We start from the raw sequence: 1,150,693 nt of genomic DNA on the forward strand, positions 1-1,150,693 counted from the left end.
ATCCAGGACGTGAGTGCCGCCTTCAAGATTAGAATAAGGAGAGAAGAAAAGGAAAGGCAACAGTGAATTTATACCTCTACCTTTTTATTCAATGATGGTATACAGAGTACAGCTTTTAAAGGATTGTTATAGGGGCCGGAAAGACAGCTCAGTGGTTAAGATCACTGGCTGCTCTTCAAGAAGACCCAGGTTTGGTTCCCAGGAACCACACAACGGCTGACAACCATCTGTAACTCTAGCTCCACGTGGCTTGCTGCCCTCCTCTGGCCTCTTAAAACACAAGGTGGTGTTCCACACTTCACATCTGGCAGTAGCCTGGGGTGTGTCAGGGTGTGGCTGTAGTATTGAGCTGATCCGGGGTGCTGTTTGCTTCTGGACACAAACAGAGGAACCTCAAGATCAAAGGTTTTGTTTCCCTCTCAAGAGCAGTGTATCATGTTCAAGGCGAGCATTACAATTCACTCTTTTTTTTAAATTAATTTATTCATATTACATTTCAATGGTTATCCCATCCTTTGTATCCTACCATTCTTCCCTCCCTCCCATTTTCCCCTTACTTCCCTCCCCTATGACTGTGCCTGAGGGGGACCTCCTCCCCCTTTATAACTTCAAACCCCTACCCAGATCTAGCCAATGGACAAGACATTCTTCCAGTTGAGTGGAGAGTGGGGTATGACTTTCACATGTACTCTGGTGCCTCATAATTGACCATGTCCCCTGGATGGGGAGACCTGGTGGAACTCAGAGGAAGGATAGCAGGCTACCAAGAAGAGACTTGATACCCTATAACATATACAATTCACTCTTTTTAAATGAGATTGCTGGCACTAGATGGCAGTGAAAACGTGGGCATTCCAAAAGCCTGTACTGATACCTCAGTCTTACAGCTCTTTGGTTAAGCCACTATATTAAAGGCAAGGGTGCACACTAAAGCCCAAAACTGACCAGAAGGCAGGTCTGGTGATATGCAGTTCTGGGAGGTTACAGATCCAACAAGTACCAAGTTCATGGTGATGGGGCATGTTTCAGGGGCTGCCTGACCATGACATAAAAGCAGAAGCTTCCCCTGGCAGCTACCTTCAGGGAGGAGGGAAGCTCTTCCTTCCTCAGAATAAATGACTTCTTACCACTCATGGTGGAGGAATGGAGGGAGAAAGCAAGCAAAAAAAAAAACAAAAACAAAAACCTTTTATTTCACGAATCAGGGACATTATAAACGTTGGCCAGTAGAAAGGGTTTCAAGGGTGAATGTGTTTGAATCGCTGGGCAAGGAGTGCCAGGGATATTTGATCTACATGTAACAAAACAGCCTGATCATAAGAGTGGAAAGTAGTACTCAACATATGATTTGGGAGAATCTCCACGTACAGGTAAATGGCATTGGTTGAAAGCCAAGACATTTTATTAGCATAGGGTGGGTACCTCCAAGAACCACTCCCTAGGTGCTTGCTGCACAGGTTTCTTATCAGGAAAGAGTGGAGCCTGCAATCTCCCCTGAAGGCTATGTGATGCTCCTTAGGAGATCTGGGGGGTCCCTAGATCAGGCAAAGAGGGAACCGCACTGAGAAAGAGAATCCTTCATTGTATACCTATCTCAGAGGCTATAGGAAAACTCCAGACCTTAACAGCAGAGTTCCACAAGTAGGTACATGAGTGATGCACAAATATTCACCAGAATAGCAAAAACTCATCTTGCATGGGAAAGTATGAAAACTACACAAAGTATGAAAACTGCACAATATATTTTGTACTCATTAAAGAAATGTCAAAGTACAAGGAAGATGGAAATTGAGAAGACCATAACTACCAAAGGTGTAACATTTACGTGCTCAGTAGTATGCTATAGATTCCACTTGTATTGCCTGATTATAGGCTTTGAATAGTATAACAGCAATGGTGTGATAACTCATCTACAAACAGTGGTAGAGTTATGCAAAAATATTTAGAAACTAGGAGACTTTAAGAAGGCACTAACTAGGGGGTTGGGGTTGGAGTTTATCTGGAGCTACTATGTATTCAAAAATTAATTGCTTGCCCCTTCAAGCTCCTTATTGTCCTACAAGTAAATTCTCACATATCCTGTGTCCAAAAGGAGTTGGTGTGTGAACCCAAATTATTGCTAATTATATAATAAAGCTGCCTACAGACTGGTATGGGCAGAAGAGAGATAGGCAGAGTGAGGTTTCACAGGCTTGTGGGGTCACAGCAGAAGGAACTCACAAAGGAGAGAGGAGGAGGAAAGAAGCAGGTCACCTTGGGTTAGTGTAACCAGGGAGTATGTGCCTAGAGCAGCTTGCACTAAGAGCTGGCGTGATGGTGCAGAAGCTGCCCAAATGGAATACGTGCAAGTTCCTATGGGGATTTTTGTCTGGGAAGCAGACAAAATAGCTTAAAGGGTTAACATCTGCCCAGCTCCAGAGTTTTAAGGATTATAACAAATCTAACAGCTCTTTGTGCCCTTTATTTATAAAATAGTGAGTTAAGGAATAAGTAATAACTAATTCATGTCCCACCTTTAATTAATATATACAGAATAATTAATACATTTTACAAGCCTGAGAACCTGAGATAGATCCTAGATATGAGATATAATTCCAGTATGACTCATAGGATGCCTTTAAGAGCCAAACTTTATGATCAATATTTAAAATATGAGTTATGTAAATAGAATATATATATATGTATATATATATATATACATATATATATATATATATATACCTAGAAAAGACTTATCAACATCATTACCAACAGAAAGCAGTCACAGCGAGATTGACATTGTTAAGAGGTCAGAAGGAATCTGTCCAACCTTCCTGTGTAGGTTGAGCTGTGGAAGAAACAGATTCACAAGCCGGGCATAGTGGCACACGCCTTTAATCCCAGCACTCGGGAGGCAGAGGCAGGCGGATCTCTGTGAGTTCGAGGCCAGCCTGGTCTACAAAGTGAGTCCAGGATGGCCAAGGCTACACAGAGAAACCCTGTCTCGAAAAACAAAACAAAACAAACAAACAAACAAACAAAAAACAGATTCATTTAGGAACTCAAGAAATCACAAATGAGTTACTCTGAAACTGGGCTATCTTATATGTTTGCATATAATTTGCTACTCTTCTTTCTCTTTCTGTTCTCCTGTTAATTGTTTGCTTCCTCTGTTCTGCTTCCTTCTTAGGGTAGCCTGGTCTGTTGTGCACCTCTGTCAGCATGAGGGCATAGGCAAAGAAAACGCCTGGGGAGGAACAGCTTTGGAGAAGTGCTTTGATTTATTGTGGGAAGGAGTATTTATGGCCCTGGGGAGGTGGCCAGGGTATCTGGGGCAAAGTCTCTGTGGCCATGTACTATTGGCCAAGGCAGGGGTGTAAAAAGATGCTTTTCCTGCATACTTAGAACTAGGAGGAAGAAATCTTATAAGATCCAACAAAAAGTGAAACCTGATAATAAATTACTGGGAGGATTGATTGTGGGGGGGCAGCTTTGTGGTGTCAGGTTGGGACAGGAGAGGTGTTCACACCCTGTAGTCCTTATGTTTTGGGGTATCCTCTACTTTTCCTCCATAACACTGAGCCATTACAGTCCCACACCTGTTAATTCTCTATGGTTTACCTGTCAAACAGCCCAAGGCAAAAGGAAGGTACCTAAGTTTTAAAAAGAGTTCCGAGTTCCCATCAATGACTATAATCATCAGTTTCTCATTTTTCAAGTAGTGGAAAAACATATAGCTTTTATCAAACATCAGATATTTCTCAAAAATCACTACACATAGTCCTTAAAGATTTTAGTTGTCACTCTGTTTAGTTACTTTTGGCTCATTTGGATTCTCAAACTATATCTTGGATTTGTCTCCTCAAAAACAGACATGGCTTACTATTCATTGCAAGAACCTCATATACAGAATATACCATGAAAATGTGTACATGGTAGGTTTTATTCAGTTGGATATTTGTACACAGACATCTGTAGTTTTCCCAAGTAGATTGATATTTTGACTTTCAATGACTATTTCAATGCTTTGGTGTGATGTGTCAGCTTCTTAAAGAAATACTTACGTGATACTGTGCGTTAACCCTCAGCAGTTTTCAAGAGAATTGAATATAACATTTAATAATAGTAATAGTTATTATCTCAAATATATAGTCTTAAACTTTAAATTGATCAGTTACCCATTGAATATTGTCTTGCTTGAAAACTATCTTGTTCATGAGTTTTCCCTTGAGTAAATAAGATACTAAGAGGACATTAGTTACACTTATCTGTGACATCACCCATCAGACTCACTGACAGTCTGTGACAATGAAGCTAAAGATAAGCTTTAAGAAAAAGCATTAAAAGCCTGTCAAAGATCCATTAAGTACTGAGTCCTCTGGGAGAGATGCATTCATAGCATCCAGTTCCTGACGTTGATTAGAAGCATAGGATCTGAAGGCAGCTCACTGTTTGTTAGCCCCCAAAATTACACTCTGGAAAGATAAACAGCATCTGGCAGAATTCTGCTATCATGAGTTCTTTTAAATCCAGGCCAGAAAGAGAGATTCTGTATCTTATTTCTGTGTCCAACATGCTGCTAATTTTTAATCCGCTACAAAGATATGATTAGTCAATGAACATATTTTGTTAATAAAATCTCCCCCAAACAATCAAAATGCAAACTACTTTATTTTGGAAACTATTGAAAGTGTCTAAAAGACTTGCATCTGGCACCCCAAACATTTCAACTCTCATCAAACTATGCAATGGCCTAGTTTTTGGCCATCCTTGCTCATGATTATTCCCAATCTTTTAGGAAATAACCAAAAGACTAATTAGGTCACTTGTAGTTTGGCTTTTGTGCCAGTCCAGGATCCCAGCTGGAAGTGATGGCCCTTAGGAGAGCAATCACCATGTCTAACACTGCTTGGCTTTGGGGATGATTGACATTGTTCAAGAGCTGAACAAGCTTAACATTGAATGAAATGCATTGAGGCAGAGCTGACACTAGGAAATGAACACATTTGCTCTACAGATATTTGCCAAGCATTTGCTATATTCCAGCCATTGTGCTAGGTGCTGGAAATAGAAAGAATAAAATGAAATAGCCTCTGTACAAAAACAATAATAACAACAAAAAACCCCACATCCTCTGGATTGATACAACAATGTGATTTACAATATTATGTGGTGCATGCTATCCCTGATCCAACACTACAGAGGTCACTAAAATACAAAGTAAGAGTATTAAAAATGAATTTTAAATGGAAAAAGAGAAAGGATTGGAAGAATAATAAAAACCTTGACTCGGGATATTTCCAGGAAAGTGTGAAATAGGAAAAATAAGTCAATAGGAAACATGATGCCTTACAAGGCAAAATATTTAATATGTAGTTAAGCTCATCATCTTTAATCTCAGTGCCACAGTGTATTTGATTCTGATTTTCCAAAAGATCATTTAGATGTTCCCGACTTGGGGGGAAGGGAAGGTGGATATTCTAATTACATAATACCAAATAAAATCTCAGTATCAGCAAAGAGTTACATCTTTTTGTGTTATTCATCAAGCAGGGTCCAATAGATGCTCAAATAGGGAAAGCTATTGTCAATGCAATTGGTTACTCTCTACAGCTTGATGATGAGACCCTATTACTGTAGACACCACATACTTATGTCACAGAACAAGGACAAATATAACGGGTACTCAACTGGAATTGTCACTACCACCGGCTAACTTTAATTGAGTTAGAAGACGTTTCATATGCTATGGGATGATAAAAGTAACCATTAATCTCACTCACACACAAATCCTGTGAGATGTAATAACGGACTTGCAATCTATCCCGCTGGTGCAATAGTTGTATGAATGCTATTGGACTAAACTACTTTTTAATTAGTTTATGGGATGTTCTATGAGATGGAATACATATGTGACACTGTTAATGAAATTAGAACCTGAGACTAGATATGTTATGGGCTCTAGAGGAAAACCTTCTAGCATTACTCTGCTAATTGAGTACAGAAATAAGATGACTTCTGAAGACATATTGCTATACCCATAGATCTGTACACCACTCAGTCCTCATTTTAAAAAACATTTCTTCTTGCAGTAAATAGTAACACAGAAACTCATAGACTTCCCCTATTGTTCATATCTTTAGGTCTTTGTTTAACTATTTTATTACTCCATGATCTTTGTTACCCACAATTGGCTTGCCGCCTACTCGGCTGTGTATGAAGTAGGCAATTCTTATCATTTATTAAAATTTAAGCCTTTGTGTTTATAAGACTTGTGTCCCTAAATGATATCACCTCCCTTTTATAAATTAGCATCATGGCAACGTACAACATTTTCAATACATGAAACAATTAACACTAACTTATTTGGGGTATACTGTTATAGTTACCTTATTTGTACTGCCTAAGAAGCCAATATCTGATTCAAAGAGACTGAAACATAATTCAAAGATGCAAGCACTAAGCTGGGCAGAATCTAAACTGCTACTAATGTAACAATAAATGGAAATATACTACTCTAATCTTCATAACCTATATACATCCCAAGTCCTTGCCAATCTGATCCGTCTCAGCCTGCTTCTCTCCATCAACTACACTGTCAGCTGTCAAACCCTCCAGGCTCCTTCCACCTCACATTAAAGTCCTACTGTCCACTTCCTTTCCTTCTGCCCAGCTGATTGGCTAAACAACGCTTTATTGATAACTGCTACATCCACTCAAGGCATTCCTCCACAATTCTCCCTTTTAGTCTGATAAAAAGGCCTAGCTTTATGTATGCATTTATATTGTTACACATATATAAAATATACACATTGCATATATACAATAAACTATATATAGCAAGAACCCCTAAATAACCAGAAATTATATTAATGTTATACTTGTAGTGTTTTTCTGTCTTCAATCCCATCAGAGACTTGATGAGGAATAAAATTACCTTAGTAAATAGAAAGTGCAGGTTAGCAGCTTCCAAAATGGAAAAGGAAAAAAAAAAAAAAAAGACAGAGATACTTTGCTGCCCAAACAGTCATTCAAAACTTTCTAACATGTTGGAGCATCATCTTCAGTCTTCTGATCTGGTATACCTTGACAGACATATTTGTGAAGTAAGGACTATTGAGGACTTGTCTACCCTGTCTAGGCAGAGTTAGGCGGTCAACTCCAGTTGCATCCAAGCTTGCCCATTTCAGGCAGAATTCTGTCTGTGGCAGAAAACAAGAACATTTTTGCCCAGTGGCTGGTTTGTCACATCTGAAGCCATCTCCATAATGAGGTTGCTTGATGCTCATTATTTTCTTTGAAGCAGGCTATGTGTTACCAGGAGTCAACCTGTCTTGTTTTCAAGGAATCCTCAAAACAATAAAAAAAAATCTTTAAATGACATATTCTGTAGGTCTGTGAGGTTTTTAAAGACCTTATCTGACTATTTTACCTTATCTATCTATTGAACCTAGGATATATATCCTTGTGATAAAATTGAATAGTACAATGAATTAAAAATAAACTTATTTTATACCAATATACAAAATTCTATACAAATGAATTAAAAATAGCCTTGTGAGTAACAATTGAGGCATTAAATTGAAGAGTAGATTAAATAAACTACCTTTTGTCCTATCATCTGTATATATTTCCATATTCTCTGAGAAAAATCCCTGAGTTCAATCTCATTCTTTCTCTGAATAAGACAAATAGTAACATAACCAATTTCCAATGAAAAGAAACATACATAGCCCAAAACCTTACCCAACCCCCTTTAAGGGAATGGGACATCATTCTCTTTTTAAGGCTTCTTCTGGCTCATTTAGGGCAAGTAATACCTATGTAGGAGCCCATAATAAAATGGGAAAATGGTTAAGCAAGCTAGAGATAGCATCTGTGGTCCAGTCTCTAAATACTGAGAAATTCAGGCTTAATAAAAGTCTTATATGGGACAATGTGAAATACTTGACCAATTGGAATCAGGAGCTTTCTTGAAAGCTCTCCTGGGAGCTTTTCTGTTCTGACAATAAACAGCAACAGAAGCCCTTGTGGCTGGAACATGAAGAATGCAGGATGTTAGCATCTCAGGATGCTGGAGGACGAATCCTGTCAAGTCTGATCCAGCATCAGTGTCCGGTTCTTTTGTTCTGAAAAAATATATTTTCTCACAAGCATTATATAGTTCTAAAACTATAAATGCATGAGATGTGCAGGATGCAGAGAACAATCAAGGCTGATTCTCTGTCCTTTGTATGAGCAGAAGAAAGACATCCTGCTCCTGTCCTGGGCATTCTGTGACCAAAAGGAAGCATAGGCTATGCATAGATATTCATGTCTCAGCCAGTGTCAGAGTTATTCTCATGAGGTGGGGTTAAGCAATACAGGTTATCTGCTTATTCTGTAGTTTGAATTCATGTCTGTATAGACTGAATTAAGTTAGCAGTCTCCCTTTCATCTAGGCCTGTTTCATTTTGACCTCTTTCAAAGAGGATGTATAATGTTACCATAACAAAAGAACATATAATCATTATTTAATTGAAATCAAAACAAGATTGTATAGTTATAAATGTCCTTCTTTAGGCTCTGTGGTGCCTGATGTATAGGCCAGGCTGCTACCTGTTTCCCAAGAAAATGTATCTCATTTTAGAGACAAGTCTTGAGCAAAAGAAAAGGCATTAAGCTTTAAATAAACGTATGCATACCCTAGGCATCTTGTACCTGAGTTTTTACATTAGTTGTGGGTGATTTTGTCCCATCCCTTCTCTCATAAGGGATGGACACTTTCACCTGTTAGTTCTAAATGTCCTTCTCTAGGCTCTATGGTGCCTGATGTATAGGCCAGGCAATTACTTCTCTCTCGAGAAAATGTATTCCATTTTAGAGACAAGCCAGTTGCCCTGAGCAAAAGAAAAGGCATTAAGCCTACCCTTTTAAGCATATGAATTGTAGCCTTTGAACTTTGGGGACCTAACTAGGTGTGTTTGTCACCTGCAAGTCCTCTGAGTCTTTTTGCATCTGGTGTGACTGCCACCTGTCCCCCATGAAAGCAGCTCACATTTAGAGAGATAAGCTGAATGCCAGAACAGTGACACCTCAGCTCAGCATACAAAGGCTTTTTGATGTGGAAGGCATGCAGCTTGCATGTCTGTCTCCTCATCTGACTGGGGCCCTTACATAGACCAACAGAACATATCTCTTAGGCCAATTACACTTTGGCACAAGTTCTCCCAATAGAAGCTCCACTTTTAAGGAGATTTGCTGGTCTTTTTAGAGCAGTGACATTTTTCCTTACATAAACCTAAGATTGATGTTTATCCATCCTTTAGATCAGTAAAGACATATAATCTATTATTAAGAAAAAGGAATATGCATAGTAAATTTAAGGAAAAATTTGTCAGTTTAATTCCTAGGCTGTCTCTGCAAGTAAATTATCAGCAGGGGTTTATACCTAGAACTCACAGAGATATGTAGGTTCAATTACCATAACAATTTAACTTTATTATGAACTTATTAAGCAAGCATATCTCCCTTATAACCTGACTAGCCTAAATAAGAGGAAAAGGAGATTAAGGAAAACAAGAATGAAACCTGGGTGTCAGTTCCTAGGAATGATTCTTCTGGTGTAGTCAACAGGATTTCAGCAGACCAGAAAGACCACCAAACCTGCTTCTGGAACCTGGAGCCATAGGAACCTGGAATTTCAGCCTGAACCCAAAGCCATGAAGCCTTCCCTGGAGCAGTTCTCAACCATCTCAAAGTGCAGGGATGAACAGCCAAAAACCAAGTTCCAACAAAAAGCTCAGCATCCTGTTTTGGATACACACACACACACACACACACACACACACACACACACACACATCCTCTCAGTCTGTTCAAGGATGTTTTTAAGCTGGCAACAACCAAGCTCTCCCAGGAAATGGTTCTACTTCTAAGTGGTAAACATCCTGGTCTCTTCTCCATCCCACACTTGGGATCAAAACAAAAACAGATTTATCTCCCCTACAGAGATCAGCCTTTCTTTTTCTCCACTGTGTTAAGATTGAGGGTGTATGCTACCACAGCCCTGCACAAATATTTCATCTCAATTCCATCCCAAATCTACAGAAATCACAAGTAAAATTCAAAACTTAACAACAACAACAAAAAAGAATACTAAGTTTTGGGTCAGTTGTGCCAATTTAGGCTTCGGTAAGTGAACTCCTGTCCAGGTTTTTTTTTTTAACTTAGTTATTGCTAATTATTGCTGATCGCATAGGAGGATCCTTTCCCAGAGAGAGCTGAAAACCACCTTGAAGCTAATGAATTCCGAATTCAAGCTGCTACCAACTCTATGGAAAAGAGTTTGGTTCCTTCTTCCTTTTTCGTTGTTGGTAACTTGGCCTCACATCTCTCAGCTTTCTGCCTTTCTCCCTGAAAAACAAAAGCCAACAAAAAAGCCAAAAAGGATCCAGAAGCCTTCTGCCACAGTGACTTGGAGAGGGACCATAGCAGTCTCTATTTTATTATTTGGGTTATCTTTTGGGAGCTATTCCCCCCACCAAACTATAACAAAGTATGTTTTTTCAAGGATGTGGCTACACTCAATTCAATGGGCACCAATTTGATATAGTTAACTTATTTGTGGGGCCTACGAAGCCAACAACTGATCCAAAGAGACTGAAACATAATTCAAAGCTGCAAACACTATACTGGGCAGAATCTAAACTAGTACTAATCTAACAATAAACTAAAATATACTACTCTAATCCTCATAACCTACATGTATCCTAAGCACTTGCCAATCTGATCCTGCTCAGGCTACTTCTCTTCAAGTCCAACTGTCAACTGTCAACCTCTCCAGGCTCCTCCCACCTCACTTGGAAGTCCTGCCTTCCACTTCCGATCCTTCTGTCCAGCTGATTGGCTAAACAGCGCTTTATTGACAGCTGCTGCATATACTTAAGGCATTCCTCCACAATATACTTGTTAATTGTCTGCTTCAAATCTTGATCTCTACGAAATTATTTAATTTTCAACTTTTTATAATATAAATATTATCAGTATTTGTGTGTTTAGCAAATACCGCTTCTTCATGCTTATTTTTCCAAATAGCATAGATAAATCAGCATATTTGTCTTTATGTTCTCATATTTAAGTCAGTTCTTGACCCAAAGTAAATAGTCAGAAAAGAGGTGCTGGTTGATTAAATAGATGCATGCAGTATTGAGAGAAGTGATAGGCTGGACTGAGAAGATGAGTCAAAATGCATATCCTGAAAGCACGTTAAGCCTTACTGAGAAATTTAAATCTCACATGAGAACAATATAGGAAAACAAAAAGCTTTAAAATTTGACAAACAAAAAAATTTACTTTAGGTTGCCCAGCTGATATGTCACATGAAATTATATGTACATATATTATATGAAATATATATGTATATAAAACAATGGAAAAGTTGTAGAGAAAACTCTCATCAATCATGAGCTGGTGACATTAGCCAACCTTTGAGCTAAATATAAAACATGCTAGCATAAGAATGATAACATTATTGAAGAATGTTCCCCACACGGACACTTTACCTTCATCTAGCCCTGCAGTGCATGCAATATTGTTTATTATTTATGTCAAAATCTTTTTTGTAGGGAGCATCAAAGGACTGTTTTGAAACTAAAGCAAATTCATCTTAATACATGAGAGATGTATTAGGAAGAGACAGCTTTGATCTCAAAAGTATACGCCTTTATCAATATTTACCTTTATGCTGCAGGCTTTGACATTTTAGTTCAAAAATTTCCAAGGCACACTATGAACACATCTTACAAAATTCATTGAAAAGGCATGATTTCCCCTCCTGACTCCATTTTATCATTCCCAACAATAAGGTGTATTTATCTAATACTGAGGACACATGGATTTGACAACAGCAATGCCCCTCAATAAATTTATTTTCTCTCTTGCCTCTAACTTAGTATCATTTAGCTATATTTGAAAACTGGTTTAATTATGCAAAATAATATAAATCTAACTGTTTTATTAAATCTGATGTAGATCACATTGAAATTGTAAAATGTATACAGTATTACGGGTGTTTTACATTTAAAATTGAAAAAAAAATCTAACAATTATCGTGAAAGGGTATTTGTTTTGGGTATTACTGTGAGTATGAAAAGAAGCACATAGGTTAGGCTTGCAGCCCATGTACGTAGCTCAGCACCGTGATGGCTGATACGAAAGTGTTTCCAGCTCAAGACATCCTTAGATAGCAAGACTGTGTCCTTTGTCGCAAAACAAAAAGTTTGACAGAAATTAGTAAAGACACTTTTTTTTGGTCTGTTTTTTGTTCAGGAGACAATGTATATTGCCATTTCAGTATTGTTACCTGATCAGAACATCATACCAAGTCTACATAAGAGCTGAGTTTGGGAAAACACACTACTTTCATGCAGAGATTGTTTTAGTCTGAAACAGTCTTAGTTTCTCTTTATTTATTTGCTTAGTGTCTCCCATATTCATCAGATGAAGGACAAGTCGAATGCATCTAGAAGATACCCAAAAAAAATTCATATTCCACTAGAGAGATCTCAGAGTCATTTGAATGAAGCAGTATCCAACTGCTATTTGTTTATGTCCACGTCTCATAAAAAATTCCTAAGTATGCATATGTTATACAAAAGAATAATAAACTAAAGAATAGAATGGCTAAATAAATGATAAGTTAAAATAATATAGGAAATAACCAACAAAATAAAAACATTGAAAATTAACACTGACAAAATAGAACATTGGAAACATTCTAAAAATAACTATTAATTATGGAGGAACCTTGTAACAAACAATATTTTTATCTATTAGTACCTATATTTAAATCAAATTTCCCTAAGCTTAAAAGGACATGAAATTACCAATCTATTATGACCACGAATTTTTATATCCTATAACTTTATTCAAGTGTTATGAAACAAAATTTATTTTCATTTATATATTTTATTAGTGCCTTATGGATTTCACTTAACAAAAGTAAGTCTATTGATTAAAAATATTTGCATTATGACTGAGAACTCCTTAAAGAATACAACATGAAATTTGGCCTATAGTCCAACACCATGTATATTTAGGAAAAAACATCTACATGTCATCCTGGAGTCAAAGTAACCAAGTGCCTTTTATTTAGAGATGACAAATAATGTACCGATTTAGAATATCCAGGATTAAATCTTCCTCTACAGAAAAATCATGTTAAAGGCAAGTCAAAATATCATAGATGTAGAAACCAAAACATTGCTTAGAATATTTGATCTATTTCCTTTACATTCTTTCTCATTGTTAGCAAATACAAGCATTTAATCCACTTTAAGAATCATTTTAAAATGTTTGCTAGAAGTCTTATTATAACTAGTTTAATCAGAAAATTGTTTTCCTATGTGTCAATAAATCCTGTTTTTGTTCTATCTCTCATTATTGAAGTTTTTTAAAAAATGCTAGGAAAATCCATTGATAGTGCAGTTTAATATGACAAGCACATATGTATATGATACTCTGAAATGTTATCAGTGAATAGATGAGATCTGATAGGCTTACGGCAGATGATAGAGGAGGCGGGCACTCATTTCTGAACTAGGGATGGAAAGGCGGGGAATGAGGGGAGTGTTCGTTCTGGAGGTGACAAGGGAGGGGATACAACTGGGATGTAAAGGAAACAAATTAAAAATAAAAAGAAAAGAAAAGAAAAACGTTTTTTTTTTTTTTTTTTAAATAGAGCTGGCCTCATTCACAGCTGTAGATGGCCAACAGAAAATGAATGCAATGACATTCTTGGAGGTTCTTTGACGCACAGTGTTTGTTTAGGGCATTCATTTGTTTACTTTTTACAAACCCTTTGTGTGCATGCACGTCTGTGTGTCTCTGTGTGTGTGGTATGTGTATGTGTAAAAACCCCCAGGTTTGTGTTTTTATATGATTTCTGTATATATGAGTATATGTGTCTCTGCATCTATATGTGTGTCTTTTTCTTTGGGTATTTTTCTTGTGTTTACCTGTTTTTAGTATTCTGATTTGTTTTGTTTTATATTATTATTAATATTATTTTTAGATGGCTATTTGTTTTCTAAGGAGAGATAGAGAGAGTGTGAATTGGGATGGGAGGAGACTAGGGAGGATATCAGAGGAGCTGTGGCATGAGAACAGTCTGTTTTCAATAAGAGAAAAATAGCAAAAAGAAAAATAATCATTCTGTTATTTAATAGCCAGTGATTTTATCATGCCAAGGGAATTAGCCTTTATAGTCAATGATGCCAGATATTCAATAATTTTTAGAAAGATATTTTTGTTTTGTTTTTCATGTCTTTTTTTCATGATGTGGGGTAGGAATGAGGGCTTAAACTGGATAATCATGCTGCTGTAGTGGGAAGGCTCTACTCCGGCTTTTTTCTTTCTTTCTTCTTTGTTTGTTTGTGTGTTTCTTTCTTTCTTTCTTTTTCAAGACAGGGTTTCTCTGTGTAGCTCTGACTGTCCTGGACTCCCTCTGTAGACCAGGCTGGCCTCAAACTCACAGCAATGTGCCTGCTTATGCCTCCCGAGTGTTGAGACTAAAGGCATGTGCCACAACACTGGGCTTTTAAAACAAAAATTACAGACGTAGAAGAAAGAGGAAAGACATGATGCTCCCAAAGACTTCATACAGACAATGCTTGTGTGGCTTCTTTTACATTGATGAGTGGGACTAAAGATTGAAACTCTGTGCTCGTGCATATTGTCTGGGAAGATTGTGTAATAGGCAAAAGTGTGTACATCTATATAAGGAAATATATGCTATGGTGGTTCTTATTAATTTGGGAATGAATAAAACATTAATTTAAAAATTTGTTTTCATTTCTCTTTTCAGTTAATTCAAATGTCATTGAAGCATGGATTATTGAACATATAGAAAAATTCAACGAGAACTACCATTCTACAACCTGAGTGAGTTTATCAGAGTGTTAGTGTCTCAGCAAATTCTCTACCTACAAGTAGGTGTGGGGTTTTTTGGTTTGATTTTGTTTGGCTTGGTTTTGGTGATGATATGAATAACTGCTGGTGAAGTTTAAAGTTTTTATAAAATGTAAAACAAATGGGAAAGAAGTAGATTTTAGATGTATTTGATTTGGAGAAACAGGCTTGTTCAAAATATATTTAATAATCTTTTATTTTTACATGGATTGGCAGGAGAGGTCAGAAACAATGACCTGTTTATCTTCTGCACTAAAATAAAGTGATACTCAATTATAACACATCTATAAATGAATAATATGCATTGCAGTCAGAAGGCACTCGTAAGCCTGCATGACAGGAGCTATTTCCTTAAAGACAGCACATAACACTGTTAAATGTTCATCCTGTTCATCATGTCAATTTAAAATACATGGCAGACTAAGGAATGAGAAAGGGGCCTGCAAAGGACTAGTTGAAGGGCTAGATTTTGTTCTGCACAACCATGTATAAGCCAACAGGGCTTGGCAGCCTGCCTGGAATTTGAGCGTTGGAAGGGAAAGTAAAAGCAGGTACTCCTCCCATCTGTGTGTACACATACATGCAAACATGAATGCACACACATAGCATACACACATACAACACACACATGAGAAAACGTATTAAAATTCTATAAAATATGTTTCATTTATAAAAATATTTACCTGAAACCCAAATATCTAACTAAAAAGGGTGACAGGTAATAGCTCTTACAAAATGTGGCAAATAAATATGATCTTGTGGTTTGTATAACAGAAGATCATTAGAGACAAACAACATTTAAATTGATCTGTACAGTAATTGCAGACTTACTAAGGTGATCATTCCTTTTTAGTTGTTTTTGTTTTTATCTGTACAACCTAGGAAACTGATTGAGCAAATAAATCACTCAGGAGATCAGTTAAAGAACTAATTATGAAATAGGCTTTGCTTTTTATATTTGTTGGGAATTTAACAATGATAGAACAATTGCCTGATATTGTGACAGTCCAAGTTCTTTCCTTAGAACTATATATTCTCTCTCTCTCTCTCTCTCTCTCTCTCTCTCTCTCTCTCTCTCTCTCTCTCTTAAACACACACACACATACACACATTCACTCATAAACATAAAGATAGGTGATGGATGATAGATAAGAATGAAAAAGAGAAAGGATACTTGTGAAAGTTTTAAATTATCACTCAAACATAATCAAAATTCAAACATATCCATTTCATTCTGAATTATAAAATTTGGTGTATTATAAAGAATAATTGTGTTATATAAATTTCTGTAAAATTATCTGCTGAAGCAATGTCTAAGAAATGTTAAGTCAGAGTCTAACATATAAGACATCGAGGATATTTATAATGAAGACACTTGGTAGTCACTTTTAACATTTCACTGGAGATTCTTGGGTGTTTATTAGTGCCATCAGCAGCAGTTTCACACCTTACCTGCCTGTGTAAAAACAAAAGTAAGGTTGACCATTAGCCCTGAATTTTGCTCCTTCATGGCTCAAATGTTCACTCCTTCTAATAGGCTCTCTCCTTTGAACATCAGTATAACTGGATTGTATCATGTGCCCAAACCTCAGAATCAGGGCTTAGGCCAGCTCCAGTAGGCCTTTCAGGACATTGCTTATCCCATCCAAGCAATCTTTTACTTCCCTTATGGAAACTACTCAGAATACCATTCAGACATGCTTTATACTTCATTCTTTATCTTCATGGCACTGACATTTCATATACACTTCTTTTTTTTAAAAATTAATTATTTTTTTGGTTTTTCGAGACAGACTCTCTCTGTGTTAGCCTTGGCTGTCCTAGATTAGCTTTGTAGACCAGGCTGGCCTTGAACTCACCGCGATCTGCCTGCCTCTGCCTCCCGAGTGCTGGGATTAAAGGCATGCGCCACCACGCCCGGCTCATGTACATTTCTAAATTCCTGAGTGTGTTAGTTAAAACTGCCAGCCAACTTGACAGTGCCAAGAATCAGGCAGGGCACAAGCTTTTGGATGTGACTTTGGGGAACTCTCTAGCTTTTTTAATGCCCTGGTAATGTCTACAGGGGATTACGCTGATGAGCTACCTGAGGTGAGAAGAACAGCTGCTAGTCCATTCCCTGGGCTGGGACTATCATGAAGTACATGAAAGAAACAATAAATGGATTGAACTAGAAATGATCATAATGAGTGAGTTAACCCAGAAGCAGAAAGACTCAAATGGTATATACTCACTTTTATCTGCATATTAGCCCAAGGGGCAGGTCCCACGAAAGCCTTCACTTACCAGGAAACTGAGACAGAGGGGAGGACATTCTAGTGGAACTCTAGATGAGAGAAGCATGGGAGAATGGCAAAGTAGAAGGATCCAGAGGGTCCTAGAAGCCTACAAGTAGAACATTATGAAAGGCAGATTTGGGCACAGGGGTCCCGGTCAAACTAAGGCACCAGCCAAGGACAATACAGGTGGTAAACCTTAAACCCCTACCCAGATCTAGCCAATGGACAGAACACTCTCCACAGTAGAGTGGAGAGTGGGATATTACTTTCTCACATACTCTGGTGCCTCACCTTTGACCATGTCCCCTGGAGGGGGAGACCTGGTGGCACTCAGAGGAAGGACAGCAGGTTACCAAGAAGAGACTTGATACCCTATGAGCATATACAGGGGGAGGTAATCCCCCTCAGGAACAGTCATAGGGGAGGGGAATAAGGGGAAAATGGGAGGGAGGGAGGAATGGGAGGATACAAGGGATGGGATAACCATTGAGATGTAACAAGAATAAATTAATAAAGGAGAAGGAAAAAAAAAAAAGAAACAAAGCTGACTGAACAGCAGCTTCCTTCAGGTGGTGCCATGATGATTCCCCACCGTGATAGGCTGTATCCCGAAAATGAGCCATTCTAACCACTTCTCCCTTTCCTTGCTTTTGTCAGAGTGTTCTAGTCACAACGCCAGAAAAGGCAGCTAACTCATCAGCGCGCTGTTTGCTTCTCCATTCACCCCAAGTGACTAGAAACATCTTTGCACTGCAGAAGCCATTTAAGGAAAAGTTTGTTGGATAAAACAAGTATATCTCCCTTCAAAGGCTGCCATAACAAATATATTGAATGGCTTAAACAATACAAATTTATTTTCCCTTGGATTTCATGGCTGATGGTGCCACATCACATCTCAGCAGGTGTGGTACCTTTGAGGCCTCCTTCCTTGATTCTCTCATGGCTTACCTAATCTCTTTCTTCGTTCCCATGTGGCGAACACTAGCAAGCCCATTGTCTTTAAGTATATTATAACTATTCTTCTTTAATAAATATTTCTCAGATTAAATTAAATCCATCCTGAGAACCTCATTTAAAATGAACAATCTCTTTCCAGGTCTTGTTTTGCTATAGAGCCACGTTCTGAAATTCAGTGTATGGATCATCAGCTGTGAACTATGAGTGTTTATTTCATTTGCTGAAGCTTAAATACTAAAACAAGATAGAAAACAATGGCTTAACTATGAATACATTCATTATCATCAGGTTAGTCCATAAAAAATAACCTAAAATGACTTAATGACAGAAGGAATTCAAAAGTAATAGACTACAATAGAAAAATTAGTTTCCTTTCAAACAATTGTTCAAGAACTCTTATAATTTCCTTTGTAGTCATAAAAATTTTTTCATAAGTGTGATAGATAAATAATCTTCACAACTGAGCATAAGAGAAAACGGAGAAAAATGAAAGATGGATTCTCAAGTGCCTGAAATCAAGGACATCATAGTTCTGAATTTAATTACATAAGAGAGATATGTGCCTGACTACCAGTCCAGTTACTCAATGATGCTAGTATTTCAAACTTACTATTCCTTTAAAAAGAAAAGTGGTTTCTAATTTGGGGGCTGAAATTACAGGCAGTTGAGCACATTTGCTACCTGACATGGGTTCTAGCACCTGAACTCAGGTCCTCTGGGAGAGCTTCCGAGCCACCTTTCCAGCCCCTGACATTTCTTTCTCTTGTGGAGAGTTGAAAGCTTGCCTTACTGGTCCAAATGTACTCCACTAGATAAAAGTCTTAATTTTAGTATTTGAATTAACTGTAGAACTCCTTGAACTGATTCACTTTCCTCTAGGTCACTTGTAAGCTTATTATAATTTTTCCTAAGGAAAAATAGGTTATAATTTTAGAACAGAAAATAGGAAAAATATTCTTACACAAAAACTGTTTATATCTATGACTAAATTAACAAAAAGGCCCTTGGCAAAGAAGAAAAGTCCTAGCATAGGAAATTTCACTGATAATAATGTAAATTTTTCTATGCAGTTATTTTAATGAGTACATTGCCCATAAAGCGATTGTTCTTTTCCATACTCAGACTGAGGACAAACTTAAAGGAAAATAAAGAATGCCTGCTGTCATCATCTGAAATGATTGCTTTGCTGTAAAAATGCATTTACTTTCTGTGTGTACTCTTTCATCATCATTGATATAAGAACTCACTCTATCTTTCTGCAAAAACTGTCACACAATATATTTGCGCTCAAGACTATTTATTCAAAATCTGGAGCCTTGACTAGCTGTGAACCATGTGTAATGCTGCTGCTCTCCATGGTACTTATTATCCCTGGAACACTTTCTCAAGTTTTTGAACTATCATCAGAGAATCACACAGTGCTCTGGCCTCAAGTCATCTGTACCATCATTGGAATTTCTTTTAAGGGCAATAAAAAGAACAAGAGAAAACATTCCAAGGCCAAAAAAGATGTTTCATTTCCTCTAAGAAGATTATATCACAAGACTATCAAGCAGAACTGGGCATTTATTCAGGAACGTGAACTGGGAAAATCATTAGTGGCTAGAAGTACCTGATCTACAAGTTATATGAAATTGGTTTTTAAAATGTACATAAATAGTGATATAATATGACAGATTAAATATCCATAAGTATGTATCACTTTACTGCTGGTTGAAAATGGCGGGTTTTTCTCTTTTAAAAAATATGGCAGATCATAAAATATCTGAAGATACATGATGCACTATACTACAAAAAAAAGAAACAATATGTGCTCATCTGTCTGTAGCAGACATTTAAACTTCTAGTACATATCTTCTGATATATGTTTTATTCCACAGACGTTTATCTGTGTATGTATGTCCCTTTAATTCAAATCCATATGTTTTACCACATATTTCAAAAATAATTTATCATTTCAAATGACGTCAGACTTAAGAAATGGAAGTCTGCCAATACCACATGAGTTTGGAAGCCATTTTAGTTGAAAACAACACTGGCTTGAGGGTTGACAGAAGTATCTACACAGTAGCATTTGCAGTTTATGGCCTCTCAGTAGAATAGGGATTAAAAGGAATGATTTAATAGTAACTTTGACCATTATCTTTATTTTCATTGCTTTATTGCAACACAGTCTCAGCAAATAGCAACTCTTTCTCTGCATCTAAAGTGTTTCCTGTTTACCCACTGCTCTATCTTTTCATTTCTCTGTCTATCTAGAGGTTTGAACTAATTGAATTCAATCTGCATAATAGTAGTTAATATTATTGGGTAAAAATGGTAAAATATTCTCATTTAGCTTATGTGTAAAACTATTTCTTTTTTAATGTGGTAATCATTATAAAAACTATTTTATTAATTGATAATCTATAGCATATAATATGAAGAAAACAGTTGAAGGACAAAATAAAGACATTTATATAAAACACATAGTAAATATGATCTAATCAAACTTAACTGACACAAGAATATGTAGAATCTTTTGCTAATATAGAATATTTTATTCAGCCAAGTTATGATCTATTAAAACTTTACATGCTTATATTAATTTCACATATAATAATGTATAAAATACAGCTAACTAAATATAAAATTTAGTATGCTTATCTATAAGTTGTTGCTTTCCATTTTGAAATTTATTCCAATGTTTAACAAAGTTATAAATTATAAATAAATAACTGAATATATGAAGTGTCTATAAACTAGGATAATATTCTTACTTAATCAAATTTTTCTATTAGGACATAGACTTTCATATTTCCTTGTTATTTATCTAAGAAAGGTATATACATATGTGAACAAACCAAAAAGAGAAATAACCTGCAAATTCAGTGTATTCATAGTGATCAGTCTGTTTCCTTCTTGAGGGAAAAATCTACCTGTGATGTGCCACATTTTACAAAATTGACTTAGATGATCAATTTAATAGTTTCCAGGTGGTACTTTTTATTTAGGCTACAGGTGTTGAAAGTAAACTTGGGACATTGTTTTTATTCCTGTATTTTTTCCTGTGGTACAAGTTTGATTACCTTTCAAGTCTTCACTACAGCTGGTCAATTGTTTTGCTGGTGTAATAAGAGTCCTGTTTCAGGGCATATTAACAGTATCTGAAAAACAATGTGAAATCATATCAGAACCAGCTTAAGAGCCCCTCAGTTATGCACTTTAGATTTTTGCTAAGGCATATTGGTGCATCATTTATCATCATGAATATATACTTATAATATGCCCCAACTAAAAGGTTCCTGATCAAGAAGATCAATCAGTTCCTTTGTAGACAAGAGATTCTCTTTCTGTGTAAGACTGAGTCATCGTAAGGCACTTTTTTCTACTTCATCTGTTTTTCAATCTGAAAATAGAGTTGAATGAAAAGAATTGCTTAAATAAAACTCCAAACTTAAATGATGCTGGACATTAAAACCTTAATAATTAAAACAAAAGTATCAGGGGAAAGCATCCCCAATAGACTGGACCACATGGAAAATTTGGAGTTTGTGCTGGAAGATTTAGTAGAGGTCACTGAGAGAAATGACCAACTGAATGTGAGCCATGAACCGTGACGAGCAGAAGATAAACCAGGAATCTACTCACTGAGAAGCAGGGAAAGAGATTTAACAGAGAGATTTTTTTCCCTCTGAACACCAGCTCCACTTCTGTTAGACTCAGCACCCCCAAAAAAATGGAAGTCTTGGAATAGAGGTCAAAACTCAGAGTCTCTGGACTTGCTTTACCATTGACAGAGATTTATGTACCAATGGTACAGACAACTGATGGCCGTATCAATACCCTATTGAGTTAGTCTGAGAAACACCTACCTCTTCTCCACAGACTGGTCAGTCCCTGCTAATATGAGACACACGTTGTCCCCAGGCTAACTTCAGCCTCAGTGGTCAAGATACTGTCTTCACAAACATTTTTCCAACACTAAGTAATATAGTGTAGCAGCCCACTTCCTGGGCATAGGACAAGGTTTTAAGCACAAGAATACACCGTCAGTATTAGTCGAGCCCTAGATAAGATGTATGCCGAAAACCTCCATGCCCAGATCTACTTGCAGATGTAGCTACTAGAGCAACTTCAGTGACAGGAAAAGATACACAGGCCTTGTTTATGAGAATTATATTCCATACAATATTGTACATAGATGGTTTCAGCCAACAATAGCATTGATTGTGATCTGAATGCAGTATTATGCTGGTCTTGGGATATGTACTTAGATCTGACACAGATTAATATCTACAGTGGCCAGAGAGGTGGCACAGGAGTGTGAGACCAGGACATCCTTCCTCTGAGGAAACGCAGATACAGTTACTTTATACATCTACTCACCTGAGATGTTAAAATTTAAAATACAGATTATTCTTGTTGTTTGTGTTTACTTTTAACAGGAGTGGTAGGGCTATAGACTATACACTTCAGTTTACACTCCACCACTTCAAGGAAGTCAAAGCAAGAACTCAAAGGTACTAGTTGTATCACATTCAAAAACCAGAGATAATAAATGCATGCCAGCCTGCTGTAGTCACCTCAATCCCCCACTCCTATCTGCATGCACACAGTCTGGGACTTCAAATAAAAAAGTGGTGCCACATAATATGGAGGCTTTCCATATTAATTAACCTGTAATAAATGCAATCCTTCCATAGACCAACCTGATCCCAGCAATTTTTCATTGAGACTGTCTTCCCAGGTATAAAATAGAAATTCTTTACTGAATCAATACACTATGAAACTAAACATGACAGATGTTTTTCAGATGGTGATTTTGCCAACGGAAATAGTTACTATGATACCAAATCAGTAAAGTACTATGTTTATAACAGGGAAGTAGAGTACAAATCATCACTTAATACTGCCAACAGAATGATTATCTTGATTCACATCGATACCCTTGTAAATATAATGTACTATAATGTATTACCATGCTACTCAGAAATATATTCATAAATTATTTTTTAATTAATATTCCTTCTCCAAAATTGGAACAGGTGTATGAGAACCACATTACATAGCTATTAAGGTGCACTCATATTAAGAATGATCATGTCAAAGGGTTTGTTCACACTTTGATATTTACCTAATAATTACTCAACTTAGAGATGAACAAAATGTACTCAATATGTCTGTAAAACTTGTTGGAAATAAGTGTTTTATATGCATGTCTTTTGGGAGTTATCTTTATATCTGCATTCACTTTGTCTGCTAGAGACATTCCTAGTTTACTGAGTCTTGACTGGAAGCAAAATTTATTTCAATTACAGAAGTTACAATTAAAAAGCTTTTTTCCCACATTTTTTATTTATTCATTCATATTATATCTCAATAGTTATACCATCGCTTGTATTCTCCCAATCCTCCCTCCCTCCTGCTTTCCCCTTATTCCCCTCCCCTATGACTGTGAATGAGGGGGACCTCCTCCCCCTGTATATGCTCATAGAGTATCAAGTCTCTTCTTGGTAGCCTGCTATCCTTCCTCTGAGTGCCACCAGCCGAGCCCCCCCCCATCAAGGGGACATGGTCAAATATGGGGCACCAGTGTTCATGTGAAAATGAGTCCCCACTCTCCACTCAACTGTGGAGAATGTCCTGTCCATTGGTTAGATCTGAGTCAGGGTTCAATGTTTACTGCATGTATAGTCCTTGTCTGGTGCCAATATCCAAAGTAAAAAGCTCTTGTGTGCCCATTTCTTCTGATAGATTGGATTTAAGGTTATAATTTAGATTTAGCCAATTAAGGAAGTTCCTCAAGACATGTTTTGAACTAATAGCACAAAGAATTGGGCCTTATGCAGACTTCCTTATAGGCTTCCTAGTAGATGGAGGATATATAAGATTTTTTGGACAATATCATTCCATTTCTGGTATTTTTATTGTTGATCGATGATTTCTTTCATCAATATATATAGTTCCTTAGGAAAGAATTCATCCTATGAAAGTGTCCTCTCTGTTTTCTTGTGAATTTTAGAAGACTAGTATACCCTTTCTTATACTTCTATGCGATCATATATATAGAAATATATATATATATATAATTTTCTATATATGTAAATTTAAAAGAAGCAGATCATGATTGCTGCCCACCAATAATCTAACTGATAAATAGCTGCCTTGAGATGGAACATGAGGAATGAGAAAACTAAGACTGTCATAGTTATATTTTTTCTAATACATGTAACTATCCCACAAACACCATTGTTGTAGGCAGAGCCTTTACTTACCTTAGCTCATCTCAGCTTTCTTTCATGACAATTCCTCTGGGAATCAGCCTTTATGCTGATAAGTCACATGTTAGCTACTTGGATGAACTCCAGCACTGACTCCAACCTCCAAGCCATGTAAGAGAGCTGTCACAGCTATTCTGTACAGTAATGCCATGTAGTTATCCAAGTAAAAACCATCTCCTGATTCCTGTCAAGTCACAAAATCATGACTAAGAGTAATGGACCATGATGCTATGCTAGTATGTCTTGGTGTGTTTTGATATATTGTGATGACACTGAAAAGCAGTGAGTCTCAGGAAACAGAAGAAATGAGAAACCACAACTGTACTTTGTGCAGAAGAATGTATTAGAAAGATCCATTAACTAGTAAAATATAGTTAACTCTTGAAGTGTAAATACTGACTCAAGAGTTATAAAATCAGAATGGAAAATTGTTCTTATACTAATACTGATGGAAAGGAAACAAACTACTGTGTTTCCGCACAACAGGATGTAGATGTTTCTCATAAAAGTAAATACATTCCTCCTTTCCCTCAAAATGAGGGCAATATTGGTATTCAAATGAATCCTCAGTTCATTCACAGTCCTCTGAGATTTATTCTAAAATGTATAAGGAGTTACATGTTTTAAAAGGAACAAACACTTGTGTGTGTGTGTGTGTGTGTGTGTGTGTGTGTGTGTGTGTGTGTGTGTGAAAGAGAGAGAGAGAGAGAGAGAGAGAGAGAGAGAGAGAGAGAGAGAGAGAGAGAGTCAGAGAAACAGAGAAGGAGGTATTAGGCAAAGAGAAAAGTTGTAGTCTTGGAATAGCTTTCCTCATCCTAAAATTGTTGCAGTCTGTTGCTAGGGTGACTTTTTTCCCACATAGCAAATACATCCCTTAGAAAAAAAATAATGCTTCCAGTCTCTTTGAAGTAATTAGTTATAAGTATCTCACTTCTATTTACAAGGACTACTTTATATTTTAAATTTTCATTGCTACATTAAACAGTTGTGGTGTTCAATCTAATAAGAAAAACATTGTTAACAGTTCTTAATATATTTTGGAGATGAGGTCTCACTAAACTGTCTAGGCTAGCTTTGAACTGATTCAATGTACAGCTCATGTGGTTTGTGAACTTGTGGTCCTCCTGTACTGTTGGCCATGAGACTGTAAGATTATGCTACCAGGATTACCTCTAATATTTTATCATGTTATTTCATATTATAATATACTAACATTTATAGAAGTATCAAAAGACTGCAGAATCTTAAGTTCCAGGAATCATCTTCTTTGCCCTATCATGTAGCACTAATCCATAGTTTTCCATAATAATTAGGATAAATTATTTCACTTAGTGGAGTATCTCTTTTGTCTTGTCACTGAGATGTACAAGACTCAAATCTTAACAATCTGTTCTTAAAAGTGAATGTAAACAGCACTCCATTTCCAGAGAGAAAGGGTCCTCTGAGAACAAAAGGTCATAAGGTTCTAGGACACAAAGTAAACATCTATATTTGTTATACTATGTAAACAGTGGATGAACCTATTTTTATTTTACAGATCAATCATTCTGACATATGTAGAAGAAGCATAATGTTATTTGTGATTTTCAAATTACATACGAGATTGTATGATTCCACACAATTTTATAATAGCACCTTGCAATACACAATAAAAGACTGTCAACAGGAAAACCACCTACCCCATGCAGCTTTTTTAGGCCAACCACTTCTAGGTACACACTTTGTAATAAGCCCAGTTAAATCAGTAAGATTACTGGAACTGCAAAAGTCATTACTTGATCAGATTTGATGCTGGGTGAAATCTCATCACAATGATAAAAGGACTGATTGTCATCAGGGGTGCAAAGTGAGTTACATACCATGGTCAACGAAAGTCCATTTGCAGCAAATATTTTTATCACAGTGAGGCTAATTCTCTTTTGAGGCTCTAATGAAATAAAGTACAATGATCCAAACTGCTTCCTAGAGGTGTGCTAACCAACATAACAAGAGATGACATAAAGGCCTTTCAAAGTACAAATATTTTACCAGTCAATTATGCCTTGGGCTGTGGCATTATAGACATCAACCTTGGAAAAAGAAAGTTCTTATTGTTGAAGTACATATTTCAACTTTACCTCTCTGGATCCTTTTGAGAACAGAAGCTACTGATATGTACAAGGTTATTTGTCTACCTTATTATGTAGTCTGTCCTCTAAACTAAATGGCCTTCAACATGCATTCCACAAGGAACAAAAATGCTGTCATTTTTATGTTCATCCCCTTATCAGAGATACCTCTTTCTGAATTTCTTCTAACAAAGCTTAAATTCCTATTTTTCGAATCCCCAACCATCCAAAATATGCTAACAACTATTCATATCTCACTACCTGCCAATGTCTAAGTTGTCTCTTAGGCCATCCAAAGAAGACAACAAAACACACTGCTTGCTGACATAAATAGCAGAAGATGCCACTTCACTGCTACCATCCTAAGTGATCTTAGTGTAGGGTTACAAATCTCTAACTATCAGCTGTTAGGCTGTCAGAGCATATCGACAATAACTGTGTAGGAAAGGTTCCTTTTTCTGTTAAGTCAATTCACAAATCATGAGAAATTCTCCATGAAGCCAGATGAACAGGCTAAAAGAAATGAGGCAATGCAGAAGAACTAGCTTCAAGTAAGTGAGGTCCATTTGTTTATCCAATTTCTATGTGCCTTTGGAAACTGCCTGAGCCAAGTATCTGATATAATCTGTCCACTTGATGTATCTAGTCTTTGCTCAGATTCAGACTTCAGCTTTGGAGAACAGAAATGACTAGCTGATGATCGAAAGCTCATCTTCATAGTCACCTAGTATGTTTAAAGGGCTTCAAATCCTTACAGTTCCAGGCAGCAAGTCATAAACTGTTTCTCAAACAGAAAATGGCCATCTTCCAAAGAAGATATCAGATCCTGAAAAACTTGCTGAGGGCTGTGCTGTGGTTCTTCTACAGATTAATAGATTTTTCCTGTGAATATTCTTATTTGCTTCAGAAAAACTCAAATGTTGTTAGATCAACTGGACTATAAGTCCCAAGGGGAACAACAGACAGTTTTGAAGTTTGGACTCATTTCAGGTACTTTCTCTCTGGGAGATCAAGCAGAGAGGCAATTAGTGTACAGATTAAAGTAAGATGCAAATTCCCCAAGTGTCAACCAGATGTGCCTTTCTGAGGGTTTGGGGGGAAGCAGGTTGTCAGTGTGGTAGTGATCACACATTTCACTCTGGACTGTGGAGCTTCTGCTGCCGACCACTGGGCCCTCAGAAATTTTATAGCAATATTAATTAAGCCTGAAGCTTTACGAGGTTTATCACTGACTCTCTGACCCACATTACTAAGGCATCTAGAGTGTCTACTATTTCTAGCTCATCTAATCCACTGTGAATAATATCATCAATTTATACATCACTGTTGATTACATGAGCAGTGTATTATTTTTTACAGGTTAAAGGTGAATAAAGATTTCTGGAGACTATAATTACAACAGGACAATGAATGTAACCTGGATATACAACTGTGAAAATACTTTCTTGGGCTTGGCAGAAATGCAAAATAAAATTCTTGGTGGTCCATGCACTATTCTGGTGAATACCTACAAACCAAATTCCAATCTGATTTGTTAGCTGAAAGAGTCAAATTAGTTATTGTTTAAGGTGTGCTAAACCTTTGTAGGGGAGGAGGGAGGCTGGAGAGATGGCTCAGCAATTAAGAGTGCTCAGTGCTCTTCCAGAGCTCCTAAGTCAGTTCCCAACACCTCCGACAGGTGGCTCACAACCACTTGTAATGGAGCTCCTTGGAATCCAGTCCCTTTTGTAGTATCCAGAAAAGAATATGACTTTTTTTCTTAGTACCTCATGAAACTTTCTCAAAAACTGACTTCTGTAGAAGAATTTTATCCACAAACATGGCTACTCTGGCAAGGAATCAGATCCAAAATTCTAGGTCTGTGTGATCTGACTGGAATATATTTGCACACCTCTAATACCAAATAATGACATCTAACAAACAAAGTGATGAATTCAAGAAGATTTGCCAGAATGAGTCAGAGATAGGGTATGTCTGACTTTCTTGAGAGAGAGGGAGAGAGAGAGAGAGAGAGAGAGAGAGAGAGAGAGAGAGAGAGAGAGAGAGAAGAAGAAGGAGGAGGAGGAGGAGGAGGAGGAGGAGGAGGAGGAGGAGAAGAAGAAGAAGAAGAAGAAGAAGAAGAAGAAGAAGAAGAAGAAGAAGAAGAAGAAGGAGAAGAGGAGGAGGAGGAGAGGAGGAAGAAGAAAAGCATAGGGAGGGATGGAAGGAGGGAGGGAGGGAGGGAGGGAGGGGGTATTTAAGAGCAACACAGGGAGAGTGAGACATAGTACAATACAGCGGAGAAGAATACAGTACAGGAATACAGAGACTTCATGATGATAGTATAATAGAGTTAGGGAATACAGTACCATTCAGTTCAGTTCAAATGAGTGCACTTGAGGTCATGCAGTTCAGTGGCAGTTCTCCAAAGAGGATCAATTTGTCGAGAACCAGAGAGAATCCAATTTGAATCGATCAATTGGAGAGGAGTTTTGAGCCAGATCACCTGAGTTGACTCAGCCAGCCAGAGTTCAGAAAGAAGCAAAAAAGGTGAGTTTTTTGAAAAGAAACTCTTGGAGGCTGAAACCTGAAGCCTTTGAGGTCTAGGATTGAAGAAGATTATATTGTATGGAGGCTAGATGTTTCCAGATCTAGGCCTAGATAAAAATGCTCTCAGATCACTCCAAGTTATGTATTCGTAAAGCTTGGGTACAGCTCACATCTCATCCCCTCCTTAGAGGAAATTTAAAACAACATTAACAGACCTCATAATAACTCATAAAGCAAGTCTTAGCTCCCGTAATCCTATCATACCAATGTGGATTAAAGGTGGGTTTCAAAAAGAAAACAACAGAAAGCCTACAAACTCATGGAAACAAAACAACTCTCTACTGAATGATTGCCAGGTCAAAGTTGAAATAAAGAGAGAAATGAAAGACTTCCTAGAATTCAGTAAAAATGAATGCACAGCATACTCAGATTTATGGGACACAGTAAAAACAGTGCTAGGAAGAAAGTTCATAGTTACAAAGAAGAAAGCTATTTCTTAAACGAGTCTGCTAGCCATGGCAACAAGGGCATGGAGAGGGAGCACAATAGCTTTTAGTTTTACATTGATACGTAATTCAAGTACTTGAACTTATTTAAATAGGCTTTCTTTTTACTTTAAAATGACTATGTATATATTCAAAATGACAATTTCTTATTGTAGAATATCAAATACAAAATTATTAAATTAATCTTCATGATAACATAATGGGTTAATTCACTGAGATCTTCCTTCTGCCCTTCCATCTTTTTGGGGGGAGTTGGGATTTATAATTCCTTAAAATTTATGCTCTTAAATCTTTTTTATTGGTTTTAAATAGATAAGACGTGTTTGAGTGAATCAATTTGGTTAAAATGCATATATTTTAGATGCTTTGATAAGTCAGGAAAATAAATGACCAGTATATGTCATCTTCAGAGTAAACAGGATGTTTAAAAGCCTGAAGTCTTTAAACAACTGTAAATTTGAGGCCAATGTAACAATATGAGTAATTTTCAATAATTTGATATAATATTAATTTCTTAGATATATTTTTATCTTATATTTTTCAACAATGTGCATTGACTTAATGTTTTTATTCATTGACTGTCTCTTTTATTACATAATTAGATGACATTACTTGAATAGAAAGATATTGTATGTATTTTCTCCACACTATTGATTCAGAAAAACCACCAAGATTTTTCTACAAATGTGTTTTTCAGAATGATAACTGACCAGAACATTTTTAAGACCCTTCTGGTTTATAGTATTTTCCTGTGCAAGCATTGTTGATTTAAGGGCTTGGGAGGGTACTCAGTCAGTGAAGAATGTACCCTACAATCACAAGCATGAGGACCTGAGCTTGATTCCCATAACTTCCAGGTTTGATTCCAGGAACTCATATAAAAAGGCTAAGTGTGTACCAAAGGTTTGTCATCCCAGTGCTCTGAAGCTGGAGACAGAAATATCCTTCAGAATAGTGTTTCTGAACATGTGGGTTGCAACCCAAAGGTGTTACATACCAGATGTACTGCATATTAGATATTTCCATTATAATTCACAACAGTTATGAAGTAGCAGTGAAATAATTGTATGTGGGGGTCACCACAACATGAGGATCTGTATTGAAAGGCACAACATAGGAAAACTGAGAACCACTTCCCTAAAGGTTCACTGTGCAGACAGATCAGACTAGTTCCAGGCCAGTGAGAGACCAAGTCTCAAATAATCGGTGGATGATGCCTTTGGAATAATGTCAGTCATCATTCTTTATCTTCATGTTTATACATGTGTATCCACATCTGCCCACTCATGTTCAACTGTGTACACATGAACATTCATATAGAAAATTAGTGAATCAATATAACAAATCAACATGAAATAAGTTATTTTGATGTATAAAAAAAGTGATTTGATGAAGTTTACTATTGGTTATTTTTGTGGTGACAACAGGAGGTCAATATTTTAACAAGAAAGAAGTATGCTTAGTCAGACAATGCGATAATTGTCTCCTTTGAATATTGTCCATCAAATAAAGAAGTTTCACTAATATGGCAGTATTCTCGGGTGTTGAAGATGAAATCCTATAATACATTAAGTATGTTATCATTTTTAATATTTTTGAACATTTTCACTTTTATAGAAGGAAACTTACAACTTTGATATATCATTTTAAAGTAAAATATTTAATATGATTATGAGAACAATAAATAAAACAATTTCTTGAAAACCAGATTAAAGATAGAATGTGATGCTGTGAAGACAGTTGTATTGAACTCACAAGCATTTGTAGCAAAACCATAAACTAGTTAAAAATAGGACAGTGTCATGGTTAATCTCTCTGCTTAACCTGATGAGATCTAGAATTACCTAGGAGAGGAGCATTCAAATGCACCAACGGGAGATTATGTAGATGTGGGTAGCCTGTGACCATGCACTGGGGAATTATTTTGGTAAGGGTAATTGATGTGGGAAGATCCAACCTAAAACTGGAAATCCACACTGTTAGAGTTTAGGTCTGGAACTGCATAAAAGGGAAAAGTAGCTGACAATGAACATTAATTCCTTTTAGCTTCCAGACTTTGGTTACAATGAAATCCCTTCCAACTTCCTGACTTTGCATAGAATGTAATCCTGCCTTGTTGACTGTACCCTGGAATTGTGAGCAAACATGACTATCCTCTTGCTCAAGCTTCTTGGATCAGGGCATTGCATCACAAGAGAAAATTTCCCAAATAGACAGGGTATGAATGGTAGAAAAGCCTATCTGCACACTTTACACTCTTAATTTTCTGTGAAGCGCAAGTTCCTATAGCCAAAGTGTGATTTTTATACCTTTATTATAAATTGTTGTTAAGTTCGGTAATTCCCGCTCAGTTCTAGTTGAAAGTGGTTTTCAGCAAAGTACATTGGAAAACATGATGGGCCTGAGGTGGTATTTTTGTCTATAGACAATCCCATATAATGAAATATAATACATACACGTGGTATTTACTTAAAATGAATGTAAGGAAGAAGCTAAAATAATGCTTACTTCTGTTAATGTAAGAAAAATCTGGGGGACATTTTATGGAATTTATAATATATCCCATTTTTTATCTGTATCCTGGTAACTATCTTAAGTTTTAAAAAATTTTGCATTTATTTGTGTGTATTAAATTCCATGAAGATTTTAAAATGTGGAATGTAAAACTTAAAATCATTATAACAAAACTTCACATTTATTGAAATTGGATAACAGAAGATGTGGGGTTTTGTACTCTTAGATATTTGATATACATACTTTGTGATATAAGCTTTCCATTACATTGCCTTCATTTTATCCCATAAACTTTAATATATTGTGTTTTCATTTTCATTCAGCTCTAGTATTTTTTTTTCTTATATTTTCTTCCTGATTGTTTCCTTGGCCCTATCATTATTCAATAGTGTTGTTTAGTTCCCCTGAGTTTGTTTACTTTACGCACTTGATATTTTGTTGACACTTAGCTCTATTCCATTAGTTAGAGAATGTAGTATGCTATTTCAATTTTCTATGTTTCTTGAGACTTGCTTTGTGCCCTACTATGTGGTTGACTTTGGAGAAAGCTCCATGACATACTGAAAACAATTGTTACTCTTTAGAGTTTAGATGGAAATTTCTGTAGATATTTTTTAGGTCCATTTGGTTTATTCTCTCATTTAACTCTATGGCTCTTCTATGGATTACTTTTCTAGATGTCTTGTCTATCAGTATGAGTGGGGCACTGAAGCCACCGACTACCACAATGTTAGCATGAATCTATGGTTTTAGAGTGAGTAGTTTTTCAATTTAATAATATAAATTCCTTTGTGTGGATTTTTCTTTTAAAGAATATGAAGTGTCCTTTCTACTTCTTCTGACTCGTTTTAGGTTGAAGTTCTTTTGTCAGATATTAAAGCTATGACAGTAGGGATCCAAGCAAACCTGAGTGAATGAGTATTATTAATATGGGTCTTGCCATATCAATAACTCCCGGACCTCAACCCCAGGGAAGTAGTGAAGACTGACCAGGGTGAGGCTCAGTAGGATGACAAAGTTTACTTAGGAGGCTGAGGCTGAGTCTTCATGTAGAATTAATCAGTGTGTGCAGAGCCTAGCAACTGCTGAGTCCTCCTCCTACAAGTTTACAGCCCACCATTACTACCTGCAGAGATCTCTTACAGTAACTAGCTAAAGCTTGCCTTTGGGATGTACCCGATGAATATACTGAGGTTCTAGGTAGCCGAACCTTATCTAATTATACCTGTTCTACCTTCTTCCTGTCTCTGCCTCTAGCCCAGGTTCCAGGACACAAGTCATGTAGATAGTTTCTGTTTTTTGTTTTGTTTTGTTTTGTTTTTTCATGGTGGTGGGGAGAGGACTCCACGATTTATTAGGGATGCTGCAGAAGCAGAGCAGCCGCTTTTCAACAACAGATAAATTAACCACAGTGCAGGTCGGGCGTGGGGACTGGGACAGATGAAGACAGACAAACAGACCCCAAGATGTGGGGAAGAGGGAGCAGCACCATTCAGACAGCAGGGAGGACCGGGGCAGAGAAGGCAATTTGTCCCCCTCACCCCGTAGATAGTTTCTTAGTTCCATTTACTTGAAATCTCCCTTACCATCCTTTCACTGTAAAAGAGTGGTGTCTATTGTTGGTGATCAGATGCATTTCTTTAAGGCAGAAAAACAATCCTGTGGTTTTTTGGGGGGAAGGGCACAGGAAATTGAGACCAGTAACATTAGTAATAATTGGAATTAAAAAAAAGTTTTGTATTATTTCTGTTATTTTTGTTAAAGTGGTATTCTTTTTCTTCATCTCATCTCTTTTCATTACCTGTTCCAATATTACTTGTTTGTTTCCTGTGGCTGTTTGGGTATGTTTATCCTTCGTTCTTTAATAAAACAATGCCTTCTAGTATCATGACTGTGTGTGTGTGTGGGGGGGGTGTGGGTGTATGCTACCGTGGAACAAATCCAGGCCTTTTGTGCCAGTTAGGTGACTATTCTACACAAAAATAGTCTGTGTTTTGTTTATTTTATTTTCTTATTAAACTATCAATAACACAAATAGAAGAGTGGTCAATATATCCGAAGTACTGATTCAATATGCTTTAAGAATTCTAAATTTTCTAGACATTGAAACAAAAAGTTCCTGTGTTAAAAGCTGGTAACATCTGAAATTAATTTGAGTTTCTTCCTTGTTGTTATAGTGGGAGCCATTTTGTTTCCTTCTCTTTTTAGGTATATCATAAGAGACCTACAGAAGACAAATGGAGGGAAATTTTTTAAGGCCAACTGGTTACATCAGGAGAAATGCAGCCTCTAGCTCTGTGCTCCCTGATACCCAGGAAGCAGGAAGAATAACTTACTCTGAAAGATAATAGAAACTTAAGTGTGTTAAGTCCCATTCAAGTAGCCTTACCTGGAGATGCCACTAAGGAAGCCTTCTGCATGCAGAGCATACTTCAGAGAAGAGAACACCAAAAACCAAGTATAGAAAAGATACTGAAATTTAGTTCAGAAGCTCTAAGAGACTGGCATATTTAAAACTTATGTAGAAATTGTTTGGAAGTTGGTGTGGAGAGAAGAAAGGAAGAAAAGGATAAATGAGAAGGGAAGGATAGAAGGGAGGGAGGGAAAGAGGGAAGAAGGGAGGAAGGAAGGAAGAAAATGGGAAGACAGAAAAATTATCAAAATAGTATTTCCTAGTTTTAGCTCTGGACTAAAACCAAAACTAATTTTTAGAACAGTAAGGGCAATGCATAACACAATGCAGAAACCAAACATTAAGTGGCCACGTCACTTCACTTTTCAAGAAAAGTTTGAGGAGGAAATAAGAGGAGGATATGTACTTTCTAGAAAATGAGTTATTTGGGTGGAAAAGATGTAAAAATGCTGCATGCTATAAATTATATTTTCCTTTATATTATTTTAGAAGCAGGAAAATTCTTTTTATCCAAGTACTAGAGATGGATCCACATAACCCTGCACAACTTGCTTACATGCTGCTGCGGCAGCCATTCACCTGAGTTATGATACCTATAAGGAAATTCCCACAGTTTGCAAATAGAAGAGGACAGGACCTAAGAAATTACTTAAGTCTGTTACTGAAAATCAAGCCCTCACAGACACAAACTATCTTTTAACAGGAAAATAATTAGCACTTTTCTATTATACTTTTTTTCAGCAAAGGAGTCAGAAAGCACACTGTAGTAACTTATTGCAATTGAAAATGAAAATTACAGTTATGTACTAATCAAGGTTTAAGACCTCTTGAGTGTCAGTTGGAGACTATAAAAAGGAAACAAGATAAAGTACAGTTATGAACATGATCAATAAATTACCAAAGATTTCAAGAAAACTACAAATCAGTATCAGTAGTACATTTAAAATATTCACTTGAGTCTGGAGTGGATCAAATAAAAACACTAAGGGAAAAAAAAGAAGATGCCTATCGTAGATGAAAACTCAGGCTGGCCTCACTCCTCCTGCTTCTCAGCATTAATGGATGAATGACAAAATTGATTGCTAAGGCAGACATCACTGGTATGTACATAAAACTTAGATAACTCTTCCACTCTTATGAACTACATTATGCTGCCTCAAGCCTGAGAGGAAGTATAGATGGGCCTTTGGAAAAATGACTAGATTTCAGTGGGATCATGTGAAAGACAGGAGCTCTCATGATAGAATTAGTTCAGTATTTTTGAGACACTTGTTTCTATGGGTTTCCTCAACGAATAGGTGGCTGCCCATAAGCACCGAGGAAAGCCTAAACCGGAAACCAATATTCTCTATCTTGCTCTTCAATTTTAGGTCCCAGAACTATGAAAAAATAAATGTCTATAGTTTAAAGCTCTCAGTGAATGCTGTTCTGGCAGTGTAAGCAGATTACTACAGATACTTATTATCTTTTGCTCCAATTTTTGTGATTAAAATAACAGGCAGACAAGCAACTTTGACTCACAGTTGAAGAGCACAGCCCATCATAGTAATGAAGTTATTGCATCACGAACCTGCTACAATTGGTCACATTATCGGCACAATTAAAACTGGCAAGGAAGGGATGCAGGCATTCTAGTGCACTTTCCTAGATTTTCTCCCCTATAGGATCACTGGCCCATGGAATGGACCTACGGACAATTAAGATGAAGCATGCCACATCATTTAGTATAATCAAGATAATTACCTTAAAACCGTGTCCAGAGAATTATCTTGCAGACAACTGGAGATTTTTCAAGCTGAAACGACTCTCACAACTCTATCCCAAGTCAACTTGATTCCCAGGCTTATCACCTTTAAGTCATAAACTACCAAACTCTGTCTCCATGAGTGCATGGCCATGTTTTAATGTAAAACACAGTCAGTCTGATTGCTGTGGTCCTCAAAATCTTTGAACAATTCTCTCACTTTAAAAGTAAGAGAGAGAGAAAAAAAACCAAACAAAAAACAAAAAAACCTCTTACCTGCTATTTCTTAGAGAAAATAAAGAAAACAAAGCAGTGTATAATGACACAGAGTAAACTTTCTATTCCTAAGTGAAGTATAAGAGCCTAACTAGAATACTGTTGGTTGTCTCACCCAATCAAGATTAAAATTCAGTAATGCAAACATCATATCCTGACATGTGTGGCTCATGATAAAAACTGGCTCAAAAGGTTTAGGTATCCCCACTCCTTCAGCTCAATTAACTTACCTCACTTAGACTGGCTGCACTCCATGCCTTCCACTTTCCTTGGTGGATGTCCAATGGGCCTGGCACCTCCACAATTGTGGAGTTTCTACTACATTCAGGAAGCAGAGGGTAAATAGGAAGTGAAGCCAAGCTGTTATGTCTCAATGCACACTCCCAGCCATCCACTTCTTCCAGCAATGTTCCACCTCCTAATGGTCCCACAACTTTCCCAAACAATGCCATCAGCTGAGGAACAAGCATCCAAACACATAGGCCTAAAGGGACATTTAACAGCATGGGAAGGGGGTAGACAAAGGAGTATCACCTCTGTCTGAGGAGCTATTGCCAATAACTGTTGGAGAAGGGCGGGTGAGCTTTGTTAAGAGTGCTGTTCCTTGTGTGCCAACAATTCTCCAGTGAAAAAGCCACATATCCAAGAATATATGAGCAGCACATATTGGTCTAGTTTGGTTAGCAACAACAACAAAAGGACACAAAGTTGTGGGAGTAGGGAGTCATGGTGGATCTGGGAGGAGTTTATAGAGGTGATGAATAAGTTCAAAGTACATAGTACAAAAATTATCAATGAATTGATAATAATGTAAGTATAGTATATTTTAAATATTGTATGTGAAAATAAAATAATAACTTTCTTTTTAAAAGAAGAGTTTAAGTTATCCTTATTTGTACGCAGGATTATGATATTCATGGCACTGGTGGTGTGAATGGGAAATTTCCCCTCTAATCTGGGGCACTGAAGCCTTGGGTAATGCTATTTTGAGAGGTTTAGGTGATGCAGCCTTGCTGGAGTTAGTATACAATTAAGGTCAGGCTTTGAGATTAAAAACCTCATGGTATTTCTAGCTTCATGCTCAGAGTTGAGATAGGAGCTCGCAGCTTCCTCCAGGCCTGCTGTGTGCTGTTCTGACCCCCTGTCATGATTGAGTCTTATGCTTCTGATATCATAGGCCAAATTAAACACTTCTCTAAGTTGCGTTGGTCATGGTGTTTAATCACAGCAAGAGAAAAGCCACTATTATGCATGAAAAACCTGAAGTCTTTATTAAAACTAATAGAATGCATGAGATTTCAGTACACTTGCAGAAAATTAGACTACTTCTCAAAAAAAATGGTTTTGTATATTAATACGGAATCAGCTGATAAAACCTAGATGTAACTATATTTATAATAATTATAAATTATTTATTAACAAACTTTTAATGAGTTAAAGAACTTTAGGGTTAAAATGACAAAATATCTATGATTGAAATTGTCATACACACACAGTGAATTGGGAGAGAGAGCCACAGAAGCAGAGAGGGAGACAGAGAGGAGAGGAGTGAAATAAGAAAGATTAGGAAGGAAAGAAAGAAAGAGGTAACAGGAGGAGGAGGAGGAGGGAAGGAAGGGGAAGTCAGAAGTGGGGGCAGAGAGAAGGACAAGGAAGAAAAAGGAGGGGTAGAGAGGAAAAGAGAGGATTAATCAAAGATAAAAGAAGAGCCAGCTGCATTCATATGTGTACCACACCATACCACAGACTCATTAATGTAGGTTCCACTGATGGATGAATGACTAAATACAGTCAAGAGAGACAATGAACAATTATCCAGTTATATAAAGATAAAAAAAATCTTATGTGTGGCTCTATAAAGAGACATGGTAGAGCATTATGTGAAGTATCTAGACTGAAAAATAAATACAGGTTATTCTTACTTTTAAGTGGAAGCTAACAAAATTGATGTCATAGGTGTAAACAGTAAAATTGTGATTCGCAGAGACTGAAAGATTTTAAGGAAGAGAGATGGTGAGAAGATGGTTAATGAGTACAGGGTTATAAATGGATAAGAGGGATGATTTCTAATGTTTATAGCATAGATGGATAACTACAGTTGTAAACTGATGCTATTTCAACAAAGAGAGATGGTAAACTTTTGAGGTGTTGACTAAGCCAAATACACATAAGTTATCATATATTGTATTAATGTGTTAAAATATTATATGATACTCTACTCATGCGCTTATAAAATTATTTTGTATCAATTAAAGTAATATGATATTTGAGAAAAATTGTATCTGGAGAGAGTGTTTGCTTTATGATGAAAAAAATGTAGTATGGGTAAATCTGCTACTTTACATACAATACTTTTATTATTGTGATTGATAATAAAAATGCATCAAGAAAAATGTTTGGAAATCTCTTCCATAAGTGGTAGACAAGAGAACAGTTTCTCTTCTTGTCAGAAAGGAACAAGAAAAGAGGAGAGAGGAAATCGAAGAAGATCCACCCACCTCTGTTCTTGCAGGCCACTGGTAAGCAGTGGGCTCCTCATAGTATTCCAAACCAGACGGGTCACTACTTTCTCTGTGCTCATCCAAACATCCTGAGATTTCTTACTCTTATGTAGAGAGAGTGACCTCACTAAAGTTTTACTTTTTTGAGATTTGTTTATTTGCGTGTGTGTGTGTGTGTGTGTGTGTGTGTGTGTGTGTGTGTGTCTGTATGTTTTGTCATGTTCATGCATGACTGTTTGTACATCTCTGCATATGCATGAGTGCGCATGGAGTTCAGAAGTTCGGACTCCCTGGAGTTGGAGTTACAGACAATTATGTGCAACCTCATGGGTGCTGAAAATTGATCCAAGGTCCTCTATGAGAACAATCAGGGTTCTTAAACCCTGAACAACTTCTCTCCCACTTTACTGAAGTCTTAGCTTGGAAGGAGTCCTTGGATTTTAGTGGTTCTGATTCTTTGTGGATTAAGCAAACATTATTTTTGTGGCTTACTAAACATTATTCCTTTGGAATCTCATATTCTTCTACAGCATGTAGCATATCTTACAGATATGGACACTCCTGTTCTACAGGGACTTTTGATTTGCTCAGACTATGAAAGGGAAACTCCTTAATGATCTTGATGAAAACATCCCTGGAGAAAGAATGTTGGATGTAGGCTCCATGAGCCTCTGCCAGTGTACAAATGCCTTTTTCAACTATGAGTATGCGTAGTTTCTACCTGGGCTCACTGTGACTGTTGAAACCTTTGGCCTCACTCTTGCTGTGTCAAAGCAATGCTAGTCTGTTTTTCTTACACTCTTGGGAGCCCAACAAGGGAAATCATGATATCTGTTGAACCATTCTCTCAAAGCAGCTATAATGGAAGATGTGAACTTTGTCTTCTCTTTCTCTCTTGAGTTCCTACTATTCCTTGACTTGAAGGCTCATCACTTCCATCTTTACTTTTGCTGTGGGATGATTTTCTTCTTTATGCTTATACCTATTTTGTCTTTTAGTTCTTTGGTGTTTTCTTTGCTGATCATTAAACCTAGGCCTAGTGCATGCTAGGCAAATATGCTTTCACCAACCTATATACCTGCTCCCCTATGTTCTATTCATATAAGACATCTGTTATTCTAGAATAAATCCACGCTATCCCAGTATGACCTCATCATAGCTAATCATTATCTGTTACAGCTTTATTTCCAAATATGATAAAACACTGAGATTCTATGAAGGACCTGAGTTTTGGGGAACACAGGCCAGCCCAGTTTACCCACTGCATATCTCTCTCTCTCTCTCTCTCTCTCTCTCTCTCTCTCTCTCTCTCTCTCTCTCTCTCTCTCTCTCCTTGCTAGTTAAACCAGACTGGGTAACATCCTTTTTGTTGTTATTATCTTTGTCTAATTTCTTTCTTGGATATTCTCCCTTCAAGGCCACCCTACATAGTTGGTTTCTGGTATTAATACATTTATAGAGGATTGGGATACTAGTCATAGATAATATTTAGAGAAATATTTCTCTATTGTATCTATGCTTGAGTTACTTCTGATTCCCTTTAATTCCTTCTACTTTATTGAAGTTGAACATCCCTTCAAAGAAATGGCCTAGATGAAGGGAAAAGCTATGTGTCACATAAAAGAGATGGGAGGTGGGGCGGGGGGTAATGTCCAGACTCAAGCTTTATACCAGAAGATTTAAACTATAGCAGAGTTTTAGAGAACAGAGGAAACAGAAGATTGAATTAGGATCCATTTTAATATCTTTACAAGGAAGTAAAAAAATCCTTTTAAACTGGTGGGAGGATTATAGAGAGAGGGGCCAAGTAGAGGAGACAAGCATGTGGGAGGGAGAAGATAGAGGGAAAGCAGAGTGTTCTTTTTACTTCAAGAATTGCCTCAAAGGCTGCAAAGCAGATGTGCTCTAGTGGCTGGAGGGCTGAGGAATCCTGAGGCTGACAGAGGGGTATGTTGCATTAGTCTAATTACATGGCTGTAGGTGAGGACGTGAGCTTCAGATGTAGTAGGGTACCCTAGTACCATCCAACAAACAACACTTTGTTAAGAACAAAAAGAGAAATCTAGAAAACCTCCCTAGTGCTTCCTACTTGCTCTTTTCAACCATTGACTAAGACAATATTTTGGTAGCAGGATGAGTAAACTGATGGAGAATATGAAAAACCACATTTCTCTAATTACTATGCCATAATAGCAAAGCAAACGCATCACCTGTTTGGGATCTAGGTTTCCTTCTCTTTATTTTTTATCTCCTAGACATCTGTACCTGCTTTCAAATCTCATGGAAAATTTTTGTTAATCTCTAAGTCCTTCATGCCCAATCTGGGGGTTAAGCAAAACACTTATTCATCAGAAATAATGGACTTACTTAGGTTTTCAACAAAATATCTGATGTAACTTGGATGCTGGTCTTTAATCTGCCTTTAATCTGGTTTATTGTAGGACCCAAAGTCTTAGCTTCTTGTCATTCTAATGTGTGTGTTTTTTTTAAACTAGTAAGCCATGTACGTTGATACACAGGAACTTCTCTCTATTAATATTTAAGCTGTGGAGCTCTCCAAGGATACAGCAGGAAATGGAACACTTGAAAAAATAATCTTGGAGCAGAATTGTACTCTCAATTTTTCAAGTTTTTGGGAGATATTAAGCTATTCCTAAGTACTGAACTACCAAAACCTTTCAGATAAAGTGCAAGAAAATCTGCTGGATTTGATGTGAACGGACAGAAATAGGGCAGGTGAACTTTGAGAGAAACAAGTAATGTACTATTTCACCATATTTATAAAACTGGATGTAAGATGACAGTTACTGCAATATGGACATCACTTGTCATTAACCGAAAACATGAAAGCTCTGATAAAATGAAAACTATCAGAGAAATAGTTAAATTAATTCCTTGAATGCCCCTTGCCAGATTCTGAGTATGGACTCTCATTTTCCTCCTTCTCTTTTACGTAATATGGATGTTAAGGTTACACTGTAGGGGTCAGGCTCAGGGCACACTGACGTCAGTGCTCAGATTTTCCCTTAACATACTTCATTCTCTTGCCCCACACTGAACACTGGCTTTGCAGTCCATGAAATAGTATCAAAATAATAAGAGTTCAAAGGAGCCAGAATTAATCTAGGGCATTCTAACAAAATCACCAAAGCTATAACATGTAAAGGTAGGCTTTTAATCATGGATTCAGATTAAAGTTGGTCCAGAAATCTGGACTCGGTCACACAGTCCTGGAAGTCTGGACCTGAGGAATAGAATGCTTGGCTTTCAAAATGTACAGATTATAAGACAATAATACTCTCTGCCAAATGAATGAAAGCTCTCCAAATTATGCTACTGCTTTTAAGCTAAAAATAGACTGTGAAGAGTTTCAACATTCCTGATTTTGTTCAGCTGTCCAGATGCCTCTCAGTGATAGCCACAGTGAATGTGAAGCCTTAGTCCCACCACCTGCATCCCCACAGACCAGCATCTGCATTTATAGTCTGTGCCAGGTACCTTTCTTACTGGACTCTGGATTTTGTCTGGAGCTTTTGTTTGGGTGTTTTGTTCCTTACTTGGGCTGAGTGCCTCCCTTTAGGCTCTTCAGTCCATGTAAGGAACATCCAGCTTAATTTCCTTCTTTCTAGTACTAGCAGTTACCATTTTCGTTCTTTTTCTTCACACTAAGGCCATGTTGAGAGTCCACCATATTTCCACAAACCAACCATCTCACATCTAACACTGCTGGGTAGATTACTCTGCTCAAGACTCATTACTTGACAGCTGACTTTTGGAGCAGCTAGGCCATCCCTAATTCAGTGTGTGCTTCCTATCTCTTTCCTTACCATTAGAAATCCTCAGTTGCAGGTGAAGCTGCTTAAACTTTTAATAATGGGCTTCATTGCTAAGTAAAAAAGAAAACCTGGTGAACAATGAGTTTTGCTAACTTTTTATTGGTGTAGAAGATTCTGTGTGTTGGAAGGGTGGTTCCAGTTTGGGAATTGTATCCAACTTTAATGTAATCTGAGGTATCTTTTGGCTCTTTTCGGACAGCCCAAGGCTACACAGAGTAACCCTGTCTAAGAAAACAAACAAACAAAAAGATTGGCTTTTTGTTCAAGGGATGTTTGGGTCTCAGGTGTATAACTGAGCTACAGAGCAGTAGAGCTTACCGACTTTTTAGAAATCCCAGAAGTGACTAAGCTTATGGTTCAGATATGCAGCTAATCAGGCTGGCTAATAGCCACACCAAGCTATGGTATGAGTCAGGAGTCTGTGGCCAACAACAATAAAGCAAACACAGGTAGGTATGGATTTTGTCTGTGAGTAGATTTTCCGAAAGATTTCATGTTGCTAAATAATGATTTTCCCCTCATCCCTGTTTCCTTTTATAATCTGTAGTGTCCATGGGAGTTTGTGGGATAAAACCTAGCTGCCAGAGGGATAGAAAGTAGAATAAAAATATGAAGTCTAGTATTCATGTCAAGATAAGGTGCTAGATCAGAAAATGAAGACAGATTTGCCACTGAATTTCTGAATTTTTTATTCTCAGTTCTATCTCTGGATTAGCATTTTAGTTTTTGCTTGTGTGTGTGTGTGTGCACACGCGCGCATGTGTGTGTGTGTGCATGTGTGTGCATGTGTGTGTGTGTGCATGTGTGTGTGTGCATGTGTGTGTGTGTGTGTGCGTGTGTGCATGTGTGTGTGTGTGCGCACGTGTGTGTGTGTGCATGTGTGTGTGTGTGCATGTGTGTGTGTGTGTGCGTGTGTGTGTGTATGTGTGTGTGTGTGCATGTGTGTGTGTGCATGTGTGTGTGTGTGCATGTGTGTGTGTGTGCATGTGTGTGTGTGTGCATGTGTGTGTGTGTGTGTGTGTGTGTGTGTGTGTGTGTGTGTGTGAGACAGGCCATACTGTGTAGCCCATGTTGAACTTGAACTCATCATTGCCCTTCTTCAGCTCCCTGAGTACTGGGATTATAGGCGTGTACCATCAGGGCCTCCGTATCTGTATCTTATTTCTGTCCTACTAACTTCACTGGATCCAACGAAGACTTCACTGACATTCAGTCCCTCATGCAATTCAGGTTGAAACATATTGGAGAACAGAGACGGAATTATTAAATATCAAATGATTATTTAATATTAAGTGAAACCATAGTTAATAAAAAGGGCAACAAGTGACTAGACTAATTCAGGTTGTCAGGGGATACCGTCTAAGTTTTTGTGACCTGTCATCACAAATGACAGTGTTCACAACTGTACATGTTTAAGATAGAATACCATTGAATGGATCATGTTAGCCATGTCATGGATGATTGCCTAAGGTGTTAAATCCCTGTAACACACTTATTCAGTGTATAAGTTTTATTAAAAGGTGATTTAAGATGTGAATCATACAACTTCTTCAGGAAGTTTCTCTAATTGGGCTACATACCGTGTCCTGTGGACAATTCCATAGTTCTAAAGCTATGGCTCTGTCTCAGTACCTTCTGTCTGCTTAGACAGCTCCAGCCTGTCTTTCCGGCTCGGCTCAGGCTCACCACCTGGAGGCCTGAAGTAGCCACTGCTGAGGTGTGACTACAAAACCATGCCTGCTTGATCAGTGCAGCCTGAAAAAAATAAAAAAATTGAAGTTCAAGAAGAAGTTAATATCTTGTCTAAATAAAGTAGCTAATTCATTCTGTAAGCTATCTATATAACGTTTTTATAGGATAAGAAATGCCTATATTAAGTCTAGTGTAGTTTCCCTTTTGACTGTCGTACAATGCAATATATAGCTGTATGTTAAATTACCCCTATCCTCTATTATAAGACTTTGTGGATAGCACTTTCAGTGGCAATACGTGTGTTGGCCAGCACATTCTGCCCTTTAAGAACTATGTCTGTTTGTCTTTTATTCCTTATTTAGGATGGTGTCTGTCACAATGTAGGTGTCCCCGACTGTTTCCTAAATACTTAATTCAACTATTCAAACAGACTTGGAAATGATCAGGTTCTCCACATATTCTCCAAATTCCAGCATTTCACAAACCAATTGCTGAGGGCTTTATGGTGACATTTTAAAATCTATACAAGGATATGCATTCAGTGGAAATTAAGTCCCTGTGTCCCTGGTGTTGAGTATTAAAGACCAACCACATTAGTACTATTTTTTTTCCTGTGTTCCTTTATCACAGTGATGCACAGATTGATCAAGTTGATAAAATTTCCAATCAATTTTTGCAAAGTCTCACTGGGCGTATGATTTCACAACTAATGATTAAAATGTGTAGTACAAAAATGGAGGTGAAATACAGGACAAAAACAGCTCACAGAGCCCCACACAAGATCCATTTTGAGTTTGCACAGGAGAGAAATGCACTCTCTGGGAGCCACTGTGCTTCAGTGTATGGGAACAAGACACTCCTAAAAGGACAAAATCATATGCCCCCCACCCCCCAGCCCCATGACTAGAAAGTGAACCTCAGTTCTTTTCTTTCAGAAGTACCACACACTGAATATGGCTTCTCAAGTGATACTTCATGCCATCTACTGAAAGTGGCATCTCTCACATGCAGGGGCTTCAACCTTCTGAGCCAGCCTTTGTGATCCTCTGAAATTCTTGGTTCTTCATACCATGTGCACCTGGAGAGCAAGCACTAGCTAACACCCTACAAAAATCCTATTTACAATTCACTAAAGTGAGGAAATGCCAAGGGCTATTCATTTCTAGAGCTTGGGAGCCCTTTCTCTCCCAGTCCTCAGTAGAAGCACACGCATGTGAGCCCCGTGCCCCCAGCAGTGGCACTATGTTACACCAGTTTATTATGAAGACAGATAAATGACTACCATACTCCAGATTTTGCTGAAAATAACTTTTCACGTGTATAAAGGCACGCACTTAACCATTTCTCTCTCTTCCTTACCATATTTTAACTTAGTGGGTTGTAGGCAGTAAACACTAATTTGAATAAAAAGCATCAACACAACTCCGATGGTCTCAGATATTCCCCATTATATTTTGGTTTATTAATTCTACACTTATTCTATTGTAAATAAAAAATGCTTTCTCTTTCTGATCATTTCGTAATAGGGAAAATTTTAAGCTCCTCAGAGCTGACCCTATCTCAAAGACAGAACCCTGTTTCATGTAAGAGGGGCTTTTCCAAGTATTTAACTTTATGAGGCGGCATTGCATACAAAACCGACCCTCTTTGAACTCCTGGTGTTCTTCCATCCCCCACAGCCCTCCTCTGTTATGATGACCATATTTCCACTAAATTATGACAGAGATGGAGAAGTATGATGCGCCTTCCAATGCCTTGGCCTGTTCTGCCCTCTAGCCAAGCAGAACGGATCCTGGAAGACCTTGGACGGCAGGAAGGGGATAAGGTGTCCTATAATTACCGCGTGTCTAAGGACGTAGCCGGCCCTTCCCTTCCGCGTGCAAACGCCAGCGGCGGGCGGCATCGGAAATGAATTTCGGGCCCTCGCCCCCAAGGAGCTAGGGAGAACCAGGGAGGGCCTTGGCAGAGTGAAAAGGATGTTGGGGCCACTACCGCACTGAGCCCCTAGTCTCTGTCAAAGCTGATGAGCACCAATGCTGACCCTGGTGAGCAGAGCCTAGGGCGAACCATGGAGGCAGAGAAGGCTCAGAGGAAGGCAGCCTAGCCGCGCACTCGGCTTTGACGTCGCCGGGCTGCGGCTAGCAGCCTCGCGCTCTCAGCACGTAGCGCACAACGTGACCACACACAGCCTTCCTCCCCGGCACCCTAGCAGCCTGCGCTCCGCGTCCACCGCTTCTCCATCCTCCTCCTCCTCCCTCCTATCGCCTCCGCGGCGCGCAACCCCCAGCATCAATCCAGGGATCCCGGGCAACTGTAGGGCCCCGGGCACTCCTCCGCCCAGCTTGGGCATTTCTGCCGCAACTGCGGCCCGCAGGGCGGCCACGCAGCTCGGGTTCCCTCAGCAGGCGGCCGCTCCTCCGTTCCGCTCCGGATGCCAGCACTCCGTTAGCCCGGGTAGGGAAAGCCCTTCTGCGGCTCCCGGGTCTAAACTCCCGCCAGTCCTGACCGCCCCCACCCCCTCCACCTGGCGGGGGCGGCGCGGAAGCGAAGAGGACTCTCGATACGGGTGGGCACGCGTGGACAGTGTGCGGATCTGCTCTGCGCTCGGCATCCTTCCTCTCCTGCAAGTGGCGGTGCTCAGACTCTGCTTTCAGCACCCAGGATCAGTACTGCCGCCAGGAGCACCCTCTTCGCTGGCGGGCCGCTCAAGGCTGTTTGGGAGAGCCGTGGAGGTGGCGACAGCGGCTGAGGCTAGTGCCTGGCGAGCTCCAGACGGGCACTCCGCTCCCGCCTGGACCCTTTCGTCCTCCTCTCTCCTCCTCCGCTCTCTCCTCCCCACCCCCCGTTTCCCACTCCTCCTCTTCCTCCTCCTCCTCCTCTTCCTCTCCCCGCTCGGCGATGCGAGTCTGTGCCGTGTAACTGGATTGGCGTTGCAATGGCAACTGATGGAATGGGGGAAGGCAAGACAGCAGGGCTGGGGGCTCCGGACTGCGGGCGGACGAGCCGCTGCCGCCGCTTGACGCTCCTCTGGGGACCTTCGGGAGTTACTTTGTAAAGGCGAACCCAGTCGAGGGAGCCTCGCTTCGTGCCCCGGTCAGAGGCCACTTCCTGCTCCCTGGCTGTCCAGCGAGGTTCGCATCGCCTGGCGCCCCCGGGGCTCCTGCCCTCTCCCGCAGCTTGCTCGGAGCCCAGAGCTGCTTCCCCGAAGAACACTTGTCCTCGCAGCTCTGCTTCCCATCACCGCCCCCTGCTCCTCCCCGGCGTCTGCGATTTTCCCAGGCACCCGGTGTGAGTGCGGCTTGCGTGTGAGTGCGTGTATCAGGGTATTGTGTAGTGGGAGTGTGTTCGCGCGTGTGCTTGTGCGTGTGTGTGTGCGCGTGTGTGCGCGTGTGTGTGTCTGTGTGTGTGCCTGTGTGTGTATGTGCATGAGTGTGGGGTGTGTGGGGCTCCAGCGCTCCACTCGCGGCTGCAGCCAGGGAAGGACAGACGGACGGCGCTTCCTTCCATTGCTAACAGTTCCCGGGCCCCTCGACTCGGCCCGGGCACAAGTGGAGCGCGCCTGGCTGGCCGCTGGCCTCCGGAAGGTCCCACTGCGTCCCCCTTGGGCTGGATATGTTCATGTTCACGTGAAGATGGATTTAGTGTACGGTCTCGTGTGGCTGCTGACAGTCCTCCTGGAGGGGATCTCTGGTCAAGGAGTGTACGGTGAGTGGAAACGCGACGCTATCGTGACCTTGTGATTCCTAGGCAAGATAGGCTGCTGAGCTAAGATGCACGACTCGCGCCTTTCCGGGGCCCCTCCTGGCGTGGCATTTGATTTACACTTCATCACATTATTGGGAGCTGGAAGGAGGCAGCGAGCGCGCTGCGGATTGGGCTGCGAGCGGTTCCCCTGGCTCCTCGACTGGGGCTCTGAGTTGGGTCGGGCTAACAGTATTGAACTCAGAGGAATGAGTGGCTTTGCACTTGATTTATCCCCGCGGGGGCTTTTGCAGTCTTAGCTTTATTAAGGGTTTGGCGCGGTGTCACTGCCGTGGTTTCTCCTAAAGGAAAGCCTGGAATGTGACTCCCACAGCCCAGACCCTTTCACCTCCCCCTGCAGGTGCTCTCTTCAGTTCACCTTTTTATCATTAAAAAAAAAAAATCTTTTTCCCGTTTCTGTGAATGTCTACAGGACTTGATTTTCTGGCTCAGGAAGTGTGGTGACAGTTGAGTTGTATTCTGCACCAGCCGTTGCCATGAGCACTGACTTGGGGAGGGGAAATAGCAGGCAAGATTCTCAGTGCCAGACACAATTAAGGGACATGTTTGTGTGAATGGATGAGCAAATGCATGAATGAACTAAGGATGAAGTCCGCGTGTCTCTGCTCCGGGGCAGGACACCAGTTTTTGCAACCAGAACAAAATCTCAGTTCTTCAGAAAAGCCCAGATCCAAGAGGCTTGGGACCTAGGAAGGGTGAGCTTATTAATTGGAAGGCTTTTGAAGTACTCCCAAACAAATCCAGGTTCCTTTGCCTGTCAGCAGTTGGCACTCTTGTGTTTAGTCACTGAACTCTCTCTCCCTCTCTCTCTCTCTCTCTCTCTCTCTCTCTCTCTCTCTCTCTCTCTCTCTCTCTCTCTCTCTCTCTCTCTCTCCTTAGCTGAATATAGTGACTCGAAATATCCTTATCTTTTGGCACAAGTTGACAATGCCCTAAAAGAAAACGAACTTTTGTGTTCATAGGATATATTGCAAGGATAATGCGAAAAGGGAAGGTTTGCAAGATAGAGCATGCCAAGACTCTCCCATAACACACATCCTCATGCGCTTGTAAAATGTGTGGAAAACTCAGGCTGTTGCATTGCCTTAGACTCGGAGTGGGCTAGCCAGTTCAATAGCTGCCTGGATATCTGTGGAGGCGATTTCCCTTCAGTCTCTAGAACTGCCTGCAGAGTGGTTACTGGTAACAGGGGAACTGGAGTCCTGAAACTCTCTGGGAACCATGTAGTGTGCAGCTAGTGAATGAGTCCAGCAGATCTCACTGTGCCTTTTCTTTCTACTCGTGTCTTACATCCTGGGCAAAGAACGACATAGGTTCTTTGGGGGTGGGAGTAGGGTGGGGGGCGGGGCTGGCAGAAAGAGGCAATCCCCAGCTGAGAGCTTTGACTGCTTCTGCTGCCACTCCCTTTCCTGTCTTCTTCATTTCTGTTCTAGGCTTGAGGTAAAGCCCCTTTACTTTCTCTTACCTCTGAACATCTTCATATCCTTTTTTCTCCTCCGCTCCGTCTTTCCCAAATCAAAGCACCTGGCCTGGCTGCAGTAGAGCCCTCATAAAACATGGTAGGGAGTCTTGGTCTTGGTGAGCTTAAATACAGGAAAGAGATTCTCAATCTGATTACCTCAGAGCTCTTGGGGAGAGAGAGAGAGAGAGAGAGAGAGAGAGAGAGAGAGAGAGAGAGAGAGAGAGAGAGAGAGAGAGAGAGAGAGAGAGAGGAGCTGGGATTCTTCTTAGGGTCCAGCACTGTTGGAGAGAAGAACTGCACCTGAGTCCTCGTCATCTCCTGATCAAGTTTGTCTTTGTTTTTTAATTGGCCCTGATTTTCCAGCTGAAAGAGTTTTTGTTTTGTTTTAAAAAATACATGACGTGGAGAGACTGGGAGGAGGGTGGAATGTTGGAATTGTAAGGATTAGAGAGGAAAGATCCCATTTTTCTGACACTCTCAGTCCTTTGTCATGTCCCCTGTTGGTGAAAAGGTAAGTAGGAATCCATAATTTAAACAAGCCCTGTCAGTAAGAGAATGTCTCTCCATTATTCAGTGGGTCACTGTGATGAAGACAGTGACCTTTGTTTTATTTTAATATAGATGTGTCTGTTAGTCACTTACCTAGGAATGCAGTTGGCTTTGTATGAAAAATATTAATCAGCTTCCCTTGTGATGATAAATGTCACAGCTATTAGGTGGGTAAAAGAAAAACATTTAAATATTACCTTTTAGATCTATTTTATAGATCACAGGAAGTGGTCTTTCAACATGGAAACTCTAGCCATCAACCTAAACATCATCTTGGAACTTGTTAGAATTGCAGAATCAGGAGTAAGGCCTCTCTCAAAAATTCCTTTAGAGGGTAGGCAATTCCGGCACACCTTCTGGTGACTGCCATGAAGTTCACTAAAGCCGGAGAATACTAGTACAGACTAACACCTCATTGTCCTGACACTGTAAATCAAGACCTTTCTTCACGTTAAGTAATCTCATTTTTATGTTTAAATATTAATGAAAAAGGGAACAGTTTATGTTTAGTTAGTTGGGAAATAATTTTAAAGGAGAAAAGATTCTGTGTAATGCTACGAAATGTTTCGAACCTTTTAAACCAAGCTCTTCGAAAAAAGGTTGATTTTAGAATCATGACAACTTTAAACTTTTTAAAAAGTTTTAAAAGTAGGAACTTGACTAGTATGTAAGTGTGCAATCCTCTAACCTTTCTTTCCATTCATTAACCTGTACTCACCAGAAGTAAAGTCATCTCCAGTACACACAAAATATTATTTATTGGCATTGTGCTTTTAATAAACTGCTTTTAATAACAAGACGTTTCTGGCTAAAGTGGGGAATGCCTTTCCTCCCCCACTACCTGGTCTAAGAAACCCTGATCATAAAATTCAGATTTTAAGTTCTAGTAAATTGAGATATTTGTTTTAATGTATGGACTATCATGGTGATGAATACTGTCTTCTTGCTATATTCAATCATCTTGGCAGTATAACAGTCCAATTTAAAAGTTTTTCTTCCAAAAGTAGGACCTTCCTGATATCAGTCTTGACTATGTTGTTTTGTAAATTAATAGTCCAGTGTCTAACATTTGAATGTGGTGTAACATTTGGTTAAAAGAGACTTGTAAGGACCTGTGTGACCTCCACTGATGGTTCTGATGGAGTGCTAAGTGGGAATTATCTTCCATATTTATTTCATATTTTGAGTCTTACAGTAACATAAATTATTTGTGTACACTTACGAAAATGCATAAAGTTTATAAGAGAGTAACATAAGACAAGAATGTGAACTGTTTAGGAGTTTTAATGAGATAGTATTTTAATGAGATAATACCAATTTTGTCTTATTTGTATATCTTTTAATGATTAATGTTCTTTTTTTAAAAGATGTATTTATTTATTATGTATACAATGCTCTATCTGCATGTACAGAGGGCACCAGATCTCATTACAGATGGTTGTGAGCCACCATGTGGTTGCTGGGAATTGAACTCAGGACCTTTGGAAGAACAGTCAGTGCTCTTAACCTCTGAGCCATCTCTCCAGCCCCCATGATTAATGTTCTTAAGTAGCAAATTGTACCACCTTAAATTTTACAAACTCACTTACATAAAGCATTACCCCAAATACTGTTAGGAGTTCAGTTTTGTTTAAATTTTCCTTTTGTTCATATGGAATCAAATCCAAAAGGTTGTTAAGTGACCAGTGATCTGATTCCTCTTTTTCTGGTATTATTAATTTGGTGCAGTCACTGTATATTGTGCTTGGGTTGCTTATTAGATTCGGCAAGAAGGGTCAGAACGTGAACTCCAACAGTGTTAGGTGATTTCTGAAATACACTAAGCTGGGTGTTGTGAAGCATTTCCCCGCCAAATCATGTTTTGTGGATCATTATTAATAATGATCCAATACAAAGAATTGTATTTATATTTACTTGCCAAAAAAAAAAAAAAAAAGGAAAAGAATAGGCCCATTGGCACACACTGCATTTTTACTTGGAAATACCATTTCCTTAAATTCCATGAGAGTTAGTAAGCCTTATTATATTGCATTAACATAGGGAAATTCCCACTACAGATAAAAATTCATGCTAGGCCTAGACAGTTGTAGTAGAACTAATTCAATTACTCAGTGCCCTGCAACAGTTAAAGCACTGTCTGCTCAAACTTGCCAAGATTAAAAGCAGAACGCAGAATATGTTCATCAAACATGTGGACTTGACACATTAGCTATCTATATTAACTCATTTCAAGTTATATCAGCAAATCTCGCACAGTTTAAACCTGAGGCTGTAGGCCGTAGCTGAACAGAAATGACTTGGCAGAATTGAGGAAAGGGAGATAAGTGAGACAGGTAGGTTCTGGGAGAAAGTTCCAGCTGTCAGTGGGTTGAAGCTGATAAACACATTGATCCCAAAGGATAAAGCTGGAGTTGAAGGTTGGCCATTCGTTACACCCGGTCCCATGATGGTACCTGCTCACGGCAAAGTTAGTAAGGTATGCTGATTAGGATTCTGTCCAGAGTGGATACAGATACTGCCTGCCTTTGATTGAAACATTTTAGGATGGCCGCCAGTAGAAGAGGAGATTTCACCTAATGCTGTTAGAGGACTTAACATAAGACCACACTCCGTCCAATCAGTTCTGACCTTTCTTCCTAATCTTCATCCGTTGTCTGTAGACACTCAGATAAAATTCTCCAACAAGGCCAAAGAAAAGTATCTGGGGCACTCTGCTTACCGTGTAAACGCTTGGGGAATGTTGGAGATTATTTGGTGGTTATTGTTAGGCTATCTTGCATGTTTGGCAAACAGGCAGATTGCTTTACACAGTGTCATGTAGGTATGCTATATATATATATATATATATATATATATATATATACACACACATATATGTATATGTATATATGCCCTCCCTGGATGAGTCTCACAGTTGACTAAGATGTATTTTAGACTGAGCAGGTTCTACACCAAGGCCAAGGTGCCATCTTATAGTAGATAAGTTGATAATGGTGGCAGGGTTCAGACCACCGAGTGTCAGAAGGGAAGACATGGAAGTTAGGCAATTCTGGGAATCCATGACCAAAAAAAAAAAAAAAAAAAAAAAAAAAAAGAAAGAAAGAAAGAAAGAAAGAAAAATACTACGAACTCAGTTTTCATCATCATAATTTCTTTGCTTAATTTTTTTATTATGGTAAGGATTCTTTGTATTGCACAAGTTTTGTGTTGTCCTATAAACTACCTAAAAACTTTTGTGAGAAGCAAGATGAGTAAGTTTTTGGTAAGAGTGGGATTAGTCTTCTTCCTAAATGTATTTTTTTAATGTAATTTGGGCAAAGTTTATGGAGATGTAATTATGCCTGTTCCCTGTGGGTTCAGCTAGTGTCTGATTTAGAAAGTGGTGGGAAGTCTTGGGCTGCCCTCTGCATAGCAAGGTGATTCATCACCCACAAGCACTGGCCTGGCCCTCATCCCTCTGAAAAAGTACCATTAGAATGATGCTCAAGTATTGTAATCTCCAAAGGAAGCTGCAAGCAAGGACACATACAAGCTCTGTTCTGCAATTGACCTGCAGAACTGTGCTCTTCAGCAACTTAGGGTGTACTATTGGCATGGAGTAAAGCTGAGGGTTTTTCCTTATTGTTCCCATTGATTGGTATTTTGGAAGCATATTCAACATATTCTATTGGACACATTCCAAGCAAAGTTATGTGAACATCTTCACTCATTACAATTGCCATTAACTGAATGGTCTCACAAAATGAAATGTCATGCCTTTGCTTCAGTGACTGTCAACGTAAATATATCACTTAGAGTAAACTGAATAAATTATTACATTCATAGAAATCTGTACATTTTCATTTTCAAATCTAATTTAAAAACTTTTGTCTGTGTAAATTTATAAAATTGCTAGAAGAGACTATATAGGACACATTATGTCAGGTAGCTAGATATGCTAGGCCATTGGTGAAATTAATTTTTTCCACTTTATGCCTATTCATTGGGTAGAGATTTTTGATAAAATTTACTAAAACTTTTCATGCTTCATTAGCATTTCTTTGGGATTTTTATTCTAGTTTAATTCCATTTTCTCTTGTACTGTTGTACTGACCCTTGTACTGATCGTGTGTAAACTTTTGAATATTGCTTTTTTTCTACTTTTCCAACACAGGGAGCCATGTCTTAACTTAGTTTTAAAACATTTAATTTTCTTTCTCATTGATGTCACTTATTCACGGTTACTTATATTTTACTGTACAGACCATATATTCTCCAGGAGTTATCAATCACAGAATATAATTTCAACTGCTAGAAACATACTTTTTGCTATCATATGTTTACTTTTGACATTTAAATAGATGCTATGGTAGAATGAAATGTTTTAAAATTTTTCATATAATGTATTCTTCCTATCTGTGGTTGTCCCACCTCTACAGTTTTGATCAAAGAATTAAATATTTCTTGCTGCTAATGATCAAATCTATAATAAGGAATGATGTTTGCCAAGGGGGTCACACTAATGGCATGTTAACTTTTCATCAAAGAGAAAGCTTATTAACTTTATCTTTGTAAACAGAACTAGGGATGCACAAGTATTTGAGGGATTTGGGGGAAGATGAAGTGTGTGTATGTGAAGAAAGATGTGATTGTTTCTCCCTAGGTTCTGCAGAGATTTGACAGCTTATAGGCAGCTGATATCTGAAATAAATAAGTAGGAAACAAAGGGTGTAAGAAAAATGTATCCGGACTTTAAAACCATTTTTTTTTTAAATTCTGAAGTAACTAGAGTTTTGCTCAGGTGTATCAGAGAAGGTGAAAGAGAAAAATGCCTATTGTTTGGCTGAAAGACAGGTTCAGGGAATTAATTAATTAATTGGTTGCCTGAAAAGAAGGGTGGGCAAAGAAGTGAATTGGTGGTTTCTCAGGAGTTTCTTGTTATTCTAATGATTAATTGTGTGATTTGGGGCATCAGGGAAGGAAGGCTGATCACATGCACCAGCACCTTCCCTCTGTTACATCTGACTGTACTTGTGAATGGTGTCCATGCTGTATCCTGGGTAGATGTCAGAAGGACGGAGCTACGATGTGCATTCTAAGAAGCACAGACGTTGCTTCAAGAAGGTGCTACATAACTAAACCGGTGGACTAGAAACCCTATAGATATTTAGGATAAGTAAAAAGTAAGTGCAGTTGATAAATCAACACAAATGCTATTTATCCTTGATGTAGTAATGGGATAAAGACCATAAACCCATAGAGGTTGCAAGTTTATGGAGGGGATAAAACCATGGAAACACAAAATAAGTCTGTGAGAAATGCATTAATGTTTTGCTTAGGACATTATAGATTAATTATAGGTAGTTGCTGGTGTGGTTAGAGGAAACAGAAGGGTCGTATGTCAAGGGTTGCACCTTGACAATAAGTTGGCATGGTAGAGGTAAAGAGGGAGGGAAGAACACTGCTGCATGAAATTCAACTGGGCGGAAAGTGACACAGAAAGAAAAGTAAACCTGAAATGGATATGTGACGAATCTCAAGTAATTTCTTCAAAGTTGGCTCAGTTATAACGAGGTGTCTGTCCTCTACAGCAATGTCATCATCATCCAAATATCGGATCGTAATCTGTGAAGTAAATTTTATTGGGTGCTACTCTGAAAGTTGTTCAGATACATTGTGACAACCAGCATTTACAGTTGGACTTTGTAAAAGCAACTCAGCTGTTCTTCACACATTAGGGGAGTTATAAGCTCATTTCCTTTGGGACAGTGAGCTCTTGCCCAATCTTGTACACATTTGGGAAACTTAAAACCTACGCCAAATTCCTTCTGGATTAGAGTGAAAACAACCTTTCAAAGACCCTTTAAAATGTTGAAGAAAAGTGATGTTCAAAAGCAGCAGAGCATGAGCCCAGAAAGATCTAGAACATCATGTTCCTTCACATGGAGGCACTAAGGTGAATGCATTGGTGAGGTGCGGTGTGCTTCCACTACAGCGCGTTTCTATTCAGGTCAATCTGCTGTGGGAAACAGCCAGGCCAAGGCTTCACTGTTTACTCTAAGTATCACATCATTTTTCATAGGAAACTCGAGTAGGGGTCAGTGTGCAGATGACATGTAATTACAGCCAAAGATTGGAATTGTGGATTCATTTTCTTATTCGTGGAATAAAAAGGAGCAAATGTGAAGAGTTTTTCTCCTTGGAAATAGACTTGCCAATTCTCTAGCACTAGAAACACATCTGCCAAGTGGTTTTTTAGGAAATAAGAGACAGGAAGTAACGAAGACCAAATAACAGTTGCTTTTTTTTTTTCATAAAATAATATAATGTGTCAATCCATCTTAAAATGTCTCTTTTTGTGATTATGGGTAAATTTATTCTTATATAAATAAATATGTGTTGAAATACATACAGAAATCATTTTTTGTATCATTGGAAAATAAATTTTTTCTTATCTTTTTTGCTGATTAATTAAAAAATGCAGTATAAACACGATCAAGTTGAATGAGATGAATAATTTCAATGTGATGTAAAAATATTTAATTCTTATTTTAAAGATTAAAAGTGGTAATAAGAAAAAAAATTCAAGAAACATCTGATTTTGATTTTAAAATGACCAATATTTTATAGCCAGGCGTGGTGGCACCTTTAGTTTCAGCACTCTGGAGACAGAGGCAGGCAGATCACTGTGAGTTTGCGGACAGCCTCGTCTATAAAGTGAGTCCAGGATGGCCAAGATAACATAGAGAAACCCTGTCTTGACAAAGAAAAAGGAGACCAATATTGATTGCTTCTCTAGATGCTCACCCAGTCTTTTATAATTCTATATTCTGTATTTAAACAAAATTCTGATATTGTTTATATTTTATCATTATAATATCCATATATCTAGGAAGTGCTTTTAGTCACCATGCATGAAATAAATATACATATACATATATGGATATAACAGCAATTAATGATAAAAGAGAAGAGGAAATTGACAGAGAGCAAAGAGGGCTTTATGTGGGGTATTGAGGGAGGAAAAGGAGGGGGAATTTATGTAATTATATTAAAATATCAAAAGGGAAAATAATTTAAAATTACCTTTTGCAAATATGCAGCTTCTAAATTTTGCAGATGATTTTTAGAACACTTATTTATATTCTTAAAGTTAATTAGATGCATACATCTGAGGTTACCCATCTGAGCACTAGAGTACAACACATTTACTGGTTGGGACAAATTTACTTAGGACTTACTGAAAACACCACAATGTCATTACTTGTGAGGAATGCCCTCACTGTATGAAATGAACTATGTTGAATTTGCATTAGCAATTGAACATATCTATAGAGTGAGCTTGAGATATGAAAAGACACAACTGTCAGGTCATTTTGGAGTTCATTGTCTATCGTCTCTTGGATCTCAGTGTGTGAATTTATCAAGAAGTGGTGTGGTTAATTTCTTTTAATCTTACTTTGTGTTTGTGCCTTTCTGTAAATACTTATTTGCATAATCATTCTTTTTTCTTTCCCTTTGAGACTTCAATTTTTATTTAAAAATTGTTTACTTTGCATGCATGTATATATGTGTGTATGTATGTGTGTGCGTATGTATGTATGTATGTATTGTCTGTGTATGGATGTCAGATGAAAACGTGCAGAAGTTTCTTCTCTCCTTTCACCACAGAGGCTCCAGTGGCCAAACTCAGGTTATTGGGCTTGCTGGCATGGACTCTTACCCACCTAGCTACTGTACTCCCATTTGTCTATTTTGACAGAAATGATACATTCATTGTAGAGGCTTTTTTTTTCTGTTTAGCACAGTTAATTAGAGCACAGTCTTTAGTTAATATAGTTTTTCCTTTGTGTAGACTCACCTAAACACATATGTCTCAATAGAGCTGGAGTTATGGGAATAGCATCCTAGGTTGGGAACATCCAATACTCAACTGTTAAGTCAATAGTGACACAAGGACAGTAGAGACAGGAGTGTAGAAGCTGCCTGGTCCCTTCCTAAGACAAGAATCGTTCTGCTGGGCAGTAGCCTGAGTAGCCTTGTAACTCAGGATAGATAGTCTCTGATGGATTTGTGTGTCTCCCGCTCTCATTCTTCCAGCCACTGGAGATGGCGTCTAAAGACACTTTCCCCCGTTCACCGTGGCGTTGGGCTTGAACTCTTTTATCATTACATTATTTTTGATAATGTTTCAAAAAACATTATCCTGCCATCTTTGAACCTCGCTTGCTAATGTCTTAATGCTCTGAGAATACTTATCAGAAAAAGGCTTTGAAATCCTTATGTTTAACCTCTCCAGGCTCAGAGAACTGAAAAAGATGTACACAAAACCCATGTGTATTTCTGTATGTAGTACACATGGATATTTCCCAAGGTAGATTCATAAACATAATTCATAAATACATAATATAATTCGTAGACATTTGCGTTATTATCTTTCCTGTCTTTAGTTGTCACACTAGAAATAGTTCTTAGTTGCAGAGTATCATGCCCTTACAGCCTGTTTTATCTTTAGAAATAAATGTGCACTTGAGGCCCAGCTTCACTTAGATGCTCAGAAGACACTCTTTGTTCTTCTATTAGTCAGGGCTTTATAATTCTTTTTTTGTGTTTTTGTGAGTTTACAGTTTACCAAAGTTTTCTGCAATCAAATGTAGACCCACAAAAAATACATTTACAAAACAAACTTTAGCAATTTAAGTTATTTCCCATGTGTTATTGAAGCTAATTTAACATAGAATATGCAGTTTAAAAAAATAAAGGCATTGCTATATAAAAAACGTTGTTAATTGCCACATTCTAAATTAGAATCTTTACAAAAATTTTATACCATACCCTGATTTTTGAATGAGAAATGTTTGGAAGCTTAAGTTCAAACTGTTTTAATTACTACTGAATAGTTTTAGTGACAAAATTTAGAGTGCAATATGACCTGTGTATAAACTATGAATTATGAAAATTGTTGTCTGGTACATTAATGCTTATGCTTCTTGTGATAAAATATGAAAATCTCAAATAATATATAAAATACAACTCGAGTGCTAATTTTCAGACTGATCAACACACATACATAAACACACACACATGCCACTAATTCTTCTTAGCATAAAAGTTTTATTCTTGGATTTGAAAGATGTGATGTTTTTGAAAAAATATTTTTGAGTATTGGCATACATATACTGAGGAATATTTCTTGTATGGTTTATTTTTTGACATATAGGGTATTTAAACATATTCATAATTAGTAAATACGGTATAGTAATGTATAAAAATGAAGATATGCCTCTACTATGCATTTTGCAGAAGTTTTCTTCCTCTATGTAAAGCAGTAGTATGTGGTTATAAAACATCTCCACTGTCAGGTGTACAGCTTTGTTTTCCTTGAGGCTGATGAACAATCACTGGCCTTGGAAAGATTGATAGTTAAATGTCATATTTGGTCTGATTTTGTCTTGCGTTCCCTCTGGGTATGGCTGCAATGTTTTTCTACACAGACTTAATTGAAGAGACTATATCAGCAGATTTCTTTTCTTGAAAATCTTGTTGTGCCGAGGAAAAAGACTGAGCACAAGCTCTGTCCTCCCCTTAGCTAAATGAATTCCTCAACTCTCAAAGCTTACAAATTAGGGCAGCTTAGTGATTTGTTTTAGGTGTTAAGCCACAGCATTGCCACTATAAATGTCATTTTTCCTACACTTATGAATGCAGTTATTGTGTCATGTAGTATAACCCTGTGCCATTTTGACTATTGTGTGATTGATACAGAAACTGCCTCGATGGGAAACCGTTCCTAGTGAGAACAGGAAAGGTATTATGTTCAGCTGTCCTGCCATGCATTTCTAAGCAGCTGATGTTTTCTTTAACTCATAATTACCCGTAACTTTTCACAGGCAATTAAGTCACTCAGAACTTTAACTCTTATTTCTCTCTACAAGAGAAGTGCCCTGAAATTAATTGCACAGCCATAGTTTACACTTGAAGATTAATCTGCTGTCTAGTATAACATGCTGTCCAGTCTGGCAAGTTCATAGTGTACTTCAAAGCCAGATCTCTTTATTAAAAAAAAAAAACAGACATGGAGTTGCCTTTGAGAATTCCTTTTCAACAGTGACTGTTTAGCACTTTATCCAACGCTTGAAAGGAGTAGCATAGGATGTTTTATGTACACTGATTACTGTGATTATATTGTCAAGTCCTGTGGACCACCATTATTTTGTAAACACATACTTCACATTAAAATGTATGCCTATGTGAAAGAATAGAGTTGAGAAAGATAAGCACAGTGTAAATTCTGAAGAGATTTCCTATATTTGAGAATTCTTATAGGATACTACTTAGTCTTTGTATGTCTTGATTTCCTTTAAGTTTATGAACCTCACAAGATCTTAGATTCATGCTCTATTTTGGGTGAAGTTGAACAAATGACTTTATCATTGAAGTTTAACATTGGTCAAGTGCATCTAAGACATGATTTTCCTGTATCTTAATATTAAGCTATTATTAATTACCAAATAAACAAAGTGAATGTCTATAAAAGACAAAATAGACAGTTGTAGGCAAATAAAAGACGAACTATCTTATGTATCTGGATAATGGGACTTCTGTGTACAAAACTAAAGCCTAGGTTTTCTTAAAGATTGTTCTTAAATTTATCCAAAATGATTCAGTGGCTTAAATATTGAGTTCTTGTTATTCATGTTGCATATGGTCATCTTCCCAGAAAATATTATAGCATTATAGAGCTTTCACAGTGTACAGTAAGGCAGAGGGCAGAGTTTATGTATCATGTGGTTGCTTCCTCAGGGAATATTTATATATAGGTAGTTATCAGAAAATTATGTAGGAAAGAATCTTTTAAAAGAAAGAGAGCCTGGACTGAGAAAATGGAGAAAGATGATCCAGGGCCAGATTCAAAGTGTTTTATGTGTGGCATGGCTAGGATTCCCTGAAGTTAACAGTGACTTTCAGATATGTATCCAATAAATGAAGGACCCCTGTACCGTTTCATGCCAATCACAGCTACAGGCTACTTTGAGAAAAGGGCAGTGTTACAATGTTGAAAGCAATTCCAGGGAAAATGCCAGCTGTGACTACTCAGCAGGTAAGGCTCTTCCCATCACACAACAGGGGTTCCGCATGATGTACCACCATGCATGCACTGGGCATACTGCATGTTACTTATATGCCCAGTCTCCTTTTACTTGTTCCCAGACTCAAACATACCATTTTCATGCAATAATGACAGATCCGTGTAGAACCTGCTTGATCTCTCTTACGGATCATCGGCTGACCACTCTTAGCTTATAATAACTACTTTTGACGTCACATTCTCTTAGCAGCTTCTTTTCAAGCACTTTGTGTAAACAAAGCCTCAGTTGCAAGCCGTCAACTGCTTTGAAATAATTTGTAGTTCTAGAAAATGGCTTGGACTTACTTAGAACCGTTCAGTGGTTTTAGTTTGGGACTTTTTGTACAAGGGCTTGCCATGAACTCTATGAGGTGTATTTGCCTTCAGATCATTTACCGAAGATATTTTTCATGTCACAGGCTTTGTGTATGTGATGAAAGTAGTAAATTCCTTCAAGGAATCCTGTCCTTTATATAAAGTATTTGATGGACATGAGCCTCAGTGTACAATAGCATCTTTCTGTGGTGTTCAGTAAATAGGATGGGCATGTTATTTTATGAACCCACTTAAACTTGTTGGAGATTGTGCTGCCTTCTTATTGATTGACAGCGTAAGATGTAACAACTTGTTCCTTCTTTTGGAAAGTTTTTTTATATGACCTAGTCTTGCACTGTTATATCTTGTGTTTTTTCCCCCTTATCATAGCTTCCAAAATGTCTTTATCTAATCCACATTATAAATTCTCTCCATATAAGAGAGTATAATATTCTTGATAATATCTAGTGGCTATAGTACATAGTCTATCATAATACATTATTATATAAGAGATAAAAAGAATGTATTAAAGGCTGGGGTCTGGATAGGGGGTGTGTGCTGTTGGTTTTTCACCATGGGATTGAGTGACTAAGATTTTTCTCTATAGGTGTGGAAGAAAATGATTTGTTAGATAGATTTCCATTTATCATGGATTAAAGTTGTGTTAATCTACCATTTAAATGGTAACAAAGCAACCTAAATACCTATGCTTAAAACTCCTACTGTTTGACATTTTCAGAATTTATTTGGTTATTCTACTAATAAAATGGGCCACAAAGTGCTTCTTGAGGTCATTAAAGGTGAGTCTATTGGCCCCTTGAATAAAATACTGGCTTTCATTTGCTTGTTAAATATGGAAGATTATTCTGTAGGTCTGAGGTTTTTGAAGACCTTATCTAACTATTTTACCTTATCTATCTATAGAATCATATGTATCTGTTAAACTTAGGATGTACATTCTGGTGATTAAAAATAGGCTAGTAATTGACATGACCATTATTTGACCAACTAATAATTAACTTGTCTTACTTAATTATCCTAAATAACCTGCAATAGCAGTTTCAAAGTATTGGAAGTAAACCTTGTAATGTAATTGGGTTATATGGGTACAATACTTCTTATTACAGTAGAGTATATATAGTTTGTGTGTGAAGAATTATCTTAAATTTGAATTCTAAACAAATGTAGCAAAATTAAACTTATTTTTCACCAATACAAAAAATTCTATACCAATGGATTTCATAGAGTTTTGGGTGACTTTTCAGGCAGCAAACCGTTTCTATCATTTTTTCATTTTGGAAGGTGCTTCTCTACTCAGGTAATTAAATTTATTCCTTCTCAAATCTCTAATGGGGTTGAAGACCAGATAGGTTAGTTTTACAGTTAAGCTTAGTTGTTTAGGTGTTAAGATGTTTCTATATCTAGATAGATGTCTTAAGTTTATAGAGATGAGATATGATAGATATTGATTAAGAGTTTTAGACTCACCAAAATAGGAAATGTTTTTTTCAAGGTTGCCAAATACAAATAGCCAAAGTAGTACGAATGTAACATTTATATAATTCCTGATTGTTTTGTGGTTCTTATTTCTGTACGTAGTTTATTGAATAAATGTGTAATAATATAAATGTATATGTAAAAATGAAAAAAAAATAAGAAAAATAGTAAAAAAAAAAAAAGAGCTGGGTAGGGGAAAATGGAAGAATAATTAAATAATTAAGTAAATAAGATAAGTGATTCCACCAGGCTAGCACTTTTATTCTGTAGCTTCTTACAATCATTCTTCAGCATTATTTGATAGCTTAGCACCTCAGAATGGTTTTTGTCATTTAGGAAACCCAAATTTCCCATTGCTCTTACAGACTCCAGGTCTGTGCACATATCTCTTGCTGTCACAGCCAGAAGAATATAAAGGCCCTTGTCATGAATTCAGACATAGTCAATTGGCAAAGAGGAAAACCATGGGAGAACAAACAGGAATATAAATGATTGAAAACAAAATAGATGACTTTTGAAGAAAGCAGTTCAACTGATCATAAACTTTGAATCACTGAAGAAGTGAGAAAATGATTTTTAAAAAGATACATTAATGATCATGGTATTTTTGGTTTGGCAACTTTATCAAAGTAACATAACATAGGAGACAATAATTTCAATTGATTTTAATAGCACAAATATATCTTCTTTTTAAGGACAACATACAATCTGATTTCCAACACTCACATTTACTATATGTCCAGCCATCTACATCTCCCCAGGTGAGATCTTACTGTGATGCAGGAGACTTTCAGTTGAATCAACATTTATCCAAAGCTCTTGTTTTATGATTATGCTCTGCGTCTGATCCTTGGGAACTTTGCCTAATTTTTGCAGAGTTGAGACTCTTTCCATTTTATTGATGAGAAAAGTTTGTGCCCAAAGTACATCACTTTAAACTCATGGTTGTGTAGTTTTCTATTGCTACTGCATCAGATTGCCACAAACTTAGACATTTAAAGATAGACTACGTCTTCTTGATATATAAAGTAAAAGACTGAGGTGGGTCTCCCAGGCCTAAAATCAAGGACTTAGTAGAGGTTTTTATATTCCAGAGGCTGTAAGCGAGAGTTAGATTCTTACCTTCTTCATTTCTGAAGGCTTCCTATCTGCCTTGTATCATGGCTTCTCCTCTTTCCGTCTCCAATGTTAGCACATTGCTTCTCTGTGATTTTCGTTCATAGTCATATTTGGACTCTCTTCTTCTTTCTCCTTTCACTTTCAAGGACCCTAAAGAATATTTTGAAGTTGCCCTGATAACCCATGATGATATAATTTAAATAATGCTGATTAGCAACCCTAATGACATGAGCAGTCTTAATTTCTCTTTACCAAGTATTCACCCTTTCCATGGATTAAGATGTATTCAGAGGAAATACATTGAGTATGTACATGCAGTTTTTCAAATATAGGAGAGCATTCAGGAAATAGCCATCTAAGATTGTTCTCCTCCTACTTATTAGCTTGTCAAACAGCTGCTATATTGCATGCATTTGCTTCTGGTGTGTTATTCCAGTTCCCAAAGGAAAGGCAGGATAGCGTGATGTTCAAGGAGGCTCAGTCATAGACTATAGCAAAAATTTACCAGAAACCATTATGTTGTTGATGAATAAAGTCTACTTTTCGGGGTAACTCATTGGTAATTGTCTTGTTATTGTGTCTTGAGTTTATTTTTATATAAAAGAGTATTTTTGTACTTTAAAGAATTAACTATATATTTCAAATTTAACATTGTGAAGGTTTAATTCCATCGTTTTCAGATTCTCAATGTACATTGAGGCCTATTTGGACAGCACTGAGATCCACATGGCCTCCAAATAGCACTCATACCCATGTGGCTCCAGGATAACACTCATGCCCACATGGCTCCAGGATTGCACTCATATCCATGTGGCTCCAGGACTGCACTCATGCCAGTGTGGCTCCAGGATAGCACTCATACCCATGTGGTTCCAGAAGACCACTCATGCCCATGTGGCTCCAGGAGAGCACTCGTGCCCATGTGGCTCCAGGATAACACTCATGCCCATGTTGTTGCTCCAGGAGAGCACTCACGCCCATGTGGCTCCAGGAGAGCACTCACGCCCATGTGGCTCCAGGAGAGCACTCACGCCCATGTGGCTCCAGGAGAGCACTCGTGCCCATGTGGCTCCAGGAGAGCACTCACGCCCATGTGGCTCCAGGAGAGCACTCGTGCCCATGTGGCTCCAGGATAACACTCATGCCCATGTTGTTGCTCCAGGAGAGCACTCATGCCCATGTGGCTCCAGGAGAGAACTCACGCCCATATGGCTCCAGGATAGCACTCATGCTCAGGTGGCTCCAGAACAGCACGCATGCCCATATGGCTCCAGGAGAACACTCACGCCCATGTGGCTCCAGGAGAGCACTCACGCCCATATGGCTCCAGGAGAGCACTCACGCCCATGTGGCTCCAGGAGAGCACTCACCCCATATGGCTCCAGGAGAGCACTCGTGCCCATGTGGCTCCAGGAGAGCACTCACGCCCATGTGGCTCCAGGAGAGCACTCATGCTCAGGTGGCTCCAGAACAGCACGCATGCTCATTTGGCTCCATGATTGCACTCATACTCATACTCATTTGGGTGTAGGATAACGTTCAAGCCCACATGGATCCAGGATTGCATTCGTGTCAATGTGGCTCAAGGATAGAATTCATTATCACACAATTCCAGTGCTTGTTGAAAATTAAGGGAATTAAAATGGAGAGATAAGGACAATCCATAGTCTATCTGCACTTTAGCCTTAACCTAGAATCTGTCTCAGATTTCTTGTTACTTCTGTGTGATATGTGGTAATAGTCATATCCACATATGCCAGCTCTATTATATTTTGAAGTCCTTATTTTTGAGTATGAACTATGTACCATAGTAAATTTTAATTCTTATGAAAAAAAAAGAAAAGTCACATCTTATCTTCAATTACCAATTATTAGGGAATATATGCATACATATTCATGAGAGAGAGAGAGTGTGTGTGTGTGTGTGTGTCAGAGACACACAGAGAGATAGAGAGCAAAACTGGAAAAATACCTATGGATTTAGAGTGTGAAGGAATTAGAAGATTATATTTTCTTATCCAACATTTATTTATCTGGTTTATGAATATTTTACAGCTCTCATTTTCTCTCAGGATATATATATATATATATATATATATATATATATATATATATATGTGTGTGTGTGTGTGTGTGTGTGTGTGTGTGTGTGTGTGTGTGTGTGTGAGTGTATTTGCTTGGTCCTTTTAATGTTAATATTTATGGGTTTGTGGTATGTGAACAGAGGTTTAATTATATTAAATAGCATAAACATTATCTGTGTTGAATTAGGTAATTTTGAAGAAAAAAGGAGACATATACTCTGTGATTTTTTTTTTCACCATTGATGCTAGTCTCATTAAAAGAAAATTTAAGAACATTCTTGTGTTATCAGATACTTTTATTGCTTCTGTTGTATGTATATTGAAAGTTCAGGTTTCTTTGTGAATAATTTACGAGAGCTATATAAAATTTTGTTCTCAGGAATAATTGATGAGAAGGATATTGGCTACATTTAGCTTTTCTGTAAATAAGCTTTCTTATCCAATAGCATTTGAGATTTTCTCACAGTTCTTGATGGTAAAGGAAAACCATAATACTTTCTAGCAGAGAAACCTATTTATTAGATGATTCTTTATTATCTTTGCTTTTCTCCTTAATAACAAGAAAATAAAGATCCCCAGAGTTCTATCTTTCCCTTTCTTTTTTCTCTTAGATCAGTAGTAACCAGCCTTTCCTATGCTCTTACCCTTTAGTACAGTTTCTAATGTGGAGACCTCCAACTATAAAATTATTTTTTTTACACGGTAACTACAATGTTACTACTGTTTTAAGTTGTAATGTAAATATTTTTTTGAAGATAGAGGCTTGCCAAGGGGTTCAGAACCCATGGGTTGAGAACGATTGTCACAAATCCTCTAAACACCATATCTGTCTGATGCATTCTAACTTATGCAACATATAAAGTTCCTTTGCTGCTCCACCTCCCCACTGCCCTTTTCTACCACTACCCTCTCGTTAACAACCCCTCTTCTAAGACTGGTTTAATTATTTCACATGATTTTTTTCTACTTGCATCAATTATCTTCTAAAGGGCTTGATTCATTTTCTTTTATGACTGAAAAAAATCCTTACCTTCTATGGATACTACATTTTTCTTATCCATTCGTCCGCTGTTGGGCATTTAGGTTGTTTCCAGAACTTGGATGTCATGATTAATGTGATAATAAATGTTGATTAGCAAGCATCTATGTATTCTTGGTATGTATAACTCTCACATTCCTAACTATGTGCTCAACATAATCCAAATTAATATTTAAAAAAACAAACTCTTGATTTTTATACAGTATCTTTTCTTACCATCCACCTTACATATTCACTCACCTGGAACACTTGCTTGATTGACATTATACTTTCTTTTTATGCTGATAAAGCCAAACAATCATTTTTTTATTGTAGATTAGGCTTCAAAATTGTCATCAGGTGTACCGTTATCACCACCTTGATTCATTCCATATATCTCTCTATGGCTATATTAGTTTTTTAGTAGGTCTTCACACTTCCTGTTTGAATGACCTTTCAACTACTGCATATGTCAAATCAAATAATTTCAAAATAGTTTCTGTCATTTCATTGTTACTTGTAAAAAAAAAACAAAAAACGAATGAACAAAATCTATTTATCGTTCCCCTTTACTCTTGAGATAAAGGCAAAATTTTACTATCATTTCTATACATCAAAGTTAGGCCTTTTTTTTTTGCTGCTGTTTCATATTGGATTCTGTTCCTTGTGTTTAAGCATTACCGTTAGAGATGCAAAGGCTTCTGCTCCATTCCATAAAAGCTGTAGGCTCTTTCCTCTGTCAGGTGCAGCACATGGTTATCCGTTGCTCTGAACTATTTTACCACACCAGGTTTTTCTACATTCTCCAGAAGAAAAGAACCAATGAATGAAGTGTGCCACTGTGTGTGTGTGTGCATGTGTGTGTTTGCTTGTGTGTGTGCGTGTATATGTACACTCATGTTTATGTGTATACAAAAAGGAACTGTTTCACGTAAGTATGGTAGCTGACTAATTCCAAGATCTCCAGTTGTAAGTGGGAGGTGAACATGTGGCTTACGGTAGACAGATCTCCAGCGTGAGACACCCAGAAATATATGATGATTAAAGATATTTAAATTTGAATTTGTATATAAGAATAACAGCAAAGCTCTACCTCAAAGACATATAAACAAATGGTGTTCTGGCCTATTTTGGGTGGAAACCAGTCTTCTGTTCTGTTCAGCTGATTGCATGAGGCTTATTCATATCCAAAAAGTCATGGGCTAAATTTGCTGAATTTTTAAAAATAAATGTAACTCAAATGAAAACTCAAAAACATCTTAAAATGAAGCTTAACCAAACATCTAGATATCTTGTTACTTTATCAGTTTACACATTACAATTAAATATCAAATTTCCTTTTCTTTTTCTGGAATTTTCATCTTAATTTTTCTGATTTTTTTAGTAACTCATTAAAGATAAAAAGGTTTTTATAGTTACCTGATTTAAGTTTACATCCACTGTGAAGTCTCTCATATTATAACATAACTTATCCATAAGTGTTCTTCATAGTATGTGTGTGTGTGTGTGTGTGTGTGTGTGTGTGTGTGTGTGTGTGTGTGTTTTCTGCTAAATTGTATGTTATACCCTCTCTCTTGCCTTAGTCATTCTGGATGTTAACAGCACAGAGAACCTAGCCCGACACAACACACTCATTTTGCATTTACTGGAACAGAAAATGACTGGGTAGATACCGAAGTAATTTTTTTAGTTTGTCTATCAATAACCCATTTTATTATTTTTGTACTAGGAATTAAACCCAAGACCATGAGGGCTAATATAACACTGAGATTTATTTCTTCACCTTTTGTTTGAAGATAGGGTCCGACTCTTCAAATTGTGATCTTTTGGCCTCAGTCTTCCAAATAGCTGGAATTACTGGCTTTTTAAATTATCTCTGAATCTTCAGTAATGTTTGAAGTCATTATTAAAGCCTCAAAATACACCAACAATAGAAATTGTAATTTAAAATTTCTTCCCTTATCCTTTTAGAAGATGAAGTTACATAATGCATCTTTTGACATAAGTCCAGTTGAGCTCATAATTTTGAAAAGTAGTGATTGGATATTCAATGTGCACAAACATTTTATATGATTGATTTTAAGCATTTGTGATATGTTAATACTCCTAAATAAGCAAATGCTCTAGTTATATGTAAATTCAGAGTCCATAAACTTGTCATTTACATATTAATATGATATGATATTAATAAACTTTGAGGTAAAACTATTAGCTTTAAGATATATTTTCTACATTCTTATGAGAACATATATTTAGAATATAGTTCAATGAAGAAGTATTGGCTGTAGAAAGAGATCATAATATTAGGTCATAGTCTAAGATTTATTTTAGCTCTCATTTCACTGTGGCCAAAATAAAGTTATGATGTTTTTCTGTTGAGTATACAATCATTATATTTGTCTCATTTGTTTAGAGAACACTTCTACCTTCCAGTTTTGGCCCCCATGGGTCTTACCCTGTCTTTTCAGACCACTCATGTGCCAGTCTTTGAAGCTGAGCTTTTCTTGTACTTTAGTGCCTCATGGTTTAAGCAGCTAATGGCTCTTCGTTTAAGAAAACATTTGAAGAATTAGAACAATGGTCTTTGTTTTCATATAACATATATTGTCATTATTTAGTGTGAATGTTCTTCTGTGTGTCAGGTATTTTGTTTAATAAATTCTCAAACTATTACTTCAATAGCATGCCAAAATTCACAGAGGAAAAGGCTGGGCCTGACCCATATTGTATAATATGTAAGTAGATAAAACTATGAAACAAGTAAAATCCAGATTAGGATCCAGAAATATCTTGTCTCTACAGTGTGTCTTCAAGGCTGTTTTGCAGTGGAATACTGCACATCTTGGAGGGAGAAACACATGCAATACAGGAGTCAGTATTTGAAAATACAATGTAAGTGATTATTCAGAGTTGATTGTTTTTATTCTTCTGCATTTATAGGCACGTTTCTGTGACAATCATTTATTATAGTATTGAAGAACAAATAAGAGGAAGACAATGATATCATGGTGTTTGTAGCTGTGTTTGATAACATTTCATACTTAGTGTTCCAAGGGATCAAAGCAACTAAGAAGCATTATGTTTGGGACACAAAAAGACCACCCTTTCCACCCCAACATAACTAGTCTACTGCATGTAGCAGGTAAATTAAATTAAGTGCAAAATTGGATGGTATGGTTGCTTTGTCCAGAAAAGAAGACCAACATTGTTTGCAGCTTTTCTTTTCTAAAGTTGTTTCTCCATAGAAACAAGTTTTAATCATTTAAGATGAAAAATTTTATTGTCTCCACTCTCTGAGCCTAATGGTAAAGTTGAGTTACATTTTAAAAGAACTATGATTTTCTTATATTATTAGCTTGTATTTAATGGTAATATGTATTACTATGGATACAGTCATTCCCAAAATTGTATTACAAAGATGCATACTATGCAAAAATGTAATAATTCTTTTGAAGTAGGCCATATATATAGCTCCTGATATGCAATGCAGTTAATAGAAGATCTTTGAATAAAATTGTATAAGGTGTGACTCCAGAATGTACGTGCACACTTAAAATATCTTGGTTAATAAAAAGTTTGGAGTAAAAATAAATAAATATGTGATGCTCTCATTTTATAGCCAAACTAATGAACAAAATATTAAAAAGAAGAAAATGGAGAAAATAAAGAAAAAGCAAAAAGAAAATATTTGTGACTTTTATATAGTTTGACAGTGAATAAAAGTTGTATGTTCATTTGATACATTAGAACAGTGGAGCTGGTAATTGGTATAAACATTATTTTCCATAGTCAATGTTCTTCTGAGAGGACAAAGTGCTTTATCAGTCAAGTAGTGCTTCAATGCTCCTGTATATCACAATGCAGTAGAATGTTCTAGAGCACTGGCCAAATGAGTACAGGAAATTTAAGTGTTATGTGTAGCTCTCTGGACACACAACATGTGGAATTAGAGAGAAAGTCAATGTTATATTTAAATTCAGGTCTCCAAACACAGTTTACTAAGATTTTCTATGATCAGAGTTTATTCCTAAATTCAAAATGTCACTATATATATATATTTTTGGGCATGTGTCAGAATCTGTGCATTTAACAATAAGAATCAGACTTGTGACTACATGAGTCCTTTGTGCATGTTGTCATTTACACTCCCCAGAAAAGAATAAATTAATTCTTATCCTCCTTGATTGGTTAAGATACTGAAAAAATAACATGTCGTACACAGTATGTGCCAGGCTAAGGATCCAGATTCCCCTAACACTAGCTTGAAGAATGTTTTATCACTTTTCTTCTACTCTTCAGGTTACAGTCTTGGAAGTATAATATGGATAGGACACAGAGATATTAGAGAATTAATGTACACAGCCTTCTCAGATGACATTGGAAAATATAGTTAGATCATTTAGATTTGTGTTTGTCCAGTGAAACAAAAAAGTACCGATGTATGTAATCAAGTCTTGCTATTTGCCATTAAACACATTTCAGTAATGGAAGTTTTCTTATTCAGTGTGATAAGCCTGAGAGAGAGAGTTGCTCCATTTTTATATTGGTTGTTATTGTTGATTTGCTTTGAGACAGTTGACAATTACATGTAATGACATGGTTACACTATGGTTAAATCTTGTTTGATAAGTTACTTCTTTAAATTAGAGCTACAATGTGTTAGATTTAGGAAAACGGAAATTATGAGGAAATAAAGACAGGCATGCCTACCTTGAGTTATAGGTAAGATGGGCCACACAATTACTGTAAACATGGTGTGTTGGCTTCTCAGTGCTGCTATAACAAGTCATAGTAAGGACCTTAAGGCAGCCAGATACAGTATCTCATGGTTCTAAAGTTGAAAGTCAATCACTTTTATTTCCCTTTTCTTTATTCATCTGTCGTACAATACGTTTCTAATGCAAATACATACAATACAAACTTGCACCCTCTACTCCCTGCCCTGCCTCCATCCTTCCCTCCCCCAGATGCACTGCTTCTCCATTTGCCTTCTGAAAAGAGCAGGACTCCAAGTGATATCAACTGAACAGGACATAACAAGATACAATAAGATTACGTAAAAACCTTCATATCACACTGAGTGATGCAATGTATTAGGAGAAAAAGGTCCCACAAGCAGTCAAAAGGGTTAGTGGTACCCACCCCACCACTCTCATGTGAGTAGGCCAACAAAGTTCCCAAGGCAAAAAACCACAGCATGTATGCAGAGGACCTCACGGAGACACATGCAACCTGTAATTGCAGTTTCAGTCTCTGTGAGTCCCTATGAGCCCTGTTTAGTTGATTCTGTGGTCCTTGTTATGGTGTCCTCCACCAGGAAGGGATCTCTTCCTTCCTCCAGCTTTAGGCACATGCTGCTTTACTGACTTTTCCAACTTTGAGAGTTTGCCTGTATGCTTTTGTTTTAGGGTCCACTCCTTTCCCCTCATATCCAGACAAAGAGTGAAGAGTAGCATTTTCAAGTCTTTTGTCCTAGTCTGAAATCCCTCCACAATTGATACAAGCCACCGTGGTTACCTTCAAGCCCTCCCAGTATCCAAAATAATCTTCACGTCTTAACATCTTTAATTACATGGGAAAAGACTTTACCTGCAGAAGGCACATATTTACAGGCTTCAGGAAGTAAATGTGGAAATCTTCAAGGGACCTGGCTGCTGCCCATCACAGGCAGATCTTGGCTGTAGAAGAACCTTTTTCCGACAGACAGATACCTACTTATTTATCTTGCTGTCCATACGCAGATGCTTTAGTGAAGTAATTTAAGATTAGGTGTGAGAAATCTCACCTGCTCAACACTCTGATCCAGCGAATGACCTTTTAATAGCTCATTTCCTTCTTTTCACTATGCAAATTATACCCAACAAGGAGAGCCCTTTCTAATGAGCTTTTAGCTATTCCTGTAGTTTTAAAAAATGATTTAATCAGTTACCCTCTTATTTTTTACATTTAAATAAAAATGAATGAGAGAATCTAAACTGCTACATTTTTATTTCAGCACTGGTTGCCCCCAAGTTTATCTTTCTGAATAAAATGAAAAGTAAAACATTTTTATTATTCAATCAAAAGAAGATTATTCTTGTATAAAGAAAATGCCAAATTATGAATTCTTGATATTTTATGTGCACAGCAGAACTCTTAAGGAGGGAGTAAATGTTCCCCTCTGATAGGCTAACAGTTGGTGCTTGCTTTCTTTCTTATATTTGAATGGGTGGTGATAAAAAGATGCAAGGTTTCATTCCAGTAACTAGGATGCTGTTTCCTGCCATATTAAACTATTTCTAAGAGGTGAAAATTAGGAACTACTGAGCAGTCATTGCCATTTTCTGTTTACTTCAGGAGTCTCGCTGCAGTAAATCTGATGGGCTTGGATAAATCATTGATTTACATGTTAAAAATGGTGAATTAATAATTTCTGCATAATTTTACAATATGATTGACAGGAAGCACCAGAGATAATAAAACATTCTGCTCATTAAATATCTTTAATATTTTTTTCCCAAGATATATATTATTTTATTAATTTGTTCTTGTTACATCTCAATGGTTATCCCATCCCTTGTCTCCTCCCATTCTTCCCTCCCTCCCATTTTCCTCTTATTCCCCTCCCCTATGACAGTTCCTGAGGGGGATTTCCTCCCCCTGTATATGCTCATAGGGTATCAAGTCTCTTCTTGGTAACCTGCTGTCCTTCCTCTGAGTGCCACCAGGTCTCCCGCTCCAGGGAAAATGGTCAAATATGAGGCACCAGATAGACATAGTGTTTAAATGGTATAACATAGTACTTTAAAACATTTCCCTGATTTTTAAATTTACATTTTATGTAGGAAGTCTAAGATAAACTTCCTTGCACTGGCTCTATATTTGGCTATTTGTTTAATAGTAGAATATAACTCCTCAATATTATAAGTGGACATCAATCAGTAAAATAATACTAGTAATAGTGATTGATAATGCTTGTTATTTATTAGGTGATATACTAAGTGCCTTATATCTATGCATATATTTGTAAATATGTACACTTATAGGCATGTATACACATGCATATATACAAACATATAGATATACGTTCATATTCACACACACACAAACACAAACACACGTGAATTTCTGTCCTTTTCACTTGGCATATGAGGAGAATAAGGCAAAGAAAAATTAAATATATGTTTCACAACTAATAAATAGTATTTCGATCAAAAGCTAAATATTTCCACAATCTGAGCTTCCAACAGAATTTGAACTGGATGGATCATTTACAGTACTATTAAAGAGCAGCCCTTATGTGTCTCTAAATCATTGATTTCACTTAGAAATCTTTCTAAGGTTAAACTTACAAAATTGTCAGAGTTTAGATGGCGCACTTGGGATGTACAACTTACAGTATACATGATATTAGGCAGCTATTTAGGTGTGATGGTATGGATGACTTCATGATGTCTCTTCAAATGATATGATTCTGCTATGCTTAGCAGTATGTGTGGGGCTGAGAACAATGTCATTTTTTTGATGCCGGTGTATCTGTAGAATAATGCGTGGAAACTAAAACTCTAGCCATCCCCTCCTTTGCAGTGGCCACTGGTTGGGTTTAAGCTGTTCCTCTTTGAGCTTCCTTGTTATCTTCAGAATCATTCATACTTAATTAACCCAAACAGTTATGTAGTGTTTACTTTCTATGAGGCTGTGTTCTATGTGTATGGCAATGCTAAATTGAAATTGTTAAGATAAGTAATAAATTCATCTCCATTTTAGTGTTGAGAGAAATGAGCAATGAGAAATTGAGCAAACTGCTCAAGGCCATGATGATAATGTACTGAAGACTTAGGATTCAAATTTAGAAAAATACGTTTCCAGAGTCTCTTCTGACCAAATAGTTCAAAAATGAAATACGTTTCCTTTGGGAAAGAAGGCTTTTCATTCTTGACTAGTACATTTCACAGAATTTTTCTATATTCTTATTTCAATTGGAAAAAGGTAACGAGCAACTATGGTTTCTGGTACAGTGTTATCCTGGTCACATAACTGTACTGACTCTCTGCTCTTGTCCTCTCTGATCCCTCCCTCTTCTGCCCCTTCAGGACTTCTAATACTCTTTTCTCTTTTTCACTTTTATCCTTTCTCCCTCCTTTCTTCTTTATACTTTCAAATATGATCAAGAGATGGGTGGGTTGGTAAATGAATTTATATACTTCACCATTGGCTGTTTGTGTGGGCTACCCAACAACACAGGAGTGAAATATGAGAGAAATGCTTTCTAATTATTTCATGTCAATGACTTTGTCATCATGTCTTCAACCTAAAATATATTCTAAAAGTTCTATGTCCTCGTGATGACAAATAAGAACTTATTAGAATACAGCCGCCACTTACCAACCTTTCTTTTGACCTGATATTGACACTAGACCTGATATTGAAATCTAGACATTTCAAACTCTTAGTCATCATTCATTGCCCTATTGTAATGTTATTTCCTTTCAGTATCCTTTCCTATACTGGAGTTTCTTTCTCTTCCTCACCATCTCTGTATTAATTTAATCTCTGATATGTTTTTCTCTACTCTTTATTACTGTATTCACACTTAAATCAAAATAGGTAAGATGCCTTAAGAAGTATTCTGTGATTCAGTAAATACTGTCCCCAGAGTTGATAAATAAGAGAGAAAACAGTTGATTCATGTTTAGTCATCATTTCTGTATATACTTTATAGAACACTCTTCAGATGGGATGTACTAATTTAAGAATCAAGGTAATGGTATTTATATATACATATGTGTTCTTACATTCATATAACCATAATGATTAATGGAGAAGTCATGAAGTTGACGGGAAGTGGGTAAGAAATGGAGGAGTTGGATGAGAGAGACTGCAGAGTGGAAAAGACATATAAAAAGAATACTCATGTAAGAAATTCTAAAAATGAAATAAAAAATCAAAATATCAAATTATAGATTTGTATTCTTAGCTTAATTATCAACATACCAGACACAAATATTTTTATAAATAAATAAATAAATATTTAAATGTATGTATATACTATGTATTCATATGTACATATGTTTCTATTAAAAGTAAAACAAAAAAGATATAGTACTCTATGTTTTATTCACTGGAAATGAGATGAATCCTTTCTTACCTTGAGAACCAAATTATAAATTTGCTTATTTTAAATAAATCTTTGGCATGTACTTTACAGGCTTAAGACATCTATCCAATCTGTGTTGTCACCTAGAGAATATATGATCTTGCTGCATCAGGCTTATGCTGGACTCTCATAAGAAATGTGTAGAGACAAGGAAAGCTTGGGGGGAAAAGGGTATTTGAGTGAATCTTCATAAGACCACCAGAAGTATGTCGGAAAGAGGATACTGTTAGCAGAGGGACAGGCGTAAAAACTAAGTCATATGCTTTGATACTGGGTTGACTGTAAGTGGGAAAACATCTAGAGTAAAGAATCAGGGATGATGTCTGAAAAAGAGGTAAGGCCCTTATGGGGCACTGTATGGGAAGCTAAGGAATTAATTTTTGAACACTCTGGAAATGTATAGGTGGGCCTCAACAGATTTTCAGAAAGTAATATGCTTAGCTCTTAAAAACAAGCAACCCAAACCCAAACCAAAACAACAACAGGAACAACAGGAACAACAACAACAACAACAACAGCAACAGTGAAGTACCCAGCAATAAGAAAGTTCCTAGGACAAACTGTAAATAAGGAGGACAGTAAAGAAGACACTGAAGTAAGTCTAATAAGAAATAAGAAGGACATGGATCAACATAATTGTAGCAGCTTCAAACGGGGTACTATTTGCTGAAGACACAACTAGAAGATGCTTACAGCATAGTTATTCAGAGGCAAAGTCCAAATGCTTGTCTTGAGTTCATTTCTCAGTATGTAGAATACAGAACAACGCGATAATGTGTTGTTAAACTAAAGGAAAGGAGATGAGAAAATAGATGTAGAAATTTTGAACACGGAATCCAAATGCTCAGAGGCACTTCAGTCAAGTGAGAATGCCTTGGGCTTGGGTAGACTCCAGCTCTGGAGGCAAGGGAGGGAAACTGCTTACAATAACTCAAAGTCATCCTCATTCACGCAGCGTATTTTCATTCGTCTTCTTTCTTGTGCCAAGCACTGTGCCTAAAGGTAGTAATCCAATAATCAGCAGTCCTTTGCCCCAGTCCTCCAGGAGCTAAGATTGATGAGTCAACGAGGACATTGAAGAGGGTCCGGAAAATGCTTTTGTTGTTGTTGTGTGACAAATGTCACACAAGTACATGGACTTAAAGGGAGCAGTGACATTCAACATTTTGCCTTAGAGCACACATCCGCGGATGAGACCTCAATTGTGGCTCTTGGCAGGAATTTAATGGAAGAGACATAGAAATGAAAGCATAGCATACACTATGAAATGCCTTAAATGTCCTTGAAAGAGAGACAACAAAGTCACATGTTTATTCAATGTTGAAGAGGATATTGATGACCCTTGAGGAATCAAAACGTAGTTGTAAATAGAAATTATCTCATAGGGACTTGACAGGAAGTGCAGACCAGCCCAGAGGTCACAAGTGATTTACACAAAATCAAAACAAATACTATCTGAGTTGTATGTTAAGCAGAAGTAGGGAGAGAAGAAAGGTTGAGCTGCTTTGCTGGGTCAAATGGGCCAGGGAGTGAAGTACCTACAGGCATGATGCAGAATTTGGAAAGAGATTTCCTGGGCAACATAGGACTTCCTTTTTTTTTTTTTTTTCATTTTTCTAACTAAACAGCATTAAAAAGATACAAATAGCTTTGCTCTTAAAGGAAAAAAAGTGGAGGTGATGAAGACAACAAAAGTATGTCTATGTATGTACACACTGACATACGTATACATTATCCAGTAATAAGTGCCTTAAAGACAACAATTCAGACAAGAAGATCAGGGCTTGGGAGAGGATTCCACAGTTGAGAGCAAATGTCCCTTGCAGACAACCCTAATTTTGGTTCCAGCACCTACATCTGGCAACTCAAAGCTGACTGCAGCTCCAGCCCTGGAGTTCCCATGCTTCTGGTGTCTGAGAGCAACTGCACTCACATGAATATACACACATATGCATGTGCACACTTAGGCTTACACACATACACATGCACACACAGATTTAAAAATCAACATTTGTAAAGTGAATAAATAAGGTGTCCAGTTTTTAAAGTAAGAAACTGTTTAAATAATTATATTTATCCAAATTTGCTTTATATATATAAAGGGAAATGACAACTGGTTTCTATTTAAGTGAAGTAGGCATTTCATGAAAAAACACCAAGATGTAAGAATGGCATCTTCCATCTTGAAGAATCTCTGATTATCAGAACTCCAAGTAGAAATGCGTCTGGTATTCTGAAAGAACAAGGAGAAACTCCACGGAGTTTAATAAAACAATAGAGGTTAAGACCAGAGATGTAAGTAAAATCTAAGCATTTAATCTTTGATGGACATTCTAATTGTCCTCAGGAGCTGTTTCTGGAGCTGCAGTGTCTCGATAGAGTTCTAGGATTATCAGAAGTGTCATTCTGGATGGTGGGTCTACAAGGTCCTGAGTTTTGGTTGTGGAATCCTTTTCGCTGTTTATGAGGAAGATGATGTGATTTTACCCAAGTGTGAAAAGATGCAAAGAGTGAAGAAACCTAGACCCATAGGGCTTAAAGAGATGGAAGCACCAACCAAAACTGGGTTCCTAATGTGTCATTTTCAATAAGTTATCTGTTCTTCTCCCCTGCTGTATACATTTATTTTGAATTGGTTTGATTGAAAAATGGCCCTTATATTTATATTTAAGAAATGTGTATGTCTGAGGATATTACATACACAGGCATGTTCTGGGGTTGTGAAAAGACTTACAGGCACCAATCCCATCAATACTAGAATCATAATGTGCCATCTCATCCTGGGTGACCACACGAACACTGAATCTGTGTGTGTTGACATTCACTTTGCCAAGGCCAATGTGGGAATAGAGGTACAATATGCATGATAATTGATTCAGGAGAAACAATGAAATAAGAGCAGATATCATGTAGAAATATATATTGAAATATGAGACTTTGCTCCATCTAAAACTCTATTGCAGCCAAAATTTTTCTTTGTGGTAACTTACACTGGTTTGTATTTCAAATAGCAGGCTATTTGAAGTTATTTAGTGCAGAGTTACAGACTTTTCAGTGTGAGAAATTATCAGTTATTAGGAGTGGAGCTAACTTTCTTGGGAATTTGTCATCTTCAACAATTATTTCCTCAAATATCATCAATGCTTTTGTTCTAGAAAATAGCTTAAAATATATTTATGTTAGTTATTTCAAATGACTACATGGCTATGTTATTTCTGAAACAATACAAACATGAAAAATGTATTTACTTTATTGGTACTTATATCAGTTTATTACTTTAAATAGCTTCTTGCTCAAATTGAATGGTGTACCAGAGAAAATAGTTTCTCTCTCAGTGTGTCTGTCTCTGCCACTGCCTGCCCCCCTCTGTCTCTCTCTGTGTCTCTCTGTGTTTCTCTCTGTCTCTGTCTCTCTGTCTCTGTCTCTGTCTCTCTGTCTCTGTCTCTGTCTCTGTCTCTCTCTGTCTCTGTCTCTCTCTGCCTCTGTCTCTCTCTGTATCTCTCTGTCTGTCTCTGTCTCTCTCTGCCTCTGTCTCTCTCTGTATCTCTCTGTCTGTCTGTCTGTCTGTCTGTCTGTCTGTCTCTCTCTCTCTCTCTCTCTCTCTCTCTCTCTCTCTCTCTCTCTCTCTCTCTGTGTGTGTGTGTGTGTGTGTGTGTGTGTGTGTGTGTGTGTGTGTGTGTATAGAGTCAGAATATTTTGGGCTTATTCTTTTGAACTGATTCTTATTTGCAATTCTAGTGAGTTTGAGGTCATTGGTGAGACATTCAACCTATATGTAATCAGTGCATCTTTATCTCATAAAGTATGAAGACAATAACAGATTGAATAGAGTATGGATGGATATAAGAAAATTCCCAGGCTGTTCTAAGTACATAGACATTTTTAGTCACTTACAGTTGTTGACTTTTCATACAACCATGAATCTACTAAAGCTGATTTCTGTGAGACTAGGTTGCTTCAACTTGTGTAATGGTCTCTGACCTTACGACATTGTGGACCTAACTCTGGTGATGTGATCACGTCAAACCTAGAAGTCAACAAAAGCTCTCTGCTTTTGTCTTCAGTAAAAGCATGACTGAGTTGAACTGTGGTTTGTGTACATTCTAGCCATACTTAGTCATTGCTTCCAGTAACAATCTTTATTATCCTTTTTCTTAAATTTTGCTATACCCTTAGGACTATATGTATACTTAAGGAGGCTTTGAGTCCAGAGAATCAAAGCCCTTGAGAGGATAACATCACTTTGAAAAGGTCAGATGCATGATAAGAACCTATGTTGCAGGAAATTGCTACCCATTACTGGCAAGTCTTATTCCCTAAGATGTGTCGTTCTCAAAAAAGAATTCAGTTTATATTGCTTCCTCTTCATTGAGGATTTTCAAGCTGGAAGATTTTGAATGAATATATTGAATGAAATTTTGTGTGTGGCCATCCTCCTCTCAGATTCTGTTTTGCATAAGGTGTGTCTATTTTTATCTCTTCTAATTTAACACCTTCCCACTGTATTCTTGAATATTTCACACGCTGCCTTAGCTGAAACTCGTGCTCCCTGGAAGACAACAATAGGTGTGGATATTTTTCTTGACAGAAAATCACCTTGGTGAGGGCATGATTATATGTGAAGGCTGAGTTGCTCCTGACTTCAGAACATTGAATTTTGGAGGTTAATTGTTTTCTGTTGATGACCACTGTCCTTGCTTTCTACACTGTGGCATTTTTTACAGTGTCTTGCAAAGGCATCAGCACTCTGGTGTCAGAGATTATCAAATGTGTAACAGATGATGACAATTTGTAACATTTGGCTTGTGGAGTTTACATGTTATAAGTTAAATTCATTTTCCCTTGTGACGATTTTTTTTTTGCGCCACTTCCTTTTGAAAAGGTTTATTTGTTAACCACCTACCCTCTTCGATCCCATTCCACACTGATTTAAATTTGGGACATAATTACTTCATTTTTGTTCTGAATTTCGTTGTATTTCTCTTCCTATCCTAAGTATAAATTGTACTGTAGATACTCATTACATTTTATTTTTAAAGAGATTGATGAGGAAATAAATAGCCCCCTCAATAGTAAAAGTTCTAATTGCAGAATTATGAACGCTTCCTCCTTTAATAAATAATATTAACCTTATTCTTTTCTCATCCTTTAAAGCATGTTGTATCTAAAAATCCAGGATGTGAGAAAAATTAGAAAGGTGTGGGGTGACTATACAAGTACTAAGCCTCACATACGTGCCTGTCAAGTGTCATTTTAAATGTTTTCCATTAGGAAACACATGCAGTGCTTACCACCAACCTCCTGCATATGTGTTATACGTAAAAGTGTGTGAGCCATGTCTGTGAAGCACATGGATTGTTATTCAGATTGGTTTAGGAGGAGCTGAGAGACATATCTCCTTGAGTTCAGCTTTCTTAGACATCAATACCCTCATTTAAAGTTGGTTCAGCTAATATGGAAATAATAAAGGTTATGAGAAAAGATCTCAGTATAGGTTGTTTTTATCTAACACCTTACATTTCTTCAATTGTTATAATACCAATAAGTAAAAATATTTTTCAACCTATATAGACTATGACTTAAGTGCTCAATGGCTGAAGTCAAACATCCTGACACAGAAATCAGTGAATAATCATAACTAAAGCCTATGAGGAAGACAGATTATTATTTTATGCAATTTGTGGGATCATAGAAAACATGAAAATGGTGGCTGGTCCAGAGCCTGTTGGTAGAGTCCGTCCCTGGCATCAATCTAGTGCTGAGTTTGACCCAGTACTCTATGAACTGGGTAAAGTAGGACATGACTGTAATCCCTCTGCTCAGAAGGTGGATCCACAAAGCCTAGAAAGCCAAAGGTATTCTTAGCTACATAAGAAATCTGAGGCCTTCCTAGGACACATGACACTTTTTCATAAAATCAAAAACATAAATATGTAATTTCATGGACACCTTTTATACTAGATACAGCATGAGAATACAATATATAAAGCATTGTCTACTGAAGGCCAGATTTAGAATTAACATTTAAGAGCATCATTTAAATCTAGGATTAAGAAAAAGTTTAATATCTACATCACAGATGTCCATATTATACAGACTTCATTAGGAGTCCTTATTATTATGCAAGTCTAATAACTTATTATTTGTATTCTTGTTTACTCGTTATTTATATGCACAATTAACCGATAATATAAATAAATACAAAACAGGTGCTCATAGTTGTTGTTATAATCTGAGAGAATAAATGTCTGCATTGAAGTTAGGATTTTGTTTACATGGGTTGCACATACTCAACATAATGTATCAAGTCCTTGAAATTTCAGTAGATTTTTTTCTATGTATTTTCAGAAATATTGTAGTAGGAATCTGGCATTTTCTTCTTTCAAAATACTTCTTAAGGTGAATTTCTAGAAGAAGGATTACTGGGTCAAACTATACAAAAATTTTTCCAAATTGCCTTCTAAAAGCCATGTACCTTATTTTCTTCCTTAAAGCATCCATTTGCTAGTTAGGTACATATTTCTCTGTACTTCCTCGGAGAAAAGGACAAACAATCTGGCTTTCAGACCTTTCACCTTCACAGTATATCAACATGGAGAGTTTCTCACCTAAACCTTTCCCCACTTAATTAAGTTTTCACCAGTTCTCAGAGCCAGGATCTTGTGGTCTAACTCCAAACTCCTCACTGGAAGTTGCTTTCCAGGAGAGGCCTAACGAAAAGGATGTACCTTATGGTGAGAGTTGACTTTAAAATAAAATTCCTCTTGTTTTATCATACAAATGTAGTAACAGCTGTAGAATTTTGTAGCTTCCATATAGCTTTCATAAAATAAAGTGTTCAGTGTGGTTCATTGAGGAAATCATTCCTATATCCTCAACATTTCGAAACATAACAGTTCTTTCAGGTTGAAATCTGTGGGGTTTGTTTATATATCTCCTTCCTGTCTAATAATATGTTTGGGGGATCTGTTTAAAAACATTTTTTTTGTTTTTTTGAGACAGGGATTCTCTGTGTAACCTTGATTGCCCTGGACTCGCTTTTGTAGACCAGACTGGCCCCTAACTCACAGCTATCCGCCTACCTCTGACTCTCAATTGCTGGGATTAAAGGCGTGCACCACCATTATCCACCTAAAACATTTTAAATTTATTTTTAATGTGTTTGTGTGTTTATCCTGTATGCATATCTATGCATCTTGTGTGGGGTGATGTGTTCATGGAGACCACAAAGACAGTATCACAACCTTTGAAGCTATAGATAATTGTGAGTCACTATGTGTGTGATGGTACCTGAACTCTGGTCCTTCAGAAAAGCAGCCAGTGTTTTTAACCACCGAGTCATAACTGCAGCCCCTAATAATATTTATCTATGGATTTATTTAACTTTACATTTAATAAAAATGTGTGTGACATAAATTATCATTTGAAATTTAAGACTCATCTCAAATAGAAAAATATTACACTCAATGTCATATTTTTCTGAAATATTTATCTTACTTGCAGTTACACATGCACATGTAACCGTGTGGTGTGGTACTTTGAAACATGCTTCCCTGGCGCAGTGGGAAAGGATTCCTTTAAATCCTAAAGCCCTTTCCTTTTATTGTAGTGTTAACTGGTGCTGTTAAAGAGTCATTCCTGTGCTAGATGTCAGGCATGCAGCAGTAAATAAAATAGATATCATCTTGACCCTGAAGCACTTCATTATGTAGAAGGATCAGAACAATAAAAAATAAAATATAAAGGTGGAATACATTGAGGCCAATTATGAGGGCAGTGCTGAGGGCATGATAAGAATGGTGAGGGCAGTGACGCCATTCCAACTGCAACAATCATTAATAAATATTATATATATATTATATATAATGTGAATATTATATATCCAAACTGGGCCAACCTTTTTTTACAAGCATTTCATTTAATGTTCACAAAGTCCTATGCCACCCTACATTTCTGTAGTCTTTAAAGAGAAATGCCTGCACTCAGGAAGGTCAACAAATGCCTTGTTTTCGTCCACACAAAAAGGACAGAGCCCCTTTCAAAGCTAGACTGCATCCAGAATCTGAGCAGTCACTTTTAGCCAAAATCCTAAACAGGGCTCAGGCAGTACTGAGAAAGGGCGGGTGGATGGGAAGGAAAAAGGGAAAGCAAAGAAACAACCATACAACACTAGTGCTATACTCAAGTAGCCTTTAAAAAAAAAATCACAAATTCAAGGAAGCCTAAAAACTTCAGCTTCACATTTGAAGGCGAAACCCAGATGAAGCTAAAATGTAAAGGCACGGCTAGTCCAGGAAGGGGCGTTTTTAACGAGGAACCACTGCATCTGAATTTTCTTCTTGGGGGCCTTTGAAGGGTGCTGCCAGGGAAAATGACATTTTGCAGTTGGCCTCTTGCAGTGGTATCTCTATGCCTCTTGAGCGTAGATTGGGGTACAGAGAACAAACAAGAAGACAAAGGACCGGAACTGTGGGAATAATAATCCAGCTATTAGATAGCAGCAGCCAGACTCTGGGTCTCAGGATGATATCATAGGATGTAAAGGGGAAGAAGAGCCGGGGCTGATGTTGGACGGGAAGAGGTTGCAGGAATACATTTCCATTTCTGGGACTGAGTTGACTCATGGCAGTAGTCATTGCTTTTAGGAGCACAAGGTGGTAATAAAGTTCTACTGGGAAGATTCTGACTTCATTTTTGGACATATTAAATTCCGAAGCCTGTGGTTCATAGACTAGGCAGCGTGAGTCCGTACGTCAAGACAGATTCAGCATAGAATTAAGAGTTATTTTAAAACGCTGTTTATGTGGGCTGCCGAGCCCTGCATTACATGCTGTGAGAAAAACTTAAGTCCCTCAACTGAACTTAAGGAATACAAATATCTAAAGGTTAAGACACCTATAACATGACTAAGAAGGATTATTTTCATCTGAGAAGACATCCAAGAGTACTGTGATGTTGTAGACAGAGTTGGAAAGACGCTTGAATAGTGAGGCTTCAGATACAGTGTGGCATTTGTGACTTTGGAATATTATTGCGTACTATGGGTAGAAGTCACACTGAGACATGGGTGGTAGAAAATGTTGTCATTCGTTTTAACTGGAGGAGAACTCTGTCCGCAACGGTCATAGAATCATCTACAAAACTGTATGGGTAACATAGAGGTTTGATTTCTGCTTTAAAAAATGAGAGGAAGACTGCAGTGTAGCTCATCTGACAGAAGGCTTGCTAAGCATGCGTTAGACTGTAGGTTTCATTGACTGTGTCACATAAACTGGTCACAATGGTGTGTGCTTGTAATCCCCACGGTCAGGAGGTGAAGACATAACTGTTGGTTACATACATAACTACCAGGAGTCCGAGGTCACCCTTAGATACATCTCAAATTCAAGGCCAGATTGAGAGACTTGAGAGTGTATCAAAAACCCTAATAAAAGCAAAAACCAAAAATATAGAAAAGCATTTTATGATTTTAAAATGTGTTTACACACCCGAAGAATTGCAACTAAATGAAGACATGACAGTGTTTTCAAGAGGTGTCCAGTAGAGCAGTGGGGCTGGAGGTGACATCAGTGCTAAGTGGGAAGAAGTAGCATTGCTTGTAGTGGAGGGTGAAGACAGAGTATGACAAAACATGTGAAAAACCCCATGTGATATGAAGCAGGTGCTTGGTAGTAAGCACATGGGACAGGGCAGTGGCGATAAGCTGAGTACATGACATTTTTAGTTCCTGCTCTTCTGTGAAACCGAAAAGGAGATCACTTGCTTAAAATGGGTGAGGTGGATGTTGAGCCGTGATGTTCAGGAGTCCAGACAGTATTTTCCAACCTTGGGACATACTAAGATGATCTAAGGGACTGGATATTGGCTATAAAAATTGAGCTTTAGACATTTAAGACTTCTAAACGCTGGAATCCAGGACTCCAGATGATAATTATTATTATTTTTTTTTTTTTTTGCATTTCCACGGTTGAAAGCAATTAAGAAAGCTTCTGTTTTTTCAGAGAAAAACAGGAGCTATCTTGCTCTAGTAAATAAGGCAGAATGCTTACTAATTCAGCTTTATTTTTAAAGTGGGATAGTAGTGTTACTCACCTTAGGATCACAACCTGTGCCCTGTCTAGCCAGGTTCTACCAGCCATTCTGATAACTCCATTGAAAGAGAAAAATTAAGAGTGAGAAGCAGACAAAGGAGGGTTTATTCAATGTGAACATATTGGAGAGGGAGGGACAAAGAGATTAGTGACCCTCACCTACCACCTCCATCCTCGGGGTCCTGAAGGGAGGTTAAGTAGTGGTCCACAGGAATGAACAGCTAAGCAGTCCTGGGGAAGATTGTGCTGTCTGCCAGTTACTGACCACTGTCTTTTCTGGAAAGTGGTTTAAGAAGTTATAACCTCTTTCCACGAGAAAAATAAGTGCCCACTGGCTGCGTCAGCTTTTATATTTTTCCTTTTTTGGGGATAAGATTCCAGGAAGAGTTCAAGTTTCATGGAGTCCCTTCAGTTTAAGTAGATTTACAGCAAGAGTAAAGGGTGGACACATCTTCTTAGCAAAGCTTCGTTTCTGTCAGGCTATTACAAAAGTCCTACCCCAACCATGGCTGTGAGATACAGGTAAGGAGGCATACAAGACCATTTCCCAACAATTACTGATTACATTTTGCTTAGTATACACATGAAAATAGCTTTAAATACATTTAATTTCTAGACTAGCGCTGTTGTATATACTTAGGACTCAAGAATAGCAGCAATGGTTTGATTAGAAAGGCAAAGTAAAGGAAGATGTAATGAGAGAAATGGGCCTAGAAAATTGTCATTTTGTCACTTTAAGGATGGAGAAAACTGTCTTGAGCTAAGGAATAAAAGTCTGCTGGAATATAGAAAAAAATCAAAGAAACAAATGCTTCTCAAGTATCACAATAAATAATAATAATAATAATAATAATAATAATAATAATAATAATAATAATAATAATAATAATAAAAAACCATGCCGAGATATAGAATTTACTCATGAAACCCACAATAGCCTTTTACTTCCATGGAACACAATAAAATATTATGTTAAAAAAAAAAAGAGAGCAAACTGATACTCTGGATGTCTTGAGTGTTCACTCACACAGAGATCCATCTTCAGATTGCTGTACTGTGTTTGTGTATACAGCTTGTTCTGTGTTTGGCTCCCTTTCTCTTCTCTTTTAATGTCAATGTTTCTCTGTCTCTGCTCCCCCCACCCCCGATGTGTGTGTGTATGAGTGTGTCCAGACACCTGAAGGGATAGATTCCTTCCAGAAACAAAATTATATTCACAAGTATAGAAAAGTGTGATTTTTACTACTGAGCCAGTGATGAAATAATAATACATTTTCAATCATTTGTTTACATTATCTGTCACTAAATTGTACCATGTAATCTTTGAGACACAATATTTGAAATGGTGTGTTGTGTACACACACTCACACTGACACATAATCACAAATTAAGTGTGTGTGACATCAATATGAAGCACATTCATATTGACTCTAAATTACAATGTAAAATTTAGTTCTTATGGTAAGGCCACAATCCACCAAAAACATTTATTGCCATACCTGGTCTATATTTATAAAAATACATAATAATTTTATGGTATACATTACAGAAGCAGTTTTCATTTTCTACCACAAGTACTCTTTATGGCTGGCTAGGCTTTCTATGATGTGCTCATTTTATAAGTTCAGTAGTTAAGCAGCTAAGTGACTTCTTCAAATCTTGTGCTGCATTTTGCTAGTTATGTGATTTTTATCCTTCATAAAGATGAAATCTATGCCCCCAACACATACACACACACACACACACACACACACACACACACACACACACAAACACACACACACACACAAAGCAGCAATTCAGAGGTAATGCCTTCTTAACGAACTCATTTGCTCTAAATTGGGTCTATATGTTCTGGTTTTTCCCTAAGCCTTGCCACTCGTACCGTGAGCTGTGGACCACCACATCAGCAACACCTTAATGCTTGTTAGAAATGCGGAACCTTCACTGTCAGCTTGGAACTCTTGAATTAGAAACTGCATTTTAATGAAATCCTTCCAATGATTTATGCTCACAGTTAACTTTGAGAAGCTGAGGAGCCACAAGGGAAACTTCTGGTTCCCTGCAAGACAGTTTCTAATGAACTACAAAGCAGTGTGTCTGCTCCCTCAGAAGAAGGTCTCTGCTTCATTTTAATTGCTGAACTACAAAATATGCAAAATTAAGTTATAAAGAAAAATAATAAGGGTTAAGTTTGAGCTGGCTTGCTAAAAACAACTGCAAATGTCAGCTGGGAAAGTATTTTATTTCTAATGAGAAACATGTCTTCGTTTTTATAGGATATCACTTCTGAGCCCAAGCTAATTGCATCTCTAGTCTGCAGTTCTTTCTTTTTGACCAGGTTGTGTATAAGGATGCCCTTTTAAAAATCCAGTTTCTGGCTTTAAGAAATGGCTATAAAGTGTCAGTATACAAGCACACACACCCTCTACTATTACCTTCCTCAACATAAGATTCTGTATGAACATAACACAGTACATTCTGGACATAATGCAGTACTTAATTGTATTGTCTGGTTTTGTGTGTCAACTTGACACCATTAGGAGACATCAGAGATGAAGGAACCTCAGTTTAGAAAATGCCTCTGTGGTACTTGGCTATAAGGCATTTTCTCAATTAGTGATCAAAGGAAGTGGGCCCAGTTCATGATGGGTTGTGCTACCCCTGGGATGGTGATCGAGATTCCACAAGAAAGCAGGCTAAGCCAGCCATGGAAAGCAAGCTAGTAAGGAGCTCCCCTCTGTGGCCTTTGCATCAGATCCTGCCTCCAGTTTCCAGTCCTGATTAAGGTCTGTCTTGACTTCTTCCAATGATTGATTATGATCTAGAAGTCTAAGCTAAACAAGCCCTTTCCTCCCCAACTTCCTTTTTGGTCTTTGTGTTTTATTGCAGTAATAGAAACCCTATTAAGATGTTAGTGTTATTATTAAAACACAAAATTCATAATATCAGTACATGAACAAGTATAAATCTTTCAAAGCAGCTATTAATAAACTCCTGCAGAAACAATGAGTGGCCATCTTCTAATGACTCAAACAATTATTTAATAATAATATGGACAAAAATCACAATACTGATGTTCCACAAGGTCTTTGAGGCTGGTTCTAGTCTGTAGGCCACTTGTTAGGGAAGGATCTTGTAGTACTTCCTGTAGAAGTGACTGAGGGAATGGCAGGTGTGAACAGAAAGAGCTACTGAGTGATGACACAGGAACTGTGACAACACCAGTGATTTCCATTAAAAAACAAAAACAAACAAACAAACAAAAAACTCTGGCAAGAGGTTGGTTTCTCAGATTTTTCCCCAAGTACCAGGTCTCACACTCCAGCTTGTAGCAGCCTCTCTGCCTCATTCTCCCAAGTGCTGGATTTATGTTGCCCATCTGGGTCTTCAGATGAATATCTTGGGAAGGAAGCAAGATGTAAAAGTACTGCTGTTATTAAACTGAGGCGATCTACAAAGTGTTCACTAAGACTTCTTATCAGCTGGGGGAGAAAGTCTGGATTTCTGCAGGGAATCAGAGGGAAGTGATGCATTGCAACATGCTTATTTCTTTACAAGGTTTAAACCCAAAGCAATTTACAGCTCTTCAGTATGTCCAGATTAACTATGGATGTGAATACTGTTTACAATTAGTTAAAACTTTGTATCCATATATTTTTTGGGTGTAAATTTAGTGAAGATACCGCAAGAAGAAGTTTTAACTGAGTGCTTTTGTTTGTTTGTTTGTTTATTTGTTTGTTATTTTTATGTTAGAAGGCTGAAAACTTACTGTATAAGCTCAGGGAGGGACTAAGAGGTTGTTGAAATCAGGAGAGAAGTCTAGATTGTTTTGAATGAACATTGGGTTTGCATTAAAAAAGAAACTCAATTGCCATGCAGAAAATGAATTTCAGCCTAGATTACTGACTGATAGAATGAATATTCATAGGGTGCAGTGAGAATGCATAGGAGAACATCTCATCAGACAGGGTGAAACAGTGCTTGAGCAAGGGATTAACTGTGAGTGAGCTGAGTTGTACCCAAGAGAGGAAGGAAACGATGATAAGATGGTAAAAGAAAAAAAAAAAAAGACAGTGGAATTTATAGACAGGAGCTCTAGCTCTAGTCCTGTGCCCTGTTCACCTGTAATAAACTTTATCAGAATTGCAGTGATCCTTAAACTAAAGAAGGAAAGACTTTTCCTGAGGGGGATTACCTCCCCCTGTATATGTTCATAGGGTATCAAGTCTCTTCTTGATAACCTGCTGTCCTTCCTCTGAGTGCCACCAGGTCTCCCCCTCCAGGGGACATGGTCAAATGTGAGGCACCAGAGTACGTGAGAAAGTCATATCCCACTCTCCGCTCAACTGTGGAGAATGTTCTGACCATAGGGGAGGGGAATAAGGGGAAAATGGTAGGGAGGGAAGAATGGGAGGATACAAGGGATGGGATAACCATTGATATGTAACAAGAATTAATTAATTAAAAAATTCAATTAAAAAAAGAAAGAAGGAAGGACTTAAAATTTAGAGACCCTTTGATTGAGGCAACAGGCTTTTCATTCAAAAAAAAAAAAAAGTAAAGCATTGTGACTGCTAGAAAGCATAAAAATGGCATTAAAATATTATAGTGAAATAATTGAATCTCGGAGAATAAGTGTGCTGAGAGAGCAGCAAGCCAGGCCGTGTGAGGCACACCTATATTCCCAGAACCTGGGAAGCAAAAGCAACAATATCAGGGATTTGAGGTTCATCCTCAACTCGCCAGTTCCATGCTAGCCTGTGCTTAATGAGGCCTTTTCTCAAAACAACAACAGAAAAAAAAAAAAACAGCAAAAACCAATCAAGAATGAAGCAGGGAGGTGTCTCAATGCCTAAAGGCCTGCTTTATAAGCTGCATGAAATCCCAAATTGGGATTCTTACAATCATATAAATGCTGGGCACTGTGACTTGTACTTGTGACCTTTTCACCGGGACCAGAGACAGGTGGATTCTGGGTACTCTCCTGCCAGCCATTCAAGCTGAAATAACCAGCTCTGGGATGACTGTCCCAATAAATAAGGTAAAGAACTATAGAGGAAGACACCTGACTTGGACATTTGAAAATACACACACACAAACACACATGTGTGCATGCATGTGCACACACAGTCACATACCAGGAAAAGAAAGAAAATTAGAAATGGTAAACATTTGAAGAAACATAACAGTATTCCAGATATTTAATGTTCTACGAAGGCTCATTTTATAGGAAAGAAAATAAAGATGAGTAAACATAGTCTAAGATTAAGTAATCCATGTTTATTTCAATTGCTAGCTTTATTAAATACCCAAAATTGTTGAGCATTTTTGGTAGCTGGACACCATAGCCACTCTGTTTAAGAATTAAAAATGAAATATGAACTTTTCATAGTGGTGGCTTTGTACATAGGGGACTATTATTGTCATCATCACTGGAGTGTAATTAGGAAGCCCATTTATGTATGGAAGTTTTAAAAAGGAATGGTGAAACACTTCTCAGTGATTCAAAGGATATTGTGTTTTGAAGTTAACTAAAATTATTTTTTTTATTTACACTTCATTTCCTCATTTTGGAAAATCTGTGTGTGTGTGTGTGTGTGTGTGTGCGTGTGTGTGTGTGTGTGTGTGTGTGTGTGTGTGTGTGTGTGTTTTACCTCTAGTCCCACTGCAAATATGAGGAATTTGGCCAACTTTTAATAAATATCATTATAGTTCTCAATGAAATCATTAAAAGATGAATTAAAAGCCAATTTGAAAAACAAACTGTATTATAACCTTTTGTTGAAGGAAGAGATAAACGAATTCAGGAGTAATGAGTTATAAAGTCTTGTGGTTCTCACTTAATAATTATACCTTCTTAGAAAAATAACAACATTTATGATGAATGGAACATGAGGTTGTCTGTTGGTTTATTACTACTGCTACTACTACTACTACTACTACTACTACTACTACTACTACTACTACTACTACTATTTCACATATAAATTTGATAAAATTAGTGTTGTTATGATTTTCATAGAAACACTTTTATGAGCAAATTTAAAAGTTCTGCACAATTAAGCTATTCTGCATTTAGAAACTTATAGTGTGGCTTTACCCATGGAGTTCCTTAGTCCCATTAATTATATGGAGTACACATATTATTTAAAAAAAATTAACGAGTACAATGAAAGTATACAGAAGTATATGTTTCTCAGGTTTAGATCAAAGGAGTTAATTGGTTTTGACTTCCACCAGTTCACTGTTATCTCAATTTTAATTTAAGATCAGAAGCTCGTAAGGAAATTGTTTACCATTTATCTTATAGCCTGGGGCCTTTTTTGTTTTTGCTTCTTTCCTGCTTGCGTGTAACACTATTAATTTATTTGGGGGCACTGGAACCAACCCCTTTGCTCTGCTTATAGGATTATAATTGATAAAATGTCCAGAGCTTTTTTTTCCTCTGAGATTAAATTGAATTATTCAAGTAAAAACAAGAACCTTCCAACCTACTAGGCTGTGGAATTATCCTTTGCAATCTCCAATGACTATATTTTAAAAGCACTTATGCTATTAAGGTACACTTTAAAGAAAAGTCAATGTCTCAGAAATGGGCAGGATAACACTTGACATCACCTCTACATATAGGGCCCCTGAACATATTTTTCAGAACTAACCACAGTGAGGCAGTCTTGAGCCTGTAGTTTCTAGGTCAAATAAGAGGGCTTCTTTGAACTTACGGATAATTTAGCATGCACTGGAGTTCGCTTTGTGGGTTTGCTTTGTTTCTGAGTTTTGCTCAAGAAGCAGACATCAAAAGAATAAAAGATAGGGCTCTATTGTTAGAAACCAGCACAAACATACTTTAGGAATTAGGCAAGTTTCAAAACACACAAAAAAGTAAAAGCTTACTTTTTCTACATCCTACAAAATGAGTACATTAGTGCTGGTTTATGTAACTCAAAAACAATATAAGGCCTGCCAAATTAGGCATTTTCAATGGTTGGGGAAATATTTGAAAGGAAACCGAATTCTGTGTATGCAAACATTGCAATAATGGCCAATCAAACATTGGTAATATAGTATCATAGTGGTGTTCAATGCCATGCTTGTGTTAAGCTTCATTAAGACCACCAGTTCCCTCAAAACTTGTTTCTGTAGCATTGATCTAGAAGAAGAACACTTATCAGCAGCATTTCTTTTTCTTTCTTTCTTTCTTTCTTTCTTTCTTTCTTTCTTTCTTTTTTTCTTTCTTTTGTTCTTTCTTTCTTTCTTTCCTTCCTTCCTTCCTTCTTTCTTTCTTTCGATCTTTCTTTTTTCTGACCTAGACAGCACATTCCAGAGCAGTGGGCAGTATTCAAAGCCTAATTTCTTGTCCATAGTGCAACCATCTGGCCTTAGAAGTTCCCCTGGCACAAGCCATTTCCCCACTGTGGGCAATTGGAGTGTTCCTCTAGGAAGATCTGCTGGCTCTGGAGATCAGCAGGCTCTGTCCTCCACTAGGATGCATCTGTGCCTTGGACACGGTTCGCTCTCCACTTAGCTTCTTGGCTTGCTTTCTGCAATGCCTCTGAAAAACCTCATTTAACTCCTGGAGATTAGCTGTAGCCTCCTACCCAACCCCTTTTTCTGACAGTGGGTGATCTTACTTGCTTCTATTGGGACATATTCAGCAATGTGTGCCCATGCTGAATATCTTTCTAGACCCGCAAACTCTGGTTCATCTACCTAGGGTTCATTTATGCATGAGGTTATAGCATAAAGAGAACTTCCTGGACTCTTCTTTTGGCTGGTAATTCACTGTGTGTTTTTGCATTGTCTGCCCCTGTGTGGGGCCTAGAACTGAATTTACAGATATTCCTCATTCCATATTTCTCATTGTCTTTGATTTGCTGTTTAATACTTAGTAAATACTTATTCAATAAAATGGTGATATCATTTGTTTTACTGTCTTCTCTTATTCCCCCTACTGTGGGTCTCCTCAGGTAACCTTGCCTATTTGTATTTTCTTTATATTTATGTAATATATATTGAAAAATATGGTCATATTTTAAGGCATAGTGAAATGACACTTAAGGAAATACATAGTTCTGCTTTTTAAAGAACATGAAGAAAGGTGTTAGATACCATTAGGATGATGCATACTCAACTACTAATGTATTCAATCATTTCTACATGTGGATGATGAACGCACACAACATCTCCTTTATTTGTCAGTATAAACCTATGGGATATACTAGTTTTCTCTGTAATACAGGATGTTAGATAACCTGTACTTGACGGTCTTAAAAGAGAAAGAGCTTATTTCTCACCATGTGTATAGGCCATAGCTTTCTTGTAACTCTGACCTTTTCCTCTCCTGTTGTGGAAACTAAACAGAAGGAACATGCCCTATTTGAGACATGTCTTACTGCATTTGCAGAAACATCAGCACTCAGACAATAGCAACATATGATGCTTTGTAGAATGACAAGAAACAAGTGACAGAGTTGTTTGCTGGCGATTTCTTACCACATTTCATTGGCCAAAGCAAATTACTTGGTCAAGCCTGATTTCCATGTTTTGTTTTATGTAGATATAAAAAATGTTCTTTGTCATAGATAGGCCTGTAATAAGCATAGTTACATGGAAAGAAACAAGAGTGTTTTATAAACAATGGGCAAAGATCACCTGTGCACATCTGAGTATTGTCAAAAGTGAGGAGATAAGAAATGGCAAAAATAATTCTTGAAGATGTCAAATCCATTGTATAAATGAACAGTTTATATATTTGACAAGGAATTGGAGATTGTAAACAAAAGAAAAATAAAGTTTCAATTTGTGCCAATGTGTGTCATGGGAAGGACTGTTGGGAATATATATATTTTTTTTTCAGACAGACAGAAATATTACATTTGACAACCAGTATGAGGGTGATGAATATTTCAAAATTTGGACATTGTTTAAGTTATATCACTGTATGATTCAATATATGGCTGAACATAACTTTTATTCTTGAGTTTGTTAAGAGGTCATAGTTATGACTGTGCTTCCTGTGACACATTAGTAGCCAATTTTGGAAACTTGGGGTCTACGCTGTCCTGACTGGAGTGATGATGTGCCTCAGCCACCATGGCAGTACACACAGATCACCAGTGCTGAAGTGTTGGTGGAAAGCCCCCTGTTCACCCTTTACTTGTTTGCCTCTTACTTCAAAGTTTTGTTCTGAATTGCAGATATCAGTTAGCAGCTTGCTTTGTTTCCTTCCATATTTGTGATGCTTTTAATAGCCTTGTATAGAATGATCTGATCATGTAGAAATGAGACTATACCTAAGATTTGAGCAATGGCATGACAGAGTTTGTCAGGAATTACTTAAGTCATGGTTTCACACACTTTGAAGAAGGAAATATATAAATAAGATCTTACAATGCATAAGATTAAATGAAATGTACTAACATGCAGCACCTCCTTGAGGTTTAAGAATGCAGAATTCAAATTAAAAACAATTTAAAACTGATCTATTTGTATATGCTATGTAGGTATTATTTTCTATATTGATAAAATAAGAATTTAATACATGCTTTCCTAAATTTTGAAATCTTAGCCTCATAGAGTAACTTAATTTCAATTTTCTGAAGACTTATCTAGTTTTTATTCCTTTGCACATCTTCATTCCATTCTGTCCAATGTGTGTCCTTGAACAGGCCATAATACATTGGCTGCTGCTTATTCTTCTAAGTTAGAATCTCAATTACTAATATGCTCTTGAATCATACACAATGATTAATGGGATGGCAACCATTATGTTGTTATTGGCCAGCAGATGTTTCATTTATTACTAAAACTTGGCATCTACTTGTTGCCTTGGAATTCGCAGTGAATGACTCCTAGGGCTCATGAAATCAGTGTTTAGGCAAGGGTTGCATTTATATTTGTGAGCCAACAGCATCCTGTGAAACTCTCTAATATATTTTCCTGTTCTTTTCCCTTACGCCTTGAGAAACGATGTCACAAAGTAGCTCTTTAAACATCCCTGGACTTGAACTCCAGGAAACCCCTCACCCTCTGCTTCCCAAGTATTAGGATTATATCTGTGAACCTTATTTTGCAGCCTTTTCTTTAGCAAAGCCATAAGAGATGGTTTTGGCCTTTGGAATCGAGTTAGCAGCTATGGATATCTGTATTGTACTATGGGAAAACCTACAGATCAATACATTAGTCACACATTCTCAGTGTTGAGATTGGGGCAGTGGGAGATAGCCAGGTAATCAGCTAAACTTCGAACATCAAAAGGACCAGTAATGAAAACCTGTTCAAACACTGTGCATGTGTATGTTAGACAAAACTGTCCCATCAGATGACTGAATTTGTGACTGGAAACAAAACATAAAATGCACAGTCTTTGTAAATGTCAAGGCCTAGGCTGAAAAAGGCAATATAGCCTCTTGTGGTTTTTTTATTCACTTTACACCTCAATTGCACTTTACACCTCTCTTTCTTTTCCTCCTGGTCTCACCTTTTTTTCCCTCTTCCCCATCTTCCCTTCACTGTTCCTCAGAAAAGGAGAGACTCCGTACTCACCCACCCCAGTTCATCAAGTCACATCAGGACTGAGCACATCCCTTTTCCCTGTGGCCTGGCAGTACCAGCTTAGCAGGCTCAGCCAACTCTGATGTAGAAATCTTGTGCCTGGGAAGCTAAGAAGAGAAACATCATATAGGAAGAGAATGAAAGAGGGCCAATTTCCTGCATAGGAAACCACACTGAAGACACTCAGCTTGTCCAATAGAATTGTCAATTCTAGGCCACGGGGTGCAGGATTCACAATGAATAGAAATGCATCTGCACACACCATTGACATTTTGGAAGTCCAATATCATGAGCAACTGTGTGATAAGAGCACTATATTCTCAAGGGTTCTAATCTGACTGGGGTAAAGCCCTGTGGAGCTTACACTGCAATGTAGTGGGATTGCTGCTGTTGATTGTTAAAGACCATCTCTGTGAAGGACATTTGGACCAACCTGGACTTATCACCTCAATGAGAGTTAGGTCTTAAATAAGCTATTTGTGCCTTTGCTCATGTCAAGATTGTTTAGAACATTTATTGTGATTGTTGAGCTTTTTCCTTTATGTTGAATATATATGTCCTTTTTCTAGCCACTTATTTCCTTATATTATGTGTCTAGAGTAGAACTTACTGGAAGGTATGAGTGTTCTGACTCTTGATTGCCATGCATTTTGACCTAATTTTCTGTGTCCATGTGCTTAATACTAAGGTTTACTTTTTGTAAAAAAAAAATGTTTATGTAATGATATTTCTTCCTTCAGCTTGTTGGTTTAGTATCTAATTTTAATTTTTCCTTCTTCCATTTTAATATATAAATCCTTCTCTTGTCCTCTCCCTACTCCTTTTTTATTCAGTTTTAGATGCACAAAAAAATTGAGCAGAACCTCTGGAGTTTCCATATCTTTCATCTTACTCATCATTTGTTGAAAAAAGAATCTGTAATCTTTCCATTGAATTTTTTTCTCCTTTGTGAAAGATTACTCTGCCTTATTTCTGTGGCCTTGTTTCTGGGCTAATTGTCCTCCTATTGTTCTTATGACTAGTCTACTGTTCTGATGACTAGTCTGCTGTTTTGATGACTAGACTAGGCAAATCTTGCAATTACTCTGATGACCTGTCCAGTATTGCAATGACTAATCAATTGTTGTGATTGCAGTGCACACTATGTTTTGATTATGGCACTGCTGTGATGCCTATATCTACTGTGCTTGCTGTTATGAGGACTATGCCCACTGCCATGATGCTTGTGCCCTGTTGTGATTACTATGTCCACAGTCTTGATTATGATGTCTTTATATAAGTTTGGAAGTTGCACAATGAGTGATCTCAAACATCCTTTTCATTCAATATTAACTTAGCCATCCTTGGTATTTAGATTCCAGATGAAACTCTAGATCAGTTTGTCAGTCAAAACAAACGAAAGCTTGCTTGCTCTTTAACTGACATTTCATTGAATCTACAGATCAGGTTGGAAAGAATTGATACTTGACAATATTAAATCTTCCTTCATGTGTACATGAATTAAAACTTCACATATTAGCCGGGCGTGGTGGCGCACGCCTTTAATCCCAGCACTCGGGAGGCAGAGTTGGGCGGATCGCTGTGAGTTCGAGGCCAGCCTGGTCTACAAAGTGAGTCCAGAACAGCCAAGGCTACAAAGAGACCCTGACTCGAAAAACCAAAAAAAAAAAAAAAAAAAAAAAAAAAAAAAAAAACTTCACATATTAATATAATGCTTGATTTCCTTTATAAAGTTTATTGTTTTGTTCTATAGAGATATATAGTCTGTTTGAGTTATATTAAAATATTTCTTTATGCCAATGTCAATAGCATTACTTTTACATTTTTAAATTCCAATTTTTCATTAGTAACATATAAGAAAATAATTACATTTTTAAATTAATCATTTATCCTAAAAATGCGCTTTAGTTGTTTATTAAAATTTAAGGACCACTTCTCCTTGGTGGGGAGGCCTGGTGGCACTAAGAGAAAGAATAAACAGGCTAAAAAGATGAGACTTGATAGCCTATGACCATATAGTCTGGAAGGAGGCGCCCCTTTGTCATAGACCTAGGGGAGGAGAATAGGGGGAAAGTGGAAGGGAGGGAGGAATGGGAAGGTACAAGTGATGGGCAATTGAGATGTAATCAGAATAAATTAATAAAATAAAATTTATAAAAGAAAAAAATTCAAGGAGGATATTTCTCTTGTTGAATTTTTGAGGGTTCCATGTAAGGACAATCATGCTCTCTGTGTTAAAAGACAATTTTGTTTCTTCCATTCCAATCTGCATACCTTTTATTTTCTTCTCTGATCTTACCACCTTAGTTAGTACTCCTACTATGATGTCAAATGAGACAGATAAAAGCAAATCAGTCCACCTCATTTCTGAAACAAGACACTGTCTAGGTTTTCAACATTAAAATGAGGTTATCAGTAGGTTCCTTGAGCATATTCTTGGCCAATTTGGGGTCGTTACCCTATATTTATAGCTTGCTGAACGTTTTTATTATTATAAGTAGCTGTTAGATTTGGCCAAATGCTTTTCTCTATCTTTTGATATGATAACATAATTTTCTTCTTCAGCTCGTGGTTATGATTGGTGTCATTAATTGATTTTCAAATATTTAAAACCCCATTTAATTCCTGGAATAGACTTTATAATTCGTGGTACATAATCTTACAAAGTGTTGAAATAAAAATTTAATATTTTTATATCTGAAAAAAAAAGCTGTGTCAGCTCTTCACTACTTATATTCATTCTGACTGAGGATGTAGTCCTGCCTTATGGTGATATCCACCCTTTGCTTAATGTGCAATGTAGAGATTCCTTTGAGTTGCCTTTAAATGTACCAATTATCCATTAAAAATAATTATTTTTCTGCTTCTCACCAGGTACTTCATAATGAAGATACAACTGCTTAGCCTGTCATGTGAAGGGCAGATTTTATTCATGTGACATATTTAGCATATTTTTGTCAGTTAATAAAATCATTGGTAGTACTTATTATAAGCTACTTAGTATGTAAAGTAACGATAGAATTCTTTTAAATTCATTTTCTAATAATACCTGCTGGACAGGATCCAACCTTGAATGGAGACATTTCCAGTGAAGGGCAGTTCTTGTCTATATAGATGCCCTCAATGGCCTCCTTGGGCATCTTGAAGCCTAGATAGATATTTTTGTGATACCGAGGGTGCTCTGTCTGAATGTCCACTGTATTCCCAGTGGTCTGAGAAAAGAGACTGAAAATAGGTCCTAGTCTTCCTTATTTACTTGGAGATCTGGAGCAGAAGTGACATAAGGAACATCTCTGAGGGACTTAGGAGGTGCGTCAGGTGCAGAGCACTGGAGTCTGGGACTGTACGTATGCCACCACGAGACTGGAGGAATAAAGAGTGTAATTTCTTATCGTTAGCACCAAGTGAGTGCTTTGGATTTTTAGTTAAAGAAGACTAATGAAGGTTTGATCAATATGAGACATGTTTTAGGTTCTTTTAGTTTACTTACTGGATTATATTCATCCTTGATTGTGTGAAAATACTTGGTCCTAGGAAAAGAAATCTCATTTGTCCAGAGATATCAACTACACGTTAAAACTTCAGGTTTATCAGTATGAAGGTCCAAGTGAGGCACGATGTCACACAGCTTAAACCCCAGCACTTGGGAGACAGAAAAAGGTGTATCTCACTGAGTTTAAGGGTATCCTGTTTATGTAGTAAGTTTCACTCCATCCAGGGAAGCATAGAGAGTTATGTCTCAAAAAAGAAATAAATAGTAGAGGTCACGTTCTGGTTCACTTCCACAGTTAGTTCAGAGCTCTGCTAAGGAAGATGGTGTTTAGAATCAGCTGAAATTGTGTAGTTTTAACCTGAAGTGTTAAGGAGGGATGTTTAGTTTTAGGGGATCCTTTATCTTATCTTCAGGGCACCCTGTACTTCTCTCCTCTTTTCATTGACCTCACTGTACTTCTCTATAAAATCACCACTGATCTGGACTAAATACCAGGGAGACCTAGTTATGATTTTGCTTAGTTTATGTATACATGCACACCCCATATTTTAGTTTTTTACTACATCAAGCTACCATCTCCATACTTGTCCTTGAATCATGCACTTTAGATCTTTTTCCTTCCGTGTTTAATGTCGGTATTAAGCTTAGCAATTGCAATTACCCATAGATGTTTATGAGTTTCAGATGCTGCATTAATTTGTGATAAACACGTATCGTTATAAATTGTTAACATTATCAATTTCATAACAACTGGAAGCACCATGATAACAAGCTATCTCCATATGCTAGATGATATCTATGCTGGTGAATCTGCTCTGCATTAGACCAAATACCTGACACAAAAAAGAGATGGATCATTTTGCTCATTCAAACCACATCACACCCAAGTGCTGTTGTCAGTACTGTTTGGTGTTAGACAGCAGGGACCTTGAGAGTCATTACCAGATAACTAAGCTTTGGAGTTGAACATCCTAAAGCCATTTGCTGTGGAATTGGTTCATATCTTGGGTATATTAAAACTTGCTACACATTTAATTTTTTCTTCTTATTTTATTCAACAAAACCAATGAGTCAGAAGTTTTGGCTAGACAGGGTAGAGTTTTAGAACACTGTCTATGATTTTCCACTTATTTATGCTTTAAATGGGCCTTGCTAAGGCACACTCTATGGTGAATCTTTCTAATTAGTGTGGATGTAAGAAGAACATTTTGTTAGAATTTATGGTCATTTACCTGTGAGTTTAAAAATGATTACAGAATAGTGTGTGCATGTGTACCTGTGCCTGAATAAAAGTCCATGTTCCAGAGTGGATATACATGTGTATGTGTGCACACATGTGCATGTATGCATGTGTCCCTGTGTGCATGTGTATGTTTGTTTGCACATGCACATTAGTACTGGCTCTAAGATATGTAGGCTTCATGCTACATGAATCTATGTAGAATATATATGAGGAAAAACATTGATTTATAGAGAGAATTAATGATCTTTGAGCAATTATATCCAAATACTTTTGTGAAAAAAATGACATTTAATAGGGGGAAAGTTTACTTTCAGCTCTAAATGGAATGCATTGGTTTCCTTTGGGGTGGTTAAAAAAAAAAGAGACTATTAACTCTCTAGAAGAACTACAGAAGCCATAGTTAATATAACACAAACATTGTGATGGTACTTCAAAGGTCAATATTATCTGATGAAAAAACCTGAAATTACAACCTGAAGAAAGAAGTATTTAAATAAGAATATTTATACTTTACAGGTGTGACATGGGAACTTCATGACATGAAGTCTTTGCTAGCGAGAATAATATGGTTTTAGTTTATAATGTTTTTAGTAGACAGCCTCACTCTTCATGCCCTTACAGTCTTCCTGCCTTCTCTTCTGCAATGATCCCAGAGCCCTAGGTGCAGGAATTGTATAGTAGATGCATCAAGTGGGACTGGGATCCACAGCTCTGCAACTTGATTGGTTGTGAATTTCTGCTAAGAAGTAGAGTTTAAAGAAAAAACTTTCCCAGAGAAAAGGATACCAACTGGTTAACTATGTCAAATAATAAGCCCTGAATACATACATACAAATAACATTATACAGACTGTCCAAGTTGTATTTATATATTTAAGTATATATGTATTATGTGTTTGTATTTTATTTATATATAGTATATATTGTATATCTTGGTATATAATTTATTTTATTTGTATATAATTGTCCATATTATATATTTATACACACAATTAAAGAAAAGAAAGGCATGAATTTAAAAGAGAACAAAGAGCCTATATGAAAATGTTTGGAGGAAGAAAAGGGAAGGGGAAAATCATATAATTATATAATAATCTCAAAAGTAAAATGTTTTCACACTATATAGTGAATGCTGAAAGACAGTTTTTATGAGGAAACCAAGACACACACACACACACACACACACACACACACACACACACTTCTAGCGGATAACATAGGGAAGGTACTTAAACAAAAATGTGAGTGGCTGTTCATATCCCTGTCTGATTAGAGCTTCATCCTGGTATAGGAAAGAAAAGCAAGCACAACCTCTGTAGGTCTCCAGAGCATGGAGCATATCAAAGACCCATGATAAAGGAAATCCAGTGTCCCCCTAGTCAGAGAGGCTACATGGGGAAGGAGCATGCTTTGATATTTCAGGGTTAACTAGTATATTCCTGGCGGAAACCATATTTTAACTAGATATGGATTTCATTTTGTATGTTTTTAACCTGTCAAAATAGAATATGTTCTAAGCACACTTAAATTATGTGTATATCATATTTCCTGTAGAAATGCCATTTTGACCCTTTGTAGAAAAAAATAGAGATAGTGCTTAAAAAGTAACAACAGTAGCACTTTGCGTGGAGGGGTAACACTTTTCAAATTGTGAAGTATTTGCCACACTTTTTAGCATAAAGCCTGGTCTCCAGACTTCCCATCATGCTGTTTGGCCACCTGTCTCATTCTGCTAAGCAAAGTGATGAAAAGTGCTATGAAGCAGAGAAAGGGGATTTATTTAGTGTGGTCTCACTGGGAAGAGGAGCAGTTGGTCTTCAGAGTAGTGACATGAAGTTTTGTTTAAACAGAGAGCACACACACACACACACACACACACACACACACACACACACACATATATATATATATATATATCAGATAAATTATGAGTCTCTGAGGAGTACTATTAACTTCATAGATAGATCTCCTCATGTTTGGTTCTGTCTTGTGAGGTTTAACTCTTCTAGGAATTCAAGATGCTACAAGATGAAAGAGTTGAAAACAATAACTTGTTCCTCTCTATTTAGCAGTTTCATTTATTTATTTAATTTTAATTTTATTTTATTAATTTATTCTTATTACATCTCAATGGTTATCCCATCCCTTGTATCCTCCCATCCTCCCTCCCTTCCATTTTCCCCTTACTCTGCTCCCCTATGACTGTGACTGAGGGAGACCTTCTCCCCGTGTATATGCTCATAGGGTATCAAGTCTCTTCTTGATAGCCTGCAATTCTTCCTGAGTGCCACCAGGTCTCCCCATCCAGGGGACATGGTCAAATATGAGACATCAGAGTCCGTGTGAAAGTCATACCCCAGTCTCCACTCAACTGTGGAGAATGTCCTGTCCATTGGGTGGATCTGGGCAGGGGTTTAAAGTTTACTACACATATTGTTCTTGGCCGGAGCCATAGTTTGAGTGGGACCCCTGGGCCCAAATCTGCCCATCATAATGTTCTTCTTGTAGGTCCCATGAAAATCTTCCCAGGAAACTGGGACAGAGGGGAGGACATCCTATTGGGACTCTAGGTGAGAGAAGCATGGGAGAATAGCAAAGTAGAAGGATCCAGAGGGTCCTAGAAACCTACAAGAAGAATATTTAGCAGTTTTAAAGTATTTATTTGTTTAATTTTATGTTCATGTATGTGTACTTGTATGTATCTGTATCATGTGCATGCCTTAGCCTACAGTCAGAAAAGGACACATGCTTTAAGACTGGGGTTGTGGATGGTTGTGAGCCACTCACTATTTTAAAATATCAGCAATATAAGTCAATAAGTAGTAATTTTATATGATTGTTCCTATGGGGATATATAAACTCTTAAATTGCTTACATTATTTTGCATACATTCATTCCTTATGTCGCATATATTTGATATGATGCTTCATGACAGACAACATTTGCTAATAAGGCACAGAAGACAGAAACATAATCATGTATTTAAAATATCCAATAATATGTGACAAGTACAATGGTGGAGTAGCATTGAGTCACAAATTAGGAGAACAAAAGTCTTTAGTTTCTTCTTTAGTTTCAAAGAAGAGCATTAGAGGATTACTCCCTCTACATGTTATTTCCATGATCCCACGTAAATGTTGTGCTCATTGGTCTATACTCCGTACACTTTGATGAGAACATTTTTCCACCCTTTAAACTATGTGCCTTCCTCCTCCTTGGCTTTATGATGAGCTATCCATGACTTTTTTTTATGTGCTTTGTTGTGCTGTTGGACAAAATTATGCTTGACCAGAATGCATTGCCTCTCAGGTACTCTTGTTTCACTTGGCTCTACTTTCTTTGTCTGGGCATGCATATCCAACCATCTCATATTTGCGACAACTCAGACTTACCACATAAACAGACACTTGACTAAACTCCACTGAACTTGCTTGTATAGAGGCCTTTCCCTTCTCAGTAAATGCTCAGGAAAAAAAACCTGTGACTTCTTTTGTTTCTACCTAAATTAAATAAGTTAATGTATCCTCTTTCCTGTATAGAGCTTTACCAGCTCCTAACTTATTCCTCCATAATCTCCACTTTTTAAAATTTAGATCCAATAATTGTGCATATGTATGGGGTAGAGTGTGACAGATTGATATAGACACACATTATGTAATGAACAAATCAATGTAATTAGCATATTCATCTTGTCATGAGTTCCTCATTTCTTTGTTGTAGAAACATTAAAAACCATCTAATAGCTATTGTGTAATATGAATTATTGTAATTTACTTCTTACCTCCTGGCAACATAACACTAGCACTCATCACTTTTTTTTAAAAATTCCTACCTCTTTTTAGCTTATAGAGTCAGTGATTTTTTAAAATTTGTTTTTTTTCTCTTTATAATGTCCCAATGCATCTTGTTTCATCAAGATGGGTTTGCATAGCAAATATCCACAGGCTCAGGCCCTTGGTGCTTCTCTGACATATTCTTTCCCTCCCTCCCTCCTAATGCCCCCAGTGTGTGTGTGTGTGTGTGTGTGTGTGTGTGTGTGTGTGTGCACATGTACACACAACCCTTTGTGTGTGTGAGCATGGGTATGTGAATGCTGAGGGTGTGTGTAGGTCAGAGGGCAACCTTGGGTGTTAGTCTGTGCATTCTACCTTGGTTGAGGCAGTATGTTTTCTTGTTTGCTTGATGTTTGTTCTAGGGTAGTGGTCCTTGAGTTTGGCGTTCACCTGTCTCTGGCTCCTGTCTCTCCTGTAGAAGTGCTGGAATTGTAGAATCTGACAGTACATATGCAACTTTTATGTGTATACAGGGGATTCAAACTCATGCCCTTATGTTTTTGTCAAGTTATGTGCGACTTGACAATAAACCAACTCTGCAGTCCAGGCTTCCCACTGCTAATAGCTGTTACAACTCTCAACACACAGTCTGCACCTTCTTCTTCAGTCTGTATGATGCATACTGTATGCATGCTTTTCCCTTTCTCTGAGATGTTCTTTCCTGATGACATCATTGCTCAGGTGTGCAAGTTGCCATGCTGCCATGGTGTTCCTGACCACTCCGATCTCAGTGTTTCCTCCATTTCTACAGCTATGCATTCCCTCTCATCTCATTTCATTCATTGTCATCAATATAGTATATATCAGTTGTGTCTTTGTTCCTTTTTCCTTCTGCATCTCATCTTATCTAAGCTTTATATAAAGAAACACCTTGTAGATTATATTCACTGTTTTGTGTGCTTACATTTTCTGGGTTATTATCCATACTATTAATAAGAACATATAAATTTGGTGGGTTCTATATGAAAGTTGGCCTGCAACATACCTGGTTGCTGTTTGAAGCTCATCTTATCTTGTATAATTATTACTAAATCTCATATGAATGTGATCCACTATTGTCTATTAGCTGTGATGAACCAAGATGTGTGAGCTGTTAGTGTCGAAGAGTCAGGGGCCAGTGATGATCAGGAGTGTGTGCTATTCTCCACTATGGTACCTTCCCCACAGTGGTGTCCAATAATGCTAAGTGGGCATTGAAAATGATAATTTTATTGCATCTACATTGAATCTTTTTAACCATTACTACCATCATTGTGATGATAGGATTCCAAAAGAAAATTATGGTAATTTAGATAATGGTAAGTATTTTAGATTTTGTATTTTCCCCACTGAATAAAACTCAATCGATACAGTAAGTATATTTAAAAAAATATCCATGGTACAATCTAGAGCCTGGCTTAAGACTTGATCTTGTCACATTATAATCATAGTAGTCCCTCAGGGACAGATTAAGCCATTCTTATATATGTAAGACCATTAAACTGCTTTAGTTAATGGAATGACTATTGACTACTTCTTTGAACACAATGAGTTCAGTTTGAGTATTAGCCAGTTTTCTAAAACACACATGCCATATTTCCTATGATATTCATGATTACATTATAACCATTTATTGTGGATTCAGGGCCCCTTCTGTCTTTACTGATTCCAGTGACATCAATGATACTGATGCTTGACTAAAATAGCCTACACTGATATCTGCTGTTGAACTATCTAATATCTTCAGGTACTTTTTGTTTAAACATGTAAATCTTTAACTTAAAGGTATGCAATACTATCTTTAATTTTTAAAGAAAACAAAATGTCTTTAAATATATAAGATGTATACATTTGCAAGCCCAAAGGTAAGATTACTTGAAAAAAATTCTGTATCGCAATAAAATATTAGCAAACAGTCTACAAAATTGGAGAACTCTTTTACCACTTGCACCTCAGAAAAAAAGGTTAATATCCAAAATCTGCAAAGATTTGCAGAAATTGAATACCAGTAAAATAAAATTACCAATCACAAATAGGAAAGATGAATTGGATAGAAACTTTTCCAAGAATTTAAAAAGAAAGGGGGGGGCATTAACTGTAGTGGATGTAAACATGTTTTTGTTTGTTTTGGTTTTGGTTATGGTTTTCCTGTTTTGTATTTTGCTTTCATTTTGTTTTTTATCCTAAGTGTGGTATGTGAAACAGACTTGTGTGAGGGTGTGTGGTGTTTGTTTTTTGGAAGCAGATTTAGAACTTGTAGTATTTGTCCACAATAAGAGTAACTGCCTCTTGCAAGAGGAGGTTTTTGCCAACAGATAAACATCTTAGTATGGACTTTGAGAGGAGATGTATATATATGCCCAAAACTAGAATCTTGGCTTCTTGGCCTTGGCATCGCTCCCAATCATTTGACTGTTCATCGGTCTGTTTCAAGATGCTCCTAGAAAGGAAAGCTCCAGAGAATGCTTAGAGGTTTCGGGTTCTGGCTGCTGCTCCAGATTCCTGCTGCTGTGGTTGCAGTCACCTTTGCTGCATTGTTGCTTTGCCTTTTAAGGGGTCTGCTGAAAGCCTGACTGCTAAGTGTGGTTGGAGACTATCCCGATGAGACCTGAGGGACTGTGAGCAGATGGTGAGGGAAGAGGATCCCTCCTGTCTGAGGTCTGGGTGAGGGAAATGGGGAGGAAAAGGGAAGGTGGTAGGAATACAAAGATAAGAGCGAGGGGATAGCAATGAGGATGTAATGTGAATAAATTATAATAAATTTTCAAAAAGTAGAATCATTCCAAGGAACTGAGTCCAAAAAGGTCTACTTCTCCTGTTCCCATTAACCTCTTTCTCTCTTATCTAGGTTAAGTGGGTTGGAAGGGAGGTATAACCATGAAAGAACCCCAAATACAGTTGATTTTTAAAAGTTCAAAGCCTACAATTAATTATTTTTTAAAGTGTTAAGTATCTTTGGCCGTCAAGGAAATGGAAATTAAAACAGCCTCACTCTAGGCGGAATGGCTGTGCTCAAGAAATCTGATAAAAAGGTGAGAGCTCGTGGAGGAATAGGGATCTATACGCTGTCAGTGGGATCCCAAACGTATTCAACTGTTGTGTAATACATTTCGATATTTCTAAAAAAAAAAAAAAAGTCCATTTACCATATGACCCTGTTATTTCACACCAAGAACTCAATATCCCTTTGTTTTTTCACTAAAGCAAAGAATTGGCATGAAACTTGTTGCCCATCAACAGTTAAATTGATAAGGAAAATTTAGTTTGTAGAGGAAAGTTAATGTACTTAGAATGTGTAACATTAACCTAGGTCACACAATTTCACAAAGGAAAAAGCACATGTTTTCTTATTCAGAATTTGGGTCATAAGTATATATGTTACCAAATGTACAAGATGGCGCAGCATAACATGTAGAAAATAGGAAGAGAGAGGCTAAATATTAGGTATAAATAAATATAATATATATTATATATAATAAATATAAAGTAAGGACTGAATGCGGGTATTGGAAACAAATTATGAAAGATATAAAGATAACTGTTTTTCTAGTAATAACTCATATTTTAATTTTTGGTGGTGCATAAGTGTGTAAAATAAATTCAATAGTGAAAGCATTACAACTTCCATGTTAAAGTTAGCTACTCAACTATGTAGAAGCCAAATTAAGTGTAGAAACCTTGGGACTGATTCATTTTGGTGTATGATGCTTTTCATTTGCTATTTTTAAAATAATATTCTTAAAATAAAAAATATTTTGGAGATCATAAATTAATTGCAACATTTCTCCCTTCTCTTTCGTACCTCTAAATGCTCCTGTACACTCAATCTCACTCTCCTTTTAAACTTATGCATATATGATCTAAGCATAATCTATAGATTCTGGTTGCTTGTGTGTTTTCAAGGCTGACAATTTGGCCCAGTTGGTATGCTCCTTCCCCTACACACACACACACACACACACACACACACACACACACACACAAGTAAACTCAAAAAGTCAACTTTAAGATACTTTATAAGCACAATAATTTAAAATGGAGTTACCATGTAAGGTATTAATGTTACTCTTAGGTTCACATCCAAGGCATGCAAATCAGTAGATAAAAGACATAGCTGTGTCCCCCATATTTATCACAAGCATCATTTATAATAGCCAACATATGGAATCAACAAAGTACATGCCAATGTGTAAATAAAGATACAATGGAATGTGGTAGACTACAAAAATAATATATTACAACTCAAATAGTTTATTATATTGGCTGTTAGTTATTTTTATTCGTACGGTTTCCTATTCTTTACGCTCTGTTGTCATTCACACCATAAATGCATATCTTCTTTTGCCGTTCTGCTGTCATAGGAGATAAGGAAGTTACACAAGGTTAGAAGCAACACATATGTATTGCAAATATCATGCAAATTGTTATCTACTGAAGTATGCATTGAAATAGATAAGTATAAGGTGCTTTCTTGAACGTTAATTTTTTATAACAAATTATCATTAAATACAATTTTGACATTTGAGAGCATTTTCTGAAATAAATATCAATGTAGAATAACAAATATATCTTAAAATAAAATAACTCCCACTATTTACGTTTTATTACAGTTTGATTAGTGCACTGCATTCATATTTCTTTATTCAAACAACGATTATTTTTATTCATTGAATTTCTGTTTTTAAATTCGTTGAACTTCTAATAAAATGAATGCCAAAGTTTACAAGAAGAAAAAAAAAAAGCACCAAATTAAAGAAAAAAAAAAACTCCTCTGTGGTTCATGAGCATGGCATTTCAGTTTTGTGCAAGATGCATGCTTTCTGACTCACTCCCAGCAGCACTTTCTGTCCTACAAACCATTTCTTCACAGTGGGAAGCAAATCATATCATACATCTTTATAAGTGCACTGTGCACTGTAGGGGAGAGCCATGTATTTTCAAACTGGTGTGGGTGGATCTGCTGACATAAGGAAAACAGAGCTTTTGCTGGAGGCTGAATCTTTATGATTGCTACACATAAACAGTACACAATTACTTCTACTGATGGAAAAATAGGAAATGGTTTTCTCCTGCTCCAGCATGATGTTTAATGAACAAATATATGTATAAAATTATTTGTGTGTCTATTTATATCTATCTATCTACCTACCTATCTATATAATCTATCTACCATTTGTCTTCCTTTATCTGAATATTTATTTATCTATCAACTATAAAACCTTTCATATCAACTTATGTTCTTTTAAATATATGTCATTTTAAAAGTTCATTGATTACATATAAAAATGTATATTGTGTGAAACTTTGTTTCACTAAAGAGAGAAGCTCAGGTTTTATTATGTGGTTAAAATAAAAACAACTATGTGAGATAGAGGGTTTTAGTATTATCAACTGTGCATTTCTGATTAGTTGATTTGTCCTTTGTGTAAGTAGGATATGTATTCCTGCACTCATAACACACACAATAAAGGGCCCATTAAAAATTGTCCTTGATTTCAGAGACTACAATTTAGTTGGGAGGATATAAGTAATGAACAAGCAAGGCAATCTCTGTTAGCTATCTATGCTACTTAATTTTCTCACATTATTTTGTAGAAAGCCTCACTTTGGAGAGAGACATCACTAGCTATATAACAGCATTTAGACATGACATCTGTGAAGTAGCGGACTCCCAACGGTAACAGAAGGCAGTAGTGTATGTGTGTGTGGAAGGCTTGATGAGCCTACAGAGGCCACAGTACTGCACAGGAATAGTAAGAGGATGGCAGGGTGTGTAAGGCATTAACACACAATACTGCACGGGAATAGTAAGAGGACGGCAGGGTGTGTAAGGCATTAACACACAATACTGCACGAGAATAGTAAGAGGACGGCAGGGTGTGTAAGGCATTAACTTCAGGAAGATCTTGGGGGAACTGCTGTAAGTCTTTAGTTTAGTTTAGTTTTTTGAAGTTTTTTTTCTCACTTTGTCAAACAGAATTTCACAAGCATTCCATTAAGCCTGTATAAAAGAGACTTGAAGAAATGCTGACAATTCATTTCTTCAATCATTGCATTATAAAGCTTACTCAAAGATTGGAGGGAACATTTAGTAATAATTTGGTCTTGTTAAAAAAACCGAACCAAACCAAACCAACCAACCAACCAAACAAACAAACAAAAGAAAGCAAACCCTCCACTGTATTTATTGGTTATTTTTCATGTATGTATGTATGTATGTATGTAAGTGTGTGCATGTCTTGTGGCCACTTTGGAGGATAGAAAACAATTTTGAGAAAGTTAGTTCTTTCCTTCTAGCATGTGGGTTGTGAAGATCCATGCAAACTCTCAGATTTAGTCATTATTGTTGACTACTGACCTATCCTGCTGACTCTAACTTAAATATCTAAAGGTTTAATTTGATGTGATTTTCCAATTCTAGTAAATAATATAAAAATCTCTGATATGTACCAATGACTAAAAAAATAGAACTGTGAATGATTAGGCAGTTTTAAATTTTTTCTTAGTCTGACTGATGGCTCCTTATGAGGCTATGTGCCTCTCTTCCACTTAGAATGTCATAAATTTTATTACTTAAAATCCTTGTAGCTATAGTAAAGAGTTCATTGTTTTTGTGAACATGTAAATACACATGTCTTTCCATGAAACTGTTTGTGTAAGTGAAAATTAGTAATGTGTTTCAGTGTGTTTGATTGCAATGTTAAACTCTTTGGGGAATTTATTGTTATCTTTTAGTCATTATGACAAGGTAATTTTACTAAATACAAGGAAACATGCCTAGAGTAATGTGTATATCACTAGTAACACAAGAGATTTTAATTTGTATAAAAATGAAGAAAATAGAAACTGGAAGATATATATTATTCCTTTATCATAATACACCTACAAATTTACTGGCTGACAGGTTTAACTTAGGTAGGAGTTGTGTTTTTATAGATTGCCAACACATTCTCTCATGAGGATGCTGGAACAAGTATATTAGTCAACATGGCTACACCCTTTTCTGTACTCAGGAAAATCAGAGAATTCTGAGGGTACCAAGAAGATGAAAATGCAACTTTGTTGGAAATGGGAGGATATAATTTCCACTTTTATTTTGGAAGGAGCTATGAAAATGTGTGGTTAATTTCAGTATCAAAGCTATTCTGAAGTTGAAAGTAGAGCTGAGGAAATAAACAGAAGGAAAGAGGAAGAGGTGATGAAAGGAAAAAAAAAATCCTTTGGAAAGCCTAAGTGAAGGCTGCTAATCTGACTTCTGTGTTTTATATGGGTGTTGGTCAGAGAACATCAGTCATTCACCTGGTTTCAGCAAAGTCTTTGATTCTATAGAGACCCTGAACACTGGATGAGAGAAGGAGAAAACAGAGCACAGGAAAGAGGGCAGGACGACAGGAGGAGTTCGAGGGAGTGACTGGACTGAGTTGGAGAACTGAGAATAAACCTACAGTCTGATTGGAGCCCAGTCATAGACAAGTAGACATTTGCTAATCAGCAGAGGGGCAACCTGACCTAAGAGCACATTGTATGTGATAGGAAACATTGCCACTTCTGAAGCAGCTTCAGGAAGAAGAGTGATTTTTATGTCTACTGTACATAGAGTTTGGTGGACTGTAATCGTTTTGGCTAATGCATCACTGTGGAAGTGTTGCTGACGATGCCTTGTTTAAGAAAGCATTCAAATGAACTCTGAGAGTTTCTTTACTTACTGGGAAAGGTTGCAAAAGCAGAATCAGTAGTGAGACAGAAGAAATTAGAACCTCTTTATGTAAATCATTGAAGACGGAAAGAGTAAAAAAATATCTCACGTCTGTGCAATTTGGCAGACAGAATATTTGACTACACAGAGATATTTGGTTGTGATCTCTGTTGGGGAGATGGATAATGTGACTCATCAAACTACACCCTTAAATTGGTCACATGATCTAACAAGGACAAGCATCTCCTTGTGGCTTTGTGTACACAACATGTGGGTGAAAGTTTTATGTAGGGCAAGTTTAACGTACAACTTACGATCCGTGTTATTTTATTTCTTACAGATAACCTTAAGCTCTCAGTGTTACTGAGTGCCTCACTCGAACTCCTATGATACATTCAATCAGAACAAAGGTCAGACGAGTTATGTGGTGCACACTGTAACCTTCTGCACTGTGTAGACCTTTTATACAGAGCAGCATATTTTATGGTCTCTGAGTACAAAACTAGAGAAGAGTCCGCTTTTGGCTTCCTAGTTTTTAGCCAAGCTTTAGCCAGGCTTGCATGCTTCAGAGTAGAAAGCAGTTCCTGCCATCGGAGACCTTATGCAAGGTACTCAACAGTTTTCAACTTCATTTTTTTAATCCTTTAAAGGAGCAACATTAAATTCCTGCACTAACTATTATTTTCTGGACATAGTTTTACATAAAGTAGAAAATTAGCATATTCAAATTTCAACCTAGTATAAGAGTACACATAGATGTCCTCTTTTCCTCCTGACTTTAGAGGAGCTGTAATTATTTGTGTTTTTGTAGAACTTCAGAGTGCTGTAAACACATTCTATAAATAAATGAAATTATTCTCCTGTTTTGATAAGTAATTCAGCAGATCAAGGCTATTACTGCTCATGTTTACCTGATGTAAAAGCCAGCAGTCGTTAATGCTGTTAATGCGTTGGCCTTATGCTGAGCTTCTTGGTCTCATATGTCACTTTTTTTTTCTTTTGTCACCAAATGATTGTCATTGTCAAGCAGCTTGGTGACCAAGTCTGTTGGTTATTTGACTAGTTGATTAACATGGTAAACTCATTAATTTTGTCTTTTCATAGACATATTTAGCCAGTGGTACATGACTGAGGGTTAGGGTTAGGGTTAGGGTTAGGGTTAGGGTTAGGGTTAGGGTTAGGGTATGTGGTACTTAGTTAAAATATTTCTTCCCCCCAGGTCACAGGAGTTAGAGGTTCCTAAGTTTCTTTCTGAAAGACCTTTCCTTGGTTGATTACACAGCTTGGATTGTAGTATTCCTTGCTTGTCTGAGTGAATGAGTTTCCTAAACTACTTATATCTAACTGTGTGCAGAAACTTCAGGATCATAGTCCCCAAGCAGAACTGCAAGGCTGTAGGAGAGATTATAATCTCTCTAAGTTGTACAGATTTCAGCGTACTCCCTTGTAGCCAATACGTCTCAGTTTGATTTAATATCTGCTAGTGCAGGCTAATCCATGCACTGAGTTGGCTTCCTTCCAAGAGCTAAAAGTCTACTGGGATAACACATTTAAGCTCTGTGTACTGATGGAGCTGACATTACCTCACATGACACTAAAATGGAAGAAAATATCTTTTACTCACATTTGGGTTTTCTATGTCAATAATGCTTGTATCTCTGATAGAAAACTGCCATTTTAGTTAAAAAATAAAATCATAACATTGTGGTTATTTGGGTATTGGAAAAGGAAATGAACAGAATTTTTTATGCTAGAATAGCGATTTGGAATAATCTTGTTGGATTTGAAGCCTATTCCTAGTATACATTTGAAATCCTCTGCGTCACCCTCTTGAATGCTGAAATTACAGGCCCATACCACAATGTCTGGGTTCAAAGTAATTTTTCCTCCATGTAAATGTACTTTATAAATTAAGGTTTATCTGTTAAACTTTTGCTCTCTATTCCTGTATAATCTTCCAGAAGAAAACTAGTAGCTCTGAATACATGATTTTAAAATTTTCTTCTAGACTAAGGGTGTAAGGCTGCTGGAGGAAGTCATAAAAGTGGTGAGGATCCAGGGAGGACAAGTGAGCAAAACAAAGTGTGTGTAAAGATGCCACAAGGAATCCTGTTACATTGCATGCTAACGAAAAACAGCAAGGGTCCTGGGACATGTGGGGAAAGGTGTTCTCCACAAACAACTAGGCCTAGGTACCTGACTTACATCCTGTAAACTCGCAGAGAGGTGGAAGTAGAGAACCCAGTACATGAATTATCTCCTGGCCTCCTCTGATCCATGCCCAAACATATATATCATGTGTTTGCACATGTGTATATACACACACACACACACACACACACACATGCATGCACGCATGCACTCATGCACATTCGCACTCTCGCATATTAAATAAAATTGTTTTGAGTTCTGAAAGCATAAAATCATTGATTTTTCTTTTTACAATAGTCTTTTCACCTTATCACTGTGATGATCCTTCTTTATCTTCCTCTGTAACATGTTTCAAACAGCCCCTCCTAGCTGATCTCTGTCAGCATCAAATAGCCTCTCCTAGCTGATCTCTGTCAGCATCTAAGATCGTTAGTATTTCTTTCACAGTTCCTTGTTGACTCCCCAACAACTGGTATTTACCCCGCAGGGTAAAAGGAATATACATATAACATAGCTGTCAATGTACAGCATGGTGGATGCTTAATAACCTATACTAAATTAAGATGCTTTGTGTTCCGGTTTGACTGGGTACCAAATATTCTGTCAGCCTGTATGCTTTGAAAAACCAGTGAAGAATAACTGGTGATGTGGCTTGACATACATAGCTTTATAGTCTCTCAGACTTTTAAAAGATATTTTGTACTGCATATCCGCGCATGCTGAAAGAAAGTGCTAGCAATAACACCATGTAATTTTGGTATCACTAAATTTAAAATTTGTGTTAAAGTTGCCCATTAAGTCAGGGAGAACTTTCTGGATGACAACTTCTTTTTCAATGTTTGAAAATGGCTTTTATAAAAAGCTTTCAGACAGACGCTTAATTGAAAGCTGCCTTTTAGCTGCAATGACAGATTTATTCAAATTTAGATATGTGCACCTATTCTTTTCTGTGATCTTAAAGGTAGACACATGTCTATGATATAGATTTTTAGATATGGTTTGACTGATGTTGTGGTTGTGGACCCAAAGCTTTCCTGCTTTTTTTTTTTTTTTTTTTTTTTTTTTTTTTTTTTGTCCTCACCAGCCTGAGACTATCATGAAGGAAAGATGCTAGAATGACAGGAAGGGGAAGGTGCAGAGACCATTTCTGGTACATCCCAAAGGAACCCTGTGATCATTATCTCACCAATAATTAAGTAAAGTATTACTTTACCATCCTGTGATACCCAGGCACAGTTGGAAGTGGGGGAAAGACAAGTGCAAGAGTGAGTTTGGTGCGACTGCATCACATTTCCTTGCGTGTTTGAATTTCCAGTCTATTTTCTTTGCATTTTTATCTGAGCACATGCTCATTTGCCCTTGTACACGGAGGAACAAGCCAGCCAGATGACTTGAAAATGTAATAAACTATGCCCTGGCATGCATTTCCAGACAAAGGAAGCGGTGCAGACAAACTTAGTTATAAAATCCAGTCCAGTTATAAATATCATTTTATAGTACACATTTGCAAAGAGTGTAGAGGGGATATTGTCCTTCTCACACAGGGAAACTTTTGAAGGCAAACAAAATGGGTAACCTTTAAAGTTCATCCCTGGGCAAGAGGTTAACAGGCTTAAATGAGCAACCCTTGCCTCCTCATTCCAAGCATGTGCTCTTTCCACTACTGGGAAGGACGAGAACACTAAATTCAGTAAACTATTCAGGTGTATATAAGTGCTTTCAGCTCCAGATATTCATGTTTTTGTGCCTAAGTATGAATCAGTAAATATCCCAATATGATTCACTGCCATTAAAGTGTAATGAATAAATAAAAGAAAAACCCACCAGAACTTGTCTCATGTTCTAACTGAATTTATTTCTCTTTGGATTTTTCTGGCTAGTTTTGATTTTGATGGAACACCTTGACAGATTCCTTTCAGTTAAAAGAGTGACTTAGTTATGGAACATTCTCTGATATTATGAGGCACACAGAAAAAGATAAGATGATGTTTTTTCAGATGGTATAATCATCGGGTATAGCAGGTGATATAAGCTTACAGGGCAGATGACTGTAGCTTTTCAATTTTTCGAGTACACTGTTCATTATTTTAACTGTTTGTAGAAATACAACCTTAATGACATTCAATGTGATCACTATTAGCTCATAAAATTAAAGTATTTCTGTGAAGCAAAAGGAACTATCAATAGACTGAAGAAGCAGACCATCAATTATATACTGAACAGAGGATTAGTATCTAGCATATACAAAGAGTGTATAAAACTAAATAGAAAGAAACAACCAATTAATAAAAAATATGGAACTGAATGAAAATTTCTCAAAATAAAAACACATTATTTTTTTTTTCAAGACAGAGTTTCTCTGCACAGCCTTGGCTGATCTGGACTCATATTGTAGACCTGGCTGGTTTTCTTTTTATTATTATTATTATTATTATTATTATTATTATTATTATTATTATTAATTCATTCTTGTTACATCTCAATGGTTATCCCATCCCTTGTATCCTCCCATACCTCCCTCCCTCCCATTTTCCCCTTACTCCCCTCCCCTATGACTGTGCCTGAGGGGGACTTCCTCCTCATAGGGTATCAAGTCTCTTCTCGGTATCCTGCTATCCTTCCTGTGAGTGCCACCAGGTCTCCCCCTCCAGGGGACATGGTCAAATATGAGGCACCAGAGTATGTGTGCATCCTATTGGGACTCTAGAGTAGAGAAGCATGGAAGAATAGCAAAATAGAAGGATCCAGAGGGTCCTAGAAACCTACAAGAAGAATATCATGATAGGCAGATTTGGGCCCAGGGGTCCCGCTCAAACTATGGCACCAACCAAGGACAATATAGGCTGTAAACTTCAAACCCCTACCCAGATCTAGCCAATGGACTGGCTGGTTTTCAAACTCACAGTGATCTGCCTGCCTCTCCCTCCCTGAGTGCTGAGATTAAAAATGTGAGTCACCATGCCTGGCTATTAGAACACATTTTTAAAATGTAAGAACAGACTATAAGATGTCATATGTTTTTAATTAATTGCTTACTTAGAAAGTTTAACCTTCTTCCATGCGGAATTATTGTGATCTGAAGTTTTGTAGTGAACATGCTATAGGAAAAGGTTGAGCAGATTTTCTCATGTCATCTTCTGAAGTCAGTAGCTTTGATGGGATTTTCAGTGCAATGAAGCAGTGAGTCAATAATGCCTTGGCATGAGCCCTTTATTTTATTGGGTACCACTTAATGCAAAGCAGGGATCTCATCGAATTGTCTGGTGTATGGGTACATATTGGCCATGGACACCAGTCATACCTGTGAATTACTAGTTTTAGAAGCTAAGAAGCTGCCTAAACTCTAATACTAATAATGTCTTTACCTATAGAAAAAGAGAGGATAAGCTACTCAGCTTACAGAAATATTTTAAAGACTCAAAAATATCAAAGAGATTTATAAATAAGGACGTAAGTCATTAAAATAGACTTTCCAAGATGACTCAGAAATACTTTCTGATGAGCTGATTAAATTTATTTAACTTTCATAGAAATCTTAAGTCTAGTCTTTTTACTTAATTTTAGATGAATTTTACTAAGAAACAATTAACATACAAATAAATGTTTGGACTGTAAGTCTGTTAGTTTGTGATTCTTGAGAAATGCAAATTCCTGCATAACCACATTCTTTATCAAAGTAGTGATCACTGTAGGCCCACACAACATTACTTGGTGTGGGCACTGCCTCTGTGACTCATTTCAGGTGTTAAGTATTTAAGATGCATGGCTGAGGGTGGCTCCTTCATCATAATAATGCTTAATTATGCTGTCACATCTTTGAGTCAGTCCTTCCTGTGAACATTCCCATGGATTGTGGTGTTTTATGAGTCTCTCTCCATTGCATTCCTTAGAATATATCAGTTTTATTTTTAATTAAAAAAATTTTTTTTGGTTTTGGTCTAATGATGGGGTTTAGCCAAAACTAAATGTTGAAATGCTAATGGCCTTTTGAACTTGCCAATTCCTGTGTTAGGCATTTACTGTGTCTGGAATCATCGTGTTTCCATGGTATGTAGATCTGTGTTAGTCATATTCAGGAATGGCAGAGAAACTAAAGTTATGGTCTTTGTTCTAGAGAACAAAGAACATGCCAGAATAGAATCTGCAAAGGAAGCAGGGACTCAGCCACACCTTTAAGGAGATTTCAGTTGTAGGGAGTGTGAAGAAAATGGGTTAGAATAAAGATAAAGAGGTTAGAGGTACACAGAGGAATTTGGAAGGCAAGAATAGCAATTGTACCATGATTATCTAATACAGTAGTAGTGAATTAAAAAAACAAAAATCTGTTTTACCTCACTCTGTTCCCAGCATCTGCTGTAGTGTTGGCTTCTCAGTAGGTACATGCTCTGTACTGATGGGAGAATTGAAATGATGGATGGAATTTCATGAACAAAACTGGTCCTAGAAAGCAATACCCTTTGATCAACTGTACCCACACAGTTAAGAACCACAAGCACGCCACTGTTGAAATGAGCATGTAAGACTCCTGAGAAATCAAAGGCCACCCAAGACTTTCTCCCATTGCTCATTCAAGCCCTGAGCATAAAAATGTATTTGTTAAGAATGAGTAAGACTCATCCTTTCCCAGCCTTAAAACTCACTTATCTATTACAGCCTTCAAATGTGAACATTACTGTGGACCTTTGGAAGACTTTGTAGAAGACTGTGTCCTTGTATGGGAGATTGAATTTGTTAACAGGGTCACAGTAGATACACTATATGCTGTAGTACTTCACAGTGGAGTCTGAGAGTAGAATCCATCATCAGCACCAGAAAATTGTTACTTAAGTGGGAGCAAGCTTTATTTTGAGAGTGAATTGTACTTTATGCAAGAGTATTGTTTATAGTACACAGTGGATCTCAATTCCTTTTGCAGAGAAGAAATATACTACTTTTTGTTACTCTGAATAACTTATAAGTTGTGTTAATTTTGTCTACTTGTTTTAATTTCACTAGTTTGAGATTAAGTTATAATTGGTTGTGTTTTTAAGTGGCAAACTCCTCTAAGGGAACTGCTTTTTAGTAGCTCAATTCTGATACAATCTAGCAGAGTCTTAACTAAACTTCTGCCTTAACTTGGCACAGGTTTTCAGATAGTTCCATTCCAGCCAAACTTTAGCAAATAAGTGCAAGAGTGTGAATGGCAGATACCCAATTCCAGCAGTAAGACTCTCATTTCTCTCCACCCCAGGGATTAGCAGCATTCCTTTGCAATAAAGATGAGTCCACAGATCCTGTTTTCTAAAACTGGCAGTAAAATTTAATACAATTTCACAAAAGAAAGCAATTTTTAGAACTTATCTGATTTCTGTTCATTGCCAGTAAAATGATGAAATAGCCTGCCTTGGCCCAAAATTAGGATATAACTGGGTTAAAGAGACATTTCTCTCCAACAGTTCATCATTATTTGTTGATTACTCATCAGACATAAAAATATTGCTTGATGAAGTCAATGAAAAATTCCCTTCTCTTGCCTTTTGGTAGCCAATAAATATATTACAAAATATCACGTAATACAGTTTTATCCTAGTTTTCATAATATAATGCTTATGAAAATATCTTGGTCTTGCTGATGTGTACCATCTTATTAGTATTTTAATAAATCATTCAAATGAAAACATACTTTCATCTTCTGTGCTTTAAAAAATAGTTATAGCAAATATCATTTTCACTTGTGCTTCATTGTGTCTCTTTGATAACACTGTTTACTCTGTGTAGAATGTACTCAATCTTGTTAAACTCCAACTAATTCGTTTAAGATCTGGTTAATGATTCTAAAATGTGTATTGACTAGAACAGAAATAAAAGTATCTTAGTTTGTCAATAATTTTGTTTCTTAGAAAATGGTAAGGAATATATCCATACATGTACAAAATATGAGAATTAATAAGATTTTAGAGTATAAAAATCAATGCATAAATGTCATCTGTGTTTCCATCCTGGACAATAAACATCTCAAAATAAAATAAAGAAAGTAATTCAATTTATAATAATTTGAAAAACACCTAACAATAATTTAATAATGTAAGAGTAGGTATATACACTGAAACCTATAAAATATTATTACATAAACTATAAAAGACATAAACACATAGAAAAAGTTATATATATATATATATATAATTTGAGAGATTTAAAGTTGATTAAAAATTTAAAATGACTTATTTTGCAGAACGTCAAACCTCATGTCATTATTTTTCTTCTATTATTATTATTATTATTATTATTATTATTATTATTATTATCATTATTGCATAGTAGCTCATCAAATCTAATTAGATATATCCTAGATGAATGACTTGGGAACATCCACAAGGGATTGAAAACCTACCCAATGTCATACTCCCAAAGGAATGTTTGTGTCTCTCTTATCAGCATTCACCTATCAATATCTTCTCAGGTAGGATGTTGGGTTTGTGAGGCTCCCATGGTTTTTTAGAGAGGCACCTCAAACACCATGCTGGTTCAATAAGAACAAAGAACAGTGTGAATATGCATGAAAATTCAAAGAATAAATTTAAAATATTAAAGAAATCATCGAACTGATTCAAAATGAAATCATGTGGGTGCAACACTTAAGAAAAAAATTGAAAAACTAATAGTATCTGATGTTAAATTTTACTACCATATTATAGTAAACAATATGATATGTTAGGCAGAACTCAGTGGATTTACTATGGCAATATGTTTTTATACTAAGAGTAAATTTATTTTTGATGATATAATTGACAAAGGTTCTGGGACAGTTAAATGGAGAAACACTAGTGTTTTGAACTAGTCGTGCCAGGAATACTTGCTACACATATGCACTAGAATGATTTTGGAACTCTTGCTTTATGGATCACTCACCTGACTCTGTCTAAAACAACAGCAGTGCACTAAAGGCAGTAAGAGGCAGTCATGAATTTGAAAGGAGAGGGAAGAATGCAGGAGGAATTCAGAGGGGGGCAAAGTAGCGAGGAAAAGACATTTATATGTAAAATCCTCAAACATATAGTAATTTGCTTTTTATTAAAAATGTAATGTTTAATACAAAATACTCTGAATGTTGTTATTTTTATAAAAGGGGAATGGGCATTCATGTTCTAAGGTAAAAGCTACTTTAAAAAAAAATCATCCTCATTACTGACTCGGGACAGAAGCTTCATCCAAACTTGAAGAAAGCCCGGGCTGCACTGTCGACCTGTAAGGCTGTAGACAGAAGAATTTCCAGCTTCTGCTGGCCTCCCTCATGTGTTTCTCTGTGCAGTAATTGCTGATGTCAGACTGTTCACAGTGGAGGGCTTGCTTTTCCTCTTTGGAGGATACGTATCCTGTTCTCTCGTTTTTCTTTTACCTGTTGTTTTACTTTTTTTGTTTTTGTTTTTTTCACTTTGAGAGAGGGGAACTCATTGTTCAAATAAGTGGGTATGGGCTCCACTAAAAAGTGGCTGTTCTGAATGTTCACTCTAGTAGTCTGATCTCTGTCAGCACCAGACATGCATGTGGTCCACATATATTCAGACAAAAACTCATGCAAATTAAATAAAGATAAGATACAGCTTTAAGTATATTTTCCTTTTCTTTTTCAAATTTTGTTTATTTTTACATATATATTTTAATTATTACACATATATACAATAAACTACTTACAGCAAAAAGAGCCACAAGACAATTAGGAATTGTATAAATATTACATTCATAGCAGATGTCTTTTTTTCTGCTTATACAAAAAGCAGAGAACCAGCCTTAAATGTTCTGTGCATCACGTGTACCTTATACATTTATAATTTTAGGACTTGTATAATGCTTGTGTGAAATTATATGTTTTCAGAACAAAAGTATATTTTCAGAAGTGATGATTCCATGAATTATAGTTAATTATGTTTGGTAGTAAGACAACAAACCTGAGAAGAAATACAATATAATGTGGACAGTGACAACTAAGCGTTCCAATATGGTGGGTCAGGAACAGATTTTTCATATGGAAAGGGTTATCGGAGAAAGCAAAGGAAACTTGTTATTCATAGAATACATAGGCAAACACTTGTAAAGGACTGCATCTGGCTTGTCTCACATCCCCTTGCCGTTCTCTAACTCCATATGCATGTCCTTATGCAAGTCTTCGCCTTCTGGCTCAAAAGGCTTCCTAAATCCTTCACAGAAAGTGTATTGGAAGGACTTAAGGATGTACATGCCCCAACTCCTGAAAAAGAGTATACTGGAAAAACTCTGACTTATTATTCCATGGACGAGACGTATGAGACATAACCCAGTCCACCTCTCGTGTGTTCTCCAGGAGTTCTTAAAGCCTACAAAAATAACTCACTCTTTAGTCAGACTACACTGGGGAGTGTCCTCTCTTTACTTGGCAGTCCAGCTACAGAATGGTGCTTCCTAAGGTCATTTTACCAAATACCCAGTTTCACAAATACACAAGCAGTTTTAGTCAATATATGGAAATAAAGGCAGCTTTAGAAACAGCATTAAGAGGCAGACAAAATAATAAATTAAACCTAATCGGTAGCAACAGTGGCCAGAAAGGAGCGTATCCAAGGTTGTGAAGTGAGTTGTGTTAGGTGAAGTTTGATGCCCATACTTAATCACAGATGACACTTCATTGAATAACCAATTAAAAGGGGAAAGGGGGCTTAATTTAACCAACATCAGTGTTATTAAGAATAATGTAGTAGCTATGGATTGCATTTGTCTAATCTTCTTACTATTTTGCTAATTAAATTCATCTTGTATATTTGAAAACTAACTGTGTGGTTCAGTTTGGATACATTTTAACCTCCTTCTCAAACTGGAATGTTCATTACAATATGGCTCATGGTTGGTCTTCTCAGCAATTGTATATAGTAACAATGAAAGGAGACATTGTCACTTGTTCTCTCACATGGGCTATTAAGATGGATATAACTGAAATATTGATTGATGAAAGACCTACACTTAAATGTTATGTTGCACATAAACATGACTATTGGTTATGATAATATACTTTATATATTTTTTCAAAAGTTAAAAATATATTGAATATCCTGACAAGTTAATGAACTGATTAATTAATTTAAGTAATGAATGATTTTTGGTTTTTATAGCTTTTAAACTTATAATTTAATCAGATTCCATCCCAATTGTTATTCCCTCACTTGTATCTTCCTGTTCTCATGCCCCATTTACCCTATTCCCTTCCCCTAAAACTCTGACATAAGGAGACCTCCTCCCCCATCTTATGACCACAGCCTATCAGGTCTCATCCAGATAGTCTGCCTCCCCTTCTTCTGTGCAGCTAGGTCTCCCCACCAAAGGGGATCTAATTGGAGGACCAGAGTTCATTTTAGAAGCAATCTGTGCTCTCTTCACAAGTATGGTGAATGAGCTGCCTATAGGCTAGATCTGGACAGAGGGTCTAGGTTTACTGCAAGCACTGTCTTTGGTTGGTAGAGACCTGCCAGCCTTGATGGTCTCCTTGTGGGGCTCCTGAACCTTCTGGGTCCTTTAATCCCCCCAATTCCCAATATATTGGAGCATCCTATGGAACCTTATATACAAATTACATTTATTAAAAGGCATAAACAACAAAGAGAACACTATACATATGAATGTCCTGTAGAGGATAAGAGGAAATATGAAAAGGCAGAGATTGAATCTCAAAGTGAAGGAAAAAAATATCTAATACCGTATTAGATATTCAATATGTGCTGGTCATATCAGCCAATCAAATTTCTCTCTTTTTAAAACTTACCACAGCTGCAATGAATTTATCCTATGTACACAAATATCTGTTTTAGTCATGTTAAAACTATTTTCAACAGCTCAGATTTTGCTAAACACTGTGCATGCATTCTTGTTCAATTCTGATATCATATATGGAGTTATGGAATGTTATCTCCAATTTATAAGTGAAAAAATGAAATAGAAATCATGTATCTGTGGTCAGTGGGCAAGCAGAACATTAGAGACAGGTTAAAAAGTCCTTGATATTATGTTGTTGTCCTAGATCCCCATTGGTAGACACCACTGAGAGTATGTTGGTGACATATATCTAGATATTTCAAACATTGTGTTTTATATTAAGAATGGCCAAGTCAGATATTTTTATTGATTACACAAATACCTGAAATAAATATTGCAGATCCTATATCTGTAATTCATTATATTCGATCACCGTTAGATATCCTTGTGTACATATGCATTTCTAAAAGTACTTCAGAGTCTGGGATGACTTTTATGCATATATTAGATGTGATAAGTTACATTAAAGAATAAATAAAATTTTACTTAAAAGGAGAAGATTCAGAAAATGCTTTTTAAAGCCTTTTATTGAAAATTGTGTACTTGATTACTAGTTCAATTCCTTTCTCTATTGCAATTTCTCCTGTATCCCCACCTCTCATATTAATGATCACTTCTTTAATTATTGTTTTATACACATGGGTGCAGTGCATGCACATATGCTTGAAGGCACATACATTCACACACAACCTGCTCAGTCCATTGAAAGTTACTCCTGTGTATATGTTTAGATTGAGCACTTACCTTTGGTTAACTAGGGGGCTCATCTTTAGGGAAGGCTGGTTTTCTTTCTCGGCAGCCTGTTACTGCCTGGAGTTCTTCATCTAGGAGTGACACCCATGAGAGTTCCTCTATCTGAGTTGTCATTGTCACCTGGTGTTATCCTCACACAGATGTTGCTTAGGCTACTGTATTTTTGAGAATCGAAAGGAACATCTTCTCTGTCATATATTGAACTTACTATCTTGCAGCAGACATTACAGTCCTCTGGCTTTCATAATCTTTCTGCTCTCTTTCCCAAGATATTTTCTCAGCATTAAGTATAGGAGCATTATATATATGCATATGTGCATTTTGACCTGCTGTGGATTTCTGTAATAGCCTCTATATAATGAAAAAACAAAAGCAAACAAAATGGTTTTATGATAACGGGTAAGAGCTACACTTATCTGTGGATATAAGGACAAGTCTTTTAAATAGTATTAGAAATTATATCAGTGTAAGAAAGTGGTATTAGTAGGTTCTTCCTTAGGTTATATACTGTAGGACCCATGGTTTGTAACTATGTTTTCAACAACAGGCATGGATATTCTCCTGTTGAGTGTGTCTTGAGTCTAACTGGAAAGCTGTTGATTAACCACCAAATCTTTTGCACAAAGTGAGGTACCATCAGTAATTTTTTCTTTCTTTTCAAAATTTTTCAAGACAACCAAGGGCAATGGAATAGCTCATTACAATGAATGCCCTGGATCCCCTGACCAACAGCTTTAAGGGAGGTTTCCTATATTTAGGTCTGGAGTTTTGTTAATACTTTATTTATTTTGGGTGGAGCATTAGGACCCCAAATGGCATTACTACACACACACGCACGCACGCACGCAGGCACGCACTCACACATGCACGCACACACGCATGCACACATGCACGCACACACGCATGCAAACACACACAGAGCATACATGTGCCTATTCACTCATATATATGTATTTAAATTAAATATAAAATGAAATTTCAGTATGTCTTTTCAAATACCCTTAGTGATATTTATTCCTTCCCTTCCTCACTCTCTGTATTTATTCTGCTCCATCTCCTCTTCCCAGCAAAGTAATTCCGTGTTTCCCTTCACAGCCCCTGTGTCTCACTACATTCCTCTCTAGAGATCCTTCCTCACAGTTCTCCCTTAAATAGAACACCATCAAAAGCTTCTTTACAGAAAAAGCAACAACGAACTGAGTAAAGAGAAAGCCTTTAGAGTAGAAAGGGAGTCTTTGCCATCTATACGTCTGTTAGAAGATTAATACCCAGAACATTTAAATAACTCAAAAAACACAATCTTGAGAAAACAACAGCCCAGCTTAAAAATGGGCTATGCATTTGAAGGGAGAGAGAGAGAGAGAGAGAGAGAGAGAGAGAGAGAGAGAGAGAGAGAGAGAGAGAGAGAGAGAGAGAGAGTCTGGTGATAATGACCAGTAGAAAACTACTGACAACAAATAATGGTAAAGATGTGTGGGAGGGGGTCTCTCAGTCACTGTTGGTGAGATTACAATTTGGCACAGGCACCATAAAAATCATTGTAGAGAACTTTCAACAAAAGCTAACATTAGGTTTATTATATGAGTGTTATTTAACATGTACATAAAAGTATTATCATTCTAATCTACAGACATGTTGTCAGCTATGTTCATTGCTCCTCTATTCCCAATCCCAGACATAACCTAGATACCCTTCAAGGGTGAATGGATAATACAAATTTGTTCATACACACAATACAATTCTATTCAAACCTAAAGAAAAGTTAAACGTAATTATTGCAAGATGGACCTATGAGATACTATGCTAAATGATATAAACCAGACCCCAAAAGACAAGTGTTACAGGCTATCTCTTAGTTGAGTGGAGTTCTGCTATGACTATATGTCTGTAATTCAGGCTGAAGAGGAAGGCATTCTGAAGAGAGGGAATAGATGGCAGAAGAATGAACCAATGAGGAAGAATAAATGTTTTAGATCTCTAAGTTCAGCCAGCCTGTTTTGTGAGACATTGATAAGATGTTCTAAGCATGAGATTCATCAGTAGGGAAGGAGGAACCACTAAATGTATTCACAAAGATAACCTATGAAAGACTTGTAAACACTAGGTCAATTTTGGGCCATGCAAGAAGGCATAGTGAGGAAATGTCTTGATGAATTAGGCAAAAGGCTCTAAACCAGTAAACAAAGATAACTATTAGGAAGGGTGGCAGTTGTTATGGAAGTTATTCAAGGATTTCAAAAACGAAAAAGTCCGATGGTTTGTGCTCAAAATAGATGAACACTTTCTCATGTGAACAACTTATAGGCCTGCACTTATTTGTGGTCTTCATATTGAGATTATATCTGTAGAGATAAATATCAGTAAGAGTTAAATAAGCATTCACCATTGGTGCACATTAAAAGTTAATTTATAAAACCATGAGTATTTAGAATGTCACCATTCTTTACACTGGACAACATAGAACATTAATTGGTGAAAAGAGACCACATTTAATTTGTATTTGCATCATCAATGCTCACCATGTTTAAAAACAGAAGATATGCAATATATGCTTGTTTGGTGAGTTTAATACATTTTTGAATTAGTGGATTAAAATATTAAATAGTTTATAAAAATGAAATGCTTAATTAATAAAGCTGGCATATATTTCTCAAGTAACCACCATCTTGGGCTCGAGGAAAAAACAGACAAGGCAGAAATGCTTTATTCAGACTTCTGTGCAACACTGAGAATGCGTGTACAGAGTAATCAAGAACAAGACACTAAATTTTTCAGAAGCCTCAATTTACTCATTAGCACAGTAGAGATAAGTTTGTCTTCCCTTTACAATGCAAGGGATTTTGAGTTTTATGTGTGTTAAAGAAATTAAAAATGAAACCTAGAGATGATTCAGGTCCTCAGAGAGGATGTTGCCTATACATCAGATAGCCATCTCCCTTTCTAACAGCAGCTAACAAAGAATTGTCTTAGAAAAAGTCATACATTATCTGGGATCTTATTTTGTCTTGAATTAAGAAATGCCTATAATTCCAGCAGTAAAGCCAGATGCAGGTGGGTCTATGTGAATTTGAGGCCAGCCTAGTCTACAATGTAAGTGCAGAACAGCCAAGACTACACAGAGAAACTCTGACTTGACAAACCAAAAAAAGAAAAAGAAAGGAAAGAAAGAAACAAGGAAAGAAGTTCAGTTTTATATTATTTATTCTAAAACCCAAAAGAACACATTTAAATGAGAACGTGTAGTTATTAATCACAGATTAATTAAAAACACACATTTTCTTCAATCATTTTGAAAGTTAAAAGAAGATGATTTTGTTGATAGGGATTAAAATATTCATCAACATTTTGAGGTAGAGAAGAATCAACAAATGTATTAATACAAGATTCTATGCAATGTCTAAAAAATGTGGTACCCTAAGTTTTTGCAGATAAATTATAAATTGGTTAAAAGCACTAAGAAAGAACTGTGAAAGTCAATGTTCCCTCTTAAGCCAAGAGTCGTATTTCCTCATTCTCACTTTCTGGAGGCTGACAGCCATTCAGAGCTCAGCTTTTCCTGAGAGATAGGCTTCCTTAGATCGTACATTCTGATGGAACTGCTCCCCTTTGCTTAACTCTTTCTGAAGTCTCCATACCAAACTCCGTTATCCGTTTTCACATCTTTTCCCACTAAAAGAAGAAGAACAGAGACCGTGTCTATCTTGATTCTGTCTTTGGTGAAAGACAAAGGACAAACAAAGCAACAAATCCAACAGTCTCAGCAGAGCGTATTGAATTGATGTGCTATGCAAATAATTGTCTTCATAACAAGATGTTAACATTCTTTCTCATGGAGAAGCATGATGCAGTTAGCAGAACAAGGTGTGGAGTTGCTCACAGGCCACAGGGAGAAATTCATGCAAATGAGAGATTGAGTTAAACCTGACATAGAGATTGGAATGATACTTTTAAAAATAAAAGATGTGGTTTTGAATAATGTTAGAGTAGCAACAGGTAATAAAAGAGTTACTTCTTGAGAACACACAACAAGTTTAGAGAAGACAGCTGCACCTCTGTCTTTTGCTCAGAACAGCTGATGTGTCACAGCCCCTTGGATGTAAGTGCTGTGTTTTAAACTATTACTGTACTCAGTAATGTAAGCTGTGATTTTAACCTAAGATCACCACTGATGCCTGTAACATACAAAAATGGACAACATTATCATTGCCAAGAATAAACAAAAAACTAAAACATAGATTAAAAAAAAGGTAAGTTTTCCTTAAAATCTACATATTGGCAAGCCACATTTGGCACACAATTTGGGAACCTATTCAGTTGGACTTAATAATTTTCTTTAAGAATTTGATGTCAGTCATGTATGAAAGCCATTCTCAACTCCACATTTCTAAAGCATGAATTTATTGTGACTTTTCGTTTGTTGTTACATTTTGAAGTGAAAACTTGTAACTGTTGAGGTCAATCTTTGATACCAACTGGTGACACTAACGTGTGAATTTATCTGTCAGTGACAGGTGGCATCTTTCCCTTCTTTCTTTTTTCATATTCCCTTTTTTTCCCAAACTATATTAAGCAGCCTGTGGCATCATAATATGCCAATAACAAAAATGTAAGTAACAAAGGACAATATTATAACAACCGATATTTAGTAAGTGCTTACTGAATACCATATACCCCTTTAAGGACGTTAGGTCCTTTTTTTCCCTCTTATGATAGCAGTGTGAGCTAAATGCTGATCTGCTAATTTTGCAATGAAAGAAATCACAGAAGTTAATGTATTGAAGGCTCATCTTATAGAGATTTTATGCTTAACCACAGTACCTGGAGTAGTGGACAGATTGAGCATAAATTAATGAAGAGTAATGGGTAGATTGCAGGCAACAATAATAGAAATGACTTCTTTTTTAATTTTAATTTTATTAATTTACTCAGATTACAACTCCACTTGTATCCTCCCATTCCTCCCTCCCTCCTGTTTCACCCTATTCCCCTCCCCTAGGTCTATGACCGAGGGGGACTTCCTCCCCCACTATATCATCATAGGAATTCTTGAAATACAGTGAAGTAAGCTTGTATATTAAAGACCCTCTCCTCTCTTTTTGTTTTGTTTTGTTTTTGTTTTTTGAGACAGGATTTCTCTGTGCTGTAGCCTTGGCTGCCCTGGACTCCCTTTTTAGACCAGGCTGGCCTCAAATTCACAAAAATCCACCTCCTCTGTCCTCCTGCGTGCTGGAATTAAAGGCGTGCACCACCACGCCCGGCTAGAGCCTCTCCCTTTTAAGTTGAGGTTGATCCATTGTTCCCTGAGCATCTTATTCTTTATGAGAGAACAGCTATGTCTAATACTAATTAAAGCATTGGCTATGTCATTATAGTCATCAGACCACTTCCTGATGCCACACGGGGAAAGAAATCATGTAACTCCTCCCTAAGTGATAAGTGAGGGTGGCACCAGGCACAGTCTGAATCACTGATGGTACAGCCTTTGGTTCCTTTCCCACTGTGCCTAGCTAAGCTTATCTTGAAGCATATTCCATTGATTTGCCTCTCTTTGAGCATACTACCATTACAAAACAACTTGGTCATTAACAGATCTCTTTTCCTCATATATTCGATGTAGCCATGTCAACATCTTCACCCAGCGATTGGGTTACCGAAAACGAGGACTTCACCAAACAAGCTACAGAGGGGGGAAAGGGAGGGGGAAGAGCTCAACATACAGTAACTACCCATCACCCATAGGAAGATAAAAAACTAGGAAACAACAACAGCATGCTGCTTTTCCCCAATCGAGAAGTGGCCAAATAAAGAGAAAAAGAAAGCATAAGACTGGTTGGAGACCAAATGCTCACTCCTATGCATCCTTGAAAACACATGCTTATGGCTTTCATGCACTTTAAGCACAAGAAAGGGATAAATGCTTTTAAAACAAACGGTCAAAGAAATGAGAGGCTTTGCAGCAACTTGGATTGCTTCCTGCCTCACAAGATTGGGCTTTGGCTGATTTAGAATTATTAGCATGCACTTTTCTGTTCTGAACAACACAAGTTACAGAAGTCCGCTCAGACAGGCAGCCACTGTCGACGTGTGCCCTCTGATGTGTGGCCCAGGGTGAAAGCTCTTGTCACTAGCTTGGCTGAAAGGTCCCAGACAGCATGGAGCAACAGAAGTATTATTCCTCATAATGGCATACCACTGGCCAAGAACACTGCAGCCTGTGGTTCTGACTTAAGATCTCAGCAAAATGCAAACACTCACTATGGCACACACACAAAACATGCCTTGCAAGGAGTATGCTGTATGCTGCCATTTCTCTTATTGTACTGTAAATACATGGAGATCTCTGGTTTTCTCATGTGCGCAGAGATTAGTGCAGGCAGAAATTGCCTTCCTGTGCTTCTGTTTTTATAACCACAGGCAGATGTGCTGTTCATACAGTTCCTAGTAGCCACGGTGAAGACTCTTCTTTTCAAATAATCATATCTTGTCATTGTGAACTTCTGTGGCCTGAGTGCTTCTGCCTTTTCAAAACTCAGATACTGAACCTCAGTGCCCAGTGTAGGAAACTAAGCGGTGGGACCTTACAGATTGATAAGAATGGGGTTTAAAAAAAAAAGACTCTGGGCAGCTTTTTAGCCCCTTTCACCTGGGAAGACACATTCAAGGCACCATCTCGGAGGTCCTGCTTTTCAGTAGTTCCTAAACTTGCGGAAGCCTTGATTTGGGACTTCTCAGCATCCAGAGCTGTGAGGGGCACATTTGTATTATTGATAAATGACTTTCTAAGGAGTTGTCCTACAGAAGCCCAAATGGATTCAGCTCCTTAAGACACATCAAAAAACTTTTTTTTTTTTTTAGCTTTGGAGAGTAGCAAATGGATTGTGTTTAAACCTTTGCTTAGTTGATCATGATGGAAATTGGCAAAGAGAAAGAACTGCTTTATGTCGACTTCTCCATCTGCCCCTGAAAATGATGATTTCTCCATTTGGGGCCTGCTGTTTAAATTAAACGTGGCCGTAGTTTTCACAAACATGTGCACACATTCACCTAATACAGTGACTTATATAGTATAGGTGCTCATATTTTCCCTTAACTTTTAACTGATTCATTGTGAATTTCACATCATGTACCGCAGTTGCACTCATCTCCTCTTTCCTTCATGTCTTTCCTCCACCCTTGCAACCTCACCAACAAAAGAAAACAAAAAAAAAAGAAAGAAAGAAAAGAAAAATAACAACAAAAATAAAATAAAACCTCTCTGTGGAAGATGCAGTGTGTTATACAGTCTACCCTTTTGCCCAAACAGCTTTCCTTGCAAATGTTCATTGTCGTGAACCTTTAGTGTGGATTGAGTCCTCTGGCTTATGCTGCAGTATCAATACTGGATCAACACTGGGGCTCCTCTCCGGTTTCATGTTGTGGCCTTGTAGGTTTGGTTCTGCAGGACCAGCCCCTGCATGTGATCCAGCAAGTTCAGAGACCGAGTAAGTGTAGGGGTGGGCCAACTCAAAGTCATGGGTCTGGGCCTGGGCGGTAGCTGAGTTATTTAGCCCACTAGTTCTTGTGCTTTGACTAGGTGAGGGATGGCGACAGCTCTTCTGCTTATGGTAGCCAACAAGAGGCGGTGCTGGCTCTTTTGAGCTCCTGCCACTAGGCTGGCTCCCTAGAACTGCTTCAGTTCCATCACTCTCAAGCTCTTAATCCTGGCTGTCCAAGGAACAGTGCTACCATGCTACTCAGGCTCAATAGTTTTTATTTATGTTTGCTCTTACTGAAAAACCTTAATAGAAAATGGTTATGTATCTGGAAATATCCATTATCTATAATCAATGTCAGTCTGATTGAGTCCAGTTTTAGTTTTTGTGTGTTTGATAGAAACATTAATATTTTTTATTCAATTAGAACTTTTCTAACTGGCAAAGTATTTCCTAAATGTTTCATTATTCATCATTTAGCTACAAGTAATATAAAAATACTAAAAAGTAAAATTAGAAGATGTTTGTAGATATCAAATGAAAGAGGAGAATAGAAGATAGGAAAAATTGATACCTTAATTATATTACTGCCATTATACAAGAGAAACTTACATATAAAGACTCAGATCAATAAGGATATATGTCTGAAAACATAGCACAGAATGATGTAATAATTTATGGTGCACCATTAGAATGGCTTTTTGTATTGCCTTCGACAGTGATAATTATGGAGACTATTATTTGGAAATATACTTATGACATTGATGGGAAGCAGCAACATATTGAAAACAGTTTACAGAGTTATCTTTTAAGAATTATGATGGACATATTAAAAAATATAAACATTAGCCATGCTATTTTTTCAAATGTCAGGAAGAAAGCAAATATCAGAATCAGTTAAGTTGCCCTAAATTAGTCATGTCTTATCATCCAGTGCATACAGACTTGGCTTATTTCTAGACTGTGAGAAACATTCACCATGTGGTTTGAACAGTGCAAGTTAGTTCCACTCACAAAGTCCAACTACACTCTCTTTAACTGAAGTAAGCATGGTGAAGGTCATCACCGTTGACATCTTCCCCAGAATGTGCTCCCTAGGCTTGCATGTGGACTTGGAAAGGTCAAAACACTTCCACTTCACAGTCAATTATATTTTTGAAACATCAGATTGCAAACACTCTGCGAGTAGAGATTATTTCCAGTATTTTTGATCTACAGTAAACTTATAAATGTATTTGAATAATTCAGTGGCTTCTATGAGAACAAGGATAAGGTGCCTTCAGACAGGAGGGCATATATGTAAACTAAATGCTTACATGGTCATTGATGAAATGCACTAATCATGGAGAGAGAGCTTTTACTTCAATGATAGTAATTTCACCAAAATGTGTAAAATGCTTGATGCTATTTGCATAAAGCATATATGATATGTCTTATTACATTATAAAGTTTATGTTCCAAAATGTTGTATGGGCAAGGTCACAATGCCTGGAATTTTCTAGACTGACATTTGAACAGTAGTGTGTAATGTCTCCCATTATATATAGGCTTTTACAAACTATAAAAATGTAGGGAGAGTGTCTGCTGCCTTACAGAAGCTTCTCAGCCTCATAAGGTCCCGTTTATTAATTGTTGACATTAAGGCCTGGGCTGTGGGTGTACTGTTCAGGAAGTTGTTTCCTGCGCCTATGTGTCCCAGGCTCTTCCCCACTTTTTCCTCTAACTGAGTTAATGTCTCTGGTTTTAAGTTGAGGTCTTTAATCCACTTGGACTTGAGTTTTGTGCATGGTGACAAATAAGGGTCTAATTGCATTTTTCTACATGTAGACATCCAGTTAGACCAGCACCATTTGTTGAAGATGCTATCATTTTTCCATTGAATAGATTTGGCTTCTTTGTCAAAAATCAAGTGAGCAAATGTGTGTGGGTTCATCTCCGGGTCTTCAATTCGATTCCATTGATCCACCAGCCTATTACTTTGCCAGTACCATGCTGTTTTAATTACTATTGCTCTGTAGTACAGCTTGAGATCAGGTATGGAGATTCCTCCGGAGGATCTTTTATTGTATAGGATTGTTTTTGCTATTCTGGGTTTTTTATTTCTCCATATGAATTTGAGAGCGACAGCCTACTGACTGGGAAAAGATCTTCACCAACCCTTCATCTGACAAAGGTTTAATATCCAAAATATATAAAGAACTCAAGAAATTAAACACCACAAAACCAAACAACCCAATTGCAAAATGGGGCTTAGAACTAAACAGAGAATTCTCAACAGAGGAATATCAAATGGCTGAGAAACACTTAAAGAAATGCTCATCCTCGTTAGGCATCAGAGAAATGCAAATCAAAACGACACTGAGATTCCATCTTACACCCATCAGAATGGCTAAGATCAAAAACTCAAATGACACCACATGTTGGCGAGGATGTGGAGAGAGAGGAACACTCCTTCACTGCTGGTGGGAATGCAAACTAGTACAACCACTTTGGAAAGCTATCTGGCGTTTTCTCAGAAAAATGGGAATAGGGCTTCCTCAAGACCCAGCTATCCCACTCCTTGGAATATACCCAGAAAATGCTCGAACACACAACAGGGACATATGCTCAACCATGTTCATAGCTGCTTTATACACAATAGCCAGAACATGGAAACAGCCTAAGTGTCCCTCAGTAGAAGAATGGACTAAGAAACTATGGTACATTTACACTATGGAGTATTACTCAGCTATTAAAAACAAGGAATTCCCGAAATTTGTGGACAAATGGATTGACCTAGAAATTATCATAATGAGTGAGTTCACCCAGAAGCAAAAAGAGACAAACGGTATATACTCACTTATATCAAAACACTAGTCCAAGGGATATGTCCCATGAAAAACCTTACTTACCAAGAAAGTGGGTCAGAGGAGAGGACATCCTATTGAGACTTTAGGCGAGAGTAGCATGGAAGAATGGGGAAATAACAGGACCCACAGGGTCCTGGAAACCTACAAGAAGAACTTTATGACAGGCAGATCTGGGTCCTGGGGTCCTCCTCAAACTAAGGCACCAGCCAAGGAGAAATAGGCAGTAAACTTCGAACCCCTACCAAGACCTAGCCGACGAACACGATATTCTCCACTGTTGAGTGGAGAGTGAGATCTGATTCTCACGTGAACTCTGGTGCCCCTTTTCTGACCATGTCCCCTGGATGGGGAGGCCTGGTGGCACTCAGAAGAAGGATAGCAAGTTACCAAGAAGAGACTCAATAATCTTAGAGCATACATAGGGGGAAGAAGTCTCCCTCAATCACAGACATAGGGGAGGGGAGAAGGGGGGAAGTGGGAGGGAGGGAGGAATGGGAGGAAACAGGGGAAGGGCTAACAATCAAGATGTAATATGAATAAATTAATTTAAAAAAAATAAATAAATAAAAAGAGAAAAAAAAATGTAGGGAGAGAAACCTATTACCTACAGCATAGGCTTTCCTCTGTGACAGATGAGATAGTTATTTGGCTGTCACATTGTATTTTTAAAAAGCATGGAAATAAATAATTATTTTGTTTAATCAAACTTTATTCAACAGGGTTTTGGATAAATGGAAAGTAGGTTTAATAATTTTGTTCTAAATGTCACCAAAAAACCCAGTGTCAGGAACTGGTTACATCTTTTTGCATCGTTAACCAGTAGGGTACTATGGACAACCAAACATTATGTGTGGTTGTGTATACTGTTGGCCACCCTCCAGAAATTGATGGTAGTGCCTTGCTGCTAAAGAGATCACATATTCGGGTAATAAATGTGGAGAAATCAAGCTGGAATTGACCTAGAAGCTTCATCTATACTGACTAGATATTACAGTGCTGGAAGATGTTATAGGAAGAAATGTGATCATCATTTTCACCCAGCCAATAACCCTGAGAGTGAGAATAACCACTTGCCTGGCAAGACGTGGCCATGGTACAATAATGGCACAAATACTGTGGTAGTAACCAACTACTTTATGATTGGATTTAAGTTTTGATCCTTTAGATGAAACCCATACCTATCATTGCTACCATGGCCAGGATCATGTGCCTCAATATGTCATGGCCCCTAGGGGACAACCTGCTATTATTAGTCTATTAAATTTATATAACATTAAAACAACTCTTAATGAGTTAGTGTAATGCTCATAGATCATTTTATCTACCAACACTCATCAGAGAAAGAATTTGTTGTTGTTGTTGTTTCTCATAGTGGATGTTGATTAGTACAGAGAATTACAACTAGCCAATGCAAGAAAATAACACAGTCTTCAGCCAAAATTGGAATGTCTGTATTACATGCCTCCCTTCTAGGCTCAGTGATCTTCATGCAAGAGTAATCAGTAAGATAATCAGAGACAGAGATGGTAAACGACTTCTAAGAAGCAGTGTGTGTGTGTGTGTGTGTGTGTGTGTGTGTGTGTGTGTGTGTGTGTGTGTGTTGTGTACACAAAATAGAAGATACACATAAGAACTCACAGGAATTGTGTCAGCATGCATATGACCTGTTCAAGTTCACACCAAGCAAAATCCCAGCTTGGTTGAGGAGGATATGCACTCCCAACCTTAGCCGAGGAGCTTCTGGCAATTGATAGGGTCTGAGAGAACCAGAGTAAGATTTCCTAGATGATGGAACCTCTGGATTATACACAATGCTTCAGGATAATTGTTCCGGAACTTGTACTGCAGCCCAGGACAGGCTCCAACTCAGAGTTCTGTCTCCCTCTAACTCCTAAATGTTACAACTAAATGTGTAAGCCACCAAAGTTAAAAATAAAAATGATTTGAAAAATGGTAGAAATGCCTGTACAATTAATGGATCTCTAGAAATCATCTCAAGTTGGTGTGCTGTCTTTGTTTGTTTGTTTGTTTTGTTTGTTTTGACTTTATGAAAATTCTTTTTCCCCTCTGTACTTTATACTGCTTCTGAGTGTTCATTAGCAAAAGGTGGATCCAGTGATGTGCACAGTCTTTGTGATGAGCATGTAGCAGAAGGAAATGAACAGAGAGTATAGAAAAAAGGAATAATAGAGCTAGTAATTATCTGGTGTTATTTCTTGTGGGTCTAACAGGCTCTTGGTCAGTTTAGTGAGTGGTTAGACCCTAGTAAGACGTAGGTAGTATTATTGTTGTCAAAATATCCAACCCACATTCCATAACACCCATATGTAAAAGATGCTCCCTCCTTTTTTTTGCTCCTATTTAATGCCTTTGATTTTCTCTTAAAATTATATTAACATGCTATTTAGAAGTATGTTCAAAAAATAGTAAAATTAGCTACTTTCTTCTAATTTTATAATTAGTTGCCATCTCAGAGAGTTGGTGACAAGGCTAAATAACTAGTATGTCTAGAAAACTGAGTTGTTTTCTCTATAATAAGCAATGATTCAATTCTATTCATTTTTTAAACTTTTATGACACAACTATTGAAGATAAGGAACCTTCCATATTTTAAAGGAAGAACTTAGTGCAGTTATTCTTTTATGAATAAATTAATTATAATCAGGGCAGATACATAAGAAAACCAAAGCAAATTATTTGATTAAGAAAATCTTCTGGATATATTATTCATGTCTTCAAACCCAAGTGAGAAATACAAATTTGGGGTGTGAGTCAAATGTGTCAAATTGAGTCAAATCGAGGGGGCACTTGTAAAGATAGTGCTGTAAGAAGGTCAGGAACCAGGCAAAAGAGAGGGTATGCAGGGTTGGTTTATCCATAGGAATCATGAACTAAAACCTCACCTGGATATATAGGAAATGAGATTATAAAAGAATAATAACACAGCAGAGTTAGGCTGGTGTGGTTGGGACCATAGTTGCCCATCTTTTGCAGGGATGGTTGTTTTTGCATGTTCTGACTATCTATTTCACTTAATGTAAAATTTCTTGGTCTTACATATGCATGCAGAACAACCCATAGGTACAGACACCCTTGCTTTCCTTATTAGATGTGGTTAGTGGCAATCTTAAGTGTCTTTTGCCTATACTTGCCACCTCAATGTGGACCCATATAGAGGAAAGATGGAGGAAACTTCAACCATGGATACATCAAGCATGAGGCCAGCAGGAGTTGGCTACCTCCCCACTCCCAACCTGGCACAGTCTCTCAGAAGCTCTCACTGGGTGTTTTCCTTGCCTGCACACTCACTGAAGACTGAGACGCTGCACTGCACTCACCTATGCCTGGCTAAGCTTTACTCCCTTCAGCCCAGCCCTTCCTAGGAACACTCCAGCTCTTCCTAGGGTTACCTTTCTGGAGATATATAAAGACAGCAGCATTCTGTAATGAAGTCACTTGTTAATTTTTAGACAAGGCTAACGAAACTCATGAGCTGTGAAACACTTCTTTCATTTGGTTCCCTCCAATGGGCTCATCACATGCTCTAAGTGGATTTTTCCCTCTTGCTTATTAAGAGCAGCTGTGTTTAAGGAGCTGGAGCAAGTTGGCCACTAAGTGCAGGCTCTGTAGATATTTAATACTACTTGATGCTTTTTCAGCTTTTGCAGCCTCTAATTAGTTAAACCACAGAACACCCGATCACATTAGGTAATTATTACTAACCCCCGCCCCCATTTCTCAGACACAAAAATGGAGTATAGCAAAGATTTTCTTTTCTACTGGTGTTGTTCTTGTTCAAATCTTATTAGCAGTCTTGTCAGACTTTGTGGGTGTGGCTCCCCGTGACATTTCTAGGACATGGACTCTGAAGAGCAGTTTTCCTGTTCCTCTACCTCTTATAATCTCTCTTGACTTCTGTGATAGTCCAAGAACTGAAGGCACAGGAATTGTGTTGTAGATATATTAGTTGGGGCTGTGTCCTGTTGGTTAAATAAATAAAAATAGAAGCTGAACCACTGTATGTGTAAAACAAAACAAAACAAATCCATTCTTCCTTGGAGTACTGCCTGTGAAATGGTACTTACATTTGAATTAACATATTACCTCAGCAAATATATCGTTATTAACATACATATATTATGCTAGGCTAGATAGTTTTAAGTAAAATGTGCTGTTAGTTTTATCCAATAACTTATGCATAACTGCTGAAAATCTCTGGAGTAGGAAATACGAAATTGGGATGTGCTGGGGGTTGGTATCTCCATTCAAGAATGACACTTATTTTCTTGGTGCTATAGTAGAAATCGAGTAGCTTATGCTTTCAGTGATAATTTGATAGAATTGATGTCATTAGTGCTTCCTGAGATACATAACGAAGCAGAGAAGCAGGCAATTTAATTTTGTTACAAAAATATGTGTTAAATTAGAGAAATAATCAGTTACAGGGAGTTGGTCATTGGAATAATTTCATAGGAACCTTCTCAAAACAAACACCCAAAGAGAAACCATGGTAAATGAATTAAATTAAATCACCATAATTTCTGCTTGTAATTATTGCTTTGTGCTGAACTATAAGGAAATGTAAAAATAACCAACCAGAAGATAAAAGAGCAGTTACTTTTCAAAAAACAAGTGGGAAAATTCGATAGTTCTGTGAGTATGGTTGTAAAATTGCTCATTTTTATTAGATGTGGCTGCTAGGTAGGCATTTCTAGCCTTGTTCACAAATATATGGACCACTATATTTTCCAATGAGCAATAAACATCTTCTCTTTATGTAGTCTATCTCAGCTTCAGATAGTTATCTCTATTATAGGCTTTGATTTAATATCTACCTAGACGATCTGCTTCTTTGTAAATCAATTCAATAAAAAGCGAAGTATTGACTTAAGAATATTAACAGTTCACCATGGACCCATTCTTATTAATGACTAAGTCTTATGTTGCAATCAAAGTGCTTAAAAACTATCCACTCAGTGTAATTCCATTTAAGCATACTATGGAGCAGTGTTACCCCAAACACTTTTATTTCAAGCAGGATGTGTTCTTAGTAGTTACGAGACTCCAAAGACATCACATGTCATGTGGCTTACATTAAGCTTTAATAGACATCTTAAAAACATATTCTATTGAAGTATTAACAGTAGCACATGTAAGCAGGATTGCTGATCATGGTTATAGTACATCAGCTTATCTTTAGTTGTACAGTGTACAAAATCACCATTGTAGGAAATCATGAATACTACAGACAGTGATATAGTCTGAAGGAAAAAGTTATGGGATTGGATACTTTAGATTTCTCTCCTTCCAAAAGAACATAGAAATATAAGATATTCTATGCAAAGAGAAAAAAGAGAATCGACAGAGTAAAAAATTATCAGATATTGTATTCCTTTTCTGTTTACTACAATAATGTGCCACATTGTGTGTGTACGTGTGTGTGTGTATCATAAGATTGTACAGTGCAGGTGTGTTATGACTGTATATGCATGTACATGTTCATGTATTCATATATTTTTAGAATAATATGGATATTTAGCTGGAAATTTGCAATGGAAAGGCATTGGAAAGGCAAATATTTTGTCATTTCTCATGTTCAATGCCATTTAATCTTCTGCCATTTATGTAGATACCATTATTGTTGCTTGTCACAGGCATAAACAGATGCGAAGAGGTGAAGAAACTTGTCTCACTAGTTAAAGATGTATCCCTAACTTCAAATTGTTTGTGATTTCTTGAATATTATGCTGGTAGTGTGGGTATGATGTTCACATTGAGATAGTTTTAAAGAGTAGAAAGTACAGTGTTAAAAGCCATTGTTTTAAGTGGCAAAGAACTCTTTTACTTTTTAGCTTTCAGGTAATGCTGTGCTATATTTGAGAAAAATAGGATTAAAAATATACAATATTGAAATTCTACATATTTACTAATATATGTGAATGAAAGATGTTTCTCTTCATTCATTAACTCAGATCAATATGTGGAAGGATGATTAATTCCATTCAAAATATTTTCTGTTTTCATCAATCATTTATTCATATTACATCTCAATTGTTATCCCATCCCTTGTATCCTTCCTCCTTTTTTCCCCTTACTCCCCTCCCCTAATACTGTGACTGAGGGGAACCTCCCCCCCACCCCCTGTATATGCTCATAGGGTATCAAGTCTCTTCTTGGTAGCCTGCTATCCTTCCTCTGAGTGCCACCAGGCCTCCCCATTCAGGGGACGTGGTCAAATATGGGGCACCAGAGTTCATGTGAAAATCAGTCCCCACTCTCCACTCAACTGTGGAGAATGTCTTGCCCATTGGCTAGATCTGGGTCGGGGTTCAATGTTTACTGCATGTATTGTCCTTGGATGGTGCCATAGTTTGTGCAGAACTTCTGGGCCCAGATCTACCCGTCATAATGTTCTACTTGTGGGTTTCTAGGACCCTCTGGATCCTTCTATTTCCCCATTCTCCCATGCTTCTCTCCCCTAGAGACCCAATAGTATGTTCCCCCCTCTGTCCCACTTTCCTGGTAAGTGAAGACTTTCATGGGACATGCTTCTTGGGCTAGTCTCCAGATATAAGTATCAAAAGCCAGAGCAGGCTGGTTTTCATGATGACTGTCCGGTAGTTGAGGAAAGACCTCAGCATGTGAGGGGCTGTGCTCATGTCGGCTGAAGGATAAAACCATATTTAAAGTTGTCTTCATGTTTTCTTATACTCATTGTTGATCCACTTCTGAAGCTGACTTTTTTGAGGTTACAATCTTAGGAATTATTTCTTCAGCAAAGCATAAAGCCAAAAAAGAGAGATCCGTATCTAAAACATTCATGTTGTCAGCCTCAACTGGATAATTACTTTGTTGCTTTGAAACAGGATGTAAGTGAAGGAAATTCTGACAAACTCATATTAACAATGAGGGTATTTGCTATTTCCAGAAGATCCCCCATTTTTTAAAATAGTTTTTTTCTGCACACAATATACACTGATTATGACTCCCCTCTACTCTGCCTAATACCTTCCCATACAGCCTCCCATTTAGATCCACTGTTATTTTGTCACTCATTAGAATGCAAACAGCTTCTAAGGGATAGTTATAAAATATAATAAAACAAAAACTATCACAGTGAAACTGGATGAGACGAACAGTATGAAAACAGATCAAGAGAAGACACAAGAATCAGATATCCACTTGTTACCACACTCAAGAATCCCATAAAAAGACTCAACTAGAAGCCATAATAAGAGGACCTGATACAAATTCATGTAGAACCTGCTCATCCTGTCACAGCCTCTGTGAGTTCATATTTTGTTGTTATCATGCTGAGTTGTAGAGCCTTGTTTGTTCAGTGTCCTCTGTTCTAGCTTTTGACTTCCTCTCCTTTGGGATTTCTTGAATCCAAGGCGAAGAATTAGATAGGGACATCTATTTAGGACTGAATAATCCAAGGACACTTATCTCTGCAAAATATTTGGTTTGTTTGGTTTTGAGCAGTAGTGTTTGGTTTTGCCCTATGTCTCTGGGCTGTAAGTTCTGGTTCTATAGTCTCAGCTTCTTGGTCATCCTAGAATTGCTGGGTGTGGGTACCATTTCCTGGATGTAAAATCAGACATTGGTTGATTACTTCCATTAGCTTTGTACTAGGACTTCCCTAGCATACCTTACAGGAAGGACATTATTGATATCAAAGGTTTGTGACTGACTTGGTGTTTATGTTTCTTTCTCCGTAGCTTAAAGAGTATGTTCTTGTCAAATATGGGGCACTCAAAGAAAGAATAGGCAGGCCACCAGGATGAGACTTGATAGCCTGTGACTAAAAACTGGGGGAAGAGATCCCCTTTGGGCACGGACTTAGGGGAGGGGAATAGGGTGAGGGTGAGAGGGAGGGAGGAAAGGTAGGATACAAGTGAGGGGATAACAATTGAGTTGTAATCTGAATAAATTAATTTTAAAAAATAAAAAAATATTTTAAAAAAGAGTATGCTCTTGTAACATAGATGCTACCATGTAGTGGTGAAGGCTCTATGTAGGTACCAGCTTGACGTCTCCATGTTCAATGAGTCATGTAGGTTTTTGCTTCAGCAACAGGACCTTGTAAGTTTCCCAAGAACAACCTACAGTCTTGACAATGGTCTGGTTGTTTGGTTATCCCAGACTGCTTTCACTCTAACTATACTTTGAGTAAGAATATTTTAGAGTTTGTAAAATGTCATTTTGAATATCAGAAACAAGGAAAAGGAAATTCAGGTGTTTTATCTCATCCCTAGTCATCTTAACATGGACTAAAACATGGAAAGGGTAATTATGAGGGAAGAGGCTTGATTCTATAAGTATAATAAACTCTCCAGACAGAGACTTAATGAACATAATTTCTAAACAAAACATATAAAAATATGAAAGTATATCTTATAATAGCAAAGTTGCATGCCATATAAAATGTGACACACAAAGACCCAACATTTAAAGTTATTTAGACTCTAGGAACAATTTTAAATGTCAAATATACTGATCCCATTAGTAGAAAGATAGTTTTGCCAGTATGGAAAGACTTTGTTTAGAACAATTATCTGAACCTTGCCATTACAGTTCTCTCTGGATACATAAGCTTATCATCCTGGTTAGGCAGTTTCCATCTTATGGACGCTAGAACAAATGAGCACATACAGCAACCATTCAGTCATCTGAGCCATCGTGTTTCCTTCTCCTCAGATATAGTCTGAATATATCTGCATGGCAGGGAGATTTTTTCTCTTTGTGGCATATTTTCAGTGAAATTACTTAGTAGTTTATATCCAGTAGTGTCACAGTCAATATTTAGATGCAGTTGTTACCAAAGCAAAATCCAAAATGATTGCATTTTGTTGGGATGACTCATTCTTGGCTGCGTTTTATTTCAGTATTTAAAAAGACCTCCACTGAATACTTTAACTTACAGGAGTAAGGGAAGCTGAAAAGCCTTAACACTTGTACTTGTGGTACAGGAATAAAATTCCCTAGAACAGCAGTGGGTTGATGACTTTCGTCTATATAGACAGCATGAGGTCCATAAAATCCACATGTGATTTGAAAACTTTTAACTTTAATAACCTGGCTTGTGTCATAACTCAGGCGGGCTGGAAACATAATCCACACTATTAGGTCCCCAGCAGTGCTGAGTAGCACAGAAAGGAAGGGAAATGGGATTTGGGAGTGGAGACTGTAGCCTGAAACTTTATTGGGTTTCAGGATAGCCAAGAGACCCAGAAAACAGTGTCTAGATACGTGTGCCATGTGTTTAGACCAAGTAAGAGAATGTGTTAGAAAATATGACAATTTTTAAAGAAATGTCAGCCTCTAGATCACAACCAAGTCTTTTTTCTTTGCTTCTCATTACTCTGATTTTCAAATTTTAATCCTTTCGTTGTTTAGGAATATATTCCAAACAAGCAACTGCCCCACCCCAAAGTTGAAATCCGCCAACCAGTTTATTACTGAGGCCTTAACTAGATGAATCTTCTCAAATCAGACTTCTGCTTCCATAAGAACAGACATCTTAAGGAGATAAAACAGATGTAGAGGCCATCTCTGGGTTAAGCAAGTGAAAAAATAGTAGTGGCTTTCTTCCAGCAAAGTGTAACCCTGAGTTCTCTCACAAATTGTATGGTCCTAGGATCTTTTAGGGCAAACCACTGGATTATTCCTCATGCACAAAGATCTCATTGAGGCAGTCCGTAGTGTGCTTGTCATAGACCCTGAAGTTGCATGTGATTTGGCTTCAATACAAGGAGAAATGCTTTCCCCCATCTAAGTGCCAAATGATTACAACATTTATACTTCAACAATTGTCATTTTTATAAAGTGCTAAGATTTTCTCCCATTTACATTGGACCCTCTCATTGTAGATATTTATATTTTTTTGAAGATTTCAAATATAAGTACTGTATTTATAACATTTCACTCCACCCTCTGCCTCATAAAGCCCCTCCCAGGTCCCCTGAATTTCATTCAAACACATGACCATTTTTTCCTCCATTATGGTTTTAAGCTACACCTATACATACAAACATACATGCACATATTTATAAGTGAATACAGACTGCTGAGTCCACTTCTTGTGGCTCAGATCTGTGTGTGTTTAGTGCTGGCCACTGCAAATTAGAGGCTCTATCAGGGAGCTCATCCTTAAAGAAGAATGTTGATATTTCAGCAGCTATTATTATTTAGAGTTTTCATTTATGTAAGATTTCCTGTCTCATTTTACCACAGATAAATATTTGGCAAAGTTTTACATCTCTTTATAGAATATTATATAATATATATTACACAATATAACATATGATATTTATTATATATTTAAATATAATAAATATACTAATATTAACATGATGGATATCTGGGTACATGTCTTTTAAATTGTTTTACACAAAATTAAAGTTTTTCAAAACTCTTATCCATCAATCCCCTCAATACTAAATGATTAGCACTTCCTGTAAATAATCTCAATCAATTTCATTTAAAATTCTTCTTCAAAAATATGTATGTGTTTAAAGTAGATTTATTCATTTTAAAGAAAATGAAGTAGCATTTAAGAAATGTATATATCTTTTACTCTCTCTAAAAGGAAAATATAAGCAGGAATGAGAGTTTTATAGTTAGGGTTTTATGGAAAAAACTTTGTTAATATTATTATTTTGTTATAAATTCACATACATTTTACTATTGCTGCTATTGTTTTCCCATGAGAAAGAAGTTAAATTTAAACATATCTTAAATAGTACAAATATCACTTAGTTGCAGGTAACAGTTTCTATAACAAAGGCAAGAGACCTTTAAAAAGGAACAAAAGACACACACACACACACACACACACACACACACACACACAGACACACACACACCTTATTGGAAACAAAGGATAATTACAAAATTACCCTCTAAAGGGCCTGCTTCTTTTGTTTATTCAGATTATTTATCATTCCTTAAGTGCAGACAAGTTTAACCAATATTTTTGGAATTTTGACAGTTTTTCTGCATATTGTTTGGGTACAATTAATGTATTCCCCTTGAAAACTGCATGGCGAATTATTAAAATTCAAAATACTGCTTCTTCCACAAGCTGAGTTACAGTCAAACCTGGTATTGTGCCCGGTATTGTACAGTCTGGCCTTTAATGGCATTTGTCTAGGATATCAAAGTACACTTTCTATATTTCTGTTTTTTAAGTGTGGCTTCACTGTCACCACAGATCTCTTTTAATTGAACGTAACCATAAAAGTGTTTAATCACATTTCTTTTTAAATATTTTTATTATGTTTATTTTTAACATATACATTAATATTGTTATGCATGAGTAAAATAAACTACATAGAGTAGGAAGAACCATGAAGCAATCAGGAATTATATAAATTTACATCCACACTTATTTGGCTATTTGTATTTGACAAACTTGAAGTAAACATCTTTTCTATCTTGTAGGGTCTAAATTTCATAATGGAGATTAATATCTATCATATCTCATCTCTATTAACTTAAAGCATCTATGTTGGTCTAAAAACATCTTAATCCCTAACCTACTAAGCTTAATTGTAGGACTAAACTATCTGGTCTTCAACCCCATCAGAGACTTGAAAAAAAAAATAAAACTTAATTACCTGAGTGAATCGGAAGTACAGGTTAGCAGCTTCCAAAATGAAAAAATGACAGAGACAGTTTACTGCCTGAATAGTCACCCAAAACTCTATATTCTGGCCCAATATATTTCACAGACATATTTGTGAGGAAGGAACTACTGAGGACTTGGTTACTCTGTCTTGGCATAGTTAGGCTGTCGATGCTGCCTACATCCAAGCTTGCCCTTTTTTAAGCAGAATTCTGTCTGTGGTAGAAATGAGGACGTTTTGCCCAGTGGCTTGTTTGCCACATTTTAAGCCAACTCCATAAGGAGGTTCTTTGATGGTCATCTTCTTTGAGTCAGGCTAGGTTTTGCCAAGAGCTAACTTGTCTTGTTGTCAAAGAATCTTTAGAATAATAAAAACATCTTTAAATGCCATATTCTGTAAGTCTCTGAGGTTTTTGAAGACCTTATTTAACGATTTTACCTAATATATCTATAGAATCATATCTATTAGACCTAGAGTATATATTCTTGTGATAAAATTATACTGGTTTTTGACATGCTCATGATTTGCATCAATATACAAAATTCAATAACCTTGAATTAAAAAATAACCTTATTAATGAGTAAAAATTAGGGCTTTGAGATGAGGTGTAGATTCAATAATCTATCTTTTGTTCTATTCTCCCTCTAATTTCTATATCCCCCTTTCCTTCTTTTCGGCTCCTATCTCCTTACTTACAAAAGAAAGATAAAGAAAAAGAGATACATCCCTGAGTCAAACCTAGTTTCCAATAATACGTATAATCCACTCCCAATTAAAATAAGCACCTGTAGACCAAGATAATCAACAGAAACCTATCCAATCCCCTTAGAGAAAGTTCTTGGAAAGGTATTGCTGCATTAGAAGACACTGGTGTCGCCCATAAATGTTCTTTCCTAGAAATAGAAGGATGGTCTCAGATAGAATTGGTTAGGTTACCTTCTTGGGATGCTCTCTAGTAGATATACGTCACTACCCATGGTTTATAGGATTCTTTTTAAATTTGTGGCAATCCCTGACTTTTTAAAAATAGATGTTTCAATGTGTCTTTAGAAAGCAGATGATTCAGATTGGTGCTTCACTTGTGTATGTAAACTAATTTTAATGAAGGTGCACAATCTGAAAACCAAGTTAGTTTATTGATTTTGCATATACTAACTAAAAAGTGGGAATCAAATCAAACATTTATTAAAGATCACTTGTATGGTAAACATAAGCACACATACATTCATGCCTCTAGTAGATTGATGGTAAGGGTCAAGTATACTACATCCTAACAAATAGATGTTTTATTCCATGTATTACCCATGTCTAATATAAACTGTGACATTGGTGGGTATTTATGCAAGTGTACTGATGAACAAATAAATAAATTGCTTTCATTCTACATAATTTACCATTGGATGCAAGCCTGTCTCTGGAGCACAGGGGGATGGATTGGTAGGAAAAAGTACTTGGTATGCAAGTGTGAGAGCATGAGTTCAAAATTCCCAGTGCCCAATCAAAAGCTAGATATAGTTGCAGTATGCAAAACAGTAGTATTGGTGGATAGAGACAGGTAGCTATTGAGGATGAACTGATTATCATGACCTAGGTAAAGTGGCAATATGGTAAGGAGCAGTAGAGAAGGAAATTCTGTGTGCTCCTCTACCCTTGGGACTTAGAAACAGGGCCACACACATGTACCATACACACAAACTACAAAGGGGGATGGTACAGAAAGTGACATGGAGAAAGACAGTGAATATCACATACAAAAAAAGTTTGATTGAATTTTTTAATGATGTCTCAAGATCTGTAACACAATGTTGATTCCACTTTCTCCCTTCACAACCTTCCCATATGCTGTTTCTTCTTCTCCTCCTCCTCCTTCCTTCCTTCTTTCCTTTCTTTATTCCTCTATTTCTTTCTCTCTTTTTTGTTTTTGTTTTTGTGGGTTTTTTTTTTTGAGACAGAGTTTTCTGTGTAGCCTTGGCTGTCCTGGACTCATTTTGTAGACCAGGCTGGCCTCACACCCTCAGCAATCCACCTGCTTTTGCCTCCCTGAGTACTGGGATTATAGTCGTGTACCACTGTGCCCAGCCATCTTATGCTTTTTAAAGTGTGGATATAGAATGAACTTTCCTAACAGTTGGTTGATAAGCTTAGATGCCAGGAGCTTTTATAAACTCAAGAATTTATGTAAGAGATTGAAAAACCAAACACATTTAATTTTTTTTTTACAAGGTAGACTTTTGTACCATTTTTCCCCAGGCCATGAAAGCAGCTCCTTACCTGAGAGATCCTGGTCTTACTATACTACTTAGAAGCAGTTATATATTAAGAATGTTCAATGTCCTTAGTCATCAGAGAAATGGAAATCAAAACAACTCTGAGATTCCATCTTACACCCATCAGAATGGCTAAGATCAAAAACTCAAATGACATTACATGCTGGTGAGGATGTGGAGAAAGGGGGACACTCCTTCATTGCTGGTGGGAGTGCAAACTTGTACAAACACTTTGGAAATCAATCTGGCACTTTCTCAGAAAACTGGGAATAGGGCTCCCTCAAGACTTAGCTGTTCCATTCCTTGGAATATACTCAAAAGATGCTCCATGACACAACAAGGTCATATGCTCAACCATATTTATAGCAGCCTTATTTGTAATAGCCAGAACCTGGAAACAACCTAGATGTCCCTCAGTCAAAAAATGGAAAAGGAAATTGTGGTACATTTACACTATGGAATACTACTCAGCTATTAAAAACAAGGAAATCCTGAAATTTGAAGGCAAATGGATGGAACTAGAAATGATCATCCTGAGTGAGGTAACCCAGACCTCAAAAGATACACATGGTATATACTCACTTATAATTGGACATTAGCCCAACAGAGATGTCCCCTGAATGCCTTCACTTAGCCAGAGGTTGGGATAGATACTAGGACTTCCTATTGGGACTCTAGGTGAGAAAGGTAAGAAAGAATGAGGAAGTAGAAGGATTCAGAGGGTCCTAGAAACCTACAAGAAGACCATTAAGGCTGGTGGACCTTGACCCAGGGTGCTATGCACGGGCAATGCATGCAGTAAATCTAGAACCCCTATCCAGATCTAGCCAATGGACAGCACATTCTCCACAATTATGTGGAGAGCAGGAACTGACTCAGACATGAACTCTGGTGCCCCGTATTTGTCTACTTCCCTTTGGTGGGGAGACCTGGTGACACTCAGAGGAAAAGTAAGCAGCCTATCAGGAAGAGGCATGATAGGCTGTGATCTTATAGTGGTGGACAAGGTTCCCTTGTCATAGACCTAGGATGAAAGAGGGACAGAGGGGGAAAATGGGAAGATCAAGTGAGGGGATAACAATTGAGATGTAATATGAATAAATTACTTAAATAAAAATATTAAAAGGATGTGTCATCATCACAGTTTTGTAAAGTTTGCTTTCATGTGAGTATAAATCATGTATCTATGATGATGCAGATTTTTTTTCCTTCCTACAAACCATACACTGGAATTTTTTTCTGAAAAAAAAATCTGTTTTTACAATGAGTTACCAATCTTCAAGTGTAAATTAGGGTTTTTCTTTGAACTGTAGAGAATAGAAGGACTCCAAAAATGCAGTGCTTTGGTAGAAAACTCTATTGTACTAGAGAATTTGTGTATGCTGATGTCAGTTCACTTGTCACTATATAGGCTTTCTTTATTGCCAAATGAGTATAACTTCAAAATCAGAATAATTCTTTGAATTAATTTTTAAATGAAAAAGTTTTGTAAAATGTCAAATATATCAAAAATAATGAATAGCTCAGAAGATCTTTTAAAACAAGAAAAGTAATATACACCTACTATATGTTTTATTGATTTTCATGGTAAAAGTACTTTAGCACCATACTGTAAGTTGGAACATTTACTGGGCATCGATTATGTATCAAGCCTTTTCAGTTTACACTCAGATTGTTGTCCCAATAATCCTATGAAATTGGGATTTATGATTTTGACCCCACAGATGACAACAGCTAAAGAAATAAAACCTAAGAGAGATTTTCAACACGAAGAGAGGGGACTCAGAACGACTCAACCTCCCTCTAGTCACATTAAGCTTAGATGACGCTTTTTAAGGATACACATTTATCACTGTGGTAATTGGGAAAAGCGTCATTTTAATGTTCAGCTTTTAAACTGTTAGAATTTTTACTAGTTGTCAAAATTGGGAATTCTCCTGCCTCATCATCCTGGTTTCAAAAAAACTGCACGTAGATCTCGCCGTGCCTGGTTGAAAATGCATGGCATTCTCACACATAGAGATGAAACTCTGACGAGAGACTGAAGCGAATCATTCAGTGAGGTACACATGAGGAGATGTGAAGCCGCGAGGTTTGCAATACCCTGTGCTGTTGTGCAGTGAGAAGCAGAGAGGTAATGAGTTATACACTCTAATATTTGGATGGGATCATATTATCGAGTCTTAAATGTCAGTGGCTGGAGTTTATGTTTGATTTAGTGAGCATCAGAGCTTCATGGCCTGAGCCGTATGGCACTTCCTTTCACAGAACTGACTGTGAAGCTGGAGTTGGGGCATAAGCTAAGCTCTGAAGCCTAGGCTACTGAGACCCATAAGTGAGCCTACACACCTAGTTTCAGCCAGAGAGACAGCAGAGCTGCAGCTCAGGTTTGTGCGGAAATCACCCCATAGGAGGAACCGTGAGAACTTGAGGCCTTAAGTTCAAAAACACTGAGACATAGGTAAACCAATCATCCTTTCATGGGAGGTATTTTCTTAGACTGCTATGGCTTTGAAGAACTGATGCTCACTCTCGGTGGGTTATGGAGAGATTCCCTTTTGGCTTTCACGTAGGTATGGAAAGGAAGGTAAATGACAGAGAAGTGTTTGTACAAAAATCAGTAGGACCTACGTATATGTGATAGGAGAACTTGGAGGTAAGGAGAAGTTTAACGAGGAATCTGGCCTTCTTGAGCCAGCTAAATTATTGCACAGTAGTAATGATTATTGCACTGAAGGGATGGGCTCTCATTTTCACAGGCTCACTGATAACTCTTGCCATGTAGGAGCCAGTTAAAAATTCATAAAGTATTGTTCTAATGAATTGTTACCGGCCTTTCGAGGTTATTGGGTGACTATAATTTTGTACATGACAACTGTGTATCAATACTAAGTATGGTTCAGCCTGTCCTCAGCAGACTTGTTGACCAAATCTAATGCTCTGCCTTTCACATCAATCTTTCACACTTATCTATAGACTCTGCACCCTCACTCAGAGCTTCATAAACATGAGCCTCTAATGATTGAGTTTCTGCATTGATGAAGATAAAGAAAAAGGGTCAAATCTTCTGGGTTCTAATTCTAGTGCTATTGTTAGGTTGCTGACTGTACTTTAAATTAGTAGAACATCATTGAATTCAATCTGTTTGTTGAATTAAACCCCAAACGCTTGGCCATCAATTTTTATTTCAGTCAGTGAGAATGCACTCTTAGTATTAAACCAGTCTCTTGGCTTGTAGTTTGAAATTAGGGATCTGTCCAACCACACCTTTCCTGTAACATTTACATAGCAGAGCTTAATGTTCATAACTTTTTGTCTTTTGTTGCTTTGAGATGTGTTTTTCATATAACGCAGGCTGTTCATCAAATTTTCTGTGTATCAGTGCATGGATCACATGTCTGTAACTGCCAAGTGCTGGAATTATTGCCTGCATCACTGTGCTTGGCCTCAGTTTTTGTTTATAACTGAGTTGAAGACGTTTAATTGTGTAGGTTGGACTTGAATCTGTTGTCTCCCTGAGGAAAATTGGAAAAGAGAAATATGAATGTAAATAATAGAAAGGTATAAGAGATAGCGAAATGGGTGGTACCGTAGCAGTGTTTTTCAGATAACGTTTGATCTCCATCATTACAGGAATAAGAGAAAGGAACTGAAGGAACAACCTCTGTATCAATTTGAAATATAAACTTCTAAGCCTGTATTTGAAGGTAGATGTTTGTAGGGTTGGTGGGTTAAGATGGGAAGTATAAGATCTCAAGGGCTCATTTCTACATGAAAATTGAGAGGGTTCATTATTATACCACCCAGTGTTGACAGTATTCTTTTCTTATGAGTGTGCTTAAAAAACATTCTGTGACAATGTCAATAGTCAAAGTATTCTTTTTCTTGGTAACTGTCCCAGAGAATGGATAACACCCCAGTTATCTGACAGACTGTCAAGTGTGTATTTTCATCCATTTGGAAATGTTTAGATCTAATATTTACAGACTTGTTTTGGTAGGCAATCTAATTTTTAACTGTACTTCTATTTATATGAGGATAATTTTATTCTCCTCCAAAAAACAAAGTCTAAATCATACATGCATTTCAAAAAATAATCTCCAAGATTTTCCTTGCAATTCTTGTTTTTAGTTTTTATTTCCTGTACCAGCAGATTTCCATCACATTTGTTTTTCTAAAGAATGAAACACAAGTGACTAGGTGTGTGATATGCCCATCACCAGACAGTCAGATGGCAGGATGCAGACAGCAGTTCAGAGAAAGGAACACAGCCAAATCAATAGGCTCTGTAATGGAACTCACCCGACACAAACCAGCATAGAAGCATCTAAAAGTCGGGTGCTCTTCCATAATGGAGAGCAATTTTAGTGACTGAACAGTCAGCAAAGGTAAATGGATTTCTTAAATGATAACAGAAAAAAATAGGTCAAAGGGTTAAAACAACAAAGATGAAAGTAAGGTGTATAAAATAACTATTTCTATCTTTCCATCCATTTTTTTCTATGTAAACAGCAAGCAGGCTGCTGGGCTTTGGTTTTATGTATGTCTTGTTATTAATGGAGGGTATTAAAATATCCCTATTATTAATACATATTTGTTTAATGTAATACAGAACATCTAGTCTGTAGAAAACACTGACAGATTCTAGACAAGCAATAACAGTATATGGCAGCATTTAATCTTGTGCCATAGCCAAGTAAATTACAATATAAATAGGTTGTTTAAATGTAAAAAAGATTACTGTAGAGTGAGAGTAATTAGGTAGAAGAATTAGATGTGAAATGGTCCCCAGATAAGTTAAATTATAGTAAAATAGAATTCTTATATATAATATATAGTAAACTATATTCGTGCTACAAAATCTTTTGACAGATACCTATTAACTTAAAATGTAATTACAAGTCAATTTTCTCTTACATTCCAAACTGTATCTTTTATAGTTGTTTTGCACACAATGTGCGCATGCGCACCCACGCACGCTCACACAAACACACACACACACACAGACTAATACTACAGGTAAATATATTCACACATGCAGAAAAAGCAAGTGTTTCAAACATGAAATTATGGATATCAAGGTGGTATTTTATTTTTACTTTCCTGTGTTTCACAGGAAGTTTCAAATAGACCCAATATGATTTTAATTTGATCCATGGGACCTTTAAAAGAGAAGCTGGAGAGTTGGCCTAGTGGTTAACAGCAAATACTAGTTTTGCCAAGGGCCTAAGTTCCGTTCCCATCATCCATGTCAGGTAGCTCACAATCATCTGTTACTACAACTCCAGAGAATCTGACATCTGGCTTGAGCAAGCACCTGCATTCACATAAACATACCTGTAAATAGACATACACACGTAATAAAATACACATAATTAAAAACAAAATAAAACAATTTAATTGCAATAAAGATTATTGCAATAAATGCAATAAGTCATTTAAATCTTAGAGTTAATTATAGTTACTAAATAATAATATAAATTATGTATTATTGAGAAGGAGTTCCATATAACAAAAACATAATTAGACACCTTTAGATTTCCTCATCAGAATTTTAAGATGATTATCAGTTATGTACCTTTTATCCTAAACCCTCTTTACAGATACATGGGAGCAATGCACAAACCCTGAATGCTCTTCTTTACCATGGTTCAGTTCATGTTAGGTGATGATAATTAAACACTGCTGAGGAGGTGCCTATTGTCATCAGATGCAAGAGTGTTGAGGTGGCTTAGAGCATGCTGAGAGAGAGGTCAGGCTTCACACTTTATAAAATATGGCTCCTAGGGAAGAATAACTTAAGAGGGTGGCACTTGAACAAAAATCTGAGTGAAATAAGAGGGTCAGCCAGAAGCCACCTGAGAAAGTCAATTTAAAAGTGCAAAGACCTGAGGCGATAGCTTGCACAGTGTGGGTCGAAGTATAAAAAGGGGACAAATAACCTTGTTCAAAAGTCAAGCTAAGAAGTGTTAAGATTTTGTACGATGGATGTAAGCCCTATATGACTGTCACCTTAGATTACAAAGAAGGTGTGGGCATATGAGTCAGTGGGTAAAGCCCATGTAAAGTTGGGCATGGTGATATGTCTGTAATCCCAGGGTTCATATGATAACATGGGAAATACAGAGAAAATACCCAGAATTCCACATGCCAGCTAAATTAGTGTAGAGATTGGCAAACGAGAAAGAGACAGGGTTTCAAACACAGTGTAAGGAGATGCCTGACACTTGAAGGTTTTCTTTGACTTTGACTTTTATGTACTTTGTAGGCTATGAGAGGCACATAAACGCACAGTCGTCGTTGTCGTCATCATCGTCGTCATCGTCATCATCATCCTCTCTCTCTGTCTCTCTCTCTCCCCCCCCTCTCTGTCATAAACATGCACACACTCAAGGCTGACCACACACACACACACACACACACACACACACACACACACAGAGAGAGAGAGAGAGAGAGAGAGAGAGAGAGAGAGAGAGAGAGAGAGAAGATGCTGACAAACACATACATACACACTCACACACACCAGCAAGGAGAGAGAGAAGATGCTGACAAACACATACATACACACACACACACACATACTCACAAGTGGGGACAAAAGGCTGACCCTGAACACAAGTAGGGGTAAGAAGCTGAGAAGCATAAACACACACAAGCAGGGAGAACACACACAGGGGAAGATACACATATATAAACATACACACACACACACACACACACACACACACACACACACACACATATACACACACACATTCATGGGGAAGAGGCTAAGGAAAGGAATAGTAGTCACTAACTACCACTGGTAGTTTTGACTGGATGAGTTGGATGCGATCTGAAATTTATTCTCTTTCTTTTTATTTCTTTCCAATTTTTAAAATATATTTTATTAATTTATTCATATTACTTCTCAATTGTTATCCCATCCCTTGTATCCTCCAACTCCTCCTTCCCCCCATTCTCCCCTTACTCCCTTCACCTACAACTGTGACTGAGGGGGATTTCCTCCCCCTGTATATGCTCATAGGGTATCAAGTCTCTTCTTGGTAGCCTGCTATCCTTCCTCTGAGTGCCACCAGGCATCCCCATCCAGGGGACGTGGTCAAATATGGTACACTAGAGTTCGTGTGTTCTTTTCAATTTTTAAAACCAAACAGATAAAGCACATTTAGAGGGCTAATGACATAAGGGCAAGCAAGAGTGAATGAGTAGTGATGGATTGAACTAATAATAGAAAAGAAGTGTAAGTGTGATAGAATCAGAAATTGCCTGAATATATTTGGCCTGGGTATGAAAAGGATGAAATTTTAACTTTAAGAAAACACGTACTACAAGATATTTTTTTGTTGATGTTATTGAAAATTTCAGGTAGAGTCCTTGAATTGATCACTCCCTAGTCTAGCCTGAAATCCAGTCGATAATGAAGATGAAGAGATTGGTACCTGTAGGGACATAGGTAGATTTTCAGGAAGGCAATCTTTCATACAATAGATAAGATGATAAGTTGCTGATCCTGGAAATTTGAGACTGCTAGAGCCACTGCATTGGTACCAGAGGCAAAGCCGCAAAGGAAAGTTATGTGGAAGGACATCAAAAGAGGTAAGACATTTCAAGTGTTATTCTTGAATTACTATTTTAGTCTACTTTAAAAATAGACCCAAATATCTATAACTCTTTAGAAATGAAATATATTTTCTTTCTGTTGTTGTTTTGGTGGTAGTTTCTCAAGACAGGGTTTCCGTGTGTAGCTCTAGATGTCCTGGATTTCACTCTATAGACCAGGCTGGCCTCAAACTCACAAAAATCCACCTGCCTCTGCCTCCCCAGTGTTGGGATTAAAGCTGTGTGCCACCACCGCCCAGCTGAAATATATTTTCTTATTGAGAGATCAAAGTAATCTTGTTCCTTTGGTAAATACTACTTTTATGCTAGGAGCATATCTCCCTTTTTCCATGTTACATATATAAGTCTCTCTTATTTTCCAAAACAGTCAAGATAGGAGATAATGTGGAGGGACAAAGCAGAGTTGGTGTGTAACCATTCTATGGTTGTGCAGACCATCCTTTTAGAACTACTCAAACAGAAGCTGGTGAGATGTCTCAGTGGTTAAGGGCAATTGTTGCTCTTGGAGATGACAGGGATTCAATTGCCTTTTTACCTCTGTAGGTACCAGTCCCACATGTGCTCTACATTCATGTGTACAGGCAAAACAGCCACATATTAAATAAAATGAATCATTATGCTAGGATTCTTTGATTTGTTTTCTAACACTTCAAAGGATAGTTATGAATATATTAAAGATCTTTGGAGATTTGGCCCTATGTCTTTATCCATTACTTTGCTTGTGAGGGTTTTAATTCTTGGGAAGTAATAGACAGTAAACTTATGGAAATGTCTGATCTTGAAGAGATCCCTTCTTAAAGGACTAATATGATTGAAGAAAACATTAAAGCTGTACACCAGAGACACTTTTTGTTAAATTAAGAAAACTTTAGACACAGCGTGGAGACTCGGTGCAGAACATACATTGCATGAATGTGTGAAAAGAAGCAGGAACATCAAGATATTCATATCATGAATTCAGCTGCATCTAGGAGAGATGCTTCAATACAAAAGAAAAACATAGAAAGCAAATGTGTTCATCTCAAGGCAAAAAGCAGGCACAGTATTTTCTGATGTGGTAATCAGATATCACTGTAATAAGTTAAAGGCTGGCATGTGATACAGGTGAAAAGAAAACCAGCTACCTAAGCCATATAAAGGGAGCTCTTTTCCCCATTACCTTAATACCTGGGATTAAATCCTTGGACATACTGGGTGAATACTCTACCACTGTATCCTCCAATCTTAATATTATGTTTTATTTTTAGACCAAGCCTTCCCAACTTATCCAGTTTGCCCTTAACTCATTTACTAGGCAGAAAAACCTTGAACTTCTTTCTGATCCACCTGCCTCATCCTCTCTAGAGGTTAGGAATACGAGCCTGTGGTATTCCTTGCTATTCAATGTATAACTTCAGTTATATAAATCTGAAATGTGTTTAGATGAACTTTTTTTGTTGTTTTACCTGCATATGTTTATGCATGTGGGTTCCTACTGCCTACAGGAGTGAGACTAGGGTGTCAGATCACTCACAGAGGGAGTTATAGGTGGTTTTCTGCTACCTGGTGGGTGCTGGGAATTGAACTTGGGTCTTCTGTAAGAGCATCAAGCACTTTTAACATCTCTCCAGAACCTGAAGTGTTTTCTCTTTTTAAATCAGAAACAAATACTCACTTCTAGATTCTAGAAGATTTTTGAGCTGTGGTTTTGGTATAGTTTGGAAGCTATTACATTGTTCCTCATATATAAGACGTTGTGTCTTAGGGCATTAGAAACATACCTTTAAATCAATTAATGTATTCAACAGATACTTAGCTTTATGAGAATACAAATCAAATATAAAAGAGTGAGAATCAGTGTCTATGGAGAAAGCGCTCAGGTTGGTTTTCTTGGCTGGTGTTTCAGTGGCATCTGTCAGGTGCGGGGGCTGTAGCTCAGCTAAGTTCTCAAAGCATCGGAAGGAGGTCCTGTGACTCTCTTCATATGTAGTGTGAATTCAACAAGGGAGTATTTTCTCTATATGCTTTCTGATTATGAAAAAATGAGATTACCCCAGACAGAATTGGGTATAACTTGTAACAGAGACAAGCCTGTATTCCCTTTGGCAATGTTCATGTTATTCCAGGAATTCTCATTCACTGCTCATGCAGGGCAGTGTCCGCTGACTTCCCACCTAGCTACGTGCTCACTTAACTTACACGACTACAGTCTCCTGAGCAATATTGTTTCAGAATAGTGAGTCTAAGAGTGTAAAATGAAACCAAGGGAATGAATCCTATATTGACTTAGGAGCCATCTGAGAATGGCGGTGACTGTGTTTCTCCTCCAGCAACGTCTGTTCAGATGGCTTGTTTACAGCTACAGTGCATACTGGTTTGAATCATGTGCACACTCCTTGCAGTATAAGTGGCTTGGTAGTGGATTTCTATTCAGAGTATGATTTTGTACTATAGTTGCTACTGATTTGAAATCTATTAGTACATAGAGGTAGCTTCATAAACACATTGTACTCATATTTATAGTCACAGACATAGGGTGGGGAGACAAAATAATTCTAATCACAAGGAATTTCTTAGTAAAAAAGAAAAATACTGTATATCCTTGAATCCTTGGCATACAGTAGTCTCAAGAAGATTTGATAAAATTAGCATTACTACAGCAGGAATGCCTGAGAATGTGAGTCATTATCAAAGGAAGAAAGGTGTGGGGCTGGGAAAGACGCTGCTGGGCAGTTCCACTTGCAACATGTTGAGATTGTAGGGAAGACTTAGAAGACGCGGAACAGGGCAAGAAACTCAATATGTATTAGGGAATTCACCTGTTCTCTTTTAAGGTCAGAAATTGATAGAAAAGAGCAGCTGTAAGGCAATCTGAGCTTCTTCAACAAAATGCCACAGACGGAATTATTTAAACAAGAGACACATTTATTTTCCCTCAGTTCTGCAGTCAAAAGTCAGTCGTGCCCAGCCTCTGGCAGGAGCTATCTTGAAAGGTTGTAGACACCTGCTATTTGGCTGTGTGCTCACCTAGGTGTTCCTATACTTGTATGGTGTGTGGTGTGTGCCAAGGAGGTGATGTAAAGTGAGGGAAACAGATATGAAAGGAAAAAGAGAAAAGAAGAACACTAATTCTTTATAGTGTCTGCTAAAAACAAGGTATGGCCTTCCCTGTCTTAGCTTCAAATTCGACTTTTCCTTGTTCAGTCTCAGTTGGACCCTTGCCCAAGCCATACCTGTATGTATGTTACACTGGATCCCAAAAATGTGAATTTGATGGGAAGGACACAGCTTATTCCACAAAAGTAGCTAAAACCCAGGAATGGGAGAATCGTGCTTTACATGTAAGGAACGGGATTCAAGGAACTGTAATTTATAGTCCATAATGATGGAGGATGAGGAAGGCTGTCGTGTCTGTTTGAAAGAATGATCCCAAGAGAAGTCCTTCTAGATTAGCAAAAACCAAGGACCCCCCCCCCACGTAAATATATGCTTTCATTTAACAAAGCGAACAAATGCTTGTAAAAAGCCTCCACCACAAACATATGGGAATATGGTGTCTGCCACCTGAAACCATGTTGATGTCCTGGCCAACTGTAGTTGGAAACCCCGTGGAACACCATGTTCGGTGCTGCTGCTGACTGTAAAGGGCTGGGGAGCTTCTCTTGAAGAGGTATCAATGACTTCAGGCCGACTCACGGTTGAGAATGAGAGATAAAGAAGACTTCTGTGATAGCTTTTCTCCCCTTAACCCTTACCGCCCAAAAGAAAAGGCCTAGACAGGAAGCCACAGAAGAGAAATCCAAAAATTGGGGGTACATTTGCTGAATTGTACCTCTTCACAGTTGATGGCTTCCCGTGGGAGTGGGGGTGGAGAAGGACCCAGTTTTATTTAAAAGACTGACCACTATGAGTTTGGTCATGCTCCAGTGAGAATATGGGCAAAACACATTAGACTTGGTAGGTTTTCTTCTTCTTCTTTTGTTCTGGGAGAGATCACAAGGGTCACATGAACCTACGAGGACCAGAAGGTGATTGTGCATTAATTGAAATTTCCAAACAATAAATAAAATATGGGAAAATAACATAAAGCTACATCAGTCCAGTTGCTATTTAAGAAAAAATTAAATTTCAAAAGGAATAGTGAACTTTCCGACACTACTCTTTCTCTATTAACTATTATCTCTTTTGTTCCATAGTAGTACGAAAGACGTTGGATTTCTGAGCACAGTGCTTATAGTTCAGTGTCTATTTGCCACTATTGAGGAAGAAACGTATTTGAAGTCCTCTATGACGACTCACCCCACAGAACAGTCAGTGTTTAATACACTGGGGCAACTCCAGTCATATGCTTCTTGTTATTTAGTGTGACTCAGCTCATACAGTGAGGAGAGCCCTTCTCATGACTTAGTTTAGGGAAATCAAAACAGCACACACACACACACACACACACACACACACACACACACACACACACACTCGAATCAACAACCACAATATTTAAAACCCTCAAGCCCTAAGCTACAATTGTGAGCAAAGAACTGTCTGAAGTGCTGGTATTATTCCAAATAGGGTGACCAGATATCCATGAAAGAAACCCCTAGGAATGAGTAGTCCACAGGAAATATGAACAGAGCTGCTCTATTGCCATGGACCTCGAGGCCCCAGCCACAAAGAGGGCTGGGAAGCAATCTGAATAATTCTTCAAGCCTTAATTTTTTTATCTTATGCTGATCCTGAAACTTTGCAGAAACAAATATTTACTGATAGATTTTTGAAATTCTAAAAATTTGAAGGCAGACTTCTAACATAAAAAGGATCCTCTTCAAAGGCTGAGGAATTTTTTTTTTTTGGTTTAAAGTTAATAAGAAATTTCTTTCTAGTCATCTGTTGCTAATTCTGACCATGAAACTCCACAAGTTATACATAATAAAGAATATTGATGATTGGGTATTCTAAGGAACTATTACGAAAGGAAAAGTGACAACAAAGCAGAATATGTGGGTTCTTAAATTGTCCAGTTGTCTAAATTTTTAAAAAGCAATTCACAAAAGTGCAGGAAAGCATATCTTATAAGTTTGAAAAGCTGGTAAATAAATTTCCATTGAGAAAGTACAAATGGTGAGCTTACAAATCAGACTTCATGTTAGCTTTATAAAATGCATTGATCCAACTAAAGGAAATTTTGCTTTATGTATTAAATGACAGTATAAAGATACCATGTTTAAGAGTTACTTAGTTTGTTGCTGCAACTTAATCCCCAACAGGAGCAAGTTAAGGAGAGAGGTTTATTTTGCTCACAGTTCAAGGGTATAGGCCACCGTGATGGTGAGTTCCTGGCAGCAGGAACTTGAGGTATCTAGTCATATTGCATCTAAATCAGTGACACTGCTACTGATACCCCCCCCTTTTTTTTTTTTATTTAGTCTGGTACCCACGACAAAGACGGTGCTGACTACATGTAGAATGTGTGTCCTCACTTTGTTAATATACTTTAGAAAGTCCCTCACAGACAAGCCCACAGCTTTGTTTCCTTGATGACTCTAAATCCTGTCCTTAAAAATCAAAATTGACCATCACACTATATCACATGGAATGAAATATATATGTATATGTATATATATACTTTACTTTTATTTTGTGTGTATAAGTGTTTTGCCTGTATTTATGTGTGCACCCCACATATGTGCCTGCTGCCTATAAGGGTCTGAAGAGGGCATCATATACCTAAAACTGGAATTACATATGGCTGTTAGCTGCCACCTGGGTTCTGGGAATTAAATCAGGTTCCTCTGCATGAGCAACAAAGAGTTATAACTTCAGTGCTGCCTCTCCAGCCCCTTTCCAACTTTTACAAATACAATATGTAGTAATTCTGGAATTGAAAGTGTAATAGCTAAGATGAAAACATTAATAAAGTATCTCAATAGATTTGACCTGGTCCAGGAAATAACACACATATTAAAATACAGGTAAGTTGAGATTTCTGGGGAAATCAGAAAGGAAGATATGAACTAACAGAGCCTCAGAAGCTGTCAGACAGTACATCTTTAGCTATATGAAAATACATGTATTGGAAGTCTCAAAGGAAAGCAGACACACAGAGAATAGTTGAAGAAGAGATCTCCACGTCAGATTTGATTTAAAAAAAATCTTAATCTATATATCCAAAACACTAGTGGTCTCTGTCTAAGCACAGCACAACCAAGCTGTCAAAAGACAAAAAGAATGATTTTTTTCCTTCTTATTTTCATTTTATGTGTATGAGTGTCTTGCCTGCATGCATGCATGCACATGTTTGCAGTGGCCACGGAGACCAGAAGAAGGCACGGCACCCTCTTTCTGGGACTGTTATTACAGATTATTGTAAATTGTCATGTGGGTGGGGCAATCAATTCATGGTCCTCCGGGAGAATAGACAGTGCTCTTAACTACTGATCCATTTCTCCAGCCCCAGAAAAAGAACCTCCAGTGCAGCTTGGTAAAGCACTTCCTTGTCAGCATTTCCTCAGATCCAGGAACTTCTTTTTAAGATTAACAGCCTATATAGCTAGGAAGAGCATAGATAAAGTGTTGGCTTCAAAGGCATAAGAAAAAATTATTACTAACCAAGGATTTTATATATAGCCAAATTAATGCATTAAAATCTAAGGAGACTTACGAAATTCCAAGATAAACAAATTGAAGAAATTGTTGAAAACAGCTGTGTTAATAAAAATGGCATCCAATAGAGACTAACATAAAAGGGAATTGGATAGAGACTAAGTGCCCTTAAGTAAACAAAGGACATATAATAAAGCAATTCTTTGTGTAAAAGTACCATAGGGATGTTTTAATTTGTGACTCTTTCATCATTTAAAATGCAGCTATCTTGTTTTAAAATTTAAATAACTACAATACAAAGAAACATTTTCAAATCTGATCAACGTGTTTAAAAAAAGAAGGACAGAAAAACACCAAAAGGAGAAAGGCAAATAATTAATCTGAGAATAGAAATGAAATGAATGAAGAATAGGAAAAAATGTTAGAGTTTTTGGTGACTATTCAGGTAGAAAACTGTCTCTGTCATCTTCTCATTTGGAAAGCTACTAACCTGCACTTCAGGCATACTCAGGTAATAAAGTTTATTCCTTCTCAAGTCTCTGATGGAGTTGAAGACCAGGCAGCTTAGTTTTACAATGAAGCTCAGTTGTTTAGGGATTAAGATGTTTTTAAGTCTATATAGATGTTTTAAGTTGATAATGACAAGATGTGATGGAGATTGATTTACACTCAGAAGTTTAGATGTACCAAGATAGAAAAGATGTTTTCTTCAAAGCTGTCAAGTACAAATAGCAAAAACACTAAGAATGTAACATTTATATAATTCCTGATTGTGTCATGGTTCTTCTTGCTATAGGTAGCTTATTATGTGTGTGTGTGTGTGTGTAATAATATAAATGTATATGTAAAAAAAATAAAAAACAATGAAAATAACAAGAAATATAAATATTGTCTCTTTGAAAATATTAAAAAATTAAAAAGACCATTAATGAGGAAGATGAAGAAGACAGTAACATCCTAAATTATTATAAACAAAATGTGAAGACAGGGAAGCCTACAAACTTTATAGAAATAAAGCATATTATATGTATACAGTTATTCCACATATGTTTGGTTACTGTAGCAAACTATTACAAAGTTAATGGCCAAAATGAAGAAAAATTTATTTTTTCACAGTTATTTTGTTCAAAAGACTGAAATGGGATACATTGCACTCATACTTGGGTATGTCTATATTGTAAGGGTGTGGAAGCTCCCTTGCTCTCCATCTTCTAGATTGCTCCATCATTTTTGCTTTCATCTTTCACCCATCTTTATGGCCAGAAATAGCTGGTGGAGTCATCTCTGCCACCAGGCTAGCTCTGATGGCTCTTCTTCAGTTATGATCTCTTTTCTTTGTGCTGTACTCACCCAAACACTCCGTTTAACACCTATTTTAAGCTTGGATAATCAGCTTTCTCAATTAAGTTGTCCTGTCACTGACTCTGCCCTGTCTCCATTTTTGTCCTCCACTATTTAGAACCTAGTGCTTGCATTCACTCTGGCTTCATCACCCAGATGACTGTCCTTGTTTTAAGGTCAAGCAATTAGCAACTTTAAACTTGTCTGCCATCTTTATTGCTCTTTGCCAAGATACTCACAGGTTCCATAGATTGCGATTTGATATTTTAGAGGCTCATGATTCTGCCTGCCAAAAAATGCTATGAATAATGTATGGTAACAAATTAGATAACTTAAATGAAGCCGACAGATCCCTAGAAAGATGAACACTGGAAATTATATCAAAAGGAAGCAGAAAAATCTGAACAGATGTATAAGTTAAAGGGAGTTCATTTACATTAAAGAAAATATTTTAAACTTTCTACAAAAAGCTCAAGCTTTATGTATATTGAATCAATGATGGATTATACCAAAATATCAAGTACAATTACTAAGAACCCTGTGCCACTCTGACCCTACACTCCACTAAAAGAATAACAATAAAATAGGAAACACTCTGCAGTTCATTCTATTGGGGTAATATTATCTTGTTGCCTCGAAATCTAATTTTATTACCAAAACAAAAGGTCTATGTCCTTTGTAGATAAAAACGGAAAAAATAGACAAAACAACAACAAAACAAAGTGCTGGTAAACCCAACATAGTACAGCAAATGAATAGGGTACATGCAGCATGACCAGGTAGGATTTATTATTAGAACTGAAGTTTGATTCACCATCTAAAATCAATGAATATCAAATGGAAAAATAATACCACATGATCATCTCAACAGAATCAGAAAAGCAATTGAAGAAATACAAACTATACGAAATCCAGACCTAGAAATTAACTTTCTTGGGCCTGGTGAGATGGCATACTTGCAAAGGACACTTATCGGGCCACTCACAACCACTTGTAAGTCCTACACCAGATCATCCGATGTCCTCTCGAAGTCTCTGTGGGCACCTGTACTCACATGCGTACTAAGACTCATGTGAGGAACAGAAATGAATGATAAAAATAGAGACAGAAAATAGAAGTGAGCAAGAAAATTTGATAACTTTGTTTCAGATGAAATTTTTTTTCACGTTTCTTTCAACACAGCGACATTTCTTCTGATTATGACTTAAGTACTAATATTATTAATTAAGCCTATCTAGCTGTCCAGGTAAATATTTGAGTGCTCTGCTACTGCCTAAATCTGCATGATGTTAATACCTGAGTGTGCCTTAGGTATTATTAGAAAATATCAGAAATAAAAATTTCACCCTAAAACATTTCACTCATGTGAAATAACAGTGCCTGGCCAGCATTATGTATTTTCACTTCTTTATTCTTACTAATATGTAAGACTTCATTGCTATTTAGAATATATGCAGTTGGTACATTAACTCAAATAACTTAATGTTGGTTCTAATTTACATTCTAGAGATGTTACTTTAGGACAGTTGCATGCAGAAGATACATTAATAGATAAATCAGAGAATTTGATGTTTTAGATATATTTTTCACTGATTTCAAAAATCTTTAAACTCTTCAAATGCATGGCGATATTTTCTAAATGTTGTTAGCCACATTTTTCAGTATTGATGGAGCCTACATTAACTCATGGCAAAGGTACAAAGAATGACACACAAACACACACACACACACTTCTGATATTTTTCTGAAATTAACATATATCCATTATGTTTGAAACTACTGTGGTTATATTTTGTGGCATAGAGGGATACTATTTTTATGATGTTTACCCACCTTTTACAGGACTATTTTCAGAGTGAGGTTGGAGACATATCTTAAATCAGATAATTTCATAATGTTGTGCCTAACACTTCAAATTTTGGAATAATTTCTTAAAACAGTGACTAGCATTCATTCTTGTAAATATTAATCTGAGGATGTCAAATAACTATGAATAAACATTTCTCTTAGCCACAGACAGTGCCCCTTCTGTTTCCAAACTCACATGTTATCTGTTTCCTAACTTCTCACTCATCCTTATATTTTACTAGAGAAAAATTTATGGATGCCTGGGAAATGAGTGCCTCAGCTTTGTCCCCCATTCAGGTTTTCATTCCATAGGATTCTAACAGAGTGATTCTAAGTGGAAGCACAGGATAGAAAGATGAGGGACTTGTGCTCCGAGTCTTAACATCTATAGTTAATACTTCCAAAACTCGATGACTCAATTCCTCCTCATTATGGAGTGACTTCTGCTCTGTTGTATCACAAAACACCTAGGTTATATTGAAAACCATATTTATTGAGAACATAGTTGAGACCTACTAATTCTCTACTGTAAAAGAGTCCTCTACAGATTGTGCTCTACTTTAGCAAGTATATCAAAAAAGGAGAAACTCAGCAACCTCGTATTGTAGACTTCCTATTAGTGATTTGTATGAGACATTGTCATGGAAAAATTCACCACCTATATATAGGATTTTTGGAAATAAACTTTGGTAAGTGTTTGTTGGACAGTTTGCTTAGTTCCTTTTTGAGTATAGGAAAATAAATATGATTAAAATAAAAATTAGTGAAAAAATTTAACATTGGCGATTAAGATTTACCATGTGACTAAGACAACTCAGGTGCTTTGAAAAGCAATAGGTTAAGAAGTTAACAAGATTAAAATCCATTCTTTATTAAATGAATACACACACACATACATACATACATCCTAGTCATAGCCACATCCCTCCTCACCCAGTCCCACCGTACCTCCCTTTCCCCCTCCCCCTCCCCTACTTCTCAGAAAAGGGGAGTGCTTTCTTTCCCATCCACCACAGTTCATCAAGTCCTATCAGGACTGAGCATGTCCTCTTCCCCTGTAGTCTGGCAAGGCAGTCCTGCTAGAGGGAAGTAATCGTAAAGTTAGAAAGGGAGTCCCTGGAGATAGATCCCCTGCTCCAATTACTAAAGGATCCACCTGAAGCCTGAGCTTCCCATCCGCTATATCTGCGTATGGGGCCTAGGTCCAGTTCGTGCCAGGTTGTTAGTTGGTGCCTCATCTCAGCAAGCCCCTCTGGGCCCTGGCTGGTCTTCTTGTGGAGCTCCTGTCAACTTCACAAGACTCCCTACTCTTCACCCTACTCTTCACTGTGAGTCTTAGCAGCTGCTGGGTGGAGCCTTTCAGAAGACACCTCGGCTAGCTCCAGTCTGCAAGCATAACAGAATATCATTAATAGTGTCGTGTGTGTGTTCTCTCTCATGAAGAGGGACTTGCTTTGGCTCAGGTATTGGCTGGATATTCTGTCAATCTCTGCTCTGTCCTTATCCATGTATAACTTGTAGGCAGAGTGAATTTTGAATAGAAATTTCTGTGGGTGTGTTGGTATTTCCCTGTCTCTGCTAGGAGACTTGCCTAGTTACAGGGTGTCCCAAGATCTGATTTCCACCCACATATCTCTCTGTGGTTCCTCTCTGACCTTGTTCCCTCTTTTCAACCACTACCTCTGTCTATACTACTCTTGTGTATATGCTCAAAAGAAGCTTCACCATACAACAAGGAAGGTCATTTGCTCCACTATGTTCATAGCAGCTTTATTTCTAATAGCCAGACTCTGGACACAATTTGTGTCCCTCAGCTGAAGAATAGATAAAGAAACTGTGGTACATTTATACAATGGAATACTACTCAACTATTAAAATATAAATAAATCATGAAATCTGCAAGCACCTGAATAGAACTAGAAAAGATCATCCTGAGTGAAGTAACCCAGGCCCACCAGAAAGACACACATGGTGTGTATTCACTTATAAGTGGATTTTAACCATGTGGTACAGTATAAACATACTACAATGCAGGGACCCAAAGAAAATAAGTAATAATGAGGATCCAAGGAAGGACACTTAAAACTCACTCAGAAGTCTATTACTCTTTAGATTTTCACTGAAGGAAAGTAAAACCACAACTCCAGAACTGAGGAACAGGAGCTCTCCTTAAGGTAGTAAATAGATTGGAAGATATAGACACTCACCTCACAGGGAGTTCTCCCAACACTCTTCTCTGAAAGGAGCAAACTTCTATTGAGGAATTATTTTCAGCTTCTGGCCTGTCAGGATGTCTGAGGGCATTTTGATGGTTTCTTAATTGCTAATTGGTGTGAACATGCCAAGCCCAATGTTGAATATACATATCATCCCTAAGCAGGCAATCCTGGTTGAACTTGGGAGCAAGCACATAAGCAGCATTCCTCTGTATCCTCTCTTTCAGTTCCTGTCTTCAGTTCCTGTCTTGGATTTCCTTTATGATGGATTCTAATCTGTAAGCCAAACAAACTTGTTCCTCTCCAAGTTGCTTTTGGCTGTTGCTTTTATCACATCAATAGGAAGGTGAACAAAACACTGTCAGTTTGGTAAAGTTGAAGGCAAGGAAAATTTTTATATTTGTATAGCATAATTTCTTTGAACTAAGTAAGAAATTTACATTTGTTTTCCCACAGGAAAAGATGGATACATTCACAATTAACATCTAGTGAATATTATATCTTGTTTCAATAATGCTATTATTTAACTACATTGTGTAGTAGTTTTGTGAATATGAACCTGTAACATACAAATTTAATTAAAGAAAAGATATATGTTTATGTATGTGCATCTCTAAATGTCTACACACATTAATTATATTTATTGAGGCCATATATTCAGATACAAGTACTACTCAAAACCACCCCGCATTTTTGGTTTATGAATGACAGTGTCTTCTTATGAGTCACCATTATGGCTTACATTTCTTGTCCTTGCTAAGTATTTTTGTTTAATAAATACTATTTGTTTTACAAATTCATATGAAAAGTAATCTCCACAAAGTATTTTCCTTTATTGTGTGTGAGTGCTTATTTTCTGAATAGTCACATAAATATGTGTCTATTGATTGAGCATACCAATATACCATTTGAAATACTAATTTTGTTATGCTGACTACAATGTTCCACTCCACTCCACTATTGTATTAGCCCTTTATAATATTGAGATTGTGTTTTCAGTGTCTAAAAATTTTTCGGATATATGTGCACTGCATTATGTGTTTGAAACACTGCCTGTTTACAAAGTGGGTTGTTATGATCCCAGACACGCATCTCAATGAACTCCTATTCTTTTAAAACGTTTCAGTGTACTTTTCAGACATCGACATCAAGCCTACACATGGTCCCTTGCTTTACTGTTGTTTTCTACAATTCTTTGCCTAATACTTGTCCATCTTGTTGTTATCATTGTAGGCTTTGAACTTTTAAAAAACCTACTTTATTTGGGGTTCTTTAATACTTACACCTCCCTTCCAACTCGCCTACCCTAGATAGGAGAAAAAAGAGGTTAATGGGAACAGGAGTAGACCCTTTTAGACTCAGTTCCTTGGAGAGATTCCACTGGTGTAGTCAGCAGGATTCCAGCAGACCTGTTAAAAAGCAAACCGGCAATTCATCTTGTAGCTGATGGAACCCAGAGCAGCAGCTGTAACTGGGAGCAGCAGCCAGAACCCAGGACCTCACTGCAGCGGTTCTCTCTAGGAGCATCTTGAAATGGAGTGATCAATGGCCAAGACCATGCTTTTGTTATGTGTGTGTGTGTGTGTGTGTGTGTGTGTGTGTGTGTGTGTGTGTGTGTATACACACATACTCTCAGAGTCCGTACTAGAATGTTTATATTTTGGGAAAGACCATGCCCCTGCAAGAGGTGGTTCCTCTCCTAATGTACAAACATCACCTGTTCTCTCCCAAGTTTGTGTTCAGCGAAAAAACACCACACGCCCTCACACAAATCTGTTTCACATCCCACAATTGGTATCACAATGAACTATTCTTTTTAAAGTTTTCAGTGTACTTTTCAGATTTCGGTATCAAGCCTACACTTGGCCTCTTGCTTCACTGTGGTTTTCTACAATTCTTTGCCTAATACTTGTCCTTGTCGTTGTCGTCATTGTCACCATCCTCCTCCTTATCATCATCATCAACAACAGCAATATCTTCAGCAAATGCTTAATGTGAGGAATTAAGCAGATTTCTTTTTTGTTTGTTTGTTTGTTTGATCATACCACAGTTCTTAAATGTCATGACTCCATCAGAGTTGATATAAATTTCAGGGAAGAAAGCTGTGTTTACAGAGAGCCACTCTGGTTAATAACACATTATAAATATCACATTGCACTGTTTTTGTTTTTGATTTTGATATGTGAAGCCATTTAATCTGTGGCTTTCATTTTTGTTGACGATATATACCAAATCCTGAGCATATTCCTTTTTGCAAAGTTCAGTGTTTCCTATTCCTTTCCCACGATTCTTGATCATGCTCTGATCTTTACTAATCTCTGGAAACATCTTATGTGTTCAGCCTAATATTGAATGACTCTGGCTACAAATTGGAGATTTCATATTCAAGTAAAAGTTTGTGTTGATGTGTATTCAATATGCAGTTCAAACTACTTTATAGACTTTACAATTGGAGACAAATAATTTTGAGGTTATATATTTACCATCATCTTTTGGTGGCATCACCCTTTTTATTTTGTTCTTTTATTTGCACAATTACCAAGAATTATAAAACTTGGGTTTAATTCATGAATGTGAAAATCATTTGCCACAGAATTAAGGTAAATTTTTATAAAATAATACAAAGTAAATATATTTTATTTAAATATTGAATGTGATATTACACAGCTGAATAATTTAAATACTTATTTATCTAAGAAAGCTGCAATCACAAGTCATCACAGACAAAATATAGACATTTATGTCACACTCTTTCATTTATATCCATGCTTTTCTGTTTTCTTTTTTTCTTTTTTTACTTTATTAATTTATTCTTGTTACATCTCAATGGTTATCCCATCCCTTGTATCCTCCCATTCTTCCCTCCCTCCCATTTTCCCCTTATTCCCCTCTCCTATGACTGTTCCTGAGGGGGATTACCTCCCCCTGTATATGTTTATAGGGTATCAAGTATCTTCTTGGTAACCTGCTGTCCTTCCTCTGAGTGCCACCAGGTCTCCCCCTCCAGGGGACATGGTCATAGGTGAGGCACTAGAGTATGTGAGAAAGTAATATCCCATTCTCCACTCTATTGTGGAGAGTGTTCTGTCCATTGGCTAGATCTGGGTAGGGGTTTAAGGTTTACTGCCTGTATTGTCCTTGGCTGGTGCCTTAGTTTGAGCGGGACCCCTGTGCCCAAATCTGCCTATCATAATGTTCTATTTGTAGGCTTCTAGGACCCTCTGGATCCTTCTACTTTGCCATTCTCCCATGATTCTCTCATCTAGAGTCCCACTAGAATGTCCTCCCCTCTGTCTCAGTTTCCTGGTAAGTGAAGGCTTTAGTAGGACATGCCCCTTGGGCTAATATGCAGATATAAGTGAGTATATACCATTTGAGTCTTTCTGCTTCTGGGTTAACTCACTCATTATGATCATTTCTAGCTCAATCCATTTATCCACAAATTTCGGGAATTCCTTGTTTACGGAATACTATTCAGCTATTAAAAACAAGGAATTCTCGTCCATGGTATTTTTACTTCTTCTATATAGGCTACATCTATTTAAAGTATATAATTGGTATTCTTCCTTGTGGATCTTCTAGAGACACATGTGTAATGGCTTTCCACCTAAGAGTTAATCAGTAGTGGGAGAACAGTACTCACAGCACTGAACTTGAGAGTCCATTAATGTATTGATTTGAAATTCAGGGCCTGCTCCTGGATCCATCGGTGACCAATCCTTCATATAATAAGTAAGCCCAGCAAGATCAGTAACAGCAAAACAAACACAAAGAATAAACAGCAAAGCTCTGTTTGTTGTAGGGAAAATCACCTTATTTTGCAGAGGCTTTAGTCTTCAAAGAGCTATGATTGATGTGTGTAGTGCACCCATTCATTCAAGGATAAATTTAAAGTGACACTGATTACCTCACATGGCTCTCTCTAATGATTAAAAACCATCTGTAATTTAAGAAGCATATATTTTATTATAACTTACCATTGACTATACATTTGAAGTAGCCAATACATTGAAGTATTTTACATCAGGAAAGGAAGTTAATGAAGAGCAATTCAACTTGCTAATTGGTTTATAAAACTAAAAAGACCTTAAACATAATTAGATGTCTGATAACTTATTTTCTCATTGATGATAGTAACCCCAATGTATTTTTCTTAACATACTTTCTAGTCTTTGTATTTTAAATGTGTGAATTTTTACACTTGTTTCTCCTTTGGGTATATTTAGTACCATAATTTTGTGGAAGCCAATATCAGTACTTCAAGACATTTTTCAGGCATAACATGTAGTTGGCTAAATATTTCAAGGTAAATGTAACAGGCATTGTAGTCATTTAGAATGATGAAGTTAAACATGTGTGCTTACAAACATGTTTTTCTTTAAAATCATTATGTATTAATATACTTTGGGGACTGTTCACAGAGGGATAGTCAGCTGAAGCCCTGGCCCTTTCTTAGAAATCCAAGTGGGCGAAGGCTTTGCATGATTCACTTTGTTGAATGGTATTTTAGTGCTTACCTATATAGCATCTTGGATCTCTGCCTCTCTCTTGATAATTTACACATCTCTGTGGAGGCTAGTGAATAGATTAGATGATTTATGTCCTCAATTGTAGCAGAGTATGAGAAAAACGCAAGACATTTTTGAGCCATCAGAGAAAATTCATTTAAAGTGGCAAAATCAAGGGTCATTAACTTATTAACCATGAGTAAAACTGGGAAATTGATGGTGTCCCCTGCTCAGAATTTGTCTTAAATTCTCTGCTTGGGATCATGCCTCTGACATTCTCTGTCTGGAAGCAGACTCCTAACAATATAACCAGCTGCCTCCTTGTTCTAGAGTTAGTGTTGACATTCCGTTTTTACCCCTTAAGTCAATAGTGGTAAATCATAATCATCCAACATGTAATAAACCTTTCTTCTTTATTAGTTACTTATATTATTATTATTATTATTATTATTATTATTATTATTATTATTATCTGCAATAATTTTATTTATTTATTTTATGGAACTCTGTGTTTTAAAAACATGACTATATAATACTCTTTATTACCTAGAAGATTAATAAGTTTATAGGTCTACTTTTTGATATAAAACATACCACTCCCATGTCTCATCTTTGAATTACTCTCTTCTAACGCCTACAAATAAGATGAAAACATAAAAAAACAAGAACAAGGTATTTTTTAATTGCAAAAGCTTAGGTCCATCATCTCAGAAATTAATTTAAATCACAATGTATTTTATCAGAAGTAACATGGGTGTAGATAACATTTTCTAATTTTTTTATCAATATGAATTTATTGCATGTTTAACTCACATATTTGGACACCTGGTTCTCAAACTCGTGGTGATAGTTTTAGTGTTTGCTGAATCTTGAGGCAAGAAACATGGCTGGTAAGAAGCATTGCACGCTAGAGACATGGAGGTTGGAGGTCTATCATTGCGATTTGGCTTCAATGGTTGTGGCCCATCCCATCGCAGCTACAGCTTTCTGTTTCTCTGAGGCTGATCCAGTGTCCCTAACAAGAACTTCCTATAGCCACGGACTGAATTTACCCCATCTGTACTGAGACAAACCAAATCCTTCTTCCTTGTAGTTGTTTCTGTTAGCTCTTTGACACAACAATAAACACAAAACAAAGTAAAACATTCCCCCCAAAAGAAACCCCCAAAGCAATACTACACACAAAAGTATTATTTTTTCATTAAGGAATAATGTTAAATGCTACCAAGTTTACAATAGAGTGGAATCAGAATGCAGTGGTTATTTTGACTGAATTTACCACAATTGATAAGTATCACCACATAATAAAAGAAAAAAGAATATCAAATAAGCACGGTCTAAGCAACTGTGCCTCCCACTGTTTAGTAACTCACTATGTTTTCCAGGGATTTTTAAAGAACATAAAGTAATTTGAAAGTCTATCCACTTGAAATACTTTTCAGAAATGAACATGAGTTTTCAAGCATCTGTTGGCATAATAATAGAAGACACTGTGAATAGAATATCCCTTTTATGAACTTTTAAACAGAAACAACTACTCTTATACATAGTAGAACACTCTTTCCTCATCCTGTTCATTTTGATTGTACAGATGCAAAACAATAAAACCCAACTGGTGCTTTGAAACTACACAATACATTTTGTTGACCCAACATGGGATAGTTTGGGGCAAAATGCTTCTTCTTCTTCTTCTTCTTCTTCTTCTTCTTCTTCTTCCTCCTCCTCCTCCTCCTCCTCCTCTTCTTCTTTCTTTTCTTCTTCCTCTTTCTCCTTGTCCTCTTCCTCTTCTTCCTTCTTCTCCTCTTCTTCTTCCTCCTTCTCCTCCTTCTTCTTCCTCTCTCTCTTCCTCTTTCCTGCTCCTTAATTTTTTGGTCACTTTTCTTTCCCTTTCTCAGTTAAAGAAATGAAGTGATGATAATGAATGGGGCTGGTGGCTTCTAGCAAAGCTTATCTGGTAAAACAAATTTATATACACAGCTTTATCTTTTAAGAAAACAAATGAGGCTTTTGTGGTTCTCCCTATTAGGGAGAGACAGAAAGACATGAATAACAACAGCCAGTAGAGGACACCTGAAAGAAGACTTCAAGAAAGTAGCACCTCACTTTACATAGAATGCAAGGGAGTAGTCTCCAGGGAACTCAAATATCATAGAAAACTCAGAGTAGAACCTTTTCTATGTTTTCATGACAACTAAAGAGGCTTTGGAACTTTCCCTCAACTGTTAAAGCAGGTTTCCAAAAGAGATAGATGGTGCTTCTGAAACCTTACTCCATGTGGGCTGCTTTTGGAAAAGATAGAAAGAATGTAGGATATAAAGAGGGCAGGAGGCAAAGATGTGGGTATATTTGATAAGAGAGAGCTGAAAATAGTAGCAATTTAAGGATAAGTTCTAAAAGAGTGCATTGGAAATATAAAGAAGGAATATCTGCAGTGTGTCTGTTGGGAAATCACCTTAATTGCTGACACTAGCATGTTCTACAATCTGCCTCAAGATGGATTTTATCTCACACAGTGTTTTGGTTTTGTGAGTTAGTTTTTTTCTGGCTCTTAACTTGAATTACTGCCTCCATTTAGAGAGTAAGATAATGTACTCCAAAGTCCTCTTTGTTGCCTCTTTTGAAAAGTCTAAGAATGACTAAGGTTGATTCTTCTTTGTTGTGTAGCTCTAGATTTCAATAGAGCTGTTGAGTGGCTTTTCTCTCTACCCAAGAAAAACATCCACTTCACCGGCTCAGTTCACTCTGCCTGGCTTCTGCACATCTATCTATCTATCTATCTATCTATCTATCTATCTATTCATCCATCCATCATCTGTATATCAGATATAAATATAGATAATATAGATTTAGGTATAGATATCTACAGATAGATAATAGATATAAACAGATGATATATAGTTATATAAATTGCTTGACATAGCTTTGGAATTTTTCATCTAAATTAAACAACAACTAGGCATGGTGGCACACATTTTATACCAACTGTGGAAAGGGAGAGGCAGGGGTGGATGTCTGTGAATTAAACGTCAGCCTAGTCAGCATAGTAAATTCCAGGCCATGTGGTGATAAACAGGGAAACCCTATGTCTTAAGGAAAGAACCATAGTCTGCTCTTAGACACAAGATAAAAGGCATCCTATTCATATTCATTATTCACTCAGTGCCACTCAGGTACTGATACCAGATGTTGAAAATCAACAAAATATGAGATTATATATTTAGATAGACAACACCAAAAATAATCAAATACAGTATAAAGAATGCTATTGATAAATGTCATGAAAAATATATCAGTGAGTCGCTATTTTAGGTAATTTTATTTTTAAAATGTCACATCAAGAAGGTGACATTTAAAGAAATGAGTGGACCAAACCTGTGCCACTTGGATGAGAAATTGTTCTTGGGTGAATGAAAAATGTGGTTTAGATGTCTTAGAGTCACTACTATCCTATAGGAGCCTTAAGTCAACTACAGTGAGAGGGCATGAGTCTGTCTGCAGATTGGGGAAAAGGGTATAGATTTGTAATGTCTTACAAATGCTTATTAACACCCCAACTTTTACATTGAGAAGACTACATGATCATGGATGAGAAGCTATTGAGAAAATAAATTCATACGAAAGGTACACCGACCTACTGAGTAAAATTTACCTATGTAAATATCCTCCAAATCTCTCAGTTAATAATTAAAAATCTTTGTTCTTAAAGTTATGTATACACTTTAGATACATTGGTTGTAAGAAAGCATTCAGGTAGAATCGACATTAGGAATCGTCATGTCCTAATATGAGACATTTGTTGAGGATATATTCCTCTTTTTATTACTGAATGATACTCTAAGTATTACCTCTTCTGCTGAACTGCAGTAGGGAAAAAGGTTTTTAAGTATTTTTTTAGTTATCTTGAAATTGATCTTGTCAGTAGAAGACACCTCAGTGTGGAAGAAGGAATGTTTGTCCTTTCAGTTCTGGAATTGGTTTGGTTTTACTTGTTGTGTCTATTGCCAGAACGTCTACATGAAGCTTCTGGTGACAATCAGCTTCAGTCACACACCGAAGATAAAAACTCTGGTTCCTGGTGTTTCCTTTGGCTTTCCCATTGGCAAAGCTGTACTCAGCTGATATTCTGCTGTTCTGCTGAGGAGTGGGCTCTAAAGCGTTGTGCTCATGGCTAGCCAATTGTAAGCTGTGTGTAACTGGGCTTTGTCCAGCCTCCCAGGTAGCAGTTATAGATTAGCTCAAATGTAGGCAACACAGTGGCATTCTGCACTTTGTGTTGAGCTGTGGCCATATCTGATTCACGGAGGTCTAGGGGCTGTACTTGAGGAGGTAGCCCCACCCCAACAAGTTGTTCCTTTCCTTGAAAAGTCTCCCAGTATTAGACATTTCTATGCAGTGTCACATATGTGTAAAACATATTTTGGTATATGTAGTTATAATATATTAAACAAAATGGACTATATTATTTAAACATATTAGAAATGGCTGCTATTTAGAATATATTGTAAACAGTATACCTGTTCCTTATTAAATAATATAATTATACACATTGTATGTCACTGTGTGCGTGTGTTTGTGTGTGTTTTCAAATTACAGCATGATTTCTGAGTTCTCATTGGACTCTGAATGATATGGTGGTGAGTGTGGAAGAAAATATCCTTAAACTTTAAGAAATGATTGTCTTTTCAGTTGAATATCCCAGTCAAACTTGAGGAAATTTCTAGGTATCTCGAGTGCTACTACTATGAAAAGTAGACGAAAAGAGGCAACCAACATCAACGAAGTATGTTGTGGAATTTTGTGGAGTCAATGAATATTGCAAAGACAAAGCTTTATTCAAAGCCACAAACATTTCTTACACAACTGTTATACAGTGTGACTGTGACCTTTTCCTTAAATACACATATTTCTTTTAATGTAGTAAATATAAAACCAGAGATAACATCAATTTTTTCTATGTATTTATGTATACATATGTACACACACACACACACACACACACAAACACACACACACACATGAATATATATATATATTCACTAAAAGCTGGTAATTCTAAAAAGGGTATTTTTTCAATTAGAGTAGGTGAGGATTTAAAAAAGAGTGAAAAAAAAAAAGGAAAGGAAACACACACACATGATACCATGATGAGGTAAGACCTATGATGGGAGAAATAAGAGTAACATGTTATTGTGTGACTTTGTGTGAAAACTACAGAGAAACATATATTCAACACAGAGAACTGCTGAGAAACCAAAACTTACTCCTACCCAGGTCTACCCCAAGGGACAAATGAGATTATCGGGCTACTAACAAGAGTATAGGTGAGGGGGTGCTTACTGGAGTATGGATGATTCAGACAGCTAATGACTCAAAACGTGCAATCCTTGGAGAACTATCATGTGACACTGTTTCTGCAGGGTGTGAACAAACGTCTACTCATTTCTGTTAGGGAACTGATGACAGATCAAAGTAAAGATATCACCAATGTCTTTGGCTTATTTTCAGTAATATGTGTGAGGGGGTTACAGGAGCAGGCATGACTTGCAGACAGCTGCATGACCAAAGACCAACCAGCATGGCGATACATCATCAAAGGTGAAAACTTGAAGTGCACCTAATTGCCAGCGGGCAGGTCATTGGATGCAGTATATCCTTTCCACATGGCTCTTTTGGTCTGATATTTTTCCTTGTAGCTCTCTGCTTCTGGGCATTTCTGTAGGCTTCTTCTTCTATGCTGTTCAGCTGGTATCTTTTAGACAGTTCATCTTGCCTAAGAATGCCTCTCAGTATTCTTTATGCTTATTTTGCTTAAAGAAGGTTTTATGTGTGGTGGTGGTGGTGGTGGTGGTGGTGGTGGTGGTGGTGGTGGTGGTGGGAGGGGGTTGTCTAATGAATTTTGTCAATTTCAGGTACTTCCTGAAGCATATGAGTTCTTTACTTCCTGCCCTTCAACAGCTTTCCTGCAGGCCTAAATGTTTTACCTCTCCTTAACCAGATTTCTTGGGGGATGGATTGTTTCTCTTCTTATTATACACTGATGTTGCCACTCCATTATAAAAGCCTATGTCCTAAGAAGGCATTTTCCTTCAACATGGTAAATTTTAATCTCAGAGGAAACTACTATGAAACAATCATCCTACAAGACTGAAAGGCAAGTCTAACACATCTGAGAGTTTCTTAACCTTGGTAATAATTACTGCTTATGTAAACATGAAGAGGTGCCGTGACTTGTCTTTGGTTTCAGTAACTTCCTTGTTCTTGTGAGTTGCTTATTTCCTGAAACTTACTTATGAGTGTTTTGCATTTCCTAAGTCATAAGGAGCCTCTCTTAATGATCCAAATTTTCAATAGGAATATCATTAGTGTCTGTGAGTAAGAGTTAGAGACACGTTAACTGTGGGAAACACTGCTGTTAAGGATTTTCATGTGAAAATTTACCTTCCTGGCTCTTTGTATTAAAATCATGACTCCATAAAACAGATAATTAATGAGCATGCTTACTCAGGTTGTAAGACCAAAGCTTTTAATCCACGGTTACGTGTTAAAGAATAATGTGCTGAGTGACGTTTTTCTAGTTGAAGAATGAAGTTAATGTAGGTGTTCACATGATACTCAGGGAATAACCCATTAATTAAAGAAAAAATTATAAATGTGATGGTATATGCCTATCCAATTTTAATAAAACATTGTGATTCAAGAAAACTTCTTGGTAACTTCATTTCATCAATACCCAGTAAATGTATTTGTGTTTGACTAAGTTGTCTTATCTGAGATTCTGAAGAGTATACTATTTAACTATTGTTTCTCCTAAATGATTAGTATTTAGGAGCTATTTAATTCTAAATTATAATATAAGCTCTGATATAAATAATATAAATTCTAATATAGATTAGAATATAAATATATTATATATAATAAACTTATTACAAAAGATATAATATAAATTAAGAAATAGGATCTGAATCTCTATTGCCTTAAACATCAGTGTTGGTGACATTGTTTTTCATTTAGCAATATTTTTCTTAGAGTAAAAAAAAAAAGCTTGAGGATAAAATACTATCTACCTGTGCTGATCATGCTTTATGTTGTTCTTGGGACATTTGGGTACTAAAAAATTACTGGTATGAACTCATCCAATAGTTTTACTCCTTGAAAAAATTGTAGAAATAGTACTCTTGTTCTTTGGAAACTTAACAACCCTAAAAAAATGAATGTGGAATCTGAAATAGTGAGGGGAGTTTAGACGATCTTTTTTTTGGCAAAAGATCAATGGATCAGTTCCAGTGTAAACAAAGGTTACTTTAGTCAAATTAGCCATCTGTTTCTGAGGACATTAAACAGTAACATGACACATTTTACTACTACAACCAGTGTTTGCCCACTTTTAAATATCTCTGAAGGAGAGGAATTACAACAGATAATATCAGCCCCCAGTTCCCCTCTAAAGATTAATTCTTCAATTGCACAGAAGCATGCACTCCTGTATCAACAGCTGGTGTATTGGGTAATAGCTGCTCATTTAAACAAACATTCTTTTCTAGATTCCATAGTTATTAAATACTTCTGCAGTAGCATGATTTCTATTCCACTTCAGCTTTTTTTATTTTTATTTTTTATTTTTTGTCTTTCATGCATAGTCCAATTAAATTTTTTATTCTTTGTGGAGCGGTCTATAAGCTGGAATTACTTGCTTAGATTTAATGGCACCAAGGTGTCTACTTCTGCTATATGACTATCTTTTGGACAAGATTATATATTCCTGGGAATTTAGATCAATTTTTGATATGGCTATATAAACTCTTCAGTGTAATCTGTCACTATTGTTGATAATTAAAGAAAATCTGTTCACTCCTGATAAATAGGTTCTTAGAAGCTCTGCATTGTCTTGTTAGAATTCTTTCAAGTTATTAAAGTATCAATTATTTCTTAACAAAATATTAATATATTATGGTTCTTTTTAAAAAATATGTTTTATTAATTTATTCATATTACACCTCAATTGTTAGCCCATCCCTTGTATTCTCCCATTCCTCCCTCCCTCCCATTCTCCCTTACTCCCTTCCCCTATGACTGTGACAGAGGGGGTACTCCTCCCCTTGTATATGCTCATAGGAGAGCAGGCTACCAAGAAGAGACTTGATACTATATTATGGTTCTTATTTTTTAATATTACAAATTGTTAGAATTTTGACTAATGTAAATAAGTAGTAAATACAGTTCTTGTGGACTCTCACTCAGTGACAAAATGCTTAGAACTCCCATTTGTTCCAGCAATGTAAAGCTCACAAGGAAGTCCTCCTTTAGAACAGGGAGAAAGCAGAGTATGTTATTAGCTTTCATTGTGTTGCATAGATAGTTATATTACGTTTGTGTATGTAATGCACAGAGATGCCGATATGCTTCATAAAAACAAAACTAACTTGCAGGAGAGGCAACATACATTAATTGTGTATTTAAAAATGCATTTTCACATTTCATTTGATAATTTCCATTTGCCAAGGTCCTTGCGGCAAATTAAATTATTAGAATCAGTTTGTTTTGTCCTTTATCATCAGCCTTTGTATTTTCCTTGACATAAGAGAGAAAACTCTCTTTTAGCCTCCTGAGAGCCACATTATTATTATTATTGGTCCTTGGAATATTAAAAGATGTGCATATACACATAGCTTTCAGTGTGTGGCTGGCCATGAACGCTGTCCGGGACACTGCTGCTGCCACGTAAGCTTGCTAGTCCAAGAAGAATGTGACCTTTGAGGAACCCATACAGAAAGGAAGACTAGCCAAAAGCCCTCAGTCCAGCCAATTCCCAGATAAACTGAAGGAATACCTGGAAGCAGGTGATACAGGAAAGACATTACAATGACTACACACTCTCCTTTTTCTTGTATGAAAGCAGCTCTTCCCACTGGCTGCCAATGTAGGACATGACATTACTTCCATTCCATTTAAACTTTGTGTTTTACTTAATGTTCCAAAAATAGGAATTAACCTCAATAAACTAAGTAGATGACTTACATCTGAATGCTCAGGGGAGGAATATGAAGCAGCACCTTGAAGAACAAAGAATACTCAAACAAGAAAATCCTTTTGTGAAAAATCACAGCAAAACCAAATGACACCTAGGCATTAGTACAGCAAGAAAATTTCTGCTTCAACTTGAACGTTTTCAGGAACGTGTATGTGACAGTTCTGAGTGTTGTTTACCTGAAATAAATAATGTAAGTGGCATGAGTCAAACTTACATGACTACTTTTGTTTTATCTTTCTAGCCATGAATTCAAAACTGAATGAGTGCTGAACACTTGGTAATTCTTATGATGCTAGGTAAACTCTGCAGAAGTAAACCTAATCTAGGCCAAGTTCATAGTTTTTGGCTTTCTCTGTGTTTTCTAGCATTTGGATGTATCCTTCTAGGATTGAAAGAGCAAAAGAGGTGTGATTTTCCTTCAGCTTCCCAAACTGATCAATAAGGCATCAATTGAGCCTATTGTTTTGTCTCTAGAGAAAGCACTTCTGGGGAGTGCTTTCATGCATATTATAGTATAGCCCTCATAGGTTCCCTCTCTTACTAGCCTTTCTGCTGTGCCGGTAATTTATCAGAAGTCCTAAGGCCCGGTTTAGAGACCGAGTATTGTTACCAAGACAGACATGCTCGTGGTTGATGACACTGGAGCAGCTGAGACTAAAGCCAGAACATACCATGATTGCTTCTTCATTTTGAACGTTCCAGCTGTCCACTCACACCTCTACTGTGGAATATATGAATTCATGATGACTACACCTTAGGTCAATCAGATCGACACCTGTGGTCATCATATTAGAACACCTTTTATACAACAGAAGCTCACTCTTTCCTCACCTCTCACCTGTCCAAGAGGCCCAGTTTATTATGCTCAGAACAATTGACAGTGCTCAAACTAAGCCCTCCTGTATGCACAAAGGGCCTTAGGTAGGATGGATGAGCTGGATCCAGCTGTGTTGCCATGATGAAGGGAACAGAACTTTTACTTTTTGCCCCTCCTTTCTAAAGCACCACCCAATAATAACTAATGCTGTTTAATACTACACAGCCTGTTTTCTCCTGAATCCTAGAGCTAACATATGCTAAATCGCCAGGTCTAGCTTTGCAGGCTTATTATCTTAGCCTCCTGGGAGGCTGAGGTATAAGTACCATAAGTCCAGGAAGATTTTTCTGGGCCACAGGTCAGGCTCAATGTCAGAATAGCATCTGAGACTCTCTCAAAATAAAGGTCAAACAGTGATGAAGAGGTAGTTAAGTGGTAGAGCATTTACAATGTGTGAGGCACAGCTTCAGTACTTAAATCTACCAATTGCAGTTACAACATAGTGATGACAACAGAGCTATAGTTCTGGCTATATCCTACATGTGCTGGTTTGAGCATCTTGCCAATGTATATACAGGTGAAAGTTGTGATTAATATCATATACTTCTTAATATATTGCCATTTTTCTTAGCTTCTTTCCTGTTGCTGTGAGAATGTACCCATGGAAAAATACAACTTAAGGGGAGATAGTTTTATTTAGCTCACAGTTTAAGGTATGGTCTTATCATGGGTTGTAACCCTAAGGCTAGGGCATAAAGTAGCATCACATTTGTACTTAGGAACAGAGTCCAGTGAATTAATTTGTACCAGTGCTTAATTTGCCTTCTCCATTTTATGTTGACCAGGAAGTGGGTGCACACACAATTTAAGTGGTTCTTACCATATTGATTAATACGATGAAGAAAAATAAAACTATGATTAAGAAATGACCCAGTGGTTAAAAGTGCTTTCTTCTCTTCTAGAGGACCTAAGTTTGGGTGCCAGCACACACATCAGGAGGCTCACAACCATTTGCAAAAATAAAATAGCTCCAGGTGATCTAAGACCCTACTCAAGCCTCTAAGAGCACTTGTACACACTTATAAATTGCATAACACCTCTCTTTCTCTCTTGTCTCACTCATGCATGCACACACAATCTAGAACATTAAAAAAGATAATCCTTGATAAGAATGCCCAGAGGTGATTCTAGGTTTTTAAATTAACAATTCACGTGAACCGTAACACCCTTCAAACATCTGACCTGGTGCTAGATGAATTTGGATGACCCATGCAATCTCAAATGTGTCTTGACAAATAATTCTAATGAAAGAGTCCATGCTAGTCCATGTACTAAATGTCAGCTAATGGTTTATCTGCAGTGCTGCACACTGGAGAGAAACGACAACTATAGTAATGAAGACTTGGATATATCCACATGTTCAGGCTCAGAGTCCATTACATCATGGGATGTCCCATTCTCATTTTTTATTTTCCTATGGATACATAGGTCCTATTTTGTCTTTCTCCAACACCATGATTTTTCTTATATGGCTTCTTTCTGTGCCATTTCACAAGTCTTGTGGGAAGATTGACAATAACTTAGACTTTTGAATGAGTAGCTACATATAAGATAAGTCAGGATAAAGGTAACAGAATTCAACATTTGTATTAAATCATGTCAAAAATGATACCTACACCTCTGATGGGAAGGGTTATATAAGGGTTATAGAACTTCAGTCAGTGTTCATACCATAGTGATGAGCGAGACAAAACAGAAGAAAAAGAGAAGAGAGTCAAAGAATCAGATATTTCAGTGAAAATATATCAGAGAAGCACACAGCAGCATCATTGACAGCATAGGACTCTATTATACCTCAAATCAAAGAAGCCAGGATGAACTATCAACTGAATGAGACAATTCATAAAATAAAACCATATGGTTCCACTGTAACATATATTAACAGTTTTTTCAAGGTGCACAAAGAAAAATATTATCTTGTACATATGGGGTAAAAGTCCACTGTCGAAAGAGGCATTGGTTGTGGACGTAGATTAACTTTAAGATTGATGTAGGGAGGTGGCTGTCAAGTAATGGGAATAAATTTATAAGCTTTGCTCCATGAATACCTGAAAGTAAAGTTGTAGAGGAATGTGAAGATTGCTTGACGTGAAGGATCTTCAGATACTAACTGGGATGGGGGTTAAACTTGTTAGAGACTAACTAAGAGATTAGAAGCTTAACAAATCTAGTTGACTTCTACAGAAAGGCCAACTGCTTTTGAGTTCAATGGTGGGGAGATAAAAATGGAGGTAAGAGAGAACAAAGGTCCAAGTCGCAAACTGTCCAGGTTATAAGATCTAAGAAAAAAAATACATTTACTATGCCAATTAACATGAGTGGTTATGACACATCTTTAATATGAACAAATTAATGGTAATTAACATGTAGAATAAAAACTGGAAAACTTGCTTTTACAAAGCTGTGCAAATAGAGTTGTGTACAGAGGGAAGATGCACAGTTAGATGTGTCTGAATTTCTTCTCTGGATCTTCAGCCTTCAGATGTATGAGAGGGTCAATATCCCTTTCAGGACATTCTTAATGTATTAGAGACTCAAAATACTTTGACATTTTCAGCAATCCGTGGAGGTCAATGTTCTGAACTGTTTGTTTGGTTAATACTGACTTTTTTTTTTTTTGGTCTTTCTTCGTTAAATGTTTTTGTTGTTGTTGTTGTTGTTGTTTGCTGGCTTATTTCTATTGCCCTGGATTGGGCATATTTCTAAATATGGATAATTACTATGCTCTCTCTGAGCCACATAATGTATTTAATTTCACGAAAATTGTTCAGATGTTAGAAAGGATGCATGGCATAATTAAGATGTGGCGACTTCCTTGATTGCAAAAGGTAAGTGCATTCTGCATTGCGGACCACATTTGACAAGTCCTTAGAAGTCTCAAGTCAAAGGACGACTCTCCTCACTTAATGTGAACGAACACTGGTTGGTCTGAAGCCTTCGAGTAGCCAACACTGAGTGTGCTACACTCTTGACATGCTTGTAAAGGTTGCTATGAGTCAGCTCCTTAATCATTATAACAATTCCATGTGATAGTGGTTTTGTTTGTATTTTATTTTTTTACAAGAAAGGAACCGAAGCTTTAATGGGTTAAGAACCTTCATAACAAGTGATGTTGTATTTTTCCAGTGGTTACCTAAAGTGGTCCATTTTATTATTTGTGGTTAGCGCTGGCTTCTGAAGGACAATGCATCACTGACATTTATGAGCATACACAATCCATTCTTATTTAGAGAGTGATCCTGTTTGAAGTCTTGATGAAAGGGAGGTGCTGTATCCAGTCTTAGATCTTCCATCTGAAGTGTAATGTTAATTTCTAAGCATCTTTATCTCCTTTTGAAAAATAATTTTAGCCTGTCAAGTAAATGGAATGTACATTGTGTCAGCTTAATAATTTTTATTTCAGATAAGGTGACCCTAAAGGCAAATTAGTCCTTACCTTATTTTGCCTATCTTCTCTCTGTTGTTATTCCTTTGCATTTTTAAATAGAGAAAAATTCTATTCATGAAACTGCACAGTATATAACTTCTATGACTATCAGAAGGATGCCAAATGGTAAAATGCGCTTGGGACTGTATTAATATGGCAAAGTCATACATGCCCTACTTGATAAGATTTTGAAATTAAAAAGTAACTCATAGTAGCATGTGTAATAAGACTTAGTCACTATCAACAAGTTCTCCAAACACAGGTCTAGCAGTAAAGAAAATATTTTAAAACTTCAGAGTTATCCTATCAGAGGCTCTACCCAGCAGAGCCTTAAAACAGATCCTGAGACTCACAGCCAAACATTGGGGGATATGTAGGGAGCCTTCTGGACCAGCGGGAGGAAGCAGAAGACCTGGAGGTGCCAGGAACTTCACCAGAGCAACAGAGCCAGCTAGCCAGGGCCCAGAAGGGCCTGCTGAGACTGAAGCACTGGAGGATCTTGTGTGGACTGGACCTAGGTCCCTACACAGATGTAGCCAATTAGCTGCTCAGGCTTCCTGTGGGTCCTCTAGTAAGTGAAGGAGGGAGGTTGCAGGGAGAAGGACTCTCCCTGACATGGACTCTTTTGCCAGCTTTTCTATAGCTCCCCCTTGCCAGGGGAAGAGGACATGCTCAGTCCTAATAAGAACTGGAGTGAGTGGGAATATGGGTGGCTCCCCTTTTCTGAGGAATAGGGGAAAGTGGATGAGAGGGAAAGGGAAGGGAGAGGGGACTAGGAAGTGAAGAGGGATGGGGCTATGACCAGGATGTAAAATGAATTTTAAAAAAATATCAAAAAGAAAATATTTTAAAATGTTAAAAACAACAACAACAACACTAACCAAGCTTTCTAGAAGCAAGGATAAAGCTCTGTTAGAGGCTATCAAAGAATATGGACCAATGGGGACCTATGAGATGGCTCAGCTGTTAGAGACCCTTCCCATCAAACCTGAGGACCCAAAACCATTATGGAAGAAGTAATGGACATGTATGAGTTATCTTGTGACCTCCAGATACACAGTTAAATTAAATCAAAGTAAGTAAATCATACTTAAAAGAAATATTGATAATGAAATAAGAACATTTTACTATTCACTTTGAATATATATATTTGTGGGGGGGGAACCTAGGGAATGCTAAAGGCTTGAGAAATTGTATTTGTCACAGAAATGAACACCAAATAGTTAGCCAATAACAAATTACCAGCCATGAAACCATGTATATAAGCAACATCATTCAGACTGTCTAGTTTGTATTCAGAAATATGTGTGTATAGATGTATAATGAAGAATAATTGATGAAAATGGGGCACGAATTTGAAAGTGAGCAAGAGAAGAGTATATGGAGTGTTTAGAGGGAGAAAAGGGAAGGAAGAAGTGATGTAATATAATCTTCACAAAAGGAAATAGCTTTGAAAAGACAATCTAACCAATAATTTTTATTACACAGATTTTTTTAAAAAAGCAAACTACTTGCTCTTTTTTGTGGTAACTCCTAGACCATCTGCTGTGTGGAGATGAAGCTGAATATTTTCCTCCCAGCATATGTCTGTCAGAAACTCAGTGAAATGGACAATAAGGGACTCACTCTATGCTTTCTAAGGGAAATGCATTGCCATCGTAGTTGCTGCTGATGCTCCGGATGAAGATTTGAAGAGTTATGTAATCTGAACCAATGACTGGAACAATGAACAAGGTGTTCTCATGAAGTAGGTATCTCAACTCAAGGCAAAGTGAGCATGCTTTAGAGAAAGAGGTATTCTTGTTAGACACCATGGAGACCTGGAGAAGGGAAGTGAAATTCTGGGGGAACCAGAATTTCTTCAAATTGATTAATGTAAAAAGAGAAAGATACTTTTGGATTTTCAGATACTACTTGCATCAGTAGATAGGGCTCAACAGAGCTAATGTAATCCAATTAGTTACAATCTCTCTAAAGATGATGCTGTCTACCAATATGTTGCCAGATTCCCTTAAGGACTCCCTTAAAAGAAGTAAAAAAGAGACCAAACCAAAGTACTCGAATTTAGTGCCTTCCTACTCAGAGCATCCTGCACGCAAACTCAATATATGGTTCCGATGAAAGAACACACTAACAAAAATAATGAGATAGGCTGGAGAGATGGCTCAATAATTAAGAGCACTTGCTGCTCTTCCCGGACCTGCTTTTGACTCCCAGTACCCACACCATGGCACAGAACCACCACAAACTCCAATACCCAGGGTATCTGACACCATCTCCTTGCCTATGAGGTACCAGTTATGATGTGGTACACATTAAAACATGTAGATAAACCACTTGTATACCTAAAAGAAATAAGTTAAGTCTATATTTAAGAGAAAAATAAGGAGAAAGTTGAAGAACATGCTAAACATGCTTTTGGCCTACAGGATTAAGGAAGCCTAAGGAAAATACCATGGATAAATTCCAGAGAGACTCAGGCAGTCTTCATTGAAAGCTTCTACTTCTGCAGCAGGTCGCAAAGGAGATATAGCTCATAATTCCTTACTGAATCCTACACCTTATCCTTGTACCTACAGATAGCCACAGGCAGCGCCCTTCCACAAACATGGTTCTCTGTGCAGTAAGTGGAAGCATCACAGAAAACCACATCTGAACACAATGCTGAGATCCACAGACCATGGAAAGCCCGGCCTCAAAAATCACATGTACATCCCAGTTCTAGTATCTGTGACTCAGGGAACATGGGGGAAGAAAGATGGAAAGACTGTGAGCAGCCAAAAGACCAGGACGCCTGCTGGGAAATAGTGTCTTTTAGATACGGCTGCATAAGCAATACTGGAGCGATGCCACTGTGAATGAACACGTTAATATGGAAGGGGAAATTTCTGTGGTGTTCTATTCTTAAACTGAGAAGTGTAGGTGTATAATGGCCACGGCGTGAAGGAAAGAAGGAGGGAGCAGCTTCCCCAGAATGAGTTTCTTCATCAGTAGCCCAGTGTGGAGTGGTCATCTCTGAAACCATGTACACACAGCAACCAAAATCGACTCATTAGATTGTTCATATATAAATGCATACATATGTGTGTGTGTGTATATATATATATATATATATATATATATATATATATATATATACATATATATATGCATGTACATACATATATACATACAAATGTGTTACATTGATACTCAGTGAAAAGAAGCTATCAACTTGCCATCAGGAGTGCTGGGATAGGTTTGAGGGAGGGTACCTTGGAGGGACTGGAGAGAGAAAGACAGGGAGAACGTGATTTAAATGTATTTCATTCAAGACATATTTTCGAGAATGAAAACAAGGAGACCTTCGACAACCAGAGGTCAGATACTGAAAAATAAAATAAACAAGTAACAACTGCTCACTTATAACCTCAAAAATATGAATTTTGTTAAATTTTTTTTTTTTTGCCATTTGTGTTTGTAATTTTGGTGGAGTTTATTTTCTAGTTATATTTCCCAAAGAAGTATTGTAATTTATTCTTAAGCAGTGATAGGAAATTAAATGACCGTTTTCTTTAACTGGAAGATGGAAAGTTGCCATAGTTACTAACCCAAATGGCCGTGCTTTGATCCTGCTGTCAATATTCGGGTTGACTGATGAGCCTTCTCACTAAGTCAGCACAAGGAAGATGAAACCTAACCTGATTCCAAAGCTTGTGAAGAAATACTTGGTAGCTTTCTTAGTTTAATGTGTTCTGGCTCTGAAACAAGGGTACAGAAATGGTCAGGGATAACTATACCCTCATGGCAACAGCCAAACTAGAGGCCATGTTTCATTAGCACTCTACTTTCTTGCCAGCATTTGCATCTCAACCCTTAGTGTCTGAATATGCTCAAACTCCTTCACAGCTAATATGTAAGAAAATGATTCTACCTACCTGCTTTGTCTTCTTTTCCTTCTAATATCCTAGTTTTTAAGAAGCATAGTTAATAATCAATTTCATTAGAGTCTCTATTCTTTTTTCCCTTGTATCACCTTAGCAGTCTGGCTTTGTTGTCCCCAACATGCTCAACATTGTTTTGTTTAACACAGTACAGCGGATATAATGAGGATTCTGAGCATGACATATATGTAATAAATCTATGCTATACTTTAGATGACTTATGTCTCTGAGGCTTCAATAGGCTTTTACTACTCCAGCCTCAAAACAAAAACAACAAACAAACAAACAAACAAACAAAACAAAAAACAAAACCCAATTTTATACTTTCCTTTTTGCATACATTCTGCTTTCAGGACCACTGCCTTTCTTTGTGCTCACACTTTGTCAATACGTCTTTCACTTTCCTTTTTGCATACATTCTGCTTTCAGGACCACTGCCTTTCTTTGTGCTCATGCTTCGTCAATAAGTCTTTCTATAATATACACAGATTGTAGTTCTCACATTCCCTCTTCTGTGGTTTACATCTTCATTTCTTTTTTTCCTTCTATATATCCATGCTCAAAAGTGAGTGGGCAATAAGACAGTATATTCTGATGGAAAAAAGGATGATTTATAATTTTTCTGTAGTATTAGTTTTGGAAAATTTACAGTGAATGTCAACTGCTTTTATACGCTGCAGGTAAAAATTAAAATTGTTTTCAACTAGAAACAACAAAAAGCAATGTTTCTCAATAAATTATTTGATTTTCCCAGAAGCTTGTCACATAATTAGCCTACTCTTTATGTAAAGTAAAAGATATGGTCTGTAGTTTAGTCATCTTAATGGACTGATAAAATGCTTAGAATTTAGAAAATAGTTTGTGAAAACTTTAATAAAGTCACTGCATTTGGCACAATTGAAATCACTGATTACAATCTTGAGAGAAGCTGATAATAAGCAAGAGATGACAAGGTTTTGGCTAATATTCAGAAGACAAAAAATCTATATAGATCTTCATGATTGCCTCCCCTACCTATTATAGAACTGGATCATTTTGCAATGGTGAGAAAATGAGGAGAACGTATCAGGCAGAGTTGTGCAACACACATGCTGGTTTGGAAAGAAAGAACAGCAATCAGTCTGCAGAGTATATCAGGGCATGAAGGTGAAGAAAGAATCTTGAGACCTGAACCAGAAATGATACATGTGCATCATAAGACTCCTAGAAATCAATACAAAGCCTGTCCCCAAGAGATCAAAATGCTGAGCACAGTCATCAGCAGTGTCCGGACTCTCCAGAGAAAATTTGTAGCTTACTGCCAAGTGATAGAGCCCTGGTGTGTTCCACAAGGATGAAGTTTCCATCACAGCAAGACAATGATCATGGAATGAAGGCCAACTGTTGGGAAAAAAATACACTTATTTACACCAAAGATTGGAATCTGCATATAATGGAAGAAGTCATAACTGCTTATGTTCTGAAGTAAGGTATAATTCAGCTATGACAGTAGAAGACCAACAGACAGCTTTTCTTTATTTTTTTACCATAATTAATGTTTATTTAAAATTCTGTGCATATGAACAAGTTATTATAACCAGCAAGAATAAAGCAGAAAATAACTTAAATATTGAATTCTATCTGGAGATTCTTAGTTTTTGTGTGTGTGTGAATAATGGATTATTTTCAAGAAATAGAAAAAGATGAAGTGTTTTCCCAGAGAAATGGAATCTGAAAAATAAGACATAGTATTAAAATGTGATAGATGAATTGGTAACAGATATGCCAAATAAACAGTTGGTGAGCTGAAAGATAAAGGACCCCAATGACCACGTTAGAGCCCAGAAAGAGAAAAACCTAAAACACTGAAAAAGAGAAAAACCAGTGTTGTGTATTTTATATTCTATCTAGAATTCTAGAAAGAACATGAGAATAGGATAGAATCAGTGATAAAATTTAAAAACTGGTAATTAAGCCACAGGTCCATAATCATCAAGCCTCTCAGAGGCAAGGGCAATAAAAATATAAAATAAAGTAAATAAACTCAGTGCAACATTGTAAAATTGCAATGAGACAAATAAAACCAATGCACTTTAAACAGAAAGAGGAATGACTTAAAAGTGGCCCACAGCATTTTACTTTTCCTGTTTTGAGTTTTAGGTCTGTAGAATATAATTGAAAACTAGGAAGAAGACAGGTAAGTGTCCAGAGATCATCAAAGACCTAGACACAGAAATTGAAAAATAATCAAAGTGTGAGAAGAGTGTGATCATTAAGCCAGGAAAGTAAGCGAGACAATTATGGTGGGCTTAAAGTTTTGAAGTGTTTTTAGGGTGAAAGTCAATTTTTAAAGACGACAGCCTGAACGCAAGTTTCAAGAAAGCAATTTTTGAATGACCAAAGAAATACAACAAGTTGGTCTCAATAAAAATGAAAGGATGAATACCCGGTGACATCATTAAGCTGAAATCTTGATGACTATGCGTGTGCTTAAACTGAATGTGAGTTTAATGAGCTCCCCTGGAAGATGCCTTGTAACCCCAAGTTTAAATAATTCCATAATGTACATTCTAGAGATGGATTGCTGTTCTTTCATGACTACAACTGACTTTCAGTGCCTTTCGTTTAACCATGAACTCTGCAAATATTATTAAATAACTACTTATGGAAAGATCTAGTGCAGGCAGTGAAGGTACCAAGAGATGTAAGACATCTCCTGACATCTTCTTGATTATGAACAGGAGAAAGCTGCTTTGGAGTGGCTATTACTTACTTAATGTTACTGTACTGTCACTTGGTATAAGGGAAGACAGGTCAGCTATTATTAAAATTGTGCTGAATTGTGTAAAAGAACAACCCGCTAAAGAGTGTTTTATAAAGAGATTACATGCTGTTTGTTACATATTAAACAAAACATCATATATGCCCCCTTTTAAGGAAATTTTGTTAGTCTAGAAGTTATAGAAATTTTATTAGCGGTCTACAAGTCATGATCAGGACACCTGTGTTCTTAAACACTCGCACACTTTTCAGAGATTCCCAGTTTCTATTTTAGTTGTCATTGTAATGATTTCAATTTTCTGGCATGGAATGATCAAATAAAGTTTTTATGTAACAGCAGAAGAAAAATGGTCACGGTAATTTTAAGTGAGATTTCTACACTGTTAAGTTAAAAATCCTCTGCACTTATTTTCTACCCCGAACATTTTCCATTACTAACTATAGTGGGTTTGAAAATCCTTAATCCTGTTGTTTTAATAACTCAAGCTGCATGGTCGGTTCACAGTATCGTCTGGAGAGATAAGAATAGATATCTTTAAAAACATGCTTTTCACACCAAAGCCTATTCTTAAAACTACCATCCAGTGGAAAAGACGGTTTACATTTGAAAGCACTTTTTAACTGGAGAGGAAAAAGAAATGCCACATATTTCAGGTCTTTTTTATCTGTCCTTGATTTGCCCTCAAGCATTACTGAAAAATATTGTCAGTTCCAGCGTTTGAAGATTGTTTTGTGGGAAAAATAAATGTTTCATCTGTGATGCTGTGTTCCCATTTGATATGCCTTTCTACTTCTAAACTCCTGAGGGAAGACAGTGACATTTTGTTTCAGTGGCAAACTAAGGCTCAGCAGTTTCAAATATGATGGATCGAGGACTAAGAATGTAGATGTCTCTGCTGTAGTTGCATGTTGTAGGCTTACTGAAAATATGCACTGCCTATGCCAAGCCTGTATATAGGTAGGCACCCTGAGACTCACCCTCCAAGGGAGTACAACAGAGCTCAGTCACCTATGCCCTACCTGTCTGCCTGTCTTCCTGAATGTCCCTTCTCTGTTTCTTATGCTTTGAAAATTATGAACCCTTAAGATTCTAATAACATGTGAAAAGAGCATCGGTCCGTGCCGTGCATGCTCTCTGGTTAGTGGTTCAGTCTCTGTGGGCTCCTATGGGCTCAGGTTTGTTGATTCTGTGTATTTTCTTGTGGTGACTTGACCTGTCTGGCTTCTTCAATCTTTCCTCCCTTCTCTCACAGGAATACCCAAGTTCTGCCTAATATTTGGTGGTGGGTCTCTGCATTTGTTTCCATCAGCTGCTGGGTGAAGCTTCTGTGATGACCGTGTAGCAGAATATCATTAGTATTTCCAGGCATAGACTATCTTTCATTGCATGGGTCTCAGGCTAGGCCAGCCATTTGTTGGGCATTCCCTCAATTTCTGCTCCAACTTTGCCCCTGCACATCTTGTAAGCAAGACAAATTGTAGGTTGAAGATTTTGTGGCTGGGTTGCTGTCCCAGTTGTTCAGCTTGGTCCTCATTGGGACTCCTAACAGCAGGAACATGGGCATACTCTGACTTGATGCCTTCCTGTGGATCCCTTTCCCCTAACTGGGCTGCCTTGTCTAGCCTCAGTAAGAGAAAATGCACCTGGTTCTACTGTGACTTGATGTCTCCTCTTTTCTGAGATGAAAGGGAAGAGGAGGGGATTGAGGAGCTAAGATGAGAAGGAGGGTCTGGCAGGACAGGAGGATGGGGAACCTGTTATCTGGATGTAAATAAAAAAAAATTTTAATTGGTAAAAAGGATTCATATAACAGATAAGAACTAAAAGTAGTTCAAATTTCAGTATGTGCCAGTTCTACTTTTTTTCTACTTCAAATGAATTATTTTAAAAAGAAAGGATTCAAACATTCATCTCTGAATTGATTGAAAATTTAAAAAGTAAAATACTTAATAATTTATAGCCATATCAGTAAGATTATTATCAAACTATTATTTGAATTAACCCTAGTTGTATACTCCAAACTATTTTTGAAATTCTTATAACTATATATTAGGATCACTTACCAGATAATTTCTCACTGAAAAACAAATTAGGATGAAAGGCCTATTGATTTTGTCCCCCTCCTGCTCCTCGCCCTCCCCCTCTTCCTTCTCCTCCTCTTCCTCCTCTTCCTCTTCCTCCTTCTTCTTAATGATTATTGTTTTCCTTGGCCTCTACCTAACTGACATACCCACATAGGGATGATGAGCCTCCTTCTATGTCAGGAGCCCATTGTCTGTCTTTGACAACTATATAAATATACGTAAAAATACTGATAAGTGAAAGGAATTAAGCTTTGCAAAGGGCAGTGTTAATTTGGTAATTTGGAATTCAGAAACATGGGTTACTCTGTGATTAATTAATGCTCTTGATGTTTAATGTGTGGATCCAAAGGTGATAACCAATTTTATATCAAAGCAGACAGAATTATCACTGTAATTGTGAAGACTAGCCAACAAAGAACCAATCATTTTGATAAAACCAAATCTTGGCATCTTAATAAATACAGCCAAGTTCTGGAAGTATTATTAAAGAATAATGGGCTATAGAAATAGAAGACAGGAACAAACTTCTGAAGGTAACACTGTCTTAATGTCCCAGTCCCTTTGCGCTCCACAGGAAGTGCCTGTCCATTGTAGCAGGTCCTAGTCTTCTGACCCGTGACATTTGGAGCTTAGACAAACACACCATCCAGATGGGTACTGCCATGCCTCTTCAAGACTGCTCAGACTTCACAAGTTTAGAGATTTTCTTTAGGCAAATAGCAACAAAGAAATCCATAAATTATTATTTAAATTGAATAATTCAGCCAGGTAGTACATGGCTAGATGGGTGCAGAAGGAGACTGTCAATCAATGTCAGCCGGAAAAAAAAAAAGATACAAAGAGAATAAATTTCTTTGGTGAGCATATCTAAGAGAATATGGCATTTTGACTTATGTCTGAATACACATATACACATGTATTCTTGATACGCAAATATAGGATGACATCACTGTTTTTAATTCAACTATTTTACACATCGAAATGAACATTTCTACAGAGAATAGAAATATAATTTCATTAATTTGCTTCTGGAAACTTGAATACAAGGGCATTTTCCCTAAACTAGCACATGTACTTATCTTTCAGTTTGTTATAGTATTTAAAGGAAGAATGGATACAAAAAGAAAGCACGTCCTTTTGAAAACTCATTCAGGAGATTGTGATGTTAAACAGTTGAAACACACAAGGGTTTAAACGAGCATTTTAATTTTTGTGCATAAAAAGTAAAGCAAACCATTGGCAATCATGCTACAACTAAAATATAAAGATCCTGAGAAGAGACATTGTAAGAGTTGAAGTCTATATTATTCCATTTCTTGTGTGTGTGTGTGTGTGTGTGTGTGTGTGTGTGTGTGTGTGTGTGTGTGTGTGTTCCAGTTAGGTATGTCAGATATGCCTTACTACTTGTAATCTCCTAAGGGAAGGGAGTGACATTTTCTTTATGTGTACAAGTCCTAGAAATCAATACAATGCCTGCTCCTAGGAGATCAAACAAAGAGCACAGTCATCAGCAGTCTCCAGACTCTCCAGAGAGACTTTGTAGCTTACTTGCAAGTGGTAGAGCCCTGGTATGGTCCACAAGATAGAATTTCCATCACAGTAATGCAATGATCATGGAATAAGGGCCAACTAGGGCCCTCACATTTATATGTATATCCAATAGTGTGATATTGAGGTTGTCTGGTAGATCTATTTCTAGTTTATTGAGAAAACTCTAAATTTTCTTCATAGTAGCTATCCTATTTCCACAAATCCAATTTCCACAAATTATTTTAAATAATGTAATTTTTTCATTGTTAATGGTCTTAAAGTTACACTGATTAATTTATTATCTTACCATTCTACATAATTCAAAATCCCATTCTCTCTCTCTACATCTTTACCAGAAGTAGCTGTTTTATTGTTATGTATTTTAAGTGATATCCTGTCTGATTGGAGAGAAGTAGTATTTCATTGTAGATTTATGTGATTCAGTTTGACTAAGAGCTGATTATACTAAGTTTTTGAAAATTATTATTGGCACTAGTTTTCTTCTTAGAAGTTTTTATTCGGGTCTTTCTTATGTTTTTACGTTGAATCGCAAGCTTTACGGTGATTAAATTTTCTGAGTTCTTTATATATTCTGGATTGTAACTCTCTATTAACAAACAGCTAACAAAAACTTTCTTCTCTCTTGTGTTTGTTATCCTTTTCTAGCATCAAACTGTTTTTATTTTTTATTTAATTTATTCAGATTACAACTCAATTGTTATCCCATCACTTGTATCCTCTTGTGCCCCCTTCCCTCCCACTTTCACCCTATTCCCCTCCCCTAGGTCTATGACCAAGGGGGACCTCCTCTACCAGTATATGGTCATAGGCTACATAGTCTCATCTTGGTAGCCTGCCTACTCTTTCTCTTAGTGCCACCCGGCCTCCGCATCAAGGGGAAGTAGTCAATTATGGGGCACCAGAGTTCATGTCTGAGTCAGTCCCTGCCCTCCACACAACTATGGAGAATGTCCTGTCCCTTGGCTAGATCTGAGTAGAGGTTCGATGTTTACTGCTTGTACTTTCCTTTGTTGGTGCAGTAGTTTGAGCAAACCACCCTGGGCCCAGACCCACCTATCATAATGTTCTTCTTATAGGTTTTTAGGACCCTTTGGATCCTTCTACTTCCCCATTCTCCTATATTTTTCTCACCTAAAGTCCCAATAGGATGCCTTCACATCTATCCCAATCTCCTGGTAAATGAAAATTTCCATGAGACATGCCTTTTGGCTCAAACTGTTTTTAGTGAATGTTGAGTCATGTAGTTTTGGAAGACCCTTAGGTACCCTTGAAGATTGGTACGTGAGTGCCTCTAGAGCAAAACTCCAATTTCCATAAACAAAATGCTGTTGACAGTTGACACATGCCTTTTCATGAAATAGTTAGGCTACTTGAGATAGAAGGTATGTGTGCCCGCCTAGGGAAAGTGACCAATGACAACTTTTATATTCGTGGCATATTACAATCATTAAGTTTAAATCAATGATAAAACACCAATTCTTTCCAATCCAAATTAAAGTCAACAATCCCAGCAACTTGAAACTCATTTTGATTTAATACTGTTTTACTAATATCAATAATACTTCATTCCAGAAGATACTTTTTTAGACTTTGAGGACTGCTGGGGAAGCATTAGCTGGGACAATTTCAGTTGAGTCTTTCATGCAATGAATCTGATATTTTTGATTTGTATGTCCTGGAGTGATCCTGTATTTCTTGAGTGTTTTGATGTGCACATTAATTCCTAACATGTCAAGTGTTTAATTTAAAGCACTTATTGATTTTTTATTTTTGCTTGGCTGTGAGCTCATTTATTTTAATGGAATTGTTAATAAAATGTCAAATCACTCTTGTTCTGTGTCCTGTATCTATTTTCTGACTACACTTACTTGTGATCTGTCATAAAAAAAAAATGACTGATATAATTTTTCAGACTTTGCAAGCTACTTACATTTTAATGTTCGTATTATAGATTTTTGCATTAGAAAGTTCATGTGGGTTCATAGCATGCAGCTTTACTTACCACCGACATCAGTCTATTCCAGGAAATAAAGCCCAGGCATTACTTCTAGTTGGATGACAGCCAGAACTGTGCTTTTAGATGCTCATTGTATGGGTTTTGAGATTTTTTTCACTACTCATTTTCTTCCTCATTTATTCTGAGTACACTGGGTTTCACTATCTATAAGAAGAGGCACATTTCCTTAAGTCTGGAGCATAGTTTGACTTGGATGAATCATGAAAAAATGCTTTTAAAGATAGAATAAGTAAGAATTAATTAAAATCCTCATGGAACTCATAGCATGGAGACCAAGGGGACTGTGTCTCATGATGTGAGGTTTAACAAAGAACATGACCAAGAGATCTGCTCTCTATCATATTTCATATCTAGAACGAATATACATATTCTGAGCTGAATGAATTGACATGGTCTTTGTTAAATCAAAATTCAATGCAACAACAGGAACCACTTCAAATATTTCCAATGTGGCTCTCCTTGGTTTTGAAGAAATATGCTCCTCTGATCTAGTAAATTTCTTGTCCAGGAGCATAGGGATCTTTTGAGTTCAGTGCGTTTATTTGCACCAAATATCACTGATAGAGGAAGTAGGAAATCTTCAGGATTTTCATTGACTCTTTTATGTCAATAAGAGGAAGACAAATAATGCTTAGGGACTCAGAAATTTTTGTCTGTAAAAGCACAAAAAGCTGACACATGAAGATTGGAATGTCTTCAGTATGTGCCATATGTGATGTGCTTCCAGCTGATAGGCACTAAAGAAAACAGAGACAAAAGAAACTGGAAAGTAATCAGGAAGTACAATGAATGGTAGGAGTCCACTATTATTATTCTTTAAAAATATATATGTTTTAAAACTTGAGAGAATTTAACTTTTGCTGGACTTGCTTTTAGTCTACTATTTCCAGACGAAAAACAACCAACCGTTTCAATTGAGTGTTTTATGCAAATTTAGAGACATTTCCTAGTAGGGAGTTGAAATGTAATCCCTAGATGTGGACTATTTATGTCTTTCACCGTATGCAAGGAAACATCTTCAAATAATTACACACCACACATACACACACACACACACACACACACATACACACACCACACAAAACTGGCCTAAGAAATCTTTTCTCCCATGCTAAATATAGAGAAAAATGCTAATTGTGATTTTGATACTAAAATATATTTATAAATAAAATATACACTAAGTTATGAACCAAAGTTTTAAAGAAATATTTGTTGTATGTGTATGTCTCTATGATTAGAAACACACAGGTGCCCACAGAGACCAAAAGAAGATACTAGATATCCTGGAACTGAAGTTATAGGTGAGGACCATCTGATATGGATTGTGGCTACTAAACCTAGGTCCTCTGCAAGATCAGTAAGTTCTCTTAACTGCTGAGTCATTTTCAAGTCCTATAGGCTACAAATTTTTATTTAAGCATTTTAATTGGTATGGATCTTAGAATTATTAATTATCCTGTTTTTTTAAATATATATAAAGTAAAAATTAATATTTCATGATGCTACGTGGTAAAATATAAAAGAATACTAAGAATAACATTTGGATTTAGTAATATAATGTTCAATAACAATATCATAGGAATATAAGAATAGAGAATGGAAAGTAAAGGTTGTAGTCTGGCACCCTTTTGATTGTATATCTGCCAATGTGTATTTGACAGCATTTATTGTCATAGCAACTCAAATAAATGTGAGTGGTTGTACAGATGGCTTACGGATCTTAAGTAGATCTATTTCAAGTCCCCCTAAATGGTTTTTCCAACTTCTTTTTAGAAAACTGCTTTTTAGAGATGTACAATGTTTCATAGTAGTAGACAGGATAAAAAGAATGACAGTAAAGACAGGTGTAAAATAAAAAAAAATACAAGCATAATGTTTTAATTATGTTTATTGTTCTCTTCTGCTTAAATTATATTTTCTTATCTGTTTTATTGTAGTAGACGTATATTGACATGATTAATCCTAAAGAAAAAAAAAGGAGCTTTGTCTTGACCTGCTCTATTAGTTTCACAAAACAATATGTAACAAATTTTTTATCATAATGAAATTTTGTGTATATTGAAAGAAAATATTTAGATACATAAAGCTATATTAAAATAGTATTTAGATTTCAGTTCTCACAAAAAAATTAAACAAATCACCTCGTCCTCTTTGTATATGAAACCTATTGAACTTATCCATCTGCCAATCTACCTCCACACATATAACTGGGTTAAGAGTGCAGAATGTTCTGTTTGAGGAGGCCCCTTGTCAGTTCCTAAGGAAGAGTTCTTTGTTCAGAGTGATGACATCATTGTGTCATGCTCATTTCATACACTGATGTACCCTTGTACACTTTACTGCAGTATTCCATAATAGTATTATTTTTATGTTGGTTTTCTACCCAAGTCAAGTCCACAACAAAACATAATTACATGTGTTTACTATATTTATGATAGCACCCATCATCTTAATTTCATATAATATTTAAACAATTAAAATTGCAAAAGAAATGAAATATAAAATGATGCAAAGTATAAATTTGCTTAGTAAATAAGGTTCAGTGAAATCTTATAATCAGGTGGTTGACCATGATTTTTATTTACAAGCATTCAGGCATGTTACCGTTTATGTCTGAGTGAGGCAACCTTACTTAACAACGTTATCCTCAAAAATGCAGAGAACTAAAATTAGGAATGTTTTTGTGTGACCCACGTTCACTGTGAGGCAGAATCCAAATGAGAGTTCTTTGTGTCTGTACGCTCAGCATCAATGTGAAACACAATCTGCAATGTGTTTTATATATACTAGATATTTAATGTTTTAAATTCTATACATTTTACATATTGTTTCATTAAATAAAGTATAGAAAGTTAATAGTTTGGAAAGTTGACTTACCTTCTCTTCTTGGTACCATCATGTCTGTGTTTGTCTGCACATATTGCTCTGCTAGATGATGTGTTTTGACTTCATAATCTCCATCTGAGCTCTAGGGAGTCTTAAGATTGGCTTCCCTTAAATACTAGTTGAAGGACACCCTAGCTCAGTCACACTTGCAATTCTACACTCACCTGAAGCTAGTTTTACTGGCTCTTTTATTTGATTTAATATGTGGCTTTCATTCTAATAGGAAAGTAAATGGTCATTGTAAAAATATTTGCTGATATATTGTATATGCTGTTTTAATTGCATCAGATGAGGAAATGGGATGAGAGCCGTTCTTGTCTTTCTATTCTTTACTGAACTCTTTTTTTTTTTTTGGCTTTTTTTTTTTTATTAATTCAGGTTATATCTTAATTGTTATCCCCTTGCTTGTCTCCTCCCATTACTCCCTCCCACCCTTTTTCATCCTATTCCCCTCCTGTAAATCTGTGACAGAAGGAAACCTCCTCCCCCACCATATGGTCACAGCCTATTAAGTCTCATCTTGGTAGCCTTCCTGTTCCTTCTGAGTACCACCAGGCCTCCCCACCAAGGGGAAGTGGTCAAATATGGTTCACCAGAGTTCATGTCAGAGTCAGTGCCTGCTCTCCACACAGCTGTGGAGAATACACTGTCCATTGGGTAGATCTGAGTAGGGGTTCAGTATTTACTGCGTGTATTGTCCTTGGTGGGTGCACTGAACTCTTGATGGCTGGCTCCTCTCCAAGCTGACTGATTCAACCTGGCTTCTATTGCCTTCCAAACAAATAGCTCCCACTGGTCTCAAATGAATTCTGCCACTATGTTTTATTCTTTTGGCTCCTTATCATTCTTTGGCTCATTCTCTCTTCCCCTGTGCCTACCTTGTTTTCTCTGAACTCTGTCTCTGTCATACTGTCCCCATAAGAAACCCTCCAAAAAAAAAAAAAAAAAAAGAAATCTTGGTTAAAAATTTTTTTCTGTCTTCCTCTATGCTGCTCTTAAGTAGCCTCTCTTTCCTCTCCTGCTCTTGTGAGAGTTGAGCATATCCTATCTTTGACTCATTACTTTGTCTGCCCCTCAATTAGATGTAAAGTTCAAGCATGGCTGCTTCTTTCTATATTAAATGTGTATACTAAGAGTATGTCTGTATTCAACCTAGAGCGTAGTGTAATCCAAAGTGTGTCTGTGTTCCAGCTGGATTGAAATTCCATATATATATATGTATGTATATATATATATATCACATGCACACATAATATATGTATGTATGTAATGACTGAGAATGGTGATTCTCTATCAGAGATTCCTTCCAGTGATTTGTGAGTGAAATAAGTGACTCTACGATATAATGTCTAGGGCAGAGGAAAGGCTTGATCTTGATAGGTCTCATTTTGATCTGATGAATTCACAAATTGAGGATTACTAGAGATAAAATTTTACTGTGAGACAAGTAGATCTTTATTTCAGAAAACAGCAACTTTGACAAATTACACTAGAAAATTCAATGAGTCCTGAAACTGAGGTTACTATTCAAGCTATAGCTATTTTTCATTGAATTCATTACAATGAAATTTACAATAGACAGATAGATAGCTTTCACCTTAACAAATGATTGAGATTCCAATATTTGTGGTATTTCCGAACTTGAGTAAACATGTAGAGTTTGGTGCTGTCTTGATTTCTCTATAAACATTATCTTTTATAAAAGAGTCTTGTGTGTGTGTGTGTGTGTGTGTGTGTGTGTGTGTGTGTGTGTGTGTGATTTTACCCTTGACCCCTCTGTTTTATTTATTTCCTCTGATATAAATATCTTATCTCTTCAAATCTCTTCTGAGATTTGAAAAATAAATTCACATAGCAACTCTGTTTCTAATTGAACATTCTCTCAAGTTCCTTGTTACAATTTTAATTATTATTTTATTTGTAAGGTTATAATATAATTACATTATTTTCCTCTTTTCTTTTCTTATTCCAATCCCTCCCATACATACTCTTTTGCTTTCTTTCAAATTCATGGTCCTTGTTTGGTTCCTGTTTAGGAAGTCAAGTTCCTGAGACTTTATGGGTACAACTTCTACTATTCTTAGAAGACAACAACCTCACAGCAAATGTTCCGATCCTGTGTCCTTTAGAATTTTTCTGACCATCCTCCACAATGATCCCTAAGACTTAATTATGGGAGTTGTCCTCCTGTCTCAGCCTCCCAGGTTCTTGCATTATAGACCAATATATCTTCTATTATGCCTCTGACCCAAGAACAAAATTAACTAACCCCAAACACAGAAGATTCTTCTTCAATCTCTGTCTTGAGGATTTGTTATTTGGCACCAGCTACTAAATATTCATTGTTTCCAGTTTGTGTTAGGAAAAGGATAGAAGCACCGGGATGCAATGGGGCAATGTCCTAGTGTCAGCACAGAGAGCAGGAGCACTGCTGTGTGTGGGCTTGGCCCAGGAAGGGAGATGCTTATAGCATGAGGGCTGCAACCTAGTCACTGCTACTTAGAGTGACAAAATTACGAGTCCAGGGCCACCTTTAAAAAAATTGTTGTCACCAAGCTGGGTAGAAAGAATATTAAGTATTTGTTCCCTTCTAGTTCTACCCATGCCTAGATTTCTAGTCTGCTATGAAGTCCAAGAGACCTTCTAAATCCTAAAATAAACTCTGTTTCTGTAAAAGATCATCATGATTGCTTTCTAATTCTGACTGGCAGAGCCTCCTTTTCTGCTTCCCCTCCCCCTTTTTTTTCAGCTAATCTTGTTCATTCAGTGAACTTTACAAGAAAATACAAAGTGATTATAGACACAAAGGTGGAACTTTCAGGTGTATAAAGAGATAGACTATAGTTAATAACTCATATTCCAAAGGTAATCATGGGTTGACTTAAGCTTTTCATCACAGGAGACAAACCAGATGCAACAGTCTCCTGGGGACAGAAGAGGAAATGGGGCAGTGAGAGTGTAGAAGGGACATTCCTGTGAGGATGCAATCAAGTATAGACTGATAAGGTAGGTTTCTCTGGGAGTGTAAAACACAACACTTATCAGTGAAGACTGTCAGGGCTTAGTTCTTCATTCTGTTAAGTATGTAAAAAAAAAAACTTTACTTTTTTGTGGTATTATAGCAAAAGTCTTGTGATTTTGTATGAAACATTGAAGAAAATTACAGAGATTTAATTTGTAAAACATGGTTTCCTCTTCTCCATTCCTGAAAAATGTCAGTAGTAGGATGGAATTCCAGAAGATAAATTTAGTCTGCTATGGCTTTTTTTAAAATAGAATTTTACTTGAATCTGAACTTCAGCTAGGATCTCCTTATGAAAAAATCACTTAAAGTAAGTACCATATTCTCCAGTCACTGTGGTATATGTGTCATCTCTCTTAGACTGAAAGCTAAGGTACTCAAAGCCCTCAACAAAGGCAGGACATGTATCAGTGGGTTTTTTTTTTTTCCCATACTTCAGCTAATAACCATAGCCAGTATTCCCTACATCCTTCCTAAAAATTAAAAATAAAACAAACCAGTCAACCTAGCCTCTGAGACATTCAGCAGTCACCTCAGAGAAATGATTCCTTGTTATGAAGTTGACTGCGAGTTACTTTCCTCACAGAATCTGACAAACAATCCTCACAAGTGTCTTCACAGTATATTTGGTTTTTCACTCCATGGAAAACAACAGATTTTTGTTTTGTTTTTTGCATTTACTCTATTTCAAACACTGCTTTTTCATCTTCACCATATAATAGCAAAAAATGAATAATTTTTGTAAAGCTGAAAGGTACATGAAAAATGCTCACTGACCTGATTTACAGAATGTTAATTTGGAATAGCCCTTTAATATTCATTTTATAACATTAAAAACAGGTCAATTAATCTTAAGCTTAGGATGAGTACTAGTGAACACTAATACATTCTGAATTCCTTTATTGCAAGAACTAGACAATTAGCTGGTATTTATTATTATTATTATTATTATTATTATTATTATTATTATTATTATTATTATTATTATTACTTTTCAAGTTGTTATCTATAAAATAATTCACTTGATACAAACATTCCACAAAATCATTCATAAAAATCCATAAATGCCTAGGTAGTCATCTTTCAAAGGATGAGATGAAATTAGGACCAACATGACCATACTCCTTAATATGTGATTGCTAAATCTCAATACAGTTCAGAGTTATCAGTATATCTGTGGTTGTATAATACTTTGTGCCACAGTTCTTTTTTTAAAATTTTATTAATTTATTCATATTACAACTCAATGGTTATCCCCTCCCTTGTATCCTCCCATTCCTCCCTCCCTCCATTTTCCCCTTACTCCCCTCCCCTATGACTGTGAACCGCTACCCAGATCTATCCAATGGACAGGACATTCTCCACAGTTGAGTGGAGAGTGGGGTCTGACTTTCACACGTACTCTGGTGCCTCATATTTGAACATGTCCCCTGAATGGGGAGACCTGGTGGCACTCAGAAGGATAGTCAAAGTTCTTAAATTGAAAAAAAAAACTAATTATTTAAAGTTTTGTCAATTACTTCTTATTAGTGATCTTATTAGTGATCTTATTAGTGATCTTCTTATTAGTGATAGAGAAACAGACTGCCGGTTAACTGGCAAATGAGCATTTTAATAGTAATAGAGAGCCAAATAAATTATAGTGTAAATATTTCCTGTGAGATAAATTCTAATACATGTTGTCTCTAAATGAGAAGGTCAGAGGTTCTCTCTAGGAGCATCTTGAAGTGGAATTATGAATAGCCAAGACCAAGAAAGCACACCCTCACACAAATCTGTTTCACAGCCCACACTCGGATAAAAAAAATGTTTACATCCATTGCATTTTATGGTTCTATAATTTAAGGAATCTGTATCTTTATGAATAATTTTTACTATAGTAGATGTGAGACCGTATTGAATGCTATATCCCAGTGAATTATTTTATAAGTAACAATATTTTGTTGACTTTTCTAACTAAAGAGGTACAAAGGGTAGTCCTTTTGTTTCTGAAACTTACTGAATTCCTCCTCATTGTTGAAGATTTGTATCAACTGTAAACAGCCAACAGTTTACACTTTAATATTTTTATTACTTGAGTATAATTTAAAGACTTTTGAAGAACATGGCATTATCTAAGACATTATTCTGTTTTCTGTGTCATGATAGCATGTGACAGCCCTGTGACATTTGGTGAGGGCCATACTTCACCAAGGACATTCTATATCTATGCCTATCTCTATCTCTATCTATCTTTTCATATTGCTGTATTTATATATTAAAATGGCTTGAACTTTTTATTTGGTTTTTGATAGCTGTAGATAGTCATCATTCAAACAGAAAACAGCAGCTGGTTCTTGCGGACTAGACCTGATTACGTGTGGTGATAGTTTGCCCAGCCGCTGAGCAGCACTTTCTTCTTGTCTGTTCTCTTCCATACTCTGCTTCCGTATTCAGTACACTGAAGTTTAACCTCACGCTTGAGATGCCTGCTCCATTACCCGCACTGGTATTTCCACTTTCAACAAACATGTTTTATTGTGGATCTGTGGTGTATGTTGATTTTTCTTTTCTTCCTCTCTCATGAATAGTGCACCATAGTTTTAATTAATAAGTTTATGAAAAAACTCATTTTTTACTTTTAGAAAGATATAATCCATGTTTAGGTCCACTATATCTGGAATTGTAAAAAGGGGAAAAAAAAAACATTAAAAAATTTAAAAGCATACATGCTCAATTAATTCACATAAGAAATTGAAAAAATATTGATTTAGTGTTTCATAGCTGTATTATAAATTATGAATTTGTTTTATGTTAATTATTTCCACACAAATAAGAATATGTTTAATTATTAAATAAATGTTTTGTTATTGCAAATGACTACATTTTGTAAGTGTTTCTAAGTACTGATTTCACAACACAGATTTTCTTTTTTTAAATATGTTTTATTAATTTATTCATATTACATCTCAATTGATATCCCATCCCTTGTATCCTCCCATTCCTCCCTCCCTCCCATCTTCCCATTACTCCTCTCCCCTATGTCTGTGACTGAGGGGGACTTCCTCCCCCTGTATATGCTCATAGGGTATCAAGTCTCTTCTTGGTAGCCTGCTATCCTTCCTCTGGGTGCCACCAGCCCTCCCCATCTTCCTGAGTTCATTATTTTAAATCAGTAGTAGAGTTCCCTTCAAATAAAAGTATGACCTGTTGTCATTAAATCATTAATTCCTTTTACTGAAAATTTATTTTTTGTTGAGAGCCTTAAACCCACTAGGCATTCTTCCAAAATCTGAAAAGGCACATGTAAATGATATATTTCTTGCTTTCTTTAAAGGTAGATTGGCAGTCATAAAACACCTGACTAAGAACAGTGCAGACAGCAAAGCATAGCACAATGAAGTTGAAACTGGACAATGGAATAGCGAGTAACAATTTGTAAGAATGCAGCTGGTGTGACCACGGTAGTGAGTCTGTGCCAGGGATGTAACATCAATCCCAGATCTACAATGTGGAAATGAATTGTTTACATTTTATGGTGAGTGGATATTAGTATAAAAATCACTCTGGCATGAACAAGCTCAAGCAGGGTCAGAAAGGAGGTACATTTGATGCGAGGTATGATGTGGTGAGATCAGAGAGGCAGGAGCCAGCCCCAGAGGACTTATTGACAAGTGCAAAGAGTTTGGATCTTAGCTTAATCACAATGGAAAGTCACTGGCAGGGGGCCCATTTATCCTCACATCACCTTGGAGATACCAGGCCTTCACTGCAGATGGAAAGGGAAGGGACAGTGACATCATAGATATTTGATCCTCTGCTTGTTAATTCAGGTTTTCAAATGGAGGGCTGGGCACCAAGGTAAAGTAGAGATTATAATTAAAATCATATAAAACTCTTAAGGTACTATCGAAAATGGTAAAGGCCAGTTAAGGGGAGGGTTGACCCATTTCTAATAACAGTTTTCTGGCTGTTCTTTTTAATCAGTAAATTAAGTAAAAAAGTATTTTTCACACTCCTTCCCTTGAATAATCTGATTCAGTTTTCTGGATAAATTACTTTGTCTATAGTGTCTAAACTGACAACTTTATAGCATTTTCCTTAGTTACATGGAAATATTCCAAAAAATTGACTAAGTATATCCAAAGCCAACCTTTCTTATTGGCAATCTTTTCCCCCCCATGTTAGAATTAAGCCGGTTGTGGGGTATAGACTAAATTCTTTCTCACCTGGGCAGTTTGATTTTTTCTTGGCTGGCCCCTGTAAATAACGAATATTGACTCTGTGCCAGTGTGCTGCCCTCAATAATTCAATTTTCTTCCTCAAACTGGCTTCAATCTGAAACCATCTTAACACAGCTCGTATCCCAAGTTTTATGCTTTCTTGCCAAATTGTATTATTTATATGCACATTCGTCTTATTTTTCACATATTGAACATGTGATTTATGGGTTACCTACCATATCATCAATCCACATTGAAAAAAACTCTAAAAGTTAAAAATATCAATAAAACACCATTCTTTACCACACTTACCTGAAGATAGTCTTCAAACCAATAATTAGTAGAAATAAAAATATCTCTTCTTCTGCTCTTCTTACTTCTGCTATTCCTCTTCCTCCTTCCTCTTCTTCAATTCTAGTGAAAGAATGAGAAAAAGTATGGACATATATAGGAATAAATGTAGTCAACAATTTAGAAAATGTGTGCCACTAATTAATTCTCCATTACTCAGATAATTGTAGAGAAAAATTTAAAGCACTGACAAATAACATAGGCCTTTTTTCCCCCCCAGAACAAAAGGAATAGCCCAGTGATGTGATTTCCTTCGTAGTACTGTTAATCATTGATTATTTTCCTTTTTAATTGGATGAGTAATGATACTTAAGAAGAGGCTCACCTCCTGAAACAACCCATCTTACTAGGAATGAGTCATTGGAAAGGATATAAATATCTCACTATTTTTTGTCTAGTTCTATCTATTTTTGAGTTAATTAGATGAGTAAAAATTGACAAAAATTCAGTAGTAACATATTTAGAATATTTCAGCCTAATTATAGTTTATAATATAATGGGGTGATAAAATTTTGATTTATTTGAGTGTCTGGATGAGAAAATATATTATGATAGTTGCACAAATAACAATTTGCTCTGTTTTTGTTTTTGTTGTTGTTGACATGACCTAATACAATGGATTAAGTAATTCACAGAGAATAGAATTATTTCATAATTCTGAAGGCTAGGAAATTGAAGATTATGCCACCAGCATCTACTTGGACACAGTGAGAACTTTCTTGCAAGGTCATAAGTGGCCTCCATTGTGGTAATGAAGTGACACAAGTAAGCCCACTCTAAAGAGGTCTCTGCTCTGGTTTCTTTTGAGGTTTCAGTTCTCCCATTTTGAAAATACTTGTTTGTATTGAAGGCACATAAATAAGGCAGTGATGAACCAGTTACCCAATATAGAACAAAGATGTACCTCTCTTCACAATACACTGGAATGATAGAACCAATCACTTTTTAAAGAAATTTTAATTGAAAGTTAATAGAAAGCTTTCACACTTTGTCTCCCATATATACACCACAGTGCTTTTGAAGTGTTTTCAATTTTTTTAAAAAAACATGTTATTTTTTATGGGCCTCCTACTTTTAAGTAATTTCTGAACATTTTTATTTGCTGTTGTTCAGAAGTACTTTGAGACTCACAGCTTCCCCCCGCCCCCCGCCTCCCGCCAGTTTTATTAAAATGGTTTGGTGGTGAGAGTTCCTGATACTTCTCTACATACATTGTTTAACACAGCAATACATTCTAGAGAGCAACAGAATTCGGAATATGACATTTGCTCCATAAAAAATGCCTGAGAGTAGTGAAAGAAGTTACATGGTTTCAGTAGCTGAAAAGTTCAAACTGTGAAGACTTATGGGAGAAAACAGTCTTTGCAAATATTTAGGAATGAAATCAATGAAATCACGTTAAGAAGGAAGTTTTCTTATAGAGTGGGTCTGCCACACGTTATTTTCGGATACAGGAGCAAAGCATCAGGAAGGCTTCTTTGTAGGCTCTGTTTCATAACAATTAAACTGTACTATACAACCCAATTAGCTTACACAAGAGAGAAAAAAGGTTAAAGGGAAAAAAGAGTGAACCTTCTGGTATCCATTCCACGGGACAGGTCCCTAGGTGTCTCTGGCCTGCGTGTTGGTCCGGCGTGTTCGCTGATCCATGTGCACTCAAGCCCGGTCTGAACCTGCTGCTGCTCTCTGCTCTCCACCTGCGTGTGTCATGTGCGAAGGGCGTCTCTGTCTCCTTCTCCCATTGAGGGTCGATTAGAAAAACAATAGTCCAGGTGGAGTCCCCAGGTCCACTTCCTGAATTCCAGGCCCAGGATGGCTCCACCCAGTCTATCTCAAGGTCAATCTAAGGGAGTATCCGTGGTGTGTCCAAGGGCAAAGCCTGCCAAGACTGCTTTCACCTTTGACAAAGTTTACAGTCTTTCCGCATTTCTTAATGCACAAGGCCATTCTCAACAGCATTCACTTTCAGATGGCAGTAATTCCTGGTGATCTGAAGATGCAGGAAATGCTTGCAACTCAGGTGTGGATGGATTCCTGCCTGAGAATATGTTGAACTCCATTAGAACAACAGTCACTGTTAGAGTAAAAGCTTCTGTTTTCAGAATCTGTTTGAACAGAGTAAAGAGCAACCTGGATATCAGCGTGGATATCTTAAGCCACAATTTAATTTTCTTCAACTCCTGACGTAATTTTGGCAGAAACATAATTTTTTTTCTCCTTTATTAATTTATTCTTGTTACATCTCAATGGTTATCCCATCCCTTGTATCTTCCCATTCTTTCCTCCCTCCCATTTTCCCCTTATTCCCCTCCCCTATGACTGTTCCTGAGGGGGATTACCTCCCCCTGTATATGCTCATAGGGTATCAAGTCTCTTCTTGGTAACCTGCTGTCCTTCCTCTGAGTGCCACCAGGTCTCCCCCTCCAGGGGACATGGTCATAGGTGAGGCACCAGAGTATGTGAAAAAGTAATATCCCACTCTCCACTCTATTGTGGAGAGTGTTCTGTCCATTGGCTAGATCTGGTTAGGGGTTTAAGGTTTACCACCTGTATTGTCCTTGGCTGGTGCCTTAGTTTGAGCGGGCATGTCCCACGAAAGCCTTCACTTACCAGGAAACTGAGACAGAGGGGAGGACATTCTAGTGGGACTCTAGATGAGAGAAGCATGGGAGAATGGCAAAGTAGAAGGATCTAGAGGGTCCTAGAAGCCTACAAGTAGAACATTATGATAGGCAGATTTGGGCACAGGGGTCCCGCAGAAACATAATTTTTGTATGAATTATTTAGGCAACTCTGACAGTGAAGATAAGATCCATTGAAACGTTTTCTGGGAGGGAATAAAGAAATATGTTAAGAGAATAAAGCATTGCCTTTATCACAAGAGAAGCCTTGAAATCACTACCCAAGTCCTTTCTTCTACAGTCTGATTGTGTCCCGATAACTTGTCCTGACTACTTAAGAACTCTTTCTTAGTTAGGATCAAATGTGGGTATGGATAATCCTGTCCTTGCTCCACTGTTAACTGCTTAAACATTCCTCAAGTAGTGCTTTTTTAGTTTTCAGTCTATTTTTTGTAGTTATATTTTCTACTTCTTGGTATTTATCTCATTGCACAATTGGAATTTAGTACATTTCCCTTAATTTTATACAAATACATCAGATAGCTAGTCTTCTGTTATAACCACAATTTGACATGCTTCAGAGTTGACCTGTTTCTTTTACACTCTCATTTATAATATTAACTGTTTTGATAATGATATCTATTCTTAATGCAATTCATTGAACCCACAACTGAAATAAAACAGTTCTCCTTGAGTTACAATGAAATGACTTGAGAAAAACTCTGTGGTATCTCACCATAATCATGCAAAAATTCAAAAAAAAAAAAACCAGCTCTTCTCTTCTCTCTTCTTTTATCTAGTAAAGACTGTCAAGGCAGAGAAAAGTCTAAAGTGCATTCAGAGACATAAGAGACATGTTGGATGCCAGAGACCAGATTCACAGCAGGTCATGCAAAGAGCTGGCTTTCATCTTTCGTGTGGCTGTACACCATAAAGTATTGTTCGCACATGCATATTTAATGTCCTGAATAAATTGTGTCAGAAATTTTTATTCCATAATCAAGAAAGGGAGAAAAGCAAAGGCAACACAGAAACAGTGGTCTCATTCAAAGCAGCAAGGAGGGCTTGCACACAGTGCCTGTCCCATTGTGCTTGGATAAGAGGTTGCTCACATAGTTATATCTGTCCATGTTGGAGTGTGGTAAGAAAGTTTCCATATGAAAATGGAGTTTTCAAGGCACCATGAACTGCATCATACCCTTTCTATTTCATGTGAGCCTTATTCAGTGTTTTATACTTCTGTCTCTGCTCTGTGTGCTTACTTACCCCACCCAGCTTATTTTCATATCATCCTGACATCTGAATTCAAGTGGCCTAAGTATTTGTTGTTCAACATCTCCCAGGGAATATCTAGAGAGTATTGTGGTCTTTCCAGCCTGTCCATAGCATCTACTGAACTCTCACGGTTTTATTCCTCAATCAGTTATATTCCCAACATGGGAGACTAGAATACAAGTTAAAATGTGGGCTTATTGATAATAAGCGATAAATTAGTCTATATGTTTCAAATAATGCCATAATGTGCACTTTATTTTTGCCTATTGAGGATTATAATGGCCTTGAAAATTCTCTTGCCCATTAGCACTGTAATAAGCATCATACTTATAACTGAAAATACTGCTGGAGTACTTCAAATACCACCCTCTTATTTATGCCTCACAGTGTTCCCATGCAAGATTTGGTGCAGACGTAATTGCAGTTCCTCACCAATGCATGGGATCAGTGTCAGAGGTGGTGAATTGTAGCTTCTTATTCTCAATTCCGTATGTGCTCAAAAATTATTTTCACAAGCACCTAATGCTTGTGAGTCTTCCTGTTAAAATAAATTTTAGAATGAAAATACAACGAATATATCACTGATGAAATAACACAGAGAAGTCTTAAACTAATTCATTTAGATTGCATTAGTGTACATTGGTCTGTGGGTTAGTTTTTTTTAGCTTTAAACCACTTTTCTGTTAGTTTCATTATGGAAGAAGCATTTAATGATGTGGTTCTCAGATATCTGAAACGGATAGTTGATAGGCTGTGAGGAAGACCCTTTGGGCTGTAAGTTTGATGTATTCCCTCATGTTCTATAAAGTGATAGAATCTATATTTGTAGAGGTAAGAACTAAATATTTTAAGCTGGATGCAGGTTAACCACTTTTCAAGAGAATTATAGGTACGCAGTAAAAGAAGAAATGCAATTCAGTGTTGAACACCTGTGCAATTCAACCATCCTCCAGACGCTGTATGGGATACTGGCAGCCAGTTAAGGGCAAAACAAAGATCCGAGGATGGGATTCAGATAATAGAGAATAATGGGGTGAGAGAGCAGTGACTCAGTTGGATTCACAATAATGCTTATACAATTTTGACTGAACTGTGGGGTGTTTGTTTGTTTGTTTGTTTGTTTTTGAGACAGGGTTTCTCTGTGTAGCCTTGGCTGTCCTGGACTTGCTTTGTAGACCAGGCTAGTGTCGAACTCATGGCAATCCACCAGCCTCTGCCTCCCTGAGGCCTGGGATTAAATACATGCACCACTATGCCTGGTTAAACTGTGAATTTTTTAAAAGGACACAAAACATATATTGTACTATTTGACTTTTTGACTATTCAGAATACTAGTTTGACCTGAAACTCACCTTTCCTGATAATTATTAAATTTTAAAACAGCCTTACACTTCAAATGCTATTTTTAAAAAGGCAATCTGCCCCTCCCAGTATTCTGTTATCCAGTGAGAAACGTGTAGCTAAGTATTTCTCTCATGATGAAGGCCTTGATTCTTGAGTTACTAAGTTTCCTTTGTTTTGTTTTTCATCTTTCTTTGAAGTATACAGAATAATCCCAGCAAATGCACATACACACACACAAAGACACATGCACACACATATTATATATATATATATATATATATATATATATATATATATATATATATATATATCTGGGTTCTTTGGTATTAAACTTTGGTGCTTTCCACAAATGTAGAAAGCAGGACTAAAAAAGCATCTTTCAACTTAGTAGTTTTTATGTTTATATCCCAAAAGTGATCTTATGGCTTTATTAACTTATTTAAAAACCCTTTTCTGTATCTTCTAAGCCATGGCAATTCAAGTATATAGAAATTAACTATCTGCAAACTTAATCCAGCTTTGGTAATTATGAGAACTTCCCACTTTCTTTTACCCATCCTTTTTTTTTTTAACCAGATAATTCTACTGGAAATATTGTGCATATTACTCCATGCGTAAGTACTTCAGAATGTGTTTCCAACTCTTGAGCATAGTTGAATAGTGTGTAAGTTTTGTCATGCTGCTGTGTAAGAAACTTCAGTGGTTTAAAAAAGGAGAAATAAATATGTAGCATTTTAGCAGTGAGAAATCCAAAAATTAAGGCATTGGTAGCTATGCTACCCTTGAGAGTGCTGTGCAGAAACTTCTTGTGTCTCTCCTCTTAGCCTATGCATGGCTGTCTGTTCTTAGCATTTCAACGTATGTCTTCTGTTTCTGTCCATCTCTGTCCAACTCTTGGGGGATATGAGTCATAATGGATTACCTTAATTACTTCAAATTGAGTTAAATTGACCTCATTTAACTTAACTTTGTTACGCTTCTATACTAATAAGGCCACTGTATGGGGTTTAGGGGGTTAAGACTTCATGTCATTTTATGAACTTTAATAAACTCTATACTTAATACCATGCTACACTAACTAATCCCTTAATAACATCGAATACCCAGTTCACATTCAATTTTTTTAAGATTCTTTTTTCCTAAAATGTATTTGCAGACTTGATTTGTTCACATCAGGAACCAAACAATATGATTTGTTTATATTCACTGGTGATTTTTTAAAATGCATATTATGCACAGTTTCTTCATTATTTGTAATTAATTGTTTTGAGATGAGGGGTCACTATATAGCCTCACCCAGGTTATAACTCATGATCCTTCTGCCTCAGTCTTCAAAGTCTTTGGACTACAAGCATGTGCAGCCACATCAGGCTGTATTTATCTAATATGTATGATCTGAAGTTATACATAGAAATCTCAACATGTTCTAATATTTCCTTACAAGGTATAGGAGTTAACCACATCACTTTAATAATTTATCTCTTACTTATGTTGAAAACCTTCACAATAACTTGTTTGATCCTTCTGAAATGCAAATCTCTAGTCAGCATGCTGCATTTCTAGAATACCTTGCTCCTATCAAAAACCGTATCTTTAAGGATTATTCAGTAATGGAACCTACCCTGCCTTCTTTTGGTAAATGTCATCGCATTAGCAAAGAAAAAGGTTTATCCATTCTATGTGGTTTTCTAAATTTTGTATCTGACTAGCTTATTTCTCGTGATGTCTGTTACACATTCTGTTACCACTGAGTACCACTTCACTGGCAGGTAAGCCAGAGGTGGGGTCATTTTCATACTCTTCATCCTATACGGAAGCACACACCTTGTAGTGTTTGACTTTCGCTGACAACAAAATTGTTTTTAGTTGTTTTAAATTGAATTACCCTTGTTTCTATATTATGTATCTCCCTTTAATATTTAACATAATGAAATTAATTGATAGTCATTATCTCAATTTATTATTTGATTAGTATTTTTGAACAATTGATTTCTAATTTTATCCAAGAACACTTTTTCATTATTTTGAGAGAAATCATGATCATATCTCTTGATTCTTTCTCCTATATATCTATATAAAATACTGATCTTGAGATAATTAATTGATGATATTAATCCTGTTAATATCATTAGGGATATGTGTATTTAAAAAAAAACTGGCATGTTTTACGCATACTTCTTTCTAGTATCCAAATTGTTGCCAGATGAACTGGCAGGTTCCCTTCTCCTGGACTTTGAATGATGCTTGCTGGCACATGTCCTAAGCAAATGACTGCAGTATTCTCTCATAGAGCACACATGAGCACTTCTCTAGGGCCTTTGCTTTCTTTTGAAGATTGTTACTGTTTGGTTAACCTAAGTGCTAGCTGTCATATTGCTAATTTCTAATATTGTCTTAATTCAGAATTTCTTGCACATATAGTGAAATGTAGTCTCTGATAGCACTCCTCACTATCTCTTCATTTTCTCATGCTCAACAGAAATAAAATACTCTTAGTTATAATTGCAAAATAAAAAATAATCTAAATTGCAAAACATTTTTAACCACTGGCTGAGACTGATAATTGAGCCTACAACCACAGAATTAATTTAATTTTCAGGTAGAATTTTAAATCAACTGGAGGGTTCAGGTATTAAGCTTGTTCCAAGTCACTTTCATACCATTTTGCAAAGTGAAAAAAATTTAATAAAAATAGACATGTCAGGGCTGTGGTCATCCATAATCATTTTATACATGTTACATGTTGGCATATTTCCCAATCACGTCCCTACTCAATTTCACGTTATCTTTCATCTTCAAGTTAAATATAGACATAATCCCCTGTGATTACATGAGCAACAATAAATGTCAACCACAAAGTGAGAATGCACACAATTCTAATAAAGCTGATCTGGTTGACAATGAAAATCTATGTCAAAATTCTCGAGCACAGAACTGTAGTGTGCATGTTGAGGTTTTTATCTTCTCTGGAGGCAGAGCTTGGTCACCCTGGTTTGCTGAATACAAACTCATGCAATGATAAGCAAACCCAAATTTTCCTTCTGTTACACCAGTGATCCTGGTCATTACCTTTGGAAGGGTCACTCTGTGCTCAGATCGGTTGCTGGAAGCTCCAGGTGTGTAAGTTCTATATAAGCTCGCTGGAGGAGGAAACCATGGCTTATGAATTGTCTAAAGTTTCACAACACACATTAAAATAGATTAGTGGCATGCTTACACTTTGAAAGAGAAGAAGAACAAGTCTTGCTTATGTCTGATTTGATTGTTGATGTAAGGGTATTACTTTGAATTGTAACTGAACAAATTGTACTTACGTGCTTGATTATAAATATTGGGAGATGTCATAATTTCTCATAAGTAGTAAATGGTACTAAAAAAATCCAAAAATGCGAAGCTTATTTTGATATTGCCAAGACACTCAGATTTTCTATTGATCCAAGATATCACAGTCCAGCAGAGTGTAGCCACTAGGAAGGCAGCCAGATACACTGTATGCAAATCTGTTCCATTATACTATGGACTGGATCCAGCTAGGACAATTAGGAAGAAATATGCCTAAATAATGAACACACACATACGGTTTCAACTATGAAATATCTACCCCCAGAGAAGTGTGATCAGAACAGCTCATGATACAAACCCACAAGTAAGAAAAGCACCTATATTGTTACATCTAAAATTTTTGGAGTGCTGCACCCAGCCATATTATTCATAAACTATGACTTCACAAATTCAAGATGGTGATGTAATAGCAATAATGAAGGAAAGTATTTTCCTCTCTCTCAAAATTTGCAGGGCATGGTACACACTGATCTACAGTGTATTTATATGCTAAAATGCTATATTGAAGTATTCATCTTAAGTATCTTTTAATCTTTCAATTCAGCCAATATTTTAAAAATATTTTTTTATATATTTTATTATATTTTATATATTTTATATATAATATATATATATTTTATTTGTTATATATTGAGCTTCTGTTGTATGTGATACTGTAGAGGAAATACTTGTACATTTAATACATCATTAAATACTACACTCATATTTTTATGACTGTAGAAAATGTATACTGCAGTATATAAATGTGGTTTTCCTTGGGAAAATCTTGGGGGATTGTTTTCTTATGATTATTAGAAACACTCTCCCTTTTGTGCCTATCAAAATGAAGTTTGCTGCAAGTACACATATTTAATCACAAAAAAGAAAACTGCTTCATAAGAGCACAGAATTATTCAGGAATTAATTTTTCCCTGTCCAGTTTTCTAGTAATAATTTTATGATTAACATGTATTTGTCTACCTTTTGCTCATAATTTTACTATAGGAACATTAATTCAAAGACCAAGCTATAATACTGTAATACACATAATTAGACTTGACAAGAGGACAACTGGCTCAGAACACCATTGGATTAAAAAGTGTTATATATATATATATATATATCAGAATAGCTCCATTTTGAAGATGCTGATCTCTGGAATTGGTGGCCAAGTTGTCAATCTATAATCAATATAACAGATTTTCAGTCAGGGCCCCTATTCGATCTGTGATGCTTTTGCTCTTTGAGTGTAGAAAGACCTGAATAATCACCTAACTTTCCAAAGAAGTATACACAAAAGATTATGCCTGATACTTATAAGATGAGTCTTTGCCAGAAAATAATACAAAGAAGGATTACTGTGAAGGATGCCGTAATTTCCTATATATTTACCCTAAAAATTCAGACATATTGTAAGGGATGGTTAACTATAAGTGGCCTTCTGACCATGTAAATTGCCTGTCCTCCCACATTTGCTTGCACCAGAAACTACTGAATTAGTAACAGACACTTTTTAAATAAAACATGGTCACAGATTAAAGGGATGATACAATACCTGTGAAGGGAATGGCACTCTAAGAACAGGAGGCATTATATACTAGCATATTTATTTATGATTTTGTGTCTAGTGTTTTATTTTAAATATAACTTATCCTATTCATACAATTTAATATCAGTTTTTAAGTCTTCTCTTAATCTTGGAATAGGCTTAGCTTGTGAATTGTCTAAGATTCTACACCAAATCAAGAAGTAATGACTGACTTGGCCTTTACAAATGAATCTGTGTATTAAAAGATTCAAGAATGAAATCCCAATTTTACTCACATGCTGTTTTCATTGAATTTTTGTCGTTGATAAGTTTAGAATACGCAAATGACTAATGAGAAAAATAACTGATGCCAACCTCAGTATTTTGTGTTACTAAGGATATATTTATTAGTATTAAAATAGGTACGATACAATGCCAGTGTTTTAAATATCTTATTCATAAAGGTAAAATTTCGTTTAAATCCTGTGGATAAGTTTTTTATGTTAGTTTTCCCATGATAAAAATTTTGTGCCTAAATAACCACAAGCAACTAAAGAATGCCAAAAGTGAGAAAAATTGTCTTCCCCAGGGAAGAGAACACCAGTAGACTATCCTCTATCAAGTTGCTATCCCTGAAAATACATACACAAAAGCATTATATGTTCTGAGCAGGTTATAAGTATATGCAATGAAGAAGAGGAACAGACCATAGACTTGAAATAGTGCAAGGAAGTACATAAGCGAGGATTTGCAGAAAGAAGAAGAAGAAAGAACTAAATGATGTAAATATAGTGTTATCTCAAAAAGATTAGTAAGGAAAATTTTATACTATTAAAATCAGTAATACGTAACTATTCTAGTTATTAAACTTATCAGATATTAAAGAAGCCAATTATAAAAATGTGAGTGCCCAGTAAAAATGTGAAGTTCCACTAAACTTTAAAGAAATTGCGACACACCCACACATGGTGGCACCTGCCTGTAATCCCAGCACTCGGGAGGCAGAGGCAGTTGGGGATCACTCTGAGTTGGAGGCCAGCCTGGTCTACAAAGTGAGTCCAGGACAGTCAAGTCTACACAGTGAAACCCTGTTTTGAAAAAAAGAATTAAGAAAGAAAGAAAGAAAGAAAGAAAGAAAGAAAGAAAGAAAGAAAGAAAGAAATGGGGACAGAAAGATGGCTAAGGCTGCTTTTCCAGAGGACCGGGATTTGATTCCCAACACTGATGAGGCAGTTCACAGCTGTCTGGCATTCTGTTTCTCAAAGTATTAGTAACATTTTCTGGTTTTCTTCAGGCCCCAGAAACACAAGTACTGCAACTTGCCTCCAGGCAAAATGCCTATATACAATAGAATAAAGTAAACATATAAAATAAATCCAAAGCACATATTAAAACTAGGACAAAATAGAATTCATGCCTGGTACTGTTAATGTGCATACCAAGCTCTATATTTTAGGGGGGATCCTGCTTCTCTGACTTCGCCAAGTGGCCAGAAACCAACCTGCCCTCTAAATGCTCACTTTCCTACCCACAGATAATGCAGCTCTGGACTCTCAAAGAGAGGGCCTTCTTCTGTAGTGGTTAGTATGCCTGTGTTTCTACAACAGCTTTTTCAAACATTTGTCTAAAAGCTTGGTTCTAAGTTCTCTGGAGAACTGTAGCTTTGGTTATCAGATAGAATTTTAAAATATTAGTGCAGTGGTCAAACATCATTCATTACAGAAAAAAATTAATGAATGTATAGTTAAGCACTTCCTGCTCTGAGGTATCTATGATGCCTCATTAACTGTGTTGAGTAGCAATTTGCATATTTCTCTATAGTGGAAGCCCAATGACTTCTGGCACAGTATACTTTAAATCTTAACTGAATATTCTACAAGACTTAACAAATTCATTTGTAACTACAAAAGAAACTAATTACATGAATATTATCCTAAGTTATATTTGGAATAAAAATGTATTTAATTATATTTTCATTGTGTTTCTAGAGTTATCATTAAAACCCCTAGATTTCAGATGATCCTGACATAAAGATTCAGAAACATTATAATGTAAAAGTATTGTTTCTGTCTACTAAAATATTATAGAGAATGGGGAAATTGAGTAAGTCTTAAGTACTCTATATTTGGCTTCTCATCAAAGGCCTTACCTGAATATGTAGAAATTATTACATTAAGTGCCACATAGTTTTAAATGCAGAGTTACCAACTCTTAGAAGCCACCTGTACGTCATCTCTGCACATTATTTTCTTCATTGTGTTCATCAAGCTTTATTAGAAGAAGCAGAAGGATATTTATATAACTCTTGGGTGCATCTGAAAACCATTAAAAAGTAAGTGTAGTTTTGGAGACAATGATAAAGTAAAACAGTTTTTTTTTAAATATAGCTTAACAATTTGAGATATAAAGGGCTTACCTGAGTAATGCAATAGAAGACTTCGTAGTGTCATAAAATTAACATTTTACTATTGCTAAGTTTTCAGGTCTTAGGTGGAGGTTAGGACTAAGTTTGAGCACTTTACACATGGCCTTGATAGTATTATTTGTTAAAAGTATTAGGCATAATGCAATCTTTATAACCTGGTGTTGTGTGAAAGCAAGCGTCACTTCCCAAAGCTGATGTCAATTCACTTAGATGATAATCTCTGTTGAAATACATGCTATATGCATTAGCTCAAGTAGCTATGAGTACTCTTTTGGTGAAAGTATCAAACATTTTCTCTGGGTTTCTTTCACCACTTTCCCATTTCTATCCCAATTCATAAATTTGTAGGTATATCACGACTGCTCATATTGCGAGCTGACTGGGAGCATGGTTTTGTCTCCATGACACTTACACTGTCTGCAGAAAGAAGAGTGAGCTCTGTATTTATGCACACAATCCAAATCGAGGTCATTTTTTTCAGTGCCACAGTGCTTCCCTATTTATGCAAGGCTTTGGACTTGGTCCCTAGCACTACAGACATTTTTTTTAAGGGGAAAAAAAAAAAACAAAAAAAAACAACCAACCAATAACAACCCAGCAACATCACAGAAATAAGAGAGTGAATGTTTACTCTGTAGATGATTTGATGCATCACTGCTCTCCAGATCAAGATGTGAGCATTACGAATTTGACTAAACTGTGAGTTTGCTTTACAAAAGATTTGCATTGTTAATATGATAATCCAGGGGAAAAAAATCAAGATGAAGGCTAGGAAATGGTGCTGGATTACACAGATTTATTAGCAAGCTTCTGTGAGAGCTCCTGCAAAGAAAGGGGAAGCAACATTCAAAGAGATAAACATTCAAAAATCCTTGTAGATTGCTAGAAACCCCTAACGAACAACTTCGCCAGTTTGACTCAGAACCCCTAAGATGAAATTACCACAATAAGAGATGCAGTTATAGTTTGCTCCAATACAAACGAACATTAATATAAGAAATGGAAATACTGTGACAGATCTGCAGCCAAATGTGGTAACGTTCATGTTAGATTCTATTTCTTACCAGATTATCACATTTTTTTTGGAAAAAATAATTTATTTTTCTTTAAATTTCACTTGTCGTAAAGCAACTATGTAGACATAGAATCATAGGAATTAAAACATTGGTATTACTGGTGATAGATATTTATAATCCTAGTGATGTACCTGTGGAGAAAAAACATCATCATTTAGGCACAACTATATGTATAAATCATCGATATTGTTTGCAAACAAAACAAAAGTCACCAGAGGCCATCTTTATCTCTGAATTCATCTGATTAAATCCAAACCTTTTTCTTCAGCAAAGATTCTGCCTTAGATTCTCTCATTTCCTTATCCTTCATGAGTGATATATTGTTGGCTTTTTTCAATTTGAGCTCCAAAAGGACGTAGTTTCCACTACCTATCTTCTTTTTCCACAAAATATGTAAACAGTTCTCACTGTGAAGATTCACTATGAAGTGCCTTGACCTTACAGGGAACTCTAGGAAGGTTTGATGCATGTGGTTTGGTATTGAAGGGTCCAGCTATGTCCTATTCACCAAGCCCTGCATATAAACTTGGCTCCATCTGACATCTTACATATTGCTGTAGGCTGTAGGGTAATTAATGAACTCCTTATTTCCTGTTCAATTTGTTAATCCCATGGTCTGAGATCTAATTCTAGGAAAACAGAAAAAAAAGTGAGTCAACTTTCTCTTTTGTTTATTTTTCCTAAGAATCACTTGTCTTTAGAAAGTAATTTATTTTTACATAATTTGATATTGCTATATTTGATACTGAGGAGATTAAATCAATAGATCAATTAATTTTCAGTATACCAAGGCCTAGTTCTGCTAGCTTTTTATAGAGTGGGTACTGGATAGTTTTGATAGGTCTGAAAGAAACAGAATTTTAATAGAAATCTTATGCCATGTCTTGTGAGGCATTCTTATCCCATATTAAATACATTCAGATTGTTTCTGGAGTAGGGCTCTGCTCAAGATTAACCATTTTATTGCCTAATAAGAGGAGATGCTTCTACCCTAGGGCGAGCCCTTCTACCCTACCATCTGACCTCAGCCTATCAAGCCTCATCGGGACTGCTCGCACCCTCTTCCTCTGTGGCTAGCAAGGCTGGCCGCCTGGGGGAAGTAAGCAAGGAGTGGATAAAAGTGTCCATGTGAGAGGTAGCCCCCACTCCACATAGTATGAGACTCACAAGGACCTGTGCTGCCTATTGACTACATTTGAACAGGGGAGTCTATGTCCTCACCTTGGTCGGTGCCTCAGTTTCTTCAGGCACCCCTGGAACCAGATTTGTTGGCTCCATTGGTCTCCTTGAGGACCTCTTACACTCTCCTGGTCCTTCTATCTCTCAGCTCTTCCATTAAGACTCCCGGTGCTCTACCCAAAAGTTTGGCGGTGAGTCTCACCATCTGCTTTGATCTCTAGCTTGGTGGAGTCTTTCAGGGGAACTCTGTTCCTCCTCTTCAACTGTTTCCGGTGTCTATTCTGTTTGTACTTCTGACTGAGAATTAAGCATCGTCCCTAGGTTCTTCCTCTTTATTTAGCTCCCTTAGGTCTGTGGATTGTAGTGTGGTTATCCTGTATTATGTGGATAATATCTACTTATACATGAATATATGTACACATACATATATAAACACACTTACACATGGTAATGCATGTCTTTCTAGATCTGGATCACTTCACTCAGGATGATCTTTTCTAGTTCCATAAGATCAACGATTGATAAATGGGACCTCATGAAACTGAAAAGCTTCAGTAAGGTGAAGGACACTGTCAACAGACCAAAACTACAACCTACAGAGTAGGAAAAGATCTTCACCAAGCCTACATCTGACAGAGGGCATATATCTAAATACATAAAGAACTCAGGAAATGAAACATCAACAAATCAAATAACCCAATTAAAATGGGGTACAGTGCTAAACAGAATTATTAACAAAGGAATGTCGATTGGTTAAGAAACACTTAAAGAAATGTTTAATGTCCCTGGTCATCAGGGAAATGCAAATTAAAATCACTCTGAGATTCCATCTTACACCTATCAGAATGGTTAAGATCAAAAACTCAAGTGACAGCACATGCTGGTGAGGATGCAAAGGGGAACACTCCTCCATTGCTTGTGGGAGTGCAAAATTGTACAACCACTTTGGAAACCAATCTGGTGCTTTCTTGGAAAATTGGAACTAGTTTTACCTCCAGACCCAGCTATACCACTTCTAGGCATATACCCAAAAATATTTGCACCACAGAACAAGGACATTTGCTCATCTATGTCCATAGCAACTTTATTCTTAATAGCCAGAATCTGGAAACCACCTAGATGTCCCTCAACTGAAGAATGGATAAGAAAACTGTGGTTCATTTCCACAATGGAATACTACTCAGCTATTAAAAACAAGGCAATCTTGAAATTTGCAGGCAAATGGATGGAACTAGAATTTGAGATTTTTATTGTCATTTTAATTATAGTTTTAGAGGTTCAAATTATTTGGAAAGTTTATCACTTACATAAGAATTCTGCAAACTAGTTTTAACACTTCTAATATTGCTTCTGTGATGGCTTTAAAAATACTAAAGTTATTTAGCCTTTCTTTGTCTCTCTGTGTCTGTGTCTGTCTCTGTCTAGCTAACTGTCTATCTCTGTGTGTGTATGTGTCAGTGTGTGTGTGTGTGTGTGTGTGTGCACGTGTGTGTGTGTGTGCATGTGCATCCCATTCACTGATGGAATGGTTCTCTTCTTGGTCTGGAGAATCATAATCAGTTCTATGGGTTTGAGGCAGGTGTATTTAAAGCTGAGACATCTTGTGAGCTTTGCAATAACTTTTAAGCATATTTTTTAATGCTACAAATGCAAACACCATTGTCACATGGGATTTGGCAATTCTTGACTGAGCATGGTATGTGTAGGAGACATAGGTACATCTTATCATGTATCTTCAAGAAAAGTTACCACTTAGTCTTCAGGGAGTATTATGTGATACATCAGTCAGTAGTTATTTAACAGCAATTTATTTCCTTGATGTGCATTAAAAAGTTTATCTTTCTAGTCGTTTTATTTTTTTAGCTTTTCTGTTATTATTTTTCTTAAATAATTAGTTTCACATTACCATATATTATTTCTGTATACATGTAGATATTTTTGTTAAAATAGACAATGATGTTGAACTTTTCCTCAAGTGGAAAAGATAACTAAATTTGATAGATATTAAAAACAGGATTCTGTAACATTTTCTATCATTTAAATCCATGCCCTATTTCATTTTCTTTGCTGTGAGGAAACACTGTGACCAAGACTATTATGGAGGTATGGAGGAAAGCGTGTAGAGTGCCTCACATTTTCTGTGGGATAGAGTCCATGATCGTTATGGCAGGGAGCTCAGCAGGCTCATAGGCAGCATTGACACCAGAGAAGTAGTTGAGAACTCACATTTCACCCACATCAAGAGAGCAAGTGGAAATGGCTGGGCTCTTTGGAACCTCAAAGCTTGCCCTCAGTTACATACCTCCTCCAACAGTGTCATGTGTACCAATCCTTTCCAAACAATTCCAGCAACTGAAGACCACGAGTTCAAACATGTGAGCCTATGGTGGCCATTCTCCTTAAAACCACCACACCCTATTCTTTGGAGCTTGTTCAAGGTGAGCAACAGGCACAATGGTCACTTTGCTGTAGCAATTCACTAAGAATGATAAAGCACATAAAACTGTGTATTTGGCTCCTGCTCTGCATGTCAAACTTGAACAATTATTTTATACTGTAGGTATCTTCAATAGTCTCATACTAGGAAGAATAAAAAAAAAAAGCAAGTAGTAGTATATTTATTGACAATTTTCAGAAACTTAGTTGTTGAACTTATTCTCAAATTAACTTACATCTTTGCACCTCACAAATCTATTTCATGCTCTTTAGGTGTTAATTTGGGATTCACCCATTTGATTAATTTATTGCCTTCAAAAATCTCTTCTGTTATCAAGTTGAGGCTTGAACTTATTTGGTGGACTTTATAAAACATGCTTCTTCATTTTCATGAAGAGGAAAACTAATGTGCATCATTTTTTCCTATCTAATTTATCCAACAAAAGTAATGTCTATGGGAATAAATAGGTATTTATTTTTTATCTCTGGCCCACATTTTTGGTATAATAATCATAATATAGAAAATAAGACTTAATGAGCAAGCAAAAATTTCATGAAATTGATAAACTTAAAATATGTAGCATCTATGAAATAAACATGAATATATGTGGATCATTATATATATATCCATGTATATATGTGTCCATGTTTTACCACCTATTCCTATACCTTTAAATTAAATTTTAAAACAACTTGGGAAATTTTGCTTTCCACAAAAAAAAAAAAAAACCACTGATAGGATTACAGGTTATAGAGCATTTCTTTAGCTGTAGTTTGCTATTATAATATGAAGAAAGCAGTTCTGCTCTTCGCCTGTAGAGCTGTTTAGCCAAAACCTACTGAACAACAGAAACTCAAATGCTTCTCAGGAGCTTGACTATGTCCTGGACATTTGTCTAAATAATATCTTGCTGTTTAGAAAATGGATACTCAAGCACTACTATGAGATGGAAATAGATGCCAGCCACTAGCTGCCTGCTGGGATTTGTCAGTGTGCGTGGAGAGTAAAGAGGAGTGTTTGTGGGAAAATGAGGCAACTATGACTATGTTAACAGATGGGAAGGCACTGTGAGTTTGACTTGCAATGTATTCACAAGCTTTCAGCATTGTCTGTCGCCATCTGTAATTCCCTGTGCACACTGTGTGGACCTTGACGCTGAGAGTGAGGAGATTCAGAAGCAGATGTGTGTTGTGACTGTCTGAAACACTGAATCTTACGTAGGTAATGAGAGTGATGCAGGAGACTGACGCTTCTTACAGTTGAAGGTCAGCTGTGGACAGAGGAGTGATGGGATGACACTACAAAGGAATAAAAAGACAGACATGTGATCCTGATAATAGGGATTATGTATCTGTGTGGTGCAGGCACTTGTTCCTGAGTCTGTGTTAGAGCACTAGCAGGGCAGGACAATTGCTGGCATGAGAAGAGAGAATTATATAGAGCATAGGAAATGCATAGGTATTGAATGTAAGCATAATGTTGAAGAGAAGTAAGGAAAAGCTGTTAAAAATTATCCCTGAGGTTGTATATGATTGTGGAAAATACAAAGCCAATAAAGGCACATGAGATTATATTTTTTGTGTATATATGGTTTCTGCCTGTGTCTCTCTCTCTCTGTCTCTGTCTCTGTCCCTGTCTCTGTCTGTCTCTCTGTCTCTGTCTCTGTCTCTGTCTCTGTCTCTGTCTCTGTCTCTCTGTCTCTGTCTCTGTCTCTCTCTCTCTCTCTCTCTCTCTCTCTCTCTCTCTCTCTCTCTCTCTCTGTCTGTGTGTGTGAGTGTGAGTGTGTGTGTCTGTTCTCTGTTTGTCTGTGTGTGGAGGACAAAGGACAACCTCAGATATTCCTCCTAGAAATGAAAAGTATTAGCTCAGGACCCCTAAGAATAAGTTCTCATCACAAAGATTAAAATTCCAGAGGGAAAGAAAGCATGGACTGAAACACCAAGACAGGGGATAGAGAGCATAGGAGAAGGGGAAGGGAACATGGGAGAAGGGCAGGCATATTTTCCAGAGAACAAAGGACTGCCTCTGGATAGAGAGGAGGGAGAGTGGTATATAGGAAAATGGCAGTTTATAAAGGTACAAGGGGAAATTCCATGTTAGGATGATATGTTTTATTTTAATTGTGCATACTAACTAGGTGAGCCAAAGGGAGCTTTTGGTTGCTGGATTTTAATACTTTGATAGCCAAATCTTTGTAGTCAGCTTCAGGTAGGGGAAGTGGCCAAAAAATGGAATAGACCTTGGTGGCTAGCTTCAGGAGTGTAGTCTAAGAGGTTTTCTCAAGGCAGAGGGAATGGGGAGAAGGGCAAGGCCTGCCAGAGCCATGCTCACCATGCTCCAGCTGGCCAGAGTCCTGTCACTCCTCAGACGCTCACCACTGTTGAGACAGGGTCCTTCATTGACTTATAACTCACCAAGTAAGTGAGACATACTTGCCAGAATGCCCCAGAGTCCACCTGCCTCAGCTCACTGTTAATTAGATTACAAATATCCACCATCATGCCTGACCTTTTTAATGTCAGGACTTATTTCCTTGCGCTTGCAGGACAAGTACTTCACAGGCTGAGCTATTTCTTTGGTCCTCAAAATGCCCTCAAAACTCTTAAAGTTTAAATTGCTATTATCTAGAATAATAGAATTTTTTTTTTTAAAAACTCCTTTTCAAAATAGTTCTCTTACCTTTTTAAAATTTAAGAGTATGTCACAAAATGTCAGGTCTATATTTAAAAATGCTTTTGAGAAAAGGAAAAATAAATGCCTTTAGACAAGAAAAAGTAAAATCACGACAATGAGATTTTACAAAGCAGTCCTCTCTTCATTTTTGTCCCTCTCTTCTTTTTCTCTTTAGCTCTCCCTTCCTCTTTTACTTCTCTAACCCTCCTCCTATCTATTTTCTCTTTGCCTTTCCAGCGCATTTAATCCTTCAGAAAATCTCAGTGCTTCCATAAAATATCTAGCCCTTGCTTCCCCTTCTGCTAATAGTGCCCAGAGTATTCCCATGATCTCCAGACAATCCTCTTTGGTCCCACCATCTTCTCTGAGTTCTATTAACACAGGATGAGGATGAGCATTTGCGGATGGCAAGTAATGTGTGATCAGTGAGTGATGAGCAAATGGCTAAGTGGCTTGAAAGAGAAACAGATCATTCCTTTTTTGCTGTTCTTGTTTTCTAAGGCAGAATTTCATGTAGCCCAGACTTGCCTGAAGTTCTCCATGTAGCTGAGTCTGTTTTTGAATTCCTGATACTTTTTCTTTCTCTACCCCATAAGTATTAGAGTTATAAGCACATGAGAAATTTCTTTCATACAGGTTTCCTTGTATTATAGTATTGAAACTTAACATTTTGGTTATGTTTCTTAAACTAAATTAACTTTATATTTCAAATTAGAGGTATGTAGATTCTTAGGTCGGAAGGAATACTACTCAATTAATCCCTCTGTCAAATGAGGAATCTGAGGCTCCATGAATAATATCATGGGTAATATGTACTATAATACTGTTTATTTAAACCTATAGCTGATTTCCAGTCTAGTGTTTATTCAGGTCATTGGCACAAAATGCCCTCAACAGAAAGCTGAGAACTGTCAGCAGAGATTGGCCTTCTGTATTATGAGCACTGCTGATTTGCAAACTGTACCTCAGCAGGAATTTGCAGTTCTTTTTCACCGTGTTCAGATCTTGGAAACTTTCTTTTTTATGTTTTGCTTTATACATTCATATTCTTACTAGAACCATAGTATTTTCTTTTATACCTTGGAGTGAAAATTCCCAGAGCTGATGCCACTGCGTTTGCTTTTCTAATAACTTTCCCACATGTAAGAGACGCTCCACTTTGTTTACAGCTATGAACTTATGATATTTTCCCACCACCTGGGTTTCCCACCCAGAGCATCCTCTAGATGCAGGTGATATAACTGATACATCATGAATAATATCTCAGATAACACTTCCATATCACATCTTCTATATATCACTAAGATGATGAAAATTTAGAGTAGCATTATCATCAACAAAATTTGTTTATTTTTGAAAGTATGCGTGCCTCAGAAGCAGTGCAGTTTAGACAATTTTTTATAAAGTAAAGATGTGATTCATTTACTCAAATTTTTGAAAATCATATTGCTTTTTTAATCTGTGGAAAGTCAATCTTGATATGATGTTTTATTATAATACTTCAAAGCCAAATCTAAATTATTTCAAGACCATAAACATATCTGTCTTTGAGGGGCTTGCTTGCTGACTGGGAAGTCATTATATGACACTGAGATGTTGATATAATTTGATTGCTTTTCTGTAGGCAAAGGTTGGGTATTCTACACCATATCAAGACACACAAAAAAATATTATACTGTGGTTAAGGATATTAGTGTCTGTCAGAACTCACTGATCTTGCCTATTAATATGTTGGACAGAAACACCTTGCATCTATAAACATTTGCATTTCAGACAGATCATGTCATTTATAACTTTCATTTCCAGTTTATGGGTGTGTTGTGTTGAAATTGTCAAAGAAAACTATCAGTGTCAACCCAGATGCTGGCTTAAACGTTTCCAAGTTAAATTACTTTCTTTCCCACATTGGAAATAGTACAATTTCTTTACCAAGTCAGATTTCTTCGAACACTTATCGCTGGATTTGTGAGAAATGAACAAAGAAGAAAAAAGTAAAGGCCAGTGTCTCTCCTCAACATCACACTATCTTAAGCATGAAACTGAGTCCAGTGGATTTGTACATGCGGTGGTGAGGATCGGGGCATCTTTTTGGGATATTAGTTCTCAATAGGAAGTTCTTCTGTAGGAATGTCTCATTTGTCCTGCCTCTCCTTCCTTCTTCATTCCCACTGTCATACAAAGTGAAGATTACCTGATAGTAGTGAGGCAGTGACTGATGTCAGAATCATTATCTATGGTGCTTTTTATCTCATAGTGTAAAAATAAATCACTTAATCATTCTATACTTTGGTACCTTTTAAAATAATGTTTTAAAAATATTATGATATTGCATTTTTAAGATTACTTTTTGAATCAAAATATTGTTTTTCCTAGTTTTTATTATTGTTGTTATTGTTATTATTATTACTCATATCTATTGTTAATTATGGGTATGGGTGTTGTATATGCATATTTGTCTGTGTACCATGTGTGTGCCTGGTGCCCATAGAGGCTACAAGATGGCGTCAGATCCCCTGTAACTCACATAATGCTGGAAGATGCCATGTTGATTTTCCAAACCTCACCCAGGTCCTCTGAAAAAACAGCTAGTATTATAGACTATTGAGATAGTTGAGCGGCCCCTTAGTTTATTTTCACCAGTAGGTTTTTAGAAGTCAAAGTATGTGTTCAAAATTCAGTTCTATCAGATGGGATTTGTCACTTCCTGCCCTGTCAACAATAGTTCAGAAATTAACTGCATCTTTATATCTTTAAAAAGTAATAAATAAATAAAAATATATAAATCTAAGTTTTCTGTTCTTCATAAAAATAAATGTTAGGTGTAATACTATAAGGCAAAAATCTGAGTTGTATTTTTGGTATGAAATATTGCATTATTTGAACTTGCTTTTTTAAATATCAATTCTATAATTTTTAGCCAAATGAAGACAAAGAAAATACATATGAATATACAGGATACATTATATATATATAATATATATATTAAATATTACTTTCCTAGTACAATTGCTGCTTAGACTTAGCACATTCTATAAATAAGTTCTTTTGTGGGGGTCAATTTCTTCAAAATATTTAAAAATTCACTCAGTACTAAAGTATCATTAAATAATTTGATTGAATTTCTACATATCTTAGCCCAATTTCTAGACGCATAACTTTAAACACTTATGTATTCTATTTCTTTCCTCAAAACATGGGTTTGCATTGTTACTGCTATAATTGTTGTGATGTTTCTGTTATTCACTTTCCCAGTACTTCTGATAATGAAGTCTTAAGAAGGCTGACTTGCTTCAAGGTTTGGAAAGTTGTAGCCCATGACTGTTGGCCACATTGATGCTGCATCTGCAGTGAAGTTATGTCTTGTAGTGGAAGGAAGAAGGGACAGAGCAAGCTTACCTTATGGTGAGGAAACAAAGGGAAATTCTCAAGGCCGAGGTATGACCATCCATTTCAAGGCATCACAGTCTTAAATATCCACCCTCCCAGCCCAGAGCAGTAGTGATGGCCTGGAAGGCTGTGTTAGGAGCTGGGTGATGTTAACTTACTGAGCAAGGATGGCTAGATTTTGTGTGTGTTTGGCTGTAGGGGTTAGGATATCATCAAGGGCGTGATGATGGACATGTTATAGATTATCATCTAACGAGTATTGGTAGAGTGTGCATCATTCTTTCTTACTTGAGAGATAGGGCATCTTTTTCTGTAGTTATTTAGAAGAGTAGATTGCAAAGATAATGTTTACCTCTTAAAAACACACTGTCCTGTTTGTGTAGCAGTTCTGACTTATGGATGTTTGTGTTGTTGGTGTGAGATGACAAATGGAGGCAGGAGACCCAATCTTGTCTTCCCTCGTTTCCGCTTTGGGTTTTTAGGTTATGGAAATGATCTGTGACTTATATGAAAATTAAATAATTATGCCTAGCAGTGTAGACAATCATATATCTTCCATCATTTCACCCCATATCACAGAAGGAAATATGTTATCAGCATCAAGCTGTTTCTGAGTTTATCTAAGGATTTGAAATTATATGCAAAGATTGTCTTGAAAATTTAGTTTTATACCTAAAGTGTATTACCATCTCCAACAAGTGTGACTGTTACTGTTGGTTTTCAAGAAAGGCATGTTTTAAAGGAAGAATTGTGTTTATTTTTCTTTGATAAAGAAGAGCATAGGAAATCTGACTTGCCTATAGAACACCACAGGGAAGACTCTAGAAATTAGCAGCAAGTTCAAAGGCTCCAGTGCATGGAAAGAATTCCAATGCTTAAAATCCATTTCTTTTTCTTAACTAGTGACTTGCCAAGTCCTGGTTAAATATTCTCTGCTGAATTTCTCATTTGCAGTAGATTATCCCCGGTGTCCTTGCCCATCAGAGGACAGTTTAAAGTCTCTCAACTCTTGATAATATATTACTCTTATATTGGAAAAAACATGTACAGTTTATACTGGCAGCTGCGTGTGAGGCTTCTGCATGTAGTTCCAACATGCAGGGTAGTGAGACAGAAGGATTGTATTGAGACAAGCCTGGCTTCATGGTGGCTTCCAGGCCTCTCTCAGGACTCATGAAAAACTCATAACAAAATGAAATGACAGTCAAGTTAAACAGATTGCTGATGAGAGTGCAAAAGACTGCACTGCCGGGTTCTACATAGCTGTCACTGTGTTGATCGGCATGGTGTTTGCTGGGGAAATGTGTAGCACTTCTGCAGTTTAAAGGGTTGCCTTCTACCAGAAAGCTTTGTACTAACCTACCACAAGGAAGACAAAACAGGCTTTTAAGGTAAACACCTTACTTCCTTCCTCCCTTCCTTCCATCTTTACTGTAGGAAAAAAGAATAAATGTAGAGTTAAGGTTTGCATTAGGCAATGAGGATGATATTCCAGAGAGTCTGTTCACTTTAGAAGAAAAATCAATATATTTTGGCTACAGTGGGTAGAGGTTTTAGCACTTTACAAACAGTAAGACCTGATGGGAAGGGCAGTGGCCTTGGGATAGGATGGAATGGGCTCCTGATCTAACTATGTTAGCAGTGGGTGTGAGCATTAGCCTGAAGGGGCAACGTTTTCTTCTCTACAAAAGAGGGAAATGGTCACCCAGTTACTGCTGCATATTCACATACCACTGGTTATACAGCCTTAGACCTTCCACTAAAGTCATAGACTGGTCTCTTGATGAGATTGCATGCTGCCATTACTGACAGAGATAGAAGATGTGTAAACACATTAGATAGATATTAAGGCTAAATGCAAAATTGTGTACGCAAATGCAAAAATGTATAAGAAATATGGATTTTCCTTTATAGCTAAAATATGCATATAATAAAAGCACAGAATGGATTAAATAATGTTAAAATAATTGTGTTTCTAAGTGGGCTTATATACTTCTTTGACCATTAGCTTCGATGTGTAATTACTAAAATTGAATGGAAAAAATAACTTAATCATGTAGTCTTCTATCAGTTCCTCATTCCCATTATGTATTATACTATATGTTGCTACCTTTTTTTTTTACCCAAAACCATTTGTTTTAGATTATGCTATAAATATAATAATAAACATTGTGTTTGTAGAGACCTGGTCTTATCCTAAATAATTAAAATTACTTTTCAGTGATCATCTTGCAATTTAATACATTTTATCCTAATACAAATTTGGTACTTCTTTAATGTACAAAAATTACTATAGTTACAGAATTTCAGGTTTTTTTTTATATAGGCATAGAGTTTACTATTAAATTATGTTATACATGGTAAAAATTACAATAAAACATTATGCCTTTTTCAAAATTTGAAATTAATTAAAAAATTTCAGTACCTAACATTTAGTAGTTTTATTTTAATTGAATAAACCAGTTGAACCAATAATAGGTTATTCTCAACTATAAAAAGTTAGTTGCCATAAAAAATTAATTATATATCAAGAAATAAAGTTACTATGTCTTAATATTTGGAATTATACATATTTAGATAAAACTGTTTTTTAAACCTGTTCTCATAATAATTTCTCTCCTGACTCCCACTTAGTTGATTTATAAACATGCTCTACTCATTTAAACTAGAGAAGGAACAGGGTGATAATTTTTAAATGTCAAGACAATTTTACAACTTTCTCACTACTAAAGGATGTAGCTTTGAGTCTGTATAAAAATGATACTGTGACAACACTCTAGCTGGCTAGCAATGGAGTGATAAAAATCCTCCTTGAATACCATTAATCACAGAAACCCAAAGAAAACTTGGGGATTTCCTTCTTCCCTTTCAAGTGTCTGTTATCTGAGGAGGCACCAGGAAATATACACATACGTTAATGACCAATGTCTTTGTTTCCTACACTGTTGACCCATGGTCCTTTTGAATAGTAGAGCAGTAGTGGCGACCTAAAGTTTCCTCCCCTAGCACAAGCCTGGAACCCTAAGAAGGGAAGCACAATAACATCCACTGATTTACTCCTTTCTTACCAACCTTGATGTGACATTTTAATACATACCTGCCCATGCTGGGAACTGATAGTATGTAGCATTATTCTATGATGTCCACTGTAGCATTTGGAGAGAAAAGCTGTTTTCTTAGCTGAGTTTATGCTTCTGTGCATGCTTTCGTTAGTTGATATGCACTTGGGTACAGAAAGCAGCTACTCTTGGGAAGGTTCATCATTCTTAGTCTTGACATAAATGGTAATCCATATGTAAAAGCTGCGTGAACCATAGATTTCAATGCTCTACAACACAGGAGAATGATCATTGCTAATGGCAATAAGTCCCTCAAGAAAAGCTATGACAAAGAAAAGGAGGGACCAGGTCCGCCTTCATTTTAAGGACATGATCAACGTTTCAGAAAACACGTCCTCTCTGATTTGAGTATTAGATGTTGAATATCTATATAGAAAATAAATCTCATACTGTTCCATAAATGCATGAAATTGTATATCAACTGAGATACAACATAACAAAAAGTTGGAACACCTCATGAAACCTGTTGTCTGTTACAGTGCTGCATCTGAGCCTCACATAGACGTTGCATATGGTGCCACTTGATTTGTCTCAAATACACTGTTTTTCTTTTTTCTTTTTTTCTTTTCTGTATAAATGAGAGCAGGGGAGTAGGATAGAGACCTGCCTCTTGTGTGCCTTCATAGATATTAGACATTTGGTTGGCTTTCTAATATATCATCAGGATGTTAATTTCTTATGAATCTAATTTACAATCATGTTAAGTAAGCCCATTAAAAGTAGCAGCATTTGAATATTTAGATCATTTCACTGGGTCATTGTATAAGATTTTTCACTTTCTCTGGAGTATATAACAATCAAATAGAATAGAACCATTTATTTCTACAGCTTTCGAAATTATTCAAAATATGAGCAAATTATTTTTCTTAAGTTCCAAGCCTAAGATATGAAGCAGATTTGACATTTCAAAGATACTTTAAGTGATTATTATCTATTTGCATAGCAAATTCTCAAGATTCCCTATATGCTAAGACACTTTGTAAGAAGCCGAAGTTATTTGAAAAGCAATGCACCTGGCATTTGTATACAAAAGGGGGGCCACGTGTACCTAGAATATACATATTTAAATAATTACCTTCATTGAAACCTGGATTAAACTCTGCTTTACTCCTAAAATAAAACTAACTATGAAAAAATCATTTTTTCTGAGGTCAAGGGAAGTTTGCTGGGGATAGATAAGCCTCCAGCTGACATTTAGTTTTTCTTGATTTATGGTCTGTCTGTTGGAATTGGTTTAACTTGACCTCAGCTGCCTGTCCTCTCACAGGGAAAACTGCTATTCCCATGTCCTTTCTTGATACTCCAGAAAGAAAAATGTGCTCCACTCTTCTCTGATCAAGAGTTTCTGCATAAAGGAAAAGAGAACTGGTGCCAGGATGTCTACCCTAGATGTAGATGAGGGTCCAACTATTTTGAAGTTGTCCTAAGTATTTTCAGCTTGTAACTCAAAGAATGAATCTGTTCATCTCTTTATCTTTGAAACTTCTCTTTTAGATCACAATTTAAGGCTTAGGACACTGATTTTCACAAACCCAGTTTGACAGGAGTCCTGGTCACATTTCCCACCTAGAAATGTTTAGATTATTGAACTTTTGTGGCCCTTTCTAGACTCACTCTTGGCTGTTCCTCTTTCCTGTGTGTACTATTATAATATGAACATCACTTCTAATATGTTGTCCCTAAAACTTCCCACCTTCCTCCTCTGCCCATGCCCATAGGACAAGCAAATTCCCTAGCTTCCTACTCAGAGTATCCCACTTTATCCTATGTTCAAATACATTTTTGAAGGGGAAGATACTATACGAACGGTTTTACTTTACTCTCAGAATTGATTATATTTTGTTATATATGATTTTATTTATATAAATCATGACACAATTTTAATACCAAATAATAATAATCTGTACTTGGCATTGAATGTGTGGCAAAGTTTATATCCACATACATACATACATACATACATACATACATACATACATACACAGAGAGAGAGAGAGAGACAGACAGACAGACAGAGATAAGGCAGAGACACAGACAGAGACAGACAGAGACAGATGGAGACACACACACACACACACACACACACACACACACACACACACGACAAATATACTTATTATGTAATTGGAATACTTTCTTCATTCTTCAGTTCACAAATAAGGAAACAGTCTCTGAGGACTAGGTACTTCAGGCCAGATCAAATGCTAGGGTGGTGTGTGAGTAAGGCCCCACACCAAGCAATGCTGTTCTAACACACTCTCATTACACCCTCAATCTCTTGTGCCCTTTTATCAACTTATGATATTGAAAGTTATGTGTTGCTATAAAAACTATTAAATAATGTCATTGTTCATGTGATTGAGAAATAATATGTAAGGTGATAGTCTCCCTCAAGAGAGCCCAATGACATGATGCTAGAGGCATGTGTCTCCACTCATTGATATCCTTTTTATTAAAACTGTCAATGTGTTACCTTTCGTTTGGGCAATGCATACTTTTCCTATACCATTGTTTTGGTCGGTGCTACCTACACCTATGGTTGATGAGTAGCAGGTATAAGCCTTTGGCGAGGGGAGAAGAAATCCTTTTCACTTAGTAAGAAGCTCTCTCCTTTCTTTAACTGCCAGACCACATTGGCTTCTGTTGGCTGTTTTGGCATTTATCATAAATCTCCCAGGATTCCTTTGAGAAAGTACTAATTTATGATCTTGATTTAACTTTAGAGAATAGAGTTACTGCCTTCACAGCACCTTCACTCTCTCCCTTAGTTACAGCCTCTTAGCTAAGGGTGTGCCCCAAAACTTGGCCTTGCTCCTTCAAGTAGAAGTGACTCATTCCCCCTTCCACATTCTCACAGCACTGTCTACAGTACTTTTCTGCACATGGCAAATTGAAAGCTGCAGATAGTGGGTGAGAACATGCTTGAAAATTGTAAGAATGTGTATGCATAATATTACATTGCAATACATTTACATCCTAGTAATATATTAAGAAATTATATAAAAAAATATCAGGGTTACTTGCATGTGTATTTCAGAGGAGAAGCTTGAAAACTTAATTTTGAAGTAATATTTCATCTGGCAGATGTTCCCATAAATAAAGAATGAGAACCCATCCATTCTCATATATACATTTTAATGTTTATCAAACTCTCCTATTCACATTCAAGTCACAGAGAGAGGAGATGCAGCTTTGTAACAGGGAGACTGGAACTGATATTGGGAGAAAACAAAAACAGATTCCTCTCCTCCTCTCCGTGCCTCCAGAGGATGACACCAGTGTCCTTTCTTTTTGTAATCTCTGCCGTATTGTCCCCAGTTGCCTCCCTTCCAACTCCCTCTCCTCCTATCTCCTGCTCATCTGAATTCTAGCCCTCCTTATATCATGATCTCCTTGCACTTGGTTCCAAATGAGTACTTGTATCTCAATGAGAATTTTCTAGTAAAGATAACTGTGTCATTATTGCTATTATTATTATTATTATTATTATTATTATTATTAGTAGTAGTAGTAGTAGTAGTAGTAGTAGTACTAGTAATAATAATAGTAATAGTAGTGGTAGTAAAACAGGCTGTAGCCTTGGTTATCCTGGAACTCACTCTAGACCAGACTAGCTTTGAACTCTTGAACTCAGAGAGATCTACCGGCTTCTGTTTCACAAGTGGTGGGATAAAAGGCAAGTGCCAGCACTGCCCAGTATAAAAAGATGTTTGAATTGATGTAAAGAAAATTATACTTTTAAGGGAAAGTGGCAGTTCAGTGTAGGTGCCTATCATGTAATAATCAGACCAGGCCTATCTATCCCAGCTCAAACAGTGTCAATTCTTAGTGTTGATAACACTCTAAGTCCTTCCTAACTTGCTTCTTTGCTATAAACTATTGAATGAATTATACATTTAATTCTCATAATTGCAAATAAGAAAACAGTTATTTTTTCAGAAATTAATGCTATTTTCTTCTGAATTTAATGCTCGCCTTTTATCCATCTCTGATCCATTGAGCTCTAAAAATCCCAATGACCAGCAAGCATCAGAGTCATGGTCCTTACACACTTGCATGCCCTGCACTTTGGTAGCCACTATAACATCCTTAGTTTAAGTCCACTGATGGCCTGGAGCCATCCTCGAAATGGGCATTTGGCCTTTAAACTAAAGTGTTACGGGAACAGCCGAGAATGAAAACACTGTTACTAAATGCAGAATAGTACATGTTTCAGGCTTTACACACTATTGTAGGGACTAGTTATGGTCAGTGCTATGAGAGTTAGATAAGAAGTGCAGAGCATGAAAGAGCCTGCTTAATGCCACACACATTTGCATCCCAGTTGTTACTTAGTATGCCAAAACTTGACTGATTCTGCAAGACTCATACAGCTCAAACCTCTTCATTTTATTTCCTCATTAGATGTTGCAGTTGGAAGACATTTGATATTTCTATATTGGATGGGTTAAGCCATTTTAGAAAAATGTCTGTTGCTGCCTTTCATTTGTGCTTTACCTATACATGCTAAATACCTCCCTTTCTCTACTCAAAATTTGCATTGTGGCAATTCTGAGAAAAAATTGCAGTGAAACAGAGTTCCCAGAATGTCTATTATAGTAAGATAAACAATTTTAAATGGCTTTCCTAGTAGAAAGAGATAAAGAGATATGAAAATAACTTCAACAGAGTTTCAGTTTAAAATTTAAATTTGCTTAAGGCTAATTTCTGACATTTCATTGCACATCAGAGGGATGAGTTAGGGATTTCTGCAGCCAAGAAGGCCCTGGAATTTGATGGATATACTTTGTGATCTTGAACATCTGACCCTCTGACTTCCATCCCAAGTGCTAGGATTAAGATATGTGCCACCATGACCAACCCAGTCATGTTTATTTCTTAAGGCCTAATATCCAAAATATATAAAGAACTCAAGAAATTAAACACCACCAAACCCAATAGCCCAGTCAAGAAATTGGGCTCAAACTAAACAGAGAATTCTCAACAGAGAAATATTGAGTAGCTGAGAAAGACTTAAAGAAATGCTCAATGTCTTTACTCATCAGAGAAATGCAAATCAAAACGAATCTGAGATTCTGTCTTATACCCATCGAAATGGCTAAGATCAAAAACTTGTGACACCACATGTTGGTGAGGATGTGGAGAAAGAAGAACACTCCTTCGTTGTTGGTGGGGATTCAAACTTGTACAACCACTTTGGAAATCTTTCTGGCACTTTCTCAGAAAACTGGGAATAGAGCTTCCTCAAGACCTAGCTATTCCATTCCTTGGAATATTCCCAGAAGATGCTCCACTACACAACAAAGATATATGCTCAACCATGTTCATAGCAGCCTTATTCACAATAGCCAGAATCTGTAAACAGCCTAAATGTCCATCAGTTGAAGAAAGGATAAAGAAACTGTGGTACATTTACACCATGGAATGCTACTCAGCTATTAAAAACAAGGAAATCCTGAACGTTATGGACAAATGGATAGAACTAAAAGTAGTCATACTGAATGAGTTAACCCAGAAGCACAAAGACTCACATGTTATATACTCATTTACAGTTGGACACTAGTCCAAAAGGCATGTCCCATGGAAGTCTTCACTTACCAGGAGATTGAGATAGATGTAAGGGCATCCTATTGGGACTCTAGGTGAGAGAAATCTAATAGGATGGGGAAATAGAAGGATCCCGAGGGTTCTAGAAACCTACAAGAAGAACATCATGATCAGTGGATTCCGGTCCAGGGGGTTTTGTTCAAACTACTGCACCAACCAAGCAGTAAACATCGAACCCCTACTCAGATCTAGCTAATGGACAGGACATTCTTCACAGTTATGTGGAGAGTGGGGACTGACTCTGACATGAACTCTGGTGCCCCATATTTGACTACTTACCCTTGATAGGGAGGCTGGGTGGCACTCAGAGAAAAAGTAGGTAGGCTACCATAGGCTACTTGATAGCCTATGACCATATAGTGAATGAGGAGGCCCCCCTCGGTCATAAGCCTAGGGGAGGGGAATAGGGTGAAAGCGGGAGGGAAGGAGGGACCGGAGGATACAAGTGATGGGATAGCAATTTAGTTGTATCCTGAATAAATTAATTAAATTATTAAAAAAGGAATTGGATACCTGCAGAATACTCTTGTTCTTTTTTGTATTGAGATTTAATTCATTAACATACATACTTATAACATTCCTATCTTAACTGATCATTTAATCACCTAGAATCTTTTTATGTGCATGTGGCAAAAAACAAGTATCAATGAATGTGTTGGATGTCCTAGTGAGATACAATGTCAAACTTAGTCCCTTTGCCTTGTACAGTAATAACTAATATGTTGCATATGCACTCAATGATTTCACATAAGAAGCTGATGACGGGGAAGTCTAGATAAGTCTTGACTATCTACTATTTTTCTAGACAAAAATGTATTTGTATTTAATAAATTACTTCAATTTGGACATGATCAAGTTTTAGTATATGTGCTTCCAAAATATCCTCATCTCTAATAAATATTTTGTTCAGTGAACACAGCCTTTTGTACCTTCTAGAGAGAGTCCAAGTGATCTGCTCAAGGGTAAACACTAATTTGGATGCAATTTGTACTTTTTAAACATGACTTCTATTCTGGCATAATTTCACATTGTTACAGAGTACCCTAGGCAACACTGCTCATCCAGGAACTCTAGAGAAACATCCGCGTAGAGCAGCCATCCTTCCCGAGGGCTTCCATCACTCAGGGCTACAGACATTTGTGTGCATCCTCAAACAGCCACTATTTTTTTTTTAAATCAAGATCATCTTTTGAAAGCTAGGTATAAAGGCAGAAAAGCAATTAGAGTTTATTAAGCTTACCTTATTGGAAAAGATCGTATTGTTAGCTGTTGAATTATCTTCATGTATTATATTTTTAATTGAATAGTTTTATGTATTTAATAAATTGTGCGAGGATCTTAGAGATTCAAATTCGGGGACTTTGTTGACAGCACGAGTCTTGTCTATCAGTTCCCTTTGTTATTGATATTTCGGTCTTTTCAAAGTATACTATAAAATAAGTTGAAATTTGGTTTCTACGGAAAAAGAACAACTTTGAGCTGCAGTAGTATGTTCATATGAAAATAAGGAAACTGGTATTATATGATGCTCAAATCTTTTTCATTATACTTCCATCTTTGAGCCTTTCTTCTAAATCTGATGCATTATTGTGCTGTTTAGTCTGAAATCCCCGGTAATTTTTAGTATTTTGGGAGCTATATACATTTGAGCTGCAGAATACAAAGTCTGTGAATGAGAGAATGCTCACAGCAGGAAGCCACTTTCCTGAGAAGTAAATGTACCACTGAAAATTTAAATTGCTTCCATTCTTTTTCAAAGGCCCATTCTGTTTATAAACATAAGACATGCTTTTGTTATATTAGGTGGGAAATCTATCAGGACTTGGGTCTTTATAATTCTCTGTCTTCTATTTTGAACAATATTTTTGCCAAATTATGTGACTGTCTGATTTCTGCAGTGTTTCTTCCCTCCTCTTATTCATATATATGAATACCCAGATACACACAGGCACACACATACATATGTGTGTGTATCATATAATACATATATATATTATATATACACAAATTTATATTTCATTTCATTGAATTTTGGAGATACTCCATTTTGATACCATTTCAGTGAAATAACTGGGGCCTCTTACAAATATTCTGATGAATTTATATATGGTTTCTACCCTCATCCTCCTAGTTGGCAGTGATGTAACATTGTCATATTGTAGGGAGAGTTTTTACAGTAGAACTGTAGTTGATAAGCAGTTTTATACCTTTACAAATTAAGGTTCTCCTCCCAAGTTAGAAAATCAAGGTTGATATTTCCTTCACTCTCTTTTAAGAAAGCTCAAATTATGTGCAGCTTCTTTGTGACAACCTATTCACTGTGTAAATTTGGAGAGTAAAAGAGCAGATTCAAATTAACAGATAGAACTGTCCATCATAGACATAGTGATCAATATTCAGGTTGTAAAGAATCAAGCCACCCATCCCCTTACCTTCTCTCTTCCTACTCATTTTAAAATAAGTCTGCTTCTGATGTCTTTGAACAGAACTTATTAGAGATAAACACCATAACATGTAAAGAATCTATTTATGCACTCATCAAATTTCATAATTTTAATATATTATTTGCTCCTTGAGACTCTCATATCTACATGCAATGTATTTTTAGTATCTTTTATTAACTTATTCATATTACATTTCAATTGTTATCCCATTCCTTGTATCCTCCCATTCCTCCCTCCCTCCCTCCCTCCCTCCCTCCCTCCCTCCCTCCCTCCCTCCCTCCCTCCCGCCTTCCAGCCCTCCCATTTTCCCGCTACTCCTCTCCCCTATGACTGTGGCTGAGGGGACCTCCTCCCCCTGTATATGCTCACAGGGTATCAAGTCATATTTTAATTATATTTACCTCCCACTATTCTCCCTGGCTAATCTGATGCCATCCACACCCCCCACACCCTTCCAACTTCATATCTCTCCTCTTTCTTTTGCTCTTTTTTGTTTTTTTATTTATTTTGTTTGTTTGTGTTTGAGAGATGTTGGTGAGGAATCTGATGAATTCCATTCAGTTTGAGAGGCCCAGGGACCAAAGACCTAAACACAAACAAACTCTGACTCTGTCGCACTGTCCACCCCCGCCCCAGCAGCCATCAGCTGTACAGAGCCCCTGTGCTTGAGCATGGCTTGTCATCCTTCCATCTTCGACTCAGGAAGCTGGAAAGCCTTGATCTGTGCAGGTCTTGTGCTGGTGACCACAGCTGCGGTGAGCTTACAAAGAAAAGAAAAACATTGAGTACGTTGTTCCTATTAGTGCTTTTTTGTGGTCCTGGCCTACTTCTGGCCTTTACAGTTTTCCCACTCTTTCTTCTGCAATATTTCCTGAGCCTTGGGAGGGAGTGTGATGCAGATATCCCAGAATGGGCTGTACACTCCACAGAAACTTTGTATTGAAAAGTAGATTTAAAAAAAAAAGTTTCTTCTTAATGTATTATTCCACCGGAAGGAATTGCAATACTACTTGTTTATTAACATATGCATACACAGGCCAATGAAAGTAAAACAAGAAAAGAAAGATAATTAAAAGAGAGAAAAAGGAAAGGATATGTTTGATAGGTTTATCAAATAGTTATTTGAGATCAATTATTTGGTTTATTTGAATTATCAAATAATTATTTGGAAAATGAAACATGGTTAAAAATGACCATAATATAAGAGAAATTGTGCATTCTTTAAAGCACCAGATCACATTCTTCTGCATGCAAAAACTTACTGAGGAGAAAGCTAGGTTTCTGTTTGTTAGCCAATCCTAGAACCGGTGCCAGCTTTCTACGCAGGATTCTTGAGGAGGTGAGAGCTGTTCTCCTTTCACCCATCACCACTCAGTCAACTACTCACGGACCTCACAGAAAGTATTGGCACTATTTTGCTTACTTCCAGTACACATGGTTCTGTAGAATAGTACAAACAGGCTGAGTCACAGGAGTTTAGAGATATTATCCTGTTCAAAGAATTATAGACCATAAATTCACTAGGACAGACATACTTCTCCTTCCTATCTAAAGAAATAATGGAGAGCAGAAAAATATACTTTCACCTCCTAGAACACAACAGACAAATTTCTATCCAGTAGTGGTGAATTGAGTTAGAAGCTCCTCTGTCAGTTTTGCAGTGTTCTCAGGTCTAATAAACAATAGCATTTCAAAAATGATTTCACCTCTCCTGTCTAATAGACTGGTTAGTGTATCTACCACAAAATAATTGACTAAACAAACATAAGACCTCAAGCTTTAAGACTTCTAGGATGAAATAGCAAAGAATTTTAACACTGGTCCTAGAAAATATTATTTTTTCCACATGACTCCCGACACACAATGAGTTTATGACACTATATCAAACCAGAAACCCTCTACTCAATGAAGGATGGAATGAAGCAAAAGAAAAGCCTCCTCAAATGGGAAAGATATTTGCGTACTATGTATCGGATGAGGCAGTCATACTCAACATGCACAAGAAAGGCAGGCAACACAGAAGCCACAAAGCAAAATTGCCACAAAATTAGTTGCATTATAAAATAGACAAGAAAGGTAAATAGACATCGTTCTGATGACAATATACAGGGAGTCAACAAGTAAACATCTCTTAGTATGCTATTAATCTAGATTATTAGATTAAGACAATAGGGTAGAGGGGAATTTTGCTGAAGGTATTTTTTAAATTATTAAAAATTAATGACATAAAAAGATCTTTACCACATGAAAAAGAAGATGTTTGTGCAAACATTTGTGGTGGTAATATGAATTATTTCAGAGACTATTTACATGTACCATTAAGAAAGGGAAATTGCACAACACGGTTAGAAGTGTACAAAGAAAAAATAATTACTTTTATGTCATTTTTCACAAGTTGTGTCTTTTATGCCCAGGAGTAAAATGCTTGAGAATTATGGTAACTTTATTTTTAAGTTCTGATATACATCTAAACTGACTTTTGCATTGTCTATATTAATCTGAATCCCCAGACAAGAGTGAATAATGGTTCCTCTTAGTCCTAATTACTTTCTAGCATTGGTTATCATTTCTTTTAATATCTAGTTTGACTGAAGAGATGCAGAGTCTCAAGTTATTTTTAATTTGCTTTTCTTTGGTGACTAGGGATAGTGAATATTTTGAAAATGATTACTAAGAATTTGTATTTCAATTTTCTTTTAATTTATTTTTAAACTGTCCATTTAATTCTTCTGCCTATTTGTAGATTGGAAGTTTTATATTTATGATACATAATTTTAACGTTTTTAGATAAAGTCTGGAGAGTATCCCCTTGTGTGAAATATAGCTGATAAAGTCTTTTTTCTTTTTCTATTATGTATGCTGGTAAATTTCCTTTGCTGTTTTGAAACATAACTCTCTTGTAGACCCATCTCATGGAAATCAGAACCAGTTTCTGTGACATCAGTGTCTGTTCACAGAGTTCTTCCCCACCCCTGTATTCTGAAGGCTATTCCCTAGGTTTTTGTTGTTTTTTAGAAGTTTCATGTGTAAATCAAGATATTTGACTTTTGTAGACCAGGCTAGCCTCAAACTCAGAGTGATCTGCCTACTCCTGCCTCCTGAGTGCTGGGATTAAAGACATGCACCACCATGCCTGGCAACCCAGCTGTATTTTTATCATAAATAAATGTTGGGGCCATTTAGAGGTGGGTGAAGCAAAAGTCTTACATGAATGTCATTTGGTGTCAGACATCAGGAGTTATAGACCACCCTGCCTCTGAGACAATCCCATCACCCTAATGATAGAGAACAGGCCAATCAATCACATGGGTCAGCAATATGAGGAATGAAATGGCTGCATTATTAGACCAGACCACCCTTCAGGTCTCCTTTTCTCAATTGTCCTAGCAGAGAGAATGCATAGCTTATAATCTGACAAATCAAAGATTTCAGAGTACTCTATGCTCTAATTTCAGCATGACATTTAGCATCTGTTACCTCGTCTTTTTTAACTGTTCATCTATGTAGCTTGATTTTCCATGAAATTAATGCCAGAAGGAGTAGCAATTGGCCTTATGTCTTTAACAGTGAACATCAGTTCATGAAAGTCTACACTGGATGTGTGCAAGTCACTCTCAAGGTCAAACCCTGTAAGGTACAGCCTGGTCTTCTCTCCTCTTTAGATCATCTATAAACTCTCAGCCAGCCAAACAGCTATGCAGACATTCCTAATAATTTAAGCTTTTACTATAATTCTGTTAGTAAATCAACTGCACTGGGAGTGATTTCCATATTGACCTCATATTCTGAAGATCTTTGTTTACTTTGGAAATGTATGTGATTTTAAACCTTGTACTTTTTTTCAACTTGATGTGTAGATAAGAGTTAGATATTTAGGGAGGCCCACTCAGCAGAGAAGATTGATCTAAACAGAAGAAGAAATCAGTAAAACAACCTTGGAGACTATTTAATATTTACTACAAATTTTATGAAACTTGCAGATCTCTGTTATCTTTGCTGACCACAAACTACCTGTATCCAGTGCTTTATAAGGATTCAAACACTGCTTTAAAATGCAAAATAAAAGTAATGAATTTATCAAAACTATTATTTTGCTTTGGAATTCTTTAGCATAATTTTCTTTAAAAATACTTTTTATTTATTTTTATCTTTTATTAATTTATTCTTATTACATCTCAATTGTTATCCCATCTCTTGTATCCTCTCACTCCTCTCTCCCTCCCACTTTCACCCTATTCCCCTCCCCTATGACTGTTCCTGAGGGGGATTTCCTCCCCGTGTATATGCTCATAGGGTATCAAGTCTCTTCTTGGTAGCCTGCTGTCCTTCCTCTGAGTGCCACCAGGCCTCCCCATCAAGAGGACATGGTCAAATATGGGGCACCAGAGTTCGTGGGAAAGTCAATCCCCACTCTCCACTCAACTGTGGAGAATGTCCTGTCCATTGACTAGATCTGGGTAGAGGTTCGTTGTTTACTGCATATATTGTCCTTGGTTGATGCCATAATTTGAGCAGAACCCTTGGGACCAGATCTGCCCATGATAATGTTCTTCTTGTAAGTTTCTAGGACCCTCTTGATCCTTCTATTTCCCCATTCTCCCATGCTTCTTATTTTTAAAACTAGAGATGGCAAAAAAAAAATAGAGAAGGCAAACAAATGAATTATAAAAAATATGAGAGCTGAAATAACTAAATTCTAAAATCATGTGAACCTTAATTTAATTTTTTAAAAAAGTAACCTTTACTTAAAGCTTTGTCTTATCTTCTATTATAGTGTGTACAGTAATAGAGTAGGTAGTAAATTGTTGCATTATTATAAGCCAAACTATGTAAAGTACTTTAAACATCATTAGAAGAGCAATTATTATAATTTTATTACCCAAATTTGGAGTGCCTGCTAAAACAAATTAACCTTAAATTGTTAGTGACATATAAGAGGATTTAATTTTCATTAATGTAACGACTGGAATGTGTATGTAAAGTTGGTAGTATTCTACGAATTGATTGATGCTTTTCGATGCCTTAAATTTTAATCTCTTTTCCACTCCCTGGCCTTAATTTTTCTTCCTTAGAGGCTGGTTTTTAAAAAGGTACCAGCTTCATAGCTATTATATGTTATAACTAATGCATACTGCCTCTGTTAGCATCCTTAAGAGAGGCAGCCACAGGGTTCTTTCTGCGTGCAGGAAGGCTGGAAGCCCAGTTCCTCACTGGACTGGAGTTTTTATTACAACAATTCCATTTTGAGAAGAACACAGAACTTTCTTATGTCTCTGGCCATCACTGTTACACTGCAGTACCACATTTGTTTGGGACAAACTCTAAAACTCATAATATGTAACTATGCTTTCACAACCAGAGTTCCGAACATAGGTGTATAAACTGAACCATCAGGAGATAAGCCTAAGGAGATACTGCAGGTGAATATTCAGTCATGAAATGAATTATTTTATTCACTACTGTCATCACTCAGATCCATCTGCATTCTTTTTATGAAGTAATACAGCAGAAATTCTACAAAATTTACATGAGAGCTAATGTTTGCATTGGTTCATTTCATCAAAATATGGGGAATTGTGTGAGCATATTGTAAATATCTACATTTAAAGTCTTATGTGGAAATAAACTGAGAAACTTATACCTACCTGGGCATAAAATCCCTTGTTAGAATGTCTCCACTCAGGACTTTTCTACTTGTCTTTAATCAGTTCTATCAGAAATATATGTGCTGTTGTTTGTTTTGTTTGATTATTTTGCTTTGATTTGGAGCACCTGAGAATATATCTTCTTGAACAATTACTTTGGACATTAAATGTCTGCTATATGGAGCCTATTAATAATTTTAAGTATTAACTTGTTTCAGATATGTATGCAAAGAAAATCTATATAACTCAAGAACTTGGAAACAATTAAATGATATAGCCCAATGATTTTTATTTTTTCTCTTGAGTAATGGTATTTCTCCCATTATCTTAGAGTACCCTCCCTGCTTTGTTTTATGTCAGTGATAAAATGACAAAAATTTAATTATATGCAATGAATTTTTATTTATATAAAGTATGTAAATAAAATACTTTGGTCAGATCCAAATCTAATTGCACCAACCAGATAGCTGTTGAATGTACCCACCAACATCTGTATATAGTTATAAAAGCACATAGAGAAATTATAGGACACACATTACTTACTCTTTTGGCAATGTTATCTATGTGTTCCTTATAGGCAGCTTAATATAACTGTTTACCTCAAAGGTCCATTTTATATATTAAGATTAGAATGTGATTTCTATGTTAATTTTCTAAAAGCAAAGTTGCCTTATCTAAATGATTTTCAACGGCACAAAACTTTCAGGAGGCAACACATTCTAACACCCAGATGAAGATGATGGCAATACTTAGCGACCAGAGGAAGGCACCAAAACTAAGAAGAAACAAAGAAAACAAAAAAACACATGACCAGATCACAGCTGTTCATCATCCTTCTATTCTTCCAACAAATCCCCTAAAATTTGTCTCCCATAATAACAGGCCATTTGGGGCATTCTTGAAGAACTCTACCAGAATCAGTCCTTCACCCTGTTCAGAAGAAGAGGGGCTTAGAGGTTGCTAAGGCTCATATCTGTGAAAAGGCACAGATTAGTGAATCTACTCCTCAACTTAATACCTTAATTGTCACCGACAAGGTTATTTTTAATTCACCAGTATAGAATTTTGTATATAGATGCAAAATAAGTTTAGTTTTAGATACATTGGTATAGAATCCAAATTTAAGATTATTCTTCACATAATATATATATATAATCCTCCATTATGAGGTATTATACCCATACAATTCAATTATAGTACAAGGTTTACATCCCATACTTTGAAATTGGCATTTCAGGCTGTTTAGGAAAATTAAGTAATATAAGTTAATTGTTAGTTGATCAAATCATAGTCATATCTATTACTGGTCTATTTTTATCACAAGAATATACATCTTAGGTGTTATAGATATATATGATTCTATAGAAAGATACGGTAAAATAGATAAGGTCGTCAAAAACCTCAGAAACGTGCAGAATATGGCATGTAAAGATGTTTTAATTATTTTAGAGATTCACTAGCAATGAGACAGATTAACTCTTGGCAACACCCAATCTGCCTCATGTGAGATGATGAGCATCAAAGAACCTCATTAAGGAAATGGCTGCGAATCTGGCAAAAAATTAAAAAAAAAACACTGAACAAAATATTCTCTTTTCCACCACAAACAGAATTCTGCCTAAAAATGGTTAAGCTTGGGTTCAGGCATAGTGGATAGCCAAACTCTGCCAAGGCAGGATAAGCAAGTCCTCAAAAGTTTCTGCCTCATAAATATGTATGCCAGACATATTGGGCCAGAAGTTGAAGATGATGCTCCAATATTATAGAGAGTTTTGGGTGACCGTTCAGGCAGCAAACTGTCTCTGTCATTTTTTTTTTTCAGTTTGGAAGTTGCTAACCTGCACTCCCTGTATACTCAAGTAATTAAGTTTTACTCCTTCTCAAATATCTGGTGGAGTTGAAGATCAGATAGTTTAGTTTCACAATTAAGCTTAGTTGTTTAGGAGTTAAGATGTTTTAGGTATAAATAGATGCTTTTAGTTGATACTTATGAAATATGATAGATATTGATTTACATTGAGAATTTTAGACTCACCAAGATAGGAAAGACGTTTTCTTCAAGGCTGCCAAATAAATACAAATAGCCTGAACACTATGAATGTAACATTTATGTAATTCCTGATTGTTTCATGGTCCTTCTTGCTGTACATATTTTACATATATGTAATTTTTTCTGTACATATTGTACATATATATAATGATAAAATATGTGTTAAAAAAAGAAGAAATGGAGACCCACTCATTCTCATATTCATAAATTCCAGGAAAATGAACTAAAAGCCATTATTTATACAAAAAAGTACATACAGTGTAAAAAAGCATGAAGAAAAAAATAAAAAATATATAAAATAATAAGATAAAGTTAAAAACAAACAAACAAAAGCCTGAGAGTAGTCTTTGATTGAGAAATCCTGTGTTTAGGGCAGAGTATTTCAGGTTTTTTTTTAACCATGTATAATATCTGACTGTGTGTCTCTGTATTTGTTCCCATCTGTAGCCTGAGGAAATTTCTTTGATGATGACTGAGTAAGGCACTATTCTATGAATACAACACAGTGGATTTAGGACTCATTTTATTGTTCATATTTTTTTCTCTGTGTGCTGCTCTGGCTGTCTTCGAACTATCTCTGTAGACCAGGCTGGCCTGGAAGTCACAGAAGTCTGACTGGCTCTATCTCACAATTGCTAGGATTAAAGGTATGCACCACTACTTCCAGGCGCGCTCTCCACTTCTCTTTCTGTCCTTCGCTCTCTCTCTCCTCTCTCTCTTACTTTTTCTTTTTCCTTTCTTCCTTCCTTTCTTCTTTTTTTAAGTTTTGTGGGTTTTTTTTTTTTGAGACAGGGTTTTCTGTGTACCCTTACCAGTCCTGGACTCACTTTGTAGACCATGCTGGCCTCAAACTCAGAGCAAACAACCTGCCTATGTCTCCCTGAATGCTTGGGTTAAAGGTGTGTGCCCTTATGTAAGGGTTCCATCTCCTGGACTGGGCTTAAGTCAAATCAGATGTAGTTTGCTTACTCCCACAAGATTAGTGCCATCATTGCACTAGCATGTTTTGAGGGAAGATACCACTGTAGATCAAAGTGTTTGAGGCTGGGTTAGTGTTTACAATTTTCCCTTGGCAGATCCTTTGTGGAGAGCAGCTTATAGTCTTAGCAAAACCTTGAATTGTTTGTGGGTTACCATGAGACCCCTTTGTCCAATAACTCTTATAAATATAACCCAACCCCTATACTGGAATATTCATTTGGTGGCAAGAGATGTCCAGTGGTGCTGTATCTCAAATTTGAATTTTTGAAATTATTTGAAAATAAAATTCTTTGGTTTTTCATCCTATTGACCTTTATTATGAATTCCAATCACAAACAGTTGAAAAAATACAGTATTCACAATTATGTGCAAAATCTGCTTGGTTTTAGTGATAAAATATACAACCCTTACTCATATACATAAGTACATTTATTCTGTTGCCATAAAGAACATATGAATCTTTCGTTTCTTGTGCATTACATTGCAGGGTGTTCTTGAAAATATCCTAAAGCATGATTACATGTGAAATAAGAACCATCCTTAGTAAGGGCTGATGAGAAAGAGATATTATTTTACATTCGTCTTTAAAATGTTATATGTACAACTTCTCTGAAAAAAAATTCTTCTGTACTACTGATGATGCTACGTGAATGATGTCGGTGTCCAGAGTTCACTGCTGAAAGATAGATGATCCTTAACTCTGCAGAGTTGGTGACATTTTTTCTGAGATCTGTCAGCATTCAACTCCTGGCCTCTCTGCAACAACATGCCAATTAGAAATCAGTGATTCACCTAAGAATGATTTGGCTTTCTTAACTTTGGGTAGGTTGATGAGTGTTCCTCAAAGGATTTTACTCAGGGAAAGGAGAGTGCAAAGGAGGAGCTCCATAAAGCTTTGCTTAACCCTACCCATAATATAATACTTGGTACTGCACTTTAAGAAGCTCCATGTAAACAGGATAGGAGGCATTTTCAAAATGTATAAAAGAAAACTCCTTACTTGCAGTAGATTTTTAAAAGAAAGGTACAAATTCAGACCATAGTTTGTGCGTGCATGTATATTTGCACACTGTACATATGGTATGTGTGTGCACATGGGAGTGCATGTATAGGTGCGCTGTGCATTTGTGGGTTGTGTGGGAATGCTGGGGATATGTGATACATACACTTGAGTATAAGGGTGCATTCATCCCTGGTGTCCTGTGGGGCAGAAGGTACACACCAGTGTCTGTCTGTCTTCTTTTACTCCTCTTGTCTCAAGGCCTTTCTCCCTTTGAATGGGAAGCTCTCTATTTGTGATTTGATGGCTGGGCCATGATAGTTAGAAACCTCCTGTCCCCAAAGCTGGCTTTATTTCCATGTGAAGCAATGTCTGCTATTATGTGACTGCTGAGAGTTCAGACTTGGGTGTTCTTACCCAATGAGTCATCTGTCGATCCCGAGAACTAGCTTTCACAGGTATCTATCAAAAGAGGCCTGCATAGAGACATAGACTCTTTCTAATACAGATAAAATATCTATCAGTTATCTCCAAATATTCTACCGATGATTCTAAGGAACTCTGGATTGTCCTTTGACCATAACAGATTATGGGAGGGAACTTCCTACAGAAAATTTAAAGTAACATAGACAGAATTGCTGTCTGCAGATGGCAAGAACATGGTGTAGACAACTCTGTGCCCATGTACTCAGTAAGACCCTTCCTAGACTATACGCGCCCAGTGGGAGCTAGATCATGGGAGGGACAAAGCTGTCTATTTTATTAAGTAAATGTTTTCCAAACTAGATATTTCCACTATTAAAATGATGAGCCACATCAAAATATTGTCTTTTCTATCAGGATACAAAGAGAAATTATTACATCTATGGTTAAGGGTAGGAGTATAGGAGCCAGGCTTAGAGAAAAATAAATAATTTTCTGATTATAAGCTATTGTATTCAGCTCATTCAAAGTAAGGAGTAGAGTTGTTGTGCAGACTCATCCACAGTGTGTGAACAGAATGCTGCTGGCAACGTTGAAGTCTGTACAAGGGGCAGGCTAAAATTAATGTTGCCAACTTAAATTTAACTTTAGAATGGGGTTGTCTTGCAATCTGTGTCTCCCTACATTTTTGTTTCCTTTTTTCTTTTCTTTTCTTTTCTTTTCCTTTTCCTTTTCTTTTCTTTTCTTTTTTGTTTTGTTTTGTTTTGTTGTACACTCAAGCTTCAGTTCTTTTATTCACTTTAATCCTGGGAATAAGCTATGGAGATACAAATGGGGGGGATAATCTCAGTGACAACTAATGGAAACTCTCCTGAACGTAAGTCTTCATGAAAAGAATAAATCACTTGTTTTCTTCACAATTCCCATAACATTACCCAAGATTTTTGTTTACAAATAATAGTCGTTTAAAAGAAATCACCAACCTGTTTGATTTTAATTTTTTATTTCTGCTTCTTCCACAGTTAGTTGCACCCCAAAGGTAGGGCAAAGTACTATTCACCTGCTTAACCAGCATCTTGCATCTTCTAAGCCTCATGTCTTCCTTGGGGCTGGTGTAAATCCTGGGTCATAAGCCTGTAGTCATCCTTCTAATACTCACTGACTGTAAAGCCTTCTACTGACTTCCTGTGTCAGATGCTTATACAGAATTGCCAAGGTGTGTTTCTCTTGTGGACGTTTTATTGTATTGGTAGAGACCCTCAAACACAAGGTCACATCAAACGTCTCTGTGGCAAACGTTTCTCTTAACACCATTTCTAGATGGGATGTACTCAGTGGTAGTTAAAAATGCTAAAAATTATGGGTGATGATTTTTATATGTTACTACTAACAATAATTAAAAAGTCATGATAATTTTTCCATCTGTAACCTTAGACATGGGCTCCTAGAGGAGATACATTTTTGAAGTTCTCTTGAAAAAAAGTGATTGCTAAGTGATTTTGCAGCATAAACATAGAAAGCTATACACTGGTAACATGAAGAAAGTATTAGGTCACTATGTCTTCTGTGCCTCTACAAGAATTATGGAAATAAATTATATTTTGTGTCATTGTATGGTTTTTTTCCTTCCCTGTCAGCTGTCACACTTCAGGTCTTGTGTAGCAAGAAATTCAATTCCATTTCCAGATCATTGCCTTACTTTTCTCAACTGTGCTTGCCATTGTCCTGCCCCATTTACAAAGGAAGAACCTGGCAGCTCGTGAAGGCCACAGTGCTATCTCTATCTTCCCGTACCTTCCTGTTAGCCCCTAAGATGGTCTTCATTTCATTATTTTCTTTATTTTGTAAGGCCATCTCTCACTGGATGTTTTTTCTATTCTAATTGCAGTTTGAGATCTGAAAAGATAAGAAAATGGATAAATATGTAGTCTAGCAAATTAGTTGTACTTGAGTTTTTGTTTTTTTTGTTTTGTTTTTTTTTTTCAGGATCTTGTTCCTTATCTAATTTTAAAAATGTTAGTGTAACTGTTGTCACAGATAAAAGCAAACAATGCTCTCTTGTGTTTTAAATCATAAGGAAAATTGCAGGTATGGTGTCTAATTTTAGCAGTTTCATTTGTTATTTTTACTAGATTTTAAAAAATGCAAATTATCATATATATATATATATATATATATATATATATATATATATATATATACACACACACACACACACAACACAAAGAGAAAATATTTCATCTAGGGTTAAGGGAAGGAGTATATGGGAAGTATATATATATATATACATACATATATACGTATATGTATATTGTATATTGTGTGTGTGTGTGCATGTGTAGCCAACTTTGTTCAGATGGAAGTCAAATAATCTTTTTAGCTTAGGCTGTAAGTATCATGGTTTCCAAGTAAGCACTTTCTCTGATAAGCTGTCTGAGCATTCTCCTGATACTCTTTTGAATGTCAAAAGATATATGCATATATGCAGGAGACATTGGTTTTCAGATCCCCTGGGATATTTCTTGACCTATATAAAGGCCCTTCCAATAGATGGAAGATGAGTAAAGGTTTGCCTCCCCTGACATTGTATCCTCTTCAGTGCTTGTTCTTTCCTCTTTTTTCTTCATCGTTCTATTGTATCATTGTACATCTTGCAATTAATTGGATACTCAGGCATTTTATGTCGAAAATAGTGGTCATCATAACTTAATTAACTTTTGATGTGTAATTATTTCAATATATATTTTCTATCTCCGAATAAAAGAAATGAGATGCAACCCGTGGCTTCATGATTCAGTGCATGATCCTTCTACTGATGATGCCAAGATCAAGAGGCTAAAACCCTGTTGGTACTGAGGAGTGGCCATTATAAAATAGCCTTTCCTTTTTTCTAAGTGATGACCAACCAGGGCTCTCACAGGTGTTTTATGTGCAGTATAAACTACAGAGTTTTCATCTTCAGCAGGTTTTCAGGAATCAGGACTACTTTTAGGAGACAATATATGCCATTATTCAATCACTTATGTTTACTTTCTTGTGTAAGAAAGACTATGCTACATGAAAAAAAGATAGAGAAAATGCTTCTTTTCATGAAAGTATGTGCTCAGAATTGTATACTACAACTGAGCAATATGGCAACTCCAGGTTCCATGTAGGAGACACAATAAAGACATTATTGAAGGATGTCCAGAAATCTTTCTAGTCAGGACTTGGACTGTTTGCTATGTGTCAGTCTGATTCCAAGACTTACCTGAAACTAACTACTCTGTCAACATGTAAGATAAGCAATATCCTTTGTTTCTGGAGGCAGATTAGTAGCATCTGAGTTTAAGTTCTAGGTATTGAAATAAATTGAAATGATATTGTTTTTAATTGGTAGTTTTTATAGAATTCCTTGACATTGAAGACAAATTAGGTACAATAATGTTGGGCATGTACTTGGGAAATTATTAACTATATCTAGGATTTTGTTATAAAAGTAAAATATGATGAATAAAATTAGTTCATGAAGTTAAATTTGCAATTATGGATTTTAGAACCAAACATTATATAATACATTCACATAAAACATATATATCTATACTAATAGAGATTCAGTATATAAATATTACTAATTATTCAGCTCAGAATTTATGTGTCTCACCTCCTTACACTATGAGTCCTAGTTATCATTATCTTAGAAGTAGATGTTTTTGTCCTTGTCCTGTCACTGCTGTGTACAGCTACATCACTGATTGCACTTTAATATAGCTGATGATAGAGAATTTCTTTTTTAAAAAGATTTTTGGCATATACATTTATATTATTACACATGAATTAAAAAACTACATACAGAAAGAAGAACTATGAAAAAGGTTTCTTGTATGTAGTTTGTGAAGTCCGTAAATCTAACCTGACTTGTATTATTTAACAATCAGTAGTGTCTCTGACCTTATTTCCACCTTTGGAAGGGGTAAAGGACAATAATGGGGTAAGTGAACATTTTCATATAACTGACACCCTGGCACAGAGGAAAAATTGTGTCTTTCAACCATATGAGTTCACCTTTGGGGTCAAAGGGCAATATGATGACCTTTTTGTTCCTGTTGCTTGAGCTCTCATCTTTTTGGGACTCTCTGCAAGCCTGTACACAGTGTGCAGTGCTGACTGAGATCGTAATTTTGCACTAGTTTTTTTTTTTTTGTCTGTTGATGGTTTCTTCTGCAGACACAGAAGAGAGGACTAGCATTTCATTCTTATTTGGAGAGGGAAATGAAATTTCCCTATGATTTTCAAGCTTGTTGGCATTAAGGGTCACCTCTCTCACCTAAGAAAAAAACCTCAGAATGAGATTTCATGATATAATGATTAAGAAGATATTTCTTAGAGTGAGGATGTCATGTGGAGAGAAAGGACAAGTTAGTTTGTAATCCAGAGACCTGTAGACCTAAGCCCACAGGAGGTGCTGATGCCAGTAAGAACCAGATTTCAGGGATACCACCAGCTATGGCATTTACCTGTCTTCGCAGATCTCTGACCTAATGGTGCCTCTGTGCTCAGCTGAAGCAGTGTCGCTTTGCTGAGGAGCCAGCAGAGCTTCAGAGAGACATCAGTTTGCACCCTTGGGAGAGAAAACAACTTTGCAGCCCGGGGTTGTGAGTGTAAAGGAATCCCAGGACATAGGAAGTACAAGGAATGTGCTTGTAACAGGTTTCCCATACTCCAGTGGGAAGGTTTCTACTTAAAATTCTGGCTCAAGCAAAGCACGTGACAGGAATTATGTGCATTAAATACTGGCAGAAGACTGATGTGAGGTCTATAGAACTCATAAAGCAAAGTAAAATAGTCTAAAAACAATGTTTCTTGTTATCATGCATGATAACATATTCTACAACTTGCCCTTGGCATATGTGCGCACGCGCGCGCGCACACACACACACACACACACACACACACACTTTTCTGACAGCACCCAGCACCACTATCCTGGTCACTCAAAGTGCTTAGTTTTTGTTTTAACTCCACCATGTTTAAACAGTGCTATATAAGCAGCATGTGTTCTTTATGAAAAGAAAGAAGAAAGCTATTCTTATGTCTGTAGGTATAAATTTTTGAGTGTTCTTTTTAAAATATTAAAAGAATATCCCATCTATGCTACCCAAGGACAGGTCCATTGGTCATTATTCTTGATTTCTGTCGTAACCTAAAGGGAAGCTTACACAATGTCTGGAGCCCTTGATGTCCTGCAGATGATGGAGGTGGATGCCCTTAAATTCCTTGCTGCAGGAACCCACTTCGGTGACACCAACCATGACTTTCAGATGGGTCAATACATCTACAAAAGGAAGAGTGCGGTATCTGCACTATAAATCTGAGGAGGACTTGGGAGAAGCTGCTGCCTACAGCTCTGGCTATTGTTGCCATTGAGAACCCTGCTGACGTCAGCGTCATCTCCTCCAGGAACACTGGCTAGCAAGCTGTGTTGAAAATTGCTGCTGCCACTGGAGCCACTCCCATTGCTGGTCACTTCACACCTGAGAACTTCATCAACCAGATCCACGCAACCTTCATGGGGCCATGGCTTCTAGTGGTGACTGATCCTAGGGCTGATCACCAGCCCCTCACAGAGGCCTCTTATGTCAACCTGCCTACCATTGCTCTGTGCAACATGGATTCTCCTTTGTGCTGTGTGGACATTGCCATCCCAGGGGAGATTGGGAAGGAGCAGCAAGTTTCTTCTGAGAAGGCTATGACCAAGATAGAATTCCAGGGCAAATGGAAATCAAGGGCAAATGGACTGCACCAGCTCCTGAGTTCACTGCTGTTCAGCCAGAGATGGCTGACTGGTCTGAGGGTGTGCAGGTAACCATCCCGACTTCCCTATTGAGGACTGGAGCTCCCAGCCAGCTACTGAGGACTGGTCAGCAGCTCCCACAGCACAGGCCACTGAGTGGGTTGGAGCCACCACTGAGTGGTCCTGAGCTTCTCTGCAGACACTTGAGCAAAGGGAGTAAAGGTGGAAGGAAAATAAAGTCCCTAAGAGCTGAAAAAAATGATATTAAAAGAATAATGTTATTACTATAAAAATAATATTTATTATATAAGTAATAATTATTTACCACATTAAGATGAAGCCAAAACAAAAAATTAATTTTTTAATCTATGAGGTAGTGATATGCATGTGTGTTGTTGAGACACCACAGGAATGGAGATTGTGAGGAAAGGCAATATAGAGGGAAGGCCAAGTGACAAGTCAGAATAGTAACTCAGAATTTCAATTTATTCTAAACATGTTTCAGGAACAACAACCAGGTAGATTCTAGATGTTTGTCACAATATAAACTTTCTGATAAAAGATTAGATAAATATAAATTATTCCACTAATACTTATAGGATAGCAACATAAAATATGTTTATTTATATTCAATTAATATATTTTTACATATTTTATCCACATATGAACTATGTTATTATTTGTCTATCTAGTGTTCATTTCCTTACTTTACTTAATTCATTCATTGCCCTGTCTCTCAATGTAGCCTGATGTATAAAGCCAAATTTTTGTATAGAAAGGTTCTTCCTGCATCTGGAATAACTTCTTTTATTATTATTAGTAGTAGTGAGAGCATAAATGCAGTTTCTTTCAGTATCCTGAGGACAGAAAAACCTCATTCACTAGACAACCCTAATGGATAGCTAAATTCTGCAGTTATTTGCAAGTGAGTCAGCCTATTTACCAAGATAATTCAACTTGCAAATTAGTCATGTAGAAAGATTGAGTTGGCGAAGACAGAGTAGGCACTTTTGCCCTAAAAATAGGCACACTACGCTTGTTCCTAAAGCAGTACAGTAGCAGCACACATAAAGAGACACAGTGAGGCAGCAAGAAACAATTTTTTCTTATACGCAAATGATCAATTCCTTTCCCTGATAGAGCTGAGCACACATTGCCAGGCCTTTGTGCCAGCTTCTTTCTGCTCTGGAGAATCAGCCCTGGCCCATGCTAATGAGCCAGGCACTAGCAGCACCAATTGCCCTGGTTCTCCATTTGCTTTTAGCATTACTGACATTTCCTCTTTCCAGCTTGGGAGTCACAGCTGCAGGAATAGAGCTGCAGCGTATTTCTGGCCACTGTCTTCTTAAAATGGCATCCTGGGACTAGAGGGCAAAAGTGGACATACTAGTTCACAAGCATAAAAAATATGAGCCAGTTAGAGCCTGATAAAGGATGTTTAAAATCCTTTAAAAAAAAAGTACTATGTTGGGCTGAGAAGATTGTAATTCTCCTCTTATATCCAGTGATGTTCCTTTCCAGGGTTGAGCCTGAAGCTTGTCACTCCTTTCCAGAGTGTAATAGATGTCACTTCCTTGCAGAGTGACATCTAGTGAGATAGTGTCTTCCATGACATCACTGCAGAATCGTACCTTCCTCTGGTATTGACAACGAATAAAAATTACTTGTTTACCTGCCCCCCCCCTGCCATTTTCAACTTTCCAATGTGTTAATAGTTAGCTAACTGCTAACTACTCTGAAGTCATTTAGAATCATAGCTTAAAGTAAAATGGGTTGCAACTTGTGTGTCTAAGGAAAACAGCACGAGATGCAGAACACGTCAGGACTCCATGGTTGACCAGTCCCTATGAGAATAGACAAGGAAGGTGTATACGTTATGAGGAAAGGCAGTTTTCTGTGGCATGACCTTACGTTGGACTCAGAACACTGTGGCTCTATTAGAGTGCAGCGTGATTGCTTGAAACACAGTCAGGCTGGGGCTCATTAATGAGGCAGCTTCAGGAAATGACCCTTTCTATGGATACGCTTGCATATTGCCGGACCAAAATATCACAATTTGCATGTGTTTTTCCAGCTGTGCTTGTTTTTTTTAATTTAAAAGATCAGCTGCAGAGAAAAAAGTATGATCATATTCTCCCATTAAAAGATGGCCCCAGATCCCCGATCACACTTGAAAGCCAAGTCATTTCATAGGGTAACTTCCTGTGATTTTTGGCCTCACTCCACCCATTGGGTCAGATTGAAGTTGGTGACTCATTTTCTTTACAAATCTGAGTATAAACCATGGAGAAACATACGTATTAAATAAATAGGGGTATATATATATATATATATATATATATATATATATATATATATATAGGCAATACATGTATATATGTACTACTGTTTATGCAATTTCTGTAATATGATTGAAACAATAGAATATCTATTCAATATATAAAATAGGAATCAAATGAGGGTTAATATTTCCTCTCATTTAGCATGTGCCATGAACTGGGTAAATGTTAGGTACATTATCACATTTGAACTTCTCAATCCAGTGCAGACAGAATTCTTTTTCTCCAGCAGACATGTCTCAAGGACAAGAAAGTTCAATACTAGATAGTTAGCCTGGATTCCATATCACACCCTTGTCAAACTGCTTCAATGTGGAGAATTACTCTGAGTTTATGCCTAACAACAATAAACCAATTTTTTTCCTATTCTAGGAGAAACCTAGAAGCAAACATCTGTGACTAAAGAAATCCTTCCACTCTTTGAAATCTGAATCTCTTATCAGTTTCAATTTGCCTCTCTTAGGAGATGAGTCTCTCAGGGAGATAAATGAAAATACTGGAAAACCTAAAATGTTGTTGATGTGTTAATTTTTCCTGAGATGTCCCATTTGAGAAACATTGTGACATATGCATGTAACCACTGAAGTGTTGTGTGCAAGAATGCATGTGTTGAACTTGAAGAGCCTGTAGTGATGAAGGCATGTTCTATAACTAGACATGACCAGTGAGAGAGGGGATGTGATGGGGAAAAGAAGGAAACATGGCCTTGAAAACATCTGGCGGTCTCTAGATGGGTCACTTGGGAACACTAAAATTTTTAGGAAGAAGCTGAATGTTGTAAACACCATTTGATAGGTTTCATTCTGCCAAATTCATAGAGGAATTGAATCAGGAGAGCTGAGTCTAAAAACGTACAAGAGGAGCTTTTACAGCAACCCAGTCACATGAGAATCAAACTGTCCATCATTGTGTCGCTGGCACGAACATAAAGGCATATGCTCTAGTATACAAGACTGGATTGGCAGGGCTCATGCTTTTCAATGAGCTTTGCATATTTGTGAATCCTAAAAATGTCACTTTATGGTAACTTGAGAAAGTTCCAGAAAATATCATAAGGGCTGTTATGAATGCAATGGAAACCACACTGTGTAGGTCATAAGCAATGTTTGGTCATGTGATAGAGTCTGGGCGAGGGATTTCATGAGTAAACTTACTGTTGTACAAAAGCACTGATTTTTGGGTTGCCTTCAGACATGCAGCTTCAAACGCTACTTCAAATCCCAGGCTCTGGATAGCATGTGAGTTCAAGTGAAAATGTGCACAACTTAGGATATGATGGAAATCTGGGGAAAATATATGGCAGCTAAAAATACATGCAATGCAAATTCAAGAAATATCTGGCAGAACACAAAGAAAATCTTGGTTTTGCTAAAATTAAGACACTATGATAAATTCTAGGAGCTGCAGACATTCTCCCTTGTGAATGATTTCCCCCTTAGAGTCAAGTAGAGCAGTGGTTTTACTACCTGCGTAAAGTACAGTATATTTTGCAGTGCTGCTTTTATGAAGTTCGTTATGACACTATTTACCGCTTGTTGATTTACCAGTGTGCAGAGTAACCACTTTAAACATGCAACCTACCCATTCTAATCATTTGAATTAGAAGATAGGAATGGAATCGCCATTTAAATAAAAGTGACATTTGTATTCCACACATATCTCTATCATGCATTGCATGCCTTAGATATGATGAGGATATGCTGACATTTTAATTTAATACGACTTTAAATCATAAACAAAATAATATGAAGTCTGTTGAATAAAGCTTCATTTTTCTATACCTGTTCTAGCTCCCAAATAATGACACAGAGACCTATTATATTTATTTATAATGTTTAAAGCACTACGACTGTCAGATTTCAATATATTCTAACCTGATGATATAGTATGCTGGTTACTTCACACCCACGTGTGCTACTTGCCATTTTAGTCTTGACTTGGCTGCTTCCTCTCCATCTGTCTGCCCTCATGGAGAACTCCTCCTGGCAACCACCTCAGGGTTCCTGACCTTCTCCTTCCTCTTTTTCTACTCTGGTCCCTACATGAGACTCCTCTGACTGGAGTTGGAGGTCCTGCCTCCACACTCTCCTTTGCCTGGCTGATCAGCTCTTTACTAATCATTCTGAGATGGTGGAGAACAGTTTTTACACAATCCTGAGACAGGAGATTCTTCAATGAAATGACAATACCCACTTCCGAACTGCAACCAGATCTTGGGGCACAGAAATCAGCATCTGAGTACACAGTGCACAAGAACATCCCGCAACAATATTCTCCACTCATGATGGGAACGAAATCACATCCTGCTATTTCTCTCACAAAAATATTCTAGAATTGAAAATTTAATTCAGGATTACTTGATAAGACATGAGCTCCAACGACAAATTCATTGAGGTAATGGTTGTGTTCTGGTGGTGAATGAATTAAAGGCCATCACTGTCTGCTCTAACAGCAGAAAATGTTCATCATTCATAATTAATAACTTATTGAAGTGCATATAAATAGTATTTTCAATATAACCTGTATGTTGTGTCACTTGACCTTCAGGCAAAAGTAAAAGTCTTATGGCTAAAACCTCTTGCATTTTGATACCAAGGTGACTACTATATTTTTTTCCCATTTCAGATATATCAAAAGTTTCCTTCATTTTTTTCTTTTGGAAGAGATGATTAAATCATGTTCCCTTTGTATAGCCATGGTTCAAAATTAATTTAAGATGGTTTCTCAAGGATAACTGGCCTGATTTCAAATTTGTCCTCCATGATTAAATTTTCAGACATCCAGATACTGAGCCATGACTGATACTTGATTCTTGACCATATCGTAATAAGCTCTTGGAAGCTTCCACACAGTCCTGCATGGAAACATGCATTAGTTTCCTGGACAACTAGATGATATATGTAAATGGAAGAGAAAATGCTGTTTCTGCTATTAACAACATAGAGATAATTCCATTTTTCTCACTGTGCTTACAATGCATGACTACAGCTTTATTCCATTTTCATAAAATAACAACATAAAATATAGCACCAGCCTCACAACATTTCAATCCCTAACTTCTCAAAAAGAGAGTTTCTAATTCCCATTATTAAGCAGCTTTCCACAACCCACCCCAATCTCCAAGACTTCCATTAAGACCTCACTACATCTTTCTTCATAATTGACATTAGTCATCTTTATTATTTTATAGTATATAAACATCTTTCAAGGTGACTTAAATTATTCTAGTTTTCTTATACTCTGTATTGCTCTGCATTTTGATTTGGAGAATACAAACATAGTTTCTCCAAAGAAACACAATCAGATGGAAGGTCACTTGCTCTCTGAATTCAGTGCTTTATGTTTCTACAAGACAGTCCTAATTAAAAGCCAAGGACAGCAAAGAGCTGCCTGTAGCTCCCAGTATGCCAAGTGTTGTCTGTGAGGAATCTGAGGCTAATGGTATCAAAACGCTTTTGATGAAAAGCTATTTATTGTGGCTATGATTATTTTATAATTGCACAAATTAATGTTTCCCCTGAAACACTATTTTCTAAGACTTCACATGCTCTGTTTGCATCCTGCCCTCTTTCCTTTGAAAGGAAATTGTTCCTATAATCGTTGCTTGTTGCATGCCTTTCTCATGTGCCCTTGAGGGCAACTCTGTCAGAACATGGAGACTCAAGCTCTTCCTTCTCATCTCTGTTTCTCATTGATTAGCACATTTTTTAGTATACAGTAAGTATTCTATGAGTAGGGAAAGATAATGAAATTAAATTAATACTGTGGTCCTGATCTGCAACCAACTTCTAAAATAATCATTAATCTTAAAACAACTTTTATACATTTACCTCATGCATGCAGCACATTGAAATAAAAATTCTCATTTCAAATTACACTTTCTAAATGTTTTCTTCAAAAATCTATTACTGGTGTGTTTTATATATTTAATTGTGATGTATATATATATGTGATTTCATGATGGGAAGGACAATTTTCCAAGCATTTCCACTTACACTTTTATTTTTCTGATTCTTTATATTCAATATAAGAAGTCTTATTTTTAATTTCAGTAGTGTACAGAAAATTTTAGGTAGTTCTTACTTATTCATCTAAGTAAGTACAAAATGTATGAACCAGAGATAATCACTTTCACGCATCTGTTTTTAACTTTGCCCTACATATGAATTAAGATAAGTAGGAACAGAACCTATATATGAAATAACACAAATTTATAAATTCTTGCCCCAGGGCATTGGTCTAATTTTACATATATATGTAGGACAACATCATATCAACATTTTCCAATGGACAACCAAACTTAGGCAAAGCTCAAACCTCATATGTTAATTTAAGGTTTCTGTAACTGCCAGGAAAACATGACAATTCTGAAATATATGTCTTCTCTGAATATTTAAAGACACAGTTACATCACAAGTTTAAATGTCCCGTGTGTAGCCAAAGCACTCTACAAAATCTTCAAAACCGAAGGAAGACAGGAGTCTAATCATACGAATGCCCTATCACAGAATATTTGGACATAATGAATATTATGTTGCAAGAGTAACTCACTTATGTTAATTTTCCTTGGTCAACAAAATTGATAGGTAAAAAAATGCCCTCCTCCTGTCCAGTCCTCACACATCACTCTGTAAAGCAGGAAGGCCTCAGGATGGTACTAAGTGCCTCTGAAGGAGCATGGTTACTGACTAGTGTGCTGTGGAAAGTCACTGACAGATTTAAAGAGCTGACTTTACTGCCACAGCATTCAGAGGTTAAGTCACTGAAGTGTGTCAGGTCTATCTATGATGTGTTGTTTACCATAGAAAGAAAGGACTCAAGAGCACTTATGTGTTTCCAAGTACCAGCCAATGCCTAAAGGAACATCATCACACGTAACGTGGACGATGCTCAAATGTAAGTACAATAACCATGCGCTGCCCACGGCTTCTGATTCTTAGGGTAGATCTATAACTCCGTTTCTTTTTAAATAGACTTTAAACTGAATTTAGAATGTTTTGTGTGAAGCTCCCCTACACATTGCTTGATTAAAACTTGCATATAAGTACCCATAGCTGATAGATGACTGATTAACAATGATAGTCACAGGCTCTCATTGTTTCATGTTATCACAACAGATGTTTAGCAGATATTAGAGTATATAATGCAAATTGTATAGTTGTATAGACACATCTGCACATGTAGAAGAAATAGTATTACATATTATGTATTGACATAAACCGTATACATTTTATTCATATATTGTATATTTTATGTGTAAATATATGAATTTCAAGAAACTATACATATAACAACATCATTTTATACATATCTCATGCATATATTCTAAGAATCCATATATATGTATGTGTGTGTGTGAAAAATAACAAAGTGCCTATGTAATCATATTTTAAAATGAGATAAGGAGTGATTCTGCTTACATGTGAAAAACTCTACCAGAACAAAAGAGATTATATAGAAATGCTTGAAAAAACTTGCTAAACTCTTCATGCACAGTTCTGTACTTCATACAAATGATACATACTCACTCAATCTTGATATAATAAAAAAGAGGCCAAGAATTTAAAGGAGAGCAAGGAGGGACATATGGAAGGATTTAAAGGGAAGAAAGTGAAAGGAACCATATTGTAATTATATTATAATCTCAAAAATGAAAAAAATAAGCCATAAAAAATCAAATAATTCTTTGTGATAGATACCATTACTCATTGACTCAGAGAACTAAGCAGAGAACTAAGCTTAGGTAAACTAGAATAAATAGAGGGACCAGGGTTTGAATTTCAGTAATCTTACTTGGCCAGTTTTCATTCAACATTGGATAAAAAATAGATCATTATCTGAAAGATTTTAAACCTCAATTATGAATAGCATTCAAAGCTTGCTTGGTGTCGAATTACATGGACTTCATTAAACAACTTAGATATCTATTGTTTGAAAGACAGAATTTCCTGTAGCCCAGTGTAGCCTCGGCTGTTTTGAGCATTTAATTGTATTCTGACCTCTTCATTGGACTGCATTTATCTCCCTACAACCAAAGTTACAGGAGTATGCTTCCCCACCCTGCCTAAACTGTTCATTTGTGCTATAAAGACTAAGCTGTAGTAAGGTTTTTATCATGTGCTAAACAAATAGTAAAATGGTGCTTTTGTTCTTCTCTCCCACAAGGAGAATATTTTCTTTTGAATGGCTGTAATTTCCAACCTCCAATAAAAGATTTCTCCCAATCAAGTCCATAAAGGGTGTGCTATCTTTAACTTACTGTAAAGCACAGATGGAGGCTAAAAGGTTCTCTGGAAGGTGGCAGCAGATAACACATGTGCTGGCAACAGATGGAGAATTGATAATATTAGCATTACTATCCACTCAGTTCTTCAGGGGTAAAATTTAATTTTTATTTTTCCTTAATTCAGCAACAGATCCTGATGGTTTAACTTCTACATGTTCAAATAATGTTCAATTTCCTTTCCTGAGTTAGATTACCTACTCATTGGCTCCCAGCTACTTATCACTGTACACTGGGCTTCTGTAACCATATCTCAATCATGTCACTGTCTTACTTAAAATATTCCTGATATTTTATGATAAAATTCATCTTTTTTGCTGAGGCAACAAAACACTGGAGGATCTCAGCCCTGTCCTCAACTTCAGTTTTTCCATAAACTCATTGCATTTGTGACACGTGGGTGGTTCATCTATAACCCTCTTTAAGGCCAATATGTGAAAATCTCCTTTTACACAATTATTCCAAACTTTGGGACATGTCACATTGCAGGTTTCTTACCAGTGGCAATCGCATATTATTTAATTGTGTGTGTGTGTGTGTGTGTGTGTGTGTGTGTCTTTACATCCTGATCATTGCCTCCTTCCTCCTATCTTGCTGGTCCCACCATCCCTCTTCCTGCCCCTATGCCCCTCCTCTGTTTCTCAGAAAAGGGGAGTCCCCCCCACCGCAGCTCATCAAGTGGCACCAGGAATGAGCACATCCACTTCCCGCTGTGGCCTGTCAAGGCAGCACTGCCAGGGTGATTCATCAAAAAACAGACATCCAAGTCCATGTATTTTGAGAATTCGTACTTATATGGAATTCCTTTTATTTACCCATCATTAACACTAAAAGTAAATATTGAAAATCTTGTCTAATTTTTAAACAGCATTTCAAGAATTTTGTCTGGGACAAAGAGGGGCTTAATAAAAAGGAGACTAATGAGTGAATAAATGCATCACATTAATGGTTAATAAGCAGCAATGACAAGGGTGCTGGGATGGAAAATAAAGTCTACAAAATCTTCCTTGGTATCTGGGGAGTAGAACTGTGGGTTAAGTGTTTGTTGTACAAGGCTGAGGGTCTTGACCACCAAGGTGAAAACTGGGCACAGCCAAATGTACCTGTATTGGGCAGCATTGGGCATGGAGACAGAGGAAATATGGGTGCTTTCAGGTCACCTGGCGAAGTTGAATGAGAAAAGTTGTCTCAAAAAATAAGGTATCCAGTGATTGAGGAGGACACCTGCAGTTGAACTCTGGCCCAATTATGCACCTTCACACACATACAAATGTGTGCGCATGCACGCACACACACACACACACACACACAGAGAGAGAGAGAGAGAAGAGAGAGAGAGAGAGAGAGAGAGAGAGAGAGAGAGAGAGAGAGAGAGAGAGAGAGAGAGAGAGGCCGGCTTTATGAAGATTGCACCTAAAGGAAAGTTTGAGGATTTGACATTTCTACAGAGATGCAGAAAACCGTGACTGCTTGGGGAAGAGCAAGACTATTCCTGAAGATAATGCCATGAGAGTGCGAAAGACGAGCACCATGGAAAAGACAGAAGTTTGGTAGAACATTCATGAAAGGAAGGGAAGTATGAGAGATGTTTAACACAATATCTGGGAAAATTTCATGAAGCTGACGACAACTTCCTTAGTGAGAAAAAGTTGCTCTAAATCATCTCTCTCTATTTGTTGCATATATATACACACACATATATACATACATACATTTGTGAGTTCCTTAGTTTTATTGCACAAAATATAAAGCTTTTTTCTCAGTTGGACCATTAAATTGGATTCAATATATTTTATGATTAGTCTACATGATTGTCCTATGTAACATTAAAAATTTTACAAAGTCAAGTGTTTGATGGGCTTATGGATATTATATACACATTTAATAAATTGATAATATGTTGAATTTATTTAACCTATCTTTTAAATTTTGAGCACATTTAGTTAATTTTTATAAGGTGAAATTTCTAACCTAGAAATAACAAATTTTAAATACTTGGATTCAAATATAAATTTGATTCTGAAAATTAATCATTAATCCACCATCCACAATTCCCTTATTGTGTGTTAGAGAAGAGTAATAACTCACAAAAAATATACTATTTTAGTTTACTTCGGTGGGAGAATAATAGCTAGTTAAAACTTGTAAAACAATCTAAAACAAGCAGTGAAATGGGAGCTTAGGAATGCACATAATCTTTTTTAACATATATATTTATTTTATCACACATGAATAAAACAAACTGCATACAGCAGGGAGAACCATGAGACAATCATAAGTTATATAAATGTTACATTCATAGTGATTTGGCTATTTGTATTTGTCAAAATTGAAATAAACATCTTTCTTATCTTGTTGCATCTAAATTTCTGAATGAAATTCAATATCTATCATATCTCATCTCTATTAACTTAAATCCTTTCTCTTCATCTAAAAAGATCTTATGCCCTAACCAATTAAATTTGATTATAAAACTAAACTATCTGGTTTTCAACCTCCCTCAGAGACTTGAGAAGGAATATGACTGGGTGAGCCAGTAGTATAAGTTGGCAGCTTCCAAAATGAAAAAAGAAATGACTGAGGCAGTTTACTGACTGAACAGTCACCCAACACTCTCTGTAATGTTGGAGCCTCATCTATGGCCTCCTAGGCCAATATCTCTGCCAGACTTATTCGTGAGGCAGGAACTATTGAGAACTTACTTACCCTGTCTTAGCAAAGTTTGGACATCAGCTCTGCCTGCATCCAAACTTGCCAATTTTTAGGTAGAATTCTGTCTGTGGCAGAAGCGAGGACATTTTGCCCAGTGGCTTGTTTGCCACATTTGAAGGCAACTCCATAAGGAGGTTCTTTGATGCTCATCATCTTCTTTGAGGTCAGCTTGGTGTTATCAGGAGTTAACTTGTTTTGTTGTCAAAGAATCTTTAGAATAATAAAAACATCTTTAAATGCCTTATTCGTTGGGTTCTGAGGCTTTTGAAGACCTTATTTAACTATTTTATATTATGTATCTATAGAATCATATCTATTTTATATACTCAGGATATATATTCTTGTGCTAAATCAGACTAGTATTTGTCATTTGATGCATGTAATCTTTTTTAAGTATTAAGAGAACTTAATGTTATCGGCATGGTGTTTTCCAGAAAAAAAAATACCTTTACTTAGCAAAATGTACACAAAATGTGATAAATTCTGTGTTTATTTTTCTTGTTTCCACTCAGTGATCTATGTCAAAGCCATAAATTCCTTAGAAAAGTTTCACTGTGAACTGACCAACAAATTAAAATACCTATTCTTAAAATGGAAAGAAAAAAATCTGGTAAGATCAATAAATGTACTTTAGCCAAATCAAGGAATAATTTATCTTTCTTAGAATTTTAGCACCAGCTTATTTCTTTCCTAGGTTGCAGCTAATCCATAGATCCTGACTAACTGCCTCATAAATTTTAATCTTGACACGTGCAAGGGATAGATCTCTTAATAATGAGAAACACATCTCTCATATAATTTGCACTGAATCGAATGTTTAGTAGAACCCACAGAAGCTTCCTGCTAACTCAATCTTCTTTGGCACCTTCTCAAACATAAAGAATTACTGGACAATTGAAACAAATTCACCATTAGAGAATGTGTCCAGCATCACTCTAAGTCCAAGGAAAAAGAATGATGGTTTTGATTTTCTGACCCTGTCTCTTGTCTGGGAAAGAGGAGTTACTCGGCTGCATAGGATTCTTCCTTCTTCTGAGAGTGTTGTAAAGGGAGGAGATGACTGCAGAATGAGGAGGTGTGTGCACTGGGCTGTGAACTAGTAGTAAAATATCAGGTAGACTTGTCCTTGAAACTATTTTTACATTATTACCATTATCAAGTCCGAGAGTGGAAGTATCTATAAGACAGGGGCTAGAGTGCCTAAGACTGCATGTATACTAAAATATTAAATGTACATGGGCCAGTGTTGGCTCATGGCTTTAATTCCAGCACTTGAGAGCCAGAGGCAGGCTGATCTCTGTGATTTCAAGGCCAGCCAGCCAGGTCTACTGAGCAAGTTCCAGGACAGCTAAGGCTACACAGTAAAAACCTCTCTCTCACAAACAAACAGACACACACACACACAAAATATAAGACATCAATGATAATAAAATAGAACAATTATAACTAATTACTCTAGTTAATTTTATAGAGTTCCTTCTCATTATTCTTGGCTTACCCTTCTTCCTTTTGTCATGATGTGAGGGATAAAATGAAGTCAAGTGAAAACAAGACATTGGCATTGTAGCAGACAGCATTAAGGCTACTACTTACTTCAGGGGAACCTGAAGAAAACGTATGGGTACCATAACAACATGATATATGAAATGGCTGTAAAGTGAGAAGCAGGGAGGTATCATCTGATTTGGAATCCACCTTACAGACAGGATGGTGGAAATCAGTGTAACATTTCATCGCTTCATTTAGAATGGCACACAAATTACATGTGTGCTTTGTTGGGCCCTCGAATTTTCCCATTACTATTTTCAAGGCAGAGTTCACGAAGGCAGAGTAATTGGAACTGCAGAAAGCAAACTCAAGTATCAGAGGAGATACTCCATTCTTCAATACTGAAATATAACACCTGAATGCCCTAACCTGCGTGATAACCTTCTGCTGTTGCCTTTCCATTCATCAATCGCACCTCACTCAGCCCATTGTGCTCCACAGCCCCAAATCACACTGTTCTTTAACATTTGTTCTACACACTCCTGTCAACTTGGGGCCTTTATTTGGAGGAGAATTTTATTTACAGCCTCAGACACCTGCGAAAATAATGATCTTTAAAAATATTTTATTATATTGAAAGCAATGGTACTGTGGCTATTGATATGCAACTTACCAGCTTGGTGGAACTGGATATTGAATACTGTCAATGTGGGAACAGTTTCTATCAGCAATATTCTAAAAGTGTCATGCAATTCAAACACTGCATACTATGTACCAACCAGAGCTAACTATTACTACTTGGGTGCTTCCCAATCTGATCAATTTTCCCAGTGTTTAAAAAGAGTAACACAGAATGTAAAAACTCCAAAGCTTGTCTTTCCTTCACCAACCACTGTACTGTGTATACCTCCTTTTGTAAATATGAATTTTCTGTAGCATAATTTAAAGTATATGAGTATGAAATACCATACTACAGTAAACAAAAATTGTTGAATGACTAGGCAGTTCATTGTGTTTGCATGTCTGTGTATATTTGGATTTTTAAAAAATTGTTTTCTTCAACATATTAACTACTTTTCTGGAAATGATTTTCATTTTCTTTAACAAATGTAGTAAAGCAAGATATTTTGTGTATATTATATTTCATTGCTCAAAGAGCCACTGTAATTCTGCAAAAATATAATTCATAAAAAATAATTTAAGGGAGTACTCAAAATACAAAATAGCCCTTGAGACATGCAGAAGTATGTGGACAGGGCATAAGTGCAACTGAGATTGAGATAAATTTATCAAATTATAAATAATCTATAAATAAGTAATAAGACTATTGATAATAATCCAATGACAAAAATTAATAGCATGGCTTTATGCGCACATAATTAAGTGGAACTATTAATAAATGGGATAAAATAAAAATTAGTTCCTTAGTATTTCATATATGAAATGTAGAAAAAGAGAAAAAATATCATCAGTAGAACACTGCTCTAAAAATTGTCACAGAGTAGAACCTCTGGAGAGACCTAAATTAGTGAGCGACATTTAGTGGGTAGAAACAAGATACCTCATTAAAATATATAGTGCAGGGGGATGGGGAGATGGTCAAGTGGACAAAACACTTTTTCTGTAGTCAAGAGGAACACTGTTCAGAACTTCAGAACACACTTTTTTTCCCCACACATTTTATCAGGGCGTTTCTTCTCAGTTATATACACTGACCTTCTTTCCCTGGTAATCTCAATGGTGAGAAAATCTAGTGTGACACACAGAGAAAGCTGTTCAGCTATTGCCTAGCTTGAGAGTCTCCTGTAGAGCCAGCCCCCAGTAGGAGGTAAATGCTCCTACACTCTGCTTTTCTCCCACTGGGACCAGTGTCTAATAGCACAGTGTCAGGGATTACAATGTGTATACATTTAAGTTATATCAGTGGATACAATCTGTTTATGACCATTAGAAGTTAAATAATTGATAACTACATGGAGCAACAAAAATTTAATTTAGAGAAACCTACTGCCGTAGTTAGTTGCCATTGTCAATTTGACATAGTCCTGAGTCATCTGACAATGAAGCCTCAATTGAGTGATTCTCTGGATTAGATTGTCCTGTAGGCTTCTTGTTGGATGGGTCCAGTCAATTGTGAGTGGCGCTGTTCCAAGGCAGATGCTCCCAAGTTGTAGAAGAAAACTAAGCAAGAACCATTGTTCAGCTATCAAACACCATCTACATGGCTTGTGTTTCAAGTTCCTGCTTGAATTCCTTCCTTGATTTCATTCATAGTAGAACACTGTATGTAAGCCAAAATAAACTTTTCTCTCCCCTAAATTGCTTTTGGTGGTGGTGCTTACTATAGAAACATAGTAAAATTAGAGCACCTGGCAGTACATGTTAGCAAAGTAATCTTCAGTACAGATCACCAACAAGCCCCATAGTCAAGACATAAAGAGAAAACATTTAATCTATGCAGTATTCTCAATGATGCCTGACTTCAGATCAAACCATGAGAAATATTAAACAAAAGTAGAGTGGGAGACAATCACAAACCAAGTAATTAGTGCCCCTTGAAGGTATCAGGGCTGTGAGAGCCAATGTTTCCTCACAGATGGGAGAGGCAGTGTGTGAACTAAAAACCAGCATTCACGTTGGGAGCCAGGAATATATTCTATAGCATGAGATGGCATTGGAGGGAAAAAACTATTGATTCCTGTAAAGAAATTCAGTCCAAAAAGGTAGTTGATTTGTTTAATAAGTGATCTGTGGCCGTGTTATATGCCTTCTAATACAATGCAAGGTGGAAGGCACATGAGAATTCTTGTTTTTTTATAACTCTCATTTCAAAAATATGTTAACATTTTGTCCCCACCCCCTGTCCTCTCTCTCTCTCTCTCTCTCTCTCTCTCTCTCTCTCTCTCTCTCTCTCTCTCTCTCTCTCTCTCTCTCTGTGTGTGTAGCCTGGAAGATTATACCAAAAGTAGACTAAACCAAATATTATTATTTTTTGAGTTCATGGGGAATAAAATCTTCAACCTTATACTTCAGATAAAAATGTCTTCATATTTCTCAAAATTCCTGAAAAAGAAAAATAAATTTTGTTCCTGTGTCTGGAAGATTCTAGTTTCTGTGGCCTTTCTGAATGTCTGTCTTTAGTAAGTCTTTTACTTCAAGCCATTTGGTTGACGCTCAGAGTTATTCATTTAGAAACAGTTCTTAGTGTTTCATGATGTTTAATATTTTCTTTCGCCTTTGGGTGATGTTTTCTACATCTATGTCTCACTGAAGTTGAGCAAGGCTTTGGTTATCTGAATTCTAATTTTTTGACACATTTCGTTGTATAGTGCTGATATCCTTGCATCCGAAATTAATAATGTGAATGTCATTCTTTGTGCAGCCACTCCTAAGAAGACATTAACATTGAACCATAATCTTCAAGGACAATGATTTTCACATTTACAGGAATACACAAGGGATAGTAGGGGCTTATCAGATAATCTAAATTTAAACTGCCTGGTAATTTAAATGAGAACTTCTGTTTGAAGGACCATCGTGGGAACTGCTCCAATTCCCACACTATTTGACTGCTACTCTGTGATCTTCCCGATTTTTTTCTCTTTCTGACATTCTACTTTTCTGTGCACAATCCATGATTCCCTCCACTGCCCAGAAACACAAGAAGGTCTTTTCATCATTTCCATCAACATCAGAGAATAATAAGGAGATTATTGGTTATTGCTTGGTTTGAACAATTGATAGCTCAGCAGTAAGAATACAGTTGGAGGAAAGAAGTCATTCTCTTAGTGATTAGAATCATGAGATTTTTCTCATGGACATCATAATTGTGACAAGAACATCTTTTTAGCTGACCAGTATAGGCGATGTTCTGTATAAGCACTCCCATGTCCACTCTACAGCAACCATGCCAAATCCAGAATTTTACCATTTACTTAAGTAATATAGAAATAGCTTTCATCATAATTGTACTTAAAAGAAATATTCTTCCCATGAATTTTAATGTTGATAAATTTCTGACAGACTTGTGAGGAGATGAGGTAATAGAACATGTCAAAAAAGACATATTCAGATATCTTCCTAGACAATCATTTGCTGGACACATTTTGACAAAGTAGTCACGCCGGATCTCTGTTGAATTCTTTCTTATGAACTAAATGACAGGAAATGAAACCAATTGTGTAGGAATTCTCAGACCATCACCTGCTCATATATGTCTTTTTGTCTTAATAATCTTAATAACTATAACATTTGGTAGTAAAAGTAAACTGAGTTCCACCATATATTTTTAGAAGACACAGAAGTAATAATTGTAGAAAGCATTTTAATATGGGGGAAAATCCTAGCTTTCATGCTGTGCCTAATAACAATATAGAATTTGAAGGGTATAGTGAGAAGGAGCACAAACTGGATTCACACCAAGTGTGACAATCACTATGTGATCGTGAAAATTTTAACTTAATTCTGCGCTCCTCACCGTTTCCTATGTTTAAAACCTTGCTGTGGAGAACAAATGTGATAAGAAATGACTATAGCGTATACAGCTTACTCTCTGACACAAAACTACAATTTTGACGACTATTAGTTTCCTAGACTTTTTAAAAATGTATATTGGGCAGAGTTACTTCAAAATGGAAGAGTGAGAAATTTACCTTATAGTGATTGAAGTAATTTTCCTATTGCATTTTAACATTTCCCCATAGTTTTTAATCAACACTAAGAGAAATGTTTAATTTATGAGACCACAAATGTATTATGTAGACATAATTAAATATGTTATATATTTGAAATTCATTATAATGAGAAAGCACAGGAATATATATATATATATATATATATATATATATATATATATATATATATATATATGAAATCACAGAATCACAGAAATATTCTTAGAATTAAGCATGGGTTGAATCTGTCCTTCTCCCAGTGTTTCATGTAGGATTTCTTCCTAGGGGTTATTTCTACATGTCAACTGAAGCAAAGCCAGTTCTCTTGGCTAGACTGTGACAGAGGGGAGAGATATTGTGCCTTTTAAGTAGTGAAATTTGGAATACTGAGAAAGAACAAATTTGTCATGTAAAACTTTTGACCAAATGACTGTTTTGTTCATTTTTTTCTTTCTCTTCTAGCTTCAGTTTTATGTTTTCTCTAACCCAGTGGATACTTAGGCCTAGGAGGATAGTGAAGACTGAGTAAAGACAAATTGTTGTGTGCATGTGTATATGTGTGTACAGGTACACATATTAGTATAAGAAATTAGAACTATTATGGGAGATAGAACTATGATGATGGAATACACAAGACACAAAGAAGAAAGCCGGGAGGAATTAATGGGGGAAGGAAGGAAATCAACTTGAGGGACAGGAGCTGTGAAAGACATGGGACAGGGACAAATCTCTCTACCAATATGCAAGAAGATGTGATGAAACCTAATATTTTGTATGCAAACCTAAAATCTTGAAAAATAAATGAATAAAAGAAAAAAAATCAGACCTAATTTTTGAGACCAGAAATGGACCTAGTCAATGTAAATGTTTTGTTTTGTTTTGTTTTGTTTTGTTTTGTTTTCATCAAAGACATTTTTTTCACTTTATCCTTGGGCTTATGTGGTCCTCCAAGTGAATATCCTGCTGGTTATTTTACTTTAAGGAGATGTGTCATTTTTACTTTTATTAATGCAGAAACTAGAGGAAAAAGAATGTGTAGTTGGGAAACAAGTATTGCCTTGTTAAGTCAAAAACTGAAGAAAATGCAGGATTCCTTGGCTCAAAATAGTAATTGGAAAGCCAACATCAACTCTCTTGCTTCTTTCTTAATGCATGAAGACTTTTCTCACAAACTCATGTTTCATTTATTGCTGCTATATACTATTGAGAATGCCTTTCTCCAGAAAAGAGCACAGGGTTTATGAGTTTGAAGGTAAAAATCAGAAAGTTCTGGATTGGCAGTGTAGTAAGAGGAGAGATAGGTGAATTTCCATCAAAGGGCATTTGGGGTAGATCTGTGTTTTGTGATGATATTAGCACTCTGAGCCATGGACCTGAGACTTCAGAGGCCATTTTAAAACATGTCAAGTGCTTTGTTACAAACAACCGCACCTGTATGGTTGTCAAATGCAAGCATTTTGAAAACATAGGAGCATGAATTGACATATCAATATAACAAGGACATGTTTTAACATGAATGCAAGTTAAATTTCTTTCTGAAAATTACACATCAGATATTTGGAAAATGGGATGATAATTTAGTCTAACTTTAAGACAACAATATTTGTTTATACTTATATTAATCTTATTCTCTTATATAAAGTGCTTTGTTCTTTGTATTCTCCCTATCTTCACAGACATAATTTGCCACATATTGAGTGGCTGCTGGAGGTTGAATGTTATATCTACTCATGCACTTTACCCTGACCAACTACCTGTCTGATAGTAATGATGTGGTTTTGTTTGTCATCTCGAAAAGGAATTAAAAACAACATACAACAATACTGTGCTTCTGTTTTCTTTTCAGAGTGGCCCCTTATTCAGGGTTAGTTACATTCATGAAATACATGCTACTCTCTCTTCCTGAGAATGCCTGGATAATGCTGCTTGTTGCTTGTTTTGATGGTCTGTCCATCCAGAGGAGAGGCTTCTTCCCCCATGTTTGCAGACTGGTTCATTTCAGTTTTGTTTGTCTTGGTCTTATTGGCACAAGTGATTTTACATGTCTCATAATATAAACCTATACATTTCCTAGTTCCTATAAAGATTAGATTTGAAAATATGAATATTACAATGGAGCTTAGTAGAGATGCTAGCATTAAGTTCTTCATTTTTATTATGCTAAAGTCACATAGCAAGTAGGTGCTCATTTTGCACTATTGATGATTGAAAAACCAGACAGCATAGGATCTTTGATATAACGTGTCTTTGGATGGTTGGAAAAAATACTTATTTGGTTCGGGTTTGATATCTGCTGTACACTGAATTTGCTTTACACTATTTTTAGTTAGTTTTCTTTTTGAAATTGAAAAGCTCCCCTTGCATCTAAACTAATTTAAAATAATAGTTGAAAATATCTGTTCAAATTATATGTTTATTCTCATTACTTGATATAAGAAACAGAATTCAGTGCTGCTATCCCCCTTATAAAATTGAATTTTGCATTGAACATATGAATTATATTAGAAAGACATTCTCACCTAGTAAAGTCTATATAATATATGATCTACAACATTCGGAGTCTTACACAAAATTAAGCCACCTGGACAAGTTTCTTGTTTCAACTAAGAATTACAATGTCAGTGTTTTATAGCACCGCTCAAGAACAAAATGCCAATGTATTTTTGGTGAATCTTCCTTGCTTCCCTGTTGCCATTTCTCACCTCCCTCTACCCTCCTCTTTCTTCCTACACTACATCTTTTTCTTTATTTGTATTTTACTTTTATTGTCTTCATAGTTAATTTATAGATCTTTTATACTGAGTGCCTAAATATTACTGAAGTGTTTAAATTTTGGATTCACAGTCGATTCTGACAATGCTTAAAATAGAGTACCAGGAGCTATTTTAGAGTCAGTGTGTTTCTCTCATTTTCCATTGGTAGCTTTTTATCATTCATCTTTGTCTTCTTACAGGAGCACATTACTATGGCAGACTTATTTCTGAAAAGATTCCCATGAATTGAAATGTCAATTACCATACCTACATTGCTTAAGTGGATTTCAAAGTAGTGTCGTTATTATGAACATTATATTTAAAAGTCTTTATTATGCGTGTGAAAAACCCTATCATGAAATTCATTCATTAATATGATTTTTAAAATTAATAAAGTATAATAACATACCTTAGAACATGTTTTATATTTATACATGTACAGGTATATGGGTGTATTTGAATATTTTTATTACGTCTTACTTTTTAAATAGTTTCCTTGCTATATAAACTGCCGCTTGAACATTTGACTAAGAGCATGTGTTATTACTAGAAGCTTTCATCATTTTTAAAAGAACCATTTTATAGATGGAATTACTTTTAGCACACGTCAACATATATTTATGACTTTCTGTGTTAACTTATATTAAAAATGTAGTATATATTATTATCTTTCTGTCATTAATTGGTATGGTCAGTCTTCCACGGAGATATCAACCTCTTGTAAGTACATCTGGCCCTATAGAAGGCAAATCCCTCTCACGGAGAAGAAATGATTCTTCTGACATACTCCTCCTTGTTCTGTTTTGATTACCAGGTAAATTTCATAGTTGACTTATATGACAAATAACCAGTATTCTTTCTGAGCAGCACAATAAATTTATAGTATATGAAGGCACATGGTAGACTTTATTTACATCTTTGCAACACAAATGGAGCTCATGCCAAAATTAGACTATGAATATGAAATGAGTGGGGAACCTGCGTGAAGAATGTTTAATTCAAAGCTGTAAAATGCGGCTAGAAGAATATGACTAATCATAACCCCAAGAATGAAACACTGTTCTCTTTTTCTATATTTACCTTTTTTAGAAGCTTTGAAGTTATTTGTTGGTTTTACTAAGTGTAAAAATAAGTGTTTTATTATTATGGCATTGCCCTACTACTTCCTTGTGCTTGATTGTTCCTCCTCCCCCTGACTGGGCCCTGCATCTATTTTCCTGTAGAAAGCATTTCCCTCCCCCATTCAGTTTACTCTGTGGTATCACTTATTGTCTCCATTCTTTGAAGCCTTTTCCCTCTCTCTATGGCATCCCCTATTTCAGGGATGATATCCACATTCATAACTACATGTATACACAAATATAAAAACTAAAATCTAGGATCTACATGCATAAAGGAAAACATTCAATAGCTGACTTTCAGAGAGCTGGCGACTTCATCTAACACCGCTTTTTCCAGAGCCATGCTTTTTCTTGAAAATTGTATTATTCTGCTTTTCTTTACAAGATGAAATTATAGTGTATATAATTGCCACATTTACTATTATCTATTCAATTTTTAGTGGGCATGTAGTGTGATTCATTTTTGTGCTATTATGAATAGAGAATCAATGAATATTGATGTGGAAATGTCTCTGTGGTTATGATTTAGATTCCTTTGCATAGAGCCCAAAAATGGTATGGCTGGGTCATATGGTTGATCTATTTTTAGTTTTTTTTTTAGCAACCCCTATGCTAATTTTCATAACAGCTGCATCAAATCACATGCACACAAGCAGGGAATAAAGGTTCTTATTTCTCTACACTCAGCACAGATTAGTTATATATGGTTTCTTTTTAATGATATACATGAAGATTAGGTAAGATGGAATCTTCAAACTACTTTTAGTTTCCATTGCCCTGAAGACTGAAGATTTTGAATACCTTTTAAAAAAATAACTGTTGATTATCTGTGTTTCATCTTATGAAAAACCATGGTTCCAGTGCTTACTCTCATTCACTGACTGGCAGTTTTGTCTTTTTGATGTTTACTTTTTTCATTTCTTTATATATCCTAAGTGGTGACATACTCATCTAAAATATATATGACAGATTTATTTTATTTTTATTACATTTCTTTTTTAACATATACCTTTATATTATTAGACACAAATAAAATAAAATACATACAGCAGGAAGAACTATCAAACAATCAATAATTATACAAATGCTACATTCATAGTGATTTAGCTATTTTTATTTGGCAAACCGGAAGTAAGTTTGATTTAAGTTTCTGATGAGTCCAAGATTCTGAATAAAATTAAATTAGCTATCACATCTCACCAATATTGACTTAAGACATGTATCTAGATCTAAAAACACCTTAACCTTTAACCAACTAAGCTTTAACATAAGAATAAACTATCTGGTCTTCAACCCCATCAGACACTTGAGAAGGAATAAAACTTAATTACTTGAATGAACCAGAAGTGTAGACTAGCAGCTTCCAAAAGGAAAAAAATGACAGAGATAGTTTACTGCCTGGAAAGTTACCCAAAACTCTCTGTCATGTTGTATCATCTTCAGTCTTCTGGCTCAATATATATGACAGACATTTTTGTAAGGCAGGAACTATTGAGCACTTGCTTACCCTGTCTTGGCAGAGTTTGGCCATCCACTCTCCCTGCATCCAAGCTTGGCCTCTTTTAGGCAGAATTCTGTCTGTGGTAGAAACAAGGACATTTTCCCCAGTGGCTTGTTTGCCACATTTGAAGCCATCTCCATAAGGAGGTTCTTTGATGCTCATCATCTTCTTTGAGGTAGGCTGGGTTTTGCCATCAGTTAACCTGTCTTGTTGTTAAAGAATCTTTAGCATAATGAAAACATCTATAAATGCTGTATTCTGTAGATCTCTGTGACTTTTGAAGACCTTATCTTACTTTTTACCATATATATATATATATAGAATCATATCTATCAGTTAGACATATTATATATATTCTTGTGATAAAAATAGACTAGTAATTGACATGACCATGATTTGTTCAACTAACAATTAGCTTGTATTACTTAATTATCCTAAACAGCATGCAATATCACTTGCAAGGTATTGGAAGTAAACTTTGTATTATAATTGAGTTAGATGGGTACGAAACCTCTATGATAATAGAAATATATATATAATGTGCATGAAGGATAATCTTAAATTTGAATTCTATACCAGTGTTTCAAAATTAAACTTAGTTTGCATCAATATACAAATTTCTACACCAATGAATTAAAAATAACCTTATTTGTGATTAACAATTAAGGCCTTAAATTGAGGAGTAAATTCGATAATCTATTTGTTGTTCTATCTTCACTCTATATTTCTATATAGCCATTTCTTTTTAGCTCCTATCTCCTTACCTATGAAGGAAAGATAAAGGAAAAGAGAAAAACATTCCTGAGTCCAACCTATTTTTCTCTCTGTATAAGACCAATAACAACTAACTCCTGATGAAAATAAGCATCTGTAGCCTAAGAGAGCAAGCAGAAACCTACCCAACACCTATTAGGGGAAATGGGGCATCGTTCTCTAGTTTCTTCAGGCTGATTTGGGGGGAATAATGAGCCCCTTTGAAGAGGCCCATATCAAATTGGGGAGATGACAGACATTTTAAACAATTCTCTAAACTGCATTCTCACTCTTCTGACAGCATATTTTGCCATACATACATTTTAAATTTTAGATAATCACATTCATCAGTATTTGTGCTCGTAGAATCTTATTTGAAAAAAGTTCATGCCTGTGCCTGGATCTTGAAGCATTTTCTCAGTGTTTTCCTTTAAATTGTTCACCATTTCATACACTAGTATCAGGTCCTAGATTCATTTTTAATTGATTATTCTGCCCACTGCAACATACAAATCTCATTTGATTGTTCTTGCAGTTATGTTGGCACAGTTTGTCAAATAAACATTGTCCAGTAAATTTTGAATACTTTTGTAAAAAATATATGCATCCTTAACTGGTTAGGGTCATTCTTTATGCCCCTAAGCAGGCAATTTTGTCCCTATGACATTGTAGTGTAAATATGAGGGTAGGAAATGTGATGCTGTGTGTTGCTTTCTCACTGCTTAGTACTGTTTTGGTTGTCTGTGGGTTTTGTGTCTTTGTATGGATTTAAAAAAAAAAGTGCTTGCCATAAAGAGAAAGCATTGGAATTTAATTTGAATATGTAGATTAATTTTAAAAGTGTAGCCTCTTCCATTATATGAATTCTGCCAATCTAGGAACAATGAGGTACTTTGCAATGTCTGATGTCTTCCTCAATTTGTTATTTTTAGTGTCTAAAGTTTCTATTGTAAGACTTTATCTCTGTAGGTAGGTTTATTTCTAGGAATTTTATTAGTTTGAAGCTATTGTACATGGGATATTTTTCTCTAATATCTTTCTCAGGAAGGTTGTTAGTGGTGCATTCAAAAACAATATTTTTATGCATGTAGTTTTTGTATCTTGTAACACTACTGGAAATAACATATCTAAAATGCTCCTTATTGGAGTCTTTTAAATATGGATTCATTCCATCTGTAAGTGAGGATACACTGATTTCTTCTTTTCCAATTTGTATCTTCTGCTGTTGTTGTATTGACATGTACATTTTTATGTGCTCAGTATACCATTCTGATGAAAGCTACAGTAAAGATATATTTAAAACTTTGTTCTCATAAGCATTTTAAACATGTAATATGCTTTGAAATTTCTCTTTTGTTTGGGTCATGGTCTTTTAATTATTTGCATCAATAAGACTTAAATAAACACAATCTTGCACATTTAATAAGAAGAACTAGAAAGAAACCAGTGGAACAAAATAATTTTTACTAATTTTCTATCTCACTTTAACAACATTGATAATATATGGACAGTGTAACTATGCTTTTGTATCCAATATGATGTCAGCATAAAATCATCTTTCTTTGATGATGACCTTTGCTAATCTCTTCATTAATATGATCTAAAAACATATTCATATCAACATATAATCCTTTGTTTCATGCAGATGAATAGTAACTGACATCTCTCTCAAAGGAATGACTTGCTCAAAGTTGTACTTTTTCATAAATGAAGTATAATTCTTTCAGTTATGTACCTTTGTTACTTTAATTATTTTCACCCATAAATCTTTCTTTATCCTTATCTGATCTATAACCTCCATAGAGGACATGGACTAAATGTTTTTCTACCTTTTATATCCAGAATTACTCTGCATAAAGTCTAGTAGTATTAAAATTTGGGGGAAATAATTCCTTCACAGTAAGCTGACTACTGTGATAGCATTTCTGTACTTAGGTTTTTCAGTCCTTTCATACTAGCTAGAAGTTTTTAAAAATTGGAAATAAGAAAGTATGTGGTAGTAACTTGTTAGTAAGCAATATTAAATGTGTTTTCTAAGGTGTTTCCATTTTGCATGGGCATATCATTACAAAATACATGTTGTGCTGAAATCTTCACCATTCACTGTGAAGGTGCTAAGACACTAGATTTGTGGGAAGTAATTATGTCATGAGAGATGAGACATCACAAATAAAATTAACATTGTTATAAATGATGCTTGTTTGCCTTTAACGTTCTATGAAGACACAAAACAGGCATACTCTATGACATAGAAAGTGGATCTCACATGACAATTAATTTTGGCATCTTCATCCTATATTTCCAAGTCTATGGGATTTTTAAGAATTTAGAATTTAAATATTTTTATTTATAAGATAGTAATCAATACTATTTTATATAGTAGTCCAAACAGTCTATGGCAGAAAAAAATGATATATACATTGGGGGTTGCTGTTAAAAAAAAAAACTCCCCTAAACCTAGAAGTAATTCAGAATTGGGTGACAAAAGAAATGTGAGAAATTGTTGGTTAAGCTAAAAGAAAAATTTGCATTTATGTGAAGAGATCATTAAAGGAGATTCTGAAGTGAGTCATAAACAACACAAGTGTGGTGGAGAGAATCTCAGCTGTCTCAGAGAACGTGTGTCATTGAGACTGGAATTTAGGAGAAATGTAGGCAATGTTAGCCTTTCTGATGAAAATCTAGACAGAAATGAAGAACTTGATATTAAGGAGATGAGGAAGGGCATGGGTGTTAGAAAGCCTATATTTGCTTAGCAAGAGATTTACAGGGCTTTGTAGGATGCAGAACACCTAAGAGACGAACTGGCTGTATAGACAAAGAAATAGCTAGGGAAAAAAAAAAAAGATTATAGATGTGATTTGCCTGTTCTAAAATGTTTGCTCGTAAACATGTGAAAAATAAAATTAAAGATGGAATTGTTAGCAAAAACAGTAGGATTTTACTGTTTGCAAATTTCTCAGCTTATAAATGATCTTAGGAATCAGAAATTAAGCTTGAAAATAAATAACAGTGTGAGGGAGTACTGGAAATGTATAAAGCCTAAGGTGGGTTTTGCAGAATGATTTCAAGTCTCTACCCACTGCTTTCCTCTGAAGTGTGTTTTGTCGGCCTCACTCCTTTAGGCCTCTATTCTGATGCGTGTAGTTTTTGCACTGTGAGAATATGGCAAGTGGACACTACACTTGGAGTCTGAAAAAAACACCTAGCACAATTTTTAGGAAAAAATGTGAGTAGATCTAAGTTGGAATTTTGAATCACCTTAGTCTAGTAGCAAAGAAGCTATGTACCTCCCTAGTGCCCGGATGTAACGTCCCACACAGCACTTCATTGATTGTGCTCATTTATATGATGCTGAGAAACTCCTTGGCTTAGGCTTCATCACCGTAGGACTGAGGATGCCTACATTCACATCAAACTGAAACCTTGTACTATATATAGCCTCCAGAAAAATGAGAAATGATTTTCATTTGATTGAATATCACCTGATGTATCATATACTGCTATGTGCCTTGAGTGCACTATGCTACAATGTGTGCAAGAATTCTTACCAAGTTAACAGATTAAAGACTTCTGGGATAAAAAGGAAGTTTTCCAGGATTAAAATTTACAAGAAACTTTAAAACAATTTATTTGTTCTTATTTAGTAGGTTGAGTATGTGCTTTTACTGTACCGATATATAATTGTATATGCTATGTATATAAAATACATTTTAGAGAAGATGTGATGAGGTTTGAGGAGGTGGCTCCCTGGATATAGTGCTTGTCATGTAAACATGAAGGTGACCTCAGTTTGAATATCTGCATGCCTGTGAAAATGCATTATGCAGCAGTGTGGACCGGAAAGTTTAGCACTCTGAACAAATGTTCTCACCTCTGTGTCATGACCCTCATGTGGACCCTGTATCAGATAGTCTGCATATCAGATATTTAAATTGTGGTTTATAACAGCAGCAAAATTACAATTGTGAAGCAGCAGCAAAATAACGTTATGGTTGGTGGTCACCACAGCATGATGAATTGTATTAAAGAGTCACAGCATTAGGAAGGTTGAGAACCACTGACTCGAAATGTGGTATATGAGAATAACTTGGCCTTATTTGCTAGCCAATGCAGTTGAATTTTCAGATCCAAATTCAGTGAGAGACCCTCTCTCTACAGATTGTATAGAGCACTGTGGAGAAAGACTAACATTAGTACTCTCCTCCACATGGATACTTAAACAGACAAAATGTGCAGTGGCTAGTTTGTATATATTATGGAACACATGATAGTGCTTACTGTTTATTACTGGGAAAAAAAAGGTAGGTCACTAGGTTTGTCATTTTAAAAAAGCTAAAGTGTTTAATATATGTTTCTTTTTGATAGCTTTATAACCATAAACATATATATTAAAATATTTATCCAGTTTATCTGTATTTGTCTCTAGTTTGAGTCTTAAATAGAGTTTGGCATGTCAGAATAGCAGCATTTGTTTATTAGTTTTAACTGAACTGGATAAAGAAAGCAAGTCATCTTGATGGAAAATGCCTCAACTTATAGGTAAATATATAAAACTATTAATATTCTTAACTAAAGATTCTTCCACAAATTATATCTTCCTTTATGTGTTTTATTTACAAGGGAACTAAACGTAAATCTTTCTGACATTATTAAAGAGGAAAATTACTTCATTTTTATGGTTATTCCTTTGACTTGCTTTTATATCTTTTAAATATCTATTTTGTTGTATCTAAATTTTCTTTGTGTCTTTTTCCCATGATTTTCATTCCCATCACTACAGAAATTCATAAATCTTAATGACATCCCAATGTTCAATGGGCTGTAAAATAAAACCTGAATCAACCTCGGTAAATTTTACATTCAGAATAATCATGTTTGTGAGGATATGTGTAGAGCTCTAGCAAAAAGATGGTTTTGTAATTTTTACTTGAATTAATTAATTAATTAATCAAACTCAATTTTCATATTCTTTTGTGTGTTATGTGAGTTTAGATAACGGCCTCCCACATACAAACTTATACATTAAGAAGATTGTTTTTAGACACTGTTCTATAAAATCAGCTCAACTAACAGCTAACATTGGTACATAGCCGCATTTGACACTAGTTTATTCTAGTGTATTTATAAAGTCCATGTTGAAATTCTCAGGACTAGATAACTAAGTGATAGTTCTGACATGCAATATTGGAAAGGTTCAGTTATAAGGCCAAGATCATACAATATATAAAGTGATAGGTATTTGATTGGAGCAAGGTGCTGTTTGTAACCTGTGTTAGAAGTGACATATACTGAAGACTCAGAAAGATACACTTCCACCTGTATAAGCAGTTGGCTCTACTCTGGAACTGTCATGCCACATCACGGCAGACTTGCTACTCACTACTGTTGTTCACTGCCCACCGCCTTTGGTCCAGTGATACCTTTCATTTATCTACTCTCTAACACACGTTAAGAATCATTTCTTATCATTTTATGTGCAGTCGCAGAATCTAAGAAGTCAAGTTCTAGAGAACATTGCATCTTATTTCCTTTTTTTTTTGTATTGCTTCCCTAAATCATTATTATTATTATTTATTCACATTACATCCTGATTGTAATACCCTCTCTGATTTTTTAAAATTGAGAATAAATCCTTCTTTCTTGGATTTAAGTTTATTTTTAACTTAAATATTTAATTTATATCCCAACCATAGGTTCCCTCTTCTCCTCCCAGTTCCTCCTTTCCATACTTTTCCCCCTTTGTCCTCTCCCCTTCTCCTTAGATGAGGGAAACACACACACACCACTGCAGCACATCAAGTCTTATCAAGACTAAGATCATCCTCACCCACTGAGGAGTCATTTATTTCTTTTGTTTTCTTGGCTGTAGTTAACCTCCTTCAGTTGAAGTTTTTCTTCCATTATCATATTTAGGGCTCGGTTTGTGTATAGATATTGCTTAAATTTGTTTTTCATGTAATACCTTGTTTATTCCATCTATGTTAGCTGAAGGTTTTGCTGGCTATAGTACTATGGCCTACATCAGTGGTCTCTTACGGTCTGAAAGATGTCTTTTGAGGTCCTTCTGGCTTTTAGGGTTTATTGTGAGTCAGGTGTGACTCTGATAGTTTTGCCTTTATATATTACTTGGAATCTTTCCTTATAACTTTTAATGCTTTTTATTTGCTCTGTACATTTGTGTTTTGATTATTTTGTGGCAGGAGGATTTTTTTCTTGTCTAACCTATTTGGTATTCTATAGATCTCTTTTATGTTTATAGGCATCTCTTTCTTTGGGTTGAGGAAATTTTCTTCTGTGATGTTCTGGAACTATTTTCTGGGCCTTGGAGCCAGGCATCTTCTTTTTCTGTTATTCTTATGTTTCATCTTTGCATAGTGTCCTTGATATCGTGTATGTTTTGTGTCAGGAATTTTTCAGATTGGACATTTTCTTTGACAGATGTATTGATTTCTTTGAATGTATCTTTTACACATGGAATTTTTTCCTCCATCTCTTATATTCGGTTGGTGATGTTTACCTCTGTAGTTATCATTCAACCCTCACCCCATAAGTTTTCCAACTCCAGGATGTCCAAAGTTTCTGTATCTTTTTTTAAGGCTTTCACATAAGTTTTATTTCTTTAAAAATAAAACTTGCAATGTATCAAATATAACAAAGTCTAGACAGCCATAAAATTAAACTACGAATGCTTCATTATATTTTCCTTTATCAAAGACCATTTTTAACTGAATAGTCATACATATATATTTCTGATAACTCATCCTGTTTAGAGTTCTCTACATATGCATATTCATCTTGAACCTATTTTCAGTGATTTCTATATGATGATAATAATGTACAGAGTTTCTGGTTTTTTTTTATTATTTCTATTTCCATTTTCAGTTCTTGAACCACCTTATTAATTCCCTTCACCTGTTTGTATTTTCCTGTATTTCTTTAAGTGATTTATTCATTTCATCTTTAAAGGCCTCCCTTTACTTGGTTGTATTTTCCTGTATTTCTTCAAGGAATTTATTTGTTTCTACTCTAAAGGTCCCTATCATCTTCATAAACATAAGTTTAACTTCATTTACTTTTGTTTCAGTTGTGTTAGGTATCCAGGGCTGCTGGCAGTTGGATAACTGGGTCCTGGTGGTGACATATTTCCCTGGCTATTGTTGATTGTGTTTTTAGTCTGACCTTAGCTATCTGGTTGCCTCTGGCATTGGCTGGTTGTTCCTGGTTCCCCTTGTATTTCTTTGGGTTCATGAAGAGCCTTGGGGAAGAGGATGGAAGTTCTTGGAGCAGCCCTCCTTGGGAGAGTGTGTATAGTTGTGGACAGGTTGCTGACTGTAAGGGAACAGCTTGATGTCCTCCTCAGGTGCCTATGTCTCAGTTAGACCCACAGGCAGGGCTAATATCAAAAATATATAAAGAACTTAAGAAATTAAATAATACCAAACCAAATAACGCAATTAAAAATGGGGTAAAGAGCTAAACATAGAATTCTCAACAGAAGAATATCGAATGGCTAAAAAACACTTAAAGAAATGCTCAACATCCTTAGTCATCAGGGAAATGCCAATCAAAATGACTCAGATTCCATCCTGCATCTATCAGAAAGGCTAAAATAAAAAACTGAAGTGCAGCACTTGGATAAAGGAGAATACTCCTCCATTTCTGATGGGAATGCAAATTTGTGCAATCACTTTGGAAATCAACCTGGCTCTTTCTTAGAAAATTGGGAATAGTGCTACCTCAAGACCCTGCTATACCACTCCTAGGCATGTACTTGAAAGATGCTTCACCATACAAAAAGGACATTTGCTCAACTATGTTCATAGGAGCCTTATTCGTAATAACCAGAATCAGGAAAGAATCTAGATGCCACTGAACTGAAGAATGGATAAAGAACCTGTGGTACATTTACACAATGGAATATTACTCAGCTATTAAAAACAACGAAATTTGCAGCCAAATGGATGAAACTAGAAAAGATCATCCTGAGTGAGGTAACCCAGACCCAGAAAAACACACCTGGTATATACTCACTTATAAGTGAATATTATCCCAGCATACATATCCTTTGAGAGACTCTACACTGTGGGGGATGGGGAGAGACTGGGAATTGCAACTGGACTCTTGATGGAATCCTGACAATGGTGTGGAAGAATGATGTGGCGGGGAGGGGGAATAGAAGGACCCGGAGGGTTCAGGAGCCACACAAGGAGACCGTCAAAGCTGGTAGATCTGGACCTACAGGAGTCTGTACAAACTGTTGTACCAGCCAAGGACAATGCATGCAGCAAAACTAGAATCCTATTCAGATCTAACCAATATACAGTGCATTCTCCATGGTTGCGGGGAAAACAGGGACTGCCTCTGACATAAACTCTGGGGTGTCTGACTTGATCACTTCCCCTTGGTGGGGAGACCACGCTGCACACAGAGGAACGGGAAGCAGGCTATCTGGATGGGACCTGATAGGCCATATGGTGGGGGAAGAGGTCCTCTTCTGTCAGAGGTCTAAGTTAAGGGGAATAGGACAGAAGAGGGAGGGACTTTCGGGATGGGAAGATACAAGTAAGGGGATATTATTCAGCATGTAATCTGAATAAATTATAATAAAGTTTAAAAATACATAGACAAATTTAAAATAGAAAATAATGCCCTTGATGTCTAATGTTTATCATCATTCAACTATTTTGTAGCTGACAGAAAACTTTTGTTATTTGATAAAGTTAATCTGGCTTTCATAATAGTCATGTGAAGCACTGAATTATCATGTCTCAGATCCTTAAGCAGACCTATGGAAAAATCGTTCTCATGACATTAAAATAGTTTTACCCTATACTTTCTGAACTAAAATGTTTCTGAACAAGTCAGATGAAAGTTTTATGAGATGTTGGTTATTTTTAAAGCCAAATGCCTCCATTTCCTTATTGTAATGTATTCAATGAAACATTGATGTAAGGTCATTGACTTTTGATTTGGATGAATGTAAAGGTATTTAACCAAGGAGCTTTCCCACATTAAGATTACATGAGCAACCTGTGGTTTAGGCATTACATATAAATAGCATTTGGAATGATCAGGGATGCTTTTCCTCAGAGAAATTGGAGTTGGTTTGGTGACAATGTGGCATTTTATCACTGTGGACAATTCTTTCATTCCATTTTGACTCTTCTTCTAATCTAGTACCAAGATAGCTATGAAGGGGCTGGAGAAATTGGTCAATTTTTAAGAGCAGTTTCTGCTCTTACAGAGGACATGAGTTTGGTTCCTAGCACCCATGTGAGGGAGCTTACAACCTATTGTACCTCCAGTTCCAGGTGATACACAACCGACTTCTGGACTCTGTGGGCAGTGCATTCACTTGATGCAAGTTCAGATGAGTAGGCACACATTCAAAACTGAGTGTTGGTATTTTTTCAGAAGTACCTGCATATAGCACTCAAGAAGTAATGCTGTGTGGTTTTGGCACCTTATCAAACATACCACTATGGCCAAATACCTGGCTGATGGTTAAGAACCATAATCCATCCTTGAATAGGCATTTAACAATTAAATTTGTGGGTTAGACAGATTTATAAAGCTGTTGGCTGTGTCTTTTCCCTTTCTGTACTGGTTGCTTTCTGGCATTTTCTTATCTGTATTTTCTTGAGAATATTGCTAGTTAAGAGTTTTAATTTCTGGCTGGATGCTGTGGCACATGCCTGTAATCCCAGAACTCAGGTAGGCAGAGGCAGGTAGATTGCTGTGAGCTGGAGGCCAGCCTTATCTATAAAGTGAGTGCAGGACAGTCGAGGCTGTACAGAACAATCCTGTCAGGAAAAACAACAAGAAGAACAAAGTGATTTTATTTCTGCTGATTTATATTTCTAGCTTTTGATCAAAGCAGTATTTTACTTTGTGGTTTTCTTCTTTTTTAAGAAAGTATGTTTCAAGTGTAGTGATGACAATTAAGGATTGCTGGCAAGAATTTAGATGTTTCAATTCTACCATCTTAGCTTTGCACACTTTGGCTATCATCTCTCTACTGGACATGGATATAAATGAATTTGCTTCTGTCCATGATTGTTCTCAGTTCTGTAGGTTATTCTACAGCCTCCAACTTACACACACAAGAAACTTTTGTCTGTGCCTGTGTTTTCATTCCCAGTGATACCATATTCTTGAGGATATGTGGAAATCTTAGCAAGATTTTTGATAGTAGCTTATTGAGAAATTCACTCCCATATAGAAAAATAGCTTTAATGTTAATTCTATTACAATTGTACTGGCATAAATACATACTGCCTTCCTTTCTCTTTTCACTGTACAAATAGCCTTTTCTTAGCACTCCTTCTTCTTGTATTCATCTGCCTTTCTTTCCTCATACACTGATATAACTCTGTCTATAGCAACACTTTGTTTCATAGTGAAGGATTCCTGTACTGAGTTACTGTGTTGTACAGTCCTCTACCAAGTAAGTCTAGAGAGCTTTTGAGCCTCAGATGGTATGATTCTCACATAGGTTTCACATAGTTTAAAACCTCTTTAACAGTGTTGAATTGCAAAGTATATTATGTTATCAAAAGTATAATTAGTCCTAAACATCTTGTATTTCTAATGTCTTCATGGTGTTTGTTGGCATTATATATGTCATTGCGGACTCCAAGTATAAGTAAATTAATTTAATATTAAACCAAGTTTGCCTGGCATAAACTGTCAAGTTTACCTTATAGAAAAGTTATGGTAAAGGCAATAGAATTATTTACATATATAGGAAAATAGGGAAGAAAGACATTTTACATTTATTCTTAGAATGGTGAGCTTTGAAAAATTCTTGTCCCCTTAAAAGGAAGTCTCACTTCTCACTCTCATTCTTTTGCTCAATCTTAATCAACGCTCAAATGTGCAAAGTATATGTAACAAATTCATAGATAGTAGAAGTGAATATAGTTCGGATGCCATTCTTGTTTGAAATCACATTTCTTGTCACAATATGCTTTAATAAAAAAGAGAACATGAAGAAAAGTATATTTAAAAAATGATAAGCACCCATATCATTAGAACAATGAAAATGCTAGGAATATCTATGTAGAGTTTGATTGGGGGAAAGTATAGCATTAAATGGGACACTGGGCAATAGAGAAAGATAAAGGGAAGGAGAGATAATCTGAGATAAGAGAGAAAATATAATCAGTGTGTTACGTCAATGTGTTATGTGCATGCATAAAAACATCATAGAAGAACTGTTTACTTAGTACAATTGAGCCATATTAGTAAAAACGAGAAAGAAGGATACACACGGCCCATATATTCTCTGAATGGCCTTTAAGTTTTTACTTGTAAGGGTTTAAAAGATTAGATAAATGACCACTGTTCTTCCCCATTTCATTACCTTCTTCTATGAACCTAGAAAATGAAAGTGTAGTTCATGTTCACTGTGTCTCCTTTGGTAGTTAGTGGTTTAGAGCTATTGCTATTATGGATTAATTTATAGGTATGTCTTCTTACTGGTGATTAGAATCTAAAATGGCCCTTACTTAGATCCAGACACTATCTCTGACCTAGGAGCAAATATCCCTTGGCTTTGGTTATTTTGGAATGTAGGGAAAGACAGCAAAGACTCATGAAACAAAATGACACTGAGAGCCTGTGATGTCCGCCATGCTATTTATTGAGTGAAAACCAGTTCCTGCACATAGTTCCCAGACTTACGAAATGTATCTTATTTTTCAGTAATAAGTAAACATCATATGGCTCACTGCTCAAACCATTTGAAATATTCTAGACTATTTCTTTATACTGTTGTAACCCCAGGAAGTGGGAGAGGGGCACATTAAAATATAAAAGCAACATCTAGGTGGCCTCAATCTACTGATCATATTTCCATATTCCTAAATCTTCTTCCACTGGGAACGGAACTCAGGAAATTGTGAGTCTGACTTTCTCATGTAGGTGTCATCTAGTTGTTTGATGTGGCATAGAGGAGGTCCAAAGTGCACCTACCACCTAGAAAAAAAAAAGCAGGTAAGACAGTGTGTAGCTTTTCATTTCTCATCTGAAAATATGCTGTCCATTTTCCTAGAATTCAACTTACAGTTCAGAAAAAGGAAACACTAAGTAGCTAATATCCAGACCTGTGTAATAAAGGGTTTTATGGTCATGTGGAACAGTATTATCACTAAGTAAAATAATCTTGTAGTAATACTACATTTGTGTTTCCGTGTCCTAAAAGACTAGTGTTTGAATGTCAAACAACAAAGGATTGTTCCTAAAGCAAGAGGTTATATGGGATTCTTAATCTTTTTTTTTACATTTATGCAGCTATAACTATCCTCAGTTAGGATGTACTACTATAATATTTGGGATGCAATTACTCAAAACATGATGTTAGAGTAAATCTTGTCTCCAGTGCATCCCCAAAGTTTCTGTCATTCAACACTTGCTTCTGTCTGTCTGGTAAATAGAGCTATTAGAGATACCGAGAGGAAGTGGAATAGCTATCTTGTGATGTTTCAAAAGTATCTCTATGTATTCATTTTGCTTGACATGGGACAGAAATTGAGATAAAACATATAAAGCCTGAGAAATTTCGTGATTTCTCCTCTTTCCAAATTTTGTTGGTAAATTGTGCTCCTTAGACATTTAAATGCTTTTCTTCCCATAATTACTGCTAAATGTGCCTGCCTAACAAAATACTCTAAATTTGTACCAGATAGTTATCATATTATGAAATATTTATTTTTGATATATATTTTTGGTGATATACTTAGTAGCCACTTGTCATATTACCAGAAATGGTTATTATTTTCATGATTTTGTTATTTTTAAGGCTGCTCCATTTTTCAGAGCCTGATACCTAACTTGCATAGATAAAATACATTAACTCATTCAAAATTATTCCAAGTTTCTTTCCAAAATTTGATAGAGATCTGCTGTCCTGCCAGTCTTTTGAGACTCTATTTTTGTGTCAATTCTTGGAACAAAGCATCTACTTCAGCATTGCCCCCCACTATTATCTTGTACTAAGCTACATGCATAGAATTTCTACCTAAAAAAATAAAGAGAAATCAATGTTTGTGTATCACTGTACTTGGAAATTTTTAGTTTGCAGGATAATTTTCCTCACACTGAAAGCTACTAGAAAATTTAACCCAAAGCAATCTTTGATGGTCTCACCTATTTGACTTTTTTCAATGGGAAGATTCTTTGTAGAGGTGAATGTATTGATTCAATTTAGGATAGAATTCATGTGTCATTTATACCCAATAGTTCAAGCTCTTTAAATCTTCCCTGCATTGTCTTCATTCTCCATGCACACAGAAGATTATGCATAATTATGTGACAAAAGGCACGGATTCTAAAAATAGAGCATGCAACTGTCAAAGTGATTTCACTTTTCATAAATCAAGAAAGGTATTAGGAAGACTCTGAAATTGGGCAGACTTTTGCACCTGCCAAGTGGAGCACATAACTGTTATGGGTGGTCTTGATAGTGTCATTTCTTTTACCACCTACCATCGAGAATAGTAACAGTGCTTAACATCCCTATTCCCCTTATCTTCAAGAAACACGCAGCTCATCAAAGACATGGAATAAAGGGGAAATAAATGATTAATTCACAGACATTTTAAAAAACAACATGTAACCATCTTTTTCATAGCTAAAGACTTTGTGGAATTGACAGATATGACAGACTGACACTCTGGCAGTCATACATCAGAGTTATGTTAATCACAAAAGAGCCAAGTGACAAAACATGAAGTAGGAACATACGTTACGTTTTACTTAGAGATGCAGTTAATAAATGAATGGTGGAGGGCATATCATACTTCTATGATATAAAGACATTTTAATTACTTTCTTGCCTTGATAAATCTGCATTGAAGTATACTTATTACTAATCATTTGATATAAACAAATTATATGTATGAATCAGAGAAGATGTGCAAAAGAAAATGCTTTATAAGATACTGCTTTGAGGACCATGATTAGTTAATCGGTGCTATGAACATCATCTTTATTTTTCTACACTAGTATTTAGAGATGTTGAGAAATATTTGATTTGTGTTTGTTGTTTAAGCAGGGTCTTACACCACAGGCTGGGGTCTGACTTTCTATGAATCTGAGGTTGGACTTGAACCCATGTTCTTCATGTTTATACTTCCCTGGTAGAAAGATTACAGGTATACGATACTACACAGAACAAGTGGTTATTTTTAATGTATATATAAAACGGGCTGCAGTTTTTCATAGATAAAGAGCCCATGATACAAAGGGATAATATAATATGCATTTATGGATAAGTAAAGGCATTTGCTTAAATTATTTAAAATATAAATGTCACAATAACTTAATCAACATGGTGGTAGAGGCAAACAAACTGTAAACTCTGAAACAGTTTTACAAAACAAAACATATTTTGAAAATGTCTTTTCTCATTCATCATTTTTCTTGATAAGGCCTCTAAAACAGATTAAGGAGAGAAAAACAAGATTGGTAGAAAGTTCTCATGATGTGGTAGCATTCAAAACTGAGGACTGAATGAACCAGGAACTCTTGAATTTTTCTTTTGCATGCACATATACATGCACATATGCTGTGTGTATTGTGTGTCTATGTATGGATGTCTCTGTTTATGTGGTATATGTGTGTATGTGTGTGTGTGTGTATTCACATTTGCCAGTGCGTGGAGGCTAGAAATCCATATCATTCTCTGTCTATTTTTCTCTGCCATGTTTTTTGAGACAGAATCTCCCTCTGCAGAGCTTTTGGATTTGACCAGACTAGCTAGATTGGAAGTAGCAGCGATTTGCTCTTTGCATCCACCAGTTCTATGGTTACAAACGAGGGCTACAGTGCCAGCCTTTTTGCATAGATTCTGAGAGCAAACATCAGGTTCTCAAGCTGAGGGAACAAAAACTGTAACCACAGATTCATCTCCTTAGTCCCAAACCTGTGTACTTTTTGTGCTAATTTCATAGAAGAATGAACAGTTACGCAAATGTGTGATTTGGGTGACCTAGTAATAAACGGGGGAAAATAGAAAGTCCTACATGTTCAGATTCACCTTCTCTGTGTGCTGGTGTCAACAATAAAGACATTTCCTTCTCTAGGCACTGAGTGTGCTCCTGATGAAAGTCCAGCAGTGCTTTTCTGGTCTGTTGCAATGGGATGACAGGTGTTCTGTGCTTTTGCTGTTTGCATAGATGTCAAGCTGTCATATTTTGGGTTAGCATGTCCTGAACCTAATTATTTATGAAATGCAAAGTGACTCAAATTCAAATTCAATTTAGGATGCCCAGAAAAGTTTCGATGAGGAGATGAGCACAGGCCTTTGAAGACAAATGATGTGCAGGACATTTCTTATAGAGGACAGTGCCTGCCTAAGAAAGGAGACATGAGGAAGCAGCGAAGCCTAACCCTGAGGCAGGCCTTGGTGTGGCCTGAGTACAGAATCTGGGATTGATATTACCAGTGAGTGACTCTCAAAGGAGTCAAACACAAGCCCTAAAAGTGTGCACTTTCCCCACACCTCAAAGAGCTGTCTCTTAATTGTTCAGTGTACTTGAAAACTCACTCATTATGATCATTTCTAGTTCAATCCATTTGTCCACAAATTTCAGAAATTCCTTGTTTTTAATAGCTGAGCAGTATTCCATAGCTTAAATGTACCACAGTTTCTTTATCCATTCTTCTACTGAGGGACACTTAGGCTGTTTCTAGGTTCTGGCTATTATGAATAAGGCTGCTATGAACATGGTTGAGCAAATGTTCTGGTTGTGTGGTGGAGCATCTTGTGAGTATATTCCAAGGAGTGGAATAGCTGGGTCTTGAGGAAGCCTTATTCCAAGTTTTCTGATCTAGCGCCAGATATATTTCCAAACTGGTTGTATTAGTTTGCACTCCCATCAACAATGAAGGGGTCTTCCTTTCTCTCCACATCCTCGCCAACATGTGGTGTCACTTGAGTTTTTGATCTTAGCCATTCCGATGGGTGTAAGATGGAATCTCAGAGTTGTTTTGATTTACATTTCTGTGATGATTAAAGATGTTGAGCATTTATTTAAGTGTTCCTCAGCCATTTGATATTCCTCTTGAGAATTCCCTGTTTAGTTCTGAGCCCCATTTCTCAATTGGATTATTTGATTTGGTGATGTATACTTTCTTGAGTTCTTTGTATATTTTAGGAAATTACATTTGTCAGATGTAGGGTTGGTGAAGATCTTTTCCCAGTTTGTAGGTGGTTGTTTTATTCTGTTGACAGCGTCTCCTGCTTTACAGAAGCTTCTCAGCCTCATGAGGTCCCATTTATTAATTGTTGACCTTAAGGCCAGTGCTGTTGGTGTTCTTTCAGGAAGTTGAATCTTTGGATTGTTTGCTTTGTTTCTAATTTATTAGTTTCAGCCCTGAGTTTGATTATTCCAGACATCTACTCCTCTTGGCTGTTTCTGATTCTTTGTTTTCCTAAGACTCTAGCTGTGTCGTTGAGTTGCTTATGTGGGTTGTTTCCAATTTCTTTTTAAAGTCACTTAGTGCTATGAACTTTCCTCTTAGCACTGCTTTCAATGTGTCCCACAATTTGGGTATGTTGTTCCTTCATTTTCATTGAATTTCAGGAAGTCTTCAATTTCTTTATTTCTTCCATGACCCAAGTGTCATAAGGCAGAGAGTTGTTTAATTTCCATGTATATGTAGGGTTTTTTTGTTATTTCTGTTGTTAAGTGCAACCTAAGACCATGGTGATCTAATATGTTTCAAGGTATTACGAATTTTATTTTTTCCCTCCATTATCATCCTTATTACTAAGGATTTGAGGTAATTTTCCTGTATTTCTGTTGTGTTTGAGTTATCTAGGTTCTTTTCTTTGGGATAGCTGGGATCTGGAGATGCCACATTGTTTGGGGAGGGTTACATTTTATACTGTCCTTTAGTCATCTTGCCATCTCTGCTTTTGGGAGGTAGCTTCTGGAGTAAGGTGGAGGGAGTCTGAGGATAGAAACTCATGTTTTCTCATGATTTCCCTAGGCCAGAAGCTTTGATGCTTCACTGGTATGGATGGCAGGAGGCCAGCCCTGTAGTTTAGGTCTCTCACAGCCAGTGATCCACAGTTCCTCTGTACTCTGGGTCCTGTAATTGTCCTGGTTCTCAGAATATGCACTGGGTCAGGCCAAAGTGTCCACAGGTTTTTCGGTCCCCTTATGGCACCGGAGCTCTCCAGGGACTGAAGCAGGTCAGGCAGGTAGGGTCTGATGGCCACTCTGCTCCCTATCTCCCTGTGATTTCCCTAGTCCCAGAGCTCTGATGCTCTGCTGGTCTGTGGTTCCCAGTAGCATTTTGGGACCCAGACTGCTCACAGAGTCCAGGTTAGTGTCATGGGGCCCAAACTGCACACACAAGAGTCCTGTTAGTGTCTATGGACCCAACCTGAGCATTGAATCCAGTTTGCCTCTCTGGACCCAAATGGGTCTTGAAGCCTAGTCCGTGCACTTAGTCCAGTTAGCACTGAGTCCAACCAGGGTCTTGGGCCTAAACCGCCCACTGAGCTTGCGAGTTCAGCTAAAGTCTCAGGAACTGGACTTCGCACCAAGCCTAGCTAGAGTCTCTGAGCCCAAACTACCCGCCTAGTTCAGTCAGGTACTCTGGACCCAAAGCATGTGCATAGCTCTCAGCTAGGTTCTCTGGGCCCAAACCACGCACCAAGCCCAACTAGGTTCTCTGGACCCAAACCACTCTCCGAGTCCAGGCAGAGTCTCAAAGCCGTGACCGCACTCCAAGTCCAGTTTGGGTCTCAGCGTAGGAGCTGTATGCCGAGCTGAGCTTGGGTCACAGGCCCAAATATTGCACTGAGTCCCCTCTCCTGGAGCAATTCCCACCAGTCACCACACCATTCGCCTCTGCTGGAGGATTCCCAGTTCCCAACCTCAGCTGCTGCCACTGCTGCTGTGATCTGAGAACATCCGTGCTCCTCCTGTGTTCAGGTGTACGCAGGTTTTCTGTATTTTAATTCTTTTGAATTGTGGAGTAATTCTGCTGTAGTGGGGTGGGGAGCTAAGTGTTCCTGGTTAAGATATCCATGCAATTCCCTGAATAGTTTACTGGAGCTTCTAAACATGGTTCACTCTGCTCGCTGACATCTTGGAGTGTCCCCCACATTCCCTTTTGTCTTCTCTTTTCTCCCCTTCCTCTCCTCTTCCCCACTCTTTGTTCCTTTTCTGATGTGTCATAAACCATTAATTACTTTGAGTCTCCTCAATAAAATCATGAGAACATTAACACACCAATATGACTTAATTTGAGGACTTAATGTTTTCTCATTCTCCTCATGTATTGAGAAAGCATTTTTCAGGCTTGACACTCCTTTTTTGATGTCAGGCAGAGATGTGGCAATGTTACCATGGCTGAGTTACAAATTAGAAGAGTAAGCAAAATTAATTTGCTAACTATACAAGAAAAATGGAATCGCTTTAAGTATTTCTTCTAGCTCTTATAAGATAGATATGCAAAAACCTCCGAATGGAATGTAGTATCTATTGATTTTCATATGTTTAGACTTCATATTCTTTGTGCAGATATTGTGCAGACTTTACTATTGGTCATTTACTTCTTGCAGAATCACTGTATCAACACTTCATACTGGAGATAACTTACCACTCAGTAGACTTAGTGTTTCTCACCTGATTATCACTGGAACTAGTGGCAACCCAGGAAAATCTGAGCTGGCCTCTCATCGGTTTCTAGAAAATGAGCTATCATATGACTGCAGACGCCATAAATCCAGATACCAGATCCCATATTTCTGAGGAAACTGATCTGTATGAATTTGTAGTCTGAGCCTTAGAACAGCTGTAGGTACCCCATGCCTAACCTTTGATTTCAGGTATCATGGTCTGAAATATGATCATGTTCTAAACTCATGGTTTAGTGTTATTTAATCCTTTAATGTTGATTTGTTGACATGACCAATCTATGTAAAAATTTGTTGATAGAACTCTGAGCAATTCTGTATATACTTATGTGTATGGATGATGATGATGGTTGTAATTAGGCCTTCCCAGAAGGTCTCTCCCTCCACTGAAATTCCATAGCACAGTCATGCATTGTAAGGTACCATATGCTATCAATTCCTGCCTTAATTATAATATAGTTTAATGCTAATTTTGCATTGTATCTCTTTATTTCCCCAATTGCTTGTTTAAATCAGAACTTATGGTCATGAAAAGCAAGGAATTCAATGCTGAGTGTAAAGCTCAGTGAGTTTGGAAGACAATTCTGGTAAATAATATCTCTAACAGTTTTAGACCACTATCAGAGTATATAGTAAGTTCAAGACCAGCTTAGGACACTTTTTGAAGCTTTGTTCCTAAATAAAAAGTAAAAAGAGATAGGCATGTTTGTCTTGGGTAGAATGTTTGATTAGCATGTGTAAAGCCCTAGGATCAACCCAGAGTACCTATCACAAGCAAATAAATAAATAAATTGATATGAAGTCATGAATGGATTAGAAAACATGCCATTGGGATATGTATTTCTGTATGTGTTCTTAATAATGACTGGGACTTTTTAAGTGTTCTGTATTTTGAATTATTTTTCTCTATATATGCTTCTTCTGTCAACAAGTCTATTTTTACCATGGCATTATGAATTAAAATTGGAAGAAAATTGTCAAAAAGGGAAGCAAGTCAGAGGTGCATGCTATTATTGTACCAGGGGCCAGCCTTTTAGGTGTCACAGCTTAATTATATACTCTGGGTATCACACAAAAGGGCTTTGATGATAACCAGACCCACCTCCTTGTGGAAACCTTGTCTGACCACATCAGCTGACCCATAGTGATTTTCTTTTCCTCTGAAATCTTAAAGGCTATTTTTTGAAATCACATTTTTTATCATTACTATGTATAGTCATACAGCTTCACATTTTTAAATAATCCCTGAACATTTTATAAAATCCTTATGGAGGCAATGCACCACTTAGTGAGCATACAGTATGTGCTGGGCACTTCTCTACATACTTTCACACTTTATTGAATGTAGTACCTATTAGTGGGTTATATGAGTTTTGTGAAACAGAAAGGCATTTTCCCAGAGCTAGACAAGCTAATTTGGTCTGTAATGGTATGCAAAGTGAATTTAGACTCTGGTTCAATCATAATAGGGTTTCCTGAGGTCTCATAACAGATAGAATTAAATATACCTCTAAGATAATAGACACATAGCTACTAGAGAACACTGGACCAATACAGATCTACTATTATCTTTTATCTTCCATCTGTGCAAAAAGATGTCATGTATCTCTGGTTTTTTACATAATTTTGCGATCAAGCCATTTGTGAGTCCTTTACTGTTCCACCTCCACACTATGGAGTTTAGGAAAACTTTTGGTCAAACTTATTCCTCCACCATGCCTCTTTCTGGCATCCTTTATTATAGTTTGTCTTTATATATGACTTAAGTAAGATCTGTTCTTCCTTCTTCTGACTTGTGTTGGGCATTTCACTCCTCTATAGGCCCTTATCTCTTGACTACGTAATTAAATTATTACCAATTGTTTTTCAGAAGCAAAAACTCTGCTAACATTTAACTTCTTTCTTAGAGAAAAGGAAACATCCTACAGCTATATATGGTCTGTCATATTAACACAAGAGGTCTCACACTAGTTTCTGAAGTTGTAAACTTTGATCCAGTTAGGTACACGTGCAGTATTCTGCCCCAGGTGGGTATGGCTGTGGACAGCTACCATTAATCCTTCCTGCATGTATTTTTCAGTGTTTTTCTTAAGGAATAGCATGGAAAACATATGTAAATGTTCAATATTAAATAACATCTCAGAATCTGCAGAATTCACAGAAGTTCGAATAAAGAATATTAAAATTCACTAAATATTTTTTAAAAATTGGATGAAATAACCAAGAGAATAACATACAAAGACAGATTGTGCTGCTGACTGAAGAAACATTTGAATTAAAGAAAAGGAATGGAATATGAAAGAACCACAATCATATGGCAGTAAGGACATCCTTTTGCACCATGTAATTCTCCACATTCTCATCAGCAAGTAGAAAGGCTTATTAAATAGTACTTATAAACTACTTGTCATGCTCCTGGAAATGTATATACCATGCCTACTATCCCCATAAGACCTTGTCTTAAAAATGTGCTTTTAACATTGTATGAAGTAGTGATTTAGACTGAAGAAAGAAAGCTTAAAACTTCACTTTGCAAAAGCAGACTGTAATAGCTTAGCTGTAGGACCTGCCTGGTTCTTTGTTGATTATGGGAAGATTCCTCAGAGAATTAATATAGATGAACAACATTACCCTTTTTTGAAGATTTATTTCATTCGTAATCATACATATTTGTGCATGTGTATGTGTGCAGATGCTTGTGCAAAGTACTCAGATGCCCCTGGAGCTGGAGCTACACACAGCTATCAGCCATATGACCTGGGTGCTGAGATCCTACCTAACTCAGGAACTGTGCAAGAGCAGTACATTCCTGTAATTCCTGAACCACCTCTTCAGCCCAAATATTTTATTTTTATTTTTTATTATTTTAAGTGTGTGGGTGTCTTGCTTGCATGTATGTCAGTGTGCTCTCAAAGGGTGTCAGACCTCGTGGAACTTGAGCTGTTGATGGTTTTGAGCCTCCAAAAGGATGGTGGGGATTCAAACTCTGATCCTCTGGAAAACTAGTGCTCTGAACAATTGAACCTCCTTACCAGCCCCACTCAGCAACTTGTAATCTCTGTTTGTATATTTCAGTAGTTCAACTTCTACACACACTGTACGTACTGTATTTAAATATTGAATCTCTGTCATACAAAATTAGGATTTAAGGGGTGGAAAAGCATCATAGTTTGAATATGGTGCCAAGCAATGAGAAGGTTGCATTGTCATTTACCTTTATGGCTCATCAGTCCTCCCTCTGTAAAACAAATGTGACAATAACAGCTTCTCAAAGGTTTATTGTATGTATAAACTACAATAAGACATACAAGTTTTCTGTCTTGTTAGCTCTAACTGCCAACTTGACACACCTACTGTCTCCAGAGAAAGAAATCTCAATTAAGGGACTGGCTAGAGCAGCTTGGCTTGTGCAGGCATATGTATTGTTGCTTGTCTTGATTGTTAACTAATATAAGGTGGCTCAGCACACTGTAGGCTGTACCATCCCTAGGCACATGGTCATGAGAAGTACTCCAAATCTTGCTGAGAATAAGATGGCCTACAAGGCAGATAGCAACAGCATTCTCCACGGGTCCTGCCCCATTTCTTTGGGTGTGCAGTGAGTTGCTTGGCCAAAGGTAATTTATGAGAAGTAGCAAGGAAGCATGCATTGACATCCTGAGTTGTGCTTCTGCCTTGGCTTCCCTGAGTGATGGATAGTGATTTGAAGTCATAAACTAAACTACGACTTTCTTCCCTGGTCAGCACTCTATCATAGCGATGGAAATGGCAGTAGAACAGATTCTTAGAACAATGACTCCTTCATTGAAAACGTATAGCTATTATTAGCTAGACATTGCTAATTATCAAATCATCTGAAAAACTGATATGGGTGCAGCTAATGATGCATGAAAACTACATTATGCGTCCCATATGTCTCCTAATTTGAGTCTCATCATGCGGCCCCACTGATTCTAAGACACAGTTCTGCCATTTGTTCTTAATAGTCATATATCTACATTCAGATATGCTGATATCAGTCTATATTGTACATAATTTCACAGGAAAACATAGGACATATGTATTTGTTGAACTCTGGGGAAAGAGTCCTATGATTGAGATGCTAACTTAGGGCAGTTTCTATTGCAATTCAGAACTGTGTATTAGCCTAGTTATGGAATACTAATACAAAGTAGAGATGTGCACAGATGAGTAGAGATGTGCATACTGTTCATGGAAATAGTTTCAAAATCTCTAAGCTAAAAAATATGCTTTCCATAACATTTTATCTCCTTATAGATTTAGTTTATATTTGTTATTGAAATTTGGTTGCTGTACACTGCGTTAAATATGCAGTAACTTTCTCTTATCAGTTAGACTCCCAAAAATACAATACTGATAGAGTATGTATTTCTCCATGTATGTTGTTCTCCATGCTTTTTGCATGTGACTCTAAGCACAGATAATTGTAGCATAAATTTCTAGCTACCTACCAATTAAAAGAGAAAATTTTATGTTGTTAGCCTATTGTAAGCATTAAGGGGATTATTTATACACAAACATAATTTATGAGTTATAATTTTTAAGGACTCATTCTCATACTATAATATATGTGAATTATTGAGGTATTTATGGTAGCTGATTTGGATGCACTCATTATCCTTTGATCATATATATATATATATATATATATATGTGTGTGTGTGTGTGTGTGTGTGTGTGTGTGTGTGTGTGTATAATGAGTTATTGTTTAAATGTTTTGATATAGACAACAACAATTACATTTCATATCAAAAGACCCATTGTCCAAAGTATTATTTACTTTAGGCCAATACTTTAAACATTATAGTATATCTAGTATTATGTTGATATTTTTCATAAAGTGATCAATGTAAGCATAATATATACAAACAAAATGCCATATGTACATATAAATTATGTTATGACTCATTTATATTGTTCAGTATAGACAAGTGGAGAGAAACAGATAAACATATTTGGGATTATATTTATAATTAGAAAGCATATCTTCAAACTCAATATGAGAAATTGAAACAGGCATTTGACATTGGAAACCACCTTCTTTTTCAGATTTGTTTTGCTATATGAATGTGTAAACATATTTGAAATGGTGTCTATCATTAACATACTCCTATATGTTTATCATTAAGAATGAATCATTTAAACTGAATAAACAATATGAAACTTGACCATAATTCTTTTTCTGATATTTTTTTAAAACTAGCCACTTGAAATTTGATTATGAAAATAAATCTATACATTTCACTAGTGAAATTCTCAAGTTAACCTGTCATAACCTTTCAAAGACCATTTATAGGAAGAAGGTATATGCACTAACATATGTTAAGGGAAATGGTGAATGTTCTTTGCATTTAATGGAATATGATCCCTCCCCCTTTGGAAATTGAGTAGCACCTATCAAGGGATCAAAAAAGGTATAAGTGGATATTTGCTCAGGTAAACTACACTTTCAGATGTATCATATTGATGTAATGCTGCAAGAGTCACATGAAGGTGGCTTTGACCAATACATATTTGGGGTCTATACATTTGGGGAAGGCTTCATGACATGTGATTTGCTGGTCTGCTGTGTTCTAATTCAACAAGCTTTGGTCCTGGCTAAGGCCCTAAAAACAATGAGAAATACAGCTGTTAGTTCAAACCATGGTGGCCCCTCTGCCTTTGTACTTTAAAAAACAAGGATATAGTTTCTATATTTATGGATTGTTCATTAGTTCATGTTGCTGAACAGATGAAAGCAATCTGGACAGTGTCAGACGTCAACAGATATATACCATTTTATTATAGTTTCCTTATGATATTACATGTGTTTATGAAGGAAAAACTTATGACTTTAAATTTTAATATTCAGAAAGATCAAAGAAAAAGGAGTATTCAGTAATATTGTTTTTGAAAAGATTAAATAAACACTTATTTTTCATCTTTTCACTAATCCACTGTCCAACATATCATTTTCATGATTAACTCTACCACATTTGACATCTACTGTCTCTTTTTTTGTCACGTAATTTCCTCCAATTATCTGATCCTTTGCTCTTAGGACAGTTTCTTTCCCTGAATCTGGACATCACTGATGAGGTTAATCAAGCTGACCAGAATGCTGCCAATTTGTTTATCTCCCTCTGTTCTGAATAGAAAAAAAAAGCCTAATGTACCTACGTTTTTGTGGGTTCTGGACATATAATCAGTTTCCTATTCTTGTGTGCAAACAAGTTGAATGTCTGAGCCACTCTGCCAGGCAAGAAATAAGAATTCTTTAGAAATGAGTTTTAATGCTACAACATGTATGTTGATTCTTAAACACGTATGTGAAGTGGATGACTTGTACTGCACAATTAAAGGTACTCTTACATCCATCTGACTATCAAATTTTAAGAAACAGATTTTTGTCACAGGTATCAATTTGGATTCATGAATACAATTCTTTTTAAAAATTTACTCCATTTGCTGGCAGAATGTTAAAGCTCCTGAACCAAACATTTTAACACTGAAAATTTGGAAGAGTAACTGTTAGTCATATTTGTTCTCATACATGCTTTTTGAACTAACATTTCCTTCAGAATTCCTTTGTCTGATGAAGAAACAGAAGTACAGACTCCCCCAGACTCAGATTATTCCTACACCTCAGGCCTCTCATCTTCCAATGAGGTCTTTATTTATTTCCACTCAGACTTTATGCCTTCTTCTTTAGTTTCAGAAATCACACTCATGCTGACAGTTCTTACATTTTTGTGATTCTTTAGCAATATATGTATCTCTGTGGGACTGGAGAGATGACTCAGGAGTTAGGCATGCATACTGCTTTTTCAGATGGCCCAAGTTCAGTTCCCACTCCCACGTCAAGCAAGTCTCACCGCCCGATCACCTGAAACTCTAGTTTCAAGGGTCAGATAATCTCTCCAGGCCTCTGCAGGCAGATATTCTCACAAGACCTACACACACACACATACACACACACACACTTCAAAATAAATCATGTAGACTGACAATAAGCTCAAGTGGAAATGTCAGAAAAGCCACAGGACTGTGGGTGCAGATAGCACAAGGTTAACATCATGTGAAGCCTAGATCGTCATTCTCTTGTATCATTTCAACTGGGAGCAAACTCATCACTGGTATTGATGGGCAGTGAAGCCATGGTGAAATAAGTGTAAGCCCTAATTTTTTGCTGCAGATTAATGTCAGCAAAGCTTCCCTCCTAGCCTTTTTCTCCCAAAGGTTCCAGAAATATGAGAGGGTATGTGCATCTGAGCAACGGCTGTCTGGCTTTTTATTTGATTGTTGCCCTGATAACTGAAGATAATATCTCTACTTATTTTTGGTAATTATATATATCACTTAAAGATATTTAATGAAAAACACATTTGAAGAAATTTGTCCAGGGGTCAAAGGCCCAGCTGCACTCATCTTTATTACAGTAAGCACTTAGTCTGTCTATAACTTCAAGAAAAGTTAAGGCTTACACCATGGATATAATCTCCCCTCAAGGCCACTGCTAAACTATCTGCCTTGTGAAAGTATAAAAGCTAACTATGATCTAAGCATCACATGTTGATAGGCTGGGATGTCATCAACTGGATCTTTTTCATAATCAGCCTCATCCTATACAAGGTATTTATTTAATTGTTCATTCATACATTTCTTCACAGTGTGTGTGTGTGTGTGTGTGTGTGTGTGTGTGTGTGTGTGTGTCTTCTGTAGCTTGTGCTTCCCTTGATTTCACTATGTAGCTGCAATTGTTCTTAATTCCTGCTCATCTTGATACCCCCACTGCACACAAACACCATACTGGGATTGCTGGCAAATGCTACCATGCCGAGCGTTCATTTATTCACTTATTGGTACCTACCCTCCATTTGACACCCCTTTTAGGAATTCTTAGTTTTAAAATCTTTGGTATTTTGGTATCTTTGGTATTTTGATCAGACAGCAGGAACTTGGTTTAAAAACAGGGTTTGCCTCAACCCCTGTCTCACAACATTTTCAGATGTGGCCTCCTGCAGCCCCCTAACCTTCAGAGTGATGCATATGAAGATAATGAAAAGAAGTAAACAGAAAATAAGGAAATTGCTCCTTACTACTAAAAGGAGGAATAGATCTAGAAATATGACTTGGGAAAAATAAAGGAAATGCTCTGTAATACCATTTTCTGAGTTGTAAGATGTCGTGTCGGGGTTTTCTCATCATAATGACCTCACTAAGGCCAACATTGGATCTCTGACACTAATCATTATCTACCTGGCTGTTTCCAGTAATTCGTTAACATTTCAAATTAGGAAAGTGTTTTCAGGATCATGTATCTTTCTCCCAAACTGTCTTTTGGAGATAATTAAGATCAAATCTGACATTTTATAACTGACAAACCCAAGATGAGAAAAATGAGTTGTCTGGAATAGTCACTTATATTTATTTGCCTACTTTGGAGTATAAACAACCACCACTAATATAGGTGTGACAGTGGGGAGAAGTCAGGATCAGGGAAGCTGCTGATCCACAGCTGGCATTCCCCTGAGTCTCTTTGGCTGACTTCGTAGACATGGAGCCTAGAAAGTGTTCTGCCTGCATCTTCCTTTTCTTAGGGGCAGGTTCTCACTCACCTGCTTAGAGAAACTGATTCATAAACACTTTGGAAAATTCTGCCAGATGGTTTTATAATGCATCAAGACTGTCAAATGAACAGAAACCCTGCATTAGATCCATAGCATATGAATTACAAGCAGGAGATTGAACAGCCTAAGTCACAGTAGCTTTTGTACTGTATGTAATATAGTGATTAACTGTTAAAAGTATAGCCTAGAGAAACTTCTGAGAAGGCAGAAGGCAGCTGTTTAATTTTCCAGAGGAAAGAAACAGATGAATCTAGCCAAAAGAAGATGCCTGAACAGCATAGAATTTTAAAAGCCCATGTTTCTAAAACATCATGTTACATTGAGAGGACTAGTGTCGCAGGACTAAAAAGGTTAGAGGTGAAAGGTGAGAGGACATTAGACTATTCATGCCATTCTATGGCAGGAAAGGAAATTCAGCCAAAGAATGAGAGAAGGGCTGAAATTTGGAAAACAGTTTTGGAGAAACTGTTAGTATAGAAGTCAAGGCAGGTGTGTCCTATCAGAATCTTGACCTCAGTAGCCTGAGAAGAGAGTCTAGTCACAAAGGTGATAGGCTTGATGTGATGGCCCTGGGAAGCTCTTGTAGAACAGGTGTAGGCTATGTAAGAAGTCAAATACTCAGGGAGAGGGAAGGTGTTTACAGAAGTGTACAAAGGCACCGTTGGTTATATGAGAAGGAAAAAAAAAAACAGTGACTTTTGGGTGTGCTATGCCATGAACAAGGGTTTATTTTATACAAGAATATATTATAAAAAGTCTTTGATCTGATGATATTCCAACTTGAAAACACAAATAACAAACTAAAGAGACAGTGGTAGTAAAAAACAGACCAGAAAATTTTCCTGCGTTTCCAATCTCTCCCAAAACATTTCTCCGTTGGTAGAGGAAAGACCAGTGCATGAGCTTTATGGACAATGGTCAGGGCATAGGGCTTTCCTGTACATATTAGTCTTCTGAAACCAAGTCCAGAAAACAGACAGATCAACAAGACTATAAGGATGTATGTGCCCTCTGTGAATCAGACTAATCACTGTCTGAAGTCAAGGGCATCAGCATCCTACAATCAGAACCATATATGAGGTGTTGTGCTGTAATGGAGAGAATTTACCTCAGTATTAAGCACACCCTTTAGAGAAGGAGCTGGTCTTTATTACAAGAATGGATCATAGTCACAGTTTATTTGGTTGGAGAAGCTAGCAACACAGGAATGCAAAGCAGTCTATTTCGTGAAGAGTGGGTGTTCACAGTGTATTGTCAAGGCTGAAAGGAACTTTGTATGTATGTTGCCATTTCTCTGGCATTGAAGCTGGTACTGATCCAGACCAGCTTTTCCACACCAACAGGTCTAGAAATCATCAAAGGGATCCTTCAGATATACATATTCATATTCAGAGAGGTAGTGAATATGTGTCTTTCCATTTCCATGCCTTGTACAAACAGCCTAGATCAGTCCTTTACAACCTGTGGGTAGCAACCCCTTTTGGAGTTGAATGTCAGGTATCACGCATATCAGGTATTTATATTATGATTCATAACAGTAGTAAAATTACAGTTAGGAGATGGCAATGAAAATAATTTTATGGTTTGGGTCACTACAACAAGAGGAACTGGTGTTATGACATTAGGAAGGTTAAGATCCACTGGCCTAGAACATCAGAGCTCATCAGTAATGGAGGCATTTAAGTGGTACTTTTAATTGATACTGGCTATTGTACATAGGGTAGTGTTCATGCTAGAAAATTGCTTTACCACTGAACTATATCTTCTTGATTCTCTCTCTCCCCCCTCTCTGTCTCACTCTCTGTCTCTCTCTGTCTCTGTCTCTCTCTCTCTCTCTGTGTCTCACTCTCTGTCTCTGTCTCTCTCTTGCCTCTTTTGCCTCTCCATGTTCATTATTCTGACTATGTAGCTAAGAATTGCCCAGAAGCACTCACTGATCCTCATTATTTTGCCTTCTGAGTGTTGGAGTTGCAGACTTGTTCTAGCATATTTGCTTTTGGTGTCTTGGTGTAGGTCCTCCCTAAATTTCACAGGTTATCATTGAACTCACTCTTTCATCCAAAAAGGACTTGAATTTGCCATCTAGCTGCCTCCATATCCTTCCTCACTAGGGTAACATGAACTACAAACACTAGTGTTTAGTCAAAATGATAACATTTGAACCAAGAGGTTTTAGAACAAGTAAGTGTTTCAGTTAATGTACTGAAACGGATAATTGAGACTGACTACTGGAACTGTAGGTTCACGCCTTTTAATTTGATTTAGCTGAAACTTCTTAAAACAATGGAGTATAAGGAAAAGGAGTAGAAAGAGCTGTTCAGTAGGCAAAAGAAATAGGTGGAAGACCATGAGGAGACAGAAATGCTGAGCCGGTTCCGAGTGTTGCTCAGAAAGATGAGAAGACAGCAGGACAAAACAACTTCATTCTCTGCTGTCGGTCTTCAAACTCCCTTCTAAGTAGTAGGGAGGGTTCTCAGGGTGGAGAAGCAGCAGTGGGACTAAATCAACCCACTTCTCTCTGTCTCACTCCCAAAGTAAATTAGACTTTATGCTATTTTGAGTGTCTGTTCATGGATTGAAGAAGAAAGCTGATTCCTGGATCAACTTGACCTATTTAAAAATACCTCTTAGAGAAATCTTTATTCCTTCCTTGGGTTGCTGTAACCATTTCCTTTTTTAAAATAGGCATTCTAAAAATAGCATCACAGATGACAGAACCAGGCCCCCTCTGAAGGTAAAAATTAAGGAATTAACTTTCCTTGGTCTGTTGTCTACAGATGGACTGGTCATATTCACTGTAGTTATTATTGATATTGTTGTTATTGTATATTAAGAGCTGACATTTTTAATGATTACTCCCCTTCCTGTGGATATGAATAAACAAAATACTTTCTAAGATCTGTAGTTAGTACATGGAACAGAATACGAAGCAAGACAGCCTGCCCTGTAAATTTATTATAAAAAAAACCCATCCTCTCTCCTGGTGAGACTGTGGCTTCTCTAGAATTCCCAAATGACATGCACACCACAGTTGTGGATTCTCTTTTTAACTGAAAGAGCTCTGGCAGTTAGCCTCAATAGTGTTGGTACTTATCTGTCCTTTGTTTGTTTGTTTGTTTGCTTTTGTTGTTTGTTCCTTTGCTTTTCATGTCTTGACAATAAGTCTGCAGCTAATCAGTCCCTTTGAGCCAGGCCCTCAGTTCCTGTTGTCAACTTCAGAGATCTCTTTTACCTTGTAAGTGTCACTCTTGTTGCTGTTTTCTGCTGTGATTACCACACTCACATATGGGAGGACTGGTGACTGCTTTATTGTGAAACTGATGGTGATGAGTGTGTCCCTTGTTCACTGTGTATTTCCAATCTGTAGTTCTTTATGCTTTTCTTTTATAAAACCCAACATTATCAGTTCTGATGAAATCTCAATCACCTCTAGGGAAAAAAAATAAAATTCTGACTTACATAAACTAAAAAAATAACTTTAAACTACCTAATGGATATGAGTTAGGTGACCTCATTTCTTTATTCTATTCTGAGTTACTACAGTCATTTTTTTTTTTTCTGTCTGTAGCGCATGCATTATAGTCACTAAAGTCCTGAGATTCACTATTTATATAATGATATTAAACATTTGCCTCAGTTGTTCCATGCTTTCCTTAGACCATCTCGGGCAAATGTGTTCTGTATGGATCCCCACAAACTTAGTCCTATTCCTTTTTTTCCTCTAAAGAAGGCAACTATGTAGTTCTCCTGCTTCTGGCACATGAGGAACACATGGGCAGGCCTGCTGGTGGGGAGGAGAAGCGGAGTGGCAAGGAGGAAGCAATGATGCTCACTGGCCTTTCATTGCAGCTGTGTAAAGCTTGGGAAAGGAGGGGAATGAGCTTTCATTACCAGCACTTAATCATGTTTATACATCCACTAAATGGTAATAGTGTGACTTCATTTTTAAACCAATAATTTAACTCCTATTCTGGGAAGTATATCTGCATTCTGGGGATATGCTGAAGGACTTCCTGCACAAGCCTGAGGCCCAGAGTTCAATATATATATGTATTTCATAAAGGTTTTTCTTTAGTATGGTTTTGTATTTCCAATTGCTTCTCTCAGGTTATTAGACATGCATAGTATAAATATATGGAGCAATATTATTTCTTACAGAAACAATATAAGCAGTTTGGGTTGCTTTGCCTGGAATTAAAGAAACAGCTATTAAATCACCTCGAATTTGAAGGCAAACACCAAGATCGGTGTTTGCTCCGATTTAGGACACCATGGTAAAGCATCTTTGAAATAAGCAGAGGTTTCGGACACACGCATTGTGAGGCTCTTCCACGGTTACAGGCGCAGCTCGTTTTGTGTTTTCAGGTTGTATGGCTCCCTGATTAGCTCTGCAGTGTTCTGTTCATCTCGTCTGCCCCACTGGGCTTAACACCATCATTTGTTCAGTGACTTTCAATTTGTTTTTGCAATATTTTGTTCTCCACTGGAGAGTGTCTAAGTGGGTATATCAGGTGGGATGGAACCACTGGGAGCTGTATGGAAGTACTGTGGCACCCACCCAAGCAATCAGGAGCACTGATTTCAATGGCAGCATGTGGTAAAATTGCCCTCTTGAGCCACACTGCAGAACATAAAAGTCTGAAACATGGATGTCAGAGCAGAGAAAATGCAAACAATGGGAAGTCTGATCTACCCTTCCTAGTGCATTCCATATAATCCAGGAAGAAACAAGAGGAGCACAGACAGGAAAAAGGATGTATGTAGCGCTATGTAAGAACTGATTGTGGAAAATAAATTTTGAAGAAACAAAAGTAACAAAATATATTTTTACATTACATGTTGCCTAAAATTGAAGATTATTGCAAGGTATAACATCTTTTTGAGGCTGTATAAAAGAACTTTGCAAGCCTCTGCACACGGTTGCCTATTTATGGTTCAGTGGAAACTCCCACTGTCGTTTTCCAGGACTCAGTATTTTGCTTCTATTGATGGGCTCTATGCATCATCACTCATTCGCTTTGGGGCATTTTTAAGTTGCTCTTAGATGATTTTCAGGTTCTATGTTCTAGTAGTTTGTAATCCTCTGTGTTACTTCTCATATTTACGTATTTGCAGGAACACTGTATTTACTTACTAATAAATATGAATCACAATTGTGTTCAGTTTATCTATCCATCCCTATATTTTGAGAGAGCTTGAGGTAAAGCTGCCATTAGTGTCAGGTATTCCATAGATGATAGTCACATGATCATAATCACAAATGGTCCCCTCTTAGACGACCATTTCTTTCTGAAGTAATTTCGTTTTTTTTTTTCTTCAATGTCCCTATCTTTATCCTTGAGAAGTCTCCCCTCCAGTTGAGTCAGTGAACTTTATATTTAGTTTCAGTTCCGTATGCTGTGTGTTAGACATGGTGTGTCTGAAGTCCACTCCTGAGTGCTACAGTATTTGACCACAGCAGTAGATTGTCAGTGGTGCTGTACTGTTAGGGACTTTGACTTCTAGTGGGGACTTCAGCTAGTTCTAGAAAAAGTATTCAAGCTAGATGAACTTGCATCTACTCTCTCTTGCTTTCTTGTCATGCGATCACTATTTCTCAGGTTGTCACAATAACAAGAATCAAAATGTGACTTAATCAGGGGACTTTTAATTAGAGCTGATTTTATGTTCTTTGAAATTTCTTTTTCTTTTTCTTTCTTATTTTTTTGTTGTTTTGTTTTTGTTTTTGTTTTTGTTTTGCTTCTCTGGGCAAGGAGGCAAAAGGAACCAAGACCCATTTTTTTCTTCAAAATCCCCTACTATTCTAAGGCAACACAAGACAAAGCAGGATGTAGTTAGCTTTAAGGGACTAGAGAAAGAGCTCACTTAGTAAAGTCCTTGCCACCTAAGCATGGGGCCTACATTTAGATTTCCAGAACCCACAATAAGAAGCCACATGTGGTAATGTACCTAGAATAATAGCTCTGGGGAATTGAAGAAAGCAGGAGCTCATGGAGCTCCCTGATTCTGGATGAATCAGCAGTTCAAACTTCAATTACAGACCTTGCCTCAAAAATAAAGTGGAGAGCAGTGATAGAAAAAGATGCCTAACACTGACTTTTGGCATCTGCATCTGCATGCAAACATGTGCACATATAACTGCATCTCTCTCTCTCTCTCTCTCTCTCTCTCTCTCTCTCTCTCTCTCTCTCTCTCAGCATTAAGTAAAAATTGTTCTGAAATTAATTTAGTATTTATCAGAAATTTGTGTTTTAGAAATAATTTTGTATGTACACAAGACAACATATAAGTATGGATGAAAATAAGGACATTTACCAGTAAAAACTATAGGTAGGGTAGGTATAAAGTACTTGGCTAGTTCTTACATTATGTACATTGCTTCTTATTGTTATTCAGTCTTTTCTTACTATTGTGTTTTGAAATAAATCATGGACCTATTCACATAGTTTTCAAAAATAAATAATCAAACCTCCAAATCTATAAAAACTAAAACTGATAAAGATTGATGGCTGCCCCTTGAGGCTGAAACATTGAAATATAATGCCTTAAAAAACTTCTTTTTTTAAAAGTGCAGAGTATCTTTTCATTGTTCTGAAACTATACAATGGGGATTGTATCTTCTGGATGGTTCAGAAGCTTACATTCCTGTGAACTAGCTCCTGGATATACATGGTGCTTAGCTGGGTGGTGACACTGAAAGGAAGTTGACCAGAGGTAAACCTGCCAACTTCCCCCCATAAAACACAATGGAATGCTCACTGTGCAGAGGTGTTGTACTGGAGACTTAGTTGTGGGAGGATAAAACATACCTTTCTATGTTATACATAAAATATTTAAATGAGCAAAACTACAGTAAGCAACTTCTGAAAAAATTCTGGACATAAAAGCAATAGGATTCTAGAATCTAAAAACATGCCAAGGAGAGGCATGGCTTCTATGTTAGATAATTAGGAAAACTTTTGCTAAATATCTAAATTTGAGATAAAGATAATTGTGAGGATTGGGGTCAGTAATAAGTCATTTATTTATTTTAATGCAAAAGGAAATTATAAAATGTAGGTAGACATAGATAATGGGAGAAAGAAGTCGAAAGCTAATATAGCTAGTCTTTAAGAAAGAATGACATTAGAAAAAATGACAGAATTACAAAATGAGTTTTTTCCAATACTACATGCACATGAATTTTACTGGAATCACAGGAAGATGAGACTAGATTAAGAGATTTTAAAGGTCATGCTAAAGCAGCTAGAGTTTATTTGGCAATTTATTCCTGTACCCATGCATTAAATGTTTTTGAAGAGTAAAGGTGTGAAGAGGATGATAGGATGATAAATTTGGCAGGATTTGTTATTCTAAAAATAAAATCAAGCAGGGCTTGATTAAGGTGGTAAGTTGTAGGCTATGTTAGAAAAAAGAGAGGAAGCTGTTACTGAATGAATTGCTTTAAGAGGCACTAAAGGCGTTAGATTAGTGATGGCTAAGGACTGCCAAGAACCCACAGAGCTGATGCCATTTTTGAGGTTTGTAATAGAGGATATTGGTGTGGAAAGGTTAAGTGACCACGGAAATGCTTAGAAAGCACTTGAGCCGGAATGCAAGATAAGCTCCATTTGACCTCAGAATGCAAGCTGGCACCACCTTAGCACACAGAAGAAACTGTGTTGTATGTGTGATATTACTAGCTATAGTGATGGGAACACTGAATAAAGATTATATAAACCCCTGCTCAGACTGAAAGCTGGGACATTATCATATCCAATTATATGCTTTTGTGGCAGAGTCTTTCTTCTTCTAACTCCAGCTAGTTTAGAACTCTCTGTGTAGTCCAGACTGTCCTTGAAGTCACAGTTACTCTTCTGCCTCAACATCCTAAGGGCTGAGATAATAGACATAGCCAGTCTCATGTCTATCTTATTGCTAACAATGTTACTTATGAAAAACAAAGAATATAAACCAAGAGTGGAGAAAAAAAGGCACCTAATTAGTCATGATTGACCTTCCAATATATAAACATTTGGGAGTATGGATGCAGATTTTCTCTTACGTGGATCTTCCTGTGTTTACTGTCATTTAGATTTAGTTAACTAATTACACAGAGGAATCATGAAGGGATGTTTACTATAAGCCTCATTGTTTGGTGCTAAGCTTACACTGTTTCATCATAGTACTGAATTGGTACTTATGTGTACCTATGTCTCTAAGAAAAGCTCGACATATTTTTAATAGCCATTTACGAAATGTTGAGTGACATTATAACAAACTTTAGAGATTTCCTTACCTGTGAAATTTGATATTTAGAAAAAATACTGACTGGGTATCCTGAAACTTCGGTCCTGCTGTTTTCTTGGGTTGCTATTTTCATTTCTTTCCTGTTTGAGACACTTTCACTATAACCCTAGCTGGCCAGAAACTTACTGAGTAGAGCACAGTGGTTTCAACTTTATGGAGATCATTGCCTTCTGCTTTGAGAGATGGGCTTTCTAACTAATACCACCAGTGAGAATGTTTGAGTGGAAATGTATAAACAATATCACATCTTACTTACATGGACGAGGCTAGCCAATGTCCAGTATGAAAAGCATAACATAACATTTAAAAATTAAATTTGTAGGGCTGGAGAGATGGCCCAGAGGTTAAGAGCACTGACTGCTCTTGCAGAAGACCTGAGTTCAATTCCCAACAACCACATGGTGACTCACAACTATCTATAATGAAATCTGCTGCCCTCTTCCAGTGTGCAGTTGTGCATGCAGATACACCATTGTATACATAATGAATAAATAAATATTTAAAAAATAATTTGTAGCTTCTATGATGCATGTAATAGCCATTGCTTTTAGTATTATTAAAATACTATTGCATAGTATATAGTTTACCCACTTAAAGTGGGCAATGGGTACTAAGAAGGCTGTGCAGCTTTTACACCATTTAATATTAGAAAACTCTCCCCTATCCACAGCACCCAAATGAGAAAAATGACAGGAGAAACCTTCCTTAGCAACAATGTCCTTTTTCTGCTGGTCCAACAAGCCTAGCTTGCCAGTATTCTATTTTAATGTAACACACACCTTCTGGACATTTCATATAGAAGGCAGTTATATATAAGTCATAAGGATATGCCACACGTTATTTAATAATTTTAAGTAGATAGATAGTTGACATACTTCCTTTTATTGTTCTAAGTCATGATTCTACGAATGTTTGTTAATGTACCTTTGGATGAATACATGCTTGCTCTTCTCTTGAATATATAAGCAGGATTATAGATAACTTTTAACTTTCAATTGATACTTCGGGGTTTATGCATAAACACATAATTTTTAGTAGTTGCACAATTTTCTAAAAGTGGTTAAAACAATTAGTACTGTTATGTTTAAGAAATTAATATTTCAGTCAAGCTCGGTGGCACATGCGTGTAATCCTAACACTTGGGAGGCAGAGGCAGGTGGATCATTGTGAATTCAAGGCCAGCCTAGTCTACAAAGTGAGTCAAGACATCCAAGCCTACACAGAGAAACCCTGTGAAAAGAAAAAAGAAATTTAATATTTCTTTCACTCTTTCCTGCTTATTTCTATTAGATCCCTTAAATATTCAAAGTAACATCCAATGTTATATGATACACTTCTGCAACTTGAAAACAAAATATATACTATTACTAATTATTTATGTAAACATATATGTTACATATTATGTATATATATTACGTACATATATACATTGTATATACATATGTATGCATATACTTTCTTAATGATTTCTCAAAATAGGATAATGTTATTTGCATTTCCCTGTAATGCAAATTATTTTTCTCATTTAAAAACGTGATTATTCCTCTAGGCTGAAAGAAGCAGTTTGACTCATCCATTTTAATAACAGACAATTCCATAAAATCGTTATAGTAAAAAATATATAAACAATTCCCTCTCATTAGATATTTAAATTAAGTTAACTTCTCTCCATATTTGTTCTAACTATGAAGCTGCAGGAGTCATACTTCTGTTTATGTTTTTCATATATAAGATAATATTTTCTGTGAGCTAAATTTCTCAAAGCAGATTTGGCTAGTCAGTTTTCATCAATTTCTTTTAATATATAGTTAATTTTATTTTCAAGAATAGATGTAACAATTCAGAGTCCAACCGATGTTGAAAGCATTGCCTTCCACTGCCAATCACCAATTCCGGACATAGTAAAAATTTAAATTGAATAATTTCATGTGTATATCAATATTATTTTGATAGGTAATTCATTGATGACAAATGAGAGGGAATATTTTTATATACTGATTAAAAATATAACTACCCTTTTTGTGTAATGCTAATTATTTCCATTTGCTTCTCTCCTATACTCTGCTCATTTCTTATAATTTATTAACATTTGTGCATCTTTTGCTTTATATTTTATCAACTGATTGTTATTATTTTGTTGTTTCTTCCATTCAGATAATTTGTGGTTTTAGATATATCTATTCTCTGTCATTTTCAAGTGTTGTTTTCTAAGAAAGGTTTTTACCACCTTTTGGGAATAAACATTTTTTGTTATTAATTGTTTTCCAAATAATGCAGTGGCTAAGCAAAAGTACATACTGCTCATAAGGTATTCAGTGATAATATTTTGTTATGTATATGTCTAGCCTATTTTCACACTCCCTTTTTCTGTATTCAATTAGTTCAATATTCTAAATAAAATTAAGATAGATTATTTTTCTATGCTGTCTCAGAAAAGAGTTTAAAGTTAGGAATATGTAATATGAATATTTGAAAAATGTGGGCTACATAAACAGTTCTCACATATAGAAGATTTATTTTTATTAAAAAGGAAATTGATTTTATTAAAAAGGGGATTCTGCATCATGCGATCATCAAAGTTTCATTTATAAACTTAGAAATTTCCTTCAGGCTTATTATTTTCTGAACTACTCTCATTTGTGATGGAATCTATTATATTTATATTAATACTGGTTAAAAGCAGTAAGATTGTGGAAAACTTGAAACGCATTTGAACCTCAAATAGATTATTTCAGAATGCAGGGTTTACATGGTCTCGCCACCTAGGAAACAACTTTTGGCCTTTTGTCTGCTTCACTGAATCTACGCTTCCCTGATTCTCTTGAGAACACTGAAGTGTATCTAAGGTTACATGATTAATTATTGTGATGTTAATATTTTATGAGAAAATATATTAAAATCTGTTTTGAATTGAATACAATTTATGCCTGAGTGGAGTCAGTGCATTTATTTAGATGAATAAAAGAGATTAGTAATTCTAAATAAGTAGCTTGGGTGTTTGGAACCCATGAATAATGCATTTAGGTTTGATAATCTTAAATGAAAATGACACAGTGTTTTCTTACACCACATTGGGAATATCAGTGTCTCAAAGTAGCTTGTGCATTAATTTTTAAATATCATAATTGTAGCCGTAATAGCAAAGCAATACTTCCACACAACAAACCCATGTTCACACATTCTTTATTCAGAAGAAGACAAAGAAGAAGAGGAGGAGGAGGAGAAGAGAAAAAGAAGAAGAGAAAAAGAAGAAGAGAAGAAGGAGGAGAAGAAGGAGAAGAAATAGAAGAAGATGATGCCGAAGAAGAAGAAGAAGAAGAAGAAGAAGAAGAAGAAGAAGAAGAAGAAGAAGAAGAAGAAGAAGCGTTTAGAATGTGATAGCCATTGCCAACATTAAACAAGAGTCTGTTTTGCAGAAATTCTTTTCATAGTGTCACTTCCTTAGGGAAAGCTGCCGAGTAAAATGATGAGCAGCAGCTATATTGCCTTGGGTGGTGGTCCTTTGAAATCAGTTAATTTTGACTAGCTTTAACTAAAGTGAGTCATACACCTCATCCATAACACACTGTATAGCTCAGTAGCCTGTGCTTTCCACAGCAGTGAATTTTTTTGATATGGTAATAGGTAAATAGGATCTGGTAACTTGAACATAAATTCCTGCCTACTGCTAAAACCAAAATTCTGGCCCATAAATTTACACAGAGAAAGGCAGTAAGTGGCCCAACAGAATGTTTATTCACAGACAGGTCTCTGGTAGTTGTTCCCACCGTGTGGCCTTTGTCGCAGGCAGAGCCATAATGATTCCTGCCTGTGCTGCTTTTATTCCATCAGGCCAGCCCCCATGGTCCATACTGCCACATGGCGACTTCCTGATCTCCGGCTTCCTGGCCTGCTTCTCTCTCCTGCCATGCGGTCCATCTGAGATCTCAAGCTCAGGAATCTAAGCTCCACCTGACTTCTCTTTTCCACAGTTACACATCAAAGGCTGATGTACACACAGATGCACTCTTCCGTGTGGTAAACAGAACTTATTTGTGGGGGGCAGTATTTAGCTTTTGAATACATAGCACCAGACGCCAACCCAAAAGGTCTGCAAAAATACCATTGTGTTCGTTTTGTGTTGGCAAACTGCTCCTGGGCACGGGGCTTGTGTTTGTATACCAAGTGGCACTCTTTTTTTTTTTTTTTTTTTTTTTGCCAATGGGCATACATGGCAAATAGCTTCTTGGTTGTGGTGGCGTTTGTTTCCACATCCCTATCCCAGTGCTGGAACATGGCTGGAACCTCTACAAATCTTGCACAGTTTGCCATGGTCTTTGTGAGTTCATGTGTACCTCAGTCCTATTGTTTCTGGAAGACAATATTTCTATGGATTCGTTCATCACCTCTGGCTCTAGCAGTGTATTTGTCCTCTTCTGCATTGATCTCTGGACCCTTACGGGAGGGTTTTGAACTGAGTATTCCATATGTCCCCACTTTCTGCACGTTACCGTGTTGTGAATCTCTATGTTAAATCCTATCTACTGCAAGAACATGTTTCTCTGATGGAGGCTGAGCAGGGCCCTGTTCTATGGGTACAACAGTATGCCACTATGAGTTGTTTTATTGCTATTTTAATTTTTGAAATTATGTTTATAGTATTTCCTCCCTTCTTTTTGCTTCTTCAACCTCTCACAAGTACTCATCTATTGCTCTTATTGAAATCTCAGGGCTTTGTTTTAAAATTGTTTACACACACTCACACACACACACACACACACACACACACACACACACACACACATTTCGAGTTGAGATTTCAGGAGCTTTAACCTCCTACATGAGCATGTCTCTTGGTGTCTTCCCTGTTAATTTAGGCCATGCTGGTGAGACTTCATGGCTTTAGTGTATAGAAGACACACCTGACAATAAATTCCCTGTTCTCTGGTTTTTAAAATCTTTCCCATTGCTTTGTAAACTATGTACTATGCAGCCTACAACAAGACGGCTTCATTGTATTGATTTCCTCTGAAAATGTAAACAAGAATAGATTTAAAAGTTCCAACTGCAATTTTATTCAGTTGTCAATTTTTTATTTGATTATGGATATGCATAAAAGTATGCATATACAGCCAGGCAGTGGTGGCACATGCCTTTAATCCCAGCACTAGGGAGGCAGAGGCAGGTGGATCTCTGTGAGTTCAAGGCCAGCCTGGTCTACAAAGGGAGTCCACATCAATCAAGGCTACACAGGGAAACCCTGTCTCGTAAAAATAAAAAAATAAAAGTATGCAATGTGTAACACAATCTGTAACATCTTTAACAATGTATATTAGGTGTCTGTCCATAAGTTCTATTTTTATAAACACAACTGACTTTTTTAAGTTATAATGACAACTAGTGGACCATATCAAACAAAAATGATCACACTGTAACAAACTTTGGTGAAATATGTCACTCACAATCCTGGCATCATCAGGTGTGCTGCAGTGTGTGAGCACTGATGAGGAGACTGACAAATTCAGAGTATTTTCTCTTCCTTTCATGCTGAGAATCAAGGGCCAAGCTCCACACATGATGACCTTTGGAACTACAGCATCCAAATTTAAAACCTTACTTCCAAACTGTCATCTGTTCCTTAATGCAAAGACCATCAAGCAACAAAAATCATGAAATACATTACTGTCTTTGAGCTGCATAATGACAATTGAGACAGAAGAAAATATTTTCATATTTGTAAAAAATATACTGCGTATTTTAACTGAGATGGTTATATTCTCTGATATATTACAAATAAAAGCACTGACCCTAACCCAACCAGACAGAAGTTAATAAAAGAGTCCAGGGAAGACTATTTGGCTGTTCTTACGACCCTCACCGCAAGCACCAAGGAAGAATTCGTTCACCAGGGACAGATCCAAAGGGACTCAAATAATTGCCATTTCTGTCGAAAACTGTAAAATAGATTATTTTTTCATGGACTTTTGAGGGAGTATCTGAGTCAGATATCCTTGTATTTATACCTCAAATTTTTCCTACCTCTCCCTCTCTATCTGTCTTTCTGTCTCTGTCTCTGTCTCTGTCTCTGTCTCTCTCGTAGAACAGACATTACTACATAACTGAAAATGAAGGACTTGTGGTTGAGACTCGCCAGTCAAGTATTATTTGAATAATTTTCCTGATAACCTTCCAACAGCTTCGTAAAACCCTCTGCATGCATCCCAAGCTGTAAGAAGAAGCCTTTATGGCAAGTTCTGCCTCTGCTGCAAGTGTGACTTAATACAGTGCCTCAGAGCAGCATTCCACCCTTTTTTATTTTCCCTTCATGCATGGTTATTAAGATTGCCTTTATGATTGAGTTCTTGGCACCTCAGCTCTAAAAAAGATTTAGATAAATTAAAAGAGCTTCCGAGAAAAGCCACAAAAAATGATGAAAGAGTTAGTAGTATTGATTTATGAGGAAAGATTAAAAGAATGACTACTCCTTGGCATGGCATCAAATTAGGCAGTGGTGGCACACTATGACTCTAAATATTTGTAAACAGAGAGAGGAGGAAAAATTCCTTTCATTGGTCCAATGAGGCAGTATGTTATACAGGATGGAGAAGGTTACCATTGGGTATAAATGGACCTCATTCTGGGTTTTCTCTTTAAATCTTTTGGCTATATTTCTCTTAGAAAAGGAACAGTTATCATTTACTGTTTAGAGGTCACTCTGGTTGCACATGCAGGAAAATAAAAATATAATATGATTTTTTATTACATTCTGATGAAAATGGACAATGTTTCTAAGCTTTCTAGGCCTTTGGGGTTCTGTCATGGAAAGGTGGCCTTGGTCACTGAGCTACTATTGAAATATAAAACATTGAACAGCCAGATTCTCATGCCCTAGTGTTTTTACCTATGCAACTGTACCAAATCTCTCTGTTCCAGGCAGTAAAGAGGAACACTCTTTCTTATAGATTGCATTGTCTTCACCTTAGCAGCTATGCACACTACTGGTCTCATGGGCAATCCTAAACAGACACTAAAGTCCTGGTTGAGTATATGATGAACACCAACCAGCTATGTTCAGAAATGCACATCTTTCTTCTAACTCAGAAGGTAAAAGGAGAAAGAATAAAGGATTCAAGCTTTGTTTTTTTCTACAATGTAATTGAACAATTGTTTAAATCTGATCCCATTCAATAGTGTAGAAAACAAACTATAAATTCCTCACAAAGTAACATATATATGTATGTATGTATATGTATGTTGTCTTTAAGTTGACTTAAGCTATTTCTTGAATTTTTTGCATATTATGTTATGAAAATATCATAGCTGGTTTAATTTTTCATTCATTCATTAACTTATTTAAGTTACCTCTTGGTAGGAAATCCTCCACCTCTGCCTAGATCTTCCCTTTCACCATACCTTCCCTTGCTCTGTTCTCAGAGAAGGGAAGACCTCCCATGGGTATCAACCCAACTTGGCATATAAAGTAGTGCTAGACAATGCATTGAAGTTAGTAGAAGGGGATCCAAAGGCAGGCAACAGAGTCACAGACAGCCCCTGCTCCTGCTGTTAGAGGTTCCACATGGGGAGCAAGCTGTACGTCTGTTAGATATGAGAGATGCGCCTAGATCTGTCCCATGGATGCTCTCTGGATGGTGGTTCAGAATCTGTGAGCACTTACGGGTCCGGGTTAGTTGATTTTGTAGGTGTTCTTGTGGTGTGCTTGACCTCTGGCTCTTACAAGCATTTCTCCCCCTCTTCCCATAACATTCCTCACTCTCTGCCTAATGTTTGGTTGTGGGTCTTTGCATCTGTTTTCATCAGCTGCTGGTTGAAGTCACTCAGATGACTGTTATGTTAGCTGCCTGTCTTCAAGTACAGCAGAATATTGATAGTAGTGTCAGTGGTGGGCTCTCTCTCTCTCATGGCATGCAACTCAAGTTGGGCTAGTCATAGATCGGCTTGGTTGAACGTTGTGTGCATGAGGTGGTCCCCCCAACTCTCTCCCATGAAAGCCCAGTACAGGAGGTGACCCCTTCAGGCTCTATATCCACCCTGCTGGGAGTTTCAGCTAGGGTTGCCACCGTAGACTCTCCAGAAGCTCCATTGTCCCAGACATGCCCCTACCTATTTCAGTCTTCTCTTTCTCAGAATTGCACCTCCCAACCTCCTACATTTTCCACACCCAATCTCCATCCCCATTTCCCTCCCCTCTCCCTCCCTTACCCCAGTTTCCTCCCTCAGTGTACTTCAGATGTCTATTTTATTTCCCCTTCTGAGTAATATTTAAGCATCATCCCTCAGGCCCCTCATGTTACTTAGCTTCCTTGGGTCTGTGGCTTGTATTTTATGGCTAATAGCCACTTATAAGGGAGTACATGCCATGAATGTCTTTTTGAGTCTGGCTTACCTAGATGGAGCCATGAAAACATACTTTACCTAAAAAGTCTGAATAATTTCACTTTGACTCTTCTAGGCAACCCATCTCACATTGTTTATATAAGAAAATGAACTTTAAGACCCAGCTTTGAATAGCAGAGTGACATTCTCCTAGAGGTCCAATTCCCATGGTGGCACTTTGTGTGGGACAGATTAGCGTCAATCATGGTTAATTATCTGAATTATCCTTCAGAGGAAGGACCTCATTTGGTTGTCACTCACTAGAAGAACTGCAGTCTAACAAGCAATATAATTCATGATTAGCAAATTAGTATTTCAGTATTGAAGAATTGTGTAGGCTATGTACCTAGCCTTTGGAGATGACTCATACATATTGTAAAAGTAGAATTAATAAAATAAAAAAAGAAACTCTTGATTTATTATTTGAAATAAAGACAAGAAGTCAAACACTTGGAAGTGCCAAGATTCTATTTAAAATTTATCTATGAGCATGTGACTTGGTATAAATGTTCTTTCAATTTTTTCCTTTAACATAGCATTTACTGTGATCATAACTTTGTTTTTTCAGAAATATTTGAACATTTATGTTTATAATCTACACTTAAGAATTGGAAAGCAAATGAAGAAAATGATAGACTTGTATTAGTATTAATATAGATGTAGCTCCCCAGAAATACTCTCTCAATTCTCTCTTGTTCACTCGCTAATCATAAAATATTTTTAAAGAAAGTTGCACATGTTAATAAAGCTTTATTAATTGATTTTGTAATATAAGGAAATTATTAAAGTAAAAATAAAAATTGGCACACACTTCTAGATATAATTACTCTTAAAATGATATTTTCCTGGGAAAAAACACGATAGTTTTCAGTGCCCTTGTTTTCAATACTTTAATATATGTAAAATAAAATAATACATATTGTTAAAACCAATAAGAAAAATTCCATTTTGTACACAATAACAATAAGCAAAGTGTCCAACCTGTAATACATCACAAAGTAGAAGAAAAAATGTTTCATTGTTGAAGACTATTGAAAGACCTAAACATTTATTAGTTTTGCTTCATAAAATTTTAATTAAAGTAGTCACGTACTAATTTAGAAAAAGGCAAAGTACAAATGATTGAAAAATATCGGTAAGGTATGATGAAATTAAGAGTAAATGTAATAGTTACAAAGATAAATGGATAAAAAGAATTACAATTGACAATGCATAATCCCAAATTTTCAGTTTGTGTAGTACTGCTTAGTGGAACAGATTTATATATTTCCTACTGAACACTGTATAAGAAATAACTGATCAATTGAAAGTGGAAAGTGGAGTCTGTTAACACACACAACACACACACATATATGATATTTTCCTAATGATCTGACATTTTTAAAAATATTTTTTATTAATTTGTTCATATTACATCTTGATTGTTAGCCCTTCCCCTGTTTCCTCCCATTCTTCCCTCCCTCCCACTTCCCCCCTTCTCCCCTCCCCTATGTCTGTGATTGAGGGAGACCTCCTCCCCCTACCTATGCTCTAAGATTATCGAGTCTCTTCTTGGTAACTTTCTATCCTTCCTCTGAGTGCCGCCAGGCCTCCCCATCCAGGGGACATGGTCAGAAAAGGGGCACCAGAGTTCGTGTGAGAGTCAGATCTCACTCTCCACTCAACAGTGGAGAATATCATGTTCGCTGGCTAGGTCTTGGTAGGGGTTCGAAGTTTACTGCCTATTTCTCCTTTGCTGGTGCCTTAGTTTGAGGAGGACCCCAGGACCCAGATCTGCCTGTCATAAAGTTCTTCTTGTAAGTTTCCAGGACCCTGTGGGTCCTACTATTTCCCCATTCTTCCGTGCTACTCTCGCCTAAAGTCTCGACAGCCTACAGACTGGGAAAAGATCTTCACCAACCCTTCATCTGACAAAGGTTTAATATCCAAAATACATAAAGAACTCAAGAAACAAAACACCACAAAACCAAACAACCCAATTGAGAAATGGGGCTTGGAACTTAACAGAGAATTCTCAACAGAGGAATATCAAATGGCTGAGAAACACTTAAAGAAATGCTCATCCTCATTAGTCATCAGAGAAGTGCAAACCAAAACAACACTGAGATTCCACCTTACACCCATCAGAATGGCTAAGATCAAAAACTCAAATGCCACCACATGTTGGCGAGGATGTGGAGAGAGAGGAACACTCCTTCATTGCTGGTGGGAATGCAAACTAGTACAACCACTTTGGAAAGCTATCTGGCGTTTTCTCAGAAAAATGGGAATAGGGCTTCCTCAAGACCCAGCTATCTCACTCCTTGGAATATACCCAGAAAATGCCCTAACACACAACAGGGACATATGCTCAACCATGTTCCTAGTTGCTTTATACATAATAGCCAGAACATGGAAACAGCCTAAGTGTCCCTCAGTAGAAGAATGGACTAAGAAACTGTGGTACATTTACACTATGGAGTACTACTCAGCTATTAAAAACAAGGAATTCCCGAAATTTGTGGACAAACGGATTGACCTAGAAATTATCATAATGAGTGAGTCCACCCCAGAAGCAAAAAGAGACAAATGGTATATACTCACTTATATCAAAACACTAGTCCAAGGGATACGTCCCATGAAAAGCTTTACTTACCAAGAAAGTGGGTCAGAGGAGAGGACATCCTATTGAGACTTTAGGCGAGATTTGACGTTTATTATTTTAAAAGTCTGATTATTTATAACATTGAGGTACCCAGAGAAGGAAACTTTCCTTTTAGGAAAGGTAAAACCTATAGAAGTATTTCAAAATCCTTGGAGATGCCAATCTTCTCTTCTTGAGTTCCATGCCTCTCTGCTTTCCTTGTTGAAGTATGAGCTCTAAGGAAAACCCCTAACTTCTACTGGCCTAGTTCCCCACTAGCATCAGGACTCTCTCTGTCTCATGAGTGCTGGCACCGAAGACACGCCTGCCTGGCTGTTGTACTGATTCAGAGTATCCTAACTCCCATCCTCTTTCTTGCACAGCAAGTTCTTTATACACAAACCATATCTGCATAATAAAATGAATCATCTTGAGGTGTGCACGTGCGCCAAGGGGAAAGGAAGAATGTTGTGCAGGAAGAGTTTTCACCTAGTCACTAGGATCTTCCACAGACAGGATTTTCTTTTTATTTTCTTTCCTTCTCTTTATTTTTTGTTTGCTTATTTTTGTTTTAGTCTATCAAGAGAATATTCAATCCCCCTCAGCCTTTGAAGCCCAGCTCCTGGGATTCTATTAACAGTCATACTACTTTTCTGAAAGTTGGCCTTCACCGAAGCTTACCGACTCTGCCGCGTGAACTGATACATATACTTGGAGAATAAGGTGTCCTTGTGGTGTAAGGTGAAGACCACAAAGCCTTGGTTTTGAGAATTGAAGAATCAGTGTTTAACAGTAAATATTTTCCTTTATATACATTGTTTCTTTAGAATTTAAAATGCTGGACAATGTAAAGGAAGTCAAAGCAGGACTCAACAGAGCTGAATCCACAGATGAATAAGCCCTGAAACTACATAGTGAGATTTTGAAGTGCATTGCTATTACTTCTCTTTCACTATGTTGTGTTCAAGTGAGGTCTTTTTTTTTTAATGAATTTATTCAGATTGCATCTCTAGTGTTATTCTATCCCTTGTATCCTCCCATTCCTCCCTCCCTCCCATTTGCACCCTATTCTGCTCCCCTATGTCTGTGACCAAGGAGGACCTCTTTCCCCACTATATAGTCACAGGCTATCAAGTCTCATCTTGGTAGCCTACTTATTCTTTCTTTTAGTGCCAGCAGGCCTCCCCACCATGGGGAAATGGTCAAATATGGGGCACCAGAGTTCATGTCCGTTTCAACTCCCACTCTCCACTCAACTGTGGAGAATGTCTTGTCCATTGGCTAGATCTGAGAAGGGGTTCGATGTTTTCTGCAATTATTGTCCTTGGATGGTGCAGTAGTTTGCGCAGAAACTCTGGGCCAGATCTGCCCATCATGATGTTCTTCTTATAGGTTTCTAGGACCCTCTGGATCCTTCTGTATCCCCATTCTCCCATACATCTTTCACCTAAAGTCTCGATACGGTGTCCTCACAATTATCCCAATCTCCTGGTAAGTGAAGATTTTCATGTGACATGCTTCTTGGGCTAGTGTCCAATTATAAGTGAGTATATATCATGTGAGTCTTTCTGCTACTGAGCTAACTCATTCCGTATGATCACTTCTAGTTCCATCCATTTGTCCACAAATTTCGGGATTTCCTTTTTTTGTTTGTTTGTTGTTTTGGGTTGTTGTTGTTGTTGTTTTTATAGCTGAGTAGTATTCCATAGTATAAATGTACCACAGTTTCTTTATCCTTTCTTCGACTGAGGGACATTTAAGTTGTTTCCAGGTTCTGGCTATTATGAATAAGGCTGCTATGAACATGGTTGAGCATATGTCTTTGTTGTGTGGTGGAGCATCTTCTGGGTATATTCCAAGCAGTTAAATAGTTGGGTCTTGAGGAAGGCCTATTCACAGTTTTCTGAGATAGCGCCAGATAGATTTCCAAAGTTCTTGTACAAGTTTGCATTCCCACCAGCAATGAAGGAGTACCTTCCACATTCATCCTTAATAGAGTAATAGTGGAATCTCATTATTTTTAAAGGATGAGTCAAATATGTCTCACAATTTATGTTTTAATCAATTCATGGACACTGAAAATGTTTCCACATCTATGCTGTTTTGAGGAATGCTGTCATCAAAATTTGTATCTAAATACTTCTGTAAGATGTTAACTTTATTTCTTGTGTTGACAACCTAAATAAATATGTTTGGATTATATAATACACTTACAGTATTTAAAAAATTCTCCATATTGTGTGCCAATGTAAATTTACACCAACTGTGTACCAAATGATTCTTTTCTCCAGACTATTGCCAATGCTTATTATATTTAACATTTTATAATAGCCACACTTACCAACACAAGGTCATCTCTACTTAACCTTAAATAGTTTCGTTGAGATTAGAGATGTTGAACACATTTTTATACACTTATTGTCAATGAATTTTTTCCTTATTAGCAAAGATTATATTAGCTCTTTGCTAAGGGTTTGAGTTCTTTGGGTGTTTAGATTTGTAATATATATGTATTAGATACCCACTACCAGGTCTACAGCATGTGTATATGTGTGTGCCTACATGTGTGTGTACGTATACAGGTATGTATGTATGTATGTATGTCCACTATGAGAGCTATGGCATGCATGCATGTATATCCTCTGAATCTGTGGGCAGCCCTTTGAGTGGGTTATTGTTTTCTTTTCCACAAAGAAACTTTTTCATTTAACTTTATGTTGATTATTTGTTTTTGTTTTCATTAGCTGGACTTTGATTCAGTATCAAAAATGGTTGCTAAAACAAATGTTGAGAAACTGGTTGTCTGTGTTTAGTATCTGATAATTTACATTTTTAAGTCTTTGTTTAGGATGTTACTCTATGTTGAATATTGTTTTTCTATTATTTCTATGGAAACTGTCATTGGAATTTTGAAAGCCATTACATACAATCTGCATATTTCACTTGTCCATAAGGACAATATAACAATGATAATTTTGATAAATGAATATTGCATAACTTTCCACTTATTTGTCACTTCTTTGGTTTTATTTATCATCTATTTATTTATCTGGTCCTACAGTTTTCATAACACAACTTTGTTACTTGTTAGTAGCTATTAAGAGTTATTTTATTCATTATGATTATGTCACACATTCATGATTTTCTTGATTTCACTACAAACAAGTTACTGGTATAAAGATGTAAAACTGATGACCACGTACCTATCTTTTACCCTGCAACGGTACTGTTTATTTCTTCTTTGTACCATCCGAAGGTACCTTTATCATTTTTCAGTTTATCATCATTCATTTTGTGAGTTTATCATCATATATTTCCTTTTTACTTTACAGTTTCAGCACTCTTTATTAGTTTTCTTTACTCTTGCTATTGCTTTGAATTTGAGGCTGAACTGAGAAGATACAAATTAATATTCTTACATTGTACTTAAACTTAAAGATTTTTCAACTTTTGCCGACTGTTCTAAGATATGTGTGTGCTTTCTGTAAATTTCCTGTGTTATGAAGGGAATTCCCTTTCATGTTACAATAAATGTATCTGTTTGGCCTAGGAAGCCAAAAACTTTCGCAGAGACTGAAATGTAATTTAAAGCAGCACTACAATAGGCAGAATCTAAACTGCTACAAACCTAACAAATAACTAAAATGAACTACTCTAATATTCATAATCAACATATATCCCAAGCACTTACTTATCTTCCTCAGGACACTTATCTCCTTCAACTCTCTGTCAACTGTTCTCTACTGTCAACTGTCAACTTCACACTCTGCCCCCTCTCCAGGAAGTCCTGCCTTCCACTTCCTGGCCTTCTGCCCAGCTGATTGGTTAAACAGCCCTTTATGGAAAGTTGTTACAGCCACTCAAGACATTCCTCCACACTTTCATCTTAATTTGTAAAGAGATTTTAACAATAAAAAGCAGTTGATTCTTGTCAAAATGTTTCTACACACACACACACACACACACACACACACACACACACACACACATACAGATAGATAGATGATAGTATTTTTTTTTATTTCTCTCATTCATGTCATAGACCACACTGCTTTGCATAAACCAGCCTTCCACCACAAGATGAGTCCTTGTTTTAATGTGCTGTGAAATTTGGTTTGCTAGTGTGTTGGGGAGAATGTGAGTATCTTTGTTTATCTGGGCATTGGTGTCTGGATTTCCTCTTCTCTGCTATGGTTAGCTTTGCATCTGAGTGATGCTGGTCTGAAACATTGAGTTTGGAAATGTCCCTACTTCTTTATGTGTTAGAAGAGTTTAATAAGTATTGGAATTAATATTAGAATTAAGTTATTAGCACATCTGGCCCTTGATTTGTCTCTCTTGGAAGGTATTTACTATGTGAATGTCTTCATTTGCCCTTGTTTTGCTTAGATTTTTCTATTTATGCTTTTAGAAAGACAATAGATTGAATTAGGACTCATGGTAAATGAATCATTTTAACTTAAATAGCCTTCAGATTTTTCCTTCAAATATACATATTATGTAAGGTACTGATAATTAGTACCTCACTCTATGAATCCTGAGGTATAGTTAAACCAAATGACATCAAGAATTTTGCTACATCAATAAACATTTCCCAAAGAATACTTGACATACTCAACACAACAAAAACAAAAAAATTCCTAGATAAAAGTTTTTAAAACATATGGAATAGCTACTTTTCCTAAAAATTCTCATTTAATTGAAAAGAAAATTTATAAATATTATGATTTTTCTGGCACTGTCCTTATAATAGGGGTAATATTAAACATAGTAATTGTATTGTACATTTCATAAACATTATTTCACATAATACCTCCTCAAAGTTGTAAGAAGTTATAAGCTAATATTTCCTGTAGTGCCTTTTTATTATATATCATTGAATTTTATATATGTAGATGCGTAGCTCTATACTTTCATCTGTGTAGTTCATATATATTTAAAGCCTATCATGAGTGGCTGAAGACATCAAAAGACTTTACTAATTATTTGTATCTTCAAGTGCTTTGAATGTTTTTCCAGACATTATGAAATGATCTATGAAACTGTGTCTATTCTAACTCAGTTAGCAATTCATAATAATTAAAAGGATGATTATCTTATTTTCTAGGTATCGACATGAGACCTATTAAAGAATGACATGATCAATCTAGGGTTGTTTTTCCCAGTAATGTAGATCAGATAACAGATGTGCACAATATTCATTGCAAGCTGTCTGAAGAGTCCAAGAGGATGATTTTTTTAGACCTTCTATTACATCCAAGAAATTCTTACTAGGAATTCACAAAGGAAAGAGGCAATTTTAAAGACAATGAATCATTGCCCTTGAATTTATAGTTTGCTGAGTAAGAATAAAGCCATAAATGAAGTGAAGGATATTTATTATTTCTGTCAATTCAGTACCTGTCATGAAAATGAAACAAATATTTGGTCCTATGAAAGTAAACCACACACACAGGAGACCACTTTTCTTTGCAAACACTTAGAAATCTCTTGGCTTCTGTTGAGCCTTCTCTTGAATAAATTATACTCTCTGTATCAATTCACATAAACTACTTATGAATGTTGAAGCCACTGAAATGGAAAATCACTAAAACAATAGTATTATGTGTCAATACCTGCTTCAAAGACATACTCTTTCAGTGGGATTTCAAACTTGACAATTTATTTAAAAATTAACTATTCCTATTGTCATCTCTATGGTTACATATAAGCAAAATGTCCCATAAATGGTCAATTCATTTTGATAATATAATTTTTGTACATTTTGAATTTAACTTATGACATACATCTTTAAATTTGTAATGTAGCATAATTAAAATAATCCCTCAATATCATTGATCCTTTTCATAATTTAAGCTATTTTCTTCTCATTTTCAAATTCCTGTGTACACTCAGTATAACTGGTAGAACCAAATTATACAAACCTTGATTTTTCATGGAGCCAAGAAATGCATTAATGATGTATGAAAGGCCAATGAAAAACGGGATTATGGTTCATCATACAGAGACAAGTAGATAATTGTTGCTTTTAAAAGGTAGATTCTCTAACAAAATAACAAAAATAGATTCAGAATGTATCAGAATTTGAGTCAGATTTTTCTTTTATTTAAATTTTAAATTATTATAATTTATTCAAATTACATCCTGAATGTTATCACCTCACTTGTACTTGTATCTTCCTATTCCCACCTTCTCTCCCACTTTCTCCCTATTCCCCCCCACCCACCCAGGTCTCTGACATAAGGAGACCTCCTTCCCCACCATGTGACCACAGCCTATGAGGTATTATTTGGATAGCCTGCTTCCCCTTCCTCTGTGTGCCACTATGGTGTCCCTGATTGGAGTTTGATTCTAAGCAAATGTACGGATGTATCACTGCACACAAGGTCAAAAATATGCTTTTATAAGTTTCAAAAGTTAAAATACCCTTTCCAAAATCATGTGTAAGACTGGTCTGGTTTTGTGAAACTGATATGTGTAAAATAGCACTAAGCAAAATATGGGCAGAGTGATTAGAATCCAAGTTCAGGACATGTCAAGTGCCAGTTTTTATGCACTTAGGTTATGAGGAATATCGTGATAACACATAACATTAGTTGTTTCTTCTATGTCGAAAATGCTGGAATCTCATTAATCATTACGTCAGTTGTGTGAGATCTAGCATTCTCTCTTTAAACCTCAAAGTTATTTTGATTCAAGATGATTATAGGAATGTTCAACATTACTGCTTGATTTTGATTAGCAGGTAAAAAGATACCCAAAAACTCATTCCCCACCACTCAATGAGGGTATTCTTAGATGTCGTGTATGTCAGCATTGCTTATAGCCTACTGGGAAATCTTTGTTTTCGTGAAAACAATTGGCCGCAAAATAGACTTTAAAATTCATTCTTTTTTAAAAAGCCATTCTTTTATGCTCTTCATTTAAAAATATTTGTAACAGATTAATAATCTGTTATTTGGTGTGGTTACTTAGTTATTTGTCTAATTTTATCTTAATGGAATTAAGATAGAAAACACTGTTCTCAGATTTACCAAAAGGCTGGATGGGCATGAGCATTTCATCAACAGAGCTAAGTTTCTAAAATTTCCCAGTTAGATAGGGAAACTCATATTGAATTATGCTGTTTTTAATAGTTTTTAATACCTATATCTAGAGTTTAATATTATGTGGCTATAGCAAATAAAGCAAGAGAATCCCAAATTTTACAGTTGTATCTAAGATACCTTTGAATAAAACAGTGATATTGGAGGAAAAATAACCATGTTAAACATATATTTTTGGTAAAAATATCTTAGTGAAATGAATTTTCTAGCTACATCTCTCATTAAATCCTATAGTCTTTTAATGACATAGTAACTATATAACCTTTGCCAAAATGATTAACCTTTAATAATACCTTGTTAAAAGGTCAGTATATTTTTTAAAGTCACCTTAGGGATCACTGACACAGTTAATTTGAGTTGCTTCTTAACAATAAAGACTGTATTGATGAATCCTAGTCATATGGTCACTCATGGAAGGCAATTAGTACAACTTTCTTCACTCCACAAAATTTCAAAATGTAAAAAGGTAAGGGAGAATGAAACAAGAACATTTACACTGTGAGAAGTTGCTGTCGTGATGTGAGCTGTGATGCGACGGAGCGATGTGGGTCTCCCCATAATGTGAGTGCCCTAGTGTAAGAGGAGTCCATCAACAGTGACTCTGACTTTGAAGAGAGAAGCATAGCAACTACCTAACTGTGTCTACTTGGTAAAGTGAAAGCCAAGGACATGTAATTTACTCTTGTTTCTTTTCCTGCCTTTCATGATGTCATTGTTTCTCTTTGGCAGAGTGCCAGATGGACCAATGATTTTCGAAGTCCAGCTTTTAAGAATAAATGTGTGAGAGGAAAAGAAGGAACTTGAAAAGACTAATGGTCATCTTGTATCCTAGGGAAATAAACATAAAATTCTGACAGTATCAGTTATTTACTTTCATTCTTCAGTACTTCAGAATCTGCCATTAGTAACAGGTGCTCTCTCTCTCTCTTTCTCCCTCTCTCTCTCTCTCTCTCTCTCTCTCTCTCTCTCTCTCTCTCTCTCTCTCTCTTTGTGTGTGTGTATGTGTGTGCCTGTGTGTGTGCATGCATGCAGGCACACAGTATGCATGTTTGTGGGTGCCAGATGTCAGGATCAAGTATCATCCTAGGGGGCTTATGTTTCTGCCTCTCCAGCTCCAGAATTTCAAGTATGTGCAACCATAGCTGGCCTTTTCTTTTCTTTTCTTTTCTTTTCTTTTTTACACAATTTATCATGATCAAACACAGGGGCTCATTTTTCTTGTAAGGCAAGTATTTTATAAACAGAGCCACATCTACATCCCTAGATTAGAAATAATAAAACAAAACAAAATTCAAATATAATTACAGTCCAATGCATCACTTAAAATTCAACTTCATAATCAGATGCCCTCAAGTATCTTACATTTAATGCAGTTGTGTTTCTTAAAACTAATTTTTTTAAATCTTAAATCCATGTTTATGTGGTCCATATTTACTTGTCTCTGATGGTCTATAAAAGCCTCCCCCTTTTGACTTCTCAAGCTGCTTCTCCTCCTCCTCCTTCTCCTCCTTCTCCTCTTCCTCCTCCACCTCCTCCTCCTCTCCCTATGCCTCCTTCTCCTCTTATTTCATGTACTTATAGAAGAATCCAGGTACTTGTCCTCTTAATAGTCCCTGCTCTGGCTTTTGTTAATTACAATGCTGAGGTTTTCAGCAGATTTCTCTCTCCTCTTTTCTCCATCCTCTCTCCTCTATACTTTATTCCTTTTTCTCTAAGTTTTCTCCTCTCCTTTTTATTCTCTGTCATCTATGCAAATATTTAATCAGGAAGAGATTTTGGTCCAAGTTTTGCTGAGGATGTCTCACATTGGATACCACCTACCAAGGATGTCCAGATGTCAGGAGAGAGATGACATCTGTTTGGGGCTTGACTTTTACAAGTAATATTGTCTGTACCATTACTCTCCAAAGGAGGGGTTTTTGGAAGCAGAGACATTCTCAGACCTCAGATTGTGCTACCTTTGTGATGGGTATACTTTAGTAGGAGTCTTATCTGAGAACTGGGTTATCATAATGCTGTTTGTTGAAACTCATTTCTAAGTTGGTAGCACACCTGTTAGTGAACATGTCTTTAATGCAAATATTTATATATTTGGATGAGTTTTTCCACAAAACACATAGCAATCATTTTTTCAACACTTATAGAGGCAGTAAGCAGAAGGAGATTTTTTTTTTTTTTTTTTTTTTTTTTTTTTTTTTTTTAGTTTTTCAAGACAGGGTTTTGCTGTGTAACCCTGGCTTTCCAGGACTCACTTCGTAGACCAGGCTGGCTTTGAATTCACAGCAGTCCACCTGACTCTGCCTCCCAAGTGCTGGGATTAAAGGTGTATGCCACCATTGCCCAGCTGCATTCTTCTTTTAACCTAAGGTGAATTAAGCAACAAATATCTTCACTTAAATATACCTGTTCAAAATCATGTTCAAATACACTTTAATGATATGTTGCTTTAGTCAAAGTTTAATTCTTGAGTGTCACAATATTTCGAAGCTGGTGGCTATTGTAATGGTATCAAAGCTGTTAAAAACTAGTCATGTTTTGTTATTTTCTATAACTAAGACTATACTTAATATATAGTCTATCTACTATTATTTTAACATGATTGTATATTTAAAAATGAGTGAACATTAAAGAAGCATTTTCTTAAGGCCTTTCCTGACTGGAAAGTGTTCCTTTAGGTAGCTAAGTATACTAAGACTGTCATAAAAAGAATTCTGTTTCTATTACCATAAAAATTAAGCCAAATTTACTTCTGCCAGCTATTTCATCAGAGACCCCCCACCACAACTCAGATAGCATGACCTCCACCCAAGGCATAGTGGAAAGGAGTTATTAGTTTTGTCTTTTGTAATTGCATTTCCATAAGATGGTGAAACATACCAAATACCTTCTTCCCCATGTGAAAAGGTTCTTGAAGTTGTTAGAACAGCCTTCTGTCAGTAAGAAAATGCTTATTCTGAACTTCTTTCCTTCTTTCATCTCCAGCATTGCTGCTGGGGAAAACACAGATATGTGCATTCTTTTTTTCTTTGAAAAGAAAACCAGTATAAATTTATTGTTCTTGTGTTTCTTAACAACTGCACCCATTTCTCTGACTAAAGTCACTGCTTTGTTCTGATACTCAATCTATTTTAAAAATAAACTTTAAACGATATTTAAAACATAATAAGGACTCTCAATTTATTCTCTTATCTTAGAATTACTACTCAATCTACTTCATTCAGTCTTATTTTCTTCCTAAAATCTTATCCCTGTCTTTTTTTCCAGAATCTATCTCAATTCTGATTTTACATGATATTTTTCTTTTTCAATGCTATAAAAACATAAATTTATCCCATATACTCTATATCATTACATATCCTCCATGATATACTGCCCAGGAGTTCAACCTTTCAGAAACTCTTTAATATTCCATCTATTGCATCTATGCTGGCTTCACTAAAAACATCTGGACCACTTTACTCTTCTTCGTGTACCTCCAATGACCTATAAAATTCCCATGTCTAATTTCCACAGTATTGGTGATTCCAAATGTTTGTCACCAATTACAACTCCCATATCCTGCTTTGTTTTACAAGCATATTATACGTGGATGTTGAAATTTGATCACACAATCTTCCTACACTGTCCTTTCTTTAGTTTTCTCTAGTATACTGTTGGGGACACAAACTTGTGAATTTTTCAAACGTATACTTTGCCTTCATCTTGTCTGTGTGATTCATAATCAGTTTTTTACCATTCTGTATGCCTCTTTCTTCTCAGATCACAGTAAAATACCTTGTTTTAAAAATTCTACAATCCAAAAAGGCATCTAAATATCTGTTACATTGGTCATTCTTTGTATTCTCAGTCACAGGTTTTATATCTTATTGTCTAATTAAGAGCCATCCTTACCTACACTGAAGTCATCAGCCACTTGGATGATGTTGATGTTGTATTATCTCCTGATGTCATTCTCCACAACTAGGCTCATAATGGCTTTAAAAAAATGAACCTCCAACTGTGTCTTGCTAACAAAAAAGAAGTGTTCTCTTAATTTCTAATATTTTTGCTGTATTGCAGAGAACTGTTTAAGGACTATGCTGTCCATGGCTCTCACCATTCCTTTCTTTACACACTGCAGCATCACTCACAGTTGTGACTGCAACGCTGCCACCATACCCTCATATTGATGTGCGTGCATGACTGTCTGGGCAATGTGTACTTTTACCAGGGTTACCTTTCCATTTTCCAATAACCACATCTCTTCCACCTTCTCATGGATCATACTCAGCTTCTCATGAATCCCAGGGCACATTAAATCTCTACATTCAATATTTCACTATCTACTTTCTTGCTGTCTCACAATTCCCTGATTTTGCCATTTATCTCCCAAAAATATTTATAGTCTTCATCAATTATAAGCTTTGTGAACTCAGAAAGTATTTCATTCTTGATCATCATCAAACTCCCAGCACTCAGAACTCTATCAGGCATAATAAATGCTACTCAATATTTATTGTATAAGTTGGCCAAATAAAATAGGTATCATTAGAGAATCATTTCATAAAAGACCATGCACTCTATTTGTATTTTCACACTTAAAAATTATTCAATCTTTGCAAGAACTTTTTGAGCAAGATAGACTGTTTTAGAGATGAGAGAACCGACACTGTTGAGTTGCCTAAGGTAAGAAAGCACTAGAATTAAAATTTCAGTTAGAGTCACTATATAGAGAATAAGAGACTGTGGAATGCTCAGCTCTAAATGGGACATCTGCATCATACCCCTTCAACCCAAGCCTCAAGGATCATTATAGTAGAGTAGCCAAAAAAGATAGTAAGAACCAGAGGTAGTGATTGACTATAGAAAACACCATTTTCCAGCCAAAACACAGCAATTTGACACAGAAACTCACAGTGGTTGTGACTGCATGTATGCTCATGACTGTATAAGATTAAGCTAGTCAAAATTCTAATATGAATGGGGAGAGTGTCATGAAGCACCACCCTTAACTGCGCATCTCTTGGCACTTGGTGGCCAGTCTAGAAAGTCAGCGATATGGTCCCTGAGAAGGGACCCATGCACAGCCAGCCAGCACTGAGTAAACATTGTTAGTGAAGCAAGCAAACCACATTAATCTTGGAAGAAACAGTGTTGAGGGGATAGGAGAGAATGAGATTCTAATTTGATCAGAACATGCTAGATGCATTATGAAATTCTTAAACAATATTCTTAAATGATGTTAGAAAATTAGAAAAACACTTAGTTCAGGCTTTCTCCCACAGATCCACATTGGCTAAAATTTTGAAGCATGAAAAGTTCAATATTTGCATAAATGACTCCATTAGACAATCAATCAAGAATAATAGTTAACATTTAATGAATATTTTCTTGGTCATTTTCTAGTTGTCTTATAACTAATATGAAATTGGCCATTTGAACCAGACCACATTTGACTCAACTCACTTACACATTGTTCTCAAACACATTTGGCTTGTAATGGAAAGGAAGAAGCCAACATGTACTATACTTCTATAGAATATAAAATATCTAGTGTTCAGCTGAGCTAATTTATGGCCATTCTTTGGGCCTCATTGAAATTCTTCCACAGTATTACAGTTGAAGATGCTTCATACTGTGGGACTGTCAGTTCTCTGTGGTTTTATTGTTTAATCAGTAGCTTGATGTGGGACTGAGAAGAGTAAGGGTGAGAAGATGGGGTCCATGACAACTCTGGATTTAGAGAGACATTGTGTAGTTTAGCGCTGTCTTCTAGAAGTGCCAGGAAAAAAAAAAGAGGAATCCAAGTAGAACCCAACCTTTGTAATTAAGTTTCTTGGTTTTCTTGATACTTAACTTGTTATTAATTTAAAAACTGCTGTTGGGAATGATATTCATTGCAATGAAGAATATTGGAAAAGTACATCATCTCTCATTTCATTATAAAGCAAGCTTATAGTTCTTACCTCTCATGTTGTAGCATGTGTAAGACATATATTTTAATAGACAGTTTTATTTGAGGGGCAGTTTGAGTACTGTTTTTGTTTCCTGTTGGAGGATTTCCAGATGGGGTGAAAACCAAAGAGAACAGTCTGTTGAATATTTAGTATTCAGAACTGGAGAACTACTCTTGGCATCTGCTTTTTGCCAAGTCTCAGCTGAAAATAATAGGAGTTTTCTTTTCCCTTTGTTTATTTTCACTCTCCTTAAAAGAAGTCATATTTGTTAGAGACAGAAATGTGGAAAAATAAATGTTATTGTTTATTTTTGATTTCCATTCATAAAACTCCAGACTGAATTTTCAGAACAAACAGGACAAGAAATTTCTAGTTTATGTTTTTCTCTCTTAAAAGATTTTTATTAAGCTCTGAAAAATTATTACAATTCCACTGATATTGTATATCACACACAGATGCTCTAGAGTTATATGTTAAGATTGTACTCTCTATTAATGTAATAAAAAGTCCAATTTTACTATCTAAATGGTTGTTGAGGAGTGGATTTTTAACTAATTATTATTGGTGGAGACAGTACAGTTTTCTAGCTGCCATCTGCCTTAAACAGAATCTCTCAGATAGAAGAAAGCCCTAGATGCATTCACTTAATCCTAAAACTATTGCACCAGATGGAAAATTACATGAAAGGAAAAATATTGAAATTTTATTTTAATTAAAAATATATTTTTCAAAAGTACATGGAAAAATAAGAGAAGAGAAATGAAGCCCTTTTATAAAGATTAGCAAGTAATAATTATATTCACTGTAAGAAATAATCTGTGTTTAAGTAGATCTTGATTTTAAGGATCCAAATGACCAGATTATTCAAAAGTGATAAGCCATCATTAATATTTTCTGTAGTTTCCTCTTCAAAATATGCTCAAAGACCACATGATATTTGCCACTTGGCATTATCATCCATCTCTCATGTCTCTACCACAGTAAATGGCTTTGACAATAACAGGTGGAGGGGCTCATATTCTTTAATCATCTTTGTGGGGTGGCAACTAGTGTTTATGGGAAGAATAAACGAGATTGACAAATGGCTTTGGTTTGGCCAGCAAAACATTACATCAAATGTGTTTGTTTTTGTATTATCAAGGGAGGCTCCTCTCACAAAAGACCATCAGTCAGCTCCACCCAGGGCAATCTTAAACAATAGGATGAGAGGCAAAACATTTGTCCTGACAAGAAGGCATTGTGAAAAATTCTTGGCTTTGCACATGAGAACGCTAAAAATGCTACCCTCTTTATGAAATCAAGAAGTCACTTACCCAACAGAAGAAATGTCTTTGATCACTGCCAAGGATAAAGAAGGCAGAAGGAAATTGTGAAGGAAATGAGAGGAACAATTGGAGTTCAGCGTGATTGTGTGGTAAACAATGACGAGCTGTTTGCACTCAAAAGGGGCGGCACTGACAGCTCAGTTAATTCTAGATGTGTGGAGGTGGATGCTTCTGATGTCTCTGAGAATCAGAATAAACGAATCAGCTGTAAAGTGGTGAGCCCCACTGTTAAATTGAATTGTGAATTGCTCTTATTTTTATGTAGATACATATAGCTTTTTTATTATGAAGTATTACATCCTGCCTTACCTAATTTCTTTTTAATGCATTTCTAAATACATATGGACCATATAATTGTGTAATTTATAAATATGAAAGAAAAGCAACAAAGACATAAAGTCCCCAGGAAAGCTTTAACATATCAATTAACAAAGCAATAGGAAATTTAAATAAGTGTTAAACTTTTTTTTTAAAGGGAGAAACAACTTTCTTGTGTTGTTTTAGATAATGAACATAAATGGCATCTTTGTTCCTTTGGGTCTGGCTGCTTTGTTAGATAAATTATTTTCACTCTGTGCCAGTTAATTATGCTATATTAGCTCAAGATAAATCTCAAAAGAAACCATCACAAAAGCCACTGGGAGTGAAATGACAAAAGGAATGAGAGAAAGGGAGCAGAGATGTCTCCATGTGGCTGATAAGGGAACATTTAGTAATGCCGGAGCAAGGAGCACAGCCAAACTTAGCTACACTGTAGGAGTATTCAGCTCGTCACAGAATAACCACATCTCATGACTGCTCTGGCCTCAGTCACGTTGCCTTTCCAATAGACCGCAATCTTTAAGATCTACTTATCTGTACCTAAAGGACCGGGCCACCTTTTGCCAAAAGAATTATCAAAAAGTAGGTTATTGTAGAGTCGCCACATATTTCATTATCCTTTCCAATGTCTTTAGCATCTTGTGCTCTGAGGTCTTGCTTGAGTATATAAGTGTGACTCCCTGGGGCTCTGTGCTGTTTATAAGAGCTGCTTCCCCACCTCATGGCTACACCTCTTGAATTAAAGTTCTCCAAAGCAAAGCATCTTTTCACACTTCTACTTTTATTCGGTCAACTGGATGTGGTTTCCACTAATTTACGGTAAGCACTTTTCCTTTTCCTTCCATGGCAGAACTCTAGTCTTCCTAGATACTTTTTGGTCAATAGAAATACAAAATATTTCTGTCTCTATGATATCTTCCTCTTATGCAATCCCAGCCCAGACACTTTGAAGCTGCTGTTTATCTCGTTGAAAAGATCACTGTGGATTCAGGACCCGGACATGTATCATCTCTCAAAATATCTTCATCCTGTTATCTGTGTTCAAAACTGGAGGTTCACCTGGGGCACACGCCTGCATTTCACCACAGTTACATGTGCACTTGAGGGCACCGTTCTCTCCTTCTAACGGAGTCCACCTTAGAAAATATAAAGCTACACTCCCCACTTCCCCCTGGCCAAATGCAACCTCAACCTCTTCCTCATAGTTGCGAAAAGGGTAATTAGAAACAAATGCACTTTTCTTAGTCTGCATTATCCAAAGTGAAGAAGGAAGCAGTATAAAGCCTTGGACTACAGAGTAGGGATTGTAAACCAAAGTTGCACCCTCAGCCTTATCATTCATTGACTTGATCCTCTCTTCTTCCATCTGCATAGTTGAAAAAAGAAAGTCTATCTCATATCACAATTAATTATGGTTATTCACATAGTGCATTTTTCCTATGCGAGAAGTGACTTTTCTCTAATTGTAAGTAATATAAACATTGGCACTCCTGTGTAGGAACACACCACCCCAGCTTATGAAATTCTTATTAAGCCAGGTCCAACTCCTGGTCATCCAATCTCCTTCTGAGCTTTGCTGCTGTTATTTCCACTTTAGTACTCTCTATCACTCTTGGTCTCTGTTCTCTGTTTCTCTCTGTCTTTCTTTGTCTCTCTCTGTTTCTCTGTCTCTCTCTGTTTCTCTGTCTCTCTCTGTCTCTGTCTCTGTCTCTCTCTCTCTCTCTCTCTCTCTCTGTCTCTCTGTCTCTCTCTCTCTCTCTCTCTTTCTCTCTCCCACCCCTCCAATAGCAGCTCAAAGAAAGACATGGGCAACTGCAGAGAGTGTAGTCTACTTTTTCTAAGTAATATTATCCATATATTGGTTTTAAAATAATCAAAGGTTATAGAGATCATTTTTAAATTTTTAGGATTAGATTTGCTAATGAGATACATCTTACCCAGTATAAATTAAAGTTTATTTGCACCAAGATAATGTCAGTATTTTCATATATTTCTAAGGAATAGAATATTTGTTGTATCTTAATGGTTCATTTGAGACTCTGCCAAAGTGAAAGGCAAGGCCCAAAACTTGAAATTCTCCCTATACTGCTACATATGTTCTGTGGCATGCATAGGTAACATTTATATACACACAAATATGTATTCACATGCACATGATCATGCACTGACATATTCATTCAACACACTAGAAAAAGGAAAATATCCCACTGAGTAATGAGAACATTGGCTGAAAGGAGCTAACATTTCTTCTATGTTTAATATGCTTTATGTTCCACTACCTTGTATTACAGCCAGAAAAAAAAAATCAACCCAAAATTAGTTACTTCTTCTCATGACATCTATATTATTTGCTTATTTAGTAATATTCTGGAATCACAAAAACTGCATTGTCGAAGAGCTCCCTGGGGGTTGGTCTCAAGAGTGGCATAGGTTCCCCAGAATGGCAGAATAAGGTGCTATGTATTGATGCCACCCTTGTACTTCCTCTTTATCATAAAATGATCAATAGTCAATATTATGTATAGTTTTGATTTTCCTTTTGGGTTTACAAACTGGCAAGGACTCCATTTATCTACACTGGTTTTTTTTTTGGCACCAACACTTCTCATTGTAAATTAGCCAGCAGGAAATGTATTTGTAGATTGGATTATGAATTGGTGTCTTGAGAGTTTTGCTAGCCAGAGTCATTGCAATTGAGTATACCCTGTGGTGATCTCAGGTTTTGCTGACAAAATTAAATGATTACCTATAAAAGTGAGGACTCTAAACTCTGACTACCAAAACTGTCTCTGGAAATGCTTCAGGAGTGGCTTGCAATCTTTTCTTTCCCATAAATACACATTTCTTTTTAGATAAAAATCAACTTATTATCTATGTATCTTATTTCAAACAAAATACATTTGATAAATTCTATTGTTTCTTTAGATTGACTTTATAATAAATATTATAGAATATAGAATAATTATAAAAATTAAAATACGTGGTATATAATATGTGCATATGACGTGACATGTGATATATAATTAACATATTTCATATATATTATATAACATACAACAATATTGCTTGTATAATTATAACATACTAGCACTTATTGAAAAACTTAAATTCTAAAATTATTAGAGAAATTATTCATATGAATATGACTATATAAGCATACGTGCTCCTATGCTTACAAAATTACATTCACACTATAAATTTTTTTTTACAGAAAATTAGTTTTACACATCATGCTTTGTCAGTTTTAACTATGTCATCTCTCTTATGTAGCATGATATTTTCAAAAGCTTATGACTGATCAGATATCAGATCAATGAATTAAATTCCAATATTTGAGAGGCAACAGAGTAGAACTATGTGGCTACAAGTTTTGTCTGATCTATATAGAAACTTCCAAGCCATCAAGGGCTACATTGTGAGAACTTGTCTGAAAGGAAAGTTATCTATGTCCTATTCCTTCAGAAATAGAAAATTTACTTAAATATTTTGTAATTGAGAAATTTTAAATTACTAAAATCCAGCTAAGTTATCAAAGAAATGCTACCTTCTCTCACAACTCCAGCCTATTTCCTCAGCTTTTATACCCCTACATGGATACACAATTATTCATACTTTGTAGACACAGTGGTTAAAAATTGATATGTTGAATTTCAAAAGGACTGTTTTCTTGAAAGATAGAAATTTCAAGGAATAAAATATATACAGGATTTTATTTCTGTCTAAATATAACAATTCCACATAATTCTCAAAATTAGACATCTCCCATAAGGATAAAATCAAGTTGTACTTTATTTAAATGAGAATGCTGTGCCCAGTTGGAATGGCTACTCACATATGAATAGTAACACAAGCCATTGGTATTACTCAGGATCATGTCTGAAGATGAATACACTCATTGTTGGCTTTCACATATTTGTAAATATTTCAGCATCCAAGGAATGAACTATAGTAACTGGTAGCTCAGAAACATATCTTCTGAATTGTAATGGCCTACTGAAATATTATTTTTGTCCTCAAATAGTTTTCTGTAAAGAAAAATGGGCTGTTGGGTTAGAGTGGACACCTCTATGTACCAATTGTTTGAACAACTATTTTGTCCAAAAGTGAGTGCTTCTGTGCATTGCTTGAGTACTGGTATGGGTTATTCTTATAAATAATCAAGTAGCACAACATAAGGTAGCTTTTAAAGAGAGACTAATGCTTATGTTGCCAAACTAAAAAAAAAAAAAAAGATTTGAAGGTAGGTATAATAAATTAATACAAAATCAAACTATGTTGTTAGTACCCAGATGTCCTTCTCTCCTTTTGTGTGAAAAGCCAGCAGATATTTGAGTAATAACTGGAACTCTGCTGAGACCCTATAGATTTGAGTAAGCCATTTATGATGTAATCAAAATTTTTGTTATTACCCTTTATAGCTAAACTCTAATAAATATGTTGGTTTCTCCTCTCTCGAAGATCTAGAAAGCTTGATAATCTATGAGGCACTTAACAAAGTTTATGATTGTTTAATCGTGCTATAAATTTTCACAGATTAGTGAGGTTGAGCTCATTCTTTTGTACTTGGCATTGAACATCGGAAGCCGGTGTGTGTATGTTCTGCATGATGCATGAAGGGATTATATTTAGTTCGCTAATGAGATAAAATCTGTCTAGATAGTCTGTTGAATGATTGTTAATATTTAATATTGAATTATTACTTTAATGAAATCAACAGTTACTCCTTAACCAGCTTTGTAACTCAAATAACCACACAGAGAGACCAGGATCCATTTATTAGCCTATAGCACAATGCTGTGTAATAGTTACTCCATCCTAAACCTCCACGCTAGTGTAGTTCTCCCCCATTCTGATTTCCCACTATATATTTGCTTTTAAATCATCTCCTAGGCCTTGTTCATCTCTCTCTCTCTCTCTCTCTCTCTCTCTCTCTCTCTCTCTCTCTCATTTTTTTTTTTAGGTTTTTTTTTAAAGTTTTTCTCTTGATGTTTCCTGGTATTCTCGTGGTAGCTCCATCCTCTTCGTCCTTCTCTTTCTCCACCCCTCACTTGATTAGGATGTCCCACCCTATTCTTTGTTATTGTTCATCATTGGCTAGTTTGTTTTTATTGGCAACACAGAGAACAAAGGGAGACCCCTTTGCCCAAACTTGAAACTGGAGGTACTTAGAATAAACACAATAATGCAATATCTGGATTGATCCAGAGACTCTGGTGGAGAAATCAGCATTTTAATGAAAAAGGTTAAATTGTACACAGTCCACAAAAACATTATGCCAACAATAGTGCTTTTGCTTTGCAGTGTCGTGTTTTCTCTGGCTAGTGACGTAACTGAGTTACCAGGATATATTCATTTAATATATACTACCTATATTGTAAGCTAGAACAAGCTCCTTAAAGTCAAACATATCAAATTTAATGAAATATCATTCATTCTAATCCTTATGATCTAGTTTTAATTATAGGAGAATGAATAGACAGTTTAGGAATCATAACTATTGAGAACTAAGATTGTCTCACCTAGATTACTCATAAGAATGAAGTAAGTACACATTATTTTAAGATACTTTCAGAATGAAATTGCTCCCTTGCATTGTACAATTATTTAACTAACTCCGATGGGAAAATTAGCATCTATAAAAGTAAGTTTAGCCTACCATTGCCATGCATGTACAGCTTGAAACATTTTTTCCATTTTTTGAGACAGGGTTTCTTTGTGTAGCCTTGGCTGTCCCAGACTCGCGTTGTAGATCAGGCGGGCCTCGAACTCACAGGAATCCGCATGCCTCTGCCTCCGGAGTGCTGGGATTAAAGGCGTGCACTGCCACACCAAGCCCTGCTTCAAATATTTTATCACGAAATCAAAAGTCAGGTTAAAATAATAGGTCTGTATTTTCTGACTTATAAAACGACTGAACAACCCCCAACTTTCCCAGTTAAAATAGTTTGGAATATACTCGCCAAGTAAGACTACCCCTCTTTGCCGGGCATGGTGGTGCACGTCTTTAATCCCAGCACTCGAGAGGCAGAGGCAGGCGGATCACTGTGAGTTCAAGGCCAGTCTGGTCTACAGAGTAAGTCCAGGACAGCCAAGGCTACACAGAGAAACCTTGTCTTGAAAAACAAAATAAAAAACGAAACATGACTACCCCTCTTCCAACACACACCCTGTGCAGCAGACTCAGGCATGTGTCTATTTGCAGGCAGGCCACAGACAGCCAGGCTCTTTATTAAATGCCAGCAGACAGACAGTGCCTACACTTCCTGCACTGGCCCTTTAATGCCCACTCCCCACTCAATTGGAGGAAGAGCAGCCCTCCAGGTGGGTTCTTGTGGAGAGACAATCCACGCTCATGTTCTACGTCTCCAGGTACAGGAAGATGTGTGCAGCTTGCTCCTCCCTGCTTCTTACTCGCACACAGAGCGGGAACTGGCCGCAGCACCCCCACTCTATGCACTGGACATATGAAGCAAGGGAAAGCAAGCTGCAGGTAAGTACCTGACATATAAAATGACCCCTGACTTTGGCACAGATTTTGGGGGTTAAAAAGTCATCTTATACAGTAAAAATACAGTAGTATAGACTGACATTATAAGCAAACTATAGAATATAATGACAGATTTCTCTTGATGATTTCTATAATACAATCCTGTAATAAGATACAAAATTTGCTCATGGGATATCGAATACTACATAATCCTCTATCTAGACTGTATAATATCCCAGATTATGATTCTAAAATAAACATCCTCTGGACGAGACAGTGCCAACCATGGGAACTACGTATTTCCTCTCTTGACTTTGTATTATCTTTCTCTTCAGCTTTATCAAATCTCTCCTTCCTTTCCACTTTGTATTTTGTATCTCTACACTCAACATAAATTAATTACAATCTGTTGCTAGTATTCATATCCTGAGAAAAATTTAAAGCACCGCTCACTTATTTTCAGTATTTTATGTCAATTTTCTCTTCTTCTAAGTTAACTGACACATTCCTCTTTCGAAATTAACTATGTCCATTGTAACTATAATTTATAAGCAGTTCTGCTTCAGTGTTGCTGAGAAAGAATCAAACTATGAAATAGGGCGACAAGGGAGCAAGTGTCCATTATTGTCCTAAAAAGAAATTTCAATTCTTTGATAATCCCCAAATCACTTCTAGTCTAAAACGATTCTAACAATACTTCAAGAATTTCGCACATTGTATTTTTAACGTTTTTCATATTCCCACCCTTTCATCCTAGACTCTCTGCCACCCCATACTCACACAACTTTGCAAACTCATTTTTAAATGAAAACACATCAGGTCCCACTGGTGCTGCCCCTTAGGTGTGTGACCATCCAGTCAAGGTTGTTAGACCTCCCATAAACTACAAGTGCAAAGGAAATCAACCCTCTCTTTCACAGCACCATCAACTACTCACAGCTCCTTGGGTAGAAGTAAGATTTCCTGTCTGCCTTCTTCATCTTTGTTTGGAATTTGTCTGTCTTAAGCTTGAGCAGCTACTGGAGAATGTATCACAGCCACAGGGAATTCATATTACTATTGTGTCCTATTGTGTCCAAAAAACAATATTTCATGTAGCTTATTGGCTTTGGCTTTGATCCCTATTCCATAATCATTCCTGAATCATAGGTATGATATTGATGTCCCAATTAGGTCTGATAATTCCTCAGACACTTTTTCTCTTCACTTTGATCAGTTGTAAATCTCTAAGTTAATTACCATTACTGAAATAATAAGCTTTTCTTATGAAGGTTGAGAGATACACTAATCTATGAGTGTAAAAATAAGTCATTAGGACTTGTTCTAACACTTTGTCCCATTAGCAAGGTAATTGCAGTAAGTTATCACTTAGGGTTATTGACCTGTCTAGACACAGTTTATTGGCCCCAGTAACTGTGCCAAGTATGAGTTCTATCCTGTAAAGCAGACCTTAAATGCATTCAAAAAGTATTGTGTTACTTTCATAACATTTGTGTCACTATGTGTTTACTCTTTCATTCTGTCCTGTCAAGGCCCATGATGACTCCCATGATGACTCCCATGTTGTTTATGTTATGGCAAATTCTATTTTGCTTATAAATTGACATTAAATATCCATGTGAAGTCTTAAAACAATGTACTAAATATTGGTGGTCCAGAGTTTCTCAGCTTTACTAACCTCCTGCTTTTATACTATCTTTTTTTTAGTCTGGATTTATCAGAGTCCCATCATTCATGGATTATGTGAGAAATTATGATGCCATCCCTTAAATCTCTACAAGATTCTACATTCATAAAATCTTGCATACTTGGTCCAGTGTTCAATTAAAAATTAAATCTACTGAAATTTAACAGCCCTATTTTTTATTTTAACTAAGCACCGAAACAATATAGTTATACAGCTCCTCTCTCTTCTACTCTGAATTTCTCACCATTCAACTCCCATCAACTCTTGCTTAACTTAAATCAATATCATTTTTCTGTTGTTACATTCCACATTGCAATATCATTGTCCTCTTTTTACATTCACCCTTTGAATATATTTTCATCACATTAGCCACAGTGAGCCTGTATGTGTGCATGCAAGTATGTATGTATGCATATATTTACATATGTTTTCATATTTTAGTCTAATGTAAACACATGTATATGTAAATAAGATTAATATCACACAACATTAATCCAGTGTTTAAGGTCATGTGATAAATTCCTACACCATGCAGAGTAATGCAGATACTAAAGAGCCATTCACAGTTAGGTCTCCATGAGTAATTACTTTACGCACTAAACTCTCCCTTCAGTCTACCAATTCTATCATCACTGGATATCATTGTTTTTATGTTGCTGTTTGAACTATTTGGAAGCTTATTTGCCTATACACCCATATGGCTTGTTCCTCATCTGTCTCTGGACCTCTTGCAAATAGATATTTTTCAGAACAATATTACTTGAACAGTCTACACTATGTAAACCCCTTGACCCTGATATATAATGTTTTCAGACAGATTATCTATCCTAGGCTGGCATTAAATTCCATGTATGGCTAAGAATGACTTTAATTTTAGATCCTTCTAACACTGCCACTAAGTGCTGAGATTATAAAAATGTTCTATGACACCTGGTTTTATGTGTCCTAGCAATTGAAGATGGGCTTGCTGTATATTCCCCAGCCTCTGAAATCCTTTCCTATTTTACATCATTTCACTCTGAAGTAATAAGCATCAGAAAACATGAATATATATTGTTTAACTTAGTATTATATAATGTATACTATTTAAATTATCTGTTACTACTAAGTAGAATTTATAAGGTTGGATATTTGTTTTACTTTGTGCTTACTCAACATATTTTAAAGAGTTAAAAGGCCATCACTTAGCATTTAGCAGAAACATTAATGAAATTAAGCAAGACAGTATACCTGAAGCATATTTAGTCTGGTAAGTCAAGAACAATTAATAAATATTAAAACTCCCAACCTTCAAGATAAAGCATATTCATCTTCAAGGTTCTGTAGTATAGTTCCCTGATGCTGTAAAATATAATATAGATTTTTTATTTTATTTTATGCACATGAGTGTTTTGTCTTCATGCATTAACGTGCCCCATATGTAAGCCTGGTGCCTACAGAGGTCAGAAGAAGGTGTCAGATCCCTTAGAACTAGAGTTATTTTTGGTGTTAACCATTTGTTGATACTGGGAATTGAACCTGAGTCCTCTGCAAGTGAAGCAAATGCCGTTAAATTCTGAGCCATCTCTCTAGCACCATTCCTTGCTTTTAAAAATATTTTCAAGGCTGAACTATTTTAAGTATTAACTTATCACATATTACCTGTTCATTGTGTGGATCTAGTTCTTCTCTGTCTATCTCAGGGAAGCACCAGCACACACCACATCAGCTCTCTGAACAGTCATAATCACCCATACATTATCCTACTCAAATTATCAATTATGCCATAACATATATGAGTCTTTTAAAATTTTATTATAATGTATTCAGACTACATCCCGATTGTTATTCTTTCACTTGTATCTTCCCATTCCCAGCCTCCTCCCTTACCCTAGACCTCTGAAGAAGGGGATCATATGACCATAGCCTAGCAGGTCTCATTCAGATAGCCTGCATCCCCTTCCTTTATGTATCTCCACACCAAGGGCAAGTGATCTAATCAGGGGCACCAGAATTCATGTCAGAGGCAGTACCCCACCCACAGCCATGGAGAATGAGCTGTCTATTGGCTATATCTGAGCAGGGGGTCTATGCCAGCTTATCTAGACCCAGGGTAGACTGTGAAAACTGTTGCACTAACCAATGGATGCACCAAAAATAATGCATGCAGTGAGCATATATGATCTTAATTAAAAATATGGTCAAAGAAATACCAGAAAGAGGTTGACTTTAGTTGGAGAGTAATCAAATGTTTAATTTGTCTTCAAGTAATAAATGATAATAATAATATTAAACATATTTATCTATTTATATGTATACTGATCAGAAAATGAAATACAGTAAATATTATAAGCTTGTCATCTTCTGAATGATCCCATTGGATGTTATTTTGAGGTTTTATGTCTATATATTAAAATCAGAAAACAAATATTATACTAAGGGGGGTCTGGGGTTTGTCTCTGATAGAACATGCAGTGAATAAAGTATGAACTAAAATTTATGTGGTCTTAACTCAGAACCTTGAATTTAAAAATGTCCCTGTTGTGAAATGGATTTGGTACAGTGAAGTTGTAAATTTCCTTTATAAATTTTAAAAATTCATGTATGTATAATTTGGATTGGTCAAAATACATGATCTATGTTTGAAAATAGGATAATATACTAGATAATATCTAGATAGACTGTTTTTCCTTTTCCTCTGGTGACTGTGCTGCGAAGGACTTAAAAATAATAGTAGGAAGCCTTTACACTGCATATGCCTACTGCAACTTTAACAGCTCCTAGTATCTCAGTGGACAGCAAGACATAAGATCTTGAAGCAACTATTAAAGAAAACCCTAAATCTGGAAAAATCCTGGCACAAAACATTTAAGAAATTAAGGACATCATGAAAAGAAGAAACCTGAGGATAATAGGATTGAGGAAAGAGAAGATGTCAGACTCCAAGGCCCAGAAACTATTCTCAAGAAAATCATAGAAGAAAATTTCCCCAATCTAAAGAATGAGATGCCTATAAACATACAAGAGGCCTATAGAACACCAAATAGAATAGATCAGAAAATAAAAACTTCCTATCACATAATAATCAAAACAAAAAATATACAGAACAAAGAAAAAATATTAAAAGCTGCAAGGGAAAAGGGCCAAATAACATTTAATGGCAAACCTATCAGAATTACACCCAACTTCTCGTCAGAGACTATAAAAGCCAGAAGGGCCTGGACAGAGATCCTGCAAACCCTAAGAGATCACAGATGCCAGGCCAGACTACTTTACTCAGCAAAACTATCAATAACCATTGATGGGGAAAACAAAATATTCTGTGAAAAAAACAAATTCAAACAGAACCTATCCACAAATCCAGCTTTACAGAATGTACTAGAAGGAAATCTCCACCCCAAAGGGACAAGCTATAACCAAAACTACACAGGAAATAGATAACTACACCATCGAAAAAACACAACCACACAAACGCTCTACTGGAACCAACATCAAAATTAAGACTCTTAACAGTCACTGGTAATTAATATCTCCCAACATTAGTGGTCTCAATTCTCCAATAAAAAGACACAGACTAACTGAATGGATGCATAAACAAGATCTAACATTCTTCTGCATGCAAGAAACACATCTCACCCATAAAAATAGATATTACCTCAGGATAAAAGGCTGGAAACAATATTCAGAGTAAATGGTCACAAGAAGCAAGCAGGCGTAGCCATTTTAATATCGAACAAAATAGACTTTCAACCAAAATTAATCAAAAGGGATGAGGACAGACACTTCATACTCATCAAAGGTAAAGTCAACCAAGATGACATCACAATTCTGAACATCTATGCTCCCAATACAAGGGCACCCACATTTGTAAAAGAACTATTAATGAAGCTTAAACCACACATCGATCCCCACACAATAATAGTGAGAGATTCAACACCCCACACTCACTGAAAGACAAGTTATTGAAAGAAACTAAGCCTAGAAATAACATTATTAACCAATGTCATGAATCAAATAGATTTAACAGATATCTACAGAACCTTTCACCCAAACAAGAAAGAATATACCTTCTTCTCTGCACCCCATGGAACCTTCTCCAAAATTGATCACACAGTAGGTCACAAAGCAAGCCTCAACAGATACAAGAGGATTGAAATAATACCTTGTATCATATCAGATCACCATGGTCTTAGGCTGCACTTCAACAACAACAGAAATAACAAAAAACCTACAAATACATAGAATCTAAACAACTCTCTACTTCCACCTGGGTCATGGAAGAAATAAAGAAATAAATTGAAGACTTCCTGAAATTCAGTGAAAATGAAGGAACAACATACAAAAATTTGTGGGATACATTGAAAGCAGTGCTAAGAGGAAAATTCATAGCATTAAATGCCTTTAAAGAGAAATTGGAAACATACCACATAAGCAACTTAATGACACAGCTGGAAGCCCTAGGAAAAAAAAGAAGCAGAAACATCCAAGAGGAGAGAACATCTGGAAATATTCAAACTCAGGGCTGAAATTAATAAATTAGAAACAAACAAAACAGTCCAAAGAATCAACAACAACAACAAAAAAGAGCTGGTTCTTTGAGAAAATCAACAAGATAGACAAACTGTTAGCCAAACTAAACAACAGGCAGAGAGACAGTATCCAAATCAACAAAATCAGAAATCAAAAGGGAGATATAACAATAGACACTGAAGAAATACAAAGAATCATAAGATTCTACCTCAAAAGCATATATGCCAAAAAATTGAAAATATAAAGGAAACGGACAATTTTCTTGATTAATTCCACTTGCCAAAATTGAGTGAAGAACAGATAAACAAGCTGAATAGTGCCACTTCCCCTATAGAAATAGAAACAATCATTGATACTCTCCCAATCAAAAAAGGCCCAGGGCCAGATGGTTTCAGTGCAGAATTCTACCAGACCTTCAAGGATGCTCTAAGTGATACTCTACAAGCTACTCCAAAAGATAGAAATGGATGGAACATTATCAAATTCATGCTATAAGGCCATAGTCACATTGATACCTAAACTTCACAAAGCCCCAACAAAGAAAGAGAATTTCAGACCAATTTTTCTTATGAATATGCAAAAATACTCAACAGAATACTCACAAAATGAATACAAGAACACATCAAAGATATTATTCACCATGACCAGGTAGGCTTCATTCCAGGCATGCAGGGATGGTTTAATATGCAGAAATCCATCAATGTAATCCACCATATAAACAAACTGAAAATTAAAAACCACATTATCATCTCCTTAGATGCAGAAAAGCTTTTGATAAAATCCAATACCTATTCATGTTAAAGTTTTGGAGAGATCGGGGATACAAGGCACATATCTCAACATAATAAAGGCTATATACAGCAAGCCAATAACCAAAATCAAATAAAATGGTGAGATACATAAGATAATTTCTATAAACTCAGGAACAAGACCAGGCTGCCCACTCTCTCCATATCTCTTCCATATAGTACTGAAAGTTCTAGCCAGAGCAATAAGACAACCAAAGGAGATCAAGGGGATCCAAATGGGAAAGGATGAAGTCAAAGTATCCTGATTGCAGATTATATGATAGTGTACATAAGTGACCCCCAAAATTCCAGGAGCGGACTACTCCAGCTGATAATTACCTTCAGTAAATTGGCTGGATACAAAATTAACTCAAAAAAGTCAGTAGCCTTCCTATATACAAGTGACAATCATGCAGATGAAGAAACTAGGAAACCTATATCCTTTACATTAGCCACAAGCAATATAAAATATCTAGGAATACTCTAACCAAGCAAGTGAAGTACTTATTTGAAAAAAACTTTAAGTCCATGAAGAAAGAGATGGAAGGCAGCTTGAGAAGATGGAGGGATCTCCCTTGTTTGTGGATTGGGAGAATTAACATAGTAAAAATGGCCATCTTACCAAAAGCAATTTACAGATTCAGTTCAATACCTATGAAAATACCTACACAACTTTTTAAAGATATTGAAAGTTAATTCTCAACTTCATATGGAAAAACAAAAAACTCAGAAGAGCTAAAACAATCTTATACAATAAGAGATCCTCCACAGGAGTCTCCATACCTGATCTCAAGCTGTACTATAAAGCAACAGTAATTAAAACAGTATGATACTGTCACATCAATAGGCTGGTTGGTCAGTGGAATCAAATTGAAGACCCAGAAATGAATCTACACACATATGGTCACTTGATTTTTGACAAAGAAGCCAAATCTATTCAATGGAAAAAGGATAGCATCTTCAACAAATGGTGCTGGTCTAACTGGATCTCCACGTGTTAAAAAATGCAATTAGACAAAACTTAAGTCCAAGTGGATCAAAGACCTCAATATAAAACCAGAGACACCAAATTGGTTAGAAGAAAAAGAGGGGAAGAGCCTGGAACACATTGGCACAAGAGATAATTTCCTGAATAGAACACCAACAGCCCAAGCCTTAAGGCCAACAATTAATAACTGGGACCTCATGAGGCTAAGAAGCTTCTGTAAGGCAGGAGACACTGTCAACAGAACAAAGAGACAGCCCAGAGACTGGAAAAAGATCTTCACCAACCCTCCATCTGACAAAGGTCTAATTTCCAAAATATATAAAGAACCTAAGAAATTAAACATCACCAAACCAAGTAACCCAATTGAGAAATAGGGTTCAGAACTAAACAGAGAATTCTCAGCAGAGGAAGGAACACTCCTTCATTGCTGGTGGGAATGAAAACTAGTACAGCCACTTTGGAAATCTATCTGGCACTATCTCAGAAAATTGGGGATAAGGCTTCCTCAAGACCCAGCCATTACACTCCTTGGAATATACTCAGAAGATGCTCCACCACACAACAAGAACATTTGCTCAACCATGTTCATAGCAGCCTTACTCATAAGAGCCAGAACCTAAGTACATTTACACTATGGAACACTACTCAGCTATTAAAAACAAGGAATTCTCAAAATCTGTGGACAAATGGATTGAACTAGAAATGATCATAATGAGTGAGTTCTCCCAGAAGCAGAGTCAAATGGTATATACTCACTTATATCTGGACACTAGCCCAAGGGGCATGTCCCAAGAAAGTCATCACTTATCAGGAAAGTGGGACAGAGGGAAAGACTTCCTATTGGGACTCTAGGTGAGAGAAACAAGGGAGAATGGGGAAATAGAATGATCCAGAGGGTCCTAGAAACCTACAAGTAGAACATTATGGCAGGAGGATCTAGGCCCAGGGGTCCTGCTCAAATTATGGCACTAGCCAAGGAAAATGCATGCAGTAAATTTTGAACCCCTACCCAGATCTAGCCAATGGACAGGGCATTCTCCACAGTTGAGTGGAGAGTGGGGACTGACTTTCACACGGACTCTGGTTCCCCATATTGACCACGTCCTCTGGATTGGGAGGCCTGACAGCACTCAGAGGAAGGCTAGCAGCCTACCAAGAAGATACTTGATAGTCTTGATAGTCTATGTGCATATACAGGGGGAGGAGGTCTCCCTCAGTCACAGTCATAGGGGAAAGGAGTAAGGTGAAAATGGGAGGGAGGGAGGAATGGGAGGATACAAGGGATAGGATAAGAATTGAGATGTAATATGAATAAATTATTAAAATATATTATAAAAAATAAAAACTTTAAAATTTGAGTTGTATTCTGAATAAATTAATAGAATTAAAATAAAACTAATGATATAATTTCATTTTTAGCTTTTATTTTTCTATAATTACTGTATTATTAGAACCAAATTTCATGTTGTTGAAACAACTATAATGTCATTTTGTTCAGACATCACAGCTAAAAAAATTTTAAAGCTGTTATAACACTGAATAAAAATATAAATCTACACTATTCAAATTAAGTCATAACTGTGTATACGTATGTAACCTTTTCCAAGATAACCATTTGTATCAAAATGGTTAAAAAGAAATATTATGAATTAAAATTAATTTGACTTTGATATTTAAATATAAAACTTACCACACTTTTGAAAAACCCTTTACCTTAATATTAAGCTGTCTTAGTGCCATTCTCCCTCCCACCCATCCTTTCTGCTTTGCTACCTTTCTTGCCCTCTTTCTTTTATTGTTTGCCTTGTTTTGTTTCCAGTGTCAGTGAATAACTTTGCTTAGATTGGCTTGAGCTTTCTGGTACATCCTCCTGAATAACTGGGATTATAAATTTAGACCCTGAGGCTCTGCCCAGTCCTCCCCCTACCTCTCTCTCTCTCTCTCTCTCTCTCTCTCTCTCTCTCTCTCTCTCTCTCTCTCTCTCTCTCTCCCCTCCCTCCCTCTCTCTTCCTCTCTCTCTTTTTCTCTCCTCTTATATAGGCTTTATAACTGCATTTGACTAGGTCATGGTGATGACCCAATGTCTGTCATTGTTGTATAAGATATATTATATAGGCATAGTTCCCCGTACAGAGTTACAATTTCCTGTATAAACTCAGATTGCCTACATTATTTTTTGGTGCTACAATGAAATGCTGTTTGGACAGACAAACATGTCTGAATTTTATTCCTGTTGGACTGACATGCTGTTTCCAATGCGTCTGAAGTGAGGCCAGGAGTGAGTCACTTGGCCAGTTTTTTAATGCAAACCAAATGGTGATTATCAAATCTAGGACCTTAAGGGAGACTTCAGAAATGACTGACCTCTAGGTTCCTAGATGAGTAAACCCAGCTTAATGAATGTGATCACCTTTTACAGGCTCTCAGAGAACTAAAGGAAGGACTAGACCTGACACCAGGATGTATGTGATGAACAAAATGACTACTATGGTTCCCCCTGAATTTGTTATGTTACACTTGGAAGGATTTACTTATGTCTGCATCTGAGAATCACAGATGTGATTCCCCCCTTTTTTCCCACTCTCTTCTTAGCTTAATTGTTTAACTTCCTTCTACTGAAATGTCCATAGACACTAAATAAGGGTTCCCTTTTGAGGCACGTGCCGGTGGCCAATTATTACAGAGAACAAAGGAGGGGTTCTGAATTATCTGAGATTCAGAAGTGGAAGCTAGCTAATGAAAAGATTTAATCACTAATCAGGAAGGTCTTGCTGATCTAGTTAAACTAATGAGTGAGTGCAAAATAAAGCAAGAGTCCTTATTAATCCTATTATCAGGCAATAGAATACACTTCGTCCCATAGTCCTGATTGGCTAACATGTTACCATAAAAGCAAGTTGTACTAAGGTGTTATCCTGACAAGTATTGAAATAACCTAGCAAACTTTCAAGTGCTTTGATTAAAAAATATATAAGAAATATATTCACAAGAAATATTTAAAAAAAACAAGGAATCATACAAGGGATTTGAGCAGGAATCACATTGTTACAAAAAAGAGCTGCTCTCAGCTGTCTAGTTTTAAAAATCAAATTGAATATGTGTAGAATAGCGCACTAGCCTCTACAGTATAAATTTTATTTTGGCGCCTTTCTGTTCCTTGTCATAATGACATGTGTAGTAATTTTCTTGTTGATTTTTTTCTTTTTCATGCTTCACACCAAACTGCTCAGGGCTAAGTACAGAAAATTGCATTTTTCTTTCTAATCTCAACATTTGATTGAAGAAATATGTCACCTTCCTACTTATGAAAAGCACATTTTCATAAGAGTAAGCCTCCAATGATGTTGAAAGCATAATTGAGTTTTACTGTTTAAATTATTTATTTATGTATGCATGTAGCAAAATGCATTCATCATTAATATTAACTTCTGCATTGATTGCTAATAAAATTCTTCATGGATTGATACTGCAACTAACATATTTATCTCATACAATTTTAGAGTCACCAAATGTACCAGACTATTTGAACACCAAAGCACTGGTCAACTCCATCTGCCTTTTTCTAGCTGTAGTGACCTCTTGCTCCACACAGCTCACAAACAGACAAAAAGAGGCAGGCGGATCGCTGTGAGTTCGAGGCCAGCCTGGTCTACAAAGCGAGTCCAGGACAGCCAAGGCTGAGACAGAGAAACCCTGTCTCAAAAGACAAAAAAAAAAGCCCATATGTGTGGATTTTTTCTTAGATATCACTTTAAAACTTAACTTTTTGAAGATATGTGAATTTGGTAGGTAAAGAATCTGAAAGGGGTTTGTTCTAGAGAAATGATTACATCACCTCCTAAGTTCATTCATACATTTTTAAAAAATGTCAACGACAAATCACCTCTGTGTAGTTTTGAGAAGATATTCAGTTACTTTTTTCCAGTTCAGTATGCTCGAGTTCCTATGTAGGTGTTCATAGCTACTGGAAGGAGCATCTCTCAAGGTGTGATAGATTGGTCCTCACTGAGGTTCACTCCCTCACATTCTCATTGGAAGTGACTTGGAAATAATATAATAATACATACCAAGAATGTAAGTCTTTCTTTTCAAGGACACAAACTCACTTCTGCAAATCAAGCAAATTTTATCAAGTGTTTAAACTCTCCTGGGCCCATCAAATTATGACAAGTTGTTATGATACAATTTGAACTGTGTGTTATTTTTCTCTGCATTTCCTAGCAATTAAAAGCATAGGCACGTAGGCCAAAGTATAACTTATAGTATTTTAAGTTATTATACTGTGGCTAACATATCACAGGTATATGTGAATAATAAAAACTTTACTTCAGTATTTGAAAAAGATATAAGCTAAACTAAAGTATTACAGAAATGTGTTCTGTTGATTGGAGGAAAAAGAGAAACCTACTAAAACCAAAGAAGGAACCAGATGTTTCTATTTTGTTTCATACCAAGAAACACAAATTGAACTTGTCTTGAGCCTTCTTCTAGTAGGGAGGCATCATCCACATTTTGTTTTCTTTTATTTTGTTTTTATATTAGATATGTTTAAGAACATAATCTCCTGTGTTTATAAGTATTATTTCTAGAGCACAATATGCTGTCTTTGACTCCAGGTAGTTCTTAAACATTACAACGATTACAAAGCACAATGGCTGCCGATCCTACTTGAATCCAGTGATAAGGACAACAGTACAAAATAAGATCTGCTTTCCGTGGCTTTGAATATTTGTGGAATAAAAAAAAAATCAATTCAGTTAAATAGCTTATTAGAGTGAAAACAGGTTGTTGGAGTCTTGTTGCTGGGTGATAAATCTCCAACCAAGATTGTTCTAAAAAGCAGTAGAGGAAACAAAATCACACTAGGCAACTGATCTTAGAGAAAACAGTTCCCCGAGAATGGTGGCCTTTATCTATAATTGAGGGCACAGTTGGAACCCTGTAGGCTGTTATCAGACCACAGCTATGTGTAGATTTGAGTACAGAATGTCGCTATGCACTCGGGTTTAGATACTTTTTGTATTGGTTGTAATACTTAAAAATGGGAACAATACATTTTTACTAATCTTTAAGAAAGGAAGAGCATGTATTCACAAGGATTATTGAAGTGAGGGAGATGCTTCAATTGACAGAAGTAGTTGCTGAATAAATGTGAGGACCTACTTTAGATTCCCCAGAGGCCACATAAGGCCATTTGTAACCCTAACACTCCTGCACAGACAAGGGAGATTGAAAAAGGAGGGTCTCCTAGGTCAGCTAAGCTACTTCTCACATCACTGAACAATAAAAGGATTATATCTCAAACAAGGTGGAAGGTGAACACTGACTACCAGTGTCATCCCCCTGACTTTCCTGTACATCATAACATGGTAGGTACACTCAAGAAAGCAATTCGCATGCACACACACAAGCACACATGCACACAAACACACACACACACACACACACACACACACACACACACACACACACAGGTAGCTGGGGGTGAGGCATGTTGTTAATGAATATGATCCCTGAGATAGAAGAAGAGGAACCCTGCAGATCTCAAAGGCTTCTTGGTCAAGCAGCCTAACCTCTTTGGTGAGCTCCATGTCAATCAAAAACAGTGTTTCAAAAATACAAGGCAGAAGGAGAGATGGTTCAGTGGTTAAGAGTGCATATTTCTCTTGCAGAGGATCCAAGTTTGGTTTACAGTAATCATGTACTGTGGCTCTCAAACACCTGTAACTCTTGGTCCAAGTGATCCAAAGCTCTCTTTGCACCCCATGGTAAAATGCCCTCATGTATGTACACACACACACACACACACACACACACACACACACACACACACACACACACACACACACGAGAGAGAGAGAGAGAAGAGAGAGAGAGAGAGAGAGAGAGAGAGAGAGAGAGAGAGAGAGAGAGAGAGAGAGAGTCTAAAACTAAATTCTGATCTTCTCTGCAAGCCTCCTCTTTTCAGTCTTAGTGTCATGGCCCATATATGATCTCTGGTTTTTTTAAAGATGTATTTATTATGTATACAGTGTGCATCAGATCTCACTATAGCTGTTGTGAGCTACCATGCGGTTGCTGGGAATTGAACTCAGGACCTCTAGAAGAACAGACAGTGCGTTTAACTGCTGAGCCATCTCTCCAGCCCCTATCTCTGGTGTCTAACACATGACATTGTTTCTTTCTTTCTTTCTTTCTTTCTTTCTTTCTTTCTTTCTTTCTTTCTTTTCTTCTTCTTCTTCTTCTTCTTCTTCTTCTTCTTCTTCTTCTTCTTCTTCTTCTTCTTCTTCTTCTCCTTGTTTTTTTTTTTTTAATAAATAATACCTGGAATGTCACCTTAGGCACTTGAATTTTCTTTCCTAGTTAGTAATAAATGTTCCATTAATAAAATGGATTAGGTTAACTATGTGGTCTTTACTATGTAAGCAAATAATAACAAATCCAAGATCCCATTAATATTTTTATCAATGTCTATTTAGTCCGTTAATAATATGAGAGTAACAGGATGTTGTGATTCTCATCTTCATGTTGTGGAGTTCTACACCTTCCTCAAACAGTCCTAACTTGCTAGTTGCAAAACAGTTTCAAAAGAAGAAGAAAATGCCAAAATGCTTATGTCAGCAACAATCAATTGCTAATTTTCATTATTAATGTGATTTAAAATTTTTTTTATTTATGTGTGCCAAATGCATGCCTGGTGCCTGTGAAAGCCAAAAGAGAGCATCAAATACCCTAAATCAGGAATTACAGACAATTATAAGCTAGCTTCTGGGGGCTAGGCTTTGACCTTGAGTCCTCTACAAGAACAGCTGGTGCTCACAACCACTGAGCCATAGCTAAAGTATCTGCTTACTTTTTGTGAACTTATTTCACAAGAATGTTTAGCTGAAAAACTTTTGCTCTCAAGGTAATTTGTTACTCTCATATTCTATACATGAGAAAAGGACAAAATCAAAAAAGGGAAAATGAAAAACAGAACTGACTGTGCCTATGCATAAGGGGTCGTTGTTCATCAAAGACATATGGGTTTGCACGTATCTTTGTTCCAGGGCCCCAGGCTGCATGACTGTTCAGTGTGATGAAGGCTCTCCTGACAATGACCAGCACCGAGTACAATAGGCTCCGACCTTCAAAACAGAATGTTAGAGAAAATTACGGTTGTGTTGCCTAACATAATAATAACAATAAAGTTTATCCTCTGGTCATTTCTTTTATTCTTTTTTTGGGGGGTTGTTTTTCCTTATAGAAAAAAAAGTGTTTTCATAGAATATGTTCTGATCACTTTTTTCCTCCCTCAACTTCTCCTAGATACTTCCTACCTCCCAAACTCCTTGATCTTTTTCCTCCTCTTTAGCAAGGAAGCAAACAAGCAAAAGTAATCAAACCAGAATAATTAATAAAAATATAAGAAACACTTACAATAGAACTCATAAAACCACAAAATTGAAAACTGTAATATACAAGCAAAACACTAGTAAGACAAAAAAAAAAATGCCCAAGAAATGCAATAGAGACAAAAAGTTTACAAAAACACCATTCAGTCTGTTTTTAAACACATTTTTACTGAAAAACAAAATAATTCATATTACATCTTATTTGTTATCCCATCCCATGCATCCTCCTATTCCTCCCTCCCTCCCGCTTTTATCCCATTCCCCTTCCCTATGACTGTGACTGAGGGGGATCTCCTCCCCCTGAATATGATACTAGGGTATCACGTCTCTTCTTGGTAGTCTGCTATCCTTCCTTCGAGTGCCATTGGGCCTCCCCAACAAGGGGACATGGCCAAGTATGGGACACTAGAGATCATGTGAAAGTCAGTCCCCAGTGTCCACTTAGCTGTGGAGAATGTTCTGTCCCTTGGCTAGATTTGGGTAGAGGTTTCATTATGACCGCACATGTTGTCCTTGGTTGGTGCCTTAGATTGAGTAGAACCCCTGGGCCCAGATCTGCCCATCATAGTGTTCTTCTTGTAGGTTTCTAGGACCCTCTGGATCCATCTATTTCCTTATCTCCTATATTTTTCTCACTTAGAGTCCCAATAGGATGTCCTCCCCTCTGTCCTACTTTGCTGGTAAGTGAAGACTTTCATGGGACCTGCCCCTTGGACTAGTGTCCAGTTATAAGTGAGTATATACCATTTGAGTTTGAGTCTCTCTGCTTCTGGGTTAGCTCACTCACTATGATCATTTCTAGTTCAATCCATTTGTCCATAAATTTTGGAAATTCCTTGTTTTTAATAGCTGAATAGTATTCCATAGTGCAAATGTACCACAGTTTCTTTATCCATTCTTCTACTGAGAGACACGTAGGCTGTTTCCATGTTCTGGCTATTGTGGATAAGGCTGCTATTAATATGGTTGAGCATCTGCCCCTTTCTTATGCTGGAGCATCTTCAGGGTAATTCCAAGGAGTGGAATAGCTGTGTCTTGAGGAAGCCCTATTCCCAGTTTTCTGAGATAGCGCCAGATAGATTTCCAAAGTCGCTGTACTAGTTTGCATTCCCATCAGCAATGAAGGAGTGTTACTTTTTCTCCACATCCTCGCCATCATGTGCTGTCACTTGAATTTTTGATCTTAGACATTCTGATGGGTGGGGAATCTCAGAGTTGTTTTGATTTGCATTTCTCTGATGACTAAAGGTGTTGAGCATTTCTTTAAGTGCGTCTCAGCCATTTGATATTCCTCTGTTGAGAATTCTCTGCTTAATTCTGAGCCATTCAGTCTGTTTTATGTTGGCCATCTTCTGCTGAGAATGGGGGCCTGGCCTTAAGTGTAGATAATATAACTAGCAACATTCCCTTGGAGAAAACTATGTTTTTCTTTGCAGCCATGTGTCAGTTGCAGAAAGCTTCTTGGTTAGGCAATAGGAGCTCCTGTCTTCGTTGGGTTGAACCTGCACAGGCCCTGTACATGTTGTCCCAGTTTCTGTCTTTTCCTATGTACATTAGTCCTGTTATGGTCAGAAGACATTGTTTTCTAGGAGTTATCCATCCCTTCTGACCTTTACAATATTTCTGCTTCATCTTCTGCCAGCTCCAGGAGCCCTGATGGGGAGGCTTTAATGAAGACATACTCAGAAGGAAGACTGAGTGTTCCAAAGCTTTTTGTTTCCTGCAGATCATCATCCAGTTTTGGTTCTCTGTGTTAATACCCAACTACTGAGGAGGAATCTTTTCTGATGGCGGCTGAGCAAAACATTGATCTGTAGGTCCAGTAGAATGTTATTAGGAGCCATTTTATTGTTCTCATCTCTTCCTCACGACACTACAAATGTTTCTGTAGGTGGGAGAAGACATATAAGTTCACAGAGGGCAGTTATCACTGTGAAGGACAGAAAGAATTCTTTCTCTGTTCCTTTAGGAATTTATGTCTGAATTCAAATTGTCTTCCACATAATGATTTAATTTTTTCTCCTCTGCCTACTGTGAAGTGTTCAGACCATGAAATTATAGTGATGTCAAGTGATGCTTAAGTATTCCCCTCAGTCTTTCCATCAGGAAAATAGTCCAAGAAAATGAACATACAGTTATTTTAGGGTGGGCAGCACTTGTGTTTGTGTGCTTTCCAGAAACAAAGCGTGTAGTAGTATTTTATTGTGAGAGTCCGCAGTTGTAGGCAGTGGCTCCTGAGTCCACCAGCATTTGATTCCTTCAGTATCACTCTACATTGCCCCTTTTCTTTAATGTGCAAACTTTTATGGTTCATTTATCCTGCCTATGTGTTAGGGTTCTGGTGCATATTTGAAAAATAATATATACTGTCTAGGATCATGTGAACTGGCAATTGGTGACTTTCTATGACATAAATAACATCGTCTGGACTATTTAAAAACATTCCAATGTTTACACACACACACACACACACACACACACACACACACACACACACACACACATATATATATATATATATATATATATATATATACAGGTTTTAATATAACTATGACAAGGTAGGGACATGTGTAGGAATTTACATTATATATTATAAAAAGTAATAATGGAAAACAATTCTAAGTGTTAGGAGAAGGAAAGTGCTACTTTGGTCTTCCTTTACATTAGGATTTATGTTGTCAATCATGGCTTATTCATGGCTTCACCTGCCAACAGCCTTGATGTGGTAACAGAAAGACAGGGCTATTCTATCATTATAATGATGAGAATGGAAACTCATTAAGCCTCCCTTTTGGTGTGTGTGCGTGTGCATTTGCGTGTGTGTGTGTGTGTGTGTGTGTGTGTGTGTGTGTGTGTATGAAGTGTACAATTGACAAGGAAATGCATCAACGTTTCCCATACAGGCTCCTGTGTTAATCTCTGGCTCCTTCTGCTTTCCAGGGGCTGACTCAGCTGGACTGTGACTGGGGCCTGTAGGCAAACCTAAAAGATATGTGCTGTAGCTGAACAGGTTGGGAAGTTTCTTTCCCTAACACACTCTCAGAGACAGCAGTTTTGTACATGGCCCTGTTCTCCTGCTCCGTTAGTGGCTCCTGCCTGAAGTGCTATCTGGTGAAAATCTGGATAGATCCCTGTGTATCTACCCAGGGCCAAATATAAAAGTGTTCACAGCCCTCGTTTCCCTCAGAGCTGCCTGAAGATGTTGCGGTCTTTTCTAACCCCACCCTGTCCTCCATTTTCCTGTCATTAGTATTTCTTCAATCATAGGGTTTGAGTGGGCAGTCTGATTCCTGACAGGACTTTGAATGATAAAAATCTCTCCAATGAAACAAAATTAATGATTTCTCTGTTGAGAGGAAGGAATAATAGATTATCCATCTACAAGGATCAATAGCACTTAATGTCTCTATTTCTAAAGCCAAGACAAGCTGTAAGTGATTTGTCTGAATCTCGCCCACTCTTTCCTTTTGTGCTAAGAGTTTGTGAGAACGGCACAACTGTGCGTATGCACATGCTTCCTTTGTGTCCTAGTCTCCAGAGGTTTGTCATGGATAGCACCTGAGAGTAGCTGATATGGGCACGGTGAAGGGGACTGGCTTGAGAGCGGGGAGAAACAAAACTGGAAACATTTATTTACAGAGCCAGATATGTGGCCCAAGCCTTTCTCACAGCCATTCTGAGCTGAGGTATAGAGACTGGTAACTTGATATTATCCTGCGCTAAACAGCTAGTTGTAGGCTTCCATAGACTACATGGTAAGGCTCTATTGTAGTCACGCAGTAAAAAAGCCCATGTCTAGACTATATCAGGCCCTCAAATCAATCCATACTATCTAAGAGTAACAGCAAATTTCACTGTGTTTTTGCATTTTAGCTAAGATATAAGAATGTCTTTACCTTAGCCAGTAAGAGGAAAGATGTACTAAGAAAAAAAACCTTGAAGTTATTTAAGGATATTACAGTACAGTGATTAAAACAACTCATCGCCTTTTCAAGACTAAACTTCTTTTTTATCCTTTCAGACTTGGGAAATGAATGCCTATCTCACAGACTTACACTAAATCATTTTATTGCCGTCTGTATAAATAACCACTGAACAACTCCTTTGCAGCTAGGCAGCATAATATATAAGCCTAACATTATATTTCTGTTAATTCCATGTAGTTTTTCCCTCAAATTTTACATGGCTATCTGATTAATGCTCAATGTTGCCATGATCATACTAGCTAAATGCAGTGCATCTGGTTGTTCCCAGTCTTAGGTATTCACTATGTGTTTCTACTATATGTTTGTCTTAGGTTGAACCCTTCCTACACAGTGGAGCCATTCACATTGCCTCATGGCATTTTTCTTTCCATTTATACTGTCTAAAGTGGTTTTTCTGTAACTTTATCTGATTTACTTTGAGGAATCTTCAGAAGCTCTCCGTTCTTCTGTGTTATTTTCAGAGTTCATGGCCATGGTCTAGTGTCTGGACCCCTTAACAGTTGAGTCTCCCAGTTTATGGGTTTGTTTCCTCATTGTGTTCTGCTGTCATATATTCTACAGAAACCTTTATCCATCTCATCTTGAAAGTGTGCTATACACACTCCTTATACTTGAACATACCCTTCTCTCCTCTTGGTGTTGAAAAAATGTATAGCCATCTGGTAAAGCTTACTGCACTCTCTATGAGAAAGACCATCAGGCCTTCCCTTAGTGGTAATTTCTCTATCTTATACTGTGTCCTTGTAAATACACAATAATACTTTTCAAAGGATTTTTGCACATATGTGTGTGCAGGCTTGTGTGATGTTTGCACACATGTGCCATGTGTATGCATATATGTATGCATTTTATCACATGTGTGCAGGTGGCTGGCACATATGTGTGTGCATGTTTGTGGAGGCCCGAAGTGAACGTCTTCTTCAGTTACTTTCCATCCTATGTATTTGTTGTTGTCTGTCGCTTAAACAGAGAGAAATTTAGTTGGATTGTCTAGCTAGCTAACTTGTTAAAGGGATCATTTGTCTCTGATTATATGAACTGTCACACTCACATAGCATATGTACAGGAGATGGGGCTCTCAACTCTGATGGCCACGTTTGTGGGCCAACCATTTATTTACTAGGCCTTCTCTCTAGCTTCTCAGCGTATTTTCATATAAGAAAAAGTATCCTTAGATCTCATGGAAAGTGATGATATAGCTTCTTGGATCCCAATCAAAGAAGGTTCTGAGTCAGTAGTTCTTCAGGTACTCATGCTAGCTTTACAACTGGAATGGACCCACTGCACATTGTAGGCCTCAGCTCCTCCTCTTGACAAAGTCACTGGTTTTCATGATTGGTACATCACCCAGCATATCTATTCTAGTGCACTGAATGTGGTTGAACTGTCCATTTCCATTTCATAATCTAGAGGACAGTAGGAAAACAAATCAGGTTTGGACTTTCAAATAGAAACAATTTATACTCCCACCTTCTATAATATTTTTTGGTTTGCATCTTACTATGGTGTATCCTCCTTAGTCCCCTGCTTTGGGTAATTTTTTAGGGCTAAATTTATGCTTTGCTGTTGCAATCAAAGCTAGGTTACCTTTATAGTATTTTCTTTTTGTCATGTTTTGAGTGGAGAGAATTGTTGTACATTTTTATATATTTTTAAAGCCTTTTTGTTATTTTTAGATATTCAGTGGATTGTGGACAACTATGTTTGACCTACTGTGACAATCAGGACACAATATTTTATTACTTTTAACTTCAGAATCATACCAACTGACATTACATTTTTCTCCCAACATAATATTTTTATGCACTATTTGGTGATTTCACACAGTGTACACTGATCACACTCACTTCTTCCCTGTACCACTCTTGTGCCCTCCACAAAGCAAGCAAGCAAGAAAAGACAGACAGGCAGAAAGAAAAGACAGAAGGAAGAAAAGAAAGACATCATGTCCGATTTGTGTTGCCCATGTGCTCCTTGGAGCATGGTTAAACTCCCAGTAGGTCAGTCCCTCAAAGATAATTGAGTCCAATCCCATCTTCCACCCCTTCCAGAAGCCATCAACCATGAAGAGCTACAATTCAGCATCTTTATCACAATTTTTAGGGTTCATTTCAGTGGCTTCCTTTATGGATTACTGGTAATGAACAAGGGTGCAATATTTCTATTTTTCCTTAAAAATTGTTCTCAAATTCACTATAACATACCTAAATTTTCTTTAGTTTTTTCTAATGTTCTTCCATTCCTCTCCTCTCCTCTCCTTGCCCCTCTCTCTCTCTCTCTCTCTCTCTCTCTCTCTCTCTCTCTCTCTCTCTTCCTCACCTCCTCCTTTCCTTTCCTTTTTTCTCTCTCACTCTCTCTATCTCTAAACAGTAATAAGGAATGAGTTATTCTAAATTATCCTTTCTTCTTTTACTAAGGGAAAATAAGCATCAAAAGAAAACAATGAAAACGCTTTCACTTTTAAAAAATTTCAAGTTGTTACTAGAGCATTAAAGGTTAACTTACATTATAATCTGAGAGAGACAAAGGTTTACTATTTCCAAGGCAGATGAATTGCTTCCTTTGTGTTTCATGATATTTAATGCAAAATTAAAGCAAACAGTTTATACAAGGAACTCAAGTAGGTAGTTCTGCTGAGGCAGTGACTTGTCTTTTATCTAGATGGTTCTGAGAACCCACTGTGCCTAGGACATGAAGAGAGCTAGGTAGATTTGCACTGAAAAAGTAAGATGTTTAGACCTTTCTCCTAAATGGAAATTACACTTGAAAGGGTCTGTCTCATTAACTGAACATGCATTATTTTCTTTTTAAACATTCCTTTTTGTCAATGTATTCTTCTACAGTTTTAGATATGTTATGATAGTTAGTTTTAATTGTCAACTTGGCACAACCTAGATCTATCAGGTAAGAGAATTGCAGTGTAGTATTGTGTGAGTAGGACTGGCCTGTGGGTAGTTCTATGAAAGGTTGTCTTAATGAAATTACATGCTATGGGAAAAGCCACCCTTCTGTGCATGACTCCATTCTGTAACCAGGATGCTTAAGCTTTAACAGCAAGTTCCTGAGCATAGGTGAATTCATCCTGCCTGTTCTTGGCCATGAATGTGATGTGACCGACTATCTCAAGGTCCTATGCCACGACTTCCACACATTGGGAGTATGCAACCTGGAATTATGAGCTACAATAAACTCTGTCTTCCTAACTTTCTGGGTAAAAGTCCTGGTGTTTTGTCACAGCAGTAGAGAGAAGACTAGCACAAATATACATACTATGTTAAAGTTACACTAATTCTTTAGCCTGCGCCTCCCCATCCCATCTCTCCCCTTCTTCCCACCAAGTCTTCATCCCACTTTATGACTTTTTGTTTTGCTTTTAACCCACTGTTTTGAATAAGGGCTACCCATGTGGACACAGATGTAAAGCTACCTATTGGACCATAAGGTATGCATAACTGGCCACATCTTTGAAGGTGATGACATCTCTGTCAGCAGCCTTGTTTTGGGGCTTAGCTCCATACAGTGGGTGGGGGCCCAGTTGGGCCCTCTGATCTGTGCCTGTAGGTTTACTAGCTCAGTCTCTGCAGGTCCTATTCAAGCAGTGGCAACTGTTATGAGTTCATGAACACCAGGGCCATGTCATGCCCCTAGGATGACATTTCACAGCCTTCCTTCCTATGGTTCTTTATGAATCTAAGATAGCTGGCCCGTAGGCAGAACTTGCCTGATTCTCCTAACCTGTGAGCTTCTGGAAGACCAAAGGCTGTGTGCATTTGTGTGTCTGTCACAGAACTTAATATGTTTAGTATGTTACCCCTTCTCAATTAAGTATTTGCCAAGTTGAATTGCACCCAGTTATTTTCTCACAATCTGACTGATGCACGTTTTCATTCTTATCGCATTCCTTTTTAATACTTTCCATGTTTGGCTCCCCCCCCCCATACCCGCCACACACACACTCCCCGCCCATGCCTCTGACAGCTTCAACTCTCAAAGCTGTTGCACACCACTTTCATCATTCTGGTTCCTGATGTTTATTAATTCATTTTAAGTTACAGGCAGTTTCATTTTCTCTTTTTCTTTGTATAAGAAATCAATAATTTATTTTTAATGTATCTATCAATCAAAGCTAGCCATGAATTCTGTTTAAATAATTATAGTTGAGACATTTACTTGGAATCCTCCCTCAAAGCATCATCATGGGTCACACATCACATAACCATCCTGGGACAAGGGATGAGCTTAGTAATTAAAGAACACCTAACTCTTCAGAATGTTTCTGTCCACATCTGTGGCACAGCTAGCTGTAGGAAGCTTCTTCTTTGTTCAACTTTGTTTTGTATCTGTTTTTGTTTATTTTGGTGTGGGAAATTTAAGAAATTTTTTAATACTTCCAGGATGAGGATAGTAATCCATTTGTAGGAAGGGGTGGTGCCAGCCGTAATGAAAGAGAGAGATGAAAGCATTATGGTTAGCTGATGCAGTATGAGCCTAGTAAATACTTCACACACTAGCACTATGGCTCCTGATTCTGGAAGAAAAAGTATTAGTTGAAGAAAAATAAATCATGATTTGCCAGAAGTGGATGTCACTGGAGATCTCCTCAAGCAAATAAGCTAGATTAGAGAGGTCAAATAATGCTTGTTTATTTTTATATGTAAGTGTGAAAATACGTAGGGTCAGAGTTCTACAAATATAGAGAACGTTATGAGAGGAGAGAAGAGACTTTAAGGGGAACAAAGTAATAGAATACATATGACATGAAAGCAAAGGAGAGGCTTTGAGGTAAAAAGTGGTAACTAGTAGGAAGATGACAGAGTGGCAGCAGAAGACAAGGTTGAAGAAACTCAGTAGGACCAAAATCCATATGAAAATGCCCCCAAAGAAAGCTGTTGCTTTTTGTGATGACTTTAAAAAATGAAGAAGCTTGAAGTAGGTAAGCCTACTTTTCATAGAGGCCAGAGCCATCATGAATCGAGCAGAGCCTGGCCACCTACATACGCCAAACCCATCCGAGGTGTGATCTACCTCGGAACTTTGAGCACACACTGTGTTTTCTGGTTCCTCTCACTTTGGAAGTTCTGCTCACTCTGTACCAGATTACCCTAAGGGAGAAAAATATCAGACACACCTGTTTCCACATATATTGCTTCATCTGGGTTAAATTCTATGAGTAACTTTTATTTTCATTTTTTGTGAGGTAGTGCTATTGCTAAAAACAATAATAAAACAAAATAAATTCATCAAATATTACTTTACAAACTTGTGGAGAATACTTTTAAACTTCAAATTTCATTTGCAAAATGTATTAGAGAAAACAGCCTTTTGAGTACAGAAGCCCACTAACTTCCCCTTTTCCGACTGGTTTCTGTGCTGTCTGTGGTAATTCCTGCTGGGGATGGTTTAAAAGCATATGCTCCATAACATATGGCGTGTCTGTCAGAGTCTGTTTCTGTGGTGACAGGGAATCATTCCAAATAGAAGGTTGTTAACAGAAAAGGCTCTTCCTATGGGGTATTTTGGAATCTCTCTGACTCTTTCGCTTTCTTCCCTCAATTTACTATTACATTTGAAATTGAGTACTTGAGGAAGAAAGGAGGCAATTTTTAGCATTTTAAGCACAAATAATCTAGCTAATTCTAAGTGCATGCAGTCGTAACATCATAAAGTCTAGGGCTAAAAATGTCTCCTAAAATAAATTGTTAGGAGTCAATAATCAACTGATTGCATTTTTTTGAGCATTGTGTGATCAATAGTTAAAGCCATGAAGGAAGATGAAAATAATACCATAACAATTTTCCAGAACCCCCCCAAAAAAAATGATGATAGAGGTAGGCTTGGCACTGCGCGATGTCAGGGCTCCTTTAAGGCCTCTGCACGCTTCTTTTTCACTTGATAGAAAAAAAAATATTGTTTTTCTTTATATAATATTTTTTCTCTTTATTATAATTTTTTCACATTATATCCTGATTGTTACTCCCTCCCTCATGGCTTCCCATTCCCACTCTCGCTCTTTTGCCCTATTCCCCAGGCCTAGTCCTCTGACTGCTGACCAGAGGAGGGGTACTTCTTCCTCACTATCTGACAACAGCCTATCAGGTCTCATCAGGATAGCCTGCATCCCCTTGCTCTGTGTGCCCATAGGGCTCCCTTCCAAGGGGAAGTGATTAAATCCTGGACACCAGAGTTCATGTCAGAGGCTGCTCTCCACCACAGTTTCTCTGGTACTGATATAACCAGTGCCGAGCAAATACTATTGGGTGGTACATGACTATGAATTAGCTCTGGGTCAGTGCTAACACACAGGTAGCCACAGAATAGGAGAAGGAATAACAGTCTCTGGGTGGGGAAAGCTGGCACTGAGCACTGATATTCTTAGTAGGCAGTAGCTGGGTTTCAATTACAAGCCTTTAGGGCAATCAACGTATGACAGGCAGAAATGGAATGGATCATTTGAGTGAGACATCTACTTGAAAATAAAATCTTCAGAAGCTAGTACATGTGATACTGATGATGCTATATCGAATACCAGCTGTGTCAAAAAAGATAGTAATTAAAGGACAACTGAAAATATCAACGAAGCCTTCTCTTGCTGTCATGACCTTGGCTAGGTCTGTGACATAAGAAACCTGAAGAGCAAATGTCTAAGATTCCCAGTACTGACTGCAGTGTCTGCGCATGTATGGAACTGTTTCTACTCTGGGGATAAGATAAAATACCCACCAATACCCATAGGAGATACATTAGGCTCTCCTATCACTTACTTTAATTATTATTTGCATTACTTGGTTGTATGGTATATGTGCTTCTTCAATGAAATCTTTGGCTATGTTCCTGTTAGCCATCATCCATTAAAAGTTTTGTGACTAATAATACTTGTACAATGATTAATGACCAAATGACAGAGAAAGACAGAGAGACACAGAGAGAAAGAAACAGAGAAACAGAGACAGAGATTCTTCTCAGTGGTGGAACAGATACAGGTATTCAAGCAATCATAAACCCTTTAGTCCAATTTTTTCCCTTCCATGAAAGTTACAGATGATTTATGAATATAAGAATATAAGTTTTGGTTTTGTAATGATCTTTTTTCTTGCTTTATTTAAGTTAGAAAATGGCCACCTTTCCTGTAAATCTAAATATAGAAAGCTTTTTTTGTGGAGTCTTGGATTATTATTCACTATACTATCTGGAAAAAAATCTTGGGAAGAAAAGAAAGAACAGAGGGCAAAAGGAAGAGATAAAAGGTGTCAAAAGGGGGCAAAAATCAAGAAAAAGTAAATGAGAAAGAGAGAACCGTGTGTGGTTGAGACAAAGGGAAAGCAGGAATCACAAGTTGGTGTACATAACCACTCACCCTTGCATGGCAGCTGCAAGTAGCACGGGGATTTAACCACTCAATGATCTGCACACTATACCTCTGAACTCCGGCGTCTCTGAATCTCTTTTCCAAAATTCTCACAAAACTTTGGTCATTTCTCAGTATTTTTTTTTTTTTGCCTAACTAATTAAGCACCCTAATTGCCTCAAAGCTTCCAGAACATCTTCTTTGTACACTTATATTTTTCTCAAACTTACCCTGCATACAATGGCATACAATGGAAGCTGAAAGGAAGGTCTCAGAGTTCTGAGTGTGATGCTCACCAATTTGTACCATGCACATACAAGTAAATTATATACGCTGATTGGTTTTGTTTATGTATTTAGGAGTGCATGCACACACGTACACACACACACACACACACACACACACACACACACACACACAGAGACATGCACACACATGCACTTTTTTCCATTAATTAAAGAAACAGAGGCTATGAATTTGCAAGAGATGATAGCTGCGAGGTGACTATGTAGCAGAGTTGGAAGGGATAAAAAGAAGGGGGAAGTAATGTAATTATAATTTTAAAAAGAAAAAATAAAAGAAGAAAGAAGACTAGAGAAGCATTTTGTTGGTCATCTACAAAAGTTCACATGCATAATTTTATGTCAGTTGCAAAGGAATCTTTTTAGACAGATATTTAATCCATCTTAAACATACACCTTTACATCATTCCAAGATTTTATACTTAATTTCTGAGAAGTACTTTCTGTCTTACTAGTTTGAAAAGGAAGCTTATTTCTGGAATTGGATGATGCAATTTCTTTCATAAACCCAAAATTTTAAAATATCATGCTACACCTTTAGGCTATTTATCTTATCTTTAATTTTTATTCAGTTTCTCTTGTCTAATGAGTAAGGTAGAAACATGTCTCTGGACTACGTTGCTGTTGAGATTTGCTTTAAACTGTTTGGCAGCAGCTTGCATTCTGAATTATTATGATGCTCATTCATTAACTTGCTGTCACTATTTGATAGATTAATGTAGGTCAATGATAAAACAGCACTTAAAAGTACTGATAGCTAGTCAGAACACGGAGGCATGAGAACGTGTCAAACAGACCTTTCACTGTAAATTAAGGATCACTTGATATATGTCAAAACAGCTCTAGGATTAGGCCGTCAGGTCTCTTGTTTTCAGCCCTTAATTAAAATGGAGTTTTCATCTGCATAATACTATTCTTGGCTTCTGTCCTTTCTTGAGTATTTGTTTATTTTAGGTCTTGAAGCTCCAGTATGGTGAAAGCCATATTATCATAGTTTGGATTTTTTTCTTCCATTTTTGTTTGTTTGTTTTGTTTTGTTTTGTTTTATATATATATATATATATATATATATATATATATATATATATATATATATATATATTTGATGCTTCTTCAAATCACTTTGTATAGGTTGAGTATTCACATGTTATTTCATAAATGTTAGTTTTTGGTAGTAATGACAAATAAGCCTTTTGGTTTTTCATCTTCCCTGTTTACAAATTTGCTAGGCATTCACTAGCCGTTCCTTATTTTACCTGATTTAGAAGTGATTAGTGACATTAAGTAAATTAAAGATATTTAGCTTAAGGAGCTATTGCTCATGCTTGTTTTTGAAAAGCCGAGTTACAGATGAGATTTTTAATCCATTATATCATCACAAAATAGAACTTTCATTTGAATACAGATTTTTATCATTTTGTTATGCTCATGATTTACATACAGTTGGATTTGTGTTTGCAAATATTTTTATTTCTAGCTTTTATATTTCTCTATAAAATTATGAGATGAAAATGATCAAAATATGTTGTGTGAAATTCTCAAGTTAATAAAATACTATATTAGAAAAATGTAATTTGCTTAACAATCAATTCTACAAATATTTTTATATGTTAACTCCATACATGAACCATCCACATTTACAAAAAAATAATCAAATAAAATCAGAATGAATTGGTGCCATTAACCAGGACCTGTCTTTAGCCCTAGAATTGACTCTCTCCTGTAATTATTAAACCAGTATGGTTTAGACTATCAATCATTCCAGTCTTATGAATAACAAAACAAGAACACACAAAAGTATCGTTCAGACTTTCTAACTCAGAAATCAAGACAATAATCAAGCAACATTGGAAACACGTAACCCTTGTTGGAGATTTTTTAAATTACTGACAACTAAACAGAAGAAAGTTACTGCAGTAGAAAACTTCTAGTTTTTTTTTTTTGTGTGTGTGTGTATATGTGTGTGTGTGTGACGTGTACTTACTGGTAAGTTATAAAGGGAAAGCTTTACAAGATCACAGTAGAAAAAATAATGGAATACACATGAAAGAGAAAAGGGATAGAAAGACTCAGGCATGGCTGGGATCACGAAGGTGAAAGAAAAAATGAGTGGTGGAAGGATAAAAACAATAAATGGAAACTGTAATAGAAAATTAGCAAATGTAGTAAAGAATAAGAAAATTACAATGAAAACTTAAATTTATTTTTCTGTTGTTTAAACTTTCGAAAGATTTAATTAGCATTTAAATTATCGTAATGACATAAAATATCTCTGTTGCATTTTGGCAAGAGATTCTTGGAAATTTGAGAAATACACTGAATATGGACTAACAACATGTGACTAATGCTTCATTATAGAGGTCATGGCAATTGAACAGAGATGTCATTGTAATGTAGTTTATTACCCTATTTTTGTAAACATGAATTGAAAGGAATTAAAATATAATTGAGAGACTGCCAGAGGCTACTAAGAATTTTATTAAGGAATGTGGGAACAGGTGGACCAGAAATTTGTGTTGGCCTCTTGGAAAGAGATTTAACACTTCAATGATTATAATAGATTTTTAGCATTGCATGCCTATTCTCTTATATGGTATAGTCACTTAAAGTAACATAGTATAGGAAACTTCTTCCAAGTTATAAGCACAGATGTTGGCTATGGCCCAGGCAAACTTGGCTAGGTGGGTAAAAGTAGAGTATTTGCAATCTATATTTAAAAAAGAGATTTAAGATTCTGAATCATAAATAAAACTATATTTTAGGCTGAAAACTATAATTCTTTGTTTTATCTATCTAGATAAAATAAGTAGAGTAGCTGTGAAGAGAAAGTGGAGAAATTATTATACTCGGGAAGGTACAACCTTATTCTGAAGCATAGGAATAATTTATACAATGATTTTATGAGTTCTAGAGAAAGACGTATGTGGAAAGCACATAGATATATTGAGAAAGAAAGCAGTTCATGCCCCTGTTTCAGAGCATTATAAAGGGCTATTGCGGACATTGGGTGTAGTTTCAGTGTGATTGCTTAGTCCTCTGGGCTATCATGGATTGAAACAATAGAGGACCACAATCTCCATGCATGTCCCATGGCCAAACACAGGGGATGGTCTGATGATATTCATTTGTTACTCACTAAGTAGTGGCTACTCTGTCCATCTCTAACTGTGGCTTCATTAATTGCTCACCTTGAGACTTTATGTTGAAGTCCCAGAGCCAAAATTACAACCCTGTAATCGTGTACTTCCTTACAATAATCTCTTATTGTTCTTGCAACTATCAAGAAGTAGTTATACCTGTCTTATTTTAAATGAATCTTTAAAATAATAAAAACATTTTAAATGTCATATTCTGTATGCCTGAGTTTTTGAAGACCTTATCTGTTTTACCTTATCTTTCTATAGAATCCTATCTATCTGGTGTACCTAAAATGTATATCCTTGTGATTAAAAATAGACTAATAATTGATATGACCATGATTTGATCAACTAAAGGCTCATTGATAATGAGAAAAGTTAAGTCCTGGCAACACCCAGCCTACATCAACGAGGATGATGAGCATCAAAGAACCACGTTATGGAAATGACTTCAAATGTGGCAAACAAGACACTGGACAAAATGTCCTTGGTTCTATCACAGACAGAATTCTGCCTAAAAATGGGCAAGCTTGGATGCAGGCAGAGTTGATGGTCGAACTCTGCCAAGACAGGGTAAGCAAGTGCTCAATGGCTCCTGCCTCACAAATATTTCTGTCAGGTATATTGGGTCAGAAGGCTGAAGATGATGCTCCAACATTGTAGAGAGTTGTGGATGACTGTTCAGGTAGCAAACTTTCTCTGCTAATCTCCATTCCCGGCATACTCAGATAATCAAGTTTATTCCTTCTCAAGTCTCTGACGAGTTGAAGACCAGATAGTTCAGTTTTATAATTAATCCTAGTTGTTTAGAGGTTAAGATGCTTTTAGGTCTAGATAGATGTTTTAAAATTATAATGAGAAGATATGATAGATATTGATTTACATTCAGAATTTTCAGTGCACCAAGAAAGGAAAGATGTTTTCTTCAAGGCTTCCAAATACAAATAGCCAAAACACAAGGAATGTAACATTTATATAATTCCTGATTGTTTCATGATTCTTCTTTCTGTATGTAGTTTATTGTACATATGTGTAAGAATACAAATGTATATGAAAAAATTAAAAAATATTTAATAAATAATTTATTAAAAAGTAGTTATATGTTAATATTATAGTTAATATTACTTAATTTCTTGTATTCAGGGTCATCAAATTATCCTAACTTAAAACTTAGTCTGAACAAATAGCTACATTAGAAACAAGAATATGTAAAAGGTCAATATGCCAACATTACAAAGTTAACCATTTGGCCCAGCAGCACTGGCATTGCTTTTGCGAGCCTGTCTGTCTGTCATCTATCTGTCTTTATATTCTCAGCTTGGTAATTTTATACCCAGTTATAAGCTTTGTTTCTCATCCTTAACTTTGTGTTTAGCCCTGACTTTTTTTGTCCATGATGTCTTCTTTCATATCAACATCTTTGATGCCCTTGCAGATTTCAGCATGAAGCCCTTTCCTTATGTCCTACAAGGAGTCAGTTCTTGCATTAGTATTGTGAAAAGAAATGCCTGAAAATATTGTCACTATCTTGCTCCTGACATGCATTTTAGACATGCAGTTGGTAAACATTATTATCCTTAGCAATAATTTACAGTGTTTTCTTTTTTATAAGAATATGTATGGAACTCTGGTGCCCCATATCTGACCACATCCCTTGGATGGGGAGGCCTGGTGGCACTCAGAGGAAAGATAGTTGGCTACCAAGAAGAGAGTTGATATCCTATGAGCATATACAGGGGGAGGGGGTCCCCCTCAGTCACAGTCATAGGGGAGGGGAATAAGGGGAAAATGGGAGGGAGGGAGGAATGGGAGGGGATGGGATGGCATAACCATTGAGATGTAATTCGAATAAATTAATAAAATATTTTTAAAAAGACTATGTATTTATATGGCTGTGTGAATGTATGCCACATATGGACAAGTGCCTGCAGAGGCCAGAAGAAGGTGCTGGATTTCTTGGAATAGAAATTACACATTGTACTAGTTTGCATTCCCACCAGCAATGCAGGAGTGTTCCTCTTTCTCCACACCCTCGCCAGCATGAGGTGTCAGTTGAGTTATTGATCTTAGCCATTCTGATGGGTGTAAGATGGAATCTCAGTGTCATTTTGATTTGCATTTCTCTGATGACTAAGGAGGTCGAGCATTTCTTTAAGTGTTTCTCAGCCATTTGATATTCCTCTGTTGAGAATTCTCTGTTTAGCTCTGCGCCCCATTTCTCTATTGGGTTATTTGGTTTGGTGGTGTTTAATTTCTTAAGTTCTTTATATATTTTGGATATTAGACCTTTGTCAGATGAAGAGTCGGTGATGATCTTTTCCCAGTCTGTAGGCTGTCGCTTTGTTCTCTTGACAGTGTCACCAGCCTTACAGAAGCTTCTCAGCCTCATGAGGTCCCATTTATTAATTGTTGATGTTAAGGCCTGGGCTGTTGGTGTTCTGTTCAGGAAGTTGTCTCCTGTGCCTATGAGTTCCAGACTCTTCCCCACTTTTTCCTCTAACTGGGTTAATGTCTGTGGTTTTAAGTTGAGGTCTTTAATCCACTTGGACTTGAGTTTTGTGCATGGTGACAAATAGGGGTCTAATTGCATTTTTCTACATGTAGACATCCAGTTAGACCAGCACCATTTGTTGAAGATGCTGTCGTTTTTCCATTGAATGGATTTGGCTTCTTTGTCGAAAATCAGGTGAGCAAATGTGTGTGGATTCATCTCTGGGTCTTCAGTTCGATTCCATTGATCCACTAGCCTATTGCTGTGCCAGTACCATGCTGTTTTAATTACTGTTGCTCTATAGTACAACTTGAGATCAGGTATGGAGATTCCTCCAGCAGATCTTTTATTGTAAAGGATTGTTTTTGCTATTCTGGGCTTTTTGTTTCTCCATATGAAGTTGAGAATTGTTCTTTCAATATCTTCAAAATATTTAGTAGGTATTCTGATAGGGATTGCATTGAATCTGTAAATTGCTTTTGGTAAGATGGCCATTTTTACTATGTTGATTCTTCCAATCCACGAACATGGTAGATCCCGCCATCTTCTGATGTCATTTTCAATCTCTTTCTTCAGAGGTTTAAAGTTTTTTTCAAATAAATCCTTCACTTGCTTGGTTAGGGTTATTCCTAGATATTTTATATTGCTTGTGGCTATCGTGAAGGGAGTAATTTTTCTAATTTCTTCCTCTGCCTGTTTGTCATTTGTATATAGGAAAGCTACTGACTTTTTTGAGTTTATTTTGTATCCTGCCAATTTGCTGAAGGTGTTTATCAGCTGTAGGAGTTCTCTGGTGGAATAAGCTATCTGGTGCTTTCTCAGAAAAATGGGAATAGGGCTTCCTCAAGACCCAGCTATTCCACTCCTTGGAATATACCCAGAGGATGTACTACCACACAACAGGGACATATGCTCAACCATGTTCATAGCTGCCTTATTCATAATAGCCAGAACTTGGAAACAACCTACGTGTCCCTCAACAGAAGAATGGATAAAGAAACTGTGGTACATTTACACTATGGAATACTACTCAGCTATTAAAAACAAGGAATTTCCAAAATTTGTGGACAAATGGATTGAACTAGAAATTGTCATAATGAGTGAGTTCACACAGAAGCAAAAAGAGCTAAATGGTATATACTCACTTATATCGAGACACTAGCCCAAGGTGTACGTCCCCATGAAAAACTGTACCTACCAGAATAATGGGTAAGAGGGGAGGACATCCTATTGAAACTTTAGGTGTGAGAAGCCTGGGAGAAAGAGGAAATGGAAGGATCCAGTGGGTCCTGGAAAACTACAGGCGAGTCTGGGCCCTGGGGTCCTCCGCAAACTGTGGCAACAGCCAAGGAAAAAATAGGCAGTAAAAACCTTGAACCCCTACCCGGACTAGCCGATGGACATTCTCCACTGTTGAGTGGAGAAGAAGATCTAACTCTCACACAAACTCTGGTGCCCCATATTTGATCATGTCCCTTGGATGGAGATGCCTGGTGGCACTCAGAGGAAAGATAATAGGTCACCAAGGAGAGACTTGATACCGTATGAGCATATTCAGGGGGAGGAGATCCCCCTCAGACACAGACATAGGGGAGGGGAGTAGGGGGGGGAAGTGGGAGGAAGGGAGGGATGGGAGGATACATGGGATGGGCTAACAACTGAGATGTAATATGTATAAATTAATAAAAATGTATTAAAAAAAAAAAGAAATTACACATTGTTGTGAACTGCCCTACATAAGTACTGGGAGCCAAACTCAAGTGCGCTGGAAAACTAGCAAGTGCTCTTAAATGCTGAGCTCTTTCTATAGTTCCAGGGAGTTCTTTCTTTGTGCACATTTTGTGTCATTTTGCACTGGTGATAGTGTATGGATTCTTTATCTTTTAGTCTGATATACTGCTTAATACTTAATAATCTTTTGAGTTTAGTTAACCAACCAATAACCACAGTGGGGGGTTGCAACTACTACTTTGCTCTCATTATCTCTATTACTCTTTTTTAAAGAAAAATAGTCAGAGTACATTCTTATAGAATGCTCTTATCTTTAAATAAAGTCTATATGTACATAAATGTGCATGTATTCATTATTAAACCTTTTCCCAACTCTTTGCCTTTCTTCCACTGAACACTAATTACCACATCATTAAAACAGAGAAATATGATTATTACCAATATTAAGATGGTTGTGTAACTATCCTGGAGAATTTGAACAATAGACCAAAGTTGTCCATATGAAAAAAACCCAATGATTTTATAGGGATTACTTACTATGACTAAGGGAGGAGTTATAGGAACTTGTTTGACTGCAAGTTAGAATCATCACTGAAAATCCCACGTCTCTGGATACTCAAAGAAACCTGGAATCCCTGAAAGCTTACAGGATGCTACACAGGCCAGAGACTCCTCTCCCAAAAATTTGCTACATCTTGTAAAACTTCCAGAAGGAAATGTGAATTTTGTATGTTTTAGGAGCTTCCTGAGACATTTGTTTACTTAGTTAGTCTTAAGGAGCCTTTCCCAGACAATGAGAATTGATTTACAACACACAGAGAGAAGACACAGAAAAGTCAAGTTATTCACCCAATGTCATAGTTGGTGTTTTAGTGAGAACTTGAACCAAGGCACCAGTATTTATAGAGTCTTGATTCATATGCATGCTGGTGCCTTAATGTCTTTCTAGCCACATCTTTCCTCAGGGTGTACTTTTGAAAGTTAACTGCTGCCAATGGGTTTTTATGTGCTAATATTTCCAGTTTATGATTATAAACGTATACTTTTCTGCAATGGATTTGGTGCATTTATCAATACTTTATTTTGAGATTTCCCACTTTACGTCAGTTTTCTTAGAGAAATACACACAGAGAATACACACAAATACTATGTGTATTTTACAATTAAATTCATAATAGCAAACCTACTTCCAGAAAAACTACTGACTCTACTCATCAAAAACGGATGTATATATTTTATCATAGTTATCTCAAATTCGTATTTATTAGTTAGTAAAACCTAAAGCAAAATCAAATTAAATCATTCAAATTAGTTTTCAAGTAGTTTATGCTGGACAGCATTTAGCATGCTTCATAGGCCAAATGTTCTTGGAAGTAGAATTTGAAAAACACTAACCTAGGTATTTTAGAACTTGTATTGGTGATTAAGCTCATTATATCTTGGTCATTATTACAGACATATTTCACTCAAACTTACGGAGTAAAACTAGAAGAATTTCTAAGGTATCATATAGGCATTGAGTAGTGGTTCAGTAAGCAATATCTTGCTTTGAAACACATGGATCTGAGTTTGATCCAGGCTTGTAACAGTATAGATATATCACAGGTGGAAAGGCATGACAGGTGCTTTCCTTGGTCCTACTGGCCAGCCAGTTAAGCCTGGCTGGTGAGCTCTACGCCAGTGAAAGTCTGTCTAAAAGTGGGTTGAAGGTGTTCCTGGGGTCAGCTGCAGTAGTTACTGATTTCTACACAAACACACATACAAAGGAATAGTATAATTAAGCAAACATTTTCTGAACGAAGTCATACAAAACTGTTTTATATTTAACTGTAAGGGACTAGAGCTACAATAAATATTTACTTACTTTGTGTTGCTTATTACTTATTCAAAAGGTTTGGAAGATGTTATTGGTCAATTTTAATAGAAGGAAATTGTTTTTTAAATATAAGCTTAACTAAAAAGTGATGTGTTACAAGTCACGCGTTTGATTTGCTGTTGTCTTTAGGATGCTATGATTTGTGAGAAATTGCCAACTTCAACTCTCTTTCATTGGCGGATATTCTTAATATAATTCAAATCATGCCAATTCTCTTTTTAAATTCAATATTATGATTTAGTTTACATCTGTTCTGAACAAGTACAGACTTTTCTCTTGCTATGCCCATTGTAATATAGTGTAACAATTGTTTACAGAGAGCTTTGTAACAGCTGTAATAAGTAACATGAGAATGTAAAAGAAGCATGCAAGAAGTTATGCATTTTATAAATAAACATTGCTTCACTTTATATGAGGGCCTGGAGATCTGTGGCTTTTTGCTGGGGAATTTTTATATGCATAGGCTTCTGGGATACAGAGAAGCGATGACGTAAAGTGCAGGAAAGAAAATGTCTTCTTTATATAAACCAACTCTTTGCTTCCCAAGCATCTGGATCATGCCAGTTCTTAAAAATGATATTTGTGAATTTATTTAGGAGTTCACATACAATGTTTATAATTGAAAAGGGTTTTGTCCTTTGGGTATCAAAGTACACAATTAGTTTTCAGTGTACATTCCTGAGAATCTGAGTGACAGATGACCTGAGGGAGGCAGGTAGAAGAAGGTTGCTGGGTATGTCATGCAATCTTGAGCTGCAGAGATTGAGTCAATTTCAGTGCTCCATTCTCAAATGAATGAGACTATGTTGTTTGAGGAGAAAATCCAGGCAATTTGACACTGTGTGATTTTTTTCCAATACTGAAAAGTTGGTTTTTTTTTAAATGAGAGTTTATTGATAACCCTTACTGATAATTACTTATATCTTACATTGTGTTATTTGGACAAATTATATCCTTTGGACTCATGGCATGAAGTAATCTAATAAACTGTCCTTTTTGTATAAGAATATAGAGGATGACAATTTTTCATTTTTCTGAATTGTATTCTTTATCCTTAAATCTAAAAGGAAAAAATCTGAAGTTTTAAAAATAGAATTCATTATGCTAAAAATAAATAGAACACTAAATTAATACCAATAAAAACATATGAAATGTGTTTGTCACTTAAGGGAGAAAAACAATGGCTTGGCAATTCACTAAAGTACCTGGCAGTGTTCATATATTCCCATGGAAATAAAAACATGTGTTTCGTAGAGTCTGAGAGAGACTTAGAGATCAAGACCCACTCTGAGTGTTTACTGAACTCTGAATCCTTGAAAGCATCATGTCATTGGATTACCCATCAATCTTGGTCTGCAGTCACTATGCTTGTGATTGGTTGGACTGTGGGTGTGTACCATGACTGCACTGTTTCCTCTCTCTCTCTCAGGCCTACAGACATTGACCCAATTTGCCTAAGAACTTAGCCTCTTTTGAACTAGTCACAGACAATGGATGTCATTTCTCAATGAAAGAGGCTGTGGAGACACTAATGGGTCAGATCTTGCTATTTCTGGGTGCTACCGCCACTGTTGGAAAAGCAGATTGAAGTTTTCATCTTGTGCACATTTTGTAATAAATCTCATTTTTGTCCTGTTTTGCTTTATGTATGTATGTATGTATGTATGTATATATGTATTATGTATGTATTTTGATATGCTTGTTTGGGAGAAAGAATGGTTCTTTCTAAATATTCAATTTATGATTAAAGTTGGAAATAATGAAGGTAACATCATTTGAATTATTATATACTGAGGCTTTGTAGCTATTTCAAAGGAAATGGAAAACCTCTATCTTTAGGGAAATAGGAATTCATTATCATATCTTTCAGCCAAGAAAAAATTTTAAAAAATGACTTTATATCAACCCATGTCTCTGACACCTGGTCTCTTACTGCATGATGGTAATTCCTGAAGCACAGTTTGCATATGTTTACTTTAGAAAAGGAGATCCCTTAACACACTTAAGGAATAATGTTGTTTCAGACCCTCATTCTGTCTCATAACAGTATGCTCCCTTCACTTTGCCCTCATGAGGAATGATGACAAATGAGCAATAGGAAGGCTGCTTTGTGTCTTCACAAACAAACAAACAGCAACCAACATTTATTTGATTTTTTTGTGTGACAGTCACTGTCCTACTTTCCAAAATAGTGGAGTAGCTATATTTGTTTAAGCTTTACTTTTAAGTGTGTGTGTGTGTGTGTGTGTGTGTGTGTGTGTGTGTGTGTGTTTATGTGCCTGTGTGTGGATATGCGTACATGAGTGTAGGTGCTAGCTGAGGCCAGAGCCACTGGATGCCCCTGGAGCTGAAGTAAGAGGCGGTGGGAAGGTGCCTGAAGTGAGTGTTGAGAAGCAAGTTTAGCATCTGGAAAAAGCAGTAAGTGCTTTTCATAACTGAGCCACATGTCAGCCTTGGTTTGTTATTTAAAATGCAGTATTCCAATCCTGAGTTAGAGACAAATCAGATTGTTCTAGGTTATAAAAACATAACCTACATGTAAGTATCACACTCCTATTTAAACAAGAAAAGCTTAATTGTTCCTCATAATTGTCTTCATCTTGGAGTTCTCTGCAAAGCACGTTCAATTCCTTATGAGCAAAACACTTCATTAACAAAATGTGTCATGGAGTCTCCAATACTTCACGAAGACATTCAAACACTTCTGGGAAATTCTGGGATGACTGCAGAAGGCTTGGAAGGAGCATCTTAGTAGAAATATACAGGCGTGACTGTGTCCTACTTGAATGTCCTCACATGTCAAAGATTGGCCAGTGTTGAGCATACAAGGACTGTGGAAGCTTTATAGTCACTGGAATATATGTTTTTATTCTTTTAGAAACCATACAAGTAAGTTTGAAGCTTTGGCTTTAGATATTAGTAGGTGACACTTATGCATGAAAAAATAAGAGGTACTTCAAAAGAAATGTAGGAAAAATGTGGAAGCTGTGAAATATATTTGTTAAAATGCACAGAGTTTTGATTTAAAAAGACACATGTATGTGAATTTGTTGAAGATAATTATTTTATTGTATTTTGTATATAATTTTCTATGCTGTAAGGAACTCAATTGAAAGTATTAAAATGATATCAAGAGAGGAGTATTACACTAAAGCAATCCTTTTTAATGTTTGACATTGTTTCATAAGTTGTATCATTTTAACATGAAAATGAAATGCAAAAAATTAAATTCTTAATAGATATCACTTTTTTGCTTTGATAGTGATCTTTTATATACCTTATAAGGAAAATAAAAAAATATAAATGGAACAGTCATAGGGGAGGGGAATAAGGGGAAAATGGGAGGGAGGGAAGAATGGGAGGATACAAGGGATGGGATAACCATTGAGATGTAACAAGAATAAATTAATAAAGGAAAAAATATAAGTGGATAGTTTGCCTTAAACTTGTAGAAAATACCAAATTAAAAGTAATTTGTGAATAGAAGTGGCTACCAGCAAGAAAACCAGTAGTTTTAAGCTTTAATTTATTCTTTGCCTTTGAGCTCTGGAATCTCTTGGGTTATTCGACATGGGTGATTTATAACAATGCTGAAGAGATTAATACAAAATATCCAAACTCTGTCACAATCAAAGCCTTTCATCACAGCCATGAGGTTAGAACAATCTTTTTTATTAAATTTAGTGTGATCAATAGGTTCTTACTTCTTTTATTCTATTATTTATTAAATTAGAAACTTCAGAACATTTTTTCTCTCTAATGAACAGGAATACTTTATTAACCAAATTTGGAGGGCAGGGAATGCTCATAGAGAGAAAGGGACAAGCTCATGTTGATTGTAAAACTGATTTTCTCCAAACAACAAGTGAAGCGGGGTAGGAGGCAGTTGAGCTGAAGACAGATTTAAAACAATGTCTGAGTTATTTATTTATTTTTTAATCTCAATAAATTATTTTATTTTTTAAATTAATTTATTCATATTACATCTCAGTTGTTAGCCCATCCCTTGTATCCTCCCATTCCTCGCTTCCTCCCACTTCCCCCCTACTCCCCTCCCCTCCCCTAAGTCTGTGTCTGAGGGGGACCTCCTCCCCCTGAATATGCTCATACGGTATCAAGTCTCTCCTTGGTGACCTATTATCTTTCCTCTGAGTGCCACCAGGCATCTCGATCCAAGGGACATGTTCAACTATGGGGCACCAGAGTTTGTGTGAAAGTTAGATCTCCTTCTCCACTCAACAGTGGAGAATGTCCATCGGCTAGTCCGGGTAGGGGTTCGAGGTTTACTGCCTATTTTTTCCTTGGCTGTTGCCATAGTTTGCGGAGGACCCCAGGGCCCAGACTCGCCTGTAGTTTTCCAGGGGTCTGAGTTATTTATATACCATAATATTGCCTATTAGAGATTATTGAAATGAGAATTATGGGAAGTTAGTAGCCACTTTATTGGGATAATTACTGAAAGACATCAGTATATACATTGCAATTTGCCTCTGTGCCTGTTGGGATATGTGTCTGTTTTCACTGACGCAGTGAGAAGTGATTAAGAAAATGCCACAGTGTTTTGAAGAGTAGGATAATGTGTTGTTCAAAAAGCTTCTTGCTGAGGAAGCAAAATCGGGTCAACAAAGGTTGACAAACTAGAAAAAGAAGAACATAATGGAACGGAAATCAAAAAACAAAACCTTACCAAAGTGGAATGTTTTTTTATTTTCACTCTGACTTTAAAAATGCTAGCATGAGCTGACCTGGTGGTATATGCCTGTACTCCCAGTGCTTGAGGAAGCAGAGGCAGGTGGAACTCTGTGAGTTCGAGGCCAACCTAGTCTACAAAGCAAGTCCAGGACAGCCAAGGCTACACGGAGAAACCCTGTCTCAAAAACCAAAAAGAAAAGAAAAAAAAATAAAAAAAGAAAGAAATCTAGCAGGGCAGAAAGTGAACTACAGCGGCAGGATAGCGGAGTTTGCACACAGCTTCCTTCCTAATGTGCCTTGAAATTTCTAAGCTCCAAACTATAAAGGCAAAACATAAACAGGCCTGTTGATGAGAAGATGCATATTGTTTTGCTTGCTTTTCTATGTGAGTGAGATGTACTATGTTTATATACTGTGCAGATGAATCCCGGTCACCTGCTCTTTTTTAGAAGTGATTAGAAAACTTTGAAAAATAGCATCATGTATGGGAAGAAGTTGGTAAAAATTGAAATGATAGAGAGTAAAATGAAAGAAAGAAATACAATAGCAGGCTACCAAGAAGAGACCTGATACCCTATGAGCATATACAGGGGGAAGAGGTCCCCCTCAGTCACAGTCATAGGGGAGGGGAGTAAGGGGAAAATGGAAGGGAGGGAGGAATGGGAGAATACAAGGGATGAGATAACAATTGAAATGTAATATGAATAAATCAATAAAATATATTTTAAAAAAGAAATACAATAGGTACTTCCTAGGTAACATCATTTTAAAAGAAGATTATAAGTGTCTCTGAGCTGCTGTGTTGGCAAATAGTTACTGTTACATTAGAAGTAGGGATGTGCTATATTTTTTTACTTATACATCTAAGATAATGCTGCAATTCTGTTGCACTATCTGATAGTCACTCCTTGTTTGTACATATTGCTAAACCGCAAGAGCAGCTTTACTTTACACTGTCATCCTTGCTCTACCAAGAGGCTTTTTTCCTCAGTTAGACCTCACCTCATTCATCTTTTGATGTCCCTTCTTTACAGCCTGTGTCACTCAAAATTCACCAGCACATGTAAACTCTCATAGGTAATGACCTTTTGTCTCTTCTCCTCTTGAATGACAACCATGTCAAAAATGTGCTTTAGCTTTCCTTTGGGTAATTTCTGAAGCACGTTATTTCCCTTGATATCCTTCCACTTCTTGGAATTTGAAAAAAATATTCTTTTTTTTTTTTCTTGCCTGACAAGTTTAAGAGTTTCCACTGTTGTTGTTCAATCATTTCATGGTCAGCTGTGGATATTGCGTTTATTTTGGTTAATAAACGTTCTAAGTCTTCTTGACTACCACCAACTGCCTAATCATCCGGATGCTCATCATTAGTATCCAACAGTGAGCTGTATCTTTCCCCTTAAATTATTTATGTTCTGTGTCTGTGATAATATAATAAGGCTGAGGGGTGATGCAAGGCAATGGAGTGTCAAGAAGATTAGGAATAACTGGCCAAGATATCCATGTGCATTTAAAAGCCAGATTATGAGACTGTTGTAAAAGGAGGGGTAGGCAAATGGTTCACACAGTATTGAAAATAAATAGCAGCAAAGCGAGGAAGAGCAGAAGCCACTACGTCCCAGAAGTATTGTGCACATACTCTGCATAAGGAGGGGTGGAATAAGGAGATCAATTGTCAGTAACGCTGTTTAGCTAAGTGTAAAATGATGTAGAAAATGAAATTCAATTTAGAAAAGACTATGGCAGCTTAAATCAATCAGAAAATAGAGGGACATTCTGAATATGATTATGTTTGATTTTTATAAACAAAAGTGAATGACAGGAGGGAGAATGGTACAAGAATAAGTGTTGATTCTGTCGCCGCTGCCTGGCCACGAGACGGTAGTCTTCTCTTTTGTCTTCTGTCCCCTCTGTTTCTCTTCAAAAACATCTCCTCTCCTCTGCTTCCCCTCTCCCCAAGTCCAAGTCCATGCTTCTCTCTCCTACACTGTGTGAGGAGTGATTATACACACTGATTTACTGATCTACTCATTGCAGTCAGCAAGAGAAGGAAAGCTGGCTGTCCTACCTCCGGGCTGTGTCTCAGGGGTGATCCTTCATCTGCACCAGGCACTGAGCTGAGTTGCTCTCGTTGGGGGGGCAACATTCTAGTGGCAATTTGAATGGAACAGAGCAACTTTATGCCGAATTGAATCATCTGCTCAAGTATAAGGCTCTTATTTGGGGCTCTTGGCGGAGCCACAATACGAAAATGGTTCCCATAAAATAACAGCAGAAACTCCAGGAGTTGTTCTTGAAAGTGGAAATGGCTTAACACTTAAAATATTTCTCATCAAATTTCTCACTCTCACCAACTGCCATGACTTAGGTAGAGGGCCCCTCATTTCAGGCTTCTCCTCTTAGTGAGTTATGTGCACTCTTAGTTGGTTAAGAGGGTCCGTTCTATTAAGTCGTTTTTCTCAAGGAGGTACATAATAGGGTATTTTATGCAGCTGTAAAGAAAATGACATCGTGACTTTTCAGGAAAATGGATGGAACTAGAGTATACAGAGATGACCTTGACTCAGATAAACAAATACTACATATTCATATCCTCCCCTCCATAATCACACTCTGTATCTCTGTTTAATTAGAAACTCACTAATATACTCCAACTCAAAGATTCACCTACCTCTGCCTTTGAAATACTAGGACTAAAGTGGGTGTACACCACTCTGCGTAGCCTCCATGTTGTTTTTCATACATGGATCTCAGCTTTTAATATTTACAATCATGTATAAAATTGGGTGTGGATGTGGCTACAGTCTATAAAGGTAGTGATAAGAGGGGAATAAGTGATGTGAGGAATACAGATGACAAGCAATAAAACACATTTGATGTGAAAATAAGAGGCAAGGTGCTAGTAATGGAAGGTTATGAGAGAGGATGGAGGGGAGAGGAGAGGAGAGAGACAGTGAAATGCACTTTGTTTAAAATATTATAAAGAAATGTAATACTTAATATGCTAATTGAAGTGAATTAGTCAATTGAATGAATATTAGTAGCTTTTAACTGAATTTTTCATTCTGGGCAATGCAGTGTAGCAGTCATCTTTATCTACATTATCATTACTGGATCTAATTTTTTATAAGTTATTGATCTCTGGAAGGAATTACCAAGCCTTCAGCTTACTTTCATTCTGAATAAAACAATGGGGTTTGTTTTGGGAGGTAAACATGCAGTGCCTTCTTAACTACCTCCCCTCACCTTCACACTGTTTTTAATTAATTATGTCGGATTGCATCAAGACCTCAAGGCATCTCTCCCTCATGTCCACCTCAGGCATTGAATTGCATCTTCCTTGTGCCTGCAGATAAATTGCCGCGGTGGGGGAGTCATACTCGAGTGAAACTTGAGAGCAGATTATTTTTTAGTGCATGGGCCACAAGCTCACATCATTCCTTCTGGAACACAACAGCACTTGATTACAGACGGATCTTTAAACACACTATGTTTTCTCTCATGAACGTCTCCCTGCTTGTGTTTTCACAGCATCTCTTTCTGAACTTAGGTTAAATGTCACTGAACTTGTGAAGCCTGCTGGATTCCCCCAGGCAGTTTTAGTTCCTCTTAGCTTTGTTCCAATGTAGCTCTTAAATTTTTCTTTTGGTAAACTACCAGCTCTGTTTAACCATCTCCCCCGACCCCCCGGTGTGCAGCGACTGTAGGTTGTAAGCTCTTTGAAGACATAGCTTCATCTCTACCTTGTATACTTCATGTGGACACTAACCTTCACATGCAGCTGCATGGCACGTAAGGGGATAAATGTTCTCCTGGTTATTTATACTGGAAAATTATCCATGTGCTTTTTTTCAACTAATGAACAAAAATTGAGTTTGACTTTCAAAATTGTACATTAACAAGATAAAACATGTCCCTTGTATGCCCTTTTAAATGGTCCTCTAGAACAGAAAAGCAACTTACTCGAATTGAGGTCCCTTGTATGCTTAGTGTCCAGAAAGTAATGAGATTTGGTTTACTTTAAGAAAATTTGGATGAATCTGAGTTTCATGCAACATTTTAACATTTCAATTCATGGCTGGATCTACAGGGCAAAGGAAATCATAACCTTTTGCTCTAGTTTCAAGATGATGAATTGAGGCTTTTTCCAACGAAGCAGAGGAAAAAGGCTGTCTTTTTTAAATGTTATACAGCAAGTTACATTTAACATAAATAAATCCTGTACCATAATAGCTGGCATTTTAATAAAAGTCAAAGTTGTTGTTTACTAAAACACAGACAGTATTAATAACTGGACTCTAAATTATATTACGTATGGTAGATATTAAATAGGATGCTTATCTAGCATTGAAGCACTTAATTTTTAAGTGTGTGTGTGTGGTGTGTGTGTTTGTGTGCATGTATATATGTGTGTGTGTGTGTGTGTGTGTGTGTGTATGTGTGTGTGTGTGTGTGTGTGTAATGTGTATTAGGATCTATTTGTTCATGCATTCAGGTATCTGCAGAGGCCAGAAAAAAGTTGTTGGATCCCATAGAGCTCAAGTTAGAGGAGGTTGCAAGCCTCCTGGCATGGATGCTGGGAACCAAACCTCGGCTCAGCTCAAAAATTAACAAGAACTCTTAATTTCTGAGTCAGCTTCCTAGCACACAAAATGCCTAATGTTAAGTTAGCATGGTAGAAAAGAAGGCAATTCATGTCTTCTGGGAAAGAAAAGAGGAAAATCATTGTGCCAGGCAATGCAAGATTTCATGATGAACATGGGTACAGAGATAAGTCAAGGAATCCTAGGTGGGAGAACGTCCTAAGCACACACCTTTCAAATGTCAGTGTTCCGTACTCAATAACCAAGAGGGAGGTGGTAGAGAAAGGCAACATCTTGACTGTTGTATGTGTCTGGGGCTTGGAAAGCTCCAGAGACCAGGTGGTGAATTCGGAGAGTGTTTTGTTTATAGCATTTGGAGCAGTTATACCACTGAGGGTCTAGTAATGGAGCCTTACTTTGTGAATAGTTTCACAGTACTTCCTTATTAGTTAGTCTAGTCTAAGCCTACTTTGGGAGTTACTAAGAATCCCAGTGTAATGGTTCCACATATAGCTTCAATAGACAAAGAATCAAAAGAAACAAAGGACCAGGGTTTGTTGGTTTGCTTGCTTTCTGTATTTCACTTAGGCTACAAATGAAAGGGCTATGTCAGGCACCCGATGTGCCCATCCTTTTCTTTTTATAATTTGGAAATCAAAGTACTGACTTGGGTGAGTTCTAAAGCCATTTCAGCTATGCTTGCACTGGCAAAGTAACTAACACAAATATGCGAAAGGTCCACCTTAGCATTGAGCAACTAGAATACTGAGAATGTATTTATTGGTTACCAGGAAAATAAGCTAAAACCTAAGTTTTGTAGGTCACAGCTTCCACAGGGGCGGGGGGGGGTTCATGCTGAGAGTATATAAACAACTACCTTTTCCAAGAATGTGTTAAAAAGATAGAAGAAAATAGTAGAAAATTAACCCTTAGAAATGTCACAATTTGCCTACTGTATAATTTAAATAGTTTAAATAAAGGTGCTTATTTGCATAATGAAGCATTTGAAAGATATATCTTAAAAATAAGAATACTGGGTATTGATTTGAAATTTAAACAAAACATAACAAGTACAAATTAGTGTAGAAAGAACGCCATATAGCTGTGTAATTAGGTATATTAATATATCTGGACTATCATTTATGCCACCAAATTTAGCATAGGTATTTATTTAAAGAAAAATATCTATGCTTTCTACTTACTTTTTTCTATTTTTGTTTTGTAAGCATTTATTGTCATTTGAGTGTTACTTTTTATAATATGTGTATAATTATACAAGTCAGATGCTTTAAAAAATAAGTATTATGCCAGAATTAGTTGTCCAAATTCAATTCTAAAATTGATCACTGTCTGCAGTGATTAGGGGAAACATCACACGAGAAGCCAGAGCATCCAGAGCAACTTTGAGAATACCCAGTGTCGCATGACCTCAGAAATTGTTCCTGTGTCTAGACAGAGTCCAAAGAAATGGCAAAAGTTTTGAACCACGTAATTAGATAGTCCAAACTAAATTCATTCATTCATCTAGATATCATTAATTTTAAACCAATAAAGTGATGTAAAGTGTTTGGTTGCGTATTTTTATTGAAATATAATCGTATCACTTATCTTCTTCCCTCTTCTCCTTACAACCCTTCACACACGCACGCACGCACGCACGCACGCACGCACGCACACACACACAGAGAGAGAGAGAGAGAGAGAGGGAGAGAGAGAGAGAGAGAGAGAGAGAGAGAGAGAGAGAGAGAGAGAGAATCCCTTTAGTGAGCCTTGTATGTATGTGGTTTCAGCTTTGGCCGCTTTGTCCTTGATAACTAATTAGTGAGATCCCTGAGAGAGACTAATTCTCCATCTCCTAGCTGCCTACAGTTTTTTTCTTGATTCCTCCTTTGGTGTTAGCATGTCTATTAATACTATTACTGTTCAGTCTATGTTTGGTTACTCTAAAAATTGTTTGGTGTTGTTTGGGTGTTTTGCATGTGTATATCTATGCACCTTTTTGGTGTCTGGTGCCTGCAGAGACCAAAAGAGGACGTCAGGTCTCCTGGAACTGGAGTAACAGATAGTTCTGAACTATCATGTGGGTAGTTGGCACTGAATCCAGATCCTATGAAAGAGCATCCAGTGCTCCAAATTGGCTCTCAGTCCCATTGTTTGGTTGCTATGAAAAATGTAAAAGAAAAAAAGTTAAAAGTACATTTTCTTTTACTTTAAAAATATTTATAAGACCTAGACATGCAAAGAATAGCAACATTTTTGGTTTGCTGTTTGTATTTTTGGTCTTATTTTTGTTTTTTTACCAAATGGACTTACTATCTTCATTTCCACTAAAATTTAGAAAGATAAAAAATACTTCCTTTTTGTAATTCATCTCTGTGAGTGCCCTCTGAATCACAGTGCAATATGTCAAAACATTACATATTAGAAAAGATTTTCCTTCAAAACAGAATTTTCCAGGAGAGAATTTTTCGTAAATTGAGGGTAGTCTTTTTCCTCTTCACAAAATCACCAAGATCATTTTCAAGATATATAGAACTTGTGATTTCTATGTCAATTTAAATTTTTTTCAAACATTCTAGCCTTCTTCTTTTTGGAAATTGATAGCTCCTATTAAGGACAATGCTGTTTAGGATGGAGATTCTTGTCAGGATAGTCTGCTATTGCTGCCCTCCACATGTGCAGGCGAGCTTCCCATTTTTCTTCAGTTAAGACAATTTTCTCTTTCACTTCCAAATATATTACACGCGAAAATGTTGTGTCCAAAAATGGAGATGACCTCCAATCCAAAGTTCCTAGCTGTCAGTTTGCATTTGACTGCTGAGAGCATGTACGGTTAGCTAAGTATTTCTCATCACTTGAGGACTTTGTGCTTGTAACAGGCAGTGTAACAAGAACTGGTCATGTTTCCTAAGTTCTTTGTGCACCAAAGCAAGAGGAACTAGGGACTCAGAAAGTTCCCCAAAGGTTGTTATTGCTGGATTAAAAGTTGAGAGTAAGTCATTAACAACATGCTGCCATCTTCAGTGTCTTTATTCAGAGACTGTCTTCTGTCTGTACTTATGCAGCAGTTAGTAGATGCTGCTAACTGCACTGGCATTCTGTCCACGTACATAAAGCTCCCTTAGGTGTCTCCTTCAAAATGAACTGACTAATGCTATGGCTTCAGTTCAAATCCCTCGTCCTCTTCCAGTTGTCTTCCTCCTCTTGTATTGCATACTTCGAGTGTATCGTTACTTAGCTTTTTCCGGTTTTAGTTTCAGAAAGGAAAAAGGGTTTTCTGCATTTTACCAAGCAACTTAGTCACATGGCCTTATAATGACATGGCTTTCAGAGCCATCAATTTTCTCCTGCTTCTCTGTTCCCCTTTGCCATTTTCAGAATATCGTGGTGGCTAGTAAATAAACTAGGAATGCTTTGCCAAGAAAATATTGAATCACTCGGGAAAGTTCAAAGTGTTGGGCTAATGGGACTGGCTATAGTGGAGTCTAATAAGAATTCTTCTTACGACCGGCATGGTTCCTGTGGAGACGACTTACTTAGGTTTTCATGTATCCTGCTCTCTTCTTCCTCACTCCACAGCTCCCCCGACGGTTCGGATTGTGCACTCAGGACTGGCCTGTAATATTGAAGAGGAGCGCTACTCTGAAAGGGTCTACACCATCCGAGAAGGAGAGACTCTAGAACTGACCTGCCTCGTTACGGGGCATCCTCGCCCACAGGTGAGTCCTGGGCCGCGACAGTGCAGAAGAGTCCGACTTTTCTTGGAAGTGGAAATACATATTTTACAAAATGAAGCTAGAATTTGTGTTTTTTTTGTGTGTGAGTAGGCGTTGGGGGTGTTGTGTGGGGTGGGGTGGAGGTGGGGTAGAGGTGGGGTGGGAGTAGTTGTGTCCATGCTTTCATTTGCAACTTCCACGTTAATGCATAGAATGACAGATAAAGGTGATGATTCCTAAATATTGATCAAGAGTTCAAGTGCTTAAGATGCAGGAAGAAATTCAGAGTTTTATGCGGTGAGAAATGTAGAACACATTTCCAAGAAAGCTGTTAAGAAGACAACTACAAAAATAGCTCAGTAAGATAACAATTCCTATGGCAATGAGTTTATTTTAGAATGTGGAAAACCTGACTTCATGATGACGTAATTGTACCTGAAGAGGCTTTGTTTTGAAGAACGTGATGCCTGGCATCACGTGCACCTTTCCTATTCTTAGCAATTATATTTATAATGTTGTAAATAAGTGTTTACAGTGTTAAATGTGTTTGAACTCTCATGTTCATCATCTGCAATATTCCTAAGTGATTAACAATGGGAGAATTTGGGAAATTTACAAATTATTAAAACTAAAAATAAAATGAAAAAAAGAAACCATACAGGATCAGAAGAAAGAATTGTGAATATATAAATCCATGAAGTTATACATATAATGTGAAAAATGTAATTTGTTTACAGAATACTCAAGTGATTATATTCACTAATTAACAATTCTTATTGTAATATACTTAACCTGACAAGTTCAGAGTGCGCACTGGTATTTAAGTATGTAAGAAAAGCAAGTTGATTTAATAGAAAAGTTATAAATCTTATTTGCTGTTTAATCAAGACAAGAAGTCTAGCTGACACAGCCACAGAAGAAAATGGGGGAAAATGGAGGTTTTACAAATTCATCACTATCCACTATCATCGGGTCATTAGCTTCTGCCACTCTTACTAATTATGGAGCTCTTGATTCTAAACCCATGAACAAGTTGAAAAAGAAAAAGCCTATGATAGGAAGAGTCATTTGATATACAGGCTGATTGGCAGATGGATAAATAGATGGTAGAAGATACATAAGTGGATAGGCTCATAGAACCATAATTATGACTGAAATAATAAACTATGTTGTGTAAATTTAATCTTCTTTGTAAAGCCTAAAATGTAAAAGTAACCAAAACTATATCTAAAGTCTTTTAGAAAGAGAAATTGCAAGGATTAAAATTATGAGTAATTCTCTTTGCTATGAGCAGAAAATGAACTAAAGAAGAGCAATTTTAAAAGAAATTAAATTTTATACAATTTGATTAAAAATAGCTAAACATGCTACCAGGATTTTAAAAAAAACCCACAAATTTGGTAATTATAAAGTTCAATATAAGAGACTGGAGTTTAAAATGTCATATAAAAAAGTTGAGTTTAGTCATCTAATTTTATCAAATATTTCAAAACCATATTTATAATGAACTCAAGTATTAGCTCAAGAAATTTGAATGTTGTTACAAATTGAAATTTTTAATGAAAAGACCTACTAAGATATCAAGAATCAAAGTAGATTAAAGTCGAGGAAGAGACAAGGAGGTCTGTGAGAGACAGTTCTCAGAAAGAGAGGATCTCTGTGTCCCCACTGCTTCAACACTGGGATACACCTGCGCAGTTCTGAATTGTAAGCTTCAGTTTAAAATGGAGCTGCCATCACCAGAATCCTTCAGAGCCCTCTTTAACACTTCTCATTTCGCTCTAACCTTAGGAGCATCATATGTTGCCAGGGAGATCAACATTCGCACTTCAGAGAGCCATCTTGTTCTCTAGCAATCGGAAATGAGTTCTGGAAATAAAAGGATTAGGAGATTTTTTTTTAATTCCCTAACCAGTTTCATTTGGGAGCCTATTTAAATATGATCTCATAGTTTAAATGAATAACAACAGCAACAGAAACGCCTGTGTTCTTATCTTCATCTCTTAGCTCATTTCCTAGAAGTAACTCTTGTGTTTGAGGGCTCATCAATGTGAGTTGATATTTCCTCATTGAAATAGTTGACTGGCTGACTCCTTTGCCAGCAGGCTGTCTAGAGCAGGCTGACTGAACAGCTGGGGCTTAGCATTCTGGCCAAAGTCTAAAGGGCATACTATTGGCAGCTGCTCCAAGATGATTTTGCCTGGCTGATGGCAAGAAGATAGAGAGACTGACTTCTGTATCGAGTTTGGCTCTGGGGATCTGGCAGTGCAGACGAGAGGGGTCTCACTTGTCGTCACAGTTTTTAGTCTCCTATCTCTTTCCATAGCTTTTAGAATCATAAAGACTGCCCATTTCCAAAAATTATACAAGATTTTAAAAGCTATATTAATTGGAGATTATTGTAAGTAGTCCAAGAGTAATATACAAGGGAAATTACATAAAAATGAAGAGTAATATACAAGGGAAATTATATAAAAATTAAGAGTAATATACAAGAGACATTATATAAAAAGGGGTTCACTCAAGTGGATCAGAGTACTACACTGGAACCAGAGCACTTACGTAATGCCAGCTTCCCCTCCTAACAAAGGAATGTTGAGGAAATTCCCTAACTTCTCTGTTAGCTGTGTCTCAGGGTTTTGTTCATGTAACAGAAATAGAAATTATGATAAGTATATGGTAGAATGGTTTTAAGGCAAATTTGTATCATAGATGTGCATATATATAATGTGTACACACATACTTTTTATAATGTTTGAGTAAATAGACACTATTACAGTTTAAAGCATAGTCATGAACATTTTCCTGCACACCTAATAATTTCTGCATTTTGCTTATTGGATGTTCATATTGTGTTTTATTTTCTTCTCAGTTTGATGTATATAACCTTTGAGACATTTGAGAATTTTCACTTAACACATAATATTCTACAGCTGTCATATATGTTATAAAATTTTCTTAATGGATGTTAGGGGTTTATTTTGGTTTGGTTTTTGTTGTTGTTGTTGTTGTTTTTGACACAGAGTTTCTCTGTGTACCTTGTCTATCCTGGACTGGCTTTCTAGACCAGGCTGGCCTTGAACTCACAGAGATCTACCTGCTTCTGCCTCCCAAGTGCTGGGATTAAAGTTGTGTGCCACTACCACCCAGATAATGGATGTTAGCTTTGTTTGAGGTTTAGTTTTTTTTAATGAACCATTTTAATCTTCTTTTTAAAGATTTATAAGTTTCTAATACAATTTTGCATTTTAGAGGCCAAGAGTCTTTTACAGACATTTCTCAGTATACCTTTGATTGAGAATGACCATTTTTTTCTTTATGAATTAAAAGGGTGAGTGTTTCATTTACCCTGTCAGAATTTTATTTGTTTATTACTATGGACAACATTTGTGCTTAGAAGAACCATACATACATACATACATTTTAGTTTCTCTCTCTACCTATCTATCTATCTGTCTCTCTCCATATATAGTCTATAATATGTAGACTAAAATATATAATATAATAATTATATAATATGCAAATATACATAAATATATAGACTAGAATTGAGTTACAGAATAAATGTAATATTCTAGAAACTTTCTTTAAAAACTTTAGCTAATATGTTTAACCTAAGTACTTTATAAGAATATATATACAAATTATATTTGTTTATAAAGAAGATTTTAGTTTTCAGCTCACATGTGTTACAACTGAACACCAGAAAGCCCCTAGATTTCATGGAACTAAAGTTACTATCTTTATTATGGAGAGCCTCATGGTGTTTAGAATTCTCATTAACTGCCTTGGAATCATGACTGGAATTGGCTTCATGCTCTCACCCAGCTTGCTGCCATCAAATTCTTTCATTATCACGTTGGCACAAAAATGGGCTTTATGAATAACTTTGAAATATTACCTTTTAAACGTCAACACATCCTATAAAAATATGTAAGATATGAATTGCAATCTAAATGTTAGAGTGAGTTTTTAATCATAAGTGTGTAATGAAGTTTACAGCACACATATAAGAGTTTCCTGACCCTCACAGAATAGCAAACTGTCATTCTAACCAAAGAGAAAGAACTCAGATTTCTGATTCATGCCTAAAAATACACTATTAAGTTTTCAATCTACCTGCAATAACCAAATAAAACCTGTGAGTGTGTGTATGTATCTCAGTGGGTTAGCCCTTGTGTAGAACAGAAAGCCCTGGTTTGGTGCCACCACTACTTAAAAATACACAAGCACATTTTAACATTTTTATTTTAATATAATAATATTATTATACCATTCTTCACTTTCCTCCTTTCAAATGCTTATATAACTCATCCTCCCTCTCTTTCAAATTCTTAGTTTCTTTTGTATTAATCATACACACACACACACACACACACACACACACACACAAACACACACACACACTACATATATACTGCCTGCTCGGTCTGTATAATATTACTTGTATATATAGGTTTTCCAGAGCTGACAACTTGGTGTTGGATAACTAGTTGGTGTACTTTCAGTTGTGGAAGCTTATTTCTCTGATCTCAGCATTCCTTATTCGCCTGTAGCTGTTTGTATTGGGCTGAGGCCTAATGGTCTTCCCCCATCCCCCTTTCAATTTTCTTGTGTCTATTGTCATCATCTTTGTTCAGCATTTGATTGGGCAGCTGTGCTGATGAGATTTGATGGGTGTAGTTTCTGACATTACTAAGAGAGACAATCTTACAGCAAACTCCCTGTTCCCTGGCTCTTACAATCCTCTGCTCTGTCTTCCATAGTGATACTTGAGCCTTAGGTGCTGGAGTTTTAACATATAGATATGTATGGGCTGGGCTTCATAATTCTATGCAGATGTATTAAAAATACACAGCATGTGTAAATGCCAAGCAGATATCAATCATCTATGATTGATTTGTAGGTGCAAAATAATTTCACATAATTTAAGGTACCATTGTCATTATTAGATTATTGTAATTAACCCATTAGAATCTGTAGATTAGTGTCCTATTTGCACATTTACATTAGCTTTAACCAGCATATACACTAGTGCCAAGTGAGTACTGAGTAAGATGGTAAATGAGTCCTCATTTTGATAGTATTGACTAAGCCAGGAAAAGTTAAAATGGAAAACTTTTTCCATAATTTGGGCATTTTGTTCACAGGATACCTAGAACACAAAAGCATAGTAATGTTACTATTTATTTATCTTAAGAGTTTGTGTTGGAGAGTTCACTACTGTTGCTCTATAGGAAATAAACTGTACAGAAGGACAATGCAGTCATAGAGAGGGTCTTCTTAGAAATTTATACTGTAGGTAGTGTTGGCTTGGCAATGGGATCTCCAAAGCCATCTGGATGACCACATTCTCGAATATAAGGTGCTGGGTAGTAACACTTTGCCAATATTCTCAATATTGGTATTAATAAGTGAAAAAAGTCAGTACAGGATCTAAAGTCCTTTGACCAATAGGACTTTGTGTTGGCTAATAGAATAAAATGCCTTTAGAGGTGAAATATAGGAACAGCTAGCTCCAATGATACTTGAATTTACATGAACAGAAGTGACACTTTGAAGTGGGTAGTGTGTGTGTGTGTGTGCGTGTCTGTGTGTGTGTGTGCGCTGTATGTGTGTGACCCTAAGCATATACTTACAGCCTGCTTAGTCTGTATAATGTTACTTGTATATAAGCCAGGGCTAAAATGCCTGGTATTGGATAACTAATTAAGGGAACTCTATCCTCGTCACTTAAAAATATACCTGAACTTCAATGAAATTTAAATATTTGAAGTCTGATGGTTCATGAATTAAGGATTTTGGGTGGCAGAGATATCTGAGATAAATAGAGACTGGCATATTCTTTGCCTAAGACATTCTCCCCTGATCTGAACTGGATCTTAGTATAGGTCAGATAGTAGATATTGAAACACAAAAGCAAAATAGTTAGGTATACAAACCAATAGATCACTGAAATCTGCTGTCTCTATTGAAGTATGCAATCTTTGCCCAATATATTCAGGAGTAATAAGGTAATAGCTGTGTCATTTCTTAAGTATTGGATATAAAATAAGCATATTAGTATTACTATTGTTATAAGAAAAAATCTATGACTTGTTGAGACACCATTAATTATATTAATCAAAATTATATATGTACTATTTATTCTTCATTTTAATTTATTCTGTATAGCTACATTAATCATTGATAAATTATATTCTTCACTTTTTTATCAGAGAAATGTCTTTGTTGACATGGACAAAAATATATTACACAACTGGAGATTATTAATTAGTTGAAATTTCACATATGATTTTAACTCAGATTTTTAATTTTTTAGTACCTTAATGAAGTGTTCATTGGAAAAACATTAAAACAAAGTGAGAATTGCAACCTCACTTAAAAGCATGAAAATTGTATGTACCATGTCATAAAAAGTATTAGCATAGAAACTAATAACCTATGGAAGAGATGATTGTAAGCTACTAAGATTTATTCTAAATTAGTACATCAAAACCTTTTGCTGAAATGTTCTCGATACCCCAAATAAATCCATGAAGAAATACACATTACCATAAAACATTAACCTGGCCCATAAGAAAAGCACTTATGAAATAAAGTGTTTCCTTCTGTTGAACTTCAGGAATTTGCCTTTAGGAATTTTTAATCTTTAAATTCTCTCTGTCAAGATCTTAACAAAGGGGGTAAAATGTTCATTTATTTTCTAAATTGTTTTATATTTTTCCATCAGCACACATTGTTTTCTTCCTTTCTCCTGCTTCTTTGTGCTACATGAAGAAACATTATCATTTATAAGCTAGCCTCTTCCTACTTACTTGCCGTTGGCTTAAATTATTAAATGATGCAGAACAAGACTGAACAGAACAAAATCCTTAGTTAATACCTTTTCCTTTGGGCATCATAAATTTTGTGTTTTTAAAAGATTAGCTTTAAGCATCCAGGTTTGCGATCTAGAACAAGCTGCATTGTTCATTGTAACCAGAGGAAGAGCCCACTTGGCCTACTACGTAGTACATTCTATAAGGAAGGTACCCATCACAGCTGCAAGGTATGCTAAATGCTGTTTTTAGAAATACTGTACAGTAACTACTTGAGCTATTATGCAGAAGAAATATAAGCACATTTCATGAGATCTATAACCTCCGTCAGCTGAAATCCACACTTCTATAATGGATTACTTTCCTAGGGATGTCTAAGTAAGTCACACATGTGGGGTGGTTTTGTTTTAATTTTTTGTGGTTGTTGTTTGGGTTTTGTTTGTTGTTTGTTTTGTTTTGCCTTTTCCTAGATTCTGGTATTCCGGAAATGGCCACTAAACCTTGATGTTCCTTGACTTCCATCTGCATCACTTCTCTGACTCTATCACCGTGTGTGTGTGTGTGTGTGTGTGTGTGTGTGTGTGTGTGTGTGTGTGTTTTGACATTGAATTTTCCTCATCTCAGAAACCATTAATATTGGATTAAAGGGTCCCCTAACTCCTTTATTCTCATCTTAAATGACTGTAGAAAGCACCTTACTTTCAAGTGTCAGCCTCAATAACAACCTGAGAGGGGTTCTTGGAGGACTTATGAGTGATATTTATCTGTAGATATTAACAGGGCTGCAATGTGTTCAGTACTTACTTTGAGTATGTTCAAAGATGATCCTACCAGAGCTAGTTTGTAAAGGTGAAACGATGAACATGACATATATTGAATCATCTTTGTAACAAAGGATGGAGTCAGTATTTTTTAAAAAAAATCTATGTTTCCCTGTTGTTTGTCGAAAGGTTGTGGTGCCCTTTGTGAGAGGTTGATGCTCCGCATCGTCTTTTGTGAATACTTGGGCTTACATTATAAGTTATTTCATAACTTTTCTGTCAGTATTATTTTGTCTAGTTTCTATTAGAATTTGACACAAGTGGGTTCATTTTGGTTCTAAGAGCTTCTTACAATTGGGATTTTAAGGCATTTTAAAAGGTACATTATTCAACCCATACTGTACATAAGTGGTTCCTTTAAATAACCCCAGGCCCAGAGACGTCTCAGGGATAAATGGATCTGCACCTAGCCTGATGTCCCAAGTCTGATCACCAGGACCTACATGATGGAGGGATAGTAGATTGTCTAGCAGGTTGTCCTCAGACACACACACACACACACACACACACACACACACACACACACACACACACATTAATTAGTTAACTAACTAATTTAGCTCTATGCATTGAGTTTGGATTTGCTATATTGGGAACTGCCGTTAGAATCATGCATAGCCATACCTATAAGAGTGCATTAAATGTTACTTTGAAGACAATGTTTCTTCCTATTGTACCACCAACAATGAACCCCTGGAACCTTAGAAAACAGGACTACATATCACATAGATATTAAAGGCCTCCAGTTAGAGAGTTTTCAGATGTCACACAAGAAGTTCCACTTTTAAGCACAATTCAGTATTAAACATTTGGATCACAAACGTCTCTGGCAAGTTTACAAAGTCTCAAAAATAAACTAGAAATCCACTGAAAACATCAGATGAAGCTCATAATTCTCTGTCTAAACAATGTAGATGGAATCAATAGCTGAGAGTATGAAAAAATTAGAAAATGCAGGTAATTATACATTCAGATTCATGTTAGCATCTAGCCAGTTGTTTTGCCTAAGAGATGTTTGGGAGACAAAACCTTCTTGGTCAGGTAACACAGAAATAAAACCTCTGGAATTGAAGTTTTTCTTCACAGGCAAAGAGAATTTGGATTCAGCAGATCCATCATTTTACACCCTGTAAAGTATAAACTTTTTTCACATACTATTTAGTCTCCTTTCTGGAGTTAGAAAATATGCTTGATAGCAAAACTGGAAAATCATCTACTCTTTTTTGACATTTTTGTGACATCATGTTTATCCCACTTTCAGATCAGTTTGATATGATCATGAATCAGCCTTAAAATAGCATTTAATATATTTTTATTTATATATACATTGTCCACAATTCCTACAACATCCTTTCACCTAAGTGAAATCTTTATTCCTCCTTGCAATCACAACAAGCCATACTAGGAAACCAATACATACAGAAACATGAATTTTTAGAGGATTTAGAGTTTATAGCTCTTGTGAGTGTAAATATCTTCAGTATACTAGTTCAAATAAGAGAAGGTCTAATTTACAAAAAAATGCAAAACGAAAATGTCTTGGGCTCATATACTTCATCCTGAATGTCTTTCTGTAATTCATAATGCAGGTGTAATGTTTTCTGAAGAAGGGGCTATGTTTACTGTCAGTCTTTAACCCTATACCATACCAGTTATAACCGAATATGTAAAGAAGAAAACTGTTCTGATCTTTTAAATTTTCCACTTCGGAGCTGGGGAGATGGCTCAGTGCTTAGGAGCACACACTACTTTCCCAGGACCCAGGTCAGGCAACTCACAACTGCTTGTAACTTCACCTCAAGAAGATCTGATGTTAACTCTCATCTCTGAGGATGCTGCATCCAATGCACAAACACATAACACACACACACACACACACACATTTTACACACACACATACACTTCACACACGTCATTAAAATAAAATTAAAATTATCAGTTTAAAACTAATAATATTGAAGATAGAAAATGATTTAACCTGAAGGTAGAATGGCGAACAGAGAAATTTAAAAGAGTAAATTAGTGTACAAACTGAGACGTTGCTAGACCTTCCATCCAGTGTAAAGTAGACCACCTGCTCATACACCTTGTTTACTCACAGAGCTCTTTATAAGAGAATATTCTTCTTGCTCAAAAGGACACTCTTGGTTCTAATACTAATGATTTCTAGGCTCATAAATATAGCTTTGTTGATTCAAGTGAGCAGTTTAAGTACTGATTTGGTTTTCCCAAATCCCACGAAAGGTAATGTGCATAAAAACAATCCCCAAATAAGGTTTGGTATTCGTGATGAGAAGTGCAAACCTAGAAATAGCAGATTGTTCTGCTTGTCAGTCTGAGCAGGCAAGGTAAATAAAGGAAAATTACAATCAAAACATAATTTCAAGACTAAGAATGGCAAATGGGTTGGTCATGGCTAGCTTGTAGCAAGCTAGCTAGGAAGCCAAACAACTGATTTTGGGAAACAAGCTTGTTAACAAAGGCATCTGAGGTTCAATTGTCTTCCAAGGGGTAGGAATCATAGATCTGAATCCAAGAGGAATCTCTCCCAACGACAACCAGTTATAGAAACTTAGTTTTCTGTTAACCAAATTAACCATTTCCTATTTTGATTGGCACATCCTTTCTTTAGATATACTGCTATTAGAACATGTTTCACCATAATGGCTGCATCGCAGAAGGGTGTTGATTTTGATACATTAATATTCATTCCGTATAAAACTGATTTTACATCTATGTTGTGAATTTCACTTAGTGGAACAGCTCTCCTTCTTGAGGGATAATCTTATTTCCTGTATGTGTAACTTATTCATGAAGTGTGCATCTGATTGTATTCCATGGGAAATATAAAACTCCAGTGCAGTTATGATTATATCTTTCTATCTTCTCTGTGTTTTGCAAAAACTTGGACACAGGCTTTTAAGAAATCGAGACAAAATTGAGACCAACATATCACTCTGCTGGAGACAGAGACCGGATGGTCACCAAAATGCCAACCCCAAGTTCTTTCTAGTCTAATCCTCTGTCTTTTCAAATATTCATGCTGCTTCTAACCTGATTCTTGCATAATTTTTAACCTTGGCCACCATAATTGACCCTACTTGACTGGGTCCTACTTCATTATTCTTATTCATCATCGACATTGTTCATGGGGCCATCTCTAAGATATTTCTTTAGAAGTGGTCATCACTTTATTAATATGATTGCAGAAAAAGAGAAAGCTGAAGATATATTTAAATAATTAACCTTATTAGAAGGAGATGCCATATTTTTTAAAATCTCTGTCTTATTTTCTTCTAATTCTACCCATATTGCAACATGTGCCATAATTTTAATTTTTTACGGATGAATAATATTCACTTGAACATACACATTACATTTTCTTTGGCCATTCATCTGTTACAAATACCTCATTTGATTCTATATCCTGAAGACTGAACAGTAATACAACAAACATGAGCATGAGGGCATCTCTTTAACCTGTTGACTTCATTTTCTATCAGAAGAATAAGAACGTTGCATCATATGACACCTCTATTGTTACATTTTAGGACCCTTCACGCTGATTTTCATAATTTATATATTCATTTACTTTCCTATCAACAGTGTACAAGAATTCAGTAGAGCATAAGCATGGAAGATGTAATAGATAAAGGTTGAATAATGAGTTTCAAAGTGCCATAAGATTGAATTTGTTTTTGACCATGTCCCCTGGAGGGGGAGGCCTGGTGGCACTCAGAGGAAGGACAGCAGGTTACCAAGAAGAGACTTGATACCCTATGAACATATACAGGGGGAGGTAATCCCCCTCAGGAACAGTCATAGGGGAGGGGAATAAGGGGAAAATGGGAGGGAGGGAAGAATGGGAGGATACAAGGGATGGGATAACCATTGAGATGTAACAAGAATAAATTAATAAAGGAGAAAAAAAAAAAACCAACCAACCAAACAAACAAACAAACAAAAAACAAAGTGCCATAAGATAGGAGGTAAAACTTTAGTGTTCTTTAACACTGTACAGTGACTTTATTTTACAATACATTATTAATTATTTCAAAATAATTAGAAAAAGTTTAAAAATTCCCCAAATAGGAAAAGATGATTGTGTTGATTTTGTCTTTGTACAGTATATACATTAATTAAATCTCATTGTAATCCATAATTATGTATAATTACCATGAGTTCATGAAAAATTATTTTAAATAAAACTTTAAAGACTATAATCATAGAGTTATTTGCATATTTAATAAAAAATTAAAAATATCATGATCATTTGGTAAGGATTTTAAGAATATGACAGTGGCATTTGCCCAGCATTAAAAAGTTTTAAATTTAGTGTATAGTACATATTTTTTTCTTTTTATAATTTTTGTTTGTTTTTGTAGTTCCCATAGTAGTTGAAATCTATATTCAAAGTAAGAAAATTAGTGCTGGGGCGATGGCTCAGTGCATAAAGTACTTGTCTCCCAAGAATAAAGGTCTAAGCTTAAATATCCAGAATCTACGTAAAGCTTACAGGCCATTGAATCTGCAATGAGAACAAGTGACTGCCTCAAACAAGGTGGAAGGTGAGAAGCCGAGGTTGTGTTCTGATTCCTCATGACTAGTCTAGCATACATACACTCATACTTTCACACAAGAACATGTGCACCAACAAAATCACATCATAGCACATACATAAGAATAGAAAATGATATGCATGTGATGTGTCTTCCTAAGATCCCTGAAGGAGCAGGGGAGTGTGCTTCAGTCTAGACACTGCATGCAAAACAGGCACAAATGAAGCATGCTCTGAGCAAATTATTATACTTTTAATATATATTGTATTCAAAACTAAAACAATATGAGTCTTAGGATACTGTCAAACTAGGATGTTAGTCTACTTGACTTCCCTTTCCCAATGCATTGTTTTGTATTTTTGTTAAATATAGAAAATGCTTTAAGTTTCATTAATTCCACATTGATTTTTCTCTTACAAATTTATTAACACCTTCCAATATAATTATCACCCTGACCTTCACATACTTAAGTCATAAGTAAATTAATAAAACAGATAGTATTGTTGAATAATTATTTCAATAAAACAGTATTTCAAATGTATTTTTAAAAAATAGAAATGGGTATTTCCCTTGCCTTTCCATTTTGAATATTCAGAAGTATTTTGCACTCTAAAAATCATGCCACTTTGTCAGTTCTCTCTCCGTGTGTGTGTGTGTGTGTGTGTGTGTGTGTGTGTGTGTGTGTACACAAGTGTGTCCACGCTGGCACATATGTAGGAGTCAGTCAAACAATTTGTAGAGTGAACTCTCTTTCCTAGCACTTTACTTGCATTCTGAGAATTGAACTCAGCTCACCTCAGCAGGCACCTCTATCCATTGAATTATCTTTCGATGAATTTGCTGTTTTGTTTAGGGTAGGGTAACTGGATTTCTGGAAACTTTTGTCTCTTTCTTTCTTTCTTTCTTTCTTTCTTTCTTTCCTTTTTTCTTTCTTTCTGACTCTCTTGTAGGTTAAGCAGTCTTTGCACTTCCTATGTAGCAAGGATGAACTTGATATCCTGCTATTTCTGCCTCCTTTTCCTTATTTCAGTGATTAGAGGCGTGGGCATTGCCAGCAAAAATCTAAGTCTTCACATCAAATATTTGTGCTTACATTTTACATTCAAAAAGATATAATGCTTTTAGCAAAACATAAGCATGCAATATTAAAAGAAAAAGTATATCTTAAGGTGATAGATCAAGGTCAAAGAGTAGGAGAGCAGACATTCCAGACCAAACACACATTATAATGATGTGATATTTAATAAGCGTGATGTAAATGGAAGATGAATATACTTTTGAAACTCTTAAGCAAGTAGATACAAAATAGTAACAGATAATATGTGATCAGTCAGTATATGTGGGAAACATAAACAAATACATCCTTGATTAGATAGTAAATTGTAAATTTGACAATTTGGAAATATTGATTAAGGATAACGCATATATGATTATAGGGATGGATGGCTCAGTAGGTAAGGGCCCTTCTAACAGTTGGCTCACAACTGTCTGTAACTCCAGGTCGAGAGTATCAGTCACCCTATTCCAATCTCCATAGCATGTAAGTCACAGACATACACACAGGCAAAATATCTATGAACAACAAATAAAAAAAATTAAAAAGAACTATGGATTTAGGCTTTCTGAAAGTAATGTCATAATAGTGCATCCATCATACCGATTTGTACTTATATGTGTTGGTAGGGTACATTATACAATATATATATACATAAAGTTTCTTTTATAAACATTTGTACTGACAAATAATGCATATATCTTAAGTATTGAATTTCAGTGAATTAAGTAAGTAAATACGATAAATGAACTTTATGTGACTATCAAAACTTTATTTCTAATATTCAATCAGGAGGACAAAAATTTAAATTACAGTAAGCAAAGACAAAACTTTTGGACAAAAAAACATCATTGCCATCATTTGTCTTGCAAAGTCATGGGATATTCCTAAAAAATAACAGTACTGTACATTCTACTACCCCAGATAAAACAATGAGGATATGTGGTGAACATGTATCACCATACATTGAATGTTAGTTTTTAATTATGAGCCATATGTTCTCTGTGTTTGCATGTTCATGTGACTCCAGAATATTTTTGCAATATAAAATATTCTGAACATGCACAAAGTATTTTATTTTATTATACTCCAAAAGGTACAATGGGAACTGTTTTGCTTATTACCGTCTATGGTGTTTTAGATATTATAGGCAACTCAAATTTTAAAAGAAATGTTTAAATAATGTACTGTGTTATGTAAGGGACTTGGGCATCCATTGAATATGGAACCTGGTGGTTAAAGTATCAATATACATGTATACATTCAAAACCATATAATCTTCTCCAGAAATTACAAGGAAAACATTCCTAATGAAAATGAATTTTCCAGTAAGCTCCTATGCTTAATACAGACCTTACATGACTTATCCATGATTTGGCACACAGTTTAGAATGGTTCCAGAGACCAGGATGCCTAGCCATATTCATCCGGTTCAGCACCCCATTCCAGTTTATGGTGGAAATGTGACTTGCACACAGGCACCGCTAGGGGGAAGTATTTCTCATTTCTGGACTCAAAAATAATCATCGTTTTTTGATACTATCTTTCATACTAACTTCGACCCCGTAGAGGAAGCTATTTCTCTCACTTTTCCATATTCACTCTCCTGGACTTGAAAATTGTTTCTTTCCCTTTTCTTTTTGGTTCATCTCAATCCCGCTTTTAAAAATCCGTTCCTTTTCTTCCCATAACTGCGAAGTAGGTTCCTCACGTGTGTCCTCTTCACTCCTTCCTGGGCTAGGTCAGGGCGTCTTCAGGCCTCCTTGTCACATTGCGGCTCCATTATTAGGAATCTTGCACTTTTTATCAGGTCCATCGTGGTTTGGCATGTTTCTGGAGAGCCTAATGTAAGCCTCATTACCTACATGCTGCAGACGCTGCACACGAACTACTATGCCTTCCTGAGTTTTAAATCACCACCCCCTTCTCGTTTCACTTGGACAAATATTTCATGTTTTGGCAGTTAGATCCAAGTTTTCTCCAAACAAGTAATTCAATTTCTAAAATCATTACACCGTATTTTTCGGCTACATTAAAATAGGTTTCCTTTTGAAGCCCTGCTAGATCAGTACTGCCCAGGCCAGGGCATAGGGAGTATACAGATTATATATGCATTTTATATGTGTGGGCTAATTTAATTATTCACTTTTGCTTAACAAACATGTATTTATAGAGCATTTTCTAGTTCAGTGATGGGAAAATCAACTGATAAAATGAATTAAATGTTAATCACTTATTTAATTATAGCTCTCCCTATTTTTCTTCATTAATTAATCTATTTATTTACACATGGTACAGCCTGATAACAGTCCTCTCCTTCCTCTCCTAGTCCCACCCTCAGATTCCCATCCTCCAGCCCCTTTCTCCTTCTTCTCAGAGAAGGGCAGCCCTCCTCTGTGTGCCAACCACATCAAGTCCCATCAGCACTAAGCACATCTCCCAGTGCGGCCAGACAAGGCAGCCCAGCTAAAGGAAAGGGATCCAAAGACATGCAACAGAGTCAGAGACAGCCGCTACTCTGTTAGAAGATCCACATGATGACCAAGCTGCACATCTGATAGAGGTTTGTAGGGATTTTTGTATAGCCCATGCTTGCTCTTTGGTTGGTGGTTCAGTCTCTGTAAGCCCCCATGGGCCCAGGATAGTTTATTTTGTAGATCTTCTTATGGTTTCCTTGACCTCTCTGGAACCCTCATTCCTTCCTTTCACTATTCCACAAGACTGGGGGTCTTCTCCGAGACTGTCTCTCTTCATCTAGTTCCATCAACTGTTGGGTGAAGCATCTCGGAAAACAGTTAAGATATGTTCCCATCTGTAATCCTAGCAGATTATCATTAATAGTATCAGAGGTTTGCTCCATATCCCCAGCCTGATCACTGTTCATGTTACCTACATAGACATCATGTTGTTTATTGTCTATGTCTGTCTTAGATAAGGTTCCCTCAAAGCAATTTCTAAAGTAAGATTTGGTGCACAGATGTTTCTCAAGGAGGTGTTCACATGGGATTAGCAAAGGAATAGAGAACAAAGGCAGAGCAGTAAGCATAAAGCAGGTGTGAGATCACAGACAAAGGAGCCCAGAGAAGGGTTCCAGGGGAGATTTGCAGTGTGAATAATGCCACAAAGTTCCTTGTCCAAGTATCTGCTAGCCATGGCTAAGTCCTTCCCTAGACCAGCAAGGGTAGAGTGACCATATTTTACTCTTGTAACTCCTGTATTTTACTCCATTCATAGTGACCTAGCCAGGCTGACATCAGGTTTTTGATAACTGAATCAAAGATAGACCTGGTACATGATATTAAAGAGTTTAATTTCTATTAGTGGAAAAATAATGAGAAGTGTGACCAAAGCTGTTAGAGTCCTCACCAAGTTTCTTTTGGAGTTCGAAAAAAGAAAACAAAATGATATATATCAAACACACCATCAAACCCAAATATGGTAGAGACAGATTTCACACCAGCAATTGTCCAGATATACTGTCAAGAGAATATAATTTGTAATTTTTTGGTATTTTAATTCTTCTAAATTCAAAAGCCATTTACAGTGGCTGAATGGCATGAACTAGTATCAATTCTAATTAGAATAATAAAAATATTTTGATTTTATAAGGATGACATTTGTTGTATAAAATAAGCTACTTTCATCAAAATTCTGTAACTTATCAGACAACCTAATGTATTAATCTTCTACTTCCTAGTATATTGTATGGATGTTTTTATTTATATACTATATAATTGTGAAAGATTTATGCCTCATCTAAATCTCTGGAGAGAGGTGAAGGCAAAAGAAACAGGGTTCTTTTTACTGTATCACATCTTCATACAAAGAATATCTGATTAATGTAATATGGTTTCTTCAGCTAGTTATTATCTTGAGGAGTTAGTGTCCTTGGTCAGCTAAGTAGTGTTCCACTTATCTTCAGAGAGATTCCAAAGCATAATTTAAAAGCAGGAAATACAGTTTGAATTTTATAAAGAATATCTGCTCATGTCTACATAAGAGGCAAATATAGGAAAGATGCTTCTGAGGGTCTCACGTGGCATTCCAGAGTCAAACCTCATGGCTGAAGCACTGTCTGCAGGCCTGCACTGATTTTGATAGAAACATTCACTTCTTGTTTCACTGTTAGCATCTCTTCAGACACTTCATGCAAGAAAGGCACAATTGAAGAGGGTTTTTTTTTCAGTATTATCTAGTTTTTCAGATGACACAGTGTTAGTGTAGTTGGTGTAGATGACTTATCAGAAGTCAGGCAACCAGTATTGGAAAGAAAGGAACTTGATGTTGACTCTTAGCCCTCAGCTCTATGCACCCTAGAGAGTCTTGTCATACAGACAGTCGAAGAGCTGGAGTGTCCTTTTCTGAAAAGGAAGATGATTGGGCCCTTGTCTACGTCACATCAATTTACTAAGAACTAACAAATTTGATGAAACATTTCATACATGAGAAAAATGCTGAAAGTGAAAATTTGCCTAAAATAAAAACCATTAACAAAATACTGTACAATGAATCATCTACTATTAAAGACTTAAGTTTAAGTTCTTTCTTAATATAATATCAAAACCCCAGACAATAGAATTACTAGCGAAAAATTAACTAAACATCAGATCATGCAAATTACAAAATTTAATGTTGTAATTAATATAATTATTTTAAATTTATTATAATTTATTCAGATTACATCATGATTATTATCCCTGTGATTGTATCTTCCTGTTCCCAACCTCCCTCCCTCTTCTGCCCTATTCCCCTTTTCTAGACCTCTAACAGGAAGGGACCTCCTCCCCCACCCTATGACCACAGCCTATTAGATCTCATCCAGATAACTTGCTTCCTCTTCCTCTGTGTGCGTGGCTTCCCCATCATGGGGAAGTGATCAAATCATGAACACCAGAGTTAATTATTTTTAAAAATCAGGAAGTCCATGTTTTTATCCCAGCACTCCTAAGAAGGCAGATTTCTGTGAGTTTGAGCCCATCCTGGTCTACATTGCAATTTCCAAGTCAGCCAGAGATACATAGTGAGACCCTGTCTTTAAAAAAAGGAAAGAAGAAAAAAAGGAAGGGAGGAGGGAAGGAAAAAGAAAAATGCTAACACATAGTCTCACAGTATGAGAAAAACATTTACAAATTGTACATAAGAAGAAACACTGATATAGAGTAAAGAAAGCATGTTTACAACCTAAATTTAAAAAGTTGACACAATTTATAAATAGGAACAAGATATGAATCATCTCCTCCAAAGTAGAGGAATGGCCAATATGAATAAAAATAGGTACTCAATATGTTAGGTCATTAGGAAAATACAAAGCAGGATTATCAAGAGAGTAGTATTGTCTAAACCTTTAAAGTATTTATATTTTAAGTAAAGTATTAATAATAAATGCATAAGATATGAATAAACTTGGACTCTTAATGATTACATGAAGGACATGAAATTTGCTCCTACCCTGGGGAAAAAGTTGATAATTTTCAAAACAATTCAAAATTGTGTGATGTAATAAAGCCACTCAGCTATGAATTCACAATATAGAAACGTAGCTTCACCAATACCTTGTGCATACAATGGCTGGAGAGGTAGCTCAGCATTAAAAAGCAAGTACTTTTCTTGTAGAGGACATATAGTTCATTCCTGCTACCATATGGAGTGTTTAAAATCATCCATAACAACAGCTCCAGGAGGTCAAGTACCCACTCTTGCCTCTACAGTCACCAGGCATCCATGCAGTGTGCCTACATACATGCAGCTGAAATACACATACACATAAAATAAAAATAAAAATAATTCTTTAAAAAATCTTGTGTACAAAAATGTTCATATATATGTCACTCATAAAACATTTCAAATATGTGTCAACTGACAAATGGATAAGTAAAATATAGCCCATTTACACTATGGTATACTACTCAGCTATTAAAAACAAGGAATTCTCGAAATTTGTGGACAAATGGATTGAACTAGAGAAATGATCATAATGAGTGAGTTAACCCAGAAGCAGAAAGACTCAAATGGTATATACTCACTTATATCTGCATACTAGCCCAAGGGTCATGTCCCATGAAAGTCTTCACTTACCAGGAAACTAGGAAAGAGGGGAGGACATCCTATTGGGACTCTAGATGAGAGAAGCATGGGAGAATAGCAAAGTAGAAGGATCCAGAGGGTCCTAGAAACCTACAAGTAGAACATTATGAAAGGCAGATTTGGACCCAGGGGTCCCGCTCAAACTAAGGCACCAGCCAAGGACAATACAGGCAGTAAACTTTAAACCCCTACCCAGATCTAGCCAATGGTCAGAACATTCTCCACAGTTGAGTGGAGAGTGGGGTATGACTTTCTCACGTACTCTGGTGCCTCACATTTTACCACGTCCCCTGGAGGGGGAGGCCTGGTGGCACTCATAGAAAGGATAGCAGGCTACCAAGCAGAGACTTGATACCCCATGAACATATACAGGGGGAGGTAATCCCCCTCAGTCACAGTCATAGGGGAAGAGATAAGGGGAAAATGGGAGGGAGGGAGGAATGGTAGGATACAAGGGAGGGGATAACCATTGAGATGTAATATAAATAAATTACTAAAATAAAATTTAAAAAATAAATAAAATATAGCCTATCTGTACAATAGGATAATACTCAACAAAAATATGTGCTGTAATACAGATGAAGACTCAGAATGTGCTAAGGAGTCAATCATAAAAGGCCATATGAATTTCACCCCCACGTATATGAAATGTACAGAATAGACATGCACTAGGGATAGAAAGTAAGCTGGCTAGGGCATGGCTGCTGAGAGCAGGGACAATGAGAAATGATGGTCAGCAACTGGTGGTGGGAGCATCTTTTAGAGGGAACCAAAATGGACTTCAAGGCAATTGTAGAACTATATGAATAAATGCAATCAATACTCAATTGTAAGCCTTAAGTCTATGGATCATGTGGTTTGCAAATTATATTTCAACAATAGCTTATTTTAGTCTTTTTTTTTTTCTTTAATAAAATACCTAAGGTTAAATTTAACCTCCAGAGAAATTTTCCCCAAACCTCAATTTGAGTCAATTATCTATCCTTTTATATAATGCTGTATACTTTCGTGTTAGCACTATAAACATTTTCTTCTGTCTGTCCTTAATACTGAACTAAAAGATACTCATTATCAGAGATCAGTCATTTGCTTTTCCACATGCGAACACCTTGCATGATTGCTGTGTAGGAGGCACACAGCTGGACTGCAGTGGGTTATTCTTTGCCTTCAGATTGTCCTTTGAAGGTGGTTGTAGAATTGTAAAATGTGGAAAAGAACATACGATCAGGAATACTCCTTCCCTAAGCTCATATAAGAGCACAGGACTAAGAAGAACAAGGTGCACTGGGCCATTAATGAGGTTTGATAAAGGACGAGTCACTTCAGACTCACTTTACTTTTAGCAGAATAGATATTTTATAAATTAGTGGTACCCCTGCGATCATTAAAACACCATTAAACCTTTAAAACATTGTTAATTAACTCTGACTTGTCTTCGCCTCAGTATATTGAAAGAGTTGGGAGAACCAATAAAACTTCATTATTCAGATGCTACATTTCTTCAAAGTATTTTGTCATTATGTTAGTTTCATTAATAACAGTGCCACATAGTTTTGCATGAGTTTGACATTTGAAGCTCTAAGCTACATTCATAGATTGATTTTCCACAAAAAAAAAATTGTACTTGAAGAGAGTAGACAGTCTTCAAGCTTAGTGACTAGAGTATTTTTGAGCAGCTTTCCCCCCTGCAAACCTCACTAGACTTCTCATGTATATGTTATATATATTAAAAATAAACATGTTTTTATAGTATTGGACACTGGGTTCAAAGATCACAGTTCACCTTCGGTCATTGAGGCTCTCCAAAAGTATCTATTTATAGTAAGAAGCATGATTTGTCTGTCTGACTGAGGATCTCTATAGGTTTATCTTATTGTTACTTTGTGAGAGTTTCTTACATGAATGCTGTGTTTACATCATTTCCACTCCATATTCTCCCCTCCCGATCCTTCCTGTATCCCAGGATTTTTTTATACTAACCAATTGTATGTTTGTATGTATGTATGTATTCTGTATGTATGTATGCATTATGTATTATGTGTCTGTGTATGTATGTATGTATAATTTATGTGTATATATGTATGCATTTTGCATGTATGTATATGTCAGTGTGTATATATGTGTGTGTATGTGCGTATATATGTAAGTATGTATTTGGGGGAGGAAGCTTGGATGGTGGTGGGTACAGAGTGGAGGTTAACCTTGTATGTCATTCCTCAGGAATATTATCTACTTAGTATTGAGACAAGGTCCCTCTTTGGTAGATGTCGAGTCCACAGACAAAGCTGGAGCATGGCTAGTGAGCCTCAAGGCATCTTTCTGTCTCTGCCTTCCAGAACTAGGATTGTATTGTGCACTAGGATTGTATGTGTGTACCCTCTACTGGCTTTTTAAAAATATGTGCTCCGGGGTTCAAAGTCAGGCTCTCTCTCACTTTTGCAAGGCAAACCTTCACTGACTGAGCTTTTGTGAGCTAAACTGACTTAGTGGTGTGTTGGCTATTGTTCACTCACAAGTTGCAAGAATGAAAGCCTGAGTTCATTTATATATGTATAAGATACTTATGGTGCAATATATTTTGTGTACATGTGCTTATGTCTTTGTTTTTTATATTAGATTTAACAGATTAACAGTAAAATTACAACAGTGAACAGCTACAAAATGAGATGCATGCATTTGATTATAAGCCATATCAAAATGTAAAATTTCACAATCCATTCCATTGAATAAAACATAAATTTTTCCAGTAGTATATATATTTTCATTTACTTGTTTTGCTTCATTAATATCCAAATTGAAGTAGTAAAGTAATAGCAAAAATGGCATTCAGCTAGAGAATGATGACTAGCCTGAATATGACGTTGAGAGTGGCTAGAGGGCAACAACCGGGCATCTTGGATGGAGGGATGATGGTTCAAAGTTCTCCTTCTCTCTTTCCTTTTGCTTCTTTTTCTTCTCACTTTTAACTTTTTCTGTTATTCTCTATCTCCATCTCTGCTTTTGTTTTGTTCACTGTCCTTGTTTTTTTTCCTTTCATTTTTGATATTATCGTCACATCATTTCTAAGCTCCTTTTCTTCTCTCCATGTCCTGCCATGTACCCCTCTATGATCTCTTTCAAATCCATGACCTAGTTTTTCATTAATTGCTATTGCATACATATACATACATACATACATACATACATATATATATATATATATACATTTCTAAATATGACATGCTCAGCTTGTATAGTGTTATTTTGAATGTACGTTTTCAGGGCTGACCATATGATATTGGACAACCAACTGGTGTGCTGTTCCTTGGGGGAGACTTTTCTCCCATTCTCCACACTCCTTTGTTCCCTATAGTCCTTTGTGTAGAGTTGATGCCTCTTGAGTGTTTCCCTGTCCTCCTTAGCATGCCTACTGGTGTCATCCTTTTGCAGTCAGTGGTTAGGTGGTCATATTGATAAGTCTATATGGACTGTATGTAGCTTTTGGACATTTGTAGGAACCACTGTCTGCTAACAGATTCCCTCCTCTTCTGACTCTTATGATCCCCTTTCAACAGTGTTCCTGAAGCCTTAGGTGCAGGAGCCTTGTGGAGATGGATCCACTGGGACTGGGTTCCACAACTCTGCATTGTTTGTGGTAGTCTCCATCTTTTGCTCTCATATACTTCATACAGAGGTTGCCTGACTACTTCTGAAGTGGACCTTCAGAGCCCTTACATTTCATTTTTGTTTACCGATAGATGCAATAAAAACCATCATGCTTCCTTGCGAAGACCATACGAGAGAATCTATACAAAACATTTAGTAGGCTGCCAACCTGAAGTCAGAGCCATTGAATATCAAAATTGACCATTTACAATTAGCTGCTTTCACAACACCACTATTCTTTTGGTATCTTAATTTTCATTTTACTCTTTACTATATTTTTCATTTATATTTACTGAGAAGCAAAGGATGCTAATTGTTTTTGTGTGTCTTCTTCAGTTTGAGTTTACCTTACTGAGATAACAGTTTATAAAAAGACAACAAAGCATCACTATTGACTGATACCTGGAGTGTGAGATCTGATTTTACAGAATAGCATACCATGTGTCCTTAAGCCATCAGAGACATTTCAGCTCACTGAGGTACTCCAAAGACGAAGTCCTAAATAAGAACTGGTGCCTCACGTTTGACCATGTCCCCTGAAGGGGGAGACCTGGTGGCACTCAGAGGAAGGACAGCAGGTTACCAAGAAGAGACTTGATACCCTATGAACATATACAGGGGGAGGTAATCCCCCTCAGGAACAGTCATAGGGGAGGGGAGTAAGGGGAAAATGGGAGGGAGGGAAGAATGGGAGGATACAAGGGATGGGATAACCAGTGCGATGTAACAAGAATAAATTAATAAAGGAGAAAAAAAAGAATAATAAAAAAAAAGAACTATTCTCTAAGAGCTAGCTATCCACCACCTAGAAAGTAAATACTGGTGGAAATCTACTGAAAAATAAGAAACCACAATTTGAATTTGTGGTATGTATGAATACTTTTGAGAAGGATCTTACTAAACAACCTTTTTAGGCTGTTGCAGAACTCTACCCCTTTGCTGTAGTTTCCTGAGTAACTGGGGCTAGGTGTATGCACCACCACACCCACATCTATAAGCCAATTTTTTATAATAATCAAAAGTCATTTACATGTGTAAAGTGCTTTTGAGTTGCTTCCTAACTTTATTTGACTAAATATTGGGAAGGGAAATGAGGATCTGTTTCACCGAAGATTTTATCAGAGTCACCATAGGGAGGAGATGTGGACTCTGACTTGTTTGATGACCTTTCCTAGGTAGCACTTCCAGGACTTTTACATATCACAGACTCTGTTTCACAGCCTCTCCTTGAACTTGCTACTCATCCTTGTCAGCAGAATCTCCCTTTGCAAGAGGAATTGGCACCACCTTTTAAGCTTTTAAGCTTCATCCACATTTTTATCTTTTTGTGAAATATCCTCACACAAATGTTTAAATAGCCAGCCAACAAACTTGATGATATAATTTCCTGCATTTTTGTACATTTTTCCTCCAAAATTGGTAATGGGGCAAAAGGGCAGAAATCATTGCATTTAATGATTTAAACTAAAAGGCAGGAAGGAATACAGAGCTGGAGTAGAGCTTTTTCAAAGGGAAGTATAGTTGAAACCTAAGGGAAGACAGGAAGCTGGGGTTACACCAGGCAGAGTGTAGAGTAATATTTAAATTCATCCTTTAATAATGTGGTTGTGTGGCCTGCCACTCAGATCAGAGCATATTAAGAGTCTATAGCTTCCCAGTTAGGATCCTCATACAGTGGCCAAAATTGTCAAGGAGACAGAAGGAAAACCCCCTCTCATGTGATGAAAGCTTCTAGGGACAGGGTTAATCAGGTTCGGTTTTCATTCCACTATATGTTTCCTAAGGAGGAAGTCAATTAAAAATATTTATCTTCCTTGGGTCTTTTATATATATATATATATATATATATATATATATATATATATATATATATATATATATCCCAACCAATAAAGAACACACACACACACACACACACACACACACACACACACACACACACACACACACACACACACACACCCCTCAGTTAACAGAATACCCATGGCACATGCAGTTATGGTCAGCTTGTTTTCGGTTTAATGAGACAGGTACTAGCAATTGTCTTGTAGTGCCTACCAGTCCCCTGCAAAATGCTAAAATTAGTTTAGTCTTCCTTCTCAACTATATTTTGATTTAAAATCACTGTAAAGGAACTTCTCTCACTTCCTATCTCCAGACACCTTGTCAGTTGAGCCACATGGGAAACAAGATGAGATGAAGGATGGGGTGGACGTTTCTTCTCTCAGACAGCACCAAACAATATGTTTCAGCCACATTTTCTCTCATTCTTCTTTTAGATTTTCTTGGCTTGATAAATGACAGCAATCTAGTTTCTTTCTCTCCATTTGCATAAATGGCACATGCCCCTTTATGGACATGGTCCTTTATGCCTTGGCTTCTCCGGTCTGCCACTTAATATGATGGGCGTTCTCTGTGGAGCCTCTTCCATCTGCCAGGCAAAATCAAGATTGCAAATCCATTCAATAGCAAGCTCTGGTGTTCTGGAAAATGAAGAGAAAAAAGTATTACCTTGTTTTAAAAGAACACAAATAGCCTCAATATAGTGTTTAAGTGTCTAACATTGCTTAATGGAAAAAAAAACTGTGGTACAAACTAAATGAAATAATGATGTAATCTGTGGTACTCCTTCAAACAGCATCTTAAGTAGATGCTTATGCAGTTCTCAGTTCAACCCACCAGCAGCCCTGCAACCTCAGAGCTTGTTATGGACTTTCATATTCCTTTAATGTAAATGGCTCCGTGCTGTGCTTTCAGTTTTCCAACTGTGGCAATAATAGTTAGTAATCAAGTTGTAATGTAATAATCACAACTACAGGGAAATGCTGCCTGGTGTAATGGGTTGCAAGGGGGAAGCCATTGGTTCTGTTCCAGGCTTTATTTCTTCAGGCTTTTTAGTGTGTGTGGAAAGTCTGTAGCCTTGTAGGTGAAAACAGGCCCTCAAAGGTGACTGTTTGGATAGCGCAGTTCTGCTTGCTTTATTTTATTCACTTCTTCTCATCTAATTTTTACTGAAGTCACAGATGAAGAAGGAAAGATGTTGCTTCCATAATGAGCCTAAGATGCTCTTGATTCTACTTTCTCATACTTTTTACTAATATGTTCAGCATCACGCATTAACACAGTATATCTCAGATCTGTATCTTACACATTTTCAGTTTTCTTCAAAATTGAAAAATTATGATGTTATAATTTTTTTTTCATAGCAAGATGTGCCTTGTGGTCTGTTGTGAATAGTCTCTACTGCTTCTCATGATTAACTATGGGCCTTGAATTTGTCCCAGAAAAAATAGAGGCTTTTTATGAGGAAATATAAATTATGGTTGTATTATGAAAGGCATAGGTTTGAATCTTAAATTATATATATATAATGTGAATAAGGACACTGGCTGCTGAGAAGGCAGCTGACTAAATACTCTTTACCTGTGGAGTGGCCTGAGAGAGAACTGATGCCAGTAATGGGCCATTTCATGTATTCCATGGCTTGTCTTTTATGATAATAAATGTATAACATTACTTAATCAGAGTAAATGTATGTGCATGCGTCCACTGCTCATGAATTTAAGTAAAGATCTTAAAGATTATACTAAACATTGGGAGAGTGGTCTTCTTAGCAAACCCACATCACCTTAACTGTAAAATGTCATCCCTGTAGACAGTACTTTGCTCCACCAGGACTTCACCCTTCCTTAATTTTGCCTAATTATTTCACACAGTGGTAAGTCTTGCTTCAAAGCACTGTGTGAAAACTTTATACTCTCAAAGATGTTATTTTTCAATAGAACGTAAAGATTTAGCCACCACTGTTCTCACTCTGTAGGAGGCAATAAAATCTCTGATTTGACCAGCACAGAGAGAGTGGAGTGGGGGTGGGGGTTTTTAGGAGAAGGAATGTGAGGACCCTGAAACAGGAAAAGAGAAAGTACAGTGCCTCCAGAAATCCCACAAATATGGAGAAAGATTTGTAACATTCAAGTCAGAATGCTCTCTAGGACCAATCCCAGCACACCTCCCTTGTCGTTTCACACAGGAATTAAGACAGGTCACTCTGATTCTACAGGAAGAACCCTGTGCTCTGAAACTTACAGTCTGTCATTCAGCTTCTAGTAGAGAAAACACCTAGGCTACCTATCCCCTACCCCAGGGGTTGTCGATGACTCCTTCTAGTCCATCTCAAGCCATTTGTACTATTCCTTTATCGAAACAAAAACAAAAACAAAAACAAAATCAAAGAAGATAATTCTACTTATTGTGCAATTGAGCCTTGCAAGTCACAGGGAAGCATTGTGTTTCTCTCCAGTGTATCTATCTGAGATGAATCATTGCATTGCCTACTGGTGGCTGGTACACTCTGGAGCAACTTGTATACATGGTTTCCGTTTGAGATATAAAGCTCAGGGAAAGATAGGGTCATGAGCCTTGGCAGAGTTTAAGGAAGATTTTCTATCATTTCCTCCGGTAGTGTCAGCTATTTCAGCAGAAACAGGAGTATGGTACTGACAGTGAGTTCAAGGATGCTCTCACCCAGAGAGCATTCCCACGGTATTATTAGAAGGGTGTGCATGTTAGAACCCTTATTATGGGGATCTATGTGTTGATGGGCATCTATGCCAATGAAATAGTAGCCACAGAAATCATTATCAGTGATGTCCAAGAAGGATGGAGTGTTTGCTTCAGCCTCACAATTGCACTCATTGCACCCCACCTTGGGAACTTTGCTTTCTGTCCAAGTTCTGTCTGATGAGCATTAGGGTTTGTACAGCCCATACATCTGGAAGCCAAGGGGTGACAGCTCTTTCCACTGTGTCTCCATCTGTACATGGTGGCTTTATTTGTCTGCAGTAAGAACACTTCCTATGGACGCAAGTATTGTTTCCTACAGTTAGGAAAGTGTTCACCAGCTGTTTCGTGGCAACAGGCCCGATCTCCGGCCAGATTAACAAATTTGCGAAACGCCAAGGGGATTCTGCCCAAACCCAGAATGCTTTCCAAATGAAAGGCTGCTGCTTCCAATTGTGTCTGTCAAAGCCAAAATATGGTTTCCCCTCCAGCACAGACTCTACTATAGCACTGAGGTCTGAAAACAGTTTCCGACAAGTATCTTCAATGTTTTCAGATATACCCCCACAGCAGCTGTACGATTTTCTTGGTAGCCATGGGTGGAGCGGTTTCTCCAGGCTGGTAGCTTTAGGATATACTTCCCAGCGTACCATGTGCTGGGTTTCTATGGCCCAGGAAGCCTGAAAGGTGTAATTCAGCTTCAGGAGAAGCTCCACCTGCAGGGCAGCCACAGTAGAGTGGAAAGCATTCTGGTCCTCAGACTGGAAATTGATGTATCTTAGTGACCAATCAGGAAAGAGTGGGTGAATTACAGAGATGGCAGAGAGACTTGGTAACAGCACATCTCACTGCTTCCCCTTCATGCTGAAGTAGTTGGTTCTCTAATGACATGCTTGATGGAAAATGTATCAGAGATAACCCGTGGTCATGGATAGACAATGATCCCATGATTATGCACACATTTTGTTTTCTTGGCTTTTATAGTAGTAGCCTGTGTAGCATCAACCCCTCCCCGTCACCTGAACTGCTGTGGCTGTCACTCTTCTTCATGTCTTTCTTTTGCTAACTATCTCAGGGACAAGCCAGCTGTGCCACACCCACAGCATCCTCCACACAACTCTGGAAATTCCATTTTTCCCCAAAAGGCAGCTTACATCTCTAACCACTGGTTCTCATTAAGTCAGCCTACCTACTTCTAGAATTGCTCATTCCAACTCTGAAGAATGCTTAAAGCAGTGAAGAGTGATAGTGTCACACCATTATTAAAGAGGGATAATTTCTAATGTAGATTACACTTTTGTTACTAAATTAGAAGTAATTACATAGCTTGGCATCAAATACATTGGAATTACATCTAGACAACTGAGAGCAGTTCCATTTTTAAAAATGAAGGTTTGGAAGCAGTTACCATATGTCTTTCTTGATTTAGGGGGTAAAGTAATGAATGATTCTGAATTGGTTGTTTCAGGCTTGCTTTTATAGTTTAAAAATTATTTGATTGATTGAAGACCTTTGTATGTGTGTGTTTTTAACATTTATTTATTTATTAAGTAAACAGCGTTCTGCCTGCATGTACACCTGCATGCTACAAGAGGGCACAAGATCTCATTATAGATGATTGTGAGCCACCATGTGGCTGCTGGAAATTGAACTCAGGACCTTTGGAAGTACAACCAGTGCTCTTAACCTCTGAGCCATCTCATCATCCTGACTTTGTGTTTTTAACATCAGTTTTCTGTAAACAAATTACTCAAAATTCCTTTTACTATAAAGTTGAAGACATACTACCTACGACATATGTGTATGCATGATCTTCGTTATACTATGCTCTCTACTTAAGCACACAGATGTCTAAATTCCATGGCAAAAAGATGACTTTTAATATGTGTTCACTAATTAAACCACATTTTGACCTATATACTGAAGAACCAGAAAGTATACTATTGGCCCACTGAAAGGCAAAAATCACAAAATATAAGGACCATCAACGGACAACATGAAAAGGTGTGAAACATGAAAAATGAATCAGATTATTTTCTCAAATGTAATAGTCACAGCCACATTTCTGTGTAAGCAGTAATTTATAAAAAGTAGCATTGGTCAGATATGCATACATTAAGAATCTTAACCACAGAAAACAATTAAAATGAGTTAATTAAACATCTAAAATAAATTGATGAAATTTCTATTTGTTTACTTTGTCCTGAGAAGTCAGAACACAGTAGGCACAGTTATCACAAAAGGGCAAAAATGGCATAAGGAATTAAAATGTGATATAAACAAAATCAAATAGCTGAATCAAATCCCTTTAAGATAATTAGAAACAACAGTAGATACAAATGAAAACAGAAAACAAAGCTAATGTTAGTGGAATTTTGAATATTTTAATTTTATTTTTAAGAAATTAAATTGTCTTGTGGTCTTCATTTTAATGTCAGTTTTATCACTTAAATATACTGATGTTTGTATAATTGTGATTAAAAACATTGCTTTTATATAGATGCCTACTGAGAGACTGAAAATACACCAACCAAAAATTGCAGGAACTATTTAAATGGGCATTTACAATGTGACTTTTAGTATGATGGAGAAACAATAGCTTTGCAGACTTCTATTTTAACTTTGTTACATTTTATTTATTTGGGCTTTTAATTTTTTCATTTATTTATTTGAGTGTGTGTGTGTGTGTGTGTGTGTGTGTGTGTGTGTGTGTGTGTGTGTGTGTGTGTGTAAGCCATCATTCCAGGCCTATGTTTTTAAAAATAGGACGTAAGGTAGCACAGACTGACCTCAGACTTCTTTGTAGTCAAAGGTGATCTTGAATGACTGATACCTCTGCCTTCATTTTAAGCATGCTGGGATTATAGGCAAGTGCCACCAGGCCTGGCTTATAAGGAGCTGGGGATGGAATTCAGGTCTTCCTACCTCTGCCAATTGAGTCACATCTTCTACACAACCTTAGTCTTAAATCTTTAGTATTATTTAATGGTTGAAGCATAGGCTGTGGTCACATGGTATGGAAATGCTCTTGGAAAGAGAGAGGTAAATGTTAAAGTTACTATTAAAATTTAAAGAATATGGTCATTTTATCATATTTTTGATGATATATTAAACAAAAGGCAACCCTCAAAAGTCATATTTACTAATGAATCCTGTGGGTTTTTTTTTAAGTTATTGAGCAAATCTACGTGGTAATGATGTCACTTAGTGGTTTGTTAGACTAGTTCCTAACACTACATTAATGTCATCATGCTCCCTTCTTGAGCAGCACTTTACTTATTCATATACACCAGAACTGTCAAATGTGACAAATCAAGGGTGATGTGTTCTGCTTTGTTTGAAGACTTAGTGTCCAAATCTTCCCCAGTATACCACGGGACATAAGGAACCGTTTGTTATAATACTACCAGGAAAAGACACAGCGTCTTTTTGTAGGGAGAAAATAAAATATTTTAAGAGTTAAGTTGAAAAATATGTATCAGAAAGATGATAATGCAAATGCCACTAGCCAGTAAGAAAAAGTTTGAAACACTGGAGATTTGTAAGGAGGTAAAAGCTACATTTAGGACATTTTCTTCAATCCTGCATTGTAGATGAATCTGAGTGGATAGTACTTTTGAAAGATTTTAAAGGCGCATGTGTGGGTTACTTTTCCTAATACTGGGAAGGACAAATCACCTAATAGAAACAACATTGGGAAAGAGTGGTTATTTGGGCTCTAAGTTGGAGGATATTCATCATAGCAAGAAGGTTTGTGGACAGGAGCTTGTAGAAGCTGGTTGCCATATGCCCACAGTTAGAACCTAAGCAAAGATAAATGCTGTCACTCACTTCTTTTTCATCTGGTTTGGGACTCAGGTCCATTGGATGATGTCACTAAGTTCTAAGTGTGTCATCCCTCCTTAGGTAAACTTTCTGGGCACCTCACAGATACCTATAGGAGTTTCTTGTAGCTCATTCCAAAATCAAGTGACATTGATAAGGAAGATTGGCCATTATGTTACCATCTTTGAGCAGGATGTCAGAAAGTGACTTTACTGTAGTTCCAAAACATGCTTTTAACATTGATTGCAACATACTGTCAAGCCAAAATTATCAGCCTACTTGGAGTAAAGAAGCATTATAAGATTTTGCTATTAATTATGTTTGTTTGCTATTTTTTAATGAGGATGTCTATAGTTATAGTTTCATTTGCCAAAAGTCTCAGAACAGAAAAATTGTGAGGAGAAGAATTTTAACAATGTTGAATTTTTATTCAGTGTGTTATAGATGGATCCTAGAAGTGCAAATATAGGAACGGGTTCAGAAATAGCACCTCTCTGCACTTCCAGAATAACTGTGGTTATTAAATTATTCTGCAAGGGCACCTTGACATATAGTGCCTACTTCCTGCTTTTCTTCATAGGTTCAAGAAATAGTAATATAGGTCAATTTTATTGACTATGTTCATGTTATGTAATTCTGTTTCAAACTTGAATATGACTGAAGACCCTGCTTTTCCACTAACACAAGTTGGCTTGTGCACAAGAATCTCCTTATCACAAGATGGCCTTAAACATTAAGGTCCTTATTCTTATTATGAACTCAGAGTTGAGTTAAGTTGCTTTAGGAAAACAACAGTAAATATGACAATCTATAGTAAATTATTAAAATATAAGATAAAATGCATTAAATTATTTTCTATCTAAGTGTATTGGATAGCTCACAACATTTGAGCTTTAAGTGAATATTTATAAAGGCATATCATTCTCAGACATTTGAAATGGAAAAGTGATGCTTTTGCTCTAAGAATTTGATCACCACTATGAGATGAAATATGAGGGTTGCACTGAGGTCTAACAAGGATGAGTCTATATAGTACAAATACTTTACCCATCTAGCAAGCATGATGAAATGAGCATAAAATAAATAGCATTTAATTGTTCACTCCACTTTCTAAAACTTACTTCTTGAGGATTCCCCTTCCCCCATCTCTCTCTCTCTCTCTCTCTCTCTCTCTCTCTCTCTCTCTCTCTCTCTCTCTCTCTCTCTCTCTCTTTCACACACACACACACACACATACACACCAGCAACAGAGCAAAGATCTTTTTAATTCAGACACTGACTTCTCAGCAAAAAAACATCACAGATTCTCTTTATCAGAGATTTTTGAACAAGTATTACTTTGTGCTACTCAAATCACACTCCGTATTCTTCCATTTAATTATCATTTCAAGGAGATCATAGGCTTGTAGGGGAAAGCTGAACACAACAACAAACACTCATTAGAATCCACACATTTAAGTGATTCCTTGAGATTTTGTGACAGGAAGGAATAAAAGAGAAATTTTCTCCTTATTTATCCAGTTTTGCAGCCCCAGCTACCCATGCTGTGAGACCTGTGAGAGTCTGAAGAAGCCGCATCAGCAGAGTGGTGTCACCAGAATGGTGCAGCCAAAGCCCACACCAAAGCCTCATTGGTGCCAACACTTGAATTTTGCTGTGAACTTGGGAGAGCAACTTGTGCTGATAAAACCTACATTGCTTTCAAGCTCCGTGTAGAAAGATTAGCAGTGACTAGTCAAATGCTGGAGATAATTTCATTCTTGAACTAGAACATTCTTGTCTTGCTGGAAAGCAGTGGAAAAAGTCAATTTTTAGTAGAAGAGCAGCCACTCAATTCAACACAGAAAAGTATTGGGTTTTCAAGGTTGTCCCTATTCATCTCTGTGAGGTTTATGTCCGTGATATCAACACCATTGTCAGATAAACATTGGGGTCCTTGCTCCCAACGTTCCAGGCCTATTTTAACAATAGATGGCCACGTTTCTCTTTCTACTACATGTCGCTCAAGGCATTTCCTGTACAACTTCTGTGCTTCAGAGTAACAGATTGCTAGGGTAAAATAATCATTACTAAAAATGTATAATTTACATTTGTGCTTATTACCCCATTTTTTTAATTTTATATAGGTTCCAGAAATCGCATAATACAATGTACAGATTCAGTGCCAGCCATTGAGGCAAAGGTTTTCAACATTTGAGACAATTGTGGATTCCTGATCAATCCTCAGCTAGCTCATGGTGCAAGAGCTGACGTTAATAGCTGGGTTGCTTAGGTTCCAGACCAGACCTGTGCTCTTTAGCTTCATTCTACAGTTCCGCTGCCCCCCACCCCCAGTACATAGTCCCTTTGGATATGTTAAGTGGACAAATGTATACATACTTAAGCGATCAAATGTATACATGCTAGTGAGTTATTTATAGGGCCATGAAGGCATGCCTGTTGGCCTGCTCGAGACTAATCTTTCTAATTTGAGAAGGGATTTCATGTACCCTCAGGTGTGTGCTCTGACCTGTTTGGTTGATGCACTTAGAGCAAAATGTTCTATGAATGAATCTAGATCCCTGCTTTAGTTCAGTGTGGCATGTGTCCAAGTTCTCACATCAATTTCCTGATATCACCTTTAATAATTTTAAGGTCACTCTGGCAACATTTAGTGTCAACAGGCTTCTTCTTGAGTGTTCTCTTCTTTAAAAGCAATTCAAAGGCGTAATGACAAAAAGAAATCTCGGCAAGTACATGCAGGACATTGAACCCTTAAGTTTCTGGTCTAATTTCTTCTCATTAGTCTCCATCACACAGGTGGATACATAGAGCAGGTTAGTCTCTTTTATGTGAGTGTGTAAAGCGCCCAGACACTTAAACACATATAAGAGAGCAAAAGCAATTCAGACAACAGCAGCAAGTGTAAGAAGAAGAAACTTTCCTTAAAGCGAGATTGTTTCCTAAAGGTATTTTTGCTACTGTACTTGGCATCTTGTTAATAAAAAAAAGTATTACTTGGGCTATTTTAGTTCTCATCTGCATGCTTGTGTGATTAGCAGTGTGACTCTGGCCATCTGCCTTAATGTCTGATGATGCATCACTCTCACTCTTTTTAGCAGATGAATCTCTCAAACAGAAGTTCAGGAAATTTGATCCTGATTTCCTTATTGTGTCATTTTTCCCCCTTCCTGATGATAACCTTCATGTGATCCAGATCTAATTTGACAGTCCTCTTGACTGCAAGGCTAAGATGAAAAGGATATAGTTAGGAAAATAAAGGCCTTGTCATTGTAAAAGATTCTGTCTATCAAGTCCCCAATTCAATTTAACTTTCCACTTTGCTTTGTTCCAGATTACGAGTTCAGAGTTTAAAAAAGCTTGAAGAACGTGAAATTAAGAAATATCTGTAAGGCATTGCTATTTATAAATAAGGATATTTACAACTTCCTGATCAGATTGTAGTTGTAACTATGCTTTTTCAAGGCTTGGAAACCTCTTCAGTCTTTCTGGCTTTCACTGTCATTACTATGTCGTATGACATTAAAGCAATTTGCTTTTCCTGAACCTTCATGTCACTCTTGTCCATATTATTAACTCAGTGGGCTAGAATGCTAACAACTTTAAATAGTCCATTGGTTGTCATAGTAACTGGTATTAAAGCTAAATATAATCATTCTCCTGAGTTTCATGTTTAAATCGTTGCTGTATTTACATTCTTCTTTAAATCCTTTCACTGACCACTGAGCTTAGCCCAATGAGGTTCTTTTTTTATTTAATTTTTTAAAGTTTTAATTTATTTGCTTTACATCCCAATTATAGCTTCCTCCTTCATCTCCTCCTGTTCCCAGCCTCCCTCCCTCATCCTCTCTCCTGTCCTCCTTTAGTCCAATGAAGGTCTTTAAAATGCGGGTTTGTTTGAAATGATCCAGTGGCATGTAATGGCTTAGGATCTGTTCAAAGCCAGCTAAGTTCCATCAAATGAGTGTCTAGAGAATCCTAAAATGTGTGTTTGTGAAATACTAGAGGGGACGTGAGACAAGGTTCTCCAGTTAGAAACTGGTTATTCATTGCTGGTATTTTCTGTGCTATCGCCTTTCCTTCCCTTTCGCACATCTTTGTAACCTTTTCTAGGTCTCTAAAACTGTCTAACTCATACTCCATATACTTAGAATGGAATATGTCTATTATAGGAAGTATTTTCAAAAAGATGACTATTGTACAGGTCCTGTCTCCACCGTGTTCTTGTGACTCATCTATCTGTGAACTTTGTGAAGATCCACGTTTTATTTCATGCTTGACCGCCTCATTCATCTCTTTTGCACTACTTTTTTTTTTTTTTTTTTTGGTATACTGCTTTAGGAATCCATAATTTCATTGCCATTCTAAGGGATCATAGAAACAAACTAGAAAACAAATGAACTTAAACAAAAAGAAGCTTAAGTCTAGCTTACTCCACATGTTAAATCATCTTGCATCCATTTAGTAACCAATTGCCTTTTTTTGAACAGTGTAATCCTTCTTTTCAGGTCTGTTCCTTCTTACGTAGCCTTATTTGATGGTGCACACTCTCTTTCATCTCCATCCCATAGCACCATTTTTTTTTTAAGTTAGCACCACTGAAGTCTGAGTGAATTTTGTTAGCTCTCTGGTCTCTGGAGAGGCACTTCGTTTCTAAGTTTTCCTTCCACCTCCAGTTTCAAGAAGAAAGAATGCTATTATCAGCAGCAGCTCATCTGCTGAATATGTAAGAGATGTTCTGATGGTTGGATCATCTTCCTGAAGTCACTTATATAACAGATCGGTGGTGACACTATGCCCTCCCTTCCCTGCCTCCAGTTCCCAAACCAATTCTTTTTCCATTCTGAATATTCAACATTAATCACTTCCTGCATCCATTTCTATCTTCTTAGATTCCTTGTTTTTACATTTTCTCTTTACTATGATTTCAAAAGTCTCATCAAATCCATATTTCAAAGGTCTTACCAAGTAGAGACAGAGATATGCCATGGAGATTGTCCATGCGTAAGCACACATGTGTTAGCATCGCCTAGCACAATGTTAAATATGTAACAATGAATTCTTATGTTCTGTAGATGTTCAATAAGTATCACAAAGGAATAGGAGTTTTTTCTTCAAATATGACTTAGAAAACATGGGTTCAAGAAACAGATTTCTACAACTTGGACCATCCATGTGTTTGTTGCAAACCCATGGTGCGTGGCCACTGTTAGTCTCTTAAGAAGAAAATCAAAGGCAGTGTTTCCCTAACATATTTACCTTGCACACATTCCAGTATTTTCATTAGTCGATGGTTTGTTTTATTTTACAGCTCTTTCAAAGCACCAACCCTCAAGCAAGGATGTGTTTAGAGACAGTTACACGGAAATGAACTGAATACTTTTAACCATCACACATTCCTTGCTGAAACTGATTTACCTGCTGAGGAGTTGATGGCATTTAAGTTTCCTCTTCCCACCATTAAGAATTACTCTTATTGCTGCAAACCACAGTGGAAAATGCACTTAGCAACTTTAATCTGGTTATTGATACATTAGTCCAGAGTGAAATATCTGGCAACGTACCAGACACGCTGGATTTGTTCTTGGATGGGGGAAATGTGTGACTTTCAGGTCTTATTAGATGGTTTTTAAGCTAAGGAGATTGTATTGTTTTGACCTTCTGTAACATTTAAGCTGGGTCTAATGGGATCATTAGCTAAAAAGTTATGGAAATTAAGCAACATGCAGAATCCCCTGTAACACTAGCAATATGCTATGGGCAGTCAAGTGTTGAATTAATTAGAAAAATGTCTTTATCTAACAGATTAAGAGATGTATTTCTGGACAACACTTTTTATATTTGGGAGCATATTTACATTGTTTGACTCAATTATGTACTAAAATAATTTTAATCAGAATTCAGAGATATATCTGAATCCGAAAGTTGAGCTCATATTTCTTGCTCAGATAATGTAAAAATGGACAATATGTAATTTATAAACAAATAAATATTTAAGAATATAATACTGTGTCTAAAAGAAGAACGAAATATACTGTAAGAAGAAAATTTAAATGTAAAATTTATAACTACTAAATAAGTCTATATTTTAGATTTTAATAGATGATACTAAGTATCAAAATTTTGTTATTTTAAGGATTTGTATAAAGTACATAACTGTTGTGCTTTGAAATATCAGTAGCTAAAAAATAATTATGACTAATTAAACTTATGGGGACAATTTTAGGCAGTACATTTAAAGTATTTTAAAGACTACTCAGGTACCCAAAGTTTTGTGGGTTATGTATAAATAAAAAGTATAGAAGATACAAGTCCAAGAAGAATCTTTGTGAAGCATGGATATAGATGTCCAGAATTTTCTCTGGTTTTTGTTTTCTCCTGTTTCTCTCTCTCTCTCTCTCTCTCTCTCTCTCTCTCTCTCTCTCTCTCTCTCTCTCTCTCTCAGGCAAATTTCCCTGTTATGAGTAGATTTCTTGAGATGAAAAGGTGATCAAATAGCAAACCAAATTATATAGTTAGTTTAGATAAGTGATGATATTAATAGATTGTAGGCTCAGCCATTACTAAAATGTCACTGAGAAGCAAAGGTAGACAGGTTAGATATTGGATAAAGTATCAGTGAACAAAAGAGCATAAATCTTTGGCCTAACAGAAAGTCTAATGAATGGATGCTAAGCGTGTACATATTTATACTTGACAGTAAGAGCAATAAGCAGGAGTAGCAGGAAGAGGGGGTCTGGGCAATTTCAACTTTGAACAAAATATTTGAGGAAGGCCTTCACAAGGAACTGAAATTTGAGATATACAAGGCTTAAGGACGTAAAGGAGTGTAATATGTAAATATCTGAGGCAAGAACTTTCTGAAGAAGAAACAGGAAGACAAAGGTTTCCAGTGTGAGAGTGTGTCAAATATTATTGGGAAAGCATCAGTGTGCATGAACTTCTTTGAGCTGTGATCAAGAGGAGGTGAGCTCAGAGAGACAAGCCAAGAGAATACCTAATACATGAGACATGAGAGGCAGAACATTCTGTCACCCACAACAGAATTTTGTTTTTGATTTTAAGATGGGATCTATTTGGACTCTTTTTAACAGAAGCTGTAATAAAAAACTGGCCACTGTCACAGATAAGTTAACAGTGTGGTGCTGTCTCCACCACACTGTCATTACACATATTCTATACTCTCTTGGTCTTACCTTTCACTTCTTCTATCTTTTTCATATTTCTCTTCTCATCCTCTTTCCATGTCTCCTTTTCGTTTTTTGACCTAGTTGTAACTAGATTATATTTTCATTAGTAAAATATTTTCTCCATTATCTCCTCAAAATAAAACTATTTCCACTAAGTTTTGGTGAATAATTAAATATTTTATCTAAAATCCCAAGTACAATGATTTGTTGTAACAGACTTTCAGAATATCTTTTAGAGAAGATCTTTTGTTAAAAAAATATTTTATGTATTCAAGGTGAGGGTTAAGCTCATGTTGTGGTCAAAGAAAAATCATCAAATTGTAATTATAATGGGAAGAGTTAATGCTAGAGTAAAGAACAGGAGAAGAAAGTCAGGGGTTTGAGAAACAGGAGATAAAATGTCATGAGAGCAGAGGCAGCTGGCATCAATTTTGACTGAAGTTGAATGATACTGCCCAAAAGATATAGCTAGGTAAGATGAACATCTACTATTTAAGTTTATATTGGTTTACTTTATGATGGATTATGTAGCTGTAGATCCTCCTCAAATATTCTGCCAAGTTCATGTATTTCTTATGCATGCTCCATATTCATTAAAGTAAGAGGAAATGTATTATACATCCTTTTATCAGGCATCAAAACTGTATAATAATTTACACACACCCTCTCTTACACACACACACACACACACACACACACACACACACACACACACACAGACAGAGTATGCCAAGCTTCAATGATTTTGTAGAAGTTTTGGAGGTAAGCCTGAGACTCAGTAAAAACAAAAGGCAGTGAAGAGGGCAATTGTATTACCTTAATTGATACCTGGGCTATACAAACATGTACAGTATTTATTTTAGGCAATGCTTACTTTCAATTCCCACTAAGGTAACAAGTATCTAGTGTTCAGACAAAAGAGAAAAGCCTCACAAACTTATTTTGTATTATAACTGCATTGAGTGGAACCAAGTGGTATAAGAGTAAGAACGGCTATGACTTTCAGATGCAAAAATGAAACTATGCAAGTATTAACACAAAACAACCTATTTAAATAGCAAGGCAAATATGAAACAATCTAGTTAAAGTGAGATCTCATCCTGTATAAACTGAATAAATCAAATAGAGAGTGGAGAAGCAAAGAGAAGAAAGTGGGTACAGGTTGGTGAATGTCACTTGAAGAGGTAGCTGCAAGTATCTTTTCAGATGTGTCCATTAATCAAAGCATAAGGCAGATGTACAAAGCTAAGTGCTTACGATCTATCTAAACCAAGGCACAGCTACACACACAATTAACACAGAGATCAGGTAGTGCAGTCTCTCGCATAAAGTAACCTGCTCAAAAACACCAAATGGCCAGTTCTTTGTCTTTTACCATTTGGACTTAGTCTGTAGAAATATCTGTAAAGCTTTTATTTTTTTATTTCCTCAGATGAGGGGATGAGTGAGAGCCGTATGTAACCTTTATGAATACATGGCTTGGGTGAGCCCAGCGTGTTTTTATCTAACTATACCTAGGCTTAGCCCTGCAAGTTTCTAACCTCCATACAATTTAATCTTCTATATGCCCAGACCTTGAAGGCTTCATCTTCCAAGCTCCCCCTGCTAATGTAGGCATAGAATGTTTTTAGCTTCTGAGACTTATTGCTGGAAAAAACCCACTCTAGTTCTTTCTGTACTCTGGCTAGATGGTTCAACTCAGTTGTTCCAGATCAAATCTCTTTTTTTAAAATTTAATTTATTTAGATTACAACTCAATTGTTACCCCATAACTTGTATCTTCCAGTTCCTCCCTCCCTCCCACTTTCATGCTATTCTCCTCCCCTAGGTGTAAGACCGAGGGGGACCTCCTCCTCCACTGTATGGTCATAGGCTATCAAGTCTCATCTTGGTAGTCTGCTTATCCTTTCTCTGAGTGCCATCAGGCCTCCCCACTAAGGGGGGGGTGGTCAAATATGGGTCACCAGAGTTCATGTTAGAGTCAGTCCCCGCTCTCCACATAGGTCTGGGGAATGTCCTGTCCATTGGGTAGATTAGAATAGGAGTTCAATGTTTACTCCTTGTATTGTCCTTGCATAGTGCAAAGTTTGATCAGAACCCTCTGGGCTCCGATCCACGCATCATGATGTTCTTCTTGTAGGATTCTATACTGAGTGAGTTAACCCAGAAGCAGAAAATGTCACATGGAATATACTCACTTATAATTGGGCACCAACCCAAACGGCATGTCCCATCAAAGTCTTCACTTACCAGGAGATTGGGATAGGTGTGAGGACATCCTACTGGGATTCTAGGTAGCAGATCAAAAAATCTTCTCCAAGCTGACTGATTCAAATTGGCTTCTCTAGACTTCTCTCTGAATTGCTTTGCTTGGAAAATTGTCTCTGAATTCCACAACATGAATTGCACTGAACTTCCTGACTGCACAACCTTTACTGTGTTCTTGTACTATACTCTGCTGCTTTAATGTACCGTACTGTCTATCTAGCTCTCTCCGTTGGTGCTGCTCTGAAGAAGCCTCTCTCTCGTGAAAGTTAGACATATCCTACCTCTCTGAGTCATTTTGTCAAATCATTTTCTGATTCTTGTTCACTGGTTCTGCCCCTCAATTCGACATCACTTTCAAACATGCCTGCATCTTTCCATAAATGAATCTTATTTTCATTTTCTGGTATTAAAAGTGTATACTAAGGACATGAATAACCCAGCCAGATCACACTGAAATTCAGAACATGTCATCATCCCTGCTAGATCACATAGACTAGAAGTTCTTTAGATATGATCCCTTGCCAGAAAAACAATGTTGCTAGACTAAAATTCCTCTATAAATGTTCTAAATTTATAAAAAGGATTGCAACTAGAGAGATTGAAGACATACAAAGAAAATTAAGGTAGTTAAATACTCAGTAGAGCATGGTTACTTGAATGAGTAAATCATGTCACAAAGCCTGGAGTGCATTTGACTGGAACATAGACAACCTTACAGGAAGCTATGGACTATGTAGTCTGAGTGTGAGAGGAAAAGAGAGTTTCAATAATACAATAATTTGGGAGAATCATACATGAGTTATATTTTTCTGTTTATATGCAGCTATCTTCTCAAAAATACATTTTTCAGGCTTTATCAAAGCCCTTAGATGGCTCCCTACCCATCAGATTGTCTCATTTTAATTGTTATGATGTTTAAAATAAAATAAGTAATGAAGATATAACTAGGGCAATGCTGAAAAAATATTAATGACTACACAAGTCTTAGTTTTATCAAGCTTATTTAAGCTTAAATAGCCATTTATCCAGAATTAAAATAGAAGCAGACAAGAGGCATAAGAATTTTTCTCATCACAAAACACTCAAGAATTACAACTCAAAAGAATAATGACACGTCATCCCATATCCAACAGAATGGCTACTGCAAAATTCAGAAATTGGACAAAGTATTCATGCTGAAAAATTAAAGCTCTTATTAAAGATATAAATGGTACACTTGCTACATAAAAGAGAAAGACAATTTCTCAAAAATTAAAATTGATCTAATAATTGTACTTCTGGATATATATCTCTTCTAATAAAAAGTAAAATCATAAAATGACATATGTATACCATATATGTGGCAGCATGCACAGAAGCCAGGAAAGGAGAGCAAAACTGATATCTGTTGAATGTTTGATATAAACAATGTAGTGATATATAAAAAATATATCCATAAGTATGAGATAAATAATACAACACGGCAAAAATAAAGGAGTTTGAGGACATTATCCCTAGTGAAATAAACCAGTCATAAGACAATCCACTAACACCACTTACATGGGCTATCTGGGGCTGTGAAATTCACAAAAGAAAGCAATAGAATGTTGGTTGAGGAAAGAAGTGAATTGTGGGGTTTAACGGCTATGGAGGAATTTTATTTGTAAGCAGAAAAGTTAAGGAATATGTCATGCAGTAATGTATATTGACATAGATTTTCCAGATTGCACATTTGTAAATAGTAAAGAGGGCTAGAGAAAAGAGTCACAGGAAACATTGTGTGTGTGTGTGTGCGCGCATGCGTGTGTGTATGTTTGCATGTGTTTCAGATGCATTTTCTCTGTGTAGTTCCACCTATCCTGAAAAGTATTATGCAGATTATGCTGACCTAGAGCTCAGATATCCACCTGCCTCTGCCTCCCAAAAACTGGGATTAAAGCCATGTCCCGCTCAAACTATGGCACCAGCCAAGGACAATACAGGCTGTAAACGTCAAACCCCTACCCAGATCTAGCCAATGGACAGGACATTCTCCACAGTTGAGTGGAGAGTGGGGTATGACTTTCACATGTACTCTGGTGCCTCATATTTGACCTCATCCCCTGGAGGGGGAGACCTGGTGGCACTCAGAGGAAGGATAGCAGGCTACCAAGAAGAGACTTGATACCCTATGATCATATAGAGGGGGAGGTAATCCCCCTCAGGAACAGTCATAGGGGAGGGGAATAAGGGGAAAATGGGAGGGAGGGAAGAAGGGGAGGATACAAGGGATGGGATAACCATTGAGATGTAACAAGAATAAATTAATAAAATAAAATTAAAAAAATAAAGCCATGTGTCATTACTGCTAGCTAGTTTTCTTTTTCTTTTCTTTAATTGATACTTCTCCTAGCCTCAACCTCTTCTAACCCATTTGCTAATTCGTCTTTTTCTTTGTTGACAAATCTTCATGATAATAATTACTGCTTCGTTTTGTATATTTCTCACAAGAATACCCACTAAAATAGACTGACAATTCTAGTCTCTTTTACTTCTCTAAGAGATGCTTGACTGTAATAATGACCTAACACACGCACACACACAAACACACACAAAAAAACACACACACAAAATAAATAAATAAATAAACAAATAAATAATGATAAAAATAAAATCAGAAACAACCACCTGCAGTGATACCAGTTCCAACTCTTCCTGTCCATGTATTCTTGGACAGCAGGGCTCTCTCATGCTACAACCAATTTCCTATACAGGAAATGTCCTGTAGACAGTTTCTATACATGAAATAGAAGATAATAAAGTGTTAATTTTGAAGAATTTTCAAGGTCACTGAGATTGAATAAAAACTATTTTCTCAATTTTAAGAAGTAAAAGGTAGCTGTTGATGAAAAATTGAAATATATTAATATCTTATATTTAACTTTCCCTTGCTGAGACAATTCTCGATTTTCTAAGCTAAATGTCTCTGCTTTCTTGCCAATTTAAAATGGGAAACATGTCACACACTGTGTTAGTTACCTTTCTTGTTGCTGTGGCCAAATATCTGATAAAAGACAACTTCAGGGATGGCAAGTTTTTTTGACTTACAGTTGTAGGAGCCTGAAAACATGAGGTCAGGAATGCATGATGGCAGAAGTGTAAGGTGGATTTTGCATCTGTTGTCAGGAATCAGAAAGTGAGCAGGTAGGCCAGCCTGGTCTACAAAGTGAGACCAGAAGAGCCAAGGCTACACAGAGAGACCCTGTCTTGAAAAAAAAGAAAGAAAGAAAGAAAGAAAGAAAGAAAGAAAGAAAGAAAGAAAGAAAGAGAAAGAAAAGAGAAAGCGGGCAGAGAGAGAGTATAGTTTGCCTCACAAAGCCGAAGGCCCACCCCTAGGAACTCACTTCTTCCAGCAAGGTTCTAACTCTTAAGGGTTCCACAACTTCTCAAAACAGCACCTCTAGCTGGAGTTCAAGGGATCAGTCACTTTCGCCTCGGGGAGCCCCTCACAAACTACGACACACAAAAGTAACGTTCTGCCTTTATTGAGACATTGCCCTGGACTTACAGTCTTTCTTCCTCTTACTTGTTGGCTCTTTCTCCTTACAACTTTACAGACATGTTTATCATTGTGAATTCTAGATGTCCTTCCTTGAAGGCCAACTCCACTAACTTTCAGTTCTTTGTAACTGGCTGAAAACTATATTGCTCCCTCCTAAAGATTTGTTATCCGAGAATTAGAGGTGATCAGGATGAGTGTTTCTTAGCATTATTGCTGTTAAATTAGTGAATATTTACAAAGCTCTTTAAGAAAGCTCCTTAAAGGTGGGTGTGGATAACATGTTTTTATCCCAACACTCAGAAGGCAGATCTACGAAGACAGCCTATGTGACAGCAAGACTGTATTTCCAAACAAATAAACTTTTGCAGAGGGTTAGAGCTCTAAGAGTGATTTCAATTATTTTCTTAAATAAGGACAGAGTGCTACAATATTTAAATTAGCTATCAATTAGATATTCACCTACTTTAGCACATTACGTAAATATTTTCCATTGAAAACAAATGTAAATTTAGAACCTTACTAAATTACACAAATGACTCCACCTAATTTCATGTCTTGTGTAATTTTTTTTCACAGCCTTACAACTTGATTCATTTGTCTGCTAAAACTATATCGGCAAAAACTTTCAATGTTGACACACACAAATCTCTCTTCTGTCATAGTTTTATAAAATTCAGGAATAATTTTGAAATCATTTATAACTATACTTCTCTCATAATGTATTACAGGTCCTCACCATATTAGACATTTCAAATTCCTCACATATGTGGTTACAAACCTATACAGTCGATCACAGTTAGTAACAAATTACTTTGTTGTTTTATTTATAGTAACTCGCCTTCTAGAGGAGAAATGAGTTCTTATTATATTCAGTGTTTTGTTTTTGTTTGTTTGTTTGTTTCATTTTGAGACAGGGTCTTTCTGCATGGCCTTCGCTATCCTGGAATTCACTCTGTAGACTAGGCTGGCCTAGAACTCACAGAGGTATGGCTGCCTCTGACTCCTGAATGCTGGCATTAAAGGTGTGAGCCACTTCCACCTGCAAAAGTCAGTACTTTTTGTTTTTAACAGAAAAAGCCTAAAACCTGTGATATTACCTAAAATTTTACCCAGTGAGTATGAGCATAAAAAACCATTTAATCATCAGTTAAAAATAGTGATTGAATGAGAATTAAGCATTCTCCATATGGTCCTCCTTATTATTTAGTTTCTTTAGGTCTGGGTATTATAGTATGGTTATCCTTATTATTTGGCTAATATCTGCTTATAAGTCACTATGTATCATTTGTGTCTTTCTGGGTCTGGGTTACCTCACTCAGGATGATCTTCTCTAGTTCCATCCATTTGCCTGCAAATTTCAAGATTTCCTTGTTTTAAATAGCTTAGTAGTATTCCATTGTGTAAATGTACCACAGAAGAGAGCCTCCCATAGAGTTCCTCTGAAAGATTCCACTGAGGAGAGGATCCAAGCAGATGCTGAGACACACAGCCTAACTCTAGGGTGGAACATAGGAAGTCCTATGGAAGAGTTGTGGAATAGAGGGACCTGGAGGAGTCAGAAGATCCACAAGGAGACCAATGGAGCCTACAAATCTTAACAGAGGATGTGGGTGCTGCAGAGACTGATGCACCAATCACGGACCATGAATGGTGTGGACCTAGACCCTCTGCTCAGATGTAGTAGATAAGCAACACAGTCTCCTTGTGGGTCCTGTGATATGGGGAGTAGGGAATACTTCTGACATGGACTTTGACCCCCACACATTGGTCACTATCCCCTCATGGTGTCGCCTTGCCAGGCTACAGAGGAATAGGAAACAAGCAGTGCAGATGATACTTGATAGGCTGAGGTCCGATATAGGGGAAGAGGGCGCCCCTTTCTGAGGACTAGAGGAGGGAAGGAGAGAACATGAGGGAGAGTGGTATCAGGAGATGATGAGGGAGGGGCTACAATCCAGATTTAAAGTGAACAAATCAAATTTTTTTTAAATTAAAAATAATGATTGAATGCACACTTTACTACTATTGTTATGTCCAAATTGTGAGAGACCCCCAAACAGATCGCCCAAGAGCTGAGTCCAAATGCAATTCCAAGGAAGTCTTTATTGGGCCACACCTCCTATGCACTGACATAGCAGATGCAAGGTAGTGGTAATTGAGAGGGGCTTTTTATAGGTTTTAGACAAAGAAATGGGTTTTACAGTATATGATTGGACAGAGAAAGTGCAAACAGGGAGTTACAAGCCTTGGTGTTTCATGATTGGGTAACGGTTGTTGGGACAAGTTGACCTATAGAAAAGATTGGTTAAAGCATTCATGCCAGACCTCAAATGGCTAAGAATGTGTGTGGGGTGGAGGGTGGGAGTGGGGGGTTAGGAACTTTGACCTAGTTTCTCCTCGTTGGCTGTTGCTATGTGCCAGACCACCTGCTGGTCAGCTTGACCAGCAGAGAGTATATTTGGACTCTGGATGCTTTCCTAAGGTGTTGCTAGGGGAATTTTTCTGTTTAGACTACTTTGTGGGTTTTCCTAGAATCTGGATTCAGCTGTTGGCCTGGTTTAACACAAAATGGAGTTTGTCTGATTCTTACACTATTATATGGTATCATTGTAAAAGTGATGATCAGACTTGAGTGGACAACTCCAGTAAATACATAACTGGAAGATAAGCCACAGCTGGTCAGCAGAGATGGAGGAAGGGATGCTGAATTCAAAACCAGAATAGGCCTGACAGTGGAAGGAAATGTGATTTACAACAGACACTGCATTCTCTCCTTCACCGAAGTCTTAGCCACCTTCAGTGTCATGCCCCTCATATCCAGAGGGATAAACCCGAGAGGAATTCTCTCCTGACTCTGCCTACTTAAGTGATCACTTCTCCCATTCTGACAGAAGATGAAGGATTTATGCTTTTAAAATGGTAAATAAGATACTCTCTGTAAAGGTAAAGGGATAATAAATTTACACAAGGTAAAAGATGAACATTCTCTCATGGCATTAAGATGTCCAAAACATGGCCTCAATCTTCTGTCCCAGCACACAGAATGTACTGGAAACACAGTATAAATATACCAAGCAGGAAATTGGAGACATTTTCTTCAGTCACTGTGGAGAGGAGGGTATTCTAAAACTTCTAATACCACCAGAAATAGTCTAGTATATCATCACAGATAACACAGATCACACACATTTCTATAGCTTATTAGTGTTCTACTTTTGAAATCTAATGTCAAAAGAATAAGTAATGCAATCAATGAAATGTGCATGAACCGAACAGGAAATTCTCAGCAGAAGTGTAGCAGCTCCATTTGTAGTCCCATCACTAAGAATACAAACAAGGGGAACTTGGGTGTTTAGCCAGACTGGGTTGCACAGTAATACCCATAGAACAAAAGGAAGTGAGAAATATATTTAGAAAATCAATATTATCTTTAGCTATCTGAAAAATAAAAATAGAAACTATACTGAGATTCAATCTCCCCTCCAGCCAGAAATTTTATCATCATACATGAAATATAACTGTCTAGAATTGTTAAAGAGAGCTTATGCACAGTTAGTAGAATGTAAATTACTCCAACTATTAATGAAAATCAGAGTAGAGGTTCCTCAAAATTATATGGTGAAAGTGCCTTATAATCCAAATACACTGCTCCTGATGTATGCTGAGTTGAATCAGAATGACCATACAATATAAAGACATGTTCAATGTTATTGAATCATCATCCAATGAATGACGTAAGAACATATGGTCTCTATACGTGGTGGAAATTTCTTCAGTTCTAAATAAAATAAAAAAAACAAGTAATGTGTGGAACTGAATATTATTACATTAAGTGAAATAAGGCAAACTCAGAAAGACAAATGTCATGTTTTCTTTCAAGTATTGTATCTAGATTTTTAAAGGCATAACATTAGAAACTAATTGTTTAGTTTATTTTGTATGCATGAGTATTTTGACTGTGTGTTTGTCAATGCTTATTTCTGCAAAGGCTAGAAGAGGGTTTTGCATCTCCTGTAATTTGAATTATAGCAAGTTGTAAGATAATGTATGGGTGCCGAAAACCACACCTGGGTCCTCTGCAAAAGTATCAAGTGCTCTCAACTTCTGAGTCATCTCTTCAGCCAACGGTGACTATTTGAAATTAGATAGTTGATTATCTTTAAAATTAACAAAGTAAACCATTGTCTAGCTTAAGCATATTTGATAAGATTTCTGTTAGCTGTATCAAATAAATCCCTGCATATTTCTTCAGAAAAAAAAGAAAAAAATAAATTTGGTAGTTGATTGATAACAACAGAGATTAATGTAGACCATTTATGACCAATGCCCATAGTATACCAGCATGAACATGGCATGCTGAAATCCATTTTTTAAACTAATATATACTGGTTTGGAATTAAATTAAAACAAAAGAAAGCAATAGTGGTCTTTTCTACTGTATTATTCAGATATATGAAGAACTGTCACAAGAAAGTTACAAGAGTTCCATACTACACTCTTCACAATCATTTGCCCCACTTCCGCTCTGGTGTTTCCTCCTTTTTTTTTAGAAGTAAAGATGAAAATCTTCCATATCTTTTATTATTGTCTAGGAAGCAGTCAGTCACAAGAATTGAGTAATTTACCTAACAATCTAATTTTACTTTACAAACATGGCTAAGGATATAAGGAGAACAAATAAAAGTAAATCTAATTAATTACTTGACTAACTCAAGTGAAATATATCTATAATGTTAGATGTTCAGCATAAAATTTTAATGAAGAAAATAGATGCTTTCTTGACCTCATCTTTTCTTTTCTTCAAATACTGGGCATTGTGATTCTGTCCATGCACATGCGAGGCAGGCTCTGTCTGTGCACATGCAAGGAAGGCTCTGTCCATGCACATGCAAGGCAGGCTCTGTCCATGCATGTGCAAGGCAGGCTCTGTCCACACATATGCGAGGCAGGCTCTGTCCGTGCACATGCAAGGCAGGCTCTCCAGCACATTCACATCCTTGGGCTGCCTATTATCAATCTGTGTCTTACATTCATTTTTTTCTTTAGTTCTTGTACTCACTTTTGTGTCTGATATGATTTTTGCCTGTTCTTTTTCTATCAGCACACAATACTATTTGTAAGAGGCCAAGGGAACGAAATGACTGTGTGGAGCTGGTATGTAAAAATATACTGACCTCAGGGCCTCACATTCAATAGTCTCTTCACAGGACTACTTCTTCTACACCTTAAGCAAAATGTTAGGTCAGTGAAATATTGTGGCTGGCCTGCATGCTGTGACCTATACAGCAACAGATTTACCTCCAATCTTTGCTTCTGCTCCACAGATGCTTTGAAAGTCAGCATAGGTAGGTGTAGAATGAGCGTTTAAGAATCCAGAGATAATTCCAATGGTATAGAAGAGGATTGAATTTTGAAGGACTGATAATTATATTTGTTAGTGATTAATTAAAATTCTATGAATGTGCATCTTCTAAGAATATATATTATATACTATAATATACATATTATATAAATATATATTATCATATATACCCAAAGGATATATTAGATTGTTAAGTGCCTGAGAAGCAGGGAGGTTCTGTAAAAAAAAAAAAAAAAGGCAAATCTATCATGAAAACATGTACATTCAGCCATACTTACTATGAGTAAATATATAGTTAAATGTATTTGTATTAATACAGCACATAAACATTTCTGGAGTTGTCAGTTGTATATATAGAGATTTGTTTATTTAATTCCAGTGACTGCCTAACATATGTTGAAAAGGCATTGCTTTATAAAATGCAGCTTAATCATGTAAAAATTAATACAAACATATTCTCTTCCTACTGTAAAAGCTGGGACACTTTTTCACTCATTATTCAAATTCTCACAATTCCTCTGGTGGCATTTAAAGCCTCCTATATGGTAGATATTTTGCTGGCAGCTGGGGCAGAAGGATTGAGAAGAGATAAGTTTCTGCCTCCAAAGTCAGACTCTCTAGGGCAATACAAATCCATAAAGAACACTCACCCTCTAGGCACTTACGGGCTGTAATCCCATCACAGGGGATGTCGAGGCCAAAAGATAGTTCATTACTGGTTTGTAAGGTCAAGGTCGGCCTAGTCTACACAGCAAATTCCAGGCCATTCAGGGCCATAGGAGGAAACCTAACTCATGAAAACTTAAAATGACAGCAACATAAAAGCAGTTGTAATCTGGGTGTGCATGCACGGCAATGCATACCTTTAATCCCAAGTTTACAAGAGGACTGGGAGTTGTAGGCAAGCCTGGGCTTTATAATGAGACTCTGTTTATAAATAAAGACATGAATATACAAAGAGATAATAACCAATTATGAAGTTCACAAAATACCAGCCAGGGAAAATCACCATTGTGTTTTTTAGAAGCCGTAAACTTTCAAGTAACAACATTAGGGAGCACTGCAGTGGACATCTGACATTCTGTGTCTCAATAAACTATGATTTGGTGAGGCCAACCCTCTCATACACATACGTGTTCTCTGTTACTATTTTGGTGTAGGCTCTAGGAACTACATGAAAGAGATAGAATTTTGTCTCTCTGCATCTAATATCCTCTAGAGAAGACAGTGTTTATTCAGTGCATCTATAGTCACTATGCAATTATTAAAATATAGAGTTGCCACATCAGCGTCTTGTAATGACAACCTGTATGGACTACTATTCGAAACAAATTTATTTATAATGTCATTAGAAATAGATTTTGGAGGAGAAAATATTTTCCTGAGTGCAAAGAGAGTAGTAGAGATACTGAGGTCAATGAAATCACCCAATTTATGGAGGTAGAAGAGCTCTGCATGAGGCCTGTCACAAGTGACTGTATTGTTGGCATAGGCACGGCCAGGTCAAGGTCTTTCGGGAAATGGCAAACTTTCTTGGGGAAACAAGTATGAGTGTTCACAGTGTTTTCAGAAAATGTCCACCATGGTTTTCTCCCCTGATTATTTACAGCCTAAAGACTGCTTTCCTACAAAGACTGCTCCTACTGAGATCAGTTTGATGTGTCTCTTTGATTTATCTGTATACCATAAATAATGCCTACTCCTTCAGCTTTGTGTAGTAACCCCACCTTGTTGTACAATTATATACAATAGCCTGACTCTATGCTCAATTGTATATAATAAACATACTGAACTTCCAGGGTGTGCCATGGACTCTCCTGCAATATTCCCAGACCACTGGATCACGGCTTTGTGTCTGTGTATTTGTCTTTTCTTCATTCCCTGGAAGTCTCCAATCAGGACCAAGTCCCTGGAAGCCATGTATGGACACCTGGACACTGCAACCATGTCTTTATTTGGTATATGCAGTCCTATGATTGGAGTATAATTATCTCCACTTTATGGGTGTATAGTGCAGGGTTCTATGCGAGAAAGGATAACTTTCTTGCCATCACAAAGGGATTCTGCTAGAAACGGGAGCTGTTCACTTCTTTTGTCTTTGTCAATTCTCAATCTGAAAGTATTTGTAGACTACAGATGTAGTCCCTTAATCTGTGTGTTAAACATTATTTTCACACCAGTGGGCTTTACGATGTTAGCAAATATGAATAATAGGGAGCCATTTATCGGAAAAGAGTAAACAGGTACATGTGCATGGTTTATAAAGAAAACTACAGAATCTTTGCTGGAACCAGGTGGAGTGCTTTAATAGCCGCCCCGTAGCTCTGGGCAGTGTGCTGATAGCTCAGGCTTTATTTGAACGGGAAGTGAGGCTATAAATGAGAACTGTAGTCTCACCTTTGTGCCCGGGTTCTGTATGGAGCTTTAGAACACAGGCATAGCTAACTTGCTTTGATTGCTCCCCAAGGCAACCTAAGATGTCTAAGACCTGAGTTGCATTCCTTTTAGCAAACTGTTAAAGTAGCATTTTAAGCAGGCAATTTTGCGAGCCTCATAAATCTGAAACCCTGTCTCTTGGGATGAACATCCACTTGTCAAGTTTAGGGTAATGGGATTTAAAATTCCACAATGATACAGCACACTTTGTCAAAATAACCAGTTTTCTAAAGTATCTCCTTTCCTCATCTCAAACTCTTTTCCCTGTGTTCTTTCTTTAGTAACCCTCCCTCCCTTCCTCCCTTGCCTCCCTCCCAAGCTCTGTCTGTTTCTCTGTGTCTCTGTCTCTGTCTCTGTGTCTCTCTCTGTGTCTCTGTCTCTGTCTCTGTCTCTGTCTGCCTGCCTGCCTGCCTGCCTGCCTGTCTGTCTGTCTGTCTGTCTGTCTGTCTGTCTGTCTCTCTCTCTCTCTCTCTCTCTCTCTCTCTCTCTCTCTCTCTCTCTCTCTCTCTCTCTCTCACACACACACACACACACACACACACACACACAAACACACTTTTCATGCTCTTATACATATAGCATTTTATAAGCATGACTCAGCTGATTCTATGGGGGGAAAGCATCTCTTTTAAGTAATTGAGAAAAAACAAAAATAATTAACCAATACCCCCCTCCTTGGGGATGGTGGGCTGATTTCCAGAAGATTATCAAGAGCTCTCTGATCAGGGCCTCAGAACAGAGCAGAAAGAAGCTATCTACTGCCTCTACCTTACCTCTTCTTGTCTCAGTAATGCACTTTTCCTTGAGTGTCTCCATTAAATATATTCTAAAACATTGATTACATAAAAATATAATATTTCTTCCACTTCTACCCATGACTTTTGCAACACCTTTTCAGTTTTTTATTCTTTCTGCCACTTCATGCTCCTCCTCATTTCTAGTTTGTGCTTTCTCTCGCATGGGAGATCCATAAAGACAAGCACATTTGATAGTGCTTCATGAGTGCTGACAAGCGCTATGTTTCTCGAATTTTCCACTTATCCAGCTTCTCTTTATTATGATGAAGACAATTTCATTGAGTGTTCACTGAGCCAACACACTTCTAAAATCCAACTTAAGAAACGATTCTGACTACAGAATATTCCTTCCCAGTGTAACATAGATCTCCCACGTATTTTGCTGAAATCACTCTACCTTTGATCACATATTTGTATGACATTGTTAGAAGACTAAATGTGTCCAGGCTATCTCAAAGACTGAAATATTTATATATGTAAAACATTACTACTACATGCCCAAGGGGATAAAAAATGTACCAAATATATAATGTAAAAATAATATATAAAACTTGCCATTTCAAAAGGAAACAGCAGTTTTAACTGTAAGAATAAAATTAAAATAAATAAAATTGAATCACTCAAACACTTATTGAAATTGTGACTGTTCAAACCTGCAATTTAATTTAGAATATAGAAATACAGTAAATACTAGAGTAGTACTTTTCCTAGGTAGGTACATTTTTGTTTTATTGTAAAGTTACCAACAAAATGACCATGAACTTAATACTCCTTTTGGTGTGAATTCTACTCTAATATTAAAATTTGATAAAAAGCCCTCTGTAATTATAATTGTATTCCTAATGTTCTTCCTATAAACGAAGTCCTTTATGTTCTACATCAAATTGATCAAAGCATTTTACTTTCCTTTTTCTAGGCAAGCATAGTTTTGAGATGTGGCAATTTTCTCTTGACGCAGCAATTTTCTTTCATGTTAAAAATTTATAAATAATTTTATACCATGAAAAGTAATGGTCATTAGCCTCAAGATGGATCACAGTAATGAGATATTTATCAATAAAATAAAGATATTTTTCCTCAATTTCTGGTCCCTAGTTCATGAAACTATGGCTTCATAATAGATATTCTTAGCTTTGTGGAGCACAGTGGGATGTGGTTTTTTTATGAATTTGGGCTTGTATCCTCAGAGTTATAAAATGTGTCTTTTATCTACCAAGTTGGTAGGAGGTTCATATAAGATCCTCAATAAAGCTTTCTATGATGACAACGAGAAACACTCAACTTTGTGTAAAGGAATTCATATTTCATAATGATAATACCTTGGATTCAGGAATCAAATGAAAAAGAGTAAGTACAAGTATTCAGTAGACAGAAGCAAGTACATAAAGTCCACAAAGTCATTGCCATTCTCTACGATGTATGGACTTCAAAGAGAGCCAGGCAGATATAAGACCCTATGTGAAAACATCAACAGAAACATGGAGACAGTTACAGAGCAGATCACATGTCCTGCAGTAACAGCTTTCCCTATTTACTTTGGGTCTCATTATTTTAGGCAGATTTTCATAAATCTGCCTTGTATTAGGGTATGGGATGAGTTAGCGATCTTTTACCTGAAGAGAATTTTATTTTCTTTAAAAAGTTTATTTGTTTGTTTTTCCTCATATATCTAATTGTGTAGGAGTTGATGAGCAGGTTTCCATGTTTTCTATACCTTTCAATTTCTTTTCTTCCTAAAACTGCTGAACTTTTAAGTCTTTCCATAAAACCTTCTCTGAATAAAATGCTCTTCTGGGAAGACAGTGTTTCCACAACTATATGGAGAGGTTTATAGGGTAACTTAAACCACAAAAACATTTTAATTAATAATGTGACGTTTTTATTATTTCTGAGAGGGCAACCATTTTTTTTTTGTTAGTGCAAATTAAACTGAGCTTCTTAGAGTAGAGATTTACCTCAGCATTACATTGGGGTATTAATGAGGTCCTTCTCCTTTTCTAATGCTTCCAAGGGATTTGTAAAGAAACCAAGCAGGCAGTATGCCCCAGTAAGGAGATGAGTGTTAAGCCTCTGAGAATCAGGCAGCACTAGTTTGGGGCTGTGATAAGCAGTGTACCAAGAGTTACCTTGATTCAGATCCCAAGCTAATTTTCTTTTGTTTTGTTTTGTTCTGAAGAAAAAGCATATAAGCATAAGAAAAAGAATATAAGCAGCAAGCACCACTCAATTTCTCATATTGAGGTGTCTTGAATATAATTTTAAAGGATAAACTCAATTGTGGATAGAAGACATGACTATTGTATGATGGAGGTTTTGGGAGTTTCTATTCCTGAAATTTAAACAGGTGATAGTTAAGAAGGGAGGCAAGACGCTGGTGAGTTGGTGCTGTGGTTAAGAGCATTTGCTGCTCTTGTACAGGATCTGTGTTCACTTTGCAGCACTCATGTGGTGACTGAAAATCCAGTGCAAGGATGTCTGACATCCTCTTCTGACCTCTGAGGACATCAGGCATGCATGTAATGTACACACACACACACACACACACACACACACACACACACACACACACGCACGCACGCACGCACGCAAGCAAAACACTCACACCCATTAAAATAATAAGTAAATAAGTAATAATAAGTAAATAGAACCTTTTTTATAAGAAGAAAAGGAATAGTAGAGAGATCTAGAGTGAGAAGTGTTGGTGTATGAGGTGGCCGTTGTGTCGAGAGTACAGTGGCTAAAGGGAGAATGAAGGGCCTGCTGAAATAAGGGTTGGATACGGGAAGTTGACATAATGAGGCTCACGTTTCTACCCAACTACTTCGAGTATAATTGGGGAACCAACTGGTGTCCAATGAGAATGATGATGAAACAAAGTATGTTTCTAAACAGCATTCTTTGTGAAAGTTTAATTGAAAGATTGACTATGGTAGCAAGAAAAGAAACAGTGAAGGATGCTGCAGACTTGGTCTGAGAAAATGTGTGATGGGTAAAAACCATTCCAGACAGGCAAGAGTGTTAAACCCCTAAGTGACTGACAAACTTACACATGTATTGTAATAAGATCTAGAGCTTTAATATTTCTCTGCTATAACATTTAACTTGACTATTCCATGAAGAATATTTTGCTTCTTTTTCTCCTTTTCATTTAGTAACTGCGGAGAAATGTTTCATTACTTTTACCTATGTGATAATACAAATTCAAATTTCATTTGCAGTAATTCCTTCAACATTGAATGGGAAATATAGAAAAGCTTTTGCTGAGGGTTGGTTGGAAGATGTGGGTGAAAAAATATGAGTAGGATGTATTGTGAATCACTTGCTAATATCAAAAGCTTGATTTTGTCACATTGCCTAATCGGATTTTAATATTTTGAATCAGGGAAATTGGTTATATTTTAAACTTGACCTTGGATAAGATCCAAGAAAGGAACAATAATTTTTTTCTTTGCATCTATTTTTATAAAGGAGACTTTTTGACATCCTGAATTAATAACAAGTCTGTCTAAATATAGGTTGTGCAAAAAGGAAGACTTCAGTTACTCCAGAACAGGCAGTGGCAATTTTTATAGGAGCTTGAATATTGTGCAAGCTGAATATGTAGTCTATGTGCACTCCTGAGGTCTTAATAGGTGACTAGGGAACAAACTTCTAAGAACTGGGGCAGAGAAGAATTCAAAATGAATGTCTTAAAAGATTCACAGTAGGTAACCGTTGTTACATTTTATAAACAAACAGTGCATTTGCACTGAGGCCATGCACTGCTTTACCACACAGCTTGGGGATTTGCTCATCACTGTCTTTGTGTTCATAAAAAGAAAAGGAGCCAATGAGGAAGGATGGTTAAATCTCAGAAAGAGAAATAGGATAGGCAGTGGTAGCAGTTGAAGAGAAGGAACAAGGTAAGAGGGGAAGGGCAAATAGATACGAGGATGGAGACCAGACCTGGGGAAAGCTGGAACAGACGGACACTAGGCCTATAGAGAAAAATAAACTGTGGGCAGGGGCATCTTTGTGACAAGCTGGCGACCTAAGTCAGGGTAGGGTCTGGGAGGATATGAGGGGACTCTAGCTGAGACTCCTAGTAGCAGGGCCAGTGAAGACAGAAGAGGACACCTCCTAATGAGACAAGACTCTTATTAGAGGGAGGGGAACACAAACCCACCTACGAAAACTTTAACCCAAAATTTACCCTGCCTACAAAATGTACAGGGAGCAGATAGAGCAGAGACTGTGGGAATGTTCAAACGATGCCTGGCCCAACCCAAGACTCTCCCCAAGGGAGAGAGCCAGCCCATGGCACTATTAATGATACTCTGCTAGGCTTCTGTCTGGAAGAGTTGTCCTCTGAGAAGCTCCACGCAGCAGCACTTCAAAACTGATGCTGAAACTTACAGCCAGACATAGAGAAAAGAGTAAAGTCTTATGTAGGTGACAGGATCTCCACAAGAAAACCAACAGAGCCAACTAACCATGGCCCAAAGGGGCTTGCTGAAACTGAAGCACCAACCAAGGACCATGAGTAGACTGGACCTAGATTCTCTACATATATGTAGCTGATGAGCAGCTCATGCTTCATGTGGGTCCTCTAGTAAGAGGAGCAGTTGTTGTCCCTGACATGGACTCTGTTGCCAACTTTTTGATCCCTTCTCCCTGGAGGTATGGCCTTGTCAGGCCACAGGGGAAGAGGACATGCTCAGTCCTGGTGCAGCCTGATGAGCTGGGGTGTGTGGGAAAGGGCCTTCCCCTTTTCTGATGATCTAGGGAAAGGAGGATGGAGAAAGAGGGAAGGATGGTAGGACTGGTAGGTGAAGAAGGCTAGGCATGCAAGAATAGGATGTAAAGTGAATAAATAAATACTTTTTAAAAGAAGAGCTGATATTGCCTGTAAACTTATTTGGAACACTTTCAAACTAGTTGATTATTGGGTATTTAACATTTTGCTAATGTGGGAAGTCAGCAAATGTTTTTTATGGCTTCTCTGAGGACAGTGAAGTGGCTATTCCTTCATTTAGCAGTCATTTATCAGGCAGTACAATGTGCCAATAGTCACTCTATCATCAGTCCTCTCCCAGAAACAAGAACTCATTCAGGAAACAGGGCATTAAGCAAATTCTTGTCGTGATGTATTTGTTGGAAAAAGAAGCATGGGTTAGCTCTTGACTCTTCCATGACGGTATGTGACTTTCACACTCCTCCATCACCTCTGGATTGTTCCCCCAGGTTTATCATTAGAGTAGTTCTGCTGCTATAAATCTCCTATCTCCCCTCAGGAAAGTTGTCTCTTTTTATACCCTGAGCTCAATCCAAAACAAAACATTGGATTTTCTTTCCCTGGACTTTTGGCATTGCCATGGTTTCCAAGAACACATCAGACTGACAAAAAATTGCCTCAAATTTAGCCAATTGGAACTTAGGCATAAGCCTCAGAAATATAAGAGATTTTTTCTTCATGCTCTGCATTAGGACAAAGAGGAAATAAGAAAGGTAGATAAATAAATTAATCTTATTTATCATGTCAGAGAACTGTAGTGGAGACAGATTCCCTCTTTGCATCCCCAACAATCCTTCACAAACGAACAGTATGTATTACTAACAGCACTGCATCTCCTGGCCTCTTATCTTTTCTGGGGAAGACAATCTTTCTCACTTTTTCTCTTTCATCTTCATTTTAAACTTTGAATCATTCAAAGACAATTCTAGACACTAATCTTTACCTCATACTCTGCTTTTGTTTAATTTTAAATAAATGATCTATATTAACCTGACAGGAATTATATTCTATTAATTTAACAAAGATTATGAATAGAGAAGTTTATGACATCAGTGTTTCAGTATATTAAATAATGTTTGTTACATTCCCTATTCAATGATGATTTTAGAAAAGCTAAAACAAGAAAAAAACAAAAACAATCACTCCTCTTAAAAGATGTGGACATTGTCATTCCTAATATCATTTAAAGATACTTTTAAATTGCCTACTATTCAAAGCATTTATGTAAATCTAGTATGGTGCCACGTGCCTGTAGTCTCAGCACTTGGGTGGGGTAAGGCTCGAGGGAGAATTATGTTGAGTTTGAGGCCGTCCTTGGCTACTCTTCACGACAATGTCTCCAAAACTGAATCTCTCTCTCTCAAAAAAAAAAAAAACCACAAGTAATAAAAGTATAATTAATAAGTTAAACATTTGAATCAAAGTATGGTAATCTATTGTGAATATGAATTTTGCCATGTCACATCAGGTGAGCACTGTACCCATGGGCAAGCATGTGATTTATGCCATTATTTTCTTATGACATCTTGTTCCCAAAATAAATAATTTGAAGGACAATTGATTTAGTGAAGATTTATCCTTTGCCTTTTAGGTATTTAATAAATATTATACTGTGTTAAGCATCAATAAGATAACGGTGATTTTGCTCATCTCAATATAGCTTAGAATCATGTAATCACATAATATAATTACATATTAAAATGATTATGTATATGAACACTATTTTATTCATTAAACACAATTTTACCAATGGCATAAATATATAGTAGTGGTTGAAGTGATTAAATATTCAAGAAAATATTATTAAAAATGTTGGAGATTGGTGTAGAGCACAAACTGTTGCACCAGCCAAGGAAAATGCATGCAGTAAACCTAGACCCCCTATTCAGATCTAGCCAATGGACAGAGCATTTTCTATGATTGTGGGGAGTACTTCTGACATGAACTCTGGTGCCCAGATTTTATCACTTCCCATTGGGGGAGAGCCCCAGCAGCACACAGAGAAAGGGGAAGCAGGTTATCTGGATGAGACCTGATATACTTGGTCATATGGTGGGGAAGGAGGTGCACTTCTGTCAGAGGTCTAGGGGAGGGAAAAGAGGGAGGGAGGATGAGAATGGGAAGATAAAAGTGAGGGGATAACAATTAGGATGCAATCTGAATAAATTATAACAAACCAAAAATAGGAATAGAAAAAAAGTTGGAGAAATAAAGGACAGTGTATATCTACTATAAGATGCCTTTAATATACTCATTTGATTCTTTTTTTAAATAGAAGTCTGATCTGATTTTAATTACTTTCTAATGAGCTTTGTATTAATGTGTCCAATACAAAACAACAAATGGTTGTCAGTTACAGATAGCTTCTGAATCGGAGTTGTGGGCATGTGTCTACTTCTCTTTCGAATGCTAGGACCCCATCTGGTGTAAACACAAGCAGGCCCAGTGTGTGCTGCCATAGGCTCTGCGAGCCCACATGTTTATCAGTCCCATTCATTTAGGTGGCCTTGTGTCCTTGGTGTTCCCCGTCACCTCTGGCTCTTCCACTCTTTTCACCTAGTTTTTCACCAGGTTCCCTGAGCTCTGAGGGGAGGGATTTGTGGAGACATCCCATTTAAGGCTGAATGTTCCAAGATTTCCCTCTGCATATTGTCTGGCTGTGGGTCTCAGCATTTGTTCCCATAGTGTGCAAAGGCATGACTTTCTGAGTCTATATCTCTTTCTTGTGCCTTTTCTTGGGCTCTTTTCCTTCTGTTTGTTTTTGTTCTATTCTGATGTGTTATTTTTTGTTTTATCTTATTGTATAATTTTAAATTTTATTATTATACCTTAAAAGCTTGCTTATTTTCCAATGAGAAACAGAAAAGGGGTGGATCTGGAAGGAGGTGAAGTGGAGTGAAACTGGGGAAAGTAACTGGAGAGGAAACTTTAATCCCGACATGTGTGAAATTTTTTTTCCAGTTTTTGTGGTTTTATATAAACACAAATAAAGCATGCATGCAAACTATCTACTCACTTTCTTCTCCGCGCAGCCTAGAGTTGGGATTGGTGACTAATGGCCAGATGTGGTACTCTTTCTTTGATGCTTTTTGGTTCTTGGAGGGAACACTGAATGATCTCAGAACAGTAAGATTTGTTGCACATCAGCAGCACTTCCAGCTCCTTGACATTCGGGATCAGAAACTTCCTGAAGCCGCTGGGCAGCATGCACTTAGTCATCTTGTTGCTCCCATAACCAGTATTGTGCATCAGGATATGGCCCTTGTTCTTCTCTGTACCCTGTTGTCAATACTTCTGAGTTTCCATTAGTTTTGCTTAATTTTTCCTATTGGTCTGACTGGTGCCTGATGAATTTCTTAGTCTTTTGCCTTTTTGACCATCTTGGCCTTCAACAGAGGCCAGAGGGAAGCCATGATGCCACAAAAGAGATGGAAGCTATCTTGTAGGTAGCAGAAAAAAGAAAGAAGCAAACAACAAATGTAAAAATTCATTGAAAAGACAAATTCTTTTCTTTTTATTTCATAGAACCATCTTGGAACTAAAGAGCTTTTTGTCTTACATACATTTAGCATAGATTTAAGTTTTCTATTGTTTATTTATCATGTGTTTTTGCCTTAAAGTCTGGTTATTTGAATATTTCTGAGAGCTTAGAAATTCCTAGAAATCAAAATATAGGGAACACAGGAAGGCATGCATTTTGTAGAGCAAAATCTTTAGGTCTGTATATTTTCTGTTCTGAAAGTATACACAAAATTTTAGAAAATGAAGAACTGATATTCCAGTATATTAAAAACTTAACTAACAGTTGATCAATTCAGTCTATAGATGACCTCATGTTACTGTATACACTAGAGTACTTACTACTATAGTTTCATTTTCATAACATGTAATGTACATCTATTATAAAATACGTGTATATGATATATTCACACACACAAACACACACAGATTACTAGGACAGCATTCAAAAACCACTTCATGTGGTTCTTATCTACTGTTACACATGTTAGATTTCTCCATATAAATGTAAAATGTAATGATGATAAAAGAAAATTGTTATCTAGGACTATAACTCAGCAGTAGAACATATCTACGGCCTACATAAGGACCCGTGCTCTATTCCTAGCACTGCAAGAAAAATGCATCTAAACAAAAGGATATTTTGTAATGCCCCATGAACTTCTTTTTATTTGAACTCACAAGTACATCAAATCACCTTTGGTTACATTAATAGCTCAACAGCCATCAGACTGGCTGAGCAAGTGTCATCCTTGCCATCTGTTTTCCTAAAGAACCCAAGTTCATGTCATATACTAATGATGAGATCCTTTCAAAGGGACAGACTTTCATTACTTTATAAGTTCCTACCAAGGATGCAGAGTGTCAGTGAAGTGTCCCAGAGACCTCTCAATAAGCATAAGCATGTAAATCACAACAGGCCCCTGTGAGAATAAGTAAATAGTATAACCATTAGGCCAACATAGATGTCTTCTGAGAGATGCTACCCTGCAGGGAAACTGGACAGAAGCTGAGACTCACAGCCAGAATCTGGGCAGAGTACAGAGAATAGAGTACAGAGAGTGGTATGGAAGAGTAGGGGAATGGTAGGACCCAGAGAGTTCAGAAGCACCACAAGAAAGTCTTCTATACTAGTGGATCTGGACCCAGGGGGCACTGCACAAACTGTTGCACCAACCAAGGACAATATATGCACCTAGAACACCAGTTCATATTTAGCCAATGGACAGCTCATTTTCCGCAGTAGTGGGTGGAGTGGGGACTGCCTCTGACATGAACTCTGGTTCCCTGATTTGATCACTTCCCCTTGGCGGGGAGGGCGAGTGGGCACATAGAGGAAGGACTTACAGGCTATAGGTTGAGACCTGGTATGCTGTGGTCATATGGCGGGGGAGGAGGTCCACTTCTGTCAGAAGTCTGAGGAAGGGGAATAGGGCAGAAAAGGAAGGGAGGGTGGGAATGGGAAGATACAAGGAAAGAATAACGATCAGGATGTAATCTGAAAAATTATATTTTTTAAATTAAATAAATGTGGCTTCACTACATTTTGTGCATTTTATCTTATTGGTTTATTTTGTTTTGTCTTATTTTATTTTTGTTTTCTCAAGACAGAGTTTTCTTTGTAGCCCTGGCTGTCCTGGAACTCACTCTCTAGAACAGGCTAGCTTAGAATTCACAGAGAACCATCTGTCTTTGTCTTGTGAGTGCTAGAATTAAAGGCATGTTCCACCATCACCTGGCATTTTGTACATTTCTTATACAAGAACTTTTCCCTCTAAGTTTTATTCCCTAAATTTTCCCATATTCTTTTTCCTGGTGACATTCAACTCATTTTATCGTTTTTAATTTTATGTGAAGAATAGCAGCATGTGACAGTTAAGGCCTAAAGTGCAAAGTATGGCTTTAAAAAGGTTAAGACAGCATGAAGATATAAATCTATTTTCAGAAGAGGTAAATAACCCACATTGTGTGCATTATACCTTAACATCAGTCATGAATCACCAATTTTGTAATAATAATTTTGATTTTGATTTTATACACCACATAGTTTAGTATTTCATATGCAAATCTTGCATTTGTGAATTCTATTGATTATACATATTGAGAAATGAATCATTCATCCATATCTTATGAAACTGAGCATTTGTATGTTTTATTCATCAACTTAGCTTTATATACATGGATGAATATGCAACATAATTTACTACCAAACAGCAATCCTCTATTTTTAAAACACTGTAAAGTTATTTAATACAGTGTTAGTGGACTGGTCATTCAAGTACTGGCTGTGTAGCACTTTTACAATAGCTTGCTTTTAGGGAGAAAACACTAAAATCTTTATGGATTCTGTAGAGGAAATTCCACATTTCTCCCGCAGCTTCAAATAAAGTTTCCACTTTTAGGGCGAGTGTCATTTCCCCTCACTCACCTTTGCTTACTCCCATTAAAATCACAAATATCACCCCGGTGATATATTTGGTAGTGAAGATCATCTGTCAGTATGTTCATTTTTCTGGGCAGCTGGGGTTATGGTGTTTATTTGTAATTGTGGTATATAATGTAGTCCTTGACCAAAGATAGCTGCATTTGTACAGAAGATGTTGATATGTGGCAACAGAACTCTTATACTACTTTTATAACATAAGCCTGATTTTGTTTTTTTAAAATATTATATTAATTTATTCATATAACATACCAATTGTTATTCCATTCCATCCCTTGTATCCTCCCAGTCCTCCCTCCCTCCTGCTTTCCCCCTAATCCCCTCCCCTATGACTGTGACTGAGAGGGATTTCCTCCCCCTATATGTGCTCATAAGGTATCAAGTCTTTTCTTGGTTGCCTGCTATCCTTTCTCTGAGTGAGTGCCACCAGGCCTCCCCATCCAGGGGACATGGCCAAATATGGGGCACCAGGGTTCATGTGAGAGTCAGTCCCCACTCTCCACTCAACTGTGGAGAATGTCCTGTCCATTGGCTAAATCTGGGTAGGGGTTCAAAGTTTACTGCACATATTGTCCTTGGCTGGTGCTATAGTTTGAACAGGACCCTTGGGACCAGATCTACCTGTCATAATGTTCTTCTTGTAGGTTTCTACGACCCTCTGGATCCTTCTAGTTCCCCATTCTCCCATGCTTCTCTCACCTAAAGTCCCAATAGGATGTCCTTCCCTCTGTCCCACTTTCCTGATAAGTGAATACTTTCATGGGACATGCCCCTTGGGCTTGTGTCCAGATATAAGTGAGTATAATATCCTCCAAATCAGTAAATCAATAAACATATGCTTCATTTATTTACTAATATGTCAATAATTAATACTGTAGCAGTATGTTCTTAACCATAAAGATTATATTTTTCTCTTTATTATTATTTAATTTTTTAAAATATTATTATTTTTTGTTACATATACATTTATATTATTACACATATGTACAATAAACTACCTACAGCAAGAAGAACCACAAAACAATCAGGAGTTATATAAATATAACAGAGCTTTGGCTATTTGTGTTTGGCAATCTTGAAGAAAATATTTTTCTTATCTTGGTGAGTCCAAAATTCTGAATGTAAATCAATATCATCATATCTCATTGTTATCAGCACAATACATCTATCTATATCTAAAATCATCTTAACCTCTAAACAACTAAGGTTAGCTGTAACACTAAGCTATCTGATCTACAACCCCATCAGAGACTTGAGAAGAAATAAAATTAATTATCTGAGTAGACAGGAAGTGTAAGTTAGCAGCATCCAAAATGAGAAAATGACAGAGACAGTTTGCTGTCTGAACAGTCACCCAAAATGCTCTATAATGTTGGAGCATCATGTTCAGCCTTCTGGCCCAACATATCTGACAGAAATATTTTTGAGGCAGGAACTATTGATGACTTGTTTACCCTGTCTCAGCAGAGTTTGGCCATTGACTCTGCCTGTATCCAAGTTCACCCTTTTTTAGGCGGAATTCTGTTTGTGGCAGAAGGGAGGACATTTTACCTAATGGCTTGTTTGCTACGTTTGAAGCCATCTCTCCGTATTCTTGACAAACTATCACTTCTCTTTAATTTATTTCTTAATTCTTATTTACATAACTTAGCTTTACAATGTTCATGAAATGAAGTCATATAAATGTATTTTGTTTTACCTTTTGGACTCGGAATTGCAAAAATGCATCCTAGCTAACTGGAAGAAAAATTGAAATTATGACATGGTCATGAAAATGTGTGAATTGGAAATTATTGTACCAAAGGAAGCAGTCAGTCTCACATAAAAGTTCCATCATCTCACTCATATATGAATTCTGTGTTTTAACTTTTATACATATGTATAATTTACTACACGGATTTTTACTGATATTTGCTTAGCCTACAACTCCCAGTTGCTATCAATTTCATCACTTTCCCTATCATAACTCAGCCTGCAGATCTATGACAACGCACTACATAGGATTATGTGTGTTTTATTCTTTTTCTTGAGTTAAGTTAAGAAAAATAATCTAGTTTAAACGTGAATGTGTGTGAGAAATTTTATTACAAATCAGAAAAAGTTTAGTCAAGCATGTCCTCTCCACCAGGAGTTAAAACACAGCCATCAACTTTCACTGTATTTTTAAGAGCAACATTGGACAATGTGCATGACTTCAGCCAGGAGATCTGCTTCTTTTTAATTCCGTAACACAGAACACAGAGTCTGAGTTTAGATAGTATGAATCTCATCTCTCCTAGATACTATTCTGTGGACTCCTGGAAAAAAAAATCTACCTAACACATAAGGATTCTCAATTAGAAAATGAACCGCTAAATTGGCACTGTTTATGTTGAGGACCACATGGGTATTTTACTAAAGCAGAGAGCACAGTAGGCCCTCACCGTGGCTTCATAGAGCACAGTAGGCCCTCGCCATGGCTTCATATAGCACAGTAGGCCCTCACCATGCATTCATAGAGCACAGTAGGCCCTCACCATAGCTTCATAGAGCACAGTAGGCCCTCACCATGCCTTTGTAGAGCACATAGGCCCTCGCCATGCATTATAATTCTTAGGAGGAAATGATGAGACATGGAAGCTTCGTAGAGATCTGGGCCACTACTAATTGTGTGGCCTTGGGAAACTTTGTCAGCCTTTCTGATCCTCAGGTTTATCACCTGAAGATAAGAACGGCAGGGCTCACTGGTGATTCTCATAGGAAGACAGTTATGTAGAGGTGGAGAGAGAATCCAGAATAGCATTGTTTTCTGTTTTGTTTTTGTTTTTTCTTTTTCTGTGCCCCATTGAAACTTGAAAGAAGTGAAAACTACCTTCTAAGAGCATTTAATACTGACATTTAGCTAATGGGTAAATTACTCAAATGTGCACCAAATAGCTTACTATCTACATTCTGTGTTTGTGGGTTCTTAACTTGGACCATGTGCCTTTAATCCCACAGTTTGAGAGGCAGAGGCAGGAGAAACTCTGTGATTTCAAGGCCATCCTGGTATAAATAGTGAGTATCAGAAGAACCTAGAGAGCACAGAGATACTCTTGTCTCAACAATAGCAACAAACCCTGTGTCATGCACAGCATTTGTTACCCATTAGTTTAATTTTGCATATCTTGTTGATAATTTCAGTCACTTGGATGTTATGTACAATTTGGATTTTAAGTTGATAAATGTTTTATCATTAATGGTTCCAAATTCCCATAACCCATGCTTTCTTTTTAGTTTTTTAGCATCTTTAAGTCTTATGAGCAAAGGCCATGGAGAAATGCTGCTTACTGGCTTACTCCTCACAGTGAACTCAGCCTCCTTCTCTCCATCCCTCCATCCCTCCCTCCCTTTCTCACTCCCTCCCTCCCTCCCTCCTTCTCTCTCTCCCTCCCTTCCTTCCTTCTATTCTTCCTTCCCTCCCTCCTTCCTTTCAACCTTCCTTCCTTGTTTTTTTTCCTCTTTCATTTTTGTCTCCTATATCACTTCCCGACTGCAGTTTCTCCCACCTCTCCTCTCCATCAACCCCTCCCCTCACCCAAGCCTCCCTGTCTCCCATCTCCCACAGATCCACAGACCACCTGGCCTCCCCTCAGAAATGAGCAGGCCTCCCAGGAACATCAACCAAACACGACACAACAAGCCACAATAAGGCCAGACACAGACCACCATATTAGGGATGGACAAAGCAAACCAGTAGAGGAAAAAGGATCCCACAGTAGCAAAGGAGTCAGGGACAGCCCCTGGTCCCACTGTCAAGATTCCCACAAGGACACCAAGCTACATAAATGTAGAGGAACTGTGTCATGCCCCTAAAGATTCTCTGATCTCCCATGTTGCCCTGAGCCCTGGTCCGTTGAGTCTGTGGGCCTCTTTTCTCATGATGTGGTCCTGGCCCCTCTGGTTCCTCCAATCCTTTCTAGCCCTCCTCAGCAGGATTCCCAGAGCTCCACCTAATGTTTGGCTGTGGAACTCTGCATTTACTCACATCAGTTGCTGGATGAAGTCTCTCTGGTCTCTTTATGATATTTGATAACTAAATCGAGGTAAAGATTGTGCATTCCTTAAATTTATAGGAAAGTCATTATACATGACAGGTTTCTAGTTCTAGGTCTGGGTTCCACCAAGAACAGGATGATTCCATCTAAGACCTCTCCCTGGACAACTGAATGAAATATTTGAATACTATTTTAGGTTATCTTTTATAATGCATGATATAGAATGGTGTTACTTATTTTCCCCACCCTGAGTAAGTTTACCTGTTGATAGGAAAATAAAGTATTTTATTTAGAAATATATATCAAATCTCCATGTGTTAAAGATATTACTAGTATTCTACAGGTAGGCTGGTTTTACACTTTTTTCTCTTTAAATGTAAGAAGTTCTTTTGATTACTGTATGAATAAATGTAAATACAGCTTCAGTTGATTGCTGTTGTGGAGTGAAAGTAACAGAGCAATTTATTTTTTATTACATTTCTAATACTCTGCAGTGTATGCAATACTGTTAATTTAGATTATATTTTATTGTAAAAGACATTAAAGAAATTACTGCTTAACTTCCAACAAGATTGAGAATGATGGTGAAAAAACTTCCCTAGGAAACCTATAAAAACAGAAGATGGAATGCCATTTAGATGCTGCATTTAAGAAAAGTCCATGATTTGCAAATTTTGTGGAAAATCAATATTGATTGATAACAGTAAAAGTGTTAGTTTAAGTCAAAGACCTTGTAAAATTCTATAAGAAGCATTATAGTAAAAGTTGAATACTACCCAGTATTTATTCACAGGACCACAACTAAGAATGTGTTTGTAATATGCTGTTTGTCATTAAAGCACTTCCCCCACATAAAAGAGACCTAGAGATGCTTAAGCTGTGACATTCCACTAAGGATATATTAACGCCTTAGTTTAATGTTTTTAAAAAATTAGTAGCTTATGCTTTCTCTCCTGAAATGATACTCAAATCTTTGAGATGGCTTAAATTCAACACTTCCCATGCATGCAGTTCTCTTTATTTGAATAGTATTACTTTCATTACTTTACATTGCAGTATAGAGCCTACCTTTTGTTTACACCATCTTCAAAACTAAAAAGATATTTCTTATATTTTTGTTTAAATTTTGTGACAGAGTTGCACTTGGCTGCTAATTTCTAGATAGAAAAATACAGTAGCTTAAATGAGGCAGGCGTGATTCAGTGCCACAGAGAAAAAGCCCAGTTGTGAAGCATGTTGGAGAGGCATGGCCTCTAGGGCATCATGACAGACCTGTCTGCAGCCTACGACTTCTACCCAGGGACTAGCCTGCAGACTATCATAGATACTGAAAACCTTGCTAAAGTATTTGCTCTTAAACGTGTAGAGGAGATTAGGTCCACGCCCCTCTTCCAGAAGGAATTTTTGGTGAATTCTTGCTCAACATGATTTACATGGTATATATTTGCAGAGTAATCTGCCCATGAAAGGCTGGGGATACCACACCGAGGAACCTGCTTTTGAGTGTTTTCTTTCAGTGACATGAAGGAATTTGAACTTCAAGAATATCTCTTCCATTTACTAAATGCTGAAGGGATCATTGTGCCTCAGTTGCTTATGCCAATAATATGTTTATGCTGAACACTGTTGTATTACACGTGGGAGATTGACATTTTGAAGTAAAGGAGAGGTAGAGGATGACCATTTTCCAGTTAATGATATGGGAACAGGGTGTCTAATGATTTTCCTTGGTAGACAACAACCCTGAGGTTGTCATAATTCAGTGCTGTGAGAAGTAAGCTTAGCTTGTGTGACTCATTTTCCCATATACCCTCTTTGCTTACTTTCTTTGCACTGGATCACACTCATGACTGTGACTTCAAACTGAGTCCCAAGACTCTACCATGAATCACTGAACCTAAGTGTGATCTTGTAGTTTCCTGAAAAATATGAATGAATGACTATGACTATGTTACTAATCCATCACTTATAAGAGCCTATTTTAAGTTCTATCACGGAGGTTGGCCCATGGTGGTAATGTCATTTCAGCTCTACTGGGTAAAGGCTTGAGGAGCAGCAGCTCAAAGCTAGCCCAGTCTAATGCGGTGAATTTAAGGCCAGCCTGGGTAACATGAAACCTTGTCTCCAAACCACAAATAAATAAACAAACGGGCAAGCAAATTAAGTCTGTCATGAATCAAGTTGCTGTTTTGGTTTTGGGCCAGAGATGGGGAGTAGCTAGGAACCAAAGCCCGGACTTTATGCATCCTAGACAATGTCCTACAGCTAAACTGCATCTCCAGAACCTGTCTTTTGTCTTCCTTTCTTATTATTCATTTAATTTTTATTGTGGTTTAACAAATATCAGTTATATGACTTTGCAGTTTTATTTAGTTCTCCTCTTTTCATCCAGGTCGCCTGGAAAGGCAGGGTATGGATTGAATGACTAGAACAATCGCACGGCCTTTAGCTGAGATGGAAAAGGACGTGGAGGCCAGTGTGGAGGCCAGTGTGGAGGCCAGTGTGGAGGCCAGTGTGAAGGCCAGTGTGAAGGCCAGTGTGGAGGCCAGTGTGAAGGCCAGTGTGGAGGCCAGTGTGAAGGCCAGTGTGGAGGCCAGTGTGGAGGCCAGTGTGGAGGCCAGTGTGAAGGCCAGTGTGAAGGCCAGTATGAAGGCCAGTGTGAAGGCCAGTGTGAAGGCCAGTGTGGAGGCCAGTGTGGAGGCCAGTGTGGAGGCCAGTGTGAAGGCCAGTATGAAGGCCAGTGTGAAGGCCAGTGTGAAGGCCAGTGTGGAGGCCAGTGTGGAGGCCAGTGTGGAGGCCAGTGTGGAGGCCAGCTTAAGGGTGCCGGCTAGGTATGGTATCCCGCAGGTGCAAGATAAGCAGTTCGTAGATAAAAATCTGCGGTGCAGGCAAGAAGTCAGAACTATGGTTTTATTGTGAGTCATCCTTGCACAAGAGTATTTAAAAGTGCTTCTTGGGCTAGCTGAAAAAGTGCATGCTATGGAGAAGGGTCCCAGGACAAGACACTAGGCCAGTAAAGATGGGTAATGGAGCAGAAGCCACCAAGATGGACTAACAGGGAAGGGGGTATTAGGAGGCAGCTCAGTGCTTTCCATTTTGCTTGCAAAAACAAGCAAATGAACAAAAACAAAACAAAACAAAACAAAAACCAAAAAACTAAAAACAGAACAAGACAAAAAACAAAAACAACAGCAATAAACAGAACCAAATGTAGAACAATTTCATTTTCCCTGAATTTGTCTACTGATATGAAATAGTTTGTTAAGAAGTGAATCTCTAATAAATTTCAAGTTCAGTATATGTATTTTAATCATGTTTGAATTATTTTTATCACCTTGACATAGCTTTATTCTACCTGTATTACCCTACTTAGTAGTCTATGTTAATTCTAAAACTCTGGTGGTTTTGTGGTGACCTAGTTTTTAGTGAATAGCATCTGTCTTGTTTTTAATGTGTGTATATATATATATTAGTGTGTGTGTATGTATATACATATATGTGTGTATATATGTTATTTCTTTTTAAAATTGTCTTTTAAAAACTCTTATGTACCTGAATTCACTGTTTTTCATTTATTTGTGTTTATTTTAAACCAATCCATTTTTAAATTTAATAACAATTTATAAACTGGTACACAAAAGTTGCCTTTTGTTATTTCATCTACCATCAGCTACTCCTACTCAAAATACCATCCCATTTTTACAAGAGGAATGGTGGAACCAGTTAGGTAGATTACTGTAAAACAAAACAAAAGAAACAAAAAAAAATCCCTCACTGTGCCTGTTCTACAATGTAAACAGACTGCACTTCATTTAAGGAAGTATTGTGTGAGAGATAGGCATTTCAGTGTACTGATATCCATCGTATTGTGGATGTCTTGGTACATGGAATTTTACCTAATTCATATTGGTATTGTCAATAGGATTGTATTACCAGGGATCCATTCAATCCATGATGCCTTTGTTAATAGTTAACAACAACTGAGACTAGGTTCTTTGAGCAAGGTACACAAGAAACCAGACTTTGTTGTAATGAGTCGGGGTTTTATTACGGCAAAAAAGAATGTCTTCTAGGACCAGTTCTTTTGAAATAGTGGTTAAGATAAGGATTCAAATGATACTTATTTTATTAAGGATTTGCTCTCAGAGAATCTTCTAATGGACATCAAGACTAGAAACACTCAGAAAGGAGGCGAGTGAGAGCATGATTGCAGGATATACCCACACAGGAATCCAATAAGATAAATTAGGCTTTGGGATCTTTTCCAACCAGAAGGAGGAGGCAGGGGGCTCATATCCCATAATAACCATCCCTTTGCAAAAGGTTTTAAAGTTGAGCAGTGAATTCCCAAGTCTAGCAAGATTCCAATTACCCTTGACAGTCAAGTGACCCCATAACTGGTACACCTTTTATGAGGAATAAAGATTCTGAGCAGTAAGTGTAGGAAGGGTTAGGGTTCGCAGAGAAGCAGGTAAGCACGAATTATCTATAGCACATGATGAATACTCCCAGAGAGGCAAGGCACTGCGGCAACAAAGATATAACGGAAAAGGAAAAGCTTGTGAATAAAATGATATTCGGAGGATCAAAGGACATTAACTGGATACTACGATACTATGTGCGGACAAAGGAGGACTTGAGGTTAGAAGAAGTGCAGTGCCATAAACCACAGAGTGACAAGGGAGTGGAAACATTGGTGGTATAAAGTTAAGAGAGAGAAAAAATTACTAAATTGTATGCTTATCATAGCATTTTATAAACATTTAATAAATTAAACTTATGCTACTGCTGCTTCAGATCACATAGATAATTTACTTGTTATGTGTATAAAACAAGTGCTTCCACATACAATTTGAAAAAAAAAAACAAAACAATAAGAACAAACAATGAGCTCTAGCATTTTTTAACATTTGCACGAAAATAGGCCTTTTCTGTCGTCTCTGGATGAAACAATGCTATTAGTCACTGCCACAACGTCACACATGTAAGGAAAAGTCTTATTCCTGTAGTGTTGGAGGCCTTCCAGGACCTCTCTGACAAGAACTCATAAGGAGGAATCCCACATCTGATACTGAGAAACTTAATTGATAACCAACAGCTTCTGGAAGGGGCATGGGATAGCCACAGAGGAGAGATTTCCTTTCTCACTAATTTGTTAACTTATGTTTTTAATTAGCTTACAAAAAATAGGTTTCAAGGCTTTAAAAAAAAAGTAGACATTGGTTAATGCTTCTTTTGTGCCATCTGAGACCACCAACCCCCATCCCAATACCTATTTGGTCCTTTCTGTTCCTACTGCTTCACCTCTTTACGTTCATTTCATCTATTTGCTACCCTCATTTCTGTAAGAGCACAATCCTTTATAGTTTCCTACTCAAATACTTCCTTAAGTGACCTGTGTCTGTTTACATTGTAGAACATGCACAGTGAGGGATTCTTTTTGTTTCTTTTGTTTTGTTTTATAGTAATCTACCTGATTCCATCATTCCTCTTGTAACTATGGGATGGCATTTTGAGTTGGAGCAGGGAAGTAGAAACTCTAGTTTCCAGGATTCTAAAGGTCCTGCGAGCTAAGCACTAAAGAGTCAAAGCTACCATCCAAAAATGTGAGAAAACACATGGTGCTTTTCTCTCACAACTTGGCTCAACATATTTTTTCCAGTTTCATTTCATTACAAACTTCAAAAATCCATCTCTTTAAACAGCTGAGTACAATTCCATGGTATGCACGTAACACATCTTCGTTATCCATTCATCTGTGGGTGACTCTATTGTGAGTAGAGCAGCTGTGACCATGGACGAAGGTCTCTGTAGTAGGATATAGACACCTTTAGGCATGTACCCAGAACTAATACAGCACAGTCCCGTGTGAATTCCAGTTTTAGACTTGTGACGCTCTTCTAAGTGATTCTTCATAGGGGACGTATCAGTGTATATGTCCACCAAAAGTGTCTAAGAGTTTCCCATTCCCCATATCTTGCCCACATTTATTGTCATCTGATTTTTTTTTTATAATAACCATTCTTAGTGGACTGATATGGAAACTCAGAGTAGTCTTTAGTTGCATTTTTTTGGTGATAATGTTGAACTCCTTTTATAGTGGTCATTAGCCATTAATATTTCTGTATTTGGTATTCTTTATGCATGTTTTTGGCAGGATTGGTTTCTTTCTTTATTAATTTTTTTTGAGTTTTGGTATATTCTAAGTATTAATTTTCTGCTGTATATGTATGTTGCAAATATGTGCTTGCAAAGATTTACTCCCATTTTGTTTGCTGTTTCTTCACTTGATTGATAGGCTTCTTTGTTGTACAGAAACAGTTTAACTTCATGAAGTTCCATTTGTCAAGAGTTGACCTTATTTCCTGAGTAAATGGAATCCTATTTTTAAAGCTTTTACCTAACACCGGGATCTTTCAATGTATTCCTTACTTTTTCTTCTATCAGTTTTAGAGTTTCAGGTTTTGAGCTAATGTATTTGGAGTTCATTTTTATGTACAGTAGAATAGGATCTAGTTTTATTATTCAATACAAATATATCTAGATTTCCCATTTTCATTTGTTGAATATGCTGCCTCTCCTCCATTGTGCATGTTACGGCTCTTTGTCAAAAGTCAGGTGTCTGCAGTTGAACAGGCTTATATATGTATGCGTGCCATTTGAATCAGTGCTATGCTGTTTTTATTACTATGGTTCTATGGGATAACTTTAATTCATGCATTGTAATACCTCCAGCAATAGGGACTTCTGTGTTTACATGTGAATTTTTCTACTATGTTTCTGTGAAGAATTTATCTGCTATTTTGATTGAAATTGCATTCAATTTCTAATTGTACTTTGTAGGATGGCCATAAAATTAATTTGGCCCATATATGATCATAGATGGTCTTTTCATTTTTGAGTGCCTTCTCTTATTCTTCTCAGTGTTTTAAAGTTTTTATTAAACACTGTTTTTAGTTGATTGGATAAGTTTATACTGAAGTATTTTGTTTATTTGTTTAGGTATGGTGACTGAGATTTTACCCTAATGTCTTTCTAAGTATGTTTGTCTTTGGTATATAGGGAGGTAACTCAATTTTAATGCTATTTATGTATCCTGCCACTTAGCTGAAAATGTTCATCAGCTGTAGAAGTTTCATGATAACAGTCATTGGGGTCTTTTATTTATAGGACCCTTCCATCTTCAAATAAGAATACGTTCACTCTTTCCTTTTATATTTTTATCCCATTATCTCCTTTCATAGCTTATTGCTGTAGCAATGACTTCAACCACTGTGGAAAAGAGTGGAGAGATTAAATACTCTTGTCTTGCTGCTGATTTTAGTGGAAATATATCATGCCTATATTTAAGGAGGACATTTATATCATTCGCTCTGAGGCCTGAGTAACACTGAGGAAGAGGGAGTAGAAAGAATACAAGAGCCCGGGCTAGAGGACAGGCTGCTAAATGGTGTATTCAGTCATGCCACAGCCATTTCAAACATGATCTCATAGCAAGTGCAGTTACCTTGACTTTATTCGCACAAGCCTGCCTTGCCCATGGCTAATGCTCGATCAGGAAGGGGCTCTTAGGTCTATCCTAACCTACTGAAATATTGGTATAACTGGTGGATTCTGGCAGAGGGACAGCCATTGCTTTCGGCTGTCACCTTTGTCAGCTTTGTCATATTTACCAAGCTACACAGTTCCAAAGCTGTTGCTACATAGATGCTCTTAGTAAAAATCATGAGTCTCAAAACAAAGAAAAAAAAGTCATGTATATGGGAAAGGGACCTAAAGGGAGGAAGGGACATCAAGGGTGAGATAGTAATAGCAGAAGATGGGGGCATTATATACATGTGTACGCTTTCATTATATACATGTATGAAAATGTCAAAAAACAATCTAATCAATTAAAAGGTATTAATGATAAGCACTAAATTTCCATGGAATATACCAGATTTCCCAGTTTAACTCCAAAGAAAACACATATAAAATATCTTTCGCACATTTATGAGTAATATATGTTGATCATAGTTTAAAACGTTTAAAAATATAAGTACATGCTTCTTTAGGAATAATCTGTTAGGAAAAAAATCATGATTTTACTTCAGTGTTTCCTTTTATTTTCAATTTCTTCAGTGTTTGTTGGTTTGTGTTGGAGGGTGTTAAAGAAAGAGAGATTGTATGTCTGTGTAGAGTGTGTGTCTCTGTGTAGTGTGTGTGTGTTATGCCTATGTGTGAGGATGTACATGTGTCTGTATGTGAAAGAGTGTGTCTGTGTGTGTGTTTGTGTATGTGTGTGTGAGTGTGTGTGTGTGTGTGTGTGTGTGTGAGAGAGAGAGAGAGAGAGAGAGAGAGAGAGAGAGAGAGAGAGAGAGAGAGAGAGAGAGAGAGAGATATTGTGAGTGTATCTCTTTGTAGAGTTACATGTGTGTGTATGTGTGTGAGGATGTGTATGAGAGAGAGAGAGAGAGTGTGTGTGTGTATGTGTGTGTGTGTGTGTATGTGTGTATATGTGTGTGTGTATGTGTGTGTGTATGTGTGTATATGTGTGTGTGTGACACAGACACTCATGTTTAGAAATCTTTAACCCCATATATTATTTGTAGCAGCAGTGTATATAATCATAGTAGCAATCGTGCCTCCTATCAGTCTGCTTGTTGGGGAAAAATGCAGCATTTTATTCATTGTGCATAGAAATTTTCAGGTTAAATTCCTCTCACCTTGTCACAAAACTGTAGTTCTCCTTTCAAAAGCATTATTAGAAGCAAGTGTCATGGTGCCATAATTTATTGCAGGCTGATACAATTTATTAAAAATTTAACCTGTATTATCTAGAGCCTTACGCTATTCAGGATTCTATTTATTGTACTAAATAATTCAGGGATAGCTTATTTCTCTGTAATTCTCCCTGATATGAGCACAAGAGATGAGAATAACCTTTATTTTCAAAGCTCTAATGAACACTGTCTGCTTGTAATTGCCACCGTGAATATCTATTTATACTCCTCCAGGCTGATTCTCTGTAAGTAGACTTTCAGGTTCAGCTTCTTATGGCTCTGCTACCTGATTTTCCTGATAATTATGGCATCTCAGATGATGCTTACCATTTCACATTTCTGATCTGGCTTTGTTTGTTTGTTTTTGCTTTGTTTTGTTTTCCTGCTGCTGCAAGATGTTCTTTCAGAGTCCAATCAATGTTCCGGCAAAGCTCTACCTCCTCTCTGTAGACTGATTTGAGTATATTTGGATCTAATCATTGACAACTAATCGAAAGCAACTCTAGTTGATGGACGCTCATGCAGTGGGCATCAGTGAAAGGTCATAACCTATTCCCAGAAGTGCTGAGTTCTAAGCTCATACTATCTGTATACCGTCTGTGTAATATACTTGTTAAAATCAGACAGTTTGTGCTTTGATCTGTGTTGTAAGGTTTTTGGTGCTTGCTAAGATTATCTGAGTGAACAATCATTTCATTTAAAGCTATCTAAAGCAATGCTGTTCCAGTGATATTGCGATATTAAAATAAGAATAAGGGTGTTTTGTTATGAACCGCTTTGCCCTGTTAGAATCTGTAGTCTGGACACTAAGTGCGCCTCCTGTATTTTCTTCTTTATATGGAAAGAAGTCTGATTTAGACAGAAGGACAATGAGTAATTCGTATATCTGAAAATTATATACTTTCTGTGAACTATGTGGAATTAGTAATTGTTTCAAACAACCCCTTCATGATTTTCAGAAATTATACGGCCATCAGAGTGTAACAGAGTGACTGGTTACTCAGAGTGCAACAGGGAGACTCTGGTCACAGGGAAATGTAGCTAAGTATTTTGATTCAACTATGGTGTGTGGCAGCTTCTCAGAACTTGGAAAAGATCACTAGCAGGTGTTGTATCTTCCTCATTTTTTTTTATACTAAGGAAGAGATAGTAATAGTTGGTGAGTAACTGCTATTCTGGGCCTTGAACTCAAGCAAAAAGAGAGGAATGTCCACACAGAGACTGAGTTCCCAAGTATTTAGGGTCACGGGACCACTAAGTAAGCATTGGCCATCCCTACACTAGATTTTATGTTACCTACCATAGACTATCTGTCCACTTGCATAGGGAATTGATAGTGTATCTAATTTATCTATAGCTAGCCTGGCTCTACGCTTTACATTCCACCAACCCCTGAGTTTCAACTCAAATATTATATTTTTATTCAACAAACATATATATCTATGATCTAACTGCTAAGGATCCAAGCCTGAATTACTCATAGAACCTTGTTCTTGTAATTATTTACACAGTTTGTCCTGAAGACCACCATCCTACCTATGGCACCATATCCTAAAAGAAACTCCAGGAAAATGTGGAAAATAACAATCAATTCAATATTTGTTGTTGAACAGTCAGAAATTTAGAATTGAGCCCAGCAAACCGATACCCAATTACAGAAGTGCAATTTGTTCAGCCATTTATCCCTTCATGCAGATGGTTGTTTATTTTCTATTTTCCTCCATTTACTGCATTTACTACAGTGGTAGATTCTTACCACCAATAGCTTTCTGTCCGTTGATTTCAACCATAAGGACTTTCTGTTCAATTTCCGACTTTAAACAATGCTTGTGCTCCCGTGATCTACTCACCCTTTTAAACATGTTTACAATGATATTGAATTAAATCCAGTGCATCTGTACTATCACTCCCTTAAAACCTAATTAACATCAGACAAATTTTAGTAGTTATTTTCCTTTTGGTTGTCTCTCCCAGAGTTCTACCTTTCCTCAGTGCTGTATCTGTAACCTAAGACCTTGCACCAATCTAAACTACTTATTTTCCTGAAATTTATGTTTCTTGAAACTTACAAAAAAAACAAAATTATGATTTCTCTTTTTCTCTGTTATATGATCAATTTAAAAAAATAAAAGCATAAAGAAAAGTAATATGTGAATGGAATATTTTGTATACTTATTATATTTTATTTCCTTGCTATTTTCCTGTATTACGAACCTTCCTCTGTTGATAAAGGCTGTGATAAAAAGTCTACTAAGAATCTTGTTTCCAGGTAGAAGGAATGACCTTTTTATTGGAGACGCTCATTCCTTAGTTTTCCCTCTACCTCTTCCATAACAACCAAGCTCAGGGATTTTAGTCAGTGCATGGCTACCTGAATCAAGACATCACTACTAAGGTTTCCATTCACCTGCTTTCTTACTAGTCTATCTTAAATAAGTATGTTATAATAGCTAAGCAGAATTGCCTCTTTTGAACATTTCTGCTCAATCTTGGTGCCATTTTATTTGTTTCTTTGTTTGTATTTTCAGATGATGTCTTTTAATGTTGCCCTGGATGATATGAACTCACTATGTAGACCAGGCTAGCTTCAAATTTACAGAGAGCTACCTCCATCTTGTGCCTTTTAATTTAGACCAAGAGCTGATTTGTTATGAAAGGTGTATGGAACACTGAATCAGAGAAAAGAAATCTCTATACTGTGGAGCGTTGCCTATCTGGAATGAAATGCTTATAGTCCCTGTAAGGGGGAGAAATTCTGCCTCATAGCATTATTCATATTTGGTGTTTCTGTGACCAACAGCCAAAGCCAGTTTTAATTGGCATTCCTGGGAGGGGATGAGGTAACTGACCTTCAAGACCCCAACACTGAGACTTGTGAAGAGTGGGCTGACAACAAATTCTGAAAAGCATCAAGAGATGGGTTATTTTTCAATGTATATTTAAGAGCAAAGCTAGGAATAAGAAAAATATATAATTAAGCAATATTCTTAGAATTATTTTAATTGCAAAACAAGACACACACACACACACACACACACACACACACACACACACACACACACACACACACCCTGAATACAAACTCCTCAGCTTGCATGTTATGTATAAACATGTTTTCTGGGCTGATTATTTGATAATGTATTACAAGTTCATGTGCTCTTCCATGAGGAATGCTATTTTTCCCACTCTCTGCATTCCTGAGGTGTGTGTAGTCCTTTGTCTGAGCTTGAGGCTTCATGAACTTTTCCATGCACTGTACTATATCTATTGGTGTCCTCTTTATTCAAGTCATGTTTTATCAGGCATTCTGGTGAGACTTCATGGGTGTAGCTTCTGACACTTCTAGGAGACAGTCGCATAGCAAACTCCATATTCCTACGGCTCTTACACTCTTTCCAGTGATCCCTGAGTTTAAGGTGCAGAAGTTGCGTTGTCCACATGTCAGATTGAACTAGGCTCTGCAACTCTGCATTTTGGTTGGTCATGGTTTGTTGTAATGGTCCCCATCTGTTACAAATACATGTAATTGTGGTGTAGGCTACACTTATCTGTGGATATAGTGACAAATACTTTGAAAAGATTTGAGGGGAGGGCACAAGTTTAAGAAAGTAGTGGTGGTAGCTGCATCATATTCATTATGTTTCCTTTTTTAAACCCCAGTGTTATAAGTTTGCTATTCTTAGTCATTTACAGTGCTATAGATGACATATATGTAAATACCATGTTTAAAACAATGCTGCTCATGAGTTCTGGAAGTCTTTATAATATATTCTGATCTACATGACAAAACTGACTAGAATATTCATTGAATTACTCCTTTAATATTTGAGAGGGGTTAGAGTAGAAGTGCTGGACACCTGGACACTACAGTATTGCAGCAGACTCTACCATTTGATCGTGGGAGCCACTGAGATGTTTTTTCTAAATCTAGGCCCCCAATACATATGTATGGTGATGGATAGCCCAGGTTTCATGTGGGTCCCCTAGTAAGAGGAACATGGGCTGCCTCTGACATGGACTCTGTTGCCTCCTTTTAAAAAATTAATTTATTTATTTATTCACCTTACATCATGATTGTAGCCCCTTCCTTCTTTCCTCCCAGTCTCACTCTCCTTCCCTCTTCCCCCTTCCTCCCTCCCTCCAATTCCCTATTTCTCAAGAAAGGGGAGCCCTACCCCCACACCTGTTCATCAAGTCTCATCAGGATTGAGCAAGTTCTTTTCTCCTATTGCCTGGCCTGGTAAAGCAGCCCTATTAAGGGGGGGTGATCAAAAAGAAGGGAACAGAGCCCATGTCAGAGACAGACTGCATTCCCTTACTAGGGGATCCAAATTAAGCCTGAGGTACCCATCTGCTACATCTGTGTAGGGAGCCAGCCTATGACCAGTCTATTCATGGCCCCCTGGGCCCTGATTAAATGGCTATGTTGGTTTATTTGTGGAGCTGCTGTCACCTCTAGATCCTTTTATTCTTCCCCTCACTTTCCCACAAGACTCCCTAGCTTAGCCCAATGTTTGGCAGTGACTCTGTTTCTAAATAGCGGCTGGGTGTAGCCTCTAAGAGGACAGCTATACTAAGCCCCAGTCTGTGAGCATAGCAGAGTATTGTTAATAGTGTCAAGGGTTGGCTTTCTGTCACAGTGTGGGTCTCAGTTTGTGACAGGAATTGGTTGAACATTCCCTCAGTCTCTGCTCTATCTTTATCCCTGCACATCATGTAAGCATGGTAAATTTTGGGTCGGGATTTTTGTGGGTGAGTATTCCCCTTATTTCACAAGGAGTCCTGTTTAGTTAGACGGTGTCTTCTTCAGTCTCCATGACTCCTGTCTAGGAATCTCAACTAGAGTCATCCCAGTATCTTACCAGAACTCTACCCTGTCCTATGTCTCCAGCTTTGTCACAGAGATGCCTCCACCCAGGGCTTCTCTTCTTCTGCAGATCACTCCCCCTGGTGGGATTGCCTATCCAGGCCACAGGGGAAAGAGGACACACTCAGTCCTGATGCAACTTAATGAACTGGGGTGGGGGTGAGGCTCCCCTTTACTCAGGAATAGTGATGGGAGAAAAGGGAGGGAGGGTGATAGCAGGAAGAGAGGAGGGAGGAGGCTACAGTTGGTATATAAAGTGAATAAATAAATTAACGAATTTTAAAAACATATCATTTTACTACATTTAAGTCCCCAACGGACCTGGAATTTATCTTAACATAAGAAGACACTTATAGAAACAGCTTTTTCCTCCTTCTGCATATACATTTTGTTGTTTCCATATTGTTTTCTAAACAATTTTTCATTCTTTTTCTTTAAAATGTCATCTATGTGATGTCCTACATCTCCTCTTTGGGTGACTGTTTCTGTACTCTTTTCTTTTTTTTCTTTTTGTTTTGTTTTGTTTTGTTTCAAGACAGGGTTTCTCTGTGTACCCTTGACTGTCCTGGACTTGCTTTGTAGACCAGGTTGGCATCAAACTCACAGCCTGCCTCTGCCTTCCAAGTGCTGCGATTACAGGCTTGTGCTATAACTCCCGGTTTCTCTCTGTACTCTTAAGAGAAAGTGTTTTCAAGGCGATGGTTACAAATTAAGAGGAAAAATCAGATTCTGTTGTTGTGTAGAATTTTTAATAATGACACAAAGCAACTGAGGGGTGAGCAGATGTCACTCCAGTAAAAGCAAAGCAGTGACATCAACTTAATACCAACCTTTATCCTTTGCCACCACATGTTTATCACAAACCATAATTTTTTAAATATATCACTGGTAAATACAGAAAATTGAATAAATTAACTTCATGAAGTTTGAATATTTACAATACTCTGAGTAATAAAATATAAAATATCTTTTTTAAAAAGCACTTATTGATAGCAAAGTGCAATCAATTCATGGAAAGGAATCATGTGATTGTATTTTGTGATGAACCAGCCACTTCCTTTTCCTGATAATTTTATTTTAAAAGGTAGTTATTACTGAAAATATGGTGATTCACACTTATGCATTTTCTAAACATCTTTTAGATAAATGAAATGAGCATGCTTCATTCACCTAAGTAGATATATATATGTATACATATATTAATATTAATATATCACACAACATATAAACATTTTACATATAATGAAATTATATGCTCATAATATATAATATATACAATGTATTATATATAACATATATAATGTAATTATATAATATATGTAATATAATATACTATGTTTTCAAGAGAAAAATGATAATTTATTAAAATCAATACAATCCTTTCCAACATTTAAAGGCTCTAATGAAGAAAATGGTGATAGAACTATTATATTTGCTTTCAATTGTATCTTATGGTGTATCTTATGGTGAAATTTGTTAATAATAACCATTTTTAGACCTTGTAGATCAGTAGGTATTTCTTGAATCACTAATATACAGTGTTATGAAATAATCCAGAATAAAAGTTCATTCAAAGCAAAAAACTGACTGATGAGTCTTCATACAGTAGAGTAAAGAAAGTCTTTTGGTGTGGTTTTAAATTATACTGTGCAAAAATGTTGAAACCCTACCACTTGTGGAACTTCAGTGTGGAAGATGCATGATTCTCTGAAAAGGCTTTTAAGTAGCCATGCCTTTCTGACTAAAGAGTGGTGTGGATTCAAATTTTCTCTGTATATTTGGAAAAGAGAAACACTTTGAATAGACAATGTACAGGAGCTGATATAAGATTCTGGCTTGCGTAGTCTCCCTAAATTAGATGCTAAAGAGAGTTACAGTACCATAAACCATTTCACTCTTACTTATTTTGGAAAATATAATTTTATTAGGAGCCTTACTTATGCTAATATGGCATAGCTTTAACAATATGTCTGAAACAAGGAATGTATAGGTTAGAATTATTTGTTTTTAATGTATTTATATTTTAATGTATATCTTATTTATTATAATTTATTCACATTACATCCTGTTTGTTATCCCCTCTTCTGCCTATTTTCCTCCACTAGACCTCTGATGGGGGCACCTTCTACTCCAACCGTCTGGCAACAGCCTATTATGTCTTATCAAGATAACCTGCATCCCCTTCCTCTGTGTGCCCACAAGGCCATCTTGCTAAGGGTCAGTGAGCAAATTGTGGGCACCAGAGTATATGTTAGAGGTTCAACAGCAGTCCCCTAGCCTAGTGTGGAGAATTGGCAATCCATTGCTTACATCTGAACAGAGAGTCTTGGTTCTCTGCATGCATTGTCCTTGGCTGGTGCATCAGTTTGTACAGGCCCCCTGAGCCCAGGTCTGCAGGCCTTAATGTTCTCCCTGTGGAGCTTCAGCTCCCTTCCAGAACTTTAATCCCCCCACTCTTCCCTACAACTCTCAGTGCTCTGCCCAGAGTCCAGCTTTGAGTACCAGTATCTGTCCTGATGCCCCACTGGGTGGAGTCTCTCAGAGGATATCTATGTTTGGCTAATATCCACTTATAAGTGAACATATACTATGCGTGTTTTTCTGGGTCTCAGTTACCTCAAATTTCAAGATTTCCTTGCTTTACATAGCTGAATAGTTTAAATATTTGTTTTAATTGTTTAATCCATTATTTAAATATATGACAGTTTCTTTATCCATTTTTTGGTTAACTGTATATATGTATGTATCTAGCTATGCAATAATAAGAGTAAGGGGAACATGGGAAGGATCATTGTGAGGGTACTGGGCAGGACAGAGGGTGATATAATTTTACTTCATTTAAACTAATATGTAAAGAATAAATATAACTAAGTAAGTACATAAAATTAAAGTGAGAACAATAATTTGCAGTCCTCAACAACTTAAAAGAAATGCATCAGTGTACTGTAGCCAAAAATACTGTTATCATGATTGCCTCTTTCTCCTGATCCCCCATTGTTTCTCTCCCTCATCTCTCACATATACACACTTACATTCCTGTTATAACCATATGTACTACTAAAATAATGTCCAAAGAAATTAAATATGTTCGCAGCATAATTTAATAAATGTGAAAGATCTAGATCATATCTATAACTTTCAATTCAGAGCTATTATAATTGGAAACATTTAGTTTTCAGACTCAGCTTTAACTATATGTTGAAATGTTTGAAAAATTGCTAAATAATAATGATAATTTTACTGTGTGTTACACTAAAGACAATATCTATTTTCTTAAGTAAAAATCTCACTACACAAAAATATCATTTGTTTATTTATATAGTCCTAATTTGTTTATTTGTGAACATTAAATTTTAAATGAAAGCATAATCCCAGATGTCTCAATGGAAACATCATTATCATTACAATTTCTATAGACAAGGTAATTAATAAACTTCTTGGTTAAGAACTGTACATTTACTTCCTGAAATATTTCATGTATACCCAAAGATTTGAATAGCTATTCACTATTTCATTTAGTTCAGTGAGCTCTAGGTAACATTCTTGCTGCTTTTACAGTGCAGAGGAAACATGACTATACTTATCCTGCTGTTTTATAATGTGACAAACTTGGTAGAGACAGCCTGATAGCATTACATTAGAAATTTAGTGTGTAGTGTGTGAAAGTAAGATTGTTAAGAATGACATTACACAGCGTCAAACGTGCAAAGTCCTACCCGAGCTTCTCCATGCTTCACCATACATAGCATTATACATATTTGAGGAGAGTATTTCCAGAAGTTGTTTCCAAACCCTAAATAAATTTTTTAAAAAAATGCACAGGAAAGGCAAAATGAAAATTATAACTAAACAGTTTTCATTTTCTATCTTGTGGCACTATACAAGTATCAGCACGTGCCTTGTTCTGGTTTTATATATGAAAACACACAAATTTTAAGTTGAATACCAGTAGTAATTGCTAGCAAACACAAAAATCTGTTGCACACAGCTGTGTTTAAAAGAATGGTATTGTTTATAATGGATGGTTTTAGATATTCAAATTGTTTTGACAGTTTAATAGGATTGCACTCCTTGAAAAAGTTTACACATTTTTGAAAATAATTATTGATGTAAAGTGAATTACAATTTTCAAAATAGCAAATCATTTGTAGGCTTATTAAAGCAAACCCATTAAATAAAAAAAACTCTTTTAACAACCAGGTGTATAAAATTATACATAATCTCAATAAGCCATTATGGTAATATGCCTACATTATCAAAACCAAAGGGAAAATCTTACATAAAATAGTGAAGCATGTCCAAAGTGAAATGAGAGTCTATTTGATCTAAATAATAAGGAGTGCCTTCCAAAGTTCAGAATTGTATGGGGAAAAAATGGAAATGCTCAGTAGTCACAGAAACCTAGTCAACGCTTCTACTGAGTATTGCCTTCAACCTGATTAGACTATTGATAAAGTCCATGCAATTGACTCTAAACGGTGTGCACTCTACAGTGATGACATTGGCGCTTGCAGTTTTGCAACTCATTTGGGTGCATATACTTTATTTCCCCACTAACATGATGGGAACGGCAGGCCAGAAGCTCTATAGGGGAGCTCTTCAGATGAATACCTTCTGTATGATTGTCTGGTGGGGGAACCCAACCTAAAGTAACAATCTTTGTTGATGCTTGCTCAGATCAGGTGGACCAAAACAGCAGGAAGCGCCTCTGACAGATTCCAAGACTCAAGTGTCTTCAATGAGACGTTGAGGATCACAAACATCCAGAGACACCAAGGAGGCCGATATTACTGTAAAGCTGAGAACGGCTTGGGTTCCCCAGCAATAAAGTCAATCCGAGTGGATGTGTACTGTAAGTAAGCTTCACCCACCTCCCAGTTTTTACTAATTTACTTCTATGCTTAACTATGGCTCTCTGAAAATAAACAAATAACTTGTTTGGTTTTGAATTTATATGATAGTGATAGTACTTTAAGAAATGTCTTTTTCTATTGTGCTTCTGCACATAGGTGGATCGACAGAGAGGTCCGTGTGCAACCTCAGGTAGCCTCTTTAGGTTCAGACTGCAAGTGTGTACCTCTATACCTGACATTTTCTCATGGACTCAAATCAGGTCCTGCAGCTTGCATGGCAAACCATTTATCAACTGAGCTATTTCCTAACTTCTCTGAGACATTTCTGAGAAATTTCCTTTTAAATTTTCATAAGTTGTGATATAATACATATTCAGTAGAATATATTTAGTGTCCCATTAATATGGTGGTAAGTACTAATGGTAATACCAATAGCCATTTTGCATTTAGTGTCTACACACATACACATATGCCCTTTGTGTCTACATGTAACTACATACATGCACATCTATATCTTAATGAACTTTATGAGGAAAAGATCTTACCACGATGTACTCTGACTTGTTTATTTTACCTGTGCGTGAAACCAACCATTCTCATTTTTAATGAGCATTTTCTGTGAAAGCACAGTTCTCTGCATCCGCTGTGAAGGATTATGCATCGCTCTAAACAGCATATGGTTGTAAGCGACAGTTGCTGACCCCGAAAGCACAGTGCCTTCTGGAGAGGGTTGCTTGATTTCTTTCATTAGGTCACAGTTCTCTCCTCTTACTTCTTCAGGACTGAAGAGTCCTCTGCTCAGTTTTACTTCTTTCCCCACCAAAGACACGAAGTGCCTCTGTTCAGCTCCGTCTTTTACACAGGTTCATCTGGCACCCTTGTTGTTTTCACAAGAAATGGCATTTATTTTTAAGTCTCTAATATTAGAATGCATTTTTCACTCCGTAAAGTAATTCCGACATAATAACAAGTGGGGAGTTCCTGTTTTGCAGCCTGTTTTCTTTTCTTTTCTCCTTTCCTGTTCTTTCAACATAGTGCAGGTGTTACATAGCTGGGGTGAGGCTAGAAATTATCAATGGTCTATTCACGGAGTCTGTGCTGGCCTCATTTATTTATGGAGACAATAAGGAAGGAAGTAGTGACAGCAGCATGCGTGATTCATCTTCCACAGTTAAGTGCTTATTACCCTCTTGTTTATGACAGAAGCCTGTGTTCCATTCTGTCCAGAATCTCTTAACCCCAGGACAGCCACTGACCTTATCCTGGCAGTCTCAACTCATGTGCCACACTTCTCTTCTGTATACTCAGGTCAGCCATAGTTGCATAATCCTGGCCATAGTCAAGCCCCAAACCTCTGTAAAAGTTCTATAAAGTTTGAACATAATTGTGAACAAAACTAAATTTTAATTAAATTACTTAAATAATCTGTGATTTGGCTGTTGTACACCATTTAATTAAATATACTGTTATTTCACTGTAGGTTAGGTCATAAAGGTTAAATACAAATCTCTAATATATTGAATATAATTCAAATATCTAAAATGTTCTAAAAGTGAATACATATTTCTTTTTTTTATTAAGCCTGCTTTGTTTTGGTAATGTTTGTAAGCTTTATATAAGTTCGGTTGGTAGCAAAATGCTATTGGAAACTCCTTGAATAAGGAAATTTCAATTTTTACTCCACTTTGTGTCAAAAAGCACATTTTGCTCACAAAATTTACTTGAATAGAGATTATCCACCAGTGCTGCTAGGGGTTTTATATATTATATGCTGGAAGAGCTTTATTTTTCTAAATGAATTCCAAAAACAGCTGAAGCTAAGTGGCAAACACCTTTGAACACGGGTTTTGACTGTGTTGCTAGAATAAGGGCTTTGAAGGTGATAGAAAGTGTGCCTTGTGGGATTACAAACCCATATGCAAAGCAGGAGAGAATATCTGGGGAGTTTATACAAGACTTTGTTCTATGACTAAACCTTCCAGGACCATCCTGTTCTACAGCTTGGAATCTGGACACTCAGATTGGGTTATTTCTAAGTAGTTGAAACAGCTTCCTAGGAGCATAGTACTACCCATCCATTCCCCACATTGGTTCATAGATTTGGATGCTATATCCATAGTGGTGGAAATGCAGTAGGGAAGACTAGGAGGTGTGGCTTTGGAGGAGATGTGTCACTGGGAATGGTCTTTGAGCTTTCAAAAGCTCACACAAGGCTTGGTCTCCCACTATCTGTTGCCATCTTGTGAGCATAAGAAGAAAACTTTCAGCTACTGCCCCAGTGCCATGCCTTACTGATAGCTGGCTTGACTCTGCCATGACAGTCATGTTGCCTCTGTCATGGTATCTCTTCAGAAAGGTAACCAAGATACCATAATGCCTTTACAACCTAAGCTTCGATATCAAGTTAAATAAAACTCTTTGCATTTCCTGACCCAGAGTAACATATATGTGTATGTTTGTGTTGCGGTAATCATTTCCTGAAAATAGCCAAAAGGTTGAAAACAACCTTATACAATAAATACTCACCATAAATTTTATGAGCAAAATAGATAAAGCTTAATAAGCCTGTTTGCAGTATTGTTCAGTACTTTTTAGGTCAATTTAAATCAATAAGATGATTTCTTCCCTTGTAAAACTTTATTAAAGATATCTAGAAAGACCCCACTATATCTGCCCCTGAGCTACGTTTTTTATGTTGTTCTATAAGTACAGAGCCAAGCCCTTCATTAGAAAAAGGGCAGACACAGACAACAGACCACAGACAGCAGATGTGCAGACTGTCAAACACCAAATAGACATACATAATATATGGCCTCGAACAGGCTGAAGAGATAAATAATGGGGAATTCAAATTTGGACTTATTCTTAGACAATTCCAATAGGTAGTGCTATGTTTACATTCCTTAATGTAACGTGGTTACATTTTGGTCCCACTGAGGTTATCTTTAATGTGGTAACTAGCACAGGAGAGAAGCAGCAGCCCGGAACAAGAGAGCCACAGTGATTCATTCAGAGTGTCCTAAATACTTCAGTGCAACATGCCTCCTAAAGTTGTCAGATAGCATTGCTAGCAGGGACACCAAGCCTCCAGTAACAAGCATATGGGAGCAGGCTTTATGCTCTACTCCTAACAAGTAGCTTACCTGATGCTTTCGAAAAGATTTTACACTTCTCACTGTAAGCTTAAAAATATGGTAATCATAGTACAGACAAAATAGACTATAAGAAATGTAGGAGTTGTTAACAGAAGGTACAAAGAAACTGTATGGAAGGAAATGCAATCAGAATATGCTGCAAGGCTCAACAGTGAAGAATGCTTGCATAAAGACAATTACATCGGCATCTGATCCAACAAAAGTGTGATATAAATATGTGGAGAATAGGAGAGGATTAGCACATAAGGGCAAAATAATTCTTTTCCATGGAAAGGAATTAGTAACCAAATGTGAAAGGAGAAAAACGAAACTAAAGAAACAGTTGAGATCAGTACAGCAAATGTGGGTAGGCTGTGTTAGTATAGGACACTTCTGAGAATGTAAAATACCCAGGCCACTGTTTCCTACACAATAATTTAAATTTTAAAGTGAGTCATATGTTTTTAATTTTCTAAACTTATGCATGAATACTTAACCTTAGAGATCCTTGGTGCTCATCCCATAAGTCCAAGTTAATTTATTCCAAGTCTTCATCAGAAAATCTTCTGTAAGCTGAAGACTAAGTTTATTCTTATATTTTAATGATTGGTGAGAACTATTTGTGTTTGATACTTGAAAATCAAAATATAGACTTCACAGAAATGTCATAGATAAAAAGCAGATGTTAAGGAAATGTTAACACCACATTCTGATAATAATTGTTCTAACTTTTAAGAACTATTTCAAACTGCCTTTTAAACTCTCTCAGGGTCATCCTATTATTATTTGTTTACATTCTGTTTGTGATGAAATATATTTTAAGTAGTATTTTAATATATTATGCAACTCACACTATAGCACCATTAGATTCTACAAGCGTAAAAAGGGAATTTATTATTTATGTTGTGTCTCCAGTGAATTGTATTAACTTAAAGAGAAGAAAAATTTGAATTTATTTAATGGACTATAGCAGATAAATAAAAAGTATAATGACATATCGGTTCGCACAACATTAAATAGTGAGCCAGTGTGCTGGGGTGCCAGGGATAAAAGCTTAGTATGGCTTCTCATCATGAAAGAAGTAGTGTCAGACATGCTCCTTCAGGCATTCCTACATGATTTAGAGGAGTTTGTGTTCTGTCCTGAACTCTCTCTTCACAGGTGTTCATGTAGCAAATGGCCTCAGACAATAGAGACACAGCTCTCATTAGGAGGAGAGGAAAGTTGTATCTTCCAGCCAGGATCATGAGCATAATGCCTACTATAAGGAAAAGAGGAGCCTGGTTTCACCAGACACTTTTATAAAATGAGGAATTTCCTAAGCTCCGTGTTCCTTGGCTGAGTTATAAAACCCTGTGTGCAAAGAACACACTTGGAGTGTTCCATCTTGCCCTGATGAAGTTTGAGGGGGAAAGATAGCTTGTGAAAGCGAGAAGCAGGTATTTCCTGTCTGAGACCTCATTAATCACAGCTTTGCTCTATGCTCCAGAAGACCATTGTCCACAGGCATCCATGAAAGTCTGATAGGCTGCATGTTAGCCAACAGGTAGATAAAATCTCAGTCCTCATAATTCCTGACCTAACAAATGATAACGTAAGTTTTTTAAAAAATGGTTTAAGCAAATAAAAAAGAAAGCCAAGCATATTATTTGAGCAATGACATTTTTCATTAAAGACACAAAATAGAGAATTACAGAATAGTGTTCAGGGGGATACTAATTAAGAAGTTGAGTTTTACAAGGAATGAGAGATTAAATTGAAAGATGGGTTGTTACATTATGTTGATATATTACTGACAATGCCTTAGACCTATGAATGATGACTGTCTGAACACTTAGAAGAAATGATAGCCTTATGACTGCAGAATTACTGATGAGTAGCATGCTCACCACTCCTGTGTTTCTTTATTTGTTATAAAAAGTAATTGTCATTGATTATACCTCCATGTTCCATGTGGAGAGAGAAGGGATATAGTCTATACAGGATATGAAGCACTGGAGTTCTCTGGTCTCACCCTCAAATACGTTTGTCACTTGAAGAATCTTGAGAATTTAAATTTAAACAGCTTCTAAGAATGTGATCACCTAGTTCTGTTACTTATTTCCAGCCATGACTGTGTTGCTCACAAGGTAATAGGGGTCATACAACTTGAAAGGTTAAGGTTTGATCAAAACTTATTCTTAATTCAAAAAGAAATTGGATTTAGAGACATTAGCTTAATAAGTTTCCATGTGTGCAGACACTGTTCACACATGAGACAAATCTATTTCCAATATTCATTAAACGTTTGCAAGCCTTCCTCTTTCAGAAATATCTTGTTCACTTTAATTTCACTTAGGTAGATTGTTGTACTTCATTACATTTATACCAAGGGAATTTTTCCTGTCTGTGTCCATGAGGTTGATTATTTATTACATTTACACGCAAGAAATTAGTTGGTGAAGAGTTGCGGACATGCTATCAATGCATTCATGTTTTATAACTGTACACTGAACAAACAACACCTATCTGTGATAGAATTATAAATTGTACACTTAAAAATCACGAGAAATGATTGCTTTTCATTTTAATTTTCTGGGAGTATTCAATATGAATTTTGGACAGAAAACTTCATAGAAAGAACTAAAACAACTGGTGTGAATTCTAAAAGCACCCCAGTGTCTGGAGGAACACTGGCTCCCAGGTAAATTCCAAGCTTCACAGTGTTTTCCACTCATTATCCCCAAACACTAACCCTAGGCTTACAGAGGCCGAAGAATGTCAGATATACTAATTGCGGTGTCTGTTACAGTGGGTGGATCTCATGCTAACCGCCCTATCGATAGTGTTCAAGACAGGACTTTGTAATTTTAGGTATGTCACAATTTTAAAAAAAAATTTTTTTTCTTCTCAAAATTCATTACTGGTAAGGTCTGCACTAGCATAATTCCTAGATAGGATTAGAAGTTTTAATAAAACACCTTAGAAATAAACAGACAAACAAGTAATGATTTTAAAGTGGGTCGGTTAAGTGACACAGTCTGTTCTTGCCAAGCTTAATTTTCAGGGCTAGAGCCCCAGAGTATTAAGAGTCATTAAAACCCCCTGAGCTGGTGGTTTGTGAGTCCTTAGTCCAGTCTCACACCCAAAATGAATATGGAAGGCAATGTCGGTTTTTAGGAGAAAATGAGAACTGCCAAGTGTGGGAGGGACTCCAAGGAAGGACTAACACCTAAGTTGCCATGTGATATTTTGTGGATCTTTCGGGGAGAAATGAATGGAGACAGAGGTGGTCTTTATTGAACCTGGTGATTAAAGCAAGTCACTGACTGAGCTAGTAAGGAGACTACACCCTATGGATCCCAATCAGACAAACCTGAGAGTCAACATCCTTTAAGGAGGGATCTTATGTTCTATCTGAGCAGCTCATGATCCTTCCTGGATCACGCTTGCTCTGTGAAGGGAATTACCTCCTGTCTCATTGTCAGACATTTCCATTGCTTCTTATAGCAAAGACATGAAGGTGGAGTTACTTTTGGATGAAGTGAGCCTTTTCTTAATGAAGCTGATTACATTCAGTTCATTATAAGTCAAAAGTAAGCTCCCGAGAGGTATTACGGGAATACCAACCTGACTGTTTCCAGATTCTCACAGATACATTGTCAGAATGACAGCTAGCATTTCTCTCTGGTGCTCTGCTCCTGACCTTGCTGCCTTCAGGCTCTCTGCTCACTCAACCTATTTCTGAGAATCTCAGATATTCTATGATCTACTCTGACCTGAGGCACTGGAAGCCAAATCTAATTAGAATCTGTCTATTGCCTATGTTATTGAAAACGTGCTATATTTGAATATTCTACTAGAAGCTTTGCTGAGAAAGAAAACCAAATTGCCAGACCTTTGCCCTAAAGAAAGTTTATAATTAGCAGAAGATTTTAAAAATACATACACAAAAAAGTTGGCTAAAATTTAGTTTAGTAAGTGTAAAAAGATAGTTTCCATATTGAAAGTACTAACCCCCAAATTATAAAAAGATATTAAGTCTTATTATGTATATTAAAGACACAAGAAAGGGAATAAGTTTTATTATATGAGAGTATGTTTATTTTCTATGTTATTAGGTGGATAAGATCTGTTGAATACTGAACAGCTTCATTAACTGACAGATTGCAATGTTTTCCACAAAGAGTGAAGGCTGTTACCACTAATGCCTGTGCTTCTTTGCTCTCATTGTGGTTTTTTGCCCATTTTTTTCTATAAAGGCTTTCCAGGTCCTGACTTGATTTTAAAAAGTAAATGTTATTGGTAATTGTAAACAGTTAAATCTATTGTTTAAGCCGACCAACAGGCACTTCAAAGCACAGAACACAGATCCTGGGCTGCGTGGGGCTCCTTAGCCCAAGGTTAAACGGCTAGCATATGATCCTGCTGGGTTGGGCAGAGATTCCAGACTGACATCCTGTGTTCTGGCCTCTAGTCAGTTCCTGAATGCTCTGAATGTAGCTCTGCCCTGAGGGCCAAATCTGCTGCTGTCAACTCTGTGTTACAGGCGCACACTTTACTATAAAAATAAAAACTAGACAGAGTATTACACGTAAATGAACTTATAATGGCAAAATCATTACATTTTTTCAAATACATGTGCTTAACATGATTCTTTTTACATATTTGTAAATATGGCGATGTCTCATCTACATAGAACAGGAAGTAGAGGTATAGCATGTGTACTTATATATTTAATACCAGAAGATATCCTGCAGTAAGTTCTTCAGTCCAGGGAATACTATGCTATCTAATTTAAAATCATCAGGGTCCCAAAGCAAACCTGGCAATTTTTTCTTCTAAAGTCTGGCTAATGCTACTCCTACAAGAGACATTGTGGTTTCTCCTTTGAGTTGCCTTAATAAAAGAGTTTAGAAACAGTCTCAGGAGTAAGCTTTAGGGCATTTTGTTAGGGCTTGAGAGAAGGAACAACTGGCCAGGAAAGCTATAAATTTTGACAGCTACCATGAAAGGGGAGACGGACAAGAGGTAGATAGAAACAATTCCATTTGAGTTAGGAACAAAGAACTCTGTCGGGTTCACCAGTGGGGGTTGGCAAGCAGATGGACAGTGAAAGGAGAGGGGTTTAGAGAAAGAGTGAGAAGGCCTTAAATGTCGGGATAACATGCTCACACTTTGGATTGTGTATCTTTAATTTTTCATTAATAATTCATGTTTGCCTGGCTTCTGAAATAATCATGATGTTTTATACTCACTAATATTTATGTTTCCTCTAGTGAAACACAATGGTAGTAATGAATAATGCTGAAGAACCTGAAAATTATCCCAATTTCAATCTTTTAAAGGCTACCCAGAAGCAGAAAGACTCAAATGGTATATACTCACTTATATCTGCATATTAGCCCAAGGGGCAGGTCCCACGAAAGACTTCACTTACCAGGAAACTGAGACAGAGGGGAGGACATTCTAGTGGGACTCTAGATGAGAGAAGCATGGGAGAATGGCAAAGTAGAAGGATCCAGAGGGTCCTAGAAGCCTACAAGTAGAACATTATGATAGGCAGATTTGGGCTCAGGGGTCCCGCTCAAACTAAGGCACCAGCCAAGGACAGTACAGGCGGTAAACTTTAACCCCCTACCCAGATCTAGCCAATGGACAGAACACTCTCCACAGTAGAGTGGAGAGTGGGATATTACTTTCTCACATACTCTGGTGCCTCACCTTTGACCATGTCCCCTGGACGGGGAGACCTGGTGGCAATCAGAGGAAGGACAGCAGGTTACCAAGAAGAGACTTGATACCCTATGATCATATAGAGGGGGAGGTAATCCCCCTCAGGAACAGCCATAGGGGAGGGATAAGGGGAAATTGGGAGGGAGGGAAGAATGGGAGGATACAAGGGATGGGATAACCATTGAGATGTAACAAGAATAAATTAATAAAGGAGAAAAAATGAAAAAAAAATAAAGGCTACATGAGACACTTGAAGACATTGTAGTGATTTTTAAATTGATTATCTTAAATTCATCACCAGCTTTAGAATATAAAAATCCAACTGTCTTATGACAGCTCTGAGACATATATTTAATCAAGGAACCTGGGTGGCTCCGAGTGAAATAAATTAATGGGTTTGTTTAATTTTAAACATTTTTAAATGTCTGTTCCTTTGAATTATACTCTAAATGTAAAAGAGACCATTCAAAGAATGTATTTTATTAGTGTCTTCCAGTTATCAGAAGGAGATTTCTGACATGGAGGCATTCTGTTTTCCAGTCCCACCTCCTGTATCAGTCTTACTCTAGTCCTTTGACATTAAATGAGTAGTTCCTGCACTAAAACTCTCATAAACCATATATGTCCTTCAGCAAGAACCTTCATCTAGAGATTATTCAACCCCTACTGGTGATTCTCACTCAAAGTCAGTATTCAACATAGCTCTTGAATCCAACATTTATACAGTTTATTTAACGAAAACACAAATTTTTCTACCATTTTTCCTGTCCTGTGGTTCCTTATTGAAAGCTCTTCACACGTCATTTTTTAATTCACATGTTGTAGGTGGTCTAGGCTTTATGCAGTGTCTGAAGAAGTGTGGGCTCACTGCTGTGACTTCCTCTGGGCCTCCACTGGACCAGCCCTCAGTACTTTCCTATGCTCCAGGTTCCCTACTGAATCCCTGAGCTGTGTCTTCATCTGCTCTGGGAATGAAAGCTTTACTTCTTTCTTTTTCTTTATCTAAAAATGGTAATCTGACTATTTACTTCTTTATATTTCTTATGAAAATTTATTTTAAGAGACATTGAAGCCATTTCAAGATTAGAGTCTTACTATTTTTTTTTTCAGTTCTATGAGGAAGACAAAACAATTTTGTAACATCATCAGTGTCATCCATGCCGAGAAAAAAAAATAGTGTTGTGTAGTTCTAGGTTCATCCTGAGTCATGGCAAAGGTAAAAGAGGACAAATGAACTCTGCAGTTGAGCTTAGCTTGCTCAAATGTTTCTCACTGACACAGCCACTACCAACAACACATGTTTCCTGATGGGTATAAACAAACTTCCCCATTCTTTTTTAAAGAACTTTTTAAATTTTAGAATTACATAGATGGTGCTGTAGGATTAGATATAATTGTATACAAGGAAATATGGCCTCATACATACATTTGTACAAATTAATCATCAGTTTAAATGAATCATACCTATGACTTTTGTTTTTATAAATGTCCTATAAACTCCCAGAGAAACAGAATCACCTTATGTCATCATTTATCAGATGAACTCAGTGATGAACTTGCAATAGAGTACAAAAAAAATATATTCATGAAGGGACTGGCCAATTATTTTAAAAAAAACACACATGGAAGTAAGTTAGCCTTCTTATCTTTTTCTCAGAGTAACATTTGAGGATTTGTCTTCATCCCTCTTTAGACCTATGTCTTCTCATTTGTGACCTCTCAATTCAAAGAACTAGCTGTAGTTTCAAAGTTAAAAATCTCTGCTTTCGCCATTCCTTATGTAGCAATACCACATTGTGTGTAAATATTGCATGTCAGGAAAGAGCCTTTATATAAATAAACCAGGAAATTAGTTGAACTGTTTCCAGAATAGAGATAGTTAAGTAAAATTGTGTCAGTGAAGTAATCTAATCAAAGAATCCATTTATGTATTACTAGCTTTTTCATATCAGGCAAATTGCAAAACTCTTTACTAAAGGATAGTGATTATATCTAATCTATGGATTTGTGTTATCTAATCAACACAATTACTTTTATAAACATTAAGTATGTGTTTGCTTAAAAAATGATAGTGTTTTCTTCTCTAATTTTCATAAATACCAAAAGTTCCTAGTGATTATGGTTGTGTGGTTGTAGCTCTGTCACAATAAAAGCTATGCTAAACAAAATGCAAGAGATAGTGGGATAAACACTGTTGCTTTAATTTTCTTATGTTTAACTGCAAAGCACTTTACCATATATACTACTGTTTTTACTATAGCTCTCTTGCTAATAGTACTAAAACATGTCTGTGGCAGTTTGAATAGAAATGAACCCTATAGGCTCATATATTTGAAAGCATGGTTAACAGAAAGTGGTACCACTTAACAGGAAATTAACAGATGTGGCCTCTTTAGAGAAAGTATGTCACCAAGGCTGGGCTTTTTGAGTTTCAAATGTTTAAAACAGAGTCATTGTCTTTCTGTTCCTGCTGCCTTTAGAGCCCCATATCTGCCTGCATGCCCCCATGCTTCCCACCATGATGACAATGGACTAAACCTCTGAAACTGTAAGCAAGTCTCAATTAAATGCTTTCCTTTATAAGAATCTCCATGGTGATGGTGTTTCCTCACAGCAATAGAACTCTGACTTAGACAATGTCTCATAGTGCTTAATACATGCCAAATACTACATACATCAAATATATCACATAAAGCACTTACATAATTTATCCCTTGTGCACATCTATGCAGATGATTAAATTGGGGAGAAAAGATGAATCTTATGGAGAGAGCAAATATCCGATGAGACTTGAAATGTAGTAGGAATAGAAGAACAATCTTAGAAAAGTAGGTTTTTAAAATTCTCTAAGACTAGGCTGTTCCAGACGTAGATGGGAAAAGTATTACAATAGTGGCTTTAACATTTGAAATTATTTGCATCATTGATCTTCTCTGCATATGAAGAGACTGAAAAAGTTTGTTGAGAATGTAAGCAAGGGCCATGTGAGGACTCTAAAGAAAGTCCTTACCTTGAGACACAGAGAACACATTTACCTGGCAGAGTGGTTTGTGCAACAGCATTAACAGTGTAGTCAACTTATTGAAGAGAAATACAAGGCAAGGAGTTACAAAGAATGCAATGAAAGGGAACACTTTGAATGTCTGGAATCTTAGTTATAGGTGGGATGTTCAGAGCGTTGCCTATGTAGAAAGAGCCGAAAGTCCTGTGCAGAGTCAGTACTTAGAGAACAAAGAACTGATGAAAACAGACTCTGCACTGATGTACTGAAATTGCATAAATGACTTATTAGTGACAATCATGTTTATAAACTAGGAATAAAAATGCTTCAATAGAAGTTGATAGAATGAGCAACTGTCACATGATATAATAGAGAAAACAGAAACTGCAAGCCAAGGTATTAAAAGCCAGTCTGGCTGTGGTGTGCTAGTGTGGCATTTCAGTAAACCTTAGCCAACATGTAGACATATTATAGAAGTATACAATTGTGTTTAGTTTTTCAGACGACTCAAGTTTAGTCATCAATAAATGTGTATACTTACAGTTGACTATATTTGGAGTTGATTTTTTGTTTCCTCTTTTGGATTTAAGAGACTTACATTCTTTCTATGTAGCCAGACTTGTCTTGAACTCTTTACTGAAGAGTATGACAGGCACATCTCTTTATACCTAACTTACTGGGTGTTTTATTGTTGTTGTTAATTATTTTTGTTTGTTTTTATTGCAATAGATAAAAATACCTGGATTTTTAAGCTAAGTCACAATTTATTACTTATGTTTTTCTTTCTCATTAATTGTTTATGAATATTATCTATAACTTGTAGAAATACAAGCATTTGTGAGTGTACATACATATATAAACACAGATCTAAGTGAACGTATACATTCCCTTATAGAGATCTACATACAAAGATGTCTGATTGGGTTTCCTTTTGGTTTTATTATTTCCTCTTCTTTTGCTGCATTTTACATTATCTACATATTTGTCTTTTGATGTTAAGAATATATTTGTATTTTTAGACTACTAAGATCCACAATATAATAATTGTAGTTTCTATTTCCTTAAGGGTGTGCTTAGTTTTGGTAACCCAGGACTTGTACTCTTGGAAATGAATCTAGATTATCATGGAAATTGAGAGCACAGTGACGACAGACATTGTACATACCCACTTTCAGTTATTCAGCAAACACTGACACGTGGATGACAGGCTGTGGTTGTGTTGTCCCATTCTGTGTGGCACCTGTGCTCCTCCTTGCAGAAAACAAGTAGGTGAAGTCCTACTGATGTGTTGTGTTTCCAATTTCTTCAGACACAAAGTCATTGTGAAATGAGGGACTTGAAAGTGAACTGCTACACAATAAAAATAAAGAAGAAAGAATTCTCTGTGTCTGGCAAAAGGGCTTAATGGGAACAAGTGCCTGCCATGCAAGCCTGGTGACATAATTTGATTCCGAGTTCTCACGTAAAGACGAAAGGAGAGATTCAATTCCAGCAAGTTGCCTTCTGCCTATCACAGGAGCACCATGGTACAAACAGACACACACACACACACACACACACACACACACACACACACACACACACACACACACACACACACCCTGAGAGACAGAGAGACAGAGACAGACAGTGAGACAGAGACAGACACACACTAATAATGAGTAAAATATTTCATAAACGGAAAGAAAAATATTTTTCATTACTTGTCTCCCATTCTGTGGGAGTCAGCCAGTCTGATATTTTCATAAGCAAGGGTGCAGTGAAACCACACAACTAGACCACACCATGGGTAGAAAGAAAGGTTTATTTGGGGGATCAAACTACTAAGGCTATTTCTTAGTGGGCAGAGAGAACAGAAAAATAGCAGAAAAGCAAGTGGATTTTATGACAGTCTGTAGGCAGGGGTGGGGGTGGGGGGTGGGGAGGGGGGAGAGTCTTTGAGCTGATATAGTAAAGGCCCTGGTATGGACCCTGTATTAGGGACAGACCACAGACAAATAACAATTTCTAAACAAAGATTCATTGTTTAAACAAGGTAGCTGAATCTGAATGGAGAGAGATAACAGCAAGTAGTTTTGCAAGTGTTCATTTTAAGAGGGGAAATGTGTTAGAATGAGCTAAGATGAGGTGGTAATTTCTGATTGGGTATTTTAATTATGGTAGTTAAACTGGGATTTTTGATTGCTGGACCTTTATGTTTTGATTGTTGGACCTTCATGATCCATCTGTGGAATGAGTCAGGCTTAAAGTGGTCAAATGAGGGAATAGACCTTGGTAGCTAGCTTTAGGAATATAATCTACAGGTTTATCAAGGGAGATGGAAGGGGGAAGGGCAAGACCTGCAGGCACCATGTTTGCAGTACTCAGGACTGCTAGGCATCCATACAGGCTGTTCAGATTAACTGGGAACTAGATGCAGATAAGGGAGGTAGTGTCTCTCTTAGTAAAGAGAAACCCAGCCTTAAGCCTATGTCTATACAGTAGTAATCTGTTTGTTCCTTTTCTTTTTTTTTTTTTTTTTTTTTTTCCTAGGCTGTTCTGTGTAAGAGCTCTGGCTGTCCTGGGCTCTCTTTGTAGACCACCTGCCTCTTTCTCCCCTATGCTGGGATTAAAAATGTGTGCCACCACGCCTGGTTTGTTTATTAGTTTTTCGAGTCCTGTTTAGGACATTGTCACCAGCACTACTGATTTGGGGGCCAACTTTGAACATAACAGCTTGTCAGACAGGCCGGCCTGAGAAGGGTTTTTTTAGCTGGCTTGTCTTACTTTTACAAGACAACATGCTGGTTGTTCATGCTCTGGTTTACACTGAAATATCAGGGAGACTTCCCTGTTCTTCTGGGCCTCTTTGTGTCCTCAAGCCTTGATCTTCATCTAGGTGACACCCGGTCTCATGTGGGAAAAAGTCTGCTCATCACATTGTCTATTGAGATAAGAACTAATAATATTCAGACATGATTTCTGAGTATGGCTGACTGCAATGCCTGGGTTAAAAAAATTTCCATTCTTTGGAGCATTTTAATGCACAATACATAAATAATTAATATATTTTAAGCTGAAAATGATATCAGCTAATTAGAATGATTTTGTTGTATGAATCAACACTCAAGTCTTTTAGATTGTGTTTGCTTTTTAGTCAGGCTTAATCAATGTGGCAGAATCAATTCTAACCAGCAGCCGTTCTTTTAGTACTTCTCAGCCTTCCTCCCTGTTAGACACAACTTTTCCCTGTTTGTATCATAAGAGTCTCATAAGATGAAAAAAAATGTATTGATTCCATTTCTGAAAATCCTATGTTTACATACAACCCTGCAATATATTGTGTGAACATTGTTCTTTGGAATTACTTATTATTGAGTCATGGAAATTATTTTGTACAAGATCACTCAAGTGTAAATATTCTAAACAATTCCCGGATTCAAACATGCCTGCACATATTACAAAAATAAATAACATTATAAATGTAACATTTATATAATGCCTGATTGTTTCATGGTTCTTGCTGTAGGTGGTTTATTGTATATATGTGTAATAATATAAATGTGTGTATAAACATATTTAATACTTTAAAAATCAAAAAATCAAAAATAAAAACAAAACAAAGAGCCTGGGTTTATGCCTTAGAGGGTGAGGTGAGAAAGAAACACCTAAGACTTCCAAAACAGTTACCTGATGGCTCCACCTTTCACTTCTAGTTACCCTCTCATAGGCAGTGCTGCCAAACGTCTCGTTGAAAGTTAGCGTTCCGCCTGAATTTTGTTGAAATACTTCCCACCTTATCATCATTATCGTTAAAGTCACCATTATAGATATTGGAATTGTGTTTAGGCTTGAAAAGAAAGAGACTGCCACTCCAGCTGAAGCGTCATGGGAAGAAGGGGGGTTTTGATTCTCAGTCAGGTGGTAGCTGTATCTTTTCCCTGCTGCTTTGGTCTGACCTCACAATCTTATTCAGTTGGCTATTCTGAAAATAATTAGCATGGAGGAACTGCAGGACTAGGAATGGGGTCACTGTGGTGTGGAGAAAAGAGCTCCTTCTCCAGCCCATCAAATTCCTAGAATAGAGCACTTGACCATTGTATAAGCTAGTGGTTCTCAACCTATGGATCTTGACTCCATTGGGGTTGAATGAGATTATCACAGGATTATATATCAGATATTTATATTATTCATAACAGTAGAAACATTACAGCTATGAAGTAGCAATAATACTTTTATGGACGGGGTCACCACAACATGAGGAACTACATTGAGAAAGTAGAGAACCACAGGGTGGGAGCATTACATTTTTCAAATAAAGGTTGTACAAGGTGGGGGGAGATAGAAGGATTTTAATTCCTTGTTTTAAACACAAATTCTATCATATTGACGAAAGCCTTTTTTAAAATATTTTTTGTAGATTATGACATGTGACTCATATTGAGATTAGAGTGTTAAATAAGGAAATGCAAAGTTTATTTTAACCAGCACACATTGAATGAAAAAGATACAAAAAAGGAGGATGTGACCACCTCTAGGTCTGGTGGAAGAGAAGGTTAATTGTTGGTATTAGGGAGAGCATAGCAAGGGGCAGATCTGGGAGAGTCCAGAGTGAACACAGCTAGACTGAGCTGGGCCATGTGAGAAAAGAGGGGGAAGAAGAACAAGAGAGAAGCTTCTGACCAAGAGTGGCAGCCTGGGCCGAGAGACTGCCCAACAGACTGGCATGACAAAATGTCTGAGTTATATATGAGGAGTTGGTAGGAGGGAAGTGCATCTCAGTACCTGGGCTGGAGAGTTCAGGGTAGGGCCAGGAGAAGCCTGTAATAGACAGAGACTGAGGGAAGCAGGGGGAACTGGGCTCTGCTTTGATATGTTAATAAGCCCCTCAGGTGTTGGCAGGGTTTAGACTTAACACACAAGAGCCAGTGAAGTAAGAACCAGGTAGGATTCTCCGCTTAATCCCCTCACTCTTGTACTATGCTGTACTGCTTGCCCTAGCTGCTATAACACACGAAGCGAGTAGCAACTGTTCTCATGGTGTTATTGTTATTTGTAATAAATTTCTCAATTTCAGAAAAAGCTATTTAGATATCCTTACTGTATTGTAGCTGTTTTTTTTTAAAGTTCACTGAAATATATTTTTCATACAATATATTCTCATTAGTTTCCCCTCTCCCAACTCTTCCCAGATCCTCCCCACCTTCCCAAATCTATACCCTTCTTTCCACCATTAAAATACAAACAGGTATCTAAAAATTAATCACAATAATAAAGTAAAAACAAACAAACAAACAAAAAAGCACAAAAACATGCAGATATTAAGAAACAAACATTCATACACAGAGAAAACCCATTCAAATAAGATCAGAGACCATAATATCTAGGCAAAAAAAAAAATGGAAAGGATTTTTGTTAATATTTAGGCAAAACACCTTGAGACAAGACATTCCAAAATTGCCATGAAGTTTGTTCTGTGTTGGCCATCTATTGGTAGGCATAGGGCCTGCCCCTAAGTGTGGTTTATATACTAAGTGATTCTCCATTGGAGAAAACTAATTTTCTTTTATAAATGGAAGAGAAGGCAGAAAGAGTTAAGATCCAGTTGGCATGGAATACATAAAGAGAAGAGGCCTTCTAGACACACTAGGACTGACACACAGTCACAGGGACTGTGGCAGCAGGCACAGGGCCTGCACAGGTCTATGCCAGATGTTGTCCCAGCATTGGAAAGAGAAGTAGACACAAGACCCTACAAGAACCTGACCCTAACCCAGAAGCTATCTCCAACTGATTAGTGGAATTTTTCTTGTAAATTAAATACCAGTAACTTATGCAGTCGTTTTTAAAAGGGCTTCTCATTTTGTAAGTTTTTCCTTAGCCCAATATGCTGTTTTATGTATAGATATAAATGTATGGGTGCATACTGAAATATCTTTACATTTTTATACATATACACAAATTATACAAACATATGAGACTGAATACCAAAATTGGATACATATAGGACATCACTAAAATTAGAATTCAAGGGTAAAAATTAATAACTTGTTCCTTTTTTATCTTTTATGTGCATAGGTATTTTGTTCCTGTGTGGTATGTGTTTGTGTATGTTGTGACCCATTGCTTATGTCTGTATGTGCATATGCAGAGTCCAGAGATTGGCATCAGGTGTCTTTCTCTATTACTTTTTATCTTATTTTTGAAGACACAGACTTTCACTGGATCTGAAACTGGCAATTCACTAGATTGGGGGTTCAGGAAGCACTCAGTTCCTAGTGTTTCCACTTAACTCTTAGTGATGAACTTAGGAGTGTAATCTAATATGCATGGTGCTGGAGACATAAACTGAGGTCTTTATGTACTTCACCCACTGAGTAATAGCTATAGCCTCAAGATAGTTATTTCATTCTGTATGCAGATGTGTGTGTGTGCAGATGTGTGTGTGTGTGTGTGTGTGTGTGTGTGTGTGTTGTGAGCATGTTATGGAGTTAACAGAGCTTCATAAAGTCTAAATACAACTTACTACTGAACTACACTTTCACATTGCAAGTGTTTTTTTATCTTATCATTTTCCTTTACTAGACAAAAACATGGTTTCCATGATATTTATATGTCTTTGGCACTTAAGATGTAATTCTCAAAGTGAAAAAAATATATAATCTGTTTACAAGTTTCTTAGTTGCCCATCTGACTGGCAAGTACTGACAGATGCATGTTTTAACTCTTGATACATTTTCAAAATTTTTATTCCTGATATATATTAAGTCAGTAGACCCTTTTCTTCTTCCTACACACCTTTTTCTTCTATTCAAATACCAATGTATTTCCTGATCCAAGTATCGTAGGGAATTCTAAGGTAAGGATAATTCAGTCCTATAACTATGAAATAATATTATTTTTCTTTACCATGTTCCCATGGCCCAATAAACCCAGGTCTTTAAACCAACTTTCTTGAAACTAAAGTCAAACTTCGTACATGGTGGGTATATTGTCCTCCATTCTGACATAAGTCTCTTTTATACAATTTGATTTCAATTTAATTGAGTAAAGTTCGGAAAAATAAAAATATTAGTTCTTAGTTGTTTTAAATTCTCTATTTCTTAGATGAATTTCAATTGTATCTTATCCTTTTGAAAACAAGTTGATTTTCATAGCATTTCCATGATATTTCATGGTATATACATGTGAAAACTATTGAACCCATCAATTAAAATGCCAGTAACAAAAATGTAATCACTGAAGTTTGAAAAGAATGCAGTTTCATGTTGAGTGAAAGAAAATGTTCAGCCAAATAGTTTTCAACACAATATGCACTATATTTCACCAACAAATTAATTAAAGAAGCTTCTATTGAGTTTTAGAAGTCTAATGTAAAAAAGAGGAAAAAGCTGGGCGTGGCGGCGCACGCCTTTAATCCCAGCACTCGGGAGGCAAAGGCAGGCGGATCGCTGTGAGTTCGAGGCCAGCCTGGTCTACAAAGTGAGTCCAGGACAGCCAAGGCTACACAGAGAGACCCTGTCTCGAAAAACCAAAAAAAAAAAAAAAAAAAAAAAAAAAAAAAAAAAAAGAGGAAAAAATGGGAGTCTGTATATCAAGCACATTATATGACAGTCATCCATGGACAGTTAAAAGTAGGAAAATATCATATTCTATAATTACTTTACATATTAAATAACTCTGAGAGCATTGTGAAATCACTTTCACTCAGATTTTTTAAATGAAAACTGGAGTAAGAGCCGTAGGTCTCATAGTGCTTGTAAGGAGCCTCTGTGATAGATAACTGATGAGGCCTAAGGATGCCCTGGGGCAACTAAAACACTTTCATCTGTGCCCCTTCTGAGTCTTCACTTTGTTACTACAGTGTTATTGTTGGCTTCAGGTTTATTATGAGCTCATTTTGTTTTACGAGACCTGAAGAGGCTTTAGAGGGCACTTCTGAGGACTGGAATTTCCATTCTTCAGCATCCCAAGATTAGTGCTATGGGGTGCTATTGGAAGATTGGAGAGAGAAATGAGAAAGAAGGGAGGAAAAGAAAAGAGAAGGAAGAAAAAAAATTAACTGAAATGCTTGTCAAACACTTTCTAATTGCCTGGTGATTTAATGTTACCTGTTTGGTATAGACATATTAAATGAAGCTACATTGAAAGTGCTTCTGGGAAAAAGCCTTTTCTACTGTTGCTCATCAACAGTATGATTTTCTGGGTGAACTTGTGTCTGAACTCTCTTGGTCTACCATTGCTTTTATTAAATCAGACCTTTGTCTCAAAACATTGAAAGGCATTGTTGTTGTTTAAATGTTCCTTCAAGTCATGTTTAGCTCTATTACCAGAATGTGATCTTCGTATTCAGAATATACTATAGCAAAATAGAATTACAGCTATGGAGAATATCTTAAAGTTTTTTCTCATTATCTCTTTTGAGTTGCAGCATGCTGGCAAATAGCTGCTGAGTTACTTATATTAAAAGAGTTTTAAAAAATTATTCTGCTATTTATCTTAGTAGCTAAACAACTGTTGCATTCAGCTGAGCCTAGTGCTGTTGAATATTTGCCCAATATACTCTAAGTGAATTAATTGAAGTAGTAAGAAAACTGTCTTCTTACTACTGTCTTCTATGACTATAATACATTGAAAATAACTTTATCATACATGATGGATAGTGAATGCTATTCAGGAACCATCTAAATGAGGGACCAAAAAATATTCAGAAAAATGAGTATAATTCCATCCTATTCTGAGCTCTGGTTTTGTTCTTCATTCTAGATTGAATGCATTAAAGCCTTCTGATACTCAGATACTTACATGGTTTCTTTCTACTTATGTTTGATAAGCAGAGGTCTACCTTTCCCTGTGCATTATCTCAGTTGATGCTAGCTAGAATTCTCTGTGAAGGAGAGAACTAGTCACAACTTCCTAGTTCTAACATATGTAATAGAGACCAAACATGACTAGGAGGGCATTGTCTTTACCTTCAGAAGTTTGTTGAACAAGTACAAAACTCCAGAACTTGTGCAGAATTATAAAATGTCATCAGGAAATATACATGGTCACATGGCTGCTCTAACTTGAAGACACGTTGATTCAGTTTTAATTTCAATATAACTAGCTATAGACTAGTTAAGATATTAAATACAGAGACAGTTGTTATTGAAATGGTGCATACCTTAATACTTTGCTGTTACATGGTTTAGATAAGTTTATATAATGTGATAAGAAGCTTCATGAGGTGGAAAGGTCAGTTGTTGTACCAGCTATTGTGGCTTCTAGGGCGGCCCCACCAGCATTCTAGTTATAAAGATAAAAGAATGTGGCACTAGAGTTTTGTAACATGCACTGTTAAAGAGAATTGGCTAGGCTTCTCAGGCCATTTCAGGTAGTGGGGCAGGGTGTAGCAAGACAACACTATGGAGAGGCCCTCTCTCTGATCATGTAGGCCAAGAGAATCTGTTAATCAGTAGAAGAGACTGTAAGTCCTTTTCCTGGAGCTAGCTTGTTGCTAGTCCCCCAATGTTAAGCTTAATAGGAACATATAGTTCACCTTCACTGTGACACATTTTTCTAATAATTTTTAATTTTATGCTTTTTGTTTATTGACACTGGGCTGAATGCCATTATCCCAAGTTCTAGGATTACAGGTGGGTACCATTATTCTTGTTTAATAGAGAGACACCAGCTATAAAAATACATACATTCTGTACAAAATAATAATTCTACATACCTTGTTAAAGATTTTCCCAAAGAATAAAAAAAAATTGTCTCCTGCTTAGTAGAAAATGTCTTAGTCAATAATTATATTGAAATTATCACCACTTTTTTTGGAATTAATAATTCCCCAAATTGTTGATATGTGTATGTATATTCCATCCAAACTTCATATGCAGAAGCCTCACTTACTTCATTTGCTCTCTCCAGTATGGTATCTAAAGTATAAGCAGTCAATCGCTCTTCAGTTCACATAGAGTTGTGTTGCAGAGTTCTCCACCCTGATTGCCATCTGTGTTTTCCTGCCTCGGTATTCACTTGCTATGTGCTTATCACAGGTGAGTTCATTTTCCTCTCTCTGAGTCTGAAAATGAAAGCTAAAATGGATCTGTGCTACTACAGCATCTCTTGGACTGCTGTACACCTGGAGGTTTATTCTCTGCAGTGGCCTGTTAATTGCCAATATTAAATAGAAGAAAACAATCAAGCAGACGAGTGGCAACTTGTTGTTCAAGGGAGACTTCAGGAGCCATTGATATGACCCTTCTTTGAGTAATGTGATTTCATAATCTCTTTAAAAGTGTTGGGCAGGAGCTACAAAATAGTTTTGGTGAACACCTAATTGAAAGACATTTTAGATTGTAAATTACAACGAAACAACAGAAACTTTCATATACATAGAGAAATAGTGGATACTGCAAACATTGGTGACAGTAGTCATAATACATTTATAAGTATGAACATATGCATGCATATGTAATGGATTCAGAAATGAATGTTTTACACAGAAAGTAAGTCTTAGTATCTTGGAATGAAATAAATAATCCCATTTTCTTTTTCTGGTCTATAAAGGAAACAGATGTAGAAAATGAACTGGTGAGAACGTTGACATACATTTGTAGGATTCTCATAATTTTCTAAACTTCAAAGTTCTAAATGCATCATAAAGGATAGAACTTTACATAGATGTGTATGGGCTGTGTGAATAGGGGCTAGTGTGCACACATATTAGGATAGCCCAATGTAGCTGCTACAGATATGCTTAACATTTCAAAGAGACATGATTTTAATGCTTAATTTGAAAACCTCTACTTCTCTAAACCAGGCATACTGGCTTTTAGTGCAAGTGTCAACCTGTGTATTTCGGAGCATCTGTGTGAATGAATGCATCCTGAACAGTTGAGATGCTACTGAGGAGACCTTGAATTAAGTGTACTGTCAGAAGCCAGACAGTGGGAAAATGCAGTGCACTCACATGTGCCCAGAACTAGATTTCCACACTGAATCACATGAGGAGGTCTCAGAAAATTTACACTGTGGATTAGGGAAGAGAATTGTTTCTGATGCTTCCTTAACCAGCCATATGTTCTCCCTTCAGGAGGAAAAGAAAATAAAAATGTTCAATAATTTATATGAAATAATCATTTTGTGAATAATATTAGACTAAATGACTCATCTTGCTATACAGACATGGCAGACTTGTAGACACACTCATTGTTTTTACATAGCCTAAGGTAATGTCATCCTGGGATCCTTGACCTTATATTCAAGTCACTGCGGATCTAGTTACTGCTTTTGATGATGTTTGATCTACAGATTATATGAAAAAATCCAAATGATGCTTTCCATAGAGGTAATATATTCACACGGTGCATGGCCTCAGCACCTTAATTTTCAGCCTAGGGGACCACAGGTCTTTCAATCACATTGTCAATGTTAACCTGGCTTTTTCTGGTGAGGTTGTGCATATTGTCATAGAATAGCAAAATGGCCCTGGCAGCCACTACATGGGACCAGAAGGAAGCTGTAAGCTTCATTTGGGTATAGTGATTGAGACACCAAACTGGCTTGAATTTACCATGTCCCCTTTCGCCACATGATACTGGGTTTTAAATCTCATGCATTCTCAGCAAGGACTCTACTAATGAGTTATATTCTCAGCATTTATTCTACTTTATGTTTGGAGACAGTCTCCAGCGATGGCCTTGCCTAACTCAGTCATGTTTAAACCAATAAATACACACAGGACATTTTGTTTATGTGGTAGTGGAGACAGTTTGGATGGCATTAAAGCACCTGGATCCTGCATTATGGAGAGCAGCAATGGCAGCACACACAGTGTCAGTTGTGTTGGTTGCCAGAAATCAGCTCCCATGTAGTTTTTCTTTTTAATTGTGACTCTGGTGAGGCTTATGGATAGGTTGTTGAACCCAACAACTTCAATGACTCTATAGCAATCTCCTGCACATCCCTTGGTCAAGTACATGGTTTCTTTCTATTTTAAGTGTTTAAATGCAATTCTTAGTTACTTGTTAAAATATCTATAACATACTTTTTCTGAAACTAAATAAGTGATATAATCTCATAACTTTTTATTTTTTTATTTGACAACTGTTTATATAGGTAATTTTAGCATAACACTTCTGTTAACTCCTAAGCAAATAAAAGTTTTTCAATTACTAGGTGCAAGCCTAACATGATATAGCCATCACTTATGTTAACTGATGTTAGGATTGTATATAAGTTCATCCAATTTGAAACTTGCTCCCTTATAAGAAATATCTTTTCTTCTTTCATGTGAATTTTGTAGGACCAGAGAATTACAGATATGTTTATATTCCCATCTTCCTACCTCATCTCTTTAACACACAGTTGGGAAAATTATAACAGCTATAACTATGTATTTACATTTAAAATAATAACATTTGTAAATAGCATTTTTCCAACTCTTCATTATGATGGTAAAAAGAAATAATATTGGACCCAGCTTATCTTTAGAACAGGGCTATATTTAGAATAAATGATCATAAATGAATAATGAAACAGGAGACTCTGTTACCAAAAAAAAAAAAAAAAAGTGGTAATGATGCTAACCAACTATATGCAACAGCTCAAAAGCACCAAAGAACTTTTCCTGGAGATACGCATCTTCTGAGCAGGTTGGTCTATATCTGCTATGTTCCGAATAGCCTGACCTAAGAAACTGGTATGCTAAAGGTTTTAAATAGAAATGTCATTTCTGCATAGAATTTTAATTATGGAAATTAAGATACAATGTAAAAAGTAACACTAAAGACAAAGCTATAGACAGATCTATTAGTGCATACTCAGGGTACAAAAATGTCCTAAAAATACAAGGATATTATTATGCCAGTTAAAAAATTAAAACTCCATTTGTAAATATGTTTCTATAGATAAATTGTGAATTATAAGCAGTGTTTTATTTCATTGTTTTTCACTTAATGAAGTATTTGTATTTTATGTCCAGCTGTACAGTTTGAATATATGAATATGAGCTTGTATTTGTAATAAAAGCCTACAGAAAAAAAAAAGGAATTTTGAGAAGGATTCTGAAACTCAAGTCCCAGTGAATCTAAAAGTCAGTTTGAGACACCTTGAGATCTCCAGGAGTTTACAGTTAGCATGAGGTAGGGAGTCTGCATTCAGAACTCAGTTATAGCATCTAATAGTTACTTCAGAGTGAGTTTGCAAACCTTCCTGTTCCCTCACTGGATCTTCACTTGCCTGTAACATTATGGTGGGTGTAAAGTGACATATGCAAATTGCTGGCAATTAGCACTCTGCAACTACTAGCTTTAATCTTAGTAAAAAGTCAAGCATATCTAGAACTCAAACTACTTTTAGAAATTATTGCTTATAGAAGAAAAAATTAATTTTGTGACCCATGCTTTTTCTATACCAGATATAAATATCTGATGTTTAATAGGCTCACATCTGTATCTATAATATGCAAAAATATTAAAGAAACTTCGAGGTAAAAGCTATTATGACACTAATGATTTTCATCAAAGCTCAAATGACCTGCACAGCATAACACTTGAAAAGAGGGATGTCACAATGTTATCCTTGTGTTGGCGCATAGTATATGTTTGCATCCAAAGATTCTCCATAGCACTTTCTAATTTTCCATTTAAAACATATCATTAAAATGTGTTCATTATTATGTTTATTCCCATAACCATTTTAGAATTAAGTTACTGCATGCAGATTTATTTATCATAACTAGTTACTAATACTGGATGAAGAGTTACACTAAACTTACCTCCACATTTATAAATATGCATCTGGTGATGTGAATTCCTGTGTTTTCTCAATATGTGCATCTTTATGTGGCATTGCTTATTCTCAGTACGGCTTCAACTTTTCTTTCAAAATTACCAAATAGGCTATTTTCACTGTTGTGAAATAGTGCGACATCTTTGGAAGTATGCAGGGAGAGAGGGATGCAAAGAGGGAGAGGCATACAGAAAGCTTAAGATAGAAATTGGGATGAGGAGAGCACAAGAATACACAATGAACATAAATGCAATGCACATCAGCCACATGCTTATATAGAATAATTACAAATTGATATGTTTCAATTTATACATTTTATAATATAAGCTGACTTTTGATGAACTACATGACCAAAATGGTTCTAATAAAATTGTTTTCCTTACTATTATCTTCCAGGCAATTGTGCATGGACAAAGACATTTTGTCTGTCTTTCAAGGAAGCATTAAGTAGTAATACATGTTCAATAAAAAAAACTGAGTCAGAATAATCTAAATCAAGGAGATATACAACACAAAATTAGGATAAATTTTCAACAGTAAGAAATTCAAAACACAAAAATGTTTCTGGCCTAGATTTGTATATACACATATACATGAATTTATATATACAACATTTGTGCGAGATATATATGTATGTGTGTATAATAAGTATGTATTCTGTTCTGCTATTGGATCATATGAGAGGGAGATCTAAGCAATTATGTGTCAAGAGAAGGAATTAAAGCAGATGATTTATTCATTAAATTTTTACGTTGAAACCTTAACAACTATTTAAGAGTTATGGATGTAAGGAATTTGGATAGTTCTAGAAATAACCTGTGAGGCACATGTACCAGGGTGTACATTAGTGTGACTTCCTACATTTTTTGTAACGCAGTCTAAATTTGAATTCTGGTATCAGAAAAATGTTGTAAAAGTTTTACAGCCAGGCATGATGGCACATGCCTTTAGTCCCAGAACTCGTGAGGCAGAGGCAGGTGGATCGCTGTGAGTCCGAGGCCAACCTGGTCTATAAAATGAGTCCAGGACAGCCAAGATAACACAGAGAAACCCCTGTCTTGAAAAACAAAAATAAAAAACAAAAAACAAAAAAGAAAGAAAGAAAAGAAAAAAGGAAATAAGTGATATTTCACAGACAAGTTAAATTACAAAATTATCTCACAATTAATTTTGGATTTTATGTGTTATGGGTGTTTTGACTGCCGTGTATGTCTATGCACAGCATGCTTGCCTGTGCACGATTCACACAAGCCAGAGTGGAGGATACCTGACTCCCTTGAAGGAGACCCATAGAGGGTTGTGAGACACCACGTGGGTGCTTGCAGTCAAGCCACTTCCCTGGGAGAAAGCTCGTGTTTTGAACCATTGAGCCATTCCTGAGACTTTTTAAAAATGTGCATTTTGTGTGTTTCCTAACCCAAAGAAAGAAACTAATATGCATGCTATATTGTTACTGTTATGTTCCCTGGAGTCATCCCTACTCTACACAAAGTTGCTTCTGCATGACTACAAGGAGTGATGCAGCATCTTGCAATACTCCTTAAAAATATGTAAGTATTACTTTCTGGGAGCAGAAAACTGTTGAAATGTCAGAATTGAAATATAGAAAGTTCTTGCTCTATTGGAACAATCTGGAAGTGAAATACCTGTATCAAGAGATAAAGATGGTGGGTACCTAAGTTGTGGTATATACCCCAAAGGCAGATACAGTTTGGTATATACTTAAGACACAGAACTGCTTTAGGTTGAGTAATTAAAGAGTGATGACTGAAAGAAGACCACGACTTACCACGGTAAACTAGATAATGTTACCTTAACTTGTAATAATAACCACTGCAACAAAAGACCATATGTGACCCGTATATGAAAAAATGTTGGGGGAAAATAAAAATGTGTAATATGTTGCATTTAATAGCATTTCAGTCTCAGATATATATCAGCCAAAGATTAAAAAATGGATGCTCATGTGAATTAAACTTAAGATTATAGGACTTAGTATTATTAGGTTGCCTACCTTCACTTGGTAGTCTCAGATGTGTGAGTTAAGGATATCCTTGGCTATATGGTGAGTTCAGGGAAGTCTGGGCTACACGGTGAAGTGCTGACTCACACATCCCACCAAAGTGAATTGAGTGGAATGAATCCTACTAAACTGAGAAAAGTGAAAAGACGTGTGGGCTATGCAGCTACATTTGAATTATCAGGAAGAATAAGAACTCACCAAAATGTCAAAAAAAAAAAAAAAAAAAGAGGTCTCATTTGAAAACCATTGTTGTACAATTGCCTCTCTCAGTTTCAGATCAGTGTGAGCTAAAGGTCTTAAATGTGTTAGTATAGTTTTTCAGTTTATTTAAAATGTGTACTGTATTGTGACCATTTTTTATTATAATTTATTCAGATTACGTCCTGAATGTTATTCCCTTGCTAGTATCTTCCTGTTCCCACTCTCCCTCCCTCTTCTGCCGTATGCCCTTCCCCTAAACCTCTGGCAGAATGGGACTTCCTCTCCCACCGTATGAACACAGCTTATCGGGTCTCATCCAGATAGCCTGCCTCCCCTTCCTCTGTGTGCTGCTGGGTCTCCCACCAAAGTGATCAAATTGGGAACACCAGAGTTCATGTCAGAGTCCATCACAACCACGGAGAGCGAGGTGTCCATTGGCTTGATCTGAACAGGGGGTCTAGGCATACTGCACACATTGTCCTTGGTTGGTGTGACAGTTGGTGCAGGCACCCCTGGGTCCAGATCTACCAGCCTTTATGGTCTTCTTGTCGGGCATGACCCCTTAGGTCCTTCCTTCATCCTCCCATTCTTCCGTATCATTATCACCTTTCCGCCCAGAGTCCAGCAGCAAGCCCCGGCATCGGTCCAGCTCCTCTGCTGGGTGGAGTCTCTCAGAGGACATCTGTGTCAGGCTAACATTCACTTGTATGTGAGTATACGCCATGGCCATTCTTTTAATTTCACATTAAAATTTGCTTCTTTGCACAATAATGTACTTATTATTGTAAGACTACTATAGTCTGAGTCGCCTGTACAGTTCTGAAATCTGGAAGTTAAGATCAAGGTGATAGTGTGATTGTTTTTCTGAGGAAGCACCTGCTCCCGTCTTGCATAAGGCAGCTTCTTACTCTCTCAGTTCTGGGCCTTTGTTTACGTCCTTGTCCTCGTGGTATCTCTTCAGCTCCATATAAGCACTGTATTTGTGTTGGAATAGGCTCAATTTGTACGATGACTTTTAACCTCAGTTGCTTACTTGGTGATTTTGTCTGCAAATAAACTGTCATTGAAGTTTACATGATAAGTTTATAGTGAGGGTTCATAATTCGAATGATAACACTTATGGTACCAAAACAAGCTGAAGATTCAGACACAATCAAATACTAAATTTGCTTTAAAAGTAAGTAGCTATAAGACAAAACCTATCCTTTAAATGATCTCTATTGACAGATTCAGAGTAACTGTCTTGAATCTCTGGTAAACATAAAAAATCAAAATCTAAAGGCAGGTGCTTCCTCCACAACACTTGAAGCATTCCCTGCCATAGATTAAGACATAAGCTATTTAGTTTTAGATGAGCATTGAGCAGAAAATGACTGTCTGATTAGTTCACGAAAAATTAAATGCAGAAAATATGGGGCTCATATAGCAAGCTAAAAATCATCTGGTTTCAAATTAATCCAAATAGTTATGAAATAAAAATAGAATATAATTGTTTTTCCAATGCTATATGAAGAAACTCTGTATTCTAGTTTTTATTTAACCTATATTATTCTATGATGAATGATAGTTTAAAGAAATAGAGCTATAATGTGATTTGCAGAAGAAAAGCACTAGATTAAAAGAGAGAGAGAGAGATAAAAAGAGAAAATGATAAGGAATACCCATCAGTTTAATAGAAAAGAAAATTAATCACTGGTAAAAGAACATTTGAATGATATCCAAAGTAAAATGTGCACCATAATCTGTGAACAGTACACATTATAAAGAGTACACATTATAAATCACAAGTCAAGATTCTTTGAATATATTTGCGACTGAGTAAGTACAAAGCAAGAGAGGCTGAAGGAGCAAAAAGAAAGAAAAAAATCAGTAACTTAATGAGAAAAATGAGTCATTTATTAGAAAACAGTAAAGTATATTGATAAAACTAGTAAAGGATTTTTCTTCATCTCAAAACAAAACTGTTAAGAAAAAGGTAATGTCAAGATTAAAGTATCTTAAATTATGATTTTTGGTTAAGATAGAATTAAATAGCATATTTCAATATTTTACATTTGTAAGAACTCAAATATCATATATGATGAGAAATACCAAATCTGAAACATTTAAATTTGACAATCCAAAGCTTTCTAACAACCATTAGTCTAACATTCTTTAGCTATCACTGTGCTCACATTAAATTGTGCTGTGCTCAGTGGTTTTGGGTGATATACATAATATATACAATTATTATATGTAATATATATATATACATATGTATATATGCATATATGTTTCCTTTATATCACTACTCTATTAGAATACCTGATGTTTTTAAAGTGATTTTTATTAAGAAAGCAGTAATGATTAATGTTGCATATGTAGGTATTTGAATGATTTAAGTATATACGTTGTAAGCTAGAAATGGGCTTTGAATAGTATAGAACTGTCAATTCTACACAAATATGCAATACATATACAATTAAAAATAAATTGTTACAAAGACAAAATGAAGATACTAGCTTTGACTACTTTAAACCAGAGGATATAGAGCTATGCAGGGTAATTTCAAGTAGAAATACATCATTAAAACAAATCATCTTTTTATCGAGAGATACTGAAGGGAAGTAATGGATTAACTCTAGATATTCAAATTTATGGCTACTCCTTATTTGGCTTCCCCATACATTTTAGTCATAGTGTTTTGTTTTATTACCAATTTTTCCACAAAGACACTCCCTATGTTTTGTTTGTGATATTTGTATGCTAGCCAAAACCAAATCTGGAAGTTTTTCAACTACAGTTCTTGGTCAAGCAAGCTCACGTTCTGCTGTGTAGAGCTGTTCTCTCACAACTGTGTCTGGTGGATCTTCACGGCTTCTCAGAAAAATATTCTCTTATCTGTTGCTCTGCTTATTTGAATGCCTTGCTATTCCCCAGATGTTACAGCACTCCCTAGCACTTCCAATCTTTGTATTGTTCACTGTGTTTAGAACAAAGTGGTCACACTTTACTTTGCTAAACTCAGATCAACTGTCATTCTCTCAGTCTCCTCAGTTACACCCATTGCTGTTTAATGCCGAGTCCCTGTGTAAACTTGTGCAGGCTGTGTATGTGTCACATAGCTAATACAACAGTCCCCAGTAGTTTCTATGTCACAGTCACACAAAATAATGGGTTTTTTGCTCCCTTTTTTTTTTCTGTATTGAATTTCTTTCTCTTTAAAGGTGTAAAATTTCTCGCTTTGTTTTCTGTTTCTTTCTGTAGGTCAGTGCCTCGAACATCAATTATTGATGTGAAATACTTTATATCAAGTAGGGCACTTAAATGATCAACACATTTTACAAATGTGTTTACTTAGAAGACAGGGTGGGATGAAGCATGGTGTAGTCTCTGCTCCCAGTAGGGTTAGATTCAATGTATATATCTATTATGAATTATGAGGAGAAGTTCATATGAGTTCCGTAGTCTTGGACCAGAAGGATTTGCTTCTGAGGACTTTTCAATTACAGAAGTAACAGGAGAGCTAGAAGAGGCTTAAATATGTGGTGAATTTTCCTGAAATCACCTGAAAATGACAACACCATGTCTAAATGCCATAGTACTTCTGTCACTCATTAAATTTTAACATTATCGGATGCCTTTATAATTTGTTTTAAAAGATGGCTAAAACAGCCCTGCTCTACCTTCAGGTGTGTCTTATAGGCAGTATATCCCCAGAGCGTATTCCGAGAGAACCTACTCTGTGGCATTAGTAGTCATGAAATAGAATTGATTATGATGAAATATAGCATATGTACCCGTTGTTAGTGGAGCATGTAAGTCACTTTCGTTATAGTTCCTGGTGGTGCAGCTCAAAGTCAAGACCTCAGTGCTGGGCAAGGAATCTACCACCAAGCTATATTGTCAGGGCCTAAACACTTCTGTTATTATGGTCCTTTAGCAGTTCCAAACCTGAAATAGGAAGTGTGCTTTAAATTTTTAGTCTGGGAATCGTGGCAGACATGTGTAATCTCAGTATGTAGGGATGGAAACATGAAGATCAAAAGTTCGAGTCACCCTTGCTTGGCCTACATACTTGTTTTGGAGCCAACTGTGTCTCAAAAAGGTATAATGTTACATATGATTGACAGAATCTGTTTTAACTAAATATAATCACTAAAGAAATTATGTTTTAATAATAATAATAATAATAATAATAATAATAATAATAATAATAATAACTTCCTTTGATTTGTATTCATTGTTGTTAATAAAATTCAAAGACAATTTTTGAAAAGATTGTAGTATTTCAATAATTACCCTTCTCAGAGCAAGAATGTAGAACTGTCTAATATTTTCACATTGAAACTAAGATTTCTTCACTTGCTTCACAGTGGGGCCAACAAAATGACATTCAGTATGTTACTATATTCATGTTTATGTTCATCAGAGGGTTTATAATTCATTCATTATCTTTGAGCTCAGATTTTTTTTACTCATATAAACCATAGATAGAAATGATCCTTAATCTTACTATAGCATTTAGCTTTCTACAGTATAAATTTTATGATTTTTCTTTTAAAAGTGACCAATTCTACAAAAATGTATAAAATCAAAGGGCTAAATTAATGAACTATGCTCAGGCCCATGAAGCAGTAACATATGATAAACATCTGATTTAGAACTTTCTACACATTTTAATGAAACTGTAAGGGTAGAGCAATATGTTTGCATCAGACACTGTCTTTTGCTGTGTATTGTTTGTGCATGTGAACACACCCAGTGAACTGTAGTGCAAAACTTGTTTAACTTCAGGATAATGAAAAATATAATAAAATTATTTTCATACTATTTGTTACCTTTCTAAACTATGTTTGTCATCCTCAGTCACTTTTTATCTAGAAAAGTACAAACCAACAGTACTACAGTTAGTTTAGAATCTTCCCTATAGAAACATTCTCATATGGAATGGTGAGATTTTATATGTAATAATATAGGATATTTTATCTATTCCCTAGTTTAATATTATAACTGTCTCTAAATGTTTGGCAAACTCATAATCAAACATGTGGCTCCAAAAACTATGTGTGAATATTTCACCATGAATAAACTATTTAAAGTGTTCATATTTTGAGTAAAGTTCTTTAAGGTTATAAGACATTTTCTTGAATCTTTGGTGTCATCTCTTGCCCAAGTTGCTCAGCATCCCTGACAAACAACTGATGTAAATTTTTCACCTTTAAAATGGTAATCAGAGAGCACAGATAAAAGAGCTTGGTGCCCCCTGACTATTCCTAGTTGGAAGGAGAGAACCTTTTCCCAAGAGTTGTCCTCTAACATCCACATAAGCATCATGGAATGTGTTAACTATTAAGTGAGCCTCCTGCTTTATAATCACCTCACTATCAGTCTCCAGTATCATCCTTTTCAAGGAATACTTCCTATTGTTGTCATTTTCTCTTTTAATTTACTTCTAATTAACTGAAGATTTAGAGATTAAACAAAAAACCAAATTGTGATCACACAATTAAACACAGATCATGACTGTAAGTCAAAGGAAAGGTGATGACCACCAACAATAGAGGCCATGACTTTATTCTTATGGTCATGAGTTTTGGTTTTATATATCAGTAGTAAATATTCTTATGTAGGTTGACAGTATAGATGATTAATACAGGAGAGTTGAAGATGATTTATGAACAACTTGAATTTGAATCCCACAGGGCCTCTTTGGAAGATTGCTTTCATTTATTTATTTTTGAAGAGAACATCATGATACTTTGAAAGTGAGTGTATAGAAAATTAGATTTGTCATGAACATATATTGTTAGCATTTTATGATTCATTTTCAACCATAAAACATGCAATTTTATCTCAAAATTACACGAATTGCCAAAGAAAGCCTATAGACACAGTTTACAGAGTTATTCATAGTCAACAGACATGTAAACGAAAACGAGGGTGCAGTATGAGATTATAATGTCATAAAATTAGCTGTATTTAGTCAGTACTACTTTGACAACATGGTAGACAGCCCTTCTGCCAGTATAATGAGCTCAAATGCCCTGATATATCCTTACTAAACAATTATGATGCTGTCATTGGCTGGCATCCATTTGAGAAAACTACATATTTTCATAAAATTGGACTCTTGCGATTCTTAACTACATTACATCATGTGTAATATATATATATATATATATATATATATATATATATATATATGACATATAAAACATGTCATGATGGTCTATTTATATTATTGTCAAGGTTTTGACTAAAAGGTTTTATCTGTTAGTATTGCTTCGAGAAAGCAATTTATGTGTGCATTTTGAATGTTCAGAAGTTTATCAGCTCTAATTCCCATGTAGATCAAAGTGAATTCTATTATTGTGTTAGTGTTTATTTAATATTCCCTCCCTTGGTTCTAGTCTGAGGTTGAATACATGAGGTAGGCTTTTCTGCTACACACTAACTTTTTTCAATTTTGTTTGTTTCTTACTTTATTATACTTAATTTATGATTATTGAATTTACCTTAATAAGTCCGAGCTCTATTAATTATTATTTAATTTATTGGATAACAAAATGGAATATATTTTGGTTTTAATAAATTATAGAACTCTCTATATGTTTATTTTTAGTTTATCATCATTCATGTAAAAATCTCATAAAAATATCTCAGTACATAAATCAATATTATGTACTCCTTTAGAAATTAATCCATAAAGTCATTTGTGAGTAAGACACTTCTTGTTTCTATTAAATGGTGTCTTATTTCTGTGTTACTTATGTTTGGAAATATTTAGAAAAGTTGTTGGTGATGAAGAGAAGTCTTATTAGTACCTAAAGTTAGGAAGGACATCATAATTACCTATTAAAAGTGTAGGTGAACTGTATAATTATATAAATACCTGCGCATCTTTCAAGACCGTGAGATGTATTTAAATGCTCTGGAAGGAACCTATTTAAGTTGGAGTTGTGGAATGTTACATTTGGTCGTATTGTTGAATGCATAAATACATTGATTTTTTTCAATGTACTTAGAGTGCTTGTTTTTAATGTATGCAAATAAAATAGGTAGCTATCAGTTGGCTCCTCTTATTATACCGTGCCTTTTAGAAGGGAATTGCCTACAGCTCCACAGCTGCTGCTCCTATTCTGTTCTCTGTTGGCTGCTTCTACCTATTTTGCTGTGAGAATACACACTGCTCTGATTTACTTTTTTTCTAATTCTTCCTTACCAGGAATTCAAAGTTCTACTGTTCTAACCAGTGGCTCAGAGGTCTGGCCATAGCTGAGTTTTTATAAGACTGAGTGCAGAGAGAGGCAAGTGCAAATCATTTCCCTGAAATTGCTGTGTTTGTAGGAATACAGCAAGGACCCCAGTAATGATTCTGCTGTTGGTATTAGTAGAATAAAATGCTTCTGTAATCAACTTCAATAGGAAGGAATTTCATCCAACTACTTTAAAAAATAGTTGTGAGTATGGTGTGTGTGTGTGTGTGTGTGTGTGTGTGTGTGTGTGTGTGTGTGTGTGTGTGTGTAAAACAAAAAGCCACATCTTCATTGGAAGAAAATTTATAGGCAGAAGCAAAATTACAAAATATAGAGGGTTTGTTTTAAAAGTAAGTTCACACAGTAGGGATTAATCAAGCTCTGCATTTGAATATTTTGCTAATTTTCTAAGTTTGTGAGCAGTACATTCAGACTCCTTGGCAATGGCATCTGAGAGCTAGATCTTATATGCTGGACACTTAGCTTATGCAGCTGATATATTTTGAAAAGAATTGCTTTACCTACATGTGTGGGTGCCTGAATATTGGTTTTTAAATGGAATATTAGGGTGAGGATCATATGGTAATGAATGAAACTACATTGTAGCTTGTCTGACAAGGGTTTTATGTTTCGCTTTAGTTTTTTTATAGTTGCATTGGTGCTGGGATTGTGTGCAAATAATTCTTTTTAGTTCCGGGGAGGTGCTTGTGTTGTGGTATTTCATAATCTTTTCTTAAAATTATGTGTGTATGTTTATGTGTTTGTGTATGCACATGTGTGTTGAGGTGTGTGGTGGTTGTGGTGGTGGTGGTGGTGTGTGTGCTGTACATGTATGCCCACTCATGGAGGTGAAAAGGGGGTACAGGTTCCTGTAGACCTGGATTACAGGAGGTTGTCGGGTATCAGATATTGTGAGCAGGGCTCTTTACTGATAAGTCACCTCTCCAACTTAATGGTTTTATTTCTTAAATTTAGTTTTCATTCTATTATTAATTCATTTTTAGGTTCTTTTGCCATTCAAATTTGAACTTTAGAGATAGAGATAAATAGGTTCATCTGGGTTGTTTTTCGTTTTGAAGTTTGTGCCATCAATGAAACATTCTAGAATGAATGACACCTTACACTGAACTTTAGCAATGTTGACTAACATACAAACTTTAGTGATTGTAGAGAAATTGTTATAGTGTAGTATATATATACATACAGTCCTTATTCTGTTAGGACAAAAAGATATGTTTCTGAATGTCTATTTTTTCTATTTTCTCAAAGGAAATTCACCTTTTAACAAAATTGAGATGCTTTATGTCCCTAAATTTAAAAATATTCAGCAAAACCATGTATAAAAATTGAAGAAATTAAAACATAAAATGAAAAAATATATGTGCATACAAAGGAGAACGATTTGATTTTTAGACAACAATATTATTTTAAATATTTTTTGAGTTTTTAATTTTTTTATTTTTCACATATATATTTATATTGTTCACATATATACAGTAAACTACCTATAGCAAGAATAACCATGACATAATAAGGAATTATAAAATAGTATATTCTTTTTATTTAATTTAATTTTATTAATTTATTCATATTACATCTCAACTGTTATCCCATCCCATGTATCCTCCCATTCCTCACTTCCTCCTGCTTTCCTCCTACTTGCCTCCCCTATGACTATGACTAAGGGGGACCTCCTCCCCCTGTATATGCTCATAGAATATCAAGTCTCGTTTTGGTAGCGTGCTGTCCTTCCTCTGAAAGCCACCAGGTCTCCCTATATAGGGGACATGGTCAAATATGTTATATTCTTCATGTTTTGGCTATTTGTATTTGACAGCTTTAAAGAAAACATCTTTTCTATCTTGGTGCATCTAAAATTCTGAATGTAAATCAATCTCCATCACATCTTGTCATTATCAACTTAAAACATCTATCTAGGCCCAAAAACTTCTTAACCCCTAAACAACTAAGCCACATTGTAAAACTGAGCTACCTGGTCTTTAACTCCATCAGAGACCTGAGAAGGAATAAACTTGATTACCTGAGTATGCCAGGAGTGCAGTTAGTAGCATTCCAAATGAGAAGATGACAGAGACTGTTTGCTTCTTGAATAGTCACTGAAAACTCTCTATTATGTTGGAGCATCTTCTTCAGCCTCTGGCCCAATATTTCTGACAGACATATTTGTGGGGAAGGAAATATTGAGAGCTGACTTTCCTGAATTGTGTTGGTAGAGTTTATCTGTCCACTCTGCCTGCATCCAAGCTTGCCCTTTTTTAGGCAGAATTCTGTCTGTAGTAGAAATGAGGACATTTTGCCCAGTGGCGCTTTTTGTGCCACATTTGTTTGTAGTCATCTCCATATGGAGGTTCTTTGATCCTCATCATCCTCTTTGAGGAAGGCTGGTGTTACCAGGAGTTAACCTGTATATTGTCAGCGAATCTTTAAAATAATAATACAAATATTTTAAAATGCTGCATTTTGCATGGCCCTGAGGTTTTTGAAGACCTTATCTAACTATCCTTCCTTATCTTTCTATAGAATCATATCTATCTGTCCCACCTAAGATGTATATTCTTGTGATAAAAGTAAACTAGTGCTTGACATGACCATGATTTGATCAGCTAACAATTAACTTGTATAACTTGTTTATCCTAAACAGCCTGCAATAACACTTTCAAAGTATTGGAAGTAAACCTTGTATTATAATTGAGTTGTATGGGTACATTACTTCATATTAGAATATATATATATATATATATATATATATATATATATATTGTGTGTGTGTGAAGAATAAACTTACATTTGAATTTTATACCACTGTACCTAGAATCAAACTTATTTTGCATCTATATACAAAATTCTATACCAGTGAATTAAAAAATAACCTTGTTAGTGACAATTGAGGCATTATGTTGAGGACTAGATTCACTAATCTACATTTTGTTCTATCTTCCCTATATATCTTGATATTCCTCTTTCTTTCTTTTCAATCTCTATCTTAAACCAAAAAATGTAAGATAAGGGAAAAGAGAGATATTTCTTAGTTTAACCTTGTTTTCTTTCTAAATAAGACCAATAATAACTTGTAACCAATTCCCATTGATAATAACCCTCTATTGCCCAAGAAAGCAACCAAAAACCTACCCAACCCCCCTAAAAGGAAATGGGGCATTGTTCTCTTATGTTTCTTCTGGTCAATTTGGGATACATAATACCTAACAGGGCCCAAATAAAATTGTATAAATGGTTAAACAAGCTAGAAATAGCATTTGTGATCCAGTTTCTAAATGTTGAGAAATTCCAGGCTTAATTAGAGTCCTGTGTGGGACAGTCTGAAATGCTGGACCAATTGGGATTGGAAGCTTTCTCTAAAAGTGTCCTGGGAGCTGTCTTGTTTTTATGAGGAACAGCAATGGAAGCACTTGGAGAACATGAAAGATACAGGATGCCAATGTCCAGCATGCTGAGAATAATACATCCTGTCAGTTCTGATCCAATGTTGGTGTCTGGTTCTTTTGTTTTGAAAACATATAATTTCTCACAAGCATTTTACAGTCCTTAAATGATAAGTGTACAAGGTATGCATGATGCACACAACAATTAAGGCTGATTTTCTGCTCTTTGTATGAGAGGGAAAAAGCTGTCTGTAAATCTTCATTCATGCTGTATGAAGAATAGAATCTAATAGTAATTCATAGTGGTTCTCTAGAGAACAAGAAGCATTGTCTATGCCTAGACGTTCATGTTTCAGCCAGTCTCAGAGCTATTCCCATATAGGGGGATTAGCAATATAAGTTACTTGCTTGTTCTGCAGCTTAAATTCTTCACACCCTGATTGTATCCCCCTCCTTGATTCCCTCCCAGTACCCACCTCCCTCCCTCATGCCTATTCCTCCCTCCCTTAATACTCAGAAAGAAGAGCCCTCTTCCCCTAAAATCTGACCTCAGTCTGTCAAGTGTCATCTGTACTACCTGTATCCTCTTCCTCTGTAGCCTGGCAAGACCATCTTGACAGGGGGAAGTGTTATAAATTCGGTGGCCAGAGTGCATGTCCAAGGTAATCCCTACTATTTATTGAGTTTTATTTTATGTGTATGAGTGTAGGTACACCACATGTATGCAGTGTCCACAGAGGCCAAAAGGAGGCATCAGATTCCCTGGCACTGGAGTTTCAGACAATTGTGAGGTGCCACATGGGTGTTGGGAACTGAAGCCAATTCTCTGCTAGAGCAATTATTGTTCTTACCTGAACTGTTTAGCCATCTCTCCAGCTCCAACAATGTTATCTTTAGGTATGCAAACAATGTCAGCTTCTTTTTCTTTGTTCCTGCCTCTCACATTTCAGTCATCTATTTATTCCCAAAGACAGTGGTGTCTTGTGAGTAGTAAGTGTAGACAGAAGTTGTAAAAGGACAAAGTAGGGAGGAAAATCAAATTCCTAAAAAACAAATGCATGCCACTTCCCTCCCCCTTCAGACTCTTAGCATATCAAGCCTCAACTAGTACTCAGCAGTGGTGAATAGAGAACATTGAAATTGCAAAGTTCACAGGTCTTTTTTGTTAATTATTGAGGTGGACGTTTTAATTACAGAAATGGGACTCTTCTTGTGACTGCCTACAGGGAACTGAGAAACTGTGAAATGTGTCTCAAATTTGGCAAGAGAAAAAAAATAGCTCATCAATTGGCTTAGGGACCAGTGGGAGAAGGAAAGAAGTTGACTTGTAACTTCCCTCTACCAATAGTGCTAATTAATAAACCATTGAAAAAAGGAAGATAGAAAAATCTAGCTGGTTTAAATATTGCCCCTTGTACCATCATAATACCCTGAATATCAAACAAGTGAATAAATGTGCACAACTGAATTTTATAAAATCACTAAGGCCACAACAACATTAAAAAAGGATCTGGAAAATAGTAGTGAAACTTGGAAGAGCCCCTCTTGAGCCTGAGAGGACAGGACATCCCCTTGTGTCCTGAGCTGTCATTCATATTAAACATCTAGTTCTGCCGTAATGTAATTGTCCTGTATTTCAGGCAACTCAGCATTGTTGCAGCCTCACCATATGCTACTGTTTATATCTCCCATGGCAACAACCTTTTTGTATAAATTGTTCTGATACAATATTGGAGTTGGCTACATCTAGTAGTCTGAGAAGACGGAGCTCCCATAACTTAGACATTAAGAGACTGCAGGAGAGATAAATGGAAAATATTCAATATATGAAATAGAATTTAAACAGTAAGCTCTATGCTTGGAAAGTAAAAACTAAAGCACTGCGACAATGAAAGTAGCCAGATAGGTCATACTTTTACAAATACCCTGACTGAGGGGGACAATGCAATGAGGTAAGACTGGTTTCTGAGGACTTCTTTAATGCTTCAGACATTTCCATCTATGTGTAGTAGCTAATCTCTGACCACTTAACTATCATGACTTGGGTATCAATTATAGAGTTCTACTTACTCACAATCTTCACTGCAAATCACAAAAGCAAGCTTCATTATTTCATACAGTTAAACCGTAAAGTGTCGTTATTTGATGGCTCATTTTATGGATCAATTCTAAAATGCCATCTGTACACAATAAGTACAATGTACCAGTAATTTTTCTGGATGCTAGGAAATTTATTTTACAACATTATTGTTTATCCATTTAAATACTATCAGTTTCCGTTGGCATCCCCTATACTTTCGACAACTACAAAGCACTTAGTTGGCCTCTCACATTCATTATTTTCCCTTTCAATATACTCTCAGTAACATAGCTATAACTGTTATAGAACATCAAATTAGTTTATTCCAAACCCTGTTTGAATCACATTGGAGACTCAACACTTCCCTACACCACAAGACTTGTCTTTGGCTGAGACCTTTCTGTCTTTCAAGCTTCACTCTACTTGTTCACGTTTTCTTCACCCATACTGCTATGTTCCATTTTATAGAATCCATAAGGCTTCTGCCCCTTGCATGGCCTCTTGCATCCCAATACCATTACTAGACATTCTTCACAAGCAGTCCCTACCAAATTCTCCTTATGCACCCTTTTCCTTAGGGAATGTTTCATTTGCTTACCTTTCATTCCATCTCATATTGTGCTATGCTTTTGTACTTATGTTTATCATAGTCATAAGCTGAAAAATATTTCTATGATCTATTATTTACTGTTTGTACATTTCAACAGAATGAAAATTTCACAAGAGCAGAGTTAATACAAATTTTCTTTTGTTCCTATTTTTTTATAAGAAAGAAATTACTATGAGCCATTACATGCTGATAAAATTGAAGCTAACTAAATGATAGAATGGACAGGGTATTTATAAACAACGATTCATATTAGTTGAGACTAGTCACAAGATAAATAGATTTAAAATGACATGTAATCTCAAATATTAAACATAACCATTTATTTACACATTAATCTAGAGCTAAATTTTTAAAGTATATATTTTCCATATTTTTATTAGTGTTTGAAAGATATTTATGAAGGAAAAGTCATTAACCTCTTATTATTTCACAGTATTCATCTTTATTTTCAAATTTGTAGCTACTCAAATATTAGACATATCTAGTATTGATTAGCTACCTTTTCTTTTTTGCAAAATTAGTGAGTGTTTATTCCTTTTCAAGTCTCTGATGGGGTTGAAGGCCAGATAGTTTAGTTTTACAATTAAGCTTAGTTGTTTAGGAGTTTAGATGTTTTTAGGTCTAGATAGATGTTTTAAGTTGATAATGATGAGATATGATAGATATTGATTTACATTCAGAATTTTAGACTCAGGAAGATAGGAAAGATGTTTTCTTCAAGGCTGCCAAATACAAATAGCCAAAACACTAAGAATGTAACATTTATATAATTCCTAATTGTTTCATGGTTCTTCTTGCTGTAGGTAGTTTATTGTATATATGCGTAATAATATACATGTAAAAATTTTTTAATTAATAAAAAAGGGAAAGAAAACAATGGTAACAAATAGGTCAGTAGGAAAGATGTGCCATGTTACAGGTATTTTATAAAGCAGTATGTGTTTCTCTTATTTTATTTCTTAATCCAGCTGTCACATGAATAATTAAGACTCTTTTATATTTGTTTATAAAGTTTTACAACAGAAAAAAATAAGAATAAAAAGTAAATTCACAGTTTCACACAATAGCCTTGTAATGCTCTTTGGAAAAATTACACTATTTCACTCACATCATTTGGTGTCACTGTCTTTTGGAACCTTGGCATGAGCTTCTATGACCCACCTCCCTTTGCTCTTGCTTCTGTCATGACTGTAAAACCAAGACTGTGAATGATGCTGCCAGTTTTGCTGCCAGCTCAGGATGGAAGTTGGCTCCCTTGGACCTCAGTTGTGTAGGTGTTTGTGTGCTTTAAAATCTTGACCCTCTAGAGAACTCCCCTCTGTGGTTGTTTTCTAGCAAGAAGTCCCTTAATGACATTATCAGTAAGACTTTTGCCTTTGAAATGGATTTGAATTTTTTACATAATGAGTTCTTCAATGTGTGAGATATTGCCCCCTTACCACTCTTAGTGCCCTAATGTGTATCAGATTTCTCTTTAAAAGTGTATTTCTCTAACAGTGAAAGCTAATTTCTTAGCACTACTCTTAACCACAACTTAAAGTCTTTCCTTTCCTTGATGAGCAGCACAACCTTTGGCTCTGGTTGTTGTACTTTCTGAGTGGAGACCTGGAGAGAAAGGAGTAGGAGCCATGACTTAGAAAAAAGACTTACTGAAATGTTTCTGAATAGAATCTAAGAACAATTAGAAAGAATGTAGAAAAAATGGAGAAGTTGATCGGCATACTTAAATGAATAATTGTTTTAAAGAGGGTTGGAGAGGTACCTCAGCAATTAAATATGCTTGCTGCCCTTCTAATGATCTGATTTGGTTCAGAACACCCACATGGGATGACTCACAGATTCTTCGAACTCCAGCTCCAGGAACCTGATTCTTTCTTCTAGTTTCTGTAGACTCTTGCTTGCACTTATGTGCAGACACAGCCAGTCACATAGACACACACAGAAATAAATATAAGTTTTAAAAGAATTGTTTAAAAGGGCAAATCTTCTCTTTGGTGTTGTTGTATTTTTGTTTCCTCAAATGTAAGAATGTATGTGTGTACTTATGTGTGTCTATGTATACAATTTATATAAAAGGCAAATATAATGCATTGTCGCTAAAGATGGATGGGATGTTGCCAAGGATATGTCAATTGTGTCTTATGAGATTCATGAACAGGATAAATTCAAAATTTGAAGTATTTTATTGATGTAAAGTATGGATGAGAGAAATGTGTTGTCCTAATGTTTATGTTTTCAATACTTGTAAAAATAGCCTCCTATACATAAATATAAACTGATCAATACCCAATTTAAGACCCTCAATTATTTATCAACATTCTACTATGGTTAAGAGTGTCTGAGGGGAAGATCTGCTATATGCATTTTCCTTCTCCTTATGCATGACAAATTGCCATATGACAGAGAATGAGCTAGGCTGGGCTGAGCTGGAATTTGCCTGTGAGTCTAAAAAATATAGCACCGAAGAATATAGAGACATTTTACCCATAAGAAACCTTGTATGTTGATATTCCTCTGGCTCTCAGATTGGGACTTTACTCTTCTCATATTAACAAACAGCATTATAACTCAAATATGTCCTGTGGCCAGATAAGTATATATCTAGTGAAACAGGATATTTACTAAGTGCAATGCATATAAATAAAGTTAAACCTGAAGTGAAATATTTAAGAACATTTATGTGCTGGGTATGGCTCTTCAGTGCATAAGCACATGTATCTATATCTATATATCTATATATATCTATATCTATATCTATCTATCTATCTATCTATCTATCTATCTATCTATCTATCTACTCAATCAACTTGCTGGAGACTAAAAGGCATTTGCTAAATGCTTTGTAAAATTCATAAAGGAATTATATTAAAAGTAAATCAGAGGAAAGATAATCACATAGAACAAGACCATCATAATTCCAAATAAATGAGAAAGAATACAGGGTAACTGAGACAAAGAGTCCTACTAGGAATCTTATAGCAGTGATGATGCCACCAATGTTGGGGGTGGGGTGGGGAGGAACACAAACATCCACTGGCATGCAGTCAGAGGAGGCATCACCCATTACATAAACAGAAGGTACATCCTAAGAAAGGCTTCAAGACAAGATGGGCAGACTAATTTGAGAGGAGGATAGGCACAGAGAACTGTGATATAATCTCTAGGAGTTGGTGGATAGCCTGTTCTGTGTTCAATAGACTCTAAACCCAGATCAGAAAATGGTGAACTCCCATAAGAAAGATCTAAAAATGAGGGAAAGCCTAGGAATTGAGGTTGAGATTAAAGAAAGAGAAATTAAAGAAAATATTCAAAGATTTCTTGTCAGAGGCAAGGAGCAGAAGTCAGGATCTCAACCTGCCATCAGGATTATTTAATGTTTTTCATTGACATGAAAGGGATTGGGGGACTCAAAGTGAATGATTCTGGAACAAGAAAATATCCCTTCATGGATAAATTTACTAATTCATTCATATTTTGAAGGTCAAACCTTAAATTCTACCAAGTAAAGGCCTGTAGAACACAAGTTCCACACATAGTGTATTGTAATAATAACCAGGTGACCACGATCTCTATTCTAATTATATATTCAAAACAAATCTTGACAGTGTCTAGGTTGAAGAGATATCCACAGTGAACTAGCTGCCACCTTGAAAGCCTCTACAGTGTATAGTTTAAGCTCTCTACACAAATGCTGAACCTAGTGGATAATAGCCAGCCTTTGGTACTAAAAAATGAAATAGGAACTAATGGCTATTTTTACCATTTATAACCATATACAAAGGATGGAATGACAGATATCAGAAACAAAGAGAAAAAAAAGTGAAAACACAAATCTTGGCATGTTAAAATGCTGGAAAAACAGGCAGCAGTTAAAAGCATTCACTGCTCTTGTAGAGGGCCAGAGTCTGATTCCTATAGCCTGTGTCATGTTACCACCTGTAACTACAGCGCTAGAGAATCCAACATATGCTTCTGTTTTTAAGGGGCACTAACATGCCCAACATATATAATCACATAGAGACAAAAACACACAAATGTATCATAACAATAAGTGTCTAAAAGTAAAGTCATAATAAATAAATAACAAAAGGCACCTAAAAGAGGAAAACCTCTTGCAATTAGGAAAAAAAGCAAATATTTGGAAAATTTATAATGAAGAGACATACGTTAAATTAAGCGCTGATGTTTGGATACAGGAAGATTGTAACATTAAGAAATAAACGACTCAGTTCTTAATGGCAATGGAAAAGCAGAATGCAAATGACGAGATTCTGCCCTAAGCAAAACCAGGTGAGAATGCACTCCTTTGTGTAGCCTTGGAAATGTCTTCACGTACTCAGCTTTTGTCACTGCACACATCCCAGGAAGAGTTTCTGCCTTTTGCTCTGTTTAAAATAAAAATGAGCCTTAAAGTAATACAATCTCAAGGAGGAATTTCAAAACTTTTGAGTTTGTATGGGTGCTTTTTAGTTTGAGTAAAATAAAATACTCCAGACATTAACTCTAATACAGGAAGCAGAGAATAACCAACAATGTGTGAAATTGAACAGCACCAATGGACTAGGATCTTAGAAGCTGTCTTAGCAGAGCTTGTAAGCTAGAAATCTTCCCTGTCACATTACTGTGCTTTTACATAGGAGCAGACAAATTCATATAGCAGAAAATAAACCAGAAGGAGTACCTATTATATGGAGAGTTTAATATATGATGAAGGATTCTATGGAACCTTGTCATAGAATAAACTACCAAATAGGGCTACTGAGTATCTTCACCCATCAGAAACACAGGAATAAATTCTAACTTATTATTCATATCACATTTAAAATTCAATATTAGATGTAGTAAATATCCATTTGCAGTGTGAAGGAAAAGTATCTGTATTTAATGAATCAAACTGAAACAAATAGAGACAGTTTATTATTTTATTCATTAAACCATCTATGAAATAAAGATGAAAAAACTTGAATATCAGGAATATATTGATATTTTTTAAAACTATTTTAAAGGAAAGTACTACTAGTCCAGGTGAAAAAGAAACAAAGGTCTTCATAAAGAATTAGGAAACAAAACTATAGAAGGCCCTTTATAAAATCAAAGGCTACTCAATTTCACAATAACCAGAAAGTGCAATCTAAAATAACAATGAACTATCACCTTATGCAATCAAGTGCGTAAAAATTCAGAAAAGGAGGAAAATGTGACTGAGATGCAGAAAAAAATGATATTCATGTGCTTTAAGGTACACATTTCTTTAGAAAGGAAACCAGGCAAAGCCAGTTACAGTTATTTATATGCCAGTTTTCCATTTGGAAAAAATTGTCCTTTCAAAATAATATACATATTCAAAGACTATGAATGTGCTGTTCTATAACAACAACAACAAATGAATAATACTTATTATTAGTAATAATAAGTATTATTATAAATAAACTCAAATGCAGTTATTTACACTCCACAAATTAACAGTGATAAACTATTACTGGAGAAACCACAAGCTTCATCCATTGAGAATACAGCAACTTCCAGAACTATCAAAAATAATCAGTGAACTTACCCCACTGTGAACATGGAGATCTACGGTAGTGCCTAACCTGGAAAGGCATACCTACTAGGACAATGGTGAAATGAACATCATGGAAGCAGCCAAACTCTTTACAACTGGATTCAGGGCTCTTCGGCAAGACAAAACCTATGTCTGTCATTAATATCAGGGAAAAGCCCCCGTGGTTAGACAGGTCATGGGTTCTACAGACCCTCATTCGGTTATTCTGCTAAGTGGATATAGTATTAAAATCAACTCTTAGCAACCTCTCATTACTCTCATAGAATGTAACATATCTCCAACCACATTAGAGAAGACTCTATCCACAGGAGTTTAACTGAGAGACCCACAACTGGCCAAGGGATAGAGGATAAAAATCTTCTGAACGCTCAGCTCTAAATCAAGTGTCTACATTACATTCCATCCTTCCAATGTCCCAGATCATTGTGGAAGAGAGGGCAGAAAGAGTGTAATTGTCGGAAGTTATGGCTGACTACAAGGAAGCCCTGTAGTGTTTCCAGACACAGTAGGGCAGTTGCACATACGAACTCATGACGGCTGTGATAGCCGTCATGCACAAGATCTCTGAGAGTTCAAACCAGACCATATCTTAACATGGAAAGGGGAGGTGGGCACTAAGTTGCAGCACTTCCTGTTAGGGGGAGGGCCAGTTTTCTGTAAGAGTATAAGTCCTTTTACAGTAGCCATGCTCAGGGACGTCCACAAATACAAGAATTAATGCACAAACTGGACTGTGTGGGCTTTAAAAAGAAGGAAAGAGAAGACACAGAGACACAAGACACAAAGACAGAAAGTTCTGTGTATAGAAATCGAGGTGGTTCTGGAAGGAGTTAGAGAATGGACAAAAGTGATCAAAATACATTGTATGAAATTCTCAAAGAGCTACTGAGAAAATAGAAAAATTTTCTCTGAAAAAGATAGAAAGTGAGGAAAAACTGGAGGAAATGTACAGGTGTTATTTTTCCAGGCCATATGAAATCTGAAAAACGTTTTCCCTAGAATGAAATGAGGAAAGGATCTGTAAAACATGTGGATACACATGTTTTTTAAAGCCTTGCAAATATGTGTGAGTAGATGACAAACAGCAAAATTTCATACAAGAATGAGTCTAAATTTTATAGATAGCCTTACTACTGTAAATGTCCTGCTTTGGGAGAGGAGCTAGCTGTGATTATTCATTTTGTCTGGTCTTTTATGAGTTACCAGATAACATTAGCTGTTGTTCAAAGATCACTATGTGGGAAAATTATAAAATACTACTTCTCAAGAATTATAGAAAATGCCTTATTGCTTTATTATTGCAAATATGCTTCTGATTGGCTATCTACCAAATGGCTAAAACTTCAATGGTTCTGATTCTTCTCTTCCAATAAAGTGTTTCATTCTGAAGTTCTGATGTACATAAGGAGCACTAAGAAAGATTTAATCATGTTTTTTCTTTTGAAGGGTTCAATGTAGTCCAATGCTACTCAGGTTGTGTCAGCTAACAGACACAGGAATGGAGTATTATATGTTGCTATATTCATTCATCTTACACTTACTCAAATCATGTTTTTAAACTGGTAAACTAATGTACTCTACTAAGCTATTGACTTTGAATGTATTGAGTCATCATTTTTCTCAAGAAAGTCTGTTTGTTTACTTTCTGTATAGAATTTCTAAGATGTCTGGAACTTTCTAAAGAGAAAGATGCCATCCAAATACAGAGTTTATTGTGTCTTTGCCATCTGGGTTTTTGGATTCATTTGGTTTCATTCAAAGATTAAAAGACAGAAAAATTGGAACAAATGGCGGAATAAATCCCTGTGGAATACATGCTTCTGCTGTGATTATTTCTTAGATTAATTGGATCCTTAACTTGCGACTGCACCCCAGGACTTCAGCTGCAATTAGTAACTGATCTCATAATACATAGATACATTTGGCTAGTGCATGCTGGTAGTCAGGTTAACTGCTTCATGTTACACTCAACAAATATACATTTAATAAATAAAATCAATACTGCACAAAACTGCCTTCTAAATACCAATATTTATATCTCAGCATCAATCAAAGAAGCATCTCATTGCAGTTAATGGCAGTGGATTCTAAGACTCACAGCTGCTCAAGATCCTAAGAATAAGGATGGGTGAAGGGTATTCCTAAAGAGGATATGTACACCATGCTCTCCAAGACATAGCAGCACTGTGGAAGAAGGAGTGGAGAGACTCCTAAAACCTGGAATATAGAGGAAAGGCAAAAGAAATGCCACACACTGGGCATGACACAAACACCGCAATCTGAACTCACAACTGCAGTTTACTTTGCTAGGTCTGCACAAGTCTGTCCTATCCATAATCAGTCATGACTAGAGGAGGGCTCATTGTGCTTGTGTCTGAACTATTGGCTATTGATGAACCCTGGGAATGATGACACCATTGTCCTTGGTTGTATACCCGTTGCTCAGCCTGCCAGCTTCTGATGTGGCACATATGATTGCCACTATACCCATGAGGACAGATGTTCCTCATTAAATTCACTTTGTTACAAAAGGAAACAGAGAAAGAGAAAAGTTAGAAGGTGATTGTGTGAAGGAGTATGTAGACAGGATTGGAAAGAAGTTAAGGGTGGAGTGTAGTGACCATGCATTAGTGTGTGTGTGTGTGTGTGTGTGTGTGTGTGTGTGTGTGTGTGTGTGTATGTGTGTGTAATTGACAGAGTACAAATTTAATAAGGAACAAAAGCAAAAATAAAATACTGATAAAGAATCATGACACATTAGTATTCAGTTCACCTTTAGAACTGGACTGTCATTGTGAGGCTATATAAATTACTGTCATTGTTGACTATTTAATAGTGGGGTTTTCAAAAAAGCGACTACTATGTTTTAAGAAGAAAGCATATTAAGAAAATGCACCAATGTTTAGTAAATTAACAACAAACAAAACTATACAGTGTGAAAAACTAAATTAAAAAGTTTTTAAGATTAAAAGAAAAACCTCATCCATAACATGATGTCAATAGGGATAAACTAGTAGACAGGGGATTTAAGATAAAACTTCCTTTAATCCAGAAAACCACTGATAAAAAAAGAACCTTCTATGAAATGGAGTTATAAAAATATCCATCTAAAACTTATAGCACTTAATCATCAACAGCATGTATTTTAATGACTATTGCTTGTGTTTAACATTTTGTTGAAGATGTCTACTTTTTCTTAATATTGTTGCTTATAAACTTCTCTTTTTTATTTGAACTTAAATGCAAATCTCTCCATATGGGTTAGCATGCCAAGGACACAGCAGGACCCAGGATCTCTTTGATCACTGATTGCCCAAATTCCTTGTCAGAAACAACTAAGCGATTGTTATTACATACTTCACAATGTTCCTATTTAACCTGGTAAAGCATAGATAAAAGACCACTAAGCCCACCACAACCCAGGCTCCCATGACTTCTATAGACAAAACTTAAATTTCCTATTCAGTTTTGTTTATTCACATCTTCTCATTTATTCTGCTTTCCAACCTCCTTACAACTGGGGAAGTACCATTTAACATTTTTCATTACCCCTTTGTTTAGCTTCTGGCTCTCCCATTCATCTTTCCCCCAGTCTTTCTCAACACTGTTATTCTTGGGTGCACTTTATATTGTCTATACTTTCTTTCATTCTTCTCCAGTTGCCTTGATGATTCCTGTCCCCATACAGCATGCTCATGATTTCCAAATCCATGTCTGCCATGGAGACTTCTTTTGCTCACTCATATAAAAGTTTTATAACTTTTTGAAGTTTATACATAAGCCATACATCAACAATATGCCTGCTCCCTTCTCCCTCTCTAACTCCTCTTAGGCCAACCTTCCAAATTCATGATTTGTTCTTCAATTACTACTGTCACCTTATGGGTGCTCGTGTGTGTGTGTGTGTGTGTGAAAGAAAAAGGGAAAGGGTAGAAGGAGGGATGTCTGGAGGGAGGGAGGGATGGAAGGAGGAAGAGGGGGCTTCTGACTCTATTTGGCTTTGCTTGTATATGCATGTTTTGAGGGCTGAGAACCTGAAAATGGAATGGTCAGCCATCTCTTGGTGGGCACTGACCGTCTATAGCTCCTCATCTAGGGACTGGGCCACATGGAACTTGACCTGTTTACATTGGCATATCAAGTAGTATTGTTGCCATGCTGATTTTGTCCAGGCAACAATATTGTTGAAAGTTCATGGGACCAGCTTCTGTTATGTATAGAAGAAACCATTTTGCAGCAGACACTCTGGTCTTCTGTCTCTTACAATATTTCCATCCTGTCTTCTATGATTTCCCTTGAGCCTTTAGTGAAGGAATTGCATTGGACCTTTATCAGCAGAGGTTGAGCACACCACAGTAATATGAGGGTGTGAGCTACACACACACACACACACACACACACACACACACACACAGAGGTAGGTATCAGGATTCAGTCAGAAATTATATTGGTTTGAAAAATGTGAACTGAAAGTTCTCCTTTGAGTCTATGGCCTCTTCAATCAAGGATAGTTGGTTAAGTTTACAGGCCCAGGAATGAATTCCCTCCTGTTGAGCTTGTTTTAAGTCCAACTAGACAGCTGTTGTTTACTCCCAAGTCTCTAGGTCACATACATGATAACCCGAGAAACTGTAGTTTCTTGACATTCAACATGATCCACACTGAACTAAACCATCAGCTCCCACCTTTCTCAACTTCGCACACCCTTCACAAGCGCAGACACAGCTCTCACTTCACACTTCGTAATTCGCCCAGTGGTGAAATCCGTATCACAAGTAACTTCCTTGACTACCTCCCTTCCCTCAGCACCATGTTTAGTCATACGTATAGCTCATTCTTTCAAACCTCTCCACCCTCATTGACAAAATCTTGTCTCAATGGTTTTATCCAAGTTTATATAAACTATCACAGAATCCTCTTTATATTCTTATTAATCTTCCTGTCATTACATTTGCCGCATTAAGTTTTCTCATGCAGAGAGAAGCTATAATGGTATTTCTGAAAATATAGTGCAGATTCCCTAAAAGACAATGTGATTGATTCTCTACACTATCCATAAGACTAGTAATGCTTTACCTCAATTTTAAATCTCAAATATTCTATTATTATATTGCTTTCTCTGTCATTGCAATATATAGTTTATCTGAAATTTACTGTGGTATCTCACAAATTTTTACATACTATTTTCTCTTAATTTATTCACCTAATTTAGAATCTGCTTCACATATCATTTTTAAAAAAGCTTTTACTATTATTCGAGATGCACTTATTTGCCCTTCTTGCTTTTATTATATGCAGTATTTTTATCTAATTCTAGTGTTTTCTCATCTTTGTCATTTTTTGACATAAATTAGAGGGTTCTTGTAAATTTGGTAGTTTTTCTAATAGTGTGTTCCCAGATATGTAAAATTAAGCGTAAATATAAAAGTATAAAAATTTAGATTGAGATAAATGTGCTTATAACAATTAGCATAATATATGTCACATTACAAATTATTAATCCTTGTGAGACTTCTTGGGATAATAAAAGACAGTTTTGGTAAAGATGGCATTAGATGCTATTCTTGAAGTTTCTTCTGAAATAACTTCTATCAAAAAATATGTACTCAATAAATCATAGCTCCATCACTGCTATATGGAATTTGTACACTGTCTTGAACACCTGCATCTTCCATACCAATATACATATGCCATAGGAACTCAAAAATGTATGAAAGATTAAAGAAGGCAAGTGACTCACGTTTCAAAGTACAAACAGAGAAATGTGTGGAAAGTTCAGACTGTTTTACAACATGCCCTTCACATTTCATCTAAATGTGGTAAAAGTACTGTCATACTAAAAATCCTTTGGATAGACTTGTTTCTAAAAGAGAAGGAAGGTAACACACATAGGATTTTTTCTTAGATTGATTTTAAGCTGCAAGTGTCTGACATCTTTAATCAAGCAAAATGTTTCAAGAAAATTACTTCAGTTATAAATGGTTAGCTGCCAAACTTAAGAGTAAAAATAAATTCCCTTAGATAATTATTATGATATATATGGGTAGCCTTGCAGAAAACTGACACTGTTCACATCACAAAGAGATTTATCTTACTTAAGATTGATTTATTAGGTCATTATTGAGTATTATTATAGCTCATATTGGTTTGTGGGAATAAAAGTCTAACTAAAATAAGCGTTCGATACACATATGGAAGCTTGATACGAAACCTTGTAAGTTATATAAGATTTAAAAACATTTAAGACAGTGTACTGTGTTTTTGTATATTCAATAATACATTTGTTGATTCATATCATTTTATAAATTTGAAAGAAACTTACCAACAGTTAAATCATTTAACCATTTGCTGCTTCCTCCTCCTCCTCTTTCTCTTCTTCTTCTTCTTCTTCTTCTTCTTCTTCTTCTTCTTCTTCTTCTTCTTCACATGCTATTTACTTTTCCCACATATTTATTTATTCTTTGTGGATTACACATCATGCAACCAAATATCACTTATTTCCCAGTCCTTCCATATCCCAATATGTCTTCCACCACTGTAATTTCTTTCCAAAAGAAAATTGAAAGTAAAAGTTAAAAAAAAAAAAGGTTGGTGTGTTATGATGTGTCACACCATATACTCTTGTGATCAAACAATTTTACATTTAAATGTTCATGGCAATGCAACACTGGTTTGGTTCAAGGCCTTTGGTTTCTACTACACTATCAATATTGGATACTCACCGCGCCATTTTCAAAGGTTCTATTATTGCCCTGGGTCATGGAGATCTTGAATCTTTGCATCTATAATAATGGCCACTTTGCGCAAGCAGTTCATAGATGGGGTAGATTTGGGGTGGGCCATCTCAAGGCCTTGGATCATATCCTGGAAGGTAGTTAAGTTACTCAGCTTATCAGCTCTCCCATGCCCATGCCACTGGGCCCAGATCTCCTCTCCTGCCTAGGTGAGGGACAGGGCCAACTCTCCCACACCCCATTCAAGGACAGGTGGTACTGCCCAGGTGAGGGGGCAGGTCTATCTGTCCTGTGTCCATGTCATTTCTGGTACTGAGAGGTTGGGCCAGCCCAGTGCAATACAGAGATGTGAATATAGTCTCAGATGGCAGACCTGACCAAGGAAATTCAGATTACTTTTGTTGGTAACATAGATCACAGCCATCAACACTGGATCCTCACAGGGCTTTTCTCAGATATTGTGTTGTTGCCCTGGATAATGGAGATACTAAATATTTGGATCTACAGGATCAGCTCCCTTGCTCCAGCTGTTCATAAATGGAATAGATGTTGGGGTGGGCCATCTCAAAGACCTGGATCTGAGCTTAGTGTAGTAGGCATCTACCCAGTAGGTACAACCCTTGGTTGTAGCATGCCTCAAGATATCACCATGACCTCAGGTGGCAGTGCAGAACTCTCAAATTAGACTGTTCCTCACCTCTTTCACTTCTCCAGATCCTCCTCTCATCATTATGCACGAACCACTGATTAGATTTTCTCTCCTATCTCCCCACCCCCCCCCTCTCTTGCATACTCATGTTTAGTATAGTCTGCCCCAGCACAGGCTGGCCTCCGTAGCCTCTGGATGTTTTCTGCCTGAGCCTGCACCATGCAACAACTGACCAGCCACACATTCTATCTACTTTTAAGAATATTTTTTTTCATTTTTTAAAATTAATTTATTAATTTATTCATATTACACCTCGATTGTTAGCCCTTCCCTTGTTTCCTCCTATTCCTCCCTCCCTCCCACTTCCCCCCTTCTCCCCTCCCTTATGTCTGTGATTGAGGGAGACCTCCTCCCCCTATATATGCTCTTAGAGTATCCAGTCTCTTCTTGGTAACTTGCTATCCTTCCTCTGAGTGCCGCCAGGCCTCCCCATCCAGGGGATGTGGTCAGAAAAGGGGCACCAGAGTTTGTGTGAGAGCCAGATCTCACTCTCCACTCACCGATGGAGAATATCCTGTTCATTGGCTAGGTCTTGGTAGGGGTTCAAAGTTCACTGCCATATTCTCCTTGGCTGGTGCCTTAGTTTGAAGAGGACCCCAGGACCCAGATCCGCCTGTCATAAGTTCTTCCTGTAGGTTTCCAGGACCTTGTGGATCCTATTTCCCCATTTTCTCTGTTGGTGACTGTAAATTCTAGAAGCTTGAGTTTTTATATCTAGCTTAGGAAATTAAAATAAATATATTTTAAAGAAAAAGATAACTCTTTGGAGTGTTAGAAAGAATAGTATTTAATTGATGTCTTAGTGAGTTGTGTTCAGCAGGAAGATCCACCTACCCAAAACTTGGGCCTTTTCTTAAATGAGAATCTAGTATCTTACAGTTTCCTTATAGAAAAGTTGTGCATCAGCTTTAGAAGGCCCTCAGCTCAGAGCCCCCATCCTGCTTATCTAGATGCTCTGTAGTAATATATCACAGTTCAATACTTCCCAGAACCTGATCATAGTTTGAGAGAAGTCTGTTTGCATGCAATCAATAATTGATCCATAGAGAACTTTGCTTTTGTTTGCTTTGTTTTATTGCTGTTGTAGGAGTGATGTTTATTTCATTTTTTCCTGAGTTCTTGAACTAAACCCAAAGCTTCTTTATGCTAGACAAACAATTTCCCACATTAAGTCAATTTGGGGCAAAACTTAATGTATTTTCTCAATGCATGCTGTTATCAAAATAGCAGATTTGCCACTTATCCCTTCTATGTGCTCTAAAGAGTTTGCATTTGAAATGGATTTTAATGACACATCACCCATCAGCCAACTAAGCAGCTGCCTGACACTCAAGGGCATCTACTGGCCTCAAGCAGAACAATGATCCTTGAATGCTATAGTGGTCTCTGTAAGATGTTCCCCTGTGGTGAGAAGGGACATCAGTGGAAAGTAATGCAATGTGAGCCCAATCCTTCAGGAATTCAAGGAAAAGAGATAATTACAACAACAATGGAGGGAGTTTCCTCTGCATCCCATTCATACCATGATCAAAAAGTATGGATGTAATTGATCAGTACTTGAGAGTGGGGAGAGTACAAGATCTCTGTAACAAACTATGAAGAGATTTCTATTTGGAAGCATAGCAGAGGCTTGAGTGAAGGAATAAACTCAGCTGTTTAAAGTAGAACCTTAAGCTGGGGAGTTATGAAGCAAAAAGAGAGAGAGAGAGAGAGAGAGAGAGAGAGAGAGAGAGAGAGAGAGAGAGAGAGAGAGAGAGAGAGAGAAAATATTAAACTCTAAATTTCCTTAAGCGGTATAGGTCTTAGAGATGTAGCCTGTTCCTTTCAGCGGCTATCACTCTGTCTTCTTCGAACTGATGCAGTAACTTCTTGGTTTGGGGAAATACATCCTTTCAGAATATATTTTATACTTTCAATCTTTGCCAATAGATAACTATATGAAGTTGCTCTGTGACATTACTTTTCCAGATGTGAAAATGAACCCCTACAATCCTAATACGTGGGCATAGAGCTAGGGGATTGCTGCTAATCACAAGATAGTCTGATCTCCATAGAAAGTTTCATTGCAGCTGGGGCTATATAATATAGAAGCCTGTCTCAAGCAAGGAAAGAAACAAAAGTACAAATGAGCAATAATATTTCTTTTCATTGAAACTGTTATGTCTTTAAGAGAGGGGGGAAAACTAAGCTTGTAGAAGACTATAGCCTCCAGGAGCTGGAGTTATTACAGTGTGTACAGAGTGAGATCCTAAGACTATGGAATTAAATGTGATGGAGAATAAAATTGAATGAGTTTGTGGATAGGGGGGATCAAGTGAGGATGAAAAGTAAAAGCTTATTGACATGTGAGCACTCTGGCATGACAAGCTCTTACCACCTTTGGAGGTAGTGGGGAAGATAGGATTCCAACTGAGTGAAGCGTAAACACCACCACTGCAAAGCAGACTGTTACAGAGTATGAAAAGAGATGTATGGCCTTGCTAATGTGAGCATAAGATAAGGTCCAGAATAACAGTGCCTGGCTCTGTTCTTTATAAATGTTTAGAGAATATTTCACTGACTAAAAAACAGTAAGGCTACACTCATAAATGAAGCATAGACATCTCAGAGCCTACAGCCCTTTCTAGACAATGTTGATGGACAGGAGTTGCTATTATGTAATTAGATTTTACATGAGGACTAGTCATGACAATTTTTCAAGGTCATAGTTATCAGATGACAGTGCTTAGCTGTCACAGGCAGGGTGAGTATACTTATCTGCATTAACAGCTATTTTGAATGCATTCAGCACTCTTGAATTACAAAAAAAAAAAAAATAGAGAGAGATCCTTAGGTATAGTATACCTGGGAGAAAAATAAGTAGATAGCCAATGATTACTGTACAGTATATATGGTTAAAATAAATCATATATATATATATATATATAATTAAAAGACTACATATGGACTACTAGATAAAAAACCCTATGGTTTCTGAGGAAATTTCAGAATGTGTTAATACTGACTAAATAGGCAAATGAATTGCTCTTCAGCATCACCCTAAGTATGTTTTATGATGATCCAACCACCAAATTCTTTCTATAATGAACATACATCAATTTACTTTCAAAATACTATTCTGGGAGAAAGAAGCCTTCCAAATAGCTTTATAGATGTCACTTGAAGTGTCCATGTTGATCTGGATTATAGCAGGGTTTTCTGGACCTGTTGTTGTTGTTGTTGTTTTTCTGAAAAGAATTTCTCTGTGTTATATTGTGTGTCCTAGACTTGCTTTGTAGACCAGCCTGGCCTCGAACTCACAATGATCCACCTGCCTCTGCTTCCCAAGTGCTGGGATTAAAGGCGCGTGCCACCACACCTGGCTATGCTCTTATATAAAGACATGGAGCCATTATAATTGATAAAAGTCGTGGCTCTATAGATGGGCAGATTTTCAGCTATACTAGCCTGACTACCCTACATCCCACCACATGGCCTGTAACCCGTCTCTCACGCAGTGCCTGCACCTGTTCCTTCCTGCATTTGATTCTTTTCACAGAGACCTCCTCTCACCCTGGAAGCCCTACCTACCTTCCCTCTCCTGCCGAGGTATTGGTTGCTGTGTCTTATTAAGTTAATCATAAAGTGAGGGAGGAAGAGTGTTTATAAAACCTGAGGCAGGTGATGAGCCATAAGAACAGCAATACTAAAGTCTGAACATTACTCAGTTCTCTGTTGTTTTCGCAACCAACAATTAAATATACAGAGACCTCCCCCTTTACACAGTGTACAAAAGATTACTCCAACACCAGATGTACAGGATTCTTCAGTGTGCATCTAGTCACAGCATGTTCCACACCACCCAGAAACGCTAGCCCTGTAGAATGATAGAACAGCCTTTTGAAATGTCAACATGGTATGTAACGATAATATCCAGTAAGGAATAGGGCTGCTCCCAGGTAACACTAAATCATTGATCATGGTTACATGTTGATCTCTTTTTTTTTAATGCGAAGCTCATGGGTCCAGGAGTCAATGAGTGACCTCACTTACTACCATCACAACCAATGGCCCACTGAAATCAGTGCTTCTCTTCCCACAATGCTAAGCTTTGGTAGTTTTGAGGACCCAGTTCCAAGAAAAAGACAAACTTTTATTAAGTGACACAGGAGGAATCATATTAATCTCTAAGTCACGGCCATTACACTTCTATATCTTTATCAAGAAACAGGACAAAAGAAGAGGCCCTTCCCTGGAAAGAACAGACAGCATATGCATTCCACAGAAGCAAAACATAGCAAGAGTGCAAAGGATGCACTGTGTGCTCACTTACCCCAGTGAGGAGGTTTTTATGTCTGTTCTTTTGTTGTTTGTTTGCTTTTTGGCTTTCTCTTTTCCACATTTGGTGGTAAATAAGTCAACTCTCAAGCGTATCTGAAAAAGGTACAGTGACCAAGATAACTTTTCTCTGCAAAAAGAAAAAGAATGTTTTAATGGCCACACTAGGAAACCTGCCCATGCAACGCAACATGTGAAGGTTCTCAAGAAATAATAGTAAAAGGACAAGGTGGGTGTGATCCCACCACAGATTCTTGCACACCTTTCTGCTAGAAAATGAGACTACCCAGTATCCTGGCTTAGCCTTTCTCAGCTAGAAACATCACATCTTACAAGTGGGTCTGAGTAATTATTCTAGTTCAAAGCCAGATTCCCTGCTCAAGACCACAGCTCATATTGCCCTTGCTGCTTAGGGTATTGCAGCTGATGACCATCAGCAAATCCCTCCGTAAAATTTACTGCAATCAAAAAGGTGCTTGTGTTCTCAAAGGCCCTGCATCCTGCCGGGAAACAGAGTGAACTGAACCACAATGTTGTCTTGAAATGTGTTACTCAGTACACTTGCTATGTCAGCACATCTCTTAGTTTCTTATTTCTGACATTTCACCTATGAAAAAAATGTTATTCAGTATTCAGAAATATATATATATATATATAGGAATACATGAATAAACAATACATATCATATATATTAAGATATATATAAGTAATATTTATATATTACTTATACTCAAATATAGGGTACTATATGTGCACACAAGATATATTTAGAATGTATAATGTATAATTACATTATTTATACCTATTTATAATCTACTTCTACTATGATTTGCTTATAGAAGTCTCATGCAGCATTGCCTATTTTTAGCTTTAAAGAAAAAAAATAATTAGTGATTCTGACAGAACACTCTGCCAATATGATATTTAGGAAGCTGTTACTACAAGGTTGAATTGTCAGAAGGCTAGTGACCCATGATCCAAGTTTCATGCAGGCCAGTGTAAAGGATGAAAAACTGACTGTTCAGGTCTCGGTTATTTCCACCGAACCTGATCACATCACTTCCCAACATGAAGAGACCTAGGAATGCATCTAAAAAGGGAGTATTGGAAAGGATAACGTCATCATTTTGGTTTGGATATGACTGCCCTCATAGGCTCATGTGTTTGAACACTTGTTCTCAGCTGAAGTTATGGTAACTTTAGGAGGTTGAAACTTCTTGGAAGCACAGAATCCCTAGGGGTAGGATTCTGGGGTTTTATAACCTCATCTCATTTCCTGTCCTCTCTCCGCTTACTATGAGAGAATGAAATATCATCAAGTTGCCTTCTACCTGCCAGAATAATCTCCCATTCCTGCTGCAGTAATGGAGGAGTGTCCCATCTAGAACTATAAGCTCTTCTTCTTATGTTGCTTTTTCAAGTTTATTTCTCCAAAACAATAAAAAAGAAAGTAATATTGCTACTGACAATCCAGGGACTAGGAAACCACCATTGTTGTGTCATCAGGTACTTGTTACTGGCTAATTCCGAGGAAACTCTCTAATAAGAAACAAAATAAGATGTTCACAAGCCCAATACAATTAGTCCCTAATTCAAGTGACTGAACTGAGTTCACTTCATCAGTCTGCTGTGGGATTATGTTTATGTGAAGAGCTAATCATTATGTGAATAGTTCATAGGTTTGAAAATCCCCCAAATCTCATCTTATTAAGATCAGACAGCACATGTCTCTACACGGCCAGTAGAGTGAATTGTAACTGACAGTCCTTAATCTTTAGCAAAAAGCAGCAGTTGTTCTGTAAATTTGCACTACTAAAATTAGAGGCCTGTGAGATAGTTGTGAAAAGATTATAATGTCGGAAGAAATTTAAGAAAAACAACCAACTTAAATGTTGCAAAAACAAGAAATCAAAGTAGGACTGTCCTTTAATTCACATTTTTAAAAGACTTTCAAAAGAATGGAGGAATTTCGCAGTTTTGGTTTGGTTGTTTGTTTTTTTGTCTCTATCACTAGCTGTAACTTCACTTGCTGTGTTGGATTTTTATTATTTTATACATCGAAAGAATCATATCTCAGGATCTGTGCACATTGAAACATTTCATGCTCCATAGGCTCATAGGGCCCTTGAAAACTACAAGAAGAGCATCATGATGGTTGGATCGGGGCCCAGGGACATCTGCTCAAACTATTGCACTAACCAAGGACAACGCAAGTTGTAAACATTGAACCCCTACTCTGACCTACCCAATGGACAGGACATTCTCCACAGTTATGTGGAGAGTGGACACTGACTCTGACATATTTGACCACCTCTCCTTGGTGGGGAGGCCTGAGGGCACACCTTTTCTTCTTATATATATGTCCACACTGTGCTTTTCTCCAGCCTCTCACTTAAAAGCACTTGTCATCTGGGGTCTCTGACAGCCTGAACAAATGTCCAAATGCCCTATTTGTACTTACTTATGATGAGAGCTGAGTGCATATATTGTCATAAGAAAGACAAGAAAAAGCATGGACTCAACGGAATTTATTAAGAAGAGACCCTAATACTGACAATTTTATATTGCTACTAAAGCATCAATTGTGTTGACCGTTTATGTGTGCCCATGGTCTATCTCATTTACTAACCCTCCAACAGACTAAATAATATAGTACCATTTTACTGATAAGGAAGATTACTAAAGTTAATGGATTTTTGAAAGATATACACCTGAAAGGACATTAAGTGGGCTGTGATGGTAATTAATAGTAAATGTTTACATCATTCCTAAGAGTCTATGCTAAGTTCATGTTTCAGAATCGGACTGACAGCTTGTTGTTGCTATAAGGCAACTGTGTTTGTTAAGTATTTTTCTTTTCTTAAGGAAAATCAACTGGACTATACTATATGAAGTGTTGGAAAACAATGGTCCCTCAGCAAATCTGATAGGAGTAGCTATGTTTATTATAATGTTCCTGCAACTTAGTAACATCATCTTCATTTACCCAATTCCTTGCTTTTGTGTAGAAAAGAGATAAAACCCCAAACTCCAAATACTTGTGAATGACCTTTCTCCAAAGCCTGTCCCTTTCCATATACATGTAAAATGCTGCACATAAGCCAATACATCATTAGAGAGCTTAGCAGCCTTCAATAGTCCCTCCTGTTAGCACATTTCAAATTTGCAAATATACCATGACATAAAACCTGACATGAAGGAAATTTTCACACAGTTCAATGTCATATTTTGTTACTATGAAGATTATAATAATTTACAAATATAATACTTGTTTTCAATAAAATTGTTATCAAATAACACTAAATAAAGAGTAAGAGTTATCTGGGCTTTGTGATATTGAATTCTGTGGTTCACTTTAGTTTCATTGTTTTTAATTTATTTTTGGCAATTCTTGATATTGTAATTTAATTACATTTCTCCCTCTCCTTTCTTCCCTTAAAACCATCACACATAACCTTCTCTATTCTCCTTCAAATCTATGGCCTCTTTCTTGTTAATTGTTATTGCATGCATTCATTGGTATACGTCTGTGTGAGTGCCTAACCACAACCTAACCATATATATTTAGTACATATAATGTTATTTGTATATGTGTTTTCAGGATTGACAGTTTGTATTTTGTTCACCTTTATGAAATCTTTTATAATTGGCTGTTTTAAAAAAAAACAAAATCTAAATTGTTCAATTTTACCAGTAAAGTCTCAGGAGACAGGTGCTGGGTTGAATGCCTGCTAGCCCACATTCAGCTGACCTTCCTCCTCAGCCAGAAGAATACCTTCTGTCCTATGCTGTCTCAAAAAAAAAAAAAACCTCCTTTCAACTGAATGTCCCCTCCCTTCTACTTCCTGTGTGTCTGTGTCCATCGTCTTCCTCTTTCTTTCCATGTTTTTCTCTTAATAATCCTATATTCACTTCCAGTCAACTAGTGTCTTGTTCTGCCTCTTAGCCTATGGTTTACTTTAACCCTGCTTACAATATTCAAGCACAAATGTCTTGGACTAAAGGTGTGTACTAGGGTGAGCAACTAAACAGGTTTTTCCAATAAATTACACGATGTCAGGGTTCATAGTGTGATCACATATCCTGCAGTATTTCAACAAATTTGAAGACAAAACTATAAATTTTTTAGGTTAAAATATTTTTTGGTTAATTTGTTTGGTGAGCTTAATTAATCGCTCCCAGCCGCCACTGCCATTATTAGAAACATGCATCACTTGGCCTGGGTGTAAGTTTACAAAGCTTTAGAAGTCATGCACCTTCTAACGTTTTCACTTACCTTTTTTAAATTTCTTATAGATTTGGATGATCCAGTAGTAACTGTACATCAAAGTATAGGTGAAGCTAAAGAACAGTTTTACTATGAGAGAACAGTGTTTCTCCGATGTGTGGCCAATTCCAATCCCCCCGTGCGCTACAGCTGGAGACGTGGCCAAGAGGTGTTGCTACAAGGGTCTGACAAAGGAGTCGAGATCTATGAGCCGTTCTTCACCCAGGTAAGAGACCGTGAACACTATTCTTCCTTCAGCTGACTCAGGCAACATTCAGTGTTATAGATCTTTTGTAAAACAAATTATGGTTGACCGAAAAACCAGCAAACTTAGATATAAAAGGCAACTTGCCTTGTATGTGATGGGTAAGCTGGAAATGCTGATTCCTGAAATAATTTTAAAGTCAATGCACCCTGAGATGTTTCCTTATCCACACAGTTACCTGTTTCCTTTGAGAAAGCATGACTTCACATTTCAATCCTAAATTTGATTGAAAACATATTTTAAAGGAATAATAGGAATTTTCGAACTTGCAATGACAAACTTCAATCATTATGCTAATTCCATTCATTACTATGATTACATATATACATACACACACACACACACACACACACACACACACACACACACACACATATATATATATATATATATATATATATATGGATAAACACTAAAATATATGTGTCCACGAATATGAAATGATATATCCATTTAGTGTTGCTTGTACGTATATATCTTTAGGTTGGATGATTTGATATTGGATCAACAATTAGGAACTTCACTTCCACTGTGGAAGATTAATAAGTTCTCTAAGATCTTAGTTCTTAGAGAATAAGTTCTCTAAGATTTCACAATCATCATGGTTGGCTATGTTTCAGGGACCACACACACACAGGATCACCCCTGACAAGTAGTCCTAAAGTTTAATTAGACAGCTGTTGGTTACCCTACACACACACACACACAAGTTATAAATGCCACTATTGTACCTTTATGGATATCTTATTGAGCTGCTTATGTTTTGGTTCATAGGCATCACAGCTGCATAGTACTACTGGTTGCTTTTCTCCCTTGAAAAATTACATAGCGTTTTCATATACTATGAAAGCCAATCCTGAAGGTGTAAGATTTTCAATTCGATCCAGCTGGATTTCTTGTAGCCCTGTGTCCAAAGTACATTGTGTCTTTAGTAATAGGGACTTATATTCAATTTCTGGAAGGAAATTATGAGTGGGAGCAATGACCTGAATTGTTTAGGCTACCTCTTGGTCTTCCCAGATCAAAACTAGAAAGGATGTTTCTTTTGTCTAGTACTGAGATTTTTCTTAGTCTACAGGTCTTGGAGAGGGGGGACAAAATCACCTCTATGTATTATAACTTCATTTAAACTTCATTTAAACATTTACCTTTGTGTATTCATACAGTTGTATGTACACACAATTCTATCATAATACATTATACAAAATTTCTTAGAGAGAAACTCTCCAGCATTACCTGACTTAAGCCATATATTCTAATGGAAGCCCATGGATTTCTGTCTTTACTGCATCATATTTGTTATGCTTTATTACAGACATCACAAATGCCAACGGCTGCCAAAACCTATAGGGCAAAAAGGATGTTTGACTCCACCTAGAAGAATGAACTAGGAACTGATAAGTCCTGCAGTGAATGGGATGTGCACACCTACCCTTTAGAAAGCAGCACTTGCTGTTGCCAGGTGTCTCTAGTTGGACACTGTGCTACCATTTTGAAAATGCTTGAATCCAAAGCTTATGCAAGATTGATCCAGGGACACATAAAGTTTAAATAATTTTACAAATGAGGAATTACAGACTATTTCTTCAAAATTGTGCTAATTGATGAAAATTAGAATAGATTGAGATTTTTCAGGTTTAATTCTAACCTTCCTGTACATTTCATAGTACAGAAAAAAAGTGATAAGGAGAATATTTTTACTTACAAGTCTACTTAGCAGCCACTAATGGCCTGATTTGTAGCTGGTAATTGCCTACAGAAGCTTCATGTACTGTGATTTGGGGTAGTAGAAAGCAGTGCTATTGAGTAAGGCTATTTATTTTAAAATGATACCATTAGTCATATAGTTTACAAATGTATCAAGTTATTTTCTCTACATTAGAAGATTATAAAAAGCATATACTCTAAACTAATTATACTTATTTTTGTGCTTGAGTTAAGAACACCAATTATTTATCTACCTACAAGTGCTATTTTATATTTAAATTTATTTATGTTATAGTCTGAAAACATTACCTAAGACCATATTTCTTTTGTGTAATAACTTTGCTCTTTCATGTTAAACGTATATATATATATATATATATATATATATATATATATATATATATAGTATTTATTTCTTGGCACAATTCCCATTGACTACTAAAAATACTTTATGATGAAAAATCTTGAAATACTAACAATGTTTATATTAGAGCATATCTTAATATATACTCTGTTTCTATAAGGATAATCTAAATATTTTATTTAAAAATATTTTCCACAATTCTAGGCATTAGAAAGTTCAATATTAAGGTATTAACACCCAACAAGGGCATTATGGTTCATTGTAATAATCAGGGACTAACAAAAAAAACACACTTTCATAACAAAGTGACACCTGTGATTGATGCACCTACTCCTAAAATAAAGGAATTCATTTATTAATAAGGACACAGACATTGATGTAAGGATTTGTAAAAGTCCCATTTCCTAATACTGTCACAGTGACAGTTAAATTCAGTATATATTATGGAGGAGGCATAGACACCACTGTAGTGTTCTGTAGTTTATGACTCTTGTAGTTTATAATGCACAGAGGTAAACTTCATCTGCCGTGTATAGGCAATGGAAGAGCTTTGCCAAAAATGTAGGGATGTGGAGGAAAGGCTCAGTTCTTTCTTACATTATTGATGCATAAGCAAGTGGTTAAGGAAATGATGATTGTGGTGCCAAAAAATAGTTGAAATAAAAGCTAACAAAATGGTATGCAAGCATGTAAAATATAGACAATAGCATCTAAAACAATGAAGCAAAGTGATTTTCTGATGATTTTCCATGCCTGAGATACACTAGACAGCAATTTTCGTATGTGGAGAAGAGTTTACTGTGAAGATGAAAGAGTGTACTGGACAGTGCTGGATAGATTCAGTTGAAAGGTTATATACTTCTTATGCTTTTAATGTTAGGAAATTAAACTTATATGATCTATATTAGATTTTCAATATTAATGCTATTAAGTCCTGTCTTATTTTTTGATAGAAATCATTTCAAAGATGATGAGATTACTCTATCTTGTGGGCCTGTGCATACAGGCTAATAACAGCATCAATTTGAACTGAATATTTATTTCACAATCCTCTTGAGTTTCTTGCACTTATTACTTTCATAATAAAATCAGCATGTGTTTTTTGAGGTGGATATGAAATTTCTGCTACATAATAAGTTTAAGAAGAATAATTTTCATTTTCAAATCTCCACTCACTTAATGTTGAAAGAGAACACAAATATGTATTCGTATGTATCTGTATGTCTATAATAATCTGAGGTACAAATTAATATAAATTAGAGACTTTATGCTTTTCCCAGTAGCTCAGAATTATATATATATATATGAGACAGACAGAGACAGAGATAAAGACAAAGACAAAGATGGACAGAGACAGACAAAGACAGAGACAGAATAAGTAGTTTAAAGGTCTAGTCTTTTTTGTTTTAGGGAATGTCAACACTGGAACAGCCACAGGCTGATATATAATCATATATAATCATCTCCTTATGTATTTCATAACATAATACAATTTTGATGGATTATATTTATTGATGAGCATAAGATATTTTAAAAATTAAATTATGAACTTTCTTTGTGATTGCCAATAACTATGAATTTGAACTTCAGAGGTTGCGTATCTACTTGCCATTTTCTGAGAATGTTTATAAAAATATTTATGACATTATCTTGTATATTGTAATTGTAAGACTGAACATATTCATATCATTTAAATAATCGGCTACAATAAGACTAGTTAAAATAAGTATAACTAGACAATAATCTAATCAAAACTCATTTCTAAAAATTATGGAATTTAACATGCCAAAATAATTTTAATATCACAGAGTATTATATGAATAACAAAATAAAACTAATGTTTTATGATAAAGTAGTTATTAAATGATAAAATGTAAATTATATATGTTAACACATGCACACACAAGTCATTTGAAACTGTGCATGTATAATATCTATCCACTAGTTCATATGCTTGTTGGGTATTGTGTGAATTACATGTAGTTTAAAATTTTTCTTCAGATGCCTAGATGAGCCATGAATTAGGAAGACACTTGCCCTTAAGTGTGATGACATTTTTTGATCTCCAAAACCTGTTTGCAGGTGGAAGGACATCCTCTCACCATGACATGCTTGCCCAACAGGTGCACACTCATTCATGTGCACACATTCACTCTCTCACACACAATCACAATACACAATCATACACTGAGGCACATAAAACTACTTTATAAATCATAAAATTATTCTATATCACTTAATAAATGTAGTATATTAAATGGGTAAGGTACAAACATTTTCATAGTTCAGCCTGTAGTTACTCTTTGTCAACCAACAAATTAACATTGTTTATTAGTACCTCTTCTCTTCATAAGTGCATAGGTTAGCATTACATAGTGCCTTAAGGAATTATTTTTCTGTGATCTTCGTAGATCTCCAAGATTCTTTGGAATCTTGAATTGCAACCCTAGGCTCCTCTAAAATCACTGGGCAGCTAAAACATGGAAAAATGATTAAAATGTTGTCCTATTTGCCTCCATACATCTTTCTATATACCTTTAGGAGTTTGTCAGCTGAATGTATGGTTACAGCTTTACAATGAAAAAGTATAATTTAAGAAGGAACAGGATTAAATACAATGAAAGAGCCAGTTAGAGGTGATTCTGAATGTGTGCATATGGTGCTTATTTCATTGGTTCTCTGCTTTCCTAATGCTTCCACTCTTTAATACAGCTCCCCAAGTTGTGGTGATCTGCACCCACAAAATTATTTTCCTTGCTACTGTAATTTTATAATTGCTGTAAAACGACTGTAATTTTGCCACTTTTATGAATTGTGACACATATCAGTGTTTTCCAATCGTCTTTTGGGGGCGGTCACAACCCACAAGTTGAGAACTGCTGGTTTAGAGGGACACATGTCAAGTTAATTTTAGGATATGTTAAGTTTCTATGTCTTTGACGTATCAAAAGCACATGTTGAAGCAAAATTTTGAGCAATGGGTCAAGGGGGTCTCTGAGACAGAAAAACAAAGCTGGCAGTAAAAACTCAGAAGCCCAACATGCCAGCTAAGGAACCCAAGGTAAGCAGTGGAGACAGAGCCCAAGCTGAGAGCAAAACTTACCTCTTTCCAGGAGTAAGACTACTAAGGACATATGAGAAGTGAACATGTAAGGGAAGGGACTGAGGGCTGCTGGGATAGCTGACCAGGGACACTTGTTTGCTGCCAAGCCTGATGGTCTGAGTTGAAGCTCCAGGCTTTTCATGGTAGTATGAGAAAACAGAATTCCTGCAAGTTGTCCTGTGATCTGCATATGCACACAGCCATACATGTAACTACTGCCCAGAAGCCGACCCCCAACACATACACACACACACACACACACACGCACACACACACACATACACACACACACACACACACATACACACACACACACATACACACACACACACAGAGAAAGATAGAAAGAGAAGAAATAAGTAATAAATATGATTTATTAAAAAAATAACCTGGGTTGATACATGATAAATTTTATAAGTGAAGATGGCTAATATTTATAAAACCATATTAATTTCCCTGTTATGTTTGTGCATGATCTTTGCTTTTAAAAATACACGGCAAAGTGTCTCCCAAAACAAGGCAAATAATTCATTTGACATAGCCAGGAGACTGGTCAAGTTCCATATTTTTAGAAAAATGAAAAGTGTGGTATTTATTGTGAGGTGATGGGAGTATTCATTATCTAAATTTTAGTGATTATTTCACAGTATGAATCATAAATAGAAATTTGGCATATGTAACTGAGGAAAATGCTATGTGTATTAATGATTTAAAATGGACATTTGACACGAACAGAAGGACTGTAGTGTGATGCCGTGTGCACTGCTATAGATCTCCATGTCTATGGTAAAAGCCAGGCAGTACAGCTGTGTCTGGATAAAAAGCCATGCTTTGGCCTTCTGTGTCAAGATGCTGAGTACTTCAGTTCACACTGGCATGTTGGATGCATACTAATTTCACAAATTAAATGATGTTATTTAAGCTAAGAAAAGGAAAAAAGAAATGCACTGCCCTCCACAATTCAATGTGTGAAATAAGAAAATGAGCACTGTGAAAGTTCTCCCATAAAGGATGTCATTGAGATGTTATTTTGTCATGAAAAACGCATTCCTCATCAGAGGAACTATCTTGAGAAGGGGCAGGGAAGGTTTTACAAGATTAGGGAATTCTGAGGACTCCAGCTTGGGGTGAGCAGGAGGATCTTTTCCACTGTGTGTTTGTTCTCGTCCTACCTGAAACACTTTCATCCGATGCTTCTCCAGTCCTGCACAGGAAAAATTCCTAAGGTATTCAGAACTGCCTGCACTGCTCCACATTTACATGAAGGAGCAAACCCTGAGCTTCTGTGTTCTAACAGCAAGGGCAATAACAATCCAGAAACATCTCGCAGCTTCCTCCAGTCAGCTTGCTCAGTCTATTATCTGACCTTGCTCCAGCTACACCAAATATTTATGTAGATCAGCATAATGTCCTATCATTAGATTTTCTTCTCTAATTTGCTGTAAAGCCAGTGTTTCATGTGTTGGCTCTTCTTCAGAATACAATAGTGTTTCCTGTTGAAGCCTGCATTAGACTGTGGTGTTTGTTGACTAAACTCTATTATTAAGTGTACTATTCAGAGCTTTGCATAATAATTTGCATAACTACCGCCAGAAGTAGGCTTTCCTCCCCTAGGAAGCAAGTTTGCAAAGACAACATTATGAATTTTCATTGTTGTCTGTTAGTTTTTTACCTCTAGGCGTATTCCAATATTATGCTTAAATGCAGTGTTTCTTTTTTACATTATGACACATTCTGATAATAATAATATGACTGAATGCATTACAATGCTATGTGTCGGTTCATTTCTTCTGGTTACCACTGACCTTTGCTAATGACCTCTTCTCCTATTTCAGGGTGAAACAAAGATCTTAAAGCTAAAGAATCTTCGACCTCAGGACTATGCTAACTACAGCTGCATAGCTTCGGTGAGGAATGTGTGTAATATTCCTGACAAGATGGTGTCCTTTAGACTTTCCAATAAAACAGGTATGGAACTGCACATGTATTTAATACGTGTGCTTCCCACAACTAGTTTTTAGAAAACTATTTAACCTACTTACAGGCCACTTGATGGCTACAGAAGATGGAACTCATGTTTTTTTCCCAGATATGTTTGGCTCTAAAGCTTTTAGTAAAGTAATAAGGAAAAAATAGCTGAAAGGGGCTGTGTATTATTAGGTGTGTAATGTAGAAATACTAGTGTCTTAAAATACTGTAGTCATACAGTTTACAAATTAGTCTATATATCATTTAAAGAGATTTTGAGGAGTATTGGATTCATCATATAAAAATTTATCATCTATTTTGCTGAAAATGTCTTATGGTTACAAAGCTAAGTAAGACTCTTTTACAATGTTATTTTTCAAATAAAAAATGCAGTGGGTAAATTCAAATAGTTTTTACCAAGATAGTATTTTTGTACAAGAAAAAATTAATGTGTCGCTATGTCAGAAACATTTAGAACACACATTATTTCTTCTCCCAGCAAAAAACTGCTCAGCAAATTCCAACCAGCTTACTTAGTGAAAATACGAGAGTTAAGATTTTATAGAAATATGTTCCAAACTATATTTCTACCTCTGCATATGTTCCATCAAGTTGCTAAGTTGCTAAAATGTCTGTTCTTTTATTCATTCATTCATTTAATCTGTAGTAATTTCTTGAGCTTGTCTGTGAGTCAGAATTCATATGTGTAGGACATTGGCTAATGGCTTTACAGTAGTAGGAAGTGCTATATTAAGCACCTGGTAAAAGTCCATAGAAGCAAATATAAAAATAATGTAAAAAGGAAGCATCAACTTTATAAATATGTTTCATTAAAAAACAGAAATACAAAATCAGAATGTTTTAACACAGTAAGTGAATGATTTCATGCCATTTTAAATTTTTCTTTTTTTTTGTATTTTTCTTTTTTATATCCTTTCCATATTTTAAATTTAATTAATTCACTTTATATCCCAATTGTTTACCCCTCCCTTGTCTCCTCCTGGTCGCACCCTTTCATGCCACTAAAGAATGAAAACAGCGTATTGTAAAAGTAGAATAACATATAAACACTAACTATAATCATATATTGTCCATTCTTGACATGAAATAAATTTAAATTACTCTACCTTTCTACAAATATTTAATTTTTACTTTTTAAAACTAGCATACAAGGTATCGCTATTATTGTGGTATTTTTGAACAATGAATGGTATAGTGGGTCTCCTTCCCCTTAATCCAATTTTTTTAAATATATGTATATATCTTAAGAATGTTTACTTTATTGTGTCTGTGTATGAGAGTGTGTGACTATGTGAGTGCATATGTGCATTGTACATGTAGAGGTCAGAGGACAGCACCTGAGGGTCTACTCTCCCCTCCAACTTGTTCAGGGCAGAGTCTCTCTTGTTCATTTTGTTACACTGCAAATACTAGTTTCTGGCCAATTCTTCTGTCTCTGCTTTCTACCTCATTTTAAGAGTGCTAGGATTACAGGAGGCTCAAGGGCTGTACTCTGGGTTTCAGGCTTGTGTAGCAAGTGTGTTCATTAGATAAACCATATCCCCAAACCGTAGACCTGTGTGTGTGTGTGTGTGTGTGTGTGTGTGTGTGTGTGTGTGTGTGTGTGTGTGTTAGAAGTCAGTTGATCCATGGAGGAAAAAACAAAATAAAAAGGAACTACTTCCTATTGATGGGTAGATATAGTTAGGTTTCTGAAACGGAACAATGTAGTAACCAGAGTGTAGATATAAATAAAGACACGTTAGCCCATTAGCAATATTAAAATGAAAAGTGGCAGAATTCTAAGGTGGGGTTTGTTGCTAGCTACCTGTTTTGGTTTTTTGTTTGTTTGTTTTTTGTTTTTAATAGAGGGAATGGTTGTGCTGTATTACAAATGTTCTGTTAAAAATGTAAACATTACGTTCTATTCTATTGGTCCCCACAACATATATGGTTAATCCAAAAACAAACGCTATTGTTCCTTATAAATTGTGTATTGAAAAATAATCTTGTGTTGTTATTTATAATAATTATTATTTTACGCTGGGGAAATTAATTGAGATTTTGTCACTTGTTTAAGTCTTCCAACAACTAGAATCAGACACATCATTTACCTAACGTCTTACACATTCAAATCAGCTGTTATTGCATCTTTCCTATCTGGTTTTGCTCAGTGTTAGGAGGGTTTGTGCATTTCATACAGATGGAATCATCAAAGCTCCCAAAGTGCATCCTAAAGAATTTCAGCTCAGACCATCTTTCTGCAAGCAGGTCTGTAAAACAGTAGATGACTCTAAGCCCAGTTTATTGTTCTTCTGACATAAAATAGAAGCATAAATGTCAGGGACATAATGTGATGTTGTAGGTTATGTTAAAAAAGTGTGGTGATACACACAAAATATTAAACCTCTGTCCTGCAACACATTATGGAAAATATGTACACTACAAAAGATAAAAAATGTATTGCAAAGGTTGCAATATGTTTGGTTAACATCTCCTGTAACAAATATGTTTGTTCAAAATTCCAAAATGAAACATTGGAGATTATAGTTCTGGTACAGGACAAAGAACAGAGGTATAATTTTTACTGTGAACAAACTTGTAGAGAAAATCTCTGTAGTCAATTAAACTTGTTAAGGGGGATCAATCTGAAGTCCTGTTTATAAAATGACCAAGCCACACAACAAGCTAACATAGAAACAACTTCAATGATAACTGTTCCTCAGAGTTCTTAGAACAAAGCAGATTCGCCTTCAATAGGTGGCTCAGTCCACTCTACTATCTGCGGAGGCAAGATTTTGATGTGAAAACTAGGAATACAGACACCGAAGACAGTTAAACATTTGATTTGGATAACAAGATAATTTCTTTGTTATCAGAATAATTTAATGAGCTCATTCCATTCAGTGCAAAGGAGTTTTGTTAAGGAAAAAAATGTTCTAGATTTTGTTAACATTTTGAATGCAGAGCACACGTGTCCCTTTAAACTTCAGAGTCATCTACAGATTAACCAACGATGGGCTGTCTTGGCTTTCACGGAATGAATTAACATTGCATTTCAATTGTATATCAAACTAAGCAAAATGTTTAATAGTATTTGAACCTCAACGATGACACTATTAAATGTTTTGTCACAGTAACACCACTATATATTACATCATATTATATTACATTATATATTACATTACATTAGCCAGATTGTGTTAACCCTAGTATGTCCCTTCATAGCATTTTATATAAAAGTGATAAAGTAATGTATTTACTTATTTCCTGTCACTCACACTGAACAAGTAACAAAGTGCTGTGGCCGTTTCCGGGGTTGGTTGGTAATTATCACATTAGTTTCTTTATAAAAAACTACTGATGTAGTTTTATTTTCCATAGTTGATTAAAATAAATCCACTTAGATTTGTAAATTTAAAATCTTAATAAATAAATATGTGTATTTTGAAATGATCATAATTATGGCAGAGAAGTATAAGTTATTTAAAATACGTGTCTACAACATAGGCTACATAGAAAATATGATAATTTTTCATTTATTTTAATATATTTCAAACACTTACATGTTGATGTCTCATGATTTCAATGGCAAATAAGAATTAAGTAGGTTCCCTATATTAGGATGAAAAACATGTTTGGTATCTGCCTGCGAGGTGATGATAAAGACTATAAAGGAACAAGACAGGTGGGTCTAATTTCACGTAATTATATAGGTCCTTTGATTTAGCCTACACAGCCTTTCCCATTTACAAAAATTACCTAATTAGGATGCCTTCCTTAAAGGTGGGTTGCATCCAGAGTGACGCATTGCAAAAGTGGTACTGTGTAAACAAGTAGTGCAGCCCCGTGCCTCCCCTGCTGTTCCCTCATCCTCCCTGCCCTTCCTCTGCTCCTGCATCCTTGCATCACCTTACCTCCCTCTTTCCATCCCTCCCTCTCAGTCCCTCTCTTCTCTCCTCCTCATACTCTCCGTTCTGTCTTCATCCCTTTTCACAGATTCAACAGATGTAAGTAAGATAAGCTCTCTTGAGTTTGGGATCTGCTATTACAGCTCAGTCAAAATCAGCACCGGCTGTGAACTGCATTATAAATCTGTGTATGCTCTGTTCTTTTAATGGTGGTCTCCTATGTTTGGAGAAATGCAGCTACGTGTTATAGGAAATAAAGCATTATTTTAGTTATAGCAATTTGATAGCTAAAGTTTTGAAACAAAATATATAAATAATTCTTTGTATAATATATACATTATCAGAGGTGCCTATTTAAGATTAAGAGAACGGAGTATTGGGAATTTTGCTCTTAAACATAAACACTGGTTCTTTCAAAATAGAACTCTATTGTGATTCTTTATAGCTTTATATACTTTGTTCTGGGAAAATAGAAAGAAAGAAACTCTAAAGGAGGGAGAGGAAGTTTGAAGCTTAAGAAAAAGAACCACTATTTTGTCCTCTTACCAACATTATTTTTTAAAGGCAGGGTCAAGATGCTAATGGCTCTATTATATGACAGCGAAATACGCACTTTTCTGCCTATATTTTTTAAATTTAGTATCTGAAATACTAGGGAAACTCTTTACTTTTGTTTTTTTGAACCCTTGAACACTTTAAGATATTAGGAAGAGGTAATTTAAATTACCTGGAACAATAGGGCTTACCAGTAAAGATGTCAATGTTTAACAGTAAATGTTGTTAAACTGTTGTTGACCATAGATGTTTTCCTGATCAGGCATGATGTGTCACACCTGCAATCTCAGTGTTAAATGGGCTGAGGCAGGAGGATTATGAATAGTTTGAATTCAATCCGAGACATTTAATGAATACGAGGCCATTAAACGCTAAAAGATAAGGGCTTGTCTCTCTCAACAAAGCCTCCATTGGAGTGAGCTATTATTGGGAGAGCTTTTTTGTAAATGATTTGATTCAGGAAATTAGGGTAAAAATTCTAGTATGTAAACTTAGAGACAGTAATTGAATTGTTTTTTTAATTACATTAAAAAATTATAATTTATTCATTTTACATCTAGATTGTAGCCCGCTCCCTCATCTCCTCCTGGTCCCACCCACCCTCCCTCTTTCCAGCTCTACCCCTTCACATACTCCTCAGGAATGGGGAGCCCTCCTCCCCTACCATCTCACCCAAGCCTTTCAAGTCTCATCAGGACTCCCTGCATCTTCTTTCTATGGGCTGGCATGGCCACCCCTCCCCCATGGAGAAGTGATCAGTGAGTGGTTAACAGGGTCCCTGTCAGAAGCAGGCCCTACCTCTCCTATTATGGGCCTCACATCGAGACTGTGCCGCCTTTCTATCACATATGAGCAAAAGCACCGATCTTCTCCACGCACAGTCCCTGGTTGGGGTATCAGTCTCTGTAGGTGCCTCTGGGTCCAGATTAACAGGCTGTGTTGTGCTTGTGAACTCCTGTCCTCTTCAGGTCCTTCTGTCCCCCAACGCTTACCCAAGTCACCCTGAGCTGTGCCCCAAAGTTTGGAGTCTCCCCATTTGCTTCGATCCCGCTGGGTGGAGTCTTTCAGAGGACCGCCTGTCCTCCTCCTTCTCTTTAGGCACTTCCAGTGTCTATTCTAGTGTCCTGTCTGAATGAGCATTAAGAATCTCCCTAAAGTCCTTCTTGATATTTGGTTTCTTTAAGACTGTGGATTGAAGTGCGGTTACCCTGTACTATATAGATTATATCTGCTTATAAGTAAGTACACACCATGTTTGTCTTTCTGGGCCTGGGTTACCTTACTCACTATGATCATTTCTAGTTCCATCCACCTTCTTGCAAAGTTCAAGATTTCCTTGTTTTTAATAGCTAAGTAGTATTCCATTGCATAAATGTACCACAGTTTCTTTATCCATTCTTCAGTTGAGAGACATCTAGGTTGTTTCCAGATTCTGACTACTATGAACATAAGTTGAGCAAATGCCCTTGTTATATGGTGGAACATCTTTCCGGTATATTTGCAGGAACGAGTATGGCTAGGTCTTGAGGTAGAACTAGTCCCAATTTTCTGAGAAAGTGCCAGATTATTTTCCAAGGTGGTTGTACTACCACCCTGCCCTGGAGGAGTGTTCCCCTTTCTCCACATCCTTGACAGCAGGTGCTGTCACTTGAGTTTTTTATCTTAGCCATTCTAAAGACCTCTTATTATACAGGATTGTCTTAGCTATTCAGTGTTTTGTTTTTTCCATATGAAGTTGAGAATTATTCTTTCAAGGTCTGTAAAGAATTGTCGTAGAATTTTGATGGGAATTGCATTGAAACTATATGTTGCTTTTGGTAGATGGTCATTTTTACTATGTTAATCCTACTGATTCATGAGCATGGGATATCTTTCCATATTATGATATCTTCTTCAATTTCTTTCTTCAGAGACTTGAAGTTTTTCACACAAGTCTTTCACTTGCTTGATTAGAGTTACACAAAGATGCTTTATGTTTTTGGGGGGCTATTGTGAGTGGTATTGTTTCCCTAATTTCATTCTCAACCCATTTTTCTTTTGTGCACAGGGGGGCTACTGATTTTTTTAGTTGATTTTGTATCCAGCTCCTTTGTTCAAGGTATTTATAAGGTGTAAGCTTTTTTGGGAGACTTTTTTTGGGGGTCACTTATGTATACTACCATATCATCCAAAAATTGTGATACTTTGACTTCTTCCTTTCCAATTTGTGTCCCCTTGATATTCTTTAGTTGTCTTATTTATCTAGCCAGGACTCCAAGTACAATATTGAAGATATAGTAAAAGAGTGGACAGCCTGATCTTGTCCCTGATTGAGTGTAATTGATTTAAGTTTCTCTCCATTTAGTTTGATGTTAGCTATAGGCTTGCTGTATATTACCTTTACTATGTTTAGGTATGTGCCTTTGTATCTCTTATCTCTCAAAGAATTTTAACATGAATGGGTGTTGGATTTTGTCAAATATTTTTTCAGCATCTAAAGAGAGGATCATGTGTTTTTTCTTTCAGTTTGTTTATATGGTTGATACATTGATTAATTTCTGTATATTGAACCACTGTTGCATGTCTGGGATGAATGAAGATTACTTGGTCATGATGGGTGATAATTTTATGTGTTCTTACATTCTGTATGCAAGTATTTTATTGAGCATTTTTGCATCAATGTTCATAAAGAATATTAGTTTGAAATTCTTTTTCTTTGTTGAGTTTTTCTGTTGTTTTGGTATCAAGGTGACTATGGCTTCATAGAATGAGTTTGGGAATGATACTTCTGTTTCTATTTTGTGGAATAGATTGAGGAGAATTGGTATTAGCTCTTCTTTGAAGGTCTGGTTGAATTCTGTGCTGAACCATCTGTCCTTGGGCTTTTGTTGATTGTGAGACTTTTGATGACTGCTTCTGTTTCCTTTAGGGTTTATAGGACTATTTAATTTCTTTGCCTGATCTTGATTCAATTTTGGTAAATGGAATTTATCAAGAAAATTTTCCATTTCACTAGGGTTTCTTTTTTTTTTCTTTTTTTTTTTTTTTTTTAGCATATAAGCTTTTAAAGAAAGGCCTAATAATTTTTGTACTTCTTTGGTACTGTCTCCCTTTTCATTTCTGTTTTTGTTGATTTAGATACTATCCCTTTCAGTTATTTTGACTAAAGTTTTGTCTATCTTGTTGATTTTCTCAATGAACCAGCTCTTGGTTTCATTGAGTCACTGAATTGTTTTCTTTGTTTCTTAATTATTGATTTCAGCCCTGAATTTGATTATTTCCAGCTTTATACTCCTCTTGGGTTTGCCTGCTTCTTCCTCTACCCCTCAGAGTTTTCATATGTTCCATTAAGTTGCTTGTATGAGATGTCTCCAATTTCTTTATGAAGGCACTTATTGCTATGAACTTGCCTCTTGGCACTGCTTCCATTGTGTCCCATGGGTTTGGATATATTGAGCTTTCATTTTCATTGAGTTCTGGGAAGTCATTTATTTCTTTACCTCACCCTAACCCATTGCTGTTGAATAGAAAATTGTTCACTATCCATGTATGTGTAGGATTTCTTTTGTTATTTCTACTGTTGTTGAAGTTCAGCTGTAGCCCATGGGGTTCCAATGAGCTACAAGGGATTATTTCAATTTTCTTGTATCTGTTAAGACTTCATTTGTGACTAAGTCTATGGTCAATTTTGAAGAAGGTTCTGTTAGGTGATGAGAAGGTTGATTTTTTTGTTTTTATTTTTGGGTGAAAATATCTGTGGATCTGTTATGTCCATTTGATTCATGACATCTGTTAGTTTCATTATTTCTCCCTTTATTTTCTCTATGGATAATCTACCAATTGGTGAGAGTGAGGTGCTAAAGTCTCCCAGTAGTAATATGTGGGGTTTGATGTGTCAGTTAAGCTTTAGTATGTTTATTTTACAAATGTGGCTCTTCTTGTATTTGGGGCATAGATATTCGAGATTTTGATATTGTTTTTGTGGAATTTTCCTTTGAAAAATATGAAGTGTCCTTCCTGATCTCTTTTGATTGATTTTAGTTCAAAGTCAATTTATTAGATATTAGAATGTCTACTCCAGCTTGATTGTTGGGTCCGTTTGCTAGAAAAAACATTTTTCAGCCCTTTACTCTTGAGGCATATGTTGTAGCTGAGGTGCTTCTCTTGAATGCAGCAGAATGTTGGGTTCCGTTTATGCATTCATTCTGTTAGTCTGTATCATTTTATTGGAGAGTTAAGACCATTGATGCTGAGAGATAGTAATGACCAGGGCCAGTTAGAACCTTTTCTTTTGTGGTTGGATATGGAACTGTGTTTGTGTGCTTCTCTGCTTTTGGTTTTGTTCTAGTAAAGTTATTTATAGCCTGTGGGGTTTTTGGGGGGTGGGAAGTTAACATCAGGGTTTTGGGGGGTGGGAAGTTAACACCATCCAGTAAGGGTTCTCATTATAATATCTTCTGTAGTGTTTGAGCAGATATTTTTTTAAACATGGTTGTATGATGGAATGTCTTGTTTTCTTCATGTTGAAAATTTTGCTGGGTATAGTAGTCTAGACTGGCATCTGTAGTCTCTTAGAGTTTGTGACACATCTTTCCCGGCCCTTCTGGCTTTTATGGTCTATGCTGAGAAGTTGGGTGTGGTTCTGATAGGTTTTCCATGTTACTTGCCCTTTTCCCTGGCAAGTTTTAATATTTTTTTCTTTGTTCTGTACAGTTAGTGTTTTGATTATTATGTGGCAGGATGATTTTCTTTTTTGGTCTAATCTATTTTGTGTTCTGTAGGCCTCATGTATGCTTACACAAGATGGGGGAATTTTCTTCTATGATTTTGTTGAAAATATCTTCTAGGCATTGAGCCAAGCATCTTCTCTTTGAATCCTGTAATTCTTATATTTTCTTTTAGCATGTTTTCTTGGATATTTTGTGTCAATAATTTTTTAACTTTAATATTTTCTTTGACAGATGCATCAATTTCTTCCATTATGTCTTCTATGTCTGAGATTCTTTCTACCATCTCTCTCTCTTTTATTTTAGGTTTAATTTTTTTTTAGTTTTTTATTAATTTATTCATATTACATCTCAGTTGTTAGCCCATCCCTTGTATCCTCCCATTCCTCCCTTACTCCCACTTTCCCCCTACTCCCCTCCCCTATGTCTGTGTCTGAGGGGGACCTCCTCCCCCTGTATATGCTCATAGGGTATCAAGTCTCTCCTTGGTGACCTATTATCCTTCCTCTGAGTGCCACCAGGCATCTCCATCCAAGGGACATGGTCAAATATGGGGCACCAGAGTTTGTGTGAAAGTCAGATCTCCTTTTCCACTCAACAGTGGAGAATGTCCTGTCCATCGGCTAGTCTGGGTAGGGGTTCGAGGTTTATTGCCTATATTTTCCTTGGCTGTTGCCATAGTTTACGGAGGACCCCAGGGCCCAGACTCACCTGTAGCTTTCCAGGACCCGCTGGATCCTTCTATTTCCTCATTTTCCCAGGCTTCTCACACCTAAAGTCTCAATAGGCTGTCCTCCCCTCTTACCCACTTTCCTGGTAGGTACAGTTTTTCATGGGGACGTACAACTTGGACTAGTGTCTCGATATAAGTGAGTATATACCATTTAGCTCTTTTTGCTTCTGTGTGAACTCACTCATTATTACAATTTCTAGTTCAATCCATTTGTCCACAAATTTTGGAAATTCCTTGTTTTTAATAGCTGTCTACCATCTCTCTTATTCTGTTGGCGATGCTTACCTTAGCAGTTCCTGTTTTTTTCTAAGTGCTCCTTCTCCAAGATTTCCTATACCTTTTTTCTTTTCTGTTTCCATCCATATTACGATCATGACTCGTTTTACTTATTTCATTCCTCTGTTTGTATTATCTTCTATTTCTTTATATGATTTTTTTTTCAATTCCTTCACCGATTTGTTTGTATTTTCCTGAAATTCTAATAGTGGTTTATTCATTTTCTCTCTAAAGACCTCAATCTGTTCGCTGATACCTTCTTGTATTTCTTTAAGAATTTTCTTAATTTCTTCCATTATCATTTCCATAAGTATAGATTTAATGTCATTTTCTTATGTTTCAGTTGTTTTACGTGATCCAGTGCTGCTTGCCATAGGATAACTGGGTTCTGAAGATGCCATATTACTCTGGTTTTTCTGGGTTATGTTTTCACGCTAGCCTTTATCCATCTGGATGTCTATGGTGTTGGCTGGTAGATTCTGTTGCTCAGTGGAGTTGGGGGGGGGGTCAGGGAGAGGTGAGCTGTGTGCGGGAAGCTGGGTGTTTCTAAAGTTGCCCTTCTCAAATTGTTAGGAATGGTTTCAGATTGGCAGGTGGTTCTCAGGGACTTGCCAGGGACTCTCCTCAGCTGTTTGATCATAGGGGTCAAGTGGGCTCCTCATGTGTCCAAGGACTGTCCTCTGTGGAAGGGGAGTCCCATAGTTTGCTGTCTTACTACTGGCTTTCTTGTTCCAAGGTTAATGAGGTCCTACTGAGGAGCCATTGTGCTCAATCAACGTGCTCTAACACTATGTTCACTGTCTTGGGGAGCCCAAGGTTGGATCTGCCTGCCCAGGTATCAGAAGGTATCCATTCCAACATGGGAAGGGCTGATGTTTCAGCACCCTGAATGTCTCCTCCATCTGACAGTGAGTGTGAGCACCTGTGGTAGGAGGTTCATGTTCCTTTCTAGAAGGTAACCACTTCACTACAGGTCTCAAGGTTGGTGCCACAAGAAGCAGTTCCCAGAAATTCCTGCTCTGTGGGTGATAGTGAGCACCTGAGGTATTAGCTGCTTGTCCCAGTCGCAGAAAGTAACCACTTCACAGGAGGGTCTGAGGTTGGGACCCCCACAAGTCATGGTATATTACAAGTCTCTGCTCAGTGGCAGTGAGCACCAGAGGTTGGAGCTGAGCTGCCCAGCTGCCATAATCTAAGGCAACACTGACAGGATCCTCGGTGTTTATCTGGGGTTTATTCAGGTGACCTGGCATTGGATCCAAGAGTTTCCCACACTGTAGGTTCTTGTCTCACTTACGAACGATAGACATTTGGAATTTGGGGTTCCACTGCAGACCTGTCAGTTGCTCTGCTCTTACTGCTGTCCTGCTATTCAGTTACAGTGTGTACTCGGCTTCTGCCATCTTGGATCTTTTGAATTCTGTTTTTTACACTCCTTAAAATGATGGACATCTGGGTCTTCCTGTGGGTCCTCTAGGAAGTGAAGTGGGGATCGTAGCTGACATGGATGCTGTTGCTTGCTATTGGATCCCTTTCTCCTAGCTAGGCAGCCTTGTCTGGCCTCAATGGAAGAGGATGCAGTTAGTTCTGTTGGGACATAAAGTGGGCCTCCCTTCTCTGAGAAGGAAGGGGAAAGAGGATGGGAGGGTGGAACTGGGAGAAGAGAAGGAAGGGAGATGTGATCGGTATGTAAAGTGAATAAATAAAGAGAAAAGCTAGGAACAACAAAGGCTAAAATATTCACAGTCTGCTTTTATAGGTAGTAGATTCTAGGTATATAAAACAAAAGTATTTGGTACATAGGAAATATTCAGTAGTTGATACTTACAATAGGATTTATAATCTAAATAATAGAACATAATATGCTTGCAGTCATCAACCAAGCTATGATGATGAAGAAGATCTCAAAATTGTGCTGGGATGCTTCTTTCAGTGACTGGTGACAAGACCGGAAGTCATCATCATTCTTTATGTTCATTATCCATAAACTACTGTCTTACACATAAATACTACTTTCCAGGGAAATCTATGCAAACTAATGCTTATATGTGCATATCGGTATGTGACTGGTCACTGACTATAAAGTTTAATATAAGTATAAATATGACTTTTTGGAATAGTTAAGTATGTATGGCAAACAGAAATCAAACTCAAACCCATTTTTAAAAGTTCTTTGTCTCATAATGTTGTCTAATATTTTCTTTTTCTTTATTTTCTAAATTTTATTCCTTATTATTTCCTTATTTATGTGTTTCTCTCTCTTTTTACCCCACACGTTCTTTGCATATATATTATGGATTTCAGTTTAGTGTTTTTATGTGATTCATAAGTGTGCAAGTTAGTGGATTTCTGCATGTGTGTGTGTGTGTGTATATATATATATATATATATATATATATATATATATATATATATATATCTTTTGTTTTTTCTTGACTCCTTTTCTTCTATTCATTTGTTTTGCTCTATATCAATGTGTTTTGTTGTTTTGTCTTATATATTTTATTTTATTATTATCTCTTTGAAGCCTGTTTGTTTTCTAAGTGGGAGGTTAAGTGGGAAGGAGCTAGGAAGGGAAACTGTAATTAGGATATAGTATGTATGAAAATACATTTTTAATAAAACAAGATAAAAGTTTGTAAAACAAATATAGGAAACAAATAAGGTTGTTGATACACACCAGATCATCCATCTAAGTGCTTCCTCATCTCCTAAAGTAATCGAACGTAAATATACTTCAGTCTCACTAATGCAACTTCAGATACAGGAAAATATAGAAGATGGCTTCCCTGCCAACTGGGGAGAAAAAGTAATGGTCATTATGAGGTTTCAACTTTGCTCTTCCTGAGGGTTTCCACAGCAACAAGATGACCCAGATTTTCCAAAATTCTATTACCATAGTAACAAAAAGTTTTCAAGTTGCTGGGCTCTCCTGCTACCTTGTATTTTATTGTCCTCCGAATGAAATTTTGACATTCCTGATATTCAAGTTTATTTTGAGACTGTAAATTCTTAGCTATAAAGCATTCTACATCAACTAGCAACTTTCTGAGAAGGTACAATCATTTTTAAAACTGGATGGCAAAAAATACAAGATCAAAGATACTATTAGTCAAATAAAAGACAGTACTATATGTACTGAGATGGAAACAGATGATCAGAATGTTCTTTCAAAATGATATTAATATTTTGGAACATCATCAAATAATGTTTTCCAAAGCCATCTAAAATTGTCACTTAATATATGTTTTCAGTGAAATTGTTTTTAATCTAATAGGCTACTTGTATTTAATTATATCAAATCATCATTCCTTTATTTCTTTACTTGAATGTGTGTGTGTTGAGGAAGTTCATTTGTTCCACAGTGTACATGTAGGGGTCAGAGGAAAACTTGCAGGAATTGGTTCTCTTCTTCCATGACTTGAGACCCCAGGATAGATCTGTTTGCCACCCTTGGCAGCAAGTGCCTTTAAATGATGTGCACCCACCCACCCAGCCCACAAAGCATTATTCATAAGAAAATTTTAAAGGAGCTTATATCACTTGCTTAGTAATTACTTCACTGAGTTAGAAGGTAAATTAAGTACATGTTTTTTAATCCTAAGAATATTAATTTTGTATTTTTAAACTGAAACTTGTAGAGCAGAGAATGGTTCTTTCCAAGTTTTCTCTTTCTATCAAAAGTCTTAGGAGTGCTGTTATGCTTCCACCCTGCCTGCTGGTGATTACAACTACAGATGAGGCTTCCGCTTCTGAGGCACATAGACTACTAACTCTGTCTCCATGCCAGTCATGGGAGTCTACTCTTTTCAGCCTAGCATTTCTCAGTCCACAGAAACTGTTCATGATCTGGGGGGTGGGGGTGCGGGGAGGTGGTTGGGATGGAAAGAGGAAAAGGAAAAAGAGGAGATTAGAAAAGGGAAGTAAAAGGTCTAGAGAGAAAAGAAACAGACAGACAGAGAGAGGGGGTGGGAAAGGAGGTTAACCAATGACATTGTCATTTTGTGTAATAGTTATTCCAAAAATGCTCTGCTGGGTGCAGGCGTCACCTAAGCTCTAAGACCACATGGGCTGTATACAACAAATGTACACTGCACATGCAAAGCTTTAAGCCATTCGTAAACATTGTTCCTTGCATTGTAGCAAAGTTACCAATATGCAATTTTTACTCAGCTTGATAGATTCAAACTAAAGATACCAGGAAACTTCAATTTAAAGTATATAAAATAAAAATAAAAACAGTGCACTTATGCTATTCCTAATACCAGTTTTTTTTTCACCAAATGGTGCTTTTGTAAGAAAAGTGATATTTTAAACTCACTTGTTAAAGTTATAAAATACAAACATATCCAAAAATATGTTCCTTACCATTCATGTTTAATTTTCAAGACTCAATAAAGAGTATGAACACTACTTGTCAAGCTCTTTGACACCCCTCTAGTTTGTATAATCAGTTACAGTATACAAAAAGAATATTTTGCATGTTAACACACATGTCAACAGTATTGAAGTTTCAGTGATCTTTTTCATCTCCGGAAAAGTGCAGTCCCAGTGACTGTCATGTACTATCTGATTTCTTTCACTGGGGACCATCAGAAAACCAAAAGTTGCCACAGATCATATTGATTTTTGTAATAGAAAGAAACTCCCAGTTTTTTGTTTGTTTGTTTGTTTGTTTTGTTTTGTTTTACCTGTTTTGTTTTGTTTTTTTCCTTTTTTATGATTGTTTTCCCTGACTAGTGGAAACCTGAATGCTCCTAGGTCAAATGGAAGAATTTCTAAAATGCTAGATTATCTATTTTTAAGCAAACAGATGATTTAAACATTCTTTTGCAACTTCTATTTTCCTGAGGGGTGTGGCACTTTACAAATTACTGACTCTGATGAGAATGAAAAACTTATCATAGATGTTACATATAGCTAGTCCTATTGCCTGGTCTTTTTATGTGTTGGACTCTGAAAGTCCTAGTTTTCAAAATCTAGTAGATCTGAGCAAACCAGAACAATATATTATTCCAGTGATTTAATCTATCACCCAGATATATCATATCCTATGTTTTGTTTTCTTTCTTTCTTTTGTGGTTTTTGTAGTTTGTTTTCATTTGCCTTTGGGTTTTTTGTTTGTTCGTTTGTTTGTTTGGTTGGTTGGTTTGGTTTAAATTGGTTTGTTTTTTGGAGACATTGTCTTGCTGTGTATTCCTGACTAGTTTGAAACCTGCAATTCACTGTGTGGACATTCATAATAGTCCCCCTACTTCTGTCTTTTGAGAGTTGAGATTTCAGATACACACAACACCCATTATCAATGCTGATTATGTAAAGGATTTGTCAACTGAACTTGGAAAAAAAACAGAACATCTATTTGAAAGAGCTGTTGTGGGTCCTATTCATTCTTATCTTATGGAGATTTTTATCAAGTCATTCAATTTTTTTGGATTTGTTTTCCCACTAAGTAATACTGATTATGCGGTTAGTGAAATAAAATTTTATGTAAAAACATTCATTATAATAAATCACTTCTATTTATCAAGTTAACAGTAGCATCAGCAAAATTAGAGGAAATGAGCTATCAAGAAATAGGTGCTGAACTGCCAAGTGACCCTTGAGTCTTAAGATCCTTGCATGCAAAGTCAAAGCTTACATTTTTTGAGACTATTAATACCTGATTGTTTGTCTCATTATGCAAGGGTTTTTTTAATACTATTCAAGAGAAAACTAGCCATCAAATAACTTCTGAACTAAATGCAGTTTTTAAGGAATCTGCAAATAGTTTTCTCAGTGACACTCATTCTGAACTTTCTATCAGGGAAGAGTTAAACATACAAAGAGGATATATGGCTGCCCACTGCTCTTTCCCACCCATAAGGCTTCTAATTTTCCTGAGGAATTGTATGCTGTTACATTGTGATGATAACTGAGATTACATGTAAATTTTGCAGGCAAATGGAGGGTCACAGTGGATGGGTAGGAAACCCATCTGGCCAAAGGACTTCCTTCTTCTATTTATTAAGTTGTTTTGGGTTTGTGAAAAGTACAAATGATTCAACCTAACAATCTGCAATTCAGCAGAAATATTAAATCTCAACTATTTTGTTGCAACTACTTTGTTCATAATTGGATAAATAAGAAAAATGTTAAGTCTTACATTCATTAAATGTAAACTCACTAATACATTATGACGTTTGCTTAATACCTTCTTTCTACTGTGTTGATTTCTGTAATAAAGGAAGCCAAACATGTCCTCCAAGTTTCTTGTAATCCATCATCCAAGTCAGCGAGTTACATGTAGAATTGTCAGATTTATTTCTTAGGGATTAATATTTCACCAAGCACTTATAAAACATATTTTTCCAGCGAAGATGAGACAAAATTCAAATAGTTTTCTTTTAGTGGGCCATGGATATATTTACTTGCTTAATACACTGTAGTGATAAAGTACATATATACTTTTGTCTTTATACTAAATATTTGTGTTTTCCAAGAGTTTTCTGCCTAGTCTTAAATATAAAATTAATGAATAACATGGCTTTATGTGGTTATGGAATCTCTGTTAAACACACAAACGTACCTAACAAAATTCATTTATTGATTTGTGTGTCTTTTTATTGGCTTCTGTGAATATTTTAATTAAGTTGAAAAGACCACATATTGAAGTCATCATATATTCAATATACAGACAATGTAAAGAAATAGGTTGGGAGTCTGGGAGATAATAGGCAGACAGAGCAACAGTTACATAAACATCACTTAATGGATTGTAAGTCAAGGTATTCTTTTTTATTTCATAATGTGGCACCTATTTCTCAAAGCACTACATTTTTTTCAGCTATTAGTTCCTGTTTTGGACAAAGTCTTAATGATGACACTTTCATTTATTGGGGGGGGTGATAAACTCATGTTTTTTCTGTTGCTACTCTGTTGCTATAGAAAATAGACTTGTCCAATTATTCAGTAATATGCTTCATTTTGTGTATCGGTGATATGCTGCCTCCTGAATCCCCAATAAAGTCATCAGTATTGATTAGTGATAGACATGCAGTGTGATGGGAATTTCTTGATTGGCACCTTGCCTTCTTGCTCTTTTAGTAAGACTTGTATGAAATCAGAAAAATTATCAAGAAAATTAGGTATAGCATGTTTAACATACACAGATGTTACATTTTGCTTGAAATTACTTCTTGGGTTTATACTTTAAAAATATGGGGATATTGTTACTTTAATTGGGTAAAGGAAGATATTAAATATTGATGCAGGCTAAATAAAATATATATGTGTATATTAAGGCAAAGTTGATTTATAATGTGTTAGCATGATACCTATGTAATTGTGTGTGTGTGTGTGTGTGTGTGTGTGTGTGTGTGTGTGTGTGTGTATTAAAACTTGAAACACTTCTGTATTTAAAAAACAGTGGTAAACTGGGCGGTAGTGGCACATACCTTTAATCCCAGTGCTCGGGAGGTAGAGGCAGGTAGATCACTGTGAGTTCAAAGCAGCCTGGTCTACAAAGTGAGTCCAGGACAGCCAAAGCTACACAGAGAAACCCTGTCTTGAAAAACAAAACAAAACAAAAAATTTGGTAAATATTTTCTTTACAAATATATTTCAGTAGATCATCAATCTGATAAATATAGAAAATATAGTTTGAGTAAAATTAATATTAACTGTGTTGGAACTAGAATGTGAAAGCTTTATTTCTAGTAACATTGGGAAATGAAATATTGACAGAATATTGTACCCATACATTTCTGTGTAAAGGGGACGTGAATTAAGAAGTGAGTTTTATCTTTCATTGACTAGTAGTACTGAGATGGTTTTATTGCTCTTTACTTTTTCCTAAGGAACATTCCATTTTGTGAAGCTTATATTTTTTTCTGTCTAAGGATACTGCTGCCTATTTAAAATCTAAGCACCTTCACTATCACATAATAGCATTCTCTGAAAACACAGGACAATATTTTGAAATATTCAGTCTGAAGCCTCAAGATAAGAAATCGAGCTATTTAAGTGTTGGGCTTGAATGTCATTTGATCTTGATCAGTAAGAACACAAGTAGGCAGCAGTTTGTAGTCACTGCAAGTCAAGTCAACACAACCCTGTAGTGACATGGACTACAGAGTTCATAGTTTAAAACTGCCACATTTTCCAGGGAAAAACACAACCTTGTGGCTTTGAAATCCAATCCACCTACATGTAACACTTGGAATTACAGCCTTCTCTTTGGTAGCTTAATTTTTTAAAATACTACTTGTAAATCTATTTCACTTTAATTTGGGGTCAAAAACTAAAGATGATATATGTACTCTTACATTTTATGCATATATATTATTGCTGGCTATAAGTACAGTCATGCACTGCATATTTGCAGAGGTGATTTGTTTGCTTGCCTAATGCTTTATGCCCATGTTTTGTAATGCCTCACTTCATTCTCCCTCAAGCCCTGGCAACCACAGTTCCACACTATGAGTCTGTGAATTTGATTGACTATGTTAGATACTATTTATAAGGAAAATTAGATAGTATGTGTCTGTTAACTGCTTATTTTTCTTATCAAAATCTTCTCAGAGTTCATCCATGTGTTCACATATTACAGAATTATTCATTTTGAAAAACATAACTTATTATGTCATATGCAGAGATTATATTTACTATATCAAATCCCCCTACATAATTTGTGATTTTTTTGTCTGATTTTTGGTCATCATACTGTAGTGATTATAAAACTCCTAATATCTCTGAGTTATTGATTTAATTTTTCTGAGTACTATTCAGGATCCCAAAAAGCATTTCAAGGTAATCTGAAAGTTATATTTTTAATTGATGATGAACCTCCATGCTGATGCTTGCTGTACTGTTTTGTTCTGTTCTCAGTGTGCAACTTTCTGAGTTTTCCAAAATATCATCATACTATTATGTATTGAAAAATAACAACTATTCTGAAATTTATGAGTAATGTCATATTGTTGTTTTTATTTTTCCTTCTATGGTTATTGATAATAATGAAACTGTTTTGCCTATATCTATTTGCTTTTGTGTGACCTCTTTGGGAACATTTCTATTCAAGTTGTTAGCTATTTTTAGAATTGGTTTATTAGGAAATAGGGATATATAATGAGATTGTTATATGCTTTATAGACTAATTCTCAATTGCATATGAAGTACAAATATCTTCTTCCTTTCTGTGAGTTGCATTTTTCTCCTGGTGAATTTTGTTTGTTTGTTTGTTTTTGTTATGCAGAAATATTTCTATTTGATAAAATTTCTAGTGCTTACTTTTTCCTGTCTTTTTATAAAAGTAATATGTTTACACATGTAAAGCGTGTTGGACATTGCCTCAGATACAGGCACAGCTCTTATCAGCTTCGTCTATCAACGCACTCTAGGAGGACAGGATTTCTATTTGATTTCTTATGGCATTTTTCAAAGCCCAAGACAAATCCTGGTGTACTGCTGATAGTAATATCAAAGTTGCATTTTTCTTAAAATAACTCATAAATAGAGAACTAAATCAAATTTAATAGTCTCTGGGCAGGATAAAAAATTAAAAAAGGGTCAAGAGAAAGCTTGTAAATTTGGGAAAAACTTTGTGAAATACCTGACAGAGAATTAATATCTAGAATATACAGAAAGAATAGTAACTGCATGAGGTAATTAAAACCTGTTCACAGTGCATTTTGTAACCAGTTAGAGGTTTTATAAGTAAACTGCTCAATTTATCTAATTAATAATCACTGGTACAAAAGAAGACATAGGTATACTTCCCCCATTGCAGTCAGTATATTCTGCTGCTATCACTGACGGGCATGCTTAGGCTCCAAATATGATTTTTAATACTTGCTACATCCTGAGCCAATTTAGACATTTGAGCACTAAAAGTATAACTCTGTCAAAAGATGTGGTTTTGTGCCCCAGGGTTTTCCTTATCATGGCAGAATTTGCTCTAGGCAGACCTCCTCAGAAACTAACTTATTTCCTCTTTGATTAAAGAAAAAGCTGGGACTCCAGAGAATTTTCAAAAATCCACAATCAGCATTCTATGAATTGAAGTTATGCAATTATACATGGTTCAAAATATAACACTGAAATAAATTGGTCCCATGATAGGTAATGAATACTAAATCAAACAAATATTTTAAGTAATATGGAAGTACTTTCTAATATAGCACACAATTAAAAAATAAAATAGCTAGCGGTAAGATCAACACCAGATGGTCTTCGTTTGTTCTATCCTTTCATTGATCTTTTTTTAGACTTGGAGGAGTTTTAAATCTTGAGTGATATTGACTGAAAACTTGGCATCTCCTCTCAGGGCGGGGAGGCCCTCCATGTGCCCTTCATTTTGGTTTCAGAGGCACAACTTAGCTTAATTGTTCTGTCTATCAATAGTAATCTTCAGTACTATAATTGAACAAAGAGCTAACTGCAAATGAGAATAAAACATATTCACTTGTTGAGCAAGATCTAATAAATTATGCTATATCAATTCTTTCCCATAACTGTTAGTAGTATAATATATAAATGATTACAGTACATTTAAGAATAAAAGAACTAATAAGTTGATAATTGCTGTGCTTTATAAAAGTAAATGTCTCATACTATTTGCTGGTGGGTTTGTTTGCAAACAGTTGGCCCCACTTGCTTCAAAATAGTAATCCTCCTCTGGCCTTAGTTTCAACAAGTATGATGAGTACCAGTGTGTGCCTCCACACCTGGCACATTTTTCTAATTCCTTTCTTCATAAGAACTTTATTAGTCACCCATATCCTCCTTATGTCCTCTATTGTGTGCTGGTGATACAAAAATAAATAAGCAAAAATGTATTACTCTTGTCACCTTGATATACTATTCCTAAAGATCTCACAGTAAAAGGATAACAGTAAGTGTTTTCATGGTAGACTATTACAATCATCTTCGCTTCTGAAAAGTAGGAATCAAACCAATCAGCTGGGTGAAAGCTGCAGATTTTGATGAACAATTGACATTGAGATTTAAGCATAATAACTTAGTTAATGGCTTGCTTGCCAAATAGAAATATTTAACTTTGGTTTTCTTTCTATGAGTGATGGCTGTCTAAGTTTTTAGCTTTATTTTGAACTTGAAGGTGACCAATCTTACAAAGACCTTGCCTGCTCAAAGGAATAAAAGGGGATTGTGGGCCAATAGAGGAAGTTATATGCACCAGGGAAGCTTATCTTCATAACGCTTTTCTGTATTTATTAGGATCTTAAGTGTTTATATTGTCATAGTTGATTGACGGTGGACATTTTAATACATTGATTTCTTTTACATGTTGAACACAAATTCCTCTTATTTTGCTCAAGGGTTAGATTCAAATGAGTCATTTGTAAGATGTTACAATGTCTTTATTCAGTGTAAAATATACCAGTTGGCATTTTCTATAATTTCTCTGTTCTAATGACAGAATCTCGGTCAAGGGTCAAAAGCACACATGGGTTCAGAGATATTTGAGATGATGTAACAGTGTAAGGTCACATGAGACAAAAGGCACTTATATCTAAAGGTCTCATTATTTTTGTTAGCATGTGCATTTCTGAATGTAGGGAAGTTTTGGTTGTTTTATTCACTGATACATTGTAATACATATTGCATAGTCTGAAACATGCCGTATAAATGTCTACTCAATAAATAAATAAATAGGTAGAGTGTTTCACTGGGAAGAATCAATGTTTAAGGACTTTCAATCACTGATGATAATAACAACAGAATAACACTGAAAGATAGTGTGACATCATCCCCCAATTAAAACAATCTAGAGACTCTATTACTTGAAATTTCTGGTGTTATGAAATTTGTTGCTTTCTGAATCCTTTAATGCAGTTTTTCATGAAGAAACATTATGCTTTCTTGATCATTTCCAGAAATCTCTGCCAGGTGGATATTATGATAATGAAAAATGTATGTTGGTTTCAATATTTCTAGCAAAGGTTCACTCTTGCATTGAATATTATTTATGGATACTAACTCAAATACTGCAATATCCTTGAACATCATTTCAAATACACTTTCTCAGTATGACATCATCCTTAGTATTCATGAGCTTCAGCCAATAAGTGAGTGTTAATACTGAAACAAATTCACATAATGGGTAGATGGTCATTCAGATTTCAAATCTTCAAAAATACCCCCCTTTTTATTTTGTGAACTATTCATTTGCCCACATTTGGCATAAATACAAATGGAAAGTGAAATCATCATGAATTATCTGTAATGACAGTCATGGTTTATTTCAATGAAATGTTTAGGGGCTTTTTGAAGAAAATCATAGTTTCTAAGCATGTCTCTGCATATACAAACTAATCTCAGATGTCAGCATCTTACATGTTTTCCTGCCACATTATAAACATCAGGTCCCAGAATGAAAAGAGGAAATTAATTTCTTGTTTTTATTAGTGTTTATTACTTCAAACTGTACTCTCATTTCCTTCATCTGGCACCTATACCTTGAGTGACAGCAGGGTCTCCCTTCATGATCTTCCTTTGCCATTTACACTGCATCTTCCTCTAGCTAGTAATTTATATTAAGTACACATGGAAAAAATAACCCACAGACACCAAGTGTGCTGCCTTCTCTTTGTAGACTCTTGTAGGCTACATTTTCACAATCTACTTTATTTAGGGTTCTTAAATGCTTCAACCACCCTTCTAACCCATTGACAAGGGGTATAGGAGAAAGGTTAACAGAAAAATGGGGTTGTGGACCAGTTTAGAAGCAGTTCCTTGAGGTAATTCCACTCTTCCTTGTCAGGACACCAAAAGTTCAGTCCAATAGCAAGCACCAAACACCAGTCCAGAAAAACATCACATGCACTTTCATTGGCCAGTTTTCAACTTTGGATGGACTAAAAACATTTCCACATCCCACATTTGAGACCAAAAAAAAAAAAAATCAGTTAAAAGAAACCAAAAAGTCACTACATGTTCCTCTTTTTGTTTAAAAATTTGTCTTTTCCTCTAACATTAACAATCTACATACAATCAAAATAATTATGAGAATCATAAAACTAGAACTTTATGTCACAATTTAAATGAGCTGCTTATGTACAATATATCAAATAATTGTCGAACAAAATAACCTTAAATTTCTACCACTGAACAATAGTCAAGCAAAAGATCTTAAATTTATATCACTTAATAACAGTCAAACGTAACAACCTTAAATTTCTATCATTAAACAATAGTTAAAGATAACCTTAAATTTCTATCAATATATTACATCATATCAAATAAAATGTTTAACAGTAGTAGATTCTATACTTTTTATTAATTTTTACTTTATTATTTATTCATTATTCTTGTTATTGCTATTCACTTTCCCTTCTTTTTCCACATCATTAGATAAAATGGAGAGATAAGAGCAATGCGAGATCACTGACTTGATGTTTGTTTTGTTTTATCCCTGACCATAACCAAGAACAACCAACCACCCTAGACAGTAACAAAAGAACCAGAACATACTAAACAACCATAACCATCTACCCTACATTTTGGAATTTGGGAGTAATGTTCTCTAAAATTATTTGTCTGGATGCAAAGATATCTTTTGGGTATGCTATGAAAATTGGGATAGTTGTCAAATCCTGGGAAAGCTTGCTGTATCTTTTTTCTGTACTGTGTGTGTGTTGTCCATCCATTCTCTGCGTTCTCTCTCAAGTCTCTGTATCATAGGTCCAGTCTCTTTGTTGTCCAGTCTCTGTATGATTGATAGTTGATTTGCATGCATGTTTTGGAGAAATCGGTAACTGAAACAGTCAGTGAGAGTGAATTACCTGGGCTATTTCCTTTGTGAATACATTCATGTCTCAGCTGATACATTTTCCCTAGTCAGATATAATCTTTATAAGTTTTGTTGGCTATATTTTTTCATTCCCTGTAGATACATAGCATAACCATGTCCCCATCTTAAAACTATTACAGTTTCCGTTCTAATGTCAGCATAGCCTTATACTATATTGCTTGGCCTAGTTCCTCAGTTTTATATATATATATATAATCCAGTGTCTCTCAGCCGCTGTTGTTCCCTTTTCACCAACATTAAGAAAATTTTGAGTTAACAAAACATTATTTAGTCTGTCTCTGAGAGTTTTACCCTTCCATTTTCTTTAATAAGCAGCTCTTTCAATTTACAATTGACTCTTTCTACAACTGCTTGACCTGTGGTATTGTGTGGTATACAAGGAATGTGCTTTATCATTTAATATGTAAAGAATTGCTTCATCTTATTGGATAAATATGTGGGAGCGTTATCAATCTTAAATTTTGCAGGTATCCCCAAAATTGACATTATTTCCAATACGGGTATAATTACACATCAGTCTTTTTGAAACTTAAAGCAGTTGCTCACTGAAATCCTGAGTATGTGTCAATGTTATGATGTATATATTTTTGTTTTCCAAATGTGCAGGTATTTTGATAGGGATTGCATTAAATCTGTAAATTGCTTTAGATAAAATGGCTATTTCTACTATGTGATTTTCCCAATCCATGAACAAGGGACATCTTTCCATCTTCTGATATCTTCTTCAATTTCTTTCTTCAAAGACTTGAAGTGTTTCTCATCCAAATCTTCCAGTTGATTGGCTAGAATTACACAAATACTTTATATAATTTGAGGTCATTGTGAAGGATGTAGTTTCCCTAATTTGTTCTCAGCCCATTTGTCATTTGTATACAGGAGGGATATTGATATTTTTAGTTGATTTTGTATCCAGCTACTTTGCTGAAAGTGTTCATCCACTCTGGGTGTAAATTTGGCAATCACATATGTACACTATCCTATCATCTGCAAAAGCAATATGATGACTTCTTCCTTTCCAATGTTGATCTCCTTTTGTTGTCTTATTGCTCTAGCTAGGACTTCAAGTACTATATTGAAGAGATATGGAAGGAGTGGGCATCCTTATCTTGTCACTGACTTCAGTGGAATTTCATTGAGTTTCTCTCCATTTAATTTGATGTTGGTTATTGGTTTGCTGTATATAGCCTTTATTATGTTTAAATATGTGCCCTGTATCCCTGATCTCTCCAAAACTTTAAATATGAATGGGTTTAAGATTTTGTTAAATGTATTTTTGGCATCTAAGGAGATGATCATGGCTTTTTTTTTTCTTTCAGTTTGTTTATATGGTGGATTTCATTGATAGATTTTTGTATATTGAACCTTCCCTGCATGCCTGGGAAGAAAACTAGTTGGTCATGGTGAGTGATAGCTTTGATGTGTTCTTGGATTTGATTTGCAAGTATTATTGAGTATTTTTGCATCAATGTTCGTAAGAGAAATTGGTCTGAAATTCTCTTTATTTGTTGGGTCTTTGTGAAGTGTAGGTATCAAGGTGAGTGGCCTCATAGAATGAGTTTGGTAATGTTCAACCCATATCTGTTTTGTGGAGTAGTTTGAAGAGTATCAGTATTAGTTTTTTGAAGGCCTGGTAGAATTCTGCAGGGAAACCATTTGGCCCTGGTTTTTGTTGTTGTTGGTTTTGTTTGTTTGTTTGGAGAGTTTTAATGATTGCTTCTATTTTTGTTGGAAAATGGGACTATTTAATTTGTTTACTTGACCTTGATTGAACTTTGGCAGGTTGAATCTCTCAAGAAAATTGTTCATTGCCTTTAGATTTTCAAATTTTGTGACATATAGGCTTTTGAAGTAAGACCTACTGATTCCTTGGATTTCATCAGTGTCTGTTGTTATGTCTTCCTTTTCATTTCTGATTTTGTTAATTTGGATAGAGCCTCTCTGCCTTTTAATTCATTTGGCTAACGGTTAATTATTTTGTTGTTTTCTCAAAGAACAAGCTCAAAGTTTTGTTGAATCTTTGAATTATTCTCTGCATTTCTAATTTATTGATTTCAGCACTGAGTTTGATGATTTCCAGCCATCCACTCCTCTTCAGTGTTTCTGCTTCTTTTTTTTCCAGGGCTTACAAATGTGTCATTAAGTTGCCTACATGAGATGTTTCCAATCTCTTTATGAAGGGACTTAATGTTATGAACTTTCCTCTTAACACTTTCAGTGTGTCCCATAAAATTGGGTATGTTGTACCTTCATTTTCATTGAATTTTAAGAAGTCCCTAATTTCTTTCTTTCTTCTTTCTCTGACCCAGTTATATTTGAGTAGAGTTGCTCAGTTTCTAAGTGTGTGGAGGCTTTTTTTATTTCTGTTGTTGTTGAGGTCTAGCTTAATCTATGTTGATTGGATAGGATACAAGGTATTATTTAAATCTTCTTGTATCCTTTGAGGCTTGCTTTGTGACTACTATATGGTCAATTTTGGAAAATGTTTCCTGAGGTGCTGGGAAGAAGGTATAATCTTTTGTCATTAATTAAAAATTCTGTAGATATCTGTCAGGTCCATTTGATTCATGGCATCAATTAATGACATTTCTTCATTTAGCTTCTGTTTGTTGACCTCTCCTTTGGTAAAAGGGAGATGTTGAATCTCTCACTATTAATGTGTGGTGATCTATGTGTAGTTTAAGCTTTAATAATGTTTCTTTTACAAATGTAGGTGCTCTTGTATTTGAAGCATAAATGCTTAGAACTGTGATGTCATCTTTGCTGAATTTTCCTTTGATGAATATGTAGTGTCATTCTTCATCTCTTTTGATTAATTTTGGTTAAAAGTCGATTTTATTAGATAACAGGATGACTACTCTAGCTCACATCTTCTGTATATTTGCATGGAAGACCTTTTCCAGCCTTCTCCCTGAGATAATATCTGTCTTGTAGTGGATATGTGTTTCTTCAATGCAGCAGAATGCTGGGAGGTATTTATGCACCCATTCTGTTAGTCGATGTCTTTTTTTAAAAAAATTTTTATTAATTTATTCTTGTTACATCTCAATGGTTATCCCATCCCTTGTATCCTCCCATTCTTCCCTCCCTCCCATTTGCCCCTTATTCCCCTCCCCTATGACTGTTTCTGAGGGGGATTACCTCCCCCTGTAGATACTCATAGGGTATCAAGTCTCTTCTCGGTAACCTGCTGTCCTTCCTTTGAGTGCCATCAGGTCTCCCCCTCCAGGAGACATGGTCAAATGTGAGGCACCAGAGTACATGAGAAAGTCATATCCCACTCTCCACAGTTGGTGTCTTTTTATTCAAGAGTTGAAATCATTGACGTTGAGAAAGATTAATGACCAGTAACTGTTAAATCCTTTGGTTTTTATGTTGGTGTGGTAGTATGTTTGTACATTTGTCTGGTTTTGTTTGGCTAAAGTAAAGTTATCTATGTCCTGTTTTATCCTGGAGGTAGTTAGCTTCTTTGGGTTGGTCTTTTTCCTTCTATTCTCTTCTATAGGCTGGATTTATGGATAACCCATCTGTGGTTATAGAATGTTTTGGTGGGTATAGTAGTCTGGACTGGAATCTCTGGTCTCTTAGGGTTTGAAAGACCTCTGACCAAGCCATTCTGGCTTTTATGGTATCTGCTAAAAAGCGGGGTGTGATTCTCATATGTTTACCATTATATGTTACTTGGTATTTTTCCCTGGTTGCTTTTAACATTTTTTTTTGTTCTGAATATTTTGTGTTTTGATTCTTATGTGATAAGAGAATGTTCTGGTCTACCCTATTTGGCATTCCATAGGTCTCTTGTATGTTTATATACAAATCTTTCTTTAAGTTTTGAAATTTTTCTTCTATGACTTTTTTTTTTCACTTGAATATATTTTTATTTAGACCACAGCACTAAAAGCATGATAGACTTTCACAAATCTGCACCACGGAGCACATGATGTTTAAAATATGTTGCTGTTCACAATTTGAGTATAGCATTATTACTGATTGGTACTAGGCTCAAAGACGACACTTTCATTCCTTAGCTTTGAGGTACTTATTGGTAACATGATTGTCTAGTCATGCAGAGGAAAGAAATTCAAAAGCAGTTTCTTTTTCTTCTGCCAGTTCCTTTTTTGAAAATATTGTCTGGGTCTATTTCTGGGTCTATTATCCTTATGTTTTGCCTTTTTATGGCATCCTTGATTTCTTGGATGTTTTGTGTTAGGAATTTTTTAGATTTAACATTTTCTTTGATGGTTACATCAAATTCTTCCATGGTATCTTCTACACCTGAGATTATTTCCTCTTTCTTTTGTGTACTGTTGGTGATGCTTACTTCAGCAGTTCTTGTTTTTTTCTCTAAGTCCTATTTTTGTAGGCTCTCCTCAATTTGTGATTTTATTATTGTTTTCATTTTCATCTCCAGATCTATAACTGTTGTATTGATTTCCTTCACCTGATTGTTTGCAATTTCCTAAATTTCTTCCAGTGATTTCTTCATTTCCTCTTTTTAGGCCTTTGTAATGGCCTCTCTATTGTCCTCAGTCTGTTTGGCTGTATCTTCCTGTATTTGTTTATGGATTTTATTTGTTTTTTTTTCATTATCATCTTCATTATGAAGGATTTGAGGTCTTTTTTTTTCTTTTGTGCTTCAGTTGTGTTTAGTTTCCAGGGCTGATTGCTTTGGAATAACTGGGTTCTGAAGATCCCATATAATGTTGGCTTCTGTTGTTTGTGTTTATATGCTGACCTTTAGTAATCTTGCTCTTTCTGTCATTGGGTTGTAGTTTCTGGTATTCTAAACTGGCACTTGAGAGCAGCTCATAGGTGAGTGGCTATAAGTTGAGACCCCCCTACATGTGGGGATCAGGGAACCCTTTCATGGATTAGGTGAGTGACATGGGTTCACATCCAGGGAGATTAACATGGATTAACCTCATGGCCTGAGGTCAGATCCACTTCTGCTCTATACCATAGGTTCTTCCCCTGGGATCTAAAACCCAGACACTGTCACTTTGTGGCCCACAATTCTGTCTCAAACACAGGGCACGGGTACTTCTGACTGCCCAATATGCCTAGCTATGTTTTGAAGCTTGTGTCTGTGCTTGTGCCTGTTTGGACTGGGGAAGTCTTCCTGGATTGCGATTGCCCAGGTGACTTGAGGTCAGATCCACCTGTGCAGCCCCAGACCATGCTGTAGCACACAGTTCAGCTTGAGACCAAGTGTCAGGGCAGAACTCTGGACAGCATGTGGGACTATGCCTGTGCCTGCCTTGGCCCTGGAGCCTTCTGTGGATTGGCTCAGTGATCAGGGGTCAGATCTACCTGTGTTCCATACTCTAGGGTTTATTCTGGGTTAGCAGTCCCAGACACTGGTGCTCTGCAGCCCACAGTTTAGTCCAAGACACAGATTATAAGATGGAGAGAGCAGATACAACTTGCAGGCAGGTGTGCATGTTCATTCTGGGGACTAGGCACAAGCTTGCAGGGACCAAGGATGTCCTCAGTAGACAAGCTCAACGGCCTGATGCTAGACCCACCTGTGCTCCAGACAGAGTCGATCTGCTCACCTAAGGCACCTCATCTCTCATAGTCTGTTGCTCCCAGGCCAATCCCTTGGCTCACTCCTGTTGATCAGACACAGCCCCACCATCTTGGATCTTTCTTATTCTACCACTTATAAGTAATTCAGAAATAATATACACACTCTAACACACATACACACACACACACACACACACATATGAATATATATTCAATTTTTAACTTGTAGATGAGCTAAGAAAATCCATTCCTTAATACTATTTTACCTTTGCATAATGAGTGCAGCATGAGAGTGAGTTGAAGCCAAAATGACCGAAATACAATCAAATTTAATATTAGTTCTATCCATATAGGTACCTCACAGTATTTGTTCTACAAAAGTTAACTCTTTCTACATCAACTGTTAGACATCTTGGGCTTGATGTTTTGAATCTCCTTGTAATGGTTGAAACAAATTACTTAACTCGTAAGTATTAATGCAATTGTTAATATCTACCATTAATTTTTGAAAATCATTGAGTTTGCGATTGGTCTTTATGGATCTGTACCTTTTGTGGTAAAATTTTTTTGTTGACTGATTTTGTTGCAGACATAATTAAGTGAATCTCCTCTCTGTATTATTTTCTGGAGAAATCTGTAATCCCTAGCTTTGCAGAATTCTTTGTTTTCATAAACATTTTCTCTAAAGTATCTTCATCAGAATCAGTCAACAAAATATCATCCATGTAATAATAAATAATAGATAGAGGAACTTACCCTCAAATTATTTCCAACAGTTGTCACACAAAACATTGACATTAACTTGGACTATTGAACATTCCTTGTGGAAGTACGTTCCAATGGTATCTTTTTATTGGGCCACTGTTGTTCAGAGTAGATATTGTGAAAGCAAACTTTTCTGTATCTTGCTCATGCATGGGTATTGTGAAAAAGCAGTCTTTCAAGTCATTTATTATTATAGGCCATGATCTATAGTTAAAGGAAATTATAGAAGTTAAAGGAAGTCTATAAAGGACCCATTGGTTGAATTACTCTATTCACTGCTCTTAAACTCCTTATTATCCTCCATTTTCTTCTTTCTTTCTTTCTTTCTTTTTTTCTTTCTTTCTTTCTTTCTTTCTTTCTTTCTTTCTTTCTTTCTTTCTTTCCTTCTTTCTTTTTACAACAAACACAGCGGAATTCCATGGGCTGGTAGACTCTTTTATATGTTGATCTTTCAACTGTTCTTGTACCAGTTGTTCAAGTCTCTGCAAGTTTTCATTTGTTATGGCTCATTCCTCTTGCCACACATATCTTTTGATAACCTTTTTAGGTAGCAAGGCTGTTGATATGTCAGCAATGGCCCTTTTTATAAATTTGGAAATTCAATCCCTGTGCTGTCCTATATTTGGAAAATGGGCATAGCTTGTGATTGTTCTTGATAACTCATATCAATAACTTCCCCAAGAGCGTCTAACATTTCAGGTCTAATTTCCTTATTTGCTGTCCCTGGGATTGCAGGAATATTAATTTGAATACCCCATTTTTTGTAAATAATGATACCTTCCCCATAAATGTATGGGTATGTCAGCCACAAAGGGTCTCAACTTTCCTGTTTGCCCCTCTGGTCCCACACAGTTAATCCTTTGGTCACTTTGTCTTATTCTTGATACCTTACCACTTCCTGTAAATTGTGTATAAACCTGAAGTAGCCTATATGGGTTCCAAGACTTTTGGGAAAGTATACTAACATCAGCTTTTGTATCCACCATAGCTTCTATTTCAACATATTCATTTTTACTATTAATTTGGGACTCTGATCATTAACCACTTCCCCCAGTACTCCCAAAGCACCTGTTCTTTCTACTAGACAAGCCCTGTGCTTGATATAAGGAACAGTAACAGCTGATCAATTATAGCCCTACTGCATTAATTTGCATCTCCTTTTTCACACATGCCATGCTTTTAATTTCTCCTTTGCAATCCTCAACTATAATACCTGGATGTACAATAAGTCTTGAGAAGTTAATCCACCTCTTCCTAAGATTTTTTCCTACTGTCTCTGAACGTAAAGAACCGTAAACACCTGTGGTTAACTTGTAATGTTGAAATTTTGGGGATAGTGTTAGAGGTGTATCTCTGGCTAGATCCAAAGCTGTACTTCCTTCTGTAGCATGTATAAGATCAGAATTACTTAATTTTGATTTTCCTACCTGATTGGTACATTCCGGGTGACCAAAGGAAGACAGTTTATATTGTTTGATGTAGGGCCTCAAGTTGACAGGCCCCTCAGTTGATTTCCCAGTGGCCAGAGGTTATCTCCCATGTCTCTCTTGGACCTACAATTCTTAGATAAATATCTGCTCTTTCCACAGTGGATACAACATTCTAGAAGCGATTGTGTTCCATTGCTCAGAAATTACTCGTTTTCTCCTATGAATACTATTTTCTCCATGGTCAATGCACCACAATTAAAGCATTGGGCATTTTGATCCCTGAGACTTCTAGCTACAGCATGCCCTATGATACTGGCATGATGCTTCTGAGAGCCAATGTCAGTTGTCTCTCTTATCCATACATCTGTCAGGGCTCCCTATGCATTCAATGGTCTAAGTGCTCTCTTACATCAAGTACTTGCATTTGCAAATGCCAAGATCTCTATTAACAACTATCTAGTTTTAGAATCTGATATGGTTCTATTTACAGCTAAACCCTGTCTCTGTAAGAAGTCAGTAAAGGCTTCTGCAGTTCCTTGTATTATCTTAGAAAATGAGGTAGGTTTTTTTTCCCCTAGCTCCTCAACCATATCAAGCTCTTAAAGCTGCAGCACAATTTTGTTCAATTACATTATTATCAGATTAGATCTTTTCTTGTAGGTCAGCATAACGCCCTTCACCAAACAGTTGGTCTTTAGCAACATTTATACCCCTTGCTATGTTATATTGTTCTATTTCTGTGCTTCTACCATTACAACCATTGTAATTGTTGACCACATTCTAATGCTGTTGACACCAATACATTTCGACCTTGAGGATTAACTCTTTGCTTTGTGGCCCAGTTACTTAACATCTCTTTATGGAATGGAGAATGCAAGCCATACAACACAATAGCCTCTTTAAACTGTGTTAAATCTGCATTTCTATTAGACACGAAGTCAACTCATTATAAGCCTGACCACCTTCATTAGCAGGCATATGCTGCACAAAGACTGGTAATGCTGAAGGTGCCTGTGTAGCTCCAGGCAAATTCTCTGATGGTGCACTTGGCTGAACACTAAGCTGTTAGCCCTGTACAACCTCCTGCTTTCCTGGCCCCTTGTTTCATGGAAATGTTCTAGGTACCTGGCACAGAAAGTGCTTGGAGCAGGCTCGGGTAGCAGTATGCCTTTTAGCCTAGTTTGTTTCCCTCTCTCATCATGTAATACTTTGCCAGTCTCTGACACCAAGCCTGAATCCTGTTGTTTTCATCCCACTGTTTTTTGTTTTGTTTTTGTTTGTTTGTTCATTTGTTTTGTTTTGTTTTGTTTTTTGCTTTCCAAGCACTTCAACCTCTATCCACAAACTCTCTAAGTGCATAGCCAACTCTGCAATACTTTCTAACACAAGAGAATTGAATGAACCTTTAGGTTTGCAGATTTCCCCCCCCCCCAAGCTTTTTCAAAATGGAATACATAAAGACTAAAAAGCCAAAACCAGAAAACCTACTCTGGGAGCAAGAGAACACCAGTGACAGTATCTGCTATTTTGTTGACCTCCTTAAACAACGTACCAAACTGTCAAAATCTGTCAATTCCTCTACTACATTAGAAGCAAAGTTACCCATTATGCCTAAGCCCCATGGCTGGGCACCACTTGTAGGCCTAGATTTTTCACAATCTACTTTTTAGGGTTCTTAAATACTTCTACTTCCCTTCTAACACACTGACAATAGGTAGGGGAGAAAGAGGGTAAATAGGAAAAGAGGGTTGTGGACCTGTTTATTAGTAGTTCCTTGGGGTGGTTCCACTCTTCTTTGTCAGGATACCCGAGTCCAGTCCAATAGCAAACATCAAACAGCAACACAAGTCAGTAGCCATGTGGCATTATCCAGTGGGAACAACAAGGCTCTGTTGAATAGGCATGAATCAGCTGAAACAGCCATATCAGCTGGAAAATTATGTGTTCTTGTGCATTTCTCTCTGCAAAGTGAAAACAAGTGAAGCATTGCACTGCTGCATGGTATAGCAGTGCAAAAGTGTTGTCTCACCATCTGTGGGGTTCTATTTATATTATTTCTAAACATCATGTGCCTTCTCATGTATCGATTATCAACAAAACATCATATGCCCTCTCATGATAAGCTTAGAGAAAAACATCATGTGCTCCCTTACGGTTGGTTTTCATGAGTGGATGAACCAAAAACGTTTCCACATTTCTACATTTGGGACTTAAAAAAAAAACACATAAAAGACCAAAACTTTCACTACAGATTGTTCTGAGGATTGCTCTACTTTCTATGGACAGATTTCTGTCTTATTTTTAATTTTGATTATTTTAAAAGTTATAATAATAATTTCTTATGTGGACATTTTGAAGTATAATCATATCCGTTCAGATTTCGTATATGTTAATATGCTGGTTAGTTTTTACTCTCATTTCCACACAACCTACAATTGGAGAGGGGTGTCAAGGAGGAGTCATTTACATCAGGTTGGCCTGTTGGAATGTCTGTGGGGAATTACCTTGATTGTTGGTTTCTGAACCAGCCTACTCTGATTGGCAACATACTTTAGGTGGGAGATCTTGAAAAATCACGAAAGCAGAAAAGGCAAGCAAAGAGCAAGAACGATATGATCCATGCCTATATTTCCTCTTTCCTTTGACCATGAATGTCATACTTTAATTCTTGCCTTAATTTCTCCACAATAAAGCACTGTAACTTAGAATTGTAAGACAGATAACTACATTCTTGCCTGAATTTCTTTTGGGTGGAATAGTCAGAGTGTTTGTCATAGCAACAGAAACAAAACTGAAATAAATATCCTTCTGTACAAAGAATTTCTCTGGCTGTAGCCATCGCATGAACCTGTGAAATTAAGTTCCAGTGAGTCTTAGATGCTGGTAAACTCCTCCCATATCCTGATCATCTAGAGAGTTCTAAGGTACATTTTCCTTTGGGTGTACTGACAACAGCCAGGTTCCTGACTCCAAAGCCTGGCAATCACAGTGACTTGCCTGGCATTTTTCCATTTCTAGCCTCCTCCTCCTCTTTACTGATGCTCCCTGAAAGAGTGACAGTCAACTTACAGTTGGAAGAATTCAAATTAAGCAGATGCTACTGGGGATAGCCATTCTATCAACTAATTCTTATTTTTTTCTTCATAATTATTTTTTTTACAATTATTCAACTTTCTAATTCTCAAATTACTTCTGTCCTAGGATACAAATAGCTCATATTTGAAACATATATAAGTAACTGCTTGTGCTTTTTGAATGACAGCCCAGGTCACAAACTAGCTTCTATTTTTAGAATTAAACATGCCAGACCCATGGAAGGCCAAAGTCTATGAGAAAATAGATGTGATTAGCACTGTATTCTAGTTTCAGATTTTAAAAGGATGTTTATGTTTATGCTTCACCCTACTAATAGGTTGAAATACAAAAAATATACCCAAAAAAGTATTTTTCTTCTTCACTGAATTTGTTCTACTTCAACTAAAACTGAAAATGTTAAGATTTTACTCAAAAACAAAAACAAAAATGAGTAAGATAATCTTACTAGTGATAGGGTTGCTAAAATTTGGAGTGGGCATGATTCCCACTATGAACTCAGATTGGAAATAAACATTTTTATTTAAATAATAACAATTCAACTTTATTTTTTAATTAAGTATGTACATTGCTAAGATTTTAGTAATTTATCTCAGCCCATTTACAGTAACTGGTAGTGTTAGAGTATTCTAAAGATATTTTTATTGTTTTGTCTTTTTACATTATTGGGATTGAACTCAATTCTTGAGAAATACTGGGCAAGCATGTTTCTAGTAGGCCACAACTTCATCCTGACCTGAGAATTCTGATAGATGTATCAACCTTGAGAGTGTTCTCATTTCTACTATCTCGGTGAATTCAGTTCTACCTGGTCTCTCTGTTTTTTTCACTCTGTCATTTTTACAGCTTTGAGTTCTTCCCCAGGGACACAAGGGTACTGTGGCCTTAACTTCCAGTCAGCCACACTCAGTACCATCAAGTGTAAGGAAGGGCGTAAAGTCCCATTTGCTGTGCAATATCTAGTCTTAGGAGACATGTATATGACAATTCCTTCCTTTGTGGACCTCTTTAGCAAATCTAGATCAGCTCAAGAGGGAAAATGATTAGTTTTCTTTACTGGGGAAAAAGTGCTGAAAGGGATAGAGGAAGAATCTCATTCCTCAGATTGGCTATACTGAAGTTAGGTTATGATGTTGGCTAGGCACGGTGGTATGCATCTGTAACCCCTGAGCACGGTGGTATGCATCTGTAACCCCTGCACTTGGTGATGGAAGCAGGAGGATCAAAGTTTAAAGCCAGCCCTGAGCAACATAACAAGTGGCTGAGGTAGAAACAGGCTTGAAGTATATAGGACATTGTGTCAAACAAGACACAACAAAAGAGTTTAGAATCCTGGAAAACAGAAACGTAGCTTTTGCACCCTCATCTCTCTTCTCATCTCTTCTCTTTAACTCTTCTCTCTTTACCTATCTTTCTTTCTTGACAGTCTAATCTCCTCCTGTCTCTCCCAGGATTGAACTGTCTATTATATATCCCCTATGTGCCTGTCATCTATTATCTGTCTGTCAGACTTTTTCTGTCAGGCTTTCCTTATTTTAACAAACACCTGAAGCAAACAACTTAATGGAGGGACGATTTATCTTAACTCACAGTTTCCAAGGTTTCAATCCATCATTGTAGGTGGTGCCTAGCAGAGTGGTCTATGACAAGATAAGAAAAGATATAAACCTCAAGATAGCCCTCACCACAGTGACAACTTACTCCAGTCACCTGCTGCTTTCAGCCTGACATCAGCTCTAGAAATGTCCAAAACCTCTACATATAGCTGCTGCAGCTGAAAACCAAGGCTTACTACACGACTGTGAGATACACTTCATATACACCATATTATTTCCCCCCTTTATTTCTTTTTTATATTCTTCATTCTGTACCTTCTTTCCTTTCCCCTTTTTGCTCTTTCTCCCTTTTTTCCCATACTTATTCCTATCATTCCCCAGTTCTCTTGGTCTTTGTCTCTCGCCTGTCATTTCTCGGTGATGATCATATGTCTATAATCTATTTTCTGTATGCCTATATTTGTCTATTGGTACTCTACCACTTATATCTTGTATCTATGTAACATCTATCTTCTACTTTCATTTATAATCTATCCATCATCTATAGACCTAGCTATACATCTATCAATCCTATCTGTCTGTCTGTCTATCTATCTATCTATCTATTATCTATCTATATCTATCACTTATCTATCTTTCTTTTTATCATATATATAGGTAGATAGAAAGATCATATATATGTATGTACACATACATACACACAGACACACACAGAATATATATATTCTGAATATCCTCTGTACTATCCCCATCACAGAGCACATAATACATACTACAATGCTGTTGTACTCATTGTGAGTGATGGCTCAAGTCTCCATAACTCTGTTAGCTAACTTTGATTGTTAAGTATTTGCACATTATTAGCCTAACATCCTGACTGGCACCATAGTTAGATGTAAGCATTGACTATAGGAAGATTATCTGTAACTGATGGTGCAACTGCAATTATTTTCGTGTGCTTAGAGCACTCTTTTGGCACTTTATAAAGCATGATTATTAAATTTGTTTGTTTCAGACAGTGACGCTCAGGACTCTGAAATGTCAGTTGTCAGCATAAGAGGCTGGGAACCCAAAGAGTACCTGGGAAGCTCTAAGCATCCAGAGTGCTTAGCAAGAGCTACATGAAAAGATACAACAAAATCACTAAGCAGTGTTTATTAGGAATAGAAGGTTTTGCCCTACAGATCACCAGAGAGAACAAGAAAGTGTGGATAAAAAAACATATGAGAACAAAATGAGCCTTTATGTTGTAAGAAATAGCACGTTCCTGATCTTGAGATGGAGAGACTCTTGTACAGGTCATTTTCCTCTGTCTTTACTATAACAAGGGTCAGTGTGCCATTAGGCAGAGTGTGTTTCTTAATTAGGCATGGCTATTGACAACATTTAATAATATAATTGTTTAACTTTATTTAACATGTTTCCTTTGTTGAAGTGTTTTATGTTGTTATTTTTTATTTGAAGCATACAATTAATGCATAGTTATGAGGATAGACTTAATTCCATGTACATTACAATGTATGATGATTCAATTTATGAAATTATTACTTATCTCTTTAATATTTATTATATGTTTGTGTTTTGTGTTTCTTTCTCTAGGTCTTTTCAATGTGTATAATAAAACCCTATCGATTTGCTATAGGTGCTGTCATCTCACTGTGCTGTGAGACCCTAGAATTTGTTCCTCATCTGGTTGTATTTGGGAACAGACTCTTCCACCTGCATCATTCTTTCTAGCCTCTATTAATCACCTGTGTGTACACATAACTTTCCACATTCCACTTTGATCAGCATCTCAAATAATAATTCCATACTTGTTCTGTTTCAGCCTTTGTGTTTTTTGTTGGTTTTAAATGAGCCAACATAATTTGTGTCACATTAAGAAGTCAAAATAAAAATATGTATCTTCTGGTTTACAAATAAGAGCATATTTTAGTTTGCTTGATAGTTAGTGAGTGAGTTAGTGAGTGAGTGAGTGAGTTAGTTAGTTAGTTAGTTAGTTAGTTAGTTAGTTAGTCAGTCAGTTAGTTAGTTTGTTCTTTGGATAAGCACTCTTGTAGCCTAGGCTATCCTCCAACTCTTTGTGTAGTTGAAAATGACCTTGAATTCCTGATTCTCCTAGTTTCACTGCTGAAGTACTTGAATTACATGTCTCTGCTTCTTTGCTTAGCTATGGATGTGTATTTTCATGGCTTACTCAGCAAATACTTTTGGTAACACATGAGTAACACTCAATTAAGATTATGATTCAGTACAGTGGGCTTTATCTGTCTTCATTTCTTGGATACTCACATGAGTGCAGAAGACAGCCTTCATGATGTGTGACCTCAAGGTACTGAGAAAGTTGGAGCAACATGCTAAAGAACAGCGAATGTCAGTCTTTTAAAATAAGTGTTGATATATGGTGAGCTTAATTTACTAATAACAGTATTATAAATCGAGATTAATATAGGTTCTTGTTTCTTCAAAATTACTGGCTTTAAATATGATGTGGTGTAGGACCTTCAAAACTTAAAATGATCCTAAAATACGTCTGCCACATTTGATCAAAACAATCATATCCTATAGTCATTTTGTGTCATAGCACCGTGCTACTTGTTAGCCTACAAAGCCTGTGAGGTGGAAAGGACAACAAAAAGCACCACTTAGTGAATCTTATGTAGTAGGTACTAAAATAATGACTTTTTATTTATATTCTCCACAAAAAAATAAGTGTGTTCTCTGTTTTAACAATGCCAAAAAGAGGTATCCAGAAGTGAAAGAACTTGCTCAACTTCACACAGTCAGTTCTTTATGTGACTATCATGCTATATTACCCAGGAGCAAATGCTAGGACTGAATTATGATCGAAGTACTTCATTTGAAACATGGGAAATATTATACAACTAAACAGGGCTAATGAAGCTTTGAGTGAAATGTCTGCTGATGAGATGAGCACAGCTGTGTCAAGGATCCCAGTGTCAGACCCATTAGAATGAAAAGGCCTTCCTCAGATCCAGCTCAGAGGAATGGCAAAGCCTTCTCTTGATCTAAGTATGGGTACTAATTAAGAACTTTGACCCCTAACTAAAAGCCATTGTGTGCAGAAACTATCAATCACAACTTTTTGCTCCTAGATGATTTCCTTACCTTCTCTTCTTTCATGCTAGATGTAATAATCATGCCGAGTTTCTGGGCTGCCATTGGTGCGTCTCCATTAGAGAACACAACTCATCCTGTCCAGCTCTTCTGGAGGTTTCTCTGTTGTTTCTGCATCCCATATTGACACAGTTAGATCATTCCTAAACTCATGCAGGCTACAGTCACAAAATGACATGAAAGGGATGCAGAGTGAGCAACTCAGCCTGGAGGCATTGTTCAGCAAGGAAAGCACTCAGCATGAATCTGACAGGGAGAAATCAATCCTCACGATCCACTGGGTGAAAGGGGAGAACTAACTCCCTCAAATGGACCTCTGGGCTTCTGATTGGTGCCATTGTACATATATACACACACACGGATTCATACAAATACATACATACATACATACATACAATGTGTGATTTTTAAAAAGAAATGAGAAACTAAAGTCAGATATTGTAATATATGCCTGTAATACCAGCTTTCAGTAGAGTAAGGAAGAAAGATGAAGAATTTAATGCCCAGTTGTATGCACAGTGAGTCAGTAAATTCCTGAGTTAGTCAGATTCTATCTAACTAAAATAAAGTGATATAAGCAGAACCTTACTCAGGATGTTCACATTCAACCCTAAATTAACATATGAGCCATTCCATCTAAAAGTCTTTAAAATTGATGCTAATAAATTGATTTGCTTACAGCAAGTCTTGTTATGCTGTAGTTTCTCTCTCTTGGACATGATTCCAATTACCCTCTAAGAACCACATGCAATTTTAAATGAAGCTTTATAGATGTAAAAAATAGTTCACTGAATGTAACATGTTAATGCACACATATCGAAAGTTTCACCCTTTGTGGAACATTATAGTTAGAAAATTTAGTACAATAAACACATTTGAATATTATGAAGGCTTCAGAATTGTTAACCATATTATCAATAGTTTTATTGGGCTATCTTTTTTTTAAATTTCAAGGACAATCTGAGAAAATAAAAATCACCATTAATAACTCTAACATGCACAAGACTGTTTTCATCTCAGATTTGGGTGGGAGAACATTAATTAATAGCATTGTAACTATCATCCTGTACAGCATTGGAGTTCTTGCTATATATGAGTTAAGTTTTAAATTTTAAATTTTCTTCTACTTTTTGTTTTGCATAATTTCTTATAGAAAACAACCCCTTCTCCTATAAGCCTCTGATATAAGCAAATACTCTTCTACTGAATGTAAATTCAGTGTTTCTGTAGCCCTAATATACATTAGTGAACTCTGACTTGTTTTTTTTTTTAGTTTAACTTAATTGTGGTTTAAAATACATTAAACACTTTTAGAATGATATAAATGTTCAGATTTCTATAATATTACTTTAACTAAAATTCTAGATTTATGATATTTACCTCAGTAAGTATTCCATTTGCCTCTTCGTGGTGATATATTAGTAAGTACATTCAATGCATACATATTTTATAAGATTTAATTAGTGACATCTTCCACTCATTAATGTAATATTTAGTAATTCTTTGATGCCCTTTTTTCCCTCCCCAACTGTGATGACTTTCACATATCACTTTACTATTCATATTTCCCAGCATCTTTTTAGTAATAACTCTATAATTTAATGCCAGCACATCAGAGGAGCTGATGTTGTGACATTTTGAAAATTCCTATGTTTTTAATGATGTTAGAAGAGCCAGAAAGAAACAAGAATGTTTGAAAATGCCGTAGAGACTTCCTGGCTCTCTCATGAATACTTAGCACTGAGTCATCACCCTATTATCTATTTGCTTTCTTTTTTTCCTTTGGTCTTTTGAGACAGGGTTTCTTTATGTAGCCTTGGCTGTCCTGGACTCAGTTTGTAGACCAGGCTGGCTCCTAAATCACAGAGGTCTCCCAGACTGTGCTTCTGTAAGTGCTGAGATTACAGACTAGTACCAACTCACCTGGGCCTTTGCTTTCTTTTTTTTAAAGAAAAACTAATTTTGTTAAAGCACACAAGCTAATATATATGTGTAATCATGTACATATGTATGTATAGTGCATACATTACAGCATTCACTTTGTCATCAAATATTCCTGAACAAATGAACTTGAACATCAATACAATACCTGCCCCCTGCTTATATTTATGAAGGTGTTATATATGCTTACACAGTACTATAAGTATGATGTACTTCTAAGAAATTAATATTTTATATTTTTTATATATATTCAATTTTAAGTGTTTGTTGAAAAGGTGATTGTTTTTAGTTGAATAAATGTTTATGTTTCTACTTTTTAACATGGGGATTTGAAAAGACTTAGTTTTCACTATGGCAACTTTATGATTAAACCTAAAATAATTGGTATGCTCAGTTATTTCTTTTGGGGGCATCTGTGATTGTTTGTTTCTGAATTTTAAAGCTCTATTCATGGGAACTCACAACCTAAACCTTCCTGACACCTAATGTGAATCCACACCTGAAGAACAACAGTCAGGGCCCCCTGTGTGGTAAGACTAAGGACTTGCACTGTTATTTGGCTAAATTCAGGTTGGAAGACTCAATCATTTCATCCTCTGTTAAGCCAAAAGTGAAAGAATCAGCCACCTACTCCATAAAAACAGAAGGACTAACCAAGGAGAAAGAGATGCTGTGTTTGATAGCTCTAGTTCTTTTGTGATTCTAGTGTCAGAACAAATTCACCGAAATGAACAGTTGTATTTTCCTCTTGTGTGACTTTTCCTAAGGTGCCACAAACAAGTGGCTACCCCTCTCCCTAAGAATACTAACAGCAGCCCATAGGAGGGACTCAAGTCTAGCTAAGGAGCTGTGAGTTTGCTGGGTGACTTACAAACACAGCTTCACGACTGAGAACCTTAGCTAGTGTGGGTGGCTGCTGGCAAACACTGAACCGATGGAAGTTTCTGCACAGATTCCACGTAGGAAAGATGAAGAGAGTCTCCTCTCTGACCAGAGATGGAGAAGGCGTCTTGTGGAGCTTCTAAAGGAGCCTCAAGATGCTTGTGAGTGTCATGACTGTTCCGACTCTGATAGGTTTGGTTAATTTCCCAAGTTTGGAGACATTCCCATGGGGGAATGTTTCAATTTTTGGGAAATAGCCTCGAAAATACCGCATCAGGTATAAAATACTTAATCATATTCTATAAATTTATTTTCTTTAATTGATGTACAGAGTATTACTATTGTCTAAAGACTGAGTAGGACACTGATTTTGATTAAAAAATTTTAAGTGCTTGAATTAATAACCGTAAAACCTGATGTGATTCCCAGTTGCATTGTACCTCAGTAAATCCGTCTCTTCTGTTTGTGTCTTTTAGCATCTCCGTCAATTAAACTCTTGGTGGATGATCCTATAGTTGTAAATCCTGGAGAGGCCATAACATTAGTGTGTGTTACGACAGGAGGAGAGCCTACACCCTCTCTCACTTGGGTAAGGTCCTTTGGGACTCTGCCTGAAAAGATTGTTTTGAATGGAGGGACGTTGACCATACCTGCCATCACCTCAGATGATGCTGGTACCTACAGCTGCATTGCCAATAATAATGTGGGAAACCCTGCAAAAAAGTCCACCAACATCATTGTGAGAGGTAAGTTTATATGCAAAGAAAATCAATACTGTGATATTGAATTTAAAAATATTTCATCAGATATTGAGTTTATATGCCAGTTATTGAGAAAATATTTATGAATAATCAGATAATATCTAATCATAACTAGAATCTAAAAATCTTAAATCCTAATGACATTTTATTTGCATGAAAGAAATTCTATGACACACTTACAATGATGTAGTGACTTGCTTTTATAATATACTACCAGTAAAACATAATTACTAAAGTGTTACTTAAAACTAAATACTCATTAAGCTTATGTTAGTTTAGATATTTAATCTACTTTTGAACTTTTTGATTTTGTCAATATTTGTAGAATCCCATTTATAAGAAGGCTTTACATTTTGAGGTATAGTGATTTATATATATCCTCATACTTAAGATAATTTACATATATATTAAATGTATTTTCACTGAAGTTATTATTACTAAATATGTAATTCATACTGAGATCTCCTACTTAGTTGAGTAAGATTTTTGGAGACTTCATTGAAGGAAAGACTTGGAAAAGTCAGAAAAAAGAAAAAGAAAAATCAAATTTGAGGGTCTGGAGCAAAATATGATCTTCTAAATTGACAGCAACAGAGATACAGAATAATGACTGCAAGCTAGTATACTGGTGCTGTACATAACCCCCCTATTGTTGGAGCCAAAGGAAACTTAAGAAAGACCTCAAAGGTAACTTATGCTCTTATCTAATAGTAACCAAATATGGTATTGAGTAGGGATGGAGATAGACAGTGCTGTTTTTGAGGTTATCAAAGACATCCACAGGACCAAGATAACCCTTTGCATTTGACAGACTGTTACATGAGTAAAACATAATTGGGCCCATTTACTTTAATGTGTTTTGTTTTTGGAGGATTATTGTAATGATTTTACTGACCCCATCGCTCTGCCAATGAACAAATCAGAGATATAGTCCTTGAAAAATTATACTTTAGAAAAGATAATATAGATTGTCATAGTGAGGGCCATGGCTCGTGCCCTCAGCTACAGAATTGTTGGCCTTTGTATAGTAAATAACTATGACATAGGTTAAAAACATCACTCTTTGCATCAAGACACAGTAAAGTAGTACCAATAAAATTACCATGGTGCTTTTTCATGGGCTAAAGAGGTTAGAACTAGACTCCTGCTTTGAGTGAGATTCTTTTTAAGGCTTGTTATGCTGAACATCAGAATCTATTGTCCACTACACATCAGCTGTTTAAAAATTAAAGAAACAAGGAAAAAGGTATACAATCAACAGTATTTGTTTTTTCTTTGTTTATTTTTAAAATGCTTTTATCATGAAGGACATGTGAAATAGTTTGTCAGATCTTGATGTACAATTGATATGAAAGCATCGCAACACTTAGCCTGAAGTGCCGTAGAGCCAATAGTGGATAACTTATTATTTTATTTCATGAAAGAAACAAGCTCACTTGAGGAAAAGTGATGAGTTCAATCTGGTTTAAAGAGTAGAGTCATTTGTAAAATTGACTGCAAGGGCAGCCAAAAATATCTGTGTTTCTCAGGCATCCTGCAGAAAAGAGCTTAATGAACAGGAATACACATATATGTGCAAAATATGCACATATTTTCTTGGTTATGAGTGTACTCCCATGTCCACTTCTCCCTTTCAGTACTGGGATCTCATCTGACTTAAACCTGTGCAGCTCCTATGCATGATGCCACAGTCTCTGAGAATTAATATGAACAATACCCCCTGTTTCATTTTCAACTTGCTGTTTCCTTGACTCTTACAAACGTCTTCCTCATTTTCCACATAGGTACATCCCAAATCTTGAGCAAAGTGGTTTGATGAAAACGTTTCATATAGAATTGAATGTTTCTATTTACTACAAGAAGAAGCCTTGATGCTAAGGACTGAACAAAGCATAGGCCCTTAGGAATCATTTTATTGCTATATTCCTTAGGCCAAAAAGCTGAAGATGAGGCTCCAACGTTATAAAGTGTATTGGGTCAGGCAGTAAACTGTCTTAAGTCAATTTGTACATTTTGGAAGCTGCTAACTCGCACTGCTGGTTCACTCAGGAATTTAAGTTTTTTTTCCTTCTCAAGTCTCTGAAGGGGCATTGAAGACAAGATAGTATAGTTTTTCAACCAAGTTTAGTTGGTTAAGGGACAGGATCATTTTAGATCAAGATAAAGAAGTTAAGCTACTAGAGTCGAGATAGGATAGATATTGAATCTCATTCAGAAATTTAGCCCCAACAAGACAGAAAAGACACTTACTTCAAAAGGGTCGAATGCAGATGGCCAATTCACTATGAATGTAACTTGTATAGAACTCATTATTCTCATGATAGTCACATGGTTCTCCCTACTGTATATAGTTTGTTTTATACATGTGTAATAAAATAAAAGTATTAAAAATATTTAAGCTACACTTTCTTATTTTCCCAGAACACCCTATGGTATCTAATAATAACTAGATGTTCAATGATATTTTATTATGTTTTAGAAACATGAATTTTGTATCATGCTATGATAAAATAAATAGTATCTTTTGTAAGTTGCATTTTCCATTGTACTGTCTTTTGCATATGGGTTTGGAGACAAGATATGGAATTCTGAATTAAAATGTGTATTCTGATCTTCATAAAAAACAGAAGAATAATAGTATGAAGTTTCCCAGTATGCTTATACATTTGTACAGTTTTGTTGTTGTACATTTTTGGCTGCTTTATCAATGTCCATGTGAGGTATAGATTCCATCTCATGAAATGGACCTTATATCCACTCAGTAAGTGATTGGCTACCCCCATAACATTTTTCCCACTATTGCTCTATTATTTCAACTAAAATTATGAGCAAGATCTTTTTTCTTGGCTTTATTTCTTTTTTTCTTACTTTTCCTTTGGTTTGTTTTTCAAGACAGGGTTTCTCTGTGTAGCCTTGGCTGTTCTGGACTCACTTTGTAAACCAGACTGACCTTGAACTCACAACAATCCACCTGACTCTGCCTCCTGAGTGCTGGGATTAAAGGCATGCATCAGCATGCCCAGTTTATTTCTTTTTTATTCAAGACAGGGTTTCTCTGTATAGCCATGGCTGTCTTGGTACTTGCTTTGTAGCTCAGGCTAGTCAGATGCAGAGATCCTCCTGCCTCTACCTCTTGAGTTCTGGGATTAAAGGCATGTGCCACCACACCTGGCTGGTAAGACCTTTTCTTAAAAGTAAAAAAAAAAAATTGAAATAAAATATATGTGTTTTATATTGTTTTCTCTATGTAATATCTCATTCCATACATATAGCAAGCTCAAAATGAATATGAATTTTATGGTTTACTATCTGAGTAGAAAAGTTATGACTAAAACAGAAATGATTCTCATGTGATGCTTAAGAAACTTACAGTGATTGAAACTCATTTTACTAAGTCAAGCAAGAAGCAGTTGCCAGATATATACGAAAAGAAAATTATGTTGATTCCTAACCTCATCCTGGGTTGCTGAGCTCAGTATATTCGACACTCGGTACCAGATAATAGATTATTTCCATCTGAAGTTTTCTGTTGTGGTTTACTAGGTTCAGACATGCCCACATTAAGACACTATTGAACAAGCATGGATAATAATATTGCCAAAAATTCTCAGCATATTTTAGTGCATTATGGGTTTTTTCATTGTGCTACAGTGCATGTAGATCACAAATGAATATGTGATCCAAAATACTATGAAATTCTAATGCGTTTCCTTAGAGCCACCCAGTTCAGGTCTATCTGGGGCTGGAAAATGCAGTGAGAAAAGAAGATGAAGTAAGGTTAACAGTTCATCTTTCTATTTGTTAGTTCTCTGCTTCCTTCTCTTCCAGCCCTTTCCCTTACCTTCCTAATAGAGGTCAACATTTCTTTTGTTCTCATGCAGTGTTAGTGATCTCGAAAGGTATTTCTTTTAAATAATGTAGACATCTGTGTACATCAAGACCTGTCCAATCTGTTGGGGATGTGGAAGGAGAAAAGAGGAAGGAGAAAGGAGGGATAAAAACCATAAAAGAAAGGAGTAAATATGACCAAAGTATTATAAGTATGTGCTATATGCCATAATTTGTTCAATTAATATATGTCAATAAAAATCCAAAGAAATATGTTCCTTCTGATAAGAGTCTTTAAAGAATACATTAATATGCAGCATTCTCGACCGACATTCCATCACTCTTTCTCTCTCTTTCCTAGAATCAGCCAAATAAACAGAGTCAAAGATGAGGTCACTTTATAGGACATTCACAACGATCTAGTGGAAATATTTAATATTGATTCTGTAAGAGCTTACAAGCCTCACTGTGCTACCCCTATTCTTTGAGTATTCGTAGTATGAGAATGGGATGTCCTCTAAGGTTTATTTCTCTAAGCAACCAGAGTCTATCAGAATCCCTCACTAAAACATAGTTTTAAAGTAACAAACGAGTAAAGCACAGTGCAGAACAATTATTTCAAAGCTCTGGTGCGTCTCATAGAGAATAGAGAGTTCTTCCAGATGACTGAGGTGAGATAGATATGTGTCTTTTTATTTTCCATTTTGACTTTTGAAGAACCTTGCATCTCAGTAGTCCCGACTGTTATATCTATAACTGAATCCATTCTCTGACCTTCTGGTTTCAAGCATATATTAAATTTAAGAACTATAAAAAGAGGTGTCTTCTACAGCTTTTGGTAAACCAATGGAGCCCTTTTCATGAAATTTTATAGATTCTATTCTTAGGTAAAGTGAATCAGAAATATTTTATTATTTAGACTCATAAAGATATAAAAAAAGATGAGGAACTTAAAAATGAGCTTTTACTCTTGAATGTTACCCATAATGTCCCCCCTCCCCGCCTCTATTTTTCAAACATTATTTGACCTTTTTCTCCTATATTTGATGATATTGCCATTGTCTTTGGTTGGTTGAACTAATTATCACAACGTCATTTATTCAACTCTAACTCGTCTTGTATACACTTTCCCTACAAATCTGATAAGGTAGACTATGGTGAGCCAACTGGTCTATATCTGTCATTCAAGAATACAAGAAAACTAATAACTTAAGGCTATGAGCTTGAGTAGGATTTTTATTCCCAAAAGCTCCACTGTCACTAAAGCATCAAGCAGTGGTTTGGCACTTTTAAAAGTTGGTGAAACCTTTTAAGATAGGACATGTTGGGAAGTCATTAGATAATTGTTAGTTCTCATGACTTAGTTCTAAGATAACCCCTGTGATAGTACTGACTAGATTGTTCTTGTAAAAGGAGCGTGTTAATCCAATTTGTCACTCATAAAATGCCTGAGCAAAAAGAACTTAGAGGTGAAAAATGTTTACTCGGACTGTCTGTTTCAGAGGTTCAATGGAAGCATTGGCTCTACTGCAGATGCTCCTCTGGTTAGACAAAGCACCAGGTCAGGAAGCATGTGTGAAGGCATATCAGCTTACTTTATGTTGGATGGAAGAAGAAAAGAGTGACATGACAGAACTAGAGATAAAGGACAGCTGTGAAGGACATAACACCAACAACTCACTCTTATTAGCTATTTCTCATCTAGGGTTACATCTCTTTCTAATAGCTCATCAAAGTATGATCCTATCAACAGACTAACTCATTGACAGGTTCAGAGTCCTCACTATCTAATCACTTCTGCAAAGAACTAACCCTCCATAAAGCACATGACATTCAAAGAAATTTGCCTGTATGAATCCAGACTAAGAAGGCAGCATTTGCTGCAAATGCCCTTTGATGGGCAAAGTGTCCTAATGTCACTGCTGTATTTGTGGTCTTCTGTAAATGCATAAAGCATCATGCTCCCTGTATGACTTAATACTCACTTTATGTTTCTACACTTCCTTTTACTTTTCTAATCTTTTATCAACACTTTTCCTGGACCTTTCTAAAATGGTAATGTAAGCATTTTCCCTTTTCAGTTTTAAAATTGTTTTAACATTTTGTCGGCCATGATCTAGTATTGTGCCATAATTAAATAATTTCAATATTGAGTTACAGATCCTCTTTTTGGAAAAAGTCAATATGTACTCAGTAGAGCCTGAATTTCCACTTTCCGAGTTACAGAGAAATATAGTGTAACCTCATGGACCATCATCACCTCTGTTCTGAAAAGTGGTAACATACTAATTTGAGTTGACACACATGGAAGAACTGTGCTTCAAGACTTTGAATTTTAATCTTAAGCATTTATTATGAAATTATTTCACTGAAAGATCTATTAGCACAGCAAACATTTCAAAATATTCTTAATTATACTTATCAGGGATGGAGTGAGGGTTATCACTGTAGACTTCCATCGCTGAAACTATGAGCTTTAGAATTTACCAGTTCAAAGTGACAATAACTATCAGTATCAGTTAAATACCTGCTTTGTACCAGATGACACACAAACACAAAAGACATTAAACATATGAGATAGTATGGGATAAGGACTAGAGAGTTTATTTTTAATGTTCTTGCAGAGGGCATGAGCTCAAGTTCTACCATACAGGTCAAGTGTTTCAAGACCAACTATATTTTCAGCTCTGAAGAATCTGATGTTCTGCTTTGACCCCCATAGACACACACACACACACACACACACACACACACACACACACACACACACACACACACACTCACACACTCACACATGCATGCACATGCTTGCACACACATGCTTACAAACACACAACTATTAAAGAATGTATGAGGTAGATTTATAGCTATTTTTAAGGAAGTAAAATTTTGTAAAGATCTATTAAGCAATTCCTCAAATCAAGCTTCATTGCAGCAATAAAGGCAAAACTCAGAAACCAGGCTTCAGGACCACTGGCATAACAATGGTCCCTTTCAAAATTTAGTCAGATTTTTCCCAAATAGTTTACTTTTTCTAAAATATTTGAACTGAGTAAAGTTGACCTCTCTCTCTCTCTCTCTCTCTCTCTCTCTCTCTCTCTCTCTCTCTCTCTCTCTCTGTCCCTCTCTCTCTCTCTGTCCCTCTCCCTCCCACTTTGTCCCTCCCTCTCCTTCCTACTCTCTCTTCCCTACCCCAATTGAGTTACATTCCACTGCCTCAAGGTCTTCTCCTGTCATCACTACTTTTAATAGCAAATGAGTTTGGGAACATGCTCTCTTTATGCTCGCTAAAAAAACTTTCTATTCAACAACAGCTCCCTTAAGAATATAGAACATCTTTAAATTAGAACAAGCTTTGTGTTTTGCCTTTGTTTGCTTGGTTGCTGTTGTTTGGGCGGGGGGGGGGGTTCATCGTTGTTCCTGTTCTTTCTTCAGTAATCATAGACATATGTTTGTTGATTTTCCAGCACTAACTAACCTGAAATGCACAGTTTATTATTTTCTAAACAAGAATGCAGTTTAAAAGACTTGGCATTGCAATGTTTTTTCTGGATATCTTGAAAGTTGTTGTACAAAAATTTAAAGGATTTCTAGTAATTGGATCACTTAGAGAAAGATTCAAAATATTTTTAATAATTAAAACATTAAGTATAAGCATGAAAGAAAATGAACTATAAATGTTCATTAATTGTGAAAGGGTTATGTATTCACACTCTTGAGCAGAAGTTAGCTCTTGTTAGCTGGAATTTTCCATATAGAATTGATAAGACTTTATGCCTAATATATTTTAATTGAAATTATAAGTTTTCAATTATTGTTGGTCCTACACAAATCCCTATGGCTATCAAATTCAGTTTTCATCTACAAATATTTTGAATTTTTATTAATAAAATCATATGAAATGATACAAATCAGCCTTTTCCTGTCCCCAAGTCACACACCCTGTTGGGTTCAGGGCTTTTCTGAGGGCCATTTAATATTATTTAGTGCTTATAATCATCAACCTCACCACCACCATGAAAAAAATACTAGAAAATGAATTACATCATATTGTTCTCTGGCTCTAAATTAATTCTATTATTCTGTTTTAGATAATTGACTCAAGCATATCAATTCTTAAAATGATTAGTTTTGTTTTCTGCTATCTGACAATAGAAATCTCAACGTAGAAGTCTCTAATGGCCAAGAAGCACTTATAGAAATGTTCAGAGTTCTTAGTCATCAGAGAAATGTAAATAAGAATGACTCTGAGATTCCATTTTACACCTGTCAGAATAGTTAAGATAAAAAAACCCAAGTGACACATCCTTGAACGTGCTGGCAAGGATGTGGAGCAAGGAGGACACTCCTCCATTGTTGGTGGAAGTACAAACTTGTATAACCACTGAGGGAGTCAATCTGGAAGTGTCTCAGAAAATTGAGAATAGATCCATGAGCTGGCTAGTAACTGTCTATATTGACATGTGGACCAGGATGGCCACCAGCTCACAAAGATCTCCCTGTTTTTGTGGCCAGAATTGAAGGCCAATACTTCCAAGCTTATAATGGTATCTCTTGAAACCTATTGTCCTTTCTTCTAGGACATTATTTTTCAGAACTTCTTAAGTATTCTGAATTATTTTGACAAGGCTTTGCTGGGCACTCAAGTATCTTTTGCAATTATTTAAAACAAGAAAACAGCTTGTAAGAAAAATAGCTGTAATAAGTGCTCTTCTAAAGTGACTTTCTAAAAGTTTAAAGAAAAGTGTTCTCAGCTAAAAGTAAGAAAGAAAGTAAAAACAAAGAAACATGATTTAATATTATAAACAAGAATATATTTACAATATCTTTTTTACTTTAAACTTAGTTATTTGAAATATGATAATTCAATATGAAAAATTCATGTTATAAGCAAAGAAAATAGAAAATAAGTGAGTATTGTAGATTGGTTCATTTTTTTTCTTCTAGCATAAATTTGTTATGCTAAGCTTTCATAGGTAAAGGACTTTTTGATATTAATCTTTTGAGAATTTCAAAATGTACCTTCTCTTCCCAGATCTATGCTCTCCTCCCCATGTACTCAACTAGCTGTTCTCTCTTTTTTGTTGTTGAATTTTAGAACACGCTGTATACATTCTCCGTATACAGCGCTTCCGTATTCTCTTGGGTGTGTGTATGCCCATCCGCTAGATCATAGTTAGCGCATGTGTGTCTGCATCATAAAAGAAAGCTGACTCTCCCAATCCCAGCAGTTATCAAGTACCAGTAGGTCCTCCACTAGATGTGATATTCCATGGCCACCTCCAGTCTGCATGCTGAGATTCTGTCTAGCTTGAGCCTGAATGCTCTGTTGTGTCTGGAAATTACTGTTTCCTTGTAATCATCAACTGCCTCTGGCTCACAGTCTTTGCTCCTCACTTCTACTATGATGCTTGAGCCTTGGGGGGAGGGAGTGTAATACACATGTTCCATTTAGGGCTGAGCATTCTGCAGTCACTCATTCTCTGTCTTGTGACTAGTTGTGTTAATTTATTTCTACTGCATAAAGGAACTTCTCTAATGAGGGTTTAGAGATAAACTCATCAATAGGTATAGTGGTAAGTCATTAGTAGTTACTGTAATACTGAGCTGATTTAGCAGAATATGTCTTTTTCAACATTGAAAATGTGACAGAATAGGAAAATCTGAAATACCCAATGCACTTTCATGTTAAAGGTGCTAACAGTAGCAAAATTTTATTACATAGTTAGTAGTCAACAATAGGTACACAATATTTGGCAAATGGCTTAATCAGCAAACAATGAAAATTGATCGATGAATGTATACTCCTTTCTTCTATAATTCAACCTGTCTTAATTTCAGGTATTGTGTACACTGAAAAGAACATGCTAATTGATGTGTATTTCCCCAGTTATAGTTTAGGAACAACACATAACTAATGCACGTTGATATAATTTGTGTGTAATTCAATCATTTCATTTAGGAAATATTTCATTTCCAAAAATAGATTCAGAATATAACTCTTCCTTGAACAACCTATATTAAGATTTGTTATTTTGTTCTTTATTGTTTTTTTCTTTTAAAATGCATTGTTTCCAAAGTCTCCTCCTAGTTCTTCTGACACTGGCACAAAGACACAAATGATGTATGAGTTTGGGAATTGCACGAATGTAAAAATATCTATCATTTTGTGAAAGTTTTTCTATGAAATATTCAAAATATTAGTTGAATGGATCAATTTGATTTATATGACTCCAATTTCAATCAACTGTCCTATGCCTGTGCTGCGTCACTTACAGACTAAGGCAATATTGTGTGAACAAAGTGGAAATGTGTATGTCTGCATTTTAAGGCTAAAATGATTTTTAATGGAGAAAGGCTTCTTGTGAGCCTTAAAAGAGGACCAAAAATTAATCTTGCATCAGATAATTTTAAAAACACTTTTCAAGATGAAGACACGGTGAACCATGTAACATGCCAAAAAGACGTTAGAAGAATACGTTTCTGAATCCAGGAGGCAGGACCAGAATGCATTTCTGACACTGGTGAATCTGAAAGCGAACTTCAGTAGACTCTGTGATAGGCACTTAAGAAACACTGAACTTTTTAGGAAATTTAAAGAAAAATGCAATAAAGAAGGAAAGATTTATATAAAGATAATAGAGATGTGAGAACTGGTAAAAACTTGAGTAGAAACTTGAGAAGAAAAGTTAATATTATCAATAATTCTTTGAGGATTCTACATATGTTGATATTCACCTCGCCCTCCTAACTTTTGCCATATCCACCCTACTTCTATATACACAACCTAAAGTTATTTTCTTGTTTTTTAACTTTATAATCATAAATATTATTATTATTAACGCATCAAGTCCAATTTCTATTGCCCAACTCTTCATGCGTTTGTCATTCCCTAGAATACGGTCCACCTACCTAAGGTCATGCCATTAAAGAAAAGCAGATGCTCACTCTCCATCTCCCAGCAGCTGTCGAATGCCAACAGCTCATCAGCTAGTGGTAGGAACTTGCTCCCTACTTCCTTCCACTTTGCTGAAGTTTCATCTGGCTTGAAATTGCACAGGTCTTGCACATGCTGTCACAATCACTATGAGTTCATACATAAAACTTCCCTATGGTGTTTGGAAAGCAGTTTCCTTGGAATCATACACCACTTCTCGTTTTTAAAATATTTCTGTCCCCTCTTCCAGGAAGATTTCTGAGCCTTGGGTGGAGAAGTGCAATATGTATGTCCCAGTGAGGCACCAACACTTGACCCTCTATCATTCGTGCAAGTTGACTACTTAAGGGTCTTTGTTTTATTTCTCATCTACTGTAAGAAAAAAAATTCTCTTAATATGGTTGGAAGGCACATTAAACATAGCAATAACTCATTAGGGATATTTTAATACGATCTCCAATTAGAAGAACAGTGGGCTTTAAATCCAACCGGAAAGTGATTGATCAGCCCCCTAATCTGTGCTTCTGTGACAACAAAGGCACTAGGTTGTCAGACCAGCCATTCTTGTAGTTCTCAGGTTTCGCATCCTGGTGAGGTTTCTTGACAATCCAACCTGGCTGTGACTTGATCTAACTAGGGGCAGTGTGGTAGTGAAGAAAGGGCAGTGGCACTAAATAAATAATGGATACAAATACATAGTGAATCTAGCGTCAGTTGAGTTACACATGCTCTGATCGATCTATACCTATTCTACAACAACCAAGAGCCTCATCTAGTACAACACATGAGGAAGAGTTAGCTAGTCTCAGTAGGAGGTTCTCTCTCTCTCTCTCTCTCTCTCTCTCTCTCTCTCTCTCTCTCTCTCTCAGTTTATTTATTCACTTTATATCTCGATCACAGCCCCCTCCTTCCTCTTCTCCTGGTCCCACCCACAGGTCCTCTTTCCCCTTGTCCCATCCCCTTCTCATAAAAGGGGACCCCCACCCCTTTATCAACCTATCTCAGCACATCAAGTCTCATCAGAACTGAGTGCATTGACTTACACTGAGGCCTGGAAAAGCAGTTCCCCTAGAAGAGAAGTGATCCAAAAGCAGGCAACAGAGTCCATGTCAGAAGTAGGTGCCTTCTCCACTTGCTAGGGGACTCCCATAAAGACCAAGTCCCCTATCAGTTACATGTGTGTAGGGGCACTAGATCAGACCACCCATACTCTTTGGTTTGTGTTTCTGTCTTTGTAAGTCCTCATGGGCCTAGGCTAGTTGACTCTGTTGGTATTGTGGAATTCTTGTCCCATCTGGTTCCTTCTATAACACACACACACACACACACACACACACACACACACACACACACACACACACAGTTCCACAAGGCTCCCCGAGCTCCATGCCATGTTCGGCTGAGAGTCTCAGCATCTGTTTTGATCTGCTGCTGGGTGGATCCTCTCAGAGAACAGTTATGCTAGCCTCCTATCTGCAACCAGAGCAGAGCATCACTAATAGTGTCAGGGGTTGGTTCTCTACCATGGGCTGGACCTCAGGTGGGGACAGTCATTCTTCCATTCCTTGGACATTCCTTCAATCTCTGCTCCCTCTTTATCCCTGCACTTCTTGTAGGCAAGGTTAATGTTGGGTTGAAGTTTTTGTGCATGTGTTGGTGTTCCCCTCCCTCCACTCAGAGTCCTGCCTGGCTAAAGGTGGTCACTCAGTCTCCATGACACCCCCGCCCCCACTGCTAGAAGTCTCAGCTATCTAGAACCTTCAAGTTCTAGATAGCACCAATAGCATTGAGAATAGATTCTCATGTTTGGAGGTCTATGGGACTGTATATGTAAAACTCAAGAGAAATAGTGAGAGAGAGAGTGTCAGTGCAAGATTGATCCAGCCCTAGACCATAGCAATAGGACATAGACTGAAGAGAGGAAGGAGGAGAAGGAAATGGGTATTAATCAGCTTCACTCAGTAATGAATTCTTTTTGGTCTTTTATACATGGAGTGTCTCCCTCAGTGAAATAGAGAAAAACAGTTTCGACATGACTGGCAGTGAGATATAGCTTTGAGGAGCCCCAAATCAGATTCTGAGTGCTAAGGACATTGAAAAAGGGATGACATCTGTAGTCTCTTAGAGTCTGCATGACATCTGCCCAGGCCCTACATAGCACCCTGCAGAGATATGGCTGATGGGCAGCTCAGGCTTCTTGTGGGTACCTAGTAGGGCTGTCTCTGACATGGACTCTGTTGCCTGCTTTTTGATCACCTCTCTCTGCTGTGGCTGTCTCACCAGGCCACAGGAGGAGAGGACATGCTCAGTCGTGATACAACTTGACGATCTGGGGTGGTTTGGGTGGGTTGTGCTCCCCTCCTGTGAGCAGGGAGAGGGGAAGAAGGAAGGATGGGACCTTGAGGAGAGGAAGGAGGGGGCAATATCTGGCTGTAAAGTGAATAAATAGATTATTTTTTAAAGCCAGGCAGTCGTGGAACATGCCTTTAATCCCAGCACTTGAGGAACAAAGGCAGGCAGATCACTGTGAGTTCGAGGCTAGCCTGGTCTTCAAAGCGAGCCCAGGATAGTCAAGACTACACAGAGAAGCTGTCTCGGAAAACAAAACAAAACAAAAAACCCAAAGAAACCCCATAAACTATTTTTTTTAATAAAGGAAACATAACAAATTGAGGAACAAATGACACTATAGCATTTTAAACAGGTGTGTTTTCATTATGCCTTCATAGCAAACACAAGATAATTTAAAACTGGTCTTTCCTTAACATTTCATGACAGTGCATAGAATCTGTTTTTACTTTAAAAAACTAAGCATCTCTACTTATAATGTTTAACTATAATTCATGATTAATTGCTGTATATTTGAATAAACCAATGACTGTACTGTCTACCTGTTGTGTTTGCCTCCTATCCAAAACCAAAAAGTGAATAACAGCAACTTGCAACAAATTATAGCAAAATTCACTATACTTTGGGCAAAAATAAATGATAAACAATATAAAGAAGAACTAGTATCTCAAGATTTCCTTCAGAAAAATATTTTTTTAAATTGACCATCAGAATATGAACAGTCCCCCTTTAGTTATACTCTTCTAAATGCCTGCTGGAGAGATGTTAACCTGGCCTGTGCTCTCCTGTAGCTAGAAGAGACACCGTTTTTAAACAGCTGTTATTGAATTAAACATGAATACAGTTTAGGTTTATTTTTGCCTCTCTAGGTGTTTAAGATATTCAAGCTTTGGCTTAGAATTATTTCTTCCTTCTCTGTCTGAAATGACAGAGACTCTGTCCTGCTAATGCTTCCCTTACATGAGTGATACTCACGCAGTGTCAGTTTCATTGAACTAGAAACTCCCCAAACCTCCACTTTTCTATTGTTCCCTCACTGTGTTTAACTGAATTCTAGGTGAACTGAAAATAGAAATCAGTGAACACCAACAGCTGCCACAAATAAGAGAACATTTGACAATTAATCTTTTGGCAATGTGGCCTAAAACCACTTATTATTGGCATTGTTACAGATTTTTAATGATTATTTTATATCATGAAACTACATTCAAAGGGATATTTTACCTATCATTGTCATTAAGATTTATTATCAAATTTCAAATATGTATATATATATATATATATATATATATATATATATATATATATATATATATATTAGACACATTGGTGGAATGGGCTCAATTTTTTTTTAATTTTTCTTTTTTTGAGCAGTAATATCTATATTTCTCAATCTGGTAAGACATTTCAGCCCACAATTTTCATCATTAAATGTTTTAAATTACTCCTTAATATACCACACAAATTAGAAATAAACCAGGCACTTTAATAAGAAAGTATTTTAAATAAAGTTCTAGTAATTGTTGAACTTCAGATGCTTCCAGATTTTTCTCCTTCTCTCCATTCTTTGCTCTTGTTTCTAAATTAATGTGAAGGAGGTGAGCTGATAAATGTAAGTTACAGATTGGTGTTTATCAGGGGGACGGTAAAGGGTCATCATTGCAGTTGTTCAAGTGACACAAAATTTATATTGGCTTCCTTTGGACATCAACACCTGTTGCACTCAGTTAGTCATGATTATCTTAGAAGAAGATGTATTGGACTGAAAGAAAATGGCCCACATAGGCTTATAGGTAGCAGTGCTATTAGGAGGTGTGGTCTTTTTGGAGTAGTTGTGGAGTTGCTGGAAGAAGTGTGTCTCAATCGTCCCCTACTGCATGAAGATCCAGATGTAGAACTCTCAGCTACCTCTCCAGGGCCATGTCCACCTGTGTGCCACCATTTCTCCTCACAGTAATAAAATCCTATCTATGACTGAAGAGCTTCGGCTTTTCAAAGACTGAAATATAAAATTATAAATATGAGAGGAATTGATTCAGAGCAGTCTCTTCATGCATGCCAGATGCTTATCAAATGTTGGTGACTGCAAAGAGAACTGTGCCTAAATTTTTTATTATTTTCATATTTTATTGCTGTTATTTGATTTTTTTGAGGGCGGGTACTGGGTCTTGACTATGTTAGTCAAAATTTCTTGGGGTTGCTAAACCTAAGTACTAAGGGCTGCTTAGATTCATTCATGGCAAGGGCTAAAGAAGAATAGAAAAGTCACATTTAACATAACAAGTAGATTCTATTTTAAAAACTCAAAAAAAAAAGTTTAACCACAAGAAATGGACTGCAATAGAACTGATGTTAAGTCACATTTTATCTTAATAATATACAAAATAACTTCAAAAATAAAATGGTTGTTTCTAAAAACAAAATTAGACACACACACACACACACACACACACACACACACACACACACACACACATTTTTGCTATTCATTTAGTACTGGCTGTCCTAGAACTCATTTATGTAGATCAGGGTGACCTTGAAGTCATAGAGATCCATCTTGTGGATCAGGCCTAAACTCCCGTTAGAAAGTGGTTGTCACTCCAATAGCAACAGAAGTGTATCTGTACTGTATCTGGCTAGTTCACTTTTGTAGGTCATATGTCCACAGATGAGGGAAATTTCTTCTTATTTTCTCCCGCAGGAGTGTGTATAAAGCCTTTTGGCTCTATGAAAACAAGCCAGTACGGGTGGGACTACCAGGTCTTTACTGGACATATTTCTCCATGTTCTGTTTTTCATGAATGTTGCATCTTCAGCAATGAGATTTCATACAAAGCTCTAGAGGATGACAAAGAACATCAACAATTGCCTATGAGATTTCAGGGTTTATGAAGCTTAATTAACAGTTCAAAAATAGATAACCCATACCTGTCACTTGGAATTTTTATTTGAGAGACTACTTCTTCAGGAGAGGAGTGTTCCCCCAGTACAGGGTAGCTACATTTGTACTTTTTATAAATGTTTTGTATGTATTTAAGAAGGCATTGACTACAGGGCATTCAAAATGGCCTTTTCAAGTTTCTTTAGTTTTAGTTACCACTTAACACTCAAAATTACCTTCCTGCCTTGTTCCTCATTCCCCACACAAGCTGGTCATTATAGTTCTATATCCTCCAGTTCCCTTCTTGTCACTTCCATCCCACCTCTCCTTCTGTGAGATCCCCCTCTCCCACAATCTCTAACTATTATTGCTGAATCCATCTGTTTGAATTTCAACAATTTAAATGTATCTAAAGATTCAAAACCAGCTTGTAGTATGAGAGAGAAACCCTAACCCATGACAATTGTTTTACAGGTGAGGATTACTTCACTCAGTGCCATGCTGCCATGTTCCATTCATTTACTAGTGCATTTTATAATTTTATTTTTCTTAATGGTGTAATAATGTTATATTCTCTAAATATACCATATTTTCTTTATTCAGTCATCACTTGATGTGCTTGTAGGTTGTTTCCACTTCCTGGCTATAGGAATAGAGCAGCAATAAGTATGGATTATAAACTCTCCTTATGTTAAGGAGGGGAATCCTGTTGTAACGTGCCCAAGAGTGTTAGGGATAGATCATACAATAGATCTATTTCTATGACTTTTGGTAATCTCTGAACTAATTTATATATAACTTTATTAGTTCCATCCCAAGCAACAATGAATGAATGCTTCTTTTCGCATTCATGTAATCATTTGTTATTACTGCTATTTTTAAATCTTAGACATCTTGAGTATGATAAAAATAAATTTCAAAGCATCTTTAATCTGCATTTTCCTGATGCCTAAGGATGTTAAGAGTTTTAAAATTTATTTATCAGGCAGGCATGGTGGTATGCCCCTTTAATCTTAGTAACCTGGAGGCAGAGACAGACAGATCAGTGTGAATTCAGGTTATCCTGGTCTACAAAGCAAGTCCGGAACAGGCAAGTGTAGATAGAGAAACCCTGTCTCAAAAAACCAAAAATGAAAAAATTAAAAATTAAAAATTTCCAAGCCTTTACACTTAATATTTTGAGAACGCTTGATTTAGTTTCATGTCATATTTTAATCAGTATATTTGTTTTTTAATGTCTAGAATTTTTGTTTCTTTAGTTTTCTAAGCTTTTTATGTATTTTTGACACTTATATTCTGTCCAAAGTATAGCTGCTAATTATTTTTCCCTATTCTGTAGTCTACCTCTTCACTCAAATTATTCCATCTTTTGATGTACAGAACATTTTACTTTCAAGAGGTTTCATGTATCAATTGTTGGTCTTAAAGCTTGAGCTACTTGGGATCTTGTTCAGGGAGTCTTTTCCTGTGTAAGTTTAATCTATTTTCTATAAGATTCAGAGTATCTGGTCTTATGTTGAAGTCTTTATCTTTTTGGACTTGAGTTTTCAAGGTGATAGACAGTGTTCTATTTCATTCTCCTATAAGCAACTATCCACTTTGACAAGTAAAGTTATTTATGGTATTGTCTTTCTCCCATGTTAGCCTCTTGTTAAAAATCAGATACTTCATTGTTCAGGATTTTTGTTTTTATTTTATTTTGGTTTTGGTTTTTTGAGACTGGGCTTCTCTGTGTAGCCTTGGCTGTCCTGGACTCTTTTTGTAGACCAGGCTGTGCTCAAACTCACAGTGATCCACCTGTCCCTGCCTCCCAAATGCTGAGATTAAAGGTGTGTGCCACCACGCCTGGCTCATGATTTTTTTTAAATTTTTATATAAAATGTAAAATTATTATTTTAGTATCTGTGTTATATTTGTAGATTCACTTTGGTAGAATGATCATTTTCAGAATATTAATCCTCCATTCCATGCTCATGAGAATGCTTTGCATTTCTCATCTTTTCCTGCTTGTTCCCTCTCCCTCCGTCCCTTCCTGCATTACTCCCTCCCTGCCTCCTTCCCTTCCTCCTCCTTCAAAGTCTTCTCCTCCTCCTCCTCCTTCTCCTTCTCTTCCTCTTTCTCCCTCTCTTCCTCCCTTTCCTTCTTCCCTTCTCTTCAGTGTCTGAAAATTTCCATTATGTGTTCAACATCTTTGGTTAGAATTATCCTGATATATATTTTTAAATTTTGTGAATCAGAGTACTTTCTTGATTTCATTCTAGTTTTGCTTTGTTTGGCATATAACAAAGCTATTGATTTTTGTGTTTTAATTCTGTATTCTATTACAACACTGAATGTGTTTATCAGCAGTTATCCAATTATCCAATGTAGTGTTAGTTTATTTTAGGCATAGAGTCATCGTATCATCTGTAACTATGGATACTGTGATTTCTTCCTTTACTATTGGTATTTCTTCCACTAGTCTTTCCTATAACTAAGACTTCAAGCAATGAATTGAACAGGTGTGAGAAAGTGGTCATTTGTCATGTTCCTGATATTAGTAGAAATGCTTTTAGTTTTACCTTTGTTTAGCATGGTGTTGGCTGTGAATTTGTTATATACTGCCATTATTATGCTGAGGTATTGCCCTGTATCCCTAGATTCTGTCTAAGACTTGTATCATGATAGGATGTTCGATTTTTTTGAAAGCCTTTTCTGCATCTAATGAGATAATCCTATGGTGTCTGTCTTTGAGTCTACTCAAAGGTACAGTATAGTTATTATTTACATATTTACATCATCCTTGCCTCTCTGCTATGATGTTGACTCAATTATGTGAATCATTTTATGTGTTCTTGAATTTGTTTTGCAGGTATTTTTCCAGAGCTTTTGCATAGATATTCATCAGATAATTTGGCTTATAATCTTCTTTTCTGTTGGCTTTTTGTCTGGTTATCAGGGTAAAAGTAACTATAAAAAACTCAAAAGTCTTCCCTTTTGGGTTTTATAAAATAACTTTGGGGTTATTGATGCTTTATCTTTTTTAAAGAGCTCAACTGAATCCATATGTACTTGTGATTTTATTCAAATTCAAATACTTTTATTTGGAGTTCTGTCTCACTGATTATCATTGGTTATTTAAACTGTTTACTTCGTCTTGATCAATAAATTCTTTTAATTTCCTTCTTGATTTTTTTCCTTAACCCAATATCATTCAGTTGTTTTTTTTCTTTTTCATTTTCTTTTGTGTTTCCATGAATTTGTGTACTTTCAGTCATTTTTATTGTTGTCGATATCCAGCTTTATTCCAATGTTGTCAGCTAGAATGCAGAATATTATCTCAATTTTTCGATATCCCCGAGACTTGCTTTGTGTCCTAGCATTTGGTTAATTTGGGGGAAAGTTCCACAACTCACTAAAAAGACTTTCTATTCTCTAGTTTAGGGTAAAATGTTCTATGAACACCAGATACATTTGATTTATCATGTCATTTACCTCTAATGAATTCCTGTCTAATTTTGCTCCAAATGACATAACTATGGGTGAAAGTAAGATGTTAAGACAACCACTCTCTCAGTTTGTGTTATTCTTTCACTTTAGATCTAATAATATTTCTTTTATGAAATTGGGTGCGCCTTTATTTGGTGTATCTATACTTAGAAATGTAATATCATGTAGGCAGATTTTTCCTTAATAAATATGAAGTGCCCTTTCTTATCCATTTTGATACATTTTGGGTTGAAATTTACTTTCCAAGGATTAGTGTAGCTATACCTAATTATTTTTAGTTCCACTAGCTTAGAATACTTTTTCTACATTTTTCCTCTATGGTGGTGCCTATCATTGATGGTGATATATGTTTCATTAAGGAAGGAAAAAGTTTAACCTGCTTTCAAATCCTAACTGTCACTCTGTATTTTTGTTGTTGTTGCTAGGAAAGTGGCACCATTAATGTTTTTATTTAAAAAAGTTGAATGACATTTCATGTGTTAAATATTTTATTTACATAATTTTATTCCTCCCATCCTCCTCCTCTTATGCCCCTAAAATTTATCAAATATTGTCATGTGCGTGCGTGCGTGCGTGCGTGCGTGCGTGCGTGCGTGCGTGGTGTGATGTGTGTGTGTGGTGACCTATTGAATTCATTTAGTATTGTTCATATGTGGATGTGTTTTGGATTGTCATTTATGTTTGGATAACCTATCTGGGAACTTGTTAAAGAAAACTTACCATCTTTTTCCAGCAGCCATTGGTTACTTGTAGTACTTCATCAAAGGCTGGAATTTTGCCAAAAATTTGCCATGTCAAGTAATGTGATCACTCTATAGGTCTTGTGTTGGCAACCATATTGCTGAAATCTCATGGGCCCAGGCTGTCATGTCTAGAACATGCACTGACAGGATGCCGCAGGAGTCCTGCTCCTCTGGCACTTAAAATATTTTCATCCCCTTCTCTGCTATGTTGTTTGGTCACCCCATGACAACTGTTAATATCAAGCATAATAATTATTGAAGAATATATATTGATTGCTGACATTTTATTTTGTGTTTTTTGTTATTTTTGATTAACTGACTGAAGTTACTTTTTACCTGTGCCTTCATGCATGCATTTTTTCTTGTCTTTAGATTGAAGCATTCCTTCCAGAATCCTCTATAGAGCTGTCTTGGTGTTCATAATTCCTTTAATTTTTAAAAACCATGTAGTTTCCTTTCTCTTTCAATTACAACTAATAGTTTTGCTGGGTATAGTAGTCTGTCATAGGATTTGTGGCCTTTTTAGATACTGAAGAACATCTGTCCAAACACTTTGACCTTTTAAGATCTCCACTTGAAAATTAGGAGCTATTTTGATGGTCTTCACTTTATGTGACACTTAGTCTTTTAGCCTTGGGCATTCATTATCTTTTCTTTGTTCTGTACACTTAGTGTTCTAGCTATTATATTTTCTGGTAATTTTTTTCCCTGGTCCTGTGTATTTGCTGTTCTTTTCTTATGCATGCTTACTTATTGCTTAGATTTTCTTCTATGAATTCATTAAAAATAGTATCTATGCTTTTGATGTGGGTTTCTTATTCTTCTATATCTATGATTTGTATGTTTGTTCTTTCTAAAGAGCTCCAAAGTTCCTGCATGCTCTGTGTTTGTGGCTTTTAAAATATATTCATTCACTGAATCAAATCTAGTCCCTTCACCCTGTCTTTACATATTGATATATTTTTTTCCACTTGATCCATTCTGTTGGTGACCCTTCCCATGCAGTTTTTTATTCAACTTACTGAATTCTTCACTTCATATTTTATTTCACCTTGACTTTTATTCAGAAATTGTTTTATTATATTCTGTTTTCATGTCCTGAATTGTTTATTTTATTGAATTGTTAGCATTGTTTTGGTCTTCATTCTGGCCTTTGTTCTTATCTTCTTTGAGCTCTTGTAATTGCTATATTAAAGTCACTGTTTTCTGAATAATTTAAGCTGTTTTCCCCCAGGAAGCATTACTATGGGAAAATTTATTTTGGAGGAGCTAGACATATTGTCTTTGCTCTTCATGTTCTTTATAATTTTGTTATGAGAATAGCCATCTCACCAATGTTTTTTGTTTGTTTATCTTTTGTTTTTGTTTTTTGTTTGTTTGTTTGTTTGTTTGTTTTGAGACAGGGATTCTCTATGTTGTCTTGGCTGTTCCGAACTCTCTTTGTAAACCAGACTGGCCTCAGACTCACAGCACTGTGCCTGCCTCTGCCTGCCCAGTGCTGGGATTAAAGGTGTGCGCCACCAAGCCCAACTCTCACCTTTGTTTAATGAATATTTGAGTCACTGCTTACTGTTACCACAGTTGTTTTTTTATGGAGCTACTAAACTATGCTTGGAGTTTAGTCTTGGGGCAACTCAATGTTGATACACAAGTAGGACATCAGATTGGTTCCAGCTTACCTGGGTCGAGGTCTAGCTTGAGACAGCAAGAATATAACTTCTGTAGAGTTTGTAGGTTCTCCCAGCAGTCCTCAGAACTCAGCAAGGCTCACATGGTACTAAGGTGTTTCTTAGATGGCAGCAACAGCGGGGGTCATAGTAGAGTGGAGAAATACTACCTGAGGGAGTTGTGTAACATGTGAAAACCAGGATATCAGGATGGAGTTACAATGAGGTGTGAATCCCAACCTACGGATGGCATACGGGACACACAGTCCTCAAGTGACAGGACTAAGGACAGGACTATTCTCAGGTATTAGGAGTCACAGAAGGATAGGAGTCAGGCTTCTTTGGACATTTTTACTGTAAAATATGCTAACATTAATATGGCCAGTCTATTAAATACTTGTTAGGATATAGGAAGACACAAACATATGGGCTCCTGCTTCTCACACAGGCTAAGTCCTATTATAGAACTTTCAAGGTAGCATCATTAAAAATGCAAAGGGAAACTGACTATGATATGCATTTAAAAAATCTGACTGTATTACCATGAGAAGGTGTGTGGGTGCATATCATGAAATGTGTGTATTTTTCTCATAAAACATAAAAGTAACAGATTTGGAAAGAATGAAGTAGTCCCAGTCTTACCGTGATGGTGAGACATAACAGTTAATGAATGATCAGCAAATAGTATAAAACAAAAAACAACTGCTACAAACAGAAAGTGTATGTCACTTATTGAAGAAAAAAACTTTCAGTTCCAATGAAAGAGAGTCTAGTGATTAGCTGTGCCCTGCAGTACATGTTACTCTCTCTAAATGTTTAACCATTTAAATTGTGTTTTTAAAGTTATATGCAATGCTTGTCAACTATATATTTTTAAATTTGGCCACAAAGTCCTATTAACTGGATGATATTTACTTGTAAAAATGTGTGTGTAGAATTGTGCAAAAATACTACTTTAACAAGTAGTTAAAAATAGTCTCTGAATGATAGAGAGTTAACTCACAAGTTAAGAGTTCTTGCTGTTCTACAGATGAGTTAGATTTGGTTTCTTATATCCTCATGTTGACTTGCAACTGTCTACAGCTCCAGTTTCAGCAGATATGGAATGTTTTTTGTTGCATCTAAAGTCACAAGGCATGTACATGCTATGCTTACATATACAGGCAAAGTGTTCATATATAGAGAGTAAGAAAAAAGTCTAGAAAGGAAAAAATAGTCGGTAGGTATATGACTTACCTTGCCGCTGTTGTGTTAAAATACCATGACCAAAGGCAACTTCTAAAGGAAGGTTTTCTTGGGCTTATGGTTCCAATGGAACATTCGGTCATGACAGAGGGGGGCATAGCATTAGGTGGGTAGAGCTTCAAGTACACTGATAGCATCTCACCAGAACACCAAGGAAACTGAGTGGAAGTGTGGTGAGGCTCTAAACTCTCTCATCTGGCTCCTGGTGTGGCATCTTCTCCAGCTGCTCTTATTCTTCCCAAACACCATCAACAATGAGGGACTAAAATCCAAATACCAATCCCTAAGCAGAACATTTTTCATTCAAATCTCTATACCGAGTAAACTAAATTCCAATGATAGTCTGTATTATTACCATGAGTAATAAAGTTGAAATAGAACATAAGAAGCTAATACATTAACATACTATTTACAACCCAAATCAAAGGAGTGACTCCAGAGAATTTATTCTGAGACACTCTTTGAAATAGTAGCTTTATAAATTCTAACTGTTATGGCCTCAAGTTTCATATAGATCACCAAATAAAGATATCTTTCCACATAGTATGACCATTGATACATATTTCTCATATTATATTATATTTATAGATTAAATTGGTAGTAAAAGGGGGAGCTTCGTTTGAAAATGTCTAGAAAGTGAGTTCACACTGGGGCACTCATAGGTGAACACTTGTGTCCACATATATATATAGCGTGTGTTGAAGTTTGCGATATCTTACTTAAACATCCCATTGTATTTCCAACACTTCATGTGGTCTGAGATTTTGCAGGTTTATATGTTACCACATTTCGTAGTAAAATAAATTGTAAAAAAAAAAAAGTACCATCTTTTATTTCACAGAAAGGTATAGATGTCAATGGAAAATTACAGATGGTATATACTAGATGACCTCATATTTGTGGTTCTTCCTTTGAAATGCATACAGAATTATTAATTTAAACATTGCAAGGTTTTGTTTCTTCTAAAGTATTTTTCAAAATGACTGATCATGTGTTTTAATTTGACTAAGAAAAATATTCTACAATAAGATTCTACAAGGCTCTGAATTAGTTCACAAAAGGCACCTAACATTTATCATGTTCCCTCACTAATTGGCTTCCACTGTGCGTGGAGGATTAATCTATTTACTTGACAAATATTTTATTGAGAAAGTCAGTTTCCCAGCCTAATTTTTATTTGCAATTTTGTGGAGCTTATGTCAGTATTTGATAATGATTTTTCCTCTTGATAATTTTCAAAAGGTCATAAAACGTCTTTTTAGCTTAATAAGAGAACAGTCTTCTGGAGATGTAAAACATAAGTGTTTATGCTTTCACCAAGAGAATTCAAGTATGTGTGTAAAAACTAAGTCGACCTGTTGCTGTTTTTATTTTTATTAGCTCATGAAATACCTTCTTTACAAAATAAGACAAGGATAAGGAATTTATTATTAATTCGTATTCTATCAGCTAAATAAATGTTCATATATATATATGTATATATATATATATACATGTATACATATGTTTGATATATTTAATGAGCCATTTGAGTGTAGATTGATTATGCTGTGTTTTTATATAAAATCTTTCAGTATCTCACCATACAGTTAATAAATGTAGGAATTTTACTTCAGCACAATAGTGTTTCACCTGTAATCCTCATTCGACTTTTGCCACTTGCCTTGTGATTGAGAGAACTGACTGAATTTGTAGTTTTTAGTATTTGTGTCATGGTCATTGGTGCCACAGCTACTTGGACAAAGCTTCCACTGTCTACTTGGTGGACACTGTCTTCTGTTGTGTTCCACTGTCTACTTGGTGGACACTGTCTTCTGTTGTGTTCCACTGTCTACTTGGTGGACACTGTCTTCTGTTGTGTTCTGCCTTGAGCCTATATGCTGTTATAGCTCATTTTCTGGAATTGGGTGTACTCTCTGAGCAAGACAGTAATATAGACTTTTTTTTGTAAGCTTGAGAGTTAAGAGAATACAAAGCGTTTGGAAAATTTATTAAGTGCAATCTGTTTTCTGACCAACTCACTCATCACCTGGATCGTCTTTGTTTGCCTGGCATTGTATGCTGCTGACAGGAAGAGGCGATTGATAATTAGCCCTGCGATTTTCAGTCTTGATCAAAGACATGACAAAAACAATTATAAATTGTTAACCTAAGGTGACCACCCAGTCTTATTATTATTTTGTGAAAATAACTACAAATAAAAAGTTTGCCTCAAGTTCTGGCAATAAAGAAGAAAATATTAGACATTAATATTTCCATCACTATGTAGCCATGGTTTGCTGAACTTGCTATGTAAACTGTGCTTGCTTCCAAATCATGGGGATAAATAATAAAAGTATTTAATTTATCATGCTGCAATTATAAAAACATTTTTCTGCATCTCAAGTGTTGGGATTAAAGGTGAGCACCACTGTGTACTTTTTTAGCATACCCCTTAACACCCTGATAATCTTTTTTTGAGTGTGTTAATGTCCTGCCTCTTTCTCTGATGGCCCCGCAGTTTGAAAGTATGGCAGGTTTCCTAAGGCCGAGGTCCTCAAATGATAAAATATCAAAATCATGGAAACCTTGCCAAAGGATCTATTTTAGATAACAATCTAGACCCCTCTGACAAGATTGCTAATGTTGCTGCTGCCGCTGCTGCTGCTGGTGGTGGTGGTGGTGGTGGTGGTAGTGATGGAGCTGGGCTATATTTGAGAACCATTGCTTTGAAATGTAGAGATCATCATTTTGAGTTCTTATAGCAGGAGTAATTTAATAAGCTTTTGACAGTACAATCCTGTCACTATGAGAATGCACTCAAATCGACTCTTACAGCATAAAAGTCATTGATTCTAGTATTTACAACTTACTATAAAATAACGTATTCAACCACTCTGTGAGTAATGAAAATATTTGATTTATCATGGAGCATTTCTAAAAACATTTTCTTGAAGTTCTCACAGTTTTCAGACTATAAAGTTTATATATAGAAAAGCAAAAATACTTTAGTTAGTATATATTAATCGCACATAGTGATGAATTTTATAAGGTTTACAGGCTGACATTTGATATACTATAATTACACTAGTCCCATGTGTTGCCTAATGTGTCCCCTTCTGACATATTTCTACTCTTCTAGTCCTCCTCATTTGCTTTGAAGCCTTTCCTTAGATGGCATATGTGAGAGAAAATGTATGCTACTTCTATTTGTGAAATTGGATTTTTCAGACATGAAATTTTATTATAGAGATTAGATGCTATAGGGACCTTCGCCCCCTTCCCCAATTTTAAACATATTATTCTATCCAACTCTTTAGAGTTTGAGTTATGATCTGTTAATTTGTTTTCCTGGTAAGGGTATACGAATCTATGTCAAATCATGTACTTCTTCTTTGTGTAATTTTACCTTATTTATTTGTTGAGAAATTCACTCAGTTCATCCCAGATTCAACTCTTTTCCTTGCCCACTCATGTGTTCTTTATTAAATAAATTTTTATGGAAAATCCTTTATACAGCATATTTTGATCTTTTTGTTCTACCCCAAATTTTTGCAGAACCTCTCCATCTACTTACCACCAAAATTTATCTTTTTTCCTCTTTACTCTCTAAAAAAGGAGAAAACAAAACAAAAGGCATGATATACACAGAAAACCACAAAAAATAAAAATTAATAAACAAAAGACAGATAAGACCAAAAAATGCCCAAACAAGACAAATTGAGACAAAATATATAAAAATACCATTGAGCTCATGTTGTATTGGCCAACTACTCATAGATAATCCTAGAATATTGTTAATATGATCAATGAGGATCCACTGAAGAAAACAGATTTTCTTCTTTATCAATGGGTATCAATTGCAGATAACTTCTTAGTTATGGGTGGGAGACTTATCAACTTCCTCCTCTCGTTGCCATGATCTCATCTGGATTGAATTGCACATGCCTTCTGCATGCTACCATAGTCACTGTGAGTTCATATGTGCATCCGTCTTCTGCAGTAGTAAAAGCTTCTATAGTAGCAGCTTTCAATATGGCTTTTCAAGTGGCCTTTAATTTAGTCCTCCTTCTCTGTGTTCTCTCCCTTACCCTTCATTTTTCATCCCCCTCTTACTTAAACATCCTATTCACTTCTTAAAGCACATATCTGACACAATCCATAACAAATAATATCACCAATATTCTTAAATCTACACTGATACTATCAACAACCTACTTTCTAGGCCAGTTTCATAAAATATAAATTCATATCTACTTCTGCATCGCTTAAGAAAGCAGTACTTTTGGATTTATGCTTAAGCCTGAGCCACTCTGTGCTTAAACTACACACATTTGTTTCAAAGGTAAAAGTGGTGCTGTTAGCTTGCCTTGAAGAACAGATTCACTGCTAGTGCTAATACAAGGAAAACAGGGCTGTCTTTTGTGTTTGATGGAGGCTTTTATTACATCAGGTGGATTTTAATTCAGTTGTTAGTTGCCAGACCCTCACAGACACACAAAACTTCCACTGAATCAGTGGACTCAGGGGTTTTGGGAAATACGACAGTGAGCTTTGTGGACCACAGAAATGTGTGATTTGAAAGGAATTTTATTACAGAGTCAAAGGTAAAAGTCAAGAAAGCAAGTGAACCCCCTATGGAGCAGGAGTGGGTCCCCTGAAATCAATAGCACCAGACAGCTAGTCCAGGAGTCCAGGGCTTTTTTCTTTCTTTTTCTTTTTCATTTATAGGATCATGGCAGAGATTAGGGTAAGGTACAGGGAAGAGCTGATCAGTTCAGTTGACCCAACATTACAGTGTCTCAGGGTAACTCTGTTTTATTCATGTCCTCACAATATTGGTTCCATAGAAGATGACAGAAAGAAATTAGACTAACTTCTAGCACCCTGAATGAAAGACTTTTTGCCTTAAATACTTCTTGTACACCTGACTTCAGACAAGGACAAAATTGCTCACATACCTGGTGACAATTTTGGAGTTCAGCTAAAGAAAACCTTAGTGTGAGAGCCCCTGTCCTTAAATTATTTGGCCAGTTTCTATTTTTCTTTTCTCACCATCACTATGAATTATCTTATTGGATATATTTTCTTATTAAAAATAAAAACAATACCACAATTACACTCCTGTAACCTTCTTTAAAGGCTTCAGAATAAGCAGTATGTCCTCTATAAAAAGAAAATATTGTACGTGTTTAGTACTATATATGCTAAGCATTATATTTAGTTTACTCCAGAGTTTCTTTATCCCTCATTTTGACAATCCTTCCAAATATCATTAATCAGAAAATTTAGGCATCTATTCTGTGGTTCTATTTATTAACTAATTAATAGAACACTAAACAAGGTTTATCATTTTGGAGAAGCATGACCTAAAGAAATTTGACATTTTAAACTCTCATATATATTATTGATACTGAGCACCTTAGGACAGCATGTGTGTGTGTGTTATGGCTGGTTTGCACGTAAGCATGTGTACCTTATGGCCATAAGAATTTTCTTTGGCACTTGACAGTTTCTCATAACAAAATTCCTAATTTCTTTCTAATTCTTCTACTTTGATGGTCCAAATGACTTAATTTAGTATTATAGAAAAATGTTACACTCAGTACTTGCAAAAGTTTCATTAAATGCTAATATGATGAGGGACAGAAGTGGAACTCAATAATAATGGAGCAAAAATGGAGAAAATTTTAAGTACCAGTATAGGGCCTGGAAAATTAGAGAGATTAATATGTTATTAAATCATCATTTGTTGTCTATTTTCTCGTTCAAAATTATGGATCTACAATACACGGATACTGAGAAATAATGCTAGGTACCTATAGTTAGAAAGAAAACCATCAAACATTAGCCACCCTGAGGGAGGGTTATGTGGTATTGACTAAGTGGTACTATTGTTCATCTGTTCACCAAGTAGAAAATAACATAATTTCTACCATTCTTAAAGAACAGAGGTATTTTATGTTTAGTTACTTAATACACCTAGATTATATTTTGTTCTACAATTCTAAATGAAAAAAAATAGATTTAAGTTATTTAATCCTATTTTCTCTTGTACTGTAATAAATAAATAAATAAATAAATAAATAAATAAATAAGGATACACATTATTTTCATCTTAGAAAATGAAACAAAGTATACAGTAATTTCATGTTCCTAAAACTTAGGCAGCAAAATACAAGATAGAATATTAAGAAAAATCTGTGTGTTTTGCAATTGTGTCAAAATAATATCGAAATAATTCCTGCCTCAAAAGGACTTGGGTTTTATTTGCTGTTGGAGAATTTGAATGAATGAAGGAACAAGGGATGGGAATTGTAATGCAAATAAGCAAAATAGACCTGTTTATCTTCCTAAGTGCTATCTAACAATGAAGAAGTGTGAAATGAAAATGTAAATAATATGAAAATGTGAAAGAACTAGAAAAACTTACTGTGTTAATCAGTTAAAAAGCCAGTGCTAGCCTTGGAGCTATGAAGGGCAAAATAGTTCAAATAACACCTGTGTGTAACCTGTCCAAGTGAATGAAAACATGAGACACCAAGGGAGACAACTCGTGTCTTACTATTGTATCATGAAATGGGCCACAGACAAATTGAGGAATAGGAATGATAAAGAAAAATACTTAGGTGTGAGCTACTCAAGTTCTTTGTCTGAAGAAACAGCTTAAGGAAGAAAAATACTGAAGCCTCAGAAATGGTAACTGGGGGAGCATTGGGTATAAGGTACAGTGAGAGAGGTTAGGAGATGGAATCAATCATTAGAGAAAGAAATACTATAACTCCAAAGACAAAAAACTCCAAAAGCCCAAAGTAGAGAAGACATCTAATTCAATGAAAAGTTTTTAGGTAGAATTCTTTTCATCCTTTCTGTTTATTCCTCTATTTCTTTTGCTCCTTGCCTCTCAGAAATAGTTTATTAAGTATGCTGCAAGACGCACTTAGGTGACAGGGACTCCATACTTTCTCTCAGCCCTACTATTCAGCTGGGTTTCCAGTGTATCAAAATCACTTCCACAAGTATTAAGGATGTATTATTTTAAAAAGAATTTCAGATGAATTATTCTATCCCAGGAATTTCTACCTCAAGATCACTGTATAGTTGTTTCTAATCCTAATTTTTAAAAACAATTTTTAAAATATATATTCCTTTTTTTTTTGCTTCTATGAGTGAAGACCCATTTTAAAAATTGAAAATGTGAACTCAACAATATTAATTTTGAACATTGAAGGGCCAGAAAATGGTGCTAATTACTATACCCTATTTAAATAAGTAGTGACAGCCATCAGTCTATGTCAAAAACCATTTATATGGTAGCCACACTAAGGAAATATTCTCAGATATATTACCTAGGAGGCTATTTTGGTAATTTCTAAGCATTGTATATTTTCTCTTAAGATCAGAAGGAAGTGGAAAGAATGACAAGATGATGGTGACAGTAGCAAATCTACTTTTCTGCCCTTTAAGGGAAGAGCTTGTTCCAAAAAGCAGGAAGTATAAAGTGTGCCTACCTGAACTTCCTTTTCTCTTCTTTAAGTTCTACTTACATATAGCTGTTCTATTGAGTAGAACATTCAAAGAACCATTACAACTTAGCCACACTTTGGTATAACAGTTTGAATGATTACGGTGGTGATTAATTTTGAGTAAACTGACAAAATAAGTAGAGCAGAGAAACTTTACAATGAAACAGAACCCGAACCACCTTTCAGTGTCTAGTTCTGCATTCAAATTATTGTGCTTCCCCAATGAATCTTGCTCCAGGAAATGCTGTATTTTGTCGTTGTTACCCTTTGCTAGTGAATGTCCACTCAGGTGGTCATTGATTAGCAATTTGAATGTCGAAAGGAAATTGATATATAATAACTGCCAGTGCATAAGTTAAAAAGAAAGAAAAAATAAATTCTTCTGATTTCTAACTATTCTTCAATAACTCTATCCTTTTAGACTCTTAAGTCATAGATTATGTAATATATGATATAAACTTATATTGTTCTTTCCTCTAGAAAATAAATAGATTTACAACTCCGTATCAACCCTTGTAACTTTATAACTAATATAATATAGTAATTTCTTTTTAACGCTGCCCACGTATTTCACAGTTACCATTTCAAAGACAGAAAACTGAAAAATTAATATTTGTTACAATTACTGGCAGTACTTTGATTCATGAAAACAGTATGTTTGCCTTAGTTAAGTTTCTTAGATATCTCTGAACTACATTTGAAAATTTCAGTGTGTCATTTGATACTTGACATAAAGAGTTGAGATCTTTCCTTTGTGTTATGCCTTCTTATCATACATTTCATTTTCCCTAAAGAGGTTTATCTTGTTGGTTATTTGTGATGCTTTCAATAGAAATGTTTGAGACATCAAGAATGCAATACATTTTCAAATGCCTTCATGATTCATCCCATAGCTGCCAATTTCCTCACTTGGTTTTCTGGGGCATGTGACTTAGAAAAAATTTCTACACAGAACATAAGCAGAAATTTGATAGGTACAGCCCACCTCCAGGTATGTGGCAACATGCATGAAAGCATATTCAAAGCTTTGAGCAGTTACCCACAAAAGAAGAGTCCTCTTCTACACCCAACTATCATACCTAACTTACTGTTTTGTTTTTAAATACCCTTATTAACTTTCTGAAGTTAAGTTTCTAAGTAGCCATAGACTTCTCTTTTCCTTCATCCTCCATTGTTCATCGGAACTGATTATCTGCTGAGCTCTGATACACAGAGGTATCATGTTGCGATGTTGGACACCTGATATCTCATGATCACGATGTATACTTATGACCCTGACATGCACATAGTCAGAAGCTACACTGGAATTAGGATATCTGTGTTACTCGTTTTTCTCTCCAATAGTAGTAGACTCTTGGTAGACTTTGGCCATCATGTATTGTTTGATCTCTGTTGTGTATATTGGTCACTCTCTTCTTGTATCTCATCCTCCCTCCACTCCTACCCGCTATGCATCTCAAAAGTGCAAGGCAGTAACAAAAAATCAAAGTGAACACAGACATCTCACACTGGATGAAACAGTATCTCCAAAGCAAATGTTTGAAATGCCCGTTTACATTAAGTTTAATGAAAATTGCTAAATATGTATGTAAAACGCAGTCATGGGTGGATGTGGGGACAATACAGAAGAATGAGAATTGGTTTGCTCCTAAGCTGTTCATCATCCCCTAAGGCAGTAGCTGCCTAATTATAAAGGAAATATAAAATATACTATTGTTAATTCTATTTCATACCTTTGCTGATGTAATCTATTTCCAACTGCGTATTCAATTGGCATCTGATGGGATTGGAAAAATACTTCGTCTTTCAAACAAATATTGAATTCTCTTTAACAGAGGATAGAAAAATCAGTGCATTATTCATTTGATTATACTGTTAATGATTTCTGTGTCTATTTCTCTCTGTACTAGTTTTAAACTCTTCATCTAGAATTCTACAGAGATCATAAGCTGAGGTGTATCTGGGAAATATGTCACTATTTTCTATTCATTATACAAACAGTATGACTTAATTTTTTTGTATTTGGTGCTTTGCTCTCCTGTATGTCTGTATGCCACGTGCACAGCTTGTGCCCACAGGGGCCAGAGGAGGCATCAGATCCCCCGGAACTGACATTGCAACTGATTGTGAGCTGTTACACGGGTGCTGGGAATCAACCTTGGGGCCTCTTGAAGAGCAGTCAGTGCTCTTAACAATGGAGCTATCTCTGCATTCTCATCTTTTCACTAATTTAGCAACTTGGATTGGTGATTGGAGGCCACTCTATCTCATTATTTTTGTAAAACAGATTCTAAGCAGACGTCCAAAAGGTTACATCTGATAGTTTTCATCTCAAAAGAGATACTTGCTCAATTGCTAGTTATTGTGTTAACTCCACCAGTTGTTTTGACTATCTTGAAAATATATATTATCTATCTCATGGAATATTTTGCCACAAATGTATTTTTCATTATTTTATTAGTTTGTCTAGACTTTCATACAATGTGCTTTGATTATAAACACCCACCATCCTTAAACTTTTCCCCAGATCCCACTGATTCCCCCTTCTTCCTTACACATTCAACTTTGTTTTGTGTTCTTCTTCTTTTTGTTTTTTGTTTTTGTTTTTCTGTTTGTTTGTTTTGGCACACATGGAAGTGTGACCTGCTGTTGCAGAGTGACAGATTTACCAAAATCTACAGTCATACAGAAAAATGATTATCCCTCTGCCAGAAGTTGACAACTTTCCAATAGCTCATAGGATAGGTGTAGAACTTACTGTTCCAGTTCCCTCTTTGTGCTAGGATTGGCCTGGCTTGGGCTTGCAAAGGCCTTGTATATGCTGTCACAACCACTGAGTCTATACATGCAGTTTCCCTGCTGTGTCCAGATGCTGTGGTTTCTTGGTAATCATCCACTGCCTCTGCCTCATACACACTTTTTTACTTCTCTTCCACAATGATTCCAGGGGTTAGGAAGGCAGGATGTGGCATATACGTTCCATTTAGGGCTGAGCTTCTACAGTCTAAAAGGAATAGAGTTTGCAACTTTAAGCTGGTAGCTACAGTCAAGATACAACGCCCCAGCCTCCTTCCGTAGAATCCACAGTCTAGATGTCTTTCAATCTATTTCACTCGTATTACAACACTTCCAAACTGACTATTCAGAACAGAGGTTAGCTTCATGCCAAACCTTTACAAGCACTGCCAAACTAAACAAGGACCTTTCGAGGTCCATTAATTACAATCAATGGCACATTAAACCAAATATAATATTATCTTATGCTGGTGTTAGGAGATTTTCAATATTCAGCCACAAAATTACATTGCTGGAAAGGTATTTGTCTTCTCTTTTACAAAGAATGTTTTAGTCTTCTTACAGAACCTTGAGTCGACCGGACACCTCTCATACGTACCACTTATCTCTGAATGATTTGAACAGGTTGAAATATTAACTGGTAGGAATAAATGACTTTAAATTATCGTTGTATGAACTACTAGAAATTATTCACTGAAAAGGGAAACATTTAATTATAAATGAAGGGACCTGCCTTACAGCTTGTTAACTATTTTAAACACTCTGTATTTTTCAAAGTTCAAACACAGTCACTAATAAGCTATTTCTTATAGTGGGTCTCTGAGGCAGCCTAGTACTATCACTTCTTATTTATATGAAAGACACACTTGACACATAAAAATTAGATAGCCCATCTAGGACCTCATAGAAATGAAAAGCTAGTTACAAGTTGCTCTTTCCACGTGCGAGTTTAACAGAGCTGGTCTCTTAGATTTCTGAACAAATTAAATGAAAAAAATCTAATTGGTTTCACACTTCTGTTAGTGCTGAAAAACATACCTCACGTATATACAATTATCTTTTATTTTCTTTAGAACGTTTTTGAAACCAGTTGTTTAGATACAGGGAAAACATAAACAAACATAAAAAGATTGCTGTGCATCCCAGTGTCTCAAGCCACTTCTTATTTTCTTTACTTTGAGTTGAGTAATCAGACTGGCTTCTCTTTTTGTCTTTGGATTTTGTATCCCTTGGAAGTATAGTATGATTGGCTTAGGCCAACTTACTGAGTGGTTTTAGACTGAGATCAAATATCCTTGGCATTAAATTTTTTTTGTAGCCAATTCATTAAAATACATTTGATTGTATTGCTATAAAATTCTGCAATTATGTGTGATATTTAGTCTTATTGATTGTAGCTGTATAATCATTAATCTTTTTACTTAGGAATTTATAAATCACTTTTCCATGGGTGAAATAGCCTGTGACATATAATGTGAATATTGATTTCACATGTTTTATCAGGCTGTTTTTAGAGTTTGGCAGTTTCAATCCAATTTGGACGATTAATGTGCAAGGTTTTTGGTGTCAATAATACTTTAATATGTCTCCATACAAAGCATTGAGCTGCACTATAGTACTGTCTGCTAAGTTGATCTCAACCACACAAGTGTCTGAGTGTTTGTTGTATTAGTTTCTATATGTCAATGAACAAACCACTTTGTACAGAAATTTTTTTTTAGCTTTTCCGAGAGAGGATCTATGTGTATCCTTGGCTGTACTGGACTCACTTTGTAGACCAGGCTGACCTCAAACTCACAGCGATCCACTTGTCTCTGCCTCCTAAGTGCTGGGATTAAAGGCGTGCACCACCGGCTCAGAAAATTATTCTTAACAGTACCCAAATGTATTCTCCTATTAGTATGAAATTATTTAATATGTTAATACACATAATTTAATGTTTCACAACCATGGCTATTAGTCATCATTATATTACATTTATGTATTTGCTTTAAAAGTGATATAAGGATATGTTTAGAAATGAAACTTATTATGTGCTATTTACTAAAAGTCAAAATGTTCTTGGTATTTTTAATATGTTTTTTAAAAAGAACTATTCTCTGATTTCCTAAACTGCTTTGTGCAGTAGAAGTCTTATTGCATGTGAATTACATGTACACAGTATCTTGTACCAAATACATTATCCAGATATAACCACTTTTTAAATTACATTTTCTTTCTAGAGATGCTGGATTTACACTCAGTGCTTCTGAGAATGTAACACATTACTCTAGGTAGTAGAATTCTTAATGGGTTGTCAATTTGCCCTCCAGTGACCTACTTAAAAATGTATGGTTCAGCATAAATAAGATTCGTGCATTTCATATTATTATTAAATTTTATGATACAATAGTGTTAAATGTGCTACAAATATGTGTCTTCTAATTCTCTGTTAGCGAAACAGTATATTTTCTGAACCCTAATGTGTAAAGTGCTTTTGTGTGATTCAGATTTCCCGAATCTTGTAAAATAGTTCATATATGTGTTTCCCTAGATCTATGCAACGTGAGAATTTTATGAATAGATTATAGTTATTTCTATGTTCCCCATGTCAAATACTTGGGACTGTCCTGAGTATCTAGTCTTGGAAAGGGACCCTGCAGCAAAGTCCTGAATACAGGGAGATGAACACCTTGTTTTTCACGGTCACTTACTTTGCACAAGACTTTACACTTTAATACCCTATGACTTTAGGTAAACTGTTACCTTGATTAATTTAAATTCCATGGTGATACTAATTATATTATAGCATAATTAAATACAATTGTCATAATTAGCTGCTATTGTCACTGTAACTCACCTGGGAAGAGAGAACTTCAGTTGCAGTACTGCCTACATTGTAGGCATGTCTTTGGGATGTTTTCTTAAATGCTCTTTGATATGAGAGGCCAGTCCCAGGGAGTGATGGCATCCTTGGGTAGGGGGCCTTCGACTGCATAAGGAGAGCTGCCCAGGAAGCCTGAGAGAGCAGGCCAGTAAGCAACTGTGTTCCCCAAGATCTCTGCTTCAAGTTCTTGCCTCCGGGTTCCTGCTTCCCTCAATAACGGAAAGTAAGTGTAAGAATGAAGTAAAACCATTCCTTCCCCACCAGTGCTTTGGCCACTATTTTATCACAACAACAGAGACCTAACTAGAGCAACAATTGTGAGTAGAATAAAAGTATTATTTTTCTATCACTGCCAAGCATTACCTAATGTATAAAAAAAATCAGTGTAGAGAATTTTTAAGTGGTTCTTGTTTGGATTTTTCCTGGAGCACCTTTTAAGATTTATAGTGCACATGACTTCAAATCAACAAAGAAACCCGCTCATTCTATTTTGCTTTGCTTTATTACTTCAGCCCAGAGACGATTACCTATAGTGACCAAACCTCCACAATTGTAAAAGTAACACTAACTCCTTGTGGAATTTTTATGTTTTAGCATTAAAAAAAGGACGATTTTGGATCACTCCCGATCCATATCACAAAGATGACAACATCCAGATTGGGCGTGAGGTGAAAATATCTTGCCAAGTAGAAGCTGTTCCATCTGAGGAGTTAACATTTAGTTGGTTTAAAAATGGTCGTCCATTGAGAAGTTCTGAGCGGATGGTTATTACACAGACTGACCCAGATGTGTCCCCTGGAACAACGAACTTGGATATCATTGACTTAAAATTTACGGACTTTGGGACTTACACATGTGTGGCCTCTCTGAAGGGAGGAGGAATATCTGACATCAGTATCGATGTTAACATTTCCAGCAGCACAGGTAAGAGGCTTGTTCGTGGTGCAACACACCTTGAAAGTAATTTGAGTTTGCTGAAGTCAGTGAAGCTAAAAAAACCTGCTATTTCCTTAAATTTGCTAAAGCTAAAAATCTTGTGATTCTAAACGCCTAGTAAATATATTAGGGAAATTGTTGCTTTTACTTTTGTATAGATTTACATGAAATTTTATTTAAAATGTGTGAAAAATCGGTAGCAATGACAAAGTTATGATTTAATGTAAAACTAGGCCCACTTTTTTCATTAATCACAGTCCTTGCAGAGCTAAAAATTATATTAATAAAGTTAAACCATTGACTAAGGCTAAAACATTTTTTAATTCAAAATTCAAAGAAACTATTTAGGTCTAAGATATAAACCTTGAGACCTAATTTAAATTTAAAAAATATATAAATGTTTCTTTTATTAATGGAAACCTCTTGTTAAAGTTGGTGTCAGATGCAATTTCTTGGAGAGCCCCATGATTCTACATCCTCACAATGAAAACAGCCAAACACAAAAATAGATTGGAGCAGAATTCTTTTAACAGCTAAAAATGAAAATGTGGTATCCTTTTCTCTAGTGTAAATCATATCTATAGATGAGGAAAAGTCCCGTGTTTTTAGGAGAGGTTGTGGTAGGTTAACTCTCAGGATGTTTTAAGGACTAGGTGTACTTTGCCAATGTGTTGCTTCTCCAATCTGTTAGCAGACTGAGTTCTAATTGAAGATCCTCAGGCAGTGCTGGGTGAGTAGGGTAAATTGAACTCCTAGGGCTCAGCTACAGTAGGAGAGACCTGCTTTTGCCAGTTGTGTATTCCTTTTCAGTCTGGCAGCATTTTGACTCAGGACACTGTTTGATTTACATGTTACTTTGTGTCTTCTCATTGTCTCCAATTGCAGTTCCTGCTGGCTTGATTTTACTACTTAGAGCCCATATGAAAGGCTGACAAAATGTGGTTACTTTGTGTTATTCTTTGTTCTAAAGTGTATTCAGCTCTCATCTTGTGTATAATCTGTGTGAAAGGAAGTTAGAGTATTAAAAGTAATTGTATTTTGATATGACTTCTATCCTAGGTTATACAAAGCCTCCACCTGATTTCTAACTATTTGAACTAGCAGGGTCAGATGGCATTGAAGAAAAACTGTTGATACGTATTTATTCAAGCAACAGCTATCCATGCACTGCCTACATTAGTATGCTAAGCAACATTGTAGTGAGTTAACTGAATTAACACTAGTTAATTTTCTTTCCAAGAGTAAGATAAATTCCAGGCCAATTTGCCTTTATTTTTTATCGTTAATTTTCCAGAATTTTCTATCCACATCCCTTCTGTGTTTGTTTGCTTCTCTTGTTTTGTTCACTCATTTCTTATTTGATTACTAATCTACATATACATGCATTCACACACACATACAGACACACACACACACACACACACACACACACACACACACCCCTGATCTCTAACTATTTGAGCTAGCAGAGTCAAAGGGGCATTGAAAAAAAAACTGTTGATAAGTATTGATTCAAGCAACAGCTATCCATGTACTGCCTAGATTACTATGCTAAGCAACATTGCAGTGAGTTAACTGAATTAACATCAGTTAATTTTCCTTCTAAGAGTAAGATAAATTCCAGTCCAATTTGCCTTTATTTTTATGGGTAATTTCCTAGGGTTTTCTATCCATGTACATCATCTTTCTTTGTTTGCTTCTTTTGTTTTGTTCACTAGTTTCTTACTTGATAACTAATCTGCACACACATGCATTCACACACACACACACACACACACACACACACACAATCACCACTCTTATTTAATGGATTCATTTGAAGGGAATATGCCTCATTGGCTTTTCAAGTTTGACAGAAATGATGACAGAATAAAAAGTGGGATTATAAAATTATTACAAGAATGCATTCTGATATTCATTTAAATATGGTACTTATACTCACTGTTTAAAAATAGGTGTATGAATGACAAAGGGGAAATGTCTAAAATCAATTAATGAAATCTTCAGAGACTCTCAAAAGAAAATTTAAGGTATTCAGATTACAGATCTTGTTCCAGAAGATTCAGATAGATATTAGTATAATCAGAATAAATTTTCTTATCTATTTGTTTGGTTACTAAAGATATCAACAGTAGAATTAAAAAGTTGTCCTAAGCTTTTAGAAACCTGCTACATACTCTCTCCATTCTGCCACATGCAGACCTGATGGTGCCCAGGTTGAAACTGTAGAGACTGAGTTGTATAGTACTGTTCAATGTAGTCTCAGAATTCGGGCCAATACATGTCACATAGTGAGAACTTGACAAATAGCTGTTTAAAATAATGGTTTCTAAATGTTCTAATTTATGAACCTGGCAGTCCACTTAGATTGCCTTTTCTTATTCCACCTCTATAGTATAAAGACTGTTAGCCCTTCTTACTTTTTCTTAATTTTCTACTGACATGACAAAAAGTTCTTCGGTACATTCATGTATGATTTGATTTAATGTTTCAGTCTCAGACAAAATAGGACACCATGGATGTTGTAGTTTGTCTCATAAACTAAAAATGTAGGTCTCATCCAAAACTGTTGAGGTATTCAAGTGTCAAAATCAGATGATCAAGTCATGTTTAGAACCAATAGGCTTATTTGAGTAGACAAATGTCATGTTCTTAAGTCTGGACATACAGGAAACTGTAATTTGAGAGAAAGACTTAAACTAATGAGTATGCCTCCCTTCACACTGAATCTGGCTTGTTTTCCAAGTTGCCTACAGTGCAGTGGGTAGGTGAGTAATCTATACAACTCTCAAGCCTGGGGTTTTGGGATTCTACTCATAAAATTAAAATTAGCATGTCAATGTCATAGAAGTCTACACTCCAAATGGCACTTCAATATGACAATAGATATAACCAGAGATTGACTAGGGAGGTTTCACAAGCTATACCATACACAAAAGTCTCAGACTATATCAATATGATAAAACCACCAAGAATATAGAGGGAATTGGTTGAGTGAGTGATACAAAGAAAATGGAGCTCCTGAGGGGGATTACCTCCCCCTGTATATGCTCATAGGGTATCAAGTCTCTTCTTGGTAACCTGCTGTCCTTCCTCTGAGTGCCACCAGGTCTCCCCGTCCAGGGGACATGGTCAAAGGTGAGGCACCAGAGTATGTGAGAAAGTAATATCCCACTCTCCACTCTACTGTGGAGAGTGTTCTGTCCATTGGCTAGATCTGGGAATAAGGGGAAAATGGGAGGGAGGGAAGAATGGGAGGATACAAGGGATGGGATAACCATTGAGATGTAACAAGAATAAATTAATAAAGAAAGAAAGAAAAAAAGAAAGAAAGAAAGAAAGAAAGAAAGAAAGAAAGAAACAGCCAGTGCTCTTGATCATGGAGCCATAATACAAGTTCGTTAAAAAAAAGAAAGAAAGAAAGAAAATGGAGCAATTTTTAATAAAAAAGTATAAATAACTGGACATGTGGCTCCATGGCAGAAAGCCAGTACTATAAAAATGACACTCAAAATGTCTATATATGGATATCTTTTCAATTTTGGGTTTGGTTACTTTTGATCATTTCAGATAATTTAGCACTGGCTAAATAGCAGGTTTATTAAATTAAAATTTTTATACTAAATTACACCAGTTAGGGTAATAAGTTTTCTGAGCCGGGTATTACATAGAGATCTTACATTGAATCTCAACTGTTACTCAGTTTCAAGGGATGAGTACATGACATTAAATAAGATGAGGCTTTGTTGCCAGGATACATTTTTGCGCAGTACAGAAATCTTCCTTAAATCACAGATACGTAGTCACTATGTGTTAGATGACACCTAAGACTGAAAGGCAAAATATCCCTCAAGGTAACTTGTCATTTGCAGAACTACTAATGGTTTTAAAAGACAATGATTTAAGAAAATGGCAGGTTATCTTTAGAAAGGCTTTGGAAAGGCTATGTCTATTTGAGGATTTATTCATGCATATAGAATACTGAAAACTAAGATGTACATGACAAATTATTTTTATATTATTTTCCAATTAGTTCAATATTAACACACACACAGGGATCTCTAAGTTTAGATATTATCCTTGTTGTAATCATTTGTTGTTTTCAAAATTTAAATTGATGTTCATTTCCACTTCCATTGCCTTTACTACATTTTTTACATAGTAGCCTCTGCACCATATGGAGATGGTTCAGATAGACATTGCTCTTAGGCAGTTCATGGCAGAGTACTCGGGAGCCAGGATAGTTTTTAGTAGGCAGATACTTTAATGTGTGTGTGTGTGTGTGTGTGTGTGTGTGTGTGTGTGTGTGTGTTTTAATTTTATTTATTTTATCAAACTAGAGCCTGATCCCAGCCCTCTCCATCCTCTCCTCTGTCCTTCCTCCATTCTATCCTCTCCTCTCAGAGAACGGGAGGTCCCCAAGTGGTGCCCACCCACCTTGGCACATCAGGCCACAGCAGGAGTAAGTGCATCTTCTCCCACTAAGGCCAGACAAGGCAGCCTAGCTCGGGGAAAGGGATCCAAATGCAGGCAACAGAATCAGAGACAGCCTCTACTACTGTTGTTAGGGACCCCACATGAGGACCAAGCTGCACATCTGCTACATATGTGTAGGAGTTCTATATCTGGCCCACGCAAACTCTTCTCTGGTTGTTTTGTGAGCCTCCCTGTGCCCAGGTTACTTTACTCTGTAGGTCTTCTTGCGATGTCCTTGACCTTCTGGGTCCCTCAGTCCTTCCTCCCACTCCTCCACAAAACTCTCCTAGCTTGGTCTACTGTTTGCTGTGGGTCTCTGAATCTGTTTCCATCAGATGCTCGATGAAGCCACTCAGAAGTGAGCTAAGCTAGGCTACTGTCTGCAGCCATAGCAGCCTGTCCTTAATAGTGTCAGTGTTTGTCTCTCTCCATTGGGGTTGGTTTCAAATTGGGCCAGCCATTGGCTTTCCATGCCCTCAATGTCTGATTCATTTTTTTTATCCTCACACTTCTTGTAGGAAGGACAGATTTTGAGTGGAAGGTTTTATAGGTTGGTTGGTGTAGCCCTCCCTCGCCTGGAAGTCCCACCTCCCTCCCTACAGTAGGTGGCGAGTAGCTGAGAGCCCTAACAGAGGTCACAGGGAGCCTTAATTTTCCTTGAACTTTGATCAGAATTCTGTCTGCTATGACCGTTTCTGCAATGAAGCCACAGACAGTCTCATAGAGAACAGACTGAAAAAATTTTTCCTGTTCGTGTAGTTTTTCATTCATTCTTTCTTTCTTTTTTAATAATTAAAATTTAATTATAATTTATCCACATTAAATCTCTATTGTTATCCCATTTCTCTTATCTTCCTGTTCCCTCTCCTGCCCTATTCCACTCCCCTACACCTCCCTCGTGCGGGAGGTCTTCTCCCCCTTCCACTGCTGCTGTGTGCCCCCAGGGCCTCCCTGCAAAGAGGATGTGATCAAATCAAATCATAGGCACCAGTTCATGTCAGAAGCGGTCCCCATTCCTTCACCCCCATCATGAGAGTGAGTTGTCCACTGGCTATACCTGAACAGGGAGGGGAGAATCTAGGTTCATTGCATGCATTGTCCTTGGTTGGTGCTTCAGTTTAGGTAGCCCCCATGTGTCCAGATCTGGTGGCAGTGATGGTCTCCTTGTGTGGCTCGTGAGCCCCTAGGTCCTTCCTTTCCCTCACTTTTCATAACACTCTCAGCGCTCCACCCCAATCTGGCTGTGAGCTCTGACATCTGTCCTCATCCCTCCTGGGTGGAGTCTCTCAGCAGACATCTATGTTGGGCTAATATCCACTTATAAGTGAGTCTATACCATGTGTGTATTTCTTGAAGGAAACAGAAGAAGCAAAGGATGGAGAAAGTCTCAGAAATGATCGAACTGCTACTTAGGTCAAGTTTTAGCTTTTGCATCGATATTAATCTGAAAAAATTACATCATTTTATTCTGGTGTTAATATTTCATTGCTGGAACAGTATTTTAGGCTAGACTTCAGGCAACTTAAAGTATTTTATATGCATTGCTGTAAATGTCTCAGTTACAAATTTAAATGTATCAAAATCTAAATGTCACAATTCAGTTTTGTGAAATAGGTTCTTCTTAGCCTACTAAAGAAAATGCATGCAAACTGAAGCCTAAACTATCAGCAGCTAAAACCAAATTCTTAGAATACCATCACCAGGTTGCCATTCTTTTTTATGAGCCTAACAGGTAGAGTAAAATTTTTAAATTTTAGTTTTTAGTGTTTTGGGTTTTTTTTTTTAAACATTCTACTGCTTCCTTTCCTCACTTCATAGTGAAGTCCCTGGTGCTCATCAGCTTGCATGTATTCCTTCACATGACTCAAGAAACTTGTGTTTGTAGGAAACTCAGAAATATGTATAGCTTCAAAATCAAAAGTAAGACCAGTTGTTTTTGGAATTCATGGAGAACCATTTGGTGGGTAAATACAGCAGAACTCAGGTTGTGTTGAAAGGTTGTTTATCTCGTGTTAGAGTACAAGGGGGTTTTATACAACAGTGAGAGGAACAGGATTTTGTGGATTAAGCAAGATACCTGGATACGAGTGCACAAGCACAGTGATGACCACCTGGAAATGATGTCACAGTTTTGGGTTGCTGATGGATGTCTACCTACTGTGGAAGCCAGCTAGTGTCTGCACTGGTGTGCAATGAAAGTTTGTTAACATGGAACTGTGGGATACAGGGAATGAGAATTGGAAGTGAACACGAGAGCAAAGAAAAAAAAAACTGATTAAGTCCATTTAATTGGATCTGCTTCTTTGCTCTTTTCTATTTGAAAAGAAAAGTAAGAGCTCTTGGAAATTTTGCTGAATAAGAGTACATTTCTAAAGAATTCCTGCAGTGAGGGATGGGCTGATTAACTAAGAAATTTGAACTATTACATCAATGTGAAATGATGCTTTTGTCAGAAGAAAACACCATTCAGTCAAGACTTATGAATTATTACCCAAGTTATTAGACAGAAAAAATTCACTTATTAATCCCCAAAATATAAAATATATTTTGAATTAATGACAGAGCCAAGGGTTGTTGAAGTCTGTGTAGTGTTTCTCAGCTTCTCTTTGTTGCTTCTAATTCCCTATTTAAGTCTTGAATTGTTTTATTCATTTCTTTCTCCCGTTTGATCCTATAATTCTTTATAGGATTTTTTTTTTCAATTCCTTCATCTGTTTGAATGTATTTTTCTGTATTTCTTTGAGCGGTTTATTTTCCTCTTTCAAGACTTCTATCATTTTCATTACCTCAAATCTTCTCCTTCTTGGCTGTTCATATCTCCAGGGCTTGCTGTGTCAGGATCATTGGCGTCCGGTGGTGTTTTATCACTCCGATTTTGTTTTGTTGCTAGTCTTCTTGTGCTGGCCTCTAGGCATCTGGTTGTCTCAAGTGTTAGCAAGCCTAGGGGTTCCTCCAATGGACTCATTGTCTGTGTCCAACGTGGGCCAGGCAGGTTGGAGAAGAAGCAGCGGCACTCTACGCCGAAGGTTGTTGGCTAGGGATCCCCAGAGGCCTCCTCAGGATGGTGGATAGTGGATGTTGGAGCCTGCAACCAGGTCAGCTCAGCTGGGTTCCCTGTCTCTATCCCAGTTGGGTCCGGCAGGAGAGGAGCAGGCTGATAGAGTTCCAAGCCCAAAGCTGCTCAGGTGCCCTACAGTCCTTTTCGAGGTGGCAGGGCTCTCTGCCCATTTGCTCTGTGACCCAGATGGGCTAGGCCAGTAAGCAGCTGGCAGGGAGAGAGAAATCCAAGTCCAAAGCTGCTTGGGTGCCCCGCACTCTTTCTATTCTTTCTTGGTATGGGTAATATGGACTATGGCCATTACCCAGACTCAGCTCTGCCTGTGTGCTCTGTGTCCCAGATCTGGTAAGCAGCAGATAGGCAGAGAGAACCCAAAAGCTGCATGGGTGTCTCACAGTCTTTCTCAAGATGGCGGTTAATTTGGGCTGTCCCCCAGGATTTTTCTGTGAGTTAGCTGTGTAGCCAGGGGTCGGACCCATCCGGGTTCCAAACAATGTAGATCCCTCTCACCTATGAATCAGTAGCACTGTTGTTTTGTAGGTCTCAGTTTGGTCTTTAAGTCTCTGCTCAGGCATGGTTGTCCTGTTGATCAGAAGCAGTGTGTGAGAGATGCCGCCATCTTGGATCTCCTGGTTCTCAGTTTCTCAAGCTGTGCATATGGTTCAGCTACAACTGTTCTACTTTATCATAATATATATTTTATTGATTATAACTTTTAAGATACCTAGATGAATGAGTGGGACTCACAGTGTTAAAACTTTATTTTCCAAAAGAGTGAACAGGGATATTTGCCCAGCAGGCATAGTATGCTGACCTCTGAGCTACAACTTTGAAGCCTTATTTATTAAAAGAAAAAGTAAAATATGTACAATTTGGACTTGCTAGAAAATTTAATTGCCCTAGGATGTAACTGTTACTTACCTATAAAATCATGGTTACATCCTTTTTAAAGATTGGTGGAAAATCTCAGAATTTGATTGTATCTCATATACATGCACAGTTTACTAAAGGTCATGCTAAGGTGACTGCTGTCTGCTGAAGTGGTCCAAACTATAAAACTATGCGCAAATTTTCTTGATATTATTTTTGACTGCTCAACTCCTCAAGTCCTACAGCTGTTTTTCTGCCCCTATGTTATGCTGTTATATAACTCTTCCATCTCTGCATTCATGTAAGTGTATATGAACAGAGAAATATAAAATATATATACATATTTCTGTATTCATATTTCAGTGGCTTAAAAGATTTAATAGAAATATACAGTAACTACAACGTTAGTAAAGATGAAATTAAAAAAAAAATTGGAGTCTTCTGGTTAGAAGACCATTTTTCTTTTCAGACTGGCTGACTGCAAACTTCCACACCAGCCTCAAGCAGGATTTTTATCAGAATTAAACTTAGCCTTTAAGTCATGACATAGAGGCTGACTCTTATGTTTATTTACCATTAGTGTTACCACACATAGGGGTCACCACTTGTGCCCCAGCAAGCAAGGTTTAGCCAGCAGTTCATAAGACACCAATGAAAAAGCACAAAGTAAAAGTGAAAATCAAAAAAGGGAGATTTATTTACTATTTCCATACTGGGACAAAGGACAATGACATCTAGTGTAGCCCTGACATGAGTGTGGGGTGTACAGGAAAAGCAGCAGGTACATGCATAAAGAAACAGCCATGCACATTGTCTCAGCCCTATGTCTCTCCTGCAAGTTCAGCTAACAAGTCAGAATTCTTTGTCCAGTAGTCAGTCCCTTCCTCTGGATGCTCCAAAGGCTGCAGCAGTTTCCTTTCCCAGTAGGAGATTCCTGAGAAAATACCAATTTCTTGAGTTCATTCTTTCAGTAGTGTGATAATTAAAAAAGTGAGCACCAAGTGTCTCTTTGGAGCATTTTAATGCCTATTGATAAGGCTGGTGACAGCTTGTTCCTGTCCTTGGTATAGGCCAGGGTGAAGCACAGAGTTTGAACATGGTGAGAGCCAGGATGATTTTCCCCTACAAAGAGTATTGCTTTTTCGGTAGCCTTTTCCATATTTCTCCTTACAGGCTGTTCTCTCCTCTAGGGTGGACATAGGCAGAGCTGTAGAAGGTGAGACATGAACAGCAGCTGACCCGGACTCTAACATGCTAGTGTTCAAGTTTTAAGAGGCCATTTTGTTCAGTGAATTTCCCCAGGAGACATCTGACTACAATACCTCCCTTACAGAGCATGTGCAGTCCTTTAAATGTGTGCATAGATTAAGGGTATTCTGGACTAATGCACATAGAACTACATCATTTTCACCTGTCCTCTGTAAAGGATAGCATACACGTCAACCAGCATTGCAGAGGCACCGTTCTCTAATCCATATCAAGGTACATAAACCTGACCAAGAAAAATGTCTCACTGTTAGCATTGTTTATTTGAGGAAAAGGTTTTGTTCCATCACTGTGTTTTATTAGAAATCTGAAAGCTCTTTATTAAAATTTAAGGTTGCCTTCAGAAATTATTAAACAGTCTTCAGCCTTCTGCTGACTCACATTAGTGCTATTGTTTAGTGTGTGGTGCCGAAACAAATCAACAGCAAGGAACATCTAGGTGGCTTAACTGCATTTGTGTTTAAATAGATAGTACAGATGGCTAAAGTTGGATATTAGACAAAAGCAGCAAACTTTTCTTAGGTTTTAATATCTTGTCTGTTTTTCCCCATAAAATATTTTATGTAAGCACTCTTATTGTAACTCTGATGGGGGATGGGGCATCTGGAGCTGTTGTTGCCTTTCTGATGCTTTTAACATCCACCTTGCAAATGGTCAAGAAAGCTTTGAATATTTTAAGATGAAAATGTATTCTTAAGACTTACTAAGTGCCATCTCAAAATGCGCTGAATGATTTAAGAGACTTTGTTAAACAACACAAAATAAATGCAGCATGGGCCAGGTGAAAACACTTCAACTGAAAACGTGCTGAAAGTTTTAGAAGTGTCTGATTCAAGATAGAAAACCTGCCCCAACATTGAACATAGTGTATGTGCCTTGGAAATTCAAATTCAAGGAGCAAGGCTAACTGAAAATGAAAAGTAACAGTGGTCATATGTACTTTACAGAGGACGTGTGAGCATCAAAAGTGTAGAAATAACTAATGAATACAGTGCACATTTCAATTAATATTTGCTAAATAATTTACAGGAAGGTGGCTCTGTGAAAAATAGAAGTTTATGGACGTTAATTCCTAATATTCCAATATGGTTTATATTGAAAATAACTTTAATAACTGATGATACATGACATTTGGTTTAATGTGTTACCAAAGTAGAAAGAACACACAGGAAGGTGTCACTGGCCAAGGTCAGCAAGAATCCTGAAGGAAAGGTGACACCTGAGATGGATCAGGAATGACAATGGACTTAAGGGATAAATGTATTATTAGACTTATTAGCACATGTTTACATAATTTTCCAAAAAATGAAGAAAGGAAGGAAGGAGGGAAAGAAGGGAGAGAGGGAGGCTTTAGGGACCTATGAATTGGAGGTCTATTTAGAGGTTTAAAAAGAAACTATTGATGAAGGGAAAATCAAAGTTCCGTTAGGGTTCTTAGTCCCATTGAGAAAATAATTTCAATATGGTCTATAATAGAAGTTCAAGGACAATTTTATTAGATTAAAAGGAAAAAAATCCCAAAGGACAGGCAAGATGTAAATCTTAATAGCTGCATAGAGAAGGAAGAAAGAGAAAATAAGAGCTATACCTTTTAAGCTCTCAGAGATTAGACACATGGTTGACCAGTTTCCACATGTTTGGGATGGAGGTCCAGTAAGCTACTGTACTAGGGAGAGATTCTGGGAAGAAAAGGCAGAATTGTAGCATTTTATTTAAAAAAAAAAAAAAAGCTATTTCACCTAGAGCTTACCTTCCTAGGGCTGATCATTGGGTCAGGTGACTGAACCAGCCGAACTGGACTGTTAGGTCTTCACCCAAGCCAGAGACCTTGTACTTTTTACCAGAGATATTTAATTATAACACAATTATAAGAAAATTTGTGAGAAAAATAAGAGTGACTTTTCAGTAATTAAATTGGGCTATTACAATATTTCTTCTATTTCCCCAAGAGTGAAAATTACTTTGCTATTATGAGGAAGTGTTACTAGAGGGGTTCTGATACAAATAATATGGGTGAGCAACAGTGGTCAGCTCTGCAAAGGGGCTGGCCCATACTGCCCTTCCAAAAATCAAATTTCTTAGAGTAAAGGAAGACATTGATCAGGCCTTGAAATGAGTGAGCATAGGAAAAAAAAAAAAAGGGTACGACTGCATTAAAAACAGCATACAAGATTCCCGAAGGTCCACTTACTGTTTAGCCGTGGGCCTCTGTATCCGTTTTTGTCAGGCTTGAAGGGTGGAGCCTCTCTGGTAACAGTTATGTTAGATTCCTGTCTGAAAATATAGGAGAATATCATTAATAGTATCGGAGTGCGCCCTTTCATGGCATGGGTCCCAAGCTGGGCCAATCAGTGCTTGGTCCTTCTCTCAAATTCTTCTCCATCTTTTACTCTTGTACATCTTGTAGCCAAGACAAATTGTAGGCCTAAGGTTTTGTGGCTGAGATGATGCCCCAACCTCTCCATTGGAAGTCTTGCCTACTTATAGGAGGTAGACAGTTCAGGCTCTGTATCCCACATTGATAGGAGTGTTAGGTAGGCTCACTCTCATGGATTCCGGGGAGAGTATCCAATGTCCTAGGTTTGTAGCTCATCCCAGGGGTGACCCTTCCCCCATCTGCTTGTCTCTCTCAGTACTCTCTCCCTTTATCCTCCACTCCCCTTCCCATACCCATCTCTGAAACCAATCCCTTCCTTCTATCCACTGTACAATGTCTAATCTATTTTCCCTTGTCAGCGCTTGTCAGCAAGATTTATCCCTCCTTGTGCACTCCTTGTTACTCAGCTTCTTTGGTTCTGTGGTTTGTAGCATGGTTATCATGTGGAAGACGGTGGCAAGGGGGAGGACTGACAGAGTCAGAGGGGTCAAGGGTGCCACAAGAAAACCTCCAGAATCAACTAACATGGGTTCCCATAAGGGCTCATAGAGCCTGAACTGCCAACCAGAGAGCATACATGGGATAGACCTAGGCCCTATGCACATAGGTAGCAAATGCACAGGTTGGTCTTCATATGGGACTCCTAAAGTGAGAGCAGCAGGCTTTAGGTCCCTTTCCCTTAACTTTCCTGCCTTGTCTAGCCTCAGTAGACGTTCCTAGTCTTACTGCTACTTGCTATGCCAAGGCTTCTTGTTACCCATGGGGGGCGTCTCCTTTTCTGAGAAGAAAGGAGAGAAGTGGATAGGGGATGAGGAAGTGAAAAGGAAGGGACTGGGAAGAGAGGAGGCAAGGGAAGCAACCATTAGGATATAAAGTAAATAAATAACTTAATCAATTAAAAAGAAAAACAAAGCAAACAAACAAAACCCGAAATACAGGGCCTTACAGGAAAGGAGCTTCCCTTACAAGGAAGGTTCTAAAGTTGCCTTTAAAACCTAGAAAGGATCTTCATTAGAAATGATAGCTTAAAACAAAATTAAGAGAGGCTATCAGTGAGAAGGCTGGGGACAGGATCCAAGAAAAGATCGTCCAGCAATATCCCAAGTAAAGAGGGGATTTCCTGACTTTTATAGTCTTTGACAGAGTTATAGAAAGGTTTATGCTTCTTGGTTTAGTTCAACACAGCTATTGACTAAACAAACAAAACAACAAGAGCAACAACAACTAAACATGGAGGAACAAAGTAAGGTTAGGCCCCTAAGTCAGCAGCTGCTACTCTGCCCCAACAGAAGGTTCTTAGGGGTCCTAGAGAGAAGCACAGGACAGTGTGGCCTAGGTTTTTCAAGCTGTGGAATCTGCACTATAAGAGAGGTCTAAAGAGTCCTGTGAAAAAGAATGTAAAATTACTGTTTTGTTGTGTTTTTCAAGGCAGGGATTCTATGTGTAGCTCTGACTATCCTGGAACTCTCTTTGTAGACCAGGCTGACCTCGAACTCATAGTGATCTGCCTGCCTCCACCTCCAGAGTGCTGGGATTACAGACATGCACCGCCACGCATGGCTAAGAATGAAAAACTATTAAGAGGAGAATTAAGACAACAGGGAAGAACAGCTACTTGCAGAAAGTGGCTGAGTGAGAGAGACCCTTAGGAACACTCAGAAATTACATTTGAGAAGTCAGTTACTTCTTTTCGTCATAGATGCCTTCTTTCTTTGCAAAATTATTGGAATATTTTCCTTCCAGGTAGAGTCTGGGTAAGGAGAATGAAAAGGAATACAAGCAAAAAAAAAACTATTAAAATGGATTTTTATGCACTATGGTAGGCTTTACTCAGATGGAGAGACTGATAGGAATCTGAGAGGTGCTGGAGAATTCTCAGAGTCTCAGAAAAAAAAAGCAATGGAGCCAATGACCAATGCTTTCAAGTCAATCCAAGAATGACTCTGTTTGACTTCCACCCAGGTATACAGCATTGTAGATCCCACACTTGGCTCCAGGACAAACTTTACTACAGATAGCTTTAAGACCTTGAGCTTTAAGACCAGAGCTACTAATCTATAGAGTAAAAGAGTTGAGTGAATATCTCAACTGTAATTAATGCTTTTATGGCAGCTACACATCATTTACAACCTTCTTAAGGGCCACTGAACATCAGGGAGAAGATAACTAATGAGCTAGGAAAGTAATCCCCTCTTTCTTCTTTCAGAACAATTATCCTTTATATATAGAATTTGTGTGCAAGATTGTATTTACACATGTGATCTTGTTCCTGTTTTTACACACAGACAAACCAGTATCTTTGGTGAGCTCTCCTTCACTTCTTCCTATAGTGATATATTTCTGTGGTTCTAAGATGCTATGCTTTGCTTCTTCAGAATGTGGGAATGTGAGGTCTAAGGCCAAGTTATACAACAAACCAATTTAGAAGTAGCTGTGGCTCATGAGGTGTAAAATGTATTAATGTTTCTACCAACCAATTAGAAAATAAGGTCTGATGTCAGGAAAAGGTCAGAATTAAGGCAGAAGTTTCATAGGTCATTGCATTTATAGAGACATAGTTGGGTTCAAAGAAGAGAAGAGCAAAAGTCAAACATTAAAAAATGTGGAAGGATGTAGTTGGAAGACTAGGAACCTTGAACAATATGAAAGCGAATGAGCAATGGAAATAAAGGAAACAGCTCTCCTCTAGTCTTCCTGTTGTACAGAAAGAAGAAGCACTCAGTGAAAAAGTTTCTGAACGTGTGACATAAGACACTTTAGCATCTCCATCCCAGGGACTAGGTGTTAGTACACATGCAAACATTTGGAAGTAGAAACAAACCCTTATTTTCTGTTAACAAAATAAAATTTGAATGAGTGAAAAAAAATTAAGTGAAAGTAGGAGAGAAGATAGCCTCCAGAGGAAATTATTCAAGTTTAAAAATGGTATTTAGTAATATTATAAAATGCACATGAAAGATTTGTTGCAATAACCTTTTCAATGACACTTAATGGAGTGACAGGGAATTTTAAACACATTTTTGTTGTAAACGATATTGATATGAACTACCAAATTTTGAAATAATATATATGAATGTAAGAATATGGTATATGAAATTAAGTATCTATATTATAATAGATCGATAAGCATTGATCATTTTTATTATGTGGTTTTTGTCCATAAAACCCCTGTAAATATCATCTTAAAATACTAAATTCCTCTATAAAAACAGTTTCAACATCAAAAATTATAGTTTATCCTATATTTTATTAAAATAAATGTTGGAATAAAAATAATTATACCCACATTATGCTTTCTCTAGCCTTTTTCCTTTAAAATATTTTTTTGTTCTCTATGTGTGGGCATATGTGTTTTTAAATATGTGTGGCTGCACACGTGTGTTAAGGCCCAAGGTTGCTGCCAGGTGTCTTTCTAGATTACAATTTACTGTTTTTTGTTTTGAGGCAATATCTCTCTTTAAACCTAGATCTTGCCAATTATTGATAACACAGCTAGCTAGTTTGCATCAGGGATCCCTTGTCTATGACTCCCTAGTGCTGGTATTTCAGGCTGCTGCCTCTGGCAGGATTTTATGTAGGTGCCAGGGATAGAACGCCAGTCCTTATGTTTACACAGAAAACACCTTCGTTCTTCCTTTTCTAATGCAAGCGCTGAGGCATAGGGGCTGCTTGAAGTATAAATAGAAAAATGCAGTTAATCTGATGAGGACTGAAAAATTATTGGTTAGTCCCATGGTTCTCATAAAAAAGTTATAATAGCCATCAATTGCATTGGTTAAAAATTTATGACAGTTATCTTTATTAAAAGGCAAGGAATAAATTTACCTGAGTTTATTATGAAGAACGGATTATAAATTAGTATTCATTAGTCTAAAGTTATAGTACCAGGACAGCCCCTTGCTTTTTGCAAGAGAATATATGGTTTGGAGAAGTGATATTATTTTACTAATTAGACAATTACAAATGTGTTTCAGCTTTATCTTAACAACAAATGACAGTGCTGTTTAACATTAGGCAGCTGTGAGAGAAATAAGTAGGAGCCATAGGGAATGTCTCTGCAGTGTAAAGTTTGATTCTGCTTTTTCTCTGTTTAATAGTAAAATTCTGTTAACATTCAGGCATCAGGTAAAACAGTTACTACCAATAATTTTTTGCTATTTTGAGATGAAATTTCGCGCTGTTGCCCATTCTAGAATGACATTCACTATATTGTTTTAATTATCCTTGAACTCCTGGCATTCCTCCTGCCTCAGCCTGCCAGGTGCTGAGCTCACAGGATGAACCACCTAGCTTCAAAAAAAAACAAAAACAAAAACAAAATTAACCAAAAAAACGTTACTTTTATATGTTAATGTATGTGTTTGTTTGCTTTTGTTTATTGTGGAGCTAGGGGTTGAACCAAGGGCCCTAGGCACTCTATGCAAGCACTCCACGGAGCCTGTCCCCTGAGAGGTTTTTTTTTTTCAATTTGTATTACTTTATGTGCATGAGTGGTATGTGCGGTGTACAGAGAGACCAAAAGATGACTTCAGATCTCCTGGAACTGGAAACCAAGATGGTTGTGAGCCAGTGTGGATTCTGGCTGTTGATCCTGGGTCTTCTAGAATAGCTCTTAACCCCTGAGCCATCTCTCCCTTGGAGAGTTAGTGAGCAAAGTCAGAAGTCACAGCTCCTTACGTTATGAGCTCCAAGACAGAGAGTTGAACTAAGATTAGCTCCAAGATCCCCTGTTACATTTTCTTATAAATACACACACACACACACACACACACACACACACACACACACACACATACACACACACATACACACACATACACACACACATACACACACACTTGTGCTATCTGAAGTGATCCATCAGCCTCCATAATTTTATTTAATATCATTAACGAGTAGAAACTGGAAATGAAAAATATAGAAAACCATTAAATAGTATCTGTGTAGTATAACCAGCAATACTTATTCTGAATATTTTTAAACCAAATTTAAACATATGACTCGTACAAGTCTCCATAAAATCTTTAAATTATTTCTTTATATTTTGTTTCTGTTTTTACATTTGTTTGTTGGTTGCTTGGGTTTTTGTTTTTTGTTGTTGTTTGTTTTGTCTTGAGATAAAACTCACTATATAACTTTGTCTAGCCTGTAAGTCATATAGAATAAACTGGCCTTAAAGTCAGGGGGATTACCCTACTTCTTCCTCCTACATGTTGGAATTAAAAGGCCCATCTCACTATGTCCTGCAAATCATTTATTTTAATTAGTTGAAAAGAAACATGGAATGCTACACAAATTTGCACAGCAGCCTCGGACAGGGAGAAAGCTGCCGTCCTCTGTTGCTTTCACTCCAGTGTTTGCATCCTCTTATAGAAAAACTACAGTGATTTCTGAATGTCTCAATTACTATCATAGTTTTGAACACCAGGGACACGTCTAAATTCCTTAATATCTGGAGAATAAAAGGGGGTTTAGAAGTTAGAGAATTTGTTCACTCTGAACCTGTATCCTGGCTTGATCTGTAAATCTCATCTCTTGAAGACAGTACTGAGCTTGCACCACACATTAACAGCCTTTACTACACAGACATTATCCTTTCCTGCCTCTGGCGATTCTGATTCACGTCCCTTTGAACAAGGCCTTGTGTTAGTGGCTTTCTCTGGATAGGTGTTAAGACAGTCTAGAAAGGATTGGGGGTAACAGTTTAGTTGAATCACATGACATATAATCTGCTGGGGATAGAACATAACCCGATGACGGCCTTAGGAAGGTGGCACCTGTAAGCCAGGCATATGTCTCACTCACTTAGCATCATACCAAGGGTTTTTAATGCATAAATGCTAAATTTGCAGCATAAGTGGCGAATATGGTGTCCCATACTTCTTCAGAAATATGCTGATTGTTTTGAAAACTGGAGATCATTTAACAGAGATTAGAGATTTAGGCACTTACAATAAAAAGATGACCTTTGGAGCATTTATTACCATTGAAATTCTGAGCTAATCACTATAGCTGGATAGCAGGACACCACTGAAATGGGTATTATGGTCACACTTATATTAGTTATTAAATCAATTACTTTGTTGGGAATTTCATGTATGTACATGGCGCCTTCTGTTTACCACTCACTCAGTCCCTCACCTTCCCCCACCTTCGACATCCTTGAAGTCCTTCCTCCTCCTTGTAGGTCTTTTCTATATTCATGCCATGTCGTTTTGATTAATGCCCCTCTAATTTTAAGCCCAGCAATCTGAGTGGCTACAGGTTTTGAATCTATCTGTAGGGATCCAGAAAGCTCTCCATTTGTTGCCCACACCATGGTATCTCGAGGGTCAGTGCATGAGCTCCTGCCTATCTGTGAATGCCTAGAGGCAGCCCAGTCTTGTACAGTCCCAATGCAAGCCCCTAAGGTGCTATGGGATTGTGTTTGCAATGCTGTAGATAGTATTTCTCATCTAGAAACCACCGCTTTGGAAGTCTGAGGACCTTTCTTCAGGGCTCTCTAGTAATGCCAAAAGAGGTTGATTCATTCAGTATACAGAACTGTATGCATTCTTCACACACATACCAATGGATTGAGTTTACATAGTGGGCTTTGGAGCTACAGATATTTACTGTCAGACATCTGATTCTGATTGGTATATAGCTTTGAGAAGCTGTCTAATGTGGCTGCCTATGAAGACTCATTGGAGTGCATTTACTCTAATTGGCAGCTCAGGATTTCCCAGAGTTTTGTCAATCTCTTGGTACCAATGACTAGATTAAACTTTGTGAAAGAAAAAGAGAGGAATATCATGATACTTTGTAAAATGATTGTTTTCATATTATGAAATAGACGGGCAATTTAAAAATGTACAGAAGAAATAAGAAAATGGCAAACAGTTCAACGTCTTTTTCTGAATTGCACTTAGCAGGAATTACAGACCACTGTAAAGGACATATAAGTTGTCAACTTTCACCAAATCTATTTAAACAACATTTGTAAAAAATATATATATTTAGTTGACATTTATAACAGAAATGTTATTGTTTGAAAATAAACCACAACACAAAACCATGCATCACACATATTAAATCAGAATGAGTTATGAGTCATCCCAGTGAATAACATTATATGGGTGTCAATGTGGTTTTAAGACTGGATCCAGAGTTTTAATGTAGCATTCCACACACCTCAGAAAGGCAGAAGTGCATTATAAATTGCAGTCTCTATGCAGTACAATATCTGTTAATGGGCACTCCATGTGTTATAAGAAAACTCCACTCCTATTTTCTTTTAATTGACCAGTTATCAGCCAGCAGATCTGTTAATTAAACCCCATTTGCTATAAGGAACATGTGCCCTGATCTGATGAGGGAACATTGTGTTCACTGGTCTTGATAAGGCATAAACAAACCAGCTTCATCTCATGTCAAAACATTTATTAAGATGGTGATAGTGTCTATTTCCAGAGAATAAGGCATCTCCAGTGAGGCACAATCAGTGATGTAATTAGGGAATTTGTAAACTACAGGCATTGTCCATAGAGATCACTTATAAGAGCCCTAACAATGTCACATGGGTTCTATAAGGAGACAAATGCCCTTTTCATTGTAGAAATAAATTGATTTTTCTAGCCATTCTGTGTTGAAATGTTTACTAGTGTGAGCAACACTAGCTGCAGAAAATAAATTTTGGATTGTTTTGAAGCATCTCTCTTACTATGTTTTTATAAGACACATTTGGTGTATAGTTTATTGTCTGTCTTCCCTTTTAATTCAGAATTCTTTCACCATTGGCAATCAGTACCATAATTAACATGATCAGTCAGCTAGCTCCCATCACTTTCTGGTCCATGGCTTTCAAGGTTACACCCTGACCTTTCTGAAAATGGACAGCACTGACATTTCCTCAACCTCATAAGGGTGAAATGGATCTATTTAGGGATGTCCAGACCTTATTACTTCAGAGAAATAGAAAGAAGGCTAGATATCTGTGTTACCTGCCATTTATTATACTATCAAAACATAGAAATCAAATTATAACTTTTAATGGCAGACAAATGTAGCTTCTTCCTTTAGGATAGCTTTGGCTATTTAAGTTGGGTTCATTCTTGTCTTTCCCAAGATGTTCTTTACCTTCAAGGTACCCTTATGTAGAATGCATTGTATATCCTCAATACCTGGAAACGGCAAGTATGTGTGTGTGTGTGTGTGTGTGTGTGTGTGTGTGTGTGTGTGTGTGTATTTATTTTATATCTATAAACAGTTGTTTGATTGGATATGGACCTATGCTTAATATTTGACACACCTGGTTTCAATAAATATGATCTATGCCCCTAATATAGAAATATGTGTATAACAATAAGACATAATATATATTAGAGTAACCATGGCAGTAATATGAAGATGACTAATATGTACTGTGCAGCTGCTGCATCCTATACCTTGTGCTTCATACAACATATACAGGAAGGAAACATACATCGCAGGTATAGGAAAGTGTACAGTAGCCATTATTGTGTTAGCTTTATGTAAACTGAGAGACAGACTACATAATGTTCCTGAATCATCAGCTTTTTGAATCTAGGCGTCCAAACTAAACCTCATTCTCTGCAAATACGTTTTGGGGACGCCTTGATCCCATTGTAGAAAATTATCTTTAAATTTGTGTTAACTATCCCTTTCATCAGCCAGATTTGAGGATAAGGAAAGAAATAAATTCTTCCCTTTGCTGAGACTATGCTTCTCGTATCTGGCTAAACTCCTTGTCTAAGTCAGACTTTTAATATTTTTAATTTTTTTTCAAGTATGTGTTTTTATTCATGCTTATTTGTATCCAGTATGTATGTTATCCCACATATATGCAGGTGTCTTACAAGCCAAAAATGGGTCTTGGATTCTGAAGAGCTGGATTGACAGGTGTTTTTAAGCCACATAATGTGGGTTCTGGGAACAGTACTTAGGGCCTCCTCAGGAAGAGCGGTTAGTGCTGCTAACCACTAAACCATCTTTCCAAGCCATCCAGATTATTAACCCAATATAATCAACATTCCTCCAAGTCTTCCATGCACGTTTTGTTATGGACAAGCGCAACTGCTAGGTATCTGTGTTTATCAGTTTCCATAATCATTCTTGAAGGTGGATAGTGGCCTACTGCATGTCTCCTCTCCACACCCTTGAGTGCATTCATGCATTGAAGGAGCTAAACATGCTTTTTAGAGAAATAGACACTAAGTCTAGCAGACAGTCTATATTTTTATACGGTGTCCTGCTCTTCATAGTCACATCCACCTGCTGTCAATTTACGGGATAATGCTGGTGGAAGACACATGCTTGGCTAAATTGTGGCATAAGTGTTAAGAAAAAGTAAGCAAGGATACAAAATCACTGTGGGATATAACAGTTATAGGAACTTGGAACACACACACACACACATACACACATACACACACACAAGCACACACACACACACACACACACACACACACACACACACACACACACAAGCACACACACAAACAAAAAACCCCAAAGAACAAACAAACAAACAGACAAACAAACAAAAACTCTGCCCAAAAACCTCAAAAAGCAAAAAAACCCCACAAACTCCTTTTTCTCATTATATAGTCCTGACTGAACTGAGTGCTCTGTGTAGAACAGACTGGCCTTGAACCCACAGAGATCCACCTGCCTCTACCTCCTCAGTTCTGGGATTAGAGGCATGTACCGCCATGCCCAGGTGGACCATGGAACACATACCTAACGTATTATCTGTAAGATTGTCTTCTCTACTCTTTTTAATTTGTACTATATCATATTTAGAGTTCAGTATTTTACAGTCAAAATCATTTGACTTTTTTCATATAAGTATCATTTCATATTTTATCTCCCATTATTTATTGTATAAAATCCCAAATATACCAAACATGGAATGAAACTTGCATAAGAACAGTAGGTTGAGGAACCAGTTTCTAGTTCCAAAACATGTGTATAGGTTGACAGTTCTATACAAATAACCTTTTACTACCCGATAATTAAATATTTTAGGAGTTTTCTGTTGTGTTGCTTCTATGAAAACTTGTCTGTTATTATATAAATCATGTGCTTCTGTTCAATTTTTTAACTTTTTCTTTTAAAAAATAATTGTTGGTTGCTAAATTTTCATACAATTCAAAATTCTAGCAATCTTAAACATTGTACTTATTTATTTAGCTCTTGAAGAAAAACAAAATTTGTCTTGTGAGTGTTGCCATCCATTTTCAGGAACCACGAATAAGTTGTGGATGGATTTCAGTGCATATAAAGCACAAAATAGAGAAGGAATTTGAGTACAGAAAAAAGGGGGTATTAGAAAAATTTCATAATAGAGATTTATTTTAATAACTCTGTAGAATAACAGATATTCTACAAGAAACTCAAATTAGATAATTAAATTAATTGTGGAAAGACCATAACAGCTTAAGACACTGGAAAGGCTAGCAAGCAGAGCCAAAATTGACCTTAGTCATCTATGAGGCAGTAACCAAAGGACCTGTGTTTATTTGCCACTAGTATTTTGGCTCATATAGTTGAGAAAGTATGAATGTCATGCAGAGAATGATTTTTCTGTTTTGTTCTTACACTTTGTGTTCTATGGAATCCCTCTGAGACTATTCTTGTGCCATAGCAACACCTGCTGGGAGAGGGAAGTTGGAACAGCCATCTCTGATGCCTGCCAAACCTGTTTCCCCAATGAATGGCACTGCTTGTCCTCCATCTCTAATACCAAACCTTCACAATTGCTAACTCCAGGATACTGCTGTTCCCCATATGCTCCAAACTCCTAACAATGCTGTTGTAATAAGATTTCCAAAATCTTCAAAAATAAAGCATTGTGTATGTGTATGTAATAATATCCTTTAACCTTCTCTTTAGAATTTTAGGTGTACATCTTGGGGTGTTTCCACCTTCCATGTTCTTGAAACAAGACCTTTCTTTCTACTCTGTTGTGAGATTTGTGAAACGTCATCACTACTGTCTTATTAGCATCTCCTAATTTATTATGGGTTAGATACTGAAAAGTATGTATCAGTGCAAAAAGAAAAGAAGGCTCTTATTTACAGAAGAGGGCAAGAGATGGATTTACGCTAATTCGTATCACATATAGGAACAGTAGGCATGCCATCTGGTGTGATAAATAAGTGCTTGTTCATATGTGAACAGGACTATAGCCTATGCAAGTCTTGGCAGAGGGCCACATGAGCTTTCTTGTGTAGATCAGACTAGCTACTTATTGACTGCTAGATAAGAAATGACATTGAACACTTATGTTATTCAATACAACTAAAGGTGCCCTTCCATATTTTTTTGCCCTTCCATATTTTAATGTATTATTTCTGCCTCAATTGTATCATTCCTGTGCAGAAATTGAAATGTAGTACTATTATTAATAATATAAAAATCTACTGCTTTGTAGTATTAAAAAGTACAAGTGCTCACGTGGAAACATGATCTTCATTCTATTGTTTTATCTTCAAGTTTCTGATAATCATGAGGTAATAATTATTCATCAGTAGTTTTCCTTAGTTGGTTGCTTAGTAACTTTGATTTATGATTGTCAATCAAGACTTTACCAAACACTTCTAAAATACCTTAAAATGTCACATGGCATGAAGGCTACTGACAAGATAAAAAAAACTTCAGTACTGATCTTAGCATTTCTTAGCTACATAAGAGAAGATGTACACATTTTGTGCCATATATAAAACAAGTTAGGCATAACATAATTCAGAGACTTTTAAGACAAATAGGAACTGGGAAATTTGGAACAGAACAAAAAGTTTAAGTGATGGTGAATCATTGCATGGTCTGTTAGGCTTGAACTCACCCATGACTAGAGGTAAAAGTTTACAAATGAGCAAACTTGTTAGGCAGGTCTGCATATCAGTCTTGTCCTAACCAAATAGGAAGTTTTTCAATGTACTTATTAAAATGTGTATATCTGCATATTAAGGCTAGTATGTGAGATGGATTAGAACGGCTGCAAGGTAGACATTCCATCTCAGAAAATGGGCTGTAGATATGCAGATGCTAACATTTTAAGATTATTTCAGAAATCAAAAGAGATTTTTAAGAGAATGCTATTTGTCAATTAATTTTTATATGTGTTTATAAAGTTAAAGATGATGAAGAGGGTAGTACAGAAGTGAAATATGCTCTGTTTATGCTCATCTCAGGGAAGTTCTGAATATTTTTAAATAACAATGATGCCATGAGCAGTGTTGTTGGCTTGTGATTCCAGTCTGTAGAAAATAGAAACAGAGGAACAGTGAGCTCCAGAGTAGGTTCACCTGCCTAGTTGACTCAAGACTATCTAGGACTACAGAGACACATTGCCAAAGCAGTGCATGAATGGATGAATACATGAATGAATAAATGAACAAATAGATAAATAAAGCAGTAACCACAGTTATCGGTACTGCATATCATATAATTCTCCTATTCTTCTCTTGGGTTTGTATAAATGAAGAATTCGTCCCAGAAATCTTCTGGTAGAACTCTTTAGTTTTTTAGTAATGAACGGCCAGCAATTTTCCTGGCTTACATCAAAAATTGCTTGAACCAACCTAAGGTGATATCTAACAGGAAGCATAATCAGCAAGTCTACATGTAAATGAGGAAAATTTATCATATCTGAATGTTTTTCACCCCAAATAGCTTTCAAGTAGTCTTTACTATATTCCAACACATAAGTATTCACCATACTGAAATTGAGTCAAATTTATTGTTGTAAAAATTATTATCAGGACTTAGACTGGAATTATTTTGAATTTCAAGGATATTCTTTGATTTGTGTGGTGACACATGTATATATATATATATATATATATATATATATATACACATATATAAATATACACACACAGATGAGACCAATAAACACTCATAATGCAATTAATTATGTGCCCTTTAATATCTTTACTGCAGTAAGGCAATTTTCAAAATCTAAGTGATTTTTAAGATATGCTGTGGAACTAGTGGCAATCAGAATAGTCCAATATTGTGTTATAGTTGTTTTCAAGAATAGATTATGAAATTATCCTTTTATCTTTTTTTGAATAGAAGAGAAAAAGTGGTTTGTAGTATGTATGCAAATGATGGCCCTTAACCAGCAATTGCTTTCAATTACCCCATAGCCCAGCATAAAATATCATTACTAATTCCCTAATGCCTGATTACAATTATTGCAAAGGCAAAAATTATCAAATGTCTGTGACTCATCAAAACCTCAATATTTGGTTATACATTTCTCTACCCCATATGTGTGTGTGTGTACATGTCATATATATATATATGTATATATATATATATACATATATATATTCCTTATCAAATTATTCTATAATATAGTACAAGAAAAAGATTGGGAACTAAATAGCATGATCATAGAGAATCACTGCTGTGATAAAATATCTGTCTTCAAAAAATATGGGGTCTGAACTTTGAGTTTGATCCACATCAATGCAAAATTAAGTCCTCCAACCCTAGCTGCCTGAAATAGGATGCGGTTTTCCTCATAGTATAAGTCAGCCATAAAATTCATATCAAGGGCAGCATAAAATTTAAACTCAGACAGGAGACCAAAGCACACACTGTTCTTAGAGACCAAAACTCACTTCCCACCAGCACCCTTTCTGGCAGCTCATAAGTGCTTGTAATTCCTCCAAAAAAAAGGTTCCAACACACTCTTCTGATCTACTAGGCAGCTGGACAAACATAGCATACACATACATGTAATTAGAGTTGAATAAAAATAGACACTGAAAGAAACCAATATTATAATTGTATTTAAACTTCTCACTGTTTTTGAAAGGAAAATCTACATGGACACACTCTTGTGATTTCATTAATTTACATCATTATTGCCTTTGTGTGAATGGTACTGGAAGCCTAGTGTAGAACTTTGTGCATGTTGGACAAGGGCTCTGACGAGGAACATCTCTACTTCTCATTTGAATTGTTTACACCTGAAAATTTACTTTACATTAGTCTTTCTATTTTCTTTTCATCAGTTTCTCTAGTGTGACAGTTCTTGAATTCTTACCTCTAGAAGTCACTTCAACAAACCCACTATTTCTTTGAAACCTTCTTTATTTTTCACTTATTTATATATTGTAGCATCAAGTAAGCATGGATCTAGTCATTCCACTGTAGAAAATTCTACTTGTTGGATTTTAAAAATAACTTATACCTTTCAGACATCTCCCTATTCCTCTTAAAGCTCAGCCCCAGCACCTAAGAGGATGAGCATATCCTGATTGCCTGTTCATGGTACGGTTATTTCTGAGACTTAATATGGACTTGTGTACTTTGAATAATGAAAAATCCCAAATAAAGTCAAAAGAGAAGATGCTCTCTGTTTGCTCTCCAGTATGACACTAAAAGATTTTCTTTTCTACCCAGTTTTTATTTACAGTCTGTGATATAATGAAAAAGTTAAAAAAAATCAATTTGCTCAAATTGTCTTATTTATTTATTTTCTTATGTTTGGGAGCAGAAACAAGTCTTTTATCAGGACATTCTGAGGTCCTCTGTCTGTAGAAAGTCCTACTGAAGCACTTCAGCACACTATGTCAGAAAATATGCCAACGTTTTTATTTTCAGAGACTTGTTTTTTAACACAAGATGTGGGAACATCAGATTGTTGTATTTTATTTTTTATACTTTTATTAAGAAACAATAAATACTATAATTCATTAAATGATCATAATACTCATAATGCAATTAATTATGTGCCCTTAAATTGCCTCTTCCTTGTTTGTTATAAAATCAATTTTGAGTTTTTATCGGTATTTTTAAATGAGAGGTGATGGAAAAGAATATGGAGGATCAGTTTTTCAACTCTCCTGCTTCTAAGAAAGCTCAACATGGCAAGACCTGCATCAGAAATCTACCTAAACTTTATTCACTTTTCCACAAAAACTTACTCATTTGACTTACTAATTGCAGATTTGGTTCATGTTACTATCTGTTGCATTTTAAAATGCTCGTGACTTTTGTCAGTTTACTTCCGTATTCTGTTTTAGTTCAGCTTTGCAATTCTCTGCTGTCCTGCTCTCCACACATTTCCTCTCTCAGTTATTTCATGTGCAGTCAGTCTACCCCAGTCACACGCTTTGCCAATAACAAGCTCAAATACTGTGCCTACAAAAGACTGAACCTGCAAAGACTGACTGCCCTGTCCCCCAACATAGGAAAAACACTTAGCAGAATCCCAAGAACAGGGACAGGGACAAATGACCATAGCAATGGGCAAAGTCTCAACAGAAGTTGAAAATTGTAATATCTGAGACAGGGAAGATGGCTCTGTGAGAAAAGTGCTAATGTGGGCGTACGGGCAACATTTTAGATCTGCACTAACCATAAAAACACAGTGTGTGTGTGTGTGTGTGTGTGTGTGTGTGTGTGTGTGTGTGTGTGTGTTTATGCACGTGTGCATGCAGCTCTGGGTTCAACTGAAAGAGTCTGTATTTAAATAAAAGGTAGGGAAAGTTTGGGGAAGATGCCTCAGGCCGACCTACACATATTAACACATACATACTTGCACATGCACACATGCACACGCACACACACATATACACACATGTGCACATATACTTTTTTAGAAATGTAAACTTATGCACATGCAAACACACATGCACAGTCATTGCTCACCCATAATAACATCTGAACTGCGTTTAAACATGTAGGTTGCACAGTAGGGCTAGAATAGCCAAAGAACCCCATACTTTTAGGCATTGAGAAATCATTGAAGAATAAAAGCTTGTTGTAGAGCATCAAGATATACCAACTGGTCCATGAAGCCTGTAGAACATACATGTTACTATGTCACTCAGAACATGGTTTCTAGAGTGATTCACTCATACCACAAACACTTTTCACGGAATGAGTTTGGAATATAGACTGTTTTTAAAATTGTACAATTCTATGGGCTTCTTGAAACCTGATATACTAATACATTCACAAATATTGGAGCAAAGTCAAATTAGAAGCAAAATATATAAAGAAAAAAATGAAAATACTAGTGTATTGAAGGAGAACCTTCAATGCTGCTGTGAGGTTGTAGCCCCTTAAGAGTGTGTTTTTCTCTTGTGCTTCCCTCACATACGCCTGTTTCCTTCCCAAATCACTGCCCAACTCTCTCACTGTCACAATTTATTTGTTATATATAAAATATTTTCCTGACTTCCTATTATGTATAAGATTGCCTTCTGGATGATGACAATACAACAGTGAAGTCTGTGTTTATTTAGGAAGCTCTTATTTTTATTTTGACGTGTAAAATATGTTGTTTTAAGATACATATGGATAACAAAACAGTTACTGTTGTGAAACAAACCGTGAGCTGTCATCACATGTAGTAACTTGGGAGGTGGAGAGACTAAAATCTGTGTGGATGAAATAGAGTTTATACTGCACAGCAACATGCTCCTCTCTACAATAGCCGTTATAGATATTCACCCTGCTCACTAGCATGCTGCTCTTCTTCAATATTTACATTTTACTGGTATCTATAGGTAAATGACATCACCATTTAAAAGTCACTGTCATATTTTACCATGGCTGTTCCATGACTGAACAAATCCATTATGCTGGTTTTTTTTTCAGTCTTTCTTATGACAGTGTGCAGATGAGCAATCTCATTAAGGTTTTTGGATTTCATAGTAACCTGAACAAAACTGTGCTTATGATGAAAAAGCTAGTGACAAGGCAGCAGGGAAATAGGAAGAGTGAGGCACTAGTGGCAAAGGGACTACTACACAGGATACTATCACAAGAGAGCGAAATCATGGCTTTTCTGAGGTATTACTAGTGGCTCTAAAATATAGGCAGGTGTGGCAATCATTTTAATATATAATATATTTTTACACATACACACTAACACAAACACACACATAAAATTAGATAGTAGTTGACGGCATCAGGCAAGAAGATATGAGAAAACTAGGAAAACTATCATTTTAATTTCCAGATCGCATAGGTTGGTGATTATTAATTCAAGAAGTGATGGGTTTTGGGATTTGAAAGAATTAGAATATGAAATTAGATTGCAGTTGAGGCTAGAGGAAGTTGGAAAGGATCTACTGTCATCACATAAAGCAGAGGAAAGCCAGCAATCATAATCTCCCCTGGAAAAAAACTTATTGTTTAGTGTCTAAGTTTAGGGTATAGAAACTTCAGTCTAAGCAGAATAAGAGAAGCTCCTAGAACTTTGGGAAAATATAAGATTTTGGTTTTGGTCAAGAGAGCTGCTAACAAAGGCTCTCTCTGATTCAAGGCTTAATGTCTTTAAGCCTGTGTAGTGTAACTCCTATAAGCCCAGCACTTGGGAGGCTAAGGCATAAAGATCATGAGTTCAAGGGCAGCGTAGGCATTGGTGCCAGTTTCAGGACAGCACATTACAGGGCTGTATGGTCTGAAGTCAGGGGAACATTTTTCCCAAACAAAAGCAAGCAAGAGATCTTACAGAAGAAAGGAACAATAATGTGTTATTTATAAATATTTGTTGCTTAGTAGAAACTTTAAGTAATACATAAGATGATCTATTTTTATGCTGTCGAGGAAAAATCTGAATTCTATTTTACTAACTATAATTAATTAGGCAAGTATAAAGATTTTAAATGAATAAATAACAAATGTACAGAGAAAATTCTTGTACTCTTCATCATAGTAAAGTTTTAGGAAATTTTCAGGTAGTCAAGTATTTACTTATAATGGCATAATGTTTTGAAATCTTTATATATTCATTATGTTAAATTAAGATCTAAATACTTGCTTTTGGCTCTGTTCCTTTTCACTGTGTACTCCATTCCTCTCAAAACATGAGCAACCTCAGTGCTCATACCAAAAAATGAAAATATTTAGTTTCAAAACTTCAGAAATTAATGCCCAGATTGGCTATACTTATCCACAGTGGGGCTTTTGGAAGTTCTATGGGGGTGAATATTTAAATAAAAAGAACCCCATTAAGTACTCTTTTAAATGATAGTCTCTTTTCATTTAAGTCACACGGATTAGTGGAAGTTTGGAGACATACTTGAATTGATACGCCATGCATTGTTTTGACATATATTCAAAATATTCTAATAGAGAAAGATTTGATTAAGAAATAATCTAGTACAAGACAGATAATGTGAGCTATGCATCATAAAGTCATTCTTATTTTTCTTGCCTCTTGTCAAAGACCAAAGCATTGTCCTGTACATTATCCTGTGAAGCCGATGGGTATGGTTGCTTAGACGGAGTCCACTGCTCTCCTGTAGACATCACAGCTTCAAGGACTCCCTTTTGGTGTCTCGTCAAGTTTTCAGTGTCTCCATCTCTGATCAAATCAAAATATTTGGCATCCTGGGTCTCAACGTTCTCACTGGATAAAAACTAATATTAAATGTTTACCTCTTAGGATTATTAAGAGAGTTGAGTACAATGTAAACTTTCTTGGCACGTAGCATGGAGGCCATCATACGTGTTAAATGCCAAGATCACTTTTGCTAATCTATCTCATTTGCCCTCACAAATATTATGAAACATTTTAGTTATTTTTCTTGAAATATACTTCATAAAATTGCATGATTTTGTGGTTTGCTTCGAAAAACAAATTTTTTAGCTAAATTATTGAGATCTCCAAAATAAATTAGTTGTGTAAATCATGTAATATTTGGATTTTTTAAGTGTATGAAGTTTTCACCATAAATTTTGTTGATGTCAATACCTATAGTGTATATATTTACGACAAGAGGGGGGTGGTGATTACTCTTTTTGTTTCTAGCTGTTAAGATGCTATAATGTGTATTATGTAACTGATTTCTCTTAATCAAATCAAGAATATTTTTGTTTTTATTTTCTTAATCAAAATAATAATGTACATGTGAAACATTTGAATGCTAAAGTAATTTTGGTATCACTTTGAATTAATGTCTCTAAGCGTCATAGAATCTACATGTCAACATTTGTTGAAAAATAATTTGAGTCTGTTTATTTGCTTCCCTAGAACTGGACTTCAGTAGGCTAGCATTATTTAATAAAAAAATAAACCTTCAATGTTAACCTGAAAACTGTAGTACCTTCAACAATTGCAGCAGTAATCAGAAACTTAGAATCACTTATGTTTCCATTTATTTATATTTCTAACATTCTATTTAGCTCATGCTTGTGGACAATATTTTTCTTCATACAATATTTTAATGTAATTAAAATACAATTGCACAATTAATGTAAATATTTTCATGGGATACTGTTTGTAGGAAAAATCACTGTATGCTATTTCCCTCAACACTTCATGTGTTGTATTAAAACTCAAATAGGTATATTGAAAGCCAGTAAACTAAGCCACCAAAAGCCTTTCAAACATCATCCTAAGTATACTCAGTAAAAAATTTTTAAAAGGAATTGATAGTGCTTATATTCATTGAAAAATGTTTTGAATATTTTCTTATAATGATTTTTGTAGAAATCATAAAAATATCTTGCTAAATATCCATGCTGCTTCAAAATATGCTAATTTGAAATCTCATGAAATTTAAATCTCAAAAAGGGGGAGAATAAAATGAACTATCTGAGTATGGCATTGGTTAGCTGTTCTACTAAATTCTTACCAAAGAGAAAAGAGACAATTTTAGGACCAATTTTAAACTTCTAATTTTATATCTCAAGTAATTCTTTTTCCTACTATTTGCACATGTTGTGTTGCTGTGTTTTACTCATATAAGTAAAATACTGTTACTTTGGCAGTTTTCTGTATAACTGGTTTTGAATTAGCTGTTAGAAGAGGGCTGTGCTCGTATGTGAAGGCAATGGTTGCATCAATTAGTGATGTTTAAAACAAAGACTAAGGACCAGTTAATGGATCATAAAACAAGGCATTGGACAGCGTTTCTTATGTTGACCATTTGCCTTCAAATGTGATATTTTGCTTATTTTGAGAATGTATATGGTCTTCATCTGAGAATATACAATGAAAATTGTAGGGTTACTTTGAATGAAAGCACCTTCCCCTTATCTCTGTGGATCCTATATTTTATGTTATCTGCATTGTTGAATTCTTTCAATCAGCAGAAATTGTTTCCTTATGATGTTCTGTGTCTCTATGTGTTTTACCAGTTTATACTAACCTTGAAAAATTTTCTTTTTCCCATTTCAAGTTCCACCCAATCTGACTGTTCCACAGGAAAAATCACCTTTGGTCACCAGAGAAGGAGACACAATAGAACTTCAGTGTCAAGTAACTGGGAAACCTAAGCCAATCATCCTTTGGTCTAGAGCCGATAAAGAAGTCGCAATGCCTGATGGGACAATGCAAATGGAGAGTTATGATGGGACACTCAGGATTGTGAACGTGTCAAGGGAAATGTCAGGGATGTACAGATGTCAGACCAGCCAGTACAATGGATTCAATGTGAAACCAAGAGAAGCCTTGGTGCAGCTCATCGTGCAGTGTGAGTAAATTCCCTTTCCCTTGCTCTCTCTGGGGGTGGGGAGGGAATTGATGATGAGACTTCTGTACAAGTAAACTAAGGATAGCTGGCACTGGATTGGTGTGAAATACTTCTGAAAATTGCTGTCCAAGTCAAATGACAGTTGACATTTATCTGGTTATTATTTAGCTATAAGAAAAGAGTTCCATTCATGCACACATTATGGTTCTGATGGCCGGAGAATGAACATCTGTTATGGTTAAATGCCATCTGGGTGAAAACTAAGCAAGGTGGGGATGGAAGTGACTGCTAATTCGGGTTACAAAGCTCCCTGGTTTCCATAGTTCATTTCTTCTTTAAATAAATTGACGCCTGTGGCCCAAATCATCTATCTACTTAAAGTATTCTTTAGCCTAAATGTACATATCTGATCATTGAAATGCTACTTTTCCATGTATGAAGTTATTAGCTAGGTTGTATAATTATCTGTTAATAAAATTTATGAGGATCCTATGTGCTGAGTTTCTGCCTAAGTATATAACAAGCAAGTGTTTAATTATGAGCTAAATAAGATAATTCTTGAAATGTTTCTGTTGAAATTATGGCTGTCTTTCTTACAAAAAATAGTATGGTATTAATATTTGATCTTAAATTAATTAAACCAATAACTTTAAGACTGATTAAAAACTGAGCACTGTTACTGGTACTGCTTACATTGAGAAAATGGAAAAATCAGCACAAGATTGTTAAATTTGATGTTATAATAGTAGATGATGAGAAGCATTGTACTGTTGTTTCTATGGTGACAGGAATGTGATTCAAAAAGATACCAATAGACATCATTAAAATTCAGCTCTTTTGATATAAGACTAAAGGTGCAAGATGCTATGATACAGCAGAGTGCTGGATGTAAGAACTTCTGCTCAGAGTCCAGTGTCCCTTTGGAAGCCAAGTGCCAGCAGCCTTTCCAGGTCCAGCCAGAGATCTCACTGTGTCTTTCAAGAGTTTTGAAAGACATACATGCATGCATACATACATACATACATACATACATACATAGACTTTTACATACATTTCTACTCCTGCAAAACTAAAATTTAAGAAATTCTAATAACACATTTTAAAATAACAAAAATTCTAAGTTTCCATTGTTAAAATTATAGTTTTGACTAATTTTCATAACTATGATACATGTAATATTATTGATATAAAATAAAATATATTTTATTTTACAGAAACTTTCATTACTCTATACAACAAACTAAGTTTTATTTAGTTAGATGTGTGTTTGTGGTGTATACATGTGTGTGCATGTGTACACACAAGAAGAAAGGCACACGTGTGAGCATGTGGAAGCCAGAAGTTGATGTTGGGTGTCTCCCTCAGTCAATCACCACCTTTAGTTTTAGAAAGATTCTCTCATTCAATGTGGTCATCAACTAGCTAGAGTGGCTGACTAGGGGTCAGCCTGTTTTTGACAACCTTGCACTGGCATCACTGAGGCACACAAGAGTTCTACACGGGTACAGAGGATATAATCTCAAATCCTTATCTTGCAGTAGAAGAAGTGCTGCAGCAAGAGTTACACTGATGGAGCCATGTCCCTATTCCACAAACAGTTTTACACATTGTGTATTCCAAGCATAATGCATCTATATTATGGCTAATTGCTAAAACTGTTAAATATGCGAGTAACAATTAGCAAGTATATATATTTAACAAATATATATAAACAAATATAAATATAGACACATTAAGATTAAAGGTTTGCAACACCATGCCTGAAATTTTAATTTAAGTTTTTCAAAACTTTTAAACTATCACATCAAGTTAGGGGCTTAATTATGACATTTCATTCATGGTATTTTCTTAATCATCTTTGTCCCTCTCCTCTGTCCCTCTGTTGATGGCCACTTCCCTCGCCCCAAAAAGTTTTCCTATACTCAGGCAATATATTCTTTTAAATTTTTTGCTCTCCTCCCACTACGTCCTAAGGATTGAAAAACAAAAATGTATATAAAGATAGAAATAAGAAAAAATAAAAGATATTATAACCTTAGTTACTCTTACTTGCAATGAAGGCATTGCCTCCTTCCCTCCTTCTGTTGCAGCCTTCGCATCTGCTAGGGGAGGCTTTTAAACTCAGTAAATGAAAAATGTTGTCACTGTGCCTTCCAGATATCTCTCTCTCTCTCTCTCTCTCTCTCTCTCTCTCTCTCTCTCTCTCTCTCTCTCTCTCTCTCTCTCTCTCTCTCTCTCTCCCTTAAGAAGCCAGTCTGACTTCTCATATCCCATCTGAAACACCTTGCCTACTACTTAAGACTTACTTGAGTCTTAGGCTCTGAAGGGATGTGAAAGCCCCACCCCCCACTTGTGTTTACTTGTATAAGTAGATCAGTGGTTCTCAACCTATGGGTCATAACCCCTTTGGGGATGCATATCAGATACCCTCTATATCAGCTATTTACAGTAAAATTCATAACAGCAGAAAATTTTCAATTATGAAGTAGCAACAAATATACTTTTATGGTTGGGAGTCACCATAGCATGAGCTATTAGAGGGTCTCAGCCTTAGAAATGTCGAGAAATTCTGACCTAGATGAAATTGATCAGCATACTGAGCTGTATGCATTTTTATTTCTAAGCAGAGCAGTAGAAGAGCCTTATTCTGCTAGACATGTTTCTTACTTTGTAGAATACTCAAAGCCGTGTCTTCTCAGTCCTCTAGACATAAGAGTCTGGCATTGCCTCTCTGCCCCTGCCTCTGCTCCTGTTGCTCCTTTCCCCGGTTCACACCAATTCTTCAAATCTCCTGAGTATGCTTAAGTTCTGTCCCGTCAGGAAGGACCTGAAGCCATGAACTCTGAATGAAAATAAACCTTTCTCCCTTAGTTCAGATGGTCAGGGTACTTAACTGCAGCGAGATGAGGAGTGGCTATGATAGCTACCCTCCTTAGACCCCTCCTGGAATTCTGTCTGTACAGGTAATATGATCGGTGAGAACCGAACAATTTTTACAACAAATATCAGTGTCAGCTGCACTCACTTATTTCACTAGTGTTACTTGATTCTTGTGACCTTTAGCTTCCTGTCATAATCTAAAATATCTTTGTAGATATTGAAAAGGCTGTACTACCAGAATGAATGACGAGTTCTAAGTTGGTTTTTAAATTTACAGGCGAGGATGGCATAAACCCTCTATATCTGATGCTGCTCTACCTTCCAAGAGAGTAGCAACAGAATTTTGATTTTACAGAACTACTTATTACAATATGTAATAATGTGTCTCTTGGAAAGTATCTTAATTTTTTATTTCCAAACAAGGGGAAATGTTTACATTTTCACTGGTACCGTCTCAAACCACACTGAGAAATAACAAGAGCGGTACATTCCATGTATAACAGATGGGGAGTATGACTGTTAGGAAGATTCTCATTGTCTTAACTCTGTGAAGTTTTAAGCTAAAAATCCACTTTCTTACTTGCAGATCTTTCATCCTAGTTCATAGTTCTTAACAAGAAAGGCTACACTAACAAAACATTACAAGCTAGTGTCCTGTGCATAACAGATACATCTTATGTCTCTGAAGCTGTGAAATCCATGAACAAGTCCCTCTTACTGCCTCATTAAGGGCACTTGCTTTTCTGCTGGACTCATGTGGTATCATGGTGGAAAGCATGGATTTCTTTGGCATAAGGTTTAGAAGGGCTCTAACCTCATTTGTGTGATAGAGCGCTCTCTAAAGCCACAATGTCCGGTGCCTCCCAACAACCACTAGCTTTCAATCTATGATTTTGGTAGAAAGACAAGCATTCATATTATAATGCTGACAAGGCAGTGACTGTGTGTGTGGAGGGGGGTTGGATATGTGTGTGTCTGGGGAGAGGGCAGAATATGTAAATACAGGCAGTTATTCACCAACATTCAAGATTGAACTTGGATCTTCACATGGCTTACCATTTTAAGCCTCATAATACTGTGTGTGTGTGTGTGTGTGTGTGTGTGTGTGTGTGTGTGTGTGTGTGTGTGTAATTTTTATTTATATATTAGTATCAGCTTTTCTGTTCCAGAGAAAAGACTAGCAATGGTGAGTCATGGCCTCTTTGACAAACCTCTATGTCTAAAAATAATTACATTATTATTAAGAACAGTAGCAAAATAACAGTTATGAGTTAGCAATGGAAATAATTTTATGACTGAGGGTCACTATAACATGAGGAACTGTATTAAGGAGTAGCAGCACCAAGAAGTTTGAGAAACACTGGGTTAGAGACAAACTCTGATGGTAAATTCTTAATTTTCTCTTCTTACTTTAAAATACACTCTGCCTGAAAGTGGGTTGAGGAGAGCTTTTAGTTTCCTATGAAGATATTAATACATTCAGTGTTCCTTTTTTATTTTTAATGTTAATGGTTATTAAGGAGATCTCAGCATTTAGTATATAGCATTGCTTTGTTGGGATTAAATAGCTATATTAACTCTTTTGATGGTTCCAGCAGCTATCAGAAGTATTAAACAACTGAGCCCCAAAGTAATGTTAATCTTTGGAAATATTAATATTTATATTTTCTCCCAGCATGCCCGCTGCCTCCTCTTTGTCACTAAGACCTTCTACTTACAAAAACCAGAAACAATTGTGTTTGTAAGATACTATTCAATTTAAACTCTGTATAAATAATCAATGGAAATATTATCTCAGGTTAACATATCCTATACATAAATATATACATATCATATTTAACTCACTTGTGTATTTCCTTTACTCCTAAGTATTTGAAAATTTAACTACCTGTGTATACAAATTACATTTTGAGGATTTTTTTAGTGAATTTACTACAGCTAAATTGGCCCTGGATTCCCAATCACCTAAGGGATAAATGAATAACATGGAGACTATCCAAGAAAACATTAAGGGACTCTCCTTCTCTACAAGACTTCTCAGAACAGAGCACTGGCCCTGTGCTTTAGACTAAGCATCACTGAAAAGGATGACATCATCCAGCAAATGCCTAGTAGGAAGTAAATTAGTCCGGCTTTCCTGTCTGCTTAAGCCTCTGTTGTCTGATTGTAGGTGCAAGCAGAACTTGCTCAGGGAAAATGTACCTATTAAAAGTGATTTTTAAATGCATGTATACAAAATTAGAACAGGAAAGAGCTGGGTTTAACAGAATGATAAAAAGACCAGCTTACTACAGCAAAGATTTGTGTTTAGTTAGTCCAATTAGCTAAGCACTTCTGACCAACACAATTGTGCAGAAAGGAACTCACGCGTCCCTTTCCTGAGAAAGTTCTTCCACATGAATCCTTCAGCTAAGGCATGAAACTGAGTGCGTGTGAACCCAAACGCTTATCAACTCTTCTTTAGGAACATTCTGCTCCCTGCTGCCACCCTTTCTCATTTCATGGTAGTGTATTCTCTTCTTTAATAAGCGAGCATAAACATATATAACCATCACAATTCAGTTTCTTTGTACTCATTCTTAACATTTACAAGACCTTTCTTCTAAAATATAGAATTTAAGCATTAGTAAATGTTTTGAGAGTCTTTATAAAAGAAAAATATAATAACAAGAAATTATTAAAATTTATCAACGAGGTGAACAATAACATGTCACAAGTACAAACCTGTCTACGACCATGAACTGGTCCCAGCACTGTTAAAAAACAACAACAAAACCCTGCAAAACAAAACAGTTGTCTTAGTGAGTGAGCAGCAAATCAAACAAGAAGGGAGAGATCAAAGGATGGGTATTACAGGAGAATGATGGGACAGTCTAATACTGCAGCACACGATACTCTTACAGAGAGCTCATCGACCTGCAGGTACTGGTCACAGAATTTTACATGTTGGAAAGGTTATCTTCATTGACAGCCTTTGTTAATGTAGACTTACATAGTTTATTCTATGTGCTTGAGTGTTTTCATGTATATCTGTGTGTCATATTGTTACCTTGTGCCCATGGGGCTCAAAAGAGGGCACTGGATCTCCTCTACCTGAAACAGATGTAAGCAATCACATGGATGCTAGTAATTGACTCAGATCATCTACAACGTGAGGTGCGCTGAACCACTGAGCCTTCTCTGTAGCCCACATTTTAATATGTAAAATGCCAGGTGTAGATATCTTGTTTTGCATGTAGTACATTAGGTTATATTATATTGTACTCATTTTTTTTTCAAATTGTGGTAAACATAACAAAACTATTTTTGCTGTAACTACTTTTCTTCCTTATGAGGTCATTTTATCTGAATTTAACAACAGATTGTCTCACGTAAATATAGGATAGAAAATACAGCTTACCATCATATCCCGGGAGTACCTTGAGAATATAAGAAAGCAGGCATGTTGGCAAACACCTTGCATCTCAGTACTCAGAATACAAGGGCAAATAAGGCTCTGTGGGTTCAAGACCAACCTGGTCTACAAATAGTCCCAACCCTACCAGAACTAAACAGTAATACCCTGTCTCAAAATAAACAAGTAAACGGAAGGGATTTTTTTTCAAGATTTGGAACAGAATTCTTCTGGATTCTTGTAAGTAAAGGCCCAGGCTACCACAAATGTGGAAGATGCTTGTAGAGTTTTGTAAAATATTGTTTGCTAGGTTGTAATTATTTCCTGGTAGAGGAGGCCCTATATTGCTAATTGTAGTTTTTGGAGGCTTCCCTAATTTAAATTCTGAGAGTGTACCCCTCTCCATGTTGTTACAATAAAGAATATTTCCATGTATTGTCAAATATTCCTTAACTGACATAAGAACCTTAGATCAAGAGCCACTGGCCTGTTGGTAGTCCTTGTACAAGGAGACAAAAGAACAGCAGGGGGAGTAAAAACTGTTGAAAAATATCTCACCCCCACCACTTTCACACACAGGAGCCATTATGCTTTGAACCACTGGGTAGGCATCTTTTCCAGAGCCCTTATCAGTTACAGGAGTTACCAAGTTCAAAGCTATGCAATATCATATATCAGCAACCTCCTCAAGCAGAAGCAATTTAATCCAGAAATTATCTCAGAAGTCAATGCTGGCACTGCTCCCTTGTCATGCTATCAGGACATCAATGCTAAAGCCTTCAGAAGGTAGTTCCAATGAGTAGGAACAGATATGAGCCTTTTCCACGCTTCATCCTTATTTCATCTCCAATCTCATCTGCTAAAGAGGCACAGCAGTTCTTTCTCTGTGTTGCATTGTTTGTTTGAAAAATTTGCTCACTTTTTCATTTTCTGCATAAACAAGTATTCTTCTAATAAAGCTCTTTTTTACAAAGATAATTTTAGAATAGAAATTGTCTGTGAAATGTTATGTCTGTCTTCTTTCTTTATAAGACTTTTGGCTCCATATTTGTGTTCATATGAAAAAAATCTATATTTCACACTGTTCCATCAATCCATTCTCATTCTCCTTATGAATTCTTCTATTCTGGTGAGTGAGTCCTTCCTTGAAGCCTTTCACATTTTAGTAAACAAAAGTGAAAGTTCTTCACACTGAAACTTCTGGACTTAAGCTGAGCACACATGGTCAAACTTAAAGAAATTCCTCCTTGATTAGAAACTTTTAAGACTTGCTTTTAGTGTGAAAATCACGTTCTCTTTGTTCTAAACCATTTTCAAAGAGAATGTTGTCATATACCTTTATAGAAAATGTGTAAGTTAAGTTTTTGATATTGTATATTATCTTAGGCTTTCTTGAAAAATATTTATAATGTAGGAACAATTTTAGTTCTTTTTATTACATTATATGTGTGTCTATAGGTCAGAAGACAAGTTGTGGGAGTTGTCTTTTTCATATCATTGGGTCATATAGATTGAATGCAGGTCATCAGGCTTGGTGGCAAGTACCTTTGCCCGCTGAGCCATCCATCTCTTAGAATCTTGAGTAAAATGTTTAAAATATGAGGATGATTATATAAAATTAATTCATAGGGACTATTAAAAAGTAGAGAATTGAACACTATTTAAGAAAATGTGAAGAAGTTTCTTAGCATTTATTTGCTTTTGTACAATCATCCTGCATGTAGTTTCAGCTTCTTTGTATCCGTCATTATCAACAATTTTTCTGAAGTTCAAAGTTCTGAGCATATTATCTCATCCACACTTCACACTTTCCTAGTGTGTATCATGGGGTGATTGATATAGAGCGTTATAGTCCAGTTAAAGCTATGAATAATTACAGTTGATATTTTTGATGCAAAGGTTCACACAAAACTCTAAGATATAAATGTATCAACCAGTCAACCACACATGTGCATAATGAAGGTACACATGCTGCAATATCACAATCATGACTGTGTGTACAACACATCTATTCTTTGACTATCCATCCATCTCTTTCCATGCCTCTGGACATTTTGTTGACTGAACACTTGTTCTTGTTAATTCATTCTTCTTTACTTGTCTGTTATGACAGCAAAGTATACACTGGTTCTATTTTAATCCCATAGTCATGCTATTTATTCCCCCTATCTCCCAATCACATTTTTGTTCCTACTGTCTGCTGCTCCACAGTCTCTTACTTGGCAATGTAAAGGCTTATCAGCACTGTGCAGATCTTCCCCAAAATGTGTATGTGCGATATTCAGCTGGCTTCTGCAAAATGTCAAGATAGTTTCCTGATGAATTCTAAGATGTGATATAACTAAAATAAAACTTATAGTAATTTTCCTAAGGTGTTTTTTCTCTTCTAGGAACTCATGTTCCATCTACCAGGGTCCCACTCAATGATAACCAAGTTCACGCTCATCTTTCAATTTTCCTTATCAACAAATATGTATGGGAACCTGGGATATCAAATTCTGGAATTATAGACTTTATTTAATACATACATTTCTACGCTCCCCATCATTTCTCTAAAATACACTTTTCAGGCTTGACATAATGAAAAAAAAAAAAACCCACCAACTAACCTACCAACCAAACAAGCAAAAGTAATGTGAATTTAATATGTTGATGCTTGGAAAATATTTAGTTCCGTATTTGGTACAAAGTCACCATATTCATTATTTTAAATTCTAAAAACTGTTTCTAAATCTATTCTTACCTCTTGATTATAATTTTTCGTTTCAGCTTAAAAACTTCATCCAATGCAAGAAATTCCTACTAGCTTCCCCATCTAGGATTTTTTCCTTCATACTACCAATGCCAAGTGCTCATCCATGTATGAGGACAAAGACAGTAAATTGCAAGGGATAGAACTTTCTAAATGTGTTTTAGGGAAGTGATTCCTTTTGCATTAATCCCAAAACTAACTCCACCCACATGATTGGCATGGCTTGAGTAGACAAATATATGATACAGAGGTAGAAATGCAAGCATTTATTTTTTTCTCTCTGATAATTCTCCATGACTACATATTAGCCAGGTCTCTTAACTGACTGACAATGTCTTCTATCCTTTGTGGAATTTAACACTCATGTTGCAGTGGAGGTTAAAAGCTCATTAGCTCATTACCCTAAGTGCTTTTAAATTTAGTGCTTTGGTCACTTCATCTTTTGTCATTGGCATAGTTGAAGCCATATCTGTGAATCCTACCTCTTATTACCATCAAGGCATCACTTAGATTCCATGCCTTCCATGGTGCAGTCTGAAATCCATCTGTATATACATTTTTTTTCACCTGACGTTTTGTTAATATAAACCACGCACATGGTTTTTTGGCACACACTGAGAAATACTAAATCCAAATCAGAATGCATCAATGGAGAAATGTGAATATATGCAGTAGCTTCTAATTTCACAAAGTATTCTAGATTTTGTGGTGCCTATTGTAGTTATCCAACTTTCCATTGCTCTCCCTCTTCCTCCACACCTCCCGACTTTTACCTCCCTTTGCCCCATCCTTGAATATGTTTCCTCTGCAAATAAAAGTGAAGTAATCTTCAGGGAGTCTTCAAGATTAAAAGTTGCTACCCAAAAACCTAACATATGAAAATATGTATGTGTGTATAATAATTTCAGAAACCTCCATGACATTGCATGATTAACTCAAAAAATAGGATCAAAATTATTTGCAATACCTTTTTAGTATAAAAATAACTTGGATATGTGTTACAGTGGTGGAAAAGAATAAAAATCTACTTGAAAATTAACAATTGCATGCACTTGTCTTAGCAGAATGTAGCATACAGAGAAAATGCAATTCATGACTGAAAAACAAAACATTAGAATGGATAGCAGGCTGCCAACAAGAGACTTGATACCCTATGAGCATATAAAGGGGGAGGAAGTCCCCCTCCATCACAGTCATAGGGGAGGGGTGTAAGGGGAAAATGGGAGGGAGGGAGGAATAGGAGGATACAAGGGATGGGATAACAATTGAGATGTAATATGAACAAATTAATAAAGTATATTTTTTAAAAAGAATGGTTGTCAAGATTTAAATGCCTAATGACTAATTAATTATAAAATAATATTATATAATTTCCCATTGTTTGCTTTTTGATTAACACACACTTAAAATAAGGATAGAAACCTAATCCTGAAAACTCAGCCCAATGTCATTCACAGAGAACTCTGCTATTTTCCAATTAATTGTTTTTAAAGAATATGAATCTATGAACTTACTATATAGAACCTGTGAGGTTCATTCTTGATGTAACCAAAAACCCACCTAAGTACAAAGAGAGAAATATGCTATAGTTCTTTGGAAATCAGCTTAATTTACTACATTTTGGCTCCACATCTGTCTCTGTGTAGATATTTTCTGTGTTTATTTGAAGAAAATGTCTTACAAAGGAATAGAAAGATATTGTCTGCAAATGAGTGTGACTTTCTTAAAAAGCCAGTTTATGACACACACTTCACTGAAATTTATATTTTCTTTTTCTTCAGCAAATATTTTATTGAAAAAGTTTCTAACTTTTTTTTTCCTAAAAAGCATTCTGTTTTTAAAGTTCTGCTTCCAGTGTTTCAAATACATGATGCAAGTTTGCTTGGGTAAAAACATTAGTTGGTTTAGCCAATACGAACTGACATCTCTCTGATGCTGAAAAGACTTGGCTTGAAATATCCATTTTAAAAATGTTGGACAGTATTCAGAGTCTAGGGAAAACATTATTTCCTTGTGCCATTGTGTGTGTGTGTGTGTGTGTGTGTGTGTGTGTGTGTGTGTGTGTGTGTGTGTTTGTGTGTGTGTACACACAGGCTTTCTTTATATTTGAATTTAAAATGCCAGTGATTTGCCATTTGTACTTTTTCACTTTTCTACTTTTGTTGTTGAGAAGGGAACCTGCAAAGTTAGGCTTTTGAGTTCCATAAAATTCAAGTATGAGCCTGAAAATAAAGCTAATAGAAATAAGATACATACTGACTCCTTTATAGCAATAGTAACTCTACCTAAGGTCAGCATAGTCATGATACTCTATAATATTTCATCATGTTGGCAAGCAGATGGTTTTTTAATTTGTTTTTTCATGAAAGCAAATGTTTCAAATTCCTTTACAAAAAATTTAAAGCCAACAAAAAATGAAATGGCAAGGAATTTACTTAAAGAAAAATTGCAAACTGCTTCTAATAGTAATCTGTCCTTTAGGCTTTCTATGATTATTTTTTATATTTTTCTTATGTCCTCAAAATCAGTACAAAGGACTTTTCTTCCTACACTACAGAAGCTCAGGATATTGACATTGTTTTGAATCTTAAGGTGGATACATAATCTATGTTGTTAAATAATTGATTCTTTCTGTTTCAAGGTAATTACAATATTGTATTTTCACTTAAAGCAGTATATAAATCAGACAACTGCAATAAATTATGTCAATAAATGTTTACTTTTAATTAGTTTGTTCAATAAATATTAATTCAGTCAATACAATTTTATCAGTTTTTCTGCTAGGCTAAGGGAATCCACATGAGAATTAAAGGTTATCTGTACTTTAATTGAAAGTGTAAATACACGAAAACCATAAATCTAAGTGTCATGACAGAGAGGCTGTGTGAGCACAAAGCACGGGGTGATGCAACTGGTTACACTCCTATGGTATTTCATGTCTTCTGTGTGCTTTTACAACTCTGTCCATCCATATTAGCAGATATAGTTATGAACATTTAAAACATTTTCCTTGTCCTCTTATTTTGTTTTTCTCTTTCATGTTAATCTGTTTGCAAAATGACTTGAACATCTTATTTATTTAGAAGGTCTCCTGACCCCCCACTCATGCTTCCTATAGTAAAGATTTCCTAGTGACTCCATTCTGCTTGTGTCTCATTAAGTCTCCAGTGTTTTCAACAACGGTTCCACATCATCCCTCGGCAACTACTTTCCTCTTCCATAAACTTTTATATTGGACCTAGTCCTTTCCCAAACTTCTGCAGAGCAAGTTTAGTGAGAGGGTAAAAATAGGAACAGATATCTGAAAACCATCTACCACTTGAGGGATGAAAAGAGGGAAAGGAGTGAAAGAACACTCTCTGAAAACGAATGAGCAGTGTCCATTGATAGCTGCCATTAGTCTTTGACTTCATGAATACCTTCCCTTTGGTAGAGTGTTCAAAGCTCACAGAGCAACATCTGCACTTCCTGACACAGCAGAGCGAATGGCAGGATGGACATGTGTCCGATGCATGCTGTGCAGTGGGCATTTGTTCCTATGAGCAACAATCTCCTCTTCAGACTGCCCTGTTGCACAGATGGAATTGTTAAAGGAGTTGCTATGAGTAAGAAGCTAATTATTATGCTCAGTGTATTACATTTCCATGCTTTAAAATCACATTGTCTTGAAATCAGAATAGTTGCACTACCTTTCTCTGGATTTATTAATATGTGCAGGAGTTTTTGTGTTGTTGGTATTATTGTTGATATGGAGTTGGTGGTGTGTGTGTATGTGTGTGTACATATATTTGTGTGTATACTTTTATGTGCATTTAGTGTGCGTGTATCTGCAAGGGTATTAGTCAAAAGACAAGAGAAAAAATGAAGGAAGGAATAGTATAGAGCAGTAAATGCCAGGCTTATTGAGTCTAAAATCAAGACAGTTACAAAAATTATAATATCAAAGCAAATACAGATATTTGTGACAGATTCCGTTGTGAACAACATAACATCATGCAGGTCCTACTTCTTGCCATGCTTTGTCAAGTTCAATAGAATCTAAAGGAACACAATAGGAAAATGTTGATTTGAGGAAACCAATTAACCACATACCAGACGAGGAACACTAACTCCCTAACACTGGAGGACAAAGAAAAAAATTATAGCTCTGTTTTATTTTCCCCAGCTTTATATGAAAGTCAAATCCATTCACTAGCAAATCAGGAGAATGTTATATTATTTTTTCATTGCTAATACTGAAAATTGTGTATATTTTTGTAGTTATTGAAAATTTGACATCATGGATTAGAAAAATTCCAACTTATATCACATCCTTTCTTGACTATCCTGTTTCTTTAGGTCTTTTGTGGCTGGAAATACTATGGAATTAAAATGCACTTTATTGATTATTATATTTACTTTCTACTTAATTTGGTATATTTGTCAGTAGAAAATTCTCAGTAGAAATAATACAAGATAAAAACTCAATCTAAATTCCATTTTAAAATATATTATCTTTATATTTTTCATGTTCTCCATTCTTTTTCTTTATTTAAATTTAATTATTTTTATTAAACATTTTTTATTTTTTACATATACATTTATATTATTACATGTGTATATAATAAACTACCTATAGCAAGAAGAACTATGACACAATCACAAATTATATAACTTACATTCTTAGTAATGTATTGGCTATTTGTATTTGACAGTAATAGTGTTTTGGCTATTTGTATTTGACAGCCAAAGACTTGGTTTTTATTTCCTTTCTCATCTCTGACTCTGTTTTATCTGAGTTTCTCCTGCTTCCTTAGCTTCCTAATGTTCTGTCTTCTGAGACCTCCCATTTTTACATTTTAGTCTTAGCTCATCTTTCTTCACACTCTTCATTTTTGAATCATTTCATTAATTCCTGTAATCTGACTTAACGACCTTTTTGCCTACTTCCTACTTAATTGTCGTGGCTGAGGTAAGACACTCTAACTTAGCAGTTCCGTGTTTTTCACTGTTTAACATGCAATTCACAAACATGTTAACTTTGGGTAACAGTCCTTCCCTTGGGTCCAGAATGTCTTAGATATCACTTTTCTCTTTCCCCCACATTTACCACAGTGTTTAGTTTGCCCATTTCCATGATACTGATGTCTCCTTCTTCTTCCCTTTTAATTATTATTTGTTTTATAGACTTTCTTTGCCATTTTCCTGACCATACTACATACCAGTTCAAACAGGATAATTATTTAGACTCTTCCACTGTAGTGTGTCCTCTTTCCCTCAGACTCAACACATCAACAAGAGCATCAATAACAACAGAGATGGCATTAGTGGAAAGCTTTATACCATAAATGACAACAAGTTCTTCATGTGCACCATTTTGTGTTGCTCTCCAGATGCACACCACATTCTTACTCAGCTGTATGTAGACTGAAGTCCACCATGTTTCTCTTTCTATCTAGAAGTTAAGCTTATTTAATGTTTCTAAAGATGGGGCTTTGATTTATTTGTCTTTGAACTTTGCAGTAGAAGGAACTCAGTGCCACACACTACACTGGTATCAGAAAACAATACAGCAAATGATGTAATGATGTGATAAATCAATGGTAAGTGCTCACCTGAGAATTCAGATTTGGGGAACATTTGAACTGATTATTGTCTGGATCACGAATGTTGATTCAATCGATCATTTTAATGTCAAGTCCAGTCTATCTTATGCAGCTCCTTTTTACAGCTGTACTCAGTTTATAAAGCATTTCAGGGGCAGGACATTTGAATGTGGATCCTCATCTTTATATTGGCTTTTGTGCTTTATTACTTTGCTCCTCTGGTTTTGTTTTTCAAATCTGCCATTATGAAACATGAAAATTACTTTTAAAAAACAAAATATTATCATTTAGGAAAGCAAATGCCTAATACTCTAATAATAACAATATCAGGATCTGAACATTTTATTTATAAGCTGTGTACCTAGGCATCTTGAATTTTAGAATTGAAAGAAAGAAAATACAGAAACAAATTTATACTTGTTTGCTATTCATCTTTTAAATGATCTGCAACGTGAATCCCATTTTTGAACTGGCTAATTATTATAATTATTGCATGACATTACTCTTACTAGAAATAGATTACTTATTTTTTAGGTTTTAGTGGTTCTCTTAATGTATATCAGTTCAGCCTCGTGGTGATATTTTTATTTTCTTGGGCTCTCCAAACATAGAGTTATTTTCTAATTGTTTTATAACTAGAATTAAACTTTTAAAAAATAACCTTCATATCACAGGCAGCTACAAATCCATATTTTTCAAATTGTTGTTTGTTGTTGACATGTCATGAACCAAAGTTTTGAAACTGTCCTGGAATGTGAAATGCTGGAATTTGTGAAAACTCATTTTTGAAGCATATTTTAATGAAATATTCTATAGGGTAGATCTAACTTCTAGGTACAGTTGAACCTTTCAGCTGCACTTGCTACTTCATTTTCAGAAAAAAAAAAAACCCAGAAACATTAATCACTGTGTTAATTTGCTGTTGCTGTGATAAAATATCCTGACAAAATTGGGGCTCCAAAGTTTTCACTCCTATTTTATGCAATTCGCATGTACATCCGGATATTTAAATGTGCTCTTTCACAATTTATTGTTGTACAAATAATGTTCATGGTTTCTTACGAATATAATAAAACAATTCACAAGTGCTAGATCCCATGGGTCAAATTTTCTTCCAGTTCAACCTTGTGTTGATAGAAATTAAACTGTACTTGCCTAGAGAAAAGTGAATATTGATTAGATTTTAATGATTGGGAGCAGAGTGCCAGAGAGACCAGTTAACATATCTGGATTTCCTGATGCCCAGAGGAGATAGAAAAGTTAAGCAATCTGATCCTTAAAGCACACATGAGGGAGGAGTAGTCCAACTGAAATCACTTAGATTTATGTTTATCTTTTCTAAAATTTTCATAAGAAAGCCTATAGTATATTGAAAATTCCACATTTACTATAATCACTTTAACTAAACACTTGCATTCTGTGTTACTGTCCTAGTGTTTATTCTAATGAAAAATATATATGTAAGCATGAACAATAGTTGCACTATCAACCTGACTTATGTGGAAAACTAATCTACAGAACTGTTTGCATTGTAATGCTGAGGAAGTTTATATAACCAGTAAATTAACATTGCACTGAATATTAATGAAGAATATCAACTTGGTAACAGTCACTGACAGAAAATTGGCATTATTTCATTTATGATCTGTGTGGTCAGAAATATTATTTGTAGTTCAATGTTCAGTGAAAAGTAGAAAGAAACTGGGTACACACTTTTAATCCCAACACTTGGGAGGCAGAGGCAGGTGGATCTTTATGAGTTTGAGGCCAGCCTGATTGATAGAGCATTCCAGGACAGCAAAAGCTGCACAGAGAAACTCTGTCTCAAAGAGAAAAAAGGAGAAGGAGAAGGACAAGGAGGAGGCAAGTAGAGACAGAGACAGAAGAGGAGGCAAAATAGGAGGAGGAGGAAGTAGAGGAGGAAGAGGAGAAAGAGGAAAAGGAAGAGGAAAGAGGAGGATGATCAGATATTAACCTGGTTTTATTCCTCTAATACATTTCTAAACACCACTGTCCTACCTATGTAATATTTTAATAGGATAAAACCTCAGGGGATGTTTATTAATCGTGGAATGTGCAAAGGCATGGTCATTTGCCATTCGCAGTTGATACTCAGTAAACAAAATGTTTGAATTGTAGATTTAAGTAACTGTTTCAAAAAAAAAAACACATTTAGAAATCTCATGCTTTTCAAAATAATTTTCATCCTGTTATAATCTACTCTGTGTTCCATTCATATCATTATTGGAAATGAACATAATTGAAAGCTTTTAAAAATTCATTCACCCAAAGTTAACATAATTTCAACAAATAAAATAACCCACATCACTAAAATGAATATATTGACATGGTAGGCAAAAAAAATTCAGCAATACTTATTAGTAAAAGACTTTATCTTGTCATATAATGGGAAGCAAAATGAATGCTCTAGAGACATTAAAGTATCTCAGAACTTCCCTAGCGTTTTCACTTCCCTACGTGTCTGGTTTTATTGTACAAATATAACAGGACTTTCCATAATTATAATAGCAGTATATTTTCCCATGTTTCATGTGAGCTGCATGTATTTGTGAACAGCTGTTCACACATGTAGGTTCATAGTATGGGTCTATGTATATGGAGGCCAGAGGTTAATGTTGGGATTTTTTTTCTAGTACGTAGTTTCTACATATAGCCCGGGCCTGGAACTCTCAGATATATGCTGTCTCTGCCTCCGTAGTGCTGGAGTTAAAGTCCTGTGCCACCACCACCCAGCATGCTGTTGAAGTCTCTCTGGGCCATTCTCCATCTAATTCATTGAGGCAGATTTAATCCATTAACCCCCAAACTTTCCCATGTAGCTAATCTGGATAGGCAGTTTGCTCAATGATCTCCTGCCATGCCTTACAAGAACTAAAATTACAGGTGAGCTGCCACACCCACTCAGAATTTACTTGGGTTATGGGGATCAGAACTCTAATCTTTACAATTGTGAGCCAAGTGTTTTACCCACCAAGTTATCAGCCCAACATTTTAATAGTATTTTAAAATTTAGTTTTGATATTATAATGTATTTACTTCAGTGCCCTCTTTCCTTTCCTCCCCCCAAATGCTCCCATATACTCCTCCTTTCCATCGTTCATATCATGGCCTCATATTTTCATTGCTTATTGCTATGTTCATATGTGTGTGTGTGTGTGTGTGTGTGTGTGTGTGTGTGTATGTGTGTGTGTGTACCTAATACACATACACACACACACACACACACACACACACACATATCCTGCTCAGTCCATATAATGTTACTTGTATGTATGTTTTCAGGGATGACAATTTGGTATTGATGTGCTCTTTGCTAGGGAAGACTATCACTCAGGAATATCTTACTTGTAGTGCTTTGTGCAGGATTAAGGCATTGTGGGATCCCCTGTCTACTATGGATACTAATTCCTAATGCTCCATAATCTTGAATACCTTACTTCCCAGGGTAGCTTTGCATTTTCATTAAATAATTCATGGTATACTCACAAACTAACAATATACTATATCATCGCAATATGTACTATAGTAGCTCTTATGTTCAGAGAGGTACATAAAGAACACTTTGCAACTAGTAGATGCATTCTTGTTACCTCCATTACCAGTCTCATTAAATCCCAACAAACATTGGTGGTTATATCATTTTTTAAAATTTTAGTTTATTATAATTTATTCATAGTGCATCCCAAATGTTATCTTCTCTCTCTTGTATCCTCCTGTTCCTACCCTCCTTCCGTCTTCTGTTCTATTCCCTTCCCCTAGACTTCTGACAGAAGGGGACCTCCTCACCCCACCATATGGCCAGAGCATATCAGATTTCATCCAGATAGCCTGTTTCCTTTTTCTCTTTGTGCCAATGGGAAGTGACCAAATGGGGACACCAGAGTTCATGTCAGAGGCAGTCCCAGCTCTCCCCATAACTGAGGAGAATGAGCTGTCCATTGGCTAGATCTGAAAAGGGGGTCTAGGCTTACTGCATACATTGTCCTTGGTTGGTGCAACAGTTTGTGCAGGCCCCCCTGGGTCCAGATCAGCCAGCCTTGATGCTCTCCTTGTGTGGCTCCTGAGCCCTCTGGGTCCTTTCACACTATCAATTCTTCCATACCACTCCTGTGCTCCACCTGGAGCCCAGAAGTGATTCCCAGCATCTGTCAAGATCCCCCACAAGGTGATGTTTCCCAGAGGACATCTATGTTCAGCTAATATCCACTTATGAGTATATACCATGCATGTCTTTCTGTGTCTGGGTTACCTCACTCAGGATGATCACTTATTCATAATAGCCAGAATTTGGAAACAACCTAGAAGTCTCTCAACTGAAAAATGTATAAAGAAACTGTGGTACATTTACATAATGAAATACCACTCAGCTATTTAAAACAAGGAAATCTTGAATTTTGCAGGCAAATGGATGGAAGTAGAAATAACACTTTTTTTAAGAAGAAAGAAAATAAAAGAGAAAATAAACCCTCAACTGTCAGGTACTTAGTTCTGACTTCCTGAAAAAATAGTATGGTAGCAATCATTTGTTCCTAGATTTCTCTCATTTTTATTTTTTTCTAGGAGTACCAAATATTGAACCTATGGCCTTGTGCATGCTAGGCAAACACTCTATCACTGAGCTACAGCCCAAGCCCTGCCTTGATTTTCTTCAAGCAATAGTGCTAGATGCTGATAGCTCTAAATAGTCACCATAATTTTCTTCTTATTAGCCTTTGCAATATTACTTCATCATCTCTAAAACCTCTGATGTTGGAGTGAAGTTTAACTCATCATACTCTTGGTCCAACATAATACGGTTTCTCAAACTGCCTTGGATGTTATTTCAGTGTTGTTATTGGTTTATCAGTTTCAAAACACTAGGCTTTTTTAGGGAAATATTTTTCCAATGTTTATTGGTACATATATAAATTTTTCAAGGCAAATAATGGCACTGGGAAAGAGCATTGCCTAAGTTATTGCCCAGAAAACATATTCAAGCCTCCAGTCTGTTCTGGGTCATGTAGCAGTCTGTTGAATATTCCTTAGGATAATTCTCTTTACATCTATAAAACTCCAAAAAGAAGACTTGGTTGTTATTTTCTGCTACATAAATATGGCTAAAAAACGAGTTTACTTAACCCTTTTAAGAAAGAAAGAAAGAATATATTTTATATGGCATTTTAGTTTGAAAATTATTTTAAAAGGTAAATTTGTCTTTTCTATTCCTTATGAGTAATACTCCAAACAAATAATTTTGGGGAAAAGAATGAAAGAAAGAAAAAGAAAAAAAAAAGAAAAAATGAATGAAAGACAGCCAAACAATTGGCCTCTATCCACATCCCAAGTAATAGCTACAATACATTACTTCTATAACATTTTTTCTATTTAAAATCAGTAATATACTAGAATAATTTACTTTATTCAAATTCACAGTTTTAATTCAAACTGAAGTATTGTTTTTTAAAATTATCTGTATTGCTATAGGCCTACTAGTTTTCAACTAAGACACAGACACTTGTTATATTATAAAATAGCCCTAGTTAACCTGGGGGCAGGGCAGATATCAATCCTCTTAATTCTTTACATATTCAAGCATTCACATTGTTACTAATTGCAAATTTCAAGTAACCACTTTCTCAATATGAATCTAGTTGGTTTGGTTTGTCAAACAGAGATAGGACACTATTTAAAATTTGGCTTTGCTCACTATTAATACTTAAATATCCTGAGAATGCTATGAGAGGAAATGAATTTCAGCTTGATGAATACAAGAGACCTGAAATACTGACCATGAAAGACCTTAAAAAATTGACAAAGACTTGATAATAAAATTATATAAGAAAAATATTTTTATATACTTATTTTGTTACCTATTAATTTAGTTTGAGATGAGATCTCACTAAGTAGTACTTTTTGGCCTGAAATACTCTACACAGAGATGTCTGCCTGAGAATGTTTCCTGGTCTGGCAGTAAAGATGTATATCTCCAGACTTGGCTTGGAAATATCTATTAATCATACATTTTCAGTTGTTTGTAGAGGTAAAATATTTGAATTTACTTGTTTCCAAGGAATAACTTCATCATTGGTGACTATTTTATAGAATTTGGCTAAGTAGTAGTTTTCAAACTAGACTAATAGTCATGGCTCACTCAATTTACAGGAAATTCTATCAACATCCATTCATTTAATTATATATTATCATATTCATTTTTATTCATATAATTGAATAGTTTAAAATATGTGTGTTTTATAAACACTCAGTTTATAAAGAAAAATCAGAAACAAATCAACCTCAATATCAATACTCAGCAGTGAGTATATCTACATATCTATCTATCTCTAAATATAGATATTCACAAATAGTTATATAAATGTATAATCTTAAAAATTAAAATGAGACTCAATTATATTCAACTTCAACCAGAAAACTAAAATATTAAGAATACATTATGCTGAGCATGGTGGTGCATGCCTTTAATACCAGCACTCTGGAGGCAGAGACAGTCAGATGTCTTGACTTAGTGGACATCTTGGTCTACATGTTGAGTTCTAGGACAGCCACCAGAAATATAGAGAGAGATCCTGTCTCAAAAACAAACACAAACAATTATACTTCTCAATGTAGTCTGATGCCAGCACTACTCTAGGAGAAAAAAATAGATACCAGTGATAACCATGGTTAAACAAAATTATAGACCAATGCCCTTCATTAATTTAGGCAGGAAAATCCTAATCAAAACTAGAGCAGATGATTGGCCCAATATACGAAAGTAATAATGTGTCATGATGTAATGGGTAGCTATAGAATGCAAGGGTTATTCAACACTAAACATCAAGCAATCTAACTCACTGTGTTTAAAGAATAAAGAATATAGTATGAAAATACAAGGAAAAGATGAGTATGTGACATAACACACATATTAACTAGCTAACTTTAGCCATGAAGACTGCATGCAGACATGAAAATAACACATTGTCTATCATATCATAAAGATTTTGTTCTATATTTTTGTTGTTTTGTTTTGTTGTCTTATTATTGTTGTTTGAGACAAAGTATCACATTAAATGCTAACTGGCCCACAACTCTCTATTAGACCAGGCTGTCTTCAGTTCCCAGATATCCACCTACATCTGCCTCCATATGCTGGGATTGGAGGCGTATGTCACCATGCCAGACTGTAGATTTGTCTTTAATTAAATAATAAATTAAGGAAAATATAAAGAAAATTACCATACACATCTTTCAACACATCACTCAGAGCTTTATTTAAAATTAAACAGCACTTCATAATATGGAGCTATGGACTTTGAATACTAACTATAGAAATAAATTTGACAAACCTCATAAAAGTTGATACCAGAAACCTAAGGTTGGCATCATGTGCCACAACAAAAGAAAAGATGCTATATGATGGAATCATCTCTGACCCCTAGGTTTGATGAAGTTTAATTTGCCATTTCTTTCTTTTGTAGGCTGATTTTAATATCCTATGTAAGAAATCCACAATCTCAAGTACTCTTTTCTGCAAGTTGTATAGTTTCATACTTGGTTAACTACAGCACATAAAACACAACCCATAAAAAAGAATAAAACATTGAAAATGCCCCCAACCTCCACTTTTTTAAACAAAGAAACTATTTTTAATGTCATTTAACATTTTTAAATATTTTTATTTTATTACACATGTTTAAAAAGCAGGGAGAACCATGTGACAATCATGAAAATAATGAGTTCTATACATGTGAATTGGCCATCTTCATTCATAAGTCCTCAATAGTTCCTGCGAACAAGTCTGGCAGAGATATTAGGCCAGAAACCTGAAGACGAAGCTCCAACATTATAAAGTGTATTGGGTGACTGGTCAGGCAGTAAACTATCTTAAGTCAATTTGTACATTTTGGAAGCTGCTAACCCATATTGCTCGTTGACTCAGGAATTTAAGTTTTATTCCTTCTCAAGTCTCTGAGCAGCATTGAAGACAAGATAGTATAATTTTACAACCAAATTTAGTTGTTTAGGGGACAAGATCGTTTTATATCAAGATAAAGAAGTTAAGCTACTAGAGTTGAGATAGGATAAATATTGAATCTCATTTGGAATTTTAGACCCAACAATACAGGAAAGACACTTACTTCAAGGAAACTATTTAAAACAAGCTTCTGAGTGAAAGAATATTTTAAAATCAAAGCAAACAAATTATGTCAAAGCTCAGTGATAGGAAAGCAATATTCATATAAATATTTCATTAAAAACTGTGTAGATATCTGGAAAAGGCAACAAAAACTACAACCCAGCAGCAGAAGTGACACGTTAGAACAGCTAGTGCTGAGCATGCTGGTCATGTCAAGTGCTGGAAGTTGTGAGCGGCAGACCTCACCTGCTCTGTGGCTAACAAGTAACAGTTGCATTTTAAAAACATTTCATATGACTTAACTTTATAAAGCAACCATTTTACATCTTGATTTTCTTCTTAGTTAAGTGATACTTTTAAAATAAAAAAGAAACATAATAGTTAATCCCACCTATTATAGATTATGGAACAAAACAACCACCACCCAATGGAAGCATATTATTACCCCTTTGGGCATGATCTAGGGTAGAAGATAGTTTTCCAGCTTACACACACACACACACACACACACACACACACACAGTATTTTGTTGGCCCTAGCTATGAAAGTATTTACCATCACAACTGCTGTGAATAGGTTCTTAAGCAAATTATTATGTGCCTTAGATAGCTGACAAACTATTTATACATTTAGTATTGCAACTCAGTACTCTCTCTAGGATAGGCAATAATGTTGAATATTCTATTATATGTCATTTTTAATAATGTATTATTTAGAGGGTAAGATATTTTGTTTACTTTTTCCTTGTTATTTTTTCAAATGACAACTTCAGGAATACTTGGTTTCATATTGAGTAGTTAGTATTTGGCCTCCTGATTTATTATTTCCATTCTGAGCATGAAATGAGTTCCCTTCCTTCGTATAAACACACAATGAATGGGTCAAGTCTTTCAGTCTCATTAGTAATTCAGTTTTCAGTAAAATGCAATTCATTCTCTTATGTTTATAATATATTCATTTTCATCTTGGTTGTGTTGGTGATCAAATTATTTGTTGGGTTGAATTTATCTCTTTATCCTGTTGTATAATTTTAAATCCTCATCTACGATCACACATTTATAGAAGTAAATTTTCTTTTAAAATATCCTACTATTTAAATCTCTAATAAAACTCCTTCCATTTCTTAAGTTATGATTTTTAACTCAGCTGAATTTATTATCCACATTTGCATATTGCATGCTACTCTTTCCTTGTAAAATTTTGCTCATATTTTTCCAATTTGGATACATAACTGGTATGTTTTTGGTCTTGTCCATGGCGTGGCAACTCAGTGTAGGCAATTCTTTGTTGTGACACACAGGACTGACTTCTGCTGTTTGAAACAAAACAATTTGAACTCCATTTATAATATACGTTGGTGGATTTCTACTTTTGTCTCACTCAAAATATCTGGAAAGGCTAACCAGTTTCCTTTAGAATTTGTTATTAAATATATGTGCTGTTCTCAGTTGTAATACTAACAATGGCTTCTTTAATAACTTAAAGAACATCTGGTCCTTAAATATTATACTCTTCCATTTGTTAGGACATGGAAGATCCATGAGAAGGCAAGCACTAAAAATGTAGCTTCTTTGAGGAAATCAGGAAAAACACAAGACCAGAAGTCAAAGGAATTGAGTCTGTGTCAAGATGTAACACTAACTCATTTGTGACCTTAAGCAGTTCACCTAAGTGCCTTGTAGCTCATTTTCAAACTTACAAATTGCAGAGGCCTAGGTGATCTCAAAAGCATTCTATGATTCTAATATTCTGTAAATAATAGCCTTCCTTTTCAGAAGTTATTTGGACAACAAGGTCAGCAGCTCACTTGAAAAATTGGTCATTTAAACATCATGCAAAAAAATCACTGATAACAACCTTTTAGCAACAGAACTAACAAAGCTCCTGCCCACAATGTACTTTGGTATTAGTTATTATCTTTTCACATCGCAGAGTCTGGACAAGGGTTGCTCTGTGGAACAGTTGCATGCTTTCAAATGAGGCTTTCTACCCTTTAGCTTCTTGGTGTACTAGATGTAAGGGTGTCTAAGTCATAGTGTTGTGAGAATCAGATATACCAGGAATTAAGTATCATATAACTGGCAACTATAAAATTTTTTATAACTTTAATGATCTGATATATTAACTGATTTAATGCATGCAATTGGAATTGTTTTCGGGAAGAATGGCTAAATGTTAGAGAAGTTTGCTGGAAGGCAGAGTAGGACTTTGAACGTCCTCATTCGTGTCATATGTGTGTCCTTCTCAGCTTCATCTATTGGATATTTGTCAGGGTGACCAAAAAAAAAAAAAAAGAGAGAGATTTGATAAAGGCAAAATTAGAGATGGGGGAGCCTTTCTTTTTCCTATGTTGGCAGAGAAATGAAAGGCATTAATACGCTTTCTCCTTCTTCACATACACCTCTGCCAGTACCTTAAACATTTAAGTAATGGTGGATTTGCACTTATTTAATCGTTCTTATGAAAATAAATTCTTAATATAAATGTAAATTATATATTTTAAATCAAATAATAGTGAATTATTTTAGACTTCTTTTATATTGAAAAATGCATATTTTATTTTTGAAACATTCAACCAAAATCTATTAATATTGTACTATAATGCATATATTATCATGATATATCTGGAGTTTTATAAAAATCTTCCTAAATGAACCCTTCCTTTAATGATTTAAAGGAAGTATAAGTATCTGCACATTCTTATATTCCATTAACGATTATTATCTCTGTGATTATAAAAATCAGGTTTCTGCTTATTTAATCCTGAAACTTGCTGTACTAGGATCTCGGTACAAAATATCTTTGAGATATTTTTTAGCTTTAAGAACAGTAGAGTATTGTCCCATCATTTAAAAGCATATATGTAAAATACACATATTTAATAAGGGATGGTACAAAGTAGATGCTTTCAAATTATTATTTACAGCTTATAAGAGGAAACACATTCTCCCTTCTAGGAAGTTTAATAAATAATTTTTATTATTTTTATTTTGCAACGAAAGAGAACACTAAGAAGAATTTAGTGTATGTATCTGTTTTTTCACTGTATTTTTCACTGTATTTTTTTTTTCGAGTTTCTATGACTTTGAGTACTTTCTTAATATAACACCATTCTCTTTCTGGTCTTCACTTCTGAAAAGTTCCCAATTAATTCATATATTTAACTTGATATTCAGTAAGATTTATTTAAAATAGTAAAAATACCTTTAAAAACAATATTTTCTTGGTAAAGAAGCAGTACGCACAAGGTGCTCACATGTTGCAGTCTAAATCTGTAGAGCTCCCATCAAGGTTGATTAATTTATGATACTGAGGTCCATCACCCCTAAAAATAGTCAATCTACTTTCATTTCATTAGAATGCGATGACAGACGTAATCTTGGTGAAAAAATAGTACAAGCATTATTTTTTTTATATCTTATAACCACAGAACAGTTTTAGTCAAGGTATGGATGCACTGGTTTTATATTGTACAATGTCTTTTTCCTTCTCCACTATATGATGTTCTCACTAAGAATTCACATTCATATTAACATATTTTCAGCAACACCTAGAATGTGAAAATGAAGAAAAATAACTCTGAAAGTCATGTAACATAAGCAAAGTTGGAGTGCTTTCCAGGAACCCTCTGCCCACAGGACCTTCTCCAGACCATTCCTCCTTTGGGAAACATTGAAGGATTACACTGTCCTAAGGCTCTCTACATAGTATTCTCCAACTATCTTTTTATGGCCCCTCTATTTCCAAATATTCTGACATATTAACTAGCTTCTTTGTATAGTTTTCAATAAATTCTGCCTAGGTTTTTACCCTGTTGATTGTTCATTCTGTTAAGAAAAAAAGGGGGAGGGGAGGAGGAAAGGAAAAAAATAAAGGAAGGAAGGAAGGAAGGAAGGAAGGAAGGAAGGAAGGAAAATAGGAAAGAGCATTGCTCTTTCTAGGATTTTTGGTTTAAGAACTGGAGACTTAGTATTGACATCCTACTATAGAGAAGTCAGCTGCCAAACATGCATGGTTAAAAACATGTCCACTGCAAATATTTAACCATTTGAGTCATGTAAACCCCTATTTTTAAATTTTATTTATTTTATGTACATGAGTATACTCTCTTCATGCAAACCAGAAGAGGGTGTCAGATGATTGTGAGCCATCATTCAGTTGCTGGGAATTGAACTTAGGAACTCTGGAAAAGCAGCCAGTGTTCTTAACTACTGAGCCATTTCTCCAGCTCCAGCTATTAAAATCAAGGAAATCTTGAAGTTTGTAAGCAAATGGATGGAACTAAAAATAATTATTCTGAGTGAGGTAACTCAAACCCAGAAAGACATGTATGGCACATACACACTTATAAGTGAATATTAGGCCAATATGGATGTCCTCTGAGTGTCTCCACTCAGTGGGGTATCAGACCAGATGCTGAGACTCTCTGCTGGACTCCAGGTGAGAATGGTATGGAAGAATGGGGGGGATGAAAGAATTTAGAGGTTCAGAAGCCACACAAGGACACCATTTAGCCCTCAGGATCTGGAACCAGGGGTGACTTTGCATCAACAAAGGACAGTGTGTGCAATAAACCTAGACACCCCCTCCCCCTGTTCAGTTCAGATATAACTACTGGACAGCTCATTCTCCTTGGTGGTCCCATACCAGGGACTGCCTCTGACATGAACTCTGTTGTCTCTGATTTGATCACTTACCCTTGATCTACTGGATAAAACCTGGTAGGCTGTGGTCATATGGTGGGGAGAAAGTCCCCTTATGTCAAAGGTCTAGGGGAGGAGAATAGGGTAAAAGAGGGAGTGGAGGTGGGAATGGGAAGATACAACCTAGGGGATAGCAATCAGGATGTAATATGAATAAATTATAGTAAACTAAAATTTTTAAAAAAGACATGTCCATATGGAAAATCAAGTTATTTTCTAGCCATGATTTCGTGTCTAAAAAAGATGGTAGTAGAAGCTAGAAAGAACCACAGGCATTGTATTCCCTACAAAAGTGTTTTAAAATGCTCATCACTAATACTATAAAAGAGGCACTTTCTATTGCTAAAATATCAATAACTTGCTTGACAAAAGCTAGAGCTGGTATTTGAGAGCCCAGAAGTTCAATTCTGGAGCTCTGGTCAAGCTTTAAAAGCATTTGTACCTGGTTTTCTGTCTTACCCAGGCACTGTTTTCTGGTATAAAATTCTTCTCACTGGCCTCTAATTTTTCTATCATTCTGGAGGTGTTTGAAGATGCTATCTCTGTTAGATTTACTCCAGATTCATGGGCATGAAACCAGAGGTCATGCAGGAAAGTAATATATATGAGGATTGTTTTTAAAAGCTATCAAGCTTGTCCTCATCTGAAATCTCACATAATGATACATTTTCACATAATTTTATGGTGGAACCATAGTATTCAACATGCCCTCTGTCAATTCACAGATGGTCATGTGTTTAGCTCTTGTGCCATTAAGTCTGATGGCAATGTTGGTTGACAACCATTCATTCTGCATTTGAACTTCCACCCACAGAATACCCTCTCAAATCTCAACCTTTTTTGGTTTTGGATACTTCTTCGAAGTGGCAGTAAGCAAGTGGAAAAATATCAAAAATGCTACCTAAGATTATTCCTGCAAGCCAGCAATGGAGAGTTTTTCAGTGTAGCAAGTGTGTAGATTTTTAAACAGAACTACCCAGAGAGCTTGCAAAAGGCAAACACAAAAGACCCTTTTTCAACTTTTTCAACTAGCAATGAACAACATATCAAGTTAGAGTACAAACCTTTGTCCTTGGTTGTAATGGGCATTAGCTTGATAGAGTAGAAGAGGATTCAGTAACATAAAATGTAAGCAAGCAAACAGAACTAACGTTTTCTACTTTCAGTGAGTGTCTTTTGTGTTGCCCAAGTACTTTTCATGGACGGACAGTCAACAGTGTCTAATAGCTTGCAATTGCTAGCTCTGTCAGCATGTTTTTCTCTGTACCATATATGGTAACTATAGAATTCGCAATTTCATTTCAGGAAATCTTCTATGTGTAAGATGCTTTATTTCTTAAAGCTCTTCTGCTTCACACTTAAAATTTTTATTACCATCCAGTGTAGTTCAAGAGGCAGGAAGAGACACCCAGGTCAGCAACAGCAATTCACTGAATGGTCTGGAAACCTGCACTTTAGTCAATCTCAGTCACTTTGTATTTGCTCTGAATTTGAGTGCCTGTAAGTGAGTGAGTGAGTGAGTGAGTAGGTGTGTGTATGTGTGTTTGCGTGTGTTCTGCCATTTACTTTATGACTATCTAAGCAATCTGCCTAAGAATGAGCACAACAGCAAAGTTAGAGGACACAGCCTTTGCTGACCTGCCTGATCTATCTCACCAGCCACAATGATGGACAGATATACCTCCATAGACATACCACTCGTTAGTTTGTTGACTTGTTAGAAGAAAGACTCAAAGAACTCCTTGAAAACTATTTAAAGCTTTAAAGTTAAAGTTGCAGATCACTAAAGAGAAAATAATCAGATTAAAGTCAGCCAAAAGAAGAGACTCATGCAGTACAATCCGCTAGACTTCCAAACTCGAGACCTCCATTGCTCTTGCTATGAATCAGGCTGTGTTATCTCCCAAGACTGATTGTAACAATATGCATAGATAGTGTCAATCAGAAAAAAAACTCTACAGTCCATATTTATGGATTTCATTGAAGTCCCATTACATAAGACTGGCTGCTGTTCTAGCTGAAGCAGTTTTCTGATGGATTGATAGATTATCATGCAGACACTTTATCCTAATTTGCTTGGTTACTCTTTCTGTTATGACTGTCTGTTACACTAACTCTCATAGATGGTCTATGTGGCTTGCCATATTCTGACCTCAGTGTACTCAGGTTGGTCATCTCCCACTTTGAATAGAAGTAATTCTATGTAATACCTTGAAGATTCCCACCCAGAAGCTGAGAGCAGAGGTGAAACCTCCCTCTGAGAAAATCCAGTGTGTCCTCAGACAGATTTTAAAGGCAGGAAGATGAAAAACTGTAAGGAATTGAATAAGAAAGATAGCTAAAAGGGTTCTAATATATGACGACAGGGGAACAAAACAGGAATTAAGTCAGTTCATATAGCGATGTATTATCAATGATTTAAATGTATAGGATTTTGAACCAAATTATTTTATATAATGTACTGAAGACCAAAGAAAATACGGAAGAAACATATAGGAATTCAAATGTTGATATAGAGGGCAGATAGCCTCCATTTCTATTTGTGTTTTGGAGGTGAGCAGGGTATGACATGCTCAATAAATGATTCTGTTTTAGGAAAAATAATGTATTAATAGTTGCAATGCTATTGCAAAACACCATTTTATCTATTCCTTATAACCAGTTAACATCTTTCTCATCACAGATTCCTAGTGTATAAAGTGGCTGTTTTTCTTTTGCTAATATGTGAGCTGTTTTTGTTTTTGCATGAGTATTCATAGTGAATTTAAAAAAATAAAAATTCTAGATTAAATAATTATAGCTATCAGGAGAAATGGCTATAAAGGCTTACAACATTGGACAGATGTTTTCACATCCTTCATTTCACCTTGTCAATATTAAATGAACTGTAAGTGATTAGGTATAGAAAGGCCTATCACTGTGTTATTAATCAGTTTCCTCTGGGTCTCTGGAACTATCAGGACAGTTATGGAAGCTATTTCTGTCTCTGACTGAACTTTGAAGGCTGAGCTCAAAATTTAATGTCCATGCATATCAAAAGTGACACAATTTATATGTAACTTAATATAGGAGGTTTTAGCTAAGTGCAAACAAGTTTAACCAAAGTAGAATTCAAGCCACTATGTAACTTCTATGAAAAACTACACCAATGTTCCAAAAGTTATTGAGGCTTTTCTTTTTAAGAATGAAAAAGACTACACAAATAAAAGTTGCATAATGCTCTTGGTAAACAATAACCACTCCTGACTAATACAGTGCATAAGTTGCTACCAGAATTTTCAGTAGCATTTCATTATAATAAAATGTTATTATAGAAATTGCACCCTCTAGACTCACAAGAGTTAAAATAGTTCATCTAATTATTTTTAAAAGAAGTATACATGAACTACTTTTGGTAGACTTCTACTTATATATTTTTCTTTTAATAAAACAAATTTAGTATATTTAAAAATATCTCATAGTAGATATTTTAATAACATCTGAGAGCTCTACATTACAAATTCTGAGGCTGATTTGCAACGGGGCATATGGCTCTCCTTCCCTTGCCTTGCTTGTGCTCACTTCCATGATTTGAACTATGAAGATTTCTAAGCGTCATCACTGGAGGCGATTTTCTCTCCATGATGAACCTCTCAATTGAGTTAGCAGATGTTCCTTTTAGTATTTTGACACAGTGGTTATATTTAGGTCTAGCTTTTCTCACCAAATCATTAAATAATGGACAAAAAGAAAATCATTCTCCTACAGAGATTAAACTACTGCATTTTCTGAGTCCACTATGAAGACCCAACCTACACACAAGGCTCTTTCTGTTTCTTAACTTCTGGATGGATTCCAAGAAGGCTTTGCACTGAACTCTATGTTCACACATAGACTGCAACAATCCAGTGTGTTAAAGGAATATAGAACATTAACAGTTTATTTTCAAAGTTATAGGTTTATAATTAAAGTTTTTCACTATCTATTTTGATACTCAAGGAAGCTTAAGGCAAAATAACTACTTTTTAGTTTTAGTAGACAGTGATGAGATTTAAAGGTTTTTCCTTGGTAATGTTCAAATATAGGAAGGAAAAAAATGCCCATGGAAACTGAATGATAGGAATTATTTTATATATGTGACAAGATATTGCTTTCATATGTATATTTACTATGTATCAGGTTAACAAGTAACTTCAATATCAAGGCTAAAATATGCACATTTATTATGTTGGGTCTTAGGATATAAATAAAAAAAATGGAGAGGCATGTAGAGAGATGAGAAGTGCCTAAGGTAGTTTCTTGAGTTCTGGCTAACAAGTGTTCTTTTTGATAAGAAGTATGAACAAGTTACTACTTTAAAGAAATATTTTCTAAATACTCAAATGAGCACAGTACTGCTTTTCTTTGAAAACAAAAAATCTTTTCTTTATATTTCATAAAAGATTTCAATAATCTCTAAGAGATGACCTTTCTAGAGTAGAGGATAGTTTGCCATTTTGATGTCACATCCTGGCATTCTTATTAAAATAAGTGACATTTTCACAGGAACTTAGATAGAAATACAAAATCAACAAGCTCCTTCATAATAATAAAACATACTGGCCATGTGACCTCAACAATACAAGTTAAATATATTAACACTGCTTGTTTCATATTGAAGGACCAGATGGTAACTAGAAAAAAAAAGTCACAGAACATTAATCTTAATTCAAAGTGTATTCTTAACTTTGTAGGGATAATCCCATGATCCTTTGAGAGAGAGACTGATAATCTCTTCCATTCTTTGGGCTGTATGAGAATGTATGTAGATGGACACATCTGTAACTCCACACGTTCAAAAACGTCAATAGTTTAGAAGCTTCTACTTCTCTTAGCTATTAGAATGTTAATTGCATTGCCACCTAGAGCAATGTTTACAACAGTATGAGATATTTCCCCAATGAAGTGTGGACTTTATTTTCACCTATGTCTTACATCCAAAATCTTTGTCTTAATTTTTTAAAATAGTAATTTCAATTGAAAAAAAATCCATCCTTTTGCAATATAACTTCGTGTATTACCAGCACCTGTTCTAATGTTTCTCAGTAGTTTGGTTTGTTAAAGCATTCCATTGATTTTCAAGAGAAGAGTTATGCCGCAGCATTTCACCACAAATCATTTGTATCTAATAATTTAATAAAATTAAATAAAATATTTTAATTGCCATGTAAACAAGCCTATAAATGCCCCTATTTTCATGGGTTTATATTCTAGCAGACAAGTCATATGGATTACTGTTATGTTGTGCATTTATAAATTAAAGCATATATGTGACAAGCACAGAGATAATGAGAAGTCAGTTTAAACCTGAAAGCTCTTAATAACATCATATCACACTGAACTGTTATTTTATTGTACAGTGCCCTGCATAAGAAACAATGGCTCTACTATGTGTATGAAATCTGGAGCTTCAATGTTTATTTTTACTAATATGAATAAACAAAATGATTGTAAAATGAGCATCAGGGATGGCAACTCTACTACAGTGGGCTATGGATTGGCTAACAGCTAATATTTCTTCAGATGCCAAGTACTCTACAGTATTTGTATTATCTTTAATCTATTGTAGTCTCTACTAAAGTCACTTATTATCTGTGAATATTACTCCTCGGTAGTGCTTTTAACTCAAAGTTTAAGTAGACATTTTGAGTAGTCTCAGCAACAGATAACTCATGCTGATACATTTTTATACCATCTTAGTCCTAGTATCATACAATTCCATCCACAATAAAAAAATGCTTTGGTGGCAGATTATCACCTGCCAAGATTAAATATGAGATTTTCTTTATATTTACTCTTCTCTGATTTTCAGGAAGAAGTAATTTCTCCCTGGCACATGCACATTTCCTTCACACGTGTGCATAATTTTCATGGCACTACCTTTTCCTGATAAGTTCTGGAGAGAAATCTATTTCCCTCTATATTTTTAAATATAAATTAATTTTTTAAACAAAATTTTGTTTGTCTGTATTTGTGTGTGTACATATATTTGTGGGTGAGGGATACAATGGTTTTCTTTCTTGACTGCTTTCCACCTCATTTTTGAGACAGACTCTTTCACTGAACATGGCTGTCATCCTTTAGCTAGACTGGCTGACCAACATGATTTGGGTATCCCCGGTTGCTGCTGTGCCTGCAGATCTAGGATTACTGAGATAGCAAAGTGCGTCCAGCTTTTTTTGTTTGTTTGTTTGTTTTGTGAGTGCTGAGGACCTGAGCTCAGGCTTTCACACTTATATCATATAATACTGATCCATTTCCCTACGCCTACCATTTTACTTTTCTGCGAATGTTTTTAATTGATACAGAGGTAGTAAGCCACTGAAAGCTTCTGGTAGAACCATGTCAAGGCATGCGGATACAGAGAAGGCTGAAATTGCCTTTTAACTCAGAAGGTTTCATGAAGAGGTGCAAAGAAAAATGAAAACTGGACAAAGAGTTATCAAGGGCTACCATGGGTGCTTTTTAAAATTACTATTTCCTGGTAAGATTTGTGGCAGGACATTAATTTCTATTCCAACTGTGAAAAGATAGGTCAGTCTTGCTTAAGCTCCTTAGTGCATGTTTCATTCACCACTTTTCTGGTCATTGCCAGCAACCTGAGGCCTAGGTGGAAACAGGAATATATATATATATATATATATATATATATATATATATATATATATATATATATATATATATATAGTGCCTTAGTATAACCTGGGGGCATGTTGTTTTTAAATAGAATGCTTTTGGTTTTTTGTTTGTTTGTACTACATCTGCTTCCTGCTTTCTGGAAGGATAACAGGTTATGAACCCCTTTATTTGAAGAGACAATTCTTGTGTTCGACATTCTTAGTTCACAGTGCTTATCTGTGAGCCCGAGAACCCTTGTGTCTCCCAGCTGAGGCCAATATGTCTGCTTCCACTCCCTGTTGTATGGGATTATATTGAGTCTCTTGCCCTCAATTTGGAATTCCTGGCACAAGCACATTGAGATGTGGAGGCAAAATTATGCTGTCTTTGCTTTATGTTTTTCCTTCAGTTCTTTTTGTATCCATGCTGTGAAGTAAATACCAAGTTTCATAACTCTGTTTCTGACTATTTCCCTGGTTTCCCACTCACATTCTTAATAATTTATAGAATATATAGTATGATTCTATCATTTCAAGTCTGAGCACATAATAAAGCATACAGAAAGAGGAAAAATGACAGACTTTACATACATTCCTAAGGCAGCATCTTAGAAGTCATGTTCACAATGCTATTTGTGAGAATATGTCATAAAATTTGAAATATTTTTTAAAAATTAATTTCATTATTACCTGTCATTTATTTACTTAGTTTTTATTGAGTTAGAAATGCTAGGAATTGAAAATGAGGCCTCATGCATTCTGAGGAACCTCACTACCACAGAGGTATATCTGAAAACATTTTCACTTATTGTTTTATTGTCTTTTTATATTTTTAAACTATATTACCTTTTCTTTTGTTTTTGAGATTACAACACTTCTCCTTCCTAACATTCCCATATACCCCAGCCTAATAGCATTCATCCCTCCTCACATATAGCCCAGCCTACCAGACCTAAACACTACTCAAAGAATTCCAGGCAACTACAGCATGCCTAGAGTAGGAGAAATATTCTCTTTCGGAGAATAACATACCAACTGGTTACTAAGTATCAAATGGTCAGCTCAGAAATCACACATATGAGTAGCATGGTATAGTAAAGACTTTATATTTAGAATATATATATATATATATATATATATATATATATATATATATATACACACACATAGATACATATATGCATGCAACATCAATTAATTAAAAAATAAGTCATGGGTTTACTTATTATTTTAAGATTATGTTTAGTTCCATCCATTTGCCTGCAAATTTCATGTTTTCCTTGTTTTTAATAGCTGAGTAATATCCCATTGTATAAATGTACCACAATTTCTGTATCCATTCTTCAATTGAGGGATATCTAGGTTGTTTCCAGATTCTGGCTATTATGAATAAGGCTGCTATGGACATAGTTGAGCAAGTGTGCTTGTATGGTTGAGCAACTTTTGGGTATATGCTCAGGAGTACCACAGCTGCGTCTTGAGGTAAAGCTATTCCCAGCTTTCTGAGAAAGCACCAGATTAATTGCCACAGTGGTTGTACAAATTTTCACTCCCTCCAGCAATGGAGGAGTGTTCCCCTTTCTCCACATTCTCGCCAGCATGTGGTGTCACTTGAGTTTTTGATCTTAGGCATTCTGATGTGTATAAGATGGAAACGCAGAGTCATTTTAATTTGCATTTCCCTGATGACTGGAGACATTGAGCATTTCTTTAAGTTTTCTCAGCCATTTGACATTCCTCTGTTGAGAATTCTCTGTTTGATTCTGTACCCCATTTTTAAATTGGATTATTTTGTTTCTTGGTACTTAGTTTCTTGATTTTGTTATATATTTTTGTAATTAGGCCTCTATTGGATGTAGAGTTGGAGAAGAACTTTTCTTTCTCTATAGGCTTCCATTTTGTTATGAGTTAGGTAACCCATAACCAGAAAGACACACATGGTATATACTCTCTTATAAGTGGTTAATAAACCAGTATAGATGTGCCCTGAGAGACTCAACCCAGTGGAGGATCAAGACAGATATTAGTACTCACAGCTGCAGGAAAGACCAGAGAGGTCAGGAGCTCCACAAGGAGACTATCAAGGCTGGCAGATCTGGACCCAGAGGGGCCTGCACAAAGTAATGCACCAGCTAAGGACAATACAAGCAAAGAAACTAGGTTGCCTGTTCAGATGTAGATAGAGAGCTCGTTTTCTACATGTGTCTGGGATGGGGGCACAGGGAGCTTCCTCTGACATTAACTCTGGTGCCCTCATTTGACCGTATCCCCTTGCTGGAACAGGTTAAAGGCATACAGAGGAAGAGAGTGTAGGCTATCCTGATGAGACCTGATAGGCTATGGTCAGATGGTAGGGGAGGAGGACGCCTCCACCCTTGTCAGAGGACTAAGGGAGGGAAATGGAGCAGAATGGGGAGGAGGGAGTATGGAGGATATAAGTGAGGGGGTAACAGTCAAGATGGAATATGAATAAATTATTTAAAAAATTAGGTCTAACTTAGCTGCCCAGTTAGCCTTAATCTTACTATTGGTAGCTCATGCGGGCCTTTAGCTTGCTCATGCCCTTGTCTCAGCTTTATGTGTTGGTAGAATTATTGTCACCATCTCTCCCTTTTTAAAAGATATTTATCATCAAGGAAAGTGAAGTTTGTAAGTCAGTAATTAGCATTTTATAGTGTAATAAATAATTTACTTATGACATTTTCAAGATTTATATTATAGTTTACTATTTTATACATATATACATATATATGCACATGCACACACACATAAGCATATGCTCGTCTGTGTGTGCACATGAATGTGTTTTTATTTTTATCTATGTGCATGTGTATATGTGTATGAATGTATGTGTATATAGTTGTGTGTGTATATATATGCGATGCATGTGTGTATATGTATGTGAACGTATCTCTGTGTGTGTGAGTCCTGTAGTGAAAACCTCAGGGACTAACTCACTACAAAGTGGTGATGAAATCCTAGTCTTTTTTTTTTTTATTGGTCTTTTTCTGAAGACTAACCTTAAGTAGAGAATACTTTAATCATTTCCACAAAAGAACTGTCATTTGAAAATGAATATGAATAAATTTCTTAAGCCAAAATACATGGTTCTTTTGTCTCAGATATCATAGTTTGTTTCACTATTATGAGCTTAAACAGATAATTAGGCATATACATGTATTTTCACACACATACATGAATGCAAGATTGATACAGCTTTTTAGAACTATGTTAATGATTCTCAATTAGACAAGAACCCCTTTGGACAATGGGATAAGTTGATACTAAAAAACTTTTGTGTCCATTTCCTCAAATGTTCTAGAAATCAATATGTGCTCTTAACCAGGCTCTCTAGAAGATTTTTTAAATGTATTTATTTTTTAATTTTAATTTTTGATTTTTAAATACTTTATTCAGATTACATCCTGATTGTTATCCCCTCACTTGCATCTTCCCATTCCCCCCTCCCTCCCTCCTTCACTCTTTTCCCCTCCCCTAGACCTGTGACTGTAGGGGACCTCCTTCCCCACCATATAATCACAGCCTGTCAGGTCTCATTTTGGTAGCCTGCTTCAACTTCGTCTGAGTGCCACCAGGCCTCCCCACCAAGTGGAAGTGGTCAAATAGGGGGCACCAGAGTTCATGTCAGAGACAGTCTCTACTTTCCCCACAACCATGGATAATTATCTGTCCATAGGCTAGATCTGAATACTGGGTCCAGGTTTACTAGATGATTGTCCTTGGTTGGTACAGCAGCTTGTGCAGGCCCCCAGGGTCCAGATCTGCCTGCCTTGATAGTCTTCTTGTAGGACAGAAGAAGCTCTCTATGATATTATCAATACAAAAATCAGACATGTTTAACGTATTATGCTAAGAAGTATAGGTTGAATCATTTGCTTTTACTGATCCAAGAGTCAGATCAATCCTTTGCAATAAAGCACAATTCTTACATATGCTTTGAGACAACTGAGCAGTGTGTTTATGGGAGATATAAGTACCACATTGAATATCTACTCCTACCTTTTGAGTAGACAACTTTACATCCTTTAGGAAATTAATATATTGAAAACTCATTAGCAGTTTACTGAAGATTAACTAGAATTAAGAAAAAGTAATGATATTTATTTACAAGTTTGAGGATTGAATCCAAGCACTGTGCGTGCTATCTATACTAGCGTTTGCCACAGAGCGACATGCCCAGACCTTAATCATGAACCTAATCAATCTACAGGTTGAAAATTCAAAAATAAATCTAGCAGTGTTTTCAGGGAAACTTATGGTATTCGGGAAAGATGGGCAGGACTTTCCAGGATCTCCTGCTGGCAGATGCGGAGGCTGTTTCCCTCCAATATTGCTTTCCAGCTTTATGTGGCCATTAGTGTTGTGCAAAGCACCCCAGTGCTTTATAATTAAGTGGAGTAGCTCCACTTCAGGTAGAATCCCTGCTGGGGTTTTGTAAGTACAAACAATAAAGACACAGATGTAGAGGTACCTACTAAAACTTCTTGTGCAAAAGGCTCCTGTAGCCATTTGTGCATAATTGAGTTCTGTATGTGACACTCTTTCTGAACAGAGAACAATTGATATCTTTGAGCCATCTGCTATTTTGTGTCGGTGCCAAGTGCCAACACCATAAGGCGAAGACAGTGCTTAGTGAGCGGTGGAGTACAATGTTACTCACTTGGAACCTAATTCTCAAGCAAATTTCCCTTGGCTGACAAATATGACAAAGCAAGGTGACAACTTTTAGTAGACAATGATAGTACTAATAATAGTTGTCTTTTCACAAATCACATTATGAAGCAATATATGAAAACAAAAAGCTGGTTTTAGAGTCTTGTCTCCTTTTAGAGAAATATCCCAGTTTCCCATAGCTGATGCTCGCAGCTGGCAAATAGTATTATATTGCTGCAGCTGAGTGAGCTGTTGAAATCTTTAGTTCTTATATCAAGTATACTCTTTCCACAGAGTGCCCGATAACTGAAATTTTATGTTGTTTCCATGATCAACATATCTCACCACCACTTACAAATCACTGATGCTTGGCTCTTTCAGACCCACAGAGCACTGTTTAAGCAAAGGTTTGCTCAGCTGTCAGAAAGATGACATGTCATGGCTTACCTTTGATAGAGATATATATTTATATTTCACCATGGTCTGGCTATTTATATGAATTCAGTATTAAGGTAGGAGAAAAATGAACCATCAAGGAAATTGGCATTTCTCCCAAATTTAGACTTAATAGATTGAATTCATTGTAACATAGTGTTTCAGTATAAAAAAGAAGTAAAATACTAACTAAAGTTTAATCTCTGTAAAGAAGGTAAGTATGAAATAATGATTGTATCAGTACAAATGCATTTAAAATACTCTCTACTTAGCCCGTTCTTTTAAAAAATATCTTTGGGAGAAACTTGTATTATAGGCTATGTACTAGAGTTTCTAAACAGTAAGTAAATTAATAGAAGGCAATGTTGATTATATATATATATATATATATATATATATATATATTTCAGAAAATATTTTGTTTTCATCACTTTTTTCTATCTTCTTTGATATTTTATTTCTTGATCTTTATGACAACTGAATAAAGCCAAGCTTAGTGACATAAGGCCGTATAATCAAGTACTTGCTGAAGAATGATGATAAAATATTAATAGCATTTATTTTGCGTTATTAACCTTTATGTTTTTATAAGAACAGAAGACTTTGCATGTACAGTGAAAACATCACAATATACAGTAGACTAATTGGGGCTGAGATTGCAGGCAGTATTTGTTGGCATCATATGATGTGATGGATGTGCAATGGAAAGTTCACTAGCTGTAGTGAAGTCGCATGGGCAACACAGGCAAACACTTACAAAAATGATACATATTCATTGCATGCTTGATTTGGAATTAATTTTGGTTGTAATGTATTACTGTTGTCAAACATTTCATGACTATATGTGTGCTTGTGACCTACAGTTCAAGAAGCTGGTTGCTAACCTATCGGCTTGAGAAACAGCTTGAATCACAGGGATCTGTGACTATAGCTATGGTCTTTTCTTCTGCGTTGAGTTTTAATTCTCAAGAGACCTAAAGGAAAAATAGAGCAAATGTGAAAATAAAGCAGACTGCTGAATGTTGAAAGAACAATCTGTACTTAAAATAATAATTTATAGTAAATCCAGCAAATAGTTACTCAGAAACTTTAGGATTAATTGTACTTTAGAACGAGTATTCATAGTTCTAACTTAAAATTTTGTCAGCATTAGAATAGATAAAAGGTAACAAAAAAATAAAAAGTAGGGCTAAGCATAACATTTGAATTTTTGATAACAAAGTTTCATCATGAAAGTAATTTTGGGTCTTTTAGGAATTGGCGATTGCAAGTGTTTCTCACACTACCGTATGATTTCTAGAGCAGGTTTGGTTCAATAGTAAAGGAGAGTCCCTAGTAACTAAATCAGCTGTGTTAACTGGAGGAATCTATATACTGGGTGTGTGTTCTTGAAAACTATGATAGAGAGAAGTGGGTACGAACACTCACTGAAAACTATTAACTCCTTTTGAGTAAAATGAAACTGATACTCCCCTGACAAACCTAGAATCATGGAATATTTCCTTTCTTTGTGGTATATTCTAAGTGTTTTGATTAGGTTTATGAATCAGTAAGGTAGATAAAGAATACTTTTTCTCAGCATTCTTAAAAAGATAAAGAATGTATTTAAAGGAAAGTCAAATTAATCAAAACAATATCCTGATATATTCACAGTCTTCTCTGTGGTCTTGTCTCCATGTTAACTCAACACCTAAATCAAAGGCACTTTGGGAAGATCCTCTTTTAAAAAAATGAAGAAACAGTGGCAAGTCAATGGATAAAAATTAATGAGTAATAAAAATATATAACCAAAACACTAAGAATGTAACATTTATATAATTCCTGATTATGTCATGGTTCTCTTGCTTTAGGTAGTTTATTCTATATATGTGTAATAGTATAACTGTATATGTAAAAATTTTAAAAATTAAATAAAACAGAAATGGAAGTAGGAAGGTTGTTTCCTAGAGATAATAATTCATGAATCTTCTACAACAGATAACTATTTGGAAATTAGTGCCTAAGCAAGATACAAGATGGAGGGACCTCTGCACTGTCTTGCTCTGTCACAGTATTCTATTTATTTATTTATAGCATCTACAGAATAAAGTAGACATTTTAACAAAAATCTGATGTTTAATAAGGGAATGATTTTTTATATTTAGATGGTTTTGAAAAGAATAACATACACAAATTTGGTTTTCTGCATATACTACTGACTGACTTTGGAAACTTTGTGTTGCATGAGTGTTTATTATCTACCACTATTGCAGGCATACCTTCTGGCTTACTATATCGATGATTATATTTATAGACATGCTGCTAGGAAGCTAGTTACAGATGACCAGCCCTGGAGGCCTTTGAGGATCTACCAGCTCTCTAAGGATTGGCTGTGTACTCCTTTTCCACAATAAACATACCAGACCCTCCTTTGCATCTAAATCACTATATGAAAAAGAGAAGTCAGCAGGGCCAACTTACTCTTCCTCACCTTGAATGTCCATACTAGAGTTCTACCTTTGGCCCTGGGTAGAGACCATTACATACTATTGAGTCCTCCCTTAGGAGTTAATATCACTGGGCCTGATAATTTGCTGGCCTAGAAAGCTGACTCACCTTCCCGAGGTGACCCAGTCATCCTGCCTAGGAGCTCATCTTCTGTTGAGGCTTCTTAGAGAGCTTCTCCTTTGCAGCACTGATGAACCTGCTGGCTTTGCTTGTCTTTTTCCTTCTTCCTATCCATGGGTTCCTGGCCCCTTGAGCTTCCCTACCCTTTCTCTGATCCCTCCTTCCTTTCAGACATGCAGCCTCTTGCCAAACCCCCTTGGTGGATCCCCCAAACACCATGGACCCATGGGCACAACTTGTACTTTCCATTCCTTCCTTAAGATGCTACCACAATTACCTCTGACTTCCCTATCAGTCCTTGTTTTTCTCTCAAATGCTAATAGTAATTATTATTATTATTATTATTATTATTATTATTATTATTATTATTATATGAAAAAACTTGAGCTTCCTTTTGAGCCCATTTTAAAATTATTTTATTAGTGAGGGCCAAAAAAAATGAAAGGGAACCCTAATGTCCACAATAGTGGTGTTTTCCTCTGGGATGAGGCTATAAGCAAAATGTAGTCTCTGTCAGTGTAAAATACACTCTAACATGAGGTATTGTACAAAGACAACTCGATTCATACATGGTTTCTATTGTAGGCTGTTTAGGATAATTAAGTAATCCAACTCAATTGCTGATCTATTCATACTCATGTCAAATATAAGAATATACATGCTAGGTTTAACAGATTCGATTCTATAGATAGATATGGTAAAATAGACAAGGTCTTCAAAAACCTCAGAGACCTACAGAATATGGCATTGTAAAATGTTTTTATTGTTTTAAAGATTCTTTGACAATAAGACAGGTTAACTCCTGGCAGTACCCAGCCTAGCACAAAGAAGATGATGAGCATTTAAGAACCTCCTTGTGGAGATGGCTTTGAGTGTGGCAAAACAGCCATGGGACAAAAATGTCCATTTCTTCCACAGACAAAATTCTGCCTAAAATGGGCAAGGTTAGCTGCAGGTAGAGTTGACGGCCAGACTGCTAAGACAGGGTAAACAAGTCCTCATGGGCCAGAAGGCTGAAGATGATGCTCCAGTGTTATAGAGAGTTTTGGGTGTCTGTTCAGGCAGTAAACTGTCCCTGTCACTTTTTCATTTTGGAAGCTGCTAGCCTGCACTTTCCTTTTACTCAGGTAGTTAAATTTATTCCTTTTCAAGTCTCTGATGGGGTTGAAGACCAGATAGTTAATTTTAAAATTAAGCTTAGTTGTTTACGAATTAAAAGATACTTTTAAGTCTAGAAAGATACTTTTAGGTTGATAGATTTGAGCTTTAATAGATGTTGATTTAGGTTCAAAGCTCTAGATTTATCAAGTCTACATTGTCCACATTTTACAGGAGTCTTTGGATTGAACCTGTCGAGAAGCATACTTAAAGATAAATCTTAATCCAAAATATTTTTGACATTGAATTGCAATTGGAGATTTCATTAATTTTAAGTATCTAAAGTGTTAAATAAGACTGTGAGGAAAAACAGATTTATCAATACAAAATAAATAGTATTTTCTGCAAGGTTGCCAAATACCTTTTGATTAGATATTATATATGTAAGTCTTACCTATTGATTTTTATAATTTTTTATAATTGTACTTAATGTATATAAGAATAACCTCTTTATTTAGACAGAATAAGGGAGATATTGGGGGATGGTCTGATGTATTTTGATGTTAATTACTTCTTCCTGTCTCTGTGACCCACCTTTTGATTAATAAAAAGCCATCCCACTCAGGGAAAGGCAACTGAGATAGGTGGGGCTAGGAAAGAGAGGAATCCTGGGAAAAATAAGAAAGACTCCAAGAGGAGGAAGGAGAAGAGACCAGAGGAGAGGGTCCCCAGAGGGAAACAAGGAAAGCTGCCCTGGGTTAGATGGAGGAGAGGCACATGGCGGGCATGGATGGAGAATTTGGCCCAGATGAAGAACATGAGCAAGGATATGGATGATAGATGGGAGGTAGCTTGATAGATGTTATTAGAAGCAGAGGGCATGGCATTGAGGCAGGGATCCCATACCTGCCCCACTATGGGTAGTAGTTTAGAGGACTAATGTCTGCCCTGGCCCAGGTTAACTAAGGCTATTTTAAAATATAACAAGTGTCTGTGTCTTGATTGATTGCTAGCCAAGCTTACAGATAATATATGTGATTGTAAAACAATACACATTATAATGTTTTTGGACATTTCTTTCCAGCTTCCAAGTTGTTTTCATTCTTTAAATGACTTCTTGCCAGAAATTTGATGACAGTAGCAACAAAAGGTATGATTGTGGCATACCTTCTCTCTAACCACTTCAATGCTTCTTTAAAAGCTTTTGTTAAGTCTCAAACAGGGCAAATGGCTGAGGTGCCTGTTTAGCTTAATGTATCAAAGCAAATACTGCCACCTAGTTCTCCCAGCATCCCTCAGTCCCTACCTTTTACAGGATCATCCTGGCTGGCATGCCCTGCACCCTACACTATAGCTCAGGACAGGCTGATCTTCCCTATATAATGCAACTGGTTTAATTACTTGTCTCTTTTGTACCTTTGTCCTCTTGGCTGCATCACTTCTATCCCTTCCCCCTCCCCATCTCCCTTTCAACACATGCCAGCTCAGTCTGGTCATGTCCACTATGGACTGTCCCAGATGTCACTGCCTCTGGGTATGCTCTCCCACGTGTCTATAATAAACTTTCTCCTCCACCACACCTAGAAGCAGTCATATTCTTTACTTTAAATTTTGAGGTTTTTTTCTTTCTTTTTTATATAAATAACTTATTCAGATTACATCCCAATTGCTATCCCCTCCCTAGTATCTTCCCGTTCCCCTCTCCTTCCCTCTTTCACCCTATTTCCATCCCCTAGGCTTGTGACAGAAGGGGACTTCCTCCTCCACCATATGATCACAGCTAGTCATCTCTATTTCAACGAGAACATAAGAAACTGTGGTCACTCACCCAGCACTAATATTCTATTCTAATTAAGCCTCAGCAGGGCTATTCTACTGTGTCCATTCCCCCCTTCACTTCACTTTTCTGAAATTCCACTAAATGTCTTAATTTTAGTGTTTAAATGTTACTGTAATCATGCTTTGGCCTCTAATGCTGGACCATAAACCCTGTTAGGAGGTTAGTAGGTGAGCTGTATATAATTTCTTACAATGTCCGTAACACTGATTTACTTATAGTAGTACTAAATTATGTAAGCATATATATTCTTGTATAACCAACTTTCTAATTTTAATGCTGTTACTTAGCTAGACTTTATAGAACACACGCATACACACACACACACTTCAGAGTATTTCCTTATTGGGTAGAAAAATGTCCCCACACGCAGTTCTTTATAGACTCAATACATATTTATTTGTTGACATATATATGTGCTGCTTTTAAGTAAAATAAGGTTCTTTAAAATGAGATATGGCCGAAGTTTTCCAACTTTGAGATGCCTGTGTTTTTATAGAGTAACAATGTTGAGCACTGACTTGTATGTTTATACACACAGTCCATACATTTTATTTATAAAAACTCTAGTAAATGACCTACATTGCAATTTTTAAAGTAAATAAATCATTACCAAAACACCGAAACTGTTTGGAGATGAAAAATATTATCTTGCTTCTGAGCCTTTCTTTTTTTTTTTTTAATTTGTTCACTTTACATCCCAATTGTAGCCCCCTCACTTGTCCCCTCCCAGTCCTTCCTTCCCTCTCTCACACCCTCTCCTTCCTTCCCCTCCTCCCCTAACATCTGACCCCAACATACCAAGTCTCATCTGGACTGCCTGGATCCTCTTCCTCTATGGCCTGGCAAGGCCGCCCAACCAGGGGATAGTGATCAACATGTGGGGACCAAAGTCCATATCAGATGTTGTCCCTACTCCACATATTATGGGACCCACGAGGACATTGTGCTGCCTATATATTACATCTTAGCAGAGGCTCTAGGTCCTCACCATGCATGGTCCTTGGTTGGTGCATCAGTCTCTGCAGCACCCCCCTCCTCAGCCCGGATTTGTTGGCTCCATTGGTCTCCTTGTGGAGCTCCTGACCCCTCCAGGTCCTTCTAGTCCCCAACTTGTCCATAAGACTTGTGCTCCACCCCAAAGTTTGGTTGTGTGTCTCAGCATCATCTTGGATCTCCTGCTGGTGGAGTCTATCAGAGGACCTATATGGTAGGCTCCCTTCTTGTTCCTTCTCTTCAACTGCTTCTGGGGTCTATTCTATTTGTCTTTCTGAATAATAATTAAGCATTCTCCCTAGGATCCATCTTGTTATTTAGTGTCTGTAAGTCTGTGTATTCTACTGTGGTTATCTTGTATTATGTGTCTAATATCTGCTTATAAGTTAGTATATACCATGCATGCGTGGGTCTGGGTTACATCAGTAAGGATGAGCTTTTCTAGTCCCATCCATTCACCTGCAAATATCAAGATTTCCTTGTTTTTAATAGCTGAGTAGTATTCCATAGTGTAAATCTAACATGGTCTCTTTATCCATGCCTTGGTTGAAGGACATCTAGGTTGTTTCCAGACTCTGGCTATTACATATAAAGCTGCTATGAACATAGCTGAGGAAATGTCCTTTTTCTGTGGTGGAGCATCTTTCTAGTATATGCCCATGAGTGGTGTGTCTGAGTCTTGAGGTACAGCTATTCCCAGGTTTCTGAGAAAGTACCTGATTGATTTCCACGGTGGTTGTACAAGTTTGCCTCTGAGCTATTCTTTAAGAGAGATTTTGCACTTTTAATAGGGAAGCTATGACTGTTGGCCGCATCTGCATTTTCAGACGCTGTGCAGCAGCACCTCCCTGTCACCAGGGGGAAAGCTCAAAAGTTGAACCTGCAGCATCACAGGCACTCAATAGAAAAAGGTTTATGACACACTAAAGATTGGTTTTCTTCTCTGGTCCTTGGTATGGGGTTTAGTGAAAATGTCTGCTGTCTTTTGCATACTTGTTGATGGCTTAGGGTTATTTAGAGCCAGCATCTTGGCACTCTGTTATGTATATTACTACTCTTAGTTTTCCCTTTCATGCACTTTCATTCAGCATCATTCTTGGTTTAGTGTTAGCACCTATGGTAGATGTTTTTTCTTAAATTATGACAAATAATCCATTTGCAGCATAATTAATCATCTCCTATGTATAAGCAATTCCTGAGGAAAAAAATTAGTCAGTTTTCCTCTAGGTTAGAATAAGGAAAAGAGCATTTTAACAGTATATGGTAACCATGTTATGACAGAATTTTACTGATGCTTAAATTAGAATCATTTGGTATTATATCCTTTTTTGTTTTGTTTTGTTTATTTTTTCCTGTGTAATGTTTTATAAATAAGTGCAAAATGCCTTCATCTTCAAAGAAAATAAAACATGGTATTGCTAAACAGGAAACACTTTGAAGAAAGCCTTAAGCTATGAGTAAAGGGAAGAGAAGGAGTAAGAAGAGACGGAACAGAAGGGGGAGAAAGAACCCTCACAGTGTCTACTTTCTCTTGTAGTCTCTTTGTTTTCTTTTACTCCTAATCACAAGCCGAAATAACATCTGGTACTCTTTGGCCTAAGGTTTGACATTGTAATAGCATTAGCCAGATTTTTAATAACAATTTTGGTTGTTTTCTAAGATTTCCTTTTATTTCCAAAGACTTGGCAGAGGCACCCATATTTCTTAGAACTTCTATCTCTACAAAGATAAATGTAAATGATCTGTGTTACCTACTTATCTGTTTTGTAATGGATGGATAGATTTATATGACATTTATCTAACTAAGGATCTATTTTTGAATTAAATATTGTTAATTAATTAGATATTTCAGTTTATGGGATGGTTTGTTATGCTTGACTTTCAGGTATAACATGTAGTATTTCTGTTATACCTTTCTTAGCCTAACATTTTCCACACTGGAGTGACAAATTATCACTTTATTTTGGAACATAGAAATGCAATCCATTGTCTGTTTTTTACTATTATGAACAAATAATTGTTTTGCTTCTTTTTTTATTTATATAGGTGTTCTATCTTTTAAAAATAAAGCTGCTTTTGTAACAAAGTCACAAATAAAACTTTTGCACAACTAGATAAAGTTAGATAAGCAGGTGAACCTAAGTCCTGAATCCCAGTGCATTTTTCTCAGTGAACTTCAACATGCCTAAAGCACCCATTTTGAAATCATGAAACTTTGCTTAGAGTTTTATTCTTTCATTGTCAATTACATTTTAATACATTTATACATCACACAAAAAGAAAAACACATAGCAGAGTTGAAGAACAAATAACTTCATATACTTTACCATACCTAACACATCATTTTTGCCTACGTTCTCTCTTTGCTTTTCATCTAATATTATCATTTCTTGTTTTTTTTAATAAATATTATACTACAACCACAATTTTATATATACAAATGGATTATTTGTTATAATTTAAGAAAAAAACATTAGGTTTTAACACCTAAGCAAGAATGATTCTGAGTGAACACACACACACACACACACACACACACACACACACACACACACACACACGGATACACAGACAGACAGGAAGGAAGGTAGGTAGATGATGAATAGGAGGTCGGTATCTTCAGATGATGGAGAATGAATTGAACAAATTTGTGTTTCAAATTTAATGTTATTTTGGTACACAAAGCTTTTCTTATAGAAAATGGTTTAATGGACAAGCAAACATTTCTAATACTTTTATTATATCTGTAGCAATAGTAGTCTTTTGTTGTGGTAAGGATCTAGATTTCAGTTTATTGATGGATTTTCATTGTGTTGTCATTTAATTATTTCTGGTCTTTCTTGTTCATTCTAGGTAAATGGTGGGCAGCATTTTAGAAGGCTTAATATAGAGTCAATCAATAGCTAGATTATGGAGTCTAGAAATCATATTTCCTCATGTAATTTTAGTGAGTTGTTAATAGAAAACAAAACTACTATAAGCATACTATTAAAATCACCTTTCTTTTTTTTTAAATACATTTTTATTAATTTATACATATTACATCTCAGTTGTTAGCCCATCCCATGTATCCTCCCATTCCTCCCTTCCTCCCACTTCCCCCCTACTCCCCTCCCCTCCCCTAAGTCTGTGTCTGAGGGGGACCTCCTCCCCCTGAATATGCTCATACGGTATCAAGTCTCTCCTTGGTGACCTATTATCTTTCCTCTGAGTGCCACCAGGCATCTCCGTCCAAGGGACATGTTCAAATATGGGGCACCAGAGTTTGTGTGAAAGTTAGATCTCCTTCTCCACTCAACAGTGGAGAATGTCCATCGGCTAGTCCGGGTAGGGGTTCAAGGTTTTTACTGCCTATTTTTTCTTTGGCTGTTGCCACAGTTTGCGGAGGGCCCCAGGGCCCAGACTCGCCTGTAGTTTTCCAGGACCCACTGGATCCTTCCATTTCCTCTTTCTCCCAGGCTTCTCACGCCTAAAGTTTCAATAGGATGTCCTCCCCTCTTACCCACTATTCTGGTAGGTACAGTTTTTCATGGGGACGTACACCTTGGACTAGTGTCTCGATATAAGTGAGTATATACCATTTAGCTCTTTTTGCTTCTGTGTGAACTCACTCATTATGACAATTTCTAGTTCAATCCATTTGTCCACAAATTTTGGAAATTCCTTGTTTTTAATAGCTGAGTAGTATTCCATAGTGTAAATGTACCACAGTTTCTTTATCCATTCTTCTATAGAGGGACACGTAGGTTGTTTCCAAGTTCTGGCTATTATGAATAAGGCAGCTATGAACATGGTTGAGCATATGTCCCTGTTGTGTAGTAGTACATCCTCTGGGTATATTCCAAGGAGTGGAATAGCTGGGTCTTGAGGAAGCCCTATTCCCATTTTTCTGAGAAAGCACCAGATAGCTTTCCAAAGTGGTTGTACTAGTTTGCATTCCCACCAGCAATGCTCCTTAGTCATCAGAGAAAATCACCTTTCTTTAAAAAAAAAAGAAACTAACTGTAATAGAGACTTTCCTTGTTCTATTCTATATCCTCAGAAATTGGATATCTTCTATGCATTTTCTCAGTAACACTGGCTTATTCTGAACAGTAGGTCAGGCATTTTGAGCCAGTAGGCATATGAAGAAAAAATTCTAAGCTTAGAAATACTTCTTATTTAATGTGTTTATTACAATTAATATCTTAACTGTTTCCAGTTACATTTTTACCTTAAGACTTATATACTCATTCCTGTGCATAGAGTGGTATACAAAGTATGAGATTATTCTGGTTTGAAATCCATTGCTAACATATTTTCATTAACCTAAAAGCTTTGCCCCAGTAATTTTATGCTTCCTTGAGGGTTTTTTGCTTCCCACTGTTGGTTTTGGTGTGATTGGGCCAACTTCTATTCATGGTCCACTTTGAGAGAAATAATAAAACCATATCAAATTGTCATCTGCTTTCAAAATAATGGAAGATAAATTGTAATGGAGAGAGAACATTCTGAAACCAAATTGCTTTGGTTGACTCTTCATCCTGCCACTTTTAGATGAGTAATATTTCCAACTCTCTTGTTCTTTAGGCTCTCCTAAAAATGTGTTACTTTCATAAGGACATAATCTTTATGAGCATCCTAATGCCTAGGATTGAGTGAGCAGCATTCAATCAATGGCAGCAAGCATAGTTTAGAACATCTTTGAAATAGATATTTAATATGAGTTGATGTACTTTGTATACTTTAAGAATAACTTGCTCAACTGAAAAAAAAGCCCATAATAGTTTATTTATGTATCTTATGCTATCCTACTTTTGGCATTGCCTACACTTAGGTGGATTTTGTATAGTATTTGTATCTAAAATATCATTAGTATTAAATATTTTAATAAATATTCAGAAGAACTATTTGCTGTATGGACAACTGGTTCTGTTCAGTTAACTCGAGCATTTTTAGCACCTTTGGGTTCTTTAATGTTTGCTGACTTCTCATGTACATTTCATCGTCACTACGGAGGTTGAGTCCTCTAACTAGGTATTTAAAAGAGTGAACTGCAGAGCTCATTACTGTCTAGTATGCTAAAGGTGAGCCTTTTATCAAGAGAGTTTCCATAGGTAAATTTCATTGGACCATAATGAGTGAACTCCAGCTTCACACCCACTACCTTTCTGAGATAAAACATCATGAAATCCAAGTGCTCTGGTAGCTTTTTAAATATCAGTAATGGTTGCTGAAATTTGGTGATGCTTTTTAGCTCGGTCTATTAGAATTTATAAAATTCTACTGTATTTGAAAAAAAAAACTAAGCCAAATCTTAAGATTGCCTTATAAGCCATTAAAAACCTACCTTGGGCTATTTAGTTGAAGAAAATAACACTCATGTATAGAGATAGTCCCAGTAAGTCATAATCTGGAATAATATAAGATGTCAGATAGAACTGTTCTCTCAGAGCAGCTATTCATAAAATGAGCATGTGTGTGTTTTAGATTATATCCAAGCTAGAAAAAGTTAATTACTTTATTACTCCACAACAAAATTTTAACATGAAAAATAACCACCTTTAAACACTTTAAATGTTGTTACAAATGCAACTTGAGAGTGACTATGTATTCACTTACTCCCACATCATCAACCTTCCCTGTTCTTTAGCATTCAATTCAACAGTGACACCTTTGGTCTTATAAGTTCCTCCAAGTTTTGGGTCTCTGAAATGCTACAGTCTAAGAAAATCCTCCTCAGAACTATAAGTTTCTGTTTGAATTTACAGGGTCCTGATAATTCCATATGCTGGCTGATTTCCTTCAAAAATTCCCACTAAATTATTTTATTTCCGAACCCTGCTTTGTTCACCACTTACCTTCTCCATGTCTTTTGTCTCTTGTAATTTCATCTCACAAAACTGAATATCCATTCTCTTGACCAAACAGTAGTCTTTATTTTTTTTAACTCATTATATGCTTGTTTAAGAAAAGTTCTCACTAGATAGCTCTGGCTAACCCGAAAAAAACACACCATGTAGCTCAGGATTGTCTCCAACCTCAGTATTCATTATGCCTTTACCTCTACACTGCTGGAATTGTAGGTGTACTCACACATGGTGGCTCAATCTATAGGAGAGAGAAAGAGAGGGAGAGAGAGACAGAGACAGAGATGACAGAGACAGAGAGACAAACAGTGACAGAGACAGAGACAGAGAGGAGTCTGGGTGTATATGTACACAACCTTACGCATGAACTTGTGCAGCCCAGAACAGGACATTGTGTGTCTTCTGTCACTCTTTGTTTTCCGTCCTTGCAGTACTCTCACTGAAACTGAAGTTCGCTAATTTCAGATAACTTAATGGTCAGCTAGCTCTTGGTATCTGTTTGTCTTTCTGCGTTCTAAAAGGAATTTGAGGCAAGCAACACTTTCATGTTGTTACTGCAGATTTGGACTTAAACTCAATGGGCAATCTCTTACATACTAAGCAGGCCATCACTCTTTCAAAGTACTAAATTAAAAAAAATAGTAAAAGGTGTGTATGTTTTGTGGAGTTCTTACTGCCTGAGAAACAAATGTAATGTCAAGAGATTAAAAGACACATAACTCATTTATAACCAGATCTGTAAGTGATCATGAATAAAGGATTCTAAAGTCACAAAATCTAAAAATTGAGAAAGGCCAGCCACGGACAGAACAACAATGAACAAATATCTGAGGAAGAAAAACAAAACCCATTTTAGTCTGAGCTTTTGACCTATAATTTTATTTTTTGATAGTTATTCGTCTGGTTTTGGCATTAGGATGATATCAGCTTCATAAAAACATTATGTAAATTCTCTTTCATTTTCTAAATTACTGAAAATTTTGAGGGGTTTAGTGTATACTATATTTTGAAGATCTGGAAGAATTCTGCACTGAATTAATCTGGCCCTGGGTTTTTGGGTGCTTGTTTTTTTTTGTGTTGTTGGTGTTGTTGCTGTTGGAGTGATGAGTTTTTTAATTACTGTTTCTATCTCATTGGATGACAGGATCTGTTAAAAGTATTTATTTCATCTTGATTTAACTCATCCCTAGCAGAGGAGCTATTGGCAACTGGTAGCCACAGAATGGGAAGAGTGAGTTTTCTTTAAGCTGTAGCTCCTGATACATTGATCATAGGGGAAGACAACATATTCAGGAATATATGGGCAGCACCTATTAGACTTGACAGGTGTTAGAAAACCCACAAGAAGAACATGATGATGGGCAGATCAGGACCCAGGGGGTCTGCTCAACCTACTGCACCAACCAAGAACAATACACACAGTAATGTTGAACCCCTACTCAGATCTAGCCAGTGGACAGGACATTCTCCACAGTTATTTGAGAGTTGGGACTGACTCTGACATGAACTCTCTGGTGCCCCGTATTTGACCACTACCCCTTGGTAAATAGAGTTGGTGGCACTCAGAGAAAGGATAAGCAGGGTTCCAGGATGAGACTTGATAGGCTGTGACCATATTGTGGAGGAGGAGATCCCCTTTTGTCACAGACCTAGGGGAGGGGAATAGGGTGAAAAGGTAAGGGAGAGAGGAATGGGAAGGTACAAGTGAGGGGATAACAATTGAGATGTAATCTAAATAAATTAATAAAAAAAAGGAAGAGCAGAGCCAATAATCTTCTCACAAAAGGGCTTGCTTACCATGGAGTATAGAAAGAAAACTAGGTTGAGTAAATGGCCAAACATAGAAGACAAAAGACATTATTGACAACATGACATGGTGACAATCAGGAGGAATCAGTAATATATTGAATAAACACAATGAGAGTTGGAGGCTTATCAGGAGCAAGTATTTTTAACCTGAAAATAATAAGGCCAGAAAGGAAGGATTCTGGCCCACTGTAAGGCCGTTGCATGGACACATAATGGCAGAGCAGTAGAGATGCAGGGAAGCATCTGTAAGTTTCTCATACATTTTTGGCAAAATCTATAGAAACAACCTTCTTTTATCATTTGGTGATAAACTCCTATTCCTAGATCTTATGGGTTTTTTAAGTTAAATGTTCCCTTGACTAACATGACATATCTGAATAGATTAAAAAATAGAATATTAGGGGGCTGGAGGGATGGCTCAGAGGTTAAGAGCACTGGCTGCTCTTCCAGAGGTCCTGAGTTCAATTCCCAGCAACCATAAGGTGGCTCACAACCATCTATAATGAGATCTGGTGCCTTCTTCTGGTTTGCAGGCAGAATATTGTATACATAATAAATAAATAAATCTTTTAAAAAAGCATATTATACAAATTGTTTCCAGTTGACATACACGAGAAATCTATCATAAATCCATTTGAAAACATTAAATGCTTAATAAAATGCACGTCTGTGAATTTGTAGGAGAGTGGTCAAAGCAGCTGATCTTTCGTTGCCTGCCTTTTATGACTTGAATGCATATGAAGTCTGGTCATTGATGTTCCTGAGCAGTAGATACTTTATTTTATTGTATGTGTGAGTGGCTTGCCTACATGGGTGTATGTGTACCATATGAGTTCTTGGTTACAGATGGTGTGGACCACCATGTAAGTATGTGATGTTGAATCCATGTTTTTTTTTAAAGAGCAACAAGTGCTCTTAACTTCTGAGCTATCTCTGCAGTTTCAAGGGCTCCATGTATTAAATAACAAAAATAATAAACTGTCAGATGGCAGTAAGAAATAAAGAGAGTTAAAGAAGGAGAAAGTTTTCAAGTTTAGCTTCTTTCAAGTACTATGGTGATGGATTCAAAATAATAGAAAAAGTAGGCAAAGCCCAACTGACAACAAGAAGGGGAGGTTAGATAATTTATAATCCAACAATCAAAAAGAAGACAATCGAAACTGGAAAGATAGATAAAGTGAGAATAGACAATTTTATCCAAATGTAAATGAATGAAATGCTAATTACCTTGGAGAAAGGGTTTGCAGGGTGGGGGTGGGGGAGAAATTGCAAGGCTGTGTGGAAATGACAGAAGATAGGCACAGGCTTGTCTGAAGTGATGCCTGAGAGATGGAAGGTTGCAGAATGTTTAAGAATAAAGTCTTCCAAAAATATGAAATGCAAAACTAGGTAAATGAATTCATGAGCAGCTACATTAATAGTATATAAAACAGACTCTTAAAAACGAAATCTTAGAGATAAAGATGAGTTTACAGTATTAAATCTGAACTCATGAAATTTAAAATGTGCATATTCTTGACAGTATGGTTGAGAAATAGGTGAAGCAAAAAAAAAGATGGCGTTACAAGAGAAAACTTGAAAATCACTAAAGCCCTTTAGATGATCCTAATACTAGTCACCGTTAACCCAAATAAAATAAGTTAATCATTCAATTAACTAATCTGTCCTACCAGACATGACTTGACCTGTCAAACCACACTCCCACAAGATAGTGTTCCTTCTTTCTTCCTTTTCTTCTGAATGACAGAGAAAACCCTGGTTGCACAGACACACTCACTTATTTGGAGGACTGTGTCTATGTGGATTTTGTGTGACCATAAGTCATCTGAATAAAAATCAAAAGGAGAGCCAACCAGAAATAACCCGTATGTTCGAAAATACAGGAAACACTTTGCTACCGGTGGGACTGACACCTGCAGAGAGACTCAACATGGGGACCATACACTAGAGTCCCATGCTTTTCTTTCCATTTGTAGAGTTGACATCTTTGTCTTCCTTGTTGAATAAGATGTCACTTGCTGTCCCACTCACCCCATAGACACTTTGCCTTGTCCCCTCTGCTTCATGCCCTTCATTTGACTACAGAACTTTTCTCAAGGATGATAATTTATGACTAAAAATGTGATCATATAAGTCCTTTATTTTTATAATATTCATAAAACTGACACTAAAATAATCCTAACTTTGCAAGCTGAGGCCCAAGTATCCTTGGTCAGACTCTCCTTTCTTTTTACAGCCATTTTTTTTCCCAGAGCCACAGTGGTAACTAATTTATACACAGGCTCTGGTAGTTTCTTTGGATTTTTCTGAGCATTCCTTCCTCACTGGTTCCTTTGTATGTTCCTTTCTCTCATATCTTGAACACCCTCCTTTTTGACATGCACACTTTAAATGTCCCGTGTGTTTCCTGAAAGGCACAACACAGGTAGACCTTTCTTAAAAATGCCTTGTCAGTGCAGGTTACATTTTTTTCTTGCATGTAGAAATTCCTTACTATTTCAGGGAAAGAATCCTAAGGGGAAGGGGACCAAATGAATGAAATTAGAATTAATAGATGTGCTTTAAAATGTTTGCTGAAAGGGTCAAGGAACACTATTTAATTGGCTTATAATGAGAATAGACACTAAAAATGTTTAACAGGCAAACAAAGTGTGTAAAGAATTCCAGACATAGTCACCAATTCCAAAAATCTTTGGGCACTGTGAAGTAAGGGCCACTGGGTATGGTTGCTCAGTTTTTATACTGCACAATTTGCAAGGGGTCCATAAAAATCTAATTAAGGGTGGACTCTCCAATCATTTCAGACCTGTATTTTGTACAGCTTCCTTGATAAAAGGCAAAGGTCACATAAGTTTCATAACTTAACTTTTAATTGAAGATTACTAAAAGTTTTAGTAAAGGTTGTACTTTGGGTTCTTAAAAATATAAGACATGTAGTTTGCATACCAAAATATAGCAAGTTTTAATTGCATGACAATATCATATATACCAAATAAGTGAGCTATTACATTGGGATTGAAAACCATCTTAAACTGAGGTGTAATGTGCAAAGTGTGCTTTAGGTTTAATCATGAACACTGTGGACTTTCAATCCGAGGAAATCAAACTGAACCCACTTAAAAGCTGATTTATTAATTTGTGTTACCTATGTTATGGACTAATTAGTGTCAGATCCACAGACTGAGCTCAACAAATAAACAGAAGAAACTGACCTTTTTCCACTTTACATTCTTTAACTATTTGAAGCTTTGTCTCAATTCTGTTTGTGTGTCCATAACCTCATTAGTGTCTGACCATGTTAATAAATAGTCATGACAATTTTGTTTTTCCTGGAAGCAGCTAGAAGGAAATAATGAATTTTGTTGTTGTTTTACCTGTAAATGTTTGTAAAGCAAGGAAGCTTAATGATTATGCATACAGGGAAATTTTTATTTCCTAGCTTTGTTTAAATATATTCTCCACCTACCTCTTATCCTTGCTCCCTGTAATACGTATTCTTAAAAATATCCCCTTTGGGAACTGAAGAGGTGGTCCAGCAGTTAAGAGCACCATTTGCTCTTCCAGAGGTCCTGAATTCAATCCCCAGCAACCACATGGTGACTCACAACAATCTATATGGCAGTCTGATGTCCTCTTCTGGCATAGAAGTGTACATGCAGATGAAGCATTCATACATTAAATAAATAAAATATTTTTTTTAAAAAAAATAACCCTCTCATTATTAAATAGCCAATGAAATTGCTGTTTTGAAGACCTCATCTGTTTTAATCTGTCTTTTCCCAGATCCCCCAGCTGTGGAACCTGCATTCTTGGAAATCCGACAAGGACAAGACAGAAGTGTGACCATGAGCTGCAGGGTCCTGAGAGCCTATCCAATAAGAGTGCTGACCTATGAGTGGCGTCTGGGCAATAAATTACTAAGGACTGGTCAGTTTGACTCCCAGGAGTATACCGAGTACCCAGTAAAGAGTCTTTCCAATGAGAACTATGGTGTTTATAACTGTAGCATCATAAACGAAGCTGGAGCAGGGAGATGCAGCTTCCTTGTTACAGGTAGGATACCAAGTTGCTTTGATTTTCTTAAAAAAAAAAAAAAGAAGTATGATTTCAGAGGAACGGATCTTAGGCTTACATGAATGTTGGAATGGAATCATTTTGTAAATGGATGAATTTGTAAACTTGTGATTTGGCCCTTCTAGCTGCAACTTCTGGTTGATTAATCTCAGGGCAGGTCTGTGTTTCTGGTGAGAACAGTGCCTGTGCCTGTAAAACAACAAAGATGTTTGTCTGAATTCAGGTGAAGTGAAGAAGTTCTACTGATTTTGTTTGTTCACTTCAGTGATAACACAAGTGACTGTGGTAAATAGTTTTACTGTGATAAGATTGCTGGTGTGAAGTGACATCAGGGCTGCTGCTTTTCATGAGTGGCAGAAATATTTTGTTTTCTTACAATTTATTACCTCTCAGTGTCCAAGGCTTTCAGAGTGTTCTTGGCTTGTTTTATGCTCCGGGTATTTCAAGACAGTGCAATAAACCATACAGGAAGTATGATAAATAGGGTGAAGTTCTGATAAGTTTTTAGGTAAACAATTGAAAGTTAGTTGCTCTTGTATAGTTTTATACTGGCTGGAATTATTTGGATAGTCTCTGTGCTATGGTAAATGTTCTTTTGCTATTTTTGAAGCAGATTTTTGGAATGAATTAGCAGGAAATTACCTTTTCAATGTTATTTTGTCTTAAGAAAAATTACATTTAACAGTGGGAGCATTTGTGATATTGAAGGAGGAACCTGGCTCTTGTGCCATCTCTGAAGAGCTGTTGAAAAAAAAACAGATGAAAATATTCTGGACTGAAAACTTGTTCATTAGTAAGAAATCTAGGTGCTAAATTGTGAGGTGCGCAATCTCCAAAGCTGGGTTTTCTTTGAGCCATTTTTGCTTCCTGAAGCCTAATATTAGACTGATAAACATCACTTTACTACCAAAGAGTGTAGAGCCATCTTCTTCACTGTATTCTCCTTGTTCTGATTTTACAGGAATCTTTTATTATGGCCCATATCAATGAAAGCCTTTTATAATTTGATTCCTAAAGTAGACTATTAACAAAGCCAAATTTTCCTTGGAATGTCAGGGTTGGTTCCCAGTGATGAATCACGTAGAGGCAGTTACTTTTTCTCAGTTTTGTACAAATGAAGGATCTTTCATTCATTCATTTAAAAAAAAGAAAGAAAGAAAGAAAGTCATCATGAAATTAACTGCATGGCTTTTTCAAATCTTTTGGCCTTAGGCTATTTCAGGTTTCTAAGATGATACTGCTCTCTGACTTTGGCTGTAGAGTCTGGAACCATGCTGCTTCTGTAAGATTTTCATTTGTTCCTCCTTATGTGACCCAACTTCTCTTTTAAGAGTAGAAGACAAGCTGAGACCAGAAGAAACAGTCAGCTCCACTTTTCTACCTTGCATCCATGGGGTGCAGCAAGTGGATTTTGATAACCATGGAAAGGAATAAATCTCTTGTTAGTTTCCTCACAGAGGAAGGGAGTACCCACAGGCTTTATTTTCTTTCTGTGCTGTGTGCTTTTCAGTCTCAGGTCAACATTGTTGTTTCAAGATCTCCACAGAAAATGAAATTTTTAAAGAAAAGAAACAGACCACTTTCTAAATAAATTACAATTCAGGCAAACACATAGAGGAGCAGGTATTTTCATAGAGTATCTCAGTAGGAAAGCTTTTGAGAGAGAAGTATGTCAGAATTAGCATTCCTCTGGTGTTCAGCACAGCTTTCTTCTCAACTCACATGAAGTAAACAAGGCCTAGGGAACTGAGTGACCATTTACCACATTTTTATTTAGGGGACTTTTTATAAGGTTTTAGAAATAATATGACACATTGGTTACAAATTAAGTCACTTTTAAACGTAAAATTTTAAGTTGCTATATATATGCACAAATACAAAGCAGTATATAGACATTATATTTGTGGAGGATGGTTTTGTTTTTGTTTTTTGTTGTTGTTGCCCTAGCTGTCCTGTAACTAACTCTGTAAACCCAGGCTGGCCTCAAACTCAAAGAGATTACCATCACTTGGCTATATTTGTATCTTAATCAGTTCTATACCATTTTGGCAGAATTGTCTAATGAAATTTTCTTGTATGACATTAAATGGTTTAGCTTTTGAAATACACTATTAAATGCTTAAGAATTATTGTTTTATGCCATGACTAAGTATGTCTCTGTACTTGATACTAGCATATAACTTAATCCAGAAAATATGATAAATCTTTACTAAGTATATGGGAACTTGATAACAGCAAGCATTGTTCAAAGAAAGAAACTAGAACAAATTCATTTTTTACGTTAAGAAAAAAGATGGGTATGAACAAAGATAAAAGAGTAGTTCAGTTTGGAGAATAATGTATTTCACAGCAGGCTAATGAGCGACTCCAGAGTTGTGTCTATGCACTCACCTCTGTGGCTCATAACTTAGATCATATGCTAAAATATCGTTGAACAAGTTAAGACTTTTCAAAGGAGATTGCTCTGGTCCTTACAGAATGTTCTAAATGTAGTTGTCTGTAATCTCGTGAGGGAGAGGCAGAGTGAACACTGAGGGAGATGAGGAAGCAGTTTGATTGCTGCAAGAACAAGCTAGAGAAGCACTGAAGTCACCAGGACTAAAGGAGGAGAACCTGTGCTCCTCCACAGACTCCGCTGGAGGCGGTGGAGGCACCATGGGAACCACAGCTTCCGGTTTTTTTCTGTCCCTCCGAACCGGAACCCAGAGAGAGTAAAACCTTATGCCACCTGGTTGTAACAAATTTTGTGGCAGGCTTAGATAACTAACGCATGTATCTCATCGACCACTTTGCTGAAGTATTCTCTTTTAAAGTACAGTAAGGCTAAAAGGACCAGTGTGCTAAGCATCTTCATGACGGCGAGTGAGATTTCTCATGACTCAGCAGATCTATACATTCTGATTGTTCTCATCTGTAAAGCCAATGGAACCAGTTTACAGCTAACTCTCAGTAGAGGAAGTCAACCTAGCAGACTGATTTGACCTACGGGCTGCATTAATTTCATATACTGGTTCATGTACTCCATAGCCAAAGATCATGCCGCCGCCAGAGATCTAGCATGCCTCCATATTGAAATGTTTTCGCCATTTCACCAGATGGTGGTTGGAAGAATTTGCTTATGGAGATGAGAAAGAGCCTGTGAACAGATTCTGTCAAGAGTAGCACAAGTTAAGGAAGACATGGCTTTACTCTTTCGGTAGCATTGGTTTATGAAATCCCAAATGATTTACTTATCAAATGTTCTAGTCGTTGCTTCTGCATGCTTATCAGGATGGCAGTTCTAAGTAATTTTACTTGTTGGCACTAACCATTCTGTCTGTGTAATTCTTTCCTTTAATAGTATCTTGTGATGATTATTTTTAAAAAATTTGTATGTGTGAGGGAACTCAGACATTAAAATCACATAGAAAAAGGAAAAGCTTTCAATTTACCTTTTGATGAACTCTTTAAATAAAAATGCCGATGATGATATCACATGAAAACATAAGCCTAGGTATTTGTTACTCTAGTTACTATAACATAAGAATTAAAAATGACAGCGTCTCCTATATAGCCTAGGAAGGGAAAATAGAGTGCCCTCTGCAGACTAGAAACTGCATTCAGTTTTAAATTTAATATGAGGAAATATTTTAAATGAAAAATACTTAAAAACATTCTATTTCAAACAGTTATCCAATACCAAGTAATCAGCGTGTAACATTATACAGTCCAAGTAGATTGTGTGTGTCTGTATACATATATATGTATATATATTTAAACATACAGTCAGGTAAAAAGAGGGGATGGAGGCCATGAATTTAACAGAGACAAAAGCTTAGAGGGAACACAGGAGGGGCTGAAGGAGGAAAGGGAAAAGTTATGTAATTATATATTAATTTTAAATTTTATAAAGGTAACACTAGCTATGCAGTGTCTTTATATTGGTTTGGCCACTATTATATCTGAGTATAACACATGGCTATGAGCCAGTGTATTAACTGTTGAAATTCTTACAATCAGGAAAATTTTTGATAAGTTTATAAATGCATAATAAATAGGAAGTGCTAGATTATATACGTGAAATTGAAAAAAAAATCTCTACAGCATTACCAGTTTTATACCTGCATGAGTTTATTTTCTTCCTGTTTTACTTGTTAAGACTATATTTTCTTTGGGATATTATAATAGCATTTTATTTGATCTTTTACTTTTTTCCTGGTTTTAATTCCTTGTCTATATTCCTTGGATTTATTTTCCTAGAAAATCCTTCTTACTGTTACATTTTAAAAAATGCTTTTGCTCTTCATGTCCTGTAAAATATAGAAAAATTTCATTGCCATCATCCTTTAAACCTTTCCCTCTAACCTCATAGAAAGAATAAAGCATTAATCTGTACTTTAAAGTCACTTCAAACTGGGTAACACCATATAACAAATCATGTATTTTACACTTCTGTTCCTTTGCTTTCATGACATTATATTGTGAAATATTAATCCTGTGTGTTCTTCTAGACCAGTGATTCTCAACCTTCCTAATACTGTGACCCTTTAACACAGTTCTTCATATTGTAGTGACTCCAAACATAAAATCATTTTGTTTCTACTTCATAGCTTTAAGTTTGTTACTGTAATGGATCGTAATTAAATAGCTGATAAGCATTTGATATCAATCCCCCAATGTGGTCTTAGCAGCACACTTCGAAAACCACCATTCTAGAGTGACCTTCCTATATTGTGGTGATGTCTACATATTAGTCAGCTAGCAGCATATAGGCTGTAATACCATTATTTTGTAATTATATATTAACGTAGCAATTAGACAGAGTATCTAAAAATTGCAAAAATCTCTGAGTTATCATAACTTAAATGGAATAGAAAATTATTTCACTCTGGTTATTATGTTGGTGTGCTACTCCTAAAACTAATGTAAAGACTCTTTCACAGAACTCTGTGGAATTAGGACCTTTTCCATCCTATTTCTCAACCATCATCTATACATGTCACACTCCTTTGCCTTACTGGCTTCTTGCACTCTAGTCATTTTTTCTCACTTCATCTGAAAGTGAAATCCAATATTTTGGCCTTTTCAATAGTTTTATGTGCCCCATTATTGAAAAGAATGTAATCATTTTGCTATACCTATCATAAATGCCATGGGTATAGACTTTATTATGAAATGTATAAGCCATGCTCCTTCTCTCACATGTTGAAAGGGTCTACAATTGAAAATATTGCAACAGAATTATTTGACATTAAAACCTTGAATATATTGGTTTATCTTTGTAATTATTTTGAAATTGCTGTTAATCAGTTATATCTTACTGTTTAGTAACAAAATATTTGTCCTTCATGTGCCATAGGAAGAGACAAATTTAATGAGCCACATGATTTTAAAGACAGGAAATTCAACCAGAGATTCTTAAGAAAGTTTCCTGATAAGCAAAATGTAAGGAAGTCACTGCGTTACTTTTGATTTCCATATACAAATCTCACAGTTAGAAATAGAACAAACCTATTATCTCATGATTTCTGTATGTCAGTGCTTTAGCTATGACTTCATTTTTCTGTACTAAGTTCACAAGCCTGTAGTCATAGTTGGCTGGACTATACTCATATCATGGCGTACAACGTAAATGATTCCTTTACATTTTCTTTGTATTAATGGGATAGTGTCCCTGTGGTGGTTGAATAATAAAAACCTAGAGCCGGATATAATGTACCACAATCACAAAAGTATCATTCCATCACCTTTGCTACTTTATATTAATTTGGGAAAGGATAACAGTATTTTCTTACACTGAGTAGTAGGGAGTTATGCAAAGGAGTAGTTGGGAGCCATCTTGGAGTATGTCTGCTGCCCATGGCACCATTTACCACCAGGAGTACCTTCTAAATACAGCTATCTGTGAATAAAATTCACGTAACTACTGTAGTATTTAACTGAAGATTTCCTTTGCAGTTTAATCTCTTTCAGCATCCATGGTAAATAGGCCAACATCTAGCAAGAAAATGTGCTGTGACTGTTTAATTTATTCTCTTGTTTGAAGGTTTTTGTTCTAGGATTGTGTGTACTTCACTTTTCTTATACTAAATTTATGAGATAAAAAAATACAATTTCATTCATATTCAGTACTAGCCACAAGTGATGTGAAGAAATTAGAATAGGGTGAGAAATTTGAAAGAAAAGAGAGTAGGTTCTCACTACTGAGTATAAGGCACTGAGTATGACAGCAGACAGTAATACCACCTAAGACAGGTGGTAGAATGAAACAGAAAAATTTTTTGTCTGCAAGAAGAAAGGGGAAGAAATACAGCCAATGCTAATTTAACTACAGACAAAAGATAAAATTTTTAGTTTTGCATTTAATTTGAGGAAATATATATCTTGTTTTTTGACATTCTATCTTTTAGTAGTATTCTGTACCTATGTGATTTTTACAAATAAAAAATAAGCAATTTAATATCAGTGGAAGGCTAAACCACAACAATTTAAACAATTTCTAGTTATATTCATTGTGATAACTCAAAGAAAAAAAGAAAATGTTGTCAAACATTTTTAAAGGGTCAGAATTCTGATTAGCAGTGACTGTATCTAGAATGATTAAAATAAGCTAGTGGGTCCCAATGTTTCTCCCATGACCTGATTTATTTAGAGACATTAAATAGAAAATGAAAAAACATTTTTCCCCAGTTTTTCTTACAGTTCAATTAGACACACATCCTCTGTTTTGATTGACATAAGCTCAAGAAGTCTGTGGTACAATATCCAATATCTCTTAGGAATGGCTTAATAACAGTTTTAGAAATGCTAAAGCAATTTTTTATAATTTTTCTAGATAAAATATTCATAGGTCTGTGATTTTTTAATGGTAGTAAATAAATAGTAGTAAAAACTAGGTTATTACTGTTAATACTAAGAAAAACAGGTACAGTAATTATAGACCCAAGTTTATACATCATTTTAAGAAATGTTTATTTTCTCTCCAGGAAACATCAGAGGTACCCATATTTCATATCATATCTGAATTAGAACTCCACCTAAAACGTAATTTTTTTCCCAGAAATAAGACAATTTCTTTAATACTCTTTAATTTTTTTTCTTGATTTTCATTATAAAATACTAAATTTTCTCCAAGGAAATATAACTTCATGTCACAGGTGTCAAAACACTGGACTTGCCAGGTTTTGGTAATGGTAAAAGTTAATTGAATTCAGTAAATTAAGGTCAATTTGAAAGTGGTAATCACCAAGCCTAGATATTTGGGTCCAAAGTCTAAGAAGGACTGTGTGACAGCCATATTTGTTCAGGGAAAAACTGGCAACTCTCTCCTGAAACTCCTAAGACAAAGAATTCATATATAAGAATTCATATATCAAGAGATAGGGCAAAACCAGCATGAACTTGAGGTCCTCTACCATGGACTGACTTATGTCACCACTACAATGTATACATTCCAGTTCAAATTCTATGTAATGGTACTGGGAGATGGGCATTTTAGAGGGAATAGGGTTAAATAGAATTATGCATGGGTAGGATGGGACTGCTCTAGCATGGGTGGGAGGAACATAGTGTTCAGAACTAATCGATATTCAGGATCACTAAAGGTCCACCTGGAACAGTGGCTCTGAAGTCACTGTTTTACACCACTAGGTGCTAATGGTGCAGACACTTATAATAGTGAATAAGGAGAAGCCACACATTATTAAGAATTTTGAAGAACTATAAAATGTTAAAATGAGGGTAACTCCCAAGACATAAAGATTTAGTAAAGAGAGAATAAAGCTCTTGGAGTCATTGAGAGAGGCCCAGCAGGTTACTGTGGCAAACTGGTCACAAGGCCTTTTATAGGATAATTAGTGAAGACTAATGTAATGTTATTATTTGACAAATTAGAAGACACTGTACTTTATGCACGATTTCTTGGCAAAGAGAGTGGGTCATGTTGTTAGTGTTAGAAAGTCAGGGATGTTTGAAGTACTGATTTGTTAATCTGTGCCTCTGGCTATATTAATCTTGACCTTGACTATGAGCCAGCCATTAGGCACTGCCTGGTGTTTCTTTCTTTGACCATGCAGGCAGATGTCCTAAACACTGTTGATGAAATTTAAATTAAGTCCTCTTTGTTCTCACAGTTACCCAGAAGAAGTGGCAGTGTTCATGGTCATTTTTCTGTGTACAGGATAGCTTGGGGTTGAGACAGACTTTTCAGAAGTCACCCTTTCTTACAATTTAGTCTACTGAAATCAACTGCATTGGAAGTGTTGTATTGAAATCATGAATATGTAAGATGCAATAATCACTACTTTGCATTTCCCTAGGGGAAAGGTCTCACTGGAGGTAGCCATCCTGCTCACTATTTACTAGGGCCTTGGTTCTTAAAGCCTGACTGTCTGTCTTCTTAAGAGCACTGTGCTCTCTCACAGCCACCTGCAAGCCTCATTGGCTCTTTCATCCTAATGCTTTGCTGATGTAACTGTTGCACTCCATTTTAGTACCTTTTCCCACTTGTAGTTTTCACCACGGCCCCATTTCCTTTCCAGTCTAAAATGAGTGAAACCCTGACTCAAAAGTAAGTTATAACAAATAATTGTAAGTACCTAAGAATAAGAAGACTTTAAAAATCACATCTAAGACTTGATACCCTATGAGCATATACAGGGGGAGGTAATCCCCCTCAGGAACAGTCATAGGGGAGGGGAATAAGGGGAAAATGGGAGGGAGGGAAGAATGGGAGGATACAAGGGATGGGATAACCATTGAGATGTAACAAGAATAAAGTAATAAAAAAAAAAAGAAAAAAATCACATCTAAATATGTGAACATATAAAAATAGAACTTCAAAATTCAAAAACTAAGAAATAATACCAGGATAGACTATTGTATAATTATAACTATTTTAGTTCCTATATATCAAAAGTTGGTATAATTGTAAATATAACATTGCCAACTCTTTTAGAAGATGTGATCTATTAGAATAAACACATTCAATTGACTCACATTTATAGGTCACTATAACACCTACATGAAATACTCATCAAGGTAGACAATGTGTTAATTAGCTTACTTCTAACATTGGAAAGAAGACAAAATTAGTCTTTCTAGATACCATGCAATGCTGGAGGTCTTTAACACTGCAGAAATATAGGAAAAGTGAATGAAAAGCATATGATGTGGAGAGGAAGAACTATAACTACATTTTTATGTGTCATATTTTTATAGAAAATCTAACAAATTTTTATGAAAATCAATTCAAGTTAATCTCATAATTTAAGAATGGCACCATATAAGATTGTGTGAAATCAGTGACTATTTCTACATATGGCTGGCCCTTGGCATTTGCAGGGAATTTATTGCCATGATCCCCACAGATACAAAAATCTGTGAGTATTCAAATACTTCATATAGAATTTTGTAGTGTTTGCATAAAACTTCTAGATAGTCTCCTGCATACTTCAATACCTAGTTACTTATGATGCTGTAGTGCAATGTACTTGTTATTAGTGTTTCTTAAGGAATAGTGTCCAATAAAGAATTCTGTACATGCTCAGTACAAACACCTTTTTTTAAAATATATTTTTAGTCCATGGCTACTTAAGTCTACATTTCCAACCCATGAATACACAGAGCCAACTACAATGACTGTTTCGAATATTCAATGTAACATCCTACTTCTAATGGCATTAAAATGGAAATAAATTTAATAAGAGATGTGTAAAATACAGTATGAGAATTCCAAATTATTTTTAGAGTTAAATAAAAATATTACACATTATTCTTTATTCACATTTATGGATGGAAAGAATAGTTATTATTTTTATGTAAATCATTTCTAAACTTCTCTATAGACTCTATGGACTTAAAACAATCCTAACAAAACTCCCAACATGTTTTTGGTAGGAAATAAACATTATTCTAGGTTTTATATTATATATGAATATATAAAGGAAAAGAAAACATGAACAAAGTTATACTATCTCACTCTTGCCTCTTAAAGCAAATTTAATCATAGTAGTATAGTTTTGAATAGTGATGAAAAAGTACTTAAATTGGGTATAACACAGAGAACAGAAATAGACTTCAAGATTATATATATATAGAGAGAGAGGTTAAAAACACTAACACAATATACTAGAGAAAAATGGTCTTCTTGGGCAGGAGACATGGTTGATTATGTAAATACTTGCTGAATAAATACTAGGGCCTCAGTTTAGATGCTCATTACCCATTAATAAATGCCTGCATGGAGATATACATCTGTAACCACTGTGCTAAAGGCACAGAGACAAGCAAACCCTAGGGTGTTGCTCATCAGCCAGTCTAGACCAAATAGTGAACTACAAGCTCAATGAGAGTCACTGCTGGAAAAGAATAAGTTGGAAAACAATAGAGTAAGATATCATGATATCCTCCTCTGGCTGCCACTTACACATGCACAAAAATAACACACACACACATGCACAAGCACACGCACACACACACAATGTCTTTTTGGATAAATTGTAGTGAAACAATTGGATATCTAAAATAAAAATGCTAAAACAACTCATATTACACATAAGAATAAGACTGACTACAGATCTAATTACAAGGGAATAAAATATAATATTTTCTAAGAGGAAATCAAAACAAATTTGAAAAAAGTAAAGACTCTCCAAAAACAAAACCAAAGACTCAGTTATTAAAAAATTAGAGCTTAATAAAAGTGCAGACTTTCTTGTTCCACACATATTAAAAAATGAGAAATCAAGAAACAACCTAATATCCCAAGTATATAAATAATTCTTTCAACTCAATAAGAAAATATCTAACTTAAAATTGACAAAAACCTTGACATTTCCTACAAAAATATTATACAATTGGCCAGTAACAGGAAGGAATAATCATCACCTTTATTATGTATCATAGAAATGAAATTTAAGCCACAATGAAGTTATACCACTTACATACATCAATCATATTGACTAGTTTAAAGGCTAGCAATATCAAATATGGAACACATAAAGTAACTGATTCTATCACAGTCTGCTGGTGAGACTGCAAATTGAGATTAAGAAGTATAAAATATCTTATGCCCTTATCAAATTACTTGGCAGTCACCCTATATCATCATAGAATCCTAGGGAAAGTGTATGTATGTCTGCTCAATATCTTAGTAGTTCTACATGTAACAACATGAAATTTTGAGAAAATAAATATCCATTGACAGATGAAAGTAAACCACTTTTTATTAATTCATGAAATGAGCTTTACTTAGCCATACTGACTTAAACAGCTAGTGAAACATGAAACAGTGTAAATGATGTTTAAAGCACTATGGTTATCGAAAAGAAAGTTTATACTTCATGAGTATATAATATAAAAACTTTAACAGATAACATTAGTCTTTAATAATAGAAAATATTTCTTGTTTTTCTAACACTGAGGATACCTAGAAGTGACTTCAAATGATTAGGGTCTATGTCTTGTTTGAAGTACAGATCATGAAGTACTACATATTTTCCAAACTCATGAAAAGTTGCACGTAAAATGTGTTCAAGTGAGAGACTTTATTTAGGGTGCATCCTAGTGCCACAGAGCTAGGCTAGCTTTCACAAGGCTCTGAGTTCAGTCCTCAACACTAAGCACTCCTGAGAAGGTAGATGCAATTCACCAACTCAATTTGCATGAGCAGAGTAGATACTTCATAATATCCACATTATTCATGTATACAATATAAAAATCTAATCAAGGTTTATATATGCTATAAAAACATTTTGTCTCTCATATGGTATATACTCACTTATAATTGGACACTAGCCCAAAAGGGAAGTCTCATGAAAGTCTTCACTGACCAGGAGATGAGGATAGATGCAAAGACTTCCTATTGGGACTCTAGGAGAGAAGTATGAGAGAATGGGGAAATAGAAGGGTCCAGAGGGTCCTGGAAACCTACAAGAAGAACATCAAGACAGGCAGATATGGACTCAAGGGGTCTGCCCGAACTACTGCACCAACAAGGACAATACGTGCAGTAAACATTGAACCTCTAGTCAGATCTAGCCAATGGACAAGACATTCTCCACAGTTGTGTGGAGAGAGGGCACTGACTCTGGCATGAACTCTGGTGCCCTATATTTGGCCACTTCCCCATGGTGAGAGGCCTGGTGGTACTCAGAGAGAGGATAAGCAGGCTACCAAGATGAGACGTGAAAGGCAGTGACCATATGGTGAGGGAGGAGGTCCCCTTCTGTCACAAACCTAGGGGAGGAGAATAGGGTAAAAGAGGAAGGGAAGGAGGAACGAGAGGATACAAGTGAGGGAAAAACAATTGAGTTGTAATCTGAATAAATTATTTAAATAATAGCAAAAAGGAATTAAAAAATAGTTTGTCTCATACCATTTGTTCATTTTCCCTCTATGCCAATATCAAAATACTTCTTTTAAGGGACAGGAAGTGGGTCATTCTTTGTGGTATTTCCCTTCCTTGGGCTAACCACTATTACATTTTTTCTTGTTTATATTTCAAATAACAGAATGACTTAATAAAAAGATATTAAAAGACATAAACATTTAAATTAGGAAGTTTGGCTCAAATCATGTACTACCACCATTTTGTAGATGGGTAATGCCATTGCTGCTCAGATAAAGGGAAAACAGATGTCAGCAAAACCAATGAGGATAAGGAATTCCAAATTGTTTCCCATAGTGTTCTCCTTACAGACACATATTTTTGAGTCTGCATGAGATAAACATTCTGAAACCTCAGTTTTCCTTGTGAGAAAAGTACATATATTCATTGGTGCCAAAGAAGAAGAAAAAAAACACACACAGATGTGTGTGTGTGTGTGTGTGTGTGTGTGTGTGTGTGGTGTGGTATGTGTGTGTGTGTGTGTGTGTGTGTGTGTGTGTGTGTGTGTGTGTTTTATGCTACATCTCTTTTTTTTCTTAAGAATCATTCTAAAATTAAGTGAATCAATATAGTACTATCAACTACATGGATTATTTCCACCAACTAATTTGGCTTAAGCATAGGGAACACTTCATAATATCAACATTAATCATGTATACAGGTTCATGTCACGGACTTCTGTCAGTCATGGGCTATAACTGGAATATGTAAATTAAATAAAGCCTCTTTATTTAAAGACCTTTCTTCATTCTGTTCTGAGAGTCATGTTCACAGATGTTGTTATTCTTGGGAGTTGTGGTAAAATCTACTCTGTTGATTCAACTAACATGTTTTGGAGAAAACAGATGTTCCTAGTGTCCATTGCTGTGATGAACATCTTGACAAGAAACAACATTGAGAGGAAAGTTGCAAGTTACAGCCCTTGGCTGAGGTATATCAGGGTAGGAACTCAAGGCAGAAACCTGAAGTCAGAAACTAAAGCAGAGTACATGGAGAAATGCTGCTTACTGGCTTGCTGCCCAATGCTTGGTCAGCCTAGTTTCTTATACAGCCTGTGTTCACCTAGAGCACTGTTCAGCATGAACTGGGCCTCCACATCAATCTTTAATCAAGAAAATGCCCCCAGAGACATGTCTATAAACACAGTTGAGGTTTCCTCTTTCCAGATAGCCCTACTTTGTGTCAATTTGAAAAAATCCAACCAGTACATAGATATTGAGTGGTAACAAAAGTGATCATTGAAAGAAGCAAAAGACTTTTTAGATCAGTGGACTCACAGGGATCTTCTAACCCCTGGTTATCTGCTTAATCACCTGACATCTGTCCATCATCCTGAAGGGATGATGAATGGATGAGACCAACGCAGAACATGTGTTAAGGGCATGACAAAATTAGACATAAAGCAGTAGGAGAGAGAGGCTTAGTGCAGAGCATCATGTGTCTACTTTTTCCAGTGGACACATTTTGTGCATGCATGCATGTGTGTGTACATATGTCTGTGCTTTGTATGAAGCTATAAATTGAACAAAATAATAATATGTTTCTGTCCTATAAACTCTTTGTTTCAAAACTGAGGATATAATCAAAGTAGTATAATCTCACCTGAGGCAGGATTTCCTGCTTAAGAAATGTTCTTACATTATTCCAATAAACTTTTGTCTTAATTTTAAGATGCCTTCAAGGAAGCAATTTCTAGAAGCCCTGAAATCTAACTTTGGGCAAGAAAACATTTCAATGTCAGAGACAAACAACAATTCTTTAGCAAAGTGAAAAGGCCTGCTCTGAGAGTCTTGGTAACAGGTGTTGTAGCTATTCCTGGGAGTAGTAGTGAAATCTACTCTGTTAATTCAAGTCACATGCTTTGGGGAAAGCACATGTTCCTAGAATAAAAGCAGCATGGCTTCAAGACTTCTCTCTAATTCCAAAGAACAACTCTCATTCTCTGTCTGCATGGTCTTTGTTGCATTCATATTCAAGGATGGACCACCCATGTGTGCAGCAGCAGCTCTTGCCAAGAAGTTCATGTTCACACCATGGACATTCAGTTCTCTCAGTTTAGGAGTGTCTAGGACAATTCAAATGTTACCTCTAGTGCACACCCCACAAGCAATGGTCCTTCAGATGAGTGCAAAGCTTTTAGGTTTTTTTGATACTACTCAGTTTTAAGAAACTACATAGCTTTGGGGGAAGATTGAATATATTTATTGGCAGCTTATTATATATTCATTATTCCTGAGTTAAGTGTTTAATAAAACATGTATAGTTCTCACTTGAGAGATTCAGTCAGTCCACCCTTCTCTTTAAAAATTCCTGAGTTGATAATGCTTTCAGACAATGATACAATATGACAGATACAAGGGTCCCATGGACACAATAGTAATTCACGTTCTTTACTTAAAAAGGACAGGGTAAGTAGGCACAGGGCCTTTTTCTATTAGTGACAGTTAACATCATTTTCAAGTTATACAGCAGCTTTTATGTGTAAATTTAGTACTTTCTGGAGTTTACATTTTCTGTATAGACACAGTTCCTACTCTAGAACATATGTGGTGATAAAAGTGACATTGTCTGGATTTTAGCCTCATATATAAGCAAACACACAATCAGATTTAAGCAGTGACACACACAGGTACTGGGTGCTAGAGCAGAAAGCATTTGGACAGTGGTTCAGAACAATTTTTGTGATAGCTATTCATTATATTCTCTGTTGCTTGAGACAGCTCCTTTCTGTGGTTTCATACTAGTTGGGTCAATTCTAACTTCAATAGTGGTACACTCTTCTTTATGGTAGAACACTAAGAGTTGAATGTGTTGTTGTGTATATGCTCAACAGTCTATACTGTATTGTTCAGTGATTTAGTCATTATACAATTATATGATGACTCTGATTCACAATCACTTTAGTAGTGCTGACTGTGAAAATACTGAAAATACACATAAGTAGAGACAAATATTCCTATAATTTTAAGGTGTGTTCTTAATCAGAGTGTCATCTGCTTTAGTGCTGAGTTTGTTATGGATTTTAATAACTAATCTTCTTTTATTAATCCATATACATTCAAGAAGTTTTAGATTGTTTTTGGTTTGAATTTTAAATGGTCTCATTGATTTCATTATGATAATTATATTATTTTCCATTCAGTTAATTGTTATAATGAGGTACTTTTCAAGCTGGGGGGTGAAAATCAGAAAATATACTACACTTTCCCCTAACTTTGTGGGAACTGGGTGAAGAACCTCAGAATAGCTGAAATACAATATAAGGTAAATATAGTTCACCCATTGGCTATTCTATCTACAACAAGCAGAGGCATTGTGTTAGCTACAATAGTGGGTAATTACAAGACAGTCTTCTTCAATGTATATAGTTTGTTTGAGAGAAGGAGAATCATGTTACATCTGTGTTTTCATTTTTAAAAATGTTATTCTCTTCCTACTCACTCAGCATAAAGAATAACATTGGCATCAAAACCAATACTAATTAACTAAAGACAGTTCCTGTCTTTAATTCTCCATTGTACAGTATCACCAGCTCTATAACATACTTATAGATTCTATTTCATGTTTATATTATCATATTTTCAACACTGCTGTAGTTCACTGGCCTTCCTGGCCACACTTAGTAAGGTGCTTGCATGCATGTTTCTTTTGTTGTGTTTTGAAATCACAGTCATTGGAACAGGGGCAGGAGGATAAACAGGTGAAGAGTTCTGTCTTCTAGGATGAGAGCATGTGTGTCTAAGGCCTCAGCTTTCCAGTGTACTTCCTCAGAGTCAGTAACAGGGGATTTTATATTCACACAAATAACAGTCTTGCTCCCTATTGGTGAGTATGAATCTCTTTCTAGAACCCAATGTGACTCAGGTTCTGGCTTCCACTTATCCACCTAAATGTGGTGACTTCTCTTACACAGCACTGTCATCTCCCTGGGCCTAACTATGCAACTCACATGCATGTCAAAACTAACACTTTCTCTTCTCACAGAAGAGTGTTATTTTTAATTCGGTGTTTCCTCATCTCCGAAGAATTTTTGTGTGTTTACAAACTTAAGCATACTTTGGCAAAGATATAATTTATAATACAATCCAATATTCTTGGGCAGAAATATGAGAGTAGTTAGTATTTTAGCTAGTCCTGTTATGTCACCAATTCATCATGGTTTATTCTGGTGGGAATTTCTCTTTTCTATATTTTGGAACCTGAAATAAAATGGAGTTGATTTCATTTGCAGGGGTTTTATTAGTATCTCCAAGGACAGAGACCTATATAAGTTGCTTAATGATTCCTTATCAAATGAAAAATTAATTAAAATCCCTCATATATAATCAAGCATATTCTGTAATTCATTCCATAAGGTACATTTACAGATTGTTTACCTTCTTACAGCCTCTTTTCTGAAATATTGATTTTACAAAGCATGTATTTACTCTTGACCACTATCACTCCATTTCCCCTTTGTCTTTACATACATGTGCTTTGGTGCCCTTATTAGTCAGGTCATATAACCTAAAACATTTGAATACTTTAAATGTGAATAAATATTTCAATATATTTGTAGCTTTATGTTTGAAACTGTATTTTCAAAGATCAGTGTTACCATTTAAAAGGTTTTTGGCAAATATTCATATTATTATATAAATTCAATGCAAATATTTGAGTACTGCAATTATTTCTTCAAGTTCGTGTTAGAAATCTCTTAAAACCTATGATCTATATATTGACATGCATAGTGTATATAAAAGTGATCTCCAAGTTTGGATAGTGAATATAGATATAGGTCAATTAATCTAAGAGTTTCAACTGGAATATGCATAAAATTAAAACTAGAATGTAAAAACGAGAAAATATGCTTTATATTCTCACTAGAACTAGAAGAAAAATAAATGCTATATAAACAGAAAAAAATGACGGGAATTCTTTCTCTGTTCAACCAGCAGATGTCATGTTTGGGTGTCAGAGCTCAAAGCTGTATTCCTGTCATGACTATGTGTGTCTTACAAATGAGAAAGAACAAATACAAAGTATGTTCCATGACCTGTACAGTTAATTTAAAATGTTTTTGACCTTATATTCCAGGACAGTTATTTCCAATATAGTTTAGTCTTGGATTACTTTGTTCTTGGTTAGTTATTCACAAGCTAACAACATCAGTTTACTGACACTTGTCATAAATTGAGTTATGTTCTGCTTTCAGGAAAGGCCTATGCCCCAGAGTTCTACTATGACACCTACAACCCTGTGTGGCAGAACCGACACCGAGTGTATTCGTACAGCCTACAATGGACACAAATGAATCCTGATGCAGTGGATCGGATTGTTGCATACCGCTTGGGTATTCGGCAGGTAAGAAATTTGATGCCTATTTTCTTTTTGTTTTACTGTAATCTCTTCTTGAGACTTTGTTGTTGCAATGGTTATTAACATTCTGAGTTTATTCCAGAACATATTATTATTTTTAAATATTAAATGTTATGACAATATTGCTTTACAGAAGGTACTCAAAATTATTAGTTACCAGTCTTTTAAACTAATTGACATATATTCTATTATTGCAGTAAATCTATCAGAGTAATTTCCTATCACCCTGCATAAGGGCTACATCTCTAAATGTGCTTGATAAATTATATTGTAGACTTGCACAAAAAGAATTTAAGATGTTCTTGTGCATACTGTTACAGTATCAACACATTGCTTTTTTTTCTAGGAAGCTAGATGCCTTACATATTTTTACTTGAAGGTTTAAGCTATATACAGAATCTTCAAAAAGTTCTGTCTGACGAATTTAAATAATTTAGCAAATTGGATAGCAATAAAGTAAATTATTTTAATTTATATAAGACTATGAATTATGTGAAATTATTTATGTATTCTTTACAGAATCACTGTGAAACTCAACCCTTGTTGATAAGAATGACAATTTTACATTTTGTATTGGTCTTCAACTTGTTTCTTGTTAGATACATGGTTTCTGAGTAGATGTTTCAATATAGCAAAATATGTCAAACAAACCTTTGAATTCTGTGTAGATTTTTAGTAAATGTTCCAATTCCTTAAGTAAATCACAGACTGATAATCTGAGTTGGAACAATAAAAGAAAACTTTCCTTGGAGATCAACTGCTTAATCCTCATAAACCCAACCTATCCGACTGTTTTGCCATAAGACTATTCATTTTCTTGCTCACATTATTTGTAAGGAAATATCTAGTAATGCATAGTTCAAGGTTCTTCTTACATTAAATAATCTCATCATTACTATATTTAATCTAAGAAAAGTAAACCATGCAAACGCTGGGCATTTGATAGATACATCATTCTCCTGTGGGTGCTCAAAGGTCAGTGATCATCTGACCCCAGACAATTTGGTATGTGTATCTTTCATTATCATATTATTTAGGGGTTACCTAGGTAACACCTGAGTCTGTATCAAAATAGTTTGTCCTGCTCCTTCCTATTTCATGTTTTTCCTTAACGAGTTTGAGAAATATGAAAATTCTGACTAGCACATATTTCCCTCCAGTTGACAGAGTTACCAGTTTTATAGTCTTGCTTTCTAAAAAAAGGACATGTAATTATTTGTTATGTATGGGGAGATGCACACACATGAAAATGTTTGCAAAGGTAAGAGAACAGTTTGAAGAAGTCAGTTCTTTCATTCTATCATGTGGGTGCTGTAGAGCAAACTTCAGTTGTCAGACTTGTAATCAAGCACCTTTACCCATTAAATCATTCCACTGGGCCTGTTACACATTCTTAAGATAATTCATATTTTTAATAGTCTATATTTGGGGCATCTTAGAGCATTCTTGATTTTTACATCTCATTCTTTTTGTATTTCAAGCCCTTACACATTATGTAATCATATTAATGTACTATTATGCACCCATATGTGCCTGTGTACATTTAAACATATAGACTTAAAAACAAATTGTTATTTGCAAGAAAAAATATTTTTGGTGTTCTTCAGTGATTTTTTTTTCCACAGGTCTACCACTTTGGAGTTTTCTCTTGTTGTTTTGCTATATGTGGCTGTTTTGCCTGCATGTGTGTCTCAGTATCAGTCCTGTGCCTGGTATCCATAGAGGCCGAAAGAGAGTATAAGGTAGCTGGAATTATAGGAGATGATGAGGTACCTTGTAGGTACTAAGCATCTGACTCAGGTCCTCTGGAAGAGTAGCCCTGTGCTCTTAGCTACCAACTCATCTCTTCAGCCCACAGATCTATTTCCAATGTTAGTTTCTGGCTTCTTCATTTATATTTTCTTAAATCCCCACTACAATTGGGGCCTACTTTCTTAAGTCAGTGGGATTTACACAATTCTCTTTATCTTTTTCTCTTGTCTCAAAACTCCCGTTCCAAACCAAAGTTACTGTTTTTATGCAAGGCAGAATCCTTTCCTGTAAATAAAAGTTAAAAAGGAAAGTAGTTATAAACAAACATTTTCCTATCTTCAGACTAAAGGAGAAATATTTGGAAGAGGGGTTTGGGGTTATTTTCCTCATACTCGTTCTGTCAGCCTCTCATGCAGTAGTTTTTGCTGGAACTGCTGTGTAATTTGCCCAGTGACACCATCTCCCTTTAAAAATTGCCTTTCTAAAATAAATGTATCCACATAATCTTGCTGATACACTTCTTAATCACAATTCTGTTATGTAACTACCCAATGTGCAGGAACAACACGCTGACTTTTCAGCAAGTTCATTAGACAGTGTTCTTCTCTTCTGGCTCTTTCCAAGATCATTCATATGATATATGTGTACATAAATTTCCCCCTAGTACTTATGTGAGAATAATGAACTCTAGACACCCCTAGCTTCCATGTCTAGACAGCCTAGGCTCATCATTTTTAGCTATATAACCCTGAGCATGTTTCTGAACTTGTCCCCATCTGAGTTCCTGTTCAGTAAATTGAACACAACAATCTACCAGATGGACCGTGCCTCCACTTATCCACAGTTCGAGTGCTTTTGCACAGAGCACTCCTGGAAAGTCTTTGTGGGAGTTCTTCTACTAATTGGCAAGATGGTAGAAGGCTTTTTCCCCCAAAGCATACTCTAGTTCATCTTTTCGTCTTCTATTTTACTAGGCGTGCCACATATCCTATGCCTCAGTGTGATTCCTAGCTACACTTTCTAAATAAACTGACATGCAGACGTTTTTCCATCATCCTTTCTTATTTTCATTTCCACCCTATTATTCCCCGATGAGATCCATTTTGCTGGTTCACATTTTTCCTGTCCACTTTTACTTCTGTTAAAGCATTCTTGATCAGTGCAGTCTGTGCTGCTAATGCACAGTGCAGTGCTGCTGCGGAGAGTCATATTTCTATCAAGTGTCATCCAAACCGCAAAGCACTTTCCCTGCACTGCTCTGAATCGGATCTCTTGCCACACCATTATTTTCCTTTCTTTATTTGTAACTACAATCTTCTTTATAAATAAACATTCTTTTCCTGCTGTGATTGTGATAATACTCTGTCTTAACTGAAAATTGCACTCAGATATTACATCTTGCCACGGAAGAGACACAGTATGTTTTGAGGTTTCTCAACACAGGATGATGATCCTGTGATGTCAGCCAGCATGCACAGGTGGGTGATATTTGCAGGTATAAGAACATGTACATCTGCTTCTTTTCTCACTGCCCTGGGAATTACATCCGGTACTCAGGAACGGCCTCCGTGCAGAACACTCTCACCAAGCAACATTGCTCCTGAAGTTTCATTTATGGACAGAATTCTAGCATAGTCACGAAGCATTTCAGTCAATGAAAGCCATGCAGTGCTTTCTCTAAAACTTTTCGCCTCAATTATAGAGAAAAATGTCTTACTGTAAATAAGTTTTTCCCCATGTCATTTCAGAAATGTAAGTTTATTTGCTGGTTTATGTGAAATATCACACTGACATTTGATTAGGACAAAATCTCAGCCTTTTGAAATTTTTACACTTGAAATATGAACTGATTGCTATTGTCGTGAAGAATGTATGACTTTTCTAGTTAAATCACTTGGTGCCAAGACTGGCCTTCCACTTAGAATAATCCGACTGACCCATCTTCCCAAACTGTAAAATTGAGTGTAAAACTGTAAAACGTGAGTGATTTTTCATGCCTATACATAGTAAATGTAGCTTGTATAATTTAAAATAAACATATTGGAAGGGTGGATTAAGCAATTTAAGTCCAGTGGACCTGGACCCATCATGGACGGGGCTTCACAAACTGTTGCACCAACCAAGGACAATGTATGCAGAAAACATAGACCCCCAGTTCAGATCTAGCCAATGGACAGCTCATTCTCCACAGTTGTAGGGGGAAGCGGGGCTCACTCTGACATGAACTCTGGTGCCCCCATTTGATCACTTCCTATAGGTAGGGAACCTGGAAGGACACATAGTTAGGGGAAGCAGGCTATCTGATGAGACAGTGGTCATATGGTGGGGGAGGAGGACTCCTTCTGTCAGAGGCCTAGGGGAGGGAAATTGTATGGAAGAGAAAGGGAGGTGGGAATGGGAAGATACAAGCCAGAGGATAACAATCTGGATGTAATCTGAATAAATTATAATAAATTTTTAAAAAGAAAAAAGATTATGTGAAAATACATCTGGGGCTGATGCAATGGCTCAGTAGTTAAGAGCCCTGCCTGGTCTTTCATAGGACCCAGGTATGATTCTCAGAACTCACATGGCTATTCAGAATGGTACTCTGTAACTTTAGTTCCTAGTTCCAGAGGATTTGACATTCTCTTCTGGCTTCTGAGAATACCAAGAGTGCATTGCAAAAAAACACATACATGTAGGCAAAATGCCCTGACAGAAAAATTAAATAAAAAGGAAAATATTTTCAAAACATTTAAAAATGTTAAAGTACATAATGTTCTTGAATAAAATATCATTATTGATAAGTCCAACTGATGTGTCCTAATAAAAATTTAAAACAACAAAATAAAATGCAGATTTCTCTTAGGAATTAGTGTTCACGTATTCCTAATGAGAACACATCTCCATAAAGTGTCTATTAATTTATGTTAGCAATGATAATTTTTACACCTTTATTATTTGCATTGCTATCAAATTCAAGACCTTAGTTATGTTATTGGGTGATCAATGACTGACAAAGCTAGAACTTAAGCTCTTTTCAGGATTTTAAAGTAATAATATCTTAGGCCACATATATTTTTTAACCCTAGAATTCTGAATAACATCATCTAGTCATAAAAAAATATACCCTATCAATATGATATGTTTCCCTGTTGTTGAACAGTACAGGCAGAACAATACAGTAACGTGTGTATTAATTGGAGGACAGAAGATATCCATTCCTTGAATATCATCTGTAGTTATAAAGGTTTTACTTTGCTTTTAATTCAGAAAACTTAAGAAATACTGTTAACTTTTCTTAAAATAACTACAATTACAGATCATCATAACTGTATTGTTAGCAAGCTGCTAAATAACATTGCTAAACTGAACCATGAATTCCATTCTGCTCTTCACTGAAATTTGAGCTGACTCTCTGGTTAAAGTATGTGATCTGTCACTAAATACAAATTTTACAAGTCTAAAACCATGAGAATCATTTACATAACATTTTTATGACAATATCCCAGCGACACCAGGGTAAGCACCCAAATCTGGAAGCACTGTTGGAAGAACTTTCAGAAAAGCAAAAATGAGAAGACAACAAACTAACATGTGAAATAAAGTTACTCCAGATTCTTTATGTCTTTAAGTTATAATTTGGGATCTCAGCTAAGAAATTGTTTATTCTTTCCAGACAGCTACTAGACTCCAATTATGTGTTTCATTTGTTGCTCAAGAGGAAAGAAAAAAACCATTATTTGTATGTCTCTGCTTTCTTTGGTATCAAAGGAATTATGAATGAAACAGAGTTCATGCTAAGTCATCTGACTCTAGCACCTTTGGAGTCCATTAGAAACCTATGCAACATAGTCTCTACCCCTAAAGGAATTTTAAATTCTGTACAGTTTCTTTTAAATTTTCTCATAGTGTGACCTTTGACTGACATCTTTAGAAAACAGGGTCATTTTTCCAAACAAAATAACTCATTTCTTGTCATTTTAAGCCATGACATATTAAAATTGCTGATCATATTCATATGTTCATCTATTCAACCAATATGGCTTTGAGTAAATTTATCATACAATACTTCTCAGGAGTTAAAAAGTTATGTATTATTCTCAATGCATTACGAAAACGTGTGTTGTAGTAGGAATATATACAGTGTCTAGGTTAGGGCGTTTTGTTTGTTTGTTGTTATTTTGTCAAAACCTAGAGAACATGCATCCATCACACTAGGTTAAGCCAATCTGTAAGGAGTTATCTTTATAGATGACTGATGTGGAGGAACCTCCTTCACTCTGGTGAGAAAAATAAGCAGCTATTCAATAACTTTATCAGCATATATCAAGAATAATTAAAATGTGCAGTAAGTTATCTCATGATGAGCGAATGTGCCATATGAACATGATCTTTTGTGGATGCAGATCATCATCTTTGTTGTACATATTAAGAAGTATACTTGAATATGGTTGTTTCAAAAAGAAAATGGACCATTTTAGAATTGAGAATTAGGCACTTATTTAATGAAATGTTTTTAAGGATATGTGAGATGATAAAATTTAAGAGCAAGATCTTGAGGATGTTTTATGTCATGATATAAAATAAATGAAATGTACACATATATCTATGAAAGTCTTTTATTTTATATTTTACTATTCCTAGAACACCAAAATACCTCTTTTAGAAATCCATTTTTTTGGAAATGACACAATAAAAAGTTCATGAGTAGACTTCTAAGATTTAATAAGCAGCTTCTGTACTTAGAAAAGTGATTTGGAATACAAATGGATTTCCACTAAAATATATGCAATGATTTTTAAATCATACCATGAAAGCATTTTAAAAAGAATAGTTCTACCTTCAAAATAATTTTAAATTTCTTTTTGAATTGTCTACTCTATAATTTTGGTAATATCTTGTCTTCAGATTACAAGTTATCTTGAGCCAAGAGCTTCTTTTCACATAACACAAAATGTCCTTTACAATATCAGTTATGATTAGTGGGAGCTTGTAGAAACAAACACCAGTTCATAAATCCTCCTATATACTCATTATTTTATATTTTATAACAATATTGAAAGGAAAAACAGAATCTTGTTTGCATTCATAAGTTAGGGCTAAAAGTAGTGAGTACTTTTACCATGTTTCTTTGCTTTTTTCTTCTTAGAATTAAAATAAGGTATAATAAAGGACTTAAAATTCAGTGGCTCCACACATAATTCTAAATTCAGTCTAAGTGTAAGAAAAAAATCTCAGAAATTAAAAGCTGATTAGGTTATCCTATTATCTATATTGGGGATATGGCATTATGTAGAAGCCTATTAATAATTTACAGATAACTTTTATAGGAAAAAAATAGCCAACTAATAGGAATTTGTGAGGTTCTAAGTGGCATTAATGTGGCTACACAATCCATGGTGTTAAAGTGAAGACTCTGAAATTCTTCAGCCATATCTTTTAAATGAGAAAGAAGTATTGTGAGAAAGAGGCAGGTGGAGGAGGAAGGAGGAAGCAAGGCCTCCATGGGTTAGTGTGGAAAGAAGCACATGGCCAAATTGGCGTGGGTGGAGGAAGCGGCCAGATGAGAGGAAAGTGTTTGTGGATTATGGATGGGAAGTAGCCCAGATAGAAATTATTAAAGCAAATGGCATGGGATGGTAGATAAAGAGATAGCTTAGGCGAAAAGATCCGCTCAGCCCCAGGTAAAATAAGGCTATTCTAAAATACACCAGGTGTCTGTGTCTTTATTGTCTGTACTAGCGGGTTAGATAATAGTGCTGCAATAACGATGGGCTTTAATTATAAACATTATTAGCTATTATTCATACTTTCTACAAGAGTCCTCATTAGGATTACCTACCTACATTCCATGGAGTTTACACTGCACTGTTTTCACTTCCGCCCTCAAACACACCCCAGCTCCAGATAACTCATAAATTCCACCCCATATCCCACCTCACATCTGACACCCCCAAACTGGCCCCCACCCACTCCAGTCTATCTGAAAAATCTGTTTCCCCATTCCAGAAAGATCAATGAATTACCTCCTCACAACTTTCCTTTTTACCTAACCTTTCTGTGTCTACAGATCGTAGCTTGGTTACCATTTACTTAACAGCTAATATCCACTTGTAAGTGAGTACATACGATGAAGATCTTTCCGTAACTGGGCTACCTGACTTGAGATGAATTTTTTTTCTAATTCCATCTATTTACATGGAGATTTCCTGATGGGATTATTTTCCACAGCTGATTAATACTCTTGCATGTTTTCTTTATTCATTCTTAGGCTGAGGGACATCTAGCTTATTTTTAGAATTTGGATAATATTAAGAAAGCCACAATGAACATGGTTAAGCAAGTGTCTTTGTGGTAGGATGGAGCACCTACCTCCCAACAGTGGTACCCCTAGACCCTGAAGTAGATCGATTCCCACTTTTCTGAGGAACTGCCATATTGATTTCCACAGTGACCAGTTTCCACTCTAACAAGCTATGGATGAGTGTTCCCCTTGCTCCACATCCTTGCCAGCAGGAGCTGTCACTTGTGTTACTGATATTAGCCATTCTGACAAGTGTAAGATGGAATTCCATCTTATAGTAGTTTTGATTTTCATTCCCGTGATAGCTAAGCACTTTAAATATTTCTTTAAGTGTTTCTCTGCCATTTGAGATTCCTCTATTGAGAATTCTCTGCTTAGATATGTGTTCCGTTTTTAAACTGGCTTTTTTTCCTGACATCTAATTTGGCAAGTCCTTTATGTATTCTATATATTAGTTCCTCTACCAGATGTGGAGTTAAATTTCTTCCCCAGGTCTAGTTTATTAATTGTTGATGTTAGAGCCTGTACTATTGTTATTCTGTTCAGAATGTGGTCTCCTGTGCCAATGTGCTCAAGTATATTCTCCACTTTCTCTTCTATAAGAGATACACACAATGTATCATATGTGTGTGTTGAGGTCTTTAATCCACTTGGATTAGAGTTTGTGCAGGATAATAAATATCAATCTATTTGCATTCTTCTACACGCAGCACCCAGTTTGACCACAATGATTTCTTCAAGATGCTGGCTCTTATACTGAATTTATGTACAAGATAACTTTTTTGATACATCTATAGATTGTAATATATAAAACCAGAGTAATTACTTAACAAGTGTATTTATCATTTCATTGTGTTAACATTTAAAACCTTACCCTTTTTACTATTTTGGCATATACATTAATTATTCATTCATTATGCAATTATGCAGGAGAATATTTTCTACTAAACTGTAATTTGTACAGATTGAAAATAATATATTTTTTCTTTTTTATTAAATTTTTAATTTGTTACATACACATTTATATTTTTACACATATATACAATAAATTACCATAGCAAGAAGAACCATGACATATCAGGAGTTATATAAATGTTACATTTTTAGTGTTTTGGCTATTTGTACTTGGCAGCCTTGATGAAAACATCTTTTCTATTTTGTTGCATCTAAAATTCTGAAGGTAAATCAATATCTATCATATCTCATCATTACGAACTTCAAACATCTATCTAGACCTAAAGACATTTTAACCCCTAAACAACTAAACTTAATTGTAAAACTTAACTATCTGATCTTCAACCCCATCAGAGACTCCAGAAGCAAAAACTTAATTACCTGATTACTAGAGTGCAGGTTAGTAGCTTTCCAAATGAGAAGATGACAGAGACAGTTTGCCACCTGAATAGTCACCCAAAACTCTCTATAATGTTGGAGCATCTTCTTCCGCCTTCTGACCCAATATATCTGAAAGACATATTTGTGAGGCAGAACTGTTGAGGACTTGCTTACCCTGTGTTGGCAGAGTTTGGCTGTCAATTCTGCCTACATTCAAGCTTGACCTTTTTTAGACAGAATTCTGTCTGTGGTAGAAATGAGGACATTTTTATAGTGGCTTGTTTGCCACATTTTCAATGTTGTCCGAATTTGACTGTTTTGATCACAAGAAAATACAAAAGAAAATTCTATAGGTAATTGATTTCATTTTAACTTCTAAAGAACATCTCCATTAGAAATGAGGCTAGCAGAGATACCCAAGATAAACCTGAAACATTTGATGTTAGATAGAAATGTGAATTAGAATATACCATGTATAAGAAACAATGTAACAGGTCCATGCATCAGCTAAGAATATGTTCAACTTTGGTTTCAGCTATCTGACATCATAGTGATATAATAGAGATTAGGAGGGGAAATGTTTCCTTTGATGAAAACGGAGTGATATTGCTTTGCGTTTGCAAGACTGGTGCAGTTCTAGAAAAAATTTAAAGCATGAAATGTGTTATTTCATAATAATGAAAATTTGAAGCACAGAACTTCTCTTTTTTTAAATCTAGAAATGCTACATGAAGCTAACTCTGCCCAAACACTAAAATTATAAGAATGTATTTATTGATATATAAAATGGCTCTGTGTGATTTTCTTTATGAGTTTTATTCATAAAAGAAATTATGTTATATAATGGAAAAGAAATATAGTGATTAATCTGTATTTAACTAGGTAAATGTATTCCCTTATTATCTTAGAGTATGGCAATGCCTACTTGTGTGTATCTTGAGAAATTCATATTTTTCTATCATGAAAGGTTAAACTATATAGCCAGATATAAAGAAGATTCTCTTTTATTACTAGTGGATAGGATAAACTATAGTGGCCAGAAATGGAGTGATTATAGGTCATCTATAAACACATTTCACAGCACTAGTGTGGCATGCCCGTTGAGAGAGTGTTTAAGTAAGACACAGACACTTCCTCTCTAGAAAACTCCTTCTTAGCACATAAAAAGGGCAGTGTTAGAAGAGAAATAGGCTTTCTTCCCTCCAAATACAAATCCTGTATGTAGTTGAGAATATGTTGAAAAAGTCTGAAACTGTATTTGAGAAAAGTTTCCTTCAAATTAAATTCTGAACATATAGTACATCCTTGTACTGAGGGCAGAAAATACAACCGAAATGGGGAGTGGGGCAGTCAGATAAGAGTTCTGGACACTTGTATTTTATTAACAATAAAAAAAAATCTTGGGTAAATACAAGATGCAAGAGTACATTTTATTAATAAATATATAGAAGTAGATCCTATATTTTCTGTATAATTCTGTAGTGTTTTTAAGTTTTAAAATGTTTTGTAGTGAACAGCTTCTGTGGTTTCTAGTTTTATCACACGTGTGATTAATGAACTTCATGCAGTACAGCAAACATTTGCCTTGGGTCGTTACTAATAGAAAGGGTGCCTAATAGGGGATTATAGCATGCTGTTAATATGTCACCACATCTGTAAAGTAGACATTTTACTCTGCTCCAGAACTCAGCACTTTACTATGATAATTACTTTTTGAAAACCAACCTTATTTAACTAATAAGAAAATTACATCCCTCAAATCTCTTGATATGTCCCTAAACACAGCAACTTTGTGATTAAATGTCACATTTCATATTATTGTGTTTCAGAAATCATTTTATGGAGCTGTGTTGTTGGTGGGGCGGGTCTTTTGTTTTTCATGGAATTTGAGGAATTTAAGGGACTAGAGCTTTACTTAGCCTGGAACATTTTGTGTTTTAAGATGTTACAACTCATTTATAAGCCATTTACTCGTTGATTTTTACTTTGTGCTGTTATAAAAAAAATGCTAGCAATACATGAACCACTTTACAGCTTCAAAAGCCTTTTTTTTTTTTTTTTTTAGTGTGGCTGCTAGTGAATGACTCCACACGCATGTGCACATCAATAGCAATAACTGGACTTGGTAGACAAAGAAAGAGAAAATAAGTAAATAATAAATAATAAATAAATAAATAAATAAGGAGATGTAACAGGGAGTCCTGTGATGATTTGGGGAGAAGTTGGGAAAGAAGTGAACAGGATACATTGCATACATAATAGAATTTTTGAAGAATACATACAAATTAAAATGAAAAACAATGATGTTCATACCAAAAGAGAAGGACATGAGGAAATGGGTATTTCTCATACCTGCAATATGTGGAAATTTTCATATGGAGTCTTATTACAGAACTGTTAAAGGCACTAAGTGTCAAGCAATAATGATGAAAATATTCACGTACCCAAATTTTTGATTAATCTTTCAGTGTCTATTCCCATCTTACATATTTGTATTAAATGCTAATATATTGGTTTAGTGTTCTTAAATATATGTATTAATTAGTGTTGGTAAGGTTCATTTGTAAGACACTTTACATTATGTTATTAGTGTGGATGAACAATACCATATATACCTTGGTCTAGAAATGCCTGGTGGATAAAGCAGTTAGGAAGTTCATTTCCGTAAATTAATGATGATCTAAGATAAGTTAAATTCCACTAAATGTGTCTTATTTGGTCATTAGCAAGTTAAAAATATACATTTCACAGTGGAAGTCATAGCCATTATTGAAAAATGAATTAAATTAATTTTAAAGAAACATTCATGAATATGAATAACTTATACTTGCCCTACACGTTCAGAAAAGCTTTTCTTGTAAGCAAGCAGAAAGGGTAGGTGAACAACATTATACTTTAATAATCTGTGATGATTGTGAGGATGAGCAAGAAACCAGTCTGCGCTAGCTGTAAATAGGGTTAGTGGCATCTGCCCATGCTATATGAAATTATTACTTATCAGGCTACATCTGACACAGGCCTTGTATTTCCTAATTAGAAGTAATGAGGCCATATATGATCCATAGTTTGCCATTTGAAGGTTTGCTGCAAGGTTTGGTAATATTTCTTGAATCAAGATCGGTATACCAAGAGGGCCTTGAGAAAGCTGTCACCTGAGGTCATCAACTCAACTGCAGTCATGATTGTAAGTTATTAATGCAAAGAGAAAGATGTGAATTGGGTGACCAAAGGATGACCACGGTGACCAAAATCATAAAAGACATTTCAGATTTATGGAAATAGCATAGAAAAACAGAATATAGGATTTCATTTCACTAATTCACTGTGCTATTAATTCTAAATGCAAGAGCTTTCACCTTATCTTGGTGAAGAATTCTAAGCCAGACACCACTTACTTTAGGTTTCTTCTTCTTCTTCTTCTTCTTCTTCTTCTTCTTCTTCTTCTTCTTCTTCTTCTTCTTCTTCTTCTTCTTCTTCTTCTCCTCCTCCTCCTCCTCCTCCTCCTCCTCCTCCTCCTCCTCCTTCTCCTCCTCCTCCTCCTCCTTCTTCCTCCTCCTCCTCCTCCTCTTCCCCTTCTTATTCCTCTTCTTCCTCCTCCTCTTCTTTCCCAATAGTATTAGCACACTGGTGGCTACACTGAGTGTTTGGGACACAATGTAGCCCTCAGCCTTTCACAGGGTTAGCTTTTAAACACACAAAAAATGCATGGGCTGCATCTAGATCCCTTACACATATGTAGCAGATGTGCCGCTTGATCTTTATGTGGATTCCCTAAACAATTAGAGCAGATACTGTCTCTGACGCTCTTGTCTACCTTTATATCCTTTTCATATAGCTGGGCTGCCTGGTCTGGCCTCACTGGGAAAGGATGTGCCTAGTCCAGCTCAGACTTCATGTACCAGGGTGGATTGGTACCCATATGGAACCTCCCCATCTCTGAGGATAAGGGGATGGGGAAATGAGGAGAGGTCTGAGAGGGTGGGACTGGGAGGAAAGGAGGGAGGAGACTGCAATCAGGCTGTAAAGTGAAATTTTAAAAAACAAATATGGTAATTGGTTAGAGAATCTGTGTAGGCTGAGTCATGAGGAATGGAAAGATGACTAAAACTGCAAATTTTGATAGTAATAAAAAAAAAAACCCCCAAAGTTTCCAGAAAAAAAAATCTTCAAGAAGGAATTACTTCATAATGTAGCCAGCCTCTGATGCTCTAGACAGGATGGACCCCTGCCCATGCACCTTCCTAACTCCTAAGAAAACCATGGTTTTATCTTTGAGAATGCTTCTTACACCTAAACATTTAGAGGAGAGAAAGGAGAGGGAGAAGATACTCTGTGATTGTCAATTTGCCTGTAAGTGTTGTTATTCATGTGTGACCTTTTACCTGATGTGATCATTTGTTCGTTTGTTTCTTAGAAGGACAACCCTGAATAATGACTGATTTATACAATGATGAGAAAAACGAAACACTCTCTACTCATGTGTCTCTTGCTTGCAACATGACCTTTTTCCATTAGGAGCTGCAATTCTCCACTAACAACTTTCAGTCTTGTTTTATGATAACTCTGTGGTTGGCTCTAAAGAGAATAAAGAATCTTGTTATATTTCCTTCTTTTTCCTGAGAAATGCATCATGAACAAATAAAGCTTAGTATTGCTTATACTGAGAAAAATTTTCTACACTGTTCTGATGATATAGTCATTGATTACATCTGCCTAATTAGAATGCGTAACATCCTTTGTTCTAGTTATCTGACCTTGATATAACAAGTTTTCTTCAAGTGCTTTCTCCCTTCCAATCTCATGGTCCTCTTTCAAGTATTTGCTTTTAATCTCCTGTTCTTTCTCCACCTTACTTTGTCTGTATTCTTTAAATGATCCATCATATATATATATATATATATATGATCATCAATACTTTGCATAATTTATTAGACCCTTAAAATATATAAATGAAAGAACTATTAAAGCTGAGTGTTATCTACTCATTTGAGAAACCTTTATCTTGGAAGGCTTCTCAAATTGGAAAACTCTATGTCCTAGGTTACTGTGTCTGAAGCTTGTTCCTCCTACAGTGTAAACCCACCAAAATGAAAGGGCATTGTGTATCCCATTGCATGGACCAGAAAGACCCTCCCTATAATTCATTACTTGTATCTAATTCATCAATGATATGGGAAATTTTATCTCCTGAAAGTCCTTTAAATGGTTCAATGTTTATCAATCTCTATAAACATTAGCATGTTATATTTTTACCAGAGAACTTATCAGTCTCTTTCTGAATAAACTCATGCCTTCTTCCAAATTGTTTACTGGAAATTAGGACAACTTTTTAAAACTTGATAGTTTTTCTTGCTCATTATACAAATTGTATGTTAATAATTTTGCCATATGGCTTAGCAATTACCATAATAAATTTATCTCAGCCTTTCTAATTTTAATTGCACATGTTTTAAACACTATTCAATTGAAATTTTGCTTTATATAGCTTCTAAATGTCAGGTTGTATTAGGAAACCTAGCTTATTTAAAGGTATTAAAAATTCTCGAGTATCTCCTTTTAATACTTTAAAAGTTTTTCTTAAGAAAACTGAAGATAGAACATATGTCTATAAGTCTATAGTAATTAGGGTAAATAAATAAGTATTGTATTAAATTAAAACGCCATTTTAAAACTATGTTGTCATTTAGTAGTAAATTGCTTGCCTGTCATGCATATGGTCTAAGGTAAACTTTCAGCACAGCAACAACAAAAGTAATTGAATGTAGGCAGATTTAACTATAGAGTAATATTAGATTATATATTTATCAAATATAAGTAAATTATGTAAGTAAGGACTAATAATATAAATAAAAATTTTATGTAAGGATGAATATGGACACTACATAAGGTTTTCAAAAAATGTTCAAAATGTCCACATATTGGTTGTTGCAAATACTAATTTATTTGATTCCATTTAGAGGCACATTTATTGTATTTTTTATTTCATTAGTCCTCATTGAAGGGCTAAAAATAATTTTTAATAATTATCACTTGCCAAAAATTTGAAATTAGTCCCATATTATGGGAAGGCCGTGTTGTATCTGCATAATGATCAGCCACACTTGGGAGTATTGTAATGGAAAGCAGATAATCATTGTTAATATTTTCTGTATTTGTGATTGTGTAAAGGGATTATGATATGGAAAGCAGGAGAGATGGCTCAGCTGGAGAGAGAGAGAGAGAGAGAGAGAGAGAGAGAGAGAGAGAGAAGGAGGAGGAGGAGCAAGGGAGGGAGAGAGAGAGGGAGGGGGTAGGATGGAGTGGGAGGGAGATAGTTACACATAAGTTATGGTTGCATCTGTGCTTTGATTGGGAACAGGGTGGGTGGTTTCTGACAAACAGGCATATTGCTTCTGCAGGTGGAATGGAACAGTCAGGCTGGGGCCTGGGCCATTCTTTTTGGGTAGAGGCTATTATCCAATACAGCCTGTCTTAATTCCTTATGACTATTACCCAACATATTATATGCAAAAGGAAACATAAAAAGTATAAATATACATTGGATGCCAATATGTCTGTAGGTGCAAATAACTTACATATTTTGATAATTTTTATTTAATAATAACATTTTTCAATGAGGAAACTGTGATCTAACTAAAATCAAGAGACTCTTGGAGTGTTCTTTCTTTATCCTGGATTTATTTCACCTGAAACCTTATTCATTATGGGAATGTGTCTCAGACACATGTAGATGGGGATCCCGTGTGATTTCCTCTTTGTGGAGAAATGATAAATGTCATTTCTCAACCTAGACATTAGGTTGGTTTGTAGAATCCTGCTCACTTCTATAAACCATCTGAACCCAACAAGGAGAAAACTATTTTGGGTAACTCAATGGTCCAAGATAAGGAGACACCACATGGAACTAACGAGAAGACCAAGCATGATTACAAATAGCCAGATTCTGCATAATTTCCAGCAACTGACTCAGCCTGCACACAAGGAAACAATATGTGTTTATGTATTCCAAGAAGACTTTCTGGTTGTCTGCTGTATTATATTCCAGGGTAGTGCATAATTGTGTTATTTTTACCTCAATAACTTGTTCATAGAAGAAAATATTAATGAATCATAACCCAAATAGAAAATATCTAGGAAAAATGTTTTGCAATGTACAAAGATGAACTGTGCCATCTGTTGTTAACAGAAGCATCTCTGAAATAGATGCGTGGTTCCTTATTACACACACCAGTTGAGACAGCCACAGCTCACTGACAACATGCTGCTGCAAGGGAGCATCCAACAGCACAAGTGCTGGTTGTTTTCGTTGTGTTGTGTTTTGTTTTGTTTTTCCCCTTCTTGTTGTCACTGCTGTTATTGTGGCTTTTCATACTTCAATTTACTTAATGAATTGAGAGCTCCATGCCAGAATAAAAAAAAAAAGAAAAGAAAGTAAAGCATTAACAATATACAATAAAAATTTCCACAAAACAAATAAATCCATTCCCAGCTGATTATGTGTTCTGCACTGGCCTTTCAAAAAACGCCACACACCATCTCCCTCTGTGTACATGCTCTATCAAAGGGGACAAGGGTCAGGGACAGATTAGCCACATTGACATATATGCAATACCACTAAGAAGTTATTGTCTGGCTGCATTCATATGAATCTACCAAAAAGGTGACTTTATATTTCAGCCAATTTTCAAGTTCAAACTTTTCTATGGCTCAAGGAAAAGAATACAGAACTTGATATGTGTTAAGGTTGAAGGTATTTTACAGAAGGCTATGTATTCTGTGTGTTGTCTGTTTACTTACTTCCTGGTTTAAAATACAGATCACACATAAAAATAACACATGTTGATTTCCTGGCTTTCTTTACCATGGAAACCTAAGTTAAATGGCTTTGGATCAATTATAAATGCTATCAGTACACATTGTTTGGTAATTTACAAAACCAGAGAATACTATCAATATTTTTAATGCAAAATTCAGTAAGTGATGATAATCTCTATTTCGACATTTGTGTATCCTCTTTTACCCCTAGATAAATCCATAATAGCTGCTATTATGATGATCACTGAAGAAAAATAATATATAACATTATATTTAAATTTACATCATATCTTTTTGCTCCACTTTATAATAACATACTAACATGAACTCTTTTGTCATGAATGCCGAGTTAATTTCAAGTGCTTATTCTTCTATTATTATCCATCTAAGCCGGTCTAGCCTTAGAAGACATCTCTGATAGAGCTAGAAATAGCTGCTAACTTAAATTGAATAATTTATTTAAAATAAATAGTACATATTCAATAATAGGGGCCATAATTAATAATTTTGCAAATCAGTAATCACTAAAAATTTTAAAAATATGTAAATGAAAAGAAGTATTGATTCATAATAAGCAAATCTCAGTTATGATGCTGTCAGTGAATTTGGAAGCAATAGGCAGCATTTTCAAGGCAAAATTTTTACTACCTAGGACTTTATATAATGCTCCCCCTACAGATGGAAAAAAATACCTTGTTATTCACAAAATAATTAAAGGAAGTGACAGTGGACATTCACAAGAAAATAATGAAATAACATGACTATAGTCTTTTATATATCAGAAATGTAGCAAATCAATCAAAACTAAAACCCTGAAATATCCAAAACCTAAATGTGAAACTGTTCATTATTTTAAAGGCGAATAGTTGAGTAATCCTTAATTTTAACAGCCCTTCCATGATGAACTCAATAGCCAGCTAAAGTTTTGGCCAACTCTCACTTTCACCGATGGACCCAATGACATCAAGACAGTAACAGGACCTGTGTTGTTTCTAAACTTTCTAGGAATCACGGTTTTCTTCTGCTGTAATTTTCAAGAATGTGCTAAGAATGTTTATTTGTACTATTACACGTAGTCTCTTGTTGGCAGTGATGCTGTTTTAAGAGTTGGAAGTCATTTAAGACCTTATTTAATTATTTTACCTTACAAATCTATAGAATCATATCTATCTGTTAGACTTAGGATATATATGTATATTCTTCTGATAAATTATACTAGTATTTGACATGTCCATGATTTGCATCAATATACAACATTCTAAACCATTGGATTAAAAATAACCTTCTTTGTGACTAACAGTTATGGCCTAGAGTTAAGGAGTAGGTTCAATCATCTACCATTTGTTCTACCCTTCCTCTATATTTCTATATCCCTTTTTCTTTATCTTCAGCTCCAATCTCCTTACCTACAAAAGAAAGATAAAGAAAAGAGAGACATCCCTGTGTCCAACCGAGTTTTCTCTCTGTATAAGACCAATAATAACTTATAACCATCTCCCAATTAAAAAAAATAAGCATCTGTAGATCAAGAGAGCAAACAGAAACCTACCCACCAACCCCCCCCCCCCTTAGAGGAACTGGGACATCATTCTTTTAAGGTTTCTTCAGACTGATTTGATTTGTGGTGAATATCTTAGAAGAGGCCAAAAAATTCAGGAAAATGGTTAAGCAAGCCAGGGATTGCATTTGAGGTAGTTTAGTCTTAAAATCAAGTTCAGTTGGCTAGGGGATAAGTTCTTTTTTAGATCAAGATAGATTATTTAAGTTAACAGAGATGAGATATGATAGATATTGATTTTCATTCAGAAATTTAGACCCAAAAAGGTAGGAAAGAGGTTTACTTCAAGCTTGACAAATCCAAATAGCCAAATCAGTATGAATGTAACATTTATATAACTCATGATTATCTCTTGATTCTTCCTGCTGTATATAGTTTATTTATATGTAATAATATACATGTATATGTTAAAAATAAATATAATAATAATAATAATAATAATAATAATGAGATGAAAGTCATAAATACCTGTTTAAGGGTATGTTAGTTATACACAAATTCTTTCTAAAGACTGTATGAAATACAGTCATTTAGTCATTTATGTGTGAGTTGTAAGCACAAATTGAGTGCAGCCAGAGCACACATTCACTGGGCCCTCTAAAAAAAATTTCTGATTTCACGTAAACTGTCCAATATCACAAAATCTAAAATATTTTGTAGGGCTTAGCTTTCTGAAGATGGATTTATAAACTTAGTTTATCACCCGTACACATTGTATAGTCATCATGGTTGTGTATGAAAAGGGAGCCTCCAGGTCAGAAAAACCTGTAAAAGAGACATGTAACATGTAATGGTAGAAAATCAGTACCTAGGGTTCAAACTAACAGTGTCGTGTAGGAATTGGACAATACTGAGTTTCTAGAAAGCATGTTTAAAAACCTGATGGCCTACAACCATCCGTCTAGTATATTGGATTCGTACATCACTTTCCTCAGTTTAGGAAATAAGAATCATGATAGAGACCAAAGCACACGTTCAGAAAAATCAAATTAAATTGAAGCTTAAAATCTCTGGTAGTCTGGCCATAGTAGGGACTCAAAATGTTGATAGCTATTATTTTTTCATTTCTTAACACAATTACTTAAGTTCTGAAATCTCAACTATCTTCCAAAACTTCAAACCCATAAATTGTGGAGGCTGATGCAAAAATTTATCATGAGACCAACATTCCTCATGTGTAACTGAAAGAAAGGCACGATGCCTGGGAGGCACCTGGGTAGCTAGGGTGACAATACATTTTAAGGGGCCCAATTTAGTACAATTGGCCTGAGAAAACTTGCTTTCTGGTTAAATTATTAATTATTGTGCAAAGAACATGCAGATGTCATATTTCTTCTTAGGAACTTAATTTTAACTTAATTTAATTTAATTATAGGTAAAAACAAACGGCCCTGATTTATGACAACTTGCCTTTGGTTTTTAACTTTTCAACGATGTAAAAGTAATTGTCATTCTACCGCAATTCTATTTTGAGGTTTTATATTTCCCTGAGCCCATACTGTGTCACATGACTATCTTGGTGCTGATAAATAGCAGAGAGCATGTCCCTGTCAGTAATGTGGCCCCAAAGTAAGATACAGCTGCTAACGGATGCTCTAGCGTGGTGTTGCTGAGCTGTGGTGAATATATTATACATGCTATGTTTAAAACCAAGATTTTTCTTGTTGCAATTTGTTGGTTGTGACCCATTTTATGTTGCAGCCCAGACTGGCTGGCAATTGCTAATCTTTGTACTCCTGCCCTCCTCCATAATGCTGAGATTACAGCATTTGCCCCCACGCCCTCCCATGCCGTCTGTTTGAAATGTTATTATTTGATATATTTTTAAAATCTTCATTATAATTCATCACTAAAATTATAACCTACTGTGGGAAACAAAAACATTAATAAAGTAACTTAAATGTATTTGTAAATTAATTTTTGAAAGAAGTCATCTTAACTATTTCCTAAAATAAATGCTAGTAATTATAGTTTAACATTACAAATACCCAAAAGACTCTCACAAAGAGACAGAAACATCTTGGCTTTGTTAGAGTATAATATATCTCTCTAATTGAGTTATTTTAGTTATTCAGAAATTTTTATATAGAGAAACAATAATCTATAAATGTTTATAAAATGGGTTAAATATAATATGAACACAATTTAAAGCTAATTAAGTAGCTATCACATTATTTTTATGTTAAATTAACTAATCATTGAGATGCCTAGGATACACCCTACCTCATAAAATGCAATCAATAGATGTGCCTGTGCTTAAATTATTCTGGGCAAGTTTTCTAATCTTTAAACTATCATCTTGGGACAATGAAATAATTGGAATTACATAAAGGAGCATTCAAGAATGTGAAGAACGAGCTTTGATTCTCACCCTTCAGTTGGGTTTGACTGTTTTAGAGGTACTGGCTTTGTTCAGGGTTTCAAAGGCTCTTTGTTCAAAAGTATGCCCTGATTTTGTTTTCATTTTCCTAACGCTACAATTTTAACTATGCCATATCAGCTTTGATCTAGGTTGAAAGTTTTGAGCTGCATGTAGACATCTTTTTCCCTATTCCATTTTTTTCTCTTTCTATTTTTAGTATTGCTTAGTAATGACATTTCACCTGGTTGTCACAGAAGTCTGTTCTGAATGAGTAATACATGATGCTTTTCCTCCTAAAAACATCATTGAAGAGACTTTACATGCCTTTCTTCTATATACTAGAATGTTTCCTAGACTCTGGCTGCACAAGTACTTCACATCCCTCCAGACAGCTGTCTCTCACTCAGAGACTCACTACCTGCCAGGAAGAGCAAAGCTATGGGCAGGCTTAGTGCTGTCTACGTCTGTGGCTCGTCACAGCTTCTGGTTTTGTCACATGTATTATAATGAAGTAACTCCTGCTGAAGGAAATAAAAATGAGGAATATGAAGGAATTGTTTTTAAGACATTCAAATGTAGTTCAGAGCAGCTCACCACACAAGTTAATGCCTTTTCTTTTTGGGAGTGGAGAAAAAGCTCAGTGGCTAAGAAACATTTTCTGGCAGAAGAATGAGTTAAGATAAAACATCCACAACCACCTGTAACTTCAGTTCCAAGAGCTCCAACATCATCTGGCCTCCACAAACCACCTACACATGTATGGCAATCACACATGCATACATGTACACACACACACACACACACACACACACACACACACACACACATGCTTTATCAAATTTAAACATTGTTATTTAGTTGTTAAGAAATTTAAATAGTAATAAGTGTATGTTTCATTCTAGTAATTTTCTTCATCCTCTGCTCTCTCATTATTTTAAGACTACAGCATAAAAAGGTTAGGCTCAATGGCCACGAATGTGAGCAAAGCAATATGTACACAAGAGATTTGAACATATTTTATAAAGTCCATTCAAAACTGCAGCCTTGGAAGTCTAGTCAGTAAATCCAATGGAGCCCATGCTGAGTTAATGAGCAGAAATTGTGGTCAAGAGAACAAATTGTTTAATCACTTTACATCAAAAAAAAACCAAAAACAAAAAAGATTGAGAAAATTTTCCAGTACAAGCATGGTTTTCTCAGACACAACAAAGAAATATTTTAGTACAAAGGAGAAAAGCAATGGGCATGTCAGAAAAGACATGGAAGTCACCCTAGCATCTCCCAAAGGAGGTGTTGACTTACATAGAAACTCTGTATCCTAAATAAGATGGAGGGTTCCATAGTATCATAATAGAGCAGGTAGGGTCAGATTTGGAGAGACTGGGACTTAGCGTCCCATGTCTGACTAGTACTGAATATGCTGAAAGAATATATAAAATACCTGGAAAGAGGCTATTAAACCTACAGGATCTGTGGTTAGCCTAAGAAGTTTATAGATTGAATAACAGGGGCCAAGGCAGGCCCAGCTACATAAAGAAATTGATTCTGCATACTAAAACAGGAGGTCAAAATGCAGATGAAGTGGACTGGGTCTTAGAGCAGTGGTTCTCAACATGTGGGTCATAACCCTCTTGGGCTCACATATCAGGTATCCTGCATATCAGATATTTATATTACAATTCTTAATAACAGCAAAATGACAGTTATAAAGTAGCAACAAACTAATTTTATGGTTGGAGGGTCAGCCACACATGAGTTATATTAAAGGTTTGCATCATTTCAAAGATTAGAGAAGAACACTGGAAAAGTAGAAATGGCCTCAAGAGGAACTTATGTTACCTCTATTCCTGCCTCAACTCACCTCTCCATGGGGAACTCAGCCCTCAGCACTGCACAGCTCACTATATTACTTGAGTTTATCAATTCCATTTTGTTTCATGAGACAGGACCTCTCTGTGTTGCTTTGACTGCTCTGGACTTGCTTTGTAGGCCAGGCTAGCCTCGAACTCACAACAATCCTCCTATCTCAACCTCCCTAGGTTCAGGAATAAAAACATGCACTGCCAAGCCCAGCTCAATTACAGGTCTTAAATCTATTGTTTAATTTGGCATGGAAGGAGTTAATTATATGCTATCAAGATTTGGGTGAAAATTATATTTAGAAACTAAAGAATATTCCTATTTAAGGAGCAGCAATTTGTGACAGAAGCCACACTCTCTATCTCTGAGCATAACCTTCTAGTTCTCCTCAATTTTATGATGTGATTTTCTTTTCTGAGGCTCAAACTGTGGGACCAAAATTTTCAGGTATTACTCACATGTAAGGTAGATTATGTCAGTAGCCAGATTATTATGTTTATTATACCTTTGTCAGATAGTGGAAGAGACTAACTGAAGCACACAGTGTTAACACCAGTTACTAGTTTGTGTCTGCTAAGCTGATTTATTTATACCAAGGCAGCCATCACCTTTGAATTCTAGCTTAACTATGGATCCCTGATGCTTTCCAAACAGCACTTTCATTGCAGGCTGATGCCTATTGAAAGCCATAGATGATGTCAACTTGACAGTGACCTATGAAATTTATGACAATGGAAATGCAGTGAACAGAGGTAAATGTTGCCCTCATACCTCAGGAGATGACAGAAATTTTAATCAGCAAATTTTGATACTTTCTATTTAGAGGCTAGGCATAAATCCGTCCATCAAAATGGAGTTGGCTTTTGTGGAATGCTGCTTAACTCTAATACAAAAATGATAGTCAAGATTTCAAAAAAATTCTGACTGACAAAAAAATGAATAAACATCCATATATTATCTGGAGAAGACCTTGCCAGTAGTAAAAATTATGAGCATATGAGCAAAGTTTTATATAGAACTTATTTCCAACAGTTTATGAAAAGTAACTCTTATTAAGAAGAGTTCCTACAAAACTCTTTATTTACAGGAGGGAGCCAAAATAATAGTGCTTTTAAAATCCATGCCATTTATCTTTTATCTGGGACTATAAAAATGTAGCACTTTACATAGTTTTAAAAATGAATAAAACTCAAGTACAGTGTTAGGTGAAATAAGCCAGTCCCATAAAACAAATGTTGGATCTTTTCTCTCATATGTAAAAGTTGGAATATACATGAGAACGAGGCACAGGAGGATGAAAGAGAGTGGATAGGAAAGAGTGGCAAGATGAGTGAACGCACTTAAAGCACACGAGTGATGGAAACACCACCATGAAAACACTAACTCTGTATCATTGCTGTATGTTAACGACGGAAAAGGAAATGACCTGCAGCCATAAATCAATCACATCTTAGAGACTTACTCTGTGGGTATTCATAAGAATGTATGATTTAGGCTCTGTAATGTCTGTATTTTTAAAAACCGAAATTATATTCCCTTGCAGAATGACTGGGGGATACAAATAGCAGTTCTTATGGTAGGGAGTTCCATTCTTTCTCTCAGCCAGTCACATTAAAACAAGAGGAATGATGTGTGTATGTGCCCTATATTCACTAAAGCACCCTAGATTTCCTTTCAGCTCTCTTCATCCATCCTTTTCAGTGAAGTTCATGAGAGTGCTGTTAGAGATTCACCATCCAGATGGAACGAGAAAAAAAAAATGGCAGCATGATTTCATTTCCCACTTTCAGTTTTAAGTGTGTTGCAGACTTTTTTTTTTTTGCCTAATTTGCTTAAAATACCTAATTTTGTTCCTTTGAAAATTAAAAGAAGCATTTAACGTGTTTTTTCCTCCTGAGACCTTTTCAGCAATAGCTATTTAATTATCCCTTGTGGTAAAAATTAAATAAATAAATAAAATCACAGTTTTTAATTAAAAAAAAAGGCCACATTGGGAGGACTTTAGGGCATCAGCCAGTTCTAAGTTATATGAAAGGAACATATCTATTAGGGAAAAGGAAATGGATTTTTAAATCGACATGAAAAAGCATTTTAACACATGAGCTCCTCAGTACACAGAAGGGACACCCTGGGGCTGTTGTGTGTATTTATGGTCTGGATGCCTTGTTTCCAACCATTTGGTGGTTTTATCCTCAATAAGTGGGTATAATTATGCATTCATGTGTATATGAAAACAAATGCTTAGTTTCCCATTTGTATATTTTGCACCAGCTAGCTGATGTGCAATACATAGTATTCAATTGCTTATGTTTCCAACTACTGAAACATATACTTTCATCACAGCTTTAAATTAAAGGCTTGGAGCCAAAGGTATTGCTTTTTAAATACACATATGAAGTCATATACCTTGCAGTTTATAACAACATCAACGTAGCCACACTAACTGGTATACTTGGACCAAAACCTTTGTTTTATCAACAGAATACCTATGGTCTCCTTCTGAATGAACTACAAGCAGGAGTGTAGTAAGCTTACATGTGCAGAAAACTGTACCTTTTTTCAACTTTTCTCTTGATAATATTAAAACATTTGCTTTTACACATTTATCTGAAAGATTTAAGTTGATTTCATCTACCTTCTGAAATAAATACACCTTTGCCTTAAACTCATACACATAAAACTTAAAGATAGTAGGAGATTTGCCATTTACAAATAGTTTTTTTGGAGAAAATTTGGCCTTTAGAGACATTTTCTGGATAGCCTATGACTTCATATTTATACATTATTTACTTATCCTTGTACCATGTTCTATGTTTCCTATGTTTGAATATTCCTGTCACTGAGTAGGGAGTTCACTTTTTAAAGCTGTAACATTTTTTATTGCTGTGCAAACTTGGACCCATCAATAGGGCTATATACTTTCAAGATAGAATTTTACAAATGTGTTTCTGCATGTTTTATGTAAACAGACACACTTTGACATTTTACCATAGCCAATTTTTTCCAAGTTCATTTGCCCAGCAAACTTCCTTAAAGAATAATTTTCCCTTTTCAAGTAGAGAGAAGATTTGATGCCCAGAAGAATAAACATATAAATATTGGGCAGGTTTGATTGCTGTCAGTTACATGATGTAAGAATTTTAAAGCTCAGGGTCCCTCAGATGCACTAAGGCATATGTGCCATCAGCCTGGTGATGTGCTAGCCTGTGATGTGGAGCTAACAGAAACCAAGGCTATCATAGATATCTACTGTCTCATACATCTACCTACTCCATGTATCCCAGCCTCCAGTGTGAATCCATATAGTTACAGTCTCATTTGTTAGTGAGGTGGAGTCACACTCATTTCATTTCCTTGACACAAGTTATGACATTCTTAAAGTTTTATAGCTGCACCAAACTTTAATACTGTTACATTTTTAATGCTTTAGTCTATCTGATTATATGTAATAATGTAGAATTAATTTCTATTTCATTGATTCATTGTGAGGAGTTATATTTTCCTAATTAATTAGCTATTGGGGTTTCTTCATCTGTGAAATGCCTATTATCTGAATCATTTTGCTACTGAATTCTGCATCTTGTTTACTTATAAGAATTTTAATATATTAAAGTTTTCTCTGGAACAAAAAGTTATTAAAAGCTCAGGTTTGTTTACACATCCCTTTTTAATAGGAATGTTAATGACATCAACCCTTTAAAATAGGCAATTTTATTAACTTTTGGAGAGATTTGTTCATATTTACCCCTACCTCTCCTGCGAAATCCTCTAAAATTTCCACCTCGCCCTACTCCTTCCAACTTTTTGTCTTCGTTAAAAATACCCAACAGAGTCCAGTTGGTGCTGCCCAAATGTTCATGGGTGTGGTGCTTAACTATCAGAGGTTACAACCTTACAGAACAGACTTGCTCTCATTCTCCTAGAAGCTACCAACTGTCCATAGCTCCCCTGTCTGTGGTGGGCTTTTACAGTCTTGGATTCCCCTTCTTCAATGGGCTCAGAGTCTTGAAAAAGGAACAGAACACACAGATGCACTATGAGTGGCTGAGTAATCCTTTAACACTTTTTCTCTGCACTTTGATCTGTCGTGAGCTTCTGCTTTAACCATAGTCATATTTACATTTTTCTTTTATCTTTTTATTATTCCTTTGTATTTATTAAATTTTAATATTACTATATCGTTTTTCTTTCCTCTTTCCAACTCCTCCCTTATATCTGCACCCTTTATCTTGCTCTGACTCATGGCCTCTAGCTTCCTTTTTATTGAAGGTTGTTACATTTGTGTGTAGTATTTATTTATGTATTTCTAAGTATGGAAATTCCATGTGATCTCTATGTACTATAATGTAAATTGTATGTATATGTTTTTCCAGCGCTAAGCATTTGGTGCTGTATTACCAAGTGATGTACTATTCTTGACATTCTCAGTGTGTCTTAGTTGCCTGTAGTTCTTTGTCTCTTGGTGTCACCCTGGTTTGGGTCTTGTTTTGGCAGCCATGTTGATGAGACTTCATGGCTCTAGCTTCTCTGACATTTTTTAGGAAATGAAATCTCACAGTAGACATTATATTTTGTCCTTTAAAGTTAAGCATTTGCGCTTCCAGAGACTGAATATTTGGTAAGCATTTATACCTACTTTCAGTCTGTACAGAAACCTTTTCAAGAGCAGATTATTTTCTCTCTTATATGAATAGAGCACAAGGGTTGCATATGAGATAGCCTTCTTTTAATTTGACTGATCTGTTTGTTGTTTGTAAGACAAAATTAATTAAAACACTAACAGCATGCATATTGGATATTTCCATTTCTAAAAGTTTAACAGGAACAGTACAAAAACAGTAGGAGTCCAAGTTATATAGATAGGCCAACCCACCTTTAGAGAACAAAAACACATGTTTGTGAATGCATGCACACATACACATATAGGCACACATATATAGTATATGTATAATATGTACACAAATATGTGTACATATAAATGATTCATGCATATATTTGTAGAGAAACATGAAAGAAAATTACCATGAGAAATTGTGAAGAAGCAGAAATCCACAATCCATATTAGTAAGTGGAATTCCTACTCAAACAATTGTCGCCCTCAGCTGTTCACCATCAAGACAAACTTGAACTTTGATTCTTAACACTTTGACGCAAACAAAAATAGAACCTAAGACCGATGGACTAGGGAATTTTTTCCACCTTTATCTGGATTATCAAAGGGTTTCACAGTCAAAGGAAAAGTGAATGGCACTTTTTAATGCCCTTAGGATCATGTCAGACCAAAGGTATGTATCTGAAAGACTATTTCTTTGCCTTCAGCCCCAAACAGTCCTCTGAAGGAGAATGTTAAGTTATATGATCAGCACAGGGGAAAAAATAACTAAACATATGAAGGACATATATTACCATAAGCAAGAGTATACTTAGTATATTTCAGATATGGACAGTAACAAACATTATTTTAAATAAACTATGTCTATTACCTATCATATGTCTAGCATCTATATTATTGGATTAAGAAAAAACACAGGAGAATTAGATAATGCAGCAAAATAAGTAAAAATGAAACAAAACATACTTTGCAATAGTAAATCATCCTATCATTTCTATCAAGAACTCTAATGAATTAGATGCAATAACTTAATTAACAAAAATTTAAACTGTTAGTAGAAGACATTCATGTGAGTCAGAAATACAGAGAGATGGTATGTGATGAGGGACTATGAAATATATATATATATACATTTATATATATGTTTGTGTATATATATGTGTATATATATATATATACATATACATACATGGGGAGAGGAAATGACAGAACTTGAGAGATTGAGAGAAAGAGAGAAAGACTAGCTGGTTCCATATCTATGTTGACAAGTCCCCAGTCACAATTACTAAATGTTGGGTTGTTTGTTTGTTTGTTTTTTTATACTTGTGAATAGGTAATTTCAGTATTTTTTCTCATTTTAATTCTAAACAATTTCAGTATGTGAACATTATTAATAAAGAATCTTATCAATTTTTGCTTAGTTTAGTTGTATGTTCAATCAAGTTCTAGCCTATTAATAGTTTCACTATTAGGGTGGAAGTTTGTTCAGTTTCTCCATCTAAAGGAAACTTATTCTTCAGCAGAATTTCTAATGTTGAATTCCTGACTACTGAAGTGTTGGGGGACAAATGATACTGGAAGTGGCATTACAAAAATTAATGAATTTGTTCCATGTATGAGTAGTTTTCCTATCTTAATTTCACTTCTAGATTAATTTTGAATTTTAAAATTCAATTTGAACACTGAAGACAATTACTTGAAAATATCTTTAAAAAAATATCTGGAAGAGTCTTTAATAAAAATCATATGGTTAGTTACTAATTTATACAATGTGTAAAAATATCTGAGCAAGGCTGGAGGATGTACTTCAGAAAAAGATTACTTGCTATCCTGTGTGAGGCCCTGAGTTCAGTACCTAGTTCCCCTCCCCGAAATATTCATAAACTTATCTGAGTATCATGTGTTCACTGTAGGGTGCTGTGTGACACTCATCCCTTTTCTAGCTGGCTACAGTCAGGTTTTAAACCCCTTTGTTCAACTGGAAGAACTTATTTCAAGGTCACTGACATGCCCATCTTCCTGAATCCAATGGCAGATACCTCACCTTCATCTCACTTATTACCAAGCATCTTTCTCACCATGCTGCCCTCGGATGACTTAGCTATGGATCTCTCCCACTGATATTTGGTGTGTCACTCTTGATCTCTTTCTAACTTAAAATTTTAAATTGCACCTATGACTTTTGGAAATCATTTTATAGTGAGTTTAATTTCAGTCTTCATTTCATCTCTGTTTTCAATGGACTTAAAGAGTTAAGAAAATAGTCGTGTCTGTGTTATAACTAATATCTGTAATTCTTTCTGGAAACTCTTCAGTATAAAGTACATATGCTTGATGATGTGGTAAAGAAGTTACAGCTGTTCAAAAATCTAGTAAACCATCAATAATTTATGTAAGACGTTATTACATGCACCCTTCTTTAAACATCAAATGGTGGTTTTCGAATGGTCTAACTCTCAATGTGAAATGACTCATTGAAACTCTACAATAAAGTTTATTACACTTTCAAACCGAATACAATAATTTTTATTTCAGGCTGGACAGCAACGATGGTGGGAACAAGAGATTAAAATAAATGGTAATATTCAAAAAGGAGAACTAATTACATATAACTTGACTGAACTAATTAAACCAGAGGCCTATGAAGTCCGACTGACTCCTCTCACTAAATTTGGTGAAGGAGATTCAACAATTCGTGTAATTAAATATACTGGTAAGTAGTTCTTTTTTTACTTTACAAACATTTATTTGTGTATGGAATTATGTGGAGTAATTATTCTTAAAGTATCCACAAATAAAAATTAGCATATTCTGCAGATTGGTAAGGATGAGATGAAAACAATCAAACAAATAATTTAAAACATCTTAATCATCACAAAAACTAATATAAAGTTACAAAGGTAAAGATATTGAACAAGCCCTCAGTGAAAACTGAGCCCCTGGGTCAGGTCAAAAACTTCCCTTTGTTTTCACTGTTACCTCAATCTATGTTTTCAATGTTTTTGTTTTGTTATGTTTGTTTGTTTGTTTTTCTGTTCACTCTTCTTTCCTTTCCTTTCTTTTTTTCTTTTCCTTCCTTCCTAACTTCCTTCCTTCTTTCCTTCCTATTTTTTCTGTATTTTTGTTTAAAACTTCTGCCATTAAAGTTTTGGCCTTAAGACCTATTTTTATGTGATTTTAAATAAGATTTTCATGGTAGCTTTAAGGTTTTAGAAAATTGAGATGTATGGAGAATCCTGTCCTCAGATGAAGTTACTCAATATCTCACAATCGAGTGCTTTTTTAGACTAATAAATATTGATATAATCATGAGTCAATATTTTACATTGGGTATCATTGTGTCTGTAATACTATTAATATGGAGTTTGGAAGCTGCTCAATATATAGCTCACCATTTCTCCAGTATTTTATTATAAAGCTAATGTGCTTCACTGCTGTAAAATCCTGCAGTCTAGAACTGTCTGCCCTGTCCTCTTTAACACTGGTAGCTCCAAACTTATTAATGTCTCTGGGGTTTCTCCTTTATCAGGATGGTAAGTAGTCAGAAACAGCAGGAAGCTTTCAGAACCACTTATTTTACTTAACAATACAATTAAGCTTTGAAGTGTCTTTTGTAATCTGACAGCATGTTTCTCTTTATGGTTGGCCCAGTGACAAAACCCACATCACTGTTTTTTCAAGTGTTGGAGGACATCCTGTTTTTTTGTTTGTTTGTTTGTTTGTTTTTTGTTTTTTGTTTTGTTTTGTTTTTTTTGTAATGGTGGTGATAGCCATATGGTTGATTTTTTTCAGGTTGCTAATATTTAATGGGTGTGTGTGTGTGTGTTTGTTAGTAATAGATTGCTTTTATAAAGTATATCTAGAAAATACTTCTTCACTATTTCAATGTCACAGTGAATAAAAGTAGAAGTTTGAATTTGAATTAAAAGTTGATTCAGATCTGATTTCTAGAACTGATGGCTCAAAGGGAGTGATGCAATTAAATGTAATTGTTCTCTGAATGTATACTAACAAGATTGGTATTGTATTGTTTGACATTTTTATGACATTCAAAGCTATAATAGTCAGTAAAGATCCCTTCCTTCAAAACTGCAAAGCACTTTTCTTCAGGATGAATGAAATTGCTACTTAAATGCTGTTGAATATTTCACCTTTGTATTAACTATTTTCCCTCTGGCTTTTATGTTATCTCTTCCTATCTAAGGTTTACACTTTCAGTGCCTAATTTATAAGACTGTAACTTCTTTGATGATGGAGGCATTAGGAATCATGCATTAGCATTCATTACTTACAGAAATGACTATATTCAGACCCAGAAAGTTTTGATTTCTTGCAAAGTTAAGCAACTGTGGTAACTGAAACTCTGGATGGGCTTAGGGTCCACCTCTCTGTAACAGAGGATCTTTGGATCTTTATCAAATGTTTGGGAGATTATTACTTTCCCTAATAAGCTACAAAAATAAAAGTAAGCCCAGTATTCTTTATTGAAAAATGGTATGTGATAAACTGAAATTTTGAAAAACATGTAGAAAATAGCTATCATTTTCAGTTCTAAGTTTTGAACACTTTCATAATGTTCTTAAGTATATATACTAAAACATTAAGCATTGTAACTTAAATCAACTTCTATTAGCCTATTGAATAATTTCTTGCATTTCTTAATTCATCTAGATTACAGATTGTTTTACCAACAGCCTCTGTGTGATTTCTGGGTTTGTTCTGGGTAAGATATAAAGGGTTAGCAATGTCATTCCTTGGAAAATGAATGACTTCCCTATGCTCCTTAACATGGATGCTGTGGTACTTTGAAGTTCTTAGTAAATTGCACTCTGTCCCACAGAACAAAATGGATTGCAGACACATTTTTTCACTGCCATCATGAGGCTTAAAAGAAACAACGAGACTCCAAGTAGACCAATTATACTTCTATTTACAAATGATATTGAAGCTTTGCTAACATTATTCTTTCTTTTTTCCAGCACCTGTAAATCCTCATTTGAGTAAGTACATAATTTTGATTTGAAAAATCATATTATTGCATAAGGAAGAAAAATGGATTTTATATAAATAGACAAAAATTAGATAAAGATTGTTCCTACTTGATATAAAACAATGATTTTAAAATTGTCACTGTATAATAACTTCAGTGACTATGGTATAAAAACAAATAATTTAATACTGATAATTGATGTTCATACTGTTAACTAAATAAGGAAATATGGAGTCATTTCTGCAAACTGACTACCATTCATTGTTCTGTAACTAAGCAGTTCATTTTTCTTTTCTGTGGGGTATCATTTCAGTGTTTCATTTTGTTGTCATGTTTCTTTGATTTGATTCTTGGGTTTGTTGTCTTTTCCTCATAAATATAAAGGTTACTTACTAAAGCCATTTATTATAAAATAATTATTTCTGTTAATGAACGTCTATGTATAATTGTATATAGGGTGTGCATGTTGGAGTACAAATGTGATATTTTACATCTGTGGATGTCAGAGAACAACTTTCAGGACTCAGTCCTCAGCTTCAACAGTAGAATTCTGAGTTTCAGTTGAGGTCACCATGCTTATATTGCAAATGATTTTAACTAAAGATCCATCTTCCCAGCCCTTGATTATTTATTCCATCTGCATTTGCTAAAGGCAGTGTTTTGCTATGTAGTCTAGAGTTACTAGAGCGTACACTCATCATCCTCTCTTCATAACCTAAGTACAGATATTTCACACATGCACCGCCAAAACTGGCCATAAATCACTAAAATTTGTGTAAGTTTAAGTTCCAATATATTTGCTCTGGTTTTGATTTTGAATTCTGATTCTTGCTTTGCATTAAATTTTATAAATAGATAATGAAGAGTCATACATATACCTGAAAATTAGTCCCATACATAAGCATCGCATATTCATTACATAGTAGAAGGAACCATGTCTCCCATAGTGTAATAAGGATACCATCCATCATGGAAGGAAGGTGTGGCTATGGAATCTGCAGATGGGAAACAGGGATAAATGGATGCTCATCCAGTTCTCCTTCCCCCCTTTTATTCAGTCACTGTTTCCAGACTATGAGATGGTACCACCCCATTCAGGGTGGATTTTCCTTCTTTACTTGAACCTCTATTTAAAAACCCTAAGGAATTTTTTTTCAAACAGGTTCTTCACTTGCTTAGTAAGAGTAACTCCTAAGTACTTTATATTGCTTGTGGCTAATGTGAAGGGTGTAGTTTTCCTAATTTCTTCCTCTGCAAGCTTATCATTTGTGTATAGGAAGGCTAAAATGCAAATCAAAACAACGCTGAGATTCCATCTTATACCCATCAGGATGGCTAAGATCAAAAATTCAAGCGACACCACATGCTGGCGAGGATGTGGGGAGAGAGGAACACTCCTTCATTGCTGGTGGGAATGCAAACTAGTACAACCACTTTGGAAATCTATCTGGTGCTATCTCAGAAAAATGGGAATAGGGCTTCCTCAAGACCCAGCTATTCCACTCCTTGGAATATACCCAGAAGATGCTCCAGCACACAGCAAGAAAATTTGCTCAACCATGTTCATAGCAGACTTATTCATAATAGCCAGAACATGGAAACAGCCTAAGTGTCCCTCAATAGAAGAATGGATAAAGAAACTGTGGTACATATACACTATGAAATACTATTCAGCTATTAAAAACAAGGAATTCCCGAAATTTGTGGATAAATGGATTGAGCTAGAAATGATCATAATGAGTGAGTTAACCCAGAAGCAGAAAGACTCAAATGGTATATACTCACTTATATCTGCATATTAGCCCAAGGGGCATGTCCCACCAAAGCCTTCACTTACCAGGAAACTGAGACAGAGGGGAGGACATTCTAGTGGGACTCTAGATGAGAGAATCATGGGAGAAAGGCAAAGTAGAAGGACCCAGAGGGTCCTAGAAGTAGAACATTATGATAGGCAGATTTGGGCCCAGGGGTCCCGCTCAAACTAAGGCACCAGCCAAGGACAATACAGGCGGTAAACCTTAAGCCCCTACCCAGATCTAGCCAACGGACAGAACACTCCCCACAGTAGAGTGGAGAGTTGGATATTACTTTCTCACATACTCTGGTGCCTCACCTTTGACCATGTCCCCTGGAGGGGGAGACCTAGTGGCACTCAGAGGAAGGACAGCAGGTTACCAAGAAGAGACTTGATACCCTATGAGCATATAGAGGGGGAGGTAATCCCCCTCAGGAACAGTCATAGGGGAGGGGAATAAGGGGAAATTGGGAGGGAGGGAAGAATGGGAGGATACAAGGGATGGGATAACCATTGAGATGTAACAAGAATAAATTAATAAAGGAGGGAAAAAAAACAAAACAAAACAAAAAAAACCTAAGGAATACACCCAAAAATTTGTCTCCTAGGTGATTCTAAATATAGACAGGTAGACAATGAAGATGAGATGTCACACATCCCTGTCTCTGGTAAACCACTTTGAAATAAGAAGAGGAATCACTATGAAAACCTGATCATAATAGCAGTGCATGAGACCACTTGATTTTTAATGTAAGGCTAGTTTTTGCAAGTTCTAAGGAACTGCATAAGAGGATAGGTTATGCAAGAAGGTCATGGAACTCCAGACTTCTTATTCTTAATTGGTTAAAAATTTTTCTTCACCATACTGGAATAGATTCAGGGGGACAAAACAAAAACGGTATAATGTTGGAAATGATAGAACACAGAGTATTTAAATGATATTTATTTCTATGTGTGTCTTTGTCTTAGTTACATTTCTATTGCTATGAAAAGACAGCATAACCAAGGCAACTGATAAACATTTCATTTGAGGTTCATGGCTCCAGTAGTTAGTATAGTCCATGAATGTCATGGCAGGTAGCATGGTGGCAGGCAGGCATGGTACTTAAGCAGTAGCTGAGAGTTTTCATCCGATCCACAAGCATGAGGCAGATGAGACATGGCACACCAACTGGAATGACATAGGGGTTTGAAACCTCAAAGCCCACCTTAGTGGCACACCTCCTCCAAGAAGGCCACACTTCTTAATCCCAAACAGTTCCACCACCTGAGGGCTAACCATTCAATCATATCAAACTGGGGGGGCATCCTCATACAAACCACAGCAGTCTTTAAAGTGAGAAAATCATTCTATAATCTGAAAAATAAAAAATGAAGATGTAGCCAGTCATCACATTTCTGTCTTTTAGAAACTCCTAGATCTCTTTTTGCATATTTGTGAGATCTTTTAATATCTAATATTACACTAACTTTTGCTAAGTTTAAGTGGCTCAGTGAATGTACATTATCTTGCAAATATTCCTTATTTGAATAAACTGGATATGAATAGTCTTTTTGCATATATATATATGTAATTAACTAATTTACTGTGTTAGAATAATAATATAATTATTTAAACATGTTTAAAAGTCATTGAACTTAATTTTTAAAAATGTTCTCTTCAGGAGTTTTTAAAATTTGTAATTGTTTCATGTATATGGATGTTTTGCCTGTATGTATGTATTCTGTGTGTGTGACGTGTCCTCAGAAGCCAGAAGACAATGTTAGACTCCCTAGGACTAGAGTTTCAAATGGTTTTGAGCCAATATAAGTGCTGAGAATTGAACACATCCCTCTGGGAGAGCAGCAAGTGATTTAACCACTAAGCTGTTTCTCCAGTCCCCATTCTACTTAACTTTATTTATTTTTTAATATATTTTATTAATTTATTCATATTACTTCTCAATTGTTATCCCATCCCTTGTGTCCTCTCATTTCTTCTTTCCTCCCAATTTCCCCTTACTCCCCTCCTCTATGACTGTGACTGAGGGGGACCTCCTCCCCCTGTATATGCTCATAAGGTATCAAGTCTCTTCTTGGTAGCCTGCTGTCCTTCCTCTGAGTGCCACCAGGCCTGCCCATCCAGGGGACATGGTCAAATATGGGGCACCAGAGTTTGTGTGAAAGTCAGATCCTACTCTCTACTCAACTGTGAAGAATGTCCTGTCCATTGGCTATACTTAACTTTAAATATCATATAAGCATAACTTTTGCATGAGTTCTGGAATACATATTTTTCTCAAGTGTTTAATGGCCTCTTTTTATTTATAAATAAAATATGACATTAAATAATAAAAAACAATTAAAGACAATGTCCTTTTGGGATTAAAAACTCTGAAGTAAACACAAACACATATTTATGTAATAAAATATTTTATGTAGAATATTGCCTTTCTAGCATGTATCCATCTAGATAGAATATGAATATACAGACATACAGAAACTATTTAATCTGACAAACAAAACAAAACATAACAAAAATATATTCTTTAAATGTAAAGAAGGCTTTGCTAAATTCAGGCATGTGATCCCAACCTAAAGCCACTTCCTGGGGACTTTTAATGCATGTGCCCCTTTGCAAAGGCTCTACAGTCATCAGTGGGAGATCTTGTACCTGTTACTCTCTTTGTGAACTTCAGCAAAGATGCAGGCTGTGTGAACTTTATTTTTAACAAGTAAAGCCAAGTAAACCAGAGTATTCTCATATGTCAGACTCTCAGTGAAGACCACTGAGATTTTGCAAACTCCTTATTTCACTGAATGGAAGTATGTGCACTACATTTAATGTGTTTTCAAGCAATGCACCCAGCTTGTTTCTGATGGAATTAACCAACTCATCTCTGTATACACTTTTTGAAGCAGGGTCTATCCCAGTAAGAAAACCTTCTACTCTAGAAGTTACAGCTAACCACATTTAATGGCAAGCTGAAAAGTCTCTGCCTGAACTCAGGTTATTTCTGAACTCAGCATATGGCAGGCATCATCGAAAATCCCCAGTTCTTCCCGGGATTCTTCATAAACGTACTTTATAAAATTCACTTCAAGTGGATCTCACACATCTGGCTAACCCACATGCAACTCAAGCATGAGTGATGACTGCTTTAAAAATCAATTTGTTATCACCTTGCCCTAAGCAAAGTTACAGATTTGCAGATGTGTGTACAGAAGAGCAATTCTAGAGGACAGGGAAGAGAAATTGCATGCTCGATGTATACATGTTTGTAATGCTACCAGGTGAACTCAAAAGTTTTGTTTGCTTTCCTATTGGTCTCTTAAGACAAGGTCTTACCCAAGGGAAAGCTGGCTTGGGATTCACTGTGCACATGGAAGTCACAGTGGCTCTCCTACCACAGCTCCTGTGGTGCTGGGATTATGGGTTTGTACCCCAGCTCCTGTTTTAGAAAGCTAATTTCCTAATTGATCATTCTCTCTCAACTCTTCCAATGCATTTTTTAAAAGTTAGGAAATTCTCCAGTCATAAGTCAAATGTGAATTGTTTTTTTGGTTTTTGTTTTGTTTTGTTTTGTTTTGTTTTTTCAATTGGAGTTATCTGGTTGTTTCTAAACAAAAGATTCGGGTCTTCATTATGTAATTATATACTGGCCTAATGTAATGTGAGACATTACTCTTTTTTAAATTCTTTTTTTTATTATTTTATTCGGATTACAACTCAATTGTTATTCCATCACTTGTATCCTTCCATTCCTCTCTCCCTCCTGCTTTCACCCTATTCCCCTCCCCTAGGTCTATGACCAAGGGGGATCTCTTCCCCCACTATATGGTCATAGGCTATAAAGTCTCATCTTGGTAGCCTGCTTATTCTTTCTTTGAGTGGTCAAATATGGGGCCTCAGATTTCATGTCAGAGCCATTCCCTGCTCTCCACACACCTGTGGAGAATGTCCTGTCTATTGGCTAGATCAGAGTAGCGGATTGATATTTACTACTTGTTTTGTCCTTGGTTAGTGCAATAGCTTGAGCAGACCTCCCTGGGCCCTGATCCACCTGTCACGATATTCTTCTTATAGGTTTCTAGGACCCTCTGGGTCCTTCTATTTTCCCATCTCCTATATTTGTCTTACATAGAGTCCCAGTGGGTTATTCTCACATCTATCCCAATCTCCTGGTAAGTGAAGACTTTCACAGGACATGCATTTTGTGCTAGTGCCCAATTATAAGTGAGTATACACCATGTGAGTCTTTCTGCTTCTGGGTTAACTCACTCAGTATGATCATTTCTAGTTCCATCCATTTGTCCACAAATTTCAGGATTTCCTTGTTTTAATAGCTGAGTAGTATTCCATAGTGTAAATGTACCACAGTTTCTTTATCTATTCTTCAACTGAGGGACATTTAGGTTGTTTTCAGGTTCTGGCTGTTATGAATAAGGCAGCTATGAACATGGTTGAGCATATGTCCTTGTGGTGTGGAGGAGCATCTTCCGGGTATATTCCAAGGAGTGGGATAGCTGGGTCTTGAGGATGGGACTACAGGGGGCATAGAAAGAGAAAAGCAGAACAGGGATGACAGAATTATAGGGAGTGATATGATCAACAGACATTGTATGTACATGTGGGAAGGTAAGAATGCAACCCATTCCTTTATAAAATCAAAACATGCCAATAAAACCATTATTCATTTTCTTATTAAAACTATAAAAGTTTTACGTTTAGTGATAACCGTGCCATTAAGGTTCTGATGTCATTACTGCATTACTATTACATTGTGATTTTCGAAATGTTTCTAATAAAACATTACAATGTTCTACTTAACCATTACTTACTACTTTAATTAAAATGTGTTAACAGGAGAATTTCACTGTGGATTTGAAGACGGTAATATTTGTTTGTTCACCCAAGATGATACAGATAATTTTGATTGGACAAAGCAAAGTACTGCAACAAGAAATACAAAATACACCCCTAACACGGGGCCCAATGCAGACCGCAGTGGTTCCAAAGAAGGTAGGAAGGTTTTTGAGGATGTGCTTATGGCAACTGCAAATGTTCTCAGTGTGAAGTACAACTGCCTAGTGACCTATGTATTTGAGAATCATAGAGTAAAACACTATGTCTTATACATGCTATCAACATTTCATATATTTCCAAAGCTTGTGGTCATTAATGTTTTCTCACAGCTAAATGACAAACATAGTTGAGAGATCAGGGTGTTATTTATTTTTTGAGTTAATTCAACACTAAAATTATCATTTTTATCAGTTCTTTGTGTCTTATTTTTTCTTTTAAAGTCCTGATTAATTTTGTATAGCCATGTAATTTTATACATGAGCTAAAAACCATGCTACCAGTTTTTACTTTGATCTGAAGCTCTGAAATGTTACATTAGCATTTCATGTTTCCTCGTAAGAATGTGCTTCAACACTTGCTTTCCTGCTTTCAGGTTTTTATATGTATATTGAGACATCTAGACCCAGACTAGAAGGTGAAAAGGCTCGACTTCTCAGCCCTGTATTCAGCATAGCTCCCAAAAATCCATATGGACCTACAAACACCGCATATTGTTTCAGTTTTTTCTATCACATGTACGGGCAGCATATAGGTAAGGTAACAGACTGTTCTATTTTCTTTTAACCTTTCCTAATGAGTTTCACACAGACATGAAGACAGCTCTAATCAGAGAATACCATGTAAGTTTTATTAAATGACTTGCCTACTACAAGTCGCAAGGAAATCTTCCCATCATCCTATTCCAAAGACCATGGTTTGCAGACTCTGAGCATCAACTTTCCTCTGGACCCTGAGTCAGCAGACCATCTTCATGTGCTCTTCTGTGAGACTGGTATAATTTAGGCTAATGACTTGATACTGATTAATAGTGATGAAAAGGAATACGGTCTCATTAATCAGTACTCTTAACACCATTCACTTACTAGTAATAGTATTATGATTATTTTTTTAATGTATCCAATAAAATGAAAATAATTCTAAGATTATCCTGGGCCTTGAAGGGAGAAATAAAATTGAAGGAATCTACCTTTGGATACTTTGTGCAGCAGTAGTGAAAGTTACCATGAGTCATTCACAACTCTCCTAAAAAGAGTACCATGTAGCAACAAGAGAACTTCACATTCCTTAGTGGGAGCATATGTTGTCCAAGGTTCCAGTTTTTGCATGCAAGGCCAAAGTCCAGATAACTAAACGCAAAATTTATACAAAATTAATCATTAGACAGTCCAGTCACTACAAAAGACCAATCTGCATGTGTCAGAAGTATATGGCTTGAAATAGTATGACTCTGACTTCTTATGCAAAACATATAAAAAGTAATATTGCTGTATTATACTATGGCCCTGTGTTTAGGATCATTTTTGTGCGTGTTGTGCACTATACTACAGGGACACATTTACCACGTCCCTAAACTGAGACACAGTCCTGATGAATAGAACATGTGCAGCGCCACAGAGCTTGGTCAAGGAATCAAATATGTATTAAGGTTAGAAACAAAGTGGTGCTTCTAAACAAAGGAAGTACCCCATTTTAATAGTCAGTAGTTAGGGGGAACTAAATTAACACAGTGGTCAAAAGTATAAAATTAGGTGGCCCTAGGTTCTTGGTATATTGTAACAAAAACAATGTGCATATGCATGGATATACACTACTAAACTTAGTTATATACTATAAGGAACAGCTATCATATTGTTTAAACTGCTAGACTCACTGTAAAAGTGAGCATCACGGTGCTTACAGTGAAGCACACTAAGTCTCAAGAAGTTAGCATGGCTGGATCTGCCACACTGTGAGTGCACTCTCATGTCTGAACTACACCAGTGCTCTTCACAGTAGAGCAGTAAGTGACACGTCAGGATAGAGAAAGCAAGAAGCGTGCCCCATGACCTGACACACAACAGACACAGGGGGACCATGGCAGACTCATACATTGTTCACAGAAATCACTGTGAATGTGTGTCTAGGTCCCTTGGGTGAAAATGAGAACAACGATTCCCATTTTAGAAAACTCTGGTTTGGATGTATAAGATCACAATCACCAACTTCTCTCAGGTATCAGACAATGGTGCCTGTTCATTTATTATTCAGATAGCCCTGGTAGAGGGAGGGCACTTAGTAGTTATCTCTTTAATTTTCACTTTGCCTCATTACAATAATTACACTGTTTCTCAGACAAGGACACTGAAATACAGACAGTTGTGATTATCATGCCCAACACATAGCTGATAATCAGTAATGTCATAAGTCAGGCTGGAAAGTTGTATCAGTCACTGCTCTGCAGGAAGACTTACTAGAGGATCACAAAAGTGAGGCTAAGTATATGGCAGCCACTTTGAGTAACAGTGAGTTATCACAGACTCTACAGATGAAAAGCATGAGATCTTTTACTATGGAAGTAAATACTACAGGAAGTAAATACCTCTGCAGTACAGGAAAGAGACAGGAAACTGCTGTGGGAGCTTTGGCCTTAGTGGTCATATTCTCACTCTGCAGTAACTGAGAATGGAACAGTTAATCTAAGAATACTTACTCCCTCTCCCTCCCCCTCCCCATTTGTTGTCAGAAGAAAGTATTAAGAGTGGAATTAGAAAACCTAAGAATGAAAGATTAAGGAAAGGAGAGATGTACCTGAATCCAACCTTATTTTCTCTCTGAACAAGACCAATAATAACTTATAACCCACTCCCAATGAAAATAAACATCTATCACCCAAGAAAGCAACCAAAAACCTACCCAATCCCCTTAAGGGATATGGGGTATCATTCTCTTAAGTTTTCTTCTGGTTGATTTGGGATGAATAATAACCTGGTAGGGGCCCAAATAAAATTCAGGAAAATGGTTAAACAACCTAGGAATGGCATTTGTGGTCCAGTTTCAAAATGTTAAGAAATTCCTGGCTTAATTAGAATCCTGTATAGGAAACTCTGAAATGCTGGACCAATTTGAATTGAAAGTTTTCTTTGAAGGTGTCCTGGGAGCTGTCATGTTTCAATGAGGCCTAGCAACTGAAGCACTTGGTGCTAGAACATGAAGGATGCAGGATGTCAGAGTCCAGCATGCTGAGAGGAATGAATCCTGTCAGGTCTGATCCAGCATCAGTGTCCAGTTCTTTTGTTCTAAAAACATATAATTACTTGCAACCACTATATAGTCCTAAAATTATAACTGGGCATGATGCACAGACAATTAAGGCTGGTTCTTTTTAATCCCAGCACTAGGGAGGCAGAGGTAAGTGGATAGCTGTGAGCTCAAGGCCTGCCTGGTCTATAAAGCAAGTCCAGGACAGCCAAGATAACATAGAGAAACCCTATCTCAAAAACAAACAAGCAAACAAAAAACAAACAAATAAAAAACTCAAAAGACAGACCAACCCAAAATAAACAAACAAACAAAACCCAACAAAAACAGCCAATTCATAGTTTAGTGTGGAACAAGTGCTGATGTAAAAATTCCAGCAGGTTTTCCTGAGGGTTTTTAAAAAGATGATTGAGGAAGGTGAGTATATTAAACAGCACACTTTCAATGTGGGCCATGCAGGATTGCACAGAAGAGGATAAAGGACTTTTTGGGCTAGAGAGGTTAATTAAACACCTGGCTTCAAAGCTTCAATGGTCAAACTAACACCCTTATTCGGACTAAAGCACTGTTTCTCAACCTGTGGGTCATGACCCTTTTGGGGGTTGAAGAACTTATTCACAGGAGTTACCCAAGACCATCCTGTATATCAGATGCTTACCTCAGTATGCATAACAGTAGCAACATTACAGTTATGAAGTTGCAACAGAAATAATTTTATGATTGGGGTCAGCACAACAGGAGGAACTGTATTAAAGGGTCACAGCATTAGTTAGGAAGAGAACAGCCTCACTAAAGCATTAATGGAGCTGGTGACTTCACACTGAAGCCAAGGTTCACATACCTTCCTGAGATTCCTAGGAATATTTTGAATTCAAACTTACTGTCCCTGTGTTCTGTAAATGCTGAGAAATGTTGAGTGAGTGACAGTACATGTGTCTAGACAATAGTTCGCTGACGTTTTTAAGCTCACAGTAGAGGTCAACTGTAAAGAAAAAGTTAACCCCGTTGAAAAAAAGTACTGCTCAATGACAGCTCACCTGTTCACTCAAGAGCTCTGATAGTGAAAGGTAATTTCCTGTCCACCATCCATTCTAGAAACCATGAACAATGAAAAGTTGGTGCCTAAGTATAATGGTTTTATAAGGTTTTAATTTCTAGACTATGATTTCTCTGACATGCACAACCAACCGAAAATCTGGAAAGGATGTCACATAGAGATGTGACGTCTTCCATGGGAAGAGTTGTTTTACAGACATTTGTTTGTACGCTAGTGTCTGTTGCTAAAGCTTCTGGGAACAAAAGATGTGAACAACCAACTTTTGCTTGCTTAAGTGTGACAAGCTTTGCATTGCTGTTCCGATTGATGCTAATTTTGAGAGGTTCTGGGAGTGTGTGCTCTCAAATAGCATCTCATTCTACCCTGCTACCTGAGGTACCGGGGTGGCTTGATACCCCTTAGGGGCCTTCCCTTCTCCGATAAGAAGGAAAGGGGCAATGGGTGAGGGGGGCAAAAGATTGGGACTGGGAAAAGAAGGGGCTGGGATCTGGCTGTAAAGTGATTAATTTTTTAAAAAGTATATAAGTAAAAAAATAAGAAATTGGCTTAGGTATGCAACCTTCAGAAACCACCACAATGGTCACTTAGCAGCCGTCAACATCAAGATAAGACCTAGTGCCACCAAAGGTTCTATGAAAGCTGGTGTATTTTAGCAGTGACGAATTTTAAGTAAGGTGCAGATATTGTTTACAAACATAATGCATTGCATACTTGGCAAACTGCAAGATAATATAAACATAGATTTCATGTACACTGAGAAAGCAAAAAAAAGTTCACATTCTGTTTTTACATTGAAAGTCAACATTGTCTAACAATACACAAATTAGGAGATTCTGCTTCAAAGTAAAGACTAATGTTTTATAGTACTTAGTTCTTGGTGCATGACTAATTTATGCAACACGACCCCCAAAAGAAACCCCTGTGACTTAAACCAAACCATTCTCACACAGTGTTTGTGGATAAAAAGAATGCATATAGTTTATCTGGGTTTCTGTGGCTCAGTATCATTTGTGAAGTCATTATTAGTATGACAAGAAAGAACTCTAATCTAACTTCAAGAGTCAACGTGAGAAGGCTCCACATTAGGGAACACTTACAAGATGACTTTAGGCCTTAAGATACTAATATTCTGCTGTCTGATGTCTGGAGCCTTCGCTCCATTCTTGGAAGGAGAATATTTATGTCTACTGAGCTGTCCTATATCATGGAGCAGGCTTTCTCCAAATCAAGTAACATTATAGAGAAAGCAAATGAGTGCTGAAAATTGTATAATTTAATCTCCAAGACGACTTTACATTGTTTGGATTTAATTGTTGTAGCTAATCCTTTACCCAAGGAGAGAGAATTATACAAGAATGCAAATGCCAGAAGATTTAGATTACTATGTCCTCCTTAAAGGCTGGATAACATATTGGTACAACAGTGGGCTTGTTATGGGCTTTATTAAAATTGACCGAGAAAAGTGATTTCCGATCAAAGACATGATCTGTTGACTTTTAAATGTTAGCATGTATGTATATGAGTTATGAATATAGCTTCATTTCTGTTGCTGTAATGAAACACCCTGACAAAAACCTCTACAGGGAGATAGGATTTAATTTTAGCTCACTGTATCAGATTACTGTTCAGCCCTATGAGGAAGTTACAGCAGCAGGATCTTGAGAGAAATGGTCACAGGACATCAACAGTAGAGAACAGAAGGGGAAAGTGCATATATACTTAAATTCTTCTTGCTTGTTCTCAGCTGAATTTCTCTACTCATATAACAGTTTAGGATCCCTGGCTTAATCTCTGCTGGGTGGGGTAGCATATGCTTGTAATCTCAGTACTCAGGAGGCAGAGGCAGATCTATGTGAGTTCAAGGCCAGCCTTTTCTACAAAGCAAGTCCAGGACAGCTAAGGCTGCACAGAGAAACACCGTCTAGAAAAAAAGAAAAAAAGAAGCTAATCCCCTAACCAACATGGTCATTGACCAAGCTGATCAACACAGCCCCTCACTGAGATCTTATCCTGAGTGATTCTAGGTCATGCCAAGTTGCTACCTTATATTAAATATTACTATATGATATTTACCTGATATTAATATTGATATATATCAGCATCTCTGTTTCTCCTAGTGAATTATTTTTGAGACAGGTTTCTCTCTGCAGCCTTGGCTGTCCTAGGCTTGCTTTGTAGACCAGGCTGGCCTCGAACTCACAGAGATCTGCTTGCCTCTGCCTCCCAGAATTCTGAGATTAGGCTTAATTCTTAGTGCATCAAAGGAACTTCTAAAGTTCTAAAGAAACTAAACCTCATTGAAATGACTAAATTTGTGAGCTAGAAGCACTACACTTTTTCAGAAAATTACAAAAAAGTACAGAATATATTTATGAATATGTTCTTTAAGTTTGATGAAGATTAGTCAAGATTCTGTCTCTGGAAAGCTAATTTCATTGTAAAGCCAAAGTGAGGAAAGGAAAAAGAGTTCATAAATGAAGTTTTTCTTCTTTGATTCTAATAACCACAAGGGTGAAAAAGAAATGGCAGAAGAAAAAGATGTGGGCACACAGAGGGCCTGATTTAAGAAGGGAAATAAACAGATGCTGTAAATTTATAGGGAAGAAATTTTTATCATAAGGTAGGAATATAATGTCTCAATAATGGAATTAACCCCAAAGGAAGGAATTAATACAACTTTCAATGAAGTAAAAAATAATGTAAGAACGTATCCTTCAATACATTTCTGAAAGCAAACAGCAGGCAATCTGGACAGTTTTCGTAGTGGAAGATAACTGGAGATAGATGGGGATGAGGACTTAAGTCCTTGGGCTTTGAAATGTGTCTCAGGCTAAGGAAGAAAAGCTCAGTTCCAGTCTTATTATGTCCTGCAAACAGTACTGAATCAGACTCCTGGTTCTCATTCTCTCCTTGGCCCATGATAAAATTCATTCTTTAAAACTTGTAGCATTAAAAACCTCAAGGACATCTTCCCTCGTAGATCCCAACATGTGTATGGAAGCTGTACTAGGAAACTTGTGCCCAAGTGTAGCGATGAGTTCAATCCAACATAAAATTATAAACTTAATATTGTATTAGGGATTTTAAAGGATTTTTTTACTTTTATACATTTTATTCATTTATATTATTACACATATATACAATAAACCACATACAGCAAGAAGGACCATGGAACAATTAGGTATTATACAAATGTTACATTCACAGTGTTTTGTGTAGTTGTATTTGGCAACCTTGGAGAAAACATCTTTCCTATCTTGCTGAGTCTACAATTCTGAATGTAAATCAATATCTATCATATCTCATATCAACCTGAAACTTAATTGTAAAACTAAACTATCTGGTCTTCGACTCTGCCTGCATCCAATATTGCCCACTTTTAGCCAGAATTCTGTAACTCAACTATATAGTTTTTTCATGTTAACTTTTAGATGACAATATTGTATCCCAATGTGAAAAAGGTTGGTTGTGCAATCAATAAAAGTCCTAATAATATTCGGCACTCTTCAATGAAGTTCTGTGGAGCATCTCAGCCTCTGACTTTCTTCCTTATGAACTATGATTCATGAGGGCAGAAGAAATGACTCTTCCCATGGTGTGGCTCCCTGAGTATAAACATTAATTTAAACAATAAATATTCATTTATAAATAGATATTTTTAAAATATTATGTGATAGAATCGCACCTTATCTCTTTCTATTTCTGCATAATTTATGTTTTCCTTCAGAACACAACTGAAGGACAACTTTTCAGCCCTCTCTTCTCCTTTGTTTCCATAACTCCATGGTACAAATATCTATATTTGTCATGCTGAAGCTTGTGCCATTGTTATCTCCATGAGAACAATAAAGGTGACATATTTATATGTAATTTTTCAGAACAACAAGTGCTTAATAGGTTTAAAAGTCGACCTAAAGTAGCTACAGAAGAGTAAGAAAACACTAAATTATTTCCCCTATTAGCACCTAGTGTTCTGGCAAGTGAAGCAAAAATATGTAAAAAACGGTTATGTAAGCCTTAATAATTAATTCAAGAGCAACGACTTAATAAGAGGACACCTGAGTAGGGTCACAGACAACTTATATAAAACATCCTTAAATAAAAATAACATGTATTGATAACCAATGTGCATAAGAAAATGTAACTGTGTCTGAAATATTGTGATTCAGATACGCTCTCATATGAAGATCTAATTTAGTATAGAACTAGTACTTAAGGATCTGTATTTTATATCTTAATGCCCTATTAACCTTCTCTTTATAAAAATATCAAATTATTCATTTCCACAAATTTTATTAATGTTTTTGGACTATGTGGTATGTTACAATTTAAATATCATAAAATAGTGATATGTATGTCTTTGTACAGACAATAGCGAAAAATAGTTTTTGGGTTTTGTGCATTTTTTGTTTTTTGGGGGGTTGTCGGTTTTTGGTTAATTGTTTGTTCCTTTGCTTGCTTTTTTGCTTTCTTATGTGATTTTGGGAACCTGACTTTTGTTTCCAATTTTAATCAAAGACTGTATTTAAGAATAGCAAGGTTTTGGCTTATATCTAAACATTTTCATCAAGAAGAAAATCCTCCTCCCACAGGGATTTGACCTTCCTGGAGGGATCCCATCACTTTAGAGTTTAGACTACATTCTTTAGAGGAGTCAGAGTAAATAAATACTCAATAATAAGATTTTCAAATGAGCAAGGGTGTATGATCACAAGTACTTTGGACAATTAGATACATGTATTTTAGGTAAGATTTTTGTGATTCCTCTTTGTTTGGAGATATGTCTTAGAGGTTAAGAGGACTTGGCTTGAGTGCCTATCAACCCTACCAATTCATTCAGAATTGACTCCAGTGGCAAAGCATCCAATGCCTTATTCAGGCCTCCGTGGGCAGCTTCATGTGCATGGTACAGATACAGATAACCGAACAGACACACCCAAAATTTGAAAATATTAATATAAAGTTAAACATTTCTTCCAAACTGATAAATTCCCAAAGTTAAGTCCCACGGCAACTGCACTTTCTAGACTGTTTAGAAAATACAAAGAGAGGAGACAGTATTTTTCATTTGAATAATAGATAATAGCCACTATACTGCAGTGGTTTGATAATAGCCGATATTTGTTAAGGCTAAGTCAATGACTTCAGTGAAGACCTGTTTATATTAAATGAATGATAAGATCTTGCCATTAATAATAAAATAATGACAAACACTTAGTAACCTGCCTTCTTACATGGTGAGTATTTAGCATGAAAGATTTGTGTAGAATCTAGCTATGATTTGTTGCATCCTATGATCAAATGTTGCAGAAAAAGTTATCACAGGCATTCCGATAAAAGAACTGTATATAACCTCGCATGAATTTACTTTTGAGTACTTGTTTTAATCACATGTAACATCTGAAATTATTTTCCTCCTATGCAATTTAAAAAATATATTACTATGTATTAATTATACAAAGTGAAGGGTTTCATTGTGATATTTTATGTATGCATATAATATTCATCGATCTATGATGAGCCCTTAGACTGTGTTTAGTAGAAGCCATTATATTTAAACCAATTTAATTATGTAAGCTAAAGTATGTAATATTATTCTATCAATTGAAGTAATAGTGAAAAAAGAACAACAACAAAAATAAATTGGTTTTATTTTTCAACCAACGTAACAAACATATTAATTCACTTTATTAAAACAAAAGACTTAACGTTGATGCTTTTTAACCCAGCAGTCTTTCATTCATTTGTCTAAATCATGGGGACTAACCGCAGGAGGTGCATCCTGATCCTATTTAGGGTTTTATAGAAAGTAACAGAGAATTGTGGTAAATGTTTCTTATCAATCAAATGGTTTTCATTGATTTTTACATAATAAGTTACCGAATAAGAGAAAGCACATTTAACAAAATGTATTACAGGCCTACACTGAAGGCAAACAAGAAATAAACACCAAGGTAGTATTGATGTAAAACTTTGGTGGTAGAGATGGAAAGAGCAGCGCACTTGGGTAGAAGGAAGTGAGAATCAGTGAAGCTCAGGTTTGAGAACTGAGAACACCATTTCAGGGGAAAGTGATAGAGCTGAAGATCGAAAGATGAAAATAGGGGATCTGAAGTAGCGTGGCAGGAGAAAGCCTGAGTGCAGTGCCACCCTAGGAAATGTGTTGAATAAATTTAGTTGGCTACGTGAAGAATGGCAGTGATGGGAGAAACTGAACTGACTTTTTGGTTGAAGATATGGTTGCAACTACATGTTGAAAAACAGTATCAATGCAGCCATTTCTATTCAAGCAGAAAATAATGACTCATAATTTCTCACTTTTTATGTGTGCGTAAGACAAATGATGCTAGCAAGTGCCTATAAATACACACAGATATTGCCTCTAGTCAGATAATTTGGGGCATTCTCGTCTTTTCATAGAATGTGAAACTTCAATTAATGAGACTATGTTAGTGATTACAATAAAAAAAGCTATTTATGTGCTACTGACATTCAGACCTTAGGATAAACCAAATTGCAAATTGATTCATGAAAACTTCTCAATTTCAAGTATCTATGGTAAAAATTATGCACACTTTATGTTGTATCTTTAAATTATTTTCTAAAATATCTAACATGTTTTATAATTAAATTATCAAGAAACAGTTGTGTGAAACAAGAAAAATGATAACTAAGTAATAGTGATGGTGAATAATATTTATGAAAGTTTGATTTTATACAATAATTTAAATAAAATAATAATATTAAATATGAATGATGGATAGTACAATGGGAGAAGCTCAAATTTTGGTCATTATTTATAATATAAAGCAACTTAGGTCATTTAGCCTCTTACTACTGGGAAACAAGCAAGAGAAATGGACGGTTTTCTTAGCTATTTCCAACTTCCATCATAGAACTATGTAACATGAGAAGATCCTTGGAGATGGCTTAGTTCATACATTCTGGCATCTGTTGCCTACTCAAGCATAAACCTTTTCTCTGAGGATTTAAAATTACTTTCAAAGGGTATTAACACAATCCATCATATGTACATTGGAACTTTTACTACAAGACTATAACAATGTGCTGAATCAGCTCTGCTGACTCTTAACTTCTCCCAAGAAGCTTTATTTTGTTGTATAAGTTCTAATTTTGTTGACCAAGATGACCTGGAATAGGGTTCAATATATTTTGACAGCAGATTCTGTTTTAAGAACTAAAACGGAAAATGCTAGGGGGCAAGTTTGCAAGTCATTTGTTTATTCATGAGCTTTTGTCATCATCTCAGAAATATGCCAGCTAAGAAACAATTTGTGTTTTTCTTGGTGATGATAAAATGGTTGTTAGAAATGACATCAGAGGTTGATTAAATTTTAACAGATGTGGAAGCTGTATTTTAATTAATTATAGTATCTCTTTTCTTATTAAAATTAAAATATTTATATATAAGCTGATCACAATTAATTATAACTCATCATGCTTATTCTCAATATAATTTTAACTCTATGAGATGATTTATATCTGTATTCTTTAGCTATATCAAATTATTTTTCGTATAATACTTCTTTAATTCAGAAACAAATAACTAAAGTGTGAATTTAATCTACATATAAAATTGTTTGTTAAGAAACTGTAAACAGGTCACAAGGCTTATTCTCTAAAACGAATACTCTGTTAAACTCTGATACAATGCCATATAATTATTAATATAATAATGTCATTGGGTTTGAGTGTGAGTGACAAATAACCTGAAATAATTTGGAAGAGGAAAGATTTATTCTGGCTCCTGAGTTCAAAGTTTCCATCTAGTATCACTTGACTTCTTACTTGAAGCCTTAAGGTAAAGGGCTCACACGGAAGAGAAGCAAGCTGGAGGAAAGCTGTTTTCTTCAGTGTAGCCAGGAATCAAAGAGAGATGGGGCGGGGATGAGGAAGGGGCTGGTACAATATGCATCTTTCTGGAGCAGTCCTAAAAACATGTTAATCCCAAAACAACTAAGCTTAATTGTAAAATTAAACTATCTGATCTTCAACCCAATCAAAGACTTGAGAAGGAATAAAATTAATTATCTGAGTATGCAGGAAGTGCATGTTGGCAGCTTCCTAAATGAGAAGATGGTAGAGACAGTCTGCTGCCTGAACAGTCACCCAAAACTCTCTAGAATGTTGAAGTCTCATCATCAGCCTTCTGGCCCAATATATCTGACAGACATATTTGTGAGTCAGGAATTTATTGAGGGCTTGCTTAACTTGTCTTGGCAGAGTTTGGCAGTCAACTCTGCCTGTATCCAAGCTAAGTCAGACTGTCCTACACAGGACTTTAATTAACCCTAGAATTTCTCATTTAGAAACTGGACCCCAAATGCAATTCCTATCTTCTTTAACCATTTCCCCCAATTTTAAATGGGCTCCTACAAAGGTATTATTCATCCCAAATCAGACAGATAAAAACTTTAAGACAAAGATGCCCGATTTCACTTAAAGGGGCTTGGGTATGTTTTTGGTTGCTTTATTGAGTTATAGATGTTTATTTTCATTGGGAGTTGCTTATAAGTTATTATTGGTCTTATTCAGAAAGAAAAAAGGGTTGGACTCAAGTTTGTCTCTCTTTTCCTTTATCTTCCTTTCTTAGTTTTGGAGATAGGGGTTGAAAAAAATTACGGGGAGAATAGAAATGTGTAGGGATGGTCAGACAAAAAGTAGATTGTTGACTCTACTCCTCAATTTAGTGCCTTAATTGTTACCCACAAGGTTATTTTTTTAATTCACTGGTATAGAATTGTGTATATTGATGCAAAATGTAGTTTTTAATGAAAAAAGATACTAAATCATAATAGAAGTCAAAATCAAGGTCAAATACTGTGTGGTCCACTTAGTACATGAGTGAACGCTGTATTGGCTCTCTAATAGATATTGTAACAAATAGCAAATGAAAACAAATTGGGCCTAAAATAGGATAGAGGCGTTCTCTTAATGGTTCTGAGAAACAGCATGCAAAATAAATATTAAAATGTAGTGGTTCTAATAATAAGATAGCAAGACCCTTCTGAGGATTCTGGGGGAAAACCTATTCTCTTGCTCCTTCCCCTGTGTATCCTTTGACTTGGAGATACACCCTTTATCTTTAAAACCCCCATCTTCTTTCCTGAATCAAAATGCCTTTTACTGCTGGTTCATATAATAAGTGTGACTGTAGTTAGAACCCACTGGGATAATCTAGAACAGCTTGTCCACCCTAAAAAAAAAAAACCTTCGTCTTCACTGCAAATTATATTTTGACAATATAAGGTAGAATTTGCAAGTTCTACGAATTAGAAAGTGCTTGTATTTGGATCATAACATGATAGTAAAATAAGAAATAGGAGGAGAACAAAGGGCACTAAGATGCTTTCAAGACGCAATTTTAAATGCTTTAAATTTTTGGTCAAGGAAAGATAATCTTCAAGCAGACACGAATATACAATATAAACTCCCATTGTTACTTTAGGTGTTTTAAATGTGTATCTGCGGTTGAAAGGACAGACCACAATAGAGAATCCTCTATGGTCTTCAAGTGGGAATAAAGGGCAACGATGGAATGAGGCTCATGTTAATATATATCCAATTACTTCATTTCAGGTAAGTAATAACTTTGCTTCTAGATTTCTTTCTCATGGATGCAATATTAAATGAATATCTTGAAAAAACAGTAAATAAAATATGAATACTCAAAATTCTGAATACGAAAAATAAAAAATCACACATTTTTGTTTCTCTTCAGTTTGAAAAGCTATTTTATGAAGACAAATGAATCTTTATTAGCATCCATCAAGTAGCAAATAGAATAAAAGTCTATCAAAACACGAGTTATTGCCTGGTATGGTGGCACATGCCTTCAATCCCAGAACTTAAGAGTTAGTGACAGGTGAATCTCCAAGTTTGATGCTAGCGCAGGCCTCAGGCATATTCTAAGACAGCCAGAGCTACACAGAGAAAACCCTGTCTCAGGAAAAAAAGATCTCAAGGTATTTGTATAATAATCCATTTCGATAGAATCCTTTGCATGTATTTTATTCTCTATACAGAAAATAATACAGACTTTCACAACAGAAGAACTAGGTATCAATACTCTCAATTTGTTGGCTAATTGTTAGACTTCAGATGAAAACCAAAAATCATTTATAAAGATATCAAAAATTTTAATGACTTTAAGATTTTAGTTGAAACAAAAGCTTTAATAATCATTTACACCTAATCACATGTAAGATAGTCTAAAGATTTATTATTACACTAAAGTGACTCAAATCCATTTAATGATATCATGCATCCATCATATAGTATACATTTAAGGGCATAGAAAATTAGACTGATCCAATCTCTTATTGCATAATTCCATGAGGTTTGAAAGGCTGAATTTCTAAATCTAGTCAAGTTGGTAAAATGGATAAATTCCTCACAAAAATAGAGGATAGGAAATTAACTAATAAGGCTAAAGGGGGAAAGATAGTGAGAAGACAGAAGCGAGAGGATAACAATCAGGATATATTCTGAATAAATTACTTTTAAAAAGGAAACATTTTTTTTTAATTTAAAAAAGAAGCTGTGAAGAGACAGGGGATTATCCTGACAGGAGAGGCCAGTATGAGTGCTGTGTACCTGATAGACATATGTTTAAAACATGTCAGAATGAGAAAAAGAAGAAAGTAAGTAAAAATACTTGGAATCACATGCAACCGGAGGGACAGCTCAGCAGGTAAGAGCACTGACTGCTCTTCCAGAGGAGCTGAGTTCAATTTCCAGCACCCACATGGCATTTCACAACTGTCTATAACTCCAAGAACCCACATCCTCACACAGACAAATATGTAGGCAAAACATTATTGAACATAAAATAAAATGAATAAATTTTTAAATGACTATGAAAACAACAGTATCACTTTGCTTCTATAAAGGATAATACAATTGTAAGCACTACAATAATCTGAGAAGACATAACTCAAAGTACAACTAACACTCAAATTTGTGTGTATATATGTGTTAGGATGTATAGACACTGAAAATTATCCTTCTAAAAATATTGATGTTGTCTATATATTTGGCTTCCTAAATATTTGGCTACCTCTTCTTCACAAATGATTAAGTTAAATACATATGCAACAAGGATTTAAGTTGTGGCAAAGTTATACTGAAGACAATACTTTCTTGACATTTACATCCATTTAACAAACATTTTTTAAGTACCTCCAGGATAATCATTTATTTCTTTAGATACAAGTTGGAAAAAATGAGCTCCTCCTTTTTGCCTGTCACATTGGGAGGCATGAATATTTAGTGACATTCTTTTTGTAAAAGATGCTAGGCGCTAACCTATGGAACTGGTACACAGGAAGGAGTGAGAGCTGAGGATATACTTAGACGTGAACAGGGGCACAGGAATTTTCATGGTTGGAATCTTGGAAGCAGACATTAATAACTAAGAATACTGCCTTATAAAGTGTTAAATAACGCCTGAGCCACAGATTGGTTTAGACTGAAAGAAAGGGAAGAGGATAAGATCAGATTGACAGACACATAGGATTATTTCCGTCTTAAACAAGCTAAAAAGTTCCCGAGAGAGAAACCATGTGCCCTTAAATGATGCCCAATGTGGTGAACACTCAGGTGCAGGCTGGAGAAGTGATGTCACTGTCAGCAAAGTTCGCTCACTTTCCATCTGAACTGCTGCCTCTGGAATATTTCCTGGCAGCTCCTTGTTGCTTACATAATAGACAGTGCAGAATCCATTTCACCCTCAAATATTGGAACCCTCCTGGCAGGAAATTTTCTGAGAAATTCTGGAGTTCAGTTGGCTAGGCCGAAGTCTATGTAGGATGGTGCAGGTAGCATGCAGACCCCACTGTATTGAGCAGTGAAGGCCCTCCGGTCTTCAGGATATGTATACGTGGCTTAAGGTGCTATGATGATTCTGCAGAGAAAGAGTAAGAAATTTCCACGACAGGATAAAGAAATTGAAAAAAAAAACCGTAACTGAAATCCCTTTAATATTCAGAGTTAATTGAATTGACTTCAAGAAAATATTAAGGTATAATACGATTTATTCAATAGACCTTTTCTTCTATCAGTCTTTCACACTAAGGCAGGTTCAAGAGTTTGCTGATTGGATAATGGTTTTTCAAGGAAACCTAGTTCATTATTCAAGAGGTAGAATAAAGACAATAGGAAGCAGTTGCCCCTTGGAACCTGAGCACTGAGAAGAATCTCACAAGGGAAAAGACTGGGAGGCAGAGCACCATGCCTGTCTGACTTGAAGTTAGAGGCTTACACTATCGAGTCCTTTCTCTAACTTGCCTCAGTCCACTTGCCCCTGTCTCTAACAACTGTTGATTAAGAGAAGGAATGTTAGCGTCTTTTGTTATCAAAAATCAAAGGTGTGGTTTAAATTCCCAAAATATGTACAGGTCTACTACCCATAAAACTGTTTTTCTGTAGCTAAAGAGAATTGAAAAAAATTTATGGAAGGATAAACATAACAGGAACATATTCAGGAAGGTTAAAATTAATCAAACTTTATTCATAGTTACCTATGTAAGCCAGGGAGAAATTCTCGCTGCTATACTCAGCTCCCTCTGTTCTGATGTAGAAACCAGAACTGGTTTGTTGAGTTGGTTCTCAATGTACTTTCCATCCCTTGTGTTCCTTGGACTTTGTCAGAGATTTATAGCACTGGGAAGTCCAGACTTTCATTTGCTATCAGTTTTGATTGGCCTGAAGGACTTCATTTGACATTTCCTGAAGTGTGGGTCTGTTCAGGATGGATTCTTTTCACCTTCTGTACTTTTAAAAATTGTCTTGTTCACCTTCATTTTTCAAAAAAAAAAAAAATCGTTTCCTCTAAGGCACAGCTTAGTGCTTTCTCTTTTAGAACTTTCGGATGTCCTTCTGCTGTCTCTCTGTTCTTTCCAAGTGTGAATTTCTGGCTATACATACATTTATTCTTCTGTCTATTATACAAGCTTCCTCCTCTGAGTTTATTTAAGGTTTTCTTAAAGGATGGCTGTAATAGCTTACATTCAGATGTGCTCTGATATGTGTTATTCTCTTTCTGTGTACATGCAATTTCCTGGCCCTGCAAGTTCACCATTGTATGAAAATTGAGGAATGTCTGGCCAGTTTCTTCAGAACTCTTTTTCTCTACTTCATCTTTTGAGTCTTCTGTTTGATTTGAATAGCCCGTGTTCTACCTTTATATTCACGGACCATTTGTTTAGTCTTGCCTACTCTGACTTTAGTCTCCTTCAGTGAATTTTTCATCCCAACAATTGAACATTTCCTCTCTATAAACTCAACATTAGTGTTTTTACAAAATACTTGCATTGTTCTGGTTAATGATTTAAGCATGTGAAACCAAATCATGTTTAAATATTAGCAGTTACTGTGTGCTCATACACGTCTATAACAGCTTGGGTTGGTTGAAATAGATTGATTCTTCTTTCTTTTATGGGTCATTATTTTGTTTTTTTTTGAAAATGTAGTAATTTGGGTGGTAGACATCCTAAATTTTAACTTAATAGGTGCTAGATATTTATAAATGCTTGCAAATAATATGAAGCCTTTACAATGATGTGTTTGAGTTAGTTAAAAAACAATCTAATTTTTTAGCAGTTAAAATATATTAAAGAAAACCACATTTTTCTCTCTTCCCCCTTTTCTCTCCAACCCCCTTCTGTACCTCCCCTTCCCTACCTCCCCTTCCCTGCCTCTTTCTCCTTCGCTGCCTATCTCCTTTATTACCTCTCTAAATAATCCTTCAATTGTTTTTGTTAGTATTTTCTAGTATTGCTTTTGTGCCTGATCATATGTCTTTATTGTTTCTTCTCCTTGTGCTTTAAACTAACTTAAAATGCTAAGCACATGGCTGTGTGTTTAAAATTTACATCACTAAATCGATTGTCAGTCTTATCAACATAACATGATGATCAAATGTATCAAATTCAGATATGGTAAGTGAAGCATCAATTTACAGCATGGCTTAAGAGCCATTTGTGTATAATTTTTTTTTGCCTGCTTTTGTCTATGTGGGTTCTTAATCCAATCTCTTCAAGATAGATTTTTCTTCCAAGTTTCAAACACCAGTTCAAAAACAACTGGTTTTGTTTACAATGGCTTGAAAACTCTATTCAGGTCAAGCTTGGATTTACTTAATATCCATTCCTCAGAGTTATATATGTTGGTTTTTAATCACTATTGTCACCATTACATCATGATTTGAAGCTCTGAGCGCTAAATACCATTGTTTAGACTATTTCAACCAGTAATTTGTTTTCTTATAGAAGAAAACAACCTGAGTTTAATTACTTTATTTGAGTTGGAAGCCATCAAAAGGTAAAAATTTTGGATCTCTCTAATGTTCTATAAATTATCAGTGAGAAATTAAGAGAAGTATATTTTAATCTGAAATTTTGGTTCTGTTATTTCACAATATATTTCCAGATCTCTTGATTAAGGTGTTTATTTCACTTTACAAATCTTAACTGTGCAAGGAAATTACTCATGCCCTGATATAATATACCCATTTAAAATTTGTTTTGTTTTTTAAATTTTTTTTCATTTTTTATTATTTTTCTTTTTACATATACATGTATATTGTAACACATATATGCAATGAACTGCCTACAGCAAGAACCATGAAACAATCAGGAATTATATATATGTTACATTCATAGCATTTTAACTATTTATATTTGGCAACCTTGAAGAAAACATCTTTCCTATCGTGGTGTGTCTAAATTTCTGAATGTAAATTAATATCTATCATATCTCATCTTTATCAACTTACATCTCTTTAAACCCAAAAACATCTTAACCCTTAAACAACTCATCTTGTGAAACTAAACTATCTGATCTTCAACCCCATAAGAGACATGAAAAGGAATAAAATTAATTACCTGAGTATTCAGGAGTGCAGGTTAGCAGCTTCCATGATGAGAAAATGACAGGGACAGTTTGCTACCTGAGAAGACACACTAAACTTTCTGCAGCATTGGAGCATCCTCTTCTGCCTTCTGGCCCTATAAATCTGACAGACATATTTGTGAGGCAGGAACTATTGAGGACTTGCTTTCCCTGTCTTAACAGAGTTTGACAATCCATTCTAAAGAAATGATTTTTTAAAATGATACTTAGCATCATTTCAAATTAAGAGTTTTTAAGTCTATCATAATGTTCTACTCAGGGTTAGGGTTAGGGTTAGGGGTCCGCTCAAACTAAGGCACCAGCCAAGGACAATACAGGCGGTAAACCTTAAACCCCTACCCAGATCTAGACAATGGACAGAACACTCTCCACAGTAGAGTGGAGAGTGGGATATTACTTTCTCACATACTCTGGTGCCTCACCTTTGACCATGTCCCCTGGAGGGGGAGACCTGGTGGCACTCAGAGGAAGGACAGCAGGTTACCAAGAAGAGACTTGATACCCTATGAACATATACAGGGGGAGGTAATCCCCCTCAGGAATAGTCATAGGGGAGGGGAATAAGGGGAAAATGGGAGGGAGGGAAAAATGGGAGGATACAAGGGATGGGATAACCATTGAGATGTAACAAGAATAAATTAATAAAGGAGAAAAAAAAAGCTAAAAAAAAAAGAGTTTTTAAGTCTGAATTTATACAGTAACAAGATTTTTTAAATACTCTCTTTGTTATTCCAAGCCTACCAAAAACCATTGTAATATCAGTAGATACAAATATCTTGTCATATAAATTGTAACCAAGTAGAATATCATTGAAACCTCGACTTATAACATTTGAAAATATTTTAACTCAAGTAGATTGCTTGATATTCTCTTTTCTCTGGAGCGGTAAACTGGGCATTTTTCACTGAGATATATGTAGTTTTATTGATTGAACTTTTAGGTATGTTTATCTAATATTCTTTAAAATACACACACTTGCCAGGTCTCTTGAGTACCTTTAATCAGTTTTTTGGGGGAAAATAAAGTTTGTATTTGGCAGCATTTTGTGGGCCAAAATAAAAGTTTATTATATTGGAATTTCTTTGTGGGTTTTTTCATAGGCTTAATTTAGCACCAATAGTGCTTGTAATGATAATATATTTTGCTGTATGTGAAATGATTAGAGCAAAACTTACAAAGATACAAAATCAATATAATATTAACACCATAAAATCTTGTATATTTTATACATACACTCTAAGGAAAATAACTCACTCCTCTTATTAATACTGTACTTTGAATATAGTCTAAAGTTTCTTGCTGGAGTCATTTATATAAAGACATTGTGAGACAATACTATTTACAGTTCAGTACTTATGCTAGAAGCAATTAAAGATCTTTTACCCTTGCAACCTCATTTAAAGATTTAGAAATAGCTTTTAAAGAAATATAAGTATAAGTAATTATTACTAAATAAGGAGCATATTCTCTTATGACTACAGTCTAATAAGGAGAATGATCTGGAAGTGATTTTGGTCTTTAACAGACATAGTCTCATGCAGTTCTAAATCTGACGTGGAAAATCAAATTCCAGAAGGATTATACAAATATCATGATGGTGGCTGAATTCACCATTTAATATGTTTTAAAGGGCTTCTGAGATAGCTTGTTAGTTAAGTGTGCACACTGATCTTGCAAAAGACCCTCACACCCACATCAGGCAATTAACAACAACCTGCAACTCCAGATCTAGGAGATCCAATGCTGAAGCCTGCATGGTAATCCAGGCGTGCATACATATACACACAGAGACATTCATATGCGCATACATAAATACATATATAGTAAATTACATATTCAGAATAAATATCTCCCATTTATAGGTCACAATGTGCCTTGTTTCTCTGTCTTCGCTGCAATTCAAATTATTTAAGGCTGGAGGCTTTGGAGACCAATACTCAGCAAGTTGAGCTGGAACCTCATAAAGTTATATTCACAGTTAATATTGGAGACAGATTCCCCAGGGAGGAAGCCAAGACTACCCTGTGTGTGTTGTATCACCTCACACATCTTTTATAGTGGCTGAGTACAGTTCAGTTAATTTGTTGAACCAGTAAGATAAATATCATTATTAATTCTACCTGCTATATATAAATTTATAAGACCATGATTTTTGTCAGTGATATTTGTAATTATTTCTCAATTTGCATTCTTAAACTTCGACACTTTTCTCGGTTGTAACAACCAGAAGGAACCTGTCTCTTGTCAAAAAGAAAATACTTGTGGATATTTGCAAAAAGCTTCCCTAATAAGTGAAGTCACTATCAAATTAGCTTAATTTGATAACAGTCCAAATTAGCTTAATAGGAAAGTATTATAAACTCTAAAAATAACCAACTAGGACAACATCAGTAGACATGCCAAAGGTGACAGGAAAAGTCCAAGAAAGCCTCAATCCTACACAAACAACTGCAGACATTTGAGGAAAGCTGGAAGCAAGGGACATGGTCTCTACTGAAGATTAGTCCAACTGATTGTCCAAGGTCAAATGGACAGTCCTGAAAACAAGCATACAACTAACATTATGTATATTAAACAGTTTATATTTAAGAATATATATGTATAAACACATATGTATGAGAAAACAATAAATGGTAGAAAAGGAAGTGAATTTGAAGAAGAGTGGAGAGGGGCCTATCTGAGGGTTTGAAGAGAAAAAATGATGTAATTCTATTATAATTGTATATCAAAAAATAAAAATAAACATGCAGCCATGCCCTAGGGAAGCTTTCTCTGCTCCCCTGAATTGGATTCCCCCAAATCACAAAGTCACAAATAAATATGAAAAACTCTAAACATGTAATAAGAGTTTCATCACAAATTATTTTTACCATACTAATAAAGGATAACTAATTCCCTGGTTTAACTCTATATAATGCCAAAACCTCGTGCAAGTTTCCTATAGAAAGAAATCAACTTGTTACATTTAATCGCCAACAATATTATCAGTGGTTATAAAAGTCAGTGGAACTAACTAATCTGCAAATCAGCCAACTTTTATTACCATCCCACCAATTCCCAGTATCTTTTTATTTGATTATTATAATTTATTCACATTACATCCCAATTGTTATCCCCTTTGCTCTTATCTTCCCTTTTCCACACTTCCTCCCGCTTCTGCCCTATTTCCCCTAGACTTCTGTTGTGGGGCAGGGCACATCGTCCCATCCCTCTGCCAGACCATCAAGTTTTATCACGATACCTACATCCCCTTCCTCTCTGTGCCCACAAGGATGCCCAGCCAAGGGGCACCTGAGTTCATGTCAGAGGCATTCCCATCCCCCCTGCCCCAACATGGAGAATGAGCTGTCCATTGGCTACATATGAACAAGGGTTCTAGGCTCTCTGCTTGCAATGTCCTTGGTTGGGGCATCAGTTTGTGCAGCCCTCCCCACTCCCTGCCCCGGTCCCAGATCCTCAGGCCCTGTGGAGCTCCTGGAAGAGATGAAAAAATCCTGTAAGGAATTGCTCTAGGTACAGACAGTCCACTTGGCAAAGTATGTTTCAATTTTTGTTGATTTGTTTATTTGTTGTTGATTTTTATTGATTTGTTATTTAAACACTTAACACAGTGCTCTGCCAGTACGAAGACACACGGTACAGTGTCTTAGTCTCTCTCCATCACTCCCTTGCCGTAGAATCACAGGTACAATGGCTTTCACATCTCTCCCGATTCGATGTAAGCTTAGATCTGAGCTTGCAACTCTGATCAAGCTGAAGAGGAAGGCAAGAAGAAAAGGAAAATTGATAATTATCAAAGTAATTGAGCGAGTAAGAGTGATCAGTATTATAAGGCAATGACTACAGAAAATTGTTTAGTGATGGATCATTAAAATTAAAACGTGGCTTCCCACGGAAGCAACTGCTAGAAGCTAGCAGATAATTTTGAGAATATATTCACTTCCATTTTATTTATATGTATATTGTTTTATATTGGCTTGAGACTACAGATAATGATATTTTACTAAGTGAACATAATTGTATACTCCTAGGAAAACTCGATACTTTTACGAACTAGTCACCCTTGCATAGCTTAAAATTAAAAAAAAAAACACTACTAAAGCTGTTGCTCATACATTTTTTTCCAATGAAGAGTTTGATTCAGGCTTCCAGTGTTTAGATCCCAAGTGGTTATCCATGCAGCATCTTACCCAGCCTGTAAGGGACACTTCATTCTTACATCACTTTCTCACATAGAGCATATACTAATGCAATGTCCTTGTCTTCTGCATGGCTGCATTGCAAGTCCTGTATCTTCCTCAGTAAGCACCATTACCTGTCCTTTCCCTTGCCATTGTCCTTGCTATTAAACCTATTCAAAGTTAGCTCCTGAGTAAGTAAGGATAATTCTTCAAGAAAAGGCTAGAAAATTGTGGATAGTTAATTACTATACCAAAATTCCCCAACTAGAAGACTTCTTTTTTCATTTTCTCTAAAATTAAAGTGACTGGCCAGAAGAAGACTACACCACACTATATTCAAATATTTATATAACATAAAATAGAAATCTATTCTCATGAAAGTACACAATCTTAATCCAACAAAGTATGATACTTTTATCAAAAGTGGAACATGTTTGCTTGTGTGGAACTAAGCTAATGTTCAGTAAGACTCTCAGAACTGCTTAGGAGAACACTTTGTTCATGTTGTCATCACACAGAGTTAGCATCCCTGGTGAAAGAGAAAGGCAATTGGGGAAATTTTGATTTACTCTGTCACTGTTTCTGTATCAAGTAAGGGTCTATATCTAAGCCAGCCAAAATACTTACACTTCCGCTTCTTTGCAGTTATTTTCCAGATAACTTCATACTGAACACGCTGACAGTTTTTTCTTTCCAAGCATATAAATTATTCCTTTCTGCCCATTTAGCTTGCAGATTCAAAATTCATAAAATGAAAACATGGTTCTGAATCTTTGAACTTTAGCCTGCCCTTTTGCTTTCTCTTTGGGGATACAGGTTATCTGGAATATTTTCCAGAAATGGCTTTGTACAATGTTAATTATCATGAATAAATAATAAGGATAAGCAGAAAACAGTATTTAAAAATTAAATCTGTTAATTAAGACTTCACAAAACATTTCCCTTTTTAAGTTGTAAAGACTGTCTACCAGGCTGCCTATAAATGAATAGCAAGGAATTAAGAAAAAGCATAAAAACAAATGCCTTTGCTTATGAACTGGAAATTTTTACTGAGAAAATTATCATAGTATACAAACTAACATCGATAAGCTTTGCAAAAGTAGCCTAAACTCTCTAAGGCCAATCTTAAATTCATCTTCAATAAACTATTTTCAAAGATGAACCAAAAGTAAGGGCAAACTTGTCTCAGTGCTCAAAATGCATCTTCGTTCTAATAATACTAAAATAAGCATTGTGTTATGCTGGAGTTGTTTACTAAATTAATGCTTCTTTAGAAATATGAAACTAGTATTTTATTTCAAAATTTCTCTGAAGAGTATAAGCCACTAAATACACATTATGTTTTAGTGCCCAAGTATTCAAAACATTTTTCTGTAAGAAAGATAACTTGAGGATTAAAAAGATAATTATAAAGATCTTGTCTCCTTCAAGATGTGAATAATTAAATTTTTCTTCATAAAAAAATTTTGGTTTTTCAGACAGGGTTTCTCTGTGTAGCCTTCGCTGTCATGGACTTGCTATGTAGACCAGGCTGGCCTCCAGCTCACAGAGATCTGTCTGTCTCTGCCTCTCTTCCCTGAGTGCTGGGATTAAAGGCATGTGCTACCACTACCACCTAATTAAAATGTCCTAATTCCATGCTTATTTTGTTATCATAGCTGGAATCTTGATATGAAGGCTATCTGGCTTCACTTATCTGCTCTCCCAGTACTCATTCACTGAGCCTCTGTGCTAAACTATTGTAAATATTGGAAATTCTAAATTGCTTTTCACGAGATTCAAAATTATTAGTCTATATTCATTAATATCATCAAATTTTAGAGGTAGAATTTCAAAATAAAATCACAAAAGAAAGTCAAAAGGTGGGTATAAAGAGCTTGAGGACCCGTGCTGTGTGCCTACAAAAGTGAAACCATTTTAACAAGGTAAGTTATGGTTCTAACTTAAAAAAAAAAAAAATACTGCAAACTTAACTGACTCATTCCCTAAGTCATTTCTGGAAGAGTTATGCCGTGCGCTTAGAGAAAACTGAGGAACTATATCTCTGCACAATAAAACCACTCTAATAAATTGATCATGTTTATAGCTAATTTTTGAAGGCATTCGAGGTCCTGGGATAGAAGGTGACATCGCTATCGACGATGTGTCAATTGCTGAAGGAGAATGTGCAAAACAAGACCTACCAACTAAGAGTAAGTGTTTCTCCTGTTGAGTGTCACTTGATGTCATGTGGAAACGGTATCACAACTATTACAGTAACTAAAAAATGTTACGTTTTACTTAAACCTTTCCTATTTCTGACTGTAAATCATTCAAGTTTTGCTTCAGTCAAATTACTAGTGCATTGTGGCCATATTTCCAATAACATAAAATGATAGCAATTTGTACTTAATTCTATGTTAGACACTGAGATTTTCAAAACAGATTTAAAGTGTATTAATTCATGTTATTTTTTGTCAAGGGATTAGAAAACTTTTATTAAATATTTCATAAATCTATACATGTAATACTTAATTAACATAGCTGCTTTTCACTCCAAAGAGTTGAAATATGCATTTCCTGGGACTAATATTGCTCTTCTTAAAGATGCAGTTATATGAAAATTTAGCGTGTATATTCAGTAATGGAGTAGCCCTACTTATTCTGATATCATCTACTTCATATCTCCTCCAAAATCTTGTTAAATAATTTTGTTTTTATCTACAGTTTAGTATTATATTTTAGTGATGTCTTCAGATTTTCATTTTCTACTTCTGGCCTATGACATGATATTTAAAAAGAATTTCTGCTCCTTATATCTTCATCTCACATTATCCAGTTGAAACATATTCAGAGTCATTGTTGGAAGGCATTTCAACTGCAGGATTGTCTTAGACATATCTGAAAAGCTTTAATTTTATGGTCGTACAATGAGGGAATAACCAAGCTAAATTTCTACAAATAATTCATCAATAATTTAATGTATTGAAACTCTATGTTGCTCAAGTCTAGAGGGCACCACATTTCTTTAACTCAGTATAGTAACGGAAAATCATTATAGTCTAGATATTGAAAATCAAAACTGGGGTTACAGCTTAAAGGATCTAATTAACTCCATTGTTCAGTATCTTAAAAAAAAAAAACAGCATCAGTGGGCTCTGCTGGCTTGTTATAATGCTTACTATTTAAACATACATTTAGAAAGAAACTTCCTGGATTTTTCACTGCTCCAAAGGCTCAACTGCACCATGAACGCAACTTGCCTAGAACACAGACAACCATGAGCTCTCTTCAGAGACTGTGGGATGTTTGACATCACATTCAGTGATGCTAACCTTATACTAAATGAAGGTCATATTCCCATTGCATACAAAATTTACTTTTTTATATTTCAAACAAAATTAAGTAAATTAAATTTGATATATTGAATTAAACCTCCCAAACAAGGCAACCAAGGAGGGAAATCAGAAGGAGGTAGCGTAGCCAAGGGGAAATGACCGTGAATGCCTACCATGCTTTCATGGGTCACACTCTAGAGCACTCTCCTATATACGATATTGAAAATAAAGAACACAAGGTAGTATGTATCTGCCGTATTCATAACTGCATAACCAGGCTGTTTTCTCCTTTTGCATGTCTTCGAAATAAAGCTGATGTATAATGCAAAACCTATTTTTCCAAAATGAATTTTGATGTACTGAATGTATTCTTTCAGAAAAGCTCTGTGAGTAGCTACATGAGGTGTTGATGTCCTTAATGTCAGTTCTGGGCACTTCTTTTCTTTCTCTCTAGATTCGGTGGATGGTGCTGTTGGGATCTTAGTTCATATATGGCTTTTTCCAGTTATCCTCCTCATCTCTATCTTAAGTCCTCGAAGGTGACCTTATCCTGGCAGAGGCTATAAATGATGCACCAGGCACTGGCATGAAGAAAGAGTCTTTGTACATGGACACTGAAACAAACAAACAAACAAACAAACTACCAAAGATTCCTCCACTGACTACTGACTCAAAAATTAAATAATTAAAAACAACATTTTTTAAGCACTGGGGATAAAAAGACATCACGGAAATATAACTTATTCCAAACTACATATAGAAGAGAATCTTGGCCTGGGTACAAAAGAGACCTTCAGGTGCTTTTGTGGCTAAATGATTACAGCTTCATCTGGTTGAACTCTGGAAAAAGAAAAAGAGAAAAAAGAAAGAAAGAAAAAGAAGAAAAAAAAAGAGCTATAGAAATCCTCGTCAAAGCACAAAGTCATGGCTGGTTTTGTTTCAAATGAATAGTTTGCTTGTTACCATGGAAACCTAATGGCCTGCCAACAAAAACCTCACTGTAAACAGGGTACGTGGAGAGCTGGCATTTATTTTCCTTTCAAGAAGGTTTTATGTCGAGAATTAAATAAATGTAGGCCCTTTTACCTTTGGCTGTTACCCTTCCTTGAAAATGCTCCAAACTCAGAATTATTTAAAGGTTCCTCCCCCACCTTACCCCATTCCACTTTTACTGTTGTTTCGGTTTTGTTCTTCTTGTTCTTGTTGTTACTGGTTTTTTTTTGTTGTTGTTGTTGTTGTTCTTTTCTTTCTTTCTGTTTTTCTTTTTTTCTTTTTTTTCCCCCTCACTCCCATGGCTAAGCTAGATAACTGTATGATGTCTCTTTTTGCATGCACTACTATCCAGGATGGTAAACCTGGGCTTACATATTACACAGGCTTATCGGAGTTTGCTTGCGGCCACTTGAACACCCAAACTACGTCATCTGTTCCTATGAAGAAACCAAACCACCATCTTTTATAAATTGCCATGGAAACCAAGTGCCTTCAATGAAACAAGCCTGAATAATTTTCAACTCAGAAGCTTGCACTGCTAACAATGGTTTGTGTAAAAACTATTTTGTAAACAGACGACACAGCCTAAGTGTGCAAATTACAGGCAAGACACCCTAGCCGCTTCTGAAGAAGAAAGGACCCACGCTGCTGCGTAAACCCATGTAGACAAAAGAGTATTCGCTTCACCTCCTAGACAGCCATGGCCTTTCGGCGTAGTGTCCATAGAGAGTAACTTCCACTGAGACCAGACATGGGAGCAACACTTTTTTCTTCCAGGTTATTAAATGGGTCAACCAGAGCAAAAGGTTGTTGAGATAATACTTAGCTCAGAAGGTGGTCAAACACAGGAGTGATTTTTTTACTCTAACCTCCATTTGAAATGAAATTGGCCCTGCCTTTAGAGGGAACAAGGAAGTGTTTGAGATTGCGTACGAACTCTGCCGCGGAACTGGGCCTGCAAAAGCTGGCTTTATTCTAGACATTGAGGGTAATATGCCTCTGCCCTTTAGTCTGACTCTGTGCAAATTGTGACATATTATTTTATTATTTTAACAAGATTAAAAAACACTTTTACAAAAAAACAAAAACCTGTAAAAATGATTTTGAGCTACCTGAGGACAAACCACACCTTTAACCAGCCAGTTTTCCAATGCATTGTAAATTTCACTCAAACTTGTTGCTTATGACAATTTGAAGATCTTTTTCCTTAAATTATCTCAACTTTTAACTTCATTTAAAAAGACTTTTGTCTAAAGAAGAATATTATTATTATCTGTTCTTTCAACACCCCAGGATTTAAAAAAAAATACTGATTATGCAAGTAATTGGGATCTAAGTATTAAATTGCAGCATTTGCAAATATTAATATAAAAAGCACAACAAAATGTAGTGGAAATGACAAAGCTTGATTTTTTTAAACAACTGTAGAAATGTTTGTGCAAATTCAATAATTCAACTTAAAATATAATTTTACAGCTCTGTTCAATAAAGCCTCTTTCCAGGTAAGGTATAATAAGCGGTATGTGTGTTTGTTGGGCAATATTCACTTATCATTAAAATGAGATTAGTTATGCAGCCTATCGGTTATGTTATCTCGGGATAAATCTTCAGTGCTTCATACACACCTTATGTCTCTAGGGAAAATTTAATAAGAACATCTGATGCACTCTGCTTTATATGTTACACATGTAAAAAAAATTTGTACCTTTAATAGGTAAAATACGAGCCAAATACAAGCTGAAATTTAATGTATAATTTCATAGTCAATTCAAACGGGGACATATCAGAATACCTAGGCAGTGATAGAATCAAGTTAATGCACATCCTTTAATTCTAACAAAAAAGCAAATGATTATCATAATTTATTTGAATTAATTAGTCATATTGAAAACTTTTTAAAACTTCAAAGTCGTCCATTTATTAGATCAAACCAAAGATTTCAAGTAAGTGATATCTGGGCCACTTAGTATCTGAGAAATCTGTATTCACCTCTATTTCAACCATATTGCAACTAAATGCATCTCTGCACTACCCACTATTCATAAAAACACAATTGTATTTTATCTTATTTGTTAGGTTTTGCTTCTGGCATTATCTTTGCCAGAACAGTAATAAGTCTCTTTTGATTTAAAGAGAAGCTTAATTTGTCATTTTCTTTCAGTTATCTGTAAGTTGATTTGAGTAAGGCTTTTGTAAGTAAATTTAGAAGAAAAAGACCCCTAAATACTGAATACTGGAAAACATATATGTAACTTCAAGAAAAATAGGAGGTTTTTATTTCTTCTGCATTATCCCGAGTAAAGGAGCTGCTGTGAGTGAAAGTTTCAATTGTATCATTAAGAATTTATCAAATACTAAAACATTTTCTAAATTTTTACATAGTAAGAACACTTCAGAAGTTCATGAGAACTGGCTGGTACTTCAAAATTAATTTTGATTAAACTTCTAAGAAGTTGCAAATGATTGTGAAGAACAAAGACCAATTAGGGGTTTAACCAAACACACTAAGGAGATGGTAATAAAGTGGATTTCTCACATGAGATCTATATAATTTAGACAAACCGACAAACAGAATCATTGGTTTTACTTCAGATCAAATGCTCAGTTGCTTTAATTGAAGCTAAATGGCTAAAAATGTGGAAAATGTAAATGATTTGGATAAGTGAACAGGAACCTTTATGAAATCACCTTGTCATTAATAGAACTCATGATCATAAAATGCCTAAAACACTTTCTCATTGCTATCATCATCACTCTATATCAGAAACTGGACTTCGTAACACCTTCACCTTACCATGTTGCTAGTGTGTCAGCCTCAAGTGGAGAAGCCCATTTGGTTGATGTTTTCAATGAGGAAGAGTCAAGCAGCCAGGGTTTCAGTGTCTGGGAGAAACAGCATACCATGTACTGTTCGTTTATTGACAACAATTGATCTCTATTAATCAGGAGCAATACCTCTTGCATTAGGATTTCTTCACATGCTAGCATTTCTACAATTGGGTCTATGTTAATTGTAACTAGCAGCATGGTCATGTAGTGATATAAAGATGCATATAGGAGCTGAGAGGACCTCAATAAGAATATTCACCACACTGACTAAAGTTGCCAGAAGTGCCAATCAATGCCAAATATGATCTTTCCTTCAAATATAAAAGTGACAAAAGATATATCCCAACCACAATTATACAATATATAAATAACCATATACTATGCAGTTTTGAAAAAAACCTACTTACCTTTGCTTTTTTTTATATCAGAGTCATTTTTTAAGATGCTTTACATACACACCTACCCTTGCTTTTCCATTTCCTACCTATTTTCCCGTCATCTGTTTTTATAGTTCCATCTTGGATTTTATGTATTCCTAGTCTACTATGATCCCTGGTTCCATACAGCTTTTGGTATTCAACAGATCAAGAGTTTGGACCATGATTACATTTCTTTGAGAGAACTGGTGGATGCGTGGTTACAATGTCAGGCAGCGGACCTTGACACTAATGGCACTTCATTTCACATTTCCCACAGATTTGACTCGACATAACAATGAATTATATCTGAATTAGAACCTACCTAGTCTGTTATACCATGTAATATACAATGAAAATAATTCCATTCTTTACTTTCATATTTGGAAATATGATGAGATATAAGTTACAGCTGTACTAACTTTTCACCAAACATGGACTTTATTTTAAATACTTTATAACAATAAACTTATCTGCCAACAAAATGTGTAATTTGAAGAATAATTAATTTATTTAGTTCTGTACTTAAGACTATAAACCTGACTGTGGTATTACTCAGAATCATTTTAATTTTGTGTATTTATTGGTAATTTTAAAGTTGGTGCAAGTCTGATCTGATTTTGGTAAACTTTTCAAATGATTCTCCTAAATATGAGTTATCTCTCTCTCTCTCTCTCTCTCTCTCTCTCTCTCTCTCTCTCTAACACACACACACACACACACACACACACACACACACACACACACACACTTTTTTACGTGCCTTTCAAATATCAAGGCCACTGAATAGACATTTAAACTGGAAAACATTACCTCCCCCCAAATACATTCTGGTTGATGACTGCTTCCACTGTTTCTCCTGTGTCTCAACAAGGCAGAAGGTATACTCTTCTTGCAACTGGGCAGTTGATTTCAATGAGGAGTTATTGCATTTTCTGTGAAAACAATAAAACCATAGGGTTCAATCCCAAGCTACTGCTTTTCCTACAACATTCCCTTTGTGGTTAGCCCATTTAATTAATTTTCTTAGCATTATTTTTGGAAAGCAATGTATGTCATTTTCTACTCTGTCTTAGGATAAAAAAAAACTGCTTCAAAATAATTTGATTATTTTCAAATCTAATATAAAAATTTGGCTGAATATTCACAGTGTATCTACATATATAATTGTGTATGTTATTACATGAGCAACGGAAACATAAAAGCTTGATGTTATAATGTGAAGTATGTCAGCCAGGAAAATCCCTACTGTCTGCTTGGAAACAGAAGTGAGAGATGAAGATAAAGCTTCCATACAATCTATATGGATAATTTTAGGAACATAGGTTCATTTGAAGCTCAATAAGTTTATGAGTAGTGATTTCACTACTCTGAACCCATACTGAGAATCTCAAAGTGGAATTCAAAATTTGGAATAGGGCTGAGGTTAAACTCTGGGTAGAAACTGCAATAGTTTTATCAAGGATATATTTACAACTGATTGAATTTAATTTCCATTGTACTAATTTTCCATGAGTTGATCTGAAATGTATTCTTATTTTTCAATAAAATGATGGGAAATTCAATGAATAGGGATAAGCTTGGTAGTTTTGCTTGTTTTTGTATGGTTCTTCATTGTAGTCCTGGGTTCCAGGCTATCATTTTTATTTCTTGAGTCTCACCAATATATTTAAATGTATAAGTTTAATCAAACATGCATTGTGTTACATTTATATGAAATATGAGTTGCATTGGAGACCATAAAATTTAGATTTAACTTAATTTACATTTTGATATTTTCCTTCTTTCAAATAGTTTCAGATAGATGTATGTTATTTTCCTTTGGATTTTTTTTCAATAAATGAAATTATGTTAAATACTCTATTAGTGTTTGGGGAAATTTTCTGCTGCCAATAGCAATTAACTTTAAAAGAACAACAAAAATTATGTTTAAGTTGCAATTAAAATGGAAGTGTCATCATTTCTTTAGCAATTAGGGAGCCTTTATAGACTCAATAGCACAGACAACACAGTTAGACCATTAAGATTTGTGTTTATTTTTACATGCTTTGTGAAAGATCATTTTATATTACTGCATTAAATTAGCAGACACTAAAATCTTCCTGAGCAAATGTGATTTAAGAATTACGGCGTTATGGTGTGGTGCAGGAGCTAGGCTTCTATGTAAAGCATGAGGTGAGCACAGCTGGATGGTACTAGTCTCATTCATGGACTGTTTTAACCCCATGCTCACAAGGACACACTGTCAGCTATCTGTGAGTTTCCCCCAGGAAACAAAAACACTGATCCACAATGATGAGCGGGAATCAAAGTATAAAATGAATCCTGAAAACTAGCACAGGTCATTGTTACTTTACTGCCTATTCAAGTCATTTTTTTCTCTCTTTGCCATTATGCCTCTAAGTAAATCCTTGAACATTCGAAAACTGAGTTATACTTAGTATTTAAACCCATTATAGTGTCTCTGCACTCTGCATAAGCTGTTTTAATCTAACAGTCATTTTATAGATATTATCTATTTTTATTTCCTATGATACTAGGAATTATTCCTTAGTACTATGAATTTTTATTTCTCTGAAGGAACTGTAACTTCATCTATGCCAAAGCTGACCATCCAGCTCTTTATTTCTACAATACAAATGAGGTAAGGTGTACATCTGGGTTCTACGAAAAATGTAGCATGATTTATTACTGATTAACTTATATTTAAACTAAACCTAAAATACTAGGAAACATTCAGAACTTTTATCTTTAAATTATAAAATCATTAAAATTTAATGAACAGAAAGTATGTCATGTCTAGTTGCAAAAAATCCAACTGTTAAAAAAGTTTTGTTTTCAACACAAATATCTGGCATTTTTTAAATTAATGGGCAAGCATACTTTTCCTTATTTTTTCATACAGACTGTCAGGTAACCCAGGCTGTACTCAGACTTACTTTGTAGCTGAGACAGACTTTGAATTCTGGCTCTTCTAGTGTTCTAAAAATCCAAAATGGGTTATTTCATGTGTAAAATTTGCTAGTGAAATAAAATTAGAAGTATAAGCATGCACCAGAAGGCCCAGCTCAGTTGTTCACAGTGAAAGCACAAATGTTGATATTGCCTTTGCAAAGAAAACTCACAGTGTCAACCTAGAGAAAATTAGACTAATTTCATGTGTTGATGGCAGAAGCCCCAAATAAACATGGGAATAATACTCTCCTTCTTTCTTTCTTTTCCTTCTTTCTTTCTGTCTTTCATTTTTTTGAGTTATACATCAATTACTTTATTTTTTATTTTTCCTCCATTTATTTATTTATTTATTTATCATCTTTAAGTTACAGTTTATTAATTATAGACCTAATGGCTTTGTGTGTTTGTTTAGTCTACTGAGGACATACAAGTTCTGTTTTAATTCAAAGTCCAGTTTCTTTCCATGTTTCTTGTAGTATTAATGCCCTGAGCTCCAATTACCTAGTAAATGTGAATATAATGTGCAGGAACCACTTTCAGACATATGTGGCCATTTAAATTACAAAGCAAAATTGTAAAAAAAAAAAAGAAAAGAAAAGAAAAAGAAAAAGAAAGAAAAGAAAAGAAAAGATAAAAAAAAAAAAAAGGAGTTCACTCAGGCATGGTGGTTCACACATGGGATCTCAGCTCTCAGGAAGCTAAGCACAGGAAAATCACAATTTCAGGTCACACTGAGCTACATAGTAAGTTCTAGATCAGCCTGCACAACTGACTAAGACCTCATCTTAAGCAAAAAACAAACCAAAAACTTCCGTTTCTGAAAAGATAAAGGAAAGGAAGATGGCACAAAAGAGGGAACAAATAGTCACAAACAAAACAGAACTGAACAGAGACAGCTAGTGTCCTTTTACATTTGTTTCTGTTTTGGACTATGCACTAGTCTTCACAATTTAGCAAGTCAGTGAACTCAAAAGTAAAGAGTAGCACGATACAGTTATGCAGCAGCAATCCATCATGTAAGTACGTGGTGAGGGCAATTGTGAGTTAAAATTTGCTAATGAATACACGTGAATCTCTCCTTTTTTTGTTAAATTTTAATGGCGTTATAAAAATCATTTCAGTAGAATTTTGCAAGTATCCCAAAGGCCTTTACAATGTGAAGGTATCGAGGATACTAGGTATGTACCAATCCTGCTTCGGTAGCCTTTATGAAGCTTGCAAGTCCTTCCTCACTACGCCATTTGTTTTCCCTTGGCAGTGAGTTCTCTCATTTGTCTTCTTTCAAGTTATAAACACTCTTACAGACAAATCAGTTTCTGCTATTACAGAGTAGCCGTTGTCTGTCGACACAGAGGACAGAGTAGAAAACTAGAATGAGATCACAATGGACTTTTTGGCAAGAGCTAAGGAACAAGAAGCAGAGTATAAAATGAAGGAAAACATGCAGTGTCCAAGATGGTATTCCTGTAGTTGGCCCAAGGGCAGGTGAGAGTGCATCCCCGTTACAGACAGATGCAATTAGAGGCTGTCAGGTGTCTGAGAAAACTCAAGCAATAGAGTGCTTGGGGTTGTAGTATAGAAGCCAGAGTGGTTCCCACAGAGATGAGAACTAAGAGAGTGTATGGATAACATACGCTATCCACATCCACAAAAGAGAGAACCTCCCAACTACATGCTTTTAGATAGGTACACATGTTCTTAAAAAAAATGAAAATAAAATATAAATGCATTCAATAAGCTTTTAAAAGACTTATAACACACTTTTGTGAATATTTGACAACATGCACATAGTTCTCTTCTTTCCTTTATGCCCACTGTAAGTTCATCTTAGCTGATCTGTGGACCTTCTTCTTATGTGAATTCATAACAAGCTGTAGGCAAGAGTACATTCCACTTCACTGTGTCCTTCATCAAGCAACTTTTCCATCACAAACTACTTCTGTTCACACTCCTCAACAATTTCTCATATGACTTTTATTTTTATGCCCCTACAACTCTGCCTCCCTCTTGTAAAAGCAAACAAACAAACAAACAACTATTAACAGCATACTACGGTATTCCAAAGGATTGATGGAAGATGGAGCATAAGCGTCTTTGAAAAGCACTTAAGCAGTTTTGAACTAAGGATGCCAAAGCATCAGTGAACATTTACAACCTAGTGTGCTAATGGTATTTAAAGAAAAAGTTTATCACAGAAAACCACCTTATATGTAGACTTGTACACAGGACATGTTTTCAAATGAGTCTTTAGAATTATTTCCAGTTTCTCCAATAACACTCATGATATTTTCATGATTTGCCATTTTCAAAGTGTTCCAGATGTATCATTTCATCTGTCATATTCACTAAAAGCTAATTCTTCATTGACCCACTAGCTGTGTGAATGTACATACAACAGTTGAATTGTCCCCCTTCCAACTTTATGCCAATTACATTCGTAATCCAGGATTTAAAAGAACAGTATGTAATAAACATGATCCTATTTTCCTCTTACAGTTAACCTTTATGCACTAGAAAATCTAAAACAGATTTACTCTTTGTAACAAAGCATTTAGTTTTTTTGTTTTTGTTTCTGGTTTTTGTTTTTGTTTTTGTTTTGTAATAGCAAGATACTACCAGTTATGACAGGCAGTCCTATTTCAAAAATGACAAATTGTAAACAAAACCTGAATTTTAGAATTAATGAAGTAATGGGGCAGGAAAGATGTCTCAGAAATTAAGAGTGCTTACTGTTCTTCCAGAGGACCCAAGTACAGTTACCAACACCTATGTTGGGCAGCTAAAAACTGCCTATAACTCTAGGTCCAAGACACTCAATTCCTTTACCCTCTGCATGCATCTGTACACATAAAGCATTCACTCACATAAATACAAACACACAAAAATGAATAAAAAAAAATAATAATATATTTTAAAAGATTAATGAAACATAGCATTATATATAAATTGACCAGTCATATTATTTGAGCCTGACAGGACACCTCTATGATTCAGAATACAGTTGACATGACATTTTAATGTTAATTATAATCTCTGGAAAGAATCCTTGAAAACTAGGATCTCATGGTTTTAGCAGGAGGGAGATATTGGTTCCATAGTCTTGGAAGGATGGGAGGAACAGTGTTTAAAACAAGTGGCTTATTTAGTTCTGATAGTCTCATATTGGCTATTGAAGGCAGGCAGATCCGTGAAATTCATTAACCTAGGCAAATCTATGTGCTTCAAGTTCAATGAGAGGCCCTGAACAAAATATAATGGTGAAGAGTGATTGAAAAATGACAATGCCCACCTTTGGCCCCACATGCATATGCACACACATGCTTTCAAATTTTCATACCAAAGTACACACATACTCACTAATAATTACATCCATCCATCACATACATAAACACAGCACTTACTCAAATTTTAAATGAAAACAATTCTAATATATGTGATATACCATTTGAGAAGCATCAGTGTTGTGGGTAGAACATAATTTCAGATTCTAATTTTAGCCCCAGGAGCTGTGTGACTTTGATTTAGATGGAAATGTTTCAATAGTATTTGCCCCTCAGTGTCATACTGATTAAGTCGAGCAATACTCACCAAGTATTTTCAGTGATCATTGACTTTTAAACATTGACATAATAAAGTGATATACAAAATTTAAGTAATTTCTATGAAAATTATTTTCACAAATGATCTTTTCTTGCTGTTGCTTTTTATATTAAATATAGAAAATGAATAATTTTCCATATTTTATTGATTCAAATATTTTAATATATTTTCTTAATGCTACATGAATTACATTAGCCCCTAAATAAAGTAAATCATCTGATATTACAGGAAATTTTTGAATAGCCAAGTTTAAGAAAACTTTAAAATAAATTTAGAAAATGTAAATATTTTCAGTGAATAAAGACAAGATGGAAATTAATATTTATATATGTGATTATATTCTGCACATAAAGATTTATCCTCTTTTAAACTAAACCATTGGAGTCATAATTAGTTTCACATACAGTTAGTAGCAATAGAACACAGATTTCATAGACTTTTTTATCTGCTTTTATGAATGATGTCATGCAAAGCTGCACTGCTATGTTATCACTTCTATAGATCCACATGTCCATTTTCACTGTCAAAACACAATATTTCAATCACATGGTTCTCATTAGTGTTGCTTTTCTGAGGACCAGTGCTCTCCAATTTAGACAGTACAAAAATATAAGGAAATGACATCACATAATGTTTACATTTCAGAATGTTTCTTCCCTCAGTGTAATTCTGTGGAGATATATCAGTAACAATAGGTTTACATTTTATTACTGAATACTGCGTAGTTTAGCTGTGGGAGAGTTTGTGAAAGCATTCACCAAAGAAAGGAATGGGTAGTTTCCATTATGGGGCTCTTACAAAAATTGGGAAAAAATTCATGTCCAACTTTTGTAAATTTTGTTGTTGTTGTTGTTATTCTTGTTGTTGTTTTTTATTGCAAACGTCTTTAAGTACATCTGCTAGGTTTCATGGTAATTGTATATTTGGTCTTACAAACCCCTAATAAGTTTTTCTAAGGCCGCCTGCCATTTTATTTTCTCACCAGTAATAAATGAATGCTCCAGTTTCAGTATATTCTCAGGAGCATTTGTGGTCATTTCAAAGATCCTGGTTTTAATTTCTATTTTCTAAAGAAATTATAATGAAAGGAATTTATATGTATGTTGGGGGTGTCTTATATAAAATAAATTCTTTACTAGATTAAGATAGACTGAGCATACATCATTAAATTTTCTAGACAGATGCTTAATGTAGGAAGGTGCTGCACACCTTCCTGCCTACCTCTTAGGGAAAGTAAGGGAGCTGAAACGGCCCATAATTACACACATTGACAGAGTAAAGCAAGTAGTTAAACAGTCAAAATATTTTGTGCTTAGTGAAGCACACTAAGTCTGATGACTGATTAAAGGTTTCTTTAGAGCCAAATCCTACACATGATTGTAGTTCAAGATGTTTTATAAATTCAACACAGCCACAAACAGATTCCCCACCTACTCCACCCCATGCTTGTTAACTGTTACCCTCAACCACTTGCCCACAAGCAGTTACTCTTCACCCTACCCTATGCCTGTTACCAGTTGCCTTTCAACCTGACAGTGTCCCACTCCGCTACCCTGGACCAGCTACCCTCAACACTGTGTCACAACTAAACAATGTTGCATCCTATCCTACTACCCTATATAAGCTACTCTCAAGCACAGCTTGGAGCTGCCAGCCTTGAGCTTGAGACTTGTTCTGTTGAGCTTGAAAACTTTCGGGGCTCCCCAGAGGAATCAAGTTCATCATCCACAGTGCCCTTGGATTAACAGCAAGTTTCCCCTTCTCTCACTTTTTCAGATTTCTACTGGAACCTTCTTGAATCACCATCCAGATAAAAATTCTGCCTTTTTGTTGTTGTCCTCCAAATAGCCTTATTTATTTATCTGTTTATTTATTTATTCATCTTACATCCCAATCATAGCCCCCTCCCTCCTCTCCTCTGCGTTCCACCTTCTCTCCTTCCCCCTATCCCCTTCCCCTAATCCTAAGAAAAAGGGAGCCCTCCCTTACCTACGCATCCCAGCTCATCAAGTTGCTTCAGGACTGAGCATGTCCTCTTTCCCCGTGGCCTGGTGCAGCAGCCCTGTGACAGAGGAGTGATCAAAAAGCAGGCAACAGAGTCCATGTCATAACCTGGCCCTGCTCCCCTTACTGGGGGACCCACATGAAGCCTGTGTTGCCCATCTGCTACATCTGTGTAGGAGCCCTAGGTACAGTAGATGCATGGTCCTTGGTTGGTACTTCAGTCTCTGCCAGCCCCTCTGGTCCCCAGTTAGTTGGCCCTGTTGGTCTTCTTGTGGATCTCCTGTCACTTCCAGGTCCTTCTACACACACACACACACACACACACACACACACACACACCACTTTTCCCACAAGAATCTCTATGATCCCAGTGTTTGGTTGTGAGTCTCTGCTTCTGTTTGGATCTGCTTCTGTGTGTAGCCTTTCAAAGGACAGCTATGCTAGGCTCCTGTCTAAAAGCATACAGAGTATCTTTAATAGTGTCAGGGGTTGTCTCTCTCCCATGGGGTGGGTATAATGTTTGTCCAGGCATTGTTTGGACATTCCCTCAATCTCCGCTCTATCTTTATCCCGGCACATCTTGTAGGCAGGGTAAATTTGGGGTCAAAGTTTCTGTTGGTGGGAAAGAGTACTGCCTAATTACAGGGTGTCTTCTTCAATTTCCATGACCCTTGCTACTAGCAGTTTCAACTAGAGTTACCCCCACATACTCCCAGATGCCTAACCTGTCCTAGGTCTCCAGCTTGTCACAAAGATGCCTCTGCTGGCAGTTTCACTTCTTTCTGCAGACACTCTGTGTCCCTTCTCCCTTGCTCTCTCCAGATCTGATCTCCACTTTCATTTCTCTCCACTATCCTTCTCCTGCCTTGTTCTATCTCTTCAACCACTTCTGCTGTCTATTCTATTTCATCTTCTGCGTGAAATTTAACCATCCTCCTTGTCTGTCTTTTTATTTAAAGACACCTTTAGGAAACCCACACCGAAAACTGTGGCTTAAAGAAAAGGCCCAAGATTCTCTTTTCAAAAAACGGGGTGGCACTTTTTAATCTATTAACATTCCAACATGTTTGCTCTATATAGTCTGGTTAAAAACATGTCTAACATTATTATTATCTTACATATGCTGTCCTTATTCCTCTGTCCTCTTGTCTGGTTGTACTTGTGTTGTCCTCCAATCTCTCCTCCCCTTTTCAAGTATGTAAGATATTAGTCTATAGTTTTGTTTTGCTTTTTTTAAAGTCTGCAATGGTGGGGATAGAGAAAATAGAGATATGGTTATTTATAAGGAAATAAATTCATATGTATGTCGATGGAGTCTTATTTAAAGGTTTCTTTACTAGATGCAGGTAAGCCAAAAATATGGCATTACATTTTTCTCTACAGAAGCTTAGTAGAGGAAAGACTAGCACACTTTCCTGCCTACCCCTTGGGGATGAGCTAGAGTAATGGAAGCAGAAATAAAATGACCCAAAATTACATATGTTGACAGAGTAAAATAAGTAGGCTAAGCAGTCAAATTTTTCTGTACTTAGTGAAGCACACTTAATTAAAAGTTTGAGTTGAAAATATTAATTGTTCAGAAAAATAGTGAAAATCACATTTGAAAATGATAATATGTACATGAACAATGGAAATAATGAACACTGTGTATACTAAGAAAAATATCAATTTCTGTGAGAATATAATGGACATAGCAGTTAAGACTATTGTTATATGTTTATCTATTTTCCCTCTACACTAATTATTTGTTGATCTCAATTATAGACTTTCTAGTGTATTTATTCATTCTGTGAAATAGTGCATTGAACATACAAGCAATACACAGCACCAGTATATTTTTTTCATCTTTCTGGCTCAGACAGCTTAATTGATTTGGGTGTGTGCTAATAATGTCAGTTCTGTGGACTCAAACGCCATTTTAATTAGCTAAACATAGGAAAATAAACTCCATGGGTACACACTCCTTGCTTCACCCAAACCATCTGAGCAAGCCTTACATACAGTCAGAAATGAGACCAAGATGGACTGTACGTCTAAAATAAGGTTTTTCACTATCACTGACAAATAAAGATTCGACATTTTTCTTTTTCTACCCTGCTGTTTCTCTAGTTTCCCCTATAGGAGAGTGGCACAAAGAGTCACTCAGAAACACCTGTGAATTAACCCATTACTCACTGTTCACCTTGTATATTCAATCTTAGCACATAGTGTTCTTTTTTGCTTCTTTAATATATTTTAAATGTATTTTCTCATTGTCTATCTCCAATGTGCCTCCACAGTAACCGTAGACCAAGTCACTATGAAATCTTGCCAGGATATAAGACTTCTTGCTGTAGACTTCTCCATCCTGTAGGCTTCATTACATTGTAGACTGTTTGACTGGCTTAGAATATAAGCAAGTAAACACTTTATTCTTGATATTTTAATGGAGTCTCACTGCCCACCAAATAAGGACTGAATTATTAAAGTAATAAAACATTGATATGATCTACCTTCTACCATTCTCACTCCTGCCATTAGCCTTTATTTTGTTTTCAGAACCTGAGCTTGCCTGAGTTTCTCCAATATGGCCTCTATATTCTTAAAGCTTTTGTGCCCAACTTTAAACATAGCTTCCATTTTTGCTTTCATTGAATATATCTGCTCCTCTAGGAATCCAACTTCAGCACTTATATAAATAATCAGTTTATTTGGTACCTGTATCTTCTCTTTTCCTTTATAACATTTCTAGGAAGTTTAATTGAATGCTGGCATGTTTTATTATGGGTCCCCACTTAATACTATGTGAGCCCCAGGAAGCCAGGTGGAGCACACTATTTTTGCTTAAAATATATTCAAAAACTTATGAGCAAAATGGTGCCAATGACTGCATTTGCCACTTAAGAATCTTTCGAAGCCAACTCCAAAGGTTTTCCTTGAGATTCATTCTATTCAGCCATTTTGTTTTTGATGATTACACTCTTCACACTTTTAATTATAAGATTTAAAACATCACCTTATATCACAGTGTTTCATGAGCTTTCCTCATGATGTGGGATGTTATATTCCCTCTCATGCTGCATGCTCTTCTAATGCGACCATGGATATTCTGAAAGGTCTATGTTAATTTTGTCATGTTCCAAGCCACCTGTTGTAAGAACTTTACCCCAGTAGATAATTTCCAAACTGACTTTATTCTCCTGGCCTCCATATCTTACAACACACATATGTGTTTAATGTTGAATCCCTGATATGAGAATCCTAATAAATAATTAGCTTCTTCTTCTTCTTCTTCTTCTTCTTCTTCTTCTTCTTCTTCTTCTTCTTTTTCTTCATATTTATAAGAAAACAAGTACTACAATCAATGTTGGGTTTTCAACAGACTGCTTAAATAATATTAGAGCTGTTTCAGATTCCATCACTAGAAATAAAATGAAATCCAAAACACAGGTTTCCATCCCACAGCTTGACGTGTTTGTAATCAACATGTGCATGCTCACAAACAGTAAGCATATGTACAAACATCTGTTTTCCAAGACTTTAAGAGTATCTTCACCTGAATCATTAGGAAAAATATTACAGGTAGGTCTACCTTAATGGAACACAAAATAAAATCTTTACATTATTAAAAACAGCAACAACAAAGAATATTCCTCTTGAATTCTAAAATTCTCCTTCAGGCTGTGTTGTTAATATGGCCACCATTAGCCCAGCTCCCACTTACCAGGCAACTATGTTTAACTGTGTGTAAATGCCTTGAGTCATCTTTTCCTCCATTTTCCTCATGTCTTAAGTCTAATTGACTTGGTCCTTCACATTTGAAGTCTCTAAGCTTTCTTAACCCCATTCTTCTTACACAGAAATGCAGACTTTGCTACAGCGTCTTGTGTCTGTGGCTTTATGCCCCATTCTCAGATCTGTCACATAACCCTGTGAAGTTAGTCCTCTTAGCTAGACTCCCACTGTTCTATCAGAACTACAAAAACATGGCACCTCAAGCCTACTGGTTCCCTCTCAGGGACCCTTAGTGTCTACCTATTGCACATTGACTTTAGTACAAATGCCTACATGTATAGCCACACTTAAAAATATTATAACTTTCGAAACTACTGTATAGTTTGATTTTACATAAAGAAATATTATCCCTAGAATGCATTTACTTTTTCTTAATTCTATGGATTGGACTCAAGTGATGTCTTCTAGCTTATATTCCTGGGACAGAGGGAGATCTACTAATTCTTAAACATTTATGTCAATTGCTGGCTTGTTACCTGATAATTTTGCTAAAATCCATACCACCGTTTAGTATCTCTTTTACAAAATAAATAATAAATATATTTTTCTTTATAGTCTGACTAATTGGTCCTTTCTTAATTCCTTAATAAAGACTGTAAGCTCCATATGAGCAGGCATTATTTCCTTTAAGTTCCCTGCAGTGACAGCATCAGGGATTAGTGAATACTAGGTGCTCAATTAATATTTGTTAAATTACACTAAATATGTAGGAAAACCAATTAACAAAAATGTGTACATATATTTAAAATTTTAAGAAACAAAAATTTGTAAAACTTAATGTACAGAATAAAGAATTTATTGTTCCTGCTGCATCATTTGTTTTATTACTATATTTAATATTACTCATGTTTATAGTAATCAATTTATACCAGCTTTTTAATAAAATATTAATATAATGTTTGCAAGTTCTGTATAATATAGAAAATCAATACACACTCGATGGATGAGTTACCTTGAATGGAGATTTTATTATTGACCTACATAAGGCAAGGCAACTATTAACAGACCTTGAACTCAAGCCGGAGGGTTTTAATGTCTGTCACTATAATATATGCTCATCTGTTCCTTCTATTATTTGTTTATAGATATAAAGTGAATTACTATGCCAGTTATGTTTGAGAGTTTAAGATGTTTAACAAGGCATATTATGCTCTATAAAGCATAATGTTGTATATTCTGAAAGATGAGAAACTGAAAACAGATGAACTGACAAAATAATGAATGCTCATCATAATTAATCTGGTATATGATTGCATAAATGTTTTATACACTACATACACTCTGTGCACATATATAAATACAGTCATTTGTGTATCTATATGAACACATGGTCAGCATCTTACAGAAAATTGTAGTTGCAGATTTGTTTCAATTTTCTTATGATTTTAAGACACAATTTTCACAGAGGTCGAATTAATCTTCTGGCAAGGATTTAAATCTCTATATCGCATCATCATTCTCAAGGAATAAAATTGGGAAACTTTTCTTTTCAACAAATTGAATCACATCCATGCTATTTTGAGGTTACCTGTAACATCAGCATGGGAGATGTTTATATAAATTGAGTATTTTCCATGACCTCAGTGTCAGTTGCTGTGTACAGAAGTCTGTACATGGATAGCACTAATTGGGATCCCATGTGACATCTCACCATTTGAATATAGAGTTACGTTAGAAATTTGGCAAAGACAACATGGTATTCAAACTTTGTCATTGTCACTCATTCTTAGCACTGAACTTAGGCTAAAGAACTAGAAAGATCATGGTACTAACATGAAACGCCTGATAACAAAAAATTCACAAAAGAAGCTTTTTTTTTTTTTTGCACACTCACACTGACAACCTGGTGTGACTAACAGGCTTAAGTGAAAGGGCACTTATTTCATTAAAGATATCACATGACTTAGGCAAATCTATTTCTGTGATTTCTCTTTCAAAACAAAACAAAAAAAAACAACACAAATAAATAACCAAACTAATTTTTAAGTACTATATCTGTTCCCATTGTATTATTCTAATCCTAAAAGAAACTTCTGGAACTCAATGTTGAAATGAGAGGTAAGAAATTTTATCAAGAGAGTATTTCGGAGAGTATAAGACAGTGCTGGTTTGCATAGTGAATAGCCTGCAGAGAATGTCACATCTGTTCTCAAGTGACTTCACAACATTGCCACTGTTCCACTGTTCCTGTAAACACATTTTCTTTTATAACTTTAAGATAAAGAAAATACTGGGTTTTTCTTTTTTTTTTCTACTCATCAAAAAACAGTGGCCTATGTGAAATGCCATACACTCTTAAGAAACCACCGTTTGGTACCAAGTTAATATATATATATATATGTAATATAATATATATATATATATTAACTTTTAATAATATTATTTGGCTAGTCAGATTTATTTTCTAAAATTTTAAAAGTTGCATTCGTCTTTACTCTTGAGAGAAGGGCATGATCCAGGATAGATTTCTGGCATAACCCAGGTCTTACCAGTCAGTCAGTCAGTCATGCTGGGATTTACTCTTCTCTTCTGCTCCTGTTTCCTCTTCCATCCCAAAGTCATTCCCTGAAGCATTCATTCATTCAACAGAAAGAAGTACATAGTGTCCTAGTATGAGCCAAACCTGCTGCTAAGCTCTGGAAATACAGTGTGAAGGAAATGTACAATAATGTCCAATTTTAAGCTAATACTGCCAATTTCTGTATGCTTTTTCTTTTCCCATGTTTATGGACATTAATAAATCCTTAATAAGAGGGGCTGGAGAGATGGCTCAGTGGTTAAGAGCGCTGCCTGCTCTTCCAAAGGTCCTGAGTTCAATCCCCAGCAACCACATGGTGGCTCATAACCATCTGTAATGTGATATGGCGCCCTCTTCTGGCTTGCAGGAGTACATGCAAGCAGAGCAGTGTATACATAATAATAAATAAATCTTTTAAAAAATAAATCCTTAATAAAACATATATGTGTATATTTTTCATAGCACTATCACCTAAATATACTCAACTTACCTAGTATCTCCAAAGGTTGATCCACTTCTGTGGTGCATCAAAGGAGTAAGAAGACCACACTGGAAATAAAGTATTCTATTCCTCAAGCCATTACTAGCTCATTAGCCCAAAAACCCTTTACAGTGTTAAAACTGATTGTACCAAAATAGGGTAATCACAAGTGAGCAAATACTGCACCTACGGAGAGAGAATGCTCTGAGGTTCTAGGAAGGTCAGGTTTTCAAAAAGCACTCATTTCTTTCCAATCAGATAGTTTGCAAAATGATAAGCGTAAGTTATAAAGTAAATGCATTAAAAAATCTTTGAAGCTATAACATAACCAAATTATCTTTTTGTGAGGTTATCTCAGATCTGAAATTTAAATTTAATTTAAAAAAAGAAATAGCCTTACTATGAGCTTAATGAAATCTGTGATGCTGTGCACTCAATTGAGAAAGAAGCAATATTTAGAGTCTATGATTAGATATGTCAATTTTTAAAGGTGACATTACTATCCTGATTCTCTTTACTCTTAAGTAAAGTAAAACTTACTTCATTAGGCTCCACAAAGCAAACCTTCCAGAACTGACGTACAAGTACAAAGAAAGAATAATTTAGAAATGAAATCCTTGCATTCAAAGGACCATCTCAATTCTGATACAATTATATTGTCTTCATTTTATAAAAGATTGCTATAGACTTATGAATTTTGTGAAAATTAGCTTTAATGATCACATAGACCACTTCTCATTGTCAACAATTACTAAATTGTGGTAGAATAATGTAATAAAAATTTATTGATGAACATTTTTAACATGATAGAAGCATGCATAATTTACCTCTTCACTCATGAAGAACATGCCAGCTGCTATAATGAAACAAGCTTTCATTCTTTTATAGATTCGTATTTATTTGTGTATGTATGTATAAAAGCCATTGAGCCCAGGTGGAGGACAGAAGGGAACTTCAGAACCTGTTCTCTGTACCATATGGGTTTTAGGCATTGAACTCAGGTGGACAAGCTTGGGGGCAGGTGATTTCACCCACTGAGCCATCTGGCCAACCATAGCAAGGTTCTAAGAATTCTGTGTTCTAAGGATGCAACAGTAGAATTATTTTTTAAAAAACTACTTTTGTGATGATAGTTTACTAGAAGAAGTAGAAATTCTGCCACTACTACCACCAACAGAATTGTATTATTTGTTAAAACATGACAAGTGCACAGGGGGTGGGGTGGGGGAGTTAACAAAACTAGAAGGGGAAGTATATTGGAATTAGAGGAGATTGTAGGACCGCTTGCCAGTGGCAGGTTTGAGAATACTTTAGGGAATAGATAACAAGCTATGTGTTTTTTTTTTTAAAGAGAGAGAAAAATAAGCATTTATTCTTTGCTAAAACCTGATGGGTATTACTTAAATCTTCATGTTCTCTCTCTCTCTCTCTCTCTCTCTCTCTCTCTCTCTCTCTCTCTCTCTTCCTCTTCCTCTTCCTCTTCCTCTTCCTCTTCCTCTTCTTCTTCTTCTTCTTCTTCTTCTTCTTCTTCTAATCGTTGGAATGTCACAAGCAAAAATTAAAAATTAAAACAAAGCATTAAATGTATTAAAATTCAAATCACTTTTAAATGATAAAAGATATCTAAGGCTAATTTTAATTTTAAAATTCAAATGTATACTTCTTCATTGTTAGAGCCATTTGCCATTGTCCACATCTAAATTTTGTAGCACACCATGGACTTTTAAGGAAATTTTATTCCACTTATTTATTTGTGTGTATGCAAATGTGCAAGCCACAGCACATGCAGAGAACAACTAGTAGAAGTCTGCACTCTCCTTTTACCATGTGGTTGCAGGGATTCAGCACAGGTCCATGGCATTGGCGCCAGGAGCTATTGCCTGCACAGACACTGTACTACCACTTATTAAAAGATAGATAAAAATGAATATTTTTAGCAAGTTTTTTCTTCAGAAATAAGTAAATTGGTAAGAGGAAAAAACTGAAAACATGATGAATTATGAATAGTTAGCTATTACATTTACTGTTTAAATTATTGTCTTGCATTTGAAGTGTTTGGAATGTGAACATTGTGTATTGGTTTACTGTGAATTTCTTCTCTTAACTACACAACATTTACTTTTCTGTAGCAGTTAAATACCGTGTCCCTATTGTTACCTTCGCTTTTCAATTTGCCAACCTGCTGTTTCTCTCTAAAGCGAATACAGGGGGAAAAACTCTGAGAAAGTTCATAATTTTAGCTCAATTCTATATATGCCCAATCTTCCTTTATTTTTAGTCTTTTCAGTCTGCATTCCTAAATAAGACATTCAAGGGGCTGAAAAGATGGCTCAGCAGTTAAGTACTCATGCTGCTCTTGCGGAGGACCAGAAGTCATTTTCAGGCATCGGCATCACACAATCTGCAACTGCTCCAAGGGACTTGATATCCTCTTCTGGCCTCCCCAGATACCTGTACATTTGTGGTAAATACACACAGCTCACACACACACACACACACACACAGAGAGAGAGAGAGAGAGAGAGAGAGAGAGAGAGAGAGAGAGAGAGAGAGAGACCCACAACATACACTGGGATGCACGTCTATACACAAACACTGAAGCCTCCATGAACCTGGACTGAAGATGGAAGAACAGTAGGTCAAACACATATCTCTGCTTTAATGTGTAGGACCTAATCTCTATGACTGAAGCACATCACTTAATAAGCCAAGGAGGACCAGACTAGATGTCAAAAAGCAATATTCATAAACTAGTGTTCACAGAGCAGAGTTGATACTGTTGTAGGGCAAATAAGGCCATTTTAAGTTTCTACTTGAACAAGAAGAAACAATTTTTTCAAATCTATAGCAAGAACGCTACACATGAAGCAGCACCAAGGTAATGCCATTTTAAGCTGCAAAGCTGACTCAGGATCTATATATGTTCCATTTATGACAGTATGATGGGGGCTGGAGAGATGGCCCAACGGTTAAGAGCACTGACTGCTCTTCCAGAAGTCCTGAGTTCAATTCCCAGCAACCACATGGTGGCTCATAACCATCTATAATGTGATCTGATGCCCTCTTCTGGCCTGCAGATGTGCAGGCAGAGCACTGTATATATAATAAATAAATAAAATAAAATAATTTGCCGGGCATGGTGGCGCACGCCTTTAATCCCAGCACTCGGGAGGCAGAGGCAGGTGGATCACTGTGAGTTCGAGGCCAGCCTGGTCTACAAAGGGAGTCCAGGACAGCCAAGGCTACACAGAGAAACTCTGTCTCGAAAAACAAAAAACAAAAACAAAACAAAACAAAAAACAACAACAAAAAAAGACAGTATGATGGACTAATACCATACCTCTAAGGAAAACAATAACTTCCAAGTCATTCTATACCTCTTTTTAAACCCAGATCTACACATAAACCACCCTTAGGATTACAGGGGCTACTCTACTCTTCCTAACTCATTAAGAATTTAACAGCAGGAAGTCAGGACATCTGAACACATATGTTGAGTTCATTTGAGTTTTCAATGTTGGGATTTAGAGGCTGAGTCCCATCTTCCATGACACTTACCAATGCTTTTAAAAGTGCAGCTTATATAAGACGCTCCCTTCTGTGATCAGCACATCAGCAAAATTGATGCAAGACACAATGGTTGGCTTCAGTGATCCTTAAGTCAAGATTATTTACTAAAAGGACTTATTTAGTATCAATGTTTGCCTTTGATGAGCAAAAACTCAGCGCAACACAGAAACTCGCATTCTGAATATGTCTTCAGTTTTGGGAGACAGGGAGTTGGGTATTTGTTACTCTGTTTAAACTTCCAACACCCCCAAACTCTATGATAAGTTTTGGCAATGAGCTTTTCAGTTCTCTTTATGAAAGTGTACTCCGCTAGCTGTCCATTTCTATGACTATTTTCTCATGAGACTACTGGATTCCAATTAGCAACCAAATGTTCTATATGTTTAAGGTGTGAACTACAATGTTTCCACATACAGTCATATATGAATGCCATTATTAAATTAATCAAGTTATCTATTGGGTTACATAGTTAACATCTTTGTGTAGTGGACTTTAACATCCAGGTTTTTTTGTTTTTTGTCTTTGTTTTTCTGTTTTTCTTTTGTTTTTGTTTTTGTTTTGGGTTTATATATATAATTTTAAAGACTACAGCTGGTGTTAGGAATTCATGATTAGCACCATCCCCAAAGGGAAAAAACTTGACAACTCTTTACAGCAGAAACTTTCTGACAACATTTTCATTTCTATAAATGCATTATAAATCCTTTTCCTATTCTGTGAGGTTTTAGGAATGCTAATCCCATTAAATTTGAAAAAAAAAGAAAATACAGTGCAAAATGAAGCATGTGTGTGGTTTCTCTCAGGGCTGGAAAGAACCAACTTTGCATTTTAAGAAACAAAACCTTTGGCAGTTTCTTCTGAAATATCCATTATTTAACAGTGGATGTCAGACAAGTTTATTATAAATTTCAAAAAAAGTCTATATAATACTAATGGCTAGCCATGTAATTCTTTGGGCACAAATTCTTCCTTTATAATCATTACTGTGAAACTCTGAAAGCAAATGTACTGCCATCACTGGCAATTACAAGTGCCAAGTTATTAAGTGCATTAAGGATTTTAGACTACTGGAGTCCCACTTAGTGCATGAGGGTAGCAATTTACTAAATGGACTCAAGTGGCCTGAAAGATCTAATGCACCCCGCAAAGGTGTGCACTCAATCATTTTATTACCATTTGGATCATCTGTATATTCAAGAAACAGAAAATAATGAAAGTGAAAAATTGTCATCAAGAAAAGAGAAAAGGATGTCACAGCATAAGCAATCTAGGAATTATAATTTCTTGAGCAGTCAGAGGTTTTTAAATCATTTTTAAAATTAGAATATTAAGTTTATTAGATATAATGTTAAAATTGTAGTTGGCAAATTTAGTTGTCTTTGAATACTTAAGAAATATTCTGAAATCTCCCTGAAAATAAACACTATAATGTTAAAAAGCTTTTAAAGTAGAAAGAGTAGAAAACACAAATATGCAAAATATTGAATATTCCTCATTTGTTAACATTCTATTAACAAGCACAAGTAATATTGGACATTATGGACTAAATTTTAATTTTATAAGGAAGTACAGAACACAAGAGTACAAATACAGTATGTATAATGAAAAAGGAATTTTGATTATTAAGTTTTTAAGTTAATACTTCAAAATAGACAATAACATATAATCTAGCCCAATTTTTATGAAAGTAAATGTACTCTAAAAATGTATAAATCTGAATCTTATACCTGGTAGGAAAATGGGAAGTACGCTGCCTCGCCTGAGCCTGTATCCTGAATCTCATTACAAATGCTTACAATTGGCAGTTCATGTTTTTTGTTTTGTTTTGTGTTCCACTGAGTTTAACCATGGCCACCTACATGGTGAGAAGTGAGGAGCCTTGTGGGCTCATCAGTTGATCTACAACTGAAGACAATGGTTTCTCCTCCTCCAGGATTATCAACATCTCAATAGAAAATAGCTCACTAGAGAGAAGCAGAGCCTCTTCATCCATCCTCAATCTAGGACTCACAAAATGCTCACAAATTGAATGTTGTGTGGGCTAAGTGTAGGTAGTCACAGCTGATGAGTTCAGGACTGTAATGGCTGAGTCATGCCCACAGAGTGGTGTTTCCCAGCCTTTGTCCACATCATCTATTCTTAGATTCTTTTTACTCTGTCCACTGAATATTCCCTGAGACATAGAGGGAGTGGCATAAATATCCTCTTTAGGTCTCAGAAATCAGCTGTTAACTTATTCTTAGCCCCTTGTGAAGCCATCAGTCTCTGCATTCACTGGGGTTCATTATAAAATAAGGCTGCTTCTCTGATAAAGGCTGAGAGTAGCATTTTGTATGGCTATCAGTAAAATATTTAGAAGGAAGTTCAATGCCATACCAATATCACAAAACAACAGTAGTAAGTTCTCCTTCTGGGGCTTAGATCACCCCAGCCATGAAATTTTACCAGACTTATAGTACTAGTCATATAATGCCTCAAAGAGAGAGGGCCTCAGATATATTATAATCATTTCATAATTGCATCTTTAGGTAGATATTGATTGCATAGTCAGTCTTATACCACACAGTGTTCAGAGCTTGGCTAGACTACTGATGGCCTTTCCTACCAACAGTTTGCATAGTATCATCCATCACTATGAATGGTTGTCAGCAAGCAAGAAACTTCCATATTTGTTAAAATTGTACTAATTTTGAAATCTATTCACAAATTTCCTAAACCCATAATTATAACTCATTCTTGTCCTCGGAGTAAGTGATCCTTGACTCTTTACTTCACACAAAGATTATACCTTTTAACTCTTTGTTTCTCTACTCATTTCTTGTTTCTTTTTGTCAAATGGGTCAATTTGTGGCCCAAAGTAAAATTTTAAACCTAGTTTCTGCTTGAATTTGAAGTTTCTAAGAGATCGTTTTATTTTGAAATACATTTTCCTTTTATTGTAAATTTTTAGGGACTAACACGTATAACTACCCTAAAGTGTAGCAGATCATACAAATAATACATGGTTTCCTTATCTTTCTACTGACATGCCCTCCAATCACTTGAGTAAAAATCCTCTATGCAGAACTTGCAAGGTGGCATCTCAGAATGTGCCCTTACATTCATTTGAAAATATACTATCTGATTCTGGGGCTCTCTGAGCTTAACTTTTCCATTCTTTTGTGGACCTTAACATTTGTTTGTTTGTTTGTTTGTTTGTTTTATTCAAAGTATTATCAGTAGATCTATGGGAATTTAACAGAGATTATTGCGTTAATTCCTTTGGATTTATATTTAGACAGAGTCTTGGTGGAAACTATTATCTATCTGGACTTAGAACCTGTGTATTAATCCTCCTTCATCACTTAAAAAAATTTTTCTCCCTCATATTTTACTGTAAAATACCAGAATGTTAAATATATAAGCTTGGAGCATCTCTTGGTAAATTATTACAGTCCATTAACTTGGTGTTCCTATTTGAGCACTATTTAAAAAGATGAGGTTACTAGCTCCCATTACATGGCAAGTAATTTGTCTCCATTTTTTAAACAAAACTTTCTCCTGTACTTTCACTTAAAATATCTTTCATGGCCCCTTGAAAAGACACTGTGCTTTAACAGCCATTTTTTCTATGTTCTCTAAATTTTACAAATATTTTCAAAGTTTCCTATATTCTTCCAACTATTTACATTGTTAACATCTCTCACATTATATGCTTATGTTATAGTATTTTCCAAGATTTATTTATTAAAAAATATATATTATTTATGTGTCCCACAAAATGTTACCCCAAAACATTAGTAGGCATAAAGCACAAATATTATAGTTTTATAGGTCAGGAATTTAGGAGATGCTCCCCGGGGCACCTGGGAGTTAGGTCTTTTGCATGATTACTGTTACTTTTCAGAAAGAACTGCCATCATTGGAAAGCCTGTCCAAGCTGCAGATTTGTGAAAGTATCATTCACATGACTGCTGCTGGGGGGACTCAGTGTCTTTATCCTTTTAGATAGAATGCACTAAAATTTCCACACATGAGTTTCTTGCTATAATGGAGTAAGTAATTTTCTTGAGTGTCATTGTTTGAGAATGAAGAAGAAAGCTGCACTTTCTGTGATGTATTTTCCAAAGTCATTCCACACCATTGTTACATGACTCAGTTCTTCAGCAGCACAGTAAGAGCCCCTCCCTGCCCCCTCTAATGGGTGTGTGTGTGAATGTTAGCTTCCATCTCTTAAAAACATATTAATCAATATATAGACAGATTTTCAGAGCCACTTGATTCACCCAAAACTGACAGTTCCAGAAGGACGGTAGTTCATTATCACTATGACAGGAAGCATGGCAGCTGGCCGACAGGCATGGTAGCAGAGAACATACTTGGAATGCTTTGAAACATCAAATCCCACCCCTAGTGACAAACTACATCCAACAAGGCCACACCTTCTAATCCTTCCCAAATAGTTCTATCAAATATTCAAGCATATGAGCCTATGGGGACCATTCTCATGAAAACCATCATAATATATTATTGGTAATTGCTATAACACACCAAACATTTTCATTAAAACTATTCAATCAAGGAGAAATTTAGCACTATACATTCTAAAGAAAAACTAAATTTTGAATTTTGTAGTTTTCTTCTTCATATTTTATAGAAAAAATCAATACTGCAAGTTTCACTTTTTAAAAAGGTAAAAAAACAAAGAAAAGAAAGCATATTTCTATACCCCTATGTGAAAAACACCTCTCATGTTTTTCTACATAAAGTAGAAAATTCAGCTTTAATCTTTGTTCATTCAAATACAACAGGAGTTGCTTTCCAATCTTCCCACTGCCTGGGACTGTGAGTTACTTCTCTGGATAAAATTTATGAATGGTTTTATTTTGGGGGATATTGGATGCTGAGGAAATGAATCAGCACTGTTACCAATGGTTTATTTAACTGATTTCTATGCATCCCTTAATAAACCTGTGTGATAAATTCTCTTACGCTGAAAGAAAAAGAAATTAAATTAAAAGAAGAACAGGACTGGAAGGAAAACACTGTGACTCCTAAGAAAATGAGAGGAGTGGAGGACCTCTATTCCTTTCTATCTTGAAAACAATTTCAAAAGTAGAAGTGGTTTGGCAGTCCATCCTTCCTGTGTAACTCCCCCACGGACATCACATAATAGTGAGGAATGAAGCGACATCCATCACACCATGATCACTCCACTTCAGCTGTCATTACCACACAGCAGGAAATGGAGAGCACAGCAAAAATCAATGCTTGAAGTTACATGTTGCACCACGTTATGACCAATGATGAAAACATATCCTTTTCGTTTATAAATAAACCAAAGTTAATGAAACATTTCTTTGAATAAAATGACATCTTACTTTATTATGATTTGTATTCATTTTTAAAATAGTAATTTGTATGTATCTGTGAATGCATGCACAATTGTGGGCATTGGGGAAATAAATACACCTGTGCATGCATAAAGAGACAAGAAGAAGGTATCAGGTGTCCACCTCCAATCCTTTCCAAATATTCTTTGTAGCAAGATTTTTCTCTGAACCTAAGGTTCACTTGTTCAGCAAGGGTAAAAGCCAGCAAGCATCAGTGATTCTCACACCTCTGTCCCACTCACAGCTAAGGTGGAAGGCATACAAGAGATGCTCAGCTTGTTACATAGACGCTGGGGTTTGAACTTTGGTCTTGACACATGTTTAGCAAGTGCTTTTAACCATTGATATATATGTTATACAACTCTAAAAGCAAAACAATATTTAACAATATTACTACTAAAGCACTTGAAAACTCTACAAGTCTATTAATGAATCTATCAGAGACCTAAGAAAATTAATCTTATTAACAAATTTATTTTAAAAACTTATTGTGGCAACTAATACTTTTTTAATACAAATGAATAAATAAATTATAATCTCTTAATACAAATTTAACTGTTTCTATAATAAATTATTTTTAAAATATATAAGTATGTGTAGAAAAGTGTATTGAAAAGGAAATGCACACACATATAATAAGAGTAAAGACAGAGCTTATGAACATTTTGCATTTGTAATGCAAAGTCTGAAATCCAGAAGAAAGCTATCACTTTTATTCCTTAGCACATTTTTATATGACATTTTTAGGTAAGTCTATTAAAATGTCATAGATGAAGAAAAGAAGTACAAATGGAGGCATTAAAAATAAGGCAAAATAGCCTGAGATTTCTTACCACAGGTTTTTTGTTTGTTTGTTTATTTGTTTGTGTTGTTGTTGTTGTTTTTAGTATTCCTTTTCCAAGCGACTTGCCATGTGTAGCCCAGGCTGGACTCAATCAATAGCATGTTTTTTCTCCCTCAGTCTTTGCAGTGCTGAGGCAGACATGAACCATCAGTGCTTACTACAGATTTTGGAAGAAACCCCAAAGGGACAGATATTTGACAATGGTAGAACAATTAAGTGTTCCTCCAGACGAGAGGGAGACTCTGGGACACTGAGAACAGTGGTCTGGGCTGAGGCTGAGAGTTTCACAGCCAGAACCCCCTCGGTGTTTCCTGTTGGGAAACAGAAAAGATATTTTTTTGAAAGACTTAGGCATAGACAAAATATAGAAAAAAATAAAATGAGCTGGGGTACACTGGAAGGGAATCTAGAACAGCCTTCTAGGGAATCAGCAACCAGGAGAAGGACTAAGATCAAGTGGTTGTTATGTTTTTACAATGTTTGCAATGCAGGGTACATTTTTGAGAGTAGTCAGTGGGAATGCGATTTTGAATTCTAATCACTTGGTAAGGCAGATGATAATATCTGTGAGTAATTTTACAAATTAAATTAAATAGTTCCTTATAAACTCAGGTTGACTGTTAAGGCAACATGCTACATTTTACTGAGTTATATTTTTATTAGGGCTCAGGGCACAGGATGAGCAGGCTGCATTGGAAAGAGAAATATTTGGCAGAAACTAGGCCCAAAGTAAGACTCTCCATGCCTCCTCCTCCTCCTTCTCCTCCTCCTCCTTTTCTTCTTTCCTCTTTTTTCTCCACCATGACAAGTCACAAAAACTAGGATTGTACTTCACGGGGGAGGGGGGTGAGGGGGTGGGGGGGTGGGGGGAGGTAGGGGGGTGGCTGGAGGTCTTAGACTCTATAACTTAATTCCCCTAAAAAGATATAAAAATTTAGAAACATTACTCCAACCCCCTCCCAGCCCTGCTTTTTGTATAAGAGCTGGCCACAAAGGACTTCTCCTAGTACTCTCCATTTGGAGTTTTGTACTTGGAAGGAAGAAAGACAGAGAAGCCTCTGGGATTCCATCTTACATCCATCAGAGTGGCTAAGATCGAAAACTCAAGTGACAGCACATGCTAGCGACGATGTGGAGAAAATGGAACACTCTTCCATTGCTGGTGGGAGTGCAAACTTGTACAACCACTTTGGAAATTAATCTCGTACTTTCTCAGAAAATTAGGAATAGTTCTACCTCAAGACCCAGCCACACCAGTCCAGGGTGTGTATCCGGAAAGATGTTCCATCATACACCAAGGCTACTTGCTCCACTATGTTCATAGAAGCTTTATTTGTAATTGCCAGAAACTAGAAACAACCTAGGTGTCTGTCAACTGAAGAATAATTTTTTAAAAGAGGTACATTTGTTCAGTGTAGTATTATTTAACTATTAAAAACAATGATATCAAGAGATTTGCAGACAAATGGATGGAACTAGAAAATATCATCCCGAATGAGGTAACCCAGACCCAGAAAGGTATGCATTGCATGTACTCACTTATAAGTGGATTTTAACCATTCGATACAAGATCTTACAATCCACAGATCAAAGAAGCTAAGTAACAAGGAGGGCCCAAGGGAGGACTCTCACTTAGAAGGGGAAGTAAAGTAAACATCTGAAGTAGATGGAGGGAGGGTATTGGGTGGGGGAGGGGTTGGAGAAGGGAACTGAAGTGAGGATCAGGTATAGGGAGAGAAATGCACAGCTGAGAGAGAGAACAGAAATCAGTGGGGAGGGGCATCTGCAGGATGGGGGCAGGCACAGGGAGTGACCCTAGCTGAGACTCTTAGCAGTCTGAAATGGCAACCTCCTGTAGCCATGCGGGACTTCCAATGAGGAGAGGCAGACACCAAACCACACACAAAACCTTCGACCCAGCCAAGGAATGACTGGCCCAACTAGAGTCATATGCCACAAGAGAGAGCCCACCGCTGACACTATTGCTGTTATTCTGTTATACTTGCAGACAGGAGGCTAGCCTAACAATCTTCTTGAATTGCTTCACTGAACAGCTGGTGAAAATAGATGCAAAGACCCACAGCCAAACGTTAGACAGAGCTTTGGGAATCTTATGGAAAAGGGGGAAGAAGGATTGAAAGAGCCAGAGAAGTCAAAGATAACACACACACACACACACATACACACACACACACACACACACACACACACACACACACACACACACACAAACAAAAACAAACAAACAAACAAACAAAAAAACCTAGAAAATCAACTAACCTGGACCCATAGGGGCTCACAGATTCTGAACCACAATCCAGAGAGCATCCGTGGGACAGATTTGCCCCCCCCCCCACTCCTATGTAACAGATTTCAACTCTAGCCAGGAACCCTGGGAGTGTTGAGCAAACCTTTTCTTTTACATTATTGAAGCAGTTGGTCATCACTTCTAAAACTGATGTTTGAGTGAAAAAAAAATCGTGGCTTCAAAGTTTTCTTTGATGTCTGAATATTATATTTGAATCAATGGAGGTGTGTGTGTGTGTGTGTGTGTGTGTGTGTGTCTACCTCAGTGTTTCTTGAGTTGTTCAGAGTTCTGTGCTCATGTTTGTTTCTCTCAGTTTCTCATCAAAATTGACACAGAATTGTCATAAAAGTTAAATAAGGATAAATAGATAACCTGTCAGAACTTCTCTTTCCAAAAGAAGACACCATTAGGATTTAATTATAACACAACATGTGATGCTGGCTTAAGGAAGAAATTAATGCTTGTCTTACATGGGCACTCTGGATCGGGCAAAGAACACTGGCCACAAAGGTACAGCACTAACATGATCTCATTCCAAATTCCTAGACACATCTGTGCATAGACTGGGTGGCAATCCAAGACTAAAGAAACTGTAACTTAAAGCTTGTCAAACAATACCTCTCTCTGTCTAATCCTTGCACAGTGCCAGAGACTTGACATGGCTGGTGTAGTAAGGGAATGAAAAGAGGAAAAACATACGGACACACAGACACAGAAAAGATCAGATTGCGTGGGCTGGGCTTTCTGCTGAGACATTTAGAACTTCTAGGCATGTTTATTATTTATGGTTCAACAAGGAGGTAGGGCTATGACATACAGATGGAAAATGAGACAAGATTACAGTGTACAGCTGGGTCACGGAGGCAGGTTCAGCTCATCTCAGTAGGAGTTCTCTCTGTAGGTGAACAGTCTTCAGGATGTACATACATAGAGGGGAAAAGCTACGGTGGACATTTTCTGCACACGTTGTCAACATCTGCACACAAGAAGGCTTTGCCATCCTCAGAGCCTCAGCCCAGGGGGAAAGTTTTGCCATTTTCCTATAGGTCTGAGACTATGATCCTGGCAATGGCGTGCTCATGGCAAAAACACACATCAGGACTTCACCCACACAGGGATTCCTCCACTCCCCACATTTAGGTTTAAATGTCAGAGGCTGGCAGACAGGCCAATAGCAGAAAGGTTCACAAATAGGCATAGTATGTAGTCAAATCCTAGAGAATTAACAGTTGAATTGATTTGCCCCCTCTTGCCCTTACTTAGGCTTAATATTCACTATTGTTGTTGACATCAACAAAACCTTTAGCTAGTCAGTTTATAAAATACATTACATTTTCTTTCGGTAAACTATCAGCGTTTCAGCAAAAGGAAGCCATTCAGCTACTTAATCATAATTTGAGTCTCATGAGTGATTGCAAAATACAGAGTTTAGTGTGGAAAGATCTGGCTTTCAAATTAAGAACAACATTTGATTACAAAGACAAACCTGTGAAATATTTCTTAAAATATTTTATCTTCAGTTTAGACAACTAAAAAGTAGGTGTGATGGTATCAGTTTCTGTGTTGTTATCTTAATAAATAAGACTTTTTTTTAAAATGCAGAGAACTTGGCACAGAACCCAGCACACAGTTATCACTCCACATGGTTCCCAGTGGTGAAGGAGTTAATTGAAAACAAACTCACCAGCAGTGCTTCTCAGCAGGGGTCACTACCCCTTGAGAGGGTCAAAGGACTTTTTCATAGGGAGTGCCTAAGACCATCTGAAAACAGATACTTACATTACAACTCATAGCAATAGAAAAATTACAGTGATGAAATAGCAACAAAAATAAATTTATTGTTGGTGTCAAGCATGAAGAATGGCATTAAAGGGTCACAGAATTAGAAAGGTTCACAACTACTGCTACCAAAATAAAGAGAAATGATTTGTAACTGTCAATGAAATTTTGTACAGTAATTTTAATGAGGGGAAAATACAAGAGGTCTTGGGAAAACCTTAACTCTTAAAATGACCAAGAAAATTCGTGATTGATAGAAAAGAAAAAAAATTGTCTAGTGTCTATTGATATGCAAATAAAAATATCAATCATGAATCTAAAAAGCAGCCTGTTAGATATTACTGCAAAAAAAATCGAATAATCAATGGAAGAGATAAATATGAGCAATGAAGCTGTGTAAAACTTGATTTATGGAACATGGCACACTTTGAAATATGTGGGAAGCATCAGCAAGGGGAGAAAGCTGGGATTTAGCAAATGAAAGCAAGCTAGACAAAGGCTAGAAATGTAGCCGGTGAATAACAGAGATGTCTTAAAATAGCTACACAAACAGAAAAATACTGAGTCAGTTAACAGTGTCTACAGTTGTAAACAGGACTGGGATGAGCCAACTTCCTGGGGTAAAATTAATCACAAATTAGCAACAGAGTCACTGCTAAGTAACTAGTTCTATCTTCCCAACTTTGAAGGTCTATAAGGATGGCTTCCTCTTTCATAATCACCAACTTTCTAAAAGGAGAAACAGAAAGTACTTAACTGATTATTGCCTCAAAACAATTTAATCAAGTCTTGTCTTTGTTCCTTAGTGGAGGCGTGCAGTTTTTAAACTGCCTCCACCATCCTATCTGGCTGGATGCTTCCTGGTAAAGAACAAAGAAACCATTATCTTTCTTAATAGTTAATCTAAATAGATGCTGTCAATCACCCGGGACGGGGTGCGGGGGGAACCCAATTTTATAAACTTTAAGATATAATCTAAAATCTTGTATGCTTGTAAACAAATACAATGGCTTCACAAATTGAAGACTGGAAAGCAAAAATTACACAGCACAGAACAGTGTGTGCTGGAGAACACAGTTCCAGTGCTGTACTGGTTTCCCCCAAACAAAGGGAGACCTGAACAGGTTCAATATGGTACAGCCACTTTGGGAAGGGAACATTGCTGCCTGTGCTGATTTTAAGATACACACTCCTGAACATACACAGTTTAGGTCATAATTCAAGACAGAATGCGGCAGGAAAAACAAAAACAAAAACAAAAACAAAACACCTATGGTGGAGTGACTTCAGAGGTAGTAGTGGGGCTGATTTCCTGGGCTCATCCAGCTTGCAGTTCAGAAATTTCTTGGTTACTTCTGGGTTATGTCATCATTCACCAAGAACTATGGCGGATATAAGAAAGGAAAGTGAGAGCCTACGACTGAAGAGGTGACTCAGTGGTTAACAGAGCCTACTGTTCCTGCAGAGGACTGGTTTGGTTTCCACCATCCACTCCCTGTGGTTCGTGGAAATTCCATGATATCTGATGCCCTCTTCTGGCCTCTGTGGGCACTGCACACATGTGAGGACATACATTTTTAGAGGAAGAAGTAATACAGAGGCTCCGGCTGACCTACTCTTCTTTTCCTACCAATTTGAGCTGGCTTACAGTCTACATCATCAGAACTTTTAGTGATGAAAGGAAAATACACAACTGAAAAACAGTTACCACAGACCATCACTTATATCTGGCTATCGACTACACCCATACTGTGACAACGCTTTCCTGTTCAGTGATTCTTTTGGGCCATACCTTGAGAGTACTGCATATTGCTTTGTAACTTTGGCTTGTATGATGTGATTAATGTGTTTTGTGTGAGTTTTTCCCAAAGAGGTCACAGAGCAAAATTTTGGTAACAATTTGCCATATTTCTGGTTGAGTGAGATTAGATTGCCTTCATTTTTATTGTGGTAAAATTCTTTATCTTTGCAATATGTAGATTCCTCTCCATTAGGTTTAAATTTATGTATCAGATGTCCTTTCTCTTCACAGCTTTTCTGCTATATGCAAGTCTAAATTTGCCTGTGGACTCTGTCTCATTTTTTGGGGGGAACCCAGGTCTCATGTGTATTTCTGTCTCCTGCTACATCTTAACTAACTTAACTCAGGTGCCTCTTTCTAAAGGGTAAGGGGCATGTGTCTTTGTTAGGGTTTCTCTTGCTGTGAAGAGACACCATGATCATGGCAACCCTTACAAAGGGAAGCATTTAATTGGGGCTGGCCTACGGTTTCAGAGGTTTAGTCCACTATCATTCAGGCAGACATGGTGCTGGGAAGAAAAGCTGAGAGATCTACATCTTGATCTACAAGTAGCAGAAAGAGACTGTGTCTTCAAAGCCTGCCCACAAGGCCACACCTACTTAACTGAGGCCACACCTGCTAATAGTGCCTCTCTCTATAGGCCAAGAACTCAAACACATGAATCTGTGGGGACCGTTATTACTCACACCATCAGAGTATGCTCATACAATGATTTTTGGGTGTTCTTCATGAATCTCTTATTCAGATTAAAGAAGTATGATTAAACCTTCAGTGATGGGGTTCTTCTGTAATGAGACATTTGTTTTATATTAAAATACTAAAATTATGTCTGGAAGGAACACTTGTAGGCATGAGCTTCTTATACACTGTGATCAGAAGTACTGGCTGCACAGTAGTGTAAGAAGTTTTGATACGTGACTATGTACCCAAATATTGAAAATTTCTCATGAAAATCACCCTCGTTGAGTTACTTCCTTTAATTATTCTCATCATTGTTTTGGCAAGCATATCAGAAAATGGAAGACATGGTTGAAAACCTAATGCTTAATGTAAATGTTGTATATCTGTAATCATTTTATATTAGTTTTGCTACATTCTTCAAATTTTTAATGATAAGGTAGGAGGAATACAATGCATTTGTGTTTACAGTGATCTATCTCTAAGCATATTGAGAAATGTGACATTTGGTGCGACAGAGCCAAAATAGAAAGTAAGCAAAAACCAACTTAGAGCATCATATTATGAAGTTATGATGTAATGGAAAACTATAACAATTCCACATGCTCAGGATTAGTGGTATGTTTGTATAAGATGTGACTTCATTACACGTGGTAAATAAATATCTACCCATTTAATATGATTTCTTTGATGTGATATCTAGTAGCAACTGTTTATAATTGTTTGAATATACAAACATCATTAAGTTCATGCATATGTGTGCATATTTATCTTAAATTTTGTATTAGACAAGATCTTGCAGTGTTGTCTGGGCTGGCCTTAAGCTTACACAGTCCTCCTGCTGCAGCCTCTAGAGGATTGAGATTACAGGCATGTCCCACTACCCTCAGCTTGCTTCATTTAAAATGCTTTAATCAGAACCAATTTTCAACCTACAAAGAACTGTGAAAGTAATGCCTTTTGCTTAAGTTCTTCACTTTACATACTTTAATGTTAACAACTTTCAAAAACATACAAAAATCACTAAGGACACCCTCAAGCTAAGCAAACAAAATCACAACTTTACATAGAATCAGGCATTTAACATAATTTCCCCCCCCCCCCAGGACAGATTAGCATTTCTAATGAAATTCTTAATGGTTTTGAAGGATTTTTTTTTTGTAATTGAGACCCATTCCACATAACCGTTCTTTTGCTGATTTACAGCTCTCACCTGGAGTCAGATCTTCAGCCACTTCTTTGTGTGCTTGATTTACCTGTGTTTGATTTACCTGTGGATCACCAACCCCTGCTTCACTCTTGAAGTACCTTGCTAACGGAGGTCTTTGAATTGTCTTTTTTGGAGCCTCATTTCTTGTATATGGGTAGAAAACATGGACACAAGCTGATAATGTGTGCTGGAACAGGTTGTCTTACTGAGAGGAAGAGAATTCATTTTTCAGTTCTATTTTTCAGTGCTATTTTTAGTTTCATGTTTTAGAAAGAGACAATATGAAAGAAAAAAGGTCATAAAAAGGTCATTTTTCTTCTCTTTTTTGATTTTAATGATTAAAAATATTTTTAAATGTTTTCTATTTGATGAAATAGAATTACATCAGTTTTCTTCATCCTTTTCTACCTGTAGTCCCCCCATTTACCCTCCTTAATACTTCCTCTTATTAACTCAAGTTGATAGCCTCTTTTTATTATCATTGCTATATACATATATGTATGAATATGTATGTTTATAGAAAAACATAATATATGTTGTATATATATGCATATACATGTTGTATATATATGTGTGTGTGCTGTATATGCATACATACATGTATTTGTATACATATTATATATGATGCTGTTTGTTTTTATTGTTTGTGTACATACTGTTTTAGGGCTGACCACTTTGCATTGGACACATGCAACAGATAAGAAATCTCATCCTTAACATAGCATAATTCTCATTGTCCCAGCAGTTATTAGCTGCCTGTAGTTCTTTCTGTAGGGACTGGACTCTGAAATTTTCCCCTTCCACATTAAAATGTGTATTCGTATTACAACTGTTCTGGTCTTGTTTATGCAGTCATTTCCAGGAAATACTTCAAAGCAGATTTCAAGGTGTTCTAGTTCTTTCAGTTTTTTCCACATTCTTTTCTGTTTTGTTCCCTGAGTGAGGTAGATACATTTACTGGGGCTGAACTCCCGTGAACCAATGGGCTGCATACTATGTCCAGCTTTGGTTTCCTATGATGGACTCTATTTGCTAATCTCCTGTTAATCACAGTCCCAGCTGACAAATATAGAATTTCCAAGTGAAGCAAAGGTTTCATTTTAGTGATTCAGAACACTTATTAATCAAAGACAACCAAGGGCTACTTTGATAATGTATTATTTGTGGGTCATTTACACTACCCTGACCAACTCTTCAAAGGGAAGTTTCTCATACATGGTACTGGGTTTTGGTTCTAGTCTGTGGCTCTAGTGGGAGCACAGTCAGTCCAAGTGGCGTAACTTCCTTTAAAATATGTATGTTTTCCATTTGTCATAATTGCTCAGCTTCTATGTTTATTAAAACTAAGAATTAATATGTTAAATAATCTGACATGGCTCATCAAGTTGTTTTTCAGTGATAGGGCTTTTCTGGAAGGAGCAGAAGGAGGCTCAGAAAATAAATAAGATAGAATAGTTTAAGATCAGGAGATCTTGCACAAGTTATGTTTTATGTGCTTATTAAGAAGTGTAGCATCATACATACAGTTTGTAAATGGTAAATGGGACAGAGTCGATACAGAGCTATCTATCATACAATGGAGTGAAGTAAACAGGAAGCTAATCAAACAATGTTGCACAAAGAGAACACCAAATATCTCCATTTCATCATAAATTGAGCACAAAGCAGCCTTGGGACTGGTAACCATAGCCCACTAAAGGGTGAAAGTTGAGATCTCAGAATACAAAGCCTCAACTCCTCAAGGCCCAGGCCCAAGACCATTACTGGCCCTGACAAGCATATTCCCTGTTTTAGACAATGAACTTTGTTCCTTCTCCATACATCAAGGCCTTAGAGGAAATCTCCCCAAGACCCTGTACCCAGATTATTACTTGCTTTGCCAAGAAGGTTCCTTGTTTTAGACTAAAAAATATATTCTCTCTCCATATGTCTAATAGAAAACCCTGCACTGGCCTGGCTGTCAACAGTATCCAACTACTCATTAACAATAATTAGTAATAAATAAAATGTATTAATTATACAAACCTAATAATTAGTTTTTATAAATTACCATGTGATGTTTAACAAATAACTTTAAAAGAGATATTACCAAGCCAAATACATATTTTTTGTGAATATATTTTCTAAGTTCTTGAATAAAAATAGTAGAGTTAATAGTGAACATGCCTCTACATCAGCAATAAATATTTTTAAGCTGTAGAAAACTACTACTTTAACATATAAAATCAATGCTTAGAATTTTTTTCAACCTAAAAATCAATAATTCAGTAACTGTAAGATGACCACTAGCAGTTGGTAAGAGAACCAGCAATCTCATCTGTACCATTTCAAGTCTTAAGAAAAATACCATGACACATGATAATAAATGATATTATATCAACAGGTGAAGAAATACTTTGAAAAAAGCATAGACTTCATTTCAGGAAAGGATGCCTTTCGAATGTAGTCACATTACATCCTGTGCTTGGTAACTGCGTGCTTGTCAACCCTGACCATCTAACCGACTGAGACTGGAGTCACACTGGAGATACCTTCTGGGTGTCCAGTCAGGGAGCTACTGAACCGGGTTACCTGAGGCAGGAAAACTCATAAATGAGAGCAGCAGCAGCCCTTGGGCTGCATCCTGAACTGAATGAAAAGAAGGATCAAGTTTCCTGCTCCTACTTCCTCACTCCAGAGGTAACTGTGATTAACTCCCTCTCCTCCTGCCACCTTTACTTCCTTTGCACACTAGACTCTAACTTGTCAAAGCCAGAGTAAACGCCTCCTTTCCTAACGTCAGCTCTATTGAACAACCAAACATGCCTGTATCATGGTCATTGCATATGCTCTAATCATTAAGATCTGCTAGGGTGGCTGCTGGGATCTGAAATTTGTAGGAAGGCTAGTGTTTAGGGTTCCAAGGAATGCCCCATACTGTAAAGATCCAGGAATATTCCTTTCAGCTTGAGGTACTTTTATACTTTGCCTATCATAGGGAATGCCTCATCACATAAAATTAATACCAAAGTAAAGTGCTCCGAGCTTTACTCAAAACTCCTGGCATGAACTTACCCAAAGAGAAGGCACTTCCTCTTGAGAAATCCTTGAGGCAGTCCTCTGAATGGCACAGGGAAACCCCTACCACCCTTGGACTTGAGTTGCCTATCTCATCCCACTACAGAGAAATCCTAGAAACGAAGCCCTCCATTTATAGCTACCTTCTCCTAATGCCCAGTCTCTCTAAGGTGGGGCTCACCAAGAATGTTACACACACACACACACACACACACACACACACACACACACACACACACACATCATATGACTCTATTAAGGAACAACGTCCTGAAGTCACTGTACACTTAGGGGTTTTGGAGAAGTCAATAGGAGAGATTCACAGAACAATTACTTCCTCAGACCCAGCAGCTTGCTCTGCCCGTCCTCAATATCCCTCAGTCCTTCACTACCAAGCAGCTTTGTGATCCCCAGGAATCCAGTGAGAGTCTGGAGATCCAGGCATTCCCAGTTAATGTGCCCCCCACCCAAGGTAAAGGCTTTAATTTTGGTAGCCTCACAAAGCTGGAGATTTAAAAGAGCTCGGATAGGCAGTTAAGAAGATGACATTCATTTCCCCTTGGACTCAACCTCTTCTCCAAAGTCAGATTGCCACCCTAAACACACTCCAAGATAAGTGAGACATTTGTTCTTCTTTACTAGCAGGCCTGCTTTCTCTACAATTGAAAGCCTTCAACAAGTCAGACAAAGTCAGGTACAAAATGATGTCAAATGGGGGCCATTTGGCCAAGCAGTCTTTACCACAGAAGCCCAACAGGAGACTCAGCCAGCCGATTACTATGATCAGGTCCTCATTGTGTCCTTCACAGCTGGGACAGGCTTATCCATCACCCTCTGTTGTTGTTTTTGTTGTTGTTGTTGTTGTTATATTGTTTTGTTTTGTTTTTCAAGGCAGGGTTTCTTTTGTAGTCTTGGACATCTGGGACTTTTTTTGTAGATCAGGCTGACTTTGAACTCACAGAGATCCTCCTGTCTAAACCTCCTGAGTGCTGGGTAAGGGCTTGTGCCACTACACTTGGCTCTACCCCTACCCTCTTTCTCACAACCTACCCCCCTTGCTCCTCCTCGGCCAAAAGTCAAAAGATACTTTCTCTGACTTTATTCTTAAAGCAAAAACAAGCCTAAAATAAAAAATTTCTGACCCTGTGGCCAGGGGCTTCCTTCTTTAAAATCTCAACGTTGTAGAGAGTGTTGGGTTCAGGCAGCCAACCATCTCTGTCTTTCTTCATTTTGGAAGCTGCTAGCCTGTACTTTCAGCTCATCCAGGTAATTAAGTTTTATTCCTTCTCAAGTCTCTAATGGGGTTGAAGATAGTTATGTCTTACAATTAAACTTAAGGGATAAGATGATTTTAGGTAAAGATAGATGTTTTAAGTGAAAAGAAATGAGATATGATAGATACTGATTTTCACTCAGAAATTGAGACTCACCAATACTGTAGAGGTGTTTTCTTCAAGTTTGCCAAATACAAATAGCCAAATCACCTTGAATGGAACATTTATATAATTCCTTATTGTTTCATAGTTCTTCCAGCTGTATGTAGTTTATTTTATTTATGTGTAATAATATAAATGTATATGTAAAAAAGAAATGTAATAAAATGTGATTAAAAGTCTCATTTGGGGAAGTATGACTTCTGAATGTGTGATTGCCTGTCAGGGCCTTAAAGATTGTGGCCTCCCAGGATATTGGGGCAGCATCCCATCAGGCTGCTTCTGTTTCCAAAGCCTTTGCAACTGCAACAAAACCAAAACAAACTTGCTTTAATTGCAGCAATAAGAGGCACTGGAAGGACAAATGCCCTAAGGGAGCCTTCTCTGGAAAAGAAACTGATGCTGTCATTATGATAAGGGTGGCAGGCCATTGGAGCCTTTAAACATAAATCCAGGCAGCCTTAGCTCCAGCAGTAAGAGGAAAAAGTATTCCAATAGGGGCCTTATAGTCTCCAGCCTTTTGACTCTCATCCCCCCAAAAATAATACAAAAATAGGTGACAGATAATTCAAATGTCTTATTGATACTGAAGCAGACAAGACAACAGGAGGTCTCACAAGACTGGGAACTACTTTCTGGCCCTCAGCTTCCCAGTGTAGGAGACTGCTCTTGTTCTTTTCCCACCAAACACATCTACAAATGGAAGGATCATTGTACGGATGATGCTTGGGAGACTCTTCCACCTCCCCTCCCAACTCAAGGAATCAGTTAATATCTTCTCAGCCCTTCCTGGGATTTAAAATAGCCCCTCACAAAACACAGCTTATTCCGCTCTTTGCATTCTTGGGGATAGGAATTTTCTTTACTTGCAAATTACCCTCTTAAACCCACTCCTTTCCTTCCCTCAAACCTTAATTCTTGCCTCCCTCCAAAACCTTTGGAGAAACCTTAATTGGCTTCCAGCATGGCTTTCCCTCTACTCCAGTACTCTGAAACTTCTCTTTAATCTCCTTAAAGGAGATTTTTTTTTAAAAAACGAAAGAAAAAACACTCTCCTCCCTGAGATCTCTCTCTTCTGAGGCATCTGAGGCTTTGTACTCCATAAATTCTGCCCTAGAAGACACGGCACTCACTAGATATGATCCATCAATGCCCATGTAGCTTATGTTTAACTCCTCCCGTACTCTTCTTGGCGTGCTATATCAGCCCCAAGAGGTGCTGGAATAGATCCAAACCCCAGTGGATGGTGCACCTAGAATTCCAACTGAGGTTGATGCACTCACTGTCAGAATTAGAAATGGCAGGGTTAGAACCCTGCAAACCTTCGGAAAAGAACCCAATGTCACTGTCATCCTTTCTCTCTCTCTCTCTCTCTCTCTCTCTCTCTCTCTCTCTCTCTCTCTCTCTCTTTCTGATATTCAACAACTGCTGGTAAATCATCCATGCTTTACTATTAGCCTACTTGGATTCCTGGGGCAAATTGGTAATCATTACACTAATGAAAGATGAGTTTTTGCCCTACCTCTGTTATAGTGACTACCCCCTCCCCACCCCCAGCTTTTTGCAATGAAGCCCATCATCAAAGACCCCTTAGCATTTACTGATGGAGGAAAGAGGGAAACTGTGGCAGTAGTATACTACTTCTCTGGGGATGAATGCCCCCAATTATCAGATTCAGAGAGTTGACCCAATATATCTCCTATATAAGGAACTATCGGTTCGTATTTAGCCCTCAGTCAATAAGCCTTTTAATCTTTTCTCAGACAGTGATATGCTATTGTTTTAGATGCCAACCTACTTCCCCCTCTGCTTGTCCATGTCTCTATCCTTTTACAGGGACAAGCCACACCCTTCTGCAGACACCATGTCAGATCACAGTTCCTGGCCAGGTCTGTGGGAAAATGCACTGGTTGATGGGACCACCTCTACAGAGGTATTCATAGCACCCTTCCAGCAAGTAGGTCAGTTACACACACACATACACACATACACACACACACACACATACACACACACACACACACACACACACACACATACACAAAGGGCCTTCGTGTCCATTTCCCCCACATCCCTCTTGCTCATATTCAGAAGACAATGAAAACATGTTCTTCTTGTGTACCCACTATGACTACCCTAGCTTTACAAACTATACCCTCTGGCAAATTAATGTTACCTACAGCCCTCAATTTGGCTTCCAAAAATATATCTTTGTTACTGTTGACACATACTCACATTATATATGGTCTACAGCCCAAATGGGAGAAGGCTCAGAAGAATTAACTTACCACATTGTTTCTGTCTTTGCTGTCATCGGCATTCTTCAGAAGATAAAAACTGATAATGGCCCTGCCTTTACTAGCTCTCAATTCTAAAACCTTCTGCTCAAATGGGAGAAATGGGAGATTGCCCACCACACAGGAATCCCTTACAATTCTCAAAGCCAAAGAATTAAAAAAAAAAATCAAACTCTAAAAGCCCAACTTAAAAAACAAAAAAAGTCACCTACCTCCAAACATACATTTAACAATGGCCCCATACACTCAAAATATATTTAATATTTGGAAAAATTCCAGACATCCCCTATCTCCCTCCACTAGTAGACACCAGGCATAACACCTCCTATCCTGGTACCATGGCACCATCTCTTGAATGGGATTTGGAAGGGACCAGACCCCCTTCTGAAAACTGGAAGGGATTTTGCTTGTTTCTTTCCACAGGACCAACCCAAGCCTATTTGGGTCCCAGTCAGAAGTGTCCAATACCACCCCACTAAAAAAGAAGATGGCCAGCCTCTTGCTGACAAATAAAGGATGGAGGACACAAAGGAGATGTCACCCTTGACATGACACCAAGGTCTCCTGGAAGGACATCTATGACCTGGTGGTTGCTCCCAAGCTGTGTGCTCCCCACAGGCCTCTCTCTCCTTCATTCTTATGGCTGTCTTTGCTATTCTCCATTCTAACTCCACTACCACCCACCTTCTGCCTAATCTTCCCAGTATCCACAGGTGGAGGTTTTTTGTTTGTTTGTTTGTTTTTGCTAGAGAGACCTGTAACGGACACAGCAAAATCATAGGAACCCAACACTGCCTACTTGAAGGATGCCAGACCAAGATTGAGACTCCTTTATATCCTGATTTCATCTCTACTTCTCCTGGCTTTTTTTTTTCAGTTTCCCTACCACAACATAGATGACTGCCTCCAGAAAGCCTCCATGTATGGAGGTTTCAGATATTGTAGATTCCAAATTGAGTCCACCAGTCATGGTGACATCATGCTCGCCAGCCTTAATACTCGTCTCCAGTGATACCTGGGTTGAATGTTCCTGTTAACATCTTGCTCCATGAACCCCACGGACACTGACCCACATGAAAACATTTCTCTTTATGGTCTATCCTTCTCCATTTGCCTCATAGGGCCTTCCTCTAGGTCTTATCCTACATGGTCCTGCAACATCACCAAGCCAATATGTGTTTACTTCCCTGTTTTTCTCCAGTGCAATAATATTATCAACTCCTGTCTTAATCCCCTTTTCAAGGCTTCTACACTCGCATAATGACTCTTCCCCAGGTTAATCTCTAAAATCATGAAGAACTTGCTTCACAGACAGGAAGAGAAAAGAGAAGTCTTCATCCCTTTACTCATTAGCTTCTAATGGTCTTACTGGGTACCACAGGAGCTGATGGAGCAGCCTATGTCCAAATACATCATCTGGGCAAAGCCTTCCAATACGAGCTTTACTAGGCCATGGCTTCCATCTCAGACAGCCCTCCAGTGGCAGATAATGTCCCTTGCAGGAATTGTCTTACAAAACAGGAGAGCTCTTGATTTGCTAACAGCTGAGCTGGGAGGGATTTGTGTTGTACTAGGGGAAGAAATACTGTTTCTATGTTAATGTATCTGGGGAGCTAGACAGAATATACAGGTACCTAAGGGTCTCCTGCACCATCTTCCAACCTGTTATGCCCTGAGAACCTCCACCTCATGCTACTCAAACCCCCTGGTCGCCTGGCTTCTTCCTTTCCTTGGCCCTGTCCTGGCCATTGGGACCCTCACTCTATAGGCCCCCTGTTTCATCCAGTTTCTAAACAAGTAAGCAACATTGCTAAAGTCTCTACCAATCTGTTTTGGCTCAGTATCAAACCATTTACAACTTAGAAGTTGATGGTAGGATGATACCTTTCTTTTTTAACCAAAAAGGGGCAGATCTTGGGCTAGGGTACTGTGACATCAGGAGGAGCCTGTCTGCAGCAGGGGTGGTGTTGAGTCATGTCCAATTGCAGAAATCTCAGCTCAAGAGCAGTAAGAATGAGGACTAATCCCTCCCCTGGCTGTACTTCCTGAGGCAAGTAGTCCTGTGCCCAGCACCTTTGCCCACCAGAGATGGTCACATAGTCATAGTCGTAGCCAGGATAAACTTCCCTTCTCCTTATAGGGTTGTGTCTTGCAAGCTCCTGAAATTCTTCCTCATGCAAATGAAGCATGCCTAGCACCTTAAGCTTGGCCAATGATGTACTCTCACTCATTCCAAAAGCCTCCATCCACTCCCCAGAGGTATGAGTTGCCTTTGTTCCACAGCCCCATCCTCAATTTAGTGAGCTGCTCAACAAACCAGGCTTCCTAAGTGTCTGTTCTCTCACTGCTAACTCACTAACTGTTGTCACCACCTGGCTGGTCCTGCTGTCCCCTCAGGATCTGCTGGCCACAGGTCTGCCAGGAAGGGTCAGGAATCAGAAACCAAACAGCAATGAGCCAACATTCAAAGTGGAAGAAACAATAGAAAATGGGTTGAGATTCCTATCTCATATTCCTGTATGTATTGCCCTAGATGTATAAGTCAGTGAGGGTCACAATTCTCTGTACTGGAGAGTTTCAAGAAAGAATCACTCTAACAGTTTCTTCCATTTACTAAATAGCAGGTGGTAGGTAAGGAAACATATCAACTTAATTGAACTTCAAGTAGATATTTACCCTTTAAAAATGACTATGACATGTTGTTTGTCTAATCACATAGACTAGGTTTCCTATAATCTTATCTTTATCACCTGTGTAAAAAATCATTTTATACATCCACTTTATAATATTGGTACTCCTGTTGGCTAACCAACATAAATATATAAACATCATTTAGTTTTCTTTTTGCAATTTTACCATGACAGTGTTATGTTACATTATAATCCAAGTAACCACTCACTAATTAACAAACTCAGAAATATGTAATGTCATAAAGGACATTTCATCTCTGCTGGTCAGTGTCAGCTACCCCTGAAATAGCATTTAACCACCCCAAGGATGGCTTTGCCTCTGAAGTCCATGAACTCACTTTTTAAAAAGAAAGAAAATGCATAAATTTGTTTTGAAGTAAATTAGCTATCCAATTGTAATCATTATTTCTGAACAAATAATAAAATCATTTATGTATGAAAGAAAATGAGAAATAAATAATTTAAGCCAAAATTATTTTACTTCAATCATGGGAGAAGTTTATTTATCACAAGTGTACAAGTTCACATCAAATTAAATTTCTGGAAGTTAAGTAATGTAGCTGTATTCCAAATATATACTGATGAAAGTAATTTTATGTAAAACTCAGAGAATAAAAAGTCAAAATTATATCTGTAAGTAGACTTTTTCTACAGTGATCCTTTCCTTCCTGTGACCTCAATACAATTATAAAATACTTTCTTTTCTGCAGTACTTTTGTGAGGTACCTTCTGCTGCTACTCAGACACATTTTAATATTATTCAAACATTAATGATCCACATTCCCTTACTCTTTAAATTTACTGTGATTAATGGCTTATGTTATAGTTAAAAAAATTCAAACATAAAAACACAAATATATTGTAATTGTTTAAGAAGTAATCATTATATGTTATATTTAGATCTCTCATTACTATTTTAATGTTTTTTTCCAAACTCTATTATGTGTCCATTTCCTCAAATAATCATTCATTGTAGTTTGGGCTAGATATTTCAGCATATGTTCAATATATGTTTTTGAGGTAATTCTTGCATACAATTGAAAAGCTTTCAATGCATGTGCAATTCATCTATACTTTTGTATACAATTTTACACTCTAAGAAGATCTATCATTATCCCTGAAAATACTTCTATTTCCCCTAGTAAAACCCTAATTCCAGTTTTCCTGAAACAGTGTTTCTACTACTTTGTTATAAATCTTGATGTATAGGATATAATATCACACACTCAAACACACACATACATACACACACACACACACACACACACACACACACACACACACACACACACACACACCAGACAGGCCATTGAATGAACCTGAGGTGAATCCTGAATTTTGTTGGAGATGACAGAGTTGTGGGATACCTGTTGAGGAAAGCTGCTGACCAGGTGTGGAACCAGCCCAAGGAAGAGAGAAGTAAGTGTGTTGCAGTCAACAAATCTGAACGGAGTTTGAAGAAATCTGAACAGACGTGAGACAGGAAGATACAGAGTTTGTAGTCTTCTCTTTTGGGTTTCAGGCTTACTTTAGTCCAGTATTTCCTTACTCTGATCCCTTTCCTCCCTTTTGCAAGAGTAGTGCATATGCTGTGCCACTCTACGTTGAAAATATGTGATTTGATTTTTCATTTCATTTATTTTTTTTTAATTTGTTCATTTTACATTCCGATTGTAGCCCCATCCCTTGTCACCTCCTAATCCCACGCTCTCTCCCTCTTTCCTCTAGTCCTCAGAAAGGGAAGCCCTCCTCCTCTAACATCTGACCTCAGCCTATTAACTCTCATCTGTACTACCTGCATCCTCTTCCTCTATTGCCTGGCAAGGCCAGGCTGCCTTGCCAGGGGGAAATGATCAACTAGCGGGGAGGCAGAGTCTGTATCAGAAGTGGTCCCTACTCCCCATATTGTGGGACCCACAAAGAGACTGTGCTGTCTATCTACCTATCTGAGCAGAGGTGTAGATCCACATCACACATAGTCCTTGGTTGGTGCATCAGTCTCTGTATTGTAGTGTTGCTGTCCTGTATTAAGTGGCTAATATCCACTTATGAAGGAGTATATACTATATCTATCTTTCTGGGTCTGGGTTACCTCACTCAAGATGATCTTTTCTAGTTCCATCCATATGCCTGCAAATTTCAGAATTTTCTTGTTTTTAATAGCTGAGAGATATTCTGTTGTATAAATGCACCACAGTTTCTTTAGCCATTCTTCAGTTGAGAGATATGCTGACTCTGGCTATTATGAATAAAGCTGCCATGAACATAGTTGAGCAAATGTCCTTGTATGGTGGAAAATCTTTCAGGTATTTGCCCAGGAGTGGTATAGCTGGGTCTGGAGGTAGAATTGTTCGCAATTTTCTGAGAAAGTGCCAGCTTGATAGCCAAAGAATTTGTACTAGTTTGCACTCCCACCAACAATGGAGGAGTGCTCCTCTTTCCTTGCATCCTTGTCAACATGTGCTGTCACTTGAGTTTTTTATCTTAGTCATTCTGACAGGTGTAAGATGGAATCTCAGAGTCATTTTAAATTGCATATCTCTGATGAATAGGGACATGGAGCATTTCTTTAAATGTTTCTCTGCCATTTGATATTATTCTGTTGAAAATTATCTATTTAGTTTTTAACTAGATTATTTAGTTTGGTGGTGTTTAATTTCTTGAGTTCTTGATATATTTTGGATATTAGTCCTCTGTCAGATATAGGGTTGGTGAAAATCTTTTTTCAGTATGTAGGCTGTCATTTTATTCTGTCAACAGTGTCCTTTGCTTTATAGAAGGTCTTCAGTTTCATGAGGTCCCATTTATTAATTGTTGATCTTAGAGCCTGAGCTATTGGCATTCTGCTCAGGGAGTTATCTCCTGTGCCAATGAGCTCAAGGCTCTTCCTCACTTTTTCTTCTAATAGATTTAGTTTGTCTGGTTTTATGCTGAGATCTTTAATCCACTTGGACTTCAGTTTTGTGCAGGGTGGTAAATAAGTCTATTTTCATTTTTCTACAAGCAGATACCCAATTAGACCAACACCACTTGTTGAAGATGCTATCTTTTTTTTTTCCATTGTATGGTTTTGGCTTCTTTGTTTAAAATCAAGTGTCCATAGATGTGTGGGTTTATTTGTGTCTTTGATTAGATTCCATTGATCCAACTGTCTGTTTCTATGCCAGTGCTAGGCCATTTTAATTACTGTTGCTCTATAGTACAATTTGAGATCAGGGATGGAGATACTTCCAGAAGATATTTTGTTGTACAGGATTGCCTTAGATATTCCGGGTTTTTTGTTTTTCTTTCTTTCTTTTATTTTATTTTATTTATTTTTTTTTTACTTTATTAATTTATTCTTGTTACATCTCAATGGTTATCCCATCCCTTGTATCCTCCCATTCTTCCCTCCCTCCCATTTTCCCCTTATTACCCTCCCCTATGACTGTTCCTGAGGGGGATTACCTCCCCCTGTATATGTTCATAGGGTATCAAGTCTCTTCTTGGTAACCTGCTGTCCTTCCTCTGAGTGCCACCAGGTCTCCCCCTCCAGGGGACATGGTCAAAGGTGAGGCACCAGAGTACGTGAGAAAGTAATATCCCACTCTCCACTCTACTGTGGAGAGTGTTCTGTCCATTGTCTAGATCTGGGTAGGGGTTTAAGGTTTACCACCTCTATTGTCCTTGGCTGGTGCCTTAGTTTGAGCGGGACCCCTGGGCCCAAATCTGCCTATCATAATGTTCTACTTGTAGGCTTCTAGGACCCTCTGGATCCTTCTACTTTGCCATTCTCCCATGCTTCTCTCATCTAGAGTCCCAATAGAATGACCTCCCCTCTGTCTTAGTTTCCTGGTAAGTGAAGGCTTTCATGGGACATGCCCCTTGGGCTAATATGCAGATATAAGTGAGTATATACCATTTGAGTCTTTCTGCTTCTGGCTTAACTCACTCATTATGATCATTTCTAGCTCAATCCATTTATCCACAAATTTCGGGAATTCCTTGTTTTTAATAGCTGAATAGTATTCCATAGTGTATATGTACCACAGTTTCTTTATCCATTCTTCTATTGAGGGACACTTAGGCTGTTTCCATGTTCTGGCTATTATGAATAAGGCTGCTATGAACATGGTTGAGCAAATTTTCTTGTTGTGTGCTAGAGCATCTTCTGGGTATATTCCAAGGAGTGGAATAGCTGGGTCTTGAGGAAGCCCTATTCCCATTTTTCTGAGATAGCACCAGATAGATTTCCAAAGTGGTTGTACTAGTTTGCATTCCCACCAGCAATGAAGGAGTGTTCCTCTCTCCCCACATCCTCGCCAGCATGTGGTGTCACTTGAATTTTTGATCTTAGCCATTCTGATGGGTGTAAGATGGAATCTCAGAGTTGTTTTGATTTGCTGAGAATTGTTCTTTCAAGATCTGTAAAGAATTGTGTTGGCTTTTTGATGGGAACTGCATTGAATCTGCAGAGTACTTTTGGTAAGATGTCTATTTTTACTATGTTAATCTTACTGATCCATGGGTATGGGTCATCTTTCCATCTGGTATCTTCTTTAATTTATTTCTTCAGAGACTTGAATTTTTTTTCTTAGAGGTCTTCCACTTGCTTGGTGAGAGTTACACCAAGGTACTTTATGTTTTTGTGGCTATTGTGAAAGGTGTTGTTTCCCTAATTTCTTTCTCAGCCTGTTTATCTTTTGTATAAAGGAGGGCTACCGATTTTTTTTTTTAGTTAATTTTCTATCCAGTCACTTTGCTGAAGGTGTTTATCAGCTGTAGGGGTGCTTTGGTAGAACTCCTTGGTAGAACTTGAGGGTCACCTATATATACTAACATAGCATCTGTGAATAGTGATAATTTGACTTCTTTTCCAATGGTTATCCCTTGGTCTCCTTTAGTTGTCTTATTGCTCTACCCAGGACATCAAGAACTATATTGATGAGAAACTATATTGAGAGAGTGGACAGCCTTATTGTGTCCCTAATTTCAGCAGAATTGACTTTAGTGTCTCTCCATTTAGTTTGATTTTGGCTATAGGCTTGCTGTATATTGCCTTTACTATGATTATGTATGGGCCTGGTATCCCCAATATCTCCAAGACTTTTAACCTAAATATGTGTTTTTTGTCAAATGCTTTTTCATCATCTAAGGAGATCATGAGTTTTTTCCCTTCGGTTTGTTTTTATGATGGATTGAATTGATGGAATTTCATTTATTGAACCACCTCTGAATGATTGGAATGAAGCTTATTTGGTCACAGTAAATGATATTTTGAATGTGTTCTCTGTGTCCCAGATTGGCCTAGCTTATAAGCCAGAAGGAGAGAGAGAGAGAGAGAGAGAGAGAGAGAGAGAGAGAGAGAGAGAGAGAGAGAGAGAACTTATCCCAGAAGCCTTATTCAGATAGCAGCGAGTGTGGGTTATTGCCCATGCCCAACTCACCTTTGTCTATTTGCTCTCTGTGTCCCAGATGGGCCAGCCTGGTAAGCAGTGGGTGGGCAGAGAGGGACTCAAGCCCAACGTTGCTTGCTCAAATGTCCCACAAGTCTCTTAGTGGTATCAGCTGATGTGGGTTATGACCCGTACCCGACTTACCTTTGCTTCTCAGTGTCCCAGATGGGCCAGGGCAGTAACCCGTGGGTGGGTGGAGAGAGATCCAAGTACAAAACTGCTCAGTTGTCTGGCCTTTATGCAGATAACGGCTAATGTGGGCTGTGGCCCACGCCTGACTCAGCTCTCTGGATTTGGTTGCACTGTACTGATCCTCTGTTGCCCAACTCCTTTTATTCAGTGGATTTCGCAGACTCTGATACTCTGTTCCCTAGACACAGTACACACTGGGTGCTGCCATCTTGATTTACGTCTGTTTTCTCATTTTGACTTACAAAAGATTACAGTAAAGAGATGGCATGAGTCTCAGAAGAAACTTTGAACTTCAGCCTTTTAAACACTGTGGAGACTATTGAAAAGGTATGTATAATCTTCAAGTTATACTGAATATATTTTTGAATTATGATATATGTATACATATGTCATAAGTTATTAAAAGTTTACATATATAACTATATATATGTGTGTGTGTGTATATATAGAAGTTTTACTGATGTAATACTTGTGTCTATCTAAAAGAGTTCATGTTACATTTCTTTTGCTGAAAAGCATTACATTTCTTTTGCTTCCTAGAATTTTATTGTATGCATGTTCCACAGACTATTACTTCTCAAATTGGAACTTACTTGGTCTATTTATAAATTTGTGCTATTTTTTCAGAATAGAAGATTGAATCAAGGGCCTTGCACATGCATAAGCTTTCTTACCCCTAACCTACATTCTCTACCATTTTATTTTTTGTTGTTGTTCTAGATCATTAATAGCAATTTGTCCTTTTATTTTCTTGATGGCCATAAAGCCCAAGGGATTTAATATACCATGCACATACACTCCTGTTGAATTACACCCCTATTGATGAGTCCATTAACTTTATTAACATTTCCAATGATTCAACATTTATTTATTTTTGTTTTATCTTCCAATTTCTTGATAATAACTTTTAATTATTTCTTTATTAGTCATATTTTATAGAATAAACTTATTGGTGAAACATTCTTGCACTCTTTACATAACATGTTATGATGATTTGGATTTTTAATTTTTTAATTCATTTTAGGAAATTGTGTGGTAAATTTTCATGTAAATATGAAAATGTTATTTACAAAATTGTTTTAAAACAATAAAATCCACAACACCTAGACAGCAGTTTCCACATAGTCTCATCAAAATGAATTAAGACTTGTAGAAACTGATGACAAGGAAAACACGGGCAAATTTAACAGTGCTTGAGTTTAATTGGGGAATATATAGACGTTCATTATACTGTCCTTAAAATGAGGTTGTGCTTCGAATGTTTAACAGAAAACTCAGGAAAATATTAAATGTTAAAATGTTTATCAGTTTTTGTATATAATAATCAAAAAGTTGCCTCTTCTAGTACAAATAGTACAAAGTGATGAAACTTCCAAAATTAATTTGACTCCACTGTTTGATACTTATATGCTGGTTAACAACACACAAATAATTTTAAAAACAGATACATTCTGTCCTCTACTGGCACCAGTTACATCTTAATCTGTTACCTATTCTAAGAATTATTAAACAAAAAGTAAAAACTTGAATTGTCATAACCTATTCCAAAATTTGCATTTTATATTTATTATATACATTGAAAATTACTACCAAGGGAGAATGTATGAAACTACTCCTGATGTCTTACTATTGTGGAAGGACTATAACCAGGACTAAGGTGAAAGCAGTCTTGGCTGACTGACTGGAGAAAAGAGAAAGAGAGAGAGGAGAGAGAGAGAAAGAGAGAGAGAGAGAGAGAGAGAGAGAGAGAGAGAGAGAGAGAGAGAGAGAGAGAGAGAGAGAGAGGACTACAGGTACAGAGGTACAGGCTTGGACCATGAAGGGTGGATTGCTTCTGTCAGGGAGAGATTCTCCATACAGGCTGGAAATGCCTAGGGACTCATCGCATAGAACTAATATCCAGAAGGTTTATTCTTGTTCTTTTTAACCTCCTTTCCCTCTTGCTTAGATTAGTCAGGTTGTAAGGAAGATACTTTTGTTTAATAAATTCATAAGAATAACTAATTGTTAAAGACCAGAGCTAATGTACCATCCTACTCATAGATTACTTTATCTCTCAAAGTGCACCAAAGAAGCTTCTTTTTAAAGTAAATGGTAATTAACACAGTAAAAGTTCAGAGAACAAGAGACTGAAGAGAGCTCAGCTCTAAATGGGACATCAATACCATATACATACTCCCAAAACTCAGGGATACTCATTTAAAAGGTGGGTGGAAAACTTGTAAAAGCCAAAGAGAGTGTATAAATACAAGAAAACAAAGATTTCCCGAAACAAGTGTTCAGTCGCACATATAAACACCACGCAGTTGTAATAACATGCATAGACCTATGCAAACTGAAGCCAGAAAGAATTCTCAGTTTGAAGTGGGGAGGTAGGCATGAAGTCCCGCCCCTAATGAAGGAACTGTTGGCAGTTGATAGCTATAGAAAGAGGGGAGTCAGTTTAATTTAATGGTGTCACATCTGGTAGGCAAACCATGTGCCAATCAGTACCCAAACATCAAAAAGTATATAGGCAACATTAACTTGACTAAAGTATGTGGTAGTTTAGATAAGAATGGCCCCTATAGGCTCCTATAATTGAATGCTTAGTCACCATGGAGTGACACTATTTGAAAGAATTAGAAGGAATAGAAGGTGTGGCTTTCTTGGAGGATGTGGGTCACTGGGAGTGGGCTTTAAGGAGTCAAAAGCCCATGCCAGCCCCTCCCCACTTATAAATCATTTTAAATAGGTTTGCTCATGACATATTACACATTTTAAAATAAAATACTACATGATATTTTTACATAGGGAAAGATGTATGCATTGCCATTTTACCTAACTTTATATACTGAATTCAGTTTAACCAAGAGCCACATATATGGTCTGTTTTTCTCATGATGCCACGTTGAAAAGGACTGAAATAATTCTGTTGACATAGAGGTGATAAGTTTTCAAGGAAATTTAAGCACATTAAAAACTTCAATCCTACAGAAGACAAAAAATTTTTCAAATAAATAAATAACAATTTAATTGTATTTAAAAACTATACAGGGTGAAGAAGTCCCCCTCAGTCACAGTCATAGGGGAAGGGAGTAAGGGGAAAATGGAAGGGAGGGAGGAATGGGAGGATACAAGGGATGGGATAACAATTGAGATGTAATATGAATACATTAATAAACTATATTTTAAAAAACCCACAGATGAGCAGCTGGAAAGCTGGCTCAGTTATTGACCACACTTGTTCTAGGAGATAAACAAGATTCAATTCTCAGCACCCATATGGTAGCTTATACACCCATCTATAACTCCAGTTCCAAGAGATCTGATGTCATTTTCTGACATGAGTAGGCATCAGGCATGCCTATGTTGCACATGTATACATGCTGGCAACACTCTCATACACATAAAATAACACCAATACAATTTAAAATGTACAAGTTAGATCAACCAGATAATCAAAACTTGCTAAGTGAAAGCACATAGAATCATTGATGAGATTAAGAGATGGCTCCATGGCTAAAATAACTGCTCTTACAGAAGAGGCCTGGGTTCAGAATCCAACAGACACTCAACATCAAGCAGCCCAGTAACTGCAGCTCCAGGAGATAAGATGATGTCTTCTGGCCACCACTGATACCTGTACTCACAGGTACATAACAAATGAACAGATGCACACATACACATAATTTAAAATAAATATACGTTTTTAAAATTCCACTTAAAACATCATGCTGCCAATCAATGATATTAGGGAAGACACAGAGACAATGCAATTCTATGAGTGTTCAGTTGAAGGGAATGAAACCAACAGAATCTGAATTAATGTCAGATATGTATTGAAAAGATAAAACAAGCAAACAAACACTGGCTTTTCATACAAACAATTTATAATATGAAAACTCAGATGGGAGAAATTATAGAATGATAGAAGATTTATTTACTCCTCATTCTTTGTATGAATTACACCACAAATGAGCAGATTCTTTCTTTAAGATGGACATCTGTAAGAAAATAGGCCATTTGGCTTCCATGAATTATGTTGGATATAATTATTAATTTTTGTAGTGGAATAAAGAATATTGAAATGGTTTACTTTAAATTTTTTATTTTATTTTATTTATAATTTCCATACATGTGTCTGTATATGCCCATCAGTGCCTGTGTCCATGGAGACTAGTCACTTTGGATACCCTGGAACCTGAGATACAGGTTGTTCGGAGCAGCCTGATGTGAATTCTAGGAACTGAAATTAGGTTCCTTGCAAGAGTACTATGTGGCCTAAACTGTTGAACAGCCTTTCGAGCTAAAGAATTGCGTATTTCTAAATTTAGAGAGGCATGAATGTATTTATTTATACTGCAGTTGCATGAAAAATGAAGAAAAAGGTAAGAGAATTCATGAAGGAGGTTTTTGAAATTGATATTTGTTCACAGAATTTATTATTTTATTTTGTTTAATATATAACATTAATGTGATTTAACTAAAGGATTTATTTGGGCAAACAATCACGTGTACCCTATTAATTTTTAAGAATTTATGTTTATTTGTGTAAGAGGAACATTAAGGTATATAAATAAGGTAAATACTTTGCAATGTACTATATATCACATTCTTGCACTGTGCAGAAGGCATCTACACATGTATTCAGAACAAATTGTAAGTGTAGAAAGAAAGGCCAGATGTGGTGAAAACGCTGATTTAGTGAAACCTAGATTGGAGAAATGGCAGAACAGGAACAAATAAGCACATGTCTATCTCAGGAGACTTAAGGTTTGTCACAAATGTGAGATAGGAGTTGAGAGTCTGTTGTACATGTATCTCAAATGCTAAAAGAGCATCTGAACAAATTTAGAATGAATTGATTTTGCATCACTGGCCAAATAAAACTTCTACTTAATGTATTATTTACAGTGAACTATATCTCAGAAATATGTATTGTCATTTAAAAATTCCTTTCAAATCAGTTTATAATTTGGACTAGTTAGAAATGTTTATTTACAATATATACGTTTAACATTACAAATCATTAATTGTATTCACTACATGATTAGTTTATAAGATGTGCATATTTCTGTTGTCTAATTACAGTACAAAAGAACACTCAGTTCAGTTCTTTGAATGCAACACAGTTATAATTACATGAATAGCTAGATTAGTTTTCAGTTGCTAGGTCACAGTATTATCCTAAACTCCAGGGCTTAAAGCCTCGAATATTAGCAGCTAACTTCTGTGATTTAGCTGGGCCCTCTTCTGGGCTGGAAATAAAGATTCACCATGAGCAAAGTCTTTATCTTGACTAAGAAAGCATATGTTCCCTTACTCATCTAGTTATCAACAGACTCAGTTACTTTCAGCTGCTAGGTCGAATGCTACTGACACCCAAAGAGATAATTTTTCTACAGGACAACTATCAAGAGTTGTTTACATGGGCACCACTTCAATCTACTATAAATGACGCCTGAAAAACAGAATAAACATTTACAATAAAGTAAAGAACAAACTTGGTTTTTGCTTATTAAAAAGGAAATTGTTTCACATTAAAGAGATTTTAAAATGGTTTATATAGTCATTGTGGAACATTAGTCTTAATGGTTTTATTTGATAATATTTATTGATGGAAAGATGGTTGCTGTGCAAAATACTTTTGTTTCCATTATATTTAAAATTATTTTTTGTACATGTTTATCCATTCATAATCATAAACATGAATTTTTGGTTATAATTAAATGATACACAATCTGAAGTATAGATATTTAATAATGATCTTTAATATCTTTATTCATTATAAGCATCACATAGTTGTTTGTAATAGTCTAAGAAAAACAAGTATGTTTCTATTTAATAAAATAATTTCTCATTCTTTGCCTATGTCTTCACAAGGCAACAAAAGTTTATGAAGATCTATCAAATACAGCTAAATTTCCTTGGAGAGTGTAAAACCATCTGTTCCCATTTCATCTCAGTTTGTTTATGAGATGGCATATGCCACTCTGTCATCATTTACATAAATTCATAAGTAACTTTAATATGGGACAAATTTGAAATAAAATAGTCCATCCTAAAGTGCCCTTAAGTGGCATATACATATTAAAATGTAAAACTTCTGAGTTGCTCTATTTCCTGTTGCAATTAAGAAATGATTTTTAGTCATAGAAAAAGTATGAAAATTCAGTTTTATACCATGATTTTCAGACCTGAAAAAAAAAAAAAACCTCTAGTTTAAGTTTCTGGAAAACATTCAAAGTAACACAACCAAATTTGTATCTGCTGAAATTAGGGAAGTTTCAAAAAATTATGAAGCTACCAATGTCATTAATATAATTTCTGTGTCTGTGTTATGCCTGTGCACAGGTTCATACAGGTTCACATATGTGAAAGCATGAGGAGGCCAAAGGTTGACTTTTGGGATCTTCTTCCATCATTCCCCACCTTATTTTAGAGGAAGAATCCCCCACTGAGTCTGGAGCTGATCAGTTTAAGATGAGTATACTTCTACAACTTCTTAGTCAAGAATATCAATGTCTCACTTAGAGACTCCATGCTGTACAATCCAGCTCAACTCAGAGAGTCTGCATCAAACTTTCTCATAGGTCTAGATAGATGTTTTAAGATGATGATGATGATGAAATATGATAGATATTGAGAATTTTAGATGCACCAAGATAGAAATGATGTTTTCTTCAAGGTTTCCAAATACAAATAGCCAAAACACTATGAATGTAACATTTATATAATTCCTGGTTGTTTCATGTTTCTTCTTGCTGTAGGCATTTTATTGTAAATGTGTGTAATAACATAAATGTATGTGTAAAAAGTAAAAAGAAAAAGGAAAAAATCATAAGAAAATTTCTCATAGGTGAATAAGCTCATTATATTGTTAAAATCTTGAAATATTAATCTAAAAAGTTAATCTTGCTGATGAATTTTAAAACAAGAATAATTATTCATGTTGTACATTACTTAATCCTTTTAATGTGTCTCTTTATCTAAAAAAATAACCCTGTTCATGACTATTTAATATTTGAGTTTGAATAATCACTGTAGGTCCCACTCTATGGGTGGAGATGGGGAAGCAATAAAACAAAGAAAGCAGCCTGATATTAAATAAATAGTCCTTGTCCTAAAATGTGTTCTGTAGGGAGCAATGCTGTGACATACTAACATCCTGCTAGTCAGATGCCTTTTTCACCCAGCATTCCAGAACACGAACTAGGTCTGTATGAGTAAATGAACTTGAACAGTCATGGTTGCAGCAGACAAATGCAAAAATACCCAACATTCTTTTGTGCATTTTAAAAAAAAAAAAAAGTAATAAAAATAGAAAGACAATAACACTGCAACTGTGAATAACTATGCTAGAAATAAAATTTAGAATACAAATGCAAGAGCATGTACAATGCTCTTAACCTTCCTATAATTGACCTCCCTTTACTCTGAAATCTCCCTTTCTATCTGTTGAAAGAATATTGGATTTTACAACCTGAAGTAAACTAAGTATTTTGAAACTTAAAACTAATCTATATTTCAGTAAATATTCAATTAGAAATTTCCAGAGGAAAACACAGTGGCAAGGCACTGTTTCCTCCTCACTGGTTTGACTTACATCGTAGTTCTGTTTCAATGTGCCTGCATCAACTTGTGAGCCTATAACAAGGAGAAAAGACAAACAAAGCATTTTGACAGACTGCAAGTGCAACTGATTCTCAGCTTCATCTGGTGATGACCAGAAATGCCACCAAACCTTTCCATATTACAAGAGAGCTAATAGTGGCTGAGAGGAAAGGACCCACTGAGACCACCAAAACCGCCATTTGTGTTCTGTCTGGTTAGATCTTCTAGGCCTACTCTGTATACCCAAGGTTGAATATTTTCCTTTCCATAATGGCAGGAAAAATTTTATTATCGATGGCCCCTTAATGTGAGAAAAAAAATCTAGGGTGAGCTAAACTTCTAATACAAAACCAAACATAATCCGGACATAAAGTATGAAGCCAATGCTGTTTAAATTTCCAAAGGTATTAGTGATGAAATAAAAAGTATTTTTGCCTTTTGGGAGATTGCAGACTGCCCCTAAAGAAATAGAGTTAAGGCATTCTGTTGATTACCTGTGATACAATTGACAAATGTAGGATAGGTGCATAAGGGATCCAACAACAGAAGGTAAGATCAAAAGAATATCTTTTGCAAATTCTTAGTGAATTTCAGAAGTTAATGGGAGATATTGACTGGCTAGGGCTCACTATCGGATTAACCACTCACGTGCTAAGAAATTTATTTCAAAACTTACGAAATTATTTGGACATAAGTAGTCCACGAAGAGTATCAGCTGAGACTAAAGAAAATTGGCTCTGATGAAAAAGAAATTACAGGAGGCAGATATAAATCACTTGGGTCCAGAACTTGATTATATTTTGGTTGTTTTGCTTTTACTCATTCTCCCACAGGAATACAGAAAAAATATAATATCTTAAAATGGACCTTTTTACCATATAAACAGAAAAAATGAATTAAAATCCATATTTTAAAAAGTTTCTAAATTGATTATAAAAGAAAGAATAGGACTTTGTCAATTGGCAAAAATAGACCCAACAGAGATTGTAGTGCTTTATACTAATGCTGAGATTAACTCACTATAGGGAGCAAAAGATGACTGACAAAAATCTTACAATAAATTTTAAGGAGAAATTAACAACAAATACCCCAAAAGCAAGTGACTTCAGTTTATAAAGAGAATTACTTTGAATCTTCTCTGTATAATGATAGAAACACAAATTTCCAAAGCTCTTACCATGTATACAGATGCCAACAAATTAGAAAATATAAGCAAAGTAATTTAAAGCTCATATGCCTCAGTTTATGCAGAGCTATATGCTATTCTCATGGTTCTGTAGATTTTTCCAAAATCTCTTAATATAGTTACTGAGTGTTGATACGCAAATATGTTGTTTTATATATAAAAGCTACTAAACTTACTCTAGATTATTAAAAAGTAACTGTGTTATTTATAAAAACTACAACTTGAAACTTTAAATTTTTATAAAAGACATCATGTTAATATTAGAGGTTTAAATTTAAAAATTCTATAACCTGGTGACAAGACAAGAAAATTATTTTAATAGCTATTCTACTTGTTCTTTGTATAATCAAGTTTCAATACTCATTGGAAGTAACACTCTCAAAAAATGTTGGATGTGTTTCACTTTGCATAGTTTACAAATTAAATTATGTACACAATACAATTGATACCTATTCAGGATTTCAATGGGCTTCTCTTCCTTGAATTTTAAAAACACTGATTCTGTTATTACACATTTATTAGAAGTGATGGCTTCTATCTTAGAGATACCTTACAGATTAAAACTGATAATGTTTAGTCATACATATCTATTAATAGCATAAAACACGTTACTTATATACCTTAAAATCTTACATATCAACAAATTATAAAATGATCTAACTGCACCTTAATGTAAGTGCTCATAAAACAAAAAAGGAGGATCAAGATCTCCTGATGAGAGGTTAAATAATGTTTCTTTGATGTCAAAATTTTAAAAATATTAATGAAACAATCAATACAGCTATGAGAAAACACTGGATTTTAGAGAGAACTGCTAAATTAAACAGCCTATATAATTTAAGGATGTGTTAACCTCATAGTGTAAATCAGAAAATGTGTTGCACTGGGGAATAAGTTTGCTCTTGTTTCAACAGGATCAAAAGGTATGGATTCTTTCAAAGTTAATTAAGATTAAATTCAACCAAAGAAGACTTCCTAACATTCTTCACCATGGATGTAGAAAGAGAGAAGAACAACAAAACAGGTGACAAAGTTGCAGATTCCCCTGTGTAAAACAGCTCAGGAGAACATCCAAACATGAAAGTCTCTGGAAAAGCCAATGAATCTTTTCAGCTACTTATTATTAAATGCCATCCTTTCATATAGCATGGATGGAGATTTATATTACAGTTTGGTTATGAAATCCAAATGGACCTATAAGTGCACAGACACCTTTCACCTGCTCAAACATAGAACCGAAAACTACCATTAGGTGATTTGTGAATACTTCACATTCCATACATGGGTTAATACTGAAATGTACCAATAATGTTACCTTTAAAAGTTTGTGTTTTTTCAGAGCAAAAGAACCAGTCATAACACCTGGCTAAGGTCTTCCGGGACAAGCTTGACCAGGCCATAGCTTCCACCACAGACACCTCCAGCAACAGATCACCTCCTTAGCAGGAGGCAATCTACAAAACTAAAAAGCTCTGAACTGCTGAACCTGACTACTGAACAGGGAAGTACTTGCATTATATTGGGGGAAGAAAGTTGCTTCTATGTCAATGGATCTGAACTGGGGTGACAAAACATACAAATGCTCACAAATCTATGGTGATGAGATCTTTGGGTGTGCTATGCACACAGCACCCCTACTCCAGGTATTCAAATCCCTTGATGGCTTGGGTCTTTCTATTCCTTTGTCCTGCATTGGCTTTTGGGACCCCTCCCTTCTCCTGGCATCCTGCTTCATCCTATTTCTAAAATGACGGATAAGCAGCGTTATGAAAGTCACTGCCAATAAAGTTTTAGATCAATACTGAATGATTTCTAACATACATGTTGACTATGACAATACTGTTCCTTTATAGAGGGCCATAAGGGCCCAGGGTTATGGAGGAAAGGTAGAGGAAGCCTCAGCCTTTGAAATCTTTAACATGAGGATAACAGGAGTTGACACCACAAAGCCAGCTCCCCACCATCAAGAATTTATTACCCTTACGGTTATGAGGCTTCACTCCTTGTTTAGTCTTATGGCTTTTTGTTTGTTTATTTGTTATTTTTTTAACTCCTGGACCCTAAAGACCCTGAGTATGCAGATAAAGTATCTTCCAACACTCCTTCCCTGGCCAATGGTACATGACCACACAAACTTTGCTCCCAGAGACGCTGGGCCACCTCCTTGGGAGCATAAATACTTTTTCCCACTCCCCACCAATAACCTGAGCCAGTTCTCCAAAGAGAACTGTTTCCTTGTGTTTTCTTTACCTGCACACTCACCTCTAGATGAAACCCTGCACTGCACACACCTTTGTCCAGTTAAGCTTCACGCCCTCCTGCCCAGGTCAGTATGCAACAGAACTGGCTACCATGAGGTAGAAGTGGACATGGACAGCAAGACCCTGTATTTTAAATTAAAATTTAAAAAGAGGATGTATTTCAGTGTTGTTTTTATTTCCTCAGATAATAGAATGAGAGATGTACCCAAACTTTATGAGGACATGGCTTAGGCTAAGACCAAAGCACTTTCTTTCTCTATTCAAATTACCCCTAAGTCTAGTGCAGGAAGCTTCCAGCTGCCGTACAATCTCTGCAAGCCCAGACCTTGAGGGCCTCAGCTTCCAGCTGCCATCTGCTAACCTATTCCTAGAATGTTTTCTGCCTGCAAGACTTACTCCTGAACAATGTCTCCTTTTCTAGTTCTTTCCACTCAGAAGTTCTGGCTCAAAACTCTTCTCCAAGCTGATGGATTCAAACTGGTTTCTCCCTACTTCTCTGCTTCTCTCTGCTTTGCTTGGAAAAACTGCCTCTGAGCTCCATGAACTCAACTGCATGAACTCAACTGTACCCAACTGAACTGCACCAACCTGTACTCCTGAACCCTAGTTTACTGTCTGCACAAACTCCTCCTCCTCTCTCTGAGCTATGCTTAAGTAGCTTCTCCTTCCTGTCTGTTCTCTTGAGAGTTAGACATATGCTATCTCTGACTCATTTCCTCAAATCTTTCCCTGATTCATCACTTTGTCTGTCCCTCAATGGACTTCATTGTTTGGGATTAAAGGTGTATATTAAAGGCATATTTGCATTCCAGCCAGATCATACAGACCTGGGTCTTTGGATGTGATCCCTTGCTAGTGTATCCATGTTTCTGGATTAAAATTCCTCTACAGATGTGAAGGTTGGGTAATTGGAAAGTGAGGTATAGCTAAAAGGAGTTAGGGGAGCAGTTATAGATATGATCAAAACATATTCTGTGCATATATGAAATGTTCAAATAATTCTTTAAAGTTGCATTTAAAAAATAATGACCAATTACATGAATTAGGGCAATAGGGAAAGCAGCAGAAGAGATGAACAAAGAAGTACAAAGTATATGTACACACACATACACGCAGGCACAAACACACACACACACAAACACACACACACACACTAATTTAAAGGATTAATAAAACTGATTATGTACATGATCCCAACTTACTTGGAGATTTGTTTGTTTCCAGAATGTCACTTGTATTTTATTTCATTTCCAGCTATGTTCTGGTTCAAGTTAATAAAGTACTATAGTTTTTTTTTTAATTGAACACAAGAAAGATTATCTTCTCTGGGTTAAAAAATACTGTCAAACTTCTTATAAACTGTGCCACATGTTTCTTGAGTTTAATCATTAGTTTCTCATAGAATTATATGTCATGTTATCTGTTAAATAAAAGCTAATGGTTGGAAAAATTGTACTCATTTGTTAATGGTAGAAACTATAAATTTACTTTTATTGAGGATTTTCTGCAATATTGCTTGGTTTCCTTTTATGTATGATATATTTGTACATTATTGTGGTCTTCTAAACATACTATATAAGTGCCCAAGAAATCACAAATATTTTAATCCATTAATAATAAAAGAAAAGAATAAGGAACAAGAACAAGAAAGGTCTGATTATTTTTTAGAACATGAAAATAGAGGGCAGAAGTCATGATTGACAGGAAAATGTAAATAAAAGAGCACCTCCAAAACAAAAGGCATTAGGGCAATAACACCTGTAGAACACAAAAAGCTCAGAAATCATTATAATGGAGGTAGGAGTGAGAGAAAAAAAACTGGAATGATGGTTTAAAACTTTATGAGGAACAATTACATCTCTATTGTTTCTGTAAGTTTCTTAAATTTTTTTCTTTTTTTTTTAATACATTTTTATTAATTTATACATATTACATCTCAGTTGTTAGCCCATCCCATGTATCCTCCCATTCCTCCCTTCCTCCCACTTCCCCCCTACTCCCCTCCCCTCCCCTAAGTCTGTGTCTGAGGGGGACCTCCTCCCCCTGAATAAGCTCATACGGTATCAAGTCTCTCCTTGGTGACCTCTTATCTTTAAGAACGTCATGATTCTATCTTTTCTGCAGAAGAAATAGAACCAGAGACCCAATGTCATGGCAGGATAAGCTGTATGTTGCATATAGCTCAGATGAATCAATAACTGTACAGTGAGTATTGGCTTCCTTCTCTCCCTAACTTGGTCCACCATGTTCTATAGTTAAGTATGTAAGTCTTGGGTAAGGAAGATTAGGATTTTTTCTTAAGAACCCTAAAGGATCCCAGGGGGTGGAGAATACCTATAAAGAGTGAAACAGTGATGCTATATGGAAATGATGATAAGCCACTATGAACTTTCTTACACATCATGTAATTATTATTGTTGTTGTTGTTGTTGTTATTATTATTGTTATTATTATTATTATTATTATTACTATTATTATTATTATTATTAGTTTTTTGAGACAGGGTTTCTGTGTAGCCTTGGCTGTCCTATACTTGTGTTGTAGACCAAGCTGGCCTCGAACTCACACTGATTTGCCTGTCTCTGTCTCCCAAATGCTGAGATTAAAGGTGTGTGTCACCATGCCCAACTTTTGATACTATTTTCACAGAATTACTCTAAGTATTAAAGGAAGGTAAATAAAAACATGTAACAAAAGAGGTCATATAATATTTAATACCAAAAAATTTAAAGGAACAAGAATGCCAGAAGCAAGGAAAAGTCACAAAATACATTATCAATACTAGTAGAGAGACAACGGAGATACTAGGCAAGAAAAGTGCTCAAAGAACGAAAAGCAGCCTTTCTAAAAGTCAGAAAACAGATTGGAAGAATAAAAAGAGGCTAAACCTTGATATGAACAAAATGGACTAGAGATTTTGATTAAGAGACCAACCATGGGACCCATTTCAAGGTTTGCAGAAATGATAATCAAAGGCAATAAATAGTGATACCAAGTGAACGTAAAAACAGAACTCAGATTGAAAGATACCATGTTTTTTGGACCACAAGATGCACTTTTCCCATCAAAAGTAGGGGGAAATTAGGGTGCACTTTATGGTCTAATTGCTGTCCATCAGGCATCAACAGAGAGGTCACTTATTGATGTCTTTAGTGTGCCAGCCGAGGAACGCGTGCAGGGTTCAGTGTGCCCACAGGAACAGGAAGAGAGGTGGACGGTATCTCTGAAATACCTTTTCAAACAGAGCTTTGTCTCCACCTCACCCACCACCCACTATGGCACTGATCTGAGCAGAATGCTGATCATAGCCTGCCAGGGTAAACAAACGCATGCCAGCTTGCTGCAGGGAGAGGGGGGAGAGGGAGTGCAGTAAAATGTGTAACAATAAGGAAGCTCTAGCTACTGTTTGTCCTTCCTTGACTCCACTGGGGCCACATTACTACACAGAAATCATACTGGGCATATGGGAGAAGACAGAATTGTTCATTCTGCATATGTGAGAAGACAGATGGGTTGAAAAAGTGTGGTCCTAAAGTCCTGGAGGGCTTTTGAAAAAAATGTTTTATTGGTGCTTAGATCACATATTAGAGGAACAACAACAAAAAAAAAGAAAAAGAAAAGAAAAAAGAAAAAAAGAAAGGAAGGAAGGAAGGAAAAGAAAAAAAGAAAGAATACAAAAACAGAAACAGATTTAAAGAGGTGAAGACTCATCTAGCTATAATTCTTGGGGGTGTTACTAGCGAGTTGCAACCTCTTGATGATTCAGTCAACTAACCATTCAAAGTCTTTAATGAGAGAAGAGTGAAACAAATGGATGATTTCTGGGAATCATAATCTGACTCCAACAGGATGAATGAAGAGGCTCACTATCACTCAAGTTTTTGAATGGGTTGAAACATCGTGACAGTCAGTGAAGGAGAAAATCATTGTACAGTCGGTCAAAAAATGTGGCATTAGTGTGCCTTAGATGGAACTGAAGTAATATCATATATGAAGTTAGCAAAGAAAGTGATACACTTGATTGTCAGAAACTGAGCTTCCTAAATTCTGACCCTAGTGATGATAAGTTTTTGGGGTTTCCAGAAAACTAGAAAAGTGCTTGAGTCTCCCGTTGGAGACTCAAAAAAAGTCTTTCCTCCTGTTGAGTTAACATTGTTTAATAATATTGCATTTTGTTATATTTTCATAAATATTTTATTATACTAGTACTAATTTGGTTCAGAATAATTTTCTTCTTTTACTGGTCTAAAACTGGGTGCATATTATGGTCAGGTGCATCTTATGGTCCAAAAAATACAGTATCACTGAAGAAATTAGTAAATGAAGAACATAACTGTACAATTTTAGATAGCCAGCAACAACTAAATGTTTGTGCTCACTTGCACATGGTATTCATGTGTGGAGAAGACAAAAAAAAGTTACAAAGGCAAAGGGTTTTGGAGTCTGTTGTGGTTTGAATGAGAATATCCCCCATAGACACAAATGTTTCAATAAGGAAAGCCCCTGAGCCTCACTTATAGTGGGGTTGTGCATGTTTAAAATTGTCAGAGGACATTGCATGAAGATGTAAAAGTAAAGCCTGGATTGTATGGAAGACCTTGGGACATTGGTGGTGACAAGGCACTGGGATGTCTGCCAAGGAGAGCTATATACAGAGAATGGAACTAGCTCAAGAGAGAGAAACATGTTAAAGTCAGGAAAGCAAGAAGGGAAGAGCCATCAATGTCTGTGACTAGGGATGCGGAAGTACAGGATTTGGAGTTTGCCCAACTGGATTTCAGTCTTACTTTAGTTCAGAAATTCCTCACTATTCCCCTGTGCCTCTCCCTTTTGGAATTGTAATATATATTCCATGCCATGGTGTTAGAAATATGTCATTATTTGCTTTTTAATTTTACAGGGTTGACAATTAAGATATTCCAATAATTTCTAGGTGAGGTTTTGGATTCTAAATTCATTTTTTATTATGATATTATCTATAGGGACCAGGGAGTGAAAAGCGGTGGTTTGAATGAGAATGGCCCCAGACTCACATGTTTGAATACTGCGTTCCCCGATTTCTGGAGCTGTTCAGGAAGGATTAGAAGGGGTGGCCTTTTTGGAGGAGGTGTGTCACTATGAGTAGGCTTTGAGGTTTTGAGAGTCTATGCCATTACCAGTCAGGTCTATGTGTCTCATGCTTGTGGACCAAGAAATAAATTTTCATATCTTGCCTTCCTGCTTGCTCGGTGCCATGCTCTCTGCTATGATGGTCAGTGACTGTAACACCCCAGAACTGTGAACAACAAACTTAATGATTTATTTTCTAAATTGTCTTGGTTGTGGTGTTTTGTCATAGAAATTGAAAAGTAACTAAGGTGCATGCCCTTGGGATCCCCAAAGAAGTTCTAGATGCTAAAGTGGATTCTAGTGAGAAGTTCAAACTTTTACTAATAATATAATCACCTATCAAATACATACATATACATGCATATGATCAGGTAGGCTAGGAGATAAGCAAAGAAGATGGCCACTACGTCTTGGTAGTTGTATTTTCTGAGTGTCAGAATACCCCTTTGTGCTCAAACATCTTTGAGGCTTTGGTTAGATTTTTTTCCACTATATCAAAATCTAAGATGCCAGATAATTCTCCTAACTGCCACACTTGCATACTAGTGAAGGCTCTACATCTTTGAAACAGCCACAGTACATTATAATATCACTTGCACTGTGTATTTGACACTCTTCCCCATGCTTTTCGTGCCATGAGAATACTCTTTAGGTCCAGTCTACCATGATTTGGAAGGGAAATTGGGTCATCTTGCTTAATGATATGTTACACACATAATAAATATTCATTAAAATCATTAAAGAAAAATTCAGCACGGAACCCTATGGGCTGCAAACTCACCCTTCAGGTAACCTTATTCTAATTTATCTCTGGAGTGTACTATTTGATTTGCTTTGAGAAGTAAACTTCTGCTTAAGCTGTAGTTGGCTGATTTTTTTCCTCAGAGAATCAAGGAGAAATTTCTACCTGCAAATTATTACTCAACCACTATCATGATTGAATAATGCTACGTTCTAACGTATATGGCTTGAAAAGTGTCACTCCTTTACACTCTTCCCCATGTAGCTCCCAAGTGAGGGTCTTACCTTTAGTAAACTTTCATAAACTCCTAGAAACAAGAACTAACACAAAAGGAACAGAAGTACCTTCTCAGAATAACAGTGAAGAACATTTCGCCTATGATACTATCACAGATGGACAAAATGAGCCAAATGGACAAAATGGATTGATAGAAATATAGGAGTCAAAGAGTCATTATTGGGAAATGTATCATGGATAGATTATCTGGTCAATACTGGTAAACTGAAAGAGCATTGAAGTAATTTTATTAACTAGAAAATAGAAGAATCTGAACAATAGCAAATGTATCAAATAATGTTGAAAAGTAGGAAACAGTAACATGCTTTGCTCAACAGGACCAGATAGTCTCGCTCTCAATGTCATCACAAACTCAGGCTTTTCTTACCATTATTTTCTTATGTATTAATTTGTTATTGTGACAGGGAATGAAAACTGAATAGTTTAAAAACTAGGAAGTTACTGCGTAGAGGAATTTTAATACAGTAACATGGCTGCTCTGGCAAGGGATCACATCCAAAGACCTTTCAGGTCGATGTGATTTGGCTGGAATACAGACACACCCTCAGAACACTCATTTAATCCCAAACATTGAAGGTAAGGTTTGTTTATAGAAGGAAACAACCATGTTTGAAAGTGACATCTGATTGACACCACAAAGAATCAAAGGAAGGTTTCAAAGAATGAGTCAGAGATAGGATATGCCCAACTCTGACAAGAACAGGACAGAAAGGGGAAGCTACTTACAAGCAGTACAGAGCAAGGGGAGGGAGTTGATACCAAGAGTTTGTTTCAGAGACAGACTACACACAGTTAAAGACAGAATGACCAAAGAATGAGAAGAAGTCAAAAGATTAAAACATATTAACAGAAGACAAGAGAAACAAATTTGAATCAGTCAGCTTGGAGAGGAGTTTATGCCACAACATCTGAGTTGAACCAGCCACTGAGAGTTCAGAAAGAGCTAGAAGCTGAGCGTGGTGGCACACGCCTTTAATCCCAGCACTGGGGAGTCAGAGGCAGGCAGACCTCTGTGCATTGGAGGCCAGCATGGTCTACAAAGCAAGTCCAGGACAGACAGAGAAACACTGTCTTGAAAAACAAAACAAAGAGCTAAAAAGGCTGGGAATGTCTCTTATCTCATCATCTGAGGAAATAAAAGCAACATTTACATTACTGTTTCAATTATGGGCAACTGGAAATTTAAGAACATAATAGGTTAAGACAGAGGCTTATGAAAAACCCTCTATCCATATTTCCTCTTTTCTGTGAATTGCTGGAATCCTTTTCCTTCTTTGGCTTCTGCTGAAACACTCTTGTTCCTCTATCACATCATATTTTTCTCTTCATATGTGCATGTGTGTTCAAATTTCTTCTTTCAATACAGGCCCCTCATTGGTTAAGAGTAAAATATTAACCCATTTCATTTATAAACACTTTAAAAATAAAGTTGCATTCAAATGTAGTAATAGTTAAAATTGAACAAGAATTTCAGGGGGACATAACTTAGTGCATAGGACTTGGCATCTCTTAATTGTAATTTTTATCTCATCCTTGTATCATTAGACATATGATCTTTTGCTTTGTACTTTAAGAAGCAAATTAAAACTTATACTTTTATTATGAAAATAAAAAGGAATACAGAAGAAATACAGAATTCATGTTTTATAGATTAAGGAAATTCAGCAGGTGATAAGGGAAATTATTAAGTCAGTTAAGTGTTTGCCATACAAGCATCAAGACCCGAGTTGAAGGTCTGGAACACACTTAAAATGCTGAGCATCATGGTACATACTTGTACTCCAATGCTGAGGAGACTAAGGCAAGCAGAAGCCTGGTCAGCAAGGTTGGTCTACTTGGTGTTGAAGGTCACCAAGAGATAGACCCTGTCTCAAAACACAATGTAAACAGTTCCTGACAAAAGACATCAGATTGACCTCTACTCTCCCAGATATGCCACACACACACAGGAGAGAGAGAGAGAGAGAGAGAGAGAGAGAGAGAGAGAGAGAGAGAGAGAGAGAAAAGAAGAAGAAGAAGAAGAAGAAGAAGAAGAAGAAGAAGAAGAAGAAGAAGAAGAAAAAGAAGAAGAAGAAGAAGAAGAAGAAGAAGAAGAAGAAGAAGAAGAAGAAGAAGAAGAAGAAGAAGAAGAAGAAGAAGAAGAGAAGAGAAGAGAGAGAGAGAGAAAGGGAGGGAAGGAGAGGTATGCCAGAGAGCTGAATCATATTTTGAATACAGCATATTACAGAAGGTGAAAATTTTGTCACCTGGCAAGTAAAACTAAGAAAGTCATGGGGAGTCTGATGTTACATAGTTTGGTGAAAATTTCAAGCAGTTAAAAGTGTGGGCTCTGTGGAGATAGACTGAAAGAGGAGGTGACAGTCATGTGTATTTTTCTGTAATCATTATTCTTTCATGTCTCCCATACATGTGTGGGTAGGAGAAATAAATTTTCATTTAAAATCACTCTGGTTGTGTGGAAGATACAGATCAGTGGTGGAGTGTTTGCCTTGCACACATAATGCTTTTTGGGCTTTATTAATGTGAAAACTTGGTATATAGAAAAGGTGAAGAAGTGGTCTTTCCAGAAGTTGATACCTTTGTAACAAGGGAAATATTTAAGGTGCTGGTTAAATGTAATCATAACTAATACTGAATTTTAAAAGTTTAAAGAATGAGAATGGAAAACTGGCTCATCTATTGCAAAGACCAGGAATGCTGAAGTCAACAGATTCCTAACATAAAAAACAAAAACAAAAAAACAAAAAACTCCTAACATAATAAAAAAAAACATGGATAGATGAACTCATTTTGTAAATTTGTACAAAATATGAGAATTAATTTATTGAGGTCCATTACATACACTTAAAATTAGCCTAAATTTTTTGTATTTTCTAAGGAGACTGTTTTTTTCTAAAATTTTTATTGTAGCACATTGGATTTATTTGTTCCACATACAAAGGAAATGATCACAGCATTTGAAAGGATTAAACATATAACTGATAATTTAAATTACCACTATCTTATGGTTTTAGATTAATATGAGAGTCCTGAAATATTTAATAAAATAGTTTTCATAAAAGGCAATTATGAAGTAGCAGACTGGCTGCTGGGTGAATCAATAATCCCATTTTATATGAGTACTTACATTTGAAGTCTTTTACCCCAAGTGGCATGTCACTTTCAAAAATGACATTGCTCTATAAAAATCGTGATAATTGTTCTATGATTCTTAAAGTAGTTAGTGCTATACATAAGCCCTTCCCTAAAATCCATTACTTTCTTCTGTCGGGTGGGTAGATAGCAATAAAATTCCCTCAGGACATAGTTCTGATGGTGTTTCCTGATGGTTTTGACTGATAGACTTGAAAAAGAGTGAACTTTTAAAATGATTGTGGTTTTATTTCCTAAAGGAATGAAAATATCATTTCTATCCCTTATTCAATTTTATGAATGCTGAATCTGAATTCTTTAATAGATGTCATGTAGGATGGCAGCTTGTAGTGATAAAAGAAAATATGTATAATCTTAATGGATCATTAGAAAGCAGGAATTTCTCATGGAATCTGCAAATATGGCAATTTAAAAATTCAGACATTTGTGAGAGTAATATATTTGTTCATAATAAGTAGAAAATTATTTATAGAAATAAATATGCATATTTATATATGAAGTTGCCATTATAGAGAAGAGGGAAGCATAGGCTTATAGGTTAGAAATTTATGAAACAAAGAAGAGGTTTTTTTGGTGATGGTGTTTTTTTCCCCCTTTGAGAAAGTATACCATGCAGCCTCTTCTGTCCTTAAACTTCTGTCACTCCTATCTTTACCTGTTGCAATTACAGTGCAGAGACACTCCCGGATAAATAATTATAACATTTTTGAAGGCAGCAGTTAAATATTTTAGAAAATGTCAATAAAGTGTGTTTTCACTGTCTTTTGTTTTTAGCCAAACATAACTCCAATATTTTGTACATATTTCTTGAAAGAAGAAAATGATTCATTAACTGACCAAAGAGTTTCAGTTAGCATAAACTTTTTATCCACGATCTTAAAATCGCATGTATTAGCCTATATCACCCATATTTTCTCCCCTACCGGAATTGTCACCATTTGTATAGTCTCAATCTTTTAGTTCACTTGTTTTCATTACTCTTTGGGTCTCACAATATTTGAACCTATAATCAAGAAGTGGTACCTTGTAAATTTAGGATTCCTTGGCTTAAAGAATGTCTAAGTCAGGCCACAAATCACATATTGTATTTATACCCCTCCATTACAAACCATATACATGGTGGCAAAGGAGAGTATTTGGCAACTGCATATGATATATTTTTCAAATTTTCATTCATTGCTGTTGAATAAGTCATTGAAAAATTTCAAATTATAATTATATTTATAACATTCCTTGTAAGGTCATCTGTTCTTTTCCCTAGGAACAGTTATAGGGAAAATAGAACCTAGTTTATCATGATGATAAGTTTTCTCTACGTATTAAATAACAAAACAAAATGTGTACTGGCTTCCCGCCAAACAAACCAAAGTTCTTTCTTTAATCTAAATAATCCAAGCTAGTAGATGAAAAGTCAAGTTTAAATGTGTTTTACCTATCTACTTATGTATGCCAGAATGTACATTTGTGCCTTCAAATTTATTTGTTGGCATCCCATGATTTCTAGTTCCTGCCCCAAATGCACTGTATTTAGGCATAAGACATTTAAAGAGGTTAAGAAGCTAAAGTCAAGCCACTGTGACATTCATTAATCCAAAATAGATGGTGTTTTTATAAAGAAATGGAAGTTTAGATATATTGAGGGACCAAGGGGATATGTTCACAGAATAATGCCTAAAAAGAGATACAATGACATGGTAATCTTCTGCAAGAGAAAGTAGACCTGGGAAGAAACCAAACTTGCACCTTGAGCTTGACATCAAGACTTTGGAATTTTGAAAAATATATTTCTAATGTTAAGCCTGGCCAGCACATTGTATTTTGTTATGGTGAGCCCTGTTGAGTCCCAACGATTGAACAAACATGAAAGGACTTATAGTATACATCCTTTCATAGGGTACAATACATAGGGGGTAAGATGACAGTTGCTTGTGGTACCGGGATGTTTCCCTAAGTATTTTCATTAGCAAGCCCTTCATTTTATTATCTCATTTAATCTGTTAAAAAAAAATCAACGAAGTCAAGATTCTCTATTCAGCTATTAAAAACAAGGAATTCCCAAAATTTGTGGATAAATGGATTGAGCTAGAAATGATCATAATGAGTGAGTTAAGCCAGAAGCAGAAAGACTCAAATAGTATATACTCACTTATATCTGCATATTAGCCCAAGGGGCATGTCCCACGAAAGCCTTCACTTACCAGGAAACTGAGACAGAGGGGAGGACATTCTAGTGGGACTCTAGATGAGAGAATCATGGGAGAATGTCAAAGTAGAAGGATCCAGAGGGTCCTAGAAGCCTACAAGTAGAACATTATGATAGGCAGATTTGGGCACAGGGGTCCCGCTCAAACTAAGGCACCAGCCAAGGACAATACAGGCGGTAAACCTTAAACCCCTACCCAGATCTAGCCAATGGACAGAACACTCTCCACAGTAGAGTGGAGAGTGGGATATTACTTTCTCACATACTCTGGTGCCTCACCTTTGACCATGTCCCCTGGAGGGGGAGACCTGGTGACACTCAGAGGAAGGACAGCAGGTTACTAAGAAGAGACTTGATACCCTATGAACATATACAGGGGGAGGTAATCCCCCTCAGGAACAGTCATAGGGGAGAGGAATAAGGGGAAAATGGAGGGAGGGAAGAATGGGAGGATACAAGGGATGGGATAACCATTGAGATGTAACAAGAATAAATTAATAAAGGAGAAAAAATGAAAAAAAAAGATTCTCAAGCAATTTATATCACATGCTGACAAAATATGATACCTTATTGGCTTTGAGATGGGCTCAGAGATTTAATGGCGGGCCTCCAAGTCTAGCTGTCTCTGAATAATCTCACGTCCTTCAGCTTTTCTTCTAATAGTGACTTTTTAATAGCTGGATAGAGACTTACAAATAATGTAAAGGGCTTCTTTAGTTAATCTATTATGGCTTCAGCTAAAGCATTCATTTTAACATCATGTTATCTATAATTTTTTTTGTATTTCAGTTTTTCAGATGCAGATAAAATGGAACATTTCTGTAGAAAGCTTTGTGTGGTCTCTATCTACTCCTTACAGCTGAATAGAACCTTTCATTGTCCTTTGGTAACTGTCAGTTTTGCTGCCTAGGATTCGGGATCTTCCTTTTTTTTTTTTTTCAGAGAGTTAATGTTTTAAGACTCAAAAATAAAGCCATCTTATTATTTTTGAGAGGGCTCAACAGAATTTAAGTATTTTCTTTTGATCTTTACACATACAGTGTCTAACCTAAGTGGCCAGATCTTAAAACAATTTTAGTTTATATACAAGTGACTAGAGTTTGTGACTAAAGATATGGCAAATTAACTCTTAGGATTAGCTCTTAAACTCTGAAATAATATATTACTTTATACTGTAATATATAGCTGACAAGGAGACACAAAATTTCATGTGCTTCCATACTGTATTTTTGTTTTTAAGGATCTTTCCAAAGAAAACAAAACTGTGATTAGTAATTGTTTGCCAAGCATGAGTGTAAGAATTCAATCATTCTATTTTGGATACTATGATTTTTACCATAAGTATTTCAGGGGAAACATTAGAACTTCCCACTAACTATATCCTTTTTATGTAATGTTTTAGTCCTTTACTTTATCAGAATTACAATTATATAATTTATGGGGCCAATCATTTTGGTGGTCACAGTGTTTTTAGAAATCTCACAATTGCATACAGTGGTAAAACAATTTCCATAGGAGTCTACAGTAGAGTATATCTCATGACTGTAGTTTTCTATGCATTGATTTTTATAGTTTTTAGTTTCAGATAAAATCTTTTACCTTGATATTTGATGACTCAGTGAGAATTATCTACAAGGAATTGTATTATGAAATTTTTCTCTACAAAATTTCTACATAAAGGGAGTATAGTTTTACACTATTGACACAGAGTTGCCATATTTGACACCATGAATTAACATAACTAAGCACATCTTTAAAATAGAAATTGGATATATTTCTTCACTAGAAAATTTATGGGACCATAAAATAATTTCTCTTGGGGATTTTTTTTGTAAACTTAAGAATAGTTTCAGTATTTGTTTTATTTCAAGATAAACAGATTACTTGTTGACTTGGAGATTAAGAAAGGAGTAATCCAAGAGAAAAAAAAACTGTGACAACTTTAAAATCTGAAAACATTTACATAAAGTATTTCATTAGGAAATAGCCTGAGATAAGAAATTCTTTGTTCAGTTACTATATTTTTTTTATTCAAAAGCTATTTTTAGAGATACACCTAAAACAATATATCTGTTATGTTTGACTTCTTACGATACATTTTTCTGCCTTCTGAAAGTTTGCTTTTAGTAAAGCCATGAGGAATTTTACTTCTTCTGATGTTTGGGTTGAATAAAACTGTCACCGTGTCTTGGTACATTAGAGTGTGCTTCAAATCATCAAATAAAATTTTAATAGTTTCACTAAAACACAGCTATAGTAGGCCTTCCCTGTCTTATTACAAAAATGACTTTATAGTTCATTTTATACACAGGGGACAGAATATGCATATTTTAGGTACTCTTTTTGTAAAAACTAGTCTGAAGATGAAATGAGGGTCCTGTTGAGGTTTCAGAGAAGGACATGTTCTGCACATGTCTAATTTACAACAGACAACATTCTTCCAGAGAGAAGACCCCTGCCGTCACAATTGTAGGCCCTCCTTGGTGCAGCTTCTCAAATGGAGAGTGGAATATGTTTTATTTTCTCTGCATGAAACTTCTGTATAGTTATCATATAAGGAATCTTTTTATGCTTAACTGACACTTAGTAAACAGATTTTTTAAAAGCAAGTTTCTACTATTTTAAAATGAAATCTCAGGAAAAAGTATAATGCAAGTAAGTAGACTTAGTAGACTGCCTGGGAAGAGGCTGCTGTCTACCATGAGCTCTCTCTCTCTCTTCCTTTTCTAATATTTTAACACTTTTTTTTTTTGTTGTAAAAAAAGTTTTTTTTTTTCTGCAGTCTAGATGTCCATCAGTGAATGATTGGATAATAAACCTGGTGTGTTTACTCAACTGAATATTAAATATCAACCTACTGTTAGGGTAAATTAAAATCTTTAGGTAAATGGCTAGAGCTATTACCAGTTTTGTTATGCAGTCATTCACTGGCGGACATCTAGATTGATTCTATTCCTTGGCTGTTGTAGATAAAGCACTGAAGAACATGACAGAGCAAGTGTCTCCACAGTGAAACACGAGTGGGTGTGGGTTATAAGCCTCAGTGGTATAGTTGAATCACTTTGGATCTACTTCTCTCCTTTTGAGGAACCTACACAGTGATTTCATCACTTTGCTCTCCCATTAAGAATGAATATGTGCTTTCCTTTCTGCACATCCATGCCAATATGTGCTGTCATTTGTCACTTTTGGGTCTTTGATATTTTCACTTGGTGAAGATGAAATCTCAAAGTAGAGGTTGTTGGTTTCCAAAATTTTGTTATTACTTCTAAAGATAAAATGTATGTGAGTTGACTTTCAACAATCTTACTAACAAACAAGTATTTATTTTCATTTTGCATATTTCTATCACTGAGGGATCTTTTTCTTTTATAATAATGAGCTTAAACTGTTTTCTCTGTCTCTTTATAAGGTCACACTTAATAGAGGGACATCTCTTATTCATCATGCTTTAACTTGGCTGCATTGGCTTTGATGTCACATAGATCATATTATCTTGAAGGTCAAAGGCTGTTTTAATATAATAAAGTTCCTAAAATTATTGGTCCATTGAACAGAAACATATACACTCCTGACATGCTAAATGCAGCTTGTTGGAGTCGATGTGCTTTATATATCTAAACATCTGTCTCTATTTTATGAATAAAGCTTTTTAATTGTCAAAGTCATAATGTAGTAAAATACCCTGAGGCATCTTTTTAGATTTTAAGCTACAGCAGTCAATTTAGTTTATTTTCATATCTGCTACTCTGGAACATCATTTTCTCCATATTTCATTTATAAGAAGAAGGAAATTCTCAACTATAGATTTAAAATTCAAAACCATTTAGAGTAAGGAGGCTCCCAGGGTAGAGGAACTACCTAGCAAGGCCTAATGGCAGGAATTGAATCCCTAGAACAGATATAAAGGAAGAAAGGAAGGATCAGCAGAACAGACCTCTAAATGTACGTCCCCTGACAAACACAAGTTTAAAAAGTAAGGCATTATTTAAAGGAGCAACGGGATTTCTCAGAAACTGTTATGTCACGTAGATACTGTTATCTATAATATTCTGAAATTTGTATTGGCATATGGCATTGTGTGGCTCTTGACCAAGCACCAAAGTCAATGACTGACTCACAGTCCAAACCAGGTAGTCATACTGTGAACCTACACAGTAAAAGAACATAAAGGGATAAACACAAACAATGAAATCCAGATGAAACCAATCATGAGCTCACAGTTTTCTCAATGATGTTCTAAATAGATAAATTTCTCCTCCAGCCACTGTGACAATCCATGTGAAATATTATCTTTATGCAGAGCAAGTTTTCTTGAACTTAGAGTCTAGGTTAGTCACATGATACACCACAATGTCTAAAATTCCTCAGGGGAAATGTGGTCAGAAAAAGAAAAAAAAATAAAACCACATAATTTGTACAGTTTAAATCCACACAGTGAATACTACCACTATTATCAGAGAATCGCTTTAAGAAATACCCAAGAAGGTTTTCCACAAAGGGCCAATATGGTCAAGGTCCTTCAAGAGATCATCTCGAGCCCAACATGTTGTATTTGGGAAGAACATGAAAGTTTAAGTGTCAACATCTGTGTAGAAAATTTCATGAGTTTTATTTTATTATTTATTTTTTATAATTTCTTTCTTTTTTAATTAATTTATTCCTGTTACATCTCAATGGTTATCCCATCCCTTGTATCCTCCCATTCTTCCCTCCTTCCCATTTTCCCCTTATACCCCTCCCCTATGACTGTTCCTGAGGGGGATTACCTCCCCCTGTATATGCTCATAAGGTATCAAGTCTCTTCTTGGTAACCTTCTGTCCTTCCTCTGAGTGCCACCAGGTCTCCCCCTCCAGGGGACATGGTCAAAGGTGAGGCACCAGAGTACATGAGAAAGTCATATCCCACTCTCCACTCAACTGTGGAGAATGTTCTGACCATTGTCTAGATCTGGGTAGGGGTTTAAAGTTTACCGCCTGTATTGTCCTTGGCTGGTGCCTTAGTTTGAGCGGGACCCCTGTGCCCAAATCTGCCTATCATGATGTTCTACTTGTAGGTTTCTAAGACCCTCTGGATCCTTCTACTTTGCTATTCTCCCATGCTTCTCCCATCTAGAGTCCCAATAGGATGTCCTCCTCTCGGCCCCAGTTTCCTGGTAAGTGAAGGCTTTCATGGGACATGCCCCTTGGGCTAGTATGCAGATATAAGTGAGTATATACTATTTGAGTCTTTCTGCTTCTGGCTTAACTCACTCATTATGATCATTTCTAGCTCAATCCATTTATCCACAAATTTCGGGAATTCCTTGTTTTTAATAGCTGAATAGTATTCCATAGTGTATATGTACCACAGTTTCTTTATCTATTCTTCTACTGATGGACACTTAGGCTGTTTCCATGTTCTGGCTATTATGAATAAGGCTGCTATGAAGATGGTTGAGCAAATTTTCTTGTTGTGTGCTGGAGCATCTTCTGGGTATATTCCAAGGAGTGGAATAGCTGGGTCTTGAGGAAGCCTTATTCTCATTTTTCTGAGATAGCACCAGATAGATTTCCAAAATGGATGTACTAGTTTGCATTCCCACCAGCAATGAAGGAGTGTTCCTCTCTTCGTACATCCTCGCCAGCATGTGGTGTTGCTTGAATTTTTGATCTTAGCCATTCTGATGGGTGTAAGATGGAATCTCAGAGTTGTTTTGATTTGCATTTCCCTGATGAGCATTTCTTTAAGTGTTTCTAAGCCACTGGATATTCCTCTGTTGAGAATTCTCTGTTTAGTTCTGAGCCCCATTTCTCAATTGGGTTATTTGGTTTGGTGGTGTTTAATTTCTTGAGTTCTTTATATATTTTGGATATTAGACCTTTGTCAGATGTAGGGTTGGTGAAGATCTTTTCCCAGTCTGTAGGCTGTTGCTTTGTTCTCTTGACAGTGTCTCCTGCCTTACAGAAGCTTCTCAGCCTCATGAGGTACCAGTACTATGCTGTTTTAATTACTATTGCTTTATAATACACTTTGAGATCAGGTATGGAGATTCCTCTGGAGCACCTTTTATTGTACAAGATTGTTTTAGCTATTCTGGGTTTTTTGTTTTTCCATATGAAGTTCAGAATGGAACTTTCAATGTCTTTAAAAAATTGTGTAGGTATTTTGATAGGGATTGCATTGAATCTGTAGATTGCTTTTGGTAGGATGGCCATTTTTATTATGTTAATTCTCCTGATCCATGAGCAAGGAAGAACATTCCAACTTCTCTTGTCATCTTCAATCTCTTTCTTCAGAGTTTTGAATTTTTTTTCAAACAAGTCCTTCACTTGCTTAGTTAGAGTAACTCCTAAATATTTTATATTGCTTGTGGCTAATGTGAATGGTGTGGCTTTCCTAATTTCTTCCTCTGCAAGCTTGTCATTTGTGTATAGGAAAGCTACAGATTTTTTTTGAGTTAATTTTGTATCCAGCCAATTTGCAGAAGGTGTTTATCAGCTGTAGGAGTTCTCTGGTGGAATTTTCAGGGTCACGTATGTACACTATCATATCATCTGCAAATAGGGATAATTTGACTTCCTCCTTTCCCATTTGGATACCCTTGATCTCCTTTTGTTGTCTTATTGCTTTTGCTAGAACCTCGAGTACTATATTGAAGAGATATGGAGAGAGTGAGCAACCTTGCCTTGTTCCCGATTTTAGAGAAATTTCCTTGAGTATCTCACCATTTACTTTTATTTTCGCTATTAGCTTTCTGTATATAATCTTTATTATGTTGAGGAAAGTGCCTTGTATCCTGATCTCTCTAAAACTTTAAACATGAATGGGTATTGGATTTTATCAAATGCTTTCTCTGCATCTAAAGAGAGGATCATGTGGTTTTTTATTTTCAGTTTGTTTATATGGTGGATTACATTGATGGTTTTCTGTATATTAAACCATCCCTGCATGCCTGGAATGAAGCCTATTTGGTCATGATGAATGATATCTTTGATTTGTTCTTGTATTCATTTTGCAGGTATTTTATTTAGTATTTTTGCATCGGTGTTCATAAGAGAAATTGATCTGAAATTCTCTTTCATTGTTGAGTTTGTGAGGTTTAGGTACCAATGAGACTATGGCGTCAGAGAACGAATTTGGTAATATTCCATCGTCTGCCGAGCTCAGCTAGGGATTCTGGGTCCAAAATGCACACAGGGTCCAGCCAGAATTTTTGGGCTGGGACTACACACCAAGCTCTGCTAAGGGCTTTTGGCCCAAAGTGCATGCTGTGGTCAGTTATTGACTCAGGGCCTGAACCGTACGTCAAACTCAGCCAGGAATTCTGGATTCAAACTGCATACTGTGTCCAACCAGTGTCGTAGAGTGGGGACTGTGCCAAAAGCTCAATTAGGGTCTCTGGGCCCAATCTGTCTGCCAAGCAGTTATGGACTCTTGCCCCAAACTGCACGCCGAGCTCCATCTGAGTCTCTGGGGCAGAATTGGGCACTGAGCTCAGCCAGGGACTCTGGACTCACACTGCGCGCTGAGTTCAGCCCAGGACTTTGGGCCTAAACTGCGGGGATAGTCCAGCCAGAGTCTTAGGGTTGCCGAGCCTGTGTGCACAGCTCAGCTAGAGTCTCTTGACCCAATCTGCCTGGCAAGTCCAGCTAGGGCCTCTGGGCTGAATTTGTGTGCTGATCTCAGCCTGCGTCAGCACCCCAGAACTGCCCGCTGAGCTGAGCTAGTGTCTAGGGTAGAACTGCTTGCTGAGCTGTGCTAGCACCTCTGGTGGAACTGAGCACTCTGCCCAGCCTGCATCACAGGCAGAGAATTGCAGCTGCACTGAGCTAGTGCCTTTGGTGGAACTGAGCGCTCCGCACAGCCTGTGTCACAGCAGGAGAACTGTGGCTGCGCTGAGCTAGTGCCTAGGGTGGAACTGAGTGCTCGGTCCAGCCTGCGTCACAGTAGGGGAGCTGTGGCTGCGCCGAGCTAGTGCCTCGGGCAGAATTGCTTGCTGAGCTGAGCCAGCATCTCCACGGCACAGTGCACTGATCTGAACCCGGGACTCTGGGGCTGAAGTGTCCGCCGAGTCCAGTTTGGGTCTTAAGGCACCACGCAACCCAAATCCTGTCCAGAGTCCCCTCTCCCTCAGCAACTCCCACCGGCCACCACATCATTCACCTCCACTGGAAGGCTCGGAGCTGCAAACCTCAGCCACCACCGCTGGTGCCACTGGTGCCACTGGGCCATTGGTGCCGCTGCTGCTGCTGCTGTCTCTGCCGCTGCTGCTCTGATCGGAGAAAATCCGCGCTCCTCCCGTGTGCAGGGGCACGCAAGTCCTCTGTACCCTGGTCTCTCTGAACCATGTATCACTCTTGCTGCCACGGTGTGGGGACCTTGGTGTTCCTGGTTCAGAAATCTGTGCAATTCCCTGAATTGTTCACTGGAGCTTCCAAACATGGTCCACGCTGCTCGCCACCATCTTGTATCTCCCATGAGTTTTATTTTAATGCTACATAAGAATGTTGACAGTAAAAATATGTGTAGAAATCATACAGTACATATATTAGATACCTTCTACTTTCCTTCCTGATTCATCAATCCTTCTGCCCTGTGTCTCAAAAGATGTTTAAATTGCACTAGTCTCCTACTTTCTGGCTTCTGCCTTTGACAGAAATTGCAAAGTATAACAAAAGATTGAGTAGTAATAGGGAGTGAATTCACAATGTCAATAAGGTGTCCAGTCCATAGGACGTCTCCCTGGTGCCTGACTGAAGCTTTCCCAGAGCTCAGGAATGGCTGCCAGGACAGCATCTCAGAAGATTCTGTCAGTCTTCCTTGAGAAACAAAGTGGATGACATTTTTTTTTCCTGAGGAGGAATGACATTTCTGCAAGCCAGGCCATGTAGCACAATCACTGTCCATCAAGTCATTACTGGTGGTCCACAGGATGGCAAGTAAGTAAACAGCAAAGCCTTCAGAGATCAAGTAGCGATGGCAGTGAGTCAGTCTGGTGATAAAGTTCTGTAGATGTCATTACTTCCCTCATGGAATGACTTAGGCAACATGAGTGACGCTGAAACCTGACATTCTTCCAAACCCTAAAGCTTCTCTGCTAGTGTAAGTAGCTGGTACCCATATACACTGTTTTGAAAACACCCACATCCTCCTTCATAAGTTCTTTAAGTAATAGCACCTATGCTATTTGCCATATAGGAGACAGGTTCTTACCTTTGGACATGGTCTTTTGTTCCCTAATATGAGATGAAACATAGATGACATTTAAGTTCAAGACTGAACTAATTGTTTAATTCAACCAGGTAATCTTCCAAAGCATTCTACACCTCACTGGAAAACATGCATAACAGCAGATATTAACGCTTTAGACCAAGAGAAGTGAGTGCTAGTCTAGGTTTGGAGGCATGGATTTAATGCAATCATTTTTGATTCTTGTATGTTGGCTTGAGTACTTGGTAGTATTAATAATCTAGTATACTGAATATTTGAAACCTGCAAAAACTTGTGGTCCAGAGTGAGTGCCAGTGAATATACGGAGATGAGTTTTAAAGAGTTTTGGGAACTGGAACTAAAGGGAATTTTGTTATTTTTGTTTGTTTGTTTATTTTTTTGTTTTAATGCCTAGAGTAATAACTGAAATTCTGAATTCCTAACAAAATTTCCAGGTCATTCTGACTATTTCTAGTGATGAGCTGACACTTTTAAGAGTGAGCTTTAGACTGACCGGGTAAAGAAAACTAAAAATAAAGACTAGAGTTTCAATTCTCTCTGTGGAAAACAAGAAAAAAAAAGTCTACCTTTTATTAAAGGAACTACTTATAACAGTAAGTAGTGTCTCTTCTCTTTGAAATGTGTATAAGTCCTTTTGAAAATTATCAGGGCCTCTGTCAGGTCTCTGACCTAGGAACTCTCCTTCAAAGGCCTGGGTGTGATTCCTTTGAAATGCAAATATCAAAGAAGACAGTATCTCCTTTTTCTGTGGGAGGGTGATGTAACTTTGGTGGGCTTCTTAGCCCAGTTTGCAATCTACCAATTCTTATGAAGATATCAGAAGGTTATTTCCTTTTTCTCTAAGCCAACTAGGTATCCCAAGGACAACATGAACGTAGAGTAAATGGCTAGTAATGAGCAGTGTCCTTGAGTATGCATATGTGACGATAAGTTACTGCTTATCTGGAGAATATGAGGGTAAGGGATTGCAAAACAAAGGGCTGTTTTTTCTCTATTCACAGATGTTATTTTAAACTATATGTACATGTAGGAGTCTATGTATATGTGTGAGTATGTGCACACATGAGCATGGGTGTCCAGAGTCCAGAATAGTGTGCCAGATACACTGAATAGAGGTAGAAGTGTTTATGATGTGTGCTGTGTGGACATGAACATCACACTTGGATCCTCTGCAAGAGCAGTGTGCTCCTTTAAACACTGAACCATTTCTCCAATCATCTCCATAGACTCTTACAATGGCTTACATGCAGTGGGCATCACATTCTGGTTTCTACTCATTTAAAGTAAAGAGGTTCCCCCCACCTTTTTTTACTTTTGTAGGAATGTTTCTGAGTTTGGAGTAGATTTAATTCTTTAATTAAGTTCTCCAAAACCTTAACCCATATTATCTCCAACGCACACTTTTACTTTCCATACCTGATAATCATCAAATATACCTGGTCAGTTTGTTTTTCCAATGTAAAATTATAATGTCTCAGTTCAAAGCAGTTGTTTCAGAATGCTCTGAAGTTATATTCTATCCCTATACTTTGTCGCTTCTAAGATTCAGATTAGTGACTTATACAAAATCTGCTTTGCCAATGTTGAACATTTTTAAAAATTAAAAAAAAAAAAAAACTGGCTTACCTGACATTATTGCACCTAACAGAAAGAAGGCCAGTTGATGTGACTAACTCAGGAAGGTATGCACATTTTGAAGAGATGTGAAAGATTGAAGGGTTTGTAATATAAGTTCAGCTTAAGTAAAAGGGATGCCTGTGTTTCAGATTCTGAGAGACATTGCTTTGTAGAAGAAAGACTTGTACAGAAGATAACAGGTAAATTATGCCAATGAGCCACCAAGCATGAGCAAAGGCTGGATGGACGCACCAAGGGAAAACACAGGTGACAAGGTGTTATGGCCACAGAACTTCTAAATTCAAACCAAGTTCCAGTGGAAAATATGAGGCAATGTAACAACTATCTTTGTTGAATGTTTTAAAGTCCCGTTTAGCCTAGAGGAAACATATAATGCCTGACATCCAAAAGTTACTACCATGCATGCATGCAAAGAAATAACAATGTATGATATAGGAAAAAATGTCAAAACTCATTATGTTGAAATTAACACAGAAACGCATAGGTGGCAGAATCAGAGGACATACACGGTAAAATGGCTTGATGAATTCCACATACTCATCATTACTAGAGCCATGATCATTATTTTTTTTAAATGGCTCAAAATTTGAATGATAAAATCTATGATTCCTGGATAAGAAAATAAATTTGGAAGAATTAGTTAAGACTTTATTGATCTTGAAGTGGAGAAAAGTAGTTATTGAACTTGAAGACACAGCATTAAAAGCTAGTTAAAATAGAAGCACAGCTTGCAATAAGAGGGTGTGGTCACTCTGGACCTAGGCCTCCCACTCTCCATTCCTCTGGGCTTATGCCTAAATCTGATGTGTTAAGCTTTATCTTTGTCCTTTGGAAAATCTCCAGGGAACAGAAATTGTCTATGACACTGAGGAGTATGGCACCATGTTTTAAACTTCTCAATTGAGAAGCTCAGATATAAGGTGAAAAGGCGCTGCCAAGGAGCAAGGAAAATTTGAGTGACCTTACAGAGGTCTCCAGTCCGAGCTCTCCATCTCAGCCTGGGGAGCTCAGAAGTCCCGGTTATCACATTCATATCAGGCTTATGGTGTGGACACTGAACTGGAACCACCCAATGAGTGTTGGCTCTGTTTTTTAACAATTAGACTTTACTATACATCTGTCCTATACATGAAGGGAAAAAAAGGTTAAAGGGAAACAGAAATAAACCTTCCAGGTAACAGTTCCATGGGATGGATCCCTGGGTGTCTCTGGGCCTGCATGCTGATCCTTTCCTGGGTAGAAGCGATCTGTACCCGCATGGTCCAAACCTGCAGCCTTCTCCTCTGCCTCTCTGCCTGCATCTCTCTCTAGGGCCCCAATCTCTGGTCCCTCCTCTGCTTCCCTCCTCCCATTGATGTTCCATTAGAAACACAATAGCCTGCCTGCAGTCGCTGGTCTGTTTCCTGAATTCTGGACCCGTGATGGCTCCTCCTGGTCTATCACAATGTCCATCTTAGTGGGGTTTCCAAGGGGCAAAGGCCATCAAGATTGCTTTCATCTGGGACAAAGCCTTCCATCCTCTCACAAAGGAGCATCTACCCATATCCCTCACCCCAAGACATGGGAAAAACAATAAATATCAGTGCTCTTAGTAGTAACTTTTAAGTCTATTAACAGTGAATAATTGAAATTGTAAGATAATAACACGTTTAAATTACAACAACATCAACAGGTGAAATGCTTAGGGAAAAATGTACCAGATTATGTGCAGGATTTAAAATGTAAAAGGTATATAAAAAACTTTCTAAGGTGCAATAGGATAGACAAATAATTTTAAAACATATACTGCCATAGTCTGAGGACATGGCTTCCTCTGATGCCCTTCCGACCTGGGTCAGCACTCTCAGTGTACTCTCCAGGATTGGAAAGGGGACTGTACTCCTTTTCGCTCTTTTCCTATTTTTTTCTTTTTTAGTTGCCAAGCCCACAGCTTTGAGTCTCCTATTACCAGACTAAGTCATGTGAAAATTCATTTGATACTGGTCATCTTCAGCCTTCAATCTACGTTACCATCCACTCCATGAAAACCATCTCATTGAAATCATCGACATAGACATATATTTTTAACAATATTTTAAAATTTTATGTGCATACATGTGTGTCTATGTGTGGTATGTACATGTTAGCACATGTGCCCATGGAGGCCAGGAAAAGGTGCCCATTGTGGGTAGTGTGAATAGAACTTTCTCTTCTTCAAGGACAGTACACAATTTCAACTACCAAGGAAGTACTTTAGCCCCCTAAGTCATATAATTTTAGAAAATGTAAAATCAGTTTCATTTCAGTAACTTGCCTCACTCTTCCTGGTAGCTTTGTAGCCATTTTGTCTTTCTAGGCCAGTCACTCACTCCTTGCCATATCTGGTACCTGTCATTGTAAAATTTTCTTGGCAATAGTAGTCCTTCATTATCTCAACTGCAAGAGCTCCTCTCTACCATTTCTTTTGCTTCTAGGTCTCATTCTCTCATAGCTGAGTTGACACATTCATTTGGTCACCTCCCCAGGCTTTACATCTACAGCCTCATATGCACCACACATACACACCACACAGTTGACACATATTTTTGGTCTTCTTTTGTGTTCTATTAACCTTGTGGTTATTCCAGATGATATTTAAAGACTTGAGTTGTCCCCAGTTGGTCTTGCCATACCTTCAAGTGGTCATATTTTATTACATTTTTTTTAGAAGTGCTAGTCAAAGCAGACACCACGTGGATGATATTTAAAGGCAGTATTTGTTTTCTTATATTGGTGGCTATTATTTGAGAACTCTCAGACATTCTCCTTGGGCCTATTTTTTAAATGAGGGAACATAATATTTCCAGTGCATCAACCTAAGGATCTCTCAGGCATTCATAATCTAGTTTTTGAATATGACTTGCAGCCTTGGCATACACCCTCAAATGCAGAATCTAGTCTTTTAAGTTTGAGTATCTATCTTGAACTTGGATGTAATTAGAATTATGCCCATACTCCTCTTCTGAGGTTAACAATAGCATCTAAATTCTGATCACACGTCTTAAATTTAGGCAAAGCCTCATTGTTCTTTTCCAGTGTCAAAATTATTCCTTGTTCTAGTTTCCTTTGGAAATTTATAAGAGGAAAGGGTTTATTTTGGCATATACTTCCAGCTTATAGTCCATCACTAAGGGAAATTGTGTAGTGGCTCAAGTAGGAACTGAAGTGAATACCAGAGTAGGGCTGTGTATTGGCTCATGTTTACTTAGTTATCTTATACAGCCCAGGTTTACCTGCCTGGGATAGTACCACTCACAGTATTCTGGGCCATCCTTTGTAAGCTTACAGTCAAGACAGTGCCCCACAGACCAATGTGTGGAGGCAATTCTTCAGCTGGAATTTTCTCTTCTCTGGTTCTCTATGCCATGTTAGCTAGATTTAAAAAAAAAAACCCAACAAAATAAAAAAGAAAAAACAAACAAAAAAACCTATACAGCATATATCTAATGAACAATCTTTAACTAGATAGATAGATAGATAGATAGATAGATAGATAGACAGACAGACAGACAGATAGATTTGGAACTTGGTTTGCACAGATTTGTATACATAGTAAATCTCTGCTCTTTAAAACCTTTTAAAAAAGCTTTTTTCACACTTGAGAGCAATAGTTCCTAAGGTAGTTTTTCAAAGCCATTGTCTTTATTTATATATTAAAAAATGTCATATACAGGATTAAGTTTCTTCTTTCCTCCAGATCATCAGCAACAACCTCCTTTCTGCTTTTATGTCACATGTTTTAAAGATTCTTGTTTTTAAAATAGATTATCTATGTCTTTTTTTTCCTACCACATCTATTCAAATATTGGGAGATTTACTTTTCAGAAGCGTTAGAAGAAGAAAAGTCCATAATGTTACAGAAGTCTACTTTATTAATTTAGAAATTTACAAAAATTAGCCATAGTTGGGAGTGAAAAGAGTGATGAATCACGCTGTTTCCTGTTTGTAGGAAATAGCTGACCTTTTTGTCACACTCATTGTACACTTGGAGTTTCTGTACACAGACAGAGAGGGAGCAAGTAGAGTTTTGTTATTTTTAGAGAGTGGCTGTAAGTACTTCTTTGCTAAAGATCTTTGCTGAATTTACATTATCTCCATTTTAAAATTTTCATGAAAATATGCCTATAATTTTTCCCTTCAGGACACTTGGAAAATGGCTTTTCTCGGTAGCTTATTTCCTGAACTAAGGCAGCATGGCAGTATTCTGCCTCCATCTCTCTGAGACACAGTTGTGCCCTTGGCCAGATTTCTGTGTGTTCAAATGGAGCTGTAGCAAAGTGTGAGATTATAATTCAATTTCTTTTGACAGAAAGATTAAATTTCATATTGGTTCCCACCTGAAAAGAATGCTTTCATGTACAGAAACATGAACTCCATGTAGCTTGCTGTGTAACACCATCACGGACTCCTTCTGACAGTAGCAACCCACAGTGTGACCTTTTAATCATAGTCTCATTGCCTTTTCTATTTTTTTCCTTATGTGGGGTAAATGTTTTCCTGTTAGATTTGTAGCTCCCTGAAGACATCAAGGCCATGGAGAATACCCACTTGAGTCTTCTTTTTCTCTCTGACTAGTCTGATTTTTAACTTATAACAAGTACAAAGAAATGTCATCCCTTCAGAGTAGAACTACAACAGTTTAATTGGTACTTGAATCATCTGGAAGCTTGTTAACAGTTTAGGTCATATGCCTCAGAATCTTGACTCATTAATAGTGTATGTGAGTGTACTTTTGAGAACTTGAGTGTGTTTGTGTTTATATGTTGTGGAGCAGTGCACATGAAAATGAAAACTTGCATGCGATAACTAGAGGTCAACTTAAGGTGTCATCTTTAAGTGTCTCCAGCCTTGATTTTGGACAAATGGTCTCTTGCTGGTCTGAAAGCTCACTGACCAGGGTACACTTGCTGCCCAGTAAGCCTCAAGGATTCGTTTGTCTCCACCTCAACAACGCTGAGATCACAAGTGCAGGTCCCCATGTGTGATGGCTTGAATGAGAAGGTACCACATAGGCTCATATAGTTGCACTTTTATGTCCTAGATAATGAAATATTTGTAATGTTTAGGGGGTTTAGCCTTATTGGAATTGGTGGGGGAAGGCTTTGAAATTTCAAAACCCCACCCACATAAGACCTAGCCTCCCTCTGCCTCTCTCTCTCTCTCTTTCTTTCTCTCTTTCTCTCTCTCTCTCTCTCTCTCTCTCTCTCTCTCTCTCTCTCTCTCTCTCTCTCTCTCTCTCTCTCTCTCTCTCTCTCTGCTGCCTGTGGATTAGCTACTGATCCTGTGCCATTCTTGTCCACTTCCCACCATGATGAGCATGGAGTAACCATCTGAAACTGTAAGCAAGCCTTCAATTAAGTGCTTTCTTTATGAGGGTTGCCTTGATTTCTTCAGAAAAACAGAACATTAACGAAGGTCCCATGTGGCTTTTTACTTTACTTGGGTCTGTCATGTAAATTCGTGTTCTCGTGCTCATAGGCAAACACTTTGCCAATTTTGCCACCACTTTAGCCTTAAATTCAGACTGTTAACAGGTTGCCTGTTGGTACAGTTATCTTTGGCTCAGTTTCATGTTAAGGAGTTACTTTAGATGATGTTTCACTTCAGCCTGAATAACATTGTTATGAGCTGCTCCTGGCAAACACTGAGCTTAAACAAATGGATGCAACCAAAAATATAAATAACATTTCCACTATCAGGCTTAAAACAGTTTCCACTTGAACCATTCTTGCTATAAAAACATTGAAAGGAATATATTATTTTAATACATGACATCTGAAGTATAAGAAACTGACTTTAATTTTAACTGTGAGAAAGTATAAGAAATGATGAACAATGAATTTAATTTTAAGGCATGGGTTTGAAGAGTGGCTCTTAACTCAACTGTACACTAAAATAAACTGAGAAAGACAGAAAAAGAAAATCTCTGTGCAGTCAGCTGCTCAGATCTAACAAATCATAACTTCATCAATGAGGCCAAGGCATCATTTGATCTTCTGTTTCTTTGTGTATTGACTTTAGTTTACTTTGGGTATGCACAGAAAACAAAAAAGACATATTTGTAGTAATTCATTTTTAGAAGGAAAGTTAAAGGTAAAGTCACTATTATTAGTTCTAAGGTATCTGATCAAATAATTTTCTTCCTTTTATTTGAATAAAATGGTTACACTCTATTCGTTTTCTGCGGTTTAGTTCTAATTACTCAGAGTCAGAGTATCTGAGTACATCACCCAATATGTAGAAAATTGAAAAAAAAATCACATATTTTAAATGAAATCATGCAGCAGCTTGGGTTGCATGGTAGAAATTGGTGCTGAGAGTCAGGCTGCTCCAAGGCTTTCTCAGAGGCCAAAATGGACAAAAGGGACCTAGTTGAGGGCCTTCCTCCAGGGACCGACTTGGCAACATCAGACGGGGACTGGAGGCCAAGGATGAGAAGGAATTAGGGGTTTGATTACTGGGAACATGTCTTTTCCCTCCAAAGACACTGTGTGCTTAGCCTCTGACGTCCTTGATGTTTTCTGTGTTCTGCTTTTGCAACATTGCTTGATTATTTTTCTAACTCTGGGACATTTATCAATGAAATAATAAATATGATGCTGAACTTCTTAAAGATCTTTCTTGGCAGAGCCTGTCTTACCCTGTCATGGCATAGTTTGACCATCATGTGTAATAATATAAATGTATATGTTAAAAAAGAAACATAATAAAAATATTAAATAAAAATATAAAGCACTTTGATATGAGTTGGAAAGTATACCTGGTCACCTATGAAAACAAAATAAACAATAGAAAAATTTAAAAATCTTTCTTGGCAAAAGACATAGCTTCTCTAAGACCTCCTGAGCCCAATATTCGACATTTTTATCTCTGATCCCCTGGACCTTCTTTGTCAGGACCTTGGCTCTGAAGAGCAGCCTGTTTGTCCAGGTCAATCTTGCACTACTCAACCTGGACTATGAATTGCTTCTTTCTCTAGAAATTCATTGTGGATGTGGAACAGTTCTTTACTCACCTAGTAGCTATCTTAGTTACCATATCAATATCAACCGGTACATTGTTATAATGCCTGTGTTAAAATAAGAGCAAGGGCAAGTTTAGGTGCAGGCAGAGTTGAAGGCCAAACTCTACCAAGACAGGGTAAGCAAGTCCTCAATAGTTCCTGCCTCTCAAATATGTCTGTCAGATATGTTGCACCATAAAGCTGAAGACATTATAGAGAGTGTTGGGTGACTGTTCAGGCAGTAAACTATCTAAGTCATTTTTTTGTTTGTTTGTTTGTTTTTTCATTTTGGAAGCTGCTAACCTGCACTCCGGGTTCACTCAGGTATTTAAGTTTTATCCCTTCTCAAGTCTGTGATGGGTTTGAAGACCAGATAGTTTAGTCTTTCAATTAAGCTTAGTAGGTTAGTTGTTAAGATATTTTCAGAATAAGATAGATGATTTAAGTTAATAGTGAAGAGATATGATAGGTATTAATCTCCATTCAGAAATTTAGACCCAACAAGATAGGAAAGATCTTTACTTCAGGTTTGCCAAATACAAATGACCAAATCACTATGAATGTAACATTTACATAATTACTGGTTGTCTCATGGTTCTTCCTGTTGTATGTAGTTTATTTTACCCATGTGTAATAATATAAATTCATATCTGAAAAATGAACATAATAAAAAAAGAAAGTTAAAAAAGAATATTAAAACTAATAAAGATTCATTGTGCCCTGTGGTTGGGGAGGAGGGGAGGAAATAAGACCAAGAATTGCTTAACAGTAGAGTACAAAACATCATATAATTTCTTCAGTTTAGCCCAACTGGGAGGTATTACATTATCTATCTCACATTAACAAAAGGAGAGTGGTCAGCAAATACAATAGCATATTTAGGAGAAAGTAAGTCTCTCTACCTGTTTCTCTTTGTCTGCCTGCCTGCCTACTTGCCTCCCCCCACCTCTTTTTCTCTTTCTCTCTGCTCAAACCAATGTTGAATGTGTCTCTCTCTTTTTCACACACACATACACACACACATACACACACACACAGACACACACACACAGACACACACACAGATTAACTTGTGTGTGAGTGCAACTTTATGTGTGTGTTGTAGGGGGAAAAGAGGTGTGAGTATTCCCATGCATACAGAGGCCAGAGGTCAACCTTGGGTGTCATTTTTTATGTGCTGTCGATCATATTTTTATTTATATACATTCTCTCACATTTCTACTTGCCAAGTATGTTATACTGGTTTGTCAGAGAGTTCCAGGAAACCACCTTTCTCCATCTGGCCAGCTCTGGAATTACAAATGTGACCCACCATGCCACTGTAAGTAGATTCTTGGAATTGAACTCATGCCCTCATGCTTTTAAAACAAATAATTATGATTAATCATCTCTCTATCCCTGAATGACTTTATTGTTATACACTGTTATAGTTATCTTGTTTTATTATTGTTGCTTATTTTGTATTATATGTAATTTAGAGATTTAAATTTATTATTGATATGCATGTTAGGAAATAGGATAAGACACAAGTGTGGAATCTGCTTTCCTTGGATAAGGGGGAAATAGCCTGTTTGCTCAAACCAATGTTAAATGTTCCACAAAGGTGATCTATTTTCCCAATCAAGATTTGTCTACCTTTCCTTTGAGTGCACTCAGCTTTTCAACAGATTGAAAGCTGATGCATTTTAAAACACTTAAATGGCCAATCATTTCCAAATATCAGGTACCTATATAACTCTTTTAAAAGTAATTTCTAAGACCACAATTTTCCCTTAATGTGTTTTCACAATGGAAAATTACTGTTTGAAAACGGGAAAATATTTTTTTTAGGAAATCATATCTGCACAATCAATTTTTTCAACCATTTGTAAAAGTTACTTTATTTTACTAGCAATTATTGAAAGTTACAAAAATGTTAGGTGCTTTTTGAAATAACTAAACCTGAACTTTGACTCTGAAAGTATCTTTCCACTCCTATAACTCATGTTATTATTTATTTGAAATATTATATAACCCATATTTATGATATGTTTACAGAATGTTAAAAGTTGATACATACACAGTGAAGATATAAAATATGATTTTGCTTATCAAATCGTATTGAACTGAAAGAAATTTTTTTCCACCTTACTGTAGAGTGCGAACATTTTTCTGGAGTGCTATAGATAACTTTGCAGCCTATTTGTTAAAGAACATGATTGTACACGCATTATGCTTTGTATATTTTCTTATATGAAAGATTGATTTCCATCTCTTTTAGTTAAAACCACCAACTAACAGCACCTTTCAAAGCCCAGAAATTCAGTGTGCTCAGCCACCATTACAAGGCTTTGCTTTATGGGTAAGAACCTTTCATGCTTATAGAACCAATACATTAATCAGACATGAGACCCTAAGAGACTCAGAAACTGGCAAACAAGCCAAAATATTTTTTAAAAAAGAATATGAATGTTGCTCCACTCACTTGTTGTGAATGAATAGTGATGTGGAAATCCCAAGGAAAAATAATTTATAGTATAATCCATAAAAAAATGTTGCTGAATGGCATCAATTAGTGAGTCCTCAGATTTTAAACTTTTGGGTAAGAAGGACAACTTTGATAGTCTGGCAAAGCCCATGAACCTCTTCTAGAATAAGCTCTTTGTAGCACCGAATATTAAATGAACTGAAAAGGAAACAGTTAACTTTAACATTAATATTGATATAATTATGTTTCTGTTTCAGTGTGTTAACATGATGAATGGAATGTGTAATGACCGTTGTAATTCTAAAAGAGTGACCATTTTTGAGATATCTGCATCACTTGTAACTTGATATCAAAATAAGTGATTAGTAAAGAGGCCTAAAGTGCTCATTTTACTACTTGAATGTATGAATAAAGCACATATTTAGCTAGTTCTAAAAATGTTAATTATTTTCTCCAAACTCACTGACCCTTTAAATTTCATTAAAAGGTTCCTACAGATTCCTACAGATAATAAACTTTCATAAATCACATTTTCTCCCCAAATAGTCTGTTATTCATGTATGATAAGGCAGAAACATAAGTAGATATTATTGTCCTGCTGACATACCACAATAGTAAGATTGTACTAGTTTGTCTCCTACTAAATGGCATGTGTCACTTTCCTCAATTAGAAAGGAGAACCTTTTACATGGTGGAAAAAATATTAGTCATGGAACTTCCTACTTAGACAGTGATGAAACTTTAAAGTTCTCTTCAAAATAAGTGAATGAATAGGTAAAAAAACAAACAAACAAAAAACCAAACCAAAACAAAACAAAAAACTCTGAAGCAACCACATGATCCAGGAAAATCTCATGTCATTCAATATGTTTATAGTCTTAACATTTCTATATTTTATATTTCTAGTACACATTATCTAAGGTAGCTATGTCTGAGCATTGCTCTATCATTGTCCTGTCATTACTGAGAACTAACACAGAAACCCACAAATTGACAATGTGAAAGGAATGAGAGACTTTCAGAAATTCAGTCCTAAATGGAATTTCTTCATCAAATTATTCCCCTTCATGGCTCTGAGGAAGAAGAGACAGAAAAATTGTAAATGCCAGAGGTAGAGTATGTCACCAAGGAAAACAATGTCTTCCAAATACATCAGAATGGATGCAAATATGAACTCACAAAGACAGTGGCATCATGCACAGGGCCTGCATAAGTCTAAGCTAAATGTAGTCTGATACAGAGATGGAAGTAGACACAAGCCTCTGTTTATAACCCAGAAGCTGTCTCTAGTTGACAGCTGGAAAGAATAGACATTGGTCATAGTATAGTACTGTCCTTGGGACGTGTATGACAGCACAAACAAGAAAAATATACAAGGGGAGACCTGATTGGATTTGTTGCAGGAAAAAACTAAGGAAGAGAAAACCCAAAATTTATGTTATGATTAAACCTAACTCAAACTGGCTCTTGAAATAAGAGAGAAAAAAATATATGATCTAATGAATGATATAAATAAAATAGAAATATTTGTATAATTATCAACAGACCTAAGTCACTCTGTAGTCAAAAATAAATACTTCACAGTCGGAATGTTATTTTTGTTTTAAATATTTATAAACAGTATTTTATTGTTTTAAATCATGACTATTAACGTGTATTAATGAAAATAGCATGAAATGAAAAGAGGAAATGGCACAAAAGTTTTCAAGAGGCCATTTTTAAGATACTAAAAGTGTATAAGAACTCATATTACCAAGACAATTATATAGCATCATATGTACTTGATAATAAACATGCACTGCAGTTTGTGAAGAGTTAAAAAACCTGCTTACTTGCCCAGCTAGAAGAAACAGGCTTACCGTATTCTAACAGGAGTAATGTGTACACTAGCTACTTTGCAGTTATTAGAAAATATTACTAACATACTTAAATTAATCTTTAACAGGGAATGAAATTGAGATGTTTATAAAATAGTAATTAATCTCTGATTCTATGTTTCTATATATATATATATATGGAAATCATGAAATTTGCAGACAAATGGATGGAACTAGAAAAGATCATGCTGAGTAAGGTAACCCAGACCCAGAAAGACATGCACGGTATATGTCCACTTATAAGCAGATCTTGGCCATATAGTACAGGATAAACAAACTATAATTCACAAACTTAAAGAAAATAAGTAACAAGGAGGACCCAAGTGGGGATGCTTAAATCTCACTCAGGAGGGGAAATAGAATGGACACTGGAAATTGTTGACGAGAGAGAACAAGGTAGGATGGGGGTGGCAAAGACAAATGAGGGTGGAGATCAGACCTGGGGAGAGTTGGGTGTGGAAGACAGAGGACCCACAGAGAGAAGAGAAACTGTGGGCGGAGTCATCTCTGTGACAAGCTGGAGACCTAAGGCAAAGATAGGCTTATGGAAGGATACTGAGGCGACTCTAGTGAGATGCCTAGTAGCTAGGGTCATGAGACTGAAAAAGACACCCTCTAAACAGACAGGACTTCTAGTGGAACTTGGGGAGCACCAACCCACCTCACCAAAAATAATTCAACCCAAAATTTACACTGCTTACAAGATGTTCAGAGATAAAGGTAGAGCAGAGATTTGAGAAATGTCCAACCAATGCCAGGCCCACTGCATGGAAGAGAGCCAACTCCTGACACTACTAACGATATTCTGCCATACTTGCAGACAGGTGCCTAGCATAGATGTTCTCTAAGAGGCTCCACGCGGTGACAGATTGAAACAAGTGCTGAGACTCACAGCCAAACATTATGTGAAGCGTGGAGAGTCTTGAGGAAAAGTGAGAGGAAAGATAGAAGGACATGGAGCTGAGAGGAATTCCACAAGACCAACAGAGCCAACTAACCAAGGCTCAGAGGGGCTGTGGAGACTGAAGCTCCAACCACGAACCATGCATGGACTGGACCTAGGCCCCCTACACTGATGTAGATGATGGGCAGTTCAGTCTGCATGTGGGTCCACTAGCAGTAAGGAGAGCAGGGGTTGTCTCTGATATGAACTCTGTTACCTGCTTTTGATCACTTCCCCCTGCCGGCTCTGCCTTGCCAGACCACAAGGGGAAAGGATACATTCAGTCTTAGCGCAACTTGTTGTGCTGGCGTGGGTTGGTGGGGAGGCTCCCCTTTTCTGAGGAATAAGGGAAAGGAGATGCGGGAAGAGAGAGGGAGAGTGGGACTGGTAGGAGTGGAAGGAAGGGGCTACAGTCGGGATATAAAGTGAATAAATACATTGAAAAAGCACAGGAGTATATATACATGTGAACCATAACATATGCATCATACACATATATATCATGTGCACATACATATATATGCATTGTTCATATACACAATATACATTGTATAATACACAGTATATATTGTGCATATATGCATATACTATATATACAATACACACATATATTGTGTGTATAAATGTACTATATATGTATATATGCAATATACACATGCACACACACATATATACATATATATGTGTATATATGAGGACTTTTAAATGTGTGAATGGATATATAAATAAGAAAATGTGAAGAGTAGTTGGGAAAATTCAGGAGGAATTTTATGTAAGTCTTTGTCTTTGCATTTACTAAATTCCTATACTGAACAGACATTTCTGTCATGAGGATAAAATGTAAGAGAAAATGTGCGTTGCTGCCAAAACACTCTGACAAGCCCAAAATCCAGCTCTGTGGCCCAAAGTCCAGCCCTGTGGTGTCAGTTCACCCCACCTTCCACATGGCCACCATGAGAAAAACTGAGAAGTCGTTCCATAAGAGTCTGGCCAAGTGGAAGCTGTTAATCTACACATGACCAGTGGAATGTTCCTGGGGCACACCTTCAAGAGCTGGGGTCTGATCTTGCTCTTCTACCTACTTGTTTTTAGGGGTTTTTGGCTGCACTCTTCTCATTCAGAATGTGAGTCGTGCTCCAGACTAGGAATGATGAGGTTCTGAAATACTGAAACCAGATTCCTAGGCCAGGACTTAGGACTTTTTCCAAAACCACTGGCTGCCTTGGAATATACATACAGTAGGTCTGAGCCACTGACTTATGAAAAGCATTGAACACCAGAAGACATTCCTAAAGCCATATTCTTTAGATGAACAGAAAAATATCACAGACTGCCCTGATGGAGCACTTTTGAAGAGAAGGGTACAGATTATAATGCATATCAGTCTCCAGTTTCCTTGATTCAATAATGTAGGGGTGTGGATGATGTTGATTTGGGCTGCTCCAACCTTATATTCTTGTGAAAATGAACAGAATAATCAAGTTAGATCTGTAGAGCTCCACAGATGGCATGTGTGACAAAGGATGAAAACAACAAATATATCAACTTATCCTGAACATGGACTTAGAGTATTTTCCATATTATGGGGGAAAAATGGTACGTTGGGTACTGACAGTCTCTAGCTGCCATACAGGTTTTCTAGTGCTACAAGACAGAAATAACAATTGAGTGCAAAATTGACTGATTGCACAATTAAGAAACACAGATGAATGTGGACGTTTGGGGAGAGTGACTTATATTCAAAGTCACAGTGCATGGCTAGCTGTAGAGCATCTCAACAGAATAAATGTTGTGCTGTCTCTATTTTGTATCAGCTGAACCTGCCATTCTAGGATTATGAGGCTACTTTGGAGGAGGAGGTGGTGTGGTACACACACTAGGGGGACATCGTAATGTGCTTCGAGATCATAGTGTTCAGTGTCCTGAAGTACCTGCCTGCTGCTTCTGCTGCCCTTTGAACCAGTGTACAGTGTACAGTGTACAGTCACCATATAGGGACCTAAGCATGCTGAGTGTTGGGGAGGCTCATCTTCTGTGTGTAAATGCCAAAAGTCTAAAGCTTAATTTGCTGTGCTGTGTAAATATTTTATGGACTTAACATTGGTAACTGTCATATTTCAATGTCAACAAAAGTTTAGGGATAAAATGGTACCTTGCCAACATCAAGTGACTATAGCTGCAAGAAATGTGTGAGAAGTTCTGTGAGAACATTAAAATGATAAAAGTTGATACAATAGATTTATATATACAGTGTTTTTCTAACCAATTCCTTTGCAGTTACTCTATTTTAAGGATTTTTCCTCTTAGCATATCTTTATGAAGGAATACATCATAAAATAGATGAGTATGTGAAATCATAAGAGCAGAATCATCAACTAAAAAGTATAATTTAAGAGATGGAAAATGGAAACTGACACCACTGGTACCGCTTTTAGCCATAAATAATATGTAATTTATGATTTTTAAATGTTTGATGTTTGTTTTGAGCCACGCTGGCATAGAGAGTGAATTTAATATCGTGCACGCCTTCTAGTGAACGATGACCTTTTTAGAGTAGCCTATGATATATTTCAAGAGAATAAAACCAGTTAAACTTTTATATCACAGAAGCTACTGAAAGTTATTAAATGTACAATAAACATACTTTCCTTGGATAGAATTTAAGTAGGCAATCTTTATAAATGCTTTGCTTGTATTTATATTTCCTTTACTAATATGAACAAACTTACATAATTTAGGTGATTTTGAGAATTTGACGGGGAATTTATAGGTGATCGTGGATCATTCCTTTTTGAGGGGGGAAGGAAAGGGTTTACTTGGCTTATGCAAATCAGGACAGGAACCTGGAGGCAGGAGCTGATGCAGAGGCCATGGAGGATGCTGCTTACTGGGTCTTATAGAACCCAGGACCCATCCCAGTATTAGCCCCATGAACAGTGGGCTGAGCCCTCCAACACCAATCACTAATTAATAAAATGTTCTATAGGATCTTATGAGGGCATTTTTAAAGACATAACCTTTCCTTTTTTATTTTCTCTTGGTCCATACCCAAAATCTCATATTAATAACTGTCACAAGTATAAACCACATTACAAACTTAAATGTGCCACAGTTTTTACTAATTCAAATACTTTTCCAGCCCAGTCTCTGTAAGAAAAAAATTCAGTCTCTTTTAAAATCCAAACTTCTTAAAAATTCAAAGTCTCTCAACATGGGCTCCTAAAAATCAACCATAACTTAAATGATTTCTTGCTTCATATGGAAAACCAGAGTATAGTCACAACCTCAACAAAGCAAAACCACACAATATTCTGGCTCCTCCAAAAGGCCGGTGTCACATCTCCAGCCCTGCCCTCTGCAGCACACACAGCTTGTCTTCTAAGCTTGAGACATCCCCAGTCCACTGCTCATACTTTTCTTGACAGGAGTCTCATGGTACTGGCATCTCCAAAAAGCTGGGGTCTTCTACTGTGACTGGGTTGCACTTTAACTAATAGCCTTTCCTGGGCTCTCTTCATGGATCAAATCCTCAGTTGCTCTCCATGACCCCTTCAATCCTGGAGCTTCCACAGCTCCATAGGGACAGATGTACCTTCTGTCCCATATCATCCTTACCTTTTACCTATAAATATGTATGCGTCATATGCTAATATTGAGAAATAGCTCAGATGTTAAGAGCTGTCCATTAAAAATACGATTTTTCAGGTGTAGGCTACATCAACTAAGCCAGAAATATTGTTAGGTTTTTTTAAATTGAATCTGAGATACATGCTTAGGAAATATAAAAACAGAATCCATTTTATCATTTCATGAAATAATGGGAATGTGTGTTTTTATATATAAACTGTCAAATGTGTAACAGGAACATCAAGGTGCCTCAGCAGGGAAAGAATCTTGCTGCTAAGTCTGAAGACCTGAGCTTGATTTTCATGAGCTTGATTTTCAGACTCCACATTGAAGAAGAGAATCGACTCCCACAAATTGTCCTCATACCTTCCAGAAAGGGAAGTGACAATATAGGTGTTCGTTGTTTATGGCATTAAGGTAATTTTCCTAGATCTTTCTAGACTTGTTTAGCCTAGAATTTTCTAGAGTTTGGTTAACTATCTGACACTTAATTTCAAAGATTATTAATCATAAGTCAAAGGTTGACTGACAGTGTCAATTTTAGTAGACTTCTTGGATATTGCTACTGCCAGCTCTAGATGGCAAATAAATCCTATTTAGGAAGATTATTTTATGTATTATGACCCACCTATAAATATCAATAAATATTATTTCAAGGTGAAATTTTAATCTTACAATCATCCCAAAGTTTTGTTCAAGATACATGCAATATTTACCATTTTTTTCAAAATATAATATTAGCATATACTTTTAAGTTAATTTTTCTTTCAAGTGTAGCGAACAAATAGTTTTGAAATAGGTGTGTTTTAGTGCAAACATATTTGTAGTAAGCTATGTTTTTTTTCTTGAAGCAAAAAATTAATCTGTTATTTAGAAAAAGATTTTATCATTTAATATATATGTTTTGTAAGAGTGATTATCCATCACTTTATAGATTTTTCCTCATAAGGATTTATAACTGATTAAATAATGTTATAATTAAAGTCAGAAGTGGTGATATATATGTATAATTCCAGTACTTAGGAGGCTCAGACAGAAGGATAGTGAATTACATAACAGCTTAACCCCATATTGATAAGCGCAGTTTTCGCTTTGCTGGGCACATGAGTGTCAGATAATTCTGTGGAGAAACTAAGTAAATGGGGTTGACTCTAAGAAGAAGAATGTTCTGGAGATAATGTGGAGATAATGGTGAGGTCATCATTAGATACAGGTGGCTGTGTCCCCCTCATGTTCTCTCATTATATATAGACTCTCCATAAATGCTCTCTTAGGACTTTTCCTCACCTAAAAGTAAATCTCAAAACTAAGTTGAACAGAACTTTGTCACTGGGCCTCATCTAATACTATGAAACACACTTTCTTGCAAATAGAAGTGCATGACAAAAACCATGTACTATTTTAATATATCCTAAATTTTTGCATAAGAAGAGACATGGCTATTACTTTTTAACTTTTGCATTTTCTATTATTATTACCATCATCATAAACAACCTTATTGTGTTCATTATTGTTGATGTGTGTGTGTGCATATGTGTATGTGTGCGCACACACACACATATGTATATAATGTGGGTGTATGACATGGCCTATATGTGGTCAGGGGACAAACTGTGGAGTCAATTAACTTCTTTTACTCCTTCATCTCTACATGGGTTTCAGAGATCAAACTTGGGTCACCAGGCTTGCATTTACCTTATGAGCATCTCAATGACCTTTTCTTTGTATTTTCTAGACTTTTAGCCTCCAGGTATTGAAGTTTTTGTGTGTCTTCCTAGGGTGTCACCATGGGTTTTATTTTAGTCTTAGATGCATATAAATTAATTCTATCTGTTTTACATTGTTCAGATGAATAGAATCATAAAGTAAGGTAAGTGTATTATAAAATAAAGATGTGCATATTAATAGCACCCTAGGATTCTAGGAAGAAGTTTCTGGAATAAATGAACAACAATTTCTATAACAGTTGATGTCTGAAGTGTCCTAATAAATAGTGCTATTACTGAATTCTAAAAACAGGCCATAACAGAGCTTAAAATTATTTTATCACTGATGAAATTGATAGTAAAAATAATCTTGGCTATGTAGTAAGAAGAAATTCTTTAAACTGTACTCCAAATTAAGAAGTGTTGCTGAGACAACACTGTAACACTGATAGAACATAAAGATTCTGCATGAATTTGAGAAATACTTGATATGGATAGAAAATCAAAAGTAAATATACCTGACATCTGAGGTTGTAAGGGAAAATGTGAAAAAAAAATGAGAGGGGGAGGGGCTGGCATTTAGGTTTCTTCATGAAACACTGAGAAAATTGACTGTTCTTCCTTCAGAAAGCAAGGGGCCAGGAAAAAAATACTAAGAAAGACTGCTCAAATGGCACTTCTGTTGAGAATTCTCTGTTTAGTTCCAAGTCCCATCAAAGGTACTCTGGTGCCTCATATTTGACCATGCCCCCTGGATGGGGAGACCTGGTGGCACTCAGGGGAAGGATAGCAGGCTACCAAAAAGAGACTTGATACCCTATGAGCATATAAAGGGGGAGGAAGTTCCCCTCCGTCACAGTCATAGGGGAGGGGAAAATGGAAGGGAGGGAGGAATGGGAGGATACAAGGGATGGGATAACCATTGAGATGTAATAAGAATAAATTAATAAAATTAAATTTAAAAATTTAAAAAATGACACTTAAGTTTTTGAAGAACTTATCTGTTTTACCTTATCTTTCTGTAGAATCATTTCTAGCTGTTATATCTAGGCTGTATATTCTTGTGATAAAAATAGACTAGTAGTTGATATGTTATGATTTGATCAACTAACAATTAACTTGTATTACTTACTAATCCTAAATAGCCTGCAATAGCATTTTCAAAGTATTGGAAGTAAACCTTGTATTATAATTGAATTGTATGGGCAAAATACCTCATATTAGAGTAGAAATACATATAATGTGTGTGAAAATAGATGTTCTAAGTTGATAATGATGAGATATGATAGATAAAGATGACATTCAGAATTTTAGACTCACCAGGATAGGAAAGATGCTTTCTTCAAGGCTGCCAAATACAAACAGCCAAAACACTATAAATGTAACATTTATATAATTCCTGATTGTTTTGTGGTTCTTCTCACTGTAGGTAGTTTATTGTATATATGTGTAATAATATAAATGTATATGTAAAAAATTTTTTAAATGGCACCTCTTATAGCCATGCATGCATAGGAACATATGCCTGATAATAAACTGTTTCTACAACTTGGGAGACAATTGACCACATTACCTAGTAACATTATAGTCATCTTAGCATATGTAATTATTTTATGATAATTCTGTAACATAAAGTTCTTTTCAGAAGCATTCATCATAGTACATTCTAAATGTTAAGAGAAAGATAATTTCTCCTCCCCCAACTTCAACTCTAGAGGAGCCCTGAAAGTATTTGGAGGGACAGGCAATGAATCTAAGATGGGTTGATGCAGGAACACTTCATACTTGAGTTGTTTTTTCTTTCAAATAATTTTTTAAAATAAATTATGTATTTACTTTACAACCTGATTAGAGCGTCTTCTCCCACATTTCCTCCCAGTCCCTCTCCCATCCCCTTTCCCTTCTTCCTACCCTTCACCTCAGAAAAGGGGAGGCCTCCCATGGATATTGAACCAGCCTTGCAGTTGCAACAAGATTAGGCGCATCGTCTACTGAGGCTAGACAAGGCAACCCAGTTAGGAGAAAAGGGTCCAAAGGCAGGCTACACAGTCAGCCCCTGCTCCTGCTTTAGGAGCCCCACATGAAGATCCAGCAGCACAACTGTTACACTGTGCAGAGGGCCTAAGTCTGTCCCATGCATTCTCTCTGTTTGGCAGTTCGATCTCTATGAGCCCCTATGGATCCAAGGTAGTTGATTCTGTAGGTTGTCTTGTGATATCCTTGACCCCTTTGGCTCCTTCAATCCTTCTTCCTCCTCTTTCACAGGACTCCATGATCTTCCTTCAGTGTTTGGCTCTGGGTCTCTCCATCAGTTTCAACGAGTTGCTGGGCGTGGCCTCTGTGATTACAGTTAATATTAGTCTCTTTATAGCAGATTTTTATTAATAATGTCTCTCATAGCATTGGTCTGAAACTGGGCCAGTCATTTTTTGGACCTTTCCTGAAATTCAGCCTCATCTGTTATTCCTGCACACCTGGTAAGCAGAATAAATTACAGGCCTAAAATTTTGTGACTGTCTTGGTGTTCCAACCCCTCCACTGGAAGTCTTACTTAGTTACAGAAGATGGCCAGTTCAGGCTCCATGTCACTCATTGCTAGGAGTCTTAGGTATGATCACCGTCAAGGATTCCTGGAATTTCCATTGTTCTGTGTTTCTAGCTCATTCCATGGATACCACTTCCTGCCAGATCCAGTTGTTTCTCCTAGTACTCTCTCCCTCCCCCTTCCTCCTACTTTATCCCTCCTGTTCCATCACCACTGAGTCCTTTCTTTCTATTCCCCTCCTTGTTTATGTCTGATGTCTAATTTGTTTACCCTTCTCAGTCACATTGAGGTGTTCCTCCTTGGGTTTTCCTTGTTAATTGGCTTCTTTGGGCTATCATTTGTAGCATGGTTATCCTATACTTTATGATTAATATCCACTTATACATGAATAAATACCATGTTTATCTTTCTGGGTTGGGCTTATCTCACTTAGGATGATGTTTTCTAGTTCCATCCATTTGCCTGCAAATTTCATGATGTCATTGTTTTTAATGGCTGACTAAATTCAATTGTGTAAATGTACTACATTTTCTTTATTCGTTCTTCAGTTGAAGGACATCTAGGTTGTTTCCAGTTTCTGGCTATTACAAATAGAGCTACTATGAACATAGTTGAGGAAGTGTTCTTGTGGTATGCTGAAGCTCTGTTTTGGTATATGCCCAGGAGTGGTATAGGTGGGTCTTGAGGTAGAACTAGTCACAGTTTTCTGAGAAGCCACCAGATTTATTTCCAAAGTGGTTGTACTAGCTTGCACTCTCACCAGCAATGGAGGAATACTCCACTTGCTCCACATCCTCTCCAGCATATATGGTCACTTCAGGTTTTGACCTTAGTAATTCTGACAGATGTAAGATAGAATATCAGAGTAATTTTGATTTGTATTTACCCAATTTGGAATGATGGTGAACATTTCTTTAAGTGCTTCTTGACCATTAGAGATTCCTCAGTTGAGAATTTCATTTAGCTCTGTACCTCATTTTTAATTGGGTTATTAGGTTGTTATTGTCTACTGTCTGGAGCCATTTATGTATTTTGGATGTCAGCTCTCTGTCAGATATAGGGTTGATGAAATCTTTTACCATTGTGTAGGTTGTCATTTTGTTCTTTTGATGGTGACCTTTTCCTTACAGAAGCTTTTCAGTTTCATGATGTCCCATTTATTAATTGTTGATCTCAGTGTTTGAGCTGTTGATATACTGTTCAAGAAATTGTTTACTGTGTCAATGCATTCAAAGCTGTTCCATACCATCTCCTCTATTAGATTTAGTATATGTTGTCTATTTTAAAGTCTGGTCTTGGGGGCAGCAGCGAATCTTCTGGCAGAAAGAAATCACATTTTTATACACTACAAGACTCTGGAGAATTTTTAGTTGCCATCCTGAAAAAGAATCTATTTTTAAAAATGGAATGACCTCAGCAACCAGAGATCAAATACCATCCACAGGTCAAGAAGCATCTGTTGGTCTGTCACAGGCTCTGACAAAAGGTGCAGAAAAGCAGTTGTAGGGAGCAAGAAGACTGAACAAGCTGGTGGCCTCAGCTAGCTTAATCCTAGCTGAGCACAGATATTAGTTTTTGCGAATAACCTTGGAATTTGATACCTCTGAGTCTGAGATCAGGGGATGAATCAAATTCTAAACCCACCCATCATTCTCTGCTGGAGAGCCTAAGAATCCCCACTGATACACATGAGATTCACAAAGGTACCTACCCCTCTGCAGGGACATCAATGTGCAGAAGACATTGAAAATGCAAAGGGAGGTCCTTTGTGTATCCTGAACTCACTGCTGTAGCTGCCTTCCGCATTTCCAGTGCACATAGGAGACACCGCCAGCTGAGCGTTAGCTACCTACCCTAGAGGTACCAGTTGCAGAGTCTCAGAAGCACACAAAACTCTGCCCAGCCAATGGAATGCAGAGCTAAGTGTGGCCAACAGAAGCTGCTAATACACAAAGGAAGAAAAGAACACTGTGAAGATAGCTCTTGGACATCAGATATTTGTCTAATACAGATTCAGAAGCACAAACCTGCTCCCTACATCTTAGTCTCATAACCCTCAGTCTCCAATTTTGGAGTACCCAGATGGGGTCCTCATTTCAACTTCCTCCCCCTGCTGATATTTTAACAAGGCTTTAAACTTATTTTATTTTTATTTTCTTGTCATTCAGATCTGTACATTCATCTAATTTTATGTATGTGTTTTCTCTCATTTGGCAGCAGTTTTTCTTCTTTTCTTTAGTTTTGTTTCTTTCTTTGCCCTGCACCTCTTCTTCTACCCCCTTCTCTTTTGACAAAACATTATTGGATTTTCTTTAACAATCATGTGTTAGTTTTTTATTTATCTTCTTATTTTTACGTAACTTTTTGAAACTTCTTAATTCTTAATAAATTTATTTTAAACATGTTATTACATTTATTTATTCAGTCTCTCTCCCCTCTCTCTCTCTCTCTCTCTCTCTCTCTCTCTCTCTCTCTCTCTCTGTCTCTCTCTCTGTCCCCCCCTGCCCCGGCCGTGTGGTGTGTGTGTGTGTGTGTGTGTGTGTGTGTGTGTGTGTGTGTTCGTACATACTACAGACTGTGAGTGGAGGTCACAGAATATTTTGTAGGAGTTGGTTCTTTTGTTCTGCAGTGTGGGTCCTGAGAATTGAAACCAAGTAGTCAGGCTTGCTGGTAAGTGCCTTTTTACCATATCACTGGATCCACAAATTTATTTTCATGTTCCCATTTTCCTCTAATATTTTTCTTTCTCGCTCTAGTTCCCCACTGCCTTCTTCCTTTCGTTTATTTATCCTGTCTTCTCTTCCTCCATCTTTATGTTGAATCCTCCCTATATATCATTCATTTACTATTTCTTCAATTATGTTAAGTGGCTTTAACTTCATAGCATATTTTTCTATAGTTTTATGTTCATTGCTGTTGTATTAATGGGCTGAAATTTACTGTGAGTGTATTTTTCTAGTTACATAGTTTAATGTTGCTTTCACACGAATTTGACTTCTTCTCAACAAATAACACTGAAGATCCAGGCTTCAAGAGAAGCCTGTTTATTAGCGAGATTGTCTATCATCTCCATAAATACAAGAAGAGATGTCCAATCCAAGTGGTATATAGATCATAGCATAGAAATGCAAAATACATTAAAAAGTAATAAATTCCCCCAAAAGATTGGAACTCCTTACTCAGTGAGTTCAACTTATACTGAAATAGGCAAAAGGCTAGTTGAAGCTTCCAAATAATTTTGGTAAAAATGATGAATTAATAACATGAAAAAGGATACAAACAAATAGATCACTTCACGTTAGAACCTGGAGGAAAAAGCCAGAAACAGAGAAAAAGATCAGCAAAACAGATGCTGCAAAAATTAGGAATAAGGATGAAAGAGTGAGCAACACAGAAAGATTTTCAGCAAGAAAATTGAAATAAAAAGAGAGAAAATATATCAGATGTGAAAATCCTCCACAGAGTAAATAAAAATTACAGAAGAAATCACCACCAATAGACTCAACTAAGCATAAAGAAAGATCAGATAGGATGGATAGCAAGGTTGAAGAAATATTTTATTCACAAGGCTAGGTATGTGGCTGTCAGAAATAGGCTTGCCACAAAAAACATGAGCACCCCAGTTTGTATCCCTTAAACCCATGTAAAAAAAATTAGGTGCAGCAGTACACATACATAATCCCACTAAGGAGGAAGCAGACATAGAGGATCTCTAGGGCTTGCCATATAACCAACCTGCCTGAATCAATGACCTCTAAGTTCATTGAGAGACTCAAGCTTAAAATAAGGTGAAAAATAATTGAGGAACACTCAATGTTAACCTCTGAATGCCACACATGCACCCCCACATATATGTACATAGACACATATCACATGGCAACTATCATATGTCAATTTTAAAAATTGTGAGTATGACCACAATATACAAAATTTCATGATATGACTAAGACAAAACATACCCACGGCATAAAAGAAGCTTAGATAAATACTAAAAGCATAGGGCATCTATTCAATGAAATTACAGCAGAAAACTTCCCAATCTACAGGAACAAATGCACATTCAGGCAAAAGAGGAATTTAGAAAAGCAAATAAGCATGTCCAGAGAAAAGCCTCTCTATAACTTAATTTAGACAAGATGTCAAAAAAGGGACCAGTGAGGGGATGGCTCAGTGGGTAAGAACATTTGTCAACAAGTCTTAAGACCTCAGCTCAGTACCTGAGTCCCACATGATGGAAGGTAAAAAAACAACCTGTGCCAGTTATCATCAGACTTTCACATGTGCACTATTACACATGCATGCCACACACTTGACCTACCCTGCACAGAAATAAATAAAATGTAATAGATTTTTAAAATATAAAGGAAATAATTGTCACAGCTATGATGGAAAACACTGATTCATCAGCAAAGGTAGAAACATAAAATTAACATCCAATATCTCTTTAGCAAACAACAAAGCTATGAAGCAATGACACAATATACTTCAAGCCCTGAAAGTAAATAACTATCAACCAAGATTGCTATATTCAGTAAATATGTCTTTTAAAAATGATGGTAAATAGACATTCCAAGACAATCACAAACTAAGGCAGTGTATGGCAATGCAGAACATATTTAAAACTTACTGTACACAAAAGATAAAGAAAGACAGCCTTACTCCCAAGGAACATAGAAAAGACTATATTTCTTAAGAGGAATAGATGAGCAAAGCTTGGAAGAAATCGACCACGCTCAACACAGTAAACAAACAAATCACTGACACTAATAGTGAAGAAAGTAAGTAAAATAAAATAAACATTCCAACAAACCCGAAAACAACAACCAAAATCATAGCAATTATTGTTATAGTATTCATATAGTATCAGTATTATTTAAATTAATTATAAATAACATCAAATTACCAGTAAAGGACATAGACTCATTGACTGCATTAATGCTGTTCAGGCTCCACTTCCCCACCCTCCCTCCCCTGGGCAGAATGCTTCTTTGACCAGTGGATCTTGAGGAGAAGAAGCAAGAGAGATGGCCACAGCTGAGAGTAATAAGACCTCAGGCAGAGGCGAGTGTGCCAGAAACAGACTTCCTGGGAGGCAGGCTTCAGTGGGACAGCTTGTTTAACTGTGGCTAACAAAGGCTATTTAAACCCTTGGGGATTGGGTAGAGGCTTTTGGGGTGAGGGTACCTCACTGGATGTGGCCAAGGTGCTGGGAATGCCTTATTTACAAGAAATGGGATTCTAAGTGCTTGCTGGACATGACCTTATAAGGAGAGAGGAAGGTTAACCTGTAACCTGGTAGATAGGCTACATAAGCACCTCAAGGGTAGCAGAGGTGGGGGTTGTAAAACTATCTGAGCCTGAACATGCAGGCCCAGGGCAGGGAGGAAGGCAGACAGTCAGGGAAGGAGCAGTAAGTCACATGCTGTTCTCAAGACTAGATTTTTAGGGTTTGGACATGCCTCAACCTCACTCTTGCTCCAGGCTGGCTTCCCTGGTCACACAGCTTCTCAGCCACCCAAGTTAAACGGTACATAGGCTAGAGAGATGTCTAAATGGTGGTCAAAAGTGTTAGCTGCTCCTCTGGAGAACCCAAGTTTCATACCCAGCACCACATGGTGACTCACTACTATCTGTAAATCCAGTTCCATGGGATCTGATGCCCTCTTCTGGCTCTTTAGGCCCTAGGAACACATAGTACAAGACATAAATGCTGGTAAAATGCACATATATACAAAACGAAAGTAAAAATAAACATTTTAAAAGGTAGATTACATTACCTTGCTTCACTGATAAAGACACTCATAGGCTGAAAACCAAATTTTTTTTAAATCTATATTGAATGGAAATGAAAAAACAAGACAAAGGTAGCTATTCTGATATCTTATAAAGTAGATATCTAACCAAATTAGAACAGATAAAGAAGGCTACTACATAATTAATAAAATCACTATGCATCAAATGCATGGCTCCTAATTTGAGACAGGAAACAATAAAGAATACAAAATGTCAGATAGAATCTTATAGAATAACAATGGATGATCTTGATACTCTGCTTTTGCCGATAGTCAGATCATCCAAAATAAAAATCAACAAGGAAATATTAGAGTTAAAATGTGTCATAGAAAAATGGTCTTACGAAATAAACATAGTACATTCCATCCAACTACATATCAGGTGAGCCTTCTGTAAAATGGGCCAATTCTGGGTCATAAATTTAGGCCTAGATTACCTATATTACAAAATACAAAATACATTAAAATTTTTTGTATCCTATCTGATTATAATGTAGTAAACTTAGAGGCAAATACTAAGAAATACTACAGAACCTATGCAAATATTAGAGTCTGAACAATAAACCTCAAATGACCAGTAGTGGGTCATTGAAGAAATCCGAGGAGAATAAAAATGAAATTACAATTTACCAATTGCAAAATAACTAAGAATGTTAAGAAGAGGAACATTAACAACTATTTGTGCAGACTGCTACTGGCCCCAGCCTTCATTACAGAAGCTTCTTTTTTCAGTGAGAAGGTTCATTCAGAGACTCATAAGTGGTCAACGTCCTGAGGATAAGTGACCATTGAATGCTTGGTCTGAAACAGAACATCTTTGCTGTTTCCTCCAAGGCTTGGGGAACATTGCATGAGAGAAAGAGAAGAAAGACTGTATGAGTGGGGAGTTGAGACACTCTAAAAAATAGTCTCTACTGGATATGATATGGCCACTTTACTCATTAACTTACTGGAAATGTAGCTATCCACACAAGACATGCAAAATATTAGGCCCATTGATCTTTCATCATGGATGGTGGGTTTAAAAAATTGAATTTAAGACCTGCTTCATGAGATAGAATCCAGACTCAACAGTGTTGATGAAGCTAATAACCTGTGAAAAGATAAGTCACATACCCTGGGAGAAAGCTTACTATTAATTTTCTGGTGGTCATTTTCTTTTCTCCTGAGACTCACAAGGTCCACCACCAAGCTTATTCTACAAAGCAAGCATCATCCACATAGCATGATCAGGCAAAGTCATAACAACAACAACAAAACCATACAGACTAGTTTTCCTAATGAGGATAAACACAAAAGTTAAAACAGCTTCAAGATTCTATCTTCCGCAAGTGAAGATGGCTATCACCAAGAAAGCAAATGCCAACAAAATCTGTCAAGGATTCTGGGAAAGAAAGATTGTTACACACTGTTCTAGGGAATGTAAAGTTGTTCAGCCACTTTAAAAATCAGTAAGGAAGTTCTTTAAAAATTAGAGGTACCAGGTTAATAGTTGTAGGGTTTTTTTCCAAGTGTCTGTGATTGATGTCAGCAAGGTTATTAGCTTTCTTGACAGCATTAGGCCTAGATTCTATCTCATGGAGCGGACCTTAAGTACAACTATCTTCAAAGCACGGTTGTTAACACCCATAATGCTCATACCACTATTGCATAATTATGTAAATCTTGAAAGGCAGATCATTACTGTGGCTACAAAGACAACAGCTAGATGAGGCTGTTGATTTTTTCCCTCTGTAGCATGTATAGCGCCTTCCAGCACTATGAATACTAGCCAGTAGGAACGAAACTCCTTTTAAGGAAAAGTTTCTTTTTGTTTGCGTTTTATGTTTTAAGTATATTATATCTTTAGCAGGATTGTCTTACTGTCAAGTTCTTGATAGTAACCAATAGCATTGACAATATCCAGTAGTGTTTGATGGTCTGTTGTGGCAATAATATGTCTTCAAATGACTTATTGATATGCACATAATACAGTAGATGTCATTTAACACAGACCTGCATTAGTAAGCAATGTAGAAAGAATAAGAGACTTTGAAATGCTCAGCTCCTACCTAGGTGGTGCATCTATATCACCTACATCACACGCCTCCTCTCAGGGCTCAAAGATGTACTCAAAAGAAGAGGCAGAAAGCTAGAGGTTGTGAGTGACTTTAGGGAAACTATTTTTCAGACACAAAAAAAGGCAGATCAACATATGAACTCACACCAAATAGTATGCACAAAAACATCACAAGCTCAAGACAGAAAAAAAAGTTCTAGCACAGAGGAGAAGTGAGCACAAAGTCCCATGTCTTTCAGAGAAGTTATAGGCATTGCTTCTGGGAGAGGGGAGGAAAGTCAGTTTTCTTCAATGTAGTGACATCTCATGTATTGGCAACACCATAGTGGAAGCACAATTCCTAGAAGTCTGGCCAACACAAACTGGGAGTTTTTGAGAGGGCTAAGGAGATGAAGGGAGGGAGAGAGAGAACAAAGTTGGATACAAGAGAGGTGGGAGAGGAACTGGGAAGAGTTTTGGGAGAGGGGATAGATATGATCAAAATTCATTGTATAAAATTCTCAATGAACAAATTAAAAACATTGTTTTCAAAAATAAAACTACCATATAAGCCACCTATTCGTTCTTGGGTAAATGCCAAGGAATCCTAAGTTGACATACCACAAAATACCTTTGTACTTATTTATTGCTGAGATATTCACAATAGGCAGAAAATCATATCATTGTAAGTCAGATAATGAAAATATGAATATATCTGTAGTGGAATTTGGTTCATTAAACAAAAAAAAATGAAGTTATATAATGTCCAAGAAAGTAGATGCTACTGGGAATCATAGTGGTAAAAGAAACATGCCAGAAACTGGAAGAAAAATATGTTTTCTCTCACATGTAAAATCCAGATTTTAAATTATATATGCAAATGTAGTCATGTGTGTGTGTGTGTGTGTGTGTGTGTGTGTGTGTGTGTGTGTGTGTGTTTAAGCCATTAATAGAATGGGAATTATGAGAAAGAAAAGACAAAGAGCTTTGAATGGAGGTAAGAAATAGGTCATGCCATGTCCCCTGGAGGGGGAGACCTGGTGGCACTCAGAGGAAGGACAGCAGATTACCAAGAAGAGACTTGATACCCTATGAACATATACAGGGGGAGGTAATCCCCCTCAGGAACAGTCATAGGGGAGGGGAATAAGGGGAAAATGGAAGGGAGTGAAGAATGGGAGGATACAAGGGATGGGATAACCATTGAGATGTAACAAGAATAAATTAATAAAGTAAAAAATAAAAAAATAAATAAAAATAAAAAAAAGAAAAAGGTCATGGAATACAGGTGAATTAAAAATAAATTGGTGTGCTCATTAGTCAAATATTAACTTGACACAAATTACAATTATTTGAAAGGCAGGAATATCAATTAAGAAAATGCCTACAGTGGTGGTGCATGCCTATAACCCCAGCACGTGGGATTCAGTGGCATGTGGCAATCTGAGTTTGAGGACAGCATGGATTAGAGAGTGACGTATAGACCAGCCAAGGCTACACGGAGAAACTCTGTCTTGAAAAATAAAAACAAAAAGGAACAAAGAAAATGTCCTCATGGAGGAATCTTCCCCCTCTTTCTCCTCCTCCTCCTCCTCCTCCTCCTCCTCCTCCTCCTCCTCCTCCTCCTCCTCCCCTCCTTCTCTCCTCCTCCTCCTCCTCTCCTTCTCCTTCTTCTCCTCCTCCTTTCTTCTTTGGTTTTGTTTTGACATGGTTTCTCTGTGTAGCCTTGGCTGTGCTGGGACTCCATCTATAGACTAGGCTGGCCTCAAACCCAGAGATCCACCTGCTTCTGCCTCCCTGAGTGCTGGGATTAAAGGCATGTACCTCCATGCCTGGCTTAGGGTGTTTTCTTAATTAGTGATTGATGGTACAGGGCCTGGCCTATTGTGGGTGGTGCCATCCCTAGGGTTGTGGTTCTGCATTCTATAAGAAAGAAGGCGGACCAAGACAGGGGGAACAAACTAGTAAGCCATATCCCTCCATGGCCTCTGCATCAACTCCGTTTACCTCCATATTTCTGCCTTTTTTGATTTCTTGACATTACTCCCCTCTGTGATGGCCTGCTATCTTGAGTATAAGCTGAAATAAACCCTTTCCTCCTTAAGTTTCTTGGGTTATGATTTTTTATTACAGCAATAACAACCCTAAGACACAGGGGAAAGAAAAGAAACTGGCTGGAATGGAATGGGGTCATAGGAGGAAAGCAAGTGAGAATGAGGAGTTAGGGCACACAGGAAGATGTGGTACTGAAGCTCATCGCTCTGTAAGTAAACTTAAAAATTAGACAGAGAGAGAGAGAGGGAGAGAGAGAGAGAGAGAGAGAGAGAGAGAGAGAGAGAGAGAGAGAGAGAGAGAGAATCATTCCTCCTCCATGAGCTAGCTGCAGAGAAGACAATAGCACAAATGGAAACATCAAGTATATCACATCTACCAGAGCTCTTAGATGAATACTACATTGTCTATGAGCAATGGTATTTGGAAGAAATACTTTTTTTTTTTTTTTTTAGCAATAGGTCTCCTAGATTCCATTAGTCAGCACACAGTGTAAACATATGTGCTCCTCAAACTGTGATCCATTTAAAGAGCACAATCACAGTAAATTTAACCTAATTCTGAAGGACTCTGGATTTCTAGGGTGGCAAATGAACACTGGTTTCAACACAAAGTGACCAGCTACATTTGCATCTATTTTGTGAAGCTGTAAAGCCAGATATTTGCTCCTAGGTCTGACTGTTTTAGAGGGCATCTTCTTGTCCTAGAAGGCTGTTTTATCTATGGTGAATGTCAATCCAACAGTATCGCCTCTTTTCTTAAGTGTCTTTGCTAGAGCTGCTGGACAGCTCATAGCACATTCTGCATTAACACTGGCTACCTTGGCTTGTGTTCTGTAACACATAGACATGCTTTCCCCTGAAATCTCATGCGTCAATTTTCTTGATTTTAAATATTTCTTCCTTAGTGTACCCTTTTCTCTGCCTTCACAGAATTGAGAGAATTATGGCTTTGCTCTGAACTAGGTTTTAATTTAATAAATGTTGTGCCTAATTTTACTTTGTCCCTGTAGCATGAAAGGTTTCACATTGGCAGTAGGCTGCTTCATTTTATACTCATTGGATATTTACAGAAGGAGCACTTTCCACTTCCTTCAAGAGCACTTTTTAAAAAAATTTATTTACAAATTTCCTAACTGGTGAGATTACATGACATTGTTCAACATTGAAAGTAAATAACATTTAACTTCCTTTAATTTGAATATGTAGAGACTATTCCAAGATCTAACTTTAATATGTTGTGTCTCATGGAATGTACTGCCACCCCAATTTTGGGGATAGCAGATATTAGAGGCATAGCTGTCATAACACATACCTTATCAATTGTGTGACATGTTATATAGGCATCGGGGTCAAGAGCACTGCTAAACATGTATATTACCAATAGTAGAGGTCAATGAACACAAATTAATATAAAATACACAATTACAACTCTCTTAAAACATAAGAGTTACCAGAGTGAGATACAGAGGCACAAGATGAGCCCACAGTGAAAACTGGGAACAATGGGTTTGCTTGACATAGGATCACCACAAAATCAGTTTGTAAAACTGAAACATTTGTAGAACACAAAAGACTACAGCACAGTAAAAGTGGGGCTTACATAAGAAATTGTTCTGCGTACTTTAGTCACCATGCTGGACATGAAACTTCATTCAAGAATAACACCTATTAAAACAGCGATTTCCTTTTTGGCTTAAATAAAAACAACACACAGTAATCAAGATGACCTATATTCTATATACATTCTGTGCATTGATTTATATGATCCTTGACTGAATTAGAAATATCAGATATTTAAGTGTATCTTAGGCATTGTTGTTATTTTTAATTTTTAAAGCAGCTCACTTCATTGGAAATATTTCCATCTTGTAGTTAGGAGTATGAGCGTTGTTGAACTCTAGAGTTCATCATTACTATCTGTTAATTAAAAAATAATTTTAGGCAAACAGAAACTAAAGCCACCCTGGCTTTGCCTTGAAGCTAACTATACTAACAGGTTTTTATAATTCCTGTCATCTTTTCACTAATTAGTTTCTCCTGATATTTAGAGAGAAAGTGCTGTGTAGGTGACTTTTCTTTTTGCTCATCAAATCGCTCTTGAGTTCTAACTTCACATCTGCAGTCAAAATGCCTATTCTAGGTCAAGGTTTATCAAACCTGACATTAGGGCTGGAACCTTAAAACTTTAAATATGACCCAGAGAGGAAGCTCTAATACTCTCTGTAGATTGAAAAACAAGAATTTATCAGTGATTACCATATGTTTATATTTGTACCAGGTTAGGTTTTAACTTAGTAATTAGTTTCATACTTTAATATATGTAAATATAGAGGAAGGAAAATGAAAAAAATATTTCAATATTTCAGATTTTCGAAACATTTTTCTCTGCTTTTTGAAAATACCATGCAGAATTATGTTCAAAATACAACTTCAAATATTATTTGTTATTAGACTTTTATGAGCTGAAGTATACTCTGTGACTTAAATTCTCACTTAATGTTACTCAGCTATCATAGTGCAGTAACACTAAATAATGGGTCATTTCATAGCCACATAACCACACACAGATAAGTGAAGCAATTTGTAGACAAGTGAAAACCAATATTATTCTGTTCATTTTCCTGAAATTATGAAAACTTCAAGGATATGCAAGTTTAATCTTTTTTGTATTTTGTTTTTTATTTTTTAATTTTTTATTAATTAAACATTTTTAAATTTTTATATATTCATATATATGTGTATATATGTATGTATGTATGTGTATATATATATATATATATATACTACCCATAGGAAGAAGAAACATGACACAATCAAGAATTATATGTTATATTCTTAGTGTTTTGGCTATTTGTATTTGGCAGCCTTGAAGAAAACATTTTTCCTATCTTGTGGCACCTAAAATTCTGAGTGTAAATCCATCTTCATCATATACTGTCATTATCAATTTAAAACATCCATCTAGACTCAAAAACATCTTAACTCCTAAACAGCTAAGCTTCATTGTAAAACTAAACTACCTGCTCTTCAACTCCATCAGAGACTTGAGAAAGAATAAACTTGATTACTTGAGTATGCCATGAGTACAGGTTAGTAGCTTTCCAAATGAGAAGATGACAGAGACAGTTTGCTACCCAAATAGTCACCCAAAACTCTCTATAATGTTGGAGCATCTTCTGCACACTTCTGTCCCAATATATCTCACAAACATATTTGTAAGGTAGGAACTATTGAGGATTTGCTTACCCTGTCTAGGCAAAGTTTGCCCATTGACTCTGCCTGCATCTATGCTTGCCCTTTTTTAGGTAGAATTCTGTCTATGGTAGAAATGAGAACATTTTGTCCAGTGGCTCCTTTGCCACATTTGAAGCCATCTCCATAAAGAAGTTCTTTGATGCTCATCATCCTCTTTGAGGTAGGCTGGGTGTTGCCAGGAGTTAACCTGTCTCATTGTCAGTGAATCTTTAAAATAATAAAACATTTTAAAATGCCATATTCTGCACACCTCTAAATATCCTACCTTATATTTCTATAGAATCATATCTATCTGTTGCACCTAAGATGTATATTCTTGTGATAAACGAAGAATAGTAATTGACATGACCATGATTGAACAGCTAACAATTAACTTGTATAACTTATTTATCCTAAACAGCCTGCAGACAGCTCCCAGGATACTTTCATTGAAAGCTTCCAATCACAATTGGTCCAGCATTCCAGACTGCCCAACCCAGGACTCTACTTAAACCTGGAGTTTCTCAACACTTAGAAACGGGACCACAAATGCTGGACCACCATTTTATCAATTTTACTTGGGCCCCTACAAAGGTACTATTCATTCCAAATCAGCTGGAAGAAACCTTAAAAGAATGATGCCCCATTTCCATTAATGGGGGTTGAGTAGGTTTTTGGTTGCTCTCTTGGCCTATAGAGGGTTATTATCAATGGGAGTTGGTTACAAGTTATTATTGGTTTTATTTAGAGATAAACAATGTTAGACTCAGCGATGTGTCTCTTTTCCTTTATCTTACATATTTAGGTTTGAAGATAGGGTTGAAAAGAAAGAAAGCGGAATATAGAAATATATAGAGAAGATAGAACAAAAGTAGACAAGTGAATCTACTCCTCAGCTTAATGCCTCAATTGTCACTCACAAGGTTATTTTTAATTCACTGTTATAGAATATTGTATATATGTAAAATAAGTTTAATTCTAGATACAGTGGTATAGAATTCAAATGTAAGATTATTCTTCACACTATATATATTTTTCTACTCCAATATGAGGTATTGTATCCATATAACTCAATTATAATAGAAAGTTTACTTCAAATACTTTGAAAGTATTATTGCCATTTTAATCTTTTAGAAAACTGTTTGAGTTTGGACTTTATTTCTCCCCTTGGCTATCATATAATCAATAATATTATTTAGAATAAACTCTACCAACCTCAACTTTTTGAGTGCCTATGTAAGACATGGACATTACAAAAGCAAGGATTTTGTCTGTTCTGGTCATGACTTCATTGAAGGGTTTAGCATAGTACAAGCAGTGGGTTTTACTATTCATTATGTTGAATAAATGAATCCACATGTGATTAGTATATAGCTTATTCAGTAAGTATATCTGTTAATGTTAGGCATACATCTTCATTCATTCTCCACATCATTAGGATTCCTTCTGCTTTTATAAATACCAGATACTTCAATTACAATGATATATATTCTTATTTACAGTACTACTTTGAATATGAATATGAAGGATATTTATGCATTTACGTACATTAAAATAATACTAGGCAGGCACTGTAGTCTGATATCCTTGAGGTTTCAGGGATGTCAAACACTAGAAATTCATCATGTTTTCTTCTAACATTTAATCATGTATAGGAGGTAGGTGAATCCTGTGCTTCAGATTCCTTTAACACCCAACCTGATTTTCCTCCTGTATGTAAGCTTTCCTGTACATCTCACGTTCTTCTCTATCCTCCCAGTGGCTAGAGAGGAGATATATAAAACTTCACCTACTTTCTAGGTTCTTTATCTAGTATATGGCCACATCTAACTCTAAAAAGGGATAGGAAACATACTTTGGCTCTGTGTGGAAAAAGAGGCAGCAGGATGGTGAACAACTGACTAATCTCTCTCACAACCCACTTTGTGGTGACCAATTTTCTATCATTTCCCCTCTCACATATGCTTCTAAGAAACACACTTCTGAGTTCAACAGTGGAAAGCTGCTTCTAACTTCTGACATTGGCACCAAAAAACAGTGTAGGCTATCTGGATGACAGGGTACCCTTTCCATGAGGCGCTTACAAAACTGAAGAACGTATGAAACTAAAGAAAGCTTACTTTCTTCCCTAAATACGCAATATAGAATGGTGGAGCAATAAGGAAATTGCAATTAATTCTTCTACTTAAAAAGGAGATAGGAGAACCCAAAGTAGCCTTTGCTATTTGGCTAGGCAGAGATTTTTGCAGTTCTTTGTCCTGGGACAACTGAAAGCATTTAACTACCCTCCAGTTTTCAACTCTGTAAGTCTACCCCTTGTTCATTACCTTCTGTAGACCTAAGTGTTGGAAAATATCCCTCCAAGAATATCTCAGTATTCAGAGCCACGTTCCTATTTCAACAAATTTGTGAGTTAGAGACTTATGCTGAAATCCAAACAAATCAAGATGTTTAATGTGGGCTGTGAACGCCTGTGGATGTGAAAGTGTATGTGTGTTCTTGTGCATGTGTTATGGTTCCCTCAATATTTACGGTTAACTTCTGGTCTTAGTCAATAGCTATGGATGTTCCAGGAACTACTCGTAATGCTTTCTTTGATGTAATTGCCTTTGTTTTATTTCTTTGATCCTTTGCCTTGATGTCCTCTCTCTCAACTTAATGGACTAATTTGAGGTCATCTGGAGAACTACTTGATGGAAACATAACACTCGGAGCTGATCTTTTCTGTACTTCAGAGTGTCTTTGTTCAGTTGAGGAGTTCCATTGTGGCTGGAAACATTTCATCTTTTATTCTGAATACTTTCCCTCTAGTAACAGATGGTTTTTCGGAGCCTTATGGCCTATATTCTCTCAACTTCAGTGGCATCTTTGATCTCTGAAGAGCTTTTTTTTTTTTAAATTTAACACATTTACCCATGAAATACACCACCAAAATAGTAAAGTAAAAGACAAGTGCATATCCCCTCACTTTTAACCACTATCTCTCAAGCTGCAGGCCATCAGTCTGGATCCAGCTCACTAAGTGTGTTGCAGTGCATGACACAGGTTTCCCTACTTATAAGCTACAACATGGAGATTCTCAAAGCATGACTTTATGAATCATTATTCATTAAAGTAATATGGTAGAAGTTAAGCTTAGTATCTTTGTGGTTAGCACAAGATAAAAATGCTTCTTACCCTCATAATATTCTAATGGTAGAAGGGTGTATAAGCACTACCACGGCCAGTGTTCAACTCTGAGCTGCTACACTCTAGTAGCTTGTTTGTTTGTTTGTTTGCTTGGTTGTTGTTTGGTGGTGGTGGCGGCAGGGGTGGTGTGTGTGTGTGTTCATGCATACATGCATGCATATTTATACATAGAGCTGATTCTCTGATTTTGAACCCAGAGCCTTGTGAATTCTAAGAAAGAACCATTTTAGCACTAAGCAACACACTCACCCAGGAGTTCTCCTTAGTAGGCAGGAAGTATAGACAAGATGGATAGTCATTGAGTAAGTTGTGCTGAGCCAGGCACAGTGGCACAAGCATGTCTGTGATCCTGGCACTCAGGAAGGCAGAGGCAGGCAGATCTCTGTGAGTGTGAGGCTATGGTGATCCAGGATAGCCAAGGCTACATGAGAAACCCTGTCTTGAAAATGAAGAATCAAGAAAAAGAGAAGAGAAGAAAATTGTAATGATTGAACAATTTGTATCACCTATTTTATCTATTCCAATGTTCTGGCATTCCCAGTCCATCTGCATGCACCTCTCTGTGATACACTTTAGAGAAGGTCATCTAGCTATATGCTCAGAGGAAAACAGAAATGATGCAGTGTGGTTAAAAGCTAGCTATTCTCTCCCACTGCAAAGACTCTAACACGTTTTTACAGCTTTCTGTGATTAGAATTTTGACAGGAAAACGCTGGGAGAAGCAAGACCATATGGCTGTCAGTCTAATAACGATTTCTCAAGGTCTGTGGAATAACATGCAGTCATTATGAGTACAGGAAAATTTCTGTTCAAGTTTGACTTTCACCAGAAACTAGAGTCAAGCATTGTTTTCTCAACTTGATTTAATTTCTATCTGAATCAATTTATTATTTTGTTACTTTAGTATATCCTTGGCTGTTGTCAATCTACAGCAGCAAAGAGGCAGAAAGAGAAGAAGTATCCACTTATCTGCTGTTGCACAATCCCTGCTAAATAGGTTGGGAGGGTAGCTTAAATAATTGTCAAAAGCTAGACTGGAAACTATACCTTAACATCAATTATATTAACATTTCTCAATGTTATCGTCAAACCTCAAGTGTAGAATTTAGTAAGCCAACTTATTCTAAAACATCAAACACTGTTATACATTTCCAATTTACCCTGAAAGCCCTTTAATATAACTTATATCAAACCGAGACAGTTCTAGAGATTTTCTTTTATAATTGACATGCCCTTTAGTGAAGTCTAAATCTTACAAACTCTTAAATCCCAGGACATAGGGTTTCACAATTCAGAATACAAATAGCTGTGGTGTGTGAGGAGTTTGCCTGTATTTGTAAGTTTTGCATCTGTTATGTCCTGCATCTGTGCAGACTTTGTTTTCTTGACATTATTTCCTACATCTTATAGTATAACTATTGGTTTATCACTTACATAAGATTCAGGTTTATAAATAATCTAGTGATGGCCCTGGTATATAGGAGGATTTACATAGGTTATGTGTAAATACCACTTCATTTTATGTAAGACATGTGCACATTTATGGAAACCAAGGGAAATTCGCTCCAGGATGCCTGCAGAGGAACTAATCTCCCAGGGACAGTGAGAAACAACTACACTTATTGACATACTTGAAAAGATACATTTTTAATAAAGCAGATAAAGATTTAGAACATGCAGCTGTAACACAAGACTGAACAAGGAGGCTTGTGAATTTAAGGTTATGCAGAAAGATGCTTTCTCAAAGACAGATGAAGGAAGAAAGGACGGAGGGAAGGAAGGCAGACAAGACAAGAGTTGCTGTATGCTTGATGGTACTAAAGGTTTTGTCATAGCTTTCCAGAGGTTTTCAACCTCTGCATTGAGACCCATTTTGGGGGTGGAGCCACCCTTTCACAGGGGACCGCAAAAGACCATCCGAAAACACAGGTAATTTACATGACAATTCATAGCAGTAACAAAATTACAGGTATGTCGTAGCAACGATATAATGTTATGGTTGGGGGGATAACGACACGTGAGGAACTGTATTATAGGGTCCCAGCATTAAGAAGGCTGAGAACCACTGCTTTAGATGTTTACCAACATGCAGTGAAAGATGAGCACCGTCTCCCAGTTTAACCACAAAGTTAGCATCTCCACATGCGCCTATCAGTAAAGACATGAAAACGCTTACTGAGAAGCGACTGGTTCTTGCTCTTAGTGGAGCCACAGTGAAGTTAGACAGACATGAGCCGCTATCTAGACGCTTGACATCTCTGCAGGACTGTGGCCTGAAAGTCAGGGGAAATAGAGAAGAGCCCTGAGAAGCCCAGTTTTCTTCTGGGAAGAAAGTTCTTATTCTCACAGGGAAGGAGAGCCAGGGGTTTAGCAAGTCCTGCTGAGGAAAGGAGACAGCCACCACAATGGAGGGAAACTACGACGGGAATTCAGAGCAGAGTGCTGGAGACAAGGGAGCAACCCTGAGAACAAGTTTCAGAAACTGCCAGGGACCCCTTTTGAGTCTTCTACTAATTACTACACCAATCTGTACACAGTGTGCAAATCCAGGAAGTCATAAAAAGACGAGTTTCCAGGAACCAAGCTGAACAATTTTCTAAGCTTTCACAGAAACAGGCGATACTCAAAATTAACCAAACGAGAGGAAAATATATATTGAATACTTGAAGCTGGAAACAAAAAACTCAGATCATTTCTTAAAAGAATTAGGATGGAAATGAAATGTATTTCTACTCACACCAACATTCGGTTTTTCAAGTTAACTTGCAAAACTGATGTCAGTGTCCTAGGAAAGAGCAAAACACATGCTTGGTAGGGAGCTGGAAAGATGGTGGCTTGGAACTTGAGCAAGGTGTTCACAGCTAAACATCGGCACTACTTGGGCTGTTTCACCCACTAGAGAAGCTTCATATATCTGCATCTTCCTCTTGTCATTTTTACTTGGTAGTTGGTTGTCTAATCATGAAATATAGCATTTCATGTATTATAATAAAACAGTTTTAATATTTAAAGTTTAAGTCAATCAAATATAGAATGTAATTATTTTGTCCTGTACTCTTCTCAGAAAAAAATAAACATGAAAATGCAGGTTTATGAGGGCTGGAGATACAACAATAGCAGGGTTCTTGTCTATCATGTGCAAGAGACAAGGTTCAAATCCTGTCACCACCAAACAAACAAAAGCCAAATAAAAAGTTCTAAAGAAAATGCCGGTCTCTCAGAATCCTCTTTTCCCATTCATATATTTGATTGTATATTTCCACATTCTAGATAATTATGAGCCCTGGAAATCACCATGGGTTTTAAAAGGGGGAAATAATAAAATGTGATTGATAATGTAATTAAATTCTAACAATGGAGAGAACGGGTAGGTAAACTAGGTGATTAGTCACATGAGGCTCAGGGCTTGGCTATGTTAATAGCTGTTGAAGCAGCCATCTCAAGCCACTGCCTTTTATCCAAGGACACTTCCTTACTGCCATGGCACAGAGGAGTAGTTATAATACTGCACAAGAGGCATATAGGGTTTGTTATTTGCCTCTGTCAGAGAAAAGTTGCTAGGCTCTGTTCTTGATGAACCACAACAAAATTAAACATTAATTTTTTCCACTTAATTTAAAAAAATGGCATAACTTCATGTCTTAAGTAAAGTGGGGCTGATAAGATGGCTTAGCAATTCAGAGTACATGCTGCTATCAGAGATGAACATAGCTCAATTTGAAATGCCCAAGTCTACCAGTAAAAAACTATATATATCCAGCTAGAGGGAGATATCCTACCCCTGGCTTCTAGGAGAAGCTGAAGTCACGTAGACCTACTCACACAGAGATGTACATGGGTGCACACAATTAGGAAAAAAAAGTAAATCTTTAAAAAAGAAAAATTGATAAAGACTTTATTTTACAAGGAAATAAATTTATAAAAATTTAGTGTTCCTTAAATACAAAACCAATAAAAATTCCAATCAAGATATTTTATAGAATTATTTGGTGTAAGAATTAGTCATAAATAACTTGGGGTTGACAAGATGGATCAGAGATTTAGAAATGCTCTTCCAGAGGGCCCAGGTTCAATTCTTAGTACCGATATGGCATCTCAAACCTGTGTCTAACTCCAGTTTCCGGGCTTCTGATACCCTCACCCAGATATATATGTCTACAGAACACTGATGCACATAAAACAAAACCAAATTACATACAAAATAAATAAAAATAAGTGACTTTTTGCATTTCATATTTAAATTTGTAATAAATATTAAATAACAACACATTATTAAAAAGCATTCCACATCAGATTTAATAGTTTTAAAGTGATATTCCTTCATAGAAAATTATAATCACATTTGCTATTTCATGAGAATATCTAGTTAACATAGTGTATGTTATATATCTGAGAATTAAGGTGTCTTTAGTTTCCTACCTATTTAAAGAACACAATGTATATATTATTGTTTTTAAAATTATCTGTATTACCTGTAGGCCTGGGTAGCAATCAGTTAAGACACAGACACTTGTTATATTTTAAAATAGCCTTAGTTAACCTGGGCAGGGAAGATATCAATCCTCAAAATTACCTCCCATAGTGGGGCAGGCATGGGATCCCTGTCTCAATCTCATGCCATCTGCTTCCAATTAATTCTATCAAGCTACCTCTCATTTATAATCCCAAATACTTGCTAATGTTTTTCATCTGGGCTGGATTCTCCATCGATGCCAGCCATGTGCTTCTCCTCCATCTAATCCATGGCAGCCTTCCTCTCTTCTCAAGTCTCTCTCCTTCCTCCTCGTGGCCCTCTTCTTCCCAGAATTCCTCTCTCCTAGCTCCACCTATCTCCTTTGCCCTACCTAGGTGGATGGCTTTTTATTAAGCAAAAAGACAGCAAGCAGTAATTAACATCAAAATACATCAGACCATCCCCCAATAGTATACTGAGTGAAGCCAAGTTTATAAGTCTGATAACTACATTCATGTTCACAAAGTTGAGAGTGCATTTAAATTGAAAACATCTTAGATTCAAGGTATATTATAACTAATCACTCCTTTCATTAACCAGAATATTACCTATCAACACAGAGGTTTATATAAAAATGTTTCCTTTCCACCGAAGCCTTACAACAATACTTTAAACTTGCATGCACCTAGATGTTTCTTGGGTGCTGTGGTTCAGAACACATCCATATTTCTCCATCTCTTCAGCACTTGGTGTTGCACCCTCACACCTGGATTGTGACGTGGGTTCTGAAGATCAAACTCAGGTCCTCACACCTGCTCTGCAAGCGCTTTACCCAGTGACCTCTCTCCTTAGTCCCAGCTTAAAGTTTTGAAAGTAAATACACTATGACTTGGAAAAGATGATAATGACCACATAGCACAGGGAAATCATCCTGTCTAATTGCTTTCCTATGAAAATGAAGACATTGGAAAACGCTAAGGCTCTCTCAAAGCAAACTTATGGGTCCATAGATTCCCAGCCACTCATCTAAGAGCCTTCCACATAACAGTTTATTTCTGAGACCCATCTGAGGGTGTTCACAGCTTTCTGTGAATAAAGCAGTTGGAGTTTCATTGGTGTTTGCAGTGGGAAAGCCAGGGGGTGCAAGGCTCTGAATTGCAAGTGTTATTGTGCAAGATCATAATTTTAAATCTGTGGCAAGAAGCACATGTTGACTATAGTTCCTCTTGAGAAAAATTTAGGCATTACAAGAAAAATTTCTTTTGACAATCACACAATAATAGTCCCCCTGCTCTCAATAAAAAGTTTGCCAAAGTGCACCAGAGTTGCACTTGGATAGGACAAATAAGCTCAAGAGCTCCGCCAAACTGCATGATAACTATAGTTAATCATTCTGTTAAAAAAAAAAAAGAAAAAATACTTGAAAATTAATGAGAGATTGTTCAATGTGTTCCCAACATCTCCCACTCAAACCATAAGTATGTAAGATAATGAATGTAGTAACAAGCTTCATTTCCTCTTCTCCACTGTTGTTCTGATGGGGTTTATGTCATCTTGACACAACTAGAATCATCTGAGAGGACCAAACCTCAATTGAGAATCTCTCCATAAACTGGGCTCTAGGAAAGCCTGTAGGGCATTTTCATAATTAGTGTTTTATGAGGGAGAGCCAAGCCCATTGTGGATGATGCCACCTCTGGGCTGGTGGTCCTGAGTGCTATAGGGAGCAAACTGAGAAAGCCATAAAGAAAAAGGTGGTAAGCAGCCCTCCTCCATCAGCTCCTGTCTCTAGGTTCTTGCTCTGAGTTCCCTGGATGAAAGACTACAACCTCCAAGATGAAATAATCCATTTCCTAAGCAAGTTGGTTTTGGTCATAGTATTTTATCACAGCAATAGAAACTCCAAAAAAAGACAACCATTATTTTTATATTAAAGTACCATATATTATACTGTAGGTGTATATAATTTATATTTTCTGCCAATTATACTCTTATAAATTGGGTAATTCACAAATTACCAGTAAAGGGAGTTAAGTATTGATTGGCTAGTGTTCTGCAAAAATCTTATATTTGCAACAAAATAACAGATATAAAAGGACCTTATGGAAAGAATCATTCAGTCAATCATAGCATACCCAACTCCACTGAGAAGAACTTTCTGGAAGTTGGTTGTGGTTTGCACATATAATTTTACATTTGTGTAATTATTAATGAATATCATTTTGGCTTTTTTGTCTAAGTATGAATATTATTCAGTGGCAATTTCTTTTCAAAAAGCCTAATTTAGGAATGACTGTTCCCAAATAATTATTGTTCCTAACTGTAGTACAGGTAACTTATTGATAAATTCTTCAAGGTTAATGACTATTTTGCCTCAATTTATTATTAATTAAAACTATGACATTGAAAAAAACAACCCATTTAAATTATTGCTATAAGAATTTCATGTACTAAAGACCACATTGTAAAGGCATGTTCTCCTCCCTGACCTCAGCTCCCAAAATAACAACTCTGAGGCTTAACTGTGTTTACAGAAGCCTACGTCAGTATTGCTAGGCATGTTCCCTGACCTGCTCATAGCTCACATCTTGTTTATTCTAGTCTGAGTTCTGCCAGGTGGCTGGCTACCTCTGCTCAGTTTCATGTTCCATCCTTTTCAGAATCCTGGGGCAAATCCCTGCCTCTGGTCATCTCCCAGAGTTCCTCTCTCTCTACAGAACTCACACTTCCTTATTCCTGTCTCACTTGCAGACTATTAGTGTTTTATTGACATGTGATGCTTTCCTACAGATACAACAGATGTCTTCTACACACATGCTATTATTACAGTGATGTAATTTGGATAAAGGAAGAACAACTCACATGCACACACACTTCCTTAGAAAGTAGAAAGGCACCAGAATAAGCACTGTTTTAAGTTCGACTTCATATTAATTCAAGCATCACTTAGCACTTTATAGAAAATGCTAGGTAATTTGAAATAGTGAATAATGGTAATGGTATGGAACGACGTATAATTTTCATGAAGAGTCTATTTTCAAGAACTATATTATCACATTTTTCTTTCAAATTATTTTCAAGTATTTTAGCTCAAAATCAATTTTTAAAAAAGTAACATTATAACAAAAAATTTCTATGTGAAAAGCTTTTAAAAGTCTTAATAGTAGTCTACTATTCAAGAACATAACACTTACAGTAAAAAGTTACATTTTATTGAACTAGTATTTAATTTTTACTGCTTATTAATGACATTATTCACATATGTTCAATTATACAGATTTCTATATGTCTAGAGGAAAGAAATCACAGAAGTTTTGGTTTAAAAAACTCTCTGTCTATCTGTCTGTCTGTCTGTCTGTCTGTCTGTCTGTCTCTCTCTCTCTCTCTCTCACACACACACACACACACACAGAGAGAGAGAGAGAGAGAGAGAGAGAGAGAGAGAGAGAGAGGTCTTTCATTTTTTGTATATAGTCGTGGCATGATATTAGAGTTTTGTCCTGTGAAAAGATTCTCATGTGAGCATAGTATTTCTAATTTTGTAAGTGACTCTCCTAAACATTTTAAAATAGCTTAGTGATTTACAAAAACAGAAATCTGACCAAGTATCCACAGAAAGTGGAAAGCATTGATTCAGATAAGGAAGGGAAAGGCATGAAGATAATTTAAGGAAAAGGTTTTAAAAACAGTATTTAAGATACCTGAGACGAGAGATACACTGGCTATGCATTGATGGTTAAGTTGTCAGAGATCTAGACCACAAGTTGTAGTGGGTAGTTACTCATAAGCATTTATCTATCTTGTAACTATCTGGCCTCAGAATTCCCTTCAGGGAATGCCCTACAAATTCACAAAAGAGAAAAATGGAAGAAAAGATAAGAGGCTTACAAAGTGTACTACACAGAGTCAGGCTAAAATAACCCATCAAATGGAATCTCTCATGAGAATTTTCTGTGGCTCTTAGGGATCTCAGTGTAAATTTAATCTACTTACCTTAACACATAACACCTGGAAATACAAGTTGTAGCTTGATCTCTAACTTTTTCATTAAGTATACAGCATTACAAAAAGAATGTTTTTTTGTTCCCAATTTACCTGTCAGTGTGTTGAGTGGCTTTGTAACTAGGAGAGTTGATATGTTTTCACGTGAAACATGAAAACCTATGAAATTGAGTCCATAAATTTCATGCTAGTCTAAAATCCAATACATATATTTAATAAAATTGTTCAAATAAAATGTTTGTTTTACAAATGCCCACTGTGTACTTTATTCACAGGAATATAACTTTTAGGAAGGCAATGGAGTTTTTAATAACCAATGGCTTTCAGTCATTAGTGCTACCAAATATTTATAAGATGATGGATTTTAGTTATGCTTTGATATCCTTATGAAACTAATATTTGCATTATAATCTTTGCGTATAAGTTAATATTGTACAAGTACACTTTTAGGAACTAAGCAAATAGCCAAATTGTTTTCTGAAGACAAACAAAATGGAACAACCTTTGCCTGCTCCGTCAGTATTGAAGTGGAGAAGTAGCTCTGGCTTCTTGGACATCTACACCAACTATCATAATCTCGATGCCTGACAGTTAAAGGATGGTAATTCTACCATTCTGGAGGTTGGACATTCTGGATTAAAGTACAGGAAGGCGCAGTAACCAGTGAGAGTCAGCTTCCTGCCTGCTTTCTGTTTAATAGAAGGCTCTTGTTTTGCCATAAATTGCCAGTTTCAATCGGCAAGCCAGATCACTGCGAACTGTTATGTAAGGCCATGAATTGGCATTCCTCAGACTTCTGCCCTGGTCACCTGAAGCAGCTCACAAAAACTTTAGCTAGCTGCTAATTTTACTGCCTTGATGATCACTAGGTTCACAAGAGCAGGGGGCCAGTCAGTCCTAGCAAGAAGAAAAACAGGTAGCTAATACTGGTGTTATCGCTTTGAAACCACCAAACTGGCATGCATGTTTCCCAGTATACACAGTTCAGGATTTCACTGTTCCCTAAAACTTTAACATTCAACTGTTTCTCAAGTCCTATATTAAAAAAAAAAAACCAAACTGTTTCAAATAAAAAAAAATTTAAGATGTAAAGCTCAGAGAGCATTTTGTTTTCCATATAGAGCGGGCTTCAGTTTTATGTAGTATACTAGTAGAGAGGGCAATTTCTGAGCCAGAATATTTTTAAAAGAGACTTGAAGAATCTCTGTGGTTATGGCAGAACTGTTGATTCAAGAACTGATGTATCAAAGCCCCACGTGAAGAAGCTCATTGAGCCAGTAAGGAATGGCATTCCTATATGTATATTTCTAATTTCATGACAGAAAAAGAGAACAAACTATAGCAGCCTTCCATTATTCTAACCACTACTTTCTCTTCTTATGCACTCTCCCTCAGTAAGAGAAGCTGGGTTGTGTTTCCACTCTCTCAAAAACATCATGATCAATAATAAAAGTACTTTCTCTTGGTGTACTAGTTATGTGTCTGTTGTTGTGATGAAACACCACAACCAAGGAAACATATAGAGGAAAGAGTCTGGTTTCAGACAGATAAGAGTCCGTCGTGCAGGAAGTGTGTCAGCAAAGGGTGGCCATGAAGGCTGGAACAGAAAGCTGCATACTCATATCATAAATGCAAGCAGGAAGCAGAGAAAACAAATTGGACATAGGTGAAGCTTTTCGATCTCAAAGTTTGTCCCCAGTGATTACTTCTTTCAGCAACTCTGTATCCATCCAATCCTCTACAAATAGTGCCATCACCCAGGGACCATGAGTCCAGTGCTGAGACTATGTGAGACTCTTTTTTAAATTTTAATCCTTACTTTTGGTGAAATGGAGGCACAGGACTTTATGGGAAGAATTAATTTAAAGTCCATAATTGTGCTCACTTAAAAAACAATGAGGATGTTACTGGGTGAGATTACATGATCTGGCATAACAAAACCACATTCTGCATGTATGCTTAGTAAATTCCTGATAGCATTGATTATAACAGTGTATTGATCCAGTAAGAAAAATCACTCTACAAGAAAAGGCAGTATAAAATGAATCTAGCTATTTTGATTTGTTGCAGAATAATATTTTTTCTTTGTCTACTCAGACATGTGTTTGAAGAGAAAATCAAAGACAAACAGAAAAACATAAATGTGATCCATAAAAATGTGTCACTTTGATACCCAGGCATGTCTTGTATTCCTCTAGAATGTGTGTGTGTGTGTGTGTGTGTGTGTGTGTGTGTGTGTGTGTGTGTGTGTGTGTGTGTATGTGTGTGTCTGTGTGTGATTTAAGAGAAACTGTGTTGGTGAAATAAACTCCCCATGTAGTAACACACTGCTGCTTGTAACCTTGGCAATCTCAAATTACTTTTCACAAAGTAGTATCAGAAACATTTAATTTGTGAGAAAACCATAGCGTGTGTTCTGAAGTTTGACTAGAATGTTTACAGCTGAGTTACATTTGAAAGTTTAATATTAAAGAGAAAACAGCAGCCATAACCATGATAGTTAACTTATGTGTCATCTTGACTGGATTAAGTCATGTCAAGATGGCTAGTAAAACAATATTTCTGCATATGCATGAGTCAGTGTTTTTGGAAGATATTAACATCTGAATTAGAAGGACACAGATCTAGCTTATATTCATGACTTATATTGCTTATCCTTGAAGCTTGGGACTCTGAAAGAAGAGTACAGATTCAAAATATATTGAGTCTGCAGAAGGTACTCACAGTGTGACTGGGTAACTTAGCAACATCCATTCTGCTTCAAATTAACAACAACAAAAAGGCTGCAAAAAGTGTAGATATTATTCAGTACCACAGTGAACAAAAAGTTGGAAGAAGGCATAATTCATTCCCTTTTATAGAGCAAGGATATGCATGTTGTGTCCATTAGATTCAAGATTCTTAGGTGTTTAGAGTCTGGGACTTCCATCAGGGGTACCCTCTGTTTGGAGTCCTTCAGCTACAGTAGCAGAACTACACAGTTGGCTTGCCTGGTTCTTGGACTACACATCCAGGTTGAATCCAATTTCCTTCCTCTCTCTTCGGTTTATAGTCAACATATTATATGACTCTTGTTCTGGATAGCCACATTACCCAGTTCTCATAATAAACAGGCTCTAAGCGTCTGTTTCCTTGCAGATCTTTAACTTCCACACTAGTTGTGTTTCAAAGTTTAAGGTTTCGAGGTGCAGAAGGAAGGTAATGGTCTTTAAATCTGGCATGTAAGCTCTTTGAAACAGAAGTCGATATAAAGAGGGAAGAGGATGTTTAACATACATAAAGCCCATAAGACTTTTTAACTCGGGACTTGAAACATATTCTCCATACTCCTGGTTGTCTAAATTTAGATTTAGGTATCTCCATCCAATGGTTATCAGTGTAGTAGCATTAAGAAGTAAATCTTTGACATGGATACCTTTATTGTGACACTGGGTTAATACTGTAGGTGTACTGGGGAAATGTGTTGCTATAAAGTGAGCCAATTCTTTGTCCCATCCCTGTTCTATATATAAACACATTGTTCTACTCTCTTTTCGCCTAATAAGGAGCAACATATGACTCTTACCAGAAGCTGACCAGAGACAAACACCAATGATGAACTATGAAAAAAAATAGACTTTATGAAACAGACCAGGATAGAAAGGTACCATTGTCCACATTTCTAAATGTTGCTCTTTCTTATAGTCCTGAAATCTGCAGTAATTTTATTCCTTTCTCATTACTATTTGCTATGCCTACTCTGACAAAACTGACAGCCCTCTAACGACCCTATGTTCAAATCACATTCACGAACTAAGGCAGTTTAATCCTTATCTTTCCTAGGACTTAAAAGACTTTTTTCCTTTTTATTCCTGTGGTGAGCCAAAATTACTAGTAGGAGCGATCTATGCTTTGTACTTCAATTTCAAAACATCTACCATTATCTCTTAAAGTGCTTAATTTAGTTTATTCATTGAATTATTTAACACCCATTTCTGATAGAAGAAAATTGGTACATTATAAACTCACAGGTTTAGAGGGACCCTGCTGATGGTCACACAGGCAGGGAAGTGAACTGGGAAGAAGTGAGGATGAAAACTTAGCTCACATTGACTTCATCAATCTAGAGCAAGACTTTGGATAGTCTGATGCCAGGTAGTTCATTGTCGGCATGTTTATAACACAGTACAATTTGGGGAAAATATTGATTGTGTAGTACAGTCCCAATGCACACACAAAAAAAAGTGTAATTATATCAAAACACAACTCAGGGAGCATGCCAATTCTTCCAAGAAGATGGGTTCTATAGGTAAGCTACTTATACTGGTTTAAGGGTCTTTGGAAAGGTCTGGTCTGATCTCAGTGCTACAGATAGGGTAGAGGTCATTTGAGCTATTACCTATCTCTGGTCCTAACTATGGGAGCTTGGGAGCACCCCTGGCTATAATGTAAGTGTCTTTTAGACTATTAGGTGACTCTGATCCTGGTTACCAGAGTTTGATTTAGCCTGATCCAACAGATAGTACAGATCACCAGGCTATTAATCACTTCCAATTCCCAGCTCTCTGGATGGAAGAACAGCTTTTTCATCTTTCCTATTGGAAATGTGCTTAACATTCCTGGTTTCTTTGGAGATCTGTGAGAACATAGACCCTCATGCTGTTCACCCTACAATAGATAAAAGAAAGAAGAGACAACTCATTTGGTAGGTGAATAAAAATGTTCTACAGAAGGAGCATTTTTGACCTCTGGCTTTTTCAGCATGCATTTTCACATAATTCTTTCCTTTTTATGTGCAAACACCATCCATCTGACAATTGATAATACTCAAAACATACAGGTCATGTCATTCTTCTGTACAAAACCTTGATCAGTTAATGTTTCATTATACCCATTTAAATCCAAACTTCTGAGTACATCAAAAGGTAAACCATCAACTTTTATATGATTTTCTACTTTTCACAAACTACTTTGCTTTTGAACAGTCTTCTCCCTATTGAGATAGCTAGGCAAATCACCTTGATTAATATAATTTTAAACACTTCTTTTGACACCTTGGACTAATTAATCTACAAGGCATTAAGTATTCTTGCTGTCTTAGTTGCCTTTCCTGCTGCTGTGATAAAATACCCTGACAAAACCAACTTGAAGGAGAAAAGGATTTATTTTGCTTCACAATTCAAGGGTGCTGTCAATTATGTCAAGGCAGTCTTAGCAGGACATTGAGGCATCCTAGTTTTACTGCATTCTCGGTCTGGGAGTGGAAAAATGTTAAATGCTCATGGTCAGCAAGCGTTCTCATGTGCATTCCACCTCTCACGGTACCCTGGGATTTTTTTTTTTTTTTTTGGTTCTATCATAGAGAACAAATTGGACACAATAGTATTTGTTGAATTAAAAATAGTTTTAAATGTTGACAGATTAACAGTGCCCTTGAGTGAAATTTCCCAGGCAAGAGAAACTGGGGGAGAAAGTGGTCCAGTTTCTGGGAAAGCCAGTCTGGGGGAGTCATGTGAATAAAGGATTCTTTTCATTAACACTTCAAATATTGTCAGCATTGTTAAAAAATCATCAATATGAGACAGTAAAAGAATGAGGATTTTTTTAAAAGTAGAGAAACTTGTTATGTTTCATAAATTGACACTAAACTACTTATTTCTCATACCCAATCCTTCTTGAGGGCAATAAAGAAACATTCCAAAAACCGTTTGAAAGAAATTTGTTTTTCCTTTAGTATAAGTTGGTTTAAATCAGTATGAGTTTTTAACAGTTATAAAACTGTATGCAAGCTTCCCTTCAACAAGCATCAGTGTGACATTGTGTGCAGGCAGGCCTAGTGACATTTTGTAATAATCAGTATATGACCGAAATTAAAGTGTAAGTGTTTGGCCATATACCTATAGTGCTGATAGTGGAATGTGCAGGCAAGCCACATTCCGGTAACCTGGAGGAAGCACAGCCACGCACACAGAAGGAGCAGTGAGAAAACTTTCTCTCTTCTGTATGTAGGGTAGGCCTGCTTTCTCCCAACTGCTGCCCCACCATTACAGAACAATCAGCATGCTCTGCTCTAGAAAACCTTTATGAGGATTGAAGGAAAATGAATGTCAGGTGTTTAATTAAAGGCTTGATTTCAGGCCCCCAAATGGCTTCTGACTTGAATAAAACCAAGGCATCAATTGATAACACTACCACAGGCTAGTCACTCAGTCAATAAAGAATATCTGAAAATACATCACTGCTATTTTTCCAGACATTTAAGGGGATTTGCTAAGTGTGTACTAGCAGGATATTAGACTATGTGCTGTTTGCTCTCACTACAATGAAGTTCAATCGGCCTAACAATGTTTTGTGAACTTCCGAGTGGCAATTACTGGAAAATGGCAGGTTTTCTAGCTCAGAAGTAGTTAATTCCTACTTAAAAAAAAAAAATAAGCTGAGGAATGAAGTTTACTTTCTGTTTTCTTGAAGATTATATATGGAAGAACATAATTTTATCATAACATATTAAACAGAATTACAGCTAATTTAATGGTTTAATCAAGTAAAACAGAAAAATGGATTTTTCAATGAAACTATTAAGGCTTACAACAATAAGCACTGAAAGAGAAACAAAGGATATATCTTTAGAAACACTAGAAAAAGAAAATGGAAAATAGGCATTTATACTAGTTACTCCTGAACTATATTTAGTATGATAATAATAACCACCAAAGAAAAAACATAATTAAAAAAAAACCTTCAAAATTCTTGCCTGGCTTAGAAAGTGAGGAAGGGCCACACCATTAACAGAATTATTATGAATGACAGATGACATGTGTCACACTTATTATCATAGTTATTCTCTAATGCCTAAGTTTTTAATCCAAGAACTGTTTATTAGAAGTTGAATACATTCTAAAATATTTCTCTGGTTGTTTTACTTTTCATCATACTGACAAAATACCTGAGTGAATTGCATGAAAGAATTACTAATTGGCTCCTAGTTTCAATTCATGGATAGCAGAGGACTCTACTTTGGGGCCCAGGATGAGACAGAACACAGAAGGGCACAGTGGGGGCAAAGGAGCTCATCTCATTGCAATCAGAAAGAGCAAAGGAAAAACGGGCTTCAGAGACAAGATACCCAGGTGAGGGCAGGTGCCCAGGAATCCACTTCCTCCAATCAGGCCCCACCTTTGATAGTTTCTACTACTTCCTGATGTTTTACTCCATTATAAGATCACCTGCACATCGCGTGTACACATTAATTAGCTCTAGTCCTCAAGACTCAATCACTGCCACACACTCCAAAGTGCTATCAGTGTCTACGTCTTCCAAGCGCTAAGAGTGACTCTATCACAGTCTTTTCTGTGCTTTAACTTTTCTGCCTGGCCATGTATTACATGTTTGAAAAGTCTTAACCCAGAACAAAATTAAACTGTAGTTTTGAAATTCTTACAAGCATCTAGAATTAATACCCTGTAGTAATATCATCTTAGTAATCACAAAATACACTCGCTGTAGTTTATTAGGGCAGCTCTGTATTTAAATGACTCGCATCTTAACTCTGAGTTTTGTTTTGTTTTGTTTTTGTAATAGTGAAATTAGAAATACAGTTCATTTTTTTCAGATTTTTATTTCAATTTTATTTATTTTACGTCCTGATGACGGTCTCCTGTCCTCCCAGTTCCTCTCCAACACATCCCCAGAAACTCCATCTACTCTCTGTGTCTCTTCAGAAAAGGGCCAGACTACATAGATATCAGCCAGCCACGGCACATCAAGTTGCAGTAAAACTAGGCACCCCCTCTTCTGTTAAGGTGACACAAGCAACCTAGTAGAGGGAAAGGATCCCTAATGTGGACAACAGAGTCAGAGATTTCCCTTACTCCCACTGTTATCTCAGTGTTAGGAGTTCCACAAGGTCAAGCTACACAACAATAACGTATGTGCAGAGAGCCTAGGTCAGTCCCGTGCAGGCTCCCTGGTTGGCAGTTCAGTCTCTGTGAGCTTCTGTGGTCTCACGTTCGTTGGTTCTGTAGGTTTTCTTGTGGCGTCTTTGACCTCTTTGACTTCTACAATCCTCCCCTCTCTTCCTTGGGATTCCCCAAGCTCTGCTGATGTTCACCTGTGGGTCTCTGCATCTGTTTCCGTCAGTTGCCGGCTGAAGACTCTGATAACAATTGGGCTAGATGCCAATCTGTAAGTATTGCAGAATGTCACTAGGAATCATTTCATTGACTTTCGTTGCTGCGATTGCCATTCAGATTTGGTTCCATTGTGGGGCTCTGGGCTATCCAGCTTCTGGCTCCTGGCTCTCCGAGCAGTGTCATGAGTGGGTTCCCTCTCCTGGCGTGGGTCTCAAGCTGGAGCAGTCATTGGATGGCCACTCCCACAATTTCTGTCATCTACCCGTTTCCTTAGTAAGGCTTCCTGTAAAAACAGATCGAACAGCTAGCTGTCTTTCACGTACCATTGTTGGCTTTTCCTAAGATCTTAGAAAGAGCATCAGTATTTTAGAGAGATTTGTGTGTTAAATCATGGGGTTTATTTTCTTTTTTACTTAAATTACTGAATGACCAAAGTAAGACAACCCATCAAAATTTTATGTGTTTGACTACAGCTCTTCAGACTAATTGTGGTCTAAGTAGGGCACAAGAGGTCAGGCATGAGAAAATAACTTCACTGCAAACCTCGATAATCTCAAAATAAATAAAAACATCACTCCAACTGTACTAACTTATTGCCACAAAAGGGACGTCTTTAACCTGGGGTGGGAGTGGGGTGTTCTGCAATTTCTGATGCCATGTATTTTACTCCTTTGTATTATAACTCAAAAAAAATTGTCCATTACAATTCACCACAAAAGAAACAGTTTGAAAAAGAAAATATCCATATATCTCCCTTCTAGCTCATTTAAAAGATTGGTGTGATATAAAGAAAATAATCTATGCAGTAGGATAATTTGTTAATTCATTTTTGGTCACATATTGTTCAACTGTGAACACTTGCTTTTGCTCGTATGTTCACTGAATAGACCCATGTGCACTCAGAACACATCCGAAAGCAGAGTTCTGCTGTAATACCATGGATTTCCTGTATCACCTAAAATCCCTGCATAGATGAGAACTGTCTAACAAGCTACACCATCCCAGGCAACTGACTATCAGCACAAGACACAAAACATGAAATGACTGAAATACTGAAGCTACATAAAACATTCACTAACATAATGCAAGAATATCTCCAATAACAATTAAAGTGGGAAGTTAGTAAAATTTGGCTGCTACTAGCACCAAGCCTAATTATGGTAATACTTCAAAAGAGAATACAATTTCAGGATGTGTGTGTGTGTGTGTGTGTGTGTGTGTGTGTGTGTGTGTGTGTGTGAACATTATCAATACAGTATATAATTATTTATTCTAATTTATTTCATAGTTGCTTACTTATATGTATATAATATACTGTGATCACCTCTCCCTTCTGTCATTGTCTCTTATCTCTGTCAAATACCTTCTTTTCAACAGGTCCAGCTCCTATTTATGTCTTGAATGTATAAGTCCCATTGAATTTAATTATGTTTTATGTGTTTATTTTTCACTTGAGTATGGCCAATAAACCAGTAGTTATACCACTGAACAATAGAACTTCTCTTCACACAATACAATGACTGCCTCTAGCTCCACAGGGAGGGGTGAGGCGCATGACCTCTACCCACCCATGATGGACTATTGATTGGTCCAGTCGTGTGCAGGCCTTTTGCAGGTAACCACTGCTACTACCATCTCCTGGGTGAAACAGTCATGAAATAATGTTTATTGTTAAGATACAGTGACTGTATTCCATGTCTTGACTTTTGTAATGAGATTAATTTTCCTTTTTTATCCAAACATATTTGAATCTTGAAAGTAATTATAAAGGTAAAGATTTTGATTTAACTGTTTTATCTCTGCAAAGCACACTAATTGCTGAAATACAAGAAATCCCTATGATACGCCCTTTCAGTTATGAACATGTATAAGGAAACAAGCTTAGAGGTTTAGTCTGGGTATTTACTAGATATCTTCACTGTGATATAGGAATCATTCACTCAATAAATGATTACTGATCTCCTGCTTTGTTCCAGCAGTTAAAATATGTCTATTATAGGAAAGGGATAATGACCTCTGCCCACAATGGTCTCCTGGTCCAAAGGCATATGAGTGAGCAGAACTCTGTAAAATAATGCATTCAGTTCTTTTGAACAGTAAGCAGTAAAGTCCCCAAGCTCATCTGCTATACAAGCTGTGCCTGGAGGAACCATCTATTACTCTACTGAAAGTTAGCATTTGATCTTCAGGCAAGATTAAAAAATAAAATAAAAGTCATGTTATAGGGAGGTGTGAAGAAAGAAAGAGTTTCTTCACTCTGGAATCTCTCTCTCTCTACTGCTGAGAATCCAGGAGTCCACCAAATTTGCTGTAAAGGTTGTCTACAAAGATGTAATGTGTAAGAATTAAACTAGCAATAAGAATAGCCACTAAGCTTAAAGCCAGAGTGAATAAGATCTCAAGTATGGCCTTTCTCCTCCCACAGTAATTTCTGAGAATCTCAACAAGATGACTAACTCTTTAGAGTGACAATATCCTATCTTCTTACATCCCAGAGGTCAAGATTTTTGCCTTATTAATTATAATTCTGTGAGGTACTCCTCATGGGCTAGACTATGTTCTTACTCCAATTTGTTAGCAAGTCTTTGAGGGTAACTCACTAGAGTCCTATTGATGACTATGATAAAGACACAGAGCTGAGATTTTGTTGGAGAGACCCATTCCTCCTTTCTTGAGAACCTCTTTTTTTTTTTTTTTTGTCCCATCTTTGCTTAAATCTATGTATTTTTTAAACAGTTTCTTTAAATGAATTACAACCCTGCTGTCACATTGGCTTATCCTAAAACTCTGCCTGTTAAGCTGTGTTGGGGCCTGCTTTATATAAGTGAAGAACTCTGAAAAGAACTCAGGTTGCTGGCATGTTGTGATGTTTGAAGTCATGTTTTAACTTTATGTTACTGGGCTTGAGATCTATAAAACAAAACAAAACAAAACAAAACAAAACCCACCTCTAACTTGTAAGTTCCATTGCCTAAGGACAGATAACTTCCTGGAATGGTAGGTGCTGTTTTTCATGTAAGATAACCAACCATGTATTTTCATTTCTGTGAACAATCTTGGTTGTCCAAACTGTCCGGGGTTTGCTTAATCACACACAGGCAGAAAGTACATCAGGATGGATGCTTGCTCCCAACTGGATGAAGACCGGGTATATGTAACCTATTTCTCCTGTTCTCAACATTCCTTTGTTGCTTGTCTAGGGTTAAGGGCTCATGAGCCCTTATGGGTATGGGTTTTGTCTTTATGAGACTTTGATTAATGTAACTTGTAGCCATACTCTGGGAATCCCAGGTATGAACCTGGTCAGTGTCATTGTACTGGCCAGTATTTAATAGAATTTGCTTCATATTTGGCTCAAAAACTGTGGTAGTGGTCTTATTCTCACCTTGATGAGTTAACAGTGTAGTTGTGTGGTGTCTCTCTCTGTCTCTTACCATGGTGGATAATTTCACTCACGTGAATGCACTTTGCAAGTAGAGATATCCCAGGACCTTCAGTTAGGAGGCAATTATGTCCCCTGTGGTGTATGTTTGGCTCACAGCCATTTTGCTACATTTGCTTTCCCTTGGTTAGCCTGCCTAGTATCTTGCTTCTGATTTCTTAAAAATGGCCTCTATTATCTTTTTTGGTTGACTTCCTCAACATGAGCTGAACAAGGACCACACCAATATATGCACTAACAGGAAAAGAGTCAAGTTCATGAGCTCTTAACCCGAGACAAACAGCAAGGGAATGTTGAGAACAGGAGAAATAGTTTTCCCCAGGGAAAAGCATGGCAACTGGTTATCCAATACTAAATGGTCATCCCTGAAGATACACAAAACATATAGATTTATGCAGACTGTGAAGGTTGTTGTTATTATATATTTAGGAACACACACACTCCGACTAATGAAAAAGACATGAATTTTAAAGAGAGCAAGGCAGAGTACATACAGTGGGTGGAGGGAAGAGGGAAGGTGTATAATTATACTATGATCCTAAAAAACTAAAAAAGAAAACAAAGAAACAAAAACAGCTTTATGAAATTTTACCTACTACCTCTGCTACATCAAATACAGCTGTTCCTTACTACCACTACAGCCCTCAACACATAACACTTAATCAAGTGAGTGCTTATCTACTCTACAATATTGTACATATTACCAAAGCACCTAAAGCCAAGGCTTGGGTTATAGCAGAAACACAGTCTCTGACTTATAAATAGGTGAATGAATGATGTTAAACTTGAGAGAAAGAATAAAAATAGTTTTCTTCACAATTACAAAATAAATCTAGAAGAGAAAAGCTACAAATCACATAGTCTATAATGATGTTTAAAAGAAGTCAGTAGTAAAGTGCTGCCTTCATTTGTTTTGCAGTTAGAAGGATGCTCTGTGTCCTCAATGTGACAAGGACAGGCACTAAAGCAGTTGAATAACAGCAACATAGGAACTGTTGGACAGAAGCCAAAACTTGGCCATAACCAGAAATATCAATTAGGTGTAGAGTATTCTTCATGATTGGATATTTCCTACTATAAATGCTTGGCAGTTAACTCTTAAATCTAGTATAATAACAAGTCTATCATGTTAACAAAATATCAAATATATTTGTAGGAGCAAAATTAATGCCATATCCTATATGTAATGTATGTTCTACAGCTAATGCCATGGTCTGTGAAAAGTTGTCCTCTGGGTGATCCCACTCCTCCCCGCCTTCTGGGAACCACACCTACCAGCACTCTCCAGAAACTCCACTGCAACAATTAGATACAATTAATGCCCAGTGGTCCTCTGAGATAAAACAACTTCCCTGGAGATTCAGCCTCCTGGCCCCAACCTGCCTGAAGGTCAGCATTCCTGAGACTCACAACTTTCCCTTGAGATCCATCCTCCCCCAACTTGCCTAATGGTTGACATTCCTAAGACTCACAATCCCCATTTGTGGTTTTTTCCTTACTTCCATCTGACCCGAACTCCCTAATTAGAGTTTTTCTTTATAAATCCATTACCCTTGAAGCTCCGGTATCATTCTCCTATCCTGCTGCATCAGGAAGGATTGTGATCCAAAGCTCTGAGCCCATAATACAGGACCCTGTGTATATTGCATTGGTACTGAGTCCTGGTGGTCTTTTTTGGGGGGTCTCACGATCTGGATAATCTCAGAATAACATACTAAGTAAAAAGTTGGTTGCTTCAAATAGAGTTCAAAATCCCCCATCTTCGGATGGGTCTACAAACAGCCTCATTTCTAACTCAGCAGCTCATTTTAAGATTGAAGTTGAGAAACATTATAGTGATCCTTTGTAAAATAGGTTCCATGCGTGAGTATGGCAAAGTGACTCACTCTTTACCACACAGCCTTTGTATATAATATCCTGTTATCACAACAAAGTGACTAATTCCCTCAAAACGAGCTAGGCAAGTGAAAGAAGGGAGAGAGGGTAGAAAAAGGATAAGGGGAAGAGGGGGAGGGAAAGAAATGGAGTTGAGGGAGGGAGGGAAGGAGGGAGGGAGACACAGAGAGAGACACACAGACATGAAGACAGAGTGACAGAGACACAGAGAGACTTTGTAAAGGTAAAACCCCAGGCTTCTTGCTGAGAAACTGCCTCTACCTGCTGTGCATCTCATGGCCCTAGACAATGCACTTTAATGGAATCCTGTGTCTACCTCTGCAGGAGCAATGGAAGGCATAATATTTCTTACCTTGATCTCCAACAGTGACAAGGTGTATTTCAGCTTGTCACTGTTAAAGAAAAAGTGCAAGACTGGTTTAAGAAAGATTTAAAAGTAAAAATCTTTACAACGTAACAGCATGTTGACTATGAGCATGGAGTAGATTTGTGGCAGACTGTAAATCAGTGAGAAAAATCCAGAGGGTGAAGAATGAGAAAATAGCAACAAAATAATGGGACAAGAATAAAAGAAAAGTTTAGATTAATTACACATCGATTTTTGCTAGACTTGAGTCACATTAATATGTTTGAGGTCTACAGCCACATAATCTCCTTTACAGTTTGGGTTCTACATTAAAAGGGTTCTCTTTTCTTTAAAGAGGGTCTGAGCCATCTCCCTAGATCCTGGCTTCCTCCTTAATCCTTTGTCTCAGCCTCTCAAAGTGTATGATTACGGTTAAGACATCACACCTGGTTTGGGATCATTTACATAGAAAAAGCACAGTTTTTTATGGTGAGGTCCCAATGAAGTTTTCCCAGTGGTTCCACCCAAAACACCAAATGATTTAGTCAATATTATCCTCACCAAAATGTTAGTAATAATTACCTGAGCAAGCAGCTTCTACCCAGGTTAATCCAACTGTATAATTTGAAACTACTTCAAAGTTAGAATTTTTGTAATGTTTGGGAACTACATGTGTGAAATCTGAAGGTGTGGTGGGCAAGAGGATGAAACCAAATCATTCTTCCAAGTACTTTTAAGAGATCATTTAAATAACATATTAAAAGGGCTTGGCACTTACAAGTGACTTAAAATACTTTAAATCATCATTAGAAGTTATGATCTTGTAAATACTTAATGTGTAATATGTTCCACATAAACAATTGCTATATTGTATTGATTAATGAGTACAGACAAAAGAGAATATACAGTGTTTTCTCCTTAATGTTTTTGATTTCTGGTTGGGGTAGAGTTGAATATGTAGAAGTAGAAAGCTATAGAAAAATATTTTTCAAGGAGTTTGCTATGCCCTCCATTGCTTCTAAATAACTATTTGGGTTTTCTACCCCACTTCAAACTGTTTAGTTACCAAATAATCAAGACAGATATTTTAGAATTATAATAAGCTTTAAAGCACAATAACTGGGCAGATATCAACCATATAAGCTATTTTGCTACATACCCCAAGTTACCTGCTGTAATTGTTCCTGCCTGTATAAGATGCTTCTGTTTCATTAAGCAAGTCCTCGTGGCCACCTGCTCATGGTCCATATTGTCCCCATGGTGAGGCTTCTTCTGCCCTTTCTCTCCATTTTCATGGTCTCCTTCTGACACCTCAAGTCCTGAGAATCTAAGCTCTGCCTACTTCTCTTCTGCCCAGTTACAGGCTTCTAGCAATTTTTTTTATTAACCAATCCACTTTAAATTAGGAAGAAAGATTTATACAACAGTAAACAGAATATGTGAAAACCAGATCTCCCAGGCCAGTTTTTATCATTTGCATACATAGCACCAGACCAACTCTCAACAACAACAACAACAACAAAAACAAAACAAAAACCACTGAAAAGGGGGGATAAACCTGTAACTTTCTATGCTACAAAGCAGTTCATCAACACAGAGCTGAATTTGCTTGCAAGAATGGTGCTTTAATGATGTGCCCTGAGAGGTAACAGGCAAACTGCTTTGGTACACTGGTCGCTAGGTCTCTGGGGCGGGGGGGGGGGGGGGGGGGGCAGGGAGGGAGGAAAGGGAGAAAGGAAAATGAATGGGAAGGGAGATGTAAAGAGTGAGAAGAAAAACAAAGAATGTTGGGGAATGATCTAATGTATTTTGATGCTAAATTCTGTTTGCTGTCTCTGTGACCCACCTTTTGATTAATAAAAATCCATCCCACCTGGGCAGGGCAACTAAGATAGGTGTGGCTAAGGTTCCCAGGGTTAGAGAGGGTGAGGATCCTGTGAAGAGAAAAAAGACAAGAGAGAAGAAGAAGAGATACCAAGCAGAGAGGGAAAAGAGGAAGGCCACTATGGGTTAGTTGGAAGGGAAGCACATGGTTGGCATGGATGGAAATTTGGCCTAGATGAAGAACATTAGCAAGTATTTGGGATTACGGATGGGAGGTAGCTTGATAGAAGTTATTAGAAGCAGATGGCATGGGGTTGGAGCAGGTATGTGATACCTGCCCCACTGTGAGAGGTAGTTCAGAGGATTGATATCTATCCTGCCCCAGGTTAACTAAGGCTATTTTAAAGTATAACAGGTGTCTGTGTCTTAATTGATTGCTAGCCAAGCATATTGATAATACTGATAAATTAAAAAGTACAAAAGAAATAGTTCTTCTTGCAGGTAGAAGCAGAAAGTGTAGGCTAAGAGGTGCTGTGTCTGGTTCAAAACACCAGCAAATTAACAAATCAATCAAATTTTGTATGAAATTGAATCAAGTATCCATGAGGGACAGCATCTAACAATGTGGCCACAACTTCTTTGAAAAATAAAAATCTGAGAGACATTTTTGGCAGTTTGAATTTTTTTTAATTTTTTATTAATTTATTCTTGTTACATCTCAATGGTTATCCCATCCCTTGTATCCTCCCATTCTTCCCTCCCTCCCATTTTCCCCTTATTCCCCTCCCCTATGACTGTTCCTGAGGGGGATTTCGGCAGTTTGAATTTTTAACTATGATGCTGTATATGCTAGCATTTTCAGAGAATGAAATGACCTAATATGTTGGAAATGAAAATAATTATTATTATAAAAAGAAAATAATTTTTAATGTTTTTTTTAATTTTGTAAAATAACAGAGTACTAGGTTTCCATGTGAGGTTTTTATACGTGTTTATTTTAATTGATTCTCACCCTTCCCTACCCACCTTATCTGTCTTCTCATGCGCAGTATTTATTCCCTTCTGCTGTGTTATGTCTTCCTTACTATCATCCTATAAAGCCTCCTAATCTTATGTGCCACCTTCTAGTTTTCTGGCTTGGAGGCACCCTCCTTCTCACCTAGATATACATCTTTACAGTAAAGAGGCAAGCATCTAGATCTCAGCAAGAACAATGACAATGTCTTTCATATTCCAACATCTCTATTTTATGTAGTAATGAACCTGTCAGTTGAAAAATGTTTTATCTATTTTAATATCCTCTTGTTTTCTATAAGTAGATCAATACATTTTTAAGTTGTTTATATAAGAAAGTTGGACACATTAAAAATGCTTCTTTTTAGTTTTAACTGAAGGCTCAAGTATGAAAAAATAATCTATATTTGCTGACTTAGAGGACAGAATGAGGAGAATGAAGCCAAAAAAAGGGATAAATGGCATAATGATTATTCTAGGCATATAGCCAGACCTTTGAAAAAAACAAACATTTTTGATGTCTTCTGATGTTTTACACTGAGATCAGGCTCTTGCTGATGGGAGGTCAGAACACATTTTGTGTTTCAGGAGCCATTCAAAAGTTGTAAAAACCATAAAATAAATCCGAGAATATCAGTTAAAAAATACAAGAAGGGTAGATATCATTAAACCTGATTTTTAAAGCCTTTTGGTTGTACTCTTCTGAGGCATATATGTCTTAGAGGAATGATCCCAACTTAATATTTTTTATTATAATGTTTATTTTTCTTAAAAATTCACACCTAAATATAATGTAACTCAATGAAACTGTCAAGTAATATTTAATCTTTTCCATAGTTTTGCAGATACTTCTTAGTTATTAAAAACAACTTGGTGATTTTTGAAAAATTAAAGTGCTTCTATATTTGTTTTCAGAGAACATATCTGTATCAGAAGAAAAGTCTGAATAACAATGGCTTCTGATCACATAGACATGTCTGGGAAGAGGAAAAGCTCTTAAAGCCAATGGTATATCACTGGACTGAGCACAGGAACTGAAGGACTTCTATCCACAACTTACGTGATAGGAAAAGCATTACTTGGTTTGTTTACTGGTGTTTGAGTTATATAGTTCTATAAGTAGACAATAACCAAAACAGGGAAGCCTTTGAACCAATGGGAACAAAAAGTGTGCTGAATATTTACTGTGTATGATGGCTGTTCTCTGTTGTCAGCTTGACTCTATCTGGAATGAAGTACAATTCAGAAATGGAGGATACACCAGGAATGTGGATCTCAAAGCAGGAAGACAACATGCCTTTGAACTGGATCTTGAGGCTGGAAGATACAGGTTTTTTATTTATATTTTGAGCTGGGATAACACATGCTTTTGAACTGGATCTTGAGGCACACCTAAAGTCTAGGCCACACCTTCTTCTGGAGGCCTATCTAAGGACAATGGAAGAAGGAAAGGGTTTCTCATTTTTCACTTGCCTGCACTTACTTTGCCAGAACATCCATTGGAGCCCACTTCTTTGGGGTTTCAGCTTATACAGAAGATCAACAGAAACACCCTGCCTTGTAGAACTGAACATCTACTAGATTCTTGGACTTTCCATTCACAGATGGCCATGATGGTCATTGGAATGAAGCCTGTACGTCATTTCAATAAATTTCATATCATAGATAGATAGATAGATAGATAGATAGACAGATAGACAGATAGCTATTCATTCCACAAGTTGAGAACACTTACTAAAACACTGTTCTATCTGTCAAAATTCTAACCTACTTCAAGTTCCATTTCTAAATTTCAAGATGTTGCTTTCCTAATAAACAACATAAAACAGGGTTCAAAAATGTGAAAAACACATTGGAATTATCTATAATAAAATCAGAAATCTGGTTACACAATGAAACCCTTCAACTGTAATAAGCAAGAATCAGCACAGAAAACAAAAACTACCTAGCAAATTTAGGACAAGATGTTGTCCTTCATGAATAAACTAATCAGCCAAAAGCCTATCATTAGAAAATGGTGACATAAGCAAGAGTCTATGAGAAAGTAGATGAGGCAAGCTTCACATTTCTTTAGGCGAGGTTCTCTGGTTAGATGAATCCAGTAAAGTCTCCAAAGTTGTTTATGATAATACTCTGATCCTTTTGAGATTTCTTAGGTATAGGAACACAGTAACATTGCTGGGGACAGAGTGGCATTCAGAAATCAATTTTGACAAAGGAGGTCAAATAATGCTCCTTTTGAAAAAGAAGTCTATGCAACTGAGTCAAGTGCTCAGCTCAGTGGATCACAACTGAGAATCAACAGAACAGAGTGAAGTGTGAGGAGTTCCTGAGAATGTTCCGGGAAAGATAATTTTGATCTTACTGTTGGAGCATGGAGAGTTCAAGAACAACTAGAGAAACAGAGTGAGACTGCCCCCACAACTTAAAGAACCTAAGGAAAAATCTCTGCATTGGCATAAGAAACAGTAGTGAAAAGAACGACAGAAAATCCACCAAAATAAATGGAAGCATTTCAGAGAGAGTACTACATAAACATGTAATTTTCAGGGAGTTTTTTTTTTTCCTCTCCTTTTTCATGGTAATACTACCCATATTAGGGAAGAAGTAGTCCACAAAGGTCTTGAGGTTTTTTGTTATTTTGTTTGTTTTTGTTTTGTTTTAAGCTTCATTTATTTTCACATACACAAGTGAAAAATACACATGCAAGTGCTTTCCTTGCATACTTCTCTATACAGCATGTGAGTGCCTGGTGCCTGGAGAGGCTCAGAAAAGGCATCCAGTTCCTTAAAACTTGAATTACAGAGCTTTGTGAACCACCCTATGGGTGCTAGGAGCTGAACCGGGTCCTCTCAATAATCTAAAATTGCTCTTAACCATTGGATTGTCTCTCCAGCCCCAGAAGAGTTGCTTTCAGAATGAATACAGTGAGATGAGGAAGAAAGAGTCTGAGTGCTCGTAAGCAGAATCTCTCATGTATGTGGTTGGCAATAGTCTTAGCTGTGAAATTGGAGGTTTTCTCAAAAGATAGCTAAGTGTGACAATTTAGTGAGATCAAGGAACTTAGGTATTAAGGACTGGGTAAAGATATTGAACCCATGGGTGAGTGTAGATGGGCGTTGGAAAATGTTAACTGACAGAATAGCAGCAATTCTAAGGAAAATTGCCGTTTGGCGAAGAGTTGTGTGAACAGACTGCAAAGATGGAAGCCGTAAGGAATGGCTATTGGACGGTTTGCAGAACTAAAAATGCTTCACTTTGGCACTGAATAGGGACTGGATGGCTTTCTGAGGAGAGATTTCATAATCAACATGTTTTGAAAATATTTGGTTAAAACTCCAAAATGTTAAGAACAAATTAGACAAGTAGATAAATTTGCACTCAATGGAAGCCTAATTTGAAAAATCTTTTATTTTTCTATATATGGGCTACTGTCATAATCACATTTCATACCTGCCTTCCAGTGTGCTCTAGTTCTCATGTCGTCAGTAATTATGCTCAGGGTACAGGACTTACTTGCTTTGATCTTTCTTCTTGGTGGTTATCTTCATTCTTCTAGGCCCATGATACTAGATTTCATAGAGAAAAAATGTTCCTTTGAAACATTAAATTTTAATAAAATATATAATTTTACTTATATAAATACATAATATTAAAATAATTTCAAATATCTTATTAAAAGGAACTAAACCCAATAATGTCTTATATTCTCCTTCATGTATATAAATTCAACTGCTCTGAAAAATTATTCATAGTAAGTTAACTAACTATAATGTAGGGAGACATATATTAAAAATTTTAAAGATGTGCTTTAAAAAATACTATTCTAAAAGCATTTAAAGCTTTCTCTTTAGGCTTGAAACTTGATTTTATGCTATGTCAACACATGGAAATAACAGAAAGAAGTACAGATAAGACCCAAGAGATATTTATTTCTTACTCACTTTTGTAGAAGAAGAAATTAGGATGAATTTGGTCTTCGTCATTTGCTTGATAATGAGGAGAAAATAATTCCCATAAGACAGGAAAGAAGTGATCATTTCTAAGCTTGAAATGAAACATTTAGAACGCTTACCTTTTGTAGCAAAACTGTAATCCTAAAATTGACAGTTGATAGATTTTACAAATACCTCCATGTATGAAAATCCATCAGGAAGATGACAAAATGATAAAGGAGAATGTTGTACAGGAATATTAGTGAAGATTGAAACTTGTGCTAAAAAAGCTATCCTACCACTGAGAACATCATTAGCGCTATTAACCAACCAGTATGCAATGCCAAAGCCACACACTTGGAGTGATGGATTAGGAAGTAACTCAATTTATATTTTGTGCACTCACCTAGAAGAACAGAAATCATATAAAGCTACTGTAAAGTACCAAGATTCTTATAATCAAGAAAGCTTGTATATTTAATGCAGTGAAAAATGAAAAAATGCATTTCCAGTTGGAAAGTTGCCAAGAGTCCTAAGGCAGAAGCAGTAAAATAGAAAGCAGACAGGGTCAGAACCGCTGGTAGGCGCAACACTTAAGCACTCTTTATATCTACTATTCTTTTCATTATAATATCTGACATCAACTGCACATATTTAAAAAGTTACATCTATGGAGATTGGTAGGTGGACATCTGAGGACAATTATGGAGCATGTCACCTCTCCTTTTACCATGTGGATTCCAGGCACCTAACTCAGGCTGTCCAGTCTGGCAGCACCTTCACCCACTGAGCCATTTGACAAAATGATAAAGGAGAAGATGGTACAGGAATATTAGTGAAGATTGAAACTTGTGCTAAAAAAAAAAAGCCATCCTACCACTGAGAACATCATTAGCGCTGTTAACCAACCAGTGTGCATTCATTTTCATTGCATGTATTTCTTCACTCCAAATCTTATATACCTATTAACCATCACCACAGAGAAACAGTATTACTGGGCTGTACATTCTGTAAGTAAGGAATCTCATGGAAGAGTTATTTAGCTCTGAAGGAGAGATGAACATGTTTTTTGTTTAGATCACAAGTGTGGGATGAGGAACAGACTTGCCAGAGAGTAGGTGATGTTTATCCTCTTAGAAGTCGAACCACTTGTTGGGGAGCTTGGTTGTTTGTTACCCACGGAAAAACATCCTTGAACAAATTCTGAGAGGAGATATAAAAGTAAAGCAAAAACAGGAGGAGGGGATCTTCGGAGACTTGGGGTGGTTTGGTTGTTCATTGCTCTACTTCAAAACGCTCCCAGAGAGAACCGCTTGAGGGGAGGCTTCCGGGCTCCGGGCTCCAACTGAGGCTCCAGGTTCCAGTTGCTCCAGGTTCCGCTGCTGACGGTGCCAGGAGAGTCGTTCCTGGGAATTGAAACTCAAAAGGTTTCATTTTTGTGTTTTTTTAATCTCCTTTTCCTCTTGTTTGGGTTAGTTGGGTTGTAAGGGAGGTACGCCCAGTTAATAAGTTCATAATAAAATATAATTGTTAAAAAAAATTGAGCCTTCCTAGCTCTTCCCATGCCAAGCCTTCTTCAGAATGTGGTAGTACAGGGCATAACTACAGTTTGAACTGCAGGGCAGGGTTTTATGATATACTTTGTTGTTGCCATCATACAATGATGGGTCCAATTATGAGCAAATAACTTTATAAAAGAAGAACTTTATCCTAAAATATTCTAACTTAATAATTTTGGAAAGGGACGATATACATAGTAAGAAAACATTTGGCATTCCAAATTAGTTGCATCTCTTTATTCAGTGTTCTGAAATTTTTTCAAATGGTTCAAAAATACTTTGTGTGCTATAAAAAAAAATTTAAAGTTATTAAATTCTTAAGAAAGGCAAAGGGTAAAGGAAGCAGTATGGGTTTTATAAGGAAACAACATGGATTTCCTAGTGACACTGAGAAATAAGCATTACTTACTATTATGTCACTATTCACTTAGTGATCTTACTAATCACTTACTATTAAAGTTAAAAGTACTATAATCTCAAAGAAATTATTAAGAAGAATTTTAGGTCACTGAAATAGTGGTGAGAGTCATAATACCAATTTACTCTGTAGAGTTGAGAATAATTTTTTGCATCAGGAAAAAACTGTACTTTAGTATTTTACTTTGCATTAAGTGCCTATCTCTACTTAGAGAAACGGATAGGAAGACTACCAAATCACCCATCAACAGAGGTCTTCAATAAATGAGCAGTTTGCATTGGCAGTTAACAGCTCTACAAGTTATGCTTTGCTCTTAGGTATCATGTTTATGTTTAGTATATTTAAATCTGCATATATTGGCAACAATTGATGAGTATTATCAAGTCAGCAGTATAATTGTCCTTTTCTATTAATATATTCAATACTCTTTCAAATATTATCTTTTTCTTAACTGTGTGCATTAGCGACATACATGTGTCTAGAGACCATAGGCTGATCATGTGTCTTCATCACCTCTACCTTGCTTTTGGTTCAGTGTCCTTACTGAACCTGAGGCTCACCAGTTCAGTACAATTGGCTGGCCACACGGCAATCAATGCCTGTTTTTTTATATGAGTGCTGAGGATCCAGATTCAGGTTTTCATGTTTATAAGGCAAGCTCTTTATTGACTGAACCCTCTACTCAGTCCTTCAAATATCATCCTGGAAGGATTTTAATTGCTCCATGAAGAAAATAGTCTCTAGCAAACATGTTAATATATGTTTCAGACATTTTCTCTTTCAGATCCATTAGATCAACTTCAGTTTCATCGTGACATAATCAAGAGGGAACCCCAATTGAGGTATTGCTTTTAGCAGCTTGAATGGTGCATGTCTGTTGAACATTTTATTAATTACAAATTGATGTAGTAAAGCCCAGCCCACTATGGGCAATGCAAGCCTAAGACAGGTGAGGCTGGGCTATATAAAAAGCAATAGCTGAAAGCCAGGCTTAGTGGCTCACACCTGTAATCCCAGCACTCGGGGAGGATCTCTCTGAGTTCGAGGCCATCCTGGTCTACAAAGTGAGTTCAGGACAGCAAAGGCTATGTGGAGAAACCTTGTCTCAATAAACAAACAAATAAACAAGAGAAAAAGTTGCTGAGCAAACCAGAGGGAGAAATACAAGTCATCAAGGTTCCTCTGCCAGTTTCTGATCAAGCACTTGCTTTGAGTTTCTGCTTTGGCTTGGTTGAGGATAGATAACAACCTATAAGCCATATAAACTCTTTTATTCCTCAAACTGTTTTCATTTTGAGTAGTTTATCACAGCAACAGGAAGCAGACTAGAACACTGGCTATTCTTAATAATAAGCCAACTATAGATTGCATTTTATCTTCTTGCTTCCTGAAAAGAGGTTCTTCAGGTGACTTTGGGCCCTGACGTCAGCTTCATTGGTAGTAAAGTTCAGAGTGCCAGCAAACAGAAATCTGCAACCAATAGAAACTCCATAAGTATGAGGAACTCCTTAAGTATTTTTCTTAACAATCCTTTTGTTGTTAAACAGAGTTTGGCATTATTGAATAGTTCCAGAGTCATGAATCCAGAACTTCCAATTTTCCTTGAAGAAAAAAAAAAAAATCAAACGGGACAAATATCACAATGACAAAAGCAATAACATTTCATTCTGCAGTAACCACTGCCTTTCATTATACAATCAACACACAAAAGTCACTTAACAAACTAGCAAAGTCATACGGACAATACATTAAAATTTTTTTGTTTCAGGGCTGGGAAGAAATCTCAGTCACTCAAGACTCTGCTCCAAGCATGAGGACTTAAGTTCTAATCTCTACCCCTTACACAAAAGCCGGGAATAGTGACATCTATAATCCTAGTGCAGGGAGTAAGGAGCTCAGACTCAAATGGATCCCTTGAGCTCATTAACCAATATGGTCAATCAGTGAGAAGGCAGAGCAACTCTCTCAAAAAATAAATTGGAGAAAGAGGAAGATATTGACAGCCCACAGCCTCCATACCTTGCATGCACATGTGTAGACATACAAAAGAACACATATACACTATACTCACATATACATCATAATAAAACAGATAAGAATCAACAAAAAAAATACAGCTCATCATTAACCAGTGTTTTCCTGATAATTATTAGTTTTAGAGTAAAATAAAATAACTACTATAATTATATGTAACTTTAATTGATTTCAAACTGTCAAATTGTTGAGGCCTTCTCTTTGGGGGTATCATTGCTATAGATATTTTTATTTCAGGCCCATCAGCCCCATCATCTCAGATCATTGCTGATGTAAAATACTCTCTATATAAGGTCAGGATGACTATAAACTATAGCAGTAACTCCCTAAGGTCTTTAAGAAGATTTGGACCCAAAGACAGATGGCTTCAACTCTGGTTTGTTGTATTCTAACCACTTGGCAAGACTCCCCCCACCCTAATTCCTTGCCTCCTGCTAGGGCCTAGCCTGAACTGTGGACAAACTAACCTGGAGAGTTATTGTCTGACATTGCTAAAAATGAGGTGAGGTCAGTCTCTCCCAGGTTCTTCTTCCACAGAAATAGCCTCTCATCTTCTGTGCCTGATGGCCAGACTGGCTCTTCCCATGGTACCATGAAAACCACGGAAGCCTAGGACAGCTGTCTAGGTGATGGACTAACTAGTCATCTCTGTCATTTTAATTGATATGTAAATTCAGCTAGGTTATCCTTCTCAGGTCTCTGATCACATTGACAGCTAAACTAAAGGTAGCTTGACATCTAGAGGACCAATTGGATGCACTGTTATCTCGTAATCAAGTTGTTAGCTAGTTAAAACTACTAGGTATTGATTAGGTCTCTTAATTGAAAGACAAACAGGTTTGCCTTTCTCACAGACTTCATGTTAAAAGGTAAACCAATTTCAGTGCAACTTTTTACTATTCCTTCATTTAAATGACTGCTCCCAGTAATCAACTGTCAATGTCTCCTGGTGAATAACTGGATAGAAAAAAATGTAAAATCTATATAAGTTCTGAGGATATTGAAGTTTATGTTATGAGGAATGAAAAATGTTTAAAGGTCTAAGAATGTGTTTAAGGGTCTGAGAAAATATTTAAAGGTTGGTAAATGTAAATTAAGACTGGAAGGTCTAAAAAGATGTTTTAAAATATATAAAACTTTAACATTGATTAGTAGAGTCCTGATAAGGTGATGAAGCACTGACTACTGATTATTCAGTCACAAGCTGAAGAGATTAGTTTCCCTTTGGCTGTCTTCTGGAAATGGACTTGGGCTTTTCATTACTAGGTGTCAAAGGCACGAGTCCACTCCTGCTTTCTTACAGACACCTCTTAACTGTTTTTTCTAAAATATGGATCTCAATACAATGGTAATATTAATATACTTCCTTTTGTAAACTAAAATTCATATAAGCTTCAGGGAATCAAAAAGTCATAAGACCTGGATGTGGCTAGCGTTACCGTCTCGTCAGCAAGAACGACGCTGCACACACAAACAGGATCCTTCTGCAGTAAAGCTTTACTGCCTCTTGAGAGGAAGAGCATAAGCTTACAACACGAAAAACGGAGACAGAGAGACCAAACAGCAGAAACCCCTCCCTTATATAGGAAACTGTCCTCCGCTTAGGACGTGTCAGTCCCTGATTGGCTGTTGCTCATCGGGCGAGATGATGCCACGGGAGAGGCAGAGCACAACGAGTGGAAAATCCCTTCGCACATGCGCAGATTAGTTGTTTGTCAGCGTGGGACACAGGGTGTCAGCGCCATCTTGTAATGGCGAATGTGGGCGCGGCTTCCCACACCTGGATCCACCTGTCACAAATCAAATTAACTCCAAATAACTATACCCACCTGTTTGGGAAAATGAGAATTTTCCCCTGGTCTTGGGATTCTTCACCTTCCCCAATTACTAGAAAATTTTAATTCTGTCCCTAGTCTACATTTGTCTCAGGAGATTTTTCACTTTGCTGACAGACTCCATCCAGGGATCACGTGCAAACTACAAGCTGCTGAAATCTGGACTTCCTGACAGCTGATGTAAACTAGTCCAGCCAATGCAATTGCTCCCTATCATTCAACTGGATCAGCGAATCAGATGCTCTTGATAAATGTCCCATTGCCCACCCTTTGAAAAGCATTTCAACCATCCTGGGCCCCTGATAACAATGTCCTAATGTCAGCTGTACAAAGTTACATAGAATTTGTCATCCATTGTCCCACTTAATAGGCTGAAATGATACATCAAAAAGTGCTCCCTAGCATAAGGGATTAAAGGACCCTTAGTCCTGTTCCTACTGGTTACGCTTTATGCCCCTTGCATGAACATAATATTATACCTTACCAAAAAACATCAAAGATTTGATTCAGGTACATAAAGGCACAGGGGAATGTTAAGACCTGCTCCTTTTGAGTAACATAGCTATAGATATTTTAATTTCAGGCCCATCCCTATCATCTCAGCTCATTGCTGAAGTAAAAAGAACCTCTGTATAAGGTAAAGTGACCGTACACTATGTTTCTGTTCAATGAGAAACTCTGTGTGGCCTTGTTGTTCCCAGAAATTCCCCAACCACAAGACCAGCTGCCCCCAACTGCCAGAAACACTTTTAAGGTTAGCTAGAACTTCTTGTTAGCAAAATAACTTGAGTAGGGGCTGACCACCCAGTTCTACCATCCACCATCCCCTCCCATATGAGCTAATTGTGGTTTTCACCTTTAAATATGCAATGCAACTTTCCCTCAGGAACTCTGTTCAGATCCTGAACTAGCTGCCTCCCTGAGTTCAGAAAATAAAGCTTTCATTTTAAGTTTATGTAACTGAAGTGAGTGTCCTCAGCTTCCACCCTGAACCAAACAAAATGTTTAACTAACAAATAGAATAGGCAGAAAATTAATGCTTTATAAAATAAAATTAGCAATTTATTATATTAATTATTATCATATCTGTGACATGTGGGACTCTTTGTGGATAAGGTTGAAGTCTGACTTCTCTGGATAGCCTCTTCACACTCAGTATATGAAGGCAGACTCCATTTGCTTAGCAGGGTTCCCATTCCACCTGATCTAGTAACCCCGGAGTGTCACATAGGCCTAAAGGAAGATTACAAGTCCAACCCTTTCTGACAGGAATTTCTTCAGCAAGCACAGAGAATTCCTTAAAGAACTTGGCCTAGGCCTTGGGCCTCACCCTAAAGCATCCTAGCAAGCTCTGAGAAAGAAATAGGTCCTCAGGGTCTTTGATCCCAAGATCTGTCTGTTCTTGCTCTGGAGGCAAAAAGTTCCTGGACCAGCCCATAGGATGTGGGACCAAAGCAACTTATCCACCAGATGCAGAATGACAGAAATCAAAAGCAACTTGATGCAAGGAATCTACAAACACCCTATATACAAACAGCATGCTCCCTTTCATGCTTTTTAAGAAATTTAATCTAATTAAGTAGCTTTCATGTGGCAAAGCCTTATCATTTTTACATATCTAATATTTGTATCAGTATATTAGCATTACAATTCTATCTTGTTATATTATTTATTTTCTGTTGCAGAACTTTTACATTATTACAAATTTCCAACTTAACCAAAATACAAAAGGCTTTTCATTTTATAATGAAACCCTGGAGGTAGAATAGTGAATTCAGAGTTTATGCTTTGTAAGTTTGGCTAATATTCCTGATTACCTACCTTTAAAAATAATATGCATTTACATTTCAACAATAGAACAATTACATGACTGCTTCATTGTGCCTTTCCATTGTGTTTTAATAAACTTTAGGTAAGTTAATCTAGTTTTGTTTCTTTTAAATTTGTATTATTCATCTGTTCTTATGACTAAAGGCCAACTGCCCATTTACTCTTACATCATGTTATCTACAAAGATGTTAAGTTTCAATTCTCTGCAAGCCTAATAGCACAGATACCATATTCCTAATATTTAGAAACCACAGACACAGCAGACTCTTTGGCAGTTTTTTATTCAAAAAGGCATTACTAATGCATTCTCCACTTGAATTTTCTAAAACACAGTGTTCATCTTGTAAGTTGGTCTTTCTTGCTGATCCTGGAATGCTTTTAAAACTTTAATTCAAGGTATAAGACCAAGAAGTATAGTATAGACACACACCATCATCAGTAAGTCCATCACCAAGACAAACTGGGGCCGTTTTCATTCAGATATGTGTTAGTTTGCTGTTGTTGTTTTGTTTTGTTTTGTTTTGTTTTGTTTTGTTTTTGAGGCAGGGTCTCATTGGGTAGCCCTGACTTTCCTGGAACTTTCTATGTAGAGCTAGATCACTTTGACAGAGATCTGTCAGGCTTTCCCTCCAGAGTGCTGGGATTAAAGGTATGTGCCACCACACGTATCCTAAAATGTGTTTAATACAACTGGATTTAATTGTATAAATTTAAGAATAAGAAATGTTGAACATTGTTCTCCTAGCCAAAATGCCTTGTTAAGAGTGTATCTTCATGAATATGAAGCAAAAACATTTTCTAGCTTTCTGGTGATGTTGGGACAGTGCTGCACTGAGTGTTCACAAACAACACTGAAGCAATAAATCATCTGCTGTATAATTTTAACAGGCAAAAACTCTCCTAAGCGTTAAAAGCATATTTTAAATGAAATATCTTTTCTAAATGTTTCTAGGTAGAAAGCCTCTGAATTAAAGACAACATATTGTACCACTAAAGCTAGCTAGAGATATGGTTTAATAATTATCCTGTACTCCCAAGGAACAATTTTTATGGCTTTGAGTTACAGAATCTCATATATCCTATGACATTAAGGATGTTTCTGTCAAACTGTGTGATTAACATTCATTTAGAAAGTCATGCACTCTACTAAACAGGTGTAACATTTGCTACTGTTAGCATTAAGTGGACTTGGTTAGAGGTCCTTGGAGGCTGGCTTGATGCTTTTTGTGGCTTTTCACAGCCTCTTGGAACTGAATTAGGTAAATGCCTTTTGCACATTGACTTCAGGCATAAAACACATAGCTAAATAAACCCTTTTACAGCCTGGCAATGTGATGTACTGTTCCTTATGTATTTGTAACCATGTCAGTGGACTAACACATTCTTTGCATAACTGAAAGTCAAAAGTCAGAGTGTATATTGTCCAAATACATAACTTAGTAATAGTGTCCCCTTCCCAGCATTTCTTGTTTTTTCTTTCTATTTCTTTGCTTGATATGCAAATATTTTCCACCTACATTGAAATTTTAACTTGAGGTCTCTCTTGAATAAGAACTCATTGAGGGCTTTCACATTTCTAAGACTGCCAAATGATAGAATACATACTGTTTACAACAGTGTGTAAATATTAGTAAATATTTGCCTTAAGAAGAAACAGATAACTGTTACCACTAAGAAAATATCTATCTCCCTACTAGCAAGGTCTCTGTGGACTCCCACGTTCTTTGTAAATGCAGCTCTTATTTCTCACTGAGGAAACTCTCAAATAACATCCCATATGGCACGTACCATCCTTTAAGAGCTATGTCATCCCTTACTCTCTTTTAGGCTGCAGTGGCACAATGTTGCTCTTTCATGATCACACTCAACAGATAAAAAAGCTACTCAAGACTGTTTTGTTTTAATTACTTGTCTTAAGTGAAAGACATAAATTTGATATGTATGTCAACAACGGATATGTATAGGTACTCCTCATCTGTTAACAGGTATCTGACAAGCAACTTGATGTAGGGCATATTTTGTCTCCTGTGTTGAGGGCACAGTACAGCACAGCGGAAAAGATATGTGGCAAGACTGTGAGGTGGGTAAGATGACACCACAGCCTGGAGGCACAGTGAAGAGAATATGGCACATTCAGAATGGATCTTCATTCTCAGATAACCTATGGAAGTGTCCTCAGAGGCATGACCAGAGATATGCCTCAATTATAACCTAGATCTGTCTTCCTTCCTTCCTTCTTTCCTTGTTTCCTTCTTTCCTTGTTTCCTTCCTTCCTTCCTTCCTTCCTTCCTTCCTTCGTTCTTTCCTTGTTTTCTCCCTTCCTTCCCTCCTTTCTTTTTTCTTTTTTTTCTATTCTTTTCTCATATATTACATCCCCACCGCAGTTTCCCCTCCCTTGCTCCTTCCACACTCCTCCTTTTCTCTCCTCCAGATCCACACCTCCATTTCCCTTCAAAAAAAGATATCCCTAGGTATGTAAATAAAACATGACATTACAACCAAACAAGTCACATACAATAAGAGCAAGCACAAACCTGCATATCAAGGCTGTATGAGGCAACCCAGTAGAAGGAAAAGGGTCACAATAACAGGCAGAAGAATCAGAGATACCTTCCACTCCCACTGTTAGGAGTTCCACAAGAGCACCAAACTACATAACTATAATGTATATACAGAAGACTTAGGTAAGATCTATACAGAGGACCTGGGTAAGATCCATACAGAATCTGTGATTGCCTCTTTAGTCTCTTCTGTGTGCTGTGTTCTTTTGGTGTCCTTGATCCATCTGGCTCCTACAATCCTTTTTCTCCCTCTTCTGTAGGGTTCCCCTGGCTCTGCCTATGTTTGTTGTGAGTCTCTTTCCCACCCTTTCACAGCTATGGCATTACTTTTCTTTTGTAGGCTGCAGCAGCACATTATTGCTTTTTCATGATTATACCTAACAAAGAAAAACTCTATTTTTTTTTTAATTATCTACACTTGGATTAAGTAAAAGACATAAATTTGAAAGAAGTGTCAACCATTGAATGTGTATTAGGTACTTCTCATTGGCTAATCAACACCTGACAAGCAACTTGACAGCACATTTTGGTTCCTGGTTTGAATGCACAGTCCCCCAGTTTGAGTGCCAGTTGCTGAATGATGCCTCTCTGATGACAACTTAGCTAGGCACCCGATCTATGAGTATAGCAGAATTTCATTAGGCATGATCTCATTGACTTTTTTTTTCTCCAGTCATGTTTGGTTCTATCTGGGTCTCTGCAGTCCAGCCTCTGGCTCGTGGTCATACAGGCAGTGTCAAGTGTAGGCTTCCTCTCCTGGCATTAGGCCTCAAGTTGGACCAGTCATTGGTTGACCATTTCCACAATTTCTACACCACCGTTACTCCAGAACATCTTGCAGACTGTAGATGGAAGGTTTTATGCCTAGTTTGATGCCCCAATCCCACTTCTGGAAGCCTTGCCTGGTTATAAACTATGGCCAGTTCAGGCTCTATATTCTGCATTACTAGGAATCCTCCCTAGGGTCACTTTCATACATTCCTAAGAGTTTCCCCTGCACTAGGTTTCCACACCATCCCTCTGTTGGCCCCAATTCCAGTTGTCTGTCTCAGTGCCCTCTCCTCCATGCCCCCATCTCTCTTGTCCCATACCCACTTGACCCAGTCCACCTGCCAAATCTATTTTCCTTTCCCAAGGAGATCCATGTATCCCCTCTTGAGCCCTTTTTGTCACTTAGCATCTCTGGGTCTGTAGACTGTAGCATGATTATCCTTTGGTTAACAGCTAATGCCCACTTATAAGTGAGTACATACCATATTTGTCTTTCTGGGTCTCAGTTACCTCACTAGGGATTTTTTTTAGTCTATCCATTTGACTCTGAATTCCATGATGCCATTGTTTTTAATAACCAAGTAATTCTGTTGTATAAATGCCCCAGGTTCTCTGTAACCATTCTTTGAGGAAGAGTGTCTTGTACTTGGGGGTGTTCTACTTTTGTACTATGACTGGAGAAATAAACTCACTGCTATTTGTATTTCCCCACTTCATCCCAACGTACATAAAGGAGCTTTCTCTACATTAGCATCTCATTGAATTCTGAGAGGACTAGCAATAGATGACATACAGAACAGGCTGAGGGGGACTGAGAGTTCTGTCCTTTAGTTATCTCTTCTCCATGATTTGAGAAACAGCTGCACAGCCATCCACTTCAGGCAAGTTCACTGAAAAGATAGCTTCCCTTTCAAATCAACTTAGTCATAGTCTTAAGATAGTATTTTATTACAATATACACATATGTATTATATTTTTATAATATTCATACCAAAAGTGCATGTCTAGTAAACTTGCATTTCTTATAATACACATTAATGTAAACAAACTAAATCAAGAAATAGAACATTTTTAGTCACCAGAGGTATCGTCTATGCCTTTTTAATCATTAAACACCCTCTAGCAAATATAACTATATCCTGGTTTATAAAGAAACTGACAGTTTAGATAGATTGGTTTGCCTATTTGTGTGCCTAATTTAAAAGGAATAGATGTACTTTAAGAGCAATTTCTAAGAGTGGTGTTAGCAGAAAAAAATCTCAGATTCTGTTTGTTATCACAGATTTTGTAACTACCTTCTTACCTTACATTGCAAAGAGACAATGAAATTGCTAACGTAAGCTGCACAGTACATCAGAAAATACACACACACATGCACACACACACATACACACACACAATGTCATATTCAGTTAATATTGTAGTTTGTGTATTTTTCAAACTTATTTGTGCAGGAAGATTCAACATTGAAGTCTAACCCCTTGAAGGCAGAAGGAATGTTGAGCAGGACCAAGAGTCACCATCACTGGTAGAAATGGTTTACAAGCTCCTGTCCAGAGGTGATGTTCTGAAATGAGAAAACAGTAGCATAAGCTCAGGATATTCATTCCTGTCAAAAAGAAAGCATGTTTATGTAGCTAAAGCAGTTAGAAAAACCATGTAAAGACTCAGAAAAGATGCCAGCTTCACTCACTGGTAATAAAGATACAGGCTAAATCAATTGGCTTTCTCAGAGAGATGTCGTATCTTACTTTTCCACACAAACGTTCTGAGAACTATGTGGATACAAGTATGTATATGTGCCTGAATTATTAATAATTATTAAATACATTGAGAGAATTTATTTTTTTGCATTTTACTAGTGATACAAAAAATTCTGCCTGAGTATGCACAGATGTTGTAAAAGAGGGTCACATCTGTTTCAACAGGCTGTAGGGTAATGGAGGAGAACAAAAAAGAGAAGGGACTGAGGAAAGACAAATCATCAAAAGTAAGTTTTTTGATAAATTATGGGAGTGTCACTACAGAAAGAGGCATAGGAGATTTTTAAGTGATTTATTCAGATTACATCTCAATTGTTATCCCCTCACTTGCATCTTCCCGTTGCTCTCTTCCTCCCTTTTTCACCCTTTTCCCCTCCCCCTAGGTCTTTTTATTCATAACTAGAGATTCATTTTGATTTATTTGTAGCATAGTCGTATGGACATGTGTGTGTGTGTGTGTGTGCACGTGTGTGTGCGTGTGCACCTATCATGGTGTACATGCAGTATGCCCATGTGGAAGTTATAAGACAAAGCCCTATATTTGGTTCTCTCATCTCATCTTGTGAGAATTCTGGAATTAAAATTAAGTTGTCAGGCCTGTGTGCAAGAGTTCTACCTACAGAGTCACCTCGTGCCCACAACTGGAATTTTTAAACCACCTATATTAATCAGCTTTATTATTACTATAAGAAATATCAGAGGCACGCAGATTGTTTTTTAAGTCTCTTTTGGTCACAATTTTGGCAGCTTCAGCCTATGATTGGTTAACTTTCTTACACTGAGCCTGTGGTAAGGCTCATTGTGGCAAAAGCATTTACTTCATGGCTACATTTCAAAGGAGAGGAGGAAAGGGCTGTGATCCCAATATCCCTTTGAGATACACCCACAAGGAAAAGAAGCTGGCATCAGGTGCCACATCTACATAAATTCTCCAAGAATGAATCAAAACTTAAAAATACAAAACACCCCATACCGCTCCCTGTAACATCCTGCCCTTGAGCTTTCGGAAGACACAGTCAATCCACAATTGCACTTAAGCTGGAGGAACCATTGCTTTCTCTTAACTTTTATATCTCCAGAATGAAAAGCAATTATAAGCATCAAAGTGTGTTGAGTTTCTACTCATTTTTCATGTGCACACATCTTATCTTTCAAATTAGATTTCCCTCACAGCTATTCCTCCCTGACATGGGCAATGCAGCAGAGCAGAGTTGAGCCTGCGGCACTTGCTGGATCCTCATTGACTGAGTCGGTCCTTTTAACTTGATATAAAACTTGCTGATTTTAATTCAATTCAGATAGACAATGAAATAAAAACTATTTATGAGCAGGTATGCTGTGAAAACAGTTCTGTTATAAGGACCTACCTACAGATTGGCCCCCACGGCTTGTGCTCTCTGCTTTCTCAAAAATTTAAACAGTATTTTGCCTGATGGATAACCAACTTGTATAGAAACCTGAGAATTACCTCCATTAAAACTTAAACTGAAAGTTTTGCTTAGGAAGTAGAGAAAGGATGCACCCTGAGGTGAAATAAGCTGGGCACGCATACATTCATATGCCAGAATGAAAGAAGACCTGGCATATTTTGTCAATAATTGTGCAAAGTAGCATTTCCCAGGAGTATGAAAGTCCATCTACCACGTGAGTTCCAACAAGGTGTGAATGGTAGGAACTGGAAATTAATATGCCTTAATATCATGTCTTCTGAGACTTTCGTTCTACATCTTTATATTACTTATCTGAAGGAGCCAATTAAGTGGGTTTTAAAAAAAACTTTTAGTTGGTTCTTTGTGATTTTGACATCATGTACTTCCATCCCACTCATTTCCCCCTCCCCTCATACCTGCCCTCCACCCTGCCCTACACAACAGGGAGATAGAAAAAACAATCTCATTGAGAGAGCTGTCATGTGTCACAATGTGTCCCTCAGGATATCCTTTTATCTACATTTCTTTGCTTGCAAATGTTCATTCCAATGATTCATTGGTCATCTATGAGGCCTCTGGCTTCTGCTTCTCTTTTAATACTGGAACCTCACTAGGACTCCTCTAAGATATCGTCTTGTTGCCTGTGTCATGGAGATCTTGAAGGTTTGCATCTATAGGACTCACTCCTTCATGCACTCCAGCAGTTCATCAATGGGACAGATGTTGGGTTGGGCCAATTCAAAGCCCTGGATCTGGACCTGAAACATATCTGAGCTGGTCATCCCACTGACTCACCAGCTCTCACGCCCTGAGGACTACTTCACCAGCAACCTCCACAACCAGGGCCAGCTCTATCCTGCTATCCAAGCAAGGTACAGGTCCCACTCTCCCGTGTGTTGCTTGTGAAGGACATGGCATTCTCCCACTCTCGTGACCCCAGGGCGAGATCTCCTGCCTGCCTGAGATAGCAAAGGATAAGAGAGGAGTACAGGGCATCTCTCCCTTGTCTGTGACATCATCCAGCAGAAGAGAGACTGCAGGACTGGCTCTCCTATGCTCATGCACTCTGGGCTTGCTCATCTGCAGCCTCTGCATCCAGGCCTAGCTCCACTGTGCTGCCTAGGTGAGGTACAGGGCCTCTTCTCTGGAATGCTGCAACAAGTCAGTGGCAGGCACAGCTCTCCCACTCTAATGGTCTTGGGGCCAGGTCTCCCATACTCAAGCCCTCCCTCGGGCCTGGCTCACCTGCACTGCCTCCACCAAGGTCAGCTCTCCTATGTGCTGCAGCTGGTGAGAGGCAGGGTCAGCGCTTCTGTTCTTATGCCCCCCAGCAGGGTCAGCTCTCCCATGATGCCCAGATGAGGCATGGAGCCAGTACTGCACAGCCCTCAGATATCAACATGTCCCATGCGGTAGCCCACACCAGGGACATCTGTCTGGCCTTTGATGGTAACAGACTCCTGGTATTGCAAGGCAATGGAGCCTGACATTGTTCCTGGTGGCAGCACAGGCCAGACTCTACCATGGTCCCAAGTGGCATCATCATCTACTCACATCAGGGTGTTCCTCACTGCTCTTTGTTTCTCTTCATTGTGCCCACATCCTTCTGTTTCTCTTTCTCTTCCATTTCTCGGCCTCTTGCTTCTCTTAGTGGTGCCTGCAGCTTCAGAGTGTCTGAGGTTGTCTCAGGAGTGTTTTTTGGGAGTGTTGTGCCTCACTCATTCACAAAATGGAGACAGACAAGGGACATCTCGAGCATGGTCTCCCGTTCCCCACTGCATGCTGCAGACCTGTGAGGTACCAGGCTGGTGGTCATCTCAGGATAGCTCCCTGTCCAGGTCCCATGGTGCATGTCTGGTGGTCATCCAGGCCTCGCTCCTAGCCCGGGCTGCCTGAGTGGCCCATTGTAAGGGCTGTCTGTCTGTCTCAGTCTCACTCGCACCCACGCCCCAGAAGGGGTTCTTCTAATCCCCAGCTTGCTCCTCATCCTGGGAGCCCTGAACTGGTGCTCGGCTCAGGCCCATCTTTTTTTCAGGGAATGTTAAGCTACTGATCATTCAGATGTTCATAGACACAGCCTCTCTCCTCTCTGTCACCTACTGGTGTACAGATGACACCAATGAATTATTTCAAAAAAAATTTTTTTTCAACTAATTTTATCAGTCCTGGAGTTGGTCTGGATAATATGTAAATTTTGGTAGGAGTGGAGAGATGACACAGAGCTCATACTACTCTTTCAGAGGACCAGAATTCAGTTCCCACAACCCTTGTTCTAGCTTGCAACCATCTTTACCTCCAGCTCCTGAGAATCTAAAGCCCTTTTTCTGGGCTCTGCAGGCACCTACATGTACAAGTAAAGAAATAAACACACTTATATACAAGCACACAAACACACAAGTAGGTAATTATACCCTTTGAAAACAACGTTTTATAAAGAATACAGTTTGAAATTCTTGGCTAGTTGTTTTCAAAATTAATGACAGTCAACATAAAGAACTACTAAGACTTGATTAACAGTATTATTTCATACTATAATTAGTGATTAACAATTCATTTGCTTAATAGTTCATACTAAAGGATTATTCTTTGATTTGATGCTATTTTTTTTAATTATTTAAAACAAAGCTCAAAGCATAGATGATAATATTTATTCTTTGGTAGGAAGACCAAAGCTGCAAAAAATAGATTTCTTCAAAACACATTTTTCTTGTTTCTTCAAGATATGTGTATTGCTTATATTAGATATTTTAAAAGAAGAGAGTGGATACACGCAAGCCAAGCTTGCTCCTGTGATATGCAAATGACAAAGACACTTCACTTCTTATCTTCTATAGGGTAACCACTATTCAAATATATTTTTGAAACATTTCCAATGTATACTACCATTTAGTTTCAAAACATTTGAGGGCAACCTATAGTTCAATTTATGCAAAGAACTACAATTGTGTGTGTGTGTGTGTGTGTGTGTGTGTGTGTGTGTGTGTGTGTGTGTATAAGTATTTTCTCCCAGTTTATAAGTTTTCACATCCATGGCAACACTCAGTTTTCCATTATCATATAAGTTTGTGGCATTATTAAAACAATCATATATTTCTTACTTTCTTATAATAGTCATAACTTTTGGGGTTTTACATTTTGGTGTGTGTTCCATTTCAAGGTTATTTATTATTTACTTATTTTATTTTATTTTATTTTATTATGTTGTTTAAAGTCTGGATTCATTCCTCAGGGTCATTTGTTGAGTAGTTTTCAGAGTTTTGGACTACTCATTGCCTGTGTCAAGAAATACAAGAACCTTTGTATTTTATTCCACCTCAGAATTTACATCTGAGTTCTACTGGATTCTTTAACATATTTTGATTCCCTGGTAGTTCCTAAATAGAAACTAAAGTTTGTAAACAAAAATAATTTTACTTCTTTCTTTCTGTCTGTTTACTTCCTGTCTGTCTTGTTATGGATGGAAACTGGAGCTTCACATATGTGAAGTAAGGGCTCTCCAATTGGAAGGTTTTATATGTGTTTTATTTCTGTACTTTTGCCTATTATTCTGGCTACTATTCTACTATAATATTGAGTATAAGTAAAAAGGAAAATATCTTGATTTTACTTCTGGTTGTAAGAAAACCAATTTTATTCTTGTTAAATATTATGTTAATTGTTGTAATTACTTATCTGATTTTTAGTTAATATTTTAATTTTGCCAAATATACTTATAATATGTCTATTGTAATATGCAAGTGTTTTCCACTTTTTACTCTTACTTTTCTGTGTTTTAGAACAACTTATATTTGATTATACTATATACCCCTAGCTGTATGTTCCTGGACCTGATTTACAAAATTTCTTGAAGATATCAATAAAGAATATTTGTCTATATTTTTTATTCATTTTGATTTATAAGTCTGGTTATCAAGTCAATGCTGCTAATGACTGATGCTTTCAAAACTAGTTTATTAAGGCTGATGTGAACATTAAATATAATGTCCATTTGGGGAGGAAGAGACAGGGTCTTCCCATATAGATCAGCCTTGTTGAATCACTGATTTGCCACCCCCTCTGCCTCCTGATTGCTGGGATTTCAGGTATGTACCAATGGTTAGTATGAATATATGAATCAATCCATTTCTCAACCACCATTACTTGCTTGACTATAATTATTCACACGATGGCATGCACACAGAATATCATGGTTCTTCTGTTGCCTGTTTATTTGCTTTAGGCATTTTTATTGTTGGTACTCAGTTGACTTATTTACAGGGTTGCTAACTACTCCTTCTATAAAATGAAGTATGCCCATCTAATGAATTATTCATTTTAGCTATTGTATTTTTTGACTCTAGAATTTCCATTTATTTAGTTTGTAAATTGTTGGCAATTTTGTAGTTGTGTGTAGCATATTACCCAATTATCTTTTATCCCTCACACTATTGGCGCCCCCTCCCTTGTCCCCAAGTGTCCTTCTTGCCCCCTTCCCCAATAGCTTCTTCTGTTTACTACTAGTCTCTATTTGGCAAATATGATCCTATTTTTCCTATGGTTTTTTTTTTTTAGATACTATTTCCTTGTGTCTCTGAACATACTTGTAATTGTGGCATCAAATCTCTTGTTGATAAGATCAACATCTAGGCTTTTTTAGTGATAACTGATGCTTTCTTTTAGCTACTTTTCCTCCTTGGTCTTTGAGCAATACTGACCCGCCTTTCTGGGTTTTCAACTGTTTTGTGTTGAAGACTACTATTTAAAATGCTACAATATGGTAATTTTCAAGTGTAGTTCTATCTCCGTATCTGGTTTAACTGGTGTTTGCTGCTATTTTTTTTTTTCTGTTGCTGCAGCTGATTTTAATTATTGACATCTTTGAGATGATCTGAGTGTGCATAGAAGTGTGGTCTACACAAATGTGTATATGCATGCACAGGGAAGGACATATCTTGATTAAGTATCTTTATTTACGGCTCTCTACCTATTGCCTTCATGCAGGATCTCTGACTGAACTGGAAGGTGGTCATTTGAGTTAGGCTGGTTAGACAGTGAGCGTTTACGTTCCTTTATCTTTATTCTTCAATGCTGGGAATATTGTTGCATGAGAAGATAGACATTTCCTTATTTGTTCTATACAAGTATGCCTTCTACTCTTGGATGCAGGGTTCCATTTGTGCATGTCATTATGTCAATGGTCTGTCATTATACAACACTGTAGTATGTTCAACGTTTTACTCAGGACCTCAAACTCAGCCATGAGGAAAAGACAAGAACTTCTTTAGGAAGTTCTGAGCATATATTGAGCCTTGTAAATGTTTATGATCATTTAGACTGCTGGGGTCAAGTCAGGTACTTTTAAATATTCCTCGAGGTGTTTCATTACCAAGATTTTTCTTTTCTTTTTTTTTTTAAGGCTTTTTTTTTTTTTTGGTATGGTTATTTTTCACCCTCGGCACATTCAATGTTAAACAGCTTCCACAGCTTCCACTGACTTCTTACAACAAACACATCAGTAATGGGGCCTTGCCCACTGAGTCAGCTTTGAGATACACCAAATAACAGTCCTAGGAGGGTTTTAGTGGAGTCCCTAACATCTCAAGCAGAATTTTACAGAGATGCAGCTTTGGGAAGGCACCATCCTTACCTAACCTTACCTGGTGGTGGTCTGCCTCTTGGTGTTCATAGAGAAGAAAATGGGAACAGGGCAGTTTAACTACAATACTGACAGTCTTAATGAGGAGAAGCAAGGTCTCTAGAATAATTCTGAAATTGCTAAATTTAAACCCAAGACTTTGTATATGCTGTGTAAGCCATGTGCCCCCAGGCTATACCCTATCCCCCAAGGAATTGAGTGTAGAAAGTTTGCTCCAGGTGAGATTCCAGACCACAGACAGAAGCAATTGCTACGGTGTGTAAAGCTTCAAGCTGTTTTCACTAACCATCTGGTCAACTACAAAAGATTCCCTGAGCATCGATGAGCCAATTCGTCTTCAGGAGAGTTAGTAATGAGAGCCATGGATTGTTTTATTGCAGAGGTCTTTATTCACAGTAACAGATTACTGGCATAGATTTGGATACTGAAGGTGGAGTCTGTGTTTCCACACTCTTGTGAAACTGGCTTTAAGTGAACAGGTTTAAAAGGCTTTCAGAGTTGATGGAATTCTGAAGGGAACTGGAAAAGCTTTTTGTGGGTACTGAAAGCCTGAAAAAAGACTATGAGAATTCAGAAGAAAGACACTGGTGTGTCCTGGCAGAAGGCTGGACGTTGTTGTCTGCAGTAGAATAGAAACTATGTTTAATGAAGAAGATATCTAGCAAAAGAGATTTCAGGCAAAGTGCTGGAGATGCCACCTGGACTCTTCTAGTTGGTTGTAATAAAATGAGGAAAGAGATTTGTTAATGAACAGATGGTTAAATATAAAAGAACCCAAATTAGCATATTTCAAAAATAAAACTGTTCTTCCTTCCCAGATTTTTCCAAATAGAAAACAATTTTCTAAATCATAAATAACTTCCAGGCAAAGATCAAATTCCAAGCTCTGTAAGTAAAAAATAAGGCAAGACAGTGTGGCTGCTGAGCTCTTTGTTAGGACTTCACAGAGTATTAGCTCATTTCTCAGACTCTTTCCAAAGGCAAAGTGCTCTCCAGGGAGTTTAAGGATGTGCCTTACTGATCTAAATCAAGTGCTATAGTTTCTAAAAATTTAACCCCAGTTCTTCCCGTATACTCCCAGGGAATCTAAGGTAGAGAAGAGTTTACTTCGCAGATTGGAGATTAGATCTTTGCCTGGTAATAAGACCGTGAACACAACTAACAGAGTCTTAGGAGGGGGCACATCGCAACTAAATGGTTGGAAAGACCACCCCACTGCACTACAGGATACAGAGAAGGTACAGAAGCAAAACAGGTCTTTGGGCACTTGGACTCGAGTGAGTTCAAAGCAGACTGAAATAATTTCAGGTATGAGCACAAGGCACTTTTGGGAGAAAACGAAAGACTATTCAGAGAATAAATCTAAGAGCCCTGAAGCCATGGTCAAAATGTATAGATTATGCCCACGAAGCATGAATGATCCACAAAAATGAAGCTGGCAACACGCATGTGGACACTTGAAGATCCTTGAAGATAGAGTGTGTGGACAGCTTTCAGGTTGTCTGCAATGTCAATGTTGTCTCTTGTCATGCTATATATGTTAGAAATTTGAGGCCAGATAATGAGTCTTCATGCACAAATCTTCATGTTGACTGGAAGAAAACTTCTTTACACTTGGACTTCATTTAGTCTACAAACATCTGTATTTCAAGCCTCAACGTAAATCCATTGTAGATGGATAAATGCGTGTATTGAGAGTTCTATTACAAGCATTTTACATTTTTGAGAAATGTGAATTAATTGTGGCCCGATACAGGTTATGATGGTATTAAAATTTGCCTACTGCTCTTCAACTTCGATTATATATTAATTGTGAAATGCAGTCTAGCTCCTCTTTTGTCAACATGCACTGACACTAGTAACTCACTTACAACAAATAATGCTCACTATGATGCTGCATTATCTCTGTAACCAGGTTGCAGAGTCACATATCTGGCTGCCTTTCCTGTGAAGAATATGTCAAGGAAGCCAGACACCACACTTGGGGTACAGTGAGGAGGCATGTGTCACTGCTAATAACATTGGTCGAAATCCACCTACTGGCATTAACTGATTAACACGTATGAGCTAGAGTTCAAGATGATGTCAGGCTCCTTCATACTTTCTTCGAGAGCAAAGAGCAATGCAGTGTTGGTAATTTGGAGGTCACTCTAAAATAAAATTATTTCATCATACATTTAATTTGATTTTAATAAAATATGCTCATGTGATAAGTAGTGGTGCCATGGGATGGATGAGTTCCTGCTAGTTGGCCTGATGCAATTTCTTCCAAAGATATTCTAACCGCTCCCTCTACTGATTCATCCCGTTCTTCTCAGCACTGGGAAACAAGATAAATGGAAAGAGCAAATGGACCACATTCACTATGAAAACAAAATAAATCTCATTGATTCATGATTTCAAAGTTATTCGTTAAATAACAGCAAATAAATTGACTGTAAAATAAATGCTATGAAGACCGCAGGAAGGATTTTGCAATCAAGAACCAAAAAGTCAAAACAAATTTCAAATTCTATCAATAGCTTAAATTAATTAAACAAGCAAACATTTTAATTGACATTAATAGACTCTTGACTGACTTTAAAAACACTACAAAATTAAATTAATAGGGAATTAATGAATTTTTGATTTTATTAGAGAAAACGTTAACTTTCTGGCTAACGTGACATGAGTACTGACTCCAGTGAAAGATGCACATAACTTGAGAAAGAATAGCATGAGCAGCATTCCATTTCTTGCTAAAGGGACAATGTAATACTGAAAAGATCAGTCCAAAATGAAGATGGAGTAGACTGCTGAGATGAAAGTTAAAATTGCTTGACAATGTGCATTTGTCAATTAAATGAGGAAATGTGTGAACAAAGAACAGGAGGCCTGTGCACCAGGTCTTGACAGTGAACCAAAGTGGCTGACTTTGAAGACATATATCCATCATAATCGTTACTCTTTTATAATCACTGCCCAACTCTAAGGGTAGGTACACAGACTGCTCACTATGCCACTCCAAAATAATGAAATTACAGTCCCTAGCACGAAGTTGCTAAGAAATGCAGATGAAAATGATGGCGAATCATCAAGAAAGCCATTACATCTCATTGAGAAACCAAGTAGAAACATGATCTCTACATCATGATTTATTGCGAAATATCAAATGAGGGACTACTCTATAATGATCAAATGATCAACAAAGCAGAACCTCTTTGTGGCAAAGTGGGCATCCAAAGTATGTGCTATGTATAGTCATATGATTGCATTATTGGTTTGTTTTTTGTTTGTTTGTTTGTTTTTTGAGAATATAGTAAGCCCTTTGTGAAAATTTCAAATGTGTTATCAAAAATACAAATCCAGAAAGTACTATATGGAACCAATACTTCCTGCTTCCTAATTTTAATCATACATATACACATACACACACACACACTCTCTCTCTCTCTCTCTCTCTCTCTCTCTCTCTCTCTCTCTCTCTCGTGTAAATTTTAAGTCCACAACAGCTGTCTTTATGTAATATGTAAAGAAGTGTACCTGTCTTACATGGGGCTCTTTAACAAAAAAGAAATACGGAGGATGGTGTGTTATCAAGGCTAAATGTGTGCCTGCTTGTGTTCCTAGAATTTCTTGAAAATGATCTGACTGTGCCTGGCCTCAAAAATATCACTTCAGGATGTGCCTATTGAGCTCACCCAGGCTTGGCTCTTCTAGTTTCCTTATGCAAGAGCAGCCACTCAGCAGTGCTAGTCAGCTAACAATGGATCACCCAAGCAGACTGGGAACTTTCTCTGTGGTTCTGTTGAATAGCATCATTCTGGCATTTTAAACGGATGGTAGGCTATTCCTGTCTAATAAACCAACAAACATTACATATTAGCAGCAGTTATTGTCCTGTGGGATGTGACTCCTTTGGAGGGGTAGCATATCAGATATCCTACATATTAGATATTTACATTAAGATTCATAACAGTAGCAAAATTACAGTTATGAAGTAGCAATGAAAATAAATTTATGTCTGGGGATCACCACAACATGAGGAACTATATTAAAGGGTTGAAGCATTAGAAAGGTTGAGAACTGCTGAATTAAAGGTTTCTTCTCCACCCACCCCCCGAACTTCTATAATGAACAGATTATGGAATGTGCACTAGCACACTAGTGAATCTCATTGTGTATACTGAGTGGGTTCTAGGTCACAAAGTTTACCAAAGGGACAAAACTGACCCCAGCAGTCTTCATTCTCAGAGATCTTAATTGTCTCACAAAGTCATCCTGCCTAATTCTTACTCCTTCTCTCCACTTTAAACACACTGTGTGTGTGTGTGTGTGTGTGTGTGTGTGTGTGTGTGTGCACATGTATATGCAGACACACTCATCTATACATGCACATGTCTGCCATAGGCAGGTTTCTTTTTAAGTTGCTCTCCACCTTATTTTTAAAGCTACATTTTAAGTGTGTGTGTGTGTGTGTGTGTGTGTGTGTGTGTGTGTGTGTGTACATATGGGCTAGGTGTATAAGTGGAATTCAGAGGACAACATGCAGGATTGTCTTCAATCTCCCAGGATTCATTTCCCAGGAATTGAATTCATGGTTTCTGCCAAAGAGGCTGGCTACTGAGGCCCGAGGGTCTACCTGTTTCTGCTTCTAACTTCCCAGTGCTGAGTCACAGAGGCACACCACCATGCCCGGCCTTTATGTGGGGGGCTGGGGATCTGAATCCAGGTCCTCATGCTGCTGCAGTATTGTGAGCCAGGTCGGACTGATGATTGCTCAGAGGCCCTGAAGATGAAATGGAGGTATTTCTCCTCTCACCTTAGACCTGCTCATGCCAGGTAAGGGCAGCTACAGAATGGTGACAGAGCCTAAAGGATCTTGCCCTCCAGACACTGCATCTCAGCATGTCCCCTGTATGTATGTGACCAAATGTTCCAGACACTGAGATGTAAAATACTTTGTATTCCATCCTAGCATGAACCTGGCTAAAGATGAACTTGGGATACTCTGAGCTCCTTGTAATTCTGTCTGATGCACTTTACTGTTTTCTGTTTCCCATTTGAGGGGTATAAAAAGAGCTTTGCGCTATCAACCCTTTCAGCCCTCCTGTCCCTTGCTTTTGACTCATTTCCTTACCTCCACCCCCAGCCCTCCAACCCCCAGTCCCTCTCAGGAACTCTGATAGTGTTGGTTAGGATCAAGTGGCACCAGAACAGGGACATGAATACAAGAGTATATGATAAGGTAGGTATAGCCTTTAAGTTTCAGCTTTAGACTGGCCTGAAGGGACTCCTGGACTGAAGAACAAAACATCAGGCAGGAAGCTTCTAAAGGAGGCTCAATTTTTTTTTTTTTCAGATACTTCACTCTGCCCCATTCTCCATCATGTCAATGTGTCACTGAAATGCTTAGGAAAAAAATTTTGCTTTTGCTCAAAGGATAAAAATAACAAATAAAGAAATAGGCATAAAAGGCCCCAAGGACTAGGAAGCTACTTCAGCTCTTGAATTACTTTCACTTTATGAAGCCTCAGAGGACGAGGGTAAAGTCTTTTTTGACAATACAGTCATAAAATCACTCTAAAAGGCCCCAGCCTGCTTGCCTTGGGTCAAGTGTCCCTCCTCCTTTATCATATAAGGGATTGTTAGATTCCCCAGTTAAAGCCTTTCATTTGCAGAAGTGGGATGAGCCTGAGCCACCTGATAGAGTATTTTGGACTGAAAAGTCTACTTGTTTTTTGGGATTAGTCCCACAACAGTGGGGAATTTCACCTCAGAGTGGGAAGAGGAGGCAAGTTGAAGCAGCCACAGTGGTTTGGGCAGGAGACCATACCTGCAGGGTAGGGTGGGGCTGATTTAAATGTTTTACATGACAGAGGTCTAAGGTATTTCCCCACCTTCTTTTCTACCCCCACTGCTGTCCTTTGTTTCTACAGGTTTAATTTTGCCAACTCAAACTCCTAGATCTAATTCCCTGAACCATCTCTTAGGTACTAATTGGGCTAATGAGCTGGCTCCCTATCAAAAGGCAACTACAGCCAAGTTGTCTTTGTGTCTCCTAAACAAGCAGAGAAGGGATGGAGTATTTGGCCTTTTCACCATTAGATCGTTAGGATTGTGAACATGCTGAAGAATAGACCCCAGATTCAAATAGTATCAATCAACAAAGAATATTTATTCTGCAGAAACTCAGAATGCTGGGGTCACCACTTAGACAAAGTGGCAACCTCTAGATGAGCTCGAAGGCTCTTTTTAAAGACATCCTGGGGAATTCCAGGAAGGGTTAGGCAATCTTTAACATGATTGGAACGTTCAAACTGAAAAAGTGGGGGCAAATTTAGTCAGGGTCATGAGTTAATCATAAGACAAGAGACTGCCAGACAGGCGCGAATCATCCTTAAGCAATTAGACCAGCAGTAAACCAATCTTAAGCAATCTTATCTTTCTCTGGCCAAGTGGCTAAGCCATCTCTGATTGATTGCCCATTCTTTGCAGTGTGGAATGGAGACTTAGTCCTGTTCTAAACTAAAAGAAACTGAAGCCTGTCATGGACTCAGCGAGGCTTAGTCAACCAGGCCTCCTCAAGATAGCAGCATATTTTTTTCTTAATATGTTCTCCAAACTCTTGGTCTGGATCAGTCTGGTACCCTGATTCTTTGATAGGAAAAAGGAGAGCAAACTATCCCTAGAAACCGATCTAAAAGGTAAAAAGTAGCCACATGACTCTATAGCAGGGAGCTGCTGGCACCAAGCTCAATCTTGAAACCGGACTGGCAACTTTCCTTGGGGACTTAGAAAGCTGTCCTTTAGCCGTCATCACCCCCTTCCCCCAGCCCCTCATCTCTTTTGTACCTCTGAGGGGAACCTCAGCTGTGATTCTGACCACTCCATCCGCTATCTGTGAGCTCAGCTTCCTTGAAAATATTTGTTTTGTATTTTGTTTTAATTTTGATAGCTTTTAAGGTAGGTTCGGCTGAGTCTCAGTGCTTTCTGCAGGCCCATTTTACTCCAACTGAGATAAATGGTCTTTATCCCTCATTACTCCGTTTTTCCACATGTCTGCTTTTGCTTTTCCAAAGCTGATGATATGCTGACTAAAGATATGTTGTTTCCCCACTCACACTGAAAATTACAAAAATATAATCTCTACAAAATCCCTACAAACAAATGTTCAAAATCTTGTTTTATTAAAATGCCTTATGTATGATTAAGCACATATTGTCAGTTTATACATGATTACTGTTAAGTTTCAAACCCAGGACAAACTGCTGAGGTGCCTACTTATCATATTGGAGTTTGCCTCCAGGTTCATTACATGCTTGTTACAGGGTGTGGCCGGCACACCCAGCCTCCTATCCTACATTTTCTAGCCCAAGGGCTGGGTTGCCCTTCTCTCAGAGGTTCTCCCTTTATCCAGACATTTTGGTTACCTACCCTCTTTTCCTCTTTTGCTTCTATTGTACCTGTGGCTTCCAGGCTGTTCTACTTGCTTCCCCTTTCTCCCTTCCTTTCTCTCTCTCCCCACATGACTCAGGGTCATGATCACTCTGGACTCTCCCGGATGTTTCTGCCTTTGGCGATGCTCTCCCACATGTCTCCAGTAAACTATCTCCTCCACCATACCTAGGAGGAGTCATGTCCTTTCCTTCCCTCCTTATTTATTTTTCATTCAATTATGGTTAGTTTATTTATATCATGCTTAGAAATTAGAAGTTAGAACCAAATTGACTTATATGCAAATGCTCATGTAAACTAAAAGTAGTTAACTGGGCCCAACTTCATTTTGATTAAAGTAAGAGCTAGATTAAAAAATAATACTAATAATGGTAATGGCTAATGGCCCAGAATCGTTCTTTAAAATAATTAACATGAACTTTTAAACTAAAAAAAAACAACAACAACAAAAAAAAAACGTTAAACTGCTTTAAGAACAAGATAAACAATATGATATATTTCTGGTTGGAATGTTATCCTGGATGCTTACCCCAGTTCTTGCTCTATACCATGGTCCCTATGGCTTTGATAAGAATAACATGTCTTTGCCTTCAAACGTGCTTTATATATAAATGAATGTATACATAAACACAAACGTTTTAAAGATTTTTTTAAGGATACCTTTTACCTCTATGGCCTTTTTTAAAAGAAGCAAACAAAAGGGTTTTTCAAGATGCAGAACAGGCTTCTGTCTGCGGTAAGCAACTGGCATCTACAGGCCCTCAGCTATGCCAGCCTAAATGAGGGCAGCAGGACTTGCTGAATGCAAGCCCTCCTTTACAAAACAGGAGATGAATAGGCTACCCCAGCCATTTTTATAGAGCCAGAAACCTAAAATAGAGAGCGCTCCATCTACAACTATAAAATGTCCTTATATGGAATAAAGACTTTTCAGTGTGACTGCTTTTGGGTCCCCACCACCACTACCACTCTTAACCATGACCCCTTATCACGTCTCTGTAAATAAGCCCCATAAATTCATTGACTCCCCAGGTTTGGGGACATAATAAAGAGGAGATAGACATGACTTCGTAGCACTCTCCCACAAGGAAGAAAATTCTCAGTAACAGTTAATAAAACCATTTATTAATGCTATTATTTCTCATAATACTAAAAAATAAAAATGTTAAATGAAAATGTAAAAGAAAAGTTTTAATAAAAATGTATACATAAATTAAAATGGACAAATAGTTACAAAATAAAAAGGTAAAAATGTTACAAGATATAAAAGTCCAGACAAGGTAACTAAAATATAAAATCCATAAAGAATGAAGTTTTAAAATAATATATATAATATCAAAATCTCTAAGATCTAAAACCAATAATTACAAAAAAAAAAAAGCCAAAATAAGGTTTATTTTAAAACAACTGTTAAATTACTATGCAATAGTTAAACATAACAGTCTGGCATAAATGAAAATAGTTCTATAAAGGCTCTTTTTAAAAAAGTAAGAAGGAGCCAAACATGGTGCCGCACGCCTGAAATCCCAGCACTAGGGTAGGCAGAGGCAGATGGATCTCGGTGAGTTCCAAGCCAACTTGGTCTACAAAGTGAGTTCAGGACAATCAAGGCTACACAGAGAAACCCTTGCCTCCAAAAACAAACAAAAAGAAAAAAAGGGGGGGGAAACTACCTCCTTTAATCCCCTAACTCCACACAACCTTACTAATCCTGCTGTGCTATGCTCATCAAGGATGAGGCAACCAGCTTGGCAAGGGCAGAGGGATTACTGTGGACGAGGAAGTGGCAGAGTCCCGACTGAATGCTCAGTGCTGGTATGGGGGCAACGATGTGTTTGAGTTTTCCCCAGAGATAGTTGATGGGACATGGGTTTCCAAGCAACAACGGAGGAGGAGTCTGTTCCTGCTCAGCCTACATGTGAGAAGGCTGCTCTTGGGGAAAGCCTCGGAGAGACCATCAGAAAGCATCTGGAAAGGACCACTGAGCACTTGGGATCAGATTAAATTGCTTATAGTGGGTGGAATCGCTATAGTTAAAAGTAAAATTCCCATAACCTCAGCCCCACCCCTTTTCCTGGAACTATCAGCTGACCCAATAATGGAGGGGCGGGGCGTTACATTGCTGATTCCCCCAAACCTCACCCAGTTAGGTGGAAGAATCATCTATCTGGATATTTACTAATGATTCAATATTCTTTGGCAAATCAGGTATCTCTCATGAAGTCACTCACATGGCTTAGAATAACTGCTTTTGTTTGTTTTGTTTTTGTTTTTTGTCTTTGTCTTCTTTCACATTCCTGGTCCTCCCTTCTGGACTCTGATACAGCTAGTCTGGATTAGTGCAGCAAGCACTTAACCCTCTGAGCGTCTCCCTACTCCATTTTTATTTTCTTGGTATTAATGTTTCTGTTTCTTGATCTTTTATCTGCATTTATAAAATAAAATTTAAAAAATAAAAATTTCACATAAAAAGCTTCAAATTGCTCCCTCTACGCAGTCCATGTTTACTTCAGGATACTTCTCGAAAGGCAAATTGTATGGTTTTTCTTTGTTTCTTTTTGTTTGTTTGTTTTTATACTTGTTTTTTGCCTTATCACAGTACACATTGTTGGTGATAGTAGTGTGGTGATAGGGTAGATAACACTCAGAATATTCTAAAATTGAGAGTGCTTGGTTTACACATTTCTCATGGGCTTTCCTCTATTTTTCCAAGGTGGGGCAGAGAGCGTGCCAGCCCAGCCTCTTTTTCTCTTTCGGCCTTCTGATTCTGTCTTGTATGTCGGAGGAAACTATATGCATGACTACAGTAAAGAAAACCACCTTCCTAATTTTTTGAAGTATGTAAAGCTTAAATGATAAAAACTTGTTAAGGCCAGGTAACTCAGGATCTGTTATTCTTTGACGGTTTAAAAAAGGTTAGTAGGTAAACCAAGATAGTGACACCACTGTTAGGAAAATTCTATGGTTTTGGAAAAACAATGCAAAGTCTAGATAGGAAGAATTACCTAATATCACATGGCCTGTGTCTGGTCATTTTGCTTTTATCTCACAGATTTCTCTCTTCTACAGGCTTATGATATTCTGGGCACAGAGTACTTATTTATAAGGTAAGACATACTAAATTATGCTCAGGATATTATAATTTTTTCCAGAATTATAAAGTATACCCTTCTTCTATGCTTGCATATGATTTTGACCAGCCAGGTCTGGTCTATTTATCATATCATACTCAGTGAGAATATTTGTGTAAAATTCTTCAACAGACTCAAGCTAATCAGGACCCCTAATTAGTAAAATGGTTGAGTTATAATATGCGAAGCTCCATAGTAACACGCCAGCCTTATTTTAGTGTAAACATTCCATGTTCCTGGTACTCAGGGGCTTCACATATGTTGGGCTCCATTTGTCTGTTACTGTATAACATTTATGATTAGTCTTCCCTACCATTCCTCTGTCTAGATCAGGACTCTATATTGGGCCTTATTTTCCATTCATCTAAAAAGAGACACTGAGCACTGCTTAACTCCTCTCATGCTGTAAGGCCAGTATAGAGACAGCATACTGTTATCTCCATACTGGGGAACATAATAGAGTCCAGAAACATCTGACTGAAAGAGGAATTACTGTCTTATGGATTTAGGGTCACTAAGAGATTCAGCATGACAATGAATCTTAATATAAGTTTATTTTATTTTATTTTATTTTACTTTATTTTTTATTTTTATTTAGGTATTGGGATTGAATGTGGAGTCAGGGCTACACATGAGAGGACTCCCAAGATGTAGCTCCTAGCCACATCAGTCCAAGGCTTATGAAGGGAAACCCCACAAGATTACAATATGTGTTCTGCATATATGTAGGAGGGTCTAATTTTAATATATATGGCTGTTACTGTCCTAGTCACTTTATCAGCAGAGTAAGCAATTTTAATTTTGAAAGTGGAAATAACAGCTAGTCTTATGACCCATTATCTTGCTAGAGCAGCAAATTTTACAAGGTCTTTGCCATGTGGGGAAAAAGGGAAGTGGCCTGCTGGGCCAAAACTTCTGTGGGAAAATTCTATATACTCCACAAGTTTGAATTGTTGTATCCTAACGTGGGTATTCTGTAAAACCTAAGATGCCAAGAGTTACTATTTAAAGAGTATTTCTTTTTCTTTATTAAAGGAAAAGAATTATCAAGATAAATTCACCCTGGGAGAACTTTGTTACAGAAATAACATGAAAGAATAAAAAATAAAGTTTACAATTTGGAAAAATGCAAACCCTGTTTGTAAATTGTAACTTCTCTTTCTTGTCTATCTTTTGGTCTATGTCTTAATAATCTCACCAAAAATCAAACATTGGGATAAAAAGAGTAAACTCATTATTAGTTAAGCAAACTGATTTGCTTAGAGCTGGGTGTGGTGACACATGCCTTTAATTCCAGCACTTGGGAGGCAGAGGCAGGCAGATCGATATGATTTTGAGGCCAGCCTTGTCTACAAAGTGAGTCCAGGACAGCCAAGGCTACACAGAGAAATCCTGTCTTGAAAAACGAAACAAACAACAACAATAAAAGATTTGCTTAGAAAATATTCTTTACAGTGTGTAGCTACTTTAACATTTGAAAACACTTAAGTAAAATATTCAGTTATCATTTTAATAACTTTTGTAGATACCATTTTGAGAAAAAAATCATTTCCTTAGGCCAAATAAATTTTGTATCTTAGCTGGGCATGGTGGCACATGCCTTTAATCCCAGTACTTGGGAGGCAGAGGCAGGGAATCACTGTGAGTTCAAGGCCAGTGAGCCCAGGACAGCCAGTCAAGGACACGCAGAGAAACCCTGTCTCGGCCAAAAAAATAATAATAATAATAATTCATATTTTAAGGAAATTACCTTACAATATGTACAAAATTTATTTTTCACTACTCTTCCATGCCTCTTAGGTTCTGGGCCTTACCAGATAGAGGAAGCGGATAAGTTCTCGTCTACTTTTCATAAAAGCGAAACTAATCCACAAAGCTCAGTTACGAGCTCTGGTAAGTGTATTATTATTTAGCTAAACTGGAAACCGGGATATCAAATAACTGGGGGTAGTGTTTTAAGTGTAGGAAACTTTTTATTTTTTAAGTGACAGCCAAGCCGAAGGTCAAAGTTCTAAATCCAAGATGGTCACTAACAAGAATAAGCCGCACCCCGCACCCCTTGTGATGGCAGCCTGTTGGTTTCTTCCAGCTGAAAGAAGCCCCTGCGTACAGGCCCACCGAGACCTGAGCAGGCTAGAGTGACCCAGCGGCTGCGTGGGAAGGTCTATCTTCAAGTCCTCCTCCCAACTCTATGATTCCCGCAAGGCTTGATGGGTAAGAGAGAACCGCCTGGCCTCCATTTTGCTGCTGGCGGTTGGCGCTCTCGGCTGCTGCTGCTGCTGCTGCTGCTCCTCCTGCTGCTCCTCCTGCTGCTGCTCCTGTTGCTGCCATGGGTCGTCGCCCTGCTCGCTGTTACCGGTACTGTAAGAACAAGCCGTACCCCAAGTCTCGCTTCTGCCGAGGGGTCCCTGATGCGAAGATCCGCATCTTTGACCTGGGCCGGAAGAAGGCGAAGGTGGACGAGTTCCCTCTCTGTGGCCACATGGTGTCCGACGAGTACGAGCAGCTCTCCTCGGAAGCCCTGGAGGCCGCACGCATCTGCGCCAACAAGTACATGGTGAAGAGCTGCGGCAAGGACGGCTTCCACATCCGAGTGCGCCTGCATCCCTTCCACGTCATCCGCATCAACAAGATGCTGTCCTGCGCGGGGGCCGACAGGCTGCAGACCGGCATGCGAGGTGCTTTCGGAAAACCTCAAGGCACCGTGGCGAGGGTCCACATCGGCCAGGTCATCATGTCCATCCGCACCAAGCTGCAGAACAAGGAGCACGTGGTCGAAGCCCTGCGCAGAGCCAAGTTCAAGTTCCCCGGCCGCCAGAAGATCCACATCTCCAAGAAGTGGGGCTTTACCAAGTTCAACGCTGATGAGTTTGAAGGCAAAGTGGCGGCGAGGCGCCTCATCCCTGATGGCTGCGGGGTCAAGTACATCCCGGAACGTGGTCCTCTGAGCAAGTGGCGGGCCCTGCATTCCTGAGGACTTTGCTGGCGGACAGGAAGTACTAATGACTGTTACAGTTTGAAAATGCTAGTTCCGTTTATAGGATGTAGAACGTTGCTTTGCGTGTAGTAGAACGTTGCAGTGGGAAATACCTGCTTTAGAGAAGAAACTGCAGTTTATAGAAAAAGCGTTTACTATTTTGATCCACGTACTTTAAATTCTCGTAGTATACTGCAGTATAGCAAACGTTGTGTTTAGTGAAGGCGTTAATGATACTGTTATTATCTGGGATTAAAAGTGGCCAGAGGAGTTGCAAGTTGTGTGTGGGAAAAAAAAATCCTTGTTTATAGAAAAATAAACATGAAAATTGCATTTTCAAGTACAGCCTCTTTAAAACTGGCTTGTTTCTAAATTTGGTTGTTTCAGTATAAACGTCAATATTATTTTTAGAATTACGTGTAGCCTCAGGTTATCAATCTAAAGAACAGTTGGGTGTACTGAAAAAGAATTTTGTAGACAAGCCTTACATTGTCCCGCACTCAGGAGACAACGATCCAATCTTTTTTTCATCACAGAAAGGTTATAGGTGACAACAGAGTTCATATTGCTTGTATTTGAGTCCCAGTAGAATCAACAAAGAAGAGAAAATGACACTAAATCTGCCATCTGCTCTGAGGGGGCCTTGGAGAGTGTGTGTAATCTGTTTCTGTTTGCCCTGTATTAGAACTACATTGATCACACGGGTGATTTCTCCTTTATTTTAGAAACGGTATAACCTAAAATTACTGGGTTTGTACTGTTTAGTTTTGTTATCTTGCCTATTCTTTGATTCAAAGCTTCAGAATCTGAATCCTGGAAATAGAGCATTTGGTTTTCCTTTACTAATGATGCGTTTTCAGAAGCAACGTATTTAATCGAGGCTGGGGGAGTAAATTGCGTAAGTACATTGGTCATTATTTTGCACTTAATGAAAATTGCTCTTCAGTGAAAAGTTACCACATCTCATTTGTCCCTGTAGGTTACTTGTGTGTTTTTAATACTTATTTTAAGTAATGGCAATACTCATGTTGTAGCTAATTCTCAACAAATAACAACATGAGTTCATTAAAAGGGCTCTCCAACACAAGTATTTTCCTCATCTTTCACTTGATGCTCTGAGAACTCTAGGAAATTAAGTCATGTGCAGTTAGAAAGGTAAACTTTAACCAGATACTTTGACAACATACTGTCTGAAAAACCAAAATTGCCTTAAAGATAGGAAAAAGGACACACTTTTGCTTAGGTGTATATTACTATAGCCATTAAATTTCTCTCTTCTCTGTTTACCCTGTTTAATTTCAAAACTCTTAAACATCTAAGATATGGTAGCGCACACCTTTAATCCCAGCACTTAGGAGGCAGAGGCAGGCAGTTCACTGTGAGTTCGAGGCTAGGACAGCCAAGGCTAGACAGAGAGACCCTGTCTCAAAACCCTCTCCCCGCCCCCCAAAAAAGAATTCTGAGACTTGGAATTTTGCTTTCAATAAATTTATAAAACGACAGTTACAGATAATCAGATTTTTTTGTTGTTCTCAAGATTGGTAGTAATGTTTATGTATATCAATGTGTGAGAATAACACAAAGGGATAAGCTCAGAGATAGTGCGGCATATTCCAGGCTATGTCTGGCTTGGTTCGCTAGCATCACAAAAGAAATCTAAAATACTAGCAGATAGGAAAACAAATAAAAATATTTTACATCATGTTCAAAACTGGTAGGTTGATATCAGGGTTTAGGGGAAACGGCTTTGTGCAATATGAGTGTGTGCATGTATATATTGAATATGTATATACATATTAAGACTAGAAATGTGCCTTTGGTTTTATCTCATTTTATTATTGCACTCATTGTGTATGGAGTTCACCAATACTTTTTTAGTCTAGCTAGCTGGTTTGCTCTTTGGGATCCTCTTTAATTGCTTCTCAGGTATTGAAGTAGATGCTGCTATCATACCTTCTAGGTTTTTTACATGGACTCTGGGAATCCAAGTCCAAATGCCAGTCTTTATGTTGCTCAAAAAGGACTTTGAACACCAAGCCATTTTCAAAGATGTTACCCTTCTGTTTTGAAGATCTTACTAAGATTTGGAGGTTCTTAAACAGGATAAACTGGGTGGCCAGTTTGCCTTAGGATCTGCCACACTCTGGCTTCCCAGTGCTTGAATTACAAGCAGGCCACCATGCCTGGCAAATTTCTGGGTGCTAGGGATAGAACAACAACAAAAAAAGGTTTGCTACTTTTCCTACAGTTTTGCATTATATGTCATTATTTTAGGTTTTTCTAATTAAAACTTTAATTTCAAATATTTGTATCATGTGAAGGTGACAGGGCAATTTCCTTCCACCATGTGTGTCCTGTGGATTGGACTCAGGTCATTAAGTTTGGGGCCACAGGTCCATTTCACTTGAAATAAATGATTACTTAAATTCTTTTCTTTTTAATGCTGAAATAAATATAGTTTCACAGATTTGTTTTTTTTAGCTAAGCTATGAGTTTTTAATATTCTCGATTTGAGGGTCATTTGAAAAATATGAGGACCTTTTAAGGGCTCTTATTTGAAATTTTTTATTCAAAATGGAGAATTTAATTGGGATCCTCTATCCAGATATTTGGATTCGTGTACAACTGCAAAAGAAGTTATTTTACTATTTTCATTTGAGTCTCCAGTGTTTATGGGAAACTAAATAAAGAAAATGAAAACCAGTGGGGCTATACACTATTGGTTTAGGTAGGAAAAATCCATTTCAATGGTGATCAGTTTGTAGTTCATTTTTAGTCCATCAAAAAATGGAACCATATTAATCATATTTAGTTTGAAATGTTCATTTTTAAAGTTAAAATATATATCACCTCTAGCATGAACTGTTTATAGTTGACACATATTTTATACTTTCTTACTACCCCTAAAATAATACAAGCAGGATTTCTGGTTCTTTGAATGCCAATATTGACTTAAGGATTGAGCCTAAAGCCATTATTGAGCACCAATCAAGCCTGCCTTAAAAATTCATTGCGTGTGTATCATAATCACTTAATTTACACTTAAAATAGTTTTAAGATGGGGACTGAAGAGATGGTTTGGCAGGTAAGAGCTATTCCTCATTTTACAGAGGACTGAAATTCAGTCCTCAGGACCCACAAGCAGCTCCCAACTACAATAATTGTAGTTTCACATCCTACATACTCGTCTGCCCTCTGTGGGTCCCTACACTCACTTGGACATATCCACACACATTCACATAGTTTAAAAAAACAAATCTTTATTTTTTTTAAAAAGAAAGTATAAAAATAATAATTTAAAATGTCACATTTAATAATAGATATGAAGGGAAACTGGTATAAAAAGACTGCGTTTTAAGCTTATTTTCATACTGGGAAAAATCAAAACCAGTATTCCTTTATTTGTACTTCTGTGAAATGAGTTTAAAGACACATTTTAGGATTGAATGAAATAGTATTTTTAAGAAATTAAGCGGAGGGTGCTTGTGTACTGGTTAAGAGCGTGTAGTGATCTTCCAGAGGAACAAAGTTAGATTGCAAGCACCCACAGTAGGCAGCTCAGCCCTCTATAATTGCAACTCCAGAGAATCTGTTCTCTTGCCTCCAGAGGAACATGCAGTCATGTACAAATTCCTGCACACAGACATACTATTAAAAATAAAACAAAATGTAAAAATACACTAAAAACTTAGGTTCTAGAGAGATAGCTCTGCAGTCAAGAGTGCTTGATGCTCTTAGAGTAGACTCAAGTTTGGTTTTCAGCATCCACAACCATCTATGTCTTCACTTTCAGGTAATATGACACCCTCTTCTGACCTTCATGGGTACCAGACACACATGTGCTACACAAACGTACACGAAGGACAAACACTTATACACGTAAAACCACTGCATCTAAAATCAAAATTTAAAAGTAACAGCATGGATCAATATACATGGATATGTGAGCAGCACAGATTTTAATCAGTTAAAAAAATGAAAATGAAGCTGAAGTTGGAATACCATGAAGATGCAGAGTGGATCTGAGAGAAGTTAAGGGTGGAATCAAGGTGAAGATGATCAAAATACTTTTAAATGCGCTGTGAAAGAACTTTTAAAACGTAATAAACATACACCAAAGCCACACCCACTCCGCTAGAGTCTGTGTGACATGTGACCTTATCGGCTCGGAGGATGCTCAGACATTGATCAGGTGATGGGCAACCAGATTCGCAAGGGTCCCTGGCAGAAGCCCAGGGATTTGTTGAGGTGAGCATCCCGAGTCCTGGGTGTACAGAGCCTGGTTATTGGCCTACTTCTGCTTTTCCTCCTTCCTTGTTCTTTAATCACTCACGCATTCTTATTAAGTCCACCTCCAGGGCAAGGCTGTTCTTACCCTCTGGACATCTCAGTAACTGAGAAACCTGATGTGAGCCCATCGGGAAATGAACCAATGGTGGCAGTGGATGAAGTAGTTCCGCAGAAAGCTGAACGTCTCATATTAAACATTACCAGAAGCATGACTGTAAATGAAACTACATCTTGGGGTTGAAGGTGTTTGTGCAGTTGATACAGAAAGAAAATGCGACTGTACAGGAGGCACTTGACAAATGGCAACAGCTGGAGTATAGGCTAAAGAGTTCTAGGAAGAGAAGACATATCCAGGAATGTGAGGATAGCGAGGAGAATGAAGCAGTCCCGGGAGTTCCCAGTAAAACAGAAAATGGGACAACTTAGGACTGGATTGAAGGGAAATGGTGGCAGAGACCCAAATACAGAGGACCATATGCTCTAAGAACCACTCCCTACCCTCCATTACCATATATAGGAGTGTATGATGAGGATTTAACACGATGGGTTACTAAGGCTGGTAAAAAGATAAGATATTAGGACCTGAGTCCCTGGGAAAGAATCTTGAGGGCCAGACCTCCATGGTGCACTTTAACTGCAGCAGAGAAAAATGACATAATTATGCATCTCACCAAGGTGGCAGTAAAGTATGGCACCCCGTGGGATTGTTTAGGTTTACAATGTATAGGACTATCAGAAATGTTAAGATGTGTAAAGGAATATAACAACTTTATATAAGTATGGGCTGCAGACGTGCAGACTTGTACTTCTCTCATGGGTAAAAGCTGTTGATAATAACATGCCTGAGAAAGGAGCCAGCTTCGCCTGGCTGACTGCGAATTCTAAGAAAAGCTCATGCCACCTTCTGAGGTGATTAACAGCAGTCTGTCTCTGGCCCTTGTGCATAGCCAGAGGACCTTTTAGTTTCTGATTATTGCTGCACTTTGCACTTTGTAACCTGAACTATATCTCTTAAACTGTGGTTTGTAACTAGCAGAAGTTTCTGTCATGACTGTATAAACCACTGAGCTCAAGTAAAGATTTTGGCAGCAGCATTGAACCTCCCTTGTGTTCATGTCTGTCGGTGGTGCTGAATCCGTCCCCACCTGATACCCTAGGACCCTTGTTCTCCATGGCTAGAAGCCCCCTCGGTGGTCCATGGCACACCAAGGGAGAATTGTTTGCCACAATGATCCAAGTGCCAATATTTTTATAACTGAATGGTAAACTAGAGAGAAGACAATTAGATCATGGTATCATTCATCAATAATACTAATGTTGATTTGAACTTTAAAATACATGTTCACAAAATTGTAGACTGAAGATGAATTTTGGAATTTATTTAAAGTATATATAATTGAATAAAACATCAAAATGTGGTTTAAAAAAGGGAAGATAACCCCATGATATTTCACACATGTTAAGGACATTAATGGATGCCAACTGTTAACAATTGATGTGGGTATTAAGTTTTCATCTGTTCCTGTCTCAATAGTATTCAGCTATCAGGTATTTAACTTTTATGTTATCTTTTTTGAAAATGATATTGTGACTTTAATATTCTGTATTCTGGGAAGCCCTTTGATTTAAATATACTTTCACTTCTAGATTTAAGTGTATTGGATATTTAGTTTCAAGACTTTTGTTTTTATCTTCAATTTTGTAATATTCATGTCTGTTTTATTTTATTTTTGTCCTCTGTATTAAGAGTTTGTTTTGAGGAAAAATAGTGTTTATTTTTTACTAAATACTTTATACATGACTCAATATGGGGATTTGACTTATGTGAAGTCTCATGTTCTTTCTTTCTTTTCTTCCTTTCTTTCTACCTATCTATCTATCTGTCTATCTATCTATCATTTATTTTCAAAAGTATGATTAGTTGACTATTAAAACCACTACTTTTGGGGTCTTATTAAAATATGAATGTTTTCCACAAACTGTTTCATCTGAAAGGTTGGGAATGAGTCTAGTTACTCTTTCACAGGATTTTTGTCATTTTTCATTTACTCTTCTCTCTGAGGGATAGAGTTCAAGGGCTGAATAATCCAATCCATCTACTTCACTGTATCCTAGGGATGGAAGTAGGATGAAGGGACACAGTCTGATGGGTGCCAGGTCATGACTGCTCTAAAAATGTCATTGGGTATCCTAATATTCAGCCTATAATACTTATAGGTTAATCAGCTTAAACGTGTAGTCAACACTCCTGATGTTTCTTATACTTGGTTGTGGAAGAGATAGCATCTTTTACACAGAGGTTTGGTTCTTACAGGAGCATTTTCCCTTTTTATTTCTGATGGGTTAGATATAGGACATCGACTATCATAAAGTAATAATTTACTGTTAACTAAAAGTTTGAACCATTGAAGTGAAATAAAAACAGATCAAATCAGCAACAACAAAAACTTGATTCTGGTGGAGATCAGAAAAGATGTGCAGTATCGAGAGTTTGTTCATGTGCAAGTGGCTATCAATTGGAGATAGCTTCTTGGTTAGGGATGTGGGCATGTATCTACTTCTCTCATCTCTAGGACCCCATCTAGCTTAGACCAGTAAAGATCTTGTGCATATTGTCTCAGTCTCTGTGAGTACATATGTGCATCCATCCTGTTGACTTGGAGGACCTTGTTTCCTTGGTGTCATCCATTTCCTTTGGCTCTTATATTCTTTGCAGCACCCTATCAAAAAGGTTCCCCAAGTCCTGAGAGGAGTTATTTGATGGAGACATCCTACTGAGGGCTGGATGTTCCAGCATCTCTCACTCTCAGCATACTGTCTGGCTGTGGGTCTCTGTTCCTATCTACTGCAATAAGAAGCTTCTCTGATGGTGTCTGAGGAAGGCACTGATCTATGGAGGAAAATCGTTAGGAGTTATTAGGCAACATCCTTTTAGTTCTTTTTTTAGTTCTTTTAGTAGTTATGTCCCTGGGCGATCTAGTCCGAGGTTCTCCGTCACCCAAGCAGCCTTGGATATGGGTTTCATCTTGTGTCAAGAGCCTTAATTTAAGTAAGACATCTGTTACTAAGTCCCACAAGTTTGTGCCATTATTCTACCAGTGTATCTTACATGTAGGTAACTTTTAGGTCAAATAGTTTGTAGCTGGGTTGGTGTTCTACTTTCTTCTTTGGTAGCATGCAGAGTATCTTCCAGTATAATGAATCTGTAAGAGTGAAGGTTATAGGTCCCAGTTTGACTTCTCTGTGAGTTCAGGAAGTTGTGTGGGTATTATATTCAGCAATAGAGCTTTAACTTCAGTTTGTGGAGAACTAACAGTAGCCTCTGCAATAGCCTGGGTTGTTTGTGGGTTTGCATGGGGTCCCTTTGGCTAACAACTTGATTATTTGTAATCTCTTCCATATACTGGAAGCTTCATTTGGTGACAAAAGATATCTAGAGGGCTTTCTCTCCATAATTATTTGCCAATTTCATTGAGTTCACCTTCATATGTGTGTGTGTGTGGGGGGGGTGGGTGGGTGTATCAAACTTGTATTATATTAGGTTTCCATAGGAGCCCTCAAATGCTTTATCTTAGTTTTATCTGTCTCCCTATAGTCTCACCTTTACTTCATCTAATCTCTCCAGGACTTTTATCATGAAGGGGCGTTGAATTTTGTTAATAGCATTTTCTGCATCTAATGAGATGATCATGAGTATATTTGATTTTTCAGTCTGTTTAAATAGTGGATTATATTTATTGATTTACATATGTTGAACTAGCCCTGCATCTTTGGGATGAAGCTTTCTTGAATATGATGGATGGACTTTTTGATGGGTTCTTTTTTGCAGGTATATTACTGACAATGTTTGCATCTATGTTCCTAAAGGAGATTGGTCTGTAATTATTTTGGGAGAGTGTCAAAGCAACTGTGGCTTAGTAAAAAGAAATGGGCAATGTTCCTTTTGTGTCTGTTTTGTGGAATCATTTGAAAAGTATTGAGGCCAGCTCTTCTTAAAAGTCTGGTAAAATTCTTTGCTAAAACTATTTGGTTTGGTTTTCTTTGTTCATTTTACTGTTCTTTTTTAAATATCTTTTTTGTTGTTATTATTGAAAGACTTTTAATTATTGCATATATGATCATATTTAATTTTTGGTACATGGTATATATATTTTTTCTTTTTTTAATTGAAAAAGGTACATGGTATATCTTGAGAAAATTATCTTTCTAAATTTTTTTCTATGTTGGTGGATTTTTTAAAGCATTTCCTTTTGATTATCTGTATTTACTTGGTATATATTGTGTCATTCTCTTAATCTCTAATTTTGTTTATTTGGAAATTCCCTCTCATCCTTTGAGTTAATTTGTCTGTTTGTCAAGCTTAATGATTTTCTTAAGGAAGCAAATTTTTGTTTCATTGATTCTTTGTATTGTTATTTTGCTGTTGTTATTTCTATTTTATTGATTTTATCCCTGAGTTTGATTCTTTCTTGACATCTATTCTTTCTGGATGTCACTTCTATTTTTGTTCTAGATAGTTCATATTTGCTGTCAATTTATTAATACAAAATCTCAAAAATTTTTTAATATGAGCATTTAGTGCTATGAACTTGCCCTTTAAAACCTTCTTAATGTGTTCTGTATGTTTGAATATGTTGTGTTCATTTTCATTCAATTTTTAAAAGTTTTTAATTGAGCTAACCCATTTTTCTTTTTTCTTTTTCTTTTTCTTTCTTTCTTTTTTTTTTTTAGTAAAAACACTTTTATTTTACTGTGATATTTGCTTTATATCTCACTTACAAAGTTATTAAGTTCACAGCTTTTATACCAAAATGAACGAAGGCTGTTTAGAAATATCTTTACAGTCAAATGTCACCTGACATTTCTTCTAATCCATATTAAATGTTGAAAAACAGTAAGAAACCAAGGTGAGGGCAGCTCTGGGCAGCTCTTCCTCCAACAGCCTTTTCTTCTCCACTCTCTGCCTGCACTGGGCTGCTTCTGGGGTGGGCCAGCCTGGGCCATGTCCTTGGGGTTGGAACTGAAGAGGAGGTTATTGTGCGGTAACAGGTGGGGTGGCTTCAGTTTACACAGTTTCACACCCATGTGCATATGGAACTGAGTGAGGCCCAAGGCACCCCCACCACAGCGTCCTCCCTCAAATCCAAAATTCTCAGTGATACTGGTGGTTTCATCCATTTTTTATTCAGTAGTGAGATTTCTTTCTTTCTTTCTTTCTTTCTTTCTTTCTTTCTTTCACTTTCCTGAATTTATAAAATTCTGTTGTTGATATACAGCTTTAATCTGTAGTGGTCAAATAGAATACAGGGAGTTCTCTCTTTCTATCTTTCTTTTTTGTATCTGTGGAGATCTGATTTGTGTTAGAATACGTGACCATTTTTGGAGAAAGTTCCATGAGAAGGAACTATATTCTTTCCTGTTTTGGTTACATGTTCTGTAAATATGTTAGGTCTATTTCATTTATAACATAAATAAGCTCCTCCATACTTCTGGTTTTTTGTTTGTTTGTTTGTTTGTTTGTTTGTTGTCTGGATTATCTATCTATTGGAAAGGGTAGGTAGGGGATTGTTGTCATCCACTCAGTATCACTCACTGTATGGGGGCTGAAGTGTGATTAAGCTGTAGTAATGTTTCTTTTACAAACTTGGGTGCCTTTGCGTTTGATGCATTGATGTTAATTGTATTATCTTCTTGAATATTTCTGTGGATGATTATCTGGTTACCTTCCTTATCTTTTCTGATTATTTTTGGAATGAAGTCTGTTTTGTCAGATATTAAAATAGGTATACTGGCTTTCTTCTTAGGTCTATTTTCTTGGAATATATGTTTTCATCCCTTTATGCTGAGGTGATGTTTATTCTGTTAAGATGTGTTTCCTATAGCCAAGTACAACTTCCAGATCCATAAAACATTCGATCCAAAAATTTCCCTGCCTACAAGGTGTGTAGGGATAAAAATGGAGCAGAGATTGAGGGAAGGACCAAGCAATTCTGTCACAAGTTAAGACCCACCCGATGGCAGAGAGCCCACCCCTGACACTATTAAAAACACTCTGCTATGTTTGCAGACAGGGGCCTAGCATAACAGTCCTCTGAGAAGTTCCACACAGCAGCCAACCAAAACAGATTCAGAGACGCAAAGCAAAACATTAGGTGGAGCTTGGGGAGTCTTGTGGAAGAATTAAGGGACGGATAGAGTGACCTGGAGTGGATAAGAACTCCACAAAATACCAACAGAGTCAGCTAACCTAGGGCCATGGGGGGCCACAGAAACTGAATCACCAACTGAAGAGCATGCATGGACTGAACTTAGGTCTCCTACACATATGTAGCAGATGGGCAGCTTGGTCTTCATGAGGGTCCCCTTGCAGTTAGAACTGGGCCTGTATCTGATATGGACTTTGTTGCCTATTTTTAGATCACTTTCCCCTACCAGGGCTGCCTTGTTAGGCCTTAGATGTGCTGGAGGCAGGTTGGTAGTGGAGTGGGGCTCCCCTTTCTGAGGAGAAGGGATGGATGGGGAAGAAGGTAGAGTGTGTGGCCAGAAGGAGAGGGGAAGAGAGCTGTGATAGAGATGTAAGTGAATAAATAAATTAATTAAAAATATGTTCTTGATTACAGCAGGAGGATGGATCCTGTATTTGTCTTTATTATATTAGTCTGTATCGTTTTATTGGGAAATTGAGGTTATTGCTGCAGAAAGTTACCAATGAACATTGTTTATTGATTCTTAGCATTCCGTTTTTATGTTGTGTTTTTTTTCTCCCTATTTTGATTTGGTGGTCTGAGGATACTTATTATTTGTATTTCCTTGGCATGATTAGCCTCTTCTGATTGGAACTTTCCTGCTAGAATCTACTATGGGGTTGGACTTGTAGATAGATATTAATTAAACTTTGGTTTTAACATGGAATGTCTTTCTCCATCTATTTGAAAGTTTTGCTAAATATGGTCATTTGTGCTTTCTTAGAGTTTGTAGCATATCTATCTAGACACTTCTGCCTATTGTAGTCTCAATAGAAAAGTCAAGGGTTACTCTAAATGGTCTGTGTTCAAATGTTATTTGCTCTTTTTCCCTTGTAGCATTTAATATTTACTCTTTGTTCTGCACATTTTGTGTTTTGATTATTTTGTACAATGGGGAATTTCTTTTATAGTCAAGATTTTTGGTGTTCTGTACCCTTCTTGTGGCTTGCTGGGCACCTCCCTTAGCTTCGGAACCTTTCAATGATTTTGTTGAAAATATTTTATTTGCCTTGACCTGAATTTCCTCCTCCCTCTATTCCTATTATTCATAAACGAAGCCTTTTTGTAGTGGTACTAGGTCTTCTAGATTTTTCCCCAGGAGTTTTGTAGATTGAATATTTTCTTTGAACAAGCTTTCCATTCCTTATAGTGTGGAGGAATGCTGAGTGGATGTATCAACCGTCAATAAAGGACTGTTAATTCAATCAGCTGGGCAGAAGGACAGGAAGTGGAAGACAGGGCTTGCTGGGGGAGGAACAGCAAGTTTGGCAGTTGAGGAGAGAGACAGGTTGACTGAAGGGGAAGACGAAGCGGAGAATGGTCTGATGAGCATCTTAGTGGCAAATGCTTGGGGTATATGTATTATATATAAGTTTAGAGTAGTTTGCTTACCTTAGTTTAGGAATAGATTTGTATTAGTATAGTTTCTGCCCACTGTAGAGCTGACAGCCTAAAAGTACATTTTAGACTCTGTGTCTTTTATTAGCAAACCGATCCATTTTTATTATAACACTCTAGCTTGTCCTCAGTGATGGAGAACCTTCTTCCATCTCTTATAGTCTGTTGATGAGGCTTGTATCTGAATTTCCTGTTTGAGTTCCTAAACCATCTCTTTCCAGTTTTGCCTCTGTTTGAGTTATCTTTATTGATTCTAAGTCTACTTTCAGGTCTTGAACTGTTTTATCCATTTCCTTCTACTGTTTGTGTTCTCATAGATTTTTTTTTCAGAAATGGATTTATTCACTTACTTCCTCATTGATGACCCCTAACATAAAGGCTGTTTAAGAATCCTTGTCGTGTTTCAGGCTTATTGGGTTTTTGAGGGCCTACTGCAGTAGAGTTTTGGGTCGTTAGTGTACAGGTATTGTCTTGGCTGTTATTGAAAGTGTTTTTGTGCTGGTGCCAAGGCATCTGAGTTTCAGATGATTATAACTCTAGGTGCTGATATCTGGTCTTGGCTTTGTTATCTGTGTGCTTCTTCTCTTGTTTGTTGTTACCCTTTTTGGTTCTTAGGAAAGTATGATGGCTTCCAGATGTGACCATTGTGGGGGGGGCGGGGTCTCAGTTACAATGTGTTTCTTGATACTGGGAGCTGACAACTAAGAATGGAGAAGGGCTGGAAGTGGAGGAGATCAGGGATCCATGAGAGAGACAAAAGTAGCATGCACTACCAAGATCTCCATAGTTTTGTGGGAAAGAGGGCAGAGAGGGAGGAGAAGCCACAGCCAGTAATGAGCCAAAAATCTGAAGATGAGATTGGTGGATTGGATTCAGAGGAGAGGAGGGAGAACAAAGATATCACTATCTTCTAGCAGTTTCTCTGGCTAGAAAGGCCCCATTTTTTTTTTTTTTGTATTAATATTGAATTTAACATGATCTATATAGGAAAGATTAAGCTTTGTCTCAGGTGGAAGCAGTCTTGACGGGCTTTATCCTTGGGGCACACCATGAATACCTTGTGAGAGACTGTTTGGAGCCTTCCTGGGCTTGGAATTCAGGAAGCCTACCTAGGAACCCCACCGTGGCTATTGTTTTCCTAATTGACCCTCGAAGGGAGAAGGGACCGCCCTTTGCATATGACTGGGAAGGTGGGGGAGAGAGAAAAAGAAGAGGTAGAGAGGAAGAAGAAGAAGGCGCGGAGAGAGAGGAAAGGACCGGACCAGCTCGTGGGACTGAGACACCTAAGGACCCGTCCTGCCGAACGGATTCCAGGAGGTTTTAATCTTCTGTCCCTTTAACCTTTTTTTCCTTCTTGTATATGCTAGTTGGGTTGTATAATAAAGTTTAATTGTTAATAAACTGAGCCAACAGATCTATCAGTATGGCCCAGGCTGGTATTTAAGTTGAAGCAGCATTAAGTTCTAAGCACCATTTCCTGAGAGCATTGACTTCTGAAACAGAAGGAAATGCTAGGAAAATATTGTCCAGAGCATTTCTTCCATGATGCTAGATGACGGCAGAGAGTGAAAGCAAACACCACTTAACTATGATTTCCGTTTGGGGTTCAGGGTGAGAGAAAAGAAACTCTAGTACCCTTTAAATAGCATGATAAATAGATCCCTACGAGTCAGCAATTGACTACAAGTACTTGGGAACCAAGTAAGAGCTTTGTAAAGATAACTGGTTACAGGTGAAAAGGAAATTGAATATTGTCAGAACTTACATCATATTATCAATAACCTAAATAAGGGAATGGAGGAGAAAAAAATCAGAAAATTATAGGAAAAGATAATTTTCTCTTTTTTGATCTAGGTAGTTGAAACCGTGAGTGTGGGTTATTATACTAATGGAACTTATAATAGACTTGAATGGGCTGGATAACAATTTTGATAATTGATAGAGACTAAAAAAAATTATAGGATAAGGCTTACGTACAATTAAGGAAATATATTTGGGGGAGCAATAGAATTCCGGTAGAACAGAGTTGCTACTTATTCCAGAAATATAAAAATTTCATGTCACTTTCTGCTGTCAAACCTGTTACATAATTACTGTGATGAATATCTTTTACAAATCACTTCAGCAAATATTCAAATTATTAAAATTTGAAAGAACATTGAAATTACATAAAAATGAAATCTAATTTAAAACAAAGAAATTTTTCTAATACTTTTTGAAACAAATCGATCTTCTACTGTACTCATAAATGCACTAAGTATAAGCAAATTTAACCTGTACATTCACTAGGCCTCCTTTAAAGAGTTTTAATACACTTTAGTTACTTTTTCATCATAGTTTTGCATCTCTTTATAAGGAGTTATTCTTATACGTGTTCAATTTTTGATTGGTAATGAGAAGATGTGACTTTAAAAATCCGTTTTAAGCATCATACGTCATGGCAATTTGGAGCATGAATCAGGAGTATAATGCATTCAGAGACAGACATAGGAAGATGACCTATTTATTTACATAGGAAGACCTATCTCCAAAACAGTTCATGTTTGTATGGCCTTTGATTAATTCTAGTAGTCTTCTAGATCTCTTACTGTGTTGGTATAAACAATCAGTTTATCTGCATTAGTTATTTTACATTTTCTTTCTAATACATATACTTTTACAGATTTAGCTGTTCTTAATACAGTAAGCACTTAAGACAATTTGAATAGAAAGAGTAGTAGTGAAAAATAATCTTATATTAATCTTGAATTTAAAGAAATTGCTTCTAACTCCTTATCTCTAAAGGATGTTTCTAGTCTTTATAATGGAAATTCTTAGGGATAATAGAAGTTTAAATTGTTTTCAATTTTGCCAGAGAATAGTATTATTTATACCTTCTTTCAAATTAGTAAATGGAATTGAATTCATCAAATGTTTTTTACAAACACACGGAGCTAGATTCAATTTTTCTCTATAGTAATATATGAACAATATGCATTACATGCATACATTTTGGTCCTCATAAAACATTCTTGGCTACCTGGAAAAAATACAAATCTACTTCGATCGTTGTATAACTTTTGATACTTGCTGGGAAAAGTATTCATTTTTAATGCTATTATCAGTGTGGTTAGTAGGATAGTCTCCAACATATATTGGTTTAGAAAGTTTTCTCACTCTTTCTCACTATAGAAAAAAAACTTATTATAAATAATCTTCCCTGACTGGTGTGTCAGATTTCTTTTGTAAACATTTGAATCTCTTGTATTCTATGTATGTGTTTTTCTGAGTTGTGTGTACATGAGAATTTTAACTACTAATACCTTAGGGATTATGGAAGTATAATGACTTTCTATGTTTTGTGGCAACTTATATAAATACACATATATGTATATAAATATATATACTAATTATATTAAAATGAATGTGTGTGTTTCTGTTTGAGGTTTTTCTTATATTGTTGATATAAATGTTCTAAAATTTTAGCTTTATTTTTAATCTTGTTTGTATCTATTTTCATGTTTTATGTCATGAGTACCTAGATGAAGAGAAATTGACCCCACAGACTCATAAGAAGTGGCCTAATTGGAGGTGTGGCCTTATTGGAGGAAGTGTGTCACTGGGGTTGGACTTCGAGGTTTCAGTAGCTCAAGTCAGGCTTAGTGTCTCATTGTCTTTTCCTGCTACCTGCAGATTAAGATGCAGAACTTTGGTTACCTATCCAGAGCTATGCCTGCCTGCATGTCAACATACTTTGTACCATGACAATAATGGATTAAATTTATAAACTATAAGCCACTCAGCCATTTCATGGTTTCTCTTCACTGTAATAAAACCCTAAGACATTTTATTTTCTCTTTTCATTCTGATTGCTATCTCTTCATTGGTGTCTGTTTGTTGAGCCTTTGCTCAGTTAGCTATCACTTTTTAATCCTTTTAAAAATATTTTATTGATTTATTCATATTATATTTCAATTGTTATCCCATTCCTTGTATCCTCCCATTCCTCCCTTCCTCCCATTTTTCCTTTACTCCCCTCCCCTATGACTGTGACTGAGGGGGACCTCCTCCCCCTGTATATGCTCATAGGGTATCAAGTCTCTTTTTGGTAGCCTGCTGTCCTTCCTCTGAATGCCACCAGGCTTCCCCATCCAGGCGAAGTGGTTAAATATGGGGCACCAGACATCATGTGAAGGTCAGACCCCACTCTCCACTCAACTGTGGAGAATGTCCTGTCCATTGGCTGGCTCTGGGTAGAGGATCAAAGTTTACTGCATGTATTGTTCTTAGCTGGTGCCATAGTTTGAGCAGGACCCCTGGGCCCAGATCTGCCTATCATAATGTTCTTCTTGTAGGTTTCTAGGACCCTCTGGATCCTTTTATTTCCCCATTCTCCCGTGCTTCTCTCACCTAGAGTCCCAAAAGGATGTTCACCCCTCTGTCCCAATTTCCTGGTAAGTGAAGACTTTCATGGGACATATCCCTTGGGCTAGTGTCCAGATATAAGTGAGTATATATCATTTGACTCTTTCTGCTTCTGGGTTAACTCACTCATTATGATCATTTCTAGTTCAATCCATATGTCCACAAATTTTGGGAATTCCTTGTTTTTAATAGCTGAGTAGTATTCCATAGTTTAAATGTACCACAGTTTCTTTATCCATTCTTCTACTAAGGGACATTTAGGCTGTTTTCATGTTTTGGCTACTATGAATAAGGCTGCTATGAACATGATTGAGCAAATGTTCTTGTTGTGTGTTGGACTATCTTCTGGGTATATTCCAAGGAGTGGAATAGCTGGGTCTTGAGGAAGCCCTATTATCAATTTTCTGATATAGTGCCAGATAGATTTCCACAGTGGCTGTACTAGTTTGCATTCTCACCAGCAATGAAGGAGTGTTCCTCTCTCTCCACATCCTTGCCAGCATGTGGTGTCGCTGGAATTTTTGATCCTTGCCATTCTGATGGGTGTAAGATGGAATCTCATGAGGCTGAGAAGCCTCTGTAAGGCAGGAGACACTGTCAACAGAATGAAGCAACAGCCTACAGACTGGGAAAAGATCTTCACTAACCCCACATCTGATAAAGGTCTAATATCCAAAATATATAAAGAACTCAAGAAATTAAACACCACCAAACCAAATAACCCAATTGAGAAATGGGGCTTGGAACTAAACAGAGAATTCTCAACAGAGGAATATCCAGTGGCTGAGAAACACTTAAAGAAATGCTCAACCTCCTTAGTCATCAGGGAAATGCAAATCAAAACAACTCTGAGATTCCATCTTACACCATTCAGAATAGCTATCACTTTTTTTTGTTTGTTTGTTTTTTTTGGTTTTTCGAGACAGGGTCTCTCTGTGTAGCCTTGGCTGTCCTGGACTCACTTTGTAGACCAGACTGGCCTCGAACTCACAGTGATCCGCCCACCTCTGCCTCCCAAGTGCTGGGATTAAAGGCGTGCTCCACCACGCCCAGCTTATAGCTATCACTTTTATAAGTCTAATTGGTCATGTAGTTTTGTTGTTCTCTCTGGAATTCAGATGCTATGATTTGCCGGACATATTATCTATCTTAATTTTTCTTATGTTTCCTATATCTGTTTCCTATATCTGTTTCTCAACATATTGCTTTAAAGAATGCTTTGAGTGTTTCACTTTCAGGAGGAATGTTTCTTTTTCTTTTTCTTTTTTTTTTTTGGAAATAACTGTATTGCATATTTTCATACATATCTATATCTACACAATTTGTATTTTATAATTATTTCAAGATCAGATGTCACTACAGATGTAATTTATTATTTTTTTGCTTTCGCTTCTATTCTTATTTTATAAACCCACCTTAATTTATTGAACTTTAAAATTCCGAGTTCATATTTTCCTTAACCTCTGATCTACCAAGACCTACACTAGATATCATTTTTCTGTAAAAACTTACAGATTTTTGCTAATTGCTGGTGTTGCTATCATTTTTGAATTGATTTCTCTTTTGTTATTAGAGGTAGAGCATGTAGTTTGTTCACTGCACTCTCTTTTGTACACTCCTAGAAAATCTACCCCCATATTCTTCTAGCCATTCGTAGCTAGGTTCTTCAGTTCCAATGTGCTGTTTGCATGCCTTTATTTTTCAGCTCTTAGATATTTCATTATTTTAAATTTAACTAGAAATGTGCTCCATTATAAGATAACAAGAAGGTCCTAGCTATACTTTGGTGGGAGGATCATAGAGTATATAGCCTTTCATATTGCTAACTCAAAGTCTTTAAGTGCTCCTAACAAACACCATAATTACTCTACACTGGACACAGTTACACTAACGAGGAGAGAGACATTAAAGAACACTCTCAACAAAAGCAAAACAACCCAAAGCCACACACACACACACAAAAATCAGAACAAACAAACAAACCAACAACACAAGGTGAAACAAAAAGTCCACCAAAAAGAAAACAAAACATGAAGTTTGTTTTCTGATAGCTAAGAATTCTTGAGCATGGATCTGCCCTGGAGTGTAGTTGATGCTCCATTGGAGAAAACTGATTTCTCTTTGTTATCAGGTATCAGTTAATAATTTGTTAGTCAGGGGTGGGACTCTATGTCCACTTACTCCTCTCAGTGCTGAGATGCCATATGACTTTAACTTGGGTAGATCTTGTGCATTCTTCCACAGTCTCTGTGGGTTCATATGTGCACCCACCCTGCTGTGTATCGAAGACACTGTTCCTTTTGAGTCACCTATCCCATCTGGCTTTTGCAGTCTTTCTGTCTCCTCTTCTATACAGAACCCTGAGCCTTGAGGAGAAGAGTTTGATGAAGAAATCCTACTTCGGATCCAGTGTTCCAAAGGTTCTTACTCTCTGCGCATTGTCTACCTGTGGTTCTCTGCCAATTTCCTTCTACTGCAAGAAACAACTTTTCTGGTGAGGGTTGAACTGAGGTACTGAACTGTGGGAATAACAATATGCCACTCAGAGTTATATTATTGCTTTGTGCCTTTAGCATACTAATAGTAGTTAGGTTTTCCCATAGGCCAATGACCTTTCTAGTTACAAGTTCTTGGCCACTTTAGCAGAGTCAGGTATGAGCTCTATCTCATGGAGAGGATCTTAAATTTAACCAGAAAGCTGTTGGTTATTTCCATAACATTTGTGCCATTATTGCACCAGTATATTTTATAGGCAACTCACTGTTATAGCTTTTGTAGCTGAACGAGTACCTTTCTCTTCCAGTAGTGTACAGAGTACCTGCCAGTACCTTGAAACTGTGAATGCTAGTTAATAAGGATGAAATTTCCAGTTATTCACCAGCTTGTTTTCTCAGTGTTAGATGGCACAAACAAGTGTTTATTTGGTCAAAAGTACCTTTCCATCAGAATATAGTAAGTAACCAATAATTTTAGCAGTAGCATGTATAGCTGGGGAGGTTTCATGGACCCTTTCGGACAATGATTCACCCCATCTTTGGAGGTTTACCTGTGATAAACCTAGTGACATAAAATATCTAGATGGATCATTACCACCTCTATTACTTGATAACCATTTACACACACACACACACACACACACACACACACACACACACACACACATATTAGGAAACTTCCATAGTAGTGAGTTTTCATATGATTTTTCAAATACCCTTTAGTGTTAATTGTTCCTCCCCATATTTTTCCCTTAACCTTCTCTCCTATCCCATGTCTCTCCTTATTAAACCGCTGTTTACTTTCCCCTAAATTTATCCATTAAACTATATCCTAATTCCTCTCTCTTGATAGATTGTCTCCTCCATGCTGGTCATTAAGTACCTAACCTCTGTGGTGATGCTGATTGTAGCACATATATGAAAAGTTTAAAATATAGCATCCACGTATAAGATAAAACAAAGTATTTTTCTTTATTCTGTCTGGGTTTCCTTGCTGGGGATATATTTCTAGTTCTACCCATTTAGTTGCAAATTTCACATTTTCAATTTTCTTAACAGCTGAGTGATAATCCATTGTATAAATGTACTACATTTTCATTATCCATTCATCAGTTTATGTACATATAGACTGTTTCCAATTTCTGGCTATTATGAATAGCACAGCAATGGATATGGCTGAGTGAGTATCTCTGCAATAGGATATAAAGTACTTTGAGGTATATGCCATGAGTAGTATTAGCTATGTTTTATTATTATCATTATAATGGCTATAAACAGAAATCTAAATTTCATTTCTACTTTTGAGAATCTCAATTTTTCTTATGTTACTTTTGAAATTCATGTTTAAGATAGCTGGTGAACTTATTCCTCTCTAAGTAAACAGCTCAGAACCATTTGAAAGAGTGTGTAAAGGATGAATAGCTGTTGTGCTCACTATTCTTTCGCAGACCATGAATTTCTAGGGATGGCACTTTTTTTGTGTTTGAAAGAACAGCTTAAGACATTTTGCCACATTTAAATGTTTAACTACCTTCAATGTGTATTTAAAGCACTGGTACCTACATTTTAGTTATATAAGTGATGTGATTCTTTTCTGGTAGAAGGGACCGAATGAAAAGCCTCAGACGTGCTAGGTTAGTATTATTCATACCACTTAGCTACTATATCTCCCGAATCAAAAGCTGATTATTTCTGTGTAAGTTTAAACCATGTTCAATAATTTATTTGCATGTATACTTGCACGTGTCAATTTTTAATGAACTGTGAAGAGTTATGATTAGGTTAGTTATTATTATTATTATTATTATTATTATTATTATTATTATTATTATTATTAATTGTTTGGTTTCTTGAGACAGGGTTTATATCTTGGCCTTGATATAAAAAGTGTCCTGAACACACTTTGTAGACCAGGCTGGCCTTGAACTCACAGAAAGCCCACTTCCTCTTCTCCCCCGAGTGTTGGGATTATAGGCTTGACTACCTTGCTTGGCTTATATGAAATATTTTAAATTCATCATAAGTGTGTTTTAAGACATATGTTATATGTAAGAGTTAGCTGAGATAATTAACCCTTTATAATCAATTTTTTGAAATCTTAAAAATATTTATCTTAGATTTTGTCTTTCACTTTGGAACACAGTAAATTCATGTATAATTGCACTTGGTTTTTATGCTAGATTCTCATATATAAACAAATCTATTAGTTTTTGTCTTTATTGACCTCTCTAATATATGACACACATGCACATACCCATAAATGTACACATTTTTCACACCTATACTTGAGACTGAAGACCTGTTCTCATTACATTTTTATTTCCCTTCTATGTGCTTGGATTTCTATATTTAATAGAGAACCAGCTGTTTGGTTTTGAAATAAATGGAGGAAATTATATTAGAATCATGCTTAATACAGGTTTGTATGCCTACTGAGGCCTTCAATAGCAGAAGTACATAGAGAATGCCTAGGTCCTTGAAAAAGCAGAGTTTATGATGCTAACTTTTTAGTGAAATCAAGATAAAAAATGCAAGAATCATAAACAAAGAGAAGTCAAGAGCTTGTAGTGGGAATAAAAAAAATATGATGCAACTGCAAGAAACCACAAAGATACCTAGAAGATCGCATATTGGGTGTGTTTGGCAAGTGGTACTTTCACAGAAAATGAGTAACTCTGCATGTTGCAACATTTTCCAGGAGAAAGAGACATTTATTTATTTGCCTCCTGTCACTTCCTTTTTAGTGACTAGCTTTCATTAATAATTAACTTCCAAGGCATAACATCTGATGGTATAGCCCTTTCTGATAACCCAAAATATATATCACTACATCCAAGATGCAGTGGGTAGTTACTAACCAACAGAGAGGAAAGACATTCCTTCTAATCCATCATCCGTCATCTATATTTTATTTTTAAATTAACGGACTGAAATCAACATTTACCTTTATATTTACTCTATGACTTAATAGATATATTCTTTAATTAAAGTAGTTCATTTCCATCCAAAGGCAAAAATTTGATCAATAATGACTATATGATTTATGCAAACAAGATGTATAATAATCTTCTTTGGTCTGCCTCTATCTCATAATAAATATCACCATGTCAGATCTACATGAATGATACTCAATGAGATGCGTCTGCCTCAAATTTGTAGTAATTGTTCGTGTGAGTTCTCTTAACTTGGTTTAAATACCAGCTTACAAAAGCATTTTTTATTCCTTTTGAGTAATATACCTAGAACACAAGACCCTCGTCCTGTCACCCTGTTTTTGTTACAATATGACTTTATCTTATCCTTGATTATTCAAAAATGTACTGCTCTTTTTGAAAATCTCTGTTATGGATATGCCACTGGCTGTACTTACTTTTCAAGTGCTTATAGTCAAGTTGCTTATTATGTATATAACAAACTGTTTTTCTCATTACTTATGATTCTATACTTATTAAGTACTCAGAGGTGTCAATAATGTTTAGTTGTTTGCTTTCTGACAACCGCACCCCAATTTGTATCTCTTGTGTCTGTAGCTGTCTTTGAAAATTTCTATGGGGTTCTTGAGAAGCACCAGAGTAATTGTGCTTCCACGTCACATAAGAAAAGGAGCTAGAATACATGGACTTATTTGATAAGTTACCTTTGACGAGTTACAAGAAAAATATCCCTAATTACAAGATTCAACTAGCTTTGCATCAGTTAAATTTATAAGTAAAATTTACTAACACGAACACTTAAGTAATCACATGATATATGATGAGCTTTACTGATATGCTTGTGTCCCCCACTGTCCACAGCGTGCTTCCATCCATCTCGGCCACGTCGCTGGTTAGTTGACAATTCTATGACGTACATTTTGTAATTTTTGATATTTTCTAAAATGCTCACTAGATTCCCTTGACATAAGAACTTAGAGATTTCAAAACTTCTGCTGTGAAGATTGCATCACTTATTGTGTGGGCGATACCTTCCAACAATGGCATGTTAAAATTTTCATCTTCAAGATCTCATAATATCATTATATTTGGAGAGAAGGTCATTAAAGAGGTAATTTAATAAGAGTGTGTTATTAGGTGGATCCATGTCTATAGGACTGATGTCTTCAATGAAAGAGAAAGTTGAACAGAGACAGATGCAGAAGGAAACTGAAGTATGTGCATAGAAGATGATCATCATTGAGCCAAGGCGAAGTACCTAAACATATACTTTCCTAATGGTCCTCAGAAGAAATCGGCATTATATTCTCTTGATCTCAGATTTCTAGTCAGTAGGACTTGGACACAAGCATAGTTCTGTTGTCCAAGTCACCACATCTGTGCTTTGCTAGATAACCTTAGCAAACTAAGATACTTCCTTATGGGTGTGTACTATTACATGGACACATAGGGGAGACTCCAGGTTTCCAAACCCATTTACTAGAAAGCACTGCTGTATTTCTGGTATACTTTAAATATATGGCTGGCATAGTGTAATATATTATACTTACACTATTCGGTAGCTGAAGATTTTTCTTTGTAAAGTTTATGGTCATTTATTTCTAATAATCTTAATTATGTTTATAGATATCTTGTATTTTGGTATGTCATATCTGCATTTAATACTTTATGTTTGATGACTATGCTGCTTTATGATGACGATTCCTGAGAGATCTTGCAATCAGCTGCTGAGTGCTGGGTCTGCAGAAAATGAGTCCCATGAGTCTCATGAAAAAGAGTTGATTACAGAGTTTTGATAACATTGTTCAAAAATGTCATCATTGCTCAGACCCAACTAGTAGTGAGTGAAGATTTTCCAGACATTACATAAAGGCTTGGAGAATATTACCAAGAAAAATCAACATTCTCTCTTTTCTATCTTGTAGTATCCTGAATAAAATCATCTCATTCTTGTCTTTTATAACACACTCCCCCCCCCACACACACACTGAAAGAGAGAGAGAGAGAGAGAGAGAGAGAGAGAGAGAGAGAGAGAGGTTGACAAAAATATATCAATATAAACTAATGACAGCTTTCCATAGTTAGTTATAAAATTAGATAATTCTAATGTCTGACTCCTATACTTGTACAAATATTCAATCATAATGAAGAAATGAAAAATAGACTATAATAGATTCAAAGAAGAAACACATTAATACATCAGGAACATTAAAATGAATGCATAAATGGGAACTAAATTGACTGCATTCACAGTGGAAGGGGGAAGCATTGAGTGGTAGCTTGGCAAGGTAATTTGTACATCTAATGGAAAAACTTTTTAGTTTTTCTATAAGTCATATGCAATTTACTAGTCTGTATAATAGCTCCCAGAAAAGCAAGTTGCATATAAAGCAGAAGGTTGTGCTGGGTACAATGGATGATTTTTCATGGTAATGATAATTTTTTCTCAATGTCTTAGTCATCTTCACTTAGGTGATCGATAATGTCATATTAGTGTGATTGTGATTGCACGTATAAGATGAACATTGTATTGTTATAATTTTCTCAGCTTGTTCTTTAACACAATTGGAATGCTCACATGGTCTTTTACTGTTGCATTTTTATGTTCCATGTGCAGCTTGTACAGCCCGACATTATTTTCTCATGCATATTTCTCATGCACCTATTCACTGTGGATGTTCTTTGTCCAAGTGAAGACTTTGTAGTGCTTTGGAAGCACTGGGCCTGAGAAGCGAAGAGAATCCTTCTTTATCGGACAGTTGATGCATTTCAAGAGCATATTAATGGTTGCTCTGAGCTGTGTAACTATGAGCTTTTGAGATTGTGTTTTCTAAGCTGTGGTAGTCCTGTTCCTGCTACACTCACAGCTACTACTTCAAGATTGCCCTTGCTTGTCATTATTTGAAAGCTCCTTTTATAGATGAAGACATTTTAATTTAGTTTTGGGAAAAGGCTTTGATTTTGGCAATTATATTCCATTTCTGAATTTTTATTTAAGTCAGCATTAAGTAAAAACACATTTTCCTAATTTGTTTTGCAAATTTAAGGCAGGGCACAGGTAACGAACTGACTGGTGTGCATGCAGGGTTTGACCTCCTGATCAGACTCCATCTAACACTCCTGTGCCTGAGTGTGTTGCTTTGCTTTTAGCTGTTTTTGTTTCTCTACTTACCATCTTAGCAACTCAATATCTATTCTTTGTTTCCCTTTTCTGCAGGGGCACCTGTATCCTTTTGAATAAAGTTCATGATTTTTTTTTCATTTTCATCAGTTATTACAAGCCTAAGTACTTGAAGTCCTAGTTTCTTCTTATATAAAATTAAAGATAGAGCTTAAATTAAATAATAGCTGTAAAGTCTTTACATGCTGATCATAAAACACCTGTTTTAATTCCATACTGACCCTATAGCTTCACTCTTGGGTTCTTCGAGATCACTGAATATAAAATTAGAGCACTAATACTACTGGGAAGATAATAAATGTGAAAATTCTACCTAATATTTATTAGGAATTCATAACAATATTGTATCTTATCTGTGGGCTATACACTCTGTAAATGTCAGTGGATTTCCAAAACAGGAAATGGTGATGATTCATACATATATAATACATATATGTATTCCTGCATTTATATATTTAGGATATATATATGTCAATATTTCTCAATGTATATATCAATATAATATATATTTACATTGATATATGTATTTCCTTTATACATATATCTATATAAGTGTTAGCTTAAAATGTAATCACAAAAGATTAATAATTAGTAATAAATCAGAACAATTATAATTACATAGTTAATAAAAGTTATATGAATGTATTCATTCTCATATTACCTAGCCAAATTTCTTAGCAATCTTATCCTACAATGTTTTCTTTCTCTCTTAAGCTAGGATTTCTCATCTTTTACGTAAAGGAAGCACTTTATAGATTTTTTTTTGGCACATCCAAGTGGCTAGCATCATAATTAAATAAGTATTACTTGAACACATCCCTGTGACAGTATGCCAGGATATCTGATAATCAAGATGAAGGGACACATGAGTGGGTGCTGTGCACACCATGAACTCCAGGGACCAAAATAAAATAATTCATGCTTCAGAAGAAATAGGACATAAAGTTAGGAACTAAAAAACTTGAATTGCTAATATCTGGAATTTGGTATTTAATATTTTCTTTCCACTGATGACTTCAGACACCTGAAATTGGAAGGTGAAGTTACCAGTGAAGATGACTGCAATGTCTAAAATGTACCACATCAGTTACACAATGTACCACATCAGTTACACAATGTACCACATCAGTTACACAATGTACCACATCAGTTACACAATGTACCACATCAGTTACACAGTGTACCACATCAGTTACACAGTGTACCACATCAGTTACACAGTTTGTTTTTCATTTTATTTTATTTTAATTTTTTATTAATTTATTCTTGTTACATCTCAGTGGGTATCCCATCCCTTGTATCCTCCCATTCTTCCCTCCCTCCCATTTTCCCCTTATTCCCCTCCCCTATGACTGTTCCTGAGGGGGATTACCTCCCCCTGAATATGCTCATAGGGTGTCAAGTCTCTTCTTGGTAACCTGCTGTCCTTCCTCTGAGTGCCACCAGGTCTCCCCCCACAATTTGTTTTTTAAAATGAGGTCTCTAGTAGTGGAGCACATTACCATAATCATTGTCAACATTTTTCTGTTACCTTGCTTTGCTCATATTTTATTAACAGAATATTTGTTCCTCATTTTATTCAACAATGGGCATGGCACTCTCAAGAAGAGAAATGAAGGTTCAGTTCTCAGAATGATTCCCTTAAAATGGGCCTTTAAAATAAGACAGAAGGGACAGATCAATGACAGGAAGATTTGTGAAAAGAATGAAGTTCCCCAAGACACATTATGTTTTCTGTTGCTAGCATGAAGGGTGTTGTTTCTCTAATTTCTTTCTCGTCTTGATTGCCTTTTGTATAAAGATGGGCTACCAATTTCTATTTAAATTGCGTTTGTGTCCAGCCACTTTCCTGAAGGTGTTTATCAGTTGTAAGAGTTCCTTGGTAGAATTCTTGGGGTCATTTATATATACTATCATATCATATGTCAGTGGAAGAATTTGACTTCTTCTTTTACAATTTCTATCCCTTTGATCTCCATTTGTTGTGTTCTTGCTCTAGCTAGGACTTCAAGTACTATAGTGAAGAGCTCTGGAGAGAGTGGACAGTCTTGTTGTGTCCCTGATTTAAGTAGAATTGATTTACGTTTCTCTGCATTTATTTTGATGTTGGCTATAGGCTTTCTGTATACTGCCTTTACTATGTTTAGGTAGTGCCTAGTATCCCTGATCACTACAAGACTTTTAACATGATTGGGTGTTGGATTTTGTCAAATGCTTTTTTTTTTTTTTGGCACATAATGAGATGTTTGCTTATATGATGGATTACATTGATGGAGCCTATGATTCTGTTTTAATGGATTGTTAAACTCAATGGAAAAACAATATTTCTCCATCATGGTAGATACCATACCTTATAAACATATTATAGTAAGGCTTGCCACTAGAATTTAGATTTCTAATGATCTGATTTGGAGACTACTAGACTGCTTTGGATTATCTAGGATCCTTAAAACATCCTTAATTTACAAGAGAGGCAAAAAGTTAGAATCAGAAAGGAAACTCACACATAAGAAGGACTCGGTTGTTAGTCTCAGATTTGAAGAAGAAAGAGATCACATGCAGGCTGGAAAAGTCAACAAAATAAATTCATCCCTATCACCCCCAAAGTGGAACCCAGATGTTGATACTGCAATTTCAGTCAGTTAGATTTACATTCTGAACTGAACCTCAGAACTGGAAGACAATAGGTTTGTTCTATCAAGGTGAATGTTGACATCTACCAGTAGTTACAGGGGACATTAACAGAGGACTTCAGAGTAGAACCAGGTAATTATGAAGGCCCAGGAATGTGGTATGAGGGTTTATGAAACATGTTGGTAGGTCACAAAGAATGGGGTTGTGAAAAATGAGTGAATTAATATTGACCATCAGCATATGAGTGACATGAAGAAAGACTACAGAAACACCAGCACTGAGGCCAGGAAGTTATGGGTTCTGTTTCTGGAATGTTATATGCAAATTATTTGATGCCCTTCAGACAAAAAGAATCTACCAACAAATACAAGAACACATCATAGATATCATTCACCGTGACCAGGTAGGCTTCATTCCAGGTGTGCAGGGATGGTTTAATATCCGGAAATCTATCAATGTAATCCACCATATAAACCAACTGAAAATAAAAACCACATGATCATCTCCTTACATGCAGAGAAAGCATTTGATAAAATCCAACAATCATTCATGTTTAAAGTTTTGGAAAGATCATGGATACAAGGCACACACCTCAACATAATAAAGGCTATATACAGCAAGGCAATGGTTAAAATCAAATTAAATGGTGAGATACTCAAAGAAATTCCTCTAAACTCAGGAACAAGGCTGTCCACTCTCTCCATATCTCTTCAATATAGTACTCGAAGTTCTAGCCAGAGCAGTAAGACAACAAAAGGTGATCAAGGGTATTCAAATGGGAAAGGAGGAAGTCAAATTATCCCTATTTGCAGATGACATGATAGTGTACATAAGTGACCCCCAAATTCCACTAGAGAACTCCTACAGCTGATAAACACCTTCAGCAAATTGGCTAGATACAAAATTAACTCAAAAAAGTCTGTAGCCTTCCTATATATAAATCATGCAGAGGAAGAAATGAGGAAAATCACACCCTTCACATTAGCCACAAGCAATATAAAATATTTAGGAGTTAGTCTAACCAAGCAAGTGAAGGATTTGTTTGAAAAAAATTCAAAACTCTGAAGAAAGAGATTGAAGATGACATGAGAAGATGGAATGATCTTCCTTGCTCATGAATTGGGAGAATTAACATAGTAAAAACGATCATCTTACCAAAAGCAATTTACAGATTCAGTGCAATCCCTATCAAAATACCTATACAATATTTAAAGACATTGAAAGTTCAATTCTCAACTTCATATAGAAAAACAAAAAACCCAGAATAACTAAAACAATCTTGTACAATAAAAGATCCTCCAGAGAAATCTCCATATCTGATCTCCAGTTGTACTATAAAGCAACAATAATTAAAACAGCATGGTATTGGCACAGCAATAGGCTGGTTGATCAGTGCAATTGAATCAAAGACCCAGAAATGAATCCACACACATATGGTCACTTGATTTTTGACAAAGAAGCCAAATCTATTCAATGGAAAAAGGATAGCATCTTCAACAAATGGTGCTGGTCTAACTGGATTTCTACATGTAGAAAAATGCAATTGGACCCATACTTGTCACCATGCACAAAACTCAAATCCATGTCGACCAAAGACCTCAACATAAAACTGGAGACACTATATCAGTTAGAAGAAAAAGTAGGGAAGAGCCTGGAACACATTGGCACAGGAGACAACTTCCTGAACAGAAAACCAACAGCCCAACAATTAAGGTCAACAATTAATAAATGGGACCTCATGAAGTTAAGAAGCTTCTGTAAGGCAAGAGACATGGTCAACAGAACAAAGCGACAGCCTACAGACTGGGAAATGATCTTCACCAACCCTACATCTGACAAAGGTCTAATATCCAAAATATGTAAAGAACTCAAGAAATTAAACACTACCAAACCAAATAACTCAATTAAGAAATGGGGCTCAGAACTAAACAGAGAATTCTCAACAGAGGAATATCAAATGGCTGAGAAACACTTAAAGAAATGCTCAACCTCCTTAGTCATCAGGGAAATGCAAATCAAAACAAATCGGAGATTTCATCTTACACCCATCAGAATGGCTAAAATCAAAGTTTCAATCGACACCTCAATGCTGGTGAGGATGTGGAGAGAGGAACACTCCTTCATTGCTGGTGGGAGTGCAAACTAGTACAGCCACTTTGGAAATCTATCTGGTGCTATCTCAAAAAAATGGGAATAGGGCTTCCTCAAGACCCAGCTATTCCACTCCTTGGAATATACCCAGAAAATGCTCCAACACACAAGAACATTTGCTCAACCGTGTTCATAGCAGCCTTATTCCTAATAGCCAGAACATGGAAACAGCCTAAGTGTCCATCAATAGAAGAATGGATAAGAAACTGTGGTACATATACACTATGGAATACTACTCAGCTATTAACAACAAGGAATTCCCAAAATTTTTTGACAAATGGATTGAGCTAGAAATGATCATAATGAGTGAGTTAACCCAGAAGCAGAAAGACTCAAATGGTATATACTCACTTATATCTGCATATTAACCCAAGGGGCATGTCACATGAAAACCTTCAATTACCAGGAAACTGGGACAGTGGGGAGGACATCCTATTGGGACTCTAGATGAGACAAGCATGGGAGAATGGCAAAGTAGAAGGATCCAGAGGGTCCTAGAAACCTACAAGAAGAACATTATGATAGGCATATTTGGTCCCAGGGGTCCCGCTCAAACTATGGCACCAACCAAGGACAATACATGCACTAAACTTCGAACCCCTACCCAGATCTATCTAGCCAATGGACAGGACATTCTTCACAATTGAGTGAAGAGTAGGGTCTGACTTTCAAATGATCTCTGGTACCCCATATTTGACCATGTCCTCTGGATGGGGAGGCCTGGTAGCACTCAGAGGAAGGATAGCAGGCTACCAAGAAGAGACTTAATACCCTATGGGGGGAAGGAGGTCCCCCTCAGTCACAGTCATAGGGGAGGGGAGTAAGTAGAAAATGGAAGGGAGGGAGGAATGGGAGGACACAAGGGATGGAATAACAATTGAGATGTAATATGAATAAATTAATAAAATATATTTAAAAATGGAAAAAATAGAATCTACCAACCAAAAAACTTTGAAGAAACAAAATTTTGGTACATTTACTGGGCTTAAACCACGTTACAGACAAAAACTTGACAGAATTTTCAGTATAACAAAATTCTTGGCCAGAAGAGCAATGTTTTCTCTCACACAGCTTTTGGGGCCATTTCTAAAATAGGACACTAGATGTTGGAAATACAAAGACAAATATGCATGTTATGTTCTGATAAAGATATTATTAAGAAATCTAATTGTAAACCACATTCACACAGTGATGTGTCAGAGGCTCTCACAGCATTTATTTGAATTTTTGAAGAAATTTTGCTTCTTTTTTTTTTTTTTTTTTTGAAGCAGGGTCTCACTTTGTAGTTATGCTTGGTCTTGAACTCACAGAGATTGGCTTGCCTCTGACTCCAGAGTGCTGGGATAAAAGGCATAGGCCACCAGAACTGATTTAAAATTTTATTTATTTTTAATTAAAACATATTACTTCTTAGGAATGGCATTAATTTTAACAGGAGAGGATGTCTAACTTGATTATGATATTAATGGCAAGGTAATCCAGTAGGCTACAATGTAATTTATTGGTCATATGACTATGATTCATTATATATGTAAAACACTGAGGTCTGTCATCTCTGTGTTACTTGAGATTGGTAAATTTTCTCAAGTTTAACCAATACCAGCCTTAATCTTCCAGATTCACTAAAATGTTGGCGGAAGATAGGGCTTGGGAGCATGTAAGTATACTTAAGTCATCCTTTGTTAATTAATTATATTCGTCACTGCTAGTTAGTGCTAGAATTGGAACCTTTTTTTTTTATACTTTTTTTATTAATTCATTCATTTTACATCTCAATAGTTATCCCATCCCTTGTATCCTCCCATTCCTCCCTCCCTCCCTCTTTCCCCCTATTCCCCTCCTCTATGACTATGACTGAGGGTTAACCTCTTCCCCCTGTATGTGCTCATAGGGTATCAAGTCTCTTCTTGGTAGCCTGCTATCCTTCCTCTGAGTGCTACCAGGCCTCTTCATCCAGGGGACATGGTCAAATATGGGACACCAGAGTTCGTGTGAAAGTCAAACTCCACTCTCCACTCAATTGTGAAGAATGTCCTGTCCATTGGCTAGATCTGGGTAGGGGTTCGAAGTTTAGTGCATGTATTGTTCTTGGCTGGTGCCATAGTTTGAGCAGAACCCTTTGTCCCAGATCTGCCTGCCATAATGTTCTTCTTGTAGGTTTCTAGGACCCTCTGGATCCTTCTATATCCACATTCTCCCATGCTTCTCTCACCTAGAGTCCCAATAGGATGTCCTCCCCTCTGTCTCACATTCCTGGTAAGTGAAGACTTTCATGGGACATATCCCTTGGGCTAGCGTCCAGATATAAGTGAGTATATACTATTTGAGTCTCTCTGCTTCTGGGTGAACTCACTCATTATGATCATTTCTAGCTCAATCCCTTTGTCCAAAAATTTTGGGAATTCCTTGTTGTTAATAGCTGAGTAGTGTTCCATAGTGTAATTGTACCACAATTTCTTTATCCATTCTCCAACTGAGGGACACTTAGGCTGTTTCCATGTTGTGACTATTATGAATAAGACCGCTATGAACATGGTTGAGCATATGTCCCTCTTGTGTGCTGGAGTGTCTTCTGGGCACTGGGCCCACATTGGAACAGAGTGCAGGGGATAGAATTGGAACCTTAATCCAAATTTTCTTGCCACAATCTAAGGTCTGCTTTGGTTTTTGACAGCATAGCACATGTGGCTAGTTATCTCTAAGAATTAGGCATTTGTGAGAATGCAAAACAAAATATAGAAGTTCAAATATAGTCTTAATAATAAATGAGAGACTACATTTTTAAAATCAATACTCTCGAGCTTCTCTCACCCACATCTAAATGAGGGATATTTCAAAATGGACCTAATTAATACATAATGACCTCTATCCCATATGAAGATAAAAATGCATTTGCTTTCACTCCATGTTGCATTCCTTATTAGTTTTTCTATTTTAAAAAGATTTATTTTATGTAATTAAAACTCTTCTTTTATACACGTGGGTGTTTTGTTTATACACTTGTCTATGCACTGGTATTCTTGGTGCCAGTAGAGGCCAGAAGAAGATGTTGGATCTCCTTGGATTGGAGCTAAAGATGACTGTTAGCTGCCATGTGGTTGATGGGAAGCAATCCTGGATCCTTTGGAAGAGCAGCCAGTCCTCTTAACCATCGCGCCATCTCTCCAGCCTCATGACTTGTCTCATGTTACATTATATGTTTGTGTATGAGTATATGCATATGTATGTAGGTACCTTTGGAGATCACAGGTGTCATCTTCTTTGGAGATGGAGTTACAGGCAGTTGTGAACCATGTAACATGGATGCTGGAAACTGAATTCTGATTCTGGGCAAGATCAATACACAAGCTTAACCCATCAGACATATCTCTAAGCCATATTTGAGAACTCTTAACCTAAAGGTTTAACAGTTTTGTGATAGTATTATTTTATTGAAAACAAAGATGTGTGTGTGTGTGTGTGTGTGTGTGTGTGTGTATTACAAAACAGGTTTTATAACATTTGTTTTATCTGAAGTAGTACCAGAAAGTTTGCATCCATGGTTACTCCCTTTGCTAATACCTGAAGAATAACCTCTGGAAGTTTTTGAAAACAGTATTATATTAAAGGAAAGATATTATCACAGCATGAAATAAGTTTTCCCTTTAAAATTTTGTATTTTAAGGACTTACTTTTGTTTTTAAACTATGTGTCTGAGCACACAGATACATCTGTTTATGGGTAGTTGTAAGTTATTGTTGTGCTCACACAGGCCATAAGGAAGCATATACTGTCAAGCTGGCGTTAAGAGGAGGCTGTGGGCTGCCTGACATAAGTGTAGAGGGTTAGATTTAGACCCTCTCTACTACTCACTGATGACCATATTCCCAGGCAAGAGCATTGTGAGTCTTTAAAAGGACATTTTTTGAAGACATACTTGAATCTCTATTGTCTATTGTAGCTAAATATTTTACAAGTGATTATTTGATTTTTATTAAAAATATATTTTAAAATATAATATAATTAAAATATAATTACACCGCTCCCTCTCTTTTCTCTCCCTCAAAACTTTTCCATCTGTAGATCACATTTACTACTTTGTAATGTAAAATATGCTGTTAAAACATTATGCAGAAACAAGTAAAAACAAAGAGAGCCAAGGAAGCAAGTAGCTGCAAAACTTCCATTAGAAAAAAATGTGTTAAGGATGAAAACACCCTAGGAAGCCATCCTTGAAACTCTCTGATTGGAGGGCATGAAAGCATTGCCTTAGGATGGTGAAAAAAATTACCCAGTACAAAATGAACATATGGGCAAGTAAGGTTTTGGTTCTACCAAAAAATCTGGGTCAGGGTTATTCCAAAATGACTAAACGAGAAATAGAAATCAGACAAGAGAATTTGCCTGGAAATAGCTAACACGGAAGGAGCAAAACTGCTAGCTAAGCGGAGAAGGCAGAACCATTGTTCTTGTTCACAGTAATGGCTCAGCAGCTTCCCAGCTCACTAAAACTCTCTGTAATCACACATTTTCCTTTGCTACTCTCTATCACCCTCATGGCCAATTTATCCACAGCAGCATATTTACAGGCCTGTTTACAGAATTGAAATTCTTCACCAGTACCGATGCTACATTGCCTCGGAGCACTATAGCATTAATTGAACCAGCATGAAAGAACTGATGAATGGCTTTGCTCACAAGGAAAGTGGTGCAGGGCAGAATTTCAATGGACGGTTTTAGCCAATACTCAGCGGCTGGGATACAAAATTGCCTGCTGTTGCAGTGTTATCTTTTCTTTCCAAGCTTACATGTGCCTGATTATTATTTTCTCTGACACACGCCTTTGGCTTTTTTTTTCTTTCCCCATTTTGTTTACTGTCAACCTGTAGCTCAAGGCCATGTAGCAGGCAGGGACAATTCAGACATAGGTGCAACCTTCAGGCACATGACTTTACTATGCCTCATTAAAATATTCCAAAGGAAGGGTACGTTTGGATCATTGCTGCTCCTGCGCAGGGCATTGGAAATCAACTCTAACCAAATTAGATATTTATACAGCATGTTCCTGAAATATACATGTGTGCCTACTCCTTTTAAGTATTGGTAACATTCTTTTATCCCCATTTCATTCAGTTTTTGTTTATTATAAGTTCCCTCTTCTTGCCCACAGGTGGCTTCTCAAATCAAGAATCTACTATTCTCTTCGCTGTATTCTTCCTCAGGCATTCTGTGGTCAGAGTCCCATTTAGAATCCTGATGGCAGTTCTTTGTTTTGCTGTGCCGACTACCTTTACTCCAAGTCTCATAAGACAAATATTTGTACAGAGTATTTCCTGAAGTCAACAATTCTCTTAGCATTTATTTCTGGTACTAGGGTTTCAAACTTTGATCCTCATTCTCTTTTTTGTTGTATGTTTTTACTCTTTCTTCTATTTGAAGGGAATTCTTTCTTGTTTCACTATGTAATAAAAATTAAGCAGGAATCGCTCTTATTTTCTCTTTTTGCGCTTTTCACCTTTGAATAAATTCAAGCTGTAGTTGGCAAAGGTCTGCCCAGTTTAAGTTGTTGAAGAATAAACTGTCACCATGAAAATCAGAAGTTTCAGTATTTTAGGTTAATTAGGCAAAATTGTATTGAATTGCATCATGTACATTGATAATATGAAAAAAAAAAAGGGTTCTTGAAAATTCTTCCTGAAATAGGAATGTTTGCCAACTTATATATCACTTTTAAATATTATTTTTATTTCTTCTTCTAAACCAAACAAGTTTAACTCATTTCCTTTTCAAATCACATTTGCATTTTGTTTGGATTCATTTTTACATCCATTTTGTTACCTTTGAAGCATTTACGGTTATACACTACCATACAATAAAGCAACATTGAAATAGTTATAGGTGATATCTGTGGAATCAAGCACCTGCTGATGGGCTGGGAATGGACAGAGAGCTTATAGACTGTTTGCAAATAGAAGTAATGAATGTAAATACAGTAGAAAAAGTAAATTTCTAAATCTAAAGTATTATTGTGATATTGTTGAGAAAACTGCTTATCTTATACAGTGACTCTTTGTTTCAGAATATTGAAGAGGATTTTACACTTTCTGATATTTTTAACAATATCTCTAAGGAAAGACCTAAGGTGCGTCAGACTATGGTAATAGCTTCCAAACAGTTTGAATAACAGATCTTTTTATGTGAATATCTTAAAATAAAGTAGAAAAAAGATTCTGGTAGCTTTCTCTGGTCTGTGAAATCACATTTCTTACATTTTAGCAAACACCACTCATTTTCTCAGGTTCAAGGTGAGGAGGAGGAAATGGGGGCACGACGCACCCGTCTGGCCTTATACGCTTGTTTCTTTGTCATTGTATTTATTTTTCAATTAGTCCAATTTACATCCCAGTTGTAGCTCCCTCATCACATCCTGATCCCACCCTCTCTCCTTTATACCCTTTCCCTCCTTCTCCTAATATCTGACCTCAGCCTATAAAGTCTCATCTGGACTGCCTCTTTGCCATTGTAAATGCCCATCCCTCTACACACAGCCCCTGGCCAGCCTATGGCACCATGTGCATACGCAAAGACAGCATAGTTTTTGCTTTAAGTTAGAGATAACAGAGTTACATTGGCCATTTACTCTTCAAATGTAGATGGAATTTTCATTTCTATTACTTGAGGGTGGCTGTTATCAAGTTTGCTTTTCTTTGGAAACTCATTTTGTGGTGGTATCCTCTGTAGGCTCAGGAAAGCTGTCCCCCACCACAGGAGACAAATGCAGAGTTCCCCACAGTGAACAGTGCTGGGGATAATGAACCTTACCTGGTTATGGTTAAAGGTTAAAGCTTCTGTTTGTAAACACAAATTCTATTGTGTTTGCACAGAAAGACCCTTAATCATTTAATTCAAGCATGCGTGATTTTAGACTATCCTTGTTTATAAATAGGATTGTATTTAACACAAACCATGACCTACTATGCTAAATTCTTAGGATCATTCTTCACTTAAAAAGTCAGCATACTTGATAGCAGTTGTTGGAAAGATAAATCAATGAGTCTTAAGTATTAATTTGTGTAAATGGACTGGGGATGAAATTTTCAGAGAAAATATGCAGTGTTACTATTTTGTTATAGCTTTCATATGCAAGAAAGTCTTACCAACCCTACTATCAAAGCTACAAGTCCAAAGAGAAAATTAAAAAGATTAGATACTTTACTAGCCATGAGGTGCTTAAAAATAATTTTAAAATGTAAATTGTAAAAGGCAACTAAGAGTGTATACAATTTCTTAATGATATCTGAAAAATCATCAATCTTTAATAGGTTTATATAAATTTATATTCTATTTTGAAATGGAAAGAGAAAACAAATCTAGAAATAAATCTCCATGTAAACATGTGAAAGTTTTACTCATATCCTGTTATGCACAGCCATTTATTTCTTCAACACCAATATTGATAAAGTTATTTAAATTGTGAAAAAGATATTTCTGTTACCAAGTATTCAGGTGAATATAAACATATTCTTAATAATTATTAATGCAAGTTTGTCAAGTATTATGAGCACAATGCAGCAACATTCTATCTATATGAAATAAATAGAATCACAGACAAGAGTAAAATAAAATTAAGATGACAATTATTTCCATTAAATGTGAATAATTTAAATATTTTAAAGTTGTATTTATCAAATGATTGCGTCAAGGCAATATTGGCTGCATGTTTTTCCACTCTGTGGGAGAATGATCTGAATAGTATTTTAATGTAATCTGTATATATCTTATATATGTTTTATGTAAGAAAAGTAAAACAGAAAAAATAAATAAATAAAAAGAAAAGTAAAACAGATCTTATTTTCTTTTTTACACTTGCTTTTACATCCATTTTTATCCATTCATTGATTTGTTTATCCATGAGTGTGTTGGCGCACATGACAGTTTGTGTGTGTGTGGGCAGAGGACAACTTATAGGGGAAAACTCAAACAACAACAACAACATAGCTCTTTTCTTCAACTGTGTGAGTTCTAGGATTCGACTTGGCTCATCAAGCTTGGCTGCAGCCTTTACTAACTAAACCATCTATCCAGCCCTGGACTTTATTTTCTTGCCAGAATTTTTATATAGTTCAAACTTTAGGAGGTTTATTTAAGAACCAAAAATGTACAGAGAATTATAAATATGATATACAAGACCATTTCCTCTTAAAGAGAAAAACTGAAAAAATTTTGAGTATTTCCTAACCAAACTGCACACAAAAAGTGATATGAAGATAAAATACATAATTAACTCCTATGTATCTGTTTTTCTGGATGAGAATTTTAATAATTTTTAAGTTATAGTTTCTCACATCTTTGCCTTGAGTCTTGCATACAAATGCTTGCTAGTGATTAAGCAACATGCTACTGTTTGTAAAATATGTATCAAGATCCAGTCTAGAAAGTAAAATAAGTAAGTAAGTTAAATAAATAAATAGATAGATAGATAAATAAATAAATAAATAGCATGGCAATGAGTGAAATAGCACCAGTCTCAACAGGTACATGTATTGATTAGCAAAGAGCTAGTAAGCAAGGCGCCAAGTCACTCTTCAACCTGTGCCTTGCAATTGGCTGAAATATAAAATCCGAAACAGTCTGTTTCAGAACGTTAGAGCCTGGGTCCACACAGGTGACACTTACTGGAAAGCAGCAGCCAGCTTCCATATGACATAGACGCTGAAGTTTAGATCAGGCACTGGCATGAGAACAAAGCTGCTTGAAGGACCCAAACAAAAGTCTCTCCCACCTCCTGTATTGTAGGGCTAAATGGATAAATGTTGTTTGTAGGAATCTTGAGAGCTTGAACTGTGTTCTCAAAGTGCTTCCAGATGGTGGACACTGGTGAAAACCCTTTCTCTTTGTATAAGAGAAAATCCAGTGGTCAACCAACTTTCTTTTTTACATTTTTAAAATGTATTTATTTATTCACTTTACATCCTGATTGCAGGCGCCGGTTCTCCCCTCCAAGAGCTCCTTTCCACTCCACACTCTTCTTCCCGTTTTCCCCTCTCCTCCTCAGAGAAGGGGTAGACCTCCAATGGGTACCAACCTGCCATGCAACATTAATCGCTGCAGAACTAGGCACATCCTCCCTGGCTGAGGCCATAAATGGCAGCCCTGTTAGGAGAATGGGATCCAAAGGGAGGTATCAGTCAGAGAAGTCCCTGGCTCTAGTTGTTGGGGGATCCATATTACAACCAAGCTGCGCATCTGCTAATCATGTGCAGGGACCTAGGACCAGTCTGTGGATGCTGTTTGGTTGGTGGTTCAGTCTTTGTGAGCACCCATGGGCCCAGGCCAGTTGATTCCATGGGTTTTCTTGTGGAGTCCTTTACTGCTTCAGATCCCTCAGTTGTCTACCCAAGCTCTGTCTTGAACTTGTCACACAACTCCCTGAGCTCTGTTTAATGTTTGCCTGTGGGTCTCTGCATGTGTTTCCATCAGTTGCTGGGTGAAGCCTCTCAGAGTTATGCTAGGCTCCTGTCTGTAAGCATAACAGAGCAATATTAATAGTGTCAAGGATTGTTTCTTTCCCATTGGATGGGTTTCAATTAATGCCAGTCTTTGGTTGGCTACCTTCTCAATCTTTGATCTATTGGAAATGGAAAGGGGGGCATTACAACAGACACCGAGGAAATCCAAAGAATCTTTACATCTCACTTCAAAAGCTTATACTCCACAAAATTGGAAAATCTAAATAAAATGGATAATTTTCTTGATATATTTCACTTATCAAAGTTAAATAAAGATTTAACAAGTTAAATAGTCACATCACCCCTAAAGAAATAGAAGCCTTCATTAAAAGCTCTCAACAACAACAACAACAAACAGCCCAAGTCCAGTTGGTTTCAGCACAGAATTCTTCTAGAGTTTCAAAAAAGAGCTAATAGCAATATTCCTCAAATTATTCCACAAAATAAAAACAGAAGGAGCATTGTCGAACAAATTCTATGAGGCCACACTCACCCTAATACCTAAACAACACAAAGAAACAACAGATTTCAGACTAATTTCCCTTATGATGCAAAAATACTCAATAAAATGCACACACACCAAATCCAAGAACACATAAAAATATCATAAATCAACTTTCTATACTCTTGTTTCTTTTAAGATTTTTTTTTGGGGGGGGTTGGTGTTCTGTTGTGGTAGTTGTTTTAATTAAATTGGAGCATGCTGTGGAACTCAGCCCTATGTGTTGAGACTTAAGGAGCAAGCTTTCCTTTCACAGAACAAACAAGACGATGTAGAATTTGAGAGGTTGTAAATAATTACTATAGTTAATGCAATTAATGTATCCATCAGATTCTTAGTTTACCTAAATGTTTGCCTACATATGTGTGGATTTCATACCTACTCTCTCAGTGTCCTTTCCTTATACAATACAATATTATTAGCTATAGATCTTCTGCAGAGTATTACATCTCTGTACTCAAACTACTTAAGAGAAAGTTCATAGTCATTGGTCTAATTGTTTTGTTTTCTTCTCCTTTTAATATCTAGTAATTACATCTCTGCTTTCTGAGCATATTTGGCTTTTAAAATTCCATATATAAATGAGATAAATAAATATTTTTCTTTTTGTCCCTATTTTTGATTAGACATGCCAGATTCATCTACTTTATTATAAATGCTAATATCTCCTTTTTAAACCAAAATATTCATATATGCATATATAAATAAATAAAAAGAAATTGTATATATACACATGTGTATTTGTTCATTAAATAATATATAATCAACTTGTATTTCAACTCATCTATCAGTTAACACTTATCTTGGCTGTTATGAATAATATTGAAACAAACCAATGGATGTAGAGGTACAAATATCTCTATAAGAAATAGAATTTATTTATTCTGGACATGTACATAATAGTGGAATTATTGAGTCATTTGGTAGTTTTATTACTTTTTGAGGGACCATTTTCCAAAATGACCTATTCATATATTCACCAATGCAGATAGTATGCAGGAGTTCTCTTTTCTTCATACTATCATCAGCATCAGGAATATCTTTATTATTTTCTGAAGTCTGTGAACTTGAGTGAGGTATGTCAATGTAGTTTTAATTTGAATGTACATGATGTTTAGTGCTTTTGGGTGTGTTAAATTTCTTTGATATATGCATTTTAAGTCTTTGATACATCTAAACATTTGAATGATATAATCTTATTTATTTTGAAAATTAATTTTCCTACATGATTGCCTCACACTGAAAATTAAGGAATGCACAGAAATCAACTCTAAATACACAAAAGGCTTAACTGGAAGAGCTAACATCATAGAGGTGCTAGAAGACATAGGGGAAATGTTCCTTGACATTGGTCTTGATACTTAGACAAGACACTAGGAATCAAACAAGAAAACAGCCAATGGTATGAACCCAAACTTAAAGCATTCTTTGTAGCTAAGGGGAAAAAAAAAAGAAAATGAAAAGTAACATTTGATTGTGAGAAATGATCTGCCATCTGTATTTAAACTTAAATGAAGAAGAGAATAAAGGAGTCTGCAAAGGCCCCTAGAATGGTGCACATATGTTCCATGATCATGATAGGAAGGTGTTTAGAAAGAGCTGATGCTTTGCTCCAGCTGGGAAATCCAGGGAGGAGAGGGCTCTACTCTGATCATCCTACTCCCAAAAATCCCATACTTAAATTGCTGTCCTTCAGACCTATCTTTTCTCTTAAAATAAGCAGATATAGCAATTTGTTGTGTGAAGGATTTGGTTCAGGAGAGGTGGAATTTGATCAGTGTACACTGTGTGCCTGTATGTAATATAACACTGAGTCACACTTCCATGTGGAACCACTACACAATAACCCTGAGCAGAAAATAGATGAAGAGGTCAAGTGCCTCCCTCAAAAGATTTAAAAAACAAGCTGTTGAAATATGTGTAGTGGAGACTGTGACTCATACACCAAAGCATGTGCTGACTGTATATCTAAAATAGGGCAAGAAAAAGAAAATAAGAAACATCTGCTTTGTACCTAGATACATCAGCTGTTTCTAAAGTTAACAATCTAACCTTCGTAATTGTCCTACAACATGTGCCGTAGTCTCCATTTTTTAAGTTAAAAATTTAAATTGTCATAGAGGCATAGTTCCCCACTAGCACAGGTCTGAGAAGCAGAAACTGAAGGTGAATCCAGAACTTTCTTAATGGAATGCTCATAGATTAAATGGAAGTTTCACATGAACATCTTGTAGCAACTCCAAATACCATCCAGGTCCAACAGTTGGAGAGTCAGTCCTTGTTGGAGGCTCAGAGTCCTTTGGTTTCAGAACCATCTCTGTAATCATTTTTCATCTCTCCAGGTCATGTGCCCTATAACTCTGAAGGAGACAAGGGTCACAGAAGAACTTGAAATGGAGCACACTTCCTAGAAGCTACACAGTGAAATTTTGTAAAGTCTCTGTACAGTAAAAGTATATTGCATATAGAGCTCTTTTTTTCCCTTAAATTAAGCCTACAAAAGACTTGGTGAGTAAAAAGTTGAAGTATAAAAAGGGGGAGGGTTTATTCAAGAACATTATTGTCTACAGCTTAGTGGCTCACTCTCTGGCACAAAATTGAGCTGACATACTTTCATTAAATACAATAATTTCCTTAAATTAAAAGAAATCTTAGGCTGTTTCAAATTGCTTTGCTGAGTGTTTTCATCTAAAGAACAGCAGGTGAATATGAACAACTTCAAACCTATTTTTATTTTCCAGTAAATCCCAAATGCCTTAGCTTCGCTAGCTAATAGCATCCAAAAACACGCTGATCTTGGCAGTAATGAGAGCCCTGAGAGAGGCCAGGCTGAGTGAAGGAATACAGGGCTGGGCTTTCATGAGGAAATTTAAAAGCAATCAATTGAAATACAAAGACTTTTAAGTTCATCTCAGCCTAACTCCAAAATTTGAAATAGTATGTAAGAAACAAATTAGCCCAAATTTCTTCTTTTTTCCTGTAAAAATATGCAAAGATAAAGGAGATATGGCAGAGAGCATGCAGGTATGCATCCTGAAGTAAATGAATGAACATTGACCATATTTTTCTGTATATAAACTTAAACCAGCCACAAATAATTATGAAGCACTACAGTAGCAAGACATCTTCCATATGACGTTTACAGATCAACTTCTTAGAGTGTATTTCTTTACCCTTTGTTGAGAATATGTTGCCTGAATTGTGTATATCTGAATTTCCCAATTAAAAAGTTAAATGAAGATTTTATTTGTTCTCTGCTCCTTGAGTATGTTTCCCAAATTACGTGTCACTATGACTGAACACTTTCTCCCTCATTTTGATGTTTGCTATTTCAGTTATTTGGGAACAAAACATTTCTTATAATTACAATATATAATACATTTTAGAATGAATTAATTTACCATTGGGCTGTTGAATGGATGATTGATGTTGTTGGCATATGTTCCATATGTAGCTTGGAAGAAGAGCTTTCTATACTTTTGCTATATGAAGATCAATCCTGCAGTGAAAATAACATACTACTCATAAATAACAAGAACATTATATATTTTACATTTTTAATTTTTTTAGATTTTTATTTTTGAGAAATTTATACATGTATATGATAAAATGTTGTTTCAACTTTCTACCACCACCTATGTCCTACAACAGGTTTTACTCTCAGATACATATTCTTATTTTTATTAATAACCTAGTTAGAACTGCCAATACAATATATTCACAGGTGTGTGGTCATCCATCAAAGCATGGGAAACCTGAAAAGACCACATTCTCAAAGTTGAATGAATCTCTCTTCCTCAACAGCTATCAACTGCTGATAAGGGGTGGGTCATGGAGATCTTCTACCCGTCCCTGAGAAGATTTTGGTTGTTAATTTTGTGTTAGTCTTGTGCAAGTAACCACAGTGACTGTGAGTTCATGAGTGTAATAACCACACCACACCCAGAAGATCACATTTTACAACATTCCTTGCCATTTTTTGATTCTTACATTCTTTGAGTTTCCTCTTTCATGGTATTACCCTAATCTTGGTGGTGGGGACCTACTATAGATGTCTTTTTTAGAGCTGAGCTCTCAATGTCTTATTCAAAGTGTGTTAAACAATTAAGCATCTTTCCACTGACTATTGCTCACTGCAAAAAAGATTCTTTTATCAGGGTGGAGAGCAGCCCAAGTTTATGTGTATAAATGTAAATACTTAGAAGTCAATTTTATAGCAATTAGCCAAATGGTAGTAGATTCTGTTCTGGGACTTATGACTTCCACAGTCAGACTTTTGAACAAGACCAGGCATGAATTTCCTTTCTGTGAAGCAGGCCTCAATCCAGTCAGAAAGTGGTTAGTTACTGCACTAGTGGCCACCTGGAAGATATGTATTGTAGTATTCCAGAGATGTATAAGACCAGGAGGGTAGCCATCAGGGAGTATCAGTTTAAGATTGAGTTTTTTATGTCCTGATGGAAAAGTATGTGGTATTTTCAATCATAAGGTCTCACCATGTTGTTGTGGTGTATAACAAAAAGCAATGGCAGTAAACTTTGTTGGTTGGTAGTCCTCTGGGATCTTTGTGACTGACAAGTCATTGGAAGTATATCTCCCTTGTATTACATTTTTCATTTAATATTTTTTTCTTGGAGTGATCTGTTCTCCCATGTGAGGTAATTTAATTCAAGCTCTTATTAAAAATTGTATTGTGATATTACCTAACTATATACTAGGCTTCTATAAGGTGTTTTTATAGATCCTTAGTTTTCATTAATCCCCCCATTATACTCTCCTGTCTCCATCCCTCCATGTCATCCATGCTCGTCCTTTAACTCTTAGTATTCTGTCCTCCTCTTTCATTTCATATATGCCCTACTGGCCCTCCACCCATATTTTCATTTTGAAAGTTGGGTTGTGAGATAATAGGTGTTTAATGCCTCTAACTTTAACTCTCTCATTCACCTTTTGATTTTCCTCCTGCTTCCCTGTCCACCCCCTATCAAGCCATTCTACCCCCGTACTCTACCTCACCATCTTGATTTTATCTACAATATCCTCCTCCTCTCTCTAATTAATATGTTCCTGCCTCAAAAGGCTCCTTCCTAATTTCCTGGCTTCCACCTGTGCTCCAAGTTAAACAGACATAACACAACAGATTTTAAGGTAGAGAGAAAACAGAAGAGATTAAAAAAAAATGGAATTATAATGTTAAAAAAAAAGAAGAAAGAAAGAAACTAGAGGCCTATCTTTCACTGTGCATAAAATTCAGCCCCAAAGACATAGGAAAAGGATATGATGGCCTGAGTCTGCTAGAGGACAAAGTAAAACAGGCTTCAGCTTACATGTAAAGCTAAAGACTTTCTGAGTAAAACTCTGTTAGCACAGGAGACAGTACCAACAACCAACAAACGAGATCTCATGAAACCCAGAAGCTATGCACAGCAAAGAAAACTGTGAAGCAAATGGTAGGCAGCCACAAATTGGTAGGAAATCTTTTCTAACTATTCATCTGGTATATACCTAGTATTCTAGAATATTCAAAGATATAAAAGAAAATCTAAACATTAAGAAGATGAATAACCCAATTAAAAATGGGCTTTGAAACTGAACAGACAATTCTCAAAAGGAGAAATCAAATGGCTAGGAGACACTTTAAAAACTGAAAGGGAAAAGGTGATGGAAAAACAGGGAGGGAATGGAGGAAAAGGGTGGAAGGGGCCATGATCAGGATGTAAAGTGAATAACTAATAAAAATATTAGAAAAACATAACCAAACCAAAAAACTGAAAAAAAAATAGTTACCAAAAAAATACATATTAGAAGTACTTTAAGATACAATTTCACTCTAATCAGAATAGTCATAAGAAATACAAATGAAAATAGCGGCCACAGATGCAGCAAAAATGGGGAAGTTTTATACACTCATAGTCAGGGTCTAAAGTGATATCAACACTTAGGAAAGTAGCCTGGGCATTTCTAAAAATCAAACCGTCACATGTCCTAGCTGTGCCACTGCCGGGAATACACCCTCTGGACTTTATCTCCTACTGCAGAGGCACTTACACTTTCAGGTTCATTGCTTGGGTCACAATATATAGAGAATAGAATCAACTTAGATGATTATCAACAGATGAAGAAATTGAAAATGTGATTGATATGTATATGCATATATATGGAATATAACTCAGCTGGAAAAATGAAATTATAATATTTTCCAGAAAATGGGTGGAACTGAAGAAAATTATATTGAGTAAGGTAACATAAGCTCAGAAAGATATATTTTATATTTTATGCAGACATAGTGGGAATTTTCTCAAAAGAAATTGCTTTCTCCTTATGACAAAGATGATGAAATGATAATAAAAATGAAAAGTTCTCTGTAAAAGACCCATCTGAGTTTTAGAAATGGATATTTCTTCAGTAGCATATAAATAGTTACAGCAATTAGACATATACATAACCATAAAGGCCTTGATGAAGTATAAGTCACAATAATGGGCAGAGCATGGGGGTATTTCAGATAAGGACATGGATTCTTCAACCATCATTTAGGACACATCTGTCAATATGATAGAGAAAAATAAGTACATAACTCAGCTTACAATTGGTGTTTCAGCCAATATGCCAGCGTTGTATATAGGTGAATGGTGGTTTTTTTCTCTTTTACAGTTGGTGGGAGAGTGAGTCAGACCCTAGACAGAATGACCATAGAAGTAGTAGTCTAGAAGCTTACAATGCTGCACCAATCAGAAGTTTTATTTTAATTGTCACCATATCTTTCCAAAAAACAAACTTTCTTTGTGCAGTCTTCTGTTAGACATTAAAAATTTGAATATATACTTATTTCACCAAGTAACCTTCTATTATTAATAGCAATGATGAAGAATTTCAATGTCTCCAACGACACAAGAGGCAAAAATCAACACTATCAATACTTCTGCAGTAGCCCATCGAGAACTAAGCATTACTCTAAAATCTATTATTTATGCTAATTAAAAGCAGGGAGAAATTGCAAGGGAAAATTTGTACCCAAATAGTTATAAAAGCAATGAGCTCAATGGAGTGTATATAGACAGAGAAAAGGTAGATCACAATATTCTCTCGACTTATGTTTCAACAACTTTGGGACATTCAGACTGATATATGCAAACTGGAATTCATCCCAACAATCAGTTAATAAATATTGGTAAATGTTAGTGATGTATCCTGCTGTGTTGAAGGACACTGTGATAACATCAATGAAAAAGGCATCCAGCCCTATGTAGTGTGTAGAGTAGCAATGGAAATGAGATAATGAATATTCAAGTTGACAAAAGAATTCCGTTTTATAAGATTATTAAAAATTGGCAAACTGTTAGGAAAATTGTGAACTACTTACAAAACAAGGTCAAAATAATATGTGAAATACAGAAAGGTATATCTGGAGCTCCAACTTTATATTGTTTTCAGAAAGAGCAAGACTTATTACTACTGTTGATTTGAAGGTTAGCTAGTGAAGGCCCATCAATATGACTTGGTCATAACAATCTTTCAAGTGAGAAAGAAAAAGGGCTAATAAACCAAACCAGAATTGTATGTGGGAGATAAAGTGCACAAAGAGCACAGTTCCGTATAACGTGGGAGTCTGTCAAAGTATGAAGGTAGTCAGTGTAGAACTATAAAGGAAGGTGTTGATACAATGTGGAATAACAATTTAACTAGAACAGAGGGAGAGTCATGGGACTTTACAACCATTCCTTCTACAAACTTTACTTTGATGAAGATCCTGATCTATGCACAACCATTTCATTGTCAGATATAATTTACTTATGCATGAGAAAAGGGAAGTTAAAATATAGAAAATCGAATAAATTTACTCAAAGTCATAAAACTAATAAAGCGAGAGTCAGGATTTGATCCAGTGAGTTTGGGTGCCAAATCCACGCTCTTTGCCCCTATGCTAGAAGTCTACTGAATACATACAGTGCTCAGGTCTCTTTGTATACAGAATCTCACCTAAGATTAAAAAATCAATCTATGTAAAGGTTAAAATTGCCATCCCCACATTCAATACTAGGAAGGCAAAGCTTTGTCCATTTTTAAGAAGGAATTAGGCATGGAGATCATATCTATCTGTCCTACCCTCCTAATCTTCAAGTGCTCTTTGCACAGTAACTCATCATTGGGATTCAAAAAAGATCAATAGTTTCCCACATTTAAGCGTGTGTGTGTGTGTGTGTGTGTGTGTGTGTGTGTGTGTGTCTGCGTGTGCATGAACACACATACAAGATGCAGCATGATTTTATTTCTTTAGCTCAGTGATTACTATTTGAACAGCTTTAACTTCTTTTTTTTTTTTGTCTTTAACTGTGAACTGTAACTACAAATGATAAGTCTCATACTCCCATCACTCCTCGAAACTGCAGCACCATTTAATTAGTGTTTTTGTTATTATATAATTGAATATACAATTTAATGCAGTATAAATGATTCATACTCTTTTTTAATTGTACCTATTGCAGCATTTTCAAGTTGGATGACAATAACTTCTTATTTTCTTTATGATTTTGAAATAATGTGCAGTAAGCAGAGGGAACTGACTATAAATTCACAAATGAAATTTACTTTGTTCCTTAAAAACTAATCATCAGTAATGAAAATGTACAATTAGGTATTGATTTATGTAGAGTTTGCTTTTGTTTAAAACATAATTAATTTAGCTATATGAAAGGATAATTATCATTACAAATTGTATTTTGTATATAAATAATTTGGTTAGGCAAGAAATTGTTATTTGATCTTAGATAGTCTATAAATAGGTATATTTCTCTACATAACAGAAGAGACAGTAGAGCATAGTTGGCAAACACGAATACTTTCCATGGAGAGTAAGAGAGTATTTGTTAAATAAGTATTTGGTTATGATTGTTAATACCAAGTTATTTTCAATCATTGTGAAATTTTAATGAAATAATTACACAAACTTTAAGCATAAAGTTATATTACTGAGTCAAAATGTGTGGTTTTGTTAAAGATTTTCATATTTATTTTACGGGAGGAAGACCATCTGCAATCATGGTCTAAGAACTACTAAGAGCCCAGCCCTGTAGAGCAACTGTGCATTCAGGCTAGTGCTCTGTACGTCATATGGAACCTATAATGCCATTTACAGGCAGCCCATGTATATTCGAGACTAAGTAATATGCAGCTTTTTAAAACTCACACTTAAAGCACAGAGACACCTATGACTATGCTGATGAGTGGTGCTTTAGATAAACTAACCTCTTGAAATTCTCCAAGCAGCTAAGGCCATAACAAAAGTGACTTGGCTTAAGCTTTGATTTCATGCACTGTTTCAAGTAGAGGGGCCTCACACGCTTTCATTCCCTATCAGTAATAATAACTAAAAATTGGCACAGGATGTGAAAAAATTGCTATAAACTTAGCAATGGATCTGAAACATAAGTTATTCATTCAGCTTTTTCCATCTGAATTCCTGGCTCTCTGAGCCTTGGTCTCACTACATATATTCTCCCTGAAAGAACTTCTTAATTGAAATATGGTGCCAATACATTCAGAAAGTAACAATTATATATAATACATATATTATATTATATTTATTATATTGTATTATATTATATATATATCAATAAGAACTTGACCCAAAGTTGTTCATTCCATGTTAGAAAACACAAACCTACCAAAGTTCTACATTTGTATGTCCATCTCTCTGAAAGTATCAGTGAATACACATCTGTAAAAGAAAATCTCATGAAAGCTCATTATAGAAATGTTAGGAATCTGAAAAAGTGGAAAAGGGTGCTGACTTCCCCCAAAATATATATAGGATATCTATATTCACTAAATACTAGTCAAAAAAGGGAAAAAGTGGATGGCCGGAGTGTAGAATTTGATGGGACTGGCAGAGATGGTGCTTGCATTTGGGGAGAAAACTACACAGAATTTGCCGAGGCATCTGAAAAGAACATGTAATTCAGAAGAGTCTCTGTGAAGATGCAGGCCCTTGGAGACAAGCCATGACCAAGCACGCATTCTGAGTGCTGAGAGAGAACAGTGCATCTCTAACTTCTGAAAGACCTGGGTCAGCTCATCTCATATTCAAGGCCACAGAAATTGGGTGAAACTGCTAGTCTTTAACTCTTGTGCATTGGAGAACTCTCCTCTGTCCAACACTATTTTCAGTGTCATTCTCCATTAAGCCCACTATAAATATAGATCAGTAATATCTAATTTTTAAAATATTTTCTGATTTTTTAAATATATATTTATATTATTACACATATATACAATAAACTACATACAACAAGAAGAACCACAGAACAATCAAGAATTATATTAATGTTACATTCATAGTGTTTAGGTTATTTGTATTTGGCAACCTTGAAGAAAACATTTTTCTTATTTTGGAGCATCTAAAATTCTGAATGAAAATCAATATCTATCATATCTCATCTCTTTCAACTTAAAACATCTATTTAGACCTAAAAACATCTTAACCCCTAAACTACTAAGCTTAGTTGTAAAACTAAACTATCTGGTCTTTAACTCCATCAGAAACTTGAGAAGGAATAAACTTAATTATCTGAGTCATTATTTGACTCTCTCCTTTCTTTCTTTTAACTTATTGGAAGTAGTTACTAGCTTCTCTTTTGCTCTTGTCTGCCATTTTTTTCCAATTAGACGTGGCTATTCTATAAGACACCTGAGAGTATGAGCTATTTCTAATCAAAGTTCTTTAATGAAAACTCTAGTTTTTATACTAGAGTAAAACCACCAGAACTTACAATAGTCAGGAAGACATGAGCCTGACATCTGTGGTTTCCATTGCATTTCTTGCTGTCACTTCCCTGCAACCACCCCCACTGGCCACAAACCATGTTGTTATACATATGTGGAGTCCTTTGATAGATTCTGAAGGACTGTTCTTCACTTTCCATACTTCTTAAGGTGTTTGCTTTGTTGCTTTTTCCTTGAATTTATATAGTGCACTCCAATGGGAATCTGAAGCCATACCCCTTGCAGCAAGTGCCAACTCTGTTTTGTTTTCACTGCACAGGATAACAGGATATATTTAGCTTTGCCAGAGCAAATGTTGTACTGGACAAAATTAAATAACTAGAAAGGAATTTATTGCAGCAGGGAGCACAAAGCCTCCAAATTGTCTGACTTCTATTTTGCTGAACCAAAAGCCTGGAGAGTTTTAAGAGCAGGAGTGGGAAGGACCATAGGCCGGCTTTGTATACAAATTGGTCTTACCCTAAAGAAAAGTAAAGTCCCTTAAATCTTCAGGGGTAGGAAGGCGTTTTACAACATGAGCCATCTAAAGTCAGGCTCACAGAAACCTGGAGGCAAGAGCGCTATCTTTCTTCACGACTATATTTCAAAATATGAAAAAAAAATTACACCTCAAAGCAAGACAGTGCTGTGCTGTAAAACAGTCAAGAGGCTACGAGAAGATTTATATCTCGAAGAGGAAGAGAAAGAATTTACACTTTTAAGTTTTCTAAAGTATATGTTCCAAAGAAAGGAGTGTAGATAACTCCATGGTCAAGCCATCTGGATTCTGTAAGTACTGAGAACAAGGTGGTCAGAAGCTTAGCAGTAAGAAGCCAACGAGGCCGCCTTTCATTGCTGTTTGGCCTCCTTCATAATATACATTCCATCTCCAATCAGAGGGGACTATCTCCTCTGTCTTACTCCACAGGCTGGAGAGCAATGCGAAGAAGACCCCTTGTGTCTGCAGAAACCAGTTCTAACTAAACTGGTTAGAAATGCAATCTTGTGAAGAGACTGGAAAGTTGAGGTCCAGACCTCATTTACCTTATCTTGGGCTAGTTTTAGGCCCCTGAATAGCTATTCTTCACCCACTTCTGTCTGAACTAATATCATGTGACTAGCAGATAAAATCCTTTTAGAGTCTGTTATCAGACTCACAGCTTTCACTAACCCAAACGCTAAGAATGCCATTGTATAGCATCTGAGACCTATAGAAGCCTTCCCCCACCCATATCTTGCTATATGCACCTCTCTGATGTACCCAGCAGTGCATTTTAAGTTTGCCTTGATTTATGACTTTGTTGCTCTGCAAAATTATAAAAGTTCATGAAACTGCTTCCATGTTGGAATATTACATTTGGGAAGAACTAAATGCATGTTTCTGGGCCATGGCCACTCATATATGGCCCAGAATAATCTATATCTTTTATTTCTTTAGGACAAGAACTGTTTTTCTCTATGACAGAAATAAGGTGCTGAGTCTAGCATATAAATTCTAGTATGAGGCAACAAACGAAAGAATTTTGTTGTGGAAAGGTAGTAAGTAAGAAGACTATTGCTTAAAGGGGCATGCCCAATTATATAATTAAAATAACAAACAGCCTTCTACCCTCCCCAAGACAGCTCCTATAAACATTCCATAATCTGTTTTAGTAAGTTTTACTTTAAACAATTGTTTTTTTCTGATTAATTTATAATGTTTCAAAACTATGCATACATAACCACCATTGATTAGTATGTGGCATGTTTTACCTTCAGATTCCTTTCAAGACTTCAGTTTATCTATTTCTCTCACAGGCATTTGTTTTCCATTATACCAAGAACTCAAATTGTATTTAAACGATGTGTGATTCTCCTTCCATTATAATATCATTTGTTTATTACTCACATATTTGTTACAAGCATTGAACATTTTAGTACAGTGACAAAGTAATTAAAATGTATTATACATGTCAAAAGACTTTATTAGCTCAACCAATTTAAGCAAATCTTAACATTATAGTCTCAAACAAATGTGCTATAGTTATGGGATACAGAAAATGCAAAGATAAAACACAGTAGGAAGTGTTTGCTGTGAAGTGAGAATACAAATTCACTTAGACCTATCTTTAGAGAAAGGTTAAAACTAAGTGTTAGAGACAATCGCATCTTACCTCAAATCATTTTTGAAGATATGTCTGAGTCAAAAGCTGTATTGTTTTCAATTAAAAAAAAAACTTCAGCTATTACCAGGAAACAAAGAACCATGTTGCTCATTTCAGACTGTCTTTTGCTTTCTTCGCAGCTAATGCATTGATGTTTAACAAGTGTGAAAGGAATGGAATAATTTATTCAATGAAGTATGTGATAATTTGAGGTTGATGCATGTAGGAAAATGAAATAAAGAGATGGCTGAATTGGTAACGAGACTATTTTGCAAGCTTGAGACCTTTAATTTGATTTTTGTTATCCACATATTAAAAATGACTTTATAGGTTATTTAAATGAAAATCCCAGTTCCAGGAATGGGCAACTTCTCAAAGACTTTTTGGTCTGAGAGGCTCCCATGGTCTCCAAAGTACAAGAAACTGTCACCCTTTTTGGTTGCCCGCCAAGATGAAAAGGTAAAAATCTGTTGGGGAAGAAATTGCATACTTTTCTTTCAGGGCCCAGAGAAATCAAACTGGATTTGTTCTTGGAAGTTTCTTCCTGTTGACTAGCACTTACAGTGCTGAAGTGTCCATGCTGTTCTCCAGTGGATAATTTTCATCAGTCATTTTACTTAGCTCTGGACTGTGTATACAGCAAAACCTACCAGCCATGCAGAATAAACTCAATGGTACAATAGGGCCAAATTTGTTATGTGGGTAACATACCACTTTTCAGTTGGATTTAATGGTCACTCCACAGAAGGGAATTAATTTTTGGTACTGTACAACTGTTCAAAAGACTGTGAGTAAGGAGGTCGAAGACCCTAATGGGGGAGCTGTGTTTTTTCTAAATGAACATGATGTGTCCATCAACTTGCCTTCTAAGTAATAGCATTTGTTCTCATGGATTAGTGTTATTGTCTACTTTGGATGAGAAAAGGTTCTTGATACTGTGGCCAGCAGTGACTATAGAGATTCATAACTGGTCAAAGAACCAAGAATAAATAAATGTTGATTGCCCAGCCATAGGTAGGACATCTATATCACACCCTTAAGCTTCACAGAACATTGTAAAAAGAGGATCAGAAAGGATGTAAGTGTCGAAGGAAGTTAGATAGGAGCAGTAAATTGGCTTGGTGAACTGACAGTGGTCATAACTAACTACACAAGATACACACAACATTACGGACATCAGCATTCTGTTCTGGATGGGGCAGGGGCTCATAGGCCATACCAACCCTTGAAGATTTAAGCTGATGCGAGGAGGGACATTTTTTTCATCTGATGTTTATGAGTATGTAGCCAGTGGTTAGGAGTCTATAGTTCTGTAATTGACATCCATGCCCCTGTAAACAGCATCAATGAGACTCTTTGGAACGAACACACACACACACACACACACACACACACACACACACACACACACACACAAAAACATGAAAGCAGTGTGGCTTTAGTTGGGAGAAGGTTACTAAGGGCAGTAGAGGGACAAGAGAGGTAAAGAAAATCATGGGATGAATATAATTGGAAGACAATTGTTACTGAAATACATTATATATATGAGAATAGCATATTGAAATCCACTTTATAATTATATATCTCTATTATATAATTAATTTGGATTAAAATATTAACTTCTGCTAAAGTTTATATTAAGACGATAAAGATGGACTGGAGAAAAGATTGCTGTGTCTCCTTTTTTTTCCCCAGTGTGACCACAATGAACTGAGCTCTGTTTCTTCTTGTTGAAAAAACAAAAATAAAAGTGGAAAAGAAGACAAAAACAAAAAACAAAAAACAAAACAAAACAAACAAACAAAAAAGCCAAGCATAGCAGCACATGCTTGTAATCCCAGCATTGAACAGGTGCCAGTAATAAGAAAGATCTCTGGACTCTTTTAAGCAAGCTTCAGGCCAATTAGGGAGCTTCTCTAATAAATAAAGAATGTGCCTGCTGAGGAAGACATCTAAGATTAGCCTTTGGTACCTACATGTATGCACATACTCATAAACACCACATGAAATAAATAATATGTGGAAAGTTATCCTAACAGCAATGTGCACTTAATATGAATTTTAAAGATTAGATCTTTACAGGTAAACATTACTTACTTATATTTATGGAAAATAGCTGTTGATGTAGCTCAGTTGTTGGAGTGCTTCTCTATAGTGCAAGAAACACTGGGTTTGACTCCCATAAACTGTATTTAGTGGCAAATGCCTGGAATCCCAGCACTCTTTGGAAAGTGATAGAAGGCTAGAGTTCAAGGCCATCTTTGGCCAGTATGTGATACTTAAGTCAAAGTCTCAAAGAAACAAAAGAAAGCAAAACAAAACACCATCATTTAAAAACAAATGGAATTATTAAACACAAATAGAATTTCATACTGAGAGCTCTTGGACTTTAAGAAAAAAGAATATTTGTCCCAGAACACTTTGTCAAATGTGTTAAAAAAAATATTGGTTATTTCATTTGGTACTGGGCTAAGTACTTAACAGTACTAGCACATAGTACTCATGTGGCCCAGGAAAATTTGTCACTGTTGATTTTTCACATATTTTTAAATGTCATTTTTTTGTGGAAAATTCATCTTCTGTTCCTCAAAGGAAGGACAATCTTAGTGGGGAGAATTTTGTATTACCAACTGCCCTCTAATGCAATCTTCAGGAGCAAAGTTTCTCCATTATCCAAATCCTATGTTGCTTATAATCAGAACAATCATGTTTCAGCCATGTCTTACTGATTCTCATTTAATTGTTCTTAATTTTTAATTGATGAACTATAAAGAGCCTTCAAACCAGATTTATTTCCCCTTGAGAAAAGCGTTACCACACTATTTGACATACCATGAAAATTTCATCAGGAAAGTAGCTTCTTTTATACCAAAACCAAAATGATGTCAATGAATTTTGAAGGTGTTGTGAAACACTTAATTGAAATCCTATTCTCTGTAAGTCTCTGAAGAAAATTTATGCGAATGATGAATTAAACTGTTAAAAAAAATGACACAATGCATCTGAAGTTTAGTTGCCAAAAAGACCTTTTTCCAATGCTCTGGGACAGTGTAGTCTACTCTCAAATCTGCATTTTAAAGAACAGACATATGAACAAGTATAGTCTAAGCTTCTTTTCTATAAAGATTACTATATAAGTGATTTCTATTCTTTGTATTTTAAGAAACAAACTGCTATCTAATAGGTTATAAGAAGACATAGAGAAACAAATTAAATAAAACCACCAGAAATAAATGAATTTTTTATTAGATATATAAATCTTCTGTTCTTTTATTAAGTCCTTCAAAGATTTATTAAATTTTCCATGATTTGAGAAACACTGCAGAAATGTAATAAAAAAGATGGATGGATTTTAATTCAGTTTTTATAATGATCCAATGGGTTGATTGTAACATTTTGACGTAGAGGATATAGTGATAGTATAAAAAAGATTTATTTTTAAATTACATCTTTGAGTGCTATAGTAGGTTCTTCAGCACATTTAATTGTCATTAGATACTGAGTTTTCTCTTTAATATCTCAGTATCAATGATCAATTTTTAATTCCAATGAATTATAAGGAGTGCACTTATAAAAAATTCTTCAAAATCTATCAAAAATAAATTACTTGAAAACATCACTTTTCTGATATATGTATACATACAGGCACACTAGGTAAATAAAACATTGCTCTTGTACTATAATTCTATTTTTGAGAATGCTCTTCATTATGCTACTCTGCTTAAAGCCACGAGTAAAACATCTCCATTTTCGGCTACTTTTTAGAGTGTGCTTCCAAAAGGTCCATTTCTTTTTGTCACTGGCACTGTGAATTGTGTGTGAAGATACAAGTGTGTCACACAAATTATAAAATTGTATTTTCAGCTTTTTCCTGGGAAGACAGTTGGCTTGCTGTGGTCGCACTGTATTCAGCTGGCAACCTGCACTCAGATTCTAGTACAACTGTCCTCTTGTCTGCACTGGCTCACTGGACAGAAAAGTAGAAATGTACCACACAGAAGGCTCCTGTTGTAGATCCTGGGCTTCAAACTTCTCATTAAGTCTTCCGTCGGGGATAATAGAAAGACAATAAACAAATACACGAATATACCTGTTACGTGCTAATAAGTGGAGTGAGACTAAAGGGTTAAGAGAGATCTGTTGAGAAAAAAAAATAGCCTGAGTAATGACCAATATAAAGTGAAGGGTTAAATGGTGTGTGTTTCTGGGGCGCTATACCTTCCTTGTGAGGACAGCTTGGCTAGGAGGAAGCAGATGACAGGCATAGATGACAGAGCTTCTAGTATAATCCAGATGCTGGATGGGCCATTCCTCTGAGTATAGTCAGTCACACTCTTAGGGAGAGCACTGAACACCATTTAGTTTGTGTTTCTAATGATGGTTTGAAGTGTTTGTGAAAGACACTTCCAAAGTACAAATGTGGGAGGTAGGGATAGAGCCCAGTGACTGAGTACTTGCCTTGCATGTGAAGGACTCTGGGTTTAATCTCCAGTATTGTTTGTAAAATCTGCCTGTGCACTCTACTTCATGCTGATAACATCAGCGGCATGCTGTTGGAGATAGATGTCTCAGAATTACCTCACGTATTTGAACTCTAGAGACTCTCTGCTCAAATGCTGATGAGCCTGTAACCCCTACTACAAGCCCACCAAGCTAAGATGGCAGCCTGGAAAGTAGTGAACAGTGCCACTGGAGTTCCAGCTGTTCAAAACTGATAAACCATGAAAAGAAACCTGCGCTTTCACTGTAGAAAAATATTTAAACAGAAAATTTTAAATTCATGAAAATTTGTGAATGAAAAACAAATAAATAAAGGAAAAGAAGTATTGACTCTATACACTAAGCAAATGCCAGATCAAGTAAGCAATGTTTGTCCTAGATTTCATGATTACATAATTTGAAGTATTTCTGTTTTAAATTTTGTAACTCTTTACAGTGGGATAGCTTGGATGTCCATTTAGTTTTAAGGAACAGAATTGATAAATGATGAAGGTTCTGAAATTTGGATTATAAAATTCTTTCTTGATAAAATTTCCTTAAACAGTGGGGAAAAATAAGTAGTTGGATGAGTCAAATGTAGCTTCTGCTTGTGATCCAGTGCTTGGGAGACTGAAGGGAAAGAATTTTGATGAATTAAATGGCAGCCTAGGCTTCTCTGTGTGTTCCATACTGGCTCTGGCTACAGAGAGAAATTCTGTCTCAAAAAATAAGATATCATAGTAATAAATATAAAGAAACAGAAAACATTTCAAAGCTTGAGGCTAGTTAGCATACTGATGGGCTGGTAGAAGTGAAGTTGATAAGATATGGAAACTGTTTACTGACTAGATGTGGAATGTGAAAAATATCCTAGTGATCATACCAGTTTTGAAGCATGAACAGCTGAATTGATGGAGTTTGCTATCTACTGACAAGATAGATTTGGGAGGGATATTGTGAGGCTTTCTTTGGACAGAGGCCATTTAAGGTTCCTATTAGGTTTCCAGGAAAATTCAATAGAGAATTGGATAAAATTTTCTTCACTAGACCTTTAGCAGGAATGCTCAGTTTCTAAATCTGTCTCTTTCCCTGTCTTCATTCCCAGGTTATGCTATGTGGTATCATCAGGTAACTAATTCAGAAAGGATGGGCTACAAGGAACAACTTCCAGGTGGAAATGTGAATTTCCATCAACCAAGGCACAGGTGAAAATTTAAAGACACAAAGTGCATGAAATGACAGTCATGGGCAAAGCATGAATGATAATTATAGCTTAAAGGCTGGATGGAGGCAGTACTGCCTTAAAAACATTTACAATGTTGATGCAGAGAGGAAGAGAGAAAAATAAATTCTCTGGACAAAAATGATTGCACATGAGTAGGCAAGTTAGCTTGAGATCCTTTAAATGCAGAGTATGAGATAAGGACTGGGGAAGAAAATTTATTTGGAAAATATATTCGACAGTCTTTATTGGAAAGTGTTATTTAATAGGTTGGCATATGGAAAACAGTGCTTTGAATATAGTAAATGGTTAATATATGTTCACAACCATTTTTCCTTATTTTTTATTGTTAACATGCAACACCAAGAATAACCTGGTATAAGAAAGTAATAGTTAAAGGATTAACCAGGTCAGTTTGGCCTATGGCCTTACTTTGGGATAGTTTCTTTGATAATTTACTCATATGGGAGGGTCTAGCCTACTATCATCAGTGATACGTCTGGGTTAGTATCCCTGAGTAGCTGCTTGAGCATGGACCAGATGGAAAGTGCCAGGAAACAGCATTTTCCCATGGTTTCTGCACCACATTCCTGCCTTTAGTACTTTAGTGCTCAATGAGGAACTGTGACCTGGAGATATACATCAAATAGAGCCTTTCTTATACAAGTTGCTTATGACCATGTTTTGTTATTGTTGTCAAATCACAGTAACAGAAAAGTAACTAACACAATTTATCAATGATGGCCATTAATAACAATGTAATTAACAAAAGATTTAATTATTCAATATCAAATTGGTTCTGTAAGTTGATTTTTTAACTAGACTTTTGGCAAGAATACACTGTATTACAAATAACTTCCTTCAACTCTTTATATACTGTGCATTGTGATAAGAGATATTTGCAGGTAATTAATTCAGAAAGATGTGTGAGCTATAAGAATTTTTGAGATCTGTTGTGTCTGAAACAAGTTGAATCTATTTCCTTGCCTCAGTGATTCACTGTTGGTTTAAAAAGTCTTTCTCTCCGTGTGTTTTACTGACATCTTAGAACTTTTGAGCTGTCCCATGGGATTGCCCAAACTCATTCTAGTCCATCTTTCTGTCAACTTTTATGGCAGGAAAATAGTTTCTCTATTTCTAAGCTGCACTTACAATCCAGAGCATAGATCCATGGAAGGAAACATGTAGAGAAAGAAAGGCCACTTCTTACAGCTCTTGTATCACCATTCCCCCGAAAACATGTGAGGTGAGATGCCTGTCCCATCCGTTTCTACACATCCAAGAACTCACGCCTGAGTACTTGGTCTTGCTGGATACTTGCTGCTTTCTGAAAAATTTCTTACAACACAAAATGTACTCAAGAAAAGAAAGCTGTGTCTTGCCTCACATTGTGCCACTTTGAGTGATCAAATTCTCTTATTTCTAGGTCTAAAACACATGCAGAACCATCCTCATATTTGTGTAGGATATTCATTTATAAAGGCATTATTGAATTTTTTTGAAAGAAAAAAATCTAGTTTCTTCTGGATAGAGTCAGGGATCTGATAGAAAGCTGCTGGTGAGGAACCCCTATTTGAAAAGTACCCCATGGGACTGCTGCCATCATACACTTCATGCATGTCATCATTTATTTCACTTTCACATTCACATGGGCAGGGCACCAATAAGGAATGGGGGAAGGCTGGTTTTAAAGATAATGAAAACAAATAATCAGTTTCACTTCCTTTGAAAATGCCTGTGACATTAACTGATCACTAGTGCTTCAGTGAGTTTGTAGACAACTTGAAAAACTATTTGAGTTGCACCTATATGTCATTTATAAAACTATTGACTCTTCTAGAGCTTTTCATGTTTATTTTGTTCAAACTCTGTGGGTGAGGGGTAATTATAACTTCTTAAACTTAACTCAAGAATCAGATCATAGTTCTACTACGAAATAGTCTGGAATGGTTATTTTAGAATGCCCTGGGGGCCCCCTTAGAAACTTTAATACCATCCTAGGAACCAGGGAAGATCCCTTAGCCGACTGAGAATTAGAACTGCAAAGTGAAAAGGAGTTGTCATCTATATAGGGTGAAATGAAACAAGGAGAACTCTGCGAATGAGAGTTGAATAAAGTTACCAATATACATACATATGGAAAAACACTGTAAAGACAGACTCATCGACTTAGTCTGTGATAGGCTCTATGGCAGGGGGACTAAGGACTAAACATGTTTTGTATGAATCTCACCCCAGATGACAAAGATAACAGAATGGAGAGGAAGTGCAGATACTAAGAAGGATAAGTAAACGTGGAGCTTCACATTCATTCTGGAAATGGACTGATCACATCACCTTGGGATGGATTGCATTGCTCCTGGTAACCTTGAAAATAAACTTCAAGAATTAAAAGCAATATCTAGACATATTAGATTTAGAGAACAGTCATGTTAAATCAATTGATATATTAAAATATAACTGTACAGCTGACATCAATAATGTAAGATAATGAAGGAAAAAAAGAAATAACAAGCCTGCTTAATGAACTTTCAAAATATACCATTGATCCCTACCATTGCTTTGCCTTTTCAGAAGTGGCACACAATACAGATCCTAGCTGAGACTAAACAGAGCTTATATACTGTGATGAAGAGTGTTGATCGGGGCTAATTTAACAAGTATGATGCTACCTTTTTAAAGATCATTATTATAAAAAAAAGAAGTGAATATATGTGAAGTGTTGGTTCCTAGAAAGACTAAATATGATAAAATTTTAAACTGTTCTAAGGCAATAAATAGACAATTGTGCTCTAATTAATAGTCTTGTAGGGGGGTTGTAAAACTTCATCAATAAAAACAAACTTTCAGAAAGAAATAAGAATATCCTTAAGGTATAGATGTTACACTTGCTCTCCATGTTGTTGGACTATATCAAAAGCATCTAACATGGATGGTATTATATTTAGTATAAAAGACAATACTCTGTCATATTTTTCTAACATTAATTCTAACTCATTTTATTTATTTATTTTTTAAATTTTTATTATTAGTTTATTCTTGTTACATCTCAATGGTTATCCCATCCCTTGTAACCTCCCATTCTTCCCTCCCTCCCATTTTCCCCTTACTCCCTCCCCTACGACTGTGCCTGAGGGGGACTTCTTCCCCCTTTATATGCTCATTTTAAAAGCAGGTGAAGAACTAACAATTCAAAATAAAATTGTGAGTGTCATTGTAATTTTAAGGGTTAATTAAATTTAGGTGTGAAGATAGTATAAGTTTGAATTTATGTCACATGTCAATATATGTGAGTGAAGAGGTATTTGTATATTAGGGTAATAATTAATCAGAGTTGATGTGTATATGCAGATTAACTGAAGAAGTTTTAATATTAAAACTTTAATATTCCACAAAAAGACCAACAGAGCTAACAAATCTAGGCCCGGGAGGGCCTGATGAAACTGATGCACCAACCATGGACCATGCACAGAGAGGAGACAGGCCTCCTGCTCAGATGTAGCCAAGAGGCAGCTCAGTCGCCATGTGGGTTCCCTAATAAGGAGAGCAGGGCCTGTCTCTGACATGGAGTCTGGTACCTGCTCTTTGATCACTCTCCTTGGTGGATTGCCTTGCCAAGCCACAGAGGAAGAGGATGTAGGCAGTCCTAATGAAACTTGATAGGCTGGGGTCAGTTGGTAGGGCAGGAGGGCTCCCCCTTTCCAAGAACTAAGGGAAGGGAATATGGAGGAAGAGGGAAAGAGGGTGGAACCTGGAGGAGATGAGGGAGATGATGAGGATCAGGATGTAAAATGTATATATTTTAAAAAATTTTTAATTAAGTTAAAATAAAAAATTATGAAGTAGTCATGTATTCTATTAAAATATATATACTATATAATATAGTGTTAAAATGAAATAGGTAAATATGTTGTGAATACATAAAAAAGCCTTTATTGCTCTTGTTCTTTGTTGTTCTCCAAGAAGTAGAAGTTAAGTTTTTATCGAAGAAGCCAGGTAGTTCAGTCACAAGATACAGAGGTCCATGAGTTGTATTGACCTGAAAGCCTCCTCCCTAAGAACTAGCTTTCATGGTACTAGAAGTAGACATGCATGCTTCCAAAGAAGGGAGACAACCAACAGCCCTACCCAGCTATGATGCCTATGAACTATATCAATGACCAGAATGGCACGGAGACACCAGAAGAACTAAAATGGGATTTTAGGGTCACCGGGGCAAAGGTTAAGAAATAGGACTACAGGAGAGACCAGGTATGAGACGGCATATCTGGACAGCTGCGAGGAGGGAGGAGGAACCCATCTGGCTGCATTCCTTTCTGCTCGCAGGAGATAAGGTTGCTAGGAAACCAAACCAGAACTGTTCGTAATTTTGGCACCCTCTCACAACCAATCATTTTAAAGCACAATATCCCTTTTGTATCTCAACTAATAGGTGCTTGCCTGAATGGAACTCCCCTGCTTTGGGCACCCTGGGAAGGAAAGGAACTAAAATTTACCCTCAGCTCAGAGTTCGAGGCTCATTCTGGATACCACTGCATTGGTGATGGTCAGAAACTGGATCGAGCCACAAATTAAAGATCCTCTTGTGCTTGCATCAGTATTGAGTCCTGGTGGTCTTTTGAGGGATATCACAATCTGGGTATAACAGCATATAACCTTAAGAGTATAGTAATGGTACACATAAGTTGCTGGTAACCAACAGCTCGCCAATCAGATTTAGAGCCTGCTCAACAAGAGGAAAAACATACCTGGTACTGGAAACCTAGCTAACTACTCAATGCTCATGAAGCTGTGGATCTTGGAGAAGAACCTACAATTTTACTAAACCAGCACAATTGCTAACTACATTCCAGATATTTGTTCTCATACCCACAGAAAATAGCAGTCATCGCCCCTCAAGGAAACAGATCTTGAAAAACAACTCAGCAATGAGCATGATCATTATACCTGAAAGCACTGGAACAGAGCCTACATGCAAACATGGAATCCATGGGGGAGGAAAATGAACTTTTACAGACATAGAAACTATAGCAGGGCATAGAGAAAAATACAGACATACAAGAAAAGTCACTTAGAATAAAATACAGATAAAAAGAAAAGAACCTCTTTAATACACTTTACCATTTAAATGTCAAGGCTGTAGAATAAGGAAAAAATTTTAAGGTACAATAGAAAAATTCCAAATCAATTATAAAAGCAAACTAATCAGAATAACATCACATTTCTCAGTAGGAATATGCTCAAAGCAAATAACTGCCAATCAAGATTTCCAAGTAATTTTCCAGAAAGTTACTTTTAAAAAATCAATGTAGAAATTAAGACATTTCAAGACAAACTCAAATTAAAGAACTTTATGACCAACTAACTAGTACTTCAGAAAATATTTAATAGAATTTTAAACACACAAGAAGAACAAAGTCATTCCATTCATTACAGCATAAGAAAAAGTAAGCTTCCTTAGAGAAATGAATGAATAAAAGAGAATTGGGAAAGAATTAGTTATGTAGAACGTGCAACTACAAAATTTTATAAATAATGGAAATTGAATGCTAAGATCTTAATGGTCACTGAGTCAATGAAAATATCAGGAAGGATAGTTTTATTCCTAGAAATAAATGGAAATTAAAATTCGACATATATATACCTTTGGAGTATACCAAAGCAGTGTTAGGAAAAATGTTTATAGCTATGAGCATTATATAGAAATATTAGAGAAACCACAAATTAACAACTTAATGATGTACTCAAATTCTTGGAAACAGAAGAAGCAACTAAAGCAAAGTTAAAAGATGAAAAAGAAATAATAAAAATCAAGGCAGAAATTAATGCATACCAGTGGAGAAATACAAAGAATTTTTTGAAGAGATAAATAGAATTGAAAACAGTAGTTAAACAAATTAATAAAATGCAAAGTCAGTTCTTTGGAAAGGAAGAAAACTGTCAAACTTACCAAATATCAAAAGAAAAAGAGATAAGTCCCAAATGATGAGGTAGAAATGAAGTATCACAACAGATACTAATGTAATTTGGATATTTACTTGAGGATATTTTATAAACCTATATTTAGGAACAATAAAAAACCTAAAGGAATCAGATAATTTTATACATATATGATTTAACAAAAGTAAATAAAGAAGAAGAAAATATAAGAAACAGTCCTACAACAATGCCATCAAAACTGTAAAACACAAAAAACAACAACAAGAAAGCCCAAAAAACCTGGGATCATTGTTGAATTCTACTACATATTTAAAGATAAATTAACAATAGTATTTTCAGTTTTTCCATGAAACTTAAGTGAAAGGAGCATTTTAAACTCATGATATGAAACTACTACTATCCTGATGATAAAATTGCGTAAAGACACACATGCAAACACACACATGAAAATTATAGACTAAATCTTTGCTAACTATGCATGCAAAATTTCTTGATAAAATATTTGCAGATGGAGTTCAGCAATACAACAAAAATTGTTTACAATATTGAGGGTAGATTCATTTAAAGGATGCAATCATGCTCTAACATTTGCAAATCAATAAATGTAATTCAGTACATAAATAACATCAAGAAGAAAATCATATCCCCCCCAAAATTTCATTTGTCAGATTTGGCTATCCCTTCATGATACAAGTCCTTAAGGAAGATAAGGAACACACCTTAATATAAAGAAGGTTGATTATGACATTATTGTAGCTAATATAATTAAACATGGAGACAATCTAAAAGCATTTCTTGTCAGACCTCCATCCGGGAGCTCAGACTCCCTAGCTTTAGGCTTTCAGGTGAGCAAGGCGCTCAGCTGTGACCATTTGCTCCTCTGCTATGGCCTGGCTGGCAGGCCCATAGGGGTACAGGGGCGCGGGGTGGCCTGTAGGCTTTGTGCCGCTGATTCCCAGGTGTGTGTGAAGTGCGGTGAATCCAAATTAACACCATATGTTTTCATATTAGAAGCTTCGTGGTCAAATTCTAGGCACTTTATCATCGCCACTGGACGAGAATGACTACAATTCCTAGGGAAAGGACATAATGATTGAGATTTAACCTCTAAAGAGGGATTTGGACCTACGTTTCCTCGTGGGGGGCAATTAAGAGTGAAAACTACCAAGAATAGCCCCATTTTCGGTGGAAGAAATAGCTCCTGTGAAACGATAACGTGGCTGTGAGAAAGAATCTGGACACATAAGATAGTGCTATCGATTGTCCATATTTGTATCTGTTAAAGAAATGGAACAGAATGTGTCAAGTATTGATAAAAAAAAAAAAAACAAGCCCTGTTGCCAATACGTGGAGAATAATCAGGTGACCATGGAGCCTTCATGGGAAGTCTATGAAATAATGATCTGTACAATCAATGAAGGATTTCAATCAAGCTATAAATCTATAAACATGGATCCAATTTTCCTTAATGAAAAGTTTGCACAATAAGAACCCAAGAAGTACCTGAAAAGCACATTGGACCACAGGCCTCCGTGATTGAAGAAATATCAAGTTGTGTACAGGCATTCACACCATTAGGAACAAACTCCCAAATCTCTTAGGTTGTGATTACTATGCATAATGCATTTTGAAAATATGGATCTATGTTAGTATTAAAGCAGAGGTAGATAACAAAAACTCAGCTGATTCAAGGAGAGTCAACACTCTGTTGCCACTGAGATGGCTAAGTGGGTAAAGACACTGTGCTAAGCCTGACAACAAAAGGTTTAAAACGGAAAGAACCACTTCCTGACAGTTATCCTCTGACCTCTATGTATCCAAATGCACACACACACACACACACACACACACACACACACACACACACACATACACACACACACACATACACACACACATACACACACACACATACAAATACACACACACACATACACACACACATACACACACACACATACACACACACATACACACACACATACACACACACATACACATACACATACACACACATACACACACACACATACACACACACATACACACACACACATACACACACACATACACACACACATACACACACATACACACACACATACACACACACATACACACACACACATACACATATACACACACATACACACACACACACATACACACACACATACACACACACATACACACACACACATACACACACATACACACACACATACACACACACACATAACACACACACACACACACATACACACACACACACACACACCCCAAAAAATAATTTAAACAATAGTTTAACAATAATTGAAAATAAGTCAAGGTCCCAAAGAGAAAAGTCCAAGTAATCTAGGACAAAAGTTGGAGTTTTCAAATAAAAAGCTGATACCCAATACCAGAGACTGTGTGACTTAAACAAAAGTAATGTAGTTTTTCATAATTCTGGCATCTGAAAAGTCTAACGCCAAGGATCATTTCTTATTAAAAGCTTTCTATCTGCCTTACAGAACCTTCTGCTTTGTTTATATCATGGAGAGAGAGATCCTCTGCTTCACTTGAGGGTCTCTCACTGCTATTTAAACTTCACTGGCCCATCTCCAAAAACCATCCCATTGAGTTCTATATATGAACTTTAGTATTTTAGAGAAGTACTTCAGTCTTCTCTAAAGTTCAATCTGAATTTTCAGTATGATTCAATTAAATACCAATTCATTAAATTAAACATTGCTTAATATGCTGTAACAGAGAATAAACTCTGGATATGATGTTCTGATTGAAAAGAATGCAGGGAAAGGCAGTACCATGGTTGAAAGTGGGGAAATTGAGAAAATACACTATGGGAAGTAGAAACAAGAAAAACTATGAATTTTTAAGAAAAAAAAAAGCAAAGCAATGGGGCAAACAAGTACAAAATACTAAAAATAACAAAAATATCATCAAACACATTTGTTAAGAGACATAGATAATAAAAAGACAGGGGGAAATGGTTACCCAATATAAGTGAAAGCTGAAGGTTTTGATTGCATATGGCAGCTGGGTGGAAGGAATGTCATAGAGGAACTAAAGACACATGTGAAAGCTGGTCATGTGGTCTGATGGTCACAAAAGTGAAGGCAAGAGAGGGTGTCTGTGTCTTTATTCATTCATTTAATTTTAAAAATTACTTATTTTTTGAAATTATGAAATAGTCACATCTTTTACCCTTCCCTCTTGTTCCTCAAAAACCTCCCTCCAAACCTTTATATACCTTCCCTTTCTGGTTTTAGAATTTATAACCTCTTTTTCATTAATCATTGCTACCCACTTGCATGTGATTGTATATGTATGTGTATATGTATATGTATGTGTATGTGTATATGTATATGTATGCGTATATATATGTATGTGTATATGTATATATGCATATGTATGTGTATATGTGTATGTATATGTGTATGTATGTGTATATGTATACCTAGTACAACCTGCTCAGTCTGTATGTTATTTGTATGCAAGCTTTTAAGACTGGTCATTTGCTATTGGGTAACCAATCTGTATTCTTTACCCTGGAGGAGAAAGACTATTTTTCTGCTCTCATCATTTCTTCATTGTCTTCTCAGTTCCAATGGGATAACTTTATGATAGAACTTCCATATCTAATGCTCAGATATCACTGCAGAAGAGGAGGACAATGAGGAATTTGCTGTGAGGTCCTGTCCCTTGGGAATGGTAGAATTTATACCCATATGTTCTCCTCACATGACTGCCTGAACATGAGATTAACATGGGAAATAACAACTGGCATGCCAATACGAATGAGAGGAAACCCGGGAAGCCTCAACAGTATATTTAACTTCTAAAGGAGTAGTCATATTTTAGAATTTTAGTTTGGGTCCCTAATTCACTGATTTGCACATTTTATAATAATACCCAATGAGTACAGGAATGAAGCTTTTAAAATACAAAATACATTTTAAAACAAATTTATACTATTTTAAAATTAAAATTCACTCTATTATTTAATCAACAAAAAAAATTGTTTTTCTGACAGTCTGAATATTCAAGTGTTTATTTTCGACATAAAATTGATGCAAAAAGACACTTAAATTGTCCATTCTGCTTAAGGAGTAGGGCAATGGCACTACAGTTATGCATGTCACTCAGTTAGTTGTGTTCCTGGGAGCAAATCTCTTACCTGGGCCGATTCACATTCTCTTTCACATGTTCACAGCACTTATCCTCACTGTGTCTTCCCAGAAGTCTGTTTGTTCCCCTGTTTGACCAGTATACAAATACCTACACAAGGTGTCAGTTTGCTCACATCTTTTGACAACACTCAGCATTCTTACACCATGGTGCAGGTGTTTTTCTTGCTTTGAGCTATGGATATGAAATCATTTATTGGAATCTCACAGATTTGAAATAAAAAGAAAGACTCAGAACTACAGACAAGCAATTTTTAATATGAAGAGATGGCCCAGCAGTGAAGAGCGTCTCTGTCCTTGTAGAAGAGCCAGTTTCTGTTCCGAGAACCTGGATGGTACATAATAACTGCCTGTTACTCTAGGGCCAGGGGATTTGATGCTGTATTTTGATCTCTTTGGATTCTTGCATGCATGTGGTTAACATCTATTACCTCCACCAAACACATACACATATAGACTAAAATAAATACAATTTAAAACAATAGCTTATGGGTATAATATTATTACATTGTATATACATTAATCACACCCTTTAAGAATAACTTATCTAGGCACTGTAACTACAACACTGCAGGAAAAGCTTTATTTTCTTCTGTAATCAAAAACAATTACCAACACAAAGCTAAAGATCAAGAAGCACTTATCATTATAGTTATTTCATTTGCTAGAGAAGGTTATCAATAGGTCCTCTGGCATAGTTTGTGTAATGTCTACAGAAACATACCGTGGCTTTGGAATAATTTTTAAATGATTATATGTTGATCCATTCATTCTCTTTATTTCAAATCTGCAAACCAAATACCTCTGTTCTGATCACAGCAGGCTTCTGAAGTGCAGTGTCATGCCGGAGCTTCAGCTCCAAAGAGAACCTTCCCTTCTCTACAGTGGTGGCGCACGCCTTTAATCCCAGCACTCAGGAGGCAGAGGCAGGCGGATCACTGTGAGTTCGAGGCCAGCTTGGTCTACAAAGTGAGTCCAGGACAGCCAAGACTACACAGAGAAACCCTGTCTCGAAAAACAAACAAACAAACAAAAAACAAAACCAAAAAAAAAAAAAAAAGAAGAAGAAGAAAGGAAACTTGTGCAGTCACTCTGCAAATTTGCCAAGTAGTAGACTTTCTTAAGGCACAAACACTCAGGGATCCAACCTTTCTTAAAAAGTGTTGACATGTTATAGTACTGATAGTACTGATGCCTATAAAGTCAGACTATCGTGTAAAAGCTTTCTGGATTTTTTTAAACATATAAATTTCTTAAGTAATAAAATGTTGTTATTGTTAAGCTTCAGCTAATATGTACATGTTTTTCTATTATATTAGTTTTAAATATTATAGACAAGAATGCATTATCCAGTTATAAACAATAGAAGTTTAATAATTATAAGCACTTATAATTTACAATAACACCAAAACTTATAAGATTTAAATGTTAACAATTTCAATATTTATTATTTTTAATTATCTAGAGTGCTTTTAAATATACCCATTGCTTATGTTATTATGGGATTTATCTTATGATATTCCTTATTGAAAAGACTTTGAGTGCATATCAATATTTTACAATTTCACCATCTCTGAGAGCATAGCCATAACTACAACCTGTTGCTTTTGGAATCCTTTAATACTCTAAACCATTAGCTTATGATATATATTCTATTTGAACTGTAAAAATATTGCAATTTTCATATTGAAAGTTAACTCCCTTGTCCTGTTCCCACTTTGATACATTTTCTTCACAAAAACTCAAGCCCTGATTTGTATGTAACATCTCTATGCTAAACAACTGCAACACAGTCATTAACATAAAGGTACACTGTGCAGGCTGTCTTCACCACAAAACATTCCTGAGACCATGAAGCCATTATATTTAATTGAAGTGTTACAATACTCTCATTCTGTAGAGACATGTTATTGTCTTTTGGAAAATGAAGAACATTTTCCCAACCCCATATGCACCTGAATACTTTTGTGCAAGTTTTCTGAGAACACAAAAGTAACTAGATATCAATCAACATCAACATAGAAAAAAAAACCTGCTTCTTTTTTTTCCTATATTGTAGATGAACTACTGTTGTCATTATCTAAAACCAACTGCCCTACTTACACACACACACACACACACACACACACACACACACACACACACACACAGGACCTGCCAACACACACACTATTCAACAACCTCCTCATCTTCTACATTTCCAGTTTCTTCTCTTTTTAATGGTTCATTCTCACCAGCATAAAAGCACGCTGAGATTTCTCTCTCCTCAGACATTAAAAACAACTCTAATCGACTTTAAAGTCATTTATAGCTTTATCTCTGCCCTTAATCAATGGTGACACTCTTGCAAAGTAAAGTCTATATTTACTGTCTTAATTTTTTTTCTCTTCTGTGTTGCATCCAAGCTTCCAACTTACAGCTCCATGAAAAACATTCTGAATGTCACCATTGGATGGCACAGTGATAAACACAATGGTTATTTCCCAGGAATCCATTGCTTTTACCTCAGCAGTGTCTCAGAGGATGGTCAACTGGCCCCCTGAAGCACTGTCTTCACTTCCTTCATAGAACATAGACTCTCATGTTCTACTTCATGGATGGTTTCTTCACACATTCTCCACAGACTCACACTTATGATCTATAACTAACTAAGTTCGTATTATTGTGTTCTTCCAAGGTCAAACTTTGAATCTCCTTTCATAGTTTCTAAGGGCCCTTATCTCATCCCAAATACTCCAGTATTATCTATCAAAAGGCTCTGTTTCCAAATACCATTAAATGGAGAGTTATGGCTTTAGCATAACTCTATGTCACTGTCACTATATATAAGAACTTAATGTGTTCCTTGGCACTGATTTCAAAGACTTTTTCTGCCTTTTCTTTTTCCTGGAGATGCTGTACTGAAGTTCTGTGCCTCCCAAGAATTCACATATAACCAAGACTCATTTTACATGCAATCTACACACTGTACATAATGTTCATCTTATAGATTAGAATTCCTATAGATGTGGGTTGAAGAAATGGCTAGCTGTAAAGAGCACTTGCTACTCTTTTAGAGGGCCTGACTTTGGTTGGAAAACTCCACAACTATGATTACATTAATTCCAGTAGATGTAATACCCTCTTTTTTTTCTGTAGAAACCTGCTTACATATGCCAAACATTCATACACACACACACACACACACACACACACACACACACACAACCACACAAAAATAAAATAGTTTTAAAGAGAAAGCCCACAGTTGCCATATATGTATTAAATACCATAAAACAAATAAACACACAGTAACAGACAGAAACACACATACACATACACAAACACACACATACACACACTCACACAGAAAAGAAGAAGAAGAAGAAGAAGAAGAAGAAGAAGAAGAAGAAGAAGAAGAAGAGACAGAGAGAGAGAGAGAGAGAGAGACAAAGACAGAAAGACAGAGAGACAGAGAAACAAGAGAGAGAGAGAGAGAAATTAGTATGCCAGTCAAATGCTAGACTTGAGGCATAATATGGATTTTTATCTTTCTGATTACACTTTGCACATTTACTACTTCTGTTACACTTTCTTGTATTCCTTTCCATTGATTCCCTGACTCCTCTAAAGTAGTCCATTTTACAGATTTAAATCAGCTAATTACAAAAATATTAATGTGTATAAAATACAAATAGACATGACAATGCCTTAACAATATAGTTTCCCATGCTATGCCTTTTAAAGATCACTGTTTCATAACAAAAATAAACTTGTAGACCATATTTCATGAACTTGGTATGACTCAAGAATGTGTGACTTCCATGCTTTTAAAAATGCTTCATTAGGGTACCAAGAAGAGACTTGATACCCTATGACCATATACAGGGGGAGGTAATCCCCCTCAGGAACAGTCATAGGGGAGGGGAATAAGGGGAAAATGGGAGGGAGGGAAGAATGGGAGGATACAAGGGATGGGATAACCATTGAGATGTAACAAGAATAAATTAATAAAGGAGAAAAAAAAGAAAAAAAAGAAAGATAAAAAAAAGCTTCACTTTTAGTCTCTAATTTATTAGCCTTATAACTAACTACTACATTCCTGATGAACTCTTGCAATTTATAAGAAAAAGGTCAAATATCATAATCATGGACATTATTCATCTACTCAGTAACAGGATATTTCATTGTTTTCTAATTAAAATTCAACATATGCATGCATCCAATAATGTAAATATTTTAAGAGGGTAAATGCATAACCAGTTTTTTATTTCATACTTAATTTGTGTCTATGAACCTGAGAGACCATGAACTATAAATTTAATATTTGATTTACATAAACCAAAACTAAGAACAATTTAAATAATCAATAAAATATCTTCAAATGTACCATTATTACTTGTGTTTTTGTTTTTGTTTTTGTTTTTTTAGAAAATGAGGAATATCTCTTCAAAAATTCTTGCAGTATAGTGATCATTAAAAGAATTTTATGGTAAAAATGTACTTAAATTTTCATAGAAGTTAAAACAAAGGTCACTATTTCAATAGGATATTATTACCTACTTCTAAAAGGAAAGAAATTGGCCCACTGAGAAATGACAAGGGTATCCTACAAAGTCAAGGACATTAGTATTTCAAAGAATGGAATGAGTCTTTCAAAGTACTCAGGAGAGACATTAATGTTACAAAATAATCAATATGAAGTCAATTATCTTACAAGTAACTGTGGATTGAGACCCCTTTTGAGATAAAGAAGAAATATGGAGCAGACCCATGCATCAAGAAATCGGGATGATTTAACCTTGGAATTATAAAACATTTAAGATTAAAAAGTACCTTATAATTTTGCTTGAGGAAATGAATCATTACTTTCTGGCCATAATAAGATGTTTATTCTAACTCTTTAATAAAAGATGGAGCAGTTGACACTTAAGAAATAACAAAACTAGTAAGAGAAACATAAAAGAATTACCATGAAGAAAACTTGAAGAAGCTCAGAAGACCACTGAGACAAATATGAAACCTAAATGTTAGAGTTAAGCCATGGAGGCAATTAAAGCTTTGACCAATCAATAAAAGAATCACTCGGAACATGTGACTATGCCACTCGGAACTTATTCCTTCCTTTCTTATAATTTGGTAACCATTGTGACACCTTATAACTAATACCTTTTGGCAAGATTTTTTCAAGTATTTTATGAACAAGTAGAGAATCATGACTCTGATTCTAATATAATTATATAAATAAGTCTTTACCCAATCAGATCCTAATGGTTCTGACAAAAAAAAAGTCTTTATCATCACTTTGGACTTATTATTTAAATATTCTGAAATTTTGATTTGGTTTAAGTGATAATTGCTCCCCAAAGGCTTACGTGTTTGAACACTTGGTCACCACCTGGTGGTCATGTTTGGGAAGGTTGTGAAACCTTTAGCTAATGTTGCCTTACTTTAAGGAATACATTAAAGGGGGTGAACCTGGAGGCTTTACAGTCTGATCTGAAATCATGTTAATATCCACTTAGTGAATGTAGATGCAGTGTGCCTAGCTTCCTGCTCTTTCACTAGGTCTTCTTTGCTGTGATAAATTGTAGCCATCAGGAAAGAGAAACTCAAGTCAACCCTTCTTCTCAGGGCATTTTATCACCAAAACAAGCAATACAAACTATAGGATATAAGGATAAAATTATTCAAAGGAATAAGGATGAAAAAATACACAGAGACTAAGTATGGAACCAAAGGAATACTTTTAATCTTCGCATCTAGTAGAAAGATGTATGTGTGACATTTAAATTGATTTGTTTATGTGTGTTTTAGGGTAGCTAATTGACTTTGGACTGTATAATTAGAAGCATATGTCTGAAAACACGCCACTGATTGTCTATACAGTTCATGGAAGGTGCCACACTGCCACTTGTGTGCCAGTAGAAGAGTTCATGTTCTGCTCATCTTGAGTAAGTTTTAGAGATTATATGCCCACAGTCTCTCTTTCTCAGAGCATTCACTTTAGGAAATTGCATTTGCAAATTTCTTCTTGGCAGTGTTGAGATAAAACTCGCATAATTTTTTTGGTCAGTTTTAGAGCCCAGGAATATTTTTTTCAAGGATATACAAACAATTCTTTTGAGATTCACTCACCATGTAATCATCACAGAGAATATAATTCTACTTCTTAGTTTCTGTAGAAGATCAGAAGCGTAGTTTAGACAAATGCCATCTAGCAAGGAAAGTTGCTTAGAGGTTGAACACCATCCACTCAACCTTATTCTGTATTTTCACACCATCTCTTTTAAGCAAAGCTCTAGACAACCTCTTTTCTATTAAAACAATCTTGAACTAAGTCTTATTTAACTTAACAAGTGCAATGTGCCTTAGCAACCTCTTTAAAAACAATATAATCCAAAAGCTATAAATAATGCCAGCAAGGTAGTCTATCAGTTAAAGCACTTGACATGCAAATAAGAGGACCAGAGTTCAGATTGCCAATAACTATGTAAATGAAGGGTGAGTGTAGCAGCACTTTTATAATCTCATCCATAGAAGATAGGCACAGGAGATTACTGGCTCGAGATGGCTAACAAGACTAACAATATTAACAAGCTTTAAGGTCAGCTGAGAGGCTTCTGAATAAATAAAGTAGCGAGGAATTGAGGAGAACCTCCAACATCAACATCAGTCCTATGCACACAGATATGTACTCACATACACACAAACAGGCATATACAAATGAACATATACCATACATACACACATACATGCACACCTACACACACTTATGCATTCATAAGCATGCAAGATGCATACATGCATGCACACACATCACACACACATACATGAAAAAAAAAGAAAAAAAGAAAACTGTAAGCACACTGTATATACTCATAGTAGGGTAAAAATGTAACAAAAAGTAAAACATAATGAACAATGTATAATGGATATCTAGTCTTCTTCCCAGCCCCTTATTTTTAATTTATTTTGAGGTAGTTTAATTTTATGAGATCAGTTTTAGCAGGCTTCTATACAGTTTCTCCTCACATGGTGGGTGATAAATTTTGATTTTGAATTATTGTAGCTGTAATATGAATACAAACCCACATGCCCAAAGATATGCAGATTATCTTCCCCAACCTACTAAATGCTTTTAAACAAGGACATTTCATTCACTTTTTGTTTGATGTAGCTTTAATTTCACTTTTTGTGAGTGCTGGGGACGTGAGATGTGAGATGTGAGATGTGAGATGTGAGAAGTGAGAGATGAAGTCTCTGATTTGCCAGCTTCCCATCTTTGTAAAATAGTTCTTGTAGACCTACTGGTCATTTTAGAATCTTGGTAATCACACTTGATAGTCAATGTTATCCAGGGCTTTGATTTTCCACTGTGACACATCATTACTTGGATTAGATTATTAGAGAAGATTATAAATTGGCTACCTCATCATCAAACAAAATTCTTGCTCTTGGATTAGACTGCACTCTAGCTATACGTGGTTTGTGACTAACTTCTGCATGTAGAGTATGTCCCAGTAACCCCAGACCTTTCAGATGTGAGGAATAACTTGCATGCTGGAAACTTATGTGGATATTTGAAGCAGATAGCTTGTATTTTAGTACCTAAACCATTGGTGCATGTCAAGCCACATTTCACTGTAATGAAAGAGTCTATCTGAGATCATGGGATTTAAGCTGAAGTAGATGAAGATGAATTTGCACTGTTTTTCTTGAAAAAGGATGTGAGTGCAGTGTATGAGCTTGGTAAAGAATGAAAATGGGCAACTGCAAAGTAGAAAGTCAGACAGATAACTCTCAGATAGGGATACTTGTCAGGTGGAAGATAGGCAAGAATGGTAGGGATGGAAGAAAAAGCTGTACAAACAACCTACATCTTATTTCCTGCTGGTGCAACCTGCCAATCTATTGTGCAACCCTGCCACAGCCTGCAGTGTTAAGACTTCAATTTAAAAACATAACAAAGTGCTTAACCCTGGGGCAACAAATGTCTTCATTGATGTAGTCATGATGTCAATCTTTGGAACCATGCACACTCTCAGAAAGAAGTTATATGCGATCACCAAGAAAAGAGCAGTTTCATCTCGGTAACTATGATGCTTGACAGTCAGATTACTCCTGTGTGCCTGAATGCCACAGAGGCTGCAGATAGGCTGTTCCCATTATATCAAAATCTAAAAAGTTTCAGGAGATATCCCCCCACACATATACACTAACAAAAGGTTTGAATTAAATACCATTAACACTGTAGTTTTGATTCCTTATTATGGGATTTTCTAAAGGTCACACAAAAGAATATCCTAAAAGGTCGATCCTGATTTGATATATGGAAGGAAAAATGGTCATTTTATCCAACAAATATATCACCCACCTCAAAAATAATTCACAAAGTCCACTGAATCTTGTTTATTTGAGGAACCAAGGACTGTGTATCATAACTAGTGACTAAAGTTTGTTTCTTATAGCTATGATACTCTTCAAGCATTGTTCCCAGTTAGATTTGGCTACTAAATTTGTTCTTATTAATGTTAAGCATAGTGAAACTGTGTATATTATTTCAGAATCAAGCTTTGGAGGAACTGGACTTCTCCTTTCATACTCTTTTACCCCTGCATGGCTTAAGTGGAATATAAAATATAAAAGCCTTTACAAATTGACTAAGTCTCCTTCAGTCTATGCACCTGAAAAACCATGAAGGAGAGATGATGATTCAAAATCTGTTTTCCTGCTCAAGAATATTCCAACAGGCATTAACTTCACTTGTAGCCAATGCTTTGTGTGTTGGAGTTTCTGTCTTAGTAGTTTGAGAGTTACCAAATGTCTTTCCACTTAGGGAAGCTAAGCCTGGCTGTTATACAGCTCAAGCTATAAGTTGTCCTAACTAGGTAGGGTGTACTTGAAGACATTTAGTATATAAAAATTTAGAGATTGCAAAGAGTCTACAATATAAAGGAATTCTCTGCCCACTAACAGATAAGTTGCCTCCCTAAAATATTAGTAAAGCTTAGGTCTTCCTAATTAGCTTCCTAATTCCATTATTAACTTAATGTGCTATACATCTTTGGAAAAACTGCTTCTTTTTGAAAATTTTAAATTATATTTCTTTTCATGTATACTTTTATATTATTACACATAAACAATATGGCAGGTTAGCAGCTTTCAAAACTAAAAAAATGACAGAGACAGTTTTCTGCATGAGCAGTCACCCGAAACTCTAGATAACAGTGGAGCATCATCTTTAGCCTTCTGGCCCGATATATACGACAGGAACTATCAAGGACTTGCTTACCCTGTCATGGCAGAGTCTGGTTGTCGACTCCGCCTGCATGGCTTGCCCATTTTTAGGCAGAATTCTTTCTGTGGCAGAAATGAGGACATGTTGCCCAGTGGCTTGTTTGCTGCATTTGAAGCCATCTCCTTAAGGAGGTTCTTTGATGCTCATAATCTTCTTTGAGGTAGGCTGGGTGTTCCCAGAGGTTAACCTATCTTGTCAAAGAATCTTTAAAATAATAAAAACATTTTTAAATGCCATATTCTGTAGGTCCCTGAGGTTTCTGAAGACCTTATCTAACTATTTTACCTTATATATCTATAGAATCATATCTATCTGTTATATTTAGCATATATATATATATATATATATATATATATATATATATATATTCTTGTGATAAAAATAGAGTAGTAATTGACATGACCATGATTTGATCAACTATGAATGGCTAAGATAAAAAACTCAAGTGACAACACATGCTGTCAAGGATGTGGGAAAAGGGAGCACTCCTCCATTGCTGGTGGGAGTGCAAACTTGTACAACCAGTTTGGAAATCAATCTGGCGCTTTCTCAGAAAATTGGGAATAATTCTACCTCAAGACAGAGCCATATCATTCCTGGACATATACCCTAAAGATCCATCATCATACACAAAGGACATTTACTCAAATATGTTCATAGTAGCTTTATTTGTAATAGCCAGAATCTGGAAACCACCTAGATGCCCCTCAACTGAAGAATGGATAATGATTGTATGGTTCATTTATATAATGGAATAGTATTCAGCTATTAAAAACAAGGAAATCTTGAAATTTGCAGACCAATACATGGAACTAGAGACAATCATCCCAAGTGAAGTAATCTAGATCCAGAAAGAGAAGCATGGTATATACTCACTCATAAGCAGATATTAGCAACTTAATACAGGATAACCATATCAAAATACAGAGAGCGATGTGCCAACCAAGGTCCATGTATGATGTGGACCTAGACTCTCTGCTCAGATGTAGTAGAGAGGCAGCACAGTCCTTGTGAACCCCACAATATGGGAGCAGGGACCACTTCTGACAAGGACTCTGGTCTCACAACATTGATCACTTGCCCCCTGGCAAGGTGGCCCTGCCAGGACATAGTCACAGGACACAGGTAGTACAGATGAGACTTGATAGACTGAGGTCAAATGTTAGGGGAGAAGGGCTCCCCTTTCTGAAAAACTGCTTCTTTAATAAGAAGCTTTATTAAAGACGTCTATGTACTTATGAATTGTATTCAAATTACGATATACCAATAGTTAAGTACACACAAAAGAGTTATTAACCCCATGTTGTATGTTAGGACATATAAATAATATTATTTTTAGAAGAAAAATTAAATTTTGATGTTATAACTATTCCTTTTATGTTTTAATAAAATGGAGGTCCCAACAAAAACTTGAGTCATGGGTTGTCTGGACAAAGACTGCATTGGGCCATTTAGGTTTTGTTGGATTTTTGGAAGATGGAAAAGGGGAAAGTGCACAAGTACCATCACTTTTTATAAGCTCACTACTTTGGAACTGGAGTGATTCCTCATGAGGAAAAGGGGTTAATAAAATAGTACAACTTCTGGTTAATTTTCATTAACTTCATTACATTATTTATTTTTTTTACAGCAGCAGTGCTGGGAATCAAGTCTAATGCTTCATGCAAGCTAGAAAAGAGCTATACCACTAAGCTACAACCAGGCCCCGTATAGAGTTTTCTCTAATCCAGTTACAACAGGTAACCTGGCTCTTGTCAGTAGCACCGTGAAGTGGCATAAGACCTGGGAAGTTTGGCTGGGCATCACCATAGATGCTAGAGTCTGGTTTGGATTGTTACTTGTGTGGTTCTTCTATCTGTGTGACAACCACACCTGCTTTTAATCTACCTCCCCACTGACTTGGCTGTCACTTGAACTCACAAAAAATATCATCTGAGAATATATATTCTATGCCAAGTGTCTTAAGACATAAATTTTCTTCTTCCATCTTTTGAGCTCTCAGCCTATTTGAAGAAGGTGTTGGATTTCCTGAGCTGGAGTTATAAGCAGCTGTCAGGCAAGAGAGTGGGTGCTTATAGTCAAAGTCTGGTTCTCTGCAAACTGTATGTGGATATGGGGTCTTCATCACTGAGCCATTTTTCTCATCCCTTTGTGTCCTAGGCTGGGTGTAGAATTTTTGTATTGGAATGTTACCTGAGTATTTACTGCTTGTTGCAATAAAGGGAAGGAAACATTTCTTTCACCATCCTTCCAATTCTCAGACATCCAACTCAGAAAAAGCTGGTTTAGAATAAAATAAAAAAAACTAATGGACATTTTTTAAGGAAAATTGATATTATGAAATGAGTTTTGATATAACATAAACCCTTGGTAAGTATTGGTAATATAAAAGCTATCAAGTCATGCCATATTTACATTATTTTCATAAATATTAAATGAAGCAAAGAAAAACTGCAATGTTTGGCTTTTTCACTAAATGCAAAACTTATATTAATCTGTCGTATTTACTTTATGACTTCATATGAAACTCGAATAACACATATAGGCAATAGTACTTACATAAAGAAAACCATGAGTAGCATAGACCAGATGAGTGGATATCTGTAAAGTAATTTCTGTAAATATTTAATCAAAAAGTAGTTAAAGTATATCCTCTATACTGTGAGACTATAAACTCCAGTGAAGGTTTGAATATTCTCCTCCCCCCAATTCTTACTATAGCTCTAGTTAGAAGGTATACTTACTGTCTTAGGGTTTTATTGCTGTGAAGAGACACCACCACCACGGCAACTCTTATGAAGGAAAACATTTAAATGGCCTGGCTTACAGTTTAGAGGTTTAGTCCATTAGCATCATGGTGGGAAGCATGGTAATGTCCAGGCAGACATGGTGCCGGGGGAGCGGAGAATAACAGCTTGATTCACAGGCAGCCAGGAGGAGGCTGGATGTGTTTCCCACTGGGAATAGCTTGAGTATTTGAGACCTCACAGCTCATCCTCCACAGTGCTACTCTTCCTCTAACAAGGCCGCATCTCCTAATAGTGCCATTCCCTATGGCCAGTCACTCACACACATAAATCTACTGGGGCCAAAACTGTTCATAATACCATACCTGTCTAGCTTTACCTCTGTAGTTATTTATCTACCATTTTCAGTTCTTCTCTGCCTACTCATGCCCTGTACATACCTGGATACATAACATGTTGTTAACCTTATTCTCTGCTCAGTTGTCCTAAGTAGATTCCTTCATGAGTAAAACTGATTTTTAACACTTTTCACATCTTACTTTATTAAAGCAATGGTTAGCAATAAATTAAATATTGAAAAAGATATTATTAAAAAATATTTGTTAATATTTATGCGTGATTTATAACACGTTATATAATTAACATGTAAACTATATTATATCTCAGTAAAAATAAAATTATAAATATTAAAGTCCCCCCACACATATGCATATGAACATGCAAATAAATAAATATGAATCTACAATATGTATTTACATTTGTGCATTTATGTGTATTTTATACATACATACATAAATGCATATATATATAAATTAAGAAGAAAATGAAGCTTCTGAACCAAATGAAGATATCTTATCATCAGCTAGTAAAAATATATATATTTAATCATCCTTGAAAATGGTTAATTAGTACTATATATGTAAAAATAAATATAAAGTTCTCAAGTGCCTCTATAAATGAGGACATACAGAAGAGCAGATATTCTGAAGCCAAAATTTGGCACATTAAGGCAGTGGTGCCCTGGGGCTGAGAAATGGCTCAGTTGTAAGGAATATGTACTGCTCTTGAAGGGAACCCAAGTTTGGTTCCCGGTACCTACACCTGTGGCTTCAAACTTCCCAGCTCTAGGGAATCTGACATGTTGTCACACCTGCACACAAAAATGCACACACAGCAGTACACATAGCCAAAAATAAAATATAACAAATCTTTGCCAGGCATGGTAACTTAGGCCTTTAATCTCAGAATTTGGGAAGCAGACATGGGCAAATATCTGTGTTTTTCAGACCAGTCTGGACTACCTTTGAGGTTCCAGGCCTCCAGGGTTTTATGGTGTATCTCCCCACACACACACTCACTCTCTCTCTCTCTCTTTCACACACAGTGAATGCACTCATTACTTCCGTATGAAAGTGCAAGTTAAATAAGACAATAAATGGAAAGAAGTTCTTGCAAGGTCTCCCAAGAGGATGAATGTGCTTATCAATGGTCAGCAACGAACTCCAACACATTTATAGTGAGCTGTGAAATGACAAACAAAACACTAGGGTCAGCAGGGCAGGAGACAGATGCTGGTGTCCAGTTACTGTTATGTTGCAGGGGTCTTGTGATGTGATGAACAGTCTACTAATCACCACCACTGAGCTAGCATTCCACTTGGTCCATGAAATTCAATGGATTCCTTCTTTAGTTCTTCCACTCAAATATGACTCAAGCTAATAAATCAACTTATTAAATTTTATTTTAGATGTGGTGGATAGTGGCTTTTGAAATAGAAACTCAGCATAGCCTTTGCATCATTTTTAATAGATGACAAAGGTATCAACTAAATATTTAGTGAACTTCCACTTTAAGATTCTTTAAGATAAAAAAGAAATGATTCTGAAAGTACTTTGTACAATGCAAACATTTTGTTGCTGTTGTTTTGATGAAATCTGGGACTACAATAAACAATTAGTGTACCACTAAACACATGCTCCATCCTGTTTTCTCATTTACTTTTTACTTTTTAAATTTTAGACAAAGTCTAAGTTGTCTTGACTAGTATTGTATGCAACACAAGGAAAAACCTGTAATTGTTTTTCCTCAAACACCTAACAGTTGGGATTTTCTTCCTCTACTACAATACTAGACATAGAGGATAACAGTGAAAAAAAATCATATTACTCCAATGATCATGACAGTTGGTGTGTGTAGTTTAATGCATGAGCACAAAAATGTGTCAGTGTGAATGCCTTAATAATAATCTCAGAGCACCCAATTATGTATCAGTGTCATATTAAAATGAAGAAATTAATAATGCCTTCACCTTGGTATGATTTTACTAAGAGTGAGCCCAAATATGAATTGTCTACTTCTTTGTCCCCATGGCATCTATTCTCTGTTGTATGAGTCTGAATATGTGTTTGCCTGTAGGTTGTTGTGTGAATCTGTCTGTCCTTGATTCTCTCTTTTTTTCTCCCTCTCTCACTCCTTCCCCATCTCTCTTTCTGTGTGTGTGTGTGTGTGTGTGTGTGTGTGTGTGTGTGTGTGTAACCAAGGACTTTGCTCTTTCTTTTATTAACAGCATAGAAAGAATCACATGAGGGATGAAAAGGAAATGCTTGACAAAATCTTTCAGATTTTTTACAAGTTATAAAGTCACTGATTCCAACTGACCCCAAGACCCAGATAAAAAAACAGAATCTAAACATCATTACTTATTGAACAATACCTAAATATTGTTTTCAGTGTTTGTGGTTGATATTCATTTTATAAGGTCACTTTCAGCCTGTTCTATGTTTCCAGCAAATGATAGCACATGTAGAAACACACATGAGTTACTTGCAAGTCAGTTTTACACCAGGAGTGCTACAGTTATTCATTAGCTTAGGGTTTTTTTTTCTATTTTCATTTTATTGAAAACATTCAAATATATGCCCCTTTTTCTGTCTTTAGAAAATAAATGGCATGTAAAAAAACAAGATGAGATAAAATAAAAATAAACTAACCAAAATAGGACAAAATAAACAGAAGAAAAAGATCCAAATAAAAAGCACACACAAACACACACACACACACACACAAATCCCCACACATATAGGTAAGGAACATGTTTGCACATGTTTGCACACACAGAAATCCAATACAATAAGACCACATAATATGTAATAGATAGAAATATCTATAAGGTAAGAAACAGAAAAAAATGTCCTGACAAAGCAATAGTTTATGTTTAAAACATTAATTACATTGGATAAGCAAGGCAAGGAAGGTGGATTGTCACTTTGCTCTGCTAAAGGCTGGTTAATCAAACAGATTGAGAACACAGTCCCACATCAGTCTTAAGTTTTAAGTGACCTAAAGGTATATTATTTACTCTGGCTGTGAGATCTAGAAAACGTTCAAGTATATTTGAGTGTAAAATGTTTTCATAATAATACATAGCCACAGACACTAAACAGTATATATGACCAAAGATATAAAGGCATATGTGACATAGTCTATGCTGTCAAAAGCCTAAAAGAAGAACTACAAGACGCATGAGGAAATCAATGATGGGAAGACTCTGAGAAGCATTTTGAGAAATGTGTGGATAGGGTAGTCCCAGGCTATAGAGTGTTGTCCATATTAGACCTTTAATAATAGTGGTCTACTGTGAGATGAGTGACTACATCTTTGGAGACAAGGAGATATACCTTGAGATTTCCAGATATAAGTCAGTCATATATAGTTGGTAGAAGCATGTAAACCAACACAAAAAATTACTGACTCTAACCTTTTTTATGTGACCAAATATCCTCTATCATAATTCCATTTGATATTTATGAAACCAAATAGACTCACAGTTTCATTGGAATGATACACAAGGAGTTTGAGTGAAGGCTCTTATAGAAGAAGCAGATTCAGTTCTACCACCCAGATCACATAGCTTACAATAGCCTGTAAGTCTAGTTCTAAGAAATATAACACCCTAAAAAAAAGGGCAAGCTTGGATGCAGGCAGAGTCGACGCCAAACTCTACCAAGACAGTGTAAGCAAGTCCTCAGTAGTTCCTGCCTCACAAATATGTCTGTCAGATATATTGGGCCAGAAGGTTCAAGAAGATGCTTCAACATTATAGAGAGTTTTGTGTGAGTATTCAAGTAGAAAACTGTCTCTGTCATCTTTTCCTTTGGAAAGCTACTAACCTGCACTGTCGGTGTACTTAGATAATCAAGTTTACTCCTTCTCAAGTCTCTGAGGGAGTTGAAGACCAGGTAGCTTAGTTTTACAATGAAGCTTAATTGCTTAGGGGTTAAGATGTTCTTAGGTCTAGATAGGTGTTCTAAGTTGATAATGACAATATGTGAAGGAGACTGATTTACATTCAGAAATTTAGATGCACCAAGGTAGGAAAGATGTCTTCTTTAAAGTTGTCAAATACAAATAGCCAAGACACTAAGAATGTAACATTTATATAATTCCTGATAGTGTCACAGTTCCTCTTGCCATAGATAATCTATTGTATATATGTGTAATAATATAAATATATATGTACAAAAATAGTTAAGAAACACACACACACACACAAAAAAAACTATGACACCCTCTTCTGATCTTTGCAGATAACAGATTGAGGATGTTGCACACAATCATATATATATATATATATTTACATTCAAAACTAAAATGCTGCACAAAATCAGTTGTAACTTAAAGTTGGAGGATATGTAAATCAAAAGGATTATTAATTTTAAGAAACACATCCTTAGCCAGGCATAGCACATGTCTGTAATCCCAGCACTCAGGGAGGAAAAGGTGGGGGATTTCTGTGATTTTTGAGGCCAGCCTGGTCTACAAAGAGAAGCCAGAACAGCCAAGGCTACAGAGAGGAACCCTGTCTAGAAACAAACAAACAAATGAAAAAACAAAAAGAAACACATTCATGCTACCCTTTGCTTTTGAGTTTCATCTACAATTAGAATTTTGATGAAAATTTACCAACCACAGCTGGTAATACCCCCATCCCACCTTCAGCACCCTTTACTGATTAAATTATCCTTAAAAATGTGTGGACCTAGAATCATTCCATTTCCAGTATGCCTATAGAAACATCAAAAATTATCAATAGCATTCTTTTCCTCATTGAAAAATGATCTGCCTTGGTTAAAAGTATCATGTGGTCAATATCCAAATGATATTGCATTTCTTCCCAGTATTTAGTTGAAATATGGAGGGAAGATTGTGATTACATAGTCTTATTTTTCTTGTTGTCTTCCAAAGTTTCAAGTAACAATTTATTCTTCAAAAGCTTGATGGTAGAGTTTTATTTTCTCCTAACATCATACCAATGACAGAATTTCCACAATAGTCATAAATAACACTTAATATGGTAATAGCACCTGGTTTAGCCTTAGGACAACAAGCCAGTCAATTGTTTAGAAGCAGTAAAGATGGATTTTGCAATGATTATATGGCTTAATCCTCCAGTTATATGAATTAAAAATGACACAACATTATCCTTTAGGCTGTTACAGAGAATTTAGTGTTGTGCTTGAAAAAGGAAATAAAGGGCACTATTGCTGTCTGTTCCTCATAGCAGTGTCATAAACTACATTTTAGTACCATATTTTTATGTACATGACTGCAAGAGTAAAATAAGGTAATAGAAGATAAGATTTAGAGTTATTAGGATGAAGAAAATGGAGAAAATGACATAGAGATATATGTGTGTATGTTCATCTAAAACATAAATATGCACATAGTGTGAGATGGGCATGATTATATAGGAACAATATGCAAATGTACGAGTTTACCCATTTTTAATGCTTTATGGATGCCTATCTTTCCATCACTATAAACTCTACGTAAGTGGTATTATTTTTCACAGTCTAACTATGGAAAACTTCAAGAAGAGAGATGTCTAGTCAAATGTCACATATTTCAGTGTTAGACCAAGAAACCATTTGGCTCCATGAAGCTTTTTTTAAAAATATAACTAATATTCATACATGCATGTAATGCGTTTGAATCAAATCCATAATCCATTCTCCCCCTTACAATCCTTTCCTATATCTCCATCACTTATCATTTGCTCTTTTATCATTAAAGAATATTAACTCTTTTTTTCCAGCTGCCAGCAAATAGCTCCTCAGATACAGAGGAAACTTCAATACCTCCTCCCCATCTCATGTTGGGATTCTGACTGGCTTGCTCTTGTTCATGTAGTCCCAGTCACTGTGAGACAATCTGTGCAACTGCATGATTGTATGCAGGAAACAATGCTTTGTTACTGACATCTACTCACTCTGGATCTTAAAGTCTTTCTTACTTCTTCTCTGTGGTGATCATTGAGCATTGGGAGGAAGGGATATGATATAGCCTTCCCATTTAGAGCCTATTATGCTATAGTCTTCTATTATTGCATTTTGAGCAGTTGCGGATCTCCTTATTAATCACCATGTCTTTCAAAAAGAGACTTCTCATTAAAGATTGAGGGATAGACTAAGTTATGATTATAAATACATGTCCATTTAGCAGACTAATAGGACTAGATTTTACGAATGTCTATGACCTAGCTACCTAAGAATGTGTTGATTCCGTTCATGGTACCAACAATGGGTTTAAATCTTTTGGAGTTGGCTTTACATTTAATCAGAATGTGATTAGTTACTCTTGTAACATTTTCAGGAATTTCAATATTTCAGGAATAAGTTATCACTCACCAGACCAGTAGTTGTTGTAGCACATAGTGTTCATATGTGGGTAAAGTTGTTAACAACTTTTTGCCCATGATAGGATGTATAGAACCTTCTAGCAACTTGAAATTTAGACAGTAGGGATGAAGATTTCAAGTTAGGCCCAACTTGTATAGCCCAACAGGTATAGGCTTTGTCTGTAGCAATAGAATCTCACTATAAAAAGAACCATTGTTCTAAATCACCAGACGAGTGATACAGAGGAAAGGGAAGTTGTTAAGTGCAATTGAGGCTTCTTGTCTTAGTTGTGAAGAGCATGGAGAGCAAAAGTACTGGACAACTCAACAGCCTCTAGAACCATTCCAAGTAAGTGGCTTCTGCGTCCTTCACTGGCTCAATTTGAAGATTAAAATACATAGAGTACAGAAAGGTGAGTTTTAGAAAAGAATTCATTACAAGTTCATAGGTGAGGACTTAGAGGACAGTAAACAGAGCTCCCATATATTAGAGCGCCTATATATATTAAGAGTGGTTCCCAGGGAAAGGGGTGTTATCAAGCTGCAAGGTTGAGGCATTTTATAGGACCTGTGCCAAAAACTGGCATTAAGATTGGGCTGCTCTGAGTTTCATTTGGTTTCCTCTCAGATTGTTTCCCTGCCTGTTGTGAAGCCTGCACTGGTCCTCCACAGGTTCCAGAGATTGAACTCAGTTACAGAGCATCTCTCAGATCCAAGGTCTATACTAAAATACTAGCCTGTAATTTTTCTTCCTTGTCAATGTCCTTGCTGGGTGTCAGTAAAAATAGTCAGTCTTAGAAAACTGCTGTTAGTGGTCCCTCTTTGGAAGCAAGGACCGTGAAAGAAGATTTGAAAGTTTGTATCACTTCTGCCTTTATGTTGGAATTCTATGCCATACATCTAGATGTGTACTTTCCTGTAGTTTTTCTGGTCTAGCATTTTATTTTTTTGAGAAAGGATTTCTCTGTGTAGGCTTGGCTGCCCTGGACTGCTCCGCAGACCAGGCTGGCCTAGAAAACTCAGAGATCCACCTGCTTCTGCCTCTCTGAGTGCTGGGATTATAGGCATGTGTCACCACACCTGGCTCAGTGTAATTTCCAGAGTTGTACAGTCTATATTTATTTTATAAAATATTATTTGAACATGTTTTTCCTGTGATCTTAGTTATAGTAGATGTTGTTTATTAAATAATTGTTCTATTTTCTTCAAATTACAATATTTATTGAAAAGAGTTATTTCAACATGATTTTACAGTGGTACATGTCTTGATGATTTATATTTTTCATTCTTTGTATCAACCTGACAGTATTTCAAACAAATCAATTTTTATTTGATTATTTGAGACATGTATTTAACTTTGGCTTAAATCCCTGTAATGGTTTTATTATTATTATTATTATTATTATTATTATTATTATTATTATTAATTATTAATATTGTTTTTACTTTCTCAGTTCTATTTTTATTTATTTTTAATTTTGTATATTATGGTTTTTAGAGACAGGTTTTCTCAGTGTAGCCTTTCCTCTCCTAGACTTGCTTTTTAGAGGAGATGGGCCTTGGACTCACAGCAATCTGCCTGCCTCTGCCTCCCTGAGTGATGGGATTACAGGCATGTGCCACCAGAGCCAGGCTAAGTTTTCTGTATTTTAAGACTATCATTCATGTATAAAATGAAATGTGATATTGCCTATTCTCACATATTTCTCACCTCAAAAATATCTCCATTTACTCACAATATATACCAACTTCATTTTTTTTTAAACAAGTCTGGTTAGTAATGCCAATACTGAAAAGGTTTGGGACCATCCCTTGGAGCTTGGGAAGCCTACAGTTGCCACATCCTCCAAACATTGATTTCTCCTCCTCCCTCAGCTTCTTTCTACTGCTGATAACTACTCAGAAAAGTGTGAGGCCTGGGATTTGGGTATTTAGGGTATCTTGATCTTGTGCAGATAAACACAACTGTCATGAGTTCGTGAGTGTAAAAGGCATGAATTTCTTGTCTCGAAGACAGAATTTCTTAACACCCTTTCCCATCCTTAGTTCTGACATTCGCTCTACCTCCTCGTATAGGACATTTTCTGAACCTTGGTGATGGAGAGAGGACATTAAAATAGGTGTCCTGTTTAGGGCTGAACACTGTATCTTATCCACAGAACTTTAACTGTTGGTGCATTTCTTTATAGACTGCTGTCCACTCCAAAATTAAACTACCTCTATTGAGGTTTGAAACAGCCTAAAATTATAAACACCTTGACCATTTAGCAAAATGATAATAAAAGTTCAACCATAGGACCTATGACCGTATCAGCCATGAGATTTTCATCAAGATGATTGTACCAGGAATGAAATTTCCTCCAGTCAAAAGTGGTTAGTTACTCGATATTGCTTACCTGCCACGGGGGCATGATGCTACCCAGGGCCACATAAAAGGACAAAATTTCAATGTGACCTCTTCGCTCTGCTCTACTCTTTCTCTCTTCTTCTTACTGTCCCTGTCTCTGTCTCTGTCTCTGTCTCTCTCCTTCCCTCCCCCCCTCTCTCTGGGGTACTCCTCTCCCCTTTTCCTTCTCCCCCCATGCTCATTTAATAAACTCCATATAACATAATATCTAGTGCCTTGTATCTATCATTATCTTCTTCTCTATCTTCTTATTAAATATAAAACAGAGTCTATTTGGGGCTTCCAAGTTCTAGCATATTCTGAGAGAGACTGTCCTTCATTCAGGGAGACAAGTAGAAGAGGAGGCCAAGTGTTTTTATATCTTCTTTTGCCATGGTTATTGACACTTTGCTTTTCCTAAAAATTAAAAAAATAATAAATAAAATATGTGGATGCACTGTCAGTTATCATCATGAACCTTCTTTGCCAATTAACACTACTTAACTGAAACCCCTGGGGAAGGCCCGTGACCATTGTCACTCAGACCAATGAACTCTATCAATCTCATTATGTTTTCTTATTTGACCTCTAAGAACAGTAGGAAAGTGTTCTTTAAGTTCTGCTTCTTTAGAGTTGCCTGACTATCATTCCATAAGTTGATTTTTAAATTTAATTTCAATGAGGAAAGAGTTAAGCTTTATTATATTTCGGCACATGGTAGTTCTTAATAAATCTTTCTGATGGTTGAAAGGTGCAATGGCTGGAACTCACCCTGTTTGGCCGGTGACAACTAAAGTTGCAGGAAGCAAAGCATGGACCTTGCTTGTCTGGTCTGCCCATCCTGCCAGAGATAGTGATGCTACATGAAAATCACCACCACAACTGGAGATAGCTTTCTACCTCCTTTCATTCTTTAATATTTTTTTGTCTTTAGATCTTAAGAGCACAATTCAGAATTGTTGCCTTTTCCTCTGAAATAAGCACTGACATGTTTATGCAATGCCCCAATTTTGATTAGATTTCTTTCTTAAAATTTTTAAACATAATATTTTGATTAATTAGTTGGGAACTTCTCATGATGTACACAGACACACTCACTCGCCAGTCCTCCCAGGCCCACCCCACCTTTGTAACTGGCCCCTCCCCTTAAAAGAGAAAAAAAAAGGGCAGGATGAATATCTCAGTGGCCATCCCTTTGAAGAAAACTGAATCCTTACACAGCAGAACCTCTAGCAGAAGCTGTCCACTGTGGAGAGCTACAGAGGATATTTTATTACAAGTTTTAGAAGTTCTCTTTGGTGGCTTCCTCTCTAGGTTGTTACTTTTCGATTTGTGGAGGAAAGGAGGTGAGGTTTTTGTTTTTGTTGTTGTTGTTGTTTGTTTTTATTTTTTGTAGCGTGGATTGCCACAGAAGCCTTCTATGACTATTTCTCAACTGTGAGTCTGTATCATCGATATGACTGTAAAAGTTGCTTCCTTGCCCTTGGGTGACATCATAGACCACGTTCATCCACATGGTCTCTGGCCCTCAGCATGGTGTCTGGTGGCAGCACAGACCACAGACATTCACAAGGCCTCCAGTGGTAACACTGGCCATGGATGTTAACACAGCCCGTGTTTGCATCAGGACAATGGACTATAACATGACTTCAGATGGCCCCACAGGCCACTCACATCAAAGTGGTCCCTGTCGGCTGGGTGGCCTACGGACATTAACATGGCTTCAGGCTGTGGCATAGATTACAGACATCTCCATATGGCCTTTGACGGTAACACAGGCCACAGACATTGACAAGGCTCCTGGTTGCAGTAGGATCACAGACCCCAACATGACCCTTGGCGGCTGCACAGACCACAGGCATCAACGTGGCTTCCAGTGGCAGCCCAGTGCACAGACATCCACATTGCCCAGAATTGCAGCACAGACCACGGATACCAGCATAGGCTCGGGGACAGCTCAGACCATGGACATCTTTTTGAGGAGGTTCAATCCAGAAAATGAACCATTCCTTATCTCAGACAACCTGTTGCTGCTCAGAGCCAAGGCAATCATGTGGCTTGGTAGCATGTTTGGGGCCTGAGTCTGCATGAGCTCCAGGCTGCTGTATACCACCCTGTCAACCCTAGTAGCCAATGACATGTTCCCTAATAGACTGCAGCCGTCTCTCACATTTGTCACTGTCATTGTCTATAATTCTGCCTCTCTCTTATTCACACTCACCACTCTATTCCTTCATCTTTCCTGTCTCTTCACCTCATATTCATTCATCATTGTGGCACTAGAAACTGCACTATGTCACACAGTGCTGGTTTTTGTTGTTGTTGTTGTTGTTTGTTTGTTTGTTTTGTTTTTTCCCCAAGCAGCTTTAAATGCAAATATTCATCTTAATGAGCTGTTGGTCAGGGTCAAGGTTTCTGGTTTCAGAAGCACCATAAATACTGGACCATCCCCAAGACTCCTGCCACTGCCCAGGTCAGGAGGGTATTGTGGCTAGGCAGGCTGTCCAAGGACAGATTCTGTGCAAGCTCCAGGCTGCCACACCCCTTTCCACCCTCAACGATACCTGCCTGAGGCTCAGCTTTTGTGCTTGTAGGCTGCTGGCAGCACGGCCGCTCCATGCTCTCCCTCTCTAAGCACTGGATCTGGGCCGACCACAGCTGCCAAGTTTTCTAAACGGGCCTCAGAGGCCTCTTCCAAGAAAGGTAGATTTCTTTTTTCTTTTTTCTTTTTCCCTTTTCATAATATTTTTACTTTTTATTTGGGAATGTCACATCATGAATGCCAATCACACTAAATTCCCAGTCTTCTCAGGTCCACCCCACATTCTTGTGACCACCTCCTACCCAAAGAAAAGAAAAAAGAAAAAAATGTGCTGCTCATATACTCACTGGAGCATGGTCACACTTCCAGTGGCGAGCCCCTTAGAAAAAATGGAGTGCTTCCCCATGCATACCCCCTGCCAGAGCCATCAACTGCAGTAAGCTACACTTCAGAATTTTTTGCCTCAATTTTAGCCTATTGCCATACCACTACAATGTGCAAGACCTGAGAAGCTAAGCAGATTCAGGGTTGGTTAGTACTTAGATGAGAGACCATCTAGATTTCTTTTCCTAAAGTTTATTTCTTGTATACATCATGTTTTCTCTTTTGTTTGTCTTATTTTCAACTTTAAAAATTATTTATTTACTTATTTTTGTATTTATGTCTTTATGTGCATGCACACATGAACATGCATGCCTACGGCTGCTGGAAGTGGGTGTCAGATCACCTGGACCTGAAGTTACAAGTGGTTGTGGGTTCAGGGAACTGAACTCAGGTCCTCTGCATGAGCTGAGCCATGTCTTCCGGCACCGATTTCCAATTTCTTCTGAGTATTTAAAAGAAATTTTCTGTAATAGAGAGAATATCACATGTTTAGTTCTTTTTTTTTTTCTAGAATGAAATAGCATTCTGGACAGAATGCTGAGAGTGGTATGGAATAGCAGGGGGATGGAAGGATGCAGAAAGTCCAGGAACCCCACAGGAAGACCATCAAGGCCAGTGGATCTGGACCAAGGGGGCTGGAACAAATTGTTGCACCAACCAAGAACAATGTGTGCAGAGACTTTAGACCCCTTGTTCAGATCTAGCCAATGGACAGCTCATTCTCCACAGTTGTGGGGAGAGTGGGCACTACCTCTGACATGAACTCTAGTGCCTCTAATTTGATTACTTCCCCTTGTTGGGGAGGCCCTGTGGGCACAAAGAGGAAATGGCTAGCCAGATGAGACCTGATAGTCTGTGGTCAGAAGGTGGGTGAGAAGAGCCCCACCCCAGTCAGAAATCTGGGGAAGGGGAATAGGGTGGAAGAGGGAGGGAGGGAGGGTGGGAATAGTTAGGGACAAGCAGGGGATAACAATCTGGATGTAATTAGAATAAACTATAATAAAAATAAAAAATTAAAAGCGAGCCCCAAGAACAAAGAAGCTTTGTTAATCTTAGTGGTTATGCAATGTGTTGTCCATTGTATACTCTTTCTTATAACTTTTTACATTATTCCATCTCCTCCATTATAGTTTTAGCAACATAGTATAGCATTCATTAATAGCTTACAAACTGTAACTATACATACTTAAATTTCTTTAGTTTTTTTCACCATCCCTTGAAATTACTAAAGTCTGAAAATTTAATTCCACTCATTTGCCAATGGAGTTTATTTTATGTTTATATGCTTTGCTCTCTTAGTGTTCTTTACACATCATACTGTTATTTCTTAGAAGTCAATATGAACTGAAGGATTTTTCTATGATATCTTATTAGAATTTTTGTTCAAATCACTCCTTTTACTAGCCATAAAAATTGAGTGAAAGAAATTGAAATGTTCTTCAAATTAACACATCTTGCCTTAGCAAAGCCAAGACTGGAAGCATCTAAATTCTAGATCAGTGACCATCTCTGTATAAAAACAGTTTCGAGTATTTTGAAAGTGAATCCTAGCTTTTACAGCTATTGACATACATATAGTTATGACTATAAATACTAACATCCAGAAACAAAACGCTCTGCTCAACAGCTGCTATTGGAACAAGAGCCATGCTGTGCACACGAATGAGACAAGAGGTTTCTCCAAACAGGACAGCTTCCTAATGCTGTCTGCTAAGGGTATAAGATGTGTTTTACGTGAACTATCCCCTTCTGAACCACTGATTAGTTAAAGGTGTTTGACAAGGGGCATCTATGCAAGGTCACTCTGAGCTTCTTGTTATTCCCTGAAGGACAAAATGAATGCCCCAAACAACTGCTATTTTCAATTTGCTGGGAAGATGGATATGGTTATATAACAAAGAGGAAAAAGAAATCTTATGACATCAACACTCTTTTTTTTTCTACTTATTTTTGTAAACAGAGACCCCAGTCAATGCCCATGTGTAATTCATATAGTTGCAGTTTACAAATCTTTATCCAAAGCAATATATAATGCTTTTATTTATGTCCTTCATTGCATTCTGAGGATAGTTGTCCCACAAATATGACATGGATTTGCATGCTTTATCTAGTCAATCTATCATATATCTATCCCCCTCTTAGATCTGATTGAGATACTGAAATGATAAAACTTGATGTTTCTGTCCTGTAAATAAGTTTTATCAACATTCTCTAAGACTTACTATGGATTAGGTGTTAGGTTTTCTTAGGCAACGTCCAGTTCCAATAACTATGTGTTAACCATAAGATGTGTAACATTGGGCCTATAGATATGGATGAATGAGTAAGTGTGCTTGCCCTACAAGCTCATGTCTTCAATACTTACATAAAAAGATAGGCATGGAGGCTGAAGAGGTGGGTTGGCAGTTATAAACACTTGTTTTTCTTGCAGAAGAGCATGTGTGACTCGCAGCACACATGCTGGGTATCTTACAACCACTTATAACTCCAGCATAACTTCAGGGGATTTGATAACCTCTTCTGCCTTCATGGACATGTGTACTCAATATCACATTACCAACCACATACACATAATTTAAAGTAAAATAAACCTTTTTTAAAAGCTGAGCATGGTTTTCATTAGTAGAAGGACAAAGGTGGATCCCAGGCATTTACCGATAGACAATCTGCTCAATATGAGTAGCTTCCAACCCAAGGGGAGACCTTTTCTCAAGGTAGTAACATGGAAAGCAAAAGAAGGACCCAGAGTCCTGTTCTAGCCCCCATGGGCATTCACAGTGCACACAACACAATATATACTTATTTGTTCTTATCCTAATGCATTGAATAAAAGAGCACCAGGATTTTTTATTCAAACCTACATATTTAGCTGTAATTTTCAATTTTCAAAGACAGATGCCATATAGAGGCAAAGGACTTCTGAATAGTAAGCTCAAGGAACCAGGGCCTACTACTAGAACTTTGTAATCCAGTGTTTGTTTTTCTCTGTCTATGAGGAAATCAACTAATGAGCAGGTCTCTGAAATAGTTTCCTGGATATAATCTTTGTTTTAGATTGACTCTTGGATCCTCAAATATAATATATTTATAGGTCACAGATGCCAATGCTGCTGGGTTCTGCACAGGCACCACTGCTTTGTACAAAGCCTCACTGCTAAATGCTATATATGGTAGTTTTATGTTGTCCCCGTATCACAGGTGTCAAACCCAGATATATTTGAAAAGCAGGTCTTTCAACTTTAAGAGTTAATAAAAAATATCAAATTGTGAAGAAATCACTTCAAGGTATTGCTGTTTAGATCCCACTGTGTCTTAACAGGGTTTGTAACAGGAACTAATCTAATGTAAAATAGAAGCAAGACAGAAATGTCACAAATAGAAAATAAATCCTATTTTCTGGAAGAGCTTTTCAATATCTGAAAATAGAATTGAAAGATAAAGAAATTTAAAAAGTAGATCACTTACAAGAAAATCTAACAAGGCATTATAGGAAGACTTAGTTGAAGGGAAGAGAGTATGAACAAGAGTATATACGGAGAGACTCACACAGGCAACAGCCAAATGCTAGGAAAACAATGCAGATATAATTCTTCAAGGCAGAAGGGCTGGTTGAGCATTGAAGAAAAGAAGAAAACATTTCCTTTCAAAAAGTTATTGTGTTTTTCAAAGTTCAGTAAATGAAATTATTAGTGACCTCTCTGTCATTGTGATGAAATGTCATGATCAAAAGCAACTTAGAGGAGAAAGGACTCATGTTACGTTACAGTCCATTGAAGGAAAGCAGGAGCCTGGCCTGCTAGTAGGAAGCAGAGAGATCACATTTTATTCACACACAGAAAGAGAGCAAAATGTCAAGACACATACTTTCTTCATTAAGGCATAACCTTATAATGGCTCCATAACCTCCTCAAACAGTGCAAAGTGTTGCAATATTTGAGCCTATTGTGGGTAGGGGAGACTCTTTTCAAAGTCAACACAGTAGGAGGGAATATAAATATGACTCACGGTTTAGTACTAAGTTCAACTCAAGATCTTAGATTGTGTTCCTGTATCCAATGGACACAAAGGCATTAAAACTGTAGACTGACTTGAGAGACATTAATCCAAACTCTGTACATTATAGAAAAGGCAATAAATGCCTGGGAGGAAGTACTCCCTAAGGCCAGAGAACTAATTAACTGGCAGAAGGATAGCTAGAATTTATGTTAATCTGAAATAATTTGTCAACCCTTTGAGACATTACAACACGGAAATTATCGTCATTCCATTGACTATGTCACTCCTTCTTCTGTCTTTGGGAACTAGCATCCTTTCCTAGTTGGTTCTACTATGACCAGAACCAGAGTCTGTTATTTTCCAGGAACTGTGTTTTTTTTTTTCTGTGAGTCATACAGTTTATCTTTAAAAAATGTTTCAAGGCACATGTCATGTTTCAAGGAGCTAAATGACAAATAATTGTGTTATCTATATTTTTTTTTTACTACCTGAATTTTCTAAAGTAATAGGTAGGAGTCTGCAGGCAACATTTTCCAGATTCCTTTACAAGGTTGCTTTGTGATATATGTCTTCAGCTAATGTGGAGCCTCAGCAGGTAATTTGAAGGCTAGAACACAGAGGCTTTTAGCTTCGACTAGAGCAGCTATTGTTGCTTGCTGTTGGTAATTGCTTGTATTGCTGGAGTCGAGACAAAACGAAGTAACAGAGAATTGTGTGGGTTCTGTCAGTGCCTGTGTTTTGTTGCTTGCTCACAGCCCTGCTGTCCACGGCAATCCTTTAGCAGTTCAGAGGTTTGCAACACTGGCCTCCAGCAGCCGAGCCGGAGCTACAGGATCATGTGTGTTAGTCCACTGCAATGGTGGTCTTTGGGAGAACACGCTCACTCTGCTGTTCCGCAGGTGTCTTTGCTACGTCAGGCCTTCTAGTGCAGGGCAACAATTGTCTGTTTAGACACTGCTTTGTTGGAAACACTGAGTATATTTCTGTTTTCTTCCCTGTACCTTGACTGATAAAATTTCTAAAACATAATGACATGTTTACTTCTAGGAAAGAAGAATACAATGCTGGACTCCAGAACATTTCTAGTTGCGAAAATCAAGCTCATGTGTAAGTTCAAGATACAAAAATGCCCATAGAAGAAGAGCCATGTCAGCATACAAACAAAACTTGGCATCTGTATCTTCCCAGCAATAGCATTTTTTCCTCTTTGGTGAGAGCGACTAAGTCTTTTTTGTTGGGGAGATATCCACATTTTCTCAGAAATGTGGGTTCAAATGGAATTAAAACTAAAATTCCCTATAGTGACCCGAGGGGAAATGAATCATGTGCACTGGCCATGGCTGGTCTATAGACATTTTGCAGTCTGTGAAGAAGAAGGAGGAACAAGAGTGAGAGAAATGTGTGAGAGAGGGGAAAAGATTGTTCTAGATGGAAGTGAACACACCACACTGCCCTTAAGAGAAAATTTACTAAAACACATTCGTGAAATAGTTATTTATAAGACTATCAACAACATGTTATAAAGTTTTGAATAGGCCTACAATAGAAAAAGGGACTACAGAAAAACTGAGTATTTCTTATGAATGTAAATAGCACCATACATCAAGGCTTTCTTTTTCACTTTTTCTCGTCCTTCATATAATTGCAACGTATCTCCCTTGCTTTTTCTCCCTCCAAACTCTCCCAAAGAGCTCCCCTTGTTCTCTTTCAAATTTGTGGCTTCCATTTTCATTAATAGTTCTTACATGCATATTGTATATGCATATTCACAGTACATAATATATAAATGTAATCTGTTCAGAGAGTTAAATGTTACTTCCATTATGTTTCCAGGGACGACCATTTGATATTGGGTAACCAGTTGGTGTGCTCTTTCCTGGGGATGATTATTTCTACCACTCTCACCATTTCTTAACTGACTGTAGTTGTAGCATTGAGACCCCAGGGCTGTTGTCACCATCCACTTTGACATGGCCATTGTTTTCCTTGTTCAACCCATGTTTAGGCAGTCATGTTGGTAAGACTTTTTGAGTATAGCTTCTGAAAGGGTGCCTCCTAGTAATGTCAGAATCTAGGTTGATTTTCTTTAGAAAAGTATCTTTGAGGTCAATATGTTTTTTTCCTTTGGAGAAAAAATAAGACAACAATTATTCATGAAATTAATACCACATAAAAATAAATAAATGATTAAAAATTCTAATGATTCTGAGGAGCAACCATCAGTCTCCAAGTACAACCTTATTCCTTGAAGAACAATAAAGAAAAGTGATATTGTAAAGATACTAATTTGAACAACGGTGAAAACAATGACACCTTCTGAAAAGAATAGTGAAAACTAATCCCACTAGACTTAAAACACAAAATACCAAAAATATGTCAGAGAACAAGATTGTTAGATATATTTTCACTTCAACAGATCTGTAAGTAACAAGGTAGGGGGGAATCCTTGAAGACTTCTATGAGAGGAAAGAATGGAAGAGAAAATTCCTGGGACAAATGGATATAAACTAAATAAAAAATTTTAAATATTAGACCAAGAGAGAATACTTAACATAGCCTCTGAATAAATAAAAATAATGATTTAGTCATATTATAGTCATATTAGTTCTAGACTCTTGGATACTGGAGTGAGGAGTTTTTCCCTGAATTTCATTCTACTTCTCAAAGAAAAATTTCACTTATTTTCATACATGTCAACAATAATTAAAATAATATGGCTTTCACAATTTGAAACTGTTATTTTAATCTTCTATACAGCAGTATTTGTAGAAACAAAAACACCAACATTATACTTTATGGAAGCAAACTGTTGAAAATTCAACATCTAAGTTGAATAGAAGCCAGATTTATTATAATATTTGATACTTGTATTATTCCTTTGTCCTCACAGATTCTTTTACTGAAGACTTGTTCCAGATGCTGAATACAGAAAATGCCTGTGATGCTTAAATAATTGTAGCCCATTCTATAACCTCAAACAAATAATGCTTTTGATTTAAGATTGTTTAATCTCAAAGAGATCAGTATAGAAAACAGATTAGAAACGTGGATGGAGTGCTTTCGAACAGAGGCTCCATTCAGCTAGGAAGCTAAGCAATGGCATCTCTCAAAAGATGGCTTCGTGATGGGAAGTGGAATCAAAGACATGACTGCATTCCTTTGAATTTAAGAGAGCCTTTAAATCAGAGGGTGAGGGTATCAAAAGCAGCCCTTTGTGAAGGATTGAATATGAGCCAATGCTAATTTTATATCTTTGCTCTCCCAGGAAACATATAATAGTGTGAGTGAAAAGAAAATGAAACTCTTCTTATATTTTAAAATCAAAATTCACACTGACAGAAATGTTTTATCACTAAACTTGTGCTCACTGCCAAGATACCCAAGTTCACATGAATCACCACAACAGAAATAACAGCAAAAAAGCAATTTCGGCAACCACCGCCAATATTTACTGAGTGAGCAGTGTGAGGCACCGATTCTTTTTAAGTATTTTCAGGCGTTAATTTAATCTTCAAAAACACTGCATAATTTAACAGAAAAATAAATGGGCCACTGAACATTTAAGCTCAAATGTTCCCCGTCCTTAAGCTGAGTAAAATGTGGCTTCTCTTCTTCATAATTAGAATGGCATGTTATGATTTTGATATATTTAGAAATTTTGAATTATATTTTATGTGCTGTGTATGGGAGGAGGCTACACATTTCATTTGAACAGCCATGTTGGTACCACAGTTATAGGAAGGTCAAAGGACAACTTGGGGAAGTTGGCTTTCTCCTTTCCCCAGATGGCCTCTGGGTGTTGAACTCAGATCCTCAAGCTTGAATGAAGCACACGTACCCACAGAGCATTCGTTCCTGTTGGTATTTTTACATATTTTGCAAAGCCATTCACACAAACAGAGCAGTTAAACTAAGAAATAAAACCTAGATCACATAATGGTACACATTTGCAACTTATTATTGCACCAATGCTCCTGCATACACAAAGGTCTTCCATAGAAAGCTAGATTTCAGATCCCTTAGATGTCTCTATAACACAGGTGGACTAGAAATAGAAAGCAATTATAAATTAAGAGATGATAATTTAACTAATCAAATACAGCATGAAAATAAGAACTGTTTTTATGTTTGGGAATGAAATTTACTGTTTCCAAGCAGCTCCAGCAAAATGTAAATCAAAGATAGTGTTTTAACTATGAGAGGCAGTCTATAGTGTGTGTGTGTGTGTGTGTGTGTGTGTGTGTGTGTGTGTGTGTGTGTGGTGTTGCTGGTTTTTACCTTTAAAATATTGCTAAGGGGGAAAATTTCAGAATAGATATTATGAACAAATCTATGGACCAGTCTCCAAGAAAATTATTGTTAACTGAAGAAAATTTCTTTAGAACTCAATCAAAATTATTCCAAGTCCTTGAAAATTGTTCCAAGAAAATGGAGCAAATGATTAAAAGCCCAACTAGTCTTGGGAGTGTATTGACTCAGTAAGAATAGCTGGTCTATCACACTTGAGTCTAGGTTTGCCTTTGCTTCCTGAAATTAAAGTGGAGATGTCCACTACAGGCAGTAAGGGACAATAAGACAGGACTCCTTTTCCTATCAGATCTTTGTCAATGGACATTGCATCTCTCATATGAACATGATGCCAACATTTGCTACTTCCTTAAGCTATGTATAGCAAAGACAGAATTCCAGGTGAGTTTGGCCAAAATGCCAGGTGAGTTTGGCTCATTTGCCTATCTGGTGCCTACTTGTAAAGTGGAGGCTCTAGCCCAGGCATAAGAGACCAAGAACTCTAGAGCCCCAATATCCTTTGCCACAACTTTCTCTGAGTGTAGGTGCTTCATAGAGACGTAAGCTGTGGGGCTGGGGTAACTGTTTCTGTTCAGCATTCTATACAAAAAGCAAGGAAGCCCCTCAAACATATATATATGCTCTGAAATAATCCATGAATAAAAGATGCAATACATATTAAAAATGAATATTTAAATCATAATAACCTATAGGAGGGATAAAAATGCAGATAAGATTGTAAAAAGGCTTTTGGCTACAATATTGGGTTCTTTAACCTACAGTCCTTCTAACTTCTAACCAAACCCTTTTAACTTCTCAACACTATGTAGGAGAGAAGGAAGTATAGAGGAGAAATGGAGTGTAGAGCTCTTTCAATTACTTCCTGCTGATTAGAGGTGTTGAGTTCCTTGGGGCAAGTCCAATCTCTAACATCAGAATATCTCCAACCAGGAACCAGCAATACAGCAAACCATAAACGGCAACCAGAAACCAGCAAAAGCAGCAACAGGGACCAACAGCAGCAACAGGGACAGGCTGCAGGTGGAACAGCAGCTGCTGCTTCTCTTGGGGCTCTGACATTTCTTATACTCTCTCAAGACTCCAGAATTCCAAATGTAAACTATTTTCAGCAAGCAAAATCACACCCCTCCTACAGCATGAGACAAATCATAATTAGCTTCTGTGGACAATCTTAAGCAACCCCATATCTCACACCTGGAATTAAAACATATTCACATAACATAACTGTGTTTCTAAAGAAACCAAAACTCTCACTGCAGAAGATGTAAGAATCAGTAAGGCACAGGTTGTACATGCGTTAGAGTGGTACTTATTAATAATGATACATGTTGTCTTGTGCTGTGCCATAGACAAACTGTAAAAATACCATACAAAGCAGAAGAACACAGTCTCAAAGACAGTGCATTTTTATGAGTCTGTCTTGTGTAACCATTATAAACTGACATAGGGAATCCAAAAAGAATAGTGGTTACCTAATGCTGAGGTGCTGGCATGAAATGGAGAATGACAGCTGATAAGTATAAGATTCCCAGGAGGGTAGTGGAAATTTCTAAAATTTATTGTAATAATGGCTGCCTAATTCTGAATACTAATGCCCACTGAATTGTATGGTTTAAATGCTTAGATTGTATGTTTCTACAATATTCAACAATGACAATACTGGGTGACTCTGTCTCTCTGTCTTGCTCTGTTCTTGTCTCTCTCTCTCTGTGTTTGTTTGTTTGTTTGTTTTGAGACAAGGTTTCTCTGTGTAGCCTTTCCTGTCCTGGAACTCACTCTGTAGACAAGGCTGACCTTGAGCTCACATTGATTCACTTGCCTTTGTCTCCCAAACACTGAGATTAAAGGCATGTGCCACCATGACTGGCTTTACTTGTGCCTTTCAAGTGCTCATTTGTAGAGTAGCATATTGAAATAAAATTTCTCTGTTAAGACATAAATGACTAAGATGCGTAATAAAAATCAAAAAAATGGTAACAGACAAAGATATCCATCAATAGAATTGAGATTATATCTACGTTGTTATTTGGACCAGTTAGAGGTTACATACACTCTTAAAGACTAAGAAAGAAGAGGAAATAAAATATTCCCACTACACAAAGGGAAGCAGGAGGAATTCTAAGTCCTTGGACTCTTACTTCCCCTATATACAGACTTCTCATATTCAGATTAGAAATATAAAGCATGAAGAAACTATTCAAGCCACTAATAATCTTTGGGAACATGTTCCCCTCAAAATCCATGTGATGAACCGTAATCAACAATGTGATGGCATTAGAAGATGGGGCCTCTGGATAGTAAAAATGGGCACTGTCGTGAATTGGATTAAGGTCCTTATAAAAGAAACTTGGGGGAAGATAATTTGCCCCTCTCTACTGACTTGAGGCTAAAGCTGGAAATTACTCTCTGAGAACCAGAAAATGAGCTCTCTGAATGATAATATCCCCAGTTCATATTTATATCATCTATACCTTGATGACTTCTATGGTAGGAAAGACAAGATCTCTTTTTAAGGGACATGATCTTTTTCTTTAGGCCTATACATTTTCTCTTCTGATAATGGAGCAAGGAGGAGTACCAAGAAAGACGAAGTATAGAAAAAATATTGTTATCTTATCAGACATTTGTTTTCTCATGAGTCTATTGATGGGGTAAGTGTCCTTCCTTGTCCTAGATTTGCTTTAACTCACCTTCCTTTAAATTCAGCATCTGTAAACTGTATGCAGTTGTCTTATGCAGGCCAACTTATCCCGATGTTATGGGTAATAAGGGGAAATGCTGGCAGGAGGGGACTCAAGGACAGATAATTAAAGGTGTGCAGTTAAAAGGGGCTGCTGAAGCATCCTTCATCAGACAAATTCAAATTCAATCATTCATTCATTTTGTTTTTTTTTTTTAACGCACCTTGGAAATGAGGTCATAAGTAAAATTCCCCACTACTACATGACAATGCTCACAGTTATGATATTGTACTTCCCTCCTCTTATGTGCCTGGGACACCTCTAAAGAGCTGTAAGATGACACTGACTCACAGTTTGTGTTGCTTTCTGTACAGTGTGACTAACCTTTTCATTCCTCACATCTGCATCAAGGCACTGAGAAAAGTCTACCTAGATGGTTTTTCATTTCTACAGCCAAAGAACCAGAACATCAAGATATGCTGCTGTTAGGTAACTGGTTAAACGTCAGTGCATCAGTGGCATGTAATTATAGGAAATAACAGTCACTAAGAAGGAGGGAGCACAAAAAGAAATGGGTGAAATTGTTCATTGTTCTCCTATCAATATTGATTAAATTTTGATTTTTTTTGACAGGTTTTTACTCTTTAGTATGGGCTATCATGAAACTCATGTAGCTCAGACTGGTGTTGAATTTGTTGCAATCCTATTGTGTCAGCCTCCTAAATGCTGGGATTTGTTTCAGTCTCCTATGTGCTGGTATTACAGGCATAAGCCCCCTTGTCAGGCTGGAATTTCATTTTTTGATGATTTTTCTGTTTTACATACACATTTATATTAGTAAACACATATATAATAAACTACCTACAGCAAGAAGAACCATGAAAGAATCAGTAATTATATAAATGTTACATTCATAGTATTTTGGCTATTTGTATTCATCAGCCTTGAAGAAAACATCTTCCTATCTTGGTGCATCTAAAATTCTGAATGTAAATCCATGTCTATCATATCTCACCAGAATATACATCCTAGGTTTAAAAGATAGATATGATTCTATAGAATAATAAGGTAAAATAGTCAGATAATGTCTTCAAAAATCTCAGAGACTTACAGAGTATGGCGTTTAAAGATGCTTTTATTACTCTAAAGATTCTTTGACAACAAGACAAGTTAACTCCTGACAACACCCAGCCTACCTCAAAGAAGATCATCAACATCAAAGAGCCTCCTTATGGAGCTGGCTTCAAATGTGGCAAGCAAACCACTGGGAAAAATGTCCTCATTTCTGCCACAGACAGAGTTTTGCCTAAGAATGGGCAAGCATGGATGCAGGCAGCATTGACAGCCAAACTCTGCCAAGACAGGGTAAGCAAGTCCTCGATAGTTCCTGCCTCACACATATGTCTGTCAGATGTATTGAGCTAAAAGGCAGAAGATGATGCTCCAACATTTGTAGAGAGCTTTGGATGACTGTTTAGGCAGCAAACTGTTTCTCTCATTTTCTCATTTTGGAAGCAGGCTGGACTTTCTTAAGGAAGACAGAAGCTGTAAATTTGAAAGAGAATGGAGAGCTATTATAGGTATGTTTGGAGCAAATAAATGAAAGAGGAGATATAGTAAAATATCAAAACATAAAAGAATAATAGTTAAAATTATCAGACAATAAGAAATGATAACAATCATACATATGTGAAAATAGAGACATTTGACATAACCCCAAATCTCAGGACAGTGGAAGTGTCTTTCTCACACTGAAGGGTAATCAGTTGTAAGGAAGATCCAGGCCAGGTGTAGGAATTGGTGACTCCTATGGACTTTAATTGAAGGGGTACCCTACAATCCTTAACACACTGAATGCAGCTAAGCACACCTCACTAGAATGAATAGAGACAAGGAAGAAGAGAATTCAGTACGTTTTTGTGGGTCAAGTTGCCCATAGCCCACTGTGTATTGTTAGTGGTATGTAAGGAGAACCATTGTTCCATCTCATTAAACATCCATCAAAAATAGAATTATATAAACTATTTTAAAGCATTATTGGGTTGGGTGTCTGAGAAACAGATCACCAGTTGTTCTAGATCTAACTGAACTACAGACTCTATCTTTTGTTGTTTGTTTTCCTGGCAAGAAAGAACAAATTACCAATATTTGTTCATTCACTGTTCTTTATAAGAGTTGAGATTAAAGCTGAGGATTACTCTTTGCTTATTGTTTTGAAAGCTACTCTCTCTTATGCAATCAAGGACAATGGCTGATGTCACATCTTGCACCCTTAGGGGTTGGGTTTAAATGGACAGAGTCCAAATGGAGCTCCACCTGATCTAGTCTACTAGGGAACTATCTCTCAGAAAACAGACACTGGATAATAGACCCAATTTGAAATCTGCTGGTGTGGTTGGCACATGGAACCAGCTTCTTTTCCACTCAAAACTGGATTTCACTGAGTTTATTTAAGGAGTTTGAAAAGTTATCCTACACTATGTGAATGCAGGGACTTCCACCTAGCTCACATTGTAGAGGCCAAGAGGCAGGGCTATATGTGTTATATGTATCTTCTTTGTGTCTAATAAGGAAAAAAGTGAAGTGCAGCTGTAGATGTGTGTGTGGGGGGGTAGTAACTGTGTTCCTCAAGCTCCAAATTTGAGCCTCATTGAAAGGATCTCAAATCGCTTGTAAGAAGCATCATCCACAAGGATTCCTGAGTACTAAAGGAAGGATAAAGGATGGAGCCCAGCCAGAGGAGAAAAGAGAGGGCTGAAGCCACCCTGAAGCTGATGCACATCAGAGATCTTCTGATGCACATCATAGCATCTTCTCTCAAATAGACCAAGGAGCTAGGAACTGTTCATATACCACACAGAAACCAGATCTCAAATGACAGCTGATGGACCTAACCAATCATTTGTCATTTTTAGCACTTTTTCTAAACTAAATCTCTTAGTATCAGAAGCATGGCAGCCTAGCGAAGAGAAATAAGAACAAAGCAGCAGCTGGCTTTGATGGATCTTAAAACCTGCTGCCTGCTCCCCAGTAGCACATCAGTACTGGGCGCTCTTTAGCCTTTCACTACATTATTCGGGTGAAAGAGCTCTAGAAGAAAGTCATAGCCTTGGGATTGACAGTAACGGGATGGGGTTTAGTGGCTGAAATGGAAGGTTTACTGCAACTAATAGGGACCTATGGAGTTTGTAATTCCTAAAAATATGATTCAAAGAATGGAGTCTGTGTTTAAGGTGATGTTAACAAAAAGTGTAAAAGTCCCCTTTGCCTGTAACTAAAGGAAAGCATATCTTGCTACAAAACAAAACAATTATATTCAGAGTTACTTGAATTTTTGTATTTTCCTGTCATGTATCAAATTTGCACAGCAGAAAAAAAGCTGTGTAAAAGTGTGTGTGTGTGTGTGTGTGTGTGTGTGTGTGTGTGTGTGTGTGTGTGTGTGTACCACATCAGTGTATCATCCTGATGTTAAGACAAAGGATCAATTCCAACAATTCAGTCCCAAATGTCAAACGAGATGTCTGGCACAAGAGAAGCATAAACAACTTTGACATTGACTGAATTTTTAACATTTCAACCCGTTATTTGAATGGCAGAGAGATCAAAATATAAAATTTGGTGACCTAAAGCTTTAGCCAAAAGGTTGTGTTTTCAGATGCTTTATATTTTATGCATTATAGATTAATTTGCTAACTAAACAATTTCTGCTGGCTTAGCCTTTTAATAATTCATAGGCAGCTCATTGAGTGCAGATAAGTTCACAATTAGTTTCAAACAAATATTTTAGGACTCTATAGCGTAATGATTATTTTGGAACAATCATCTACAACACGAGAGTGTCATTCATCTAGTCAAACTATAATTAATTATCATTCTTTTTATTCCCACAAGCTACAAATACCACGTTATTATTTCCCATAAAGTATGGAGCTTTTTTTCTCTTGGAAGCCTGATACAAACTAAGTGCTTAGGAGATTTGCAAATGTACAGAAGAGTGGAGAAAACACCAGGCACACTCTAACACATGCTTTTGCTATGTGACAAGGCGGTTTGCACTCTAACTTTCATCTCGTATCTTGTAGAAAATATGAGAAAATGTTATCACTTGTCATCTTCTCCTTTATGTCCTATGTTTTCTCTCTCTCTCTCTCTCTCTCTCTCTCTCTCTCTCTCTCTCTCTCTCTCTCTTTTCTATGTCTCTCTTGTCAAAATACCATTATTTATCTGAGCATCTATTGTGTGTAGGTGTATTAAAGATGAGGAGGATGAACAGAGGAATATGGGCTGACATTTTCACAAAATATTTGTAGTCTTATGACTGATATTACAAGTAAAGAACTATAATTTAGTCATCTATGTACTAAAACAGAAACATATGTGCCTATATAAATAAGCACAATCTTTGGAAGTTTTTTTGAAAACAGAGATCTGCTTCATAAGAAAGACTGACTCCTTAGCTATACTTCATACCATGTAATACTGTTCCTAACTGCAGAAAACCCAGATTTTCACCGTTACTGTAACCCTTTAATTTGTGTGTGTGTGCATGTAAGTACGTGTGTGTGTGTGTGTGTGTGTGTGTGTGTGTGTGTGTAAGACAGAATTCAATTTTGGATGTCTGTCTTTATAGATCTCCACTTTATTTTCTGAGACAGGGATTCTCCATGAGTATGAGCTCACAGGTTTGGGTAGGCTGGCTGGCCAATGAGTACCTGGGACCCATCTGTCTCCAGTTTGGTCCAGTGCTGAGTTCATAGAGGTACCCTGTCATTTCTAGCTTTTTATGTGCTTCTTGGGTAACCAAGCTCAGTTCCTCTTGCTTATGTATCTAGAATTTTCTCCACTGAGCCATCTTATCAGCTGGCTGTCTATGTAGGTCCATGGGTGTGTATTTTTGTGTATTCACATAGGTACATGTTTATGTAGGTCTGTGTGTGTGTGTGTGTATTTTTATGTATACACATTGGTACATAGTGTAGTGTGTGTGTGTGTGTGTGTGTGTGTGTGTGTGTGTGTGTGTGTGCGCGCATCCACCTTGTTTTTTTCAGACAAGATCTCTCATTGTTCTGGGAATCGTTATTTAGTCAAGCATAACTAGCAAAGGAACATCAAGGATCTTCCTGTGCCCATCTCTCCAGGACTGGAATTATGGAATGCATGCCAGCAATCCAGGTGTTGTATGGGGTCTTTGTTTCACGGGTCTCGGGACTGACCTAAAGTCTCCACACTATGTGGCAAGTACTCTACTGACTGAGCTATCTTCTCAAGCTCTCATTTATTGTCTTTGTTTTAATCAGAAGCTTATTTACATAGATGTTTGTTTATGTTTACATCACGAACAATTCCATAAATCCATATTTAGATGTTTATCCCCAGGATAGAGAGAGATTATACTTTGAAAAGTTATTGTTAGTACAAATGACAAAGGATTCTGGTATATTTCCTTGATCAATTGATAATGAACAACATAATTAGAAGCTAAAAATTAGGGTTTTTTATTCAGGAAAAAATATTACAGACCCCCTGGTAGTTAACTTTAGGCACAATTATTGATGATAGCTCTTTAAACCATTTTGGTGTTTTGTTATTAATTCAATTTTCTTTGCAAGTGATTGCCTGTATTTAACACAAAGTACCTTGTAATGCTGGCCAGAGAGTTTGTGAAGTCTGATATTTCTATTTTTAATTTGTATTAAGTTTATGTGACATTGCCTGTCAATAGCACTACTTGGTTTATTAAAGGCAAATTGTGGGGTTGAAGAGGAGGCTTATACTAATAGACAATGCTATTGAATGGACAGTTAGTCCTTCTTGGTGGAACATGGAAAATTTTCCATTAATTAAGAGAAAATTATGTATTCTTTACATATATTAACCATGGTAAACTATAGTAAATTGAAATACACCAAAACAAATGTGATTATATACTTTAAAGATGGCCTATATGATTATAAATGAGGTTAAATAAACTTCAAATTTTCTACCCTCAAAATTACTTTGATCCTCTTATGAATAGCAGATGTCACATGATCAAAAATATGTATGGCTTTTATTGTAATGATAAAAAAACTAAGCCACAAAATTAGACAAAATTAAATTTGTTATCTCTGCCATGTAGAAAAATTTTAAAATAATCTAACTAGCAGAAATTATATTACTTTTTATGATTCTATGGTTGATTTTAAATGTTGAGTATATTTTGGTGAGAAGGAATATTAAGTAAACAGTGATTAGATCATTGCTCATAACCTCATTCTTGCAGGAGAGTAATTCTTATTCAGGGATGAGGCAAAGTATACAAAAGGCATGAGAAATACATTCATGTTGATCTTTTGGAAAATAATCTCATTTTTCAACATACTGTAAATAATCTCACCATTGAATTATGCCACTTATAAACTATCAAATATAAAATGAGAATTCACATATGAAAATCCCATCCTTGCAGTAGTCATGCCAGATCTCACTAGTAGAAGGCCAGTGTAATACAATTAATTTCCAAATAGGTGGATGTGGGGCACATGGACCATGTTCCCAGAGTAACTGGTGAGGTAGAACAAGTTCTAACCCTGGAAATCTCAAAGTGAGACTTGAAGTCTCATCCTAAGGCCAGCAGGAGTGAGACGGGCTCCTCCCTGTTTCCATGCCTGCCTTGGAGCAGGTAATTTGGCAACTCCCAACCAGGTCATACATGGGACACCTGGATGCAAATAGAGCATCATTAGCATGACATCCCCAACCAAGGAAGGTATTCACCCAAAAAACCATCCATACTTTCCAAGGTTTATGTAGTGCTTGTTCACCATGGAAAAGGGGAACCTGAGCTGCTGTTTCACTAGTAACTGAGGACAAGCTATTTCATCACAGATCGTGATCTCTCTCTCTCTCTCTCTCTCTCTCTCTCTCTCTCTCTCTCTCTCTCTCTCTCTCTCTCTCTCCAAGCATTCATCTTTGGGCTCTGACCACCTGCCTGGCTAGGCTCTGGTTTTTGCCTCTTCACGGCCCACTTTGCCTGACCAGGCACCTGACACCAAACTGCTCTTGCTCATGCCATTCCTATCACCCGCCTAGCAAAAGAGCTTTAATCTTTAATCTAGGAGGTCTTCTTCTCTGCAGCTGGACAGGGATTCTATAGTATTCCCTGGTTCCAGATTCTGCTTCATACTTTCAATCTTGGTGTCCAAAAGTATCAGGACACACTGCCCTCTAAGGTCTGGTTTAGTTCCTGTCATTGCCAAGACCCTAATCTGTGAATAGATTGAGAACAGATTATTCTTTTGAAAATGTTGGGGTTAAAGCAGAATCACCCATGGCTGGTATATATAAAACCTAATGCCAGTGAGTTCATTTTAAATGGAAATGGGAGCAGCATTGGTAACCATACACTCCACCTTCAGGATCACCATAGTCTGCACCAAGAAAGCAGGCTACCAGGAAACAGAACAACAGAGCAACAGGTGTGCTCATGGGAGCTGAGCTACCTGAGTGAGCATTTGACTTTCTGTGGTTAGAATTGGGATGCTTTGCACTATATACAGGTATGACTTCTTTATGACTTTTTTTTTTTTTTTTGCACAATTTTGTGTAGCTTTCCTAATCCAGGCCTGAGAAAGCCAGCTCTGACTCTCCACCTCCAAGGTACAAACAATAGTATCTCTGTTTGTTTGTTTGTTGTTTTATCTAGCTACTTATTCTTCTACTTGTTCTATTATTTTTTGACCATGATAATGAACAAACGCACAGACTACCTACAGTCATTTCCTCTTTCTTATATGAGAATTACTTTTAAGAGTACTTGAGATTTTGAATAAAAAAAAAGACATTTGGAGATTATTTTAAAAAAAAAAACAAAGTGAATATTAGTAGAAGCAAGATTTTCAGCCATTCAGTGATTCCCCTTCACAAACACCATTTGTCTCTTCATTGACTCAAGGCTTTTATATCAATAAAACAGTATTGTCCACATTCTGGACTTATCTAATGTTTTAGTATTTTATACTTTATATAGGGATTATGTTGGATCTTCTTTTATCGTAATTCATTATTGATGGTATCCAGAAAAGTTAACATTGAAAAATTCCATTTAAAACATTCTCTTGCTATCCTTCTCTTTCATTCTCATTTTTTTTAAATTGGGGATTTCATAAAAGGCTTTGTGATCATACTCATCCTGTTTCCCAACTCCTCCAAGATCCACCCTGTGTCCCTAACCATCCAACTCTGCATCCAAGATCCATGTTCCTTCCCTAACCATCCAACTCTGCATCCAAATCCACCCTGCTTCCCTAACCATCTGACTCTGCATCCAAGATCCATGTTCCTTCCCTAACCATCCAACTCTGCATCCAAATCCACCCTGCTTCCCTAACCATCTGACTCTGCATCCTTTGTCTTTATGTCTAAACAACAATTCCACTCAGTGATGCTCAAATATACTTGGATGTGCGGGCACCCTTGAATGTGGTTGCCCTACCAGGGCCCACATTATTAGAGAAATCTGACTCTCAATTGCCAGGAGGTCCTCAGATAATGGTGAGGATTCATGCCTCCTTCCCTTCTTCCTGGTAGAATTTTGCCTGGCTTGAGCTTGTGCAGGTTCAGTGCATGTTGGTGAAGGTTATTTTTATGAAACTATACTTGTTTCTCTTAGTTTCTCTCTTAACACAGCTATCAAACAATTAACTGAGACTTTTCGTTTAATAAGCTTCACAGCACAAAAACTGAGCAGTTATTAATCTATTCTTTTTGTTGTTATTTGTTTGTTTTTGTTTTCGTTTTTGTTTAAAAGCATGCACCACCATGTCTGGCTTATTAACCTTGTAAGCTGATTTGGCTTCCTCCCAGGGTATATCCCAGTGATAGTTGAACTTTGTAGCTTTCGTCAGTTCCAGCTCCTTCCTGATCTCTCATGGACCTCTTCTGTGCTTAATCCCTTACTTCTTCTTCTAACTCTTCCTCCTATGGGTGTTAGGGAGTCCAGTTCTAATCTCTCCCCTGTTGAGTGTTTGGCTGTAAGCTTCTTTATTTGCATTCCAGGGAACAATTGGAGAGCAGTGCTTATACAACATTGAGACAGGAGATTCTCAGAACAAGGATTGCAAGCCTATATGGCAGGGGGCAGTACAGAAATCAGCCTTTCAATTACATAATAACTCTATGTCTACAGCATGTAGTCCAAGTGTTCATATTTACAACTGCCCATTTTGGGTCCAGAAAAACATTTTTTGCTACCTTTCATAATTCCTGAAGGTACAATGCATATTCCTGGAATGGGGTGGAAAACATCACTGGTCTTAACTACTTTTGACTTCTGTTAATTACAAAAAGGACTAGTGTGACAAGATATGCCCATGTGTGTAATAGTGGCATTGATGTTATGTGGGTAACTGATTTCTGATTGAATGTAAGGCCTTGTTCAGAGAAAACAACACATGTCTGATACATCAAGGCTGGTCAAGAACCAGTGTTTGGGAAGCTAAAATGTCCTAGGGGTGACCTTAAATTTAATATTTTGCTTAATGATCAGGACATAGTATAAATTTTTTCTCTTAATTCATATCTCTATACCTATAGATTAATGAAGCTTTTACTCCTCACCAGAGAAGTTTCTTTGAGAAATGGAGATCAGTTAATGGAGAAACTCAGAGTTGGTCCATGTCCAGGGTATAAGGGTCAAGAGGCAGGGGGTGCTCAGCCACAAAAAGGGCATCTATATCATGTTACCCTTGGAATCATACAAGGATTAAGGATCATCATGGAAAAGGGGGCTGAAAATACTGTAAGATCCCCAGAGGTTATGAAATATTGGAACAAAACCATGTCTTCTGGAAATGACAGAACTTCTACACTCATGAACTCATGACAGCTGTGGTTGGATGGACAAGACCTGTATAAGAACAAGAAAATCAACATTATAGCATTGAGAAGGTAGGAGTTCAAAAGCACCCACCATTAGTTATGAAGATATTGGCAGCTGATGGCTTCTTGAGAAAAAGAATCTGTTTCTTTTAAACATGTAAACTATGGTATGTCAACTACATTCCAGTGAGTGGTCCCACACTTATAAGTAACACAAATAAAAGTCTGTATTATTTAAAAAGTAAAGATGACATGAAAATGGAAGGTGTTTAGTAAATTATGGGGTACATATGGGAAGAATTGTGAAAGGGAAGAGGGGCTAACTTGATTAAAATACACTGGAATTCTTAGAGAATTCATAAGCTTGTGCATTATTCTTTTATGTACTTAGTTTGTTGAAACATCTCATCATTCTTTGCTCATTAAACTACTACTCTAAGTTTTATAGTTATGTTTTTACTCAATGAGGAAAGATTTATGATCTTATATCAGAGCATGATGTAAAAGTCTGGAGGCACAGCAATAAGAGCTTATGACAATTGCAAAAAGCCAACATGTTCTATAATGGGAAAAGAAAATAACAAAACTGGGTTAGAGAATCACACTGAAAAGTCAAGAAGAAAACCAATGAACACGGAGGCCTTTAAGCAGCAGGAAGAATAGTAGAACAGGTATGATATGACACTAGAGGAATGAAATGCTGAGGCAGAAATATTTCAGCAGAGAAGGGGATAAAAGAACTGAGAGATAAGTGGGATAGAGGAGGGCTATTCAAAGCTCTAAGGAAGCATGAAAACGTGTAACACTTACTACTTTGCAAACTAATGTCAACAGTGGAACAAAGAAACATTGAATATCATTGAAGAACATCATTTTTGCTCTTTTGCCTGCATTTTATTTTGTTACTTTGATTATGTAATCCAGGAATTATAATTAATTAATCAAGAACACTCAGTGAATTGTGCTATTTATCTACTACAGTGGATTCAGTCTCTAAAGAGACTTTTCAGTGATGGTGAGGCAAACAACCAAAAAGCTGGTGTTTGGTTTCATATTGTCTAGCTTGTAGAAATTGTTTACAAAGAAAATAACCTGGATACTGTTGAGGCACATTTCAGAAATTAGAAATATATGAGGAGATTATTATTACACAATTATGCTGACTGTAAGCCAACAACACTACCTCCTGAGTCTCAAGGAGTAAGCAGACCAGCCTCCTAGCTCTGCTGAACTATAACTTTCATTAACAGAGTTCTCACCTGATCTGGAATTGACCCAGAAGCTCTAATTACTTCCCATTTAAGTATAATTATGACCATACAGTAAATGAAAGATTCAGACTCAAGTGAATTTAAATATTCAACTGTGAAAATACAGATTCCTGGAGCTCAGACTGTACTAATATGTAAATCCATAATGATTTTCACCTCCAAAAAATAGAGGTTATTTTCCTCTCAAAGTAATTACTATCATCCTGGCTACATGAGTATGCATTGTTAATGTATTGTAAGACAGGCTGGTTCCAAACTTTACTTTCTCTTCTATTTTATATCTTCACTACAGTATTTTTACATTGATTTATTCTCATTTAAAAATGTTTCCATTTTATAAAACACAGCTACAACTGACCTTGTTAACAACAGTCTGTTTTTATATAAAATTTCAAACTGGTGAAAGCAGGTATAGAGGAAAATAGGGCTGTAAGCAGTGATGTTGTTCAGTCTATATTCCAAGCATCAACTTGACTAAATGGCCCTCTTTAGCCCAAAGTCCCTATCCTAAGGTTATTCATTCCAAAATGTATTTAATGAATACCGTGATGAACTAAAGGAATTACAAAAGATGTTTATTATATGACAGTTCTCTGAAATCCAAAATTGTTTTGAAAACCTAAGAACTGAGCATGAATCTGGAACTTGAATTTGCTGAGATATATATGTAGAAATATTTTCTATTTTCTATTCACTACTATTTAATATTAGCAAGGCTTGGCCACAATTGATCTTTGATTGACATCTTAATTGTGAATAAGTCAACAAGCTTATCTTGTTCTTCATAGAAACAGTCATATTTCCTAAAAGCTTCGTAATATCTGATGTATATTTAAGGAAATTATCATACCAGCTAATCACTAATTATAGTCTTTGTTTTGACATAAAAATAATGATCACATAAAGAATGATTATGGAACAAAAGTTGTAAGTCATCTGAGGTAACTTTTGATAGATTTATTAATTAAAAGTAAAGAAAGCACCTGATTTAAATCAGGCAGACAAAGCTCTCTTGGCTCAAACCTCCCATCTCATTTTCTTTGACACTAAAACATTAAGGTAACTAATTAAAATTTCTGTATACATATGCCAGTAAGCTAATTTGTTTACATTTTAAAAATAATGGTCTCCATTTTAACCCACATGTGAAGACCAAAGAATTTATGCTGTCCTTCACGCTCTAGCAAAATACCTGACAACAGAGTAAACCAAGGTATGCTAAAACTGGACTGTTTATGTATATTTGAGACAGATGAATGGGATGTTAAAATTGATAATCTCACAATGAGCTTGACCATAGTGGTGGAAGGTTGTTAATTAAGCTATCAAGGTGACTGATGCAATTGTACTGCTCTTTATGGTGGTCCTACAGGTAAAACAAACATTCAACTGCAATGCTTCCATGAAGAAGGCCTGCACCAAGTCAAAGCAATCCATTAAAAAGACATCTAAGCATCAGGAGAATGGCAGCACTATACATTTCACCATTCAATTGTTCTTTTGTTCATTGAAGAATGAAGTTTTGATCCATACATGGGCTTAGTTTTCCTACAACATGGAGATGGATATCTGTGATGACTCCTAAATAGCTGTTTATCCTCTGTGACTAACTCTTCTAGGAAAAAAATGATTAAACAGATTCATGCATCATAGAAATACAAAGGTGCAAAGGCCATTTCTGTAACCAAATAAACTGTCATTTAGGGATATTCTTGATTTTTAATACCAAAATAAAAGGATTCCATGAACCTTAATCCTTTTAGTTATTTATATTTTAGATATACTTACAAAGGAGATTAAATTGAATATTTACATGTTTTGAAAGATTAAAAGACACATTTCTGATAATGGTACTTTAAATTTTATCCTGAAAAGTGGTCAAGCCACATAAAAGTTTAACTTTTATTTACCTTGAGTTCTTTACTCCAAATTCTCCTGTAACTCATTTTTATTTCTGAAAATATTAAAATTTAAGACATTTCACTCAAAGTGATCAGTATCCTCAGATTAAAATATTGAACCAACAAGAAGAAAACAAATAAAACAAAAACAAAATGAGCCTTTTAAATAAATTTCAAGGTGTAGACTGTATGGTCATTATTCTTCCTAAAATCTATGTAAGTTATTTTGCTTGATGAATGTTATTCATTGCCATATTAAGCTTATATGTAAATTATTTATAAATAAATATTTGACAGACAGTGAATGAGGTTCATATTAAATCAACGATTACTTGCTTTGAATTTTACATTTATTTTAACTTACAGTGCTCTACAATTTTATTTCCTTGTCATGTTGTTTTCTGTTCAATAGTTCTATAATGATATATTTTCTTGTTTAGAACAACAGTCAGGATGATGATAAAATAGTAGCCTAATAACTTTTATAATTCCATAAGGACTTGTCTTCTTTTGAGCTATTTTTATTGTTTCCAAGTGAAGTTAAAATTCTAAATACTGTTCAGGATCTGTCAACTCTTGTAAATACATAAAAATGTTTCACCTTGACTCACTACTAAGTAGGAAGGTTAGTAGACACAAAACAATATTTATAATTCTAACAATTTAAAAATATATTTAAATAGCTAAAACCACAAAGTCATATTTTCCTGAGAGATTTTTTTGTTTCAGAACTTTTATCCTTCATATTTTAGAAATAGCAGGGCTATGTGCTTAAATTTAATAGTATAAGTCTAAGAGATCAGAAGGACATGAAAATGCATAAAAATAATGTAATATTCAGCAAATGTGACATTTAAATTTACTGGAAGAAATGGGCTGTTTACTGAGTAGGTTTAGATATTTGATTATATGTTGGATATGGGAATAAAACCTAAATATCTAATGAAATTTTCATAGAAAGAATCTTCTATAGATTATAGAGTTACATAAAATAAAATATAAATATATTAGGAAATCATAAATATTCTTTTTTAATTACTAACTTTAAATTTTAGGAAAGCTTTTTCTTTTGCCAAGAATATTCTCGAAGCTTAAAAAAAGGACATGGAGTCGACAGGGAGATATAATCAGGAATCTTGGGGAAAGCTGAAAGGAGGTAATAGGGGACTGATGAGATTAAAAGCCTCCAATATATGTGTGAGAAGATCTCCAATATACATGTAAGAAACTTTCAAATATAGGTTAAAAATTCAAAGACATATACATTTATACACATAATATAGCAGTGCACAATATAGCAAAACATATGATATTCTATAACTTTGAATTTAGAACTTTTTATGTAAAGAAGGATTTATGAAGGAAAAAATCCTTTCTAACTAGAATAAAATTTCATGTTGTAAAGCAACAAAAATAATTCATATTCAATATATGTTTGTAAAAGTGAATAAAAACAAACAACTGTCAATAAGACTGAGATAGATGACCTAGAAAAATTCAGTTTTCAAGACACTCTTCAGGGAAACTGGTAGGCTAACAGCAGATCTTCTCTCTCTCTCTCTCTCTCTCTCTCTCTCTCTCTCTCTCTCTCTCTCTCTCTCTCTCTCTCTCTCTCTCTCCTCTCCTCTCCTCTCCTCCAAATCCATCCCCTGACTGTCACCAACGTTTTTGTAGCAAATCACCTGCTGTCACTCCCTTTCTTCCTGCCCCTATTTCCAGGTATTGACAAAAATCTTCCACTCCAAACTCCCCTCGCCCCTCCCAGCCATTGATTTTTCCCAGTACTGAACCACAACAGAAACTCTCTGTTAACCAACAGGCCTCTCTGACTATGGAAACAGGTAGCCTAACTCCAGGTCCCTGTCTTTCCCTCCACTCTTCCAAATCTAGGCTTCCAGACTCATTCCAAGCTCTGTAATACCCCATATGTTGTGGCCTCTCTTCACTCTTAATCCAATTCTGAGGGGACCCACTAACTGCTCTTTCCCATTCCTAAGGTCAGCTCTTAATACCTAGAAACACATTTTACCTGAAACCCAATTGGCCACACCTATTAGGAATTTCCTACTAGGCAAAGCACAACTACCACATCTTTCTGAGGACCAGAAAGGGAAACAGAAACCAAAGGAAAATATACTCACCTATCAAAGACCAGACCACACATTAACACCTAGAATACATGTATGGCAAAGATACATGCCTAAACACCACCATAAAAAAAAATCTGCCAGGACAATGTGTCTCCATTAGAGCCCTGTAACCCTACTAAAATAGATTCTGAGAACTGTGGCCTAAATGAAGCACATGACAGAGAGATTAAAATAGCGTTTTTTAATAATATAGAGATCCTTAAAGAAGGAAATTAATAAATACAAACAAGAAGTGGAAGTACATGAATAAAACAGCTCAATGCTTGAAAATGGAAATAGAATAAAGAAAATTCAGAATGGAGGAATTCTGAAAATGAAAAGAAATGAACTCAAACAAGAAACTCAGAGGCAATTCTCTCCAATTAAATATAAAAAATGGAAGGAAAAAATCTACGGCATGAAAACATGATAGAAAAAATGGATACCTCAGTTAAAACAAACAAACAAAGCATGCTAAATCTAAAAAAAAAAAAAAAACCTAGACACAAAACATCCAGGAAATATGGGATATTATGAAAAGACAAATCTAGGAATAAAAAGAATAGAGGAGAAGATGTTCAGGTGAAAGTCACAAATAACATTTTCAACAAAATGATAGAAGAAAACTTCCCAAACCTAAAGAAGGAGATGCTTATCAAGGTACAAGAAGCATTTATGAAGCATTTATGAAGGTAATGTAAATTAAATGGCAAAATACTATAGACAAAGCCCCAACTGGCTATCACTTGTAACCAAATGAAGCTTCCAATGTGAATATTGGGTTACATTTAATTGAGTTTTTGGTGAATATGGTTCCATGGCAACCAAATAATGCTATGTTCTAGTAAAAGAACACAGTGTCCTGTAATGGCTTATGAGGACCAACATCCTGTCCAAGACCTTTCCACTGGTGAGATGTGGCCAAGGTTATACCTTTGCTGCTGTCAGTGCCAGTGCCAGCCCAGCCTGGAGAGGGCACTGCAGAGTCAGCCCCACAGCAGGGGAGGACCCTCTCATTCTCACTTCTGTTGTCATTATTGTTTTTACTAATCGGTAGTAAAGCTTTAGAGTTTGACTTCTTTGAATGAAAAAAAAAAAAAAAGAAAAGAAAAGAAAAGAAAGAAAAAAGAACATAGCAGTGAAGTGACTCATATTGACATTCTACTGTTAAAATATATCAGTGTCTTGTTCAGCCACCATAAGATAAGTTTCCCCTGCAGCAAGAGGGAACATGTATAGAGACCAACAAACAGACATAACTCAAGCAGTAAGAGATCTTGGAACACTTAACCATAAATGGGATACCTCCATGAAATCTCTCCCCCAGTGACTCAGGGAACCCTATGAAAAAGGACATGTAATGTGTGTGAGAACAAGAGGAATGGAGGATACCAAGAAAACAAGATTCTTTATATAAACATGACCAAAGCTCATATGAGCTCAGAGACTGAGGCAGCATGAACAGGGCCTTCGTCGGTCTCCTAGATGTGGTCCTAGAGCTGAAAAGGAAAGTGAACAAATGCTGCATTCCTCACTGAGAACCTATATCCATTTGATAACCTCCTGCAAATGGAAATTTAGTTTCTTCCAAAGGAATTTCACTGGTGTGAGTGTGTGTGTGTGTGTGTGTGTGTGTGTGTGTGTGTGTGTGTGTGTGTGTGTGTGTTTAACCCTAAAGGTCGTTTGTATGTATATTATTGTTTCCAGTTTAATGTTTAATGGATTCCTGCTTGTGAGAAAAAGTTGGTCCTGGTGTCTGTATTTGTTTCTTAGGCCTTTTCTTTGGCTCATTTTCTTCTGTAGATTTGTGTTGTATTATGATGTGTTGATTTTTGTTTTATTTTATTTATTTTATTATTCATTGGAAGATTGTTTTCCTTTTTCATTGTTTTTTATTAGATTTTTAAAATTTTGTTTACTTAACATCTTGATTGTAGACCCCTCCCTTGTCTCCTCCCAGTCCTATTCTCTCTCCCTCACACCCTCTCCCTCCCTCCCCTAGTTCTCAGAAATGGGAGCCTTCCTCCCCTAACATCTGACCTCAGCCTAACCAGCCTCATCTGGACTGCCTGTATCCTCTTCCTCTGTGACCTGGCAAGGGTGCCCTACCAGGAGGAAGTTATCAACATGTCCGTGCCAGAGTCCATGTCAGAAGTAGTTCCTAGTCCCCATATTATAGGACACAAGGAGACTGTGATGCCTACCTACTACATCTGAGCAGAGAGTCTAGTTCCTTACCATGCATGGTCCTTAGTTGGTGCATCAGAGACTGCAGCCCAGATTTGTTGGCTCCATTGGTCTCCTTGTGGAGCTCCAGACACCTTCAGGTACTTCTATTCCTCAACCATTCCATAAGACTCCCTGCATTCCACCCTGAAGTTTGGCTGTGTGTTACACCATCTGCATGGACCTCATGCCGGGTGGCGTCTTTCAGAGGAGCTATATGGTAGACTCCTATCCTGTCCCTTCTCTTCAACTCCTTCCAATGTCTATTCTATTTGTTCTTCTGAATCAGAATTAGGATATTCCTTGTTATGTAGTTTCCTTAGGTCTGTGTATTGTAGTGTGGTTATCCTGTATTATTTGGCTAATATCTGCTTGTAAGTCTTTTGGGGTCTGGGTTACCTCACTCAGGACGATCATTTCTAGTTCCATCCATTTGCCTGCACATTTCAAGATTTCTTTGTTTTTAATAGCTGAATAGGATTCCATTGTATAAATGTTTCTTTGTATATTCTTTAGTTGAGGGACATCTAGGTTGTTTCATGATTCTGGCTATTACAAATAAGGCTGCTATGAACATAGTTGAGCAAATGTCCTTGTTGTATGGGGAGCATCTTTTGGGTATATGTTGGAGAGGTGTGGAATATGGCCATCTAACCAAAAATAATCTCCAGATTCAATGTAACCTCCATCAAAAACCCAACATAATACTTTACAGACCTTGAAAGAACAGTTTTCAACTTCATTTGGAAAAACATAATACACTGAATAACTAAGACAATCCTATACCGTAAAAGATCTTCTGGAGGAATCTCCATCTCTAATCTCAAGCTGTACTATAGAGCAACAGTAATAAAAATGACATGGTAGTGGCATAGAAACAGACGTGTGGATCAATGGAATTGAATCAAAGACCCAGAAATAAACCCACACACCTATGGACACTTGATTTTTGACAGAGAAGCCAAAACCATACAATAAAAAAAATTGTAGAATCTTCAACAAATGGTGGCAGTCTAACTGGAGGTCTACATGTAGAAAAATACAAATAGACCTTATTAATCACCCTGCACAAAACTAAAGCCAAGTGGATTAAAGATTGCAACACAAAACCAGACATACTAAAGCTGTTAGATAAATTGGGGAAGAGCCTTGACTCATTGGTACAGGAGACAACTTCCTGAATAGAATGCCAATAGATCAGGCTCCAAAATCAGCAATTAATAGATGAGACCTCACGAAACTGAAAAGCTTTTGTAAGGCAAAGGACAGGGTCAACAGAACAAAGCAACAGCCTACAAAGTAGGAAAAAGATCTTCACCAACCATACATCTGACAGAGGGTTACTATCCAAAATATATAAAGAACACAATAAATAAACATCACCAAAGCAAATAACTGAATTAAAAAATGAGATATGGAAATAAACAGAGAATTCTCAACAGAGGAATATTTAATGACTGAGAAACACTTAAAGAAATGCTTAATGTCACTAGTTCATCAGGGAAATGCAAATCAAAATGACTCTGAGATTGCATCTTACACTTATCAGAATGGCTACAATCAAAAGTTCAAGTGACTGGGCATGCTGGCAAGGATGAGGAGAAAGGGGAACACTCCTCAATTGGTGATGGGAGTGCCAACTTGTATAATCACTTTGGAAATCAATCTGGTGGATTCTTCAAAAACTTGGAATAGTCATAGCTCAAGACTATTTGTTTTCTAATGAGAGACATAAAGGAGGTGGAGCCCAATGGAAAAGAAACTGGGAGGAGTAATGGGGGGATCATAAACAGGTATATGAGAAAATATTTTTATTAAAAGAAAAAATAAGAGACACTCTTCATAAAATGTGAACATGTGTAAACTGTGCACACACATATTTAAATAACAAATAAATATTTAGTTTTAACTTTAGAAAAATATGTTTGTACAAGAATGAAATAAGTAGAACTATCTCTTTCCACATTAAATTTTTCTAATAATATATGTTTGTGTGTGGCTGTTTTATGTGTAATAAGAGAAAAGAAACCAAGAACTGTTTGCTCTAGGTCCATGCTGGAAAGAGAAAAGGGTAATTAAACACTATGATTTACCTATTTTATATGTTATATATTAATGTTTGATATTTAAACATATAAACATGTCAGTCTAATTTTAAAATGAAGTCATGTTGAAATACTAGAAACTATCTTTAAATTTAAATTTACCCATCTTGATTTTCAGATGTAGTTGTCAAAGCTTTTAAATATCTTTTTAAATGCATATATGTTATAAATTTAGATATATTATTAAATTGTTAGGGATATAAGGTAATTACTTGCATGCTTAGGCAGAGAGTCATCCATTGAGTTGTCCATTGTCTCATCCATTTCACAGAGTCCAGAGTTCTTATTCTATGGATTTATGCTTTTATTTTTGTTTGTAGATTTTTAAATTGTATCACAATGAGAATATGTGCATTGATTCAATGACAGTATAAAATCAATGTTTTGAGTAACTATGTAGGATACCTTCATGTAGAATATGTATTTTCCAAATAGATGTGTCCATAGAGCTTTGACAAGAGAGATATAGGAAGAAAGACCCAAAGAGATGGCTCTGATTAAGATTGTAGATTCTGTACAAATGTACATGTTTTATGACTAGATGTGTTTCTTTTTCTCTTTTGTCCTTTTATTACATTTGTTGTGTCCTGTTCTTTGAGTGGCTTCATTTTAGCTTATTTTATCTTTGTTCTTTAAGTGCCTGTTTGTTCTCTAAGGAGAGACAGAAAGAGTCTGAATTCTGATAGGAGAGGAAATGCATAAGATCGTGAAGAGTTTGAGAGAAAATCATAATTAGAAAATATTGTATGAAAATGTGTTTTCAAAAAATGAAAATGGAAAAAAAAAGAGTGTAATGTTCTTGAAGAAGACCCTTGCTCAGTTCCCAAGAGTTCCATCAGAAGGCTTACAGCTACCTGTAACTTCAGATCCACAGGGTCCAACATCCTTACCTCTACTTACAAGCACAATGTCTCTATGCAAATACATATAATTTTAAACATCTTAAAACAAATTTGTAGGAAAAAAATGAAGTAAAAAATATTAAGGTATGAGTAGAAACTTCAGTTAAGTGAACAATTTACCTATGATAAAAATGCAAAGTTATAAATAAGTATAAAGCAATTTCTATGATAAAATTAAACATGTTGCTATGTAATCAACTAAGCACCAAAAAAATCAAAGTTCATTAAAAATGTAAAATCAAAAGGCTTTTTATATGGCTGATTATTAAAGTAAATTTTAGCTTGCTATCACAACTGGGGTTCAATAAGTTTTTAATATTTATTAATTCAAAAATAAATTGCTGGTATCACTAACTTCTTCTTTGTGCCTGAATTTATTGTGAATATGATTCATAGACTCTTCATCATTATAGGCCTAGGAATTGGTTATGTGAATCAATGATGCCTGACAAGGCTACCATCTAGTGGTGGTTACTTTAAACTTTAGATAGTTAACTCAGGACCACTTATATTCCTAAGGGAAGGAGGCTGAGGAATTCTGCTACAGCAACAAAATTCATATAGGTGAATAGTTGACTGCAAAAAGCATAAGACTCTAAATAATGATGTTGTAGTCTACGTCTGCACTTTCAAATGTGCCCTATTATGGAAAGTTGTGTTGACTAATATGCGCATGATAAAACAGTCTTACTTAATTTGTGGACAAGTAAAAAATAATTGTTAATATTGCATCCCATTTAGGAAAGATGTATTATTTTCATTACTTTATGTGATTATCATATAGCATAAAGCTGTTCAAGCCATTGTTCATTGTTTTGCAGAAAGCTGAATAATTTTCTTTAAAATAATAGATGGAAATAAGTTAACAGGCAAAATCAGAAACACTTATTAAGATAAATGAGTAGAAAAAGACATCCCAACTACCTTATTCCACATTCTATTAAATGTTTTTTAGCCATGGATCTTCAGGGCAAACTTGGTTGTGTTTGCAATTTTGGACAGTGTAGTATACAGCGTGCTAATAAATGGCTTCCATGATACAACTCACATCCCATCACAGACCTCCATGTACTTGGAATTGAGAAGAGAATCTCATGAGACTTTGCACTCATATACAAAGGGCTCTAAAGGATGACTTTATGCTGGTTTTCTCAATTAATTACAGCAAATGTCACCATGGACAGCTTGCAACAACTAATTGAATTTGACAGGTTAACTTGAGAGTCCTTTTTTTCTGAACATTATTAGGGAGCTCAGGCAAGCAAAAGGCTGCCCAAGACAGAAGACAAGATGCAAGTGAAAAATGAAGCGGAGTGATCACTAGACAGCTTGGAAATACTTATCTGTGAGTGAAAAGGCTTTATCTGTGAGATGTCAGGTCATCACTCTTGGACAGTTCAATTCATTTCTGCTATGGGCATTGCATTTTGTTTATTAGTTTAAAAGTCAGCATAGAGAATAGTATGTTTCCTGATAGTTTTTTTCAGTTACTCATCTACACTGATCTTCCTGCCCCACTGGTCTCTTCTCTTTTCTTTAACCCACTCTCCTCAACCTCCCCTGAGCCTCTTCCCTCTTCTCTCCCTGGCCCCAGCCACTCATTTCTGCTTTCAAGTCACATGCACTCTATAGCCCACTACCTCCACCCATATTCTCTTTTCTACTATGATGGGAATTTCAGGTATTTCTAAATTAAAATTTTTAGAATTTTTGTGCCTTTTTGTATTATGTGAATATCTCCATAAAATAAAAAGAAATTGCCATTTCATGCTTGCTATTGAGTGTATTCAAAAGGCTTGACCAGTTGGGTGTTCAAAATATATTTCATTTTCTTGCTTTCCAATTGAAATTATCTCATTTACCTATATCTCAGAGGCTCGTGAAATGGTAATATCAAAACACTCAATCAGATCCCATTACAATTTTTTTTATTTTTTTACATATACATTTATATTACTATACATATATACAATAAATTACCTGCAGCAAGAAGAACCATGAAACAATCAGGAATTATATAAATGTTACATTCATAGTGTTTCCGCTATTTGTATTTGGTAATCTTGAAGAAAACATCTTTCTTATCTTGGTGTCCCCAAAATTCTGAATGTAAATCAATAGCTATCATAGCTTATCATTAATACAATGTTAACTTTTTATTTTCTTTCATAAATCATCCATTCATACCTCTAGTAATTTCCATTATTCCTATTTCACAAATCCTTGAAATATCTGATAATTAGTGTTTACGGTTCTGATTCTTACTATGTTTGCATGTTTAATGATAATGCTAAGAAACTGTATTTGATAATCTTGCTTTTATTTTCTCATCTTCTAAGTTCTACTGCCTTAAACTCCATCTTCTGCACGATTATAATATGACTTTCCCCTAAAATTAAAATTCTATTATTTTGGTTACATCTACAAAAGACTAAATAGTGATTTTTATATGGAATTTAAATAGGTATATGTAGACTTGTGGTTACTGTATTGCACACTACAGGTCTGAGAAGAATACAAAATATAAATTAAAAAATCAAATAAAATTCTAAAGAGAAATTTTGCTTACTCAAATGTAGGAAAATAAATGGAAATAGGACAAAATCAAAGGAAGATAGAAACAAAAGAAATAGAGACCAGGATAAAGCCTAAGCAGTTAAGAGCCCTTGCTGCTCTTTTAGAGGACTCCAGTTTTATTCCAAGTACCCAGGTACAATGATTTACAACTACCTAAACTTTCAGGGATCCAACACCTTCTTCTGGCTTTTGTAGGTACTTCACTCATGGAAACTTAACATATACAGAGATACACACATGCAGATAAATAAAATAAAGTTAAAACAAAGCAAATGAAAAACAATAGTAGAAACAATCCAATAATATAAGCAAGTGAAAGTATAAAGTTTAGGTTTGTTCTCCATCATAGTGTAAATTGTGGATAGAAGTGCTTTACCCATAATCTCAGTTCTCGAGAAGTGAGGATTCTCAGAAGATTTATAGCTAAATACTTCAACTATAAACAGAAGAGATATTGATACTACATTAGGAGAAAGTGCTAAACCAAAAGTCTTTGAAAGATACAGTGGCAGCCGGGCGTGGTGGCACACGCCTTTAATCTCAGCACTCTGGAAGCAGAAGCAGGTGGATTGCTGTGAGTTCAAAGCCAGTCTGGCCTAAAAAGCGAGTCCAGGAAAGCCAGGGCTACACAGACAAACCCTGAATCAAACAAAGCAAAACAAAACAAAACCAACCAACCAAAACAAACAAAAAAGATACACTGGCAGTTGTTCTAAGAAAGATGAATTGATTGGGAAACATTAAGATCATATAACACAGTTCTTAGTCATTTTAAGAGAATCAAACTGAAGAGTATGGAATTTCTAGCCTTTGTAAAATTGAATTAGCAGGAAATTACTCCTCCATTGATGCACAAATCAATTAGTTGAGCAGTGAAATAGTTCAGTGTATGAGAGTGCTTCCTGTGCAAGCCTGACACAGTGAGTTTGATCGTATGATGGACTGAGAGAACACAGTCCTGAAAGTTCTCTTCTACCCTCCATATCTACAGTGTGGCAAGCACAAATATATATGCGAATAACACAATAATATAATAAATAATAATATCATAAATATAAATAAAACCATTGAGAAGTTATAAATAATAAAATCTTATTTCACTGATAGTTCAGTTAAAAAAAATTGAAATCCACGGTTTGGGAGAATGTATTTGCTTGATGTATGTGATAAAAGACAAATAAAAGATAATCAAATGTTCTTATCAGTTATAAAGGAAAACAATCTGATATAAATGAGAAAATTTTTGGCAAATGTTTGATAAAGGAAAATATACAAAGGTCGTTAATAAAACTAGACAAAATGCCCATGGGCTATAAAAATCTGTGTCGGATGATGAGAGCATTATTGATTAGGGAAATACAATCTAAGCTCACAAGGACGTATCATAGCCATGAGCATGACTGAAAGATTGACCGCATTCAAGGTTGGTTGGCTTTGGGAAACAAACACCATAATGCATTATTAATAGTCCTGTACATTATGTAATTATTTTGGAGAGAGGTTGCTGATTTGTGATTAGATAATATCCAAGTATTGGCCCCAAAGAAATGACCTCAAATACCCACAAAATGACAAGACAAAATAATTTATAAACTTTATATTAGGCCATTTCAAAATGAGAATCAAATGCAATGTTTATCCAGAGGAAAACTTGTACATTAGTGTCTTATTCAAACTATGGTGTACTACTTAGACATGTTAAAAAATTAAATACTGACCTGAGCATCATTAATATCATGGATGAATTGTTGCAGAAATAAATACAAAAAAGAGTAGGTAATATTCCATGTCAATTTACTTGAAAGGCAAAACATGTTACAAGATTGCTGAAGTTAGCTCTTCACAATTGACGGCTTCTAGCAGGGGGCAGAAAGGGAAGAACTCAGTTACTTAGTTCTATTTAGGAACCAGGCCACTGAGCAGTTTCCCATGCTCCAATGAATATATAGATAGAAAAAACTGGTCTTGTTTTATTTTTTAATCTGTTTCTTTTACTTTAAAAATGTGAGGGATATACATGGAAGGACTGGGGATGAGTGTGACTGGAGTACATGACATACAATTCCCAAAGAAGTGTGTGTGTGTGTGTGTGTGTGTGTGTGTGTGTGTGTGTGTGTGTGTGATATGTATATATATCCCATGAGAAAAATTTCTGAGATAATGAAAATACTTAATACCTCAAATTTGGTGGAATTTGCATTCACGTACACAATGTCCTTGTATCATGTTAAGCTGTTTCATTACCTTTTCCTGCCTGCCACCGCCCCCCATGGTCTCCTCTTCCTGCTAAGAATTCCCTTTCTATTTTCAGAGTATAATTTTTAAATTTAGGTATCGTATGAAAAAATTTGCAATACTTGTCTTTCAGAGTGTGGTTTCTTTTGCTTAACACATTTATCTCCAGTTCTACCTATTTACCTGAAAAGATGTGATTTCATCATCTTTATGGTCTAATAACATTGCATTGTGCCTATTGCTTCATAATTTCATAACATGATTGTTGTGTATAGTTCAAGGATAAACATTGATATATAAGTATGAGAGAATGTATCTTAAGTATCGTTACCATATATGTGTGCATGTGCATACACATATACATGCATATATACATACATGCACATACACATACATACACACACATACATGCACACATATACACGTCTACATGCAAGCATTCTCAGAGGCATGCACATATACATGGTGATTAATGTATTAGACAACTTTATTACACAAATAATTTGTTTATATATATATATATATATATATATATATATACACACATATACATATTTGTATACCTATATGTGTATATGTATCAAATCATGCTGTAAACCGTGAGTATATAATTTTTATTCATTAATTATATCTCAATAAAGGTAGAAAATAAGCCAGATGTTTATGCTGATGTCTTGACACAGTATGCTCTGAATGAAAATTTATCCAAAAGTTACATGGCCATCTGACATCTAACTATTTTATATGTGGTTTAAAATAAGGTAAAATATTTGTTTGGTGAAGGTGTTTAATTTTTATTCAAAAATGGTTATTTACAAAAACAATTGACTATTTACAATTTTTCTTCTACTTAATTTTTAAAAAATTTATTATAATTTATTCATATTACATCCTCATTGCTATCCCTTCTCTTATATCTTTCCTTTCCCACCCTCCCTCCCTCTTTCCCCCTATCTCCCTCCCCTAGACCTCTGAGAGAAGGGCCGTTCCTCCCCCACCATCTGACCACAGCCTGTCAGGTCTCATCAGGATAGCCTGCATCTTCTTCTTCTGTGTGCCCTCAGGGGAAGTGATCAAATCACAGGCACCAGAGTTCATGTCAGGGCTAGTCCTCACTTCTCCCGCAACTGTGGAGAATGAGCTTTCGATTAATTTATTCTTATAAGATTTTTTACACAGAATACAAGACTATTAGTTAGTTAGTTATTATGGAAATAATAGGAAAAAGTTATTTTTTAAAATCCAGAATTTTACTATTTGAAATCATAATAACAAAATTTATTAATTTCCATGGAGATCAAATATTCATATAATACTTAACAGAAGAATGTAGCTGTAAAGTTATCTAAATGAGGAAGTTTTAAATGATAATTTGCATAAAGAATGGAGTGAGGGTTTTTTTTGTTGTTTGTTTGTTTGTTTGTTTGTTTGTTTTTTGCCTTCTAGTAGGTGTTGCATGAGTGTAAATGTCTATGATATCTATGGTTTTCAGGTCAAATTGAGCTTGGATATGTTAGCCAGGTGCAGTGGCACATGCCTGTAATCCCAGCACTTAGGGAAGCAGAGGCAGGCCGATTTCTGTGAGTTTGAGGCCACCTGGTCTACAAAGGGAGTCCAGGATGGCCAAGGCTACACAGGGAAACCCTGTCTTGAATAACCAAAACCAAACCAAACAAACCCCCAAAAAGATAGGATATGTTTTCAAACATAACTACTTAGTATCTTAATACTAACTAATTGATATGTTAATGTGAACCCATGAATGAGTGTGGGGAGCCCTGGTAAATTCTGCCAAGTTAGAAATCCCTTGCTCAGGCTGCACACTGTGACCTTTGAGTTGCTGACCCTTGCGGAAAGAGGTCTTGTGTTCTATGCTATCTTTGGGTTATTTACCTTAGAAAGAAATAGGGAAGTTCATACAGGGAACCACCCAGAGGATAGAACCACCCAGGGAGCTATTCAAGGATATTGTATTCTTTCCTGGGGGCTAAGGAGAGTGGAATTAAAATAGATCCTATTGACCTTGCGATACATAGACTTACCTATTTGCATTAAAGAGAGTCTTGATCAGAAATTTCCAGACTTGACTCATTATTTCTCGTGTCTCTGTACCCCACTTTCAATCCCCACTCCCTCTTTCAGGTGAACCCTGGTTCAATTTGTCCAGAGGGCCGGGACATATCAAATGAGAAATGTAGGAATAAATTATCAGTGTGAATCTGCTAAATGGAGACTTCCATGGGACATGCCTCTTGGGCTAGTGACTAATTATAAGTGAGTATATACCGTGTGAGTCTTTCTGTTTCTGGGTTAACTCACTCATCATGATCATTTCTAGTTTCCTCCATTTCTCCACAATGTTTGAAATGTCCTTGTTTTTTATAGCTGGTTGTAAATGTACCATTGTTTATTTATCCATTCTTCTACTGAGGGGCATTTAAGTTGATTCCATGTTCTGGCTATTATGAATAAGGCTGCTATGAACATGGTTGAGCATATGTCCTTGTTGTGTGCTGGAGCATCTTCTGGGTATATTCCAAGGAGTGGAATAGCTGGGTCTTGAGGAAGCCCTATTCCCAGTTTTCTGAGATAGCACCAGTTAGATTTACAAAGTGGTTGTACCAGTTTGCATTCCCACCAGCAATGAAGGAGTGTTCCTCTTTTTCCACGTCCTTGCCAGCATGTGTAGTCCCTTGAGTTTTGTATTTTAGCCATTCTGATGGGTGTAAGATGGAATCTCAGACTTGTTTTGATTTGCATTTCTCTGATGACTAAAGACGTTGAGCATTTCTTTAAGTGTTTCTGAGCCATTCGATATTCCTCTGTTGAAAATTCTATGTTAGTTCTGAGCCCCATTTCTTAATTGGGTTATTGGGTTTGGTGGTGTTTAATTTCTTGAGGTTTTTAAAAATATATTTTGGATATTAGACCTTTGTCAGATGAAGATCTTTTCCCAGCCTTTGGGCTGTCTCTTTGTTCTGTTGACAGTGTCTTCTTTGGCATGTCCCATGGAAGTATTCACTTGCCAGAAGATTGGGATAGTTATGAGGACATCCTATTGGGACTCTAGGTAAGAGAAGAATGGGAGACTGGGGAGGTAGAAGGATTTAGGAGGCCCTAGAAACCTACAACAAGAATATCATGATGGGTGGATCTGGGCCCAGGGGTTCAGCTCAAACTACTGCACCAACCAAGATCAATACTTGAAGTAAACTTCAAACCTCTTCTCAGATCTAGGCAATTGATAGGACATTCTCCACAGTTAATTGGAGAGCTAGGACTGTCTCAGACATGAACTCTGGTGCCCCATATTTGACCATTTACCCATGATGGAGAGGCCTGGTGGCACTCAGAGAAAGAATAATCAGGCTACCAAGATGAGACTTGATAGCCTTTGACCATATAGCGAGGGAGGAGGTGCCCCTCGGTCACAGTCATAGGGAGAGGAATAGGGTAAAAGTGGGAGGGAGGGAGGAATGGGAGGATACAAGGTATGGGATAACTATTGAGATTTAATCTGAAGGATTTAATTAAATAAAATAGAATTTTAAAAAAATGAATCTGCAACTGAGAAATGCCTGGCATAAATTATCAAATATGAAATTACTAAATTATCAATATGAACATGGGTGATGAGAACAACCAATTTAAAAATGGAAGAGGCACTCAAAAGGAATTGATAATTTAATCTAAGTGAAATATGTTATGTTTAAAAACTCTAATTTTAGATTTTTCATGCCCAATCAGAACAAGTAACCTTTTTACTAAGCTATTCTAATGAAATGTGTTGTACATTATTTTTAACATAACTGACCCAGTAAAAATATGGGTATCTGCAAGCTGTGAGTTTCACTGTGTTGAAGTCTGAGGCGACTATGAGGCCTCAAGCCCAAACCAGGCACTTCTGATTTAACAAGCTCACTGTAAAGAAAAAAAAAAAAAAAAAAAAAAAAAAAAAACCACTGAAGCAGCAGCCTTTCTACTTTTAGAGATACAGAAAGGCACCCTACCTGGACAATGTGGGTAAGTCCCCAACAAATAGACAATTCTTGTGCCAAGAAACATCACCTTAGTAGCACATTCATATCAAAGCCACACATCCTCTTCCCATTCTTTGTACTGCATCTTTCCCAGGAATCATAGAGCCTAACTTCAAGCTTACGTTTGTAACCTACTGCATTACCAGAGAACCATAAAAGGCTCACTCAGCCACAAAGGCTCTCACTCATTCTTTAGAGACCCTGCCATATTGTCTGTCACTAGAAGTGAGGCCTATACATTCCTTGGAGTTCCTTTGATACTATTGATTCTGTCTTTCTACAGCATTAATAACTCTGCTAATAAATTCCTTATTCCCCAGCCATCTGTCTCAGTGACCTTTTGAGGCCACCTCTCTTCACATAGCACAGAAGATGAATAGTGGGAACTGAAATATCTGAGAAGTTAACTAAGAAATTCTGCTATATTTTAAAGTGAACATAAAATTCACATTAAAGGCATAAAGTTTTAATTCATTCATTAATATATTTACTCATTTTTGTGTATATGGGTGTGTTTGTGTTTAGTCATGCTTATGCTAAGATGCATGTATGTAGATCAGAGGAGAACTCTGTGAAGTCAATTCTTTCCTTCTACCATGTGAGTTCTGGGGTTTAAAGCCAGTCATTGGGCTTGGTAGCATTTATCTTTCCCTAATCAGGCATCTCTGACCCAAAGAAGATATTTGAAAAAAAAAAAATCAGTGCAATGACAGTTTTCCAAGTACAACAGGATATGTTTCCAGCTTAATACTTTCCCCCCCAAGATATATATTATTTTATTAATTTGTTCTTGTTACATCTCAATGGTTATCCCATCCCTTGTATCCTCCCATTCTTCCCTCCCTCCCATTTTCCCCTTATTCCCCTCCCCTATGACAGTTCTGGTGGCACTCAGAGGAAGGACAGCAGGTTACCAAGAAGAGACTTGATACCCTATGAGCATATACAGGGGGAGGAAATCCCCCTCAGGAACAGCTTAATACTTTTTTCCTATCCCAATACAGCAGAAATAAGGGAAAATGGAAGAATGACTACAAATAAATTTCCTATAATGCAACACAGAACCATAGAAAGTATGAACATTGTCATTAAGCTTAATGACAATATTAATGTTAATGTTATTTATATTAATATTAACAAATATTACATATAATTGTAATGGTTTGATGACAAATGTCCTCCATAGAGGTCTGTGGTTTGTGGGTAAGGACATGTGGCCTTGCAGAAGAAAGTATGTTGTGGGGCAACTTCTGACAGTATATATCTTGCTCTGTTTCCAGTTCTCTCTCTCTCTCTCTCTCTCTCTCTCCCTTTTTTTCATCCTTGTGGTTGAAGACCTCAGGTCTTAGCTTTCTGTTCTTTCAAAAGTGCCTGTTGCTGGCTGATGTGATCCCCTAACCATTATGAATCTCTGTAAATCATAAAGTCAAATAAACTCTTCCTGTTATAAGTTGTTTTGTTCATTATGTTTTATTACAGCAACTTAAAGATAACTAATACAACAAGTAATATATTATTATGGATAATAGATATTAATAGATAAACCATCATAGTGAGATTAATTTTCTGGAAGAGAAAAAACTCATTTATAAAAAGTATTACAAAAGCATATACATAATTTACCAGACCAAGGTGTTTTTCACAACTAAATGTAAACAACCATTATTTCAGTCATTCGAGAATTGTTTCCAAAAATGTCAAATCAGTAAATCTGTGCAATATTTATATTGAAATAAATATGGAATTGAAGCCTACACTGATAAATTTATAAAAACATGAAACCAAACAAAACACAGATAAACATTCTTACTGATAAACATCAGTGTGAGTAGTACAGCATGAGAATGAGGAATTCATGTAGCAAGACCATTTACTAGTTTTATTTAGGGATGCCATGGTGCAAAGATAATCTATTGACAGGGCATTTATTTATGTCATCCATCATATTGATTGGGAGAGAGAAAACACACATAGTATAACTCTGATTCTAGATTTTTAAAACTGATGGGGAAAGTATGCTATTTCTATAGATACTAATGGTGTACTTGTAAAACAGATGATAGTGAATTATAAAATTTCTTCCACTCAAGACTTTCCAAAATATTCAGAAACATGTTAGCATATAATAAATAGTAGCTTTCATGCCTAGAGCCCCAAGGCATGTTAGGCGATAGACAGAAGAGATGACCCACTATGCATTTAATAATGCTCCAGAAAAGCAAAATGAAAAGGAATAATTAGGAAAAGTCACAGGAAGCAACAAAACCTGCAAAGCCTTTGTAATAAAGACTTTTACCAACATGAGTGATGTTAGGAACAGACTCAATCAATTGACCCTCCATCCTTCAGATGAGAGTCATTACTGTATGAGATTGGAAGTTGTGGTTTATAGTGAGCCTTCCTATGCTTCCCTGAATTCTACAATCTCAAGTTTCCACCAGGAGTTGGCCAACATTGGCATCCGCTTGATGTTGCAGAAGTGGAGGAGGGTCTGCTATTTCTCTTTGATGGCCTTTGGATGAGGTGCTGACAAACAGAATAGCTGGGTTCCCTCTCCTTATGTATCATTCTTTATTTTTCTTACTACTACCTCTACTTATACAGCATCAAGAAAGTTATCATCTCATGTTTGGGCTATAAAAGCAACGTGTTAAGCTATGTCTACTCTTTGCCTTATCTGACCCTAATGTCCTATGTTTATTTTGCAACTATTACCAGCTTCCCAGAATCTCTGTGAGCCCCACAACTGGGCATCTCCTTATTTCAGTAGAAATGGCTATTGACTTATATTTAAACTCCCCAATGTACTATTCATATCCTTCTATCTTCCTTTACCACAACTGAAAAATATCTTAATATCATAGTTATTTCCTCATCCAAACCCTCCTGGTCAATCTCCTATTGTAAACTCTAGTGATATTTTATAAGTAATAATGAACAATCATCATCAGAACCTTATACCATGTTGATTTTTAAGATCCTGAATAAGATAAGAGAAGGCAATTCTTCTATTTTTAATTTAACCAGATTTCTTCAGAGTATGGCTATTCCCACTTTAAACTATTCATTTACATAAATAGTAAACAGTTTCATTTCTATAAACATCAGATGCAATTTGGCAGTATAATTACACAATTTAATAAACTTTATTGTAAATGTAATATGAATTTGGAAACTTTTCATTGTGAAGCAAATAATTAGTGATGAAATTGTTCTGCTGCTAATTAGTATAGGAGTCAAAGTTCATTCTTACAAAGTCTTGATAATTCATTCTACTTTAGATAATTTACACAAAAGAAAATTTCTTGTTAAGCCTAGTTCATTTTTATCCTCAGTAGAGTACCTTCCTCTGTGAGTTCTCAAGGTCACAGTTAATACTTGATGAATTCTACCTTTCTTTCACCAGGGGACATAATAAATGGTGGATTTATACTTGAAAGCAAATGCTCTGTTTTCATTGTGGGGAGCATCCACTTCCTTCTTTACATTTCAATTTCCAGTCCTTTGCTGTTTCCTCTCCCAAACAAGTGCTCATTATCACAGGGAGGAAGACTTGTCACATGTGGTGACAAATTGTTTCATTTACTTAAGACGGAGCCTTTGTATTTCACTCCATATGCTAATGAAAACACATCGTTAATGATTAGGAAAAGATGGAATCCTTACCTACTCGGAACAGAAATTTTCTGTATTCACAGGTTGACAGGCCAACCCCATACTGAGTTGCTAATCCAACTGCTTGAACACTCAGGTCTTTCTAATCAGTAAATCATTGTGCCAATAACATCAACAACAAAGTTACTTTTTTTTTTTTTGAGGTTAGTTTTCAGATTACTTCGCATATTCACAGTTTATTCTTTTTATTTTTTAAACTTTATTTCATGTGCATTGATTGATGTGAGGGTGTTAAATCCTCTGGAACTGGAGTTAAAAACAGTTGTGAGCTGTCTTGTGGGTGCTGCAGATTGACCTGGGGTCCTCTGGAAGAGCAATCAGTGCTCTTAACCACTGAGCCATCTCTCCAGACTCCACAATTTATTCTTGAAGAAAGTCTCCTACCCCAGTGAGTCAAAAGAGAAGAGAGAGGAGGAGGAGGGGTGGAGGGAGAAAGAAAGAAAGAAAAAAAGAAAGAAAGAAAGAAAGAAAGAAAGAGAAAGGTTTTTACATAATCAAAGCATTTCATCATTTTTCTAAAAGGAGGTAAAACCTCAATGCTTATGAATATGCTAAACCATGATTGTCAGTTGCTCATTCACCAGCTAACACTTAACCAGTACCAGCAACATAACCTGTTAAGACAAGAAAGCTAAATCTGTTGCTCAACAGTCATGAGCAACTCGTTTGTGTCTCAGATGTGAGTGTATAAGGCAAGAGAAAAATTAAGAGAAGGAAACTTATTTACCAGTAGTTTGGGTATCTCTTGGCTTGTAAACCACTTCTGCCTAAAAGGCTTTGTTTTAGAGACAAATGTTTCAAAGGCAGCCCTATGGTTGGAATAGGAAGAGTCTTCATAAAGTGCATGTGTTGTCGGCTCAGTCCACAGCTGGTGGCACTTCTGAGATTGGTTTGGAATGGCACTAAGTTCAACAGTGGGTATATTCATTGACATTGTCATACTTAATAGCCTGTTAGAAAGTAAGCCCCTTTAGAGAAGTAGGTTACTAGGACATGTTTTGAGTGGTAAGTCTTCTTTTTAGCTGGTTCCTGTCTACCTACCTCAGCTTCCTGGCTGCTAGTAGGTGACCAGTTCTCCTCCGTCCTGCTCCTTGGCCATACTTTTCCTTTGCCAAAACAGAAGCCTGTGACCCTGGACTGAAACCAACGAAACCATACATCAAAATGAAGCCCACTTTCCCTCCGTTGTTTTCTCTGGTACTTTGTCACAGTGAAAATAAAATTGAGGAATACATGGAGATTATGAAAATAATGGCTTTCCTGGGCTATAATAAATTACAGGCAAAGCCTGGCTGGCGGCACGTTCTTCAGCTTGCCCTTAACTATGTTCTTCCTATATCCTTGTAGCTCTATCCTTAGCAACTGGATATGACTAAGCTTCCCTCATTCTGTGTTAGGAGTTATTCCTGATTATATAGAAAAGGCTAAGTGGCAAATGACCTGAAAGAGAAATCAAAAGAATTCTCATTCCTTTGGAGCGGTAGCTAACGGCTAAGGGGAATTTAGTACTTCCCGCAAAGACACCTTGAAATGGGTATTTCCTTTATGTTATCTCAGCATTTGTAATGACCTTTTGTCAAATTTTATTATTATAACTCTATGTGTATTTCTTTATGTCAATTATCAGGGTTACAATCCTTAAGAATAAAAAGCACCTAATAAGAATCAAGGTCAAGAGGTGTTTTAATTAATGAATGAATTTTTACTAACACATAAAATACTAATCATTTCCTAAGAAATCCATTAATGAAAAATATGCCCAGTGCTTGAAAGTGGACATTATACCTGAATGCTTCCAGGTAGCCTTAGAGTATTTGATTCATTTTAATGGTGAAAACGTCATTTTGAAATTGTTAGGTAATTTCAGAGAAGTGATGGTCACATGTAAAACTTTCAATTGTTTGTAATTTGAGAGTAGGCAGAAAAGACAAAAGAGGAAATGATAGTGAGACGCAAATGAACCCGTAAGGGAAAGGAGTATTGAATTTACATGTTACATTAAATAGAAGTGTTTAGTATTTTGTAATAGAACCACATCCTTGAGCTAAGCTGGGAGGCTCCCTGCTGCAGTTTTGGCACCTTGGCAGTAGAGATAGGTTACTAGGAAACTCATTTGGATTTTCAGTTTGATGACAGCCCGTATAGCATAGTATCCTATATTAAAAACCGCAGTAAAAATTTTAAAACTCATAAAATCATTAATCTAGATCTTTTCTTTCATGATCACCACCAATCATTTTTTACAAAAGATTTCTTTCACTTTTAATGTGTGGATAGGTACAAGTAGATGCATGTTCCCAAGGCGACCAGAAGAGGCTCTCAGATAGCCTAGAGCCACAGTTACAGGCAGCTTTTGTCCCTCTGAGGTGGATTTTGGAAACTGAACTGAGCTTCTCTAGGAACAATAGGCTGGCTGTCTTAATTACTGAGCCATCTCTTCAGGCTCATATATACCTTCTTGACAATTAAAAAATAAAAAAGACATTCATAATTTTTGCAAGTTAATTTTAAAGGGTAAATGACTGCTTGAAACTTCAATCTCTGATCACTCTTATTCATATTCTTTCATCATTGTTAGTTATACAATTAAGATGCGTTGGGAGTCTTATAGTAACACTCTACAGAATAGCACTATAAAGAGCTTTTTTGTGTGTTTTGTGAATAAACATTAGTCTGCAAAAACAAAGGGTATTTGTTCTAGAAAGTAAATTACTTGTAGCTATAAGAATTTTATTTTTATCAGCAGTTATTTTCAATTCAGCAAAATTTTTCTTGATGAAAATTTAGATCATGGTATAAGCTCCTCATCCTACTGAGAACTTCATTCTTTTGGACCAGAGGAGATACAAGGTAAAGTAAAGGTTTTGTATGTGTTTTCCATATTTTTTCAAATATCATGTGCTTCTGAAAACATTTATTTTTTAAATATTAAATATGATTAAAGAGTTCATGAGATCTTAGACTACATGGTGATGACTCAAAAAAAAAAAAAAAAGAATTAAAGCAAAACTGTAATTTGTCCTGAGATTTCCAAAATCTAGCGCATTCTTGAGCCATTGAAATGGTAGCTCCTCCCTGAAGACATTCCCCTGTTCTAATACTCTATTGTAGCCTGAAAGTTATATTTCATTGCAAAAAGACATCTTGACAATTTAATATATTCATAATATTGAAAAGATAATATCTGCTGTTTAGCCCTAAATCCATTGAAAATTGTTCTTGTAAAAGGGTTAAGGAGAAGACTCAGTGGGTAGAAGCCTTTGTGGAGCAAACCTGAGGACAAACTGGATGCCGTAGTGCAAGCCTCTTTAATCCCAGCACACCCTAACAGGGGGACAGGGAGTGGAGACAGGAGATTGGATAAGAGCAAGGTTGTTTTCGGCATCAACAAGGAGACCCTATTTCGTACAAGGTGAAAAGGGAAAGACAGACACCCAACGGTTGTACTCTGATGTCCACATGGAAGGCCACCAGAGAATCTGTACTTCTCTACACATAGAAAGGTGCATAGAGAGACTGTCAGATAGACAGACAGACAGATAGACACATACCTAATTTTTATTTTTAGGGACACATAGAGAAGAAGACACAGAAACAAAAGCAGGGGCTATAACTTGGCCTAAAGATGCAAGAAACAGATTTCTATCCTCAACCTAGCTTAGTGGTACGACCTATGGGATTTCTGCTGTCTATACACTTAAAGAGTGAGAAAATAAGCTTACAATATTTTGATCCATAAAACACTTGGTAGTTTTTAGTTAGTTATGGTGTCAGGGAACTGATATGAAGACCTTCACTTCTATTTGAAACCTAAGAATCTGTGGAAATTAAGAGTACCACACCCAGTAGCATGGAGACAGGTTGACAGTGCCTTTCACAGTCATATCTGGATATCTAGAAATGTCTCAGTTGCACTAGTCTAATTGGCTCTTTTATCTTATAGCAACATTGATCTGTAACTTCTATTTAAGACATGTCCTGTATTTTTGAACTTATTTTTATTATTTGAAACATGATTGACTGAAAGTATTAAAAACTACAACCCCAAATAATTACATATGAAAAGTTTACGGTTTTATATGTTGATTATTTTTGATGTTGGATGATAAAAAATCACATCTTGTTCGTTTGGTTTTTTAAAACTTATTTCAATTTGTATTTATTTCTGTGGTGCTGTGGATCAACACTGGGCCTCATACTTGCTAGTCAAGACCTCTACTACTAAGCTACATTTCTCTAAGCTCATTTTTTTTAATCATGGGCATGAAATTATTTTTCAGTCTATGAACATCTTCCCAATAGCTATACTCACAAGTGTTGCACTAAATATATTTTAAAAATCTATTAATGTTCATTACTAAAACCTATTAGTATGGTGCTATTATCTAACCTCATTATCATAATCAATAAAGACACACACACACACACACCTGTTATATTTTAAAATAGTCTCATTTTATCTGGGACTGGGCAGATATTAACCCTCTAAACTACCTTTATCATTTTCCATGCACTGTCCCAGGTCATCTGCTTTAATCATTCCTGTCTGAATGACTTCCTAGCCATTATCCCAAAATACTTGCTAATGTTCTTCATCAGGGCTGCTTTGCTCCACGCACTCTGATCCAGCCATGTGATTCTCTTCATGCTAATCCATCATGACCTCTTCTTTCTTGCTTGCTCCTCTTGTTACCCTCCCCACTCTCTCTCCCTCCCCTCAGTGTTCCCATGACCCAGGGCCTGTAAACCTCAAACTTTGCCTCTCTCTGTTCTGCCAAATCCCAAGCTTCAGTATTTTTTTTTTTTAATTAACCAATCTACTTCGAATAGGTAGAGCAAGTTTTACACAACAAGGACAGTTTGTGTAACAAGAACGTGCTCCTCTGGACAGCAGGTGGATCAGTAGCTAACATCAGAATACATAGCAACAGACAAACCATCAACTACCAAGGAAAAATGACTCCTCCTTCTTTGGTAGGCAAATGGGTGCTCAGCAAGGGTGGAGCCTCATGTGTACAAAACAGTTCCATTACTATCAACTTTTCATGCTGAAATGAAACTCTGAGCATCATTAGAATTGACCAGATTAAACTTTGTGCTAATTATATTGAACTACAAAGTAGTCTTTTTGTTGTTGTTGTTGTTTGTTTGTTTGTTTGATAAAATTTGAATAATATTGAAACCTAAATTAACTAACTTTTTTTTTTTTTTTTTTTTTTTTTGGTTTTTCGAGACAGGGTTTCTCTGTGTAGTCTTGGCTGTCCTAGACTCGCTTTGTAGTCCAGGCTGGCCTCGAACTCACAGCGATCTGCCTATCTCTGCCTCCCGAGTGCTGGGATTAAACGCAAAAAAGATTTATTTATCAGTATACAGTGTTTTGCCTGCATGTATACATGCACACCAGAAGAAGGCACCAGATCTCATTATAGATGGCTGTGAGCCACCATGTGGTTGCTGGGAATTGAACTCAGGACCTTTGGAAGAGCAGCCAGTGCACTTAACCTCTGAACCATCTCTCCAGCCCCTTTAACTAACATTTTTAAGGCTAAAAATGTTAGGGTTTGATATTTTCATATGTTTCAGATGTAATGGTCAATAAGTTTATTCACTTAAAAATATTGGTACATAAAAGAATATTTTGATTTCCATTCTCCTTTAATAGGCTTTGCCATGATTTTCCAGGCTTTAGAGTACAATCATAAAGTAGTAGCAGAGCCTTCTGTGAATAAATCATATACTCCATAACACAGTACACGGAGAAGAAATAGAGCAGCAGAAAAAATGAGTGATAGAGCCAATAGGGACGTGGAGCCCTGTTCAGAAGCCCTCATTACTGGAAGGTTTCGTTTTCGCTAGGCCAAAATGATTCTTATTCTGGTGCTGTCATGAAACAAAACCATAAACATTGATACATGTTCAAGCAAAGTGTGGTCTGGTTCATTAAAAAGTGCTTAGTGGCTGACAGTGTACACTCAGCTGCCTGTTTTCATGTGTGATTCAGAGCAAAGGCATAAACACGAATCACAGAGGGGAAAACAACTCGAGGCAGTTATCTTCTGGAATACAGAATGCACTGCCATCCGTGGGCTGTTCTCTAGAATTTTTGAATGTATTATGAAAGACTTAAAGAGATTTCTTCTAGCTCAAATGTTGTAGTTCTAGAAATAATGAGATTCCTTATCAATTGTATTTAGACCTGTCATTATAATAAAGCAAAATATGAAAACTGTAAAGGTACAATGTTTGGAGAACTAAACTGTTTTATGTTACATTAACCTGACTTTAGTTTTTAAATGTCCTGTGTGTGTGTGTGTGTGTGTGTGTGTGTGTGTGCGCGCGCGCACGTGTGTGTGTTCAGGCCAGGTCACATGCATCGAGGTAAAAAAGCCGCTTGCAGCCTCAGTTTTCTCTTTTTGCCATGTAGGTCCTGGTGATAGCTTGCAGCCCATCAGGCCTACTGGTAACTGCCTTTTATCCACTTTGCTATCTCGCCAACCCTGACCTGATTTTTAAAAGCATATATAAGGTGCAGGGGAAAAGATTTGGTAACTAAGAGTGCTTGCTGCTCTTGCAGAGCGCTACATTGTAGCTCTTAGTACCCATAGTTATCTGACATCCTCCTGAGTAACACATGTGATACATATGCACATACAAGGAACTCCCAGATACACATAAAAAATTTAAAAACTACATTTAAATATTTGTTTTTTTATAATGTGCTTTCTAAATACACTGGACTGTGAAATTCCTTTCTCAAACTGTGTCTAAATAGCTTTGGTAGAACACATTTAATATTCATTGTAGCACCTTGAAAAAGGTGCATTGAATAAATTAAGCACCATTACTGTGTTCTTTGAAAAGATAAATTTGTACTAGCTTGCAGAGGATATCAAAGAATACTTAATAGCTTAATGGTATGCTTGACACAGTGGTCTAGAATTAGGAGACGAGGTTAAAAACAAATGGAAACTGTCATTCCACAAGGTAATGCCTATGGTGGTTTTGGTTTTTATAAACTTATTGAAATTATTTATTATGGATTTGGAATTATTTTTAGAATCAAATCTATTCAGTTTTGTTTTACAAAGACTATTCAGTTGATCAGAGACTTTCTTGTTTATCTTTCCCTCTTAGCCATCCATAGTGCATTACTGGAAATATCTTTAACAATACTATATGCCTCCATTGAGCAATGGTGTTTATGGACATCTTCTTTCACTCCTTCTGGATGACAAGGATGGTGTCCTAGTTTGCTTTCTATTGCTGTGATAATGACTATGACCAAAAAAGGAACTTAGGGAGGAAAGTGTTTATTTGCTTATACATTCCAATCACTCAATGAGGGAAATCTGGGCAGGAAAGCAAGTAGGAACCCTCAGGCAGGGTGCAATGCAGAAGCCATGGACAAAGGATGGTTACTGGTTTGTTCTTCATGGCTCTCTAAGCTTACAATTTTTATACAACTCAAGATCACTTTCCTAAGGAGGGGACTACCCTCAGAGTACTGAGCACACCTACATTAATCAATCAAGAAAATGCCCCTACCACTTGCCTACAGGCCTTTCTACACACACACACACACACACACACACACACACACACACACACACACACACACACACACATCTACATATATCTCAATTATAAAAATAACATATTTAGACCCAAAAGCTGGGATAAAAAAACATTTATAAATTCACATCCTGAAAATTATTGTAGTTTTTCTGTGTTTTCCTGTGGTATATATACCTTCATGTAAAAATATAGTATTATGCATGCTATGTTAATGCCCAAGAACTTGCTTGTTATACAAAGCCAACATTTATATCTCATGCCTTTACTACATCATTCTGTAAATTGTAAAGATTATTTGTTGATTATTTTTTGAAGGATAAACTTAGCCCAGGAATAAACATTGATCATAAGAGGAGGTAGATATGACTTCTTTCTGGTTCCTGACAGTATTTAATTTTTTCCCCAATTAAACAGCAGATCATACAGAAAACCACTGTTCATCCTCCAGAAGTTCTGTTACATTTTGGAAAAGAAAATTCTTTTGAATCCTAATGCTTAATTATCCTTTCAAAAATTTCTGTCTCTTTGAAAACTTGAAATATCTTCAGATATCATAAAAGAGTCTCTCTGATCTTTAAAATAGATGAGAATAAGAAACACCTTGTATAGGTACTAGAAAAAAAAATAAATGACAGCAAGCAGCAATTCAAGAGGAGAAATTATTCCAAACTAAATCCAGAACTCACAACTGTGAAAGCCACAGAAAATAGGCTGCATACAAGGCCAGTTTCCAAAGCTGCAGGTGTCATTCCACTGGCAGTGGGACCCATGACCTTCACAATTGTTGTGTCCCCAGACACCTCCTTGACAATTTTAATGCATCAAATATTGTGTGACCAGATCTTAGTCCACCACCTATAAAATTGCTTTGTACATATGTATCTTACATAAGATAGACTAGCAGAGAGGCACGCTTCATTATTTGAGGAGACAGTTAATCTGTAGCCCCCAGCTGTGTTGAGGCATTGGTCATTTAAAAATACTACTGCAGAGAGAGGAAGGGAACTGATTCACATGTAAAGAACTATCCTCTCCCAGAAGTTCTGAAAATTCTTGCTGCTTTGTGATTTCCTATTTATTCTAAAGTTATTCACGTACAATTACAATTAGTACAATTACCATGCAATCACAACAGTTGCACCTGGAAGGTGTATAATATCAAGCACATTATTCTTTTGCTTGTATATGTGTAGCTTGAGACATATTAGTACACTGGCAATTTCACTGAGTTAAGTACTAGAATTACAAACAGATTGGTCGTAAATGCTCAGAAATATGTAAATACTTAGTTGTATTTAAATGTTTCATTGAAGTTTAAAATTGATTAGCTGTAATTATATTTTAATTTTGTCTTAATGAGTTATTTTGAATACCTTTGAAAAATACCCTGAGGTACAATTTTAACATTTAGAATTGCTTTATATTTTGATGAAAATAACTTTTTTTAATTGTTAGAAAAACTTTTATTCAGAGGCTTGAGGAAAGGTTGGAGAAGTCGACACTTTCTGCTGTCTTCCCCAGGGCAGCTCTTAGAGGTCTTCCCATCACTAGGAGCAATGAAAATAATTTCATTTATATTTCATTTTTTAAAAAATTATTCATTGTTACTAATGGACTACAATTCTAATATCTTAATTACATATTAAATTGGTTTTATGAAATAAAGACAGGTAAACTTGTTAAATAAAATAATTGATATTACAAATTATTACTTATTTTAACATTGATTGTTCATCAAGATATTCTCAGATGCATATATAGATTAAAATTACAATGGCATTCTATAAGTTAAAAAATTTACTGCTGGGTACATAGGCACATGCTTGTAATCCCAGAACTTGGAGAGGCAGAGTTACATAGATCTCTGGAGTTGGAGGCTAGCCTAGCCTACAAAGTGAGTTCAGTAGAGCCAAGGCTACACAAAGAAACCCTGTCTCAAAAAACAACCAACCTTTATAAAATAAGTTTAGTCAAATAAAGAGAAAAGAAAATGTTTATCAGTGTCCTTAAATTTTTCAAGTATTAGACATAGGTACTACACAAATATTCCTGCCTTTCTCTTATAAATGTAAGAAATGGATCTGGTATGTGTTTAAGTGTTCTGGCTACTTTTCAGATGGGTAAAACACACACACACACACACACACACACACACACACACACACACACACACACACAGTTATTCCACTTGGAGTGACAATGCTTTCCTCAAAATCAATAGACAGTCTAATGAAAACTTTAGTTAAATGCACAAGAAAACTTTTTTTTTTTTGAGTTATTGGTCAGTGGAGTCAAAGATATTATTCAAAAAATACAGAGAAATTGCTATTGTTCATGGTTGCCTCCTAGGAGTTAAAAAAAAAAGTACACATTGCTGAAGACGTAGCTCATTTCACACATAGGAATTAGGATTCATGCTGTCCTGACCTAAAAGCCACCTTCCTGAAGACAACTTTCATAGTACCAGAAGATAACACAGATGCCAGAAAAGGAAGGAAAAATAAGTAGTTCTACATAGCTGTGATTTCTACGAATGATAAATATAAATATTCCAAGAAATGCAAATGGAATTTTATATCTTGGCAGTAGCCAACAGCTGTACAACTGGAATTAAATGCCACTTAACAGGAGGGAACTTATTTCTTGTACTGTACTCCTACCAACTAAGCTTTATAGGGAGGCCATGTATCTTAAAGGAGAATGCTTCTTTCTCATATTAGTATAATTCCTAACTAAATTCTAAGTATTTTAATATCCACAGGTGAGTATGGCTCTCCCCCTTTTCAGATAAGTGTAATGGATGTAAATATAGTTTGTTTTTGATTCCAAGTGTGGGATGTGAAACAGGTTTGTCTGAGGGTGTACTGTGTTGGTTCACTGGAAACAGCCTTGTTGGGGAACACGTGGTGGTATTTATCTATGAGAGAGGAACTGCCTCTTGCAGGGGCATGATCTTTGCCAGCTGATGAACATCTTAGTATAGTACGGATTCTAAAAAAAAATACATACACATATATATGTACACACACACACACACACACACACACACACACACACACACACACACACACAGATATATAATGAACCCCAGAGGCTTGTTTTTTTTGTTTTTTGTTTTGGTTTTTTGTTTTTGTTTTTATCATTTGGCTGTTCACCACACATCAAGATGCTTCCAGAAAGAAACACTCCAGAGAATGCTTTGGAGTTCTGGGTTCCGGGTTCTAGCTGCTGCAATCACAGGCACTTTTGCTGAATTTCTGGTTTGCTATTGAATGAGTCAGCTGGACTCCTGACCAAGAGACGAGTGGAAGAGTGAAATCCGCCCAAGGAACTGAGTCTATTAAGGCCAACTTGTTCTGTCCCCATTAACCTCTTTTCTCTTCTATCAAGAATAGATGGGTTGAAAAGGAGGTGTAGGCATTAAAGAACCTCAAATAAAGTAGATTTGTAATAGATCAAAGCCTATAGGTGGTACCCCACTTTGGGCACCAATGTTGAGTTATTTTTATAAAACAGTATTTCTTTCTCTTAGCTTATTTCTTAGCCTGGCTATCACACAAATAATTGAGACCCTTTTATAACACAAGGTTTCACAACACAATCTAGAGCAGTTTAAGTCTGTTCTTAACACTCTGTGCTATTTTGTCTTATTCCCATAACGCCCCAGAGATTCTTGCGCTTTGTAGCTTTCCTCGGCTCCTCCTCCTGATCTTCCTTATATCTACCTGTGGTTGAATCCCCTGCTTCTTCTCCTAACCCCTCCTCTCCTGGCTGGCATGAAGCCTAGCCCTATTCTCTCCCCAAATAATTGATTGGTTGTAAGCTGCTTTATTGATATATCATGGGGACAATTAGGGAGCAGAGTTTACACAACATTTAGACAGAGACCATTTCAGAAGACACAATTTGTCAAAATGCAAGGAACACTGACAATGTATTCTTTATACAGTTTATTATATATTATGTATTATACATATTTATACATTAAAATTTATACAATTAATAAATCAATAATGCAATCCTTGGACTTAAGGCTCAGGAAAAATCAAGAGAAGGGGTGAAAAAACTCTAATAACCAATGTTGCAGGAAGTCTGTTTTGAGATTATATGTTCTTGATTTAACCAGGAAACTATACTTATAAAGTCTCATTAATTAAGCAAGACCTGAATAATCACAATGCTACAGTATTCCTCCAGTCTAAAAAGCCAAAAAAATTAGAATTTCACTATTTACTACTCTTACAAGTACTACAACTTCAAGAACTTGAAAAGTTTTGTTTGTTTGTTTGTTTAGTTTCACTGTGAGTTTTTGTTTGGTTAAATTCACTCTCACTCCCAAAGTCAATGTTTATCTTACTGTGAGTCTTAGTCCAGTGAGAAAATTTAGAGTCAAACTAGGAGCAGATTTAGAGGGTTTTAATTACAATTTAAAAGTTTTACCAATGATTTTCTACATAGTTTCTCTTATTGCCATGTTATCCTACATAATCAGAAATTTCAATTTCTAAATTCATAGATGCCTTGTTATATTAAACAAAAACACCATCAGGATGTCTTACTGGAGTATGACTCAATATTCTTACCACTTGACACAACTTCCTTGACCTCAGTACTTAACAGTTAGTCACGTGTGATGTAATAAATTTCTTCTAATATCAACAATATAGTTAATAGCTAAATTAAAGATTCATAAGGTGAAAGATTTGGCAAATTAGGATTAAGATGGATCTAGAATTAAAATTTCTAGTTTTTGACTCTCTTACCACTTTAACACACTAGCCAAGAAACTAAAAATTTCTGAGCCTCAATTTACACATCTATGAAACAGCGATTATTTCTCTAATTGATTCAAATATGAAATAGTACAATTGAAAATACCTAATACGTGATATTCCTGTGATATTAATGTAACAATTACTGTGCAATTTCATGAGAACATTGTTGTGAATTCTTCAATGAATAATGAGACCAAAAATGTCTGTATGTTTGAGATCAGGAACACGTCTTTTGTTACCTATCCACTGAAATTTGCTTGTCAGATGCTGTATTCCAGAGTTCAAGAAACATGAGTGGGTGAAAATTCTGGCGATTTTAATATTACCAATCATAAGTGTACATTTTATTGACTAATTTTATGAAACTTCTGTACATGTTAATTTCAACCTCAAGAAATGTTTTTTGAAAAGTGTTAGTTCAATGAAAGAATTTCATGTGATAAGAAAAATATGTATAAAAGATAGTAGGAAATGTGTCACTCTGTGACACAACTCTGTTCCTGCCACAATCTCCTTACAACTCATAACATAGGGATTACCAAGAATTTGAGTCACAGAAAATCCTGTACTAAAAGTACTACGAAGGGATATTTTTAAAAAGTGTAAGATAAGCAGAATATTGGTTAAAATTTGAAAATATTAAGATGTACAATTTTCATACATAAATACTCAAAACAAATCTTTCCAACAAAGTATTGCTTTCTTATTTATCTTATAACCAAAAACTTATAAATGTCACTATGTTCAAAATAATCTTTTGATAACACTTTTTTCTCAGGTCAAATTTCACCCAATATCTTTTGTTGTGTTTGGTTGTTATAACTACCAACTACTAAATATGAACCTGTAAAATTCTTTAAAGCATATCATAAAGTATGTTTAGCTGTCATATCTTCTGATTATTTTAAGATGAGCAAATTGAGGCTCAAAAGCATAGATGACTTACACTTAGTGAGCCATACAACATAAGTCTTTTTTGATCATTTTAAATAACACTGATTGCTATATTGATCTTTTACTATTTTTAATACATTTTATTAATTTATTCATATTACATCTCAATTGTTATCCCATCCCTTGTATCTTCCCATTTTGCCCTTATTCCCCTCTCCTATGACTGTTACTGAGGGGGTCCTCCTCCCCCTGTATTTGCTCATAGGCTATCAAGTCTCATCTGGGAAGCCTGCTTTTTCTTTCTTTGAGTGCTACCAGGCATCCCATCGAGAGGACATGGTCAAATATGGGGCACCAGAGTTCCTGTGAACTTCAGACCCCACTATACACTCAACTGTGGAGAATGTCCTGTCCATTGGCTAGATAGATCTGGGTAGGGGTTCGATGTTTACTGGACGCATTGTTCTTGGCTGGTGCCATAGTTTGAACAAGACTCCTGGGTTCAGATCTGCCCATCATAATGTTTTTCTTCTAAGTTTCTAGGACCCTCTGGATCCTTCTATTTCCCCATTCTCCCATGCTTCTTTCACCTAGAGTCCCAATAGGATGTCCTCCCCTCTGTCCCACTTTCCTGGTAAGTGAAGACTATCATGGAACATGCTTCTTGGAATAGTGTCCAGTTATAAATGAGTATATACCATTTGAGTCTTTCTGCTTCTGGGTTAACTCACTCATTATGATCATTTCTAGTTCAATCAATTGGTCCACAAATTTTGGGAATTTCTTGTTTTTAATAGCTGAGTAGTATTCCATAGTGTAAATGTACCACAGTTTCTTTATACATTCTTCTACTGAGGCACACTTAGGCTGTTTCCATGTTCTGGCTATTATGAATAAGGCTGCTATGAACATGGTTGAGCAAATGTTCTTGTTGTGTGCTGGAGCATCTTCTGGGTATATTCCAAGGAGTGGGATAGCTGGGTCTTGAGGAAGCCCTATTCCCATTTTTCTGAGATAGTGCAAGATAGATTTCCAAAGTGGGTGTACAAGTAGGACAAGTGGTCCTACTAGCAATGAAGGAGTGTTCCTTTTTCTCCACATCCTTGGCAGCATGTGGTGTTCCTTGTATGTTTGATCTTAGCCATTCAGATGGGTGCGAGATGGAATCTCAGAGTTGTTTTGATTTGCATTTCCCTGATGACTAAGGAGGTTGAGCATTTCTTTAAGTGTTTCTCAGCCATTCAATATTCCTCTGTTGAGAATTCCGTTTAGTTCTGAGCCCCATTTCTCAACTAGGTTTTTTGGTTTGGTGGTATTTAATTTCCTGAGTTCTTTATATATTTTGGATATTAGACCTTTGTCAGATGCAGGGTTGGTGAAAATCTTTTCCCAGTCTGTAGGTTGTCACATTGTTCTGCTGACCGTGTCTCTTGCCTTACAGAAGCTTCTCAGCCTCATGAGGTTCCATTTATTAATTGTTGACCTTAAGGCCTGGGCTGTTGGTGTTCTGTTCAAAAAGTTGTCTCCTGTGCCAATGTGTTCCAGGCTCTTCCCCATTTTTTCTTCTAACTGATTTAATGTCTCTGGTTTTATGTTGAGGTCTTTGATCCACTTGGACTTGAGTTTTTTGCATGGTGACAAATATGGGCCCAGTTGCATTTTTTTTACATGTAGACATCCTGTTAGACCAGCACCATTTGTTGAAGATGCTATCCTTTTTCCATTGAATAGATTTGGCTTCTTTGTCAAAAATCAAGTGACCAGATGTGTGTGGTCGATTCAATTCCACTGTTCAACCAGCCTGTTGCTGTGCTGGTACCATGCTGTTTTAATTACTGTTGCTTTATAGTACAGCTTGAGATCAGGTATGGAGATTCCTCCAGAGGATCTTTTATTATACAAGACTGTTTTAGCTATTCTGGGTTTTTTGTTTTTCCATATGGAGTTGAGGATTGAACTTTCAATGTCTTTAAAAAATTGTGTAGGTATTTTGATAGAGATTGCATTGAATCTGTAGATTGCTTTTGGTAAGATGGCAATTTTTACTATGTTAATTCTCCTGCTTCACAAGCAAGGAAGATCATTCCATCTTCTCATGTCATCTTCAATCTCTTTCTTTAGAGTTTGGAAATTTTTTTCAAACAAGTTCTTCACTTGCTTGGTTAGAGTAACTCCTAAATATTTTATATTGCTTGTAGCTAAGGTGAAGGGTGTAGTTTCCTAATTTCTTCCTCTGCATGATTGTCATTTGTATATAGGAAGACTATTGACTTTTTAAAGTTAATTTTGTATCTAACCAATTTGCTGAATGTGTTTATCAGCTGTAGTAGTTCTCTGGTGGAATTTCGAGGGGTCACTTATGTACACTTTCATATAATCTACAAATAGGGATAATTTGACTTCCTCCTTTCCCATTTGGATACCCTTGATCTCTTTATGTTGTCTTATTGCTCTGGCTAGAACTTCCAGTTCTATATTGAAGAAATATGGAGAGAGTGGGCAGCCTTGCCTTGTTCCCGATTTTAGAGGAATTTCCTTGAGTATCTCAGCATTTAATTTGATTTTGGCTATTGGTTTGATGTATATAGCCTTTATTATGTTGAGGTATGTGCCTTGAATCCATGATCTCTCCAAAACTTTAAACATGTATAGGTGTTGTATTTTATCAAATGCTTTCTCTTCATCTAAGCAGATGATTATATGGTTTTTTATTTTCAGTTTGTTTATATGGTGGATTACATTGATGGATTTCCATATATTAAACCATCCCTGCATGCCTGGAATGAAGCCTACCTGGTCATGGTGAATGATGTCTTTGAGGTGTTCTTGTATTCATTTTGCAAGTATTTTATTGAGTATTTTTGCATCAATGTTCATAAGAGAAATTGGTCTGAAATGTAAAATAAAGGAATTAATTTTTTTAATGGAAAAATAAAGTTTCAGTAATTCAGAATAACTCAGAGTAGGGTAACCCATGTGCTAATTATACACAGACTATTAGCTCATGGAAGATTTTAATTTTCACATCCCCAGGGTTTTAAAGTCCACTAACACCAAGGGCAAATACTCTTTGTTGGGTCTTTCTGAGGTTTAGGTATCAATGTGACTATGGCCTCATAGAATGAATTTAGCAATGTTCCATCCATTTCTATCTTTTGGAGTAGCTTGAAGAGTATCAATATTAGCACATCCTTGAAGATCTGGTAGAATTCTGCAGTGAAACCATCTGGCCCTGGGCTTTCTTTTGGTTGGGAGACTATCAATGATTGCTTTTATTTCTATAGGGGAAATGGGACCATTTAGCTTGGCAAGAGGAATTGATCAAGAAAATTGTCCATTTGCCTTAGATTTTCAAATTTTGTAGCATATATGCCTTTGAAGTAGGATCTTATGATTCTTTGTATTTCTTCAGTATCTGTTAAGTCTCCTTTTTCATTTCTGATTTTGTTGATTTGGATAGTGTCTCTCTGCCTGTTAGTTAGTTTGGCTAATGGTTTGTCTATCTTGTTGATGTTCTCAAAGAACCAGCTCTTGGTTTTGTTGATTCTTTGGACTGTTTTCTTTGTTTCTAATTTATTAATTTCAGCCCTGAGTTTGATTATTTCCAACATTTACTCCCCTTGGGTGTTTCTGCTTCTTTTTTTTCTAGGGTTGCCAGATGTGTCGTTAAGTTGCTTATGTGGGATGTTTCCAATTTCTTTTTAAAGGCACTTAGTGCTATGAATTTTCCTCTTAGCACTGCTTTCAAAGTAGCCCCCAAATTTCAGTATGTTGTTCCTTCATTTTCATTGAATTTCAGAAAGTCTTTAATTTCTTTCTTTATTTCTTCCCTGTAAATATTTTATTTTTTCTAGTCTTAGCATCTTTTACTCTATCTCCTCTGGAGCACTGTGCAGAAGCATTAAACTCATTAAATTTAGTTTTCACATCTTTTTTTCTCCTTCTAGTAGCTATATGTGTTCATGGAAAATGAACACCCATAATTAAATGCATCAAATGTCCTTCCTATCTGGACAATCTGCATCCTCCTCCTCTGTGTTGTCACAGGGCCTCTCCACCAAAATGGAATGAGCAAATCCGAGGCACCAGAGATCTATCAGAAGCAGTCACCCATTCCCCAGTTCCCCTGTGGAGATGAGCTGTCCGTTGGCTAATCCGAACAGGTGGTCTAGGTCCTATGTTTGCACTGTCCTTCATTGATATATCACTTTTTAAAAAAAGCATTATACTAGAAGACAACTAGAAATCAAAAGAGTTATTTTAAAAACTGGAAAGACTGTGCTGCCTTCCTCCTCCATCTGAGCAGAAGGCTCAAGCATAGTCCTTGGTTGGTATATCAGTTCTTAGCTCTTTTGGTCTCCTTGTGCTCTTCCTGATTCCTCCAGGACCCTCTATTCTTCAAGTCTTCCATAAGACTCCTTGTGTTCCCCCTCCCCAGAGTTTGGCTGTGTGTCTCAGCATCTGATTTGATCCCCTGTTGGGTGTAGTAGTTCAGAGGACCTCTATGGTAGGCTCCCTTCCAGGTCCTTCTCTTCAATTTCATCTTGTGTCTATTCTATTTGTCCTTCGGAATGAGATTTAAACATTCTTTCTAGAGTCATCCTTGGTATTTCGTTTCCTTAGGTGTGGTTATCCTGTATTACTTGGCTAGTATCCTTGTGGGT

General features: G+C 36.5%; 2 protein-coding genes across 3 annotated transcripts; both read left to right on the plus strand.

The window, feature by feature from the left end:
• Positions 1 to 46,726: 46,726 nt before the first annotated feature.
• MDGA2 (MAM domain containing glycosylphosphatidylinositol anchor 2) lies at positions 46,727 to 817,976 on the plus strand. 2 transcript variants are annotated; one of them, XM_084793705.1, is made up of 18 exons: positions 46,727 to 48,251; positions 70,262 to 70,351; positions 401,445 to 401,584; positions 487,582 to 487,756; positions 550,541 to 550,737; positions 557,786 to 557,918; positions 600,720 to 600,989; positions 637,905 to 638,234; positions 670,456 to 670,749; positions 727,922 to 728,191; positions 745,774 to 745,922; positions 776,056 to 776,233; positions 778,500 to 778,520; positions 785,152 to 785,307; positions 785,744 to 785,902; positions 798,915 to 799,045; positions 810,647 to 810,752; positions 812,332 to 817,976. In XM_084793705.1, exons 1-18 carry the CDS (start codon positions 47,966 to 47,968, stop codon positions 812,418 to 812,420), a joined length of 3,174 nt encoding a protein of 1,057 aa, XP_084649831.1. In that variant the 5' UTR covers positions 46,727 to 47,965; the 3' UTR covers positions 812,421 to 817,976. The 2 variants fall into 2 exon arrangements, with proteins under 2 accessions (XP_084649831.1, XP_084649832.1); XM_084793706.1 differs by lacking the exon at positions 70,262 to 70,351 and having other exon boundaries at positions 46,732 to 48,251.
• Positions 817,977 to 995,620: 177,644 nt separating this feature from the next.
• Positions 995,621 to 996,752, plus strand: RPL10L (ribosomal protein L10 like). The gene has a single exon (XM_084793707.1). It carries the CDS (start codon positions 995,762 to 995,764, stop codon positions 996,404 to 996,406), a length of 645 nt encoding a protein of 214 aa, XP_084649833.1. The 5' UTR covers positions 995,621 to 995,761; the 3' UTR covers positions 996,407 to 996,752.
• Positions 996,753 to 1,150,693: the final 153,941 nt, after the last annotated feature.

This window comes from Acomys minous (assembly GCF_964271855.1).
Source record: "Acomys minous genome assembly, chromosome: 8".
Classification (NCBI taxonomy): domain Eukaryota; kingdom Metazoa; phylum Chordata; class Mammalia; order Rodentia; family Muridae; genus Acomys; species Acomys minous.

Coding starts and splice junctions, on each gene's coding strand:
- MDGA2 (XM_084793705.1), top strand. CDS start 47,966: ATGTGCATGAGTGTGGGGTGTGTGGGGCTCCAGCGCTCCACTCGCGGC. Junction 728,192..745,773: donor ATGCAGCTTCCTTGTTACAG/GTAGGATACCAA, acceptor TTCTGCTTTCAG/GAAAGGCCTATGCCCCAGAG. Junction 778,521..785,151: donor ACCTGTAAATCCTCATTTGA/GTAAGTACATAA, acceptor ATGTGTTAACAG/GAGAATTTCACTGTGGATTT.
- RPL10L (XM_084793707.1), top strand. CDS start 995,762: ATGGGTCGTCGCCCTGCTCGCTGTTACCGGTACTGTAAGAACAAGCCG.